Consider the following 884,277-nt stretch of genomic DNA (forward strand, 5'->3'; position numbering starts at 1 on the left):
GAACGTTGGCACGCGCGAGCCACATGCTAGAAGAAACCTTCGATTGCATTACGATGGCACTTTCCACGTAGCTTCCGGAAACCGAGAAAATTTCTCTTCCATAGCGAGCCGATATTATCGTACGTCGAGTAGTCTCACGTGTCGCGGTCTCGATAATCTTTCTCTATGGCTATTGCGATCGTTATCATTGCGTCGCGGACCGCATTCTTTCCGAATACGGTTACGATCACGTCGAGTGCAGTCGAGAATATCAAATCGCGTATGTGCCCTCTTCCGATCCTTACCGGGCAAAGACTGCATAATGAGGTCTGTATCTCTTTCGAGACATTGCCGCGCTCTATCGTTGATTTATCTTCTGAACGCAAATTTTAGTAGGAATCGATGAACCTCAGGTTGTAGAAGTTTAAATCATTCACGCATTAGCGGTATAAGAGAAATAACGAGGTCATAAAATTTATCAAGTTGGAAAGTACACGGCTCGTAAAGTAAAAGCGCAGTTCGAACGCGGAAACAGGAATTTGATAAGACATACACATGCAATAGGAGATAATAAGGTGTTCGAGTACTTGTCAGGAGCGAACGTTGTTAATTTGTTATTATCAGAATTAATTTTTCCTCTGTAGTTTGGTTAATTAAGATTAATATTTCAGCCGTAATACTTGTCATATAGTGATTACTACGAAGCAGAAAAGAAGACAGGGGATTTTACCGCGTAATTTTAGTGAAAAATTGAAAGCAAACGTCAGAAGCCGTATCGATCAGCTTCAATAACGTCGCAATATTACTTTTAAATATTTCCTTTGTTTAAATATTTTCTTAATTTATATAGAAGCAAATAATTCGTCTTTAAGTAATCGAGCATTAATTATATATCGGATACCAAAATTGAAAAATCTGTGAGAAGTAGAGTTGATCGACTTCGCTTATATATAACTTGATAAACTATATTTACAACTTGAAATCCAATTTGCATTTTTAAGCTCGTACTACTTACGGCTAGATCAATCCACGTATACATATTTAAGGGATTAATTTATATTCTCTTCCATTAAAAAAAAAAAAAAAAAAAAGATAAACAAGGTAAACTCGGACCTATATCCGGGCTTCGACAGGCATATAGGCGTTCCTCCATCCACTTTCGTCGATTCTGCGCGAACTTGGCCAACTCCGCGACGACCTAAATCTCCTTTTCTGCTTTTAAGCTTCAAGCATCATCCTGGACGCTACTTGCACCCTGTTCTGCATGTACGTTATCCATGTGCTTATATATTTATGCGCCTTTGAGCGGATACGACCGTACGTCGACGCGATAAACTCGCAACTTTGAACTCTGTTAGTATCACGTGCTCTAGAAGAATGATAATGTTCAACGACTAGCTTTCACTCGTTCGGACTATATTACTCTTTGTCGTGGGATTCTTCGTGCGCGATCCTCTACGATTTCAATCTTCACGATCAAAGTCACCGATTAGGTCGAACTTACTTCATGACTCAAGGTAAAGACTTGTTGCTCCGCGGTATAAAAGATCTCTGTCACTTTGTCTTCTGTTAAAACTCTTCAGAAAGATCTTAATCTGCTCACTGTTCATTAAAACGACGAAACTTGAGAAAAAGTTGCCTTACACGCAGATTTTCTATATTATAATTATCATGTTTCGTTTTATAAAGGAAATATAGAAATAGTTGCTACGAACAACATTTACGTCAATTATGCATAAATTTCAGGTTTTTGAAATATACTTGGGAAGGAAATTTTGATCTGAGAAATCAGCTACGTCTCGTATTTCCTTTTTAATAGACGAAGACAGGATTTTTGATCTGTTGGATTAAAAAAAGTTCTGTTGGCTAGGAAAGTGTCTAAAGTGTTGAATATTTCAATGTCAGCTATCCAGTAACATCACAAAACAAATGATAAAACACATGGACCTATAAATTATTAATATTTATCTCTTGATCCATCGTGCCGTAGATGTTGAAACAAGTAATTCGATACAACGGTTACAAATCTTAACAGCGCAGCGAAAGAGTTCAATTTTGGTTAATAGCGTCGGTGCAAATTTGGAAAATTATTGGAATTTTTGTGAGAACCTCGCGAGCCTTTCGCTCAAGTCGAATATCTGAAACGACCGAAACGTCTATGGTCCGTAGTCTCTTAGTGCATACGTTCTTTCTCTCGAAAAGAACATTTGAAAAGGGTTGTGACGTGGAAACCGCTTTGCACCCTTTCCTTTCCCAGTGGAAGACCAGTGGTCCACCTTTTGCGGTCTAGCGGCACGGAATGGCCTAGGTAATTAAATATTTCCGCACGGCAATGAACGTTATAAACAGAGTCGTTGAACGACGTAATTACAAGCTGCTGTCCAAGCGAGTTATCAGGTTCGCAGAGGAATATTTTCCGCGTTTCCGGTGAAAAAACGAGTCCGCTTTCGTTCACCAAACAGTTGTCGGACCGCGGTTTAATAGGCGTACAAGCAACCAGCGATAATTACGGAGCTTAAACATTTCGCAGAAGAAAGCAACGTTCGTGAATTTTTGTCCGGCCTGTTCTGGCTCCTTGGCTCGTACGCGAATTGTCGCCACTCGAACGCTCGTTTGTGTACGTTTTAATTGAATATCTGATGCGGAAACACGGTAATAATAACCCTGATGAAAAAAAATATTTTGTCCTTTTTATCGAAGAGCGAGATGAAAACGTAGAGAACAGTCACCGGAGATTTGCCGCATATATATTTTTTTTTTTAATGAAGCGAAACACAACCGTCGACTCTTTGTTTCCGCGTACGTTCCTCGCATACGAACGAAAAAGCTCGGCCACGATACGCGAATTGGCCAGTCGCGAAAATTCCGACGAACGGTTTCATCCATTTTTACGGTTTCGCGAACAACAGGGCGATGCTCATCGTGCGATTGTTACGTAAGCCCTTGTGAACTCTTTTCGTGGCCTTTGCCGAGGAAAAATGCAAACTATTATACAGGGCACAATAGGCTCGACGAGGCTTTCACTCGTTATCGGTAACGAATCGCCTTCGGGTCGTCGACAATCGGCGAAATCGTTCGTGTTCCATTTCCTCCCGTGGTGGTATCCTTTTATAGAGACGATACGTCCGAGGACTTCTCGAATTTCTATCGCGACCCAGGGGATGAAAGACTCTCTCCTTGCCCATGGTCGACAGGGCTGACGGAGAGAAGACCGTAATTTGCACCAACAAAAGAATCATTCTTTCTCTCGTCTTTACCACGATTCGTTGGCTTATTTTTGACAGGTCGCTAGAAACGTCGTTGCACGACAGTGACAGATCTATACTTTGAGGAAAAAAAGCATACATCGATAGAGGGTTCGATAGTCGGCCCGACTATGTCTCGACTCTAAGTGCAAAGCAACTCGAAAGAATTTTTATTGCTTTGTAATTGTTTCTACGTTTACAAATGCACCACACCGTGGAAAGAACGAAAACTCCCGTTGGTTGTTCGAAGCAGAGGGGATCTTTGCCTGGTTTCGATGGATCATTCGAGTGAAATTTTACGACGACGAGGGATCGTTGTTGCTTTTCGATTCGAGAGGCTATCGAGTGGTGAGAGACATCGATAGAGTCGCGTGCCAACGAAATACGCAAAGGCAGGCGTTGGGACGTGTACGAATGGAAGTAGCGAAAGGAGACGCGAGGCATTGTTTCACAGCCACGAGAAGTGGAAATTCGTATCTACTTCGAAGTAACTTGAGAAAGTGGAAGACCAATAGCCACTGGCCATCCTCGAGATAAATTTCATCCTGCTTTTATTCCTTTCACACCTTGCGTTCTCCTTCTTCGCCGCCTCTCTTCAATCGCTTCGCCACTTCCCTTTTCTCTTTCTTCCTTCATTAACGTCTTTTCTTTCGCACTCGTAAAACTTTCTCATTACCTCTGAGAAAACACGCGACTCTCGAGTTTCTTCGAATCGAATCGCGGCTCTTCTTCCCTTCAGAGGAGATAAAGGAACGATTTTAAGTCGCATCGTCATTAAATATCTTCGCCAATACTATTTTCATATTCCATCCTTTCATCGCTTGTACGTTCTTGTCCGCGTGTTTGTTCGTACGCGGTGAACGGACGTTGCGCATTGAGCGCGAGTTGTTGCAGCGTGTTAGGTTTTCGCGGTCGATCGTATCAAAAACCGCGTCGTGTCATCGTTTCTTTTGTCATCGGCGAGTTTCTGCGAAACTCTGGCGCACGTTTGTTGCTGAAATTTTAGCGTAACGAATTTTACATCGCGCCAACGAAAAACAATTTGCTCCTCTATTTTCCCGCGAGGAAGTTACTGCGGTTGCTCGCGCGTTTTTCCTTTTCATTGTTCGGCAAAATTCATCAATTTGGAGAAACAAGAAAAAGTAGAGACGAGTTGATCAAAAAAACCGAACGATAGAAATATGTGACGTGGAAAATAAACTTTCGTCGACTGATTCGATTTCGTGGATGGCAACGATGTATGGCTACGAAATTGAGAAACGATTCGTTTGTGGAATCCAAGGAAAGTTTGGCCCTCCGTAGAGAGATGGAAAAGCAAGCGTTTTCGGACGATTCGACGCTCGATCGCAAATTGGACAGGACACACGGACGACGTTCCTTTCAAGCTTAATTCCGGTGTAATTAGAGGCATGCTTCGGCTATAGAATGTCGTCCATGCGCGTCGTTACGACGACATTGTTCTCCGCTGGCTATAAATTCGTACCTTGCGATGCTTCAATAGAGCACTCGAGTTAACGATTACACTAGAGTTTTCAGTTATTCATTAAAATTTCAACAATTTTATGAGACGCACGCCAAAAATTCAAGTACCAAGGGCTGGAGAGGTGGAACGGGTCTTTGCAGATTCTACAGGCAACGTTAGCATCCCTAAACGCGAACTCGCTTATGTATACCTCGTTTTAAATTCCACTTGCAATCGTTTCACTACGATCGAATCACGCTGTTTCATGATATACAGGATAACTCAGGTGTTCACACAGAACGGTGTTAGAATATTATGCAAATAAAAGTTAGAGGATGTTACATAAATCGTCGACTCGTAAGTGCTTTGTTAAAAACTCATAATTAGAACGCAGATGCTTGTGTAGATTCACATTTCTACTTATTAATTTAATTAAGGAAATGAAATGTAGGTAGATGTTTGTTTCTTTAGATATTTTTTTAGGTATTTTTCCATGTTCTATGTATTCTATATATTTCTCGAATTTTTATATTTTCTATAAAGCCATAAATATTCGCAATTTAATTGTAACAAAAATATGAAATGAGAACGAACTGACATTTTATTCGATAAAGCATAAAAACAGATTGGCGATGTTCAAGTTATTCCCGTTTTAAATTGTCGCCCATTCTTATAAATGGTTGACGTCTGTGACAAATTTAATTTATTACATCACGAACTTCTTATCGATTTCCTTTAATTTCACCGAATGCATTACAAATTCATTACATTAATCCTTGACGCGTACCAATTTTTGCCTCGTAATAAATTTTCTTCCGAATGATTAAACAATCGTTCTATTTAAAATAATCCACCATTTAGGCATACATTACTAGCATACTCGGTTCTCGTTGACATATTCATCGTTCAGATAAAATAATTAATAATCACGTACTATATAACGTTCACTATTCGCTATATTAAAAAGAAAGTCAGCTTAATTCCATATGTCGTATTTCTATCTATAAAATCTATACTGACCTACATTTATGTGATTTTCTTCTCGTCTTTCTATTTAGTACTACTTTCTAGTGAAACTTTGTGTAAACTCCTAAAAACCTACAGATCCCAAGCTTTGTCGTTCTCCCTTTCTCCGTTAAATTGGCAAATCCCAAGATCGAACCTCAAAATCCTCCAATCTTTATTTACAGAAACTAGCATTGTTTCGCAAGAAAAGCTACCTGCGTATGGTACAGAGCTGTCGATTTTAAATTGCGTCTTTCTCTTTCTCTTTTTTATAGTAAAAAATTTATAGATCATAAAATTGTAATCTTAGAGCAATTTCCTTTTACTCACCCGTCTATCAATGGCACGTCTCTGAGAATTCTGCGAGCTGCCGCGAGACGATCTCCTGCGTGGGCAGCGAGCAAAATCCTCGTCAGTAGCTGACCAAGGACCATCACGCCCACCACCATCCTCATCCTCCTCCTCGCTGGACCCGCAGCTCTTCCTTACTAATGTCCTCATGCCATCACCGTCGGCTGACCGGCTCACCCGCAGGATATCCCTCCTAACAACGATTCTACAATTTCCCGTTTGTCGTGTTCGGCCCCTTTTCACTCGGACGTTACCGTTTTCTCACCCTTCTTACTCGTCACGATTCATTCTCGCGGAACTCGTCGGCAGTAGAACGTAACTCTCAGCGAACACGAAATTTCCAATCGTCCAGTTACAGATCCGAGAACGTCGTCTGAATTCCGTTCTATTATCGTCGCACTAACCTTTTACTACAGCGTTCTTGACAGTTGCAGATCATAAGGTCTTTTTCTTCTTAAATTTCTGTTTGTCCTCTGGGCATTTACGTTCGTACATCTTTGTAGATTCCTGTGGGTTATCGTTCGGTTAACAAACTTTCTTAGCGAGTCTTTTGTTGGTTCAACTACGCGGTCGTTGTTGATAAACTTTTTATGTCACCGTTATTTAACTTTGTTCTCGGTACTCGATACTTCAGTTAAAAAAGTTCCACGAATCGTTTATTCTGCTTCTTTCTCTGCTCGCATTTCTGGCGGCGTTTTAGCATTGTCTTTTTTTTTTATACAACCACCAGCGTACTGTCCTCTTCTTATCTTTACGTCCGCTCGCCACAGGATGCGCGTCGACTGCTTTTAATTTCCCCGCAGTGGCGCGGCCCCGATAGGAATGCACTTTTTAACGAAAAGTTTCAACCCGTGGTTCAACGATGATGCGCGTTTATCGAATTTTTCTTACTTAACTGATCACCTCGTTCCATCGGCATCTCGAATCTTTATATAAAGATCTCGAAAATCGTAGCCAATTCCTTCCTTTCACAGACATTCAACCACCAATTTTCCTTCCTATAATCGCCACACCGAATCACCTTTCGAAGCTCGTCCCCATCGATCGGCTCAGTTCTTCATGGTCCTCGAGAGGTTATAAAGAGCTTGATGGAATCAGGTAACCGCCCTTTCGGAGGCTACAATTTGCACAGTGCCTGCTTCGACGACCAGATCTCGGCTTTTGGTCAGAATCTCGGCCTAGGGCGAGAATGTTGCGAGGAAATTGAACTGTTCCCGCGGAAACACTTGGCGGCGACTGTTTGCTAATTACGTTGAAGCACGTTGGGGACTCGAGGGTCTTGACTCTGTCCAAATTATTTGGTCTCGCGAATTCACGATGAGTATCTCCAGCTCGTTACCACGAACCACGCGACTCGCGATGATCTTCGTGATTTTATTTTTTAAAACACTGTCAGTCATTGGCCGTTGTCGTCGAACACCGCGTGATTACCACGAGTGCGCTAAAGGATGAAAATTAATTAGCAGCGTGAAAAGATGGGCAGGCAAGGCAGAGGCGAAACGTACAGCCGGCTGGTCGAACAGGTCGAGCGTGAAAAACTCGTTTTGCTCGATCGTCTTCTTTTTGGGAATTGGGTGGAACCGGTGTTCCCGGACGGTACGGTGATGTACGATCCGTGTCCCTTTAACGTTGTCGGATCGAACCACGCTCCCGTGCGGTCTTTTTCATTTGCGACCGCCGCGCGGTCATCTGCACGCACTGGTGATACTTCATGATCGTCGACGGTATCGCGGTCCACTGTCACAGACCTCGATCGTAAATCTGTCCCAATTAATTCGGTACTCGATTAAGTCTCGCGATTAATTACGCAATCTCCGAGTTAGGGGAGGATGGTTTCCTCCTGTTTGCGTGTTGCACTATCTCTCTCTCTCTCTCTCTCTTTCTCTCCCTCTCTCTCTGTCTCTCCTTCTCCCTCTATCTCGATCAGGCCGCCTATCTTTCTGGTTCAGCCAACACCAGTAGCGAATGATGGATCGTCCAATCCGACGCGGATACCTTTTTTCCAGTCTCTTTGATTGCGTCCGCGTGCACGATCTTCTCTCTCATGAGGTTTTCCACGCGACCGAACGAACGATCGTTCCGCAGAGGCTTCCAGTCGAACGATGCATTACTGCAATCCGAGGATGGAAAAAAAGAGTTGAGGGTCGAAACACGCGAGGATTTTATCGTTTGACGCTTTTGAAATTTTGTCACTCTCTCTCTCTTTCTCTCTCTCTCTCTCTCTTTCACACCCTCTCTCTGTCGCTCGCTCTATTTCGATTCGTTGATTCTGAAGGAATCTAATCGCTCTCAAAGGCAATTACCACGTAGCCGCGTTTTTTCGTACGGTATCACAGAGTATGAATCCGATTAACAATTGAACGGCTTAGAGGAACGCGATGGAAACAGGCGACGCCGTTTGCAACGAGGCTGTTAACGTCGACTGCGACTAATGAGTTAGCCTGTTCATAATTATCGGCATACATGGTCGTATAGTTTCGTAACCGGTTATCAGCGTGATACACGATATTTATCTGTATGACAGGTGATTAATTAGCGCTAACGGCGTTAACGATCACGCCCTTTGATCCTCCTTCACAAGGTGACCAATGATCTCGTGGCTCGTCTAGCTTCCCAACATTCATCCTTCGCCGTGAATTTTTAAATAATTTTTAAATAACGCGAGATCACTCTGCTTTACGATTTACAAACGACCGAAATCCAGCCGATGAAACTACGAAGCTTCCCCGATCACAATTTCAATTAACAATCGTTCTACTTCAATTGCTAATCGGAAGCATTTTCTCGTTAATTTCCGATTAGTTCTTCGTCGCGCGTGAACCACTTGCAATGGAGCATCATCGTTCGAGCGGAGAACAAGCGTGACTCGTAAAAAACAATGCTCGCTATTGCGTACCGTGTAAAATTACTAGTAGCAGAGAAAGAGAGAGAGAGAGAAAGAGAGATAAAGAGAAGTACAAAAATTCTGGTTGCGGCGAAAGCGCGTGTGAAAGTTCTGCGGAAAACTTGTTCGCGAAACTTTGGACCGCAATCGGGAACGGAAGTTTCGCCGCGTAAATCGTTGGGAAAACGGAAGCACGGACAGTACCGGTATAAGATCGAAACTTTCACTGGAGAACCTTTTGTTTCCGGTGCGCGTCGCGTCGTTGATCCTCTTGCAAGGGGTCTGTGAGAGGGTGTTAGCACGGCGTCCAAGTCACGCGGCCCCGATCACTGGTTGTTCGCGGTCCGGAGTTGAAGACCCGACTGATGGAAACGTACGCAGAAACTCGGTATAGCCGAGGGCGCAGGCGCTCCCGTACCTCTCTACGATCGTCCTCTCTTCCATTGAGATCCGCTCCCCTATCTCTCTGCCTTCTCTTCCGGAACCCGCTATCCCCTTCGACACTTCGTATTCCGATCCCACGTATTCCTCTGTTTGCCGGCCGTCTGCATATAGGCACATCGGTCGACGAACGCGCGATCTGCCAAGCTTTTTCGAATCGTTTCTAATCGGAGCATTCTTTTAAGTATACTCTCGTTCGTAAGTATTAAGACACCTGCCGATCTCGTACGAAACGCGACTGTTGCGTCGCGAATCCTCGCACGAGCAGCTCGTTATTCGCAGCTTTTGATACAGCAGAAAAGTAAGAGCGAACTGTACGATTGCTAAAGAACTTTGTTGTGTAATTATAACGCGCGATCTGGCATGCTTTTTTGAGTAGATTTCAGCCTTCGTTCGTCCTTTTACGTACGCTTCCGCTTACGAGCGTTAGGACAGCTGCTGATTTCATACGGAACGCGACTTGTTGTATAAATCCTCGCACGAGCAGCTCGTTATTCGCAGCTTTTGATGTAGCAGAAAGGAAAGAGTGGACTGTGTGATTACTAAAGAAGTTTGTTTCGTGACGAAGCGAGTACAACACGAGATTATGCGAATTATGTATTCAAGTTTTCACAAGTGTCCTAATTCTAATACTGCAAATGCACGTGTGTGTATTTTGGCAACAAGAATTCGGGAGGAAAGCAGACGGCGTCACGGTTACGCCGATTTAGATATTCTTTGTGCGATCTCGCCACCAACCAACAGCCAGTCGCTGCTTTACAGCCCCGTAAAGAGGATCGTGTCGCCTTGATTCCTTTTTTACGGCTTAGCCCACGATATGCGACCGACTTTTCGACGAATTGTTTCACAGACGAAGGGTTTCGTGGTCGATCTTCTTCGCTGCTTTATTTTTGGTTTTATGACAGGCTGATCCATGGAAGTTGATGCTTGTCGATGATTCTGTTGGAGAGAATATTCATTAATGCTAGACTTTTGTTGGTGTAATAAAAAACTTCATTTTTGTCACCCCCTTTTATCGATTGAACTTGAACACAGGATGCTTTATTAGTATTGTAGGTGGGTTATAATGACGTAGAATATATGTATATAGAACGAGACACGAAAGTATTTGATCACTTAACGTAGAAAACTTTTATGGATGGGTGCTACATAAAAGTTTGTGTAACTTCGTTAGCATTGTAACGCGACAGGACTGTTTCGGTTACCTTGGTATAGTTTGAAACAAACTGGCAAAGGTATAACGAACTACATAAGGGTTGCAGAATATTTACTGCAAAATATGCATTTTGTAAAAGTTACACAAGTATTTGACGCACTGCGAATATACTGAAATTATTTCTTATTTCTACACGATATAATTATTTATATTTGGAATAATAGGAAATAAATACCAGATATCAGATTTAAATTAACTGTGAAAAACCAAGTCAAGATTAGATGTTCAAGAATTAACCTTTGAAGTTAAGGGATAATCTCGCTTTCTGATTATTCTTGTCTCTCTTTTAATCTGAGATTAGAGACATTGTTGACATATAGGAAACCCTGAAAATCAATAGCCATGGTGGTTACACGGGATGAATCTAATTTCTTCAGAAGTGTACGGATCCACCTGGCGAATACACTTTTTCAGTCATCGCGTCGCTTCTATCAAGTTACTGCTTATTCCGTTAGCCTGGTTTAACCGTTCCCTGGTCTATTCCTCTCTGTTTCCTCCTCTCTGCTCCTTTCACACGCTGCCAGTCAGCAGGACGTTCATTCGTCTCACGGCCGGTCCAATGCAAATTTTGAAAAGGTGTCGCGACCATAAATCAGTTTAACGTGTATGTATCCGCATTTGCCTGGCTGTGAAGGCTCGTGTATTCCGCGTTGTCGTCGTCTGCCTTCCGCTATTACACGACACTCAGGAAACTGGAAAACTCGATTCGCTTCACGATCACGACTTAATTAACAAAATTACGATGTTTCGGCTAAGAGCTTCGATTATCGCGTAACACGCGCAATAATACGCGTCGATCAATCACCCCTTGTACATGTTCGTTCCGGTTTCGTGGGTCAATTCCTCGCCGATCGGAAGCTCCTTTCGAAAATTCATAATTAATCCCATCAATGTCACAAGGTCGGTTCCACTAGCTGTGAAATACCATCGTCCCCGGGGAATATGAATTTCAAATGGGCTATAGAGGCCTGGTTACCGGGATTCGATCGTTATTTCGAAGCCGGCCCCACGAATTTATCGAAAATCATTAAAAAGCCGAAAGTAGAACGCCGTGTCGAGGGGCCGAACAGAAAAATTCACGCTGCAGATTTTCCCTTTTTTTCCCGTTGTCCGGCTATCTGGCTGCTTGGTCGCGATTCCGAGTGTAATTACCGGTACGACGTGGAATAATTATTATCGCGTGGTGTTAACGAGGAGAAACGGCGCTAGTCCGCGCGTGGAAAACGCTGGTCTAGTCGGAAATACTCATCGTATAAATGCACGTGTAAAATCGCGTCCGCCGCGATGATCGTCTGTTTGTCCCAACGACGACGGTGACTCGATGATGAAACGAGGCTGCATACGAGATCACGCGCACCGGAAACGGCTGATACTTTACGTTTCCCGAATCGTCGGTTTTTTCCTCGGCTCATGGTCAATTTGGCGTGCTCGAGCAGATGCAATTTGCGCAACACAGTCTCGTCGAGACTGGCGATGATCCAACGAAACGACTCACCCTGACGCGACGACACTCGATTATCGCTGGACGTGGCGTGAGAAGTATAAATGGCGCGCGTCTGAATAGGAAACGCAACATTGTAACACGAATAGGTTAGCCTGATACACGGTGTATCGTAATTTTCGATCCTGAGTTGGTAGCGTACAGTAGTTGGCGAAGGTATTTTAACGTTTCATCGTAGAAAATTTGTACTTTTATTATATATGATTGTAATAAAATTTTGTTGTTTAATTTTATTATATAAAATATCTCGAAATTCATTGATAATCTTGATAAATATCGTGAGATTGATGTAAAATATCTGGAAGGAAAGAAAGCGTCGACATAATAATAACTAGAGTGCAGGTTTTTGTGCATTTACAGGGAATTTGAAAGGGAATTGCACAAGATGCACACGATATACAAAAATAAGTATAGCGTTTTCTACAATACTTGGTAGGTAAAATTAATTTTCTACCGATGTTCCTACTTTCTCACTCATGTCCCCAAAAATATGAATTTTTATAAAATTTCACAGTCTAATCGTAAGAGTTCCGCCTTCTTACAGTACTGGTGTTTCAAAAATCTTCGTACAGCACGTAGAATATATTCGTAAGATTTCGTCTATTCGAAGGCACGTAAAATATATTGTTCGAATACTTTCATGAGATATCGTATGGAACAACCAGAATCCATCGAGTAAAAAAGGACGAACGATAGAATAATCGAGCAGCTGGTATCGTTCACGCAATTCCGATACGACCCGAATGGCGCGTATTTTCGTATCTTCGATTTTGACACAATGTTGCTGGCTAAATGATCGAAACGTAGTTACCGGATTCGTTGCAGGGAATTTCGGCATTTTTTTGGTGTGTGTGTTGGGAATGTTATCGTAGTATCGATTCGGACTTCGTTTCGCGCGACGGATCAGGGATGTAAAAACGATATAAAAAAAGTTCCATGCAAATACCGATCCTGTTCGACTGCACGTCCCGATCGTAGTTATATTCGCGTACAGCGAATTACAGGTCGTTCGAAGTAGAAACAGTTGCAAACTATGTGCGACTATGTACACGGTACTCTTCTAATAATAATTACATTAGCCTGGTGAGATCGTTCTGAGAACGTTTCTAGTCATCGGACCGCTGTTAGCCGAAAGTTGAAGCTAGTTATCCTGGTCAAGTTTGTAGGAAACATCAGCGAAACGTAAATGCTGAATTGATATTTTTCTACGCGAAACATTCGCCTGAACGGGAGATTGAAACATCTGCGCCAGCAAATTCGTCCTAAACGATATTGCATCGTGTTATATTAAACAACGTGCAGTTATCAAGAAGAAAAACGCTAGGAAGAGGAACAAAGCCCAGCATTCGCAAATCCATAGAACCATCTCATGACCGATTCTACTCGAAATAAATCTACTGTCACGTGTCAGAACGTACGTGAGCGTAATTAGAATTTACGAAATCGGAGTAAGTCGCCGATGCGTATCTCTCACCAAACCGATTTTTCCCTGAAATGATCTGGCTCTAAATTTTCTCCGTTATATGTATACATATAGCGATCTCGTAAATTATTTTTGCTTTTAAACTTTTCTTCTGAAATTCACGTTTAAAAAGAGGCAAGAGATGTACAATTGACGTTCTCGATCGTGTTTATCGATTAACATAGCTGATTACGATATCCGCAAACGTCCGATAAAAATACGTACGACTTAGCAATAAAATTATAGGGTGCAGAGTGAAGTTAATTTATCCGGTGGTAACGATGATCGGTCGTCGCGTGACTGACACGCCCTTTGGTGTTGCAGAGCGTGGCGTCGCGACGAGATTTAGATGTTCCCAGAACGGACGTAACGGCGTTCCACCTTCAAGATTGCGTCCACGAGGGAGAATAGCGAGGGCAGCGTAATAACGACAACATCAGGCCACGTTAACGTGATAAAAAAAACTCGCCGCGCCGGTGCGGATTGCTCGCTTTAGGCATGCAATTTTATCCGGCGGAAATTACCAGGTAGACGGTGGTTTACAGTTTTGAGGAAACGCTGGTTCGCGTGACGCTACTCTCTAATCTTCGCTGGATAAATTGAAATTCATATCCGCTGGTTTAAGCTTGGGTCTGCGTCTGGATTTGGGTTACGTTCGGTCGGATCAAATATTTCCGTCAGAAGAATCCACCGCTGTCGGAGCATTCTTATTTTTCGATCAATTTTTCGAGCACGTTTCGAAAAGTGTGACAACGTCGGGAGCAGCAGCACCGACGCCATTGTATCCGAAACAAAGTAGTGGCGCGAATATCCAGGTGGGAAACTGTTACCAGCATCGTGCTGCAGAGGTGTTCCGGGAGTTGGCGAATTCGGCGGGGGCGATTGAACGACGCGACGTATCGTTTAAACTGCGTCCACGCCCAAAGTGGCGATCTCAGCGTAATAACGATATCAGCGACGTTACGCGATACCAACCATTAGCTTCATCGATTCAATATCGATTTTATCGACCTATCCGTGGCAGTTAGAGAATATTTGGCGGATTCCCTTCGGGCGATGCTTCTGAACAGTAGCATGATCGTAATCGAAAATTCTTGGCTTGAACGATTTTTCAGCCTTCCGACGGCTCGTTCTCCGTGCCCTTTCTCTTTCGTTAAATTATTCGTCCGCTTCTGGCGAACGCCGTACGCTCGTGCAATAATTATTCTTTCGTTAGCCAGTAGCTTGCTGTTGTCGCTGAATTTTCTTCTTACCAACAATGCGTGATATCGAAACGGCTCACCGATAACAATGTGTATGTTTTTCTTGACACGCGAACCTTTAACAGGCAAGTGAACGAGCCGTTGACTGACGTTATTCGAATCTCTAGAGGCAAATCCGCTGGATGGAAAATCGAACGCAGATCTCTCTCTCTCTCTCTCTCTCTCTCTCTCTACGTTCGTCTGTATCTTTGACTCTATCTTACGTTCTCTGTAGGCTGGCCGGGACATGAAGGGAGATCGTAGAGCAGGACGCGTGGTGATACGATTATTTATCCGGTCTCGGATCGCGAAACGAGAAGACAGGAGGCGTGGCGCGTCTACAAACACGCGACTGTACAATGCACACGCGTGTGTGTCGTTGCAGGTGCCAGATTGCGTCTGTGGCAGGGTCGACGCGCCGCACCTGTGAGAAATTACCCCAAAGCACGCAGCCTGTTCCTCAAGTACCTGTCTAAGCTCCTATACACGTAACCTTGTGTACAAGACGTGGAATAGCTGCGCTACGAGCCTCGTGCAAGCTATGCAAACCTTGAAACAGGATCCTTGGTATTTTCCTTGAAGTGGTTGGCTACGCTTGCGAGTGGACCTTTAGCCTTCAAAAGGGGAGCCAGACTGGCCGAGCGACCTGGCGACATCGACAAAGACGGAGAATTGGCGTAGAAAGCGTAAGAAAGAGAAAGTAGACATATATATCAGGAGCGAGACGAGCCGGAAGAGAATGAAACTACCGGCGATCGATTATCGATAAATACTTGCTGGATTCCTGCCGATGGTCCGTTGTTACAAGCGTAAAAAAGCCAGGGGAAGATTTTCAGGGTCGGCTCGTGCACGCGTGCGTCAGTCGAACGCGCGAGCTGAACGCGCCTATTGGCCGAATTTCTTGGCACGGGATTAACGTGCTTAGAAAGGAAGCGTGATTTATCGAAAAGAAAGAGGAGGCACAGACGCGCACGAACAAAACGCATACAAGGAAGCACGAGTACCAAGGGACTCGTAGTTACCATCGAGTTATATTTCTGCCCCTTCGTAACGCGTAAAGAATCCGCTAGATACCGAGAGTAATTTGTTTACGATTGCACCAAGAGGGTAATTTTCCTTTTGCCGGAACTGCATTCCCCGAAAGAACGATGGAAAAAAGATTTGTGTAACCGGTAGAGATCGTTTGCCGGCAAGGTATTTATCAAACTGCGGTCCGAAAGAAAGTAACCTTTCTCCTCGCCTAGGTCTTTCTTTCTATCAACGCTTTTGCCTTTCTCGCGGCGACGTTTCTTTTTGTTCGTCCGCTCTAGCGACCGCTCGACGACTGAATAACAGTCCCTCAGGCACGATAAAAGGGTTCTTAATTGTTAGATATTATGGCCGCATTTCGGTTTTTGTTTCTCATTCATCGAGGAGTACAGCTTTAGCTTGGCCTGTTTTTTCTGGTTCGTGCCGGCACGGCGCACAGGACCCGGCGGGAAGTTTTTAAGCTTGGAATTTAAAACACACGGAATATATTAAATCGTACGGCTATTAAAAGTGCCCGAGTGCTTCTCGTTCTGTGGTTTTTTCATGAACATCATTATTATAAGTGGCTCGCTGCTGGCTAGGTCAACGACAGGCTCAAATGGCGTCTTGGTGGCTCTCCTCTCCTTTAATGGTTGCGCCGGTCGTTAGTTCAATAATGTCGACGATAAAAAAGAGCCTTGCTCACGGTATTTGCAAATGCATGCAGATTGACGTGATTTATCGAGTACCGTATCGTATCAAGAATAAGCCGAGCCACCGTAGATATGATCGCGAGAAGCGAGCGGGGAGGGGGGGAGGGGGTTGGGACAGAGGCTGAGAATCCGGCTTAGACGTTAGTAACAAAGCTGTTTTTTCCCCGTGTCGTGGAAAAACGCGCAGTGAAATTCGTCGTGAGCAAAGTACGGGAGAAAGTCCCGTTAGACACGACTATAATCCGCCGAAAAACTTGTGTAATTCCGCTACGAGCGAATGACCGCCGCTGGCACTGCATCTCTCTAATTTCCAGTTTTTCTCTGAAAAGCCACCCTTGACATCGGGTTCAAGTTGGAAACTGGCTGTCTGTCGTTCGTTCAAGGACGCTCTGTCGTAGAAAAAGTTGGATAAAGGGAGAGAAAAGAGAATAATAAAACGGTGTGGCGGGTGGGAAATTGCAAATATATGCGCGCCGCGAAGAGCACCGGAAGAAGACCGACGACTTAAGCGTGCCATAGTTTGCCATTACCTGGCGAGATCGTTTCACCGTGGTTTATGCAATTAAAGTATTTGCCGACTGAATCGCTTGTCAACTCGCCAAGATGAGAAAAAAGCGAGCGGGAGTGCTTGAAACTTGACCATCACCGCTGGTTTGCACTCTCCTTATGCAACTATAGGAACCAAGCGCGCCTTCTTCACCGGTCTCATCCCTTCGGTTCAACTTTCTTCCGGCTTTCCTTCACTTTCTAGCAAACTTCGCCTCAAATTAATTTTGCAACTCTAACTTCTGCCGACTCTCGGATAGTACGCGCTCTCTCGACTCGATCGGCGTCATCCATCGACCATTTCCGTCGAGTGCTCCAGCTATCGCACGGCCTGTGTCGTGTAACAAGAAGCCCTTTCGTATTCGCTAAAGTATCATCAGGAACTGTAATAGAATAGCGAGAAGCGAACACGAGATACACCTTGTTCATTCCGTGTCGTTTGAAATTTTAATTCTAATAGATTAGATTGCGATGCAATAAGGGAAATTTCATTAATTTATGTCCGTCTCGTTGCGATACTACGAGTCTCGACAGCTTTAAAGCGCATGTGAAGTATTTATCTTTTTTCACTTTCATCTCGTATCAATTATCAATAACGCAATTAAACCATTGTATAACTATATATATATATTCTTTTCCATCACCGATGAGTTTTATATATTCGTACGATATTGCTACATTTTCCATTGTATTTGTCGTTCTTTGGTCTTACGCAACTCATAAATGAATCCATAACGAGGTTTTGATGAAACAAAGGATCGTGTATTATACATATTGACGAACATATAATACTCTCCGTAATTTTTGTCGTGTATCCCAGATTCTCATTTCGTTCATATTTTACATTGTTCTAATCGATTAATCACTTCCGTAATAATTTCAGACACGTATCGTGTTTTGGATGTGACCAGTAATACTCGTAAATGGTAGTGCACTTTATCACGCGAGCTCTTGTGGCAAACGTCGTTTCTTTTCATTTCCGATTCTCTTGCCGGCTAGAGCCTATCTCGCTTCTTTCACCGATCCGCTTTATCTCTCTTTCTTACAGAGAAATGTGCACCGGCGTTTATTTCCGATTTCCTCGAGTGGCCAGCGCCGCGATGCCACGACGTAATACGATTTCACGAGCGAACTCTTAAATTCAAATCACTTCGCGACAGATTTTTTCAAACCGGGCCGCTTCGTGCCTGAAAATGAATTTACTCTCGCGGAAACACTGCTCGTAGAAAGATAGCGGCGGCCGGCGGAGAAGGGATAAAAGGGAACAGAGAGAAGACAGCGCGAGAGGAACTTCCGGTAAGTTCCTTTTCGTGGCACAGATCCGATTTCCTGACTGCACTTTTTCCACATCCCTTTCCTTTTCTTTTTTCTTTCTTCCTCGTCTCCGTTGGTCGCGGGTAAAAATTCTACAGCGGAGCAGGCTGCCACGTCGAACGTAACCCTTTGGAATTAGATCGGATGGTATCACCAGTCACCCCTATCTTCCACCCTTCCTTTCGCCACTTTTTTTTTCCTCTTTTCTCCTCTTTCTTCAATTTCACGCGTCTTCGCTCGCTTCCACATTTTCTCTTGTGATTTCATCAGACGTGCGGTTAGCAGGAACGCTAGCAGTGACGTCTCAAAAAAATGAAGAAGCACGTGTTTGGTTCCGATATCGAATAAAAGACGGATTTTGATAACGTAAGATCAATCGACAATGTATTGAAGCTGAAAAGTGAAAGATCTGACCTATCGTATACGTCTCCTATAATCTTTGTACGTCGAAGAAGAATCAGCGATATATTGGGTTGGCAACTAAGTGATTGTGGATTTTGTCAATACCACCTAATGACTAATGACCACCTTAGTTGCCAACCCGATAGAAACAACTAACGTGAACTAACTTTCTACTAAGCATATGACTGTAATCAAATATCTTGTAGTTTCAATAAGGACCATAGAACGTTTCTATGATAAGTCGAAATACATTCGTGAGGCAGTGTACTAGCATGGAATGGACTACAAGATACTCGGTAAGCTTTGAAGCTATACACGTATATGTATATGTATTTCGCAAAGGACCAAGACTCATAGTGTATTCCAGGGTGATTAACAGGGTTCCTCGCGATTAACAGTTGTCGAACATTTGCATGGAACGGTACTTGCAGACGTTCGTTAGTTTCGTGCCTTCATTTCTCTTCGTTGCCGCCCCATGTCCTGTTTTCTTTTTCACCTCCGTCTTGTCTCTTTGTTAACCATCCTAAAACATGGGCCCTATGGGAAGAAGAATGCTCCTTTCAGGTAGAAGCTCTTAAACCGTTGATAGCTTGTTGAATTATAGATGTAATGTATTTTCGTGAACGACCGTTTGTACGATATCTTGGCTGACTTACAGAAAACTCGTAACAACGATTCAGATTAATTCGTTCTGTAAATCTTTCTCGTGTCCAAAGTGTCCAATATTTCTATTCGTAGGGTAAACAATTTTTGTAGAGAATCGGATCGACATAAACTAAAATGGATTCGCGTCTTGTCGCTTGTTTCGCAACGATCGTTGGAGCGTGCTAGCGATTCCTGGATAAAGGCGTGTGTATCCGGCGCACGCACAGCGACGCATTTTTCATCGTTTTACGACGACACGGGTTGTTAAATGTTTCGGTTATGCGGCTGCAGGCGCAACGGGGATCGCATCGCGTGCAAATCGTCCATCAGATTTTAACGAGGCGCCCTGCGGGAACAGAAATTGCGACGGTGATGAGCAAATACTCGATAAACATTCGACCAAAAGTAATCGAGGTATCGTCAGGTAAGAGTCGTTTCGAACGAAGATTCGTATAGAAAGGGACGGTATAATCTGCGACTAACGGTGAGAAGAGAAGAAGAAAGGATAAAAATTCAGGAAAGGGATTCGACTTGGTAAATTGGTCGAACATAACGCGACACTCGAACGATTCTCGAGTCTTCATTCGAGCCACGATTTACTCAACTCTCTCTCTCGGTGCCACAAAATCGGACGGATTCGGCTTATCTTCCGTGTTTCTATACTGTAAGGAAGCTCAAACCAGAGAAGGAACGTTGCTTGCTAGAATGCTTTTCTAGCGCCGGCCAATGCATGCTGATAAACCTGCCGGACCAATTTAAATCCCAAGATGGCGTCTGCGGCCATCAGCCTTTTTCTTTTCTTTCTATTCTTCCTTTTTGTTAACCTCCTCTCTTTTCCTCGTTTCTTTCCGCCTGGTTCCCAGGGATCTATCGCGACGAACGATTTATTAACCCATTTCGCCGGCAGACATCTCTAGTTTTGCGAATTTCCTTGGAAAATCGATGCCCTCCTCTGCTTCGCTTCGATCCTCTACATAGCTTCCTCCGCCCCCCCCCTCCCCCTCGCTTGCTCTCTTGGATGCCGAAAGGAACGTTCTTATAATTTTCTCAAAGATCGAGCAGACACGAATTCGTACGTGTTCGTTGAATTTCTCTTCGCCGCTCGTGCAAATAAGTGCGAAATGTCAGATATTTGAATTTCTAATTTCAAAAGAGTGCTTCTCTCTCTTCGCGAATTTCATAGTTTGCCGACGGATCGTTAGGTGTTCTTTAGGGCGATAGATTAACTCTATCTATGCTGCGCATTTATTTCCAGCGATAATATTATTGAAAATGGTTCTTTGAGATTAATAATAGTTATATAAGAATATTTCCGAATTTACTACAGAGGCTTTGCTTATTTTTCTACACTATTTGTTTAACGTTATTCAAATTACACACGTAGTTCCGAATCTGAATTCCACTTCTGACATCAACGTGGCGAATTTGACGTTCATTTTTCCTCATGGTTTTTTATTTACAATTCCGATGTATAATTAACTATTAGACTGCAAATATTTGTACTTTTTACCCGATATTTCTATCATTCGCGTGGGAAATTTAAAAACAAAGAAATGCGCATGATACGCGAAAATATATCATGTTATATATATCGTAATATATAGTGCACGAAATTCCATTTCTTTAATTATGCTTGTAAAGTATTTCTGCATAAATACATCGCCACGATTATTATTCTTTCATAAATTCACTCTTACGAAATTACGTTGTATTAGGTTGTCCGAAAAGTGTCTTTCTTTTACAGACACGTCTTTTACAACAACGCATCTTTAGACAAACATGAAACCTAATCTGTCGTATTTTGTGATCTTTATTTTGATGAAACAAAATGGATCATACGTAATTCGATAAAATAATATAAAATTGAAAATATTGTGCATCCATTGTTTTCTTATAAAACGAAAGAAACTTTTTGGTCGACGTAATATCAAATAAGGTACACAGTAGCGATGCCAAGAGAAACGAACACGCACTGCGACAAAACGCATTGAAATTTTCCCAATGAAAATGGACGGTTCGATGGTAGAAATTGATTCGTGAAGGATATCGAATGTTGGCTGGAAAATTACGCGGTGTCGCAATGAGACGACGTGACGGGGCGCCATGCGATCGCGGAAAGAAAGAGCATGGATATGGAAAATAATCTACGCGTCGAAATTACTTGGAGCCAGGCTTTTTGATTCTATACGGAAAGTTCCCTTTTGTCTCGATGGAGGTCGCGAAACAAGATCAAACTCGGCCTCGAAATATTAGCGTTTTGCGCGGCGATCTCGTTCCCGATACCGCCACTAGTTCCGTGGAAAAGTTTTCCGCGTTTCCAACTGGCGTGTTTGCGTTTATCGTGCCCTTTGCCTACATCAACCATTTAGTTGAAATAATAATACGGTCTACAACAAAGTTGTGGAATTATTTAACCGGCGGAAGATAAAACAAGAACCGAGAGGGACGACCAATCGCCGAATTACTTTTTGTTATTATTTGAACGAAACTTTAGAGCCTCGTTAGCGAATAGTTGATCAAGATCTAATATACTCGGAACATGGTAGAACTTCAATTAACTGGTTCGTAACAATAGTTACTCTTGTCAAATATTTCAGTCTTTTTATGTAATGTAAATAGTATTCACACAACAAGAGTCATCTTTGTTATTCTGTAGCTCTTGAATTATCAGAATCTCGAGTACGAGAACGATCGATTATCATCGAAACGTGGTTCGTAAGAAAGTTTGGGAAATAGGAATAAAAAGTTGAAAGAAAAATATTCGCATATTTATTTGAAAATTTTCTACTTCTAACTGATATTGATATTTATAAAAATGATCTTTCACATGAAAGCAAATGTCGAGAAATGCCGTTGGTCGAACAATATGTGTGATAGTAATTAATGTTCTATTATAGCGTGAGAATTTTTGTATTCTTTTAGTAACTTGCAGATAGTGTTAAAGTTATATAATCTATTTTAAATTTAAATAGTTTTCTTCTCCACTGACCCGTAATATTTTGCTTTAATCAATGGAAATTAATTGATAATATTATGCTTGAAAGAATTACTATGATAATCAACCGAGTACGACTTTCTCCTGTCATCTTATGTGTGTTTAACGGATCTGAAAGTTTAACGGAGCATAATATTACTTGTTATCCCCGCAGATTAATCATGTCGTCACAAAGTAGAGGTTTGCGAATGAAAGTCGAGTGAAGCATGGCAAGGTTTTCTTAGGAAACGATCTCGACGTCTTCGTTCTTATCGTCTCGTTAGTAAATCCTTACGTTTCATTTATCCCTTTTTTATATAACTTCAGTTGGATAATTTGTCGGAGATTGCTTCCAATGATCTCCTCTGTATTTTTCTTCGCTTCTCGAAGTTATTTGTGTTCCAGACTGCCATTCATTCTATAACGACGAACTATATGAAACGTGCGAGAGAAAAGCTTGCAAGTACGCCAGAATAAATCAGATATGATGCTTCAGAATCATCGCGGAACGCGAGAATGAATGAAAATCCATAAGTAGAATTATCACAAGTATGTAGGAATGCGTAATCGTAAAAGTTTTCGTACACTTGTAAAAGATTTATTTTTATTCTTCGATTGGATATATATTTAATACGCGATGGATTAAACGATAATAGCTGTTTTGTAGTAAAACACATGATCCTACAAAAATACGCGAACAGATAAGAGAAAGAAAAATTGGTTTGTACCAACTGTGTTAATATTTTCTAAGAACTTTAGTTTACGTTTAATTTGGCTCTTAATTAGATTTTCTTCTCAAAGAAGACGCTAGCTTTACGATGAAGTTTTCCGAAGTTTTATTTTAATAAAAATAGTTTTGTTATAAGATGCACGAGGGACTTTCGTGACTGACGATATGAGTATGTGACATGTGTTCGAGAGTGAGGGTTTCAGAAAACTCACAAAGGAATAGTTTCTATATTCTACATATAGGAAGATTCTCCCGATCGTCTAAAGGGACCCCACCGGTGTTCGTGGAATATCAGTTCATTATTTCAGGATCGAGAATTCCTTGGACGATAGAAAATAATTTCCTTTTCTTCAAGAATTGATTATAGATTTCTTCCGGTAATTTTAAAAATATAAAAATTCATCCGAGTTACGTACAGATCTCGAAAGTAACTTATCGATTATAAAGCAGTCCGGATGAAGCCTCATAGAAAGTTTGTAAAAGTAAAATAAAAATAAAATCTACGTTGTCTAATAATTTAAGTTTATCTTCATCAAAATCCTGTTTCTATTCTTGACGGTCTTCTATCTGTTTTCGCTCGCCAGCGAAGAGTTTTATCGATGTTCCAAACTTAGGTGTCGGGATTATACTGGCTGCGTAAGTTGTTTAAATCGGTGAATCATTGAAAAGACGACGGCGGATTGTTTCAGCGTATTACATCGGATTACGAATTTGTTTCGAACTCGTTGAAAAGCGTTCGTTGTTCCCATAGCCAAGTTTCTTGGGCGATATCTCGTTTTTGTAATTATTTATTCTATAGTAGGAAGTTAACTGCGCTCTAGTCGGTCGCTAGAATTTCGGACATTTCATTAAGTCGAAGCTTCTACGTCGATTTCTCGCTTTATTTCCCCCGTGATTTCTCGGCGAAAGGACGGCAAAGATATCTGCTTGTAGGCGAACGTTCGAGCATCTTGAGACCGAAGTTTAAACGTTATTGCAGTTCGAGAACGAGAAACAGACTGTTGTTCCTATCGAACTTTCGCCTTTAAACCGGAAAAGAGCTTAATAAAAGGGACAAGGCAATCGTAAACTCGTGGAAACTTTGTATTTCAAAGGTGTCAACAAAGATATAACTGAGGCTAACAAGAAACATAGCGAACGTAGCAAAGTCGCTTTTAACGCTCAAACACAGAAGAAGAAAAAGTATCTATGAAAGATTCTTAACTAACGATATCGTGGACGAATCATGCGTAATCTTTCGGGAATACTATTTAAATATCGAGTACAGTAGAACTTCGATTACGTTTGAACCCATTAAGAGAGAAACTGTTCATAAATAGAAACGACGCACAAGAGCGGCAATGGGGATTAATGTTAACAAATGTTTATCGAAGTTGTTCTCTCTCGATTTAACACGTGTGATTTAAAAAAAATCACACACACACACATAAATCATTAATTTAAAGGCTGATCAATCACTAGCAAAAATTTCATTCGAACAAACGAAGTTCCACTGTACCGCCATTCTTTTATGTTTGATCCTCGGTTGTCGTTTGCTCGGTAGTTTTTTCTATTTCCGCTTCCTTTTTAATCTTCAGAATATCCTCCACTTGCGGTGTTACTACGACCGTCTCACTCTCTTCCGGAAATATATATTCTTCGTGATTCTGAGAAGCATCAAAAGCGTAATGTCCCAATCCTTTGTAGTGTCCATGTTGCTCGAAAGCAGAGTGATGATGGCCTTCGTGATGTTTGTGATGGCTATCGTGAAGATGTTTATGATGATGATCGTCGAAATGCTTGTGATGTTCCTCGTGTGAATGTCCATGTTTGTGTTCATGGGATGCATGGTGTTTGTGATGTTCGTGATGGTGATGTCCTTCGTGATGATCATGGTGATGCTTATGCTCGTGTCCATGTTTATGTTCTTCTTTGTGTTCGTGACCGTGTTTGTGTTCTTCGTGATGATTATGCTTATGGTCCTGATGGTGGGAATGATGATGATCTTCGTGATGTCCATGGTGATGTTCTTCCTTGTGACCATGTTTATGCTCATGGCCGTGTTTATGGTGATGGTCCTCATGATGACTATGCTTGTGATCCTCGTGATGTCCATGATGATGTTCCTCGTGATGGCTCTGCTTGTGTTCGTGTCCGTGTTTGTGATGATGGTCCGAATGATGACCATGTTTATGTTCGTGTCCGTGTTTATGATGATGATCCTCATGGTGGCCATGATGATGATCTTCGTGATGTCCATGTTTATGCTCGTGTCCATGATGATGCTTGTGTTCCTCCTTGTGGCCGTGTTTATGGTGTTCGTGATGATCGTGCCCATGGTGATGATGATGGTTCTCGGTCTCCTTGTGAGTATGATGATGGTGATGCTCATTAACGTGATGATGATCGTGGTGGTGATGATGTTCGTTATGATGATGATGCTTATGATGATGGTGGTGCTCGGCATGATGTTTGTGTTCCTCGTGATGTTCATGTTTCGAATGATGTTGGTGCCCATGGTGATGATGGTGTTCTCCATGATGTTTATGATCGTGACCATGCTTGTGTTCATGCTTATGACCATGTTCGTGTTTATGTTCGTGTCCATGATGATGTTTATGATCAGAATGATGCTTGTGACCATGATGGTGATCGTGTCCATGATGATGATGGTGACCATGGTGATGTTTGTGGTCTTCCTGATGTTTATGCTCAACGTGATGTTCATGTCCGTGTTTGTGTTCGTGTTCACTATGATGCTTGTGACCATGTTCGTGCTTATGTTTGGCATGATGATCGTGATGTGCGTGGTGTCCATGATGATGAGAATGATGATGTCCACCGTGATGGTTGTGACTATGGTAAAAAGAATGACCATCGAATCCGTGAGCTCGACGCGTAGAAACGACCTGTGGCGTCAGAAAAGTGATATGCGACGCTTCAGCCGAAATTCGTGGTTCGATCACATGTTTTGCTGGTTCGTTGATCCGGGAAACGATGCTGGTCTTGGTGTTGGGGTCGAAAGTGGCTCGATGTAGCGGCGAATGAGGCTGGCCGCTTAGGGGCAACGTTAGCGGTTGGAAATTGGCTCCCAGATCGCCTAATTGCCGTTTTCGTGGATGTCTCTCAACGGCAGGTGACTGTGGGGTTGTTAGAGCGTTGTACAGCAGTAACGGTCGAGATGGCTGTACTTGCCGCGGGAGCCTGACAGAATTGGGCAATTCTGCTCTGACTGTTGATAGTTGATCTCTTTGCGATGCTTTCAAATTTTGGCCAGTCGCCGCTGTCAGTGACAGAGCGATGGCTAGAAGCCACGCCTAAGGATAGAATACAAATTGAGAAAGAAAACCATTACAGAACTTGGTTTAAATGACAATTATAGAAAAATTGTAGCGAGATCGAAGTCAAATATGCGACCTGACTTTTGTCTGTAGTTACGAAAGTAGAATCACACGCGGAAATTTCATTTCTCTAAGTAGAGTGTGTCGTATATACGTATGCACGTATTGTATTGTGGTATCGTGGACGAAAGGTCTAAGAGATATCGGGTGGACCATAAACAATGTCGTGAGAAAGCCTAAGTGCCGACAGGCCCATCAATGTATCGTCGGTCCTTCAATCGAATAGTTCCGGGGGAAAAAGGCCTACGTGGCCTTGAACGATTGCAGTACACGTGCGTGGTGGGACCATGAGAAAAGACAAAGGGATGCTAAGGGAGAGAGGCGAATTAACAGTCAGTGTGAATTGAGAAGCCAGAGAGTGTGAATTGCGTTGTCGACAGAGTGTTGCTAGCATTGTCGAGAGAGTGTGGACCACGTGAGAGAGTGGTGACGAGAGTTGCAAATTAAATATTCAGTTGTCTTAATTATAGTACGTTATTGTATTTAGTTCACGTTGAATAACCATCGTTTCCTGTTTAACCAATACCTGTCTAATCCATTTTAAATAAACTAATAAATAAAGATCCTACAGTATTATATTATAACCAATAAACTTTATAAATTGTCCTCGGATGTCCAAATTATTATTAAATACTGATATGGATAATGATGACGAATGGGTCGATTGCTAATTTTTTGAAAATCGTCTAGCCACAAGCGAGTTCATTATGATGCGCAGGCTACGATATTTTCGCGCAGCTGACATTACCCTGGCTAACCGAAACAATAAAACATCGTCGGGTCTGGCGCGGGCCATTTTGGTCTGCTACATGCTGGCTCGCCGCGCACATGCGAAACGGACACGTCCGAGTGGAAAAACCGGAGATAATATCCAGTAAATCGTCGCTGGCTCGTTTTATCGCGCTTTGCTATTTCTTGTCGTGTAAATTTCTTCCTTTCGCACGGTCCGAAAGGTAGCAGAGGAGCTAAACGGTGAAGATAGAGACGGGTAAACGCCGAAGAAAGCACGGTTGAACTCGGTGACCAAGATGGTACACGGGCAGGAAATCGAATCTCGGTTTTGCGCCACCGAATTAGCGAGGTCAGCTATCTTCGAACGATCAGGAAATGGTAGGTTTTTAGCACGAAACGAATGGATCTTCAGCGTCGCTCATTCTGTCTGTCTCCCTGTTTCTCTCTCGCTCTCTCTTTAGCGATGATTTATGCGATCCGTGGTACGTCCGCGAAAAAATTGAAGCCACCTCACGTTACGCGGACAGGAATTTTAAATTAGCGTTCCGTCCTACGTTCAGTTTTATTTCGCGATGCGTGACCTGGACGCGATGAGAATGAATACAGCGAAACGACGCGAGTACAATCAGGAATTTTATTTCCGGCCTGCCAACGAATTCCAAACACGAACGATACATTCGTTAAAAGATTCATCTATATATGTTCTGGCGCGATTTGAAAACTAGTCCAAGTCAACCTACAGAGTTAATGTTTCAAAAAGATACGATATTTTTAAAGTATGCGTGAACGATGACTAAAGTTTTGAACATCTCGTTGAGAGTCGGCTTATCAGCGACAGCAATAAGTCTTATTCAGAGATGCTGCCGTCGTTGCAGCGACGCGACTTAGGTATCAGCGTGTTCCGTCTGTTTTAATCTCTCGTTATGCTCGCAGACACGGAGCAGTGTAACACGATGTTCGCGACATCTTGGTATATTCTTCTTGAAATGCAAACGCCTGCTTGCTGATTAACTCGGAATTTAATCAGCGACAACAGCATATAAACGATAGGATTAGTGGATCTCCTCGTAGGGAATGAATAAGAAATGGCGCATCCTTAGCTTGAATAGCTAATGTTGTATGTCATGTTGATTTTAGTGTTGGCAACTTGCTTTAATAATGTCAATGTTAATATACATGAAATGTTAAAGAATTCAGATATTTCGATATGCTTTGGACATTTTTAAATTCATTTGGATTTCAAAAGTGAAATTACGCGGTTATTACTGTAAAAGCGTATCTAAAGTAATATTTGACGAGTTCTAAATATGTAAAACTCGGAATTTCAAGAATTATCCGAATGAAATGACCGCTGTATGAAATCTACGAAGATATTTAAGGTACCTCGATAGCGCAGTTAATAAACAGAGTTTCTGGCATAGGAGCTAATAAATCACGGAAAATACTTATGTTAAGTCTAGTAAGAGATTAACATGATAATGATAAGGGATGAACTTACCAACGTTGCCATGTCTCCGTTATTTTGGCTGTACAGCCAGAGAACAACTGGATACCGAAGTTCTGTGACGCTGTACTTTTATACAGAGCAATTGGCAATCGATACTTTCTTCCGTGCTAAGCACCAGTGTCGTTTACGACGGAATCTAATATTTTAATTGTCGTCATAATACGCGCCGAACCGCGACCGGGTCCGATCACTCGCGGCGGACTATTGGCAATCATCGAATTTCATTCATAACCGTTCGACGTTCCTTATAGACGCCGTTTCCGGTACAGTAAAAATCGAGGAAGCGGCGATGCCGGCCGTCCCGATGAATCAAAATTGATGGATAGAAATATCGATCGATATTCCGCGCCGCTGTATAATCGTCGACCATTTTACGAGCAATCGAAATTGCGTAGGGAACTCGATCGTAACGCTGCTATGCGTATCATCGTAATTTCCTCTTTTAAATTCAGATTTATCGGTTTTCAAATAATCGCGCGATGGGAGTTACGATTCGTTCGATTGATTTCTTTTCATGCTCGGTTTAATCGAGCATCGTTGTACGCGTTTATGCCAATACGCGTAAAAAAATCGTGGTTTCAAAAGTAAAAGCTCAACGCGTGCTTAAAAAAAAAAAAAAAACGATCGAGAGAGAGAGAGAGAGAGAGAGAGAGAGAGAGAGAAAGAGCCGAATTTTCGCTTTCACACCTATTTTCCTGTCCGCCATCGCTGCTACCTCGTAAACACAGGCGTTCACCAGCGTTTAATGCGTGGCCGTGCATTCGACCAGAAACGAAGCAAACGACGCGTGTACCGAATTTAATTTATATATCTCATTATTTAATAGGATAAATGGGCTGATTTCTCTTCCTTGTTGCTTCCCCCGTTCCATGAATATTTAACGGGCCGTTTCGCTTGCTCAATTCCTTTTCGTTCGTCGGCCTGTCGATCGAACCGTTGCTTGTTCGTAGATAGACGAAATTACGCGATTAATTTCCGTGTGCCTTTGCAAATATTTGTAGATCCGTGTAAAAGATACGGCTCGTGAGCCAAGTTATGGACTAATTAAACGTTGTAAACTTTAATATCGTATTTAATATTATCGCGGTGCTCTGCCGAAATTTGTGCTTTCTACGTTGCTACGATTGCGGAACATGGTTGGTAAGTCGTATTGATGAAACGCGGCTAAAGATAAACGGCGTCGATGTCGCCGCTTTTAGTGGCTCGTTGCGATACTACGCTCGCTAGTAAAATACTTATCCCAATCGCCGTAACAACGTCTTACGTGTTCGTGCTTTTCTGTCCTTGCTGTAATTTCGTCACTCAATTGCCTGAAATCTAGTTATCTCGAGGCCATTACCCAAGGTTACCTCTCGTTTCGCTGGGACCCTTATTTCTTGGTTGTTGCGCGACATTTTCTCGGGAAATCCCTGAAATCGCCTGTTAGTTGCGAAAAAAAAAAAAAAACCCTCGGGAACATGACGAAAGACGAGCTGAAAAGATAATCGACGAATTGTCGAGAATCGCATCCAAGATGCGAAAGAGAGTAAACTCATCGATATTCGAACGTGGAAATCTTTCCGTTTAGGGTAATTCGATTTCATAAAAGGTCTCTGTGCGAAGAGTAACGTGTCGAGTATATGGAAGAAAAATCTGCAGTTCGTTTCAAAGGTGACGTTGTTGAAGCGAATCGTAAATGTCGTTGTTGGCAAGAGAATTTTTGCTAACTACGTAGAATAGGGTACATCTCACTGACTTCAATAAGCTCGAATTTCCGAGTAATTTTATCGATATATTATTCTGCCTTTGTTTCAAGCTTCGGATCGAAGATTTCCTTTTTGATAAGTAAATGATCTTTAGTTAGTTAGAAGCTGAATGTATCTTAGATTCCAATTATTCGAACAATGTATTTCGTATATCGACGTTATTCCAACAAATACGAGTGGTAGCTTATACAGCAAATCTTAAAGTTACAATTCTAAAAGCGTGACACTGAGAATACTTTTACGCGTATCTCTAAAACGAAGCTCGAGTGGCGATTATTTTGATAATTTTTTCATTTTCGCTGATAACGTGAAATGTAGGGAAGTCAGTCGATTTCGTTATCTTCCCTCAATTTATCCGCGAATCACGATGTTCCTCGATTCTCCTGCGATTAAAGGCGACACTCCAGCCGTTCGAACTTCGCCCTTTATCGTACGTTTACGCGATTTCTCAACGAATTTATGTTCTCACGTATCTTGGTTAATAGGTATATATATGTATATATTTCTGGCTGGGACATTACGCGGTTACGAGACCACGTGGTGCGAACGAGTTTGCGAAAATGTCAAGGCAAAGTCCTCTCTCGGATATTCCAAGCGTGTTAGTTGAGAACAGTTCATCCGGATTAAGGGTGGATGTTTATGAATCGCAACAGAATTTCGTTCCTCCTATGTGTACGCGCGCGTGAATAACGAACGACGATCGTCATTATTTTAAATCGCGTGTTACCCACGTGCAGATTTTCCGATCGTTTTTTATTCGAAAAAATTGCCGGCCGAAGGTGAAATAATGAAAAGAGATGGAAAGAATTTAGTCAAACTGGGAAAGTTTAGCGCGGAAAACATCGACTCGTGATAGAGGAGAAAAATGAACGATGATTTATGAAATCGCCGGCCGAGGATGAAATAGCCTTTCCATCTCTACGTCATGTCCGATAAAGCACGCTCAATGAAGTGACAGAATAATCGTATTGTGTACGTACACGCGGCGACGATAAAATCCTGCTGTCGCTAACGCGCGCGCGACACGTGCCGTTTCACTATTGCCGACATCCAGAGGACGGTCCCTGGTATCGCTCTATGGCTTAATGAATATTTGAATCAATCATCGATCGCTATATTTGTCCGTATTGAACGTTCAAAGGAAAAGATCGAATTTGCTCATCTCTAAAACCAGCTTCGTTGTGTATCGATTGCGTGAAATGAAAATTCGCGAAATTGAATTCCATGCAGTTGCAGAATTAAATACGCTGGATGCATTAACTAAAATTTCAGTCGACGTATTAACGAGTAATACCGCAACGTATGCTCTTTGCGTAACATTTGGATTTCGTAAAGAGATCAGGCGAATCTACTTATCTTTAAAATAAACTTGCGAACACGGCATAGTAATTTGTAAAACTGAATTTCACGTACATAATTTAAATGAACGCATCAGTGCGTTAACGAAGTTCTCCATATGACGCGAGTCCTTCGTGTATCGGTTGATTTTTTTAAAAACACACAGCGAACCTACTTATTTGTGAAAACAAATTTTATCGTATACCTGTCGATTATTCGGAATGGAAATTTCCGCAAGTTAATCCCACGCGATTCGAAATAACGCGTCATCGAGTTAACGAAGTTTTCGATGTTATTGTACCGTGTACATCACAACGTACATATATCACTTGCATATTGTTTAACTTCCCACTTCTAATTTCTATGGTTCAATGCCGAATTCTAAAAACTGAAATTCCCAAAACTAACTTCCACACGATCCGAATTAACGCATCGCATGTAACGCATTAACGCACTAACTAAATTTTCAATATCGTTATGTTCGTTAATGCTTGAATTGCGTCGCGTGTCCTTCGCGTACACGTATCTCCAACCACTTACCCGCTGCAAGTTACGAGAAACTTAGCGGAACTTTTAGTAGCGAAGCCTCGCGATTAGTGGTCGTAATATTTGTTCAATGTGTAGCCAGATAGCGGGTTCGATGCGGAGGGGGATGAGACGAACATAGACAACGGGGGTTGGGATAACAGGGGTGTGAGCGAAGGGAAGAAGCAGGATGGTACAGGCGAGGAGAGAAAGCCCACACTGTTTTCCTGCTTTCTCTCGGCTGGCACTCTCGACTGCTCGTTCCGCCTTCCAGGCTTTCGCATTAATGGCGGTCGGAGTCGGTAATTATTTCCGCGCGATTTTCTTCGTGTAATTCCGCGTGGACAATAAGAAAGCCCGAATCGATCGAGGCGAAGTTAAACAAACCACGGAAGATATTACGTAACCTTGTTTCCGCCTTCCTCTTCGTTCCTGTTACTCCGCGGGGTGAATTTAAGCCGCAAATATATTGCGGTTAAATTAATTTTCTGGGAATTGTTCTTTACGGAGAATGGTAATTTATGTTCACCTTAAGGGCTTCGGCTCTTCGCAGCGAACGACGCTTGCTTTTATTTGAACGCGCTTCGCGGACGTAATTAGAAATAATAAAGGGGCAGGAGATGATAAAGAAACGCTCGCTATCAAGAAGTAGCTTACGAAGGATGACAGATTCTTACATAGATATCCAGTAAAATAAATTTTATTGACGAATCATTTATAGGGATCTTTATCGGCCATCTGCCCGAAGAGAAATGGTAACGAGGGGATGTTGGCGCTGGTTTTATAGCCTTCGATCTCCAGGCCTTCGATCAAATGCAAGTCGACAAATTTCATTCGTATATTTTATCATGGGCTTCCTTGCGCCATAATTTATTAACTTATTAACTTTGTAGCATAACAAAGCACCGAAAAGCGACAGTTTATAGATTACAAACTCCTGTAAAAGCAGCCTTTAGAATTTTGCAATTTATATTACATCGAATATAACAGCCGAACGATGAGTAATATGTAAATGATTCGAGTAAGCTATGCGGAGATATTGTCTAGTAAAAGATGAATTTCTGTACATAGGAAATAAATCTACGTATTTAAAATTTACTTGGTAAAAAGAATCTGTCAGTTATGATAGATATGGCGTAAGAGATAAAAGAATGAAATCTGCGCGTATGATCCTAATTCAATGAACAGACCGTGTATCATAAATTACCATAGATATCATTCCTTTTCCAAAGTAAATATTTATCCACGTTCACATCTCTATAAAATTATTCGAAGAAAAGATAAATAGCGCGCTATTTTTCTTTCCAGCTGGGAATTCTTTTTCGGCCCCTATGAATTACCATTTTTTCATTGCGACCGTTTATGTGTACACGAGTTATCTAGATCATGGCTGTGGTACGCGAACCATTAAACCGGCTTTCGCCATATTTTTCCTCTCTCGATGTCCGAACCTGTGTCGAGTTCGGTTAAAGCGCTCGCGCGCGCGCGCGCGTTCCAGCCTCGTGACGCATCACTGACCCCGGTGAATTAATTCCCTATAATTCGTCATCCCTTTCGCCGACGATTTATCCGAACCGGAGTTAGATGGGGTTCCTTCGACGATCACGGTAGGGAAAAAAGAGGTCATTAGTCAGCTAGATCCGGATAATAAAAGCAAATGCAGGTGTGATAATAATTATTGCCGTTGGCGAGAGCTGACGCGAGCGCGTTTAGTGGATTTTTATGTTACTGCTCGTCGATTCGCAATCGCCAGATCAGAGAATACCAATAGTTCATAGCGAATAAGCGATTTACATCGATTCTACGAGAAGTAGTAGATTTTAATTCTACCTGTAATTTTTTCGCTTGGATAAATCAATTCTATTTTCGCGTAATCTCCAGCGCCGGAACTACGCTGTTCGCGAACTTTTCACGAACAATTTGCGAGTCGTTCGTGGTTTGTCCGCGAGCAAAAGTAGCATTACTATCTACACCGGAGCTGACTAACTGCTCGCGAGGAAGACACACGAGTACTTTTCGCAGACGAGTTCGTCGCGTGCTGTTTCGTAAAGAATAATTCTCAGAATTCGGTGTTAGCGAATGAACTTAGCATAATAATATCTTGTAGGAACAAAACGGTTATTTTCCTCGATATCCATGCGCGTACTTATTAACTTCACGCTTCTAATTCTGACTTTTGCTGACTTGGATTAGCAGTTGTTTTTATTACAACCGGTGTACGCGTACAAAACTCATGAAAATATTTGAACTGCTGTTGCAGAAAATTTTCATACATATATTATATGCGCTATACAAAACCTCTTGCAATTCTATTAACACTGCGATGAAACGCTATTATCATCGCCTGAGTAAAGTTTCAAGTAAATCTGAAACTATGTAGGAATTACGAGACATTTAGTGCGGATATACGTTTCAGGGAACTCGCAGAAGTATCGGATACAACTTCTTAAACATATATACCCAGTATTAAAGATGGTCTCGTTTAAACGTCCCAATATATTCAAGTTTATTAATACAGGGAATAACCGATCGTTCAAATACTGTTTGCCATAAGATCCTTGCAACTTGTACATCTTCCGACTCGTTTACGCTATGAACGTATATATGCGTTCTCACACAACCATTCGATTTAGTATGGATGTTATCCACCTCATATTCTGACGATTTCGTAGAAACAAAGAAAATTAATTATCAAACTGGCAAAGCAAAGCGAAACCCAAAGTGCGTAGCAGACTACAATGCCTTTCGTAAAAAGTACGCAGCCCATGGCGCACGCTTAACGTCGGACAACGCAGCGCTCACAGGGTTAAATCTTCCTCGTATAATCGTAATACTCGCGTCTTATTATACTGTTAATGAAATTTGAAGATATTTTATATAACATAAGCAATATATTAATAAGTTTCCACATTAAACGTTCAAATATCTTCGCGATTCGTCGTAGGTACAGTAGATGGATGACACGATCAGTGTGTTCGTAATAAGAAGAAATAGACGTTGGCCACGTTCTACGATGTTCCTTCTGTTTCTACAATCATTTCAGTCACTGCAATCCTTGTACGAGCCATCACAGAAGTCTTGCGCAATTACGAAAGTGAGGTGCGTTGGAAATTCACGCCAAAGTAAACGTACCGTATGAAAAATGATGTCCTCAGCGTAGCGTTTTGCGCGGTGCATCGTTTGTTTCGTGTTCGCGATAAGAACGTAAAAGGATGACTGACGAAGAGGGGACGCGATAAATGGACGACTTCCAGATACTTCTCGGTAAAATAACCGACACGGATGCAACGTTCCTCCGGTCATAGGTTTGTCTCAACGTTCGTCTCGTCGAAGGGATGAAACGCGTCTGATCGTAAAGGATGTTCGGTGTTTATCGAAGATCGTTTGGTTCGTAATTTTTCCATCACGGAATAATGACATTAAGACACGGCAAACCGCTTTGTTTCGGTTGTTCCTTTTTGCAGTCGGCTGTCTGAAAGCATCGTTGAGATAAGAAAGCGACGAGAACCTTGCTATTAGCTGCTCTCGAATGGTTTCGCGTTGATTACATCGATAAATACGATTTCCGCACACCAACGTTGCATTACGGGTTTATCTTTTTCCAGAAAGCATCGAACTACGACAACGTATAACATTCCTTGATATCTCTGTTTGTAAACGACGGTGTTCTCATTCCTTGGCTGTGATATGCAAAAGAACGTAATCGCTTAGTCTTCCATGAACATTACCAAGTCGTCGCAGAGATTGAGCTCCTTAGAATTAACTTGTCAAAGAGCAAAGGGAAAGGAAGAGGGAGAGAGAAACTATGCTTTGCTTTCCGGTCGGAAGATAAAAGTCCGCAGTGTTCGATGTCTTGGCGCGAATTAAGTGGCCAAGTCGAACATCGTGCGAGTCTTTTACATCAAGTTCGAACTGCGGGAGAGAGATTTGCATTCCAAAGGGGAAGACTGACGGTTAAACTGCGAACAATTCGTTCGCCACTCTTTGAAGGGTATCACGATCTCTGGTTGGGCTCGAATAAGGAGAGAAGGAGAGAGACAGAGAGACAGAGAGAGGTGGCTTCAGCTATGTAAAGCGGGAGCAGGTCGGGAAATTTGTCGGGAGTTTCGGAAATTGCCCTGCTCCCGTGGAATGCTCTCGCCTTGCGCTCCTTGCTTCGTACGTTCACGGCGTTTCGAATTTCCGTAATGCTCGTCGTTCTACCGAGTTCTTACGAACTCGCCAAGTATTTCGGAATCGAGGTTGCGTGGCTGGTCAGTCCGCGGAGCTTCGAGAAACCATCGGATAAAGTATGTAAGAAATTTCCAGACGTTTCCAACCCTTGTCAATGAGAAACCACATTTCCTCTCTTGACCAACGCGTCTCGTCTTCGTGTTGGCCGAAACTTCATTTCGGAATGTTCTCCCTCGACCCATTTCTTGCGTCTTCCTTCCCTATGAACAGTGCAGTTATTCGCATCAGGCAGACTGTAAGGAGGTGATAGTAACCGACGTTCAATGACATTGTACCAAGTACGATCCTCTTGAAGTCATTAGCCACTCGCGAAGAAAGGAATCTCTTCGTTAGGCTTTCTTCCTAGAAAATCAGCCATGCGTGCGAGGTCTGTATTCGAGGTCGAGCGATAAACCGAGAAAGGAAACTTCGGAAGCCCGAGATTTCAAACGTTTTCTACGAAGTGGTGGATTCCAGTTGAGCACTCGAATCCTTGCAAGCTTATTGACAAAAGGGGATAGTCGGTACACGTCCGCAAAGGCACGTGATCGTTATCTCGGTACTGGTTGCTCTCCTTTCTTCCCGAGAGGCTGACGGAAGTCCTCCTGCTGTTTTCATTGACTCGAATAACGCGGTGAACCCTTCCGGAAATTACGGCTAATTCTGGCGACGCCCCCTCTCCAAGTCGTTCACATTCTTTGTCCTCTCTGACTTGCTTGTTCGTTTGCCGTCCCGTTCACGATCTTTTTGTCCTCCATGGGACGAAGCCAGTGCCTCTTTCTCTGTGCCTCCGGCACCGAAACCGTCGTAGACGATTAAAAAACAGCTCGACCACAACAGAATCGCTCTTACGTTAAAGCAATTACCTTCGTTTGACTAAATGGAAAATCGAGCTCCGTGATTGTGTTCGTGGAACGACTAGCCGTAAAATCTCAGCTTTCAACAGCCTTCTTTTCTTCTTTTGACGCTGATCTTTCTGTTTGAATACCTGCGCCGAAGCACTTGAAAGACGTTCGATGTATTTTGTTGGTCGTTAAAAAGTTGGTTTATGAAAGTAAAATAAAGGCTCTAGTAGCATCACATTCTCTGACATAATTTTAGAAACAGGGCACGCGTTTTTGCATTATTAGTCGATATGGTTTACCAATCATTTACAAACCGACCACCTACGTACATAGATCGGAGTGTAAAAATGAAATCCCTGATATACGTATTATTCCATAATTCCATGTAGAATTATCGGTTAGAACACTCTGCTTTACTTCCCTTCATTGAGTGATCGACTTCGAGATTTCACGATGCAGTTACTAGTGCATCGACTAGTATCAGCATATCGGTGTCGGTTGCGGTTTGTACGGATGCAGTATACCATTCAGTACAGCGTTCTAGTTGATGAACAAAGCTCGATACTGACTGATACCATTTCACAAAACCTCAGAGTTGGTACGTCCCAACATGGGTCATTTCAATGTGTATAGGTCTCTTTACGAATCTCAGTATTTCCCTTTTTTCTATCTTAACTTCTCTCAGAATCATCGCATATGCCAACACGCGTAGCATACACAAACCCGCTAGTTACATGGTTCATTCGTTTGACTTTGTACTGTTTCGCTAGCCAACTATCTCACTCGTACGCTAATATCAACGAACCAATGTTCATTGACCAATAGCACCGCCAGAGTCGTTTTATTTAAGAAAGAAGGAAAGAAAGAAAGGAACGTTGTCGTTCGCGATAGCATCGCGGCGAGCTCGTAAAACAGCCGAAATCCCACGGGTGACCGGCCTAAGAGATCTATGGTCCCGATTGCGGATTGAACGAGAGGCCAGGACATCCGGTCGAGGCGTCGTCTTAATTCACCCGCGGCCCGTGTCAGGCTATCGTTACCCTTCGCGCCGGAATTCTCTGGCCGCCCTACCCGTTGATTTACGCGGTTGCTAAAGTTTTATCGGCCCGTCTATCAAACCGACCTTGGAATCCCCCAGGAATCGACCGTCCAGCATCCCTGATTTCCTACGAATCCGCGAGAAGGCCACGCCTTCGAGAAACCGGGTCAGGCTTAATCCTGTCACCGAAACAAATTTATGTTCGATTCGATCACTAGATACGTGTATACACGTACATATGAGCACGTGAATGTGTGTATAAGGGTAGAAAGGTCCTAACGCTGGACCTTTGTCTACCGTGATCCACTCGTGGCTTCATTTTCAAATTGGCTATAAATCGTGACGCCGAGACAAGAGGTGTGGAGGCGTTTGGCATGAAGTGTGCCCCGTCTGAATCTATTGTAGTGTATTTATGGTCTCCTTGTGACCATCTTGTTCTTCCTTGAAAGAATGCGAACGATGTTATCAAGAGGCGAGCACTATCAGACTTACGATCAGGTAGACGGTTGAATGAAAATATTCATAATTCAAGCGCACGAATACGTATCGGCAAAAGCGAGGAAAAAGCCACGAGCTATGATTTAAACGCTAGATGCCAACAGGTGTCTTAATATATTTTTATGATTATAATCAGCAATGTGTATGTATATGCAGAAACAAAATTGTTAAGACAAAAGATAAACTTACAGTTAATGCTTGATGGTTAGTTAACTGAGGGAGAACGTAAATTAGAAGATTTTTGTTAATGATGCGAGTAAATAGTACACATTAAAGTAGCTTATAGATACTAAACAGCTGGTTACCGAACAATACGATTTTCGAGTGAGAAACCCAAGTGAGTTCGTATTCTAAATCATACGAAGTCCTCATCCGGCGTTAGTCCGTATAAAGGGACGACCATAAATTTGCGCGCGGAGTTGGATGTGGTGGCGCATTTATCATTAGCTTAAATTTACCTCATATTCGTAGTAAATTTTAATTGTTATCAGGGAGGGCTGGTTAGAAAATTCTTAGTACGATTTTCGAAGAGACCGATCGCGCTTACAGAAATCCTGTAGGATCAGTCGCGACAATATCGACCTTTTTTCTCCGCCCTAGTTAATTAAGTCAATCGTAGAGCTTAGGAAATTGCCGAGGTTCGGTTTGATCGCAGTCAGGCGATCCGCAATGCGGAATGCGACGGTCGAAGACGTTAAACGTTTACGGATTCGCGTTTACGAAACGTTGGAGAATGGGCGCTCGTTCGAATCGAAGCGATGCTTCGGTCAATTAAATCGAGCATTTGTCTTTGGAAGTTGTCTTCTTTGGTAATCCGTGGTCGGGAAACTTTTGCATCGTTCTCAGACTCCCGAATGCTTAGGAGCCTCAGAGAGAAGAGCAGAGCCCGCTCTGCCGTCTTCGTGCGCCGATCCCGCGGGAATAAAGAACCAAAGTCGTTTTCCTCCAGCTTCAAATTGACCTGGGACCTGCCTCTCTACCCCGATCTCATAAATATTTAAATCTAATGAACTTTACAGCCCGTGTAGATTCAAATCAGGCGTTCTTCGTGGTCTCGTCTTATATATTATTCGATCACCTAGTGTAACGTTGATCGAGGATCAACGCCGCCAGTGTCACTGATTTTTTCTTTTCTCTGCATACTGTATTTACGTTGGTTCCACCGTACTGTGCTGTAACTAGACACACTGGACACAGAAAGAGGGGTAACTATGGAACAACGGTGTGTACGTTGTCGGTGACAATTATACAGCGTGTAACTGGAAGATCAAAGAGATCGGCTTCGAACTCTGCGCGTATGGCACGAACTTCTCCCCAATTTTCAAACGTTCGTCTAGAGTTTCCGATGTTATTGATACTCCGGTTTCCTCGATCTGTCAGGTTTGTTTTGCACGACTGGAGTAATATTGTTGGCGAGATTTCACAAGATACGCGTTACAAGTTCTTAGTAAATATCAATGAATTGCAACAAGATTAGTAACGAAACAAATGAAAAAGTTACGAATTACAAATCGTTTGATCATACTTGATGACGTTAAATTTTCCACTGTAAACGTTCGGATGACGATCCAACTGGAATTATTTAACAGGAATTAAAAACCTACGTTTGAAATGAAAAAATGCAATTTTTTTATTACGATCCGGAAGAAACACACCTTGCGAGCAGTCAGATCGATGTTAAATCTGTACCGGATGCACCGTAGACTTTGAATAACGGTTCTCCGTGATTGCACCGGTTGCCAGGCCCTGTGTGCTTATTAAGGCTCGGTTTGTAAATAACGGCTACGTCGGGAGTAAGTTGGCCAGCGAAACGCCGAATTTAGAAGGGTTTCCGGGGAGCCGGTAGAATTACGGCGTGTCGTAGGAATTTTGCTTTATCGGCCTCCAGAATTATGGCGTGACGGTGTGTTTCACTTTGCTGCGAATTCTCTTTCAAAATGTCATCGGCAGAAACAATTTTCCGCGTCTTTTAAATTCATTTCTACCCCATCCTTCTTCATCAGTTTGTCCCGTTTACCCCTTTTCGTTTCGACCCGGTCGTTCGTCTTCCGTCCAGCTTCTCGAAGTTTCTTCGTTATAACGAGAACTCTAGAACGTTTGTATGGCACTTTTAATTTCGCCAGGCTCGTTTCTCAGTCCCTTTACCGACACCCGGGCGGCAATATGTTATTCGTTCGCACCTACTTATTCAAGCTACCAGGCGAACGTTCTGTGGATTATTTTTTAATGCTCCCACAGCGACACACGCGAGGTAAGCCTCGTGTTGATTATGCATGAACGAATGGCGGCGGTAGCACGCAGCCAGTGACGATGCCTGAAAAATTAGGAAGTTTTATGGGCGGCTGTGTGAGCGCGAGGAGACCGCGAATTATTCAAAGATCTTAGCGAGCTTGTTGCCACTTCGACCCGGTTTTCTGCCGAGAAACTTCGCCAGAAACTTTCTATTGCGCTCCGTGTAGCTTTCCTAAAGAAAACACGTCTCATATACAATTTTACTAGGAAAATTCTGTTATCGATTCCGATAATAATCCTGTCACTCGTTCCGGGTAATATAATTATGTTTCCAATGGAGCATAGCGCCTCTCGAGATCGTATAATTGCAACGTCTCGATTCGATCGGTAGCTGCCATACAATTTCACAGTGGGATTTCGCGAGCACTCGAAATCGAAGGGACGACGTTAATTCCCACCGATATGAGAAACGTCTCTTATGAAACAAATCGTAGTCGTAATATTGCGAACTAAGGGATAGGGCAGCACGAGGGTTTCTAGGCGTGATGTTTCTCCATTTTCTTGACGGGATCATAACAAATACAAAAGCGCGTCTAGCCAACAAGGAAGAAGCATTACTGACAGATACGCTGAGCCGGATGCAATATTGAGCTACCCTCCGAGTCTACGTCGTAATTAAAGCACTGAATTATTCGTCAGCTTGCTAGAGCCGGTGTGAACATCGTTAGCGTCGACGACCGGCCCGTGCCGTAAACAGCAACCCCTCTCGTGAATTATATGCTTGCCACTCTTCCGTCGTCTCGGCCAGGCCAGTGTCAATATTGTTTTAAAACCGTCTCGGATGTATTCCTCATGGGAACGCTACGAAAAATAACCTCCGCTTCTCGTTCTCGATCCTCGTTCCACCGGATTACGTTCCCTTCTCGATAATAACAGAGAGAAATGTGTTCTCGATTTTTATCGATGGCCAGACGCGTCTGTCATCGTGCGAAGACGGCGAGACGTCCTTAGGGACAGTTTCGTACGGAAGGATGGATGAAACCAGGAGAAACTGACCCTTCCTTGTATCCTTTCGTGAGTTTCCGCTTATACTCCATTAGCGTTTCTCGCGGAACAGATACGTATTTTGATATCGTTGTTAATCGAAGAGTTAGATACTGTCTGGTTGCAACACGATACGCTGCTATTACGATTATGATACCTTAGCTTCGCGATAGAATTGTAAGACATTTATGATATTAGTTATATGGTTATATAGTTACATAGTTCCCATAACGTGTAACAAGTAAATCTTATATTGCTTATGCGGCTAATTTGGAGAAGAAATACCGTTTATTGTCTTGTCATATTGTATTTGTAAGCGCAACAACGATTTCCACTGAGAATTCTAAAAAATTGATGAAGCCGATCGAGTAGTTTGTTCGACCAGCGTCAGTTTTGAAACTGTTACGTTCACGCCGATCTCTCGGCCATTGGAAGCGATTACCGGAAACGGTCGGCCGTTTTATGAGCGGCACGTTCATTACTCCTTGCTTGTCATATTAAAGTCACCATGCAACGCGTCCGCAATTATGCCCGTAACAGTGTCATATCGCCTACTACCTCGGTAGGAATGAGAACCGTTAATTTGTCGTGACAAACGTACACCCCGAATCGCGATCTATGAACTGGAACAATAGATATGGAGGCTGCGATGACAACGTGGCGCGTAATTAAATACAACGACAGTCGAGCTGGTTTAAGCTACAATTGCTGGAACAAGAACCGGATTCAGGTTGAACGAATGGACTAAGAAATCGAGTAAAAACCGCCAATCATTACTTGCCACATAAACTTCAAGAATTTAGAAGAAATTTTCTCAAAAATCTTTTCAATTAAAGGAAATTGCTATTGACATGTTAAATTTGAATTAACAACAACAAGTTATCAGAAGGTTTGGTATGCTCGCATACATAAAATTCAGGACGTTATTTCAATTCTTCATACGTGTTGAGAATTGTGAATCTTAATTGCCGAAATAAAAGTAAAGGAACACTAAAGTTACACTTAGAATTCATATCGAAATAGTTTTAGATTTATTTAATAAACGATTTCCAGGATCTTCGTCGATATACATTTGCACGCGTCTCAGCACTCTCTTTGTCTCGCCAGCTTCCATTCCACGCTGCCAACGAAACAGTTACATTCATCTGTTTTTCGATACGCGCACACACATACTTCCACACACTCATATTCACATACGTATGTCACTACTACGTGGCCAATTTAGTCTAATACACAAAATTATACATATCTGGATAGTACGTATTAACAATTTCCTAGCGTAAATGTTCATGAATCTGGTTACCGAATGAACATACCAAATAAATATCGATTTAATCACATTTAATCCGCACGATTATGCATCTTCTTAATGAGCTGCCACGATCTTTCAAAGACATTCCGTCTGACAATAGTATTTTTCAATTTCTGGCCAACTGCAAACATTGTCGGCCGTCAAAAGTATTCGCGGGGTGAAAAGAAACGGTTGGGTAAATAAGAGTTCATTTTCTGGTGGGTGTTCCGCACGAAAACCGGGGATAGCTGGCGGCGGCGGTCGAGGCTTTCACGCAATATTGACGCAAGAGTGGCATAGAGGGGCGGCAAATACGTTTCGCGCGTTTATTCCGCGCTGGCGTATTTACATCGGGCCTAGATCGTCGTATCGGCGCCCTGTCAACGATATGAATTAATATTGATGTTGACGCCGGGCTGAAAGAGTTGCAGTTGCCGTTGAAAATAATCCCAGGGGTTGGCGAAAATTTCACTGGCAACCGGGCATTCGCGCAATAAAATCTCGCCCTTCATCGACGTATTAATCAAACTTGGTTGTCAGCGATGATCGATAAAATTATAGAAGTCAGGTTGCTCGTAAAATTCGTAGGGCAATTTAAGGAAAAGGTAACAGTTTAGCATCTTTTAGGGACCTTTTGTTAATTACCTGAATAGCTTCGCGAAATTTTTCTCTCGAACGTTTCTCTTTCTTCGCTCGTTTCCAGTGAATTTTTAAACGAATTCCTTGAATGAATTTCTGAATAAAACCGATTTTGCCCGTAGTCATTCGAGTCTGTGGGGAATGTTAGAAGAGCCAGAGGAAATGTTAATGTGACTGTGTTATATCCAGCGAAGAATGGTATCGATTATTCCAGCGAAGGTTCAACATTTTTTGTCTGTCTTTCATGAGAGATATAATATAGCGTAAGATTCTAACTAAATGAAATGGAATCTACCAAGACAATCCTCGTTTAAAAGTTAAAAGAAATGGTTGCTTAGGTACGTTGTCACGTTTGATCCTATCGTCTGGGATCAAGTTTCTGAAAGAATTTGTCGAAACGCGATTTCCGCAGACTATACAGCATTTTTTAAACAATCGATGGCTGTACAACAGGGTAAGGCAGACTCTGCACAATGGAGCTATTTGTGAACTCTGTGTATTATGGTGACACAATTTCTTCGTGACACTATGATGGATTTTGAGAGTGAACTTTTCAATGTAATGGACTGCAATGTTTATGCATTTACGAGAAAAAATACACAAAACTGAGTCAAGATTGAACCAACTACTAAAAAATATCCAAAGTAAAGTAATCGTTGTTATTTTATGGAGAGTGAAACAAATCTTCTCAATTTAATTCCATCTCTATTGTTTCTTTCTGTAAAACAGTATTTATATAAACAGTGGATCTCGCGTAACTCAACGGTAGTAATAAGAAATAACTCGTGTAATAAGCGATAAGTTAATACCACGCAAAGGCATAAAGAAGCAACATACCCCATAAGTTAAAGTTGAAATATACGAGAGCCGCTAACTGCATTCCGCTTCCCTAAGCTTGGTCCGTTGCAAAATTACTATCGTCTATGAAATAATATCGACAGAAATATCGACAGTTCATAGAGTACCCGACCGATACGGTAACGTGCGTAATAATTAATCAGAAAATCCAGCGTAGTCGTTATCGTCGAGTCGTTCTAATCCCATTTGCCGTGTATGTTTTCCATATTGCGAATTAGCTGCGTGTTACGCGTTTAACCGCGTTAGGCGGGACATCCGCACGCGGAACCAGACAATTTATCGATACCTCAATCGATATTTCCGTGCAGAGCGACGTCGACTGGGCGCGAATCGACGAATAAAGAGAGAAAATCAATGGAATCTCTGTTCCAGGCGACGATCAAACCTAGCTGGATTGGAAGCCATCGTTGATCGGCCAGACAATGGCGTTAGTCTCGCGAAGACGTCACGTAATTGCGCGCCTATTGTTATCGTCGATGAACCATGTCCACCGACTGGGGCAACGCCGAATTAACGTGACTCCGGAGGTAGTGCACGCAGCCAGCACCCGGTAAGTCCAATTAATTAAATCGGTAATTACGTTCTCAGACGAATATGGAAGGCGTGGTGGCAGTTGCTTGGAACACAACGTGCCATGTTTCTACTATACCACGTGCAACCAAGTACGGTAGGGCTTCGATTAAGCAAGTTTTCCGGCACTGAGACACGTATCGCGAAACATCGACTGAAATTTATAATTCGTCGCTAATTTTCGAATAACGGGATAATAGGTTAATCGAACCTACATTGTAATTCTATTCGCTAAAGATTTTCGATTTTCCACTTCTACGTATTCTCGTGGCACCAGCCACAATCACCATTAGGGACTTGTTTTTATTTAAAAGAGATAAGGATAAAGAAGAGAAGTAGGCAGAGACTCTGCGGGAAACTTTCTAACTGAGAGCTAATAACATTGAATATTAATGAACCTCCTGGTTTTTTGCTTCCCTCGCGCGTCGCCCTCGCGTACCGCTGCTAATGAAGCAGGGTAAGGACGGAATAAGAGCATTGTGGCCCGCTCAACAATGACCCTCACGGTTCTTTCTCGTTGGGTGCCGAGAAGAAGCCCGAAACGCTTTTATTTCTACTACAAATTCCACCAGACGGGACCAAGGAAAATTGGTAATCCCGACTAAGCATATCGAAGTTTGAAGAAGATGAGTTTGAAGGAGATAAAAAGTATAACACGCGCATGGATTAATATTGACAGAAATATAAATTACAAATTTTGTTGATCTGCTATAATAAAAGTGAAAATGGTTCTTACGAAATGCAATTCGCTCGGTTCAAATTGTTTTTCGTGGTTCGATGACGTTCGTTAAAGGCGATAATTATTCCGATCGTCGAATGGACAAGGATGGACGTTTCAGAGGCTGGAGATTTCATCGGTCAGGTCTATGAATATCGAAACATTTATTTGCCAAGCACAAATATGGATTTCCATCAAAGCGTTTGCGCTGGAAACTCGATCGGCTCTAATTACCGTCCCACGCCATCTCTACGAGCAGTCTGCCCTGTTAAAATTAGAATCGAGAAACGGACGGATTACACGTGTCCCGATATTGAACCGATTCGATTCGTCGATGGCGATTAATTTGCTTAATCCCGGACAGATTAGCGGAGGAAGCTATCCGACAAGCAGTTTAGACGGCGCGATAATACCGCGTTGCAATCTTAATCGAAACGGCGTTGCTCGACTTCCCCTTTCGACGCGTACGATTCGATATCTCTAAACAATTAATTGGATCCTGGCACCGTATCGGTGAATGGATCCGATTAGGCGACTGGAATTTCGCGGGAATTGCTTCGCGAATCGAGTGCGGATCCTTCCGAGTGGAATGTCTCTGATCTTGAATGACAGATCACAGAGATAATCTGTAGGGGCTAATTTCAAAGGAAGGTCCCTTGTTCCGTTTCTCAATTGCGGCTCGCTTCTGAATTTTCAATAGTTGTGTATGTCTATTGCTATTGTGACTACCGAATTTTTTAAACGCTTGTAAGTCTTGGCTATTGCGATAATTTATAGACGGAGATCGAAATTAATGGAAACAGACAAATTCTTGTTATCGAATGGAAAACCATAAGATGAATAATAAGCGCGTTTTTCGCTGAATTTTCGATTTTAACTTTACGACGAAGAAGGAATATTAGTATAAAATAGGTAAAAGTGGAATAAAATGTGTAAAAATATATTTCGCGAAATTTTGTAGAAACTAAGGGTATAACCGTTAGGACAAACAATATTTTAATATCATAATATCAGCGCAGTTTGAATTTCACTGTTCTACCATACACCCGAATTTTTGACCAAACTATTTTTTACAAAACATTCCAATTTTCTACCGTATAACTGCGTCTGTGGCCACACGCGGATGATTGGAAAGCACACAGTTTCAGTCGGTTAAAAAATTAACGAACTTTCGGAGGAACTTTCCATTTGCGGGACGTGGACCTAATATCTCGCGGTCCGGCGATTGGTGGATCGGCCCAGCTCGAACATTAATTTAGATTAATCCGAGGCGGGAGTTGGCCAAGTAAAACTACAGGTGAAACTAGTTTAGCCACAGAGATCCCAAGAGAGCTTTGAAAACTAAGCGTCGCTCAGCCGCTTATTATATATGAGACGAGCCTTACCAATGTTTCGTTCATTCATACCGCGTCTTCATACATACGTCGATTGGATGTCGCGTGGATTGATACGTCGCGTGAATGCACACCGTAAGAACCCGATTGAAACCTCGTCATTTTAGCAATATTAAGTTCGTAATTTTCGAATGAAATATACATCCGCAGAATGGAAGGATCCTTTATGAGGTAGAACGGAGCGAGTACGATTAATGGAACGGCGCGGTTGGATTAAAAGATTTTCGATCTCCAACTTCGACACGGTGAATCGATACTCGACGCTCATTAATTTATGATATATTTATAGACGAAAAGAATGTGACGTTTTTCGTAAGAGAAATGAATCGAAGGTGAGGTCTAAATTTCAAGAATGATTTCGACCAGTCGCTTGCCGGAATAAAGGATTCGTTTCTTTGAACTAAAACCGTTACAATGATCAATAGTATGAAAAAGAAAATTCCAATACCTCGGAATAGTGGAAGGAAATTTATCGAGATTTGAAACTATATCTAGATCATGGAATCCCCATTTCTTCGCCGACTGTGTCATCCTCGTCGACGGTACGATCTTACTTCTGTTAGCTTTCTTTTTTCCATGCTCGGTCAATAACGTTTCGTGTTTCAAGCTCGGTCGTCTCAAGAAAACGCTCGCCTGTCTGCAATCCGCTCTGGCTTTCGTGAAATAACGTCGCTCGGTACATCCGGCGTTATTTGTCTTTCTACGCTCGGATGTTGCAATATCATGCAAGATCATAGTTAAGTGGGAACGAGGTCGCAGCCTCGTAGTATTCAATTTAGCGACATTCGTTTCGTCGGATTCCTGCCTAGGCCGAATTTACCTCGGCTGCAATCGTAACGTCTTCGCGACTGTCTCGCGAGCGTAATCATGGAACATTCGGCTCGTTGGCCCGCAGAATTTGCGGAACATCGTCGACAAATAAAGCACGTGACGATGAATACGCGCTAGTTCGCTCTGATCGTTCCCTTCTCTCAACCTTCAACCATCTCAGACAACCTCGTAACATTTTACTTGGAAAACCATGAATATAGAGAAGACAAGGGTAGTTTGCTTCTTAAAGATCTTGCTCGTTTAAACCTTTGCAGGCGTTTGTAACGTCGGATGCAATCTATCGACACTTTCGACATTGTTTACGTGGTTTCGAAGGAGAATAAGACGCTTCGTGTTTGATATCCTCCTCACGTCGTTGATCACGCGCAGAAACCGGTCACGGATTTGCGAAGGAAGAAAATCGCTCGACGGTAGACAAGTACGTTCTGAAGGGAATGATTACGTATTCCATCCTGTCGTCCTTGCTTCTCCATGCACTTTCCGTTCTCCCGATTCTTCGTTTCCTGTCGTAACCTCTCTTCGTCTGCCGTCTTGTTTAACCAGCGACTGCTACTGGAACTGACTGTTTATGTTGCTGTATTCCGCGAGCTACATTATGATAGTAATCATCGTTGACTCTTCTAATCAATGTCAATTCCGAGAATCACGTCTGATGCACGCAGGATTACGAAACTGGTTGCTCTATCGATGCTTTACTACTGTCACACTTTCACTCAACAGTAGATGTTTCGCGTTGCTTAGCGCTTTCCTTTACTTACACGTTTGTACAATGTGAGTTTTGAAGTTAAGCTTGTCTCTTGCGAAACCCTGTTCGACAATTTTGACGACTTGTTGATGAATCTGAGGTGCTATAGAAATTTGAGATCTGTCAAAAATCCGATCGTTTCACAGGTAAACGTGTTTGGTTGAGTAGTATTTCGTTGACTGCGGTTTGTTTGATAATGTTGCTTGATTCTGCTGCTGGTTGTATCTTTGACTAATCGATGTATCGACGAGTTTACAAAGGTGTAACTATGAGGACCACATGAAATACGAGTACCTATTGTACATATGTACTTAACTATGTTTTATATTTTGTAACGAAGGTTCTGTTCGATTCATCGCTTTGCGATTTATAGCTCCCAATAACGTCATTGTAGCAGATAAGAAGGAACGGCGAGTTTCTTTTGATAGTACGAGTTTAATCATCCTCGAGTTTGTTCGCCAACGTTTGGATAATGACAGACGTGCATCCGCAATTTTGAAAAGTTTGTGGAAGAACGGGAACACCCAGACCGGTCTCGGGAACATAATTTATTTCTCAGCCTCTTATTAAAGAACAGAGGGTTATTAAGTTCGCCGAGAGAGAAGAAGTTGCGGAAGCGGGAGATACGGCGATAATGGAAGGCTGGAAAGGAAAACGCGAGGAAATTATTTATCATGCACTTTTGGACGGATGGTGGCACTTAGTTTGGTAATTTGATCGTTATTGATCGTTCAAGATTCTTTTCCGTATAATAACGAGAAACGAGATACTTAATCCGAAAATTAATCCACCAAGTAAATATATAATATATTCGGATATACAATTAAACACCTTTTGGTAGTAGTTGCATTTCAAGTTTCAGTTTTGCTAGCAAAGAGATAAACAGGGATTCGCGATTCCTCTGGCAGCGGAGAACGTTTATCTCTCCCAGTTGTATTATAACTCGAGCGGGATCTCGCGTTACCGTGTTGGCATTTTTAACACAGCTGTGTTAATAGCACAGATCAAGTGGACTCGTCGGGATCTCATTAAATCCCCTAAGCGACCCATATTTCCTTTCCCTTTCGACAAAATTACTTTCGACGCTAACTCGTCTCTTCCCAGCTTATCGCGGACGTTGATTTGCATAATCCAGATTCTTCTCCGGCCTACAGACTTCCATTGATTCCCATTTTGTTTTTTCCACTATTTCTTTTTTCTCTCACTTGAACTTCCTCATTTTTTTCCAATGTTTAGCCACTTTCTCTTTGTGATCTTTCTACATTTTCTCTTCGCACGATATACACTACTGTTTGTATAAGTATCTGAACACTCTGGTCGAGAATTTGCTTGTTTGTTTAGTTTTCTTTTGGTGTAGTACATATTACCTACATCGAAAAATAGCGTTTACAAAAGCTTCCTGCTTTCGTGTTGTTGGGTATCACTCGTCGCTCTACATATTTCATATCCTTCATGCTCATTCAGCTAAGTATATATTATAGATTCTGTTACAAGCGATGCTTACATTAGCATTTCTGCTCGTGTACTCTACTCCTGGTATAGTACTCGTGCTTTGTTGTAATACGTTGCTCCTGTCGTTACTTACTTGCATACATACATTGGCCGAGTATTACAATTGAAATTTCGTAACGGAAGAATATAACGCGTTCCGAGTCGACCGCGTCTGTCCTGTGTCTGACAGCGTGTTGACCGTTTCTACTGTGCGCTCAAACCGTCCTTCTTTCTATTATACGTGAAATTAACTTGGTCCTGCGCGTTACGTATACGTAGACGTAATCACTCATAAATACGCGGTCATTTTGGTTAACATGTAATAACGGTATTTGAATTTGACTGAAGTGTTCAAATTTATGACGAATTAGTAATTAAAACCAGCATTAACTAGTTTATTACGAAAGCGGTATAAATTTTAATTAATCGATAAAATACATATACCAATGACATAAATTACTATTTAGTACGTACGCTACTATGTTTACCACTATTTATACGTCTACCTACTTAGATATTGGTATTTGCGTTAACTGGATATCCTTCTATCGATTTACGAAAATCTTCTGCAAACAATTTTCTACTTTGCTGTGTACCAACTTTGAAACAAGAAAGAAAAATTTCTACTGTTAACCTCGCAACGTGTAGAGTCGACTTAGGACAAACGTTTTCCCGAGATTTCTAACTGTTGCAGAGTTCTATCAACGAAATCCAGGAACCAGTTTTCTCAGAAAATCGTTTTTCAACCTCCTCCTTAAACTCTCTTGCAATTCGCTTCCAGACAAGACAACGAACATATATTTTCCTTGAACAAAGTGCCGAAGGAATAGTCCGGTCGCCTTTCGTTTAAACGTTAACGGGTCGCTGTTGCATTGTGCGCGGCAATTGTCAGGGCTGCGAGGCCTGGAATGATTAAACAGCAACGGGGCTGTTTACCCGAGGTAAACGCCATCGCAACCCCGGCGTTCTTCTAAAGCTCTGGATCCACGATGCTCCGTGTTCACGCGGTCTCTTAGCGAAACTGAGCCACCGTCGATCTTCTTGCCGCCCCCTCCCCCTCCATTGAACCAGGCTTACCAGGATCCTGTACTTGGAATATTAATTTCAACACGCTACACGCGAACATACCATCCGGAGCTATGCAGTTTTCCGTCGCTTAAACGAAGCCGAGTTATCCGCAATTTCCGGCGAATGTATGAATATTCCGGCGGTTGGTATTCTCTCGTGGTCGCATCCACGTCCAAACGATGCTCGTTCGCAAAATCCTCGCGCTCGATTTTCGAACAAATCTCAGGTAAACAGGTCTGTAAAAATTTTGCGACACTGTCGAAATCATCCTTATTTTTAGAAGTTATTTTTATAAATTTAATTTTTTCTAGTACATATTCATACCAGATGAAGGCGATATGGCGAGACCATAATAAAATCGATGAAATTGACAACTTTCGATGATGTTTAGAGCCTCGTTCAGCAGGATAAAACGTCAATTCTAAATCTGAAAAAAAATTGTTCTCTTGTGGAAGGGAGCAGTTATGACTTACTTTCAGCTTGGAAAAAGTTAAGCTTAGTTGAAAATAAGTTACGACTGCTGCCTCATATTCTTCCAAAAATACGAGCAAAATATTCTATAAGCTTCAATTTTCACTTACGTTCAACTTCCAACGGTGATGGAAATTGATTTCGAGAAACTGATACAAGGCGTGCCGTTTTTTTCACGATCTCGAACGGTACACCTTTATCATCGAAGACACGAAGCTTTTTCACGAACTTGTAGAGGCGAATTTTCGATCGACTGCGCGGAAACGCTCGCGGCACTTCGTCTGATCGTCTTCGAAGGAGAATCCAGAGACGAACACAGGTATCCCGGTCACGTAATCCGAAATTCTCGGTGGGCCAGGCTGTGAAATTTGTCGCGGCAGCCAGTTCGAATGTTTATTCAATTTTCGGGCGGGCCGTGTCACGAAGAATGCGAACACACGCGGACGGACTGGACCGGGTCGAGTTTGCTCGGATTAACTCGATTTTAGATTCGATCGTGCTGCCTCAAAGGGTATGTTTCCTCTCATCACAAAGGCAAATGGCCACCGTATAAACTGCATGGTAGAACTGTATGGTCGACGCGCGTTCGTCTGTGGCATTCTTTTTAAACTGATGTAGAGATGTAAACTAGACGAGTAGAATACGAATGAAATGTAATTTTCGTTGAGAGAAAGAGAGGCGTGCATACCTTGTGCGATCGTCGCGTAATTCCGACAAAGATGTTATCGCACGTTTCATTTAGACGACCAGAGGCGGCGACTGATATTAAATATGCCGGCGAGCGAAGGCAATTTGCACTAATGCGTTCCGCGCGGGCGTAAACTCTTCTGCTCATCTCGGTCGTCCCTTTTTGCGTGTTTTACCGCTAAAATTAAACGCGTCAGCCAAGAACGAAAGATCGGCGCAAAAGATCGCGTCGTTGCTCTTGTTATTTTTCTCCTATTGCATTATGCGTCGTGCGAAACACCTTCGACAAATTAGCAATTACACTTCCATCGCGCAGTTCGTAAGTGTTAAGATAGCTTTTGCTTTCATGCAAGATAAGATAAATAACTTGAAATTATCAGAAAGCTAATAAAAAATGTACAATGTTATCTTACGTGTCCCATGTCATAGATTTCGAATTTTTGTCTACAAATATGGATACGAGAGATGAGTATCTAAGTAATTTGAACAGGCTCTGGACATTTTCAGAGGCATTCAAGGTGAGTAAATTACCTGATCGATAGGTCGATAGGACCATAGTAGTCTTGTTTTGATAAAATAGTTTCTCTGGACACGCGATCGTCTACGTATTTAATGTAAAAAACTAAAACAACTATGTAATTGTTTTCTGTGTTGTCTTGATTTTTATACACGTTTTTTTCATCATCGTATCATAAACCAATTTTTATCACGATATCATGTAAATAACACGTCAGTCTAACATCTGCCCTATCGAACCATTGTTATTTGTTCAGTTGGTGTAATATCGGTGTTCCTGTTGGCGGTTCTCCAATTATTTTGAACAGTCTAACTTTGACCATCAAGCAACGTTCGCTGTTTATAACGTAGTATTTACAATTACAAAAATTACATTTTTAAATGTTACTCTGATTCGACAGTTAGAGCGTAGACCACTCATTTCATTAACAGTAGCTACCTTGTGTTAATTATAACGTGGTATTATAATTAGGAAAGTGAGCTCCTTACTTGTGGTTCTAATTTGACGTTCATTAACAGTTTTCGCTCTGCTACTATGCATATGATACATAATATATTCCTCAAACTTAGATTTCTTGAATTGTTCGGTTCCATATTCCAGTATCTGGTATCCTATTCCATTCTCTGACAGGCGTTGGAGTTCAGAAATGGAACAATTAATGATACGAAGCATTCCTTGCAGCAGAATTCTCCAGTCACAGTGGAGCTCTTGCTTCGTGGAAATGATACACGATCCAACGAGGTTTATCGCGAATTCGACGACCCCGGTGTCTGGTGGCAACTTTGAAAATACTTGATTATCAAGGAACTTTATTAGGAGCAATAACTCGTCGTCATATTCTAATGAGATTCTATGCTCGTAGACTTATTTCGAATACTGGGAAAAACATGTTGGAAAGACAAAACATTTACTTAAGTACTCGTAAGTACTCGAATGTTAACAGTAATTTTTTATAAATACCTTGTTCGGCCCATTCCCTTCTTTACGAAATTCCGAATTACCCGTCTTCCCCGAGCTGTAATGACTCAAAGGTCAGGGAAAAACCTCGGCCGGGAAGACACGACGGCTGTTGGAGAGAATCAGTAACATAGGAAGTCAGTTCATCAACAGACATCGTACTGTGCGGGTGAAATACTTAAGTCGTCATCGGAACATCGTACCGTGAATACTTCACTCTCAGCAAGATCTTACCACAGCCGTGTTCATAACATCAAACGTTAATTTTATACAACAAGTGCGAATAAAGTGTTAAATTACACTAACACTCGATCTATTAAACCCCCTCCACCTTGAGCGTTAAGTCATTCGAGGTACGGGATATCGACCTATCGGTTTGACCTGGCCGGTTGCTCTTTAGTTGATAATTCGCAACATGTATCGTGCGTATACAATATAGTCTGAAATTTCACTCGCGTAGATAATTGACTATCCAAATATTTCGATCCAATAAATATCTCTTATCCTCTGTATTTTTTAGATTCCTTTCAAATATTCTCAGTATGTAAACACGACGATCGTCTTTCATCACAGCGTCGATGGAATCTTGAAAAGCTTCGTACGATACGCACAATACGTTCGTAAATATTGTCTATGCTAAATGTTGGAATATTTTGGTGTCTCGTTTATAGGATATTTACTTCGAAACAATTTTGATAGAACGATGAAGTAAATAAGTAAAGCTTCTTTAAATACGAAATAGCACGACTAAACGTGTAGTTTTGAAATTGGAGGAAAGCAGCTTTGTATTCGTTTTCGCAGACACTGTAGACAGAGCAGTTTATCCAAATGCAGACTTTCGCAATACCCATGTGCACTTGTCGGCTTTTCAGTTCTCCTGGTAAATCTCCGACTCCTGGTAAATGCATGCTACTTATGTATTGTTTGAGCTACCAATACTAGGGTAATTGGGAGTTATCGTAATTGGGCGTTAACTCAGGTGACTGCAAGAAATATACATCGAGCAAGTCTTACGATGCTCGCGTACTACGATACCATTTACCTCTATTGTTGTCTTCTCTTATTCTCCATATTCGTATTTCTTCAAGTTGCAGTACGAATATATTTTAGTTATACATGTCACTTATACGAGTAGAACAACAAGAAACCGGTACGTGTTATTTGTTTGATACGAAACTGTAAAAATATAATTAAAAAAGCTAGTGAACCCTTAAAATGTCAGTACAAATGAAGCGAAAAATCGATGGGATAGCAGTAAGGCAGAAATTCTCTTTGTAATGGCACCAATAGCAAAACGTTTGTTTACATTAAAAAATTTTTAGCTCTGAATAAAATAATGTTGAAAACTCCGATGTTAAAATATACGTTTTATGGTATGTCATTGTGCATGCTGAGTTTTTTCAAATTTTTCGAAATAATTTGTTCCTGATAAAAATATGAAATAGCCAACAGTATATATAGATTGAATATTAAAGTACCAAATGTTTAAATAACTAATATCAACCTAAATATAATTTTCTTATATATACGTGGAAGAATGACAAGGTTAATCACACGGTCTAGAGATACTGAGATCGCTAACGAGACAGTTCGTTCTTTTTTTCTACTTGTTCCTTGTTATCACGTCGAATAAAGCCAGCTAGCGGGAACAACGAAAAATTTACGGCGTGGGCAAGATCAGGTCACCGTGAAACTACAACGGTGTTGACGAACCGTTTGCCTCCGAGAAATCCTCGCTGATCCCACGGCTGGTTATCGCGTGGCTTAAAGGTAGCTCGCTAGGAGTACCTGGACCAGTTACTAAATCACTAGCCTCTCCGATCAGTGGACCGTACGTTGGCAACTCGATCGAATCGATTCGCTTTACGTTATCAACGTAAGTTTTATCTAAGACACCGATTGGTACGCTACGCCAAGTATAAATCTCAAAATTAAGTATTATCTTTCTCATTCGCTCTGACTCCTTAAAAAAGGGATGCAACGGGAAATAGTTGGACAATTCCGACTATCCTTTACGCTTTACGCGTATCAGTCTACGAACGTTCTCCGAAGACGATAGCAGTTGAGTCTTGAAGTTGAGTCGTGAAGATTCGTAGAAAATCTGCAGGTTTTACGTAAGAAATGCAAGATCCAAATTCGTGTCCAAATTTCTTCCCATCCACGTATACAACGTTCAGGAAACTGGCAAACTTTCGATCTAGTAATTCCATGCTGAATTGCTGAAATCGAGCGATAGTAACGGGACAGGGTTTCTACGCAACGAACGAAAACAACAATTTTAGAGCCGGTCTCGTCCGAATCTGGCTCCGTTTTCAATTATTGGCCAACGGCAAGAAGCAAGATTCGCCGGTGGAAACGCGGATATCAATGGGTTTTCGGCGACGATTCTGCGTATGATTTTACAGTGGATGGAGGATAATGAAACGCTGAGGGCATAGCTCCGGGAACGTTTAATATCCTGTCGGGGCGAGCTCGAGCTCATCAGCGATCCACTTCGAGCACGATTAATTCTCGCGTCGATAACGATGTTATTTTTGTCGCTAAAGCCGTCGGTCAACCAACGAGATCTCGATGGAAACGCGATTATCTCGTCGGCGATTTTGTGCCACCGTCACTCTATTCCGGATGTCGTTTTCGTTAATTGAACGCGTTTCGCCGCCTCTGATCCGCAGATAATCACCCTTATTAACGTCCAATCGAAAGATGGCCGAAGATTTCTGGTCGTGTTTAAGGTACACAAATTTCCGTTATAATCGAGATAATTTTTCTTCGGGTAAAATAAATTTCGGATATTTCTTCTAGGGAAAAGACAGATGTCAAACTTCGCCAATTATCGTGCGAATCTGAAGTTCGATATCGGGACTGACTTGTTAACGATCGATAACAGAAGAATAGAGATCCAACTAAATAGGGAGGAATACGAATATGCAAGCAGAGATTCGTGTAACGTGAAAACTTTATACAATAGCTTATTCCATAGAAGTTTTAAGCCAGCAGACTGAAGTTCGGACGACCAGAATTAATATACGAATTTACTACTTCTGTTCTTCGTCTTCCATGCAATGAGAAACTTCTTCCAACTTTTTCTATATTACGAGACACCATTAGTTTTTAACGTACTAACGGAAGAATGATAAAATATCTTGTACTTTTGGCCCAGCAATAAAAATGCTCCGAACAAACCGATTATAGGATTATTTGGGTCAGCGAGTCGATATCAGAGAGTTGATAAAATAAACGACAAAATGTCTCCGACAAATAAAATAATATACGCGTTATTGAATTATGATAATTACAACTGAAAATATTAACATCGAACAAGCTTCCACAAGTACAAAAGTTATATCCTCTACATAAGACTTTCTATACAGAAAATTATAGCCTTTGAATTGTCACTATAAGTACAGGCTGTACTATCTAAAATCTATTTTCAATTGTAAATCGTTCAAAAATCGTTCATAATCAACGTTGACAAATTTTTAGGAAAATTACTGACCTCGATTCGAACATCCTTTCCAATCCACATAAATCCTGCCTTTACTCTATTTTTAATGATCACAAAAGGAAAAAGTACCTCTGCATCTCATCGTTTTGATAAGTTTTGCAATTCTAGTTGATATTTAAATCCAAATCTTGAATTCTCTGTCGAATGCAATGTGTCTTGCCACTAAGGGATTGTGGAATCTCGCGACAGAAGGGACAGGTCCCGGTGCCTCATCAATGTTTCATCGCGCTGGGAGCGACTCGCGGCTATTTGCCGAGTAAAAGGGAACGCGAAGCTGGTATTCTGTAATACGGTAATCGCGGTGCCCGACACGTACGCGGTGTGATAAAGAAAACGACAGAATGCGCCGCGTCAGCGTGAGCACTTTCAGGCTACACACAATAAGCAGCGAGCCCCCGTTGCGTTTCTAGCGAAAGCACGATTTTGGAAAAGGACCTTGATCCGCAAGGTATCCGCCGTATCTGTTGTATATACATGCTACAATTTTCCTGTATCTTGAGATTTCTTGGAAGTGGTGCTACGATATAGAGACTGGATTGCTAATCTGCGAATCGTCATTGTCCAAAGGTTTACGTAGTATTTTTGTTGAGAATTTTGGATCTTAATAGCCGAAATAATGGTATAGGAACGCTAAATTTACACTTAGAATTCATATTAGAATAGTTATATATTTATTTGATAAGCGATTTCAAAGATATTCATCGATACTCACTTGCACGCGTCTGACCGCGTTAACCGACTGAACAGTTCACATTCATTTGTTTTCGAGACGCCGCGCACACACATACTTCCACATACTGATATTCACATACAAGTATTACTACTACGCAGCTAACCTAGTCTAGCACATAAAATTATACGTATCTCAATAATTTTTTAAAGGAATTATTACGGTTATTTGTAGCTGAAGATCGTTAAGATTCGAAAAAGATAGGACAAGCTCGTTTTTTACTGATTTTTCGACCTTGAAGTTACTCGATGGCTAAAAGGAAGTATTTTAATCGATCATTTTTTGATACCGACGTCGGGAATGTTTCTCGAAGTGAAATACGATGTAGTGCATGCGAAATCACCATAGTTTAAGTCGACGTTTCATTGGTTTCGGATTTGTTTGAAAAGCATAAAGATTCGAATTCTGCAATTTTAACCCTCTTTCGTGAGAACGAGTTGGTTCTCTTTTTAAATGTCAATGTGGGAAGGTTCAATGAATTCCAATAAAACTTTCTACACTGGCAAGTTAATTTTGCAACATTGAAAGTTACAAGCAAATTTTTCTATTAGAAATTTCTCCTCGAAAATCCGGTCGAGATTCAAAAAAGTTTCGGTGAAACTTTTCCTATCGTCTGCGAAGATAAAATCAGAACGCCTTATTAATTCTGTCGCGGGTTGATTGTCTTCTTGACTTTCGTTCGTTTCAATCAACAAAGTTCGGAATGCTAATGTCCCCTTTAAAGAAATTCGAGTAGTTTGCGTGCTAGGTAACACCCCAATCAGCGTCGTTTGCATGCACAAGAATCATAAAAGCGTCGCGATTGCTGTAATTCTCGCAGTTCGTCGTGTTCTTGGCGTCTCGTTTCACAGCGTCATCGTCATCGTCCGCCCTCAGACTGTCTCGTCGTCGCGTTGCCTTAGGCTGTCTTTTCTTTCCGATTCTTCGTTGAAACCGTCCGCTAGCTCGTCGCTAGTTTTCTACGAGTCGCTATCCTTAACTACAGACTGGAGCACGTCAGGAATTTCTATTAAACAAGAGAATGTTCCATCAAACAATCTGGTGAAATATTGGTGGTGACGAGTCAAAGTAGAAATAGAATTTTCCTGGCTGTTACGCTTGTCATCGCTAAACACGTTCATTTTGAACAGTCACCCTTTCGAAAGCTACTTAATGTTCCATCCTCCGAGCCTTATCCTCATTCGCTTTGCCACCAACCGTACACAGCTCAAATATTTGCCGTAAACTATCAAATGATTAGCGCTAGGCTAACTTAACTATGTCGTTAAAGTATCAGGTTGTCCGAAAAGTTTCTTTCGTTTTATAAGGAAATAATAGACGCACAATGTTTTTTGTTTTATATTAGTTTATTGAATTATACACGAATATAATAATAAAAATAGAACGAAATACATCATATCTAATTCAATAAAATAATATAAAACAGAAATTGTTGTTCATCTGTTATATCACTTAATGGAACGAAAGAAACTTTTCGGACAACCCAATGCGTCTTTTAAACATACGTCGTCGTTAACAAATACGCTCAAACCTCGTTACAACTCAACTATTGCAACTATTATCTCGTTAGAGACAAACCTATTTATGAGAATCATTTTTGCGTAAATATTTTTTTTTTTTTTTCGCCGAATGGAAAGATTTCCATTATCGCGAGAATAAGTAAGTCGACGGCGGATAAATCTGAAACATGGGGCGCGAACGAGGAAACGTTCGGGAAACACTATTTCCTGGCATCAAGTTTAATTGCATCGACGCGACGCGATACGCTCAAGACCTTAGAATGCCGCTTCGACATGACGGGCTGAGGGGTTGGTTGGTGCAAGAAACAGGAAATAAAGTAACCCGATTTACGTGCTGGTAAACTGGAATTCGATAACGACGATAGCCGGGGAGTTCCGTTATTTTTGAAGTCGCAATTTCGCTGCAGCCTGGTTAGTCGATCGGAATTGCTCGTGATGGTATTATGAGGGTGAAGGATGGTGGTAGAAGTGGTTTTCGTATACGCGGCAACCATCCACGACGATGATCAAGGAGGAACTTTAATGGCCCCGCGAAGTTGTCGCTTCCTTTTTTTCTCCTTCGAGCAATTCTGGTCTCGAGGGAATTGAGATCGCATGTGGGATCAGTATTACTGCTTTCTGCGGTGCGATAAATCAAACGCGAATACAATTGAACTCTATGGAGGAAATACCCTGGTTGGGGATTTGGTTCTCTGTTTCGAATTCTCCGAACTTGGACACTGAAACTATTTAATTACGATGATACCGTCGTTGGGCTTCATAGGAAAGTGCTATAACGGGAGAAGTGTATTTTTTAAGAAATTATCAATAACTCGATCGTTTACTGGTGAAAAGTTTCGTTCGTTTCGCGATTTAGTATACGTAACTTTTGGAAGAATTTGTACTATATACTGTATTTAAGGTTCAAACTAGAATTTTATTCTACACGTATAATGATATTTTCATTGTACTCGTTAAAACTTTGAATCTGAAGTTCTCATAATATATTGTTTACGACTGAAAAGCAGGAGTAAAACAGTTCTTGAACTGTGATATTTTTCTTGTTAAATAACGTGACTGAATTATATAAAATAGTAACACTTTTATAGAGAAAATAGTTCGCTTTTAATTGTAATTTTTGGAAATATCTCAAAATTGACAATTTTTCAAAATACGCCTCTGTTCCAGCAAGCTGACGCTATTATTATTAAGAGAAGAAAAAATACGACGCACAATGATGTATTTTCACCGAAAAACCAGAAACAAGTTGATTTAAAAAATGTTGCGTAAGCTGCAAAATTTACGCAACCCGAGGTAGTTAAATATATGGGGCACAATGCACTAATTTTTTTCTCATTTGTATACCCGTAAAACGACGGTGGTTCGTCAAATGTCGGGAATTTTTGTATCTCACAATACTCTCTCTTAACTATTTTCTGGAATATCGCTCGTCTATTAGCAATTTTTCTATGTTCCTCAAAGTTATATAAATTTCTGCATGATGGAAATTTTTCTAAATTTATTGCTCTGTATTTTTAAACATTTGTAAGCATGAACTTTTGTAAAGCATTCAGTTCCTTCGGTGTTACATTTTGGAGAATATTAGAAAAACGCCACTTCTTATTATGTTAGTTACAGTGATCGAACTGGTGACAAATATAATGAACAAATATTGCTTATAATTCCATGATTCTGTATAATCTTCTATGTACGATAAATCTTGAAAATGGTTCCATTGAACATCGAGGCTTCTTACTAACCCAATGCATTAAAATTAATGGATTAAACTCGCACCAAGTATCTCGTAGCTTCTATGCACATTTTCAGATTTATTTCAGACTTTACCAATGTAAACAAGATAGTAGGTTTTTTTACAGAGTTAACTAAATTTTAAACGTCCCGTATATTCATAAATGGTATCTATAAGTGTTCGAATACTTTCGCGAGCAATTGTAAAACCAGCGGATCTTTGACGTTCTTCAAGTTAATACGTAAACGAACTTAATACACGACCTTTCGATTTTTTAATCATATTTTAATCGTCGATAGCTTCGTCGCTTGTAAAATCTTGTTACACGAACCAAAAATAGTTGCAACACTCTCTCTATATGTACACATCATATTTGCTTGCCGAAACGTCGATCAATCGCTCGGATAGAATTTCTGATTCCGTTGGAGACGATGTTCGAGCTTGAGGAACTGCCAATCGCAACGCGTCACAGGGTCTGTTCGAGCTACCGCCGATTTCTCTCGCACCGAGACGAATAAGAAACGACGAATATCCTTTCCGTGAGCGAACGCTTGAATTAACCCGGTTGCGCCTACGACGGGATCGGCGTCGGTTTACAAAGCTTTATCGAATCGACGTTATTTACCGTTCGAGTGAAAGTTTCGTGTAGCGGAAACAGGGTTCGGCCGTTAACCGGGAAACTCGGTTGTATCAAGCAGGACTCCACGCCGTGGAACAGAGCCTCACTCGGCCCAACACTCAAAGCAATCAATTCGCGTCACCCGAAACAATGTCGAGCCCCCACTTATCCACGTCGATGAAGCTCACCGTGCCGGGCTTAATCTCGAAATCGACGCAGTCCAATACAGTTCCCGTTGTCGTCGTTGTCGCGTCGATTTTGCACGCGACTTTTTTTTCATCCTTTGCTAATTTATTCACTGGCTGAAAATTTTTGGTTAAAATTTAGCCCTCGTATGGGTAATGTGTGGGTAGTTCTGCAGAGTTTTTTTTTTTTGTAACTGGTGGCACAACTGGGAAAACATCGATTCCATACGAGAAAATAAGTCAAAAATATAGAGCAAAATTTGCTCACATTTTTTTAGGGAATTGGTTTAAATATTCGCTTCATTAGCGTGCGCTTAACTATGTCTCGAATGAAGAGATGTTTATCGCATTGGGACAACATATAACGGAACAGGAAATTAAATTTATACTAGTTAAAATTTTGTTACTTTATAAATCGTTGAAGTTATTTCTCATTCTGCACTGAATATAAAATTCATGCGAAACTATGAGTAGGAACATGTACTAATTGACAGCAAGATTTGTTGAATCGATACATGGTGAAATATAGATGAATGAAATAAGGAGTTGAAGGCGATTGTCAAGAAGAAGAATGTCACGTATAAACAAAATCTATTTTATCTCTTCTATCTATTTTAAATATGATTTATTTCGTCTTGCAGAGATACTCCCTTTTTTGTTGTATCGTCATTATCAACCTGACGTTCCGTATATTTCCATTCGGTTTTGCATCCCGGTTAACAACATCGTCAAAACGAATCTTAAATATCCAAGCTCCGAATTTATACGTCAGTCGGATAACCATAAATATTCTGAGAAACGGGGTCTAGGGATTGAAGAGACCATAAAAAAAACATACTTCGAGAGAAAGGTATAAAAAGTATTTACGAGAAGAAGAGGTCGAGGATAAGATGTTCGAAGCGCGATCGGTGGTTAACCGGAAAACAGGAAGCAGTTCGGTGAAGAGCACTGGTGAAAGAGGAAAAGGAAACAAGAGGGATAGAGGACTGGGAAGGGGAGAGGGAGCGTAAAAGTAACGGAAGTGAGCCGGTTAGTCGAGCGGCGAGACTCCGTAAAAGTGAAATACTAGCACGACCAGCGAGCAATCTCAGGCTGGCTGGTGACAATTTTTTATCTTTACGAGCCAGCCAAGCGCAGCCCGTTGTTCCTATTGCATAAGTGGAAAGAAGAAGAATTATGCATTTACGTAAATTATGACAGTGCTGCGAAAATGGTTTCTCTCCGCCGACCTGGAAAGTCTCTGCGTGACCAACGCCAAACGCGGGTACCGGAAATAGGTGTCGTATCTAATAGGTTTCCGGTCGCGAGACGCGGGAACACGGTGGAATCGACGCGAATGGTACGCGCGAGACGTCTCGAGTAGCTTGTTCGTCTTAGGGAACGACGTCGCCGTTAAAGTGCCATTTCGACGAGTTCGACTGTATCGCGATAGCAGATCCGCTAAGAGAGAGGATCGTCGCGGTGGCCAGCGACATTGGAGTCTTAGACAAACGTCGAGAGTAGCGGTATTTGAGAGAACGTAGAAGATTGGCCGAACTGATTTTCCACAGAGCTGTGTGGTTACTCTGCGGTAAGAATGGTGAACATAAATAGTGCAGGTGTCAGGAGCAAAAGTAGCACTCTCTAAAACGGTACACAGGAGCTGAGCAATTGCAGTCGATACTGGAAGTATCAAGGCTTACTTGGTTCCCTCGAACGATCGCGCGCTCGTGCAACTGTTTGCTAGATTTATACTTGTTCTCTCAGTTCCTGTTATATCGCGGCTTTTAAAAGTGGACCACTTCTTCCTTTGGCTTTTACCTATTACCAGAGGATTTCGTTGTTGCTACTTCAGATAGTAGGAACGGAATCAAGAACGGAAACAATTTAGTCGCATTTACAATCAGTTTGCCGTATCTGTTACCATTTAATTCCTTTATCGTATCGTCCCTTATCTCTTCGGAATGTCCTAAATCTCTTTCAATTGCTAAAATCGTACAAACTTCCTTCTGACATAGAAGTTATCGTTCGAGAACAACCTGCATGTTCTATAGATTGTACTCTTGCAACGACAATGACAACCACCGTCTATCTCTTCGTCGTTTGTTTCGCAAATCGTTTTCAATTATTAAAATCACACGAGTTTCCTTGGTTAGGTAGGAAAGTAATTATTCAAGAACCAAATGCATTCCCTATGCTCACCAGTCTTCTCACAACGACCCTTATTTTGCCCCTTATTTCGCAAACTATCTTCAATTCCTGAAATCACGAAATTTTCCAGTCGCTTGAAATCGATCCATCTTTACTCTCGATGGTCTTTTTCAACGATCGGTGGCCATTCTTCGTCATTTCATCTCCTATTTCACGTTTAACCTTCAACCGTTAAAAGTCGCACGATGTTCCTTTGTTCGCGACAAAAACAATTATCATTCGAGAATAATTCAAGCTTTTGCGTTGGACAGTCCTGTCGTGACAACTGCGGCTATCCAACTCGGCTGTACACGATCCTCGCCGGATGTTGTACATCGAATAGCGAATACGGGCGAGGGCCAGCGAGTCAGTCGTTCTGGCAACGACACGAGGTCGCGACTACGTTAGCTCGCCTACGAATATGCGAACGATGTAAATTCCAGAGAGAGAGTGGTCCCTTACAGCTGCAATTGCATACTCTGGCCGCGATGCAGCCAGCCCACGACCGCGAAAGCACACTGCGGCTTCCGTTCGCTGGACGTCTACCTTAGCGCTGTTGCTATTTTCCACAAGCCCTTACTCCGAGAGTGGTTTCGCTCGTTGCACGAACCTCCGCTATTTCGAGAAAGATGGAGAGTTAGTTCTTGCACCCCTTTTACTGTCCCTTTGAACGCTCGTGTTGATCGATGAAGGTTGGAAGGAAAAGTTTCGAGAAATTTCATTTTGCAGGTTATCGACAGGATAGAGTTTCATTTTCAAAAGAACTTTATATACAGCTTTTATAGAAGCAGTTATTAATCAAATATTCTTGTTTTTCATCGTTCGGTCGTTTACAAAGGAGATGACCTTTCTTACGATGTAAATACAGGATGAAAAGCTCGGAACGAATAGCTTGAGAAATAATCCAGCAACATCCTGAAGAATGGACCTAAGGTCTATGGTAGATAGCTATTTGTCGAACTGACAGTCATAGTGGTGTAAGTCAAGGTCCTTCAATTTAATCTTGTATTTTAATTCTTAAAAGTATCGTCCCTTTAGTTTCATAGTTGATTTCGTTGCGATTTTGCTTCTTGCCATGATACCGATGTCATTAAAAATGAACCAAAGTTACGGTAGGTAGTAACACAATCGAAGCAGTTCTTGTAGATCTCGCTGTGATCCCTAAATGTACGACTTCGTAAAATAATACTGACCAGGAGAGGTTTCGAATGAAATTTTAATCGTACACGTACGTGTACCGCTTACAGCAAGGCAAGATTTTGGGGTTTAGAGAACGAGGCATGGTTAAAGTTGCACGTCGGATTCTCGAGAGACTCGGCTGGAAATTAACAATCGAAAACCGACCGAGATCTTTACACACGAAGGAATTAGATTCCGAAGGAGATAGATTAGATAAGCGTCACTTTCTTTAACGAAACCTAACTGTTCAAAATTTTACTATTTTCTACCATTCCTCTTTATTGCAACGAATGTTTGTAACAGCGAAGTTCTCGTTGACAACTAACGATGGGACTGGTTTCTACTTAGTCCAGGAAAAGAGAAACACGATGGATCAATGTCTTTGATAGAATTTATTCTCGCGTCACGCGGAGCAACGATTTTATTTTCGCTTAGCCTACGACGAACACGAGAATTTGTTGGCGATGCACGTGGTACCGTAGCGTTTAGAATCCTAATAAACCTGCGTGCAGAGCCAAAGATGAAATTGCTGCTTGGTAACAATGGCGAAAAAACAACGGGTTACTGTAGTAAATTTCGTTAATGACTGTAGATGCTCTTCCACAGTCCATCGATAGTTAACCCGATAGGTGAGTCGATGCGTTAATGATGTCGATAATTGCGATATAATAGATTCTGTTCGACGTTGATTATTATTCGACCAGGGCATTAAGTATATTCGATGAAAACATTTTAATCGAATCGAGTTCCGCGTGTCCATCTGCATGATGAACTTGTTAATTATGCGGCCGAACGTATTCTGAGCCCGAGCGCGAAAATATCAGACAACATCATCGCAGCTGCCGTGCAAATTATTTCACGAAGCTCCCTCGCTTCTCGTGTTTAACCGTTTCCGACAGTCCTTCGACATGTGCACTTTTTACCTATTGCAGAGAAGGAATAATTTCGATCGTACGGATTAATTGGTTCGTCGAGAAGGATAATAAATCACCGGAGAACTATGCTCAATAACTCGTGACGTTTTACCCATATTTCATGATACTTGGAAAATACACAGTGTCTGCGGTAACTCCACAGTTCATAAAGTCTCTGATTTCGAAAGTAAAAAATGATCCTGCAAATTGTTATGGTCGTAACTTCCTTCCATCCTTAACTTCCTTTCACCACGATTATCGACACCTACTTTGTCCTTAATCGCTGAAAGTTTTTTAAAGTATTCTTGCTGTACAAAAATAAAAAAAAAAACTCGGTAAACGTATATTACCTAACCGAAAATAGAAAATAACGTATAAACTAATTTACTATCTATATAAGCTGTAAACTATAAACAAAAGAGAAGGATTAGATTTAGGTTGAATATACGTCACGGTAAAAGCTTGGAGCGTAGTAAATGTACGGAGGTTTGCCGGCAAAGTAACGAGAATTATTATTTTATGAAACATTTTTATTGAAAAATTTTACGAAGCTATGTTATCCTCTTTAAAGCGTGTTTCTTTAGAACGCACACAATGCTCTCAATGCCCCTGCCATTCCTCGTACTATGCTTGTAGCCTTTACGTGTTATATCCGTGTTCAGACCTTTCGTCACAGCTTTTGAAACGTTTCTCACGGTGCCGAGATGCTGATCCTTTAATTTAGTTTTTAATTTGAGCAACAAAAAAGTAGCCCTAATCTACCAAGATCTGGACTGTATGGGGTGGACGTTAGATTGGGGTTAGGTGAGAAGATCTGCGATACATTTTTTGACCTACAACTCTCACAGCTATGGATGAATGACTCGGTGCATTCTCGAGCTTTTTGCACGCAAAAACACTCGTATGGACTCGACGAAGAACAGAACACAACTAACAAAGGTTCTTTCGTATGTTTGAGATCCCAAATAGGTGACCTTGAGCGGCTATCCTAACAGTTACGCCCAAGGGAGCGTAGTTACTTCGTTCTGATTACGTTTTCCGGCCAGACCTTGTCTGTAATTCTAAATAATAAAAACGCAATTCCATGAAAAGGTAGGGCGTGTTGCTTCCAATTACCAGTTCATCGTTAACATAAACGATTCGCTAAAATTACTATCGCTAATAGAAATCGACCAAAGCGTGCAGATACTTAGGAACGGCAAGGTAGAAAAATAGCAATTGTTCAAACCGTATCATAAATCGTGAAGCCCGTAACACTCGCTTTTAACTATGCGATAACAAAACGTTTAAACGCAACAGTCATTTGAAAGTCATTAAGCGCCTCGCTCAATTTTATCTCTATAACGCGATTGATTTTTCCTCTGGCTCGTTCTGATTTGCTAAAGCAGCAGCGTATTTTAAACCGCCATTTGTTCGCGCGCTATCTTCCGGTACCGGTAATTGGACTGCACGGTACGAACCGTATCGAGATCACAGACGATAGCGTTCTCCCGGAAACGCAAAGGGGAAAGGAATTCATGGCCGTCGCTTTTTCTCCGCCATGTGCGCTTAGATAAAAATAACACAGGCTAACGTAATAATAACGCTTTTAAAAGCTTCGTGAGGGCTTTTAAAGGTGGCGATCTACCTGCCAACACCTTCGAATGAAGTTGCTCTCTCAGTTGAACAGGCGCGCTAGGCGTTAGTCATGCGTGCCGTAGCCAGTCTTTTGGTTCCAACCTGCTTTCTGTTCGACGCTCGTGAATCATCGTAAAAGCGTTGGATAATTTTTCATACTCTTTCACTGCCTCTCTCTCTCTCTCTCTCTCTCTCTCTCTTTCTCTCTGGCCCTATTTTCATCATCTTTATCATTGTTAGGCTCTAAAAGGAGGAAAATTGCGATGGCTCGGTGAATTTCAGTCTCGTCTCGTCACTCATCGCTCGTTTAACTTTTATGTGGCCAAACAAAATGCTACGATTATTTTATGAGTGGATAAGTTAGTTTGAAGCTTTTGTCGTAATAAATACATTCAATCGTAAAAATATGCAAAGAACGGGGATCTGGTTTTACGATGTTTTAATACTTTGTTCACAGGACTCTTTTACTAAGGATAGTATTCTTTCTTCAGATTGTATTTTTTAAATTAATCAACAAGCTGATACGAACATTTCCACATACCTATACATTGGAGAGCTTCCGTTTTCTATCTTTAACACGATTTATTTAATGTTATTCAGATGATATATTATCAGACATATATAGGCGTGATATCACGTTGCTCCGTGATCCATTTCTGCGATCTTACGTAGAGTTTGCCGACGATATGGGGTAAACAAAGTCGTGAAACGTTCAGGTCCACAGGAGGTCGATTGTCCGAAGCGCATCGAGCAAATTGAAAGTGGCTTTCTAATTTCCCGGAATCGCTGTGCGAGCAGCATTTTCGCAAAGTAGTTTCTCGCTAACTGGCTTAAGACGTAAACAATTTCTTTTTAACGTCCCTTGCAAGATTGTAACAGACCTACCTGCGTTTCTTGACCTATATCCTTTCGTACGATTATCGTTCTCGTTCCTCTACACATTTCCAGAAATTTGTGCACCGCCATGAACAATTTTTAATTTTCCTGCCCAATCACCTCTCACGTATTCTATAAAATAAGTAAATTAACAGTTGATAGTTTCATTATATCGGGTTGTTCGAAAAGTTTCTTTCCTTTTATAAGGAAATAATAGACGCATAGTGTACCTATTCAATAAAATAATGTAAAACAATATTGAGATATGTATAATTTTGTGTACTACACTAGACTGGCCGCGTAGTAGTGACACACGTATGTGGATATGAGTGTGTGGAAGTATGTCTGTGCGCGGTGTCTCGAAAAACAGATGAATGTAACTGTTTCGTTGGCAGTGTGATATGGAAGATGGTGAGACAAAGAGAGTGCTGAGACGCGTGCAAATGTATATCGACGAAGATCCTGGAAATCATTTATTAAATAAATCTAAAACTATTTTAATATGAATTCTAAGTGTTGTTGTTCATCTATTATCACCTTATGAAACGAAAGAAACTTTTCAGACTACCTAATATGTTACAAAAATATATTATTAAAACGATAAATTTATTTTATTCAGTTTTATTTCATTCGTAAGATAACATCGTTATATAGTTTCACTATATTCCAGATAAAACAGAATTTATGAAATAATGAATGTAAAATTTCTGCACGTATCAGACTTGTTTCAGCCTCCGTCGTTCGTCAGTCTTCACCCTCCCAGCAAGATATAACTATAAAATTATAGTTGTCTTTTCGTCGATCATGGTTCATAAGAAAATCTAAATCAGCAAACAACTAGCGCGTGCCATGAAATTGATCCTGTTAGCGAGCTGTTTTAAGGCAAACAATCGTTCGACGAGTAGGAGGAACGTAAGATGCGCAAACTGTCGAAGGGAAGATAGGGGATAATCAACGATAAAGAGGGCACTACGGTATTAGGAACAGAAGGGGGGCCGAAGGTAGGCGAGTGCCGTGGAGTTTCCGCTTTTAACGCAAACAATCAGGGAGGAAGTGGCTCGTGGAATTTCATGTTCACGTAAATGCACGCGCCACTCGAGCTAAGCGGCTCTGATGATGGAGAAACGGTCGAGAGTAGGGTATTGTTAGGAAATAGAACGCAGCCGCATCGTCGAAGCTCGCAGAAGGATCAAACTTGTGCCACGGATTCCTCAGGACTGTTTCCTCTGCCGTTTCACCGTCGATCAGAGAGTTCGAAGACCACTATCTAACGCTAAGTAGTGGTAAGTTTGTTACTCGAATTCGAATCAGACGATAGTTTATTCTCAGTTTAAATTCAAGTTTCAACTCGACCATTTGAATTTGAATTCCAACATCCGAATCTGAGTTTGATAATGTAGATCCGAATAGGAAACTTTGAACATTCTAACTGCGAATTTAAATTTCCCGTTTAAATTCGTCGAATGTGTTGGTCGATGTTGGACATTTGTGTTCGAAGATGAAAATTTTCATTTCGATATTAATTTTAATTTGAATTTCAATGTAAAAATTCCAATTTGCAAACTCGAATATGCAATTGAATTTCACGATCACAATTTAAGTAGCGTAAAAGTCGTACGTGAATTTCAAAAATATTGCAAGAGATCATTCAACATTTAAGCGTGACGTCCCCGGGTAGAAAAGAGATTACAGCTCCTTCTCTGCTTTCTTTTCTTCCGCGGTTGCTTTTAGTTTTAGCGGAGGAAATTTGATCGCTGACAGTGGCTATCTGGCACGACTTCAAGGCGATCCATTCAGATACTCGTTGTTCGTTATTTCCTCGGATTGTTTTTGCGACGTCAAACGTGTTCAACTGCTCGTTCTTCGTACTCAAACCGAAACATATATTTGCCACGATAGCAAGAAGCATAGCTGCTCTTCTTTTAGAGTCACCGAAAGATCCAAAAGTCAAATCGAATCCGTATCGAGTCATCGATCGGTAGCATGGAAAATTTCCAATCCAGTCGAAAAGGAATCTTGATATCGACCTGTCGTATCGGTTATACGGCTGTCAGGCGACTCGTTGCTTCGCCACCACATAAATATTCGATCAAATTTATTCGAACGAATATTTCCTGGTTTCTAGAATCGCCCGGCAGAGAGAAATCTTATCACGATCTGCGAGTACGTTTTATCTTTGCTGACTGATTCGAGTGCCTGTCCTCAGCGATATCTCCGACGAAAATTCCCAAACTTGATACGATTGATACGTTCCGAGGAACCTGCCCTCCAATCCATCGAATCAAAATTCTCGTAGAAGAATGGAAACAGCAACAACGCTATCTCGGTCGACAGATTGGAAACTGCGTCCAGGGACTAAAGTCGTCACGGTTCCAAAAATCCCCTCGCGATATTCACAATTCGTTTGTCAAATTTAAACTTGCCTTATCTTTCACGTTCTTCGCCTTTTCCCTGATCGGCCATTCGTTGACGAATTTTAAGAGGTTGCAAGAATTCCATCACAATGACTGAACTCCAATCTGTGATCAAAGTTCACGAGTTACATACGCGAAACGTCGCTTTTACTACCCTTCAGAAATCACCAGTCTTACAATTAGTATATTCCGGATGAACAAAAGTAACTATGATCGTAGAACAAAGTCGATATTTATTAAAATTCACAGCTCTGGTAAGACGAGATATATGAAACTCCAGAAATTTGTAGTTTCATAGTAATTTGGGAAGTACGCGTCATGAGGTGTTGTTTCAGTGGATAACGTATAATTTAACGTCCGTCAGTGCAAGTATAATCTGTGATATCACCTTTCATAAACTTCAGAAAATTTCTGTTCCGTGATGAAACGATCATCGTATCAGTTATCGGTTAACTCTCGGTGGAAAGTTACCACGGCGTTGGAAATTTCCAGGCGTTCGTTCATTCACAGAAATTCGACCAGCCCTTCAAACGCATACGCCGTGTACTCGACCTTCTGCTCGGCGTCGGCAAATTCCCACTGGTACGCTTCGTTCATGCTTCGTACTCAGCGGAGAGTTAACGCAACTTCGACTGTAACTTTAGACGTCGGGCTCTTTGATCGTAACCCCTCTCGTTCGCCGTATAATGCGAATTGAAATACGCGAAAGGTCACGCGCTACAACGTCGAAGGGTGGGTGGATTCAATTAAAATGTTCGCCTGTTTCTATCGCGATCGAGCATTTCCATCGAGACCTAATTATCCTCGTTGACCGCGATGCGCGCCCACTTGACGCGCAAAAGCGCGGATATTTTTTCAATGAGTTCTCGGGGATCGGAGCACTCCACTGCTTCCCGCACTCCTTTACGATCGATCGTTCGAGAGTCACCTTTTCCAATGGCCCCCGCGGTCTTGAAAGCGCATCTGCTGGCGTTAAGAGGGGCACGTGTTTTTCAACAACGCTGATCTTCGAATCTTCGTGAGATGACTTTCGTTCCTTTTCGAATTTCCAAGGGAAAACAAGAGAGCTTCGGAGTTTATAGAATTGCTGGATCTTCTCGCACAACAGATCTAACGTTATTAGGATAATTTCGGGAGAGATGGTCTTTTTCTTTTTCTTCGATCTTGTATATATATTCTTCTGATGTAAGAGAAATACCAACTTGCTTCGTGCGTTTAGAGGCTTCAACTTTCCTTTCAGGACACGCAGATATCGAACTTCAAACTTTTAATGGCGCCCCTTCGTCTTTTGGAGAATGAGTTTGCCTACCTTTGAATGTACTGTGGATCGCATTTTCGTCTTGAAAAATATTTGCGCCGCTGCTAACACCAGAAGACTAAAAAGAAAACACCCCACTGACATCACTAAAGAAATAAAACAGTCAAACTCGAAGACGGTATCCCGTTGGGCGTAGCCATCCACATGTTACTTAGCAATTAAGTTAGAAAAATTTACCAAATGTCCAGCTGGACACATTGTAAAGTACAAATTAAATAATAATAAAAAAAACCGTTAATATCAACAAACGAAAAGAAGTACGGCCATCTATTCCTCGAAAATATGGTCGTTTCTCGCAATTGTTCCAGACAGATGAGCACATTAGTTATTTTTGTGAAAATTAACGGTGATTGTCGATTTTTCGATTAGAACAGGGAAGAAACTATCAAATTCATCGTGAATGCTGGAAAAACTTGTTGCAGTTTTAAAATAACGTGTTTGTCATACACACAGTTAAAGAAGTCAAACTAATTCTGATACTGCTGATATAAGAGCAAGCTAATTCATTATCTTCTCCTTTGTTTTCCATGAATACTAGCGTGTTCCAACGTGAATCGCGATCTGGCCGATCACCGATACCATCAATCGATTTTACATACAAAATAATTTAGTTGGCCATCTCTTCTGAGATTACCTCAGTGAAATTTGACCAGGCGCAAGTCACAAGAAAATTAAAAAACGTACAAGTAACTCGATTATTCTATTTGATGAAATATTATGGAATTATCAAGTTAAGAGGTCCCTGGAAAAATTTGTAATAAATAAACTGCTTGATATTTAGACAATTCCATGCTTTTATCGACGCAAGTTAGGCGCATAAAATTACGTTTTTTTTTTCATCGCACATTCATCGAATTAAAAAACACTAACAATCTAAAAGTATTAAAGAAATTTGTCGTTGTCGTTACTTATCACGAACGATCGTGATAATTACCACAAAGGCGGAAGAAAAGAGCTGGTTTCAGGATTGATTTCCAGATAGGGGAAATTACGATGTTTTACGAGAAGCAGTTTGAAATCGGATAGGGGCGTGTTTAAAACTATTCGGGTTTATGGAACGGAAGTAAACGGAGGGCAAATAAATGTTCGTGCAACCTTTGAGCGTTACGACAATTGCCTCCTAAATCACCGTAATGAATTAATTACGCGATAAAGCTCGCTAGATTATAGTGGTTCGCATTGAACGTCGAAATTAAAGGCAACTAAACCGTGAACGTAGTTGCGGTACGTCAGATCGATAGTCACCAAGTACCTTTTCCTTCTCTTCGGATCAACGTGCTTTTTTACGTTTGTCGTGGAAAAATCAAACTTCCGTTACTCTTCGACTAACACAGTTTCGTCCTTGCAAGCATATATTTTCCAAGGTTACGTCGTACGATAAAGTATTTATCGGTGAACAGAAACAAGAGTAAGGCCGCCTGAGCGATGCGCACGGATTTAGGAAACGGGAATATACACTCTGGTTGATTTCTTCGATCCCTCGCGGCTTCCCGTAAATCTCAATCCTTTGTTACTTTACCAAGAAAATGGAATCGTTCAGCACAGTATAATTTCTAATCTAGGAATGTTTGTTTGTAGGCAGAACTTTAAATTATATTTATAGCGAATTATAAAGTGAAAATTATATTTGGCAATGACAATACACACGATAATTCTCGAAATTCCATCCTTTTTTCTTTGGTCGTCGTATATTTCTTGTTTGAATTTAATCTCGAAATTAAGATTAATGATCTGTGGAAGACACAATGTTTATGCTGAAATAATATTATGTGATATTTATTAAGCAAAATTGCAGAAAATACAAGTGAGTGTTGTGGAATGTTGACAGTTGGCTAGTTATTCTCAGACTGACTGACTTGGTGACCCATGACCCCTGAAAAAATTTTGAACCCCACTCTCTATACAGTAATGAGTGTGACCTGTGTAAGTGCCCTGTTCAAATGACTGTGTAGATGTCTGTGTGACGGCATGTGCCATGGAACCTTCCAGCAGCGAAAATCTGTGCAAGCCTGTGTTATACTAAATTACGTTGACATAATACATCACGTTATAATTACATTACATTAATATTACATTTAAACTATAATTCATAATTATTGATACAATGTATCGGCGTTATCGTTCTCTGCTCCCGTATTCCAACTGTACTCCAAGCAAGTACTCCAGTAATTACTACCAAGTACTCTAATAAAACTATTCACTCAATTCTCAGTGACTCGTCTTCCATACGAGTTTTCATTCTCCAACGATCGATACAATTCTAACGAGTACAACGGTGACAAATTTCTGGAAAATTCGCGTGTTCCACGGAGAGTCGCTAACGAAACTGGGTCTGGGCTCGATATTTCAAGCGGTCGAAGATTCCCATTGACAAAAGTTCGCCCGATACATTTGGAACTTCCGAGCGACGACTTAATTACTTCCGTCCCGATCAGAAGGAGCGCCGTTAGCGATGGAAACAGAGCAACAGTCGCTCGATACGTTCCACCGACCCTTTTTCTCTCTCGTAGTCCACCGCAGCCAATTTAAAACGTAGTTTTCCGCGCGATTTCATTTAGCCGGACGACAGGAAACGGTCGTTCGTGAAGCCGGGAACCGCAAACCGTTCGAAAAGTTTCCGTCTTCTCTGAATATCTCGATTCTCTTCCGCGGATCGTTTTCCCTCTTCGCTATCCACTCGCGCGGACCAGTCGTTCTTCCCGCGTTCCAGACGCGGCAAACTTTCCGCGACGTTTCCGATCCAACTTCTCGATGCTAACATTTTTCCGATCGACCTTGCTCACTCGATTCTTCCGTAGGTAACCATCTCTCCTGCAGCCATAATCGAACGCTCTTTATTATCGTAGTACCTGTTCTTTCGCACAGAATCGAAGAAACACGTTTCTCGAAGGGAACTTTCGTCCCTCGAAGATCTAATTTTTTTTTTATTAAGTAGCTTGCTTTTATTGATTAATTTAGCTTTATTATGTGGTGGATTGTGTAGAGGATTAATAAAACGGGAACGAGAGATTGCTGTTGCAACCCGTCAAATATATTTGAAATAAATTAAATAAATTAATGAATATAAATACTGTCGAGAGACAGTGCGATCGCTCGCAGATAACTCGATAATTCGTATAACTCGTATAACTCCGCTAATAACTGTTAATAACTGATCGACAACTGACTGTAACTGTAACTGTTTTCCTTACGATCTCGTCCGCTTATTTATACCGGTCTGGGGAGAGTCGGAAAATTCAAATTCGTCTTTGTTCGGCCCGGTTGTTTTGCCCGGAGTTTATTTATCGTTTTTACGTTTCGTGCGTCAAGGCGGTGTCAATGTCCCGAGGCAAAATAACAACATGAGTCGCTCTCGATTCGCATCGTTCTCTGACTCATGTGCCACTACACTAGACTTTGAATTTTCGCTCGGTAGGCGTGCACTTTATCACGTTTCGTTATAACGGATCTCACTGTAGATCGTTGTCTCGATTGACGTTATTTTTAAAATTTTCAAATTTTCAAATTTTCAAATTTTCAAATTTTCAAATTTTCAAATTTTCAAATTTTCAAATTTTCAAATTTTCAAATTTTCAAATTTTCAAATTTTCCAATTTTCCAATTTTCAAATTTTCAAATTTTCAAATTTTCAAATTTTCAAATTTTCAAATTTTCAAATTTTCAAATTTTCAAATTTTCAAATTTTCAAATTTTCAAATTTTCAAATTTTCAAATTTTCAAATTTTCAAATTTTCAAATTTTCAAATTTTCAAATTTTCAAATTTTCAAATTTTCCAATTTTCCAATTTTCCAATTTTCAAATTTTCAAATTTTCAAATTTTCAAATTTTCAAATTTTCAAATTTTCAAATTTTCAAATTTTCAAATTTTCAAATTTTCAAATTTTCAAATTTTCAAATTTTCAAATTTTCAAATTTTCAAATTTTCAAATTTTCAAATTTTCCAATTTTCCAATTTTCCAATTTTCAAATTTTCAAATTTTCAAATTTTCAAATTTTCAAATTTTCAAATTTTCAAATTTTCAAATTTTCAAATTTTCAAATTTTCAAATTTTCAAATTTTCAAATTTTCAAATTTTCAAATTTTCAAATTTTCAAATTTTCCAATTTTCCAATTTTCCAATTTTCCAATTTTCAAATTTTCAAATTTTCAAATTTTCCAATTTTCCAATTTTCCAATTTTCCAATTTTCAAATTTTCAAATTTTCAAATTTTCAAATTTTCAAATTTTCAAATTTTCAAATTTTCAAATTTTCAAATTTTCAAATTTTCAAATTTTCAAATTTTCCAATTTTCCAATTTTCCAATTTTCAAATTTTCAAATTTTCAAATTTTCAAATTTTCAAATTTTCAAATTTTCAAATTTTCAAATTTTCAAATTTTCAAATTTTCAAATTTTCAAATTTTCAAATTTTCAAATTTTCAAATTTTCAAATTTTCAAACTTTCAAATTTTCAAATTTTCAAATTTTCAAATTTTCAAATTTTCAAATTTTTTAATTTTTTAATTTTTAAATTTTTATTCTATATTTTCGACTTCTTCTTTCGCTTGTACCACCAGTTACCAACCACCCTGTATAATTCGGAGAAAACACTGTGCTATGGAAGTAACTTTCTACAGTCTTTGTTAATGGATAAAGCATAGATCGTAAGAAAAAGTTGTAAATACTTGACTTGCGACAAATGCTTCTAAATTATTGAAATCATGTTGTAGATTATGTATATCAACTTTTTGTTATAGGCTACGAGTTTCCATCGTTTTATCGTAGTTTACCTTCGTTCAGCTGATCCATAACATTGTCACTCCGTTTGCTCTACTGACCATGTCTCTAACGTTCGTTACTACATAGATCGAGTTGAAGGCAAGTTGAGATCTTTGGAAATGGTGTTCTGAGTGGTGGCGACAGTTACGAAACTTGCGTTCCTGGTATTAATTCCAGTCAACGGGGCGGTCGGCTCAAGGTTAACTCGACCAGAGTAAAGGATTAAGGCCGAAATAGGATAAAGAGCGACAGTTGCCTGTTGATTAACCAAAGTCGAGAAAGTTAGAGGTAAATTGGCATTTTGCTAAGGTGTCCGAGTTTAGGGTTGCTATTTCTATCAAACTGGGATGACTACGTTTCGTAACTAGAAACCATCCTAAGGATTTTCTATTTTTATACACGACGTATACACAGAATTTAATACAACAAAATCTGATGAATTTTTGTATATTAAATGTTGAGGATCAGGTTGATTGATTGAAGAACGAGTGAATGAATTTGTAATAGAAAAGTATATTGAAATAATTAAAGATATAAGTATAAGTATAATGTACAAGTATAAGTTTATGTTGATTCAGATCTTTACTCTCTTAGTGTTACTAAACAATGGAATAATAGGGAGCAAAAGGACATTACCAAAAAAGTTGAGATTGTAGCTTTGGCTAGAGGCTACAGGGAACATAAATAGAAATTTGTTTATTAGTTTCTTTGTTCCTAAACCTTGCAGCTCAAAACATAATGTGTACTCAAGTATACAATAATATGCACCGCTCCTTATTTAGAATATTTCTGCGTAATAGTAATCTCCAGGTTACGAATATACATAAATAAAAATGTAGAGTTTTTCTTGAAGTAATTACTTCAACATTAAAATATCCGGTTCAGATGATTTTATAGCTATAAAGCATGAATAAATTTGTTTTCTATCGTCTTCCATTTTTTCCAGTGAATATAATCTATCTTTTCTGAAGAATAGAATAAATTGCTTTTCAATACGATTTCATATATGGCATACTTTGTTCCTTGTCACTAGACCGCCGTTTTCTCTGTATTTTTGGAAAATTTAAAGACGCAGAAATGTGCACGTAAAATACACAATACATAATGTCTATTAGATCGAACAATTTTCCACGTAGGTTCGATTTTTTAAATTATATTTATAAGAATATATAACAATGTATTTATTAAAATTGAAAGTACTCGCGTAGTTGTATAGTTGTGACACACGGTATATTATCTAACCCATAAAAGGTACAGAAAAGGAAAAACCATAACTCGTGAATTTTATTGTCGGTTCTCTCTACCAGACAGTCTTTTTCTTAAAAGAAATGGAATTATTGTAGATCAGAAATAGGCACAGATGGAGATCAATGCAGATTGAGGCAACTTGTTTGGAAGTAGCGAAAAGGCAGAAGGAATGGAAAGGATTCGAGGGTGTAAACGGAGGTTACGTAAGAGATCGGTTGTCGTCTGATTTATAGCTAACAATGGATTGTCTTCACTCGCTGTTTACGTCGTCGTAATTTTTCTCCAGCGATCCTCCATCGATCGTGTTTTCCTCTGTTGTTCCATCGAGTTCCGTCTCGTTTCACTCGCCCTTTCGGCGTTTCTTTTTCCTTGCGTTGCTGTCTTCTACGTTGCGTTATCATTCATTATGTAAACATTTCTTACAAATGTTTACATTTTACAAGCAGCAAAGATATAAATATCATACACATGGCCAACTCGATCTTTAACCAGATCGCGAATTCTCGTCATTTTTTTATTGGCCTTAAAAACACACAATAATATTGTAATATTAAAGTTTGATCAATGAAATCAAACGTTCAAATAAAAGGTTTATCCTGGGAATATCGTACCGTAAAAGGATTAAAATCGTAGTTAAACCTGACAAACTATCCGATTCGCAATTTCGCGAGGCGGAAGCAGGGAATTGTTCAGCGACCAATTCGGCCAAATCGAAGTATTCGGCGTGTCCCGCGAGGAACGTCACGGAAGCGTCGGAGCGTTCACCGAAACGGCGAAGCGTTTCATCGGCTCCGGAAACATCAACAGCGCCGATCGAAAGGAAACAAAAAACTTGTCCAAGAGCAGTCCCCAGAGTAGCAACGATTCAGCAATCACCTCGACTCGAAGCATTTCAAAGAGAGACGCGGGTAAAAAGCTTACGAGGAACGATGAAATCCATGGAAGGAGCCGTCTGGCCGAGATTCGATCTCGTAGACGGTCTGCAACAATTTATTTCCGAGTCGCAGAAAATCCGAGTGAAAAACGAAGCAGTCAACGTAGCTGCTGCTTTAATTAAAATTCGAGTGACCCAGATCGAGCAAAAACTCGGTCGCTGGTCTTACAAAATTATAAGCCGCTCGAGCGTGACCGCGATTAACAACATCCTGTCTAATAACCGTCATCGCGATCCATCTCTGACATTTCTGCGGGAAAAACGTATCTACGAGAAGTATCGATGATTTGTTATTGCAACGACGCAATGGCTCGGAACGACAGAGCGATTGCTCTATACTCGTCTTCCTGTCGGTTGAAAAAAAGAGGAAAAACGGGAAGGAAGAGAGAATGTGACGCGATTACCAAAGAACTTTTCACTGGAAACAGAGAAAATATAGTCTGTCTGAACGGTAAAGGGATTGTTATTATATTCGTTGAAATAGCGATCATGATTGCGAAAATTGTTTATTTTATTCAAAGTGTACCACCTGTTGAATTTACCTGTCCATTGACAATTGTATTTCGTCACGGTAAAGGCGAGGTAATTGAAGGAAATATGCGTAAAAATACTTAATACGTAATATGAAACACCCCTATTGTAAACGATCAAAAATTAAAGTACCTTTGTGCACAAGCGAGAAGAATATAAAAATAAATGAAATACATCGTACGAGTAAACACGATGGGCATAATTCAATTGACACATTTCTATTGAATTTGCAGATCACAGATCGTGTCAATGACCTACGTAGGTCAATCTTAAAACAGATTTAACGTTCTTACGTTAATGACGAATTTAGTTTTCATGTAAACGTACGTTTTTATAATGATCGAGATCGAGAGGTATAAACATACATAGTGAAGAAGAGTACAGTATTTCTAAATATTCTTCTGATTTCTCATAAAAAGAACCTCAACTGCGTCAGCGTATTCTCCAGACGAGAAAACTCGAGTTTCTTCGGTCTATCGCAATGGAAGCGCATCTTTTGCACGGTACAGAATGCAATAAGCGGGTGTAAGTGGCGACAGAAATGAACGGTTTCATTTGCAGGTTGGCGCATTAGCGGTCTCTGCCTTGGGTCACTCGTTAGAGGCAGCTATCTCGTTGCTAATTAGTGACGGCACAACCGAAGGCGCTACGCCATGAGACTCCCGTTGACCGACTACATTAGTCTGGCAATTTCACGGTAACGATGATTGTAACTGTCAGGTTATAATTATCGTCGGCGTAATTGACTTACTACAGTTTCGAGGCACGCGCGTTTCCTCTAACGTGGCTGGCTAGCTTCAAGCATAAATCTAAGACGTTCGCGGTAAATTGGTTGTGCGGCGAGGTATTGGCAATTGTTTCCGAACATTAGTTACTTGGCAATCTATGATACTGAATGGAAATCGAAGGATACATGTTCCCTTTGTTACAAATAATTGGAGATTGTTAATGGACTGCTGTAACACTGTACCCACGTTATTGGTCAAAAGTATTTGGATAGTTGCTTATTTGCAACGAGAAATATTTTTATCCTAAAATTATGAATTATAATTATACACAGGGTATAATAGAATAGTGAGTTGGCTTTTAGGAATCAATGTGCAATAGTAAAACCGACATTCGTATTGAAGAATTTGTTTGTTACTTGACAAACACTCCATTTCCAGATTTTTTAAATTTTAAATTATGAATCGGATTAAAAAGATTCTTCTAAACTGGTAGAAAGATTCTCGACGTAAATGCAGGCGGTGATATCTAAATAGCAAATGGATATAATAGTATATACCGTAAATAGTAAATTATATTATTGATACGTGTTTTAATTGGTAATTTAAATTTATAGTGTACTGATTCCATAACAAGGTAATATAAATGCTTTTTAATTGCTAATTCATCGTTAATTTGTACACGCGATATTACAATACTATTATTATATATCGATCGAAATGTCCGCGTAGATAGTGTACGTCTATACAGTACAATGGAAAGTACCTGCATAGTAAAAGGATATATTTATATCCTTTATTTATCCGCGGCGGCCTTACAGTAGAAACGGTCGACGCGCTGTCAGACACGGTCAAACACGATCGATTCGAAACGCGGTGTATTCTGATGCAAACGTACGGTTCTCATATTTGGTTTTTTACTAGTGTTATTATGAGAAGAATTTTCCAGGATTAAACATGAAAATAACTGAAATAAAATCACAACAGGGTCTCTGTAACGAAATATACGCGTACCATGAATAATTAAACTGTTAGGAACGATGATTACACGGGAGAAACATGATAAATCATATTTTCTCTTTTATCGGAAAGCCATTTTAAAATTCCATACGCTTCCAATTAATTCTGTATTACCTAAATTGTTTTTTACTTGATTTCATTTAATTTTGATTGATTTTTACTTGATACTTTTGCCTCCCGAATATTCAAAAAATATATATTTGATCATTTTCTTAAGTTTATATAGAACTTTATGATGGTATCATTAAATTTAAAAGGTCACTTAAAATAATCTCTTATAACAGTGTATTTTCTCTTCAAATAAATCGATTAGCTATCGAGCGATATGTAAATAAAAAAAACCAACATACACTTATTATGTTTTCCCCCATGTGGATTTCAAATTACAAATCTATTGAACATCCGTGCTAGTAACACTCCTGCTACAACCATAAACGAACGTATACGTAAGAACAGATACACGAATCACGATACTACATTCGCGAAACTTCCACAACTCCACGAGGACTCGTTTCGTTTCTTATTCCTCGTCGAAACATCCACCGGCGTTGTTCGCTAATCGGCGATTTTACTCGCGATAAAAACCAACGAACGTTGTTCGTCGTGGTTCGCCAAAGAAAGCAACTAATTAAACCAAGCTTGGTAAAAGCCAGCTTTGATGTATGGCAGTTTCGACTCTCGTAACAGTTCTCTGTCCACGAAAACTTACTCTGTTCAATTACGGTTTCCGTTCCTCTTATATCTCAGTCACAGAACCGTATTTTCACCTGGCTGGCCACCGCATTCACGTACAGTTCGTCGTCACGACTTCCATGTGGCGATGAAGATCTGACACGAAGGAATTCGTCCAGCTACCCTCGAGATACCACGATGAAAATGTCGATAATGAGCGCACCACCCATTCTCCGATGTTCATTGTTACGTAGCTGCAGCTACACGCTACTCTCTGGTTTGCAAGACGTTCACACAGACTAGTGAATCAGCGTAAACAGAGGAAATATTTACCTTTTTGTGGCGTGAAAAATATATGGCTGAAATAACGGAGTGTAGTTCTGTCAAGGGATAACAAGAACGAGATCCTCTTGGGTTTAGCTAGTGTCTTGTTCAAACGTGTAGTATATCTAGGGTGGTAGTTTGGTGATGTTTAACACAAATATTTTTGTTATTCGTAGGGATACATTAAATTTGCAAATAACTCCCTGTAAGAGAGAAACATAGAAGATAAATATCGATATTTATGCTCGGTAAAACTCCGTTTATATAAGCCTGTCCAAGTTGATTCACATACATACATATAAATAATATAAAGCTTCAAAAATGCACAGTGTTGTAATATTTGGCTTACGATAAATCCTCCTCTTCTATCGTCAACAATAAACTATCGTGTCTTAGATCATGTTGAATATCCGTACTTCAAAACATTATTGTAACAAAATTCAATAATATTCGCTTGAACACTTGACATTCTATCTACAGCTTGATTGACACCATCTCCATAACAGAGTCGCGCTATCACAACGCAAAATCGCAACATCGTTGTAACCTAAGAAATGCTTCGCGATCAAATTTTCTAAGAAACATAATTCACTTTATCCATTCTTTTCCAACGAGATCGTGTGACTTATTGATTCGTCTGCTTATTCGTACGCCGCGGGCTTTGACGTTCGTTTAACGCGATAAGTCGTGGCAGTGGAAGAAACAACGAAAGGCCGGCCCAAGAAAAACCAAGTTACCATGCGGCGGACTTTAATGTACCAGCGGGAACCGTTGTCGCATGAAATATCGCGCGTCTTCCTCTGTCTTTCTACCGTATAGCGTCCCAACGAAAACGAACAACTGAACGTTCGTACGATCGTATCGCGTTTCGTGACTGAAAACGATGCAACGGCGATACGGATCGCCGCGCGTTTATCCCCGAACCTTCTAAATCGCGGGTAGGATCGGTCGATGCTGCTTGGATATTCCGTACGAGTTTTCTTCTCCGTCCCTTCCGCCTTCGTTTCTCTGGGTCGATTGTAAATAGCACGATATTCGTGAATCTATAGCCGAGAGCATAATAGGTTGGCCGTGCCGAGCGGAGACGCTGTCGGAAGACGCGAAAGAGAGGATAAAAAACGAGTGTACAAAAATAAGTGTACGAAGGATCGCGCTGCGACCGATTAGTCAGCTGGTATTCGACTGTGAGTTCTTATGCATTTACATTTACGCAAAATACGCGAAATTTAAGGGCGTAGAAATGTTTATAATATACAAAAACTAAAAATTATGAAGCTGTTAAGTAGATTTTTTAAAGTAACGTGTAACGATATAATTGACGTTTATGATTGTCCAGCTTCGTAAAAATCTTCCTACTCGACGATTTCTTTATCTCTAGAACCTTTAATCGTTGAATTGTAAATCAGATTAAGCGTTTAAGCGTGTAAATCAGATTAAGAAGATGTGAACGCAAAGGTTCGTATTTAAACAGTAAGTGTACACGTATATACTAGCACTATTGTACATATTGTAGATCAACATACATCATTGATACGTATTTCAGTGGGTGATTTAAATTTATAGCGTGTTGATTCCATAATAAGGTAGTAAATACTGCTTCTAATTAGTAATTCATCATTAATTTGTACATTTTCGTTAAACTCAAATACTCTTGTTATATATTGATCAAAATGTCCGCGTGTTTATGAGTGACAGCTTATGTCTGCGTATAAGCATTGTGGAGTGCCAAATTAGTTGCAAATGTAATAAAAAGAACCGCTTGAGCCCGCAGTAGAAACGGTCGATGCGACATCAAACACAGGCAAACGTGCTCGACAAACAATTTCTCGTACAAAAATTTCCATTCTCTCGTATTTGGTTATTGAATACTGCCATTATCGAAAGAATGTTTCGAGATTGAACGTGATGTGATGGGAGCGTAATGGCGCGGCCGTGCCGACCGGAGACGCTGTTAGAAAATGCGAAAAAGGGGAATAAAAAAAAGTGCACGAAGAGAAAGAGTTGAGACAGTAGGTTGGGGGTAGAGGATACACGAACGTATTCGTCACGCGAGCGGAAAATATATCATACGTGGAGGGTACGGCTCGCTAATGTAATCTCTCAGAACGCACACACGTTCTCGTTGGTCAGCCTGTACTGTCGAGCAACTTTTCTACGCTATTATTTCGATTAATCCGAAATTTAATCTGGCTACCCGTCGTTTCTTTGTCGCGTAAACAAGGGATAGACACAAAGAGGGAGGAAACGAGCGTTTGGTCGAATCGATTGTGTTACGCGAAATCATTCGTTTGGTCGAAGCGATTGTGTTACGCGAAATCATTCGTTCAGATCGAATGATCATTGTTGGTGAGTTTTGTGTTTCATTTAACTCTTTTCCGGCGATATATCGAACCGGTCTTGACATTCTATTTCATTCTCGATTCTTCCAAGCTTTAATATATAAAATATATTGCATGTTTCGTGAGTTTAATAGAAACATACAAACATTGATGTATCGTTGTATCATCGTATTATGAAAATTCAAAACAGCTTATTAAGTATAAATCAGTCGAGATGAAATGTTAACTAACGTTCCGGCTACAAAGGATTAACTGTGACGAATTGTATCATACTGTGTTGTTTGGGAAGTTTGTAACGAAATTAAGAAACATTTAAAGCAACTTTGACTGAAAAAATTTTACAAACATAGAAATAAGTCATTTTGATACTGTGTTATATTCAACGAATAGATTCAATATCTTCTTGTTGAGAGGCGAATTTTTCTCTTTCCAATCAGGAGCAATGTTTGTTCAGATTTTATTAGCATTTGATTAATATTTCAATATTCGATAAAGATTCATGATAAATAATTTTCCACCGATCCTACCTATTCGACAATAGATCATTTATTTAAAACAAGGAATTTGATTGATTCCTTTCCTTCAAACAAAGACGATACAGTTATTAATATACATTATTATTACAGATATTACGTTGGAATATTTCACCATGAAAGTTGATCATATTTCCAACGAAATTCTGTACAAAGGAGAATAGTGTTCGAGAAGAATATCTGGTCGTTAACCGACATGTAAATCGACCGTTCGATTCTGCATCCGGGCAGCCAGAGAATTTAATACCTCGCCTAAGAAACTCTATCCTATTGACGAAGAGAAGGAGGGAGAATATCCGAGAGAAGAGTCTGAGAGAAAAACGAGAAACGCGAAATAAAATGTCGACGCTGCTAATGGGCTTCGCGCCGCACTCGTGAAACGATTTACAAGAAACGTTTACAAGAACGCGACGAACGTCTTGAAATTCTTTTTCTCGATTCTTGTTCCGACAATTTCCTCGTCGAATGTGCCGATTCGAACGTTATCCGCTACAAGATTATTTTTTCTCCTCCTATTTTACATATTCAACTAATTATTCCTAATTATTTGAATAACATTTTCAATTTCCATCCCTTCACCGATTATCAGAAAATAATATCTGGAAATATTTTAATAAACGTATAATCATCTGGATGTGCGAGCGATACCGGACGAGCAACAGTTTTCCACAGTTAAAAGAACGTCAATTAGAATTTTCGTCAAATTTTATCCGACAATTACGTACCCGTGAGTTATTCCAGATGCGTTTGACAAAAATGTAATTCACGGTTCGTCGAACCGCTTTAATCATCGACGATGAAACAAAACGTCGCTGCCAAAAATATTGGACACGTATAAATCGCGACAACAGGAGCAGGGAATTTCCCGAGTTTCCAGTAATCATCCGCACTTTTCGTACGGCTTTTTTTTCCTGGAAATAACGAAGTCTTGTTAACGAAAACGATTTCCGTTTAGGGACGGATCTAAACTTTCCCAAGTCGTTTCTATTATTCGATTAGCATCAATTCGTTCGAAGGAAGAATTCTGCGGAAACAATTCCGTAGCCCAGGTGGGACATGGGCGTGGAAATCGTCCTTGGAATCTTTCCCAGCCGGTCGAATTATTTTAGCGAGCTTAAAACGATCTTTGAAATATTCAACGACAAACGTTCCACCTGTGCAAACGGTGGTGGGAACGTTCGTTGGAAATAAACGCGTGAAACTGTTCCTCGTTACGGGGCTGTTTATTTGTTTCAATGTACGATAACTACGGTCTTTAATGAACATTGTTTTAAAATGATTATTTGATCGCTTGAATAATGAACAGAATAACAACGACGATAATGACAGCAAGCTACGGCTGATATCGATTGTTATCGGATATATTTTCGTGCGCATCGTCGAAAAAAGAATGTACCAGTCGATATCGTAATTCGAAGTATACGCGAGGCGAATATCGACTAGAGTATCAGTATTTATGGAAAAAGTAGCGAAGAGACAAATATTAAACGAATTTTTAGAATTCTCTTTCATAGCCATAGTTTTATGTTCATATTACTTTACGAGAGAATTTATAGAAATCGATATGAATACCAATGGAAAAATTTTTTTTATGAAATTCATGGTTTTACCATAACCGAACAAACGACATCCCTACATTCTCACGATTAAGACCGGTTTGATCGAGAATTAAATCGATAACTCTATCAAACATATTATTCCACGCTTCATCGTTAAGAACAGAGGCTATCGTTAGAAACACAAGATTCAGCACATCTTCGTTATAAGAAAACCCGTGCATGCTAATGCATATTTCCCTTGACATAGGCAGCAGTATCAGTCAGCATTTCTGCACCATGCTAACGGCGACAAAACGGGGAAACTCTCGCAGCGACGAAATTCATGTTGGCCAGCAGCTAGATAAATTTTCGATAGTTCGCTACAGTAGCTTTCTCTAAAGGACCGACTACCTCTACATTAAAGGTTCAAGTCCACAGAATATCTTCCACGGAGTCGTTTTCCTACCGTGCAACCTAATACTCACGAAAGTTGTTCGCGTTGTTTTCATCGGGATTTTTATTTCGAAGATCTGCGCGCTTTCTGAATTGACTCGCGTTTGAATTTCAAACGACACCACCGTCCGCTTAATGCTCCACCGAAATGTCTCGCGGTTCGAGCAATGTTTCGACAGAAGGAATGCAAAAAGGAGAGAGAGAAACAAAACGGTGAGATATATGTTAATGACTTAAGCGACCTAAACGATTCGTTCAGTGGGCTGGTTACTTGCCAGAAGTTCAAAGTTCTCTGACTAAAAATCTACTTGGCAAACGAGACACCATCAACCAGTTAATCATTTAAAGCGGTGCATTTACGAAGTTTAGGAATAACTTTCTTCACAGAATATTATCGATTAATGGCTAATAATCAGATTATTATTTATTATACGAATAAAATTTTGCCTAACCCTCGGGTGCGTAGATTTATAAGGAGATTATGCTGGAAAGAGAAATAAAGTTGCTTCCTTCGGAGTTTCATGTTTTATGAAGTCTTAAAACTTTGTAGACGCACCGTGTACTTTGGAAGTATATACACCATATGGATATACACTATGGAAGTATACGCAAGTGTATGCACCATAGCTGTATACTTCTTTTTGCATCTTCAACGAACGTTCCTCAAAGTAGAATTAGCGACAGTATCGATAAGGAAACTACGAGATTCTCTTCCATCGTCGATTTCGAGAGTTTTACGAAAATTGGTACACCCTTCGTCGACGACCACTTCCACCACGTCCACGGAATTCTGACCGCAAGAAACGCCACGAACACGAGAAGAAGATGTCGGGAAAAGGCAGGAAAAACGATGATGGATGATTGAGAAGTTGGATGTTGATACCACGCTGGCTGCTATACCGGAGTCGAAGAGGTAAAACATTTACCGGTTACTTCTGGCTGTTGTATTTTTTAGAGATCCTAGCTGCAAAAGGTAAATAATTCAGAAGTTCTCGGGTGAGATGGAGAGGTTACTGCGTATAAAAATTTGGTTGCTTGAATGGTGAGGAAAAGCGCAGAATTTTAATCCGATAAGAAGCGATTAAGTATAACATGGTAGAACTTTTGACAAAAATATCCGAATAATAGCATTTTTCGCTAATAGAATAAATAAATTTATTTAAACAGAGATGAAGAAATTTTCCAGTTTGTTTCGATATTTAAGAAGCGTACTTAGTCCTCTATATTTATACTGTATCTTTATCGCATATACCGTATACTTATTATATTTTTGGTTACTGAATTATCTAAATTTGTTAACATGGGTAAATTTGAAAAACAGTGTTTGTACAGGAATAAGAATTTTTGTTATCAGCAAACATTCTCTTCGGATAACAGACATTCGAATATTAAGGTATTTGAATAATGGAGATTCAAACGTGAAAAGCTCTAATTACTTTTCTACTAAATGCATGATGTTGTTAATCTTCAATATCCCCCTGCTATATCATACTCCTTTAGTTCAACAAATATTTACTGTTATGTAGTTAGAATGAAACGAAAGCAATTTATGCTTAAGTCTAGCTCAAATAAAATTTACTTGGAAAAGAAAGATTAATAATAATACTATCTATCGTTGTTAATGTCGGTAATGAATTATAGAATTAGGAATTATAGAATACTGAATTATAAAAGTCATATTGATAATTCAGTAATTCTTTCGCTGATAGCAGAGTATGGATGGAATTATGGAAGGAATAACGTCGCTAAAAATATTTTTAGTTTGCAGTTCTACGTTCTTCCCCGTATTAAAATTTATATGACACGACAGCTTTAAATCTGTTCCAATTCTGGGAGAAAAAACGATCGCATTTATTAATAAATTTGAAGTAATATTAATAATTATTTGAATAAACATAAATAATACTGCTTGCTTTTGTCAAAAAATGTCAATATATATTTTATATTTAAGGTAAAAGATACTAAATTCATTGACGATTTATAATTAATTTACTAGGTAATTAATTTGTTTGTTTTCATATTGAACAAGAGACCTTTCATTTAACTTACTGTGCAGTACTGCTTTGCAGTACATAATTTTCGTGGAAAAGTGACTTCAAAGGAAATATTGGGAGTAAACCTTCGTGATTGTTTGTAGTTTAAACGTTCAAAAACACAAATAACTCTTGAAAAGTATAAAACCTGATAAAAAAAATCAATTCATTGTAACACAAGGGTATACCTCAGTACTTTTTGCATCTTGTGAATTTTCTCCTGTTACTTGGTCCATTCAAAACATCATAAATCGCAGAATCAAGGGTTGAAGCTATCGTAATTTATTTCCAATTCATAGCTATCTATTTCAACATTATCTAACAATATTTTGTCCTCTTCAGGGTCTTAAATATCGCTAATTGAATTTATAACGTCATCGAACAAAATGTTTCGAAAATATTCCCCCAATTTTCCCCAACTTCGTCTAAACCAAATGACTGGCACTCACTGATCGAATTCAAAACTATTCCAATTGCATCGAACTCGCTAAATTATTTACATCGCGGTTACGAAAGGTATTTGCAAGTGTCCCGAGCAAAACGTTCCAGGGCATCTGATCCATTCAGAATTTCTTCATCTCGTTTCTCCAGCTGTTTCTGGAAAGCAGCAAATGAAATTAGTCGTCGTTCTGACACCATCAACAATCCCTCCCTCTGTGTTTCTTCTTTCATTCAATCGATCTCCCTCTAGTCATTCCTTCCTTTTACATTGAAAGGTCAATCCCACAAAAACCTCGCACGCCTACGAGCACGCATGTCGTCTCTCCCTTTGCTGATTCACCCCAACGTACATGAAAAAAGATGTCTTCATTATAATCATGTCTCTACACTGTCTGTTGCTATTTCCTTCTCTTCGATTTCTCTTTTGGTTTCTTCGTCATCTTCGTTCGTAACTCATGTTATCTTCTTCGTACCACTTTTTTCTTCATCTTTTCTAATCTGCTTACTTTGTACAGAAAAGAGCATACCTCGTCGATTTAATTAACCAATTTTATCGAGTATTTTATGGTAGAAATCCTGCACAACGTGTATTTTTCTTTTTCTTCTTTTTTTCTCCTTTTTCTGCTTCGTTCATATTCTCTTCCATTTCTCACTTTTGACGATTCACTTTCCTTCGCTTTCTCTGTTTTTATCTTCTCGCTGGTTATCTACTCTTCCTCCACTTCTTCTTTCATCGTTCTCTCTGTTTGCGCTTCTCCCTTCTGCGTTTCTCAGCATCTCTAACTTTTTGTACAACTTCTACAATTTCCTCGCTGTTTCAACGGTTCGTTTCTCTCTCGCTCTTTTGATACGTCGAGTAAACCAGATACACGAAGCAAAACAGAAAATTATCAAGTTTCCTGGGTAATCTTTTCAAGAATACAAAGTCTGGTCCATTCAAATGTGGTGAAAATAACGTACAAAGACGAGAATATCAAACGTGAGAGAACTAACGAACCGTCTATACGACAGCTAGCGAAAATAAAATGCACTACACCGGAGAGGATTTCTGTTTTCGGATTCCCTGGAGAAGCTGCTTTCGAGAACCTTATAAGGACACCCGACAAGTCCAGTAGGGCTTATTGTGGCTTTCAAGAGTCCTACGGGCGATAAATAACTACGGACAAAGCTGGGTCCAACTGATTCCTTCCACTCTTTCTTTCTACATTTTTTTGCCTCTTTTTTCGCGCCCCCCTTGTTCGTACGATATCTAACTTACGATTAGCAGGAATTTACGAGCCGTTCGATTCGTATGTTCTCACTGTTTGTTTCGAGGGGAAAGTAACATGTGTAACGCTGAAATCGTATATCTTTGTCAGAAAAAAGAAACTAGTTTTGCACATGCGTCTTTCCTTAAATCCTCTGAACCTTGTCCATTCAGAATAAAGGAAAACCTTTCAAAGATTCAATAACAAAGTTATTTATAATGTAAACGCGTCGCTTAATTCTTAGATAGCGTAACAAGAATTTTACGTTATCGTATTATTCATATAAATGGACGTTTTAATTTTAACGATCACTTTTATTATGATTAATCGATGTACATGAATAATGTATGTGAATTTTTAATTCAATCGCGGACATTACGCGTGTCTTACACGGTATACATTATACAATATATCATCGCTATACGAATGTGTAACGGTATTGATTAAGGATTCGCGTTTCATCGAATCGATCAAAAATACATCCATCGAATTTCATTTCTCGCGACACAAGTCGCCGAGGGGTTAAACTCGAACGAATTGACCATAACAAATCGTGGTATAACATTCGTGGATAATTTGTTATAAACAAAAAAAAAGTTCTAGCAACAACTTTTCGTCCCAATAATCAACCACAAGTTTAATTTCGCTCACACCAATACGCGTCACCAAAGGGTTAGATCTATGTACCTGTATACAGCGTATCTCACAATTCACAGACATGAGAGTACGTACAACATGCGAACAGCGGATTAAATTGAGACCCTTTAACAAACACATTTCGCTTCTCGTAACCAAAAAATATAAATCCCAGATAATCCACGTCGACGTAACTCCTCTCGGATTTTATACCATACGCCACCCATACCTCGTGTTACGATCTACGTATACGCGAGTATGTATACACATAGTATACAGTACATCGTTCACGGAACGTCCCTCAAGACGATTCCTCCAATACTCGGAAGACCGTGTACGCCGCGTTAAGATCGGCAAGCAACCGATAGACCCGCGCGCGCTTTACAAGTCGAGCAAGAGGCTGATTGCAGCGTTGAAAGCAGCGCAGCATGCAATCTCGCGCACGCCCCTCTCGCGTTTACTCGCGCTTTATCGCAGCCCGAGCATAATTCCACCGGATTCCACGGATCGATTCCGCTTCCATCCTCCGTGAACTTTTATCCCTTAAAAAAGATTCAGTCGATCGATGTTTGTTTCTGGCGTTGTCGACTCGACGTCGCGGCTCGTAAAATTCTGACAGTCGCGAGTTTACGAGCCACAACAATTTCGTCAGCTTCTGAATCTCGTCCACTGACGACCGGCCATTAAATCGTGCGACAAAAGGAAAAGGTTAAGGGATAGGGAAATTTCCTAGAGACATTGTTATTGCCGGTCGTTTGCCGGATTTACTGCGGCCTCTTCGTATTTTACGCATCTTTCGAGGACAGTTAACCCGCGAATTTTTATTTTCCGTTCCTGCAACGCAATTAATCTAACCCTTTGATCGACAAGATACTATCGTGGCGGTTACGACGGACAAGGGTGTGTGAGCGGGGTTGTTACTGTCAGGGACGTTATAACGGTCGATTGGTATTACGGCAATTTTTATTTCTACGTGGAAGCTTTAATTTTCAGCAAGGTTCATCCTATCGCGGTTCTTGAATTTTTATAGCGCGATTATCGATGATAAACTCGACACATTTGACGATAAACTCTGGCGCAAGATTGACAGTACACAGTAATTCACGCGTGTCGACGACGTTGCTTTCGTGTTTTCTTCACGTTCGAAGAAACGTTAATAATTTATGTAAAATTATATGTAAAACTTAAGAAAAGTTAATAATTAGAACGATTAAGAATTTGTTAAAAATCGAACGAGGTGAGAAAAAGATTATTTACATTACGCGTTGAAATTATGGTCGACGATGATCTATTGTGCGGAACGCTGGAATATGAGAATTGTTAAAATTGTTTAGCACTTCGTTCGACCGTTGTTCGTTAGACTCGTTGGTTAAACGAGGAAAGAGAAACGTTGCTAGAACCTTTGAAGCGTTGGGCATGAAAATTAATCAAGCACATTTACGCGAGTGGCGATGGCTGGAATTGATGTGACAAAGCGCGGCGAACAGAGGTTACTTTAATTCACAAGTAATATAGCATTCCTGCTACGGGAAAATGGAAAAATATAAGCGTACGAGCAAATATTGTCGTAATACTGGAAAGGAAGGAAAACGCATATATTTGCAGAACAGCTGCTAGCGAACATCAAAGCACGCAGGATCTGTAAAATATTTTATTTCTTCTACGATACAGAAATAATTAACCGCGATTTTGTTTAAACGTGGCCGGCTAAATTTACAAAGGTAATCGGCTTTTAACTCTTCAACTCCCATTGGCATTTACAGGTGCTATTATTTATTCTATACACGAATAAATTGATTTTACTGTTACATTTACGAGAAATACACAGATAACAGATCCGTATGGAATCTCCATATTTGATATTTGAAATGCAGTGGCACCGGCAGAGATACCTTTAGGCACACTGATGCAATACTGATACGATATTGATATTGTAATTTAGCGTACCTATCGCTATTTGTATTGCCTTGTCCATTTTTCCATCGTAGAACTAGGCTTGTTATTCGGTAAAACGAAAGATGGTAAAAATATTTGTAATTCGTAACGAAAACAAATATTCCAAAATAAACTCTTAAAGTCTGTCTTACATGAACAGAGTGTAAAATAAAAATATAGACTCTGCCACGGTGCCTTATAATCAGAGGAAATCTACAATGAACAATACGATAATTCGACGCTTTGAAAACTTCATTGCATCCTCGTCCGAGTACGTAGCGGTGATTCAGTGATTAATTAACATTAAGTAAACGTGCTCCGTGCAACGTATTGTAAAATTTAACCGTTCCATTAGCGAGCTCTGTTTTCCATCGTTACATCTGTCCCATATTCCCCATTAGCGAGTGAAATAACGATCGGATCCATACAGACAGACAGATTGATCGAAACAAAATGAAATTCTAAGTATCAGGTGAGGGTAGAGAGATAATTCTGCTGGTGTTCGGACCAGGGAATCAATTAAACGTGCTCGTTTCGGGGTATTAGCAAAACTCGCTAGGATTCATTAACGTTCAACATTCGTGCAATCTACGTTCCTATCAATTAACGTTAAACCGATATCGCGTTATACGAGGCTGTACGCAATTCCGATTATACTCACGTTCACGGGGGTAGACGGTGGCCAAGCAGCGGCAGCTCGAATTAGAGATACCTAGTAATTACATTATAACGAATTAATTTCTGTTAGTCGTCGAACAACATCACCCGCATTCATGGAATTACCTGGCATTTCTGTTTTCCTTTCCGACAAATTACACGCGTAATATCGTTTCTAGCGGTGGACTAGAGGATTCCACAGCTTCTATAGGAACCGTGCGTCTACGTGGTATTCACCGAACCACTGCCACCCTTCAAGTCGAGGATGCTTCGTGACGCATCCAGCAGCACCGACGTTCCCAGGCTGTTCCAAGCCGGGATCCTGCATTCATCCTTTTGTTCGGGTCCTTGGCATTGTCTATGGATCCAGCTTGGTCTCTCGAATCTCGGGAAATCCCGTCCCCGTGGCGCTTTCGATTCCTGATATCCCCGGGGAACGAATCGTACGTACGTACATACGAGCAGTAGGACTACCAGTTTACTGGCTGAAGGTTAAATATTTACCTACACATGCTTCCCTCCTCCCAACCTAAACAATGTCGATGACTGGTACGACCTTTGGGAATAAGTCACGTTACTCCCACCAGTCGACAAACCGATCCTACGCATCCATTTAGAAATTTATCCGGCAGGCTGAAGCTCTGAGACGCACAATGAAGTCTGGTCACGATGGCTGTAGACTGATTATTGTTGTTGAGTTATCGAACTCTCGTGAATCGTCTACGTACGCGCCTATGTACTACGTACTACGCGCTACGTACTACGTTATCGCTGACTGTTCCGCTGTTTTGACAACAATTCCGTGGAACTCTCTGTCAACTATATTCAGCTTCTTGCATTTAATTGTATGCGTATATTTTTGCTCGTAAGGATACTTCTCACTTTCACGTGGCGTATGACGATTGGTTCGATTGATTAACCGACCGTGATTTTTATATTCGCGCAAGATAACGATGTACGAGTTTGTTCAAACTATTTGTAGAAGCCGAAGAACACATGTACGGTATAAATTAAATGCACAACTTAGAGAAGCTAATCTAAAATCGAAATTGAAGTTTGAAATTATATAGAAACATATTGTAGGATCTTATACTACAAATAATTTATTTAGAATAAATGGATTAAACAGATGTTGATTAAACAGGAAACGATGGTTGTTTAACGTGAACTAATCACAATAACGTGCTATAATTAAAACGACTAGATAGTTAATTTGCAACTCTCGTCACCACTGATCCAACGCTCTCTCTCACACGAACCACACTCTCTCAACGACGCAGTTCGCACTCTCCGGCTTCTCCACTGACACTGACTGTTAATTCGTCTTTCTCCCTTAGCATCCCTTTGTCTTTTGTCTTAGCCCCACCACGCACGTGTCCCGCAACCGCTCGTGGCCAGGATCACGTAGGACTTTTGCACGAAGCTATTCGATTGAAGGACCGACGACACATTGATGGGCCTGTCGGCACTTCGGCTTTCTCGCGACATTGTTTATGGTTCACCCGATATCTCTTAGGCCTTTCGTCCACGATACTACAATATTAATAACACGAGTACCAGAATTGGTTAAAGCAGCGTTGGAGGGACATGGTTAATGCGAACCAGAAGAGATTTAACGTCGTTAGACACAAAGATACGATTTTTAATATCGAATATAATTATCCTTTCCTACTTGTCGCTGTTAGTGCGTATATCCCTAATTCAATTCTTCCTTCCTCAAGTCCCTACACGAAAAAATAACAACAAACCGTAATCTGTATGCACCTTCGCACAAGTCGTGATATGAGTTCAGTCGAGTATGATCGATTTCTACAAGCGAATGGAATAAAACCGAAATAAGGAAAGAACGTCAGGTTCGAAGGTCAAGGAGCCGATTTCTTTTGAAAATCGATATCGACGATTTACAATTAAAATCCAACGAAACCTTCCCTCGGAGTATCTTTAAGTTTGAATCTCAAGATGATCCTTTTCTCGTCCTCCTTCTGGAAAGAAAAAGTTTCGTTTCAGCGGCTAGGTGGTCGATCTTGGATCCTCGAGAGCTGACGAATCGCCGAACAGTCGGCTTATGGACCTCTCGATTCCAGTTCGAGTCGAAATGAAATATGCAGGCGGATCGCTTGCCGCGGCTACCTGGGACGATCGTCGCCCCATTTATGTCCGTCGACCGGAAGCCAGCGGTGCATTATTAATGCGCGGGCCCGATAGTTCTCTGCCGCGGAAGCTGCACGTGACACGTACAAATGTCCGTAGCCGCGTCATTAGTCCCGAATACACCCGGATATGCTGTCTGACTTTTCTCCGCAAACATCCACGCCCTTCCTTCAAAAACGTTTCGTCTCGTGCTTGTTTTCCCTTAAAGAAAAATTCTCCGCAAAGTTCAAGAGTCGATGACACAAATACCTACCTAACTGATCGAGCACAACAAACAATCACGTTTGCAGTGAAATTTTAGTGATTGACAAACACGATTCATCTGTTTGATAGTTATTTGCCGAATCAGGAATAAACAAGTAACTTCCGGTTGATTTTCGAGCCACTGTATGTGTTACATAATAATACACTTGATTAATACTGTATTTAGTCACGCTCTGATAACAGCGGAATGAATATTTTTGCCACATTTATGTCTTGTTTTATACCACGTACAACTCTCTTTTTATTTATACCGAACAACTTATATTTCCATATTTATTAATGTGAAAAAAAACAACACACGTTTATGAATTTATTAAGTATTGGAAAATTAAATAAAGTGATTCGATCAATCGTCGATTACATTGCAATTCTATTAAACGCGAGGTATCACGATAGCTTGCGCAAATACAGGTAAACAAGGGAAAGAAGTTTGCTTGGTATTTGAGTACCAATTATACGAATATTAATAACCGTTGTACTGAAAGTATTTTATTACAGTTGAGGAAATAACTGTTATATTCATTCGTTACTCTTGTCTACTGTAATTCCGTTCCATAAAATTGTAGCGTTCTTCTCGAAATTTCCTTTCTTCCCTGTTATATGTTCGTATAATAGCAATTACGAATATTGGTAGCTTCTGAGAGATTCCTAATAACAGAAGATATAGTTACAGATATGAACGAGAAAGCAAACTTCTTGATTATTTCAAAGTTGGAACGACCAATGAAATGGATAGAAATAATCAGTAAAGTAGAAAGTTAAATATGTAGTTTCGAAGAACTACGCGTTGTGATATCACACGATATTATTACGAGAATCTCGACCAGAGCGAAAATACCAGCGAATTCATTCGCGGTTTCATGCGGATCCCTAATAGAAACGACGAACGATGACGTTCGATATTATCTTAGACCTGATCGAAGAGGAAGGCACGTAGATGGCCCCGAGTACTTTAATCTTTACCATTCAATCGAGCTCTGGCAGAGAGATTCGACATTACGGGCAGTTACTCCCGAACTTTCCTTCTAGAGAAACTCAGCGCCTCGGAAAACTTGTTCGTCCGTATTTATGACAGCTGCGGCGACACTGGTGCGGCAGAGAGACTCCGATATTCCCCTTTTACCCCTTCCCTCTCCTCTGATCGGCGAACCAGAAGAGAAAAAAAAAAGCCGTGAGGGTTTAGGTGAAGAATTATCCTCTTTGCGCCTCTTGGTTTTTTCCCTCGCGGCAATAAAAACTTATCGTGGTCTTCAATTTGTGACATTTTCCGCCACCATGGGGCACTGTCAAGTTGTTTCGGGTAAAAAGGAAATCAAATTTCTTAGGAAAAAAATCTCCACTTAAAATAGTTTAATCGTACACACGAAGAAAATCGTCTAATATACATCTATTTATTCTTATTAATTTTTCAAGGCGCTAAATGTCTGTGTAAAAGTGCGTAATTTAAGAGAAAAAATAGACTTTCATCTATTGTGTTTTATGATCAATTTAAAATAACTTCACAAATTTTTCATTTTCGTAGACGAATAAATAATAATTATCGTATTATTGAAACAGTTTAATGTTAAGAAGAATGTAAACCACGTAACCAAATATGACTGTTTATAGTTAAGAGAATTAAGTAAATGAAGTTTCATTTCAAAAACTCTTCGAAGGCGAAAAGGGATCATGGATGGACAGACAGGATTTCTGGCGACGTCGTTCGTCTTCGTTACATTAATTCAACGCCTCTGGATCTCGGACCTGAAGCCTTTAACCCGCTCTTTCTTTCGTTCTGAACCGCAGCCTTTCATCAGGACCTCACCTCTAATCATTCATTATTTCGTAATTCTAGAAAAGAACTTTGCGAAGGGAGATGCAACCAGAAAATACAGAAAGAAGGAGAGATGCTACTGTTTCTGCTTAATGAAGCTATCTTGACGACATTTCCTTTTCCTAATCTTTTCTTCAACTTGTAATTCTCCGAGGTGAAGTTTTATGTCGCCACTCAACAATTCTAGTATATCCTCGTGAGAAAAGAACTCGTAAATATTCCATGTTTATGACCACCATTTCTTCCCCTATTTCGCAGTTGCTGATTTTGCTTGTGTGGAAAATGTGCTTGTAGAATAAACAAACGATGGTAGGATTAGGCATAGTTTGTTTTCGTTTAATATTGTAAAAAATGACATCAAGCGTAGCAATGTGAAAGAATTATCAATTGCAAATTCAAGCGTGAAAATATAAAGAAAACATTCTACTGCTGAACAAAAAACTGGAGAAAAGATCTCGTTGTTTATAAGGAAATATCTCCATCATGAATCAGCCAAACCAACATCGTTCCTCCTTTGTTTCAACATTCGCTGAAAACATTTTTCGATTACACCGAGTCTATTGATCAAGTCCTGTTTTTCTATCTAACACTTGCTTATTTTATTTCCGTGAAATATACTTGCGAATAAAGAGACAGATGGTAGAGTTGCTAACAATTTTCTATCCTTTAAGGTTATAAAAAATGATGCCAACAGCAACAGTACGAAAAAATTACTTATTATGAATTCTATCGATAAATACGTATAAAGAAAAGGCATTTTCATGAAATTTTATTTCCAAGGAAAGATTGTAAACATTTTGCGATTACATCAAATTTTCTTCGATCACGAATAATTCGTAATTCCTGAAACTATTCGGCGCCGCACCGAGCGGCGACTACTTCTTCGATCCTAGTTAAGCCGCGTCAAAGTCATCGAGCATTTCACAAATTCCCATCTCTTTCGTTTTCGCCTAATGCAAAACTCTACAGTTTCTGATGGAAGAAGAAAGGGAGGATGGGTGGATGGGATCGACAAAATGATTCATTGATTCAACGGTGTTCTAGTCCTCGGTCGCGTCCTCTTTTTCCTCTTCATTTCGTCGGAAGGCAAGCTTCCACTTCTGGCCCTCTTCCGCAAACTTTTCCTCCTATTCCATCTCTTTGTCGCTCCCGGAGGGAAACGAGGACGCATAAACGTCCCGGAAGAAATCTTTGCTTCCCTCTACTCTCCGTAGTCGCCTTCTATAGGCGCCTGGATCGCGATTGGATTACATGCTAACTGAATCAAACTGGCGCTCGTGAATTACGATTTCGCTGGCAAGACGATGGATCTCGAATTGGGACGTAGGAATTAATATTTCCGCGGGAAAAATTCGCCAAAAAGAAATATAGAATTTGTAATCCGCTGATGGCGCCCGATTTTGTAGTCTGAGAGACAAAATCTCATTTGCTTATATCTTTCCTCCCTCCGCTGCGAGCCTTTCGTTAGAGTTTGACAGTTTTCACCGATCGATTGGCGTAGAAGAAGAGACAAGAGGGATCCAGTGTGTTGTTGTTTCGTGTCGGGATTAATATTTTGCTTGGAAGCTGCTGCTGCTATTGGAGAGAAGCAAAAGCGGCAGGATCAAGGAGAACGGGTCTTCGAATAGAGACGAAACGCTCTCACTGTTCGGTGCATTCATTTTCATTGTAGCAGAAGTTTGCGCGCGTTTTTTACAATCACGCCCTTTCTATCCACTCTCCATCCTTTACAATTTCCGCGACGATTCTTCGAAAGAGCAGTCTTTTTTCCATCTCCGTGTCCCAAAATGTCTCAGGCGACATTTGAAGGAATGAAACGTCGAAAATACTCGCCCACTCACCTTTCTCGGCTCTTTTTGCCATCGGTGTCGTCCTTGTCGTTCTGTTCTATTCTTTCCTCGCGGAACGTCCGATAAAATGACGAACCGGACCGCGTCACGATTTTGCCAACGTCTCTCGCCCATGTTTCTTGCGCTCGTCGGCAAAACGACGACGCCCCCGTTTGCGAAATCTTTTTACGAGCGCTCTTTCTTTTCGTCCGTTCATTCTATTTTCCCCGCGGAAAACCACGAAACAAGTCTGCGTAGCAATTCCTTCCCTCTTCCAACGACTCCGCCAACCGATAAAACCTTACGAATTAGTATTTTCTTGAACGATATAGACTGTAGCTATTGGTGGTGACACCGCTGTCTGGCTGGAAGGTTTTTTATTCTTTATCTTCTTTTCGCTGAAATTCCTTCTTAAGTGTATTATTTTGTCCAAGTTTCGGATTTATTGTTCCTTATTGCCTCGTATTAGGAATTTTGAGCGATTTTTTATTGTAAGCGTGTCTCCGTGCGACAGAGAAGCGTCGATGAAGCAAGTGTTTGAGAATAGGGTGCGAAGGAAGAGGGCATAACCATCCAATGAATGACTGAATAGATATACAGTACGACTGAGTAAGTTCATCGCAATAAATGAAAAGGAAGAAATCCGATAAAGCTCGGAGAAATTTCATTCAGAGGACGAGTATCGTTAACCAACAGATTAAGAAGAGCATTACTTTGCGTTGCAACTATCGGTCCTTTTGAGTCGAAGAATAATTGAAAGAACATCAACTTCGTTATAACTTCGAATTGTTTTAATATCGTTCCATCCGTGTGAATTACATAAAAAGTCGCAATTAGATCACGGCAAGTGGTTGTTGAAAAGATCCCAAGATTTTTCAATCAGTCACAGAAGTCAGTAACAGTTTGTAGGCACTGGCGCGTTCGACTCTCGTTGAGATATTTGCCGTATGTCCCCGTCTAATTCCAAATGTTACCGTGTTAGCCCTGTCAACAGAGCAACGGACAGAGCTCGCGATGAATCAGCTGGACGTGCTTCACCGGTAATTTTGGATGAAGTACGGCCGCCACGGGAAATCTGGCGACGAGTGACGCCTCGCGTCCCAACGGAACGTCGGAAATATCCTAGTTCTGTCCTCATCATTGGGCCTGCGCTTCACCCATCGTTCCTTCTACTCGAAACTGTATCGGACGTGTTCCCATCATCGCCATCGACATTTACTTTGCAAAAATATTGCGTTCCAATTTTCACCAAAATTTTCTATTTGACCGCGTAACGGAACCGTTCAGAAACAGACGATCATTTCGCTCCATAAAACACCGCATAATAAAAATACCATGTACGTCCACGAGTGCAAAGTTCTGAAGAGATCAACTTGTTCCTATTCGAGTCGGATAGTTCAAAACGCTTTAACTTTCCTCGAAATTTCCCAGCATCTCGAGTTAAGTAAAACAACGCGTCAGCGTTAGTCGAGTGCCTGGAATTAAATATGGAAATTAAGCGATTCGATTAACGAGGCTAAGAACAAGAAGCAAGGACATTTCAAAGCGAGCGATCTTGGTAAACATGTTTCAAGTTGCTCGATTAGTCCGAACGAAGCCTCCCTTCTTTCTTCTCGGGAAAAATTTTCAGAGAAGAAAATTCATTTCGACCTGCTCTTCGCGCTAAAAAAAGGTTCAAATTCTTCGAGTACGAAGAATTACCGTGTCCGCGGAAAGAAGGACGCGTCATATCCGGAAGATTGCGCGGCTATAAAGTTCTACGAGCTCTCTATAGTCAAATAGCAACAAGGAAGCCACGGAACGACGAAAAGGAAGGACGATCGAGTATTCAAGTATCCCTCGACGTGGTATACACACAGAAGAAAGGACCGCTGGCAATTCGGGAGGGAGAGAATCCTTCCTTCCCTTAATACCTGAACAATGCGTGCACGGTGTTTACCAGCCGAATATATCCGACAATGGGAACACTTTATCCGGTCGAGCTTCTTCGAGCGTTTCCGTTTCAGCCGCCATGCACCAGCCGCATCGTCTTCGAGGTTGCGCATCCCGCGTAGCAATTCCATTCGTTGCGCTCCACATGCCTGCCCGTGTTACCCCATATTACGCCATATTACCGTGCTATCATACACCGGGGCTAAATTGAACCTAGCGTTCCACGGGTATGTTCTTCCTCTACCTTCCTCTATTCCCTTTCACCAGTCTCTTTCATGTTTCACTTTATTTTTCCTATGCAATGCCCGTTATGCGAAAGTACATCGAACTTGGCCAGATCTTAGGCGAAACAGAATTTCTTGTCCAATCTGGAGCTTTTAAACGTTTGAATAATTTTTTAAAGCCGCAAGCAAGAAACCAGATAACTCACACTTCCCATGCTTTATAGGAGAACAATTTCAAAACTCAATATACTGTCAACCGATCCTGCATTAAAACTACGTTTACGTTTGATTTTGGATTATTTTTAATAATATTCGTCGTTGCAACACAATCGTGAATTTATCATTTATTATTAAAAAGCTTACATCTTCGTCGAGTTTACTCCATTCCGCAACAACTTCGTGTGACATAAAAATTTCCTTTCAGCCACCGAGTGATATAAAAGTAAAAAGAACCAGAAAAATGAACGATTAATCATATTGCTCCGGTATGGTCTTTAAATAATATGACAGAGCGACGATATTAAGACAACACTCGTACGAAGTGAAATTTCATCCACGATAGCTCTTAATGGTTAAGTTTGATCCTGTGCTGTGTAAATTCACGAGCGAGGTTGCTTCCAGAAGGAATCCTTCTTGCAGCGAGTCAATGTAAAACACCATGAATCTGTGTGTAACGCGCGTTCCAACGTACCGTGAAACGTCTGGATGCTTTTTCGCCTCGCTCTGTCTTCCTCTTACATTTCGTTGATGGTGAAACAGAGGCTTTTATTATGCGCTCTGTTCGTTACTGAAATACTCGCGAGGCGATTGTTCGCGGCGAAAGCGCGACTACGAGCTGTAAAATAGAATCGCGCGAATGCCTCGCGTCTCGCGAGACGCTCCTTTCTTCCATCGAGCTTAATAACGAGCTGCAAATGAGCGGAGAGGACACGTCACTTTGAGTCTGTTAAAAAACGATGACTATAATTCATTCATATAGCGTTTAAAAATTCACTCTATATCTGTACGTTCCATTTCTTTAATTGTATTCATAAAAATATGAATTTACGTAAATATTCGCAATTTAACCGTCAGAAACCGTTCACTGTGTTAATCATTTCCACGGGAATCTAACTCCGTTTACGCTTGAATGACCCTACGAATTTTCCAAGAGAAATTCAGAGGGAAACCATCTTGTAATATCCAGGGTGCATTGAAATTTTTATGTCTTAAAAAAAAAAAAAATTCAGGTAGTACGTTTCCCAAGAACGTATCAAACACGTTGAAAGGAATCAGAGAAGAATTTAAAGGAAAGGAACGCCGTTCCTTTGGTAAAATAACGGCCGAATTAAATATTTAACTTGCACGGATTCTACCCTAGGTACTATCAGACTGTATCCTTTTATTCGCAGCACGAACGAATGAAGTTTGAACCTCACGTACTTCGAAGGAACCGTGCGCAGCTAAAAATTTAATAAAGGGAACAACAATAAAACAATCGCAGCGGATCGTCCTTCGGCTAGCTAGCGCGGTTGCTATTTGCATAAGAAACGCGAAAAAAAAAGAAAACGGTTAACGAACCAAGTAAAAATCAGTTGTAGGAAAATAGGATTTTTTTTTCAAGGCTATATCGAGAGAAACGAGTTCGTGCATCCGAATTAACAAAATTACTCGTACGACAGGGCTCTGTTATATAGTTTGCGTTAATACATTGTTTTCCGATTAAAGTTCCATTGTTTTCTGAAATCGATGCGAAACATCTCTCGCTGTATCCAGATTCTCTGATCGTTGAAATTTTCAGAGAAAATGATCACTGTTTTGTAGCAGGGGCGATGATCGAAAATTTGATTGGTTGGAGATTTCCAAAATTTCGTAAGAATAGAGATGGAGGAACGAATCTGAAGATTTTCGAATAGTTTCACTAAACGTATTCGTGAGATCATTTATTGATACATCGTGTAAACTTGTTGGAGTAAGTTACAACCTCCATTCTAAACTCAAGTCTAGTCTAGTAAACTTGTTGCAAACTTCTTTGCTAACTGTAACTCTCGAATTACAAATCCAGTAGATCGTACGCTTTTAGTAGTCCGTGTCTGATCAAGCATGTCCGTTGCTACTTGTAACCGGACTTGATTCGACAGCAGATCCAACCACTTACCGCTTTGCGAGCCGTTTGCAAACTAGCAAAATCAAACAATAAAAGTCACGTAAGAGGAGGAATGATATTCGCTATAGTTATCGAATCGAGGAACACCGGTTTTACGATTTCTGAAAAAGCAAACTGTATGGAGGGAACGAAACAACAGAACAATGCCAATTACCTTTCAGCAGCCAGATCCCAACCCCATAACTCTTTCTGAAAGTGTTCCAATTTTGTTTTCGTAGTACTATACAAACAATCGAAAAATAGCGTTTCGTTCCTTAAAATTTCCTGCATTTTATATTTTTCTATTAACAGATTCGTGTTTTGAAGAAAGTGTAGTTTTCAGTTAACTTACAACTTAGTAGTATTGTAGTATCGTAAATATAATATTATGATTTATTTACAATAAATGGATTGTACAGATGTTGATTAAACGGAAGAACGATGGTTGTTTAACGTGAACTAATAACAATAACGTACTATAATCTAGACAACTCAATAGTTAATTTGCAACCCTCGTCACAACCGATCCAACGCTCTCCCTCTTTCACGCGGACCACTCTCTCACGACAACGCAATTCGCACTCTCTGACTTCTCGATTCACACTCTCTGGCTTCTCCACTGACATTCACTGTTCTAGCATCCCTTTGTGTTTTCTTAGACCCACCACGCACGTGTTCCGCAACCACTCGTGGCCAGGGTCACGTAGGCCTTTTCTACGAAACTATTTAATTGAAGGACCGACGACACATTGATGGGCCTGTCGGCACTTCGGCTTTTTCACGATATTGTTTATGGTTTACCCGATATCTCTTAAGCCTTTTTGTTCACGATACTACAGTATCATCTTTTTAGTTTCTGTTGGCTTGCCAACTAAGTGATTGCGGATTTTGTCAATACCGCCTAATGATAAAATCCACAATCACTTAGTTGCCAACCCAATACTATACGTTTCTACGACTGAAAAGACATAATGAATCTTTCTATGATAACAACACTATTCGACGAAAATTAACAACCATGAATTGGCTCACGTTATGATTTTCTATTTTTCACACGTGAATCGTAGCAGCGTTACCATAACTTTATAGCGTGAATAGGATTAGTACAAAGCTTTATAACATACGATTATTTCTCTGTTTACGTATATTTCAATTACTCGAATGTATCAACCCCACGAACCTTTCGTTCGAATCCTACAACCTATGAACCCTACAATCTCTTTTATTTCCAGGGCAATTCTATAATTACTCGCTTCAAAATTGCTGCTCTAATAGTCACGAATTTCTTCTCCACCATTGAAACCCGATTACCTTGTTCTTCCTTGAGCCCTCTTCATTCCATCGCCCCCAACTTTCTCCCGGAGCATTGTACAAAGAAAATGAACTGTAACCCCTTGGTTTCGTCGATTCGCCTTTAATTCGAGCTCGTGATGGCGAAGAAACAGCAATCTCCGGTCGATGGCGCGCCGCAAACCAGTGTTAGCTAAGTGGAAAATCAAAGGTAACGAGAAATCGATTCCCCGGACAGCCGGTTTGCTTGTGCCGCGTTCGTACCTCTGTTCCGCGAGATATATGGCACCGTGTCGGTGTGGGCGGAAACTCGTGTCGGGCCATAGCTGATGAAACAAGAACGAGCTTGGACGAACCTGGCTGCGTTGCTAACATCGGGAACAGGGAACATCACCGAAGAAGATGCTCGTGTAGAGAAAGACGGAGCACGATAGAACGACCGATAGAATCGGAACTGTTTCAGAGTTTTCGTTCGTTCGTTCGTGCTTTGAAAATAATCACGGACAGACGCCTGCTTGTGCTCTGCTTGCGACTCCATTTCGTTGAAATCTCCGATTTTATACGTAAGACGTAAATGAAATTGAATTTCGACGCGTAATCGTTGCGAGTTACATAGACGAAGGTACGAAGTGGTGTATAGCGCTTGAGCCTTTGACGGTCGAAGATTTAAAACTCGAGTTTTAATCCTGTTTTAATGGCAACATTTTTAAGATCGATATCGTGTGAAGTTCAGCTTCTCGAAGTTTCAGGTGAAATTTTAAAGAGAAGCTCGTCATTCTCGGGCGTGTTGAAACAGCTAAAGTTTAGACACTTTTTAAATGAATAATCGCGAAATCTCAAGTTGAAACTTTTCCAGATTACATTAATGTAGCTTTTAGCTTTACGATCTAATCATCTTAAAAGTAAAATATTACAAAACGGCGGAGCTGTTCGATGTATTTGAAGATTCTTCTGCTAGAACTTCGGGAGGCTGTTGCTTCCATTTACTTCCCACGACGATTAGAACGACTTAAAATAGAAAGCTCCTTTTGATTTATAAATTAGAAGGTAACGTAGTTCTCTCCTTCAAGTTCAGATCTCGGTGCTTTTCGTATTATAGACAGAGCTTCTAATTTAATAGTGGCCGATGGATTTTAATAAACGAAATGGATAATCGATATGACGAATTTTTAAACATTTATTATAATGTTAGTAATTAATTAATATAATTATAAATTATGAATTATTTATTTACAAGTCACAAATTATTAATTATTTTTATGAATGGATAAAAAATTATGAATATTCAATAATAATCTTTTTATTCTAAAAAGATAAAATTTTGTTTACGATGGAACGCAACGATTGATTAATATGAAAATGGCTAATATACAGATTCAATTTTAATGTTATACCGTAGAGACGATTATTCCCAGTTTCGTTTATCTTTAAGGCTTGTAATATAGAAGACGTCAAGAGCAATCTACGAGACCCGGTGTCGAAAATTGCTTCGAGACTCGGATTTTATTAAACATCGAACGTCTCAGGGCGACGCGTGTAACTAAATCAATTTTACCACCGTTGCAATGTGTGTTTCCGTATCGCGACCGTGCATGATCCTTCCATTAGAGTTTAAAGTGTCTGAAATTCTGCGAACGAAGCCGAAATGCCCGACCAGCTTCGACGTAAACTGACTTCTATTAAAACACAACACGATAGTAATCCCGTTCCGAAACGCGTGAGCGCGTTTAGCCCTCGAGCGACTCTTCGGTGGTCGCTTTCAACGGCTAATGAAACCAGACAGCTGAAACAAAATCCTACGAGGGAAACCTAATCTTCGACGTTACCAACACGAGTGAAGTAACGAGGCGGAACCACGCTGCCAAGAGTCTGTTTTACTAAAAGGCGCCGAGCTCTTTAGGAATTACGGGTGGAAGACGATAAATCAACTAACACGAAGCATGGAAAGGGGTTTGTTAGTGTTGGACGTTAGGTCGCGCAAATTTACGATACGGTCAGAAAAGATTGCTATGTTTGAGGAGTAAATCTTCCTTCTTTTACCATCTTAGGCGTCAACGCTCAGATGATACGCGACTCACAGAAATTCTAACGGATTTAAACACTATGCTTTCCTAATTTTCGCATTTTCGTGTCTCGGTATTAAATACCGTACTATACAGTGCGTCAAAGAAATATCTTCGCAATTTTTTCTTGCGACACGCAAAGGAAGAAAACAGAATTTCTAATTAAACGTTGAATTAAATAATTTGCAATATTTGAATAGTACATTAAACATTTTCCCGAATGAAAATTCTCAGAGTTTCAAGGGAATAAATTTGAGTTACAATCAAGTTTCAATAAACAATTATCCAACAATCAAGCGTTATTTCTTCGCGGCTCTAATTCCGTAAAATTAACCGGCTTTTTTTTTGAAGGAGTTAAGAATTTTAAGTCGACATTATCGTGCGTTATTGCGGAACAATGTACTTGGAGAAGGGAGTCTTTCAATTTTGCTTTAACCCTCGTGTAACAAATTCCGTTTCAACGTGACGCGTTTAATGAAAAGATATTAATTAAATAAGCGAGACTGTGCGTCGAGCTTTTTACGAGGACGGCTGTGGGTTTTAGGTTGTTACGACGCTTGCGTTAATTACAACGCGTAAATAAGCAGCGTTGCCTTCCTCGAATTAATTAATTAGGGCAAAGTGTTCAGGGAGAAGGGAAAATACGGTAGCTAGAAAAATGGGTGTCTGTCGCGTGGAAAAGGTTGAGTAAACGCGTAGCAGATGTTCGTAATCCGTGGCTAAGCTCCGGCAAGCTTTCGTTTCTTTCCGCTTGTTACCGATTTCACGTTTGAGAGGTAAATACCGGCTTGTACAGGTTATATCCATTTTCGCGAGATTATTATCCGTCAATGTTTCCATCTGTGAGAAACGGAAATTAAATATCTCGAGTCTGAGTGGCCCTACTCGAATGTACAAGGAACAAAGGAGAACTAAGAAGGGCGATAATTGAAGGAACGAAGAACAAAGCTCGGCGAGTAAAAGCTTCCCCTTGTATCGTTATTTTCATGCATTCGCGTAAGAAGTACAATTACGATCCCTTCGCAACTGAATTCTCGAATATAGTTTGCATTTTAATTTTGACTTTTCTAGCGAAATTTAACCTTCTCTCTCAACGTTACACGTTTCGATCGAGATAAAATCTCCAGCTGAAAAATGTAACGAATACACGAATAACCATTAACGCGAATATAATTATTTATAATTATATTATTATTTTATAAACTCAGCTAAGGAAGTGGGACTTAAGCAGAATCTCGATATAATTTCTGGCGTCTGTTTTTGCTTTCGCGCGATGTCTTACTACTGCGCCGGTGTCTGTTTTCACTTAACGAGTAACTTCTTCCCCATCTGTCGCGGCCCATTAATTGCATCATATAAATTCGTACGTTGGTGTTATTAAATAAATATGAAGCTCTGATTTAACGAGTTCTATTACTTTTCGTTGATGAAAAGTGGTTGAACAAGTTATAAAAAGCTGGAATTCTTTACTCAATAATAAATCATTCTGTATTTCCAAGCATAACGGGCGACAGAAAATACGTTTTTGAAATCCACAGAGAAGCCAATAACGGACTGGAATATTCATTCTACAAAGCGAAAATAAACGAGAAACGAAATTGCAGGATGCTTCACAATGTTTTAACGGTTTTCCACGTTGTGAATTCGCATATCACACGATAAATTGTTTGGAAAACGATACATCGTTTATTAATCAAGCCTTACTATCGACTAGAAGCGAACCCATGTTTTCATATCATCCAAAACGGAATAAAAAGTCATGCATATGCCTTGTCCAAAGGAAGCATCTTTTTTTCAGCGTAACCGCACTATTTCAGCATTGATGGATTTGTCGCGACGCTCACACCGATTCGGATATCGTGAACACGCTTGAACACCGGTTCTACCGGCTCCATTTCACGCGTATTGGGTTATCCAGATTTCCAGTGGCGCGGAGCAAGCGTCGCAAAAATCTCGCTGGCAGGAAACAAAGTTACAACGACGCGTGAACGGGGGGACTCGCTTTGAAGTTCGATGAAAAGAAAAAAAAAGAGGAGAGAAAAAAGGAAAGAGAGGAGGGACGGGGTCGTGTTCGAGCGACATACGATCTTTGATAGCAACGTGGAATCGAAAACGTTTGCTATTCAAAAGAACGATGGAAAAGAGAGAAAAGAAAGGGAAAGAGAGAACGATCTCAATCAACGCGTGTGGAGATATCGCGAAGAGAAGGAGAGATCAAACCATCGAAAATTACCGTTTCGCGATGATCGCGTCGAATACGTGATTCAAAAGGTTCCCATTGTATGCTCGTCGTGCCACAAAATCCCCAGTGAAAGACCTGTTACAGCCTAGTCGAGACCAAGTTTAAGCTCTGCTTTGAACCAGGTGCCAACCGATGCATCGCGATATTCGAATTTTCCCGTTCAATGCAAAAAGCTATTGAACGCTCTTGACCAGGCGGTTGTCGTCGCTCGTGGACTTGTAACTTGCTCACAGTCTTGGTCAACGTACTCGAAATTCAAACCGTGTCATATCCTCGAAGATGACCGAGTTGCCTGCGCGTTAAAGGCGATTTAATCACGCAAGTTTCACGCCACTAGCGATTTCTAAGAGGAAGGTTCGCGTTGAAGACACCGAGAAACTTGACGGGGGTCGTTATCCGAGGCTCGTTGAACGCAAGAATCGATTCCAAGGACGTGTCGTTCTCGAACGACGACACTGAGTACTTCTGGCCATTTGCATTAATCATTGCGCGCGCGTCGCGTCGTATAACTCGTCGTCCCAACGTGGTCTCGTGCAAACTCCATCGTCGTTCCTGAAGAACGGGACTAACCGGACGGCGTATCAATTATTTACGCGTTGTTTGCTTCTTCGAGAAAGAACGTTGAATTAAAGATCGAGTTTCCAGATTGCTTGAAGAACTTGCACAACTTGTGTCTTCCAGCTGTCGAATTCATCTAGATGGCATCTCCAACTTGAAGACCTCTATGTCGGGACGATGTTTTTTTGATAAAAAAAAGTTTCTTCCTCTCATCTGAAGAACAGAGAAAGCAACGTCGATCTTTTTCACGGATTTTCAAACGCCTGGTGATTTTATTTCTCGATAGTATACCACAAAATATACGGATTATATCAGAGAATATTAATTTAGAAGGTTGTTTGTAGACATAGAAACGACGAGACAAGCACGAAGATATCGTTCGAGGCGTATTTTTCAAGTTACAAATAATTTCATTTTACGCTAGAAACGTACTGGCATCAGTCAGACGACCAACCTTTCTCTGTATCTCACTCGACATTTCATACTTCTCACTCTGATACAAAGGCGAAATCTTATCGATACCCTGTGTTAAAGTAAAACGGACTTTCTTCGTCGTTTCGTCTGCGACACTACGTACATGAGAAACGAAGAGTGAAAATGAATTGTTGCACATCCGACGGTTTATCTAAGAGAATACCTAACTTCCGGTAATTGCGTCATCAACTTCGAACGAAGTTTGTTAACTGGCCGAGAATTAATCACTCAACGCCGACAGGCTCGATGTAACGAGGCCGCCCCACGAAATCGGCTCACTGGATAAATTGAGGAAGAGAATAGGAAAAGTAGTAGGAACGCGATTTCACGGTTGTAGAAGCGTGTCGAGAGAGGTTTGAGCGTCCCTTCGTGTCTGCAAACTTACCGAAAACGATTAAGGAATTTGCATCCGGCCCACCTAGCCTCGAGTGATGTCGGTCACCATAACAGCTGCTTTTGACGCCGCTCGATAGTTTGCTTAATCGCTGGTGTAATGGTTAAATTGCTTCTAATTAATGCATCAGCAACCTTGCCCCTGGTGGATCTTCGTCCACCAGTTCCTTGCGATGAATCTTTAATAAATCATCGACCGTCCAATGTTTGATGTAGACTCGCCGGATATCAGCGATTGTTTGGATTCTATTACCAAACTGTCTATAAGTATAATATATTAAACAACTTCTGATTTGGTAAATAGCATTCGAAGATTTGGAATTCTGATGTTTTAGCATTAGGAAAATTGTTTCCTGGTAATATGGAATAGAGTATAACAATTTTTATGGCAAAATGATGAAGATTCACGATTGTTTTCACGTATAATTAATTAGCATCCGGTTGTAGTTTCTTTCCCCAGAATCGCACGACTTCCTCGTTAATTAAAAGAAGAATAAGAAGAAAAGATGGTGGTTTTGTGGAATCCAATAACAATGGATGAATTTCTTGTCCGTTAATTTCCGCTTCGAAATTAATTAGCACGGGGAATCGAAACGTTCTCATCGATAACGCGATCTGCAAACTCGTCCCAACTTTGCCTGCGTAATCGCCAACTCGACTCTTATTCGAGCCACTAATTCACCTCGCAATGAATGGCTACACGGCGAGCTGATATTGGAAATCGGAACGTTGCGCTTGATAATTACAAACGCTTGTAAATTCGCGCCGAGTTCGTGTCGGAATTTATAGGGAAACGCTACTTCGAATCACATCCGACGTGCGAATCGCAATTCGGAAAACACTTGAACTTCGAAACGAACAAAGAACGAGGATGCAGGAAATTGGCAATCGAACCGAGAAAAGCATCGTTTGTAGGCACAGAGATTCGCGAAATTGAACATTTGTCCGATGTGATCGTCGTTATAATACTATAGCAGCCCATGGCGGCAGAGAAAGTTTCAGGTTTGAAGCACATGTGTTGGCCACATGGCCCGCTAAACGACGTCCGAGCACAGGACGTCGTAAAAGAATAAATCCTGTGACTTACTAAAAAACTCATGAGCTTTCGAGAAGAAAATTTATTATTTTATTGCCTACGGGTTTTTCCATCCCCGCCTCGGAAGACAACTGTCTCTTCCGAGGACCTCGACACCCTATAAAAAGGGAAAATGAGGAGAACCTCGAGATAGTCGTTTAAAGTCGTTTTATAGTCGTTCATAGTCATTCATAGTCGTTTTATAGTCGTTCATAGTCATTCATAGTCGTTTATAATCGTTCATAGTCGTTCATAATCGTTCATAGTCGTTTGATAGTCGTTCATAGTCGTTTTATAGTCGTTTTATAGTCGTTTTATAGTCTTTTATAGTCTTTTATAGTCGATTTATAGTCGTTCATAGTCGTTCATGGTCGTTCATAGTCGTTCATAGTCGTTCATAGTCGTTCATAGTCGTTCATAGTCGTTCATAGTCGTTCATAGTCGTTCATAGTCGTTCATAGTCGTTTATAGTCGTTTATAGTCGTTTGATAGTCGATGATAATGGTTCACGGTAGTCGCTGGTAGTCGCATGGTTAGTCAGTCGGACAGATAGTCACTGTTAGTTCGTATCGAGTCTGCATCGATTCTGTATCAAGTCTGTGTCAAATCCGCATCGAGTTTGTATTAATTCTGTATGGTCATCGCTTGAGCTCGACGTACGTCACGTTACGATATAAAACGACATCAAGATAAACATTGTTGAAATTAGACACCGGAGTACTTTAACAACAGCCAACATGTCCTACCACCTCAATACAGTAGAACTCGAACGTTCTGAACGTTTTGCAATATTATCTAAATAATATATTTTCTATTAGAATACGAAACTTATTCTTCTCATAAGTTTCGCAACTTCGTTATTCAAGTTCAAGATCAACGTTCAGTTCTAAAGAAACGAATGATTTACTTCCATCAGCTCCTTTCTTGCAAAAAGTTGGTACAGATCCCAATGTTTATAACCTCATCGCTTTCCTCTGCTTTACAATTTTGAAATGGGTCAATATAGCTTCTCAATTAAGAACTCGCGTCATCGATTAAATCCAACTTTACTCTTATGCTGTTTGAATAATGCTTGGTCCGTTTCACTGCATTCTGCTAATGAGAATTAAGGGCTACCAAGGCACAAGAATATAAAAGAAAAAGTCGTTGTTGTATCTTCTTATCGACTTGAATATCCGAGATATTTGATCGATCAATAGGATTCATTCCGAATCTCGAGTATACGTCAACTAGCACAGTGAAAGCAAGAACCAAAAAATATTTCTCTTTCTTTTCTCTCAACTTCTCGCCTTCTCCGTCAGACTGTAAATGCTTTTGGTTCAAAGCAACGATCACGCGGAGTAGCGAGCGTTTCTATCTGCAATCCGAAGCCACCCATGTGACGAGTGAATAAACGTCGATAAACGAGGTCGCTTTATGCTCAAACACCGTGGACGTTATACGCTGCGATCATTTGAACGCTTCTATCGCTCGGACGATCGTTTTAATAACCGTGAACGAGCAATCGCTATCGGCCAATACGAGCTGCGAATTTTCGGCCAAGATTAACAACGAACCGGCGGCGATGAAAATCGCGATAGAGAAGTATACGACGATCTTAGGAATATTACCTCATGGACCAATTACGAGCTTTGCAACAGCGTTGCAAGATAACCGCGATCCTCGTTCAAGATTTATAGAGAAACTCTGTCCTTGCGACAATGTTGAACCCAGCGCAAACCTAGTCCGACTATTCTGAATTTCTTGGAGCAAATTTTGGCCGCTGTGACGACGTTTCGCGACATTGTAAACCGTCTCGCTGTATTGTACAACGCTCGTCGCTTGCCCGCAAACGTCTCAACAACGCTTCAACCGAATGTACAATTACCATCGTCTGTGCAACGAAACCGAAGCATCGATGCATAGCCTCACGAACTACGAGTCTCTGTTAGCACTAATTATGTTTATGTATATGTACGATTTGGCTTGATCGAGGATGAACAATTTTGAAGAAACTCACTTTGATAATATGATAAGGAAGAAAATTCCACGGATAATGGAGAATTATGGATGAAGGGGAAAGAGATTAATACAGAATACTAGCGTCTGCACGAAAACAACTAAACGTTCGCGAACAATGCTCCGACATTAACGGCCGACTCATAAGTTTGGTCTAATTTAATACAGTGAGACATCGCTACGTAAGTATGTCCCTACTGGAACAATTCCACTTTCGTGAAGAAGTTACCTTGAAATGGAAGTTACTAAGAGACCAGCAAGATTTTCGGAAACTATAAAATAATGACGTTCATTTACATTTCCTAATGTATTTAATTAAGACTTCGTTTGGAACAATATATTCTTGCTTGAATATTGAATATTCTTTACAATATAGTTTACATAGTGCAAATATAGTTTACATATTGCATGTGTATGCGTCATGGAAATGGGCGTAAGGAACATGGAAATGGAAAAAGAGTCTCTCGGTAAAGGTTTTGCTTTTGTACTCGTCTAGAGTTAAGAGAGATGCAGCTACAACGAATGGTCTCAGATGTTTGGTCCAGATACGAGCCTTAACCATCTTAACTGCGAAACGTATATTGTTAACTGTGAAACGACACAATATAGTGTAACATCTCCTGCAATTTATCTTAACAGATACTAACATATTTTAAATAAAAAAAATAATATTCCATTTATAAAAAGATTAATTTAACCACCGAAATCTCCCGAAGCGCTTGCAACAAAATCATTCGCATCATATACCGCGGTCTTAAATATAATTCCGAAAGATCAACGACTGTGAAACTAAAGATTCGCAGGTCCGATAGATGACGAGAACGAGGTCCGGAAGATCGTGCCGCAAACAACGGTATCGCCATCCTAAAATTTCCTAAGAACAATTACACGAACCACCACGTACGCTCCATCCAATCAAACTAACAAAAGATGATGCAACAACTACGAAACTAAAGATTCGCAGGTCAGATAGATGACGAGAACTTGGGCCGCAAGATCGTGTCGCGAATAACGGAATCGCGATATCAAATGGATTATTGTCCGTTGCTGTGTCCTTCGAGCGTTTCGTGTTCAGCTACGGCGCAAACGTTAACACCGGCGTGGATTTCGAGTGGCTATTACACGCCAGTGCCCTTTACAAATTCCGCTCGTGCCGTGCCACGACCTCGTTCACGTTGCAACTTGTAATCAAAATTACCGAGGGCCGGGACCGTGTTGGCCGGAGATCTACGCACGTTGCTGGCAAGTTTACACGTATGTAAACCCGATCGGCATTTGCATCGAGTCAACCACGAAACGCCAACCACGATGCTGTCTCCCTCCTATGCGACCAACCGAGACTCTACCCCGTATCAACTGTGTTTTCGAGGACCTCGCGCTCCAGTTTCCCACTCGCGTCACCCTCCTTCAGTTACTTTTCAGTTTTATCCGCGATCCATCTCGTCCTCTATTTCTCGTACCGTCTCTGTTTGTAATTAGTTGCGTACATTCGCCGATGGTGATGCCGCGCGAATTCGCATCACCAGGATCGCGTGGATTTTTAATTGGTTGCGAAACTTTATGGTACGATGGTTCGCGAAGTGTTGAAACTTCAAGTTTCAACGATAGATAATGGTTTAGAATTTTTGATTAGATTTTTTTTGATTTATCGGATTGTTTGATAAGTTTGTATCAATTTTTAAATAGTTTTCAATCTTGTATTATGAAAAGTACATTTTAATACAATATTTGTCGTTTTGTTCTATTACTTTCTTATCGTTCTACAAAGAACATTCTTTCGAAACCTTTTTTGCTTCCTCACGGATACAGTTGTCGAGATATCTTGAAAAGTTTTCGAGATATCTTTAAAAGTTGTCGAAAGAATGAAATTTTTTCCAGTTAGAGGATTTTGTAAGGGAATTCTTTGGTTCTTTCATGAAAACCACTTTCCTCGTACGTAGTACGCACTTCGTTCGCTATTTGTGTTACATCTCCCCTTCGGAGAAGAGGAAAACATCAAATACGTTTTCTAATTTAATTTCTGTCACTTTAAATCTGTCACAAAATTCGTGTAAATCGATTTATTTCAAGTATTTCTAATGTACCAATTATATGCCATTTTTACACTATTTTATGCCATAAACAAGCACAGGTATTCTAAGAGCCACTAATCGACAAAAACCGATAGAACACTAATTCGAATTTCGCGCCAATAGATGAAATTCGGATAAATGGAATTTTGTTGCAAGTTTTTCTTTCGATCGTGATTTTCAAATTTTTCATAGGAATTAAAAGAGCAACAACAGATTCATATTGGAAAGCGACTATACGTATATATACATATACAGACAGCTCTTAAAATAAATTATCACATATGATAATTTACAAACGCTACGTGCAGATAGTATACGCGATTGTCCATCGAAATTGTATTTTCCATTTCGGCTATTATATGCAGAACAAATAAAACCCTTCAGGGCTTCGATTGTAACCATGTGACGGTGGTTAAATCGCAATAACAATTAATCTCTCTCGTTTATTATCGAACATTCTAAAACACAAGTGTTTCCGCTTTGATTAACAAATTAAGTAACGAACAAAGTTGACAGTTAAGACTTTCGTTGATCATCAATTTAGCTTTTCGTATAATCATCAAAAATTACAAAAATCTTTCTCACAAATAGATTTATGAAAATTTGTCAAAAGAACGAAGATTCGTTGTGTTTAGAGAATTCTAAATAGCACACATCTGTAAACAAAAATATCATACAATAAATCCCTTCGCTTTAGACTATTTTTCTTCCCATCATTTTCCCATTTTTTCATCCCGATTAAATAATGATTAGCTCGTGTTTATTCTCAAACGATCAAAAACACCAATCAACTTGCCAAGTATTATGGTTTCGATTAACCACTTCACTCATATCCAAGTAGCAAAAGGAAACTACGAATGTCGTTGTAGATCTCGAGAAATATCAATAGAATCTCTAATACCATAGCTCTTTAATTTCCGAGGATTTTTCTCCTCAACTGATCAAACTACCGGCTCGAGCTTTTCGCATTTCTCATCCACCATCCCTCGTGGTCAGATTAATCTGCGGAAGAAGACTGGCAAAGTTTAAAACGGTTGCGATTAACCGACCAACGGGAGCATCGGCTTTTCGGGTTTCAAACCTCGCCGTTCGATTAAAATGCGAATTCCACACGATCCCATGTGAAATCTCGCGAATCTTCTCTGTCACTTGCCACGGAGAAATTTTCCCAGCAAAAGAGAAAACTGTTCTTTTTCTTCCGCTTACTGCATAACGGACTACTATCATGAAAATTCAACGTCTCTGTCCGCTTTCTTCTTCTTCAATCGTATCACTGCGCTCCACTGACGTGTGAGTCAACAATTGAAAGCGATTAGATCGCGTACAATGCAGCTGCTGTTGTTACTTTAACACGAAAAATAGAGAAATAGTTTAGTTGGAGATTAGGACGTTGTCTTTTGTTTGAACAACAGGGTAGGTTATTTCCTTTGGAATTTTTTAATCAGTTTGGGAATAATCAGCTTAGGCTTCTTTTAATTTGTAAGAATAAGTAATTGTTTCTTACTAATTATTAATAATAAGAAGATATTTTTTTTATTTACCGCAGACAAATACATTTATCGTTTTATTATTTAACAATTTATCAATGTACAATTAACATATCCTTTAAAGTTGTTTTCTTAAACAACTCTGTTAACCGTTTCAAGATCGTTCAGTGGCGCAATTTTCTTTCCACACGAATTTTTTCAAATTTATTCGTAGATTGATACACCTCTTGATTTATTCATAGATTCTATCTGTATAATACTAAAAAGGAATTGCTATACACAAAGTTCGAAGCAGGAAATTGTTTACTTGAAACTTGAATTGCTTGAAACCCATAATTAGTCGGCGTTTCGTGAAAGCGTTTGCAGCGACGCACTCTATAAATTACGTTTAAATAATATAGAACAGAGAGAAAGAGAGAGAGAGAGAGAGAGAGAAAACAAAGTGAGCGGAATGGCCAGGATAGGAAAGGATGAAAGGGGTGAGTTCGGTCATAGCCAATTACCGCGAAAATTCGCCTCTGCCAATTTCGTTTTTCCCGCGATACCGGATTTGATAGTGATGTAGTGATTGCATCGATGCGATGGATACAACGCTACGTAAATTGGACCGCTGGAAATAGTCGATTAAGCTAATAATTAGCACCGACATCGTGACATCTTTTCAACCAATTCTTCTTTCTTCGATTCAGCTATTTCGTTATTGTTTCCTTAACGGCCGCGATCGTAATCATCCACAGAAGAAGAGGAAATACGAAGTTTGTAAAATTGCTGCTCGAACGAACCAAGACTTTCTTTTGGCCTCTTAACTGCTTCCTGGGAGTTTCATCGAATGCACCGTAACCAATATTCTTTTAAATCGATTCACTTGTTCCAGAAGAAAAGAACATTAAACTACACGGTCTTTCAAATTATATTTCTACCCGTTCATACAGAGTGTTTTACTTAACTTTATCGCCTGAGAATGTCTTTCGTTATAATTCAAATTTTCTAAAAATGTCCCCTTAAAGATTACACAGAGCAAAGGTGAAACTGATCTTTATATTTAAATAAAAAAGCAAATTAACAAGAATCATGTTTTCGTTTGAAAGTTATCTATGTTTTCATATAACGAACCATATAGTGTTGTGGGGAATAGTGTAGGGTAATAATATTTTGTTAGAAAATGTTAACCAGATAGAAAGATCAGCTTTGCTTTCTTAAATAGAATGAACATCGTATTTTATTTAACACAATAGTCACGTCGATGATATACAATAACAAGTAAATTCTTCGAAATCTCCAAAAATTGTATAAACAAAAATTTCTCTTAACTTTCGTACAGAATATTGTTATAAAATTTTAATTATATCGATGATATTTCAAATGATAAAATTAAATAAAATATTCCGTATAGCAAGAGACCTCTTTCACAGTATTGAAAAATAATTATACGTCGAAAATGTATTAAGCATCAAACGAAACGCCAAGATAATCCTGCACGTTAATGTTTAAAATCAATAGCTCGTATCTGCATCGAATGCAAACGGCGAACAAAAGCGAGAGAACAACCTGGTTGGAGAGCGACGCCCGTACGGTATAAAGAGCGCAGCTCGCAGAACAAACACACGTCGTTAATCCCATTTATACTTAGATATTACCAAAGCCATTCAGTGACTTGTAAAAAAGGGATACAGGTTAGAGAGACAGGTATCGGATATCACATAAATTGCAAAACTATTAATTAAAAAGTCCGTGGAACGTTTCATCGAACTAACACAACGTTTAATCGAATCCTGGTGATTAAAGCGTAGCGTAAAGACAAGCGCTGTGAAAACCGAACGAAAAACGAAAAAAACGAGGAGAAAGAGGAAAGAGGGACGCAAGAAACCGGAAAAGAAATCCGATGGAATAGGAGAGCAAAAGAGTTGAGTTATCGGTAAACATTGTTTACCGATAAAGACAAGGAAAAGTTACAGGCAATGGGTAACGCCCAGCGGCTTTCTGTCCTCGGGAACGATATCGGGAAACTTCAAGATTCTCTCTCTCTCACTCCCTTTCTTGTCTCTTCTATTATTTTCAAGTAGCTAACCTAATACGGGCTATGCCCGTTCATCTAATACGGGCTATGCCCGTTCACCTAATACGGGCTATGCCCGTTCATCTAATACGGGCTATGCCCGTTCACCTAATACGGGCTATGCCCGTTCACATAATACGGGCGTACATGTTACCCATTTGCCGTCCACAAAAGTCTCTACTTTGATTTTTCCTTTGCCGCACGCATCCATGAAAGTACCATCGCCTATCTTTATCTTCACCGTGTTGTCGAATTCTTCGAAAACGCTGAACCATTCCCGTCGTCCTGTCATGTAATCCGTAGCTCCTGAGTCGATTATCCAAACACCAGGGTTTGTCGCTTGTATCGCTGAGGTACTTCCTAATAGACCAATTCCGCTGTGATCTCGATTTTTATTTCTGGGTTCCTGGTTGTCTCTACTGTTGCTACTTTTATTATTTTTAAAACAATTTTTACTGGTATGGCCTTTCCTTTTGCATATAAAGCATCTAAAGCAATCCTTCTTTAGATAGCCATCTTTTCCACAGTTGAAGCAGCTTGGTCCTTGTTTCTCGTATTCACGTTCACTTGACTGCTTCTGCTGTTCCCTTTTATAATTATTACTCTTTGTTACCAGTGCCACCGATGTTTCCTGGTCGTCTTTCTTTCATCTGATTTCTTCCGTCATCAGCCTGGTACTAAGCCTGCGAGAAAAAGAGCCCGAGAGACGCTAAACTTTCTCTCTATCGAGGCATTAAGAAGAACGGTCCGAAGTGCAGCGCAATTTCAACCCTCCCCTTACTTCCGGCATGGCAAACTGCGCGCTAGAGTTCATCCTGTGTCGTCCTTGTGTCATATGAAATAATGAAACGTCCAACATCCGAGGGAAACTTCTGGCTTCTTTTCGGAAGTTGGCCGTTTCGCGGTGGCCAGTTGTCTTCGACGAATTATTATCGATCGATAGTGAACGTTTCCAATATTGAACTTGGAAGGACCTGGTTGGTGAAAATTATTAAGTGTAGTTAAAATTGTTTAGAATGTCCTCGATGTGATAGGTATGTACCGTGTTTCAAGGAACGATCAGATTACAAATTCGGATGTTCAGAGGAGATGTTTCAATGCTGAATGACGAACGTTTTTGGTATCGGACTCGAGCGTACATATTTAGCTAAATTATTTATTAAACAGATTATTCCTAGATAGATTATTCCTGTCGTAAATAACATTGCCATTGCAAGAACAGCTCGTTATTCAGTGAACAGCAAAACTAGCAAATCTGTCAAAATGACAGGTTTCAGATATAGTACTTTCACGGTGACTGAAAACGTGCGGATGCTTTTAACAAAATCAATCTTGACTTTTACCAAGATTGAAACGTAGCTATGCTTATCCATTTATTTTGATCGTATCACCTTGTGGGTATACTCTTAAGTATAATGTATATTACATAAAAGGAACGATATAATATAATACGTCTGTATTAAAAATTTCTAGCTTCAAAGTTACTAATTTTCGTCAGAGCGCGTACAATGCGTAAGATGATATAATCTTCAAGTTTCCACGATCTTTGCCACGTGAAATCAAACGCCTGTTGGAAGAAAGGATCTCATATTATTTTCCCTATCATTTTTGCGGAAACTGTCAAAGAACGTCGTAGAAACAGGGACGAAAGAAGCCCGAACCATCCATATCCGCCATCGAGTGCCTTTGGACACATTTTTTCCGCCTATACGATCCGTTTTTGCTATAACGGCAGAGGGAAAGGGAAAGCTGTGGACAGGTTCGAGTGCCTGTTCCCACTGCATTCTCGTCGTCCGGAATTTATGATCGGCGAACTATCGATAACGGACCGGATGGTCCTCGTGTGAGAACGTTTCAAACGACATACACGTGGACACGATCGATTGCATTCGAGTAAGTGCATTCTTGGATCGATTAAAAGCATTAGAAAAGAAAATTTTATGCATCTTGAATTAACTTTTGTCAAGTGTTATCGCATTATCGATAGTGACATCGCTAGCGTCTATAATCAGATTAGCTTTAGCGCGTATAGTTTTACACGCGTAAAGGAATTTGTCGGCACGTAGACCAGTCAGCGTCTGAAATATATTAATTACTCGCAACATCGCTCTCATCTCTGCTACGTTTCTCGTTCTGAACGTTTCGCGGTATCGTAAAACGATCGTTTAATTACGAAACAATCGTCGTACATTATGCAGACCGATATCGTCTGGGAAACTTAAATGCGTTTCTTCCTCTACAAGATCCGTGGTACATACAACAAAATTCACTGCAAGTATCGCCTTTTACTAGAAGAAGATACATTGATCGTTAAACAGTATATTCTTTAAGACAGTAGAAAGTGTCTTCTGTACTTCTGTGTGTCCATTTCTGTGTTTGTATAATTTTCATAGATAAATAGTATTATATAATGTAGTATTCTAAGTATATATAGTAATATTATAAATTAAAGATTCGTCAAAATATAGAAACTTATGGGGATTGAGAATCAAGTAATCGAATAGAAAATACTAAAAATTACGGTCTTTACTCAGCCAGACAGCTGCTCTCAAACATTGTACGTCGTAAACGTGTGAAGCGAAACGAGGTCACAAGATCCGAAGGGGTTAATCAGCCATCGAACGAGTCTGAGTTTCGAGTTTTATCACACACGATCGACACGTGCCTCGATATCGATTCGTCCATGCCAATCTCGTCGATCTCCTGTTCTTCGACCAATAAACGATTTATCGTTGCGTCAGAGAAGCGAATTTTCCACACTTATCCTCTCCCCTCTCCCCTGTCGCAACAACGTGATTTCCTTCCGATTCCATGTGTTGTGTCGCACGATCGAAAACTTCGAAACGAGAAACAATCGATAAACGAGTATGTCATCGGTAGAAATGTATCGGACGTAGGTGAACGTTTCGCAAAACCGTCGTCAGCGCTAGAGGGGCGAAACGATAGTAAAATGTTAATATCTGCAGAAGGCGGGGGTGTACGACGTTGCGTTCGATGCAATCTAATCGAACCGAGATATTCGATCGGTTTAAAGACGAGTAGATATTTTACGAGGCCATCCACAAACGTAGCCTCATAAAATACGCTCTTGGTACCGAGCAACCGTTCGGACCGCAACACAAAAGGGCTCGCGTACGCTGGATAATGCAGCGTTAAAAGACGAAACGAGCTAGCTAGTCCCGGCAACGGTTATGACGCGCGATGTTCCATCGAATATGCATTATTCATCGTAGCCTGTTACTCTTTGTTATCGCTACGTATGCAGGATAAATATTTTTCTGCACTTCGGCTCATTACTTCGCTCACCGCGCGCCACTATCGAAAAATTCCACCAACACGATCCTCTAACCTGTCCTCTTGTTAATTACGCTTAATACATACTTGAGAAAATACAGTAGAATCTCGATTTCTAGACTATCAACTGCTGGAACGATCAATTATCGAAGTATCGATTAATGGAAATTTCGAGGGTAGTCTCTTATAGGAAATATTGTACAATAAGAACAGGGATTGCAAGGAATTCCTATAAAATATAATACTTGACAAGACGCAATAGAAATTCGATTGTCGTTGATTGACGGAACGATCAATTATGGGAACATCGATTCATGGAAATTTGTGGAATAGCCCCTTGTAAGAAAGGAGGAAAACAAGAATTGAAGTCGAAGGAAATTTCAATAAAAAGTAATATCTATTTGAGGAACTACCTACTCGGTGAAAAAGAAAAAAAGAATGAACATTCTATGTTCAACGATACGAATATATTATTGATACGTGCAGGTGGAAATATTATCGGAAAGGTTCTTGAGAAAATTCTTGTTTTCAGGACGGTAATAGTAATCCTAAGGGACCAACGTGTCGTGCATTCTTGAAGGATTGCACTCTTTTGCAATGAGGTCTGAGAAGAAACGACATAGTCGGAGGAGTTATGCGTGTTTGTATGCGCGTCAGCCTTGATTGATACCGAGAATGAATCATGTCACACCCTCCTACCAGCGCTATTTCATCCATATACTCTCTCGATCGTGCCAAAAGATATTCCTATCATTTTTTATGTGCTTTTTATCTGACTCAACTTTGTTCCTAAAAACGATCCTTAACCCTTCAAGATCGATCATCCCATAAGGAACATTCAACAGCGTGCAAGGCGGATTAAAAGGATCTCAAATATAGTACATATAGGTAAATATTGTTCTATATTTATTTCATTATTTTTTCGGAAAATATTTTTAAGCGCCAGTCTACGTAGTGCGATTGTTTGCGCTAATCCTTTTAAATCCAAAGTCATTTTCTTTAAACCTTGTATTTTATATTTTTCAACGATTAAAAAACATAGATTAGCATTCAGGACATTTAGGGTTGTTTGCATTGAAATAGAAAATATTTGCCATGTACATTTATTCCATTTTCGGTACAGTCTATCTTCTAGTGCAATTTGAGTAACTCAACACAAACCAACTAACAAAGTACCACAAATTACTCGTAATAATAAACCTTTGCTCCTTGGAATATGAAACTTGTGTTTCCCCAATAAATTTAAATATTGCAGCTGTTTTCTGTTACTACAAATCCTTCGATCGTAACTTAGAAGTGGAACAAAAATTATAAAACCGTAGTCAAATATATACAAATTAATACAATTACAATGATACAAATTAATAAAACCGAAATTTAAGATACCCAGTTAATCGTTACAACGATATTCGGTACAAAAGGACCGCATAACTGTCCAAAGGTTAATATTTAATACCAATTACTCCGCCTATAAGATACATACGAAATTTTCAAATAAAATTCATAGCTCCTCGGAACTCGTTAAGTGATCGAACCTGCCTGCGCCGACGGTGTTATATCATCGTTGTTTCGTCATTCTCTCTTTTGTTTTTCCTGTTCTTTTTTTTTCTCGTTCGCAAACGCAATTTTCACGAGGTGTTGATTCACGATCCGCGCAATCCTCGCGGAACGTTAAGCCCACTTACAGTTAGCTGGGAAATTTCACAGCGTACGGGCTCGATACGTCGACACGTAGCATCCGCTTGGTGGAAATTGGCCGACGCTCGGTTCGTCTTTCGGTTGGACGATTCCGCCCCGAAATCGGCGCCCCTCCCCCTCGAAAATCGATTAAACAGGGAATCCCATCCCCGCTAACTCTCTTTCATTCTGTTTCTCTGTTCGTCCAGCACGTACGTGTCTGGCCTGACGATACGATTATCGATATCGACTATGCGTGTAGGATAACGCGCGACGATCACGGTGACGTGTGACGCGCAGCCGATTTCAACGTAAGACAAATTCCATTAGAGGAATCCTTTGAACCACTACTCTAAACCGCGAGACAATGAATGGTTCACGGAAAAGGTTGACCTATCGACGTGGAGACCGTCTCGATACATCGATCCACTCATCAAACTGTACCTGCATGAAAATCTAATAGGATCAAGTAATTTTTGGCTCGCATAGGATAAAATACTCGTGATAAGATAAAGGAACGGCTGGTTATAAATATCGCTAAGCGTGGGTATAGTGGAAACGATAACGTAGGAGAGCGGTTTATTGTGATAATTTCAACGCAGAGGTTTTCTGTTGGTTTTAAAACGGGACGATTTATATAGTAAATACAAAGAGACAGGGGAATAATGTAAAGGGTGTTTAACCCTTAGGTGAACGTTCTATTTTTTCGCTCGTAAGTGGATTTTCAATCTTAACCCTCAAGTGGATTTTGTATTTTTGTTTTTAAGAGGATTTTCCATTCCATGCGTTAAATGGAATTTTCATTTTTATCCCAAAGTACATTTCGTACTTTTACTCTTAAGTGGACTTTTCATTTTAATTTAATAGTTACATTTTTATGTTCTACTGCATGCGTAATTATATGAATAAAACGATCTCTTTATTCTACTTTCTGTGTACAATGTTTCTTTACAACAATGAATTGTAAATCGTACGGTACAACTTCTAAAGATAATAATATTACAGAGTAATACTTTAGATTTAAGATACGAGAGATAGAAACTACGACTGGTGTTCAGATTTGTTCCTTCACGTAGATATCTTTTATCTTTGATAGTAGATGTGAATCCATTCAAATATCCAATAAAAGAATATATATATGTATTTGTAGAGTGCAATAATTAGCGCGGATATATAATTCACAGAAATCGCAAAAGCATTTAAATATTCAGTTACCTATTAGATTAATAAACCTCGATATTCAATGGAACCATCTTTAAAATTGATTATATTTTCAAGATGATTATTTACGCTGTATATTACATTTTGATTAAATAGATACTCGCAGGAAATATTTTATAACTTTTATATAGATTTTTCGATCGATCCCAAATCTTATCAATATGATCATAACACTCATATCTAATTATAGTGCTATTGGGTTGGCAACTAAGTGATTGCGAATTTTGTCATTAGGTGATAAATCACTTAGTTGCCAACCCAATAGTAAGAACACGATTTCTAAATGTTTCACATACGACACAAAATTATACTATACATAAAAGTTTTCTAAAGTATGTGTTTAAATACTTTCGTGAGTCAGTGTATATTTTAGTAGCAGTGAATACGTTCAACGCATCATGAACACGAATCAAGCAATATCGCATAAAGTCTTTAATCCGTCAAAGATGCGCAGGATATTCGATTGCAGCTGTGTACGTCGAGAGGATCTGCGAAGAAGGTGACGAAATTTACTTTAAAAGGTAAATGAATTCCACTAAGAGGAGGAAAGCACATTGGCTGTGTGGCCTGTTTACATATGTCACAAAGCTTCTCCGGGGATTTCGCTATTGGCACACATGGATCGGACGTTGAATTTCTGGCGAGAGTGCCAACTGCAGTTTCGTTTACCGCATTTGCTTACGTCGGTTACGGAATTGCGTGTCACACGCTATAAACGAAAGAAACGAGTTTCTCGGAGTAATACAAATCTTCGAAATCTTTAAAAATTCACATCGAAGAAAGAAAGATCGTTTTTCCAAGACTATTCCAACGTCCAAGGTTTTCGAACAGTCGAACTTTTGGACGATCCGCGAAATAATGAATTTAATTAACATCGATCACGCGCAATGTGGCAGAAATTTCACGAATAACAGACTGCTTGAAAATATATACAAATAAGGGACAAAAATCGATAGCGAGACAACCGGTGAATAATTGTATAGATAGACCGCGGTTGGCGTATTTCACGAGCCCGGTAACTGTTTCCGTTGTCCTCTTTACCGAGTCGGTGTTAACATCTTTCACGGGAAAAGGAAAGGAAACTCATAAAATCGAAACTTACAGGACATTTTTATTCTGAGACTCGCTGTCACGTACTCGCGGCTATGTAAAGTGTGGAAAATTCCGCCGAATCTACCATGTTCTTTGAATTCTAAATTGATGTTGTGTAAATTAAATTTCCGTGGTTCGATGGAAAATTAAATTAATCGGTTAAATGAAAAATTTAATTAGTAACATCTTCATGTATATCATATTATTAATGCAATACAGAAAATGTGTAAGATTGAAAGGCTAATTTTTCTTTTTTTTTTCTAATCGTTTGAGACGAATCGCGTTTCAGAGGGATACAAGTTGTCGATCCTTTTTCCAATGTTCATTGCCAACGTTCGCGGACCCACGTGATTTACCTTTACACAGCGTGCTTCATCTTGCCGTTTCGGCGCAATTGACGAATTTGCATACCCACACGGGTCCCAATTATTGAAAAGTCAAAAATCCGTCGAGAATCCTCTGTTCTCTGCAAAAACACCCCAACTACGAATGGATACAGAGATCCTGACTACCAACTTGGGATCACGCTCATTTTTTCACCTTTGTTATTTAAATAAATTGAGAGCTATAGGGCATATATCTTATACACAGAAATTGTTGAGCGATAAATCAAGGACCTGATCGACTCCATTTGTTTCATAATTTGTCTATGTTATTATCCACATAGGTTGTCAGTGTTGGGTATCTATCAGTTTATTTATCATAGAAAATAACATAACAGTAGTAAATTCCAAATAGAATTGTAAAGCCGTTAATGTTCGGCTTGTCGGAAAAGCAATGATTTATGACAGCGAAGAAAAATCTCCGAATGCCAGCTAACCTAATAAAAATCACAAGGAGAAGGATTCGAAGGCGTAAATCTGTGTTCCATCGTGGAATCAGAGCGTTCTAACACTTTAATGCCTAGAGAGTACTCCCTTTTATCACGCTCATTATCTCCCCATTCAAGTTCTAACACCCGCGGCAGGGTTGTTCACGTACCGATGAGCATCCGTGCTCGCTGGGCCAAAAACGACCAAGCCGGTTGCGCCGTAGTTTAGGGTCAATTAATAAATAAGCTCCAGATGGAGGAAGGAACAGCAGCAACTAGGCCAAATATCAGGACAATTACGAGCAGGTGGAGACCGACCAGCAGCTTAAACTCAGCTTAGATAAACTCCATCGTCCCATCCGCATGGGTAGCGGTGGTGCATGAACCTCGCTGTTTGCTACCTCGCGAATTATGCTTGCAGATTTCGACGTCTTTCTACGCTCCGAGAATATTTACGATAAAGAGCACCTGCGCTAGAGCCTCGATATTTTCATGGAAAAACGGGGAAGGCGTATCGAATTTCACAAATTCTTGGATTTGCGTTTAGCTGTTGGACTAATATTTGGGATATTGATATTTTGGTGTCTTTGCGTTCAAGCTATTTTGTTGTAATTTTTTGAAAGAAAATGGCCTGGATAATTTGATTAAAATGTTGCGGACGTAGAAATTGTAGAGAAACACTCTGATTTCTACTAGGTCGATGCATGTGAAGTGTTTCCTCAAAGGAATCGTCAACCGTATGTAGTTTGCTTGAAAAATGATATGTAACTTTTACATTATTTTAATGCGCTTTCTTAATAACTCAGTAATTTTATTACTTGTCGTACTTTTATTGTTCCTATTACAAATACTTGCCATAACGTTACAGTTTTACATATACATTCCTTTGTTCGTTGCTTTTTTTCTACGTAGTTTGCACATCACGAAGTTGTGTAAATGAAGGAAGGAATGTTTTTCATTTTCTCTAGAATAGGTATTTACATTCTTTCCTATTATTTTAGCCTCTGAAAGATCTTGATAAAATTCAAAAATACATTGTATAAATTACTTTAATATGATATTAAATTATTTTTATGTATATGTATATATATGTAACTATTACATCGTATAAATAACAACCGAGATGTTGAACATTCTTTTTAATAAAAATAGGAATTACGAGTAAAGAAATTCAAGATCGTTTCGCTTGGATTTTACAGCATCTAGTTTTCCTATAGATGTTTGCACATCGAAGAAATTACATTTCATATGCACGAACCTCGTAAAAGAGGAGAAAACTCGGCAATCTTACTCGCTCTAATAATTTTATTACCTTTAACTAGCCTTCTCTGCAACTAATATAACGGATGACAAGCATTTGCCATATAATTATAACAATTACAAGGATAGTAGTTAAAACGAGCGACGTTCGATTAAATGACAAAGATACCGCGAAGCATACCGCAGAAGCAACATTACGGTTCCAAGGTATACGCCCCATACTAGTCATGAATATAGAAATCGGATCCCGTTTTACTGCTGTAAAGCGTAGTTTCGTGTAGCGACATACTGCTTCGTAAACCTCTTACCGTCGTAAACGGTTTACACGGTGCCCGTGCCGTCACAGCGTTTGTCGCGGCGCGCGCAAGGCAGGCCGAAGAATTATGGCAATGGACAATTGGTAACGTTGCGCTGAAACGGTGCCGTAAAACCGATTCTGTTCACTTTAATTAACGTAGGAAGGAAAACTGCGCGTTAACTTTATTTAACCATCCTACCGCGCATTAGCAAAGAAACCAATCTGTACATGGAAGTTTGTATTGTTTTATTTCTTCCTTTCTTCTTTCTGTAATAGAATTATGAAAAGAAAATAAAGTACAGAAGATATATATATATATATATAAGTACACCTAATTGTAAATGGTAGTTGTAACAAAAAGATGTAGTTTTTCAGGGTTTTATAATTAGGCTTTCATTTTATTTTTCCACAAATACTTTTACTCCTGTCGATTATTTTACATATGTCATTTGAAAACTGGGAATTTTCTCTTTCATATTAGTACCTGATCTTTGATTTGTTATTTTTATATATAAAAGTGCTTTTCTTTTAGGAACTAGTCAAGTACGAGTGATTAAAAATCGAACATTTCACGTGTTACGATGAAATAAGATGCTGAAACATTGCCATGCGATATGATTACGTTTTGACACTAATTTACACGCATTATCCTACCACGATAGCGGAATTCCGTAATTCAAGCACAATGATACACCGCAGGTTAATTAATGTAGAGCGGCTACGAAGCGAGCAGTCGGTGTAAAAAGTCGCGGTCATTTCGCTAGACCTCGTTCATTTACCGATGCCTGCCACTCGTTCATTGGATTTCCACTCGAATCGAGGAGTTCTCGAGTGCGACACGCGATGCCAACCGCAACCGGAAAACCGCGTGAATTTCCCCTCATCGGACGATTCAACCTTCTCGTTCACCGACAAATTTTGGTTTCCCTTTTTGTGAATGGAAAAGTGCAACGAAGACAGCAAACCTTCGTAGGTCACAGTATAAGAATATTCTCGATTCGAATATTTTGTATTTTCGCTCATAATGGCGATAGGTGGAAGCAAAAGTTTTGGTTTGAAAGCTGAGTTGCGTAAAAGAATGCTGTTTGACGCTTGTTATTTTTGTTCTGTTTCCTATAACATGTATAGTATATAGTTCGAGAATAGAAAATTATGGAAGATATTTTGCAAATGGAATTTTTCGGCAGAACGTGAAAGTCAATTTTGGAATATGAGGGAAAGGGGTGGTTATTTCGAAAAACTTTTAGCTGTAACCGATTTGACGCGATTTAACCCCACCCCCTCTCCAACCCCCGGGGATATCGTAATTACGTACAATCCTTTACGAGTTACGATTCTTCTTCAACTGGCTGATCGAGTTTCCACTCGAGTTCCGAACAGCTCACTCGAAATCGGTTTGTTTCGAATACTTTCAATTCGGTCAACCTGCATCTGCTTCTTTTTTTTTTTTTTTTTTTCTTATGAGTATTTTTCGACGTGAAACTTTACGAATCGCCCTCGAATCGATCTTAAAATGAACCTTAAAATGGACTTTAAAATGGACCTTAAAATCGACCTTAAAATCGACCTTAAAATCGATCTTCAAATTAAACATGAAATCGCGTACTTCGTTTACTCGTAACAAGTAGAATCATCCCGTAACTACCCAGATGTTCCGTACTTGATCAGCCACGAACGATATCTATCGACGCGTCACAATTATTATTTTATGACTTTACGAGTCGATTATTTTCCCGATCTGTCCTACCTTATTCTCGATGACATTCTCGATAAGAGACTAATATAACTTGTATCGATCAGCAATTAAGGGAAGATAATTAAGAAAAAGTTGCGATAACGACTTTAAGTATTTAGAAGTAAGCCTGTCACGCAAAATGCTCATGTCATTTACGCGTCCACCTTCGTAGGTTTGCCCCATATCGTTCGGCAGCTATCGATCGACAATTAATCCGTTCGATTGAGTGAAACGATGGTCGGGGTAGGACAACGTGCACGATTTCGCGCGGGAAGGGGTAGCGGAAGAAAGTACAGGGAAAAAACGGGGAAAACTAATAGGGTCAGTATGAGGGGACTTTAATGGATGGCAGTTTCCGCGGTGTAATTGGTCTGCCGTGAACGGCCCGTGGAATGTTTTCGCGTCCGACTTCCAACCGTTTTCCCCTCTCGCGACTATTTCCGTTTTCGAGTAATTTCCCCGGCGAACACGAGGAAACTGCACGGGTTTTCACCAGCGTGGAAACAAAAGGGAGCAAAATGTAGGCACGCGACCACGTGCCGTTAACCGAACCGTTGCGCGTTGCTTGATTTTATTTCGATGAAAAACTATCGTTACCATCGTGCGTTTCGTGCAAACGAAAAAAAAAAAGAAGAAAAAGAAGAGAAAAAACGGCGAACAGGGAGAGGGTCGAACAGGAAAAGGTTTTCGCGCCAAGTTCGCGATAGAACTAATATTTACTAGGCTCATAATTTAATACGCGCCGACGTCGCATGTTATCGGCGATATCGGGGCTGAAAATTTTATTTCCTCATCCTGGGCGCCTGGTTCCCATTTATTTCCGTTTTCGTGCTCTCCTTCGCAAATAGAAACGTCGCGTTTCTCGAAAACGAACGGATAAACGTCATGCCGAGAGAATTACGAAAAATCGGACGAGATTCGAAAAGAAAATCGAGTCGATGGCTGAACCATGCAACGTTATTACGTTGACGGTTCGCGCGAACACGAACGATCTAGCTAGATCGCAGGATGCTAGGTTACAGCCCGTTTCTCGCTGGCTTTCCAACGGCTTCCACGGACGCAGCCAATCCCCATTTAATTGGGTTATTAGGCTCCCATTAGATCGGACACGCGTTGCCACTGGCATCGATCAGCCGTGTGCGAACGTCCGCTTCAAAACATCCAGTCAGACGCAATTAAGTCGCTGATAGGGAAATCGCGATCGAACCGTCGCGTCGTTTCAGCTTCCAAACCTAAACGATTAATAATCACTCAACTTGGAATTTCGTTCTGCGCGCCTGTTTCTCGGTAATCGTGTTAACGTGGCCGATTAATATTTACGTTATTACATCGCGAAGATATTTGATGGAACGAAAATGCGTTCCCTGATAATTATGAAAACGCCTGGAAACATTGGATAATTATGGAAATTTAAGAAGCTTATGCTTCACGTTGTTGCAGCTAAAAGAACGCTTTCTTTCGGTTTCTTGCTGTTTCGTCGTTCATCATTTAAACATTTCAATCACAATTTCGATTACAACGATCCTCTGGCTACGTTTTAGCTTGACGTTAGTTGAGAGGAGTTAATGCATCCTCCATTAAGGAGCATATGAGAAGAAGAATGTTACGTACAGTATCTGTCTAGTGCAAGTAACTTCGAAGTGTACTTTAACTTTACTCTTAAGTTTTAATCTAACTTCAAGCTCGAACCAGGCTTTCTTTAATCCCACGACCGTAACTTTCGATACTTTTAACTTGCTTTCGAGAATCAGTTCGGTTTAACGATAACATAGTAGCACGCGCATCATGCTACGGAGAAGAAAGTGGGCATTTCGTGAGAAGTTAACAAGGAAAGAGCCATTCGATCTCGCGAAAGATTCGAATAATCTCCTTTTGACGTGATATCTGATATTCGAATGTTTACGCATGGAAAATAAAAAAAGGATACGTAAAACCGAAATTCAAGATGATCTGCATTGAAAATTCGAGTCGGTGTGACATGCAGCACAGCAACGAATGATTTAGAAAACAGATTTTTCGCCAAGCGTATCCACCGTGTGGTTTGTTCAGGGAACGAAAACAACAGAGCCAGAATATTTTTTGGTTGGCCAGAGGAACGCTGGTCACACTGTTTTCCGACAGAACAACCACGAATGTTTTCGAATATTTGATTCGCACGTTGGATATACCACGTCGGCTATATCGATTTTCTATAAAATTACCATAACACCCGTGTCACCGACAACGGACTTGTTTGGTCAGCTGTTTGTCGTTCAGCCTGACTTCTTCGACATAATCGGACCACGTATTAATCGGCTTTTTCCTTCTCTTTCTTTTATCTTCTTAATGGATCTTTCCGAAATTGTGCCACGCATTAGGTTCATACGACATAGGAAATGTCGATATAAAACCACAATCCTATATGGTTGTTTCGGAAAGTCATATATTTAATCAAAGTAATTCCTATGTATAAGATTCAATGCATCAATTTCTTCTATGACTAATCCCAGTTTCGCTATTCTAAGATGATAAAAATTATCGGTTTTAAAATACAAAAATTCTTGAAACGAAGCTGTCACAGTTTCTTTTAAATCAATTTGTGTATCAAAAGATAATGAGCAACGATAAAATGTTAATTTCTCTAATATTGGACAAACTGTTAAATTTAACCTCTCGAAGGAAACGTATTTTTTGAACAATCGATACGCAAACTGGGTAATTTACGTTCGAACCTAACATTTCTATCGTATTAGAGTTTAAGAGAATCTGAAAGAAATCCGAGGATATTCATCTGTGTCTACGTTACATCATACACCCTTTTGTTAAATAAAACACGTTGGAAATTTTGTTTAATAACGATAAAAATTACGAGCAGAGAAATTCAGGACTAAAATGTTGCTTGAGTTTTCAACAATCCAATTTACCTTTGAATTATTAAACTTCGAAGAAACGATATTTCATATCCAGCAACTTAATAAAAATAGGGCTGAACCGAATAACTCTGTCAAGATAAATCGTTTGGTTTCTAGAGAGTCGAGCAACAATCATTAGACTGCGGATGTTTATGCATTTATGGAAAATTGCAAGATACGAAAATATACATAATGCACGTAATATGCAAAAATATATAAAATATTCAAAGTGTAGGATGCATTATGATATTTAACTGGTAGAATAAATCTCTGCTTAGGTTCTGTTTCTTTGGTCGAACAGTCGTTAGTGTTCATAGAAACATGAATTAACATAAATATCAGCACTCTGATAATCATGTACCATGGTAATAACACTTTATCGACGGTGCACGCCTATCGACGTATTATTTCCTATGGGAAATATTCATACTGCAATGTGCAGACATTAATAGCGACTCGACTCTTGTATAAAAGAGCAGAAATTTCAATGGCAACGTATTTAATAATTGTTATTCATAAATTATTGTGACTGTATGAAATATTTGATGAAAATTGTGGCAATCGGAAGTTAAAGCGATTGTTTCGCGACAAAATATGTAGGTTACTTTCTAGTGGAAATATTGGACATTTAAATATAAATTTTAATAACGGTATACAATGCATAACGAAAAGTAAATTGCATCATTCGCATCGATAATTTCGTCTCTATGAAAACTCTTGGCGGATTTCGAGCAACATAACGTAATAAAAATATCAACTACAAAAAATGGATCAGAAAATATGTGTTTGCTTATCTCATAAAGAAAAAAGCATTCAATATACAAAGAGCGTAATGTTTCTTTACAGATTGATTACTTCTGTTCAACAGCGCGCGAGAATTGAATAGAATAAATTATTAATTAAATGAATTTTCTCAGAGATATGTGTTTCAAATAAGAAATATGTAACTGTAAAACATAAATTATACAACAAACAATAGCGAAAGCCAGCCTATTTCGCAGCAGTATTCCAATTCTCTTAAAAGATACAGAAACTCGAAGAAAGCAGTCAATTTTTGTTCCCATTTTCTGCAAACAACGAGGAAGTAGAATTGTAATACAAATATTAATGTCCTACGAAAAATACTAAAAGTGCCACGTAAATTTGATTAGATCGTCGCCTAAATTCATGCTGCTTCTATACAGACATTACATATACTGTAACAAATATAAAGACAGGACGAGTTTCTGTTACAAAGCAATGCTTCACGAATCGAAATGATGCTTTTTGGATGTACACACGATGTAACAAAAATTCATACAGACGTAAAAAGCAAATATCTCAGGTATATGTAGTTCGATACCAAAGAGAACGTGTCAGAAGATCGAAGAAATTCCAATTTTCCTTTTCGCGAATGGTACGAGAATCTCACGGTTTCTCGCTGATAAAGTTCCTTTCCGGAGAGGGCGCGTAGTTGAAGCATTCTTTGGTCGTTAACGAAAGCCCATTACGCCGGTTTCGGCGAAATAAGGATGCAGAGAAAGTTACAGCCGAGAATTTCGCGATCGCGTAGACGCGCGGCAACTTTCCGCGTTACGCGCCACTCCCGGCGCATCGAAAGCTTATAAAGCTCGCCTCTCCCCCGACAACTTTCCCGCTAAGCCACGATCTATTCCCAGCGAGCCAACACGCTTTTCCGACCAAATCCCATCGGCACTCGTCCGCGTTTTCCCTGCGCCAATTTGATTGATAAGGATTACTCCTCTTCGAATTTCTACTCGCGCAACCAACGAATCGGGAACAGACTTAACCTGATTACACTCGTTTCCACAGACCTTATCGTTTTTTCGATAATTATATAGAAAAGTGCACACCTCATCGACTTTGATAATTTTGAAATATGTTGTCGAAGTCAACATTCTGAACAACTTTTTCCTATACAGAGATTTATAGGAAATTTGTTTTCGTAATATTCGCAAAGAATTTCGATTAAATTCAGTTTCTGTTATACTTCATTCTGACATAATAGATAGATGGGCGTATTTTTATATAGTCCAACCTAACTTTAATTCATCGATGCTAATCGTCTTTGATAGACATAAATGAAGAAAGATAAATGAAATGGTTTATAGTTTTTTACAGTAGAATTATTTGAGTCACTTAAGATTCGGCAGTTTAAAATTTCAATCTTGGATTGCGCACAGAATTGTCAAGTTTCTTGTTATTTGGAACAATCAAATCGCGTACCAAGAAGAAAAAGTATGACAAAGGAGTAGAAAATGATTCGAATAACTCTATGGTAGGATCAATTTAATATTATCTCCTGCTAAATTAAATGCCATCGAACACGAGGGATTTCATTTGGATTTTAAGTCCGTTTTATATGTAATGAAATTCATAATCCGGAATAAAATTAGCGAATTTTTTAAAACATTGATTGGTAAACAAGCTGATTGATTTATATGGTGTGATTTACGTATTTATTTCTTAATAATAATTAATAATAATTAATAATATTTGTTTGATGAGAATAGGTATTATTAATATTTATTAATTTGTATAATAATATGTATGCTTTAAGCGAGCGAAAGTGGAATCTTTAATGTGAATAACTGGAATAAATAAACGCGTAATGTAACATAATGATTCCTGATATTTCATGACCTCACATAGAATTTTTGGTTGAGACGCTCTACCTTTTTTTAGTGACTTGTTTACTCGATCAAACATATATATAACGATAATCATATATACAAATATACAAAGGCGGTTATTTATTTATCAAATGTTCATCAACATTTTCTACTTCTGTACACCTGCTATAATTTCAGGAAACAACCGATGATATACAGACTGAAAAGTATGGTGAAACAAATACGCTCAGGGAGAGTTAACACTTTACCGACCGCTAGCGGTTCAACAGCATACGCACGTCCGATCGGCAGCTCAGACGCAGATTCTCCCTGGCGTCGGCTCTCTTTCGGTTTAGACTCTCCAATACCATTCTTTTCGTTCATCGCGAACGGTAAGTTTTTCAAATTTGTATAAAACTGTGGGAGCTTACAAAGCAACGCAACTGAGCAAGCTACCTTAGTGCTAAATAACAAATTACTGCTCGAATAATGAGAAAGATCGTCGGCAACAAAAAGCCGATTAATAGGCTTTCAGTCGGTAAGCGTCGGTGATAAAAAACCGATTAATCGGCTATCGGTCTGTAAAGTAATAAGAAACGCCAGTAGAGTAACGAGTAGAATCGCTCCTTTACGAGTCAGACATCCTATACTGGGTCAGCCACGAGCGTTATTGGTCGACGCGCTACGATTACTATTCTATTACTTTATAACGTGAACATTTTCAATTTATTTTCTCCATATATTATTGTCCTGTGTTATGTTCTTTTATATTTGTAGTATTTACTATTACATTAAACTACTTTAGAAATTGTAGTGTAAAATATGTAACGAATATACATTTAGTTTCAGTACATTCTACGAATGTTATAGCTTCTTCTACTCGACTAAATGAGATACAAAAACGCGAGATACATCTCAAATCATTTTCCTAAGATTTTGTCACGTATAGATTTACAATTTCAAAGCGTTTTACTACATGTATCTAGAAAAATCATGACTATAAGGATAAGGGACGATCCAATCAGCAAATTAATAGAACGCAATATAAATGTAGAATTATTCCAGGAACGTAAGAATCGAATCGACGTTGCAGGTCGTAGTAAATTGTGTACGATCGTTATAACGACGAATTTGGTGACGCATTCGCGAGTTCATTCGCTTCGTTTCCGGAGTAATACCCTCGTTAACGATCCTAATTGAGTTCGCCCCACCAGTAATTCGCGCGTAGTGCTTGGTAGACAGCAATATCGTGGAAAACGCAGCAACTAATGCGTTCTTCGTGCAGAGTATACAAATCGTTAAAAATCGAGCGAGAACTTCGACTTTGCTATCCGATAAACATGACTCGCGGCTGAAAGTTGCAGTTGAATGTTTGGCCAACACTGATCGAACGCTTTGAGGGTGTTATCTTGCATCCGCTACCTTTGTATAAGAGGCAAGACGCCTTTATCGAGGTCAAAGATTCTCTTGAACTTCACGAACTTTGATTACCAATAGTGGAGAAGTTCGAGTTATCTTTGATCCAATCATCTTTAGATTAAAATGTTTAAAGTACCAATATGAGACTTCCTATCAACTATGAAATTAAAATACAAATATCTGGCAACTATTACTTCCAACTTTCCTACATTTCTAGTTCAAATTATTAGAATATCTAATCTCTACAGTTATTCTCTGATCAGTGATTACTTTTAAACTTGATAACAATTTTGCTCTAACTACTCTTACGACTCTTCAAACTTTAGAGCGACTCGTTTTCTTTCTTCTTTTTTTCTTTTTCTTCTTTTTTTTTTGTTGAGGGATTGAACATTTAATTTACTTCGGATTTATTACTTTGACTAGTGAGAAAACACTCAACGTTATCGTTTAAACGTTCGACGTTTTCTGTTTAAATGGTAGACATATCGTAATTGTATTCTTAGAATTATAAATTAAATGTGGCAAAGGCAGCACAATGGACAGCTGAAATAACTTCGAGCGCTGGTAATTGATTTTCAAATGCGTTTAATTAACCTGTCCAAAGGTACTCGAAGCGAGCTATTGAAATCATTTCTATAAAAATGCAAAACAGGTTTCAATAAGTATAAATAAAATTAACAGCATGTTAAAGCTTTTTGCTAATAATTTTCTACAATTTATGTAAAATCTTATCGTATATTATTATTATACTTTTCCATGCATTAATTAATTTTTCGGTTATATGCAAAAATGTCTGATTAAATTTGTATTAAGTAACATATTAATGAATAATCGCATAATACATTATTAATATCCTTCCTTATGCTTCTATTTACGAAATAATAGATTACACAAATTTTCTAAGGATCGATAATTTCTCTCTAACCCTTCGTTCTAGTCTCTCCTAAAGAAAAGTCTCACAGTTTGCATTTCAAGTTTGAAACGACAGAGTATTCGAAAGATTTACCAATTAATTGGCGCATTCACGGGTAAAAGCGAGCACATTCAGGTTCACCGAATCGACAGAGGGGGTTCAGTGGCACAGAAAGTTGGCCGGCTCTGGGGGCAAAAGGCGACCAGGTGGCGACCTCCGTATCTAAGCGGCAAGGCATTCGACCTTTCGCCCCAACGACGCCAGCGAACCGCGAAATGAAAATTTTATCGGCGCATCGAACCAGCAGACGAAATCTCCCGATATTACTTAATAACGAGCCACGATGGATGAGAACGCCGGACGTTTGCAGCTGCGCGGAGAAATGAAAAGGCCGCCGTGAATTAAGTCCCGATCGTCGTTTCTCTATCCTTCCGTGTGCTCCGATTCAGAAACGTTCGCAACTATATAGAATTTTTCTGATTTGCATTTGAACCATATGTACGGTAGATTCTTAAGCAGTCTTTTATTCAGCTCCTATGAAACTGATATTAACGAAATATTACAATTTACAAATTATAAATTAATTATTGATTTTCTCATAGGATTGAAATAAATTCGATAATAGAAGAAATGAAATGTTTGCCATGACAAACCATCCGATTATATCGTTAGGTTGTCGGAAAGGTGTACTTCTTTTACAGACACGTCTTTTACAACGATGCATCTTTATACAAACATAAAATCTCTCTAATGTTGTGATCTTTATCTTGATAGAAGAAAATGGATCATACGTAATTCGATAAAATAATATAAAACGGAAAATATCGTGCATTCATTATTTCTTTATAAAACGAAAGAAACTTACCGGACGACCTAATATTTAACATATAACTGTAACAAAAAGTGTAAAATCTATAATCGAAATTTGTCGATACATTGTCAATACACTGATACTGTTTAATATCCATATCTTTTCATCCCTCCAGAGATACTATATGATACGAGTTTCTATATTCTTCTTCTTTTTTGCAAAAACACGAGTAGATAATTATATTTGCCCGTTTCTAAAAGAAACGCATTATAATTTCCTAAATGGAAGAACAGACACGTTTTGCTTTAATGCATGCTGCAATTACGGCTCTTTTATAACGAGATCACTTCGGCTGTTAACGTTCCGAGAATTATACAGGTGACTCGTATCGCGTTTTTCCCGCTCGTATCTCAAATAATCGGTAGATTACAATTTCGTGGCTGAGCGACGAGCGACAAAACAGGATACGCAAAAACCTGCTCGTTAACATAATTTTCAATCGGACGTATAAATCAGTGACCATCCCCCATTCGCCTGGCCTCATCGCCACCAGACCTTATCGAAATCAATGGGTATTTTGTATCGGAATTAAACGCGTGTTATTTGCCTGCGACTGATAATTTAATTTCGCGGTTTCAGCTACTTTATGTTGCGATTCCTATAACTCGATGCCCGTAAACTTTCTCCTAACTGTCGGGTAATTTCATTACACACGTCGAATCTCTCGCTGAAAAACAAGTAACACGATATCCGATTATTGATATGGTGAAACGCAATTATACAGTTTCACGCAATTGAGTCAAGCTATAACTCTGAAGGGATAGAAGACGCTATGTTGTAATAAAATAATATATTCGCTACAGAGGTGGAGACGTCTCAAAGATTTTCAAATCAGACTTGTGGCCTTTTCGATGCAACTAAATATTTTCTTACAGATTTTTCACGATAAATGGGTCGTGTTCGTCTCTATAAAAAATATATTAAGGCACTCAGCTTGAAAATTCACTAGTTTAAAAGCTACTTTGCAGAACTTTTCACGGTACAACAGATGTACATAAATTTGAATTTTAAAATTTAAATCGCAATTTAGAGTGACATATGAATAAATAAAACAGAAGGATTAATAACACGAGTAACAGAATTGGTTAAAACAATGCTCGAGGCACATGATGGATGCAAACGAGAAGAAATTTAACGTTGTTCGATGTCACGAAATCAGCTGATGATCTCTTAAAATATATTTTCCAAAAGGTATTTTTATAATTTCCTAATCATTTCCAGGATTTATCTGATTTTTTGTAAGTTTCGGATACTTATGAACCGAAAGGTATGTCGATGTATCTCAGTGTTCCTCTGCTACGTAATTTCGATGGATCGAAATTCGTTACAGGAGCGTATCGTAAATCTGTTTCGCGGTGGTTACGAGTCGAATTGCAATCTCCGCGAAAAATAAAATGTTGCGGTAGACAGAGACGTTCTGTTGCTTTCGATTATAGGAGAACGTCCGCGTTTTTCGTTCGGCCCATAAATCGCACGGGAATTGGTAATTGGCTTCCAATCGAACACGGAACCAACGCCACAGGGCCAAACGGATTCCAAATTTATTTTCTTCCCCCACGCTTCTCTGACCAACGTAATTTTCTTTTCTATTTCATATACATATTATGTATTTTGGCGATTCATGGAAAAACTGCGCTAACAAAATCATGTGAATGAAATTAATCGAAAATAGAAATAAACTGTTTGAAAGTACTACGATCAGAATAACAGAGGAGTCATTCGATAGAAATCAAATTTCCTTAAGACAAATTGCCAATAATCTTTGAATTGGAAGATTCTTAAGAAACGACAATAAATGTAGAATCAACATTATTCAAATGAAAATCTCTATATTCATTCATGGAAATTAAACATTTCTATTTGATAGATAGTCTAAAACTGGCATACAGTATTGTATATTCTTTGTCAGCGGAATATAAAAGACAGAATAAAGATATAAATAATGTATCAGCTGTGTGGTACATAGTAGAAAATTGACTTGTTATAAAAGGATACTGAGAAAAAATAAGGATTTTATTTTATTCTCGCGCAAAAGCTTCCTTTGTAAAAAAATTAATTAAAACTTTCGCTCTACACTTTCCGCTTATTTCCCGACAAAGAACAGCCGCTCGTTCTTCGTGCGTTGTAGATACACGAGAAACAGAGAAACTCGCACGAAAGAATCGCAGGACGTTCGTCGATGGATACAGAAACGGAGAACGGTTTATGGGTACGCGGTGACGGAAAGAAGCGTGGGCGACATAGTTTATGCAGACGCGTGGAAACGCTGAAAACGCATAAATATGTTGGTAGACGCGAGCAAAGAGAATACATGCTCGGTGGAAACCAAAAGCGCCACGTTCACGTCACGATTCTCGCATTGCCTCGTCTTCCTGTCTCTTCTTGCCAACTACATTTCACCGTACGATTTACGAAACTTCGACTTTAATTTATGAATTAAACGTAGGTGTCCTTCCGCTAATATTTTGCAATGATTTTCGGTCATCATGTGCCACGATCACGCTTAATCGTTACAATTTTCGTTACAATTTTGAAAGCAAATTGAAACCGTGTAGCTAACCAGCTATCCACTGCAGTTTCAAGAAATTTTGATAACAAGAAATCATGGCACTATGTTGATAAAAATGTTTAGCATTTTTTTACGTTGTTATTATTGAGATATGTATAATTTTGTGTGCTAGAGTAGACTGGCCGCGTAGTAATTACACACGTATGTGAATATGAGTGTGTGGAGTAATGTGGTATGGAAAATGGTGAGACAAAGAAAGTACTGAGACGCGTGCAAATGTATATCGAAGGAGATCCTGCAAATCGTTTATTAAATAAATCTAAAACTATTTTAATATGAATTCTAAGTGTAACCTTAGTGTTCCTTTACTTTTATTTCGGCAATTAAGATCCACAATTCTCAATAGTTATATTCGTTGGAAAGCTAGTGTAACAATCTGATTTGGGAATCAACGAGAGTTTCGAAAGAATCAAATATTATCTTGAAAGGTATTATTGAAATTTTGTTAGGAAATATAGTGATATTACTTTACTTCAAAAATTTCTATAGTATACACTCGATCTTTCACGAGAATCTAGTATAAAATTTGACCGTGCGAAAATGATGCGATGCTAGAAAATATGATAGAATCTATCATTTATCGTAATACACGAAGATCGGTCCACGTAGAAGCAATATAAACACGTCGGTCGTAAAATACGCGAGTATTCCGTACGTGCTTACGCGGACACCAAAAATGGCCATTTCGTGGCTGGATTCAAAGACCACAGTGTGAGATTGGCCTTATCTACGTGGCCAAGTTTCCAAGGTCGATTTACAGAGGTCGAAGAAGAGGTTACTTCCCTTCGCCGCAACATTCCGCCCATTACGACTCGTAAAACAGTCGAAAGGGATATTAAAAGAATTTACATGAGAAACTGATCATAATTCTTCGGTATTACAGGCAATAAAGATTTTCGAAATCGAAGCTCTATTCGAACATAAAATCAGACCAGTGGCAAATATTCGCATGGTATCAAGATCGAGCTAACTATACGAGCGGTTTAATCGTCTCTAACACCATCGATATTCTAGGTATAAACATAATGGTACTTATGGGGAAACTTTTTGCAAAGTGACGATACCTTTTTCTATGAACATTTCTCCGCATGTGAAATCGAAAGCTGTGACTACGTAACAAATGTAGATGTTAATTTATGTTTTTATGAATACGGTTATTGCTATAGAATTATTAAAGTGGTTAAAATAATCAATTGATAGCGAAATTGATAAAATTGTAATTGTAAATTTTATAGATTTACGATATTGTTTTTCGGGGGATTTGAATGATTTTTTGTAAAATATACGAACAAAAATATTTCTGCTAGATATATTGTTTTCAATTTTTCATTCTTTTGGTACAAATATCAAACTCGTATTTTGATGGCCTGTAATTCCATTCCTGAAGGGAATTCGTTTCACCCATTAAATGTTATAACAAATATTTTATTTTAGGAATATTACATATCTTTTTATTTCACGAATTCTAAACTTCCTGCAAATATTTACAAATTCCCGGAAATACAAAACTAAACCAAGATCTAATTACATATAACATCAATAATAATTCCGAAAATGTACTTTAATCTTCAATGTTGCCACTATTTAATTTTCCGGTTATTGTACGAATAATTATCTGCATTAAATAAACAAACTGTTATGTTTCTATTAATCGCGATAGGTATTTTAACGTATTGAAAAGCAATTACTTCGATAACACTATTATAAACAAATATATAGTGCAATAATATCCGGATATCGTAATGTATATAATGTTCTAATATTAATAGAAATCGACGTACATTAACGTCCATAAAAGATTCCTAAAGTTCTTTTACGCTTCGTTTCTCAAAAATCTACCTGGAATTCGAATACATGAGAAGCACGTCGAGAAAGTTCGCTCTTTGCATTCTATGCAATGCAGGCTTTTTAAGCGTACGAAGATCTTTTTGGTGACACGTTCGACGTGTAGCCAAGAAAATGCGGTGCTTCGAGTTTATGCCAGCGAATTCATCGGTATCGTCCTCGAGCAGCAAGCCAGACAATGGAAATAGTGGAATATTCGTCGCGTTAGAAACAATGGCACGCGCATTTCCCCGACCACTTCAACGAAATACAAAGGTCGTAGCGATTCTTCTTTTGCATATCAGCGTGACTCCCACTTATTGCATACCTTTCAGCACGCCATGAAGAAATAATACTGATAAAGAGAGACGAGAACCTTTGTTCATCCACTATTATGACGTGTGAAGCGATTGAAAAATAGTCTCGAGAATTCTACAGGTGTGTTTTCGAATCGTACGAGTTTCACTTGATATTTAATGTTCGAATTATGAAACGATATGTACGAGACACTTTAGTGGCGTTTAATTTGCATGTGAATTTAAGCATTTAACGATTCCTTAAGCTTCATATTTTCTACGAGATCCATCGATATCCTGATACCATTAATCTCCATCGATCGTTGCCACGTTATTGGAAGATCTATGTTTTCGAATATATACGAAAGATTTACGAAATGCACGACAAGCAAGTAAACAGAAGAAATAGAAGTATCGAAAGAATCCAAATACATTGCGAGCTGAATGATACGTCGCTAAAAACTTTTTTACGAGGCTTGTCCCTCGAGCTAGCTTTCACGTTGGTAGTATGTCAAATTGCGCGCGAAAACTGTCGCGAAAATGCGTCGCAACAGCCTCGTAAATCTCGGGTATCTACGTGTTTCGTGTATACTCGCATCAAACAGCTCGTGGAATCGTCGGAAACGAGCAGAACGTTCTTCTCTGCTAAGTCTCTTGAACTTAATTGAGTCAATTAAATGTCTAATTCTCATAAACCTTCATTACCTTTCGTTTATTCTATGATATCATATTTCACTCTGGATTCGTAAATACACGTGTTTTTCGTGTTATTATTTTTTCATATTAATACGATGCATTAGTATTATAACAATATAATTTCAAATTAAAATGCAGAAATTCTACACGGAAAATGTCATTCTTAACTCAAGCTGCTTAGCTAAAATAATAAAACGTCATAGAAAAATTTATATTTTCTAGCAAAAATAAGGAGAAATGAAATATTTTACAGCCACTTATATTAATTCGAGATATAGATTAACGAAATTTCAGGATTAACACGACTATGGGATAATCGAATTTGTGAAGTCGACTGGTGAAGTTGAGGGAAATATTGAAAAATATTTAACAACTACGCGACGATTACATTTTTTCAAATTCCTCGCTTGCGATTATTTTGTTATACCTTTTAATGTCGCCGCCAGAATTTTATTAAACTGCAACACGTAAAAACTTTCGTTTTATAAGGGAACACTAGATGCACATTTTTTGTTCTATATCATTTTATTGGATTATGTATGATGCATTTAGTATGTTCCATAATTCAATAAAATAATATAAAACAACAAACGTTGTGCATCTATTATTTCCTTCTAAAACGAAAGGAACTTTTCGGACAACCTAATACGTATAACTGTTATTTAAGAGATGGATAATTTATATTACTAGTGTGTTTATAGTTGCCGCGTATAAATTGCGACATGGTTCGTAAAACTTGAAACGGAGAAAGAAACTGCCGTAACAGGATCGTTGGTAGAACTGTCGGTAAATCAATGTACATGTAGATTAAAGTGTAATGGGGGATAAGTAGTACAAAAAGAAAGATGAATAGAGCTAGCCAATTTAAAATTCCAGTATTTCAACCGCGAGACCATTACAAACTTCACAATTCAAAATCTTGTTCGTTAACATAATGTTTTTCCCAAACACGAGAGAAGAACCGATCGTTTCAATTAATTAAGTCGAACAAGGATCTTGCGGTATTCTATCCCCCCATACGCCGTATGGGATCCGACGATAAAACGGGATCGCGGTAATTAATTGAATAGCTGCAGGCTTGCGGGCACGTTGTAAAATTTATTAGGCCGACCAGCTGAGAAAAAATGTTGCCCTCCCCTCCAAGGAAATTTTTCTCCCGATTAGCCGGCCAGGATTTTATTTCCCGTGCTGGATTCGTGCCAGGATTTCGGAAAACCTCGGCCTGTCGTAAAAATACTCGGAGTCGAAGCCGAGCTTGTCCAGTACGAATTTTATCGGGACGACCCACTGACCCATATCCCACGGAATTTCTCTTCTTCATCGAAGATCTACCTTGTAGAGTGAAGCCAACGAAGAGATGGAGCAAAAACGTTCGTCGACTAGATGTGATTAATCATCCTCGGAAATCTAACGTGTAACGCGAGGCCTTTCTCTACGCGAATGTCCACGTCGACAGGCTAAAACGAACGAGAATGTCTCCCCTTAATGCCCCGGCTATGGCTCCGGTTTACGTTCTATTTCCGTTCGCGGTAGTAAAGCGACCAGCACGAATAAAATACGACCGTGCTTTCGCGAATCTGAAAACCGATACCACGTGGTGAACACACGGTAGTCCAACGCGAGGTGGCCTCACGTGTGAAATGGCAAAAATGTGACTCCCTCGAGTCCACTGTGCGTTCTTCTCTCCTTTAAGACTACGTCCACCTCTATTCTGCCATTTCCGTCTCGGTCTTTCGTATACAGTTGGCTTAACGAAAAAGTACTGCTCAAATAAATCCCAAGGATTATCCAGGACGAACGTGTTCTACCTTTGGTTCGATTTCCTTTCCTGTCTATTTTCTTCGTCGCCTCCGCGCGGCAGTAAAGGGACCGCTGTTGTGTCGGCCAGTGGAAACGGTCGACGCTGGTCAGACCTAATAGCAAAGATCCGTGGTACAGCGGATACCGGTGCTGGAAACCGCAACCACTTCAGCTCCTGTTACCGTCTTCGATTCGTTGGAAATCATTTCTACGTCATACTTCTTTCTCTTTTGCTTCTTTTCTTTTTTTCTGGTTCTTCATTCGCCGTTTTTCGAAACATACTCTGACACACGGTATTTGTCTTAGCCGTCATTCTTCGCGTTCAATCCCGTTCTGCGATCTGATTTTAACTCGGATCAATCCTGTTTCTGCGATCTGATTTTAACTCGGTTCCCACCATGGTGCGCTGTTTTCAATCGCTCGTGATTAATTAATCGGCAGATACTACGTTTATCTGAATCTAAAGGGATTTTTTTAATTCCTTCTGCCTGTTCCAACTTTTGTACGGGTTTATTTGTAAAAAATAAATGCGTTCTTTTATTCGCGGCATACGTGTTCTTTAATGTAAGAGACACTAAATAAAATGAAGCTTGTAAACAACAAATCTAAATGTTTAATATTTACAGTGTGCCAGATAGATATTTATTTGAATATCTATCACAATCTTCTAAAAATTTCATTGCATAGCATAATGATACTAATCTAGAAGTGAACGATACATATTTCGCGTAAAATTTATCGCCACTCTATACACGCTATACGCGCACAGTGTTCGCAATTTCACGCGTTTCTTCTCCCTATTAACCCGTAAACGAGCTCACGAATAAAACAGCAAAAAAAGATGCTACCAACTTGTCTGTCTACAACAGAACAAACTACTAGAAGTTAGAATGATTATGCGTTCCTTTACGTTCCGCGATGCTCCAAACTTTTTAATTCCGCTTTTGATCTCTTTTACACCTTCCTGCAACCTGGGTACAGACGTTCCTCGCCCACACCACTTTTTACACGTTCACCGACATCCCACAAACTTTTTCTACGCTTCTCAAATACGTTCTAACTACCTCGCCTCTCGCGGATACATTCTCCTTCCACTGCGTTTCAGATTCACGACCAGAATCAGGTCGAAATTAATTATTCCAGCAGAAGCAACGCGCGGGTGTTTCGACATTCATCAACCATGAAAGACACGGCATAACAGAAAGCCTGAAGCGGGGCGGAAACTGCAAAATCAGCGTGAACCGAGGCGCCATACAGTCACTGATTTATCTGTTTACCGAGCTCCTTCTCGCGAGCAAGATTTCACGGATGAACTACGATCGACCCGCGACAAAAATTTCTCCAGGGTACTGGCGCAACTTTTTCAAACTTTGCCAAGTTTTCGCGCGTCGCGTGTTCCGCGAATCTCGATTCTCCTTGGCCTTCTATCTTTCTTCGATTCGACTGCCCTTCGTCCGCGAGATCTTCGATTCCTTGGAGACGAATAACATTCTGTCTCGAGATTTATCGTTTCGTTGATCGTAACCCAGTTTCAATCGCCCTCTCTCACTTTCTCTCTCTCTCTCTCTCTCTCACACTCTCTCATACCCCTTTCTCTTTCTTCTTCTACTCTGAGTCGTTGGAGTTTGCTGAATATCTGTAATGGATCGTATCCGGAACTTCCATTAAGCGCTCTCGCGTACCGCGTTTTGTTCCGCGAAACAAAACTCTCCCTTCGCGAGGAGCATGAGCTTGAGACTACGGTTTTTACTCTCGAACGCTTCCAACTTGAGATCCACCGTTCTGCGGCGATAAGACCCGCTTAGTGCGGGAGTGGAAAGTTTGCCGCGATTTTTTCCCTGCTTTTCTCGATCGGCTGTTCTGTGTTTGATATCCGTTTTGCTTGGATTTTTTCGTTATCGAATATTTATTATTGTGATTTCTCTTTTTTTTTTTACGAATTTTGGAACATGCGGGAAATTTTGTTGGGTATATTGGAATCGATAAAAAATATATGGTCAATGTATGCATATAGTCGAAATGCTATTGGAAATATTTTCTCTCTCGTTGACACATTTAGCATGGTATTGATAGAATGAACGAACAAATCTGTATTTGACAGCCAATATATACACTATCATACTGTTCATTCTTCACTTTATCAGAACAATTTTACAATTTATTTACATCAAGTAAAGAGAAGATTTAACGTATACTGTATTTTAAGTGCAATGTAATCTTACAGACAAACAAAATTTAAGTCTCTCTTGACTGTTAAACGAAGACAAGGCTATAAGTTAGAAATTTTGGTAAGAAGCTTAGACGAGATAAGGTGCATTTACAATTAAAACTCTTAGTTGAATTATGGAAAACAGATTGAAATCTTATTCCATTTGTCCTTCCCTCCCGCCTTTCCTTACAACCTATCTCTATTTTCTCTCTCTCTCATCTTTTGCTTTTTTTTATTCTCATTCCAGTTCTCTCCTCTCTCGCCTATCCTTTCTTTCAACTCTTTCCCTTCCAGTCTTTTTATTCCTTTTTTCTTATCCTTCCTACCTTTTCTTTCATTCCTCCTCCCATCATTCCCTGTTTCCAAGTATTCTGTATCTTCCCTTCCATATCTTCCCACCTTTTCTTCTTTGTCCGCTAAAAATTGCTCTTCTCCTTTCGTTTTATGCTCAATTCTTATTCCATTCTTCCTGATCTTCCAGTTCTTTGTTCCTCCTCACCTTCTTTTTACATATATTTCCTTTCTTTCTTCTTCTCGGTTCTTTACTGTCCTTTCTACCTTGTAGTCCTACGCCGAAAATGACATTACAATGACCATATCTCACAGGTAAATGACATAACATCGTGAAAATTCGAAACACGTCGGTTTTATATATGTGGCCAATGTGGTCATGCGAAAGTTCTTGCCGAGTTGTTGCTATGTCACGGAATTTTCACGGTGTAGGATGAAAGACTCTCGTGGAAATCGAGACTAACGTCTGACGAAATTTTCAACGGAGGATAGGAAAAGTTGTCGGCGGTGGTGAACGTTTTAATCGTGCCCGCTGCTCGCCTTCGGCCGCCGGCGTTTTCTATTAAAATTAGCGTACATCCTAGAATATTAAAAAGCGTCGGATAATCCGCAAGATTCCCCTGAAAATTCCATGGAGGGTGGAACGTTTCCATTAGCAGTACGGGCGGTGAGCAAGCCGCAAAACTGCACTTTCTACCCCCTGCTACCGTTAGATTTCTCTTCGCTTGGCTAGCCTCCAGGATTTTTAGGAACATCGAGGACGCCGCTTCTACTTACTCCACCGGTTATACAACATCCTCGTTGTGCCGTTCTACAGTTAATTACACACGAGTATATTACTTGGCGAGAATCAGGAGATCGTCTTTTCCTAACACCAAATTCAACATCTTCGTCACTACCATTTTCGCCTATTGTAAGATATTTTTCGTATTTTACGTCCTATTGACGTTTGATTATTAAACGACGGATTTTTAAGAATTTAGCAGAAATTTAAAGTAGCGAACGTATATACAGTATACACATAGTCCGTAAAATTGTATAAAATGAATTATTGAAAATATATTATTCGTTGGAATATTTATCGATTGAAACGAATCTTTCTATGTTTTTCGATGATTTTGAACTACACAAACTGGTAGTAAACCAATTGCCAATTTGTCACTTATCTCCGTAATTCGGTGTGTTCACGTCGCTGTAGTAACATTTGAACATAAATTGAGTCGTACAACAAGATTTTTCAGTTTCTTTCGACGCTTGGGAAATCCTCGATCCCTGAATCACGTCAGCAAAAAAATTCAATCTTCGATTCCAGAATCGAAGTCAATTCGTTCGAATCTGACCGCAAAAACTTTGTCGCGATCCCCGATGGAAGAAGATACCTGAATCGAGAAGAACATCGGGAATTTCAATCTCGACGAGTCGATAAACGGAAGTCGGCACTGCGACGCGGAAGTTCACCGGGCGAGGACCGCGTGTTGGAAACAATGGCAGCGGAGCCAACCGACTTCCCACCACCTCTGACAACTTCGACAGTTAATACGATTTCTCGCGTGATGGGCTTCTTTGTGAAATTCTCCTCATGCTCCTGACAATTATCGCTGGATTCGCGAATTATGCGAACCACGGAATGCTTTCTATGAGGTTCGAGGATTGTCGTAGAGTAATTCGGAGAGTAATTCATTTTTATATTGCGTTTCATTCAGCATGAATTTGTTTGAATGTTACTCTTGCCTATATAATGTATCGTATCAGGACAAAGTTAAAATTAACTGATTCAGACTAATGAATATTGTAAAGATTTTCTTTCTTTCAGAATTTTATTGCACAATAATTTATCAATTACTGATATCTGTAAATTGACAAATTACGAATTGTAGATTTTACATTTACAATTTTACAATTTTGTATCAAACAAAATAACCAAATGATTAAATAGTGTTTAAAATTTAGTTGCAAAGATGAATATTATTTTCCGAGTTTTCAATGTAACAGACGTTTTCTTAAGTGAAATTAAAGATTTTTTATACCACAAGATACACATGTTGTATAGACTTGAATGGCGCCAAAAGTAATTGTTATAAAACTGTCGTTTCTTTTTTTTTTTTTTTTTTTGGTAAAGAATATACATTTTTATAAAATATGTTTTTATCTTGAAATATAAATGTATTATTTATTACCTCCTAGGATGATGATAAATGACGTGTTAGCGAAGGAGACACAATTTAATATGACGAGAATGAAAACGAATAGTAAATGCAAAATGTAATTAAAAACACGTATGTACACTAGAAGCAATAAGCGATGAGCACGTAAAAGTTATCGAGATATCGAAAATATCGCATTATCGCATACACTACGTTCTTGTTATTACCGGACGACTGACAAAGTAAAACGCGCCAACGAGTATTTATTAGCTGATTGTACATATACGCTGTTGTTATATCCGACCGATCGTCAATCTCGACAGAAAAAAAAGAAAACGAACAACCGCATACATTTGACGCAAGCTTGAAATAATTATACGGATAAAGATGAATCTTTCAATCTCAATTTATAAAAGCCGGATGTGAAATGTTTCCCATATCGCACGTTGAGCCGACAACAGAAAAGAGAACACGCTGCAACGATGAAAAAAAGGAAGGAGAAAATAAAAAAAAAAAAGAACGGGGCACTTTTAATAAAACGTCGCCCTCATCCACGTCACGAACGACCGAACTCGCCATTAGAACATAAATCACCGGATTTTTCCACAGCCGCGCGATAAACGTCCTTCATACGCGATTACGTAACGCTAATGCAAACTCAATTCGCGAAAGCGTGCTACAAAATATCGAAACATTAACGAATCGAAGAAGAGGCAATCGTTTGGTAGCCATTTGTTTCTCGTATCGTTTGTCACGAGCACCTCTTTTCCGTTTAATTGAAACGCGATCGAGCACGCCTGTAATTAAAGCGCCATGATCATCGAAATATTTTTTCCATCTAAAGCGATACGTTTCACCATTGGTTATTTCGTGCAAGCCAGCTTCCCGTGTTCGTTGCCATCGTTACCATTATCGCAGCCCGAGCAATTATACTTTCTCCTTGTTTTCTAGAAGGAAACGACTGGTCCGTGACACAGAAATCGCCCCAATTTCCACGAAATTTAATGCTTCGAGACACGCCACCATCGCCACGGCCAAAAATACCTTGCCAGTGGAAAAATAAATCCTCGTTTCGACTTCGTCGCACACAGCTGTGGTCGGTGATTCTTCAACGACGATTTGCATGACTAACGACTGTTGTACATTGATAACATATCTTTACTCCGTGTTATCAGTCTTAACTATATTCTATTGTATCTGTTCTGATATACTGGATGAAAGGAGAGCTACGAGTTCGAAAGGAAGTGTCGATAACTGACATTTCCCAAGAGCTCTTATAGTGACAAACCAAAGCTTATAGTGACAAACCAGAAGACAATCGAGTAAATTTGAACGGACAAGAGATTGACTTATTTATTTGCCTGCACGAAAGACGCGAGCAATCGGATTTCCGTGGAAAACGTTAGTACGTTCCGTCGCATGGTTGCCTTCCCTTTTTTCTCTATAGCGTGTAGCAGCTAAAATTGCGTAATGCCTTATACTCGAACAGATTGCCTAGTGCGTAATGGCATTTTAATTTTAACGAACGAGCGCGCGCTACTGCGCTACTACGCCATTATGCCATTCCGTGAAATAATTTCCTTCTTAATTTCCTTACCTCCTCCTTTCCTTGTCTCGTCTACGTATTCAATTTCTTTTCTTCTTTTTTTTTTATTTCTTCTTTTTTTCTCTCTACAACGTATCAATTTCATGGAACGAGAAACATGTAGTTAAAAGCGACAAGGGCATAGCAGTTCTGCAGTCGCCAGTTGAATTCGTAATTTCTACCATCGCGTTCCACGTTAATAACATTTTCTTCTGTGTTATTTGCAATGTTTCTGAACCAATTTCCTGCTCCATTAACGATCGTGTCCGAATTTTCTTTCTTGTTTTATTTAATTAGTATAGAAGTACAATGATTGAGATACGTCTGACCACTAGCGTGCCTAATCTACTGTGCTGACTGCCACTTTCGCGATCGATGATAACACCCGTGAACCACACTTATTGCAAATAATTATTTAAGATTTCGTGCTGTAACCGATCAAAGGCGTTATGTTTGAAATTTTGTTGAAAAAGAGACTATTTCTTATAAAGAGCAAAATAAATTGAGTTCTAGGTTGATTGAGACATACACGCGATGAATGAATTCTAAAATATTTTAAATAACGTCTGTTTCAACTCTGTTTTATCAGTGTGTTTTATCAATATTCCTACCTAATTATTCTTCTATCCATGTTTTTATGAAGCTATCTTATTTTACGATTAATCTGTATTTTGATTACTGTCGTTTTAGTGGTTCGATAGAAAGAGAAAAAAATTTGTGTCTTTCCCTTTAACAAAGTTTAGTTCGTATAAATATACGTGGTGATAGTAGCATAATGTAGCATCAAAATTATAATTTCCGTTCACGTGCAGCTTACCTGACCAAAGACCTAATTATTCAGGTTTAACTAATCCACTAATCTAACTACTTTGAAGTCTATGAATGTTAATGATGTCAAGTGACTAAACGGCCAAGATTGTCCTACGTCGAAACGAGATATTTTAATTTCAGATGATTTAAAACAAAAAGTCAAATATTCTTACCGAAACACCAAGGAATCCGAGGAGATCACGCGTCGAACGTCTCCGAAACATCAAGAAATACAACAGGATGTCGTATTTCGGACCTCGTTGTGATAGATTTCTCTTGATGACTCGCATAAATTACGAGCACCTTTGTTCTTGTCGACACGGTACGTGGTCGGAGTCACGCTCGACGATCCTGTGATTGGAACTCGATATTCCAACGATATTATCGATTATCTCCCCTTGTCTTCGGTAAGATTAATGGAAATTAGCGCGCGTCTCACAGCTCGCTTCCCTGTCAGTCCTCCATATAACTTCGACTTCGATGAACAATGTACCCGTTAACATATACGTTTATTTACATTTTCTGGTCGACGTACACAGGCTTACGAAAGTTTTCGAGTACCCGTAGACACCGTGAGTGGACGTATTTTATGTGAAATATTTTGAGATTTCATTAACCCTTTGCACTCCTACGTCGAGTGTGACTCGACATCAGTTTTTATCTCAGGAACTTCTTTGTCGAGTCCACTCGACATTCTTTCAGTCCCGCCCTTTTTTTGTGAAACGTGCGGAAGAAAACCAGGATTGCATCCTGGAAATTGTTTCAAGATATATCATAGACTTAAAAATTACAACAATAGTGTGAATAAAACTGATATTTAAGTGAATTTATTTCTTCCTTTATTTATTTAAATTGTCTTATTTTTTAGTTAAAATAAATTTCAAATAAAACACTTAAAAGCGTTGGAAGCTGCTGGTAACGAGATTGAAATAAAGTTCGGAGTGCAAGAGGTTAACGCTATTATGAGACTGGATTATCACGATTACACGAGTAAAGTTTGAAAATATATTATAAATATTTATTTAGTGCGAGTATACGCATATTTTACAGAAATCACAAAAGTATTTAAACAGAGAATTATTCGTTGTAATGACAAGTGTCAATTTTCAGTGAGATCATCTCTGTCGTTGAAGGAAATTTCGAAATAACATGTATGACATAGACGTACAAATTTTCTGTGATGAATGTACAAATACTATCGTAGTATATAAAATGTATATGTTTTAAATTATCCTTCCAAACTGTCGTATGCAGAGTAACGATGTTTATACGTGTTTATATCCAAACGAAATTTTGACACTGTATCGAAAAAGAATTCTTTTAATCGAGTGCCACCGTTCCGTGCTGTAAGTTTCATGAATATTAAACGAACATGAATATTTATAACGGTGTTGTAATTATGTTGACGAAATCGCCGACGCAACTAAATACTGCGAATAATTACTTCGCAAATAGCCGATTTAATGCATGCTCTACGCAACTGTATTCAACAGACTCTTTGTATAATTATGTACATGGTACATAACGATAAACTGGCATTGTCGAACATTTCAAGCGCATCTATTAAATGTTCCTCCTAAGCTGAATAACTTGAACCCTTAATTACTATTCTGTGGCTCTGAAATACCAAACGCCGCCATAATTTAAATCTCTAGTAATACGATGCTATATCTTAACACACATTCCAAAACATGATTAACATTTTAAATATGGAAAATGAAGTTTGCTAATTCCAATGTCTATAATAATGAATGATACAAATGACAACTAAACGATTTTGGAACCTTTAATAATTATTTCAAATATTTTTGCTATATTTCACATGAACAATGAGAAATTATATCCCGTGTGTATCGTAGAAGTGAAAAATTATTCGGTCCGACATAGGTTCCATAGTAATAAGTATAATAAACGCACGCTATCAGACGTCCTAGCGCTGAAAGGGTTAATCAAGTAGTCGATTTTTCTCGAGATCTTACAATGAATAGACATGTATTGCATAATTATATAACTTTATACTTCAAAAATATTAATCGTTGGTACATTTATTTCTGCAAATAAGTATGTTCTCCTCGTACTCGAAGATACGCAATCGTTGCAACAATATTTTTATTTCGCCGTAACTATTAAGGCTTAGCCCTCGTTCTAATATTATCGTAATGCAATAATAGTATCGTAATGTTATTTACAACCATGCAAACGGTAACTTTTTCATCTTTGCTTCATAGACATTCCATCGTTCTTTGCTCTAATTGGTTTCTAAAATAAGAAGAACGTACTGTTGCGCAAAATTTCACCTGTGGCAACATTAACCGATTAATTTCCTTCGAAAGCTCTTTTTAAGTGATGAAAAAAATCAGTAAAAGGAGAGAAAAAGATATGTCACTGTTTCCGAAGCATGAATTTGGGAATAAAAATCACACGTCGATTTTATGGGTCGAGCCCCAGAAAGCTGGAGATCGGCCATCGTTCTTGAAACAGATTCCAAGAATTACGAGGCTTCCGGAACGAGGCTGTGCCTCGTAAATTTCCATCGTGCCGCTGGCTAGCCTCACTCTCCCCTGCAATTTCCATCAAATTCGTCTCCTTCGCGTGTAGCCGACACGAATTCAATGAATCTCGTGGCGATCGAACGTGCCACGTGTAATTGACGTTCGGATACTTTTCTATTTCCAACGTGATAAACAACCATCGAAGCTTCGGGATGTTACACACTGTCTATTTGCAACGTAACGGAGAAATATCGATTTAAACAGGACAAGTTTTTAGATTAATTTGTCCATTCTCGATATTATAGAAAGGCAATTATAAACTGCTGGCTATAGACGCTATAGATACGCTTCTCAATATTTCGTTGGATGTTATTTAAACTAACCGGAAACGACTACCTATTGAACCTAATACGTATACTCGCAGCGTAATGTTAAATATTTAACAAAACGAAATATTTACACCGCGTATAAATAATATTCCGTAAATCTCTGCTTTACACGCGAATGAATAACAAAGTAAAAAGATTAAAGGATTACAGTCGGTTGCGTAATTCCAGAATTTATTTTAGCTATCGAAAGCTGCTACACAGTTATACAACTTCGATGGCGAACGAAGCGTCGAATAATACGAAAACGAGGAATTTCACGCAAAACTCTGTTCAACCCCGAACGATGAAATATCAAAGGCCTTCCCGAAGGAGCATCTCCAACACAGATCTCGCCGCTTCATCGACGTAAACTCGATTCCAGAATATAAAATCCAAAGTACGAGTATTTTGCATGAAGGTTTTACTACCAAATGGACGGGAGGAAATAGAACGAACGTCCTTTATGCAGTTCGACCGAGGTCTCTAGATCTACGAGGTCAAACGAGCATCTTCGCAATCTCTGATTCATCCAAAGAGAGAGCGAGAGAGAGAGAGAGAGAGAGAGAACGTCCAAGTAACTTAAACGAACCGTCCCTTGTTTCTTGGCTCCGAAAATGAATTCTTCCTTAAACGTAAAGTAGCTCGCGGTCTAACATTTCCCGAAGACTTATCAGGCCACGAAATCAGTGGGTACGACACAGGACCTTAGGAAATCTAGTTTCCGTGGGATCTACGGGATTTAAATAAATTCCATTCGCACGGGAGTGGCAGTTACAGAACGGACCCTGAGTAAAATGCAAACGCGGCTGAATTATTCTTTTTTTCCAGGAGAGAAAAACGACAGGCAAAAAGAGAGGGAGAAAGAAACGTGTAGAAAGCAAGGAGAGAATAAAGAGAGAAGGGCAATTGTATTCTATCTACGGTGGGGCGGCGCACCTTCCGCTGTTTCATAAGCAACAATTTCGTTTTCGAGGCTGGGAAAAAAACCTTTGCCACCTTCGTAATGCGGACAAAGCAGGCGGACAAAGCAAATCCCACGCGAACCGTCACGAGAACGGTCGAGTTTTCCCTCTAGCAAGACGCATCACGCTCGTTCGTGCAGACCGCGTATACACGTCGGTTAAACGCGAAGCCTACAACGCACAGAACGACGCGAGTCGACTACGAAATTCTACAGTACAATTTATGCTGATTTATATGCATCTAGCGGTCCAAATCGGTACCCCGTACACACGACCCTCCACTGTTCTCTCCATTTCTACCCGCTGCCTGTTTCCACGCATTTCGTTTCACACGATTTCTATTTTTCTTCCTTCTTCCTTTTACTACAAATGTATGTGCTTTGTTCGAGAGCTAACATCGAGTTTCGAAGCTTCTATACCGCAGTGATATTCTATGAGAAGAAATGATACAAACTGTATAGGATCTGTATAGGAACTGTATAGGACTGTCGTATAGGATCAATAGGAAGTAACGCTGTTAGTGATATAGATCTAAATTGAATTAATTTTATTTTCTTTCGTCAATTACTCAATACTTTCTATTCGTCGCTTTGAATTTGTGGTTTCGATTTAGAAAAAAATGTTGTAATGTTATTCGACTTCGTGCCACTTGTTTATATTCGTTTAAATAATTTTTCAATGTGCAAAAATGCGTGTTTACAGAATAGGGAAGATTGAGATTGAAATTCAACTTATATTTATACGTTTTCAAAATTCGTAAAACAATGTTCTCTTAAACGGTGATGTACGCATAATTCGAAACTACTTTTCTCAGTACGATTTCGAAATTAACGTCACTTACGCAATGTAAGATTCGAAAAGATATTCTAAATACCAGCAGAGACATAAAAACTATCACTTACCGTGTGCTTCTCCTTTCCGCCCTTCTGTTCCCTTTCCGCGAAATCTCCGTCGCCAAACTTCTTCTCGTATCACAACACACTCGCGAACTCCGACAAAACAATCGACCAATGTAAACACTTATACGAATATGTATATCCATCCAAATTTCGCGAAGAAAATCTTCGACATTAAAGTTTCTCGAGACCGTGTCGGACCGAGGACGTTTTAATCGGCACGCTTTTTACACACATCTACCCCGTGTCTTTTTTCTAACCCAGTTCGCGTCGCGCTGTCTCAGCTTGCCGGGAAACTTGAGCAGTTATCTCGTTGGCACGACTCCGCGATTCCGGTACTGACTGTCGGCACAACAAAGGGCGAGCTTCCCCCGTGAATGCTAATCGTCGCTGGGTCGTCGGATTAAAGCGAACCCCGTTGATCCCCGATGTCTTTTCAACGTTTCTGCCCCCTTACAAGGGATCAAACGTGACTGACGAGAAAACGCTTCGCCTCTCTCGTCTCCTTTTTCTTTTTTCTCTCGTGCAGAAAAGAGCGTGGTTTCTAATCAGAAGTAAGCGACGGGTGGAGGGAGCAAACGATGGATAGAAGTTCGACTGCTACGCCATAGAGACAGCTTCTATTGTCGATGACGAACAAAGGCTTGGGAGTAGCGTGGTTGTAAGATGGTCACGGTATCGTAGGTGCATTGTTGAAATAAAGCCGACCTGAGAGTTACGCGATTATGAACTTGCTCGGGCCAAAGTTTGTTAGACTGTTGCGCAAATCGGAACGTAACTACCAACTAACTCGACCGCGACGCATCGGTCGAAGACCGACGAGAACTGAACGATTTCCTTTCCGTGACCTTCCGATTAGAAGTCGAAATGCACGGAATTTTGAATGTTATTGGTCTACGGAACGTTTCCACAAAGTTTCCTGATTGGTTATCCTCGACCGCGTAAATGTCACGAGTTTCAAATCGCCTTAAGCGACACGTTGCATGGTGCCTGGAACATTTACCGCGATCGATGGACCGAATAACCTTTTGTATTATATTTTAACGAGAAAGGTTTTAATATTAAATCTACCGATTTACAATGTGTATGTAAATGTACTATATATATCGGGATGATTATAATTAAAGTAATATGATGAAGATAAATAGGTACGGTATTATGTAAACGTCTTAAGCTACTTAAAATGCAACGGTATTTTCTTTTCATGAATGAATATAAGGATACTTGATATTATTATTTTAAATTTATTTCAAGTCCGTTGTTGCTTCTTAATAAGCGTAATATTTCGAAAATTGTTGGTAATTTAATAAAAAAGATATTGATTAATGTCTTGTCGTTCTTTCTGGGATCTTCTCAAATAAATTTTCAATAAACACACGTTATATTATAAAATATTTTGTTTTTAGTATTTCAGGTGATTTATGTATGTCTTTAACTTTCTTTTTTCTCATTTTAAATCATTCGACGTATATGCTGTGTTACGTAACATTTATTTTACCCTTCTACTTGTTGAAATAATTTTCAAAGATCTGTGAACCGGAAAAAATTACAAACGAATAGCGTCACAAAAGAATTGGTTTCTACGTAACGTTGTGTAAAAATATTCCTTTGCTGGATCATCTATCATAGGTAATCCAAGACTTTTGCCCGATACTAGTTCAGTTTCGATGACGAATTAACGTTAATTCCATCGGAAACGCTGTCATGCTGTTATCAATTGCAAAAACCAGAAAAACTTTGTTAGTTCCAGTGTTAAGAACTATTGAGATATGCATAATTTTGTGTGCTAGACTAGATTGGCCGCATAGTAGTGACACGCGTACGTGAATATGAGTGTATGGAAGTATGTGTGTGCGCAATGTCTCGAAAAACAGATGAATGTTCCGTTAATAGCGTGGTGCGGAAGATGGTGAGACAAAGAAAGTGCTGAAACGTGCGCTAAAGTATGTCGACGAAGATCCTGAAAATCGTTTATTAAATAAACCTAAAACTATTTTAACTTGAATTCTAAGTATAACCTCGGTGTTCCTTTACTTTTATTTCGGCAATTAAGATCCACAATTCTCAACAAGAACGTTTACACTTTGCCCGTTATTGTCCATCTCGCGATAACTCAGCGCAGAAAAAAAACCGGAAAGTAAACGATAACGGGCTATCGAAGAAAATTCTACTTCACGAATACGTGAAGCACGATTTGCAAGACAAAGGCGGAATACGATTAAAAGGGGTTACGAGCGTGCATTTCCGTTGTTGGACATGAATTATTCGCAAGTGGCGCGAATAGATTCCAGCGAGACGATAAGCGATAAAAGGGCAAAGCAACGTTTTATCGGGAAAACGTTACTAATGCGGTTTACAAGGCGTTAACGACGATGCCGCGTCTCTCCTAATTATCCCTTTTCAACGGGGAGCGTGAGCAGCAGCGTCGAGCTGCGTGTCTCGAACAATTAAGACGCGACTGCTCTCCCTCCTTCTATTTCTCTCGTCCTCCTTCGTCCTGTATTCTCTCGCGATGCTCGCGTTGCAGCCAGCACGAAAACTCGATGGAATAATTTCGTAAGTTCCGACGCGTTATACACCTGACAAGCTGCGCTCTTCCGCTCTCCAACCCCTCTACTACTCAGCCCCTTTCCCGGAGTAATAAATCAGCTTTCCTCCGTGTTGGAAACTTCTTTGTCCTGCGTGCAGCTTACCTCTGTTCGCTCGCTCTGTATTCGATGGAAACACGCATGGTTGGTGTTTGTCACCCCCATCGACTCGACCCAATCATTCAGCTATGTACGTACTTACGTTTCTTTGTCGCGCGATGTACAAGTTTCTTGAAAAACTACCGTACATCGCGAACTTCGCCGAAGCAAATGGGGTAGAGCGTTGGTCCAACTTCACGTTCGTTCGTGTTGCTCAAAACGCGTTCGTTTAACACCATTTTAACGTCCTTCGATCAAGTTGCTGGTGTTAGGACGCGTCGTTCGAACGAAGACTCGGGACAAAAATCAAAATTCGCGGGCCACGCGTTCTCCCGTTCGACGAGCCGCGTACATTTTATGCCACGGTACAAAAAAAAAAAAAAAAAGAGAACGTTGGTCGTTGGAAGAAAAATTTTACAAATAGAAGGAAAATGGAGAATATGGATCGCACAGATAACGAGGAAAGTGGATTTGTTGGAAATACCAATCGGACGCGCTGATTTTTCACAGCGTATCGAAAACACGCGCGTCTTTTAATTTTCGCGCGAACAAACAGCAGGTGATAAACCTGATGATAAACGTTAAAAGCTTCAGCGGATAGACGCAAGTTCCGCGGCGCGAATAAATGCGTCGCCGAGGGATATAGATTATAAATGGGGGACAAAATGGATGAAACGGAACGAATTTCACGATTTTTTTCAGTGACCGCTCCCACCGAAAACTGAATTCCCCTCGCCGCCCGTTCATTTAACAAACTCGTGCGTACTTTTTTTTCACTATGGTTCCATTTATTTTGTATATGACAGCAGTACGATCTGCTTCGTTTCTTCTTATAACAAGAAAAAAAAAAGACGAAAAACATTAATACTTCCTCTTTGTCGTCATACTGTCTGGAAAATCGCTTGTATAATTACAACTCGACACGCTTTCGATATATAAACAAAAAGAAAAAAAAGGAAAGGAGACGAAGAACAAAAAACGAAAGAGAGAAAATAAAATGAAACACACGCTGCTGCTTTCTTTCGCCGTTTCAAAACACACGCGTGTTGAACCAAGCGATCGTCGCTCGTTCACGTAGATATTTTTGTTTTAAGATCTCTGCCCTTAAGTTACGCTGGCCGCAGCCTTAATCTTAAGCAACGATTTTTCGATATCTTTTACAGACTAAAGGTTATCCCTCTTTCTCTCTCTATCTATCTATTTCTCTCTCTCTCTCTCTCTCACACACACTCACTCACTCACTCACTTTCATATTCATTCTGCCGTCTAGTGCTCGATCGAATTCTTACGTAATATATATATCTGTATAATATAATAGTATATTCTCTTTGAAAAGTACATAATAAACCGTAAGCTGAATTTTGATTGGTACAATAAGTCTGAGATGATTTGTTCAACGAATCGAGCACCATGATCGCGATTCAAACGAGAAAGGACATCTAGAACCGTGAATTTCATTAAACGAAATGTCCGTCGAAACGATGTGAAATGATCATCATACGTCATTCAATGCGCTGATCTGATTGTACTTGTTCGTTCTCCCTTTCGATCCGCTTAACATACAGGGTAAGTACACGAGTGAAGCACAACATCGTCGGGTTCTTCCGATCGTACACGGATCCCGGTGATCGTTGTATGCTTGATTCGCAAACATCAGAATGGCGTTTCGATCGCGAAACGCTTGTTCCTGGCTCGAACACGTTCTACATCTACTACGCTGTATTGTCACTATGTTAATAAAGCACTGTTACTTCGATCATCGGGTGTAAATTTTGATCGTAGGCCTTCTTTCGATCGCTTCTTTCGAGATAAATTAAGTACTCTGCGTGGACAACGTCGCTGAAAATCCTCGTACGATCACGCAGGCGCGAGAACGCGTTTCAAGTCTTACTCCTAGATATTAATATTTAGCTGAAGTTGGAAGATACTTTACTTCGTAATAGAGAGATAAGATTTGACAATGATTATTATTAACATTTTAGACAGGTGGAAAAAGTTGATACTGTCAAGTTCTACGAAAAATTGTTATCGTCGCGCCGCGTGTTAAACGTGACCATTCAGGTGGTAAGCCTCGAGGGCAGCCGATGGAATCTTATCGCTAAGTATACCAAGTATGAAGGCACAAGTTCAAGGAAAGTATCTGTCGCGAAGTTCGACCACGGAAATCCAACCACCGCACCGGATGGACGACTTGCCGACATCCGGGAACGCCTCTCCACGCGAACGATACGCTCCTCCTCCGCTAAAACCATCCAACTTTACAAAGATTTCACGTAGTACATCCTTTTGATTCCTTACGAATCGGTGAATCGATCCGAGCCATTTCAAAACTCAACTAGCTATCCGTCTGTCACGACTTTGTTCGTCTTCTTATTCCTGATTTAAATTCAACCTAAGCCCTCCCAGTTCTCTGTTTCCTCCTCTTCCCATCGCGTTCTCTATTTCTTACTATCGCGTTTTTTTTTACTTTTTTTCTTTTTTTTTAGTTGAACACGGAACACGGTTGCTGTTAAGGCACGAAAATTCAACGATTTCTAGTAACGTTCGCCCGATTGACGCAATTGACACGTTGTCCCGTGGATGAATTCGTGTTTTGCGAGCAAGGCAGAGAAAAGAGCGGGATGTATCGCGACGATACGTTCATACATTTTTCATACGTTTGGACGTAGCCCGAAGATTATCGAAGTGGAGGAGGACATCGTCGAGTCGTGCGCGATGTGCCGTTTTTCGAAACACCTGTCGCCTCTTGCTCGTCTCTGTCGATGTTGATCAACCCCATAAGTCGATGCGAATATCTTCCTCTCTATCCCACTTTCTCCTTAATTCAATGCACGCGTCTGACTCGCGCGTTTCTTCCATTTCTATCGTATTTATACTGCTATCCTATATAGGAATTCAACAAACGCCTTCACGGTTTCTTTCGGATGGCTAGTTTGGTATTCCTGGCCAACAACGAATCGTTCAGGGGATCGTTCGAGGCCATGCATCGAATCTGATCGCGACTACGTGCCATTCTACGGAATCTTCTCCGTTCGAATGGATCGAGGACTATTGCGTTACTGCGATCTCGCGAGCTTCGCGTCGTAAAGGCTATGTAAAAAGAACGAAGACGAAGGAACAGGAATATCGTTTTGGAAAATACAGGCGTAATGTCGATTACGTGTTATCGACAGCGACGCGTTTTATCGTTCGCGCCATGGTGATCGTTGTTGCGTAACGCGCGAATCGAAAGATCGCTGGTAATCCATCCGACGCGTTTGCGCTACGATTATTCGCTGCTGCGACGCGAAGATCTGTTCCCTGTATCGAAGTTTCGCGTTTCTTGGATCCGTGGCTCGTTCTCTTTTAGGTTGGGCGCGAGAACCGGCATGTAGAAGAGCAAGCACCGTGAAAACGCGAGTGTTTCGACGTCTAATGCACGAACAAAATATCGACGAGACAGCTAATGATATTCAGAGTTAGCTACGAACATCCTCTTCCTTCGAGTTCCTTTTATTTGCCATGTAAAATTGATTCTTAGCAATATCAAGGCACACGAAGAAATTGAAAATACGTATAAATAAAATTGTAAGAAAACTATCGTTGAAAGTCTATGACAAAGTTAAGGGCCAGCTGAGAAGATAAAAGAAGCGTTTGCCGATGTGAAAATTTACGAAAGCTCCGATACGCGTGTCCGTGGACTTTCGTCCGGCGAGTCAATAAAATCTTTGCTATTCTTGTTGCCTTGCTGGAGTTCCTCCATTTCTTACTGCTAGCTTCTGACCTACAGGCCTCACACGCCTCGACTGAAACTACTGTCTGCTTCGTCGTTGGGCTGTTTCGCCTCCGAAGCAAGGAGCGTCGATGAGACGCGACTTCACCTTCGTCTCTACTCTATCGCGCTTTCTTGAAGAGTATGCAGATGAGAGTACAGGCCATCCGCTGAAAGTAAATCGTCGTGAGTACCCATCTCCGCGACAGTTCCTTTCTCTAACACGCAGATCACATCGGCGTTTCTTATAGTTGCCAAACGATGCGCTATGGTGATGCACGTCCTGCCCTCCATGGCCTTGTCCAATGCCGCTTGCACGACCTATACAAAATTATCGTTAAATAATAATTTGATTAACTTATCAAACATCTAAGTTACAGTACCGTGCAAAAGTCTTCAATTGTCTATCAAACGCAAATGTTTGACTTTTATCGATGAATAGGGAGGTATTTGATGTTTTAATTTTACGTTTATTTGTCGGAAAGCAATAAATCGAAAAAATAACGTTTGTGTCAAACGGTATCGATTAACGAAAAGATGTTTCGAAAATACTGTCAAATAATTATTTTGTATTCAATTTTTAATGTTCATTTATTTCTAGTTCAAACATTCGACCAACTATTTCCAAAAGCTAATAACTTTTACACGATACTGTGTTTTGATTTTTCAATAAATTTATCAACAAATTCAATGAATTTCTGATCAAGATTAATATGTATTAGGTCGCCCGAAAAGTTTCTTTCGTTTTATAAGGAAATAATGGATGCACAACATTTGTCGTTTTATATTATTTTATCGAATTACGTATGATCCATTTTGTTCTATCAAGATAAAGATCACGACGTTTGGCAGATTAGGTTTCATGTTTGTATAAAGATACATCGTTGTAAAACACGTGTCTGTGAAAGAAAGACACTTTTCCGACAACCTAATATATTATCTCTGAAGACCAAATAGATAACGAAAAGACGTGGTTTCTAAGGATTTCTGATCGAATAAACAACGCGTACAATGGAACCTAAATGAAACCTATTTTCCTATGGAGAATGGCACACCAAAGAGGAAAACACGGTAGTCAGTAAGCAGCCGCGAAACAATAATTGCCATGAAATTCGTTCGGCACGGGCGAGCCGCTTTCCGTCCGCGTGGACAACAATCGAACTCCCTCTCACCGGTTCAGGGTATTTCCGATTGTTACCATAGATAATACTGTTGGATTGTCCTCGATTGTTGGCGATTTTGAGAGGACCGCCACGCTACCGCCAACCTAGAATAATCGATCTTCGTGGCTCTGAAAATTAAGCGTCGAATCGAGATAATCGTTCGACAGCCTTTCGAACAACAATCGCGTTTCGGAATACATCAGCGACGAAAAATACAACAAGCGACGAAAGACACATTGGATAAATCACCTTAAACTAAACTGCGAATATTTATGCATTTGTGAGAAATTTAACAATGCAACAATATATAGAATGCATATAACATGCAAAAGTATCGGATTAAGCAAAAGAGTCTGTTGTTTCTGCCCTTCGTGTTGATTTAACCGAAATATTTATCGATTAGCCTCGAATATAATATTCACTGTTACTTATCCTTATCTCTCGTCCATCTCTGACGATCTATTTATTCTGTCTATTGTCGATATTAAACATTTTATAAAGATGTGCTTTATTGATAAAAATGTTAATTTCTTCGGCAATCTCGTCTCGCTTTTTCGTAGCTTATGTTTCGACTATTAAGACACGTAACGTATAAATTTGCAAATACGTAAGTAAAATCTGATAGAACTTTCCGACCGATTTAATGTACAAAATATCCGAAATAAAGTACTCGTTACAACATTCAGTGTGCGAAACAATTCTCTATTTAAATTCCATTTCTTTGCTTACGTTCGTAAGAAAAATTTGGTAGAAAGTCTGGCGAAAAAGATCTCCGGTGATAACATTCGCGCATGCAAATTCTATTCCGCCTTTCTTTATCGTTTTTTCTGTTTTCCTTCATTCGCATCCGTGTATAGATGATGGAAGGCTGTTTTTTAACTGTACGGATTGTCGACAGAGAAAACGAACAGCAAGATATAATATCGTTGTAATGAGATACGATGGCTGAAGCAACGTTTCAATCGTTTACGGTGCCCGAAAACATATGAATTTTAATTTCGGAAAAATTAGCATGTAAAGTATGTCCGTCGCATTGCGTGATGCAGTACGACGGGAGAAACATGGCTGCGGCGTATCTTCTTTCTTTTTTTTTTTTTTTTTTTTTTCGTCGACTTTGGCTCGCGCGTTTTTTTTTACTCGTATTGTTCATTAAAATCCATCAGGTTCCATTAATATTCATCAGCCGGTGCGGTATACTCGTAACACTAGCGTTAGTTTACGTTGCTTAACCTCCGCTGTTATTCACATTCGTCGTTCATGGTAACAAACTATTTTGCTGTGCCTTTGGTGCTAGATTCTCATTAAACATCGAAAACCCACGGCTGACATAAACGAGAAAATTTCGCGCGCAAACTTGTCCTGTGCCAGCTTCGTGTAACGTTTTAAGAGATTATTTAGACATCATGTTGCGAGATAAACTTTGCTAATATAAAGTATCCGCTTTAGATTAGCATCATGGTTAATGTAGTAATATTTATGTAACCTACTTATTCGGTAATACGACACAAGAAATTCCGAAGCAATTAGTTATCTCGAGCAACGAATAAATTAAACATTAAACAACACCATCTCTGAGTTTACGTTTCCTTTGCAAGTTTTTCATAAGTATTATCTTCGGCCAGGTTACGAAAACGTATAAGCTACATCCAAAGGAGAATTTTCAGATGCTTTTATTCAAGAACGAAGGTGGATTGTTGTTCAAAAGATATTAACGACGAGCGGAAATGATAACTGGGCTGTGGATTTTTATTGGAAATTTCAATTTCTTGTCAATTTGATAAACCGTGTTTTCCTTAGTAACCTCGAAATATTGACCCTCGAGGGCCTAAAGATGCAAATATAGTCACATAATACGCAAAGCAATATAAAATATTCAAAGTAGAATACTTGTTATAACATTTAATAAATATCGCAATTTGCATCTCTTCTTTTTTAATTATATTCGTAAAAATGTGATGTTGCATAATAATTCGTTGTCTAATGATAACGAACATCTGTATAAAATTTCTCAAACGTAATCGTACTGGTTCGATCATACAAAATTCCTGGTGGAACGTCGCGTTAGACAATGACGACGAAAAATGGCCCATCAAGTTACGAGGCTGTTAATTGGTCACGAGGACGAAACAATGCAGCGCGGTGGTAGCGAGACTGGAACGCGAGGCTTTTGTCCTCGTGAGAATTCCTCGCACTTCTTCTGCCTCTCTAGAGGAAGGTTGGTCATTTTTTTCGCCGGCTTTCTGCTTCTGTCCGCGACTAAAAAGCGCCACCGCGTTCCATCGCGTATTATATTACTGAATGGGCGCCGCATCTACTTCAGCCTGATTTCACGACCCATTTTCTCGGTTTGCCTGCGGTGTTTCTCGCCACCATCTCGACGACGGTTTTCGTCCACGGTATTTCTCGTTTAAGCGATTCGCGGAAATACTTTAGAAGAGGATGAACATGCACTATGCATGCGGTAGACGAGAATTGTTGAGACAACGAGGAGATGATTTTAAACGAGCAAACTTACCTTCTCGCTCTGTGTGTCGAGAGCAGATGTAGCCTCGTCCAGAAGTAGAATTCGAGGATTCCTGACCAAGGCACGCGCGATCGCGATACGTTGCTTCTGTCCTCCGGAGAGCTGTGTTCCCTTAGAACCTAACCTAGTGTCGTATCCCTGTAACCAAGATCGAATAACGTGTTGTTGCATTGTTTAATATGCAACTTTCTATCGAAACGATTCAAATTTCCATTGGAATTATTTTGTGTTACGTTGCATAATGTAAAAGTTTCGTTAATTAGTTGGTGTTATCGCGATCGCGTGATTCGAGAAAGTATTGACGTTTCAGTTATATGGAGAACTTTCGTGAATGTGTTACGCGTGTTATACAAAACTTTTAGAAACTTCATTAACGCTGTAATGAGACACGTTTATTGTCGCCTTGGTAAAGTTTGAAACAAACCCGAAAATGTACACGCGAGTTAGAAACGATAGTTTGCAAACACAGGATTCGCGTTCAAGTCTCGCTGGATACTAAGGCTTATTAATTAATACAATGAATATTATACTATTTTTGTGGGTTATATATTTCCAATATATATGTTGTAAGTTTCTTTCTTTATATATATATTTTCATATTCGTTTCAAATTCGACCAACATAATTATGATAACTACGATGTTTCATCAAAGTACTAACGAAACTTCAACATATAATATATTTAGAAAATAGGACTAGAAGAGGTGAGAAAAGGAGGGACGTAGATAGAAACAGGAGAGATAGAAACTACAGAAACATAGTCAAAGAAAAATTACCAAAGTACTTAGAAGGGAGGATGAAGTGGAAGGACAGATGAATACTGGCAAGATTCAGATGCGGAAACGAGACCAAAGCAAGGGAATACTGGAAAAAAGAGGGGGGAGAAGATGCAGAGGGAAAGAAGAAGACCCAAGACATGTAATAGAAGAATGTGAAATAACGGGAGGACCAAAGGACATAGGAAAAACGCTAAACGAGACTGGAGAAGGTTTAGCAGAGCTGAAAGCAATAATAGAGAAGAGAAGGGCAAACGACAAGAAGGAGGCACAGCAAGGAGGCTAAAGACCAAAGTTGCAATAGTTTTTAGTCGTTAGTTGCTAATTTATAGTTCCTAATTTTTAGTTTTTAGAGGTAGAATAAGTAAAGTGCAATAGAATAGGGTGGAAAAGAGGAGAGGTAGACATATAAGAAGAGAAATAGACATAAGAGATGTAAAACCAAGTTCGTCCAAAGTCGAAATTCACGGACGAAGCAATAATAAATAAATAATAAATAATAATATTTATAAAATACATTCATTGTAAATCTTCAAATCGCTGTACGTAAAAATATATTTCCTTTGGTAAACGATCAACTAAGACCTTAATCCACGACCAATGAACGAAGCACTACTGTGTTTGCCTTCTCTGAACAGCTAAGCTCCGAGAATACCAATATCAAACAAGAATTGTGCTACTCACTAGTGGTAGAGAGCTGACAAAGCTATGTATGTTGGACTTCTTAGCGGCTTCTATGATTTCCTCCATCGTTACAGTTCGGGAGTTGTCCCCATAAGCAATATTCTGTGCGATCGTTTTATCGAAAAGTACTGGTTCTTGACCGACCACACCAAGCTGAGATCTCAGATTGCGCAACGAAACCGACGAGATGTCACGCCTGTCCATTGTCACGGTACCAGAAATCGGATCGTACAATCGTTGCAACAATTGGATGCAGGTGGATTTGCCACAACCACTTTGGCCTACCAGGGCGACCATCTGGCCCGGTTTCACGATTAGATTCAAGCCTTGTAAAATTTGCATCTCAGGCCTTGTCGGATAATGGAACTCGACTTTCGAAAATTGAATCAAGCCGTCCGCTTTCTGAAATTATACAAATTTCTGATTCTAGATAGGTCTTTTACTCTAATCGAATGTAAAGTGAAAAAAAAAATGAAAATTCTTGAAAGATAATAACTGTTTCAAAAGCCTGTCTCGCCTCTCAATTATACTGCACTTTTAAAAATAAAGTTTCCAAACTTTTCTTTATCTAATTCTATTACGCGATATCCGATATGATAAACTGCTTTTTCAATGTTTAACCAGTGATGTATTTACGTTGACACGGTTCTATTAAATAAAGTTATAGCGTGAAAGAATATGCGTTTTATGTTAAAACTGGAAAACATGAAACGAGGTTCCTATCTCCAGTCGAATCTCGTACACTTTCGCCACGTGCGATCAAATGAGAAAATGAAATTATGCATGCAAAATGTCTATGTAAATATCGAAATTTAAATCTAAATCTAAACGTTATTTATAAATTCAAATATCGCTATATTAATTCGTTGGATTACGTTTGTATCAGATAGAAACAAGAAAACGGATTCAACCGAATGCATTATAAATATTTGCTAATCAATCGAATTATACGTGGCAGTCGCTTGAGTAGGATAAATCCGAAACATCGTATCGTTTATTTCGTATCGCTTCATTAAACGGTTTGGAATTCTAGAGGGATAATCGCAACCCCAATCAAACAGAGTTTCCCGTTTTGAGTGTAATTAACGTGCATAGCCAGAGGCGTTGCTGTCGGTACGTCATAAATTCGTCGCTTTGCTAAACAGCCGTAATGAAACCTGTCGAAACGAGACATTTGGCCAGCTTTGCCAATCTTTCTCTATACTTTACACGTTGTGTTTACTTTCTTCCTGATAAACTCGCAAAGTAATTGAACTACGTTGTTTCAACCACAGCGATATAATTGATCAAACACCTTATTACTCAATACATCCAACAACGCAACATTAACTACGATAAGATAAAGCTTCCTATTTATAATCTCTTATCAATATCGCGCAATCGGAGTTATAAGCTGACTTATAAATCGTGCACTCACCCAATCCAGATCTTTGTCTTCCGAACCCGGTGGCGAGGTGATCTCCGGAACTCTGTCTAGAAGCTTGAATATCCTTCCGGCCGAAATTTTCGCGGTATTAAAATTGGGAGCGAAGGCAAGGGCTTGTCCCAACATCCAGGATCCAAAGATCAACGCTTCCGACACTTTGATCACGTTCTCGTACCTCAAACCTTCGGTAGCCACCAAAGCACCACCATAATAGAGACTCAAGGCATAACCGAAGAATGGTATGGTCTGACCGCACGAGAATACCAATCCCCTCAGTCTATTTCTAATTCTTGTCGCTTTAGCCACGAGATCCAGTTCCACACAATAACGCTGCAAGAAGGCTTCCTCTTTCCCAAGACTGGCTACAGTTCGAATGTTCGAGATTGCCTCTATGGCGATTCTCGTCGCGGCCTCCATCTTCTTCTTTTCTTGCAGACCTTGGCCGCTCATCACTCTCGCCTCGAAGAAGACTGCACCCAGCACCAAAGGTATCGAGACGACGGATACTAACGTCATCTTCCAGGTATAATACATGGATAATCCGATTCCAAGGACTAAGGTCGACAGAGCCTGAAGAATCGCACCGACACGTGTCCCCGTTGCACCCTGAACAGCACCGGCGTCTGTGGATAATCTGGCGCAAAGGGCACCCACGCTATTCGTATCCTCGTCGTACCAGCCCATTTCCTGTCGCAACATCGCGGTGAACGCCATTTTTCTGATCCTCGCGGTCATACGCACACCGGCCAATCCGAACATATACATTTGTAGGAAGGTACCAAGGCCCGTAACAACTCCGACCACTAGGAAGAGAATCGAGAACTTGACACTCTCGTGGCGTACTTCTTCGTCATCCTGAAGACCCAATACAGAGTACACTTCACCGAAGAGAACAGCGAATGCTGGGAACGAGGCGCCCACCATGCCTGCTGCTAAACACCCTGAAACATGGCAATTTTGTTCATTAGTTTCGTTCAGTAGAACTCCTTGAATTGATAGAATTGTACGATTTATGATAGGCGAGGCATCCGATGAAGAGATGGATTATTTTTGTTGTTAGGTATCCTGAAGTATTGAAATGTAATTTCTCTTGATAAATGTGTTAGGATTGCAGAAGCTATAGAAGTTAAAAGGATTTTATCAATCCATGGAGAGAGATTGATCGTTTTTATTGTTGGACATCTTGAGATATGGGAATTTCTTCTTCTTTGTCGACTTTGTTGAGATTGGAGAAATTGTATGATGTAGAAAATTTTTGTTAATAGACAGATAGATTGATTGTTTCTCGTGTTGGATACCCTGAAGTATAGAGATTTCTGTTTTTCTGTCGATAAATCTGTTAGAATAGTAAGAGTTGTATGGCCTAGAAGAATTATATTCATCGGTGGAGAGACTGATCCATTTTCTCGTTGAAGATGTACGAGTGAATGGTTAAATGAATAGTAATCGAGCTAACTATACCGATCAAATTGTAAGGCCATTCCGGTTTATTGAGCCCGAATATCCTCATCATTGGCGCGTCGTACGGCTTCTCGTGTTCCTCCAGTTGATTCTCCGAGCACTCAGATGCGCCGGCTAACGACAACCGATGAGAGTGCATCGACAGAGTGGAGAATTGCCTCTTCAACGGTGGTTTCTGCTTCGGTATGGCTGCGGTGACCGTCTTTGCGGCTGATGCCGTCGCTTTCGCTGGAAATTCAATCAACACGAAAGCGTAACATCATGCCGTCCGATGTTAAGAGAAGAAAAATATTACATTTTTATTATCTTAAACTCTGGGGCGCTCCCATCGCTCTCAATAATACGTGAAAGTCTATAAAACAAGCTCTTCCTTTTTTTTTTTTTTTTTTTTTGCATTATCTGAAGATCAAGTAACGATATTTAAATTATAAACCAGTCACGATAATATCGCAACGAGACTATACAATTACAACGTTGATACTTTCTTTTTAATTCTTTTTTGGTGAAACTCTAAAAAATGAAAAAAATACTTAGTTACTCGAGCAACAGTAATACGTTATATAATACGTCTATACATTAAAATCCTATTTATACGAATCGTATTTATTCGAACGAAATTTTAGTTGGCGATTAGATAAACTTCTGCTTGTTGAATTTATTTATTTGAACATGAATTCCTATTATATGAACGAGAAGTAACAGATGGTGGGAGAGAACGAATGAACTCTAATTATAGAAACTCTAATCCAGTTATATGAACTTCACCTATACAAACTATTTTGCCCCGAAAATTTCATACATAAAAGCAATTACCTCTAGCAGTGGCACTGGCGTCAGCAGAGACCAATCCGTAATAATGATTTTTCAAGGCGAGCAGTTCCTCGTGCGTACCCTGTTCAACCACCTGACCCTCCTTTATAAACACTATCCTATCAGCATTTGTTATTGTCGACAGCCTGTGAGTGACGACGATCGTTGTTCTACCCTTTGACGCCGCGTCCAAAGCTCTTTGCACAGTGTTTTCGCTATGAACGTCCAGAGCAGACGTAGCTTCATCCAATAAAAGTATAGCCGGTCGTCTAACCAGAGCTCGAGCAATCGCGATCCTTTGTTTCTGTCCACCGGACATTTGCGATCCTCTCTCTCCCACGGGACTATCGTAGGCCTAGAACGAAGACCGTTGATAAAGATTCTTTGATTATTTGACAAGAGTTAATCAATGTGGACATTTTGACAACTTTAAATTTTAATTAACATGTGGAGGATAGATACTTATGTTTAATCAAGAATAAAAATTAATGGATATTTAAATGAAACAAGTTTTAGGTATAATCATGTTCGTTGATAATTATTAGGAGAACACCGTCCGCAAGTAATTTGCCTATTCGATTGCCATACTCGTGGAATTTAATTAACGAAATTACGACGTGACACGTCTACAGTGTGTACGTACCGTGTTGAGATTTAATAAATTTACGAGGTACATCACTTCGCGTACTACAAGTTAAGTCGAGAACAGCAGGAAAATATTTGGTGTTTTATTTAAATACGCATAAAATACTTAATACGATTCAATAACAAACTACATGCTGTATACTAATTTCTAATTGAATATATGTATATTGTAAATACGTTTACAATTACTTATTTTATGATTTCTCGTGATAGTCCCGTTAGAAGTGAAATTTCAAAATGCTTCATAAAACACCTGAATATAAAAGTTTTCCATGGTGAATTTTAATATATATACACTGAGCAAAGTATTCGAAAATAGATTTTCCTGTGAATAAATAAATAATGTATTTAAAAAAATCACAATGCTAATACCGTGTGTGCCGACGTAGTTTGCGTAACTGTCTAATATATCTGATCTCGTAACCAAAGCTTCCATTCATATAAAACCCAATATTGTTCGTCCATCAACGTGCGTGCAGCAAACGGTGCTCGGTTTTCCCGGGTAAAATTTCACGTGCACGATCGTGCCGCATCGATCCGTAAAATAAACTGCCTGGCCTGCACCATAAACTGGAAAATGTCTGGTCCACTTGTTTCCGCGGATCGTTACGGTTCTAAACGCGTCGCGAGACACAACGGATAAAGGCCAAACACACGCGATACACATTCACGACGGTATATACCGATGGGACCGCGGATGAAACCATCGCGAGCGTCGAATACACCTACCGATAATTCGGTAATAAACGCCTAATCGTTGACGCAGCCGTAATCTGGGATACCGTTATTTGCCCGGGCACGGTTTAACGGGTGTTTTATCGTCTGTTTGCACGCGTGTTTCGCGGCTTGTCGCTCACACCTGAGACTATTGTTAGCGCGTTACAACGAGCCGAATTTGTTGAGGGTCAACATGATCTCGATATGCAATAGAATAACTGATAATAGACATTGTTCGATTCTCATAATTTGTCAAACTATTAGATTGTAATATATGAATTATCTACAATAGAACTACGTTTATCCGCATCTCGTTTATGTAAAGAAATTCAGACCCGAGTTCAGATATACGAACTCCTAAGCGAGCCTCTATTATCCGAACTGAGTATTTCCTAAGAATCACTGGTACATTAGGTTGTCCGAAAAGTTTCTTTCATTTTATGAGGAAATAATAGACGCACAACGTTTTATATTATTTTGTCGAATTACGTACGATCCATTTTGTTCTGTTGAGATAAATACCGCGACATTTTACAGACTTGGTTTCACGTTTGTACGAAGGTGCATTGTTGTAGAAAACACGTTTGCGAAAGAAAGACACTTCCCGGACAACCTAATATTTCGTCCTTACGTAATTTTTCCAGAATATTTACCGTGTAATACGGACATGTGTACATGGTGTAATATTCAGTTACAAGGTAGGAAATATTTAATTTTTAATAAGAATAAAAATCGTAATGAAAAGGTCACTTTTCACCATGGCGAAACCAAAAATCGTGTGATCATGGAAACGAATTAAAGAAGCTCACATAGCCTGACGCCAGTCTCTCGCGTCCGAGTTTGTAATATTAAGTTGTCTGAAAGGTTTCTTTCGTTTCATAAGATGATAATAGATGAACAACAATTTCTATTTTATATTATTTTATTGAATTAGGTATGATCCATTTCGTTATATTTCCATTATTATATTCGTGCATAATTCAATAAACTAATATAAAACAAAAAACATTGTGCGTCTATTATTTCTTTATAGAGCGAAAGAAACTTTTCGGACAACCTAATAAAACAAATGAGGGTTAGTTTGTGAGCCTGTGTCATAAAATTATAAAATCGAAATTCTACGAGAAAGGAAAAATTCGCAGTTTCGATCTACGAGAAAGAAGGTTTAGAAGGAGGTTTAGAAATCGAACGTTTCGAATTTGATATTCTTAAGATCAATATAGCATATATGAGGATGACGATGAAACGTAACGCACACTTGTATCAATGTTGTTCAGTCCGTACCATTTTTGCATTTACGTCAGTGTGTTTTGCGTTGTTCAAAATTTGCTCGATAAATTGTTCCATTGCTAATAAAAAAGATTACAACAGACAGTCTTCTTGTCGCAGTTTAGTAATTTTCGTAAATGTTTATAAAACTTTCAGAAATATTCAGTATTCTAAATCAGACTGTAGAGACACTGATAAAATATTGAAATTTAAAAAATGGAAAATTCAACCGCAATGGCCATTAAGAAAACGTGCCCTTCCTTATCTCCATGATTAGAATCATCACGACTGCGATGATCAACGAGATAGAAGAGATGGACGAGAGGATACGCAAGGACGAGATTAAAATTCCAAGCGAATTCACGGTTCCTGGACATGATTTTAATTAGACGACTCTTTGTGCCTGGATCCTAGAGATCCATCGGCACGGAAAGAGTACCACATACCAAGAGCAAGAAAATCTTTCGACATAGGTCTATACTATGTGAACGTAACTCCGCACGCCTAGAGGTTCGAGCGACTGGTTGTTGAAAAGTGACCGAATCAATCGGTTCTCCGTCTGTCACGAACCACGAAAAGGGAAACTGAAATTCCGTTGGACCAGAGAAAACGGCAACGGAATGGAAGAATAGATACGAAGCTACTCACCTCGGGCAGTTTGCTGATGAAGTCGTGAGCGTTCGCTTCCTTCGCGGCTTTGATCATCTGCTCCTCGGTAATGCTGTCATTTCCGTACCGGATATTCTCCCGTATCGTTGTGTCAAAGAGCACCGGTTCCTGGCCGACCACGCCTATGTGCGAACGGAGCCATTGAACGTTCAACTTCGCCACGTCCACACCGTCCAGTAAAACCTGTTCGAACAGAGAGATCGACGCGTGATCGTTGTGAGAATTGTCTTTGACATTGACCAATGGTGGTCCAGGAGGAACAGGACCACGACGATGCGATGCGAAGAGAAAGATAAGGGCGATCGTTCAACGTCGTTGTCGGCCGTTTTCCTCGGATGGGCGAATTTTAGGCGAAAGCCCCTTTTATCGGCTACGGCGCAACAATGCTATGGAAAATGTAAGTGGAAGGGAAAAGGAGTTCAAGAGCCAGCTCGAAAACATTATGCCAAATATACGGCGTAATATTTTTGGCAGGAGAAACTGCGACGGATGCAGAAACACGAGAAAATTTTACTAGTGAGAGAACTCAGCCGCCGCGAGAAACGCTTCAAACTTGTTCCCTAAAATTCCCATCGCCGCGTTCGCGAATACAGATGTAATAATGGAATATATTCACGGTCGGGATATTGTTAACTCGGAACGCATTTAACAAATTCACCCTCGCGAGTCACGCTTGCCTGGATACCGTGGAATTTAATCGAGTTGGAATTCGATGCTACGAAACGGGAATGTTTCTGTATTTTATTCCAAGCGTCTCGTGAAATCTTCGTGCGAGATAAAAATTTCGATCGTCTTATTGGCATAGGAAAAGTTCTATCGTTTTGAACAATAATTCTAGCAAGAACGAACGATAATGCTCTTCTGAACGATGTACGCGAAAACCGTAATTGCGCGTGCATCGAGCTCTCGACGCTCACCATTGTGACTTTGACCGAGAGAAAAACTTCATCGGGTTAATCAGCGAACTCATCGCTTAACCGTGCTCGTTGCGCAACGTCTGCATAAAAATATCGCCAGTTTCTACATTTTAATAAACTACTCCCGTTCCCTCGGTAAACAAACAAATTGAGGAGACGAGTCTACGATTCTCGTGGGATGGAAAATTCATGGCTATCGACCGTGGACATAAAATTACTCTGGGAAACTAAATTATACGGATTAATACGAATAATAAAAATACGAATTATTATTATTATTATTTAATTAACGCGACAGCGAAAGTACCAGCTCGTTACAGTTTTCTAAATTAACAAGGGGAAATCTGATACGAGATATCATTAACGGAAGGCGCCAGCGCAACGGTTCCTATCTCAGCAGCCCCGCGATATAATTTTTTAATCGCAATTATAAAAATTTAATATGCAGTTTTTTTATTCTTTAGTTCTTTTCTTCGTCTCTTACTTTTTTTTTTTTTTTTTTTTGATCAGCTGTGTAATAAGCACGTTTCGCAGTTCTCCAATTTTCACTGACGCTACGCTTCTTCAATATCGTTCCCGTTTCAACACACACAAATGGAATGTTTCAAGGAAATCTTGAACACAGAATTGAAACGTACAAATTACGCGTATCAATTATATATTCCTTAAATTTGAGCGTTCTTTAAACAATAAAAAAGTTTAACTCAAAGTAAAATGAAGAGAGAAATGCGAACGATCTAATCGCACGATCTAAACCGTTGTTTGATCCAGCGATTCTCTACCTCCGTTTTGCTTCTCGCTCAAACACAAATTTTTCTTTTTACTTGCCTGTCCCTTATGAGGATCGTAGAGACGTTGGATGAGCTGGAGACAAGTAGACTTGCCACAGCCGGACCCGCCGACGAGTGCCACGGTCTCGCCCCGATTGATCTTCAGATTCAAACCTTGCAACACCTTCACGTCCTTTCTAGCGGGATACTGGAAGTGTACGTTCTTGAACTCGATCTCACCATTGACGGATGGAAGCTTCTGACCATCCTTGCTCAAGCTATCGATCGTTGGCACGCGATCAAGCACTTGGAAAATCGCCGCGGCTGAACCACGCGCCACCGCGAACGCTTCGAGATGCGGCGATGTCAGACCCATGTTCTGAGCGCCAGCTAGCACACCGAAGAACACGATCACCAACACTGCTGGTGTATACTCCTTCACATCCTTTGGCCTGTCCTCCAGGATCAGCTGAACTCCGTACCTGGCGAACGATAATCGTCAATTTAACATGCGTTCTAATTTTCATCTCGAGAACTTGTCGTGATTTATTGCAGTCGTTCGAGATCTCTTCTTCCTTTTGACAATGAAAGATCACATAGTGTACAAAGATAGAAGGATGACCAGTGAGGTAGCACAGAAACGAAAGGTATCTAATTTCGATGCTCTCAAAGTTACCATTGTTTAACTTTGGCAATGCATCTCGGCACGACGACAGAATAGATCGCGTTGCTACAGTGTTTGTGTTATGTTAATGGTTAAAGCTGTTTACATACACCGAAACATGTTACGATACATGCAGCGACTACGAGGTTTCATAGTGCTAGTTGCAATATACGTAAACTTGTATCAGCGTTATTATCTAGTTACGGTTTGCATCGACTCAGACGGGATCAGTGTACCATCTGATCGTATACCACATGTCTAGTCGTATGTAAACGGCTTAAAACTCTTAATCTATTCCCATCCGATTACTTTGATATTCGCATCTCTCACTCTTGGGCTACGGTTACTCTGCGAGTGTGTCTTTCGACGATCTAACTTTTTGACGAATATATCACACGCATTTCGTTCTTCAGATGTTTCCTCGGAACACTTCCCTTTTCCATCGCGCGATCCTATATGATTCGATTTAAGATATAACAATAATAGAAATTCGTGTGCCTCATCCTACGATCGTGCGAGGGAAAATTTGATTTATTCTAACCAAACCTGTGTTCCTTCCCTTAGCCACCATTACGCGCAAACTTTTTCCCTACACTGTACGTAACTCGTCCATTTTCGAAAAGAGGAAACAACAGAAAAAGGAAGAGTTCCAAGGGAAGATCGTTTTATATCGAATTAGAGTAGCCAAGACCGCCACTTTCCATGGCAAACAAAGGAACATCCCTGTCTGATGCTTCCCTTTTAAAGCAAACAACTTTTACTTGAAACACCTCTGACACAATGCGGAAATTACATGGCTGACCCGTTTCTACCCTTCTCGTGCCTGTTTACCCGCGTCAGAAGCGTTTATTCTGAAAATACTCGTATTTCTTTCATCTATGCTATAGTACGCAAACGCATATCCCAAAAAGCGTACAAATATTTTCACACAATCTTAATATAGACATACCAAAACGCTATTGCGTAGCTGATGTATATGATGAACCACATCACGCCACCACCAACTCCGGACCACATTCCACGTCTTATTCCGGTTCTCTCGGCTGGTACTAGTTTCTCAGCGTATCTCTCCACTTCCTTTTCCTCTCCATTGAAGGCGATCACGGTCCTGATGGCGCCTAATACTTCCTCGGCCACTCTACCGGCTTGCCCATAAGCGTTCAACTCCTGAGCTGTTAAGGAGCTCTGAACTTTCGCTACTACGGCAGTGGCTATGACGATGATTGGTGCGCAACTTAGTACCACCAGCGTTAATTTCCAGCCGTATACGAACGATATGATGATGGAGGAGATAAAGGAGACCGTGAGGTACGTGAACACGCCCAGTTTTTCTCCTATGCCTTCCTTCATCTTGTCCAAGTCTCTGCAACGTCATGACAACTTTTGGTTACATTCGTTAATCCATAAAATGCTTAATATTAATATCTGGTAATATCTTGTACCAAGAAGTGAATTATCAATTATATCGAAAAGTAGGTTTCTATCAAAGCACACGTTTACTAAATTTTGTGTGGACAATTCGGTGTTCGGGTACCGGGTTACTCATCAACCGTGAATATTTTGATCGTCCGCGCAAATGCTGCAAAATTAAATTAACGAAACGGCACACAATAAAAATAGAACTGGACTTTGACATATGATCTTCAATTTAAATTTCTCTGGGATGAATTTTCACCCGATTAAGTATTCGAGTCGTGAATAAATTTGTGGAAAATTCTTTCTTCGTCGGCACGTTTGCCAGGCTTCTCGTCGTTGTACAAGGTGACCACCACCGTAATTAGATACGTTCGTATAGTTTGGTGTCGGTTCTATCCAAAGTACCTGACGAAAATAACACGGAACCGCGGGCAACCATTCAGAATGAATTAATTAGAGTTTGCCTTATCTTCGACGATGCAAAGGTCACCTTGCAAAAGCTCGGGGAGTTCAGTTTCAACGAATATTCAATTTGGCTTCTCGTTTGTATCGCGCGACCATATTATCCGCAGTTCCATTATCTCCTCTAATACGATTAAAGAAAACAAGCTGTCAAATAGCGATCGGAAAGCAAACTAAAAATAAAATCTAACGGTGTATACGTTTTAGCACGATATAAAGAAATGATTCCTCAAACCGTATATATAAATGTCAAGGAGAAGCGTCACTGTGTTCGTGGCATTTATATTTAACGTTGTTCATCCTGCTTCACGTTCTAGAATATTCGTGAAAATGTTGCGGCGCCACGTTAAGACATTTCCGGGTGATTACACAGCATTTACGGTACAATAACACATACTCGCGAATGTCGTGTAATCACCTTCAACTAAAATCAATATTGTCTCAAATTATGCGAACTTTATTATAATTCCGTCTTACAGTCATACAACGTGAAATAACGTTTTCAAACTGATAACGGCAATATGTAGCGGGAAGTTGCGACACGAGAAACATTTTTACAAAATATGATTTTTATTCCTAACGATGATAGGAAGAAACGAACGAGAACAAGTTGACGCAACTGCGACGAATGTATACGAAATGATTTACGATGATACAATGGATTACGAAAGTATTTGAACGCGTATGATAGACAATTTTTACGTATACATTGTACGTGTTATATAAAACATTTTGGAATTTCATCAGCATTATAACGTGACATCACTTGTCGTGAGTATATTGATAAAGCTGGAAACCTACCTATATGAAAATGTACACAGCATTATTATTTTTTTGTCAGATATCAAACTGTGCCAATATCTACCGATCGATTCTCATTGCCGTGCTAACTAATGAAATTTCAGAACGTTTTGTACGATACAAACAATATATTCACGAAAGGTTCCAATAAACGTTCGAATACTTTCGTTAGTTACTGTACGTAAAACCTGGCGCATCGTTGCACTCGATATGACAAAGAAAATACAGAAATCCGTGCCATTCGATGATTGCCATTTAAGACAGGTGTTAAGTCGAGTTTACGTAATAGTCGTTATAAATGCGGACTATGAGCCAAATCGTTTTTAATGCCAATGGGTCTTGTAACTACATCGATATATACGCGTATCACGATGCTATATTTACGATGCAACGAGATTTATTGTCTCTGCAACAGTGTAAGGTAGCGTGATTCATTCTGTGTTTCAATCGTCTGCTACAAACCGGAAACGCTACCTGGCGACAAGAAGAAAAATTTAGCCACCGTGCAACGTCGAATTTCTTTCATCGAAATTGCACGCGTGTCTATGCAATTATGCGACTTGCGCCACGGATATACTATTGCTGCGAACATTCTCGTCCCGAAATAAACAGATTGCACAAGGAAATGCTCTAGTGGCGACGCTTTAATTGGTCCGTTATGAATCCATCCTTGACTTTTCGATAATTACGCGGTCTGAAACGCAACCGCAAACAGAGATGGACTTTGTATCGGGTAAGGATTTCGATTCTCACGAGCGACCACCTGTTGATGAGCAGAGATCTCGTTCCCTAAACTTTGCTTCTCGCTTCTCCGTTATACATGATCCGCGCTACGTTTATATCCGCGGAACTGGGAGAAATCGAAACCGCAATGTTCGCTTGAAAGCCGGATCGACGTAAGAAAATATGGCTACTCGAGGCTATACATCTCCGGGATATCCTTTCAACGAGTGAAACGTGTCCATCGTCCGGACAGTTTCCATACGAAAGAAAAGAATAGAATTTTCGAATAAAATGGAACTGATTTGAATTCACAGTTTAAATATTAATTAGCTGTGATTTAAATTTGGATTTTAACGAAACTATTATTTTAAAGTAAATTTTAATGAAAACGAAAGTCTGGCTGTTAAATGTATTTCAAGGTTCAATCTGAGATCTTTTCTGTAAAATCTAATTGCCTTCTTTTAACGAGTTATCGATTAACAGCGAAGTATACTTACTCGGTAATTCTACTGGCGAAGTTGGTCGACGTGTTGGTATCGTACCACGTCATATCCTGTCTAAGAACAGCGCGAAGGAACATCTTACGTACTCGAGCGATTTGTCTAGAAGCAGCGACATTTAATAAATCGACCGTGAACACGGCAAAGAAAAATTGGAAGGTGGATAGCGCCGCGGAGGATACACCAAACGCAACCGAGTCGTCGTACAGAGCGCTCATCCTCGCTTCGTATGTTTCATTGGGTCCCCTGCAATCATAATATTTATCTCATAAATACGTTATATTATTCATCGAAAGGAAACCGTTTTTCTAAATTCTCAATTCGGAGTATCGTTCCGTGGAACAGTATCGACGTGGAAAATTACGGAACTTCGTAGCGATGTACCAAAGTAAACTAGACAGAATAAACTAGGCTATATTCCCCTCGAGCGATCTATTTTCTCGTTAACGTAACGCGTCAGAGGCGAGTCTCGCGTCTCGGTTTCGTGCTAAAAATATGCAATTCAGGTAGTGTAGGCGTGTCTGTCTGAGTACGCCAAGACTTACAAGACCTTTCCTCCTCCGAACCACTTCAATATAAGCGTCGGTGTACTGGATTGATTCTCCGTATTACGATCCACCAGCAATGTGGTGAATTCACCATACTGAATCGTCGAAATAGGGATGCACAGGCCTGTCAAAGTTCCCATGATCAGGCCACCAAGAATCAGCATCAACTCCCCGCATGTTGCAAATCGAAACTGTGAACAGACATAGAGCGATTTTCGTCACTGAGTTTGGTCAAAGCTTTCGCGTACGCCGCGATTAAACTGGAATTCAAAGTTTCGGCGAAGCAGAGAGAACTGAGGGAAAGTGAGAGAAAAAGGGGTAGCACAGGGGAAGCACCGGTGGGCAACAGCCATGGCAACGGACGTATTTTAATTAATTGCGCGCGAGCATCGACGTTATGTTAATTTTCCGAATGATGGGTTCGCCGGGAATTCGCGAGATTCCGGTGGCGTCGACGGAGCAATTTGTCGCCGAACTAGTCGAAAATTTCAGAAACATATTCTCGAGTGATTTAGTGCCGGCAACTTCTGCCTTTCCGGCAGATTTAACCCCGGGGAAAATTAATGCTGGCCTAACGGTGATTAATGGACGGAGATCTGACTAGTTCTAAACAAAAACAAGCCCGATCGATCGACAGAATCGCGCTCGTTAAGTTTGTCAAAGACAAAGGGACTCGATAGCCAAACCGTTCGGCCGCTAGAAGATCGATTTCGTCGTTTGATTCCAAACTAACACGGTGATATTTCAACTGTAACAGGATGTATGTGGAATGTTTGACAAATGTCGGTGACGTTCTCTGCTTTCTTTGTATTTTATTTCGTTACTTCTTCTTTTTTCTTTTGACCGATGATACTTACGAGTTTGAAATAAGGCACTGGTGGCAAGGATTGTTCCGACGCAACCGGCTTCTCCTCCTCCTTCGTTTGAGGTGGCACGAATTCACTGTGGACACAAAGTAATATTGACTTTTAATAAGAACATTTTTAGATACAATTGCTCGTCGATGTGCTGCCCGTTATCCATTCTTCTGCTCTTTGTAGCAGCACGAGAAAATGATCGGTTATGGAAGAGTACTTCCGGATGCAAGAGAAAAACAATTTTCCCGAGAGAAAAGAAGCTTAAGAATCGGTTACGTTTCTTTCTTCTGCCATAGAAATGCAAAGTTCCGATTGTTTAATTTTCAATCCGGGAATACTCTTACAGGATATACTTGCTACAATTAAGAAATCATCATGAATAAATTTATACGATTTTTCCAGTCTCTAGGGCGATCAGGATATCTCCTAATTAATTCCGTAAGTTCCTACAATCATTTTGACTCCCATATTTACTCCTCCTATTTTTCTCTTTCTAATTATTTAACAAAATCTCATTCATCTGTAAAAATCTTATTCGTACATTGGATCGCCATTCTCCTGTAGCATATACTGAGTTTCCTCTTTATCCTTCTTCGCATCTTGGAGCGTGTCTGAAATGAAATATACAAGGTTCCGTACACTGTAGATCCTACAGCAATATTTTCATATGCATCAGCAGGGAAGACTTAAATATACGTTCGTCTCCTGTTTATCCGATCGCGAAACTTTGAATCTGGTATCGCGTCGACGATTGCACCTCTGCGAATGTTTTCACTGATAAACGCATTATTATCCATGAAAAATCATTTAAGATTTTCTTAATTATCTTCGTTAGATATTTCTCAACTTACTATCGGTCAATGCTAGAACTACCACACCAGTGAAATTGACTGATTTTGCAATTTTATTTTAAAATTTCTACTTCGTGTTATATTTTTTTCCGCAATGATGTAATGACTTTCGCAACGATAACTAAAAGAATAATATAGTGAATTTTACTTTGTTTTTTATGTATTCAAACTGAAAATAATTTGGTATCAAGGCTACTTATACCAATATCAGTCAAAATGACTGGTACCTGTCGAAGTGTAAAAGGGTTTTGCAATCTGTTTATCGAACTCCAATTAACCAGTTTCCTCGTTTCGTACAACTTCCCACACGTTTTTTAAATTTTTACTGCGTATCATTCAATATGACAATATCAGTCATCAGGAAAATTCCGAATCGATCGCTAGATGCTAACACTAGAAATACCACGCCAGTCAAAACGACTGGTTCTACAATTTCATAAATATGTCAACCCCTATTTAGGGATCATGGTCCCAACTGGATTAATAATACCAAAAATATACTACATAACTACATACTTTCTGTAAGAAAGTAATAAATCGAAAAAAATAAAAATATTCTATTATCGCATATTTTTTAAATAACCAATCATTTTGACTGGTTGTGATAGAAATAGCTTCGTGTTAACTATCGGTAGTTCCAGTGTTAGTTGCAAATAAACTCGTATCATCGCAATAATTTCGTAGGTTGTTTATACAAATTATTATTTATCCGGACTTGGAGAGTTTCGAATTTCCTGATTCTTTTTCTTTTTTTCCGAGAAGTTCCAGATTTCGAGACCCTATTCCTACTTAAGATCGACTCGACGCTCGTAAACCTAGTTAGCTGAGAATTGTTGCACAAACGTGTAGTTAAAACGTGTGGCGAACTACAGTCGTGAAACCAGTGACGTAAGCGACCGTTCAGTTAATTCAAAGCGCGTTGCTCCTCGACAAACACCGATAACGATCGGCACGCGTTCCTGCTCGTTCAAAATGAATGAAAGAAATCGAGTGGCAAAAATGTTAAAACGCTTCGCGTTCATCGACCAGCAGGATCATTTCCTCTGGGAAACGACTCAATGTGTTTTATAAAACAGCGCACTAACGTCTAAAATACAAATGGAAGTTCCGCGACGAAGAAACCAACAGTTTCTCTCTTTCGCCTGAAACACCCTGACAAACGATCCAACGACTTCAGAGGAAATGGCCCCGCTAAATTGTCCAAGAATCTTTATCCTCTCGCAAATGTTACCCTACGATAATAACTCTTCTTCTTGATCGTTCATCATCATGTTCCTCTTCTAACTCTAACAAATGGTTTTTACAAATTTCTGCGTCGTTATCTCGCATGAATGCGAAATTATCGTCGTCTAATTTCCTTGACAATTCGAATTAACTATTACGTTTCACATGAAACCAGGAAATGTTCTGTTACTTATGATATCTTGAACTACTCGCTCTGGGTTTCACAGAGCCAATAATTTATGAATGCAGAAAATGAAACATAGCAAAGAGAAGCTTTTATATTAGGATTGACTTGAATTAATGTTGAATTCCAGTCGAATGAAACTTAATCCCATTGCTATCGAGGAGTCAAGGTATCCAAGCTTTTCACGATTGTACGAAGATTTAGTAACATGGTTGTTCGGGAATCGATTCCCATTATTTAGCATCGTAATAAACGAGTTAAATGGCACGCTGTATTATACGAGATCATAAATCTGCTGGGAACACTATGTAAATCGTTGGTTGGCGGATCAACGTAGACAGCCAGGACGTGAAGGATCGTCGTCGGCGTGTGAAAGGAAAAGCGAAGTTTCCGGTTTCCGTCGCGACGACCCCGGCAAGTGTCGGGCTTCGACGAAGTCTGGATCTTCCCGTAGGGGCTCCATTAGCGGAGTAATTGCTGTTCGAAACTCCTGCGACGAATCTACGATGGGTATTTTATACAAGGAACACGAGACTGCCATCGTAACAGTACGATGCATAGATGAATTTACCCCCCGGTGAACGAATCGCGCTCGACAAGTCCGATTTCGGTAGTTGAACGAGCAAACTTTTCCCTCCGATCCCTATACGTTAATTCGATGAGATGGTGTAATTGTATTTCTCAGGCTGACAATTAATTTGGATGCTGTAAACCAAGTTCCAAACAGAATGAACTTAACGATTATTATCGGATTGTTATGCAGGATTGTTACGTCTTGTAAGAACGTGACAAATTTCGTAACAAACGACAAAACTATGCTAATCGAAATAATTAAAAGACTAAATAATTAAAACTCCTATAGTGCGGCTGTATCGCACTAACCAAATAAATAGAAATAAAATCTTATACAACACACGATATGGTCACTTAGGGTGAGAATTTAATGCTTGAGAAAAATCAGTATCGGTTTTTATATGTATGGTGAATTGTATATAATATATTTTTTCCAGTTTTCACTTGCAGTGATTTATCGGCGTGCGCGTTTCTAAGGAGCATTAATCACGTTTCGTTTCGATCCATCTCTCAATATGAACGATTATTTCCTACACGACGAGTTTTCTTGAATTATTGCGGGCACGAAAATTCGCGAAACTATCTATCCAAGAAAAATTTGTACGCGCCTCCTTCGTGTCAGTAGTTTCCGTCATCTGTCGCCACTCGAATCGATCAATCTCTCAACTTTCTCGCCAATATCCTCCGGCCACGAATAAATGCAAATTTTGCGAAAACTTGCGAAAGAAGCACGACGGATCCAGCGTAAACGCTGTTTAAATTTTCCTCAAACTATTCTCGTTTCTATTCTAACCATAAAAAGAAGGTTTAATAAACCAACATCAGGGATGGAAACTCTGATTTTTGCAAAATATCGTTGCTATAGATCGGATGAATTTTTATGCAAATTTCTACTTTTCCAATTGTTCGTTCTAATAATTCGTTCGTTTTATTTATTAAAAGTTATAACAAGCAGATATAGCATTTATGCATTTTCTACACCTCTGCACCTTTAAATTTCGTATAAATGTGCATAAAAATCCGCATTCTAATTATCACGGCGAAGCAACATTGTCGATTGGCGAAATCTCGAATGATTATTGGTTAGCGATCGATCAGGAATGATCGAGTGTCTGGACAACGGAACGCAGACAACGAGCGGTCGATCTTAAAGAAGGGAAAAAAACATCGCAATTTTTCATCTCATCGATCATGAACATTATAACCATCGATCAGTAACGGATAAGCTCGCCATTTATCCCCTTCCCTATTTCTCTGAGCTATTGTACAGAAACGAAGTTCTTCGAAATGTTCAGTCACCACGTTGTCGATAAAGCGACCAGCTTGTGTAAATTAATTTTTCGCGCGGTGAAGTTTCGTCTTGCGAGCGGTTACTTTGCTTTTGGACTACTTGTCGCGAAGGGGAAAATTTAAGAAGCAGACGAAATCTTACGTACTTAATATAATCGAAGAGGAAACTACGTATGTACATGGAATTGTTATGGTACTTACACTTCAAGAATATTTTTTCCTGGCGGTGAGAGTTTGTTTTTTGGGGTTCCATTTCCATACCCTGCGCCTTCTCGCGCGGATTTGCTGTCCACTGACAAATTCGCCGTGTCATCGCGCATTCTTAATTAACAACTCTGTAATTAAAAAGAGATATCACGATTTTAAAACCTTCTACAAACAACTTTACAATCATAGATATTTCGTTCCACTCGACATTTTAATTAATATTAGGTTGTCCGAAAAGTGTTTTTCTTTCGCAAACGTGTTTTTTACAACAGTGCACCTTCATACAAACGTGAAAACGAGTCTGTAAAATGTCGCGGTGTTTATCTCAACAGAATGAAATGAATCGTACGTAATTCGACAAAATAATGTAAAACGTTAAACGTAAAAAAAGGAAAGAAACTTTTCGGACAACCTAATATACAGGGTGGTTAGTAACTGGTGGTACAAGCGGAAAGGGGGTTATTCTATGCGAAAAAAGAAGTCGAAAATATAGAACAACAATTTTTTGTTTGAGGCTTTGTTTTCGAGAAAATCGACTTTGAATTTTCGCTCGGTACGCGTGCACTTTATCACGTCTCCTTTTCGACTTCTTTTTTCGCGTAGAATCACCCCCTTTTCGCTTGTACCACCAGTTACCAACCACCCTGTATATTTGAATGATCCAACAACTTCAGTGTGATACAAGATTGAGTATTTGAGATGACAACTCCGAATGAGTACGAACTGAGATTCCTTTTCGCGTTGACGACGGTGATGATATACCTTCTGTCGATTGACTGTCTTGTAGATTATCCTTAACTTTTGACTCTTGCTGTTCCTAACCCTGACCACTGACTCGAGTTGATTTAGACTAACTGATGAGCTTTAACTGTTACTTGAATGTTATTGTGGAACAAGTCTGGAGCGTAAGTCGAAGAATTTGAGTTGACTGTCCTGATGTCGTAGAAGAAGTATAGAAATGAAGTGACTGCTGTGTCGTGATGAGAACAAGTCTAGAGGGATGAAGTGACTGCTCTGTCGTGATGAGAACAAATGAAGTTCATTCTTGTGTGATTACGGAGGAAAACTCGATGTGGGTGTGTCTTTTGAACTAAGGACGTGGATTCGTTGTTCACACTTTTCGTTAGAAAAGTGAGGGTAACGATCCGCGATGCCCATTGGTTATAGCCAACGTTAATAAATGAAGATTGGAGAAGAAAGCCCCCTACCGACATGGCTCAGGGATGACCTGGCTCCTGGGAAAACTCGGCTTTTCCGTTAGACAAATATCCGCTTTCTCCATAATTTGTAAGAACGTGCAATAAATCTAAGGATTGTATTAAGTACAAACTATAAACCGACAATATTTGCAGGATTAAAGGTTCCCGCAAACTAATAAGATTCGGTTTATGGCGGGGCCTTAGGTATATCGAGGGTCTGTAAAATGGTGCTTGGGCCTTGACGGTCAGACAACGAAGGACGTCGGACGCACGGACCGTTTCACGCGATGTAACGATGGTTATAATCAAAATGGTGATATACAAAAATGAATGAATGTACGTATAAAATCTGACCCAATAGAAATCAACCTTAACAGTATATTTTCAATAACTGCAAAGACAAAGATTCTATAATCCCTTATTTTAACAAACATTGTAACTCTAATAATAAGAAACACTTTGTGAATAAAAATCTCTGTTGAATCAGAAATAATAATTCTATAATCGTTAATTATCAAAATCGCCAATTTCCTCAAAAAACCAAATAAAATGGAAATTCAAACGAAGCCAAACGTTCGGTACAACTAATCGAACCCTGTCAACAACCGCTCTCGAGGTATAGTGTTGACAAAATTCGCGTCAGTTTCTCACGCCTCTTACACCACGGTACGCATCGGCGTTGTTCCGGTATGTTGGTTGGGAAGTGGCGTTTGGAGTTTGGAAACGTCACGCGCAACCAACGGGCCACACGTCGAGCACTTGAGCTTTCAATAAACGCGGTACAATCGACATGGCATCAGGTTGGAAAAACGCAGGCCGCGGCGGGGCAACCTTGCAGGATCGCGATAAATTAAGCCGAGCTGACGTTTTGATTGTCGGCCCGGCCTATATTTGTTGCGGTCAATATTTGCGTCGGCCGATCCATTGTCGCCGTTCGATCCGTTATAACCGTCTGTTTCGTTGGACGCGGGAGAGCAGGGACCCAGAGCTTTGCGCAAACTGCAATTAGCAACGATAATCCAGGGACAACAAACTCTATTTACCTCGGTCATTATCCACTGTATCATACGTTTACTATACAGGATATCCAATCTAAGCGATGACTAGAAACTCCGCTAATCCGTGTTAATTAATCGATTGACCGATAGGACCTATGATTAAGTTTGAAGGGTGGGCCTAGTAGTCACATTTCGATTACGCGTTGACAATGACGAAAACATTCGTTCGATGATTCAGCGATCATTCGCTGGTCGGATAGGCTGGTTGTCCAATACTTTAGATCGTTGCTTTTTTTTTTAATTATCTTTCACGGTTGTATTATTTATTCGAAATTAACGTAGGCAGTAATTTTGTTTAGTTTGATCTATTTTTGAGTAGAGGACTCTCCAAGATAGTAGAATTCTAAATTCACTCGTCTTTTTTTTCGAATTCCTGATTCCATGATACATGTAACGATTCCAAATTCTTCGATAGCGCGTGTGAATTATTAAATTACATTTATTAAAGGAATATTATTAATTAAGCGAAAGATAATAACGAATAATGAAAGTAGGACGAATTTATGTTATAATCTAATAGTTTGTGTGCGTGAGTAAATTATTTATTGTTTAATTGCGTTTAACCGAATGCATTCCTTAAAGAATAACCGGTGACAGTTAATAGATGGTAGAAGGAAAGTTCTGTTCCCTGTTCTTGCAATGGTCGAGATCTTTCTAAATCTCTGGCTGCTCAACAGGCTATGGCGCGAACTAAAACGATAATTCAACGCTCGAGGTGACTATCATTTCTTGCTCGTGGTATATTACTACGTCGCTACACCGTAGAGTCGACTGCACAGGGGACCAGACAGTCCTGCCGTACGTATCAGCTCAAGTTTCAAGCGAAGCTTTTGCGTGCTATTTCTCTTTCTCCCTATTAAAATTCTGAAATGTAAATATATGAGAACATCATAGTCCAACGTGTTTCAATTTCTGAAATCGAGAAAAACTCGTCAAATTCTTTTTTCTATTTGTAACAGGAAATAGTTTTCGAATGGGAGAACGAGAGTCAGAGAAAGACGAAGATGGAAGAACGAAAATATTAAACCTTCCATATCCGAAATTTTGAAAGTTTTAACTACGTATGGAACGAATATGCTCGGTGATTCTGATGGGTCACCGCGTAAAAATGCATGACAGCGAAACTTTGGCGAACCGGTGCAAATGAAACCGCGACAAGCGACAAAGCGTTAATGTTAAGCAACTGCAATTTGCCGCTTGCGTTCTACAACGCTCGGTCTTTCTTGCATCCAATTGCTGCTCTAATTGTCGAATAAACGGCGCGATAAAAACGGCTAAGTCATTAGGTCGTGTTGCGGACTGAGTTAGTAGGTGGTCTTTAATCGCGAAACAGAGTTGCTGTTCGGTGACTTTTTTCAACGAAAAACCGGTCCACCCTTTTAATTGTACAGACACGTCTTTAATCGTCGGAAGAAGGATCTCGATGTTGCCATTGTTCGTACTTGGAAGACGAATTACATCGAGATAATTCGATCAGACACGGTACATTAATTTATTCCTAACTCCATAGAATAGTCGGTGTAATATGATTAAAATCTTTTAAGATAGCGTTTTCTCCTGCTCTTTCTCTTTTTCCGTACATCAACGATGGGCGAGAGTCTCGGTACCCAGTAATAAGGATCAAAAGCACTCTAAACGAGACTTCGTTGAGTAAACGAGAGAAAGCCAATAAATGGAAAAAAAGAAGCCACCGTCCTTTTTATTCCCATCGTCCGTATCTCTCATTACTTTTGCTCTTTGATCAAGCGTTCTTTTGTTATGTCGTCTCGTCTTTCGCCGACGAATAGAGGGCAACTTTGCCGTACCTTCGCTTTGGTAACATGAAGCATAACGACGCAACGTATCAATATATATATGTTTATCTTTCTTCTGGCCAAGTACTGACCATTTCTTAAAGCGGTCATCCTGTTATAACAAACTATGTATTGCTCATACTTCCATTTCTAAACACTTTACTTTTTCCCAATCATAAGAATCACAAGAGAAGACAAAAATCTGTTGTCAAAAGTTGCCATAATAATTATGGTCTACCCTTAATCTCTCTGGAATTAGTCACTAAAATAACGTAAACTCGTCTCGCTGATGTTTGTGCTCAAAGTTCGAAATAACTGCATCGTCTGTCCTGATATTCCTGATTTATCGAATCTAGTGCTCGATCTTTAGAAAATCTCTGTTATTCCACGCATCTATGCGCGTAACTAATACTAACGCAAACAATTGTATCGACTGAATCCGAAAACAGCACAATTTTTTCTCTCGCCAATCGAAATTTATACCACTATGGGGAACAGTATCAATGAGCCATATAAGCAAAATAGAAACAATGCAAGCTAAAATTCTTAGAACAATAGTAAACGCCCCATGGTACGTCAGAAACAAGGACATTTGGAAAGACCTGGGAATACCAACGATCAAGGAGGAGATTAGCAGATGTGCAAGAAGGTACAGAGAAAGAATAGCAACGCACCCGAAATGGCTGGCAGTGAAAACGGTCAACACATCGAGCATAGAAAGAAGATTAAAAAGGAAACACCCAACAGATCTCGCAAAGGACATAACCTAACAAACACGATGATGGTACCCCGCTGGGGGTAGCCACGCACATGTTATATTAGTATACCGCTATAATATTTTACCAAATGTCCTACTGGACAAATTGTAAAATCCAAATAAATAAATATAAAAAAAAACATCGAGCATAGAAAGAAGACTAAAAAGGAAACACTCAACAGATATCATAAAGAATATAACTTAACAAACACGAAGATGGTACCCCGCTGGGGGTAACCACCCACATGATAATCAAACAGCCAAAAAATTCTACCAAATGTCCAAATTGGACAAATTGTGAATGTGAAATATTAAATAAAAAAAAAAAACTGAAACTTTTTCGTACCTTGCTAAATTCTATTTAAGAGCTAAGCGAGATTTACAGCACGTAGGTTGACACTAATCTTTCGCACTTATCTTTCTTTATTTACCTATACCTATATTATTTATATAGGAATTTTTTATTTATCCTATGTAATAAGTTTATTGATCAATAGATCTATTTACAATGTATTAGACAAGAAACACAAACAGTAATGTGCTATAACTAAATAGTTAATTCACAACTCACAATTGATAGTTTACAACTCGTAACAACTCGGCAAATCGACGACTCTTCTACTCGACTGCCCGATAAAACTGCCAGGCCCTTTTCGACCTAACAGCACTTAGGCCTTCCCGCGATATTGTTTTATGATTCGCCTAATACGACTGCCAGGCCTTTTTTGACCTAAAGGCACTTAAACAATATTGCGGATAGACCTAAGTGACGATGATTCATCAGATATTTCTTAGGCCATTCGTCCACGATACTACATTTACAACCTTCATCAAACGTTGTTGCACCAATAGAAAGTAAATAAATAAATATTATCTTATATTAATAATATATATCTTTCTATATATTTCTATATATAATAATAAATAATATCTTTCTCACATACGTACGACATTCTCGAATTCGATTGGATATCCTCGCGAAATTCAGTGAGAATCTAATGGGCAAGAAGCTACGAGAACAGAAAGTTCTCTGGAAGTTGAGCTTTTATTAACGAGACGGTTGCTTTCAAAGCTGGAATTGAGAAACGAGGAGTAATAAAGAGCCGCGAGGGATCGGCGACATCGGGGGACCGGTCAATTTCGAATTATCCTATTTCATGCGAACGAGAGCTTTCCGATTTCATTTGTCTCCGTTCCAATAACCCCTCGCCCTTCTCCACCGCCGGGTACACGCGATCCAATTTTTCCTTCGTTGCCCTCTCGAAAGGCAGTTTATAAAATTTCCCGTTCGTTGCGGGATCGATGCAACGATAAATTGTCTCTGAAGTTGCAAGGCCGACCCTCTCGTGCCCGGGACACGTCTTATCCCCGGTGCTCTGGCCGCTCTTTTTCGCGGCTCGTAAATCATCGATGAGCCCGTGGAACCGGAAGTCGAGCGGAAGGCCTTGCCAACGAGATATGGACTCACATTTGCACCGTTTTGTCATGCCGTTCGCAAACTTACTCGTCGAGTATTATTAACGAAATCGAGAGATTTCGTCCTTTGAACAAATTATTTCACCCTGAAAGTGTCCACAGTCCGAAGTCTTTCTGTTACGGTCGGGCGACCGTCTACCTAGACCAGATGTCCGCTTATCCTTACGACGTACCTTCAATCGCCTTAAGTACCAATCATAAATCCCAGTAATTTGCTTGCTAAGGTCATTCAGACCGAACAAATATCTTTTTCTAAATCACTTTTTAAGGACTGTTGTCTACCACGGCTTGATAAGGGAAAGTTAGGTTTCCCACGTACGATGCTTCCTAATAGCAACTTTCTATCGCGGACGGCTAAGACCCTTCCTAGTCTACCAACCTCCGTTTATCCAGTCAGAAGCAATGCATACTGCCCTCACTTCCTGACCAAAAACGTTATGAACAAATCCGATGGTCCCGTGCGCTAGACACACCCATCGCTAGCTTTCCTCCGACACACTAAGTACAATTCTAACGTCTAAGTCTAAACACGAACAATCACTTCCTCTATTAAGTATCCTCTAGTGCTACGTCCACTGACATACGAAGTTCCATTATAAGAGCCTTGCTCTAGCGTGCATATCTATCTTACCTTCGGGCGACAAGTTGTCATCTAGGAATTATATCTACTCAACAGTGTAACTTAAGTGTTGGAAATAAAACCTTATAATTCTGTGAATCACGGTGTTATACTAACTCAATCACCCCTATTATCTTAACGGAAATCAGGGGATCGATCAACTCGTAGTGTCGATTGCTATAATCGTAACGGGAATTTACGACTCCCGTTGACGTCTCTCCTCGCGATTGGTCGAAAATACACTTTCATTTTAAAAGAATGGAATTTCTTTGTTGAATAATTTCCATAATATCTCCACTGTGATACACGTTTTTGGCAATTTATTGCCAGAAGATTAGTTTCGTACAGATAATGATCCAAAGCCTTGAAGAAGAGAAAATAGAGAAGGATATTCGATATTCTGGAGGATCGTCGATGTTTTTCTGTAATTCTTCCCAAATCATTTTTACGTAAGAAAATTGTCCTGTATATGGACAAAACGAAGATCAGTTGGCGATTAAGCGTAAATCGCTGCGAACATAATGACGTATAATGTACGCAACAACAATACCTGAAGCATTCGTGTAACGTTAAAGTGAAATAGTGAAAACCATGGAAATTTTTAGGATAATACTGTGAATTAATACTGTGAATCGATTTGAACGTGTTTAGAAATAGTAGCTAGCTCGTGAAGTTCGTAGTGATTGAAACAATTTACAGCTTCATTGATACTAATCTCGTTAGAAACGTGCAAGTTCCATGGTTCTATGTTAATTTCCCAGGGGAATCGTAATCTTTCTTTCGAATTCGTGGACCAATCTTTTCGAGATCCCCGTAACACGGCGGAGAACAAATTTCGGCAAGGAAAACAATCCGTGCGAAGTTTTGTCGCGCTAATGTATTCGCGAGTCGGTCTGCTCGGATATCGTTCGCCCTCTTTCTTTCTTTACTACCGCACCAGCAAGGCGATAAACTTCGTCAGGAGCGTGTTCCGCAGCTGAAAAATCGCGGCTAATGGGAAAAATTGCTAAAGTTACACGGAAAGTTCGCCGACGACTTTCGTCGTTCGTCGCGGCACCTTTCGCAATCGCGAAACTCCATTAAGCTTGGAAACTAATTTCCAACGGAGTTTCCGCGGTGAGCGTCGCATAATCCTTGCGTGGTCACCGGTGACTCGAAAAATTTTTTCCAGGAACAATGTTTCGTGTATCTTTTGAAATTCTGCCAAAGATCGATAAATGTTTATTCGCAAAATTGCTGTTAAATCTGAATTACAGGCAAGTCGTTGCGGAATAAGTCATCGAACGATGAATTAGTGACTACATGTTTGGATAATCTTCAGGTTGCAGTTAGAGCGAGCGAACAGAAGATCCGAAGATCGCAATGCATACATCCATTAGAATCTATACGCGCATTTGACGGTTTGACGTACTGAGTTTGTCACAGCGCCAGTTTGTGCGGATTCACGTCCGCTGTAGCTACGGTCTTACTCGTTATCCATCTGCTTAGTTCCATGTAAATCTCGATGCATCGTTAATCGCGTGCAGCTGTAACCACAGCCTATACGTCGAAAGCAATCTTACGGTAGAATGTATATGGACAGATACAGACAGGCGTAGCGATTAGCGTTGGCGGTTTCCAGTGCTTCTGACCATAGAACGTCCGTTTCCCTTTACGCGCTCTTCCCTATGTGTGTGAATGAAACTGTATCTTTCTCATTTATTTAGTCGTAAAAAGCGAAAAGTTAAATTTCAGAAAATATCAGATACCAGTTAAATGTTAATTTAATAAAGTATAAAATAATCAGTACAAGCAAAAGTAAATTAATTTGCACTTTGCAATTTGTGCTTTTCCACAAAAGTTCGAGTCATTCTCATAAGAAATTGAAAACATCGTGACTTGTACCCTATTCTTTTTAAACCTCTTAATAGCGTATCCAAAAATAACAAGCTCTCGACGTTTTGTTTCCTTCTGAATCCATACTTAAATACATTAGTTCAAACGATGAAACGAACGAAACACCTCGTAGATAGCAACGCGGGCCAGCCAGCATTGAAAAAAGGGATACCTTTTAATCCAGTGGTATCTGTCAAAAGCACGCGTAGCCAGTTGGCCGTGGTTCGCGTATTTACGATCGACGCGTAATTTACGGAGGCTGCGGCCGTTTAATTAGTAACAAAAATATTACAACACCACGAGCTGAGATCATCTCTGACTGATAGCGGTACAAAAGGTGGGAATTTTTCAGCGGGCAGCTTTTTCGCTAGAACAGAAATCGTGAATTATAAAGCTACCGCCGACGAGATCCTCGACCGAGGAGAGTTATAATTAAAGCGATTCCGCTTTACCGTGCTCGGCTGCTTTGTGCTCTCGGAGGTTCGTTAAGTCCGACAAATTAATTTCCATTGTATTTTCAAACGGCCAGCGGGCACACTTCTCGCGGCCTTAAACCCGACTGCATGTGGAGAGTTCGAGAACCGCGCCATCATCTAATTCGTGACGGTTGTCGGTCGCGTTTCCAGATCCGAATCTAACGATGTCCCGTGGAAAAAAAGTTCCTCTGGAATTCGAGAATATTTTACCAATGCTCTGTTCGACCAACGATGAATGCTTGAACCAACTTTTTCCGCTCGGAGGAAACGTTTCATTGAAAAACGTTCGTCCCTTTCCAGATTGTGAATTTTTTATTAAACGGTAGAACTACCGACCGAAATGTATCATACACACAGATGATTATAATTATGACTAATAATCGCAAAAACAAAGAATTTGAAATCTGTCGAAACGATAAGCGATGAATTAGTTAATTCTATAACTTTTCATTTTAATCCATATTTAAATAACAATATACCGTGCGAACGAAAATGAAACAATGGAAATAATATTATCAAAAGCACAAAATACGAAATCCGTCACTTTCACGTTAATTCTAGTGTTAAAAAGCTAGCACATTGAAATTGTGATCTATGATATTCATGTGAAAACACAAGTTAGTTTATCGTTCAAATGGTCGATCAATGGTATGATGACTTATTTTTCTTCGTCATCTGGTTTCAATATTTATCTTGGCCCGACCGTGTTATTCGAGAGAATTTATTTTAAGTATCCTTCGTTATTAACGATCACGATTACGCGTTTCGCGGCCTCCTTTTCGTAGTCGACGTCTAGTCGGCGAACCAACGAATTCCGTAATCGGCCGCCGACTAATTTTAGACGTTCCGTGGACCTACCGCTTCTACCGCTTGTACACCGCGTCTCCGACTCGCTTTACAACGACTGGAACAATTTAATCGACGTTTACGATCTTTCCGCTTATTAAAACTATCCAAACAAACGAATATTTCGTTTCGATAGCACACAGAGGAACCTTTTCTTTCTGAGCCAACAAACCGCGTTAAATCGTAAATGTCGTTTCATTCAGACGATAAATTTATTATAATTCTATGCAACGAGCATCTCGCGAACAAGATAGAAGCGCTGATCTAATTCTACGTAATAGAGTCTCGTGAATCACCAAAAATATCCAAAATATCTGCGTATCTCTAGATTTTCTGTGAGCGATAACGTTAGTCAATTCGAGCTTCCAACTGAGCGTCTTTCGTTTATTGAACGATTATTCTGGATTTCTGGCGTAAGAAGCGAATCGTGCGATATACGAGCCAAACTCTTGGCTCATTATCAATAATTCGATGATGTTTTCTCTTAGAATATAAAGGGTTGACAATGGAATTCACTATCTTTTCTTCATGATGCGTGTGTTTTTTATATCTTGTGACTCTTTCTGATTATTTTTATCGAATATCATGTCACGAAGAAGTTCAAACAAAAACCTGATTTTGCCAGCTCCTTCGAGAAAGGACTGCGACAAGGTAATCCTCATCCGCATATTGTATATAAAACTTTGAGAAACATAAAAGAAGATGAGTTGAGCACGTCTTGACATCAAACCATCCACTGGCTGGAGAATGTTTCTCCAAAATCGACGACGCTAGAACTCATCTTGTATATTTTGCTTCGAAACGGGCCAAATTTCACGAGCGAAGATCAAAAAATGATCAAAAATACAATAAGAGATTATTAATTCGAGCAGAGTTTATTTCGACTGAGAATTGTCATTTGTTCAATTTCACTGAACTCTGTTTACGAAAATGAAAAGATCACGACCTAATATTTGCGGTCGCGTGAAAAATGATTGCAAGACGAAGTTCGTCTGGCCGAAGATAAAAATTACAGTAAATAAGAAGCCCCATTTTTTCACTCAAATATTCTAACCAACGAACTACATCAAACGTTGAATCTCATCTCGTGTATAACCGCACGATTCGTATAAAATGTAGGAAAAGTATAAGAGTACGTCATAGTGGAAATTACGACTCGAGTGACGTAAACTGAGAAACAAACGCGTGCCTCGGCGGCTATTTTGAGAATAAACCGTACACTTGCACGCGCCGAGCGGCTCAATTTCTTCGAGCATAAACGCTAAACAAAAAAAAAAAAAAAAAAAAAAGAAAAAGAAAGGAGTATTTCGTAAAGAATGTGAGGTGGTTTGTATCATTCGCGAGCAAATCGTCTGGTCGTATTTTTATATACACGCGATCCGACGTCCACGTGCGTCGATCGAAAGGCTAAATACGTGGAGGACCTGACAGACGAGATCGTCTGCAACCTTGGGCGAGTCTGGCCAACACCGCCCACTCTTTTGCCAACTCGATTTCGCGGAAGCTTCTTCGACGTTGGCAGAAGACGTACGTCTCGGATTCTCCGTCTCGCCCCGTCCTTTTCTCTCGCTACATCGACCTGGTAAACCGAAAATATCGCGCGATAATGGCGAAACGAGGGACGCCTCGTTCAAAGGCGCTGATTTTCTACGAGGTCACCGAGCAAAGTCTTCTTTAAGCACTAAAAAGGTACATTCTCGTTGCCAAGAACGACGATCGCGAATGGAGCTTACGTTGCCAAGAAAAGCATCTGGACATCGAATAAAGCGAGTCTGAGTCGAACTAATCAGCACGAGACGGCAGAAAAATGTGCAGATTGCTAGGAAGCCGAATTGAGAGTACAAGCAGTACTCTGAAGTACATTTTTTTCTGAATGTTCGTAGTATTCGTTTATTCCTATAATCTGTATTAATCAAACAAAGGTAGAGGAGTTTATTTTTCCTAAAAAAAAAAAAAAAAAAAAAAAATCCAAATAACGAAACTGAAGACAAGAAACAACCTTGGTCTATGTTCGCCTTTTTTCAAGAAAGCGAAGTCTTTCATTTCTGTCCAATATATTGCAAATATTTTTAGCGAAATATTCATCGTATAACATAATTGAATATATGGATGTATCAGTAATTATAGCACACAATATAATATCTAATTAAATCATGAAGCTGTGAGCAAATATGGTGAGAAAAGTTTTTACAAATCGATTAATTTCTACTCGAAAGTAAACATAGCTTCCGAGTACTAGAACGTACACTATTATTTAAAAGGATGATAAATTCTAAAATCGATTAGTTGCTGTACTGAATATTTGATTAGACTGATATCTGCTCTAGATAACGAAACATTCAATTTGTCGTGTATTGAGATTAATCTATTGTTGGTCGCAATGCCTCGATTAATTGGTACAATGTAAAGCATTGGAAGAACCCGGTGATATTACAGTGGCGGTGTTATCAGAAAGTAATCCAACGTCAGACTCAGTTTACTCATTGGTGATCGTATCTCTGTGACTAATAAGAGATACTAATAAGAGACTGTGATCGATCGAGATACGATGATTGTCGTTTATTTCAATATTGCCACAATGATTCCGAAGAAAAGTTTCCTCAGATTGTAAGCATTGGCCACCAAAGAACGTACACTTTGTACCATCGTGTTGCACCACCGATAGAAACGGACGAACGAGGATCGCGACGACGATGTGTTCCTTGACGTATCGCCGAGGAACGCAAACACACGGTGTGTTTACAATCGTCTCGTTGTTCCGTGATTTCGACGATTCGAGTTGCGCGGTGAAAAGCATCGAAGATTTCCTAGCGTCAAAATGATGTCAAAGAGAAGAAGAGGAGCGTTGCTCCTCGAACTGAGAAGCGGAAACAAATGTTAACAGAGATTTCGAGAGCGACAAAGTGGCGTGAAACGATTCATGCGACTGGGAATTCCGTAAATGATCTTAAAGATATCGCGAAATCGATAAGCCATCCATCTATCATTATTTCGGTTTGTGATATGATCGTGCCGCGAAACATTTAGATTCGAAACTTCATCGAATTATTCGTTTGTTTATTCTCGAGATAAATCTTTTGGCACATAAAAATAACAGGTGAAAGAAAGACGTTATTGTACGGGAATGAGTTAAAAGCATATTACGATAATATGCTAATCATTGCTAATTACTCTAAATTGACAGGAGACAGATTACAGCTTTACAGCAGATAAAATTTCAAATCCGGCGGCGAAAAATTATGATAACGAATGAACAATTATATACATAAATTACATACAAGTTGATAGCTGTAAAATTGTTGGGTACAAACGTCATTGGAAGAATTTCCCTTGAATTAAATAGCCGAAAATAGGCCAACATTTGAATCTGACTTATCAAGTGATTTATACGTAATAAGCGCTCAGGCAGCGAAATATAAAACACAGTAAAATATTTGATATAAATAAAAACCTAGTCACAGAGTGTTAAACGCTCTTAATAGCGAAGGGGCCGGCAGAGAAAAACAAGCGAAGACGAGGGAAAACAGATTTCAGTGTTCAAAATTCGGATAGAAAGGGAAGCGAAAAAAGAGAAAGAGAAAAAGAACGAACGAGGAAGTTCGTTTTCGCGCGACTGAACTAATCCTTTTCGTGACAAATGGGAAGATATTGCCGGGCCGCGCCGAGTTCTTCTCCGTATCTGACTCGAAACCGCTTAATCCCTTTGTAAAAATTAACTCCGTCGCAGAGAAGCTGTTTCCAATCGCTACTTCTAGGTAACGTCGATATCACAAAGCCGAAACTCGACACTGTTCCAACGCTTCTTTCAACCCTATCGTCCTATCTCCTTTCCTACCAACGATAATCGATGGAAGAGGATCGAAGCGATAAAACGGCATAAAATAAAACCTGGAAAAAGATGTAGATCTTACCGACCAGTAATCCTTAGGGCCGATAGTTTCTCTAGGATTGGCGTATTAACTTGCTTCATAAAAGAAATCTGGGAATCTTCGACCATCGGCGCGCGATAAAGCGAGCGATATCAAGTGGAAACAAATCACAGCTATGCAAACAAACCATCTACCCCTTTTACTATATCGAGATACACTGAAACGAAATCCAATCAGACAGTTGTAGAACCGATAGAAAGTTTAAAAAACACCTCGTATCAACTTTTTCGAGCTAACAATTTCGATTAACACGAGCTTTCGAATCCGCAACGAATAATCCCACTCAGCGTCCGATCGTGGGTTACCATCCTCTAAAGCGCTTGGCTGCTTCGTCGATTCGCGTCCAATTCTCCCTAGTTTCGTTCCGTGTACACGAGGAGTCTACACGGAGGAAAGACGATAAAAAAAGAAAGTTTTGAAAAGAGGAATTTTAAAAAAAAGGAATAAGGAAGTGATAAAAAAGAAATAGTGAAAAATAACGATAGCGAAAACTCCGTGGATCGCGGGTGACGATAATTGGAAGGGGACGGCCACGTTTCACAGGAATTTCGAGTCATTAGAGTCTACACGAGGAGGTGGAGAATTCGCGTAACAAAGGAGATTAAAGCGACCGGGGATCTTGTCAACGGACGGGGGCTGGCAATCCTTTGCGCAACAGCTGCCGCTAACTATCCGCGGCTCGTCGACCGTCCAATCCAGTTAAGGGAGTTTAGAGTTTAACGCTGTTACACGAATCAACACAGAAGGTCGCGTCGCCGCGAAAATCTCCGCTCCGTATCCCTGCGCCCTGTCGTGATCGGACCCGTAAATTTCAGCGTCGAAGGTAACGAGCTTTCGAGTCTTCGAGCAAAGCCTACCCTTTGATCACTGCCAATCGAATTTTACCACCTTTGTTCTTTGATTCGTCGATCCCATTACGATGATACTCTCAAGGACGAGTTTTTACGAGACAACATAGAAAGAAGCATAAAGATACAAATTATCATTAGACACTCGTTAAAGTGTTTCGAATTATTTGAAATCAATTTACTACCTGATTCACGAATACACAAGAATAGGAACAAAGGATACACGGTGTCAAATAAACGACAGATTTATGAGAATAAAGAAATGTCGAGTTTCTTGAATTTAGATAACCTGGCTAATCTGAACAAGATTTTAAGCTTTCGTGTAAGCAAATATTCATGAAAATATAATCTCATGCCGTCAATCAACCGTGGAGCATGGATCTTTCTTGCTATCTCGTATCATTGTAAAAGACTTAATTAAGATTATACACGTGGGGTCTTGATGATATATCATTGCATTCGATCAATGAATTGTTCCAATCAGAGCTCTTTAATGCAATAATTTAACGATTGTAACAATATGTTACACATTATAGACAATAGACGTCTCTTTTACAATTTCATATTTTTTCGTCAAACATAGTATTCAAATTACTTGTAATTTGTACAATTCGCTAGTAAAATTTCATTTTTTTTTTTTTTTTTTTTTTACTACTACTATCAAACTTGTTAATGATGTACAAGGGTGTTAGCCAATATCGATAATTTGTAACTCGTAACTGGAAAAATTTGGTAAAAGTTCGATTATATAAAATGTCTTAAACAAGTAATGGAAAATCTCGATACCCCTTACGGTTCGTAATAAATCTTCCACAAAACAGACGATTGTTGATTTCGTATCTGCAATGAAAATAACCTGGCAACAGTGGTGGTGTAACCGGTGGTGCAACTCACAAATCAGTTTATTGATGATACCAGACAGAGACAACAGGTATTTATTTACACAATACACGGATGCACGTTTTATAATCGTCACGGTAAAGTTGCACGAGCAATTGTCGTAGACACAACAATTTCCTATAATAAATGATAATATCTTTTTTTCGTGATTAACCTTTAGCGTTAATTACGCGACGAATCGATCGATAGGAGTAGATTTATCGATTCAGTTGTCTCATCGTCAGAAAGCAGACTACGAAAAAGTTGTGCTGCGAACGAATCCAACCAATGTCAATTGTGAAACGATCGTCGAAACAACTCGAAGAGATTTGATATCGTCACCGTCGAGGCTACGCTATTGCGGTTTCGTTTCTTATATTGAGAAACACAAAAGTTGTTTGTATATCCGCGAAAACGTCGACAGACTTGTACGATCGTGTCAGAGATAATGACGGAAGTTCGTGGAACGACGATAAAAGGAGGAGTTATTAAACTTCCATCAAAATGTCAACGCGAATTCTCGACGTGTCCAGACGAAAAAGAAAAATAATACGCGATAACAACGTTACTCTTTCATCAAAAAATCTATGCTTTCTCGTAAACAATCAAAACTTCGTATCCTATTGTACACAATTGAACAAGCACGATACAGCGATTGTTTATCAAATAAATTAACTGCCAAACGATTGCTGTCCTCGCAAAAGCGAAGATAGCCAGAAAAAAGTAACGAAACGGCGCCAATAATACAATCTATAATCTCATATTGTTTGACTATTGTCGTTAAGATAAGGGTCGATGAAAAATATGACTGTGACATTATATAATTGTGCCTTTCCCACCTGCGGGTGGACCTACATGAATTTCGAAAATTCCCGAAGCAGCATTACGTCACACGATTAAAAGCGGAAGGGAGAAGTGCGCGGGATTCCGGCGACGACTGATCCACTTTACAGATAAATAACGTCGCAGCGAAATTTTATTTTGCTACGATAATGAGTCAAGCGACATGATAGAATCGACAGAATCCTTTCGATCGTCAAGTTTCAACCAAAATAAATAAAAGAAAGCAATGTAGAGAGCATTTGCGCAGTGAGAAGGAATAACGTCGATAGCCGAACGCCATTCGTCGTCGCGATGCTACTGGCACACACGATAAAAAGCTCGATAAAACATGGAGAAAAAATATACCGGCAACCATTCTCCGGGTGGTGAAACGCTAGTAAATATTTCCGATTACACTTCGATATTTTGTTGCCCGGCGCAGCGTTCTATACATCTTCGTGCTTCGTCGATCCTCGAGAAATATACTTTTTCGAAGACGACAAATCATCGTTCCGTCTTAAACACGCCAAGTAACTTGCACCACGAGAGATCGTGTCCCTCTTCCTTTTCCAACGACCACTTTCCATTCTGTTTACAGACAGAGACACTCGGCTAAAATTTGGCAACCTACCAGTTTACCTCCATAAAGCCAATAATGGATCAACGAAGTTTATTTCGAGTGTGATAATAATGCTACAACGCAATAGCACCCATCCGGTTTGGGTTTCGTTCTTGTTGGTAATAACCACGAGAATATAGAAGCGAGATACACGCGATTAATACGAGTATAGAATAGCAAAACCGAGTGAGCGAATTCCCGTGGAAATTGGTAAATCGTGCGATTTCTCATTCATGTAGGTCAACGAACACGACTATCCTAACAGAGCCTTGTGCCAGTTCGCAGCCAACGCTTTAATAAAAGTTGCGCACGAAGATTATTTTGGTACAGCGTTTCTGCTACTAGTTACAAGCGTTCCGTTGCTGCAACTGCCGGTCCTCCGAGATTTGTTTGGTACGTTTGAATTTTTCAAGCTCTATTTAAACGAACCCGCCTACGTGAACGTGGAAAAAAGGAACGACGAACAAATAAATAGAAACTGTGAACGAGAACTGCGGACGATAATTATAGAACTGTTGCGGAATTAATAGACACAGGGAAGAAAGGTTGAAAAAATTAAATAACGCTAGAAAATACAAATAAAATAATTTCAGGTTGTCCCGAGTGAAAATTTCCCTCTTAGAAACGTTATATTTTCCTGGCGAGTTCGTTTCATCGAATCGTACGGAGAAATCGGCAAATCTGGACGTACGATGGGATGATGATAAGCGATACAGCGACGTACGATGTTCCTTCTAATCGTGGTACCTCCGTGCCATTTTGACGGCAACAGGTCGCGGAAAAAAGGTCACGGAAACATCGACGAACGGAGACGAACCCGCTTGTCGGTGATTCAATTTTAAATAGGATTAAGCGGCGACGCAGGGTTTCATTCCGTCGCATTCCAACTACTTGGTCGTTTACCTTTCGCGTATTCGTTAGGCTTCGTCAAAGTTCAACGTTAAAACGTTAAAACGACAGATGAAACTTTATTCCGCTTATAAAATTTCTTCTGCTTCGAAGCGAAACAGTCTATCCACGAATCGTAGGAATAATAAATTAACACGGTACAAATGCGTCTGACGAGGGATCAAGGTAAAGCACGCTTCAAAGATAAGTGATTTGACCCGTGCGTAGAACATAGGTCAAAATCAATGCAGGCTATGAATTCCTGTTGCATCAACTTGATATATTCTAGCATACGCGTTTGATATCCTCCGCTGATTAAATCGACCCTTTTCCAGGATCTCGCAGATAACCGTGTATTAGCCAACGGTGATTAATCGTTGCCATGTAAACGTATCATCAAACACGTGGTTCCCATATCGTGGTTCCCGTATATGAAACATCCCATAAACGTGCACGATTCTTCTCTACTCTGAGCAATTTTTAACACCCATATCTTCCAAACATCTCGCTGTTTGAAAAATATAGATCGTCCAAAAATATCGATACTCTCCAGACGATTGCGACGACGCGATACTTCAAGTCCAGTATATTAATAGAACTCTATGGTCGCCGAAAATAAAAGAAAAATATTATCGACGAGTTCAATGATCACGATCGTCGCACAAATTCGCCGAATCGACAAAGAAGATATCAACGTGCGATAATTAAATCCACGAAGACCCCCGGTAGTACTTTTATCACGTACCTTGTACCAAGCTACTGTTTCCAATCGTTATCCCAAATATATCTGTTCTGATCAACGATAGGCCTCGGTGCGTTGACGGACCCCTTCATAAGTGTCCCTCGCAACTTCACTAGGCTTCACTATGCGGCTTGTCAATGCACGCGTATCCCACGGCCGTGCACGAACCGCGTGATCCAACGAAGATCGATCGAAGATGTATCCAAAAGTTGGGTGGAAGCGTCGGGAGCCAAGGGGATGAAGAGTGCAGAACGACGTTGTCTATGACCTTCGACACGCACAGCACCAAACAACCGTGTGTTCGTGGGGAAGGTTCACACGCGACGTGGAACGAGAACTAAATCTGGCGGGATCGGTCGGCCTCGCACGAGTATGAATTACTGAAGCCACCTGTCGAAAGAGTCCGTCTTTTATACGCTCGAGGTGACATCGGCGAGATAACGCCGTCTCCCCGAGTTTACATGCGGCTGGGTTTCCTCGTTCTCGGTCGTAGCACCCGATCAACCGTCACCGCGCCACCGATCGTAATTTACTATGCCGTACAATTACTGATTGTCAATACGTGATTAGAGACAGCTGGATGAAACAGGAGTTCGATTATCGTACGAATTTAACTTTCGAGCAATTTCTGTTGATCTTTCGCTATTTTCTAGGGATGCTATGGTGAGAATATGGCAACAGTAGATCGAATCGCAGATTTATTTCGAACGTGTAATGATTAAATGATAAATAATCGTGTAGTACGTGGTTGAAAATTAACCCTTCGTATTCTACTTGTGGCATGCAATTTGTTGCGCCCTGTTTTCACCGATAAGAAGTGGAGATGTACAGAGGACCACTCTATATGAATAATTGTACTAATCTTCTTAGGATTTAGAACGCGCAATTTTCTCGCAGTGAAATAAAGCTAATGTAGATGAGTTTACTGGTAGTATCAAAGAATTACAACGTAAAGGAAAACGCGAGGGATTAATGCAGAATAGAAATACGATGGATGGCACACGGAAGAAACTCGTGATCTAACAAACAAATGCAAAATATTTCAATCAAAACGATCTCGTGACACCGGGTGAAGTAACGACAATTTTCTTCGAATCGATTCGTATGTCATATATTATGCATGCACGTGCGGGAAAAAACGTGTCGCCAATATCGACGAAGCCGTCGCAAATGCGAGAAAGAAACGAATTTTTCCTGAATTACGAATTTCCTTATTCGACATAGCTTCGTTAAAGCTACTTCGAATACGCGTCGCGGTTCTTAATGGATGAAACAAGGAAAACACGTGATCGAACAATGAGAAACACGATCGAACGGAGAACGAGGAAATCCCGGTTTTCCCCTTAGAAAGTTCGCGGAAGACCGATCGTTGTTGCTGCAAGCTTTGCAAAACGCGACTGTTGTACCAACGACGATACTTAAGGAAAGAGCTATGATACTCCATCGGAAGAGTTATCCCCGTGTCACGAAGCTGCATGAGAATGGAAGAAACATAGGCGAATAACAACACTCGCCAGGGTACGTCACTTTGCACCGCGTGCAAAATGCAAACGTCCAAGTGCAGTTGCGCGAGTTTAATAGGAGAACCGGGTGGTGAAAAAATTCAAGCGTGGAAAATAACGCGCCACCTTAAAGCAGACCAGCCACGGTATTAGATGCCACGGTCGAGTTACGTTACACGTGCTCCCGAATATCGGGCTATTTATTTCACGTTGTACTACGCCTTCGATTTATTCAGTACGAGTATTCGAAACAAAAAGATACGATTATCTTTTATAGTTCACGAAGATATATCGAAGAGGAAGGTCGTTTGTAGATGAAGGTCACGACGAAAACAAACCCTCTCGATATATGTACTTGAAAGACGATGCCATCAATCCTTATGTAATCGGTAAACGTTTGATCAAAGATAGACGAGAGGATCGATGAATCGAAGACAACATCGTACGACTGATTCGCTACCGGTTGATCAAGAGGCGCGAACAGAAGATCATTCGACATGGCTCCGTCCCATAATCACGTATCGTTCGCGTCGTCTGGGCGCCACCATAAAATTCGATCTCACGGCGCGGCTGCGCGCTCGTGTTCCTATTGTAAAGCGACGTACTGCCATTGACCTTGAATTTTCCACCGTCAAGGTCTGTGGCAGAGAGAGAAGCACACTCGAAATTCGCGCGGCGATTTATGCGGCGAAACGAGATGATGCGAGGCGATTTGACCTTGAACGGGAGAGGAAGCCAAGCGCAGTCGAGACGAGGCAAAGTTGAAAAGCTTCGGTGGTGTGCCGGCTTTTCGCAGATTCTTTCTCGACGGCGATTATTTTCTTGAGAAACTCACTAATGTTGCAAGAGCGAGCGCTTTATTCCCTCGGATTTTTCGTGGACCGCGATGCTTAGTAGCTTTCGAACGACTGACGCAACGGTGCCTCGACGTCCAGACGCTTACGCAACGACGACGCGTCCCCTCTTTTTCATCCCTCTTGGACTGAAGCAAACGCCGCAAGTCGAAAAGGGACGACCACGGCCGGACGTGCACCGTGTGTGTTCGTGAACGTGGTCGAGATCGGAAGCGAGCCAGCGGGAACCAGTGCGAACCGGATATCGTCGAAATTCTGGGGACGAGATTCGCGCCGCCTGGCACACCGTGGCGTCGCGACGCTCCTGTGATCGAACGATGACGTCTAACGTCGCTAGTCTTTTCGGCCGCCCGATGACGTATTTCGAGAACCTCTGACGTACTCGTCTAAAATGAACGGAAGTTGCATCGTTCCGGTATTTTCCATCTCGAACATCCTCTCTTCTCTCCGTCTAATCAGCGAGTAATGCCAAAAGTTTATTTTAGAGCACCGCTCCTCGTTCCGTTTCACCGCTCGATCTCGTTCTCAATGATCTTCGTTCAATTCACCGTCGTCGATCTTACGACCTCTCAATTAGGATTGGAATCGATCGGTCGATTCAAGGATTATATACGAACTGTGCAACGTTTCAATAAGAGTGTGGTATTATTTCTCGAAACAATAGATGCGTGGAAAGTAAGATCGATCGAGGCACGGACCAAACGAAAGTAGGAAAAATTCTGCGCGAAGACTGACATCCGTGGTCGGATACGCGGCCTGTGCAAAGCGCAAATACGAAAGCGCAGGCTTGGCACGAGATAAATGTGGGTTGCTGGAGCACAACGGCTACAAACATACTGTTCCCTCGATCTGATGAATGGATATAATCCGAACGATTTATCAGACGCTGGACTTCGACCGACAGGTTAAAATGTTTCAAATTAAAACCACCCCTTTAATGAGCTTCTGCACGTTTGTGGATCCAAGATATACCTTTCACTTTGACAATTATATGTATATCCTATAATTAAGTATAAATACACATAATCTAAATATCTCTAATTTTCTGCAACTTTAAAATTATATAATTTATCTGTCTGCGTCTCAACAATTACTTATACATTTGTTACTATACTATTATTTTACCATTAATTGATCCAAGTATTGTTGTAACAATCATCATCTTCTCTTTTTCTAGAGTAAAAAGTTGAACATTTTTTATCTGAAGTGAAAGAAAAATGCAATTATAGGAAGCTAATAATTTCCATACATCTGTATCTCTATCTGCAATACAAATCGAATCGTAGAAACAATCGTCCATATTCTTATCGTTTATACTATTCTGTTATATCATTGTACCAACTGATCCAATTATAACAGTCCTTATTAGCTTTTATACCATAGTGACAAATTATACATTTTTTTTATCTGACAAACAAAGGAAAATTTGATTATAGTGAGTCAACAACTTCGACACACGTCTATCTGCAATATACGTTCAAATTGATAGGGACAGACGATCGTATCTTGAAATTAATTCCTGAAAGCTGAATTGATCTACCTTCAATCATCGATTGACTCGTCTCCTCTAATCCTAGCTGTTGTTTAATATCAAATACCAAAAAAGTACAGTATTACGCGTGACCTTTGGATTCTGATTGGTACAATCTCTGTTTAACGATACTGGCAATCAAGTCGAGTTCAACTGGCGTACGCCCGATTAGAGGAGTGCGCTTCGTGATAAAAGCGCGCTGTATCAGTTCCGAGTTTCTGTTGAGGGAAGTGATGCGACGATCCGCTTGCAAACATATACTCAGACATCGATTATTCGACGTCTAGCGTCTATACGCAGCGTGATCTCAACCACTGCAAGATGCAGATGCAGCGGCTGCAACGGGATCGACCTCGACGTCACGGTAGACACAGTGACCCATTTCCGCTGCCAGAAAATTTTCCAAGAACGTTCTCAAGACTGTGTTGCGCCCAGTCTATAAACGACAAAACTCTATTCGACGTGTATATCGTCGCTCCATCCTGGACATTTTCGAAAATTTTCTGGCACGAGAATATTTATGTAACGAAATTTTCCAACATGTTGATCGTAGTTGTTGAATTGTCAGTGAAGTTCTATAACGCGTTTGATAATCTTAATTAAAAACCTAAGTGAAGAACTGACACAAGTGTGTTTTTAAACAATACGTAATATTTATTCATGATTTTCTTACGAGTACATTCTGTAAAGTGTTTTCATCTTCAGAAGCATTACACGAGCCTTTAGAACCCACATTGGTAAAATCCAAAAATTCAAAAATAGATAAAGCTGATGCTGCAAACATCATTCTTTATTTATACCGTCTGCTTGCTATAAATAAACTTACGAAAACAAATGATTTGTTTCTTAACAAGTGAAGATTTATCATGTATCCGTGCAACGAAATTGAGAAATATACAAAAAGTAGAGCAGAAAATTTCACTTTTTATACTCCTACGTTATAGATATATAAATTTCTGTATCAAAATCTATTTTTATCTACAATTTTCTCAAATTGTAGGTTTTCTCACTAATACTACTTTTCCTATCAACTTCTCCGTTAATGATTCTTAATAAATGTCCCGCTAAAATAACAGCATTTTTAAACTTGTAATTGGCAAAGAAAATTGCTCGTTATTTCTTTTTCTTTTTTTTTTTAGCCTTTCAATTAATTCTTGATAAACGTTTGCCTCGAGTCAAAGTATCCTTAAACTCTTAATTGATAAGTAGAATAGCATGTAATTTTTTCAGAGAACAATGACGCCGTGTTAAACCAACAATAACAACGAGTCACAATATTTTGCGATATCATCTCATTGAATGAGCTTAATTCTTACCAGCCCGCTAGTATGGCTGGTTAGGCAGTAACGAGCTATTGTGAGGCACGATTAATTGTACACCACAGGGCGATACAGTTTCCAGGTAGCTTGGAGAACAGCGACAATAGTAGAGTAACGGCAGTATTACCTGCCCGGTGGTGTGGATAACTATCGACTAATAAAGCTGCGTAAACCAGCCAGCTAGAATAATCGACTCGGCGGCGAGTTCTCGGATCGCCAACAATTAGCCATCGACAAGTAAACAACATCGGTGAAAGTAGATCGAGCTATCTATCAGTGACTTCGGCAGAGCCTCGAGCCTCTTTATCTTCGGTGATCGAATGCTAAATTAACGAGCAAATAACGATACGGCAACGATAAATGGTGCCATTCGAATCGTCACAGGGATTTCGTTTCTATAATACCGACCTTTATCGCTTACCAAATCCACGCCGATTTGAAGTTCAAATTGTTGCGATATTACAACAGAAACGAAAACATTCGACTCCTATCGATAACGCGGCAACCTACGACTTGGTTATTGACCGAAGTGTCTGTAACAGATATGGGATACTATAGATCTTCCGTTTAATATTAGAAGATTATGTTAAGTGCATACGATATGTTGTCTTAGTGTCGACATGGATTTTAGCAGACCAGATCATCTATTAAATTTTGTCGTCTATTAAATCGATAACTATTGATTATATGAAGGAAGGATTATAACAAAGATATGAGGGGGGGGGGGGGGAGAGAAAGAAACATCAATGTCAGGAAAGTTGTTGGAAACATAAATTCAGCATTTGTGAAAGATTGAAGATCTTTCGCCTACGCAATATTTGAATTGGAGAAATTATTTTAGAAGAAACTGTAACAACTCTATTCGAGGAATTTTACAATTATAGAGCCGATGACTCTTATAAATCTAGAATAGTAGAATAGTCATTGGAAAAGTACAGTGATTCATAAAAATTATTCTGACATTTCGCATACACCGACCTAACAGCTCCGATGATATTTCTCAGTAATTCACGATCCAATAATACCTTTACACATAATTGAATGTTAACCTTCAACACGACAACGATCCAGGCTCAACCATAGATTTAACGTTGGATTTTTCAACGATTCCCAAGGCTCGATCGAACTTTCGTTTTTTGAAACGAAGCTGTAACGTTTCGCTATTAACTGGAAGATCGATAAGACTCGAATGTTTTGTTATAGTATCGCGATAATTTAAACTTTCGGAACACACAAGCAAGCTCGACATTGATACCCGCGAATCGTTTAAAAATCCAGCGTCGATCCACGGTCAAGCATCGCGGGTCTACGTATTTATCGCAATAAATTCGTTGGCCTTTCAACGCTATCCATGTTCTATGCTCGAATTGCAGGCGCATTGTATCCCCTAGTACCTTCTTCGATTCACATCGAGGTCGCTCGATATTCTACGGCATTCAGAACCGTGACCTCGTTCGGACCGGCATTACTTGGAAATCACGGAATCTGGCGTTGGCTGGTATCGCGACAAATCACGACCTGGACTACGAAATCGCTTCGAAAGGCCAGTTTGACTATTACAGTAATACAGAGCCGTGCACAGCCAAACAACAGCACGGAAAACTAGGAAGCGGTACGCAAGAGGAATCCCGGCGGAGGTTGGAGAATCGAGAAAGGCCAGTAACCTCGAAACTGCAAGACCGAAAGCCGGAGTCCCGCTTCCTCCTTACGGCACGATGTCGACGACGCCCGTAATAGTTCAGTGGAATTTAATCGAGACGGCAATTGTTTCCTATTAACAGTTATGAAAGCACTCCAACGACCTCTGAACCCCCTTTGAACCGTCGCCGGCCTCGAAGCCGTACATACCCCCGGCCAGTTATTTTAATTGGTATCCATTCGAGGAGATTGTAGCCGAGCATTGGACTTCGAATCGACCCTAAAATTACTAGCAAATCCGCCTGTACGAAATACGTAAGCGACAACGATAGCGTGTGTGAGGAAATTACGTTAAATTTAGGGAAAAATTTTTGGTTGCAGTAGATTGAGTTAAGGTCGCGTAGAACGATGGGGTGGACAGAAATACGAGATACATGGTTAAGGGCAACGACTTGGTAAACGATGAGTGATTGATCTTCATTGAGATTTGATTGAAATTGATACGATTGACAGGATGGTTATAAATAGTATAACAACGACGAGATAATAGGGCAGATGGTGTAATAATAGATGCTAGCGGAGAGTTTTATATAACATTGCATAATTGTTGAAAAATAGATGGAAAGTGTTAGTGGTCGATTAACTTGATTAGGGGAAGTAGATCGCCTGGGAATAAATAACGAAAATTGAAGGTGGGAATAGCTCTCGATAGCGTAATTGACAAACGTTTTACCTACAAATCGGCAAGATTTCGGGAAGAGAATAAATATTCTTCTCAAGTGGTTTGAAGTGCTTTTTCAGCTGCAAATTGCAGCGAAACTTCCAAGAAATGTCAGCAAACAAGGGAAGTTTGTTGAAAGATTATTCGTGATGTCTCTTGTTCTGTTTGTTTTACGACAGAGAAGAATCAAAAAGATAAACGCGATTTCAAGAGAAGAAAAAAGAAGGTACAATTGCACAATAAAAATACGTTGTGACAAGACTCTTATTACGAAACGCGTTATCAAAGTCGTCAAACGCTTCGAGTTCCCAGAACGGCGAAGAATTTTCGTAACAGATATCGTAACTCGAAGGACCCCAATAACGTACGTTCCACGGTGGAACAGAAGAGAAAGAAAATCTTTAAAGAGTTCTAGCACGGAAAGAGCACGTTCTAGGTAAAAAAGAACCGAGAGCAATTTACGATTTAAAAAAAAAAAAGGGAGTAAGTACGTCGTGCAAGAGAAGGCAAAGTACGGACAGTGTTTTCACGGCGGAAAAATGGGAGAGAAGGCAATGAAAGATAAAAAAAAGATGGAATGAAGAACAACCGAGGGATCAGACGGTGGAGAGCAAAAAAAGCCTTCGGAAGGCTCAGAAACATTACGAAGGTGTGGGTGAAGCAGAAAAAGCCATTTAATAACATCAAGATGCAACGTCTGGTGCAGATCCTTCTTCTTTTCTCTCCTTTAATATACGTTTTACCTCCTTGGCTACCACATCGTTGACGTTCTTCGGCTCTCATAACTCGACGGTATATATTTTCCGTGTCAATGTCAAACAGCTCGTTTAACGAGAATCAATCGAAAAGCTCCGTATAAACTATAAACTGTTCTCCGGCTCGAAGTAAGAAAGAAATAAAAGAACAGAGAGAAAAAAAAGGGAAAAAAGGGGCAAAGTGTACGAGTATCGGTGTATTGTGTCAAGAGGCTGGAGTTTGCGAAAATTACGATTCTAATATCTCGCTGTTTATGATCGTTAAAAAGAAAAACGGAGGATAAGATTGCAGCGTTCTCAAAGAACATCGGATACTCTTGTGCCTTTTTCTTTCTCGATCGTGAAAAACTTATTTCACGCTCAACTAGCAGCGATCGCTTTTCCATAGAAACTCCCCTGTACGCGCTGATATCGTAGCGGCCACGCGCACGACAGATAATTCATAATTAATGCAGAGACTCGACATTGCTTGTAATTTATTCGATGTCGGCAAACTGTAAACAGAATCGATTTGTTGCGAGACACTGGATATTTACAACAACGTTAATTAGATGCAATCGAGATCGTCTATTTGCTTTCTCCGTTCAGATTCTCCGACACTCTTTTGCTATGGTTCCCGACAAACGATTCGTGTTCGAAAAGAAATATCGACGATGCGTTGCATGGAAGTCATAAAGGAGACGTTCACTCAGACGTGGCAAAGGAATATTCTCGGTCCTTTAATTTAAATTACGATCGAAATTAGAGGGAATAATCAATATTATTAATTCCGCGTATCTCGCGTTCTCGCATATTGACAAAATCCATCGGCATGGAAACGCGAGTTTTACAGTACGAAAAGAGTCGATTAACGAAGGACAGAGTGGCTCTTCTCCTCGCTACGAATCAAACAGCGGTTGCCTACCCAACGAAGGTTACAATACACGCGTAGACAGCCTTTGCGATCACCCACGGCTTACATCCGATGATTTCATGCAATTCGAACTTACGCGGTCCGTTTATACCGTTTACATCGACGAATATCTGACTTTATTTCATTAGTCAAAATTTCTGTATCTTTCGTACACGCGATTAACAATTTCTACGCTGTGAAACGACATATGAATTTTGAGAAATGACCCGCTATCGTCTATTACCTCATATTTGAACCATTTAAAAATCGTGCTGGTCAAGTTTTGAAATTGACAAATTTTGAAAAAGAATGAGAAATACGACAATAACGCAGTATTCAAAAACCTTGGAATTTACGGTCAATTATGTTACCGTTTTACGATAAAAAATATTTGAAGAGTAAATAATAAGTTGGCAACTAGGATATTTGTCATTATCATGTAATGACAAAATCATTTAGTTACCAACCCAATATATTGTTTTCTTTTCACAAATAAAGTGACAATTATGTACCTGGCTGATGGTATTATGAAATTTACTGAAAGCAAAAGAAAAAGTAAACAGAGACGTTAATTACCGTAGCCTTTGGAATAATAGCTCAATCATCATTAAATAAACGATACTACTTCATTTTTCAGATAAAAACGAAATTAGCTACAACAAAATGCTTTTATGCTATAAACTTAAGAAACGTCGAGATAAACAAACTTGTTACATCTGACAACTCGTTCATCTTTATACGATGTTTTTTCTCTAATAGCCGCCCGCCGATCCTCCTGAGGGAAAAATCGCGGGCTAGTAATGTCACATATATTAAAGCGGACGAAAGACACTTGACGTAACTACGCTATTTAGTGTTTATCGTTAACACACAGTTAACACATCGTGCACAGTTCCGAAACATAGTTCTTCTTCTTAAGACGAGCGACTGTTATCGTATACGTACTGTGCAAAATTGAAAGGAAATGTGGCTGGAAGCAAAGGAAGTACTACATTGTTTTGTTTGTTTGTATGACACTTTCGACCAATACGCGTGGTTAACTTTACGATTGCGTTGAATCTGTGAAAAATCAATCAGGTTGGCGAAGGTCTTTCCAAAGGATTTTCTTCGCGATATAAAAGGATAAGTAAGAACGTCAAAAATTGCTCTATAATGCGACCACAGAGGCAAAAATGGAAATATAAAAACGCTATTCCAGTGACTAATTCAAATGATTTTGATCAACGATGAAAAATACAGTTATCCATTAATATTTAAAAGCTGTTTTAAACTCGTGATGTCACGACCCGTTTTATAGTACGTTTAAACGTAATTCCCTTTAAACGACTATAAAAAAAAAGGGTGGAAGAAAAATCTGCAGCTTTCGCGTGTCCTTGCTAGCAGAAATGCAAAACACGTTAAAGTTAAACTTCCACAGTTTATTGCACCTCTCTTTTTTTCAGGAAAAGCTCGTTGCGCTCGTTTCGATGTTTCAGGATTTGAATCTCCGGGTCAGACTTTCTACTTACGCGGCCTGATGGCGAACACGGGCCGAGGTATTAAAAGTTCGCACGCGTCCGCAAAGCGGATTACGCGCGGTAGCCGTGCGGCGACAGGCGGAATCGAAACCCGAACCAGAAATGTTCATCTCGCATCGCGTCACTCCCTTGCGCTCTTTCCTCTTTCCATCCCTCATCCGCAAATTTTACCTGACACGTAATTCAATCCGCGTAACATTCAACGTTCGTACTATTTTTTCCAATTATGAGCGTCATGCAATCGCGCGCGTTTGCGTTCGCTCTAGCGAAGACTTAATCCTTATGTTGGCAATTTGCTACGTTCTTTTTGACACAAAACCACGCTAAATTTCCATTTCTTGGATATTTTTGTCAATTACATTTCTACAACAAAATCGTACAGAGAAATTCTAAGTATACAAACTTTAGATATATTTATAAGCTTGTCTGGCGATGAGAATATATATCGTGAAGCATAGGCAAGTTCGTAATGAAAATAACATTCCCTTGATTAATGAACCGAAATATACAGAGCGGGAAATTTGAAAATTTTCGTATGTGCGAAAGAGTGATAAGTAACTTTAGTATCAGACTATATTCATATAGAATTTTTTGACATCAATTGTTTGTTTACAACTGTACTTGATGAACTACAGAAACGGAAGACTAACGTTTTAGGGAAAATATGGAATTGAGATGAGAACTATCATTCTATATTTGATGTGTAGAAAGAATAAACTCAAGGCGCCTAATTATAATTACCAAACGAGTATGGAGATTTTGGTTGCCAACATAGGAGTTGAACAAATTACAGATTCGCGAAATATACCTCACAAAGTATCACGATAACTAATTTTAAGCGATATCGTCGGCATAATACGAAACGTATTGCCATAACTACATCAACAGCTAACGACAGTACGACATTTGTTATCGATATGGTCGCGTAAAAATGATCGTCGTGTTGCGAGAGCGTTGAAATTGCAAAGCTGACTTTGAAATAACAATCAGCGACTGGCGAGCGAAACGAGCAGCTCTCAAAGAAAGATTCCCCTCGGCCGCAGTTTCACATTCGATTTTATTTTCGCTAGAACGCTAACCCTTCTCACTATTTCACTTCTCACGAGCGTTCCTTTCTTTGTTTCCATTTTTCTCTGTTGCTTTGTGTTTCTCTTTCTGCCCGGGGGATGCACAGGCAACATCCATAAATCGCAGCACGAGCATTAACGCGATTCACGGTTGCGGGTCCGCGAACAGCCCGCAACCAGGAACAAAACAGGGAGAACAACCCCTCGGGAACTAGTGGAGAAAAGGTGCGACACTGGAAATGTTGCTGAAAAGGGGTTGAGACGATTTTTTACACACCCTTTCGAGGGGTGCACTCTCTCGTTGCACACGCTCGTTTAATTCTACCCGAAGAACGCGAGATGGAGAACAGAAGCAGCAGAAATAATGAAAGATCTTTGAATTATCAACGACGATGATCGTGCTGTTTCTGAGATCTTTTCAGCCCCGAGCAACGTACGGTTGAAAAACGATTCTGCAGTCGAGTATCGCGATTGTTTTCGATGGTTCCATTAAGATGTAGTAGAACTTTGAAATGCATAAAATATCCACTCGTTTATAGTGGAAGAGCGCGAGACCGAGGTTAAAGCAAGAAAATAAAAGCGTCTATACTCTTGTTATTAGGATTAAGATTTCTAAAAAGTTGCGAAAGTTATGAAAAATTCGTATGACTAGCCAACACCTGTATATCGCTTCTCATCTATCATCCTTCGCTCTGCGAAACCTTGCATATACGGTACGTTTAAATTGTTCACGAAACTTCGGTATCCGTCTCTGTCAGGTCAGCCTGTTCCAAAAATACGCCAGTCATGATCGTTCGCGAAATCTCGGCGTCCACTTTTGCAACGGAGCCCACGCTGCAGTGGAACGATCGCGTGGAAAGAGCGGTTAATAGAATAAGAGCGGTTCGAATTGGTTCCGGGCGTAATCAACGTGAATTATTGAAACGAAGTCAACGCACGACAGGTCGCGTCGCTGTGGTCGACAGAAATAGAAGTCCCTGCAGACCGTCGTCGCGAAGCCATTCTTGAACGATCGACCAACGAAACGCGACCTCGGGACCTCGAACTAGACGACGACGCGACGTTCGATCGGCGACATGCAACTACGCATTCACGAGTCACGCACGGATCGTGACACGAACCCTATGAACCGATCGGAGCGTATTTCGCAACCAAATGAAATCATGACACTCGGATACGGTCGCTCGTGAATCGATCGATCGTAAGCGATCCGCACGGGTCGAGTTCTATTGACATCGTTTAAACCAAGTAATAGCGTGTGTTCTAGGGGATAGATCAGAATTTCAACATTGCACGTTATACAACTAGTAGCATAGATGATGACAGATGATCGCCTGAACGATGGAAAATCCACGGTAATAGGAGTAATTGAATAAAATTGTTCGATTTTCCTCAGCTTCGTGAACTCCATCGTTGGATAGATTCTTAAGAGACTCTTAACTGGTACGATGGTTGGATGATACAGCTAATAAAGAAATCAAAGCTTGTTAACGTTAAAGGAGAAGATATTCACGAAAAACTATCCGATGCTTGATTTTTACTGATTTTCTTAGTGATTAGTCAAACACGATGTTTGTGTTTTGCCTGCGTTAAATAAACCGGAGTGCGCCCGAAATATAACCGCGTAGCGTTTTCAACGAAGGATTTCGTAAACCGTGTCGAGTAAATCAGAAATAGACCGAACCGAGATTCGCCGAGCAGTATCACCGTGCCACAGACTCGCGTGGTCGAGCTGAAAAATATTTATCGCGCGAATTATCACACTTCTGTAATTTTCTCGCTCGTCATCCACGCCAGCCATTAATACCTGATATGATAATAGAATAAAGTAAAAAAGAAAGTAAAGCAATGATATGCTTATGACTCATGAAAATTCAAATAAGCAAACACGGTGTTAAATAACATATATGCGACGATATGTAAACGCTTATTAGCGTAACACGGTACGAAGACGAGTTCAAAAGCTTTGTTTATAAAATGAATCGATAGACGCAACTTCCAAATTGCTGACGAATAATTTAACAATTTCTTTTCTCTTTTTTATTGCTTTATTGCCGTTTTTAACGTCGATACTCTGTAACGATGCTCCTATTTTTGCAACGGACCGTGGTGGCAGTTTATCTTCTTCCAGAATTTATTGACGGATTACAACGGTGAAAAATAGAGGCAATGAAAACGTACGAATTGATGGCCAACGATATTTTATCGCTTGCTTAACCCGCGCCCGACGAAAATCATAGCCGTTATCGCGAAACGAACGCTCCATCTCCAGTTCACTGGGACGTTTCTGAACCGCGCATCCACTCATTATTTCATCTCTTCTATAGAAGTATCCAACCATGTAATCATAACTCTGTAACCGAAACAAAAACTTCCGGTTCGAACGTACCAACGTTCGTTTCTCATCCGCTTCAATACGATTCACGAGTTCGCCTCGAGTCGAACACTATTCGTTGATATTTTCGGGTTGATGTAATGACAACAGCTATCGGGAAACTTGAAATTGAATCGAGACACAAATTTGAATTTAACGAGATTACTCTATAAATTGATTAACTACCTTCGATATTTGAAGCATTGCGTTACAAACGTTGATTCGATGTACGCGCCACGGTGATATCTAACAACACAATAGATCATTGATAAAGGCTCGAGCGCAACATACAGGATCGTGAAACGATCGGTTTTCTCTTAACAATACGCTATCAGATAATCCATCTTTTTATTAGAAAGCGTTGGTTATTATCGAAAACTCTATCATATATATTCGAATTAATGATCCATGTTACGGTCTATTCCAGCCAAACATGGAACAAAAAGGAAAGCTGAAACGACGGCCGTGCTAAAGCTCGGGAACAATTTTTACAATCGTCCGTACTATTTTCAAATCGCAAACACAGAGGAGAAAAAAGCGAATCTATCGACGTGAAACGATTCGCAACGAACGATGGATCGTACTTCGAATTCAATCACTCGCTATACAAGCTGGATATAGAGTCCAGCACGGAGTTTGACACGAAACAGAATGCAGACGACTGAAACAAGTATACATATATAGAACGAAACAAACTCCAGGACAAATTGGAGGGTTTTCACTCAACTAGCCACGTCGCGTTTCCAACCTCGTATAACGTCATGCGAGAAGCATGTGCTGGCTAATTAAACGACATTATCGTGGTACTCGCCGCGTACGCGTATCTTTTTCCCCCGTGCTTAATCGCCGCAGCGGCATCTATTATTTCCAAACCGATTAATACTGGTTTCGTGAACCGTATCACCGCTAATTATTCTTCACCGGTGCAGAGTTTGGAGACCCGGGTTAATCGCGCTCTCGCGCAACACCGCCGGAAAATGCGAACTACAGCGGCTAGAGATATGGAAAACCGCTGATACACGCGAGTTTTCCATGTGGTCGAGCGTTGAACGTCCGCTCGGCTGCGGCTTCATTTGCCTTTCGGATTCGGGTCACCCTCGTTTCCTCCGTATTATTGTCGCGCGTTTTCTTCTTTTCTCCCGCGAAACAGACGCCCCGTTGGTCTGACAAGAATAAAGGAATAAGCACGGTTCGCTCGATGTGGTGTCGGTGAGACGCGTCTTTCTTGCGCCATATTTTCGCGCTCATTTCGAAGTGAATACCATGAAACTTAGAAAACTACGATGGCGACGAGGATGTTGCTTTTTAAACGTGCCCGCTAGTCGTTGCGTTAACTGGATATTTTATTCCAGAGAAAGTACACATTTGCTGGAAGCAGCAGGATGTTAACCTAGTTTAGTATTGAATGTTATTCTCGTTCGCAGTAGGAACTTGCTGGTAATAAACGCGTTACGCGGTTCGTCTCACAATGTATCAAATTGATCGAGCGCCTCTTTACTCGTTCCTATAAATCGTTCGAGTTTAAAAGAAGAATTGTGGCGAATTAACACTTTATCCTTGATACATAACAAGTATGATTGTAAACAACGTTCGCTGCTAAGTGGACGCATATTCTTCCATGTGCTTTTTGTTGTCAATGGTTAAGAGCAATTTATATACATTAAATTATCTACGTTTTCAAATAGAACGTCGTAATGTGTACGACTTGGTAAATGAGACGTTTTGTTTCGATAATATCGACTCATGATGAAATCCTGTGATCGCTTGAATTAGATAATGAATCAACCGGAAGCGGTGGTGAATCGTAAACAGGATATAAAAGCGTGCATAAGTTTCACAAGTACGCTTCGTATAGTTTGGCAGAACCATTTGGAAATTATTACCGACCTTCCACTTTTCCTTTTATTTTTGTACTAAGGGTGAATTAAAGTTTCGACTGTAAAATCAAGCGTTGCAAATTGCTCGTTTCTCTGAGAAGTCGTTGAAAAGATTATGAAACGAATATTCCCTTCGTTATAAACTTGCATACTTTATAAACTTTCAAACGCTTATGCGACTATAGGCGACGAACGTGCCGTGAAAATAAATCCAGGCAACGCACAGGTCGATTCATTAATTATAATTAAGCGCGATGGACCGAGTCGAGATGCGCCGGCATCGATGCAGCAAAACAATTGTGTAGCTGCCAACACATCGCCTACCATGCTGATATAAATTGAGCGCTTCAATGAAAGCCTCGTGACTCTTCGCCACGATTATTATCTCTTTTTCTTCTTTTTCTTTATTTGCTTTTCATTTGCGGCTTGCCACGATTTCACGCATCGTGTTCTGGAAACACTGGAGAACGCTTCGCGATTCTTTCGAAACAGTCAACGTTAACGCTTATTTCCAAAACGATCAATTCGTCAATTTCAATTCAAGTCAATTTCGTAGCAATAAGATACAATATTTCGAAATAATACGATAAACGTTGCGCTTTTAAACGACTTCGTGATACTCACCATTTTGAAGGAAACCTGCCGATGTCGGCGCTCGAGTCGTAGAAAAAAAAATGCAAAAATCTCTCTGGTGTTTAAAAATTCATCCAGTATATTAATATTCTTAATCCTCTTAAATTTTTCAACAAATACGACTCGTTAGTCACTTCTTCTCTCTTTCTCGCTCGCTTTATTTCGTTCACAATAATGGAAGAAAAATACTGCATAAAAAATATCACTGGTTTACTTTGGCTTGTCCTCTATCTCTTTAGAAATACTAGAATCGCTGGAAACCTAAGAAAAACCTGCAAAAAGGATTTGGTACGTTAGTAAGAAGCAATTGAAACAAGGTAGTTAGTAGGTAGGTCGTAGGTGGGCAGTACAAATAACGATTCCATTGTCGCGAGATCCTCGAATACTTGAATAACGCTACTCGGAAGACGACAATTTAATAACGAGAACTCGGAATGACGTTCGACGAGTGGAGTTGCCGCTAAACGATGATAAAGTGCCGTTGAATAAGCTTGACGTTAACCAATATTTAGCGGAAGGTCTCTTACCATTTGCTTCGAAAGCATATTGCGATAGAACACCATTGAGATGGTACCACGCGCATGAAATGTGAACGGGTATATTCGCCGCGTAGATTTCTTCGCGTCTTTTACCCTTCGCTATTTCAAATATCCATTCCCCAGTCGGATTCTCAATCGATCGGAAATTCCGCGAGTTTCGCATCGTTGAAATTCCAATTCGAAGCAAAAGGCGCAAACCTTCCCGCTTGGATGCTTATCGAGGAAATAACGACCGTTTCAGCGATTCATTCTATTCTGACCTTTATATAGTTGCATCGCTTTCTAGATTCTCTTACTGTCGCTTTCTCGTGAAAAGAATTACACCCATGATAGAATCGCCAACACGCGAAAATCACGACAAACTCCTCGCTATTCTCTCGTCCGGCCATAAATTTTCCACTGTGCCTGGTCGATCGCACGAGGTACGTAATCGCCTCGTTGAGAGAGGCGACTTTCACCAGACGATTCGCGATTGACCAGGCACAGACGAGAGAGGAGGCGAGAAACCTGGCGAAAGATCTATCCCTTTTCTTCGTAGCGATCAGAGGCGTATTAGAAAGTACGTCGATGGACGTATGTACCTGTCTAACACAAAGCACGAACTCGCTGAGCAACAATTGCGTGAACGAGCATACACGGCAGCTGTATCAATAGTTGATCTTTCTTTGCAGCGCGTGTTACGAAGGACTCATGTTTTCCTCGTTCTTTGTCTCAATTTTTCTTCGCTCTATTTTATCTTTAACACGCTTCTACGAAAACCTCTTCAAATTCGTTTCTCGTACAAACGCTCGATAAATCGGATCTGAAACGACAGAGACATGAATTATTCCATACTTGTACCGTGGAGGCGAGTTCAGAATATGAGCAGTTACACGAAACGTTCCACTTACCTGCGCGTGAAAATCAAACATCTCGCGAGAATTATGTAAAAATGAGAAATCAGGCTGTTATCGCAGAGGCTAATCATAACTAAACGTACGCGTATGTACGCGCCGCTGCTGTCGTCCTCTGAAATCTATCGAAGATCGTTTATTTTACATTCACTCTGGATACCTGGGCAGCTCACACGTTTTACAATTTGTCGCCTATCGGAACGTGACCGGTTGCGTCGTGGCTACGAGGCCGTGTGCTCTCCTTCAGCGGCATGCAAATCGATCCGCGTGTTCACTCGTCGTTCACTGATCCTATACACGGTGTATATGGACACGTATATATTCCACGATTTCACCTAAAAAGCCTATAAATATTCTCGTATGTTGATCATCTTGTTATTCGTATTTCCGATAAACCTCCTCTGCTTCACCATATGTCCGCCTGTCAACCTAACCTGTTCAGAAACAACATTTATATCAAAAATAGTATTCTAAATACGATTATCAAATTACATAATCTCATATTTATATGGATGTATCGAGTTGTTCGGAAATATTGACTTCGTATCGTATTGGAAAATCGATATAAAAATCTGTTCTATATTTAAGAAAATTATAGAGAAATAGAAGGATTATTAAACGAGAAGCGAATGATTCGATAAAATCTTAATTCCATGGAAATATTTCTAAATTGCTTTAATTGCTTTATAAATTTCGCTATGAATTTTCCAAACAACCTAATAATTAAAGAAATGAATATACCTAATCTAAGATCTGTTTCACCAATTAAATGGTGTAACAAATACTTTACTTTAAATATTTTCCATATTTTTGCATATTAGACGCGTTCTGTTTATTCTTGCACCTTCAAATTTGCATAAACATTGAGTAGCTAGCAATTATCAATACGTTTCTCGCGAATGAACGCAATATCTGCGTCAAGAGTCATGCGACGCTCTATCCCGGAAATTCTTTTTATTTCCACGATTATACTTACTTTGCATCGCACGATTACGCGTTGTCGTGTGACGTAACCGTCCCAACATCGTTCTAATTAATTTATGTGCTGCTTATGCGGCCTACGCGGCATCTCTGAATCCGATCATTTAACCGAACTAAATGAGCGCGCCTCGGACGCAGAACCGGCCGCGTTTTATTAGACTTAATTCGACCGGGTCGTTTTAATTCGATACGTCGACTCGGCTAGAGAGATGACACGACTGACTCTCGTATTTACGAAACGCCTCTCGTGCCTTCCTCGTTACATGGAAAAAGAATTGGCAAACATATGCGAAACAATCGAAAAATCGACGTCGCAACGAGCTATGTAAAAACGCGTCGAACATACGAGCTGTCCGTGGTTTTCGCGTCACGCGCGCGGAAATATGCGACGCGGCGTCTAACAATGAACTCGTACAGGTCGACGAACTACGATCACGAAGGATAAAAACCGGAACGTTACGCGAATAACGAGATTCCACGGATCGGGAATGAATATGAGCCCGATCGATTGATACTTACACTCATCGGTTACGGGCTGTATTATCGCACTGGCAGCACGAAACTTCGTTAAACGGCTCCTAGCCGACGACCCTGGCAGCCATTAACGTGCGCGATAGTCTATATAAACAGAAAAATGCCAATGTCAATAATCCGAGTTTCTGAGAACGAGCTCGATCTCAACTCCACCCGGGTTAATAGAAAAAAATAAGGAAAGCAAGAGTGAAGAATTCAAGACAATTGAATTGTTTTGCCCGTACTCCATAGAGATAATAAAAATGTTTTTATCTTAATTCTCGTGAACGGTGTCCAACTGTGCTACTCCATAAACACGACTAATTTCTAATATATACCAATTAAACAAGTTCTATAGTTAGCAAGACCCTCGTATTAACTTAGATCTATAGGCCTACGCTGGCCCACGAATGTATTTAATTATTTACAACTCGTATCATAGACAACTTTTACATGCATATTGTATACGTTATGTAAAACGTTTTGAAATTTCATTAACACTATAAAAAGACACGCTATCGTGACTATATTGGCCGAATTTGAAACCGATCTGAAAACGTACTCGTATACAAAGGCTACGCGATATCTACTGCAAGGATATCTCTTGCATATATATCTAATAAAAAATTAATATACAGCATGAACAGCTATCTGAAGCGTATGAAAGGTGTTAAATATCTTCAGATTGGTTCCAGACTCTACACTCGTGATAGTTGAATTTCATAAAAGCGCTAATGAAATTTCAAAATATGTCGCGTAACGCACATAATGTATTCATAAAGCGCATCTACAAATGTTCGAATACGTTCTTGAGCCTGCGCGCGTGCATCGAAGACTGCAGAGCCACTGTTTTCGTATCCTTCGAGTCGTGTTACTAACCGCACCAAGAACGCGGCAGAACGAGAAAGTCTTTAAAAGTTTGTTGCACAACCAGTGTGCCTTCTGCATTTGCATCTGAATCGCACAGGTGAACGCGAATTTTATTCCATCCAGGTTATATTTCTACCCTAGGATCACGATACGAACGTGCAACGTTGCCCGTTTCTATCAATCATTCGGGATCCCGTTGCTTGCCACCTCGAGGCTGTGTTCGAAACTTTCCTTCTCCCACCCCTTGCTTCCCTCCTCCCACCCACTTAGGCGACGACGCTGTGACGCGACGCGGACACTGGAAAAAGGGGAATGGAGTTTTGGTGCACCGTAGTCGGAGAAAATTTCAGTTTTCCCTCCGAGCGAGGAATTCCGACGACGCCTTGGGCAGATGAAACACGAAGGTACGTCTAGACATGGAGAACCGTTCGAAAGAGTCTGCCACGGAATATTTCCCTTTTTAGGGTCCCGTATTGCCTCCACTTGCATTTGCATGGGAATATTTACTGGACTCTATCGAAAGATTATTTCAGTGAAACGATAATATTTTCTCTTTGAGGGCAAGAGAATGTTGAATTTGATGAAATATTTTCAACTTTTCGTATCAGAGGTTACGTATGCATAGACAATGGAAGAAGTTCGATCGACTCTTTCGTACCCATCGAGAACAAGCGTACTTACAAAAATATCTCGAAGAAAGTAGCATTCTTGGCAGCTATAGAGATCGCGAAGAAAAACGGCAGACCGGCTGTTACGCGATTTTTCTTTACCGAAAGCCTCTCTGGTTTTCTATACACTACGCGTCTACCAATCATCTAGCTTAGACCGAGTCGAACAAGAAACGCTGACATTGAACAATGAAGGCACTAGAAAACTACCGTGCAGCTTGTTTAGCTACTGTATACTGTCGAGCGCGACCGGTTTCGCAGAAGAACAGAGGGAAATCGTCACACCGCGAGCTTTCGCTTCTCTTAACTGGAAAAGGAATTCATCGAGATCGACTGATAACCTTGTTGTTATCAGGAAATTGACGACCATCGACGAAAAGATAAAAAACAACCGATCGAAACGTGTCATACTCGTGATAAGAATAGAACGTTCTAACCTTTTAGATACGTTAAACTTTGATAAAAAGACAAGTTACAAAATTAGATTAGCGACTTCGCTAATTTTCGTAACAGAAAATTTCGTAAAGTTCTCGCGTTCGAAGTTTCGGCTCTCAGGAAGGATTATCGTGACTAGCGAACCGTACTACTCTGGCCAGCTCCTTCCAGCAGTCTCTTTTTGCTTCGTTTCATAATGAATTTTACCGCTAATTGACCTTCGCAGATGGCGTTCAATCGGTCGAGCAACCGCGAGCATGATTCAGGTTCGACTCCGATCCGACACAACGGATCGTTCGCTCTAAGAACAGGACAATAAATTGCACGAAAGTTCGAGCTAACGCGAGTACGTCGACCTCTGCAACGATCGATGGTGTATCTCCAGGCTATGTACTTAAAGGTGCACGCACACCGATCGTAGCTTTCGCTACAACGCGATCGATCGCCTCGTAGACTCCGGTGAATCTCCCGACCCATTGTGAGATTGCCAAACCGCTTGATAGTTGCTGGAACGTTTCTCCGATCTTGTTTCACTATCTTTCAAAACAACGCGTGGGTTCGGACCAACGATTTATCGACGTAATCGGAGTACTTGGTGAAACGTTTATTCAGAAGAAATTTTATTCTCGATGTTTCTAAAGGCCTACGTATGGCAAGTAGATTTTTACCAGGAAGTTGCTCACACTCGTTCGACCTAGTAGATTTATCGGAAGCTTTCGCGATAGCAGCGGATCCCAGCTATTGCATCGACTCACAGTGTGCTGACGTTCTGTAAACATCGCGGCACGACGCTGAAGAGGACTGACACGTTGAAACTGGCGAACGAACGAAACTCGAGCCGGAACACGTGGAGAATATGCTATACGTGGAAAACGTCCTGTGTATGTAGATTTATCGTAAACGAGTATTATTTCGAATATCTGAAAACAATTTGCTCCAAACGAATATCCCAGTGTCTTTGCAAGGAAATTAAAATAAGAAGTTTCACCTACGCTACACCTTCGAATCGGAAGTGGAAGGATCTGGTACAAAAGCGTTGAACCGCGGAGGATCGATAAGCTGTGCAAATTTTCAGACAAGAAACGAATCGCTCGAAAGCACCGACTCGACTAGGCCGACGATCATTTTCTCTGCTTGTTTTCTGGTCGCCTGTTCCGTGCATACATGCACGCCGCGCAAATTATAGAGGCTACCCTTCCACGTGTATTAACGCGGCAACCATTAGGACGCGGTCGGAACTTCTCGATCGATCCACCTAAAATTGCGCGAGAACATCGGCAAGAAAGGAAAGCCGGGGGAACGTGGCTAAATGGGAAGTCGTAATTGCGTACGCTGGATAATTCTGGGATGCGTGGTCGTAAACTCGATCGATTGGGCGCCATATCGACGTTTCCTGCCGACTAAATTCGTAATAGGAATAATATTCGACTTCTGAGAAATAATCCATCAACAGTGAAAATCAATCGCGTATAATTTTTTGTAAATGGATATTATAATAACAATGGAGTGAAATTGAAGAGTGTTTACGTTTGTGAGAGCCTCGAGTGACCGACAAACGGAAACCACGCGAGATATTAGAAGTCCGGCTATGTGATTACGAGTCACCAACGATCAAACTATCAAATTACCTTGGGAAAGGCTATTCCACTAATGTTCCATATATACAGTAGGTCATTAAAGTATTTAAACACTTATGGAAACTTTTCCTTAATATACTACGTGTGTTAAAGAAATGATTACAACATTGAAATACAACTGTGACGATCACACCGGTAGAGTTTAAAACAAATTCGAGAATGTACATAGAAGGTACACGATATTTTAACGCATTCAGTCACTTTTAGCACATTTAGCAATTATATACTTAAGGGAACTGTTCGTACGACATATACGATACGGTTTTATTAGATATATCATTGTAATAAACGTCTTGTAACTTTCATATACAGATCTACGTTGGTTCTAAATTCTACCACTATAATCACGATAATCGTGTGTCATTTCGATGCTAATGAAATTTCATGAAAGATTTACATAATACACATAACGTATTTATAAAACTTTGTTACGGTAATAATTCGAATATTTTTCACAGTGGCTCTACGTATTTACAGGAATCGCGATCTTAATTGTTAACTATGTAGCGAACGAGTTTATAGAAATATCTCTCGATTTAGCTATCAATTCTCTTATGTGATCCGAACCCGGTTCAAAATTACAACCAATCAAAAAATGGAGCAACTTATGGGATTACACGAGAAACTACAGATGTTTAATTTCCAGTAACTATTGCAACGTTCAGGAAAGAGGAGCTTATCGAAATATCCAGGACATCGAATAACGAGCAACTCGGAAAATCAATATTAACAGTTGCTTCACAGAACGCCATGGATGCGTCAGTGATATCGATACGCGATTCCCAGAGTCGGAAATCACAGTTGTTAAACGCATTCGTGCAATAAGTTTGTCGAGTTGTATGCAGATACGGATGCATGTGCACGGTTCACGTTAACTGGCGTTTGCATTTTTCACGCGGCACCTTGGAACGAAATCTTCCGATTGAAACGAGTTTCATCATACGATCATGTTCAAGAGACTCGTTATTACCCTCCACGGGATAACGCGCCGTTTTGCAGTCGGAAAAAAGAGAGAAAGTATCGTAACTTTAGATGGGCGAGGGAAAAAAGCATCGCCACTCTACATCGATACAAAATCGTTCGAGTTGTTACCTGTTTGATAAACTTTCCTCGATATTCCCTATTTTTTATTGACTTTTTTGTTTTTCTCTTTCTTTTTTTTTTACGTGACGCTTATCGCGATTATTTTATTCCGGGCACCGGTTGTGCTATGTTTTTCTTTTTTTTTTCTTTTTCAGGAATTTTAGAAGATAAAATGTATTATTCAGGTGTCGTACAATAGCACGGCGGAATTAATGTTTTATTTATTAATTGAAACATGCGATGCGTCAGTGTAAATGAAAAAGCTCGAAAGCAAGACAAAGAACCGGGCGGCTGGTCATTTTCACAAGCAATAAAACCGTTGCCCATTAACGTCAAAGGGGAGGATGCAATTCGTATTTTTATCTACCTCCGTGACTCGGTATGCGTTATCGTTATCTGTAATAAGACAACGAAGAAACTGTCTGCACGAGCGATGCGAGCGAGCTAGCTTTCAAGGCTGCACTTCTGCAGGATGCAGAATCGAGGTACAAAAAACAGGGTGAAAAAAGATAGACGATGAAACGTTGCGCAGTACGTTTATCCCTGCAGGCCCCGCGTTCCATCTATACGAGCCAGACACAGCAACAGGAAGCATCGATCTTTCGAATAGAACGTCTGACAATCTGGTAGACGATCGACGAAGGCGACTTTTGCAAAGTGTCATCTAGTTCCGATACTGAAAATTCTCCTGAAAAATTGAACGCCATTCGCTTGAATAATTCAGCTTTAAACAGATAACGAATATTTCCATTTAAAGTAAACGACAGAATACACGTCGATTTGGGTAACGCAGCGGTTTATTTCAGATCGCTGATGTCATTCTTATTATAAGCAAATGCTTACAAAACGTTGCAAAGGTGAGAGCCTCGTTTGGTCTTGAAACGTCCAAGAAACGGTCGCATATTCATCAGCCAGTGTTTCATAGAATGCAACGATAGCGCGTCCAATACGTAAAACAAAGACGCGTACGAATTGAATGTCTTGTATAATCTGACACGTTTAAAAACCGATGAAAAAGCGGAAGATCTGCAGAATCGTCGTATATATATATATATATATATCGATTGCTTTTAAGCAAAAAAAAAACGACTGATCATCGAGCGCTTACTTACGTTAATTTATTCCTTTCGTAGAGGAGGTACGCGCCGCGCGTTTCAAAAACTAAATTAAACACGCGAACCTGCATTTTCAAAGGGAGTCGCGCACGATCGCCATAGAAAGGCCGTTTAATTACTTGTCAAGGGGCAAAATGATGCATCGCGGCCGAAACACAGGATATACATAAATTTCGTGGTGAACGGATCGCCAGGCTTGGCCCGGCAACAAATTTCATTATCGCGGAAAATATTGCCCCGTGGCCCGATTCGATCCTCTAAATAATTTCGATCCCGCTAATGCGGCCTGGACGTTGGTAGCCTTCGATGGAAAATCGCTACGAGCGTAATTTGATTTGCATACTACGTCCCTGGCCGATCGGATCGTTCCAACCTAGCTCGTTTCTGTCGTGCTTTTTTATTCATCGCGCTCGTCGTTTGTGATAAACGTACTTGACTTTAGAATTCTCGCTATCCAAGCGTCTTAGAAACGTTAATCATCTCTGGTGACTGTAGTGTCATAAGCAGAGCTACACACACACGACTCGTATTTAAATGAAACGATGCGTTTCGAACGAGACACCACGGAACTTTCCGATCGACCGTGACGGGTACGCGCGGCCTCGCAACACCCAAGAGACGCTCTCTTTTCACCCATGTCTCTCTCTCGACTCACCTCGGGCGTTTTTATTTTTGGCCGATCAAAGAGGAGCGGACGCGTACACGCGCAAAGTAACTCGAACGTCGCAGAGAATAGCTCGTTCATGATGACGGCGAGAGTACATAGAACGGGTGTTCCCATGCGGTACACGTTCGCCAGCAGAGCAACGTTCCACGGGATATAGGGTTCCGCGAGGAAAATATGCGGCCATTCATCTGCCGGGAATGACAATGAACGGATAGAATCGCGTCCACGCGTTTCCAGCCAACTAATCGACTTCGTTTACCTTGCTCCATTACGTTGGCAGAAAAATCTCTTGCACCGCCGAGATAATGTGCACCGCCTTTCGCGTATCTTGCCGCTTACGTAAGATTTTGGAGCGCGTTCGTACGACGTTTTTCTCGCCCACGGAACATTACTCAAGCATCGTGTAAAGTGGAAAACCAAGTTGAATCGATTAAGCAGACTGGCGTCAAACTCGAGACGCGGAAAACGAAACTCAAGTATGTGTAAATGGGTGATGGCAAATGACCTGATGTCATGCTGCCTAGGCCTTGAAACTTGAAACGAATGCTGTGTAAGGGTCTTGCTCGGAGTGGGGAAAGCGATAATGCTTTCTGGTAAGCCGAAGCATCGCAACAACGCGACACTTGGCCTGAAACCTCGGTCAAGAATAGATTCTTTAGAAACTTGTATTATATATTCCGAAGAATCTTCTACTTTGTAAACAGCAGATACGTAGATATCGTTCGTCCATGCAGAAGAACCAATTTTACGTTGTACACCACGCGGTATACTCTTTGAAACTGCAAGTCGACGTATAAGCTACGTTTGAATGTCGCGAACACTACGTTGTTGTAAAATGGGCTGGGTTTAAGATAATAACATGGTCGCTTAAGCTGGTGAATTTCAAAGTTGGCGTGCAGCTACCTTTGTACCCCGCTATCAAGCTGACGTAAGATTTGTTTGTAGACCTTTAGATAAAAGCGCGTTCGACTCTGAAGGTGATTCCTTCTGTTTCGACGATCGAAAAGCTGCTCGCGAGCCTGCTATCTCGCGTGATTCACGATCGGCGGGCTATTTTCTGCACGAAGGCCATATCCACGCGCTCGAATCGCGTTTTGGAGCGCTCGACGAACGCGATACTCCGTGTTCGACACATTTAACAAAATAATATAATACGTAGAAACGGGAATCTCTCGCGCAATGTCTGTTTATTTTACTCTAGTCGAATTCTGCTATACGAATTTCATTTTATGCGACGATGCATCGTACACGAATTCCAACCAGATAAAGAATCGCGAATGTTTACACGTTCGCTGCTCTAAACACGATTGAAACGCGGTTTTCTACAATCCCAAACGCTTCGTTCCATCCAACGCTATTCGAAAAATGTCCGTTGTATTTTGTATCACGACCATACGTGTTCGCAAACGAATCGACGAAACTTTTCTTTCGAAAGTCCACATACCAATAGTATACCGTGTCACCGATTACGCTTCGTGTTTAAAGCTGTGCAGTACAATGTCGTCGAGAATATCACGATATTTCGTTACGTCTAACTACTTATTTTCATATGGATAACTTCTTAATTTAGGTATAAGTGTTTCTAATTTATCAATAGTTATTCGTGGACAGTACGCTCGACATAGTTACGACTGCTCTCCCCACCTTGAGGCCAACCAGGCGACCTTTGTTACATTTTTAAATTCTTCTGGAAACAGTCATCGGATTAGGCGACGATCAGTGATAACAATGACCTCGTTTAAAAATACGAGTCAGAAAGTATAGGAACAACGGCGAAATAGAACGCGCGAGATTTAAACCGGAAGCGCACATGTTTCGGCCACGCGGATTCTGAAAAATCGATATCTCGTCGTAGAACCGGTGGCGTTGCGTGCATCCTTAAAGCAGAGCCAAGACTAAAACTGGTAACACTCTGTGCTACCTGGCTCGACCAGGTCGAATACGACCAATGGGACGAGTCACGCATACAAGTGTACCAAAGTATCATACGCGAAGCTAACACAGAACAGTTTTACCTGGTCGTGTTGTGCGATGGCTGGAGTAACTGGTTTCGAGGTTTCACCAAATTTTAAATTCCACGAAAACACCTAACACGCGAATGAAAACATAAACACTCGTAACATCGTAGGGCGACGTAACAATCAGTGTGCCTTACGCTCGAATACGTTGTTTTTGAGAATAAAAAGGGGGCAGGAGGGATTTGTTGACGAAATTTTACGAGATTCGTACGGGGAAAAAACTTTCTTCTACAAAGAGACGACCTTTGAGCAAAATCTAGACAACGCAGACTTCGATTTTCGACATCTGACAGATCTTTTACACAGCGAATCGACACAGCGAGTATTGCGGAGAAATAAGAGGCTCGTGTTTTCAACGAAGAGAGAAGCATGTTTCTGGAAGCTACTAGAGAGAACGCCTAATTTTGTCACCAATGCTGAGTACCGCTATATACTGACCAAAGTGTCGTATGTGCTATGTCTGAATAAACAACGCTATAAGAAAAGGCTGATATTCCAATGAAATTTGAATCAAATCACGCGTTGTACACTGTTTTCGGACGAAAATTCTAAGAGGGAAGAGATGTCTCGAAGAGACCGATAAGATCAACGTTTAACGAAATGGAGTCTCGGTTGCATTTAAAAGACGGGAATGCCGAGAATTCGTTAACAGGAGTAACGCGTTGCTTAGCAACTGGAAAAGAAGGAAAGCGGTAGATGTTGATACGGAGCAACGTGCAGAAAATACGCGGAAATACTTTTGTATGTGGCGCGTGTTCCGGTTGGTGGAAATCGCGATCCAGCCCCTATATATCTCCATCGATTTACCTTTAATCCTCGTACACTGCGAGTCAGCGTGTTTTATCGACGATGGCCACAACGTTTCGACACTTTCTGTCGTGTTACCAAACGACGAAACGATCCACTCCGGTTTCTGGCTGTGGGACGTGTTTGTAAACGAACTGGAGTGACACTGCGGCAACTGACTCGCTTATAGAAACGACGTTCGACACGTTGCGGACAGAAGGCCGTTTTACACTGACCCCCTGCCACTGGAACTTCTACGTATAACCATCGTCTACGTCCTGCCACACTGCCACGGTTGCCATGTTGCGTTCTTGCCTATGTGTGCGTTGCCTATAGTCTGCTCACCGCCGGTGTGCATGCCATCGCAAGTGTCAGGTTCTGCCACGAAACCGTGCACACCGAAACGCGTGGAACACAACAAAGAACATTACATTTTCTTCTCTTTGTACGTTCAACGTGATTTCCTATACGGTTAAGGATTTTCGTGAGCGAAAAAGTGGAAGACAATGATCGATTGCCGTGAATCCGGAACGATCGAACGAGATCCGTGCGATTTAACTCTGCACGCGATGAATCGAGTGGAAAATCTTGGAAAAGAATCGCTGATTCATCGGAAAATGTTTGAAAATATGTAGATCGATAGAAGGGATTGTGACGCGATGCAAATGGACGCGAGTGCTATTTTAAACCATGATACGATTTCTATATAAAAATGACAAATGTTTTCGACACGTTACATAAGGAACTGATAAGTCGACGGTTTGCGGTAAGCAAAGAAACGGTCGTTGAGACTCAAGAATAGCGAGCTAATCTTTGCAGAAAAGAAGTAATCAACGAAGGAGGAAAACGCAGACCGCGTTGTAAAACCAAGGAGATTGATGGGAGTCGAGTAGTATCTTCCGACTGACAATAAAATTTCCACGAGTTTAATTACGTAATTCGGATTTCAATTATTCGCTAATAAGTAACCGCGATAATTCACTGATTACTAGTGTTCGCAGCTGACTAAACAATTTTCACAAACGGCGAACTAATGAATGGGGGAGTAAAGTAATAACGCCACGTGGTTTATCGCGAAATAAATTCGGCCAGTGACTAACACGGTAACCCCGCTACAACGATTGCCTATTACAGGAAAAAGGGATTTCGTCGAAAATCCAGTGTAACGTGATAAAAGGCGAATCGAATTTGGTTGTTTACGATTTCCATTTACGTTCAATTAGATAACAATATTGACGTCACAGGGCTGCACTGAAAACTCCACGATTCGGATGATCATCGAGGCATTAGCAAAAGTGTTGTTTGAAATGGAGTTATCGCGTTTCTCGCTAGAAACACGTAATCGTTTCAAGATCGTCGTGAACGATGGCTCTCAAGGTTGATTGCTTTTCCAGAGAATCGTTCGTTCGAAGCGTGTAAAATAAATTACGAGACAGACAAACCTATTCGATCCACGACTCATGGTAATATTTTTTGCAAATCAATTTACATCACTGACCGAGGATGCTAAGGAACTCAATGACCAAGAAAGTCTCGTATTATCTTTAATCAGCACGAACCATACTTACGTAAAATTCTCGAGCCTCGGATGACTGCTTACGTAACTACCGCTAATTTGTTTTTCGATCGTATCTACGAGTTTGATACGAGTAAGAAGCCGTGACACAATGTCTTTCAAAATTCTGAAGCTATAACGATCACATCCACCATTGTTTGCTCGTATAACACCGGTTGCCGGAATCGATCGGCCGTGAATCATCGAGTCACGAGGGTTGAACGCTAAAAGGCACGCGTTTCCATCCGAAAAACCGTCGATTCTACCTCGGGACCGCGCAATACGCGTCACGTTAGCACCGGCTCGTAATTAAATTTCAATGGCCGTATATTTTGTGCGTTACAGCCGCAGCTTGTACGCGCGGATACGCCGCGAAAAATTTTACTGCTGTGCGAGCAGATTCTAGATAACAACGCGAACGAATATGAAAAAAAGAAACAGGGAAAAGGGACAACGTGAAAAAAGGATAGGAAAATCGGAGGGCAGTGGAAAAAATATCGTTAATTCGACCGGTATTAACGCGTTGAAATATTCAACGGCATTGAAAGCCATGGAGTATGACGAAACGAAATTCACGCGACGTTTCATGCATTTTGCAAACGCGAACCATCGTATACTGTCCCCGTAATTTATCCGTTGTTACGGTTATTCACTCGCGGTCAGGATCACAGAACGACGGAGTCCTCTATGAATAAGTCACGCCTTCGTTCGTTACCGGTACACTTTTGCCTTCTCGATTCGGTAACTCGACCGATCACTTAACCCACTTGCCTGGCATACATTTCACTAAAGTTTATCTGTGCGATAAGGCGAATCACCGATGAAACGGATTACACGGGCCCACGAATTTCGTTATCAAAATCTGTTAGACGTAAAAAGTCAAAGTTTAACGTAAAAAATTTATATTAATATCATACGCTTCTCGTCTAAGGATAAAGAATTTGAGGTTTATAACGATATAATATATGTAAAATTAATATCACACATAACACGAAATTACAAATACGAATAAATCTCTTATCCATTCGTTTGACCTTGTACAATCCGTAAAAATGAAACGTCTGAATAATTTAATATTTAATACTATAGGATTTATTTATTCAGAAATATTAGAAATTAGGATTTCCAATGATTTCTATCCTATATGATAGGTTTATTGATAGACGGATCTATTTACAATGGATTAAACAGGAAACGATGTTTATTTAACGTAAACTAAATACGGTAATGTGCTATAACTGAAACAACTAAATGGATAATTCACAACTCACAACTAATAGTTTACAACTCACAACTAATAGTTTACAACTCACAACTAATAGTTTACAACTCACAACTAATAGTTTACAACTCACGATAACTCGGCAACTCAACTCTCGACTCCTCACAACTCGGCTCTTAGTTAACGACTCCTTACAACTCGACTCTCAACTTACGACTGCCTGTTAATTCGTCCTTCTCCTTTAAATATCCCTTTGTCTTCTCTCATAGCCCCACCACGTACGTGTTCCATAATATCAACAACGTTGTTTATGATTCGCCCTATGTTTCTTAGGTAATCTGTCCACGATACTGCAATACTTTCATCGAAACGATTTAAGAAAAAATTGAATTAAACCCTGTAGCTTTGTAGCGACGGTCCACCATAATAAATGAATCTCGTATTCCCAATTACTTTTTTATCCTTCCACCCAAGTGATCTAGAACTACCCCCACCTCGTCATCTAGAATTGCTGGGGGGTTGCCTATTTCCTTGCATCGAATCATTAGATTGGTGCGTGTGAAATTTCTGTGCATTCTGTTTTGTAGATAATATGTTTTAGAGTTATAAGACATTTCATATGTGTTGGAATACAACGATATTAATCGCATACAGATGAGGTGATTGATCGAACGGATTCTTCCTTTCCTTGTCCAGCGATATCCCCACTAGTTCGTTCGTGAGATGTACCGCGGCGGCTAACACGTGCATGCTCTTTTGAGAATTCGGCGGAAGAAGCGTAAGGATATGGATGGAACATTGGGCACGTCGAGAAGCTACTAGAAGGTTCCGTGGCACATGTGACGCCACACAGATATCTACTCAGGTCACGCTCTTTACTGCATGGGGTTCAAAACCTTTTCAAGGGCCATGGGTAACTAAGTCAGTGAGTCTAAGAATAACTAGTCAACTGTCTACATTCCACAACACTCACTTATATTTCCTGTAATAATTGTTTAATAAATATCCCAAATAATATTATTTCAACACAAACATTGTGTCTTCCACAGATTATTAATCTTAATTCCGAGATTAATAATATGCTCCAATTTAATGATATTCAAAGATCCATGCAATTTGTAACAAACGAGACGAACATGTTCCAATTACACGAAGTAATGGCACCTGGTCTAATGAAAAAGATGGAAGCAATTCGTGGCAACAAGACGCCTTCCACGTCTCTAAATTCGCGCGTAACGAAGAGCAGCAACGCTTGGCCGATGAATCGAAGCTACGTTCCGCATTCGAAACGAGATCACGACGTCCCATGCAAATGAGCAAAGATTTGTCAGGCATCGACGGCATAATCTGCCGGGCCTATTTTCAATTACCAAAATCTCGGATGATTCTATCGTCGTGAGAAACAGCGTCATACGTGTCCCTGAATCTCGAGAGATCTTCCCTGCGGCACCTGGGTAATTTACATACGATTAATCTTGATCACTGCTGCCATCCTCAGAGACCTGTCTTCGTCGGCGTAACGACGGGAAGCAGGTTAAACGGAGAATACCTAGCGGAGATACATGATCGATCGTTACGTTCGTGTATTCGAGTTGCCGCAGGACGAATTCTCGCTGAAACGAGAATCGATTTGATTAGATACATCCTTTCGGTTCTAAGCAGCAAGCAATATATTCAACTTGAGTCCGGAAGATCGACGCCTGCGAGGCTTCCTGCGAACGACGACCTATTTTTCGCCAACCGATATCCACATGGTGTTCTTTATCCTTGGAAGACTTAAAGGAGACGTGGACAAAAAAATTTCGTTTCATCGCCAATTGAAAACACGGTGGAAATTCTAGAAGAATAGAATGGAATTAGCAAAAATAAAATTGCCAAAATTATTGCGAGTAATAGATGGAAAAGATAGCAATGTAACCGGTTAAGTCAAAGCGCGTACAATGGCAAACAATTGATAGATTCGAGCACGTTTGCGCGGAATTACCACTTGCGGCTTTGGCAAGGATACGTAGTCGATGAAATTAGACGCAGTTCTCTATCAGTGCAAAGTGAAGACATTGGCAAGCCGAAAGCGGATTAAACTGGTTTTCACGAATACTGCGTTTCCTACCGAAGTTCAATATGCGATGTGCCACGATCGGATTCACAAAGAAGCGACTTGCCAAGTCACGCCTTTCTGACGCCGGTACAGCACCGAATCGATTAAAATTAATCGTTCATTATATCGGAGTCAGCCCAATTAGACTGCGGCTTCGAAATTGAATTAAATGCCAAGCCATTTCCTCTCTCTCTCTCTCTCTCTCTCTCTCTCTCTCTCTCTCTCTACCTATCTATCTATCTATCTGTTCTCCCTTTCTGTTACCCTCTATTCGGTGATGGATCGTTATGCCTACGTGTGAGGCTCACCTCGAGACATATTCGGTGGATTAATCTAATTAGACAATCCTCTCCATCAGTTGGTGCAAGGGTGGAGCCAGGAAACTGATTGAATTGCTGCAGTTCGCGACCTGCACTCCTCAAGGAATCGACGATGCTGCACAATATTCGATCAGACGCGATCACGTTCCACTAAGACGTGTTCTAATCAAGCAAAGCGGTTTATGTCAATCGGCTTTCATCGTTAGTTTCTTGGCATGCACCCTCGTTCTGATTAGAACACGGATTCTATGGATCATCGTTGACATAAGATCTCTTCGCTGTTCGATTAACGTCAACGTGTCTGTCTCGTTGTTTTCCTATTCGTTTTCACGAGTCAAAGACAAACAAGTATAAAAGATACCTTTGCCGGCGATAAGATAGAACGTGTCACGTTAGAGTAATCCGATGAGCCAGCATTCTCGCGAGGTATTCCTTACGTGAGCATAAATTCGAAAACATGTTTTCATTGGAAGATCTTGACATGAAACCGCTATCCAGCAATCCGAACGTTCGAGTGGTTTATCAGTTCCGAGTGTTCTTGCACTCTGGTTCCACAGTGCTTCGAAGTTTCCACTGGATGTTCCCGAAATTTTCCGTACAATCAACCTCTTCGATCCGCGTGTATCGGTATAATATTTTCGTTGCACGGCAGGAACGATGGAGAAGCTAAACGAGAATCTACGAGAGGGAAGGCGAGGGTGACCGAATAAATTCAGTCCGTTTCAATTTCCGATAGTAATGGCTACGTCGTTTCCCACCTCTGCGCCCTCTTTGCCCATCCCTATTGCACGCCAGAGGCTACGTTTATTCTCGTTTCGTTCTGTATGAATTATTCGTACGGAACAACGATTCCGCTAGCATAATTTTCTTTCGGGTCTGTTCATTGATCGCTGACTCGCGTATCGTGACTAAACGATGTTCATTCACGAGGCTAAAATCGCTCTTAATTAATGGCCATCCATTTTCCTTGGCCATCCAATTAATGAAATTCTTTTAGAAAGAAACGAAGACCCTGCGAAAGGTTAATCGATTCCTCGATACAAGAAAGAACGCAGTTTTCACGATGTGCATAGTTTAGCGTTCGCGTGAAGGCATGTTGATTCACATAGGATAAATAAGAAACTGGTTTTCAAAATCATTTATAACCGGTATGTCAATAAAAATCGCGTTTCGAAGTATCCGGCTCGCTAATAGCCGCGAGATAAATCAACTCGCAGCTCCATCGAGTCTGCCGAATTATCTGATAACAACGAGTAACAGAAATGCGCGGATTGTCTTTAAGTTCTTCTTTAGCCGATAACATTCGCCACGCGAATCGATCGCATTTCGCGTGATAACAGAGCCCTTGTCGAGTATTTCGATCTTGGCGGGAAAAAGGATCGATCGTCTGGCACCGGTAACTAAGCCGTGTCGAAAGTAAATAACGGGGAAATTAAATTGTTGTTTGCCGGGCCCTGGCAGCCGACTGATTTTCAAGTGTTAAACGGCGGTTAACCGTTAAACGATGACAGGAAGATCGATAAACCACCGTGCAACAAACAACCGATCCTCCGCGACAAACCAATTCCTCCTCCACCCTTCCGCAAACGTCACGTGGCGGCATTTTTCCGCAAAAATTACTCGAACCACCGAATCGATTTCTACGCGCGGTCAAATCGCAGGTTTGCATGGATTACAACTCGATTCACAGCATGTTACGCGTGATTTACACGTAGCAGCAAAAAAAAAGCAACGAGCATTTTACAAAATTTCTGGTGTAGGTTCTCGATCAACGAACGAGTTTTATGGGATTCTATATCAGAGACTATTGCGACCTATCAACTAGGTGGCCATCGGTCAAGTTGCAACTGTTCTGTTGAGGTCGCCAACCTTGAACGATACTAACACCAAAGGTACATTAAAGATTTCTAGTAAGCTTGCGATTAGTATGTTTATTTAAAGTGTTTGGTATAAACGTAAGAATATGAAACGTAAGTAGCAGAGTTTAAACGTAGGCGAGTGCATGATGAGTCTCTTTCCCTCGAAGCTCCTGGTGTTTATATTCTGTCAGTCTAGGGGATGTGTTTTCGTCAACGTCTCCTGTCAGGTGGTAATCTGTGCGTCCCTGGTCGAAGGTCTAACGTCCAGTTGACGACGTCGTCCTTGGACTATCGTCGAGTTCTCATCAGATGTCAAAGTTTATGACACGTCGAGCGCTTAAAATATACCAATTACCTTCTCGATGTGATCCGATTTGTAAACTTTATAACGTGTAACGTGGGAAATTTCAAAAAATAGCAAATGTGTCATCTGTATCGTAGATTAAGGACAACGATAAACCCTGTTCGATCGTTCACGGAGAGACGCGACCGCGAGGAAGCGCGCCAACGGGAGTCGTAAATTCCCGTTACGATTATATAATCGATACCACGAAGTGATCGATCCCCTAATTCGGTTAGGATAATAGAGGTGGTTGAATTAATTATAACACTGAGAATAACAGGTTACAAAGTACCATACTCTTTATTCCACGAACTTGTAGACAAAATAGTTACGCTCGGTGCGTATAGATATAAGTTAAACAGATGACTGATCTAAAGATGGAAAACCAGTCAAGAGATGTAGACTGATCTAAAGATGACAACTAGTGAAGAGATGTTGACCGATCTGAGGACGATGAACCAGTGAAGTTCGATGACGACGCTGTTGTCACGTAAAGTTGGTACTTGGAGTGTAGTAAGAAGGCTGAGTCGTGAACCCAACTACTAATTTTCCTTTATAAAACTTTATTATAAATGTTAACACTTACAAGAATAACACCGAACCGGAGAAAAGGGGTTGTATGAGTACAGCAACTAGAAGAAGAACAAGAACTGCCCGAGCAAGTGAAGTCTCGGTTTATATACGTTTTAGTTTTAGGATGTTGAGGGGCTAAGTGTAGGTTATGATGTGGAAAAGTGTCTGAAGGTCGGATATCCTATCTCTGATGTGGACTAAGGTGCGTCGCAGTCTTGGTCTATGCTATGATGATAAGGTGGCGATGTGTCCAAAGAAGTCCGAAGTCGGCGGTCGATGTCTTATCACTGATGTAGGTTGAGATGTGATTGATGTCACACTGTTGTCACGTAAACTTAAGGGTTGGTTGATGAAATAAAATAGCGGAGTCGTAACACAACTATTAATTTTGTTTTAATTAAACTTTATTATGAATTCAGCAATCGCCATGTAATACACACTGAATTAACATAAATCACAATTCACTCCAACCACGTTGTGTAAAACTTAGTTACGATGATACGTTAAGTACGCGATTGTTATAAGGGTAAAGACCGGTGAAGATACGTTGACTATTCTAAGAATATAGAATAAGTAAGTCTTACTGACGATACTGTGTCTGAGGAAGGCTAGGGGTGGGTGTGTCTGAGGACACGGGATTATCGGATTTGTTTTTTTTTTTTTTTTATTTATTTGTTGAAATTACAATCAATTCTCGCGTTGAGAATTTTCAGTAATTTTTCTGGCGTGGCGCAGTGACATGGCTGTTTATTTACGATAAGTTAATACTTATTATAGATAGGTATAATTTATAAGTATTATAAGTATCGGATTTGTTGATGACAATTTTGGTTAAGAAAGTGAGGGCAGTAGACACCGTCTCCGATTGGATAATAAGACGGTTGATGGACCAGGAAGAGTTTTAGCCGCCCTCGCGAGAAAGTTGCTAACGGAACATACCAGATGTGAAGAAAACCAACTTTCTATGCTAACACGTGGTAGACAATAAACATAAAGGGAAATCTAAGACAAGAAATTCTCGCTTGGTCCGAAGGACCTTAACTATGAAAATTCCAAGACCCCTGGTGGGTACTTAAGACTACTGAGGGTACGCGCCAAGGATGTGCAGACATCTGGGTTGCCATCCTGTCCGCGGTGTGTGGCCTGGTCTCCGATGTGAATTGACGTTACACTGTCGCAGAGGAAAACTATTGCTGGGTGTTGGTCGCCCCACTACTGGTCACTCGCGGAAATGACCGTTGAACATGGGAAAAACGCGACCTTCCCATTTTGTACGTAATGGAGCAATAATTGTATAACGATTAAGGACCCTAACGATAAAATACAAATGCTTAGTTTTAATACAGTTCCTTAGGATTATTGCGACCCGACTAATTATATTTGCACGGCTAATGGCCATCTCGACCGAGGGGTAGATTCTGGGTGACGTAAAGGGTCACCGGACGTAACAAACTCTGAACAGGAATTTCCATACCGAATAGACCAGAACTCAAAATCGTTGACCATAGCGAAACAGCCATTCCGAAGATGAAACACTTCGGCTTAATTAAGCTAGAAAAATTTACCAAATGTCCAGCTGGACAAATTGTAAAGTACAAATTAAATAATAATTAAGAGAAAACCTCGGCTTAGTCCCTTAACCCGACTTACTGTCGCCGACTGAAGAGAGATATGTTCGGGAAGGTGCTCGAAGAAGGTCGATAGAGAATCAGCATTGAGCGGAACGGTCTCGTGTCGTGTCGCGAAGCCTGCTGCGATCGTTCTCTACAAGTGCATCCGACGCATTGTATGCACTGGCTAATGGCTGGGTAACTGGCACACCGACACGGATGAACTTGCGTACACAAAGACGAGAGATTTCTCGGTACTGGAACAGGCCATTTGCATTCTGTCGTATTTTGCCATTTGTCGATCGTCCGAAAGTTTGAACAGCAGATCGTTATCTGCTTATTAAAAACAGAATACCTGTTTGTTAAGTCGTTGATTGTTCGATGATCAATTGGACCGACTTGTCTATATGATCAACGTAATCAATGTGTACTCGCGCCTCGAATCACGTTAATTCCGTGAAAGATTTATATTGATCGATCGAGATAACGTTAAATGGTCAAACAACCGGTGGAAATTAGTCTTGAAAGTGCATGCGTTTTAATGAAAAAGGAAGTAAACACGCACTATGTTGGTACTCGGTGCACGCACCGAGACTACGCAGCCACGTTTTCTTATTCTCCAAAGTAAGGATGTATATTCCGCGAACGTCGCCCGGTCGGTGAGCGCATCTGCAAATGACAGCAGTTGTTTCCAAGTTTAACCAAAGCTTCGCAGTACGTAGCCGGTTTTCCGATTCGCTTGGTTACCTGTATTCGCGACAGTTCCCTATGCGCCAGTAAAACGCTTGGAATAATTTCGCGCCCATTACTTCTACCAGTCTAGGTCCTCTAGGATCCTCTCCGCGAGGGAATTTTATAAAATCAATCGGTAACTTTGAATGCTTTTCCTGCAATGTTCGTTCTATTCCCAATCGTAATCGTAATTGTAATCGAAATCGTGTAATCGAAATACTTTTTAATCGAAATTCACAGAGAATCGTGTGAAAAAGATTAGAAAATAAAGAGAAATAGTTTATACTTTTTGTTTCGTATCGGTTCTCCAAGTTTCTATAATTCCTGTTCGAAGAGTTACGCCTGTCTCGGCGGCGGCGCCTTAAACGATATCCTTTACATCGATTCCATGTAAATTGATGGCAAATTGATATCGTTATGATACATAGTTAAACAACATCGATCATCGATCCATCATCGTGTCTACCGTCGTTAACAACACGGATAATTTGTCTATCTCGCGGACTAGTTCGAAACTAAAGAGCCATTATAGGTTCGACGAGGTTGAAAGATTACGGGAACCAATTTAATCGGACCGATCGTTTCCTTCGTTAGAAAGAATATGGAAATACGATGTTTCGAGATTTGCAAAATATTACGTTACAGAAGTACCCTTGATAGTCCTGGCCAAGTATTCTCGGTTGTTTCGCGTTTCTTTAACAATAGACGCGCGCATTACTCTAATGATATTCGCGAACGTTTAGGTATAAAAATATCTCACACGACAGTTGTATCGATCAGTTGACGCCTACATTTCATAAGCCATGAAACACTTGTTAATTTTAAACGTAGGCTTTAATAAAATATCTCGATGTGAGCATAACCTACTCTTGGTAATAATACACGCGGTGACTAAACACCAATTTCATCTTGTAATTACAGCATTCATTTATGCATATCTTAATTGCATTAAATGTTTCGTAACGTACAAGCGATGATGTATGCGTTTCGCGAAGGATTTGATTAAAATACTGGCTTTCACATAACACGGATAAATATCAAATAATTTTCTGAACGATCAGTTTATTGCTTTATTAATAAGCAATGTCACAATTTATAATATATAATACATGAAGCTCCTATAATTTGTATTTAATTATTACGCTGGACAATGTAGCTTAATTATTGCTCGTTCGAACGAAACATTCTTTTCAACCGTATTCAAAATAATTACGATTCTCCTTCTCACCTAATTTCATAATTTCCTCCCCTCCCGAAAATATCGATACAATTGTAGGTATACGAATACAAAGAATCGGATATGAAAGAGCAACGTTTAGCGCGAAAGCCGATCGAAATGCAAGAGAACCGGTTTCATATCGTCGACAACAAATTTCTGGTACGCACGCTCGATCAGAAACGACATTATAAATCGTGAATGAAACATGTCTCGATTTGATCGTTAGCTTATGCCACACCCCCGATCTCGATTTCTCCTTATTGATCGATTCTTGCCGCTGTTCGACAGTAGAAATGAAAATCCGCTGCCGTGCAAATGGAGCCGATAAATCGTCTCCTCCGTATTTAAATCCCGGCGCCACGTGAGATTCCGTTCCGTACTTTCTCGAAAGTTTAATTCAAGATCAACCCCGTCTAATTCCCCATTCTTCTCGTAAAGCAGCGAATCCAGCCGAGCTAATAACGTGTCCCTCTGTATCGAACGAAATCGATGAGACTTAATCCCTGTCTTCGTCTCTTTTCCATCCTAAATTCCTGTCGACCGGAGGTAACCGAGTCTTGTCACGTAGCCAATTCGGTCCGAGTGCTCCTTAATATTCACGCTAATTCGAGCCGAATCCTCGATCAGCCAGATGAACGTTAATAACGTTAATGCGAGTTTAATACTTGTTTGATTCATCGAAAAATATATATCTTCCCTTAATCTCTCTCTCTCTCTCTCTTTATCTACTTTTTTATTCCTTTTTGTTCCGCGTAAAAGCAAAGTTTTGTGAATTAATCGAGAGCCACTAGATCGATCCAACTAGTGACTATACTATACAATTTAAGAGATACCTTTAATCTGTAATACATAATTTTCTAACGAAGTACGAACAAATAAATTTCAAGAAAGATTCAATTTCAATGCGAGAACAATGTTCTTATAGAACTGAAGAGCCTCTCGGTAAACGTTGATTCGTGTTTCGTCGGTCGAGAGTTACTCTTCGTACCATGCATCCTTACGGATGGCTGACAAATCCGCGGATACTCGCCATTGTAAATAAAATAGAGCGCGGTATGCGACTATAGAAACAATAATGAGGGCGTCGGAAACGCAGGAGTTGGTTCGATGAAATTACCGTTCCCTACTTAACGAACAGAACGGAGAAATGATTCTATCCCCGCAGATGCTTCCTCTGGCAATAGGTATAATTTCCGTCCTCTCGTTGCTTTCTCCGTCTGCACATGACAAATGTCGCTGCCTGGTTTTGCTTTAAAAGGCCACTGTCTACCCTCTATCGCAACGTTTATTTAATCGAGGAAATTGCACGAGAAGTCCGTTCTAAAACTTGTCATTCTCGTTCGAATTAGAATTATCGCGAAAGTATTTCAAAATTCCATCAGCTATCGTTTACATTTGTATCGGGTTAGAATTTGGTTCGCGGAGATGTAGAAATTCTACAAAAAGAAAAAAACAAAACGACGAATGAAACGCTGGTTCTAAAACGATGTATGGCCAATAAAATGGAACGATTCAACGACCGTTTCCACGCGTACTCGAGAAACAGTTGCGATTGCGAATCTGGAAAAGAGCCATTCGATACGATATAAACCGTGGAAAGCCGAAGGAAGCGAAACGAGTGACCAAACACCGATTCGATTCCTCTTCGATTCTAATTAGCTGCTAGTATCTCTCTGTTTACCTCTTTTGCGCAAGTATCCACGTTCGATTTACCGTCTGCCGATCGTAGACGCGAACAAAGACAAACGGCTGTTCTCTATTTCAATTGGAAGATCGCACTGCGAATAGAATCGAACGAATCGAAATACATGGAGACACCTCGCTCGTGTAGCCACGAAAATACAGCCAAATATTTCCTCTCTTACCCGGAACGACTCGATCGTTTCGCTGACACCGATGAAAATTCCGTCGACACGAGAGTACACCGAGCACGAATCAAATCGTTGAGAACACCGCTAGAGAAGAAAATCAAAACCAGGATATTCCCAGTTTTGCGAATATTTCGCTCAGGTCTCGGCAGCGTCAACGTTTCATTTAGTGACGTATAGACAGACGGTTCACCGACGAGTACGTAATTTAAAGGGAATGAAAGGTGGCTGACGTGAGTCTCATCGATGAAATGCATCGTTCGCCATTGTTAAAGGCTCTTTCTCTTCTTTTCTGCAATCGCAAGTGTTACCGGTACACGTTTTGATTTGACGTGTTCGAATTTTTTCGCGACTGTATGGTTATAGCCCCGCGTTATCGATAACGACCACTATCAGTGGTTCGATCAATTACGTGGTGCGATAAGGATAGAGATTTCATTTGCAACGTATAAAATGTAGCGTATCGTTTCCGTACGTGCCGATTTTTACTGGTATAATCGATAAATACTCGAATCGCTTTGGGTTAACGTAATAATTACGAAACAGTTTCACCTTGTTTTATCGGTTTTCGCGAATTTTTCAATTATATCTAGCGTAATAAAAAGAACGTGTACTTAAGAGCGATAAGAATCAATTTATGTACTCGAAAGATATCGTTGTTTAACTTTAATTTCATTTTTTTCGCTCCTTATGTTTGACGCCGCGTCGGATAATTTCTATTAATCGAATATTGTGAAACTTGCTTAACAACGACGTTTTTCTTTTCTCTCTCTCTCTCTCTCTCTCTCTCTCTTTACATTTAATAAGGAACTCTAAACTTGTACACTTAATAACATGGAAAATAGTAAAATCTTATACACATATTATATAATATTTATCTATAATACAATTAATCGTTGCATTAATTAATCTGTATTGGCATACAAGGAAGAGTGCTGACAAATATTATGTATCTGTCGGGTCGTGTGGAAATTTTTCAATAGTTGACCTGATTTCTTCACTTTATGCAACGCGATCCAACTTTATCTCGGATGAAGTAAACACTTATCCGCGAATGCCTCTGTATTCGAACAAGAAGATGATATACATATGTACTAAAATTAAAGCTACGATTATCGTACACGCGGCGATCAATTAACGGCTTATAGAATAATATTAACGCATATAACGTCGATTAAACATCTATTAATTATAGGTAACGTATAACCAGAATAATAAATTTCGCGTAAACATTTCGAATGGAGTAACTTTGTAAAATGTCAAATGTATATAAAAATTTGTATCATACGCGAGTTGTATATATATCTATATATATCGTAACTAATCAATCGTGTGCACTTGTTTGTTGATGCGACAGTTGAAAGCCCTTACAATACGTCCAACATAGCGCTATTCAACAGAAGTAAAGCTATCACAGAAGTCTCCACGAGATTCACGCGTCGATAAATGAACTACTAAATTGTGTAAAAACGCGCATTAAACAGAAATTTAAAATCAATAACGATGTATCGATTGTAGACACGAATGAACTAAAAATCTATCAAAATGTTTCCATATGTATGGTATCCATGTTGGTATAAATATTTGAGATATTGTTGGTACTGCTCTGCGCGTAAACTGATCCATCGATTTCATTGTCCACGTCCTCCGAAAAACTCACGAGCACCTGTGGAAACAAAACTTTAATTAATTTCTCTTTCTCTCTTTCTCTCTCTCTCCCTTCTTTCCCTTTTTGCGTTGTATCGCAAAAAAAGCAATTGCCGGGAAAAAATCGAAACATAAATTGATTGGTGAATAAAATAATAGACACAGTACGTAGACGCTATAGCGTACGTTCATATATAGCCACTATTTCTCAATTTCCTCGTTGTCATGTGAATTATCGTGACATTTATTGGAAGAGAACTTTTGCTGAAAATTTATCGGCTATTCGATGCCGGCAACCTGATTGTGTCAAATGTATCGTAACGAGTAAATTGACAATTACTGCGAATGAGAACCGTGAAAGTTTCACAAGTCTGTGCACGCTGCTCCCAATGAAAATGCTTAAACTTTCGATCGTTGCGTCGGTATCGTTGCTGCGATCGTTTATCGCGTCCTCCGCGTCGAGATACCGCGCGCGAGTGAAGGGGAATAAAACAGGAAGACAAGGGACTGGTATGGAATAGAGGAATCGAGGACAGGACGCTTTCCCTTCAACGAGGAACCATAAAAATCTGGAAAGTCTCGCGGAACGAGCCGAGTCTTCGCGGTTTACATACAAGTTCACCCTGGAGAAGCAAGAACTGCATGCCGGTTTCAACTTTTTTGCGGCTAGAATTTGTCTCGCGTTACCGGTTGCTTCGTGAAACATGACGTCGCCATCGGGGGTAACCTGATATCATCGATTCCTTATTTTTGACCATCTTCAACGTTTGAAAATCGCAGCACTAAAATCTGAAGGGACAGGAGTATCTTTTTGTTTTATCTCGAAAAGAATGGAAAAATGTGCATTCATTAAAATCTGGAAAACGTAACTTCTAATGTGTTTTTACTGCAAGCACGGTATATGTACGCGCAGATAAAAAATCAATATACACGACGTGTAAATTATTTAAGAAACTGAAATATCTCACGATTATATAGAACGTTTTAATTAACGAACAAGTCCTGAATATTCGAACGATCGGTGCATGTAGCGATCTTAATTCAGTTAGTTTTCCAAGACACTATATTAAAGGGCGCTGGGAAATCCCGCTGTTTCGCAAACGCCTTTGGCAATGGTACAATTTCGCCGACTAAATTATGCGGGCGGTGTGTTCCTGACTGTCGAAACGATCGTTGCTCGAGTTCTCGAAACGCGATAAACACGGTCGACGCTTACTTTCCGCGTCGCTAGCAATTAAATTGCCGCCGTTCGGTCGCCTTTGATAGCGTGCGATTCTTCGTTTCCAGACCAGAATGAATTTACTTTGCTGTAGATCTGGTCAATTCTGGTCTCCAAAGAGATTCCTTTTCAATTTCTTCTTTTTGCCAAAGGGAGAAATTCGTTTTCAGATGTGAACGCCAGCCACGAACATAGAAAAATCGGTTAGAATAGGAGCCACGTATTTTCAGGGACCACGAACTCTATGTATATTTATCTCTACGATCTCGTCATGTCGGAGATCAGCCTCGTGATTTACGATCCTATCTTTCTATCGCTTATAAAACGTCGTCGTAATTATCTCGTATTCAAATTCCATTGTTCGTCCATGAACTTCCCTGTTATTCCGATTATTGTTTAATTCAAGCAATTTCAAGTTGCGTCCTTCTCAATTTACGAAAATAAAGAGAAACTGGTAATTACAGTTAAACGGTATTCCGAAGAAGAATGGGGCAATGATATATGAATGAATAAACGGTTCACGCAAAACACTATACAAAATAATGCACGACCCCCTGATTATTAACGATAATAATCTCTCTACGATACCGAATTTATTATTCAAGCGGTTCGTATCGATGGTTGTTTAATTAATATTCTCTCGTTGGATCAACATCGAGTCGAGTCACACTCGGAGTACCAGTTTCTTTTAGTTATCTCCTGCTGATCGTCGATTAGGTAACTCTGTGAGAAAATTGTTGCAACAAAAAGATGAAAAGTAGTCGCTTCTTTCGCGTGTGAAGCAATTAATTAAGTGGTTCAATGGTCCGAATAGAAAGGTCTTTGAAGAATAGGTGGATCGTGCAACCGGTTGCGCAGATAACGATTAATTAAGCCAGAAGGTGTTTGAAATTAGTTATTCAGGGTGAATTTTGGGGTTGGCACCAGGGGCAACCGTTTCAGACTAAGAAGGAGCAGTCTCTCAACCGAGTTAATCTCCAGGGATGAGCTTTGTGTACGGGTAAACATAACCGGATCAACAAATCCCGTCATAGCCACGTATATAGACGGTCCTTGGAATCTTATCTCCATTAAGGAGACAGGACGCTGTGGCGCGAGACGCGGACAAACGATGCGAACGTGATTCCATTGAATGGTGGTACGAGGGCCGTGGAATCTCCGCTTATTCCGGCGCCAACCTCGTAATCGCTCAGCTATGAATTATTTAGGCGTAACGTGGATCCCCAAGCGGCGAGAAAAACTTTAGATCGTTTTTCTCTTGCGAATTCGAGGCGTCGGACGACCGTATAGAATTTGAGCCAGTTTGGCCGTATACCAAAATAATCGCGGCGATGGAATAAAAATTTTTAGTCAAGCAGGTAAAACGAGCTACGAGTTCAATGAAACTCGAAACACAAAAGACCCGGCTGAATAGGCCAGAATAAATTCCTAAACGGCGTTAATCACAGCGAACGCTGGCTATGTCCACGAACTTCCGAGATGTAACTTTTTTAATTAGCGTTCAAATTGCGCTTCCTTTATTAACAGGCGCATGCAAATTCTCGACACTTTGCATGAATCTGCCAGGGAATTTTAAGCAAATATCACTGGCCCTCTAATCGACAGAATCCGACGTCGGGAAACAGACAAAGGTAGAATGCAAATTTTCTTCTTTTCTTTCTTTGCCCTTCCTGTATTTCCACCGTGATACGCGTTCCCAACTTTTAATTATATTTCACGCGGTACACTAACCGCGGTGGTTGCGTAATACCTCGGGAAATGAAAAAGACAATCACGAGTCGAGAACATGTAATTCATCTCGAAGGACGGAAACATTGTTTCGCACGACGTGGAAAGTGAACGTCGATCGATCAGAAGAGTCGATTACACGCCGCTGCTTGCCGTTACTTTCAACACAATTCTTCGCTTAAATGAAAAATTCCTCTGTTGCCACCCGGCGAGAAAAAATGGCCAAAGGTTGATAGAAGCTCGCAGAGGAGCATCGGTGTTGCGGCATTAAAATTCTCCCAGCTCGCGAGGAAGATTAAACGGCTGGAAAGTTGCTTCGTTGCGCGTGAATGAAATTGTTTCTGCGGAGAATAATTAATTATGAATAATTCCGTACGATCTCGGACACATTGGTACAGTCACCGACTTAAAGGCGTAATAAAATATAGCAGAAAATGTATAAACAAGCTTACATTGTATGCAGAGGCAAACAATGATACAAGAAAATTGGCTCTTAGCCTGTTAGAAACCACGAAGGAAGGTTGGTGCACGTTGTGCACCAACGTGAACCGTAAGGCGACAAATCCATTAATATTACTCAGGCTACGTGGTAACGTAAACGAGGATCGTCCTTGATCGAACAGCCTGATGGCAGGCAGCGTGCAGGCTGTGCATCATCTGCTCGAGACAAGACTATTGTATAGTGCGCTCAACATTCTCCCAGTATTTCATCGATACGCGTTCGATTCGAAACATCGATAAGCAACTTGTTCCGCGAACTTGAAAGTATTTATCAACTGCTATTCTAGTAATAGAATTCCAAATCGAATTAGTTTAAACGTTGATGCTCCTTTTAATCTTAAACTCGGGCTTTAACTTTGGTATTAACCTTTATAATTAATGTCGGTATTACCTTTTAGCTGGAAGTGTAATTTAAAACGGCAAAGTAAAACATAATCCTTGAAACACGAAGCTATATTTCTCTGGATACGCTTGAAACTTTTATGATACGTACCTGATCCAGCGAACTTTGTGTCAACGTGTAGTCCGTGGCTTTCAGTTCCTCGGCCAACAGTTTCAGCTTGTTAAAGCTGCTGCTCACCAGCATGTCCTGGCTTCGTGGTACCAGCAGACGAGCTGCGCTGGCTTGTCTCGAAGAGACCACAGCCCGCGGGAAATACTTTAGAACGGCTTTCCTTAGATCCGCGGATGAAATCGGTTGCCGGAATCGTAGAAACGCTACGTAACCTTCGCCAAATCTATGAACAAAAGTGCAAACGAACAAGACGATAAATCCGAGGCTAAAGTAAATGATTAAATATTCGAAAGACGTTGTTCGAACGAAACGCACATCGATCACCGATACCGAAGATGCCATTGACGGCAACGAGATTGAAATACTCAAGCTTGTCTTTAACAAACAGGAATAAAGACAAGAAGCAAATGAGACCAAGAGGAATGTACACGGGCGAGATGGAAATAGTCAGGAAAAGCGCCGTAACAAATATTTATTGCACTATGCGAGTTCACCGGCAAGTCCATCTATTTGTATTCATTTATATCGCTATACGTATATAAGCATCGATAAATTATGCCGTGAGAAAGGATAGCTTGCACGTCGACTGTTTCTCTGTACAATAACCGTTTCCGAGTAAGTAAAAAGAGCGAGAATTGCTGGAAGAACTCGATGTGCATCGTAGAACCGATTCGACTCTAATCGTAATTTTCTCAAACAAATAATCTTCTCTTATTATTATTGAGATATGTATAATTTTATGTACTAGACTAGATTAGCCGCGTAGTAGTGACACACGTATGTGAGTATGAATGTGTGGAAGTATGTGTGTGCGCGGCGTCTCGAAAACCAGACGAATGTAACTGTTCCGTTGGCAGTCTGGTATGGAAGATGGCGAGACGAAGAAAGTGCTGAGACGCGTGCAAATGTATATCGACGAAGATCCTGGAAATCGTTCGTTAAATAAATCCAAAATTATTTTAATATGAATTCTAAGTGTAACCTTAGTGTTCCTTTACTTTTATTTCGGCGATTAAGATCCACAATTCTCAACAATTACCATCAGCCATTAGCTCTTATCTTCGAACGTATCTGAAAAGTATGGCGATTAAACGGCAGTTTGAATACGATAACCATATATAAACTGAATACGATAAAAAAAGTTACAACGTACGAGCAACGATATAGAAGCCGAAAATCTGAACGAAATTTCGGCAAGAAGAAGCTGGTTGCAAACAGAAGTTTATAATGTCCTGCGGTAAGTATATATTGCACACGGTATTTCATAGGGGTACACGAGAATATCCTACTGTTTATGCGATAGGCAAAAAATCCGACGGGGACAGGTTCGTTTCTTGCCATCCGACGTTCTCCGGAGAATGTGGATGGATTACCACACCGGGGAATACTGTATAAACGTGGTGTGCACACGTGCACGCGAGATATCGTAAATTCTTTGGCGCTCGATGGCGCGGCGCAAAGAGAAAATAGGAAGGGGATATAAGAGGGACATTTTCGCCGAGTTACTTCCGGAGGCGAAAGGTGCAGCCAGAGCTAAATATTTATGGCGTGCTATGTTATATTCCGAAAAGGAAGTTAAAGGGGTGGCGCACGCGTTACAAGCGAAACAGAGAGAGGTAGTTGGGGGTTCGTAACACGGTTGGTAATACGGCGCAGTATCATTGTAACCGAAACGTGATCTCCGACCGGTTTCGTCGAACGGAAATGAAATTTTATGAAATTCCCGGCGGAGGGAATCGAATGCGCGGAAAATGATGGACGAAATTAAAAATCAATTGACCAAAAGGGAGAAGGCGAGAGGGAATGGCAAATAAATTGTCGCGTTACGGATTTTGTCAGAAAGCTATCCGTGAGATGAAACCAACACGAACGATCCATTAGTTGGAACAACATCATTAAAATACGTCGATCGAAATAAATCCTATCCGGATATTCGAACTTGCATATTCGTCCGGAATGATTGAACATTCTGCTGTAACTGTTAATAGTATATTAATGTCGAATGGAACTTTTAAATCTTGCTGTATGTACAGGGACACGAATATGTGAGCAACGAAACGAAAAGCATTATTCGATTAGTGCAAGTATTTATGTGTGTACTTACTTGTGCTTTAAATGCTGTGGCGTCCCTATACATCTAAGACCAGCCTTGGCAAGAATACCGACTCTATTGCACAGATTTTCACACTCTGCCACGCTGTGCGAAGTTAGAATTACGCAACTTTGATTCTTCGTCATATGCCTAATTGTTTTGGCTACCAGATCTTTCGTTGCAGGATCCATTCCACTAAGCATAATTTATATAAGTAGAATTAGACTAGGTAGAATTAGAAGAGAGTAAGATTAGAATAGGTAAATGTAAGGAAAGCAGAATACATAGAATTTATAATGATTATGTTTAATTCTAAAAAATAAGATTATGTATAAAATCGAAAGCCCCTGGTAGCCGGAAGGCAAATTGTAATAAACGCATACATTCCACTAAACATAGAGAAGTAAGGAAATAAGTGGAATATGAATTTTGTGCTTATTAAAAAGGTGCTCTTAATAAACCGTTTTACGAAATACCTCGTTGGTTCGTCCATAAGAACTACGGGCACCGGAGCCATTACGCTCAGGGCAGTACATAGTTTCCTTTTATTACCTCCGCTGAGACTGCTCACTCTCTTGTGCGCGTATTTCAGAAGATCGAGTCTCTTCAGCGCTGACTCGACCGCCTGAAACAAACAATTTTTCACGGGATAATATTAAATTCCTGCAAAAGGGAGTGGCTTAAAAAAGGTTCTTAAAAGAGCAAGTTCTAAAATTCATCCGCGTGGAATTATTTGTCTTAAAACAAGGTGGAAAAAAGGCAGGAACACGTTGAATTTTCACCTGTTTGCCTCTGTATCGTCTTTACGCTATCAGCCGGAAGTTAGAACGGAAAATAATTAAAAACAAGATCCTTGCGCCAGTGAAGTGACGATGGAAGTTGTTCAAAGGTCTCCGAGAAAACTCAGAGTGCGAGAATTGGCCGAGAGTTTGAACATAAATCAACCCTTACCTTGGGAACGTTGCTCAACCCACAAACTTCCCCGTGAATCGTTAGACACTGATGCGGACTAAGAAAACCATCCAAACCGTCGCTCTGAGGACAATAACCGATTTCACCGTTGCACAATGGTCCTGAACCGATTTCCTTGCCTCTCAATATTATTCTGCCCGCTGTCGGTATAATCTCCGTTGTTAACATGCGAAAAGTGGTACTTTTCCCGGCACCATTCGTTCCCAAAAGACCAAAGCACTTCCCTGCTTGCACTCCAATGCTTAAGTTTTGAACGGCTACATTTGTACCATAAACACTTCTATACTCCTTGCGAAGTTTCACTGTCTGCAAGATATCGTCTGACATGCCACCCTCCACCCTCATTCTTTCCTTCGACACGTCGTCGTCCTCTTGAAACGCTTCGTACGGGCACCTCTGTCTATTCCAATTGGGAAGAAATCGGCACTCGATCATTAAATTCAAAGAGAAAAGAACGGCACCGACGACAGTCAGGAAAACATAATGAAGACCCAATAACTCCCAACCTAAGGGCGACTGATAAGTATCCATGTGGAATTTTTCTAATAATTGCGCCGTGATATCATTCCGTGATATTTGTACTAGAGCATCACCCAGTACATATTGGGGAAAGATGAGTAAGACGTAGTGCAGGATATCTCGTACATCTTCTGTAGTTTTCGTTTTCCCTAGAATGTCGAGTACCAAAATAGTGGCCAGGGAAGCTACGCCTATAAACGTGTTGACGCAAAAAAGGACCATGTTCGACATGCTTGAATCGTCGAAGGCTTTTTCAGTCAAATGTGAAAATGGTAACGCTGCCCACCTACAATTTAATAAATTCGATTAATCAAAATTGAATGAACACAGCAGTAAATTGTATACGATACAAACTTACGCAAAGAGGAACAATAATAAACAAATGCCAGGCAAATTGTCCCTAGCAACGTACGCAGGAAGTCCGAAAATTTCGAAAACCACGACAGCCAAAGCAATGGAGCAGCCAAACACCTAAAAGATTCGAATTCAAATTGCCTTGCAATTTTTCTTCTTCTCATTCTCACGAATGTTTCGTTGATCACTCACGAAGAAATCCCAAATTAATACGGTGATCCAGTAAGTGACAGGATGAACGCCAGCAAGAAACAGAATTCTCTTTTCTTCCGATAATCTTTCCCTCACCAATTCTTTCGACCCTTGAGCAGCTACCAAATTGAACGCGAGCAAAAGTACGAGCGCCACGCCAACATCAGCCACATGCTGCAATCTGAATCGACGTAAATTTCGTACGTTTCGGATCGTTAATATTGAATTAGTTCAGGCGAGAAACGCAACGCGAAATCGTTAAGGAGATTAACAGACAGAAATAGGATTCGAATAATGAAAGCCACGAAATCCGGTTGAAATGTTCAGCGACGCGATTGTATAGGCGCCAGGAGTTAATTAAAAGTAAACGCAACACGCGCAATTTTATTATGCACATTTTCCGCTTCATTTTACCAACATGGTAAGATCAGCGTGGCATGCTAATCTTTTGACCTTAATTGCGTTTGGTTTATCAAAATATAACAGTAAGTGAGAATACGAGTGTTATTTCTTTTCTTTTTCATTAATATATGGAAATTGGAACTTACAATGTGGTTCGGTTCAGTTGATCGCTGGATAGCTTTAAGGGATGGTTCAAGGTTGTTAGACGACCTTGAACACCTGATGCTCTTAAGATTGCCTCGTTCAATGCGCTTAAATAAGATGGCAACGCATGGTGACCTTTATTGTTGTACCATACAACAAAGAGTGGTTTGTCGTTAGAATGGAACAATGACCATCCTCCATATCTGCGAAATATCATAATTAAGCAAATTTCAATTCATAAAATTAAATTCTTCGATAGTGAATTTATTTTTCTTTCTGCGGTACCTCTTCTCTATGTATTCTTGATGAGTCGACACTATCCAATCTAGAGTGGGCCTGCCAGGTAATACTTGTAAAAGACCTTCAACGGCTTGGGACACGCCGTGACAAACCTGTTGGCCGTCCTGACATTTACAAGTACCAGTGTCCTAATGAAACAAAAAATATTTGCCGTTGGAGTTTAAATATTCACTTTGCCAGTATACACATGTTTTTAGCGTAATTCTGTAAAGGTCATACATTAGGCAATGTTTGCCATGCGCCAGCATAGTCATCCCCGAATCGATCGTGAAGCTGAAGTGATACGTGTTGTAAAAACGAATCGTCACCGTTATCGATGCTAGGAATAAATTTCACGGTTAATATTAACTCCACGTATCAGCAAGCACTTTGCATACCTGTAGAAATAGGTCGGATGTGTGTCATATAATTTCGGCGTAAGAACCAGCGGTGGTTCATCCTCTGATGGAGGCCTGATCAAAGAGAATCCCATAGCAACCGCAACGAACATGGTTGGCAAGAGGAGACCGGCTAAGAATGTCAACCAATCCTTTCTGAAGTGCCATATTCGTTTCTTCAGCAGAGCTTTGATTTGCCTAATAGGGCAGGGATTCAAGGATGGTTCGATGTCAATTAGATCAACGTTTTTGGATACCGTAGGACCTGTTACGAATTACATTTAAGAATTAAACTAACAAAATTAACTAATTAGCAAATATTAATAAAAAATATCATCCTATAGTTGACATCGTTTCACGTACCAACGTTACCCATACTAATAACACTATCTTGAGTAGGTGTTATAATGGACGAACCGCTCTCTGCCCTGGAACACAGATCTAGAAAAACCCTTTCCAAAGTATCGCATTCCAAGGAAAAGTGGGAGTAACCCAGATTTCTGCGATTGTCTTCCAAAATCTTCGCAGCTTGTGCGATACTGAAATATAATTTGTTTCTAAAATCTAATAACAGATAGCATAAGCAGATAGCAGATAAAGTTTCGAACAATCAACCTACTTATTATTTAAACCATTCTTCCCTTGGAAAGGCAACGTGACGACCACCTCTGTACTAGAAACTTCATTGGTCACCGCATTAGGCACCACTTCTTCGATCACGCTCTTTAAAGCTTCCACCTTTCTTCTTTCGATCGAATTAACATTTTCTTCACGATCGGCAGAAGGGAACGTTACGAGAAGTCTGTATCCACGACCGTGCATCATTTTCAGGGATAACGGAGATCCCGTGCAAAGTATCCTTCCCTTATGCATCACGACGACGGTGTCACTGAGTATGTCAGCTTCGTCCAGATGATGAGTCGATAGAATGACGGTTCTGCCGATCCTGTGTTGATCGATTAGACGCCAGATCCTACGTCTCGCGGCTGGATCCACTCCGGCGCCTGGTTCATCGAGGATCACCAGCTTCGGTGAGCCTAGAAATGCTAAAGCCACGCAAAGCCGTCTCTTTGTGCCGCCAGAGAGCCGGTATACTGGTTCGTGCTCTTGTCTGCCTAGTTCCAAAGAGGTCAACATCCTACGAGAACACATGGCTTGATAACAACAGTTGAAATCCAAGGAGATTAAAGATAATCGAAACGGAAAAGGAGTTAGCATCTCGAAGGAGTCGACGGTGAATGAGGATTTATTAATAATGTATATACTAACTCGTTCACGCTTCGTTGCATATCTACATCGTCAGGATGTTTTAGTTTCGCGTAAAACATTAAATGTTCTCTGGGTGTCAAAGTACCGATAAGTACGTTATCTTGAGGGCAGACCCCTATGTCAGGCTTGCAACCCTCTTCACCGTTCAAACAGATCTCACCCGTGGTCGGAGCCAGCATCCCCGTCAGCATCTTACTGAAAAGAAAGTACACCCTTGAATAACGAGAATGAATTCAAATACCCGCCGCTTACGAATGAAATTATCAAAATCCCTTTAGTCGATGTTAAAGAAGATAAAGCAGAAAAGATTTTTGTTAGAAGAAATCGTGTTATTCACGTACATAATGGTGGTTTTTCCAGCGCCATTTCTTCCAAGGAGGCTCGTCACCTCACCCTCGTTAAGTTTCAAATTAAAGTCATCCACTGCTAAGACCTCACCCTGGTCTGTGTTGTAGATCTTCTTGACATTTTCAAATCTTACTCCTGTTTGTTTCTCGCTGACTGTCAAGTTACTCGCGTCGCTCTCTTCGTCTGTATTCCATGCAATATAAAGAACACGTATTTTTAATAGGAATCGACAGTGATTTCTTAAGCAAGCTCTTTTATCTTTTATACAGCTTTACCTAATCCTAGGAAAAGCAGATTAAAATATTCATCGAATAAAGCAGATGCTTCCCGCAAAATATAACTTTTCTCTCGACTTCTTTAGATTTCTATTATTAAAAAAAAAAAAAAAAAAAAAAAAGGAAAAGAAAACAAATCATATTACCTATCGTGAATAGAAGCGAATTCTCTAACTCATGCATCGCATGCAGTATCAGCATGCAATCTATACGTCAGTCACCGAAGAAGTATATACAGAAACGCGAAACTTGTACAAGACGCGAATATCTGATATCGTTGCATAGTCGGACGGTTTGCGTGGAACTCAAGCAAACATGTGCATAGGTAAACTATCAAGAAGAATTCCTACCGAAACACCCGTTCCATGATGCATCCGAACTGCAACATTGAATAGATTAAGCATTCACGCGTGAATTCCCACTCTCATGGAAGTAGCAACAAACATTTACATATTCAGTGCAAATCAAATATTCGAATAGCTCTTTCCCGTGCAAATTTTACGAAATAGACGGATGGTACCGCGTTTATGCAGATTAGATTACGTTTCACCTTTGGTGTTCTCGCGATATCAAACGATTTAGTAATTTTCCCAAATATCCGTATCGAGCGAATATTCTCGAGTGGGATAAAAAGGTATGCAAGAATAAGACAAAGCCATGAGATAAATGACAATCGAAATATACACAACTGAATATTTGAATAATGCGAACGAAGCTCGAGTAGAATGTAAGAGCACAACATAACATAGCAAAAGCGAGAAAGAAAAAGAAAAGCTGAAATATCGTGCAAGAGCGAAAGAGCGAGCAAGTGCGATACCTTGGTAAGTGGCTGAAGGGTGGAGAACGTCGTTAGTGAAATAGAGGTTGTTGACGAAGGCGAGGTAACTTGGTCTGCCATAGAGAGAACGTTTATCGGCCCACCATAAGCTACGGGACCTCAAATCGTGAAAGCCCCTGCCTGGAAAATTATTCGCCAATGCTCGTCCGTTTCCAGAAACTCACCAGGTCATCGAACTTCTCTCGGAGACACGCACCGTCTTTTCTTTTCTTTGCGAATGTTTACCGCATCTCGAGACCGCCCTCCTGGCGTTTCTCTTTGCAGCATCAGTGGCGATTATATGGGGGAGGAGGGAAGGTTTTGGTGAAATCTGTGCGCAAATTTGCGACGATGCGAACGAGAGGTGCGTGTAAACGTGTAGAATTCGTAACAATATTCTTTTCGTCGTTTCATTGTGAACACATGGAGGATGTCACTAACGAAACGAAGTAGCATCGTGAATGTTGAATAGATATTTTCAAAAATATTCTATTACATCTAATAACATCGAATAATATTATAACGATGTTATGTTTAACCTTAATGATACCATCCTTGTGTTCTTTTTCCATGTTTTCTTCTTCTATGTTTAGTAATGGTTATAGACAATAGAGTAATAAATAAAAGGGGTACACAGACAGGATACATAGAAATATTGAATAAATTCGCGACATTGCATGCACCAGAGATCCCAAGTGGTCTCTCGAAATCTTCGGAACAAATATCATGTTAGAAAGTTATTTGGATAACGTTGCTGCGTGTAGTTGTATAGATCCAACGAATTTTTCAATGCGATAAAAAAAAAAAAAAGGAAATAAATAAATGTAAGAAAGTAGAACAAGTTGTAGTAGACTCTAAGCTGGTGACACCTCCACCGAACGATGAAAGATCGATTCTACAAAGTTCTAAAAGTTCACGTGAGTTCCGTTTAGAGAGGCGAAGAAGTTTAACAAGTTTCTACCTGAATTCGTATATCTGGCGACGAGATAACCGATTAAGGCATAAAGGCAGCCGTCGAAGGCGATCATTAGGAGCACCCAACCCAAAGACATCGAATCGCCGGGGCTAGATTCCTCCCACATCGCGCTCCAAGTTAGTCCGATGCCTTGAACTTCCTTCCTGGCCGCGTACAAGCAACCGTAACAAAAGCTGGTCGACATGCTGAGACACTAAGGAGAAAGGCGTTGATAAATCGTTCTCTTTGCTCGCAGAATGTGCACGGCATTAACATAATTTTATAGGAAATGGTGGTTTTATCGTGAAACCTAACACGAACGCATCGTTCGAACGTGTTATTTGTCACGGAAATGCTATTGCTACGCTAGGTGGCGATAACTTACGATGAGAAGCTTATACCCGAGACCAATAACGGCCTCCATAGCAATGACAATGACGTATGGCATGAATGTCAGCAAGAACATAACCACGGTAGTGATCGCGGCTAGACTCGCTGAGCTGCACATCGTTGAAATCATGTAACTGAAAATTTATTTTAGTAGAATAAAGTACGTTGATGATCAATTAATTTGATAAAACTTACCAGAAGGTTACGATAGAGAACGCGTAATCGACCATCATGATTAAAATTAAAGAAGCATCAGATTTTGGTAAAATTTTTCCGGCAAGCAGAACTGTTGCGATAGAGAACAACACGATTAAGAGTTCTATAAATGTCGTAATGAACCAGGCGACAGTGTTTCTCCAAGGTTTCAATCCCATTACGCTCATTACCTAGAAACGGAACTATGGAATTAACTAATGCCATTAGTTAACTGAAATGTTAATGTTGCGATATTTCCCCTGTTACCATTGCATTTTGAGATTCCCTTTCCCACACAACATGCCTGACAGCTGCTCCAACACACATCATTAGCGCAAAAAAGAAACAAACTTGAATACCTTGAGACTCGTAGAGAGTTGTTTGAAAGCTACGTGATACATAAAATGGTTATTATTATTATTAAAATTGTTTGTAAGTATAAAAGAAGGACAAGAGATTATACACACGGTACGTCTTCCCAACAAGGATATGGCATCTGTTGCGTCATAGTTTTCCAATCCTGATCTTTCTGAGTTTTCGTTCTTATAATTGCTCGATCGATAGAGTCCTGGAGCTGTACGAATCCTCTCATATATCTCAGGTGTTCTATAAAACTGCTCTCCGGGCCAGGAATCCAAAATTGATTTTTTAATCTCTTCGTGGACTGCACGTAGTCCACATCCATTCGAATTTTGTACACTATATTATCGGGCAATTCATGCTGTAAAGATCTGCTAGATCTCTTTGGGGCTTTATCCAAAAAGACAACACCGGCTAAAAATTCTCGCGTTTCCATCAGAACCCGTGCTTTCGCTTCCATTTCCTCCTCGGACCGAAATCCTCTTATTCGATCTACGAGCACGCACTCCAATAAATCATTCAACATACCAACCATCGTTATCAAACGTTTGGATCTCTTAAGTCGCCACGAAACCTCGCTGAGATCCATATCGGTGAAATCCCCTGGAAGAGGATGAAACATTTTAGAAAAGGCACGTTCGCGTCTTTGTTTTGAAAAAGATGGAGTGAACCGATCTATTCTATTAAAGAAATCTGAATAATCCAAGAATACATAGTTGTTTGTTTTACCTTTTCCTAGGACAACTTACCGCCTTCGAAATTGCTTCCGCCAAATGATCTAATGGCGATTTTTATAACATCTGAGGACATTATGTCTCGAAGCTCTCTTAAACTGTCGCTCATTTCGGTAAGATTCGCCAATGAGATTAAAGTTTTCTCGAAACTGTTCATCAATACGCCGAAGTGTTCCATTTCCACGAACGTTTTATTTGCTAATGTCATTACATTGTTGATTACTGTGGTATTGGGAGCATAAAGTATTTTACCACGTAGTAGAGGTTTCACGTAAGACCATATAATTTTCCCGCCTCCCATGGCCACAACACCTTTGTAGGTGTTTCTGCAAAATTCAGCTGAACAGAACAAAATTCGAAATTTCAATGTTTTAATTTATAATTGTCAATGTTCAAGTTCGAAAGTGCAAAAATTCAGAGGTACAAATTTTCAGTTAACTGGTGAAAAATTTCAAATTCAAAATTAATATCTGTCGTTTGATCGATTACACATACTGGGTAAAGAATCGAGCTCAGCCTTATCGAAATCTTTGCTATTATCCTCGATCTTCGAGATGATTTTGTACAAATCACCGTTATCAGAGACCATCGGTTGCCCGCACAGCATCTCGCTAGAATCTTGAAGGAACTTGGAAGCTACGAAATGCATTTGAATATTTATTAAATACGCAAATTGCGTTAATTTAATTCCAAAATTTTGCATAACTTACTGGAGACTGTCTGATCCGGTTCTTGCGCATCTGTTTCCAAGGCTTGCGCCGTTGGCATTCGAGAGGAAAGTTTGTCTTTGAAGAATGGCAATAACTCTGCGGCCACTCCAAGATTATTCAGTACCATTTTTCCCTCTGTTTCCGTCAAATTTGCGTTGGCCAATATATTTTTCACGTTCGCGCTCATAAGCTAAAATAACGAACTAGATTAAACTCGAAATTTTTTATCGTCAATGTTTATTCATACGATTATACTCACAGTCTTAAAAATATAATCGAAATTTAAATTTTTAATCAACGTTATGGTCACGTTCTGTGTCTGCGAATCCTCGAACTGGCAGATAGCGGAGCTGACTTCTTCGGCGGTGATTCGACTGCTATTAAAATTCAACATTTCACTGAGTTTCGTCGGGGAGCAAATGATTTCCTTCAAACTGAGAGCTCTTCTTTCTTTCATGAAAACAGAAATCATATCTATCTTTGCTTGGCTCAGCATCAACGCTACATTATTGGAAATTCCAATCTTATCCACCAAATATGACTTTACCACATCCCAGTTGTCGAACATATCTCTGATAACGTCTGAAAATAAAAATATCGTCGCACCACCGAATCGAACGTCACAAGGCATTTCTTTCGAGAGGAAACACGCAATGAGATCATACATTTCATATCGAGCAACCCTAAATTCTTGAAGATATCCATCGACTGAAACGCCACGATTATTCGATAAACGTCGTCCATCACGTATTGATCCTCGATGAACGGCTTAATATCTTCCGCTATCTCCTTCATTCTAAAAAAAAGGAAACGACATAACAGAACCTTTATACGATGTCGGATTAAAAGTGAACGTCAATATTCGAAAACTGAAGCAAGTTTCAAACAACTTCGGTCACTCAATGTCTCGCGTCCAATCTCATTTCTACGATCAAGACATTCTTACCCGTCGAAAAGCTTGTCCACCGTCTTATCCTTCAGGATATTAACCACCCCGTCGACGATATCAGGAACTCCTAAGACGCTCGAGACATCCTGGAAGTCTATTTTACTGGCGACGTCGAGCAGATTGCCGCTCTCTCCGATAACGATGGACAAGTGCCTCAGGATCTCCTTCAGCCACGTTAAATTCCACGTGGCGTCCATTTGCCACTGTTTCAGCTCGCGATAGATCCGATCTAGATCCAGACTTACGGACAATCGATCGGCGATCTCCATCAACGTGTGGTAACCTAACGCTTTTTGATCATACTGGAACACTTTTCCTGCTTTCTTTGAGCTCAGGTAGTTGTACAAAACCGTCCGATTCCGACATTCTAACTTAGTCCGACAAAGAGACCCGTTTCTGTCGTTCAGCAACGCGTTCACGTTAATCATCGCCCCTGGCAAAAACGCCTCTACGTCATCGACGTCCGACGCCTTTACCACGTCGCGCACGGGCTTCCAGATCGGAACGTACTTCTCCGCCATTTTGGACAACGTTTCGATGTTCTTGTGATTCCGGCCCGTGTCCAGGATGAACACGTTTTTCTGCAGGGAGTCCAACACACCGAGAACCATGGTCACATACCTTAAATGAAACTTGTTTTTATTATCACGTCGTGTAAAAAGAACGATCGATGCGTAAGACACTTATCAATTAATCTAAGGGATACAGATATATCTCGAATGCTTACAGTCCGGGTCTAGAATAAGCGGGACGTCCTACGAATCTATGAAAACACTCGTTGATCTCGTCGCTGTAAGTCTTGTTTTGAAAATTCATTAGAATCTCGGCGATATGATAGAATGTGCCTTCCAAAGTTGTCAGAAATTCGTTTCTATTTCGTTTGACGTTTAGATACTTGTAATTCTTTATCTAATAAGAGAAATTTCAAATTATATGGATATGTTTGAAATTAATTAGTTGAATCGTGATCGTAGAGTTATAAATAAAATAAAGCATTACCATACTAGCAGTTTTATTCCAATAGAAATCATGCATTAATATATCGTGAATCTGCGATATGTTCAATTGAGTCAACTGACATAAGAGTTTCGCGTAGAGTTGATGGTTCAGCAGCTGAGAATTCAGAATTTCAAGGGGGAACGTGACGCACCAGGAGCAGTCTCTGAAAGAAAGTTTCCTAATAAGCGGCTGCAGCGTTATAAACAAATTCCGCAAATGCTAACAAGGAACCGTAGCTTACTCGGTATTCCCAGCGGAATTTAAAATGTTCCTAGCGGTCGTGAAGAGCTTTTTCACCACCAAGTGAGCGAGCGCTTTCAGGTCCTGAAGGATAATTTTCTTCGTAAAATCCCTGACGCTTAGATAAACGACAATTTCATTGAAATTTTAGCGCTTACCTCCTTTTTATAAAGCGTCAAAAAATCCTCGAAGGTGCCTTCCTTGAAGGAAATCCACCATGCTGGAACCTTCGGGTCCTTGAAACCTTCCGAAGCAGCTCGAATTATCGTCGATTCGATATGTTGCAATTTTTCCAAAAGATAAATCTCGTCGTAGTTTCCCGACCAATTTCTTGCTTTTCGACCTTCCTGTAAACGTCCGCAAGTTTTAACAACGTCACGCGGCTAGCAACGTCATCATCAACGTTGTGAAAGTTGTATAGTCTAGTCGAACGTTGTACCTCGTACTTGACATCAAGGGGCAATATATCGATCAAAGTCAGTCGTCTATCGGCGAGAACGATCTTTTGGCAAAAGTTGGTAATGCTTGACAAGAGGACCTTCTTCCGCACGAAGCTGGGCACAATCAAATATTTGTCGATGTCGCAAGGGTGTAGCTTGCCAAACGAGAGTTTCTCCACGAAATCGTTCAATCTCTCTGACTTCACGAAAGTGTCAACACCGGTGACGATGAGATTCGGCAGGTCTTCTATTAGAGTTAAGATAGGTTTCACCCTTGAATTCTCGTAGAGGATCCGAAGCTTTTGCCAAATATCCCCGCCGGCCAGTAGCTCGATCGTAGCGTCTAGAAGCTGATACCCTCGGGCCAATTTCGCCAGCGAATCTGTCGATCCGTTTAATTTCGTAGGATTTTCGTTTTTCGCATATTTCATGTACCTCTCTATCCAGATTTGACCAGCTTTGCCAATGACAGACCAGGTGTCGTTCGATAAATTCCTCCAGGTCGTCGCATTGAAAATTTTCGAGTTTATAACGTAATCAGACTTTTGCTCTGCGTGAAAGCGTAACGCTGTATCCAACAGTTTGGTAACGGAGGCGCTTAAGTGTGTTGATTTTGACATGGTAGTTGTTTGACCGGTCACAAAAGACTGTTGAGCATTCATGGTATTAGAGGTAATAACAAAAACGATATATTCAGTGCTATTTCTATGATTTGGCCCTACTTACGTAGTATTCTGCACTGGTGACACCTTTCAGTAATTGGTCGGGATCGAAAGAACATATTTCTTTTATGAATCGAGTTCTGTTCGGAGTGGACCAATAGTTCGAGTTAAACCGAAAGCTGCACATGGTCTTCCTTACATCCTCGTACGACATGAAAACATTTGTCGGCGAATTGAGCGTACTAAGCGTAACCACTAAAGCGATCGTTTCTTCAGGATGATTGTCGAGGATCTTCAACAACTGGCGTGCATCGCCATTTTCAACGAAATCCCAAATATTTAAATGGTTATTTTGTGTCTTGATATTTTTTATCGCGTTCGTGATATGATTCAAACCTTCGGCAACACCCTCTATAAAGATTCTGTAGTTGCTCCTTTCCAACTTCTAAAACGTCATATTAATCAGAAAAATATTAACGAACTTCTGAAAACTTGAATACTTAACGAAACAATTGATTCACCTTCTGGCTATTGGTCTCCGTATCATAAAATTCGAGGACATACTTGAACTTCTGAAGAGTAGTTGAAACATAAGACATGGAAAATGGCACCTCGATTTCTATCTTCTTCTCCTTTATATCCTCCATCAACCTCAAAACTTCAAACGCGAAATCGTATATGTCACCTATTACCGTGATCATGGAAGATCGATATCTGTTAACAGGTTGCGTCCATACATTAGCCTCGACCATGTACAGGTCAGTGTAAGCGTTGAAGTTATCAGGATCAAGGTCACAGGTGAAATTCTTCAAGGTTCTATATTCCTCGGGAGTAAAGCCAACAACAGAATCTGACCACCATTCGAATAATCGAGAACAAGTGATATCAGTATCTGGTGAATTGAATATGCGATCACCGACATTTGAATTCATCAATCCATTGACCAATGTGACCATAACGTACGATAGCTTATTGTAATAAATCGAGATGGGTGATTTATCGTCGAATCCCAACAACGGAAATAAATTCAGTTTTATAGAATTTTCCGAAGGCTCTAACGATACAGCTGGAAACCAAGAACAAGTTTTAGTAACTTTGTGAAAACAAAAGACTCGCAACAATTTTACAGACTATTTGCTACTTACCATTGCGCAGAATGTTAGTTGCGGTCTGTATCATTTTCTGAACAGAATGTGAGACAAATTTTACTAGGACGAGAATGCGATTCTCGATGGAGATTGTCGGATTCCAGAGATTGCTAGCCGAAAGATTACTTTGAAAGGCCATCACTGTCTTGTCTAATTCGTAATCAACGTATTCAAGGGTGTTTCTAAATCATAAATACATAAAAAATATATTCTCCTGCGAGCTTCTTTGATACTAATCGGCAATAATGACTCTCACTTGGCATCGTTCTTCATATCCGGCCACCTCTTATCAAATATGTTTTTAACTTCCGGCACGAGAGACGTCCAATGCTCCCAGAAATGCGGTTGTTCCGCCAGGATAACCTGTGTGGCGTCGTTAACCAAATCATCGAGCTTCTTAGCCTGCCGGCGGAATGTTATGTAACCCAAGGTCCAATTGAAAGGCGGAGATTGAACAATTTTATCGTGCTGCAACTGACATATATTTCGTTGAGTATCACCAAACGTTAAGTGAAAAGAATAAATTCTAAATAAATAACATACGATCTTCCTTGTCTTCGCGAACACGGGATGCTCGTTCCATTCCTGAATAAACAAAGCTGGATTACATGATATTCTCTCGATCTCTCTGATTATTTCGCGAGTGCCTTCTCGCATCTCCATGGCAGATCCGGCGCTCTCGTTTCGTACGCAAGGCCAATGTTCTTCTCGCGATTTGTAATCATCGAGAACGGATATCTGGCGGAAAAAACACGTATTTTCAAGAATTTTTAAACGAAATTTCGGTTCGAAATATAAAATGCTCGAATTATATAGCTTACAAGATGAATCGGTTTCATAGTTATGATGTCAACGACATCGAGGATCAAAGGAGATAAATTTCGTAGAATGGCGTTTAAAAGAATTTCCGTCTGCGGCATGTCCTGCAACAGCTCGGAGAGCTTCGCTCTATACTCGTTCTTCTGAATTTGATCAACGATCTTCTCGATATACTCAAAGATCACCGAGGACGCCCAGGCAATCGCGTGCGTCTCCTTCCATACTCCTTTCGACGAGAAAAGAGAGCTCTCCATCAATTTGAAGAACTTGCAGATCAAACCTACGCTGCAGAAAGATGTAACGTGTCACCAAAGTAAATATCTGCCATTTAAAAAGGTAATGAAAAAGGAAAGAGAACGTTATTTTTGTTGCTTGCGTACCTCATCTCGAAAACATCTTTGGCGCCAATATCGATGCTCCAGGATGTTTCAAAAGCCTTCCTCGCCTTTTCTAATCTAGTCATGTCGTAATCTGGATCTTCTTGATGGACCAGAGTATCGATGTATCGATAAATCTCGATCGTTTGCATGTTAAAGTCTGTCCAATTGAACGGTTCTTTCATTGAATTGAAATGAATAGTATTGTTATAACGAACTTCGTCCATTTTCTCGATATTCGACATGTCAATTTCCAAGTCCATTTGTACGGATTTCGAGATATGACAAATCAACGCCTTCAGCACTGTCTCGTTCGAGTCTTTTGGAAAATTTAGTAAATCCGGCGGATCTGGATTCGTACAGTAGATATCGGTAAAATTGTCATATTCTAGAATTTGTAAAGCCTGTAAAATAGAAGAATAGTTCCTTTTTCTGTAAACAAACTATGCTGATATAGCGTGTATACTTTCGCGTGTGAATGGTAGGTCTCGCTGTAACCGTTCTTCCGCAACATTTCCTCGCTACCGGAAGAAATGTCGATTTTATGAAAGAGTTACGCGATTGTTTACCAACCTTATCCTTATCCGTTACGGTCAAGTAGAACGATTCGACCAGCTCCATTTTCCTCTGCCTAAATTCATCGATCCAGCTCGTAGGATCCTTCTTCAAGTTATACAAAATTATCTTCGCGAGTATGTTCATCTTCTTCAGATCAGGCTCGATAATAATATAAGTCACGCTACGAGAGCCGACCATTTTCGCTATGCTCAAATGGATCGCCAGACTAAAGAGAAACAAAGTAAAAGTCGAGTAAATAATTTTTACAGGATGTTCTCTTCTCGGGTGTAAGAGGTCGAAGAAATATCTAATGGCGCCACTCACAGGTTCAATCTTCCTTGAGATCGAGTTTCTTCGAAAGCTTCATACCATCTTTCGTCAAATTTGAATACGGACCAGTCGGGGTCTGGCCTTTTTGGCGATGTCAAGTACGATATCAACTCCTTTGTGTTGCCGACTAGCGAAGTTAGATTCGATTTCTCGACGCTGACCACCTTGTGCAATGCCATATTGAACACCGTGAATAAAGAGTCGCTCACCTAACAACGTCACCCCCGGATTATGAGAACACGTTTCGAGAATCGTCCACGTCAATACAAGCGAAACACAATGCTTACTATGCTTTCAAAGTTCCGAAACTCGAAACTTTCGTACACGTCCCAGATAAACTTCTTTCCGGCATCGCTGCACAATAGTTCCTTGACGTGTCTAGCTTCGTTTTTTCCGTCTATGAAAAGCTCAAAAATTTCGTTCAAAGTCCCCTCCTGACAAAAGAAGTCGTCGGGACTTGTGCGTTCAACTGCATCCACGAATTTCTGCAACATACGCAACAATCGTTTCGTGCGTTCTACAAGCGTGGAAGGTTATACAAAAATAATTAAAACGCTTGCCAACCTCAACGAAGTCCAGTCTGGAGAATGATTTAACGAGTTTTCGATAAAAATTTGGATCGACGTTCGTTAACAATTTTTGCACCGTGTCTTTGTGATTTATGGAAATATCGTAAATTCTGTACTGAACGTCCTCGTGAATAATGGCAGCATGGTGTAACATTCTGACGATCGTTTGCATGAAGGACAAAATGTAACTCAACGTGGCTAGGATGTTATCCGATAAAAAATCTCTGAGTCCGTCTAGAATTTCAGCTGGTCTATTAAAAAAAAAAAAAAAAATCATTTCACAACACATACGTAGATACATTAAAAAGAAAAATACTGTGTAAGTAATGGAAAAATCTCACAGCTGAATTTCGTCCTGGTGGCCGTCCAAAATCTTTTGCATCAATTTCGCGCCATCGTGCAGAATGGCGATACTCAGATCTAGAATTTGAGTAAGATTGTCGGGATTCGCCATGTTTCCGTACACAAATCGTGCTGTGCTGGACAAACGTTGCACTATCGCGAAAAGGCTGTCGGAGGAGTCGATAGTTTGATCCTCCACCATCCGTTTCGCTAGATCCAGTAACTTTTGCAATCTCAAGAACGTTCGACGGACGGTCGCCCAATCACGCTCCATCGAGAACACCGGATCCAAAACTTGCAGCGATTTATTCACGCTGCGATTAGATTCGAGAATATATTTCTTTTACTTCCTATTTATTTATTTTGTAATCTTTTCTCGTTCGAAAAAGATTCATTTGAAATTAAAATTCGACCGAAGCTACTCACAAAGTTAGGTCAATTTCTTTGAATGTGACGTTCTTGAACACCATTATCATCTTTGGTACCCATTGACGTAACTTTAGGTACTGCGGAACGAACTTCTTCGTGGTTTGGAGGTCCAGAATCGTTTCGACCGCTTTCCTTAGGTCGTCGAAAAAATCATAATCGCGAAACTTGGCCATTACACGGTCTATCATTTCCAGCAAACCGGAGAAATCAAGGTGCTTGGACAGACTCTCGAGCATGTTGGGTATCATCGCCGAATCGATGTCACAGAGAATCTTGGAAATCTCCAAGTAGTTCTGCTCGTTAGGTAGAATCAGATACTTCTTCAAAATTTCCGGAGAACAAATCGCGCCGTCGATATTAGACGAACCGAACGCCTCGATAAGCTGAAAATCGGTCCAATAAAAGTTGAAAACAATTGCATCGGGATGAATTGATCGATGAGTTCAGTTTGTCTGGCTTAATAATACGATACTGACGTATAGTAACTTTATGGACGAGTTAAACAGTTCGTCGATCAATCCGCTTCGCGCGTACGGCATCTGAACCCTAAGAAGATTCTTGATTTCCTCGTGGTTGTTGAACAGATCGCCCAATCGAATACCACGATCTAGTTTGACAAATTCAATACTCGATGCAAATTCCTGAATACCCACGATAGTAAATGAGGTGTTGAGCAATTCGTGCATACGTACCGAACAGCGCTTTGATTTCTGGTCTAGTGAGTATCTGCGCCATTGATTTTAGAAGCTGGATGCTGTTCGGTAACGTGCTGATAGCGGAAAGAATCGTTTCGTTGCCGAGCATCGGCTGCAATTCTACCACTAACGGACCTAGACTGTTGTAAAAATAAATCTTCTTTACATGCTTCTATCGAAATGAAATAAGTGAACGGACTTAAGAATCATTTGGTGCCGCTTCGACTTTCGCTATTTTACTTTAACGATTCACAGAGTTATTTAAATCAATGTTTAAAATAGTATCGAGTCGTTAGACGTTATAAACGGTTACAATGATTAAAAAGAGAAAATGTTTAGGAAAGAAAATTCTGCAACTCGCTGAACTAACGTGGCATTTTTGTAAGAAGGAACTTCTTCGTATTCCGATAGAGGATCACAGGGATTTCCCACGCTGCAAATGAAACTTTGAACGAATGGCAGCAACCCATCCTGCGGCATAGACCTCGCAGGAAATTGGCAAGTTGGATAATACTTCGGATCTACATTGTCGCGAATCGTGTATAGGATCATGAACACGACCACAGGCCATACGAATACCAGAGCCAATATACCCTATAAACATTGAAGTTTGTGCATGTATTTTACATATCGTTTCGCTGCTTGTAACTTCGTGTAAATCTCAAATTATGTAACTTTATAATTATAATTACCGGTTGACGTTTTCGGACGATGTAATTCTTCCACAAGAGAAGCCCAATTTGGTCGACCCTCATCGCGAGAGCAGTTTAGATCTGCAAAATGAATCGTCAAAATACTTTACTGTTTATCAATGCTTTCAATTCTTCGGAATATTTTGTCCCTCGGATGACTCCGGTTTTTATCTTCTCCGCTGCGGAGTCTTACACAGCCACACACCGAAGTATTCGTAGCTCTATTATCTATAACACTTGCACGAGTGTTTCGTTCCGGAATTCGACGCTACTCGCTTTGTTCGCCTAACAAGAAAACCGAGATTCGTCAAACAGCTCTTTCGGTTACGTAGTTGACTTTCGTGGAGATTTCGAAAATGTCGGTGGAGAAGGATCGATGGTTGGATACATTGGAAAAGCGAGTCGCGATCCATAAATCAAGATTGAACAGGCGAAACCGATCGCTGATATATCGCGTAGGGCAGAACAAATATTTGAAGAGCGTAACAAGCGCGTCTGTCGATACATCGACAACCGGAAATGCGCTTCACTCTGTCGCGTGCTGCTCCGGGATCCATTGCGGAGAAACGGAACAATGAACCGTGCGGATTGCTTTTCGTACGAAAAACGAAGTCGATCATTCGTACGTGTCGTATCAACGTATGGATATCATAGTTGCACCTTTATTTCTGGCCGAAATAACCAATTGAAAGTGAACAAGCTTGGAGCGTTTGATGTATTCTAATTTCCAGTGAATAAATTATGGCTGAATATTAAATGAGAATTTAATGCGTGTCGCTTGGAAACGCACGAAATAATCTCCAGCTTTGACATCGAAGCTTCTAAATTTGATTTGAACCCGTTATTATCATTAATATGTACGCGCCAGCGTGTTCTCGTTTGTACGCTGTTCATTTTGTAGGTACATAATAGGTGCATGGTATCGGAATATGTAGAATGTAAAAAGAGCGGCTAATTTATTTGTCAATTTTCTCTTAATTTCACCGTATTTTGTTCAATGCGTCGTTTCAATTACGAAATTAATGTATGGATCGACCAGCGCGCTACTTTATCGCAAATTGATATGAAATTAAAATGCTAGACGAAGGTCGTCGACTATTTATAACTACTGTTGGATCTTGACATAGTGGAAAGATATCGATGATTACAGATTTATACTGTACAATGTAGTTAAATAACATTTCAGGAAATCATCGATTTACGATAGACAAAAACCGATTAATGACAATCGAAAATAAATATTTTAAATGGCGTGTTGGCAATTACGATGGTTGACCTCCAAATTGAGTAGCATAGTCACACATACACACGCACACGAATTCTCCAGCTCTTCCGCACACTTATCATTATTCCAATTCAAGATTACAAAGATGCGAAGTAATTATTGATTTGGAAATACGTACCATCTTCACTCTGTCATTTGTATAATCGCTGGCATTCGCGGATGCATTTACGAAAATTGTCGGGAGCTTCTCGAATGTCATAACAATGGGAAAGATAAGAAGAAGAAAAAAACAAATTCTTTCGCGTGAAATTATAAAACGATTAATGTCTAATGCAAGACACTGAAGCAAAATCAAAGTACTCGTGTGTCCGTGAAAGCGTAATAAAAATGTAAATACAAATAACAATCCTCCGATAAGTAGAATACAAATTTTCATGATGTAATCCAATGCAGCTGCGCGTAACTATAAATTTACATTCTGCTGTTTCACTTGATGCTCGTTGTTTGTTAAATCAGTGATTATAAAGAAACTTGTTTGAAGGGAAACATTCCGGTCGGTGGATGGTTTCATTCATTAGCACGTCACAGATTGTGTGCACTTTCACTGCGTTTGCAAAATTATGTCTCTCAGCTACGTTGCACAAGCGAAACGCGTGATAGATCATGTAGGCTCTGGAGAATATTTTTTACAGTATTGATTAGAATATTGATGAAGTTCTAGTTTGATCTCCTCCTTCGAGAGGTAACGATAATAGCAAAGAGGATAACGTATTTGCAGAAGATTGAAGAGACACCTGACGTAAGAAAGGAAGACCAAACTTGAACAAAGAAATCGCAATTTACCTTCTTCGATATTAGATAATCGATAAAACGATCTTCGATAAAACAAAGGCATTGTTTCGGTAAGATTCAATAAGATTCAGTAGGATTAATGAAGAGAAAAAAATTCAAGGAATCTTTGAAGGAGAATCTAAAGATACGCGATTAATGAACGTAATTCTATCATAATCGTTTCCTTAACCTCTTCCGTTTCAGACACCTGACAACCTAGAATTTACTTCACAGTGTAATTTAAAGTTCTAAATAGTAGAGTATTGCTAGCAAAATCGATTCTTTATTATCAAGATGTTCTCGATCATTAAGGATCACGAGTTGCACGGTTCAAAGTCGACGAGCCGACGCGGAACGATCGAAAAGACAATGATTAACACTTTTCACGATACGTCAAAATCCTTGCGTGCTAATTTTCAAAAGTCCATACATAGTAATATCACACGTACAAGTAACAGAAGGAAATCTTTGAATACGAAACGCGTTTCACAACTTTATGAGAGATGCTTGCTTCCTTTAAGATAATTTAAACGTGGTGCATCATGAAGCGTTGAAAGCATGTTTTGATCAATGATCGATAACAAAAGGCAATAGGAAGAAACAGCAGCATCGTTTTTCTCAGAAGCCTAAACAGATTGCAGCGGAGCGTAGCTGGTCGAACAAGTTTCCCGATGTCATAACAGCGCGTAGACCTTGCCAATGGGAAAAGAAGAATAAAGGAATCTCGGAAGGGAACGACACTGTATTACTTACATTCCTCAACGTGTACACCGCAACGAGAACAACAAGTTGGAAGCTTGTTTTACATTGATAGACGGACGAGCCGAATCGAAAAACTGATTGGTTGAATTTGCAAAGCGCTCTTCGAGCATCGCTCTCGAAAATTCTGACCGTATGCGAACCGAAAGATATTTGCTGAAAGGGCAACAACGATCGAGTTACGAACAGGAAGCCGGATATATCGGAATATGAAGCGTTTGCGCAGAACAAAAAGAAAGAGAGACATTCAACAAAGAGAAAACGCTGTCGACGCCATCAAAACAAACCGCTTTGACGCGAACCTCAGGCCCGATCGTTTTGAATTTCAATCGAACGTTTTACATTTCATGCTGGCACATAATTTCTGAAGCGTTCCGAGAACGAGGCAACCAGGGCCCCCAAAGATCCAGGGAAACATGAATCGGTAAACAACGCGGTTCTCCTTGCGTAACAATGCAATCACGTTGTAGTACTTACGTTTACTTGCTCGGTAATTTCCTCCGAATCGCGCAGTTCGATATATTAACCTTCGTTGCTTGATCGTCGAACAAAGCACAAGCCCGAGGCTTCAATATCGTTCGAACCTCATCGATCTGACGGTTTTCAAATTCGTGAAAATGCAGTCGCCAATAGCGCGTGTTGTCAACACACCGTCGTCGGACGCGGGAAAAAGGAAAAACACGGAAGAACGTTGCACCGATCGTTGGTCTTACGATTACGTCGATTGAAACGAGCAACTTCGTGATGTCGAGCGTCGATCGCGTCAAGAACTGATCGTTATTGCGTCCAAGCGACGATATGCGATACAGTTCAGTAGCGGACGAAGCGTTCCTTTGCGCAAATTTTTGGCAAATGTTACGTTTAAACGGACAACCGCTATCTCCTCCACGAGGCGCGTTCGAACGAAAACACCAGTCGAAAGGGAACTCGCCCCGACCTGTTCCGTCGGTTCACGATCTTCCTTGCTCTTACTGTTCGTCTCGCAAAAGAGAAACACACCGACTCGCGTTTATGCACACTTGGACGACGGTCGGGGGCCGACTGTTGCCACCACCGTGATCCACGACCACGTGGACCTTAGCAATGCCTCAACATCCGCTCGTGAATATGTATTTATAGGTTCGTATACAACAACATGGTTGTACGCGAATGTTTCTCGCCTAAATGATCCCCGTGGACCTGATATCCTTCAACTTCATCTCTTCCTTTTCCTTTCTTTCTGTTTCTTTTTTTTTTTTCTATCCTTTCTTTCGCGATTTCGGCTCCGACCTTTCAACGAAATAAAAGCAATCGTTCTCGCTATGGTATTCAGAGACACGGGATAAACCATGGACGCCTGAGGTGTGATTTGTTTTTTACCTAGAGCGCCCTATGGTTCCCTTTCCTTACTTCCTTTATTTTGTCCTATTCGTTGCATCGCTCTTGAAAAAGGTAATCGAATTCCTCTGGGAGAATCAGTGGAGCGGTACTGTTTACTCAGATTTGTTTCCCGAGAAAATGAAAGAGGAGAAAGGGATAGTAAGCCGTGTGGAAAATCTTGTACAGCTATTGATATTCATTTGTTCATCGGACGTTCAGAAAATAGGATTTACATATATGTAGGTATATTTTAAAAAGAACAAGACACTGAGACGAGGATTCGCCACAGGAGTTCTTGTATAGTGATTCAGGAACTCTTCGGTAGAAATCGAAATATTATATGTTGTATATATAAATATCTTGATACAAAAGGTATAATGTATAATATATAACGATACATAATATATAGTGATTCAAACTCATACACGATTAACATGACGATCTAAAGTGTATTGAAATTCGGACGATTAAAAATTACAACAATTTTATAAATAATCCCTAACTTTATCTTCAGCGTTATATCGTCGAACTATTGTCCACCCATTTATTTTGTTGCGAGGATCATTGACATTCGAGCCTGTTAAAATTGAATAACCTCGCGTAATCAGTGGTTTTTAACGTTGCAATTTAAAACAACAATTTTGTATTATTAATCCTATCGCAGATCCTATCGATCGTACAATTCGTTAATTCCAGTGAATTGTCATCCAGTGAATTGTTATCAATGCTTAAATTTATTTACTTGCGCAGAAGGAGCGTCAAAGCGACTTTTGACGACCCGATTTGTTTAGCAAATAGACGCATGCGGGATTTAAGACGAATAGGTCGATCGACTGACCTCTTGTTGTATTGAAACGTTCAACTGAGACCAATCATACGCAGTTGCCTGTCATTTCCATTATCGAAACTCATCCTCTCATCGGTCAAACGATTGCTTCGGTTATTAATTAATATTAATTAATGGTATCTAGACGGAGGAAAATAAATGAGCGCCAAAATTGTAAAATGATGAAATTAATTATCGTTCGAAAGAAGGAAAGTATCAGACCGAAATTTATACATTATCGTCAGACAGAATAAACACTTTGCGTTGCGCGATACATCAAACCACGTTTTTCGCCGATTAACTACGTCACGACTTAGTTACATAATACTAATTTCCAGAATATACTTAAAATGATCGGTTTGCGATTTTTCATAGAAATTTTAGAAATTTTCAATGGTGCATCTCTGAGAATTTGATTAATTTCTTTTGCAGTAAATGAATAAAAGTTGTTCTTCTCGCATTATCTATTTTTTTATACACACCATTAACCATAAGCATTGGAGCATCTTCTAATCGTTATATTTATTGAAAAATCTTAACAAATTTTACTGTATTTAAAATTTTACATTATATGGCATGTATGATGCGAATAAAATGACAGATTTTTACTAAAATAACTGGCGAGTAAAACCAGTAAAAATTTCAATTTGTACCAAATACATATTAATACATCTAGTAGCATACTAGTAGATAATATTTTAATACTTATGGTCGATACCTTCATGGTGGCTTCTTTGATTCAAGTTTTATGCGTTATAACCAGCCATAGAAGTAAGATCTTAAGAATACACTAACGTACACCTAATCGCGATCCTTCTTACATTCTCAATGGCGAATTTCTCATCATTTTCTCTTTCACTTTCATCACAATGTACCTAAGGTCTGCCAGTGTTTCGTTAACAATTGCCATTAACATCGTATAAATCAACACCTATCGTAACGAATATACGAAAAAAGAACCCCTCTTCGTTACAAATATCAGTGAAAAACTGTGTGAACCAGTTCCAGACAGCGTTTCAAAGAATTTCTTCGTTCGACAGGAGCAGATGGATCGAGGATTTTCGTGTGGGGACTTCGCCAAGAAGTTGATACGATCTTCTTCGTAGAACGATTTAAACGATCGTTCGTTTATCGTATTTTCTGAAGCAGTATATAACAAGAAAAATATTGATCGACGGGGAAATATTCGATCGAAGCGAATCGAAGGTTGTCCAGGCAGGAACTAAATAGATTCGAGAAGACTTGGAGTGTGTAATTGAAAGTGTTTTTGCCGCGGGATGGTTCAGGTATGTAGAGATGACTTTAAGGGAGATAGACATCACAGAAGAAAGAAAAACGAACAACCGCATCTCCTCGTTAATATCCTCAAAGCGTGAAGAGAAATAAATGGCTCAAAGGCGATTCCTCCGTGGTTCGTAAATATTCTCGCGTCTCTAATATAAAGAACGCTACGTGGAAGGGAAACTGAAGATGCTTGATCCTTTCCTTCATCTTCTTTCTTTTCCTTTTTTTTTCTTTTTCTTTTCGAAAACGGTAGGTCCATTCTGGTTGACTGAAATGAGATTCTCTTCTTTTTTCTACTCTTTATCAGTCACGGGTGGTAATCCTATTAGCGGACACGAAAGAGGATAGCGGATTTCCACGTAACCGAATCGACAATCCTATTTATCTGTATTTTTTAAGCCGCATAGCTGAATCTAAAAATACGAAGCACGTGGTATTTAAAAAACGAGAACCAAAAAGCGAGAGAACCTGTCCGACCAGAGCTCGCCCTCCGCGTCTTATTTCGTAGAAATCGAGAATGCTGGGGCTGCATATGCGTTGCATTATACCGACGTAGTACCGGCCGATGCGGTGACTATATCAGAAAGTAAAGAAATGGTTGCATGAATTCATGCCAAGGGGAGATCCCACTGAAAAGAAAGAGTGAAAAACCTGTCTCCGTCGTTATATCGACAGTTACCTAATAAATACAGAGAGAGGCAAGGAGGAAGAAATAGGTAAAGTATGACGCATTTGCGAGACGACTAAACACGGTAAAGGAAGAAGTGGTGGCTAATTAATCGACTTCTCGTGCAACGCGTGCATTTCCCGTAATCACGTTGTTTTCCATACAATATCCACGCATAGAAGACAATGAAAGTGGTCGTTTAGACAGATCGACGATATTACAAAACGTGCAGTAGTCGAGCGTGTTAACCGAACAAGGTAATAATTTCTTTACTTATCGATCTCCCATACCTGAATACATCGTTTCATTGCTACTGAAAATAGATTACATAATATTTTATATTTGAAAAGATTAAAATCAATCTATTTCAAATCGGTGTGTCTCCGTCAATTTTCAATACTTCGTGATTATCGAAATTTTAGAAACCAACTGGAAACAATCAAATTCTCGTCGGTGGTTCTTCCAAACGAGATTGGACGATTCTTGCGAAACTTGGAACTCGTTCAGTTCGATTCCTCGAAACCACCTACCGAGTGCAATAATCTTCTAGACGAAACGTAGATTCCGATTTGCAGAGAGATCACGTTGATTCGCATCTATCTTTGGACGAAACAACGAGAAACAAAAAGTCTCGTGCGCATCCACTGTGCCATATACGAGATTGATCTTAAATCTGTGCAAATCTACAAAACGAATCAATACATAAAATCAAATAATGCTAAACAGAAAAGCTAACGATGTATGCCAAGTTACTATTATTGGTATTATTTCTTGCAATTTTCTATCAAACATATGATACACCGCGGTGTAATGATGAACTATTACAAATATAGTCGCAACCAGTTTCAATGGAGTAACAAAAAAGTAGGCAAAAAGACGTTTGTCCGTGCCATAAACAGGTTCAATGTCAGCGATTGCGTAGGTTCCATCAAACCGTTGGCAACACAGTTTTGACCTGTCACTGTAGACCATGAATTTTCTTGATTACCAATTAAACCAACCTTCCTCGTTTCCATTTCCGCATACGTCATAACGGCACACAATTTCGTGAAACTCAAAACTCCCAAGTTGATTTTTCGTCTGCCATACAAATAATTATGAAACAGATGAAAATGAAGCGTCTCGAATACTAATCGAGAAAATGGATATCAGCCACGATTTACACGGTTACGAAACGGCGTAGAGGCATAGCAAAATCTGATGAAGGCTTGCAATTTATAGATCCTCTGTGTAAACGTATCCAGAGTCCAGAGCAAACAGGACATGTCGTAATAATCATAGATACGCGAATTAAAGGACGTCAGGCCGTCGATGATATTGTCTCGGCGATGGTGGTGACGACAACGTGTAATATTTGGCTTCTGACAACACCTCTTCTTTGACCCTCAACGCCAAGTAATCGTATCTTGAGCCATACTGACTCTTTGACATGGTAAGATAGAGTTGTTTGAATCGCCTAACATCTCGAAATTCAATCTTGAACTTTTTATAATATAATTGAACTTTTCATAATATGATTAATCTAGTTGAATATTATGAGACACGACTAGTCTTTAATATAATAATGAAAGAGTGTAGGTGTAGAAAATATCGCCTGTACTTTAGATCCAGCAAGACCAAAAAATGCGGTGGAGTATAATTGTACGAATCCTCTAGCATTCTTTTGTTTATTTATCGACCTATGTCGCATTGATAACAATGGAGAAATTCTATGGCTCACAATCGTTGCTCCTTGTGTGGTCTTCACGGTCGAATATGTCGATCATGTGACCATACAGATATCTTTGATAACACTAGAAATCAGAGAGAAAGATACAAAAGGAATATCGCAAAAAGACAAAAGTGAAAATACGCGAAAAAAAGACATATTAATCAGAATACGAGTTATCTACCCTTCCGGGAAACATCGTGTCCGGTGAATGATATGCACTGCATGTTGACAATAATGAAATGAGACCTTCGCTCGAGCGTTACTGCACGCCATTCGACGAATAATGCGTCGCTAATTAAACGACATTTTGTTTACGTTTTTAAGTGAAGCTAAGAGAGAGAGAGAGAGAGAGAGAGAGAGAGTTTAAAGTGAATCTGATATAAGTATATATGTATTTTTATTAGTATTTGTCATACAACTGTGTATATAACAAATTATAGCAAAATTACAAATTTAAAAAATGATATATAAAAAAGAAGAAAAAATTGTTAGAACTTCACACATATTATCAGAGCAATCACCTCACTCTTCCACTCTGATTATAGATATATTTATTATATCTATATATCTATATATGTATATATGATACTTATTTATCTATAGATATAGATATAGATATATATATATATACATATATAGGTATATTTTATATATTTAGGATTTGGGGAGTGCGGAAGTAAGAAGTGGATGTAATTTTTTAAGTCCTGGTACATTCCATTCTTTGTAGCTCAATATTTCTTCCTCGCACCTTTTTAGCCAAGCCTTTGCATTCGGATATTGATCCATATCCACCAGAATCTAGAGAAAACATTCGGAAAGGTGTCATCTGATTCTCGAAACGTTGTGATATTCGTTTTAATAAAAATTAAACAACTTACAGAGATACTGCTGGCCAGAGTTACGCAACTAATATCCGCGACAGTGTAAGATTTGCCGACCAACCACTTCTTGCCTTCCAGAACCTTATCCAAGTACAAGAACGCTTCTTTACATCCGTTCAACTTTTCTTCGGTGATAGTAGACTGTTGTCCCAATATTATCGGTAGCTATGACAGTCAAAAATTACAAATAACATAAAAAGGGAAAATACATAAAGTGTAGAAAATGTAAATTTAAATGAACGAGGATATAATAGAATTGTAAATATTCCGAATTAATGATGTGGATATCATCAGCCTATGAAATTATCTGTCACTGCAGAAGGTTTGCGTCATGAGCAACTGCGTTATAGTCTGCACAAGACCAAACTTCCGGACACACATTTATTTCCAAGGGTCAAAGTTAATTCGTATAACTTCTAAGTCTATGTACAACGTACGTGTTCTACTATAATCAACCGTATCGTATGCTTACAACATCAACGCTATGGGTTAGATTTAGGTTTTTAGTGTGGATTCTCAATTTCTAGAAAGAATCTGTTTATTTTCTTAAATTTATTCTCATATGTTGCTTTCACGTTAGCTTATTAATCACCTGGATTCCTAACTAGAAACGTCATATAGTAATCGTTCGAAAATTTGCTTGAATTCGAGAAAAACATAAAAAAAATCATTATTGATATACATGACTCTCGTTTCTCTCTCGTGATTCTTTCAAATATATATCAATGATACTCTTAAAACATTAAAAGTCTTTTTTATTTGCTCGAAACCGAAGCAAGATTGAGTCGTAAAAAAATTCGAAGGCCATAGCAGAATTAATATAACCCTCTTTTTTCAATTTCTTGCCGAACAAAATCTTTCATCTTTTTCTCCAATTCGCATAAACTTAACCAAAAACGCGCTTCTTTCTCCTGTTCGGAAAGCTTAAAACTTGCTTAATTACATTAATTATACATTACAACATTAGTAACATTAATTTGGCCCTGCTACTAGTTAAAAGTGTATATGTATAGAAGTACACGTCTGGAAACGAGTCGCTCGTAGTTGGCCCATCACGGACAAAAATGTACAGTTAGCCGACTTTATTAGGCGCCGTAAAAGGTACATAGGATGCTCAAGAACTTCCTGCCGGTATCACATAATGCTCCTGCGTGTACATACGCGCGGAAAAGCGAATCGCATTAACCTCCTTTCGCGCGACTTAATCGGCCTCCCCGACGACCGCCTTTGTCTAGTACAGCATCATCGATAGGAGTGCACGAACTAACCTATGTAAATGCGCAACACAAACGTTTCCTTCCTGTTTGTTTGAAAATCTGTAGCGCGATGAAATTCTTTTATCTTACTATACAAGTCGTGGTGAAAGTGAATTTGGAAAACTGGCCTTTGGATGCTTGACTATACAAGTATTAGCAATCACCATTGTTTTATACGTGCAACGGATTTCCCAACGATGGGAAAAACGTAAGCCGATGACACAAATGGATAAGATGACAATAAGATGTGAAAAATCTGACATACACCAAATAAACTTCACCACTCACTCGAACAACGAATTACTCACCAAGGTGTGTTTCACAAGAGGGAACATTGTCGCCGCTTCGAATATGAGATACTGATGAATCTGAGCTCGCATCTGCAGATCTTTCGGGTATAGAGAATAATCATAATTTGACAAATCATCAATCACATAACAAGCGATAGCGTGACTGAAAAGAAATCGATGTTAATTATTAAATGAATACATCAAGAATTCAAAGTAGAAGATATAAAAATGTTTTACCTATCCGTAAGAACAAAGTCGTGCTCTTTTAACACCGGAATCGTGTGCAAAGGATTTATCTAGTAAAAAAGTTAGAAACAAGTAAAAATTTTAATTCCATTTTAACGCGTTTCGTTTACTGGGAAGCATTGAATCTTTTACTTTTAAAAATGTCTCCGATAGATGTTCCTTCTTCTCCAGGTTAACCTGACGAACATCGAACTTCAGCTGAAGTTCACTAATCACCATTAGAACGGTACGACACTGTGGAGTAATGTCATTTACGTATATGGAAATATCCATCCACTCCTGTAAAAATAATTCATCTTTTACACATCCTGATACATCAGTATACTTTCAAGAGAAAATAATATCTTTACATCGATTTTACATAAAGTAATGATCGTGTAACGTAATGTAATTTTAAATACGTACAAGGAGAGGGCTAAATTGTTATTTTAAAGAATGACTTACATCACACATTTTCTTAAATGTCTGATGTACACCTGATGTACTACCAGAAGATGTAGACCTCTTGATGTTTTTTCAGCGACTGGCTAAAACAGATAATCGATGATTCGATATTGGTTAATATTTTGATCAACGGCGCTCGGTTCGCCGCGACGCCGATACCTGACACGAGTTCTCGAGACAGGTTTCCGTGTCTTATCGCCCATATACGATATATGTAAATAACGGGAACCAGGTATCTGTGTGTAATCCATTAGTGTTGGTCCGATTTCTGTAACGTAACGTAATACGTACGTATCTGGTATATATGTACCTCTTTCCTCACCTCGTTCCTCACCTCCTGCTATCCTTTTTCACGTATTGTTACACATACACTATAGAATAAAAATCACCTAACCACAGCAATAATAATCACGATTCTATTCGTTTCATCGATTTCTACACTATACAAGTATACGTTAACAGCCTTCACTGCGGTTCCGATTTTTACCTCCTACGTTGCTATGTGCTAACAAATTACTTTTTCTAATTTTTCTAAATCTTTTTATAATTTCAAATTTCCTTTAATATTATATCTTTGTCCTTCTGCATTACAGTCGCGCAAGATGTTATTCAAATAATCATCTTTGCCCATTCAAAACCATGGCAAGGAAATAAATAGGTGAAAGTCACTGCCGCGAACGAGCATTAATTCTCGAGAGATTGATAATTCCATCCGTTAATTAGACTGCGAATTTCTATATAATTTCATATCTCTACGCAGGAAACTAAAGAAATGGTACATACGTATTAATTTATCTATATAGTACAGAATAGAATCTACGTACTAAGAATTATGACGAATACTCCACTGTGTCTGTAAATTGATCGTAAATGCATATATGGCGTTGTATGGATGTATGCTGCGATTCATAAAACAAGAAACATTATCTATTCTGTTCTAATTAGAAAAATATACACGTATTCAAGTTTGATGTTCTCTTTATCCGTAACTAATAAATTAGATACTAATTGTCAACGAAAGTTGAGTTATATTATTTCCATATTAAGTCATATGATATACAGTTAAAATTAACCGAGTACCAAAATGAATTTGGAAAGTTTCTTTATTTTCTTTCCTGTCTTTTCACTTTTATTCGACGAGAGTTCCATGTTTCACACGAAAGTTTTAGAAAATTGAGTTAGGAAATTTGACGAAATAAAATAAAAGCACGTATGTATGTGTTATTTGCCGGATCAGACCTCTACCCTTTGCAGTCTCCATGGCAAAACAAAAATAACGCAAATGACTTATTCTTCTTGAAATTAAATAAAATCTTCGTTTGGATTACACGTATCGTTATGCAATAGAGAAGACATTGACTAGTGCAAATACGATTATCATAGAACTGGACAAGTAACAGTGGTAATTAGATACTCGAGAAACTAATGACAATGATCTTGGGTTCAATAACGAAACCGCGGTCGACGGGATGATAAGATGAACGTGCTCACAAAATCTAAGTCGGACGCGTAATATTCACGGGTCGTAAGGTGTTACTCTTTTCGTCGATGAGATCGCAAGAAGGAATGAATTTCCGTCCCGATGATGCCACAGAGGAAAACTATAATGGGGTGTGTTTAAGGACACGAGATCATCAGATTCGTTGAGGATAGCCTTCGTTCAGAAAGTAAGGGAAATTGGCGTTGCCGCTAATTGGTCAATCTCCACATCGGTGGTTAGAAAAAGATGCTAGACGCCCTCGAGGGAAAGTTGCTAGTGGGAGACGTCGTTCGTTGAAAAATAGGTCTCCTCTATCTTCTCGTAGTTGGGACAAAGACTGTTTGTTTGAAGGACTTTAGTTAGCTAAATCTTAAGATTTATAACGGGCCCTCAGGCTAACTGAACATGTACTGCGGAGACGCGTCGGCATCTGATAACCATCATACTCGAAGAATAGGATCTGCGTGTGGCGAGCCACGGGACAGAAACCGTTGAAATGTTTACTGTCGCGTGCCGCTACAAATATTTCTTTTAAGGAGAGCTATAGAATTACTCCGTACCTTTGTCGCCTCGAGCCCAAGCTCATTATCACAAATTTCGAACAAATACAATCGGATCGAAAGACGACAATTGTTTAATTACGCCTATGATAGAATCTAGATTACGGTGTTATGGAATTATCCCGAAGTTCCAAAAGGGAGGTTTCGATGTCCTTTCATCTCCGACATATAAATATAAATAAATATGTATATATCATACATGAATATTAAATATATATATATATATATATATATATATATATATATATATATATATTGTTGTCTTTTCTATATTCAGAGGCAGGATCACAATAGCTATTATTTTATTCCTTGGATAAATCTATCACACCGTTCTGAGCCAAAAAAAATCTTTTTTGCACATTCTTACATGGACTAGGGATAAAAAAAACAAAAGAACATCTTAAACTTATCGATTAAATCTATCGATTGTAACTAGAACTATCTTCTAGTTACTATTTCTTGTAACTAACGCATCTGCATATGGATGCAAATTCCAATGATTCCCTTTTGGAAAATCTCACGAATATAATGATGGCGGATATCTATATGTTTCGTGCGACCGTGGAACACTGGATTTTGAACAAACTTAGCTGCACTCTGGTTGTCACAATATATTTCGATTGCTCTTTCTTCAACCAATATATCAAACTTGCTTAGAAATCGTCGCAAGTATACGGCTTCTCTAGTGGCTTCTGTTAGCGCCATGTATGTAGCGGCCTCGGTGCTGGAAATTGCCACACTTTTTTGCTTTCTAGATTTCCATGATATAGCACCGTTCGATAGTTTGAATATGAAGCCAGTTCTAGATTTTATATCATCAATATCACCTCCCCAGTCGGAGTCGACATATCCTGTTAGATCATCACCAATATCCTTCTTTGGTCTCCTCATTTTGATAAAATTGCAGGTCTAAACAAAAATTTAATTTTCCAAGATCCCTTATTTCGAACTTTTTCATTAAGTTCTCTTTAAAGTAAGTAAACAATTTATGGTCGTTAGTGGGTATTATTAGATCATCCACATAAACTGCCAGTATGAGGATTTTATCTCTATCAGTTATTGAATAAACACAAGGATCTTCTTCAATTTGTTTAAGGTTAAGTTCTTTCAAGTAACCATTTAATTTATCAAACCATTGTTTATCGAAGTGCTTCAATCATATAAAGATTTCTTTAAATAGTATACATAATCTTCCTTGCCCGGTACTTCAAAATATTTGACTTGATGCATGTAAATATCTTCATTCAAATCACCATAAGCATATGCCATGGTTATATCCAATTGACATAAATCCAATTTTAATTTAGCAGCTAAGGCCATTATAACTCTAATGGAAGTTAATCGTGCCACGGGAGCGAAGGTTTCATTGTATTCAATACCTGGTTTTTGAGCAAAACCTCTTGCTACTAATCCAGCTTTTCTGCGTTTAACTTTTCCATTTTCTTTATATTTGGTCATTAAAACCCATTTTGATTCAATTGGAGATCTATTCACTGGACATTTTACTAATTCCCAAACGTTATTTTTGATCAAGCAGTCATATTCCTTTTTCATAGCTTCTTTCCATTTTTCTGCATGAGGTCCAGATAATAATTCATCTATTGACTCAGTCAAATTATCATTGACTAATTGTACAGTTCCTTGATTTTATAGTTTTATAGGGACAGTTTTATGAATTTTCCTTGGTCTACCAACATTTCCTGTTCGCATTGTTTAGCCTTTCTTGCCCCCTCTTGACCACAAATCTATCTTGAACACAATTTTCATTTTGATTCATGTTTTCACCATCATCATGTTCTTCTTCATGAATCTCTTCTGAGATGTCTTCGTCAAATTCTTGATTTATCAGTTCATATTTAAATTATTCAAGTTCATTTTCAGTTTCATCATTGTGGTACTCAATATTTCTTAAGAAAGAAACATCTCTACTTATTATGACTTTTCTTTTACTTGGATCCCATAATCAAAACGCTTTTGATTCATCGGAATATCCAATAAAAATACACTTTGTTGATCTTGCTTCAAATTTACTTTTATCGGGCCGCTTAGTTAATACATAAGCTTCGGTACCAAAAATTTTAAGATGATTCACATTTGGTTTCCTTTTGTGCCAAATTTCATATGGTGTTTTACCATGAACTGTCGGGCACCTATTCCTAATATATGACACTGTATTAACAGCTTTCACCCAAAATTGGATAGGTAACTTTGACTGGATCAACATACATAATGCCATCTCCATGAGTGTTCTATTCATTCGCTCAGCTACTCCATTTTTCTGAGGTGTATGGGAAGTTGTAAATTCCTTGCAAATACCACAATTTTCCAATTCATTTGTGAAATCCTTTCCTAAATATTCCAAACCATTATCAGTTCTGAGGGTTTTTATCTTTTTACCCGTTTGTCTTTCAACTAAAGCTTTAAATTTCCAAAATGCCTTTTTAACCTCATCTTTTGTCTTAAGGATATACACATATACAAACCTTAATGTGTCATCAATAAAGGTGGCAAAATACTTTGCTCCATCCAAAGATGTTTGTCTTATAGGGCCACATACATCAAAATGTATCAGTTCTAATATTTCCAACATTTTTAATGTTGTTTGCCTTTCAAACATATTTCGCAAGTATTCATTTTACTCAATCTTACGTTAGGTAGACCATTTACCATATTTTTATTTATTAATCTCCGAAGATCAGATTCATTTAAGTGTCCATATTGATAGTGCCAATCCATAAGTATATTTCTGTTTTCATATACCATACCAATATATTCAGATTTTGTATCTACAATATATAAATCCCTTTTACAAATAGCAGTAATAACGATTTCATCCTTCTTTCCAAATATTGTAGCCATTTTATTTGTAAATATAATCCTTTTTCCATTTGCTGTAACTTTTGATACTGAGATCAAATTTGCTTTTAATTCTGGTACGTATAATGCGTTTTCCAATCGAAATTTCTCAAGTTTGTTTTTTATATAACTAAATAATATTGCAGTACCTTTACTTTTGATTTCAGCTAATTTGTCATTCGCTAATTTTACTTTCTGATTTCTGATTGGCTCTATGGATCCAAAAAGTCATTGGAATAAGACCTGATTTCTCGTTTTATAAAGCAATATTTTACAAGTCTTGAAAATATAAACAATTGGAAGCATTCGAATTGTAGCAAAAACTGAAAAGGATACCAATGGAATGCTCTGATATCGAGGATAGTGAATTCTCTGAGTGTGAAGGAAGTGAACCAGGGGAAAAAGAAATTGAAATTTGTAGTGATAACAGTAATAGTGACATTAGTGACAAAGAAAATGAGTCCTCAGAAAATGAGTAAGAGAACATTTTGAATTTACGCAAAAGATGTGCTCGGGTGCTTTCAAGTTCTGAAAGTGAAACTGAAAGTATACAAGCTAGTCCAAATGAAATTGCCATAAACGGAACTAAGTGGGAAAGAATTCAAGAAGGGTCAGCTTCTGGGAGATTACTCTTGCACAATATATTCAAAGACAAATGGCAAAAAAATATAGCGTGAAATCGGGATCAAGAAGATAGCCACTTCAAGTATTTTTTAATATTTTAGATTTAGCTGGCATAATTTCCTGGATTTTATATAAGAAAACCACAGGTGAGTAGATATCCAGAAAAGATTTTATGTTTCAATTAGTAGATGAATTTGCCGTTGACAATGAAAAATCACGGATAGAACATAGCGCATCTGAGATCCGAAGTACGTCAAAGAACTCACCTTTTATTCTCGCAAATGGTGTCAGACACGGTACTGTAATAATAATAAGACCACCACACCATTTACAATCTTTGTAAAAAATATGTAAAAAAATGCACGCAGAAGAAAGCTTATGTTTGTAAGAAACGTGATGAATGATAAATTTTGTACCTAATAATTTAAATTATATTTGTATTTTATTTATTCTATTACGCTTATTATTATATTCTTATATTATACTTCTTATATTTACCAATGGAAATTTATTTTAACATTCTTATTACCAAAGGTTTTAGTACTGAATATTCTTCATACTTATTGCACTTATTGTTATTATATAGTTTTTATGATCTCAAAATATGGAGTTTCTTTTGTAAGATAATAATAGATCAATAAATATAAAAATATTCTACTATTACGTATTTTTTAAAGACCGGCCATTTCGACCGACTTTGGTAGAGGTAGCTACGTTTCAAATGCCGGTAGGCCTAGCGTTGCCTCCATTTGCAATTTCCACGTGTCGTAATTTTCTTTGTTCGGTTTTTCAATACTTAAACTCGCCCCGCTCGACTTTTTTTATGTTCTTTTGATAACTATTATCACGTAAGCAATTATTATATATTCGATAAAGCGCCCTTATGATGTTCAACATTGAATCATCGATCATGCTTTTTTTTTCCTTTTTTTTTTTTTTTTAGGTTATCTTCTGCACTCCTCAATATTATTACTATTAATAATATTTTCAATAAAAATAATAATTAATTATTGAACCTGGGTCTATAACTTGTTCTTTTCTATATTCAGAGGTAGGATCACAATAGCTTTTATTTTATACCTTGGATAAATCTATCACACCGTTCTGAGCAAAAAAAAAACCTTTTTCGCACATTCTTACATGGATTAGGGATAAAAAAACAAAAAAACATCTTAACTGTAACTAGATCTATCTTATAATTACTATTTCTTATAACTAACGCATCTGCATATGAATGGCGAGCACGAACTCACGTTATCATTTTCAACATATATTTAATTATCATATTTAAGAAAACGTATTTCTAATAAGCGAACCTATCAACTTACCAGCGTTATATAGTCGTTATAATAGATAATTCGATATTACCACGTGATGACTTAGTAATAATACTTACCTAAGAAATATATGAACAGCGTCGTCGAGAGCTACAGACTGTCTATAATAAATAATTGTACTACGTATATATATGAGTAACATAGTAACGTTCAACACTTCAAGTTACCTATCCTGTTTATCGGATTGTACTCCTCTCAGAAGTAAACTACCAACTGTAAATGTTAAAGAACGAGTTATTTATTTATCTTTGTACTCTTTTCAGAAGTAAACTACCAACTGTAAATATTCAAGAACAAGTTATTTATTTGCTTCTATTATAATTGTACTACATGTATATATGAGTAACATAGTAACGTTCAACACTTCAAGTTACCTATCCTGTTTATCGGATTGTACTCCTTAAATTACCAGCTGTAAATATTAAAGGACGAGTTATTTATTTATCTTTGTACTCCTTTCAGAAGTAAATTACCAACTATAAATATTCAAGGACGAGTTATTTATTTATCCTCTATTATAATTTAATTTGATCATCTTCGACGCACTTACGTTATTTCGTTGATGACAATTTTTTGCATATTAAACATTTCTTTCTTTTTTCTTAATTTTAATACAAGTATAAAAATTTGACGTTTAATATGTAAATCTCGTAATACAAAGATCTCCTACCTTTCTAAACAAATGTAACGATTGATGCGCTTGCGTTTATGGCCGACAATGTACATTACGCACATAGACCAAATTCATCGTGTCAATGGAAATCAAATGTATGTAATCGTTACACGCGATAGAGCTTATTTCAATAACGTTTTACCAACTATGGTTCACTAACTTTCTCACGAGATACACGCTCGTAAATAGTTACTATAACTGATCGTTCTCGGTCCATTAATAGAAAAGAATATTCGGTACGAAGGGGCAAATATGGTGATAGTCAAAAATATTTTCTCGGGGCCACTTTTTTTCGAGATTTCAAATCTCGAAAATGATACTACATATTTGCATTACAACAGTCTTGTAACTGATAAGAAAACAAATTCAACGATACATTATTCTTGGTATTGCACTGGATTACATATCGACAACGAATATAACCGAGCATAATTTCAAAAGCGTCACGGATTCGTAGCACAAAATAATCTGATAGATGAGGACAGGGTCAATGTTACGCAATGTTACGCAATACGAAAACAATCGATGTTCTAACCGTTTATGATAACGCGTTGATAAATAGCGAAAGAAAAAGCAATTAATATATTACGAAAGATTAACGATCCCATGAATTAAGAATATTTCAATACTCTGTAGAAATATATGTAGAAATATCTACTCAGAAAAATATCTTCGATTCCTATAATTTGCTAAACTCGTTAACAATAAAGAAATGTGAAAAAATTAATTTTATAAATTTGCCACTCAATTACACAATTTGCGAGATCTATCGTCTAGATCATGCAACTATGCTGATTTAAAAAGTTCATTCTCGCGACACCTAGCATTCACATGTCTATTTATGACTATTAATTTCGGAGCAGGTAAACGAATACCATTTTTGTTTCTAACAGTCGTACAGGTAGATTTTGCATTATCGATCAAGATATATATAAGCATATCGTAGGATAACTTAAGATGAATTTCACAATTTATAAAATCGCTTATAATTCTGAATCATTTTAGTTATTATGCCATCTTTAATATGATTAGAGACCACTTATCAATGATGAAACTTCTAATTTTTATATATTTGATATTTCGATGATCGATATTCTGTAATCGCGGAAATAAAAACACGTGTAATAGAAGGATCGACTTATCGATTAAAAGACTCTATTCCTTCTATTCATATATACATATATGATAACCCGTAGAAAATAAAATTCTTTTGTCAATAATCAAACGAAGTAATGTAATAACATTCTTCGCAGATACTAGAACGTTTATAGATAGATTTCTAATATAGAAAGACAAGCAAAGAAGCTTAATCAACAATCGTTCATTCACGTGCCGTCCAACTTGGAAATATAAGAGGGATAGTTTCGCGAGTCGGTGGTCATTCAGTTTGTTCAGTTGTGGCTCAACCACCTAGCTGACAACATGTATTCCTTTATGTTATTTGCAACTGAGTGGTACTCGTTGAAACTTGACAAAATGTCATCCTGAACTGAGAGCTTGCCTATAGTGAATTGTTAGCATTGCAATTTATCGTGACATTTATTTATTGTTCAACTTTTAATTGTTATTTCAAAGTGACACATTATCTCCACATATAACTATAGTATAATTCGACAAACAGAATTTGAAGCGCGCGTGATACTTTCGGTAGGATAAAAGATGGCGTGTCCCTTATCAGGTGGTATTGCGTAAGTAATCTTTTAAAAATATTTTCTTGTTATATCGAAATCTATATAATGCTTGCTAATTCTTGATTTAAATGATGAAATTGTACATTCCTCCGACAATAATCATTTTTTCGATTTAAAAATAAATAATCATCAAAATTAATCGTTATACGAAATGATATCTGTCATTTTGAATCAAATAATTTGCTTTACATTTTGAATTGAATATGCAGTGCTTTAAATAACGTATAAATTAATGAATTTAAATTTAACGATAAAATTGAATTATTTGTTTTTAGAGAAGATCATGAGACTGATCATCAAGAGACAGATCAGTTGGCCGAAGGTTCGGGTATGCTTTACGGTGAATACCTTCGATTAGATAAAATCTTAACCGCACAAAGGTTACTGAGCGTCGAATATAACAAGGAAGTGCATGATGAACATCTTTTTATCATCACTCATCAGGGTAATAATTTTTATCGTTGCAACATTCGTAACAAATTATGGACTATATTATGCAACAGAGGTTTGACTTTATCCATTTGAATCAAAAATCAATTTCCTGTTCTTCTATAGTAATATATGTAGCATAAATATATTACTCATGCCATTAAAAATTATTTCAGGTACTATACTGTCATTCTTAGTTAAAATATCTTATCTAGCTTCTTTATCGTTTTTCAATATATATTCCAATATTTCATGATATTCGTCTTTTTTTAATAACTTTATAGATAATAGAAATTAGATACTTGCAATTGAATGAAAAAGGATAAAGATAGCACAAGAAAAATGATGAAAGATCAGTTTTCTTCAATTTCGAAACAGTGTTTCAAATAATAATAATAATTGGTATATTCTTTTTAAGTAAAAAGGGCAATACACGAAATTTAATTTGATAAAAAGAATGACTACCAAAGGAATTATATTTTTCTACCTTTAATCCATAGCGTATGAACTCTGGTTCAAACAAATTATCTACGAATTGGACTCGGTCAGAGTACTTTTCAACTCCGAACCAAGCAGCTATGATTTCAATGGTACCTCTAACAATCTCACTGCTCTCCAGAAGACTCGAATTTCCCAAGTTCTGAACGAATCAAGAACGCTGGAAATCTTGAAGAGATTAAACCGCATCGTTCTCATATTAAAAGTAAGCAAAGTCGAAAGTCCTTGAGATAATCCTATCTCATGGATGTTACGATGAAAACGGTTGAACGATAAAAGATTGTTTAAATAAAGAGGAAAATAACGGTAAATAGGTTTCCCGCGCAACGCGCACATCGTCGAGTAATCCTATACTCTAGGAAAAGAAGGCCAGTGGCCATATGTTGACAATGACAGTGATGGAAGGAATGTGAACGACCCTTAATCGGAAGCCAATTAGAGCATTGATATTTATGACAAAGGGTGCTTCAACGTTACATCTAATCACATTTCAAACGTTACCCTTCAAAATTGGCATACGTGCTACTTTACAAATCGCAAGTAGAAAATACTACAAAAAATATTTGAAACTTTCAAGATACGATAATACGCAGATGGCAACACGCATTTGCAGAGACAGACATATCGTTCCATTCTCACGCGACATTTGCATTTTCAATTAATTAAATAACGAAAACTTTTATATTTATCAAATAAATTCAAATAATCAAGGAAAAAATGAAAAATCAAGTTCGACTTGCGCTAATAGGATTTGTTCTCTGTAAACTCATATTTCTTTCCTTTTTATAAGTCACACAAGCTCGTCTGTTTTAAAAACAATGTTCTTTAAAATATTGTACGCTTTTTACGATTGTCGTATAATCAAAATCATATGGAAGTTTGCTAAGCGGATCAAGGTTCTTAGCAATGCGACACTTTTTCATTACTATCACTTTTCTCCTCCTCTTTCATGCCGGAATAAGAAAGACTGTGGGAACTGTAGAAATAACAGTGGGATCTAAGTAAGTTAATACCGCTGAACGATATGCGACACCCCGCACTGACACGCATAGATCAGTTAGGTAACAAGCGCATTGGCGCTCTTTCCATACCACAGAATACAGGTGTGGTTACCACGTTTTTTTTCTCGTTCTATTGAAAAATTATGTAGCAGGGTTAAGTAAGTGGGATTTAATACGGGATTTAATACGGGATACAATCGTGTCCTTTCAAAGCTGCTATTCAAAATGATGTTTCCACCAGAAACCATAACAAGACTAGTATTTGGGTTACGACCATATTCAATGTTATTGATTTTTTATTTCTCTTTCATGTCTCTGTTTTTAAATTTGATTATTAGAATAACTGTAAAAAAGTTATCACTACCCATCTTAATGATTACTTCTTCCTCGTACGATAGGAGCGTAAACGCGGAAACCATATAAATGCAAGTACGGTTGCTTAGACGTAGACTCGGTAAGATCGATTGAACGTCTGTATACAAAGACAATAAATAGACCTTAAAGGTGTACATATTTTCGATATTGAAAATGTCTAATATTCAAAAGATGACATTCTTCGATATTCATACGAACATGTATCTTCCAGTTGCTAGTGGACCAAGTAACAATTTTGGAAACCATGACGCCGCTGGATTTTATGGCATTTAGAGACTACCTATGCCCAGCTTCGGGTTTTCAATCGCTACAGTTTCGTTTATTGGAGAATAAGTTGGGTGTGAAACAGGAGCACAGAGTCAAGTATAATCAAAGTTACGCCAGAGCGTTCGGAAGGGATCCAAAAGCTATCGAAGCGATTAAACGTTCGGAAGATGAACCTAGTCTCAGTTGCCTTGTTCAGAAATGGTTAGCAAGGACACCAGGTCTAGAACCTCATGACTTTGATTTCTGGGGAAAATACAAAAAATCTGTCGAGGAACTCCTCGTCGAGCAGGAGCAACTTGCTCAAGTAATCATTTGCTTTACGTGTGGTATGCAAATAACTTTATTTTGGAGAAGCGCTAATACTCCTCGTTGTTTTCATAGAAACATACAAAGGAACAAGTCAGAAATTATCATTTGGCAAATGTACGTTCTCGGAAAGCAGTATTCGAGACGATCTTCAACGAATCTCTTCATAATGCGCTCGTATCTCGAGGAGAGAGAAAATTCGTGTTCGGCGCTCTTCAAGGTGCGGTGATGATTACGTTATACCGCGATGAACCAAGGTTTAGTCAACCTCATCAAATTTTGACCGCATTAATGGATATCGATTCTCTAATTACCAAATGGAGATGTAAGAAAAAGTATTTACTTGATCTAAGCCTTTTATAAGTGGGTAAAATACTTGAATTTCTTTTTTGCCCGCCAGATAATCACGTTCTGATGGTTCAAAGAATGATTGGTTCCCAACAACTTGGTACCGGAGGATCTTCGGGATATCAATACTTAAAATCTACTCTAAGGTTGGTATATTTATTTATATGTTTTTATGAAAAATATTCTAAATGGCGTGTTTCATTAATAACTTATATTTTTCGTTGATAGTGACCGGTACAAAGTATTTTTAGACTTATTTAATTTGTCCACATTTTTGATCCCTCGCCATATGATTCCGCCGTTAACGAAACAAATGAAGACAAAATTATCCATTGACTGTAACGGATGGAATCCTGATGATAATCAAAACTCTGGATGTACAGTGGATGATACATAGAAAAATAAGACTCGATACCATGAATGTTAAGATACGTAAGTAGGATGGGTAATGAAGTATCAAACGCATAAATATAGAAACGACGACATAAATCTCTATTTTATTTTATTTTACTTTAACATATATATTAGAATATTTGTAAAAAATATACAAATGGCCGCAATTGTATAACAAATATTGGAAATACAATCTTACGAATGTTATTGTTATTAATATTATAGTCGCTTTCTAACACATTTATACATCTTAGGATCGATATATAAAATACTTTTTTCAAACATCTCCATTTATATCGATCACCTTAAAGAATATCTAATGACGAAACTTGATTCGCTATGCCTGTTAACAAAAAAAAAAAAAAAATTCGATATAAAATTAATAAGTTTACATTATGTGTAAATACAAGATAAAAAACCCATACCGCATAAATTATTGCCTATTCCTATGTACATATAACCTTTATCGCCGAAGTTTGTTCCCCATGAATTTTTTATAATATAATGTGGTATGGCAGCTGATTTGTCGTATCCTACTATCTGCACAGCGTGATTCAGATTATCAAAGGAACTATCACAGTGATATTGTATTACACCGCCTAAATAATTTTGCCAAGATAAAGCGTTTACTGCTGCCGCCACTGGTCCATGAGTGGCCACTGTTATCAACAGCTCATCTTCTGCATCTACGAAACTAAAATCCGTTAAACCTTTAATCTTCTTAACGGCAAACGCTTCAAGCGAATATTATTCGTTATAGATTCTAGATAACAGCTATTTAGTTAACAAATAAATGAAAACTTTTTATCCAAATTTTAATTTAGCAAAATTTGATTAACTTTTCAAATAACTTTTCATTCAATTAGATTCGTAAGAAGAAGCTATGATTCTTTCTTAATAGTATCATCGCATACATGTCATACATATAACACTAACCGGTTAGCTTATGTAAGAAAGACATTTATAGCTAATTATACATGTACAAAACAACACACATTTATGCCATAATACGTTACGTCTCATTTTTTTATCGATTGAGAATGTCTAATACTTAAATATAATCTTTCATTTGAAATTGTTAATGTCATGCAGTATATAATGCAATTTTCTTACTTATCACAATTAAAATCCCGTATTTTTACACCGGATGCCTTGTCTATCATTCTGCAACAACAGTATCTTAAAATTAATTGTTGTCCGTGTTCCATATCCTTTAAATATATTTTTATTTATTTCAATATACTTACTTCCCGAGTTTACACATACTCGTCTTTCCTACAAGCGGATAAGTTGATTCTTGAAATATTTGAACTTTAAACGCTAACAACCACGAGAGCAAGCTACATATGTCCCCACCCTCGCATCCAAAATTACTGTTTTTCGCACAGTCAATCATCTGTCAAAGAAATCAGAAAAAAGATTTTTACCTTCATTTTTTACCTCAATTAAGAACATATATTAAATATCCTACTTCTTGTACGCTCAGCATATGCAAAGTTCCATTTTTGATTGCATACATCGATTCAACCACTTCAACGGTACTGAAAGCCCAACAAGCACCACAAGATCCTTGATTTCGTACTGGCGTAATTACTCCTTTATCTCTCCAATCGAATCTCAAAGGTATACTAACCGATTTTTTCACCCGGTTAGTAGATTGTAACAAATGATGTCGGCGATGATAAGATTCATTCACGTGCTTCTCTCCTAATGAATTATTTATTTATTCACATTAAATATCTATGCCGTATCATGACTTGTTTGTTTATATCAATGTAATGAAATCAATATCACAAAATTTTTAGTATGAGCTTGTTTTAATTTGAATTTCGTGTTTCAAGATTGCTTTTAAAAAATCGCGTTACTTTCAAAAGATTTTATTGCTCACCCCGTGCTGGTAAGTCAGGTAAGAGAGTTAGCGACAGAAATTCATCTTCTGACATATCAGAAAATTCAGTAAGTCCATAATAAGCGCTTTCTTGTGATGGTCGAAGACCATTCATCTTATCTATATGCCGCAACGACTTCTGTAATAGAAACATAATTAACTTAATGTGCTTTTTTCAGTTTCAGTTTAGTTTGAAAAGATAATTTATTGTTTCCTTTATTTTGTCATACACGTGCGTTCTATTATGAGCACTGGGTAACTTTTAGTTTGATCAAACATGATGTTGCTTGATAATAACTTCTGAATTTTATAATTGATTCTCAATTCTGTAAACATACTTAATATTACGTTATCAAACTGGTCCATTTTTTATCTAAATGAATATCATCATTTCGAAAATTTATAGACAAAAAAAAATAGATAAAAAAATAGATAAAAATAAAACAGAAATGATCCGTAAGGACGCGGGAAATTTTCAAAACCTACACCCAGTAACGAATGTGACATAGCCAATACTTACAATCATGCGAATTATTTTACCGATTATATAGTAGCTTCACAAACAGTAATCTCTAGCAGCTTACCAGAAATCGCTTAAATCGTTCCTCGTATTCCGTTGGATCGTTTCTATAAGATTTATTATAGCGCATGACATAATTCTGAAAAAGCTTAAGATCTCCGTTGCTAGTATCAGGGCTCACCCTAATGGGTATCGCCAAAAAGCATAAACTCACTACCAACACTATAACTGCCACTGTCCTCCACTCCATATCGAGGGTACAAGATAATTACGAAGCAAGGTACTTCACGACAAAGCAACAAAACCTATACACATGTATATCTTTATTGCATCACTCAATATAATGTACGTATATAACGTTCATATAAAGGTGTATCACAATATGTATGAGTATGTCGATAACACCAGGACCGTAAGAAATAAATTTAATTAGTATCATAATGGTGGTCAATATCTTCATAATTTCCGAATGAAGAAGAGTAACTGACAAATACAATATTTATACATTTGCAATAGTTATTTATATATCATGTTATTCCAAAGTGTTCTTTCATTACATTTATACTGTTACATTATTGTTTTACGTAAAATTGTGCTCAACAATATGTTTGTCCCTTTTTTACATACAAACAAGTAACACGTTAGGGGTAAGCGTTATCCAGTGAACTTATCGTTTAACGACATGCATATTTCTTATAAGATAATTATTCCAAAGAATGCGTTTAGATATTTCGCTGTATATTGTATACAAAAAGTACGTTTGAAAAATCTAGTGTTTTTCTTAACTTCCTTCTATTCTCATGAATCTACTAATAATATTAAACTATTCCGATTTTAATTTTCTTATATTGTAAAAAAATGTTAACATTTTTTTGTGAAAAAGGGACACCTGTTGTAGATATTTATAACCAATGTCTTTTTACCAGGAACATTAATTTAAAGCTCGCATGATATCATGTACAACGTGCTAAAGTATTATTTCCGCTTCCAGTTGTGCCTTTTCCGTCTTCGACTCCTATCGTGTTCTCAGTGTCAAACATGGACGGCCGTTCTATCTCGAAAAAAAGAAAGGTTTGTTATATTTTCATAATTTATGTTTAATGATTTGTGAAGATATGATGTCCGTTATGATAATTAAAATTATATAAGGAATATTTTGTCCAAAAACAAACATAAATGACGTATGAAATGAATACATCGTGGTGTTTTCGTTTGATACACGTAACCTACACCATGTGTCTCAAACATTTTTAATATTCCTTGGACATTGAAATAATTTATGTGCATTATCATATTAAACGAAATATGTTAGCCAATGTTCTACTTTACATTCGGTTAAATTACGTTTATATTAATAGACGCGTACTTACTTGTTAATTTACAACCTTTTAGAATCGTGTATATTAAATGTAATTACCTCTGTTTCTTAGTTTGTCGGAGACGGTGTCTTCAAAGCAGAATTAAACGAGTTTTTAACTCGTGAACTTTCGGAGGATGGCTACTCAGGGGTAGAGGTACGTGTTACTCCCCATCGAACAGAGATAATATTGCTGGCAACGCATACGCAGAGCGTTCTCGGGGAAAAGGGTCGAAGAATAAGAGAATTAACTTCTGTGGTTCAGAAGCGATTTAACTTTAAAGAAGCACAGAACATCGAGTTGTATGCGGAGAAAGTTGCGACTCGAGGTCTTTGCGCTATCGCGCAAGCTGAATCTCTGCGTTTCAAGTTAATTGGAGGTTTAGCTGTACGAAGGTTAGTTTAAACATTTATATAATTTATGTAAACTTCTCGTACATAAATTGTACTATTTCTATGCAATTACAGAGCCTGCTATGGAGTTCTCCGCTTCATTATGGAATCAGGAGCAAAGGGTTGCGAAGTGGTTGTTAGTGGCAAATTGCGTGGACAGAGAGCAAAGTCCATGAAATTTGTTGATGGTTTGATGATTCATTCTGGAGAGCCAACCAACGAATATGTAAATACAGCAACCCGTCATGTCCTGCTTCGACAAGGTATGTTTGGCAAAAAATTAATGATAAAAACAGGTTCTAACTTAATTTGTTATTTCTTGTTAGGTGTACTTGGTATCAAAGTGAAGATTATGCTGCCTTATGATCCTCATGGCAAGACAGGCCCTAAAAAACCTCTCCCAGATTCTGTGTCGATTGTTGAACCAAAAGATGAGGTGTTTCCTTCACAACCAACATCTGAAGTGAAAGCATCGAAGGATTTGCCACAACCAATACCACTTGCGGTGTAATTTATATACAAATGTTAAATAAACTTTATTCTAAATAGCTTTCGAGGATAATTTTTAAATGACATTCATTTGTAATAAAATTATTTTAAACTATCTTTGAAGAATAACTATGACTGAGACAATTATCCACTGCTAAATATCGCTTTACCAGGAAATCCTTGGAATGACCCATATTTGTGTGAATTAATGAAAAAATTAGTTAGTTAATATGCTTTTGATACTAATTGATTCTTTCCCGAATAAAGTGGAGGGGGTCAGTGTAAACTATCAAAGACGCTTTAAAAAATATGAAGATATATCTGGTGATACAAAATATTACATATTATGTTATAACATATAAAGTGTCCCCTGTTTTTAATTCACAGAGTTTTAAAGTAAATACATTTATACACGTAAAAATTAAAATATATAAAATGATCTGTCTTCTATTGTAACTCACATAAAAAAGATATTTATTCTTTTACAATAGTTCTTTATATATCATGTTATTCCAAAGTGTTCTTTTATTACATTTATGTTGTTACATTACTGTTTTATGTAAAATTGTGCTCAACAATATGTTTGTCCCTTTTTTACATACAAACAAGTAGCACGTTAGGGGTAAGCGTTATCCAGTGAACTTATCGTTTAACGACATGCATATTTCTTATAAGATAATTATTCCAAAGAATGCGTTTAGATATTTCGCTGTATATTGTATACAAAAAGCACGTTTGAAAAATCTAGTGTTTTTCTTAACTTCCTTCTATTCTCATGAATCTACTAATAATATTAAACTATTCCGATTTTAATTTTCTTATATTGTAAAAAAATGTTAACATTTTTTTGTGAAAAAGGGACACCTGTTGTAGATATTTATAACCAATGTCTTTTTACCAGGAACATTAATTTAAAGCTCGCATGATATCATGTACAACGTGATAAAGTATTATTTCCGCTTCCAGTTGTGCCTTTTCCGTTTTCGACTCCTATCGTATTCTCAGCGTCAAACATGGACGGCCGTTCTATCTCGAAAAAAAGAAAGGTTTATTATATTTTCATAATTTATGTTTAATGATTTGTGAAGATATGATGTTCGTTATGATAATTAAAATTATATAAGGAATATTTTGTCCAAAAACAAACATAAATGACGTATGAAATGAATACATTCGCGGTGTTTTCGTTTGATACACGTAACCTACACCATATGTCTCAAACATTTTTAATATTCCTTGGACATTGAAATAATTTATGTGCATTATCATATTAAACGAAATATGTTAGCCAATGTTCTACTTTACATTCGGTTAAATTACGTTTATATTAATAGACGCGTACTTACTTGTTAATTTACAACCTTTTAGAATCGTGTATATTAAATGTAATTACCTCTGTTTCTTAGTTTGTCGGAGACGGTGTCTTCAAAGCAGAATTAAACGAGTTTTTAACTCGTGAACTTTCGGAGGATGGCTACTCAGGGGTAGAGGTACGTGTTACTCCCCATCGAACAGAGATAATATTGCTGGCAACGCATACGCAGAGCGTTCTCGGGGAAAAGGGTCGAAGAATAAGAGAATTAACTTCTGTGGTTCAGAAGCGATTTAACTTTAAAGAAGCACAGAACATCGAGTTGTATGCGGAGAAAGTTGCGACTCGAGGTCTTTGCGCTATCGCGCAAGCTGAATCTCTGCGTTTCAAGTTAATTGGAGGTTTAGCTGTACGAAGGTTAGTTTAAACATTTATATAATTTATGTAAACTTCTCGTACATAAATTGTACTATTTCTATGCAATTACAGAGCCTGCTATGGAGTTCTCCGCTTCATTATGGAATCAGGAGCAAAGGGTTGCGAAGTGGTTGTTAGTGGCAAATTGCGTGGACAGAGAGCAAAGTCCATGAAATTTGTTGATGGTTTGATGATTCATTCTGGAGAGCCAACCAACGAATATGTAAATACAGCAACCCGTCATGTCCTGCTTCGACAAGGTATGTTTGGCAAAAAATTAATGATAAAAACAGGTTCTAACTTAATTTGTTATTTCTTGTTAGGTGTACTTGGTATCAAAGTGAAGATTATGCTGCCTTATGATCCTCATGGCAAGACAGGCCCTAAAAAACCTCTCCCAGATTCTGTGTCGATTGTTGAACCAAAAGATGAGGTGTTTCCTTCACAACCAACATCTGAAGTGAAAGCATCGAAGGATTTGCCACAACCAATACCACTTGCGGTGTAATTTATATACAAATGTTAAATAAACTTTATTCTAAATAGCTTTCGAGGATAATTTTTAAATGACATTCATTTGTAATAAAATTATTTTAAACTATCTTTGAAGAATAACTATGACTGAGACAATTATCCACTGCTAAATATCGCTTTACCAGGAAATCCTTGGAATGACCCATATTTGTGTGAAATAATGAAAAAATTATTTAGTTAATATGCTTTTGATACTAATTGATTCTTTCCCGAATAAAGTGGAGGGGGTCAGTGTAAACTATCAAAGACGCTTTAAAAAGATGCGAAAATATATCTAGTAATATGAAATATTACGTATTATGTTATAACATATAAGGTGTCTATTTTTAATCCACTGAGTTTTAAAATAGATGCATTTATACACGTAAAAATGAAAATGTTATATGAAATAAGTTACAAAGATAAGAATAACTGTTAGAAAGAAAAATTTAAAAAATTGAAACCACGAAATTCAACATTTTATATGTTACAACTTAATACACGTTAATGAATATTTCCATAGTTCTCTCCATATATTATAATGCAAATTTAATTATTGTTTAATAACTAAGTAACAATATTGGAATTATAAGAACTGAAAAATACATTAGATTAAATTTTAAATATATTCACTGTATGGAACACATTGTACTATGCACTCATTTAAATTCTATATGATTTAAAAGTACATAATTATAATCTTATTGCAGATCGATATTAGAGATCATAAAATATTAAAAATTCAATTATTATAATTATTTATTTATATACTTAGTTTGGTGTTTAGTAAATAAATCCTAAATCTAATTCCTTAATAAACTGTATGAAACAGTCCCCAAAAACCTGTTATCATTTACGATCAAAAAGGGGCACAAATATTAATTAAAATTTTTAAATATTTGGTATTTCTCATATTCATTTTGAATAACAGATCATAAGTTTGTTGTTTTTTACATTTGCACTCAATTTGTCATTCATTTATATGAAATTATTATTACATGGACCCTAGAACCCTAGGAAATTTGTTTTTATAATTTAATACACTTGTTTTAACTGAAAAATTACTGACGCACAGGAGCCATTTGTTGTGTAAGTGATAATAGACCTTCAATTATTCGTCGCACTATAACTGGCATTGTTGGTTTCCTTGAGACTGAACTTAGCCCATTTCTGATTTCATAGAAAACATTACGGGTGAAAGGATTTCTTTGTGACGCGAGACGGAATTTTAAGAATTGGAAATAAATAAATGGTGTCAATAAACCGGCACGTCCCCTGTAAGTAGTTGCTTTTATAAATTATTTGTATATCTAATTTCAGAAAATTAATAAATGTTAATACGTACGTAAATACAAGAAGTACTGTGAAAGGTAAGATGATTATCTCAGATAATGCACAAAGTCGCAAAATATTTCGTGATTGAAACTCCACCAGAGATATTAACAGGCGTGCTCCCCACCAGCTATTTTGTCCTAAACACTTAATTAAAAAAGAACAAAATAACTACTAGTTACCACAATGATGACTGTGCATCATAGAGTTATGTTAGCATGATATGACTCAGCATTGAAAAATGAAATCTTTTTACTTACATCAAGCAATGTAAGAGAACCACTAGCAAAATGCATCAATGCAAATAAAAATATAGGAGTTAACACCACTAATTAATAATTGAGGAAAAATAATTCTATTACATTTTGTGACAAATCTATCTAAGCCAAGAAGTGTCTTACTTTATATCTATTATCATATAAAAAGGATACATGTAACAGGAGCAGTATAGAGGAATATTAAAGAATAAAATAAATAATGGCAGGAATCTTCAATAAATAAATGTTCCAAAAATTGTCGATTCAATTGAACATGTGGCACTCTTTGGTGCAGGCGTAGTGCACTAGTTGCTGCATTACTCATTAATACTTTATAATAAATATTATAAGAATTACTGAAATATAAAATACAAAATTTAATTTTCTGATTCATATGATAAAATAATTTGTAACAACATACCCAAATATTGGAATGATATAACCAATAGTAAATATAAGAGTGAAAAGTCTTGTAACCCATAATCCAACTTTAATCTTATTATCAATGATGTGTTGCTTCAAAGCAAACCAGCCTTTCTCCATGTGTACTGAAGTATCTTCTGGTGTTGCACTTGTAGTATCTGCCATTCTGTATATTAAAAATAATTCAAACGTTACAATTTCTAGATTCTGTATCATTTATATGAAATCTTTCACATTTTCATTACATTTAAAATAATTATTGAAAAACACATTCAAAAATATGGCAAAAATATGTAAATCGCGTCCTATTTTCTAAAGTGAAAGCAACTAATTTGAATAAAATGTTAAATATACAATACCTCATATATAGGTTAAAAATTTATTAGTTTTACTATTACTAGGAAAAGTTTTAAATCCTATAAGGTATAAACAAAAGTGAATGCTTTTAGGAAATATTTAACCCAATTTTTTTATTAGGTATCAAAATCCTATTTACAAACTATATTCTGTATCAATGAATTATTTTTCAGTTGTAATCATTTAAATGGTACTTACTTTGTAATTAAACGCTTCTTCACTAAATAGAAAAATTTCAATTTCTACAAACACTTGCATAAACGAAAATTGCAATGAATACAATAACGTAGTGCATCTGCGTAAATTTGCTACCTACATATGTATAATTTCCTCAGATATCTTAATAATTACTTTGAGTTTCGAGTTAAAGATTTCTAACTTCTCTGATAGATGGTGTGGATGTGGTTATCCGTTGCCTACCGCACTCTACTGGTATTTTATTGAATTATAAAACAATTGGTTTTTGAAGAAAAAAAATACGCTATGTAAACGGTGTTTTTATTTTAACATTCTTTACATTTTAGAAATAATAACTTTTACCGATGCATTCATTACGTACATTATCTGCAACGTAAATACATATTTATTAGTATATTATTATAGCATAAGTAATCATTTATCTTAATTTGTAATTAATTTTGATTTTTAACTACACGCATTGATGTTATATGCACTTGTGTTTTAATAATTCAAAAAAATTATTGCGATCTATAGATATGCATTTTTAATCAATCTTTATTAATGAAGATGTATTATAGATTGAAGGATATTTTTGAGAATTAGAAGGTTATGAGATATTTTAATTAAAAATGAATACTTTACAACACATTATTCGTGGGAACGATGATAAAAAGAGCATTTGACTCTTATTTATTAGTAAATTCGATTTAAGTAAGGAAATATGATTTGTAAAACGCTTTTTAATCATTTTTTAATAAGCAATAACCGTAATATCATAATCGTAAATTGTGATATTACAGTTATCGTTTAAATTAAATAAATATTAAAGTAATACCTAATGAAGATATATTTCCTTTATAATTAATATAAAATTGAAACTAATGTTTTTATTGAAAAATCGAATTATATGATGCAATATACACGCTCATGAATACATCTGAAAAACATTCTTCATTTACACTTAACAAATGCAAAGTATACACTGGAAGTATGAAAATAACGGTACAAATATTTTTAATCTACATACGGAAGTATAAAGGAGCGAAGCAAGAAAACACTCGACTTTTATTTTAACTCGATTCTTTGCTTTACCCGTAATCGTTACTTTAGCACAAGATTTAATTTGTCTTCAAAATTGTAAAAAGAAAATAAATCTTTTTAAATTGCTAAAAGTAAATTTAGAAGAATGCTGCTCATCGGCACGATTTGTACTATAGTTGCAAGTGGTTTCGTGTATCATAAGTTACGACAAAATCGCCCTTTGATAGTCGAAGAATTATTATGGAACGTAAAATATAATTTACTAGCTATCAAAGACCTCATAAATACATGGATAAAGAGCAAAAGAAATAAAAATGGTAAGTGTTAAATATGTTTGGTGCATTTGTAAAATTTTCTATAGGTTTAAAATTTAGGGTATGACGTGGAAGCAGTATATTAGAATTTATGTCTTTATAAAAAGAAACTGCTGGCAATAAAAATTATAATAATCTGTTAACATTATGTAACTAAATGTATTTTTTAAGAAAAAAATAAAAAACTATTAGTATATATTAATACAAAGTCGATAAATATTAAAATAATATGAAATGTATTAATGAAATGTTTATAATTAATAAGAAATTATGATATTTTGATGTATATATATTTCCTTTCCTTTCTCAAGATTGTTTACCTCAACCAGGAAGAGTTGCAATTGTAACAGGAGGGTCTAGGGGGATTGGAGTTGAAGTAGTAAAAATGTTTTTAGAACTTGATATGGAAGTGATAATTGGTAAGTTTAAAAACTAACTAAGTTCCATTTATTTATGAAATTTATTTCTTTCAATATTTTATATAAATTTTAAAATAAAAAATTTTTCAGCTTGTAGGACACCTTCTGCAGGTGAGAATGCTATTCTTCAAATTAGAGAATCTGGTGTCAAGAGTGGACAAGCAAAAGTATATAAACTTGATAATACTTCTTTGAAGTCTGTAAAGCAATTTGCTATGGAGATAAAAAGAGACTATAAACATATTCATGTCTTAATTAATAATGGTAACTTAATTAATAAGTAAATAACATAAATATGTAAAAGGTTATTAAATCAAAATTAGTATAATTTTACTATTTGTAGCTGGTGTCATGTTTAGTCCTTATGAAGAAACAATAGATGGCTTTGAAAAACAGTGGTCTGTAAACTATTTATCACATTTTTTATTAACAGCACTACTATTGCCATTATTGAAAATTGGTGGACATCCTGAACGATGTAGTAGAATTGTTAATGTTACTTCCTGTGCTCACCTCTTGGGGGAAGTTAATTTCAATGATGTTAACAACAAGTACTATATTATCATTCTATTTTGCACTTCATATTGGTTCTCTTTTACAATTCATAGATTCATTGATGTAAATTCTTTTCATTAATTAGGAGAAAGTTCCTTACTAAATTTGCATATGCACAAAGCAAATTGGCACAAGAAATATTTACAAAAGGATTACAGCATCTTCTAGAAGAAAAGCAGTATTACATACAAGTTTATTCTGTACATCCTGGAGTAGTATATACAGAACTTTTTATACATTCTTTTATTTGGAAATTGAAATCAATTACTCAATATCTTTTTAAGGTAAATGTATCCAAATGCAGTAAAACTTCGAAGCCCGTTTATAGGAACAAGTTTTTATATACCGTCAGTTATATGAACTCGTAACTGAGTCTCTATCATTTAAACTATGCTCAAGTGTAGTTTCAATTATACGTACGCGTATTCTGAAGTCAACATATCCATCTGTTTTGTTTAAATTGATATATAATTTAACACAATTTGGGTTAAAATTGTTGTTCAACTTCAGTTTGAACGTCAACTTCTATTATTGAAGCTCATAGCAGTAGCTCTTATTCAAATTCTACTTTGTCCCTCAAGCGGTTCGGATAAACGAAGTTCTACTGTATTATAATTATAATTAGAATAATAAATTTTTTTTTTAGACTCCCAGACAAGGGGCTACTCCAATTGTCTATGCAGCTGTAAATGAAGCAGTTGAGAATTGTGGTGGTATATATATAGATAATTGTTGTCGCAGTGAAGGTCATCCAGATGCTTTGAATTTATCTATACAAAAAAAATTATTTGAATTATCTCTTCAGCAAGTACAGCTAAATAATTTTTTTCAGTATGTATAGTGAAAATTTAAATTATAGATACTAATCTTATTCACTTTGTACTTAAATGAATTTTATAGTACGAAGTAAATAGTAAAGTTACAATTATACATATATAAATATATATATAACTTAATAGTATAATAATCATATTCATTTGGAAGGAATAACCTTTTAAATGAATGTACATATATTTCTGATTTATTTATTTATGTAGAACATTATTAAGTGAAATTTTGAAGCTTTTACAACAAATTTATATGGCAGGAGAGCGTTGCAAATCTTGCCAATTAAGAATAATATGGAGTATACTTTCTATAACATAATTCATTCTGATACCCAATTGCAATATATTTTAATTTACATTATGTGTATATTAGATATAAAATGTGAACACATTTCGTATAAAATAGTTTTATAAATAAAAAATGTTATAAAACGAAACAAAATCGTTTGTCATTTGTTATAGTACCTTTTAAGTCTATTATCGATCGGTTTGTATAACATAGAATATATATTATCTCTATATTTTAGACTACGTTTCAAACAATACACAGGTTCAATATTTTTGTTATAAGACATCTTCTTGTCGAGTTTTGTTTAATCAAATTAAAAATCAGGCTTATTATAATTATCTTTTATCTGTACACAAACTGATATGTTCTTATCAGCATAATTTTATTGTAAATTTTTATGCATGTTTTATATTATTTAAAACTATAAATATTATTGCACAGTAGTTGCGAGTAGACAGTAATTTGAAAATCTACTTACAAACTTTATGCTGTTAAAACAACATAATTATATAAAAATCACAACAACTTTAAGTAATACAATATACAATGTCGTTATATATTTGAAATAAGTTAAATACACTAAATAAAACTTTTTGAAAAATTACATGAAATGTTTTATTATTTCCCTACGCATTGTAATCTAATATTAATACAAACTATATGATGTGCAGCTATCAATACAAATACAGATAAACAATTTCAAATATGTTCGTGAAGAATATCCATACATGATTTTATTTTATAAGTATTCAACTTTTAAATTGTGTGAAATATGGAAAATAAATACATAATGTACATATATTTAATTTTCTTAATGAAAACTTATAAAAAGTGGAGGTGATCCATTATGTAATAATGTAATCATAAAAAACATGAGATGGTATAAGTTATTATTCATTTTTTGTATTTAAAATATAAAAAGGTATAAAGACTAGAGTGATGTGCTAAAAAATTGTGTTATTGATATAATAGTACGAACAACAAATGTCTTATTTATAAACATAAATACTAATAAAAATCTATAAAATACAACGTCGAACAATGCATAGACGGGACAAGCATTAATTCCGCCAGAATTATAAATAAAATCTTAAAAGATACAACAAAACTTTGGTTGTGTAAATGCTGCTAACATAATCATAGTCACACTTATTATAATAAGCAATGATCAAGTAAAAAATTATTCATAATAATTTTTACTATTTATAATAAATAGTACATATATGGAACTTTGCTTTCATTTTAAGTTTCACTTGACTTTTAAAGCAGCAAACATTTTTGTGTATACTGCGGATTTGAAAAAATCTTGGACGATATTAGGCTTACATTTTTTAGTAGAAATCTTATATTTGTAATGACTTCATATTCAGTCACCAAATATGAAATACTTATTTGTACTTTCTGACATAATAAGAATATTATAGAACATATAATAAACTTCCATTTATGGGCACAACATTAAATGTCAAAAAACAGGCGTCCAACTTATTTATTATTCAAATAATGCAATCATAAAATTATAACAAAAAGACTTTAGTTAATATCTATAAGAACACATATGAGAACAAATATTTATCAACATACTTAAACTTCGTTTTAATCTTAAATATTATATATTTTTTGCAACAAAATTGTAAATATAATCTGCATGATATAACACTAGATGCTAACATATAATATCAAAGATGTTCTAATATTAGAATTTTTTTTATTTAGTGGCAGAAGATTGACTAATATTGCATTCAATCCCTGTACTCTATAAAAATTATATGATAGTGTTCTACGTACATATTTAGCAACTGAAATTATGCATTTTCTGAATGACTTAATAATAGATATAAAAGCTAGTTAAGAAAGTCGACTACAACCACAGTTACTTGTATCACCAATTGATGTTGTTTTTCCATTTATAGAAGTTGCATTTGTTTCATATCTAGGTAGTTCTTTACTGCGTGCTTGCTACAATAATATATCAATTTGATTACAGTTAACTCTTCAAATAAAAATTATTTATGAAGGAGATTTGTCATCTTATTACCTCCATAAGTTCAGCTGCTATTTCCATGAATAGCCGTTCTACATTCTCTGCTTCTTTAGCAGAAGTTTCTAAAAAGTACATCCCATGTCTTTGTGCAAAATCTTCTCCTACATGTGTTGGTATTTCTCTGTCTTCTCGATCAATTTTATTACCTAAAGAAATAATTAAATATATATAATATACAGAGTCTGGCTAAATAATGTGTAAAAATAGACACAATATGATTCCTTGTGGATGAAAATATAGAATAAAGCTTTTTGATTTGCTGTTTAGATTTCAAGAAAGTCGAGATTGAAAATTTATCAATATAATATACTTATTATGATTACTTAAACATGGGTAATTCTGGACTAGACAAGACTAAATAATTGACAAGAAGTTACTCTATATGTGAAAATAAGTCAGAAATGTAGAACAAAACTCTTTTAAAAATGCTTTGTTTCAGAGAAAAATAAGTTTGAAAATTTATCATATATGTGTGCTAGACTGATTCTTAACTAAACATGTTCAAACTCTATTTGCTTCAGAATAAAGCCTTAAACAGAGAAATTTGATGAAAAATAACATATATTATTTACCTACTAATATCCTAAGAACTTTATTACTTGCATATTCTTCAATTTCTCTTAACCAATCTGGTAAACAATCAAATGTAGGTTGACAGGAAATATCATAAACCAAAATCAAAGCATGAGCTGACCTATAATAACTTTGTGTTATTGAACGAAACCTTTCTTGACCGGCAGTATCCCAGATTTGAAGCTAAAAGAAGAACAATATTAAGTATGCACAGCACAAAATTATTCTGAAAAAGTATATCTGTATATATTGGATGAATCATAATGCATTACATCACATGCATACCTTAACTTTCTCATTTTCTACTTCTACAGTCTTAATCATAAAATCAACACCTATTGTTGCACCCTGGCCTGGGGGAAATAATCCCTATAAGACAAATGTATATATTAATAAATAAGAATGCATATTTAGAGTATTATTTTCTAACTGGACCATCCATATAAGGCATTATCATATCACAAAAACAGATGGAACAGTTTACATAGAAAGTATGTAAATTAATCGAATTTATTTATTATGACAAATTTTTTTATGCTTTTGTTAATAACTAATATGATTTAATTAATCATATAAATGTGTATGCATATATACCTGGGTAAATCTGCGCACGAGGCAAGTCTTGCCGACACCCGCATTTCCTACGAGCACAACTTTAAAGAGAAATTTGTAATCCTCCATCACATTCGTACCGTATTACGGTCAGAAACCCTATGCAAAACTAACGAAGCATCTGCAAGCACGACACGTACAATTTCCGCAAGCGTTCACTGCAACGATGGACCGAAATTTTATAATGTACTTCTTTTTAATGAAATTCACTTTTTTTTCATTAACTTTAATGAAAACTGTTCGTGACACTATTCGGTATTTTCTATTTTTACGATTTACCGAATACACAATGTTTCATTTTGATAAAATAAACACAGAAACAAGTACTTAACAGAAATCGTGACTAACTTTCCAGACTTTCTGCCATTCTGTCAAAATGACGTTTTCTCTCGTCCCCGCCATTCAATTATGACGTTATCATGATTTAGAAAAAATACAATTTTGAAGTTGCCTATTGTACATACATATATATGTATAAACTTCAAAATTCCCTATCATTTCTTATATTATTCTTAAATAATTTTACTCCATTTCGTTTTTTTGTATGTTACAATTGTATAGATAATATTTAAATAATTGTAAAATTAAAAATAATAATTAATAATAGCTATTTGCAATATCATAGGTAATAATGTTATAGATAATATATTTATGAAATAAAAAAATTATTTTACTTATCTATTACAATTAAATAATTAACAGTTAAATTCTAGAAAACATTTAAAGTATTTCTAATAATTCATTAAATAAATTTCAATAGACTTCGTAATTTCATTTTGTCGTTTTGTCTCAATATAAATTACTCATAAGAATCGTCTCAATGAAAACGCATCTATATGCTTCCATTTTGCACACTAGCGACACGTGCGGAAAATTGTGAACTTCTAGTATACTAAGCAAACTGGTTGTATTTTGCAACGGAATATGTGATTGGTTCTTTACAGAAATTCAACCGACAGAGTAAGAAATTTATCCAATCACGATGAGCGTTATATATTTGTAATCCCGTTAGAAGGTACAAAGGAATGGTAGCCATTTTACGTGGATATCCCGTTTGGCGTAGCAGTAGTGTCCGCGTGATTATCGCGAAAAGTCAAAATAATCGTGTTTCGGAATATTTCTGTTTTTTCGAAATGCGTTAAAAAGGTAAATGTTAACCAGTGTCGCTTATAGTGTTCTCGGTAAAACTCATTATAGATCGTGAAGTTATAGTATCAATGTCGTTCAAGCTTGCTCGAGTCAGGCGTTAAGGAAATCCAGATGCGTGTTAGTTATTCGTGTACACTTAGGTATTTGTGCTGATCTTCTAGAACGTGCATGGATATTGCAATAGTAGTGTTAAAAAAAACTTTTGGAAAGTGCATAATTGCTAAAACAGTGAAAAAATCGATATGTGTATATGACGTCTATCAATCTTTTGTAAAAAGATTTCAGATAATATTACATAAATAGAGATCATAACGTATTAATTCTTGTTCAGGTTAATGCTTTAAGATTGATTATATTAATTTGTTTAATACAAGCTGAATTTTAAGACATTGTATACATGTCCAATTTTTCTGTCTTATATATATCGCAATTCAGTAAAAATGGAGTGGTCTAACCATAAAAAGTCAAGAATTAATATCAAATAAAGATTTTGTTGTGCACTACATTCTTATTTATATAACAAATAATTTTGATTAGAATATTCCATATTTTTTTGTATATTAAAATTTTCCAATTTTATTGTAATCTCACAAATATGTAACAAACAATAATTATTTAACTGTCCATTGAATTATAATGTTAATAATTTGTTATTACTTTCCAAAGTTGTAGAATGCGTACATGTGAATTTGTAACTATTCAATGTATGGATATATTAATGTTTCTATAATTTTGTAGTTTTTATATTTAGTTCTTTTTATAAAATATTTTTTAAATTTAGCAAACTTTTGTATGATATATTGCACATTATGAATATTTTAAAACAATTATTAAAGTTGCATAATAAAGAATTAATAAATTCTTGTCACTAAATATGTTATTTTAATAAAAGATCAATAAGAGTTATGTGTTTATGTTATTGCCTTCATATATTAAAAAATATGTTGTTGTTCCTAATACCTGTTTCTTTGTATTTCGCAGTATAATTACCACTGTCAATTTGACCAAGATTTGTTGCATTTATCAACTGGCAACACAACATCATGACATCAACAAAGTCTAAGGAAATAGCGGATGAGTATATCTCATCGCTGTCTGATTTGACTATTAACAGTAAACCATTAATTAATATGCTTACTATGTTGGCTGAAGATAACATAGAACATGCACCAGCAATTGTACAAGCTGTTGAGAATCATCTACAAAAGGTTATTTATCTCTTGTAATATATTAGTTCAAATAGTATATAAGTTGTTTTGTACATTATAAAATATATTATGTTTACATTGTTACATGCTTATTTAATATTATTTTTTTACTATCTATAAGAGATTGGTGTTTTGGAAATTTACATGTCTCATTTTTTTTAAATATTTATGAATTATACATTATAAGTGTTAAAACTAGCAAAGCTGTATTTCATACCGTTGTTTATTTAAAATATAACAAAAGTAAATAAAACAAATAAAGATAAATGAAATTTGTATAATCACCTTTTCTTCTTTGTTTTTCAATTGTATTTATGTCACCTTTGTGTATACATTATGGTGTGAAATAATAGCTTAAGTTTATTGATATAAATTTAGATACATATACATTATATTATGTCCTTTTAGGTGAGAAGTGATATCAAATTACCTGTCCTTTACTTGATTGATTCGATTGTGAAGAATGTTAATGGAGCATATTTAAATCTCTTCACTCAAAATATTGTAAATACTTTTTGTGGAGTGTTTGAAAAGGTATGTTTACTAACTACTATTTGAAAAATGCATATTATCTAAAAATATATATTAATCATTTCTATTTTTTTTGTTTAAAATATGTATAGTCTTGTTTTATTTTAAAGTAATTTGCTTGGTCTTATACTATATTTATATTTGAAAAAAAAAAACAAGTGTATTGCAATTGTAAGACTTACATTCCATAGATCTATAAGATAATCATTTAGTCAATATCAGGTCATTGTACTTTGTGTATCTATACTGTAAAGCTTAAAATTTTCTAAAGACAGGAGAAACATAAAACTCAGTATTATTTGTATAAATAATTAGGTGGATGAAAATACAAGAGCCAGCATGTGGAAATTGAGGCAAACATGGAATGATGTATTTCCAGCAAAGAAATTATTTTCTTTGGATGTACGAGTGCAAAGTATTGATCCTGCTTGGCCAATCACTGCCTCTCCTACTAGTGTTTCTTCTGGATCTATCCATGTTAATCCTCGTTTTTTTTCAATGGTTAGTTTAATAAACTTATTTGCTTGAAATATATATATAAATAACGAATATGTGATTAGATAATATATTTTCATACTTGAAATGTAATTCATACAATTTTATTTCTAGCCCCAACAATCAGCAACATCTATTGTCTCACAACCAATTGTAGCACCTGTTAAGCTTCCACCAGGTGATCCTGTAACACCAACGGAAGCAGCAATGCGAGAGCAATTATTAAAGAAACAGCGAGAACTGATAGAACTACAGAAAAAAAAGATTGAATTAGAATTACTTCAAGCTAAAGCTAATTTAGAACAACAACAGCGGCAACTTGATAAACAAGCTGGAAATTTAAAAGCTGAACTGGTGAGTTAAAAAATAATCTTTTTTTAACTGCATTTTTTAATTTTAACCAAACTTTATTATTTTTTCTTTGAATAGGTTGCAGTTACAACACATATTACGCCAAGCACAGAAACTGTCACGCAAGGGAAACCTGTTGCAACCACTGTGCCAAGTCAAGCATCAAAGCAAGTAGCAAAACAGGTAGTTATTTAAATTATACATTTTCATCATTGTGCCACAAAATGCTATGAAGCAAAATTATTGCGTTATGTATTATTTTTTAACAGTAGTTTTCCTATTTGAAGTTTCCAGCAGCAGCCGCTTCACTTCTGAAAAATGCAGGAACGAACAATGGCCCACGAATTGCACCAGCTAGTAGTATAGCAGTAGCATCAGCTAAACCGGTATCTCGTGATCCAAGACTAAAAACTACCTCGGCTCAAGATGTACCAGTTTCAAGCGTGGATCCTCGTCAGCGAATAAGTACACCAACTCAGAAGGATTCGCGGGGTGAAGGCCAAGCGCAGTTAGCGGCACATACAAACACTGTACTTTCAGATCAATTAAAACAGCAGTTACTTTCGAAACAGGCTGTGACTAGCACTATCAACAAGTCTCCGACAAATCTTGCCGGCTCCGATACTGCGACGTTAAACGCTAGTAATAACAATAATGCTAATACGAACCTCAACAATAATAATAACAATAAAAATTTCAGTGGTAACGCAAATAAAGATGCTGTGTCGCATCGAACAAGTCAAAAGAAAGACCCTCGATTGTCTAGTAATAGTAGTGGTAACCTAAACAGTAATAATTCCAAAGGTTCTCAAAGTTTATCTGTGGGTAGTAATAGTTCTTTATCTGCGAGTAATAGAGGAGGTGGAAATAACGATTCCAAGTCGAAAGACTCGAAGAGTTCGAATTCTCGAACTTCTTCATCTTCGGCAATCGACAAGTCTGCTTCCTCAAAATCCTCGCATAGAAAACTAGGTAACAAATCGCGATCTAAACAACCTCAAACATCTCCGTGTAAAATACCGAAAGTCGACAGAGATGCCAGTCCTGTTAGGTCCAAATCTCGTGAAAAAGATAGTGGAGACAGTTCACCATCCTCGCGTACCTCTCCCCAATCCTTCCAAAACTCTAAAAATCGAAAAAAGAATACAAAATCGAGAAAACGCAGTCCAAGCCCTCCATATAGAATTCCTAGGCGTAATGATGCAAAATCCAATTTAAGTCTAAGCAATTCTAGTGGTGTTACTGAGGAGGAGCAATCTGGTTCATTGATAGTCTCTCCTCCTCATCCACCTACATTTAAAGAAATCAGACCGAATGCTAGACAAAGAAATTACGTAAGACGTAATAAGGATGGCAGTCTTAGTCCCGAGCGCTCTCCAGCAAATGCTGGAAACGTTCAAACTGCTGTGGAACCAACTTTGGAATCATCCAGCAAAGATGAAGACTTGAGAGCGACACTACCTCTTCCAGGTGCAGCCGCTTCTGTATTAGAAAAGAGTGAGTTAATATTTTACGTTTTTCAACATAAATATAAATTATTTATAAACACACATGCATCATATACTTTGCATTATTTAATGGTGAGTTAATTTTTTATGATATGTGGTTATAACGATGTCCCTAGCTCTAAAGATTTGCGTCAGAACAATTTCAGCTGTAATATTACTTTAAATCTTCAAAGGCGAAACATTAAAATATATTTTATTCATGAATAATATATTCTTTATTTCTCTGTTTCGAACAAACATTTTTTATTTCTCAAGATATAAAACTAGCATGCAAAAGAGGATGCAATGATCCTATATGTTGGTAAAATTAAATACGCATATAATTCTTGCATAATATACGAGTTATTTCACTTTGCTTCGAAATCTTTTTCAGAAGAGGACTTAGATTTGCGTGTATTACCACCAGCAGTTAATAGTAATAAAAGACAAACTACAGAACACATGGAATCTACATTAGTAAAGAAAACAAAAGCTGAAAAGTTCGATGCGTATGTATTTTTATTTCTTTCTTCCTTGGCTATACAAAATATATAGTGCACAGTTAATGTAACTCTTCTAATTTTATAGATTATTTGGAAATGAAGACGTTGATCTGCGAACATTAACTCATCCCAAAGCTGGACGACCACCTACACCGCCCCCACCTGTAATATCTGGTGAAGATGGCAAAGATGGGTGGGCAAAACTAAAGACACCATCAAAGAATGACAGAGAAAAGCAAGCTAATAATACTGATGATAAGCGTGATGCTAGAGATCGTAACAGAGATAGATTGGGTAGACTGAGGCTTTACAACAAACTTCCGGATGATCCTAAAGAAAGAAGAAGAACATTATCGAACGAAGATCAAGATAACAGATCAGGTCGAAGAGGTCGAGAAAATGATAAACCTGAAAAGAATGAAGACAGAAATATAGAAATAATAATGAAACAAGCTGCAGAACAATTGAATCAAGGATCCATTACTAAAACTCAATACAATACTCTCATTCAAGAAGTTTTACATATGAGCGAAGATCGGAAATTAAGAGCTGCACAACGAAAGGAAAAAGAAGTAGGTTCTATTGTATGGGAAAAGGGTGTAAATTTGGATATAGCGGGTCCAGGTGAGCGTACTTCTACATTTAGTCCTTCTGGTGATAAGGAAATGATGAGAAACAAAGATCATCCTATTGCAAGAAATCCAAACGGCCCTAGGTGGCAAAATCAACCATGGCAACAACCAGGACCATGGGCTCATCCGCCGGGACCTCCTTACGGTGGACCGCAAGGACATTTTAATTCAGATTTTAGACCAGTTGGTCCATGGCAAAATCCAAGACACTTCGGACCAATGCGACCCGACTATCAATATCACGGTGGCTTCAATCATTCTATTGGTCCAAATCCACGATTAGGACCTGGAATGATGGGACCTATGGGACCTAATGGTCCGCTCATGTCAAATTTATTACCTAATGGTCCAATTGGGCCAATGGGCATGCCTAATCCACCTATATCATTACCGGGAATGAACGGACCTGGAATGATGATAAACAATGGACCAATGACAAGTCTTATATCAAATACAAATATGTCATCATTGAATGCTTCAAGAAACGTATCGCCAAGTTCGTCTTCGAAGTATGATATCGAAGATGGCGATCAAAATTATACTACAACGATGATAAAGAATCCAAATCCTCATAGTCGTGAATTACCGCCACCAGACTCAAAATTATTAGATGAAATTGCAAGAGATACTATGAAATCTATAGATATAGACATACAGCATATACCACGTGAAATCAGGTACTACGGTCAAACTGGAGTAGTTTTTATGAATTGGGATGATCCAAGAGAAATCGGATTTCAAGATGGTATACGGCGGATTTTAATTGATGATAAAATCACTATAACCTGTGCATTTAATGATAATTACAAAGAATTTATTTATGAAGGTGAAGTTCATAGGTATGTATCCTAATGTCGTGCACTCGACTAACAGATTTATATATAATGTAAGATGTTATCGACCTGTTTATGTTTTCAGAATTAAATTAGGTGCACCAACGAGAGAGTTATACATTGATGATAGGTGGTATGAGTGTTATTTCGGTGGTATGCCAATAACAGTAGATCTTGGTGGTAAAAAGGTTAGCGTAAAATTGGAAGGACCTCCACCCCTTGTTAAGATTGGTACTGTAAAGAGAACAGACTTAGTAGTTGCCAAAATTAATCTTATTATTAATGCCCGAAATATGGTTCCTGTATTTTTAGATGCAAAACCTCAAATGTTAGTTGTGTTCATATTATTACAAACTTTAGACTAAAGATGTATAAATTATAATACAAATTTAAATATTTACAGATTTGAAATTGAAGGGAAACCTCATACACTTGAATTTATAGACTCGTTACAAACAGTTCTTTTAAATGGGCGGCCATTTAAAGTGGAATTTGGTGGACTGCCTAAACCAATTATTGTTAGGGATAAAAAGCATTTTATAAGATTTTCGGTACTGCCTAGAGGTGTCCGACCAGGATATGTTAAGATAGCAGGTATGAAAGGTGAAGAACCTATCGAAGCACCACCTACCCCGCCTCTATTGACACAAAAGCCGAAAGTGGATGCAGCTTCTACACCAACGCAGTTCTCTGCTGTTGAACATGAATCAACGTCACAAGATGGTTCGGATCTTAGATCTACTCCTAAACCGGGTAAATATTATATTTGTAACAACACATCATGTAATATGTAAAATAGTATGTGGACTGAAATATAGTATATTTTTCTGTGTAATATTGCATTAGACTTGTAGCGAAAATTTGCTTTGTTTCAGATTTGCAATTAGACGTGTTATCTTCAGCTTTACCATCTGCAATGGCACCATCGTCTGGATTATCTTATCAAGCTGAACCAGCTGAAAATCCACCTACAACTGCTCCACCATTATCATTACCGCTGAATATGAATGAACTGTTTCAGAGATTAGTAGAGACTGGTATTGTATCGAATCTTTCTGAACAAAAGAAACAAGAAGAGGAAGAAAAGAAGGAACCAGAAATTATTCCGGTTTCATTTGATAAACCAGAAACACTTAAAGTGTAAGTATAATTTTAATAAAACACTATTTTAAATTAATTATTGTATTTTGCATTAATTTTGAATTGGAAATATTCCTTATTTTAGTAAGCAACCGGCTATTGCGGCAGCATTGTACAGTGGCATGCAGTGTAGTTCTTGTGGTGCCAGATTTGCACCAGAATTAGCAACTCGGTATAGTCATCATTTAGATTGGCACTTTAGGCAAAACAGACGAGAAAGAGATTCTGCAAGGAAGGCTCATTCACGACCTTGGTATTATGATGTTAGTGATTGGATACAGTTTGAAGAAATTGAAGATTTAGAAGATAGAGGTAAACACTTTTTTTTTTTATTATTTATAATCTATTTTGTAATGGGAGACCTAATATCTTATTTACATTGTTTAGTACAAAGTTGGTTTGAAACGGAAAAACAGACGGCTGATACGGAAGGTATTACGGCCGAGGATTCTCCTCAAGAAGCCTCACAGCCTAGTGTTCCCACTGGAACTGATGAGGATTCTAGATGTCAAGTATGTCATGATGCATTTGAACAGTTTTATAATGAAGAAAAGGAGGAGTGGCATCTAAGACCAGCAATTAACTTTGAAGGAAAGAATTATCATCCATTGTGTCTTGATGATTACAAGGTTGGTTTTATCTTATATCTTCCTATATTTTCTGTTAACATTTTATCATATTTCCGATCAGTCAATCGGAATATAATATCGATATAAATATATTAATGAATTCTTCATTTGTTGCATTCTTGCAAAAAATAGGAAAAGAGTCTCGTGGTATGTGCTTCTTTATAATCCATATTTTCATATTGCACTTGCAGAAAGTTTCCGCACTTATAGATATAGTGGAAGTAATTAGGCAATGAAAGATGTAATGTACACTCTGCAATATATATTTTATTTCATTTAACTTTTTAATTTTATAGATTCCTTTTATAAAAATGTATATAACATATAATTTCTTTTTGTCATGAATTGATTTTTAACATTTTGTGCATAAATAAGAATGAAAGTCATGATTACATTTATTATTTAGTAAGATTCAAATTTTATTGAATACATACATCATCTTATGACATAAATAATTTGGATGATTAATTTAAAGTAATTTCTAATTCACATATATATGTTAGGAAGTAAGGTAATAAGAAATGTTCATTTACATAAAATTTTGTTGCACGTTTATAGTTCTTACCATTGTATATTTGTATCATTATATATTTTATTGTATTGTATATATTGTATATTAATTTATTAATATATTGCTTTCTTTACGCCATTAGAGAGCTTTGGAAAAATCTGCGCTTGAAGAAACAATAGAGGAAATGGAGGATGAAAAAAAGGAGAGCTCAGATGAAACATTCGCTGAAGAAAATAAGACTGATGAATTAAGTATGGAAGCATTAAAAACTGAATTTGAAACAGTAGAACCGTCGGATGAAATAATAGAAGATAAGGTACCGGAAGAATCTACTGAAATGGAGACTAAAGAGGAGGAAACTATAATTGAAGATAATGCAGATATTGAACAAAATGAAAAAATGGAAGAACAAGAATTAGAATGTAGTAATAAGGAGGATGTTGATATGGAAAGTATAGAAAAAGAAGATTCAGTCGAAACAGAAATACCAGAAACAGAAAATGTGGATAAATCCTTTGAAAATATTAAAATTAAAGAAGAACCAATTGACGAACCTGAGGAACAATTAGAAGTGGAACATTTCGATTTTACTAACATAGAAATTAAAGAAGAACCTATTGAGCAGGAACCAGGTACGTATTGTATGCTATATACTGGGTGGTTGGTAACTGGTGGTACAAGCGGAAAGGGGGTGATTCTACGCGAAAAAAGAAGTCGAAAATATAGAATAAAAATTTTTCATCTGAGGCTTTGTTTTCGAGAAAATCGACTTTGAATTTTCGCTCGTGCGCGTGCGGTACGTTATAACGGATCTCACTGTAGGACGTTGTCTCAATGGAAAAATTAAAAAAAAAAATTAAAAAAAATTTTTATTCTATATTTTCGACTTCTTTGCGTAAAATCACTCCCTTTCCGCTTGTACCACTAGTTACCAACCACCCTGTATATATACTTTAATACAATAAATTTTTTAAAAATTTGTGGGATAATTTTACATATAGATCCTGAAGAAAGTATAATAACTGAACCTGCAACGGTTGATACAACATACGCAGCTGTGAAGAGTTCTATAGATGGGAATGTAGAATTGGATTCTACGCCTGCGGCGATGCCAGCGGCTCCATCTCGAATTAAAATCAATATTACGAAACCATTGTGTATCAATAAAGAGCCAGAAGATTCAAAGGAAAAAGAAAAACCTATAGTTGAGACACCTACTGAAGAAATAATAGAACCTTTGGTGCCTGCTTCTATCAAACCTACTTTGCAAGGTAGAAAACTTTCAAATTTACCTCCTGTGGAAAGAGGGCAAGAGTTATCAGGACTCTGCTCAATTATGTAAATAGTAGATGTAATGTATTTGAAATATGTATGTATGGGAGTGTGAGAATGAATTCATGTTTAGCACTACTTAAAATTAAGTTTTGTTGCATTGTATATCATATTTGTGCAGCTTGTACGACGTGATGTAGTGTGATTACAGAATTTTTTGCTTTCTTTTTTTATTGTATTATTCATTTTTCTGTATTTTACTTTTCTATTTTTTGCATTTCATATGCACAATTTTTATCTGAACATTTCTTTGAACTGCTAATGTAGTAAAAAGAATTAATCACATCTATTTTCAAATATCACGTCGTATAAGCTAAAAGTACGTGTTATAATGTGTGATTGTATAAGTGTATGCGTGTATTTAGTTTTTAAATTTTAATTAAGGTGAAAAGAGAACAAAAACTGTACATATTTAATGTAATCGAAACAGTCTAACTAGAAGCGAGATATGATATAGTAGCATTCCCAATAATATCGAGTGCAATCGTGTTTCGTGACAGAGAAGTGTCAGGAATGTAATACTGATATGCACAAGACTAACTGAGAATTTCATACCGTTTGTACTTTGTAAAAACATTTGAATGGTATTCGATATATTGTTTTCTAGAAGCATCATCCCCAATTTGATTTTACAAAGCACGAAAACGAGGTCCCGTAGAAATGATGGAAGATTACCCAATTTAGTTAGGTGTACAAATTGTGTGATATAAAATTGTTGATTATAATGTACATAATACCAACATAAAATTAATCCCGACGATATTGGGTAAAGAAGAACAGTTACTACTAGAGAAGAATTATTTTGTTGTATAAAAAAAAAATCTTGTTAATCATTCGGGGTCTGACGTCCTTTGGTTGCTTATTTATGATCCTACTAAATTTACCTGTCTAAAATATCCCTTATGATAATCGCTATTGCTGAAGAACTTTAGAAATTTAAATTTTTAACTATAAAAATATTTGAAGAAATAAACAAGTATTAATAAAAAGTTACTCTTTAGTTGAGATCTGTTTCGGTATTCAATAAATCTTATTTTTAGAAAAAAAAACTGATTTGATGTTACTGTTTTCTCCTTATACTTAATCTAATAATTTTGTAATATTTGACGTTGAGAGCATAATAAAAAACTAATAAATTTCTAAAATAGTTTTCTACACTGATTATTCCATATAAATGTTTGTTTACGTTTTCCCTAAAAGAAAATTTATTTTTAAATACTTTAATTGCATACAATAATTATATGTATATTTATATACTTTGTTATGGGATAACCATGTAGACAATAGGTCTTGAGATTTCTATTTATAAGCTACAATTATGGGGCCACCTTGGGAAAGGGATTGTATCCTTAATATTTGGTATATTAAAAATAAATTGTAAAAATCTTTCAAACCCCATTCCAAAACCCCCAGTTGGAACATTACCATATTTTCGAAGTTCTAAGTACCAAGAAAGATTAGACATTAAGGGTAACTTTGACTTTAACTTTTCATAATCATCTTCACGTATACTGCCTCCTACTAACTCCCCTACAGTAGGTACTAAAAGATCTATTGCATCAACCTTAAAAAAAAGGATCATATATACCTTTACAATGACTATTTGAAAAGATATTTATCAAATTCAAAATTTATTAAATTCACTATACTCACCTTTGAAGAATTATCTTTACATTCTTTCATATAAAAAGGTTTCATTTCTTTTGGCCAATTTGTAATAAATATGGGAATATTATCGTTATGTTTCACTAGAAACAATTCATGCTCTTTAGATAGGTTTGCTCCGTATTTAATAGGAATCTCTAAGCAACTTGTATTATTTTGTAAAATATTAATTGCTTCATCATACGTTATACATGCAAATTTTTTATCCAACCACTGTACCTCACAACCACCTATTGCATGTATATCTGAAGCACATTTTACGAGTATATCTTTAACCACATATTTTATTAATGATTCAACTTCAATCATTATATTATCAATACTATTAATAAATGCTAATTCAGTTTCTAACATATAAAATTCAGCTAAATGTAATCTTGCTTTACAATTTTCAGCTCTGAATACTGGTCCAAAGGTATATACTTTTGTAAATGCTCTAAAATGTTTATGCATACTTTAGGTATATAATTTTTCTTTGCTTAAATATTATTCATAAAATCCTATAATCTATTCACCTGGCAGCAGCTTCTAAATGTAATTGTCCTGATACTGTTAAAAAAGATTTAGTATTAAAAAATGATTCTTCTTCCCCTATACCTTCCCTTTTCATTGATTTTAATAGATCTTTACAATCTGGCTTAACTAAAAATAATTTACCAGCTCCTTCACAGTCATTTGAAGTTAAAATTGGTGTATGTATATGAATATAACCTTTACTTCTCAAATAATTTTCAATAGTTGCAGATGTCATATCACGTATCCTTAATAAAGATGAAAATGTTCTAATTCTTGGTCTTAAATGAAGAAACTGTCTAACATAATCCACATGATACAGTTTTCTTGGAGCAAAAGGATATCCATCCATAACATCACATATACCAATTACAACGATATTATCTGTATGTAGTTCAACTTTACCATTTGGATTTAAGGCTAATTTTCCTTCTGCCTTAATACTACTTCCAAAACTTAATTTGTCTGGTTTATTTGATTTTGATACAACAAGTTGGAACATATTAGGAGTTGATCCATCCATAATATCAATAAAAATACTATTTTTCATCTTTCTCAGTGCATAAACCCAACCCTATTTTTAATAAATTGTTTCAAAGGTTAATATCACAAATAACAAGAGATATTAATAATCAACACTATATAAAAAAATATTTATAATATTCAATACAAAGAAAGAACATGAATGAATCCGCAATTAAATATCAAAATATTAAAAAACTATAAGATACAGCTAACCTGTACTTTTACATGTTTTCCAACAATAGTTTCAGAATTATCATTACATATTTGCAACATACTGTGGACATGACATCTTTGGACTTTAAGGATAGCAAATAAATTCCTGTTAAACTTAAGAAGTGACATCTTTCTTTTGTTTTTGCGAAATTTGTGCAATTAATGATAACAAAATCACAAAGTTATTACCACAAACAAGATATAAGATAGACCTAACATACAATATAAATTTGTGTTCCGCGATCCGGGAACTACGTAGCCCAGGTTACTATTTTCATGTCAGATACGACATTATCGGTTCAGAATAAAATATGAAATCATCGTTATTGGTATGGTAGGAATGATAATTAAATCTAGTGGCAGTTAATTATTTTCGATATAATTAGTAATCAGAATTGATATACGTATTGATTAATTATAAGAACAGAAACTCTCAGATTCTGAAATACCGACCTAAAAAAAATCAGAGTGTTTCTTATGCCCTCTGCGATTTGTTACAGCGAAGGTAGAAATTAGATATATTGAACTCAATCATCGAAAGCGATAAAGATAATACATTATAGCAGAATCGTATGTACCGTGTATATACCTATAGAAAGATCTATATTTGTTAAATTCTCGAAAGGAAGTCTGTTACTTCAACTTGGTCTAAGTCGATACGTTCTACTGTTGTTTTATAAAATATTTTTTAATCCTTTCTTAATTTTTAAGTTTTTAATTAAATAGGAAAACTTAATATAATATTTGTATTTGAATATTTTGAAGAACTGATTTTCTAGAAATTTCAATTGAGAATACGTATTCTTATTATTTTCAATTTATTATTCCAAGATGAGCAAATAAGAGATGGGACATAGCCATTTTCAGCAGCTCCTTACACAAAATTAATCAAATGTTAATGATTTTTGCCGACGACATGAAAAATGATTTTTATATTGTACTACAATAAATTTTAGATGTTATAAATTAAATTGTCAATAAGTGCAAGTTTATACTTTTTTTGTAGGCTTTTGCCTTTTTTTAATTATCACGATACAGGAGTTGAAGCAAAACTGAGCTCGTGTACTTCGCTTTTTTTTAATTTTTACCCTAGGAGTTTATCTAGGAATTTAGAGTTGTATCTATTAGTTCAGGGCCAATTTACCAGCATAACTCGTCTATGTTTTTACCTATTACAAGGTGACTTTTTCCTAAGGTCGAAAGGTGACAATTTTTATCGATGTTATGAAAAGTGATGTTTCCTTTATAATAAAATAAAATTTAATAATTTTAAAATCTTTATTGTAAATTGACGCCATCAACGATTTATTACAATAATTATTTTTATAATTTTTATATTTCTTATCAAGTAAAATTAAATTTGCACTTCTATGGTACTATTTTATATTAGAGGCCAGTTGCTGATAAGAATAATTCTATTATAATAGCCAAACATAAAGTTGAACAAAATTTATATAATATTTCAATTTGTATTAATTACAGATATTTAGCAATTCTTTTACAAGAGTTTTAGTTTGATAGAAACACTCAGATTTTGTTTCAAGACCAGTATTTTAGAACGTGAAGCACGAAATCTCATATAATAGCGGGTCTATCCTGTATTTAGATAATGTTGTCATATGATTCCTGTATTTAGTCGATGCCATTATTACAGGCAAGGTACGGACATAGACCAATGTTTCGTCTGCGTCCTTAGTCAATATCCCATATAATGTCTACTTCGTATATTGTATATATTTACAATTACGTAGTCATGATATGAAAAGGATTGACTACAAGACTGTTTGATTAATATTTTTCGAAAGTAAATCACAACGAATTATATTTTTAATGATTTATTTTACATATAGTTTTATAATCTATTTAAAAAGTTTCTCTTCTTCACAAATAAACATTTTCCCTGTAGTCAAAACATATGTATATGTATGATTATCATTAAACGTGTAAGTTAAATCTATTTACAATCTTAAAGTTCAAACAGCTTAATGTTCGTGAAATTTTATCCTAATATAGGACAGAACTAATCTTTCTTTCTTCTGTTTCTACTTCATTAATCAATAAAACCTAATTTAATGCGACGTTAGTAATTTATACAAGTATCTTACAACTTAGAAAAATTAATGTTGAAAACATATAATATAAATATCATTATTATATTTGTCATTGCTTTTGCTTGTGTAACAGAGGATTCGCCGTTATCAGTATCCAGAGGGGGATGTTGGGACATCGATGCAAGTTGTACAGCTACGGAAAGAAATGATTTTTTACGTACGATATTTTTTATAGTATCTTCAATTATAATTATTCTAAATAACTAACATGAAATATAAAGTTACCTGGTGCGATTTTATCCTCTTGTATCGCGTTCGTTATGTAATTATCTTTGTCCACTGAAAAAAGAAATTATACAGATTAATGAAATCACGTAAATGAAATGAAATCATTTTTATGTCAAGAAAGAAATTATTTGCAGTACTTACGAGCACCTTCCGTTGCGAATCGTATTATTTCCGATGACTTACTCCAGCCATAACGATTTTTCGATAAAACAAGCGCCTCATAATGCGATGCTTCTTGCAATCCCGTCAATTTGAACGAGTATGTGTGTATGAAACTGTTTCCATCGTTGCCGCTGGGTATGTACAATTTACACCATTGACCAGGAACGCCGTTCTAAAGATTGAAAAATTCACGACGGTACAAATAATACAATGATATGATAGAATACAAACTGATAGATCAAATATACCTATATTAATTATAAATTAACCAGTATTGAAAGCATTGAATCTTACCACGTATTTACGAAATCTGAATTCGTACTGAACTATTGGACTGTAACTGTGAACCTCCCAGACGAAATTGTACGAGGTCTTAGAGAGGCTGTGCGAAGTCTTTTTAAAGACGGGCGGATTCGCGACACCCGATAATTCGACCGCTGCCTCGGTAATTCCCAAGGAATTAGAAGCTCTGCAGAGGTAGAAACCATAATCCGTCGTCCTAACGTTTCTTATCACTAAACTGTGATCACTGCCTGCGTTGTGCTTCACTATCCTCGATGAATATTTCACGCTTCTATTGTTGAAATACCATTCCACCTGTAGATCGGATTTATAGATCCGATGACATAAAAAGAAAAAGAAGTTATATCTTTTTGTTAAATCATCAATGTCATTAAACTTTTTCCATCGGTTCAAGTAGATTTATCGAAAGTATGATGATGTAACTGAGAAAATCGTTTGCCAGAATGCACCACGGCGATCTTTTCCGTTCGAGACAAGTGTGGATGAAATGCCGCGTCAGCAAAGAATTTAACCGTAGTAGCTATTTTTTTTTTTCTTTGCAAGAAGAAGTATCGCGAGTCACGTTTCCCGTCAATCGATTCGTCACGCGTTATTAACTTCAAGGGATAGGTTCAAAGAAATTGCTCTACAGGCAGAGTCAGTCGAAGGTTTATGTATTTGTCGTGCGAATTATATATTTCTAACCATTACTTCTCGCGCTAGATTTCTTTCTACATATCGAGAAAAGACTCGTTAAGCGATGACATCGAGATGAAAGTTAGACGAAGAATACAGATTCTTTTTTCTTTATCAACAATGGCATCTAGTCAAAACAAATGCAAGCGCGGAACTGGGAAGTAATTAAACGTCCGATAACGAAGATATTCCCAGCCAAGGTGAAAACGGGCTTGACTCCAAGCTACACCCATTGTTGCACGGGCTGTTAATTACTAGCGTTGTAATTATATCGTTTGCAGTCTCGCAAAACTGCTCACCGTTGCCTCCGGCCAGGCAGTCACCCCGCAATGTAGCTGCACTCTTATCCCAGCGGGTGCGTGCATCCATGTTTTCGTCATCTCGATCCTGGGTTTGTCTGCGTTGTTTTCGATCGTAACATCAGATGCATTAAAACAGATAAAAAAATTTTGTTATACTTTCTAATCAACGAACGCCACAGATGGAAAATATAAGTCACATTTCCTCCCTTTTAGTCAATTAAAATTAAATAAACTTATTCGATACATGCTCAACCAATTCTATATTAAAACCGTCTTTATATTTGGTTTTAGCATTAAATATGTGTTTTCGTTGCTCTTTTGAAAACATTCGAAGCATGCGAATATCATTAGTTATGCAGACTAATATTAATTAAGTTAGTCTAACATAACGATCGATCTAATACAATTCGTTCCTTATAAAACATTTCTTTTCAAAAGACACATATCTCCCAATTTATCGGGTTATGCTCTTTTCAATTATCTCAATTATTTTGGAATAGTTCTTTCCAGCTCAGCTTTAATCTTTTCATTCAGCGACATAAAAGTCGCAAAATCAACAAAAACGGGCGTATTGTATTTTCTCTGATATTCGGACGATATCGAACATTGTACGAAAGAGACATAGTTTGAAGAATTAAATATTTCGCAAGAAGTTCATTGAACATCTCTATCTAATAATAATTCTTGCCAGCAAATTCTCGGAATAGGAAATGTACGTATACAAAACACTAGCTTTTCTGAAACAGTTCACTGACATCGGTGCTTACATCAGCGGCCCTTTTAGTTATCGTCGCTTCTAGTTATCAAATCATTTAACCCGATGAATCATTTAATTATAGGTCGAACGTTTATCAAAGTAACCTGTACGTTTTATTGGAAGCAAAATATGCACGAAACGACGCACTGTGATTTTCGATTACAATTATGATTGTCACGTAGAACGATTACTGCGCATAAACGATTTAACGCATACATGCATCGCGGGATTACAATTAGATCGTGCCGGCGTTTGATTGGAATACTAAAGAGAGGAATGCAATTTCCTAATATAATTACGGCCGTTTAACAACGTATGCAGAATGGTGTACGCCGTTACTTCTGTGCATATAGGCGTACATAAAGTCAATTAACTCGAACGTAGGCGGGCCACGAATTTGAGTTACATCCGCGCAATCATAATCGAATGCTATTTATAAACTGTTGTGACGTGGTCGAAGAAAATTACTCGAATTTGATAAAGCGGTACCTACATCTAATGTATAGATCTATAGTGGCCATGGCAGGTTCACCAACGTCGTTATTTGCCACGCAAGTGTACCGTCCAGCGTCGCTGGGGCTTTCAGCGTGGAATCGCAGACGTGATCTATCATATAAAAATGGTATTTCCCCGTCCTGTCAATAGATAAATATTTTCATTATTTTTTATGTTTAATATTCGTGGCAATTGTGTCTATCGGAAGATATCTCGTTTTCTATTTTTGTGATTCGAAAAGATATTGTTTACCTTGTTCCTCCAGGATATGATTGGAACTGGAACACCCTTTGCCACACAGGCCATGTCCACTTCCTCTCCTAAATTCACTTCCAGCTTGCCAGATTCTGGTATCGGATGGACGCTGGGTGGATCTGCAAGTAACGATATAGTCCGATCAACGTTCAAAGACGCACATCATTCTCTGTATTTTATATTCTAGACTCGAGCATCGTTCTCTATGCTTTCGTGTTTTCACATTTACTCTCACTCCTTGTTTTATAATTTCATTCATAACTACGTATGTATTTAAATGAGCGTTAGTTATTCGCTATAATATGTATAATTTTACAAGAATCGAAGCTCAAAACGCACAATTTAATGTAAGCTTGGTTAGGAATAAAGCATTTATTGGATAAAGTCTCTATTGGATTAAGACTATAATTCTCGCCAAGAGTTTAGCACGATGTATAAACTAAAGGGTTAGAAACTGTGGCCTTACAAATTGTTTCATAAAAATGACTTTTATTTCAACATTTGTGGCAACATCGACCGTTGAAGGCTTCCGATCGAAAACTATTAAAAGAATCGAAATATTCAGGAAAACCATCTACAAAATATATGTATATTTCCTTGGAATTAGTCTCCGTAGTATTCCAATACCATCGGCATTCCTAACGGGACATCCAATAATATTAATTATACCCAAGTGAGTTCTAGCGATCGAAACATGTTCGAATGTACATGTAAACGTGTGTATCGTTGGACGACAAGGCACGGGCGTTTCCGATCTCATGGGACATAAAAAAAAGAAAAACAAAATTGGAAAATTCGATTCGCGGAGCAGTCGAATTGGTAGGGTTCTTTCTATTTTTACATGTTGGATTCCGCGAAATGGAACCGAAATCCTTATGGCTGGGAAAACTCCGTGGAGGATTCCGAGGCTGAGGAAACTTTCCCGAATTTGTTTGCAGAACGACGTAGAGCTCGAATGTACTTTCGGGTCATCCATAATTTCACGCCAACGACGATACGCGACAGAATCGATATCTGTGTTTAAGTTATCTACGAAACGCACGCGGCTTTCTTTGAATCTTCTCAACTCTTAAGTTATCGATTTCGATTAATTGGCACCGTACGTCTTATTGATTCTACCGAACCAATTAGCGATAGAGGAGAAGGAACGTTGTTAAACAATTTTCAACATTGAGATCGAACGAGATCTTTTGTAGAGAATTTGGAACAATTCTTTGAAGCGAATTGTGGCGTATCACCGATAGATTTGCGTCTGTGAAGTAGAAATCTTTGCTGGATTTACTCACACATTACTTCAATCTCGTGTACTTGCGTGGCATGTCCCCAGGGAGCTGGTCGAGACGCTTGGCATACATATTCTCCGGTATCGTTCCGTTTCACGTGAGAAACCTCCAAGCTTCTGTTTGAGTACATTTTAACTCTTTCAGGTGGTTCGTGTCGTGGTTCACCGCTGTCAGCCAGAAGGATGCCATCCCTCCACCACCTCACTCTCGTCTGTACGTTATCTAGGCATATGAGTTTGTTGTATGCACGAAAGCGGTTCAATCTATCTTAAATTCAATATGAAAAACTTTCTGTTAACTTTCTGGATAAATTTATTACTATATGCGTTCGCGTATAACGAAGTTATAAAGTTACTTGGCAACTCGGTTTGTACGATATTCAATCGTCTAAAAATAGGGACAACGTATACTGACACGACTCTATGCAGTTTGGTGAACTCTCAACCGATAAGTAACCAAACGGGCAAACCAAATACCTTTTCTCTGACCCAATTTGCCATAAATCCTAGCTCGATAGTATATCGAGGGCATAGTTCGGCAACGGTGGTCCCGTAGTTATGCTAGAAACCGGAGGAGCGAGGCGTATAATCCGAAACAAGTCCTTAATCCGTGGCGATCTTACGGTCGTTTTAACGTTCGTGGCCTTCTGTCTAACTCGCGGCAGGGTAAAGTGAATGTCTGACAGGCAATCCCGTTAAGCGAAACCATCGATGACAGGTCGATCGATTGTACAGTAAATTGTTTGCGTTCTATACCCGTACACGAGTGTCGCGAGTGGACGCGTTCCTGCTTAGGGAAATTAACATCGATCGTTGTCCGAAATTGCGGCACCGTCTCTTTACCCTCGATTCTCGATCGAGTTAATAGTAAATGTACCATATAGTACCATATTGGTTAAAACGAAGGTCTAAACACGCGATCTATTTCCTGTTAAAAGTATCTTCCGAGCGTTCGCTATTATTAAAACAGCCATGTTGATAATTATATTTGCCATTAAATAAATAGGAATAAATATTATAACATGTAGATACTTTTCGTAAGTCTCACTATTGAATTTGATCAAATTATTGGTTGATAAGAGATTCATTTATTTACGTTGATTATTTTATTTTATCACGAAGGAAAGGTTCTTGTTTTCCCTCCTCTGCATACGAAAAGAGGACAGTCGTGATTTAACGAATCTAAAGTTACACCGTTGTTATGGTTTACGAGATGCAACAGGTGATAATTGTTTGCAACTGTCGCTCCGGGAGAGTTAAGTTCTTCATAATCTTTTTGTGCACGCCTCGACCGTTTTTAATTCGCTCGATTTTTCCAGCTTGTTAATACATAAAACAATCGATCGCACTTGTGATCGTCTTCGCGTGGCAAATATTCTTCTGTGACTTTAATGAAAGACACTTAAGGGTGGAAAATATATCGAAGCGACTTACCAAGATCTTCGACGTAACAGGGAAGCAGGACCGTGTCATTTTCAAAGGTCTTCACCGTTGTAGGATAACTTTTGAAGCCATTGTTTGCTGCTGCCCGACTACCTGTAATAATAAATTTAACAAATTCGTACTTAACGATTGGAGGATTTGCAACAATAAGAAGACACCAGCAATACTTAAATTGTATTTATCGGAAGGGCGAAGAAAGACGTAGATTTTACATTCAAAAGTGTAAAAGTTCATTACCACGAACATTAGTTGATTATGAATTTACAGCACATTTCAAGAAGTCATTTGATTTTGATCGATATTGAGTAGATTTTTGTTGGTTTACTTAAATTATTGGAAAGTGAAGCTTCTGTTGATCGATAAAAAATTGCAGCAACTATAGTATATCGAAACAAATATTTTTATGATTAACTTCAGTTGCAATTTTCACTTTTTATTAATCCTTAACAACTTTGTCAAACCCTAACTGCAGGGTGATGTTATAAAATTTGCTTCGTAGGTTCTATAAAGGCAGTGGCGCAACCGTGTTTTCGCGCGGCACGTTGGAAAGTTAAATGCAGATTTCCTATGCATTATGTATGCGCAATTTTCGCGCTGCGTGCAACGGCACGCCGTCGGGCTATCAGGTAACCGAACGTGAGTACAATTCACTTTCTTGTTCAAACGGGCTGGATTTCCGGCAAACGTGGCAGATTATTTATTTTTTTAATTAAAATCGCACCCCGCTCTCATAAAAAAAAGAGAGAATATTAGTAAAGAGCGAAAACGGGAGGGCAGAAACAGTATGGAAATGAAATAAACAGAGCAGAAACAATTTCGCGAAAATTACAGTAGTTATTGTAAACTCATTTCTGTAGCTATCACATGGCCGCGTTCGCGAATAACAAATAATCCCATTGCCTCGAAGTGAACCGAAAATAAACGTGGAAACAATCAGTTCGACGGTGAATTAATTTTAATAAATTTAATCGGGGAACCAGCAAGGAGATTGAGCAAGTTGCCCGAAAATTGAACAAAGCTTTAAATTTTGAATTATATTCAATTTACAGGATGAAAATTTTAGCCCGTCACCATGCATTGTACGAAACAAAAATTACGAATTGCACGCACCTCATGAAATTGTCTGTCATTTTGATCTATTTTCCCGAGGATAACAACAGGGTGTTCAAAAATTATTTGTTATGGCTTTGAGAAATAATTCTATCCCTTCGGATCGGTGGAGATCCGTTTAAAAAGGTGGCCGAAAAATTGTACTTGAGCATGATTTTCAAGGTCGAATTCTTTTTTCTATTGCGACGCGTAGTATTCATCACGAGGAACAAAAGTCTCAGAGGAACCATGGGTCGTAGACGAATACCGACGAATACTGCGCGATTTAAAAAAAGAATTTCAAGTTGAAGATCATGTTCAAGATCAGTTCTGCGATCGCTTTTTTAAACAAATCTTTATCGATCCGAGGATGTAGAATCAGAATAATAAATCAAAATAAGTTTTGAGCACCGTGTATATGTGAATACGTACGATTGTGCTCGATGTGCCCACTGATAGAAAAATCCATGTACTGTCGGAGTTACGCGTGTCAAAGTTTTTTCACAGCCAGTTGCTTGATCTCTATTATTGTTGATTTCAATTAAAACAACGTCAGTGGCAGCGAAAGATGGAAATTTAATCTTTTTCAGGTGCGTTTTCACGTTTCGACGATGGTTTCTTCGATTTGTGCATGAACGATCGTCAAAGAACAAACAGAAGATAAATACTGTAGTTTGAGAATTATGCTTAAACGCAAACAGTTTTCAAATAGCCGATTACGTAATAAAACCAATGAAAGAGATTGTTCAGTTATTTCGAACTAAATCTACGTACCGGTTTTTACAAACAACATGGACGCGTGTATATAGATTTACAGAAAGGTGGAAGCGCAACTCGGAAGGAAAAATACGTGTGTTTCGTGAAATTTACTGCTCACCTATGATAAAAATGCAAAACATCCAGCCAAAGACCACCATGTTATAAAAACATGCATATACGTTCCACCACCCTCGAACCGCGAGATATACGGAGAACAGGAAACGATTCAGAATGATGTCCGTGGTATATGCGCGAACTCTTCGACTTTTCACGAGACACTGATCTTGTACTAAGATGGTGATCGTGTTCCTACGATCTTAACGCATACACACGCACGCTCACGCACACTTGTCGTCCAACGTAATTATGACCAGTGGGCCATTCTGCGATTCAGGGATGCTCATATCGTCACCCATAAAATAATTTGTCTTCTCCGCTTGACCGTTTAGAAGCGTTTCAAGCAACGATGTTCGGACGAAACCTTTGGAAGGAATCGTCGAAATATTAAAATCATCGTTTTAAAATTACATTTTATCATTTTATAGAAATTGGCATAATGATACTTTTCTTCCTAAATGGTTAACGAGTGTCTTGCACTGAAGATTATTTTATACCTTCAAAGCATCGATTTTTTTTTTTTTTTTATAAGAAAATGAAATCGCTTGGTAATGCGCGTGAAGTTAGAACAAGGGATTCTATTCTGACTGAGAACCGTCACACCCTATTGCAACGCTGCCACTATGTGCACACATGCATAGGGTGTCCATTTACCAACACCAAAGGCATTCTTCTATAATTTGTTCAATTTACGCACCGACACGTACCATACATAGAGTCATTCATCGAGTTATCCATTAAATCGTTAATCTAATATGTGAATCGACGGCCCGTTTTAAAAGGAAGCGACAAACCGTGTACTCTGTCATGATCGTAAACAAATGAAAATGTCATCGTCACTGTTACGCCTTAATCCCAGAGACAATGAAATAGTCTTAAGCAGGGACGAAATTAACCCTCCAGTTGAGGGTAAAAGGGATGATTTGTCTTTTGTGAGTATTCACAGAACAAATGAGCTCTCTGCTTTCAACGTAATAACATTTTTTCCCTTTATTTTCTTTTCTTCTTTCTTTCTTTTCTATTTTTTCTTTTTTTTTTTTTTGTTGGTTGTCAAAAAGTCGTTCACAAGTGCACTTTGAACTGCGTAAGTTGGGAACGTGACCGACGTAATCCAATAAATCGGCGAGGCTGATTTTACTTTCCCCTGATGGAAGGAGTAACAAAAAGAAGTTGAAGTGAACAACGAAAAAAAAAAAAAAAAAAAAGGAAGCAGGAAATCGACCATTTCGAGGCACTTTGAAGCGGAATCATAAAGAATTAACAACGAAACTTTTGCATAGAGATTATGTCTAATTGCATTTTAATCTTCCTCTATTCTTGCTTTGACGACTTATTGCCTCACCGGGACCTGCATAGAACGTTCTTAATTATTTAACGCTGTTCTCTATCATAAAACGAGCACGTAACATTTACGCATCGGAACAAAATAGAACGAACATAAGAAAATTGTCATATCTTTATTATTTTATTAACTATCATATCTTCCTTGATCTCGAGATGCATTAATTTATTGTTCGCTCGAAATATATCTGACAACGAAATTCACTGAAACGATATTTGTTTCTATAATTGATTATGAGTGACGGTTTCTCCCGCATCTGACAGCAATCCTGTAGATCTTCCGTTTCTATCCAAATAACAGGTCGGTATATAATTTCCACGAAAATCGTATTAAACGCTTCGTTGTTTTCATATCGTCCATTAAAATTGGATGTTCCAAAGTTTATCTGTATCTTTTGTACCATTTACTCGTATTCATTGAAGTCTGCCAGTTTCTGTGATATTTTTCTACCATTGAAATGATAATAAAGAATGTAAGGACAAAAGGCAGGGGATTGTATGTACCTATCGAAGATATAAAAGTGGTTGGTTTAATGGGCATCGTCGACGCAGATAATGCCACCGCATCGCATTGTTCACGCATTATAGACCGGGTAATAAGCTAACCAACGCTCAGTATGATGCGTTGATAATATTATGTTAGGCAGAATGAATTTCATTCAGGCATTGACGTTATCGGTAAACGGGGCAATCCGTTCACGATGGCCAGTCGACTTCTACAAATAACGCAAAATTAACGGAAGATTTTGATAAACGTCACTCAATGCGTTCGGAACGTTTTGAACAGATCTGTGCAAACACGTCGCGCTCCAGTGACAGATTTAAATTGGCCATACGTTTTAACTGTGCAACGCGAGATTAATTCCGAATAATGGTTTAATAGCATAGAGTTTGTCGTTCGCAAACGCTGGCGAAAAGTCTCTGATCCTTTTTTCATATTTTGACGGACATACATTGATATTGAAAACGCGTATTATCAAAAAAAGAAAAAAAAAAGAAAAACAATGAACAAGTAAATAGCATGATAAATCGGTACAGTACACGGAGAGGGATAACAGATTTTCAACGGTAACCTACATTTTATTAAAACGTCGTTAGACATCGATCTTAATTTACAATTCAAAACTCGTGAGCGATATTTTATGCACAGACATGAAAGTTCTTTAGGTAAGTTTTTACGCTCATTTTCCCCGATGCTTTATGTGCCTTAACCTTTTCATGTAAATACAATAAAATTTGATATGACCATCTTTCCACCATATATTGTTATTCGGAACTATTCTCGCATCTGGATAATTTAAAAAAACTCGTTTAGGATATTTCAATTTAAATCTTCTACAGAGGTCGAAACTTTCTAGGATCTTAACGAATTTCCACGACTTTTTCTTGGAAGTTACGATATACAGTAACTTTGGAAAATAGTCAGATTCTTTTATGAATATATCGCGTATGTTATACGAAACATTTTGATACTTCATTATCGCTATAACGGACTCGACTATCATGGTTATATTGATAAAGTTTGAAATAAATCTGAAAATGTACATAAATAATTGATTATCCACTATATTAACAAGTCTCGATATTCAGTGAGACATTTATATTACTTTACTCATATTATTATATATGTTATACAAACCAACCTAATCCTTGTCTTTTGTGTATAATTTATATAGGTAGTAGCTGTATACATTTACCTAACTGACGCTTCTACTGTAACATATATACTTTCACGAGCCACTATAAATTGTACCTTTATAAACAACGAATATTCCGGGTAAGACATTGTTTCAAAGATACTTGTCGCGAAACATCCCGAGGCGTTCCTCGCTGATAAATATTCATAGTCTCAATGAAATTCGTTGCCACAAAACGTAGCTGAACAAATACCGTCAGACGACGCGACGTCGCCGCCTTTCCTTTTCTTCGACGTACCATCCAGTTGCCACTGACAAATTGCGCAAATCGCCTACAGCGACACGCGTTCTCGCTTTTTTCTCGCCCCGAAAACCAACGCGTTTCTCCTCCGCACGCGATTTACTGACACGCTGTCGATCATTTTTTCAATTGTCCACTATCCATAACGTGACCCGTAATCGCGCGTTTTTATCGTTTTTGATGGCATCGGCGGATTTATCGTCGAATAGATGGACGAGAATGTTAAAAAGTTTCTTCCGCATCTTCCTTCAACGATGCTTTTTTTAACTTCGAATTTGAATAGGTCTCTTCGTGCTTTAATAGACCTTTAACAGAATTACGTGTGTCGTGCACTTTAACCGCTTTATTGTGCCGCGCTTATCATTGTAATAATCGAAATAACTCGTCCAGTCGGAGTTAGTTTCCACGTATCTCGTCTAAGTATTAAAAACTGGTCGAAGTACTTTCACGTAATAAGTGGCTCGTGCAATCTGACCTCATGAATAATGCACGCGGTTTACACGAAAATCGGTTTGTAGTTCGCTCGATAATTCGTCGTTTCATGGCTTTTTAAATCAATCCTCGAACGTTGCACACGTTGTTCGCCTCTTCCGTCCAAATTTTCGAAACGTTTATCCTTTTAATTTCTTTTGTGCACCCATATGAAATATTCGCTCGACTAGGGTTCTTTGATTACTTATGCACGTTTAAATAATCCCGCGTATATTCGATATTTCCGGCGGAAGGGTTGTAAGGAAATATCTTGGACCCTGTAGATTGTATGCAGTTGTTTTCGATTCAATGTTTGGCCTCGTTGGAGGAAGAGAGATACGAGAAGGTGAAACGTAGGGCGAGAATAATCCTCCCCTCTTGGCTTGGGATGATTGCACGCGTGTTCGTACGAATCCATGTGAATATGCTTAATCCAACGTGAAGAAGACACTTTAGAGCGGTTCTCAATTATCTGATACGTTCACTAAAGTGACATAGAAGGCCTGTTAAGTTGATTGAGAAATTCGCTGAGAGGTCAATGAATTCGAAGTTGCGTATTTTTAACGAGACGTTGAGGGATTGTTGATAAATACAAGAGATAGAGATTTATTCTAATGGTTATCATTTAAGAACAGCGATAAATATTTTTTGCAAACAAAGCATATTTTTGTCAACACAAGAAATAGAATTTATGCAGAAATTTGTTTCGTCTATTGAATACTACAACGAGTACTCCACTTTAAATATTTTATCGTATAGTCTCATACGTTGTGTAATATTCTGTACATTTTCGCATTTTTTGAAATTTCCCATAAATGCCTAAAAATATACAATCCAACGATAATTTAAATAATGTTGAAATTTGCATTTCGTACGGTTTAAAAATATCGGTTAAAGCTTCGGTTGTCGTAGTCGTCTTGGAAAATACTTTATTCGCATACTGCTCTCTGACCCTGGTGCGTTTCGTTTCGCGGTTGACAGTTGCACAGAAAGTTGTATGTTGTCATCGAGTATACGTGCGAGACCAGACAGTGACTAAAAACTCATGGTTTAATTAACGCTAATTTACCGAAGCGGTAACCCCAAGCGAGCCATCGTCGGCTGAAGCGTGTTTACAGAGGGCTCAAAGGAATATCTGCTAGTTAGGGTCGGAAATGGGATTAATTGCGCAGGTCATGTTGGCACACCGGAAATTTTTTACGCGCCGATTCCTCAACAAGCATTTTCGAATGTTACAAATATCAAATAAAACAAAAATACGTCCACGAGTATGAAAAACTCTCACTAAGTGAAAAATATTTAAAACGCGAATGAAACGCGTTTAATTTTGATCGATCGGATAGCCTATAACTAGATTTTCCATTAAGCACGACGCGAATTGGGAATACATGAAATAAATGATACCCGTATAGTTATCATTTTTCTGGCAGGCTTTTTTCAATTTGTATCTCGACGAGCATCGTTATATTTGCGTGATACGATATCGTATCTACTGCAAACAATATTAATTTAAATTGAGAGGAAAAGAGGAGGATGTTCGAGCTGGTCGAAGAGACCAACGCTGTTTCCTAGCAGGTCACATGAAATATTTGAGGAAAACGAACCAATTAATTTCCTGCCGTGAATTAACGCAATCCTGTGTAGCTAGATTTTATCAACGTTCCACGCTAAATGGTCGACTTGGTACGTGTGGCAACACGAACGATATTTCGAGTTGTACTACGTGTACGCGATGCATCGTTTGTTTCGTCGACCGCAATTCCGAAAGCACACGCAAACGCGTAAATAAAACTGCGTACCAAATGAATAACCTCGACATATTTCCAGAAATGTTGCACACCCATGAATAATGCAATCTTCCTAACTTTAATTGACGGTGATTTAAAACAAACCTACAGACTCTCGACTGATAGTCTTATCTATTAAAATCTTCTTTCCTGGCGTAAAGTCATCGCTGTATAATATATTTATAAGGTATTTAAAGGTGCAATAATGCACATAATGCATAAATAAATATAGAAAAGATTCGAAGTATAATACCCTCTGTAATATTAAGCGAGTGTAACATTTTTCCAACTATGCTCCATCTTTCCAATTATATCCATAAACATATGAATTTGCATGATATCCACAGTCTAGTTATCGCATTATGAATGTAATAAAATTTCTAGCATTCTTCGGTTTAATAAAATTATTCAACTTGAGTACTTTCCATTTTTTAAGTATGCATTTCTTCCTTTATACGGCGCATATGTACGTTATCTATTGGTACAGATTTTAAGCAGAGCATACTGATCGAATTATTTGGCTCAAGGTGGAAAATGCAACGGTGAATCAAGATAAGAAGAACGAAGGAAGGTTGGCACACTTTTCAGGGTGAAACTTCGAAACACGAAGAAAATACAGGAAAATCAGCGAGCAAAGGGGTCAGTACAAAGAAATTGCCGTCTTATGTCACGATACACAGCTGCAAACGATTTGAAGATCAACGTAGGTATATTATACTGACGCTTATACTGACGAAACAATTGTTAAGCGCTTGGGCAAAGCGAACTTTTGTCGAATGGGCAGTGGGAATTTAACGAACGTGATTTCGAAGATGCGACGCACTGTCAATGGAATATTAATTAACTCGTTAGCTGTTTGTCTTCGTAGTTGTCGCGTTGATGTTATCGGAAAATTAATTCTGCTTGAAAATATGAAAAAGCATTGAATCATCTTTGGAACGCGATAAAAGACTTTAGTCGACGAAAAAAAATACATGGGAAGCAGTTTGTTAAATTATAACTCGTTTATAATTAAATTATTTAAACAGAATCATTAAACATTAATTATATATTTATGGTATGGTTGCAACGTTTTGTAACTTTTATATTAATTTCCATATTGTTTTCAAATTATACTACTATGATCATGACAGTCTCGTTACAGTGCTAATGAAATTCCAAAAAGTTTCGTACAAATCACCTAATTATATTCGTAAAAGGTTTCTATAGAAAGTAGCAGAATATTTTCATGAATTACCGTGCGCTTTTGACATTTTAATCTTCCTACCGCAACAAAATGTTGCTTTGATGCACGGTGACCGTAAATTCGAGACTGTCGAACAGAAATCAGCGCAAGATACGACGTGAGTGCATTAAAGCTCGTGTACAGGGCATCGCGATGTCTCGAGTGCATCACATCAACGCGAAGTGCATAATTTCTCGCGCAAAGCCACTGCCACTAGAATATGCGATGGACGTTAATGAATCGTCAACGACGTCGTGATATTGTTCTCGAGATTTGATTACTCGTGATACCGGCTAATATCTCGAAACGGCCTTTACGAAGTTCTCAATTGTCTGCTTTGTACTTGCCTTGATTAATCTATCTTTGTAGTTATCTGCGGGATCTTCCTGTTTACGATCTTCGATATCGGCGCAATCGTCGTAATCCAGGATCCACTACTTCATCATTTATTTAGTGGACAAGGGATCGATGACACGTTCAAAGCTTTCGCTGTTGCAACGTTTCACACGTACAGATGCAAACTTCTTCTATTGTACATTGATTTCTAAAAATAAATGTCATCGTCTGGGATTTTTCTATTTGTAATTTCGTAACCAAATTACACTTTATCAAGAAGACAAAAAAGAAAAAAACAAAACAAATGTCACATACTTGTGAGCAACAACATACTTTATTTTATCAAAGTATCTTTGCACTTAACTTCCTTATTAACCGTTATTTGAACAAATCAGTTTGGACAAATTACACCAATTAATGAGTAACGACACGAGATAATTATCAGTGCGACACAATATAAACTAATATACGTATGACACTTTTAAATACGAAGTGTTAAATGACAAGAACATTATTGAAACCATTGGCGAAATGCAATGTATGTGTCACTAGCAGCTATATCGAAAACGATTTTAAAATCCTGAAGAACATATTACAAAATTTAAAATACTTTAAAAGTACTCCCAATGGACAGATTTCAATCAGACCGCAGTTCTAAAGTTCTCAAAGTACTTGTAAAAATTACATGCACGAGCGATAGGCGGTCACAGCGTGCCTCTATTATTGGACTTCTATTAATCCACCGATGTTAGAACGCAATACGGAGCCGACATATTAATCAATGATAGTATTGATCGGTATCGAAATTCCATTTGTATTTAGTAATATTTTATTTATATTGAGATTCTCATGGATTACGTCACTATCGCAATACAGAGTAGAGTATAGAGGTATTGGATGAAATTTTGACGATGTCATTATCGAATACATCGTAGCTCACATGTTGGTCTACGTGACAGAACATGTCACTCGTCCTATTTACTCATCAACGGGTATATTCCGCGTATTACGTCATAAATTAAAGAAAAATACAGGAGACGGAGTGGCTCGTGTATAATTGCACGGAACAGAATATACCTCGTTGAAATAATCTTGAGATATTTTGCCAAGATCGATGTCCACGGTGTATAATTTCACCGATACGTGTAAACCCCGCTAGATATTCGCAAAAGTATTTTCGATACTACGCGTAATTCAGAGTTACAGGCATCAGTTACACGTAGATAAGTTAGCTCGTACATATTATCGAAGATACTTTAGCGTATATCTCTGAAATTAATGCGTCTGTCTGTCTACTAGTTGTAAGATCGAGCAGTGGTTTATATGTATTGGTGAAATTAATTAGGAGACCATACGGATACCTTACCTTGACCTTAACGGTGAATGTACATATTTCAGAGTAATCGAAATTTGTAAAGTATGCCATATTTTGTATAATTACCAGTTCGTGATATTTATTCTAATGCTCGCTTGGTATTAATTCTGGCAAAGAGAATGTCTAAAACAGTTAAGTGGGCGATGTGCGTGACCTCGTGTCAGAGTATTGGGCTCTATGGGAGCTTCGGGATCGTTGCGAGTTTGCTTGTAAAAGCCATTAGCACGGTCCTGTGAACTCGACTTATAAGCCAATCGACTAATGAGATTCGAGATGAAATCCGATTTGAACAGAAAGCGCAGGAAAGTTTCGTTTTCACGCGGAACATAACGAGTGCGGTGCGGTTTGTCCTGCGATTTTTCTGCTTGATACCGTCTAATGCGTTTTCGAAAGTTTGCAAAAGTTTCAAAGCAACGGTTTCACGAATTCTCTAATTATCCTACTTTGGAACACGCAATAAATCTATTAAACGTTGAACGAGGATTTCAGTGAATGTACTTTTGAGATGCATTCTCTTGTCGAATTGAGAATAGAGTAGAAAAAAAGAGTAGAAGTGAGCAGAGTTTTGAAAGCCTTCGAACTTATTGTCGTTCCTGAATAACTCAACAATGCATTCAAGTCACGGTGGCTGATGATTAATCCGACTCTTTGCGATGTTCAAGTTTACCAGAGCAAGAGGCTTACGGCATTATAAAGGCAAGATTATTATGACAAATGCAGGCCGCTGTACTGTAATCGTCAAAGAACAATGTAAACACGGTGGTTTCTTCCGTAATATCCAATTGTGATTGAAGTAACACAACGAGTATATTAGAAATCTCAATATTATATATCTTATCAAAAGTCTTATCTCTTCAATTACTTTGATCATCTTTCATTCGTGAAGATGTGGAAGTAATGAAGAATAATCAGACATCCTTTATTTTCAGCCGACTGATCGTTACATCATTCACTCTTCCCTGATGATTCTTTCACGGGTATCGCGATGATAAACAAAATCTTCGATGATCGTTCGAGGCTAAATGGTATTGTCGGGAAGTAACGAAGAGCCACTATCGATCGCGCTAAGAAGGACAAGACTGTCGTAGAGATTCTCCAGAGAGACCTGTTCCTTTATCAACTAAAGTATCTTTCTCTGTAATCTCGTAGATTCTCGTACTATTCATGGTTTTTCGTAAACTGCCTAGGAGATTGCTTCAGATCCTGTCTACATTTTCCCATAAGAAAATCCACAGGAATGCAAGAATTGAATACCATTGATTAAACATTGTCTGTTAAACACGCTATGAATTTTCCACACAACTATACAATTTAAATATAATAAGGTTATTCGAATCACTTAAGTTTCGACCAATTCGGTGAATTACAAGACAAATTACTCAACTTGTCTCAAATATCCCTCTAACTCGAATAACTTCACCTTACTCCATTGAAGTTACGTTCTCATTGCTGCAAATCTTTCAATTATTACGATGTCGCGTTAGAACGTAGAACCACGATGAGAAATATCATTGACTGAAAAATCGTGACACACGTGGGATGAAAACTTGCAGATTAACGAGACGACGAAAATCCAATTAACGCGACGTCATGGTTTATATAGTGGCGAAAGAAACTCTGGTAATCTAAAACAAACCAATGACAGAAATAACAACATGTTTCCGGTACCTTGTTCCGTAAATCGGCAATTTCACTGGCAGGACGAATCGGTAAACGAAGTTTATGCGTAGTTACAGGCCAACAGCCGTGAATTGTCTTTGTACAGCTAATCCGTTAACGAGACATCTCTCTAACGAATTTGTTTCAGCTCGTTGAAAGATCCTCGGTGGAAGTTCCTTACTGACACGGCATAAACTTAACGACGGAACTTTCCGTTCGCGTCTTGAACTGCAAGCACCAATCTCCACCGATTACGAGAATATTCTCGCTCCAATAATCTGGCGCGTGAGTTTCTAAATTGTTAATTACTTGTTTTTCCCAATTTAACACGGCCATCGAATGTACAATCGTAGATGTCGATTTAATTGCGATCAGATGGGCAGAAGCTAACTATACAGGATGGAGCGGTAATCGTAGCACAATCGGGCAGAGGGTGACTCTATGAGAAAATGCGAGTCGAAAATATGGAAAACAATTTTTTCGTATGACGCTCCGTCTCTGAGAGAATTGAGTTTAAAAATTTCTGAGAACTTGGCTTAAATTACCGACTAGATACGAGTAAATAATCACTAGGAGATTATTATACCCGTGAAAATAAATAAAAATTGTAAAATAGAATTTTGTTGTTTAAGGCTTCGTATCGAAGAAAATAAAGTTTGAACGTGTTTAATTACAAACTGATCTGGCATGATACATTTCCAAATATATTTTTCTCAAAAATGAAGCATCTTTGGGAAAAATTTGATTCTACGTCTTTCACTTATTCTCAAATGTAGTTTGAAGTTTGCTCGTCAAATCTTTAAAGTCGAAGCTTTTCTCGAAAACGAAGCTTGGAATGAAAAAATGTTGTACCATCGTTTTTCTTATTTTTTTCACGTAGAATCACCCCCTCGCCGGTTGTGCCACGAATACAGTCCTACCCTGTATATCCGTGCTTTCGGACGATGAAAATTGCTACGGCAAGCAACGAAACGTTGGTCACAGTTAGCCGCGACTCTCGGGCCCTTCGAAATAATTTAATGTCATTCTCAGACGTTTCTGCCTGCAATAATGAAAAACTTCTTCCCAGGAGAGTCGTCGTCTCGGTCTAGATCCGAAATAACAGCAGATTTGAACGTTTCAAGAACATTCTTCGTCGTTTTCCTTATTATTAATTATTATTTTATTTGACGTGTTTTGATCGACATGATAGAAGTCTTATACACATGTATCACGTTTATTTGGTTTTACGCTTATTTCATTGAAAACTGAAAAATGAGTTCAGGAACGTATCTTCAATTTGTTTCTGTGCGTTTAGTATTTTAGTAAGAAAATCGCTAGTATGATATTTACACCTTGGATCCCATAGCAAAGGAAAAAAATTAAAAGGAGAATAAGACAGGAATCAGAAAAGGAAACACAAGGGAGGAGATGTTGAATGAGACAGAACACACGAGTCGTGCAATCCTTCGAGTGATTTATATGTACTTTATATTCTACGCCAGCGAAAGAAATTAAAATGAGAATAAAAGAAGGATCACGGGAGAAGATACAAGGGAAAAAAAGTTGAATAAAGAAGAACACAGAGATCGCGCAACATTTCGAGTGGCTTGTTAAGCGCTCGAGGGAAAAGTTTAAAGTGGAGGCAAGAGAAAATAAAATCGCGAATGGCGCAAAGTTCATAAGCACAGCTTAATGTATTGCAAAGATATCCGTAATTATTCGATTTCAAAGAGTTTGTCTTCGTTGTTTTATCTTGATATTATTGGCGACAATGCGGTAGCATTTTTCATTCGCTTTCTAATTATCATTGTCGATCATCGCATCCTCAACTCCTTACATTGTTCTCCTTCCACCCGCTTCATCTACATCTTGCCTTATTAGCCTTGCCTTTCTGTTATTTTTACTAAGCCAAGCGCTTTGTCTCGCATGCTTCCACCTACTTCCTTTCATTTCGAAAAGTAAAACGTTGTGCAACGACCATGATCCTTTCCTCTTACCCTCGATTGACCCACTGACACACAAATTTAAACTTCCGCTCTTTCTTTTAACTCGTTCGTTCGGTTAACTGCACACTATTCCACAGAGACTGAATTTTACAACCGAATCCAAATTTCATTCTGCTCTTCCTAGGAAAGTTTAATCTTTCGGATATAACGCGAAACTAAGGATTACCAAACTAAGGAACTAACGAATGAAATTCATCGATGCACAAGATACAAATTTTGAAGATTTACGCTGCTGGAGCATACGTATTTAAATACTTAAGTTACCGAAGTGTTTAATCGGTTTCTCAAAGTAAGAAAATCATTTTCAATTTTGGTAGACCTTCAACGAACTTAAATGACTTAATTACAGGTTATTGTACGTCTTGATATGTGTCGAAATATATTATACACAGTTAAGTAGAATTAAAATAATGTGACGAAAATAAACGTATATATAAAATTAATATACATTAATATTTCTAGAAACACATTTGCATATTTCTTGGTCATTACAGGAACAACAAATCTAATACCAACTATTTTAAGTAGTTCGATATTTCTAGTGTAAGAACACTTTATTATATGTAGAAGAGTCAAAATACATTACTATGTATCATTCTATCGAAGAAAACGATGTTAACCTTCGTATTTCCTCGACGTCTCTGCCTACAAAGACCCTATTGACATCAGATTATGTATTCCTTGAAAGCAGACAAGATTGATCAGGCGAATTGTTCAGATGGCCTGTTTTAGATGTCACATACAGTATAGTAGTATTCTGTAGAGTAGTATTACATCGTATATATAGGGTGCGTTACGCAATTGGGCCAGGTTACATCTCGATGTCGGTAAAAGACAGAAAAAAAACTGTAGAGGTTGAATAGTATAATAAGATCTATGTTCGTAGGTATTCACATATTTTTATATACCGAGAAATTGTAACCGTACTGTTTTTTTAAATGGAACTCTATAAGCTTTCGTTAACTGTTCGACGCATTTTTCAATTTTCTAGGAGAAAGTATGAGGATACGTAGGTCGAAAAAATCAAAAGATATTTCAATTTTATTTTTGTAAAACTTTGCATACGAGAAACAACACAATTTTATACATATATGAAATTAAAATTAAAATATCTTTCGAAGCAAGCATTTTTCGACTTAATTAGCTTGATAAAATCATACAGCTCCATTTAAGAAAAGAGTACAATTGCACTTTCGCGGTGCATCGTTGCATACTAAAAACAAATGAGCACCTACGAACATAAATCTTACCGTATCATTTAACTTTTCCCTCGACAGTTCTTTTTTATTCTTCTTACTGACTTCGAGATATAATCCGTTCAATTATATAAGGCACCCTGTATAGTAATGTACAATAAGATGGCATACAGGAGTATGCAACGTGGTATCTGCAATGCTAGATCACTTAAGATCATTAAAACTCCTTAGATCATTTTTTACATATACCTAGGAGCTAAGTTGGCATTTCTGACTCTACGCGTCATAGTCCTGATTCCATAGCCCACTTTCAGTCAGTTTTTCTCATGTTTCTTTTCACGAGATATATAACTTAACCATTAACCTCCTCACGCTATCGTTTTTAGGCACGAACCTCGTTCTCCCTATCGTTCATTGTTCACTCGCACTCCTCATTCGACAGCGTTTTTCCCCTACTTTTTTCTTCAATTATACTTAGTCTTACATCTGTTGGTATTCAAGATTTTGATTACGATACGATAACTTACTTTGTGAAAATACACGCTTATAAATTATACTTATCTATAATAAGTATTAACTTATTATAAATAATCAGCCATGTCACTGCGCCACGCCAGAAAAATTACTGAAAATTCTCAACGCGTGAATTGATTGTAATTTTAATAAATAAATACAAAAAAAAGATACACGCGAGTTGAAGAGAATTTTGCGATAGGCAGAGATTTGCTTAAAAATTTCAAGTAACACGTCATCTGTGTGTCCGATCTTGATTTCCAGCTCCATCCACCTCCATGTACTCGTAGATACTTGAATATCGGTACTGTGGAAATTCGTCCGCATTTGCATACGTATGATCGATGGTAAAATATTCAAATAGAAGGCTGGTACTAGCGTTGAAAAAAGAATTTTACGAATGCATATTTCGCAGTAGAGGTCCAATAAAATTGTGACAATATATTCGTTCTTTATGCACGAGTTTTATTCATTGTACGTGATCACGAATAACTTCTGTTCATGGAAACCTATTGAAAAAATTAATTGGGGAATTAATATCGCGCAATGAATTCATTGTGAGAGCATTTGTTAATATACTGATACACCTGAAATACGCAAGTACAGTTTTTCTACGACTCACGAAGCATGAAAGTTCGAAACGATAAAAATAAACGCGTGTTTCGCTTGTTATCAATTCCTAGGAATTCACGGAATATCTCATTTTATATATTCGCGTTTCTTAAACACGCACTTCGATTTCTACTTCTGAATTTAAAGGCGAGCATACTAGCCTACGTTAGTTCTACGCTATTTTAAACTGACGTGGCTTCCTTTGGGGGGAAGGTATGATTAAAATTATAATAAGTTAAAGTGGTAAACGAGCTCGTGTTCTCGAAACACTCGGTCGAGACGTTCTTCGATTTACATTTCCATCATGTAGTCTGGAATTCTCTATTATCGTTGACCACCGTTCTGATTTTTAATGGATGCAAAACGAATGCATATATACATGCAAAGCGGCATGCAAATCACGGAATACAACGCAGTTGTCACGTTTCGCTCAGCGTGTGTGAGCTGAACGACTGAGCGACTAGATCGAGGAAGAACGAAAACCGGGATATCTCGGTGAAAATTTGATGCCACTTAAACGGGATTTCCTCGTTATCGGGACAAATTTCTCGTGCGAGAATCTTCATTTTATTAGAGGTGTCGCGTTTCTTTCTCGCTTTCTGTCTGCTAATTATCGACGTATCGACGAGCAAGTGAATCGATGGACATCAACGATCGCCCCTTTTATCGGTTTCTGTTTGTCAGGCGTCGTAAATGCTCACAACCTCAAGACGCATCGGTCTGTGTAAATGTAAATTGACATCTGGCGTCAATGTATCATACGTCAACGAAACAACGCCAGCACCGAAAATTAGGACTGATGTTAATAGACTCAGAATGAATTATTACTGTCCCGTTTATTTCTGTTATATGTATATGCTACGCAGGGTCAGAGCGAGCGTTCATACGATACCAAAGTCTGAATTTCACTGACAAATTCGCGTCAGAAACGCTTCTTACCGACTTACTGATAAAGCTTGCTCGATTAAACTGCTCGTTCCATTTTTATATCGTTAATCGTAGTTAACTTATTACAAATCCAATGTACCTTGAATCGTAGAGAAATTAAAAATAGAATGAAAACATAGAATTTCATATATTAAAAAATACACATTAGACGCGCGCCTCTGCCAAAACAGCGCACTGATTAAAATTTGAATTTAGTTCGATAAAAGTAGCGGCATATTGAATATTCTACTAATAATATAAATTTTTTTAATGCACGACATGTCCGCCAGAAACGTGTTCACTTCCAGAGCAGAGCAATTTCGAATTTTAAGGGTTAATGTCCGTATCCAAGAATTGGTCTTACCTAAGCAGCTCTTTTCCTCGACTTTAAGCAATAAACGACAATCATTCGCGCCCTCGTAACTCCGTTCGTTTCCTTCCTCCCCGAGCGTTCTCTTCCGTTCTTTCCACCACGACCATATACGTCCGAGGCTTATAATTTAATCTCGGATCGGTGCATGTATCTCGTTATTGAAAGATAAAAGATTGAAATGCCACGAAGAATGTGCGGCCCGCCCACCAGGCCAGATTAATATTTGAAGGGGGCAGATACCGTGCCGCAACTAGCACTCTACAGGTTGAGAGTCTCTATTCTGCGCCCGACGTTTACGACACGAAATTTGCTGCAGATATCCGTTTTCCTGAGGGTCGTAGAACGGCAGCGTTTGTCTCTAAGCCTTCATCTCTGTTATGACCGTGAAATGGAAAGCCATCTCGTATTGATGGAGCAATAAAACCTCATCACGTTTATAGAATATGAAATCTAGCAGTTTTTATATTTATGTCGGGTGTATGATTAATGCGCATTAATCACGAAGAAACGTAATTAGCAGATTATGCATGTTTATGCAAATTCATATTTTTACACGCGTAACTAAGAAATATAGAATCTAAACGGAGATTTATTTCGCGTAATAAATATCATAACGAGCATTCTCTACATTGGATATTTTATGTGTATGTATCCTTGCAAATATACAACAGTGTCCTCTATATTTTTGCAGCTTTAAAATTCTCATAAATTTCACGTGAAAATCCGCTCTGTCGGGTAATCAGTATTTAGAAAAAGACACGAAAAATTTCGTTACTTTTTATTGCTTCTCTCCATGTAAATGAAATTACTTCTGAGATCAAGTAGTTTAACCAAGGAAAAGGGAAGACCAACGCTCCTTCGACCGGACCTATTTTAGAAATGAATCTCACCCGCGGCCTGGTAGAATTTATGTTTTCATACTCTCGGAGATTAAAAATCACTGGCATAGAGTGAGTAAATGGAAACATTTTAATAACGAAGAAAGAATGGGTCACGCACTTTGCTTTTTTCGGAGTACGCGAACGTAATGTACAACGTGGTTCACTCTAATTTCCTGTACGAGTATAATACGTACATATAGACCGACTTACATATATGTGTACATGTAATGCGATAAAGTCCAACCTCCGTTTTATTGCGAACGACTAACGTCCTGTTCCTTATCTCATCGCAGAGCTAGGAAAATCTCGATATTTCAGATAAGAGAGAAAACCTCTTTAACTCGTTAAGAGAGATAACCTTCTTTTCTAGCAAGGTAAAAAGAGAAGCCTCGTTTGACGCCGACAGAACGAAGCGACGGAAATAAGGAAGAAAATTCTTGCCGCGCGTACTTTCGCCCGCGAAACTTAGCGATGATTGATGTCAAGGGCTCTCATAAATTCTAGAACCGCGTTGCAGATTTCGCTCGTTATCGGGGCTGTTCTGACAGCCGTAGAAAGCGTCGTGGTTTACCATCGTGTGAATAAACGCAGGAAAAATGGTACAAATATCGTTTCGAGAGGGGAGAAAAAAGGAAAAAGACAGAGAGTTGTTAAGCAAATCAAATAGTGAATCGTCTAACGACGAGCGATCAGAAAATATTAATTAACACCTCGATTAGAAATTGAACGTGTTTCATTCCATTTTAAAGTTAATTGTTCCACTTTGATAAATTAATTAAACGTTTTCGGAATGATCCGCCGCGTTAAACGGGTATCAAGCTCGTTCGCGTAATAACTTTATCGACAAACGCGATCGATACACCTCTATCGCTTGATATCGTGGAAATCGCCAGAAAAATATTTACTTGCCCGATTCGTAGACATTATGCTAAATTTATTGGTTAGTTAGCTGCATCGCGGTAAAATCAATCTTCCTGCTGTATTTACGTAGTACGATGCGATTGGTACATTTAACTGGAGCCTATATTTAATGCTGTGCCGACCGACCAATCCTTCATACAGTTTGTCCGAAGTTAACATTTACGCAACCATGTACGCAATTGAGGAACTCTATCTTAACAGATATTTAATCGATATCAATTACTACTTGGATAATATACTAGAAAAGAATAAAATTTGACTGGCCAGTGTTCTCAATTAAACACTTAAATGAATTAAAAATTATATTAGAAATTTCCTCTACTTTAAAAATACATTTCTAATTCATTAGGTCGATTCAATACAGATTATAAATATCAAAGAGTAAAATCATAATTCGATTAAAAAAACTTTTTAAATTTAAAATAAAAAATCACGTTAGAAATTTCCTTTATACCAAGGATCTCTGCTTTTAAGGATCCACGTAGGATATTTCAGTAGCCATTAAGTCGATCACTCGATGCTACAAAATGTAAAAAGAGATCTCTCGCAAATGCGCGTTAATACGTGTTACACTGTGTTCCGGTAACACAAAGTCCTTAAATTTCGTGTCGATGATCCCGTGGTAGTCGTACAGCGATCGGGTCGATCGATAAGAGAATCCTTCACTTTATCAGTATAGCGCGGAGCTATATGATTTGATATGTGCTTTTAATCGCGCATGCACCCGGTGATGCTGCTCTAACGCGAAATTGGCCTGTCAGTTCATCGCGCCTGTTGCTAACGACACAGTTTCGCCCCCTCCATTCCGTACGCAGGTATGCCTGTTACTCCGAAGAGCAACCGTTTAGTTGCTTTCGATCAGCGTCTTGGATCGGAAGAGCAGAGGGTGTTGGTTTTTTTTAAAAGGACACGATCGCAAGTGAATATTCTTAGTTACCATGTATAGCATTTACCTCTTAGTGCTATACCTGATCTATGTTATCTATCGTATCTACGTCTTAATTCGTTACGTGGTCCTCTAGACCTCACGTACATAGACTTCGTAAAACATATAAATAGTGTTAACATTACATACGAATCGCACAAACTTTGTTTCATGCTCATCATCGTCCATTTACTTTCGTAATTGTATTTGATACTTGGCTTTATTTCGTTCGCTTAGAGATAAAAAGAAAAAAGAGAAGGAAGGAAGAGAGCGATAGAATTTGAGGATCCATAGTAGATCGTTAAGAAGCTGATAAAAATTATGGAACCGATCGATATATTAGAGTCATTCTACGTTTTCGAAGCTTGATCATGACATATAGTTTTTACCTCGTTGTGTTGTTCGCTATATTTATATTGCTATATTTTTATCGTATCGTCGCTTCCCTTTCGTACAATCTGTGCATCTTTAACGAGTGTAAAGGCTGTAGTAGCATAGTGCCGAACAAGTCAGCCGTAGAGAAACGATCCTTAAGAAAGAGCTGAAAGCGTCCTTGTCCTATTTTGTTTTTCATGTGACAATTTAGTGAAGATCCTATTGTCGAGTTATCAATAGATTCACTGACCGTTACGTGACGTCTTGTAAGAACCTATTATTCGTGCTCTGAATGAAACGAAAATTTAATAGGATAAAGTATTTCCAACTTACAGTACAATTTTTTAAATTCAGAACAGGAACATCGCAGAGTCTAGATTATACTAGAACTTGATGTTCTAATCTCGGCTTTAAAATGATTTTGATATTTGTGCAGGGTAACAAGTTATAAGTGTACTAACGAAACGAGTTTGGCGTACAGTAGTATAATGCGAAACGAGTCAGGCAACCAACCTGTGGATAAGCTTATGCACTGGTCTCTGGAGCGTAACATTTTATCAACGAAACTCTGGATGCTAGTTTTATTTGCCATACGATTAACAACAAATTCGTACATTTACATCGAACTTCCTTTATTTTATTTTCTGTTTAAATTAAACGGATTTACAAATTTTCACGCTATATTTTATCGACAGGAGATAAATTAAAAAGTTGTTGTTATCTAGACTCCCAAATTTTGGTAATTTCCTAATAATTGGAATGTGACCAACTCTCGACATGCAAATTGCTTTCAGTTTAAGCACAGATTGTACAGAAAAAGTGATTCAATAAAGAATATACTTTAAATTAATTATAATTATAATAATACTATAATTATAAATAATAATTAAAAAAATAATTATAAATAATATTATAATTATAATTACATAAATTATTTACAATTAATTAATACTAATTGTTTCTGCTGATAAGTGCAAGCTGTTTCAATCAGTTTTCCAATTAGCTTTTTCAATAATAACGAAATGAAGTGATATAAAAGGTAAAGGATCTGATTTTCGATTACCAATAATCTATATAAGGTATATCATCTTCATTCGAAATCATTTTATATCTGATATATTCCGTTTGTTATAATCTACCTGCCACCTTCGATATTCTCATCGTTTGTTCTAACAGAGATTGAAGAAATTGAATGTCATACGAAATGGATAACAACGTACGGGTCATTTCGAAATCGAAAATTATGTTAATTTACTGTTTCTATATCATCGTGATAATTATCGTATACGTGATATATCGGATATACATGATTGTCAATCCGAATTGCTCAAACGAAGAAGTAGACAGAACGTAATTCAATACATTTTCGCAAAAACTTTTCTATCCGATTTAATGTCAACGCTATTAGCATAAATGGTGTTTGTAACAGTATGGCAGTGTTTAGCGCAATGTTTGCTAGCGCACAAATGTCTGCTTTTATCTCGACGTTCCCTGTACTGTATTTACTATGGCACGCGAGACTCCTTTCGCTAATAATACGAATTCTCTGGGTAATTACTTCCTATATAAAACAGGATCTTGAATGAACAATTCGTAGCGCGTTTTAATTAAAAATTCGCTTAGAACAGCGGAAATTCATCTTTGCTACAAGTGTTAGCGAATAATAGAGCAAAAATTGGATATTTTCGAGAACCGTAAATCCATACACATTTTAATGATATTTTCAAAGAATACGCATTTACACACACACACAGAGAGAGAGAGAGAGAGAGAGAGAGAGAGAGATGAAAGGGACTGAAGCATTATTACTGTCTTCCACTCACGTTTTATGATTTTGTTCGGGTACAGCGGATGTTGTATTAACTTTTTCTTTGACCGAAGACCTAATCTTTCTGCATAAAGGCCGTCTCTCTGCTCCTTTCTTACCGTACAATATGGTACGGCGTAATTTTTTTGCATCGCGTTATCGTTTCCTGCTGTATTGTATTTATTTTTCACTCCTGCTATACATACACAGCCGTATAAGAGCAAAGGCGAGGCAAGTTACATAAGAACAGAGAAAACTGATCATTATCAAACTGTCGTTCAATACAAAGGGCAAATAGCGAAACATGTTAATCACGTAAAGTTAAAATTTTCCGTAAGTCATAGTGGAGGAATCTTTTACGCGTAGTAAAAATATTTTACGTTAAATAACTAAAAATTCCATACGACACACATACGTACGTACGTGTGTGCGTGGATAAATGTAACGAGAGACAGACAAACAGACAGACAGAAAAAGAGAAAAGATATGTAATAGGTATACTACAGTAGTAGACTGACAAGCCAAGTCAGACATGCGCTCTTAAAGAGGGAATCGCGGCAGTGAAAGAGCTCGAGAGCAAAACCCACGTTTCAGTTTGTCGCGTGTGCTGGCACGGCGCGCATATCGTTCCGCGAATCTCGGTAAACGATGTCGAGAAATATGTGGATCGTTTCGACGAAAAAAAACGCGTGCAACGCGATCGTTTCGACCGACAAGTACGTGTCTCATGCGTTTCGTTTCACGTGAATTTTCGCGGAGAGAAGACAAAGCTATCATCGAGGGGAAACAAAAATCGAACACGATACAATCGCGATATCGATACGAATTCGTGAAAATACAGAAGCACGATCACATCTATCAGGTTCATAATCTGAGAATAAGCTTCGTTCGATTAATTGACGTATTATGTCACATTCCCGTACAATCTGCCGTCGCAAACACGAATGATTCGGAACTCTGTATCAATCGTCGACCGTTTGGTTGCGTCGTGAATCGTTTTAATCTATTGCCACCGGCTGCATCGGTATCATTCATCATAATTCGTGTTACGGTGGAATGTGGCCAATCAGAAGCAGTATTTTCGATAATTTTCCTGGAAACAAGACAAAAGCCAACCGCAATTACCCCGAATATGAAGAGACATTGTGTTCGCAGCTCACAGTCAGCGGTTCGTGCGGTTGTATTTCGACTAATACAGATCGTGTGAATATCGTTCGCTCGATATTCCTAATTTAACGATAAGAATATCGTCGATCCATCTCCTATGAAAATCCTGATGAAAGAAGAAAATCTCGTTCGTCGTGGCGTTCAGTATAAAATGTTGTTCGCGTGTTTGATCGTTCTCCAATACTCTTTGTTCCAAACCAACGTCGGATTAAGTCATTCCTTCAAAGTCAAAGGAAAAACCGATGGAATCTCGTATCGATGTAAAGCTGATCCTTGTTACCCAGACGGATATTATAAAATATTTATATTATAAAACGCACAGTATTTACGGTGTTCCCTTAGTGTTTACGTAGAAAACAACTTGCAGCATTCGCAGATATCGTACGGCTATATTGTTAATTGCCTTGTGGCAATTAGCAATCAAACGGTACTCATTAGAGCGAAATAATGACGGATTCGCCAATACCGTCGGTCAGCAACATTCAGAGTCGCACTCATACCGCAAGCCAGTCTCAAGTTCAAACGCAAATTCAAGATGACAAGAACGAGAAAACGGAGAAGGCTGTTCTTTTGGTAATTTATTGCTATTTATTTTACTATTAGAACACCGAGTCTACCATATTATTTGGATTAAAGCCGACGATAATACGTTTCTTTCTCGTCGCGAAGTTGCACGTATTCTCGTTTTGCGTAGACCGTGATGAGAAAACGATCGTTCGAACGGACAGTAACACCGTGTTACTTGATGTATCGTGGAATAATCATCGGTCGTGTAACAAAATGCTCGGTTTACGATTCTAAGAAACTTAGGTACCGATACTTCGCGAATCTCGCGACGAATGCCAGGGAAACGGAGTTAATTGCGAGTTTCGGTTTTATTTCGCAGCAAATTCAAGAGATCAACAACCAAGTGGCGCAATTCCGCGATCTGCTGATAAACATCGGCCAACCACGAGACTGTCCGGAACTTCGAGAGAAAATTCGGAGATTACGACGACATTGCGTAGAAGCGTGTAGAAACACGTCCCAGCTCATACTGCCACAAGTACGAAGGTATGGTAAACCTTTTCACAATCTTCTTTTTTTCCTCTCTCGCTTGCTTCCCAGAACGGGTAGTAATAAAAGAAATATTTAATGGAAAAAGTAAAACGATTTACGTCCTTGACACGATATTTCGAATCGTACGAAATTCTCACGGAAGAATTACCGTGTCAACAAGCCGTTAAACTTGCTAATTAGCAGGTAGAGAAGGGAGGTCAGAAATTGGAAGATAAGTCGAGAGAAATAAAAAGAAAGGGGGAAACCGAGAACGATTGATTAACTAGTTTATGTCAATTACTCCGAAACGAGCGTTAAACGAAGACATCGCGCGGAGCGAACTCGAATTGCTTCCGGTTAATGAGATTCCAATTAACGGGATAAATAGATTGCTATAACAGAAGCAAACCAGCCACGATAGTCAATACGTATATGTACGTACAGTTGCTACCACGTTTGTGGTTTGGTACGTTGGTACTCACCGCTTCTGATGCAGCGATGCAATATGACCAAAGATTTTCCTCGGTGAGACTCGGAAATGTATCATTTCAAGGAAATCCAAAAAATCTGCCATTTATCGCACTTATCGTTGTGTTTTATTCGCCAAATTACATCTCTTAAGCACGACGCTAAACGGCTTTTTAAAGTCAAATTAGTCGCTCGCATTTTCGTCATTACCCTGATAATCTTATCGCGCTTCCGAATCATTCTTAACCCTCGGTTATCATTATGGATTCTGGTGACCCACAGTTACACGTTGTAAAGAAATATCTACAAGACGTCGCTTATAATGGCGCTATGTCTACAATCTGCTATCAATTTGAAGTATTTCGAGCTGCTAAGAATTCCGTAAGTTTGTGGCAACTCTCCAAAGTTAGTTACGTCTTAGCGTCGTGCTGACTCAAGCGTATTTTTTATTACAGTGGAACATATTTGATTTCTGTGCAAATCTCACGTACATTCGTCAATCATTACTGAAGTAAATTTTACTGAAGTAAAAAATTTTCGTACGAGTATGTGTGTGAATAAACTAATTTTTTCAAATAACTGCATCGCCTTTCTTGTTCAAAAATTGCTCGATATATATCCAATAAGTATGCATCCTCGATGTGTCAAGTAAATATATTTTTTGAAACGTGTATTAAAAAACTACTTTTTTCCCTTCGAGTATCTTAAAAGCATCATCTTAAATCTTCAGCCAGAAATGTCAAAACGTAAAAATATTGACATTTTTTTCATAAAAATATCTTTTTTTTCTAAGCTTACAGCTAGAAATTTTTTTTTTTTAAGAATGATGTCATTTCGTTTATTAACCTCTTTCTGTCAAAGCATATTCTAGGATGTTCAAACTATATCCCCAAATTTTTTCGATTCAATATCATTGCTATTTTTTGGACAGCAGGTAGTTGAAAATCGAATAGGCTCTGGGTGACCTAGTGTGACAACCGGAATTCCTGAAACAAGTATAACCGAGGGTCATCGACTCTATACTAGCGAAAGCTATCCATTTGGTATTTTTATATCAAAATTCCTTTCGTTGCTGTAATCAAACCGCGCATCACAAGGAAATATCGCGTTCTACAATCAAATAAGGGAAAGGGTGAAATAATAGCGTCACGAAAGTTCCTATTACTTTGAACTGTGCTGCAAAGAATGTTATCGATTCCACGGGATTGGTTTTCCTAAGAAGAAGAGAGAGAAAAGAAGATATAAAGAACGATGACCAACGTCCAATCTCCAAACATTCTCAGACGTCACCTTTGAACAATTCTCTTCCGCGAGTTTGCCTGTTTTAATGAAAAGTTAAATGTTTCACAAATTTCTTCCTCTTCTGCATTCTCATTAATTCTCCTCTTATCTGATTTACAAGGAGACGAATGAAACAGCCGGAATTTCCGACTCGTCGAATAAATTTTGCAAAATTACAAACGTCCGAAAAGTCATCTATCTGGTAATTTCTTCGATAGAAGCACGATGCATTGCTCGACAATCCTTGTTGGTTTTAATAGAAACTGTTATTCCCGTTAAATTGTATTCGTAATCAATTTTCACCTGGCTTTAACAACTCCTTACCTGCAGTTAGATTATCGGATATTACATATTCGTTTATTATACGTTTCTCGTTACATAATTGCTTAATTATGGCGCGACACATCGTGTACACAATATTCGCCCTCCGTTTCCCCCATTTCCATTCGCGTAACACATTGCTGCGTAAACTCTGCTACATTTTAAACGTCAAACGCACACTAATCGCGATCAAGTGTTACTTAAATAATTATTCCGCGAAAATGAAACGCAATACAATTATCAGAAAGTTGGGTACGCTGAGAAAAGGGAGAAAAAGAAAAGGAATTAAAAATTATATCAAGCCTGGCTGAAAGCATGATTGATTCACAATGAAGCACTTAGCAACATACCGAACGTCTAATTTATCATGCAAACAACTTTTCCAATACTTCCGTGCCATGTAATAGGCCTATCTCGTACCTTATCTTACGAAATCACGCGACTTCTGTATCGATTACGCGAAACACGGAAACGTTCACCTTTTTTACCTTCTTTTTCATTCGTTTTTCTTTTTCCTCTTTCTTTTTTTCTTTTTCTTTGCTCCTTCTTTCAATGAAATTTGGCACGTGTATTCATTTTCGTCAATGAACGATATTACATCGGAACGCTTATGCATAATTCCGTTTGATACCACTAATCGATGCAGATCACAGTGTACGCATAAATTGCGGGTTTCAACTTAAATCACGTATCATTCGTAGATTCCCCTTTCAGATCGCTGCGCTCGTTTCAAAATTTATTCCTACTAATTGCCTACGAGATAGCGATAAACGAGAGTGGCAACATAAGAGGATCGAGTTCATCATCTGGTAATCGCGCTCGCTGTTATAGCTCTTGATATCAAGCAAGTTTGTTGTTAAGCGTTACTTACAGACCGCCAGGGAATTAAGCGATAAATAGCAAGCGCATGCGAGGCACCGCTGACGTAAATCATAATATAAACGGTCATTGAAAAGAAAGAAACTGGATTATTAGATTTTTGCGATACTAAAATTACAGCCCTGGAAAAATTGTGGTTGAAAGTTAGCCGAGAACACGCAGAAACCATTTACAATTTCAAGAGTAAAACGTGAGACTAAAGCCTTAAAGGGTATTACTCCAACGATTTCCACGAAACTTCGTAAACATCGAAGCAAAACGATATATTATTTACATTTAGGTCTACTTGCTTTTAGAATTCCAGCTTGATGTACGTGAATTTTCACAGATTATTTATAAAAATAGTGGAAACGAAAGTTCATAAATATCTGAACACTTTAATTTTTAGTAAACGTACGTGAATTTTCTCAAATTTATGAAATTATCAGACGATACATTTAAATTGCTATACCAAACACCACGCTATTAAATATACTATCTATATCATACTGTTAAATACCATCGCTTGCATTAAAATCGGGAACTTATAATTCGAAAATATAGAACGTAGCCATAAAAAACTTATTAAGCAATAAAATACTTGTACAAGATTTATCCATTAGCAATGAAAAATGATTTATTATCGCATATTTGCTTTTAGAAAATCGATATAAAGACTGAAATCACTGCAGTTCAATTTATCTGTAACTTTGCAATTAAAATACATGCTGTCAAGGAGAGAGATGTTGTCGAGGAGTTGTTGTTTAACTCCTTGCGCTCCATTGTGGCGATTGCACAATTTAAAAAGAAATTTACGGTCAGAGGATTGTTGAACGCGCCACGTCGGTGCACTTCGTTATAATTCTACGATCTCACATTACGTCTCGCCTGTTCGCAATGAAAAGAAGAAATTCCGTGGCTGGCCGCGAACCAACACGAAACAATCTCGTTACGTAATGAACCGCTTGGTTTCATGTCGCATTTACAGAAACGGTATTAAACATTCTACGTTTGCAGCAATAAAGGTGTTTTAACTAAGTTTTTAATATATCAAATTTATTTTGTTTCGCATGTAACAATCATAGCGTAAAGGTTTTACTCCACGTCCCACGTTTTATCGCATTCTATCGACTGACGTGTTTCGAGTCTTTGTAAATGTTAATAATCGTGTTTCTCGGGTAATTAGCTTGGTAGAACGTAGGATGAAAGGTCATGGAATTATTGGCTACGAAATAAGTCGCAGACGAACAAAGAGAAAAAGAAGAAGTAATAATTGGTGAGGGAAAAAGTGGTCAGATGACGAAATCCCTAACGAGGAAACTTGGGACGACAAAAAATAATAAGCCTACGAATGGGTTCTGCTTTCAGAACAACGGATATCGGGATCCCTGTTGACTGCCCAAATTTGATGCTGCTCTTTTATGTTGTACAATTATTCCTGCGCGAGCTCTGCAAAAGTAAGAACCTCATCCGCATCGTGCCGATGGATATGACGGAATATTACGGTAACTTTTCTAAGCATCCTATATTTTTCTACGAGTTAAACATTCTAACGAATAAAGAATCCTATCAGTTCGTAAATTTACTTGCGATAAACGCGTTACATACGTTTTATCTATCATCTAAAGGTATTCGCCGAAAGAAGATAATTTAATTCAGAATAAACGACTTAGAAAAGTATTATCTCTTTATCCTCGAGATTTTCTCCGTTTCTATTATCAGACACATAAAAAGAAAAGAATATTTTCAACTATATATAAATATTATACATAGGTACATATACGAAGACATTTAAGATGTGTATATATATAAAGTTTCTCCCCATTGTTAAAGGGTCCAACACTTATATGAACGCAGACTGCGGATTTTTATAGAAATTCATATTTCACAAGCGTGACTGCTGAAACAGAATCCAAGAAGATATTTATTTCACTTATTAACGTAGGTGAAACTACACCTATTTTTCTTCTCACCTATTGAAGTAGGTAGAATAATTTTATAACGAGTACCGTAATTTGGATAATCTCGTATATTCTTATATATTCGCGTGTTCTATGCATCTTTACACCCTTAAATTGCAGTCTATTTGTACGTCGCGCGTTTTTTTTTCTTCGCAAACAGCCATGGTAACGACCAACGCAGATCTATTTTTGCTCTCGTTACAGAAACTCGAGCCGGGCCATCCAACATCGGCAACGTGATCTCGCAGATAGTCCTCTGTAAGCAGATCACACCGGATTTCTACGAGGAAGAATTGTGCAGCATCCAAAAGGACTCCGAGGAAATTCGAGGCTTGATGAACGAACTGCAAGAATTTATGCCCCAGTCGGGTGGCGATATAGGTACCGTCGTATTCTCTGTTTACCATTCTCCCCTTTTCCTCCCTTGTCTCTCGTTTATAGAATTTTATTTCGCAACGCCCCCGTTTCTTTCCCTGCGTATATTTCCACTCGTTTTTCACGGGTTGCTCGAATTTTTCTCGAGTGTACGCTTCGAGGGGATAATATTACAAACGCTATTGGTTGACAAAGAGCGCACACGCGGTAAGAACGTTTTTCGGAAAGATAAAAGCCCTTGTCGCCCGGAGAGATATTTTCCAAGGGGCAGGTTAAACTGTTTTTCAAACAGCAGAGAATCGAACGGCATATTCACTCGATTCACTTCGAAACGTAAACGCGCCACGTCCGTTAATTCGATTACGCTGTTCTACGAACGCTTCGTCGTTCTATTTGCCACTCTAATATCTCTTCCTGCTTTGTTGACCTTACTTTCACTGTCCATCCTTCTTCCTATTCTACTGCTCTCTCGCGACTTCTCTCTATTCAACCGCCTCTAATCGGGTTACTCCAGAGGCCAAGGTCTGGATTTCAAAGGAGAACACAATCTCCCTTTTCTCTCTGTTCGTCTCTTTGGCTATGTCTTACCTCCTCGCTCCTGCCAATTCCCATTGATTCCACGGAACAAACGTATTAGCTCTAAACAGGCTGAAGCTCGGTATAGAATTATCAAGCTATAATACCGATTCACTTCTCAGTCACGATAGTACACGACGACCTTAATTATCTGCCGATATAATGAGCGAATTCGGATGCGCCCCTGTGTCTCACTAGGGGTAGGACCGAGAGAGATAGCACGAAAATTACCATGTACGATCTTCGATCCCCTAAGCGTCAATTCGAGACTTTGCCTGCTTATCAAGGGAATAACGATACGACTAGAGAGAAACAGAGAGAGAGAGAGAGAGAGAGAGATTTGACATTGAACAAGAACCAGGTCAAGGTCGAATCAGAACATAAACTTCCCTTAACGCGCGTTACGAACAGGTTTAAGGAAGATCACGCGCGGTCACAGAAGTAGAATAAGAGAACAGCCGCGGTTGGTTGGTGATTCCGGGTGAAATTTCGTAAAAGGGCAGGTCGAGTGGTGTTGTGTGCACGCGGCGTGTCGAGAAAATTCGTCGGGGAAACGGCGCGAAACGATACGAGAGAGGAACGAGATGGGAGGAAGCGGAGCGCGAATAGAAAAGAACGCACGGTTTATTTCCGAGTGGAAATACTTGGGCGGAAGACTTTGCCGACGTGGAAACAAGACACATGCGCAGCTTTTACAAATTTCCAAAAGATGTTCGAGCCACGGGAACCCGGTCAATGTAATACGGTGGAAGCGCGTAAACAAGAAATACAAAACACAGAAATACATAAAAGCTACGGAGAACGCGAGAGTATTATTCAACATTAAACAGAGCTTTCGGGTCAAGGATAGATGGAAACGTGGAAGTTCGTTCCTGCGTTCCCTCCGTTCTCCACGGAAACGAGAATTCGCTAGGCGCGGGAATAGGGTGGGAAAATCAAAGGTAGAGAGGGAAATATGCTCGACCGCGAACCGATAAAGCAATTTAAGTCACGATTTGCGAAACAATCTGGATAGACAAGATCGTGTAAACCTTCGTATGGTTTACCGGTATGGTTTACCTATGGTGACCCGTAGCTAGACCAGGATTCTCCATTTCTGCTGATAAAATTAATATGTATCGTCTGTCGCATGCCATCAAGCGTGGAGTGCAATTTTCGGGGTCAAGGACGCGAGGAATTCACTTTCAACTACGATTTTCCGAGAAAAAAAAAAGGCCACCTGCGGTAACTGGAAATAAGTTTTGTTGCGTGTCGAATGGAAGAGAAAAAGAACGGGAAAAGAAAAATATGAGAATGAGTTACGAAGACTGTCCCTTGATAAAGTAAATTTAAGTTACAATTCGCGAAATAACAAAGCGAACAAAGGTTCGCGTGATATTTTTCACTCTTAAATTTCACGAAACATATTTTATCGCTGAGATTCTCGGAGTCGATGAAACCACTCGTGATTTTACGATAATGCAAAGTCGAACGCGAAGAGATCTCGGCGAGCAGGCATCGCAATTTATTGCGGCCATAGCAATGGTAGAGTTAAGTCGTCTTTTCATCGTAGTACGATACGAGCTCGTACGATTTTTCCGTATTGCCTGGCATCGTATGAAATAGCACCGCTTCCGATCGTTGTCGGACTAATGGCGATGATATGTCCCGCTTAAGAAGGCTTACATCACATTTCGCTATAATTTATTCGGCAATCTTTCTCCCTTTCGCGTTTTCATTTCTCGCCACTCTAAAATACGTTCCCAGGGTATAATCGCTGAAGATGATATTCTTTCAGAGAAGAAAGCTCCTTTGAAAAGTACTGGATATTAAAAAATGGCATCGAGAGCCGTACATTATGAAAATCGATACAACCGGACAGTCTATCTGCTAAGTGATTCGAAACATTGTGGCTATTCTCTTTAACTTAACTGGTTTGCTAGTTGAGTATTATTCATTTTTCTATGTACTTCACAAATGCTTAGTCATAGCGATGTTAAGTCAGTTCGCAGCTATTTTCTTTTTTTATAAAATAATGCCTTACATATATTGTTATACATAACTCACTATATTTTTAAGTCATGAAAATGTATCGTTGCAGAGAGGACTTGTGAGAATTGAAATATGTGACTAAATTCAAATTTTCAAAATCTTGACTTACCCCACTATGGTTTTCAGCTCGCCAGATAAGTGAGAATCGCGGACTTGGAAAAATTGCCCCAATTGTGAACCATCTGAATAAAAATTGCAGTGAAACCTATGCTATCCAGATATCTATATCTGCACATTTAATCCGAAAAGATTAGTATGTCAATAAGTTAAAGAAAGATATCAAATGAAAAGGAGTAGAGAGAAATGTTTTTTAGGTATCACGTAAGAAAATTCGTTATATACAGTGCTGTTTGCATTTTTAATTTAAAAAAAAATCTTATGAAGAATTTCTTCGATTAGGAGTATATTGACTCGATCTTCCAGCGAATAAAATCATCCCTTCCTTTCCTTCATTAAATAATTGTTCGTTCAAGAAATATTGACTCGACTATATATTTGGTTTATGAAATTTTCAAAGCTAAGAAAATTTCTTCTACGCTTTGTTTCCAGAAAAGTACTCGGCTTTACAGAGTGCCGGAAGTAGGGGTAACCGTCCCAACGGCAGACGGATGCATCGATGGAACCAAAGCCACGAAAGGCCTAGCAGGCCTACCAGACAATCGTCCTACTTTCGCGGAGCTTTGAATCTCTTTTGTTGCGCCGCAAGAGCCAACTATGTTTAATCGAACTAAACGTATTTGCCCACCTTTCTCTTAAAAAAATCGTTTCACAAAAGTTTTTAATAATTTATATGCCTAATTTCCTTTCGTTTTTAATTTTCTATCTGTAAATTTTAAGAATAAGTGATAAAAGGAGAACAAATTTTCGCTATATTTTTAAATCAAAAGGATATTCAACTCTAGTCGATTAGTCGATAAGAAACCTGATACTGAAGCTTTATTTAGTTCATAAGTACGGATCTCTAAATATAGAAACATATTCGGTATTTTTATAAAAAAGTTTCATTTACTGCGTAATCGTTTAAATATATTGAAAAATCTGACTTAAACTTACGGTGCAAGTGAGTTGTTGCATTGTTGATCGACCACTCGGTTCCATAAAATTATGAAGACAGATCGATTTCTTGATAAAATTTAATTAGACTTTCTCTCGTCCATCGATCAACACCAACGGCATAATAGCATCTAGCATTTAAAGAAAAAAAGAGTCAATGTAAAAACAATCATTATAGATGTGACATTGTCGTTTATTTGTGTATTTACTACTCGAAATCCGAACTGTGATGAACGAGCTCAAATTTATCGCTGATCGGATAGCATATAAGAAACTATGCATCACGTTGGAAAGTAGGAAAATAAATGCCAACTGAATTGGACGTTGATCATTCCAATAGTGGACCAATGTGAACCACGTATCGCCCATATGCACAATAAGAGTAACGCAATTAAAAAGAATTTATACTTTGAGAATTTAATCGTATTAGTCTCTGACAGTATTCCATCTTTATCTAATTATATTTCATAAAAATCATGATACGTTCGTATCTTTTCATTATTGTCATATATATAAGGTCGTTATTTATACATAAGTTAATAAAAATGAAACATTTCACGCTTTTAACTCGTGTCATTTTTTATAACAAATTGGCGATACGGTTCTATAAACGGTTCATTTTAATGTTAAATGTATTATTATATGAAATTGAAAAAAGATATATGTATATGTGAAATCTATATATACACACATACATCTATATGTATACACGTTACATTGAACCGTATAAAAGTATATATAATGTTGGTTTTACGGCCACGTATCAATAAATGATAATAATTATTAATTATTATCGTTTCATTGTTCACGGTATTAAACGTAATTGACTCCTTCCGCTAGTGACGCTTCGACATCTTTTGTATTACTATTTACGTTCGACTTCAATTATCGACACGGAGAATATTAGTGTATGACGCAAATTATCGTTTTTTTATTTAAAAACGAATCAATCTGGGTATTGAGTAGAGATCTAAATAAGAACATAAATATGTAAAAGAAAGTATAAAACGTTGTATGACATTGTATGTAAAGCATAAAAGTTAACGTTCATGTCATCGATATTATATTCATAAGGATCTCGTCACTTTGGTGAATTCTTAGATGTCTTTTTCATTTGACGGTGCAAAGAAACTTGAACGTTAAATCCTTCATCCAAATTCTCTATCGGCAAAAAATTTTATTGTACGTTACATCATATTTGAAGAATAATAAATAAATCACTATATATTAAAACTTTGTATTTGGTTCTGATATAGGAAAATTTTCATTGCCTTTCAATTGATACATATATAAGAAAATGAAAATATGAGAGAATAAGACAAATGCATGATATACCTTAAATGTAGTAGTTATATCGAATTACTAATATCATATCGAATTACTAAAATTAATAAATTTTAATCTGGCATCTCCCACTTACTTTTATCGAATTTTTGTTCAAACTGATCTGACGTCTGTGTTTTCAAAATTACAATACACTACTGCCCTCCTACAAATATCGGAAGAAACTGTATAGCGCGCAATTACAAAATGGCGACCTATTTTCGAACGAGATGTAAGAACGTATGAACATAAATCTGTAATGAATGTAATTGAAGTCATGTAATAAATAAAAGTTCCGCTAATAATAAATAAAAGTGCAATTACAGTAAATAATCTTACGTTAATTATTGCTTAAATAAAACTTTCTAACTCTAAAACTACTTCTAGAGATGTCGCTATTAAGTCGAAAAGTGTATGCACTTACATATCTATGTGAAACAGTTCACATTATATAATGGTAGATCAGTAGAACCACATTTGTCGTTCTCGAATTTGGATACTTGCTGTTCGAAATATATGACAATGTCCTTCAGTAGGATAATTGTAAGTATTATTTTAATATATAATTTATTACACTCGTTAATATTCAAATAAAATGTATAAAAATTGAATTGTTGATAATGAAATGAAATATTCCGACAATTTAATTACGATACTGATTGAATAAAAACATTCTAAGACCAAAGAATATTACACAAAATTAACAAAAGACATTACTATTTTTTAGGTGCGGTCACTTTCTAGCAGTTCTGCTGCTCAACAAATGGTTAAGGTACTTTTCAAACATATATTAGATATAAAATTACATAACTTTAAAATATATATTTAATACTTCAGATAGTATTTCGTAATCATATGTTTTAATAAGTCACAATTGTGCGAGTTACTTTTAAAAACTTTAGAATATTTTCTATTAATTTCATTTCCAGTAATGAAAATGTTACTTCACTGTCTTTTTGTTTTTAGCCTCCAATTCAAGTATATGGAATAGAAGGACGATATGCTACAGCACTTTATTCTGCAGCTTCAAAACAAAAAGTATTAAATAATGTTGAAAAAGATCTGCTTAAATTTCAAGTATGTATGATAAATACTACATCTTATTCTTAATTTATAACTAAAAATAATTTCACTATTAATAAAAACATACATATGTTAGGATCTTCTGAAGAAAGATAAACAATTAGCAGAATTTGTGAAGAATCCATCGATAAAACGAAAAGATAAAGTAAAAGCACTTCAGACAATTGGTGGAAAAGTTAGTCTAAGTAATGAAACTGTAAATCTGTTGGGCTTACTGGCAGAAAATGGCAGACTTTCGGATGTAAATAATGTAATTAATACATTTAAATTATTTATGGCTGCCAATAGAGGTGAGGTCCCTTGTGAAGTTATAACTGCTAAACCACTTGATGCTGAGATGACATCTAAGCTTCAAACAGCTCTAAAGGGCTTCTTAAGTAAAGGTCAATCTATTTTGCTTACTTCGAAAGTCGATCCTTCTATTATTGGAGGTATGATTATAGCAATAGGTGATAAATATGTAGACATGAGCGTGGCCAGTAAAATAAAAAAATATTCTGACGTTATTGCTAACACAGTGTGATCACTTTCTAACATTCAGTGAAATGAGCAAAGATAAAGTACTCATATAGAACAATTCATGAGTATTCTGTATGTCATTAAACAATAAAATATTCAGAATCTACTTATTGCTATTAAGAAAATCTGTTTTTTATTATATTAAACCATTTTATATATAAGTAACCTTTATTTTTTTTGTAAGTAAAATCAATCAAGATAAAAAAACAAGATCTTACTTGTATAATAGTAAGATATAATCATATTTATTCTTATGCTAACAAAAATTTGAGTGCCATTTAAAAAGTATTTATATTTGAAAAATTAAGTACTTACAATGTTTTGAATTTGTATATGCATTTACAGAGAAGTTTACAAACGTTCAACTTTTAAACATTGCTACATTTTATAAATTAATATATATTGTAAGAACATTGTGTTTTAATATAATCATCATGCCTATTGCTAGTTTCAAATGGCAAAAAGTGGACTACTTTTCGTAAAAATTTAAAATGGAATGTTATAAATGACATTGATTATGCAAAAAAAATGTGCTTACATATCATTTTACAATATATCTAAAAATGTGTAACCGCACATTTATAGCACTATGTAACAATAAACCTTCAAAAAAATTGATTATCATAAATTTTCTTCCTACAAATTTACAATAGATTTTAAAAAATTCAGAGTTAAAAAATAAAACAATAGTTGATAAAATATTATGCATATTTACCTAAATACTCAGTAATCATTGGGCATTTTGTAATCTTTTTTTTTATGATAAAAATAACATAAATCGCACTAAAGTAAGACTAGAAAATACATTGTCTAATCAAAGTTTGAATGTAGTGTGAGAAAGTGTACACGCACATTTTTACCCTAATTGTGAGATAACTTCATTGGATGGATGTGCAGAAAAAATTGAAGGCACATCTGCATAAAGCTTGAAAAAGAAAACATTCATCAAAATTGAAGTAATTTCTATTTAAAGTAGTTTCATACTTTAATTATGCTCTATATTGCAACTGGAGGTATATCATTTTTTACTAAAACCCAATCTTCTTCCTCAATTGTAGTTGATATCATAAACTCATTCGGTACAACTGGAAATAAATATTTTCCATTTATATTGTAAAAGTGTAATCATATGTTGGGAACTAATTTTATTATACTTACTATGGAATTCAACTTCTAATTCATGTTTACCCATACCTGTTGAATGTGACATTTTCCTCCCATCAACATAACTACCTTTTTGTAAAGGTTCGTTTAATTTATCTTGTAAAAGCTTTTTTCTACATTCACCTAAATCTTCTAACTTCCTTAATTCCGTACGGTAACTGACATCTTCATCTCCAGATTCCGTTTCTGTATGGTCACTGTGATCATTATATTCATTTTGCTCAATTTTTTCCTCTGTGAAAGAATTATTGGAATGTACTGCACAACCTATATATGTAATTGTATCAATAGATTGGGACATATTTGAATTAGTAGTATTAATTTGACTGCTCGTCATATACTTTGACAAATCAAAATCCAAAACATCAGCCAAAAGTTTTTCTTTATTTTCTACATCACGTTGGATTGATTCAAGATTTCTTTCAGTTTTTGATATAAAATCATCATCGACACAGAGTGTTAATAAAGAAGAATGCATCGTCTTTGCATCATTGGCATTTATTTTGTCCTTATTGAAAGCAGATAAATCAAAATTAATGTCAGATAATGATGAACAATTTCCATTTCCATTTAATAGCCTATTATGTGATTTTTTAATTTTCCTTTCTGGAGTAAATACAACATCTTCAAATTCTTGTTGACTAATTTTTTCGAATATTTGCCTTCTATCATTATGTTTTTCATTTTGTTCACTACTTTTTCTTTTGGAAATATCATTATGTTCTGTTATTTTGCTACTGTCTGTTATTAATGAAGAATTTAAATTATCTGGCATCACTGGTACTTCTACAGCTTCTTCCGCACTTGTAATTGATGTTACATCAGTGCCAATAGTAACAATTGGTACAATTCTAAAAAGTGATATATACTTTTAAACAATTTATATATTATTTATTAATAAAAAATAAATACATTTCTTTTTCACTGGGATACTTTACCCTACAGATTGAATAATATTACTTGGATTGATTTTGTGAAAAGGAATAGCTGGCACTATCGTACTTTCCATTAATTTTGAAGTTAACTCTAATATACCATTGGTAACTGGTTTACTAATTTCAGCAAATGACAATAATGGATCTGATGCACTTTTTGCTTCTACAAATAAAATCGGTTGTTAAAATTCGAATAAGATATTAGAAAAGTATTCAATAAAAATATCTACCTGATGAGAACATGTTAGTTTCAGGATAATATGCAATACGTATTATGTTCCTTTCCCCTTCCAGCACAAATATTTCATCTTTAGTACAAGCAACATTAGTAACACGACGTAAATCTGTTACAATGGATGTTATAGCAATGGTCTGTGGATTTACTACATATATAATATCATCGCTGTATGTAATTAGTAAGTCGTCACAAAAAGGTAAAATGACACCAAATGTAGGTTCCCCGCGATTCTTTTTACAACTTTCTGGTGCTGGATTTAAAAGTTCCACTTCTGTATGCCCAGATCGAACAGCATCCTTAAAAATAAGTGTTTTTAACACAGTCCCTGTTTTATCAGCTTGCCATAAACGTAATCCAGGTCTACTAGCATATATTACTAAGTCTTGTACATAATTTTGTCTACAACCAAATACAGCACCTAATCTTCCCAATCTAAAATATATGTTCATTGTTATATTTTAATTTATAACATTACTGTTTATTAAAAATTGGATGTTAATTCAATTAACCACTAACGTTTTGCGTTCTTTCTGACCAACTTGTGTTACCTTTCCATTCTCATTTCTATTTACCAGTATCGTACGTAATGTTGTAGAAACTAACAATAAACCTTGTTGATAACTTAATTGCACTACTGCATACTTCTCATTTAACAATTCTGATGATTTTGACAAATGCTATAGGAACATGTATAAAAAAACATAAAAATTTTTGGATAATGGAATTATGCTGTTATTTAATTTGCACTACGTACCATATAAAAATCAATTTCAGTAAGTACAACTAAACCATCTTGATCTCCACTAAATAATTTCATACCATTCTTAGACCACTCAACTGTAGTTACTGCACTGTTATGTAAACCACTTATGCTATACCTTTCAACCTGTTTTTTCTGTTTTGGTTTTAAACTATCTGGTAATGAATCTGGTGGATTTTTAGGTATTTGAAATACAGTTACTACACCATGTTCATTACCAGCAGCAACCATATAGTCTACTGTTGATATCACTTGAATACATGTAATTTTCGAATTGACATTCTGAAAAAATAAATAGCACCTCATGTGTAAATATAAAATCATCATAAATTAAGTATATATTATGTATGATACCTCACATCGAAGCCTTTGCAAGTCTTGCTTTTCTCTGTCAAACCAATATACTAAACCATAGTTAGTTCCAATGGCTATAAATTCAGGCACTGCATCAATACAGGTAAAATTAATGTTGTGTGTAAAGAGCCCAGTTTGAATTTTCGCAGGTATTTGTTGAAGAAGCATAGCAAGAGGTGCCCATTCTCGTAAAGTACCACCATCTTCACACATAGGTGATGTCATTGTAAGTGCTATATCCATAAAATTATATTATAATTCATATCATTAACCATACATTTAATAAATGAATAGCGACATAAGTAATAACAAATTAATAAGAATGACGTAAATAATTCGTACATAAACTAAAATGCCCTTTTCTCGTATGACATTTAATATTATGTACATAAATTATCAATGATGAACTACACTACAGTATTGTTAATCTAAAAGTAACACATATGAAATCAGTATTTTATTATGTCATAATAAATTTATTATGTGATATATAAAATTACCTTCTTATAGAATTAATTTGATTCGCAGAAAATATCAAAGTAATTAAATCACATTTCTTTTATCATACCGCACGAAATAATAATACTTTACCGAACATTTTTATGTTTCATTTAATATTTCATGGTTCGGCAAATTCTGTCAAGATTGCAGTGCACGCCTTCAAGTTAGTACCATAAACTACGTCATGTATAGAATAGAATACCATATATATGATTATGACAAAAATGAAGCTTGCATTTTCTAGATTTATTTTAACGATCCATATTATCAAATAGAAATATGTACATAAAATTGATTTAATATATTTATAGCAGAAAAGCAAATATATATATCGTATATATATATAGGATATTGATATTTATATAGTACTATATATAATATGGTATTGATATATTCTAAAAATATTATCAAAGAATAATGTTTTTGAAATACAAATGTAATAATACATAGTTCACAAACACACACATATATTTACCAAAACGTTCTTTTAAAATTTTTTTTAATTTTAGCTCTATATATAATGATATTGAACAAAAATTGACATATTTATAAACATACATACTTATTAAGTAAATTTACTATAAAATCGCAGCACTCAGGATGTGTACATTTTGTTATCATTATTAATGTCTATTTAGTATAAGGTGCGTTCACCACTTTATAGAACAGGAAAAAGAACACATAAATATTTCTCCGATTTTAATATGTATATTTAAAAAATAGTTTTTAGAAACAATAATTCAAAATTCAATTTTATTGACTATTACAAATGTGATATTGCTATAATATACTCTGTAACTAAAAAATAAATCTCCTACATAGAAAAGTGATAAATCCGGAACATTTATTTTTTAATTAAGCATTTAAGGAACTAATATGTTGTATAAAGCCCCTATATGTATTTATTTACTATACCAATGTACAAAAAAAACGTTTTACGTTCCAACACCACATTTCAAGGTCGGCAGATTAAAAAGTTGATAACATAATTTACTTTCGCATGACTAATAAATATCAAAGTTAAAAACATTGGATCTTTTTGTTTATATTTTTCTTGTAAATATATATAACATACACGAAAGAAGTTAATAAATTTTCCTATACTTTCACGTCAAATTGTATAATGAAACATGCTAAAAAATAAGAACTGATATATATATATATATTACTTACAAAATTTTAATAACTAAAAATGGTGAATTTAATTATATAATCCAGAGATTATAATGATCACATGGTATATCAAATTATTCAAGACACAAGCTTTTTACATTCCAATTCAGTATAAAGAATTATAGAAAATAATAGAAGCAAATTTTATTTCATATATAAAACGATGAAGGACTTATCATATACAAACGATATTACACTAATTACCTTTACTTTTATAACAAACCAAACAATTGACACAACATTAGGAAAACATGGGACTTACTAACGGGATTTCACGAAAAGTCATTATGAAATGAATTTAATTTAAACATTATACAGCCGATGACAAAAGTGTAATGCTTTCATTCTTACTGCCTGACTGGTTGTAAACTGTTATTCTTTTACAATTATCTTATAATTATAATAATAGTATAATATTAATATTATATCAGACAGGTTCACACAACGTTCGCAGTATGAAAAGTGTTTTTTTCTTTATATTTTTTTGTTCCTTTTACGTTCCTTTCTGCTAATGTTTACGCTCCCCAATGACTAATACATGTAGCACAAATACTTAGTAATCGTTTTCGTTTAAACGTGAAAAATGTGTAAAAACGTGAACGTTTAATGCGACGACGGTACAGAGCATTATTTTGGGGAAGGGATTTTGCGTACTGTTTTTCACTTGATTTCTCTCAATAATATTAATAATTTTGGATTTGCTGAAATACTCCTAATTCCTGTCAGTGGCTCGGAGCTTTTCTTCAACAGCTTCTTCAGAAGCCTCTGAAAGGTCTGTTGCCTGTATATACTTTTGCACACCAACTAAGGATTTTTTCAAAGCATCAAAAGAACTGGAGTACAACATCTTCTTCTTAACTTTGGCCGTGTCAGGACACCACGACATCAAGAACAATTTTTGTTTCTTGGAAGCCTGAAAAATAATAAAATCCAATTGAATAATCTCTATTTTCGACTAATAATTTTCAATTCGTTACCATTTATGTATTAAGAATACTACCTCAGAAGTACCCTGACACTGATGAGTGTATTCAAAATCGAAGAGGCCATAGCGACATTCTCCGCTACCACATTTCTGCAAATCTTCAAGGAAGGCGTCGTAAGCTGCGTCGCGAGGTCCGATGACTTCAACATCAATTTGCTTTTCGTCCTTAATGTAAAAGATTACATATCGATGCTTTTTGTCTTTTTTAATCTCCTCGTACGTTGTCTTACAAACATCGGCCACTGTTACTCCAGATGCCTAAATAAACATACAAACAAGAAACAAACAATTATTAATATTTAATATTTAATTATTTGTTTTTCACAACATATTTACATAGCACATTTTCTTTTTTCAAAAACTAGGATTGATAATTAAAGTAACCGATTATTCATAGATAGAAAATTTGTCAAAAATTCTAATATATAATCTTCAATATCGTATAAACGAATCAGGTGTAATATGGAGTCACAAGATTGCATACAAGAGACCGATAAAAAAGTTTGTTTATAAGATTGAATCATACTCGTTGAAATTGATATCGGTGACAAGAAACTTGTAAGACTTTTTACGACTTATGAGATGTATTTCTACTATGTACATAACAATATGAAATTTCATTCGAATTCTGAAGTTTGCGAAATTCTTTCGTTTAAATATTCCAATCGTAATTGAAATATCCATAATTAGAAATTAATGGAAATTAATAATGCATTCGCTATGCGTTCCGTCTATTACAAGCTATCGCTGATTTATCATCCAACAACCTCCCACCTAACTCTACCACATCATTCCTTTAGATAAGTAATATTTTTTCCTTCGGCATTAGTGCGAACAGAGATTACGAGCGTCGGACATCTTTCTGCATTTGCGATGTTATGACGAAGTGGTTGACTGACGATGAGATTGTGCCAGTATCGGTACTATCAGTATTACGCACGTCATGTTAGTCTGGCCGTTTAAGCTTATTTCGCGGACAAACGTAGGGGACGTACCGAAATAAAGTCTTCCCACGCACGAATTCGATGCTAAAAGAGATCCGACGTCCATTTCTAAAGTTATCCCTTGCTCTCGGGCACGTGCCACACGGTACGGAGGTCCGCCCGACTGCATGTTTCTTCCACTCTGTGGAAATTTGTGAAATACGACCATGATATGACACCCGGATAGAGATTCTGACGAAGACAGCAGAATAGGGAAAAGTAGGAAGGAGAGAGGGAGAGCAGAAAGAGAGATTCACAGATGGGCGACATGCACAGAGTAAAAAGTTCGAAGTGGGATAGTTATTTTTGAAACAGCCTTTCGTCTAGGACCAACGCTTTCAATTTAATAATCTATCTATCTGTAATTGTGAAAAAATCTTTGGTTATCTTGCAATGAATGCAGGGAATCGTGACAAAACAAACAGTTTCACGGGTATAAACAAGAAATTGCAAGATCGCTAAAATTAGTCGGGTAAAACGTAATTTGATATTTGAAGATAAAACAGACACTTTGCCAGATCAACTATATAGTTTCTACGTACCTGCTAAAACGTTGTTATTCACTAAAATAAACAATCTTGACTATGCAGAATGACGATTCGACTAAATTTATTTCATATTATTATTTATAACGATTACTATACACGCGGAAGTCGTTAATAATCAAATAGAAATAAAAATATACATAAGAAATAATGTAAGATTAATTCGTCTCTTCCGATTGGTGACCACGTTTCATTGTAAATACATCCTTTACGAATGGTCAAAGCTTTTGTCTATTTCGGCATAATGAACGTAAGGGTCGAATGGGGTGCAAAAGGGTTCGACGAAAAGTGTAACGTGGTTGGAGGATAGCCAGTGGATGGAGGATGCAATTCCTCGGTCGATATTCTGGCACGACAGGGGATGCCGGTTAGGGCCAGACTTGGCTCCCTCTAGGGCGTTGTTGTAAACGTCTCTTGTGTGTGGCACAAGGTCAAACGGAAGATGATTCACCGATGAGGAGCGACATGGTCGATTGTTTAACTGTTGAGTATACTAATCGTTTACATGTACAACTTTATATTATTTAATGATTTAACTGTACTAAAAGGACAGTAAATATTCAATCCTTACTACAAAAAAGGTAGGATATCACTCGAAGACGTGTAAATTGTATAAAATCTGTCGACAAATCTGGTTCGTTTACATGTTTAAATTCAGCCATCTTCACTCGCTTTAGATTCTAATTACCCCAATTCCCTTGATTTCTAATGGTAGGCGTTTTCTTCACGAGGATCTCAAATGCATGATGAAAAGTGCAATGAAATAAATTAATTAAAGAAGATTAATAGCTACATTTTAAATGGTAATACGAAAGAGAAAAGGTTAGACGATTATGAATAAGGAATACCGAGTAAAATTAATCATCGCATTGCTAAGGATAATCAGCTTATTCATCACGTTTATGAAGGCGTCAGTGAACTTTGAGAGTCACTGGCCTGCAAGAACCGACCTCCTTACGGGCTCATTGAATTTTTCCCTCTCTACCAGAACTCTTGTAGTTCACTGTCATCCTCGAAGCAAAAGAGTGGGAGAGGGTTAGTTTCGCAAGGAAACTCAGCTCTTCATTACCAAGGATACAGCGTCTATCGGTAGCTAGCATAAATATTTAAAATGTATTCGGAGAACGGTAGTTACTACTTGTGCCAGTTTCACATGGTTAATTTTCTGTCGCCAATTTGCCGGAAACGGAACGCGACTACTTAATGAATTCTTCCGGAACTTCGATAGATGCATCGCACACATGACTAATCGTTCTATGAACATGAATCTTTAATTGCTAAAGAAAGCTTAAAGATATTTGAAAAAAAAACACTGACAGTTTTATTAACTGCGACTTTCACAACAGCTTTCATATATGGAATATAATTACAATTAATAAATAATACTTTATTTGAACGAAAATGCCAAAATGAAACTATTCTACAATACGAGAAGTTTATCTTTGCATAAGTCATGGATTGCACATTTCGTTCCTATGTGTTTAATCCACGCTCATAGAAATACGAAATTTACATTGCATACAATTTTTATGGGAATGTCCTTTTTTGCAAACGTGTAGTAACAGAGTACAATAAACAAAATGAGATAACGTGGATTCAAAATTAAACAGTTAAAATATATACACCGATGCAAGTGAAAATAGACGGTTGCCGATCGATAATAAGTTCAATATTTCGACATCACATGAGAAAATTGGTACAAATTTTCAATCTGGCATAACCTATTCGTTATATAAATTTTTGGCAATTACGACAAAATTCAAGAAATGTTTGAACTGAGAGCGAAATTACATACCGATAACAATACTTAAATATATTTTATAGCGTTCAATAAGATCGATGTCAAATATACGGGAACAGAAAGGAACAAGTCCTTGTATGATCGGTACTATTAAAATCAAGCAAAAAAAAAAATGTTATTTTTGCGTTTTTATTATATTTTGTTTTGGTCGAAAAAATTATAATAGACTAAAATATTTTATCAGTTTACATAAAACTGAAGCATGAGATAAAAAAAAAAATAAGACTAGCCATAAAAAATGCTACATTAGCGGGAAAACATCTTTCTATTAGAGGAGCAAACAATTCTTCGTTTCTTGTAATTAAACACAACTGAAAAGGAATTCACCGAGACGATTGCCATGCGACAAACGTTACAACACAACCGCGAGCTTTTACTCGTCAATGATATACGATCATTTTTCCGTCACCGATCACAGTTGGTCTTCGAGTGTTTGACTATCGTATCGTGAAACTGGAAATGAATCATCCGTTTCCTGGAAGCAAGGAATCGCGATTGGCACATAAAAATGCACCTACGTGAGAGATTTTAATTATGTTTGGTTTGTTGTTAGAGGTATGAAAATCAACCGCACAAACGATTTCGAACAAATAATTGAGACTAAATGATATCGGTTGATTGGTATGGCCAAAAGAAGAAAGCAGTTGTTCTCGCGGCGTATTGCCGGGACAGAAATGGCGACCGGCGCGTCTGCTTCGGCCATAACCACAAAGTAAGTCATGTACCGGTTTCCGAAGGATCGCTGACATTTTTTGGAAGTTGGATACATGCACAGTATGATATTTACCATTTCGTGATGTAGTAGCCGGTGAGAAGAATCACGTAAACAAGCACTTTTAACCTACACTTTCACGAGAGCCTCGGTCTGGTGGAACTGGATAGGCGCAGTGTCCAGTCGCGGGGGTCGCGGCTCACGAACGAACGGGAAGGGAGGCTCCTCTCTTAGCTAGCTTTCTGCGAATCCTGTATCCCTACGCCTGCGCGCGCGCACTCTGATTAACTTTGTCTTGATTGGCCGATCACTGGTTAACAAAAATTCATAATTGATTAGACCGATACCTTTTTTATGAAAATTGATTAACAAATCGTATATTTTGAACAGTCTATCCTTTTCCATGGTAAATCAACGAATTAAATACATACAAGCGTATACTTTGTTTTGGAACCGGTAGGATTGTTCCAGTGCGCAAGCGTTGAGTGATGCGGTCATGCCGGTCGCTTATATAGCATTCCATTTTGTCTAGAATACGATTTTTTCTCGGACTATCTTATGAATAAGAACAATTGATAAGTTCTTTGGTGTCGTAGAACAACTATACAGACCATCTAAGGACCAATAATAGGTAATCTGTGGAAAATAATCATCGATGTGACCTGCCGGTCATACCAACCAATCATAGTATGGGACGTGGGGAAATTACCTTATATGGGCAGCGGCATGCAAGCGATCGCATATAGACGTCGCGCGTCGTTCTGTGCGCATGCCGCTTGCTTTGCGTGCGCACGACGCGCAATGTAGTTGACAGTTTCAAAACACTCCGAACCGTACAGCACATCAATTTGCCGATAACCTCGAGTAATTATCGGTAAAAATTAAATCATCAACATAATGAATTTTTCTGTTAAAAATATTACTAACATAAGAAAAATATATTATCTCTTTTAAATTAAGTAAACCAGATTTGATAAGGGTGCTTCAAATAATGTATATGGCAGATATATTAGTGTTGTGCTATATTTATGTTTAAGAAATGACATTATTTGATTATTTGAAGCACAGTAATTAATAAATTATGATATTGACATAAATATACTTTTCTTAGATAGTATATATGTCTTGATACACCAAAAATACAATTAAATATTATATGAAGTATCTGGTTGAAGAAATGTACGTACATTTATACATATACATGTATGTTATTACAATATTGTTGCCAATCATACAGTTTAAAAGCATATGAAATACATTTAAGGATTGTTTTTGATATAATTAAAAAATCTTAGATTATTATAATTTATAATATATAATATAATTAAAATAATAAACAAGATTATGGTATATAAACATAACAAATTATAAATAAAGGAATACTGAAGCAGTCTATATTGAATTAAACATTTCATATAGGGATAATTGAAATATATCTTAATTTAGTCTAGTCATTAATTGTATATAAAAATTTAATTTATAACTTATTGTGTCTAATATAAAAACTGAGTATTTTTTTATGAACATAGTATCTCAGTTTAATTTTTAATATACTTTGGGTAAGCAAACATAAGTTTTTAAAATTTGTTCTACTTGACACATAATTTAAGTAAGTTGTGATTGTTTCCAAAAATGTAAATTGTATGATTTTCCTTACATAAATAAAAATGAAAATTTTTCTAAAATTTTTTAATAGTACTGTTTAGGTACATATATGTACAATTTTGGCAGATTTTTGGATAAAAGCAAACATGCTCTGGTTGGATAGTAGAGTAATGATTCTAATTAATACTTGATATTCATATATGTTATAGTTTATCAGATTATATAATTATTTTTGAATTTGATAAATTATATCAAATAATTTTTGACATCTTGGATAAATAAAATTTTGTATAGTAACATTTATTTTGAAATAAATACATGAAATATAAAAATTTGTCCCTTAAAATTAGTTTTCTTTCAATTAATCTATTTCCTTAATTAATAGTGTATAATTACAAAAAAATGGATATTCTTTAACACAAAATATCAAATTTTTATTTATTCAAGATATCAACTTTTATCGTTAGTCTAACGAGCAATATTATGGACAGAAGATGCAGCAAGATACCTAATCATTCTAGTATCAATAAAAATCATATTATACGATAATACATTTGTTATGTATCTATCAAATTTAATAGATTAAAGTTAACAATAATCAGATTAACTAGACATAAGAAAAGTATACATCTAAAAATATTCTTTTATCCTTATTTCATACAGAAATATATATATATATATATATATATATATATATATATATATATATATATATATATATATATATATATATATATATATATATATATATATATATATATATATATATATATATATATATATATATATATATATATATATATATATATATATATATATATATATATGTATATATATGTGTATATATATATATGTGTATATATATGTATATATGTATATATATAAGAATTTAGCAATTTAAATTATTTGAATCGTTTAGAGAATATTTACAAATTTTTGTAGTAAACCATATTTTGAAGCTTGTGTAGCCAAATTATATTGGCAGTAGTTTACAGTTTCAGTATTAGAACACTGCAGAGAATAAAAAAATATCTATACGTATGATAGTCTTTATAATGTTCTCATATATAGCAATTGATCATCATAAACATAATTAGAAACCAATTCAAATTCGTATAAATTTTTGTATTTTTCTTATCGCCAGGTGGCCGCTTATTAATGTTTATTTTAACATACAGAACATAGGAAAATGTCACATATTAATATACGCAAATCATGATTGATATATTTATGACCCATAGCGATTTTTGTTATTAAAATTATCTATTCAATATTTGTATTAGAAAAGTATTAATTATTAATGTTCAATATTGAGTTTATTTCCTCTCTAAAAGAGAACGAGTCAAATTACTTTAGTTAAAAGGTAAAAAATGATGTATTATTGAGAGAGGAAAACAAATGCAGTTATGAGGTCCTTAAATGATTCAAATTGTAATACTTTTTTGTTAAGTACTTATTAATAATGTTAAAAAAAAAAAAAAATGTTTTAACGAACAATGAAATGCATTCTTTAGTAAAGAATACAATAATTATGTCTTTCTAAATAGAATAATATGGTACAAACCATCTATATTCTTTCTATAAAAGAGGAATCATTATTTATAACAAAAAAATAATGTTATACGAGAACTATACATAAGCTAGTTTCTCAGTCAACTGTTACAAAACTTCATCCTTGTTTTCAGAATTAATCAGATCATCAAGGACTCATTTTTTTTACTTCTAAAGCTAATAAAACGTTAGATTAGTCCTCGTTTTTTCTTATAATCTTCCAAATTTAAAGATCGTCGAGGTCCAGTATCTTTGATATTACTAATAGGTTTCGGCAATACACTAACGGGATTATCTAAAAAAAAGCAGAAATAACACGTACTTATATTTTACACTAAACTACCTTAAATTTTTACTGATAAAAAGACATAAAACGAATTTTTTGTAGGACTTACTTGGAATTGGTACCTCTAAATCTATTGTGATATCAAAGTCGTGAGCATTAAATAAATCTTCAGTACTTTGTTTCTTCTTTGTTTCTTGACTATTTTCTTTTTCGTTAGATACTGCTACTACTTCAGTTTGTTGAGGACTTGCTTTATCATTTACTAGAGCGGTAGACGATATTTCTTCATCTTCTGGTTTAAAAACCATTCTTGGTTTAGTACTTCTCCTAGTGAATGGATCATCAACTTTTTTACCTTTATTGGCTTTAATTTCTTCCTATTATATAAAAAATACATACTAGATTAATAAAATTATTATACTTTAATAATTTTATATTCTACAATTTGTGTTATTAATTTACCATGATTGCTTTTTCAGCTTCTTCAACATTCTTTTTTCGATTACGATCATTAATGTAAGATATGCTAGATATTGTTGCAGTGCGCATTTTATCAAGTTCGGAAGCACGTTCTTCAAGTTCACTCAATTCTTGGTTAAGCCGACTGGCAGTTTCGTCATCCCCTCTACAATTAGCTGCATCTCTTTCACGCATAAGTTGCGCTTTCTTCATTGCATAGTTATATGGAGTTTGTTTAAATCTTTCCTTTTCCCGGACTATTTTTTCTATATCTTCTTCTTTGAATTCGTATACTAAAGCTTCTTTAATGTCTTTTAATTTTTGTTCAACTTCTTCAAAAGTTGGCATTGATATTCCTTGCAAAGCACAAGTTTCTTTCCATTTGAAAAATTCAGATTCAGTAAACTCTTGGTTTGACACAAACTCTAATCTAAATACCCGTTCTTGAGCTCCATGTCTTAGTTTCAATCCTTTATTTGTTCTAGTTCCACCAAGTTGATAGATTTTTCCTGTTTCACATACACCACTAATTTCAGCTACCCTATATACTGGTTTTCCATTATTGTTTCCAATGCCAATTCTAACAAAACAACCTTGTACCACTCTATCAAAGAAAGGTAGATGTACAAATCTTTCCATTTTATGACGAGACAATCTAATTTTGTTGAGATCTTCCTTGGTACTGACATATATTGGTTTCTTCGGTTTGGCTTTATTACTGGTAATAGATCTGTAAAGTGATACATTTGATTATTAATATCATTAACCTTCAACTAATGCTTTTGAAAAAAAGATTTAGTGTCACCAACTTTTTATCAGTATCAGAATCAGTATCCCTACTATCACTTGAAGATGATCTGCGATGAGACGATGGTTTAGTAGTTTCTTCTTCTTCACCACTATCTGATGAACCACTATCATCAGAATAAATATCAGATGCTTTAAGTTTTGTTTTGTTTGCTCCTCCTTTATGGTCGTCTTCTAATTCTTCTTCTTCAATATCCTTTGATTGCTGTTGCTGCTGTTCTATCCTTTGTTTTTCTTTCTCCTCTAAATAAGAAAAAAGAGATAAAATATATCTAAGTTTAATAAACAATAATTTTTTATTTAATATTTTACCTCTTTCTTTTTTCTCTTCTCGTCTTGCTTTTAGAAGAGACATTGCATGGAACTTTTTATCTTGTTTTTCTTCTATTGTCTTTTTACGATCTTTGCTTCGTTCTTTAGGATCTGGGGCTCTGTCAACTTTCTTTTCCTCTGCACTCTTTTCTTTCTTCCTTGATTCCTTTTGTTTTTTTAATTCTTGTTTTTTAGCCATTCTCAATTTTTTTTCAATCTCAAATCTTGTTTTCATAATTTCACGTTGTTCAATACGTTTAAAAATTTCTTGTTCACGTTCTTTTTCTGTCATTTGGGCAAGTCTTGCTTGATCCTCAGCATCTCCCATTAATTTATCATCATAACCATCGTTAAATTCTTCTTGGCTAGAGTCAGAAACACTGGCATCCGAATCTGAAACCTCACCTGAAAATATAAAGTTATTCTATAATGCTATAGAATTATACAATAATTTAACAAAATATTTATATTGGTGCTGATTTCAGCTAATTACCTTCTTCTGGTTCAGAGATCTTTTCGGGCTCTATTTCACTGGCACTTTCTTCACTACTAGACTTTGTCATTTTACGTTTACTTCTTTTAGTTGGCACTTTCTTCTTTTTATTTTTACCAGTTTTTGCACCCCAATCATCATCTGAATCTGATGTGTCTGAATCATGTTTATTATCTTTTCTAGTAGTGCTAGTTTCTTCATTAGACTGAGAATCATCTTGGGCTTTGCCTTTCTTTTTTTTGGCGAGAGATAATAAGTCCTGATTCAAATCACACACACACACATATATATATATGTATATATATATATAAAAGTTCAAAATTAGAATTCAATTGTTTTTCATAAAAAGAATAATTTGTTAAATATATGACATACAAAATATTTATGATTACTATAAAAACTAGAATGTATATACATTCTTTCCTATTTAAGCTTAAAATAGTGTAAATTTTTATAAATTAAAAATGAACTATTTGAGTAGCTAACAGGTTATATAAAGTAAATTTTGCTTGTTTATTCTTTTTATAATATGTCTCAAAGGTACAGAAGGTATTTTAAGACAGTATATATTACTATTAAACTTGATTTGATCAATTTTCGATATGTTAGAAGTTAATTATATGTGTAAAACAGAAGATATACAATATGAGATTTTTATGTAAGGTTATATCATTTACATTATCCAAGTCCGAGCCACTTTCTGATGCACTGCCACTACTATCAGAATCTATAAGAGCCTGATTCTTCCTTTTTGGCATTATCACGAAAATATGCAAATGGAGATCGTGAAAATTGCACGCCCTCCTAACAAGGATAAATCTAACGTCATGCAAGATACAATAAACTAGGAAGACCGCGTAGAACCAAAGTCGTTATACATTAACACTGATATAGTAGCGTATAGTGTATAGCACGCAGCACGTCATTTCATCAACCTGGTTTTATACCGAACCAATAATATTATGCCATATTGTATGGAATTAATATACATTATTTATTTATACAGAAAAATAAAGTATCGCTATCGTGATATTTCTTTTATATAATTAAGGATAATATAAATCTCTGTAATGATTTCAGAGATGGCATAGTTTTCTTGTATAGTCAATTGGAAATTTGAACGGGGTTGTTATCCTTGGAGTACTAAAACACATTGTTCATGCCCGCGTAATTATACCTTAAGCATTTAAAATAAATAAAAACGTTCAAATAATTAAATCTTAATAAATTAATCAGTTTTGAATAATTTAAAAAAAATGTTATGAATAAATGTAAATTTTACTTAATTAATAGATTAATTAATTATTTTGCACTGCTTACAATTCATATGTACCGCGCTAAAACTTCCACTACGAGAAGTCACATAATAGTTTCATTTTGGTAACATTTCCTTTCGTACATTGGTAATTATGAATGTTGACACTTTTTGCCGTCAATGGCGTATAATAGATGCACCTGTGTCGATGTGTCAGAAAAATTTTATACTATATTGGATTTTATATGACGTTACAGTCAAGCAGTGAGATGTAATTATAGGAGTGGCATTTATAAATTAATTGTAATAGATAGTAGTGTCGTAGAGAACGTGACCATTCTAATTACGGATGTTTAAAACTGGAATGTTCAATGGCTGTGAATATGGAAGTAGAAAAGAACACATCCAAAGAGGTTGACACTCAACTTTCGGCAAACAATTCAATGGAATTTAATGACGATATTCAAAAAGGCAACGAAAATATTAAAGATGTCGAAGATTCATTGTCTTCCCTTAAAAATATAACGATTGATAGCGAGAAACGTGATGATACTATTATATACGCACAATTTGAAAATTCTCAAATTTACGCGAAAAATTTAGGAGATAACCTAGTGTCCACAAATGAAGAGGAAGAAGAAAAAAGCGATGAAGATAAAGAAAAAGAATTATTACAAGATGAGAAGGTTCTAAAAGATGATTGTAAGACTGAACAAGTAGAAGTAACATCAGAAAACTCTACTGATGGTTATGTATCTCAAGCTCCATTAGCTTTCACAATTGATTTTGGCAATAAGGAAATTGATACAACTAAATATCAAAATTTATTTGAAAGATATAATGCTAGACATAAAAGAAATTTGTCTACATCTAAGGTAAGTATATTCTGCATAAAAACATATAAAAAATTAAAGTATCTTAAAATATGCATAAAGTAAATTTAATTTTTAGGTAGAAATAAATACAAAAAAGCCTGGCACTTTAGTTTCTTCAAACTTAATGCAAAAACAAAAAGTTTCTAGTACACATTCTGAAGGCTATTTCAGTAGTGAGGATGACACAAAGCGAAAAACAGATCAATTATCAGAGAAACTGAAACAATTAGGTAATTTCATTATGTTAAAGTGATATTTAAATATTGGAAAATTAAATTTGTAGCAAGTTTTATAAATTTTATCTTTGAAAAATGTTTTTTAATATAATATATGGTAATAATTGTGAAAATGAGTAATTAATTTTCTTTACAAATATATATTTTATGCTTTAATAATAATATATAGGGGAGTATCATTAACTATTAGCATAATTTAATTATTTTGTATAATATAAACATGTATTTATTATATAATGTCTAAAGTGTTTAAATTTTTATCATGATTGGAAAACAATTCCTTTTGAATAGCAAACTGAATATAATGGAAGACTATATTTGTAATGTATGAGTCATGATGAAGTCATCTTTACTATGCTTTTTAATATTCTTCTCAAGTACTTTCGATATGTTCACAGTATATAGGCTGGCAACATTAATGATTATAATATCACATATGATATTAAAATGTTATATTATACTAGATTAAAAGATTTTAGTTGTCTATAATATTAATATTGTTTTTTATATTTTTACTGTTTCACAGTTGTAATTTATTACTGAGTTTTATATTTTTTTGTAATTATATCACCTTATTTTTAGGTTCAAAATCATTTTTAAAACCATCACATGCTTTAAAAAAGTCTGAATCTAATGTAAAAGTATCTAATTTTCAAAATAAACAAGATACAATGAGTAAATCTTTTGAACAGTCAAAACAACCTAAACTTCCTTATAAGAATCTCTCACTGGAACTTGGTTATACAGAGAAAACAAATGCAACATCATATTGGGTACCACAAAAGTCTGCTACTATAAATGATTTAAGTAGAATTCAAGTAAACAATTATGATGATGATGCTGAAAAATTATATACAAAGAATATTGATCAAGATGATGAATATGAACATTCATCTGACAATGTATCTGAAAAAGTGTCTAACATAAATTATGTTAGAAATAAAACCATAAGCGTTAAGGGATCCAATTTATCTAGTGTCAGCTATACAATGGAAGTAAACCCAGATGATCTAGCTGAAACAGATATAGATGTTTTCAATGTTAGTAACGTTGATGGAGGATCAGATGAAGCAGTTAGTGAAGCAGGAACATATACAATTCATAAAGATTATACAGATGAGGAAAAAGCAAGAATGGATATTGATAAGATATTTAGTGTTGGTGTTTTAACTGAAGAAGACAGCAATGAAGCATGTATTCATAGTTTTAAAGTATGTCAATTGTACATTGTTTATTATAATTATGATAATTGTTCTATGATAGTATATAAAATATTTTTTATTTTAAAGATGAGTATTTCAAGAGATAATAATACATGGATATCTGAATGGGCCACTCAGGTAGCAGAACATAATTCGCTACCGCCAGCAATTGGTGGGCCAACCGGTCGTACTCCTCCACTAAGTCCTTCCAAAATACCATCTCCTATTCATAGCAGATCGCAACGACTTGCTCGTAGCCGCAATGTATAAAATATTCATTAACTGTATTAATATTTAGACTGTACATGTGATGTACATACAAGCATACATAATGATAAATATTTTTAGGAACAAAGTGACAGTAGTTTAGATGCAGAATCATATTTACGAATAAAAGAAAGAATTGGTTTAATTTCAAATCAACATATACTTATTGATTCTGGTGGAGAGTCAGACGATGATACCAGTAACAGTTATAATACACCTCCACAAAGTTCACAAAGAACACCAGTACATGGGGTTTTGGCCAGAAGAGGAAGTTTATCTGAATCTCTTTTTAGAAGAATTAATACCAACGAAAGTAGGAGAAGTATCCGCAAATATATAAGTTCAAGTAAATCAAAGACTGAAGATACAAATGCTGAATTAAGTAGTCCGTCCAAAGAGTTTACTTCCCTTCATATAGGAAGACGAAGTAGTTCCTTGGACAGGTAAAAATAAAGAAATCATTTATATGTAAAAAATGTAATTTAAATAATTCTTGTAATTTGATCTTTTGTAATGTAGGAGGGATTATACATCTAATATAACAGACAGTAATACGTCCAAAAGAAGTACTACGAAATATTATCAAGATGATGAAATTAAATACTCAAATAATACAATTTTAAATCGCCTAAGACCATCTACACCAAAATTAACAAACAGTCCAATTGTAACTCGCAAAACTGTCACTCAAATTGTAAACTCTCCAGTATTGGAAAGAACCAAGCATTTGACAAAATCTTCTCCACAAGCCAAAAATATTGGATATTTTACATGTGTCGAAAATAGGTATGCATAAAAATTCATTTATATATTTATATATTAATATGTATTAATTATATTGTTTTTATATTTTTAGTCCATATATGTTAAGAAAATCAAATAGTACTGCAAATTATCATGAAGGAAATGTTGGCTTTAATACAACAACAGATAGTGTTCTCCAAAATAGTCCAAATCTTAAACGTAATTTAAATATCCAAAGATCATGTAGCAATGCAAATATTAGAAATATAAAATCACAAAGCCAGTCATCCCGTCGCAGTAGCTTTAATAGTAGTGATATTGATAGAGCATCTTTAGCAGGAAGATATCTTGCTGCTTCTGACAGTAGCAGTGAAACTGGCGAACAGCAAGCAAAATCTTCATTAGGCTCAGTTTCTTCTGGAATTAAATTAAATCGAGCTTTTAGTATAAGAAGAGCAAGGTATTTAAAAAACATATGCAATATAATATAAGTAATAAATTTAACATTAACATAATGTATTTATTATTATGCTGTACAATGCATAGATTAAGTTGTGAATCTGATACAACTCCAAATACAACTCCCGAAGAAAGACGTAGACGAGCACAAAGTGAAGTAAAACCAACACCTATAAATAAACAGCAAAATTATCATCGAAGTCGTACAAGTATCGTGAATGTACACAATAAAGAATCTGTAAAGAAATCAGAACCTATAAAACCAAGAGCTGCATCGATATCAAGAACTGATAGTACAAGACTTAGTATGAGAGCACCAAAATCATCTCAGGTAAGTGTTTCAGATTTGTCAATGTTTTACTTTTCATATACTATATCTTAGTTCTTCTAAATTTTTAAAAATTATTGAAGTTAGATGTAATTATATAATTAGTAGTAACTTAAAATATTTTATAGCATGCCTCTACTACACAACGACCTATACAAAAAACAAGTAAAGATCAGAAGAAATCTGGTAGAAGTAATTCAACATTGACATCAAAGGAAGTAGAATTCCAAAATTGGAAAAGAAGAAAAAGCTATGATCCAATGAAAGCAGCTGCTGAAGGTAGAAAAAAATTAATAGACAATTCAAAGAAACATCACAGTACAGAAGATAGTTCGGGAAAGTACGTATATATTGAAGATATAATATCACAAATATTTACAGAATGTAATTCTGTTCTATTCTGATTTGTCTAATATATTTTTAGTCATGACAATTCTGTATTACGATCAGCAAGTTTTCATGGGACAGGTGGTGCTCTTTCATTAGCTAATGAATGGTCTGACAACGAATTAAGCATTGCTCAGAATGACAATCAAGTACCTCCACCATGCAGTCCACAATTGGTAAATATATATAAACATATTTTTTTACGAAATTTTATAAATAATAACTAAATTTTTTATACACAGGAAAGTGATAGTGATGTAGAAACATCATATTATTTACAAACAACACAAAATGTAATGTCAGCTATGTCTGCTCGTATCACAGTCTGCCATTCACCTTTAGTAGACTCAGATAATGATAGCGATGAAGATACTAGTCATAGTTTACATAAAAGTATATCAAAAACATTACACCAACCTAGTGACACAGAGAGCAGCGACGATCGTCATCCAAATGCACAAAGTGCTATTTCAAACACTAAATATAATCGAGCATTTAGGTAAAAATCTATAAATATAATTCATGGATATTATTATTACACATATTTTAAAAAATTCTTTACAGTTTACGCAGAGCAAGATTAGACCTGCAACCAACAAAGTTACCAGGAAATATAAATAAAAATAAACCAGTTACATCAGATACTCGAAAATCTGAATCTGTTTCAAACATAAGTAGGACTGATTCTGGACGTTTTAGTATGAGATCAAATAGAACTACGAATACTGTATGTATCTTTTACACAAAACATGTACGTATGTGTAGTATGTAATCTTCACATGGTCTTGAGTATTCCTTTTATCACAGGGATCTAAGATAAAACCAAAAGAAACAAAGAAGCCTGCCATGCCAAATGCAAGAGAAGTTGAAATGCAAAATTGGAAACGTCGTAAAAGTTATGATCCTATGAAAGCGGCAATGGAAGGGAGAAGGAAAGCAGGTTTGGTTAAGAAAAATACAAATCCCAATCTTTCTCCAAGGTAAGCAATTGTTTATCATTTTTTAAATTAAAATTCATATGAAAACATTTTATTCAGTTAATGTAAGAAGTAATTATTTCACTATGTTGGTAGGACCGATAGCGATCGATAATCTAATGATAGAGACCATCGATACAAGCAAGTGGTACGGAAATGACTTGTTTGATTTTGCAATGTAGATTTTTTTAAGGGATATACTAAAGAAATGTGACATTCAATGTTTTTTTCATAACCTCTTAAGAAAATCCTATTGCAATAATGCTGCTTTTTTGTATTGTTTATTGTTTACATCAGTTCATCTACAATACACCATTAATATGTGAATACTATGGATATGTTATAATTTAATATAAAACTTACACGAGATATACATATATTATTTTTATTGTATACATTATATAAAGTTTTAATCTTGTATACATTAGAAAAATCCATATTATTCATTGTTTACTTTGTAAGATCATTTCATAATTGTTTTTTTTTAGTGGAAGCTGCAAAAAGTGGTTATTTTTACTAAAATAATGTTATTTGTATACAAGATTGCTAGAAAGTAAACCAATATACATACATATGTATCATTTTTATGAGTGTGCAAATCAGAAATTTCAGAATAGTTTGTTGTGGCTTATTAATGCAATACAGCTAGATTAGTGTGTTATTTATTAATTTGTTTTACTTGCATGATTCAAGAAAGAACCAAATGTATTGAAAAATTTTTATCTGTGCACAATTTCTTCATATCCAATATTTCTCCTAATATTTGTTCAATATTTCAAGTATTTGTTCAAAAATTTCTGAATGAAAAAATTAAAAGAAAAAATAACTATGAAAGAATTAAATTAATGAAATTAATTACATCTATGAACTTTTATAGAAATTTCTGTGGAAAATTACAGTTTCTACAGTGTTTCGCATTATATAGGTTATAAAGCACTAGCATGTTAAAACATTGCTGTATACAATAATATAATTTACTGGTTCTTTCTTCATATATTAGAGATAGGAAAAACACCATTTGCTTTGTTTTTAGCAATGTTGCAAGATCACGCAGTTTTCATGGATCTTCAGGATTTGGAGTTAGTGATTGGAGTGATGAAGAATTGGCTATATCTGCAGATGAAGCTACACTCTATTAGAGGTCAAGTTATTAATAATATATAAATGAACGTAATTATAAAACCTCCAACTATATTAATGTATATAAAGACTAAGAAGAGAGGATCGGTTCTTACAGAATTGCTCTATGAATAGTTCTATACATTTGAAATTATATTATCTGAAGGAGAATGTTAAAAAAATCTTTTCTATATTAAAAGATTCTATTTTTTGCAACTTTTAACATTAAGAATCTATAGATCTATATGGCTATCAGTACTATTCTAAGTTGAAGTATTAATGTTCAACAAAATTGATGCATACTTGCATAATATTTATATGCCAACATTCTCATGCTTTAGTTTTTTTGTCGTAATATAAATTTTGATTTTGTGTTTAAAAGGCAAATACTCTATGGATAAAAAATTAATATGCTGAAATCCTCTGGAATTTGTGGTATGGAAAATATTGTAGTTCCAATCTTAGGGCCTAAAAATGATAAATACTAAATAGAAAAAGATCATGTATATAATTGGACCAATCACATAATGGTATAAAGATTGATATCTTTGCATTTTAGTATTCAATATGTTAACTATGTTTTATTGTATTAAGTATCCTGTTGAATTTCTAAACAAATTTTTAGTAATATTGCGTGCTCTCTAGTTTACTATAAATATCCTCTTATGTGTTATTGGAATCATCGTTACAAATACTGCTAAATTATTAGTTTCTAATAAATATAAAATTATACGTACTGCTTGAAAAATAGGAAAAGACTTCCATATATTATTAATTAATATATATAAGCTCTCTCTGTGTTTCAGTAAAAATATTGATATACATGAAAAGAAAACAATACTATTTGCTCTGAAAAGGTGCAATGAATTATTATAATTTTTACATTCGATAATTTAACAATTAATGTGATCAGAATATGCTTTAAGATAATAGTATACATCTATTAAAGTATTATGTTTTGTTATTGACTAATTTAATTGTATGCTCTTGTATTAATTGTATATATATATTAGGAAATTGTTTGAACTTATTGCTGAAACAAATATATCATGCATATTCGCTTAATAAAATTAATGCGATCAATGCACTGATATTGATCTGTATAATCTAGAAATGGCATTAAGCTCATTAATGTATATTGGTAACACTGTCTAAGAAATTTTTAATATGTACTTGTTCAAAAGTTTATATTATTTGATTATGCAGCTTTATTATAAATTTACTAGCTATGTCAGATTTTTACAATATTAAAAGAAAATTAGCTTTTGCATAATTTTTTTAGTTATTATTAATTGTATTATATTTTTACTGCATAATTTTTTTAAACAAATGTAATTTTTTTCATTTAAAATATATGTATTCCGGCATTTGGAAAAATGTCAAATTGTTCCAATTTCCTGAAAATTGCATATTGTATATTTTCATAAAAATTATGCAGTAAAACATATTAAAACTTATGATTGATTTAGAGCAAGCAAATCATTGTTCAACAAAATGTAATATTTATTTTTATCGAAAATTAATATTTAAATGATTTCATTAATAATAATTGTATCTCTGCACATTATTATGATTATGATTGTTGTATATTTTATCTAATAATCTAACAAGGTGCTAATTGTATGAGATTTGTCTCATTCAGTTTCAAAATCTCACCTATCTACTCAATCATAAAATGTTAAATAATTCATAGCGCAAACAAATATGGAGTAAATATAATTGAATTCAGCAGTACATCTTTCATATACGTATCTACGTATGTAATGGCGTTAAATCTTCGTGCACGATCAACTCTTCCAAAAATGGTGCAAAATAACTTTTACGTTACGAAATTATATGTTTACATACAAATTTTTAATAACATGTTATTATAGATATGTATAGTGATGCATGTGCATAGTATCATGACATCTTGTTTTAAGACAAATATCTTCTTTCACGCATGTTCTTCCTTTAAATAAAAGTGGGCTTCCATAGTGAAGATCATTGTTATTCCACGAAAATATTACATTATTTCTTATACAAAATTAATGATCAGTCTTCTGTTATTTGATTTTATAATTCAAGGAACAAGAATAATATTTTGTTACTTCATAATTGAATAATAATTTCTCTTGTTATTAACTTTTTGGCAAATAAAAAAGATCTGTGGTAAAGTTCTCTCTTTTCTAATGGCAATACAATTTGTATATCTAGTATGTCATATATATATAATGTATAGGTACATTTCATTAAATCTGCATTTTGCTAATTTCATGTTCAAATTTATAATGACTAGTTCCAGAGTATTTTGTCGACACAACACATGTATACATATATATTCGTATAATATAGCAAATATGATATATTTTTCTATAGTTATTAATCAACAATGAATATGAGTTTGATCTGATTGTTAATTATTTTGTATAATTTTTAAAATATGTATTATTTGTTTTTTGTAATGTGCGCGTTGCCCATGATGTAACAACAATAATAATTAGTAACTTAAAATGTATTATATCTTGACATGTTTGATAAGTATATAAAAATAAATACCAGAAGAATAACGTATTAATCTATTCATGAAAAGGCATTTTAGTCATTTATTTTTTTATAAAGATTATTGTTAATAATTGATATAAATCTACATTTCACTTAATGGAATGATTAGTTATAAATATATATCGTCGTTTGTATCTAATTTGGAAATTTAAAAACGTCGATATTACAATATTGGCTATTTAGCACGTACGGTGAATCAAAGATGGTGCTAATAGTAACAAAAGTAAATCCACTCACGTGGACCAACGAGGTTTGAAACTACCAAGTGAGCGTGTGAAATATTTTCTTAAACATTTTGGATTAATCTTTTATATTATATTAATATTATATTATACATTATATTGCAATAACAGTTATTAAAAAATTGGAAGATAAACATGAAAATACCTTACAAGGTAAGTATTTATGAAAAGAAATGTAGCAATATCCATATAACCTAAAATATATATACATTTAACGTCATAACATTTCAAGAACATTAAGCAACTGAATAAAATATATAAACTTATGTATCTTAGGCAAATATAAATGATTTTTTAAATCATTCTGGCAATTTGGCGTTTGAAAATGATCATCATTCTAATGATGAAATTGATGAAGACAAAGACTATGAAAATGAAGAAAGTGAAGAAAATGAAGAAGTGGAAAAGATCAAAGATATTAATAAAGGAGGAAATTTTCTCTTGGTATCTGGCAGAAAAAGAACGAAGGTTACCAATGATTCTGCAGACATTTTATTGAAAAAGAAAAGAAAATTAGACAATGATTTATATAAACCACCAACTGCTGAAGAACTAAATCAACTTAGGGAGACAGAAAATTTATTTCATTCCAATTTATTTAGACTACAAATAGACGAAATGTTAAATGCAGTTAGACTTAAGGATAAATATAAAAATTTGTTTGATATTTGGTTTAAAAAGTTTAAAGGGACTATTGAATCCATAAAGGAAACAGAAGAATATGAAGTATGTAGATCTATTTAACCAGAAAACTTTGAAACAGAGCTTTTATGTAATTTATAATTTATATTTGTAGCTTTCAGATGAGGAACTAGGGAAAAAATTGAACATGCATATTTCAAAGCTTAATGTACCAAAAGTAGCAAAAGGAATCTTTAAATTTCTTAAGCCAACAGATATTTCTATTATAGGATCTTATGTATTTGAAGCTGCAGTTGGTTCAAATATCACTGTAGATATAATGATTGAAATGCCTGCCAAGATGTTCCAAAAACAAGATTACCTAAACTACAGATATATAAAAAAGAAAATGATATATTTAGCATACATAGCATCTAATATTACTGATGATATTGCAGAAAGCAAGAGATTTATGAATGACACTTTAAAGCCAGTTTTAAAAATTGTACCAAGTGGAAAATTAGGTACCAAAATTAATGTATTGATACATATATCAGCTCAAGAAGGAAGTTTTAGACTAAGTAGATTTTTACCAGAAAAGAATAATGTTAGACCTCAATGGTTTTTTGAAGAGACCAAAAATAGTATGTTTCTGATTTTCTTTTCTTACTTTTTTTACTTATACTGGACAATAATCATATTTTTATAATTATAGTTGCAGAGAATTTTGTGCCAACACCACATTATAATTCAATAATTCTTCATGATGTAATTATGAAAATACATGCAGAGAATATGAAAGTAATAAGAGAATATCCAAATATAAGAGATGGCATTATTTTATTGAAAATATGGTTAACTCAACGTGAATTATTAAAAGGCTATGCAGCTTTTAATGGACATATCATAACAATGCTTATTCTATATTTGTTATCCATAAAAAAGTTAAACACATTTATGAGCAGTTATCAAATAGTCAGAAATGTGTGGAATTATTTAAGTATGTAACATTCTTTAAATATAAATATTGATAGGTTTGATACTTTTATTGTTATTAACTGACATCACTTATTTTATCAGTACACATTGATTGGTGTGAATCTGGAGTAAGTATGAATCAAAATGAAGAGAGTAAAGATAGAATTTTGAAATATCATGAGTATTATGATTGTGTATTTTTGGATAGCACTGGTTATTACAATATTACTACAGATCTGTCTAAAGCTACATATAGATGGGTACAAAAAGAAGCAGAACTTTCCTTAAATCATTTGGACAATGCACATGCAAACAGTTTTCAATCACTTTTCATGAGAAAAGTACCATTTTATATGGCATTTGATCATTTTATATGGTAATTATTTTTACAGCTTATCAAAATATGTAATTGATTAATTAAACAATAAAATTAAAAAAATGTATAGGTTTAAAGATGCTAAAATGTTAAGAAATCTAGTAAATGTTAATTCAAGTGATAAAGATAAACTAGATTATGGTCCCAATTATCGAGCCCAAGCAATAAAAATTCTTTGTAATACTCTTAAAGAAGGACTGGCAAATAGAGTACATCAAATTTGTGTATTACCAAATGAAAGTTCAGAATGGGAATGTACAGAGAATAATCATGATAATATTGGGAAGATTTTTATTGGGTTAGAATTAAACCCAGAGTATTGTTTTAATATTGTTGACAAAGGACCTGAAGCAAATTTACCAGAAGTATGTAAGCTTTTTAAATATTAATTGATATTATCACTTCTTTTTCTATGTGTGTATGATATGATAAGTTTCATATTCTAGGCCATTGAATTTAGAAATTTTTGGGGTGAAAAATCAGAGTTACGGCGATTTCAAGATGGAACTACTCGAGAAGCAGTAGTTTGGTCGAAAGGCAAAACATTATCAGGAAAAAGATTAATATGTAAAAAAATCGTAACATTTTTACTAAGAAAAAAATTAGGTATATTTAAAAAAAAATTTATATATATTGCGAGTGAAATGGAAGAACTTTTACAATTGCAAAAGGTAATCATTTTCAGTACATTTTTATTTATAAAAATATATTAAATATTTTGTTTCATTTAGGTAAAAATAACGCATTTCGCTTATGGAACGGGAGAAGAAGCAGCACTGAGAGCAATAAACGTATTCAATCAACTTGAGAAAGATTTAATGTCTCTTACGGACATTCCCTTATCAATACATGGGGTACAAGGATCTAGCGCAGTTTTTCGATATACGGACGTTTTCCCACCACTTGCAACGGTTTATCAACCTGATAATCGACTTATTAAGAAATCTAAAAAGGGTTTGACACTATCAAGAAATATAACTGCAGCACCTAAATATGTTTGTCCACTTGATGTGAGCTTGCAATTATCAACTAGTGGAAAGTGGCCAGATGAGTTAGAAGCTTTTAGAAATACAAAAGCTGCTTTTCACATACAAATTGCAGAATGCCTCAGAAAACAATATAAGTTAACGACAGAAGCAAACTTTTCACATATCAATGTATATAAGGTTATTATTTTTAAATATTATTTCTTCAACAAAGAAAAGTAATATTAAACATAGATGATTCATTAAAAAGTAATTTTCTGTTAGGATGGATTTGTGTTTCGGTTAAGAGTGGCACATTCAAAAGAAGTTAGTTGCTTGAAACAGCAAATAACTGAGAATGGAGTTATACAATATAAAGATAACGAAAAATCAATCGAATTAGAAAATAAGCTATTTGAATTACCAAAGCTAACTAGTGCTTTACATGGGTAAGATTAATTTATCTTAAAAAATTATGCTTTAATTTAGTAATATGATATTATTTATATGGTAGCTTACATAATCAACAACCATCCTTTGGACTCGCATGTTGTTTGGCAAAACGTTGGTTATCCGCTCAGCTATTAGATAATTCTCATATGCCAGATATAGTAGTTGAACTACTTGTAGCTTCAATGTATTTAATGCCTGCACCATACAGACCTCCTCAAATGCCTCAAATAGCATTCTTAAGACTCTTAGAAAGTTTTGCAAGAGGTCATTGGAATACAGATCCTGTTATAGTAAATTTCAACAATGAAATGTCTAGTAAGTACTTATTTTGATACTAAAAATTGTCAATGTATTATCCCTGCTTATAATATCATTTTTAAATATAGAAGACGAAATAATTGCCGTGGAAACGCTTTTTGGATCATCTCGTGATTCTTTACCACCACTATTTATCTCTACTCCTTATGATCATCAGAGATCATTATGGACTAAAAAAGCACCATCTACTCTAATTTTAAATCGTATTACAATGCTGGCTAGACAATGTATAAAGTTATATGAACAACAATATTTTACAAAAGTTCTGTTAGATTTCAAGCCCTTATTTAGGCCACCACTTACAGAATATGATTGTTTGATTTACCTAAAACCGTGTATGGTACCTAGAAGGTTACAAGCAATTGATGTTGATGATGCATGTCCAATTGTTGAATGGCACCCATATAAACATCATTCAGCCCAAAAGGTACCAATTGTAGGTTTTGATCCTGTACAACATTTTCTAGAAGATCTTAGGGTAAGTTTTTAAGTGATATTTCATATAATATTAATATTTACTATATAGTTTGATTTTTTAATCATCAATATTTTTCTTTTCATATTTTTTTTTTTAGAATGGTTATGATGAATTTGCCTTATTTTTCCATGATACCTATGGTGGCACAGTAATTGGAGTTTTATTGAGACCCTCTGCGCTAGAAATTAAGGATCTCAAGGTTTCAAATATAAGTGGCAGAAAATGTAATAATAATAATGAACTAGCTTTAAATATTTCGGCAATCATACAAGATTTTTATGTTCTTGGAAAGGGTCTTGTAGAAGCGATAGATGTTCGATCTAAAAAGTTTTCTTTAACTTGATTTCTTCTAGTATAAATAAATTGTAATATACATTTTAAAGTAAAACTTTGTTTTTTATATTATTGTTTTATGATATAATTGTCTAGTATCAACTTTCTTATCTTGTATAAAAATAACTATTTTGCGTACAAAATAATTTAATTATGAAACCATAATTAAACATGAATATAGATAAAAACCAATTATATAAAATACATTTATTTCAATAAATATATATGTGTATATATATACATATAAAAATGATTATAAAGTATTTTATATTGTACTATGATATTGAAATATTTTAAGGTATAGTTTATATAAAAGAATTACTTCATCATTAAAGATCTGATTTCATTATTTAATTTCATAATAACTGTATCGTCAATTGTATAACTCCCTGTTTTTAATAGGGAATCACGTTCTTCAACTAATGCTTGCAATCTTTCATCCTGTTCATCTGATCTTTTTAATATGCCTTTATTAGCATTTTGCGAAATTTTAGAGCCTACAGAACTTGGTGTAAATACTTGAGAATAAACGTCTTTTTCAATGAGATATGCTTTTGGCTTGATTACATCAATTTCTTTCTGAATTTCATTTAACAATATTTGATCATTTGTCAAGGCAGTAGAATCTGCAGATAATATTTCTTCTAGGCTAAAGAAAAAAAATAAGATATTTTTAGAACATATTAAATGTCACTCATGTTGTACCAATATACATATTGCACATACTCTAAGTTTTGTAATTCTTCTTTACTATTTTTAATTTGAACTTGTATAGCTTGTTGATGTTCCATTTTCATACGATGTATCTCACGAACTGCTTTTGCCCATTGTTCTTTGAAAAAAGATTTACTTTCCTGTGCATTTTGTAATTTTTTTTCAAGTGTCTTTAACTCTTGCAATAAATTTGCTGTTTGATCCTGCGTCAAAGAACCTTTTTGATAAGTTTCCAACTCTTCAGACTGTTTTGATACAAGCAATTGTAATTTTTCATTTTCAGTACTTAATTGTTCAGTTTGTGTTTCTAAAGCTGTTTTCCTCTTTTCAAGAGCATCAATCTAAAAATATTAAGATTGTATAATTTAATTCTTATTTATAAGGGCGCAAGTGTGTTTATAAACCTTTGTCATAAGTTCTTCTTGAACCATTTGAAATGATTCTTTAAGCTCGTGTAATTTTGTATCATATCTCCATTGCAAATCTTCATTTGCTTTAATTAACCTAGTTTCTTTTTCGAGGCTTTTCAATCTTCGTGTTCTTAAGTCTTCTGTAGCATTATTTAAACTATTTGCTAGCATTTTACATTGTTCAACGCTACACGCAAGTTTTGTTTCTAAATTTTCTCTATGTTTTTGCCATTCTTGACTTAGTAAATTTAAATGACGATCTTCCTTCCTTTTTAACTAAATTATAAAAATGAATGATAGATCATATATATCTAAAATAAAAGTACCTTCTTTTCTATAGTTAGATGTAATTTTACCTCAACTTTAAATATTTCCATCTGTCGTTCTTTCCAAGTCTCTAACTCATCCACTATTTTATATGCTAAACTGTCATCTAAGATTGGTGGCCCTAAGTTTTCATCTAATTCCAAACCAAATATTTTGTAATGTTATATCCTCATGTATAGATGAAACAAATGAATAAAAAATCATGTACATTAAAGACTTACTAGGAATGGTTTTTTTAATCTTATAATATGGACCATAATCTTGTAAATTTAGCATAACATCCAAGTTGCCAATATTATTATGTTCTATATCATACAATGGTATATTGTATTGGTACTCCATCTAAAATACATTTATTTAATGTATGTAAGCGTAAAATATAATTTCTAATATATTACCTTATTTTGACAAAATAATTCTTTTGTATTAATTTTACTTTCAGATATACAAGTCTTAGTACTTCCTTCCACTTTATATATACTAATTTTTGGTGGGAAATTTAGCAATAATTGTTTAATTTCATCTGTTGCTGATATAAATTGTAATTTGCACCCTATATTTTGTAATTTTACTTTTTCTCCTAATGAAGCTAGTATTTTTGGATGAAATGCTGAAGTAACTTCAGTTTTTGGATGATGGAACCTATATTAAAGAAAAGATATATATTTAAATAAAAAAATCCCCTTCATAGCATAAAATATTAATTTTAACTGTTACATTAGTAATTAGTAATTAGTACCGAATTTCCATATTTGGAATAATTAATTTTGAAGATATTGCCTTTATTGCTATCAACAAAATATTTAAATAATAACAGTGATAAGCCTCTACACTTTTAGAGGAATTATCAATATTAGACTGACATAGCAGTGTGTCAACTGAATGTGAATAAGTAGCCTTAACAAGTTGATCTCTTACAAGATCAGAATTTAAAGTGTGTTTATTTATATTATTGCATCCATTTGGGGGATTGAACATTTGAATTCCATATTTTCTAAAATCACCAGCAGGATTTCTATGACAATCTATTTCACTATAATTCTGAAAATTACAATTAAATACAATGAATATTAGTTCTAAATGTTGCTACTTTACCATCTATTCCAAACAAAGCTTACTACTTGTCTTAAGATATTCTTTAATTCCACAGAATTAGGAGTGATGAAATCATTGATCATTACATTTGAAGTATCCATTGCTACACTTGTTTTACCTACATATTGCAATTTTAGCTGTAAATCGAGATACGAGTCTCTACATTCTATTTTATTATTTTCATTGAAATCTGCTTTACATAAACAACACCGCTGATTTAAAATACTACTATTATTTTCAGTGATTTTAAGAAATTCTTCAATATTATCAGTAGGGATTAATGGTTGCAAATTTACTTCCGATTGACCTAATATATAATCTTTATATTTTAAATATATAAACAGAAATGGCTTTAGTTGTAAATATTCTTTGAAAACTTTTAATGAACTTCTGATCCTTATAACAATTTTTTCATTAAGTGTCCAAATATCTCCATACTCTTTTTTACTTTGATTAAAATATACATCATTTTCTAATATCTTACACCAAAAATATAAATTGTTTTTCATATCTGTATAATATCTCATTGGTAGCAAAGAATCTACATATGCTGCAGATATAGCAGTGATATTCATTAAAAAGAATTCATGACAAATATCTAATGGACCTAATTGTATAAGACGTTCATCACGTAACAAAATTGGTGTTACTTTATTAGATTGAACATTTGCTTGCTGACATTCTTCCAAATTTTTTAACTGTAATTTCATACCATAATTTTTGTATTATCATTATTAAGCATTTATTTAAAAGTAACAAATGATTTACCTCTAATTGAGCATTTACTGATGTAGCTTCTAGATTGTGGATACTTAAAGCAAGAAGTAACTCAGGTTTATGTATTTTGAGTTCACTTTTTAATCCTAATAGTTTATGCCAATTAGCTTTTACATTATCAATACCACTTTTAGCAAAAACTTGGGCAGATCTTAAACTAAGTAGAAGATACCCTAATTTTTCTTTGATATTATTACTTTTAACAGCAAAGCATTCTATTTTTAATGGAACTTGTCCTGACCTCATCCTATAAAGTTAAAAATTGTTTTAATAACAAACATTACAAAGTATTTTGTAATAAACATCATATATGATACATACTTTCGTAGTCTGTTTTTATCTACTTCCCAAACTAAATCATGATCATATTCAGGATTTGAATTTGGCTCTATTATATCAGTTTCCAAGGAATGTCCATTTAGAGTTGCAACAATTAATGTAGGTAGCAGAATTTGTTCAAAACCTTTACCTAAGATTATTAACATTAAACGTTAAGTTCCTCTAACTTTTATTAAGTAACATGCTTAGGTCATATCATGGAATTATTGAAATTAAAACAAAGTTGAAATTCAGAGAGAAATACATTTATTAATATTAAAAAAGCAGATATATAATGCGAAATTATAGAATTTTATCCACTACAAGTCATTCTTAAGTAAATATATTAAACAATTAGTTTTTCTACTATATTTGTATATTATTTTATGTTACATTATTTCGCACAAGAAAGATTTTATAAATAAAAGGTTAACAAGTAATCAGTCGTAAGATTTACCTTCTTTTATATTCAGTACAACTCGAACATCAGAATTTGCTAATTCCTCCATTGCATCATAATATAATAAATAAAAATAATTAGTATAAAGTGAGCAAATATTTAATGAAAATTAATGGAATCCGTAAAATTCGAATTGGTTACTATGGATACGTAGGTATTTAATGGCATAACATTTTATTTATCATGTCAATGTTTCACGGACGGCTTATAAATTACACAGGACTATATAATATGTATTATTTACACAATTAACAACATTGAAATCTTCATAAAATTAGATTCGCTAAAGCTCTCTTGAATTTATTTGAAAATTCAAATAAACGCCATATGAGTATCACTGAATATGAATATAGATAAATAATTAGTCGCCCAAATTGGTCTGGTAACAAAATTGAACACCGACTAAATATTAATTTTTAATTTGTTTTATCAAAATCATACAGAAAAATACATAACATAGAAAAATTAGTCATAATCGTGAAAGAGTTGCAAGATGTAAAGAAAAAGCTAAAAAATTATTGACGTATAAGAATGGAGATAGTTTGGAGAAGAGGGCGTCGGCGTCGATACTGTTGGGAACGCGGCGTTATTTCGTTTCAAGTTGGCAGCACTGTCAGCCTCGTAACAAATCTCACCTATGTCGAGTCGAGCGCGAGAGACAGGAGCGTAAGCTTGTCCGCGATCGTTTGTCCGCGTTCGACAGGTCTTTCAAATAGCGTGCGTGTAATCGGTGGACGGTAGAGCGTAGGGATATAAATTGTATTCGTATAACCAGTTTCGAAATAAAAGTTTGTTGGAAGGCCTGGGGAGCGAAAGGACTGCGGAGGGGACTGCAGTTAATACGGGGCTTGTGTGTGGGCATATAATAGCCGATCGGGCATACTGGTGACACGGCTGCGGATTTTTCCTTCGGCAAGAAGGAAGGAACATACGAAGCTCGCAAAGTGCATGTGCTAGTGTGCGTGTCACTATAAAAGAGTTCAGAGCCGCTTCGGCGGCGCTCCCAAATCTAACTGCAGAATTGAGTCTGTGGTGGTGAGGCCGCGGTACTATCGGGCCACGATTGAGTACGATCACGATCGCACGCGGCAGGGCCGTTTGTAATGGAGGAGGTTTCCGAGTGTATTCCCGTGCGACAGAACAGTCACGGCGATGCACGCCGTATTGACTGAGACGCGATATTTATCGTTGACTATTCCCCCCGGCCGGCCGGGCAAGAGAGGCAGGTCGAAATTGGTATGGAATCGTCCAGGGTCCTCGACACGACGAACACTCGCTCCCGTCTGTGATAACCACTAGCCGCTTAGAAAGAGATAGAAGAAGGGAGAAAAAGGAAAGAAAGAGAGATAGAAAGCTGTTGTGTATTTTGCGCGTGTGTGTTCTCCTCGTCTGCCCTCTTCATTACGTCTTTAAGTGTAAACATTTCTCGAAATCCGTTTCGAGGTTAGGATAGCATGGGGATTGATCCCCTGAAGGCATCGACCGACGAACCGTGACACCTGCGACTCGCGTCGTGTACGCGGTGTGTGCTTTTGTGTGTGCGTGCGTGTGTGTATTCCTCCTTAGGAAACCGCTGGGAGTTATTATTTTCCATCGGCGGCCATCCAACGGGACGACCAAAGAAGAAAATATGTCAAGAATGGGGATCGATCCCCGACGATTAAACGCCGTGCATCGTTTACATAATTAATTCGACTAATACAAGACTAACATCGGCAACGTTTTTTTTTTTACCGTACAATCGACCTTTTCTGTCACGTTTAAACAGACTGTCGCAGATTACTCTGCCACGACAGAGGACACTCGCACCATGCAGAAAAGAGACGGTAGAGACACACAGCTACAGCTCGCGCGTAGCTCTGAACGCGAACAGGAAACGACCAAGAGGATCTCTCGTGGTAGCGGTAATGCTACCAGATTCAACGCGTATTCCTCAAGGTATAGTGTCACCTCCTCCTCTAATGTACTCATGGTCGGTCCCAACTTCCGTGTCGGCAAGAAAATTGGATCTGGCAACTTTGGAGAACTTCGACTCGGTGAGTTTGATTGTCTTTTCCTTTCTTCTTTTTTTATATTCTTTATTATTACATATCTTTCTATATGTATTTTTTTCGTTTATTTTTCGATGTACGTTCTACATATATGATCATAAATAATACACGTCATGTTAAAACGTTCGTCTCCGTCAATGATAATATTCGCGCGTGAAAGTGACTTTTTCAATGGCATCGAACAAAATGGAGCCACGTAAAAGAACACCCCGTGTGCTGTCGTTAGTAAGCAAGAAAGAAATCCTTCCTAACCTTTCCGGAGCGGTTCGCGTTACGGGAATGAACGGAACCTTGAAGCAACATTTCATTCCGATCGATCTTAATGGAATTCGTTTCAGCTGATCTCGCTTCGACTCGCCCGCGAGATCTTTCATCCGCGAGATCTGTTCGGTGCACTATCGCCGCGTATTCTTTCTATCTTTTCGATATTTACGTTCTCGAAAAATCGCGTACGCCACGAGTGCAAAGCCATCGTTTAAATTAATACTAGAATTATTTTGCAGCGGTTAAACTGTCCAATTTGCAATTTTTCACAGAAGTTTTATAAAGTTACAGAGAAAATAAATATAAAATTACATTTTTCAGGACTTTTTAATGATCATTTTTTTTTACAAAATATATAGACGTAGATTTGCTTTCTTCCCTTATTACGTCATTTTCCGTATATCTTCCATTTTGTTTACTTCAGTAACACATTCAGAGTCTCTAACGTAATAATATGTTTTTTTATAACTAAAGTATGACCAAGGGCCTTTTGCTCGATAGATTTTTCTTTTGTAATAGAATATCTTGTAATTTATAAAATTTATTTCTAAAATTCCATTCGCTTTATTGTCAAATGTATTATCATCAAGCAAAACAATTTATTAATTTATCAATACAATACCAAATCTTATAACTCGTGATTTATAAAATTTTGTTAATAATGTAATAATTTAATTGTACAAGAATGCCCAGGTTAGCCACTTACCAATAATTTCAACGAAAACACAAATATTCCTGCTTGTGTGAATTACAAATAACACATAATACGAAACATGACGTTCGAAAGCAAATTCACCAAATTTTTGTCTCAATCGCGCAGACTTGCCATCTTCTATACAATACTTTATTTTCGTAAAATTATCGCGAACGCGTTAACAACAATGACAATGTCGACTTGCATCGGTATCGTCCGAAGTTCAGGTCTTACTGCGTGACGTAATTCTCCGACGATAAATTTATATCTTTTATCTATGCTAAAAGAGAGTGTGCATCGAATATAAAGATGTTTATGTCCGCCATGGCCTCCCTGACGATTTTATTACGTGCTCGGCTCGCACGTTCCGCGAAACGGTCGAACTTTAACATACCAATTAACGCACCATGCGCATATGCATCTTCGCACGCTTTTAACTATAAAAAAATATCGAGTATTATCGATGGTGCGAAGTTAAACAATCGACTTGTCGATTTGTTTGCTATTCCGCCACGTGACTCGGGTTAAACGAGCTCCTTCGATAAACATTGAATTTTACCAGGTACAAATGTTTTATGTATAACCTCGCGACGAGCCAACTGTGCGTCGCGATGCTTGCAACTCCAACAACTTGTATAAACTTTTTGCTCATTGTCTTTCGTTTCGCACGCATTCATGATAGCTACCGCTAGTGATGGACTGAAATACGTCGCAAGCAGGTACGAAAATTTACCCAATTGAATTAAATCGGTCGGTCGAATCAAATTCGTAGTTTCTATAAATATCTTGAAACAAAGAAAGAAGAGGCAATTTCAAGTAAATTAGGACCTAAATCTTGAATTTTCTATCAGTACTTTGGGAAATGAGAAGGAAATGTACCTATGCAGTTATGTGTACACAGGTCAAATAGGTTCGAGCGTTTTACTACAAATCCTCTCTTCTCCTTTTAGAATCCTTTTTCACGGCTATGGGTTTTAATTATCCAGTGACGAACGCAAACATAAAAATAGAATTTCTAGGAATTCTGTTCTATCTGATTTTTTTAAATTTGCTAGAAGAATTCAACGGAATGCCAATACCTTTCTGACTCATGCGATTCGATTGCAATTTCTAAGGCGTTCGACTCGTTCAAATGTCGAAGTACGTACATAGTTCGAAGTAGATTTTCCAAACTTGCGACTACTTGTTCTGCAATTTGAAACCCACTTGTGAAGATCAAATACATATTTGGCAAATGATATAGCGAACGAATTTTGAGAATTAGATTTGATTCGGATCTCACGTGAATAATTATATACAAAGAGGCAGTCCATGTTGATATTATTCTACATATCGTGAATGTTTATGTAAATCTACATTTGTACGGATACAATTAACACGTTGAATGCCACGCCAGTTTTACAAGATTTGGCCGTGGCGCCACGATGAATTTTTTTATTATGCGATACATATAATGTTGAAATATTACCTATAACAGATATGTTACGGTGTATAATTATCATTAATGAATTTATTTAACTGAGGTGACCCTCACGGCGCTGTAGTGCAATTTCGCTCGATTCACTTATTTTTTGCGATTATCAATTATTTCATAGTGTTTCTTCGCGTTCCGGAACCTACCATACACCATAATCCATCTCTCGGTCATACTTATTCGGACCCGCAATAATCCTAAGGAACTGTTACAAAATTTAGTTTTATTTTACTGTCAAGGCCCTTAACTGCCATTAAACATCTTTTAGGTCAAAACGTTCCTTAGGGTTGTCGTTCATTAAGACACGGAAAAAGCGGGTTTTTCCCATGTTCGACAGCCATTGGTGAAGGACGCACATAATGGATCTATATTGCATGTATAAATAATATTATTTTTATATGTTTTATACTGCGTTAATTTCGTCTCACCATTGTAGTAACGATGGCAATAATAACAAATTTATAACTATTGACATTTGTTCAAATTATGTATTTCTACTAATCTTGATGCGCTGGTCATAGGTGACCCCCATGGCATTCAACGTGTTAAAGAAACGGAACCTAGGTAGACATTTGTTTCATCTACTAAATATTGCATCAGTTATAAAGTCACAAAATGATAGATCTTTTTTTAGAACATGTTATGTATATGAGTGTCGAGTTTTGAATTGGAAAGAGGATTGTGTTTAAAAAGTGGAAGGAATTGAGTGTTCCACAAATTCTACGGGCAAATCGAATATCCTTTGCTCTAATGGAAACACACGTGGCCCTGGTTGGCACAAAGCTTCGTGTTTTCAAAGAGAACGAATTAGGTAAACCTCTATGCTACTAACCTGAGAGATTAGGAATATTGAACTTCGAGGATCGGTGTTCAAATCCAATAGGATCGCACGAACAATAATTAAAATCGTGATTCATCATGCGAAAATGCACTCTTCTTTGCTTCTTTGCTATCTATCAATTCTGATTAGAGTTTCAGATCGATAAGAACGTTGTGCACTTTCTATTTTTCTTACATGTACTTTATGAACTATATATTACTATCGTAATATATACGACAGTTCACAAAAGCATTCGAACACTTGTAGAAATCTTTTATGATATACGTACAAATTATTATATGTATCGTACAAAACATTTTGAAATTTCATTAGCACTCTTATGAGACCCGACTATCACGATTATATTGGTAAAGTTGGAAACAAATCTGGGAATGTAATATAAGAATTGCAAGATATTTGGCATAAGAAAAATATTTAAACAGTCAATTATCTAGTATATTAATAAACCTCGATAATCAGTGAGGTCATCTTTCATATTTATTATATGTTTAAGATACTAATGTAAGTTTTTGCTAAACATATACATATACATACATATATATAAATGTTGTATGCGATGCGTGCAAAGTTTATGGGAAATGTTCAAATATTTTCACGAGTTGCGGTAGATATAAATGTAATTTAGATAAATAGATCTACTTACTGATTGTGTCTCGATAGGAATATCCGGTCGTTCTTCAACGGGATTTGTAAAAGACGTGACTTACGCCTATAAAACTTAGACGATATTAACTGTGTAAATATTGCAAAAGGAATAGGGTCTGTGTCATCAAAGTATACGCTTCTCGAAACTTCAAAGGGGATATTGCGTGTTCAGGGAACAGAGACAAAAGGGCGTCTTCCTGACTCTTTTCCTGTTGTCTTTCGGAAATCACTAAGCGCTTCGACAAATAACCGTCTTCTCTTGCGTTGCATTAGGACGTGTTTACGCATTATCAGCTGAATTATTGCTCAGCTGGAAGTGGTCCCTCGCGCTGGCCTTATCGCCGTATCGTGCACAGTTATTCGATGTATATGGAATTTACAATTCCATCGTATCGTTTAAGTTTCGTGCGCTGTTTCGATATCTCTCAGAGATTCCAATATGAAATTTCAGTTTACGAGTCGTTTTTATAATTAAAGGGACTGCCGCGATCAGGCGGTGGCTCCAATTTCTAGTAATTCGAGTAAAGCACAACAGAAAGCAATTCGAAATCAATCAAAGTCAAATCACCTTTTGCGACGTGCTATAAATTCATAGTTCACTTTTGAATACGAAGGCCATAGGTGAAGAACTTGATAAGTCACGTTTCTCGTTCTCTATGCAAGAGCAATTTAAGGATTCGATATACGTTGTCGATCAATTTCACGTTAAACTTGTCTTTTCACTCGATTTCGGAATTAAATTCTTGTCGTTTATAAAATATTTAATAACGTTACTTATACATATCTGTATATAGACTAACGCTAAATAAGTTAAACTAACATAACTAACTAAAGTAATATTATTCGTTTGTTACGAAACATCGTAGATTTCTCGTGACAAGGACTCGAACTACGAATCTCCAACGTTAGAAGTTAGTAGGTGATTTTCAGGAATTGTTTTGCTCGCGTTCTTACGAGAATAGAAGAGGGAAAGAAAGGAAAAATAGAGCGCGCGTTGTAAGGTTTCGTTACAAAGTATGATTCAAGCATACCGTGTAATCGCGTGAAATGGTCGAAGCCTGCATTCGAGAACCGCTGACGCGACATCGCGAATAGACAAGAATGTTTAGAGCAAACGTTCCTTCGTCGGCGTTACGAATTAGCGAATAGTCGCCTATTCGAAGATATTATTTTTCTATGGACGCACGATGAGCTTCTTGTTAGCGCGCCTTTCCCCGAGTAACGCTGTAATTTCGAAACGTGTCCCACAAGTATATGTATCTTGTATCGAGAACACAATGTGCGAGTGTTATCGGGGCTGAAAAATTTTAGGCTCTTCCTGTGATTCATCCCTGAAAGATCAGCCGCGTGTGAATTCCCCATTTAGTTCTTCTGCCTGGATGGTTCCCTCAAGTCCCTCGCCTTGTACTCGATTGCTTGCTCGGTCTCTTGTTGCGGTTATTACTGTCCGAAGATTCCGGTTTTCAGTAGTTCTCCCTTTTGAAAAAATCATTTGTGCGTCTCGTTGGCGTTATTCGATCCTCCTCTTGGGAATCAGTAGCTTCTTTTTTCTTTTTTTCTGACCGATCAGCTGATAATATGAGAAATGAGATATGAGTTTCGAATAAATTATATCGTGAAATTAGTTGAACGGACTGAAAAAAGTGCAAGCGCAGCTGGTTTTAAATAGACCTTCATTCACCGTTTCAATCACACTCCGTATTTTTCCGCTGTTTACAAAAGCGGTATTAACGTACATGCTTTTGCCTTATAACCCAGTAAGTAATTTACGAAGAAATTAAAGTTGATTCATGAATGATCGACCACAATTACAGTATCTATTATACACGCATGGTAATATGATAATAGAATGACGTCGAACGTATTGGTTAGCGATATTTAAGCATTAAAAAAGCGATCCTGATTGTTATCAATCAAACTCGTAAACACGCTATAGTAACGATTTAGCGACATTATCTTTTGATAAGTTAGCGCTAGTATATAAGCACGTTCGGTTCGGTTCGGCTCGGCTCGATTCGGTTCGGTTGCATTTAAAACGATGCTTGTCGAAGGCGTATGACTCATTCTTAATATTAAAGCGTTTGTCGCGTGGTTGCGTTCTCGTTCGACGGTTGCACTTTACCGAACGCATCGTAACTACGCGTTCCCTGTGTGTTTGTCGTCGACGCTTTTTTTTGCCAGGGTCTGACATTCCGATTCGTTTCCCTTCCGCTGGTGAAACTTCGTATCGATTTGTGCACGGGCCAAGTGGCCGATATAAATAATCCGTGATTTAGAACTTCCATAATTTATAGTCTTGTACGGATTCAAACGGTGACCTTAATAACGTCCCGAGGAAAGTATCATCGTCCTCGCAGACGCGAATACCGAGTTCGCAAAGTCGAGTCTCCGCTTGATTCCCTAGTCGATTCGTCTTAGGATCTATGTACTTGGCCGATTGAAAAGGCTTTTCGTTCCAGCGTTCTGAATAATACCATTATACCAGAAGATATTTTGCAGTATCGTAAAATCGTCAATTGCATCGATCGGGTTAACCGTCTGGAGTCGGCGTTGCTTTACATTTGACTGATTTCATAGGTAGCGATAAAGGTACATTAATACCGTCGGTATTATTCGCGGACATTCATCGTCCGATTAAGTCATCGAAGTGTGAAGCGTTCCTTTCCCGTCGATATTATCGAACGTGTCTAACAATCGCGCCGTCACATAGCGATCGTTCGATTTATACCGGCAGTAGCTCTATTTTTCGGTGTAGCTGTTCTTCTCTATCTCTGTTTTAATTTTCTCTTCTTAACTTTAGACTTTGTTTACAAGTGAAAGACAAATATATTGTTACCGTTGGAACGTGGAAATGAGAAGAGGAATAAATACGAACTAAATGGAAATTATCAGAAGTCCTCGTCTTTGCCTTAATCGCAGCAACTTGTCATTTGTTTTGCGTTAGAATTCTTATACAGTTCTCGGATGTGTTAATACATTTTCTGCGAAATTAATCTCGCTCCGTTGTACTTAAATCACAAACGGTTGACGAACGATATCGTCCATTATCTTAATGCAATGGTCGTGCCGAGGAGCACGCCATCAGCTTTTCCTCTAGCCCATTGATACTAATCGTAGATTCGTACTTTGAATTCAGCGTTGCATGTTCCGCCTTCCATTGATGCATCGAACCATCGGGTATTCTTCGGAGATTAGTTCGTTGCCCGTTTCATTCGAGCAGGAACAAAGTTAGCTAATAAGCACGATGCAGTCGCATGACCATAAAAAGTTTGCCGTTGTGATTATCACGTCGTCGTTAAAATTCTTTTGGCGAAACCAAAAATTTGTTAATTCCACTGTTACCTGTCGGATACTCGACGCATCGAATGATGTTCGATCATATCGTTCTTCGAAGAACCAGATTGCTTTATCGCGATGCAATGCTCGATAAAGATTAATTGGCTAGCACTACGTGTATTTATGAAAAGCTATATCGTGCTACTTCGCACAAGATTTAACGCAATTTAAAAGAACGAGTCTACCACTTTACGCGAAACGTTCGTTCTCATATCTTATATCCATTCGTTATACGAGTTTATTTGAAAATCCATCAACGAAAACGTAACTAGCTGGAACGATAGATTGGCCAACATCGGTACAGTATTCGATCTTATCGAATACCGATTACTTTTACCGATCATTTGTTTTTTTTTATTTCCCAACGATAGTCATTCTCCAATCCGATGTTTCGAATTTGCAGAATAATTAACTACACCTTTGCCTCTTTTTATCGTCTGTCGTCATAATCTCACTGAAATGATCCTCCACGCCGATTGTATCCTTCTAATTTCTCAATGATTGCTCAATGATTGATTTATTCGTGAAAGAAAGAGATTTATAATCTACTCAATGAGGCAACGGTTTTTAATCTTCAAGCGTAGAACGTGTATCAAAAAGGAAGTGCGAAACTCGACTACGTTTTATCAGTTATACGATAAACACTTATATCGTTAGGGTACGATCATCCTATCAGCAATTTACGTAACTGATTTTCCAATGATTATAAAATCTCCAGCAACCTTTCTGTTTTCGTTTCTTTTATCACTATATTATGCGGACATTTATACAAACGTAAATTTTTACAAATACGATTAAAAGATTCGGATCTAAGACAGTTTTGTTTCATGTACTAAATATTATAACGAATACTACGATGTCCCTTCTGGTTAAAATGTCCTATCTATCGATTCAAAACTGAAGAAAACCCAAGTTTTATCGCTTTCTCTGTTCAATAAAAAATATTTAACTATTATTTGATAACAGCTTTTATTATGTAATTTTACACGAAAGATACAAAGTATACGACTAACTTGAAATATTTCAACGTGTTTGGGAAAACGGAAAAACGCTAGATAATAGATAAGACATTTTGACTAATTCTGTATACTTTAAGCATACTTTGGATATTTTATATATTTTTATATATACTCGAAATAATAAATGGACAAAAAGTCCGCAGTCTAGTTGTTATTACACGCAAGAACTACCGTCTTGAAAAACCATATGCCACGTGGCGTAGTTGGCGTGTTCTCTCTGTCCCTTATACAGCGATTATCAGTTTATCATCTTGCTTTAGTAGTCAGTGCCGTAGCTCGTCGGTATGGACAAGCCGTAAATGCATTTAGCGAGGGATCATGATTGGTCTACGATGTGGTCATTGTGCCTTCGCTGACGTTTCTCGTATCGCGTGGCCCGTGCAGAGTTCGGCCAAGAGGCGTATCGGTCGTGTACGCCGCGGTAAATTGCTTTCCAAAGTGATCCAGGAGCGTGTTGCCTATGCTACGACCAGGGAAACTGGCTTGCGGTTGTTCGCGAGAACGTGCACACTGCCTCGAGCTATCTTCCGCGATGTATATTCTGCCGCATTGGCTTCCACATCGCTCAGTGGACTGTTCGCGTGGAATAACTCGTCGAGAATGGCGTTTATTGATTCAAGAGGCGATGCGCGACAGGAAAGAAATTTCTGTTAACGCTCGGCCCTGGTGTATTCGCTAGTGATCTTAGCCTGTGACGTTTTCGATGTTGGTTAATATGAAAAGCGATTCTTGGCGAAGTACACACTTAAATGAATAAATAAGTGTATAATCGGTTATGCTGCTTCGCGCTGATTCTAACAACTTTGCAACTCTCTGCTAGTTTTCTCTGCAATCTTTAATCCTTTCGAAACTAACGGAACTATAGCTACATCCCAAGGTGCTTTACTTTTAGAAAGATCGCTCGATGATTATATAACTTTTTTGATGTTACTTTCGATGAGATATACATATTATATATTGGGACATAGGATCGTTCTTTTATTATAAGTAGGTTTATACATCGTTCTAAGAATGTCTAGCTTTTTTCATATATTGCACTGCTTTATTACTATTTTGCTTGACCTATGATCTGTATTGGTAGTTCTCAACCAATGGTACGTGGATAATTTGTACAATGTATAGGTACTATAACAATTTCATCATCCGATAGTTCGAGTATTGTCGATGTTAACGTGTGCGGTCGTCTCAATTCTGAGTAACCGATGCTAGAGATCATATGACGGCAACCTAATTAAATGTATAGTCTTAAATTCCTACGTACGAGACACGGTTTTTCTTAGCGGTACAGAAATATTTTCATGTCTATTTCGATGTTATGAAAAAGTTGAGAATTCTCCACCCGTATTATTCAAATTCATTCAAATTGTACGAAATTTTATTCAAACTTTCTACCAGATACGCGCACAATCTGTTATATTAACGTCTTCCTTGATGAAAGAAAAATTCATATCTAAAGAGCTTAAGCGTGCTTTCGCAAGCACAAAATACATTCTTCCTACGTGTCTTCTCCAAATATCTTTTCACTCGTTGTTAATATTCTAACATAAACATTCTTCTCATTCACTCGTTATCCATACGAATTCTATCGTTCTCACGTAACATTACGAACATATGAGCGACGTTGATAGATACTCATAAAACGAATACTTTTGGTTTCTGCTGTTATCGGAGAACGTTTACAGTTTCTTGAAGATTCGGTCCGTTTAGAATAGGAAGTCCTACTACTTTTTTCAGGCGCCATGTGGTTCTCTTTAACACGACCGTTGAATTGATTTCCGCTTTCGGCGTGTCGGAGAAACGAGAGCCAGCTATAACGGCAGTTATTTGCGGGCTCCGCATGTGTGTTCGTGTTATACGTGTCGTAACAGTCGTACAGCCGTGGTAATCACTCTCTACCTCTGAACTTACAGAAGCGCACGACCCGACGAAACTTGTTTCTTTCTTTTCGTCGTAATAATATACCGCTGTTGGAAAACTCGATCAGCTGATGCGCTGACGTCATTGCGGTGTAAAGCCGTTGAAGCGATCACGGTGTATATCTCGGGAAGCTTTCGAAATCTTAGCAAAGTCGAACGAGCTGCTATCGTTTCTTAACTTCTTCTTGGAAACTTTGTTTGCCAATTTTATCACAACTATTATATAGAATGCACTCTAATCGACGAACCGTTATACAGGATATCCCTTGTATTTGGATTAATCCAGCAAGGATCGAGCAGAGAAATAATTCGTCGAAGTTGCATAGATGCGATAGCGTTGGTAGATTCAAATAAAGTAACTTGTTGTTTTATCAAGATGAAAGAAAGGTATCTATGTTGGAGGACGAATCAGGTTAAAAGATACTTGGATATTAATTTTATAAAATTTATCGTACAAGAGGTAGGAAAAACATCGAGTCTAATTATACGAAGATTACAAGAATGTCACTCTTTTTGGAAAAAAAAAAAAAAAAAAAAAAAAAAAAAAGAATTATCTTAATGTATAAAGTACGTAGCTAAGAGTGGAAAGAATCTGTTAGATCTAACGACGTAGTTGATGAAGTTTTGTAGAAGCCAAAGATATAACCGCTGAGACGTACAATATCTTAATATTATGACGAGTAATATTTTTAAAGTTATGACGACGGTGGAATTATTCGACAACGTAGGTGTATTGAATTTCACAACTGTTCTTGTACAAAGAATGGAAAACATGATTTACCTTCGTCTCTCTTCGTTTATTATACCTTACAGAATTAAGTTAAACTAAAATTAAAATATCTAAAGTTAGAACATCCAGACCTATTTAAAAGTGTATCGTAGAAGTGACCTTAAAACCTTTGAAATATCTCTTCCATTATATCTTATATCTATCATATTGTGTATCATATATCTTAGACGTAATACACTACGTGCTGCGCTATTCGAAACCATTTAATTTTGACTAATGAAAGTTTTCTGTATCTTCCATAATTTTTAGTTATGACTTGACCCATATATTCGTATATACACACGTTCCTGCGAACAAATCATTTAGCCTCGATTCTTATTTTTAATTTTCCTAGTGAACGCGTATCGCATTAATTGCTCGTTACGATACTCCATTTTCCTTGGTTCACGAAACGTCAATGTGAAACCGGTCGAACGAGAGTTCGTACGAAGCGTTTCAAATAGGCTTCTCGCGTTCGTTGAACAAGCTGGTTGTCCTTTATTTGGCCGGAACCTTGGTGCTCGTTCGGGGACAGGAAGTACGAAATTCCAAACTGTAGACTACAGGGCGGTGTACGTAAAACCGACCTTCCGGTTATACCTGAGGGGGTCGATCGTGCCTGTTGTTCCCACGGTCATGTTCTCGAAAAATTGATCGATCGCTCTCGAGGGTGCGACATTTGCGTAAATCCACACCCTGCCACCTTTACTTTTCGTGTTAGAAGCACAAAGAGCTTGATTCGGGCTTGAGATTAGAATACGTATCTTTCTTTTGATAATAATACGATATACTCTGAGAAGCCAAACTGTTCGGCTTCTCTTTTTCTTAATTTCTTAATTTTATTAATATACATATTACTATACACGTTAATGTACAAATGCGACATGTAAATATACATTCTATTTTTCAGATGTATAATCAATTGTCTAAGTAGATCCTATATATGTTATAGAACACGCTGTATATACATATTTTTCATTTCATATTTTCTTTTCATTTGACAAAGCTGTTACACGAACTCTCTTCGATTTACCCGACGCTCTAGCAATTACGGCGCATGACGTTATAATTACGTAACTCTCCGAAACTTCTGTGCGGAGTAGAGCGAGTGTTTATCTCGAAACCGGTAAACAGAAGCCAAAGGAAACTCGGTCGGTTCTCCTTGAAGCTTCTCTACGGTATAGACCGTGTCTTTAGGCAGTTTCGAGTGACAAGGAAGTACGTCGGGGAAGGAGGGGGATATCGAGACGAACCGATCCTCCGGCGATCCACTTTCCGAACACGGTAACATTCCCGAGTCATCTCGGTCAGCTGATTCACACCGGCCACACAGCTGACTCTTAATTTCCCTTATGGCGTCGGCGAACAAGGAGCGCTGCTTCGTCGCCTCGTCGCTTCGCTTCGTGTCGTGTCGTGTCGTGTCTCGTTGGTTCGTGTCGTTTCGTTTCGCGTCGTGTCGTCACGGTTGCAATTTTCTAGTGTCCGTTCGGTCGAACGACCGGTCCTGATCGGCCGGTGGCATCGATGAATTCTTGCAGCCGTGTGCCAAAGGAAACGCACACGTTCACAAACTCGAATAGCACGCACACTGCCGTACGAAACGTTGGAGGGCAGGTAGCAACCTGTCTGGTTGGCCGACTCGCTGGCTCGAGTGACTCAGGAGAACCTGATGACTGCAAAGTGAAATGAACTCGGCCCCGGATCCGGCTAGACTAGCCGCACACCGTGTAACGTCCTTTTAACGCTGCCTTGTCGCTGCCTGCCTGGCTGTCTCTCCTCTCTTTTCTGTTTCTCCCTTCTCTTTACGCCCGTGTGGGTTGGCTGTGTTCTTCGCCAACTCGGCAACGGAAACGCGATATATTTTTAGACAGCCACTTCTTCGGCTACTACTCGGACTTGACCCACGCGAGATGTTAACAGTGTCACACGCGTGTCCGTGGCTCGAATCGTCTACCTGTTCGCTGTTGCAGCTCGTTAATTGCCTCGTGATCAGCCAAGACGTTCTTTGGCTAGGGGATATAGGAAGCGCGAAACAGGCGATAAAGTACCGGATGATAGTCGATGCTTGGCTGATCGTTACGTAACCGATAGGACGGTTGAAACGGGACTGGCAAGTATCGTATTGTTAACCCTGTAGCATATACTTTGGATTATACACGAGCCGATCGTGTTTTTGTATTATTAAAAGTACCCATCTATTCTTTGGCTTTGAGAAAAATGCGACAGAGTGTTTGTCGATAGCATAATATATCGCCTCAATTTTATGGTAACATTGTTCTTGAAACATTGAAAGAACTTTTGTTTATTGAAACAAGAGTGAATGTAAATGCTCGTAATGTAAAAATAAGAGAATTGAGTAGTAGCAGGGTTAAACAACGAATCAAAGTTATCGTTGATTCATCAGGCTATTCGTTGCTACTTCAAGGTTCAACGACACGCGATGCTATTGCGTTTTGCCATGTATTTGCTTCTCTTTTTCATGCTAGATGTGTGTATATGTTCGAGGAAAAATTCAGAAAGAAGAGAAACGCTTGTTTATGAAGCATTTCGAGGCGGACGATTTCACAAACAACGATCGGTTACACTGTATTTGGTCAGCTCGATTAGTGGATTAACGTTCTCGTGCCCTTCAAACGCGTTCGTATTTACTCCGTCTGGCCTGATATGTCTCGTGGTTTGCCACGATTACGCACTTCCCCGGTTGTATTGTTCAAGAGATTCAGGTTGGTAATTGGTGGCGAGGCTCGAAGACGCTGTTCTCGACGCGACGAATCATCTTCTGTTAATTAACTGCCTCTTTAGAAGCATCAAAGCAATTCGAGGATCGCGATGATATTACCTACCTTATTTATATTCCGTTCGACGCCCTCTCAGCCACCCTTTCCTTGAAAGCACTTCATCATTCGCTAAACGACGAGATAATGAAAATACCAGTGTTTTATTTATTTGAAGCTTTTATTTTTTTATACATTTATATAACGAATCGATCAATTATTTATCGCGTATAAATATTGGAATTGATAGCAAATTCAAATCGATAAGAAAGGCTTGGCTTGAAGCTTCAAGTACCAAACGATTGTTTATCAGAATGTTACGTATATTTCGTTCTTTTTAAATTTCATAAAATTATAAAATCTAAGTGGAAGAAATAATGATATGTAATTGTGAAATTCCTTTTCACAGCCACGATGTTAAAAAAATAGAATTCCATTATGCAATCTGGATGAAAGAAAATTGCAAATGAAATGTTGCGTTATAGCAATGTTAGCTCTTAATTTGTTAATAATAATTCGTATAATGAATACAATTAAACTGACTGTGAAATGTCCACATTTGATTTTTGCAGAAGAAAGAAAAGAAGATAACGATATCTTACAATGTGCAGAAATGCAAATATATTAAAACACGATCAGATCTCCAGTATATTTTTTAGTTATTTGTTTCACCGGTTTTCATCTTGCTAAACAACAACTATAAACAGTCTAAGAAATCTGTTCTTTTTCACTCGTGAGTCGCTATTTATACTATAAAGCTAAAGAAACCGCTATAAGAAAGAGAGGAATGTTATGTAAAATTTACGATAATACGTACGCAAATCGATCGAATGACTAGCAGAGAGCATAGGTTCGCGATAGAAAATGCTTTCTGGCGGAAAACTCGAGGAGATCGCGGTCGATATTGACCAGGCATCGAACCATCCATTGCGCGCAATATTCCTGTTTTCCTTCGCGACTATCGCGGCCTTCCATATTTTCTTCGAATCCTGGTTGCGTATTATCGTGCACGTGTGAAACGAAAGGCGTCAGCAAACATCGCGTGGCGTCAGAAGCTATGCGGTGGAACCGCGCGGCGATCAGTTCTTTCCCTTTTGCTCGTCGTCGTTTGGTTCCGCCGATGTTAACTTGTGCCCCTTTATCGAGTTATGCTGCTGACAATGATTTACGTCTGGCCGTGCGTACTGGCAGAGATTCCACAGTTTCACCGAGGCAAGTTGCTTCTATACGAAAATGTTATTCTTCGAGCACCAACGTTTCTCTGTTTAACGCATCCCCACTCTACCGTCAGATATATCATACAAGGCGTTATGAAAAAGAAAGCGGATTGGACTTATAAAGATTTTATTAACGTCTCTTAGCTTTATTAATATCTCTGAACGTGGTTTTACATGTATCATTGTACGTATAACGTAGGTCCGTTTCACGATTGTCACGTAAAATTCGCATTTATTTTTTTCTAATTAATCCGCAAGGATGTGATTTTCGGTATTTTCGGTAATTCTCTCGAATATTTGGTTTTTTTTGGAAAGACCAGGTTTTCGATGAATCATAAAAGAGCGAAGAAACAAGCGGAAGTCGGCGCTTGTTAATTTCACTCTTATTTCGCGATTTATGGAATAAAGAAATTATACAAACAGCGACCGGAAGGCATAAAATCTTGTTTAAGCTAATCGTTTGTTCTCGTCAGTTGGTTATGTTTAAATACATTCCAAGAATTCTCGCTATTACCGCAGACTACTTGGCACACCGAGTCTTCTACTTTATGACATAATCGGGGGAGAATGCGCGTCGTCGGTGGATTTATTGTGCAGAGGTCGTTGCAAATACATAACGTTATAGAAACGATTACATCCGTAATCATCTCGGGAAGCCAAGTGGCGGGACGTGATGGGAATGCGTTTCGCGGAGAAGGTGTGCGTTACGGAGAAACAGAACGCTCAAAGAACGAAGGAAAGAGTCGTCGATCCTAGTAACAATATGCTTTCTTTCTATCTGTCGATCTATCTATTGCGATGTTTTGCAAAAAAAAAAAAAAAAAAAACAAATAATCGCACTATGTGGAACGTACAGATAGGAAAACAATTAAGCCTGGCGGATTTATTGTTACGAAAAATTAAGATCGGTTTATCCTCTTACGTGTATCGGGTAGAGCCGCGTTCGAGGTCGGTTATCTGTGTCCGCCAGACGGCTTTGATATTCCCTCTATTGTTTAAATTTCTACGCAAGCATCGTGGTAAAACGTTTGATCGCAGAGGAAAAAAACTAGGTCGTTCGTGCGTTTAGCTCTGATTAACGGGACTATCGCGTTTCAAACGAGAAAAAAAAGCGAAAAGAAAGAAAAACAAAGAAAGAAAAGGAAGAAATTGAGGGAGAAAAAAATGTTCGTTGCTCCTATGCGCTTGTTACGCTGTTCTTTCATTTGTTGCATCGGATTATCGTGACCTCTTTCTCGTGATTCTCTGATAATATATGTATGCATATAAAGTATCGGATATTGATGAACGTAGGTCATGGAATTTTTGTAGAATAATTCATAAGATGATACGATGAAACGATCGTTATCTTGGCGCCACTCTAAGATCCTTGGCACGGTGATATCGGTTTTCTACGGCCGGTGGTTCTTGGAGCTTAGTAAGGAAGCAAAAGGGATATTGCAAAAACGTTTAGGGATGGCGCCTCGTTTAAGAGATTAAGGTTGAATTAACAGATATACGCGAGATTTTACTATAAATAATTTTTAATAGACTTGTGGTAAAGCTATCTTCATTGGTCACATATAGTGGATCGGCAACATTCGCGACGACTTTAAACGACTGATATTTTTTTTTAATATATTTAAATATATTTTAAACATATATTAAATATATTTATAATTCTTGTAAGTTTTCGGTGGATATTCGATATATGCAATAAAAATATGCATAATATCGTGCATATTTTTGCGAATGGGAGGAATTCTTATATTTTGCAACAGGAATAAGAGAGAGAGAGGGAGAGAGGGAGAAGAAAAGAAGAACGATGAATGGGAAATGAGAATACAGAATAAGAAAGGAAGAATAGGAGAGAATATTGAAGGAAAGGAAGAAAGGAACGGACGAAGTAGAAAAAACAAAAGAAAGAGAAGGAAAGGAACTGTTTCAAATATCAAATATCTTTACAATGTTCCTGTGTTAATTATTTTTATCAGTTACATGGGAAGTACTTCTCTAAATATTTTTAAGCAGGCACATTGTAAAGCTTGTTAATAAAGTGTAGCCGTTACTTAAATGTTTTATCGAACCTTTTCCTTCTTATTCGATGCGGAGCTTGTTTAGTCGATTCTCACAGGTACTTTTACCATTCGGAACGAGTGTTTCGAATTAAAAGTTCAACACAATTCCTCGCTTATTCCTTCTTTTATATGTTGCGAAACGACCTTTTAAAAAAGAGGGGAGAAGAAAAAGGAGCAAAAAGAAAGGAAAAAGAGCAGCGATATTTTTAACGCCCCTCTGACTCATGAGAAGCAATTTCCTCCTGATTTTTGTTGCACTCGCTCGATGCACCTGTGCGTATATGCAGAAGCTAGCCACGATCTAAAAATACCACGCGATTTGAAATATTTTCGTATTCCGCGTCGCGAAACTACAAACCAACCGTCGCTATTATTGGGTCGCAATAACAGAGGCATCTTCGCGTTCTTTGTCTTTTATTCTTCCTTTCTTGTACCGTTCCGGATACACCTTGCATTTAATTTGTCGCTACAATGACTATTTCGTCATTCGTGCTTGATAAAACAGGCTTAAACTAGATGGGATAGAAAAAGATCCGTTTCTAAGAGAACATTTTATCGTTTCGAAACTGCACGAGAATTTCTTCATCTTGATTTTTTGACTTTTATTGAAAGAAACTATCTCACTATTGGATTACTTCAGATCCAAAGATACGTCTTTTAAATATGTATAAATATATAACCAATTCTGCACAATTAATAGTGAAGAGAGTGGCAAAAATGTACGTATTTTATCCCGAATTTAAATAAAACGACAGTTTTCGCAAGATGAGATATCATATCGACCTAACTAACTTTTAAAATATGATTCATCAAATTCGACGCCAGTGATCTTCATTTGCATACACCATCGAACCAACGATTCAATTCTGGCATTATTAAATTTCATTCTCTCGTGAAATAAACACCATGGGTTTCGATAGAAGAATTAAACTCACGCGTTCGTAGCAAGTACTTTCGCTCGAAGAGGCAGAGATTTCGAGGGAAAAGCCAAGCGAACAAAGCGTATCGTTGCTCGACTGGTTCGTTCACTCTTTCGTTGGGGCCCCGTTGTACTCGCTTTGTCAACGAACGAATAGCTTTTTGCACGCGCACGCACACGTCTCGGAGAGTACATAATACCGAGGTCTTCGTCGATGGCCTCTTTAGCCAAAGTCGGCCTCGGCTTCTAAACGTGAACACGCACGCACAGAATTCTGGCTGTCGAAGTTGCTAACTGCATACAGGGTGTTCCACTCGTGTTCCCTTACGCTGATTATGATGTCGTGACACTGGTAGCGCTTGTGTTTCGAACTTTATCACGGTGTAAAGGGCTATTCATAGTTCCGGGTTCGAGCGATAAACTTCTGCAGGGATAATTGCGTGAAGGAAATGTTCGTGCAATTTTGGTATAGTAGAATACAGACGATATGCAAAACAAATACGACAGGGTGAATTTTAGCCCTTTCATAGGTGGTGGGAATTATGCCTCCTGTTAATTAACGTGGAAATATATTCCTATTTCTAGAGTGTGCCCATATACATGTATAGGTAGCCATAAGAGAGAAAGATTAGATTAAAAACGTAAATTTATTGTTATCTATCGAATTTTATCTAAGTAAAGTTTAATTTATATTACAAATTAGTTTCATAAAATATTCTCAACGCGGATGGTGCAAGTCATAGAACGGTTTATCTTAGTGAAATAAAAATATATTCTACTTAATATGCATTGCGTTGAAATTTTTGCTTTTTCACAAAAAAATGCTGCGCCCACGAAAAGGTTAAATGGGACGAGAGTTTCAATCCTTAGCTAGAATGGAAGATTTTATGAATATGACTTTAGAATCACAAGTATGTATTTAGAAATATCTACGTAGTATCGTATTTGCGAAGAGTCTATTAATTAGAGCCTACTAGATTAATATAAATTTTTTCGTTGGAACTTCGTTTCATTCGACGAGTCTGCGAACATTTCTTCAAATTTTTCTCGTTCATGTTCCATCGATCTTTGTAACCCCAACGCTGTTGCAGCGATTGATCCGCGTATAGCTTCGAATACGGTTTACACGGATCAAGAAAGCTTTAAAATCTGTATACAAACGAATCATAATACATACATATGTCGAGGCACGCGTCGTCGAACAATGGAATTGGAAAAAAAAAGAGAAGAAGAAATGGACGCTTGTATTATGAATAGAGGCGAGCACAGCTGGTTGGTGACAGAGTCACTGGAACGTCCTGTACACAGGTCGTTACGAGTAGTTTACACTATCCAGCTGATGCTTAATGTGAGACGAGGATATACAGACCGGTGTACGCGATGTAAACTTTACCTTTCGTTGATTCAGGCATGTTGTGCGCATCTCGTGACCTTCGATTAATGTCATGGAAGTAGAATCCTTGGTGAAATGCGAAGAAGCCGTCGATGACTCGACGATAGCGCGATCCCCTTTGCTATTATTAAATTCTTCAATCCACCGTATATCCAATCGAATTAAACTAAATAAACGATATTCGATCGTTTCCATGGCCATCGGAGCTTATACAGTTCCCGATTATCGAATTAGAATCACAGAAATATTGCTCCTCCGACTATAACACGCTATATTATTTTACATGAATTGCAAATTGTCCTTGGTTATCCAAATTATTATTAGATATTAGATATTATATAATACTAGTAGAAAATGATCACCACGTACATCATATCTCCGTATTTCTATAATTAGTACTCGAATGTTATTGAAAGCGTCTCGAATCTGTTTATCCTTGATCATCTCGTTAGCCGATTTCAAGACTAAAATTCAGAACATTTAGTAAAATAACGAGGATATGAAAGTAGCGCATACGAAATATCGTGGATGGATATGAGAGGCGAAACGAGGAGAAAGAATGGAAAGATAAACTTCGTTAGTAAAATCCGCTTATGCTTCTCAATATTATCATAAAAGTGGAAACCATTGAAAGTTTTAAGTGGTTCGAATTCGATGGACAGAGAAATTGCATATGTCCTTGGCTAACGCAAAATACGTACACATTACAATATCGTATCAGTCATTTGCAAGTCGCTAGGATTTAACTATAGATCGTCTTATCTTCTTCTTTTTCAAATTCAATGCAAATTCTACTTGTATCGATTCTTGAAGGTCCATCGAGGTCAAGAACTTTGTTAGAAAGACGCAGCGTACGGTTCTAGCGTAAGGTCAAGCATGCTATTGTGTTTACGATCTCGTTGTCGGTGCTCTAATTTTCACGAGTTCGACGGATTTCTGTCGTTTCTCGGCTACCTCGCTGTTTACGAACAACGACGTTGAATTTTATTTTCCTTTCAACTGGCGGCGTTTTCGCTTCGACGCTTTTCACGCTGTGTCTCATTTCCCGGTACTCTCTGTATCTCGCCTTATTACTCGAGCAAATGTCTCGGCAGCTAAATTCCGTTGGAAATGTTGGAATCTTCTTGCAGAACAATTGCCATTCTACGAGTCTTGTTCGGGGATCGATAATACGTGAACTCTAGACTGTGATTCGTTTGGTTTTATTCGAGTTTTAGTTTCGATAGACAAGATAGAAATACAGGAAGTGGAAAAAAGTGTACGTATCTAGAAAACGAGGACACGTTGATCACTTCCTTCCGATTAGATTATAGCAGCAGTTAGAAGTCTATGGAATTAATATCTACCTTATACTTTCTCTTTTGTTAATTCTCCATCCTGAAAATCCTCCGTTTTCTCTGCTCTTACTTTCGCTGTATCGTTCGGTCGTTAAATTCATCAACGTCGAACCGTTTTTTTTTCTTCTCTCACTTTCGAGTGGAACGAACTCGACCGTCTATCCGTACCTCGTTAAGATTCTAAAATTCATTTTTTCTTTCCTATTGTTTTTCTTCCGGGAACTAATAATGTTGGACCGAATAAAACCGGGTTTCTTTTTAGCACCTTCTTTCTCATTGTACCTCATTGCCTTCGCCTCTAACAGGGTCAGTTGAACACGGCCAAGTTTCTTTCGCCACTTAGAAACTAATTTTCATGGAAATTTATTAAGGGCGCGTACAGGAAACTTTATACAATTTCCTTCTGCCTCGTTTCTCCTAATTTTATTACTTCGGTTACCTAAGTATTTCGACGAAATAAAATCCGACTGTCTGTATTATTTATTTTTACCTTTATCTTGCCTTCGTTTCTCCTTCCCTCGTATTTTTCTTTGTTACACGCGACAAGTTAAAACGATGAAAACGTACAACATTTTTATTCCCTAAAACGTAACATCGAGAGCCACTTCACGAACCTAACGTCTGTTGCAAGAGCTGGTTCTTCCACTGAAATTTTATCTCGAGAAAGAGGGTCGGCCCTGCGCGCACCGTGCATTCGAGATCAAAATGTCAACACGAGAAAGATATTTTTCGTGCTAGCATCACGCTACGCTTTGTCGACCAAGGAAAAATGTGAAGTATCATAAGTGTCCGTATAATCCGCTTTCCCGTACGTTCTCTGGTATGTTTTCGCGAATAAAAATTCTCCTGTAATTCTCTATAATTGCTCGCGCTGTTAACTTGCTAACTGGCGCATCCCTTAAGTGAAAATTTCTATAATTACGAAATTTAAAGAATGAAATATTGCGTTAACGCAACATTAAACCTTGACGGCTTAAAGTTCATCGTTTCGACATCGAAAAAGAAAAAGGGAAATTTATCGATGGTTGATAAAAGGTGAACGTGATGAACCTCGGTTCAATTAACGTGGAAACGTGTAGCTTGAAGCAATTGTTTCGTGGCTAATAATTGCTGTTAATTTAATACGTCAGATGATATTATAACGTCAAACGTTAGCTATCGTCGAATAAGAGTTGCTTCTCGCAGATTCACGTGTAATTGAACGGCCTGGAGACTTCTCTCTAATTGGATCTCATCCTGCTATTCGAATATCCATTCGTCTTATCAATCTGCATTTAATTAGCGTCACTGCCGTTCCATCGTAAACATAATTCAAAGTATCTGAGAAAAAACACCGCTTAAATTCGTCCCGTGGACAATTTAACTTAACGAAGTGAACCGCCTGTTAGAAAGGGAATGACGATTTTGTTTCCGTGCAACGCGATCGTCCACATCGACTACGTATCGTTTTTGGATTTTCAAATTGAAAAATCGAATTCTTACAACATTCATAACCGGAATAATTCAGATCGCGTAAACGACATCTGATTGTTGGTAGATCGAGGTGAATGTCGAATACGAAACGTCGTTTTCTTAGATAAGACTTTGACTGTATGTAGCTTGTTCAGAGAATATTGTATTTAATCAAAGGAGCTTGCTCATGATTCAGTACACGTCTGCAGCTTCATTGTTCGAGATTTCTAAGGATTATCAGTTCTAGAATTCAAAATTTATAGAACGCAGCCGTTATCATTTCCTTGTTCACAGTTTCTTTCAGAATAATTCATACATCGAAAGGTTGTCTGGCTGAAATAGACGACGCCTTTAAACTTTGCTGAATTTATATTTCCAGCAACATTTACATCACTTTCCTCATTCGAAATTCTTCACGACGTCTTTCAACGAGGTTTTGATATTTCTTCTTATTTTTGATCGTAAATCTTCTTAACATTCAATATGTTACGTATAGCAAATTTCTTCTTTTTCTTTCATCTTTTATTCGTATGTATTTTTACTTTTATTCTTAAATCGGCCTGATAATCAACGACGTGGCAAAATTTAATCAGTCAAATTCAATAGCTACGTTTTATATGTACCTACGAGTGACGATCTAACAGTTGCTAAGCTAGGAAGATGAATCGATGGGAGAAATTTCAATTCGTCGTGGTTACAACGACGAAGATGAAAAAGCAGATACAGGTCCCTTCGAAATTTGATTCACGTACATTCGAAGGTTACATTACCACGAAGGCGTTTCGTTGGCATGCCAATCCGACGATGGTCGAGTAACAAATACGATCGTCTAACAGGATCTTAAGCCCTGTGGAATTCAATACTGGCTTTTGAAAGATGTATGTATTCCACATTGCGAGTCGAAGATACTGAGAACAATCGTGTTTCTAGCTCTTCGGTGAAGTTTATGAAAATTTAACTGGCCCAGAGTCGAGGAAAGGTGAAAATCCTGTAGGCGCATCGATTATTCCATCGAACGCTATGTTTTTAGCATATATTTTTATTTAGAGTAATGGCTGTGACCTAGCAACATTATCACGGGAAGTTTAAGAAGAAAAATTACCGAACGATCGATAACCGTTCCATCGTGAATTACGCTGTTATTTTGGAGTTGTATGTCGATCACGTTGACGTTAAGAAACTTTCTTAGCATATTCGATCGGGAAACGACGTATTGGTTCGCTGTTAATTTTATCTGAACCGATTTCCGTCTGCGAATAAGCTATCGAGGACAATGACCCAAACGATTCGATTTTTAACCGAGGCTAAAAGAAGCGTCGTTGATCAATTGGAATATTTTCGTCAGCCACTGTATCCGCGATATTAGATCTGCTGATTTATGGTTGTCCTTGCGATTTACAGTTGTTAGTGTAAAATCCGAAATATAAATGAAAACAGAGATAGGAAATCGGTGATAACTTTTTCCAGAGAAAATTGCCAATTATGAAGTTCGAGATATTTGAATTAGCCTTGGTCGTAGATTGTACGAGGAAAGAGTTGACGAAAGAAGATTACTCGTTAAAAAGGTTTACGCTGGGTTGGTAATTTCATTTGATAATTGAACGTGGCGCCTGGATTGCAGCAGCGTCTGACATTTAAGTATAATCGTGGTAGCTTCAAATTTTCTTTCTAACGACATCTAAACCTTCCTTCCTGAAATTTATGAGAAAAATAATATTGTAGGTTACCAGGAGTATATGTCGTTAATCGGTATAATAATCATAGAGTCGTATTTCTTAATCTCGCAGACCCTTTCCAATTACTCGTAAACGAATAGATTTACGCGGATCTACAATTTGCAATTTCTGTTAAACTGCGTGGCCACAGTTACCTCGTATTTTAACGTCACCTTTCTTGCCCTTTACGTTTCATCGAGCATAAATTATTGGGTTATTCGAAAGATTCTTTTGCTATTATCTTTTAAAAAGAAAGAGATCGGCCGTTTTGTAACTGCAATTTCAATTAAATATCGATACAATATCCATTTCTGCTTATAATTATCTTCCGCCTATCTGGAAAAGGTTCTTCATTTTTATTATTAAAATATTCTTCTATTGCCTTTGTAAGTTTGATGTTTAGCATTGAAAGTTTTCTTCGTTGAGAAGACCCTAATAAAGTACTTCGTACAATATGCTCCATTTTTGTTGAACAATTTATCGATCAAGTCTTCAATGGCAATTAATTTCTTCGGCAGTATTATGTTCTTAAAATACCCAAACACCTTAACCATCTACGATTTCTGAAAATACTTAAATAAAGTTGTTAATATGTCGCCAGTGTATGATACGGACAGCTCATCTGCCTTTTTTTGGGAAAATCCGAATTTCCTACCTCGTAAATTGTAAACTTTACGATGCAGATCTCATCGAGAGGGTAATTAGCAGCCTCAGTACACGATGATCCCACTCTAAAGTAAACATTTGGTATCAATCAGCAACACTAGAGGGGATGCGGCCATGAGGGTACACAATTACAAGATTGGTAGGAATAGTTTCCCACCCCCATAAAAACCATGGTGAAAAGAACAACCCCGGAACGGAGAGTTAGCGTATAAGGACCAGGCGCGGCTTCTTTAACCAGCCTTCAAAGAGTCTTCATCGGAGCGTCATATTTCTTGTGAATGCTACAGTGTGCAAATAAATCAACAAAACATAACATTATTCGGTATCCTTAATCTACCTGCACCTTGAGCGTTAATAGCGTTCACAAGTTCGCGATATTAGCCGATCAGTCGCAACCTGATTGATCGTCACCTAGTTGAGAATTCGCAACAGTCAGACCCCTGGGGAACCCTTCCGGATACACGTCAGTCTTTATCGAGCAGGATAGCTAGGAGAGGAGAGATTTTGGGATAGACTTAAACACGCGTACAGCTCTCCCTAGTAACAAAACAAGCTGTTGGTTGATCGAAACGTCGAATTACGTTTTATCCCTGTGCCGCTAGGTATTATCGATCCCTGTTGTTCCCGCAAGGGTGGGATTAGTTTTGCAATCCAAGAGCGCTGTCGGTGAGGTCCTTGAAACGAAGCGTGAATTTCATCAAGGTTTCGACGCGGACGGTACCGCGAAATTCTCCGAGGTCGAAGGGAAAACACTCGAGGGCAGCTGAGGGTGGTGAGAAGGCGGCAGGAGGTGGGCCGAAAGTGGCTCTCGTGAACGAACTTCCCATTTACGACGTGTATTCTTTTGCTTGTTCGCGGGCCGGCTGCACGTGCTGGTACCCTGACCTACATTCACACATCCTACGTCTAAACCTATGTCTACGGCGGTCGATCGTCTGACCGTCCCGCGCCGATTGCCTGGCAACTGGCCGGTCTGATTTAATATTTTCGAAATTACCTCCGCACTCTGGCCTACATTCTCGGCTCCGTGTGGCGCGCGCGTTGCGAACCAACGCGAACCTACCGGCCCCCTCCCCCTTGAAAAAGCGTATTTCTGTCGTCGGTGCAGTTTACGCCGCAGTTCGTAGTGTCGAACCTGTTGCTTCCGTTATATCAACGGTGAAAACGAATAAAAAAAGGAAAATCAGTGAAAACAACAACGATAATAATGATAATAAAAATAAAGAATAGAAGAGAGGTCGAAAGAGAGTAGGACAATGGACGATCGGAATTATATTGATGGAATGAACTGACGACCAAGTTATACGCGATCACCGTGATTTTACGTCACGACTGAAAATTTGTTTGCGGGTCGATTCGTTACTCGTTGATAAGTTGCGGAGATAGCAGCGATTTTTTTTATTATCTGCACGTAAAAAAGCAGCGAGTTCGCGACCGCGTTTTCAGAAGGACTTTTTTCCTGCTTAAGCGCTAAATAGTCTCGATGAAACGATATATTTTCTACTCGCTTCCGAGTTTTCATTTAGCGGCGGCAACTTTCCGTGTTGCTAGATATTAAGCTACGTTTGGTGTAGGAGGAAGAAGATAGCCGTTAAATCGTGGTCAGACGTTCCGTCTTTTTTAATTAACTGTTTCATTAGCCATTTATAGAGGAGTGTGTTTCACACTTGAGTCTATATCCAGGTCGAGTCGCTCGCGTTTTTATTCCTGCTCGCTGTTACATTCACGTTACTGTAGACGTGTTTCGTCTGGATTCGTCGTCCGGATCAGTTTAGATCGAGTGGAATTTTTTTAACTGTCGGAAGCATTCGTTTTGGTACTCTTTGAAGTTTCTCGACAATTTTGAGACGATTGTTCTTCGATATGACGTTCCGATAGTATCTTAACCGGAAGTAGCTCTACTTTGTAATTGCTAATCATTATTCGAACTGGACACGGAACTATACTTGCTCCTCTCTACTCCACCATTATTCTCATTAATTACGTCAAGCTAGCGCAGATCCGTGGTGTAGATCAAAGGCTTGCGATGCAAAGAGTGACCGTAAAGAAAAAGGGGAGAAGGTAAATCGATAACGCACCTCCTCTTTCCAGTTTGTCGTCTTTTATCTTCGCTCGTGTCGACCGACAATAACAGCATCATTAAAATACGCGTTTCAATTAATACAGTTACCAACGGAAACCGCTGGAATATCTGAGATGTTTTAACATTGCGCTTCCGTATGTTTTCCAAGCATATTTTCTTGAAACGTATCAGGGAGAAGAGAGAAGGGAAAAAGGCATGAAAAATGAGAATATAGGTCTCGTTATTGCCACAGAATTGTGAAACGCTGAAACTTTTCTTCTTGATTATTCATTGTCTGATCATAAATTTGAAAAATGTAATTATCTCGAATTTAATTACACACTGGTTCCTCCTTTAAAGTCTCGACATTTCATAATTACTACCCATTTCGTTCGACAAAAAAAATTCGTGGATAGGCTCTGTCGCATCGTCCCAGCAACGTCACATCGCGACATTGAAATTGACTTTTGAACGTTAAAAGAGGCCATGGAAGATCGATAAATCGAACCTCGAGAAGCCCTCGTGTATCGTCGAGCCCTCAGGTTGCAGGCTTTGTTGATGCAACGAATAATTAAAGTAATGCTGTATTCATTGAGGCGTTCGTTTTGTGGTTTAGATTATGCTGCGATACATGTTTCCACGTATGTATATTTCCCATCTTTCAGACATCGATTATCGTTTTGACGACACAGACCGATTGAAACTTTTATGCTCTTCGCGTTTTTCGACCGAAACGAGCATGATATCGCAAATAATACGTCTATTTTTTATGTTCATTTTTATATATCTTTATTACCTTCAATCGCGTATTTTCATTTTGATTTATCTGCCTTTTGATCAAGATAACTTTTGATCAAGTAACACGATCACGATATTGATACGTAATGGTTTCGATTTAACAAAGACAGGTTGCATGGTAATAAATACATTGCGTATATTGTTACAGATTCATATTTTGATATGTTATACCTAATGTCTATATGTATATGTCTTATCTTAAATATCTCTGCATTTTGTTCATTTCTATACGTTTAAATTTGCCATAAATGTATAAGTATGCTGGGTTTAGTAATAAAATTTAATTTGATTATTTTCAATAATCATCTCAGCAAACTATGTAATACAAAGAAAATCGAAGGTAGTGGTTAGAAAAAAATAGTTTCCTCTAGGTTTATGCCTCCTTTGTTGCTTCTATTTAGTTTCAATTTAACCTTGATCTAACGTTGATCCGACCTCTATTTAGCTTTGATCTTGAAATCCCCCTTGCTGCGTTTATAATTTAACTCAACTGATTCGACTCAATTGTAAATTTGTAGAACCAGGAACGTAGATTCCGTGATAGTACATCAGCCTGGATGGCGCCAAACATTAAACTGACACGTCGTTCACCGTAGTAGTATCGGCAGAATGGGCACAGATTGGGCTTAATTAGCACCTCGGGTCCGCCCCACGTGCATTAACGACGAACTCGATCTCGTAGGGTGCATCATCCGTAGTTAAGCATAATCTCGTTGATCGTGTAGTATCTTGTACGTTAGGGGAAAGAAATATCGGCTGTCCCTTTCTCTATCACGATACGTGGATGTTAGGAAATTTAGTTAGTTATCCATTGTGCATTGATAGCTAGAGACTTTGACGAGTTTCGTTGCGGATTTGGTTTAGGGTTGCGCGGAAATTTAGTGGGTAAATTACGTTTCAACTAAAACTTGGGGATGAAAGCTCGGTAGTTGGACGTTTTCGTTCGATATGTAACCGATGAACGTTGTTTCTTCTTAACTGCTGCGGACTGAACGACGAACTTCATCAACCGACAGGTTCGTTACTCAGTTTCGATATCAATTAACACGAAACGAAGATTGCTTTTTCCCCCTTCTCGTTGGATTAAGTGGAAATTACATGTCTGCAATTCCGTCGTGTTGTTCGTCTCTCGTTCTCGTTCGTCTCGTCTCGTGATAAAATATAGTTGGATACGTGATATCAACGACTAATTGCCTTAGTATAAACAAGTTACTACTATTGCTAATTGGATCGGTTTAATTAACCGGCCACGTGTTAGTGATTCCATACTATCTAGGAGCGCGTTTCACAAAGCGCGCTTTGTATTTTGATCTTTGTAATGGCCTCGTACGCGATTATGTATCCCTCTGTTTCAACTCAGAATCTGCGCGTAACTTGCATCAGACCATTTCAATTATCGCGCCATAGTATTATCTATAGATATCTGCTTAGCGGGATAAAGTCTCGCAACTTTCTACTAAATTAGTTAACCTAACGACTTGCATGGTTTCGGTCATCGAATTAAATTCGTTTCTATTTAAACCGGGTACTGCCTTCATCAAGCTAATTTGTAATTCGATTGTCCTAACTTATTTCGATTGGCATAGGCCACAGTCTGTTTTCGCCGCGCTTCTCTGATATAAATTAAATTAAATTAAATTAAATTAAAATTTAAACGACAAAACCCTTGCAAATCTTCTGTTTTTCACGATTCCTTCTCAATTTATTAATCTTTGAATAATCCATCCTACAAGTCATCAGTCCGAATTTGTCATATAGTCATAAAGAGACACTCTAGCAAGTGCTTCGTCATCAATGAGATTATATCGAACAAAAAGTCTTTACTCAGCTCCGCTTTACTCAGATCTTGTTAGCTTGATGCAAAACGCGATTAGGACAAGATGACGTTAAACAAAATTTTAAGATCATTACCGCGTACTGGCATATCGATGCTTAGATCCTATCAGCGCGATATCCCTAATGAAATTTTATTATCGTCTCGGTGCTTTTCCATTCGGCGCTTCGGTTCGCGATGATTCGCTGCGCGATTCGGCTGGAATTCGTTTCCGTCACGGATAGCTAACGTCGTCTCCAGCGTTATTGCGCATTCCAGATTTGCACGAGGACAGTCAGATCATTCGAATTCACGTCGCGACAGAAACAGCTTCCGCGCGAGCTGCCGAGCCCGTTATTCGCGGAAAACGTCAGGACGTTTTTCACTCGATGCTCAATGAAGATCGTGAATTTCTACCTGTTTCACGACCGGCAACTCGCGTCCGAGAAACTTTTCACGCGCAACATATGGTGACGCATTCGAGGCGCATTGAACTACAATATCCTAAGGATTCGGTTCGAAGATGTTCTGGGGCTTCGCCAACACGTGTTCTGGCATATTTTTCGGTATGAGAGCTCGTTCGGTGTCCCGTCGTCCAATGATTGCCAGTTTCCTTTCTAAGATCACATCCTGTGGCCTGTGAGTGACTATAGTCAGAATTGCTAGATATTCTATACGACTGGTGGGATAAACGAATGAGCTTCTATCTAGAAAATGTAAATATTTAGGCAAATTGTATGAAAATGATATTGAAAGAGCAGGACCTGAGAAGCGATTCGTTTCACGTACTTTGGTTACTTTACATATTCCTGTGTATTGTTTGCGCTCTATGCATTTTTCTGCATCTTCGAATTTCCCATAAATGCATAGAAACCTGTACTCCAGTTATAACAAAAGCTATTTCTATCCAAACGGTAAACACTACTCGTGTACATTGGCAGTAAAGTTAACGAGCGTTCCATAAAACAAAGTTGATGAGTTTAATTCCCGAATAACTTATATATCAATTCCAGTTATCAAACTTTAGACGCTTCTGCAACAAAATCTAGTCTCTAGCGACTATCTTCGCTTTGTGTTTGCCATTCGTGCATTCTATTATTAGATCTTTCTGTCTTCACGCTGATAGTCCTTGCCATCCAACAACACAAAAACAGTATTAAATATCATTTTTACTTCAGACGTTTATATCCAGGAAAACTCGGAAAATCAAACTGTAGAATCCTTAGGGGATTTAAACTCGGGGAACGTTCTTTTCATCCCTGACCCGGTGGCAATTGGTTCGGGAGGATGCAGCCTAGGAAGCCTGGAGGTCGAGGTACCGTGTGAACGGGGCTTCATGTGGTGTAGGAAGAAACGCTAGAAGGTAGGGAATGGCGTCTAAAACAAGACAACGCGATACAGTGAAAAAGACCACTGAGGTAAAGAGAAAGAGAAAGAAAGAGAGAATATAGAAGAGAGAGAAGGGGAAATGTGCAACGCACAAAGTGCAAGCCAGGCTACAACGTGCACCGGAGACTCGTCTCGATCGTGACACCTGCGCGGCTTTCCACCTTCTCTCTCCTTCCTCCTTGCTCTCTGTCGTCGGTTCTTTCGTTCATTTGTTACCATCCGCGTCGTGAATCGTCGGCCAAGCCGCACTTTATGCTGGTTCGCGGCATTGCTCGCAGACAGCTGTCCCTGGTAACGGTCGAAGGGATCCTCGACGAGGGATCCTCAAGGTCCTTCGTCGGCTGCCACACTTTCGAAATTCCTCCTTTCGTTCGCGTAGTCTTGGCGTCGTCGTTGTGAGATAGATTCTAGGAACCGATTTTCTCCCGCTTCGTGCAACGAACTATGGAAACGCGCAGGCCCGCTACTACCATGTGCAGACAGTTTTTGTTTCGTAGCTGATGTTTGAGAAATATTGAGAAATCAAACGATTGTATTTTGTATATCGATTGTGGAGTATAGGCCGTTGTTAAGACTTTTTAGTTGCAGTATCTGCGTTCTGTGAGTAGATAATTTTTAATTATTTTACGAATCGAGTTGTTCATAGTTAGTAAACAGTTTCGCTTTCACTCAATTGTCAGGAAACAAGTATAATAGCGGATATATTTACGCATATTGGCGATTGCGAGTAGCTCTTTCCATCGAACGCTCGGCATTTGAGATCTGAGGTGAATAAACGATTTTTAATTATTTTGTGCATAGACGCGCCGGTATTATTTTATCAGTCGACGTCAACTTTGCAATGAATCAATTTATGAATTGGTTTTCGTGCTATTACTTTGAATAACCTTTGCTAGTTGTCAACAGGCGTTACGTTTGATGATGACACAGTGCTATACGATACTCTTTAATTAAAATGTCCTAGCTAACGTACCTTCTTTAAATTATTCATGTTAATTTGTCTCATAAATAAAATATCACGTTATTTTCTGTCATTTTAATATTTCAAGAAAATTCAGCATACACTTTTTCAATATATGATACTTTGAATAGTTTGAACGACGAAAATTAATTTCACGTGATTCCACGAATTATCGCAGTCAACTATGTAATGACGTATATATACGTTAATTGAATTTGAAACAATCGAACGAAGCTATTTTCAATAGAAATATCCATGCACCTAATCGCGAATTCGATTAAACACATACCGCGTTAATCGTTCAACAGTGACGTTCGCTCGAAATTGGATTAACATTCGTCACAAATTTGACGGAAGACTGCTCGTTTCACTATCGAGTTTTTCCTAGTAACGAATAGAATAGTCGCGGGATATTTGTTTTTTTTTTTTTTTACCGCTAACTGCTCGTAACACAATGAAGCGAAGTTCAATTGTACGATAGATTTGCAATCGAACTGTTTAGGATTTTTCCCTCTAAACTATCGAGTTCGTGGGGAAGCCTTTCTTTTAATTTTACTCGAAAATAGTGATAAATCCCTTTGTCAGGCGACGTAAGCTTGTAAAATAAATTACAGATAACTTTATTACATAAATGAAATACTCGTAGGAGATCTCCTATACTTTTCCTTCGAGTGACCTTTTTCTGCAATGCTGAATAACGTTAGTGGGAGGATTCGAATGTTATTGGGTCAACCCGAGGTCTTGTTAATTTTTCTTTAGTTTAAAAAAAAAACCGACGAATGAAATCGTGTTACTTTCTTAGGGGATATAATGTCAAAGGGAGAACTTGTTGGCACCTTGAAACGAACTTGGTACGCATCGTTGCGTTGCGCCAGGCTTTCTCAACTTCAATTATTTTTCAAGAGAGTACATACTTATATCACACATGCACGCGTATCGTTGTCGATAGCTGATAACAAGCGAAACGCGAGAATTTCTTGTGTCAATTCACGAGTATTACGTAATTCCCGAGTACATATTTACGAATAAGTCAAAATACCGATCGTTTTTTGTATTATCGATTCCTCCATGTTGCGAGTCTCGTTTTTTAACAAAACGACGACTAAATGATATTACGAAAGAAGCCAAAAGATGTAACGTGGCTCGTTTTCTTACAAGCCCTCCATTTGCTTAATGAAGTTTCGCTTCCGCGAAAATTGGATCCGAAGTTCTCTAAAATGAACGAGAAAATTTTTTACCCGACCTAATAACCAACCTATAGCCCCAAAATAATCAGACTGTCACAGGATATCTTGCTCTGAAATTTGCAAAAGGAAAACACGTCGACTGTGTCTTACTCTACGGAACTCGAAATGAAAGCATCGCAGTGTTTCACGGTCGATGGTCATCTGTGTGAATTCATTTCGCGAACTCCCGTATCGCGTAGATATTTGCCTCAAAATCGTACAGAACGAAAGGGGGAAAAATACTCTTTTTTTTTAACAACATACTCGACAAAATTCGACCAAGATTTAACCCTTCGCGGTCGACATATTTTTCTGATGGCGCAGCCGACTAGTCGATGCGACTTTGACTTAATGAATATTTACCGTACCGATCGATTTGGAAAATAAATTTCAAATACCGCCAACAGTGGCGACATCCGAATACAAAGGGTAGCTCATCGTTGGATGACTGTGGAGAGGGAATTCGATTTGCATGGTGTATACAGTTCCCAACTCGTTGTGTAACGCAACGGAATAAACGGCACGCGCTCGTGGCTGATGGCAGCGGAGAAAAAGCGCTGATAGGGGGAAAGGGAGTGGGTTATGAAAAAAGGGGAGAAAAGAGCCGGAAAGAGGAGGCCGGCGAAACAGAGACAGTACGGCCGAAGTGTGACCAACGTCCGATATGGAGTGGCACGCGTGCGTCGTTATTGCGGGAACAGCCCGATAGAGAGGCGACTCGAAACGCACGGAGGGGCCATCGATGCGATGGAGAACGAGCGAAGACACGTTGAAAAGAGATGCAGAAGCAAAGGGATGATAATAGAGAGAGGGAGATGTTGCATAGAAAGAAGATAGATATATTCACGCACAGGTAAGGTTAAAGAACGGGGTAAGGGTGATACGAGGAGAAAGATGAGATTAAAAGAAGGGTGGGGAGGAAAAAAGAAGGGTAAGGATCGAGAAATAGGGTGAAAGAGAGGGGCACCGAGGGTGGAATAGGCTCTCTCTGGTAGGTCACGATCGATGGGAGCGATGTTGCCTCCGCTTCTCGTACGTTCTGCTTCGATTTTCTAGTCGTCGGAAGGCTGGGCCGACTCGGTTGCTCGGTCGACCAGTCGGTACGCTGGTTGGTTGATGGCTTGTATAAAGCAGCTCTCCTCGACTAGGTTAGAGGGTTAAAAGTGTCCGCGCACGAGTTCTCAACACGTGGACCTAGAGATGCTTTTCCTTTTCTCCATGGTGAACATGCGTTGCGGCCCACTTTTTATCGTCCACCCGTGCCACCACCCTATTCTAGCATTATCTACCAATATCTACCTACCTACTTCTACCTACGTTCGACCACCTACTCTGCATTGCAAACGGTCTATCGTGCAAACTGTGCGCGCGATTCTCCGTTGACGTTTCGTTCGACGAGGTTATCGGGCGCCTGGAAAATCGAATGTATCTCTAACACGTGCATCTTTGCTTTGGCCGCGTCGAGTCACGCCAGAGCATAATTTTCCCTTTCACCGCCTACTTGTGTGCTCTATGTACAAGGTACATATACCATCAGCGATGTCGTGTCTCCGTCTCGCAGCGCCGTCGCGTTCCGCTTTGTTCATCCGGTTTCTCTCGATATCGTTCGTTTGGCTTCTCTTAATTATCCCTCGATCGGCTGGTGGCGCACCGTATCACGGCCTCTTCGCAACTCTCGTTGTTATTATTACGCTTTCGCGTTGCGCTTTAAAATAGCATTACTGTCGTCGAGGGCTCGGGATATCGATTTTCTGGAACACGGTCAGCTTGAAATTCGAAATGAAGCAGCGGCACTCTTTCGTTTCAACGACGTCAGTCGGACGATCGTAATCGAAAACATCGACTCCTTGCCGATTATTTCTTTCCCTTCTCTTTCCATTCTTCCTTCTCCATACCGTTATCTCGCATTGGGAATATATTTCTTGCGTTTAACGACGCAACCCTCTACCTCTTAACGAGGACAGCGCGCACACCTTTAGAATGGGAATCGTATACGCGACTGTTAGACTCTCGAGTGGCCTACTTTTGCCCCGCGCCGGCTACCCTTTTCTTCTGTATAATCTCGATACCATCCGCGTCATTGTTATGCGCCGTGATCTTGTTTTTCAACGAAACAGGTAAATAAGTAGAGCTGCGTTCTGAATAGTTAAATGCAAAACCGCCACGTTGCTCTTCCCACTTTAGAACTGGCTGGCTGTGCAACGTCAGCTCGATACTCTTCCAGCTTGTCGTCGTGATTTTTGTCTTCCCGGAGTCTCGTTTGCACCGGTAAGACAGGTTATATCTACTCAGAGCAGCGGCTTGATAAAATCTTCCCAGTAGCTTTCTGCTTCGATCGGTCATTTCTTCGATGCGAATAGAATAACGTGCTCGTACACGGAATATGCCGGTTCCTAACGCTGTAGTCTCGGTCACCTCGTATTTCTTCATCGATTCACCGTGAATCGAGAAAATTTTTCCTCTCTTCTTCTCTTTTTCTCTATCCTTCTCTTCCTTCACATCGATTTCACGTGTTCCATTTAATAGCCGCATCGTCGCCAAGAGCAACGGCGACGTTTAACCTGCGACACTTTCCACTTTGGCTAATGCTTTTATCCATTCGCGTAATTAACCCAGCTTGTTCAAGCTACGCGCGATACAATTCATCGAGGTTTTCCTAGTGTGTAACGCGTGCGAGTTTTCCGGATATTTCGCTTTCAAGCCCGTAACGACACAGTCAACGCTCTGTAACAAACCATCGACCCGCAATCTCGTTATGTCTACGTAATTCGTGGATTGCGCACGAAGAACCACGTTAAGAGCACGGAAATTTTCGATCCAGTTTCGTTGCCACGTTTTCAAGTTAGAAAAACACACTTATCATCTGTTTTTTATTCCTCCTTTTTCTCTGTTCGTCTACGCGATCTTTGACACGGATCTTGATTAGCATATTATGTTATTGATTGATTGCGACTCTGTGGCTATATACGCGTCAAATTATGCAATCATTAAAGTGTAAAGTTGTATGAGTTTATGAATATTGATGTATTTTCCTAGATTAATGAGATTATGATTATGATTTTAATACTAGGGAATTAGATGTAAAAACGTAGTTTTTCTTTGCATCTAATATAAACGTAGAATGATTCAGTTTCAACGTTTTTCTCCTTCTGGTTTTATGTTTTTACTTGAACTAAAAGCCTTGTAGTATTCGCCGAAAGAAGTAAGATAAGAGTAAATGTATAGCCAAATAGACGTAGGTCTAATAACAAGGGGCTAATCAACATAGATCGTAAAAGTAATTCTTTCGATGTAAAATCAACTTTTATTATTTATTAGTATTCGGTGTCATAAAAATGGAAATAGCGTTATCTCGGAAGTCAAGCATGAAAAAACATGCGTTCCGTATATCAAAGTAACTTGAGACGATAATAGTACTCGAAAATTATCGCATTAATACCGATATCTATGCCGATTCATGTCACCGAAATCAGGCTCATTCAGCTAACTCCATACAAGCTGTCTAAAATCGTCTCAAATTACTATTTTCACATACGGAATGCATGTATTTTCACATTTCACTGAATCCTTGATAACGTCATTTCGCTTCATTATGTTCAATGCGTTGCAAACATCCTTGCTTATGATATCTCACTAATATGAAATAATAAAAGGTGATGTTGCATCGAAAGGATTGCTTTCAACAACTATTTTCTGGGTTGATCGGATAACGTACTACATTTCTAAAGCTGCTTCCCGATAAAGAATAAGAAATATGACTTATCGCGTCGAATCAAGTTCGCGAAGATTGATAATTTACACATTAACTATTACTACGTGGTAATATTATCGAAATTTATTTAACTCGCTTATATTAATTCTTATATTAACAAAAATTGAGAAATCGATTGATCAGATAATATAAGAATTTACGTAAAGCTAGATGGACGAAAGAGATAACAATGAATGTGCAACTTTAAGTTAAATTTTGAAACCGGTCATTTGACCGGGCTTGGTAAGATTAGCGTTAAAATCTAGATAATCAAATTCATGCAAATCCACGATCCATATATTACTATTTGCTACTGCACAATCGAAGCTAATGATATTTATTTCAAACTCGGAAATTTTGTAATTCAAATACTTAGAAAAATACAACACGACACGTGTTGGATTTTGCACGAAACGGCCAGCGAAAAATAACATGCTGACGTATAAACGACGCGATAAAATCTCCGTTAAGGTCGCGGAGGAACCGATGATCCGACAAGGGCGTGGCTTCTTTATTAGAAATCGTTGTCTTGTCGCAAATTGCAGGCGACATGGGGAGGCGCCGGATTAATTATGCGAAAGCACTGATTAATTGCGGGCCCGAGTCAATGACCTTCGCCTCTGGAAGACGTCCGAGTCATTCGGTGAATCTGGTTTTGTGGCACTGTTAAGTGTCGCGAGTGAATGCAGGAATGCGCACTTACGGCATCAAGCAGTCATCGTGCCGATGATACTTTCGACGAATTAGAGCTTCGGCTTTGCGCAATCACGGTGCAACCGACCCGCATCGCATTCGTCGTTCTAAGAACTTGAAAATGGACACCTCTTCCGATCGTTGAATGATCCGTAGTCGGCGCGACTAAAGGCACTTGCAGCGAAATATAAATATAAAATTTGTCACGTTTTACAAAGTCTTGTCATGACCGTGGAAAATATGTCTGCCTGGTAAAAAGACGAATAACGATGAAAGATGAAAAAGAGGCATCGTCGATGTCTACCTCTTTTTTTTCTCTTTTTTTACCTCTTGCAGCACGGAACTGTGTTCAAAGCGTTTTGTCAAAGCCCCCTCCGGAATAGAGGACGAGGAGAGGAAGCGGAAGAAAAAAAGACTGTCGTGGATAATATTTCCGCTAGATTCAATACGTTTCCTTGATAAAAGTCGGATGAAGAGGACGAAATATTGGTAATCGTCGCGAGGAAATTACATGGAATTACAGACACGATTTCTGAGCGGCACAGCGATCGCGTGAGAGAGTCGTGTACGATATCTCGCTGATGGAGATCTACGCGAGCGGAAGAGTTACGATCGATACAGCGTTTTGAGCAGAATATAACGTTAAACCATGACTGCATTTTGTGCGCACGATCACGTCACGCACACGACCGTACGATACGTTCTACACCCGTCGAATATCTTTGCTTGCCGCTTTGCAACAGCCTTCCCCCAATATTTCAAATTATCTCTTTGCACCGTGCATATCATTGACCCCCCCCCCCCCCCAATGACCTTTCATTGTGAATACGAAATGACGAAATGAAAGTTCGCCTTAATGATTCGAACGTCTCTAACGCATCTAATGTCTCCGTTCCGGATGTTCTCGCGCGTAGAAAAATTCTCCTGCCGTGTGTGCATCCGTCTTTTGATTTCTGCTCCGACGCATTCGTCTTCGTTAACCGCCGATTCATTTCAACTCGGATTCCCGTTAGATAGCATGCACGGCCATACAGAAACGATTTGATGCACGAAAAAACGTTTTGCAAACGATATAGAACATGGCACAGGTTTCATGCCATATCGAGTTCCATATCGCGAATCGCTGAAAATTTCAAAGTTCACGCGATTTCGCGCTGTCATTTTCAACTTTAATATCCATATGTATGTCACGATGTGCCTCTCTGCGCGTTGTCTCTCTTCGAAATCTTTTCTTCTTTTTTCCTTTTTTTCATCACTTCGCCAATTTTTCTCGCTTCTCGACCCAACGAAGCGGTCGCCGAATAACGACTTCGATCGTAGGGAATATCTTATTCAGAACTTCCTGGCCGAACGCCAGAACTTCTTTCAAACTTCCGGTGACGCGTTCACTTTCGTCCGTAACACCGATATCTTAGCGCATCGTGTTCGAGTATTCCGTGGAAATGTTAATATCGTAATAGAATTATCGAGTATTCCGCTGTATATACATTTACAAACTTTCCGTGGAATCTTTGAGCGATCGAGAACTCCTAGAAGGAAATCAGTTATTATGGAAGCGCACCGCTTTCAGGAAAATTTCTGTTCGTCGTTCTTAACGCGAACGAACCGATGAATAAGAATTTCAACATTTGCAACACGTTAGTTGATGATGATAGATAAACGTAAAGATGATCTGACTGTTAATCGGGGTATTCTTTGTTCCACCTCTATTCAGAGATCGTAATCGTATCTTGTTAAACCCGGAGATAGACACAAACGACGATGGAGAGAGAGATTTCAATTTTTCCGGCAAACAGAATCGTACGAAAGGGAACATGTGCTTGAGATACTATATTTTATGAATTGGCAGTGATACGGTAACATTTTTTATTTGATTTCGTACTTGGTATATTTTCTCGCCGGGGAAAAACATCCCCGTGATAAATGCAGTCATAGAAAGTACCGTCTGTTTAATTGAATCGCCGTCGTAACGAGTATAATCGAATAATTGTTATTCTATAATAATATAGAACTCGACCATTTTCTTCGCCGATTCCTTAAGGCACTTACACGATGACGAAGATAAAAATCAACAGGCTAGGAAAGGAACTATTTGTTACCTCTGGTGGTCGATTTATTAGATTTTCCGCGTGCGACTGGGAAACCTTTTGCAAACGAACCAAACACAAGGCTTTATATGTTATCCGGCTTCTGTGTTGTTCACGGTGGTCCAGTTTGTCCGACATTTCGTCACAACTCATGTGTCTGGTATGCGGAGAATGCCGCGAACTAACGCACCCAGGAACTTCTCCGAAAATATAGCCAGGAATAAAGCAAGGAAAAAATAAATTCGCTCGAAAAGAGGGACGAAAACACGAACGTACGTGGCGCAAGTTTTGTTTGAATCTGCGTGATTTCGCGTGAAACTTCTAAATCGCGTCTGCTTTAGAAACACGGCGATGCTTCTCTAATTGACTATGAGTTGGAACTTTATTTATCTATACTGTTCTCTTTCATCAAAACGTTCTGTCTGGAATTTTTGCAATTCTTAAGATACGTTGAAACATTTGCATTTTTCTGTGTCCTTCAACTTCGCTGTTCTCGGATCGATATAACCGAAAATAAAAGTTACGTTTTAATACATATCATTAAGCTACCAGTAGCGTTTAAATGTTTAACCTTACTTAAATATTTGGTTTTCGTTCAGTTAAACGTTTTATATAGACGTACAAATTTTATTTGTGTATTCTATATCTTTCATTTCTAAGTTTGGAGGAAGGTTGTCGTTAGTAATACAAACGTGAAAGATAAACGAGGAGAACAGCAGTGTTACATGAAGTTTATCGCATCAAATAAAATCACATTATACAATAATTACGGAACAAACGACTATATGTTTTAAATTAAACGAGAAAAGAAATAAACATGGTACAAAGGAAATGATAAAACTTGATATTTTACTTAAATCAGTACCTATAGGAAATTTCTAAATAAAAAAGATTATCGTGTCCAAGAGATTGACAATTCGAATGATGGATCAACTCATTCTGCCTAGTTAATAATTTTAATGCTGTACTACCATATATAGCACACGTATAAACTGTATAAAAATAGAATTTAGTTGAGGTAATTCTCAAAGAAGTCACGATACCAGGCTACGATAATTTATATCATTGATTTTCCTTTTCTCGATGGAAACGATCTTCGAGAGAAGCACCGCGAGGAAAAGTATTTCATTGTGAATGAGATTCTTGAGAAAAATTGTCGTTGCAAGGCGGCTCTCGAGATTGTGTCGTTATTTACAAGGGGCACTGGATCGATCAGTTTTCTCGCACGAGCAGTTCAAGCAGACGAGAGCGTAAGGAAATTTTCTCGCCTCGAGCATTTATTCGACGCTTCGCTGCTCCTTTTATACTTTCTGTTATCACCCAGTGTCGAGGCGAAGAAAAGAAGAGTCGTCAAAGTCAGTGGGGAATCCGGTCGTGGGCCGATCATGCAAAATTACCCAGTCGAACAAATTGGTCGGTCGTCGTTTCCGTCAAGAATCGCTTGTTGCGAACCGGCCAAACTGGATTCGATTTTCCGCCGAATCCTTTCCGCGATATCCACTCTCTCCGTAATTGGATCTTGAGATTTCGTCGTCGTATTATCGCTTCCGCCCTTGCCTTCACTCGGGTAAACAGATTATTCCAGAGAAAAATCTTGTTGCCAAACAAGAATCATGCGAAACAAGATAAACGCAACAGGTTGAACACCACCAAAATAAATTTAATTTAAATATTGCTACTTCTGAATCTAAGGAAGGATTTCGAACACTTTACGGTCGATTTTAACAGACAATTTTAATTCTACTGCTCTCCGCGTTTCTTCACGTCCGTATCTCTTCGGATATCGTCTTTTTTTTTTTTAAATACTTTATGCATAAAAAGCGTCCAGTACAAAAAAGGATTCGTAAAACTGTTTTGCTCGAAAGAAATGGAAATTTATTGGTATCGGATTCGTCGTTATAAAAACCTTTCTCAATACCTGATTATAAAGAATTAATGAAAATGTCTTACTTCTATCTTCTTTAAATTGTAGAAGTACGGTTTATTCAGCAATGTTATATTTATTATGAAATTAATACCTTACGTACACGAAAGGAAGGTAATTCAACAATCTAATAAACTCATTTGCTTTTCATTTTTTCTTGCATTTGATTTTCATAGATTCCAGATAGTACAAGTGTGTACTTCCGTTCATAAGTTGATACTTGCTAATCTTCAAACGCAAGCTTTAATGGAATCTTAAAAATAGAGTGTAATTTATTTTTCCTCATAACACACGCGATTAACGGATATCAAGGCCATCGTATTTTATTTCTATATTAAGCACCAAAAAAAGTTTCTATAGATGACCAAATACTTTCTTAAGCTATTATATATGAAATAAAAATAAACAGGCTTCCAACCCTTGAAATTACAAGTTTTCGTGATATTGCCACGTCATGGGAATTTCCCAGGCCGAGATATCGTACACCTTAATGCTGCGGAGTAATTCGTCGATTGTGGTTCGCTGGTACAATCGAAGACGCAAAGCGCGTAATAGGCTTACTCGGAGTCTAATTATCAAGCGTGTACACTTAACTCTGGCTCTAATTATCGGTCTGGTAAACGTCACAAAGAGGGTTCGGTGTATGCACGTTCTCCGTTTATACGGATTGGGTCAAAGGCGTCAAGTGCATACCGTACAAATCGACGAGTGGCATTTCCTATACGTAGACCCAGGACAGGGTCCCAGAGTCGTTGCTACTGGCTATCAAACTTAGGATAGACAGAGTGTCTGCGGCTAAAAACCTCGGTTCGTTGCTGAAACACTAGAAACAATAGCTCTTTCAGCGTTATTACTTGACCTCGATGCTTTACGTAAGCGCGTATTAATTTCAAATGCTTGCTTGATGAACGAAGTCGAGGCTATACACCATTCTTGTTTGTTGACACGGATTGTTCGATCCTTCGTTTCGTATCTACATATCTGTTGCTTGTGTTGTGACTGTTCCACTGTTTTTTCGATTGTTTTCTCGCCGATATCTTTATACGAATCGTTATTAGTGAATGTTATTGGTACTTGTTATTAATTGAAATATCGACAAAATTGAGATTGGCATCGCAAAGATAATGCCGTAGTAGATGGTGCAGATATTGAACTGCAATATAAATTCGTTCTCTTTTATGTATTATTATATTTGCTACACAGTGTCTACAAATTTGCCATGTATTTTACTAGCTTTTAGAAAAACTTATTTTTTTCACGTTATTTTCTAATGTGTTTAAAGCGATATACGAGCTATTCTCCGAATGGTTTCTAACTCGTTATCGATACTCTGCCACAAACGTTTGCTCATTCCCGAATCATTGGTCATCCTCTTTTGTGAATAATGTTAAATGGTGAGAATAAACCAACCTGGCCTCTGTCGCATGATAATTTACTAACCGGTAATATTAGCAAATTGACAAGTTGCATGTTGTATGTCGCGGGCTTCTCTGTAATTCTGCAATTTTACATCACTTAGAATAATCAAGTGACGGCTACTTAAAATTGTTTCTGTGTAAAAATTGTTTCTAAAATTCAATTTCTTTTATTACCAAATTTATTAGTGCGATAGAAGGGACTCTGTCGGTATTGGTAACGTGTAATTTGTAACTTGTAAAATATCACTTGTAAAGTATAAAATATATATATTTTAAAATTGTAAAATATCGCTTGTAAAGTATAAAATATATATTATACAAGTTGCAAATTGCACGTTACCAATACTGACAGATAGAGTCCCTTCTATCGCACTAATAAATTTGGTAATAAAAGAAACTGAACTTTAGAAACAATTTTGTACTCGGATATATACATTCAACCCTCTTATAATACGATACTCAAAAAGCATGGCTTCGATACACGGTGCAAAAATTGCGATACGGTTCTATATAGCACGACTTAATAAACTTGAACGATCATTGTCAATTGGTGATTCATATAGTACGAATGTTTCCATCGTACTGTTTTGCTTTTGTTTAATGTGTTATAGGTGGGTTGGCTGTATTAGTAAGATTGCGCAAGAGCTTTCTGATTTCATCCGGTTCAAATTCGATCGAAACGAGAGATTAAATTCCTAGTTAACTCTTCGAATTAAGATTTGTTGACAAGCACCCTTCTCATCCAATTTTCTTACCAATATCTCGATGCAATTCAATGGCGTCATCATTTTCAAGCCAAAAAGCTGTTCCCCCGGAATGAACTACTACTCCGTCATCAAGGTTGCGGAAGCCTGAAAACTCGATAATCACGACATCGTGGACATCACGGAATCGATTTTGTGGCCTGCAGCGATTGAATCTTGCATCGTAATTGATCGATCGTCGAGAAAATTTCGAAACGTCGACCAGAGGCAGTATGGTGACCCGTTGTAACCGTGTGTTTCATCGTTGCTCGATCGTGCGACAAGTAAAAGGCTGCTGGTCCGAGAGATCGCTGCCGTTAAAAAGAAAATGAAAAAAATGTTTAAAAGCGAAAAATAAAATATGCTCTCTTTGCCCTGGAACCGTTTCATTATTATCGTTAATCGAGTTTCGCCCTCGGGGTCGGCAGGTTTTCACGCGAGTAAATGGTTAAATTGAATCACACGTATAGACGAGCAGGGAAAGAACGAGAGCCGCGTTGTAAAATACAGCTGCTGTCGATAATATCCGAGTATTAATTTGCAATTAGTAGGCATGCGAGTGAGCACGAGCTACGGACGCGTTAATTGTCGGCATGTAAAACGCGCGGTCGGTCGTAGGCGCGAATTTTAAGCGAGTTCCACGCATTATACGCGACCGATCTCTAAACCTTGCGAAAAACAAACTGTACGGGCCGGGATCGTTTCGTAATTTCTGCTTTATGTAATTGGCATCGATCGTGGAAGCTCGGAACGAAAGCGGGAGAAAGCGATCGCGAGTTACGGCGATTCGGTTTTGAGACGAGCACAACACGGCAGTCGTACCTCCTCGGTGTTGAACCATCTCGCGAGTCGCGTTTCGTTTCGAAAACCTATCGTGCATTTCGCGATTATACACGCTTTCACTTTTTTTTTTTTTTTCGTTTTCCAAAGGAGAATCTAAAATTAATTATGTGCGTAGTTTTCAATAATTAGAGCATGAGTGTATTTTTCAAAGATCATTTTATTGCATTTTTTAATGCACAGATCTTCTATTCGTATATTTAAGATTTTATTTAATTGAATTAATTTTATTGACCTTACCAGCATCGAGTTTTCTAGCTATATGTGTTTACACCGTAAAAGTATGATTCATAATTAATTGGTTAATCAAAGAGAAAATTAGGAGAGGAGAGCTTCGAATAGAAGAACGTTCGTTCAGACATCGTAGACATCGTTTTAGTTATAAAGACGCTCGGAATATTTCGGAGAGTTTATCGCGGCGGCTCTGCGGGAGTCGGCCTATTTTTGAGGACAAATCAATTTTTCCACGGTATTCGGAGCTGTAATAATTTCCGCGGGTCTTGCGGTTTCCTGGTGACATATTTTCCATTGTCGACTATCTTCTTAGTGAAATTGGATCAACGTGTAGCTGCTCTGTGTAGGAAAAGCTTTGGCGGAAACAAGAGCACGTCTTTTTCAGCTGGATGAACATTTATCTTTCTTTATTTTACTTTGGTCGGTGATTTGTCGTAGACCAAGACTTGACCAAGGTTGCTGTACGCTCGTTCTAATCTCGTTTATTTCGTAACAATCTGCTCCGGAAACTCATCGATCATCGTTTACATTCCGATCAAACTATCAAACTTAATCATTGCCGATAATTCAACGAGAGATTATCTACTATATGAAATCCCGAGATAACGTCTCGGTTCGATTAATTGTTTAATTAAGCATACGTGACTGTCCGTTTGCATCCGGTTTCCTTGCCTGTGATTATGGCCACGTTTTCGCAACGAGAGAAATCTCTCTAGTCGTTGCATTTCGTATGACCATGCACGTTTCAGCGTCTTCACTCAATGGATCGACACAAATCAGAACGGAAGCTCGACAGGATGGATACGCGTTAGGAAATATATTCTACGTGACGTTAGATCTTCGATAGCATTAATCAGCTGAGTATATTTTCTTTTCAATCGGTACGATTTGTAGCTGGTAATCGAGAATCCTTACCGCGTATTCACTCTGTTAGAATCGTCACGTGCTAATGCTAGATGAGAACCACACGTCTATTCGTGTTCACGCGCATGAATTAAGCTCGTCTCGGTCGGCACGTGAGATCCGGTACTGATTCAACGTCGTGACATACTCGTCAATTACATTCGCGTGTAATTCATTCGCGATCCGCGAGACTCTGATTCCAGATCGAGATTCCAATTGTCCTCCTTAATCGGCCGGATTCGCGTGAGCCTGATGGTGCTATCGTAAGAATCGCAGGTTTAGTCTAAGTTCCTCTTTTGGCGAAGTTGAATCGTGTTGGTTTCTTGAGTAGGCTTACGCGACTTATCGCATACATTATCGGTCAAAAATTTGGGTCTACTTTGTATCTAAGTTCCAGTTGTATCTGAAATTAATGGTGGACAGAGGAAAGGTTAAAAAATTACAATTTTATAAAACGGAATAATATTTGATAAGAGCAATAAATAGATATAATATGTAGGTCTACGTCAGAATAGGTGACTGTTAATAACACGATAACAAATGTTTAATCCTAACTCTTATACTTAACTTGCTCCTATCTGTCTGCATTTTCTGCCAGTACAATTTTCAATTGAAAAATTAAAACTGTGGATATCGATAGTAATTTCCTTCACATCGAATAAAGAATTGTACACGGTGATAGCTAATCCTACAGTTATCTTTCAACAAAATTTATTTATTTGTATATTAAGATACATCGAGTCTTTGATCTCATGCACGACGAAAGCAGCTAAACGAATAACACGATTACAATAATTACAATGTATTATTGCTGAACATATAATTGGTCGTTGTAGAGCCACGAGAAAAATACACTTTTGCAAATCTGGCTCGCCATTGAGCATTCAAGTTCACCTAGAGCAATCTTGTACGGGAGAATTACTTTCGAAGGATCCTTCTGGGATATTAAATTGAAATAGTTCAACAAATAAATTCGCAGATTCTATACGTATAAAATACATGTGGGGCTTCTTTAAAACTTTTGACCGACAGTATGTCGAGGTTCGTGACTTGTAGATATCGTGATCTCACGTAAGACTCTTTAAATCGTAGATTCTAAGAATCAAGCACAAACGATCGACGCTACTTAACGTGGATCGGTAGAGAAAATACCTGGCACGAACAAAGATCTTTTCTATTTAAATTTTCAAATCTTGTACAAATTTGTTGAATATATATATATATATATATATATATATATATATATATATATATATATATATATGTAGATTTACACTTGGAGTCTGAAAAAACGAAGGTCTTAACCAATGACTTGGTCCGCTTACGATCGATTTTCATGCTGTCGTTGCGAGTTGTATCGACTGCGATTAGAGTGGCGCCTGGAAACTCTGCGTCGTTCGAATCAGTACAATGGTTCGAATTTCGAACTGTATAGGTCCTCGACTAAACGACTTTAGTGGTTAATGTCAGTGAATAATTGGAGAGCTCACAAAATTACGTTCCCCTGTGAAGTCGTCCCGTATACCGAAGAATCTCTTTGCAATGTCAAATGCTCGTGTGTTGATGAAACGCGTGTTACCGACTGTCGTGGCTTGATATACGCTTGTTTAACTACCAAACAACTTCTCAATCGCTATTCAGAAGTAGGAAAAGTACTTTCGTTCTCGAACGTCTCCGTTTCCTTATTCCCCGACGATATAACTGAACAATAGTTTGCAAAGCGAAGTTGTTGGAGACTTTGCCTCGCCGTACAAAGATTCTCGTCACGAAGTTGGCGTTCATAAGGTCACCGAGGGAGTATCTTTGTCCTGGCGCATACGAATTCGACGGACGACGAGATTTTATTCGTTGGTGAATGTTTTGGAAACCACTTTCGTGTCACGATCCTCGTTGATGCATCGACAGAATTTTGTTCGCGTAAGGCTACGATCGCAATGTGTTCTGACGAGTTGTCGTTTCAACGAATATGCCAGGACAGTGAAAAATATAGATTCCTATGGGTAGGGTAAGGTAGGCTTATTTAAATCTAGATAGGTCATTTGTTTTGTAATTGGCCAAAATTTTAAGCGATCTACGTTTAGAAACAAAACTATTTCATCAGTTTTTAATCGCGATAGACAGTGAAATAACTTGCACTCGTCAAAACAAAAGAAGTATGTTCAGTGTTGGTATTGTCAGTTCAATTCAATCGCAATTCATACATATTACGCTATCTCTGAGAGTTATTTGTTCCTTATTGTATTACTTCTTACACAATACATCTGCGCTGATTCAAATAACTCGTTTCTTAGATTTGTTCTTACTAGCTCTCAGGTATTTTCTCTTTCTTTCGTTATTATATCAGAGACTAATTGTGCCTCGTAATATCCATCGGATTTCGCTATTCTATGCAAAGTCCACGATTGGATTTTAAAACATAGGATAGGTGCACTTCGTACTAAAATATTTCACTCGTCAGGACGATAATTGGTTAAAACACGGATTCACTGTAGATACAGTCTAATGAATTTCGTTTTGTTTGCGTGTAAATTGAATTATTATAAATTCAAAAGCAGCGAGAAAGCTTTGTGTGCATTAATAACCCAGTAACCATGATACCACAACAACCGCACACGTTAGCCCACAAATCTGGTCAATCCAATTTCTCACGCGAGGTGCAATCAACGGAGGAGGTCGTCCCTCGATGGAGAATTATTGCGCGATTACGGTGCTGTCGAAATGGAGGCGGAGACGAACGTGACAGAATTAATACGACGTGTACGATGCTGTTTCTCGCGCTTCTTTTTTCTCGTAATTAATCGCAGCTTATGTCTATCAGTTTCATATTTATTAATACACAGATAAAGCAAAAAGTTAATAAACACGAATGAGATACACTCGAATTGATATTTCTTATTGCGTAAAACGAGCATAATTAATATATACATATACGTATGCATTATACTTATATGCATATACATATATAAGTCCGCGCAATCCATGAAATATTGTAACAGTATGTATTTACGACGCTAAAAAGGTATTAATGAAATCGATAGCGCGTGCATAATCCGTGTAATTGGTACAATCGTAGAATGCATACGTAAACCTTTTACCTTTGGTTTTGTTTCAGGGAAGAACCTCTACAATAACGAGCATGTAGCGATTAAATTGGTGAGTTCATTAAAATTTGAGACAGTCACGGCTTTTGTCTAGAGTCCTCCCGTTAGTGTAATTCCATTTTAACGATAGAGAAAGATACGTGGAAGTTGCTTAATTGCTTTTAACAATTTGTCTTTCCGTCGATTCTAACAACCTCCGAGAGAAATCTCGTTCAGTTCGTGGATATATAAAAATAAGAACCCATTAACTTCATACGATTTTCTGGTCGTGAACTTTTATTTTAAAACGACGTCTCTTTTGGACTTTTCAGGAACCAATGAGGTCAAAGGCGCCGCAGCTACATTTAGAATATAGGTTTTACAAATTATTAGGTACACATGGTGAGTATCTGTAATCTAAACGTTGAAGTTCTATTGAAATAATTAATATTCTGATCGATCAATGTGATTAATCGCGCACAGAGGGTATACCAGAAGTATACTACTTCGGTCCTTGTGGGAAGTACAACGCTCTGGTAATGGAACTTCTCGGACCGAGTCTAGAGGACCTATTCGACCTCTGCGGTAGGAGGTTTACCCTAAAGACCGTTCTCAAAATCGCCACACAGATCGTAAGTGATATTAATGTATCAATTTTATGTTTGTTCGAATTTTAAATTGTCGAAGAATCGTCTCGTCTAAATTAAATCAACGATATTGCTACGTTATGACGTTGCTAACGTAGATTTCCCGTTTAAAGCGATAATTAATTTTGATATAGGTATACTAGATGATAAGTTTGTTTGTATTAATTGAAATATTGCTTCTCCACAGCTTCATAGGATAGAATACGTTCATAGTCGGCATTTGATCTACCGTGATATCAAGCCGGAAAACTTCCTGATAGGACGATGCACAACCAAACGGGAAAAGATTATCCACATCATCGATTTCGGACTGGCCAAAGAGTACATAGATCTGGAGACGAACAAACACATACCGTACCGGGAACACAAGAGTCTGACGGGCACAGCGCGTTATATGAGCATCAACACGCATCTTGGAAAAGGTAACTTTTACCTCGGTTTAGATATCCGTGCATAAGACGACGGCTACAACAACAACCTGGCCGCCGGCCCATCTGCACAAACTTTTCAAACTTCGCCGCTTGCTCGTTCTTCACAGACCCGGAGAAAGTTTGTAAGCGAGCACGCGCCGCGCTACGCTATATTAAATCCACCAAGAATGTTTCTTCGCAACGTTCGCGGCAACGTTTCTGCTTTGCTCGCGGACAATTGTTACGTCGTTTATATCTCTTGATTATATTTCGAGAAAAAAATGAGTCCTGGTTCTCGTGCGTCATATAGACTTTTGGTATTATACTATGGTTATAGCGGATATATGCTCGGACGAATGAAACATTTGAAGAACAATATAAATCATATATGATAGAATATATATGTTGTATTCTCATAAAATTGTTTTGACGTATCTTTTAGAATGCCAGCTCGTCAGAAAACGCCTTCGCTGTAACCATAGACCGAGGCAAAAATTTATACGAACACCACCGATGCAAAATTTTTAATTTTCGTATTTTTGTAATTAGAGCAGAGTAGAAGAGACGACCTAGAAGCGTTAGGGAACATGCTGATGTACTTCCTGCGCGGTAGCCTTCCGTGGCAAGGGCTGAAAGCGGACACGTTGAAAGAACGATATCAAAAGATCGGCGATACGAAGCGGAACACGCCGATCGAGGTTCTCTGCGATGGACATCCCGAGGAAATGGCTACGTACTTGCGGTATGTGCGTAGATTGGATTTCTTCGAGACGCCCGACTACGAGTACCTGAGAAACCTTTTCCACGACCTGTATGAGAAACGAGGTTTTGTCGACGACGGAGAATTCGACTGGACTGGCAAGACGATGGTACGTGATCCATTGACGAACAAGTGATCCCTGTATACGTCACTTTCTCTTTTACCCCTTCGCAATGCATGCAAGAAAGGAAGACAGAATAACAGGAGAGTTACATGATGGTCGATTATGTCCAGGGACGAAGCACGTATCGCAAGAGTCGATATCAAAACCTATAGTGGAGTTCTCTTTTTTTCTTTTCCTTCTTTTTTTCTTTCTGTTTACATATTCGAACGATTGCCAATTTACGATTAACGCAATGTACAATAATGTTCACAATTATTTATTTGATTACGTAAATTAAAAGATTTTTTTATCAATGATACCTCTTGATTATATCTGTTTCATTCGTGCGGCTCGTCGAGCGTATTCATTATATTGTACATAGTAGTTTTAGCGATAATCGCGTAGAAACTTCGAGATATCGTCTCTTCTGGGTAAGTAGGTCGTCCTGAGGAATTCCTTCTTTACATCGGCCCTACGTCTTTATTTTTGGTGAAAAACATGTTTCACTGATTTTTAACGTTTGCATGCTGCTCCCAATAAACCTCTAGCCACACAACTTCGATCAACTTAGAGCTCTGAGGACGGCTCCTCCCTCTCACATTGGAAAGACTAAATCTGATAAGGTGGGTGATAAACTGTACGCGAAGTTCACGTTTTTATTACCTGTACGCAGACGTGTGCGTGTTCGACAGCTTGAATATCGAAATTATTTGAAAAAAGTACACCGACTTTCTATTAATGTATGCAAAAAGGACGACGCTGTACCAAGATAGTTTGTCAAAGAAGCGTGTATTCCTGCTCGGAGAGAATCGCTCGTAAAGCGCATGGAACGATACTGGGAGCTTATCGACTTTTATTTCGTTGAGCATGAAAATGTTATTCCTCCTTAGAGACACGATATCTCGTTCTGACCGAGATTCGCATTTACGTCCGCAAGAGTTGCATTCACCACTTAAGCATGCATATTTCCTTCCCTGCCCCTATGTTCAATTATTTATTTTATGCTTGTACCAAGATTCTTTCGCAATATTTATATACATATAGTATTTATATTTAAATAGTATGGTAAGTGCGTCGTTTACCTTGCCATTTTTCTTTAATTTGTTAACAGAGGAAATTATATTTACATCTACAGGGGAAAATAATCCGATTGAAATTGATTTGTCTTTACCATCGATCTTTAATTTTAGAATTTTATAATTATAGAACATATAATTGTAGAATATAGTTTCGTATTAATAAACGAACCGGTAAACAGGTTTAAAAACTTTTTATTCCTTTGTAGAACATTGAATGCCAGTACTGTAACGTAGATTAGATTTCTAATCTGTATGGGAACTATCTTCTCTATGGTAATACTCTTTTCATCCTTACAGTGAATGAATGGTATAGCATGTTTCTACCAGTTAATTTAGAATGCTTCACGTTTGCAGATAATATTAGTCATGGTAATGTCATATTTTTATTTGAATATGGATGTCCGTTTTATCTTCTCCAGTTCGAAGAGCAATGTACGAAATAATAATGTCCAATGTTACCGTCAATTATTATTTCATTTCTGTCTTCAAGTATGTTATACGAAATTGATCTATCTGTAAACATCGTCTGATAAACAATACACTCCACTGAATGTAATATTTGTGTTTCGTTTTCAGTCCACACCTGTTGGATCCCTGCAGACTGGACAAGAGATTATTGTATCTCCGAATCGTGATCGGCACCCGTACAAGGTACGTATACGCTTTCATTTCGATATTCTATTTTTCTTTTTTTTTTCTTTTGAAACAAGAAACAAGCATGGTTGTGTGAAGCTTACCTATCTTAAATAACAGCATGAGTATACACCTCGTCGGTATATATATATATATAAGTAAATAAAAAAATACAAATATATATATATATACATATATTTTTAAACAAATTTCACGAAAGCTGTTTGCAATTGAGTTGTCGAAAAGGAAACGTTCTTGAGATAATAAATGTTAAGATACAAAAGTAGAAATTTGATTCAGGGCTTTTGCCGAAAACGTTCGAAGCATATTCGAAGATAGTTGGACTTTCTAAAAAAAAAAAAAAAAAAAAAAAAAGTATTACATATACGATTTTGTTTCTTTGCGAAACATGGAAATCATCGATGTGTAGGAATGCGATGATTTTGAGGAAAATGTAGTCCTCACGTTGGATGAGGTTCACATCGAAATGCAAGGCAACTACGTAAGCCACCAAAATCTTGTAATGCGCTGGTCTTACTTCTTCATGCATGTTCTATCTTATCGTAGATGATTCGGGATAAAATTGTAGTTACGTGAATGTATGCAATGGCCGGTTATCATATCAGATAAACCAGCGTTTTTTTTTCTTTCTTTCTTTCTTCTGCTTCGAAGCAGTCATGACGATTTCCAATGACACAGCTTGATTTGAAGTAACGGTACTAAGAGCAATTTGAATTTCATTAATTTTTTCGTTAAATATGCAAACTTTTATATTTCACATTTAAATACATGTGCGAAGAAGCGACTTAGGACATGCCGTATCTGAAATCCCTGTTGGCAATCCTTCTAGTATTGTTTCTATCATCGACGATAAATTTAAACGTAGTTAGTCACGTATTTAGTTGGCGAGTATCGAGTAAATTAAAGATCACTTGATCTCATTCACAAAATTCTATCAATAAATTTCGCATAGTATTCTATTAGTATCTTAGATATAAATATCAAACAATCGTGAAAATTATACCATGCTAAACGGGCGACTGACAATGATAAAACTCATGTCATTGATTATCTTCACATTTGGGTGCAGCTTCGAGTGGCATAAAGTTTATTAATTTTTTTTTTTTTTATTGCCGTTGAAAAGTGGTCTTTAGTGCTTATTCCTTTAGGATGTGACAGAGCCAGGGGTGGGAGGCGGGGGCGGTAAATGGGTGGGAACCTCGAGGACAGATACTGCGAAGCAATCAGGAGCTGGTGGTACATTGACACCCGCTGATAGGCACGGTTCTGTACAGGTGAGTGAACCCTGCCAATCCTTTGTACAATCCATTGTGCCCATCTATTTCACTTACCTATCCAAAAGCCACTTTCTTTTTCTTTCTTCTTCTTCCCTTCTGTTATGTGTTTTTCATCCGTTTGATCTATAATTTCCATTTCATTGATAAATAATTTTAGTAATGTTATTACAGTTATTCGAACATGACTTTGTCTTTTTGCACAATATTTTTAGCCAAACAAAAGTGTGTTGATTTTGTAGCAGTAAAAAAAGAAAGTAACATCACGCCTTGTGTCTGTAATGTCATTCATCTCGTGCGATGAACTCTTAAGCGTAAGTTTACGTTTGAATAGGAAGAGACAGCGCACCTCCTGCCCGTGTTATCCATCTGTCGCCTTTGTTCCCCCATTTTCTTAGCCCGAGAAGGTGACGTGCAGACGCGTCCACGAAGTAAACCGTTCGCTCTATTTCTAGACAAAGCAACGCCGGATTATGGTCAGTTAGAAGTTTATGCAAATTGGTTTGTTGCCGCATGCGAACGTTTGTTTCGTTGATCGATTCACTTCTAATTCAGTTACTACTTCACTAATCCAGTCTTCACTTCATTTCCATAATCGTGTCTTCTCTTTCTCTTGTTCTTTATTCCCATGTTTTCCCGAAGTTCGAGAGAACATAATTGACGCGAGTAAAAACAAGTAATTTGTTAACCAAGTTGATCAGCTATACCATATTTTTAGAGTTTAATTAACGACGCCTTACAAATATTTGTTGATTGATGTAAATTATGGGCTTGGACCTTCGACGTAGAACTTTATCTATACACGTGTATATGTTTATAAAGATATCTTTGTCACGTATTTCGTATTAGCTTGGTAGAGTATTTTTCTGTGCATTTTATATTTCAAACTTATGGTAGGAATCGTAAGATTTCATATTTGAGATATCGATATCGAGGATATAGATTTTTGTTTTAACTAATTGATTATCCTTTAGTAGTCTATGCATGTAGAACCGATCTTTCGGGTGATAACGTTGTTATGTATTTAGGTGGTGTCCTCGACGAATGGAGAACTAGCCAATGATGATCCTACTGCAGGACATTCTAATACGCCAATCACAGCACCTCAAGAAGTGGACATGGTCGACGAAACCAAGTTAGTATTGCGATTGCTTTATATATTTTCTTTCTTTTTGTATGACTAGTAGATTGCTAACTCTCCTTGATAAGCGAAAGATAAATTACGATCGAGGCAATAACGCTTCTATAACTAGTGCATGAATATGTGACGTATTAGAAGCATAAGACTGTATTAGAAAAAAAATATAAGCCAACGTTGAACAGAGTACACTAATACGATAGATAATTAATAGAAAAGTTACATCCTTGTCTCGTTGTACAGTTTTAATCTTGGTATTACCAGTATTTTTTGCATGATACCTGTTAAATGTCCTCTCTGTCCTATTTCAGAAAGAAATGTTCGACGACAAAAATGCATTGTCGTGGATGCGGAAAGATGATACGTCGAAGTTTATACCCTCCTACGTCCACTGCCGATCCTAGACCGATTCCTGAACTTGCTTCAATATCACGATATAAGTGGCCATTAAAGAATTTTCTTTTGTGCAACATAAAGGCAAAATATAATATTCGATGACTTTCCTTATCTATCTAATCTTGTTATACGTTATTTGCAATATTCATTTCTTTTTTACTTCGATGATCTTTGCTTTGTTTCATAATATACGATGTAACGGATGTACTTTAATGTCAAGAAGAGAATATGGACTTTACACATGACGATTTCGATTCTAATCAAACTCTATGACCAGCCGTAACCGTAATCCTAGATCCATTGTTTGCCTTTTTGTTCCTGTATGTTTTTTTATTTGTCGAGTGGCCTGTGTGTCGATTGTTCGTTTGGAATTTAATACTTTAGCAAATTGATTTGAGAAAAGAACTCGGTTTGTCGCCGCTTTAGAATGCCTTGTCGTGCTGCATGTTGGTGTCATAGAGTAAGGCGATCAAAAGAAGACGACTCTAAGTCCTATTAGTGTTTGGTTTATTTGCAGATGCTGTTGTTTCTTCAAGCGGAAGAAGAAGAAAAGTGGAAGACAAAAGTGACTGTCTGTTATCGTCAGTCTTGGGGGGGACAATACAGTGCGCGTGTAACAGAAGTGCAGATAAAGTTTTTTTTTGGGAAACGTGTTGCGGCAGTGCGCGAAGAAACCCGTGGACAAGAAAAAGCTGCAGTTGATCCGGAATGAGGGAGGCCGTTACCTTGCTACATGCCGGAAGTCGACCCGCTTCTCAAGATTCGGTGCTGCACACCATCGTCACGATGTCATGCCGCCGTTGTTATCAAATTAAAACCACCACACAGCCATCATTATTACTGCTATTATTATTGCTATTATTATCGTTATTATTACCACGATTAACTTTGCTCTTCTTCTTTTCGTTCTTACAATTATTATTACGATTATTATTAATATTATATTATTATTATATTATTTTATTATTTTATTATTATTATCGTTTAGCTGATTATTATTGTCACTTCGTCTACGATCATCGTTTAAAACGAATCAAACATCGTTTATTAATGTCGATGTTACCGAATACACTGTAAACTTGTCACTGCTGACTGAGGATAATTTTAACCGTCGATCCCAACCGTTTAGTACTGGTAAATCGCTCCACCTACGTTACTATACGCGTATAACAGTAAGGAATTGACGTGCCGATGGTGAAAGAACGCGTTTTGTGCCTACGACTCCTTCATCTTGTACCGCGGTGGCGCACTTTTCAACACGCCGTCATTGCAAAAATGTGTTACGATACGTGTATTAAATCGTAAAAAAAAAAAAAAAATTGAAGCTGAGATCTCATTTTACTCAAAGTCCCGGATAACGAGCGTAGCGTACTCCTGCTTGTATCGAACTTTATAAACAAATTACTTGTGAAGTCTGATCGACTGGAAAGGCATGAAACTGAAAAGGTAAACGCGTTCGCGTATGCTTAACTCCGATCAGTTACGAGCACGTTCAGTAGGACAACGTTTTTCAAGTTCGTGATCGTTTCAGTTAACTTTTTCTTATTTTCCCTTCAACGATCACGAGAAGCAGACGATCGAGTAGGATTGAAATTCACGTATCATTTTCGCGCGTATCTTTCGATTTCATCGTTTCACATTCGAATCTTCCGAACGTTTTGTCTTTTCGCCGGCGCTGAGAGTTTGACAAGTAGTTTCTTGTTTAATGGAAGATTATATCCTTTTAAGTTCATCTTGTACGGTACACGAGGTATAACAGTATTAACGCTATCTGTAGGTAGCAACGGATACGTGCTAAATTGCACTCACCGTATTTTAGTTAACAATTTTTAACTAATTTTATTTTACGCCTACACTGCCTGTCGTTATTCTATATAAGTACACGATTATACGTGAAAACATTACACTGACTGTACATAAAATATATCGAGAACTATTTTGCTACGGAGCTGCATATGCTTTATATCGATTGTTTTAGTTAGTCGCATATCGTTTACCGAGCTTCGTATAACAAAGTGATTGTTCAAATTATCAATATATATCCTGGAAATGGAGCGATATAAAAGTGATCGTAATTCTAAGCAGTTCGATTTCGGTTTCATGCCTTCCGCGAATTTATCACGTAAAAGCTATACGTCGCAGAAATCATTCAAATTACATTTTACATAACATATCGAAACACAAAGAAAAGAGAAATTACAAATTTTCCTCTGTAGATTCTAATATCTACCGTGAAAATTGAATAGGACGTAGATCAACAAATTATACACATGTATTCGACACAGTTGATCCGTGTTCTACCCAAAACACGAAGATTCGGGAAACTTTCTTGAATCGTATCTTAGCGTCTATAAAAGGACTCGTTCATTTCGGAGTAATTTTTTTATTCTTGAAACACACGTGTTTAAACAAAGATAATTATTAGAAATGTAACAAAAAAAAGAGAACCAAAGTATGCTTGTAATTGAATATACATCAATATAGGTTTGATTTTAAAGCAATAAAAATACAAACTTTTACCGTCTCTGTTTAACTCTACAAAAGAAAATAAAACAGAATTTCCTTGGAACGAATCGTTGTCTGCTAGATCAACGCGAACACAACTGGATTTAAAACCAAAAGAAAATAGAGAGAGAGGGAGAGAGAGAGAGGGGGGGGAGGGAGAGAGAGAGAGAGAGAGAGGGAGAGAGAGAGACAGAAAAAGGAATATAAAACTGTACGTGACATAGTTATACAGTACTGTGCACTTACTTTGTGGAAAACTTTCTCGAGAGCTTATTTAATATGTTTGTGCCACGAAGTTACGAGAAGAAGAGCGTTACGATGTGATATATGCAAATTCCCGTGGATGTTCTGAAAATGCACCCAAGCAGTGAAGAGATTACTTAACGTGAAAATATGCGCGCGATGGCGAAGGGGAAAAGGATCTTGTCAGCCTTGCCGATTAAACGAGCAAGTAAGAACATTTGATGTGTTGATAGTACCGGTTGTTTTGTTACAAATTTTCAACATCGTTAAGTACGTCGTTGAAGGAAATTATACGTTTCTAACGAATTTATTCGTTTTACTCGAGCAGACCATATTATGAATTGAGAAACTTGTATTGTTCGTTTATTTGCAGGCTGATTAATAATAAAAAATTGAATTACTTCTTGGTCTCGAGTTTTCTGTATATCTTGATATTAAATTTTCCTGGAGGATTCCCTGACGATACATGTTACGACATACGGGACGTAGATATTAAGATAATAAAATCCTTTTTGAGAAGTTATAAAATTCTCGAAAAGTATGTACCGTGGTCGCGGAAAAATATGTCCTTTTATTTTTTACTAATTGTTTGTATGACAAAGTGGAGTTATACAAAGAAGTTATATAAGAAGCGATAGATTTTCTAAAAATATTATTATCTATAAATATTCCCAATAACTTAGTATTACTTCATAGATGTACAAAAGATTGCTATTTGAAAGTAAACACATGTATCGTTATAAGTATAGTAGTAAAGGCAGAAGCAAATACACCATTTAACTGATAAAGGCAATAATGATAGTGAAAAATGAAACTATTGCTGTAATGTCATTACATCCCGTTAGATAATTGTTGACTGATAAAGAAAGTAAAGAAAGGGCAGATTAGATGTCTTTGTGACGTGTCTTTTCCATAATTTTCTTCCACAGTAAAATCTTGTCTATTCGGGCAGTACTTCGCCAAATGAATTTGTAACAAAACGCAATCGATTGATCAACTAGAGAGAATTGTTAAACAACATCGACAGTTGTTTAATCGGCTGACTAGCAAAGATGTTTTTCTTCTTACAGGAATATTTTAAGAGGCGATGTAATCGACAGACTGTCACTTGTCTGCGCGTGAAGACGGCGAGTACTAACTTTACCGTGTCTGAAGGTCCGAACTTCTACTAGTCTGGCCAACGATTGCGTACCACTGCCGAGCCATACCGATGTACCGTGTTAGCGTACCGTGAGTGCCCGTACACGTTGTATCCATTAATTATTGGCCAAGCACATCCGACGACGAAACGTTCGATGTACTTAGAACGAAAGCGAGAGCGCAGTGCACTAGAGAGAGAGAGAGAGAGAGAGAGAGAGAGAAAGATTGCAAACTAAAGGAAAGGAGAGAATGTATCACGATTTATGTAAAAACGAAAAAACAAAAAAAAAAAAAAGAGAAACTAACAAAGAAACGTTATGTCGCTAGCTTCTTCACACCTGTATGTATTACGCTGTTATTGGCCGTCGGATGTCTTGAAGTAATACGCTTAAATGGAGATGAGAACTAAACCTATTAACTTTGTGGATTTCCTTTCTCGTTATTATCTGTATCTTCCCACTGAGTATGTACCGAGAATATTGTTCCTTTTATAAGCTTGCCAGCGCAAGTAAATGTCGAACAATCGGACGGTAGATTTGTATACAGCGAAAGAGTGCGAATGCAAATGCTACGACGGAAGAGAGGAGAGAATGAGCGCGGTAATGTAAGACCTAGAGAAAACATAGAAAAGAGGTATCGATTGGCGGAGTGAAAGAGAACAAATTCAGAGTACCAGAGTGATGGAAAGACAAAGAGAAGAGGAAGGAGATCCCGTTGTCCTCCAGTGTGTATGCTTTCATGTGGAAAGAGAACGAATCTTCGTGTTACTCGAATGCTTAAGAAGCTAATGCCTCTTACGTTTTCTTACTTTTTCGTTACTAGTATCGTTTGTAAGCATGATCTCTCGATGGAACATATACGACACAAACATACACATACAAACATATGCACACACACCAAATTTCGCGATTAGGGTATATATTAGTAATGAATTCCAAAATTAAGGAACGGAGTTATCTCCGTGAGAGGAGAGAGGAAGGGAGCACACGCAAGAGAATGAAAGTGAGAACGTGTGAAAGAAAGAAAGAAAGAAAGAAAACTGCGCGAGTGAATCTTGTGGAAACGAGAGAGTCTCCGTATTTATATCGCTATCCAGCCACATATCGTTGGCGTGATTATGCTGCAACTATGTTGCAATTTAGCTTGTAGTCTTTTTTTTAGTCGATTTTTCATGTGTCACCAGTTTTTAAATACAACACGACTGACTGCTGGTTAAGTATGGTTGTGAGCGATTAAGAAAATGTTTCCTTATCTTATTCGGGATGTATGTCCCCTTTTCTTAACGATATTTTTGTTTTCTTATTCATTCTTGTACTTCGTATAGAAAAGGTTGTTATGCTCGTCCCAATGACGAATTCGATCGTCCATTACTAATGATAGAACAATGATTGAGTTTGAAAACGATTATTTGTATATTTGTAAAATGGTGCGAATAGATCGGACCGAGATCAATGTATGTATGTGTCTTTCATTTCCTCGCTTTTAATGAGTTGCTACAACTCGCGACTTATCGTTCGTTTTTCAATTATGAGAACGACAGGCGGTCATGTTCCAGCAAGACTCGAGCTGATCGCAAATCAATCCGTAGAGGATACGTGATTTCCGTTGCGTTTCTTTTTTCAATCGTTTGTTTTGTAATTAATACAAAGTGAAATTTATTAATTTTATTCATGCGTTGAGAAATTTACTTGATATTTTCTTTTCTTGTATCGATTATACAAGACTTGTTCCTTAATTATTTCTTTAATCCTGACTATTTTTTGCGTGCATTCTGTGCATGGAACTGGTATCTTCTTTAATTGTTCCATTACATGTATTTCCAATTCGTTTTCATTGTAAGGCAAGGGCTAAAGTTTGTAAAGCTATTATTAAATTTTGATCTGTCTTTAAAATATTTGCCTTGGAATGTTAGTAACATTTATTTAAAAAGAAAAAAAAGCGCATTCAATTCTAGCTAATATGTTAATCAATGTGTCGCTTTTTTTTTTTTTTTTTTTTTTTTTTTTTAGTGAATTTTTCACGTGATACATTTCGCTCTGCGAACATGATCTAGATAATGTACGGTCAGTGTGCGTTTTAATTATTATTATAAAAGTTTGTGTAGCATGTATTCGTTGTTAAAGCATTCTGCAGCTTGTGTTCGATGATTATTTGCCATTTATATGGAATTGGCAGCTCATGTGCATTATGATAGTATGCCCATGTAATGAGTGTGATTGATGACGTTATAGAAATTTTGAGAAGTTTATCGATATAGTGAGGAGACGTTATGCTATGGAAAGAAAAAATAAAAATCGGGCGACGATTCATTTTTGTAAATAAGAATTATTGGAATGGATATAGAAGTACGCACACGGAAACACGAAAAGTTAAAATATGTGAAATGTCGGATATCCGGACATGTATCAGCTTCAGATTATATATACATATACATATATGCATAAACAATATCAATAATGGCGATTACTAAGCTGTATTGTTACTACAGTAATTACCACTGTCTCGCAACGGCAGTGATCGACTAATTTTATTACCGCGTAATCATAAATGATGCCAGTGAGAAGTGAATGTGTTCTTTGTGACGAAATCGAACGAAGAAGAGTATGGAAATTGCTAATGAATTATTCCATTTTCTAATTTATAGAGACAATTTAAAAGTATCGAAGATGCTTTTCGAAGATATTTTGTCCATTTCGTACATGTCTACAAACACAAAGACAATGACGTCTGAAGTTTTTGAGCGAGAATATTCTATTATATTAATGGAACGACATTGTTCACTTTTAACGTGCTTTTGTTATTCTATTAGTGGATTCGTTTTCTTTCCACTTACGAAACTAATAATCTATTAAAGATAAAAAAAAAAAGAAGATTAATGTACATAGAAATTAAATTGTTTGAGTACTATTCCGATGGATTCTGTGTTTACGCCAGCAAGCGTTGGAATACGAGGGGTGGAGAGCGGTTTGCATCCTAATGGTGAAAAAACACGAGACTGAAAGACACACCGGACCATAAAAATTTCACGCGTTAAATTCACGTAATATAGATGATATAATGTAATTTACAAGATGGATCATGTCCTCATTAGTTTTGTCAACAAATGTGCACCTCTCTCCCCTACATAATACATTTCTATCGTACTTGTAAGCTGTGATTGAAATCCTATCTTTTAATTCGTAATCACTGGCTTACGAATTGTTATTTATCGATTAATATATATATATACCATATATATTTATGTATATATATATATGTATATGTATATGTGTGTGTATATATATATATATATATATGTACACATAAAACCGTCTGATAAAAATCGCTTTAATAGAATTTGAAAAAGACATTGAAATTGCGCGAAAATTTTTTCCTGTAAATAAGCGTTGTGCCTGCGCACTTAGTCAAACAAAAGAAGTTCTTACTGGATTTCTTGTATGTTTTTATTTTGACTATGCAAATTGACTACTTGACTATACATTTGGAGCTTCTTTTATTCTCTTTTTCAACGCATATTGTAGAAAAAGAACTTGTTTCCAAAGCTTCAAGTTATATTAGTATGCGGTAAATAGAGAGAATACAAAAGATCTAATTTTTAAGTTTTTTTTATTTTGTTTTAAGAATTTTCATTTCATATACATTTCTTCTATAAAACAAAAGAAAATGATACATGATGTGCTTTAAAGTTTCTTCATCCTTTACAATGATCTTAGTATTTACATTACATTAACAAAAAAGTTTGTACCTAATAATAGCAAAAGTGTTTTATTTAAAAAGTACTGTAGTATGTTTTATTTGAAATCTTGTTCTTAATTGAAATATTGTTGCATAAAAAATATAGTACAAGCTAAAGTACAAAAGTAATAAATGATATAAAATGTTACATAAATATTATTCTTTTAAATATTTAGCTGCTTTTATCTTCTTTGCTCTTAAAATTATTTTGAGACATTTTTAGCACTGTTTCAATATTAATTAGCTCTCTATGTTCTTCTAGCATTTGTACAAAAAATGGATCTTTATATAACATATGATTAGAAGCAGCAATAAAATTTACAATTAATTTTTGCATTATATTAATATTTCTTATAGTTCTATTTATTTTTTCCTTATTTCTGAAAACATTTAGTAAAATTTGAGTTAAAAATCTCACTAATGTATTATTAAGCGCATATGTACTTACATTGCTAACTCAGGGTTCATTTCTTTTAGTTTTTTGTTGCATATTTCCTCCTGTTCCTTCAAAAATTGTTTGTGCTCAAACAATGCATTGCGACATTGAATTTTTAATTCTAACTGCTCCTTTATCGCATTGTCTATTTCCTTTTGTATTATTAAAATATTGTCGTTCAAACTAAAAAGCTTACGCATATATGCATAAATTTTTCTAGAAACATATTAGAACAGTTAAATATTTTCTTTCAATTTTAAATTTTCAAGTTTAGATTGTTTGATTCTTTATACCTTTGCATATCACTGTTACCTTCTTTGCCTTCCAAAATAGCTTGAATGCTATGGGAATGAAGACATAGTTTAATCGCTGTATTAGTTATAAGAGAACTTGCTGTTGCTTCGTGCAAATTTGTTACTGTGTCTCTTAGATCTTCCACTGGTTCTTCAGTTGCTGTATCTAAAATTATGGTAGGACATAATGTTTACACCATCAAGGTCTGGTTGGTATGTAATAATTTTATGGCATACAAAAATCATGTTGTGCTTTAAGTATCAATAACTTGGCATTTAGACACTTCAATAATTCTCGTGTGGCTGTAATTTTTTCTTCAATTGGTTTAAAATCTTCTATCGATATCGCTCCAATTGGAAAATTGGAAACACTTTTATTCAAGCATGCAACAGCATTTATTAAATCACGGAATTCTGACATTTTGTAATATAAATAAAAAACAAGGTAATTATTATTACATATTAGTTTGTAATGAGCATTTCTTTATGGTTACAACCATTCTGCCACAACCATCAAATATCAAAAAGTTCCTAGATTTCTGTAACTGGTAAGTTTTAGTTTGTAATAAGACAGGGTTTCTAAGAAGAGTTACATTTATTTAAAAAAAAAGTTATTTCTACATTACTATGGCCTAATATATAAAAGGATAGAATTATGAAAAATTTGGTCTACATAGTTATTTTTTTGTAATATAATAGACGAGGTACAGAATAAACATGACATGCAATGCTTTTTCGAGTACGACGTTTTGGGGTTTACCTGAACTTACCATTTTCGTGTCACATGCGATGTTATCGATCCAGTAGAGTACTAGAATCACTGACAGAATGACAAACGCGACACAGAATAGATGTGACCTGCAATACTTTCTCGTGTCTCATGTGTCGGGTATCGCCTGACATCCTTATCATTTTCATGTCACATGCGATATTATCGATTGAGTATAGTACCGATTTGAATTAAGTCTTTTATCAGGTTATTGTATGATACAATCAGTGACTGAAATAGATAGAATCTCAAACCATATGCACGTAGTATAATAAGTATAAATATATGTATGATCCACATGGAATTTGTGACGGTGCTGACCCTGTCACAATCAGAAAAGGCCACGTTAAGAGGTAACGAATTAAAAGAAGAAAACTGCTGTTACTACGTCTAACAATACTCTACGACTGTCGATCGGTTAGAAACTCGATGACATATCTTCGTACGGTATTCTCTATACAATTAGTATACAATGTAAACCCTGTAGAACATCGTCACATTCTCGACATGTGTATGTATGTCCTGAATTTGGTCAAAATTTGTTTGATCGATAGTTGAAATCAAATATTTGAAGAAACTTCGTAGACGTAAGGTTAATGGTTAGGTTTAAAAATATTCCTTGTAAATAGATAGTGAACGTGTACACGTTTAAATATATTCGAGATTTTCGCAACATGAGTGGCTCGTGCAGACGGGAATCTAAGAAGCAGAACGATTGCAGAAGTAAGAAGATCACTGGAAAAAGGTGCGTAACTTACGGAACTACTTCTACGTTAGTGTGAATAGATTTGACAAAAATTTCATTTATTGGCAGATGGGAATATCCGATTGCAAAATCGAAGGAATACTGGGAGAAATTCTGCGACGACGAAGAGAAGAGACTGATCACAGTAAGAAACCCTTCCCTTCAATTATCCTATCGTACCTTTTCCAAAAACGATTCACAACTTATTGATCTTAATTCGGATATTCAGGATAAAATATCTAATCGGAATTTTTTTTCTAACTCTTATTCAGACGATTGCGATGCATCCGATAATTCTTTGCACAAATTGCTTCCCATAAGGTCAAACTTTAAGTCGAATAGGTATTGGAATTGCGACGCCACGAAATCGTATCCAAAATCGATACTAAAGGGATCGTTTCGAGCTGCTCCAAAAAGTTTGGATACAACGGCTTGCCTTACCACATCGTCTAAAGTTGTACGAATTCCAAAATTAGATAGCCACGATCCTCAACCTAGTTTCCGGAAAATTCGCCCAGGTAAAATGGATCATATTCGGACTTCTTTCAGTGTCCAAAATGAACGGAAGGTACAAGGAGAAAATTTCCCGACTCTACCAATTCTCGGTGCATACCCCACGACGTCTGATCTGAAAATGAAACTGAAAAAATTACAGAAACATTTAAGATTACTGGACGAAGATGACCGCGAGACGAGGGATCGAACACGCCACAAAATTGTCAAAGCAGAAGATAAGAAACTTGTGGCAGATTTTCGATCTACGACGAATCAAATCAAAGAAGAAAATGAAGACACATTAACGGATGAAGATTACTTAAAGTATTCCGCTCGTTTTGCCTACAAGGCGTTGAAGCGTTTAACGAAGAACAAAGATCTGGATTTCAAATTCAAACCTTTCGACAATCTGCAAGAAGAACAAGTTTTGAAATTAGGAGACGGTTCTTTCGCGAGTGACGATGGAAAACGAGAGCTCCCAAGGATTAAACGCATCGAGAAAGATAAGCAAAGCGAAGAATCTTCAAATGTTCACGATTTGCAGACGATTTCTGAAGAGAAGTCGCTCGAGGATTCAGAATTCACGCGCACCGACGTCCAATGTCCATCTTTGAAATCCGACGAGACAATTTCAAGAACCATTTCTACGGGATCGCGTTACACATCGGGGCCAAGTCCAGAATTCGTCTACCCGGAGGACCGGGAAAATCCATCGAGTCGTATTCTTTCGTCAATTCCAAAATTATCCAGTTTCCCAAGGAGGAATCGCGACAAATGTTTACCGTGTATGTATAAATTGTTCGAAACTCCGGTGCAACGAAAAGTATCTCTACCTAGAACCGCTTTGCGACGAATCATCGCAGAAGACACGAAAGTGGTATCACCCACGGATTCGTTAGAAGATAGCGACTCGAGTTCTCTGAACATACCAAACTTCGAGGACCAAGTGGAAAGAGTTTTGACCGACCAAGTTGATAAGGCGGACCTTAGATTTGAATGCGACGTTGCATTCGTCGAATCTGATGACTTTGAAAACGTGGTCGAGATTGCGGATGCCACTTACTCTCTCGAAGAAGACCAAGTAGGGAAAGGACTAACGGACGAAGAGGAGGGAAAAAGTATCTCGGAGTCAGAGCCTTCGTCTAATGTGATCGCGAAGAAAACCAAAGAGGATCGACAAGACGATGACACGACTTTGACGAATTTAAACGAAGCTACGATAGATGTTACGCGTGTTACGTCTCTGGAACGAACGAAGGTTCCCTCTTCGTCTCGCAGCATAAGCTCCGATGAAGACGATTCGATTGTAGTTTCGGTCAGCGACGATCTACCTAAGCCGAAATACTTAGTACCCTGTCATGCCCCCACGAATTTCAGGCCGAGCTTAGAGCCCCTGCGAGCTTTAAGAAGCAGAAAACCGACGACTTTGCAAGATCGAATTGCCTTGCTCGAGTCGATGCCATTGAAGAAAAGCGTTTCTATCGATATTTACGGCGACATTTCGGCAAGATCAAGAGCCGTGCCTGGAGAAGTCCTTGAGAAGGGCGAAACAGGCGAGGACGAGAAGCCACCTCCGCCTCCTTTAACGAAAGCAAAATCCGTGCTGGACAAACTGATGCTTGGAAATGGCGAAGCAAGTACGGCAAAGCAACGACACGTTCTCAGAAAGGAAACCAGTTTCGCTGGTTTTTCTGTATCAATGGATACCGCGTCCAATAGCTCGGAAATACATCGGGACGCGTCGAACGCCGCATTACGAGAATTGGACGCTACTCGTGACGACAGCCTTTTGAAAACATTATCCGCTACGGATTTCGCGAGATCCCGGACGAAATTGCCGCTTACGCAACCGCACGAGATCGTAGAAATTTTGAAAAATCTCGATGAGAACGTTTCGTCGATAGATATGTTGGAAATATTGTGCAAAGAATTTTCGGAACGATTAAAGAACGATAACGAGAACGCCGATTCGAACGTGAAAGAACGTAATAAGATGATTACGAATTTGACAAGGTTATTAGTCGATTCTAAACGTTATTTGTATCCTGATAAATTCCCCTCTAACTTATCCTTGTCCGTCAATCAGCCACCCGTGTGTAATTCCCGTCTCCTCAGACGTGTCCTACCTCGAAAGACTTACAATCTCGTCGCACCTTTGCTGGGAATGCCGGAACAGCTTCCAAAGAAGAGGGAAGCTGTGTTCGAAGATCCGTTCGACATCGGTAAAACGCAAATTACCGAAGACACGTTGTCCACGCATGATAGTTTAGAAGTACGTTTGATATTACCGTCTGTTCTTTTAAAGCAGAAAGCAAACGTCCTCGTATCGTGCGCTCACTATTTTTAGTTTAACAAGTTGCTCCACTTTGGTTCGTCTTTTTAAAGATAGCCTTTTTTTTATAATTATCAAGGTGCATCCACCGACACCGAGAGACACCGAATCGCTCGCTGACAAGGAGAAAGTGGGTCGTCGTAGATACAATCCTTACGCTCTATTTCTGATGAAACCAAGACGTAAGGTGCGATATCGGACTGATAGCGATAGAGTAATCTCCTAACGGCCAGGGAGATAAAAGAAAAAAAAAAAAAGGAAAAAAAGAAAAGGGAAAGAAAATGAAATAGAAAATGTCGGTCGAAAGGGAAGAAAAAAAGACAAATAATCTCTTTACGCGTCAGGTGGTTACGTGGCGTCCTTTGACGGAACGCGATCTCGAAGGCTACGATCCGGACGCTACGCTGGAAATGAGAGCCGAAAACTCGATGAGAAAGATATGCAAGGATTTTTGCCAATGGGTCGAAACTTTAGGCGGGACGGATAACGTCATCAACGAGGAGGTTCTCAGGGATATGTTTGAAATCGATTTCAGCGCCGAAGCTTGCAGAGCGATGCAGGTTAAAGAGAAATATCGTTCATGTCCTTTATACGTATGCTCTTGAGACAGCTTTTAATCTTTCTAATATTTACTCGCTTCCTGCAAACGATTATTCACAGCGACGAACGATCGTACAGTCGGAGAATATTTAATTCCTGTTAAATATCGGCAACGAGACTCTAATTACTTTGAACAGCACGTTTCGGAAGCAAGCATCCTCTTCCATTTGAATCTCGCGAGAAGTTTGCTCAGCTGTCTCGTTTAATTGCGTCTGAACACTTTATTCCTTGTTTTCATCTGTTCTCTTTTTTCTTTCAAACAGATGTCGATCCAGGAAATGCCGGTGGTACCTGCAGAGGTAGCTTTAACGAGAAACACACCCGGTGCGAGCAAGCTCACGATGACGAAGAAGCATGTAATGAAAGACGCGAAAGCGGAAGAAACACCGGCGAAAGTAAAAGCTTTTGGCACCGCTATGCCTTGGAAGCTTCGATTCGTGCCGCCTAATAATCAGGTGCGAAAGAAATGGCTGCAATGCGAGAACGTGCCCAAGGATATCGAAACGATGGAAGTCGTTTGGAAAGATATATTGGATTTGAGAAGCGTACGAGGATTCGTGGAATGGCTACAACAGCATCCGGAGGTAACAGCATCCGCGTTATTAATCGTACGATAAAATTTCCATAGATCAACGAAATCGTCGTCAGGTGTTCGTTCTCCAATTAACTCTTGTACCGTAACCCACGACGCTGTGCTAAAGACAGCGGATAATGAAAGCCATTGTTTGCACGAGGATATACCGTAACATTCCTAACGGATGTATCTGAATCCTCTTACTTATCGTTATAGGTACCACGGCCGCAAGCTTTGAAGAAAATCGCATCAATGGATATTAGCTCTTTAAGACTAATCGAAGACGACGAGAAGTTCGCGCATCTCGAACTGGATATTAATCAAATTAAGAGTCTGAGAGTGGCGATCAACGGTGACGATGTCTCGACGTAACGCGCGCGCGCGCGCATATGTGTGTGCACGCGTGTGTGCCTCGTTCTTTATATCGCTGCTGCTCTTCGTTTTCACTGTGTCACACAAATATATCGCTCTTACCGATGTATATGCATACAAGTATCTGTGCGGGATTTTCCCTTTTATACCGATGCATCGAAACGAATTATTTTAATTTCCGTGAAATTTTCATAGCCTTCCAACTGTCGCTGTGTGCGCCGGTGGTTTAAATCGAACCGACGCATGAATATTTTAATTGCATATGATTGTGTGGCAGTAAATGTCGGGCGAATACAAAATGAGTATCCGAAACTGGCCCGCATTTCAGAATTTCTCGCCTCCGTTACGCTTATAAATGAACGAAATGTCTGTGTGTAACCGATACGGCCAGCCGATGACACGACGTCAAAAGCCTATCCCCCACCTCTATCTATCCCCTTTTTGCGTACGAAACGAAGGGTTAACCTGCGAAGCTACGGAGCGATCAGTAGCGTCCAGCGAGAAATTTCGCAGCGCGCCGTTCGATATCATTATTTGCACGAATATCGGGCAGTGAGCAGCGATTTCAATCGTACTGGAAAATGAAATATCCGAAGAGTTATAATATTGGAGGCGAGGTGCAGGGGGTGGGGGCGGCTGGTTATTTTCATCATCTCCTACGGTTGCAAATAAACTCTCGCGTATTTAATATAAAATATTGCCACAGCAAATAGAATTTTGAAAAACAAGAACGGCGGAGAGATAAAAAATATGTCGAGGGATGAAAATAGGATTCGAAAGCGATTTCCATTCGAGAAACTGATGATTAACGGGTGTTCTGTTCGCCTACTTTGCGCTGGCAAAATGAAAACGAACGATGCTTTCAGCGCGACGATAATAAATAGCAAATAACACGATCCGATGTCAATCCAACCGATTCCTTTGACCACGAACGAATCGTCCTCGTTGTCGATGTCAATAGTTCCGCGAGCGACATAATACAAACGAGGCGTCGAGGAATATTGGAAATGTATCGCAGAAGCCGGGCGTCCTGTTGCCGTCTGCCAACGACAGCAGGGACACGGCATAGAATCATCAGCTTAACGCCGAAGCTACTTAAAATCGAAACCGGCAAAGAAGCTACGAAGTTCTATATGTCGCCTCTTTCGCGATTTATCCCCTCGTCGTTGCTTTTTCCTTTGACGAATCGCAACGAAACGAAGTCTCTGGTTTCCCAATGCCTCGTCGATCGAGCCTTAAAAATTCGAACTGCTCTCCGGCCAGATTTTTTTTTAGAAATTACCGTATCACGTTGCTTTTCATACGTTAGTTGCGTGATTCTTTATGCTTCCTTTTCAAGGGATTTCCCATGAGATAGTATCCACGGGAGAAGAAGAGGGGGTGAGAAGGAAAAGACGACGACGACGACGACGACGACAAGAAAGCGAGCGAAGAAGACCTTAAAAAAGAAGCAGAAAGGGTACCGAAAAAGTCGACGAAGGGAAACGAGGAGGAAACCGCGGAAGCGGAAGAAGGACACCGCGCCATCATTGGCCATTGGCCATCCGTTTCGCTCCACTTGGAATAGAGACTTGCGCTCGACCGAGAAATTTAACAAGGCGCACGCTCCCTACTGACAATACCCAACTTTCTCACTCCCCCTCTTATGCCTGGGTTTTAATTACTTCAATTTAAATCTTCGGCTTTCCTGTCATACAGACTCACGGCAAAGGATCACCGCAAGGTGATCGAACTCTGTGCATTGTGTTGCTCTTGGAGCAGATCGCAACCGAAAAAAGCTAAGAAGTAGAAAAAGGAAAGGAAGAAAAAAATAAGACAGAAAGTAATTGCGAGGCGACAGAAGCAAACCTACGTTATTCAGGGTGATTGGTTCTAGCTACCCGTACACAATCGTACACGACAATCAGCGTCGTTCTACATCGGCAATTACCGTTCGTAATACGGTTAGGTTACTGTCAGATCGCATTGGCATTCGCGCACTTGGATGCCTCGCCAAAATCTTTTATTCATGCTATCAAGTTTGCATTTAAAAACTCCGTCCTCTCGACCGTGGCGGCACTTCGAATCGCTACTTTTCAACGGGTACCTTTCAACCCTGACTATTCCCGGAAAGATCGAGATTCAGTTCGCGCGCCGCACGTACGAGCAGACGTTATGCAAATCTACGGCGGCGCGACATCGCGGCCACGATTTCCCCGCGATTGCAACTTTTAACCGCAAATTGGGATAAATCGATCAATTTCCACTTTCATCTCGTTCGTCGTCGATTCGATTCGTGGCTGTCTGGGACAGCAGTACTCTATATTGGTACGCGACACTTACGATTATGAAAGGCGTCCGCACCGATGGCGGATGATCAAATCGAACGACCGTCTTTTTTTTTCTTTTCTTTCTTTTTTTTTTTTTTTTTTTTTTGTTCCGCAACATAGGCCCCGGAGAAGCGTGGTTCTAGGGCGATCCGGTTCGCTACGTTCATTCGACGTATAACACAAGAACTCGAAACGTGTGAGCGCGTAGCTATTCACAAACGAAATGGGAAGCGCTTCCTGCTGATCATTCGAGTCAGTTCGATCTATTGTCGAGTAAGTTTGTGACAGTGTATATAACGGTGGCGCACGGCTACTGGTGTGCCCGGCTCTATCGCGATATCTTTCTCGTTCGTTCGACCAATTCCAGCCGTTTCCCTACGATCGAGAAAAAATAGTTACAACCGGCGTTCAAGTGGATTATCACGTATATTAAGTTACATCGATAGATTAGTACACCTTGCGCCCAGCGAAAATCAGGAAATTACTGTAGGCAAAAGTTTCTGTATACCTGTAACGAGAGAGCACCCTCCGACGGGTTTAACGAATTTCCAGGGCAAAAACCAGCTTCCACGCTTCCTGATTGAATCGCTAAGACGCGAGACGGTGCTGGCTTCGTATAATAAACAGATTGGCCAGCTGTAGATTGGATAACACGCCGAGCGAACGAAAATCCACGATACACCTAAAAGAAAAAGAAGGAAAGCGAATTCGGTCGGGCTAGATGAAAACAGAGGAAGATGCTTGCTCGCAACGACTGGTACAAGCCTAGCGTGAAATCGATGCTTGAAAATTAGACAAGAGTAATATTTTGCATTAACTACGGTTCGATGAATCTCGAGTGTCTTCCATTCTTCGAGTTCCAGTTAAATTTCAACAAACTCTTCGAACGGTGACATTGCACAATGTTGAACAGTAACGCGTAATAGACTTCAACGAACATCCGGTTTCACCCGGAAGGCCGCACCCGTCACGGTTACTCCCGGCATAGTTACAGAGCCGAGGCACGCTGGCATAACGCGATTCTTCTTCTGTTTCGACAGTGCGTCACGTTTTATTGCCAAAGGACGGCGTATCGTCGACGACGGCCAGCACTGCTGCATCGGCCAGTCTCTCGTTGTCCTTTGACCCGATGACACATCGGCTGTTGCGTGCTACGCAGACACGGTCATCCGCGATCAATCGTACGATTAATCGTTGCGAGAACTTCGCGATACGCCTGCCCTTCGTATTCTGACTTTGAACTTTCCACGCATCGAACCTATCGTGTCAGGTCTGAAGGTACAAAGTTTTGCTCGTCGATAGGAACGAACCGAACAAAATTCTCGCCTCTTACGTGGTCTGGTTATCGTGGTCGACGACCGTTTACGGACGAAGAACGAAGAAGAAACGGAATTGCACGGAACGAAATTAAAGGTACGTCTGTAGGATTACGCGTTCGCCTCGAAAGGGAGCGAGAAAAATTTTCCAGAGATCCGGTTTTAAGTAATAGAACTGCTTGTCGTGCAGCCGCGGCACGTGACACCGTGTCCCCCTTCTCTTGGCACGTAAGCAAAGCAATTAGACGGAAGTGCGAAAGAAAAGGTGCGCGAGCGTAATGACGCAAGCAGGGTAGAGCGTGGCCGTCCAAGTGTTTCCAGATGGATACACCAAACCCCTCCGTTCGTCCACGGACGAATGTGTAGTTGCTCGTTGTCGCCGTCGTCGTCGTCGTCGTCGTCGTCGTCGTCATCATCGTCATCTCCTATTTTTTTTAGCCCTTTGCGCCGGACCCTCGTCCTCGTTGCCTCCAAACTGACCGTAAATAGAACGCGATTCATCGACACATAGGCCGAGTTGTATCTACACGAAAAACCAAGGATCGATCGGTCGGCCTCGTTTAATTTTAATCGAGCACCGCTTCCACCGTTCGACCAGAACGTTGTTTCATTTTACTTGAAAAGTTGGCAATCTCTCGTAATTGGACTGTGTGTAAACCAGTCGAACTTGGAAAAAAGGAGAACGAACGAAGATATAACACAACCGGACGAGTCACTCGCAAGAAATTACAGACGAAAAGAAAAATGTATACAGGGAGAACGATTTCGTTATCCACTGGAAGGAAATCCGGATAACCCCGATGCACACTCGTCGCCTTGTTCCGCGTTCAATCCTCGACGGAGCCGGCAGCTTCTTTCTTTCCTCTTCTTCTAGGATTGCAGCGACTCGGACAAGCTACTAGATCGATAGGGAACCCTAGTCCGGGCACGGTGTCGTAGACATCGTCGCAGAGCAGGCCGCAATATATATATTTACATACACGAAACCTCGGTCAAAGCCTTTACTTTGCCAACCGATATCAGTCGTAGGAGTCACGCTAGCACGCGTCTACGGGATACCACCCCCTTTTCGTCGAGATGTCGACCGAATTGGAGATGACCCTTTCGCGTCGCGCAACCCCGCTTTTAACCGGGACAATGGTCAGGGGCGAACGTTGCAGGAACTTCCAGCTGCGAGCAAGGATGTATCATCTGTTAGAACGTTCGTTAGACCGCGCTACGTAAATCGTTCTCTTCCAGAGGACGATATACGTAGGCTACTCTGTACATCGTTTGATTTCCCACGATTTTCATCCGCGATTCATTTTCCAACGGTTTGTCGTGCCGCTGTACGAGAAGTTTGTTTAGAAGTTGCTTGGTTAAAGGCTTTCCGACGTCTCAAGTAATACGCTATAAGGATGATCGATAAATAGGATGTTGAATCTTGAATACCTGTTGAATAGGGAAACGAAGTTGTCGACGGTGAACAATTTTGAAGTTTTTACAGTTATTGCTGCGTAGATGCCTTTTTATTTACGGCTGAAGAACGTAGAATGGTCGCGGTATTTCCGCATGTTCCAAAGGATAAATAATCTTTTTGAAAGTCCGTGAATCGATGGTCCCGGTAAGCTTCTCTTCCTCTTCCTATCTCCGCCTTTGCCTTCTCCCCGTCTTTTTCTTCCCCCTGCCTTTTTTTTTCTTTTTTTTGTCATTTTCAGAAGTTATAACCCTGCGGGGTCGAATCACGGCAGGAATCCCGTGGCGAACGATGATAGAAAGGGTCCCTGACGCCTGAAGGAGGGATAATTGCGCGTCGGGGTTGACTTATAGCTTCTAAAATCGGTAGCGTCTCCATTCGAAATCCTTGTTTCGTCGTCGCCTTTCTTCGTCCTGTTCCTCCTCCGCGCCATCGTGAACTCTCATTAAAATCTCGTCGTTTAAACGCGTTATGCGTTGATCTAGAAACGACGAACCGGCAAACGAGACAAAAAAAAAAAATAAGAAACAGCATGGGGATAGAGGGAGAACGACGGGCGAGGGAGGGGATTGAGAAAATATGAACGATTCGCGCAGCTAACGAACAATCCGAGCAGCAACTGAATAATTTCGCAACGAGGCCGAGAATGGATTATTCGTTTGGAAGTTGCTAAACGACACCTTACGCGTCGCTGCACGCGGGCTAGATTGAAATCAAAGTAAGAGAAACTTGGAGTTTCGTGTAATTACAAGTGTTTCCTGCCGGAGAAGGTAACCGGGCTCGACTAATCCGAACCGTTGGCAGGCACTTAGCGAAGTTTCGATTGTGCTCAGCGTGCATGTTTTCAGCGTAAACCCATCGTCGTGGGCTCGGAAGCGCAGAGCAGGAAAATAAGAGAGGCAAGGTGCGCACAGGCCGCGGCAGCTTCGGCTGGAACAGCGTTCGAGGGTGGAGGATCAGGTGCAACCCCCGAGTTTCTCCAACTACCTCGAAGCAACACGGGCTGCTCGAACATCGAGTGAACTTTATTAAGCGATATTTCTCTAATTATCTGAGTCGCGGCCCGTGGCGAGTAAAACTCAGCGCGCCTAGCTGTTCGTAGCGCCATATTCATGGGGAGGGGGCGGGCGAGAGGGCGGCGCGTTAAGCGCCTCGAAAGCATAAACATTAAAAAGAGCCGGGGCATCGAAGTTAGCGGCCGCTCAGCCGGCTTACTTCCTCCCGGCAAACTGGAAAACTTCCATCGTCGAGCATTTCGAGGAAAAAGTTGAAAGATTAAACGCCACGCGATGTTATCGCCAGGACGCGAAACGGACGGCCAACAACGTACAGTGTTGCGGAGAGGCGCTTTTCTTTCGCTAATTCCAAACGTTGCGTCGAAATAGGCTACGAGAAAGGTCAGTTTAAGCTTCGATTCGAGCGTACGAGACGCGAGGATACAAAATCTCGTTAGCTAATTTAGCGTCTACGAGCTAAGATAGGTGAAATCCGATAACGATAAACCGTGTCAAACGAGTGTCTCAACAGCCCGGGATTAAAGGACGATGTTCCTTCTTTATCGCTGCTATTTAATAAATAATGACGTGCCGCTGGATTGCACAAGACACGAAGGGAAAGAACGATAAACGAGTAGCGCACAGTCTAGATACGTTACTGGCGGAAGACGTTCAACCCCTCTAGCTACTCGGTGTCTGGGAATGGGGTCGTTATCGCACTCGATGTTTATTACTTGAGTTGGAAAGCGGGGACAATAATTGGATGGTTTAATTCGTTGAAAAACTTTCTTGTAACTCAGAGAGGCGTGGACGTCGCCGCGATTGTAATCGTAAATCGATGCGTTAAATAATAAAGCCGACGTCGCATTACCATCAGACTTATTCGCTTGTATCCGTTGAGGAAACCGTTTCACGGACAAGAATTTGTAATTAGTGAATCGTGATTTTCGAAAAGCAAGAGCGGAAAGTCGCGAGTCTTTTGCAAGGACTAAATTTTGGTTTGGCGCGTGAATCGAAACGATCTTTGCCCAGGAGGCTCGCAGTCACGGTTCCGAGCAAGTGACTATGGCTCGAAATAGCGCGGAATAAAATTCGCTGCTCTCTCGAACGGCCAGGTGGTAATTACGTGTAATTTATATTACTTGCCATTGAGATGCAAATCTGCGAACCATGCATGTCGGTCCTAGGCTCGACAGTGGCGTTTCTCCGCCTCCCGTACCTCGTCGTCATTCGTAGCACCATTTTCATCGGTTCCCCTCTCTGTCTACCTGCCTGCCTCCCACTTCTTCGCGTCTTTTCTGTCCTCGGCATTATATTCGGTACTGAAAAGTCGAGCTCGATCGTCCGACGATATCATCGAGAAGGTGAACGAACTTCGGAACTTGCCTGATGAAAAAGCGTACAAAGCCAGACGTACGAAGAATTCAAGGACAACTCGCTGATACTCCGGTTACGAGAGAGAATCGAATTTATCTCACTTACGTTTTCGCGAGACTCGTTTCCCCTTCTCTTTGGTTGTCTCGTCCAACCAACCAGCGAACCAAGAAAACGAGACAAATGCTGGCATTAGCCGGAAGCCAGGCTATTAATCAGACAACAAGAAAATCTTATTAACGGTTAGGTAGTAACAGGTCTGGTTGGGAATTAATTTCGCTCGATTTCGATGTGTCTCTTTCGCAGCCGCAACCAGCCAGGTATTATACGTGGCATCAAAGCCAAGGGACGCAAAGTGCATATTCCATATATGCAACAGGATTCGAATAGGCATGGCGCGAATGCAAGTGGAAATCCCGAGAAACGTAGTTAGAGATAAATAGACAGTGGGACGCGGGGCGACACCGTTGATGAAAGAGAGACAGCGAGAGTCGGCAGCTTAGATACGGCTGAATTGGCTAGTATCGTCAGTCTTTTGATCTAAACTAAAATACCAGGCCGAAACAACGGCCAAAGCAAATCTGTTCAAAGTGCTTGTCCTCTTCAAAGTACTTGGTTACGTCTATCTCGCTCCGACCCGCGCCACGATATACCCCAATGACCAATTATCTTTGTATCTTTGCCGATGACAAGTGAACCGCGAGTAAACTGTCAACCGGGGGGAAAGGGTTTGGTATGTGTCGGTTTATCGGCAAGGGTTGTGTAGCCGGTGCCAGCTCTCTTTTCGTCTCACTTTCTTCTCTTTCTCCATGCCCAACCCAGACCATCGACGCTCGACCTCGTCCATTTAGCGCGTCCATCCTTTTCCTTTTTGTATTCCTAATTTCATGTCAGTCGTAGTCGTCGACGATCCTGTTCCTTGATAATACGCCGTAACTGTATAATTTATTCTGTCTTCGTTGGATCAATTAAATAAACCAAATTCCATATAATTAGAGCAAATAATCCTCGAGTATGGGAAATTAAAAACGAAAGTCTGATTCTTGATCGTAGTCCAGACCGCAGCCTTCATTTGTCATCGAAAGAGATTCTAACGCGAAACGCGAACAATTTTAATTAAAATTCATGCATCGAACCAGATATTCATCGCTCTAGCTATACCACTGAATGGTGGACGAGCGTTCGATCGGCGAGTCGCATAATCGGATAGCTCGCTTCTTCCAAACGCAGCGGGCATCGCGAGCCGATCGATGCTTCGCAATTCCGTGGAACGAAGAACAGCACCAAGCGAGCACGTTGGATATCGGTGAATATTTAAAATGCGTTTTCTCATCCCCCTACTGTCGACGCTTTGCTACAGACAATCGTCCTCGAAACAATAGCTATCTAATGCGAAATAGGATGCCAGCCTCTTGCGTTTCCGCGAACTGGCTTCATTCTGCAGTGTTGCTTGCTCGATGTTCGGAATCCGGTACAGTTTGACGTTCCAGTCGAGTCCCTAATGCATCTCGTTAGACATCCCACTGACGATTTCTGAGTCGCGATTCGTCCTACTGCAACTTTCTTTTCGGTTGATCAAAAGATAAAAGATAACGATAACAGAGGGAAATTTTATTAAACCGTAATCTGTTTATCGATTTATTTTGCCCATACGTTATTCGTATCTTCTTTTACGCTTTTCTATCGACTAACGAGGACAATAACAGCCTGTTGTTGTTTCTCTTCGCTCTCGTTTCTCTTCTTTTTTTCCAAAGACCTAGAAACCTCCATTTGGATTCAATCGGAAGCACAAAAGATTACAATATCGAAAATCGTATAAAAATATTATCCATCTACTTACTCACTGATATGTCATTGAAATCTTCGTTTACATTTTTACATTACGCAACGAGGACGACGATCACTGATCGCTTCTATTCATTACGATCGTTCTTCTTCGTTCGAAATGCTAATTTACAAGTTTCTTTTAGATTTACGAAAAACAGGAAACGCTACGGTAAAACAGAAAATCCGTAACGCTACTTATTTAATTATTTCGTTCGTTCGTCGCCGATATCTCCGTTTACACCTTCCCATCGTGCAACGGGAACGATGGTCGCCGGTTGCTCCCGTTCACCGCGATTTCTCTCCTTTTTTTTTTTTTTTCGTTTCGAGGTGACACGCACAAACACACACATCGCCCAGTCGAACATAAATCTTCCTCGATTCGCCGGATTATTAATTCGTGCACGCGGATAGGTGTATCGTCGCGCATGGCACATGAAACACGCCGACCATCGGGACTAACGAGAAGAGATAGAACGAGCAGCCGGAGTGTTTGGTGTCCAGCACACGTACGCGAAGCAGTACCGAGTACTTATTGTTCTGATGTCGCCTTTCATTTAACGCATTGCGATCCAGTATCTAATCTCGCGCGAGTAATCCCTCTGTCCGTGGACGCGGGCTTGACCTTACTACTACCGCGTTGAATCAGCCCGCTCACGTGATTCGCATTCGCTAGCAGCCTCGTCGGAAAGAATGGTAGCTTAATCGTATTAACGTGTTATTGGTCGAAACGAAGGTTCTCGCAGATTTTTAGCAGGCAACGCGAATGGATAATCGGCAACCTTCTTCCTAATTTACCGTTTGATATTCGAAATGCAATGGGACGATGGTAGATTAGATTTAATAATAGAGCTTAGCTTCGCTTCTACGGTACCCTGATATTACTCGGATGAAAGTATTTTTTGGACGAGAGAGGATACAGTTGTCATGGTCCCTGAAAGATCTTTCGCGACTATTGAAACGATTTTCCATTTTAATTACTTGTGACGTAATCGGGAATTTTTATACAAATTCGGATCTTTACAAATATCGATAAAAAAATGGAAATTTAAATAATACGTAGTAATACGTATTTTCAACGATTTAATAACTTCGCGTTTGTACACTTGACACGAATACTTATCGCATAGAGTAATACGACAGTAGATATAAATTTACGACGATGACGATTCAAAGTCTCGATCGTAGGCAGATATGTTCACGATCGACTACGATATCGACGAACGAACGATGATTATTTTTCGATTCTGCGCCAAAAGATCGGGAGGTTGGCTGTTTCTATCCGAAAGGACGTCACGCTAATTTCGCAGGACGTTACATTAATTCCAAATTGGTTTCGTCCGAGCGGAGATACCACGGCGGCGTTGCGCCCAGGACGCAAGGATCACCGATCCGCAGAATACCCAGCTTAGTTCCATCGTAATTACAGAGCGGGACGAGGCTTAGCCGATCTTTATTTATACACGCGTCACGCTGCGATTCGCGTTACACCGTCGACACATCTAACGTAGTCGGAAACGTTTATCGTTCGTTCATCGATGGAATCGTTACAACGGAATCGTTGCTTGATCACGGAGATCGCCTATGAATCGTTGAAATTACGCATCAAGCAACGAGATCGTATATTCACCTCGAAATATTCTTTGCTCCAAAGCGATTTCTACTCCATAAAGACGCATCTGCAAACTTTCTCGCAACTTTCGCAATTTCTCGCAACTAACTCGGTTGTATCATCGGACTGGAATTTTTATTAAAGTCCGTCGGCAATTAGAAAAGGTAAAGTCGATATATTTGTAATAGCAGGCGTGGATCTTCGTGTCGTTATGGATCAACATCGATCTTACAAAGAGTCGCAGGGATCCTGTGAGTCTGCCAATTGTACGAAGGTTTCGCTAGAATTTTCCAAATTGCACGTCAACGCAGGACCATTAGCAATCGATGGAAAAATTAACGAGCACACACGTACGAAGGGAGTTCGGCGTTTCTAAACGACGTATGACGCATGTCGAACGGGTTATTGGCTTTCGGGCATTGGAGCGGGAAGTGCGGAGAATTCGTGGCGGCGCTAAAAGGAGCACGTAAGGCGAGGTAAGCAGCCGAGGGCCTGGGATGAGGATCTTTTAAGCACCATGTCGCTATATTTAGGGCTCATCCTTATCTTCGACGACCCCTTCTAACCGCAGTTTTGAATTGCGGCGCGCGCACCGTCGCTAACCGCCGGTCCACATCGCTGGTGATTTCACGATGGGGTCGAAGGAAGGGGTTGCTCGTACGACGGAGACAGGTATACGGGACTGAAGGATGACAAGTTATAGGGAAGCAGGATAGAGGACAGGTGAACGCGGGGAGGTCGCGAGAACGGACGAAGATCGAGACATCGAGACGGAGGACGAACGGACGAAAAGGACGAAAGGGGGGGAGGGATGGGAGGACGCGGAGGGAGAAGGATCGTCGGGCGAACGCCAGAGAAGAAGCGAACGCGACACGAAACATCGGGGGTAGAAGAAAGCCGACAGAGTGAAATAAAGACATAACGAGTTGGTGAAAAAGAGCAAGAACAAAGGATAATGGGGAAGGAAGGGAAGGAGGAAAGAGTGGAAGAGAAGCGAAGGGTGGGGTAGAAAGAAAGAGAGATTAGCTGGTAGGGGTAGGTAACCCAGCAAGTGGCCAGAGGTGAGAGAGTAGGATAGTCGGTGGTATAGAGAGACAAGGGGGATGAAGCTGCTCATGGAGGAAAGGGTATAATGAAGCTGCGCGGGAGAGGTGGACGCTGGAGAGAGGTCGATGAAGAGAAGGGGTGAAGGACGGGCCGTAGAACGGAAAGAGAGGCTGGCAATGCGAGAACCAGCCGGAAGGAGAAAGAGGGTGAACGGTAGGGGTTGAGAGAGGGAAACGGAGGAGTATGTGACGCTCAGAATTCTGGTGGGAGCGCGAACCGGGGTGGGACAGACGAGTGGCGCGAAGGGAGAGGGGTGTAAAGAGGGGTTTGAACGAAGGGACAGAGCCATAAGAGGGTTGATGGTGGCCCGGGTTGGCCTCAGTAGCACAGTCGCGCGCCAAACTCTCGAAGGAAAGCACGTACTCGGTTCAACGCGCTTCCGCACCTACTACCTTCCAGCCAGATTTTTTCCCCCGTTCCCTCGCTCTCGCCACCTACGCGTACTTTACCCTGCTCATCTTCCGCTTAACCTCTCCAAGGCATCTCACGATCCAGCAAACCAGCCAGTATCTTACTCATCACCGATTTCTGGTCCAATCCACGCGCGATACTTCAGCCTGTGACTGTCGATAAACCGATGAAACCGATCGAAGATCAACCAAATGACGACGTCTGCCGACCAATTGCTTGCCGATCGAAACGACTAACACCGGGGGATCAACGAACACCACTACCAGGTAATTCTCCTTTTCCGTATTATCGATATGACGTAAGTTGGTCGATGATAGTATCACCAAAGTATGTAATCGTTCGTCGAATCACAATGGTCGTAGTAGCATCGTACTGTAATATCGAAAAATAAGGATAGAAATTTTTTTCCGATTACTTACAATTTATTAATATTAAACTGAATATACAGATATAAATTGGACAGAGAACGATATTTATTTAACGGAAACTAAATGCAATACTCGTATCTATATCAAATAACTTTACAGTTATTTGATCACTCTCGTCACAACGAATCTAACACACACACACTCTCTCTCTCTCTAACAACTCTATCAATTCTCACGACTCTACTCTTCGACGACTCGAAACCTCTAACGACTCTACTCTTCGACAACTCGAAACCTCTAACACACTCGCTTTTCGACTCGCATACTCTGACCTCTCGGTCGTCCGCCCTTGAAACACGAAACCGTCCTTCTGCTCTAACGTTGTTTATTGTTTTTCTCATATCTCTGTAAGAACTAGATGACTTTAGTCACATAGGCGTTCTTAAATGTAAACGAACCATAGAAGGACGACGTACACGGTTTTTTTCTATTTTCAACCGATCTCTGATTCAAATCTATTCTACGATATTACAGTACGAAAACTCGAAAACGCTCGGTTGACGATTGTTTTTACTCCTTCGAATTAACAGATACCATGCGCCCTTGCTGTTTCGATTGTCTCGGAAACGGAAGTCGATACGGTGTTTATAAATAAACGTGAACTAGTCATACTAGTACGTAATGGCCCGTCGACCAATCGAACGTAAATGAACGCTTTCTCTCGATAAGCAAATAACAATTTGTATACCGTGAATGTTGCAATCTGGCCGATTGAAACATCTCTTTGTTTGCCAATAAATGGTACTCCTTTCGCGTGAATATTTATCGATATCCATAACAGAGACACGAAATTTCGCATAAAGCTGCGTGTGGTCACCCGATATCGATCTTTTCCGATAGCGCTATTAACAAGCACATCGTTTGATGTGGAATAGTTTGAAATTGGAATCGACAGATTCGGCGGCATCGTTCAGATAAAACTTTAATTCCGAGCTTTGTCGCCCGCAGCCGTGTGAGACTTTTTTTCGATCGTGAACGTACGGCAGATAATAAACGAGAGAGAAAATAGTTGACATTGTTCGGTTGATCAATTCCATCGAATGCTTGCTTCTTTTCCGTTCGATCGGCTTTGACGCGCGTTTAATCGTCTATCGTCGGATTTAATATTTATCGAGCAACCTCCCGCTTCGAACAAAAATAAAAGAGAGGGGGAAAAAGAGTAGAACGGATGAAAAACAGACGAAAAAAAAGAAAAAAAAAATACGAGAGAGGGAGGTTACAATGAACGGGCGCTTACAATGCGCGCTCGTTGTAACCGTAAAATAATCCGATACGGCAGGGTCGGTTTGACGATGCACAGCGGTTAAGCAGCGAATAATTATTGCGTTCCACTGAACAAGGCAAGTTCAACGCGTTCAGCGAAAAGCCTTCTCCGTGTATACTCGTGCAACATATTTCCATTTTATTATGTCGGAGCCTTCGTGGAGGAATGCAGAGAGCCTGGCCTGTTGAAACTCTCTCTCTCTCTCTCTCTCTCTCCTCTCTCTCTCTCTCTCTCTCTCTACCTCTAGCGATAATCTGTATCTATCTCGTAAACAGTAAGCTAACGATATTCTTGTTGACACAGATAGAATATTGGCATATCATCCGGGAAATTATGAGTACATGTCTAGACATCAACGTGTATGTATCATATTTGGACGTGTGTTGCCGCGTAAATTGCGCAACACGATGTCATTGACGTTCGTCAAACATAATTATGTCTCATCGGTGTATTGGTTCACGACGCCGGAAGCACGGAGCTTGCTGTCGCCAAGCATCGTTAAACAATTTCATCGATGTGTTGTTCACGCGTACGTATACTTGTTTTCCGGGAATTAATTACTTCGTAAAATACTCTGGCTACAACGAGATATAGTTTGCCGCGACCGTACCCTACCGGAAAGGTTACGAACGCTTCTCGATCGGACTCGAACGCCGGGGGACTGGCCAGATCGTCCGAGGGTGTTAACGTCCCCGCTAACGGGATTAAATGCCAATTAGGTTCTTAGCACCGCGAGATTGCATGGCACGCCGAACTTTTAATTCGATAAGTATCCATTAACGACCGGACCAGACAGGGAACCGAAGAACGAGCAACGGAGAAAGAGAGACGCGATAATCGAACTCGGGTAACAAGTATAATATATTGACGAGAGTCGTGGGGAATCTATAACGCCTAGTAAATAGGATCTAGTGGTCGTTTCAAATGCCACGAATGATCGATTACCACGTGGAACTATCGTATCACACGGAAAACATAGCGACGGATCAAATTTTCCGTATCCCTTTTATCCCCGAGAGGAGAACAGGCGGTTGAATGATACGGTAAAGTCGAACGAAATCCGTTTTCACAGCCAAAGAACCATGATCCAGCGAGTGTCTGACGCAATTCTAGAAGATACCGAGAGTATACGTTGCAACGGGATCGAATCTGGTAATGGAAATCGAATTTAACTGGAAATCCCGCTTATCGAGAGACGGAAATAAATAAGGACACGAATTTAAATGGATCTCGACGGATTCAACTACGTACCGGTAGTAGTACATCGCGAAAGAAACAACGTCGTGTTCGTTCTGTTTGAGAAATGGAAGGAAAAATGTTGTTCGTGTTTACTTGGAACAGAATTTTGCGATTAAATTAACGATGAAAGCATCAGCGTGCAGCCCGACAGTCCCCGCGAGACGCGTCAATTTCCGCGCTCATCAGGATAAAACGATGCTCCTCGTTTCATTCTTCGTATCACCGTGTTTTCTACGACTGTCGGTCTCAAAGTTTCCGGTGTAAAACCCGCGCCATCGCAGCTGTAAAAGTACATTTAAACTCGGCGTAATTTATTTTACGTCATTTCGCGTACAGCCCGTCACCCTTCCGCCCTGCCGTCTCTCCTATCTTCCGTCTCTTTTTCAAGGTTTTCCTTTGCCCTCTCGGCCAGCGCGTAAAGTACGAAGTATACCGGCGATTTCGTGGCACACAACCAAGTATCAACTAGTTGACCATCTAGCGATTTACACTGCAACTTTCCTCTACGAATCTCATACAACAACGCTGTTCGTCCCCTCGTTACACGCTTTTACACTTCTCGCTTTACTCGAGCTTGATTTTTTCTACGAGAAACTAGCTTGGCGAATTACGCGACGGTCGTGTCGAAGCTGTATATTCCTGTTTCGCAACTACGTCGACCAATTTTCCAACGGCAGTGAATCGATACTCGATGGGCAGGATAACGGTACAGGATGTCGTAAGAATTCGAATAGATTTCAAGAGTGAAATGGACGGTACGATACGATTAATACGATCCACAAGCAGGCCGCGACGAAAAAAGAAGTACAAGACGTCGCCGGCTTAATCTTCACCCCTTAACGAGGCAGACCAACCAGAATCTGAAACATCGTTTAAGGAAATCTTGCCTTAAGTCGAGCACCGTAACGTTTAACGCAATTGGGGCTCATTTAAAAATCCCATCAAAAATGTACTTGGAAATATCTGTGTGCTGCCGAGTTCTCTCGATCCTCTCCATCTCTTTCTCTCTCTCTTCGCTCGCTGACACTGTATCAACCCTCCGGGGCTATTTCTGCGGCCCTACGCTCCCACTTTCTCAGCCACCCTTTTCCTTGATCCTGACCATCCCCCTTCTTTCTTCGTTTCTCTTCTCTTCAGCTCCTCATCGCGCGATCTTCCTTCGTTCTTCCCTTTTTTCCCTTCCACTTTTTTTTCCCGCCTCCTTTTGCTTCTATTTTACGCCTCTCGAGCTGACGAACCTCGAGCAGAGCCCGAGATACCAGCGGGAGGAGGAGGAGGGGGAGGCGGGGGGCGGGAGGGAAGTGGCAGAGGCGGCGTGGCAGGGGCGGCTGATTGGATTGTAAGCTCAATTTACACTACCTTCGGTTTCCAGGTTTCTTTTTTGCGAAACGACGCGACGCAAGCCCGATCGCCGAGTCGCGCCGAGCCAGAGCCACGCTTCCGCGAGCTGTTTCATAAAGTTAGAGTTTCGAGCGTGGTCGAGCGAACGCACTCGCACGCGTGCAAGCGAGCAAGCGAGCTACGAGTAAGAGAGCTATAGTACGACGAGACGATGGATAACAAAGCGTCGTTATAATGACCGGGACTACGAAGAAACTTTCGACAAAGTGAAATTGAGCGTGCATGATATTTCACGAAGTTACCGTTTCTCTCCAGCGAAACGTTTCGTTGTACCAGCGTCGGGGTTCGTTTCTTCCTTTTTTCTTGTTTATTTTTTTCCTTCCTATCTCGTCTTTTTGTTTTCGTTAGAACGTACCCGCTGGAGTACGACCGAGATACTTTTCAATATTCCGGTCAAATTTTCGTGCGTTTCGGCCAAGGGAATCGACCAAAAAACTAAAGCGTGCTCGCTAACGAATCCATTGTTCGCGTAATACGTTTCCGCGATCCGTCTAATTTGTCTCGATGACGCTGCCGATGTCGCGCCGGCCATCGACGATTAGACAGCCGGAGTTGTCTTTTTCGCGAGAAACAAACGGGAGCAAACAAAGTGGAAGCGAGGCGCATACGTAAAATAAAACGACGAAAAAAGGAAGGACAGGACGTATAGAGAGTCACGCGCACGTAGAAAAATTGGAAACCGATAGGAAGGGTCTGGCTCGTGCGAGATGCACGAATGATTTCCACCGTGAGAGGCAACCTGGCCTCGTAGCTCGTTCGATGGAAACACGAGCTACAAATCAGAGACAGTGGAAAGAACGAAATGAAAAGGAACGGATACCTATTCTAATAGAGCAGCCCACGAACCACGGTGAACAGTTTTTTCCGTTTCCGTTCGACCGATATTATCTTGAATCGGTCGGGTTGCACCAATACCATCCAGAAATCCGCCATAGAAATTAATTTGCAAGGATATCCGATGTCACGACGCGGCGGTTTGTTGTCGTTCTCCTTTATTTTCGCTTTGTAACAAAACGCTCCTCTGACCACTGGATATTTGCACGAAATACTCGAACTACTCGTAGGATGGCGAGTGAGTGATGCGTGAGCGCGAATCACGAACGAAATCATCGAAAGTGCGACAAGAAAAGAATATTTTAATCGCGGTGAATGTGAATCCCGAGGAGATTTCGACGTTGTCACGGTTGGACCTTTGCTAACGTTCTTCGTCGTGGATAGGGATGCGAGAAGATTGTTACAACGTTCGTTCAAATGGAAAGAGAAATCCGACGGGAATGCAATATGGATTCGGATCGATTTTTACAGCTTGAGAAGCTCGGGGCGAAAGCTACGACAGTGTCGATTTCGAGACGTTCGGTTATTAAGCTGTAATAGCGATGGACGAAGTGTGGACGCAAGAGTAGCGATAGAAGAGGAAGAGCAAATAGACCGCGCCTGTATCTTGTGATCAATTAACCCTACGGTATGATTCTTTAAGGAACGAGCGTTACGTAGGAACTTTCAACGGTTACGTCGTAACCATCGGCATGAACTACAGCTGAACCTAACGGTACAATATATCGGTATATTCTAATTACAAAACTAGCAACAAGATTAGTCACGATAATGTATATAATTCGTTAGTATCGTATTCGCAAACGGTAAACATTCTGAAATTTTGCAACTTCGATCTCACTGAAACGGTGGCACTCAAGCTGGGTCGTTAAAATCAAAATATTCGTCTTCGATTCCCCTTCGACTGTTGGACGAATCGAGCCGATAAGTTACGTACTGCGAACGATTTCTTCGAAGCGAAAGAACGAGCTCTATATCAGGTTTTAGACACGGCCGCGTCGAAACGCGCGTTAAAGGGAAGAGAGGGTGGCGAGACCGAGAATCGATAAAATCCCCTCGACAGGGGCTCGGAGGACGCGTCTCTCGGGCGATGTAGACGCGATCATCGGACGCGACTCGCGCCTCCTATATTTTCTGGTAAAGACAGGCAACGATTACCCCTGGTGCGAACGTAATTACGGTACGAACGAGGCACCGGCCGGAAACTTACATGTAAATTGATGCTTAAAGCTCGATCCTGCCCGTCAATCCCTCAGCTAGATTAGAAAAAGCAAGCAGCCTCTTACATGGTTCACTAGTCAGCAGGGTTAGGGGACAAGGAAGCACAGGCGGGTGGAAAGGGGTGGAAAGAGAATGGAAAGTCGAAGGCAAATAGACGACGGAGGAAGAGCAAAGGTACACACCGACGTGGCTGGAGCGTGGATACTTGGATACTCGGACGATTCGGTGGTTTGGATCGATAATCAAACGGAGTGAAGCGGAGGATCGCGCCGACGCCCCTAATTTTCCGCGAGCAGATGCAACGACGCGTCTAAGCGTCGAGGTCGTTACGAATCGGTCGCTGGAACGATTTATACAGGGGAGGAAGATTCGTCGAGGGTTGGCGAGGATATGACGAGTTTCATATTTTTCACGTCTTAAACTATTTACGACACGCGGCATGGTGATACCGTTCGAAACGCCGCGATTTTTCGCCGAGGGTGAATTAAAATAAAATAGCAGAGGAGAGAATGTTTCCATTACAAGGTACGCTTTTGCAAACGAACCTGATTTTAAAACCGATTGAACAGGGGCGTGTATCTACCTTTCGTTAAAGCTCGCTTTATTGGATTTCATTTAGAAAGTTTTGTTGCACGTAGTTTCGTGCATAAATCACGGATGTTTTAATTCGGCAGATACCACCGCTTCGTACAAATATTATTGTCATTCGAACGAACGGCTTTGGTAAATATAAATTATTTCAGTTTACATTTCCAATTCAAATATTTCAGTTCGTTAATAAAAATTCATTGATCCTGAAAACAAATTAAACAAGATCCCCGATATTCCGTGTGACGTACGTATCCGCGGGGCTCTGTGGAAAAAAAGTTTCGCCGAGATAAAACGTCGTTTCCAACCTGCATTTCCAATTGTCCCACCTGCTACGATATGTTTATAAACGTACACCGTATTTCATTTAACGACGATCCTCTAGCCTCGTGAAGCAACGAAATATAAGTCATTTTTATCGCGACTTCGTACGACCGTTTACACACCACTTACACGGTCGAAGGACTTGCGAGATTTCTCGATCTCAGTCACGCAAATGTTTGCGAATTTGGTAATACGCCGAGATGTCACGGGATATTTTCTCCCGTGGAAACGTTCAAAGAAACGATCCCTAATAACATTTGGCGAAATATCGTTGACAAGATGCGGCGCGACATCCAGCGGTTCACCTTATATCGTACAGTCGGCAAACATCCAACGATTCGTTGCCTCCGAGGATGCACATATTCCCCGATCCTATCTGGGAATACGCGCGTCTATCTTCGTTTACGTATTTTCCTGCCGATGGAAAGGGGATTGGCAGAGTCGTGAAAGGAACCGTGAAAGGCCCGTGAAGACGGTCTGAGGTCTCTTTCGAATACGGGATCAACGTTGAATTCAGAGAATGATTGATTTCAGTCTATGGAATTCCGTGGTCGATTGCAACGGCGTATTTCTTTTCCGTCTAGATAAATAACACACGCACACACACACACAGTCGAGAGGCGTTCGTTCGCAATTAAGACGCGTATAGAGGCGAAGAGGAAAACAGGGATCAAAAGGAGAAGGCGCGAAATCAACGCTGAACGCGACGCGAATTTCCGTTCGAAATAACGTTGTCCAATACGAGAGGTTCCATCCGCGAAGGCGAAATCGGATTTACCGGATTTGTTATGCTCATGAAATGCGAAAATCGAGATGCGTACAGGCGACGCGGCTCTCATCGCCGGCGTCACCCACTTGCCCGCGCGTATATTAAATCAATTTGCCGTGGGAAACTACCGGCAGCGCAGGTTTTTTTTCGACGGACATTAACGTTTCCCTTCTCTCCCGCTTTCTCCCTGTCGTAGCCGCGAAAACGAAGAGAATCCAGGTATCGGACAAGCGGTTCGTGATTCGATGGCGACGCGAAACGAGCAATAAAACCGCGAGCGCGGATTTCTCGCGGAACTTCCGCGCCGCGTATACGGATCGAGGCAATGAACTTGCCGCTGTTTGTACGGACTTGCAAGTTTTCGTATCGTGTACACGCCGCCGGCAGTCCCGACACATCCGATCGATCGAGAGAAACTGAGATAAATGAAGGAATCGGGGGAAAAGCGAACCGTGACGAGACGATGCGTCTGCGGCTAGAAAAAGGGAATTAACTCTCGCCTGGTCTATTAACGTAATGAAAAGAAACCGTTTCCGGAGCTGTTACGTTCGACGTAACGTTATACGGTTTTAAGTGAAATATCCCGAAAAAAAAAAAGGAGAACAAAAAAGGAGGAGCGATGGAGAGAAGAAAGGAAATCGCAGTACGATTTAATGCCTTCCATCTTTCGTCGAATTCCAAACTCTGTCGCAATTAAAGTTTCCGGAGATCGTTTCGATAGCGGCCAACGAATACGATATAACGATATCTGGACTTAGGGGAAACGATCTCCAGACATTGGGCCGACCCACGAATCCTCATTCTCCTGGCGATCGCAGCGAAACGCTACGAGGATCGTTTACGAAAAGCGGTCGAAATAGTGATCGTAGTAACGGTTAATACCAGACGTACAGAGAGATGGAAAAAGACACAACGAGAGAGAGAAAGAGAGAGAAAGAGAGAGAGAGTGGGGGGGGGGAGGAGGAGAAGTGAAATTGAGCAAGAAAAAAATGAAATTTCTTGGTAATGGGCCGTGATAGCGGTCCGTGGGAAAACCGGTTACGATCAAATTAGAGACGAAGCCTCGAAATGTTGTAAAATTTTATTTTACACCCCGGAAGGCAATACGACCGGGTCCATGGGCACGGCATCTCGTCCTTACGGGAGGTGGCGCGGCTTGAACGAGGGGTGGTGGTGGTGCTGCGTGCACATCTGCAGATACCGTTAGTGGCTGAAAATGTGGTTGAACAGCGCGAAATAGCGAAATTGCTGGGCTAAGTTCACAGAGTGGACCTGGTATTAACGACAATGTAAATACGTTTGCCAGACGTTTGACGTTAAACTAGGTTTGATTCTGCTGTTGCACCTCTACCACGCTCGACCGATTTACCCCGAGCTTGGTAGTTTGATCTCGTCGCACCACGGTAGAATACTGTCTACGCGTTGACGCGTACCGCCACCTCTTACCGGCATTCTATGCTTCCCCGTTTTACCGTGCGTTCTACATACGCGCAGGGACATGCACAGTAACACGTATACGTACACGCAGCCGCATACAGACGAAGCTCGTGCATTTCAACGCTCTCTAGCATTGGATTGCGGTTGAAGCAGGGCATAGGTGCTTGGCTCGTGGCACAGACTGCTCGAATATATCTGGCGGTAACGCGAATAGGCGCGGGTATTCTGTGTGAGCCTAGGCTGCAGACGCACGTGAGCTACACTGCAGGGATCGTATTCAGGTAAATACCTCTCCATATAACGGGTGCACATAAAGGAGTGGGTACATGGGGTATGAAGAGAGGAGTGAAGCAGATAGCGCCCGGATAATAGCGGAGAACCATCCGCCAGAAAATCTCTTCCAGTGGATATAGCAGCACGGGGAGCTGCAAGGAAGAACGGAGTTGCAGGGAGGAAGAGTAGGTAGCATGGGAGGAAGGGATCGTAATATAATGGATATACGCGGTGCCTTCATGCAATGCATACTAAGCTCGTCTGACCGTTCGAGTAGGTAAGCCTGCCAGCCTGGATGGTGCAGCATCGTGTTTTTTGGTCTCGACGTTGCCTTGTGCATGGTTGCTACCAGTCACGATTAAACCGCAAACCACCTGCGCCAACTCGGCAAATCGCTTCGGGATTAAGTTATCCGATTGGACCTGGTAATTGGTATCATTTGCCGAGTAACCGCTTTCTTGGTCTCTTCCTTTGAGGATTCGAAGGTTTAAGGTTTCAACGAGAGAAAGAGAGACAGACAGACAGACAGACATAAAGAGCGAGCGAGAGAGAGAGAGAGAGAGTCTTAATGGTGGTTTGCGCGACGAAGCCCTTCCACGGAGGTGAGGTAGATGTTAAAAAGATGATCGCGACGATGTCTGCATCCGGGAGGTTACGAAATCTTCGCCAGCCACGATCGTCAATTTAATTACGGTTTAATCCGGCCGATGAGTAAAGCGTTTCGAAATTTATAGGTGTTATAACGTTGCCGCTCGAGGAACGACGATAATCCTCCAGAGTGCGGAGAACTATTTTCCAGCTGTATAAATCGATGCTCGAAATCGGATTTATATTAAACGGAACGGTGCGCAACGTGGCCGCGGACGGTTTCATCAATCGCATCGAACTGTCCTGTCACGGTTCCATTATCGTTTGTATCCAATTTCAAGATCTATTGGATCCAATGAATCATTAAGCGAGTATTCAATCTGCATCGTATAAACAATTAACCGCGTTTCCGGCACGCGCCGTCCCGGATTCGCTGATCGACCGAATGGACGATAGTATTCCCGTCGTTGTTCCGAAATAGGTACTACTCCCTTGAATCGCGTCCAAATCGGAACGATACCCTTAAAACGTGACGATTTCCAACCGATCAAGTTAAACGGAAACGAACGAGCCGTAGCGCGATTCGAAAATTCCCTATCGAACACTCTTTTTTATCTTTTTTTTTTTCCCTCTCGCGCGTGAAACTCGCGATAGTTCACTGGATGTTCGTAATTAACGTGGGATCGCGGTCCAGGTGACCGGTACTATAAATGAATCATCGAGAGAGCCGCAATCGAATTTTCGAGGTCGTAGTTCGCGGGCAAATCCGAAACAGATCGGTACCCGCTGTAAATTCGTTAAATAGCCGCACGTACGATGGTTGAACTGTGTGTACAATTCACCTAGTTTATTCGCAAAAATTAGCGCTTAAGCCCACGGATAAAATGATACTAAACGACCGTTGATCCCGTTAAGCTCTCTACCCGTAGCCTGTACTATGCGCCTGTATGTGTATCCGGTGGTATATACCAGTTTATGTACAGCCCACTCTATGCTTTAGCAGGATCTGGTACTCTCGAACAAATAGATACAATTGCTCGATCTCCTGCATCTCTCTTTTCTTTTTTCTCTCGTATATGTATATATATCTCGTATATATATATGTATATATGTATACCCTACTATTTCTCGTTTTTTTTTCTCCTTTCTCCAGGGCTCCATCTCTTTTTCCATTCTTCCAGTACGTTCTCGTTATCGGGGTGATATTTCAGTTAACGGGCTTAACGGAAGCGATCTCTAACTGCTTGGGCGGAGAGTTTTTCGCGAAACGGTTTACAGGATCAGCGCTAGGCTCTGTGAAGTCACGAAAACAGGAAAACGGCCGGTCGATGCGAGGGAATTGATGGCTGCGTCGCGCCGCCTTCACGGGTAGTTAAACTTAACGCCTATTTACGCAAAAGCAACGAAAATTAACATGGCGTGTTTCGCGTTTCGGCCAAAACGACCGACTCGAATTCGAACGAGCCACCTGCCGCGAATCGATAATTATCCGAGAGTAATGTTTCGTCGTTACGCGATTCCAGAGGCTTCGAAAGTTAATTGCCGGAAAAATTGTTCGTTTTCGCGATGTCCGCCGCACACGGTGACTTTGCGATTGGAATTTTTCAACGTTAAACGTGACACGCGATTCCGATTAATCGAGAAAGTATTAACAACGAAGAATAGAGCGCGGGTATTTAACGTTCTGCTCGCGTCCTGCAGTTTCTCCTTTGGTCCCCTGTCAACGGTATCCAACGCAGCCCATACTCAAAGTCATCGAGAACTTAATTTAGAGAGAATTCCGTCCCTAGTCACTCTCTTTGCGGAGTAAGTGCGAGGAAATTGACGTCCGCCGCTTAAGAAACTTTGACGCGACCTTTAATTGGAAAACGCAATGAAGCCGGAAATGGAAATCGATCCTCGTTCTCACTTTGGTAAAAATTTGTTGAACAGTTCGAGTACGAAAAGTCTTTCGACGTTATTTCCTCCCGTCTTTTTGCAATCTGTGTTATAATCTCTTCGATCTTCACCGATACGATATTATAATCAAATGAAATTCATTATTAACGCATTCAATAATCAAACCGTATTAAATCACTCAATTACGGTACTAATTGTATATTAGCGAAATTAATTTCGCTAATAAAAGCGTAGCTATAAACTGTCAATACCTCGCGTTATTATAATAATTGTGCTTGTCTAGACACTTTTCTTTTAGCCGTACGATTTTCCGACGTATTATACATGAAACGTTCTCATAGAATTATGTAAATTCCTTTTTATGCCGAAGATTTAACTGACTCTGCATCGTAATATTAAAACGATACGATACCGTTCTCGGTAACATTCGTTTCAACGTAATAATCCGATGAACTCAAAGAGAATATTTACGCACAGATACAAAAGCCTGAGACTCGAAAGAAAATCTAGCAGATATCACTATTGCGAAATCGCGACTTTAAAATTACTGTCCCATCGAATATTTCCAAATACACGTCGATAACCGACAACGATTTTAGCTTTGTCGAAGGTGTTGGAGTATCTCGAAGGGGAAGCCAGAAATCGGGTCAGATCGATTCGTGCCCTGAGAGATCAGACGAAACAGCGTGTTGCGTGAAACTCGATGATACCGCCTTACGCCCACGGCTCTTTGCTCATCCAATAATTGCGATACGCCTGGCAATCAGCCGCAAGACAAACTGAAACTTGCGACGAGACACGAGTTGACGTCGATACGTGTTCATGCGTGCCGCGGAAAACAATCGTCGAACTTGAGACATCTATATGGGAATACCGAAGGAACTTTAATTTATATAAAGACCATCGATTAGAATATTCGAATTCGAAACTATTTACGATATTCGTGACCTAAGGATAATTAATAATTTATATTATCTTAATTCTGCCGTAAGAAATAATATTTAACGTGTAAATCGAAAGAAATAATCGTCCGTTTCCATTTACGTAACCGTGCGTATCTGACGGAACGTGCCTGTTCCATCGTTGACTCGCACTACTGCGACCAGTTTAATCACGGGGTCGACGTCTCACGGTATGTCAGGACAGTGGAAACGCAAACTCCCGCCGAGGAGACGGTCAGGACGTATCTCTTTGCCGCGGACGAAACGCATCAGGATATCTAAATTCATTACCGGTTGTTTCGCGAAGTTTAATTAAATAAGAAACTTGGAAGGACCTTTTGTTCGGCCGACGACGAGAGAGAAACAGAGGAGGAAGGTAACAACGAGGAAATGTTGAGCGAAGCTGGAAGAAGAATAAGAATGACAAAGAAGAAGAAGAAGAAGAAGAAGAAGAAGAAGAAGAAGAAGAAGAAAAAGAAGAAGAGGAAAATTGAAGGAGAACGTGGGAAGATGGATGCCAGGATAATCGACTAAGTAGAAATTGTTCGTCGATCGTTCAACGCGAAAGATTAACGCGTTGTTATATGGGATATTTATGCCATGTGCACGTTTTATTTCCTTTTTCTTTTACGCTGCTGTTGCGTTGCTATCGATCGATAAGAACTTCAGCCGCAAGCGGTTTCCGTAACGTAACGGATACATAAACGTGCATAGTTATGCGAGGAATTCAAATAAACGTTCGACGCTGGCAATCTGGAAAAAAGCACGCGCTCCTTTTCCACGCCCATATACCATCGGGGATCGCAAACTTTCACAATTAGCACAACGTAATTTCGAAGCGGGCCCTTGCGCACGCTTTCGTCCACTTATTCAAGGCATTGTTACCATATTCTTCCTTTGCTTTACCAGCGACACTGCAATTTCTCGAATTGCAAAAATCATGTTACCCGCGGCTAACTTATTAAAACGTTTCCGTCAGCGAACTCGGTTAATAACGACCAGCGGCTGCGCGAGCAAATAAAATTCTTGACGAATAGAAAAACATGTTTTGTCGTTCGTCTGTTTGTCCAGCGTTTAAACTACGGCGCTTTTTAATATTGCCTTTTTTTTCCTTTCGTTTTAATATTTCACTGCGACGTTCTTTCCACTCCACCGTCTTTTCTATTTCATCGTTACCGCGTGCAGAATGTTCACATTACATATTCCTCTTCCGATTCACATATCCGATCGATCAGCCGTATTCAGTTATATAATTACAACGTTGTTAATTAGCGATGCCTAAGAAATACGCTTATTTTTCATCGTGCCGAAACAAACACGATATTTAGACACTCGGATATTTTAGTACGATTAATCAACAAACTTGCGATTCTTTTAATAACTTTTCCTGGTATTGTTTACCACATTAACTACCATGATGTATTTTCGCAATATATTATATCAAAATAGCTACATAATCTGCGTCATAAACACGTGTCAAATTCACACGATCCACGTCAGGAATATGACTCGATACATTAGCGGCGTTAACAACTTTTGTCAAGTTCGATAAATTAACCGCGTGAATAAAACCCGACGATCCCCATCGAACTATATTTACTTATAAAAACTAAATCTCTTTTCTTTCCGATTGAAGCAACCGACTCGTGACGATCCTGGAATCCAATTGCGACGCCTAATTTTGAAAACGAGTTCATCGAATTCACGCGTGTGCCTCCAATTTCGAGCGGACAGCTACCGGCCGCGTCACGAGCCTGACGAGTTCCCAAAAGTTTTCCTGTCGTGCAGCTGCACGCAAGTTTGGTCCGTACGCGGTTACGTCCAAACAATGACGTTAGGAAGGAGGAGAACAGTGGAGGGAAGGCTGTCAGATGGCGAGCCAGTGATAGCTGTACGGTTGGGTTTCGCGCGGTGCTGTATGGGCGGCCATACACAATGTGCGCGCGTGTACAATTGTGTGCGCGATTGCCTGGTCGCGAGCGCGTACCGACCGACCGACGAGACGACTACGACGAATCGTATCTCGAACGGAAGGCGCAACGTCGTCCATTGTTACACTCGGGGCTGCGACGTTTGACATCGACGACGTTTCCTTCGCGCTTTAAACAAACCTATTCCGCTATCACCGCGCCTCGCTTACTCTTGCCATTCCCTTATTATCAGCCAGCCATTCTGTAACACTAATCTACGCAACGTTACGCAATCGGAATTACGTGGAAAATTTTACCTCGTTTTCAATGTTTTGAATTCACGTTATGAAAGACTGATTGGTTACTGGTTTAAGAATCGCAAGACTGGTTACATTTAAAAACGATAAAGGAAGAGATTTACGGAGACTCTTCTACTCTCGGAGAGAAGATCTTCTTAATCCGCTCCTATTCCCATTGACCGATTCGATTTCACGAGGTTCATCCCACGAGCTCTACATCGTTCTCTGTTGCGATACGAAAAGGTTCCAAGAACATCGATCCTCGTAGCTGAAAGATTTCCTTCGATAAAATTCATTTCCAAAGAAATATCCGAGAGATGTGCCCCTCTAGCAATCAGTGGCCGATGGCGACCGAGAAATTCGCCTGACAGGCAACGCTTGGATAGTACGGCGAGCACCAGACAGAGAGAAAAGAAGGCCGTACAGTGCTCTGTACGGCCTCCCGTTACTTTCCACTCGGCCACCCCTTTGAAACGTAATTTTATTTCTCCGATTTTAAGCGACGCTCCAGCCCCTAATTTCGTTAAATGAGTTGTTTGCTAACACGGTTAAATTTGCGAGCAGTCGTCCAGGCAAGCGGACGAGCAGGGCAGACAGGCGAGCGTTTTCCTGCCTAACATCCCCGCCGATGATCGGCCGGGTCCACCAACCATTTAGTAACGAACCGGCCGACAGGGTCTCGTACGGGTAATGGTTTGACATGGTTATTGACGTTTCAGGCCGAAATCTAATTATTTGATATACGTGCTTGTCTGCCGTCACTGTGGAATACAGGATACGTCAGCCATCACCGCTTCTGCTCCGATCTAACGCTCCCCCCTTTCCTCCCTCTGGATCGAGCCTGCTTGAACTGATATTTCCAGCAGGTAGGTACAGCCGGTGTCCACGTTTGAGTGTCGATGATAATTGCCCGCTAACGCATAATTCTAACGGTCGAGCAAACGTTGCCAGACAAACAACGATTCCTTCTATCCGTGGTTAATTGCTTTCCGTGAGATATTATATTCCGCTAACCGAACGAAAAGCCGTAGCTTCGCGGAGAGGAAAAACGACGAGTTTATTTTGTTCGTTAGTGAGTCGCTAATTGGTAATGATCGAGGGACGTGTTAAAAGCAAGCCAATACTGACGCATCGTCAAAGAACGATACCGATGTAGTAACCGGGCATTAATTTACAAAACGATGGCAACTGCACGGAAAAAACAACACGCGTTATTGCGGTACAGCCAGATGGCAACCAGTTTCGCGAAACTCGCTGAAGTTGTTCTTTTTTTTCCTCCTCGGACAAACTCGATACCCGTTCGAACGAAAGATTAAAATTTTATTGTCCAATTTAATTGTTTTGTCGTGGCTGTACCGCGCGGACGCAACGGGAAAGGGTGACAGAACTGATTGAATATTTATTTGCTCGTGATCGTGCGTTTTATCGGGTACCTAGTTATATAATACCTATATAGGTATACGTATCTGGTACTTAACTCCATAGGAATCGAAATATAAACACCGTCGTAAGCAATTGTCATTCATTTTACCGATAAGATTTATTACTTTTGTTCCTCGATATATGTTTACGTTTTCCATTGTACCATAAATACTTGCACACGCGTTTATACTCGCGTTCACGAGTATAGGTACGCGCGAGCGCTATCGAAATGTGGTTAGTTACTGTCTGATCACTACAGAGATGGTCGGTCGCGATGCTTCGTAACAACGTTATGTTATAGGCTGGCTCGTAATATGCACTCCATCCCCACCCTCTTCACCGTCTACAAGAGGGAATCTGAGCAAACCAAGTGCACGATTATTGGTGGTGCTAGTTTAGTTGCCATACTATACAGTTCCCGTGTTCCAGTGGCGTACTTAACATAATTATAGGATGTTGTCGCATTGTTCCGTGGCCCGATGCTTTCGGGACAAACGATGGAGAACGTCGAACTTTGGTCATGATTCGTGTACTGATTTCCGTTTGAATCTCATGCCTTCCACTCGACAAACAATGAACGTGCATGCGTGGAATGAGAAACAGGCGCCAGGATACAGTTGGGAGGATGTGTAACCAACGTCAATCGGGCTAGTCGTTGAATCTTGCGCGCAATATTCCATATCCGGTACAACCAGACGGCACCGGACCGAACTATTAATTTTCGGATGGTGGGCGTAGCGACGGAGGGCGAAAAGAGAAAAAGAACAGCGTCGTGATCGCGAACACCCGGTGTCAAAGCGGTCCGAGTTCTATCTTTCCTTTTTTTTTCTTCCTTCGTAAATACGATTTATTAATGGAGTTTCCCGTGATGGCCGATCGATATACGCAAACGCGTGCGCCGCTTAAAGGTTAAAAGACATTTTGCAATGCACGAGGAAGCATTCGCGGAGCTTTTATGTTTTCAATGCGAAACCTCCGCTGGCTGTCGTTTGTAACTGACGGTTGCAAGCTGCGCCTGGTTGACGATTCTCGCGAAAACCTGGTAACGGAAGGACGGATGGAGGAACAGGGAATGGAAATGGAGCAGATGGTGGAAGGTAAAGAGAGGTGGTAGCTCTACACCTCGGCGCGAATCAGCGCAAAATCGATTCGTGTTTTCAGTCGGTGTACAACAAAAAAAGCCGCGGCACATCAAAGGATGCGAACCGATCGGACGGCTTTCCGGGCGAATATTCAACGTAGCCGGGCACACACGGAAATTTAGTCGCTTAATGTAAAAATGGAAAAAGGCCGAAAGAAAGGAAGAGAAAAAAAAGAAGGAGGAGAGAAGGAAAGTAAAACGGAGGGTCGTTTGCTTTTCCCTTTCTCCCCCACTCCTTCTCTCCGTTTTCTCTTCCTTTCGTTCGTTATTTTCTTTTTTCGTTCTGTTTTTTATTTCACCTTCCGCGTTCGATCTCTGTCTCTCGCGCTCTTTCTCCTCGTCCATTCCATAAAAGTCTAGCCCCAACCGGTCTTCCATCGATGGTCCCCTCTCTCCTTCTCACCTCGTCTCATCTCTCTTTTCCTCTGCCGATATTTCCTCGTCTACTAATAGAAAGCCCGTCAATTGCGCTTTTCACAAAGCTCTTTTTCCGCTGCTTTGCGAGCATCAGCTCTTTCTATGGGGAAAGAGCAGAAACGCATCTCGGCGCATGCACGCCTACGCCTACCTATACGTACATGCACATGCAGGCATCGTATCTCGCATGCACCTGCACGGTTCTGCGTCAACGGCTGCTACCGTATAATACACGCACGCACACACGCAGACGCGCGTGTTCTCTCCCCTCATGCACGCGTCTCGCCCTATGTCTTCGTACGTGTATGTACGTGGTCGAGCAGCTTGCGACACAAACACCGACTTTACCGCTTTGGCTGTCTTTGTACCCTCCTCTGAATAGTGTCTTTCAGGCAAGTAACATCGTAATTTCATTAGGTTCCTGTCGCTCTCCACCCTGACACGCCATGTCTCTCTGTACCCGCCTCTTTCTCTCAAGCCCTCGTGCATTATTCACATTGGTCCATCGTTTATTTTCTGGTAACGATACTAAAATACATCGTAAGAATTTACCAACAGGCTGAAAGTGTTGTTCCGTCAAATGTACGATTCTTTCAAGCGATTAGCAGATTACTTTGCCTCACACAGTAAAATTCCATTCATTGGAATGAATCTTTGATTAGTACACGATTAAATGAATCCCTGTTGTTTGATTTCGTTTATTTGCGATTCTGAACTGCTATCGTGTGAATCAACATAGATCATGAAACATCGTAAATGATGGTGGAGAATGAGTGAAATCTTATTGCACGAACATGAGATACATTACTGAATGAACATTTTTAATCGCTTCTTCAAATCATCTACTAATTTCGTTACTAATTCAGTGTTAATAGCAAAGACATAGTAATGATCTTTATTTCGATAGATGTTCCATTACAGAATATTCCAAAGTAACTGAGGTAAATTCTTCGACTCGGTGGAAGCGATTCAAAATCCTTTACCTATTTATCGTCCAATTTTGATTCCGATAAATAGGCTTCTACTGTACCGTGTATTTGAAGCCAGAAAAATAAAACTTGGCCCTTTCGTTCGTTTAATACATCGAAATGATACAATCCGCTGATATATTCTTTCCGGCAGAGTACGATAATCTAGCAACTCCAAATATCAGTGTTTCGGCCGCGCCTCTCCACACCTTCGAAGCAACGCCTAATAATCGATAGATCGGCGCGCATCGAGTATGCTTATTAACCATATTCGGTAGACGATTAATAGTCGCCGGAATATACAACGAGGCCGGCAGATTATAATTTTGTTGCACACACCCGGCGTAATACCGTGCAAGCCGATTAAACGGCAGCTGTATTTAACGATCGGTCCGTTAGCGTGCGAGTGCAGCAATTTTGCTTGAGCATTAATGCGATGTAAATGAACTTGGTAACAATTACGCATATAGCGCTGTGGAACGTTTCCACGAGCACACTCGAACGTTTCCTCGTCGAAGCGCGAGACCTTTCTTCGTCCTGGTGAACGCGAGAGAAGCAAACGTCCGGAAGAAACATCCGTGGAAGGAGCACGAAGAATGAAAAACTGGAGACATGGATGCAAACGTCTGGGTTTCGTGGCAGGCGAGCCGTTCTTTACGACTTGGTTCGTTGTCAACGAAACCTGCACGATCTGCAACCGAATCGACGGTACGTCAACGACGTTGATCAACGTTTTCCATTCGTTGTATAAATATCGTGTTCGAAACGGCGACAAGCGAAACTGCACGGGAACAACGTCCACATATACTGGACGGAGTGGCTCGGTAGAGGCGGTAAAGGAGGGTGCGAGAAACGAGCGAGTGAAAAATGGCGCAAAAAATAACGGTAACGCGGTTTCGCTCCGCCCCCATGCTGTCAGACGCGAAAAAGGAAAAATCTCGAAACGGAGGAAAAATGACGCGAGAGCGGAGTGTGGCCGCGCGGTGATTAATATGCGTCTGTACCCGATGGAGAAAAGAGGGTTGCTGAGTATAACGATGGCCGGTCGTCGGGACGGTCTATGGTTAATCTTAATGAACAGAGGGAAGATTAAAAACGCGATGAATCAGTGAATTTATCCGCGAATCAGGTAAATTCAGAGAAATCTTGCAAAGTGTGTTCGTTAAACGGGTTACTATGTATTTCGTTGGTTTAGTTTCGCGTAACGTTCATTTCATTGGATGGAGGGTAGGGGAGGCGAGTAAAACGGAAAGATGCGAAGGAGTTAGCGTGACTAGTAATCGCTCGGAGGGCTCGAAAGATTCTAATCGTTAACGATCACACGGTACTTTGGCTACATACGCTCGAGCAATGAAAGGCTAGACGAGGCTAGACGAAGCGGGCTTCGCAGGAAAGGAAGAACGGAAGACACTCGAGGTCTACTTAGGGGTTTACTTAACTCGAGATTAACTCAGAGTTAATTCACTTAGAAGGAGTTGGCCCCGACACCGCTTCGGGCTGCTATTAGGTATTACACTTGCATCAGTATTACCAGTTTACCAGAGTCACGTTGTCGGAGCATGTGGCAATCTCTTTCTCGCTCTCGAGTCAAGAACCACTTAAACTTCGATCTTACGTTACCTTCGTGTTCTACCTTGACTTCGTCCCTTTCTATCATCTCCTTTCCTCCTTCCCTTGGTGTCTTTAATCTAACAAATTCTGCAACGCGTTTACAATAAAAATCTTTAGAAACGATTTCCTCATAGATGCTACGTCGCCCTTAAAGCTACCCTCGTCGAAACATCTTTGTCAATGATACAAATAAATGTACAATATTTTCGAGCTGATCACACGTCGCAGACAGTTATTCGGCAAAGTTATTATCCGTTTAACGACGTTATCGTTGACCGTCGCTACACAATTCGCCAGTATTTACACACACGTACGCATCCATCTGGTTATACGTGACAACGAGTACGAATTCCATCGATGCCACGCGGCGAACGAGGTCGAACCAATCGGAAATGTGTCGCGTATTGGCCATTAACGCGACAGATCGAACGAGCACTCTTCTCTTAGCCACTGGGCCAGTCATTTGGGCATCGAAGGTCGAAACGGGTCGCTATGACGGTCGTCGCTCGCTACATATTGGAAATCACACCGCGCATAGCATAATAACAAGCGAACTCGCGATTCTCTATCACCTGCGAATGGCTGGACGCGTGTCGTGGTACATGCACCAACACAGTTCCCGCCGATGCCAGATGACACGTGTGCGTACGTGCTGTCCCATACACTCCAGATAAATTCCACGCGAACCATCGTCGTTCAATATAATCTGTTCGTCCCTCTCTTTCATTCGGCATTTCTATATAAATCACTACGCTGAATAGCGATACAGAAGGGTGGTCGAACAGGCGCGATCCGTATCGCGCGCGTGAGAATCATTTAAACGCCACATACTGTATCCGTCAACCGAGTCGCGACACGAGGGTTTGCCGGGATAGAGAATTTTTCGGCTGGCCGTTTTTGTGTGTCACCAGACGCGGCAACGTTACGTTATTTACGACAAACGCCAAAAGCATTATCGAAAATTTCCCCAGTCGCGTCGTATTTATTTTTAAACCTCTACTGGTCGATTTCGCCGCTGTATAAGTTCGTGCGTGCGAGTTTTTCAATTTCGCGTATATGTATTTTATCCGGTCTTTCGGGTTTTTTTTCTGACCCATTTCGACTCTGACACCCTCGCAACCCGACCGTTATCAAAACGCAAATTTGTAGCGCGAACGTCGACCAGTCGCTCGCGTGAAATCGACTCTCAGTCGTTGCGAAAATCATTTTGATGCCGACACGCCGATCAAATAGAATGCTGTGAACGACGCTTGAAAAAAATGTTGAAAAAATAAAATTATATTCCTCCACGTGAATGACCTTGTAAATAACTGGCTCTATAAAAAAAAAAAAAAAAAAAATGGAAAGCAGAGCGAACGATTAATTTCATCAAAATGAAAGAGTAGAGAATTTCAGATATATGCATATATGTATATATAGAACGATGGACGTAACGCGTTCGACTAATAAGTTTCGATTATACGACGTCAATCGGTACTGGTCTACGTGTACGCGTTCATCCCCTTCCTATTGAAGCTGTTCTGCTTGGCACAATACCTGGGCACGCCATGGCGAGCCTATTACTTCGTCAGACCATTTCTGTTGTTCGAGTACTCGGTGCCTCCCAGCTTTTCCTTTTCTTTTTAACATCCTCATCCTCATCAGCCTCCCCTCGACGTCAGACGTCCTACTTCCCTTCTCTTGCTCCGCCTGTGCACTATATTTCGCATTACCAGGGGTCATCCTACCCTTCGCGTTGTACATATTCAACCAAGAATCGATTTTCGACCTGTCGCCAATGCGTGCGTGCATCTTCAACCTTTGGAAACCTCGCGAATTTTGTGCCATCTTTTCCTCGCACTGGCCACTCTCTTCTCTTCGACACTTTTTATTTGACGATGACTGAATTTCTGCTTGCGACGGAAAGAAAACGAAAATTATCAATGTAATTCGTTTCTTCGTGTTTTCATTTCTGTGTCGGATTGCTCGTACAATTAGTCGGTGAATTATTGCATTTATACGAATTCGCGAGGCTCGTGACGGTTCCCTCTTCTAAACAGTTGCCAACTGATAGATCTCTAATTCTATAAACCTATAATTCGGGGTAAAATTTCACGAAGCGTGGCGCAGTGACGCAAAACTGGGAACGCGGCAACGTCGAGTCAGAAAGGAAAGTTGATATCAAATCATAAATACAGACACGATCCCCCGGATGCCACTCAAATTCCATTTTCACCGCCTTCAACCGCCGTTCCCCGAGGCTACGTGTTCCGGACTTGTCGCAAGTATACGAGCCAGTGATCGAACTGTCCGAGCGAATCAGTGTGCCGCCCGATACGTGCATACCTCTTCTCCTACTCTCTCTCTCTCTCTCTCTCTCGCCGATCTCCCGTTTTCTCTCTCTCATACACACATACACACACACGTATACCAACAGAAGGCAATGACAGCTCTCATGACAACCACGTGACATTTGCGGGTATTCCACTGGGCATCCAATTATCATTCGCCACGTACAATAAAAGACCGTCGTTCCCTTTCGTAAATTTAGATACATAAGAAAGTAAATGAGAGGATTGCGAAGATTTCCACGAGTCATTTTCTCTTCCAAGGAGAAGAGGAAACAAGAGAAATTCAACGATTTCCATTTCTTTTTCTTCTATGATTTTCGAAGAACAGAAGGGCAGAACTGTTCCATTTCAGCTTGTTATAAGTAACTCGAATAGTCGTTATGCAATCAATTATCAATGTAATGCGACGCTGCTAATTACGATATCCAGTCGTTTAGCTTGCGTAATGATAATTTCACTGTCGCCCAACCGTTTAATTGCACCCTTTAGATAATCGTGGACTATCGATTTTACAGTCGTTTAAAGATTCAAATGATATTTCACTATTAGTTTCTTAAAAACTTTATCATTATTTTTTCATAGAAAGAAAATCATCCAGTCGAACGTTCAACACGAAACGATCATTTGTTTCGAAACAAAATATCAAATCAAACAAACATCAGGAAACTTAATCGCTCTATTTAAAAGAAAAGCACTTTGTCTTCCGAGGCCAGACGCGAAAATTTATTATTCGGTGTAAACCGAACTTTGTTTAGCGTTCGCGATGGCGGTTAGTTCTCCCATACTTGATACGTTTTCTACACACACCGAGCCCACTGCCTGAAACGTCCCTCCCCTGTGAAGCGACACCGCTGAAAACCACTCCTGATCATTCGCGCGTACTACATTATTTTTACCTTCGCAACTAGAGCGGCGAAACACGCAGGCGTTATCAAACACGGCTTTGTCTAACTTTAATTGAAAATATTGGAATAAATCTTCCAATAGACATTGTCGAGCGAACCAGTGGCTGTACAGGCACAGTGCGCCAAGAGATAGGGGTGAGACAGAGGCTACGGGGGGGGGGGGGGGGTTGGAGGGTTGAAAACAGGGCGACAGAGCAAGGATGGGACGCGGGGCGGACGAAAGCGGGGTTGGAACGAGTAACTGGATGGCCGATGAGTGGAACAGGGACACGAACGTCAACGAGCGGGCCAGAAGAGGTAAATAGCCATTTGCGGTCGAGCTTATAGCGAAGGTTCGCTGTTCAAAAATGGCTACCGCCTTGTCGCAGTCACCGGACCGTTTTGGCAATTCGAATCAATCTCGCGCCTATTTCCCTTCCCACCAAACCAGCAGCGGCAGGGACACCTTTATTTCGTAGCCGTTGAAACAGTTTATGCCGTATCAGCGTTTCCGTCGGTGCGGCAAATGGAGTTCACCTGTGACCGTGCTCTTTCTCTTTGCCATTCTGGTCGCGTGTGTTCGACCGTGCACGCGGTTGCACAAAGTAACAGGTTATTATCGTTAGTCTCGACCGTTTCGTGTTTCACTTAGCGGTTTTCGGAAAGAGGCTTCATCCTCAACTGAAAACTATTCGTTTCGAGAATTAGGAACTTCCAGGAACACGCTGGTTGCTCACATATTTAGCGAAAATACGCGAATGCACGTACAATTTGCAGAGTTAATTAAACAAAGAAAATGAAGCGGAGGAAAAAAATACGGTGTAGTTTCGAGTGTGAAAACGTTGGCAAGTGACTAGCCGAAAAATGGCGGATCAGGCTGGCTAGGGTTGAACCGTCTCCAGGCTTCGACGGGCCTCGTTCGGAACCCCGGTAATGACGATAACGAATCGACGTAATGGCGGTAGGCAGCCGATCGTCGACTGCTGGCGACAACGCCGCCGCTTTGGAATTTGGAGCGTGGCAGAGCTACATAGGTAGGCACGAGCAACGACGATTATCGGAGTCGATCATTCAATTTTGCGCTGCAAATTGTCCGCGCCGGAAACTCATATCCGGGCACTTCCGGTTCTCCCTGGTTCCGCCCCCGGGAAGAGGAATCTGGCGAAAGGGCGGCCTCGCTGAATGGCCCGGTTCAAGAGCGAGCTAGGGACCTGAACAACGTTGACAGACTGAAAGAGAGAGAGAGAGAGAGAGAGAGAGAGAGAGAAAGAGAGAGAGAAAGAAACGAGACGGAGAGAGAGCTCTCTTCTGGGGAGAAAGAGAGAAGTAGAGGAAAAGGAAAGGGTGGGAAAGAGAGAAAGAGAGGCCAGGGACAGACAGGAGAGAATTGAGGAACGGAGAGGTCGCAGGTTGGATAGACAGCAACAAGCACGATTTCGATTGATTGCTCGTCGTCCTACTAGGGCTTCTCGCGTCATTACCGATCTTGCCGAGAATGGAGCCTCACCTGTGCACTATCCTGATCCTCCATTCTATTGTTGCTGTTATAATCCTTTGTCGAATGTTATTCGTTCCTCCTTTATGTAGAGGTGTTTACATTCGATAGACTACCATGTAGAAATTGCGTTTTGTTCTATCAATAGTCGGATATTCGATGCTTTTGTCGTTATTGTATTTGTTTATCGAATGTCGCTAGCTTGTACATATCCATGTACTTGCTATACGTAGGCATTTATATTTGACAAAATAATCTGTACACGATTGTCCTATCGGGAAGCAGGCGATGTTCTATGTAAAATTAGCGACGAAAAATTACAACGAATTCGTCGTTCATTGGTTTCCTTGATTTTCGTGGTTTTTCTAACATCGAGCGTGTCTAATTTCGATTCGCGCTTTTTCTAATTCGAACGAAGGCAGGTTTCCGAATTCTCGTCCCCCAGAGTACTGATAAAATTTGATTATTAAACTGGAAGCGCATCTAATCCGCGCATTACTATTCATCGCCACACCGCCGTAAAACTGGCGAATCTAGCGAAATTATTCTCGTCAATCTGTACTCTATTGGGAGGCGAATTGGCGTGTGCGCTGCTTTGCGGTCTCTTTGATCCATTCTCTTTCCTCTTTTCTTCTCGGTTCTTTTTCCGTGCAATTTCATCACGGAAAGCGACGGAAACCAGGAAATAGCTATCACGTTTACGTTTTTGCCCGAGGTCGCGAATAATCATAAAATCTTTTCTCATATCCGATTGTCGGGTGAAAAAAAATTATTAGCCGATTAACCGCGGCGAGCATAGGGCAAAAGTGACAAGGACAACGGCGAGCCGATGCAAATCGGGATTTGTCGAATCGATCGTCGTTCGCATCGAAGCGGTGATTAGGCCACAGATACTAACTATTATCGGCTGCGCCTACAATTAGTGTCTTTTAGCAGGCACGGTCTAAATTTTCGAACTGTTTCGGCAAACACATCGTGGCGTTCCGCGTGGATGATGATACTGGCTTCATTAACAGTTTATACTCCACTTAACCGGCTCGTTTGTGCGGATTACGCTCGAGAAGATCGCCCTATAAACTCTGCCGGATCGCGAGCAGAAGTCTCGTAAAATTATGCAGAATTCGGCTGGGTCCCACTTATGAGAACGTATCGGCGAGCCGACGTCCGCCTCCATACGGATTACATGTTTTCCTATTAACGCAAATTCCATCGATACACTCGTTTCGATATAGATACAGCGGCGATTCTCGATTCGATGCGCACTCGCGATAATCTCGCGATCGTTCTTCCCAGAGTGGATCCGGTGAACGGTCACCGATGTATGAAAATTTACACGGTCCGAGCGGCTCGTCGAACGAGCGCGATTTCTTGCTTCGATTATTCCTAAAACTGCGTCGCAGAAATTGAATTCTCAGGTAATCAAGCAATACAAATGCAAATACCAGCTCGAACGGCCGCGTTATCACCGCTTCGAAATATTCCGCATAAATAAACAATCGACGGCTACGAGTTACATTCATTTACAATATCGATCGACCAACGTGTTGCCGTTAAACCGGGCGTCGTTGATCAATCAACGATCTTGACGCGCGTTCGATCGTCGAACTACACCGCAGTGTTTTTTCCCTGATATTCAGAATGCCAGGTTCCGACGATTCTCGCGATCTCTCGCTAATTTCGCCACGACACCAATTGTTTGTCGCGAGTTCTACGTCGAAGCGGACGCGGACGCGGTTCTCGGGTCAGAATCACGCGAGTCGCGGTCCAATTCGTCACTGTTCGCGTCGACGTGTTTCGGGGTTGATCGGTGTCGAACGATCGTTGGACGATTCGTGCGATTCGTAACCGTGAACAAATAGCCAATTATTCTTTTCCAAGTCATTACATCGTTCTGCGAGATTTACTGTTCCGTTTCATTCGTGCATCGTTCGCCTCGATTCGCCAATCAAAGCGACAGTTTGTAACGCTTCGCAACGGTGTCAGTTGATTTGTCAACGTTAGAGGTAATAACCCGTGCTATTGTATTATGCGTTGCATTTCCACCGTCCGTCCCCTGTTAACGTAACGAATTCCGTTCGAAAAACAGAGACATCGCGTATTAAACGCCTAGGATTTTCTACAATAAATTCGAGTGACCTTTCGCTCGTTGTATTAAACGTTATATATATATATGTTATTATATATATGTATATGTATATGTATATATATATATATATATTGCGGAAAGTTAATTACGACCGCGAAACTAGTCGACAGTCTACAAAAGACACTCGCCGTTAGAAATTTCGTGACGAGAACGTAACGAGGCATCGTCGACGGACGCATGAAAGCGCTTACCTTCCGCAAAGGCGTGCTCGAAGTGGCTTTTGTGCGATTCACGGCGCGCGTCACAAGAATAGTTGCCAGTATGCGTAACACCAATGGCATTACCACGCCTAGCCTCGGTTTCTCGCGAAGCGTTTGAAACGAGTGACGCGCCGATAGCGTCACACAGTTCACCAGGATTCGTTTAACGCGATTCAAACGAAAGTTGGCAAAGTTGGTCTGGTTACACGACAGCGGCAGTGTCAGTGTTGTACGGCGGGCACAAAGTCGGAAATCGCCTTCAATAAAGTGCAACTTTCGCGAGTTCGCCTCGTCGTCGTCGACGACTCGTCGCCGGAGTTTCGCGTTCTAAACGAGCGAAAACAACGAACAAGTTCGTCGGCTGGAGTTCTTCTCCGAAAAATTAGTCGCCAACGGAATCAGTCTCGTTGGACGAGTCGCTGGGATTTAGAGAAGGAGACGGTAACGAGAAGAAGGACGATGCGTTCCGGTAATTGGAACAATTTTTCAGGTGTGACGGTGCTGCTCTGTCACGATCGAAACGAAGAATCGCTTTTGTCGCGGCCGTTTAAACGCGACGAGGCGACCGACGAAGAAAGAAAGTTGGCCAGCCTACTAAAAATTCAAAACGCGGGCGAATTTCCTTGGGAATAAATTTCCAAGTTTCCTTCGCGAGAATAGCCGAGCAAATACGGCGTCGCGAGCTTATCCAACCCTGGAAGGAGCTAGAAAGTTTGACGCATTGCCGGTGAATAAACCGAAACGATTGTTACGCAACGTTTGCGTAAAGAAAGGGGGAAAGAACTTTTTTAACCGTACGTCGTGTGTTACGTGAATTCTATAATAGCCAAATAATAAAAGAAGGAAAAAAATGAACCGCGAGAGATTAGTTGATTTTCTTTAACGTTTCAAAGCTACCGTTTCTTTCAGCTCGTGTTATTCATCCATATCGAGGACAACGACGATAGACTATGAATAATAGTCAATCCAATATAACGACGACGTGAGTAACTGATAACAATGTACATCGCGCTATAAAACGATATAGCATCCTGATCGAAACTACATTTTCAAATAACTATACCTTGTGAAAAAAGTTGCGAGTTGAAAACTCGCGATGCGCCGACAGCGATAACCCTATCGTCAGAGGCTGATGGAAAAGAGTACGTGTTTTCGCCTCGAGGAAGAACGTCGCATCCACGGGGACAAAACATGTCCTTGACTGCCGTTATAAACCATCGACGAGGTCTTCTCGGGTAATACCAATTTCTCGTTTTCTAATTTTCTTTCGAGATATTATTCGATCATACATACGTACGTACATACACGCGATTGATATATCATATCATCGACGACATTAATAACATATCGAAACCAAAATACTATGGGGTCTTGCATGATCAACGCGATATACAAGAGCGCAGAAAGCGTATAATTTTACGATCATTGAATTCAGTTTTCCAATGAAACATTTTCAACGTGACGGTCCACTGATTCGTTTGAATTTATTTCGCTGAGTGTATTGACGCGAAATCGACCGGTTCACTACGGTTAAATACCTGCCAGGTTCTTCGCAAATGCTCACTGAAATAGCGTTCTATATGTTTTAATCGTCACGAAACGATCTCTGTCTCGAATCCAATGAACGTCAAACGCGAAACGCGAACTGATTCCCTTCCGATAGAGCATTGATTTCAGGGTTAGGCAGTAACATGTCGCTACCCTCCTGCATCCCTCAGGATCAGGAATTTGTAACGGGACACACGACAGGATGTAAAATACCGTTGTTAAACAATCGGAATCATCCGGAGAGGAACGATCACGAAAGGCAACGACCCAATTTCCTACCACTGTCACCTGTCAACACGGCTTACGTGTCTGTAAACGCTTTGGAACCAGCGAAGGGTGAGCGCGTTTTTATTTACGAAAGTGCACACTCGAAGCAATTAAGGGATGTTGAACATTTCGTTCGATAGTCAAGCAACAGATGATCGAGCAACGACCAAAATTGACAGAGAAAAGAAAGTGTCACGCGGAAATGGTGTCCATTATGAGTACTCTCTACGCGAATTTGTTGATCGTAGTTGGACTCGCTGTACCTATCACTGCTAATGTGACGGAAAGAGTTCCAGCATCGTTGAATCAGGTGCCAAGTTTTCTTATAAATATTCTTTAACGTCGTTAGAAAGCATATCATCTCGAGAAGTACGCTATAATGAATCTGTTTAGGGTTTCTACTTGTATTTATACGTAGTCAGCGTCACGTTCGTGATCTCTTTGTACGTAATGGTATGGAGGGACAAAGCCGAGAAGAATATGGCGCGGAGAAACGAGAAGGAAGAGGCGTTAAAATTCGACGAGAAGGGCGATCGCGTGAACGCGTGTCAGGTAAATTTGCGCTTCGAAAATATTTAATCGCCTCCGAAATGAACTTGGAATCACGTCCAACGTTGCCGTTACCTTTTGCACCCGCGAATGTTTGTCTTTGTCAAAGTGTCAGAAACGATCAGAGACAATCCCTTTCGCGTGTCTCGACCTGTGCAACTGTTCGCTAACTGACAGGCCAATCATTCGTTACACCAACTCGGCCATTGAATAATTTGTACGAAAACATTTCTCATCGGGCGTGTGAATTCGCGAACAGTCCGGTACATTCTGATTAACGAGTCGCATTCAACCGCGTAACACACGTACAATACACAGATGTAAAAAAAAATCCTTCTTCCCTTAGACGCAACAGTACGGCAGCTTTTGTCTGAGACTCGGCGCAGTGGGATTTGGCGCTGGCTCGTTGGTATTTACGGGATTGCAAATTGGGGCGGAAATAGCTTCCGGTCCGTTCAGGGCGATTACACCGGGTGCCAGGCTGCTGCTAGTTACGGCCCAGATGCACTTTATATTTCTCAACAGTAAAAGTCTCAACTTGGCCAAGCACGCCGCTCTCGCCAAGTTAGGCCTGATGCACATGATCGCGACTAATCTCTGCGAATGGTTGCAGGTACGTGGACCGATGAATAAAATAGAAACATTTGTCATCACGAGAAGCAAGATGTTTGAACAACCTGATACATTACACACTCATCGTGTTTATTCGAAACGCGATTCAAAAGCGAAACATCGTTGCATCAACTACATAGTAGAATGATTCGAGTCAATTTGCCAGTGATCATCGCGTCATGTCCGACAACATTCGAAAACGTTTCAATGATAACCAACTCGAATAAAGGGGAAAGAACATACCAGCTACAGAAATGATATCACTTCGAACGTCAGCCAGCATTTCGATGACCATTAGCATGAACGAGCGGTTAGTGTCGATTAAACGTATTTACCATTTATCGAAGCCGAATTCGCTGTTTATTTCTGTATTCATAGAAACGCGCGCTACCGGTTTTAACCAACACTAGGTCTCATTTTCACGTGGAAATGGAAATAGTCGCGTATCAACGACCGGGTACAGTTACAACGCGTGGCTTTTGATCTTTGTGTTATGAAAAAGCGCGAGAGCGAGCAACGCGATTCCGTCGCGCAGCCGATGTTTTCACCGTTGTGTTTCCGTCACGTCGATACGCGTGCGTCAACGTGAATTTTTCACGAGTCCTCAGGCATTCCGTTTGTTTGCCAAGGCGTTGGTCGAGGAAACGCAACACGAGATCGATCAGCTGGGCTACACGCACGACGACGATGACGGTATCCTCAAGTCGCTTCTGAGAGACGCCAGCCCGTTCCTTTTCCCGTGCACAATTGAATTCAGTTTAATTTGCGCGGTGATACTGTTCGAGATGTGGAAGAGGGTGGACGAGAAGATCGATGCTAAAAGCGAGATCCCGACGAGATCTTCGTATCACCTTAGCATAGATTGCAGCAGCTCTCACAAGTCAGCCTGGAAATTTAATTAGTCCGATAGAATTCCCCGTTAATTTGTTAATGCGATATCGTTGAGATTTCAAGATTGTTTCGTTCCGACGTTTCCTTCTCGACGTTTTTCAGAGGTCTCTTTGGCGGAATTCTAGTCGTTGCCGCGACGATATTGAGCTTGATCATGTTCTTCGTGCTGAAGGAGGCCAAGATGAAGATCGCGATCGTTCAGGTTACCTCGTTGGACGCGACTATACTTATGTTAGGTAAGTGGCGATATTTTATGGAATTATCGTATCGTATCGTATGTCGCTATTTTGAAATTTACAGTTAACGGAGATCAATGATCCGCTTTGTCACCAAGATATTTTCGGTATTAAATTTCAGCGAACATCATGCGTTAAAGTCGCTCAAAACATCATAAAATCCCAATATTTTTCTGTTTTATTCTTATAAATCAAAGAAACGATCAACGATCGTAGGTATGATCGCTTCGGTCGCTGGGACATTGAAATTGCAAGCGTTGCAGCAAAAGATTATCAAGCCATCGGACTTGGATACCACCCTGTTGGCGGCAGCTCAAGCTGGGGTCTATCTGCATTGTCTGTTCGGAGTTGTTGGTGATATATTAACAATGGGTCCGACCTGGGTACTATCGCTTATCACAGATTTATTGGCCCTGGTACAGAGCACGAGCCAGACACTGCTTATTAAAGTAAGAAATTGATAGCACGAAGAATAAAATCTTGCGCTATCGACAGGTAGAACAATCGTCTTTCGACTATTCAAAAATTTGTAGAATGCGTGGGGAAGACGTTGCTCCAGAAACGACAAGCCTGGCAAGGAACTGATCACCTTTCTGATAGTCGTGAATATCGCCCTATGGACAGTGAACACACTGGAGAAATCTCGTGCGGGGGTTCGTCCGGATCATTTACGGTTCTTCGGTGTATGGGCATGGACCATCATAACGCACGTGTCTATGCCATTGGCTATATTCTATCGGTTTCATTCGGCGATATGCCTGTTCGAAATATGGAAGACGTGTTACAAATGTAGATCCAACAGCGTCGTTCAAACTCCTTACTAAGTCATCCGATTCAAAACGATGACTTTATAGTACGGTTATTTTGATAAAATTGTTACTTTTCATAAAGAGTACATGTAAAACACACAAAGAAATTGCGTTATCCTTCGACGTTCCATAATTACCATTTAACTTGGCAAACACAAAAGAGAAAGAGAAAGAGAGGCAGAGAGACTGAGAGAACAGGAAAAAAGAATGAAGAAAAGAGGACTGGCGATCCTTCGCAAATAACAACGTTACAAGACACAAAAGGCAAACTTGTCCGCAACGTTTACTACCTTGCACGGGAACTTCTAAGCTGGCGCCAAAGACAAAGGCTAAAAGGGCCGTTTCAAAGCCTTCTTCGTTGACTGCGACGATGTTGGCGAGGACGAGGACGAGGACGAGGACGCGACGTGCCATGCTCGACGCAAATCGATAGAGGTGCGTACTTTTATCGGTGTACCACAGAGAAAAGATAGACGGTAACGATGATGGTGGACGGTCGACAGTTTGATACGGTTTACGGTAAACACATTTCGGTAGCAATCACATCACGAGGCAAGCAAGCCTCGCTGCAGCGAGAAGTAGGTGATGCTTCGGTGGTTGGAGAAAGCGAGCGAGTGGACGGTGAAGAGCTCTTAGCCAACCCTTTGTTGCTCCTGCCACCACTATTGCACCCTCTTCCTTCATCACCCTGCCGGTCCCTCTGCTCTGCCCTCTTTAACTCCTACCCTAAACGTAGTGGAGGCTGTACTCTTGACCAAAGGCTTCTGATTTACTTAGCCTATCGAGTGCTCTCGGACTCGTCCACCAAGAATACCGTGTACGCGTCCCGCCCGTGTACCTTGTGTTCCGAAATTTCGAACTTAATGCTCCACTTACTGCCCGTCTACCTTCCGCGTCAAGATTTCGAAGACCTGATTGCGTTCGCCCTCGTATAAATAAATTTTTCAAGTAAAAGATCGGAACATGCTTAATTACCCACGGGGCTGAGGGGTTTCTTTCATCGGAAGAAAGCGTAACTATTAGTCGGAAAACTGAAAGCAATAATTGTTGGGAAGAATTTTGCACAAAAACATGTATGAATCTTGGGCGAAAGGAGAAAGAACAGAGGGTGTTAGTAACAGCCGTCACAATCCTCTAACGCTCGTCGTAGCTTTTGTTTTTTTTACGGATTTAACCAGGATTTACCGTCTCTACGACCGCCTAGCTGCGCGACCTACCACCACCAGCATCGGATACAATCTGCAACGCGCGCATGGAAAACGTTCGGCTTCCAAGGAAACGTGAAATCTTAGATTTGCCCGGCTTTCGTTGGATATCCTGAACTACGTAAAAAATACTCGCACGAATTTTTAGGAATTTTTAGGATCGACAGGTCGGAAGCGGAACGAATGAAATTCGTAGGACAATCTAGCGCCATAGGTCGTAATCCATTTACCTAATTTAATTGGCAGTAGAATTTAAAGTTGCACCATAAGCGGTGACCGTAATTGTCGTATAACGAGTCATCTATTAACGATAATAGTTATTATCGGACTGAATCGGCCACGCAACGAGAATATCGATTATTATTAACGACGAGATTATTTATAGCGGGGACACCTTGAAAGCGAAATAATCAAGGACTGTGTGAATTTGCATTTAACATTCGATGAATACGAAACGTTTCGCGCGAGTTTGACCGTTTGCGCGATAATTCTTGGACGAGGCACGATGCTCCTTGTATCGGTCACGGAAAAATCTTGCAATTTATCGGCTCCTGTCCTGTAACTCTCGTCGATTCGAAAGTCCACGTTGGCAGAAAGGAACCAAGCGTGGAAAAGGAAGAAAAGGCGATGCGACAACGACGGGACCAGGAAACCTTGATATATCCTCCAAACACAAGAAGAGAGAACGTCTTGGCGGATTTATCGGAACAGCAGATAATGGATGGTCTCCCAGCAGGGGAACTTTTTTGAATAATATAACGTACAACTAGCGGAAATGCTTCGATTTTATGGCGAATTGAAATACGCTTATACCTTTTCCTCTTTGTCCTTTTCTCCGGTAAATACTGCAATAAAATAATCGCCCGCCGAAAGGAATAGCCTCTTGTTGTCGCCCACGGCCATCAGCGGAGGACCGAAAACGTATCGACACGTGAAATCATTAAACGTTCGAAATAAAATTATCTCGGCGAGAGCGGAGCGTAAAGGAGCCATGCGAAGGGTCAGCGGCGATTCTCTTTCTCGACCCAATTACACGAGGCTTTAATGAATTTTCGATATGGTCGTAGCTGCCCGTTACGACGCGTTGATAAAAAGAATGAGGAAAAACAAGTAAACTATTCGGTCGCTGTCGATGTAACTGAAATAAGGAGAAACAGCGTGAAGGTGGACAGGGAGGGGTAGACTTTGACGAAAAGATATGACAGTGGTATTGAGTGGAACGACTCTACCCGACAAATACCACTGGCGGAGGTCGTCGATTGGACGATCCTCGGGAATGTATTTAATTCGATTGGACTCTGCCTCCATCTGGACGAGACAAGAGAGAAGAAGGGAGGGTAACTCGCAGCAAGGACGAGGGAACCTCTGTTTCCGGCGGAAATGAGACCTTCGCGACTCGTACTCCCATCCTCCGCTACCAATTTTGCCTCCTCCTGAACGCTTTCTCGAACCTCTTCGATCAGCCTATGGCCGTTTCCCTAACCGAGCTATCTATCTATCGCTCTCTATCTCGAGGGTGAGAATGCAAATCGTATTTATATTGTATCTCACGCGACCAGGTAAATATTTCAAGCAGCCATAGTTAGCCGCGTTTCGTGCGAAACTTGCTCTCTGGAAATCATTGAAATCCGCTTGCCGAATTACCCGCGTTTCCCGCTCTTTCCAGCTGCCTCGTCCCTCATCCATCCCGATCCGTCCCTTTCCACGTTTCGCTCTCTTTCAAATATTTAAATTATAAATATTTACCGATGTCGCGAAACTCTAGTTTCTGACCGAAACGTGCGACTGAAAGCAGACGTTGTAATTTGACAGCGATATTATCATTATTGGACGACCGTTTATTGCGATTTATTGAAATACATGGCCGTGCGTCGGGCAAATTGGAACTTAAACAAATCCCATTTCTACGATGATACCGTGTTTTCTATTATAGCAGTGACTGCGTAGGAGAGTAGGAATGGTAAGCTTAGTAAAAATAAAAAAGACATTAGCGGAAGAAAAAAAGGAAAAAAAGAAGGAAGGTGAGACGAGGTAAAGTCGGAGCCGGAAAGACTTACTAATGCTCCGTCGCAGCTCTGCTGAATGTCGCTTGGTCTCCATGGATGTAATTTTCACTGTATGCCCGGATTAGAAGCCAGCTCGTCGGAGGCTCCTCCACGGTATGCCGCTTGATAAGTATTGCCCCATACCTCTTGAATACACTAGAACTGGAAAAGGGATTCGAGATGATCTCAAAGCGGTCGATTGGCCTCGACGTGTCGTTACGGGTCACGGAGATAGGCAGCTGTTATGTCTCATTAAAAATCCAGGTGCTATAATAGCGCGGATTAATGATAAGAGCATAAAGGCAGGAGAATCATGTAGGTTGTCAGAACGTAAAAGCTATTATTACGATACCTGTCGTTGCCATTTCGATGAGATTGAGTTTACTTAACGTCTCGAGAGAAAAATATCCATCAATCTTTCCAAAGAAGTAGATCTTAAGAAACCAATACCTGATACGCATACTTTTATATATAAATTTATCTATATTTAACACGCGTGTACACAATTTTTGCGACACGGTCAATGTAAAGGATATTTTACCTAAAGATATTGAAACATCTTTCTTATAGGTCTTGTGTGTGTCGGTGAAACCAATATCTATTTAAAGTAAAAAAATTGCTGATCGAAAGAGTGGATTACGTGAATTCACCGTTCTTGAGAAGGGCAAGGACAAAACTTTTGCTAGATGGTATTTCTTACAATCAGATAAGCGGATCATTGGAAAATTCGGTAAAAAAATAATCCTAGGGAAAAATGCACCGGCGTAAGATACTTCTATATCTCTGTATTCGGCTCTTTAACTCCAAATGATGCTGTGAAAAAAAAAATGTAAAATTATAGTTGTGTGTAGAGGTAGAGGTGTGCTTTTTAATGAAACGATGTGAAAAAATATATGGACTAAATAATTATTTAATTTATTTTCCTTTATTTATGTTCTTAGGACTAAGAAGTACATTGTCATATAATGCATAACGGATAAGATAAGAAACTTTCAATAGCTCATAGTTTTAGTATTCGCTGTTTTAACTCAATAGATAGATCATTATAAAGTTGATACTGCTGGTGCAATAATGTTTTAATCACGTTGTGTTTCAAGCAAATTTGTAATTTATTTTCCTTGCCAAAAGCACTGCGATGACGCTTGTAGATATGCCGCCGATTTTTTTTTTATGATGCTGTTACGTCGATTATTTAAATGTCTTTTATTCACATATGTAGTTAAACTTGCATCGGCTTTGGCATTCTGGAGGGTTCAGATGTTCGTGGTAGTTGAACACACTCAGCTAATGACCGTATCTAAAATAAATATAACAGTTGCATGTCGCAGTTAGTATATATATAAAACAGAAAAGTTATACAAAATATATGAACATTTTTTGTGCTTCTTCTACAAACACACAATTTTCAAAAGCTTTAAGAAGCCTGTTGTGTATTGTTGTTTGTTGTAAATTGTACTCACTTTTGGAACTCCCACTCTCGATTATCAAGTGGACAAACTTGTCGAGTCTTCAACCAACGTGAGATGCAATGGAAATGGAATGCATGCTATGCGAAAAAAAAGTGTAAAAAATTAAAATAAAAAAGTTAAAATATTTTACTTCTGCTGTTGATACTAAATGTGTATTGTAACAAAATGCTATAACGATAAAATGCATACATTGCATACACCCCAAGCTACGGTACATTCTTCGCTAGTAGCTGACGCTTGATTTGCTTGACATTCAATACATAAATCCATTATATGATTACGGCAGATCGCGCAATTATCTACTACAATATCTGTAAAATAATAAATTTTATAATTATTGGAAAAATCTTGCGACATAGGTATTAAATTAACCATATTATTTTTTACAATAAATTATATATATAATGTAATTTTCGAATACGTACCCCACGCCCAAAGGGCCACAGCATTCCACTGTAATATAAAATTTCGTATTTTCAATTAAATATTACAGATAAACCATGCGAATGTAATAAAAATGACAACGCAAAAATGAGGTTAGAATTCGTGGATTAATTTCTTAAAACTTTTTAAATTTATAGGAGATTTATGAAATATTTTCCTAATTTCTTTGTCTCACCTTTTTTACTTCGAAACGTTTTTTCTCTCCTTTACTACTACTCGAAGTTGGTAAATCACTTTCTTCATCATCAATTTCCATTGCCGACGCCATATTTAAATTTTGATGTCTGAAGCCAACTGATACCTGACACCTTGTGTAAGAGATTCGAAGTACAATGTATAGGCGATACGAAGGCACGAATCTGTACGAATGTATTTACAAGTTACAAGTTTTTTCAATTATTTAACATTTTGTGCGCGTCATAAATTGTCATATTGTATAAACATCAATACCTTCATTTCGTATTGAAAACAATGTTTAAGAATCAAAGTATCTATTGTAGAAACGACATATAGTACTATGTCATTGTATCGACATTAGGTTATGTTTTTGAAGAGGACCTAATGCATGAAGGAACATGACAGTTACTTCGACCATTTAATAACTAGATAAGACCATTTTAATTTTGTTTCGGTGTAATTTCTAGTCCGTACTTTTGTAATTCGTAACACAGTATAAAATATATTGCACGATGAGGCGAAAGGCAGGCGTTGGTGCTATTCAAAAACAAAAGCTGGAGCGAGAAAAATATAGAGATAAGGGAACTGAGATTCAAGAAAATCAGTTTGAGCAAATGACAAAGCATATGGAAACATTTCGCGTGAATTTAGAAGAATTCGCCTCAAAGTATAAAAATGAAATTAAGAAGAATGCACGCTTTCGGCGGCAATTTACTGAAATGTGTGCATCAATAGGTGTAGATCCTTTGGCCTCGGGTAAAGGATTTTGGTCAGTTCTTGGCATAGGAGATTTTTATTATGAACTTGCTGTTCAAATTGTCGAAGTTTGTATGGCTACAAATTATAAAAATGGTGGATTGATATCATTGGACGAACTTAGGACAAGATTGATACAAGCCAGAGGCCGTAGGAAAGAACACCAAGAGATCACAAATGAGGATTTATTAGCTGCAGCCAAAAAATTACGAATTTTTGGAAATGGATTTTCTATTGTTCCAATTGGACGTGGCAAGCATTTAGTACAATCTATTCCTGGTGAATTGAGTATGGACCATACTGCTGTGTTACAGCAAGCTAGTTTATCTGGAAATGCATATATTTCAAGAAATATGCTGTGCAAGGAGTTAAAATGGGAACCAGATAGAACACAAAAAGCCTTGGACCACATGGTAAAAGAAGGACTGGCATGGTTAGACGAACAAGGTGAAAATGAAATATTATATTGGTTTCCTAGTTTATTTACAGCCTGCATTGTATCCAAAGAGTAAGCACAATATTGACTTTACTATATATAGATAGACAGTGTTTAAAAAAAGGATATCTGTAGCATAAAATGTATTTTTATTGTGAATAAATTTACATATTCCTGTAATATGTACATGATGAAACATCCATTATAAAGTTCTTGTAGATGCAGAAAAATATCACCTAATTTCATTTGGTTCATTAAATCTAAAACAAAATATCCATAGTTAGTCCAAAATATCTTATATTACATGAATACAGTAAATACAGACTTCTGTATATCCTCAATTGCATGTTGTGCCAATTGTTGTTTGCAAGTTAATAATTCTCTATTTAATTCGTTATTTTCCTTCTGTAAGAAATTTATCTTTCCCCTGAGTTCTTTAGATTTCCCTTGAAATTTAACTGTCAAAGATTTTGCTTCATCCCTCCATCTAAAATGTAAAATAACATAATGATACAGATAATTTCTTATTTACATCTGGAAAAAGTTTATGTACTTTTTACTTAATTTTTGGTGAACTTGAACGTGATTGATTAACTCCTTTGTTTTTCTATCAAATTTCTCTTGCAATTTATTCATATAATCTGATAATGCAGACTGACAACAATGACATTTGTTTTCAACTCTGTAATAGAAATATTTTTTATAATATCGCTTGACTTAATAAATACTTGTATTTACTTACGTAATATCAAAGCTAGGCTTATTTTTGACATATGGATTTATTCCATCAGTAATGTCATCTCTAAATTTATTTTCCTTTATACAAGTTGCTTTATGAAGATTAACTTCAAGTTCTTGAATTTTATTTTCAAGAGAGTGCCTTTCATTATCTCTTTTCTGTATTTCATACTCAAAATCATGTTTCAATGACTTTAATTGCAATACAAGATTTTCTTTATCACCTAATGTTTTAGCTAATTGATTCTCTAAATCCGAATATTGTTTCATTATATCTTTATTTTTATGATCAGCTTTATTCATCTGATCTTGTATGTTACTAGTTTGCTGTTCCTCTAACTTCTGTAATTTATCATTTGAAGTACCCAGCTTACTCTCAAGAACAATAATTTTTTCTCTTAATTGCTTAATTTCCATATCATATTTATTTTTAGCTATTGTTTCATCGTATACTTGTAACTGAAGTTCCATACGTTTGGCTTTTTGTTCATATTCTAATACTTTCACATTTAAATCTCTACGTATTTTGTTTGATTCTTCTTCAGTAAATTTCAATTCTCTCTGAGCTTTTTCTGCTACTGTTATTTTTGCCTTTAGTTCTGCCTTAAGTTCATTGATCTCTGTTAGATACCTTTTCGTATTTAACTCAATCTCATCTCTTGTTTTTTTATTCAACTCTTGTATTTTTACATCATATTCATTACCTATTACATTTAGTCTCTGTTCTAATCTGGCTTTTTCCTCCAATACAAGAGTTTCACGACGAAGCACCAAATCCTTTTCTCTAACTGCAGATTCTATCAATTCAATAACTTCTCCCATCTTAGTCTTTGTTTCCTTGTCTCTTTCCATTACGTTTGCAGCATATGTTTTAACTTCATTCAACTGTTTTTCTAATTCTAATTTTGCTTGTACCATTTTATTGGTTTCTGTTTTGGCATAAGCTAATTCCTGTTTTAACGTTTCTATCGTCAGCTGGTTATTCCTGTCTTTTTAAAAAATAAAAATAATGTCTCTATTTGTTATTGCAAATTATAAATAGATGTTACTGACCTTTATCATGGGCGCTCATTTCAAGATCTTTATATTTTTCCAAAAGTTTATCCTTTTCATTAGTCAAACTGCTAATTTTTTCTTTACTACTTTCATACAGTGTTTGATGTTTGATAAAATTATCTTTGGCCAACGCAAGTTTTTCCTCTAACATTCTAATAGCTTCCGAGTAACTTTCCTTAATAGCATTTGTTTGTTCTTGATGAAATTTTGTCCCTTTCCCGTACACATGAAATCCTTTTAATTGATCTTCTAAGGCACTTACAGTATCCAGGGAAATATGCCATAGTTGCAAAGCTGAATCTTTTTCTGTTTCTAACAGCTTAATACGTTCTTGTAAATTTTTTATTTCCTTTTTATGTGCATCTTCGTCATCACATTCTTCTAAATGAATACGATTCAGGGATTCTTTTATATCGGTAACCTTTTGATTCTCATTTCGCAGAATTTCTAATTCAACTCGCATATTGTATTGTTCTGTCTGGAAAGTGGATATATAACAAATATTTTTAGGTGTATATATACAATGTTTTAATTTGTACAAATGGTATACCTTGCATAAGTGCAAATCTCGTTTGAGGTCCTCCACAATTTCATATTGTTCTTCGAGCAACGTATCCCGCTCGCTGCTATTGATAAAAAAAACTTACCAAATATATTTATCATAAATAAAACAAAGAATACAGGAAGATATATAACCTTAAAGCTAACCTTTGTTTCCGAGCATCATCGTGTTCTGTATCGAGCATTTTATCGCTAGAATGATTTATGTTTCGCAATATTATGTTGCGTCAAGGAACATGATGAAAGATATATTGTACGTTTAATTTACATTTGCAATGTTTCGGGAGATATTTCAAGCAACATCATTGAAGCCGGACGCGTAAACATCAACAATGTTTCATTTTACCGATAGCGCACAAATGCATGCATTCAACAGGATGGTCGATAATAGTACATAAAATGTTAATATCCTGCAGTATATTTAAAGCATTGCAATAAAATCATACATTAAAATTCCAAATTCATGTGATTGTCCGTAAAACTTTCTCTGTTATAAAATACAAAACATGATGTGCAAGCAGATGATATAATACCGACTGAAGATGATTCATGTAGCGGCAAATTTATCATTTACCAACAAGCCAACATTTCGAATAATCGTATTCGATTACACGTAGAAAATGCTCGTGAAAAGGTAAAAGTATAAAAGTTATGAATAGTAAGTATAAAATATACGTATCCATATAAAAAAAGAGTCATTTATTCGTATCATTGTATAAGCTTTCGTTTTAGCGGGCGTCTCTGTTAAATTGTTCAAAAAAGGCTGCAGTCGGTTTGTTTTTGTAGAGCACACGGTTCAGATAATCCTGATGAGATTTGTGCTGTTGCGCGAGTTCCAAGTTCTCCTCTGCTATCTTCTTCTTAATCTCTCTGCAACGTATCGATTTATTCAAATCCCTCTTTTTTTGTTATAATTCAACAAATGTTTAACCTAAACCTCTTACGTTCTTCTCCGGTCAATTTCACGTTGATACGAATCCGCTATCTCTGCCTGGGTGTTCATTAACCGATCCCATTCCTCGTCCCTTCGCTTCTCCTCTAATCTCATTTTCTGGAAAAAGAGGTTTACCCTGAGCGAGCCAAATTTTTTGTTCCCCTGGCCGTGCCCTCGCATGGCCGTGACAACGGTTGGCACTGTTTCAACCATCCGCGGCGCATCGTTAAAACCGCGCAAAACAAGCGTTCATTCCATCGGCTTTTACCTCGATTTCTTTCAGCTGCTGTGTTTGCGCCTCTCTGAAAACCCTAAGCTCGTCCGCAGTCATGCCCTTGTAACGTGAGGCCAACGGTTTGTGCGGTCCATGAGTGCTCTCCGCCTGCTCTTTGGCTTCCGTAAGGAAGTCCCCAGTCACGTGATTGTAGATATCCGCCTTCTTGTCCTCCTCCTCTTGAAGGGCTTCGCAGTGGCGGCGGTACTTCTGCTCCTCAGCCTGTCGCAAGGGGACGAAAAACGAAGCCGGTCATTCGACTAAAACGCACGATCCAACGGAGCGTGACAATTTAAAGAGAAAAAAAAGTGAAGGATCAGAACGTGTAGGAAGAGTCGGGGAAGCGACTGAAGGATCGTTCGTCGTGTTGTTACAGAGACTCGTACGTCGATGACGTCACCAAGTTTGCTCATCGACCGTAGCAACCTCGTCGTTGCTGTAAACGGTGCTCACCTTCGGCGAAGGTTTATGTTAACTGTGTAGCCCGTGCTCGGGACGTGTTAAACGACGAAGCGACAATAACTCCGTCTCGTCGGTGCAGTGACACCGAGGGAATTCATCAGCGAACAGAATAGAACAGCCGTATCAAGTACAACGAGATTTTGCCACCGTTGAACTTTGACATTTCACGGTTCGTCGTCATTGGCTCGTTCGCGACGAGAGAAGAGACAACAAGAGAGGGAGGGCTTTAAATCAATTAATGAGATGAAGTACCATCGAGCACTTAATTATCTGAATTCACACTTTCTCGTCGTTCACGAACAACGACTAGTACGCAAATACCTAGAAGAGGAACACGACAGGGAAACGGATCTCCGTCTGTATGAGAAGGAAATTCGATTCTCAAGCCGTGTTCCCCGGCTTGTAAAATACAATCGTCAGATAATAAGATTCTTATCTTTTTCTTGCAGTTCCTGACGCTTTGTTCCCGATTGTTTCGTCGAAGGACTAAATAGGAGAAAGCCTTACCAGAGCTCGATTAAATTGCGCGGTGGCTTCGTTCAATCTTCGACGACAGTCCCGTTCCATCTGATCTAACGCCATGGCACGCTTGTCCCTGGAGATGACAGCTGCTTCGTACGCTTTCTCGGCTTCCTCGCGTTCCCTCTCCGCCTGCATACGTTCGTTCTTTTGCTTTTCGATCCACCACCTCATCTCTTCTTTCTGCACTTTCGACCGTTCTTTTGCATTATCGTCCTCGCCCGCGAATCTGCAGCATTCGACCATCAAATATTTAACATCGTTCCTTCTTAAGCTCGAGGAGATTCTCACGCGAATGAAATTTACTACGACAACATTTACTTCTGTCCAAAACCAGCTTCAAAAGAAAGGTCGACATCGCCTTTTTTAAGAGCAGTCGGATCGTAAAGATCGAAATCCCGACGCTGTTCAGCACGCTGATACTGCTGTCTAAAGTGTTCGATCTCCTTATTTATATTTCGCCTTTCCTGGAAAATCAACAAATGACAAGGTGTAACGTGGATTCCGCTAACAAAGTATTGAAAAGGTAAGAAACGCGCAAAGAGCAACGAGTACGCGAACAAAGTCGGAATTTTTAACGATGACACTGCAAAAGACAATTAATCATCCGGCCGTTTACTTTTTACCGTCCATAATTGACAGTTTACCTCTTCTTGTTCTTTTTCCAGCAGTAAAGCGACCTTACTACTGCGAATCAAATTCTCGTCGAGCTGAGATTCTCGGGCCTGTTCCAGCTCACGCTGCTGCTTCTTTTCCGCGACCTGTTTGTCCAAGAATTCCTTGTCTATCTGCGGGTGTTACGGATAAAAATTATTATGCCGGACGTTCTCGAAAGCGCAGCATGATATATCGTTCTTTCGCGTGCGTATACACTTATCGTTTTTGTCCTTCATGCACGATCGATCTGTAACAGGTTATCGTGCTCGATGGAAACACTTTGCTCCTTCAGACTTACTCCGATTTTCCTGAATCGTGGATTGAATATTCGTTCCTTTCTTTCCGCATCTATCTGCCGTCTGCGCTGAATGGATGCGGCCAGTTTCAGGTCTTCTTTGGTCGCGGTTTGAAACTTCAGCATCGTGCCAAATTCGATCTACGTGAGGACGAGCGTAACCAGAGCCCGAGTGTCAGCTAGCCACGAAAGCCGCAAGAATCACGTGGAATTCGTTACCATGGAGCGTTTGAGCGATAAACATGGCGTTACCTTGTCAAAATCTAACGCGTTCTTCGTATCGAAGCAGAGGATGAGAGATTCCTCTTTATCGATTAAGAAGAAATTTGGCCAATTTTACTTTTATCTACACAAATCGGTTGATAATGTTGGATTGCTTTTAATTAATCGTAAACACGTGATTATATTATATAAAGCGTGATATTAACGCCATTAATCATGTTTGAATTCAGACGATAGTAGCATCTATTTGACGCACATATATAGAGTGCTAATAAGAATATTTGCATGAAAAAGTCACGTGAAGAGCAGATGTTGAAGGAGTAAACATGTGTCGTACAACGTATCTGTTGACTCGGCGAAAGTCATTACGGATGATTCGTGACTTTACGTTTCTGTATTATCACGCTTCTGTGAACGTCTGTATCGATCGTATATACATATGTACGTAGTTCATAGCGTGTTGGCGACCGCCTACAATTGCAGAGCTTACGACAGGAATAAAGAACGAATTTAGTCGCCTTCTTTGATTTCTTTGTGTGGACGTTGTGCTTCGCGTGACATCGTGACTCACGGAGCCGTCGTTGTCGCATCGTTTTCTTCGACAATGAGAACTCTGTAATGAGAACGAATTACGAATCAAACGTAAGCATAGATTTTAGAGCGGTGTCGAAGGCACGTGGAAGCCACGAGAACGCCACATTGTTTATTAAATATTCTAGGCTCAAATCGTTTTGCGCGAATCGCGAGAAGCTCGAATAAATCGTCGTGAAAGGCAAAGCCTCTTTACGGCTTCCAGCTGGATACGATGAAAAGAATATTATACGCTGTTGGTACGCGTTGCCATAGATTTTAAGGAAATACTCGCCTCGTTTCCTCTTTTATCGATTCGAACGAACGGTGCAATTTGTGTCTCTTATTTTATCCAAAGATTCCGCTATGCCGTTAATACTGCCGGAAAGTGAAAAAAGAAACGCGCTAACAGACGAGATTTCACTGATCTTTAATTACAGGGACGTAGCCGGAGGAAAAAGCGATTCGTTTATTACCGTACGATAGGTCTGTTTCCTGTTAATTACATCGCTACCACGATGATTATGGGAAACGTTTCGATGATACTCGCGTTGAGAGTTTCGTTCGACTACCTCGACCATTGATATTCTTCTATGCGTCATCGAACGACGTTCAACGACGAGCAACAGTTTTCGAACAATGCAAACGAATATCGATGCTGTCACGAATTTTGCGCTCTTATTAGAATGTGTTAACACGATCGTGGTATTGTATTCGCGGCTAATGATTCTAATTGTTCGCTTAATGGGAAAACGCACGTGCCTTCGGTTGACCTATATTTAACGTATCGGGCCATATGGTTGGAGATTGCCAGTGCAGATCATGGAAAAGAGGTTACACGAATAACTGTCTATCTATAACGTGGAAGGAGACGATCAAGGTAAAAGATACAAACCCAATGGTTTTTGTAGCAAATTCAATTTTGTATGTTTAAAACGAGGGAGTTCGGATTTTAACGCGCAAAGGATCATAACGATACAACTAGGAGTTGTTTGCGTAATTACGATAAACCGAAGAAAAAGTAGTCTTCTTACTTTCCTTTTCCTTAAGTACTCTTAATAACGAATATAGATTAACGTACAAGAGTTGCACGTTTCCTGTATAACGATTCGAGTTCAGAGAGTGAGGTTTGCCAGAAATAAAACTCTCCTTTGAAGCATGAGACGTCTATTTGTGTCATATTTTCGCAATGGCAAGTTGAGAAACTTAAAGAGCAGTCGTTTCTGCAAAAATACGTTCTTTGAATGTATACGGAGTTGCCGATTAAAAGAATCGCTTCATTAAAAGTTCACTCTTCCAAAGAAGAATTTATTTAAGATTGAAAAAAGATACTAATTGTTTCTGTTTTTCAGTTATGTTTACCTACCGTATGGCTGTCGATATTAATGAAAGATAAATAAAATTGAATGATATCTCGAAATGCCTGACAGAACTAAGAACTCACGCGCCAATTAAAGAAAAAACAAATGCACACATGTATATCTGTCTGTATGGTGCAAAACTTTAACGTTATAAGAAGTACGAAAGAACAAACCCATTCAAGAAATGTAAATCCACTGCTCCTAAAAAAGGAATTACACGGATTAGCGGCGAGTTTTAATTCACACGGTAGTTTTCTCGCGTTGATAAACAAATAAAAGAAATAGCAAATAATAATTGCAATATCGAGCGCAGCATTTAAGTAGATTCCGCGTGGGGACTCGCGGAAAAATGAGTTCCATGTTTTCGCGGTACCCCGCACGTCCGATCCAAAGAGAAGATGCCCCGAAGCGAAGCGAGACTCGACGGCGCCTGCGTGACCATGTGACGCCATTGGCGAACCGGGCAGCTCGTCCGCTAGACATTCAGTCTCGCCTCAGCATCGAGCGAGGTTGTATGTGTTCACGGTGCGCAATTGCTTGGCAAGCTATCACGGAAGTAGTCGAAGCTCGAGTTAATCCGACGGTGGTCGCGCTAACGTATTCGAAGGTACAAAAACACGAAACAAACCGGATCGCGTGACGTCGAAAGTCGAGCAAATATCGCGAGGCTGAGTGAACGCTAAACTTTTCCTCGTCCCGTACGCCTGGAACGGATCGGTCGAAATCGATCGAAACATTGTCAAATAACGAAAGGTGTAGAACAAGCCAGGAACAGGGAAAAAAGAAAAAGTAAAGGAGGAAGAAAGAACGAAAGAGATATTCGCGAAGCTCGTTCGTTCCGCCTGTAGTTATCGTTCGAACGGACGATTAACACGCGATACGCGCGCGTCCCTCTTCGTCTGTTCTTTTTTTTTTTTTTAAATCAGACTACGAACCATAACTAAACCCTCGCGTCCCTCGCACCGTTCCAATTAACGTTCCAGTGATAAACACGTGTATCCGAGAGTGCAAGGGACAAAGAGAAAGGGCAACCAGACAGGCAAATTTGTTCATTCTCGTTGCGGACGATGCTACTGCTGTTCGGCGAGTGACAAATTCTAACTAAGGAGGCATACAAACGTATATATACACGTATAATACATCGTACACACGTTTATTCCGTAGTGTTTGTCGGTACGTTCGGCTCCGTGAGCACATCGCGGAGAGTACATGCAACGATCGGGTGCGTTATCGCGTGTGTCGAATCGTCGTTACCCTTACTATGCACACTGAGAGGTACCCGATTACTATGAGAGAATGAGTTGCTCGGTGAAGATTTCGTGTGGTAAGAACTGGAGCGGGTCGCAGCGGAGGATCAATTCCCTCGCGGAGGAAACGACGTGCCCTACGGCTGGAAGCACAAGCTGCGCCGGCTTAGCGGGCCAACCGAACGCCGTAGCGTCGACGTCAACGTCGACCACGGCCACCACGTCCACCACAACCACAACCAACACCGTCAGCCCGAGCACGCTGACCAGCGGTAACCAGAGGCTTGCGCCGCCGCGTCCTGTCAAGTCGATCGCCTCTAGAAAAGGGGAGGATACCACGAAACTGCTCAAGTACATCGACGATAACGTCATCGGCAAGAACGGCACGTTCTTCGGACCATTCGGCCGCAGGAAAGGTCAGTGATCAATATAGTCTTTGCCCCTACCGCCTCCTCCAGCCCTGCTGCCCCCCCTGCCCCCCACCAAAACCCTCGAAGCTTCTTCCCTCTTTCTCTTTGTGTCTCTCTGTCGCACTTTCCGTGACTTTCTTGTTCTCTCGGTTTCTCTCTTTCTCCCTCTTCCCATAGCCGACACTACGCAACGGATGGATCCGCGACACAAAGAAGCGCGCGTCTAGCAGGGTCCACGAGCTCTCGTTAAGGTCGTCAACATCGTTCGATTAACGCGACACACTACGAGCTGTGTGTGTCCTATCAATAAAATCGAAGGTTCTCGTAGCTTCGACGAGTCCGAGTCTGACTACATACGAGGAGTGTCTACTGGACCGCTTCACCTCCGTTTCTTCCTATTTATTTTGCCCACCTTGGTTCTAGATCGTTCCACCTAAACACGCGTGCATTTCATAGAATCAGACCGACGAAGCCTCGATGTTTCTCGAGCAGGTGTTTCTGCTCGATGTCTGTTTCGCTATGTGTCGGACTGACAGAGGGGATACCTTACAAGTGCACTTGGCATATACCTTTCGTAACACGATACTTCGGCGAGCCGCGCGTGGAAACCTCTGCGTTGCGAGTATGTATCTCCAATTAGGAACATAAAAGCGCGTCGCGCGCTGTTCGCCGCAACTGCGATCGATATCGCGAGGATGATCGTTTCTCCGCGTATCCCCGATTGTTGTTGTTGACGCGATCGCGTGCGTGATACGCGAGATTCTGTGCGAGGTACAACCTCGCGAAGATCGGTCTTACCCGAGGGTGTTCCGTTCCTCCGTTGCAGGTAGAAGCGGCGAGTAGCGAACGTATATACGTATGAACGAACCGGGCTCGATCGCGTACGACGTTTGCATAATTAATTCCCTTCGGTATTTCGCTTTCGAGTAGCGGTAAGAGAGGAGAGGATATCGAGAGGCGCGGATAATGTAAGCGTTCGTTCGTCAACGTAAACACTCGGCGTTCTGCTACGGCAACTCGCATGTTGATTCTGTTAAATATTCAAAGGCACGACAATGTTGCGCGTCGTATTATTTCGGTGTCGTTGGCCTACGGTCAATCCGGTCGAAGGACATCCATTCTTCTGTCCTCCGCCGAAATTGTCTGTCGAGTTTCGTTCCTTGGTAACACGGCCCGAGCTGGATCCGATATGCGGGAACGTTAAGACGGGATAAGGGATTCGAGAGGCGTCGATCTACCGAGGGCGGAAGCCAGGCTCTCTGCCTCTTTCTTCCGGGTGACTTCGTACCAATCATGGCGACCATGTCGCCCGTCGCCGTTTTGATCGAGTTAACTATATGTATAGTTTCACCCCAAAGCGTAACTCGGGTGTGTCTATCGCTAGAGAAAGAGAGAAAGGGAGATGATAGAGAGAGAGAGAGAGAGAGAGAGAGAGAGAAAGAGGGTACGTCGATGCCGACGATGTTCCGGGATCTCGTGTACACACGCTTTCTGACCGCCGCCCACGGAGGGCCACGTGCGATGTAAATAAATTGCCACCGCCGCCCATTTTAAACGATTCGCCATTAGAGTGTGCCTCGTATTCCGGCTAAACGCTCGCCGATCTAATTTTCCTCGCGAAATATCCACAAGCTATGTCTCTTTAATCATCGTTTCTTAGGTGTCTGGCGACGGATTTATGTAAACAGTAGATAAAGGACGGTGTCGCAATTGCGCAGGAAATTACTAACACGTTCGAGATCGTTCTTTTAGCCACGGGATTCACGCGGCGAGGCTACTTAAACGTTCTTTCCTTTTTTCTCTCGTTGAATAATGGATTCGCTGGGATGCAGAGAACCCGAGTTGTTGAGTGATTACAACGTTTGATCCGCTTTTTATGCGAACGAGTAAAGTGAACAGTACTGTATTATACGTTCCTTTTTTTTTTATCGGATATCGTTCACAAACCGATTCTCTTTTTTAAACGTCGATGTTTGTTGTACATTCCAAGATCATAACTACGCGCTTACATTTGTTATTAGCGGTATTCCCGCGAATAATAACGGCAAATATAAAATCAGAATTTTTAGACATTTTTTTAGCTCCATGTGTTTTTAATCTGAAAACGTCCGATCGTAGGAAAGGAAATTTAAAAATACTTCGAGGAAAAAATACGTTTATAGTTAAAATTCGTCATTCCTATTTGAGACGTTTGGAGATGAAATTAGGAACACGTGAGATTACAGAAAATCGACAGCTTCTCCCTCTCTTTGACAGGAAAGCTATTCGTGGTTACGCTCAGACATATTCCACCTATTAATAGATCTCGTAATCTGGCAAACAATTATCGTCATTGCTCGCAGACGTAACGTTCTCTGGTAGAGCGAAGAGCGATCGCGAATATCGTCCAAATTAATGTGCCATCGGGTTAATCCCGTTCGAGGCAGTGGCATTATTAGCGTTAATAGCCCGGAGCGTGGACGAGACGCGTGATTCATGAGGAGGTCGAAAAAACACGTCGGACCAACGGTCGAAAAACAAGTTTCTCGAGTCGACAGATGGGCCAGATGTGTGTCGGTCGCCCAATCTGCCGATGTACCGATTTGTCATGAGAACGCCGATACGCAAGGTCGTCCGTTTTATCCGGTCTGATGTATACATATCATATCGCTTGAGAGTCGTGCCAGTCTTATAACACGACCGTATAAACCATTGGCGTGTCTCACGTAACGAAAATATGTATATACATATACAATCTGGACGCAATGTAGACGGAAGGAAACAATGTAACGTAGCATCGTTCGACGAGGATGCCACGAATGTCATAATGGCGAACATTTGAAGTGACTCACCTCGAACGAGCGAGAAACGATAGCCGCGAATGCAAGAAGGTGATAAGAGTCAGCGGGTTTACTATGCGAGTAGCGTTATCGAAGTGGGCACAGTCAAGGACTCGACGACGAGTACCTCGAAAGAAAATGAAAACGAAAGTCCCCCTCTGCCTGTAGCCGCAATCGACATCATCGATGTCGTCATCAGGCGGATATAGCCACGTGGATAGTTTCGTCAAGTGCAAGGTCAACCGGTAAGATGTATCACGATCTTTTTCTTTATCGATATCTTCGCTGCTACGTTATTGACACTGGGAATGATATTTCTTTATCGCACGTGAGAAGTTTTCATAAGTTGGCGGAGAATTCAGAGATGGATATAAGAGAATCAATCTGTGTCCCAATTTGCAATGATCGTTTATTTGCGTGGGCCAAACGAATTTCTGTTTATGTTTTCTGGCAACGCGAGCTACGTATCGGCGGGAATATTCGCGATAAGATAATCGCCGGAGCAAATTCCGACGTTGCTCGTGTATTCGCGTATCCACGCCAAATACTCTCATCGTTATTCTATCCTGTTGCGTTTTATTACTTTGCAAGCACGGGATATATAGGAGGGAGACTGAAGCCCGATCGATTGTTTGCCATGTGGAAGCGTCTGTAAAAGCGTGACCCAGTTCGTTATGCGTACCGACACCTTGTTGACCTAATTTCAGCCCTTCCGTCGTATAATAGCGGAGTAACGCCCACGAGCGCCCCTTGTCGAGCTCTCTGCAACTTTCCACGGAATCTTAGTTGACAAACGTTGCTCCTGCTTCGTTTTATCCGATGGAAATCAGCCTCGAACGATATTACGGACGACCAATCGCGTGCGTCGCTTCATTTCCAATGCAGTTTCGCATGAACGTAATAAAAGCGGCGACATAACGACGGCCATTGTACTAGAAAACAACGACCGGTATTCATCGTAATTTCGCTCGGGCGGGTTTGCCTTCTCCCTGCTTCCTCTTTTTTACCGTCTCTCTATTTTTCTATTTTTTTTTTTCGCGTTCTATGCAAACCGCCATGAACAAAACTACTTGACATTCCACGTAGACCATTCGTAGTAGCTTCCATCGAATAGCAATCCCGCTGAGTAATTACGTGACGATAATATGACCAGCCATTTGATGGAAAGATTTGCCTGATTCTATACTCGTGCATTTTTATCACCATGTCATTTGTAACACGGTGAAAGCACGCGATTTAAATGTGAGAGAATAATCTGATTGTGTGCTTGAGATAGAACATCGTCGATATCGGATAGTCGAAGTAGATGCGTCCTCTTTCGTCTGACTGTGCCATTAATCGGACGGGCTCATTCTGTTGCGGGCAACGCTGCGTCCTCCTGGGCGTTACACGCCGATGACTGTCTAGTATCCGCCGAGTTAATCGCGCAGAGCTGAAAGTCCAACACGTCAGTGTTGTTGAAAAGTCGCGAGAACATGTGGTGGTATCTCGTTCACGTGCCGCAACGATGCTACTCGTGTGTACGCGTGGCGTGCACGTCCAGAATTCGAGTCCGATTCGACCTAAGAAACGGAGAAATTGCGCAATCCCAGATATCACGATGCTCTGACGGTTTTTTTTCTTCTTCTATGAAAACGCCAAACGCTATATCTTATTGTATTTTTTTTATCGCTTCTTATTTTTGTTTTCATTCGTTGTTTTCTACCCGTCTCTCTCTCTCTCTCTCTCTATCTTTTGATTTCTTTTTTTCATGTTTATCATCTTTTTTTCCTCTCTCATTTTCTCCAACCGAAAGTCAATTTACGACGCACGGCCTCGATCCGAGAATTCGAATTTTAGATAAAGAATCGACGGCGTAGAATATTAATGAGACACTCCGGCGTCGAATTTCGCCAAGCCGCGTAGGAAGTGTATTATACGTTGTACATTGTTCTACGACACAAACAAAAAAAAAAAAAAGATAGAAAGAGAGAGAGAAAGATTCGTGTTACATCAGAGATTGCACGGTTCGCGAAATCATCTCTCCTCAAGAGGAAGCCGAGCTGGTGCTATCATTGTACACACATTCTACGCACGTTGTTTTCTCACGGTCTCAAGAGTAGCACCTTGACGGACGTTGTATCTTTGCTTGGACTAGTGTTACGAGCAGCAGCCTCACGCTGCTGAATGAAATTCTAGTCTTTTCTCACCTCGTTACGAGAACCAACGATCGATGAATGCGCTGGAAATATAGCTGGTCGCCTAGATATCGCATAGATGGGATAAAGTAGGAGCGACAGTGGAAAGTAGTGGATATTGCGGTCGTTTCGATGATTCTCGTATCGTATATGTATTTCCTTTGCAATATAGTTGAATAAGACACGCGAGATAACAATTATGTTTGTTTATGCCGAGTACCCCGGGAATACGATCTCAGGTTCCATTACAGCGGATGTCCGATATTAGATATCTGGCGCTACTGAAAATAGATATGATGTCATGCAGCAGTAAAAGGATGCGGCATGGAATCCAGCGCGCGCATAGCGAGAATTCTTTTGGAGTCCTTTCAAACAGGTAGACCCGTTCCCGGAAACGGACCCTAGCGAACCTTTCGTAAAAACGTGCCATCAGCCAAAGGAGTATCACCGACGTATCACGACAAAAATGTTTATATCTCGCGTGCTATGCGTTGTCGCGATCTCTAAAATCGGTTGGCTGCGACGTGACTCGTGAAGGAGCGGGCGAAATCGCTTTACCACACCCATTTGCCAACGGGCCGCAATAATTCCACACCGCGGGAAAGTAATGCGGTGTGGCATGGCGCGGCGCGGTATGGCGTGGCGTGGCGTGGCGTGGTGCGGGACGGTGCGGTGCACCGCGCATGGCACGACACATTGTCACCGTCGTTTATGCATAATGTCCTTTCGCGGCGGAGGAAAAGAATGCGCGCAAGCATCGGCCGACGCGAGCGCGTAATCTCGCTGCATAAGGACGAGGAATTACGCCCGGTGACCCGTCGAGAAAGAGAGATCTACTTTCACAAAAAGGTAAACCGCGAGAGGCACGGTTGCTTGAATTTACGCGTTTCGACGTGTCTTCGAGTTTCACCGCTTTTCGCCAATGCACGCTGGAAGATATATCCGCTTTGCTATGACGGTTACCCGGCTATAGCTGGTAATGCTAGAGACCGAGCTAGTTGATTGGAGGAATGAGAGCCAGCGTTTCCCCGAGGGTCGGAACGGCACCGATAGTCACGGTCCGTGGCGACGCGCCGCGATATTCGACATTTTTCGGTGGCTGCGGTTTAATCGAGGTTGACGAGCAACGCGAGCAGATATCAGACCCGCGACGTATGTATCGAGGTCAGTGTGCGAGGCGCATGCTGCAGTTGCGATTCACAGAGGCGCAAAACGGTTTTATCGTGCACGAAGATGGGAAACGGGAACGGAAAACGATCGCAATCTATGCGCGTATGTAGGTGATGGATGCGGCGCGTGTCGCGGAGCGTCTCGTCTGGCTGCGTCGCGGCTGCCCCCGAGTCTGCTAACGGGATAGCATGAAATCCGGCAGGCCAGGCCTCGTCCTCCGACGTCCCGATTTCCTCATAAGGACGCGTATACGGCGCGACATGATTTTTAGCGACTCCTCTCGTCGCTCCAGACCAACCAGCGGATCGCTCGTGGAAACGAGTCGCCATCGAAGAATAACAATCATCGTAACACGTTTATTCGCGGACGTGACTCAGAATTCGACGTTCGTGAGTACGACCAAACCAAACGTGAAGTAATAGCTTTTCGATAGAGTTTAATGTTTGGTTTAAGTTCACGATGCAGCATCGGCTTCCGCGCATTTATTTAACTTCGTAGTGGCGGATGATTTTTACCGAGAAACCATTCAATTAACGACTGTTCGTGTTTGTAAATAACGTGACATGTACCAGTATCGCTATCGTTGACTTATCAAGGTATATATGAACGTCATTTTGTTCAGATGTTTGTTAGTTAAACGGCTAGGTCATCGCGAGAAAGCATTCCAGCGATCGTCGTAGAGAGAAAAAGAGAGAGAGAGAGAGAGAGAGAGAGAGAGAGGTTAGCGTCGGAATTATAGAAGTGAACTCAACGGGTGAAAACGTTTACGGATCGAAGATATGCATTAGAAAAAGGTATGCGAATGAATGCGAAAGATCCGGTTTTAAAGGCATTTCATGTTTGCAGATATACGTAACTGTTTTTAATGTTACCAATGGGCATTATGGGCATTATATAATATTGATGTCATATTTGTCGTTGTTGATCGTTCTTATCATAATCATTTAAATGTTTGTCTATGATGTCATTCGCGATATTATTGTATCGAGGTTCTATTGACTGTATTAACTGTGTAAACAACGTGCAAAATTTACTTAACAGAAGAAGGAAAAAATCAACATGAATACGAACGTGCGGTCACGAGTGTATCTGCAAAATGATGTACATAGTTTTTGCTCGAAGGTACATAGCTATACATTTGCTTTTCATAACCTGTATTGAATCAATCTGCGCAGCTTCGGACCATAATTTACCAAAGTGTTACGTATCAGAGAATGGCACGAAGAGATGCGGCTGGTTATTGGTACGTCTCATAGGAATTATACGGGTGTTGATCCTCCTGACCCACGATTATTCTATTGTTGATAATGCTGCGGAAACATTTTCGAAAGATTCAACTAAACATTATTTTACTCGACACGGTTAATCGACGTTCTTTACTTTTAATTAAATTTTTCGTTGAAAAAGTGAAATTTTTCGACCAAAAGTGAAACTTTCTCGGCAGATTAATTCTATCCGATAAAAGCGCGAACCCTTGGTCATCCTCTAATTTTAGAACGCACCGTAAAGCCTTATAGGAGCGGTGAAAAAAGAAAGAACCAACAGCAATCTAGATCCTCGGCTAAGATGGATCGAGCGATACGTCATATGTTTCTAAGAGACCGTCCTTTCCAGTTCGAGAACTTAAATGTTTCTGTACACGTAAGGTTTTATATGTCGAGGACGCTTATTTGGGCGCAAGAAAGTCCACGTGCGAAGAACCCGCGCAAATCGTAACAGACACGTTCCCTTCACTCTTCTCACTCTTCGACCGACCAGCTACAATAACGACTTTACACCGTCGAACGGTAGCGACTCGTTAAATAATTTCATCGACAAGCTTCGAAATATTTGACCTTTGCCAACCCATCCGTCCGCGGTTCGCTTATCGAGCGCTCTTGTATACGCGCGCACGAACTGAGGAAGCGGAGAGGGGAAAAAAAAATGAGAGAAGCCGGCATTACGGAACGGGTGGTAAGGAACGGGGCTCGCGTGAAATGTGGTTTCTTAAAGGCCGCGCGGCGCGAAAGAAACACCGGTTGAAATGCAGTACGCAAAAACGAGCGTGCGTACGTGCATTCGTGGAAAAGGAACGGAGAAATACGCGGCGCGCATTGCACCGCAGTAACGTAATGCAATATTGTCACGCGCGGGGTAAAATTGCACCCGAAACGTGGCGTATTCCAAAAACAGTTTCGCGATCAGAATGCGATGAAGCTTTTGGCGCATCCTTTGAAAAATGTTGCGCTGTGTCGACACGTGTTGATAAATAAACGAGCGCGTGGGTGTAACAAGCTTGCAGGGAAATTGAAAATATTGGAAGCGTTACATAAAGCTGAATAAATAGGGAACGAAATGAAATAAAGATACATAGAGCGTTGCGTTAGAAAAAAGAAAAATTCGATAGGTTTGAAATCGTGGATGCTGTTGCATGTACGAAAGACGCGCGCATGCGCGGCGCGGGTGTAATTGTAAATCGGTCGAGCCGCGGCCAACGAGCTCAGCCGGGAATCCACGAACATTGCCGAACGTTCACCCGCGCGGCAACCGTGCGTAGATCCGATAGATTGTTACGCTTTGCTCGGTCTGCTCTGCTTCTCGTGCGTTACGTAACGCTTGTACGCACTACGTAAGCGGTGCAGCCGGAAGAGAAGCGTCGCTGGGTATCTAAATTCCGCGGCCGCTAAGGGGAAGCGAGTACTATCGCGACGCGACACCTGATAGCTATCTGTTCGTCGTAGTCTTCGCATGTGTGGTCGAAAAGAAAGTTCTGCTGGTTATTTTCTCTTCCTTTTGTTGGCTTCCAACTCGAAATCGTAGCTAACGGAAAGATGGAGCGAGAACGATCTCTTTCTCTCTTTGCCAATTATATCGATGATTCATTGCTGTTCGTTTATGTAAACTCGTTTCTGCCTGGTTAGGTTGGTCCAACGATCGAACGTTGCTCCGATATGTTTTGAAGTCAGCTTTCTCTGTTATTAGATTTTGACCTAGTTTCAATTAAAATCTTCTCACTACTTTTAATCAGATCTTCTATATAGAGAACATACATCAGTTTTCATATAATTTATCGTATCTATATAAATAGATTAGAGAACATAAATTAATATTTATTTAATTTCTATACGTACTATTGAAGGAACGAATATCGCGTTTGTAGAATGGTTCTAGAAACTATGACGAATATGGTTCCTCCTTGGATTGATAGAAGACAAGAACGGATTAGATTTACCGTCGGCTGTTCTCCGGTAACATGATTATTTCTCACGTGTGACGGCGCGAGTCATCATAAAGTAATAAACCCGTCGTTCGTTAGAGACGCTATATTATAAGAAGGTAATCCTCGTTAAGCTGTTTACTTCATTTTTTTTTCTTTATTAGCACGTTTTATCTTCGCTTAGAAACTAGCTACAATATCTCGAATATAAACGAACGATACATTCATAAATTACTATGCCTTCGGCGGCCATTACGTCTTATGTTAATGACTAAGTTCGCAATGTTAAATCGATTGAAAGCAATTGAGCTCCGTCACAGTGGTATTTGCATGAAAGCATACGAAAAAGCGTCTCGGTTCCAAACCGATACGTATGTGAACGAACAGACTACCGGTGAGGTCGCACAATGGCATGCACCGGATGCACGTTGAAGTTTCTCGGTTTCGATGAGAACGCGAGGTTGCACATCGGTCGTCTGTGAATGCTCGTCCATTCGTTACCCAGCGCGGCGCTCTGTTGCATTGTTCCTTTTTGTCATACGAAAAGGAAAAAAAAGAAGAGTGTATGAGAAAATAAAGAGAGAAGGAAAGTAATCCATCTATCGTGAGTGAAAAAATCGAGCTCGGTATTGCTCGTCGTTGTTTTTATCTTTGTTGTCTTGGCTGTAACGAAGAATGGCAACGGCACATTCTCGATTCACTCTCAGGAACAGAGATAATAAAAATACATCCCGAACAAGAGGAACATACTCGACCGTGTCCGGTTCGATTCTCGGACGAATAGAGACGCTAATCGATGTAGTGTGAGGTCGCGAAGGTACCGATAGAACGGAGAAAATTGCCGTGCCACGATGGATGACACGTTTTTCTTCATGATCGTTTCTCAGATTTTGTCGCTGACGTCACCGTGTATCCAAAATGGCCGAACGTCAGAGATGCCAACGATCGCGTCGAAACGTGCATTATCGCGGGCGTGGTACGTAAATAGCTACGGTTTCTGCCGAGAAAAATCTACTCAACGAGACCCGTTCCGTAAAAGTACCTCTTGAAATAAAACGCGTATCCACGACGTCGTACGATCATTCGAACCATCTTTTGTTTCCTCCTTCCCTCCGGTCTCTTTCTTTCGTCTTACGTCCCTGTTTCTCTCTTCACTTACACCCTGCACGATGGTTCTTTCCCTTTACCTCTTCCCCGTATCCTCACCTCATTCTCGTTCGTTCCTCTCCCTCTCCAAACCGTTGTCGACCCAGAGAACTTGCGCGTTTGTGTATACGTCCACGCGCTGTCCTCTCTTCCCAACGGTAATTCGCTTTTATGAGAACCGGAGGTTGCTCGGGCGTACCGAGGCGACGACGAGTCTCAAGGTCGTGCTATCGATCCGCCACCCTTCGCGGTTCCCTTGCCACTCTCTGTCCGATTTACTTTGCTCCAGCTCTCTATCTGCTCCCGGAGAGTGTCACGAGTTCTTTTTCTCCCTTTCTCGTGCTCGTGCAGCCCCCTTGCCCGTTAACGTCTGACGTCACCGGTATCGATGCCACCGAACAGCATGGAACGGGACGAAACTGGTTCCATTGTAGGCGACATTTACGGGTTATGATCGTTCGTTGACTTCCCGCCTGGTAGCAGGTAACGCCTGTTTGATACATAGTTCTCGGGGAAGGTCGTTCGCCGGTAATCAGATCGGTTTGTCTCGTGTTACGCCCTCGATAAGAAGCAGCGATTCGCTTTTTGCGCGCACGCGCACCCGAGCTTCGGATGTTCGTGTTTCGTTCTATACGATCCTTTTGGTTCTTTGTTCTGGATCGAGTCGAGCAACGGTCGAAAATTTTACGTGCTGGACTAGCGGCACGCGTAAAGTATGTTCTTTTTGCGTTAGATCAAGGTCCATTATTAATGGACACGTAGAAAGAAGGATGACGGTGCTCGACAAAAGTCGGAGCTGTTTGGAAAATACTCACGGAACAGCTAGCGAGTGGCGCAACTCGATGCATGCTTTTACCAATTAAATGCATAATGCAATGAAAATAATCAAGATGAATGCGACTATTGCTGTTTGTACACCGTCGGCACATGTACATCGACGTGTGCTCTACAACGATCGACGCGTTCACCGCACGCGATTGCCGCAAAAACATTACTCCGCATGGCGACCGATCGAACAGTTATCTGTGTCAATTATATCTTTCGATTCGCGTGGTTTTGTTGACTCTGAGGAGTCTATCGGCTTTCCGAGATACACGCGTTGTCGTTGCTTCTTGGAAAATTCACCGGCTCGGCCATGTACTAGATCTCGTCTACGAAAACCTGGCAACAAAATCTCGATAGACTTTAACAGCCGACGAAGTCGTTCCACGAATTGCTTCTCGGTTAATCGGGACGTTCGCGAATTATATGGTACTCGAGCAATGCGATCGTATCTATATGTCTCTTTGTATTGCGATACGACAAAAAAGAAAAGAAAAGAATAAAAAGAAGAAAGAAAACGATCAGCATGAGCGTACGGAACGTTGTTCGAGCCAAACGTTTCGTTTCTAAATTATTACGTTTCATGCAAGATCTAGAAGAGTTGGATCGACACGGGTCTAGGTGAAAGTGCTCGAATCAACGTGCCGCATGAGCAACCATGGCCCCTCGCCTATTCGCAATATCGATCGATCGGCTTTCCTGTTCCCTATCTGGCGCACAACTTTTAAACACGATCGGATAAAAATTCGCGAAAGACATCACGAATTTCCTAGTTCGCCTCGATAAACGATGCTTGTACCGTTACTCGACAAAAAAGGCTTTGACAAGCTGGTCGTTTCGAGATACCCGCGGCCACGCTGATCTCATCTGCCGCTCGTTTCTTTCAGTCACTTTCCCTTCTCTATACAAATATTACGAAAGTCCGCGCGCTGCCAAACGGTGATACCTCCGGAAGAGAGGAGAAGGTGTATTTACGCGCGAAACAACGAGAGTGTTGTGCGAGAAGTTGTAATATGGGTGTATATGTTGGAAATGTATGTGCGATTTCGCACGATTCACGGTGGAGAAAGAGAGAAAGGAAAAGGAGAGGAAAACCTGAGAGTTTCTATGGAAATATGTGCAAATAACTTATCGACACAAGCTTGCGCGCTCGAGCACCTGTGTAGGCTCGTGAGTGCCAGTTAATTTTATTTCTTAAATTGCTGCAGTTGATCTCTCATTTGCATGCTTAAGTCGGATATCGATATCCACGCCGTCGCTTTCCACGCTTCTCTTAACGCTATCGATTTGTATACAAATGCACTGACACAGATCAGATTTCCCTGGAAAACCTCTGGGAAACCTACGAAACGCTTTCATGCTATTTCTTGTGTAAAACATAAGTTTCGAAACTCATATTTAGATATGTATATTACGAATGGTTATGATTCGATAGCTACAGGATAAAAGTAAATAAAACCAAATGTCGTAAAATCGATACGAAAATTGATTCTAGAAAAGTTTTAAAACCAATTTTCGGTCAAAAATAACTTGGAAGACATTTGAAAATCGATAATAAGCCGTAATCGAATTAGCAAACAGTTACTCGGTATGACTATTTTAAGAAGCAAAATCAATATTGCATCTATCTTCGATCTTCCAAAATACTTCACTAAAGAAATAAATAAACAGTCGTACTTGCTATAAATTTAAACTTGATCTTAGAAAAGCCAGTCGATATTTTTATTCTATACATGACCACGTCCGTGTAACTTGTTCTGCATGCTTGACGATGCATTGCGTGAAATGAGAGTGCGAGCGAAAATGGTGAACGCTGTGATCCGTCAACGACAACAGCAGACAGTCATCACATTAGAATTCGTCATAATGCGCTTTAATTTTGCTTTTCTTTCTGTGTGGCGAGTGCCAAGCTACATCTGCGCAGGCATCGATCATTAATCGTATATTTTCAAGAGGTAACACGGTCTGGCAAATTGTACCCGGGGAAATAAAAGGATCGATACTGCGTTTTGTCCGGGGATCTGTTTCTTGCTTGGTTACCTGCTCATCAGGTTGCGATAATAACGTTAACAACGTTGGAAGAAGAAGGCGAACACGATGACACGTGTACTATGCTATAAGTCAAGATATTTCTACGAAAGCCGAGTTAATGATACTTCAACAGTGCTACATTATACGCCCAGATATCGATAAATCGATTATCTTTACACACTTTCAAAGCGGATAAACAAAGAAGGGTCAGTCGGTTATAATCTAAACTAGACCCTGTCACTAATACACGTTTCAGGAAGCGATACAATTTTCGAGGAAAGATATCGGTTTCCGTGCCTTATTCTTATAGTTGATGGCCGCTTATTCCGAAGGAAAGGTGAAGGTAACGGTTGTTTTTCAAAAAAACCTTCGGACGCCCCACAATCGCACGGTCTTTACATTAACATCTAAAAGCGTCCGCGAAGTGAATCGATCGATGGGTTTGACAAAAAAATCTCGTCGAACGATTGGCTGTTTTCTGTGTGAGCAATCGAGTCCGAAAGGCGGGACCTAGAAGCGGCAAGGATAGTGGTAAACATTTGCCTAGTCATCGTTTGAACGGATGAGTTGGAACAGAAGAAGCGAAGATGGAAGAGGATCGCGCGCGATGTCCCGATTACGCTTTCTATTTTCACCGAGCATTTTCGCGAACGGTGTCTCGTTCGTCGTTAATCACCGCTAGTCGTGCGTCACATAGTAAATATTTCTGGACGCGGCGGTAACGCGCGCGGATGGCCTGAGAAGATCGCAACGGAGCGTGAGGACGCGTTCGTCCAGGTACGGCCGTTTTCGAAGAAACGAGGCGAGCGCGTGGCGATTGGACGCGAGACGCGCGGTGGCTAACGGTAACGCACACTCGCGCGAACACGCGGTGCGACCGGTTCGATAAACGCACCGAAAATATTCGCGCGTTACGTGCGTCCGTGACCCAAAACTGTCCGTCAATTCCGATCTTGGAGATCGGGACTGACTAACGAGCCGGAGGCGTTCAGTGACGCGAACTCTCCGGATACAGAGTGTCGATTAAATTAGACGAGAAGCCAATTAGAATTTGCTACCACTTAAACCACTCGACGAGCCGGCAATCCCATCGCAAGCGTCGATACGCGAAGCATTCATGGCCGATCCGAGTCCTACTCAACAGTTAGTTAGCTCTCGTTCTCGGGTCAAATCGTTCGGTTTTTTTCTTCGTGATAATTGGCAACGCCTTCGTGTCCGCGAACGAGGATACTCATAACTTTGCGTCTTCGACGAATCTGCAATTCAACGTTGCAGTGCGAAGCAGGTCAGCTGCGTGAACGGATACGACTATTAGAATCACAAAGTAGTTGTTAGACGTCGTGTTTGGCGCCCTTTTACGAAGGGCGCCTTGGTCGCTGCGCTTTTCATTACTTCATTTCCTTCCAATTGGAACTCGTTAAAAGGATCGGTCGTCGGTACTGGGACGCTAAGCGCGCGCGTCTTCTCCCCTGACGTCAACGATGCCGGCGAGATACCCAGCAGGGAATGGCGGATGAAACGCGGCGCAAGCGTAGTGATATTCCCTTTGAAAATTTATCCGTTTGACAAATTGCGACCGATTGTACATGCTTTGGCTCGGAAGATTACACCGTAAGAAATGAAAGGTCACGAAGAAAACACGGTTTCTAGAACGAAAAACGTTTCCTAATGCCAACGTGGACGGACCTTGAATTATACACTGACTCCTTTATTTATGCGCTCCCACGAACGGAGCCTAAAAGTAGGCCGATGCACCTATAAGTTCGTTAGGATGAACCGGCTGGGTTTTAACTTATGCACACAAACTGATCGAAGGCGACCCGCGAAAGCAAACGAACATCGACGTTCTTGTGAAAACACCTACGAGCGTTATGCACCACGACGATTTTAATTCTCGTTGTGACGTCCAAGTTTCCATTTTCGTGACTGTTTCGCAACCACCTCTGTATCTTACTCTTTTTTTTCTTTTTTTCTCTTTTTTTTTGTCATTCTTCAATATCTTTAAAAGGAGAAGAGAAAAGAAGGGAAGAACGATACCTTTGTTCCGATCCGTTAGATGTCACCAGGATAACCGATCTTTCGTAGCAGTTCAATCGATTCTCCGATTCTTCCATCGTTCTTTAAGCAACGACGCGTCGCACTACGCATTCCGATGTTCCCGAAGAAATTGTGAACGGCCGTTGGCGTGATTTCGCAGTCGTCGTGTGTTCCATTGCAACTTGGAAATCTTGCCGCGGCGAGCAACAGTCGAACGAGCGGCGCGCGTAACATAATCCGCGTGACCGATTTTGCAATCAGGAACGAAAGTGCGCGAACCACGGCAATTGACTCGTTATCGGCCCGTTATGGTGAAATCAATTGCACCGCGCCAGCCGTTTTACCGTGTCTCTGACAACCAAAGACCCATAAAGTACATCAATATTCATAAAATCCACCTTCCTCGCCATAATTATCCCCAAATCAAACGGAGTTGTTCGCATACGCGATTCACGTTGGCTCTACACTTTCTCTATCCGTAGTATCACGTTTCTTGATTCCGTTTATGGAATTTTTATCGATCGTCGGCCGAACTCTTATTATCCGTATCATCGAATTCGCGTGAAAGCGAATCGTCGTTGTTATATCATACAGATCTGTCCCATACGTCCTTTTATTTCCCTGTAAATGAATTTTCTCGTATAACGATACGCGTAGTTTTGCTTTGGTACATTGATTAAAAATGTGTCAATCTAAATGTGCGTCTTTCATAATTTCCCCTTTGTTCTACGCGCCATTGTTCGGTTACAATGTCCTTCCTTCCTCTCCAGTGGTCGCGGAAGTAAAAATGGTTCTCGCAGAGTGCATGAACCGGTTGTAACCTCTTACGAGCTCGTTAAAGCACCATTTCAGCCGAGCGGATGTGCTCAAATCTGCTTCTCCGAATATCAATGTCCGCCGAGAACGTCGAAACGAGAAATAATTGGTACCGTAGAGGGACGATGAACCTTTATTATCTGCCATGTACACGAGTCCTCCTGTCCCCCAAACGAACCGATAAGCTGCGTCGTGTCGCATGCGCGCGCGGTGCAGTGGAATAAGCCACGCACCGCCATTACGCACAGACAACACGCCAGGCTATGCAGGGTGGATACTTGTTTCAGTCAGCGAAGCGAATTCCTGGCGAGGTGCCTATCGAAAGGTGCGATTCCTGTGTTTGGCTTTCGTGGCAGGAATCGAATGTATTGTATTTCCCCGTTTCGCGTTTGCTGCTGGATCGTAATTTTATTTTCGGCCACCCTCTACATTGTATATAGCGCGGAAAATTTCCGCGCGAATGTTTTCTATGTAGGAAACTTCTCCAGTAACGATTTGTTTTCCAAGGTAATGATATATTGTATGACACACGTCGACGCTACGCGAGATAAAGAATGCGAAACACAATCCGTGTTGGATACGTTCGAACTGACTAGATCAAATTTTTGCAACGTCGTCTGTTACATCTAATTTCTTTATCGTTGGATGGTCGACAGTTGACAATCCATGAATTGACTTAGGTCGCGTATACAGCGTGATAATAATATGCACAAGCGGCCGTTTTACGTGTATCGTAACTCAAACAACGAGGGTTTTATAATCATCTCGAACTAAAAATCATAGGGACGCGGCGAGTCCAACGATGACCAGGCCTGCGTGCGTTCATGCAATAAAGCGTGGTCGTTGCATCGAGCTACGGCTGTTGTGCTTGTGTCCATCGTTATTTCCTTTGAGTCACAGAGTTCGGAACGGCTACAGCCATGCACCGATTCCGCTTATATTTATACCACGATCTAAAAGCGACCAAGAAAAGAATATCTCCCTCTTGTCCGAACGTTGACCCACGACTCGCTGATGATCCGTTCCAGGTCGGTACATTCATAGACAGAGCTGTTTTCCTTTCTTATTCGGCCGCGAGTATCTTTCTTCGTAGCTCGCAATCTCACCCTTCCACCGGTGTCGCTTCAGCCCTCGGTGCTACTCGTCATCGTAAAAAGACAATGCCCTGGAGATGAGCCAAGCCGAGCCTATAGACCACTCTCTCGTTCGAGCACAGCTACCTATCGCGTAGTAGACGGTCTATCCCCACCTCCGATGTCGTCAGTTACTCCGACATACGCGTGTCATGCCCCCACCCCCTCCAACCCCTCTTCCACCTCTTCTGCTTCTTCGTCGCCTTGTTTTTCTTCCTTTCCTTCCTTTTTGCTAGCCGCTCGCGTAGAGTAGCCGCGATTCTATCGAGTTCGTGACTGCCGTCGATCCATCGTACAAAAGCCCAGACCATCTGCTCGTAGACACACGTGTGCCAAGTCGACCGTATCGCGGCAAAACTGTTCGCTGCTTTCGCTTCGATCAGACGGACGTGACGTCCTCGTCGATGTCGTTCGTTTCCTCTCGATCTTCTTCGCTCTTAAGAGAGTTCTCGTTCGTGACAATACGAACCGGACGATATCTCATCTCCCTTTCTATCGAATCGAATGCCACCTTCGGTTATTCCCTTTCGTTATCACTCGCGTCTCCGGCGAGACACGCGCAGCCTGTCCCGGAAACGCTCGATCACTTTCTACGCGGTGATCGTGCTCCACGTAGCGTCTCGTCTTGGTCACTGATTCTGACAGCTGGAAACTGGGTTGCGTGTGCAATCGTCGCGATCGTTGAAACAAGCATCGGGGAAAGTGGCTGAGCCAATAGCAAGCAGAGAGGGAAAGGGGGTGCGCGATATCTGGGGTCGTGCCGCCAACGATAAAGTCGATCACGGGACTTTTTATGGGCGAGCCTGTAAATTATTGTTACATCGAGTTTTTCAAGTCCCTGCGATTGACCGTAAACACGGACAGGAGGGAATCGCTTTCATTGATTTTATCTGCATTCCCCGGGTAGTAGCGTACTTTCTATCGTCGATAATGCCCGCGTTATTTTCACCGGCTGTTCTGACGATCGATCGAGGTGGCCGGGGGGTGTCCTGGTAACTGAGCAAGACTCTTTTCCATCTAGCGCGTCCATCTTTTGTTTACTCGGTTGTTTGTCCAACGACGAACTCGATCAGACTCCAACTATTTGATTAAACGCGACACCAATCGCCATGGAAACCGGGTCAAGGATATTGTTATTAGATTCCCTCGGAAGTTGCAGCGAGAAGAAATTTCTGCGAACGGTTCTTTCCCATCCGGAGGTGGAAGAGGAATAGCCATTTCAAGCGCCGGCACGAAGGGGTGGATATTAACGTGGTTATCTTCTCGACAAGCTCGTTTAAGATGATGAAATTCTACGATGAGCTTCGTTTACGAACTACCAGCGCGACAGGCTCAGCGTGAAACTCAATAATCGACTTCGCATCGGGAGAGTAATACCGAAGCAGAAGTTGCCGGAAGTGGTACGGGTCGAGTTACGAATTTGATAAAGTCGCCGGCAATACGAGCCTCGTTGTAGTACAGCTTGTTTAAGAATTAGATTTGCTTTACAGTCCAATAAATCCCTTTACAACTATAAAATATTTCCGACAAATTTCTGTATCATTCACCTTACGTTTCTGGTGACACCTGAACCCTTTCTATTAATACCACATAAGAACACGTGAAAAGGAAGTGAAATCCCGCGGTAGTATTATCCAATTTCGCTGACAATCGCTAGACGTGGCATTAAATGGCTGCGTTTTTAATAGCGCACCGACCGATTTCCTGTCGGCGAGTCTTCGTTCCCCTTCTATTCCTGTTGTACATGCATTTGTATACATATTCTAACACGGAAGCTTGTGCTTGGCACGTTTCTATCGCTGTAAATTACGCATTGTCCATCAACGACCTCCGTGTTTTTTCCATCGCTCCTTGTAACCTCGTCGTCCGTTTCCACTTCACTTCTGACGAGCGGCGAAGTCAGTCACGAGCATAATCTACGTTCTCATTGTTTTTGTCCGCGTGAATTCTAGTCTCGTGAGAGACGAAGGAAGAAAGAGAGAGAGAGAGAGAGAGAGAGAGACAAAGAAGAACAAAGACGTTAAAAAGCGACAGCAATATACGCTATATGTAAATAACAATTCTCCTTGGACGAAACGTCGCCGGCCCTAAATTACCGCTTTGACCGCTTTATTGCATTCGTTACGTTCTTGGTTGCGGTCGTTATCGATTCGCCGACCATCAAAATATGCAATCCATGTTGTGCGTGCCGCTTTTAAATGCGAGATTTCTTCGTGGTTCCCACCAATCTCGCGTCCTGTCGCGTTTACATAGTTTCTCGAATAGATCCTCCGTATCGTTCTGCAGCTCACGTACAATCACAGCGGAGAACGTTTAAAGAACGCCCGGAGCTATGCTCGACGAGCTGTGCAATCTATTTCGCTTTGCGCGAGCTATATCGTTCGCGAGTAATGAGATTTCATTTGTAATCACAGTGGAATGTAACCAAGCGGATGGCAATTTTATTCGATATCACAGTGTCAAAGCGGAGTCCCTTTCGTTGACATTTACCAAGTTGCGGCATAAATAAGCGAGAATGTATTCTATATGTTGGAATTAATCGACTGCCCAAACCTACCACCTCTTCAACTATGAATAGCATTCAAATGAATTCTTTCGTGACCTTGCTGCGCGTGTTTAATTATTCTTCGACACAAAAGTACCAGTATATTCTCGTTTGCAGATTATGGAACACTGGCTAGTTTTTTACACAGATTATTTGTCGCGACAACTTTTCATCGAGACTTTAGAAATTTTATGAAGCCAGGAAATTATTTTATTTCGTACAATATACGTTTATTCTTCCTTGAAATGTACCAACAAAAATTCGCTGCATCACACATGAGCATATGTATGTATATATTTACGTGCACTTATATTCGCAGATTTTAACTCTCTACTACTCGTTCATTTATATTATTAATTGATCATTCAGCGATATTATTTATTCGAAATAACACCGCTATTTGAACAAGTCAATACACGAATTTCACGATCAGGAACAAAATAATCTTCTAAAATACCCCTTTAAATTGTTCAAAAACAAAAAAGAAAAGAAAGAAGATTTATAAAATTCTGCAAAAATTGCCGCTAGTACCGATGCATCATCTTGTGGATGGTATCAGGAACGAAAGGGTTAAGGAGTTAACAGAAACAGCAAAGCAAGAGGATACCCAAATAGTAGACCACAACCTATTCCTGAACGGCCTCGAGGGACCAACTAGTTTCATACCCATAGACCAATTCACCTTCCAAAGGATCGGCTACCAGCCAGACTAGTCGGTCACGAGGGACAAAGACCCGTCGACCGAAAGTCGTGAACGGCTGCCAACAGGCGAATTCCCGGACAAGGTATCCTTGATCCTGGCGCGGTTATGGAACGCGATCAGAAACGGGCGCTTAGGGAACGAGGCCAGCGAAAGGAATCATACACGCGGTGCCGAGGTACAAACAAACGTGCCACGTTTTCTCATTGGTCGTTGGCCATCGGCCGACTACGGCAGACCCGGCGTCGCCCGCGGTTTACGTTTGCCGATTACATCACTATGAACGCCCTTCTCTTCTCTGTGATAATCTCGCGAGAGCGCGTACCAGAGAAACTGTCGATGGTTACGTGTTCGGTTCGATCTGTGTGGAGGAGATCGCAAACAGGCTCCGCGCACAATACAGCGCTTGTCTTCGTGTACATTCACATATCCATTGGGATATGTAAGTACGTTTCCCTGAACGGTGGACCTTGAATGGTGAGCGGTCGTATATCGCGTGGATCAACATTGCTCCGTTTCTTCTATGTATCGTTTCTCGTTTCACGCCTTCTGTAAGTTACTGGGACGAGGAGAACGAGAAAAGGGAAATTGCTTGGGGCATCGTTTCCTGATGGATTGCTCGATTAGGAAAGGATTTCATTTTCCTAGGCTAACAGAGGGTAACAGAGATTTGCCTTTTTTTTTTATAGAAGGAATGTTCAGGTGTGTTTATGAACTCGTGAGCTTTTTCGAGCTTCGTTAACTCTCTTGTTTTCTCTAGTCTATGTATCTAGGATGATGAAGCATAATGTTAGATCGTGAGAAGTACAATACGCCGTTAGAGGCTAATGATAGAATCATAGACGATCTTGAAAGTCGATACGTTTCGACGAATTGCTTCTTTGTCGTGTAACAGGCAAACGAAATGACGGATAACTGGTTGCAATTTTGAAATAATTTTCGGACGAAATAATTAAAAATAGTGATTCGTGACTCGTGGAACGAGTCACGTTACGAAGACGGAGGTAAAGATCGGAATGGAAAGGAATTCCTCTAAATAAATATCAAGCTGAAATTTTTTTGTAGTTTCCTTGTAACTAAAAATACGTTCGGACTTATGGACTCGTCAGACGTCGAACGGAGATAGAACTTTTGAAACGTCGCGCATGCACGCGTCGAGAGAGACGAAGCATCTGGAAAAGCAATATACAGCAGGTACAAGATCGTTCGCGAGGTGACTCGCAGAAGATGGTATCGTCGATGACAAGTCTACTAACTGGCATTGCAAGACTTACAGGCTCGAAGTAACTAAGAGGCTCGAACGAAACTCGAACTATTCCTCTACAGCTTCTCCGGCTCGTCACTTTCAATCTTATCTCCAGCGAACTAGTCAGCAGACGCCAGCGTATTTAGTACTCGGCAACGTAACCGGAATATGTCGAATCGTATTTTCGAAGGTGATAATACAACGTTTCAATGACAGACGCGACTCGTGGTTTGTCATTCACACGTTTATTCATCTCTGTTCGCATGGGTTCCACGGATCTTGTCTTACGATGTCGCAAAGACGTGAAGAAACGCACATCGAAGCGGCGGCTTTCGTGCATTATTTATTCGCTCGTACATAAGTCAACTGATTTCCTTGTTTCCATGGAGACCGTCTTATTTCAACAGGATAAAAAGCAGTCTGTCGTCGTCTGGCGTTTTATTAGGTCAAGTAGAATCGCGAATTTACTCGGTGTCTCGTCCAGGTTTGCTTTTGCAGTTAGCCTCGTGATGCACGCGCTTTTTTTAGAAGCGACAATCATTCGACGCGCTAGGCTTGACCAGAAAGAATCTGCCAAGCAACCACAACCGGCTGGCGGTCGTCCTAGAAATAAAAGATTCGGTTTCGAATTCGGGCCCGGCAAACCTGATCTGCCCATTCCTTTTCTCTCGAATATTGCAACACACGCGAAACGAGATTACGCTCGATGGAGTTCAGTGTGTTCGCCCGAGTGTCCGAAGGTCGGCTTTTGTAATCCCCCGATCGAACAGCAGTATCTGTTTGCAAATCGAACCAATAAAAACTCGATGGAACGGATTGTCATTTTCTTGAAATGTCAGGTCAAATATCCTTAAATATCTACGTATTTAAGTACGAAGACACGCATACGGAAAAACGATATATCTGGAAAATCCGCAAGAAACTAGTGAAATTTTCGAGAATTATTATCCTGACTGGAGCTTTGGATTGTAAAAAAACTCATTTGTTTGCTGTTGTGATAAAACTTTAATCACGCGTATATATATATATATCATTAGTACTCGTATTGTGAAATTTTCTATTCGGTTTCTTGCTATTTACTTTTCAAGTTTCTTCATTCAGGGAAGATACTTTCAATGAAATTTTGCGTCCGAAGGTTGTGCTTAGCAACTCACGAATATTAATTCATAATTTTTCTGCGATTCTTGCAAATTGTTCTTTAGCTTGACTGACTAATATAGAATTTTGATCAGTTAAGCACTTTCTTGATAATCCGAGTCGGTCATCGTGTTTCGTATAAAGCCAGCAAGTTTCGAAGTTACGAACGAAAGTATACACAGCATATGGTATTCTGTCAACATTGTTCTATTACATTTCGAATTTTTATCCATAGAATGCATATTGTGCCGATAGTTAAACTTTAGTCCGGATCAGTGGAACAAACGAGCGTCACCTTCGATGTCTGTTCCCTTTATTCCGCAACTAATGCTAATGTATTCCACATTTTGCTCGTTCCGACATCCGTTTGCTGTTTACCTTGCAGCGATGTTCTATTTGCGTCGCGTTCGTGTCCCGCGTTGCGGTATAGACGAGGTAAAAGCGGAGCATCGGTTTTTACATTACTGGAGGGTCGAGATCTCTGTCTTTTTACGCGACGTGCTCCAACAGGGCGTGGAAGCAAAAGCAACGCCACGCCGCATCGCAAAACACCATAAACCAGTGTTACTTTCTGCTTTGATCCACGCGCTACGGCAAGGAACGAGGGCAATCGGTAAAAGTTTGTCGGATCGCGGCAAAAATCCGAGCGTTTTTCCATTATCTACAATTGTATCGGCTTTTTCAGTTTCGACACGCGTATCTCCGTGACTTCGTGGCCACTTTTACGCGACGGTGAAATCACGGAGCGAATAATCGCGGACCGATTCATAGGTCGGCCTTGCGCCAAGTGGCCGAGATATCGTCGTCGAAATCGAATCGCGAAACGCTACGAATATATTTACACGTTCGTCTATCCCTCGTAAAAATAACATTTCGCGAAATCCAGCGTGTCGCAGACGTTAGATGGATCGAACAGTAAACGATCCATAACTCGTTCTGACAAATTGTGTACGCAAGAAGATTGTCAAAGTGTACCAGCGCGCGATTTTGGCAACAGATACGGCATAAACACCGTGTTTAGGAATTTCGTGAATTTCTCCGAGTATATTAAAACAGAGTCGCAATTATTTCGCAATTATTTCGCAATTATTTCGCAATTATTTCGCATTTAATAGCGACTCGACGTAGTCGTTCGTATCAGATGCAGTATGCCTGACTAGCGTTTTCGGAATAAATTTCCATCCAATATCGATGCTCCAATCTTAAATTTTAAATTTTCTCATCACCTATTTCTTTTCGAATAACGGTACACAACGATTATCATTCTCTCTGCTGGTACCAAATTTACAAATACGAATACATCGTTATCGTGACACAGTTGATAACGTTCTAATTCTATCTACGATCTACGTATATGTACTACTCGATCCTTAAACGCGATTCTACTGTTTGGTAACCTAGCAATCGTCTAATATTACGGACGATCTGGTTGATCGCTGCTATGATCATTTTCGAAGAAATCGTAGATTGATCGGCGTAATTAGCAGCAATGGTCGCGCATCCGCCGGCTCGTTTGTTTCTCGCGGTGTTGCGTCATCATTACGTTTCGCGTCGCCACGTTCCGTTTTCCTCGGCCAGTCGTTTAGAAAATGGCCTCGGGAATTAAGCGACGACCAGTCATGCACAGGAGTTTCCACGTATAGGGGACCGTATTGTTCCGCGCGCGCGAAGGCGTTTCTTATGTAACGTCGCTCCATGATGAAAATTGTTGGATGTTATCTTCAAACGATGCTTGTCACAATTAGGATAAGATTGTATATAAATATTTTGAACCTTATAACGTGCTTCACTAACGATCGCCGGTCGTTTCCGATGATTTCTGGTGATCAAATCTGATCATCTAGATATTAAACATTGGTTTATCCTTTAACTAACGCGATTTCGTAACAGTATCGTCGTGAGTCATGATAGAAGATTTATAAAAGAGATATAGGAAACTTAATAAAAAAGATGACGAACAACTGCAGAAAAGATATATCATTGATTAACCCCTTGTTTTATAATATCGAGATGCACGCTCGGTGTAAAGTGGAATCTATGCATCAAATGCAACGAAGATGGGTCGTATTCGGAAAACTCAATTTTAATTTTATTTCGGCTTCTAAATTAGAATACTGTAAGTCATCGAACGCAAATCGTACGTGATATCTCGTTCTTTTGATCAAGATAACGTATTAACACATAGCTAAATAGCTAATGCTGATGTATATACATACTCAGAAAAATATAAAGCGAAGGTTAATAAGGTTAATTATAAGCCTAGTTGTCTATTTTTACCTGGTTGGTACGCGTATATTGGAAAACATCGCGTTACTTATAGAATGATCCAATACTTAACTGGACGACGAAATCGCTTTTTTTTCTGTCATACAGTTTGATATACTTGATATTAGAAATTTTTGATATCGTTATCGGGTTAACTCGGTGAAATGATACGCAGAATGTTGTGACAGTGTTTACAAATAGTCAACGAGATCGTGCACAAGATAGCGGGCGTGGATTGCAAATGTTTGCTCAGAGCCGGTTACGTTAGCTCCGCCTTCGAGCGAGAATCTTTAGATCGCTGAAAACAGAAGCGAGGTCACCCGTACGAATTTTTTATCGATCTACAGTTCGCCGTACGAACACTCATCTTAAGTCGATTCGTTTTATCGACCATTCTGTATCTGCATAAATCCGTAAATTTACCATTTCCGGTGTAGGACTTCGCTCGATAACGTTATCGATAACATTCCATCATCGATGCAGATTGCGCAAACAGGTTGCGTTCTGCGTGCGCGATAGAAAATGACGGAAATAGCTGTGTACTCGGAACATTCGCAAATCGGGTTAATTACGATTGTTTACCGGCACGTTCAATCTATTTGATACGCGGAATGACATCCTGTTTCAAAGAGGCTGCACGACAATGCATTTCATGTTGAAGCCGAAAGTGACTTCCGTACTACGTTCGTCCCGTGTAATGTACACGCGTACAAACATCGAAATAATACTTCATAAATTCTCTCCGTATTTGTTTAATATATTCCAATCCTATTATTCTTCAGACGTTTCTAAAAATACGATTCGTAAGATTCACGGAGACTGGTACGAAAGTAGTAGCTTATCGTGGCCACGGATTAATCGTCGATTTATTGTCGACCTTAATCCGCCAGTGTTAACTGTTTCCATCGAACGTGTCGACTGGTTTTCGATATATTCCCCGAGCGTTCGACTTCAGGCCACAGGTTTATCGACTCGCCTGCGCATCGGTCGGACTCCTCGTTACGAGAGGATTTACTTTACGTAACCGTAAGCATGCGACCGCGAACAGCAACTGTGTACGTGCTCGACTGGTAATTCGAGAACGCCACGCTTATCGCTTTATTAGCCGTTCTTTATTGCGAAGACGACCCGGTTGGCTGTCTCCGGAGGCTATGACAGCAACGAGAAATCTGCTATCGCGCGAACAACCGGTCAATTTCTCGAGGAAAGCTCCACTCGAGCCACTTGGACCGTGACGCAATAATAGCAAACGTAAAATTGAACATCGATGATGTTTCTCCCATTCTCGATGTGTTTGTTCGCGTTGTACATACAGTAAAGTTAGATTCCGATCTGGTGGAAGATATCGCGGGAAGTCGTATCTGCTCGATTTAATCGATCTCGAGGTTGATTCGAATCTTGGAAAATAAAGCAAGATTTCCTTAACGAGCGATATGTACACCGCTGTAATTAGGGACAAAAGCGTACGAGAAAAGACAATTCACGAAACTTTTCGTAATTGGATAGTCAGAAACGCTGCTCTGTGAAGGAGGAATACTTAAATATTTCAAAGCGTTTGTGAATGTCATAAAGTAACAGAAGTGCATACAAATATGGGACGCTTATAGAATTAAGAGATGGATTTGCGCCATACTCGAAATGATTCACGATAAACAATTCATGGATTGCGCATAACCACGAGTTGATTTATTTTTGCTCGCGAATAGATCAGCGGTCTGAAACGTGTTCTTCTCAACCATTTATAAGTTTTCGAGAGACATACGCAGCTTTTCCTCGGAATTTCTCGTTTTGCCTTTTGCTCAAATCAGTCAGTTACATCAGCGCAGATTAGAATATAGAAAAAGTTAAGGACAGTTCAATTGGCGAAGCAATCGCTTAACAAGATAAAATTCTAATTCTAGTTCTATCCGATCGATTGACTTTTTCGTTCCTACACTTAATAACCTGAACACGACTTAACGTTGTAATTACTAGGTAAAGTTGACCAATGAACGGATTGGAACGGTTGGAAAAATTGTAATAAAAATTAACGAGTTCCATTTAGATCAGTCAATGTGTTTCTATCATAGACAAGATACGAACCTTTTTACTGATACCGTTGATTAAAAAGCTTGTAACGGAATCAGCCTATATGGAGTTTTTATATCGTTTTTAAGCGGCGGATCTGTCTTTGAAGTATAGTAGGTTTTCCTAGCTAGGAAGCACTATGTGCACTCCCAAGACAAGATAAGGCGTTTCTTAGAAGATTCATGCGTAAACAGGCGATTTTACTGACTAGAACGAGCCGTGGCTTCTCTCCAAATAGATACAAAATGGAATAATTTAACGAGGAATACATCGTTTTTCTTCCAATTTTCTTCACCTCTTCTCACCGTATCTATATTTAATATCAAAGGGTTTACTTCTGTTAATAAATGAATTATTCGTGAAAATAAGAGAAAAGATGACGAACGGACATAGCGATCCTCGTACGTTATCGGAAAAACCGAGCAATCTTCATACACCGACGGTGTCATTCGTGACAAGCTTAGATTCTTCAACACGCAACTTGGTAATCGAGAAGTGGCACCGTCCTGTCACGGAATTAAAGTCGATGTCGTTCGATAAATTCGATGGAGGCGCGGCGCGTGTTTGCTTCGACGCTAAAAAATTTCCAGTCGCGGGTATTCTGAAATCAGCAGAGAACCCGGCCAATATCCGCTTGCCACGATGCGTGATGTTTTGGTGCGCCGTAAACTGATATAGATAAATCGCGAATCGAAGGTGGCAGCGCGTGTCGCTTCGACAACTGAAATAGTTTCCAACTCGAAACCTCGGTGAAAATATCCAGTTGACGAAAATAGATATTGTTGGAAAGGCCACTTATTTATATGATTAGCGAGCTGTTGACTATCGTGCGATATTGTTGGAAAATATCATCTAGCAAGGTAATATCGTAAACAGCTATCACTATCTTTACGACGACTAATCGAGCGATCGATGACGCCGATGAACTGCATTCGTGCTGGAATATAAGTATTCTGTCGGACATTATTAATTCGCCTTCGTGGCGAATGGTAATCAAGCGGTTCGATGTTTTCCCTGTTCGGTAAATCGAGAATTTTTCATGCGCAGTAAGAATAAAACAATGAGCCGAACTGTTTGCGTCGTAATTACTTACGCGATGAATAACACAGCCGGCAAAACAGATGTACAGATTTCTGTCCTAGTGGGACGTTAATTGTTAGATAACACCAGCAGACGTAGTGGCACCGAACGAGAGGCGAAAAAAACAAAATTCTTATCGGCGCTCGAGAACGCGTTTATCACTGGCAAAAATCGTAAGAATATTTTATCAGCGAAACAAGCAATTAACTCTACGTTAAGCCCATGGTATGTACTGGATGAAGAATATAGAGTTTACTCGATATCCTATATATCGTACATGCGAATCGCATAGATTTTCGAACGAGCATTGATAACGTGGTTTGGTTAGCTACCTCTACTAGTGACATTGCTCGTTAACGACTTCGTCTCCTTATGTAATTGTCCGCGTTTCCCCGTTTTTCTTTTTCTCCCTTTGCCACTTATTAATGGACTCTCTAACGAAGTATTTACGTTATAAATAAGATTGAACCGAGACCACGACTCGGATTAAATATAAATCGAGCGATCACGTTGAATCGAAGAGATGCTTCGAACGACCTAGCTTTGTCTTGGAGTTCTGCTTCGGTAACAGTTGGAACGCTTTTTTGGGATTATTTCAAGTATACGATCGATACGAGCTAATATTTTCGTTACCTTTGCACTTTTCAACGAGTGTTTACGTTCTTTTCTAGTCGGATTCTTGTCTCAGTGAAACCTTTCTTCTGTAAGTAGAATAAGACGGCCGGGTGCTGTCTAATCAGCCAACCGAAGAAGCAGTGGATGGTCATATTGTGAAGTAAATTGCAACAATAGCCAAAGGTATACAGGGTATAGTACTCTGCGAACAATTGAAAATGTTTTCTAGGACATGGATGGTTCTCTGACGTAAATCTTGACGTAACGAATAATCCCTATGTAACAGTAGTCGACTACACTAGCTCATTCATGCGCTTTCTCGAATACGGGTCGTAAGTCGTAAGTGGAGCACGGCTCTTGAAAGCACGTGCTGTCACCGGGATAACGAATCGCTCCGTCAACAGCGGCATCTCGTAAACTCATCGCGAGCACCTTCGAAGCCAAACAAAAACTATCTCCCCATATCGAACGCCCACGCGATCAACCAGAAAAGCTCGAAGTGTGTAACCTTCGACGAGCTCGATATCATCGAATCGTTGCCAAATATCTTTACGCAAGATTCGCGTATTCGCTCGTCTACGGATGAGTGGTTGAAGAATTGGCTGAGCTTTGAGGCCGCGTCATCGTGCATTCGACCGACGACGGAGACTTCCTGTGTCCGTCCACCCACGACTACGTTAGAAGACGCGTTATCATGCGTGATTATCTCTGGCCACAGAGGAGCCGCAGAGAGTTGACGAACGTAAATCTGGATCGTAACAACATCGAGCAGCGATATATACCACTGGTAAAGCTTGCAGCCTTGACATTGCCCTCGGTTACCTCACGCTTATGTAATTCAACGCAGCCAACGGACCAACCACGTGTTAATGTAGCACACGCCTAATGTGGTTTGCTGACGCGGTTGCTTGCTCTCTCTCTCTCTCTCTCTTTCTCTCTCTCTCTCTCTCTCTTTCTACACTTCCCTAGCTCGTATACGTGCACGTGTATATGCGCTCGTGTCACGACACAGGGCTGCACGTCGCGTAAATCACGGATGCGTTCACTGTCTCGATCGAGGGGAGCGCGTCTATCGTTGTCGTTTAGGAGGAAGGAATCGAACGAAGAAGAAGAAATCTGTCGAAGATTTATTGAACGGAATTTAATTGATTGGACGTTGGTCGAACCGAGCAAACGGTTCAAACGAAAGGCCACTGCACGGAATCTCGATGGAAACCGATCAACCTCCGACGCAACGGTTTTCGATCCTGGAACAGGATATTCGAGTTGTTACACGCGAGGATGCACGGCCACTCTTTGAACTCTGACTTTAAATCGTGTAGCGAGAGCGGTTTAGGCGTTTTCGAGCGTCATCGTGCACAGAGCTCGTTAATAATGTTACCGAAGCGATGGCCGATTATCGCGGCGCATCATAGCGGCACGCGGAAGTTATCGGTGTGGATATCGGGCCGGAGGCGAACTGCGCCGTTCGATCACTTCCGCTTGCTCCCTGAGATTACAGAGCGCCCAGTTTCTGTGCATAAAATAAACTATGCCAAGCGAAACGAGAGGTTCAATCGAGTTTATCGTGGTAATTGCGCTTGGCCTGAGTGCCACTCGTGCCTCGATCGACTGTTTACGCAGATAACTTGCGGTTACGTTGTTATTACGGCGCTGTTACTTTTCTTCCAGGTATTTTCCACTTTCGGTATTGAATTATGAAAATGAAATGCTTGTTCATACGTGGAGTAGTTAAAAACTTAAAAATCATGATAATCAACAACCAAGTCTTTCAGCATACCTATAATAACGATAACTAAGTGAAATCATGCATAGAACGTAATATACTGGCAATTCTTGTGTCACTTCCACGCCTGGTAAGACGTAATCGATGCCCACTCTTCTCGTATCTGTTACAATCACCGTTCCTTGAGTCAGCGGCTAGTTAATATTTATTGCATAGCTGCCATACTCTGAAAGCTGTGTACCTAGCTATCGATTCATTCAAATAGATTACCTATTCCGGTCTAATTGTGAACGTCTAAGGCACACGAAGCTGTTAGATCATCTTACAACAACAAGATCCAGTTGAGACATTCAGAAACGAGACGTACGCCAACAATATCCGTCCAAATGTATTAGCATAACAATTTCATAAAATAAATCAATGTCAATTAAAATTAACATTTCTATCTATTTATGCGTAAATCAATCTTTTCCGCCCATGTTCTCTTGCATAAGTCAATAAATGTGGTCTGTGCGGCAAGATATTTGTTATGCATCGACAGTTGATGGCCCGTGGTTATCGAAACAACGAGAACCAAAGCATCGATTGTTCCCGACGATGATCCCATTCGTCAACAAATAATACGTAACCCGGCAAAAATATCAAGCGCGTATTACATCGGAATGGAACGACCCTGGTATCCGGCGCATTTAACCGGTTTCACGGTTCCAAGTTCAACCGGGTCGTCTCCATTCATGCGTCATTGCTCCAGGGTTAAACGGTCCAAGGAAGTGTGGCGCGGTGATTTAATCACTTTCGGTTTTTATTCGCTCCCCGCCACCTTGCACGCTGCTCAACGGTAGTTACATCTAGTCACGATCTCGCGCGATCTGCTCCGTTTCCGATCTATCGAAGATCACGAGAGGATCGGTTGAAGAACACGGAAAGCTTCGGCTTTGGCCGCCTCGGATCCTCCTTCGACGTTCGATCGATCAGTTGGTTCTCGCTATGACACTCGTTCTGTGTCTGTGGAAGACCAGCTGTTCGATTAGATACGATGAAAAAATTCAACGCAAGTTATTTCTTTCTCCGTCGTTGGTGTTATCTCTAGTTCACACGATGACCTATCTTTCGCAATAATGGCCAGACTGTTACCACCGCTTTTGCATCTCTTTACAGAAGATTGATTAGAGGCACGGATACAAAGAATCTTTCAGAGTTTATCTATTTTTTCCATTTCCAACTCAGCTTCGAGTAAAACCTCTTAACCATGGAAAACACAGCTTTCAAGAACAGCTGACTCTCTCTCGTAACCTTCATCCCGCGACTGTTCCTTCTGGAATCGATCGTACGACCATTCGTCGACCTATTCTTCGCACTGGGAGAGCAAGTGGCTCTCACGGCGAACAACTTCTCGTTCGCTTTCCGTCTGTATACGCTCTAACGAACAAAGACTGAATTATTTTCGTGCGCGGGACGATTTCATGGAAGTGACCCCGCGACGCTAGGACGGCGAAACGCTCTCTCGGGGTCCCTTCGTATTTAGGTCGCAAGCGACGCTCTCTCCTCTGCCCCGTGGCGAACCGTGCGACGTTGGATATGAGCCTTGTTCCAAATTTAGTGCCGGGCATGATCTCGAAAGGCTTCCACCCTCTCTTCCCCATCCTCCCGTCTCGTCGCCATAGCCCGGTTTCGCACGTTACTTCTCGACTCGGAGGTTTTTGGCGCTCGTGAAAGATTCCGGCAACGGCACATCGCGCTTGTCGGAAGCGTCCTCCATCTCGTATTTGACGTTTGTCGCGTGCATCGCGTACAACATCGGCAGCTCGACGTCTTGCTACTGACGCACAACATTTGGCGAGAAGTTGCTGCAATATTCACCTATATCGCTGCGCTTTATTTATAGCGTTAATTGTCACGCGATAAGGATAATCTTGGCCGAGACTGTCGCTAACGACATGGTTTTTCGTGCGATTACGTGATTCTTCCGGGTACTCTAAAGTAGTTCCTATACGCGAAACTTGCCTCATCCTACGAAACAAGATGATGTCTCGTATGATGCAATCACTGGGTATGACGAATATTCGTATACGCTTCGAGGTGTTAGAATAGTTGAATACCATTTAGTATAATATTATTTGTATATTTCTCAATAGCAACTTCGAGGTGTTAAAACGGCGGATGAATATTTTTCCATGCAAAATATTACGTTACACAGAGGCAACTTTCGTTCTGTAAGAGCCCCTTAAGGTTTTCGAGTGACGTTGATCGTTCGATCAGATTTGGAAATCTTAAAGATGGATTCTGATGTTTGTGATTCATATGTACGTCTGTAAACGTTGTAGATTAACAACGCTGTTTCGAAGAAACTGTACTATAAATGACATCACTCGATATAGAAATCGATTACCGACAGCTGCGCGAGTTCCCTCGCACTTTCTTATCAGATACGATTTTTTTCCCCCTCGGTGAGCACAATCTTGCACGTTTACCAAAGTTTATCAGGCAACTGTTTCACCACGCGATACCCGCGGCGCGAGAAATATCACTCGAACCTAACAGAAGTACGATTGGAGTAGCAGTAAAACTCGGCCTTCGACTATTTTCTCTTGCAAAAGAGAAAAACCGCTCGCATCGTAACAGATATAGCGGATGCAGTAAATATGGGACAGACGTACGACACGATTGACTAATCTGAAATTTATTGTTCTCTCGAAGGTCAGGTGTGTGGGAACGAAAGTGAGCAGGACGATTCGAACGCCCACGAGACGGCCCACATTCTTCCTCGGGGCCCGCGTAATTGGAAGCGTGGCGAGGGCCATCGATCCGCTGCCGTTCCACTCCGAAACACTCGCGCGTTAATTAGCGATTCGAGTGTATCCAGCGGAAAAGAGTAGCTCTTATTGTAGCATGGATCTGCTGGTTGGAACGACCACGATCGATTCGCTTATCTCGCGAGTGGAAGCAATCCAAACCGCTCATGTGCAAACGGAAAGGCCGCTTCCCTATTTTCTTATGCAGTTTCTTTGAGTGGAATGGAATGTACACTACTAGCCAAAAATTCGCACCGTTGAATCATTCACATCCTCTTGCACAAATAGTATTATTAGCGACGTTTTACGGGTTTGCAAATTACAACTCATCAGTGTTGATAAATTATACGTAATAATAGCGGCCAGCTTAGTAATGTGATAAATAAAAGTTTTACGTCCGATGTTTTGAAACCGCAGATCAGCTGACTGTCCCGTTCGATGTAAAATTACAAAATCGTAAAAACTATGCAAGTCGAGTTTATAATTTGCGACACGTTAATTCGTTAATATTATTAACTAGTAAATTATCGCGCGACAGGACTCGTTCGAAATCATTACTATACAGGTAGCCGTAGTAAATAATTTCCTTTGCGTCGATAATTTTTTAACCGAAGTATTTCCTGAAGTAGAGTGCTATTTTTTTCTAATTCTTGGATTTTATGAGACACATTCGATGGTATGAAACTTTTGCTAGTGTATATACCGATCGATCGTATCCATTCGTTTGGAACGAAACGAGGAAGCATTCTGAGGGAACGTGCGCAGAAACTACTTGCAGGATGGAATAGACGATCTGGGTCGTGGATAGAAGTCGGTCATACCGATCCTATACCGAAATAGGTGCGAACAATATTCCACACGGTAGACTGATCGTACGAACTCGTCGGCCAGGTCGATCGTACTATCGCGCGATCCAAGGAGTCCGTAGAACACGGATAGACGTGGAAACTGGGTCGCGTTCGACTCGATCGTTGCACGACTCGAGGCCTCTGTCCGCGTCTCGTCGTAGGTCATTCTTCCTTTTTTTTTCCTATTTTTCTTGCGCTTCTCGTACATGATTTAATCAGGAAGTAGCTCGGTTATCAGAAGCTTCCCATCAGCTGATACGCGATTAAGGGGATAAAGAGATTATTGGTTAATCAGGCTGGATATCGTGCATATTGACTCTAGGTTTAAGTAGTAATTATAGTTTCGTGGAATGTCGAAGCGTGGGAGAATAATTTACTCGAATTTTTCTTATTTCGTTTACCTTCACCCTTTAGATATTACTGCTATGTCCAAGGTAATTATTATAAAATTAATTTCCTTTTAATGCATGTAAAAACGAAGTTTTTAACGATTAATTCCGTTATGTTCCTTGGAACATTTCTGACATAAATGTATTTTTCCATCTAAAATACAAGAGAATAACGAATAGAATTTATTAGAATATAATCTAGAATTGAATATGAAAGTCTCTTTTTCCGTTGAAAGGAGAGCAAAATCGCGGCATAAAAATTGCAGAATCGTAAGAGGATCAAAGCCAAGGGAATCGTGTGTATCTATTAAAAGCTGTTTCTCCTCTCTCCGATTTTCCGCGAATTTGTTCCAAGGAAGACTCTGTTTTTCATTTTCTCGTACATTAAGCACGTTCGACGAACCATTGAAAATATCACGGCGATTTTCTACGGGTCGTATCTACGATGTCAAATTTTGAAAACGAACGAGGGGAATTTGCGGAAACGTACGAGCACGCAACAGGCGTCTGCGACTCGTTCCCAAAAGGCGGACTGGTAGGGTTTTCTCCCTCAAAACGTTCGCGTACACTGTACGCGTGCGGTTACGCACAGAATGACTCGGTCGGCCTCGAGGACAATTTCCCGGATTGTCGTATAACTAAGAACAAAGTGAATGGCGGCCGGAACGATCCGCCGCGAAACGCGAGCGACGCGTAATCCAGTTAGCCAAGTCGGTCGACACTCACGAACGCTTAGAAACGTTCGCTCTCGAGTCAGCTGCTGACAATAATTGCGAGCGTTAATTTCGTTCCATTACACATATCATTACCCAGCACTTAAACGCGTCAAAAATAGTCGCGAGAATTGCATCATCTGTCGAATCTTCTCATGCGACGATTCCTCTAACTCTTCTTCGAGATCTTCTGTTTCAAAGAAGCTTTGGGACTCGGATTCTTTGAATTGGATGACGATAGACTTAGACCTCGATTATAATCGTCACAGTACGTCGATTAACGCAGATCAAAGAAAAATTCGCGATGGTTCCTTGTAAGAGAAACTGGGAAATATGTAAAAATAGAAGATAATGAGAGATTCTTACATTTTTCTTCGGACATTTTGTTCTAAAATTAAATTAAATCAGTATTAACTATTATGTACGAAATAGTTGGTATTGGTAGTAATTACCTCTCTTCAACATTTCCATGACATTTGCGGAATTTAAATTGCTCGAATTTGATAGCGATAGACTTTGATATTTGATAGGAAGGAAGATATTCGTTGATCGATATTTGATAGCGTGGAAATCTGAAAGATTTAGGAGGATATAGAAACAGTGGAATAGTTTTGCTATGTCAGCTGAATCAGCGAAAGAATACGTGGTTAAAGTCGTACATTCCTACCAGGAGATACACGTGATAGAATAAAATCTCGTGAACCGTCACGCACGACGTATCGAAGGACGCAAGTGATATATACAGTCTCGTTATTGCGAATAATAACGTTGCGGAAATACGACCAATTAACTGGCACTCGGAATAATCAAGTGGGAGTACCGACTTTATTCGCTGACCATAGTCTATTCGCGTATTTCGACTGCATCGATTCGAATATTCGTTTATGTATTATCCGTATCCTAAATTCTATTACGTTCATTTCAATTATTCTCTTTGACATTACGCAAACTGTTCTTTAAATAATATTAAAAAGTATAATGAGTAAGAGAGAGAAAGAGATTTAACATTTTTCAAATAACGTTCGTGTCTGCCAAGAGGTAGATAGAAGGCGCATCATTCAAACAAATTATCGCCGTGTTGTGCGGATGTTACGTAAATATTTAATTGTGCAAAGAATAGCTCGCCAACCATGCGACTGCATATTTCTCAAACGGTTATTTGCTACGTCTACCTTTTCAATGAATCCTTCCATATGATAAGATCAACGGTATATCAACATTCTCATTACGAGCCGATCTTTTGCCGATTCAATTAACGTGTTTTCCATCGAACTGCATACGCGAGCCGAGCTTTCTCATCCGGTCAGCCGAATTAATCGATTAGCGGCGAAAGCTTTCCTCCGAATTAATTGCAAGACGGTTGATTCGAAGAGGAACCCGTCGTTTAGCAGTTAAACGTTGCCGGACGCGTGCCGTCGTCGGTCAACTCGTCCGCGTGTAATTGAAGACTAATTGGAAAGCGGAATGCTCTGGTAATTTACCGTTTATCCGAGACGAGCGATACGTCAGCTATCTAAGTTCGCGCACGCACGCGTCCTCTATCCAACGTCTCTATTTTTTTCCTCTTCTTCTCTTTGTAGATTCACCCGTGCACACAGTGCCCACTGCACACCCGTGTGCTCTAGTTCTACAAAGGAGAGGATTTCTTTCGGTGTGTGCTTCGAACGCGAATAGTTGCCGGTTCGGGGTCGAACGGTCGTTCGGGCAATCGTAGTAAGTTGCCTTCGAGATTTAGGTCAAACTACGCCCAGAAGCGAATTCCCTGCAATTCCTGGTACCTTGAACCCGTCCGCTGCCTCGTAAAACAATTCGCGCGCACCTCCGTGGAATAGTTGGTTGTTCGTTCGTTAGTCGATTCGTTTGGTTATGTCGTTTGCCTTTCGTGACGCGATTAACCAACCGTCCTTACGTTTTTTGTCGAACCTTCTCAAACGAACGGAACGAAGGCTGGCTTCGTGCCTGCAAGCTAGAGAAAGCGTCCAGTATGCAAAGTTCCCAACGTGGTCCGCAACGAGGTTACGAGCCTTGCTCGCGTCTCGAGCCTGCCGGCGCAGCGGCTAATCCATTCGGAAGACTCGCTTCTCGCCAGTCAGCTTCAAAATCAATTATCGAAACTTCGTTTTGACGGCCGTCGAGTGGCTAGACGTTACTTATAATAGCTCTGTCAATCATCTGGCAAAATTTTTCGCCTATTATTCCACCGATCGATATTGCACGTTTCGCTGTTAGTTCTGACGACAAGAAGCTTGGCAAAAGGATCGCCTCGAGCGGACGTAGTCGCGCGATCGCGCGACCCTGTTCGTCTACATTCGCGGAGGCGTAGTTGACATTCAGGTTAGCCGTCACGGCGCGTTCGAATTATTCCCAAGGAGCTTTGGCGACACTGTGTGTGCAGACGATTGCGAAGTGCGTTGCTTCGAGCGATTTAGTATCCGCGATCATTGATGGAACCGGTGACAACTCGATAAAGTAACGAGATTTTGACGTCAGTCGAGAGCATCACAGCGCTTGAGTTCGCTCGCCAAGCTGAATCGCTTAGTTCTTAACGGCGCGGTGCTTCGATTACAAACGATCGATCACGATCTGTAGATAAATAAAACTCTCCTTATTCTTTCGAAACGCGTGTATCCTTGCAGCGCGACAATCGAGGAATATTTCTGGAGGAACATTGAAATCGCTAACGAGCAAATAATTGTGCCGGCAACGTTGTGCATGTAAAAGAATCGTTATCACGCGGATAGATAAGATACATCGAAAGTGAATTAAGCGCCGAATCGTTCTTCCTTTCGAGTCTTATGCAAATGTCAGCCTCTTAACGATTTTTAAACTGTACAGATATCGTTCTCTAGTTTACACTTTCACCTTGTTGCAATTCTCGCTACAAATTACCGGTTATTAAATTCCTAATAGCATTAATTAACGGGAACAAGAGTTTAACGATTGTAAGAACGCGTGCTCGTGGATCGTTCCGCACGACGGTCACGTAGGGAAAAGAAGTAAAAGCGGAAGACTATTTTCCATTTGTTAATCGGCGTTCAACTTCGCGGAATAACGCTTCCATTCGCGTTCTAGACGAGAGCGCTCGACACTTTACGTAAGTGGCGCTGGACAGTTACGAAACGGCCATTAAACTTCGCTTAGTTCCACGCGTTCCTTCCTAAACAAATCAATGCAATTTATCCCCTTGGCGGGTAAAATGGTCGGAAGCCGCTATAGGCCGGGGCATAATTTCACTGGCGAACCCGCGCAGGACCGGTTACCGATCGTGACTGTTTCGTAAGACACACCTGCGAATCATTATCCCTCGCCTACCTTGGCTTTCCCCGGCAATAAAGCGATTCCATTTGGCCGCGCGAAATAGCCAAATCTCTTTCTTTCTTTCTCGTCGCCGCTCGTCAATGTTATATCGGAGAACGCTCGTTTCTACGTCGACGCTGATCCAAGTATTTCATAACACGACCTATGGCTATTCGCGCTCCTTTAACGCTATTATTAATTTACTATATGCATATATATGATTGGGGTTATTAGCGAAATTTTGTGCCAGTACAAATAGATTCTGTTGTAAGATAGTAACGATAATAAAACAAATAAGATTTTATAAGTGGATTTTATAAATGGCAAGTCACTCGATTATGCTATTTTCTAAAATAGTAAGATCGTAGAAGGCAAGATTACGAACAGTTTATTACTTTCTCGGAAATTTATGAGATCCAATATGTAATTCAATTTATTAATATTATTAGTTGATAAATTATCGTGCTGGCATCAGTGTCGTATCAGTCCAATCTGTGACGAAACTTACAATGCTGGTCAAAAGAACGTTCAATGTTTATGCTTGCGTGTATGATAACGATCATCTTCGAACGAATCTTTAAACAAATTCCTGTCGTTTATATTATTGTTCTTGCCTAATACGATTCGATTTTGTAGAATCAAGGTGCATTCTAGTATCGTTCGTCGTCTTAAATTTTCTTTCGATCGTGTCAATCGCAATGCTTGCAAGATGTCAGAATCTCTCTTTTAAAAACCTACCTACGGAAACCTCGATCTTCGACAATTATTATGGCACCTTGATTAAAGTGCCTGTTTCGCAACTCGACAGAATATTTTCCCTCGAACCCTTTCGCATGGGGCAAATCTGTCTGTGCAAAATAAAACGTGTACGTACAGTCCTTTGTTAGGAACGGATGGAGAAGCATCAAGAAAGAATGTGCTCCCATTCTCCTCTGAATAAACATTTTCCATTTTCTGGTAAACTCGGCTTGGCTGGCGGGGCTGAAAATAGCAACGGAAGCAACGACCGCGGCTTCGACGCCTCGACACCGATGTACAGGGTGGAACGTGCGAATGTCGACCGCAGGAAAATCGTCTAGGGGTGAATTCGGGATATTTGAAATAAAGTTCCAGCTACGCTCGACCTTGTTTTCTCGAGTTCTCCTCGATAATTTATCGGGCATCAGCGAACATATTTGCGAAAGATACTCGAGATTTGTCACCATCGATCTCCGCAAATCCTGTATTTTCTGAGTCATCTCGTTCCTCGACTCTCGAGGAAGCACGTTCGAATTACTTTTCACGCGAGAACCTGTAATACAATTTAATTGGAGTCGAACGGAAGTGGCTTTATACGCGGTGAGCTGACTTACTCTACATATAGATATATGTGCAGAAAACCGAGCATGTAGGTCCGATAAAAGCTTGTAATATAGATGGACTTGTCAAGGTCGTTGCAAGGTTAGTCGCGATACCATGACCTCTGACTTCTTCCTGTTAGAGGGACTGAAATCGCAACGTATTTATCATCGAATCAGTTTTTCCGATATTTCGGTGACCTTAGAGTTGCCTTGACACCGCGACCTACTTCGTTTTTTCTCCTCTGGATCTCCGCTCGAATTTGAATTCCACGAGTTCGGTTACGCTAATAGAACACCTTGGACGAACGTTGCGTACCAGCGTTACGAGTGTTGGTCCCATACGTCGAGCAATTTTTCTTATTTCTATCAAGTGTCACACCCAATATATCTTCGAATAAACGGCCCACCGTCGCTGGCGCCGGTGCTCTCGCGGAGCATGAATAATAGCGCGCAGTTTTAGTGGTCGTCCGAATCGCGTGGGATATTTCAGTGTGTAAGAAAACAGCTCGCTCGAAACCAACGCACGAGCGTAAGAAGGAAAAAAGAGGGAGAAGATGGAATCGAAAATCTTATTCTCGTGAGAAACGTAAAATCGTTGACCCGGTCGTGTGCAAGCTCTTTCCACGGCTATACAGTATGAAATTTTCAAAAACACTTGGCAACGCCCGTTGAATAAAAGACGCGGCAGCGTTATCATGGACGTCGATCGATTTCCCACGCGCGAGACTTGCCAAGGAGGAACGGTGTGTCGCGCCCTCCGCCTCCTTTTCCTTGTGTGTTCTTTCTTGTGTATGTATTGGGAACATCTGAAAACGACTGGCGTTTTATTGTTACAGTGGTCTACTGCGACTACACCGCTTCTGGAAGGTCGCTGCAATTTCTCGAAGAGTACATTGCGAAGGAGGTGCTGCCATATTTGGGCGACACCCGGGCGTCCACGTCCATCTGCAGCCTTCAGTCTTCTCTGTTCAGGTAAGACGATCGAGAGACGCCCTCTCCTTTCCATGTTCTCCCTCCATATTTTCTCTCTCTCTCTTTCTCTTGGTATATACAGGGTGGTTGGTAACTGGTGGTACAAGCGGAAAGGGGGTGATTCTACGCGAAAAAAGAAGTCGAAAATATAGAATACAAATTTTTTTTTTTTTTCATTTTTCCATCGAGACAACGATCTACAGTGAGATCCGTTATAACGTACCGCACGCGTACCAAGCGAAAATTCAAAGTCGATTTTCTCGAAAACAAAGCCTCAAACAAAAAATTTTTATTCTATATTTTCGACTTCTTTTTTCGCATAGAATCACCCCCTTTCCGCTTGTACCACCAGTTACCAACCACCCTGTATATATATATATATATATATATATATATATATATATATATATATATATATATATATATATATATATATATGCTATCAGCGTGTGACTGGACCACCGAATGATCACGATAACGATCGAGGTCGCGGCGAGAAGCACGCGCACGCATTTATACACGGTCGACGATTATCGAGCGCGACACATCCGCGTTCACCAGCTGCCGCTTCCCAGAACCAATTCCAGTTACTGGTCAGCCTATTAATCGAGATATTGTAGCTATTCGCGGACCAACACGATCCGTCGTCCGTTCAATCGTTCGTCCTGTTGTTCGTACGCGACCGTTGTGTACTTACGTACGTCGCGGATCGCATCGTTAGAAAGTATCCGAGCATGCGCTATGAATTTGTAATCGTCGATTTCCTACGCGAAATTAGCATATCGTACCGCGTGCAACGTACGATTCCGGTTGACGTACCGTTTCTGCGGTAAACGAGACTCGTTTTCTGCGCCACTCGACCGTACACGAGCCTTTCTATTTCTCCGCCGACCCGTACAATTTCGCCTCCATTCCACGCATTCCGCTCGCGACACGTTTCGTTTCATATCTCAGGTTCATAGTCGATCATAGCCGCCGATAATTGTCCGTTTACTCGCTGTTGGCATAGTTTTCGATCGAAAAGGTTGTCCCGCGCGAAACGACCCCGTTATCCCTAAATCTTACGCGGTCGAACGTGTAGGGGTGGTTCCGCACAGCGTCCCATTCCCTGGCGCTCATGTCCCAGATCAATATCCCCACCGAGTCGATTCCCGACCGCTTACCGGCTGTCCAACTGCACCACCAAGCCAGTCACGACAATAACGCGCCTTTTTCGTCACGCGACTTTTATATGGTTACATCCGAATCGCGTTTCTCACGTAAACCGGAGATAAGCGAGAGGTCAGAGGGAAAGTGGTACGAGAAAGAATGTTTGTGATTTGGGAAAATTGTGGCGAAAGTTGAACTTTGGTAGAGAGAAATCATACGTATGGTTCTGAATATTAACGTGAATACTACCGGAATGATTTAAACGACTAGTTGGTATCGTTTTTTTATTAATTCTATAAATTTATAATACTCTTTCATTTGCAAAGTGTATGGATAAAAATTTGCTTCCCCCTGCAATTTTTACGTATTTCTTTATACCAATACTTTTATTTAAGTTCCTTCGATACAAGTTTTATACTCTGCTGGTTCTCGGCAGTTGTAGCGCTAAAACGCTAACAAAATCTATCAGAAGGATACTGATATTCTTGGAGAACAATGTACTTGTACCATTTTTCCACCCATCCCTTCAAATCTTCTGTTTAAGCGAGTGAAGCAGCTTCAGAAACAGAGTAACGCAAATGTGATTCGCCGTTATCCAATGTACACGTAACAAGCGGTAAAAGTATGAACGATACGTTGCGCAATACAACCCTGACGTGGTTATGGACGGATGCTTTTCGGTTAGGCGAATAAACATTGCACCTTTTACTAAGATCTAAATAATTCATTAACTAAAGCTTATTCCTTGAGCATCGCGGCTATCGTTTGCTACATTAAGAAACATATAACGTAATTTACTTGCACGTCACGGGTAACGGGCACTGACATTCTTCGTGTCGAGACTCGTGATCGTATTCCTAACGATTGTCGGCTATCCTTTTGCTCCGATTCAGGTGTTATATTTTTTAGGGGTTGTATATGGTGCTGGCAAAGGCATCCGTAGCTTCATCTTTCCACCCGCTGGCGTGTTTTTGTCTAGAGTAGACGCGCGTGTAGATTTCCGCGTTCAAATAGCACGTGGAGTCAGAGTATCATCGTGGCAGATGTTACTACCACGCGTGTTTTCCAAGCCACGATATTTTTGCCAACCATAATTCTATCTAAACCTATCGAGAGAACTTCGTATAAACGAATTTCACGTAGCGAAAGTCCATCGTTTTTTCCTACCGCTCGTGACATCCTACGCGTATATCGCGATCTCTCGTTCAGACAAATGAACTTAATCGGCAGAAATTCGTGTATCTGATTAAAATTTCGTTGCCATAGAAATGGACTTGGAAGAAGCATGTTTTCCTATAGCGATCGTAAGCTTCGTCCTACTTGCGTTTCTCTGTTCGAGGCGACCTCAACGATCGCCAATGAAACTCGAGATCTCGAGACGTTCTTGAGAAACGCGAACGAGCATCGTTTGTTCTCGATTCGACAAACAGCAGCGACTTTACGATCGTTAATAGCCACGGGAGGACGAATCGATGTATCCTGACGGCAAGGATCTTTACAGACACGAAGCCAGAGACATTGTCCGACATGCGGTGGGAGCTGGCGAGCAGGATGCTGTGCTGTTCACGGGTCAAGGCACGGCGGCTGCCCTTCGTACGCTTTTGCGACACCTCGATGTCTCCAAATCCACCGTGGTGTTCGTGGGACCGTTCGAGCATCACGCGAATCTCCGGCCTTGGCGTGAGCATGGCGTCAGGGTAAGCAGACGATACGATATTTTGAAAACAGCGAATCGAAAGTATTCTCGTCGATGAAAACGTTTGATGCGTTTCAATGTAAACGTAAATGTTGTGAAAGACATTGAGAGTTCCACTGAGGATATTTTTGAGTCATCATTCCTTCCTGTTTTCGAACAATCTCCTTGTTACTGAATTATAAGATATTAAGTAGCTGGAAATGAGTTAACCTTTTAATGGCATGATTTTGAATAATTTGTTTATTTCCTCTCTCAGTAGGGAATAAGTAAATCTATTTCGAGCCGGCTGTTGAGAATTTAATAATCGATACGTTCCTGGAATAGGCATAGTATTTAAAAGTAAGAAGAAGTTTCTACGGTGATAAGTTCTGGTACGCCTTTGTTCGGAGCGAAGAGAAGTCTTCGGAATGCGCCTTTTGAGCGAAACTCGTGGGGAAACTTCGAAGAGTCTTTGACACTTCGCAGAACACGAATGCGTGATACATGTTATTCCGGAACTAAGCCATTTGCAATTCTTTCCTTTGAAGCGACTCCAACTCGCCAGGCATCGCTATAAAATTCTCGGTATAAATAAAATACGATCTTTTGTCCGCCTCACTGACGCAAAAGTGTTTCTCAAACGCGTATCGTTAATCGTTTTTAAATTGCTAGAACGTTCAACAAGTCATCGAAGAACATAGAATATTCAGAAATAGAGATTATACTGCAAGTGTAATCGTGCGTTCGCGTGAGCAAGTACCGACTTAGGATCGATAACATCGTACGGCAAAAGTGGAAACCGTGAAAGTAGAACGCTAAAAATAGGGCAGAGAGTATGCAAGTAGAATAATACTTCATAATAGAATAATATTTGTTTGTAACATTAAAACGATTATCGTAGATAGTACGAGTGTCCGAGACTCGAGAAGGTTTCTTGGATCTGAACGATCTCGAGCGGAGCCTGATCAAAGTTCGAAGCGAAGGTGTTACGCAAATGATCGGATGCTTCAGCGCTGCCAGTTGCATAACCGGGGTTTTGGCAGATGACGTCGCCACGACCCTTCTACTGCATCAGTATGGGGCACTTAGCGTCTGGGATTACACCACAACAGGTAACAATGATGCACGTGGATGTCGATATACGCGTGGAAACAATGAAAGATTCAACGTGACGTAATGTTTGCACCCTTTTCTGACAAAAGTATATTATCACGATCATTCGATCCTGATCGATCGGGCACGCGTATTATCAGTCGCATAAAAATTCTTATCTCTGTATCGTATGAAATTTCTTTCTTCTTTTGTTACCTGAAATAGAACAATGTCGTTGTAAATGTCATTTCAACATAATAGAAGATAGGAGAGAAATTGTATGATTCCGTTGGAAGTTTGATCTATAGAAAGATAAGGGAAATGTAGAGATTTGTTTGTACGCGGTGCTTGAGGATTGATTTTTAGAGAAGATGAATGCAACTTGAGTTGGAAATGCGATTACGCATGTAAGTAGAAAGTGACGGTGACGATCAGATTGAAGTCGTTATCCGTTGAAGAGTCTGGTATTTATCTGGTTGTAATCAATGAAACTAGTAATTACCGGATGACAATCACTTACGGATACCGTGATCTTTAAAGTGGCAGACGTAGGAACAATACAGTTTTTCGCAGATAAAAGAGATGTTAAATACCTTGTTCTACAAAAGGATATGTAAACGCTAGAACGACTAATCGCCTCAGTTTATCGCCATTAACGAATTGATAAGAGCTATTATCGTCATCAACGAGTATAATTATTCGCAATTTTTCGATTTTAAAGAAACTATTTTAAAGAACGGCGAGTGTGTTTGCGTGTCTCCGTTCGAAATAGTTTTCTCATTGTTATTAATGTATAGAAGGAATATACACAGTTGCTACAAAGTATTATTCCAATGAAACGTAGAACTTGTTGAAAACCTGTTTCGTTGAAAAACAAGTAAAAATAAAAGGGTACGCGCAGATCGTTTTTACGACCACTGTATTAAATCGATAGAAATTTTTATATCTCTAGTGTTGATCAATATTATACTTCATAGTATTATGATTTTTTCATAGACGATAGCTAAAAAGTGATCGAACGAATTTGCTGTAAAAGCTTAAAGTAGCATTTATAGAAACGTATATTCTAGAAATACATCTATTTTTCAGCCCCGTACATTCAAATCGATATGAATCCACATCTGCCCGGCGTCGGGGAGACGACCGTGCACAAAGACGCGATTATTTTCGCCGGGCACAAGTTCATCGGTGGAGTTCAATCCCCTGGCGTGCTCGTGACCAAACGGTCCCTGTTGAAAGATAAAATTGCCACGGAGGACATGCGGGACTCTCATCACTATCACCGGGATCCGGAACTCTGCGAGGAGAGTGGCACCGCGGGTGTCGTCGAGACCATCAGATGCGGACTCGCTGTGCAACTGAAAGAGAACGTCACGCCGCGAGCGATCGTCACTCGTCAAGATAAGATTTCCAGGTACGTTTTTTTACACGTCTGCAACAAAAATGTAACGTGAATTAACAATTTCATTGTTGAAAAGTCGATCAAAATCGACGAATATCGAGCTTGTTATCGTCTAAAAGCAAATCCTCGTACAATCGTAGCAAATCGTACAATCTGGTTACCATTTTCCTTTCATGTTTGGTGAACTTGTTTGTTTCAAATACGATATGTGACACGTGCAGTGTTCGCGAGGAGGAAACGTCGCCGATATCGTGGAAATATTTATAGCCGATTTATACAGCAGAACGGTAGATATCGGGAAGGGGAACGTCTTCAACGCCAGACCTCCTGGAGCTCTGTATTCGACTGAAATCGATTGGCAGTACGAGACTGCTTCCTTGATTGCGAATCGCTTGGTGGAAATAACTCGATTATTTCTTTTTTTAAATTTCTACCGGCCGATTCTCGTACATTAAAACGTCGGTTGCTACGGTCGTTACTGGCGATCAGTCGTTAGACTTTGGCATCGACGGTTGGTGATGTGAGAATTAATAGAAACAATTGTAGACTAAATTTGTAGATTAGTAATGTAAAATACTGGATACATAAGAAAGCGGTTAAAAGATGTTCGTAATAAGCGTGTCACGTATAAATGACAGTACTTCGGTGCTGCAGATAAGAAACATGAAATTTGCATGACAATCAGCGAGATAACAAAACCAAATTGCAATGTTCTTGAGCAACCACGCGATATAAAGGAAGGCTGTGATCGACTTTGAACGAAGGACGTCCGCGCACAATGTTTTCGAAGATCATTTCGATCGATGCTGCAAGTGGATTGTATTTGTAAAACATGATCGATGTTTCCTGTTTGTGTAGGCAAGTGTTGGCACACGTACGCACGATTCCGGAACTAATTCTGCTCGGTAGCGGCTCGCAGAATGTTAAGAGGCTGCCGATCTTTTCGTTTATGGTGCGTCATCCGCGGGGCACGTTCCTTCACCACAACTTCGTGTGCGCCGTGTTGAACGACGTGTTCGGTATACAGGCGCGTGGCGGGTGCGCGTGTGCCGGACGTTACGCTCACGATCTGATGGGAATCGACCAGGAACTCGCCAAGGAATACCAGAAGGCGTTGATAGAGGGGTACGAAAGTTGAAAACTTCATTTGGACCGTATCAAATAATTACGGTGCATGACACCGTTAAATAGAACGTACTTGCCTGCGCAATCTAACCGGGTTACCTTATCGTTTCCAGGGAACGGAACACCGAGAACGAAGAAACGAACGCCGAAGGTCTGAGGCCGGGTTTCGCGAAACTCTCCTTCCCTTACTTTATGTCTGAGGCAGAAGTGGCGTTCGTACTGGAGGCACTAAAAATGGTAGCAACGGAAGGTTGGAAATTGCTGCCGCAGTACGTGCTCAACTCGGATACGGGTGAATGGCGCCACCACACGAATAGCGTGTTCAAAGAGCGAAAGTGGCTCAGCTCAATCAGATACACAGACGGGAAGATGAACGCTTCCGAGAGACGAGTATCCGGTACTGGTGTACTTCCGCAGAACTACGGCGACTGTTTACAGACAGCGCGCAACATTTTCAACCGGGCTAGGAAAATGGCGCAGAGGTATCCGCTGCAGATAGATCGTAGCTACAACATCGTGTCGGAACGGCTGGAGTCTTTACGATGGTTCATGTTGCCGAGCGAGGCGCAGGATCTCCTTCTGGGTAACTCGCAGAACGTGAAGCAAGACGTGCCTTTCAGTCCGATGCTATCTTGGAACAAGCACAGCCATCACACGCCGACTACAACGCACGACAGCTTGGTCAATTGCCTAGCCTTGGCTAATAGCATCCGTCGACTGAACAGCGACATTCCTCGAGCGGGAAACGCTCCGATCTCGTCGAATTCACCTAGACACAGAAGTCTTCCGGTATTGAGTACAGTCAGGAGAACTCTGTTGAGCGCGGCCGAATTCCAGACTTCTTCGTCCAATCCAGCGAACAGCAACGAAGAGGAACAGACGTCGTCCATTACCACCGTGGTCGATCGAAATACCGAATCAGCCGGTGAGAGGTCACCGGCTACTTGTCCGAGTTCTCCGATGCCCGTGAGGTTCGCGGTTGGCGAAGCGGTCACGGCATCGGCTCTCAGCACGATGTCTCACGCGGGCAGCAGGCCAATTAAAGAGCAAAGAGATTCGATAGACTCCACCAACGCTGGTCGTGCCAGGTGCAACTCTCTCGGTAGTACTAGCGGCGGTGGCAACGATTCGGGGAACCGAAACGTCGCATCGTCCTCGTCCTCCCCAATTCCACTGCTTCCGCTGAGCCCGCAAACCTTGACTAGTCTGGGATTAAGTGGAAATAATGGCAACTCCTCGAAGCACAGACGACATCACTGTAGTTGCAGCAGTCAAACGGATTTGAATTCTCTGGAGCTGGACAGTAGCAGCCCCAGTCATTCGATCTTGTCGTTAAATTGTCATAATCCAACATCGCCTCCGTCTTCGTATTCCTCTGTCTATGATTATACGGAAAGATTCGTAGGGGGAGGTAGGTCGTCACCAGTTTCAGCGAACGGCGGTCAAAAGTCAGAGGACGATCTGAGAGCTTACGTGAAGGAGGTGACGAAGGAATTAGCGACGGAGATTAAGTCAGAGATCCGAGAAGTGATATCCAAGGTCGACGATGCGCTGTCGGAAACGAACACTTCCGAGAACACGCCGCAACATCATTCACGCAATCTAAGCGCCATTAGTCAGTTGTCCGTAGAGGACAAACAGACGAGACACGATTCGTTCACTGCGAGCGATATCGCGGAATATTTGATGGAATTCTCGAAGGAAATGGCTAGCGAGGTGAAGTCAGAGATCAGATGTATGGTTAATGCCGTGGACGGTTTGCATAGACACTCTCCGGATGCTTCGGCTTCGGATGTGTCGTCGAATGGTTGCGGCTCGCCGGATAGAGGGAGGATCGTTCAATCTTCCTCATCGCCCAGAATGTCGAGCGCCAGACGAAGCGGACCAATAGAGATCTCTGGGAAGATCGGAGAACTGACTCAACAGGAAAGCAAAATGTCCAGCGAGTGTTCTTCGGACGAGACGGTAATTTACGTGATGAAGCCAGCTGAGAACGAACAGATGGTTCGCAACCAATCGAAAACCGACGACGAAGAAGTGGTACACGACTTGGATGACGATTTAAACGACGACGATTCTCAAGAACGCGGTGGTTTAGAGATCGGAGACGCGCGAAAGATTCTCCCCAAAATTTATTCCGCCGTGAATTCCGTTAGTTCCCAAGACAGTGGTATCAATTTATCTTTCCACGAGAGCGACAAGTCTTTAGATTCGGTTGATTTAAAGCGTAGCAGCAGCGCAGAGTCCAATTCGACCAACAGTTACGGTCGCAAACCAAGAGCAAGTTCGATGACCGCGTTATCCAATAAATCAAGTTGCAAGCAACAAGTCCGTCAAAACGATGACTTTTCTGAAGACGAGGAATGTTCGAGCGATCTGAAGGAGGAAGAAGATGGAGACCAGGGAGCGACATTTGACTCGAAGGGCGGGAACACCGAACTGTCCCGAGTTCAGTGGCATTGTCCGCCAAAGAACATTTGGAAGCCAGCTGTCGAGGCAATGCAAGAGTTCGATATGATTCGAGACAACGATAGAGTGCTGGTCTGCTTGTCGACTAACGGCAAGAGTTCCTTGTCCTTGTTACACACGTTGCACCAGTACCGATTCTACGTAAGATCAAAGGGCGTGGACTTTGAGATCGGAGCAGCCACGGTGGACGCAAACAGATTCGATCCTCTGGAACTAATGAGCTATCTGAAGGCTCTGGACGTCCCTTATTTCTACGAAGAACAGAGCAGCGAATTCAAGTGCAGCAGCGGTGACAATCAGCCTGAAGAAGAAGCTGTGGACGCCAGTGGAGCGTGCAGCTTCTGCAACCGAGAGATCAGGTCGCAGTTATACGCGATCGCCAAGCGGCATAAATACAACGTGCTGGCTGTTGGCCAGCACTTGGATGATCTTACCGAGAGTTTCTTCGTCTCGGTGTTTCACGGTGGCAAGCTGAAAACCATGAAAGCGCATTATTACATACGACGTCAAGATCTCAGGGTCGTACGACCATTCGTATACACCCGAGAAAAAGCGTTGAGACAGTTCGTCGATAGTAAGAAGCTGTTGGTTTCACGGGAAATCAGGTCAACTGACCTTCCCGAGGTGAGCTTCTCCTACAGTTTATTTATATCTTTGATTGTTCGTCGTAGCGTATCTTTTTGCTCGTCCTTTAATTAAACGCGATCGATAATTCTCACGTACTTTCCCCTCGATGATTTCGTTCTTAACCCGTCCCGATTAGAACATCCACTTCAACTATGCGCTTTTCGGTTTTGTTACAGAGACAGAAACAAAGCAAGGAGCTAATCCTGCAACAGGAACGCGCCTATCCTCGACTTTACTGGTCCTTGAGGACCGCCTTGCGACCTTTGATCGACGCCCATGGCCAGCAACTCGATCTCGATCTCGCATCTCCCGTGGGAAACAACGGGGGCAACAATTCTGGCGGATCCAGTTGCAGTTCGTCCGCCAGCAGCGTGGGCAATGCACCCACTGGTGTTAACAATCAACAGAAGAGACAGCGAAGAGCGAAGACAAATTCTGTCTCGGTAGCTACGATTCAGTACAAGGCACAGGAGCATGATGACAATGACGAGACCGACGAAGAACCGGTCCTTTGAGGGAGACCCGTCGCGAGATGGGATTTCAATCGTGCTTCTATCTCATCCTCGCATCACCGTCGAAAACCACCGTTATCGGCATTCTCCATAGTTAGGAGGAGGCGGCTACGTTTTGCCAGCGCCGCCGCTACCGCGAAAATTCAAGATCCTGAGGGAGAATGCTAAGATCGATGTTTCATTAAACGAAATCGATCGTGCGAGAGAGGGAAAGATCGCGACGAATGGATCGATGATGAGATACATATTTATATATAGCTGTACGAGAACGTACTCGGTCTTTCGGACTATGTTTGCTAGGCTACTATTCTGCCAGTAGCGATCGTTCGATCGTTTTCTTGTTTTCAAATGATCAACGCGTAGACCAGAGGGTTTTCGAAGTTCGTTTGGTGACCCCCTGTTTGTCCAAGTCTCTTGCGATTTGTCGAAGCTTCGTTAAGATTCCGTGAATATGTTTGCGATTCTGTACTTCGATACGAAGTTGCTGTAACGGTTATGATTTGACGTCGCGTCGTGAAGCGTTTTGATTTTCGCACGAGCGGTCTCACGGGATGTCGATGCACGAAAGTAGGACATTCGCTCGAACAATGAGCGCAACGACGGGTCGAATATTTCCTTTTCCTTCGTGTTCTCGGAAGAAATGGTTGTCAAAGTCTGAGAACGATCGTGGAAACCGTCGTCGCGGATCGTTAGATATGTAACGACATAAATTGCTTCGTAAGCTACTTAAGGAAAACGTTGTGTGCGTTTAAATGTTACTTACGTAAGGACACTTAGCGTTTAATAACCATCAACATGTTGAGACTTCGGTTGTACTTTTCAAGTTCAGAGCACGCGATGGCGACTCCAGAGTCTTGTCTTGTTGAAGCAACATTCGAAGATGCATGGATCTGGATAATGGAAAATGGAACTGACGTTGAAAGAAACAAAGATAAAAGTACGAAAAGAAGAAAATAAATACAAGTCGGTTTGACAAATCAATTGGATTCAAGTGCATGACTGTACGATCTGTATAATTGGATGGTATTAGGTAAACGAGAGTAACTCGAATGACTCGAGAAGAGCCAAAACCTCGACTGCTCAAGGGACCGCATTGTTAAAGTTAAACGAAGGACGCTTGATTTTTTATATAATTACGATTTAATAAACCAACGAGCCTCGTGTCTCGCACCGGTGAACGATTAGAGTTAGTTGCTTATGATACGAACATTTTTGTAAAATCGTGTCCGCGATCACTGTCGAGACGAGCCTCTTTTTTCGAGCATTTTTTGATGATCGAACGCGATTTTTCGCACGGTGTCTTTCAATAGGAGAGAGAACGTAAGTGGATTTTAAATAAGGATAAGGATACAGGGATTTTTTTATCGTTTGGAATCGATAGGACGTTCATTTTTTTGCGGTCAAGAAAAATGTCGTCCTTGACGATTCGGGAACAAATTGAACGGTGGGAAGAGCAAAAGAATCGAGAAGGAAAACGCGCTTGTTCGATCTTGCAAACATGCGCAGACCAATCGACGATGTGTATTTCTCAACTTGATCTGTTTTTTCGCTCCATGTGAACGTTTATCGTACTCGGATTGCGTAAAGTCGGTCAGAGGATTTGAGTAGTGAAGGTTTTGACAAATTCTCAGCCGTATCGCATTGTATTTCGATAGCACGCACACAAAACTTGACGCCTAGCCGCGTATATTCGTAAACATATACGTGTACATACATATATTGCTTCTGTGACGAGTAAACCGAAGAAACATGGTATATATATACACATATATATATACACATATACATATATACATATATACATATACGAATCATTAAACGAAAGTTTTTTCCTCTTAACTGGTAAAATATACGTACTACATCTATACATATATATCATGTATGTCGCCTTGTTCGAAATCATTGGCGGAATCATATTTTTCGAATATTGTATAGCCGTTTTTTTTTTCGTCGGTGAACAAAAAAGAAAATAAAAAAAAAGGATACACGTAAGAAACGTCAAATTATTCGCGAAAGAAAAAGTTATGACGATCGCATGATATCTTTCATTCTTCTCGATTTACCGTGGCCGAGCGGGCGTACTATTTTCGGATTATATTTGCCGGAAGTAAGGCGTTCGCCAACCGTGTTCGGTCCAACGGACTGGGATTCGTGTAACGAGGATATATTCCAGCCATTCTAGATTATATTAGTAGACCGAGAAGCGAAAACCAGTTAACGGTCAAAGCAGGATGGCATAGTGAAACTTAAAAATGTAAAACAGCCGTACGGACGCTCGTGGCCTCGATCTCGTCGCGATCGTCGCGGCAGTTGGCGTCGATGGTTCGATGATCGAAATATCCTTCGGCTCGATACTTAACGAACTCGTTTTACGTTTTCGTTTCGTTTTATGTTTGACAGCTGTGTATGCTCGCTATCGTTAGGATTTAATTAAGGAAGCGTAAGGTTCCGTACGTACGTAGGCCGCATGTAAAACACACACTGTAAAACGTAGATACTTCTGGTACGTACGTTTCGCGTCGTACCGATTCTTCCTAACGAGCCCGTTCATCCGTTTACGGGACGGAGAATGTGTCGGTGTTAGATACGGAACACCATAGAGGCAGAAACAACATTTAACGGGAAGAAAAACACGTGAAATATGAAAGAACGGAAGTCTCGATCTATATGGATTTTCGCGGATAGATATTACCATATTTTCCGAGGGTTACGAGAGGACGTTGTTACTGTAAAGATATGTAAGTTTATTTATCGCTAATAAAAATGAACGTTTAAGAAAAATTACGTGGCTACCAGTGGATATATGTATTCGTGTTCAATTTCCGTGTACCTTGCTCCTTCTACAGCCACTTCTTTCTTCCTCCTTTTGATGAAATGAAAGCGATCCATATTCATCCTTGTTTTCGTGATTCGCCCTATCATCTGGTTAATCCGATATGAATCTTTCAATGTTAAATGAATTACAGTGAGTTATATCAATCAGAAGCTAACAAGCGATCCTGGTATAACTTTTAAATTCTACTTTAGTGATCCATTCTTATCAAAGAACACGTTGTTTAGTTGACTCATACCTTATACCTTTTACACGCGTCTTTTACTTTCTTCCAATGAATTCAATTTGTCTCTCGATTGATAGGATTCTCTAAAATTTTACGAGACTCGTCCATTAGTCTCGCGTGAACCACGACGTGAATTAAATCACATACATCAATTGGATGCTAGCAGCTAACCATAGTGTAACACTTTTGCTTTCTACGCTGATAACTATTTTTATCAGATGTCTTCTTTTCTCAGTGGAAGGGAGTAGTAAAGAAAATTGACACAGCAAGGAACGTTTGTTTAGTAGATTTATTAGACCCTTTAAAATATTTTAAACAGCGTGCGACTCTTGTTATTTGGCGTAACAGTGAGATATCGTTAATAAGGTACACAGTATGAAGCTCAAGGAGAGCAAAGCGATCAAGATCGATTTAAAATTCACAATTCAACCGTTCCCCCTCGCGGTCCCGACTCGCTCCCTTACGTTCTGCGAACGAATCGGATCGTGGGCATCGTTCGAGACCCGCTCCACCGAAAGTTTTCGAAAAGTGCAAGCGCGAGTTCTCGTTTCGTCCACGTGTTTCGTCGCGTGTTCGCCAAAATGGCGGGAACGCAATACCAAAAGCTGTTGCGATCAAACGTCGTCGATCGATCTCTAGCGACATCGTAACGGAGAACCCAATCTCGAACATATCGAGTTTACTGCGGTGCTGGATCTTCTTAATTTTTACGTTATTTTAGGTGAAGAATACGGTGCATCACTTAGATTAGACGAGAGAGAGAGTAAAATCGAAAAATCCATATATCTTATGAGAAGAAATCGATTATCAGCCGATCGCCTTTCTTTTACAGTGACACAGGCGATCGAGACATCAAGAGACTCGAATAGAGTTTAATTAGTCGAGAAAATCGTCGTTTATCTGAGAGATGGAGCACGATCCTTGCGTTCTTTAATCAACAAGATCGTTTAATTAGCGATCGTGTCTCCGTCTCTCCCACCAACCTCTCGTGTCTAGCTTCGCGCGAGTCACAATTCGCAGAGATTTATCGGTAGACACTGTAGCGCAGTTAACGAAGGAAGTTAGACGACGCGTCGCTTGCTGGGACCTTATGTTACACGAAACGCGAGCCGGTTCTCTCGCGTTCACGTTACACACTGCGTCGTTCATTCCGCTTGCTACGAAGACGCTTAAAAATATCAGCACTATGACGTCTGATGGTGTATCAACGTAGATTTTCTTTCTTTAACGATAGACTGCACCGTTGCAATTAAAGTGAATGGGATGGGAAAAAGAAAATCGTTTCTTCGCGTGTTGCTATAATAATTCGATACTCGTTGCTGCGAATCGATAAAAGAACATATAGAGTCGATCGATGTATCTTTGAGGGTGTTCGGATTTAGATAACGTAAAATCACACCAGACGTATCTACGAATCATGTGGTAGATGAGATTAGAGCTTGTCGAAAAGGTCCCCTGACATTGGCCGAAGATAACGAGCGTTACGATTAAGTCAAGTTCAAAGTGGCGCCATGAACTCTGGTCAGAGAGTGGCGCACTCTGTCGATCCGAAACGCAACTATCTTCCGCGTCGGCGGCCATTTAAACATTTTCTGCGACTTTCCTTACATTCTACGCTCGACTTTTTCTTCGCTCGAAGATTTAACAGACGCAAGCAGAAGGCTCGGGCATTACGAGCATATCATTTTCGTTCGATGCACATCAGGCTGAATTTCGACACGAGATGTTCGCGATACATGCAACGAGGTGAATGTCAGAGGGGAAGAAAGTGTACGACTAATGCGATTGTCCGTTGATGTTGGCTTGATGTTAATTCGTTCTATCTAATAGAGACACGAGAATAGATAAAATCCTAGAAGACCGGGGACATCACCTCCTCCTCCTCGTCCTCCTCGTCGTCGTCGATCCCAGGCTCTCCGAGCGCATGGACGAATTCTGGAACAGAAATATCTTTGCTGAAGTTTCGGCAACCACGTGTCCTTAAAGACGTCACAAAAATAAATAGGTTTGCCAATACCATTTTCATGTCGACCCTTTGCTTATGGAATCTACTCAACGCCTACCCTCCGTTCGAACGCAAGCTCCAAAAAACCCGGTATAGAATTACGTACGTTTCAAAAACGTCTATAAAATAGAATTTACCCTTATCTAGTTTAGATGTATATTCGTTCGTGCAAAGTATTTCTCGTGCAGCTGGTGCCCATAAATAAAATAAATTCTCTGGAATGCGTCCCATGGTCCAGTGTCACAAATTCGATGAACGTAAATTGTATTACCATTGCTCTCGTGGAGGGTCCCAGAGATACGTTAATCGAACTGCAAGAGATCACGGACGAGATGCTTCTTCCAATCCCAATACTACAACGGATCAACAATTCCACGTGCCATGTCGCTTAAGGAAATTCGTAGGGAAAGATACACGGAAGCTTTGGCCATCTTTGAGGAAAAAGGGGATAAATAAGGGTAATCGTGATCGAAATGTTTAGGTTTATCGCAGATGGCAACAATGCACGTTCCACCATTCATGTACATAATATGTCCGAAGAAACAATACTCGAACAGAAGGTTAGAATGTAAATAGAAACGACAAGGGAGAGACAGATTTTTCCTTTCGATTCTCTGTTAGCCGCATCATCGAGAGGATGGAATTTCTCCAAACTCGCAACAGTCGATCTTCTTTCTGCTCTCCTCGAAATATTTCTTTGGTATTTTTGTTCGTTCGTTCCCCCAAAATTTTCCTATCCCCGACCAAACATACATCGATCAATCGCGATCTCGTATCACACGCGTCACGTACTCGAGGAATTCCCAGTTCCATTCAGCCATTCGTATTTTTCTTCGATTATTAGGAACTCCTATGGGGCATTGGGCTTACCATAGAAATCGATTCGGCCGTCTCCGTCCACGTCCACTTCCTTGATCATGTCTTCGACTGAAACACACAGCAAAACCAGCTTACATCTTTTCTTTTTCTAGTATGGTTTAAAAATTATAGGCGAGGCAAATCGCCGGGTAAACAGGGATAAAATGATTATGGTTACGGTTTTCCCTCTTTCTTTTGGCTTTATCTCGATATTCGCTATCGTCATACGTGTTTACACGCGCGAAATTCCGCTGCACTTTACACGTGTATACAAGATGCGGATCGAATCAGCTATATTCGAGATGGTTTCTCTGCTAGTTTCACGAGAAAATCTGTCGATGTGAAAAGAACACTTGAAAATTCTTTCACGATATTACGATAATACGATTCCTTCTTCCCAAAATTTCTTACAATCTTCCTTTTTAAATTGTATTATATATTTTACATCGTGGACGTCTTCCTTGTATTCCAAATTGTACGGAAAAGTGAATTGAAAAATATGATATCGTGTAATTGCACAACAGGAAAAGAAGAAAGTGTACGTAATTCTATTTTAGGAACGCAATATAATATCATTTTTCTTTTTTATCGCAAAATGATACTTTTGAAAATTTTGTTTTACGGCTGCAAATTTCTCATTTAATGCCAAGCGAACTTTCGTTTGAAAAATTCTTTCGTTAAACCATCAAAACGAATTTCGTTCTCACTGATTTTTGCGAACAGATTATATGCAAGGTTATTACAAGTTGGGTAGAACGATCGTTAAATTGTCGGACGACTTGACGGGAAGTTGAAATTAACATCTTCACCGTTAACATACGCACCGTAGGCATTCACTGACATGGCAAATATTGCATTTAGTCTGATTAGAGTCACCTATGAACGTTCCTATGCTAATTAACGGCTGCTGGTAACGAGCGCCAATTTAATTTTTCACCGGCACGGTTCGGCCTCTCGTTCCCGTAAAATTCGAAGTATTAGCGCTCGAAACAACGTACCAAGCGATTAATATTCTGGCCTGCGCTTCCCACGCGCGAAAAACACCTCGATAATGTAACCGCTCTGCCCCTCGCTACGTGTTACCAGTGTAATACAGGAGAAGTGGAAAACGACCGATCGTGGTCAGACATGACGCAACCACGTCGACAATTTCCCATTTTAATTCCGTTTGATAATTCGATAAATCGTCGCGTCAATTCTATCGTTGCTAATTTTCTTACCAATAATTCTATTCTTCCGCAGATATTTATCCGTTTTCTTTTTCTTGTAGAATTTTCTATACGGAATATTGATTTTATGTAATTAATATTTCACTCGCTAACTGTAATTCCTCGAAATGCAACAAATTCGTACATGAATTTTGAGATTGCAAGATTGTCTAAAGGATTGTTGTTTCTACCCTTGCACAGCGTTTTGCCTATTTTTCCAACGATGTTTTCTCTATTCTTTCCTCGGATTTTTATTACTCTATGATTGGCTTTTTACCAATTATTAAAATTCGATCTTTCCACAAAACTGTAAGTGACTGCTTACATCCCTGTAATTATCCCACTCGACCTTAGTCTCAATTGTAACTGCTAATCCATTGTGAATGCAACAGCTGCGTCATTGCGAATTCCCACGATCCTCCGCGAACGATAAACGCCATATCTCGTATCCGCTAATACTCTATTAATTCTCATCACGATCGCTGTAATTGCACGAAACAAGTCACAGAAGTGTTTTCAGTGGCCCAGTACGAGTTCCCATAGACGATTACTGTTTCTTCTTAAAAGTTACCACGACTGGAAATAACGTGCGCGTAATCTGATTTTTCTACCCTTTATGAATCATTCTGACCTAGATTGTTTCTTTCAAAAGGAAAAAATATACTTTTTTGGTGCGTATAGCTATTCCTTTAAAATTTAGAAATATATTGTTGAGACGATATATTATACAGAGAGTCGCAGATATTAACGGCCAAACGTTGCCAGTATATTCTGTGCGCGTAAATAGGGAAAAAGTCTTATACAAACATAGGTCGTTTAAAACTTTATTAAAAAGTTACGACAAAAGTATGAAATACGAAGGGAATAGTGGCAGACTTACGGTTATTGCGACATAACGTAGGAATACATCAGCGATATTTACGTTCTATCTGTTTATTTGAAGGCAGCTAATTCCCATGTGAAAATGTTCATCAAAACAGATAATTCAGGATCGAAGAGGCTGAGAGTAGAATTTATTATCCAGCGAATTTCATTTCCATTTTCTTTCATTTCGTTAAATGTAATCATTTTGAGATGTGAACATCTTGGAATGGAGAATTTGTTACATTTGCATAAACCGAACGAACGTACGTGTCGCTGATGTGTTCTTACATTATATCGCAATAAGCGCGAGCCTCTTACTATTCCCTTTGTATTATATTTCATTTCATTTTTGTCATAACTTTTTAATCAAGTTTTAAACGACCTATGTTTGTATAAAAATTTTATCTCCTCTTTCCTTCTTCCCCAATATACATGCGAACAAAAAATGAGAAATATTTTCAATACCAAATAACTCGAAATTTGGAGATCCTTGGTATTTCTTCGACAATTCTTTTTAATATTTACTCCTCTATATTAACTTTTAATACTTCTTTCCACGTTTCTTAATATTTGGAGATATATTGTCTGACTCTACACGAAGTAATCTACTTAGAATTCTACTTCCCGGTCAGACACGTCTATCCAAATGATGCAGATGTTGCAGTATTGCGGATGAGTCGTAAATAGATTGGGAAGGATATCCTTCGGGCTTCAAATACTTGGGATTTTGATACTATAGCAAATAGAAACTTGAGAATAGCAACCCTTGCGATAATTCACGAGAAACTGAAGGATCGCAGACGGCAAAATTTTAGAGTAAAAATTGGAAATGATTCCAATTGCGTTTCTCGAAATTCTGAAGCAAATAGTTATTTAATGATATCAAGACGTATTCCACGATCAAAAACAGTTAATACGTAACGAAGATTTGTAGTATCGATGTCGTGATCGCTTGAGATCACTTCTTACCGTATCTCCTTCTTCGAAAACATCTACGGTATACCGCGTGACTTATGAATATTTAATAACACTTGCTACTAAATTATACAATTGGCAATTTTCTCGGTGGGCTATTACCGTAATCGGTTTCATAGCCTACGGCAAATGTTAATACCTAGATAGGCAGAAATACATATAGAGCATAAATTGATTCCAGTCAATTAGTAACCTCATACCATATATTGGACGGATTATTACGTTGCCCTGTGTAGATGAAGCCACGCAATTTACCGTCTCTCAGAACGGGTCGCGCTATTAACTCAACCCTCGACAAATTTGCTCGAGATGCTTCTTGATTGTCTATTGTAAAACTTTCGCAAAGGTTAGAAGCACGGGAAACGGGGAAGAGAAAGAGAGACAGGAGTGGAGGATAGTTTCGTTGTTTTTGCGCGGTCACTGTTGTTTTATTGGGCCATTCGAGCGAGTTAAGTTTGTTAACAGGCTCATCCAGCTCGGTTGGTCACCGTAACGAGACGTGGTGAAAAATATCGTCTCTACCGTGAATTTTCAAATTAATGCTGGGCGCTAAAGTCAGAAAGAATTGAAAAATTAGAAAATAATCCTCTTTGTATTCCGTTTGCGGTTCCATAGCTGTAAAGAAAACGTAAAAGTTTTAATTCGATTTTCTGTCGATAAAAAAATATTTCGCGCATCTTTTTTCCTTTGAATGCGAAGCTTATAGTTTTGGGAAGTTTCACTTGGAAATATTAGTGAAGCTATGTACCAAAGTTGCAGATACGCTGCATCATAAAAGTTATAAACGTTACTATGTATGACATGGTGTGACACGTATTTCACCACAGGTATGCACAACTTGTTCAACAAGAGTGAATTAATACCTAGCCTTCTGTGCTTACTTAACTTTCATTAATATTCACATTTCAACGCTTGAGGGATATTTTAAGCAAAGAGGAAGGATCTGGCGTATTTCATAGTTATTTCTCCCAAAGTGTTGCAAATTTTCCTCGTGTCATAAAAAGGAATCGTATTCAGCAAGTATCACTGAGTTTGGTAGCCATTCGGCGCGCGATCGCGCGTAACGAAATTTCTCACGAAGCTTCTTTTGCGAAAGTGTTCTAGGAAAGTGCTCAGGCGATCGGTCGAAACGACGGGAACATGACGTAGAATTTACATTGCAAAAAAGTTTACGAGATTGTCGTGTAAAAGAAGGATAACTTCAGAGGAGCTGTAATCTTTATTTCTTTGCGTGACCCTACGAAATTCTAGCAGAGTCGATCGAGAAAGGAGCAAAGAATTCTTCTTCGTATTCTTTCGGACGAGGGAATCCTCGCCGAACTTGCGGAAGCTTGCAACGACACGTCAAATAAAATTAGAGATCACGCGTGTCGGCTAATCCAACGAGATAACAAGGGGGAACGAGAACAATGGCAACGAATGTTTTTCCAAATGGAATTTTATTTCGTTTCGCGTCTTTGCCCATTTTTCCCTTTATTTTCTCAGACTCGCTTGCACTCGAAATAATATTTGAATTTCCCAAGTTAGTTCCCAGGAACGACCTATATTTTTCGATTTAGCCTTCCTTAGATTTCCTAACGAAAAATTCCACACAGTTTGGATATGGAGTAGTGGAAATGTACGAGAATACCTGGACAAATTTTAGCGGTGCGAATATTGCAGATATTTCGAGGATGCGTTCGTGAAGATTTCTGGCGAAAATTCGCCGCGACAGATAGAGCGTTGCACGATCTTCGTCCACGCGTTTTAACCAGCGCGATGCGAGATTGGAATCGATTTGTCGCGGGAACGAAAGACAAGCGCGGAATTGCTATCGAATGAAAACTTTCCGCGAACTTCCCTTCTCGTTTTTGCCTCTCGGGAGGCCTCTTTCTCGTTTGTACTTGTTCGACAGTTTACGAACGACGAATCTCGATATCTCCGATTCGTTTAATCAATCCGAAATCGTTTAGTATCATATAATTACGGTGTATTTTCACGCTAGAACTATCAGAGTGAAATAACCAACTGGTAAACTTTCATAGAAATTTTATAGGTTTATCGCGGCATATCTTTGATAAAATATTAGGTTGTCCGAAAAGTTTCTTTCGTTTTATGAGGAAATAATAGACGCGCAACGTTTTTGGTTTTATATTATTTTGTCGAATTACGTACGATTCATTTTGTTCTGTTGAGATAAACATTTCACAGACTTGGTTTCGCGTTTGTATGCATTGTTGTAAAAAATACGTTTGCGAAAGAAACACACTTTCCGGACAACCTAATATATGGATACATAAGAAGAGTTTACACAATGAAAATACTCAATGACAATTTCTACGAATTCGTAGCGTTAAATCAAAGAAACATGAAAACATATGAAACAGAAAATAAGATAAAAAATATCGTAGTACAAAAATTTGTGCCATCGATATCGGTTATCGGTAACCAAAATAAAATTTTGGTCATCGATAATGGTTATTGGTAACCACGAAAAATCCCGATCATTTATATTGGTTACTGGTAACCGACAATGGTTATTCGTAACAAGAACAAATAAAAATTCATATTTTTCAATCGTTTTGTTTTTTTGAGAAATTTCTTTGAAATTTACTGGTAACTGACTTCCATGTAAATAACAATGAAATTTTTACTCGCTGACTTTTTTCTAGAAAAATTGTTGAATACTTGACTATTATCTCGGATCTCTGAGTATTAAATAAAAATAACTCGAAATTGGAATTCGATAATTTTTCCTGAAGGTAGAAAACTTTTTATCTGACTTGGGTATGACGATAATGGAAACATCAGATAATACAATCTTTCAGATTTATAGCGTTACACCAATATCTGTTTCTAAGATCAAGTTCTTAAAATTCGAAGATTCGTTTGTCTGATTCGACACGGCACCATCTACTTACGCTTTTACTTCCCGGTCAAGACGCGTCTATACAAACGATTCTGATGCTCTGGCATTACATACGGATCGTAAATAAACTAGAAAAGGTATCCCAACAAGCTGGGGATCTTAGAATTATGGGAAATAAAAATTTTGGTACCACGACCCTCGTGATATATCACTTGCTATGACTCCTACGGTTTTCCCCAATTCTTAAAGTATATACATCCCATGCATTGAGTACCACATATTTCTATACTACCCTTCCTTTCTATCCTCACAAGAAATACTCTTGAATGTGCTCCACGTCGCACCATTCTGCCGTGAAGTTCCATTCATCCACCGTTTTTACTATCAACACTATCCATTATTATTTTCATTTTTGTTTTATTTATCCCCAGACTTTGTTCGTCCTTTCGATTTATTTATTCGCATCTTCGATTTATTTGTCCCGGACAAGAGAATAAAATTCACAGTCAACTTCAAACAGACTGCATAGGAAAACGTATTTACACCATTCACGACACACGAAACTCGATACGTCTGCAAGATACAGAGATTTGTTTGACTTGAATAAAAGACTACAATTTAAAGAAAACTTGAGACGGACCGAGAAGAAAATAAATATGTCATCCACTGTGCTATACGTAGTGGAAAACGTATTAAGTAAAATAAATATAATATAAAATGAACAAACTATGAAATACAACGTAATATAAAATAGGATAAATAATATACGAAATACAAAGTAATATAAGACAAAATATAAAATAAATATAAATAAAATAAACATACAGAGAACGGTAACAGATACGTACTCTCTTCTTCGGACAAATCCTCGCCGAGGCACTGCAGCACGGCTCTCAGGTCGGAGGCGGTGATGTATCCTCGATTGTGTTTGTCGAACACCTGCAAGCAAACAACGAATCGCTACAGAAAACTTCTACACCGTATGCCATCGGTTAGAGCATTCGGGTTTGAATCATCCGGGCGAGATAGATTCTTTTATTTCGAGGTAAATGGAATATCCGCGCAAAGAAAATGGCAGACGGCACTTTACTCTCCCCGAACCTAACGGGAGGGTGGCTCTTTTCGAGGGCGTCGATAATCGCGCGGACGATGAGGCTCGCGAGTAAATGCCGACGCGGGAATAATAACGAGGCGCACGTCTCTATTATTTGTCAGGCCGTGGCACTGTCGCAGACGCAATCACGAAACCATCGCACTTTTGTGGAAGTAGAATTGGGATTGATGCAGCTCCTGGGAACGTTCTCTGTGCGACGACCTTCGACTCGTTCGTCTAGCTCCGGGTGCAAACGTCCTTCTCCGACGCTTGCTTCGTTACCAGCAAATTAATGGGTTTGCATTTTCCATGGAAAGAGAAACCAGGCCACGTTTCTAAGGAGTCACGTGCGCAGCCACAGCGTCGAGCAACGATGTCCATTCGCGACCAACGTCGTCGAGATTTCTACTGAATTGTCAAGCAAACAAGTAAAGTTCATCGACCGAGGATAACGAGGGGGTGGAAAGGGGAGTAAACAGGATCGAAAAACGGTTATTTTCGCTGATCTTAATGGTCGATTTTCGGTATCGTGGGAATACAGTTGCTCGCGAAAGTATTTGAACACTGGTAAACATCTTTTCCGATATATCGTGTTATATGAAATATATATGATATATCCGTTATATGAAATCTTTTGAAAGTTGGACAAATCCGATTAGTATCTCGCGATCGCATTAATCAAGTTTCAAACAAATTAAAAAATATTTATATTAATAAGTCTCCGTATTCAGTGGGATTATCTTTAATATTTTATATACTTCAGATGGCTATTCATGCCGTGTACCGTATACCATTCCTTTTTACAAGATATATGTTTGCAATAAATATCTTGCAACATTTATTAATCAATAATCAATGGCAGCCGCGTCTTGTTACAGGGTTAACGACATTTCAAAATGTTTGTTATGAAACACGCAATACACACACAAAAATTTTCTATGATAATTGTCCGAACACTTTCCTGAGCCATCAGTCGGTGTTTTGCGATTATGGGGAATATTTGTTACGGTAGGAAGGATAATTGAATTAGAGAGCTGATCGTTATTCGGTTATAATACAAATATTGTAATGCAAATGGTATTACACGAATATCTCAATTTGTCTGGCGGTTCGACATTCGATCTGCGTTTCTGTTTTTATTGGCTAACGAAATTGCACAGCCACGTTTATTCATCGGATATTTTGAAATCGTCCAGATCCACATAATCACGTTGATCCCGTATTTTTAAACATGTTTCTAGTTAGTTCAAATAAAGAGAAATCGATATTCGCTCTGACTATTTACGATATAAAGAAAACATCGCTCCAATGTTGAACGATTTTTGTTCAAAATATTACATCGCGATAAATGGAATAATAAATGTGTTTCGTAATGTTCAGAACCATTATACTATCCAAAGTTTAATTTTCCATGATGCCGTTAGTGGAAAGTGAACAAGCTCGGAACGCTACCTGTTTCTTAAACGAAGATAGGCAAATTGATAGAGAGAAAAGTTGGGTTGCTTAACGAGAATCGTCTCCTTACGATACCGCGCTTCGCTGGCGCGCAATATGTAGTTGGTATTTATTTAAATGGAGCTACGCATCGATTCTGCTCGTTATTTCGCTTACAAGGTAACGCCTTCGTTGCAAGTCGGAAACCTACTTTCCAACAGCGTACAAAACAATTTATGGAAGATTATTTATGGAATAATGTGCCTTAGCTTTATTCAGCAAAGAGATAGAACACTCGAGTAACTAAACAGTCGTTTTCGCCCCCTTAACTTTCCACCATCTGATCAAGTTTACGCACAATGGCGCCAAAAGTTTCTTCCCTCGGCAATTACGCAATGCGTTCCAATTTGCGAAGTCCTTCTTAGACGAGGTAGGGATAAGGGCTCGCTTGAACACCCTTCCATTCTTTCCCTTTCCGCAGCATCTTGAGGTCAAAGGTAACAACGTCGGGTAGATAGTCGGTGATTGCGAATCGACCAGTTTCCAGGTGGCGGAACTCGCCGAGTCTCCCATTACAGCTTAACGATTACACACACTTTTCTGTTTCTCCGTTGACTGGAAATCGTTGGACTGGCTCCGTTTCCGATCACAGGGGAATATTGTTCTCCATTGTGCAAGGAAATGGGAAAGGGCAAAGAAAAAAAGTTTCACGCAAGAGCCGCGTCTCGAATCGCGACGACGCGCTTTGACGTGACATTCTCACATTCATCGACGTAGGAAATCGTAATCAAGCAGTCATTACGGCAATTACCAAATCGTTAGCTCTCTAACTATTCCATTATTTGCTCGCACGAGTGGTTCGTCGTGTGGTCGTCGAGCCAACAAATATAGCACGTCGTAATCAACACTATCGTTATTTGCATACTCGAAAACCGAGCGTGTCTCATGACGATTCCATCGTACGATGAGCGCAATTTTTGCGCGATAGTTTCATCAGTGAGTGATTGGCGAACGGATCGTCAATCGACTTATCGAACGAGTCTCAGTGGAGAATCGAATTCGAAGCATTTGGATCGGAACGATCGATCTGATTGATTAATCCACGGTTGTTCATGATCGACTTTTTTCTGAGACGCCTCGATCAGCCGCGAAATTGGATACTTCAGCAACTAAACGAAAGGAAGAGATTGTGTTTCGGAAAATGGAAAAGTAGACATTGGTTTTCAATGCCTGGAACACACTGGAATCGTGGCAATAGACGTGTAAACTGTGCGTAATTAATCAATCGCCGATTAAGTCTGCGTTGCAAAGGTTAAGGACGATTAATCGCATACACGCTGTGACGCGCGTATCGCGTATTCTACGTCGACCCTCTTGAAACAATGTCACGGCTGAACGAGGCAGACTAACGAGGAAAAAATCTGTCGCTGATCGGGGCCGTTGCCAATTAGTTCTCTTTACAATTCACGATAATAAACTGGAATATTAAACAAATCGCAGAGAAACTAAACAGAGAAAACGAGAAAAAGAAATAACGCGACAAAAGAAACTGTGTCATATATATGCTAATGCAGAAGACGAAGATTAAAATAGCCGATTTTTCGTATCCAATTCACCCTATGATCTCTGATCTAAGATCGCCTTATGCTGTTCTCTCATGCATACGCTCGTTTGTCTCGCGCAAACGTGTACCAGCGACAGAATAAATCATGCCAGGCTCTTACCAGGCTACGAGCGAGATAACCAAATAAGTTCGTGAGCTTTATCGCGAATCCCGGACAAATCGTTGAAATTTGGCACGACCAGAGGCAGGTACGAGAGAAAATCGAAAAAAGGATTATAGAAGGGAATGGCAGTCGCTACTGCGATAAGATGATAATCGCGAGACGTTAGGACGTTGGGACGTGACGAACGTAATCGAGGCTGTAAGAGCATAAAGAATTTCCCAAGTGTCGGGCCATTCGCATCCGGAATATTAAGATTCGCTCCAATTCCTCGCACCCTTCGATTCCTTTCGTGATAACCAATTAGCCCATTGTTTCATCCTCTTCTTTCAAAGCATACACTTTGTGATATTAAAAGTGGCTCGCTTAAAAGGGCATATCTTTTCTATTAGCTGGGCGCGTACCTTTTCTATTTGCCTCGCGTAAATCCAATGAAAAGCCACTTTTGTCGATTAAGGAGCGATTACACTGTTAGTAAGGCGAGAAGATAACGTTTCTGGTTTTCTGCCGTGGTCGAAGAAACACCGTTGACTCACGATGGATGTTCGTTTTTGACGATGTTACAGTAGTCCTTTGCTGGTTTAAATTAACTTAAATTGGACTCTCTGTAGCTTTCAACTGACTCAAAGGGCGAGCTACGTACAATATTTGCATGCCAATACTCCTGGCACACGATCTGGATTTTTGACCCGTGACTCTCTTCTGTTCGTCGTAGATTTCTTCGGTTCACAGATTATTCCATTTTTCTTCCTATCGATGCGTGTTCCTTACAGACGATAAATTGTTTGTTCGGTGCAGCGATCTGCATACTCAACGACCTCTCAGATTTTGAACCTTGTTGCTTTTCGATTCGTTTGAATATTCTTTTCTGCAATTCGTTTATTCGTAGAAGCCACGCAAAAATTCTACTTGACATCGTAGAATTACAGATAATTAATTTGAACGTATCAAATTGTTTTACAAATTCGATATCGTTAACTGATAAAACTCATACCTCCCACGTGTAAATACCAATACATTTCCATTTTGAAATTTAATTTGTTCACGGTTGAATAACATCGATCGCGCAATGAATAACATACTCCATTAATTATATACGTTAAAACGATTCATATTTCACTACGCGAATTGACTCCCGGAACCGCGCAAAATACGGTTTGTATTTAACAAACAAAAGAAGAGGAAGAAGACCAACATTTCAGAATGCAGATCATGGAATATGGCGTTTGGCAAGAGATCGCCGTCGCGTTTTTTTTTCTCTCTCGATATTTTTGTCCTTGTTAGCTTTTCTCTAATGTTCACCCTTTCGCCTCTTTTCCCTTCCTCAACGAACGTAATAAATCTTACTGGTCATTCGCTATACTCTCGATCGTTTTATCCCGTTCTTTCGAAGCTGTTTCTCGCTTTCATCCGCGCTTTTCACTTTTTTCTCTCGTGTTTTCCGGCTCTTTTTCCTTTCTTTCTTTTCCTCCCTTCCCTTTTTTTTTATTCGCCGGTGCCTGGCTACAATCCGGCTGCCGGCGCGCTCGCCAGGCCACGGAGATTAAAATATCGACTCGGGACACTGCGATACGTCGCGTCTGACCCCAATGCCGGCTCGCTAAACTCTTTAAGCGCGCGTTAGGCGATTTAAAGCGATCGAGGCGAAGCTTTCAACGCGAGTGACGGGTTGAATCGCTCTCTCACGCCGCCAAGCCAACGACTCCAAGCGCTTTCACACCGTCATCGTTTATTCTCCTACCATTGTTAATCGAATAATCAACGATAGGACGCGTGTAATGAAGCGTATTACGCATCTAGGGATTTCGATACGGTGTTTGTTCCTCGTCATTATTAACATTCAATCGTTGATTTTCCAAGGGATATTTGATGCGCGATAAAACGAAGTTAATTAATTCGTATCGAATAAAGGCGGCCCACGATATATGTATACTTCCCACGATAAATATTCCGCCTCGCCTATTACGAAGCCAGATACTCAGCCTGACAACAAGCTTGATTTCCAGACAATATGATTGCCAACGAGACGATCGTCGATCATCGAATCTAAAACTAAATTAATTCCGCGTGGTAAAACGAGCAGGGAAAACGAGCACCGCGAGAAGTCATTAGCGCTCGATATTAAGCTGAAAATTCATTCGAATCAATTAAAAAATTTCGATAACTTTTACGATCGCGTAGGTCGAAGAGCTGGAAGAAGAGTCCACGCGTTAGTCTCCTCGTGGAGATAATTGCTTGAAAACGAGGCGAAAATTATTTTTTTAAATTTCAAGCGGCCGCGATCGTGAGTGGATACGAGAAGCTAAATGGAGCGGTAAAAGTGACCAGCGTCGGCCGATAGCGTGCGTCCGCGCGTAAGCACGTAATGGCTTCGAGAATGGAACGAAGAGAAGGAAGAGGAACGGGTCGTTAATAGCAAGACTGAGTGTAGGCCGCACGCAACGGCGAACAGGTCGTTCTCTGGATACCGCAAATTGCTTTGTTATATCTATGTACGTATGTATGTATGTATACATATATGTCTGTTCATAAGTATTAAGACGTTTATAAAAGGTTAAATTGTGTAATAAAATGAACGATTACTAGGGAATTATTAAAGTCTTTAACAAATCTCATTTGAAATCCTACGCTTTAAAGAACTCATGCACTCAATATTATAATAACACCAGTTACGTACAATTCGATTAAATTCCTTTTTTACCTATCTTTGTCGTGTCTTTCTTTAAGGGTTTCAGCCAATCTCGGCATTCATATCTATCGAGATATGTATAATTTTATGTGTTAGACTAGATTGATCGTGTAGTAGTGATATATGTATGTGAATACGAGTGTATGGAAGTATGCGTGTGCACGGCACCTCGAAAACAAAGGAATGCAAACTGTTCAGTTAACAGTGTGGTATGGAAGAAGGTGAGACGCGTGCAAGTAAGTATCGATGAATATCTTTGAAATCGTTTATCAAATAAATGTATAACTATTGTAATATAAATTCTAAGTGTAAATTTAGTGCTCCTATACCGTTATTTCGGCAATTAAGATCCAAAATTCTCAACAGTATCACTGGTCTTCTTACTGGTATTTGTCGCTTTTTGATCCGACGAATTCTGTAAATGATTTTACATATTTAGTTTCCTGATAGACTAGATCAATTATTGCGTTCTTTACGAGACCAGTTGATGTCCTCTTGTGTATTTACGAACGAGAATTTATACGCGTGATACCGCAATGAAAACCATAACTTGGTTAAATGTACTGATATTCAACATCGAATAACGAATGAAATAATACTCGAGTTTTATCTGGCTGTGACAAATTGACCCCTGACCAGGGATGGTAATACGAGCCTCGTTAACGGACGAAAAGAGACGAATATTCCATGGAAATGGTATCGTATTCGAATTAATATGCAACGATTTCTTGGATAAACGGAGGAACAGAGGATGATTAAATTGATATCGCGGTGGTGATTTTTCTTACCGGATTCCAGCTTGAATATATGCATGAAGGATCATAGGGAGGACGACGAGACGAAGATTTTTTCCCTGATAATCGAGAAACGCTCGAGGAAATAGTATAAACGCAGCCGGCCAAGACGAAAAGGAAGGGAGAAAAAGGGAACGAGTGGAAACGGTTGGTTGGTGGAGAAAGAGAAGAAAGGGAAGACCAGGCAACAAAGGCCGCGAAATGGCTAGGAAAGTGTATGTAGACGGCAGGGCGGAAAGAAGAATGGTGCACGAAAACGACGGCAGGATGAATGTCCTTGTGGTCGAGCTGCGATGGTACAGTCATTAGAATGTATTGTGGCTCAACGGTTTGACACGCTCCCTTTTGCGACGCGCCGCTCCACATACCTCCGGTTCTCGTTCTCCAGAAAGTTTATCTCCGCCAAGGCCTTTTCACTTTTACGTATTGGCAGATGCACAGAATTGCGCTCCTCCTGCATATAAACCGGTCATTCTAATATACTAAATAATAGGTAGTAGAGCGCTATACTTTTTTTGATCTTTTGTGGACCGTGGCTCGGTCAGCTCTGCTGTAGAGTGGTGAGAATGCGTAGATGGTAAAGGCACTCGTGGATAACAGAGACAGACTATCAGACTATTTTCTAAATTTGATAGCTATTATAAGTTATTATAATCTTGGGTAATGATATAGCGGAATCGTAGAATTAATGGAGGGTAAAATTAGTTCCTTAACAATGAAGTACGGTTGTCAGATAAGTTTCTTTCGTTTTATAAGAAAATATCAGACGCACAATGTCTTTTGTTTTATGTTAGTTTATTGAGTTATGCACGAACATAATAATAGAAATAAAATGAAATAGATCATATCTAATTCAATAAAATAATATAAAACAGAAATTGTTGTGCATCTATTATCAGCTTATGAAACGAAAAAAACTTTTCGGACAACCTAATCCTTGGTGTTTCACGTCGAATGATCGTACTTCAGTTGATAAAAACAAGATGCTAATATTCTAAATAATCTGTACATAATTTAGATAATGTTAGATAAATAATGTACAAATAATAATGAAAGCTTCATATCAATATCTTTCCGACGAGAATAAGTTGTCAATGTGGAGTTAACGTAATTTACATTTTATACGATATATTGAAATAAAACTTTATATTTGTATTGACATTTTCTTTCCGTTTTTTAGGTCGCATTTAGGTTTCGTAGGTCGCATTATTCTTTTTATACACAACAGATAAAACAAAATGTAGTGGTCTCGAGTGTATCCGAAGCTTAAAATATTAGTAGCCGCTACTACTTCTCAGTTTAATTTACGACTTCGCTATATCTCGACACGCAATACACAACTGCGATTGATTTATTTGAACAACAGTTGCCGGAATCGTAAATGATTCATTTGTCTCTGTCCGTCGAATATCAACAAATTGGGAACACTTTCTTGAGCAAAGGCGTACGAGAAACGGAGGATCTCTATTTCTGTTGCGACGTTGCATGGTTATATCGACGTTGTTTACATTACATTTTGGCAGTGCAATCAAGGAAATGGTAACTAACATGGGTTTGTTAAATTTCTTAGTCAAAGCTAACTAAGCACAGTTAATTCGTCCGATACTTGATGACACAATCTCCCGTTGTATTATGGCGAATCAATTCGTGACGATCTTTACTTTTAACCTGGTAGCCAACTAAAACCTTCTACAATCATGGAGTTAAGAGTTAATAAAGACAATTTGTTATATACTTGCAAATACATATAAACACAGCATCGTTTATTTGTAAGACAAATAAAACGTAAAAAATAAGGATCTCTGAATAACAGAATTATTATATCTCCAAGAGAGTGCTGATCCAAGTGACAATTTAACCTGTTCTTCCCGGTTAACAAGTTAGTGTTTGCGGAACAATCACAAGCAGACAAACTTCCGACAACGTTGATTCGCATTACACGAGCTATGTCTTCGTACAACTCGTGTAAACGGAAAATAAAGGCGAGTCTGTGTCTGGTAAGAATCCAAAGCTCGCCGCAGCCGACCGATGAATTCCCAGGTATTTTCTCAACAATTTTTCTTTCCTTTTGTTTGCGCCGTTATATCCGAAGATTACAAGCGTTTGCGAATCCTCGTTACCTCAAATTGAGGAAAAAACGGCTGCTTCACTCCATTCTACACTTGTTTCCTCCATTTCACCGAATATACTGCCACAGGAGGTGACAATTTTCGTTTCCCATTTTTTCAACTAAAACGCTTGTAATCGCACTAAATTCTCGTTTACGAATTGCACGTTGCACGCGCTTCGCAAACGAGACAAATTGCACGAAATATATTTCGGAATTATGGCTGGAACGTGTTGGAACGATGGAAACGCGGAGACTCAGGAGATCTTGCCATCGGCAAGATGAACGACAAACGGCCTTTAAAGCCGCCATCATAAGACGAAGTTAGTTCGGCGGAACGCGTATTGAGGTGGCTAAGCTCGTTCAACTAACTAATATGTACGATAACTGCGCGTGGGTGGTACATTATCGCTGCGCTGGAAATGAGGACGAATAGGTACGATCACGTGTCGAAAGTACGTTATCGACTTCTGGAACTCGAGCACATACGAGTCACACCAGGTGAAAAAAAAAAGGAGCGGAAAAGCGAACCGATCGACTCCTAGCTGCAGAAACGTATGTTCTAACGAATAGTCCGGGGAATCTATGTTTTCAAGGGAAACGCAATTCGTGATAAAAAGTTGTTTCAGTGGGATACGCTAGGATGTACTAATTGGATACTTATTCGTTGCAGTATCAGCTTATTCTAGCGTGTATCGAAGTGCATACGAACGTAATTCGTTCTAAACATTGTCTCTGTATCTACATTAACATATATTATATTTTGTAGGTATGAAAAAATATTTCTGAATTCAGTATATACCGGTAAGTATTTCTAAATTGTTTCACAAACAAATATTTCTGATGTCGAATTATCAAAGAACAAATAAAAAGTTGATCAGTTGGTGATCAAATTGTAGGATATGGATAAATTTAAATAGATAAATTTAATTTCGTCGTACACATAGTAAACATAGTACACATAGTAAAAGATAAGTGAATTAGATTAATAATCAAATAATGTTACGAACGATAAAAAAAAACAGCAGATTGACAATTTAATAATCGTCATAGTTGCCGGCAGAATTCTTTATAAAATGAAAAAAGCGGTAGGATGGATAATAGGATTTTTCAGCATTCGTTGTATTATTCCACCGCATACGTATGCATATAACCCATCGTATATTTTGTGAAATGTTGTAGAATTCGTTACGACGCGGCATCTCTTACGAAAATAAAAATCATAATTAACAAATGCGCCTGGTGCTATACTTCCCGCGCGACATTGTCACGTACTACACGCCTTGCGTCGTATAAAATCCACGCAACCCAAATTCCATTCAATGCAATTATCATACTTATTGTAGCCGTATAACCAATTGTATAATAAACTAACAATGTAAGTGCATACATTCTGAATGCACTTCATTGTATTTTCTATCCATAGAATCAAACAGAATTTGACAGTAATCACGTAGTACTGTCGATGACGAAATATACGAGACCCTACGTTTGCAAATTACTGTGTTTAACGATATTATTTCTCATTAGGAATCTAATTTAAATGGTTACTTAATTCGCGTTGATTTCCACCTGGAAATCGCGTATCGACGATCGTCAAATCTATCGTACACTACATACGATCAAAAAGTTTATTTTCTCTTCGAAGAATTTGATCGAATTATCTACGATACGTCGACGAAATCATGTACTTCCTCGATGGTACTTACGTCGAAACTAACCCATTTGATACAAAACAATATAGACGTTTGCATTCCATAGAATAGTATTCGCTCTATGCAGTCACTTTGTTTTTGTTTTACGATCAAATTCACCGGGAATTCGACTCTACTCATTGAACGACCAGCCGTAAATTGTTCCACGAATTCAGCGATGTATACACGATGGATTTAAACAATCCAAAAGAATCGAACGAAAAAAATGGTCACGAGATTGAATCGTATTACGCCGAAAGGACTAATGGACGTTCCCTTTGTACTACACGAAAGACCAGTGGTTCGCCGCGGCTTTCGTTGCAGTACTTTTTCGAAGCTTGAAAGCTACCTTTTAGCTAACCATCGGACGAAAGATTCTTGGTAACTGGAGTAGCTGGCATTTTCTTCCAGTTACGCTTTCTTCGATTAGATTACTTTTCACGAACAAGGAACTTCGTGTACTTTCTCTTCCGTGTTTATTTCTCCCGGTATGACGAATCGTTCGGCGCTTTAATTATTCATCGACACATCCGTCGAAGGTTTATTTGTGGCCTCGATATTGAAAGCGAATCTTAATACGGAAATCGATCGAGGGCGGTTCCATTAGCGCCATCCTCGGCGCGTTTCGCTTTCCAAAGGTGACGATAATTCCTCCTCCTCGACTTTATCAATTTCCCCGTTGAAAACTGACAAACCTGTTACACCCTGGTCAGCAGAAAACTTCTATTCGATTCAGTTAGCCTCAAAACGGATCATCTTTTCATACCTACGTTTAATCACCGTTTGATTGCGCGAGATTTTCAGTTAAAAAACGCCTGCGATTTTTCGCTGAGTACTCGTTGAATTTCGCGTACATACGTAAATGAAAGTAGGTCGTTACACTACGCGGCATTCTTACTCATTGTCGCTCAAGATAAGCTCAGACCCGTTCCGAGAGAGCATTAAGCGTGCAACTGGAAAACTTGTGAAATCTCGCGTCTCAGATCCGCTAGATTACCGGAACGAAATTTCTCTCTCGTTCTCGGCTGCGAAACGAAATGAAAAGCGACAGCTGCACGAGAAAATCTTTATGTCGTATTTCGATTATTGTTATCTAATTTTCTCCGAGTAGAATAGGCTCGCAAAGATGTTACTCTTTGCCAGTAGAACTACATTTATTTCAAATGTATATATTGGAATGACATATTAGTTACTACTCGATTAACGCTTTCAACGCTAAGATGTTTCGTCGACGCGCGTTTATCGTACGCTGTTTACTTATTACGATGAAGCATGCGCTACGCTGCCGAAATTATTTGACAGTCAAAGTGCGAAAAACATGAAATTTTATGAATTCATCGCTTATAGCATATGTTATAGACATATGAATGGCAAATTATAGATTTTAGGCTTGAAATATATCTTTAGGCTTGAACACGACAAGTGATACATACGAAGATTTATTTTGAAGCAACACAGCTTCAGGCACTAAAAATAATTTCGAATCGTTTTTCGAAATTCTTATATAAATTCATAGCGTCGAATTGATTAAGTAAACTTGCGCCGATTAAAATTACATTTCCGAAAGTGGATTTCTATTATATGAACGAAATATCATAGATGGGGAAGCTCGGAAAACTTCTACTATATAAACTCAAGTTTTATTGCAGTTTATCCCTTGATGAATTTATATCAAGTTTAGATAAACGGAGCTCTGCAGTATAAAAGAAAAAGTAGGCACGTGAAAGTAGTAGCGGCTGTCTACAACAAGAATACAATGTTTGTGTAACAAATTGATAACAACTAGATAGAATGAAGTTTTGTGGACTGTAAAATCGATACAGGGAAACTTGTTGCTTTTGCAATTCTAACGATCAACAATGCCTCAACAAACTTGCAAACCTATAGTATACAAGATCTCAAACAGTTTTACCTGTAAAAACATATCCCATTATAGCTACGTTTAAAGCGTCATAATACAGCGTAATACACCGCACCGCATCGAAAAACAGCAAAATGTTTGCAAAACTGTTGTTTTAAGAATCAACAAGGGAGTAAATATTAGAAAGAGAAGAATACATCAGAAAAATATAATAGCTCGCAAAGTTATTCAAACATTTATAAATACCTTTTACAAATGTGTTACTTGTATTCGACATTTTTTTAATTTACTCATTTTTTTTCTTTTGCTAATTTCATTAACATTGTAATAAGATTCAACTATTACAGTTATGTTGCTAAAGTTTGGAATAAATCTGGAAATCCACATAGAAGATATCTATAATCTACAAGATATCTAGTGCAAGCTTTTATTTTATAGAGATCACAGAGGTATTTATATAGTCGATTATCCGATAATCCAATTATCAAATAAATAAAATAAAATTGATTATATCAACAAGCCTGAATATTTTTCAAACTGATTTCAAATTGTACCAGTGTAATCGTGACAGCTGTATCTCACATAGATAATGAAATATTAATAAATTTTATACGTATGATACGTACGTGGAAGTTTTCTATGATAAGTGTTCAGATACTTTCGTGAGCCGTACAATCAAGAAAATGAGAACAGCTCGCTCATAAGTTGGACCTATCCTCGAAACGAAACATTGTCGGGAAAATCTCTCGAAAAAACTATTCGAATGTGGCACACGCTTTCTTCATTAAGATAACGACAAACGAGGTGGGTGCACGGTACGAAACGTTAAACGGGGATTTGCAAGGACCAACGTAATCCCATCGGTTCGCTCTGAGTTTGATTACGTCACGCGCGGAGGAGACTGAAACTTTCTTCGTTTTCTCGTTGTCACCTTCTTTATTCGGTCGATGCGCGACCAACTTCTCTCGCGGCAGAGAAGAACGATGATGATCCGGAAGGATTCAGCTTGAATCTTGCAACCAGTGTCGCTCGCTTCGAATTCGGAGGCCGCCACGTTCCTGGCCAAGAACTTTCTAACCCGGCTACTATCCTCTTTGATCCTGACCGCTTTTGAGCTTTATCCAGCTCGTCAAGTATTCCCCCTGTCGCCTGAAATTATTATAAAGTGTGCACAGAGAGAGGAGAAAAGAGAAGCAGACCGAACGTAGTTTCAGCTGCGAGAAATTCTTCTTCAATTACTCCTGTGTTCGCCGTTTAGCGAAAAGAGAAGAAACCCGTTACGAAGTCAACGAAAGGAGGTCTCGTTGAGGAACACGATTCATGGATTTCGTGGCACAAATGGGAAAACTTAGATTCGACGGAATTTTAAATTACTCGAAGCTGGACGCTTTGAGCCATTCCGTATTGCGCAATAGCCAAGAGGCTTCGTTGTCGAGACAAACTTGTTTAGACTTCAATTTATCAATTAGAACTTGGAAATGAACGCCTTTCCAGTCATCGTTCCGTTATTAACGCTATTTCGGGAAACGTTCGTTTCTTTTCGCGAATGTGGATTCATCGGATTAAAATATCTTCGTTTGATACAAATCTGGACATTGAGGAGAATATATGCTCGTTCTAAATCACCGACGAACAGGTTGCAAATGTTTGCATGGTCCAAGAAACGACAGAGCATTAGAAACTCGTAGAGGGAAAGAACAGGCTGGTGAAAAATTGTTATTTCTTTTCGCTAGATGAGAATCGCGTTATTCTTTATATTTCCGTTTCTTCTTCCCTGTTTCTACATTTTATTCCATTTTTAGACAGTTTATTAAGAGCCACGATCGTGGATGACAATATCCAGTCGTATTATCGTTGTTTAAGTACAACCTATCGGTGTACCGTTTACTCTGCCGCACAAGGGAAGGATCTTCCGCAAACATCGAGAAAAACAACGAGACAAAGCGGAGTCGATAAAGATGCGACGGTCGTTTGGAAAAAAGCAACCCGCGTGTAAACAAGCGTCTCAGAGTAATAAAGCGGTGCGGTGTCTCGTGCAAATGTCACACGACATCGACGAATCTAATTTCTCCCGTCGAATGAAAAACTTCCACTTAATGCGCATCGTTACATAGCAGCTTAAAATCGCCGACATGTCGCGATGCTTTTCAAAGGATATAAAACACGAAGGAAAGCGAGTGTCTCGTCCGTCTCGCGACAAGCATCGTGAACAGCAAAGAGGCATTTGCTATCCCGTTTCTTCGGATGTCTTTTGCGATCAAACAAGAGTCAAAGATTCGTTCGTTGGAACTAATTGCTTGAACCTTTTGAGATATTCGCGGACCCGTTGGCACAAAGTGAAATCTGTTATTTGTCAGTGGATCGCTTCGATAGCTTGATAATTCAATTATCCAACGATCAATAAATTCCTAGTCTCGTCTCTGTAGTTAATGATGCAACGATTAAGCTAACTAGGACAGTCAGCTTGCGGAAAATTTGAAGCATTAGCCGAAACTACTCTACCAAACTAACTCATTCGTAACATAGAAACGTTCTTCCAAAGAAGAGACATTCCAAAAATGGCAGCCGCCTACGCGTGGTGTATTCGATGTCATTGAAACAAAGGTAGTCGGTTGCGCGTTCGTCGGACAAATTCGTGGCGCGCGTGCGAGAATTAATTGGAATTGGTCAGAACGGGACGGAACGACACGGACGTGGCTTCTTTGTAGAACACTTGTGCAGTTGCTGCGCGCAAAAGCTTTGTGCCTTGGAACGAAATCTGTCGTTCGTTACTCGTTATCTGACAATTATTATTAACGTTTGTATTGAAGCATAGGTACGATACGCTTGACGGACCAGTTGAACGCAAACCGCGTCGTCGTTCTACGGGAACAAAGAGCCGCGTCCTCGATGTCGCGATCGACTTAACTGTTACAATCGTCGTGTTTTTTAACCTTCCTTTCGACGGATGGATTCAATTCCATGTAAGTGGAATAGAAAGCGGAGACTTTCGACAGATGCGATAATTCTGCGTTTCTTTGATTCGAGGACGATTCCTTCGACGGATCGTCGCGTATCGTTGCATCGTTATCGTTAACTCTCTTAGTTCCGAATAAATTTATGATAAATCGAAGATAGATAGAAAAAGATGATATCGTTCGATATGGAGAAAACGAGGAACTTGTGATTCGATAACGTTAAACGGATTTACGCTTCAACTTTCTCAGAAGCTAGCCACATTGACGTTACTTTATCGGAAGACAACAGACCGGTGTCAGCATCGAGCACGATTCCGCGCGTGAAGCTGTTCTCGTGATTTCCTTCTTGCAAGGATTTACATTTCCTAAGGGACCTGCTACTTTTCACGTAGAGACACTACGTTATGGTACATATATGCGCATGGGAATGTAAACTACCGGCATCATTGCTGCTTTATACGTATCTAGTCCGAGCGGACGTGTACCGAAAATTTCAGCGCCAGCAAACGCGAGACTCGAATCCGTACGTATCTCGTTCACTAGCAAAGACCCTGAGTTGATCAGGTAATTCGTACATAAATCGATTTCCTTGCTCTTGTACGTGATCATTCTAGTTTCAGCATCGGAAACCTAACAAGTTTTAATTATTTCGCTTAACATTGCACATTTGAACGTGTAAGATTTTGAGTTTAAATATCTTTAAATCTTTAAATTCTCCAACCTTCGATCTTTTTTACACATTTTCACATTTTTTTAATTCTCGATTATTTGAATTTGAATTTTTCTAAATTTTCAACTTCTTATCTTTACCTGCTAATTTTCATCAAAGTTCGAAATAATTATCAACCTGTCTATCGTTACGATTAACATTATCTCACACCTTCGTGCTCGACTAATAAATCTATTCCCTTGACGCTTCGCAATGAACACGCAGATTAATCTATCGATTTCCATCACTGTTCGTTAACTCCCGTGACTCTATATAATTTCAATAGGAAAATTCACGCTGTCAGAACACTTTGAAACGATCCATTGCAGATTGGCCGTGTGGAGAACGCAGCGGGTACACTCAAAACGATATCAAGCGATTGTTAAATAGTTAAATGAAACTGACTGGCCGTTCAGTGAAATCGTATCTGTACCGTGTATTCCATGCTGGCAATCACGTTGAAACAGCGTGGAGTGGAGATTCCAAGGAACAAAGGGAAAAAGATAAAAGGCAAACGTACCCGAAACGCATCCCTCAGCTCCTGCTCTTCCTGATCCTGATCGGTAGGAGCGGTTTCGCTCGCACCTATGTTGCTCACGATTTCCACGAACTCCTCGAAGCTGACATTTCCATCTCCTAAAATGACAAAAACAAAACGAACGCATCATGTACACCAACATCGTCTCATTCTTTTTTTAGAGAATTTTTTTTTCGGCGTCAGCCAGCAACATGGCTACCATTTATTCTCAAACGCCGTTCTACTGGAATCTCTGCATTTTTCGTTTTTCTGTTACAACTATTTATTACAATTATTTAAAAGAAAAAAATGAGGCTTTACAACGTACACGCTATTCATCCTGTCTAGATACAATCTCTCACCCGTGCAAAAGAAAGATTTTATCATTCCCGCCCTTTACAGTCCCAATTCTGATTCAGTTTACTTCAAAACTACCACTCGAAAAGAAACTCTCGTACCGAGAATGAAAAGAACGTTGCAAAGTATGAGAAGACATAAGCCGCGACATCGAGGGATTAACAAACTTGGCGACTCGGATGTAAGCTCGACGTTCTTATACGAAAGCTGCTTTCCACGCTTTTCGCATTCCCATCCTGAAAATCGCGTTTTCCATTATCTGCATCTTTTTCTATCTCCCCTTCCCCGGCCGCCTATTTTGTCGCGATCGTGCAACCGCGTGTAAAATATGGAACAGTAGACAAAATATACGAAGGAAGAAGAATTTCGTGGTTAAGGAACTATATAAATTCTCTCGGTGGTAATTCCCGTGGGAAACACGTTCGAGAAAGCACCGACGAAAATACACGAGAACCCACCGAGAACTTTCGATAGTGTGACAATTTTCCATGACGGAAGACCATCGAAAGATAACATTCTGGTCGTATCCTTCATCTTTAAATAAATAACCACAGTCTCGGATAGAAAAGCACCTTCTTGCCACTTCCCCTCGGGCAAACAAACGACTAGTGTGTACAGACTGTATTATGGTTATTATTTCGAGCTTCCGGTGATTGGCGGGGAATTTTTTTGTCTACTGAAATTGTTCGTTCTTCGTTCATGGCAAGAATTTTCCATGGTATAATATTTCTATCGGCGCTACATGAAACGGCGAAGGATTAAATAATTTGTCGTGCGTTTAAAAATTGCCCGAGTTGCACAGAATCGCGCAGAAACTGAATTATAGGAATTCTGTAAAAATTACACGAAAATTGTACTTAATTAAGAACGTCAGGCAACCTTCCTTTATTATTATTATTCACTGTTAATTACGCCATCCGGTAAATTGTATTTAAAGCAGCTTTGTAAATGGAATAATCGCGTTGAATTTCGTGCACGTATCCACTTGTAAAGGATGTCAAGTAAAACATGGGTGCAGCGCTATCTGCACGGAAGCGTATCCGTTGGAAAAGTCAAAGATACGGCAAAACGCAACCTATAAAACTCGTACGTGTCTTCTCCAAGCAAAGCTGTCGTGTTTTCGAAACTCGGCAATTTTCTGTGACTTTACAGGATTTCCCGTCCTCCTGAGACGGTCGAAATATTATTCCGGGCGAGCGCGCCGCGATTTACGCGCGATTATGTTTCTAAAATCCGCCGGATTTCGAACGCGTCTACACATAAAACGTGCACAATCACGTGTCTAATATTATCAGCCTCGTGTCCACGTGAACTTATGCACGTCGTGTTATCGCGTACGTGTACAGAGATAAGCAACGTTCGTTTGTTCGGGCGATTAAACGCCCGGGCGTGAAGAATTATTCGAACGCGCTTTTCCTTCGTTTTTTTTTTTTCGTCGACAAATTGGATTATCGGTCGGAAATTTGAGTGGGAGTCGGACGTTCCAACGGCTTATCAATTTCCGAGTAACCTATTTCAATTAAACAAAAAATCTATCTAAAAACTACATAACTGTATAACAGCGTGTGTAGAGAAAAAGATGAGAACAATGAAACTCAGATAACGGACAATGAACGACAATATCGCGAAGCTACATTCCAATTGTACTTGAAATACCTAACGATATACGTAATTTAAAAGGAATTTTTGGCGATATAATATTGCTAACTATAATTTCATAATTATAGCCTGATCTTGGTACGCTTAACACGACATCGCTTGCAGATGAAAGGAAGATACGTAACGTGATTTTTCTTAAAAAAAAAAAATCCTTAACCACTAATATTGATTTTCCGTTCCTTAGCACGAATAGTACCTGCGTACCTTCTAAAAATAGGAGGAGAAACAATATTTTTTATGCTAACAATGTACGTTCAACAGCTTGAATTTGTGTACCGTGTATTCTTAATTTGCTAATTGTACGCTATTTGTATATGCTAACCACTTTGCCGAGTGCCTGGACTTTTTCGCCGGAAATATCTCTTCGTTAAAACGCTCCTTGTGTAAGCTCGCGATACAGATGGCGATTTGACATTGTGTTTGTACTTTTATGACATTGTGTTTGTTTATATGACTGACATGTAGTGCATACATGTAATTGGACTATAGCCCGTTAATCGATAATAAACGAATATTTCTACCAGTGATACATTTGTGAAATTTGTAAAAATCAATAAAATGTTTGTAAAAATTTGTAAAATAAAATAGCTTTTTGCGTTTAAAAATTACACGAGTCATACGGAATCGGGGAACGTGCCGAGATCGAGAAACGACCTCCACGTGTGAAATAGTTGCCGTAGATTGTACGGTGTAAACGATCGTGCCATTCAAGCGGATGCCCAAGTTTTAATTAGTATATTGTTACGACGAATTAACGCGTGCTCGCCTTGCAAGCAGGGCGTTGCGCAAAAGGCCAACAAACACGCGATGCAGTCTGTCTAGATACGCTAATAGTCTGGCAGTAGAGGAGCCTCGGTTACCTTTGCACTCGCGCAACTGCGTCACGCTCAACCGCTCGCCTTGGCGCTCCGTTTGTTCCGCTTCTGTATATACTACAGTATACTTACACGTAAACGCAAGCGCGGAGAGACACGTAAACGCAAGGTACATACAGACACTGTTCACGCGAAGTGCTCTTGGTTTACCTATCCGGACATCAGATGGTAAATTCCAGGGACGCGCGGTTGACGTAACCAGAGTAACCGTGCCGCCACTTTGCAATCTCTTGACGCATCTTGAGCAGGGAGCACCGTCGTAAGTTAGCGACTTCATCGACAATGAGCGTGGCGAGAAACACAAACGGGAAACGGACGCTCTCCTCGAAAATTAGCCGAGTCTGTTTCGTGACTTTCATCCGGCTCTCGGAATAAATTGTATCGTGGAATTCTTGCCACCGAAAAAGCAAACGGTTGGTTGTTGGTACATTTTACAATCCCTCTCGAAACGATACTTCACTCTAAATCGCGCAATACCGTCGATGATATTCGGGAGGAAGAGTTATTTTCGTTTGTTTGCGTTAAAGCGACGAATAGAAGGGCTTTCGATCGCCCCCCATCCACGGATTTTCCGTAATTCGTAAACACCGCTAAACTTGTGAATAATTGCGCGCGAATAAACGTGTCGCAAAGGGCGAGCGGAAAGGGGAAAAAAGAGTAGCGGAATATTTTATAGAGCTTGTGACAGCAGCCCAGGGGATCGTTCGTTACAGATGCAGAAACAGCAAATTTAAATTCGTCGTGCGTTCGACAGAAGTGGAATACGGCATGCAAGCATAAACGAAGAAATAGATCGGGATCTAAATAAGCCAGGATTTGTTGAACGATGTTCCCCTCGGATCATGAGAAAAACGTAAAAGACGAACGAATGGTATGGAACCTTGGCTGCATCCTCTGTGGTCATCCAATTCGTGTTAACCGTGAACCGTGAAGAATGTTATTCAACCATATCCCTATAAATAGAGGCGTACTCGTGAAATCAAGATTCCGGGGAGATGTTTTTCGACCTCATTCTTACAATGATATTTTACGATTATATCGATATACATAAAATATATTTTTATTTTTCGTTCACGAAAAAGCAAATAACGAGCGTGACATGTGTCGTGCGAAATAAATAGCAGTGGCCGTCGAGTCAGACGTCGTATCGATACACTCGTAACATTTTCCCCCGGAAAATGAAGTCAAAGATGGACAGAGGGGGATCACGGAACCTAATATACCCCTGTGACGAAACACTCCTCTTTCGTTTGTGTATCAAATAGCCGTTTGAAATGGAATATGTACATGAAATAGTCGTGCAAGGCTTCGTTGTTTACTGGACCTCGTGGAATCACCGTTCCATTTACAATCGTTTTGCAAATCAGAGTGGCGAATCGTTATCGACGATTTGGTTTAAAACCAGACTCGTATTACAGAAAACGAAACTGTCTCGCGGAAGCCACGTTATATCGTAGTAGTTGCGTTTCCGATTTTATGTAACATTTTAATCTTCTCGTTTTTTTTTTTTTTTTTTGTCGTAAATTTCGAACGTCGGCAAATACGGTGATGAATGTTGGCCATTTTCGCATATGCAGTTACACAAACAGATTTAGATATCGTGGAGAAAAGTAAGGGTGAATTTGAAACATTGTATACACACGTATAGGTGGCGATTCATCGATCGAAAAGCTATCGAACGAATCGCTTTTAATCGTAACTGATTTCCTGACACGTACTTCGAGTGCTAATGAAATAACAAGTTGCAGTGATATTTAAATGCGCGAGCAAGGTTAGTGGTTCAACATCGACATAGAAAATTCCAGGACACTGTTGTACGTTTTTAATAAAACGTGGTATTCATTGTATTTTAAACTTTGAGGAATTTTCATAAAAAAATGTTTCGAGCATTAAAATTAATTTCGTGCATAAAAGAAAGAATTGCTGGTGTCTCGATATTAATTGCGTATGATTGAATTGCATTTTTGTAAAAATATGTATGAAGCACGAGAGGCTAACACGAAGCTAACGTGAAGTCTCGTTCCGCAAACACGGCAGACGTCACGAATTTTAATTAACACTTCGTTGAAGTGGATCGATCGCAACCTAAAGCCTATTTTTAAAATGAACTTCGAATAACATCTGATCTAACATTCTACACACACGCTGTTCTAGAATAGGCTACAGACGAATAGTATACTTGCAATTAGAAACTAATTTCTCAACAATCAATTTCCACTGGAACAACACGGAATTTGTTTAAAAACATTCGCAGCGCTTAACGTAATAATACAATAGCTAAACCTGATATATTTGGATGCTGTATCACGTAAAACTTTGGTAACTATAAGCAAACTCGTAAATCAAATTTAAGAGATAAACTAAAATCCGAATCTGAAGCATTGTTTTTTATTATTATTTGAAGTCGCGTCGATTGCCAAGATCATTAGCGCTGCTATTGTACTACTAACAAGCTGTTATTTTTGAGATAATCATTGTCGTAATCATACTCCCGTACAAGGCTCTAACAGTCTAAGACTCAAGAACCTCTGTTATCCGCAGTACTTCAAAGCACTTTAACTAATGTCTCAATGTTTACACTCCGAACATGTAACGATGAGCTGACCACGAGGGACCTACAGTTTTCAGGTGGATACCGAACAACCAAAACCGTGTTGAAATAAGCACAATACGACTACGAATAAATCAAAATGTTAAATGGAGCAAAGGTACCTGAAGCTTTTGTTTTCAATCCCTCGGTCCAATTACTTTATCCCTAACTACGATTTATAGAACAATCCGTGGAGGCTTCAATCAATTTTTCACATCCGCTGAATCCCGCGAAAGTCAGAGGCCCGTGCAATAACCGACAACACCACTGGGTTGCAAAAATCAATTTACGCCCCGTTTCTCCAACTTTCTCGCGGTAAAACTGTTTCGCCGATGAATAATGTTCCAGTCGGCAAAAACCTGTCTTCGAGTTATAGGTAGCAGTGACTGTCGGAACCTCCATACGAAAAGCCAAACATCAGGACGCGATGCGACGTGCCATTCGATCGACATTCGACGTTCCACGAGTCATTCATACGAATAATCTAGTTGTCCCGATTAAGGCTAGGTACACACGGATGATGCGCCGTTGTTGCTATTTCGCAGCGGGAACGCTTTAGGATTTGAAGGGATTATGGTTTTAACGATGGAATATACGCGTGGCATGCAACCCGACTATTAGAAACACGAAAATGGGGATGTATTAGGTTGTCCGAAAAGTATCTTTCTTTCGCAAACGTGTTTTTTTACAACAGTGCACCTTCATACAAACGTGCAATCAAGTCTGTGAAATGCCACGGTGTTTATCTCGACAGAACAAAATCGATCGTACGTAATTCGACGAAATAATATAAAACAGAAAACGTTGTACGTTTATTATTTTCTCATAAAACGAAAGAAACTTTTCGGACAACCTAATAAAACTAAAAAACCTAATAAAAAATAAAAATAAAATTTACAGTAAACACTGTCTCTTTAAAAAAAAAGAAATATCTACTGGTAATGGTATTTAGTTGCCCATTTACATGATCCTTGTAGCTAAATAGCATCTTAATTGAGAATCCTTAAACATATAAAGAGTGCATTTATTAAGTTTTATATGTAGTATCTAAATAGCCCAGAGCAAGGACAAGAAGGGACGTTCTATTTGAAGTGAAATTTAGTTTAGTTTTATTTTAACAAGCAATACCCAATGCAAAAACTGACTACAATATCTTCTTACTCTATTCTTCTTGTTGTAACACTCGACTCACAACTTCTGGCTTCCCAGGTCAAAAAATGCTGATCCTCAACCCTTGCACCCTTCTCCCACTCCTTTACTCATTTAGCTTTGACGTCACCAAGGCATACACTCTTACACACTCTCTCCCTCTCTCTTTCTCTCTTCCCCAGCACTCTTACGATTCTTAGTTTATACCTTAAATTTACAACTTATACTATCTCGAGACAACTCGAACCTAAATATATAATAAACCAAGCGTATAACCCCTTTTTTTGATATTACATATATATAGAAAATACTGTTAAATCGTGGAAGCTATAATCGTTTAGTCAGCAGCATAGAATCATCCTGTTACCCGTTTGTACAGCAACTAAACTGCAACTTGCGACCACGCAACATGAAGTACCACAACGTGACGATTGACATTCGATATGGCGCGAACCATCCATACGAATGGTCTGGTTGGCCCGACTAAGTCGGAAAGAACGATTCCTCGTGTTCGTAGAGGAGTGGGTGCATTCAATGGCGCGATGGATGTCGCATCAGAGCGATTGCATGAGCGTCCTATCGTCGGAGTATCTTGCGATATTTTTTCTCTCGGCTTTTCTTTCCGTTTTGTCCCGTCGCCGATGTATCTGTGCGCATAGGAATATTTTTCCGCTCTCTTCCATTTTTTCTCTGTTTTCTCTTTATTCAATGCTATACGATGCACACAGGCGAACGTATTCATCGAGATGAGATGCATCCACGATGAAACGAGTCCGATTAGACGTAGACGCGCGCAATGGTCTCGTATCGCGGGCCGCCAGCAGATCCGTATTTCTAATTACTCGTACATGCCACGAGGTTCTAGTATCGAAATTCGAAGCGATCCTACCGAGGTTCCGTGTGAAGCCAGGAAAACCAGGCGTTGATTCGGCGAGGATGACGTTCACGAACGGAGTTCTTCGCTCCCGTTACGATATTCGACGCGAGAATTACATGAACTTAGAGGGAACGTCCGTGAGCTGTGGAATATTAACGAGGAAGATGAAACAAAGATTGATGAAAGAAACAATAAAAACACGTTCAAGTAACGAAAGAGAAATAAAGATAATACGAGTATCTTTATTATTATTTGTAAACTGCAAAACCGGTCCAATTAATCTTTTAAATACATTCTTTGAAGAAGCTACAACGGTTAAAGTAGACCGACTTGTAATCACGAGTCGCGCTGAAGCTGACAGAAGGAAACTGTTAAAAAGTCGCAAACTATTAAGTAAGTCTGCGACAAGTAAGCAAACGATAAGAAAACGAAGTAAAGAACGTGTTGCAACGACTGCAAATAGAAACTAAAGAAGCAAAGCATGGACTTGTGTCGACGACTAAGATTTCGAACAGGAATGAAGATATTTAAAGACAAATAACGTGTATCTATGTGATCTGGATATTATGAAATCTGGTTATCAGTGTTGAGAAGTTAAATGATTTTTGATATTCATAACGCTGTAAATTATAGGAGTTCGCTCGCGTTACGTTGTTTCCAACGGGTCGTATAGTTTAATAAAAACCCTGTCAACGAGATAAAATCTTTCACGAACAAGCCGTTCGTCGACGTATAACAAACTACCTATCGAGCGACGATAGACGTTACATAGAGAGAGAAAATTTTACGCGCCATAAACACGACTCGCAATTGACGACGACAGCTTTCGGATTCGTCATGGGAAATGAGCCGTCGTTGTTTGTTTAGACGTACAAGTAATTCCGCGAAACACAGATTCCATTTGAATAAAGGTTTCTCGCGCGAGATTGTGGCCATTGCTACATTGCTTGGAATTTCAATGTACCATTCAGATCAGAAGTTTACAACATCGAAATTAACAACGACTAAAGTACAAAGAAGCGCCTATATTTCTACCGAAGAAGCTAAAGAGAAAGGGATGAAATAACGTACATTTATACAAAAGCAAACTTTCCAAAAATCATACATCATCGTAAATCTATAAAATTTCTACGAACCGATCAACGAGTTGATCGGTTCGATCACTGTGCCAGTTTCAGTGTGAAATTTGTGCTTTTTAGTACCGTGACAAAGCACGATCGTAAAGCGAAGAATCAATTGCATTGCGATAAAAGAAATTTTCCTTTTGGCGATGGAGGAATCAGCAACAGGTCCCGATACTCTTATATGAACCCTGTGTATTGTGGCAAAAAAGTACGGCGAACTCGAGAGCATCGCTCCTTGGCGCGGAAACCAATATCTACTTCCATTGCTCCAACCTCGCCTCGGTTCACTTAACGAAGCAATCGACATAAACAACAACGAGCGCGGTTTAATTTTCACCGAAAATTTGCGTCTTATCCGTCCGAGATATCTTCCACCATCCCGTCTCTTTTAAAAGGGTAAAGAAGTATCGAGGAGGCTGACAAGATTTCGGCCGCGATACGGCCACCGATTTGGTCCTTAAGTTTCAACGAATTTCCTGATTAGACATCGGAACGATAGGAAGGTTGGATCGGATATGCCGTCAAGAATTTCAAGCCACGTGCTTCGAAATAAGAACGAGCAAACGAAACGACCGTCTGCCGCTTTTGTGGCGATATAGACGGACGAAAAGGGGTAAAAGTGTGTAACGATGGGAAGGGGTTCTCGGGGAGAGAGAAATGGATTTAGCTTAATAAAGAGGCTCCACTCACGAACATTCTCCCCATTGTTGGACGAGAGAACACTTCTGGAAAATTACCCGCAATTAAGGCGATGCCGTTAGGCAGAAAGGTTGTAAGTGGGCCAACGTGGTTACACCAACGAACGAAACTTGCGACATTCGCCGGTGGTTCGGTTATCACCTTCATCCACGAATCCACCTGGCTATCCCTATTTGTTTCACGTTCGTAAACTATAACCACAGGATCGTAACAACAGCGGAACGATTTACGTGTGGGAGTGGTGCAAGGGACTGGTGTTGCGCTCCACTCGAACGTGTTGCTAATGAATTTAGCCAGATGATTGGAAACACCGTTACGAATTTTAACGAACCTCTGTGCTCGACCCGATCGCCATGCGCTTTCGTTTTCACAGTATCGTTGAATATTAATGGGAAGTTTTCGATTAACGCCACGTTCCACCGTGGTTCTCGGCACATTTGTCTATTTTGTCGCACGTCACGTTTACATTGCCTTGTTTCCATAGCCGAATTAATGGAATAGCGTGACGTTTCTTAGTTTCAAAATAGGAAAGTTTTTTTTTTCGTAGATATATGGGTTTCGATGTCTGTGCGCTTACCGTCAATATCAATTTCCTGTAGCATCGTGCGTAGTTCTTCAGCCCTCGCGAACTGTCCTAGCGAACGCATCACTCTGCCGAGTTCCTCCTTGGTGATGCTTCCGTCACCGTCCTTGTCGAATAGTCTGAAAGCTTCCCTGAACTCTACAACAGCGAAATTCAATGCGATTAATAAAACACGCACAGCTTCGTTCCAACTTTCTTCTTTTCTCGATGAATAATATTGAAAAAAGTTGCATCGTAGAAAGGAAAAATTTAAGGGGACAACTGGCAAGTGGCAAAACGCGTTCAAGAAACGTGCTGCATAGCGGCACAAAGCGGAGTTTCCTTCCGGTCTTAATGCGTAATCCCTCAACACAATCACGTGGCGATTCTTTAATTAGCTCCGATTCAACGACCGTATTTTAATACCTTTTTCTCGCAGAGTGCAATATTTGTTGCACTAACAATCCGTTACGGAACTAACACAAACTAACAACCAGTTACGGAATATACTGTTAAAGATACTATTAAAGATACTGATACGTCTTGACTCGTCGAATACTGCTGCAAGAGTGAGTCTTGGGGCTGTTGCTGTTGTAGCGGAAGGTTCGTCGTGGGGGTGTCCCAGGTCTGTTCCTACTTGGTCCTTGGGTAAAGCCGTGTATTTCTGAATGGGCTGGCTGCCTTAGTGACGGTTCGCGCGGGTTACCTTGGGAAACCCGCGTGTCCCGTCTTCCTGAGATGTCGCATAAAATATAGGTATTTTATGATAGGTCCTAAAGTACCTGGACTGTACAATAGGTCTACTGTTTATGATGGGTCCGCATTACGGTACCCTTGACGGTCGTCCTGCCCGAGGCTCGCGTCTGGAGGTCATACCGTAGCGGTAATTACCAGGCGACCCCTCCAAATCTCGAACTATTATATCGAATTAAAATATCTGTTATTCTGAAACACTATCTTTCGATCGAGCAATATATACAACAAAGGAAATAATGAAAAGCGATTAAGACGCTAGTAGCCCCGAAGCTAATTACACTGACAGTAGCACAACGAACGAACTTGGATTATAATCGGACTCGGAAATCGCGAAGACGAGTCGAAAAAATCGTAAAATCCGCAACCGTCTATCGACTCTTTCTTTTTTTTTCTTTCTTCGTTACGTAGGGTTAGAAAGATCGGACGTTCGAGCTGATTAAACAGTTCGGTCGATAACATTCCGCGATGTTTGATGCCAGTGGCGAGCACGATGAGAAGGGACAAGCTTGGTCGGACTTGGATCGTCGGTGCTTGACTCGACCGTTTAATAGCCTCGTTTCACGGCCCATTGATTTTGTTCGTACCGGCGGCTATGGTTTTCCTATAAGCACATTCTCCACCGGCGTATCCACGCGCTATTGTGCTGCAACTAGCGGTAGACCGAGATAGAGAGAACGAGTGAGAGTGAAGCCGGAGGATACCCGCGATTTCGCGCTAATGGGTAACGACGAAGAAAAACCGCGCAGGAAGGAACGTCGACAAATAGATTCTGCCTAACCCGGTTACGGATTTGTGATTTTCCGATCTTTTACTTTCTTCTTTTTTTTTTTTTTTTTTTTTTGTCGTAGTTCTCTTTTACCCTGTGCGAACGACAGGGAAACGATGCTGAGATAATTCGACAATATCCAAGAGAATTAACCCCTCGCCTTATAATATCGACACGTCTGCAACAAGTTTGTAGTTCGTAATTATTAATATCGCGTCCATTTATCGATAAAGATAGATTTCCTTCTCTCTGTCATTTTTAGATAATAGCCTTTGAATTTTTAGAATTTCTAATAAAATATTATACACCTCGGTTTAGAATTAACTTTTGTTCATATCCGAAAATTGATATTTCTTTAGACGCATTACTCTTTTGGCGAATCAACGATACGATACGATATCAAACATTTTTATATCTAATACAATGTTACAACAGGAAATAGATAACGTTCATTTAAGTAGTCACTAAAAGGCAGAGGTGAAGTAAGCCTTTAAGGAACAAAGTATGGTTCTTTCCGAATTGCGATATATTTAGCGCGATAGTCCTTTCGAAGTTGTTTTTCAACATTCGTCGAATTGACGATATAAATAAGGACGCAGTTAAGTTTAGAAGATTAAACCATTAGTTTCTACGTACTGCAGCTATCTCTTCGTTTCGATGGGTCTTGAACTGAGAGTAAACTTTCGACATTCGTCTCTCGAAAGAAGTAACGCGAGTAATTTCTCTCGGCAACGACCGTACATCGTATGAGGAGGATTTGCGCGAAACATGCGAATGGTATTCTATAGAAAGTAACCTGATCTTCGAACGAATAGCTAGGCATCATTAACTGAGAATCGCACGCATAAAATGTTTTGGTATAAAGGATCTCTTTAAAAATATCAGACGAACCGGAAGTTACGAAGAAGCTTAAGTCAGCATTGACACACGTGTCGCTTTGCTGTAAAGGGACCGGCATATTTCTGCGTTCCGTTTCTCTAATAAGCGACGTAGACGAGATTTCTTTGATCCAAAAATTCTGTTTGCGACATCCTTTTGCTTTTAACGTCGCGTTATCTTGCCACTGGACGAACCGTCGACCAACGTTTTAATCCTGTCTTTATAAGAGGATTTTGCAGTTGGAAAAAAGCATTTGAAATTTGTCGAAGGTCTAATCATTAATTTGTAGCTGTGTATCGTACGGTATAAGAATCTTATATCGAATCTTTTGCCAATTTTGTTATTCGTTTGAAATTAATATTTATTTCGATATAGATCTTTTACGAAAGATTTATGTAATTGAACGTTGCGCTGACATTCTTTACGTTTTTATAATTAACGGTCTACATATAGAAAACACGGGAAAAATACTGAAAAGAGTCGAGCTTAAGTATCGGTGATATTTCCTGTCAAAAACAAAAACGGTTAAAATCGTGGCGACAGTTCGGATTCTAAACGAATATACGTCACGAAGAACTATACTTCTGATTGCGCGTGACGCAAATGTCAAAAAAAGCAACTGCCGCAAAAACATTGCAGTTGTTACGTCGCGTGAAATGCTCCGTGCGACGTCCTTCATTGTCAGACCGTCAAGGCCCAAGCACCATTAGACAGACCCTCGATAAACCTAAGGCCCTATCTTGCAGGAACCTTTAATCCTGCAAGTATTTTCGGTTTATACCTGGTACTTAAAACAGTCCTTAGGTTCATTGCACATTCATTGAACAACCAATGCGTGGAAGAGAGTACGATGGTGATGGGAGAGCAAGAAGATACGATTCTACCAATCACGAATGCCAGCAGAATGTGGAAAGAGAATGGGACAAGAAGCATCAGTTACGGGGGTAACGTAGATAGGGAAATACCTATCTATACTTTTTATCAACGCGAAGGAGGGACGAAGGAGGTCGACGAACAAGAGGAGGAAAAAACTGGAGGAACAATACGAGGATGAACAACAGTCAGATGAACAACAGGCAGAAGAACAGTCTTTGGAGAACCATGAACTTTCGGACGTTCGCGGGGAGACGCGATCTCGAAGAAGCGCGCCAACGGGAGTCATAAATTCCCGTTACGATTTGACTAATCGGCGCCACGAATCGTTCGATCCCTTATTTCTTGTGAGATAATAGGGGTGGTTGATTGAATATAACGCTGCTATTAACAGGTTATTATATACCTGAATGATCCAACAACTTCAATGTAATACAAGATTGAGTAGGTGAAATAGCAATTGCAAACGAGTACAACCTGAGACTCCTTTCGTGTCGACGACGGTGATGATATATCTTCTGTCGATTGACTGTCTTCGACTTGTAGATTCTGCTTGACTCCCGACGCTTGCTGTTCCTTGCACTGTCCTTCGACTCGAGTCGATGTAGACTAACTGACCAGCTTTAACTGTTACTTGAATATTACTGTGGAACAAGCCTAGAGCGCAAGTACAAGAAGTTGAGTTGACCCTCCTGATGCCGTAGAAGAAGTGAAATTCGTTCCTATGTAATCACGGAGGAAAGCTCGGTAAGGGTGTGCCCTTTGAACGAAGAACGTGAATTTGTTGCTCACACTTTTCGTCAGAAAAGTGAGGGTAACGATCCGCGATGACGATTAGTTATGACCAACGTTAGAAATGAAGATAAGAGGAAGAAGCCTCTTACCGACGTGACTCATGGGCGACCTTGTTTATGGGAAAAATCTGCTTTTCTGTTAGAAAAATATCCGCTTTCTCCGTAATTTGTAAGAACGTGCAATAAATCTAAGGATTTTAAGTATCAGGTATAAACCGAAAATACTTGCAGGATTAAAGGTTCCTGCAAGCTAATGAGATTCGGTGTTAATAGGGCCTTAGGTTTATTGTGGGTCTGTCTAACGGTGCTTGGGCCTTGACGGTCAGACAATGAAGGACGTCACACGGACCATTTCACGTCCGTATACAGCAGTATACCAATGCAATGACGAAAAAGCTGTTGATTGCACCATCTTGTAGCTATGTATTTGCGAATTTCTCTTCTGTTTTGACAACGCTAACGAAGTAGTGGCTCGTAACGATGGCTCAATACCATAAATAAAATACAAAACGGTTTGGTTGTTTCCAATTTGCGTGGAAAGATAAGCCGTGTAACAAAAACAATTCGTGGAATTTCTTTTGCTCAACGATTCGCTGGAATTAATGACTGTAAAAGAGATATGATATTGGAAATTTTAATTATCGTGTCTTCGTTCGGAATTATAAAGGTATCATAATTAATTTTAATTAATTTGATAATAAGCTAATGAAACAAAAGGCACCACAATATCTAAAACTTAATTCACAAACAATAAAATAAATTTTCGTATGAAATTCGGCTCTGTATTTCTATCACATAACAGAACTAATTACAGATGCAATATATGAACATTTTCTTTCATGTCATGGAAAATGACTGAAAAGTCATGGATGCGTTTAAAGCGAGAGTCGTTTTATGTTTTCATGAATTCACTCGGATACTTCCAGCTCGGTTATTAAAGTAATAAATTTCGTTACACGGTTTAAATATATTCCTGGATCATGATTTATGTTTATTTCATCTCCGATTAAATATTCTCAAAAGTAATCCTACGAATAATATCCCACAGGTACATTCATTTCATCGCCACAACACCTTCCAAATTATAACACAAGAGCAGAGTTATACATTGTTAGGATACGTCAGATTAAATTCATATTAAGCTTTCCAGCGCGATATCGTATTTAATCCTTGAAATTCAAACAGAAAGAAAATCTCTGTTATATTTGTTTGGAGCCATTAATATGGATAGAATGTGACACCAACATAACTCTTCGAGTTCTCAGCTACGAATTTAAGATTATCTGTCTTTTAAAGATCGTAAAAATAGATCGAATACCACTCTACTTTTTGCCCATCAGTCCTCTTCTGCCTTCAAACAACCTATAGGTACCAGATTCGGCTACAAACGAATACCACTCCACTTTCTACCCACCAATTCTCTCTTATCTTTGAAAAACCTATATCGGATTCGACTGCAAATGAAGCATCGAGAGCAAAAGTGGGCTAATTCTAATACAAGCTGAGTAATTTGTTGTTTACATAAGATCTATGCGAGGACAAAATATTAATTCCGATAACTTTTTACCTTGTTGTGAATTCCTTCGCCTTTCTACGATTAATCTGGTCATTTCTTAAATCCGAAATTTCTATAATTACAGAATTAAAAATTAACTCCACTTAGATCGATTTTAGTCCTCGCAAGTGGAAATACCATATAATTTACTTTCAACCAAAAAACGATGAGACAAATTAAACGGAGGAAGATCCACAAATTGAAAAATTATTATATCAAAAAAATTAGGAGTCCCAGTCACCAGTTAAATCGTCTTCCTCAAATTGACAGCTTACTGCAGATTATTGGAATATGCAAATCAATACTCTCTCGTTAAAAAAAGACATAGTCCATTTGTGCAAACGATGTCTCAAAACTGATTGCTACGACCATTTGATAATCGTTAAATTAACTCACCTTTCATTTGAGATTTCGATATAGTAAGCGTCTTGCTGGACGATTCAGGGGCTGATCTCTTTGGAGACGCGGGCAAGGAAAAGAGAACGTTCGTTGACAGCTTGGTGGCCTCCGTGGACGACGAGGCCGACAAATATGTGGAGGACGACGTGGCCGTGATCGGGCAAGTCGCCGAATGGGGCTGTGGGGCCTGTTGCCATTGCCAACGACATTGCTGCCGTTGGTCTGTCGCGCTGGACGATATCGATGCTTCTGATTCCACGGGCACAAATGGCATCGCCATTGACGCGACTGTCATCGTCGACGTCGACGTCGACGTTGTCGGTGTGGTCGTCATCGTCATCGTTATCGTAGCCGCCGACGTCCTCGGCGAACAGCTGCTCGTCGTTCCTTCTTGTCCCTCGCTGTTCGCTACCGTCCCGCTGTTCTGTCTCGTCTGCAAACGTTTTAAATAAACACACTCGTGAGAACAACCGTCTGATCGCTTGTTCATCTTTTATACGCCAGAGTTTCAGGAATTTTTAGAGAGAAAATGCTTAGAAAAACGGTAGACGTCGAGATTTCACGGTTTTTATTTGCGAATATAGAGTGGAATCACGCGAGACAAAGCGTGGCAAATAAAGAAGACAGATGAATTTCGTGGGTAACGATTTAACGTTCTCTGATGGTCGATGAATCGAGCTAGCTCGCTAGCCACAGGTGGCACGACGCGCGTTACGATGGACAGACAGTTCACCGCGACACAGAAGGCACAATAGAACGGATCTGGACGAAGCTACGTGAAAAAGAAAATTGGAATTATGTGTTCTAATCGAAGAAAGACACATCTATTGGCTCGTTCTTATAACACGCAATTCTATCGATGATTTTGCACGTTGGCCCGATGCGTATTACCGGAATTTAATAATAAAAAGATAACGTGAACGGACAGTTTGCGAGAAAGGAACTGAGTGAACTCGGACGGAACTGGAGTGAAAAATATACAGGAATCGGGTAACGATCACGAAGTGGCAGGTATTCGCTGTTTCGCGGTTATAAACTTGGAGACACGTCCCGCAGGCGTATCAGCGTACAAAGTTTATCGGTCGCGTGGTTTAGGAGCTAGCCACGAACGTGTTTTTGCGCTGTTCACGGTAATCGTGTCTCGTTGTAGGTACGAACATCGATTGAACGCCTTGATGGTCGGCTTGACATTCAGCCTCCTCTGTGCGAGATATATTGTCGACAATATCAACAGCCGAGTAATTGATGGCAGTAATTGATGCGATTCGTAACAGAAACATCGATTGGATTTCGATTGGGAAACGCTCTCGTTAAACTCTGGCAATTTAGTTTATTAAATTGGCATAAAATTGTTCGCTTCTCTTTTCTGATTAAAATAATCTCATCGAAAGCTGCCTGTATTCTTCTTTCCTACATAATACCGTCCCGGTATTTTTAAACTTAGAAATTTTAATTTCTAATCTGCAAAATTAAGAAATTTTATCGCGCGGAACTTTATTAATGAAAGTAATTGAGACGTGGATTTAATAACCGTAAGAACAGCCACAGAGTCCTTACTGCAAGTCGACTTGATTTATGAAGAGAAAAAGCACACAACGGTTGAAAGCATTTCGAACGTCAGGACGCAAGTTACGACGCGTTTAACTCTGTTTAGAAACTGCCAGGTTCCGTGGTATTTCCCGCGACAATAAAAGAAGCTCGAGCCGGCGGCTTTTTTCCCTGTCAGTTCGACACAACATACACACGTCACAGCGATAAACCTCGGATCAGACGACTCGCCAAATTGCTGCGTTTTTGCGAGCGGAATGAGAGAGCCGTCGCTCGGGGCGCGAATCGACCCTAATCTTCCGCTGAGATCGAGCTCGCGTATCGCGACCACTATAAATTTCGTATTCTCACTCGGAAAGAAACGGCCGATCATAAAATCGTAATTTTCGCAGGCAAACAGTTTCTTGCAGCGATTTTCGGGATAAAAAGACGGATTAAATTTTTCTTAACGCATGAGCGATCGATAACTCGGCGGAAAAACCACGGTGATCCGAGCGGACAAGAAGAGACATCCGATTTATTGAATTCCGTGCAGCTTTCTCACAACTGACATAGATGGCTAGAACGAGAATTACGCGGACCACCCTGCAGCCAGAACTTTCGAATTTTAAAATCAACCGACAGGAAAAGTTTCGCGAATTTAGTAACAAAAGAACGTGGAACGAGGTTCCCTTTTCTTTTCTATCCATTTATTTTCATCTGCATAGCCATCGGTAAAAAGACAGTGGCAAAATCGGATTCTCGTTAACTCGTCACGCGTTCCCGATCGGTCCTGACATTTTTGTGCTCGGATTCGACGTTTCCTCGGATTTAAATTACATTTTATCGGTGCCACCCAACGTGGGTAAGGTGACCGTAGCCTATTTCACTGGATTAGATTTCAGATTCCGGTCGAGATCTACCAACGAATACTTTTCCTTTTTACTCATCCTCGCTGACCACTACATAAAGGGGAACGTCTTCGATACGTAATTATAAAAGCGGTTTTAATCCCCTTCGTAATCGCTCGTTAACTATCCCTTCGTTTTTCCGATTAGCCGTTATCGAACGTTGTCTTTAATTAGCCGCATAATTAAAATTCCTGCGATCGTAAACGGACAACTGACACTAATGTATAAAAATAATTCGTGAGCAACCTGCACTTTCGAAACTACTTAACAAGCGTTCGTCGCTCTAACCAATCACGATTTCTTCCGGAGACAAAGTCGCATTCCGCGACCGTAGAAACCGCAACGAAACCAGGAAATTGGAGAACAAAGTAGATGGACGGGGGACCAGAAAAAGAACGATTTTGTCCGTTGCAATCTATCATGTAGATAATTCAATTACGACCATCCCCTACAACCAGACGGTCCATTATCCAGTTGGTTAATGAAACAACAGCGAGATGAACGATACACGTAACATTTTGACCGGTGGACTTTCAGCCAGAAATTGCATCATTACCGATCGTTTCTAACGTCGTGTCGGTTAATCGCGAAGAAATTTTACCGTAGCCACACGGATTATCCGTCTCGCTCTACCGAGTGTATCCATAGCGAATCATCAATCGATTCACATTTCGTATTCTTTTAGTCGCTCGATGAATTGGTAATACACATTGCATCGTTGAAAGTCTTTTCAACTCAGAGCACGCTCTTAATTCGTTTCTCGATATTTCCTCGTCGAGGGGAAACTTCATTAGCGGCAACGACTACGCCAATTGACCGGCTTATTACTCGTCAACTGGAAGAACAGGTGGAAGAGCGGCGAAGAGAACGTCGTTATGTTACCGTTGTTCGCAGCCGTGGTTATTATCGCTGTGCCAGTCATATCAGCCTAGTTCTTCATATCGAGACTTGGCTCGGGCTAAAAGAGTCACGAAATTCGTCCGAGGGCACGAAGATCGGTTGGACGACGCGACCGTTCTAACTCGATTAAGTCTCGTAATAAACGTGCCGCTTAATTAACTCGTCTTAGCAGCGAGCATCTGGTCGAACGGTTGAAGCATCGAATACTTAACAGATCGACGAACAATTAAATGGGTATAAGGAACTTAACGATCGCAATGGCCGATGCATGAATCTTGCCGCAGGATCGTGGAATGTTGGTGGCGATTAAAAGAACGCTTTCTTTGAATACCGATGAGAGGACGTCGCAAAATGGAATGCCTGATGCTATAGCGCGGCTCAGGTCTCGCGGAATTTTATGGGTTAAGACGTTTTAATTAAAACGTGCGATCGGAGACTTCCGCTGAAAATCGCGCGATCTGAAACGTTCGTTCAAAATTATGAGAATTTCGTTGAATTTGAGTGTGGATCGAAGTAAACAAACGTCATGGAAACGCGTTCCTGGCAGACTTGTAATTATATGCCGCCGTTAATCGTTCGCTTTTCGAAAATCGTGCCAATTAACGCCAAAGGGTGTTTGTATAGCGCGTTTGTAAAACGCGCGAAACGAATTTCGAGAGTTCGTCGGAACGGTTGCGGAGAAACAGAATGGATGTGTTCACTACGTAAATCAGTGCTGTAAGCACTAGGAACAAGCAACTAGCGAATGTAATCTTCGCTGAGAGAAGAATTACAGGGTAGGGAAAACAAGCACGATGCAACGACACGAGAAACGTACAACGAGAAACGTATAGCAGAGACACAAGGTCGATGGAAAGGAATGGACCGAGGAAGAGAAAAGTTTACGAGGGTTAGGCCGTAGGCGCGATAAGACCTGGCACTCGATCACACTGTCTCGCATTTTGATTGAACGAGAAACGAGAAAACTTCGACTGACTCGAACGCGCGGCTGACGATTTGCATGCGACTATTACGTGGCACGGCCTGCATACAAGAGATAGCGTTTTATGTTGCTATTAAACATTTAATTTTTCCTCGGATGAAATACCATCGGAGCGTCCAGGGAAGAAAGTACGTAGCTCGATAATTGATGTTCGATAACGAAGAAACTGCGATGTTTACGTTACAAATGGCCAATTACGAAGAAGAGAAATCATCTTGCCAGATTTATACAGAGATAATATTTCGAAAAAATATCTCGCGAAATGTACGAGTACACAGGAAGGTTAAATGTCTTGACGTGAAATACGACGTTCTTAGCGCCAACTGAGCGTTAACTTCGAGGATATTTGCTTATACGTACGCATCTGGTGTTTGGAGTCTCGGGGGTTTGACTGCGACACGGCAAATTTCACCGATTCCATTCCGGATTAGTGCAATTTGTAGACATGTAGTTACCTTCCCGTTGTAGCGGTATAGTGATTCAATTTACATGGGGTAAACTGCTGCGACAAGCTTGTACCTTGTAAGCATGTAAGCAACCGCCTGCTCGACACTATTCAATCAACGAGGGACCAGCAGTTTCCCCGAGGATTCCTCCGGCACTCGGCCGAGTCAGAAAATCTTTCTAATATTCAAGAGCATTTCTCAAGATAACCAGATAAGACACAGCCCGGTATATCAGGAACGAGGTACGCGGTTAAAGTATAAAACACCCTCGTGCGCTCTTGTCGCCCTTCTTCACGACCTTTCTCTCATTTTCAACCCTCCGCTCGTGCAATTTCCACGAAGTCTCGAACCAAACGCGCTACAACCTGTCCTCAGAAGCTGAACCATAGCAACTGGCGAGTTCCGAACGATTTTACAAGCTGAAACTCGTAACTAGAAACATTGTACACAGAATTTGATCGCCGACCACGTACCGTACTCGTACTCGCTGAGTGCTAATTGGGAATGTACGGAATTACCAAGAATTAACCGATTAATCGACACGCTGGGAAAGGGAGAGAAACGCGTTGAGGGCGAACTCGTTAGCGCTGCGGCTGACCGCCCGTTTACGACCGATTTCACGCAAACGCGTCGCTCTGCGCCATAATTCAGCTTATGAGAAAGGAAATGATCGCGCGACGGCACGGCTGCCCGTGTTTGTGCTAGCTATTAAGCGGCGATTTCGTTTTCAATTCATTGCCAGAGGAAAACCATGGAACACACACAGTTTACGATTCATATTATATTATATAGGCCATTGTGTAGGTTAGGCTCCGTTAAAGGAAGAAAAATAATTCTTTTCCTCGGTAACAAACCGATATCTGTTGTAATCGATCGAACGACAACATTTTACGCTCTCGCTAAGGGTCGAGAGAACAGCCATCGCGATTTTCTTTCACGCGGGATGAAAATTTATCTTTCGACGACACATTCTTCGAAGAGAAGAAGTACGGTTAGGATAAGAATAAAGAGAAAGAGGTCGATCGAAAGAAAACACACGGTCTATTCATCGTTCAATAATACCGCGTGCCTTTTCCTCGCCTCTTCTATTAGCACACCTTTTGATGAAACATTAATTTTTAACAAGATGCCGTTCCATGAACTTGTACTAAAATTTCTGAAACTATTCCTGTTTCTTATTCACCTTGCTACAGACACGTTTTGTTTTTATTTCCCTGCAACTAAATTTTTATTTATAGGAGAGTATTAAAGAATTATGTTCGCGAGAATAGTAACTGTGCTACGAGCCATAACAATAAAGCATCTAGACTAAAATTGATCGACGAAACGCCTGTGAAATACGACTAATTCACGTCCTTGTTCTCCCGATACAATGGCGTGATTATTCGCGACAGATCAATGACACGCGTTCATTGCCTCGTCCATTAAATTCCTCGTACCATTTAGTGTGATCGAAAAACCCGTTAATCTTCGCATTCAGGTATCTCGTGAACCTTAGACACGAATTGAGACAGGAATATATGATCGGGTTTCCAGGCTGCCAATGAATGCTCTATCCGCGAGGGGTTTGAACATTTTTCGCGAATCCTTCGAATCACGGTCTAAGTGGAAACACGAGCCTACGTGACAAGTACGATGATATTCTTGAGAAGAATTTAGCATCGTTTCACCCATTTGGTTCCGGATGGGAGTAACGGCCGAGTTTTATATTCCTGTAGTAGGTGTAGCGCGATATTTTCTCTCCAGGGACTTTCACCCGGCGAAAAGTAGGTATGTGTTTCCAACCGTAACGTGCTTGAAGCTTTTCGAAAAGCCTCCTAACGCACGGCTACGTCTTACCGGGAACTTCCAGCATGGTTGGATCAACGTGCACAAAGCAAACGGGCGAAGAAAAGAGCGGGCCAAAGTGTGGCTAGTGCATACAGTCGCAGCAACGGTTTCGTAATACGACGAACACCGCAGGAACGCTTAAGTTTTCTCATTTAATGCTACCGCCGGTACTCCATCTATCTTAAAATCGTTCGTATCTCGTTTCAAATTCGTTAGAATTAACGAGGAAGAAGAAAGCAACGCATCGAGCCCGGGAAGCGAGAAACGCATCTACTTCGGTGCACAGAGACATTCTGACAGCGTCTTGGAATTTCTAGCCATCGTAAATTTCACTCAACGGCGAAATATATATATATATATATATATATATATATATATATATATATATATATACGTGTATAACGTAGGTGTGGACACTAAAAAATGAGTATAACGAATTGACAGAGTGCGCTTTGCGCAGCGATGAAATTTAAAATTTCATATCAGCCATCTTGTGAAACTTGAGTATGCAAATTAGAACAAATAGAGAATAGGCTAGCGACGTGAGTAACTGACAAAGCTTTGGACAGACTCGGGTTAATATCGGAACGTTTTATGAGACGTTTTAAAGAGAAACGAGAGTTTCGCGTTTGTTTTCTCTTCGCGTTCGCCGTATGGAATAGAAAAAAGAGAGGAGGCAAAATAAAATTTGAAAATGTCGCTTCGCGTTACGGGTGCTTGTGTTTCGCTCTATGGTGAAAAAAATTCGTTAGCCCCGTCGAATTGTTCTGAAGGAGCTCGCGAAAATGGAAACAATGCAATGCGACGTGAGACTGAAAAGGAACGGACGGGTTGCTTATCGGTTAATTACAGCGGACGCAGTTGCTCGCTCGTTAATTGTTTAAAAGTGCTACGATTACCAAGGGGATTTTTAATTGCCGGCTGAAGTTCGTCCTCGAATGGGAACTCGAGCAGGAATTTACGGTTCACGAACGGCCTAGAAATTCTCAAGACGTTGATACGCACTTGTTCTGACGTAACGTCTGTAAATATTTAGAAATTTTAGGATTTACGACGACTGTACGAATTTTATCAAAATTTAGAATCAGCGTTTATAGATTTAGAAAGCTATAAATTTAAATCACTCAATAAAAAAACTTCTTTGAAAAATATACACCTTTTCTTTTTAAAATAATATATCCGTCGATTTTACATGTTACCATTCGAAATAATATCGCTAGTTCTCGTATCAAGATAAAGAAATCTTCGTTATCTGATACGCAATTAATTGTTACCAAATCAATAGCATATGTAATTCCGTAATCTTCGATGATTATGTATTTCGATTTTATCGATGCATTAACTCGTACACGTAAATCGATCATCGTGTTGTTTTATCAGACACACGTATAATAATTATAAAGTATAAAATCATTAAAGATTCTTTTATCTGTAACATTTGTGATTACGTTACGCGTTGTTAAAAATAGGTACTGTATCTGTATCTTTATGAAAAAAAATCCACGTTTAATCCTATACTTCTGTTTCTCGAAATGATATCGTACGTTACATAAAATTCAGACATTCCGCTACGACCGTGCCACTGGCAGAAGCCTTCGGCAGATTTACCTATTCGATATTCATACTTTCGGCAAACCAAACGCGTGCTTCCCTCTATTTCCCACTGTTCTTTTACGACTATGCCTCGGCCAAGAATTTTCCGAGTATAATGGTCGATGTTTCGCCATTCTAGCAATAGCAATGGCCCCGTTATTTTCTCGCCGTTGTCCGAAATAAAGCCACATTATCATTCTTCGCCGATAGAAGCGGCACTGTATTTCTGCGAGTAGAACAGTCAAAAGACCGTAGGGTCGCAGCGGCGCGGCGTAAGTGGTGTTTCACGATACACGAAACATTTGCATATTCAATCGATGGATATGCAGATGAAACGTGGCACGCCGATTGGGATCGAACAGTGAATGGGAGAAGGAAAAAAAGAGGTTTAGGTTAGGTTACGTATACCGTCGGTTGGGAAATATTCGCTGAACGCGATTGGAACGCAACGGAAATCGATGGCGCGATTTAATTTCTCGCTACTGGATAGTTTAGAAAAGAATAAAAAAGCTTCGATCCCCTCCAGCGCATCAGCATTGTCGAAAAATTCAATTGATCATCGTCGTTGCTGTTGGTTCTTCTTCGCGACATGGCAATAGAAAGCATCGCGATGCATCGTGTCAAAATCTCGATTAGGAAACTCGTCCTCGTTATCTGCTAAACCAGATCGATGCATGTCGTGTCTTAAATGCCGCTGGCTATCGCCTTATCGCGATGTCCTTCGTGTTAATTGCCTTCGATATATCTCGTGTTTTCCCACTAATACTCGTGACATGTACCACGTAATGGCATAATGAATGACATTTACGAATGAACCAGTGTTATACCCGTCACGACATCGCCGATGGGAAAACACACCCCGATGGCTTAGGTGTGACATTTGATTCAACGTAGATTAGAATTAGGAAATGTAGGATGTAACACGTATGTATTACAGCGCGATATGCGTTGCCTATGGGTATTGCCACAGTGTTTACCTGGTCAGGTCAATACCATTTTGATAAAGTGAACGGTTTATCGACCAGACCTCTATTTGCTCAATAATAAAAAGACGTCGGCCGTTTTTTACTAGCAACGAGTGATCGTGTTAGCTATTCTATGACGAAATAAAATATCGTTATGTACATTCTGACAAACTTATTACGCTGGTGCGCATCGTTACCCGCGAAGATAACGCAAGTTTTATACGCGTTCCCCGAAATTTTATTGTAGACTGTCAGATACGAGAGAGCGAGGTTTAATTTACGAAATTGACTTCGTTTTCTGTGCTTTGTCAGCGTGCTACGCGTAAATCACAAACAACCAACTTGAAACGCTCTTAAATTTCATTAAAACTCGGCGATAAATGGCGAATCGTTATGATGATCGGTATCTTTATGGTTATATCGATTTTGTCTTCGTTCCCGCGGCTTTCTCTTCGAAAATACTCTATTTACGACGAATATTCGATAAACGAGCCTGCCTGTCTTAAATTTATCGGGATCTCTTTGCAACACCCGCGACCGGACCGTCATATATAAATAACTAAAGATAAGTGTCGTCAAGATAAATAATATCGCCACCTTAATCTTGTCTTTTATATCTCATCCTCGATCAACAACAGACGTGTTATACGCGAAGGTATATTTATCTTTGAAGTACGTATATCCGAATCGATCGATCAAAGTGAACAATGTAAGTTCTAAAAATCAGAAGAAAATATTGCAATCGTAAGGATTCATCTTTTATCACTTTCCCCACCACTTTTTCTTTTTTTCTTTTTTTTTTTTTCTTTCTTTCGACTGTATAAAATGAAAACAGGATTAAGAATTCGGTCGATTAGATTCCTGTCTATCTTCTGAGCGTCTGCCATAAAGGACACCTAAATATAATTTAATTTCCACTTTTGCGAATCTTATTGTTCCACGGTAAAGCCTTCATTATGCGAAACGCGAAATCTCTGTCCCCTTAATTTCCCAGGGCCTCTTGCATATTCCTCGCTAATCCGCCGGCTACCCCTCGCAATACGTTTCTCGACAATCGCAAATTTTTCAGCCGCATTCCACCCCAGCGTTTCCTACGCCCACGAGAACCGAGACGCATGCACGAACGTCGGAGAAGTTTGGGAAGAAAGTTAGGACAATGAATAGAGTTACCATACGAAGTTACCTCGAAACGTCTTTTGGGTAGGCCGCGAGCAATACCGTGAATAACGAAACTGATTTAAATAGCGACTCGTTTGCTTAATATATACAGAGTCGTAGTAACGGACAGATGTGCATTTACACGATGGATAACGTTGCAAGAACTATCTCGCAGCTATCATAATCTATCACTCATCTTGAAGGATGTTGTTCATCGAAGTTCGACAATACAAACGAAGCTATAGTAAGTCAGGGTATTCGAGAAGTTATCGTCTCGTTACGGATATTAATGACATTGAGTAAACTAATTATCCGTACAAATGCAGGAGTACGGTGCGGTTAATTAGAATACACGGTATTCAAATAGCGAGGCATGGTAAATGGGACGTGGCCGCGTGTATCGCTATAAAATAATTCGTAACGTGCTCCGAACACCGCGGTAGCACCTTGCTATTTGCCCAGTCAATCGAATTAAATTCTAGAGCTAATTTTATTTGCTATTCGGTGAAATATTAATGAATACTCTCGTCGAATATTTTCTGTTAGCGTCCGAGTTTAATCGACAGCTCTGAAAGAATGGAGCAGTCGTTAAAGAGAAATTAATAATCGATAGGAAATACGAGCTGGATGATAAGTTGTTTTCGTCGAAAAATAGAGAAAAGTAATATATAGGTTGAGGCCTGCACGTAGTGAGAACGAAAGAATTTTCATTTCAAAGGTGGAAGCGATCAAACGGAAGGATTCGATTTTGGGGGAGAGAGCGCGTGAAACATGAAGCAACTCGGACTCGAAACTCGCGGCCAAGTAGTCGCATTGAGCGCGCGAACAGTCAGAATATTTCCAAGAAAGCATGCTCCTTTGGAGCTTGGAAAACGATAGGAATCGTCGAATCCCGATACTCGAATTCGAAGTATCCAATAGTCGCCCGATCCGTGGATTTTCAACGCGCTTTGCACAAGATATTCTCGAATAAATCCGGACTGTTCGTGCGAGATCTCCATTGGCCTGAATCGAATCTAAATCCTAAATCGAACAATCTCTCCGGACCACAGCTGGAGAAGCAATCGGCGAAAAAATGCAAAAGAAAAATGAAATTTTGATGGTGCACGCGTGTGATATGAAAGCTCCTCCGGGTTTTGCGACACGGAAAGATATATCTCGACAGGATATGAAAACCTATGAAATTTATGAGTCGATATCAATTAAACTCTTCGTCCTCGTAAACATTATGTCGTTTGGCCTGTTCTTCGCTTTACGATCTAGGAGAGAATAAATATACATCATGGATCGTTCCTTTTGTCACTAACTCGATGAAATATAACATTTTACGACGTCTTGTATTAAATGTGTTCGTTCTAATCGAAACACCCAGTGTGAAAACTTTGATCGGCGATAAAAAGCAATAGCGAAAACAAGGAATAAAGGATGATCCTGGTCGAAGAATTGACGACATGCGGTATCTGCGTCGATATGCAAATTGACAAGGGAGAAGTATCGAAGCTTACAGGCTATTGTATGCTTCTGTTGCGCATTCCACCGGTACCGTTCTTCCCTACCTTTGAGTAGCTCGTTATAAGATGTGACATACAAAGCGGTAAATGGAATGCGTCTTGGCTATACGTTTCTTACTTTACGTAAGATGAAAGCAGATAGGTCAGCGTTGTAAGATTTCGTATATAGCGTATTGTTGACAGCACAATGCCTGCGGAAAGTATGAGTGCTGATAATTTTTCAAAATTATCTTATCGTTCTCGATGCTTCGAAACAGAAATTAAATGTTTTAGCGAGTTAACAAGTTTCATATCGTGAGATATTCGTCATACTATCCTTTCTCTATATTTTTACTCAATTTTTTAAATTGGAATCAAGTGCCTAAGCATTATAAATCAAACAGAAGTCGAGTGGGCGTATTGCAACGAACCACAGGAAATTTTTTCCTTTACGATAGGTACAAATTTAGAGAAAGCTCTGAACGAATTAAAATAATGAAACGTTCGCCTATTTCTTACAAATTACCACAGAAAATGGAATACTCTAATTAAATTCGACCTTCCACTACTCCACCACTTACTGTCTTCTTCAAGCCACATTCCTCCATTTTCTCTGCGCCAGTATAAAAAGAACCTATTAAAGAATCGTTGTAAAGCACATCGCAAATGAATGAAGAAACGCTCAGGTGTTCTACCAAAGGAAAAATGCAAACTATATTTAGGCAGATATGATCTGCTAACGAAGAGATAAAGTACGTAAACGTGATGAACGATACATATAATATATGCTAAATATCGCGAGCTCGAATTATTTTCGATGATTTTTGGGAGATCTGTTTCGTAAAATTCTTATCTTATCTTATATTTTAACCAATCGGGATGGAAATACATAATTATAACTGTGACTTTTCTTCTAAATTTCTAGATAAGCATATATTCCGCTCTCCAAATTTCACGTTCAGAAATTTGAAGAGGACATCCAGTGATGTTAATAACTCTCCTCTCCTTGAGCATTTCAAAGACCCAAATTATGTAATCATAATATGGACTAACGGTTTGGTTAGTCCTGACTCATTAACATTTTCAAAGTAACTTACGTGCTTTGCGATGAGTACGAAATTGTGTCATCGCCAAAACGTTGCGGATTGACCCGGTTTTTATTATGATGCTCGGACGTGCAATGTTACGGCTGTCAACATGTTCCTTTAATCTACGTTTAAACGATGCGCAATTACGTGCATATACGGTGCGCCGCCTGAAACTGAACTGGCCCGACGGTTTTCGTCGGCTGAAACCAGAGAAAGCCAAACCGGACCGTTTGTTTTAAACATTTACCCTGCTCGATGAAGTTGATCGTAGTTAATTATTCCTTTATCGGGTAGCAAATTTTCGATCGACGAAAAAAAAAAAAGAAAAAAAGAATGAAAACTCACGATATCTCATAGAAAGTCTATTAAAACGTAATACGAATGATTCAAATTTATAACGTCATAATTCGCAGGTGAATTGATCAAATTGATGGAAACTGATTCGATAGAATGGTACACACTGGAACTTCCAGGGATTTCAACGCGCGGGAAAATCCTGCTGAGATTTTCAGTGAATATTTCGACAGACGTTTGACAAAAATTCCGTTGATCTGGAACGCAATTTGCGTATAACATGTGCCCATAAATGCTGATAATTGACCAATCATGTGTCGCGTGATACGGCTGTCAAATGAACGAAGCAAAGCTGAAAATTCGTTTAAAATTAGTTCGAATATTTTGTTATATGTATGAATACGTATAATAAAAGGTAGATTTGCTGCAAAGCTTATTTCTTTGAAAAATGAATTACTGGATCTTCAAAGTTGATGATAATCTATCGACAATCTATATAATCTGAGACGGACCAGGTAAATAAACCAATTAAAGATTAAAATCATAACTCAATCGATATATTTTATATATCGGTAGCAAACACACAATATCGAGTTCCAAGAAATGAAAATTGTTTGTACAACTTTTTAAACGAACGACAAGTATGATTTCTTTGATTTGACGAAACTGAAAGGGTAGAATGTTCAAACCAAAGATCATTCTTTCCTAGTAGTAACACGCATCCATGCAGAAATTTCACAAAGCCAAACACGAGTAAAAAAGTAGGTATGTGGATTCTGCAAGTTGCAACATAAAACACCATGAACAGCAATAAAAACACAACAAAGCGGCACGTAGAGAAAAACTCTGCTCGGGCTAATAGAATCACAGGAACGCTGCAAGTGAAAGAACACAATGCTAATCTCGTTGGGGAAGTCAACAGACTGACCTGTACCACTGTGTGTGGCTCACGTAAACTGATAAAGTAACAAACTATGGAGGCAGGATGAAAGCACGATGGACTCTACACTCTGCAACAAACGTGGCTGCTACGCCTTGCTATTCAAAGGGCTCATTCGCGATGCAGTTCGGGCTAGAAGTTGTCCACCAGTGCATTCTTTTAGACGGCGTCTCGTATCTGCTTACGATCTGACCATTTGTCTTCGCGTGTAGCATCGTGCCCGGTCGGAATTTCGAGTTCTGCGGTGAACATTCGTCGATGATAATGGCACGTCGAGAATGACGGAGAAACGCGAGAACTCCTAGAGATTCGTTCCGTTCCAACAGACGACAATGTTGAAACGTCCGAAACAGTACTCGAGCAACCGGATCAAAGTGCTTTATCGGAAGTCTGATACTTGTAAATAGAAACATCAAGTCAGGTACCTTGCAGAGCTGGTAAGAGGACGAGCGGAAGAAACGCAAATTCAATTAGTCAGTAATGAATTAGGGATTGTGAGCTGAATCTCGCGTGCACTTTCAGTTCTAGGAGTATGATTAACGAAAGTGGTCACGTCTAATTGAAGAGATCCCAACAGTAAGCTGCATTTTTCAATAATTTAGACAAACTCACTTTCTTGGAAAAGTACTATAAATCCATAATCAATTCGTAGCAACAAATTTTAAATAAATATAAATCTTATACCTATGATTTTGATTGTATCGCTTAATGAAACAGAGAGAGAGAGAGAGAATATTCTACATAATACGTCGAAGATTACACGTGGAATCTTCGAAACGAATCCTAAGACGATACAGGGATTGGCGCATGTAATACGACGAGGATGATCCCTTAAAATGTATTCCTATATTTGGCATGTATCATTTCCGTGCGGAATGGAGAATTCAATTGCTTGTTCCTAATCCCCCACGATACGTTTGTTCCCTGATTAAATTTAATTAAAGATGTGTTAGGTTATCTTGTATCAAACGTGCAAGGTAAATTGGTAGAATCATACGTTGTTGTTTCACGAATACGACATGAAATTACGATCCGTGTGCCTTTGATCATTCGCTTGTAGTCGTCGTTACATGCCAAAGACGAATTCCATAGGATTTATCAGTGACAGGAATATGGTATTCAGTTAGAACCAATGATAAACATACGGAAGGATATGGAGGTACGATGAGCAACAAGTTAAAACGAGGGAAATGGAGTGTGCTTTGATTGTTTCATCTGGCAAATAACTGACGTGTATCGCTATATAATTTGGAGCATTACAAGGTATGCGCATGTAACTACTCTCGTAGATAGGAGCATTATCGATTTGCATTAATGTTCAATCAATGACTTCGTTCGGTTTCGAAGCACGTGTATGAAATTACATGATTGATAGGACGTGACAATTCTTTGCTACCAAATCGCTGCACTTTTACCACATAATTTTAAACTGTACGATTCTCCCACCTAATTCTTTATGAAATATATATTGGAGATGACTAAGCCCTCTAATATTCTGATTCCTTAACGCTCGCGTTTTTACTATTAGCGAAGATTAACTCGAGACCTAAGAGAATATTTGGAAAAAGTAAATGAAAGTAAAAAGTTGGGTGAGTCAGTGGTAGAAGAAGGTATAATGGTGCTCAAACAAGCGTGGAGTTAGATAATTGTGTGCAATTAAAGGTGCCACCCTGGTCGTATTCATGACTGGGAAAAACAGGTTCGAAGTTTCCACGGGCCATTTCGCTGGCACAAAATTCTCACTTCGTAGTCAGGTAAACAAAAAGATCCCTCTCGGAAAGCTACTATAAATACTTTCTCGAACTGGAGGAAGGGTACGTAAAAACTGTACAGCTTGCATTTCCAACATACTATCGCTGTTGTAGTATCATCCGAGCTATTTTCCTTCTCACGAGAAAAAATCTGTATTGCGAATTTCTGCTGGTGCCTTTCTGCAGAATGTAACGTACTCCGAGTTAAGCATGCAACGAGGAATTTCGAGAAATTCCACCCTCCCTTCCAAGCATTTCACGTTACGTTCCTCCTATCCACAAGGTTATATTCTTTCATCGAAGAAAATGGTCCGAAATATAGTTTCAATTTCATACGTTCAGCTACTAATGCATTTTCTCCATTAAGGCAGTGGAGAAGATCATAGCGGAGAAAAGTGACTCCAATATACAACAAATATTCTCCCCATCTGGCTGGTCGAGGATATATACGACAATTTTCTAAACAGTTTCCTCGGGACGGCTCGGAATACAATCAAACCGGAGACAGCGACTGACAACTTTTCTCAATAAGGTCGAAGAGAAACTGTGCCAGTGGAGAAGAAGGTCAAAGACAGACACGGACAAGGGAAGTGATGAGAGGGAGACAGAGAGAGACAGACAGACAGATAGACAGAGATGCAGAGAAACAAAGAGAGAAGGAGAGAGAGAGAGAAGAAATAGAAACTTACAATCAGCAACTTGATTTTGTTAACCAAAGGGGATGTCGTAAGGAATTTGTTGACGGCCGTGAAAAGTTTCCCTTGTAGCATGGCAGCGCTTTCGGCGTCTCGTCCTTGCGAACATCCGGGCCTGATGTCCGCTTCTCCGGGGCTGGGCAACAACCCCCGGCAGTCTTGCGGGAAATCTCTCTTCTTCAGTCTCCTCGCGGGCCCTCGTGGCTCCTCTTCCCTTCCAACTGTCGCTTCCTCAAAGATCACGCTTTAGGCGGTTTACTTCTATCCGCATTAAATTCGACTATCTACTTTTATACTCTGACAACCCCTTAGAACATCCGAATAGAATCGGACAGCTGATAGCTGATCCTTCGGGACACGGGTTCTTGGCCAAAATGACAAATGAATTCGAAAGTATCGGACGCTCCGTTTTTTTCGTATTATACGTCCACCACGTATTATACGTAAACAGATCTCGACGCTTTAGAAATGCTTATTGAGAGGTCGTCGAGATTCTTTGTTTCGCTGGTAGCATAATATGCTCGATCGAGGAAGAAGGCTCAAGTTTCAGGTACCATAGAGGATACCAGTTCTCCAGTGGAACGAGATCAGTTTCCCACTGACAGGAGTGCGGTGTCGGGTTTATTTGAAAAATACGCTCGATCGGTCGACGATTTGATTGAAACGTGGCTGTGGCTTTCGAACGAACAGCTTTGTCTCGATACCACTAGCTCGCAAGGTCTAAGGATCCGTGAATATCGAAGGGTCCTTAGGGTCCCGGCGGTGCCGCGTTCTCGACATGGACTGAAGTCCGGAGCGGGCCGATGGATGCTGCGAGTTGCTCCAGAGGCAGAAGAACGCGCGCGCGAGAGAAAGCCGCGCGTGTCGAAGGGGGAAAGAGACAGATAGCGAGAAGAGGGGAACGGTGAACGAGCAAGGGTGAGAGAAATGGCTAGGAGAGAGGGGTGGATACGTGGAAATCGAGGGGGTGGCTGTGTCTATTCAGGAAGGGAGTGAATGGAAGGGAAAGGAGGGTTCACCGAGGGGTTGGGTTTCAACAAACGCCACTAGTTGCTGGTAACCCTTGCATGTTTACACGCCTGATGTTCCAAGCCGGTTACCGATTGTCCTTGTCAATGCGTTAATGCCATTTTTATCATCTAGTGTTCCAGTCAGAAATCGCTGAATTAATTTTCACCCTTCGAATACGGATCAAGGACATTTTGTTGAATAATAATCGATAAACGTAGATATAGAGGCAAAGTTTCATCGAAGTAATTTATTTGTGGATTAAATGTATGATAGGAAAAAACGATTCTTTGTTTTCAAACGTATTGTAATGCTGTATTTGTGGTCCACTCTTTGGTTTTATTCTTTTTTTTTTTTTTTTTTTGAGTATGAAATACCGTAGAAAAACAAAAAAACGAGACAATGGTATGGGGAAACGATGCATCTCCATTGTCTGAACTTTCAGATCGTAAACGCTCGATGACAAAAGAAATGATAGAGTCAACGAAATTTCTAACGACTTCATTTTGTTCTGTTGTAAAACGAAATTGGTCAAATATTATAACCGAAGGTGTCTACGATCTATGCAATTTATATGGAAAGCCAATGATTGGCAGTTTATATTTAAATGAGTGGGGGCGCAACAGCTAATAGGTGTACGCATCGTTCTCGTTACCAAGGTACATTATTTTAGCACTTTGGTGAACGAACAGTCGTGGTTAGTCGTATCGAATCGAAATTCAATTTATTCGGTGAGTTTTGTTAAAGAGATTTGGATCAAAATTTCATTTAAAATTGCTTTATATCAACAATAGAGATTACATACATATCGGCAATCGAGATTCGAAGAACAACGATTGCAGAAACCACAAAGTATTTTCACATTACAGAATTTTTAATCGATATTTACCGCTGTACGCTCACTAAACTAACAAAATAGTAAAGTATACATCGTATTTCCATCCCCTTTGTACTTTTAACTATAAAAAAAATAGGACATCGTGAATTTAGATTCTGGATGGACCTCATTATTTGTTATAATTAGATGCGCTGCATGAATACCATTTTACGTTATGCTACAACAGGATACCACCCACTAGAGGATGCGATGGTAGGTTAATTAAATACAGTTCGCACTCTGTAAAAATGGAACGACAAACGATACGATATCCGAACAAATACATTTTTCTCTTATTCAATGATATCGGGTTACTCTTTCTGTATCTGTTAGATTAGAACTAAATATTCTAACAAATACTTGAAGTATAATCTTAGTTAAGTTCGATTTAGGATCGATATAACGTTTGACTTGCTTTTACATAAAAAGGTATATCTACATCTTATTCCAGTTAACGATTAAAAGTCAACCATGTTAAAATAGGTTTTTCAACTTTTGATAAGATTTTATGTCGTCTTAAAATGCTACTTCAAAATTTCCTCAGCGTACCGAGATGTAAATGATATTACGACCATTCACGTCACCATTAAGTTTCTCGAGAAATAATGGATACCTCAAAGTTTCTTCCCGCATCGAATTTACTGCCATCGTGAACGAACGAAGGATAAATTTATACGATACGGGCAGTGATTATCATATTTCGACAATAATTTTATTTTAAACTGACAAATAATAGATTAGTACAAAATGAGTAAATACGAATCATGTTTAACGATAAATCTTACTGCAAGTACATTATTTAAGTGCGAAATTAAGTAGGCGCATTTTAATGGGATAATTTCCGTGATTCCATTAAATATCTACTAAATTGCTAAATTAAGTAGTTCGATATGCGTTACCTGAAGTACGAAAAGTGAAAAGTTCGAAAGTATAGTACTGGTGCTGCCACCTGTCCATACTTCCTAAAACGCAAGCGAATTCTGTATCGACGAGAAGTAACCTTACGTATCGTTTATTTTTTGCATATTTACATACTCATTATAATCTTGCGCAACGCATCCACACGCTTATCCATATTGGACAAATATCGATAATCCACTGGCATTTATTTCAAATTACGAAAATACATATTATATCATTGTCTTATGTAGGAAAAACAACTATGTATACCATCCTTTCTATAGTAGAGTAGGACACGTTATAAATCCTATTTTTAGTATTGCATTTGTCAAAAGTAGTTTTTCTCGTGTAATATCACAGATATAGGTACTCGAAGTGTAATCCGTTAAGTCATGGTTCTTTCATAAAAGCTTATGTTCAAGACATTCTCAAACATTATCGTGGTTTCGCTATGTCTACGATATAAACAATCTATATAACATCTACGATGATATTAGCCTTTATCAAAACGAACACAATTGAAGTGCGATGTAGATATAACTTCGTTGCAATGTTCCAAAGTTCAAAAAATACGCGATACTAAATTCATAAAAATATCGTTTCTCCGTTTGCATAATTATCGTTGTTAACGGAAACAACGGAATAAAAAAAGAATTTTTTTCGTATGGACTAGCATACTCACATGTCCTAGTTCGCCGTGCTTTTATTAGAAAATCTTCGAAATATCAGAATTATCATTGCATACTATCCGGAGGACGAAGTGCCAGGGCCAAGACTTGTTGCATCTGTATCCGGACATCGAGCTTCTTCTCTTCCGGTACTTGTCGAATGATCGGCAACAACGAGAGTAGAAACATTTTGTCGTAGTCATCCTCATCGTATGTAACTCGTTGGCTGCTGTGTGACGACAGGATATCGTGAATTTCATTATCGAAGGACGCGAACGACGTCTCACAAAGCTGCTTCGGATAACGGGGGCACATTTTATAGGATGCGCCCGGCTGAAGGTATTCCCTGCCAGTGGTAATGGAGGGAGCAGCATGGGCCAATGGTACGTCGTATTCTTCGATCACCGGATTGTCAATTTCACCCTCGCTCTCCTCAGATTTGCAATTATTTAATGTAGTACCGGCATTTCTGTAATGTATAGGAATACGGGCATACGACTATAGACTGGCTAATGCGTCGTTCAAATACGAACGATCTCCGCGCTCACAACATTCGGGAGGTACTAACCGTTTATTCTCCACCGTTGGCATTAGAAATAACAGTTGATCGAAATACATGTATTTCTTTCGTTTCCGACCAACCGGCCCTACTTTCTGTGATTTCTGAAGCTTCAATTCTTTCATAAAATAGTCACGGATATTTCTCCATTTTCCACGTAAGTTTTTCTCTGCAAATTATGGGACTCTGTTGTAGATATATAACATGTTCTAACGATAATAAACAAAATTACTCTTACTAAAGATTATTTCCTACGATGGTTTTAAAGGAGATCTATAAAAACTGATCACTTGCGTCGGAAAAAACAAGATATTTCTATCTTGTTTTTTTATTAAAGATTATGTAAGTAGAACGATAGTTATTGTTATAATTATTGAATAGATGAAACAATTTGTACTAATTTTAAACGACTGCAGGTACGGTCACGACAACTCGTGCCAGGGTCGAGTAAGTGCAAGTCGAGGAATCCGGATCGATCGATCGCAAGAGGCTGTATACCTTCTACGTTTCTCTCCTCGTCCGTCAAGCGCGCCCAATTCGGTACCATCACCTGGCAGACCTCGTCCCACGCGGTCATCTTGGCATTACGGTCGTTGTACTCGCTACGATTCACATCATAAATCGCCGGTCGTTTCTCGATTTCTCCGATAAATTTCTCAGTATCGAACATGGTGCTTATCGTGGGAAGGTTTATCAAAGTCACCTTTGAGATTCTTTTTTATTCCTTATAGATTTTCTCTTCTTTTTGTCGTTCAATTACTTCAAATATTAACAACAAAAGAAAGGAAAGGAAAGAACGTAACCATGTAACAAAGAAGAGAAATTTGCCGCTACTTAACGATACCGATTACAAAAGGGGATGACACGACTCGACTAGAGTCGATCGTGTTTCAACGGTCGAACGAGCAAGATACGAGTGTATCGATTCGGATTAAGCTGAACGTGTATACGATCGCACGAGCTGGCCAATTCGCGACCAATGAATAAGAACGAAGGTTGTTCGTATCGCGCGTGAATACTCGCGCGTTGGTCGATGTCGACGATCGAAGCGCGCGAAGACTAAGAAAAAGAATTGGAAAAAGAAATTTTTGGACGGAACGTTATGATCCCGCAAGCGATTTGGCTTGTGTACGCTACGCCGTCGCCGGCAGCTTGCGCGTCACTGCGGAGAAACCGTTGTACGGCTGGCTTGGTTTGGCATCATGGCGCTAGGCTGGCGTGCGGTTGCGGTTGCGGAGCGGAATCTATGCCGCTGCTATGCCGCAGCGTTGCCAAATCTACCCGGTCAGTCGAGACTGAAAAGACGGCGAAACCCGCGAGCACGTCGCGATTGCCTCCTTTCCTCTGCGTGGATGTGTGTGCGACGCATCCTCGTTGGCCGGTCGTCGCCGCCGCATTTTCAATGCGGTGATACTGGCGCTCATCGACCGCACCGGGTTTATAATAACGTTGCGAGAGAAACCGGTGATCGGCTGAAACCGGTTGTAGGAGGTAGTCCGATATTCGCACGTGAACAAAACGCATGTTTCGTCTTTGGATCTATAATTAGATGGGACCATCAAATCGCGAAAATTCAAAGTGCACTTACGTAATCTCACAAAAGACAAAACATCATTATCAAACGATGCGATTACTTGCACTACGGTAAACGAGAACACATCGGTGATTTCGTGGTTCGTACGATCCAGCGAACGCTTCGGATCGTTTTGATAGAACACGTACGTATGTAGATGGATACAGGTGGATTACGTTCTCATCGTCGTTGTTGATGCGGAATTCGCCGCAAGTTTCGACGTTGCCAAACGTGTTGCTAAGTGTACGAGTAGGTACGTCGAATGTGGCGCGTTGCTACGCGATCGTAGACACCGTGCTCAACAAGAATGGACGCGGACGCGCCGCGGCCACGTCGTCGCGTTTCTACCGCGCCGTTATCGACCATGTCCGGCCGTTTGGCAAACGCAGCGAAATCGACGCCGGCTGGTTGCTGAATGAAACGTTATATCCTCTTATCTCGCCTGCGATCTAGTAAAGACACCTTCGCGACCATTTTTACAAACAGAAACTGGGGATTAACGAAATTCGGTTTATAATACGTCCGAAGTTGTATAATATCACTGGCGATTGTTTTATCGGGCAAGTTCATGGCGTTGATAGCAACACGTTTTTACGATGAAGAGTAAAATGAAAGAGCAAACTAAATGAAACACTTTGACGTACTACTGAGATCATAAATAATTACGTTCACGATCTAACTGTAAAATATCAGAATTAATTGATGCATCGCGCAAATGCTTGCTGTCCAACAAACGACAAACTTTGCATAGTCGGATGAATATGTTTTGCACGTGATCAATAACGTCACATTGTTTTGCCGTTATATAAATAATTGACGACGATCGATGCTATGGTTATTTTGACAAATATGTAAATGATTAGGTGCCATTTTAAAAATAATTCGAAAGAATCCAACCTTGAGGAACGATGTAACGATTCAAAAACATTTCGTGAAAGAGAAAAATGTCCTAGAAAGAGAAGAGAAAAATAAACGTCTCCCATACATATCTGTGACTATTATAAGAAAACAAGGCAGTAAAGTATAGACTATACATAGGCTTGACCAATACAGGTCAAAGTGAAACTGCTTAAATATTGTTTTCTACCAATAGGTATATTTATGTATCTTCAACTCCGACAAAAATAAGGTTGAAGTTGGTAAATAAAACCAAACTATTACTATGATAGCCGTAACTAAACAAACGCCAAGAACGATTTGACGACGACGCAACGTATAATAAAAAAATAAAGCAAACGAAGTTCCAAGCTACGAGAAAAAGACAGACTCTGCGCAGCAGCTGCAAATATTCTGAGAGGGGGCCGCCCAAACACGCAAGCTAAATGATGGAACAGAGATGAAAGATTTTCGAATAGAAGACGGAAAGAGCGTGAGGAAAGTCGAATGAGAAAGAAAGATCGATTGAGGGAAGGGCGAAAAGGGGGTGAATGAAAAGGAGTGAGAGAGGATGCATAGAGAGCTAAAGAGGGAAGGAGAAGAGAGAGAGATGTGTAGTCAGTCCAGACAGAGTGTACCTTTAACGCTCTTCGTCCTCCCGGATCCTAGTCAGTCTAGAGCCGGCAACAAGACGGTGAACATCGTTTCATTACTATCGTTTCTCTGTCCAACTGAAGCTATCGTCCTTTGAGACCTAATTCTTTGGTCACGTGTTCGAGTCCAGACAAATTCGATCGATCGTCATGCCGGAGTTCCTTGGAAAAAAATACAAGCTGTTCAGCAGCGAGAATTTCGACGATTTCATGAAGGCGCTCGGTACGTATGAATTGATAATATATACGTAAGTAAGTTGCTCCAATTGAGTTCCAAGAACGTGATTCATAATTAAACGTGCGCGTACGATACAAAGGTGAATGATAATGCACGAGACGTTCTGTATCGTTGCATGAATTTCATCCGGCAGATTATGATATCAAACGTTGTTATCAGCGCCGACTGATGTGGCAAATAAATCGTAAATACCATAATCGAAATGAAATATTCATAAATATTGTACAGCACACACGCGAGTAACGACATTTTGTCGTTTGATAAGGGAGATATTCCAATTACGATCTGGTAACGAAATTGTGAAAGTACAACTTGCAATGCCATTGCTGTATTGTAGTAATAATCGATATACTCGATTGTTGGAACGAACTTGTGATATATCTATGTTATGAAAATATTTATTAATGACGGAAGATTAAAGTAAAATAGAAAATAATAAAATATTTTGATAAAGTCAGACAAACCTCAAGAATGTGGGTGGCATGCACAATCAATGCTATGAAATAGCCGGTTCTGTTGCTGGGAAATTTAATTCCACCACAAACGAACGATCTCATTTATAATATTAGAGTCCGCAACGTATTGTAATGATAAATAAGATAATCAATTTTAATATGTTGAACTATGCTCCTGTGGCTGTGCAACGACCTGACCTCACGCTTAATTCCCGCCATGTGCCACAGACAGAGTCCGATTGTACTCCAATTTAACACTTGAATTAATTTACCAGCAAGATTAATAAATCGCAATTGTCAGTCGAATCGTACTAATGTATGGTACTTGTGGAGTTAACTTAATAAAAATACACTGACCGCGTTGCCTGATAATAGACGAATAGGGGCCTTAAGCGAAGAACAAGATACATAACATTACAAAATGCGCATGATTTACTCGTCACATTGTAAGTGACAACAGTCGTATAAGCGCATCCGCAACATTTTCACATTCTCATTATATTGCAACCGGTTATTTCATACGATTACCGGAAATTAAATAAAAGTGCAAGCTCATTCTGATCGACATCGCCCACACGTTAAAGTGTTGACTAATACGAGCAAGGAATATAAATTATTCCTTCCTCGAATCGAGGGAGGCTGAAATCGTGCTGATGATTGATGTGTGTAAAAACATACTATAACTTCTTATAGATTCGCGATGATATTTTAGATCTTATACTTTCATTTACCTTTCAAAAAGTATGGCTAATAATATCGGTCGCAATTACATAATCTATCGATATGCATATAAAGTACATTGAAAACAAATATCACGTAACCGGTGTAATTTAATGCGAACAAACGAACAAATAAGATTATGGTAACCTGTTTCATATTTTGTTTTCAAGATATGTACGCGCGATGCGCTGTAGATATCGTAAATAATCGCAGAAAAGTTCAAACTTCAAAGTTTACATATTGGTATTTCGATTATGGAGAACCTGGTTCCTCCATTATACACGATATAAGATGCGATAATAACACCGGTGGTGTTCAGTCTTGCTTTTACTTTCGTTGGTAACGTGTCGTGTTCTATTCGTTCAAAATGCTTTCATCCGTTTTCGGAAAACAATACAAACTCCAATCGAGCGAAAATTTTGACGACTTCTTGAAAGCCTTGGGTAAGGAAGACTCCCATATTTAACACAAATTTATTTAGCAAAAAGTATCTTAAACTTAATATGCAATTCAAACATTATAATTGTACATCTGCGTTTGCATTTATCAATTTGAAGAGAAGCTGTTCTTATAAATGACTGAGTTTGATTTTTTTTAATCTGTATATTCTTAAACTTCGGAGTTTTGTATATCTTTTTTTTTTTTTGTTTTAGGTGTAGGTATAATGACACGTAAAATGGGTAGCAGCGTGAGTCCCGTGATTGAACTAACAGAGAACAATGGAGTGTATACGTTGAAAACGACTAGCGCATTCAAGAACTCTGAAATAAAATTCAAGCTTGGTGAGGAATTTGATGAAGAAACAGCAGACGGAAGAAAAGTGAAGAGTGTCTGCACTTTAGATGGAAATAAACTTACTCAAGTACAAAAAGGAGAAAAGGATACCACTATTGAAAGAGAATTCACGCCGACAGAAATGAAAGCGGTATGTATGCCTAAAAAAAGTATATTTACGCGCGGCAGGGGAAGAGAATAGAAAAAAATTATCTCGTTTAATCTTATAAGAACATTATCAGCAACCTTTGTATCTTAACAGTTTACTTATTATCTCAGTACAATCGTAAACGTTTAATCTAATAAAAACCGTGGTCATAATAAATTACATAATCTCGATCATTAAGGAATTAGAAGCTCAGTGTTTCAATTGAATTACATTTTGTGCAATGGAAGTTCTGCAGGGTTGAACGACACTACGAAAGATAACAGGGCGAACATCTGATGATAATAACAATGCCTGTCATTGGTCAAAAGGTCCGCCAATTACCGCTTACTCTTCGTGACTCGAACAATGTAATAAGTTCAATAATAGAGTTAATAATAACTGTTTCGAAACCTTGAAAGACAGTTTAAAAAACTATTGGAATCGTATATTACATTCGTTCAATGAAACTATTAAAATATGAAAATATTTGTTACATATATGTAATTTTTTTATCGAATTAAAGAAATAAATATTTTTTATGTTTCAGATCATGAAAGTTGATGATATCGTATGTACAAGAGTATACAAGGTTCAAGAATAAAGATGTTATTTAAGGAAATAATATTCCTTAATGAATTAAAAATTGATTAATGATGTTGAAAGTTGTTCTCGCTAATTAAGGGCAATATATTGTTTTCATAAATGTAAAAAAAATAAATTTTTTTACACGCAGAATAATACATATGAACGCATAAATATGATACAGCTGGTATTATTTTCAAATAAGGGTCTAATATTTCGCAGTATGATACGATATATGAATACAATGTCATTCATATTCATATACGTAAGACGGAAATTATGTTGCATTTTGAAAGTATCAAATATTTCTATATTTTTTATGCATCTTTAAATGTTATTCATATGCTTCCATGTATGTTATATCCATTATGGATATATCGAACGAAATTTCAGAACAAATAAAGAATAATTTTGAACATCTTTGTATCAAAATATTTTTTTTATATAAATACAATGAAAACGAATACAATGAATAAAAAGCTTTAATTATAAATAATACAAAATAAAAAAACAATTTTGAAAACTTTACTGATAAATATTTACAATCCTAGTACCACATTTATTAAGTAATATTATCCATTAGGATCTATCACTGGAGAAATCTGAAAAATTTTATTTATATATTTATATCTATCTATACACTATATTTCTTTGTAAATACTGAGCAAGAATAAGTCACCCTTACATAATATTCTATGTAGCAAGTATGTCCTTCATCGGTTTTAACCATGTATTGAAAACACAATAGTCCACATGTATCAGTCCTCAATGAAACTTTGTTTGCACATGACAATGCTTTCATAGCTGGCTTAATATGTGAGAGTTTGTAACTAGACATAGCTGTTGAAGTACACTGAAAGTTGTCAACCAATTCACCATCATGGGGTAATTCAATATGACAAATTCCAGCTAAACCAGTTGTACTAATACGAAAAAAAGGTGGAGCAGGTGATAAAAATAACTGCAATATTACCAAAATATAAAATTAATAAGCTATAATTTGATAGAATTTTTAAGCATTAAATTATGTTTTACCTCAATGAAATCACTAGTTGAATCAAGTTCGGATAAGATATCTTTTAATAGTTCGGTTTGGAGGACTACTTTGTTCAAAACATTTTCTGGTTCAAGATGAAAATCTAATAACTCATCAGGTTCCTGAGTTTTTAAAGAACAATCCGTTATAATACCATCTTCCTCTATCAGAACTGTTACAGGATGTCCATTGCCCTTTTGTAAAAACTTCTATTTATTAATAGCTAAATACAAGGTTTATAATATATTTTGACCATATATACTTCATAAAAGAGCTGCAAAGCTACAGAGCTCCCTTGACAATTTATATTACTCCAAAACATACAGAGGCACTCCACTAATATGTTTAAATTTACTCTAAATATTACATCTTCCTTTAAATTAAACACTTGAAATACATGAGCTGGTATATAAGCACTAGCTTGCATGCATTTTGCATCTTCTACTGTTACTTTTAAACCATTCTCAGTTCCAAAACATGTGGCATTCTGAAGAAAATCAAAAAGTTCTTATATCAAAATCTATTTTGTCTCTACTAGAAATCTCAAAGAATCTCAAAAAATATTATTATACCTCTTTAAAATTAATTGCTTTTAGTAACAATACTATAGTTTTAAGATTTCCTAACTTTGCAACTAAATTATAATTTTCTACTTCAGTGTACATATTCTTTATCTAAAACTTGAAATAATAGCAAGCTTTGAAATTGTTCCTGTGTTATATATTGATAAGACAATTTATCTTTCGTGATGGCAGTTAGCCAAACTGCTAAAACGTGTTTACAAGTAAATAAAGATCTATCATTTAACACTTGACATCTGGAAGTATATTTTACAATCATCAATATTTGTTATTATAAGTACCTAGAGAGGTTATATATTTTATACCTAAAGGATGCACAAAGACAATAGTTTATATCTGGGAAAAGAATATATATTGCTCCTGACAATCCTTTAACTTGCACTAAATATCTGGCAGTATGTCTATCATTATGAGGTAGAACACCAGCACTTTCAGAAGGAAAAATATAAGTTATACGTCCTCGTTCATACAATTCTAATGCCCTTTCAAGTGCATCACCAAAAATGTTATACAGATTTAATAGTACATCATCTAAAACTGAAATCATTAATTGTTGTGTAAAAATTTGTCACTGATAATTACGCAGCATTATAGAATTACATAGTAAATATGTATACATTTCTGTTCTTTTTCAAAACTGTCAGCTGCTTCCTTTAGCACTTTATTTACAAACTTTGCATATTTTATATCGTACGTCTTAGACAAAAGCGCATTTGATGCTAATTTTTCGTTTACACTCATGAAGGTTATGTTTCGTGTAAGTACATATTTTAATGTAACTTTTGTACAAAAAATATAAATAAAAAAAAATGTTGATAAGTAGCCAACACAAGATTATCTTAATTTTGAATCACATTACTCTAAACAACTTAACACGTTAAAAGATGATAAAAATACATGCAACTATCTTCACATCATAATTACTAGCATTCCCTAGCATTACTAGCATTACCAACATAAAGTATAGGTTATTTCCTATATATAATTCTTTGATATGTTGGCATTACTGATGATTCAAAATGAATTTATTATAGTGATTCGTAACGTTTTTAGCAGTTATGTAGTGCTCTTTCAAAAATTTCGAAAAATGAGTCGGCGACGAAGGCGAGCTGATTTCATAGATTCGCTAAATAGTTTTCGTAAGTAGAGAATTGAATATACAAGTGGTTCTATCTAAATAAAGATATTAATTTACGTGTTAATCTTTCATCTAACAATAAAATAACTTTTTTTCAGAACATTGTGAGACTGATCCCGATACATTTTCTTCAATGTCTCAAGACAGTTTGAATGAAATTCAAAGTAAAAATAAAAGTAATCATACATCTGATAATACTACGAGCAGCAATAAAGATTCTCCTATTTTAGCTGGCAGCTTTTCAAAACTTTCTTGTATACAGAATCCGTCAATTAATTCATCTTCAATTATACATCCTACATCAAATTTAAATAAGTGTATTGACTTATTTCAAGATGAACAGTTATATGTTAAAACGGATAATAATAAAGAAAATAATAATCCTCAGAATTTTACAAAGAATACATCTAACAAATTGTCAAGTGGAGTCAAAAAGCAAACCACAGATTTGCATCCTAAGTTACAATCCAATGCAATGTGCAAAAATTTAAGAAGGGATACCAATTACAATGTAAACAGTAATAGATTAAATGCAAGTTCTATTTCGGATAATGCATCTAATACAAAACTGATACCGCCATTTGTTTCTCCCCATTGTACAGATGGAAACAAACAGAATTTTTCTAGAAATTATGAAGATGAACATGTGGATATTGAAACAAAAAAATTTGAGACAATGCTTTGTTTATTAGATAATTACTTTAATCAAGCACAAGAAGTTTCACAGACACAACAAATATTAAAACGTTTATCTGATAAATTCGAACAGTCACCAAAAACTTTTACTGAAAAACTTTTAACTATTATTGAAGAGTCTGTCATGTATGATGATGATGATGATGCAAACAAAACGTCTGCAATAAATTTAAGCAGATTAACAACAGAATTTAGAAAAATGTGTAAATTTATTGAAGATGAATCTGCTCCTGAATGGCTTTCATTTCAAATGTCTACGCTTATACACCCAGAAGCTTCTATAAGCCCTGCATGTAATAGATCTATTCACATGACAAATTGCAAAAATGAGAAATTATGTTCTCCCATAAATACATCTCTATGTACTACTCCTGTTTCTGGTATAGATGTAATTAAAAGAAGATTCTTCTCTAAAATATCAAAATGTAATTCTAGTAAGAGTATTAATAATGTAGATAATGCAAGTAGTACATCTTTTGAACATTTGGAAGATCAGTGTAATAGATTATTTCCTAAAGAAAAAGAATGTCCTGCCCCTTTACATAAAATTTTGTCATTGCCTTCTTTGTTAAGTATGAGTCATATTCATAATATATGCGAGCAACAAATGGCATCATTAAATATGTCTGATGATGTAAATCCACCAAAAAATAGAGCATTAAGTACTCCAAATTTATTGGATATATGTCAAAGTCCATCTATAAACAAAACAGACCTTAATTGCTCGAAGTTAAAAGAATTACACAATAAATCACAAGGTAATCAGTGTAGTGATATCTCATATTCTAAGAAAAAAACCAAAAGAATTAATGAAAAGCCTGTTTTGAATACGGTGGCACCTGATAAGGTAAATAGTAATGCAATACTAGATCTAGATGAATTAGACAAATCACTTATACAAGACATAGCAGAAAAAAGGAAGAGATGTCTTAATACAGCAAGAATTATTACAGAAATTAATGCAGATCCTGAAATTATACAGATACAAAAAACATTGAGAACGTCACCTATGTTTGCTAATGATAGCGAATCAAATTCATTGAATGATGAAACTAAATTTTTACAAACTCTAGTATCTTGTAAAGACTATCAAATGTGTTTAGAAAAACATAAATCTCTCTTGAAGATACTTGAAAATTCAAATTCTTTTGTAAGTGAAAGTAACTTAAAGAAAACTGAGGACGCTGATCCAAAATATGAAAAAAATATAGTTTCTAAAAAAGAAACCGTAAATATTAAAAGGACATCTACTGGGACAAAATTTAATTTAAGTCCAAATGTAAAATCACCATTGTTAAAGAAACAGGGTATGCAAGAGAAAGAGATACGAGAAACTGTAAAGACAAAACTTTTTACGACACCCGGAAAATCTCCTTTAAATAAGGATTGTAGAAAGAAAAAAACATATTTTCCTGATATGAACACTCCTGTACAGAATACTAAAGTAAGACACATTTTAAAAAGTCCACATGCAGAAGGCTTATATCGCTTGAATTATAATACTATAATGTCACCAGTGGGTATGTATATAAGAGGCACAGATATGCAACTTATAAAAAATGTACATGCTAAAACAGATAATTTATTGCTTACTCCTGTGAAACAGAATCCTAAATCATTATCAAACAGGAACTCAAAACAAAATGCTTCACCGAAAACTATAAATAAAACTCAAAAAACCACAGCTCTCAAGATTAATTTATCTCCTAGAGTAAATACAAATGAACAGGAGGTAAATATAAATATATATAAATTTACTTAAATGCTGTATTGGTAATTTTTGATTTATGTGTGTATGTTTTTTTTCTTTTTTCTATAAGGCACATGTAATAAAAACACCAGAGTGTGATAATACAGCTGCAAGTCATTTTGTCCTTCCTAGGGTTTCATATAAACTTCCTTTACAAGTTAAAACAGTAGGTACTTCTATATACCGTTTCTATATTTTGGAAATATGTTAATTCATTATACATATTTATAGATAAGGAATAGTAATTCGCCGAAACATGGAATTCGTGTCAAGAAATTACTTGAAACTGCTCAAAGCAAAGTTGTTATCCGGCACGAAGGTATAATTACAATTGATTATAGAAGAAAATGAGGGAATTCTTAGTTTTATGATTTAAATCTATGTATATGAAAAATATTTTCAGCCCGGATAAATTCAGCACAAAAAGGGAAGAATACAGCAAGTAATGGGATGTATGAAATTAATTATGAACCTGAAGATGAATCCATACATGTTGAAGAAGCAGCCAAAAAAACGAATTTTATTAACAATTGGAGAAATGCTTAAATTCTATTTAAATATTTGCAATAAAATGAATATTTCATATTTTTATTATAAGTACCTTAAGTATTGGTAAAAAGTAATAATATTTAGTGAAATACATATAATTTCACTTAATTTAATTCCATATTCTAAAAAAGTTCCTAATGAACTTTACAACTTTTACTTCCTATTAAATAAATATTAAATATATAGCATAAAACGAGATACATACGAGTGAAAATACATATTCCCTTATTTATGCTTTCTAATAGACTTTCTAATAGATTTTGGGGAAAGAATGGAAAGAAATTCAGTTATTTATTATTCTAATCGTAAGTCATTGTTCTAGTCTTTACATAAAGTTTCTAGAATAAACTTTAATTCATTGTAGTATCAGACTCTGGTAGTACTAATGTTTTTATCTCATAATGTAGTGTAACGTGCAATGTTATTCATTGGTTTCGTGCTGCACTAAATCAGGGACGTAAATTGTGTATCTATGTACCCCTACGTATCTAAATTGTGTATCTAAGTAATTCTACTTAGTAGCATTTAAAATTAAATATATACAGAAAATCGCATTAATTTCTAACAGTAGAATTGTCATAGTTTGAAGTTATTTGTTCCTTTTATTAATTAATTGTAAAATGTGTATTGTAATATTCTGCGACATAATATATGATGAAAAACCTTAATGCAGAAAATTTGACAATTGCATATAATTATTATCATATTAGAAAACTGTGACAGATGTTGATATAATTTAAAGTGTATTTGAAATTCCATAATTCTAAATTTAATGTATGAAGCTAGTGTGAACAAGTACGCTCCTGCTTTGCGCATGGCACGCACGACGCTAGTTGCACACGCCGTTAAGATGCGTTAGTATAAGAGGGCTTATGGTAGGAGATGATCGATAAATTCGAACGGGTACGCCGGAACTAACAAGTGATCATTCAGCTTCCAAGTGATTCGAACCAAGTAACTACGTAAAAACTACAAAATGCCAGGACCAGGTTGTGACAAGTGCTCTGGTAAGAATTACTTTCACTTCCAAGAACCTCCTTATATTATACGATAATCTGATTTGGATGTAATGCAATTTTGATATATACAATTCAGTAAATTATTCTAAAATTTTTAGTAATCTTGCTCACTTTCAGTTCAATGCTAGTATTTTCAATATACCTGCTTAATGCTTGTTAATTTGTCTACATAGAATTTAACACTTTCATTTATAATATTTTTTATTTTTCAATTGTAATTATTACCAGATCCAACTGATTTTTTTATATTTACAACAACTGTTTCTTCGTTTTGCTTCAAATCATATTAAAAAATTTGAATTTTATATTAAGGCATTTCGATATTTTCATATAGTTTTGTTTCATATGAATGAATGGGGGATAATTGAAATTTCTAGAATTACGCGAAATTTTCTTACAATTTTTATAATATGCGGTTAGCTTTATTGGTTTATACAGGAAGTAATGGGATAATTTATTCATCAAACGCTATTACGGGCAGTGCTCAATTGATGATTTTGACCAATTTATATATAGTGAAGCAAATTTCCTCAATAAAATTGACTGCTACACTTAATACTTATTTTTTACTTTGTCTAATATTTAAAATGTTATTTCTTATTGCAGATAAATGCCAACAATGTCAATGTGGCGACAAATGCAAGTGTTGCGTCTCCTCATGTGGAGGTAATAACTCTTAGTTTAAATTACTTCCAGAATTTCAATTTAAATTTTCAAACGATATGTTAAAAAAATTATACTCTAACTTTTAGACTTGTGGTAAGGTAGAAAGATTTCTTCGAAGGAATGTGGTAATGATTCTCTGTTCTGACTGTACATATCCCATTTTTTGTAAACTTGAGCAGCGATCGCTTAACCGTGACCATTATTAATGTCGGTTCACTCTATAGTTCGGTTACGTTACGATTTCCAACGAGTTTTATTACTTTCACGAAATATTTCTTTGCAAATAACTGTTCAAAACATTACAATTTTTTAAATCATAAATTATTGTTTGTTTCACATTTTGTTATACTTAATGTTTATTGTAAATAAATTCTCAATAAATACTTAACACTAATCATAGTTTTGTATTTTGTGTTACAGACAAATGCGCTTGTAAATCTGGCGAACAGTGTAGTTGTAAGCCCTGTAAATGCTAAAGTTCAGACAGGACGCTAATAAATTGATCAACACCGAGAATGGATGTTGCAATTTTAGATGTCATCATCTACTTATGCTTCCCCTACTATTATTATCATTAATATTGCAAAATTTTATCGCAAAGAATAAATAATAATACATATTATATGAGCAATCATTATGTCACTTAATAAAAGTATTAAAAGTTGTTGCTTGCATTCGTTATATTCTACAGATGTATACATATATCTTTTATGAAACTATGCTTTTTACAAAACTGTTACCTTTATAGTGTGAAATATAATAAAGATTTGACGTAACTAATCAAATTTTTTAGTTATTCTAATTCGGAAATATATGACCTTCCTTATTCATAATCGATTCGCAGGAAACGATCAAAGAGTATTTACGGATCGACATAAATGCGCATTACGCATCGATATATGTAGATATAAATACACATACATATAATAACTACATGAAAGGATATGGAAACTACGTCTCGACTTATGTATGCGCATTTTTCATATGACGAAAACTACTTTAATACTTATCATATTTTGATTTACCTCTTACTGATAAGGCTATGTGTGGTCAAAGCTGGAGCATATAAAATTCCTTCGCCTATTTCATGTTTCTTCTTTTCGCGCAATAGTCACTCAAAATGTTCCACTACACTTTTTCTTATCAAAAATGTAAGATATAACATCTTTTATTTACACTCGTAACGTCGATAACGATTATTACTTAAAAGAACTTCAAACTTCAAGAGTCGATCTATTTCAAAAATTATAATTTTACGCCGCTAGATGATTCAAACTTATTTCATCGTAAACAAATTATGAAATATAAGAGTGGCAACAGCGATAATAAAATTAGAGTTATTTTACTTGTTGATCTTGTCAGCCAATGATAATCCAGTATTGTTTACCGTGCAACAGCAAGGCTTGGTTAATTTCAGCACTCGTTCACTAGAGTGCGCCACTAGCGCTAGAGAAAATTTCTAGTTTAAAGTAGTGATTTGAAACGTGCGCGTCATATTGACGTAAATAATCGGAAAATTGAAGTAATTGTGTGATATTAATTATCCAGTACTCCTTGATATACATCTACAAGAATAATATAACGTAGTTTATATCGAGTACGTGTTGTGTGTCACATAAATGTGATCATTATCTGTTTTTATGTTTCTTATAAGTACTTTCCATTTGAAGATTTCCTGACAAAATGTCTGCCTATACGAGGTAAGTTTAAACATATTACGTGTAACATTTAGATTAAATTATTTATATTGGTATTGTATAAAATGTCAAATATTTTCTCTCATTCTCTACTTGATATTTTCTTCATAACATCATAATACACTTTTTATATCGAGAGCTATCTTCAGAAATTTATCGATTATTTATAAACTTGCGAATATGCCATAGAAGGATCGTGTACCTAGTTCATTTCTCTTCGTGCTAATAAAAAATGTACCGGAAGGATTTGGTATTCCCATTAAATATCGAGTAAAGTGCACGTATTTGTGTATAGTAGTTCCCTGTATTTACATAGACTGTGTTGGTCCTTGCCGTGTCGTAGAACAGAGGGAATGATTGAGTTCGCCGGTTTCAAACAGAGTTTACCGGCTTCCATGTCGTTCCACCAATGAGAATTCAGTTGATCGACCGTCTCTATCTTTGCAGAGAGTATAAATTGATTCAAAGACGCAAAATACTGAAGCTTCAAAATAATCAAAGACTGGAGGTTCATGTCTGATATACACGCATAGGTTAGGTTAAATTTTTCAAAAAATATTCAGGTACTAATAGTTGTCTGAAAGAAATACATACAAAATATCAAAAATGATGTACATTATCAAATACTTTAAAATAAAATAAACTTAATTTATAATAAGTTCTAATATACATTATGATAAGAAATAGTATTCGGTATTATTGATTTATCCTTAAGTGAAAATTCAATAAGGTGAATCGATTACGATTGGGAGGCAGAATTATGCGATCTCGTCACCGCGAAAATATACGAACGTCGTTTCCGTTTCCAGTGTCACGATCAAATATCGACATATGTATAATAGCGGTTCGACTGTAGGAAGCGGTCACGAATCGGCGCCGCTCCTTTAATTGATAACCCGATTAATTATACATTCGGACTTTGAGCGCAACACCAGTTCGCCAGTTCAAACAAGGGTGGCAAGTCGTCCGGAATGCGGCATGCAAAGTGCCGCTTGCGTGCGAAACGGCTGTGAGCTAACGTGGCTTTTGTTAAAAGCGCTTAAATTTATAATGATCACCGTTATCGGCCGTCGCGATCGAAAGGTACGACGGTCGAATTTAAGGATGCACGACAGAAAACTTGATTTCCATTTGAATCGTTGTATACGAATAGAAATACTATTTAATCACCACTTATGTCGTTTAACATCTGAAAGATTTTTTTAATTTACATATTCTTCAAATTTATCGCTGTTATGTAGCATATTCGGTGTTAAATATCTATAGAAACAGTATTGTACGTTTGTAGAAAATTAAACGGTCACTTCGAAGGATTACTTCAATGTGCATTGTAACACAAAGTCCTATAACTTGTTGCAAACTAGGCGAATGGGAACACGGTTTTCTTTTCTCGTATCAAACAGTATACGAAAGAAAAAAAGGAATTATAGCTCACGAAGGCCTATAAACGCGAGGCGTTAAGAAAAGCGACGAGCAACGAGGGGACAGCAACTTTTAGCTCGCGAGCGGGAAAGACTGGGAACGTTAACGACACCCTGCGCGACTTTAAAAACTAATATTTCCATCATTGTTAGTTTTTATGACATACCGGGTGTCGTCTGTTTCTTTCATTTACAGTTTAGAAGATTTTGGTGCAACGCGAGACGTTTATTATTTCGCTCTCAAAAAATATATTTTTATTTTGTTTTCTGATGTAACAGTTTACTTTACTAATATCACACGATCCAAAAAATTAACCACTTTAACCAATTAGATATTCCCTTATCGTTTAAAAATGTTGCATATAAAATTTTCTCCTATAATAACATTTATATCTTTATTTTGTTTCTTGTTCACGTATTCTGCGAATATATAATCGTTGGCGTAAATATTTGTCGATATTTCGCAGCTCTTTCGAGTTTTCTCTATCCCGCATCAGTTAAAACAGTTTCCAGAGAGACAGTGGCACAAGCAGCTGGAAGCTTGAAGCTTGGAGGTGAGATCGTTAGCGCGAAGAGTGTGACTTCGCATTGTGCCGTGAAGTACGTCTTAAGTGTTAGTTTATTGTTACCCGCTACCCGCTGGGCAGGCTTCTCTTACATATTTAAGTCGGTCCATTAGTGCTCAGTCGCGTTTATGTTTCGAAATGCTGTAAAACGCTCGTGAAACTTGCCGAGTGGCGTACAATCAATACGTCTGTTGTGCTGCGAGTCCTTTATCACAGACATTGTATAAAATGGATTTAATTAGATTATCACGTATTGCCGTATCTTGTTAGTGGTTTGCGATTTAATTTATTGTATATCGGATATAATGGAATAGAATAGGCAATAATCAACGGATATTTTGTACACAAGTACAACGAACCTCGATATTTGTTGTAATAATTCGTAGTAATTTACGTCATACACGTCTCGATAATCGTCTTTCGTGCAAATGGAAAACTTACATTCTAACTTAACACATTTTCTACTACTTAGAACTACTACTAGGAACCTGCATACCTTCTTTTGTCCGACATTCGTAGTTTAAATAATAATGTTTGTTTTACTTCGTTGTTCACTGCATAGCTCGTCTTCCTAAATCATTTTGCTGAAATGCATCTATTCAGAAAACGCAAAGATTGTAGTTACCGTTAAGACTCTTGCAGCTAACTTCTGGATAGGCTATTAAATATCAGTATACATTTCTAAAGTCTAAGAAGCATTCCGAAATGGAACGCATGCGAGTATGTTACGCATAACGCGTAATCTTTAACGTGGTGTAGCTTATCGAAGGATAATCTTCGGAAAAAGATAACAGTTACTGAGGACCATTGTGAGAAACGCTCTCGCTATTCATACATACCGTGAAGATATAAGAGTTTTTTTAACACTAAAACTACTGATAGTTAACAAGAAGCTATTTCTATCAAAACCAGTGAAAATGACTGGTCTTTAAAAAATACGTAATAATTTTTATATTTATTGATTTATTACTTTCTTACAGAAGGAACTCCATGTTATGTAGTACATTTCTGGTATTATTAATCCATCTGGGACGATGATCCCTAAACGAGGATTGACACATTTATAAAACTGTAGAACCAGTCATTTTGACTGATGTGGTATTTCTAGTGTTAACATCTAGCGATCTGGCGATCGATCTGGAATTTTCCTGATAACTGACATCATCATATTGAATAATACGCGGTAAAAATTTTACAAAACGAGGAAATTGGTCAATTGGGGTTCGATGAACAGATTGCAGGACCTTTTTACACTTTGAAAAGTACCAGTCATTTTGACTGCTATTGGTATATGTAGCCTTGATACAAAATTATTTTGAGTTTGAATACATGAAAAACAAAATAAAGTTCATTATATTATTCCTTTAGTTATCGTTGCTAAAATTATTACATCACTGCGGAAAAAAATATAGCATAAAATAGGAATTTTAAAATGTAATTGTAAAACCAGTCCGTTTAACTTGTGTGGTAGTTCTAGTGTTAAACGTGCTTGTATTGTATGTCGTTCGTAAGAAACGTTCGTAAGAATCTCTTGGTCGAATCGTATAATAAGATAATACGTCTGTTTGTAATTCGATTATAGAGATGTCCGAAATCAAGGTCGTTAAGAGAAGGAAAAGGCAATTTTACCGACGGAGGACACGTGGTAGGCGGACTCATTAAACTTTTCGTCGTTTCATCCTTTGGAGGAATCGTGTCGAGAGCAACGGCTCCAGCGGGAATACTGGTGTGGCGCGATTATACCGACCGCCAAGAGAAAGCTACCACAGGGAAAGATTATACGGGGTAAGGAAGAAGGGTTAAAGTAGTCCTCTCTGTTCCCGTCATGGAATGAGAATTCGAATGTTTCTGAGGAGATGCGAGGGTTGAGCAAGGACAGACTCCTTTGTCCTCCAAAGAGCGTCGTTCTTTATCTTCGTTTTTGTTATTTAAGTCTGTTGGATCCAATCGGATGAAATTAATGTTTCGCTGTTATTAGCAGAAGTTAGTCAAGCTAACGTCGAGAAACTCTTGTAACATCATATCACGAGTACGCTAGTATGGGAACCAGTTGGACGAAGTAAAAATAACAAGTCATCAGGGTGAAGTTATAAGTTTCCAAGTTGGTCTGGCTCTTCTTGCTTGCTTGTCACCCCGTGTTTCTTCGTTAATATAATTGACTGGCGGTGAAAGTGCCGAACCAGCAAGTAGATGATACATGAGACCAGTACGTTCGGTTTTCTACGAGACTACTCGGTTTCTGCGACGTTGACGTCGCGTCCAAGCCAGTCGTCCGATTTATCGAATCGACGGTAACACGATACGATGCGTGGATCGAATTATACGCAACGAGAGCAGGCTCTAGGCCAGCGCGCATTCACTTCCAACCGCAGTCTCGAGTCGTTTATTCTCTGATTACTCGTTTCTTCGAGCAATACGAAGCACCGTAAGCAAGGCTTAGAGACTTTGGGACGGTAGTTGCAATTTTTCTTCGAATTTTTAGTCTCGTTGCGAACAAAATGCTCACGATACGTGTCCCGTTACTCGAGTCTAGTTTCTGCTCCATAAAAATAAATATTCAAGCATACCGAGAGTGTAATTAAAGTGTATCTCGAAAACGTTTTCTCGGTTCTTCCGCGGTGGGGAATAAACCGAAGAGTCGGCTGTTACCATAAATTCTTAATCCGAATCGACGGTAAAACTGAAAGTTAACCAAGTTCGGTAACATTAGCCGTAACAATGCTCGCAGTAAGTTCTTACGGTAACGATGCTGTAACGACGGTTTCCGGACCGTGGCAATTTCTCGCGATAAAGTCACCGATGGGACCCACAAGAATTAAACTTGCTCAAGGGCTGGGTTTTGTCGATGGTGCACGTCGCGTCGCATAGGGATTAAAATTTTACGATCATCGTATACTCCGTTCTCTTATATTTGCTATCCAAAAATTCAAGAATCCGCCTCTTTATCGATATTGAAGTAACTACTTCAAGAAAAACTCTACATCTTTATTTATGTATATCCGTGATCTGGAGATTGCTATTACGCAGAAATATTCTAAATAAGGAGCGGTGCATATTATTGTACCCTTGAGTATACATTATGCTTTGGGTTGCAAGGTCTAGGAACAAAGGAACTAACAAATAGATTTCTATTTATGTTCCCTGTAGCCTCTAGTCAAAGCTATAAGTTTTGACTTTTTTGGTAATGTCCTTTTGCTTTAAATATAAAAACGTGCTCAATATCGTTCCATTGTCTAGTAACACTAAGAGAGTAAGGATCTGAAACAGCATAAACTTATACATTATACTTATTCTTATACCTTTAATTATTTCAATATACTTTTCTATTACAAATTCATCAACTCGTTCTTCGATCAGTCAACCTCAACCTCAACGATCGGAATAAATCTACCGAAACGAAATAATTTGACGAGCTGTTCGTAAGTGAATAGACGAAAAAATATTTTATCCATATAACACGGTGCAGCGGATCGTAAACTAATCAGGAATGCAGATATCGCATAGACAACTTTATCAAATTCCTATGTAACGCGCTATTATGGTTGAGGAAATTCGAATTGAAGCAGATTACCTGGCGGAAATTAGTCAAAACTAACAAAAGCCATGCCGACCCTGTGGTATTCAGCGGTCGCAATCGCGGCTGGATCGCGATCCGCAATTCCGCAAATGGGGCGGTTCGAGCCTTCGAACAAAAGATGTAATAATTCTGCCCCCTGTTTTCCAGCACCCCCTTTTCACTTTCCACCCCTCTTTCTTTCTTCCCCTCGTTCCTCCACGCTTCACTTTCGCCCTCCTTCACCATCCTCTCTTTCTTTCTCTCTGCTCCAAGTCTCTCCAACCCTTACGAGAAACCCTTTGTTTGCAAAACAAACAAGAATCGTTTGCTCACAAGAGTCAGGGAGCGTGGTAACGGAGGTACGAGCCTCTAGCTGGAGGGCGCGGAATTTTAATTACACGAATATTATCGGGACGCGTCATAATTGCATTATTGGATTTGGAAACTGACGATCAACCGAGTCGTGTGATTCACGCAACCTGATTCCTTGATAATTTCATATACATCGGACATTATATTAGGCGTCTTGTGGTTTTGATTTTTTTTTTATTATTTTCTCTTCTCTACGTAGTCGCTATTATCTCGATGCTTTATTCGATACACAAGCCAGGCTGATGTCTCGTTGGAAAGTTGTACAGGCAGCCGCCGATCCAGTCGTGATGAATGAATCCGCACCTTTTTAATATATCGACGTCATAAAATGCCGCTGGTAATCTGGATGGGCGACATTGTAAACATTTTAATTAAAACCTACGGAGGATATTTAATTTCGAATAATTAATGGTCGTTCGTCGAAAATTCATGCATCCCGGACAAAAGCCATCGCCCTCGCGATTACTCTTGATTTCATTACACGAATCAACAATCGCGTCTCTGACGGCTATTAAGCACCCCTTTTTTCCACCATACCTACACCACCCCTCTCTCACCGTGCTGCCCCTGTCTTCCGTTGTTTGTCGACAGCGATTTTGTTCGGTGAAACATTCGAAACGACCTATCGACATGCACTCGAAACTTATTGGAAAATATTTGCGTATCTTTTATCGAGTAGCCCGGGCTCATGGTTTTAACGTTTTTCATAAAATGTACACGCGGAAGTAATGGAAAAATAAATAAAGGCAATCCGTCTTTGCATGTTGACACTTTGTCCGGAGTTCCCGTTTGATTCTTGATATGTAAACGTTCTTCGGTCTCCCCTCGAACGTTCCCCGATGCCCTACCCTCGATGCACAGATTTCTTCCCGGTGAATATTTCCTTGCTCGTGTAACGCAGTCCAGTCACGAATTCCGCTTTCTTACATATTTATACACCCGAGGAAACGAGACAATGCCGGGAAATGTTAGAACGAAATGGACGTTCGCAGAGACCGTTCGATACCCAAGAGGAAACAACGTCGTTCGTATTTACAGCGATTCCACGCATCGCAACAACGATCGACGATGTCTCTGTGCTCCGCGTACAACGAATTTATACACCGGAACGGCGGTCTAAAGCACGCATCGCAAGCATCCTTCTATTCTTGCCGAGCCATTTTCCTGGATAACGATTTTACGATTTGACAACTGCCGAAAAAACACACCCGCACCCATACGCGGAAAAATGGTACCACGCACGTCACGGTACAATAACAACGTAGCCAGCCTAGTGTACCTTTTGACCGTACGTACGCAGCCGTGAAACTCGATTTCATCGGACCGCACAGGGTAAGCCCGCTGAAAGACGAATATATTCGCGTATTTCGAACTACGCGCCAATTTTCTTTGAACAACGGCCGCGTCTCGCTCGCGCGCAGACAATGCACAGCGGATTCAATAAAACCGCAACAATAAGGGTGAAAACGGTGGGGTCTGGCCAGGGATGAGGAGAGGAACGAGGGAAGAGAGAGGCTGTAACGGCGCGAGAATGGGAAAGCGTAGGGTAATTTGAATGAAGAGACAAGAGACAATGCGTGAGCGGAGCAGAGGACAGAGGAGAGGAGGCGGCGAAGGCGGGTGAAAACAACCGCGGAATCAAATTAGAGACGATGGGATGGGCCAGGTGGAAGTACTAGCGGCTGCGGGGTTTGGACTGGAGGACAACCAAGAGGAGCCTGGGGTAATTATATTTACAAGTGGCAGATCTCGAAAACAAAGGACCCGAAGATTGCTCGATTCATTCGACAACTCCCCGAAGAATCGTCCTTTTTTTCCACTGCCTTTTCGGGAAAAATCGTAGCCGATTAGTACCTCGCTATGGTCTTTCCCCAATTTAATGCGATAAGATCTGTTTATCGTCCGTTCGTTTTTTTCTTCTTCTACCTTTCTTTCTTCTTTTTTTCTTTTCTTTCTTTTTCATAGTAAGACGACGGGAACGATTATCGGAATCCATTGTAACTCGAGACTCTTTTCAGTCGTCGTTGAAACAATAGCGTTTATCGGAAGTTGCGCGATCTTCGGTTTCAGAATACGATTTCGCGAACTTCTGTTTAAAGCACGATTTAAACAGCGAAATTTTCAAATTAAATTGCGTCACGCGACGGAACAAGCGTCGTTTCGATGGAGAGGGTAACGAGTTTTTTCTAGGTGCGATTTTTTACAGGCTTCGATTGGCTTATATCGAAGCCTTTCAACATTCTCGTTCAAGCTCGCCGATATACCGTAATTTTGTTTTCGTAGGAAAGGCGAAAGGTGGTTGGAAATACCTTAAACGCGTTTTATAAGAAGTCCTGGCAGTGGACCAATTTTTATTCTTCAATTTTAGCCCAACGAAACGAGCAAAAGTAGATAAAATAAATGTATCCTTCTGTTAAAAAAAAAAAAAAAAAGAAAACAGAAAAAGATCCTTTTAAACATCGCATCCCTGTCGATAGATCTCACCCTTGCCACCTTCGACCCTTGTCGTATATTTTCATATATCCTCTGCGACCGGACAAAGTATTATGAGAACATAGTTCGCATACCTTGAGTGCCGATCCTATACGTACTATTACAGGTGTACGTACTATTGTTATGTTTCTCTCGTAGAATAGTATTCTTCTCGTTTCTTTGTTCAGACGTGTTTTCAAAAATATTCCAACTATCGAAGCGAAGATTCTCACGCCGTTACATATTACATTTATATTTATTCGAAATATTTCTGTACACATATTTTCTATCGTTATATTATTTCATAATAGTCATTGAAACGATACTTTTCAATACGGTGGATTTGCCGACGTATATTTTTATCGAAAAATTAAAACATAGTACGCGTTATAAAGAGAGATATATTTACTCTGATTTTGGCGAGCGAAATGCTAAATTAAATCGGCGGCAGGGTAATCGTTATCGACGATGCAACGAAAAAGAGGTGCGAGAAGAATGAAAAGGTTTTACTATCCGGTAGAAATGGAAAGCGGACGAATGTGCAGGGACATTTGACGCAGCCCTCCAACCGTCGCGTTATGGAATTTTTGTGGAACGGCTTTTTTTAATTGATGCAATTCAAACCAGTCAGCCAGGACGGCTGTGGCGCTCGTAAAACTTTTCGTCGCCTTTCGCTTGAATCCGAAGTTCCAAGAGTTTTCTTTTGCAACCTTCGCTTCTCTCTTTTTCCCTCCCTTCGTTTTTTCTTTTATCGTAAACGATCCCTCTGGGAAATAAAGAAAAGAGAACAAACCGACAAGAGGAATTTGAATTCTATAAAGAGATTTTAAAACTCGAAAATTTCCACTCGAAATATGCAACGAAGCCGGGAGATGTTTAAAGAATCCGGCGAGATGATCCGCGTATCCAAAAGCGAAGATAAAAGATCAGGTTCGATATGAAGATTTTAAGAAAGGAATAAAGGAAAACAAGGCTCACCTCGACCAGCCTTCTTCTTCGCGTGCTCATTTTGGCATAATGAAAAGCTTAGCAGTTGGTTTAACTTGGCCGAGGATTAAGTTTACCTCGTTCCAAGGGTGCCAGAGCAGCGTGGAATTTCTACCTCTTATTTTTCCGCTTCCTCGCCCCTGCGTTGGAAAAGAGCGCTCGCTAGGTATTTCTTAATTAACAGCAAGTATCTCGTTCCACGGAAGTTGCCTTATTAATTAATATTACAAAAGGGAGTCCAGCTGTCGTGGCGGAGGAAGGGCGAGCCGCTTAACGATTACGCGTTTCACCTCGATTTGATTTTCGATTTTGCGGCTCGAACAGATTTACAAGCGAGAGTAATCGTGTTTGTACAAGGGGATATGGCGTTAACGCGATTTTAATTCTCGTTGCTCGTTTCTGCATATTTCTCACTTACGTTCCAACGATCCGTTTCAACGATTGTATTCTTTCCACTCGACGCTCTTCAAGAATATCGTTTAGAAGGAGTTGAAAGATGTTGGTTGCACGGAGGTTCGGGAAAGAAAGTTGTTGGAGTCGTAGTAAGACACTGGCCCGAAGGTGGACCGGAGGTGGGGAATAAAGAAAAGGAACTGAGAAAGAGAAAATGGTTATTTGAGCAGCTAGCCTTATAGCTCGACAAAGAATACGAAAGAATGGGCAACGACGAGGAAAAAGGAGATGTACGGTAGCGTTGAAGTGGCCCGGTTCAAGCGAGAAGAAAAATATGTAATATCGCTCGGGGCGTTTTAATAAACCGAGTTGGCCAATCAAAGCGGGAGTTAAGGAGCTTTCTTGCCTTTTAACGGCCACTTTTACGCGCGTTTAAATCACACTTCGCGCCACTCCTAGCCGTCGAGAATAATAGGGGGCAGGGGTGCGCCGAGGGGGAGGGCGACGGCCAACGTTGGGAAAGTGTGCAAGGTATGGCAACGGAAAGAAAAAATATCCAGGAAGGCGTAGAAATATTTTTATGACTGAACGGCTGTGAGATTGAATGAAAGTGGGAACGAGGGAAATGTGGCAACAAAAGAGAGAGAAGCAATAGCGGAACAGTGGAGGGAGAAGGGTGGTGGCGAGAGGGTCGAGAGAAAGGACAGAGAAAAGAAGGAAAAGACAGAGAAGATTGGTTGCTTTGTAACCGGTGTATGCACGATACGCTTACGATGCCGGGTCAAGAGAATAAACGTACTCACCCACACAGAATCGCGCGATAACGTATACCACGGTCCGCTGGACGAACGTAAAAAAATGCGAAAACTTTCGTATTTCGTGCAGCCTCCATTTTTATTCGCGTCGGTTTTTCACTCTCGAGCACCGCGTCCCCGTGAACACCGGGGCGAGCCAGGACACGCGCGCTCATCGGCCGGATATTATTTCAGTCGGCGCATATTTCCGCAAATGAATTTTATGAAAACAGTTTTTGCTCTTTTAATTAATCGCTGTTCCGTCGCTGGACCCTCTCCCAAGCCACCCTCTGTCCCTATCTCCCTTCTAGCTTGGTCTCTTTCTCTCCTCCGGCGTGTCCACTACTCTTTTCACCATTCCGTCGACTCACGTGGATCACCGGACCGCGCAAAGCTTTTAATAATAATATTGTTTCAAGGGCCGCGAGAGGACCGCGATGCGTACGTTCTTCCCTTTTAATCACGTTCAGCGAATGGAATACGATTTTCGGCTGGCTACCACGCTACCCGCCGTATTCTCATCCGTGCTTTGTCCGAAATACACGTATCCATAGAAAAATACAACCGACAGATGGGCTATTGACGTTAAGTAAAATATCTTTCTTGAAATTATTTTGAATCAACCACATACAATTGCCGCAAAAGAGATTTTCGCATAACCATACTTTCCGATAAAAAGTTTTCGTATCAGGTTCTATATATGTTACATTTTCGCAGTATCAAGTTTTTGTAGCTACATGGAAGTACTGCTAAACGATACAAAATTTGATATATTTGAAGGTAATTAATTATTATGGCGTAATAAATACAATGGGGGTACGCGAATACCTTTGGTGACCGCTGTATTTGATTGCAATTTGACAATTATATCCTTTGATTTAATATATTGATCTTTCGATTTTCTGTATACATTAAAACAAATATAATCGGGACGTTGTACTAATTAAGCGATACAACCGAATTCGGTTAAGTTGTTCGCTGGTATCCGTGATTCGCGTGCATTAAATCGGTACACGCGATTCATCAGAAAGTTTCGCCTGTATTTGTGGCGAAGTAAAGTGGCGCTTGTACGGACATTTTGTACAAACAGGAATAATCGTCGACCAATTAGACGGCCGCGAGCAAGGTTTTATAGTTAGACGAACCTTCGGGCAGCTAGGTGCGCCGCGGATAATCGCGGCCATAAATAACATTTATCGGTAGTCCGTCGGTCTAATTGCCAATGATTACCGTAGGTCGCACAGGAAAAATTGCCAATTTACATCGAATGCCCGCTCTCTCTCCACCACTCGTTTCCAGCTTAGTTTACTTGCCGCAGTCGTTCGATTCCAGATAAGCCGTTCCTCTGACGAAATCAGACTGTGTTTTACGACCGAAATCGCGTTATTTTCTCGGTCGAATCGAGAAATTTCTATTTGCGCGAAAAATTGTGTTGAGAAAGAAAGAGGAAATTATTTTAAGCTTCGTACTAGCTCGTGCTTCAAATTTTCTACCATCTCGATATTATTGACACATTCGGCAAACCTCGAGCGGTTCCTTAAAAATTGCTCCCTTTTCGATCTCTCATATCCTAGACCATCGCTTCTCTTCCGTTTTTTTTTCTTTTTTTGTTCTCGAGGCGAATACAGCGAGGGTTCGCGCTCACAGTCGAATAGAGTTGGATCTCGCTCTCCTGAATACGCAATGCGATTTATTCGCAACGTGGCGTATAAAACACAAAGGACTGCGTATGATTGGTAAATTATTGAGGTATATCGGATTTGTCGGCCAATCACGTAGTGCCCTTAAATAATTCAGAGGAAGCGCGAAGGATGCGAGAAACGCAGGGAAAATCTCGGGACAGTAACGGGGATGCGAAGATATTACGAAGAATTGACTTTAAAGTTACGAAATCAATATCATAGACGTTCGCGTTTTCGTCATTTCTTTGCTATATGTTAGGGAGGTTAGGCAGGTATTGTATAGAACGACACGGTTAACATCGAAACAGTAATTTTATTTTAATTAATATTTCTATGATAGAACTATGATACAAAACATATCTATACTAGCGAACGTACACACTTCCTTACGTATTCTCGGTCAAAGATTTTACATGCATCGTACATAGCGTTTAAGACGAAATGGACTAGGTGTTTTTTTTTCTCCCGTTAGACAAGCTGCTTGGATACAATGTACGTCAAGGGAGCATACTCGATGATGTAGGTAACGATAGTGTGACTAGAGATCGCCTACCACAGTCACTGCTAATCGTAATCTATACGAGTTAATTTGGTTAGACAATCGGTTAGTAGTCGTACGAGACGATATGGGTTTTTCCTTTTTACTGATCGTTACGTTTCATTTTTCGTCCCAGAGACGCTTAGCGTTAGGAACTACGCGCGTACTCGTAAAATCGTAGAGTATCGTGGAAGTATTCGTTATGCTTACAAAATACAAAACAAAACGTTCCGATAGAAAAATTCGATAAAAACGATAGAACGATCATAGGCTCGCTCGCTCGCGAGTATTTTCATCGTGACACGCGATAAAATACGTAACCGTCGATAAGAAAGAGATCGAACACGAAAGAAATCGCAGTCGTATCTGTTTTCTCATTGGAAATGGAAAACTGTTCGTTTCCCGTAAAAATTATCGTATCCGACAGACGTAAGCCTATTATCGTTCGAGCGATCGTGAAACTCTTTTCCGGAGGCGTGCCACCGACAAATCTCCGCAGCGTATGGCATCAAGGAAATAAAACATTTTCTTCGGCCGGTCTGCTCGTTTCTGATAGCGGCCCCGGCCAATCCGAGAGAAAGAGAGAACTTTCGGCATAACTCAGCCTCGTTATCTGACTCGCAAATAAGGCAACGGAAAAGTTCGCGACATCAATCTGGCCCTCTACCGGGAGATTCGAAGTTGAAACAATGCTTAAGTCACCCCTAACGTATGAGCCCCAAGGGGGGTGGCGAGGTTGGTTCTGGCTGGTTTGGATGGCGAAGCCGGAGCTACCGATCCGATCTGCCAAGCCAACCTCGCTCACCAATTTCACTCCGTTTGGCTATTCCTCCAGTTCTACCTCCGGTAGTTCGTTGGTCCGGTAGTCCGGTAAAGCTAGATTTACCGGCGTTACCCGCAACGGACAGCAAAGTCGACTACAAGAACAGCCAAACTTTGATCACCCCTGAGCATTTGGTTTACCCGCATTGTTTCCTCGCGCGTTCTAACCTCATCCTGCTTCAACCCCTTTTTCTCCCTTGCTCTTCTGTTCGCTGGCCACTTCGTCCTTCCTGTTGATTTTTATATTCTACCTTAGCCTGCGAAATTCGAGCAATTAAACTTCTAAACAGCACCAATGATTTCACTCATGTCGACTCGTACAGTCTTCAGAGTCTGGTCATCTGCTACGCCATGATATAAAATACGTCTTAACTTGATAACTTCAAACGCGAATTTAAAATCAGCACGTTGTTTCTCTGGATGAACTTGACTCCAAGATCCATTGAAATTCGTTAGAAATTATGATGTAACAGGCATCTATTTATTAGAGTACCATCTAGTAGATTTTAGAGAAATAGAAGTTGCTATTGCGAAAGTGTTTAACATTTTGTCTATGCGTGATTTTACGGATGTTCGTCTATTGGTCGTTAGAACGACGACCACTCTTGGCTGTTGTTTAATAACGAATCTCGAACGTGTAAGCAGACTTTTGAGACTCCAGTAACGAGCGAACATTCCGAGTGTTACTACGATAGCGGCAATGATGATAGAAGACGTCCGTGTCGTTAAACGAATTTGGCAACGCATTTGTGATACGATCGATACGTCGGCGCTTACTTCGTTTGTCATTTGGTATCGTAAGGTGCTTGTGCATTGATACCGTTTAAATTATTCATGGAGGTTAGGATGTTATGGGCGCTCGAGCTCGCTGGCGCTGCGTATCCATTGTGGTTATGGGTCGTCTCTCCGTTTACTTGTCTCTGCGGGCCTCCCGGAGACATGATCTGAAAGACAGAAATCGTCAAAGTTATAACGTGTTCAAAAATTGCGACGATTCCACGCGGTGTGGATTAATTTAAAGGTAGAATACTGGTCGGAAGCATTCTGAAGGATAATTGCAATATTATACGTTAACATTAGATTTATCGACGACTGTTAAAGTATAAAATTTGTCCGAAAGAAATCAACATAGTAGATATCATCCGATACCTGAAAAAATCCACGATACAGAAAAAAGAACTAGCTTCATTTACATATAATCAATGAGAAATTTAATTTTACGAAACATCGTTCAAACGTCCAAACATTCGCCATTGTAATAAGACGAATATGAAAAATTATGTTATTCGTCGTTTGACCGCTCTAGCCCTGGCGTTAAAATCTTTTTGCAGAAGAGGACAGCTTCGAAGCTTTGTTAAATCGACGAATCTACGATAGCGTAAAGGTGGATAGAAACTGGTTGCCTTGTAATTACATTAGCAATCAATCGACCGGGCAACGCCTTAATCTGATTCGAGCAATTATTCACGACAGAGACTTAAAACTCGAAAGAAGGGAAGGTATTCGCGCAGTGAAAGGGGTTGATGCCACTAACGAATTCGTTTTAGACACGGTGTTCTTGTTCCTGCTCCGCCGTCTCTACGGTTCTACTCCAAAAACAAAAGGCCAGAAGAACGAACTTGTATCTCAGTTCAGACGGAGCAACTCAACTTGGGCGTTTCCACTCGTCTCTCCTATCTTTTCCCTCTCGATATCCTCTCTTTCGTTTCTGTTCTTTCTCTTTCTCCGCGCCACTTGTCTCGGTCTTTAGCCGTCTCTATCTGCAAGCTATATCCACCGGAACGACGACGAAGGAGGGGGAAAGGGAGAAAGAAGTGCTCGTGGAAGTAGTAAGTAGAGGGTACCACGGGGAACAAGAGATGCCGCTAGGATAGATAAGTGGCGTTGAAAACTTCAAACTTGGTATTTCTAGCTCCGCTGTTCCCTTCGCCATCAGTTTCTCTTAGTTTCGCCGGCAAAGGTGTTAAATTATACAGGCTTAAAATTCGGCAGACCGTGCGGCACAGCCCTTACTGACGAGATCCACCCTTACCATGATTTTACTTCGCGAGTTGATCATGCTAACTTTCGCACGATGAACGAACCTGCCATTCTCATGATTTCCCTCATGCGCGTGAACTTTCGTGTCCACAAAGTGGCTGAACAGTTAGGGGGCGCGTTAGGGAAAGAAAAATAAAGGCTCGTTAGTAATTCTTTCGAATACGATATACGCTTTAAAAGGAAAGTTGAAATATGTACGGCGTTTTTAATTGGAAAATCTAAGGTGCAACTGACGGAGAAAAATTCGCACAGCCCCAACGGGAGCGAGTAATTAACCCGTAAATAATTATGATAAAAATGACAAAGCACCGCTGAAGAAATGCTTTATCGCCGTTGCAAGGGCGACTTTCTCCTCTGGAAGAATTTCTAAATCTTCTTGCCGCAACGGGAAACCCTTTTTAGCTTTTCGCGAGCCGACGAGGGACCATCGTCTTTCTTCCTCTCTTCTCGATACAAACGCCCTTCCATTTTATCTCTTTTCCTCCTCGCCTTTTGCTCTGTTTCTTTTCACCCCATCCCGGCCAGAAGCCCGCACGTAATTAAGAAATCTCCGTGGAAGGCTCCGGACCGCTGTTGGTCGGTACCACGGGTTAAATTAAGTCTATGACTTATTCAAGTTTTATCTACAATTGCCAGAGAAGGAATTACTGTCCCGTGGATTTACTGCCGTCTTTGTAATCAAACGGCACGCGCTCTGCGAATCGTTTACACAGATACAGATTGCTGGCACAGACTAATATGTACTCTAGTAAGATGAAGTCATTCGAGCGTAGGTTTCGTTAAAAATAATTTACATTCTTTACATTCGGCGACAAAGTTCGAAGGTAATTTCATCTCAGACACCGTCTCGTGAAAAATACGGCTTCGACATTTAGATTTCGGTGCTTTAGATTTGTAGATTTTGATACAACAGATCTATATGATTCCATAGAAATCATCGTAACCTAATGAAATTCGGTTTTCTAGATGCTAGATTTATAGGAGTCGGTGAAAATCATCCTGAACATTCGAAATATAGACTTGTGAGTGAATCCCGAACTCGTAGAATCCGTTGTCCGATCTGCATGTCTCGCGGAGATATTCAAGTTCAAAGAGGACCGAGATTCGTTTGGAATTCTAAGATTCTTCAACTTAAACCTTCAACTGCAAAGTTCTACGAACGTAGATGATTCTTTCGAAGGTAAAATCGAGTTTCCACTCGGATCATAAGTCGAACGTTATCTGACTCTGCTTTAATAGGTCTGGAATCTTTTAGATCCACAACCACTTAAGCTTAATGTTTCCCTTAACTCGTTACATTTTTAATACATTCGTCGTTTCAAATCCTTCACGTGCTTTTCTTTCAATTCAGTACACCAGACAGTAGGCAATTTATTTTTATTAACTCCATTGCGAAATTTCCTACGCCAGCGTAAACGTATCTTTACGCCTCGGCCACGAATAAGACATTAATCGCGACTCGACGAGAGAAGGTGAAGGCAGTTTGTAACTGACGGTAAATGCGGAGCATCGGGGGGTTGTCGGGGGTTGTCGGTGGTTACCGGGAGCTACGAGAATCGCGTGTCATTTGTCCGTTGATCTCCCGCGGCTGGGAAACAGCCAGGTGCAAGCTAGTTCCTCCACAGTGCTGCTTTTCTTAAGCGCAAAAATTAGCGCCACCCTCTACACCATTCGCCGCTCCGGTACCACGATCCTTGCCCGGCTATCCACCGCCCGAAGCACGAGATGAGAATTAGCCACGTCGTTTATCGAAGGAGGATCATTTAGAACAGAATGCCGTGAACCTCGCTATTTTACCAGGGATTATTATATCGCGTAGGATTTCCTTAATGTGCTTCATCATTTGGGATTTCCAGAGTTATTTGTGAAATACAGAGTCACGCTTAGCGATTCTCGATTAACAGGAAGCGTGTTCGTCGTTATTATTAGAACGTGAAATTATATTATCATAGGTGTAATTGCATTATTAGGCGGTAAAAACGTCTCCACTGATATTTTACGATTCTCTCTCGTGTTCTATTTTTGTCGGTCTAAATAAACTCGACGATGGCTGAGTTCTCTGTCGCGGTTAAGTGAACGCGCAGGTAAGGCCACGCGCTACGTGTAATAATCGTTACAAAAGAGAGTAGAGGCCACGTAGCGTTCCGTTGTTTCGTAACTAAACTCATAATCTCACATAAGCTCGCAAGCTGGGCTTTCCCATGCGAGCTTTCTCCGCGTGCATTGTGTAAAGGGCTAGGCGGAAGCTTTATGTGAAATGTAGTCAAGTACCGTGAATCTAATAATACGTTTGTTAACAAAAACGATATGTATACGGGCCTGATGTCTCACAGGAGTTCCCTCGATTTTCTCCGTTATTATTTTAAAAGAATTCATATTATAACAGTAGATTAATTCTATCGTTACGGTAGATTCGTAGATAATGTTTTCACCCAGCGAATTATGCTTCGGTACACTTACGCCCAGTAAGAATGACGAATATTCGGAAGTTTAATTTAATTCAGGTTCCTCGTGCACGTTCCGCGAACTTTAGAGGGTCTAATCGCCTGGAAGAAGTATAGAAGACGTTGTAATACCTTATTCGCCGTACGAATCTCGTACTGCACATTGATCCTCTTAAATTCCCATGTAGTCTCCGTCTTGGCATTAGCATATTATCTTCCGCAACCTCCTTCTCCATCGTTCCCCTTCTCCATTCCCTAGTTCCACCCCCTTCGACCCTCTGATTCGCAGAGGACTTTGCAGACACTTGAGAGTTTGTTTTAAAACTCAGATAATCGTTTCCAACTCCCTTCCCTTCGGTTTCTCTCTCTTTCTCGTTACGTTCGGCTTCTCTCTTTCTTCGTCTCGACCTCTTCGCGGCGTATCCCTTTCCCACGTTCCCGCGTTCTCCGTTCGAGTCTCGAGGGGAAAATTAGATCAAAATAAGACTTCTCGCCAATTTTTAAACGCGTTACAGTTGTCTCCGTGGGAAAGGGATATCGCGCCGTTGAAACGAAGTTAGCCGGGATGCCTTAAAAAGACGAGCGATCTCGAATCGATTAGAAACTCCCCTCTCGAACGGTTTTCCTAAACGCGTTTAAAGAGCCGCGTGACACGTTTGATAGATGAACGGCGAGCTTCTTTTCAACGAGACGTTTTCTTTCCACTTGGCGGAGAGTGGAGAGAGAAGTAGAAACGGAGCAGCGGTTGTTCGAGGGACGATGGTAATTGAATTTATCGAGGGTGATGACCGTCGTATTTTTTTCCATTCTCCTTTCCCTTTTTCGCCTCCATTACCGGTTTACCTAGGATCGCCTGGCACGCTCGAGTTATTCGTAAACGCTGCACGGTCAGGCGTTATTTACAAGAGCCGATGAGGCTGCCGAGTGCTCGGCTGAGAAAGATTGGGACAGCTGTCCGTTCTCAGGCAATCAGAAAAACTACCTTCCACCTCCTTCGGCCGAGGTAACTTCGCCATTCCCATAGCCACGGCTTAAGGAGAAGCGTTAAGGGTGGCAGCTGCCACGGCCTGGATGCGCACCCTCTTCGCGGTTTTGAAGAATCTTAGCGCCTCCTTCTTTGCCCCTCTTTACTCTTGATTTTGTCAAGTCGAGATAGCACGACCACTTTGCATTCCGTCGCGACGTTTAATTCCACCAACGAGCCGGCTGTTCCAAGGGTCGAATTATCCTATCCTTTCCTCCCTAACTCCTGTTGATCGTCGTTTCCGCCTAATCCGTTCCCACGATCTTTATACAGTCGAATGAAACGTCCTCTGAGAACATCTCCGTAACGACGCGTCATCGATCGATATTACGATAATAAAACGAATCGATCTGTAGCTGCGTAAATCTGGAAAATTAGCATCGCCGATGACAATCTTGGTTTCCAATCTGAACGTACTAGCGCCACGTTGATTCGTGACACTTAATGAGAAACACGCGCGGCGAAACGATTCGCTACCTGACATTATCTACCGCGTCAAACTCACGCCGGAGACCAGCTGTCTCGGCGATTGTCTTTTCCATTCAGATGCTAAATGTCAGAATGACATTCACCGGAGGAAATAGAACGGCTCTCGATGTCGCCGGGGCAGACACCTTCGGGGTGTTCTCTGCGATCGAAGGTATTCACGCTTCAGGAACGACATGTCAAGAGAGATCCATCAGGCTTAACGTAATAGATGCGCAAACTACATTAGCATGCCGCGTCGATTATTGGCATTAGTCCGCCATACCGTTATTTCACAGCATCGGTCATTTATAACCCTCAGTCATAAACCCTCGGATGAAATCGATATTACAGTCGACTCATCGATCCGCGAAAAATCCCAGGATCCTGAGAAATCGCGTAACGAATGCAACGACGCTTTTACGTCAGGCGTTACTTTCTTCCAGGTTTCCCAACGTTGCCTCTCTTCTACGTTCGTGTTCATTGCCGACCCTAGACTCGTTTCAGGTGTCGCTTAAAAGAAAGAAAAAAATTCAGTCCCGTGCGATCGGGACACCGCGATTTACGCGTTTCAACGTCGCGCGCGACGTTTCTTTCCAGTACGTGAGAAACAATCGTTGAGCAGTTCTACTTTCGCACGTAATTCCTCTTTCCCTTGTGACGTTTCCTTGCCACCGTTGGTTTTTCTGTCCAACACGCGGATTCCACAGCGCCCTGCCACTTTGGCTCACCAGTCGTACGTGCAAACCGATATTAATTGAACTAAACACTCACGCGCGAGGAACGAACCACGCATACGGAAACGAAGGACGCGCGTAGTAGGCTACCGCTCGAGAACATGAACACTTACGTGGTGTAGAAATAGAGTCGCAAGGGTTAGCAACCCCTGAATTACACGTAGTTCCCCGGCAGAACGGTTAAGGGGAGAAAATTTGCATATTATAAGTAGTACACGCTGCCGAGTCTGATATCATCGGCTTGGGGACCTCGTTATTCTGTGCATGCGTACAATTCGAGCGTGTGCACCGGCAATCTAGCCTCTTCGACCACTCTTAAAAGTTTGTCTTGAAACTTCCTTAACGATACTTTCCAGCAATTATGCGAATCGTTTCTTCTATAGACAGGATTAAGACAGGGCTTACTAAAAATGAAGTAGTTGTCAAAGGAAAGCGTTGGTGTTGGTAATCTGATTTTAGAATTTACAATTTTAAAATAATTATTGCGCGGTATTTACTGGTAGTAGATTTGTATCGCTATGCTTCTATACTCTTCAAGATGTTCATTATGAAAACGTTGAACCATCAAAATTTGGTTAGTAATTTTACACGATCGAGTTTGGAGAGAGAATTTAGGAGGAAATCTGGATCTTTAATTAAAAAATTACAAGCGTAATGGGTTTATTTTTCTCGTAGCTCGTGTTATGCGAGTTTTATAAAGGAAATATGTGTATTATCGTGCCGATTCACGTCGTCGATCGTGGCTCCTGTACGAGATATAACAACAAGTCGGACGATAGTTGATCGGTAAATATTGCACTTGGTAAATTATGGTACGTGACGCAAGCATGCAGAGGGACGTAAACATCCTTGCAAGACGGAGATCGGATTAAGTAGATCGGATCCACCTTGGGTCAGACAGGCGGAGGTCCGCGGTAAGGGCTTAAGGTACTGTTTCGAAGCACGACTGTTGTCTTAAGATAATCAAGAAACCCAAACGGCTTAACTAGACGACGAGTTTATAATTCCAACTTGGAAAGTAGCCATGGTTATCGGAAGACAACCATATCTTTGGACACTTAACAGATAAAAGATATTATCGTTCAGACATAGAAAATAGAATAGATTTTTCTACGATCGTTTAAATTCCTTTATGATCCCGTCATGATTAACATAATTAAAATTCCAAATAACTTGTAGATGGAAAGTAGTTTTCTATGCTATCTAAGGAATAATAATTTCTATTTTATCTTTCATTTATAAAAGAAGGAGTAGACTGACATTGTTCGTAAATTCATTTCATCCATCAACGTGCTTAAAATTCCAACTTGCAAGGCAGAGTAGCCCTCTATGATCATCGAGATAAGAAGAGTCGTTGCTTTTATCTTTTATCCATAGAAAATGGTAAAACTTTGCGTATTTATATATCGAAGAATCTACTCTACGGATAAAAATTCTGTACAATTTCTTGTCGATCAACGCGCTTAAAATACTCGCTGGTGTTTCGTTCCGGAGGACATTTTTCGCGACGACGGCAGCACGAGTTCTTCAACGAATTTCAGCTGGGTAATTCCACTTAAGACGCTGTCAAATCCTTATTCAAAGAGTAAATTCTTTCGCACGTTCCAGTCCCGGTGAAGAGGATGGATAGTTACGGTATGCGATGAGGCTTGCTTAACGGACGAGCTTAATTAATAAGGACACGCGATATCCTAACTCGTAAGATGATGGCGGGATGGTAAAGCATAGCTGAAGTCCCGAGGGAGTCCTTTGTTGTCGAGAGGGTCAGGACGAGCGACCTGCCACTTTAACCCACCTTAAGGGGTTACGTCTTAAGGAGTTTTGAACCTTCCAGAACATCCGATCATCGTAATCTCCGGCAGATTCGAAGCAGCGACGTGGACAGCGTCGCGCGGGTGAAAGCGATACGCTTGCACGGTCAGCATACATATTTTGCGACAGAACAGGGATATCGACCACGTTTATAGCGGTATCGCTGTCAAAGGATGTCAACTGGTATTCCATAGGATTATGTAGATCGCGGGACTAAGCGTAATCGATGATCGCTACGCGTGACGTTGCTTTTGAAAAGTATCGAATGCTCGATGTTCAAAGCGTTTAATTACCTGTGGTTGAAGATGAATCACTTGTCTCTTGATGTGCGCCAGAGTCGCGGTCGATGGCGGATGCACTGCCATGTTCGCAAAAACCAGTCTTTCCTCGTAGTCGCTCTCGCACAGGATTTTGTTCTCGCACAAGAAGAACTTGTCGCCTATACAGAATCTAGGAACAGAGAAAAATGAAATTATTTTTACGGAGTGGCATTTCGTTAAAGTAGTAAGAGTAGCGCGGATTAGTATGACGAGGCTGGGAAATGGCAGAGGTTTGAAGAAATTTCGGCTAAGAGTTGTCGGAGATAGGCGGAGTAGTAAAGCGTGCTAATTCCTTTTAAGACCGTTTTCCGTTCTGCTCCGTCGAGGAAATTGCGAGAAAATAAAAACAGGCAGCGAAACGCCACCGGTACCCCGTAGCTTCCGAGAGTGTCTTCGAGGTCCTTTAAATGTAAATTTCCACTCGATTCGCAGACGCTACGTCGTACCTGGATTACCGCCGAGTCCATTTCTGCTCTAACCTTCTTTCCTGCACACCCCTAGCAGACGTTGAATACCGGAATCGAAGTCTTTTCCAACGATCCGCCAATAGCATTTACTTTGTCGCCACGGCCGTTTCATTTTTAACGCATCCACATTGTAAAGCTTGTAAACCACGGAACATCTATATGTATAATTCGACTGAGTTTTGATAACGCGCAGGTAACTGTGATTTAAAATTCAACGAATGAAATCCATGGTATTTTCTACTGATCCTACGCGATGTACGCTATATACAGAAACGCAGATTTCGAAATGGTGGCGAAGTACGAACGTGCTTGGCTTGCGATATAAGAGAAATAAGGTTGCCGCGAGGGTTATACGCATCGACCAACTGTCGCCGGACGGGCGGTAAGAGACGCGTGGAAGAGGCGCTACTAAAATCAAAGATTTCGCATTTTTCCTTTTTATTGCCGGCTTAAAAGTCAATTTTTTCTGTAACCGCGCGAGAGAACGGGGCGCGGAATTCTAGATGTCCGCATAAAGGGCGATACGCCGGAAATGCTAAAGAACCTTGGAAAACGAGGATCACGAAGGGTGGCTGCTTTCCAACGAACACAATAGATCCTCACAGGATCCACGAGGGACTCGAAAATCGTTTTGTCAGGATACCGCGACGCCTTGATATTCTCGTCAGGTGCCGTGAACATCGCTCTCAGAGTGTTATACGTACTTCGTATCGACCGCGGTATGACGAGCCTGTTTCCGCGATTTGTCTTCCAAGAATGAAACGCTCTTGTCCTTATTATTTAATTCCGTTATCTATCTCGCGTTTTTATTCCATTCACATCGTAAAATACGATTGTTAGCATTTCTAAACTATTGCGACGAATTTTAAGATTTGTCCACTGCGTGATCTTCGTGTATTTCAATTTTCTCTCGGTTCGCGCGTTTATGGCTGTCGGGACGAGAAGAACGAAAAATTGTTACACCGCAAAACAAAAGAGAGCGCGATCAAAGACAGATAAAAGATATTATCGTTCAGACATAGAAAATAGAACAAATTGTTCTACAATCGATTAAATTCCTTTATAATCCCGTCTTGACAAACATAATTAAAATTCCAAATAACTCGCAAAAAGAAAATTTGTTACATATATATACAAATTATTAACCATAGACGTCGCGATTATGCCGTATTTCTGCATTCACGTTCCAACATATTGTAATATCCGTACGTTGTTTCCATTCGATTCTCGCTGAAAGCTCAAAGCCTGGAGATGACGGGAAGTCATCGTTCAGACGCGTAAACTTCTCGTAGGTGTAAACGTAGGGGGTGTATCTTAGTATCGTAACTCAGTGGTGAATAATAAAAGCATTTTTTTTTTGAGGGGGGAGGGACAGTACATTGTGTACATACGGGCATTGCGTATTCAACGGATGTGCTGTCCCGTGCTGGGATCCTGTTTGAGTTTTATGTCGGGATTTCTGTCGAGTGGTTTATACCGGCGCTTATGTAAATGCAGACGTGATTTTTTTCAGCACCTCCCCGGGCCACTTGCACGAATATGCAGAGCATTTGCAGCATTCGAAACGAGCCTGGCCGGCAATCGTAACGCCAGTAATGGCCAACAAATGTATATGTATTTTTAAGTTGCCTCGGGCTAAATATTCTCGAGCTCGATGATGTCATCCGAGGTTATGCTATTAAATTCCGTGGAAATGGCGACAGAGTTAGCAACGATCTTTACTTTGCGTTCAGTCGAAGAAACGTAGAGCGGTTTCCGATACGTAACGCGATCGATAGCAGACAGGATGATTTAGCGTCATCAAAAATGAATTGAGATAGCATCTGTTCGCGTCCGTAACTGACATCGCGAACGGTGATCACCCTTCGATTTTCCATTCTTTTAATTCCGCGATTCCGAACGGTCGAGAGGAGAGAAGACAGGGAAACAGGCGGAAGAACGCGTGGGGTAGAGCAGAGGGTTACGGGAGGGAAAGAAAATAGCGAGAGAAGCGAAGAGCGATCGGAACATCTAGCATGGACCGCCATAAAAAGCAATGCTCCACCGTAACGGGGTACGATAAGTGCCATGGTGCGAAGTAAAATCGATCCCGGGGGCAGCTTCGAATCGTGCGCCATAAAAAGGGAACATTAGAGCGAGATGATGATGGTAAGCTACAGAAAGGAAGAAGGATGGAGGCAACGAGATCGTAGCGTAATGGTGTTGTGATTTTCTGACTAGATACGCGTTACACGTCTGTGCAATGTTAAACGCTTCGAGCATTAGTGACGTTAAATGGCGTCGGAACGTTCTCGTTCGCGGTAATGTCATTTCGAGGCAACGTCGTATTCGGAAAAGAAGTCCAGTTTCATACAGCTTTCTTTCATAGAGCATTAGAAATAGAAGCCAAGCGTTTCGAAATTTTTTTCCTGATATCTATCAACGCATAGGAAAACTAGAAAACGAGATGATTGCGAAGGGGTTGTCTTGCAAACAGTTAACCGTTCCCCGCGTTTCGACTTTAACGTTGCTAAGTCGAGAGGAAGCTCCCGAGATTCGTCGGCAAACAGAGCGAGTTGTCGAAGCAGTAGGATGAGAAACCCCAAAAGGCAACACTTCGGCGGTAGTCAAGACCTGAGACTAGGAGGTGGGAGGTGGTGCAACGTTGGCGAGAAGGTGGTTGCAGAGAATAAATTTTGTACTTGATCGCGGAATCCCTACGCGGCAGAGAAGAGCCAGAGAAAGGGTCTACATTCTTGGTAGTTGCCAGTGCTCCTACTCAATTTGCATCAAACTATGGAGAGACAACCATCCCCGCCTCCAAACGTCCCACCCCAGCGGCTTCTCGCAGAGCTACCGTTCTAGCACCTGATGGAGCTGTACACTCCACCTCCCCTCCCTCTTCGACGTTCTACAGTCGAGACTAACGCGTTTAGCAGAGACTCGAACCCCTAATCAGATCTTCCGCCGACACCAGGGTTTCTAAGGTGCTGCTAAGTGTGAAGTTAATGGAGTCAAGACGCTGTTCCTTCGCGTCGAGACGTTCTCCCGATATGACGTTAGGTAGTCTTGTCTGTTTAAGAAACAGTAAGAATTCCTGCCACCATCGTAACTAGTTTTATCAAAATATCGTTGGGATTTCTATTATGGTGCCGAAAGGTAAAATAATAACTAGATATAACAATAACTAGATGTAATAATAATTTTCATGTACAATACAACTTAAAAAAAGATTAAGAGTATGGTTCAAAAGTCACAGACACGCGTCTCTTTCTCTATTCTATACTCTGTTCTTTCATTCACCGGTACTCGTATTTTTAGCACTCGAAACTCGCTCTTTTCATTTCTTTTGATTTCTAGAACACCTTAAATTTATACAGGCAAAAATTGACGATTCATCGGATCCTTCGGGTTATTTCCCGCGATGCCACCTCATATCTGACCGCTTTATTTCGATAATGGCTGCTTACCTAGTGCGTTCTCCTGTTAATTAATTCAGACTGTCGGGGTATCAGGGAACTGTGACGCGCTAATTCGATCAGAAGTGAATTCGCTCGGTTCGGTAGCGAGGGCTGGTCGCTGTGGCGCTTGGGGGAAGTGCGCTGCCTTTGCTTCCAAGACAGATTTACCCCCGTAGACAGTTGACGTCGCTATCTAAATGTCGCTGCAGAGACGCGTCGGAATGCCACTCGATAATACACAACGCGACGTCTCGAATCCGCGACTCATTGTCCGACCGTACGGTGCACGTTGACATGGAAATGTTCACGGGCCCTACGTCATGTCACGCATCCCATCGACGTCGAACCGATGGGCTCAAGACTTCGAATACAGCGGACGATTTTTTTTTTTTTTTTAATTAGTAGGATGAATGTCGTAACGCGTTATCGAACGAAGAAAAATACTGGTAGTTAATTTCAAAGAATGAAATTAATGAAATTTTCTAATGAAATTTTCTAGTGAAATTTTCTACTGAAATTTTCTGGTGAAATTTTCCAAAACGAATATAGAAATCCACCAATGTAGGGTTCATTTGATATTCCGTTTGGGTATTCAGCTATAAAGTACGCGAAGGGAGCATTCGTCTTTCTATTAATTTCTATGCGGCGTGAAATTACGCGCCGCCGACCCTAAGCTATATTAATAACCTAGATTACGAAGGAAATTAAGACAACGATGGGTCGTTGATACCTTTAGGAACGCGGCTTTGTTGCTTCGAAGGGGTTGAATCGGCTGGATGAAACTGCGATATTTCTATGCGACACGTTCACTGTCCCTTCGTCATCGTTTGAACGCCTTATAAAGCCTCTGTCTTATCGAACAATTGCTACGTATCGCTCTTTACTTTACGGGAAAGAATCACCGCGATTTTTCGTCTCCCACTTCTCCAACTCTTTAGTTTCTTGTATATATCGTTCTATCGTTCTTTCTCGCCGATATTGTTCGCTGTTATGCTAATGCAAATCGTATTAATATGTAACGAGCCCCGACGAAAGAGAGATAGAGGGAAAAAAAGAACGCATTATCGTAAATATGCGGAGCCGAAAGCGGTTGGCGGCTGTTGAAGTTGAATCGGGTCCGCGTATCACAAATCGATCGGCTTGGTCGCCCTCGTGGTTGGAGAAAAAAGTTCCAAGGCAAAACGCAATCACATCAAAGATTATTTCCGCCAATAGAACGGAAGTCGAGTTTTGGTCGGAAGCGGAAGAAGAGAGGGAGGCTGTACGAATGGTTCTCGGTCGCGGAACTAGACGAGGGCAAGTTCCATACTAAGAAAACGGGAGGGGGAACACGAGAAACAGAGAGAAAGAGAGAAAGATCGACAGGGTAAAGATAGAACTGAAGAGGGAAGGGTGGCAGCGAGAGGTTAGACCGACAAGCACGGCAATAAATCTACCGTTCGCCTGAAGCAGGTACTTATCAGTTCTCTAGGATCATCCGCGACACCGGTGACTGCGAGAAAAGCCTGGCGGGCTCTCATCTCTGGAAATTGACATCGAGTTCCAAGCAAGCTCGTCAATCTTCGACCATGTTCGTCGATCGCGTCGCCGTCTTTCTAGATCCTGTTGCGACGTCCCTTCGATGAGAGAAGATAGACCATCCGAATCGAAGGAAACGTTTCGGCGTTTCCAACGTTTTCCATCGTTTCGTACAGGACGAGCGGTTGAAAGGCGCAGGAATCGCGGTTTCGATTCGACGCGCGATTATCTCCGTTTCACGGAAGCGTATTGGCTGGATATGGCAGCATAACGGTATGGATAGTCGGCACACGATCGATGCCCATTTCGGAAGGCTAAGCTTCCACTCTGCATAATTGCCAGTTAACGGCAACGAACTATAATGCGCTGGCATGAACCCACACACGCGTCCAACGCACGCATGTAAACTCCGCTTTGGACAGACATCGTCCTCTCCCCTGCGGCTCGCAGGCATCGATTTTTCCTTTTTTTTTCCTTGTTTGTTTTCCAACGGCGGCCGAACAAAACGCGATGGTCCTTCAGCCCGCTGGAAATTGACAAAACAGTTTTTGGCAGAGCCAGGCGAGAACTTAATTGGTGAATATAACGAGGGAATCTGCCAATTATGGCAGCGGCCCATAGTCGATCGATCTGCTCGGAAGCACGTACTCGTGCTCATCGATGAGCATCGTCGAGAAGTACGCTACCGTACTCCATAATTCCAGATAAACTCCGGCTAATTTGAATTGGCCAATGGGAAGCAGCCGCATTCGAGAGACCGCGTATACCGGAAGTGGATGTCCGAGGTCCGCTAAGTCACTTTGGTTTACGAGCTGACGTGCCACTAAGGGGAACCGGGTTAAACATGACTTACGCTGCTACCTAAGTTTCCTATCATGAAGTAGCCCGTAGCAGCCTAGTACAAGCTTGATCTTTCAACTCCGAAATCTTCCATGTACCGATATCGAATATCGAAGTTATCCAGCAGCTATAGCAGTAAAACCGTAAGTGTAACCGGCGGGCATTGTCGAGGTTTTGTTTCGGTTCCGTTCATCGTCATTTCACGAGCCAGCTTCGGGCAAGTTGGTCCACGGTCTGGACTATCGACGAGTATCACGGTCGAGACGAATCGATCTACGTGTACGACCTTTCTTCGCGATCTCGGATAATTCATATCGATAACGAGACAAAGACTGTGACGATTTTGTATTTGAATATTTTACTTTTGTTCAGAAACGTTGATAAGTTTGAAAATTTCACGTATGTCGGAGCGCCGAGCGAACGATTTATGTTTTTCATCAAACGTACAGGAACGCGCCAACGAAACGCGTAAAAGTAAGCGTGCGGGACGTTTAAAAAGCGCTGATTCAATTTTACACTCGAAAAGAGAGCGGCGTTGCCCTCGACGCATAGTTGTGCATTGTGGATGACAGGGATACCAGCGATGGTGTTGACGTTCCTGTAATTTGGCTGGAAAATATCCAAATCGTTCGCGTAATTCTATCGAAAACTGTAGATTGTTTCGATGTTAATTCTGTCGTTAAAATCAATTTCAAAGCAGTCCGTGCGAGTCATTTACTCGAAGCGATACGGTGTAACGGAAATGGGTGATGAAAGCCAACGTTCTGCCAAACGTTCGATCGTTTCGCGGCGTTAGTTTTTTCTTTGTTTTAGTTTTGTTTAACTTTTGTTGTTCTTTCTTGTCTTGTTATATGCGCCAGCGTGAAATCTGCGTCGCATTATACGAATCGAGCGTATTCCGGAGTGGATTTAATAAATTGCACCCCACGGGAGAATAATGCGACCCTCTTCGTGCAAGGGTTATGAACGTAAACCCCAAAATTAAGCTCACAATTAAAGAGATCCATGGAGTCGATTTAAGTGGCTGAAACTCGTTGGATGATTTAGATTTCTTGTTTATTCTTCTAAGGTTGATCGGGTCTTCTTCAACAGTGTCTTTTCAATGAAAACCATGCTAAAATAGTTGGAAATATAGACAAACTTTTTACATATAGCTGGAATACCTATGGTGGCTGAGAAGCAGAGGGTCTTGGAATTAGAAGGTAAGATGCTTCGAAGGTTTAATCAACAAATTGGTCCCCTAGGAGTTCTCCTGCGTAGGACCGTGAACACGCATAATTCAAAGTTGCAAAGGCCATGGTTTAATTACCAAATCTTGTCCGGAGTTAGGTGCAAGGAACCAAGCTGCAAACTTCTTGGCTCGAGTTAATATGTGCGTAAACCGTGGTTTATTATCATACAGAGAAACTGTATGGCCAATCGTGAGTATTGTCGGGACTTGTACGTGTTAATTTCCTTAATACGATCGCTTATTTTTGAAAAACACGGGATGAGCTCCTTATCCGATAACTTACAGGTCTGACTAACAGCCTTATCTCGCTTAGGGCAGCTTGTTTGACTTCTAACAGTACCTCCTTCTGACCGGTAGCTCTTGATAACTGAATATCCTGAATATCCTAGAGGGGAGAAACAGTAAGAGAGGAAGAGATAGAGTTCTGGTAGCGGGCTTAGCTAGCCTAATCCTTTCTGTGGGTCGGCTTTGCATTAAGCAAAGTCCATCAACTTGGCGTAAAGCTGCAGGAGTTTCAAAGACTATATATAGCGATGCATTAATACAGTATTATCTAATAATTGGTGAAAATTTCATCCCGACTCGAACTTCGCGAGCGAACATCGTTCGGCTATTCTCTCTTTGATCGATTCTCGTCCGATGGTGAAAGTAATAGCAACCGTTTCGTATTTCGTCCAGTTTTTTTTTTCGTTCTCTCCGATTGAAGTTCGTTGAACCGTTCGAAATGAAAGGAGGAAAGAAGAGAGTTAAGTTAATTCTTAGGAGCGAAGTAACGGCCATATTTCTCAATAAACAATAAATCAGCTAGGACGCCGAGTAAGGTATAACGCCCTCTCTTATAGATCGAGTTTTCCTCTTTCCTCTTTTCCGTGACACATGTCTTTACTCGCTTTTGCCCTTGGTCTTTCATTCCCTTCTGTCGTCCTTCGATTCTCGTTCGTTTGTCTCTTTCCGTCGCCTTTCGAGTCTCCAAGCCCCATTAATCTATGGTTATCTACGGCGTGCGCCGGATAAGTGCGTCGGAATGAGCCATTTCACCCTTGGGAGTTCGAATCCATCCTGTACCCTCGAACAGAAGCCCATCCGTAGACTGGCCCCTGGGCATCCTCTTTTACCCTTGTGATGAGCTGTGCAAAACTTTCTCTTTAACGAGATCATAATGACAGTGCCAACTATACGAAACAAAAACGTTCCGTGCCTGTACAATATATGTGGAATCGGAATATTGACGATCGTCCGACTACTATCGTCACATTATCGTCGAAGAAATGTTTTAGAAGATTGTACAGGATCGATCACCCGAACAGGTCAAGACGAATAACCAAATTATTCACCCTCTACTTCCTATACTACTTCGTAAAAAGGAACATAATGTTTGGAAAACTGAAGCGGACCAGTTGCTTCTCCATCACGTTTAGCTGTTTCCTCTTTAACACGTTGAATTTATTCTCGATGCAAACAAACCATCATATTCGCTACAGGAATACCGAAGATTCTTATGCATTAATGGAAAATTTGAGGATGCAAAAATGCACATAATACGCAAAAGTATATAAAATATTCGAGATATAGTATTCCTTATAGATACTCCGAAAACATTTGCAGTCGTTGTCAGAATACACATTCGTGTAACTGAAGTAGTACGTTTTAAGTCGAGTATTAATTTCTTCGTATAAACGAAGTGCGAATAAACAAGTTTCTACTGTATTTTGTTGAAGTTTTTGCAGCGATGTAATCTTCTATCTGTAGCGATGTAAGCAAGGGAAACGTAGGGGATCGAGGGCTGATCAAATTGTATTACGTCAGCAGGTTGCCATCGGCGAATCCTTAAACCTAGCTGTAACAACCGCAGCTCCTTTCCAGCGGTGAATAATGTTGCTAGGTTATCTTTTCACCTTCGAGTCTCATAAGTAAAGCGGAAAAGCAGCCTCCCCTGGCTGTCGGTAGATCCGACCTAACGAACTAAAGAACAACTTTACTTTGCACGCGAACCCCTGGTCTTCTTTCTCTCTCGTCCTGTCGCCGCCAGGTCCTCGACGTAGAGCTTGCCCTTATCGCCGGGAAAGTTAAGTGGAAGAAAATGCGTCTTCTAAAAACAGGGAGACGGCGAGTAAAGTTGAAATTGATGCACTGGACGGGACCCTGAACCCATGAGGTTTACGTGTCGCAAGCTGCTCCCAGCACCACCTTCTTCCTCTCGAAAGTTGCGTCGATGGACGCCCATCTATTATCGTAATCTAGCTTTCTGTGACGTGTCTATAAAGATCTTTTCTTATCGATTCGATAGCGATATGTCGATTTACCTTGATTTTATAAAACGGTCGTAAAGGTTTGTAAAAGGTATCGATATTCGATGAAAGATACTTTCGTATTAAGACGCGATGTAATTAGTAAGGTTCGAAAGTATCATGGAAATTTCAGGAATGTTATTTCCTTTACGACTGTCGAGACGAAGCAAACGAACAGACTGTTGGGGACGGCGCGAGTTATACGCTCGCTTAGCTATAGGCAGTGTTATTGCAACCGTATAGCAACCGAATAGTCTAGGTTTCCGAACTGACGTTGGACGTGACAAGTGATATTATACCGAGTCGTCTAACTCCATTGCAGCCCACTAGATACGGGGTGTCTGACACAGACGCTCGGTAACTCAGAAACCAATGTGTCACAGAGAAACGGGGCTTCAGATTGCGCCTTAGTTTCATTGTGACCTGCCCGAGACAGTCGACGCCGCGTTGTTTCACCCCTGTTGGCTTATCGGTCCATAATGAGCAACCGTACAGACCGTTTAAACAAAACTACCGATTCCTGAATCTTCGATTCTGCTAAACGCGTGCAAACGTACAACAACACGTTTTTTCCATCTGTGAATAATAGCTGGACATTGGGTGGTTGCGATGCGCGATCGTGACGAAGCATCGAGAATACGGATTATAAATCGCGGATGTTGATGGGAAAGGCATCGTTCGATAAATTGGCATTTTATTATCGCTAATAACCACCCCAAATTATTGTCTAGCGATATTTACGCCGAGGCTAACCTCCAGCGCCGCACGTTCGACCGCGTCGTGCACAGGTACACGCACACATATGCGCAGTGTGTGCCATTCGCACATCGAACGTGTCCGCGTAGAGGTACACGCGCTTTTCGTGATCGTATTTTCACCATTATTTACGCGTCGCGTGCATACGGTTTTCGCTTCTACGCGGGCTTACGAATGTTTATCGGCAAAAATTAACGGGCAATTTGTACCGGGCGCATTGTCGCCGGTAATTATTATTTTATCGACGGTCACGCGCGAGAGCGCGGCCGATCTCCCGCGCTCTCATTATTTATTGGCTCTCGTATTCGATTCACCAACGGCACACCCGCTTCCATCCACCACCGCTTTTCGAAGAATTTGCTTAGCGGACAAACGTAAATTCGCCCGATATTATCACATGCTGGCTATTAAAGCGTTCGTCGCATAGTTCCACGAACTAATTTGCAATTGAAGTTTCCTATTAAGGGGTAGACCGCGTTTCTGTGATTACACAAGCCGTCTAACATTACGTTGCACACGTCGAGTTTGTCAACCGACAAAGCATTCGAGTCTGACGCAAACATCAGCTCGATTCGTAACCCCATCTACATGTACACGCGTCTTTCTCCCCTCCATTTTCCCATACCGATCGTTGGCTAATGTCGGCGCGCTTTCCCGTTATTTTCCCAAGGACCGAGTCCGATTACAAAGTCGAACATGTTTCGCATCGTTTCGCTTCGGTAATATCGTCCAGAGGCGTACAGCGCGACCATCGACGCGCAGTTTTCCCTAATTGGCTCGGCTCATGCCGAGTCATGCACAGGGGAAAAAGAATTACATTTCGCGGCACGCCGCGCGTTGTTTATAAACGTGCAGGCACACCGCTGCATGAAAACAAATGTTTGTAAAACACGAGGCTCGACCATGAACGATGGACGTCTGGTTTGCTACTATCGCACGCATAAGCTGCGAACCACTCCGGTGGTTTACAGCATGACGCATCGGAAGGAATTTCGTAACAGGATTCGCAACAGGCGCAACGCAACGACTACGGACGAATAGGCGGCGCGTACACACGAAGAGTCGCGTTTCACGCGTCTGGCATCGCGGATGCACTCGATTATATTTCGATTATGGTTATAGTAAATCTAAGCTGGGGGTAGATAGCCCGAGGGAAATCGCATTAATTTCTATAACGACATTCACCGCGGTGCGGCAATTTCGGTATCGTTTTATCGGCGGCCACGTAACGCAAATACGCGCGTATCTGTGTGACCGCCAGTGTGTATATAATATGAAGCGTATATAGGTGTGCTGGGATCTTTGCGCGTGTACAACCGCGTATCTACCGTTCGCCTCAGCTAATTTCGTGTTTGCTCGATTAATTTCCCGCGTTTAACGGAATTTGATGTTTCGTTAATTATTCTGTCGTGCGCGCTTCATACCGCACGCACGCCCCGACACGCATGCAGCTCTCGCCCCCGGTGATCGTTCACTACTTTTGCATGCAGCCATATCTGCCGCCTATCGTATCGCTGCTGGAGAACGCCGCGATCCGCTAATATCACCGTCCGAATTGACAGCTGGTGCGAATGTAATTTATGCGTATTGTTTTTCCCCCGTTTGTTTGTTTTTTTCTAACAGAACGATATAAATGTCAGTTTTCGTTCTACACCCACTATTTCATATTTAAAATATCACCGAAAATTTGTGAGAAATAAAACACCAGGCTGATGGAAGTAAAAAGTGCCATTGATCGAGACATCGGAAAACTGTACAAAATCGCACGTTCGTCTTTTATTCGAGTTCGTCCTCGACGAAAATCTTCGATTAGTTCACTTTCTACGTTCCCTGTTTGGGGATACGCGCGATGTTTCGTCCTCGGCTGAAATCACGCAGAAATCGATCAGGCGACAATGCGTGCGATAAAATATTAAAATAAAAGCAGAAAGCGCGAGGCATCGTTAAGGCGGTAAGCTCGCATTACTCGGGGCGAACTAATCGCAACTTGTCAGAGTGATATAGGGCATGTGTATACCTTATACGGGAAGAGTTTAATGCCCCGTTTAAGCCATGCGAGGCTTAGCTACGTCCATTTTCTAACAAGGCCCCTAAACCAGAGATTAAGTCATCACTTTGCATGAGAGCGCTTCAAAAATCCAAGGCTTACGTCTAGACACCGATACGGGCGCAAGCGTCGTTAGCAACTGCGAATTAATTACGACGCTAAGAGCAATATCTCTGTCTCGTTCATTTTTCCCTACAAAGGATCTTTTTCGTCCTTCGTATTATCCACTTTTATCGATGGAAAAATCGTTCGAATTTCATCGGAGAAACTAAAACTTCTTGCGAATATCATCCTGCATATCGCAATTCTTTGATACGTACAAAAAGCTAATATGAATGTTTCTTTTATTCGACTTGGTGCAAAGGTATTACTCATTTCTGTATTTAAGTCGACACGAATCTAACAAAAAGCAAAGATTCAGCGTGGCGTCGCATACGCGGGCCAAGTTTGCAACATTGCGTAGCCCATTATACATACACACAGATCTCTCGTTTGCTCGACTGTCGGGGGTTGAAAGGGTGCGCGGGGGTTTGTAATGGGTGACGGTGTGGCCGCGGGTACACGTTGGCGTGTGTGTATGCATTTACGTGCTACGTTGCCAATGATTTATGTATACCGCTAATTACCAGCATGCACTGCACTGTTTTACCCGGCGATCATAGTTTTATTAGGCCAACCTGTGCATTGCGGTATTGTCAGCGCCAAAAGCACCGCCGGCGAACAATCCGTACCGGCTGCGTGAAATGTGCCACGTTCACGGACTGCGCGATCGATTAACGTTTCGCATAAAGATTCCCGGTTATCGAGTACCGCTGATATTGACGAATTTTGTTTGCTAAAAGAATTCTTCGCTAGCGGAATTATTCGAGTTAGCTTGGAAATTTTCGAGTTAGAAATTGATAAGAGTAAGGGTTCTAAGGATGGTTCTTTTCTATTTCCATTTTAATTCTTGTTGTGTACATATCGATTTCACTCGTATAACGTATTTCTCCTTTTTTTTACTTACTTGAGAGCCAAAATACTGTTAGTCTTCCTCGGACTTGTCTTTTTTCTTCGTTTAGTCGGATCATCGTGATCTTTTATTTGATATCTTTGGTTTAGCCACGCGCCTTTTACCGAACCTGTTGCCATTTCACCGCAATGTTCAATTTGTATCGGTTATCGCGTTCAATTAAACTCAGAGAATTTTTGGCTCCGATTACCGTGCATAGCTTGAGTGTACGTGCGCTGCGTCGTGGTGGCATCCATGTAACACAAAGGTATACACGCGTAGTCGTAAAATTGTCATGACGGACGATCGTGTTGGTATCACGGCGTTCCCTATCAACCGCGGTCCATATCGTCCGTTTAACTTGATGCACGACCAAACAACGTTTCCAAGAAAGAAAATTATACCTCTGCGTAATAGCTTCATTTTTGACTGACTGCTGAATTTTCTTTCCATCTCTGTGTTCGCGTTCCTTTTGACCCACGAAACAACGAAACGCATGAATAATGATACACATTTTGATGGCACGGAAACAAATACCAGCTCGTTACGGTGGAAGCGCGCAGCTCCGGATTTCCCACGGCGCGACCATCGTTCTGCCAGAGAATCCGTTGATCGTTGAAGTAATTCGATCCCGCGTGTCACGCGTTTCATTTATAATCGCGCTGGAACGTCTATTACCACGAGTTTGTGTATCGTGTGTGATAGAGAGCGTAGGAGTGGGGCAGAGTATTGCACGTCCGTAGTGTTCAACTACACAGGGCTGCTTTCGGCTGAAGGCAGTTTCGGCGAAGGGGATGAAACGGGTTGCCAAAAGGGGGTGGAACACGAGGAGGAGGAAGAGTAGGAGGAAGAGTAGGAGGAGGAGGAGTAGTGACAAGGGGTTGGAAAAGGGGGAGAGACGGGGGGGGGTCTATCGCTGCCGCTACCGGAGCTGGCAATGCGAGTCTAGGTTATCCGGTGACAAAGCTGGTTCGGTTCGTGCAACGAGGCCCTCGGTACGTCGGATTATCACCATTGAAAATGGTGCAACTGAAACCCCACTGTTCGGATGCAGCGGCGCTTGAACGCGATACGGCAAGCTTTGCATCGAAAACCGGAAGCAAATTCCTTGTCTGCCGCGCATTTATTGGCGATCACAAAAGTCCAACCGGTGTTGTTTTTCCCGTTATCGAAATTTCTCTTCCGATCGATGCCTTTGGTGTACGGTTACCAATGTCCCCGTCGATCTATGAGATTTTTCAGCATCGTTTACGGGGGGTGGTCACAGAGGGGCGACCCGGAAAGATTTCCCCCCATTGGACGCGGTTACGTTTTTGTCACGGACGATTAACGTAGAATAGATAGAAACAGCGGGTTTCTGGGATTCTTCCAGGCCACTAAAGTCGGATGGTCGGCGAACGAGGTAAGGCGAACCACCCTCCGGGGGGTTGTAGCTAAATTGGTGGCAGTATATTACCGGTCAGACTCCCGCATTTAATTTGAATATAATCGTGAAAGGAGATCTCAGGAGCTCGAGGGCACTTCGCGACGCAGAACTGCGTGACGGTGACCGGAAGTGCTCCCGGGACACCGGAAACAAAATGGCCGCTCCCTTCTACGCGACTTGCCTCTTTCCACTCTGCACGACCTTCCTACCCACCTACCATCTACCTACCTACCTACCTACCTACGCCTCTCTTTGCAACCCTCCTAAAGAGCGTGAATTCGTAACGGCAGAGTTAACTTTGCATTGTGCGGCTTCGCGGTCGTCTCGCTCGAACATCGAAACGTTCGTCGCTCTTGGCGTACACGCGCCCACGATAAGGTAGCTGCCGTTTGCCAGAGATACAGTCCTAACGAAATATTATGATATATCATTTCTATCGTTTACTTCTCGCGCCGTTTTCTACGGTGCACCAGAGATTATCCGGAAACGTTTCTATTAATGGCGGACGTCATGACTTGCCAGGCGTTTCGTACACCGTGGAAGTTTAATGATTTTCGAGTAATTACGAGGCCAGGCGATGACTCGCGTGGGAATGCAGCAGAGCAGCGTGTTCGATAAGCGCCACGGAACAATAACAATTATACCAGCCTGACTCGTAATGCCTAAATACAATATAAGCACGAACAATGGGCTTTGCGAGGGAGAAGCCGCTCGACAATACCTGCCGTGCTTTCATAGACAAAAGGCGAGCTCGAAGTTCCGTCGGTTGGATCGCAAGTCGAAAAAGCTATGTCTACCATTGGCGACGTTTAAACAGCTCCAATTGTCGTTTATCTATCTACCGTTGTAATCCGTGTAAGAAATTCATTTATCTCGATATACGGCGTATATAATGTAATAATCGTTGTTATTAACGAGACAAGATATCGTAAGTTGTGAAAACATGCAGTGATCGAGCAACATCCTTTTTAAGTTAATATAAAGATACAGTAGCGTTTTATCAGTCTCGAGTAGGTAGAAGGGACGATCGAGTTGTTTCGCGGCACACCTACATTTCACGACAATTGTATCGGTTACTTTTATTGATACCGTTAACTCGTCGGAACATACCTGTTAATGGATAAACGGAGTACTTTTATCCGGCCGTACATCTCGGTAGAGGAAAGCACGTGAGTGAAAGCGAGCGATCGAGTGAGAGAACAGAAGAAAGGGAGACCAACCCCCGCGAGTTTACGATGTACGACTCAGCTTAGAAGCGTATGATTAAACAACTCAGGTGTTTTATGCTCGGCTCGTAGAGATCGCGTGACCCAACGGCCACATCCGTTTCCGCTTTACCTACGGTCAACCGCTTCGACCCCTAACCAATGGTTCGCCTTAAGGGTTGCACGTTACCTTCGACCACGAAAGAAAGTATACTTTCGACGTATCTTTAAGCAGTAATCGGCTTTGCTCGATAGTCACGTGCTACCGTAGGAGCACGCCGAGCTGCTAACCTTTGCCCATGCGGCACCATACCTCATACCTATTTTTCTTTTCTTCTTTTCATTTTTATTCTCGGCATCGCGATCGCGATAGGAGTCGCTTACATGGTAAAAAATTCTATTTTTAATAGTGGATTATATTTTAAATTCAACAGTGAACATGTAACTCGTTCGAGCAGAAACGGCCACTCGACTAATCCCCGGCGACGATGGCGCAAACATTCTTTACTCACGTGTACCTTGTTTGTATCCGAATCGAGACGCACGATACGTTGATATCGGTGAAACAGGAGCCCGTTAGTAGAAAACGGAAGCATTCGTAGGGAGAAAGGTCAAAGAAATGCCGTAGTCTGACATTAGGTGGACGAAATGCCGCGTCAACACCCTTTAAACCTCTCGACCTAGCCGAACGAGTACGAACCTAATCCTCCCTCTTATTATTTTCAAAGCTTTTGCACGATCGATGGCTGCTCGTTAATTTCGGGGATACCGTTTGCCGTCGAATATTCCAGGAATAATTCCTGCAGGAAAATTAATTAATTTGCTAATTTCAGATTATCGGAACGCGGTTACGCAACGAACGTTTCTCGCGAACGGCGGATATTTGGCTCGCGCGCCCTCGGGATTCGTTAGTTTTCCGGGGAATTAGTCAGCATGATTTGCATCTGACGTGCACCTCCAGGCACCTACACGTCGCTCGCATAGTTCGCAACTCTCCCGACTTTCCAGTCGGATCTCCTCTCTTGCTAGATGTCTCAACACCCCTACCGTGCCGTCCTCACGTCAATTATGCCCGTCACAGAAATTTCACCGGACTTCTTCGTTACACGTAGAACGCGAATTCATTTTTCAGAAATTTTAATTTTCACGTAAACGAGGATACGCCTGTTTCTGTCGAGAATTAAAGCTGTTTTCGTCGGAAATTAAAAACTGTTGTTCGATATCGCCAAGTATACTTTTGAAGATTCGTCTGAACGATAAATATCTCGTTGCTCAAAATCGATGATAATAAAGAAGAGAAAGTATGCGAATAAGAACGGTGTAATTAATCTGACTTTATTGCTCAGTCCGGTGAGAAAGCACGACAGTTACTCACGGCTTTTCGATTCTTGCGCCGATTATCTTCATCCGCCGGATTCACCGAGGTGTTTCGATTTAAACACAGACTCGAACGAGCTTCGGGCTTAACTTGGTTGTTGTGAATAAGTAAGCGAAGTGTTGCGAAGTGCTGCAGAAGTTTTGCCAAGCCCCCAGGCACACGGCCGGGTTGGCTCGAATTAAATTGTTATACGGATGAGCTGCCACGACGAATACTTCCCAGAAACCAGTGACTTTCCCACCACCCTTGGGTGTGAATGTTTAATCACAGCCTCCCGTTATATTTAATAACATAATATCGCTAGCACGCCTAAGACTATATCCGGTTCTCCAACAACTCCTTAACGAGATTCCATACAATTCACTTTTCCAAAGTTTCTATTTTTCTTTCGTACGATTTTCCTCTGCTCGAATTATTATCTTAGACCGTGTTATATCTCGAAACATTCGAGTATCGCGCACCGCTGTTCTAAGAGATCGTCAAGCACCTCACCTGTAATTACATTGTTGACACGCAAAACACTCCAAATGATAAACGTTCGTTCTTGCCCTCATCACCATCTCGAAGGCTGGAATGGTTTTATTGCAGGCCGCACAGTGACCAGTGTGTCCAAAGAGTCTGCGCAAATCGAAAAACAAAACTTTATTATTATAAGAAACCCGACGAGGCAAAGGTTTTGTAATAATTTCCCGCTTTATTTTCTTCTTTCACGATATTATGCTATTCGACAGGCCAAAATGTGTTGTCATGGCATTGGGGTAGATAGACTTTTAGTTGAGGAGGAGCAATAAGCTTACGACCACCAGGAATATGCCATCTTCAAATATTGGGCTATTAATAAAGGCCACGGAGGTTCGACAGCGAACGCTCTTTGCAGACGCGCCACCTGCGCGTGTTCCCTCGGGACTTTGTAATCTCAACACGGTTTATTTGCCCTCGCCTGTTTATATGGGACGTGGATGTATTCAATAAGGGAAACTCATCTGTAAAATTCGATTTGTTGCTTCCGTTCGCCACGTCGAGGTCTGTCCGTACGTTAGCTTAACATCGCCTTTTCCACTTTGCTCTTTATTGACGTCACCGTGCACCACGACACAATGAGATATGAAACGCCAACGTGCCCAGACCAGAATAGAATTATAATATTACAAACTCGCGATTCTTTCACGGGTATATACGTTGTGATGCGTTTCGAGAAATGGCAGCTAGACAAATTGCTTACTTTAGATAATCCTTCTTGCACAATATGAGATTAGACTTTATAAAAAGCGACGGGCCAGCTTCCACGAGTCTGCAGTTGCAGCTGTTACACTTCAAGCAGTCTTCGTGCCAGAACATGTCCAATACCTTCAGAAGATACCTGCAATTTGAAAAATTTAGTTTATCGTTAATTAATCGTTATTTTGAAACGTTAAAGGAGTAAGACAAAAATTGCTCGTAAGTTCAAATAAACGTATCAAGTTGAATAAAACCTGGTAGAAAATGTAGTTTATCGTTTTCTATTAGTAAACGACTATCGTCTGATATTTTCCAGAATTATATCTCAACTACTCTTTCGATTCAAATTTTTCAATTCCTTTCGTCGCTTATCGCGTTATTCTTACGTTTTATAATATTGCGCGTATTTGACATATGGTCGTATAGATAGTACAGATGGCATTCGCTCGAGTTTGCTTTAGACATACAAAGACGATAGTTGTCTATGGAATGGCCTCACCTTTCTGTGATCACCTCTCCACAGCCACCACATTCTCGTTGCACTGCCCCGTTCTTGCTCGGCTCGCTTTTGGTCACATCCATTGTTAATTAATTTTCAGATGTCACTCGGATTTCCTGCAACATAACAAAATCTCTATTGATCACCTCAACTCTGAACAAGCGAACTAATATGAGAACGATAATTATTATATACGTAATCGATCAATTAATTTTGCCCTGTATTACCACTCGATTAGCCAACACGGCAAATCATCGTTTAACAGAAGCAAATGACTAATCGCGTTTGCGTGCTTTTAACAAGTTTCAACGGCATCTGGCACTAGGACGTCGGCTTGTCTATGAGCAATTAGAGTTACAGGTTGAGAATTTAACGGCGCGGTTAGTGCCATCTGTGTCCATCGTGGTGTGCGTAGCCGGGTCTTTCTCTGCCCGTCCTCGTGGTCGCCTCTTTCTCGCGCGATGCGGTCAGAGTTTAGAATCGAATTAGTTTGACCCTCTCTTCTCTTCACTTATTGCACGTTTAAGCGGCACCGGTTCTGAAACAACCACCGGCTTGTCGGGTAACGGCTGTGCGAGCTTCCCGATAAACATTAATTGTTTTCGCCGGAAGACGTATGTATTAATCCACCCCTATGTATGCCGTTTAAACGAAATTTCGGGGTTTAACGTTTATTTAATCGGCAGCGTTTGCCTTCTCCCGTTCTATTTTATTTCACCGGTCGTTCACGGTTATTGAAACGCGAAAATATCGTCCGTTTTCAGGATAGTAAGGTTTAGATATAGAGTGCAAATATGTCTGATTGAAGTATAGCCTGCAGTATTTGATTTATCATTTGTTTTTCGTACTTTGTTATATCATACGATGGAAAATACAATTTTTGGGGGAAAACGGCAAGTTCCAGTTTCGAGGCAAGAATGCTTGAAACGGTTTCGGTTGAACGACATCCCTCCACGTAGATCCTAGAATATTATATTAAACGGAGTATCGTACTTCCCTTGGACGTGATATTTCTAAGAAACAGTTGATCTACTTAGTTAGTTGTACTTTCTGCTAATTTGTTCACACGGATAGTTCAAGATTTAACATATTCTAGAAGAGTAATCGATAGTTAATTTTGTATGTGATTTCTGGATGTACCTTTGGGAAAGGTGTAGCAACATCGGATATTTATACTAACCAAACACAATGTGCATGCATCTCGGATTAGTTGGAACGCCTCCATAACTTTTCACAAAGTGCTTTCACAACGGACTTAAATTCTGTCTACGTCCGCGGGGACGTTCGATCTTAACCACCCTGTATATTTACGAGTACCCGGTGGATGCTATGAGCAAAGTTTGTGCGGTTTCAATATGTCCTCTCCCTCTAGCCTGGACACAATATTACAGGGACGTTAATATCTTCTATGCGGTTCAGACTGCGAAGCAAATATTAATACCGTGCCTTTGATACGTTAATTAATAAAGACGGAAATATTTGAAACTCATACGTTTAGAACGATATTATGACTCGATCTTTGCCAGCGTTGCTACACTTTATTCTACAATTTTTCACAACAAAATATTATTTATGGAATTAATTCAATTTCTAAACTATATCTTTTCAAAACTATCTGTTTGGAAACTAAAGGAAACCTCAAATTCGATGGATACGTCGAAGCGAGTTAATTAATTATGTTGAATTCATTGCGTGCTAGCCAGGTTATCGATACATCGAATATGATCTAAATAATGGTACAATTATTATGCGTAACTTTATACCCCTATAAGGGAGGTGATTAATAGAACAACTAACTAGCCAGGTAAATTATGCAAACTATTAAATGCGAATGCGCCCAAAGTTGCCCACATAATAATTGGGTAACGATCGAATGCTCCATACATTGAATTTATGTCGTACGTTAATATATTTTATTGTTATTATTGGTTGATTAAAGTCGTCGTTAATACGTCCATCGCGAAAAGTATGAGAGCGGCGTACGTATTATTGGTTGCACACGTACAGAATTCTATACGTCGAATATCGATCACACGTATATTTGTAATTTTAAAACACCATTGTCCTTCGTTTCATATTCCAGCACGTTCGAGGAAACGAGCGTTTCTTGGATACGGAGAAGCATGTGAATACCGTCCAGTGACTGGAACTTGTTTTCCTTTGAGATTCGAAAACGCGAACGCTTATTCTACATGCACGTATAACGCTTATTCTACAAAAGTATTTTCGAGCTAGGCCTGGAATTTCACCACAGAAATTCCTGCGGAAGCCAACCTGAATGCCAGCGACGACCTGGAAAACCTTTGCCGACTGCATGCGGTCGGTCAATTTCCACTTTGTTCCACAATTTTCGTAGTTTACAGTCGCGGTCGTTGCCGGCCGTCCGAAAACGCCTTGTCCGCCGGCAAAGAATAGAAACGCATGACTAAACCATCGTTGCGATAGATAGAAACATCGTCTGAAAGCGTTGCGCCGTTTAATTAGCAATTTAGATGGCAACTTTATCGCGGATGCGGTCGCAATTGTGCTTGTAACATTAACGTCAGTTATTCAGCAATATCGCGCCGCTAGCTTTTCGTGCTTCGCGTGGCTTTAATTACTCGGTAGAAGTTACTATCGTCGGGAAGCGAACGGAGCACAGTGGTAACGGTTCGTTGGAACGTAACCGTGAAGGGTCCATAACGAGAGCTTTCCCTTCGAAAGCGGCTCGCATCGCTGGCGATCTGTTCATCAGGTACGTGATCAGATCATCCACGGACGCTGCTCCTCAAAGCGACGATAATTCGATTATCTCGTACATGTTCGACAACCGCCAACATGTCCTCCAATTGGTAGATCTTCTTAGTTAACCATCTTCCTGAATGTAATTAAATTAGTTCCGTGTAATCTGTGTTCAGCCGATCGAGCCTCCATTTTTTCCTAGCTACGTCGAGTGACTTTGAACTTCCAACGATATCATTCTCCATATTTATCTCTTCGTTACGTTTCACTTATTATCTTCAAATGGGATGAATCTTGTTCGTCACCAGTGTCATATCGCACGGTATATCTCGTTATGAAATATTTTTACAAGAAACAAGGATATAACTATGTACAGGACGATGGTAACAAAGACGCAAGAAGATTTCCTTGAAACGAAAACCGTGGAAAGGAGGTCTCTGTTTATCGACGTAACTGGGCAGTCTCGATGCAGTTCTCAAGGCTCCGCCCTCGCAGCATCCGTGACACTCCCAGAGTACCACCCCTGCAACCTCCTCGACGGAAAAACAAAATTTTCCGCGTTTCCTTCACGCGCTTGTAAACACCGTGATATACCTAGGAAAAAGCCGCGTCATATTCTCGCGCGAGATGCCTTTTCGCCGGTGTTTTCGTCGACCTGAGAGAACAGAGGCTCGGCTGGAAATTTTTCCAACCGGCTTTCGCCCGGCACGAACGCTTTTGTCTTTAATAATGCTTCTGCGGAAGCGTTATCTTTTACTTTTAGGACGAGAGTACGGGCATCCGGTGAGTCGGTCCATTAATTAGGCGGGCCACATTAAGCCGAGCATTAATATACTCCGCTGGCTGTTTTGTTTTATCCCGCAGGAAGGACGTAACCACCCCTGGAGGTTGAAGGGGGTGGCCAGGCAAAGGCAAGTGGGGGAATTATTTCGACGGCGGCAGCCTGCTAATCCGACCTGCCATGCTACCGCCTTATCCCTAGAGACTGTTTAAATTCTGTAAATCGTCCTGAATATCCCCCTCATCCCGCCTCTTCAACGGACACGGGGAACTGTTACTTGTTTCCGGAAATTTAAAGGACTCTTGCTAATAAAGACACGCGAGACTTAGCTTTCCACGTGATATCGCTGGCACCTTGAGATTTTACGACTCCAGTTCGTACCTCTTCCTCGCTGTATTTTAGCTTCAAGCGTCGTCCGATGGAAAATTATTATGATATTCTAACGTATAACTCCGTTCGAAAGTCTTTACGACAGTTATTGTATTTCCTCTAAGCTGCAAGAGGTTGAGTAACTGCTAAAAGATTACATAACTTGATATTCCTGAATATTCGTTAACAACGAGGATAGAAAATGGCCATGCCATGTAAAGTTTATAATCTACGTCAAATAAGAAAGCGTTATTAATGACGAAACGTGTCTCGACACTCTTCAGCTGGCGTTTAAGTCCCGTTCATCGTTGAGATGTTACTTGAGATGACACAGGGGCAAGGAAGATATTTCCCTCGTTCGTTGGTCATGAGAAGTTATACGTGTTCTTACTGGTAGATGTGATACTTTCGATAAATACGATGTCTGGAAAAAGTATTTGCGTATTTTCTAATGATGCGTTCTTTTTTTTTTTTTTTTATCAGATTCTACATTTTCTTTAAATATCTAATTTTTGTAGTTACACGAGTTACTAACGATAAGTGATACGATATTTGATATACTTCCGCCTATCGAATTAGTACAATACGTAGATGCTATGTAACAAATACAAAATGTTTCGACGATCGTATTTCTACGAGAAATAACCCAAGCATTTCTTCCAGGCGTCTTTTTCGGATCGACGAACGGTATACCTTGGGGTAGAAAAATTTGAAGTCGGTCGTCGTTCCGCAAGTTCTTACTTTTATATTATACAATGCGTTAGGAAATCGGATTACGCGTACGTTTAGGTCAACACACGCGGAGGTGGCCAGGAAGGGAGGAGTGGACCGTAACGATGTAATTTAACGGGCCAAAGGAATATTTCCTACGGAATAAATCTCGCGTAACAGCGCCAGTGAAATCCTCGTTTACCCGGCATTCAGCCCTTGCTAATGGGGGTAATTTAAGGGATGTTTTAAGCGGGCCGTGGCACACGTGAGTCGCACAAAAAGTTCACGTATTACGACCGTGGCTGCGCCGTAATCACGCATTAGCATTCCGAACGGTCGATGTCGACCGAAAACACGCTGGCTGAGAACGTCGTTTAAACTCTTCCTCCGTTTCGGTCCAACGACCGACGAAAAACACTCCACGGTCACGTGAAATCGTCCAAACTGCCTGCGATTTAATAAAACGAAACAAAGAACTAGCCACGTTGTTTCTTCTGTCACTTTACCTTCCATAAGTTTCAAAACGCACAATCCTGGCAAAATATCTAACGCAAACTTCGTCTTTTCTACTTTGCTGATGAAAACTGACGGTACCGAGAATCCTTCGAGCGCAATGGAAAAAAAAGAAAACGTTAGCCAGCCTCTAAGCAGTCATCGTTCCGGATAATTTTCGTCCAAGAGCCGTTTAAGGATAACGGAAACGACGGAACGGACAAACGGTCTGTTTAACAAGTTCTTTCGCGCCGATAAACGCGGCCGCCGTGTCTCCACTCTTTTTCTCTTCATATTTGCCGTCCCCTTCTGGCCAGACCGCGGTTAATGAAATTCTAGTCAGGTCGCGGCATTCTTTCGTCAGGTGGCAATGCCATCTACCGCCTCCTTCCCTGTCGCATCGCGTTGTCAGGCCTCTGTGTTTCTTTCTTTCCTCTCTTCTTCTGTCTTCTTCGCTTGTACTCCTTCCTGTCTTTTTTTTTTCTAACCCATCCGTCCACCTTTCTCTCTCTCTCTCTCTCTTTCCTGCTATCTCTCCATCTCCAACCACCGCCCGCCGCGCACCTCTGTTCCTCTTCTACGGCACGAGAGAGGGTGGCCACAGTCTTCTGGAGTGTAGAGAGCAGGGGTAACGGGGTTTGCGTACGTCGTGACGCGGAGGGTTGGTGGCTGAAATGGGGTGGTGTGCAGTCAGATTACGCTAAGCTATGCCCGTACGTGCTCGCATGGAAGTTCCACCCCTCACCGGGTTTGCCACCCCGCTTGGGAAAATGTATTTATTGTTGTTTGTCCAGCGTTCTGTATATGGCCACCAACAGAGTGAGAGAGAGAGAGAGCAGCTCTCTCTAGAGAGGGAGGGAGAGAGAGAGAGAGAGAGAGGATAGCTGGGAGTAGAGAGTGGCGTGCAGGGTGTAGGTGTGCAGGAAAGGGGAGAGTGGAGGGCAGAGAATCGCCCGAGGTTGAAGTTGAAAAAAAAATTGCCCGGGGACGACCGCTAGGATGCCGAGCATAAATTTAAGCGGAGCTCGCACCTCTCCGCCCACCCTCGCGGATCCCACCCATCCTTCTTCCCGTTTTTTTTTCTTCTTTTGGATTTCAATTCCGACCCGTCCGCTTAAATACATCGGGATTATGCCGCGCGGATACGTATTTCAGTCAAACGGAGAAAATCCTCGTCATCAAGACTCCAAGTGAATTTTTTCCCCGCCTTCTTTTCTCTTTATTCCAGCGGAGGTCACGGTTCGTCTGACGGATACACGCGAGATATTTTTCTAGATATTTTTAAGCAGTATGTGTTCTCATGTATTGTAAAGTTCGCCGATGAAGGGTAGTTCTTATACATATAGAGATACGTTAAGCCTTAACGCGTAGACTGTTTCGGATTAGACAAAGGAGGGCATCGAAATGCAAGGATGTCGAAAAGCGATGGAAAAGAAAGAAAGGAAGAGGTAAGAAGCAAGCCCCTTACGTTCAATCGTGGGGATACTATAGACATTAATTAATTTCGAACGTGATTAGTTTATTTAATCGTTATAAATCTCTAATTATGAAATAATGTTCGTACGGAAGAACAAACACGAATTAAACCGCAGCGCAATCTATTATGGAATTTTTAGAATCGCAATATTCACGGAGTATTATATATAAGAGCGGATTGTTGAAAATGAATCGTTTGCCGTACCGAAATTTTCGTTTCGAAGGCATTTTCTGCTATTCCACGAATCCGTGGAATTCCGACAGTGAATTCAGCTTTCGAGGTCCGGCCGTTTTCTTCCTTTTCCACTGTCCGTGGTCAACGATTGATGGGCGTTCAGCGAACGCTAATTACGCAGATAGGAACCGATCGAAACGGTCCTTATCGTTGGAGAGTCGGCCGAACGGCCGCGAGTCGATACGTTGCCGATGCCGACGACAAAGGGGCCGTAACTACTTCGGAAACTTTTATCTTGTAGGATTAATGGACGGATTAAAGTATTTGCGGTGGGATACGGGCCGATTGGGGTAAATCGTGCTGGGATTAGAACTTGATTGGCTAATTTGTAAGTGTCCCCGGCAGCCGTGCACAAACTTAACGATCGATCGGTTGTCCTCCTTCCATATACGTGCTCAGCAATTCTCGCTCGAGACATTGACACGAGAGCATGGCCCGTTCCGAAGATAATCCTACCTGGTGAATCGGATTTCGTGGGTTATTTTGTGTCTAAATCGTCGAAAACGGTGAACGTCGTAGAGGTAGACAATTAACTTAGTCACTGGAACTTAGGCGAGGGTAAAGTGGATTTTACACGTCATATCGAAATTCCAAGATCGTCGAATTTAGTCTTTTTGCCATTGACATTGTCCTTTTCTCGTGGACAAATTTATTTTTAAAACCCGACGAACATCCAAATCAGTATCGTTCAAATAAAGACATGCTTCTAATCTCGATCGTGTCGGAGCTATGATTTAAACCGATTACTTTGTCGTGTACTTGATCACCTCGATCAAACAGCATATTCCGTTTAGGAACGAAGAACCCGCGTAGTCCGACTGTGAGATTACCTTGCTTCCATCTCGGGTGGTCAAGGCTACTTAATGTGCGGTCAGTGCATGCGGCCGAGCGTTAGACTGATTTACATCGTATCCCTTTACCGAAAGCGAGTGCGAGCCGGGAAACTGTGGTCGGCCGAGAGATGTAGCCGGTGATCGAGAGACATCGATTTGCTCTAACCCCGCCACACAATAGTCTATACTTCACCACGTAACGGACTAAAAATACGCGCGATACAAGTTCTTTAAAGGTCGACAGACCAAAGACGAGGAAGATCGATGGCCATACGCATCAAAGAAGGGAAGATATAAAATCGCCAAAAAAAAAAAAAAAAAAAAGAACCCAGGGAACAACGTCGCGTTTCCTCGCCGTTAGATCGACGCTGGGAGAGTCGAGTGCATCGAACGAAAGGGCAGAAAGAGAGATACGCGATACTTGACGTAAACCGAAGCCCCATCGCATAACTCACGACCCTTGTTTCGCGGCTGATCGACGTTTCGAAATATTTCCCAACTGAGCGTCCAGACGTTGCCCGGTGTGTCCAGCTTCCTGTCTCCTTACAATTCGCAGACAGTCCTACGCCAGAACCCAGTCAGGACAAAACCGGTCTCCGGTGATGGACTCGCGAAAGATAAGGGAGCATTCATGACAAAGACAAAACGCGCTCGCCACAGTTGTATGTATACAGCGCGTCTCGTGCTACCGTGCTTGCGCTCTTCCTCTTCCTCTCCCCTTCTACCCCCGACCACCCCTTCACGATCGTTCGTTTGCCGTTTAGCGCGACGCCGCGAGACAATGAGCGAAAACTTTTATTATTAATGTTTCGCTGCAAGATAACGCCAGTTGAAGCGAGCCACGCTACCCTCTTCCACCCCTTCCTGTACAATTCGTCGCCGTCCGACTCTCTGACCGGAGAGAGCAACGTTTCTTTGCGTTTTTGCCGCTCGTCCTCCCTCTTCTGTATCCTACAGGGACAAAATTACCAAGTGCACGCCAGGAGTCGAGTCTTCACGATGATTCTTGTTCGATCGTTCCCACGAAACGCATCCCGACGATCAACTTGGAAATTAACATTTTGACAGTTTCGCGCTGGAGCTACGGCCGGGGAAATTCACTGAAAGTTTCCGGAGAAATTTCAGCAACGATTTAATTAGCATTCCTACGAGTCCGCGTAAATCAAACGCAAACGTAGCCCCAGAGAAAGGAACACGAGATCTCTTGCGGAAGAATGTTTATTGATTATTTTCCCCGGTTTACTGTTGCAGCACCTTATTGTTCAACAAAACGGTATAATATTCCACCATCGACTCGATCTTTTAACTAGATAAAAAATTAATTAGCAAAGAATTCAACTAACAAGTCGTCTCATTGTAAGGATACGAACAGTAACTGTTAGGAAGTGCAACACTCTGGTAGGTCAAGTGAATGATGGGTGGAAGAAAAGTATGGTATAGCAAAGTTCGCTTAAATTCTAACAAAATTCTTTCGTCTAAATTCAAACAACCAAAATCCACCAGTTCCACTGGATAGATGCAGCGGTAGCAAAGTTTCCACTTAATCCATACTTTTTATTTCAACAATTTAGAAAATATTCCCAAAATAGTAAAAATAGTTACTCAATCCGTGCGAATTATAATACAATGCAACGATACGATACAATTCCACGTTTATTCCAATTTAGGCGCTACTACATATTTGTCGGTCGCTTGAGCCACGTCGAATCAGTAATTCCGAGTAAACGCGAAAAGTGGAAATCGTCACAGACCACGGTAGACTTAATAATCGTCATGAATATTCGTTAAATCCGAGTAGAGTACAAGGAAGGAGTTGTGATTAACTTCATCCAGGCTTTGGTTTGGTCCGGATAACTCATTCAAGACGGTCTCGCCGCAATAAGACGAAGGTCCGGACACCCGGGACATATTCTCGGCCGTTGCGCGTGAGTTAGGACCGCTCGAGGAACGGTTAGCCGTTAGCAGCTAGTCGGTAAATAACCTAGACACCCTCCTCGACTACCCTTCTACTTGGATAGATGCGCTATCTTCAACGTTACACTTGTGTCTAACTTTAGATCGGTTCTCGGTCAGCTCGGACACGTTTACGCTACGGTGGTCAGCGCAAAGTAACTTTAACGTCGACGAATTACCAGTAAATCCTGGTTGATGAATACGTCGCGTCTTCCTCATAACGTAACATTAACGTTTCAGCGATTGTTTATTACGACGTAATGGAGCTTTGCGCGAAAGAAGAGAGCTGACCTGATCGAATATTTTCTGAGAAAGTTTACGCTGTTTGGGGATGAAGTAAGAGAGACAAATTGTGAAAGAGGAGCAGACAGAATGCGCGAATGTTAGATACATGGAATCACAAGGAAGTTAAATTAATCAACTGCACTGTTCGAAAAATCATTAGTTCTACTTCCAGAATATACGATCGTTGTTTGATGGTGGAACGATAGTGATCGTAGACACGAAACTTGTATCCATTGAATATTAAAGTCAAAGATTTAAACCTCGTATCTTCTAAAACGTAGTTCGAACTTGGAATTGTATAGAGGCAAGAAGGACATCGTGGATCGCAAGGGTGGGAATCGAGTTTTGACGTTGCGTCGGATCAGAAGGAACGATGTCGAAGACAAAGCGATAGCGAAAGGCGAGGGGACGAGATCTCCCGGTCAGCCGCCTCTTACGCGTCCGGTTGTGAAGTAGTTTCGTTATTGACCGGTCGAAGAGTACAACTCGTTCACGAAAGCAGGAACACTTAATCCGAGTGGTGCTCCGTTAAAGCGATGACAGGAAACGTCAGGCTGCCACCGTGCCTCGTGATATATCGATATTCGCGAGAAGTGTCCGTGTTTGGAGGCGGAGCATTGAAACACACGCCACGGGTGTCGGTGGTTCGAGCACGAAGAAGACTGGACGCTGGTCGCATGTAAACCGTACTTGTTGATTCTTCGACAAAATGATCGATAGCTTGGAATTGCTGCCAAAATACTGGGGTAAACTCGGTCTGATTAATTCTTCGAGGGTACGAATAACTGTTTGCTGTTTCCAGGAAAAGTGATTGTTACATATAGAGAAATACGAGGAAATATGTCTGTTACGAATAATAATTATAATGATTATCTTCAATGGCAGAAGCTGCCCGATTGCCACTCTTCTTAAATCGTAGCGATCAATGGATCGTGGCGTTAATTAACTCTGAAATCGCTAATTTACCGCTGATAATGTACGCGCGGCTCTCTAACAGGCTTTATGGAGTAGAATGGGTACGGAGAATAATCAGACAGGACAGAGCAGTTAGGATAGCCTGTGAACCAGCCGATAGCGGCAAATGACCATTGCTGACACCAACATCGTCTCGGTGTACGCTTCGATAATTATATACGCGTCTACACAAACGAGCAGGAGTGCTATGTCAGCCTTTACTTAGGACTCTAATGACTGGGGTTCGTCGGATGTTGGTCGAATAACGTAATTGCATCAACAAAAATGTTGGCAGATAATAAACAAAGCGGTCGGCGTTATAACGAAGCATTCTACTGTTACGAGACGATAACGTGAATGTTTCGACTTCCTTCAACGTTGCAGAAAATACTGTCACGAGTACGATAAACAGCATGGTGCCTCGTACATGATATATCCGACTTGAGGATGAGTCGATAGCGACGAGAATGACTTTTGAAAAAGTGTGAATGGTAAATGGGTCGAGGTATAGCATTACCTACGGATCGAACGGCCACCGATCCCGATTCAAATGGAAAAATAAAGGTCAACCGAGTTATTGTTTTCGTGATGAATGCACATAAAATAATGAAACCTCGAAAGTACACCGGTCTGGCAGAGAAAAAAATATATCGCGCGTAATACGAGCGACAGCGCCATAGGGGTTCCACGCGTTTCACGTATGGCTGCAGAGTATTTATTGTCCATGGTCAACGAAGAAGACGATACGATCCCTGTTAAACGTCACGGACAAGAGATTCGCTCCTCCCGGGCACTTCGGATTTATCGCAAGTTTAACATTACACAGAAGTTGGAAACGGCGCGAGGGATTCCGCCGGATATTTATACCGTTTGAATGCACGTACGAGGATCATTCTAATGGTTTTATTATACTGATACCCGCGGGATCTCTTGGTGGACGCATTCGCACCCGCGTCCTCGCCGATCCTGCGGTTTCCACGATTCATCGCAACCGCGACTCAGAAATCTCCGTCAGGAGGAAAGCGCGCACCACTCGGCAAAGAGCCATTTCAATGAAAATCCTATTCGACGTCGAACTCCTGCTTCTTCTCTTCTTTTATTCGCTATAACTCGCAACGTTTAATCCTTGCCTGACGATTCTTTCAAACGTGTTCCAAGCGTTCCATACAGTAACATAATCTGCTGATACATCAAACGCGCGTTAACGGAACGTAGGCGAGAAAAAGGCAGTGTTAAGACGTTATTGGCCACTTCGATGGAAGCCAAATCCCTGGGAGCCCTTGATATTGAATCGGAACGGGGCAAACGGACGTATGACAACGAACTTCATGGGGTGGTCTGAGGTGCGAGTCGATGAAGGTCCTGGAACGTGGTTCCGGCGCATCTTTCCTATCGAGAAAGACGATTTATCATCCCGAACGTTCCATAGGAATATTGAATACGACAAGATAATCTCTCGACACCCTTCTTCGTCCCCTCCCCTCCCCCTTTCTGCCAGCATGACCGACAGCATCCCCGTTTTGCGGTAGCGCCAGTAAACGGCCGTGCTTAATGTACCGCACCGACCGATAAGCCGTTATACCGTCGTGACGTAGCCTCTAGTTTTTGCTTTGCAAAACGCAAACGTGCACCCTTTCTTCGTTGACGATCCTCGTGACAGCGGCAGCAGTCACTGACAGAACTCGTTATCGGTAGCCACGTGTACTCTCGTGTTCAGAGCGTAACCTATACGCGCGTATATGAAAAGGGTACGTTCGCTCTCTTTCTCTCCCCCTCTGTCACGTTGTTCGTCTCTCGCAGTCTCGCTCTCTCCACTCTCCAAATATTTCTGCGCGATATCATCGCTGTTATTATCGCAACCCCAATTACACCGCGGATGAAGTAGAACGTGGCGGCGTAATAATTGAAAATTTTATCGTTCGTCCATTACCGCGAATCTAAAACGTTTAAACCGATACATTTGAGCAATCTGTCTGTGAAAATGCAGCGAAACACGGCGAAGGAAAATTTTGGCATCGTTTAATTCCCTGGGCGTTCGTATTTCACCATCTACTTCCAAGTAGGCTGTCGCGACGGCTTATCTCGCAGTCTAGAAATTCCACTGGCGAAGATGGCAATCGGCGAGGCTTAATTATGCGGAGTTCGGCCGACGGATCCGAGTAGCAGTTATGCTAATCCGGCTCTATTAATAAGGACTCGAGCCAAAGTGGAGATCGTTGTAGGAAACGCGGGTAGTCTTAACCCTTTGCCGGCCTCTTAGGATCACACCACTCAAAGTCGTTGCGGTATTTCGTGTACTCTTTACCCCGTTCAGATACTCGAGTCGATCGAGATTTCCCATACAATCGTTTTATTCTACCTTCACTCTTCGCATGATGTTTCGGACGATCGGAAAGATCAGCATCTTTAGCAGCGAATCGAAGAGTTGAAACTGTAAATGATGTAGGAAGCAAAAAATGAAAAAAAAAAAAAACGGCTTTCTCGTAGACAAGAATGTAAATTTCATGTGGCACGTAGAGAACAAAATTATAACTTAGCTCAGCTTGAAAGGAATACCGCGAAAGAAAGAATTTGTCGCAAATGCCAACTAGTTTGCACTTAAAAAATAGTACAATTTTTCAAGCAGACAAATGTAAATAATTTGATATGTTTTCCGCTATTAGTCCTGTTTTCAAATTCGACATAATTAACGATACATTTGTTAATTGAAATGTGCTTCGCGTTTCTACTGGAAATCCGAAGACACCGTTCACCGTTTCAAATCCAGAATTAATCTCGTCCAAAAACGACGGAAGATTTTGAAAAATTGTGCTCACGTCATGAACAGCAACGGTCGTTTTTACCCTTCTTTTGACGATAAACGCTACTGTCACGGTGACACGTTATTTTATATAATAAAATCGGAGGATGAAATTGCAAAGGCAGACAAAATTGACACGCGCGTTGTATCATTCGATAGCACCTCGTGTTACGATCGTCAGCTGACGATCGTTTACGCCAAGTAAACGATAAGACGTAGGAGGAGACTTACAACGAGAAAATGAACGAGAGGATCGTCTAAAGAGACTGATCAAATGATTGGAACAATAATGGTCGACGACTGTACCACGCTCGGCACTCGAATGCGACGGACAAAGGTGCTGTCATCGTTTCGGACAACACGCCGGCGGGCTTTGAATAACCGGAAGTGACACAGGTGTCAAAACAAGTGGATTGTTCTGACAGCCAGTTATCGGTTATCGGCAATTTTCGAATTTATCGGTGCTTCAGAAGACGACGTGATCGCTTCTTCCATTAATGCAAATACACTCGACGCGACAACGACGATCGAATCGATTTCTCCATTTTTCTACTCCACTATTCTTTTTCCATTTTCGCTCTTTTACTCTACAAATTCGACGTACGTTCGGAAATATCACACGAGAGAACAATCAATGGATGCGCGAATTCTATGTCGGTTAATCGAACGGGACGAGGCGTAAGATGGCATCGAATCAAACATCAACAGAATACAGATCTTGTGCCATAGTGGGTTCGCTGGCTTGGCAAAGGGAAGGAGGGTCGAAGCGAAGGGAACGGTGTTAGTTTCCGTGGCATTGACGTTTCACAATACAAGCCTGATGCCGTTGACACCCCCATTTGCAACCCCCGGGCGCAATCTCTGCCGTCGCGGAACTGCGCCCCGAAAGTGCGCCAGGGTGAATCTTATTCATCCCCTTTCGCGGCTCTCACGGTATTTCCTGTACGACCTCGCGTTGATTCGCGAGATTCTACGAAGCCATTTTTGCAGCTGACTAAAATCTTTCGACTTTCTTCGTTGTATCCTTCGCTTCGTTCTACTAAAACATCGATAAAGCGTCAGAGTTAGGAACCCGGAACGAAGAAAAATATAAAGTGAGTGGCGCGGAGAAGCGAAAACGATAAACTGTCTTTCAAGGAATTTTATTGGTACCGTTGTCGGTGGCAGGGAGCCATTGCCAGAGGAAACGGAGCATGAATTCGTCCCGTAAAATCTATTATCGGTCCGCTTATCGACCGTATTCGTAGGACAATGGATAATATCGGCGTTAACCATCCTCGAACGACCGCGAGCAACGATCGGCGGCATCGCTATCAGTTGTTTCCGGCTCAGCAAACGCTTTGGGATGTTGTTGGTTCGGCAAGATGGCGGCGGTTCAGCGGCGCACAGCTGGTTTTTCGGCGAACGCATATGCACAGGCGCCGATCGCCTGCCGATGGAAAAAATCGAAAGTCCTCTGGTGGGGTTTGGAGGATCGGCGGAGAGAAGCGGAAACGTGACCCGTCGGTAGAAGCAAGAAATATGATCGCTATAATTTAAATTCAAACGAATGCCCGGTCCAACGTTGCGTCCATCGCGATGTTCGTTAACACGATGCGACCGCTGTTATCGCGCAATTAAAAGGGATTACGGGGTTAGAATTTTAAGCATCGAATTAACGCCCGAGCGTAACTCGCGCGTTCACGTTAAAATCTCGTCGATAAAGGAATGTGATCGTTGGTACATGAAATGCAACGGGCAATAGGACCGAATAATAATTAAAGCATCTCTTTGTGTGCGCGTACCTGTCTTTGTGTGTTTCCGTGTTTATGAGCGAATTGTACGTATGCGTGGAACAGCTACACGCGCACTAGTCTCGCGTGCGTACAACAGCAAGAATCAAAGCGGCTCGCGTTCTCGCTCAATGATTTTGTTTATAGTAAATCGGCTTCGCGAGCCAGGGGAATATTTTTCCGTTGCCCCCGGGTATTATCGTTCGCGCCGGACCATACCGATAATGGCGGGTAGTCAGTCGCGTATGATGCGGCAGAGATAACCGGGCCGATAGGCGAGAACGGAAAATGCGGCCGGCGACCGAAATCCGGCTAATGGTTTCACTGAATCAAACCAGCGCCGCCGTTTAACGGAGCAAACAGACAGAAAATGGAGCGCAACCGCATATAAAGAGTCGATGATAACGAAATGATATATGACTCGGTGCGAATAACAGAGGAGAACCGAAACCGACGGGCTTGCCCTGTACTGCCCTGCCCTGCCCTATCCTTTTCTCTTTCTCTCTCTCTCTCTCTCTCTCTCTCTCTCACTCTCACTCTCTCTTTCTCTCTCTCACTATTCTCCTCTCCTCTCTTCTCCACGTTGCCCTCTGGCTCTCGCCTCTGGCTAGGGGTTATACGGCTCCCTTCTGTGATTGATCGGCTCGGAGATATACCACGGGATATTCACTACGGGATTAAGTGAATGCGCGAACACTTAATAATCCGTATAATATATATCTTTCTATCTTAGGTATTGGGCAGGACGTGCGCCCGTTAGCCTATCTATTCGCTCAGGCGTTTGTTTCTACTCTATCTAATTCCAATGCACCGAAATGATAGGTCCGGTCACGTTGTTCCCTGTTTGACATCGTGATTCGGCCTTTCGCGGTGAAACGATCTCGAACGACTGGAAACGGTAATAGTGAACGTTAATGGTAGTTCTCGATCTCGTTCGTGCGTTGATGGTACGTTGGATTATGTTGGCAGCGTTTTATGGCCTGTTTAAACGAATGGTGTGTTGTGGCGTCGATAAAACTTAGCTTGTTCGCCAGTTCGTTCTCATAAACGATTATTGAGATGAATGCCAGCGGTACGTGTTTATGACATCTTGCAAAGATAAAATACGATTAAGCAAAATAAAGATCGATACCTTGCTCGTTAATAAATACCATACACAGATATCGTAAAGTGTCCAAATTACATTCGAAACCGGCATTATCCCCGGAATAGCCCGATAAATCTCTTCTATGGTACACATAAAATTCCTTCTCACCAGAAGCCCGGTAAAAATATGCGTTCCCGGCCACGCGCGGTTTACCCAACCGTCGCGTAATTATCCTTCCAGTCAATGGCGGGATAATTCGATAACAGCTTTGGATAGTTATCGATTCAATTAGCTAAAAGTACCATAAAAAAAGCGTGTATCCGTGGCTGGTGGATCGAGTTTGCGGTTTCGTTTCGTCGATTAACGCTTCGAGGCTCGTATATCTTTAAGGAAAACGTTCGTCCCGATCGCGATTAAAGTATCGTAAGCTCGTTCGAGAACAGGAAACGTTTACCTCGTGTTTTATCGTTCGTGGCAGATTCGATCGTGAAAAATTCGTGCACAGTGCAATTCGCGAAAGGAACTTTCGACTATTGCTTGTGAGGTCGCGTGAAAAGTAAACAAGTGGAAAAGGGGTGGCCGAGTAGTCAGTCTCGTAACCATAAAGTATCCCGTGTCGCATGTACGGGAAGGTGCGCTCGCAGGAAGTTAATTCACCGGCATTACGCGAGCAAAGTGGGCCGTTAACAGTAAATAATACTGCAACTATTACCACCAAACGGCGCCCTTACGGAAGAAATATAGCACTCGTACAAATCGTGCTTAAGAATCCGAGGTGTGCGCGAGGTCTCGAGAAGAATGGAGTATGGTGGCGCGACCACCAGCTTCGCGTCCCCTACCCATCTCGGACGATTCGTATCTAATTCTCGTCTTTATCGCTTCTCACGCCGTGAAAAACTGTTTTAAACGAACGATCCAAGCAAAAGATCGCGTCCCTTCTTTTATCCGATGTTTTTCTCGGATTACGAGTCGTAGATCTCCTCGTAGAATGGAAATAAAACATCTTTGAAACGCGTTTCAAGTTGCGCGCGTAACGTCCCTTTGGATCTTTCAGCGATCCGTTGTTTCACCTTCGTATCGAAAGAAACTCATACGGTAGAGCGCAGATTCGTATAGTAGAGTGTCTATAACTGGCGTGATCGTGTAACCGCCGCACCGCAGAGAAACGATTGCTTTAATATTCAACGTTCGTAATAGCCGGACACGGAGGTTTAGAATTCGTTCAATTATTCAATCTCGCCAGCTCGTTGGGCTGGTCTAAATCGAGATCTAGGCTATGTCCGGAATTTCCCAGGGAGGAAATCTAAATTTGCTCGACGTTGCTTTGAATTTTGCAACGAACGCATACACGAGAACCGTCCCGGCAGCTTTCAAATGCAACGCCAGCCACGCGACTCGATCGGTAAACGAGAAACGAGTTCTCAAAGAATGCGCGTCCGATCAATGAACGTTTCGTACGATCCCTAAACACTCGCGTGTTCTATCTTCGATCGATTACAAATCGATTACGAATCTGTTTTCGTGCGCAACCTGCTTTGAATATTCTGCTTCTGCTGAGAACGTAGTTCAGAAAATAGTCGATTTCGAGGTAGCTGCCACAGGCAACGTTCAGGTCCACCCGTAGAGACTTTAACGCTCGTTTTCAAAGTCTGAGAGTTAAATAATGCATGAAGTGGCGGCCGAAAAATGAGCAGTGGATAGAGCCGGAAGGCGGTCCCTTTCTTTCTTCTTTCCTGTCCATCCTGTCGGAAATGAGAACGGAGACAGGGAGCAGGCTACTCATGACTGATTCAGGCCGGACATCCGCCGTCAGAGATGTTGCATTGATACGCGTCGTAATTGAATCGTAAGACTTGTCGCGATTTTTTCTGACGACCGTTCTGACACGGACACGAGTCGCGTTCGACACTCGCAAACGGCTCACTGGGTTCGTTCCCCTCGCGACGGGTCGGAATTCGACGTAGGCGTGTAAACTTGCCGGCGAGTCAATGCACACGGCCTGCTCTGGAACTTGTCGATTAGCAAGAAACAATTGTTCGTTTTACGGCCGCTTTCACGTGCCAGCCATCCGTATTGTGCATGGAACGGTCGAACGATTCTCGCGCGATGTAACTGACAAAGTTGCTTCTTATTTGTCAAACGGGAAAATGAAGTGGAAGGAACGTTTCAAGTTGATAGTGGAACAGCGTGCGATTCAATTGCATCGAAATGTTTGCACAGCCAACAGAAATATAGAGGAAACGAAGCTAAAAATAAGAAGATTGAAGCGGAATGTTGCAACGAGCGGATTGGCGATCGAGTCGACGAAAGTGGACACGGTTGTGGCCCTAGGTCGCGCGTAATTTTCGCTTAGGATTGCCTATTAAGCCTTTAATCGATCCCGGATTAAAAATCACGGATTAAAGGCGCCTCCGGGAATTTTCAAGTGTGGCTGACCAAGCTGTAACTGAGTTTCGCGCCGACCCTCGGGCCACGTTGACCAAATTTCTCCTGTAGATAATTACGAGGGTCGGATATAACCCCCTCGAACTTTCGGGCAAGGGTCCGTGAGAAGATAATGCACTTCGGATGGTATTCGAGCGTGCTGTTCCTCGTCTTATTTAATACGCGGTATATAACCAAAGGAGAAAGCATTTTCTGGTTTGGCGAATGGCCGGGAAGTTGCCGGTTAATCGGCCATCGACGCGGCAATTCCTTTGTTTATTTTTTATAGAAGTAACAACCGTGCTTCCCAACGGCACGCAGTGTGTAATTAATTGTTGGCGTGAGTATAGACGACGCGCGTAGCCGGGACGCTTATTTAGCATAAAATGTAAAATAAGCCGTGGCCAGGGAATAAATTGTATACCCATTAAGAGCGCCACGAAGAGCGAGCCCGGCCGCATTTGAATACGCTTGGATTAAAAATTAAATATTACCGCGGGATACGAGGCGGCGATTAGAGCTCGAGGCGCGAATAAAAAAACCACCGAGAAAAAGGGGTCGGAGTTACGTGATACCGGTCGGCCGCAGCCGCTGCGAAAATATTAAATACTCGTTAATTATTCGCGATCAGGGTAGAATCCATAACATCTATATTAAACTGTTTTCGTGTCTTCGACGTATCAAACTCGAGAGCCATTTATATGGTAATCGACGATAAATCAAACGTTTATGGAGCTACTTGTATTTCGTATCCCGTTAACGTTCAACACGACGATGTTTAAAGATTGACGCTTCAATATTTTCGATACATGAAAAGTTAGCCGGTAGACGCCCCATGCGTAATATCGAATCTTGCAATTACTACGAGTCAAGGGTGTTGAGGTTATTAGATGTATGAACAGAGGAACGCGTTGGATAAATTGTAAAGTAGAAAATATATTTTAATACAGAAGTGTAACTAAAAGTAGGAATATAATTTGAGCTGGTCCCGATCCGTACTCCAGCAGTTACCCTATAACCGAAAACCCCGAAGCCATCGTCGTTTGTCTACTGTCTATGGTCTGCCTTCGTCCCAGTCTATTGTTTATACGCTGTCGATGGCTTCGGTGCTTGAGAAAACTAAAAAGACCAGATGTGGAGTTTTCTTAGAAGTGGTGACCGCTTCAACAAATGATTAAAGTGTAACGACGGGTATGTATGTACCTCAGCCACAGGTCGATTTCCACGAAATGGCAATATACGAGCAGGTGGAGCGATCGGAGAACTGGGTTTGAAACTTTTTGCGATATTCCTTGGTTCGAGCAGAAAGATGACGCAAATGCGTGCGGCAGCTTTGATTTGTGAGCGCTCGCGGGATCGTATCGCGTGCACGCTGCACCATAACCATCCCTCACAATTTCGGGGGCGAAGCATGGAGCGCGGCTGACACAAGTGCTCGCGTATCTCTCGCCTGGTTTCTTCCTTTTTTCTCTCGTTCGTTGGCATTAAAGCCTCGAGCGCCTCGCCGCAACGAGGTTAACTAAGACATCAGTCATAATACGCGAGACAACCGGATGCGAAGGCAGAGGTATAAAGAGCCCTCGTAACTTCTCGTTTGCCCAGCTTTTGTTTCTAATGCCCCGACGTCGCGACAATCTTCTCCGAAACTGCGCCTACCACGAAATTCTTCCACTTACGTATACCTAACTTCGTGATGGAGAACTACCTAACTATCTTGATCCGCTTGATCGATCTTCGACTATCGTTCCATGCTCTCTCTCTTTCTCTCTGCTCACAGAGGCGATATGTTTCTCGATTGTTTGGCTAAAAGTTAGTTTCGATCGAAGCAACGAAGATTACAGCACGACTGATTTTCCACAGGCGCCGTTTACCACGCTCGTAAGATAGACAAATGCGTTCTGGTCAGTTGGAATAGGCTCTAGCCCCGCGCTAGCCAGAGGTCGGTCAGAGAGATTTACAAGTTTAGTTAGCAGCGATCACACCCACGGGATTCGAACCGATGGGACATCGCAGTACGCTGATATGAAGTTTCCTCGAACCTTTTCACGTTTTGTACCAGCATTTATTTCCTTCTACGGTGATTTCGTTATAGTAATCGCGTTTTCGTAATTCCGTTTACTTTCCAACTATCCAATTTTCGTATCCATGAATATAATAACGCAGTAAAATGTCGCGATAGTGCACGCTCGTCGTTATTTCTTCGTCGTTATGACAGGCGAATATCGCACGATATCGGTAAATGTCAAACGACAGCCAACGAAGAGAATATTCCTTTTTCCCCTTCTTTGAGCTGGCATCAACAAATCTCCCCACTTCCTAACCGTTACAGATAGCCGGCCATTAGAGCGTCACTTTTTTTCCCACGTATATGAATGACCGGACGCGGATAAGCCCGCCGGAATATATCGTGGCAGGACCGTTCCTCGTGCGAGCGCATTTGTTTGAATTATTTTATATCCTGCGATTTTTTATTATCAATATCTCGCGTGACCAAACGGCTGCGTCTACGTGTACCGAAAATCGGATCGCTCGCGACTACCGTAGATACAGAGTACTCTCCGCGGCGAAAAAATTCTTCGTGCACTATTTCACTGCGAAATCAGTATGCCAAAGAGTAAAAAATAATAATAGGATTTGACTTCTTCACAGTATGGTACTATAACTGTGTAGTATCTTGAATATTATTATACGTAATGCAGTAGTTTCCTACTAGCATGGGACACGCAAAACCTCTAGCTAATAATTATTTTCTAATTCGTTTGTTCTGAATTTACTTTACTGTACCGTCGAAAGATTAAATGACCGAAGAACGTAATTTAGTTGACACACAATCGCTTTATGATCCTTGCGTTTTCCATATTACGAATCTATCAAGGAATAAAAATCACAAAGAGCTGTCACCTCTTAGAAATGGTTGAAATAAGAATAATTTGGAACTGTAGAGTTCCAACGTATCGCTCCTTAGTTAATTGACAACTTGATACAAGGTACGATCACAAACGGCGACAAATGAAAGCGCGAAGAGTGCGCGGTTTAACGAGGATCGTGCACAAACGTAGATGTTCTGGCCGTTTCCGTATTGAGGATTGAATGAATAGTCCCGGGAACGCGCGATAGTGTGCGAGGTGCCGACGAGGCAACGTCAAAAGCGGTGTTCGCGGTTTCGAAAAGCCTTAATCTCCCTCGTAGTTGAAGAAAATGACGCTCGTTCCGACGGTCGCCAGGATCGTTCCGTTTTGCGGGCCAAAACCGCGTCGCATAATGGGAAAATTTGCGTAAACGGCGGGGTCATTAAGCACCCCTCTTACGCGTGAATGTGCGTGGCGGTCGCCGATGTGGAGACGGGGCTATAACTTGCGGTAATACCAACCTAACCGTGTACCCATGATTATAACGCTACCAATTAGTCAAGCCGGCTTAGGATGGCAGCCCTGCTTCGGGACAAGGGTCCATATATACACGTATATGCCTTGCCTTTAACACACGCGAATGGCCACACTGTCGGCTTCTGTTGAGCCATCAACTCTAACGCTTAAGTGTGATTTTACCACGGGTTAAAATTCTGACGAGCTTTGGTCACGCGTTCTTGCCACGTTCTTTCGCGAGGAACAGCAAATTTCTTCCAGTTGGACATTTTTATCTTGGATGTCGATTGGCGGTTGATTAGACACGAACGGTACCAAGGACGATTTGTAATCTTCTCTCGAAGCGTTAAGTTTACTTTTCTAGTCACGGAAAGCGAATGGCGTAAATGGTAAAAGTAGAGATGCTTCGAAAGATGCTTCTTTGTTTCCTTTAGCTCCTATCATCTTCGTAGATTTATACGAAGGACGAATGGTATTCGTAAAAAAGTTACATTAATTTACTTGCAAGATTGTACTGTCATCTCTTTTAACTACGCTTTAATCGCTGCTTACTTATCGTAGTCCTATCTTGCGATGGCCCTAAGAGCTAAAATACAGTTTCCTTCGTCATATTTCGTATATGGAGTTTATATTCTTATCTACTAAAGAAATCGTCTACTCGTTTTTGACACTTATCGTACATCGTTTACCATTTCAATTCCTCGATTCTTAGATGGTTTAAGTAGACAGACACGCCAATAAGAGCAAGATGTACCATATCGTACAATTTGTGTGATATTTTGAAAGAATGGAAGATAAATCTCACTGGCAAGAAGTCGTAAACAATGCGACAGTGGTACGTACGACTCCGTTACCAATGAAGTTTCGTCGGCGGCTGGCAATGCGTCGTCGTCCGCGGAGAGCAAGTTTGGTAATTATTTAGCTAAATTGCGAGACAGTTGGTGGCGCACGGTAACATGTGTTCGCAACCGGCGAAAAATCTCTGAATTAATGCTCCGCCATTAATTATGTTTATGAGGCCAAATTGTCTCGGGGAGGCGCGGATACATGCAAATGTAATTTGCGAATTCGGCGTGTAGGTAAAACGCGCGCTATTAGGAATGGCGCCTGCACCCTTCTCGTTTACAGCGACAAATCTCCTTTCGCGTACCATTTTCGACCTGCTACTGCAACCCCCTGTCTTTATTAAACAATCTTCACGCTGTTCGCAATTGCCACACATACTATGCTGCAACATAGCACAGCCCCTGGTCATTGAATTAGGACCACGTGCAGAACTCAATTTTCCAACTACAACACTGTGTTATGAATGGTAAATTGTTCTTGGTTGTATCACATATACTATTAAATACATAGATTATAACGTATTTGTAGCGATGAAATTATTGTCACACGCGTGTCACGAAGTTTCCTTCATAGAAGAATATTGCAAAAATCTCATTGTTAGCTAAGTCTAACTTGAATGCCGTTAAAGAAATCCGAAGTTTGTTTCAGTTACTTGCTCATCTCAGATCATCGTATTGATACTGTTGCGAATTCTCGACTAAAGAGCAACCGGTCAGGTCAAACCGATCGGTCAATATCGCGTACCTCGAATGACTTAATGCTCAAAGTGCAGGAGGTTTAATAGATCGAGTGTTAGAATAAACTATTTGCACTTGTTGTAGAAAAGTAAAGTGTGATGCTATGGACACGGCGGCGGTAAGATCTTGTTGAGAGTGAAGTATTTTATCCGCACGGTGCGATGTCTGTTGATAAACTGTCCTCCTACGTTGCTGATTCTCCCTACCAGCCGTTGGGTTTCATCTGTCCGTCGTGCCTTCCCGGTTGTGCTTTTTCCGGGGTTTTTTACCCGACCTCGGAGTCATTAGGTTTACATGGACAGGACATGTAATTCGGAATTTCCTAAAGAAAGGAATGGGCCTGCCCCTGCCATAAACGAACGGCCACTCAAAATTGCGAACAGATAGGAAGAAAAAAATTCAAGATATTTGATAAAATATAAGTGAAGTGTATAATATAACACGCATATATCAGAGAGATACTTAAGGTGTAACAAAGACCAGGAAAGAAGACATAAATTATGCACACGTACATCGCGTTCTTGTAATCGACGAACTTTATTATCACAGATCTTCTAATCTCTCAGTCTTATTTAAAAAAGAAAGAGAGAAAAATTCCGCGCGATCCTAATTCGATAGTCAAAGACTATACCTCTGCATACTTGTTAACTGAAAAATCAATCAGCTTATTTCGATCAATTCTACCGTGAACATCGCCGTACAGCGACGGTTACGTTCGAAAGGGGTAGTACCGACTGTCGGTGGCTTTTCACAGTGCAACGTCGAATTCGACGGTTAGTCAGAACTTGCCGATTCGATTAACTCGTCCGTTTGACCGAATCGATTTTTACTTTGTTGCACACCACTCGGCAGGTTCTCCTTATCGCTGAGCCACGTTGACAGGTATGCACGCTGACGTATTCCGCGCAACGGAGCAGAATGCACCGGAGCGAGCAACGCGTTTTTACATCCCCTTAGAGCGGCCCGGCGTAAATTGAAAATCTGCTCTGGTCGGCCTGAACCTATTTCCAGAAGGGGATGTGTTTGTTTTCCCGGCGTGTGCCCCTGCCTCCGGGCAGAGGCTGCACGAGGTGGTTCTCTGCCGCTGGCACGACGTATCAGCTGTTTAATTAATTTTACGTTTCACGCAAATGGAACGGAGAAATATAATATACGCGATCCGGCGTGCCGATTTAAATAGCATCTGAAATCCCTTCGAGCGATAATGCTGCTTATCCTCGACCCTGTCCTGCTGTTTCCTTTCTCTCATTCCGCTCTTTCAACCCCTTTGCTCGCGATTTCGGTTTCTATCGGTTGTAATCGTTGCACCGTGTGTTTGGATATTTTTTCTTCGTTTGCTGACATTTAATCTGTAACGAACGTTTCGACCGTAGGAAGACGATAGTTTTAACGAATGCTAGGATTAATAGCCTGTTGTAACGCATGAAATATCCATTTGAGATCCAGGTTTCAGATTGTGTCAAGAATGTATATCGTTTGTTTGAAATGCGGTTAGAAATTCTTGAAGATTTTCGTTGTAATGAAACTTATCAAATACTCATAAAATTCGAGTCATTTCCTTGCCAATTTAATTTCACATCAAAGCAGCGCATGACATCGAGATATATTATTTTTACTACGGGTACCATTCATGAACGTATTATTCGTTGCCGATTTTCTAATCTTTCTCGGCTATCGGTTTTAAGGAATGAATTTCCGATATTATATACAATCCGGAATAAAAATATTTCTCCAACAATATACAAATATCGCGCAACTTCTACGTAGAAGGAACTATTTTCTTGCAATTTCGTTCATTTGTCCAGGGGACTTGACAAATGCTTCAAAGATCCCCGTACGATCCTACCAATCACGTCGGCTACTAATTTTCCTTTATCTTCCTATACACGAGGACGACTGGACGAGCTCGTTGCCGATTGCATTTTTAATTACAGTCTGCCTGTTAAGCTTCCACGGGGATCGTGCACGTCGTTTCGGTCGCCAAGATCGTATTGGCTGTCGCGAAAGATTTAAATCGCCCCGACGATAAATACACGAAACGAAGGAAATCGATCCGAGCCAACACAGAATAGCCGTCGTGAAAAATCGGTGAATCCTTAGGAATCACGCGTCTACGTTCACCAAATCCAATTGCCCCTATGCCGAGTTTCTATCGGTCGATGGCACGGCTGTAAAAAATAACAACGCGTTATCGAAACGCGCAAAATCCATCGATCCGTTCGACCATCGAGATCACGCGCGCGAAATCTCGTAAGTGAAAATTAACAGGATGACTTGTTTTTGATAGCGCGAATAGAATGGAACGATTCGTCGTCGTTTAATTTAGTTTGTCAGGGAATCGGTGGCGGAGTGTTGGCAGTGCGAGGAACATTATTCGACGAACGGACAGGTTCGGGCCGTTTGCCGCGTTACGAATCCGACCGCGTGAAAAGTATAAATTTTGAACGGTGTGCAGAAACGCGAAGACACGGGAATTGTACGGCCGTGATAACGAAACTATTTTCAGCAGGGCAGAATGAAATTACGTCGCGATATGGCTTGAACAACGTTGAAACGTGCTTCCAACTGTGCCGGTCGAAAAGTTATTGATATTCGAACCCGTGGACGGCGAGTCGAAATAAAATATCGCCCGAATTAAACGTGCACGCTGAACCGAGGGAACGAAAACTAAGCGGAGACGGCTCAGCCGTGGATTTCTGAATTTTCGAACGTCGCTTGCCTCCCCGAAAAAAGAGAACATCGTTCGATTCGTGGCAGCCACTAATCCACGATTCGACGCGTTTATCGGTCGCAGTATCGTGGTCGATCGTCGCGGCTGCCACCACACTAACGGTATACGTTGACGCGACATCGAAATCACAGGGCCGTGTGGCTTTTGTAAAGTATGGATTTGAACTAGTCGCGGTAGCGGGTGCCGCGATACGGCTACCTATCGGTCGTGTTCCGTAGAATGCCGCGGGCCACGCTCGATATTGGCTTTATTAGTTCGTGGTAATAAATCAGAAGGCAGATCAATTTTGCGCCGTTGCCTGATTTCCGTCCTGCCGGAAAATCAGATATAAATTTGCGACTACGATCGTGCTATCGTGCTACCGTGTCCGGCCGACAGCCAGTTCTCGTTCGCGGCCGCGGAGATGCGCTAGATATCGCGATGATGTCATTCGATGCTCTTAATTTCAACCAATCGGCCCAGCCGCGTCCCCTTTTCCATCCTTTCGTCGATCGATCCTCGATACCTTGCGATTTGTCCCGGTTGTCGGAATAGAAGAATTGGTAAGCGTCCTGTTCGATCTAATCGTCGAATTTTCAACTGTTCATAACCTACGCGCGAGGAAATGCACCGTATACGAAGTTACGTACTGAGGTAATTTAACGAAAACGATCGATTGAAAAACATTTGTAGAATATAATTATGGTAAAAATGCTTTACGGATATGTAGATCGATGAGTAATAATGAAATTTCTAAATCGAGGTTAATCGAGATATTTGAAATAATGTTTGTAGGTAGATGAGTAATAGTCAAAAGTCCCACTCTAATTACAATTATTCGAGCGAACGTTCGACGACAGAGCTCCTTCGTAATAAATACTAGGTGATGGTCATTTGTACGGTAATTACCTAACGTAAGGTGGAGAAGTAAGTATACATGGAGAGTATTGAACGTTTTTTAACGAAGCAGGAGGACACGTCCGCTACAGAAATTAGCGTTACCGCGTGCACTGTTGACTAACGATAGAGGGGCCCGAGTTCACGAGGGTGACCAGGCGGATGGTTTCCATATACATACATATATATCGACAGGCGCACATCGATTATATGCTCGATTAATTCGCGACCGTACCGACCCTTGATACGCTCGTTCGCTTACTCGCCCATTCGTTCGCGCGGTCACGACGATCGATTTCACACAGGAGCGTTTTGCGCTCCGTGCAACTTGCAATTTTTTCATTTCCGGGCCGTGACCAGCCTATCTATCCTTCGACCTATGAACTACGCTAGGACCCGAAATTTCTCTATATTTGTTTTCTCTTATTATTTCCTCCTTAAAAGTGCAAAACGAGCAAGACAAGTTGGTTCAAAGTGTCGATATAAAATCGAATCGATAACACGGGAAAACCGGCTTGACCGCAAAACAATTCGAACGATCCTAAATGGAATTTTCTCCCTTTTATCATGATCGCATTGATACAGCCACCGAGCGGCGGATAGACGAGGCAATTTCGAATTCTAGTGGACCGGCCTAGTGAAACGAGAGAAACGCGGATCCCCTGCGAGAGGGGATAACGAGGGTTGGTTTCTATTCACACCGTGCACGATCGATGAGAAATCTCGATCGAAGTTGCGTGCAGTTATTCCGATCGTTCGCTGAGAAATTTCGTTATCATACACACGATATTCGAATGTATGCTCGCAATTCTGAAAGCACCGGAGAGTATCGGCCGTTACGAAGGGATGGATTTGGATTTGAAGGGTGGCAGAACGCGGAGGCAGGGGCAGCTCGGAGGATTAGAGGTTGGTCGAGCAATTAGCGAGCCGTCAGTGGCACAGTGGCTGACAGGGGCTATACAACCTACTGCCGTTGCCTCTACCTCCGCCGTTTCTGGCTTCAGCATCGTTTCCACCTACAATCTCATCGGCATATGCCTTACTCGACTGCCAAAGTAGCGGCTCGTGTTATCCCTAATTAGAATATCCAACGGTACTATTACCACTCGTTACTATCGACGTTTCAAGAAGCGCTTTACAACCTCTGTGCCTGGCAACGCGTATCCGTTTCACCAACTAATTTCTAGTAAGAGCGTTTGATTTCCTTTTTATCACGGACGATCTTTATTTTTGATGCGATATGTTCGTAAGGGTTACTCCTTTTTAAATACAGAAATTCGTGTTCTCCCCTTTGATTCGAACCATCTTTCCCTGTTTTTAATTCTTCGCAAATCCTCCGCGATAGGGGGACTGCGGCAAAGGGGAACGACCGCGCAAAGAAGTATCGCGCGCACGGACGCTGTTAACCCCCCTGGGTTAGCGAATGCAATTATAATTTTAATTTCGATGGTATTTAATAAAGGGGCGCATTGCGTAGCCTGCACCGGCAGTCGTCCAACCCTCGAGCCTGCCATACAGACCTGTATGCGCTAATTAGCAGTTACGGTCCGCAGACCGCACGAATGCATTCTGCTGCTTGCTCGCATGCTGCCACGTTGCACTTTCGTCCCGAACTCGTTCACCCCTTCGAATCGACTGGTCCACCTGATTCGACGATCGTCGAACGGGATCAACCGCCGTTCTACCCCTTTCTGATCAATCGACTCGGCGGTCCACGATTAAAATTGTAAAGCTATTAAATCGTTGGAAATAAAACGGGTAACGAAGTTACGATAGAAAGCTGCTCTGGCAGAGAATTAGATTCGAGTGGACTCGATCGAAGAATGAGTTCAGCGAACCGGACGAGCCGTTGGTAATCGTCAAAGAATCGGTCGGCAACGAGCGAGAATAATTAGATCATCGTGTTACGCGCGTTCTTGTATCGAACAGGAACGAATTCTTTTTCTCCTGTCCGCATCCACCCTTGGTCGTGAACTCACGACGCCGCGATTCGCGTTCCGGTTAATTTGCGTTCGAGTCAGGTAGACACTCGCGGCGATTCAATTATACCGACAACGAAGTTTGTTCGCATCAAATGCCGAAAGGCTGAAAATCAATCCAGAGTGCGATCGGTTTAATGGGGGCACGCACCACGTGCCGCGGCCATTACGTGCCCCGCGTCCCACTTCACCCTTCACGGCCTATCTCGACCTCGAACGAAGCCACCCCACTCTCACGCACCGCAGCAGCCGTTACCTCGCGATACTTACGTGTACAAAGCCTGGCAAAAACGCTGTTTGACAATCGCCACTGGAGAAACGATCGTTCGATCTTAGACACGCGTATTTGACGATCGATCGATTTCCTTTTGCGTTTACCTCTTTTATTTACAAAGTGTTTCGTTGCACGGAGGTCTCGGTCGGCGTTGCGTCCGATCGTTCGATGCGTTATTTTCTGCGATACCTACTCGATATCGACGTTAAAAGTCTCCCTCGTTTCTCGTTTTTTAAATCTTCTTCGCCACAACCATGACGAAACGTAATAATCAAGCCAAACAAATAACCAAAGGGAAACACCGATACGTGCTCGTTGCGCGGCAGCGAACTATTTCCAGGGGCGCCGTAACCCGTTCACTTATCGCGGTCCACGAGATCGCGGATATTTGGTCGATCGAGGCAACACAGGATCCAAGATCCATCAATCGGCCCGCAATCGAAGCCCCTTACCCCTGTTCGAAACGTTTAATAACCCCCAGCTGGCCGATCAGGCCAACGCACGCGGCAACGTGCGTGGATGTGCTTGGGGGAAAGGTTTGAACGCGCGCGGCGTTCACGTCGACGATGGGACAGAGAAAGAGGAGATCGAGAGAAACAAAGAGGGTGAATCGCGAGAGGGTGAACAGTAGGATAGCCAGTGGACGGAGAGGGAAGGAGGAGGCTCCGTGTGGGATGAGTTTGAAGGTAGAGAGGGTTCGTGGGGGGATAGGGGCCAGTTGCATATGAGCGATTGCCACACACGGCGTGTAACGCCGGCCGTGGCGGCGGCATTTACGTTAATTAAATTTCCCCAGGCCGTAGGACCGATCCTCTAGCCTTCCTCACTTTCACCCCTCCATACCGGTCGGCCTGGCATCAATCATTGCACGCTCAGCCTCACTAGCCGGACTACGCTATGCTGGACGATCGAGTCGCCGGAGACTGTTTAAAATTGCTAACCCTCGTCCCTTTCTCTTTACCCGCCCTTCTCCCTCTCTGTGTCCGCACCGCCGTAACCCACCCCTCTATTTCCAACAGCAGAGCGTCGGCTGATCCGTCAACGGTGCCTTCCCGCGACCTTCCGCTCGCAGCTCGTCGCACGCGTCTCTCTTCACCGGAACCTATGATTTCCCGTTAACCACTTTGACGGCTTTCAATTAGAGGCTCGCTTCACCAACCTCGGCTCTTAATACCGTACCTGCGAGTTCTGACTTCGATGAAAAAGTTCCGAGTCGCTTTGAACCGTAGGCGAGCCTTGATTGGCTTCTCGCCGATGGAAAGGATTTCGATGGTGAAATTTCGATGGCAAACTAATTTTCCATAAGAAATAATAGGACTGGTGTTTTTATTATTTCGTGGTAACTGGAAGTTTTCTAGTTTCGGTTTAGTAACCGAAACGAAGGAAAAGAAGCAGAGAGGAAATGGAATAATTTCGTCCTTCTTTAACGGTATTCAAGGGTGAAATGGACGAGAAAGTTACTCAAGCCTTTGATTATATTTTGCACGCTCTCTCTCTTCAAAGCTAGCTTTGCCGCGTTTCGCGAAATCCGATAAATTTCAGCTCGCAGAGGCTTCGTGTCTTGAAAACTCTCCGGCTACTTCTTCGTCGTCCGCCCTTCCGTCGGCCGTTCCAATCTCGTAATCGACTTTGCCAGGCAATTCTATAATCCCTTAAACCTAATTAGGGGCGAGTGAGCCACGGTTGAGTCGGAACTCGAGTTAACTTCGCTACAAACAAGAACAATATCTTCCTTCGTTGGAACTTCGTTACGGAGGGATGGGTAAGACCGTGGCAGGGTAGATCATGCCAAGCGATCGCGGTGGATCGTCCTCGGCCGAGGAAAATAAGGTCGCCCCAAAGAATCGCCAGCGGCTGGCCAATGTAATCGCTTGTAAAAATGTAATAAAGGATCAAAGTCTGCCGTTGAAGCGGCTGTTACGCGCGCGGGACCATCGTCTATCAGAGAAAACCGCTTTCTTTTTGAATCCGCTGTGTGTTTTAGCTTTCTCTGCGCTGACAAAGAAATGGCATATCACTTGGTTAGCTGCACTACCGTTTGATAGTTTAGAATCATTTAATTGATAAGGAGAAAATAATCATTAATTAATACGAATTTTGGTCGTTAAATAGAAACGTATTAATCCATGCTGAGATATTTCGATGATTTATTTCTCCACACGGTAATTGTTAATTTCCTGTCTTCGTATTCGATTTTGTGCAGCAAACAATGACAAGTTCTTTAACCTACTGAAAGGTTACTTTTAAAACCTACTAAAAATAAGAAATACTAAACTATTATTTTTCATTTCTATTTGGAAACGACCCGAAACTTTCGAGCAGCAGTCTCTACAGACCTCCAAGGGTACCTTGAAATTTTTAATAAATTCATAGTTCGTAAGAAAAGATTCTCACGAAAATCGTTTGAACTATCGTTTATCGCGTGACACATCTTTTTCTAGTTGATTGTTCGATTCGCTACAATGTACGACTGGTATTATATCAAGCGTGAATCTCGGCATTTGGACACGTGACATTCGTCCACGATAAAGGTCCAAACATTCCAACGTATCTTTCATATTCGTATGTTTGAAAGACTGGAAGCTGGTAGAGCCCCTTTGCTACAAGAATATTCGACCTCGAGACAGACGAAGGAGGAGAAAGATATCACCGCTTGATGCAGTCCGACCAGACTCTCGAACGCACCCTCCAGCAGGGGCAGGCTGTCTTCGAAAGGGCACTCCTCGGTCCGGAGTATTTCATATCTGACTATCAAAGGTGGAGCTTTGTGCAGTTTATATTAAATCACGGCACGGTTACGGGATGTCAATAGACGTGTCTTTCTTCTTTGCGCGTGGTACGTGTTTCTCTCGGCATCGGCCAAAAAGGAAATTCTATGAAATCGTTCGGCCAAGTTGAGAAAATCTCTCAACCTGTTATAACTTTCGAGGTAATATTTCCGACGTGACCCGAGGATAATGTTAAAATCGATACGCAATTTGGAAAGAATATATGGTTAATTAAATCATCGAGGTGACGGGCTGCAGCCGCGATTCTATATTCAGCGGAACGCAAATTATTCTGTTTTTATCAAGTCGGTATTAAATTGAGTATGAAAAATAACTCGCCTAACGGAGCTATTTTCGTATTTGCTGAATCGGTTTATCGAATCTTTCAAAAATATCGAAAACATTGCTCGGTAGGTTAAATAGGCGTCGAGTTCGGTTAAAAATATCCTTGCGACCCTCGGCGGAGGACGGAATTGTCCCCGTAGCGTGCGGCACGTGCGAAATCACCGAACGACCCACAGCCGCAAACGCGTTCAAGTACGCATGAACTTAAATCGAAGCGAACGAAGTCGCTCGGAATTAATGAATGAAATCAAATCAGTCCCGTTTGTTGATTCGCTACCAGTCGACGGAGGTAGATCGAGTGCACGGAAGAGCGGGCTGAAAACAAGAGGGGTCCGTTGTAGATTCCAATCGATATGATGCACACGCCTGGATACCGACAGCGTTATTACGTCGAGTGCTATTAAGACTTCCAATTAGTTCGATATACCAATACGCGGCTATGCGCGTTTCAGTCAGGAAAATCAGCGGAAAATCGGCCGGTTGTTTGTAATATTCCCGGGACGCGAGGCACGAGCACCAGCTGGGAACAACGTGTTTTTATTTTCCACGAATCGAGCTCCGTTCGTGTTTTCCAATTTTGCCCCTGTATGTTTCTCTATGGTAACAAAAAAAAAAAAAAAAAAAAAAAAAATGTATAAATTGGAGAGAATCTAGGAAACTTGTAGAGTTGAAATATGTATTTTTTATTTTTTGTAGTTTCGTTTGTTCGTTGAACGCATACCCTGACGATGTTAGATCGTAGAAAAAGGGGGGGGGGTAGTCGGATTGAAACGAAAGGAAGGAATTCGACGAAACGCATCGATAATGCCTTCTGCTCCCGCAAGAATCTATCCCAAGCTTATCTCATTTATTACTACCCCTGCCTCCCGCTGTTTTGCTCTCGTTCGACGGTTATTTTACAACCCTAGATAGGGGACGAGTAACGTCTTTGTTTTCACCGCAACATCCTCCGGCCAGCGACCCTCAGTCTCTCGACAACCGTTCTTCCAACCCGGCTGAGGGAACTTGCGAGATAAGGAACATCGTACCTTTCGATTTTCCGTATCGCCACCTTCTCCGTTCCTCTCTATGGATTTGCGCGGAACCAAATTGCGCTATTGTTTCCTAACCTCTCCTGTCGTTAGATTTGTAGAGAAAGAAAAATAAAAGGAACATTGCTTCGAAGATCGATTCTAACACGGCTGCTGTTATTCCGTTGATCTTTACTGCCAAAGCAGATTTTCGATAAATATTTTTCAATACAGAAGATGAACAGATTGTTGGTTTTCAGAATACGAGAAATAGTTTCGCGAAGGAACATCGACATTTAAATACTTATCAAGAGACACGCGTTATAATGTTTGGCTGAAAATCATCGCCATCCTTTTGCATAGTAGATGTTCTTTAACAAACAATTTAAATTCGTTGAATAAATAATCGCAACTTCCTACGATGTAAGTGTTTTAAGAGAAGCTACGTTTCGTTTGACATTTTAAAAATAACACTCGGAGGAAATTGAAATAAACCCAGAGCAAAGTGGAGCACAGAGAAGACGCGAAATAAATGACAAAGCTGGGTAGGTGGAGCAAGAGAGACGGGAGAACTTAAGGTCGTTTTGTTCGAGGAAGGAGATTGGCTTGGAAGAGAGAATACCTAGTTGTTAGCAAGCACGAAGCAGTCCGGGGTTGCTAGATAAGGCGTGGGCATAAACGTCCGCAGATAAGGGTAGTTTGCACCCCCGTTGTGGACAGTTAGCCTTAAATGAGCCGATGGAGGGGGCGAGACGTGTAAAGGCTTTTGTTGCGTGGATCCCATCTTCTCGCTTTTGAAATCAGTTTCGCTGATGCCAGTTTGCCGCGATAACAGATCGACTATCCATCGACTATCCACGAAGAGAAGCTTTCGTCCTTTTAAACGTGTCGCGGAAGAAATCGATTTTCGATTTTATTCCAAATTTGAAAAATCATCTTCTACTTTTCCCACTCGTATTTTTACCACGATGTTGCGACAACGCAGACAAATAGCAAGGAGAAAGACGCAGCAAAGCAGTGTGATTAAAAGGAGGATCTTCGTTCGAAACGTACCGCAGACGCAAAAACGAGAAGAAAATTATCCGCGGCGAAGCTGAGCGTTCGGGTGATTTTTCACGTACGTCGTCCGTACAAAAATCCTGTCTCGCCGTTCTAAATTCCGCTTATCTAATGGGGTTTCGACAGTAATGTGCCGGTGTATTATGTAGAACCATCCTGCCAGGACCATCCCTTTTACGTGGAAGGCCACGAGCAGCGGTGCCGTTTAGCGTCAGATAGCGGAAACGTATGAGGGACGGGGTGAAGTCACCCTTATCTTAAGGGTAGCTACTCAATAGCTACTCGCACCGAAATTTCTACCGTTCTCTCTTTCTCGTTCTATGGCCCGTTCGCCGTTCTATCTCCATTGTACTTTCTGTTCTTTTTTCTTTCTTTCATTTCACTCTTCTCTGTATTCGCTCTTCTTTCTTTCTTTCTTTCTTTTCACTTCGTGAATAATTCAACGATTTTGACGTTGTCCTTCCTTGAAAATTCGCAATTGAAATTTCGAATACGAGCACGATCGAAAGGGGTAACACAAAGGGGTAAAGTACGAAGGAATGCCTCTCATTCGTACCTGCGGGCACACGCGCATAATTTAAGGTACAAGACACCGGGACCACGAGCTGGGCTTTAGCTCTACCGCTTTAGGGTTACTTATACTTCAGAACGGCTATGTGTGTAATGTGCTGGAGTGCCTCGGGGGTAGGTGCTTGCGGTAAATCTAATAACGTTGTAATGCTGTTACCCCCCTCAAAGTTGGCCCGTAAGTTTCTACCGGGCCTGTTGGCTCCGACTGCCGTGCCGAGAATTCCTAACGCGTGCGTTGTTTCGGCTGCATACGCGACACGTACGTACGCTACCGTTCGAAAAACAAGCCACGTCACGAGTCGTATTCGGGGAAAATAAGCAAAGTCTTCGCAATACTAAGTTAGACAAAAATTACAGGAATTAAGCAAATCGTCGAATTTAGCATTAATAATTTCTTCCGTGGGCGAAGTGACGAGATATCACGAAAGCAGAATTTTCCAAGAGTTTAATAGCCGGGCCGATTTGCATCTTTGTTACGCAAGATTGTACGCTTTGTTGCGCAAGGGAGTTGAATAACATCATTTCCAAAATCAAACACATGCGTCGGCGTTGTGAATTTCATTAAAAGCAGAATTATCGCATTGACATGTCGATTGACATAGTGGCCGGGCAACAGGTAGCTGATACGAGAATTGCAGACTTTTCCAGAGGGACGTGGTCGAAATCGAAAGAGAGCCACGCGCGGTTGACGCGTTCTTCCGCAAATTTCGTGCGACTCACCCCTCGTTTTCGTGACCCGCCCTCAGTTTCCGCGACGGTTTGTTAGAACTGCGCGTAGATATATGTCACGAGCCAAGGTAAGCCTTGCAGTCACCCGAGGGTGTTCTGCAAACTATGCTTGCGAAAAGTTCAACACAACTTCATAACATCGGTGTTCCATAGGAGAATTAGGGGGGTGAGAAGGGACTCGAAGTGGATGGTCGGAAGAGACGCGACCCGTCTCGGGGGTTTCAGGGGGTAAATTTGTTCTAGCGTGAGCTTACATGGGTTACGTTAAGTACATAGGTGTTTGGGGGTAGTTAGCTGTATTCACCCGCGCAAAATACGCGGTCGATGTGTAACTTGAAACGTCCCGTACACGTGAACAACAATTCTCCTGTGAATTCGGTAAGTTTCCAAGCGGCATCCGACTAACAGCGATCGGTAGCATTAACGCCACAGGCTTCCAAACTATTCACTCGCTCTAACTTTCTTACGATAAGTGTTGGTTATTCGACGAAAGTTGGTTATTTTGTTTTAACGTTATCGTGGAAAATAAAACTCGCCAAAAGGGTTAAACGAACATTTTAGCTATCACGAAAGTTCGATAAAATCGTTAAAAACGTGTTTTGATCGTTCCGACTATCTTTGGAACAGGGCGAAACTATATACCGTGTTACTGCAGAAAATTTCTCAGCCGTTTAAAATCGCAATACAGAACGAGCGTTGACCCGAATCCAATTCTTCTTCCGTAGCCTCCCTATCCCACCCTCTCTGCGTTCGTCTCTTTCGCTCAATTTTTTTTCTCTCTGTCCCTCTCCTCATGGTCGAACGACTCTTTCTCACAGTACCGACTCGTGGAGATAAAAATCAGTAATTAGCCGGGACCATTATGGCGGCCGTTTGAAAAATTAGCGGGTCGTGGGGTAACCGCCCCTCTGGGCATAATCCCGCATCGGGAACGGCGCATACCAACCTGTATCCAGCCTGTCTCTGATTTATACGGGTTTGCTATTAATTACACCTACCCACTAGCTCGTTCTCCACCAACGTCCGAAACTCCTGTACGCGATTCTCTCGATCTTCTTCCATCTCGGTGTAACTACTTTCAATTTTTTTTCTCCCCTATATGAAAATACAGCCGTATTTTTGAAGTTCGACGTTCATCGTCCATGAGACTTTTACTTGCACGATTTCCTTCGACTCGTCGATTCGATATTCGGTTTACATCTTTCGATATCCATGGGTCGCTGTTTGATTTCGCTCGTGCAGAGGCGCGTGTATATTTTTTTTCGGTTGTTTGCATCCGAAAGAATTCGAGTCAAGCGCGACGAGCCGAAAATTCCGGCCGGGTCTCGCATCGGTTGTTGTTTCAACTGACGCTGCCCGGTCTCGACGGGCTGCGGCGCAATTAAATTAAATGCTTCGGATTAATTGTTCGAAAGCAGTTAAATTAGTTGCGTTTGTTTTGCCCGATTTTTGCGCAATCTCGCTGCGGAATGCGCGAGGTGTACGCACACACCGTGCCGCGCGAGGGGGTGGCCGGCGCAGGGAACAGGAGGGTGGAAATTTCGTTCGCGGCCGCCTATTACCCATCGCGCGTCCTCGAATCCCGCCGGGTTAACGCAGCCAAAGCGTCGAAATACGCGCGTGTTCTCGCGAAAAGGACACTTATAAAATTCATTTGCGTGGGCCCGCGTTTGTATGCTAAATGGAATTCGCGTTTTTCCATTCCATCGAATGTAGAGCTGGCGACCACGCCTCCTCTCTGAAAGGAATAACGCGTTTAAAGGTGAAGAAGTGGTGACACCGCGTTTTCGTTTATTTTTCGCACGAATGAATTCCAACCACAGAAATAATAACTCGAGAAAGAGAGAGAGAGAAGGAGAAAGACAGAAAGAGAGAAAAAGAAACGATTTGTCGAAGTGCAGAATCTGCAATTTAATTTTAACTGTCCTCGTTACTATACTTCAACGGTAAGTGAAATATATCCTATACGGAACCAAATATCGTGAGAACCTAGAAATTATCGTTTAAGAAAATTCTTTTATTTCTCAGTTTCCATTATACCTTTTCTATGGAGGTCAACACCAAATAGAACGCACTCTAAGCAATCTCATAATAAGAGTACCTGTTTGAACATCCCATAAGAATTCTTTCTACCTCCTAATACAGTCGGTACTGTTCCTTAAAAAGTTACTATGAAGGACGCTTGTTCGTAGGAAGCATCCCTTGAAAAGTCTAGCATCATTCCCCCGCCACGTACGTCAACTTTAAACAAGATGCATCCTATATAGAATCTAATACCCAGAACGTTTGTCGAAAAAGTATAATCTAAAAATTCGAGCATCTCAAGCACGAATCAGCGTGATTCCTCTTCTCTATACACGCCAAGTCACGTTTACGTTAAAACACCCTGATGCAGATTGGCGGACGACGAACGGGCCAATCCTGAGGGTAGGAGCGTGCTTACCAAGAGACTGCATCTTGAAGTGCATCGTCAGCGGCGACGCGGACTCTTGAGTCGCATTGCTCGGATGCTGGCGATGCGTACGAGCGTCTGGCAAGCTTGCAAGTAAACGTACGCTAGACATGGTTAGACTGGCATCCGGCCGCAAGCTCTCAACCTCATTGCGACCATATACCACCCTGATTCCGGCTAGCTTTCGTGCTTCTCCCGTTGTTCAATCCCCCCACTGACCCCCAGCAACAGCCTCACCGACCGATACCGGTCCGCCAGATATCGCATCGTCGTGACATTCAAGACATAACGGGCCGAGGAGAGATATGCATCATTAGGATTGCCGGACAGCCGACACACACGCGGCCACTCGGCGCCGCGTTCCTGTTATCCTTCGATTCTCGATCGGTCGAGATCGCTGGAATGCCGAGGGGTGCTCGCTTCCTAAGATGGCCTGCATAGCCGTGACTCGAGGCCGCGTACGCGTGCTTTCGCGTCTGTCTGTACAGGCGATTCCGTTCTACCACTTGCGTACTCGTCATTCACCTGATCTAAATTGTCACTGTACACGACACGTTTGTCCAATTTTTATGTAAATTAATTTGAATTTTATTTTAATTTTATTTATTTCTCGTTAAATGAGATAAATCAATAAATGAGATCGCGGGGGATAAGTTTCAAACTCTTCCACGATTAGTAGATAACCATAAGTATATTACAACTTGGTAGTATGTTATTACTTATGGTGTAGCGTATTTAATTTAATACGATGTAGCGGTAAAATTATAGTAATGAACGTTATGTGATAATATCTATGGGATAAGGTAAAATAAAATGAATGGCTACGCGATGCAACGTTATTCGTACCTTCGTGTATACACATTTCGTTCCGTATTTATTTTTTCCAACTGCGGTTACCCACGGATATTTGAAACAACCAATACCGAGAACCCAGGTACGGACATCTTACTGTGTAACATCGTGGTGAACAAGAGCAACGAAAATTGTTTTTTCTTTAGGAGGTTGAAGCGTATAAACGGACCAGACAGTATTCCAACCCCTCTGGTCGTCCTAAAACCCTCTCGCCATGGCATTTTCCAAAGAAGCACGCCTCGTACTCCGTCCACCCCAAACATTGTCTGCGATGCGCTCGTTCGCGCATTCCTAACGCGAAATTGCATGCCTTCGTATATGCGTGCATACGGGCTGGAAACAAACGAATAGGATTGTTCGGGCACCATACAGCCTCCGCTGGAACGGGACAGGGGGATGTAGGTGAGCAAAAGGGTTGGTAGGGTTAAGCGGGGACGAAACGCGAGACACGGGACAGGGTGAAAGAAAGAGAGAAAGACAGATGGTGATAGGACATACATGGGGGTGTGGGCGACGCGGGGGTAGATACGGTGGTGGTGCCGATGGTGGTGCCAGTGGCGGTGCCAGTGACGCGGTCGAACGACCAGGGGTTTGGAAAGCGTAATCGTTCTAACCCCGCGCCTCGACGGACTACCCCTACGCTTCGTACCTGCCTTCCCCGCGCCATCACACCCCCCGCCGTGGCCGGTCGTGCGCTCGCTATTTATTGCCCGCACTCGGCCGGTTCACAACATAAATATGTTACACCTATGGCCACACCTACTGCCCACAGCTCGCGAATTCCTCCGCCAGCATCCGGCCGGACCGCGAAAAGAATTACGCGGATAAACGCGATAAATGCGGTTCCGTCGTTTTACGCGCGACGTCTGTTTCTCGTGGCTACTGCCTTTTTTTCGTTTAGCTGTTTGCTTTTACGTGTTTCGAGATTTCACGACGATGCTCTTTTTGAATTGTGTACCTTTCGTAATGGAAAGAACGAAACAAAATTTTCTGTCGACTCGACAAGACGGTAAATTGAGATTTTTAGTATTAAAATGGAATATTTATTAAAAGTAACGATATATATGTTCTAAATATGATGTCACCGCGTCCCAGTAGTATTTATTTTACAAAACGAAAGCTGTCGACAACCTCTTACCCAAGAGGTACGATCTACTGCTACAAGAATCGAGGGTGACGTAAGAGCGAACCTGTTAAGGGCTCGACGCAGGGGTAGCACGAAGGGTCGAGTTTTGGAAGATAAAAGAAGGACCAACTGTTGAATATCGGCCAGGCTTGTCACGATCAATTCTCACGTCCGCTGCCACCTTCGATTCTCATCCAAACGAACTCTAATCGTATTGTAGAAATAAAGAAACTCTTACTTACGTTCTTCGTGGTTCTCTCAAAGTTTTCAACTGCCTCTGCCCGATTACGTTTGGGCCCCGCTCTGCCAGCCTGTTCAGGACCGTGAAGTCTCGGTGTCTTCCTCTGTGTCGTCAGCTAGACGATTTTTCTCTTCAGCATAGAAAACGAAACAGTGCAATAACGAACTAATGTGTACAACGATCAACGACGCAAGTAAAGGGAACAGGGTGTGTCTGGATGAAAGAAGAACAGAAAAATCAACAGAGATACCGGTACACGACGTTCGTCCCTCAAAAGACGCGTCGATTGGAGGGCTCGACTCACGGCCACGACGCGCAAAAGCTCGACAGCTCCGCGGACGCACGTGCAACTCGGCCGCGTGGCACGTGGTGTTTGTCGGAGTGGCTCGGCTCGAAAGCCGTTCAGCAGAGCTTGCAAGCTCTCGAGCTTTCATTGGCCGATGGGTGGAAACTGCGCATGATTGCGGGTGTGGCCAGAACTTAAGGGGCGGAATAAGCTCGGGGTGACGATAGGACATCCCGAAAGGGGCACGTCTTCGTGGGTGTCCACATTCCTAGCCTATCCCACCCCTAACGTGCTTTTTCCTTAAGCTTCTAACGAGCGTGAGAACCGCTCTCTCCCGTTCCAGCTTCGAGAACTTGCGAACTGACTTCTTCGATCCAGAGGCTGCCAGCCAGGGTGGGGTAGGGGGTATAGAGGCAAGCGCGGTAATTAAGGGAAACTAACGACGCCGAAGACCCTGGAGGACACGGGCCGATAGTTAATGCGACCCGTCACCGTATTATTCATCGAACTTTTTGCCACGTAGTATGCTCTGAACTTTTGAATGGTGTTACAGGGAATCATGGATGGCGAAGGGATTTTATTGTCTGCTCGAACGGTCTTGAATTTTAACGACGGCGAAGATTCGGCGAAATAAATTCGAATAGAAGATGTATCGGCGAGAAACAGCTTCGCTACTTTTCTGTAAGTGTTTTCTTTGTTTGTTATTTGGAAGATATAGATTATGTACATCTGCCTCGTAGCTTTCGTTGATAAGTGAACGAAGACATTTTCTCGTGTACACGAGCTATCCAATCGTCATCGATCGACGCAACGTATTTTTCTTTTGTAGCAACAGGTGGAAGTTATTTGGTATTACGCGAAAAGAAGCAGGTATGCGGAGGTGTGCAGAGTGTTTTTCACGATCGGTAGCAGTGCAGGACGATCGTTAACAAATCTGTCGGACCGGTCAATGTTTAACGAGGCCGTGTGTCCCTGGTAAAGCGAAAGTCTAATCACGGCCGACCGATAAATAAATCGGTCTAGCTAAACAGCAAATCAGTTAGGAGGATGGTGTGATTTCAGGGAAGAGCACGCGGCCCGGCACGGTGGCGAAGGGGGTTTGGGGTACTTCCATCACGTATTTACACGCTATGCTTGCTGATTGGCGTGCGCGGCTACCAACGTTTTAATGATTTACCCTTGGAGAATGGCGTTTAGCCTAGGACTATGTAACGTGATTTATTATTGATTGCCGATTATTGATTCACGCCGAGTAAACGTAATTCGATTGTAAGCAGTCAAAATCGGAGTTTCGAAGCTTTTCAGACGTAGCTGCCACTTGGAGCAAAGGAATTTCAAATAATGGCAGCGGTTCGTCGCTCCGTGGAAGCTTCGTGTAGCGGAAAATTAACTTGACAAGCACAGACTAACGTTAATCGTCTGTGACTGACGTAATCGTACCTATAACCCATACCACCACGTTAGATTTTGCGAAGCTTTCGTCCACGAAGACGTTCTTCTTCACCCACGGGGAGAAAACGACAAGGACGCGTAAATACGTAATGGATCGTCGTCTCGACTTGGCCAAATTATATATAACGTCAACTATTGATTGCAATTATGACGGTGGCTGGTGGAAGACTAGCGCGATACGGATATAGCATCGATCAGTATTTCATAAATTCGCAATGACGCACGGCTCGGTCGTGAGTGACGTGTCATATATCGCGTAACGACGAACATTTATGTGCACTCGCCGAGCACATAATTGCAATTAGAGCGGAATTCATTTACATCAGGCCCGACGTTCGATTTGTTCAGGGAGAAAGCACGAATTTATACGGCCACGATGGTGCACGCGTTCGCCCCGTCCCGATTTATTTCCGTGCACGTCAATCTGGCTGTGGTGCCGCGATGTAAATAGGATTAGATTAGCCTAAAGATCGTGCCAGCGTTCGGTGATCGCCTGAAAAGAAACAAAAAATAGTTACGCTGTTCGCGAAACGATGCAAATTCTCGTCTATGTGATTTCGTTTCGAAGATAGGAGAAGAGAGTTCGACGTGGATACTAAATTTTCCTAGAAACACCGCGAAATCGTTTCTCCCAGTTGGCAAATATCGCTCGATCGTAAATATTTACACTGTTTCGCTATTTTTTCACACATCCATTCGCTATATGGCTCTCCCCACCCATCTTATCGACGAGAATTTATCGCTGAAATACGATTTTATGAAAATTAACGCTGTTTTGATCGCTTGAATAAATAAATAAATACATTCTGCGTTTATTATTTTTGAAGAACGTTGAGGAGTGCGCCACGGTTTACGTTCGTTAATACGTGTAAACACGATAATAAGGGGAAAAGATGGGACTGTAAACCGCGTAAAAAATCAGAGGACACGCATGAACGATCGAAAAGGGCAAGTTTGAAAGAAAAAGTACAGCAGCTGAACGTTCTGAAAATTTCATTTTGATTTTTTTAAATACCATTCACGCTACCGCCACGTTCGGGATTAAAAGCTAATTCGAGCGATTCAGTTTAATTGAGCGATTAACGGCTAAATAAAGCCCGTTTCTCTCTCTCTCTCTCTCTCTCTCTCTCTCTCTTTCGCCCTCGTGCCGCTTATCCCTCCTCTGCCGCTTCTCTCTCCGATACCTCCCTCCCCCACCACCTTTTAGAACAAATCGTTCGTGATGGTGTCCAGCCCGGTGGAAAATATAATTCAAAGATATTTATGGCTGGATTACCGCTGGAATTGGGTATCTAATATACATGACCGGTTCCACAGGCCGGCCGGACTTTAACTGTCCACCAGGGGGTTACGTTTCGCCCTTTTAAAACGATGCCAGCCCGCCATTACCGTGTAAACGCTGGCCAATTACGAAACCGCGCGTTACCGAACGTAACGCGCAAAGATTCACATGGTAACGCGGAAATTTAACAACGAATTTTTCAACCATGCTGTTCCGGGATTCGCAAAGGGAACCACCGGGAAAAAGGACAAGAGTTTCCCGGTGATCCTCGAAAAGGATTAGCCGCAATTGATAGCCACGAGCATGGAGGAACGTGCTTGAAGCTGGCGTTACGCACCAAAGCGTCGACCATTTAACTATTCGCGTTTTAACCGTTTCGAAAGTTTGCGTACTGTGTTCAGTTCCAACCCAGCTCGGATTCGATACGCAATTGAGCGAAACAGCTTAGTTGAAAGAATTAAAAAAAAGGAGTATGAAATAAGAAAACATGGAGTCGAATTGCATGAAAAGGTCCGACGTAATTATTTGATATCGTGTCTTGTCTTGATATCTCAGTCTAAATGCGGTCGAACGAATTTTGAAATAAAAAATTTATTGCTCGTTTGGACCCGCGATCGTTCCCCGGGTCGTTTTGACTGAAAGGGATAGAGAACGGTTGTAGAACGTGCCGAACGCGGAATTAATTAGAAGCAGCTGCCGACATGGAGAGGCTAGACGCGATCGCGCAAGGGTAATTTTGATTCTGATCCAGAATTAGGGACAGACTAGTGTCCAGTGTTCAACGTCCTGCAGTGTCCGGTGGTTAGTGCCGGACCAGATGTCGCCACGGGCGTGACGTCACTGGTTAACTACCCTTTCGCAACCAACACCACCACCACATGGCATCGCCACCGTCAACCAATCCTCCCCTCCCTTTACCTTCACCGCACCCGACGGACACGATATACGGGGATGATTCTGATTAATTACCGATAGTTACACAAGCTGACGCCACGCCGTTGACAACCCTCGTCAACAGCGCGGACCTTCCCCCCCGGTTGGCTATCGAAAATCGCATATCCGATTAACTTCTTCGCCAGCTTCCATTTCGTGCTGTTTTTTTCAAGTGAAAAACCGTTGCACCGAGATATCGATAGAGAATTGAATTTATGAAATATCTTCCGCTGGAATAAGTGGATTTACAACGAGGGAACGACATAGTGTGATCTGCGAAATGCAAAATCTTTATCGAATCTCTGTCGGAAGGCAAAGTATACCTAGAAACGTACCACTGAAGCAAATTCATTTATCGATTCGTCGAGGTTTAATTCGTTCAAAGGGCCGCTGGGAAGGATTGTTATGCGAGAAGGGATGAAAACGCGCGAGAGCAGTAGCATCCCCTCGCGAGATGCATCGAGCCACGACCAACCGATCGGACCGCCAATATTTGGCAATTACGAAATATGAGTTTACATTTAATAATTGCGGTAAACACCGGCGGACGCGGCGAGTGGCCACAGGGGGTGGGCCCAACGAGATATGGTCGCATGTTCGTTCGTTCGTTCGTTCGTTCGCTCGTTCGCTCGCTCGCATTTGGGGTAAATTCCGATTTACTCTCCGTGATAGGCATTATTCGACGTAACCCGCGACTACGTTTTATTCGCTCCAACACGCCGCGAACCTCTGTTTCCCTTTATCATCGTCCGCCGAGATAAATGCCCGCCGCACCCCGAAACTTTTTGTTCGCCAGTCCCTTGTGTGTGCTCTCGAACATACAAGTACACGCATGTATGCGTGCACGTGCGCCAGCGCGCCTCTGAACTTTTCACGCTCGCGTCTGCCTTCGACGTGTACATATTTGCTTTCTCCCCTCGATTTGCCTCTTCTTCTCTTCTTCGTTTCTTCTTTTTCTTATGATAGCGAACGACCATCTCGTACCGCGCCGGTTAAAGCGCGAAATACTCAAAGAACCATTGCGAAAGGGGTAACAGAGATTTCGCGAGACGCTCGCAGACGATAAGAGACAACCCCCCTGCCTAAAGCCATATACTATTAATGAGAATATGATCGATATTAGCAAACATTTCCCATGGGATATTTACGCGCGGCAGTTCGCTTAGATCGATAGCGTATTTGCGATCTGTCGCGGTTATCGACGGCGACGTTTATTCAAATGTAATATCTCGTCCGCCAACGAAGATTACCTGCTTGGAAAATGTGTCCCACAGGTACGCATCGATTTTCCTTTGCGCCTCGACGACCCGCCACTCTTGTTTTGTCCTCCGGCTTGACTCTTCTCCTCCTTTCCTCCTTTCTTTTTCTTTTTTTTTCGTATACTCGAATTACCCTCTTCTGGACGAGCATCGATAATGTATTGACTGTGACATTTTTCTGCCTGTCTCTGTTACCATTTCCGAAACTTTATATAACAGATCCTTACAACACGAAAGTCGTACTTTTTTCGACCATCCCCGCCGTTTCATCTTCGTGATCCTTTTTCTGGCTCGTTAATCGTTAATTCGTGGGAAACACGAGTAAAGTTCCGCGAGATCGAAATTGCTCGCGGTTACGTAATTGCTCGAACGGATGCAACACGCAAGTGGGAAGACGGAAAGAGGCCCGATAAGCACGAGGCATCTCGACTGTTCGAAGGGTACGGGCATATTCGTGTTGTTACGTAAATCCACGGTTAGAACCTTGTCACCTTTTATTCGAAGCCCGTGCTCTCCCTCTTTTCTGCCTCATAGACGTTCCTCCGAAGGGCTCGGCCACGCACACCGATTCGAATCCACACACAGTCTCGCGCGAACACGTACACACGAGCATCCCCCCGTCCCGTCGTTCCTCACTCTTCTCGCGTTCCTTTCTCCCCTTTCTGCTCGCTGTCCTACAGCAGTTCAAAAAGTTCTCCAGCCACTCTCGACGCAAGCTGTTTCACCAAGGATCTCGCGCCTTTTTCCAATTTCTTAAAGAGCCGCGACAATTTATGTGAAACGCGTTCATAAAGTACTGCTACCACCACCCCTACGGTTACCCAAACCACCCCCATTCGAAACCTCGTGTTCCATCGAGTTCGAACGCCAGTGAAACCTGGAAACCGAGCAACCCCACTCGCCTCTCCCTTTCCTCTGTCAATGGTAGACTTCTTAAAAGTTACTTCGACTCCGTGTTTCTCGATACTTATTAGCTCTCCCCTGTCGGTCGGCTCCTCGCACGTAGTCACCTTCGCACGTTCACGCGTTCACGCGTTCATGAAAGTTTCGCAATATAGAAACGTGTGTCAGCGAACGCATGCGTCCACTTTTGCTACTTACGGCTCTGGTGTTCCATCGGTTTCTCTAGAGGGGATGAAGAAAACGCAGCGAATTTCATCAGGATGGGAAATAATTATGCGATGAAACGTGTGAACGACGTTGAAGCGACGTTTACATTCACTTTTTCGACGAAGAAGCAGCGCTGATAGAGACTGGAATGGCGATTCTTGTTCGGCATGTTAAGGTTCGATGTTGACGTAAAAGGCTGTCTCGAGGAAATGATAATGATGTTTGTACAGTTTGTTGGAACGAAACAGAGTTAAGAGACGCGGTGATTTTCCGAAGGAAGATCGTGATCGTATGTGGATACTTTAGGAAATTGATTACGAGGGTGGTAAGGGGGTGGCTAGATGGTTTATTGTTCCTCCGCGACGTGGCAGCACCCGTGCCTTGCTACGACGGAATCCATTTTAAAACGATCTTTTAACCTTTCGTTATCTATCCTTAAACTATAGATTTCGATCCTAATCCTTTTTCTATATGTTTTTTTTTTATTTTTCATTAAACAAGACCGCGTTTAACTTCTGCTCCGAAGAAAATAATTATAAGGTGTTACAAAACTGTCCAAACTACATTTGCATCGAAATAAATCTTCCAAATTGCAGAGACAATATTATCGAAACGAACAATTTACAAACACCAGAGAAACTTTCAGTTCTCTCGCTAATGTAACTGAAACAAAAGCTATTGCCCAGTCGTGTCAATTTGAAGAGACAGGAAGAAAATCGGAGAAAAATGAACGAGCCAACAGCAGGCCGATAACTCTGAATAGCTAATACCGTGATTTGCGTAAGCGATTCAGTAGGTCGCGATTAATCGCGAGACTTAATAGGCGTGCTCCTGGCGAGCTAACCCCGTGAAATCCTCTCATTTGGAATTCCCCGGAAAACCAAGGAGAAATCTGCCACAGACACGGAGGGACCGCGAATCACGCGGCATTTCTCTTGGTTTCACCGTTTCCAGCACGAGCCACGTTTTCCTCGGGCCGCGTCAAGAACAAAACCGGACCAACGTCGGATGCGTCCGTATCTACGCTTCTTGAGCGCGCGTTCGTGGGCCGCGGGGTGCGCCAATAGAGCCGGCAAGGAGGGTTTCTGCTCGTTTCTTTTCCAATTAAAATTCAACGGCCGTCGGACAGGCCGCGTAATTGGCCGAGATCTCTTTAAGCGGGAAAATTACCAAGAAGGGCTTGTCGAGCGGCAAAGGTTTAACAGTCGACTGCAAGATGGAAGGAAAAGGGACGAGAAAGGCGAGTCCGGCCAGGCCTCTACCTCTCCCTCCGTTCCCGACGACACCCTCGTCGGAGCAAAAATCCTGCCAATAAATAAATTTAAATACATGAATATCTAACCCATTCTCCCTCGAGCTGGCGGTAGCCTGATCGCGCGGCTTTGCGGGTTCATCTGGCGGATACCGATGGATCGGTGGTTCGACGAGCGTTCACGCCAAGCCAACTGGTCTCATTCGATCGACGAGTGACGCGTTTCTCGCGAATTTCTCACCTGTATCTATCTTCTTCCGATCAGCGTATACGAACCAAATACTCGGCCGGCTTAAAAATCTCCGCGTTCCAACGAACTTTCTTTAAAGACACGCGCTACGATTATTTCCATGGGATGTCGCGACGTGCGTTACTGCATACGCACGGCGCCGGGTAATTAGCGGCACGATGGTTCCCCATACCGAGCGACGTGGTTTTTTTCGTGACGGAACATCAGAGGCGTCTCAAAGAACCAAACGCGTGCCTCGATTGACAAAGTCTACACCGTCGACGTTGCGTCGTATCGCGAAGCAAATGAAAAAAGGAAGAGGAAGAGGAAAATGGGAGGAGAGAGAAAACGAAGAGAACAGAAGGTACTGCGAAAAAGAGACAGGAAAGGGGATAGCGGAAGAAGACAAGAAAAAAAAAACAAGTAGAGAAGAAAAAATTCCGCAACAACCCTTCTCCCCTATTCGACTAGATCCTCCCTTGCCGGAAGCTCAGCTTGCGCTGCTCGCCATTGACGTCACGAACGTCTCTGAGTGTTTCAGTGCCGCCTCTCCCCTTTTGGACCCCCTTTCTCCTCTACACCACCCCTTCCTGATTCCCCGGACACCGCTATAAAATCATGTAATTAGCTATATACCTCTTGTCCGTATTGCTCTGTCAGTGGTGCGGTGCGGTGCACTTTAGCGGCACGAGGAGGGGTGCAGAGACGAGAGGGTGGGTCGACGTATAGGAGAGCCACCGGAGAGGGGTAGAGGAGGATTTGGTCCGGGAAAGGGGCACGGGGTGGCGGTGGGCTAGGCCAGCGGCGGAGACGAGAGGGGGCATGAAGTACCCGCTAATTAATACCCTTAATTGCAACGACCCCAGCCTACAGCCGCTGCCAGGGCTGTAGGTAGCTAGAATGCTCCACGGTGAACTCGTTTCAGCCGATCGCCGCTTCGCTTGTCGTCTTCGATGAACTTTGTCGATGTCGATGCGCTGCCACTCGAGGCCGGTTCAATTCTATGCCCCTGGCTTCGATCCGACCAGCTACCGATAAGCTTGTTAGAATCTTGGTCTGTTGGTGTCGAATCGGATATGCTTAAACAATGTTCCGGCTATTTTTCCCGCTACTGCTCGTAAATTGTGAGAGTCGTTAAAAATTCCGTGCATATTATTTATTCACGAATATTTTATCGAAGGTAGTCGATGGAATTTGAAAATCAAGGAGTGAAAAATAGAAATAGGATAATTCTAGTATTCTACGTCGGAACTTCAGCGTTTGAATTACCGAACCAATCAAAATGATTGGCATCGGGTGTTTCTCGGATTTTGCAACTAAAAGCGTGCAAATGGTTTTACGATATTAACGTCTGGTTTTATTGAGACAGAAACGCGATTGAATATACTTATTTACTTTCATTACATAGCTTTAATTTTCATTTTAATTATGTATACTATACTTAGGTATACATGTCGACGCAACTCTATAATGTCAACAGTTATATCTTCAATTATAATTAAAATAGTGAGATAAAAATGAAATTATCATTAACATTATTTATCATTAACAAAATAAGAGGAAACTTGATGATTCTAGTGTTAAACCGTGTTGCCATAATTACCAGCTATCCTGCCACGATTTTTATCGTTTCTTCTATATCCAATATCCGCAACGACGAAAGCTCCTTTCCTTTGTTGTCGCACCGGTACGTGTCGACGGCGGCCTGTAAATCGGCGCGACATATTTCCATCGTTTCGTAAAAATAGCGCGCGAAGCGGCCCTTAAGTTCATGCGATCGCAGGTACACGTTATGAAGGGACGAAGCTGAAATGTGGATGAAATGGAGAGAATGGTGGCAAAAAGAGAGAGAAAGAGGCAGAAGGAGTCTCCCATATCGACGACGGCGTTAAGTTATGGCGCTATCGTGGCAACATGTCGCCCGGCTTGTTCGACAAACTTTTCAATGTCGATATATATTTTCCGCGGGCGCCCTTTTATGAGCTGTTGAGCTAGTCTTTCGAGCCGCTCAGCCGCCAGCAAACCGATTCAACGTATCGATCTTTCGCGGAGCGCCTTTCTCTCCGTCTCCCTCCCTCCACCTCTTTTGTATCGTTCGTTTCTTGCTCTCGCCTCGTAAATCGCCCATTGATTCGGCTAATACTTGCAGGAAACGTTTCAATTTTGCCAATCTTTTGATCCTCTGTGAGCGTATTTCACTGAATTTGAATATAAACATTTATCGATCATTTCTGACAACATTATGTTGAAAAATTAGCATTTTAAACTCGAACGTTCGAATTCTATTGAAAGTTTTAGAGCGATTAGAAATAATTTATTAAGAATTTATAATTTAGAGGACAATTCGAGTGGTAATGAATATCTGTGATGTAGCTACTAGTAACGTAAACGAATAAAAAGAGCGTTTCGGTTAAAATGGTTTGTTCATGGGAAAACAACGAGGAAAAAAAGTTATAACAGGGCGCGTAAGTTCAAATTCGACAAACAACGTGGCCCGATGTTACGGAGGTAGCGCGTTATGGGGCGTTTAACGAGTGCGGTTAACCAGCTCGCCGGAAAACACCGATGTCGTTCTCTAATATATACGGGTCGCGTTCGTGGCAAGCCTGTCTGAGCATATGTTGCCACCTTCCACTAGTCTTGGCATCGTTCTTGCGTGGCGCGCGCCCCGCGCCCGCTATTTCTCAAAGAAGATTCTAATAATCTCCGTTTCGCTTGTCACGCGATAAATAATCCTCGGTAATTGCACGCTAATTAAACTGGAATCGATTTTTTGTCCCATGCCGGATACACTGCAGATAAATGGAAACGAGAATAGGCGATAAAACAAGATTCGTAATTTAATAATACCTTTACAAGCGTATAACATACGAAGATCACACGTGAAAAACATGATAAGTTCATTCTTGTTAATTTCTTGATTTCGAACGACTCGTTAGATTTACAAATTAATTTACAATCGGACAAATTCCCATTCTTGGAACGTTCAATATGGCGCAAGAATATCTTACGTTAATTCAAAGGACAGTTTCGACTATACTATAGATCGTTGATTTTCAAAATTGAGTTCTTCATGTTCCAAGACTAGAAATAAGTAGTCGAAAGACTTGACAGTTTTCAAAGTTCTGTTTTAATAAAATTAAGACACCGCTACGTACACGCGCGCGATCTCGGCTCAATGAATTACCGGAAACGTAAAACGAGTGGGAAAGATCTCGTGTCGGGACATGACGGTGAAAGAGTGGGCGGGCCGCGGTGGCCGATCGTTAGAGGATCCCTTTATTGGATGTGAATGTTCACCGACATTTTGATAAATTTGTGCGCACACGCGTGCACGCGCACTTCCAGCAGATGCAATCAAATAGACACGATTAACGACGCGATCGTTAATTATCGTTCGGTAAATAACGAAAGCGATCGCGTTGGCAAATTGTTCGAGGCGCTTTAATTGAACGCGAATTCATTTTCAAGTACTTGGTTGGTCCGATTTTATCCCTCCCCTTTGTAATTGAATTTTTCATGAGGCAAACACTTCGTACGTTCCTGTATCTCGCGACATCCGTAATTACGTATCCTTTCTCTTTAATCTCCTACGTATACGTCAAACCTTACAGGTTTAACCGCGGTGTATCCTTCAACGAGGGAAACGATGTTTCTGCAACGTGAGACCGATTAAATTTCGAGCTGGTGCTCGATTGCGGCTTATTGTTCATGACCATGTGCGACGTTCCGTACTCGACCACGAGTTCCAATTTCTCACCAACGTAGTGGTTGATTATTAATTAATCGTACGAAACGCGAGCCGAGCCGGTCAATTACGCCGCGGTCCATTCTCAACGGAGAAAGATTCGAGTTGCGGAGAACGCAATTATCGATCGATTCGTGTGTTCGCCGGTTGATTCGATAGTTGTAGAGGCATCGAAGCCCGTACACCGCCTACGAGATTATCCTGGACCTCAGTTTGAACGTGCAAAGTGAATTCGATTCGCCGGGTTTCCGGCGAGAAAGCAAGCCGCTGTAACTCTGCTCCGTGTATATTATTAACATGTAATTAAATGGCGTTAGCTTGCGCTAACTGTATATATATACATATATATATATATACATATATATGCATATAAGTGTATATATATATACATTATATATATACATATATACATACTATTGTACGAAGTCGCGTGAGCGCCGCAAGTTAATTAAGAGTCTCTAATGAACCAGCCACACCGCGAACGACGGCAGCCCCGACGCTGGCGTCTCGATCGATTAATTAAAAATCTTGCACAGCATCGTCGGCAGGCGACGCCGCAGACGCGCTAGCCTCGAAACTTGCCCGCGTCGCGCATGTACCCACGACCAAACGATAATAAGGATGGTCATTAATCCTGTTGGTCTGTCTCGTCCACGACCGTATTCGGCCTCGACGCCAAACCGCGAAAGATTCACCCGCGTTTCACTCTCTTCGCCCTCTTCTTTTTCTCTTCCATTCGTTTCGCCGCTAATTACGCAGACCTGTGTCGGCTCCTTTGGGATGCGTAATTAACAATTGCACGCGCTACCGGTGTTCGCCTGTAAACGGTACGATTAACGACACCGGTGTGCAAAAGAATATCGTCGAAAATTATCGGTTCGACGAACTATCGATAAAAATGGTTTGGAAGAAACGTCGCACGCTCGTTGCGTAGACAGACGAATTTTCGCGGTGTTTGATTATCTACGCGGAATCGCGCGTCGTTAGAGTCGTAAACGAACGACACGCGTCGAGACCGCTTGTCGTAACGACGGAACACGGGCGAATACGATCGCCGGTCGAGATATCGTACGCTGCCGGCTAAAAATAAGCGGCTTCTTTCAAGCAATGTCCACAAACGTTTGGCAGAGAAGGCGGTTAGTTACGTACGTGGTGTTTTGCCGATAGATGCTAGATCTCTAGAGGGAAATGTCGATGGATAAACGGGATGTATTTACGAGGAGAAAAGTGGTAGCAAAGTAGTATCGATCCGGATAATCCTATATAATTGGAACGATAGGATCTGGCGAGTTAAGAGGGCTAATCGCGATTGTCACGCGCACCCGGACGAATCGATGCGCCGGCCTACGTAACGCGTTATAACGTCACAACCGACGAAGAAACATCTCCCGCGGCCTGAAACGATCGAGACCAAGCGAGAGAGACCCATGCCGGAAATTTTATTGGCCCACTGTAGCTGCTTAACTCCATAAACTATTATACTTTTACGCGCGGTTTTATCGCGGCAATTTCCAACTTCGTGCTCGAACGGACGAAGATGGAACACGGCCCGACCGAGAAATAAGAATGCCCGGAGAAGGCTACTTTTTGTGGCGCCACGTTGATAAATACCATATTACAACGCTATGTAAGAGTACATAGATGTTACATACATCTTCATAAGATTTAACAATGGTATTCTATTCGCGACTATTTGAAAGTTTGGAGCCGAGAATGACTTTAATGATCCTCCTGGATTTCATATTTAATAAAGCACTCCGGGTGCTTTACTATTTTATATGCGCATAGTTAACCGGTTTCTGTTTCAGTAAATAAAGATCCAGAATGATTCAACGTAAATGGAACTTCCTCTTTTAATACTTTCAAACATTAATATCTTCTATTGGCTGCTTCGTTCTTTTTTTATCGTAACGAATTATTTTGTACATTATATACGATTTATAAATGTGAACCCTAGAAATAGAACGTACGTACATAAAAATTTATTTCGCCTCCTACATATCATAAGATGTAGGTACTTTACTTTGGATATTTTGCACATGTGTATTTTTGAGCATTTAAATTTCTCATAAATACATAAATCGAATGATTTATTGAGATTGATCCATGTGGCTAATGACTATTATCTTCGAAACATTCTTTACAATGTAATATATTATAGTAATCATCGCTTTAACTTAACTAAGCATAACAAAGAGTCTTTTCATCCTTTTACGTATTACAGGACTTGTCTCGTGGTAAAATAAATAAAGAACGAAACAAACAAATAAACAAACAAATAAAAATTTGGAGACTACATAGGATTTGATTTACATAGATTGGTCGGTGCAAAAGACATCCCCTAAACTTTAACGATTACTCCAAAACATACGAAAGTACTTGAGCAAACGATTTGTCAATCGCTCCAACGAAAGAGAACTGTGGCAGACGAATTTGCAAAGGATTTACAGAATCCAAGAGCTATTTAAATTTACCTCGGCCCGGTTGTCCTCGATCGACGAAAATATTCCAACGAATATAACAGCGAGACTCGTTCGACGTTTCGGAGGAGCAAAACTTGCGCGAAAAGTCAGACAATGCGTCTCTGAAACTCTAACGAGGATCAAAGTGTCGTCGCGAATTATTCTGGCAGCGGGCAAAAAGTAAGAATAGCGATAACTATGCGGAAGGGTGAGACACACAGCGAGAAGGGAGAAAGGAGAGAGAACGAGAGGGATGAAAATAAAAGCTGGATGTAGCCGTGCCTAGGCCGAGCCAAATGAAGTAAATAGTCTGAATACCAGCGGTACTAATTAGTTATATAAAGGACTCCTTACAAGCCCGTGGCTTGGAAGCTTATACCGTTAATTAACATACCGAGCAAGAGTGCCAGCGTTGGCGTCACGGCCGAAGCCTTAACGTGAAGCGACCCTTGAGACTCAAGAAACATTATCGAAGCAACTTTGTCATCGGTTTTCGTCGACCAGTAAAATACAAGCAAATCCTCGCTGGTATCGCTACTGCCTTCGCTCTTCTTTGTTAGAAATGTTTTTGAAGAATTGCGGTGCAACGTAGCATTTAGTTCTATTTCTTGTTCTACTCAATTGGAATTTTACTCGAATATGATAGAAGAGTCTAAATATGAATTTACATAAATATGAAATTAATGGTAGTTTCAATCTTCGTTACTGGTTACAGTCAGAAATGTTTTTGAGCAATTAATACGTAAAGTGGCACACGATGCCATCTTGTTTTAATCGTTCTAATTGTTTGCTATAATCGAATGGAACGTGATTTAGTTAAAATTAAAAATATTAAATCTGAATCTAATATGGCACTGATAAAATTAATTGCAAGAGCAATAATTACACGGCTCTTACATATATCACTTATGACATAACAAACTAGCAATATCGATCTCAGTTGACAAACGACACGATCTAACCGATTTTACCCGATGATCTTTGCCATCTTGAAAATGTTCGATTATCATCGTGATCGCACGAACAAGGAGATACGAACGAATCGGATACCCTGTAACACAATAACGCGAAGAAATTATGAATTGCTTGGATACGATGCAGGTACGCCATCGATGGCAATAGGAGGCCAAGGACGTCGATAACAGGGCGACGAAAGAGAGTTTATGAGTCGTGAAACCAGCTTTAGCCAACCAGTGCATCTTCTCAGACGATGTTATCGAATATCGTGAGGCTCGCGATCGTGTCGAATCCACTCGTCGACTGGCTCTTTGTCAACCGAGCTGCGATATACGTCATAAAGAAGCTTCTTTCGAGGCTCGTTCCGTATTCGATTCGTATCTAGGCCACTACTGCGTAGCTGATTCGGGAGCGCAATTATGCGAGAACGTATCGTAAGCCAGGATGCCGGAATATCGTCGTAAAAACTGGAGATAAAAGATCGTAACGTCCGGAAGAATATTTACTACGAGAGAATCCTCCCGAATGAATCATTCGTAAGTCTCGTCGGTGAAGATTCAGGAGAATAACAACGAAGCTTATTGCTTGTACTGTATAGAGTTTCGCTTAATCACTCTCAGGCTGATCGTGTTTGACGCAAACGTCGTAAAACTCCTACGACACTTCTACCGATGTTTTTTTCCGAACGAAACTGAATGGAACGAGATGAGTAGGAAACTTTAAGCCGTGCAAGAATCCTTGGGGAGCAATGTACGGCTAATCTCCGTTACACGTGAAACGAGGAAGGCGACAAGGGAGCGCAGACATTCACGGCGGACAAACAAAAATATTTCAGAATTCGTTAATTCTATTTGTACCAGCGGTGCTCGAAGCGTACAGACCACAGGCAAATTTCCTGCCCTGTCTACAAAATCTGCATAAAGCCGCTTCTCCGCTCCCTTCGTCCTGTAACGTAAGGCTGTAAATTTCGATATTTCGCGTGTTTGAGGAACGGATTTTTTCTGGTCGTGTTTCATGCTTCGCGCCACACCGGAAAACGAGCGATATTTATGGTAGGACTTAAGCGTCCATGCCATATGTCCGAGAGATTCTACACCCGTTTATATTTCCTTTTTCGCCTCTCCTCCCCGATCATCTTTTTTTTTTTCTCTTTTACCTTCATTCTCTTAATCTTGCTCCGTGCCACGGACGATGATATCGTTGTCCCGCTAATTGGCACGTCGAATCGGAAATCCCCCCGGGGAAGATTATTGAAATCTAGTTACTAGTTCGTCGCGACAACTTGTTACAAGTTGCCCGTTGGTCGTTAAATAACGCGGGACTCGTAGATGGAACGAGGGTCGAGTAACGAACGCGAACTATAATCCAAGAGAGAGTTTTCCAAGGAGAAAGAAAACTGTCGCGGAGGTACGAGCAGCAACTTCTTTTTTCAGCGTCGCCACCGTTGTGAGACGTCGGGGGACGCCGATTCGCCGGAAGTCGCGGCCCACGAAACTAACGAGGCCTTAGCTCACGCCGCTGCTATAAACGTTGTCCGCAGAAAGTCTGCACGAAGCATAGTCTTTCCTCTCTTCTCCTCCTTCTTCTTCATCTCCACCCTCTCGGGGATCGTTGGATAACAATGAGACAAACCGGCCGTCCAACGAGGGTTGCGTCGTACGTCGAGCACCGTACTTGATCGTACACAGTAACAAAGACCGTGTACACGAGCTTTAAGTAGGTTTTTGCGATAGCTGGAAGTTAACAGTAGCCTGCTGGTCGACACAACGCAACGTCAGGCAGCAAGAGGCAAACGCCAGCATGGATTCAGCCCCTTTTCCGTGCAGCCATTTACTGTACCTAAGAGGCTCGCAGGGGTGCAATGATCCTCCGCGAGATAGCGGTGTACAATCGTTGAAGCATGAGACGGTCGTCAGGTCGCTAGGGAGAATCAAAAAGCCTGTTGGACACGTTGCGTCGTAGAGGACACACTGGTTCTGCTCCCTCGCTCTCCTTTCCCTTGGAACAATGTTACGGGACGGGCATATCCGGAACATTCACCGGATTAAGTTTATAAATCGACAATGCGAAGCGTCGCACCGCTTGGAAATTCAGATAAGATTCACTGTGCTGGCGATTCGACGATTCAACTTGTATGAAATTGTTGATACAAGAGCTGCAAGAATGCAAAATTACCCGTGAGAATATTGCGGTGGCAACGTGCGATCAATTTTTTATTGTTTGTAAGTGAACTGCGAATGTTTAGTGGAAATTTATACTTTTGTGAAAAGGCTACTTTTTATTGGCGCAAATTAGATAGTACGAAGAATCGAAGATATTGTTTATGTCATGTTCTTGCGATGAACGAACTTGCGCAACTAAGTCGTTTGTTTCTTGAAGACTGAACGCTAATCGTGTACGTACTTATGTAATGAAATTGTATTCAGAAACTAACGAAAAGCGGACTTGATTAGCGATAGGAAAATTTCCATTTATATAAAAATTAAAAAGAAGAGAAGATAAAGAGAAAATGAAAATGTTGCAGCTTCTATATGATCGACGGCAGATCGTTGGATAAAATGGACAACCAGACGAACATTTCGAGAGTAACGCGAAAGAACGCGATGGATTAAAGTACGTCGCGAGAGAACACGACTCAGAATGCTCGATATTCGTGGTGCAAGCCGAAGAGCGCGCGGCTCTTCCGCGTATACCGACACATACTCGGGCCTCTACGGTAATCCTGAGTTATGGCGGATTATATCATCAATTTAGCCGACCAGGATCAGGTGCAGCGAGTAGCATCGGCAGCCAGGATATATCCGCGTGCCTATATGGAGCACGGTGCACCCTTCGCTCCTCGTGCAACACCGTATCACGCGCATCCAATGTCCCATAACACAACCATAACGCGAAACAACTTAACGTGTTCCTCACGCCAGAATTCCTCTTTCTCCCTGCCTTTCTATCCTCCATACCAATCGACCTATCTTTTCTCCTCTCGCATCGCGAAATACGCCGTCCATTTTTTGACACGTGAAATCCCTACCGCGAATTGGAAAAATATCGCGCGACAATCTATCCGCTCGCAGTGATTATCCCATGGTATCACGGGACGATGGTACGTATACACGCGTACGAGGTCCATTCGATAATGGAGTTGACCGACGCGACGTAACGAGACGTATTACGGCTTAATACGTCTCGTTTCAAAAAAAAAAAAAAAAAATCACACAGCGAAATGTTCGTGCTCGTTCGTATTTACCGATAGTCCTGGTAATCTGCGTTTTTTACTCGAACGTCGATGTAGCTGCGCAGCCAGAACGTGGAGTGGAGAAAAAGAAAAGACACTACGTTCGGAAAAGCGTAACGATAGAGAGCGAAAGAAGAAAGAGGAGGAGAAAGGGGGAGGAGGAGGGCGAGAAGAGCTCGAAGGAGGAATGATATGCCTGTCGTACGTTTCCCTGCAGATATCTCGGGGGATCGAGCCGCGGCGGCAGCAGTGCAACCGGTGAAAATATAAATCCGCTAAAATATCGAGAGATTAGCGTTCGGACACGTCGCCCGATAGCTGGTCGAGGCTCAGGCCCAAAGCCAACCCTTTCCCCTCTTGTCTCTTTTCCTCTTGCACTGTCCAACCCTCTCCTTCCTCCTTCCACGTGCGTTCATAGTCGATGCAGAGAGCCGTTGCAGAGAGCCGGTCAACGAAACACTGGCAAACGAAAGGGGGAGAGTGTGAAAGGCAGCCGCCATTTTTTCTCGTAACAATAATTTGTCGTTATCAAATAAACGCGGGCGTAGAGAGGCCGGGTCTGGTCGAGCGGCTTTGCGAACGCGCCAATAAATGCTGGCAAAATAAAATTTTACTGCCGAATAATATCCGCGGCCGGAGTTTGTTGCTATTGAATTCCGCGGCTCTGCTCCGTAACGATCCCGGTAAACTACGACCCCCCCGAGCCGCTACGTTGCTCCACGGGATTTGCTTTTGGCCCGCCACGAATCCCTCGTTCGTTCTTTTGTCCTGAATTTTTTTTTTTTTTTAGCGTGAATATTTTTCACGTCACCGTTTGTTCCCTTAACTTTGTTCCTATCTTAATAGTATACATATATACGATGCTTGATATATGAACACGATGACATTAAGACCTATTCAACGAATTTCTCAACTCTTCAATAATACGGACATCCATCAGGTTACTGTACCGGTTATTGATCAGGTTAATTCTGAAATATAATTGCACAATCTGGTTTTCTTACTACAGAATACATACTAATTCTCTGGAAGGAATTCATCATAGAATTTGTCTACTTGCCAGATATAATGGGAATCTTATAATGTGAGTAACTTATAGCAATTACGAACAAATACTATCTGGTATCAACTTACAACCTTAGTGAATAGGAGAAACGAATTTAATGTCCTATTTGTATATAAAATGCTCAAAGTTCTAGTAACTTGATGCTGGCGATACCACTGACAAATTTCACTCCAATGTTTCATCCGGAAACTTACACTTACTTCGTATATCCCAATAAAGCTTATCAATCACCTCACCTACTAACCTCTACCTCGCTTTAAGTCCACATCTGACGCTGTTATTATTTATAAATTACATCTATTCTTTATTATATTCTTGACTAATGGACCGTCCCGTAAATGAACAAAAAAAAAAAAAAAAAACAAAAACCAGAGTCACGGTGACAAATTCTGCAGTTGCGAAGTTTGTACGACAATCTTCGCACTGCTGCGTCACCTAAAGTACAGACGAGCCTATACAACGAAGTTGAACCTTTAAAATAAAGGACCAAAGTTGAAGAAGGGAAGACGTAAACGTTGCTCCGGCAAGAGGCAGAAATTTAAATGAGATTCGGCGCGCAATCAGTTTCTAATTAGAGAGACTATAGCCGCGTCGAGGCCTCGCTCGAAGGGAGCGAGTTTCGCGGAAGATCGCGAGCAAGACACCCAGAGTGGGTGGGTCTCGAACGCACAATCGAGTACCTTCTGGAGGTGCCGTTTACCTCGTTTGGGTCTCGCGGCGTGCACGGAACACACAGAGACGGTTCGAGTCTACCGCAGAGAATAATGTTAATGAAATACAGATATTATCTCTATACAAGGGGTCCGTGAAGGCGGCCGCTCAACTATTGTCCGTTCCACCGCGCTCCACCTGCCTCTTCCATCCAGCTGCCGCTTACAAAATACCCTCGACGCCCGCGCGGGGGTTAATTTCACGGGAAACGTTTCTTCCGTGGTCGTAACTAGATGTAGTATCGAGAGGCGGAAAAGGTAAACGGACGGCGAACGCGTTTCGTTTCAGCCGCCGATTGCGGACAATAGTTTCACCGGGGCAACCTTACGTCGGCGAGGCAGCTAAATAACGTGTAAACCACACCGCGCTCGATACGAGAAGGTTATGAACCTACTCGGTTCGACGATAAGGAGAGAGCACGATATTCGCGAATTTCGACGATCGCAGCGTGAAAATTTAATGGAGCGTAAGCTTCGTTCTCCGGGAAGCGCGATTTCAAGAAAACGATCTCGGCGATACCAGGCCGCGAGAACGGTGCAGGGGAGCGAATCTCTGCCGATGGTTTCGAACGAAACGTCGCGTCGCTTTGAACGTGATCCACGCTCGGGTTACTCGTTAGGCAACCGATTCTTCTCATAGGAATGGATTGAACGAAATGTTTAATTGGTAGGGTGGCAATACTTGGATGAGAATAATAATCAAAGACACGGATTAAGTCTTAGTGGAAAGCTTGACACAACTTTCCACGACTTTCGAACGATCTTTGATATTTTTCGAATAATCTTGATAAAAGAAATGACGTCAAGTATTTTGCACACGTCTTTGACTTTTAACTTTCAGTTTGACACTTCAATGATCTTCGTATGATTTTGAACTGGACCTGAACGACCTTTTCAAACAGCTTGGCATGACCATAATTTTGTCTCGAATAATCTTCAAACGACCTCAGCAGGACTTAGCTGAATGGTCTTAAAATAATCTCTCTATACTCGGAAATAATCCTTGTTAATCTCGAATATCTTCTAGCCGATTTGTGTTGATTATAAATAATTTCCAAATGTCACTAGGAAAGCCCCCGATAATCTTCGAACGAGCTTGGCAATGCCCCCGTGGTCTTTCTGCGATTGATCTGAAATCCTTGAAAACACCTCGATGTCTATGTTCTTGTATTATTTTCTCAATTTGCCACGTAATAACTTCCTCGAACAAAAACACTTTGCATGTCAAATACTTCAAAGATTCCAGACAAACAAACGCGTATATGTCTTTCAAAATGCTTTACGGAGTTCTGAAATTAAAGTAAATCAGACGGATCACCGTCATCGTCGTAACATAACAATCGTGTTTCCTTAGTAATTTTCACAGGTGAAACACAGGTCGTTGGTTTGCGACACTGCGACTGATCGAAAGAGTAAACGCCCGGTTCCGGGCGACGCTGGGTTTAGACGAGAGTCGACCTCACAGGTAGACGAGCGGATCGTGCCTCGTCTCGACCAGAGCGCCCACGGCGCGGTGCACTGACTGCTCTGATAACTGATTTTTTCAAAAGCGTCCTAATTAAAGAACGCCTGACAAAACGTTAATTAAAGCACTCGAAAACCGAGTGCCATTAAAGGAAGAGAGAAGGCAGCGGCACGGCGGGGGATGACTAGGAAGAGAGGAATTACAAGCGCGGCTGCCGCGCGCATAAAGAAAGACACGGACGCGAAGAGACAGAGAGGCAATGGCGAACAGTGTAAAAGAGGGGATGACGGTGCGCTGGTGAAACGAAGAAAATTGGAACGAACAAGAGGCAGGTAAGAGAGAGAGAGAGAGAGAGAGAGGCGGCAAGAGAAGCTAAAGGGGCACGGGAAGGGTAGCAAAGGGCTTAAAAGTTGGAGTACGTCCGTGCTAGTAGATATAGCCTGGTTAGGGCGGGCGAAAGCAGCCAGCAGGCAATTCCTAACGGCTGGAAAGATATGCAAATGCGCGAAAGGGAGACCGTCGACTAATGTCTAGCTACCTGGGCCGAGCGTTGGGACGCAATAATCATTAAAAACTAAAACGCGTGTCCCGTTCTCTGTCTACACCGTATCCTGCTGTCGGCGACCATCGTGTCGCGTCTAGGGGACGAGTGGCAAGCCGGAGGACGCGTGCACACAGGAAGGCGAAGAGATCGCGAAGGAAACGGAGAGAAGCGAATGGCCTGGCGGAAGCACCGAACTTAGGTCGAGCTTAGGAAGTTGAAGCTTCTCTTCTCGGAATAGAACACTATCGAGTGGAGGGGCTTCTCGCTAATTTCGCAGTCGCGAAGCGAAGCTGGCGGTGTATCGAGCTACGGCTCCCTAGGGATCGTTCAGCGTGCACGCGTGTTCGATAACACCAAGATCGATGCCGGTGGAACGCGGCTGACTCTTACCACCGTTTCTACTGGCGCCAAACGCTTAACCATTTACGCGTCGTGATATTAGGAGCCGCTTACACGAACGAGCTAATACTATTAGTGAAATTTTACGAGTTACCAGATACAAATACTAATAAATTCTGCGTTGCACGATGACATCGATAAAAGGAATAACGTTGCAAAGGAAATTTTACAACTTGCGCGTCAGTTTGTCCAAACAAATCTTACTTTTTTTTTTATGTTATTATATTATGGTATATATAATATCGTTATATGCAACTATGTTGTATGCAACGCAATATATATTCTATATTAAATGGATAAAGTTTATTTAGTTAATGAAGTTGTAACATACAGCAACAGTATCGCTATAAGCATAGTTAGGTGGTAACTTATCGTACAAGAGGCTTCAGTTTGTCGGTGACTGATTAAATTTAATATTGTAGAGATTCATTTTATAATAACATTATTCACAGTTTTGGTGCAACTTCTCCCAAATTACCATTTAATTCTGCATATGGCGTAGATTTAAACTGAGTTAATATCCAGTGGTTGAAACTCGATTTTATCGATAAAGTCAGCGCGCGAAAATCATGCAAGACTTCAGATTTGAGAATCTCGCGTTGATTCACCGGTAACTTTATATCGGATTTCAAGCCGCTTTGCGAAATTCGACGTCGGTACCGTCCCTGGTGGGTCTGTAGTTGTACGCGTAACAAATTCTATTGTAACGCTAATTTATGAATATTAACTCAACGAGGAAGCTGCATTATTAACGGGCCATGGGTCCAATTATCCGGTGCCGGCCAATCGATACGCTTGGAAAACAATAATTAATAACAGAAAGTTAATACGATACGTCTTTGGGCAATTGTGCGTGGTTGCTTAGTCGTTTAATCATCACAAATCTTTTTATAATTAAGCTTTTAATACCGTTAAACATGATTTTCATAAAGTATTCTCCAAAATCTGTGAAAGGAATATAAATTAATTCAGGAGTAGTGGTAATGCTCATTGATCTGGCAATGTGTCTTTATAATTTATTTCACATCTTTCCGACAAACAAAACGCAAATGAACGTTACAGGTGAAAAAGATGAAAAGGATTATCTCTCCTACTTTACAGAAGATTAATTTCAAAATTCAATCAGAACTATTTTTTCAACTGATTTTGGGATTAAATACTTTCTAAAAAATATTCGCAATATTATTTACATTTACGCGATATTTATCTATTATTGATTGGATTAAGCTAACGTGGCGACTGAACAAATGTTATTCATTTCTTTAAAAACACTGTAGGTTGAAGCTTTTATCTTGGAATCTCACGCAACTTTCCAACTATTTCATACTAAAATACTTTCTTTTAGTCGACGAGTAACATAAAAGTCAAAAAGTCAACAACAATGAACGTACGTTTGTTTTATTATTTTTGTTTTGTTTAACATTATTTTTCGTGTGTTTCTAAATTTCACTCGTTATTAAATTTCATACGTTCACTCATCGAAACAACGAAAATTCCGAAGTCGAACACTTATACCTCTCGAGTGTTGCGTTTTTTCACCGATATCGCATGATCGTAAAAAGCTTGCTCCCCACAAAGGAAGAAATCAAAATTGCCATGTCGAATAGTACGCGGAACCAGGTCGAGTAGGAGGAGGAGGAAAATAATGAAACCGGTGGATAGGGGACACGTGAACGCATGGCGTTGGGGGCATTAAAGCGTCCTACTCTTCCGAGGGAACTTCATTTAAGAGTCCTTGTTTATAAACTGAAACAGGATGCGGCGGAATATAATTCCGCTTCTAATTACTCTGAGTGCTTTGCTTCTTTCATGGAAAGTGAGCCGTCCCATGGCCGGGCGCGGCAAAAGTTTCGTCCGCCTGTAAGAGCGCGCGAAACCGATCGACCGGCTGGACGCTTGGGACGATTGTTATGCAGTCACCGCCATAAGTAAAAACTTAATAAATAGCCGGAAGAAAGACCGAGACAGGAAGTGTGAGCGCGGATAGAGAGGCGAAGGTTTGGAAGGTGGTAGAGAGACGAGAAAGAAAATGGTTGGAAGAGAGGGAGGAAGAAGAGCGAAAGGAGGAGGGGAAACGGAAAGGGGTGGGCCGAAACAGGGGGGGGGGGGGGGAAATTCCCTGATAATTAAGACCGTTTTAAGGGAAAAGAAACGAGCTGGCTGTCTCTCTCTTCCTCTCTTTCTTTCTCTGTTGCAGTGTTCTGCTGGCTTTCTTGGTCGGTCGGTATCCTTGCATCCTCAAGAAGGCTAATTAATTTAATTACCGCCTTCGCCAGATTTAGCCCCGCACCGCTCCACGAATACCCTACTTCAGAATGGCTCAGTATTTGTCGATTTTGCTAAGGAGTACAATGATTTCGCTGGTCTCGCCGGCTCCGCCGAATCGGCAAAGTAATAGGTGGGGCGGGGGGAGGGGGAGGGGAGATGGGAGAAATAAAGAAGGAACGAATCGTTCGACTCGATCGGCTCTCCCCTTTATCCGCTCGATTTCTTCGTGCTCGAGGCTCATGAATGACGAAAGCGACGAGAAAAAGGTTAACTATCGAGCGCATATTTATGAGAGGCCGCGTCGCGGGCCAAAGGAAACGGGCCGAAGCCTTCGAGGAATTCAAATTAACGGAACCACTTACCATTCTTAATTGAACCGATATTCTTGCAGACGCTCGATCCAATTAACACTCGTCCTCCTCCGCGATTCGGCCGTCGTTCCGTTTCATCGTCGTGGCCATTCAGCATCCATGAGCCTCGCGGCCCGCTCGCGCGTCCTCCACGTCCTGCTGCCTCTTCCCTTCACGTGTCAGCGATCGAAATTGATATCGCACGAGATAGACACAGGCTAAAGTATTAGAAACGAAACGAACGGGAAAAAATGAAAAAAAAGACGGAAGAAAATTGAAAAAGGAAAAGAAAAACGATAGCGTGTACCAAAAAAACGGGTAACGTTTCGCGTGTCGGTTTTATGAGTGTGCGTGCGTTACGTGTTTCGAGAGGCGGCGGCGGCGGCGGCGGCGGCGGCGGGCTTATAGACCGTAACGAGTAATAACGGCGTGGCAGGAGCGACCCGTTAAATTTAATGTTTATCGACGACAGAGGGCGTAAAATTTAATTAATCGAAAAGTGATTATGAGCAAAAGCACGGAGGCAGAACGCTGATTCTATCGGTCGCGATCAGCCCATAAGCCCACGGATGGCTGGCCATAACCCTTCAAGTCCATTTTACTTCACTCCGTGGACCTGACATAGCAGCAACCGGCCGCTGTTGTTACACGACAGGTTTTCGATCGGTTCACTGCCGTCCGGAGGCCTATCCAGACCTAATCGACCCATTCCTCCGATTTCCGTTCCATCTGCGCCGATTTTTCCAGCCGCCATTTTCCCAACTGGCTGTTAGTCGTTAGTCTCTATAATCGTTGTTTATTTAAGGTCAGAAATCTTGCCGCGCGTAATTCACAGCCGATTGTTTCAAATCAACGATTGGAAATAACGAACGATCTAAATAGAAGTAGGATCTGAAAGATGGAATACCATGAAAAATTGATATCGATGTGATATATTAAGGAAGCAGGTCACCGTGCCTCATTGTCTATCTGACATCGACGATTGATTAGCCGCGCAAACGAATAATCTATTGATCATTCGAACAATTCAATTAACGAAGTCAGTCTGATCTAACTTTCAATACGCAAATTAATCGATACTTTATTCTACGATCGGCGACGATTTTATACCGTTTCAAGTATTTTTTATCACGTTTCTAAGAAATATTAAATATTCGATCGGTCGAAAATTTGGTCCGATCTTAATTCATTCGATTACCAGGAAAAATTCGAGGAACGCCAAAGAACATCAATCAATCATTCTCCGCCATCACTCTTCCCATTCCTTCCGTCTGTTTTCGCGAAAATGTTCGTTATTGGCTTTCCAATCCATCGATCCGTCGCTCGAAAATATGCCCGCCAATGCAGCCGGCAAATATTGCAATTCATTTCGTTGGAGTGCTCGAAACGGATACTGTCGATGCGTGGAAGCCAATAAAAATTATAACGTGAACCGTGAAAGATCGAAGTAAATAAAACACAACGTAACGAAAAAAAGATTATCTGCACGGGATACGTGTACGCGTGTTTACCGACACGCAGCGTCCGAGATGCTTCTTTGTTAAGGATGGACCAGGCCGCGTGTTGTGCACGCGCGAAGTGACGCTCACGAACCGTGATATCTCGCGAGAGAAACGGAGAGAGAAGAGAGGGAGAGAGAAGAACTAGGCAAATTGGAACAAATTGATTTTCCCCGGCGACATCCATTAAAGTGACGGAAGAGAGTCGCGGTATTAACAAGCATGGCAATATCGAAATGCGGGTCCAACTGTATCGGCCAGCTTTTCGGGCAAATTGGATTTTCGTGAGAAACATTATGACACCCTCATAATTGTCGCGCGATATACGCGTTGCTTTATGCGCGCTGGTAAATGCTCGTCTAGGAATCCGATAGACTAATTCTGAAATTATTTCGTTACTAGATACGGTTACGTTTTTTTAAACTCGTAGTTTGTTTCCTGAACGCTTTATCAGTGGCATATGTATAGACAGACGTAAATAATTGTATCTTCTTCCATAAATGAAATTCTTAACGCGAGCTTTCTTACACAATTGGCTTAATCTCACTAGCGAATTTTGCGGGTCATAAGTTACAAGTTACAGTGACAAATGTAACGAAAAGTAATTTTACATGTTACAAGGCGGCTCCGTTTTGCTATTTGTTAATTTACGAATATATATATATATAGTTACACTACTGCTAGCTAGTTAATTATCGTGCAGAAAGATCCTGATTTTTATGATCATCTGCTGAAAATGATACGGAAGACCTCGTTGGTTCGCGTCAAGCAGGTTTCTAAACATGTTTCTTGTACTACTGAAATAAAGGTGATGGATATACCGTATACTGCTAATAAAACAAAAATAAAGGGTAATTACAAGTAATAGGAGGAGCAATTGCTTCTCCACGGCAATTCTAATAAAATAAAGGAAGAAACTTAAGAAAGAGCCTCTATTATCCCAACATCTAAGGAATGAGCGGATTATAACCCCATGCTACATAATTTTACCACTAAATCTACTAACATCTTTCCTTTCTTTTCGGTTCTTCTCTTTCCCATCTACCAATCGAAACAACGAAACTATACTATTCTGATAATTCGAATATTTGCTAAATAGGACGGTAAATAGCCGAGTAGCAGTTCAATTCGCTATATCGACCGCCAAACTAATTTTGGAAATTATTCAAACGTCGATCTCGACGAAATTGCTTCTTGTTTCGGCACACCCTTATCGTCGCGATCCTCGATTACTCTGCGGCCATTTAAAACTGGAAAGTTTCGGTGTATCGTGAGATACACACAGTACGAAGGCAGAAGGGAGACAGAGCTCTGATATTAATTCCGTAAGCCTACCGGTGATAATGTCTCCGGCGTGATGCTCCCCAGGGTGGTGTGAAAGCATTCCCTTTAACGATGCCGCATCGAGCCGCGAGATAGGCGATCGTCTTACCGATTACGCGAAGGAGAACGGGTAATTACGTGTCCGCGTCCTGATTTTCGTTCAGCCGATCGTCGATCTATCTACGATTTAAATGACAAACTGCTGTTCCTCGGCAATTTCCCGATTCCGTCGGTATAATCAAACGACTCAACTATCTTCGTCACTTTACGTCCGATTCGAATTGTTTGCGCGATCACCAGGATAATCGTTGCCACTAGCGTCGTAAGCGAAGAGAAAAATCACGAAAGACAAAGGTTTGTACGCGTTGTTCGAGGCAAGAGGAGAATCGAAGAGGCCGGTAGAAAAATCGGTGGCACGTACGAGACGTTAAAATTAACGACGCAGTAACAAAGTATCGTAAGTCTGTCGAGCGGGCTGGCTCGAATCGCGTGCAGAGCTGGCATTCTCTAGCTACTAACGAACAGCAACGGTGGCTCATTGAACGCGAACGCGTTACGGCTGTGCAGGGTGGTAATCAAATACTTAAAACTCGACTCGCGACCAAGAGGAAAAACGGACCGGAGAAAGTTTCGTCGGTTCGGAAGTTGGGATGGCAAATGCCGATTCTTCCAGTCCGACAGCCTCGTAAACCGATTCGTCTTCGTGTAACTCGGCCTTCCACGGTCTCTTCGCTACAAGTATAATCTCCGATTTAACCGTCGAACGTAGAAAAAGAGTCGTATCTCAGGACCCATTAATGGACTGGAACCGCGAGAACTAGCGGAACGTGTTTCGCGCGAACAGCACGATAAAATTGCAGCGTAAAGTTTCTCAGCCTCGAACATCGAGGCTGGTTTCACAGCGGTTTCCAGCGTTTCGTAGCATCTGGGAATTATCAAAATTAATCGTGCTCGCTAATTCGCGGCGGAGAGATTGAGAATGAGAGACGATAGGGGTGGTAGGAGGCGCGAAAAAAGTTCACGCGACTGCTAGGATCGTAATACGCCGGTAATGCTGGTGCTTAGCGGCGTATAAATAAGCATTAAATCCGTGCTTAGGATACCTTAATCTGTATTTTTTTCCCGGCCTGCCTGCTGGAATATATTATCACCCGGGGGATTTTATCGCGGCGGCGATAATGCCGTTAACGCGCGAATATACTCGAAAGAACTTTTTTAAAGGAGCGAGTTACCGGTCGACCGTGCCGTTTCTTCCGTCGCCTCTTTCTTTCTTTCTCTTCCTCTTCCCTTCTTATCGAGAACGAGCTCTTGGTGCCTCATCGACGACACCATGCTACGAGATTCGCTTCGACAATAGACCGCTGTGAAGGAATCTTATCTCTATATATATTCTTGTTCTATTTAAAAAATAGATTTGATTAATCAACGATACACAGAATGTATGCATCTCCCTCGATTCATCAACGCTGGTTCCTATCGACGTGTATGTTCTGTGATTTAATCAAGATTTAACGAAGGCGCGGAAGGAAACCGGCATGAAAAGCGACATTCATAGTTACGCCGTGTCAACCGAGTCGTGTGTTTGTTCGCGCCATCTATTCCAGTTATTTTTTACGTTATCTTCGCTCGCTGACATAGACTCCAGTCTTCGATATTTTTCAATTCGTTTCAATTCAACCAGCTCGTTTTTCCTGTCGCAAGACAAGATTGTCTAATAATAACTAATTGAAGCTAACAACGTAATTCACTCTGCCTATTGTTTCGATCACACCGCTGTCGCAACTGTTGCGTTTTCCTCTTCATCGAATAGTCGTTGTTGTCTTCAGACTTAAAAGAAGGATATTGCATCGTATCGATAATTATAATAATTGATAACGAACCCACGTACGATGATATCACCGATATAAAAATTGCGTCACTCTTACAAAAGAAAAATATAATTTCAATAGCGCTGACAGCGTTTAGAATATATTCCGAAATACGCGACAAACTCTACCATCGAATCGAGTTGAACGGTGATAACGGGACAAATTCTCGAACTGGAAGAAAGAAAAGAAGCGACACAACGTCGCACGTTTAACTTCTGACGAGGGGATGGCGCGCGCTATTAACGGACCGTTTCCGTGATGCACGGACGTTTGCCGCACGCTCATCAACGTCCGCAGACCAGCAGCGGCTAACGGAGCACGGATTTGGATTAGGAGACGGTGATGCGGCATGCAGAGAAGAGAGGGGTAAGGGAGAGTGAGAAAGTCGAAGATGCGGATGGGGAGGTGGTGCACGAGGTTGGTTGCTAACGACCGTCGCCAGACCAGGGTTGTTAACTGCTGCCGGGTTCGGTCGTCCCACTGGATGTGGTGGTTCTTCTATGTGGGAAGAGGTTCCACTGGAGTGGGTGTGAGGGTGGAAAAGGGCCACGCCAGGGTAGAATGGCTAAGCTATTCGGAACAATGTCTTGTTAGGCGGTTTGCTTTGAGGTAATCGCTGGGAAGACCCCGGCAGTCGTTAGACTTTCCCTCGCGGACCTGTTTGTTTCGCGGATAATTGCCCACCGATACTCGACTCTAGTCCCTCGTAAAATCGTGAACGATCCCCGTCGGGCTTACGGCCACGGAGCAAGCAAGGGAGAAACGCGAAGGAAACGCGCGTGGTAGCCAAGGAGGAAAATAGAAACGACGAGACGAAAGAAACCGAGCGAATGGGAGAGAAGGATCGTTCTATTCCTTGGGTCGGTGGAGCGTTTTCGACAAGAGAATCGTCTTATTACGAGGCGATCCGCTCGCTTTAGGTACGAGGAATGGGCGGTTATTGCGTCATTCGATTAGCCGATTCTCTCTTTCTCTCTCTCTCTCTCTCTCTCTCTCTTTCTCTCTCAATTATAGAATCGAGAACGCGCGGCCGAGTTACGGGAAAAAGGAAAGCCTCCGCGGCAAACGTGATCCGAGGTGAGCGCGGACGCGAGATCCGGACGGAGCGGCCGCGAAATAGTGAGAGGCGGCACACCGACGAGAGGGGAAAAAAATGCTTTCAAGTTAATTAGCGTAAATTACATCCGCGCGAGGACGCGGGGTAATTACAGATTTTCTATTCCCGACAACTCGTTTCAGCATCAGAACCTGTTAAATAACTTCGCTTAAACGAGACGCATTAACGTATTCCATTTTTGCGCACAAGGGAATAAGGCGACCGCTCGCCTCGGATCACAGGAATCTTTTCAATTCGCAGGATGCTGGAGATGGCACGAGTATGTTGTTTCTTACGAACGTTTTATTTTAGGATAACGACGGAGAGGTCGACGTGGTTTATACGAATGCCAGAAAACATCGGGCAGAATGGTTAATTTCAACATTTTCAGCGACGAGTGCATTTAATAGACTCATTTGGCCGGATATTGTCAACGATCTGCGCGAAAATGACACCGGGTAGACCGTTAAAGTGTCACGAACGAACGATAATGGAAATATCGTCGCCACTTTTCTCCTTGATTATATCCAATTTTCGCTGGCACACTCTTCAATCGCGCCGAAACGTTTCGCGCCGCTCTATTGATTACGCAAACGAAACTCCTGTCCCCTAAATTTGGAATATCGAGGTAGTTAGCATCGACCGTTCTCCCCGCTACGTATCGTCGACTAATTAGCATGTACCACTTTTCCCTCGAACATACTTTAATCGTTGTGTACACTTTGCGCTGTTCTATTACTTGCGCAAACGTGACAGCTATTAAAATTTAAATATCGACGAGTTACACATTTGCTCGGCAGTCTTATTGTTAACGTCGATCACAAAACGGTCAATTTTTCAACATGTTCTTCAAATTCGCGCGAAAGGTTGTTTGACCCTTCGCTTTATCGTATATCACGCTGGAACGCAACGTAGAAAAAGGAGCAAAGATAGCAACGACAGACTATTACTCGTATTAAGTTCAACCATTTTGAAGTTCGTCCAATGATCCTGACTCTAATTTAACGTTACAAGATCAAAATTATTAAATACGAATCACGTACGATGTTTTTAATATCTTGCTTCAGACACACCGCGACTACAAAGGGTATTTGCGTACCATTAAATTTGTTGCAGAACTCATATACCAATTAATTGAGTTCGGATATGTTAAATGTCGTATCATTTAGTACTACTTTTATATGACTGCGAAATAATGTAATATTAGGAGAATGAAACGTGGAAGACGATAAAAAAATGCTTCGTTGGAAAAGAACGATGTACGTGCAAATGCTTTCTATCGTCATCACTGTGCTAAAATATTATATGTATATATACAGGGTGTTTGGTAACTGGTGGTACAAGCAGAAAAGGGGTGATTCTACGCGAAAAAAGAAGTCGAAAATATAGAATAAAAATTTTAAAATTTAAAAATTAAAAAATTTTAAAATTTAAAAATTTAAAAATTCAAAAATTTAAAAATTCAAAAATTTAAAAATTTAAAAATTTAAAAATTTAAAAATTTAAAAATTTTAAAAATTAAAAAAATAACGTCAATCGAGACAACGATCTACAGTCAGATCCGTTGCGACGAGACGTGATAAAGTGCACGCGTACCGAGCGAAAATTCAAAATCGATTTTCTCAAAAACAAAGCCTCAAACGAAAAATTTTTATTCTATATTTTCAACTTCTTTTTTCGCGTAGAATCACCCCCTTTCCGCTTGTACCACCAGTTACCAACCACCCTGTATATATAATTAACGTTGACTTATGCATAGTGATTCTTTCACCTTCCCTTAATCGTGTTAATTTGGCAGTGTTTTAAAACAATGGATATACAATAATAAACAACATTTATTTATTATATCGTTCCTTCTTACATAACGTGTTCCGTAAATCTAAGCGTAGCTAACATTTTCCTGCGATTTTGCGAGGAAACCGATGTAAATTCGTCTATATGAATACTTTTGCATAAGTTTTGCATAAGTTAAATTTGCAAAACTTTCGCACGCCATTTTATATAACCACGGAAAAAAATCATAAAGCAACGGGTTAATTAATAACGTGGACGCTATTCTTAATACCATTAATTAAACAAAACTAATTTATTCGAAATTTCTTACGTAAGCCGGACGATATAAATCAGCTCGTATACTCGAATCACCCTTCATATCTAAACTTAACTCTTTAGTGGGCGAGAACGTGACCATTGTCGCCTGAAATTGAAATATCGTGACCGTTAGTATGGGCCGCGTAATTAGTACGCGCAGTTAGCGTGTTTTCCCAACGGTAATATTCTTAGTTCAATCCTGACGCCATTCTGCGCCTTCATGCTCGTATCCTGGTGGTTAAGGGCCACCGGAAGCACAGCATTCTGTCGAAACTCCCTCCACAATGGCTGCACGCTAATTCGTACTTTGGGGCTTACGGACAACTAACTTGCCCCTAATGCCCTGCTTACGCGCGATTATTGCCTTCGACGAGTTCCAGACAGTCGAACTCCACTTCCACGCATCCGCGATTGTTCCAATAAGTCCCTTAACCGTTCGTTTGGGGGAAGCCCTGTCCTCGCGAAGATCGAGTTGGGAAACTTCTAGAATATACGTGTATCATATAAACTGCAGATATATTTTTCGAATAAAATTTGTTCGTTTAAGGTCTGGTTTTCGGCAAAGGCCACTTTGACAATTTTTAGCTATCCGGAAATTTTCAAATTTCGCTTATTCGAACACGAAGCTTCGTACGTTTTTTAGTCTTTTAAATTATTTGAAATATATTTAGAATTTAGTTGAATCAACTTTCTGCTCGCTTGTACCACGCGTATGTATCACACCCGGTATATTAGAGTCATAAAAGCACAACGACACGATTATCTCTCTGTCGAAGAAAAATATCGTCACGAAACATTTGCCGAATCGTTTCTTTTCTGACAAAAGTGTCGGAACTATAATTCCTGGCAGAGGAGGCGGTTTGGATGACCGAGTCAGACGCCACAGATCACGGCTATCATCCGTGATTCGGCGCAAGATAGTTCATTCTAACGTATTGCGGGATAACATCGACGCCACGCGCGACTGTTATTTATGTAATACAATTTATCGATCTTTCGTGGGGCTCGCGACCGAATTATTTGCCCACCACCGCGACGTAACCGGCGAATAATGTATAAGAGTATATTTAGCGGGGTTGGTGGCGAGAAGAAGGGGGTAAGGCGCCGTGGCGGCACCCATGAACGAAACCGTGACTCGAGTACGACGTCTTAACCGCGTTTCCTGAACGCATCACGCTTGACCCGCAACCAACGAAATAAGGGGATGGTGGGTCGTTCCGATCGAGCAGACATTCGGAGCAACGAAATTCCATATCCACGATCTGTGCTGGTTAAATAATTTGTACGCGTCTGTGTCGATCTATCAGACGGCCACTTTTCGGGTCGACGGTGGTTGAAATTGAGGAGAGAAAACTGAGAGTAGAATAAAAAGGAGAAAGACCACGAGAGAGGATCGTTGCGAGTAAGAGAGAAAGAAACGAAAAGATTAAAAACACGGCCATTAATAGAGCGCGAAATCCGATGGTTATGCGCCAATCAGGTTTCGTGACAGTACCGAGGAAACAAGTATTTCCCATCAACGCTTGCACCGATTTATCCCGAATAGTTCTCGCGAAACCCAGTCACCATTCCGTTTATTATTCCGATAGCCGCGATTCGTCCTCTTTCTTGCCCGTTTAGCGTTCCTGTACAGCCCCGATAGCGGGTATCGATGCACTCGAACAATCCTTCCTATCTCGGCCAAGTGTGTTTTTATTTCCTGTTAATTGATTTTTTACACTCCGATACACCCTGGCGAGGTTACTCCTTTATGACGCGCCGCAACGATGCGACGCGCGTTTTGTCGCGTATCCATGGAAATGTATCCCGCAGCATCGGCAGCTACGATATTAACGGGCAGATACCAAGAGGGAGCCAGAGGAAAGGGTTCGGTGACTAATTGAAATCGAGATGTTCGCGTACTTTAGCGGCGAGAAAGAAAGACGAAGAAAAGAAGAAACGAGACAGATGAAAAGAGATAGAAATTGCTGGAACCGGCGAGGGTAAGAGTTCAGCGACTTCTTTTGTCGGGCCAACCAAGCGGCTAGTCCACTTTCATACACGGCAACATATAAAATCCCTTTTCACGAAACACCCCTCGTAAACTTTCTTTCCTACGTTTGCTATCTTCGTATCGCCATTCAGTTTCCCTGTCCCCGCGCCGAAAATGGTCGCGCGCGCGCAAGTGCCCGTGTACTTATACGTGACGCTACCACGACACGCTCGAAACGTCGGCGAAGTAGATTTTTCCGCACCTCGATATGATTAATATCCCTGCGAGATAGGAGGGTGCGGGTTGGGTGTTGGGCCAAAAGAACGAAGATAAAAGAAGGGGGTAGAAAAGTTGAAGGTAAACTGGAACGAAGAAAGAAGTTGGAACGAAGGGAAGTAGGAAGGAGGAGAGAAAACAAGAAAACGTAGAGGAAAGGGAGGAAAAAAGAGAGAGAGAGAGAGAGAGAGAGAGATGGAAGAAACGTGGTGGATGCGGGGAAAAAAAGAGAAGGATAACGGAGGGTGAAGGTAGCCGAGGTAAAAGGGAACGGTTATGGGCCTGGTGGCCGCTTGCCCGTACAGCAAATCCCCGTCAACCGCATTCAATTACGATGTTATCGCGAATACAGATGACGGTTATTTCCTTCGGTACACCCTATACGTAACGTTCGCGATGCGGCGCGACGCAGGGCGTCGCCAACGTCGCTTCTCCGTCCAAAGTTAAGGCAGTATATCGTGTAATGGTGGGTTGGCCGGTCGCCTGTGTGATTGCTTTAGGATGCGCGCCGACAATACACCGGGATAAAGCGACTCCGATTTCGACCAACGACAGTTACGCGCGCCATCCTTCCGTACCCACCCCGCCGCGTCGACCCGAATTACCTCGTTATTCCTCTCTGGTCATCGTTACGGAAGAATCTTCTTTTCGTTTCCGTGATTTTGATATGATTTTTGTCAAACAGATTTCCAAGCCACGAGAATCGTTAAATTCGTGGTAGCCGTGGTATGAAAAAGTGAATTCCTAACGATGTAAATTTATCGCGATAAAATTTATCTATTTCTTCTAGATTTCACACGAGCGATCCTTAAACGTACGATCAACTGGTCGATAACCTTTGGGTTGGGCGAGCTCGATCCACCAGCGTGCTTTGGCTTATCCATCAGGAAGGAGAGGCGCCGCGGGTCACGGGAACGGTCTCCTTCGAATCGCGTACGTCGCTTTTCGGTACACGGTTTGTCGAGTACGACGACCGTCGGCCCACCCTCCACGTTTTCGAGCGATAAAACCTGAAATACGAGCGCGTACGCTGGTCGAACTTCTATTCGCCTCGAACCGAAAAGGATGTCCGGATCATAACACGGCGCGCTCCCGTGCACCCCGTTGCTTCCGTGAGTTACTTTGCACGACGGTTTCAAAAGGAACCCCTCGCCACCTTGCCAGCTCGTTCTCCGGCCCTCTCCTCTAACCCTGCTGTACGTGACACTTTGATCGTTTCAGAGAACACGTGCAACCCCATGCTTCAATTACACCGCATTCTCCAATTACACTGAATTACCTTGCAATCGCGAACATCGTCACATTCGATCAATTACAATTCTAACATTAATAATCTTATTATGACTTACCAGTACGCATCTGTCCAATATCGTCCAACGTTCTTACCAACGAGTCGTCGAGCTGGTATCGTGGAATAAAGCGATCCGACACACGGCGAAAACGCCGTTAATATTTTCATAGTGTGGCATCCTACGCCGCTATGGGGCGGGGAGTGGAAAAAGTACGAGGGAGATTAATTGGAACCTTCTTCGGGCGCAACAGAGTCAACGAAGAGAAGACGAGGAGGAAAGTTGGTGTACGAAGCGGTAAGAGAAAGGAAGAGGACGTACAGAGAGGAAATTGAGAGGAGGTAGAGAAAAGGGGCGGTGGAGGTGAGAAGAAGCGCGAAGCTGAGCGAGAACGAGACGCAGAGCGTCAGGATAGCCCGAGGGGGGCCCTGAGCTTTTTGCCGAACACATAATGCATAGCGAAGGATGACACCCTTATCTCGGGATCTTTAATTCCGTGGGCCGCCGCGAGGGGGTTGCCGCGTCGTCATTTGTCGGTTGCACCGCGCTCGAATCAGGGATGGCACAGAGAGTGGATGGATAAAACCGCCGGCGCTGTTAACATCACCGTTGGCTACAGGGGCTGGAAATTGCCTTGGCTGATTTCATTTCAGGCCAGATTATTTTAAGGGGTTCTGTTTTTCTTTCTCCTACCACACCGGTTACCATCCCCTATAACCGCGCGACTTCGGCGTGATTAATGCGACCAGAGACAAAGGGGGTGAGGCTGGTCGAAAAGCGTCAGCGATCGAGACTCGTGTTACCTTCTGGCTTATAAGCTGATCGATTTAATTTATGCGGACTGACGCGTTGTTACGAGACCTTGACGCGAGATATCCAGGCGAAATCTGTCTCACTGGGCTCGTATCGAAGTTTGCCGATATGAATTTTTTCATATCGATATTTTAAAGGATGAAAAGTTGCGTTATTCTATGAAAAACTTCATACTCGTTCGTCGTTAACGCGTACGCGATCTGTAACGAAAACGTTATCCGTCCTTGTACGTCTAAGAAGACGATTGGTATACTCGTTAACTAAAACGTATTAAAAATAATATTTGCAAAGAAAAATATTTTCTACATATATGCATAATAAAATAACACATACGTGAAAAAGAAGTATTTGTGTTTTCAGTATCAAACTTTCCGTATATGATCTCTGACTTTGGAATGAGTCAGTGGACACGTGAACAAGGACAAAGTTGACTCATATATGAATTTAGCGTATCGCTATTCGCTTTAAATTCGTCGAATGAATCTTTGACGAAGCAATTTTGTACGTAAGCAACCTACGTTATATCCGTCCGATAGGAAAAAATCCAAGGGGGAAAATGTCTTAATAAACTTTAAAGCGACAAACAACGGGGTATACTCGGAACGAACCTCTCAATTTTTTAGTGCAACGAGGAAAATTGTTCGAGTGTCGGAGAAGTGACGAGCCCTTTCGAGGGGTAGCGCAACGATGCGAAAGGAGAGGGGGAGGTAGAGGATCCGCTCTCCGCGAGTTTTAAAGAGTTTCAACGTCCTATTATAAAGTCTTCACCGTGCATAATAACATTCAACTCCGTGGGCTGGAAGGCATTAGGGAAATCGCGTTGCCTCCCCTTGCCTGTTTCACCCTCACCCCTTTCCCTCGCTCCACCCCCCACCCTCTGCCTGTCCCGTCTCCGTTTCTAACCATTTCCCTGTATCACGCGGGCAATACGGCCCGCACAAATCAGTGGATCTCTTCTACGGCGTGCCGCGATTTCGCTTTCTCGTCGAAGAGGAACAAGAGAGAAGGAAAGAAGGAGGGGAGCAAACGTCGCGGAAACAGCCATAAATAGAGGAGTAAAAAGACGACGGCGTATGGTACTCGGCGTTGTAGGTACCGGCCGATCCTGGAAACGAAATGAACACACGCTTGAAACTCACGATTTGCTTGTATTTATAAGAATGTTATATTTTCTCGGTAGTAATAGGAGCCTCTATAGAGGCGGTAAATATATTAGTAGTGCGCTAATAAATGATATTTATATACAGATGGATAAAAAAAAAAAAAAAAACGAGAGGAAAGTGTGTTCGGCTCTTTCGCGCGTACTCGGAGCGCGAATCACTCGTGTAGGTTTCGTTCTTTCTCTCCCTCTTTATCTTCGTCACAGGTTGCTACCTCACGCCCGCTTCGTAGGACATCCTCTTCGCGTAACATCTTTTGTACTTAATCGATTCGGTGGTTTGGAAATGCAGTATCCTGTAGAATCAGCGCGACATTCGAGTCGTCCCACGTGGCTCGTGAAGACAGTCTGATCGAACGACAACGTCAACAACTCCGTCGAGATTAAGGAGGAGAGGGTGATGAATTTTGTCGTCGTATAAGCGTACGATCAGGCAAATTCTCTACGAGTACCACGATCGCGATTCTGGCGCCTTTAAATGTGGTTTGCTTCGTCGGTGATTCAAAACGGATCGTTTATCAGCGCACGCAACGTTTATCGGATTTTCTCAATCGTCTTTTGGTATCGATGCCGCCGTTTGATCTTATTCCCGTTCTTTTCCTTCCTTTCCCTCGTTGTTCCTTCCCCTTTCGTCTGGACCGTTTTCGCTCGTCTTTTGGCGTTAAAGCGTAAAGCCGCGACTAAGCCCCTCGTTTCGCAAGTTTCCGATCGCAGACCGCGTTAAAGATGCATTCTCCGCGAAACTCGGCAAGTAACCACGGGCTGCTCGAGTAAACCGTCACCGCCATTATCACCGAGAAAGGAATATTCGAAATCCGAGACGTCGACTTGCTCTCCCGAGGGGCATCGAAACTTACATCGTTAATCTTTGGTATTAGCCATCGTGTACGCCTTTGCTTGCGCCTCGTATACCGACATTTTGGGAACGTCTCGAGATTCGTCACATTCGCGCCGCCGAGATTCCCCTCGAACAGAACAACATCTCTCGATTTTACCTTTGGTATTTAATCGAACGTTCGTTCGCCTCTGTCCAGGCGAATCACAGACCTCCGTCTCGAGCCGACGATAAAATTGAAAAACAGCAAACAGTAACTTACGAACAAACTTACGACGATTCTCTTCCTTCGCCTATCCGACACTCGTCTTCTCGATCGGCCGTCAAACGTCGAATGTCGACGAATCGCGAGTACTATGGAAATTCGTTCGATTGGTCTGCGTATACTGATAGTCTTTCGGTGTCGCAGAGTCGACAGATACAGATATTTACAAGTAACTCTGCCCCATTCGCTCACCCTCTCACTCGGTCGTCCTTCCACTCTTACTCGCACGCTTCTAATCGCTCTTCTCCTCGCTAGAAACGTATCTTACATAAATCGCCTATTTTTATCATGTTACATGTTGTACCGTATATTACAAGACGTGTATTAAACGTGTATCTCTTCGCTTTCGCGAGATGTCCACGTTCTATTCAGCTCCTATCGTATCTCTTTCCATAAATTTATTCATACAATTCGCGATCACAGTGATTATTCCCAACCTCTAAACGACTATTTCCCCCAAAAACGTCCGATCCTCCGCGGGTATCCTCGAGACCCGTCGCGGAGACCATCTCGTTTCTCTTTTCCATCTTCGTTCCGTTCTCGTCGCGAACGACTCGTCTTTTCCCACCCCCCGTTTCAACCTGCCTTCTTTCTCTCACCGATCCACATGTTATGCGTCCTGTCTGTCTATCACTCTGGTTCCTCGCGTTCACTTTCGTCACGACGTTTTAATCCTCGCCCGTACTCCCTCTCCGTACCTCCCGTTCATCTCGTCGGTCAGCGTCAATAGCCTCAATAACCGCTGAGACATCTGAGCTTCTTCAGGGGGGGTGACACCTCGTTTCAGCTGGTCGGAGCCTGCATAGACATCGGCGGTGGCTTCACCGGTCCGAGGGCTGGACCCGATAGCCCGTTGTTGTTCATGTCTCCCGGAGCTCTGGGTCCACCAACGCCAATGGCCGTTCCGTTCACCATCGGCGTGCTCCCTGACATCTGTCCCTGCACCATAAAATTGTTATTCTCAGTGAGAATGAATCGCATTAATCCTATTCTCTTATATTCTTTCGATCGTTTGTTTTTATTTTGCCAATCGGATTATTGATATTTGGTGAATTTGCATTAATATTTGAGAGATGACCCATGCAAATTTACTGTTCGCGGCTGGTAAATTGGCTAGCGGAAAGAAAGGCTTGATCGATTTGTAGAAAGGAATATTAAAAATCTTTCGTTACTGATCAAAATAATTACAGATCGGAGAAGCAGTGAACAAAGTAGACGTCCATCACCATTGCGATGTCTCGCTAGTCAACTTTCCAGACTGCAAGAAACGGATTTATATTTTTCTCTCTATACTTTCTTTTTAATATTGTGTTATATTTATATACGAAATGAGCGCAATTTAAACGAGATAATTTAGAAAATAATTTAGAAAATAATTTACAAGAAGAAGCAACCCCTGAACGTTAAAGCGATGAAAAGCATTCGAATTTCGCGTTTCATTTTCCGACTGAAAAGCAAAGTTGAAATACGTCGTACGTCGCTGGTCCCTCGGGCCAGCGAACGAGACCGATCACGCGACGAAAACTTCCGGCGTGGCGTGTAACGCTTCCAATTAAAATACCACCGGCTCCGCCTGTCATCGACGACCGTGGTAACACAGCGACTAAGGCGTCGATGCTTTTAAGCATGCGTGCGTGACACAACGCTTCAAACGTTTACGGTCCTCTCTTAACTTACGTTCGACACGTGATTATGTTGACCCACCGACTGGCCAAGTGCCTGATGAGGTTGCAGTGGATTGTGACCAGGATGCATGTTCTGGCCAGGCGGTGTCGGCGCTGGAGGCAGTTGCCTTTTGATGTACGCCAGCGTGGCGGGTGTTTGTACTGACATATTGGCGAACGCGAGCCTCTCCTCATAGTCGAACTCGCACAGGATTTTGTTCTCGCACAGATAGAATCGATCGCCCACGCAAAACCTGCAATCAAAACCACAGGCTACTGGTGTCGCGCCGCTTCGACTTGTACACCGCCTCCAACCGCGATTCGATGAGATCTCCGCGCGATACGTTCCTCGTCATCTGTTACGTTGCGAGATCCCCGAGCCAGCTTCAAAGAGAACGCCCGAACTTTTGTTCGATCGTTGTCACTTGGCGACATTATGCGAGAAGAGATATTTAATATATGATTAATACCGTTTTCTTTCTTACTTCTTTTCTATTTTTTTTTTTTTTTTTTAATTTCTTGCCAATTAACAACGGGTAAATCAGGGATTATTCGGCGAGAAAAATTGGAAAAAATATCATCGATATAAAAAGAACGCGTGTAACGATTCTTTCATTCGCGAACCACTACGCATAGGTATCGCGTCGCTGCTAGCTCGTCGATAAACGGTTGATCGTCACAATGGAGGAAAAAAGGCAAAAAGGGAGGAAAATCCGAAAAAGTGGGACTCAAAAAAAAAAAAAAAAAAAAATAAAAAATCGGGGGGAGGGAAAAAGGAGAAACAATGACAAAGGGTGGCAGGGGACGAGCGTTGGATAACGAGCGTATCGCAACGCGTCGGACAAATAATTATTATCGGGCTTCTGTCCGCGAGCGGTCTCACATCCGCTTTGATCCCGGTAGGAAATACGAGAGCGAAATACGAGAGCGGCAGAGTCTGGTTCGAGGTAGATACTCTCATAATCGTACGGCAAATAGAATTATCGCGTTGCGCGCGGCCATTCCCAACGAGCACAGCTTATACCGGGTTTCGCTCGTTTCCCCCATTATACGCGTCGTCTGCTAAATGACGCTGTACTCTGATCCACCTCCACCTCTCTTTCTCTCTTTCACTCGCCCTTCTGTCACCTCTATACCTCTCACTGTCGTTCCTCTACTCGCTATTCAGCTGGCCGTCACCTGCTGGTTTCTGGTCTCCACCATGCGAGACCATCTCTCGCCGCAACCGGCCTTCTGCTTTCAAGGTGTTCTCTCTTTTCCTTGTCAATTGGCTGACACCTAACCATCCTCGGTTATTTACTTTGTTTCGCTCAACGAATTCATCTCGCGGATTTCTTCTCTTTCAAATCTCATTCTTTGTCTGCTTCTGCCTTCCTCTCCCTTCTGCTTTTTTTTATTTGCTTTTTGGGGTTGATTGATAAGATACTTAAGGCTTGACTATCAAACGAATTTTGTGTATTCTGTGCATTAAAATTAATAGAACCGATCAACTTGGCGTTTTGTAAATGTTTCGATTTCATTATCTGGGTAAATGATTAATATTCAACTACTTCGGAAATGAGTGATTTACTTTCTTAAGCAGATTAAAGAAAGGAAATTGAATATGTTAAGGAAAGATGACATTAATGATCGTAATTTTTAAGGTAGAAATTTATCGTCATTTTAAATACTTCGATTAATCCCAACACGCCTTTGGTTACCATCGTGGAATCACTGTCGCGTCTAGGACCGGTTAGTTAAGTTATTAACCGGTCGTTCTTTAATTAGAAACTTCTACATCGTGGGATTAGAAGCTGAACGTATTTTAATCCTTGACTGATTTTCAACAGCTATGAAACCACACGTAAAGAAATTATTATGTGCAAGAGATTGGTACCCCAAATGACCAGTTAAATTTGATAGTTGGTTAAGTGAATTTGTAGAGAAATTACGAGATGAACGTACCCTTACGTTCAGATGTTGCCAGAAGTGCCATTAGGACCAAAGATTTTGTCACAGGCCTGAAACGTTAGACGATCCATCTTGAACACAATGTCGAGAGATTTTACTTTTATAGGTCACAGTGCTATTCACAGTGCTGAGCTTTTGAATACTATTTGACGATATTAAAATTCTCCTGTAGGTACTTTTTCTATAATAATATGCCGTGAATGTGGAATGCAAGTACCAACGATTCGCGTCACATTCTTTCAGTCATTCCTCCGTGAAGTCTGGATCGAACTAGATATTCACATAACTATGATCCGCCAGAATTATATTGTTGCATGAGTGCATTCGTTCAGGAGTCTCTATTATAATCGCGCGAATAATGCCGCGTGAATCCCATTCCTCTAATTCTAGCAACCGGTGCAGCTGTCTGTCGTGGCACGATACCAGCGCGCGATACCCGCTGATTTTCCACTTTAACGTTTTCCATCTAGCATTTTGAGCGCATTGTTTCATCAACAATTTAACCCTCCTAATTAACTGTTCTCGTTGTTACGTATTACGCGCGCAGTGTGTTCTAACGATAGAATAAACGACCGATCTTATTCGCCTCTTGACGCTCGAGAAGAGAAAGAGAAGAGAGAAGAGAAACAGGAACAAAAATACAAAATAGCAAAGGATGGAAAAATAGCAAAATAGCAAGTTCTGACGAATAGGTATAGGTACATATATGTATACAGTGACTCGCAAAGGTCTTTGAACTTATCGTATGTAATGTGCAATATGTACATCGTGTGTGTCGTAGAAAAGATATTGAAATTTTATTATTGCTACAGTGAAACACGAGTATCATGATTATAGTGGAAAAAAAATTTCAAATGAGCATAAAATTTCCGAAATATTTACTGGAAACATATATTTATTAAAAGTAATTGATAGACACATATATATACCATACGAAGAAGTAGCCATTTTAAATATGGTAATAAATATCTAAGATGGTCCCATTGAACGAGGCTTATTAATATAGCGAATACTAACTGTTTAAATATTTTTATGATCTTAGTGAAATATATATTCGTACGAAATATCTCGTAGATTGCACGTACATCTTCAGAATTGTTTCAAGCTTTACCAATGTAACGTCGAGTCTGATTACAGCGCTAAGGAGATTTAGAAATGTTTCGTGTAGCACACGTACCTGATATATTTGTAAAATGTTCCTACAAGCGTCTGAATTCTTTCGTCAGCGACTGTAGAGTCTTATGAGCGTATGGGTTTCATCCTCTAAATGTTCCATTGCTCGGAGCAATCAAATATATAGTAACTATTATGTAGACTCCTACGAGTTTGTCTTGTCGAGCGACAGCTCGTCAGAACACGCATATATTTTAACCATAACCTAAGACTTTACAATTTTATTTACCATTTAAAATTTTCAGCGTTACATTGCCAATAGTTTTCGAGGCAAAGACTAGTCGAAGTCTGATAGAGAACCGTCACGTATCTGCGAGTCACCAATGGCGTACCGCAACAACAGCGCGCTTGAAATATTAATCCACCCACGAAGTTGAAGCAGAGAGGATCGGTACAGTGGTTGGTATCGAAAGACCAGGTTCGTAGTCTGATTCACATAGAAAATTTCAATCCATAGAGGAAGCTGGTCTCGGAGATCGCTACGGGCGAATGTTTAACGAGGGTCACCGGAGCTCGCTGAAGCCAGAAGGCTCTGGACGCACGAGAATTGCAGAAGAATCGGACACGTCCAACCACTGTGGAAAACGGACGACCAGAACCTCGAAAGCCGGGTATCGCGTAAATAAATAAAGTAACCGGTGCCAATGCGTGACCCCATTAGATTCCGCTTTACGGGACGTGTTCGATGCAGTTGTAACATTCCCGGAGCGTCTCTGCTCCAGACCAACGCCAACGAAATAAAACATTCACCGTTGCCCGTCTCTGTGAATCTTTTTCTTTGAAGGGACACAGGTTTCTTGAATAAAATTTGCATATGCGCCGCGTCTCAACGTCGCGATCGCGTCCGGGGACCCGGTGGCAACGTTACCGGTTTAATTTGCGCCTTTGCCGCGACGGGACGAGTTTCCTCGGCGCAGAAAAGAGGATTAAACAGCTCTCTCGCTCTTTTTCTCCCCGATTCCGTCTCCGTCTCTTTCTCTCGTCCAGCTGCAAGGCGTTGCCAGGCAAATTAAGCGTATCAGCTCGAACAACCGAGCCGTGCACGATTAATGACGTGCTCATGGTGTAAGTGCAGGTTTTCGAATGTTTTGCTCCTTTTCTTTTTTCATTAAGGAGGAATGGCTCAACGTTAAACAGATCCTGGGTACAAACGTAGTATCCAAAGACTAAGTATCAAGCTTTCACCGATGCGAAGCTAACTGGTTGCAAGTACGTATCACAGGATGACGATCGTAATACGACGATGATTTTAAGTAATAATCGTATTCAAAGCGGTTATAGCTAATATGCTTTAAAACAGGTTCCCGCATCCGTTGCCGTGCATTATAAACGTGCGAGACCCGTTAAGTCGACTTTTATCGTATCTCTTCTAATTGCGATTCAACGTAAGAACTGTCAATGACACGTCATAATCGACTGTCCCTTACAACTTTCAATCCCGTATTTACTTAATACGTACGTCTATAGGAACGATCGTCGTTCTCGTCCGAGGACAAACAAGCAAAGTTACGAAACACGTAGATCATTTTTGCAACACCTACTTCCAATTTTTCTAGATTAACCGGACGCGGCTTGTTCGATACGCGATGCTCGAGCACGAAGAATCGGCCGACGTCGAATTAGCGACGCCACGACGGCAAACTGCAATTTGTAGTCGGCGAGGGCATTAACTGGGCGATCGTTAAATTTGACCGGACGTCTCCTCAAGAGGATCGAAGAAACGTCGAGGGGACGCGTATTCTCTGTCGTTCACGCGCGCACGAATAAACGTGTGTAAGTAGAAAGTTGCCTGCACACACACGACGCGATTTTCTGCGTATTGGTGGAGCAGAGAGAGGGAGAGAGTGAGAGCAAGAGAGAGAGATATCTAATTGGATCGGTAAATCATCCTCTAACCAGGAGGGTGGTAGGCTAGGCACCGCCACCGGCAACCCTTTATTCTGTGTTATTACAGTCTAAAGTTACCCCGTGTAATTGTTGCTGTTTAATTGCAAACTCTAAGTCGTCGCGTTACACGTCGCGGCGCCCCGCGTATAATTGCCCTCCTCGAGTTCACCCGTCCGTTTTTTACCGACGAAATAATTGGAAACGATCCACCCTCTCCCTCTCTCTCTCTCTCTCTCTCTTTCTCTCTCTTTCTCTTCCCCACCACGGGAAATATCTAAATCCGACCGAGAACGCCCGGAATCGTTTCGATCCGGGCCACGGAACGTTTGGGGCTTCGATCAAACGGGAATAATTGGCGGGATTGGCGGTACGCTAAATTACCAATGAAATCTAATCGTCGGCAATTTCGTTCGGTTAAAGCGAAAGACGGTTTGTAGGTCTCGTATTCTTGAATATATACGGTTCTATTTTTCAAAGTATCGTATCGTACGTAAAAAGTACCGGACAACGGCAAGATTTTTTATATATAAAACTTAGCTTTTAAACCGAGAAAAAGATTGCCAATGTATCAAGAACGTTTCGGATTTCTCATAGATAACCATCGTTCCGATGCGAACCGAACGAAGCTACGATGGTAAACTGTAATGGAAATTAGGTTGCCGGTTATCCAGCGTGAAAACGCGTTCGCCCAATGTTTCAAAACGAATGGTTCCGCGAAACGGGCAATCGCGGAGGCTATTGGTCCCGGGGATCCAGCGAAAAGGCTTGCAACGAACCGCAAGAATGTCGCGTGTGTGCAACACTCTCCGGCACGGGGTGAATCACGGAGACAAAAGCAGGTTTTCGTCGATTCCGTTGAAGTCGGTTGTACCGCGATGAACGCGACACTGCTTTGGGCATGGCGGCGCGCAGCTCCGTCGCTGCCCGCTCGGCCCATTGTCGAAGACAGACAATGCCACGCGATAAAAACGTAAAATTGATGCCCTTTTGTTCGCATTGTTTGAGAAGCTGTACAACGTTTGTCGCACGCCTGGACGAGCCACTGTTATTGGCTCCAAACTACATTCTCCTGTTCCGTTTCGCCTTCTCCCTCTCCTACTCGTGCACGAGGTTCCTCTCGACCTCTCGTCGTCTCGTCCACCTCGCTCGTCGCTTTTTCTCTTTCGCGCTCTCTTACGTACAACCAGAGACCGCTGCCAACCACCCGCTTTTGCCACCCTCGAAACCTTTCATCTCGTCAATAAGTCGGCATTGTGTCTCACCACGGTTCCATAGTTTCGCCGTTTTACATTGACCGCCATTTCTATCGGAAGCTTATTCTTTTCTAGCCCCGTCCCCTTTCGTCTATATCTCTCGCGATTTCTTGTCGCCGTTGTATATCGCGGTACACGGAGTTACATGTCCCCTCTCTGTCTCCCTGCGTCTACTTCGTTCTACCTCTTTGTTCCGGGTATTCGCCAAAGTAGCAAGCAACGTGGAAGATACGGAATCGCGAAGCACCGGCAGAAACGATAGGGGTAACGTCGCGAAATTACTCGAGCCTGGTTACCAACGGCAATAAAATTTCGCATCCGGGCAAATTACTCGCCGCACGGTCCGTTGTAATTTACGCGTCAGATGGCAGAGACCGGATGATCAACAGGAAAAGAAGAGGGGAAGGGATGGAGGATAGAGGAAGAGAAAGATCGCTTTGAGCCAAATTGCGGAACTTTAATAAAACATGATCATCGAGAGGACGAAGCGAAGGGTAATCGCGAAAGACGAGAGGCGAACAATAAACGAAGCGATTCGACCTACGTTTGAAATAAAATCTCCCGAGTGGTTCAGGGATCGAACTCAGAAAGGAAGACTCGTGCTGTGAATTTCCACTTCGTTGTTCGGCACGCGCCACCGCATCCTTCCTCTCGTCGTCCATCGCGAGACGCTGAACCGGAAACGTGGCGAGCTCTCATTCGGCATTTAGCCATTGTTTCTGTCTGTCTACGCTACACGGTGCGATATGATACAAAAATGTCAGCAGTATCTGGATAATTACATAACTGGTCTCAGGGGTAGGGTCCTGGCGGGGGTGGAAAGCGTCGCAGGGAATAATGCGACGAGAAGTTAGCCTCCTGCTGCGTGGAATGCTAGCGCGAGCGGAGGAAGAGGTCGCGACGGATAGAGCACAGGGTGATTTCCCAGCTGACCTGTAAAGCAACTCCCGAGCGGACTGTGTCTCTCGCAAACCGTACTCTCGCTTCTTTCTTTTCGTCCCCTGTGTTTCTCTATACCCCTTCACCGTCGTACTATTTTTCTTCATCCCCAACTCTGTTCGTCTTTGTTACTTTTGCATGCGTACAGTTCCCTCTCCCTCGTCGTTTGCATCGTCGTACAGCTCGATGCAGAGAAACGTAAACGGAGATCGTAGGATGAGAAGAAAAACGACGGAAAAATTGACGTTTACAGCGAAACGATGTGTAAATCGAATCGATCGAAGGATTTTCTTGCGTCGAATAACTTACCGATGAGTACACTGTTGACAAGCGAAACAGTCCAAGTGATAGACGTTCGACCTGGCCTTCATAACCATCTCGAACGGCGGTATCTGTTTGTTGCAGGCCGCGCAGTGTCCCGGATTCCCGAACAGCCTGAGGTAGTCCCTCTTACAGAGGATAAGGTTGGCCCTGGTGAACAGACTAGAACCGACCTCTCCTAACCTACAGTCGCAGCACCCGCACTTCAGACAGTCCTCGTGCCAGAACAGGTCCATGGCCTTGAGGAGATACCTGAAGAACCGACCATAGTTTTCCTTCTTACCGACCAGTAACTCGTCGTGCTCGAAACTGATCTTTGACCGCGGTTCTCGGAAGAAGCTTATCCTTTGACCGATTAGAAAGTTTCTCTAAATCGTCCGTCTTATATTTTTAAGTAATTCGTCACGGTTCGTCAATCGCGTCCTTCTCTATTTTACGTTCAATTTGTTCTGTGTTTCTACCTCATTCCGTTTCGTTTCATGAAAGAAATAAAAGTAGTAATTGAAGACCGCGATCGTCTTACCTTTCCGTGATCGCTTTCCCACATCCAGCGCACTCGTGCTGCGTCGCGCCATTTTTACTCGGCTCCGACTTGCTCACGTCCATCGTCATCGTGATTTCGGCTAGAACGCCGTCTGCAACACGGAACAAGAACGTCGACTCGTTAAATCCGCGACATCGTAAATCGTGTCTCTCTGCCATTGTGCGTTCCTAACAATGAGCCCGCAGACAGCCACCGCGTAATGTACACGTACGTCGCGATAATAAGCGTCTGCTAAGTGGCCGACAACATGCAATAACGATCCACGCTAATTGGACCGGTCGTCCGACGACGCGCGCTAAATCTCCCGTACTTGCGTTTTTCGATAGATCGATTCCGCTATTCCCACGAACCTCGTAAATGTCTTGCTTCAATCGAAAATAATTGCATAGAATAATATGAAACATTACGTCAGAAGATTTGCCAAGGATCTAAATTTCGATCGATAAGAAATCGACGTCGAACCGAAGGATCGAGATTGAAATCCGTTGGCCGCGTTTCGCAGATCCACTGGCGGGAGCATCGATCGCGAGGAATCGTTCGTAGTTCGAACTGACGTGGCCCGACGAGGGTGAAAAGCGCGGCTACGAGAGAGAAACACGGACAACCACATTCGCAGGAACGAACGCGTTCTAAAGGCGATCCGAGGGAAGGAGGGCGGCCGGCTAAAATGGTGAGTGGCTGCACGGCGAGGCGCGGGGGCTTAATTAATTAGCCGGATACTTTGAGTAACAATCCATTATTACATACAAACATCCTCGGCCCCGGGGCCGAGCTGTAGCTTTATGCTGCTAATTGGCCTTCTCAAAGCTTGGAGACCCGGGCACGAGTTATAAACGCCACTCCTCTAACTCGCCAGTACCCCGGCCCCATCCCTCCCCACCCTCCCTATCTTTCTCCTTCTCCTACCTTCTCTATACCCTCTTCCCTGTACCTCTCTGTCTCTCGTTTCCCTCTTCCAACAGTTTGTCCCTGTTCCTCTCCCTTTCTCTTCGCCGCGTCGCCACTCCTCTCTCCCGCATACGAGCGCCCGCGTGTCCTCCCCCTTTGGACCACCAGCACTCGCACATTTTGCAATACACCCATATATAACCACCCATACAAGCAGACGCAGATGCGGATACGCGAACGCGGCCACACGCATGTAAAAAGCGAGGGTGACAGAGAGTGCGGGTGGGATAGGGACGAGCGGATGGTGGGAACGAAGAGGAACAGCTCGACTCGACGATACGAGGAAGAGGAGGAATGAAGTTGGAGGGATGACGACAAAGTGGGAGGATGGTGGAAGAAAGGAGTATGGGAGATGAGGGAGAAGGAGGAGCAAGAGGAACGACGGATAGCGCTAATAACGCGCTCGTGGCGCAAAAAAAAAAAAAAGGAAGGAGTATAATTGCCAGCCCTCGTGGCAGGTATTTTTCAAATAGGACCCCGTCCGTTAATTGGAGGGCAAATTAAAGAGGCGCCGCGGAGGAAAAAAACATCATCCCTCTACCGCGTATCCCCTTGGCCCCCTCTTAGCGTGCCCCGACTACGTTGGTATCCAAGAGGCACCTCGTGATTCGTCAAACGATCTGTGCGCTCCATTTTTTCTACGGATTTCTCTCTCTCTCTCTCTCTCTCTCTCTCTTTCTCTCTCTGACCCCTTCCAACGACTCCTTACGCTTCTTTTTTTTTCTCCCTATCGGACACGATATCGTCTCTCGACGATATCGAACGCGCGGACGTGAAAATCCGTGTCGCGAACACGGAATAGAAGGGAAAGAGATATGAACGAAATTCCAGCGGCAAAGAGGAAAGAAAATTTCGCGACAGCCCGCGATCACCCGGAAGAATCGTAACCGGAGTAAAACGCAACATAGTATGTTGCGTTTACATATGTGCGCGTGGTACATAGTATAACACTGTCGGTGTATCGATACGGAAATCTCCCTAAGTTGCGCGTGCCGATCGAACTTCTCACGGATGTACAGTTATTTGTCAGGCATGCGCAGTATTTAATACCGACACGCAGTATCCGTTATCGAAACCCCGGGTTCGATGATACGCTAGATAAAATGAAACTAGTTCTGTCAATTTACCGTCCCATTATTTCGCCACAATGCACAATGAGTGTATCGGCAACCGACTGACCGTGCCGTCCGGACGATACTCGACGATTCTGATATATACGAGATCTCACAGTCCGGCAGAAAGTGAGAAAACTCTCTCTGTGGGATGCGTACCGCCGTTGATCGACCGCGTAAAATCGTTCTCGCGCAAGAAACGACGCAAAGGGTACTGCCGCCTTCGGACGTAACGGAATCGTAAAGTGAAAAGTTGATTTATGGAGGGGACGTGTATGGAGGTACCGGTGATTCTGGATGCGATACAATATCCCATCGTTTCCGCACTGACTGTCTTTCGTGGCCGGAGAAATGGAGCGAGCCGCGCGACAAGGGGTGGAAAACCGGACGCGACGATCGACGAATCGGCGCGACGGATACAACTTTTTATTCGCTCGATATATAAGGAGGCACCCTCGCGAGATTACGAAACTGCCCTAACAGCAATATGGGATAACACGGCGGGGCTGTGCCTCGTGCGTCCCCACTGCCATTGCCATCCCTGAGATACGCGCTGTCGCTACGGACACACGGGGCTACCGTCTGGTTTAATAAAAATGTCAAATATAAAGTAGCCAGCGGGGACGGACGTTTAGGAAATAAATAAATGTAAAAGAAACGGTTGAAGGAAGAAGGAAGGAACGGTTTTGTAGCACGGGGCCGCGCGGGTAGGGTGGGAAAGTATTATTCCATAGAACGAAACGAATTTGTCCGTTGTATAATAAGCGAGAGAATGGGCGTCGTATAATATGCCAAGGGTTGGAAATGGACTATAGCGTGGCTTGAAATGTACGTTTCATCTATGAAATTAATTTAAAAACCGAAGTAAAATCCAGTGATTTTGTTGCAGGATCACAGGATCACCTGATAGTCTCTCTCTCTCTCTCTCTCTCTCTCTCTCGTTTCGTATTATGTGTCCTGAAATACTGATGCGTAATTGAGAATAGCGCGCGCGCGCCGAGGAAACCTGTTTAATTGCGTTTAACATTGAATTAATTAAACGAGTAATTTCACGCGTATCTCTTATCCGGTTCCGCGAAACCAGTCGATCAAATGTAAATATACAACTTGTACGTTCTATCGAATCTTTCGAAAGAGATTGCAAAATATAATCAGAAGGACGTATAAGAGAATATGATATAATGAAAGGAATGGAAAAGAAAGAGAAAAGATATAGAAGCAGACCAATGTGAAAAAAGATAGGAAGTAAAGGTTGTGCGTATAAGAGGTAGGCGAAATCAGAACGCACCCTCATCCTCGTCGAGTCACGTTCCGCATCTTGCCGCGTGTCCTTCGAGCCGTGGATCGAGCCGTGGGTAGTGAAACGAGCGAGTACGGTGCGTCGCGACGTCGTGGCGAGGGTATACGAAACCACGTTGAACAGGGTTGGGAGTAGAACGCAGGATAGGGCAAAGTACAGGGCACGAGGCGGTGCATAACACGAGGCGGCAGGCACGACTGCAATTTCGGGGTTTAATAATGATCCCAGCCGACGGCTCAAGGCTGTATCCCGTGTCATTATACTGTGAAGTGGAGAGGCTGCTAATTAGTCATTAGCGTAGGAAAAAGACACCTTCAACAGGCTTGGTAGGTACAGGACGGGCAGCAACCCCATCCGACGGACGGTGGTGCATAGGTACGGCAAACTTGAGCAAACAGGGTGTAGCTTCTAGCCTACGTCTAATTGGACCCTAGCGACGTAAGTTCTACTAATTGAGACCAGGCCTGTAACTATCAGCCGCGCGACAAGGGCCTTCGTAAATTCGCCGAGGATCGACGGTGAATACGTGTGTCTATGTGTCGAGCATACACACACGCACACACGCGCGCACACACACAGAAACGCGCATATACTTATACCTATTCGTTCCAACACGCAAACGTGCCAGATCCCGAGACGCACGCGTTTGTTGTTTCGTCTGGTCTTGGAACGTTGAACTTTCACGCGGGAAAAAATCTGTATCGCGCATTTCTTGAATCTGTGAAAGGGAGGAAACACGGTGAAGAAGCGCGATAAGGAGGACGAGGTGAGAAAAGATATTTAATTGAGAAACCTAACGTACATATTTGACTGGCAGGTAGATGGGATTACACAGAGGGAGCCGAAATTTTTCTTAAGATAAGTATTTCATAAACGTCCGCCCGGCCGTGTACCACTAATTTGCATCGTGTATCTATGCATATATTTCATGGTCTAGGAGTTATTAGTCTCGCTCCAGTAAGCGCGATACAGTTTGCAACCTATGACTAATTGGAAGTCGGTAACGTAGCTGCAAGTTTCGCTAATTGAGACGACCAGTTTAGTAACTACTAGAGAGCGCACGAAGGGCGTTCTCAGGGAAAGGAAATTTCTCAAGGAGAATTCGAATCAACCGGCGAGCCTTAATTTCGCCCCGGCTACACCACCCTCTTCCCCTTACGTTCCCCTTTACTAGTCCCAACCAGTACCACCGCCCCGACACACCGCTACTTTCGTTTGCCATCGTGCGCGAGATTAACGTTTAATTAAGCATTGGCGCTTAACTACAGGGCCCGGCGTTGATTTCACGAGTCATAGTTTCCGGTGATATAAAACGAAATCGCCGGTTGATACGCCACTTTCCAACTGACTCGTCCAATTAACCAGCGTGCCGGGATGACGCGTTTAATCATCGCAATTATGGACGCGCCATCTCGAAATTCCACTCGGCTCCGTTTTTCCGGGAAATTCGCGCGAAGACAAGATCGTTTGCCGCGTGATCCGACCGCCACGAATCGGTCCTTGATCTTTTAACGACGTTTCCCCGAGGGCTAGGAGGAAAAGAGAGAGAGAGAGAGAGAGTGCGGCGGAAATAACGCGGACGTGGCGAACGAAAAGGGAACGAGGAGAGAAGTAGGATAACAAACGCAATCGCGTTCGGTGCTCGACCAGCCGAGCTTTCTAAGAAAGGCCCTCGAAATTCGAACGACACGATAACGACGACCCCGCCTCGTCCTCGCGGTCGAATCCTCCAGCTATATCAGAAGACATATACATTTCACAGCGGTCGCATAACGAATCCACCAGGGAGAAGAGAGCAGGTAGCCAAAGGATGAAGTTAAGAAGGAGACAGAGGGAGGAAGTAGAGGACGAAGCTGCGAGAGGTGAATCGAGTGGAAGAGAGAGAACGTGCCTGATGGAACAGTGGCTGAGGAAGATGGAGGTTTGACGATGCAAGGGAGGAGAGGCAGGAAGGTAGGTAGAGCCAAATTTTAATTTCACCCCTAACAAGGGATGGTACGGAATAGGGTGCTCCTCGGCCCCTTCAGGACCATGCTATTCCATCCTTCAGAATCATTATATCGCCAATTAGAAGATAGCGGAGCTCGCCGACGCCTAACAAGCTTCCTGGGGAGACAGATCTACTCCCGATCTTACCGTTATACGCGCTGGCAACCGTACCGCTGGTGCTGTCTTCGTAGCGAGAGCTCGTTATAAAATATTCTTCTAGCTGTTCTCTGTCTTTCTCTCGTTTACACTCCGCCACGAGATTCCTACTCGCTCCGTTTTTCCTCGCTTTATGTCGTATCACCGCGTCCAGATATTTTCGAAGCTTCGCGCTAATTAGCTGGTAACTACGCTAACGATTATTGCCGCGGTCTTAACCACGGAATTTCGTCTCCTGTTTCATCCTCAACGTTTCGCTATTCGATCAGTCTCTATTGTATTAAACAAAAATCCCAAACGACGATAAAACTGGAATCAGACGAAAGAGAAGGGAAAGAGTCGTGTAAAAGGACGAGACGAGACCGGGATAATAGCATAATCCGTGCGTCGACTTTGAATTCCTCGAACGTTACTTCTCCCACCGAGTTTATTTCCCACGTTTCCCGTTTGCTCGCTGAAAATGTACAACGCGCATCAATACGAAACGTTTCCCGTCTGACGCGGCTCCCATTAAACCGTCCTCGAAGAAACAAGGTTCGCGCAATACCACCGCTAGCCCTCGCGACGACGTGTCGAAGAAACGACAGGCTTGAGGTTGGCTGGAAAAGCGAAACAGAATTGTTCGATGGTATACGAAGAATATAGGGATAGAGATGGTAGGCGTATGCACGCGGTTGTCGTCGTGGATAGGGGGGGAAAATGGAATTCAATTTAAACTTATTTTGTCCCTGCCAGATCCGAAATGATAAATTTAAATCGAGGAATAAAATATAAAATTGCTTCTGCCAACCGATCATCGATGGCCCTGGGCGCTAACCATTCTTTATTCTACGTAGATATTTAGCCCGCAACCCGGAACGATCTTTTTAAGCTCGAGAGAATCTTGTACGAAAAATTCTCATTGCCACGAAAAGAATAAAAATGCCGAAATACCGCACCTCATACTCTCGAACAATTACAATGATCGTTTTCGAACAGGTGTGTACTGTTATTATTGTTATTATTATTATTATTATTAGATGTGAGCACGATAACCCTCCGGGTGGATTACATACCAGTACAATGTTTATTTTTGCTACGTTTATATTTGCGCTACAAAATAACCGTTCCAAATATTCCGTTCGCGTGGGTGGAATAGCCGACCAGACGATACAGAGACGCGTGTTTCGAATTTCGCGATCGCCATTATCGCGCCACGCGGCCAAGATACCCGCACATATTTATTAATAAGGTTTCTCTATTGTCGACCGAAGGAACATTCATTTAGCGCGATGGGGCACGGTCGCGCGCGCACTCACGTTCCCGCCAGTAATTAATAGTCGATGCCGCGATAAAACGCAAAATTAATTACGTCGTACGGTGAAGAATAGCGCAACGCCACCCGCCAAGGTTTACAGCGATCGCGTCTGCGTAATCTCTGCGATCGTCGAGCCAATATCACCGTTCAAATTCCTCCCGTTGACAGCCACGATGTTTATCTTTTCGTTAAACAATTACCAGTGATTTATTCGAAACGTGAAATTTCTCTCGAATTTCGATCCGGTACAAACGACGGGAGGATGAAACCGTTGAGATCGGATTAGACGATCGCCGAAAAGATTCCGGGATAGCGAGCGAACGATCGAAATCACCGGGACGACAAGAGAATCCGATGGGTCGGTGTCGATCGAAACAGCTACCACTCGAAATCCGCCCCTTTTCTATTTCGTCGGCCCCCGCTAATCGGAACGACGAGAATGTTACGGAGGAAAGTTCGCGTACGCGTTTCGAAGTGCTCCGGAGTCGAGGTAAAATCGACGCGGCGAACGCGATACACTTTTCTCGGTAGGCAATATTCATAAATCACTCTACAGCCCACCCCGGGCATTCTCCTACCCCTCTTATATACGCTTAGAATAAGCACCCCTTTTCCTGATAGAGGGATGCAGCGCCGGGGTCAACTCCCTTCTCCGTCCATCCTCTTCCAGCCAAAGAAAGGCCAAGCAACCAAAGAGAGATAGAAGCGACGACTCTTTCTGGCGGAAAAAGGAAACTCTGTGGATAGAAAGAGAGAAGAAAGGTTACGGCACTGTGTAGCCGAAGACGGCGTTACTTGGTGCTACAGGACTCGCTGAGAGTGGGTGGTCTCAGATTCTATTAAGATCTCAGTAAGTCTTGTTACACGGAGAGGCCACGCCGCAAATCTCGCAATAAAACAGCCACCGGTATAACACCGATTCGAGGGACCGTCTCGAACGAGTAAAGGCTGGATCTCTCGTTGGTTCCTTTGCTGAGTGCCTAGTGTGGCGTCGACGGTGCCGACGCTGTCTGCAACGTCGCCGTCTTCTTGAATACCCGTTGCCAAACACCCGCACCAGGGGGTCCATTCTCCGCGTGGATGCGGCACGTACACGAGAATCGGAAACGGAAGTTTCGGTTAATCCGGGCAGAAAGCTGCGGCTAACGGTTATCCCATCCCTTCCTCCCGAACCGCTTTAAATCGCTCGCTCTTTGATCTAAATAACTCACGGGCCAACTTTTGTTCGATCTTTTGGAAATCTATCACGCGACATAGGGCAACCATCTCTCGTATGCAAATGTGTAAGATGATTGTAGAAGTTGGATAAGTTTAATCTTATTAAACGGCGGATGAAAGAACGTTTAAAGATAAGCGATATGGAGAAACAACAATTTTGGAAATCGAAATTATAATATTATACAAAATCGATGAATAGATGTAATAGGTATCCTAGAAATTGTTGTTACGATTTGATAAAATATGTCTAATACAGATGTTATCAACGCTCGTACACGCAAGTGGGAATTTTAAACTTTGTTTTGTCTACCACTGTATAATACTCTTCGATCTCGGTGTCCCGACGTTCCTTTACCTTGATATGGGACCCGGTGAACGTGAGACAGAAATTATACATAGATGCGTTTTTTACTATAACCGAAGAATGAGACGTTCTTGGGATATCTGAATTTTAAAGCGACAGATCAATTTGATAATCTCTGCAGAAGAATCGAAGTCAGACTCGAGATAAGACGTAAGGAATAACACTCATTTTCGTTGGATCAGGAGCAAAATCCACGTCACGTGATTGATTCGACGTAACAAAACAACGGATTAAGAAAGAACGATTCGTGTCCACGGGTTGACGAAACACGAAGAGAATTTCAAGTAAGCCATCGAACCGATTTCTCGTGTACAAAAGGAGCAAACCGTTCGACTTGTATTCCATATTCCGCGCTCCATCCTCGATAAAAGACTTTACTATCCGCCGCAAGAATAATCCTGGACAAATAACGCGGAACTGTATAAGCGAGACAATAGAAGCTTAAAAGGTAAATATGAAGATCGATGACGCGAGCGCAGGAAGCAGCGGCGAGGCAAGAATCGTGCGCTGAAGAGGATCGAACGCGAGCCAGGCGGAAGGGGAGGGTCGGCCTCCGGGCAAGGGTCCGAAATCAATCAAAACATTAATTGAAAGAGCCGAGAAGACAACGGCGCCCGTTCGGCTAAGGCGGTAGCTACGGATAGTCTTGATAATCGAAAGATATCCTGGCCAATAGACGGCACCGCCCGACCAACGACTACCAGAAAGCGAGAGAGAGAGAGAGAGAGAGAGAGTACGAAGAATCGAGAGTGAGGGTGGATAGAAAGAAACAAGGACGGACAAACACAGAGATAGGTAGAGCAAGTACCAGAGCGTCGAGCAAGAGGATGGAACTTTCTTCCTTGTTCGTTTGTGTTCGAGATCAGTCGAGGAAAGAATCGGGGAAGGGGGAAGAAAATTCGCGGCACGAAGACAGACGGTAGAGCCGCGCGACGACCGATAGCGAACAGCCGTGTCGAGGCGATGCGGGAGAGAAACGTTTAACAATGGGAACAAAATCTTTTTAACCCGTTGACACGAAACAAACCGTCGTTGTTTGCGGTTTAGGATACAGATGCTCGTCTATGCCGCGAATCGGAACGACGTCAAGCGTTACAGAGACGTAGATTTTATACGCGTCGCGCGATGACGATCGCGTACGATCGGATGGTAAATCCTGAGAGAAAACCCAAGGCAGAAGCAGAAAAATTGTTTATCGGCCTGGTAAACTCGATCATTCTGGTTAGTTGATTCGATTCGTTCGTAATGTACCGCAACCGCTGCTAATAGTACACGGACAGTTAATGAACGCGATCTCTATTCAATTGTGGACTGGCGTTATTAGTAGAAGCGAGCGTAGCCGCTTTATTAATTAATGAATCGATTTTAGTCGGTGGCCGGTTAATTATTCAACGTCGGTCGGCATCGGTGCAACTGCAAATGGTTCTTTAATGATCAGGGGAACACAGCGATATTGCGCGTTGCCACCGACCGCTCTCTTCCTTCTATTCCGCACCGTTGTATCCCATTCTACCTCCGTTTTGTTACCGTTCTGTCCGTGTGGATCGGATCCATCGCGCGTTACGTCCTGGCTTTACGTTCGATCGAACTTCGAGAACGCGAATCGTCACCGGAAATCATCACCGTTCATCGCAACGATCTCTCGAGTATCGATCAACGTTGTCGAAATTCGCGTAATCCACCGATTACTTTATTGGATTTCAAACGGCCGGTTGGAGAACAGAACGAATTAAAGTTTCAGTTAATTATATTCGCGTTCGCGTGCGGCAACAGACCGCCCCCACTCTACCCGTAGCGAACGTAAGGTGGCAGGCGGAAAATTCGACCGGTCGCGGAGGCGGTTCGCCTCCCTAAAAGATTCTTGAGAAACGATGAAGCAAGAAATCATACGGATTGCGGAGAGATACTCGAGCCTTGTCTAAAAAATCTTGTAAATGGAATATCGGGGGCCGACGCCCAGAAGGACGCGGCACTGCCACCTGGCGGAGTGCCCAAGGACCCACGGGAAGCTTCAATCGCCGTAAAAGCAACGCCTCTGGATAGGAATGGGGAGCGAGGGAAAAGGGTGTGGGGTTAGAAGTTAACTTAGAAGTTCGCGGTGAATCGCGTGGGTGGGACGAGGACGGTGAGAGCGGACGTTCCCTCGGAACTAGTAAGAGAGAGACAGCGATGTTTGAACGATAAAGAGAGAGGGAGAGGAAACGAGAGACGATAGAAGAGGAAAGGATAGCGTACGATGGTCAGTCCCGGAGATACACGTTCGACCGGTGCACCCGACTTAAGAGGATTACATTTGATATTTCGATCGGGCAAAGTGGCTTTTTATTGGACATTCGCCTCGGAATTATCGCTGACGCGTGTCGAAAGACATTACGCGTGGCCGGCATTATTAAATTATATCGCAACTGACGGTCCCCTATAATTTCCTTGGTATCGCCGACAAATATCTCCTGCGAAAACGCATCACGTTGTCACGAAACGATCGGAGGAGATCGCCCTTGAAGATGTTCGGTTGCTTTTACAAAAACAACATTCCATCGTGTTCAACACGTAACGAACGGGGGAGGGAGCGGGGGGAAGGAAAAAGAACGGGAATAGGAGAGGAAAAAAGAAAAGAATCGAAAGAGCGTTAATTGCCGCATTATTGTGGTTCGGTGCGTAAGCACCGGTACAGAAACGCTTCAGATTCAATGCGAGCGGTGTACAAAAGGAACGAAAACACGAAGCAAGAGACAATTGCTGTGAATCGTGCCGCGTCTCTAGGCTGCAACGATGAAACGTTGTTACATACAATCGCGCCGTGGCTGCAGTTGGTGCTACAGCAGCAACAACATCGATGCGGCGCGACACGAGGCGTGGCGTCACGGTCATACTTCTGCTTTTAGCCGGAGCTAATTAGCTGCACCAATTTGTCGGTGTAAAATAAACGTTTGCCTCGCACGGCCGTCTCCCTCGCTCCAGTTTTCTCAATTTATTTGTGAGTTGTGTGGGGACCGGGGCAACGTCTTCGAACGTATACGTACACACAGACGATTGGAGCCTGACTGTGCATCACCCAAATGCCTCCTTTACCTCCGCCTCCGCCTCACAACCTCTGACAGCCCCCTGGCCTCCCTTCTCCTCCCTCGTTCGTCTACCGCGGACTTCAAACGAAATAATTAAGTCACTCCGTTCGGGAGGGCGACTAACGAGACCGCCGCCGCTACTAAAACTGGCGCCAATTATTGAAATTCAAACGACCGGATACCCTCGCGTCTCTGCCCGGTCGGGACGGCCAACGGACAGCCCCTTAGATATCCGGTGGCAATGGATCGTGGCCGAGCATTCTGGAAGAGGGACAAAGACCAACGGAAGATATAGAGTGGAAATAGATAGATAAGAGATTCGATTACGTAACTTCCAGCATGGATCATTGAGTAAGCGTATATTAAGTATAAGATAAAAGAAAACGCGTTAATTTTACTTGTGAAAGTAATTACATCGCGGGATTTTAATTTCAAGATCAATCGTACACGATAGAGCTTAAGTCGCGAATAGTATTCTCATGAATGAAATTTTTTGTCTACAGCCGGGATGTGTGAGGAGGATAAACATCGGTTGCGAGACGTGTCGAAGTCAATTAAACCGAACGACCGGTGTCCCATTCGTAATAACAGGGGTATTGTGTTATGAACGCGTCGGAACGTCGCGACTCGCACGGTAATTCCGGTCGTTGGTTGAAAAAAGTCTCCCGTTGCCGCGAGTCAACTGTAATCGAGCGCCACCTTACGCTGAGAAAGTAAGCGTAGCAATGTGTCAGCATTTGACGGGATGCAGATTAAGCTCGCTTCTAAGGAATCGGTATTGCTAACGGCAACCATACGAACGCATTACGTTCGATGCTACCGGCGACAAGGACTAGTGCTCTTGAACCAAGACAGCGTCGATGACTAAACATCATGGTGAAGCACACGCATCAGGGCAAAAAAAATATCGGGAGCGATAATAGCCAACTATTCACCGGTCTAACGCGCAATATCGTGGCAGCGTGTAATTTTCATCTTTCATTTGTCTCTCAACCGTTTTTTTCATTTCCCACCATTCGCATGCAAAGCGGATTACGCGGAATTTTATAACAATTTTCGAACGACGCGGATTGAGCGGGAACAAGCGCGAGCGCGCGCACGTTAATCGCACCACTATGGAAAGGGCAAATGCGGTTTTCACCGGAAGCCCCTGTTAAATTGAACGTGTGATCGCGGCCGGACTGGACTGGCCGAGTGGAACTAGTGAAATTTGAATTACACACCGCATTTCCAATTCCTCTCTGGCGTTTCGTTTTTATCACTCCAATTAGCGATTACATTAAAAACAAAAAGCCACGAGAGAGAGAGAGAGAGAGAGAGAAGAAATACTAGTGCATCAAGTGTCACTAGAAATTAACATCGTACAACGTATAACAATAATTTATTAAAATATTCGGAGACTTACCTAACAGAGTTCGAATCTCGAGCCAGTTTCCACGAGTACCTTGTGCCGAGCACGGTTCTCCAGATTCCCTCCGTCACGTGACACTACACCAGCTGCACAGAACAACGTTCACTATTTATCATTCGCCTCTCCATGAAACATCGAAACATTTATTTCAAGGTATGGAATTCGCTCGAATATACGGATCTTCGAAGATGTTTTCGATCGTGATCGCGATCCTGTTTACTCTACCGCGGAACGAGACATCCCGCGTCCTTTAAACACGATAAACGCAGGATCTAGAAGCGGACGACAAGAGTCACGAAACCGCCCGCTCGGCGGTCAGTTGTAAACTACCGAGCACCGCGTGCGACCGCGGCACGCCACCGAAAGTGATAAATCCCCACTTCTACCGCCGCTCGCCCCTCCAGCCGCCCCACTCTCGTGCTTCTACCCCCACCCGTGTATTAAATTTCCATCCCTACGCCGCTGTTGCCACCTTCCCCGCCACTGACTATCTCCCCACTCCGCATCAGTCGGACTCGACCGTCATCGCACCCGTATCCAAACCCGAGGAACTCGCGCGAGCCGAAACCCGTATTTGCACCCGCCATCAAACGCAACCCGCACTCGCTGCCCCACTCCGCGGCCGCCTATCATCGAACCATTTACGCTGCCGCGCAGTTTAACTGCTACTCGAGCGAAATTCTCAGCAACGAGGAGCAGGGTCCGCATTTCAAGCCGATTAAGACGACGATCAAAGCGCCAGAGTCATATCGGTTCGGAATATGTTGCCACGAGTCGAGTGCGCGGATTTGATTGGAAAAGAGAAGAAAAATAAGCGGATCATAACGGAGGTCTTTTTTTAAAAGGTCGATCGACGATTCGACATTTGACTTGCATATTTGATGTACGCTAATTAAAGGCCGGAATAACGAAGTCGATAGATGCGGGTCGTTGGACCTGCAAAAGAGAAACCTTGGTGGAAACGTTTCAATGATGCGCGATTTAATAACCACGCGGGTATCGCTCGTAGGAACAGAAGTCTCTAATTACCGTTCTTTCGAGGATAAACCAACGAAGGAATCGCTTTGTATCGCTGATGGAAGTGTGCGCATACAGAACTAAGCATACAGGCTAAAGAAAAAGAGAACGATAACAGGGGTGCAGAAAGAGAGTGATGGTGAAGCGAAAGAAAGAGAGAGAGAGAGAGAGCGAGAGAGAGAGAGAGGGAAGATTGTGTGGTGGATCGGAACCGGAGTCGAGAAATAGCAACGAAGGATTAACCACCGAAGCGGCGTGCTCGCATCGTAGAATTCCACCCCTAAAATCACCCCTACGAAACCCTACCATTCCTCGACGCGAGGCGAACGCAGGGATGGCATCCCTACTATATGTCCGGTTCGCCCGGTGGGAGACGCGTCTACCACCCCTACGAGGCCACACCTCCCATTACAAAAATTACACTGGTCGCTGATTTAGTGTTCTGCGCCGGTTCTTGGGGGTGTCCGCGGGGCAAAGCGAGGAACAGAGGCTCGGGAGCTGCCGTGGCGCGCGAGGGTACCTCGTGAGTTAGGGTGGGGACGTAAGTAATGAAAGGGTTGCCACCGGCTCCGAGAATCACGGAATCATTCGCCAGATTAAATTAGAAAGGCTACGACCTTTTTTCCACTCCCATACTATCCACACCTATGAGCTGCCCTGCGAAATGGATTAGGCCATGTTTACTACCGCTATCGACGATGGTCTCTTTTAATTACCAGCTGATTTATGACTGGTCTCTGATTAAATCAGGGAGAAGAGTGGATTACGTACTCCCGCGAAATGACATTTCTCTGAAACTTGTTCGATTCGACGTTATACTTTTCTCCGTTCCGTCGTCGATTTACCCACCCGTTTTCCCGCCCACCGGCTCACCCATCCCATCTAACCGTCTCCCGAACGTTCCCGATCGGTGCGCGGCTAAATTTAACGTCCGCCAAGTTTCCGGTTCACGGGAAACGCGGCGCTCTATTTTTCGAATCGGGATTTCGACGCGTCGGTTTACAATCCGCATCCACCCTTTTTTCGACTGCCCGTCCCCTCCCCGCCCCCCTTTACTGGCATCACCGTCATCGATACCGCATGTACACGTACACACGTACCAGCGTTCCCTTTCCCTCTATTTCTCGCGAGAACGAAATGAAATTGGGGCGATTGCCAGGTTTCATCTGCAATCAGGAACGAAACTATCTATGTTGAATTTAATTTCCTAGAATGTTGCGGCAGGCCTGGCTGTCTGTGCTTTTAACTCGCGGTCGCCAACGCAGCTAGGCCTCCGCTGAACGAAAATCTCGTCGACTCGTGTCCCGTGTTGCTTCTCCCGCTTAAAAACGACTTTGCGTCGTGGGCGACCACCGAAACCAATGAGAATGGGTTTTTTAAAAGCGAGCAAAATACGCACGGGGAATATACCGTGGAATCTCGTTTTCGAGCAGTCGGAGTCCGGCTTCTCGCGTCCATTACGAATGTTCGAAACGCGCGGCGCGTTTCCGAGCGACGAACCGCTAGCGTGGCTAGTTAGAAGGTGGAATAGATGAAAGATTTGAAGGAATAGAGATACGAGGAGGTATACGGAGATAGTAGCGGGGAAGTAACGAAGGGAAGAACGGGGAAAGGAGAAAGATCGGGATAGAGAAAACAGAGAGGAGAGGGGGAAGATGGGAAAGGTACTAATCACTTCTAGGGACTTTAATGGAGGTTTTCTGTACGCCGTCTACTTTGTCCACGACTTATACTACTTCGAACCGGTTGGAAGTAGAGTATTTGGGAGAAAAAGCAGTCGGAGAGTAGCGTTACGTGTATTAAACTAAACGGCACTCGGCTAGCTAGCTAGCTAACTCGCTCTCTCGCCTAACCAGACCAGCGAGAACTGCCTTGTCTCCCGAAGAAACGTTCCGTGTCGATGCCGAAATAAATTCTACGGCTGCCACCCGCATACCCCCGTGTGCCCGACCCATTCGAGTTTCGCCCCGAAACGGATTTATTTAGCGTTCGTTAATTAAGAGAGCCCCGCACACCGGTTCCAACTTCTAAATTCGATCGAGCTTTTCTTCGATAAAACCTAAATTTCCCGTAGTCACGCGATACACCCCTTCGTTCCCCCGTAATTGCCAGGATGTTGCTCCGAAACAGGGAACGCAATTCAACGTCCGTTCCCGTTAACGAGTCCGTAACGATAATTGCGTATTTGTTTTTCAGCATACCAGACTCGAAGTTTCTCGTTAGAAAATTCGACGTTCGTTCGAGAGAGATAGGTAGGTACTCGAAAATACCAATTGTCCGATTTTCACGTGCAATTTCCCCACCGGGCACGGCAAGCGAACTGGCAAAAATTTGATGGGCAAGTTTACCCGCTAACGCCAACGGAGCCTGGATATTGATATCCGGGCGAAGGCTTTCTCGATGAGCAAGAGGACAAACACGCGCGCGGAGAAACGTCCCGTGCCCCGTCTTCAAAGTTCCCACTCGACTCGAAGTGCATCCTCCTGTCTCTGTTCCGCCGAACATCCGCTCGTCCAATACGGGTAAAGGCAGCGCGCGTGTTTGCGCTCCGCACGCTCCGCTCCTGTGGATTTATTATGCATGGACCTGATGTATCGGACATCGGCCGGACAGCTACGTAGAGTGTGTCCGAGACCGTGTGTTAGTGCCGCTCAAGTGGCGTTGCCCATCAACGAAGGTAGACGTTACTCTCAAGAGTGGACCGGGAAAGGACGACTGGCGAAGGATAAAAAGAAAGACGGTGCGACTCGGTGGGAGTAGATGAGAGTAGAACGACTACCTCTGGCTCGCTTTCCTTCTCCACAGCTCCCTTTTCCTCGGAATTCTCTCTCCCTCTGCTGTCTGTCTGCGAGGTGAGTTCCATTCGTCTACCTCTAAGATTCCATCCCCTGTGACACGCGAGCCAACGCACGCCAATCGAATATATTTTCATTCCAGTCAACTGTTCGTTCTCAATAATTCGTTAATTACTCCCGAACGACTTGTTCTCGTGGCTCGAAGAGAAGTTACGCGCGCGTTTACCAGGTTAAACGTTTCACAGGGCCTGTGAACGATATCGTGCGCCGTTCGTTGTTTCGAAAGAACGTGCATCCTCTTAAATATTCTCGCTGTTTTGCGTCTCCGCGAGAAAATATTTGTGCAACGAGAGTTCGCGTCGTTGGTCATCCAATGCGAGTTCCTACACGCTCCGACCCGCTATTTCCCGTTATCCAAACACGTAGATACCCAGTTATCCTCCGCGTAACGTCAAATATTTTTTTGAGCGTGAACTCGGCAAACAACCGGTCAGTTTTTCGTCTATCAAGCGATACACGTCGCGCGGACCCGGATAGAATACATCGATCTAGGAAAACGCTGGTCGAGCCGTATCTGCCGTACAGAATCGCGGAGAAACAGCAGCACGCTACCGATACGCGTTGCGGATTTTGGAAGGACGCAGCCCGATGGCATCGATGCTCGTGTGGCACAGATACTGAGAGCTTTTCTGGAAGAGCAGGGGTCCATTAGCCGACTCGCCTGTCTTCTGAGTCCATTACAAGATGAGCCACCATCCCCCCGAGCGTCCTACCCTCCGTTTCCAACTTACTCAACGATACGGTACGATCTATACCTACTATATAGATACGTTCCTCCCTCTCGTGTCTTCTTCTCTTTCTCACTTTTCCACTCCTCCCCTACCTTTCTCCCAGCCTCTGGCATCCCTCCCACCCACTCAACTTCTCAATCCTTCTTGTCCGGCCTCTTAATCCTTTTTCTCGCAAATAGATAGTAGCGTAAAAGGTATCGGACATTACTTCATAGCGTCCTGTAATTACCGATCTCTTTACCCCTCCGCCTCCCTGTCCCCACCCCACAAGCTACGTATCCTGAAGCGTAGATTAATACCAACGAAAGATACGCGTTTCGAAACGCCTCGAATACTCAGTCGAGAATCGTAGTAGCTTCAATGCGCAAACGTTACGCGTTGAGTTACGATTAATGTCCTTTATTCAGCGAATAACTCGACGATGGAGGACCGAATGAAAAACGACCGAGCATCGTTCGAGCGAAGAATAACGAGATACAGGATAGGTTGAATACACGACAATGCTCTGATATACATATGCTAGCGTGGCTAATCGTATTTCTGTAATAGAAGACAAGCAACGTGCGAGTGCAAGGGGCGCCCTAAATCATCGTGCGTCTAAGGACGGATCAGAGGATTACGTTGGAACGTTATACGTGGGAATGTCCAGGGTGAAACGAGACGCGCGAGGGCCGGCCCCGTCCCTTTTCACGCATTATTCGCCATAAAGTATGTACAAAAGAAGAGGATCGTCGAGATCGTGGCGCGTCGGCCGCACTTTCGTCGCTAGATCGGTCTCCGTGCACGGGGCTGCTACCGCTTCTCCGCTTTCTACCGCTTCGCTACTTGCTGCTGCGACGCTCCTTGATTTATTCACCCTCTGAATTTTTTACCGCGCCAACCTTTACCGGAGCCTCTGCGGACTTCGTTGCCCCAAACGAACTCGTACATCCTTCCAGTTGCTTCGGACACGATGTATTACCGCGCTCCTTTCAGCCCGCCTCTTTCCGCTCCCGTCAAGTCTCCTCGGACACAACCAGGCACACACACTTCGGGTAATTGAGTCTACGCACGTACGCGTCCCCTAAGAGCCACATGGAAATATTGGCTATGATAAAACGGGGGTTTGTTTAACGAGAAAACGGAACCAGCTCGTTAATAATACGCGACCTTTGTATACGTAATTATCGATCTCAATAATTGACCAGCCGATATGCGTAGGGTAAACGATACGAAGAGTGCGATGATCTTTGCTATAAAATAAAAGATCCAGAATATTGCATTTCTAGCTCTATCTCGCATCGCGTTTCCCTAAGAAATTTTCTGAATCTGTAACGATGCATTTGTCCAAGCTGCAACCTCTCCTTGCATTATGTATCTTTGTACGCGTCTTTAATTTTTATTTTCTCGCTTCCTTCGTCGATCTTCGTTAGAATCGCGATTGTATCGGATTAACGCGAATTTATTTTGAAGATTCGTATGGAAGCCCGATGATCGAATAAAGCAGAATAAGTAGACGAACGTTTATGGATCATCCCAGATTCCCCGAGAAGGAGAGATTTTCGCATTTATACAGGTACTCACTGTATCAGCAGCCTATAAGCAATTCTTAAGCCGTAACGAGCGTCTCTCGTTATCGATAAAACGATTCGATAAACGGTTACGGTTTCGCGGGTAGAAAAGGCGTAACGATAAATCGATGCGGCACGCGTATATACGCGATACGGCCCATGGGTGCGCTCATACGCGATAAAGGCGCGCACAGCCTGTCAATCAAGATGGTGGCGTGCGACGTCGATGCCGGGAGAGCAATAATTTCAAAAAATGCAATAATAGTGCGCGCGCGACTGGGACCGTAATGGATAAATTGCTGAGAGCCCGTCTGTACATACCGATAATACGAACAGGCAGACAGGCAGGCAGGCAGGCAGGCAGGCAAGCAAGCAGGCAGCCAGGCAGGCAGGCAGGCAGGCATGTGGGGTGGATGGATATTGCTTAGCGGAGACTGGAGAAACCCCTCTTTCCTATATTATTCTCCCCATCCCTCGGTATATTTCGTTCAGCGAGTGCGCTGAGTAACGCGCAAACGTTCAAGAAGCCAGCGGAAAGAAATCGGTTCTGGTACGTGGATACAGCGTGGATAATTTTCTTTAAGCCACCTCCAGCAGATAGATGTTATCGGTTTGATGCAGCCACCAGCGTGACGCTTTACAGGTAAATTGAAATCGTGTAGTTGCACATAGGCCTGGACCGAAGGGCAGGGCAGGGGAAGCTAGTTTTCGAATCGTGCGTTACGTTCCCGTTTCGTTTGCTTTCACGTTTTTATTTGACTTGGTTTATTTCGTCGCCGACACGCTGTTTGCCCTCCATGCTAGTATTATCCGTCGCCGAAATATTAAGCAATTGTTTGCACGAACCGTGGGGGTTAGAATCGAGCGTTTCATCGATTTTTTTTTTTTTTTTTCGTCGATTCTAAATGAAACCGAAGCTACCGGAGGGCGTCGCTCGCACGGTGAACGAACTTGTTCTATTCGGGCGCATTAAAAACATCGGTTCGTAGCCATCGATACCGAAGGCAGGTAACTCGGCACGACAGCGGTATGAGCAAGATACCCACCCACGCCATTCATCGACGATAATTGCCTTATTGACATTAATAAAACGAGCCAGATACCGATGGGTACGACATCGAGGTCTATGCACGCGCACACGCGTGCATACGCGTGCAGACGAATGCGTAGGCACTCGATATAGCGTGCGAGAGTGCGAGAGAGAGAGAGAGAGAGAGAGAGAGAAGTACGAGATACTAAGTGGAAAAAGGAAAGAGAAAAGAGGCCGCGCAGCTGCGACGCGAGATGATTAGGAGACCTCGCGTTTCATGCCAATGTCTCCTCGATAAGATAAAGTATGTTCCACGGCCGTTTTGAGCCCGATCAACGTGCTGCTTCAATTTTCCCTCCGTAACCGCTCCCTTTACGTTGGAAATTGAATCAATCGCGTTACCCGCCTCGCTCCGCCGACCGATCTTGATTGTCTGCGGATTATACAGAGACGTCCCCCGACCGAGAGGGAAAATTTAGTCATCGATTGAAAAGAGGAAGGAGGAAAGCAAAGAGGCCAATAATGTTCGATTCGATAAGTTCGTGCGTAAGAATTCCTGTATTTAACACGCGCTTGTTGTTCCATTGGCTCGGTTTATCACGAGCGCGAGAAACAACCCTGTGCTATAGTACACTAGTGTAGTCCAACGTTTTGAGGGATGAAACGTCCGGAAAACCGAAAATCATGCACACGTACAAGTTTATGCACGTAATCGATGGTTTTGTCGTATCGAGTTGGTCGCATCCGCTGTAATCATGGTCTAAGGATACACAGCGGCAACGATGGTAGAACAAAATCGCGAAAAGAGCATTACTGATTCTACTAGGCGGATCATCGACGAAACCTTTGGCTGCAAGGCATCATAGCATCGTTTGGAATTACAGAAAAGGCTCGCGTTTCGCGACAGGTCACTGTGCAGGAAAGCATTCTTAATACGTAAGTGCGGGTTCGGGGACGGCGGCGCAGTCAGAGTCGCAGTGGACGAAGTAATACAGATAAAAGCATAGAATCATAAATAATCCATCGCGTAACGTTCCGTTACTTGGTACGGGAGTACCTTAGGAAGTGGCAGCGCGCGGTTCGATCCATCGCGGCGTTTCATCCTGTTTCGCGAAAACTTGAAAAATCGGAGTATACCGCTGGCGCAAATGGAAAACCCAGGAGGAGGACTCTATTCCGGAATACAGGAGAAGGAGGAGTAAGAGTAGAAGGTAGGAGACGAGGGTGGCGAGCAGGAGGCGAGGATGAGAGGGTGGCGGTGAAACTCAGCGTATTTACATCGCGGCTTACCCGTGATTATTTTTGCTTCTGGGAGTTCGCTACCGTCTCGAGTATAAGCTAGAGGCAGATAATAAAAGCCCGGTGGCAAGAGGCAGCAGGCCGAGAGTGGAGGAGGTGAAGGGTCTAAACGCTGAAGAGAAGAGACGTGGAGCGTCGACGGTGAGGAAAGGAGAGAGGGAGGGAAAGAGAGAGAGAAAGAGAGCAGCGATATTTCACGGGTTTCGCGTGCGGGCGAACTTTAATAATATTCGTTCCATCAGGTATGGCCGGCCTCATATTAAGTCGGTCCGCGGTGAACGAGGCGCTGCAGGGACGGCAGGATGTGACGAGAGAGCGGAGTGGCGCAGCGGACGAGAGGAGCGAAAAGAGGAAAGGAGAGGATCGTACAGACGGTTTGCCGGGGGTGCGAGGCCAGAGGCAACCAGGGGGTAGCACAGAATGAGACGTGTAATAAAGTGAGTTTTTAATTTCCACCGGTGCCGGTGGTTGGCCCCACGGGTAGGGGTAGAAGGCACGGGTTTGCCCCCATGCCTGGTGCCCCGGCCTCGTGGCCTGTCGACTAGTATTACTAGATAAATCACCCAACAGGCAATAACCTCCCGTCCTGCCCGCCCGTTCTTGCTTGCGAGCCACCTCTGCCCCTGGATCTCTGCCACCGACGGCACTGATACGCGCCCGTACGCCCGCGCCGTTTCGCTCCCTGAAGAAGAACCCTTGCAAACGAGACCGCCGATTTTACACTTTCGATCGAATCGAACGGAAGGGATATCCCTTGGGTTCCCGAGGTAGAAGGTTCTAATTCGAATCGGTAACGATATAACGATGTAATAGATACAAGTGGGAAACATTTATAACGGTAGAACTAAGACAAAGTCAAGAATCTCGGTGACCACAGGATTTCATCTTCGAAGGAAACGATCGTGATGATCGATGGGACACGTTGGTCGAACACGTGGCGAAATCGAAAAATCAATATTTGAAAAGCGCGTTAGAACAGACAGTCGAGACGATCCGTCCATCGTGCGACGGAAGCACAAACGTCGGCGAGCGTAGAATTTGACCGGCACGTCCTGCGCTGTTTCCCGGATTCTTCCCGGATAACCTGAGAAAATACAACGAGTCCCTCGGGAGAACGGCCAGGTCAACACTCTTAAGCCCGTCCTGCCAACAAATTAATGTCTTCGGATTACAGAAACGGGCCATTGGGAGAGATTTTCGTCGGGGACCCCGACGAATACGTTTTTAAAATTTACTTTAAACCTGGCCGGTGTTTGGTCTCGTCGGTATACGCTTAAAAATATACGACTTGGGAAAGTGACAACGCGTACTACCACGGCAAATAACTTGATAAAGAACTACATCTGCGCGAATCCCTGTGTTCGACGATGAAACACGAACGTTGAAATCGATCCACGACGAATCGAAGAATACGATAATAGGATCTAAGTACGTTACAGGACAATTTGGGCGTGACAGAAAAATGTTTCCTTATCGCGTGACCGTGTAATAAGTTTGTTACAATCCCGACGCTGACATTCATCCGCGTATCGATCCCCCGTTCGTTTCCTTAACTAACGGGCATAAACATACGCTTTACGAGCGAGGGCACAAAAGCGGGAAAGAGTAGGAGCAGCGACGCGAGGAGCAACGAAGAGCCATGAAAACAGGCAGATTAGCGGCTTTAATGCGGCACTTCCTGCCTGCGAGCCACGGCCGTGGAGACGAGGTCTGGCAACTTGACTCTGAACTTGTTCAGAAGCCGGGAACACATCTGGAACGTTTCTTCCATCGTACCTCCTTCGTCGTCTCACGATATCGCTCCTCTCTTTTTCTCTTGCCTTCTGTCTGTTCCTCGGCCCTTGTCTCCACTCTTTCGCTGCCGCTTTTTTCATCCTTCGCTCGCCCTTTCTCCATAATCGCTACAACGTCGTGAGTGCTCTCGTGTAATAGGCAAAAAGCCAGAAATTAGGTTCGTTCGCCTCGCGTCTGCTATAGGCAGTGTACTTCGTTAGAACGGTGGAACGTTCGAAATATCGTACGTTACTAAATGCACGCTATCTTGTGTATAGGAGATGTAAATAACGCGAGACTTATACGTATACGTAATTAACGAAACGTTGAATTTACAGACAGATCGACGACGGACAAGAGAAACGAAAGAGAAATAAATCTGTCGCGGTCGAACGTAACGCATCGATAAATTATCCAGCAAGGAGGCACGCGGCCAGGAAGACCGGTGAATAAACGTTTGATCATCGCGCGAATTCAAACGACGAGTCGGGGTGGAGGATGATACGAATAGGGAGAGAACGAGCGAACGGAAGAAAGGAGGAAAGAAAGGCGTCCAATTTTCAGGATATTTTCATCCGAATCCCAGTAGCCGACAATCGTTCATTAACAGATTTTTTCTCGCGACACCACCAGGTTAAATTGCATAGACTCCGTGGGGCATTCAGGGTGTAGACTCGTCGAGGGGGTGCATTTAAATAAAAAGCGACGGTGGCCCGACCGGTGATATGTCTGTCGTGCTTCGCAGTGTGCTGCCTGTGTACCCGGGACGGTAGATATCTCGGGGTATGGCGGGGGTTTCAGGGGCTCGAGGGGTGTCGAGGGGTCAAATGGTGGGCAGAATGCGCGGTGATTGCTGGAGGGCCGCATAATTGCACCCTTTGTGGTGCAATCAGCGGCGCAACTTGGCCGGCGCCTACGTCTATCGGCCCTCGTTCTCCCTCTCTCTCTCTCTCTCTCTCTCTCTTTCTCTATCTGTCCCACCCTTTCTACGTCGTGCACGTCCTTCTCCGTTGCTCTCTATTTCCTGTCTCACCCTGTCAGCCCCTTTTCGCTACCGTCTCTCTCCGCCATGTGATCTCTTCCCTATCTTCGCTCATCCCCACCCAATTTTCGAGACCTTAACCAACGACAACGCATCCCAGCCTTAGATCCTTTTCGAGTTACTTACGTCGTTAAATGCGTCTATTTCCGAAGAAAGATGGATTTTTCTTCGCCATTCCGATGCTGTCGGAATTCGTTCTCGAATTCGGCCTCGATTAACTAACTCTCCGGTAGCGGCATACCGACGGAATATTAACGACGAGGTCGCAACTGCGAATCGACTTCCGTTTAATGAACTTACGATTATTCTTTCGAACGCGTAGAATGAAACACGTCGGAGGAGGACACGGCGAGGGTTCCATCTATCGTGGTGCTCGGTTTCGCGCTGCCGGCGTTCGCGTTCGATGGAACCAAGAAGGAAGATACGAAGGGGAGAGCGAACAATTAAGCAGAAACGACATCCGTGACGACGGGATCTCGTCGGTCAAAACATCTTGCCGGCAAAGCACATGCTACTGCCTACGGTTGCCCGCATGTGCGTACACACACTCGCTCTCCTGTATACCCCTGAGTATTCACGGGAATGTTTATCTTTTCTTCGAGGCTCTCGTATTAATTCGGTGGGGCCGTAGCTGTACAAAGATTAGAGGAAACCGCAGCTGGTCCCCTTCTGCTCGTTTCTTCAGCCCCTTCCCCCCCTCCGCTCTTCCTCTGCCGCCGCTTCTTTCCCTCTCACCCTTTTTACTCGCTCTTCTTCTTTTTTCCTCTTTAACGTTTGACGTTCTTCCCCTCTTTCTTCGTCGATGTCCATTATGCTCGCGTACCAGCTAGCCGCGAGCGACCGTGTTTTATCCGGCTCGTGAATGAATTCAAATTCGATGCACGGGAGAAAAATGGAGAGAAAAAAAGAGGACAGACCGGATGGAAGAGAGGGACAGAGAGGAGCGAGAGAGCTCGTGAACATGCTGGCCGAGTTTATTTATTTTACAGTAGTTCGGAAGAAACGTCGGCATCGACGGAGCGGAAAGTATCTCAGCGCAGCCTCCGACGGTTTCATCCGCGACGCGGACTTGGCGCCAACGCTATGGACACGGAGAATGGATTCGCGTGATTGAGAATCACTGGAGCTTTAAGCTGGCGACACGACGATGCCATTACCGCGTCGACCTTCCCGCCCCTCCCCTGCAACACCCACACTCTCCCGTTTCACCTCTCACTCGCCTTCCGCCTCATCCTACCGTTCTCTTCATCCTGTTTTCTCGTATGGACCGTCTCTCTTCCTTTCTCTATCGTTCGTGCTCTCCCCCAACCTCTTTGTCGTCCTCACCCCCAAACTCTCTCGCTCTTGTCCTCTCCCTTTCTCTCGCGAATTGGATACCACAGACTCTTCCTCTGTTTCGCTCGCTCCGTCTATGCACCCCGAGTCTTGAATTATACAGACAGCGCCACTTAAAATAATACGCCCGGTATAAACTGTGCATCAACGCTAAAAGCTGTCATTTTCTGTAAGCCAGAATTATGGAGATTCCATGGCGCCGTAACCACCCCCTCCCCCTCCAGCGTGCCCTCATATGTTCCCCCGTCGTTACGCCGTGAAAAAGACGACGAAGGCAATGGCGAGGAGAAGAGGGGGTGGCGCGAGGAAAAATAAATCTCACCCCAACTCCCGCCCCCACCTGCCGGCACCGAAGGAATCCATTAATTTCGCCTTAAACGAACGATTATTCGCCTCCGATAATTAAAAGAGATCTAAGCAAACGAAGGGAAGAACATCGCGAGAAAGAACGATGGCCGTCGTTGAATTCAATTTGTTAACGCGTTTTTGTCAGGTTTCGAAAAGGTTCCGAATAGCGCGATAAAAAATTCTATTTTGATCTTCGAAGGGAGAATCGAATTATCGATTTGCGTCGGCCTTTATGAGAAACCATTACTCTGAAATTGAACTCTAACGGAACGGAATTAACGTTCGTATTTGGAAAGGCGATCCGGCCGCGTACGTTCGTTGCCGGCCACTGGCGAATCGAACAAAAGCAAGGCAAGCTGCCCGCGAAACTATGCCAGAACTGCGCGGCGCGAGCTTCTTTAATCCCGGAATTTATTAATTACATGGTACACGCGGAGGACATTTATTACGTTGGATACAAACTTCAATTACGCTTGCCATATAAGAGAAACGGAAGCCGGGTTCTCTCCCGGGAGAGAAGCCGGAGAGAAGTTCATAGACAGGCGCGGATGGAAATAAAGAAGGACGGCTCATTATCCGTGCCGGTCTCGTTACTTTTAAATAAACTGTTGCCCGCGGATAAAGAATAATCCATCGTGGTCCAGCTGTCAGAGACAGATTTTAAAAGTCGCGACGTAATGGGGGTCTCATTATAACCATTGCTCTTAACTACTAACAGCTGGGCTACGTCACACGAGTAGCTAGACCTGGTGAGAGGAGAAAAAGAAGGTGGCCGTACGAAGGAGTACGAGGACGAGGTGAAACAGAGAAAAAAGAGAGCGAATAAGAGAAACCGAGAAAGAAGAAGAGAAGGGAGGAGGAGGAACGAGGAGAGAAATTAAATTGATTGCTCAACCTGTTTGTTCGTTATGCTCGCTATGCTCGCGATGTCGATCCGTAGACGCGCGAAAGAAGCTTAAAACGCTGAACACGGAGGATTTATCGAGACGCTATTCTACCGCCTGGTACAATGGCCCCTATCGTCCGAATGGGAAATATCGACGTTGGCATCGATGTGTGTATAGTGCATACGTACGTCTGTCGACGAGGTTGGCAGATGCGACCAACAACGTTTATTCTTTACGTGGCTCTCTTGGAAAACGACGTTCGCGTGGAACGAGAGGAGAAGGCAGGGTGAAAGGGTAGGTGACGGGCGTGAGTTAGGGCCGTGATGTGGGAGGTTCGCTTAATTAGAATCTTCGTTAAGGGGTCGCGTAAACCCCCCTCGAGACTCGCAGGTAAAAACGTAAGAACTATTTTCATTAAAGTTGCCGGGCTCGCAGCTGAAAAGTCTTTCGCTTTTGTACGCGAATGCCGAGTAGCTACGCGCAAAGAGATTAAATCGAGAAAGGCGAGAAACGCGGCCGGAGGAGGGGGCAAGCTCGTTTCATTATTAATTTACTCTTATTAATTCCGCTTGGGAAACTCGAATCGCGTGGCATGTTCGATGTCTACGTAATCGCGAAAATCGATTGATTTCTCGCTACTCTCTCTCTCTCTCTCTCTCTCTCTCTCTCTCTCTCTCTCTCTCACACACACACACACACACATTCTCACTAGCTGTCTGTGTTTGTCTATTCTACCTACGTAAGATCAGCTACGTATGCGCGTAAAGCATAACCTCGAGATTGTATCGAGAACATTAATAACTAAGGACGTCAAGATGGATTGCGCGTAAGTACGAGTAGCTTGTTCGATCGCAATTTCCCTCGTCTCGCGGATGCTTCTTAGCGATAATGACGCGCTCGAAATTCCCAGAAATAATTATATAAACCGTAAACCGTTCACCGTTGAACGCGAACAATCGCATGATCGCGACGCAAAGATCGAATAACCGGTATATAACCACAACTCATTACGAATCTGCTCTTACCAATTTGCAACTATATTGCGTCCACGTGGCGTGAGCCTAGGAATTACGCTGTTTCGTGTAGTACAAGCTCTCGGAAGCCTTGGTATTTTCGTTAATCAGCAAGACGTACACGCACGCAACCCCTTAAAGGGGTAAAGAAAGAAGATGGTGAGCGTCATTCTCGCGCGACGAGATAGCCACCACTCTACTCTTCCGCAATTACCATGAAGTGGTGTTTTACAAGTTATCTGTACCGCGCATGTCACATAATCTGCAACGATACCTACGAGCTGATTCGGGTGCGAACTAAAGAAAGACAGGACCAAAACTCAACGTTGCACGCGTGCTGTATGTTACCCTAGTGAAGTAAAATGTTCTGCTAAATTTTAATTATTCATTGTGGGCGTCTGATTTAAAAGCTCGGTTCGTAACGTGCGCTTCAAATTACTTTTGTACCAACGCTCATTTCTTCTCTCAGTTCGTATTTATACAGTATTATGCACGTATAATGATTCTCGCGGAAATAATTAAATGTTACTGCAATTTCAAAATTAATTCGCTACAACGAATAATAAAAGTACAAAGAGAAGCGAAATTCTGCTTTTCATGCAAGATTGATATGACCGAAACCATGCAATCGCGGGAAACGATAACAAAATTTTTCCGAGAACTGCGTGTACCAAGAACGGAAGCTCATTAAACTCACCGTCAATTGATCATTTTAGTTAGCTTTGTCGATAATTCTTTCATAATATTCGAAACAAAGATTTGTCCATGTATAAGCAACAGTGAATTTCGAATTACATGAAAGATGAAATGAACTACGATGTAATATTTTCTCATAGTACTTTAGTTTCCCAGAGAACGAGCAATTCTACGAGAAACTAATTATTTTTTAATTTTAATCGCAAAAGTTTTAGTTTAAAGCGTCGAAGGTAATCTTAGAAATAAAAGTTGTCGTTTTGTTTTATGGAATTATCGATAATTTCTGAAAATAAACAAATTTATGCTATACAATAGAATTGATATAGTTGATGTTAGATAACTCGTTTCTTGCATTTTTAACTTCTGAGTCAACAATTTCAAAGTTTCAATAGAGCCAACAGAATTCTAAAACGATAGAGTAGAAATACACTGTTATTAGTTACCAGCAGTGTTGGACATCATTCGATAAATCGTTCATTTAAATAATTATTTAAAATAGCATCATTTGTTATATACTACCTGATATTTACAAATACAGTCTTATTTTTTATTTACTATTTTTATTTACTATTTGTCTATCGGTAAACAAGTTTATTTTTACACAAATATAATATTTCAATCCGGGAGATTACTGCACGCTATAAGTGATCATTTTTAACAATGTTTGTTAGCTACGATGAATACGTCGAAATGAATTAGACTTTCGGACAACTTGGTTGAAAAGGAAGTAGTTTCAGAAGCAAGTGTCGACTGCGATTTGTCCATCGGAACATAACCGTACTAATTTCACGATATTTTCACTGTACAAAACGAAACGTATAAGACAAAACCAACAACTATTTATTTATACGTTATCATCCATCTTCCAATTAAATCAAAAAAAAAAAAGAAAAGAAAAAATAATAGAATTTCATTTGCAAATAAGAAATAGCAAATATGCCCTTCAAATGACTTGTTTAAATAAGAAATTTAATTCTTATTCATAACTAAAATATTATATTAATTTATTATTCATTATTTACTAGGTAAATAAAATTTTGTCCGACACTAGTTACGAGAAAGCAGAAATTTAATGCAGGTACCTAATTAGCACTTTTTTTTTTTGCAGTTGGACGTGTGAAGGATATATGGAGGTCAACGTTATTTTGTTCAACGCAATCATCAAGCAACACAAACGATCTTTTTTTACATTATTATTTTCCAAGATACGAAGATGCGCTTCCGTGTTTAACTAAAACTATATAACATTTAGCATTATTTGATAGTACTTCGCAAGGTCGATTCATTAATCTTTCATGGATACTATCCATATCGATTAATGTTTGAGATATCGAGCTTATAGATCCGCTAATTTTTGCAGAGAAACACTGCTACAGTTGCGAAGCATGGCTGGTGGTGGTGTTGCACGCGTCTGAAGTGCCACCTGTCTAACGTTGCCTCTTGAGAGAGATATCTATTGATATTTATTGTTGTTGTTGGTCTTCACTTAGGAAGGAGAACGGAAAGATGATTACAACAATAAATTGTCGACACAACCCCTTCGTATCTGTTTCAAGAAGCAATGTCTAACACGTGGCATATGAGGCGGGAACAAGACCACCAGCCGCGCTCCCTATGTCAGCAGTGTATTTTTCGCAAAAAATGAGTAAATTTGAAAACATTGTGCCTCGATAGCTAATCGAAATCGATGATATACATAAAAGGTTAATGAAGTCACCTTGAGAAGCGCTATCGAATCATGCGAAGAAAAATATATAATCGTAACTAGAAAAACAAACTTTACCTTCGTACCTCGGGAAGAAATAATGTAAAAAAGAAAAAAAGATTAGTATTCGTCGAAAATGTGCCTTCCTTGTACCGTGCAATGATATGATGAGAAATGTTATATCGTGCAAGATAAATTTTTCGTTTCTGCAATACGTCACGAGATAAAGGACTGTCCAATGTATTAAACAAGTATTGTGTATATATGTTGAAATCATTAAATTTAATGTATGCATTTAAAGAGACATTTGATGTACATATTAAAAAAAATAAGACATTTATTTCTAAAGTAATAAAAACTGATTCCTTCAAAGATAGAATACGGAATGATGCCCGTTTAGTTGGAGTTTCCATATTTTCATGCCTCGTTCTCCAGCCCTTAATAGCGCATCATAAACCAGAAATCCGAACGGTCATCTTTTAACGTGATTCGACTGATACTGAATTATCATAATAAGAAAAATATCATTTTTTCATATTTTGTATTATATCGCTATATAGACAGCATTAATTAAATTACTGAGATCCGCGCGGTAGAAGCGATACCAAACATGACTATATTTGCACAACTTGCGTATTAATTTAAGAAACAAAAAACGATTGACTCTACCTGTTTCATCTCACCCGCACTGCCTATTTCTCTCTCTTCTTATCCTTGGAATACGTAAGGTACTCGGAAATCTAAAGTTTTCGAACTCCACTGTGTTCGTTAGGGTTCGAGATCCTTTAAAATCAGCGTTTGCTGAGAGGAGCGAGAAACGGCCATAAAAATTCACTAAATGCCCAGGAATCCTGTTCACGAAGAAAATGAAGATATTCGATCAGCGGGGAGCCACCTTAATACGCGCAAGGTATGTTATACGAAAGCCACGCACGTAGCGCGAAACATGTTTCCGGAAGTGCAGTGACCAGAAGGAGGAATGACGAGAAGGACGGAAGATGCAAATGGCGTAGAATATAAAGGACGCGGCAATGCCATTAGCAAAATTACCGCTTAGCTTGTTATCGATACGCGAGTATGGGAGTAAAGACCAATCGATAAGTGGCCGTTCCGTTCGACGCAATGAAAAATCAAAAAGCTTCGCGCGCAATCCACCCCCTGCTACTTCTCCGTTCGCCGATTCACCGAGGAATGTAATTACAAATGGCATCGATCGACCTGCGATAGGACAACTTTTAATGCTTCATCGAATATTTCAAAGCGTTCCGTGTTCTTCGATCTTGAACCGAACATGTCTAGAGATATAATTGAAGGAACACGTTCGATGCCTGCAATTTCAAATATTTAATTTCGTATCATTTTGATTTCGAATCCGAGATATAAGAGCAACATTTCACACGAATCAACGATTAAAAGAGAACTTTTTACAAAGGCCGGTCCTATCTCATTGTACGCTTTTAACGAGTCGGACGAGTGCAACTGGAACGATTGAAACGCGTGCTAGGAACAGCAAATAAACGGACGATTTTTTTAATTGAAAAAACAAACTGACGCGTGAATCGGAACGTCCGTGGCTCGCGGCCGAGACAAAGATTTACGCGAATAATCGGTGTTTTTCTATACAACGGCGGAACTGGCGGCGGAAGCTCTTTTCAAGCTTCCGCGAACGTCGTGAAGGACTCGGTTTTCCGAGCGCGCTGTAGCCGACTCGTTTCAATGAGCTGTGTCGTAGGAGTAGCGGATGGATAGACGCAGAATGGAGAACTGGCAGGAGAGTGCAGTCACTGATTTAACGCGGGACAATTGAATCCAATTACAACCGCCGCAGCAGCCAGTGGATCTCAATCGTGCCGTAACGCGGCTCGTTTCTTCCATTGCGGCGAACACGCCACGCCGTTCGTTGTATTACCTCGATTATACATTCTTTTCCTCTGTTTCTTCTCTCTTCTTTAATCTCTTTCTCGAGACTGCTGACGCGCATCGCTCTTTCCAACCGTTATCTACCGACGTCGGCGAGATGTCGACGTTTTACACCGGTTTTTGCAATGTTAAAGTTTTAAATGCACGCGCGTTTAGTGCATCGTTACACACCGTTACATCGGCGTCGTAAAGTCACCGAGATGCTTCGCTGTGCTCGCCTTTTTTATTTCCCCCGTTCAGCGAATTTTTCGTTTCTTTTTAACTGTACTTTTCGCGCTCTTTTTTTTTCTTTTTATAGACCGACTACGATTCCGCGAAGATGTTTAAATCCGCGCGCTGTGTTCCACGCGAATTTGCTGGTTACTCGTCCCGCGCGGCAACACGCCTCTCGTTAACCTCAACTTTCAACTATGTTAGCAAAAGTTACCCACGAGCAAGTTACGATTAATTTACAAGCCGCCCGAAATCTATTTTCATCGCGTTAACCGTGTTACGCGACTACGGGACAGCTTCGCGCTTCCCTTTCATCCTATCGACCTTTAAAAGACGCTGCAAACCCGCTGAAATCCGAAGAGTTGAAAATCAGGACGGTCTATTCTCCTCTTCGTTGACAGTCGACGATCAAGACCTGACTCGACTTAATTCAACCTGTATGATAATCGTTGCGCGTATTCGCGTAAGTAGATGCACGCGTACGCTCGGCTAGTCCTATCCAAGATGCGTCCATCCATCGCCAGACGGAGTACCCGGCGAACGTTTTCACGCTTTAGGAGGCCGAACGATACTTAGGAACGTCGATACGGTTTACTCGAGTCGTAAACGACGAAACGGTCGGCCGTAATCGAAATTGCCACGCAATGCGAACCTCGAATGCAACAGCCGGGGGAGGATAACGCGGTATAACGCTACGCAACGTAATCTGTCTGTCTCAGACTAGATGGCGTGCTCCAGTGGCTGCTCTGCCGGCCGCCCCTGGCTGTTCATTAGGGGCCGCATTGTCCGCTAACTAAGTACAGTCACCCCTTCCTACCAAGCCCTCGAACCAACCTACTGATCCCCGAGCCCCTTCGAGTTCCACAAATCCCTTCTCCGCCCCCGCTCTTCGAATCGCCATAGTTCCTCGTTCACGCTGCCAGCGACCCTTACGATCGTCTTACTCTTCCTTTCCTTCCTATTTTCTTACCCCACATTAAACGCTGTTTGTCTCTCGCTTTACGTATTTCTTAAGCGATTCTGCGACATTTTCCAAACCGCTACACCCCTCGAATTCTACGTTTACTACCCTTCACTGTATCTCCACCCCTCACCCCTGCACCACGCGACTACGAGCACGCGTTGATTCCTCGACGTGACTATGGCTCGCATCCTCGTCTCGACACGATACTCCGTTCGTGCCTGATTCCCACGAGACCTAAACGAGAACTATATATATATATATATATATAGATATAGATATATATAGATATATCTCCGCAGTGGTGTGTCACTGGAAGGAGATCGACTTCCTCGGCCAAATTTGAACCTTTTTTTTTTTTCGCGTAAAACCGACACGATCGAACACCGTCTGTCCGCTCGTCACGCCAGACACGGATTAATTGGAAAAAGAGATTGAAGTCGAGATTGAAATTGCCACGCGATTAAACGATACGATTGTTCCCATGACTGTGTCCCATTGACCGTGGTTTCGATTCAGAAAAAGCTTCCCGACCGTGGAGTTTTTACATGGTTGAGTCAGAGGAGGGAATATTTTAGTGAAACGGGACCAAAGAGCAGAAATCTTCGAGTCATGGCGAATTTCACGGAGTATACTCGATGAGCGAATCGAGTTGGCCGCGGTGAGGCAGGAAATCAGCGCGCAGACGCGGTTGCCCGGCACGAGTCGGATCGCTAATCCCTCCGCACGCGAACAAGCGTCAATCAGTATCAAACTACTATGAGCAAGCACACCCTCGGAACGTGACCAATATACGATCGTTCCTTTGATTTTCCTCGCTTCTATGTAGTCTATCAGCCTAGTTCGAATCCTAGGCTGACGTTATTTTTTACTTTCCTCCGTTTCACCAGTGTACACCGTGGTGCCACTGAAAGATAAATATTGAAAAGCGTTCTGCCGGCGAATAATCGACAAAACAATTATTAACAAACACGCGGTCGTACAAACAACGAAACATCAATAGTGTACGAATAAATATACAAAACGTTCTGGTACTTGTCGCAAATTAATCGAGGCGCCGTTGCGAGCTGACTCGCGAGTAAGAGAGACAGAGAATCAATCAAGAGTTAGGCGAATCTTCGCACGGTTTTGTACAATGCTCCGTAATAATCCCGCTGGTATCCCTTTCTCGTTCTTCCCCTTGGCAACCTCTCACAGTGCCGACGTCCTGGTTCGATTACGTTGGATCGTACGATGTACAGTTCATTGTGTCCAGGATAGAATCCAATCAAGGGGCTGGCAAGCCACTTTCAAGCGACGACGTCACGGCCAATCAAACGTCGCTACTCGCGCATGTAAATACAGGTTCGAACAGCCGCGTGGATTTATAGCCGAGGCGCAATTCTCTCGTTGTGAGCTTGACCTTTCGGCCCGATGTGGTCCGTTGATCGATCAAAGGCGGAAGGATACGAAATCACGGAGGTTCGTCGTGCTTCCGACGCCGATAAAACCTTGTCGCCGGGTATATAGTCGAGAAGCTCCTTCTACGGTGCGAGGAGCTCGTTGGAAGGGAAAGGAAGTCGGTTCACGAAATTAGAAAGTATAAGCGTAAACATGGGAAAAAGGAACCGGGGTGAAACGCTAATTCGATCTATCGTCGTCGTCGTCGTCGTCGTCGTCGTTCACCGCTAAATGCGCATTACAATCGCCGAGATATGGAAATTTAGTTACGCCTACCCACCGTCCTGGAAACACTGTGGGTATTACGGTAATACCCTCCTCGACCCGCTTCCTGCCAAGCTATCCTTCTACCAGTGGACAGCTAGCCCCTCTCGCTATCCCTCGACCAAACGACCAACTCGACAGGGCCGTATTATCCAACCCGTATACCTAACTATGTAAATAGAAGTCAGCGGAAATTGGTCTTTCGAGTCGGAACGTGACCTCGTGCTAGCGGCATCTTAACAGAAAAACCAGCGTCGATTTCCATCGACGTATTAGACGCGCGTCCACGTTGATGCGATCGCATTTAAATAGCCAATCTCTGCTCTCTCTTTTTTTTTTTTTTTTTTTGAATCGATCGAGATCGAGGTACGAGTCTAGAGAGAGAGAGAGAGAGGGAGAGAGTGAGATGGAGAAATCCTTCTAGAAAATGATGGAGTAAATCATCGATGGAACGCTATTGCGAGTAACGAGACAAATTTTGCTTCCACCAGATCGATCGTACGCGAACACGTGTTAGACGAGCCGTCAACGCGATGCTCGATACCGAGCATAGGCACGCCACGCCGGAGGGATTTCAACGGGCAAAAAGTGCGTTCATTAGCCGGGCTTATCATTTCGAAACCGGTACGGCTGGGTTGCAGTTTAATCGCTTATCTCGCGTCTGCATAAAACATGTTTCGCGTATGTACATAACGCGACAGGATCCACTATTTAACGCACCCGCATACACACTCGCACAGACGTGTTTCTACCTCCTGAAAACCGGTGACTTGTACGTCGGTGATGTGATCGCCATCGCCTCGTCGTCTTATAAATATTCCGCTTGGAAGATAGTCTAATTCACGATCGCGTGGTCCACTTTGCGCGAGACCAGCGATAATCTACGCGTTCCAATTTCTGTAAAACCCGTCTCCTCCTTCTCTCGTCGTAGCTCGATATCGTCTCCTTGAACCGGCCGGCAGAAAATGAACAAGCGTGTTTCGCGTGTTATCGGAAGGGGACTGGAATGAACGCGAAACGCTTTAGGCGACACGGATTCGAAACGGGGAAATCCGCGGACAAAATTGATCTGTCCAACCTCCGGCGAACGACAGGACGCATTATCTCGTGATGGGCGAGAATAATAGACGTGGCTGCAACGGGGAAACGCGAACGAGAATCGTGCATGAAATGCGATATAGAAACGTTGGAAGTCGTCGCCGATAGTTTACGACGAAGGTCATAGGAAACGTTAGGCGTTCGTTCGAGTATTTCAATGGACTCGTCGCTTCGCGCGAAATGCGTGCCCTCGTTTTGCTCGATCGGCAGACAAACACCGAATCGGAAAACCAAAATATCCTCGAAACGAGTGCCCGTTTTAGAACGACTTTCAGCAGTGACCGATCGGCATACATGTACACATATATACAAATATATATAAATATATGTGTATGTATATATACACATAAGTATGTGTGTGTGTGTGTGCGTGCGTGTGTGTGTATGTAGGTAGAAGCGCGCAACCGGAGAAGAGCGACCTTCTCGCAATCTCCTCTCGATCCAATATCCGAGTTTTTTGACAGCAATTTCGGTCACGTCCGATAATATATCTGGATCATTAATATAAAGCTCGGACCACACACCGCGCGTCCCTCGCGGGGAAATTGCTTTTCAATCCCCTATACCGCCCTCCCTCTTCCCCACATGATAGGGAGCTCTCCTTGCCACCCCACCATCGCCGCCGCTACCATCCGTCTTTGGCTCTGCTTCAGTCCCTGCTACCCTGCTCCTTTGCTCCCTCTTCTACCTTTGCCTTTGCCTATACCTCTGTCTCAACATTCAGCCTTCAACCCAGACACTCAGGGACCACCCTTTCTTGCGCCTCTTTCGATTTCGATCTCTATTGCCGTTGTTTTATTTCACGAACAGATCGCTGTCGTAAATTTTAACGATTTCCAAGGAATGATCGGGAAGGGAGAGGGGCAGAGGCGGGAGGGGTGCACGGTCTGAAATTCCTAGGAATCCACAAATTAGTCACGTTAGATGACTTAATCGGAGTTAAGATCACCGATGGCGACTATATCGAGCGACTTTGTCGAGCAAATTCCTCCGCGAGAAAATCGCCGCGCGTTAATTGTCGCGCAAGAAAGTAACAAATATAGGCTACGGTGGAAGTGCACGAACCTGGCTGCGTTTCCCTGTGTAGCCGTTTCCAGGGAGCGACGGTGTCTGCGCGAAAAAGTAGAAACACGAACACAGGATACGAAGCGACCGAGCTATTCGAAAAGCGGCACAGGGTAAATGGTGGCGCGCGTGTACATATGCGCCGATACAGAGAGCGACGGAGAAGCGTGCACGGAGCACCCTCCATAAAGAAGATCCCCTCGATCAGATAAAAAATGTATTATAGCCGCCATGATACAGGTCTCGATACTTCGACGAGACTTCCCCGGGAACGGACAGCGTATCCTCCCGCAGGATTCAACCCCTCCCCGCAACCAACTCTTCCGTACCCCTCCAACCCCTCCGTTCCCCACTCGGTCGGTGTGTTTCTCTCTTTCAGCCGCGTGCGACAGCTTCTCTCCCCCTCACTTGGAAATTGCTATCGGACGATTCAACCTCGAATGCAGATCGCTGCACTCTCTCGAGTCTCGAGGATGACATTCGACGAAATTAGATTCCGAGGAAAGGAAAAGGAAACACGCATGTCGCTGTCCTCCTCGCAATCCCCTTCCGCCCCCTATTTCTGCTTCGGATTCAGCTCCTACTTCTCATTCAGAATCCCTTCCTCCGGCGGGACGACGAAAAATCCACTCCTTGCCGTTACTAGCCAATCTATCCGATGGGATACGATCGTGCCTCCCGTTCGAAACACGAAAATCGTTCGAAACCTCTAAACAATCGCGCGCCACGCCACCCTGTGATCTCCTTGCGTAATCGTATTTTATCCGAGAATGGCGCGGAGGTAATCGAAGGAGCCCGTGATTAAATCACGTATCGGCAGATCGGTTTTTTCTCGACGAAAACGAGAATCGATCGCGGCAACGTCAAACGATACACGGAAATCGATTATTACGCGAGCAACTGGCTCGTGCGAGGCGTGGAACAGGAAGAGGATTTCTACGGTAGTAGACACACTGGCATACGGAAATGTCGAAACGACGAGGCAGTACGGGCCACAGCGCGGTAAAAACAATCCTCTCCGCGCCACGACATCAATAACATTAGTCTAAGTAATGTAATTGGCCGGCTTCCCCGCACAGTGGCGAGCACGGGGCTGCTTGCACTGTCGTGCAATCCGCCCCTGTATTGCGACGTCGCTCGCGTCCGGTGTCGTCAAATCCAATTTACGCTATCGAGGTCGAAAAAAAAGCGAAATAAAAGAGCGGATAAAATTGAATCTTAGGATCGACCTAATGGAATCACAGTGTCGCGCGTTTCTTTATGTTAATTGGGAACCGAAATTGATCCGTGTGTCGGCGAATTTTCGAATATAACGTGGAACGATATGGCGTTGGAAAGTGTCTACATTAAATAGATTACATCGATCCACGACGTTTTTACGAGTATACTATATCCTCGGGCGAGATGAGACTCTTTTTACACGGTCTCGCCTTGAACACCGCGTCACGGCGCGCACCTGCGCGAAGAGGGATAGCGTTGCGATCACGAACGCGCGGCTCGACGAACTCCGGCCACGATAAAAGTTTAAGGAGGCTAGCGGGCTCGGTGACGTTCGTTCTCGTCGCTAGCGAATGAATTGTAACGACGAAGGTACGAATTACCGGGAGTTTTGAGAACGAAATTGGACACCGTAAGCGAGTACACATGCATGTAGAAAAATCGCATTGTCTCTAATTTCATCCGTGTATGAGATGGTACAAGACACGAGGTATACGCAGAGTGTGGAAAAACTGAGAAGATGGCGAGGCAAAGCTGCATGGACAATGGAGGAATATTGAGATGGAAAATAGAGCGAGGAGGGAAAAGAAGAGAGGAAACGGTGGCGTACGAGGCGGGGATTGGTAACACCGGCTGGCAAAAGGGAACACGACGGAAAAGAAAGGGAGATCACGGGGGAAAACGTTTAATTCATTACAGACATTAAAAAAGTAAATTGCCCGGTGTCTAGGAGGGAGAGAGAGAAAAAAAAAGGAAAAGGCAAGATGATCACGGCGGATGGCGGACATTCGGTCACGAAAATATTTAATTAAATTCACGACCGCAAGATACGCCTGTTTCGTTTGCGCTCGCTCAAGCGTACGCCCGAAAACCGAAAGTAATTATCTCGGTCTTTCCGTACGACCGGCCACGTCTCTTTTTCCTGAAAAGAACGGGAATCGCCACGTCGATGGATCGCTCTACCGATATCGCAAAAAGAAAAAAGAAAAAGAAACGGGAAGAGGGCGGGTGAAAAAGAAGCGAGTGGCACCGCGGCTTGGCCCGCACCAAACCTCCACGCTCGAATCTTTCGTTAATACTTTTTCCATCTGCCTTCGTCGCCGTGGTCGCGGTCAGCTTGCGCGCACTAGAGAAGACAGAACGTTTCGAACGAATTAGGCGCATGACTTGCGACTTTCATCTTTCGCCAGCGCCAGAGCACCGCGGCGCAGTTCGCTTAGCCGTCTCTAAACCAACGGAATCACGCGTTTCCGCGTCGATCCGCAACAATATCCCCGTTGAAAGATCGATCACCCGCGACGAGGCAATGGTAGCTAGCCTGCGATTCGACGCGATCACCGGTCGACCAAGCCCCGCCAACGAATTAATTATCGTCGCGCGCGGAACAGTTCTCTATTTACGTTATTTGCCGCGTATATACGACGCGTCATGCCTACCTCCGGCAAATACACGGCTCAGTGTACAGTATGTTCTTACGAACGAGCCTTGTAATCGACCCCTTATATCATCCCCTTCGCGCAGCGCAATCTCATTACCGGAGATGCACTTTCTATATTAATACCATAAGGAATTAACTTTCCGGATGTTGTGGGATCGAGATGTCTAGCGAAACCAAGGGCTACGATTATATACCGATCTAATACGTATTATGGGAATGAGAGGAGCCGTGTGAACGATGGTGACCGAGAAACGCATGCATGCGTGTGCGAGAGCATACCACGTGGATATTATGGCCACGCACGACTATACAAAATGTGTATCGGGCGTGTGAAATCGATAAGAACGCGAAATTATTAAGAAGCGGGGAAGTTTTTCATAGAAAGGTTAAGGGTGAGAAGTCAGAGTTTGAGAGAATCGAGTAAAGATCATCGTACAATGAAATTATTATATCGTCTCTACCTTGTTTTTCTAAATGTAGATTTTATTTAATATTCGGTAAAAAAAATCTACCTATTTTTTCTTTATACGGAATACAAAACAAGGCCAATACTTCTATAATATAGCCGTCCTATTATATTTAGGAATAAATCTGTTTTCACCGACTTATCGCATAGATCCATTATATCTCGACTCGAAATCAACATCTTTATATCCTTTTCGACAATTTCGAGCCTCGATTTCAAACCGATCGAACAATAGCACTCTCGCCACTGGGGAAACCGTTTCGAGTGTACCGCGGTATAATCGCTAATTTTCTCTGCAGCTACGAATAATTCGAGCGTCACGCCGCGTGTCGGTGAATTTAATGGATTCCATCGATTTGTTAGCGCGGCACGTTGCAACGACGAATAGATTCGACCGATCGGCCCTCGTGTCACATAAGCGAAAGAGAGAGAGAGAGAGAGAGAGAATGAGAGAGAGGATTACACAGAGAGAAAAAGAGAGATCGTCCACGCGCGCGTAGTAACTCGTCGTGGCAAACGTTTGTCATCGGTATTCGCTTGTTCGATACGAAAAATACGTTGGAAGCGACTCGGGAGGCTGTACCAAAATGTATTTTTCCATAGAGCAATCAGGACGGGCGCAGAGAACGACGGCGGAAGAAAAACAACCGCGACGATCGCGCAATTTAGAGTAAACTTAATTGGGAAACGTCGTTCGATTGGACAGGGAACAAATCAGACCGCTAATCGAACTCGATGCGACGAATATTAAGGATTTCAAAATCGAGCCTCAGCCTTTTCAGATAATTCCATCAATTTTATCCGAAAGCATAACGTTGATCGATCAAATTATAACTACGTAGTAAAATCAGTTGTACACGTATATAAATTGCGACTAATCGAAATGAATAAATCGCGACGATCAACTGGCGGAGGAAAAAATGTGCCCGTGTTCGATATCAAAGCTGATATCAAACGGATATTCGGTGGATCAAGACCGGTGTATCCGATAAGCCGAAGTCCCCGAAGATGGCATCGAACCCTACGATTGGTATATCGGCTGCAGCATCGCATGTTGCCTCCTTCCCTATGGTATGAGAATGCAACGCGGGATCACCGGCTGACAGGTTCCTAATGGAACCCATAAACAGCGTGCGAAGCATGTTATGTTTTCCAAATGAAATCCCGAAAATTGGTTTTGAGAGTCGACGCCGTGCTCGCTGTGTTACCTGCTCGCGCGCTCGGTCTTTCGCTCGCTAGGCTGATACGTTGTACACAAGCTCGTCGCACTCGCTCACTCACGCGCACCTCCTGGCAATCCACAGCCTGATGCGGTCTGGGCCATGAAACGCGTGTAACGCGTCCCGTGTATCGGCCACGGTTGAACGTAATAAATAGTTTATCGCGAATCGACAGCACCATTACTAATGTCTTTTATCAAACGGCCGATTCCATATTTCCGATTACCGGGGAAATTACTTGGCCAGTGGTCGCGAGCACGCGGAATCATTAAACACCGCCCACCTCTTCGAAAATCAACCAGTTTAAATACAGGTCGGAGGCTATTCATGACAATAAAAGCCCGCTGATTTCGCGTAAGATTAATTAAACGTTCTCGCGTATATAGGCACCGGCGGTAATAGTGTTTCCCTGATCGTTCGCTCGCGTTTCAACGCTCAAAGTAGAAACTAGCAACCGCACCAGCGAGTCTCTCGCTCCGTCTTTTATACTCTCTATTCTCTCTCTCTCTCTCTCTCTCTCTTCCCCTTCCTCTTCGTTTCACGCGCGCTCTTCCGCTCTCTAGTCCCTCTCTGTTATGTTCGCGGCGAAATTTCGGAAAAGGGTCGCTCGGTCGCTGGTGTAATTACTCGGTTTTCTTCTAATTAGCGAGGTGAATGCGCGCCGCTTAGACAGAGACGCGCGACCGTTTGCAAGGACGCTCGGCGCGACGCTAATTCCAGGATAATTGGCCGCCGGTTCCCGCGAAATTTATGACCGGGTAATTGGTAAAAACGGTGTTTTCCAGCGTTGCGTCGGCGCACCATACGTGAGCCAACGAGGCGAACGATGAAAGACAGTTACCAGAGCAGGATGGAATATGGGCAATCGGTAAATGCGACTTAACGTCGTTAGAAATCAACTCTGCGTATGTTAATTGTGTTTGCACGTGTGCGTACGTATGTGTGCACTGTTGCGCGCAGAAACATTAATTTATCGTCACGAGCCAAATGGGGATAGCCAATCAATAATTATAATAACAAGGGAGCGGCTACGCGGAAAACACCAATTGGCCGTTTAATATTTGTTTAGAAATCGACGTTCGATCGATCCACCTGCGACAAGAATTAGCGTTCGTTAACGCTTTGTCGACAGAGAAAAAGGGAAAGAGGAAAAGGTAGGGGGAACCGTGTTACAGAGGGACAGGGGAGGAGCGTCTCGCTAGGGATTTAATTCGTTTCAGCTGTTGGAAACGATTTCGTTTAAAAACGGTTTGGAGTGGTGATTTTTCAACGTGGACGAAATTTCGCGAAACGTCAACGTGAAGCATCATCGTGCAACGCGCGAAAGGCTCGAGCGAAAGAAATTTCGCTTTGTTCGGTGAAATGACATCGCGTAATTACTCGGTTATCTCGCCGTTTAATTTAATTTTCCGTCCAATGACGTGTCTACTTTAATTACAAGCACCACTCGTACGTGCCCGATTAATATTCATCCTCCAATACTCTAATAACGTACTACTGTAATATCGTACCATCGTAATGCCGTAAATGTAATAATAGCCCGATTATCGTCATTTACGCAGAAATAATTATTCCTCTCGTAGAAGCCACCGGTACTATACAATAGCGAAAATGGCCACCCACCGCGATGAAGCGGAAACGCGAAAAAGGAGTTTGCGCCGACCGAATCTGTGAAATATCGAATCGAGCAACTGTAATTCCAAATTACACGCTTGAAATATAAAAACAACACCGATACGCGCTTAATATACCCGCTGCTTGCTTCTCAAAAAGGATACGTGCATCGAACAAGGAGAAAAATTACCAATGCCGTTGTAAAGCGTATCATCCCTTTGATGAAAATATTCACCGACACTTTGTATACGATACACACGATAACCGGCTATACGTTACGGAAATTGTCAATTAAATTTCATTTTCTACCGCCCACTTGGTTTGTACAGAGGACCGCACGATATTAAAAGACTGGGCTGACTCTTGCTTTGTAAAAATCACCTTAGCTAGTCAAGCATCGTGCGATACGCCAGTGACTACATATGTATATCTTGTTTATCGAAGCTGACGAGTTTCGATGACCGATCAAAATGCAAACGAAAAAAAGAAAAATGCAGAGTGAAAGAGCCGTTCGTCTACAGAAAAACAAGAAAGATCGCCGTTAACGAAGATTCTCCGTGACAAACTCGTTTCGTTCCACAGGAACGCGTTGCCGCGAGAAATCGAGCAGACGCTTCTGCCGTGTCAGTGTCGCTCCGGTAATTTTATTAATCATCCAATTACGGCGAATCGATAAGCGCGTAGCCGCTGTAAACGTTTCCTCGGTGTTGTCGAATGCTCCGTATATTTCAATATTTCGTGCTGGTTCCAACAGCCAGGTTGGCTTGCGGTGCAAGCAAAATGCATTAAAGAATCGAGCCGCGATCCCTGGTAAACTTTCTCATCGAACTCCGTAACTAACGCGCCGCGAAAGATTACTCTGGAGAAGATTGGCCGTATTTACGCGGTAAAATGGATACGGGGGCAGGCAGGCAGCCAGGCAGGCAGGCAGACAGGCAGGCAGGCAGCCAGGCAGGCAGGCAGGCAGGCAGGCAGACAGGCAAGCAGGCAGGCAGGCAGGCAGAGAGACCAGCCTGCTACCGCTGTTCGATCAAGATCCTATACCGGGAAAGCCTCGCGAAATTATATTTGATTCTAATCTAACAAATGGGACGGGAATGCAATCTATTTATTTACACTTGGCTTCAACGAACCACGGTGATAGTATTGTCGGCTGGTCGTGCCCTTTCTCTTTCTATCTGCCCCTTTTCTCTCTGGCTCGTTGGGTCTCATCGATTTTGCTCAGTGACGTTGCTCCTAAACGCGAAACTTTGGTTCGATACCGGTTTACCTACCGAAAATCACCATGAACGAGCGGGCGAATGAAGAAATCGAGGAAGAGGAACGAAAACGGGAAAGAAAATGAGAACCGAAGGATAATGGAAGAAGAAAGGATTCGAAAGCAGGGAAAAAGATAGAAAGAAACGAACGAACTAGAGTGTTAAGCGTGGATGGATGTTTTATACGCAGACGCGAGAGGAAGCGCGGTACAATTCGTTCGGATGTTCTCGACATCGGTGCGCTTCATTCTTCTCGAGTCGGCTCGCTCGATAAACGAACGAAGGGACAATTGTTTGGCGGCGGAAAAGACAGCTGGTCGAGTCGGCCACAGAGACACGACGCGCTGGGACGAAGTGGCTATTTTCCGGCGACTGCTCACCGATTAAAAATCGAATCCCCCGCCAAGGTGCGGGAGAGACACTATTTAAATCTACGATCCGTTCACGATGCGCAATGCTCGACGTCTTTCGCTCCTGTTCTTCGTATCCAGAGCGTTTCTCTGAATAGATACACTTATCTACATGTACATATAGGTATAAGCAATAAGCACGTAGATCTCGCTTGGCTACTGAACAGGGTTTGTTGAGAATCGAGCAAAGAGTTTCGAGGACGATTATAGAAGAAGAGAGACGCGTGGTACACGTATACAGGTACCAAGCGAGCCGATATTTATCCCGTGGCATTATTGCGTGCACTGTGCACGGACACGATCAAAGGGAGAATCAAATTGAACGCACTTAAGGACACCAAAGGAACGATGCTGTGATTATTAATGGGCATCGAATAATGAGAATAATGCCCTGGACAAGCGCAAGGGATCTCTGTTGTCAGCTAATCCAGCATGGTTGCTCACTGTCCGATCTATTATTGGAGATCACGTTAATCTTGGTAATGCGATATTATTGCGGTGAACGGTCGTATCGTGACACCGGTATAATCGTCGAACCCTCTGTATGCGGTGGAGACGCCGTACAGAAATCCGAGACATGAAACCACCGCAGGAAACAAGAACAGGGACCGCGGCATTAATTACGGACAGATCAAGACGATCGGTTGCTCCACTAACGTTCTTATACTCGTATATCCCTTTTGTCCGCTACTGCAAGAATTAGATCGCTCCGAAATATTGATCGATCGATACGGTTATTCGTGGCAAACGTCACGAAGTGAATAGAAGGGCAAGAGGGGAAGGAGATTCGTTCGAAAGCAAAATTGGGATTTCGGTCTGGAGGAGCGACGCTGCGTCCAGCCGAAACGGCGCCAAAAGAAGATTAATAACCTTGAAATTCATCCATTCGCAAGTACGTGCCACGATAATGGAGAGGACTGGTGTGCGCGTTACGTTGCATAATTAATCGAGAACCCGATATCCAATTGATAACTACGCCCAGTTCCTTTGTTTCGTTAGCAGAGGCGTCACTTCCAGGCAACCGATCCAATACTTTTATTGATAAATGAACCGAGAGCGTGATTTCTGAAGGGGTCGGCTACCGTGGAGAGAAAAGAAAGGTAGGAGCAGGAAGGGGGAGAAAGAGGCAAGGGAACATCAGTCGATAGACTATGCTGGCCGATGGACGATAGCCATTGTGTGGAAGTGGCTTTCGACGCACAAGACAGGGATAGTCAAGCTACAGATTAAGGAAAGGAGAAGGAAGGTTATAAACACGTATTACGAACTCATTAGTAGGTCCATTAGGAACGAAGCTAAACACATCCACGTCATGCCATTATCGCGACTCGAGCTCTAATTAGACCGCTCATTATGTCGTGTTTAAATATTTCCTTACATCGATGCCTATTCCCGTATCTTCGCGGTGTGTTGGTTCCCTTGTTACGCTCGCGAGATCCGTTTGCTCTCGGTGCCTCTAACTTCTATCCACGCCGGCGGCAGCAGTCTCGTTGTGCAATTAATTCCACCAATTTACTAGAAAATTTATCGTGGCCACGGGGAAAGTGGCCTTCCGTACAAAGTCGCGGCTGATTTGCAATAATTAATTGCAAACAACGTCGACTCGATCGCGCTCATAATCCGCATATTGCGCGTGCTCGAGCGTAATTTGCGATTGATAAATGTCACGGTGACTGACGAGCTCGTTTAAATAATAGGAAATTAAAACCGGGGGAACGCGACAGCGGGCATGTCCAATGGTTTCATAACGGAGGCCAATAGCGACCTCCGTTTCCACCTCTATACGCGGCTATATGTATAACTGTACATAAATATATATTTATATATATATTTGTATGTATGTGTGTATATATATCGAGCATATAGTTTATACGAGGTTCGGCCATGAACCGATCGCGATAGAGGAACGACGTTCGATCAACATATCGTGGCATTGAGATCGGTTGCGCGCGATCGAAACGCTTACGTTTCTTCTCCAGCGAGTCGCCCTTCTCGCGTTATTAATCGAGCCACGATTTGTTCGAGAGAAAGAATCTTGGTTGGGAAGATGTCGGACCGGGATGATCGCGTGGCCGCGCTTTCCCGAGGATTTAAGATAAAGAAAGCGAGAGGTTCGGGGAAACGAGGGAAAAAGAGCGAGCGATCGACCAACCGAGGGTAAGAGGGTAAACGGTTATAGGGAGGTGGGAAAGGACGGCCGTGAAGTAAATAGGAGTCCTGCCTGTTCTGCCGTAAAATTGTATGTGAAATTGTGCGATGTGTCTTGCGAATTGAATCGCCGGAAACGACATTGATTTTATTGCTTGTTTTCAGTGCTGTATACCTCATTCCGTTCTCCTTTTTGTCTTCGATCTGAAACCAACCTTCTCCTACACCTCTACCACCATCTCTCTCTCCCTCTTTCTTCTTCTCGCTATTTAAACCATCCGCCAACGCACTTTCCATCCGTCCGTTCCTCCCTCCCTCCCTGCTTGTATTATCCATCGAACGAAACTTCCGCCCGTGCAAATATATCGCTCAAGCTCTACGACCAACGAAAGAGAAAGAGAAGTGGAGAGAACCTTCGGCAAGAAATCGCAGAAATCGTGAACGCACGAGCGATCTTTAATGCGATGAATCATCCTCGGCTGGAAATTTTTTCGATCGGTGAATCAGGGGGATTGGACATAGTGACCGGGTGTGCGATGGCGAGGTCGCGCCTTTGACAGCCCGGACAAAAAGGACCGTGAAAAATCGCTACCGGCCGGGATTAATTGGGCTTATTAACGCGAACGAAAGAACCGTCCGTATTACCGGGGTAAAATTCCAATATCAGCGCTGTCCGCCCGCCAACATTTTTATAGATACAGGCCAGGATCTCCAGCGGGGTTAGAAGAGGATCGGATAGGGTCAGCAGCCATCCGCAGGTTCCGCCCATAATTTGTTTTCAATGATTTACCACGGGCTAATTGCAGAATGCAGCGAACGGTAATATCGCTTTGCAGCGTTACATCCGGGAGCTAGCTATACTTTAGTTTGCAATTTAAACTTTACTTCCTCCGGAATTGATTAGCTTTTAGTAATTAAGCAAGCAACGCCTTGGACCACCCCTACCCCTCGACGATCCACTCACCCACCCTACCAACCTGTGTTATACCCACCACCTTCAACCCTGCCTCTTCTCCTTCTTCGCCTCCTAGCTTCCTAGTTTTCCCTCTTCTCTCCTTTCTGCTTACCGTCGTTGTCCGACACACACCGTTTCGGTTCGACTCTTCTGCGCCTGCGTCCGAGTACGCGCGCGCTCCGCTCATACAATTGCATACACGCACCCATACAACAACCGTACGCACCCACTTACGCGTATACACGCGAACCCACCCAAACTTCCACTGCCTTCAACCCCCTGCTCTGCTCTCTTTCTCTCTCTCTCTCCCTCTCTCTCTCTCTCTCTCTCTCAACCCCTCTCAACCTCCCTCTTCCTTCTGTCGTCCTCTTTTGCTCTTTCCTCTTCCACGGCTTCTCTCGTTCATCCTCTTTCTCCGTCCCTTTCCTTTCGTTCCCTCTCTGTCTCACCGCATTGCACGGGTGGGTTTTAATCAACGCTTTACGAGTGTGAGACAGAGGAAGTTAAGCCGAGGAGAAACCCGAAGAGTGGTGGATGCGCGCGTACGTATACATCAGATCACCGATGTGTGCTCGTCCGGTGGCGTATATATTTTTTGATGCGCGAAAACGTAACCCCGAACTCGAAGCCTCGCGTGTGTTTTCCGTTGAATCGAGTGCGAAGCAATTTCGGCAAGGAATGCGTTTCCCTCGATACCTCGTATACGGGTATAGCTTGCCCAGACGGGACAGGCTCAACCAATTTCAACTTCCATTATACACCCTTACCCGATTCCGTGGACGTATTTCCAAAGTATGCAAAGCGACTGATCTGGATTTCCATGGTAATCTCGACGCTTTACGCCTTCTCCACCATCCACCATCTACCTCCTTATCTCCTCGCTCTCTACAAACGTTCCGTTTCTTTTGCAACCAACAAACTGCATTATTTAATTTTACCACTGCTTCCACCATCGACCCTTTTATACTTCGTTCCTTTCTTTGAATGATAAATTTGTTTAGAATGTTTCAGGCGTAAATTCTTTATGGATCGATCGTTAAGCGTTTGAATAATTCAAAATGTGGTTACGGCTGCGTTTCCAAACTCCGACGGACGCTTCGCAGGTTTCGGAAGCTCGCGCGGATACACCACGTGCCAGAGCGCCCGACGAATTTAAAAACGCAATTTACGGACAATAGAATAGTGGTCGGAGTTCGGTGACCTTGTCGACGCGGAGGATAGGCGGCCTACGTAGAACAAGGACTACGTTAGGCCACGATCCTATCGGGGGTTGAAGCGATGGAATAGAGGAATTCCCGCGTACCCGCGAACCGATTCTCGCTCCTCGATATCCTCCTCGTTCCTCTTCAACCCCTTGCTCCGCCCTCGACATCGTAAAAATGTTGTTTTTTAATTTAGGAGGCGCCCCGAGGTTAATATACGGCTTTAATTCCAGGATTTCATTTAGGGGTTAGTCGCCTCCGCGTTTCGTGAGAGCCACGGGGGGAGAAAGGGAGTCGCGGAGAGAGTATCAGATACAGAAAGGATGAAAGGAGAGAGGCGTGGAGAGCTGTATACTCCAAAGACTAGAAGCTTGACCGCACTCGCCATTACTCGGATGGCCTTTCACGCGGTGTTGAACAAACATTCGAGACAAAACAAGATCATTCGATTTTCTCTTTCCAGATACTTAACCAACGGGAAATGGACGATTTTACCACGGAGAAATTTTCACGATTTCTCCTATCGAAACCGTCGATAAACCGTGATATCCTAATTGTTTAAAGCAATGTACAATTTCGATCGGTTAATCGAGTGATCGTAATCGTCGAAGAAATTGGTCTCGGGTCGGCAAACGTTAACGCGACCTTCCAGCCACCCTTCTCGGGCCAAGTTCGGCGGGAACGGCGGTCGGTCGCGCTAAGGCAATTAAAGCTCCACCCAATTAATGCCTCGGCAAACGCGGCGGGGGTTGCTGGCGAGCGTTGCGACGGCCGTTCCTCTCCTTCTCAACCCCTATAAACTCACCTCCTCTCTTTCTCTTTCACTATCTCTCTTTCTCTCTCCCTCTCTCTCTCTCTCTCTCTTTCTCTCTCTCTCTCTCTCTCTCTGTCCCGCAAACAACGCCTTCTTGCCTGGCAGACGCCACGCGGAAATTTCATTCGGCCATTGAAACGTAAATGTACGCCGCGGCGAACGTTTCATTCGGCCGTTGAATGCTACGGATTGTCCGATAATGCTCGATTTATACCGAGGCCGGATTCAAAAGGACGACGTTATATCGTGTAATACGGCGAACCTGCTCATAACCGCGCCTCGGATTTATTTCGCGGAACGACGAGTGGAATGCGTGCGGCCCGTACGCTCCATTCCTCTTCGAGTTACACCACGATCACCTCAAACGTGACACGCACCGAGCGTGGCGAGCAAAAAGGGGTGCAAAAAATCCTGCTCCAGTACGGCCATGCTTCGTGGAACGTGCACGTGAAACGGAATCAATGGAACCTCGTGATCGACGTTCCAATAATAGCAACAAAGATAGAAAAATAATTTATTGATAACACGGAAAATCATTTGCGAAACAACATTCTAGGGAAGAAGGAAACGTTATAGATTCTTGGTAAACAGACACACACACGCGAAACGTAAAACAATCTACATGGGACGTCTCGATTTTAAATGAATCAGCGCGGTTGATGCAACGAAAGCGCGCTGTCGCGATGAAAAAGTCGCTCCTCCTAACGTTAATTAAAACGTCCCGCATCGGAACCGGCATCAGCGGCCACGCTCAACATCGCCAGCACCGAGTATCGACACTCCAGCATCGTCCACCTCGATTCCGACGTTCTGGCCCCGCGCGCACACCGTAATAAGATCTATCAATCGGCCGTTTCGTCGCGTTGTAAATCGATTTAAACCGTACATCCGCTCGAATACGTGATTCGTTGAAAATCGCGCGTGTGTCGACCACGTTCCTTCGCAAGAAATCATTCAGCTACTCACCGGCCGAAAAAACCGACAGATTCTTGGAAATCCTTAATCTTCGGTATACCAGAGGACACGATGGTAGGTAGGGTTCCTCGATCCTCGATGCAAATGTTGACACTCATCAAACACACTCGATGAACGAAGCGAGTCCTCGAACACGAAAGAGTAGTAGAGAGCCGAAACGAAGCAAGGATTTGGCTGGAAGAAAGCAAAGGATGCAGGAGGAGTAAACAGTAGCGCAAGGAAGTGAAACGAAAGTGGAGGAACGTTCTCGGTATCTGACACTTATCGCTTGAGTCACTTGTCGCGCGATATCGATCGATCGAGCGTACGCGTGCCGCGGAGTCTCGTGCGGTGGATAGCCGCGGCACGAAAGTAATTCAATTCATTAGCAGGTGCGCGGTGTCGTGCACGCGATGACGTATCGGTAATAGTACACGTTGCGTTATCGCCGATGTGCGCCGCCGCTGAAGATTCGACGATAGGCAGCGGCAACGGTATCGGCCGGCAACGGTAGCAGCAACAGAAGCAACGGAGGTGAGCGCAGAGGCTGCCGGTTAGTCCGCAACGGCAGCTCACTTCGGAATGAAGAGGAACGCGACGGTACGCGAGGCGACGCGAGACCGCCAACCACTCGGCGCACTCTCGGCTAGACTTTGCTTGGAACGCTCGTCCGGCGTCTCCTTGCTTCTCGTCCTCCGGCCGCCACTCGTCGCTCCATACTGCGACGTCATTTGGCACGTCACGCGTGGCCGTGCGCATGCGCGGTTGCCCGCACGGCGCGTGTCGCGTGAACGTTCTGCCGCACCACACCGCGCACTGTATACACTATACACGCATCTAGTACACGCGCTTTGTGCACCAGTCATCTTTATCAATCGGAGAGTCACGACCACTACCACTACCACTACTACTACCAATACCACCATCGCTGCCACCACCACTACGTCTGGCCGGCACGATTTCTTCGTTACACCGACGGATATTGCTTGGGAGGATTTAACGATAAGACAGGAAGCGACAAGATCTTGGTTGTCGAGAATTGGGAGGGAGGGAGGGAGAAGGAGGAAAAGGAGGGCGTTAGGGAACGGGGTTGAAAAGGACTAACGATCTTGACTTTATGCAAGAGTTTTAGGACTGATTAAGGAGAATATAGAATTAAGAAAGTTAATCGTGTCTATAACGACGTTACGAACTGATAAAGAATCCCTAGGCTTTTTGTATTGTATTCGGGAAAAAGTCCGTCTTGACGCGATCGAGAGAAGAAGTCGGCAGATAGAGTTTCTCGTTAAGCGCGTCGTTCTTTTCTCTCCTCAACGTAGTTAAATTTAACTCCAAGCACGGAAGAAAGAGAGACGATCGCCGAGGGTTTGTTTCAATGGTAACGCGTAATTAGATGACGTCGCGATTACCTGTGACGAACGAAAATATCCCAATCGGCTGGATGGTGCGCCGGAACAGCGATAATTACTGCTAATGTAAATGTTCGTTAATGGGTGTTATTAAATGCAACGCGGTGAAATAGTCACTGGCGGCGTCACGGGCATACAAGCTTCACCCACGCTCGCTAACCGGTCCGATTATATTAATTAAATGGACATTATAATTAGCTAATTAAATCAAAAGCATTTCGGTGAGTCGAGCGTGCACACGTCCGATACGTACGACCGGGTGGGGGAAGCGGGAGCGTTGATTTTCGGAGTGGAGCGCGCGCGTTCGTGCTCCGTATCACAGTATGCGATAAAGGTTTCACAATGACACTGGTAAGCGGTATTGTCCAGCTAGATTTTCCATGATTTTACAGGCCCGAGCATCACAGCCCGGCTGAGATTACGCGATAATCAAATTCGTTCGTGGCAAACAAAATGTCCGAATGCTCGACCGTATTGTTAACCGCCGTGCATCGCATTAGGAGTTTGATGTTGTCGGCCGATCGAGCCATCGGTACAGTACGCTCAGCGCCTCGGGCACAATTGAAATTTTCTCGTTTCTGCTGTAACCGATATCGCGGCAACTGAGGATACGAACAAGGTGGAGAGAGGGCGGCCGTAGATTATTGTTCGATGGATTTTTTAATCGAATTTCGTGGAAGGTATCAACGTTTTCGAAAGAAAAACCGGGTCAATTAAAATTAATGGATAGCGTAATTAGGAAAGTCGTTACGGAAGCTCGCGCGCGAGATACGCTTCAATCCAATCAAGGAAACGAGTTCCTTTTCTCGTCTTTAAAAAACTATTAAAATCTCTGTTGGCTGAACGACCCGCGCAAAAACAAACTACCCCGCCTCCCTCTCCTTCTTCCTTCTCTCGTGATCCTATTCGTTTGCCGGAGACGTTAACGCGTTTTCGTTCTATTCCGTTAACCGATCCCATTAGCCGTAGAGACGTGAAATCGACAGAGAACGAAAAAGAGTAAGAGAAAGGAAGAGGGAGAGGGCGAGGATAAGTATTTCGGGTGTTCGTTATCGGCGTGTCGAGACATCGACGACGACGACGACGACGAGGAGGAAGAGGTTCAATTATTTTAACGAACATCACCGGGAAACGTCTCGATCGCGCGATCCCTAATCGCAAATAATTGTAAGCCGAAACTGCTGCTGCGGCGTCCGATACGCGTGTATATTTCCCTGTCCACCCCTTCGTCCCGTATATACATACACAGGAAGCTTTGCAGGCCAGCCGGTTACAGTGACTCTCGAAAAGCACCTCGTGTCATTAGTATGTTAATTGCTAACGGTCTGCCTACCTACTCGGCTGGCTGCCACATCGAATTTCGTATACGTATACGTCGCAGGGGCACGGCGTGTTTATACGTTAAGATGTTTAATCGCTTCTGTAATTATACTGTCCCTCAAAGGGTTAATTGTCCCATAAACCCATGAATACGTTAACGAGCGCGCCGTGTACCTCGCGAACATCGCCAAAGAACAAGGAGCCACGAGGAGGTTGGCGAGGGAGCGGGGCGAGAAGCCGGGGAAGCGAGGGATCGACGAAGCTCGAACGCACACACGCCAGCAACGACGCTCGTGGCGAGGGTGAAGTCACGGAAAGAAGAGGGTGGTAGATTGCGTCGTAATACAGATTTCCTCGACTCTGGCCGAGACCGGCGTACGAACCTCGGGACGCGTCATTTTCGTCCCGAGCATGAAAAAGACGAAGTCGTGTAACACGCCACGTTCGACAAGAACATACTTACAGAAGTGCGCGCGAATCGGAAAATCGAACGAACGAATGCGTTTTACAATTTTGGAGACGTCGTTCGCTGCTTTGAAGAGGAATTCAGCGCGAGAAGGGTTGATCTTTCTCCTCCGCTTAATGCAAACCGGCATAGGAATTTTCACGGAAATGGAAGTGTTGAGAAAGGAAACGACAGGGAAAGAGGGAGTGCATTGTCACTCCGTTATAATTAAGAAGATAGACTTTAAATCCAGAATGCAAAGCGAGGAAGAAGCGAGGCATTGAGAGAGAGTGAGAGAGTGAGAGAGAGTGAGAGAGAGAGAGAGGGAGAGAGAGAGGGAGGGAGGGAGAGAGAGAGAGAGAGAGTGGAGTCGTTGCGGGCTAAACGAGTGGTAAAAGGCCGGCCTGCGAGATGTAGAAGGGAGCACGACGGGACAGGGGGAAAGAGAGAGAGAGAGAGAGAGAGAGAGACTCGGATGGAAATTAATTCATTACTCTAATGCGTTGAGCGAGAGAATGGGCCGACAGTTGAAGCGTCGAGTGCCAAGTATTTCGCGAAAGATGGATGTCTCGTTTTCATTCCGAAAATTAACACTCTCCGTTACTTGCCAACCACCCAACAATCTTTTTTTTCCTTCTTCCACGGCCTGACCCACCTTGCCCAAATTCCACTTACCTCCGCTACCGCCTGTGTCTGTCCCGCGTTTTGTCGTCACGCGACCGATTCTACTCTTCTTTATCTATCGTTCGCAATCCATGATTTCGCCCGCGTATCTCTTCTCAACGTCCGTGAGCACGTCGTCGTCAGGCTCGCTACTCGACATTGATATTCGACGTTGAACGCGATTGGTTTCTAGTTTCTACACATGAATATAGTCACGTTACGTTTCACGTATCGTCAAGGATTTCGCTCAAATGTTTCTCTGGATCCTACTCTAATCGACAAAGAGCATCTTAACACGGTTAAATCAACGAGGGTCTCGAAATAATGAGATTTCGAATCGAGATAGAAGCCGGCAGGTGCTTTCTAAATAGCCCGTGAAAGACTTCCTTCAAAATGCTAATCGATACACTTAGATCGTTTTAAGATAAACGTCATCGATTGACGAGGAAGCGAGTTGCGGCACCGAAACGGCCAACGATAATAATTCCGTTCCGGCGGCGAACGACCAATCTCCTTTTCCATTTAACATACATCGCTAATAATATCTGACTAGCGGAATCGTGTTCTGCCTCGCGCTCTCTCTTTTTCTCACTATTCCGCTCCCTTTCACCGTCCTCGATCACTGGACGATCTTCCGACGAGTCTGTAGGGGAAGGTCGGAACTGCAATCCGGATATCAAGCGAATCCGGCGGACCGGACAGGTTGAACGCGGACGTGTCACAAAGTCGTCCTAAAGAGTACCATCGATACCAATTTAAAGCGAATATCGGCCGCGTTTTCGCGGATATACCATTATCGACTTCCAAATCGAAGTGATTTGGACAAGCTTTACCCGATCCACAGCCTTCCCGACCGTTCAAACAGCCGTCACGGACACGTGTAATTAAATTTAACGCGCTATCCGCTGACCTTCCCCGTGACCCACATACTCCAGCCATCCCCAACCAGCCTGTTTCTTTTCCACTATTTCCGTTTCAACGTTATCGCGTCCACTCCGCGAGACTCGATTTGATAATCGAATGGAAACGGTGGGCCGCGGCGCGGCGTCGCGCGGAAGCGCCATTAAAATCGAGGGTCGCGCTTCGCATATTGAAACGACGATGATGGTAACGTCGTTTATCGGCCAGCCCGGAATTACCACGCACGATGGACGAATAGAGGGACGTCGATGTGGACGTGGTGCAATCGCAACGGCGAATTTCAAGTGGATTAAAAAGAATAAAAACAAGAGGCGAAACATATTATAAAGGTCTCGGTAGGTACGGCGAAGAGTTACTGGTTCGCGGGAGAGCAGTTACGAACATCAGGTATGCCCGTAAAGCAATTAAAGGCTGAATTGCGCATTTGTTGGAATTTAAATGCAGCAGTTAAGGAAAATGAGTCGGTTTTCGCGCACGATATAATTTATTCGTTCGGAAAAGCGCCAAACTAATTCCGCCGTTTCATATTCGTCGTCTATCGACTTCGATGTCGAAAAAGAAAGGAAAGGCGAAAGAGAGAAGAGTAGGTTCGATCGAACGATCGTTGAACGATAATACGAGCGAGCGAGCGCGCATCGATCCGTGTTTACTTTTTTAAAATTCGTCGGACGGTCTGTCGGAAGGAAAGGGCACGCCGTGCCCTCGTCGTTCGTTGGTGATTGCGGATGCCTTCTTCACGGCCCCCGATGTAATTTTCTGAATGACTGCGTAATTAAAACTCTAATTTCCTGCGCTTAATTGACCGGAGTCTTGGTTCCCTCCTTGCTTGGGTTTCTCTCGCTCCTTACCTCGACACGACTACTCGCGCGCCAGTCACTCTCACCTCCTGTCGTCCCTTGCTCCATCTCGTAAAGCAAAGAAAGGAGAAGACAGCCCGCCATTCTTCGCGCCTTTAACGCGAAAACTTTTTGCGCGTCAGGCTTACGAGGTGGCGGTGTTAATCGAAAGAAATTTACGGCTTCGTTCGCGCACGACCTCCACCGCTAAACCTTCCGTTCGCCTTTCCCTCCTTCACGAATTCTCTTCTACGAATACTCTTTCATGAATTCTCACTCCCGCCAACCAAAAGACACCAGATTCTTGGATTCGATCGAATCGCTGCGTTTCTCTTTCTTCGCCTTTTGCGATAAAAGCCCTTTGAACGAGGGACAAAAGTAGTCCTTGAAAACATACAACCGCGGCACTGTTTGCGCCCAATTTTCACGACGCTCGCGCCGCGCCGCCTACGAGTGTCTGGATAATTACATCCGTCTCTGCTGGCCGGAGGCAATTATAATTGCCGACTCCTTTCGTAATTATAAGTTTCTGCGAGACTTGGCGTGGCGTGCCAGCATGCTCGCTGGTACAGAGAGAAGGTTGGCTGCTGAGGGTACGTGTGCTCATGGCGGGCAAGGTCTGGCGGAAAGAGAAGAGACTATCGGAGGACGAAAGACGAGGGGACGAGCGGCACGTTGCACGTGAAAACGTTAATTGGGGTGACCTGCTCAGAAACTAGTTACGGGAGCACTGTACTGGCATTCCACGGATCCCACGCGACATTGAATACATACATGCAAACGTACGGGTGCGCCAACTAACGTTTTATTCTATCTGAGAATAGATGCGTTCCACGAATATGGAAAGGCATTCTCGAGATCGTTGCATCGTATGATCGTTATTTATTATCGTATCTTTGCTCGTAGTTTCTTTCGTTTCTTTTCTCGAATTAATATCTTATCATCGCTGTTGAACACGTTACAAACGTTCTTCGTTCGAGCGAAAACTCACGGGACGGCCTTTTAAGCAGAAAAGCTTCGTAACGAATAAATGGTATTGTGAGAACGGAGCATGAAATATGTAGTGTACCGAGGTGTTCCTGAGAACCACTGCGAGAACGACGGCAGTCGTGGAAGAAAGTGGAATTGCAAATAAAAAGTTGCAGAAGTAGCGCGTAAAGTATAAGGTAAACCAAAGTAAAAGGAGTGACTAGATGGTAGAGGATAGAAATGGATGTTACTTACTTAGACTTCGGAGCATTTCTATCCCTCCAGTTTCCTCTTTTCTCGCTCTCCATGTCGCTCATACGATTCCCTTGGTTTACTTCTCTTCGCCACGTCATTCTTCTTCATCAACCTCTCTTCTTATCCAGCTCTCTAGCAACGTCCACGTTGTTCTGCCTCTCTTCCTATCTCTCTCTCTCTCTCTCTCTCTCTCTCTCTCTCTCTTCCTTTTCTTTAACACGCTTTCTAAATTCTACTCCTTTGTTGCTTTCTTTATCATCCACTCCGCTTTAATCCATTTTATCGTCTTGCCTCTTTGTTTTTTCCCTTCCTTTATAATCCTCTTTCAGTTTCCCTTCCCGCCTCCTGTGTCCGTCTCTTTTTGTTCCTAAAAACATGACAGTTGCTAAAAATATGACAAAGTCGCATTGAATGGTAGCTTTTCACGTTTCCCACGGTGAAAGAGCTTTTCTTCTGGTCGCTGTCGCTTCTTCTTCTGCCATCCGAGAGGCAAACCGCTATCCTATGTCCCGTAAAATCCTCCTCGAACCCTGACGCACGGCTTCCGCAGTTCTTTCTAACTCGTTCAGCCACCCCTAAAGGTGTTGGTGAGTTCGTTTCAAAGGTGTTCGCCGAGAAACTTGCGGGACTACCAGATTTTCTCAAAGCTAATGATCTTCTTCGTTAGAGTAGCGACGCGCGTACAAAAGGCTCCAATTACGGTACCTAAGGAAAATTACGAAATAACGAGACCACCGTTCGACGCTCCCGGGCATACGGAATTTCGATCTTCCCCGTTAGACGCCAGCGTACCGCGAAGAGAACTTAATATTACGAATAAGAAATAAGGAAGGCCGACCACGAGCCAACCCTCCCTCCCATCGACGTACCCACACCAATTGTCCTTCTTCGTACCTCGATTTCTTTTTTCGTCACACGATTGCGAAGACTTGCTAGCTTTTTGATTTCAACCGAAACTTCCACCCGCTCGTCCCACCCTCTCCGACACCCACGCACAGCTGCTTTTTAACCCTCGCTCCCTCCCCCTCCCCTCTCCTTTGTAACTGGCTCTCTTTTTCGTGGACGCCGCGATGGAAACGGTGGCTTCGTGGCACGGAGAAGTTAATTATAAGCGATACCAATCTCTCGGGGTTGTTGGGCGGTTGGTAGAACTGGGAAGCCATGACAGCCAATTACCACCCCGTGCCGACCCTCGCGCACGAGCCACCGCTCTCTTCCTCCTTCTCCTACCCTCCCTCTCCTTTCACTCACGTTCTCCTTCCTTCTCCCCCTTTACTTCTTCCACAGCTCTCCGTTCCTCCTTTTCCTTCACTCGAAACTTTCCCTCCCATTCTCTCCTGCCCTATCTTCCCTACATCCGTTTCACACGAACGCACGCACACGGTCGCGGTCACGGACGTTGATGCGCGCGTGCACGCCAACGCGTACACACTTACACGTGCTCTCTCCCGCCAGTATAGGAAATTAAAAGACTGGGCGATGATTGCGCGCGGCCCAGCCTGGCCTTTCCACCCCCTCCCCCTCCCCTTCCGCCGCAAACCACCCCGTGTCCCGGCTCTCGGCCTCCTTCGAAGCCCTCCCTGCAATCTACCGTACCGGCTCGGCTACCACCGGCAGAGGAAAGAAAAGAGAGAAGGCATTCGTTCTGCTTAGCGAAAATTACAGAATTGGTCGGGAAAAGTGATTGGGATTGGCCCTTTTACCGCGTTTCTCCGTGCCTCGTTTCGCCTCGTTAAAGCACCCGAAACGGACACCCTGTTTAACCTCCCCAGCTGTCTGGCTCGCCTCGTTCGCCGGAAGACGGATTTCGATTATACGTCTTCGACGTGGCCGCGTGTCTTAACTAAAATTGACCTTAAACGATACCACGTCCGAATGTAAACTCCGTGTAATCCGAAATCCTACGTCATCGTCCAGAGATCCGTAACAGGAACCCGGGCATCCCGTTGTTCGCGAATGAAATAACAAAAAAGATAAACGTTTTATCCTTGTTCGCGCCTCGCAAGCGTTACGTTGAACAAACAGAACGAATCGAACTGGTAATGCGTCCATGTCGCAGAGCCTGCGCGCCATTCGTCCCGCGGATCGCTTCCATCCATTAGAGGCTTATGTCAACCGACAATAGGGATTAACCTTCGGCAGAATGCAACGAGAAAGCGGCAACGGCTGCCATGACAGCGATCGTACCGGGTGTCGTTTTTAAGCCGCTTCCTGGTAACGCAACGCCTTGTTTACAGTTCCTGTGAGAAACTCTGGCTCGTAGGTTGCTTGAGGAAAATTACATCCAGCTGAAATAGACGTTCTATAGTTGTCGGTTAAACGCGCTTAAGATGAGTTTACTTTGTCGCGTTTCCGATGTATGTTGTATCTCGATCTTATTCGCAATAACGAAGAATGGACGGAGGATCTTTTATCGAGGCTCCTGAGACCTCTGGAGTTGCGTTAGAGGACGACGACTCTAGGAGATAATTATTACAAATAACGCGAGGAATCCTGACTATTACCGGTTAGCGATTTAATAGAATTATTCGTCATACGTGTTCAGTTAATTAAAGTAGAATGGAAATTCTATAGATTCCAATTCAAGCTATTCCACTTGCAGCCCTTATAATGCACTATCCTGTTTTAGTTATGGCTATTTTATCGAGAATAATTGTACGAAGAACACTTATTGAAAGAGAATTTCCTCTCAAGGATCCCAAGACTCTTGCATCTACAGAAGGCAAACGATAAGTAATATGAAAAATTCTAGTACGTACTATGATCGCTGCACGATATCTACAACGTGAAACGTACAATTATAACTTTGCGTGGTTGGCAGAGTTGGCCTGTGCACCAAATAGATTAAGTCTATCAAAGCAAAATGAATATTCTGTACACCTCGATCGAACCTGCTCCATCCGCATAAGTACTTTTTCTCCGTTTCCATTCTATTTCAATTGAAGGTGTCGCGTTTGAAATAATAACAATAATAATAATAATAATAATAATAATATGAAAAATAATAGCTAAAAAGAAAATTTCCTATCAAGGATTTCGAAACCATTCGAGATCTTCCTTCGAGGAGCAACGACAAACAGCGAGGAATCCTGTACACCACGACCTCTGTTCGATACCCATAAAGCGAAACGCTCGGTTATGACTTAGCGCGGTTGGCAGGGTTAGCTTGTTCGCCAATTAGGTTGAGTTAATTATAACCGATGGTTATCAGCCGGTTAACTCCGACACGCCATTACCTCACTTTACCTCCTAGCATCCAGTCCCTCTTGCATCGCCGTCTGAACCTCATCTCTCTGCGAGTGTCACTTTGACGCGTCTGGCGTATCTCCGAGCCACCCTACGCGATCGGCATGCTAATTTCTTAAACTCTGCAATTTATAAAAGCGCGTACACACTTGCGACAAAGCGTCGTAATGAAAGGTTGCGGAGAAACTTCCCGCCGGTCTCTGTTTGCACGAAAACTTGCGACTTCCTCGTACGACATCAAAGCGACGAGTCACGCTGCTCGTGAACAAGTCTTCAACGTAACTTGGATGTACGCTGCATTTGATAGCTTGTCTTTCTAACCCCGCTTAACGCTTTTTGCTAGTGTTTACAGGGCTTAATACTTTTCCAGATACCAGTGATCGCGAGCTCTACGCTTACTTGCTTTCCGTATAGCTATCGTGCCCACTACGAAATTTCTAAGCGATCGTTAATTCTAGAAAGGAAACGAGGATAGAAAGGAAAAGTATCGGAAGTCAAAAATTTTCTGTCTTTAGTTAAAGTTCGGAGAAACCCGAAGTGAAGAATTCCTATTGAATCGAATATCGAGGCTTTTAATCCAGAACAATGATAGGAATACGCCTAGAAATAAGAAATAATCATAGGAATAAGCCTAACGAACGATAGCAGCGAAACAATGACGGAACCGAGGATTGCGAAATTGTCTGATCTCTCTGTGGCGCGTCTCGGGTAACGTCAACGTCGAGACGGTATCGAGGCTGTTAATGATTTTTAGACAGTTTCTATGAAACAGAAAATTCAAAGCCGACCGTTCCGACGTTTCACGAAATTGCGTACACGTGTGCTGAAATTAGATCGTTTGCTTTGAAGCGATATTATGCCATCACGCGAGCAGCTAGTTCAAGATCAAAGCGAATCGAGTTTTTTCACGGTGTCTGGCCGCGGCATTTACCTGTGACGGAGACAAAAGAAAATTACGTCGCGTAATCAACCCCTCAACGACGTGTTTTAAAAACGAATTTGTTTACGTACTAATTTACGTATCAATAGCCAGTTTTTATTCGGGAACAGCTTTGTTAATTGCTTCTGAAAACGATATAGCCAAGGGGTAGCGATCGGAACGTATATAACCCCCTGCCTTTCAAAGTGTAAAATAACGCGACGTAAGCCCTTTACCGGCGTCATGGTCGACACGTAGAAAGGATGGCAGGAATCGAAATCGTACGAAAAGTTACTTTACCTAGCGAAGCACGATATTGAAGTTAACGGTCGAAGCGTTTCTCGAGAAATCAATCGGAGAATGGCCTCGTTAATCTGGCGGGGTGGTTTCTGGATGCTCGGTTGCTCTTACATCACGTAATAGTATCGGGCCATCCCCCCGTTGGCCTTAACCCCCACGACCTCTCCCCCGCGGCAACTCTTCGGTCCGAACCACCCTCACTCACTCTCTCTCTCTCTCTCTCTCTCTCTCAACCTCTCCGCCGTTTCCCAGCTAAGTCTGCGAGTGACTGAGTGGTTATTTAGGTAAGAGCCAGTCTCCCCGCGCAGAAGCTGCCACCCACCCCTCTCGCGCCACCACGCTTAAGTAATGGTCCCGCAACATATTGTGCAAAGAAAAACTCGCTCGCTTATTTACGCTACTCCGCTTGACGGAGAGAGAGAGAGAGAGAGAGAGAGAGAGAGAGAGGCAAGGAGAGCGAGTTTCTTCCGACTTGTTTGAGGCTCGATTGGACGAGAAAAGATTGCAGATCAAGACAAATACCGATGACGGAGATGTTCTCAGGATTGCAGCAAGAGATTAGAAGCGATTAAGCTCAAAGATATCTATGATAGCTCAAAACAGCAGAATATAAAAAGTAGGGAGTTCAGAGATTAAGCTCAAAAATATCTAATCATATTAAACTCCTCCTTGATTTTTTATATAGCTGATCTTACTCTCGTCGATGTTTTCAACTAACTGCTTACCTAAATATAAACTAATCAGAAATATTCACTGGAGAAAATATAGAATCGAGGTTCCCTAGAGATGAACTTCCCTCGATAACCGATGAAAATGAAATTTCGACTGCTGATCGTTCAACGAAGCCGTATTTCGAACTAACGATTCCCACCTCCAAGTGTAAAATACTCGGAGCTCAACCCTAAGGGATCTTTCGTCGGCCAATTAATGGGAGAAAGATCGAACGGTAAGAGTCATTGGATACCGATTTGCATCGTAATGCGTGCACCCCCGGTGGCTAGGGTTGACGCAACAAAAATAACATCGGCTAGGCTAAGGGAAGCTCATACGTGCTGCTCCTACTAATGCCGGCCTATCCGTACAAATAGCTGTTACTCGACCGGCATAATTACAGATTAGATGAACGGAAGATAGCTCTTAACTGCTCCGCGCGAAGGGTGGCTACGGAACGCGGGATGACCGCCACCATCATTCGAGATCAATCGGGGTGCACGCGATTCTGCACGCACACGCATGCCACACACTCAGCTCGGTGAACGATACCTTCTCGCATCTCGTGGTTCCCTGTAGCGGAGTTAGCCGGCACGTGTCGAAGCGCCGGTACACGTGCGACTCTCCGACGAGAATCGATATTCTTCCGTACCCCTCGTGATATCGGCCACCTCGTATATTATTTTAACGCGCTTTAAGCTCCCTTCTCAACCCGCGATCCTTCGTACGTACGAATTTGTCGACCATCGCGCAGTTCTGCAGTTCCCATGACGCGTAATCGTTTAATGATTTTCGCCACGCTCGCCATTTCGTATGTACGTATCGTCTTCTTTTATGTCGACGTTAGGTACGTTACAACGAAGAATGTCTGTTGGGGCAATCGCGTTTCGTATTTGTAACGGCCGGTCGACCGTGTTCGTTCATCGTGAAACTCGATGAATTAGCGACGTGAAGCACCGTATTCGTCTAATTGGAGATCCAGCATCCTTTACCGCGCGCAAAGGTAGTCGAACGTTCTATTTTGGAGATACGTTTTCGTGTTTTCATTACGATTCCAAAGAGATAAATGGATTTTGATAGCGCGGCGTTGGCTGGCGATTTAATTAATTTTTAAGCGAAAGACAAAAACGGTGGCGTGCAACGGCGAACAATAGGACCATTTGAGCAATAAACAAAAACGGGTACGCGGACGCCGATGGAACAGTCAGCGGCGACACGCGGGAGAACGGTAGGGTAGAGATGATCTGATTACGACCGCATCATGGGAAAGTCAACTCGCAAAGCGAGGGTAGAAACTCGATTCATCCTATCGTATCCTATTGTGCGAGCACTGTCACCGATGCGTATAATTCGAAGGGATCCAGCGCGCGTCCGCACGCTTCGGCATTAATTTCCAAGCACAAAAAGGTGCAGCACGGCAAACCCAGCGCGCTCCGTTCGCCTCCCATCGTTTCATCGTGCACGCGATCGAAATTCGAACGCGAACCATTAGCGTTTCCCGGAAGCTACTTTCTACTGGTTCTCGGATTTCGACTCCTAGCTGCAGCAGCAGCACCAGTAGCAGCGTGGAATCGATAAAGATCGAAATAGGGGTGGCTGTGACCGAGGAGATATCATTAATCGTCCGGCGAAAAATTTGGGAATCGGGAAAAGCGCAGAAGCGGGTATCGTTCTGTGTCGAAGAACGAACGAACGAGAGTAAACGAGAATCGGCCGCATTAGGAGATGGAAGGAAACGGGAAACGGCCTCGCGACAGGAAGAAACCACGAAGAAAAGACGGCCCACAATGGGCCGTTTATCAAAAGTCGTGATACCAACGCTGGCCGCGCCTTTCTAGCGGCGCGGTCCATCAATAAAACCAAGTGATTTAGCGAGTCCCTGGCGGGCGTACGGGGAAAAGCAAGGTGGTGGAGCACGAATTTCCAAGATAAAGGGGTCAACAATGGACGGTAACCAATGGTTGGTATTCGGCTAGTGTCGAAACGCCGCCTTCCAATCACTCGCCGATAACAATGCCCTCAGTCTGGTTTATAAATCCGCGCATTGTTGCCAACTTAAAAGCTCTCGCAACGAGAAACCGAGGGGGGGGGGGGGAGGGAGCAAGAAGACGGACGAAAAGGGAGAGGAGGGATAGAAGGGAGAGAAGGACGAAGAAGGCGAAGGGGGGCGGAGAGGAGGCTAAGACTAGGGGGAGAGAATCTACTCAAGATCTCGGGCGTTGAAAGCACCGTCGGAAAGGTAGACGAGGAGAGAGTTAAAGGAAGAGGCGAACGATGGAAAAGAGGAACGAAGGCCGGGAGCGTGGGTGTTTAAAGAGTGGAAGCGAGAAGATGGTGGCAGAGCTTGAGAGCCGTGTAAAAGCATTGAGAGCACTTTAATGAATACGATTAGGGGCGTTAACTGTGAAGGATTGCCAAGCCGAAGAAAGCGCCACGCCAGGGAAAGCTCTTTTCCGGCGCCTTCGGCCGAACCAAGGCTAGGTCCTTCGTCCTCGTCCTCGTCGTACTCGTCACCGTTACTGATGAAATTTTCGGTCGACTATGCTATCCGCTTGATTCAACTTTGATACACCGCTCTCCTATTAGCCTGAAATCCGTATTTCTTGATAATTCCCCTCTTCGTTGACGACCTTTCGTCACACTCGTAAAAATTCCAGTCGTCGCGACCGTGCGTTACGTTCGCTCGTCGTTGTTCCTTTAGAGTTGACACGTTCATACGCGTCGTTTGCCTGGATTTATCGAATTTACAGCGCGTCTTTGTTTTATCGTTTCGTGGAACAGTCACCGCGACGCCACAGTACGATCAAGTGTTCGGCGTTATTTAAATTAACTTCACGAATTTCAAGGCACACAGTCGAGGTTATTTACTTCGTCGAGAAGCGCAAGTTAGGAAACGTTAGCCCCGGCATCGGCGTATCTCCGTCAGATGCACTTATCTTCTCGGCTGAATGCGACGTCGTGCTATCAGTATGCGAACGACAAACCCACTTCCTATGCACATTCTCCTTTTTTCTTGTCAGTCCAGTCTACCGGGAATAATCTGCCTCATTAGCGAGCCGATAGAAGCTAGCTGCCTACGCGAAACGAATCATCGCGACTATGGAAAATCGATCGCGTGTGTGTTTGCCATTTAACCGTTGTAAACCGGTGCTTTTCGTAGCTCCAATTAGCGGCGATACTGGTACTTACGCGATCAGACGCGTTTCTTCGATGTTAGCTGCGAGGATACGTAAACAGGATTCGTTAATTTATAGCCACGACTATGTGTGATGATAGCCAATTATGAGCGACGCTCATAATAAACACGGAGTAAACTCTTCGTCAAATCGTCATTAGGATATAGGTAGCACATACCAAGTAAAAACAAGAAAATTATTTGATCTGATTGCTATATGAAAAGAAAAGTCGAAAATGTCTCTGCAGTTATATCAAGAAACAGCTGTCAGCTGTTGAAAAGAAGAAATAGACGCGTTCCACGCGCGATTTCGAGCGCTCACACAATGTAATCGCGGAGTCTTTAATCTCAAGGATGATCACAGTAACGGGCCGTATTACTTGCGGCCATCGTGTCCAACTCCATTTCCGGTTGCGACCGATGCCCCCGCGTCGAGAGTCAGTTCAGCCTGCGGAAACAGAGAGAAAGAGAGAAAGAGAAAGAGAGAGGGAGAGAGGGAGAGAGAGAGAGAGAGAGAGAGAGAGAGAGGGACAGAGAAGGCGAACACGCACAGAACACACCGCCACGCGTCGTCGTCCGTCAAGGCAGCCGCATAGGTACGCAAATGCACGCGTACGTGTGAACGACGTGACGCTGGGTGCCTGCCACTCGACTCAACCGCACTAGCTGACTCCACGCAATTATAGATCCCTAATTACGAGCCCGCATGCCCTGCTCGGTACACCTATTCCTCTCTCGTTTCCACCCCCTGATTCCCCTTCATCCAGCATCCCTTTCTATAACCCTAACTCCGATCCTCGTCCTCTCTTGCCCGTCTACTCTCGTGCTACTATTACTACCCGTGCCCGTATCTCAATCCCTAACACTCCTCGCCTCTATCGGCTTCTCCGTTCTATTCGTCCATCTTCCTCCTTCCTTCTCTACCTTCCGCACCGATTCGTGTTTTTCCCTTCCGTTCCACGAGAGAAGAGAGAACCGGCCTCATCCCGTCATTCCCGACGTTCCCGCCAGTCCTCCGCTCCCTTTGCCTCTTCCTTCGTCTCTACTACCATCTCACTTCAGTTCGGTTAATTAACTCCCACCTCATTAACGTGCCCAACCGAGCAGCATTCTCTTCTGCGGAGAGTAAGCAATCCATCGAGCGCTGCTTGCATCCCGTCGCACGTTCCCCGGTACCACGTGTTATTAATAATTGTTTCTGACCGACTCTCTGATGACCAATCTTGCGTTCGGTATTACACGCGATGTCTTTACACGGGTAACAGGCTGCCCGATGCGTATGATCGACGTCGATGTGTACGTGTGTATGCGCGCGCACGAGTAAAGCAGGCGGACCAGGCGCAAGTGTACGAACACTCTTACGGAGAATCTAATTAAAGTTTGATCTTATTACGTCGAAATATAATGATATCTGGTTTATAACGCGTTTAGTAATTTTATGCGGGAAGGGATACGGCGAGCTAATTAAGCGCGTGCACTTCAGCCGCATGCGAGCTCGTTGATATATCCCACTTTGCTCTGCTCGTTTTCTCTCTTTCTCTCTGCTGGTATATACATATACGTGTATTTCTTTTTTCCTTTTTTCCACGTTCTTTCGCGTCTCTTTTTTTGCCAGGCTGCATGTGCTCATACATCGAGACGTCGACTCCCGTCTCTGCTCCTTTCTTCCCTCGAGCACGATGATATATTATTGAACGCGTTTATGGTCGCTCCATGTCGTTCGAGTCTTGTTTCAATTCGTTTAGATACACATTCTAATTAAGCTAGCTACGAAGATACACGTCGGTTCGTTTTATCGAACAATAAGCGCATATCGTTTCGTCGCTTGTTCTCTGATCCACCGTCGAAGCTGATGGCTTTAATAAGAGCATCGCGAACGAAGATCACGCCAATTAACGAATAACCTGCGCACTGAAGCAAACCAACGCGACGGTTCAAAATTGATCGTTGCATACGTATGAAGTTGAAAGATCTTATATCTGTCGGAAAAAAGAAGAGGATGCCGCATCTTTTTTAGAAACTTGCAAAGTCAAACTGTGTTACGAAATATCGGATATCGAGTAAACGAACGTTCGTTCCCTCGCACCGGTGACTGGCACACGTGGCCCGGAAACGTCATCTATTTTTAAATATTAAACTCCGAGTGGGAGAATTTGCCGATGACCCAGACAGCTTAATTGTCAAGTTAGAAAATCGGGTCAGTGACGGGGACCTTGCTCGGAGACCATAAGTTCTTGTATCACGGACGCAAATAAGACCTCGCCCTCATAAACGAACCGATAAATCACAATTGATTTTGTCCCGGCCAAATCGATCTTCTGTTTCGTTAACGCGATCTACAATATCTTGATATCCACGATGCTGATTCCATCTATGAACGTAAGTATAACTGATCGAATATTAGGTATAAATAGGTGGGTGGTTAATTACAAATGTCGTCATCGATGTGGCAAATGAGACGCGTCATTAAGCAGGTAGAATTCCATTTGCAGGCGAGACCGGATGAGACAGCCGAGGAGCTGCTGTATTTGCGTGAGATTTTAAAAAAGAAGTCCGAGGAAAGTAAGGCGACGCGTCGATCGAATAACGAGCAGATTTAAATCGAGTTCGAACTAGCAAGTGCACGGTGGGTACCGGTTTAACGTGTTCCCTGCGACATTTCAAATCGTTTCAAATATTTATTTCACGCTGCCGTCACGGATCTTCTACGTCGTTTTGCATCATTAACGAGGGCTAACCTCGTTCGTCAGGCAGATAGCTCGAGACTCTTTCAACGATAGCGATTCCTCACCGATACACCCACGGATATTAAGGAACCATTCATAATTTTAAGATCGCGATTGTAGTCTCGTCGCGAATCTAACGAAATGAACCTACGATGGTTGGTAAGAAGGTGAAAGAGGTAGTCGAAAATGAATGAAAAATAAGCAGATAGTTTTAGCGAAGTTACTTAGACCCAATTAAGTTGAGTTTACGTTAGAGCTAGGTAGCATTCTCGGCTTCTACGTATCAAAGAGAGAGGATCGCAGGGGGAATGGCAGAATGTTGAAGATGAGGCGAGCGGGAGGAGCACCGAGAAGGAAGATCGACGGAGGATAAGGGAGAGAGAAAGAGAAGGATGATGGGAGTTCAGTTTCCCCCTGTTAAGAGGGTTTGCTTGTATCCCTCGAGATGCGCATACGTCATCCGATTAAAATTAGTAATTAGCTAATTAACTTAAAGCACGCAGCACTCCGGTCTAAGTAAGTTGACCGCCTGATTATGATGCATCGCTTCCGAGTTCGAATCTGCGCGAGTGTTCGGTGCTAACTCGCAGGATCTCCAAGAAGAATGTAGAAGAAAGGAGGGGGAAAAAAAAAGAAAAGGTAAAAGGAGAAGAGATCTCGACGGAAGTGAGAAAATGGGAAAAAGTAACCGCGCTTGATGGAGAGTACAACGTTCCCGGCGAGAATTGTTCCTGACGATTTATTTCTCGAGTTACCAACGACACGCTTATCGCGGTTGCCTTAACGCTTTCTTAAAAGCAAAGTTACTATTTTCTTTTTCGATCGAGCTTGTAACGTGTACCAGAAATTCATTCGTGCAATCGTCTTCTTCGAGTTCGTTCGCGACCGAAGAACGCAAAATGAAATCGTCTTAGAAAGAATTTTCAAGAATTTTCACGCGCAGAATCTCCCCGTAATTTCATAAATTTCCTTGCGGATACCCGAAACTCGATTAAGCAAATCCGAACGGTGATTAATCGATGCTAAATGAAAACGTACCTAAGGTGGCGCCTGACAGTCTATAGCTACGAAATCATCGTTGCGTATCGTATATTGCGTATCTCGGCTCGCATATTCCACTTTTGCCGTACGTTCACGCGAAGGCCAGTGACGTGAGTGGAAAATTGATATATGCACGAAGTGATATCTCGTGGAAAAGTGTATAGTATCGTGGTATTCGAAGTAACGCGAGCGAAGGGACGCGCGTCGTCGAGAGTGATTCAGAAGTGCTTTCCCGTGTTCCTTAACTAACCGTTCGTCGGTCCTGTGGACGCATCGCGTCGCGACGACCGTACTCGCCCCAAGTAGGATCACGACAAGGACCATGCGAAAGGTCTTTCTCTTCCCTCTCTATCTTTCTCTCTTTTCAATTCCCCTTCAAGCGATCCCTCTTTCGATACTCAGCCTCTCAACGACTGTTCCAACTTCTCGAATCTTCTTCGTTGTTGTTACATGTTCTTCGGTTTCGTGCTCGTCCCGTTTGCGAATAATCACGAATAATCATCCCGACGCGGCTATTTGTTGCATTTGCATTACGTCTACGTTTCAAGCGGCGTTAATTCGTTTTAATATACCGAATAATTTCGCGTAACACACAAACAAATAATAAAATCGTAGGTTATTAATATTTACGCGATATTACGTATTAAAATGTTTATATCGATTTCGGATACAGTCTGTTATTTGAAGTTAATGAATCTCAAACTGCTTAGAGCGACCGTATCAATTTTATGTACAGAATTTCGATATAATCCGAGTATACGTATAATAAACACTTTTGTATTATATTCTCCGAGTAGGATTTCCTAACATACACTAATTTACTTTTCACGACTTTCGAGTGCAGGCGAGCGAGAATCCTTGGAGACAGATTCGTGGTTTCATCCTCTAAGTGACAGTAATGTGGCCAGGATTGCGACCATTGGAAAGTCTCGGAAGCAATGTATCATCGTTAAAGGACTGTAAAAGATGCGTCTATGCTACTCTTTTTCCACTTCTCTTTACCCTTCTATCACGGCCAGTCAGATAAACATTTATTTTCCAAATCATGAATTGTACGGAATCGAAAGGGAACTCTCGGATCTACGAACTCGTAGACCAATAAATTTCACTTGAAAAAACATCTACTCGACTAAATTGTTCTTTGAATGCAACTAGGAGAGAATGAACGCAGGCGTCGACAAGATTTTCGATCGACACAGTTGTTCTCTCGCGTAATAGGACCCGTATGTGTAATTTGTCGCAGGATCAACGGTTGTATCTCGATTAGAATTTCTTTGTACCCTCATACACGATGTACGTGTCTCTCCCTTTCTCTGCTTCTCCTTCTCTACCCCGTGTCTTTCGAGCGTAGTTCTCGCGGACCAATGCGGGTTCCTACGGGACAATGTTGCTATCCCAGATTCCTTTTAACGAACTATTAACATTAAATCCAGCCGAGGCATTAAACGAGCCCACATTTCAAGAACATCGGAAAAATTCCATGGACCCGTACTCTCCTAACAAATCCAATACTTCTTTCTCTCCCCTTTCGATATCGCGTCTCGTTGATCGCGCCAGTTAGCAAAGTGATTGGTCGAACGAAAAATGAGCAACGAATAAATCAAAATTCCTGATATCGATCGACGAAACGACTCGGGATGGTAGCCGAGCCTGACGACGACGTCGCTAATCCGAAAATCCTGAAAACACCCTTGGGACCGGCGCGGCACGGCATCCAAGAACCATGATTGTTCGCGAGTACGTCCATTTTCACGATCACGGCACGGTCACGAACTTCAAACTCTGTTCGATTGGTTGGTTGGCATTATAGCTGACTGTAATTAGTGTACGAAGCTGAAGGGGGATAGAGGGGTGGCAGAAGGGGTGGCAGCATACGTGTAATGCTCACGTTAATTACCTGACATGTTTAGCATGCATTACATCCACGTATACGCGATAGTAGCGCCGGCCCATCCTCACTGACTACCTACTCGCCTGTTACGCTCAACCTACGGTGTATTCGCAGCCGTGCCATGCGCATACCGTCAGGTAATGAGCGAAACGAGAAAATTTTCTGTAAGTTACTAGCACGAACTTGAAATTGAAAGGGACCCACGGGCTAATATTAAGGTAATCGGACATTGTTCGTTACTGCTTGCTCCATTTCTTTCCCCCTTCTCCCTTCCCCTCTAGCAAGCCCTTAGACTTCGTGCAAACGAACTATGTTACGTCGTTGTAATTTCAAAGCAGTGACGTTGGGAAATTGATTTTATACATTTCATAATACATTGATTTTTATGTAAAAATCGATCAAGACTTTTACGAAAGAGATTCAATGTCGGATGGTGAAGGGGTAGGATATAAAAATCCCAAAAATCCTACGTGTATTTTCGACCAATCGCGGGGAGACGCAATCGCGAGGAAACACGTCAACGGCAGTCGTAAATTCCCATTACGATTATAATAATCGACGCCGCGAATAGATCGATCCCCTGATTTCCGTTGAGACAATAGGGGTGGTTGAGTTGGTATAACGCTGCGTTTAACAGGGTTATAAACTTTATATTTCCAACGCTTACGAGGTACACTATTGAGTATGTATAAGTTAAGTAAGTGATTGATTTAATGAGACTAACCCGGTAATGACATGTGGACTATTCTAACGATGAAAGATAAGTGAAGTTTGTTCTTATGTGATTAAAGGAGGAAAGCTCGGAGAGAGTGTGTCTTTTGAACTAAGCACGTGGATTCGTTGTTCACACTTTTCGTTAGGACAGTGAGGGTAACGATCCTATTCGTTCCTTTGCATCTGCCCCTAACCTCAAAAATACCAGAGTAAACTATAATTTCCTGGTTACGAAATTAACACATTTTACCCAAGAAACGTACAATTATTTTCGTTTTCTATTGCGCTATAAAGTGATAAGAAGAGACTCGAGTCAATCTAGCTGACAGATACAGCGTCATTTGAATTTTAACGTTACGAGTACCACTAGCGGAGCCACTAAGCTCTATCGTTACTATCTTCCGTTCTTCCAGCACGTTCATTTCGACCACAGGAAATACATTTAACGACCAGACAGATGAATTGCAGTCAATCGAATCGAATTCAGGGATCACCTGCAATCCCACAGAATTCATTTACAAACGAGCAGATTGAGTTTCGTTTACGCATCGGGTGATATCGCCTGTATGCGCGATCAATCTGATCAAATATCAGAATTACTAAAAGAACCAGAGAACTCTTTGGAAGATAGAAATATCGTTTACATTCTGCCATTGTTCTATAATCGACGAAAAGTCTCTAAATCGAAGCATAGCATACGGAGTGTATCATTAAGCTTTCATCGCGAGTAGCTTCCAGCACAGCGTGGCGATCAATCGGAGAAAGAACGATCCGCGTTCGTAGTCGAAAGAACGTTTAATGCCGTGCAAAAGATAAATGGACGGTGAAGGCTGTAGTGGACATGAGCGGGCGTTACTATCAGCTATCCGAAATAATGCATGGAACGTAGAGTGCACGTAACGGAATAACAATTTCCTACTGCATTAATTAGAGGTCGACGAGGCGTGAAATCGAGGTTTACGAAGCGTCAACTAGTTTTACACATCGCGACGGAATAATAACGTCGCGACACGACTAGAATCCCGAATACATTACCTACGCCAGCGCGACCGCGACCTCTGTTGGATCGTTGAAAACCAAGGGATCGAGGGGCAGAGAGTGTCCCCCCTTTGTCGCGGTGGCGGTCCGTAATGATTAACGACGAGCGTTAATGCCCGAAATTCGATCGCCATGCAGCAATTATTGCAAACGTATACGACACTAGGTGCGAGATATGCGATCCTTTGAAAACACTGCAGGAGAAAGACGAAAAGAACGTCGTCGATCGTTGATCGATAAAAAATCGTATTGGACTCACGATTCGAACGGGACGCCTTATCTTCCGAACACTGTAATTTTAATTCGGCATAGAAGTCCAACGTTCGTTCGCAAAATAGCGGTGTTTAATTGCGATCAACCGTGTAACGACCGACAGCGGTCAATTAACACTTCCAAGACCGGCGCGGCGTGCACATATAGGTGCGCGAGGGCAAGAACGTACGATACATATACACGGAAACCGGTCATCGAGTATGCACGTATTGAACGGGTATACAAGTACACGTAACACGCGAAGTAGACGCCTGGAATTGGCGTTTTTGTTTCCCGATATCAATTTCGGAGCGACGATGAGGGGCTTTTAATTGGGACTGGCGATGTTGGTTGGCAGTGGCGACGTTGCTGATGGCGACCGAATCGTCCATCGACAGTAATGGAACGCGATAAATGCAAGTAAATCTCGACGCGGAGAGATCCCCTATTCTTTTTTCTTCTTTTTTTTCTCTCGATGAATACCGTTTATCCAAAAATTGACCGTCGAGTGGGTACAGTGAATGATGAAACTGTCGATTTCGAATCGATTTTAACGATCTATGCCCTATGGCGTTCTGTTGTTCAAAACTGCGAAGAAGTAGCAAAATGTCTGGTAAGATTGCCCTATATATGTACCTATATGTATCTCAGAGAAATTGAAGATAATTGCAAATAAACACCCTCTATCGGAAGATGCAATATAATTTCATGATCAGATAAAATGTACAGCCTCTTGCTATAACATTTGAAACCTATTCAAACATTGACAGTCTTTCCGAGTTTTGTTTGGTCGACGAGAGAAAATGTTGCTGATATGGTACTTTTCGCTACTGCAGCAAAGCATCGTTTCCTATTACGCATATAAGGATGCATTATCAGCGGACGAAGAATGGTTACGATCTGTTCATTTTAAATTCTCGAATCAGTGAGACTAATCGTAAGACGCAATCCAAAGTTTGGGTCACATTTGATCTGGCAGTATTAGCAACACCAGAGGAATCATTATCGGCTATAATAACTCATTTAAACACAACGTGCCAACAAATAAATTAAATAGATGTCATCGTTTGCCCTTTTCGCATTTTCCCATTCTCATTGCATTCTATGAATCTCATATTTTATGGTTATGTTGTCTCGATATTCCCCGCGCCAAAAAGGCGACTATTTAGCGAATGATCTATATTTTCAATTTATAATGATGTTGAAAAAAAATCAAAGTATTTCACTTCGTGTCAATTGTCGTGTCATTAAAGATCTTAATTTTACTGTTACGACATAACGCAATCTAAAAGCGGGAAAGTTTACTGGCAACCGTTTGAAAGGACAGTGACTCGATATACCTGTGTCATTCTCGGCGAAGATTGCTTCCCGCAGCGATACAATAGCTTCGCCCGCAGTAGGTCTCTAGTCGATGATTCTGGAAGTGGTTATATTTCACTGCACACATTCTATTACGAAGTTACGATTTGATCGATCGTAGGAAGCGAATACTGTCTGACCCGCAGGGGAAGCCTGAACTCTACCTCGATTTGAATTTCACGTAGAAAAATGACACTGACCTTTGTCCATCTAGTGAGCGAACACCGAACTAGAAATTCAACATTCGAGCGGTAACTGCCCTACGAGTGACTCTTTATCTTTGATTCCTACGTCGTCATTTCCGCTGCTTATCGCTTATGTAAACTATTCGACTTCTAAATATAGGATGAATAAAGAAAACGTTAGTATCGTTTCTACAATAGCAGTTGTATAATATCAGAGAATTAAATTAAGAAAGTGTCGAAAAAGATTCATATAAATCTATCAATTATACGGAAATCCATGCTTTATGTAGGATTTCGATAATAAACGATTAAACGATTAAACGTTCGAGATAAATTGGTTAAAATTAAACTCTGGCAGAAACTAACAAAGGAGAAGGGCGAATAGAGGAAGGGTGACGAGAACGGTTGTAGGTACGGGGATGAAGCGTAGAATGG

General features: G+C 40.7%; 39 protein-coding genes and 4 long non-coding RNA genes across 96 annotated transcripts in view; 20 read left to right on the forward strand and 23 right to left on the reverse strand.

The window, feature by feature from the left end:
* LOC126868371 (dipeptidase 1) overlaps positions 1–9,298 on the reverse strand; it is a 76,336-nt gene extending 67,038 nt beyond the window's left edge. Inside the window, exons 1-2 of one of the 5 annotated variants that reach the window (XM_050623718.1) lie at positions 9,131–9,298; positions 6,022–8,152 (exon numbers count right to left, since the gene is read on the reverse strand). In XM_050623718.1, coding sequence (XP_050479675.1) covers positions 6,022–6,146 — 125 coding nt within the window. In that variant the 5' untranslated portion in view covers positions 6,147–8,152; positions 9,131–9,298. Of the gene's footprint in view, positions 1–6,021; positions 8,153–9,000 lie in introns of all 5 variants that reach the window. The other 4 variants (XM_050623719.1, XM_050623721.1, XM_050623720.1 and 1 more) reach the window with 4 other exon arrangements.
* Positions 9,299–24,627: 15,329 nt separating this feature from the next.
* Positions 24,628–28,741, reverse strand: LOC126868386 (histidine-rich glycoprotein-like). The gene is made up of 2 exons (XM_050623746.1): positions 28,730–28,741; positions 24,628–26,415 (listed from the first exon to the last, which is right to left on the reverse strand). The coding sequence occupies exons 1-2, from the start codon at positions 28,739–28,741 to the stop codon at positions 24,628–24,630; spliced, it is 1,800 nt and encodes a 599-aa protein (XP_050479703.1).
* Positions 28,742–163,786: 135,045 nt separating this feature from the next.
* Positions 163,787–238,856, reverse strand: LOC126868365 (multidrug resistance protein homolog 49). Of its 8 annotated transcripts, none has more exons than XM_050623702.1 (19): positions 238,637–238,856; positions 229,343–229,441; positions 227,840–228,276; positions 227,531–227,751; positions 226,402–226,682; positions 190,899–191,032; positions 187,117–187,186; positions 186,576–186,660; positions 185,716–185,909; positions 185,168–185,416; positions 182,218–182,631; positions 180,663–181,086; positions 178,897–179,100; positions 175,621–175,972; positions 174,808–175,035; positions 173,338–174,287; positions 171,921–172,322; positions 170,453–170,599; positions 163,787–167,095 (listed from the first exon to the last, which is right to left on the reverse strand). In XM_050623702.1, exons 6-19 carry the CDS (start codon positions 191,008–191,010, stop codon positions 166,892–166,894), a joined length of 4,035 nt encoding a protein of 1,344 aa, XP_050479659.1. In that variant the 5' UTR covers positions 191,011–191,032; positions 226,402–226,682; positions 227,531–227,751; positions 227,840–228,276; positions 229,343–229,441; positions 238,637–238,856; the 3' UTR covers positions 163,787–166,891. The 8 variants fall into 8 exon arrangements, with proteins under 8 accessions (XP_050479659.1, XP_050479660.1, XP_050479664.1 ...); XM_050623703.1 differs by lacking the exon at positions 238,637–238,856 and adding an exon at positions 236,071–236,089; XM_050623707.1 differs by lacking the exon at positions 187,117–187,186.
* Positions 207,848–213,128, forward strand: LOC126868381 (uncharacterized). The gene is made up of 2 exons (XR_007690596.1): positions 207,848–208,493; positions 212,751–213,128. It is a non-coding gene; the product is annotated as an uncharacterized LOC126868381 (long non-coding RNA).
* An 11,116-nt stretch (positions 238,857–249,972) lies between the features above and the next one.
* Positions 249,973–281,757, reverse strand: LOC126868363 (ATP-binding cassette sub-family A member 13). Of its 2 annotated transcripts, XM_050623695.1 has the most exons (50): positions 281,570–281,743; positions 278,278–278,358; positions 277,956–278,179; positions 277,583–277,725; positions 277,367–277,497; positions 276,888–277,273; positions 276,461–276,775; positions 276,115–276,370; positions 275,838–276,035; positions 275,545–275,759; positions 275,236–275,446; positions 274,666–275,066; positions 274,288–274,570; positions 274,010–274,204; positions 273,723–273,940; positions 273,464–273,648; positions 272,840–273,384; positions 272,383–272,763; positions 271,656–272,303; positions 271,375–271,563; positions 271,218–271,300; positions 270,977–271,139; positions 270,705–270,886; positions 269,975–270,598; positions 269,694–269,824; positions 269,288–269,610; positions 269,029–269,218; positions 268,814–268,954; positions 268,334–268,657; positions 267,692–268,187; positions 267,492–267,612; positions 267,225–267,415; positions 267,025–267,163; positions 266,646–266,853; positions 265,685–265,825; positions 264,586–264,775; positions 264,245–264,439; positions 263,595–264,113; positions 263,339–263,514; positions 262,976–263,240; positions 262,818–262,917; positions 262,584–262,726; positions 262,301–262,501; positions 261,753–261,933; positions 261,565–261,677; positions 260,667–261,492; positions 260,192–260,340; positions 259,728–259,910; positions 257,603–257,846; positions 249,973–253,680 (listed from the first exon to the last, which is right to left on the reverse strand). In XM_050623695.1, exons 2-50 carry the CDS (start codon positions 278,338–278,340, stop codon positions 253,555–253,557), a joined length of 12,255 nt encoding a protein of 4,084 aa, XP_050479652.1. In that variant the 5' UTR covers positions 278,341–278,358; positions 281,570–281,743; the 3' UTR covers positions 249,973–253,554. The 2 variants fall into 2 exon arrangements, with proteins under 2 accessions (XP_050479652.1, XP_050479653.1); XM_050623696.1 differs by lacking the exon at positions 265,685–265,825 and having other exon boundaries at positions 281,570–281,757.
* A 515-nt stretch (positions 281,758–282,272) lies between these two features.
* LOC126868382 (uncharacterized) lies at positions 282,273–287,490 on the forward strand. The gene is made up of 2 exons (XR_007690597.1): positions 282,273–285,485; positions 285,651–287,490. It is a non-coding gene; the product is annotated as an uncharacterized LOC126868382 (long non-coding RNA).
* On the reverse strand, positions 287,320–297,068 carry LOC126868377 (glutathione S-transferase 1-like). Of its 8 annotated transcripts, XM_050623739.1 has the most exons (8): positions 296,973–297,017; positions 295,843–295,875; positions 290,064–290,139; positions 289,745–289,888; positions 289,604–289,662; positions 289,385–289,529; positions 287,818–287,985; positions 287,320–287,737 (listed from the first exon to the last, which is right to left on the reverse strand). In XM_050623739.1, the coding sequence occupies exons 4-8, from the start codon at positions 289,883–289,885 to the stop codon at positions 287,594–287,596; spliced, it is 657 nt and encodes a 218-aa protein (XP_050479696.1). In that variant the 5' UTR covers positions 289,886–289,888; positions 290,064–290,139; positions 295,843–295,875; positions 296,973–297,017; the 3' UTR covers positions 287,320–287,593. The 8 variants fall into 8 exon arrangements, with proteins under 8 accessions (XP_050479696.1, XP_050479694.1, XP_050479690.1 ...); XM_050623737.1 differs by lacking the exon at positions 295,843–295,875 and having other exon boundaries at positions 296,973–297,068; XM_050623733.1 differs by lacking the exon at positions 295,843–295,875 and having other exon boundaries at positions 289,745–289,891; positions 290,057–290,139; positions 296,973–297,068.
* A 1,897-nt stretch (positions 297,069–298,965) lies between these two features.
* On the forward strand, positions 298,966–303,111 carry LOC126868370 (tryptophan 2,3-dioxygenase). The gene is made up of 7 exons (XM_050623716.1): positions 298,966–299,274; positions 299,553–299,722; positions 300,207–300,409; positions 301,792–302,151; positions 302,229–302,478; positions 302,554–302,647; positions 302,730–303,111. The coding sequence occupies exons 1-7, from the start codon at positions 299,246–299,248 to the stop codon at positions 302,896–302,898; spliced, it is 1,275 nt and encodes a 424-aa protein (XP_050479673.1). The 5' UTR covers positions 298,966–299,245; the 3' UTR covers positions 302,899–303,111.
* On the reverse strand, positions 302,970–305,581 carry LOC126868373 (cathepsin O-like). Its single transcript, XM_050623726.1, has 7 exons — positions 305,367–305,581; positions 304,783–304,921; positions 304,366–304,601; positions 304,142–304,290; positions 304,008–304,058; positions 303,320–303,588; positions 302,970–303,237 (listed from the first exon to the last, which is right to left on the reverse strand). The coding sequence occupies exons 1-7, from the start codon at positions 305,550–305,552 to the stop codon at positions 303,200–303,202; spliced, it is 1,068 nt and encodes a 355-aa protein (XP_050479683.1). The 5' UTR covers positions 305,553–305,581; the 3' UTR covers positions 302,970–303,199.
* Positions 305,582–305,738: 157 nt separating this feature from the next.
* Positions 305,739–307,601, forward strand: LOC126868380 (40S ribosomal protein S3-like). Its single transcript, XM_050623742.1, has 5 exons — positions 305,739–305,781; positions 306,294–306,373; positions 306,733–307,055; positions 307,128–307,315; positions 307,379–307,601. The coding sequence occupies exons 1-5, from the start codon at positions 305,772–305,774 to the stop codon at positions 307,561–307,563; spliced, it is 786 nt and encodes a 261-aa protein (XP_050479699.1). The 5' UTR covers positions 305,739–305,771; the 3' UTR covers positions 307,564–307,601.
* An 886-nt stretch (positions 307,602–308,487) lies between these two features.
* On the forward strand, positions 308,488–309,871 carry LOC126868376 (40S ribosomal protein S3-like). The gene is made up of 4 exons (XM_050623731.1): positions 308,488–308,587; positions 308,948–309,270; positions 309,343–309,530; positions 309,594–309,871. Exons 1-4 carry the CDS (start codon positions 308,555–308,557, stop codon positions 309,776–309,778), a joined length of 729 nt encoding a protein of 242 aa, XP_050479688.1. The 5' UTR covers positions 308,488–308,554; the 3' UTR covers positions 309,779–309,871.
* A 444-nt stretch (positions 309,872–310,315) lies between these two features.
* On the reverse strand, positions 310,316–312,509 carry LOC126868375 (Krueppel homolog 2). The gene is made up of 6 exons (XM_050623730.1): positions 312,351–312,509; positions 311,794–311,961; positions 311,547–311,728; positions 311,376–311,443; positions 311,129–311,262; positions 310,316–311,058 (listed from the first exon to the last, which is right to left on the reverse strand). The coding sequence occupies exons 2-6, from the start codon at positions 311,958–311,960 to the stop codon at positions 310,845–310,847; spliced, it is 765 nt and encodes a 254-aa protein (XP_050479687.1). The 5' UTR covers position 311,961; positions 312,351–312,509; the 3' UTR covers positions 310,316–310,844.
* A 76-nt stretch (positions 312,510–312,585) lies between these two features.
* On the forward strand, positions 312,586–315,930 carry LOC126868372 (retinol dehydrogenase 12-like). 2 transcript variants are annotated; one of them, XM_050623722.1, is made up of 7 exons: positions 312,586–312,723; positions 313,506–313,690; positions 313,999–314,106; positions 314,197–314,370; positions 314,450–314,657; positions 314,747–314,945; positions 315,308–315,930. In XM_050623722.1, the coding sequence occupies exons 1-7, from the start codon at positions 312,695–312,697 to the stop codon at positions 315,500–315,502; spliced, it is 1,098 nt and encodes a 365-aa protein (XP_050479679.1). In that variant the 5' UTR covers positions 312,586–312,694; the 3' UTR covers positions 315,503–315,930. The 2 variants fall into 2 exon arrangements, with proteins under 2 accessions (XP_050479679.1, XP_050479682.1); XM_050623725.1 differs by having other exon boundaries at positions 312,594–312,723; positions 313,515–313,690.
* A 1,320-nt stretch (positions 315,931–317,250) lies between these two features.
* Positions 317,251–319,469, reverse strand: LOC126868378 (ras-related protein Rab-30-like). Its single transcript, XM_050623741.1, has 6 exons — positions 319,355–319,469; positions 318,989–319,164; positions 318,680–318,763; positions 318,394–318,577; positions 317,816–317,967; positions 317,251–317,736 (listed from the first exon to the last, which is right to left on the reverse strand). Exons 2-6 carry the CDS (start codon positions 319,073–319,075, stop codon positions 317,626–317,628), a joined length of 618 nt encoding a protein of 205 aa, XP_050479698.1. The 5' UTR covers positions 319,076–319,164; positions 319,355–319,469; the 3' UTR covers positions 317,251–317,625.
* A 536-nt stretch (positions 319,470–320,005) lies between these two features.
* On the forward strand, positions 320,006–330,642 carry LOC126868364 (uncharacterized). Of its 4 annotated transcripts, none has more exons than XM_050623698.1 (17): positions 320,006–320,152; positions 321,137–321,363; positions 321,772–321,897; positions 322,210–322,395; positions 322,504–322,743; positions 322,819–322,923; positions 323,028–324,237; positions 324,622–324,736; positions 324,816–326,201; positions 326,281–326,523; positions 326,599–326,948; positions 327,071–327,335; positions 327,421–327,647; positions 327,723–327,964; positions 328,097–328,111; positions 328,618–329,107; positions 329,477–330,642. In XM_050623698.1, exons 2-17 carry the CDS (start codon positions 321,199–321,201, stop codon positions 329,815–329,817), a joined length of 5,706 nt encoding a protein of 1,901 aa, XP_050479655.1. In that variant the 5' UTR covers positions 320,006–320,152; positions 321,137–321,198; the 3' UTR covers positions 329,818–330,642. The 4 variants fall into 4 exon arrangements, with proteins under 4 accessions (XP_050479655.1, XP_050479654.1, XP_050479658.1 ...); XM_050623697.1 differs by having other exon boundaries at positions 320,032–320,295; XM_050623700.1 differs by lacking the exon at positions 320,006–320,152 and adding an exon at positions 320,302–320,486.
* Positions 330,643–330,982: 340 nt separating this feature from the next.
* On the reverse strand, positions 330,983–333,506 carry LOC126868369 (probable asparagine--tRNA ligase, mitochondrial). Its single transcript, XM_050623715.1, has 4 exons — positions 332,724–333,506; positions 331,988–332,559; positions 331,461–331,908; positions 330,983–331,371 (listed from the first exon to the last, which is right to left on the reverse strand). The coding sequence occupies exons 1-4, from the start codon at positions 332,850–332,852 to the stop codon at positions 331,111–331,113; spliced, it is 1,410 nt and encodes a 469-aa protein (XP_050479672.1). The 5' UTR covers positions 332,853–333,506; the 3' UTR covers positions 330,983–331,110.
* A 651-nt stretch (positions 333,507–334,157) lies between these two features.
* LOC126868368 (limbic system-associated membrane protein-like) lies at positions 334,158–342,875 on the reverse strand. Its single transcript, XM_050623713.1, has 10 exons — positions 342,703–342,875; positions 340,728–340,829; positions 339,298–339,516; positions 338,009–338,130; positions 337,755–337,896; positions 336,502–336,599; positions 335,519–335,821; positions 335,204–335,396; positions 335,060–335,113; positions 334,158–334,967 (listed from the first exon to the last, which is right to left on the reverse strand). The coding sequence occupies exons 1-10, from the start codon at positions 342,740–342,742 to the stop codon at positions 334,825–334,827; spliced, it is 1,416 nt and encodes a 471-aa protein (XP_050479670.1). The 5' UTR covers positions 342,743–342,875; the 3' UTR covers positions 334,158–334,824.
* Positions 342,876–361,119: 18,244 nt separating this feature from the next.
* On the forward strand, positions 361,120–374,724 carry LOC126868854 (uncharacterized). The gene is made up of 5 exons (XM_050624799.1): positions 361,120–365,091; positions 365,405–365,571; positions 369,853–369,989; positions 370,650–370,826; positions 373,977–374,724. Exons 1-5 carry the CDS (start codon positions 364,966–364,968, stop codon positions 374,147–374,149), a joined length of 780 nt encoding a protein of 259 aa, XP_050480756.1. The 5' UTR covers positions 361,120–364,965; the 3' UTR covers positions 374,150–374,724.
* Positions 374,725–376,181: 1,457 nt separating this feature from the next.
* Positions 376,182–377,530, forward strand: LOC126868863 (ATP synthase subunit O, mitochondrial). Its single transcript, XM_050624808.1, has 4 exons — positions 376,182–376,346; positions 376,531–376,575; positions 376,770–376,880; positions 376,963–377,530. The coding sequence occupies exons 1-4, from the start codon at positions 376,218–376,220 to the stop codon at positions 377,407–377,409; spliced, it is 732 nt and encodes a 243-aa protein (XP_050480765.1). The 5' UTR covers positions 376,182–376,217; the 3' UTR covers positions 377,410–377,530.
* LOC126868836 (WD repeat-containing protein CG11141) lies at positions 377,326–381,637 on the reverse strand. Of its 3 annotated transcripts, none has more exons than XM_050624751.1 (8): positions 381,357–381,637; positions 380,857–381,089; positions 380,497–380,784; positions 380,259–380,419; positions 379,735–380,174; positions 379,508–379,667; positions 378,600–379,420; positions 377,326–378,490 (listed from the first exon to the last, which is right to left on the reverse strand). In XM_050624751.1, the coding sequence occupies exons 2-8, from the start codon at positions 381,079–381,081 to the stop codon at positions 378,402–378,404; spliced, it is 2,184 nt and encodes a 727-aa protein (XP_050480708.1). In that variant the 5' UTR covers positions 381,082–381,089; positions 381,357–381,637; the 3' UTR covers positions 377,326–378,401. The 3 variants fall into 3 exon arrangements, with proteins under 3 accessions (XP_050480708.1, XP_050480707.1, XP_050480709.1); XM_050624750.1 differs by having other exon boundaries at positions 378,564–379,420; XM_050624752.1 differs by lacking the exon at positions 381,357–381,637 and having other exon boundaries at positions 378,564–379,420; positions 380,862–381,004.
* Positions 381,638–382,812: 1,175 nt separating this feature from the next.
* Positions 382,813–387,799, reverse strand: LOC126868866 (cofilin/actin-depolymerizing factor homolog). The gene is made up of 3 exons (XM_050624813.1): positions 387,632–387,799; positions 383,531–383,773; positions 382,813–383,443 (listed from the first exon to the last, which is right to left on the reverse strand). Exons 1-3 carry the CDS (start codon positions 387,632–387,634, stop codon positions 383,243–383,245), a joined length of 447 nt encoding a protein of 148 aa, XP_050480770.1. The 5' UTR covers positions 387,635–387,799; the 3' UTR covers positions 382,813–383,242.
* On the forward strand, positions 385,043–386,445 carry LOC126868871 (uncharacterized). Its single transcript, XR_007690763.1, has 2 exons — positions 385,043–385,624; positions 385,759–386,445. It is a non-coding gene; the product is annotated as an uncharacterized LOC126868871 (long non-coding RNA).
* Positions 387,800–390,705: 2,906 nt separating the features above from the next.
* LOC126868837 (RNA polymerase-associated protein Rtf1-like) lies at positions 390,706–393,970 on the reverse strand. Its single transcript, XM_050624753.1, has 7 exons — positions 393,747–393,970; positions 393,070–393,328; positions 392,577–392,981; positions 392,267–392,507; positions 391,461–392,187; positions 391,108–391,375; positions 390,706–391,007 (listed from the first exon to the last, which is right to left on the reverse strand). The coding sequence occupies exons 1-7, from the start codon at positions 393,825–393,827 to the stop codon at positions 390,901–390,903; spliced, it is 2,088 nt and encodes a 695-aa protein (XP_050480710.1). The 5' UTR covers positions 393,828–393,970; the 3' UTR covers positions 390,706–390,900.
* Positions 393,971–394,481: 511 nt separating this feature from the next.
* LOC126868828 (putative leucine-rich repeat-containing protein DDB_G0290503) lies at positions 394,482–403,479 on the forward strand. Of its 2 annotated transcripts, XM_050624740.1 has the most exons (15): positions 394,482–395,199; positions 395,276–395,429; positions 396,018–396,646; positions 396,725–396,901; positions 396,986–397,347; positions 397,424–397,690; positions 397,761–398,108; positions 398,195–398,438; positions 398,564–398,775; positions 398,860–398,998; positions 399,065–399,321; positions 399,387–399,549; positions 399,630–399,802; positions 399,896–399,947; positions 400,833–403,479. In XM_050624740.1, exons 1-14 carry the CDS (start codon positions 394,696–394,698, stop codon positions 399,912–399,914), a joined length of 3,648 nt encoding a protein of 1,215 aa, XP_050480697.1. In that variant the 5' UTR covers positions 394,482–394,695; the 3' UTR covers positions 399,915–399,947; positions 400,833–403,479. The 2 variants fall into 2 exon arrangements, with proteins under 2 accessions (XP_050480697.1, XP_050480696.1); XM_050624739.1 differs by lacking the exon at positions 399,896–399,947.
* Positions 403,480–403,626: 147 nt separating this feature from the next.
* On the forward strand, positions 403,627–408,295 carry LOC126868830 (nucleolar protein 6). Its single transcript, XM_050624742.1, has 12 exons — positions 403,627–403,857; positions 403,981–404,430; positions 404,501–404,969; positions 405,041–405,325; positions 405,406–405,679; positions 405,750–406,044; positions 406,126–406,350; positions 406,411–406,845; positions 406,930–407,093; positions 407,159–407,412; positions 407,484–407,893; positions 407,991–408,295. Exons 1-12 carry the CDS (start codon positions 403,840–403,842, stop codon positions 408,234–408,236), a joined length of 3,525 nt encoding a protein of 1,174 aa, XP_050480699.1. The 5' UTR covers positions 403,627–403,839; the 3' UTR covers positions 408,237–408,295.
* Positions 408,296–408,418: 123 nt separating this feature from the next.
* LOC126868834 (centrosomal protein of 120 kDa) lies at positions 408,419–412,822 on the reverse strand. 2 transcript variants are annotated; one of them, XM_050624746.1, is made up of 11 exons: positions 412,325–412,822; positions 411,871–412,018; positions 411,541–411,796; positions 410,796–411,470; positions 410,417–410,718; positions 410,076–410,319; positions 409,899–410,019; positions 409,707–409,810; positions 409,345–409,626; positions 408,953–409,281; positions 408,419–408,875 (listed from the first exon to the last, which is right to left on the reverse strand). In XM_050624746.1, exons 1-11 carry the CDS (start codon positions 412,374–412,376, stop codon positions 408,545–408,547), a joined length of 2,844 nt encoding a protein of 947 aa, XP_050480703.1. In that variant the 5' UTR covers positions 412,377–412,822; the 3' UTR covers positions 408,419–408,544. The 2 variants fall into 2 exon arrangements, with proteins under 2 accessions (XP_050480703.1, XP_050480704.1); XM_050624747.1 differs by lacking the exon at positions 410,796–411,470.
* Positions 412,823–412,972: 150 nt separating this feature from the next.
* LOC126868845 (casein kinase I) lies at positions 412,973–474,593 on the forward strand. Of its 13 annotated transcripts, XR_007690762.1 has the most exons (12): positions 412,976–414,363; positions 462,821–462,861; positions 463,121–463,190; positions 463,272–463,420; positions 463,623–463,857; positions 464,395–464,714; positions 465,257–465,331; positions 466,364–466,438; positions 467,590–467,715; positions 468,744–468,850; positions 469,749–472,205; positions 473,068–474,593. XR_007690762.1 is itself a non-coding variant. In XM_050624781.1 (11 exons), the coding sequence occupies exons 1-11, from the start codon at positions 414,138–414,140 to the stop codon at positions 469,349–469,351; spliced, it is 1,611 nt and encodes a 536-aa protein (XP_050480738.1). In that variant the 5' UTR covers positions 412,973–414,137; the 3' UTR covers positions 469,352–469,705. The 13 variants fall into 13 exon arrangements, 12 of the variants coding, with proteins under 12 accessions (XP_050480738.1, XP_050480730.1, XP_050480731.1 ...); XM_050624781.1 differs by lacking the exons at positions 469,749–472,205; positions 473,068–474,593 and adding an exon at positions 469,165–469,705 and having other exon boundaries at positions 412,973–414,363; XM_050624773.1 differs by lacking the exon at positions 467,590–467,715 and adding an exon at positions 466,851–466,922 and having other exon boundaries at positions 412,975–414,363; positions 469,749–474,593.
* LOC126868855 (uncharacterized) lies at positions 473,397–478,169 on the reverse strand. The gene is made up of 4 exons (XM_050624800.1): positions 477,839–478,169; positions 477,602–477,767; positions 477,321–477,524; positions 473,397–477,252 (listed from the first exon to the last, which is right to left on the reverse strand). The coding sequence occupies exons 1-4, from the start codon at positions 478,020–478,022 to the stop codon at positions 477,045–477,047; spliced, it is 762 nt and encodes a 253-aa protein (XP_050480757.1). The 5' UTR covers positions 478,023–478,169; the 3' UTR covers positions 473,397–477,044.
* A 203-nt stretch (positions 478,170–478,372) lies between these two features.
* On the forward strand, positions 478,373–509,574 carry LOC126868829 (uncharacterized). The gene is made up of 7 exons (XM_050624741.1): positions 478,373–479,115; positions 479,185–481,882; positions 482,022–482,129; positions 482,287–482,502; positions 482,806–483,126; positions 483,333–496,158; positions 508,768–509,574. Exons 1-6 carry the CDS (start codon positions 479,045–479,047, stop codon positions 483,486–483,488), a joined length of 3,570 nt encoding a protein of 1,189 aa, XP_050480698.1. The 5' UTR covers positions 478,373–479,044; the 3' UTR covers positions 483,489–496,158; positions 508,768–509,574.
* Positions 509,575–518,013: 8,439 nt separating this feature from the next.
* LOC126868840 (proton channel OtopLc-like) lies at positions 518,014–529,764 on the forward strand. Of its 3 annotated transcripts, none has more exons than XM_050624762.1 (11): positions 518,014–520,398; positions 524,831–524,903; positions 524,998–525,156; positions 525,585–525,805; positions 525,877–526,046; positions 526,130–526,288; positions 526,632–526,898; positions 527,527–527,777; positions 527,891–528,024; positions 528,241–528,473; positions 528,558–529,764. In XM_050624762.1, exons 2-11 carry the CDS (start codon positions 524,872–524,874, stop codon positions 528,846–528,848), a joined length of 1,917 nt encoding a protein of 638 aa, XP_050480719.1. In that variant the 5' UTR covers positions 518,014–520,398; positions 524,831–524,871; the 3' UTR covers positions 528,849–529,764. The 3 variants fall into 3 exon arrangements, with proteins under 3 accessions (XP_050480719.1, XP_050480716.1, XP_050480718.1); XM_050624759.1 differs by lacking the exon at positions 518,014–520,398 and adding an exon at positions 520,420–523,578; XM_050624761.1 differs by lacking the exon at positions 518,014–520,398 and adding an exon at positions 524,548–524,715.
* LOC126868852 (uncharacterized) lies at positions 524,369–676,445 on the reverse strand. 3 transcript variants are annotated; one of them, XM_050624794.1, is made up of 7 exons: positions 657,676–658,501; positions 641,109–641,544; positions 635,105–635,248; positions 625,201–625,316; positions 608,467–608,557; positions 601,736–601,792; positions 524,369–524,541 (listed from the first exon to the last, which is right to left on the reverse strand). In XM_050624794.1, the coding sequence occupies exons 1-7, from the start codon at positions 657,754–657,756 to the stop codon at positions 524,516–524,518; spliced, it is 951 nt and encodes a 316-aa protein (XP_050480751.1). In that variant the 5' UTR covers positions 657,757–658,501; the 3' UTR covers positions 524,369–524,515. The 3 variants fall into 3 exon arrangements, with proteins under 3 accessions (XP_050480751.1, XP_050480752.1, XP_050480750.1); XM_050624795.1 differs by lacking the exons at positions 524,369–524,541; positions 657,676–658,501 and adding exons at positions 599,131–600,795; positions 676,173–676,445; XM_050624793.1 differs by lacking the exon at positions 524,369–524,541 and adding an exon at positions 599,131–600,795 and having other exon boundaries at positions 657,676–658,496.
* LOC126868869 (RING-box protein 1A) lies at positions 532,976–534,310 on the reverse strand. Of its 2 annotated transcripts, XM_050624818.1 has the most exons (5): positions 534,172–534,310; positions 533,978–534,005; positions 533,742–533,863; positions 533,544–533,629; positions 532,976–533,380 (listed from the first exon to the last, which is right to left on the reverse strand). In XM_050624818.1, exons 1-5 carry the CDS (start codon positions 534,262–534,264, stop codon positions 533,368–533,370), a joined length of 342 nt encoding a protein of 113 aa, XP_050480775.1. In that variant the 5' UTR covers positions 534,265–534,310; the 3' UTR covers positions 532,976–533,367. The 2 variants fall into 2 exon arrangements, with proteins under 2 accessions (XP_050480775.1, XP_050480776.1); XM_050624819.1 differs by lacking the exon at positions 533,544–533,629.
* On the forward strand, positions 534,685–535,561 carry LOC126868858 (vacuolar-sorting protein SNF8). The gene has a single exon (XM_050624802.1). It carries the CDS (start codon positions 534,686–534,688, stop codon positions 535,439–535,441), a length of 756 nt encoding a protein of 251 aa, XP_050480759.1. The 5' UTR covers position 534,685; the 3' UTR covers positions 535,442–535,561.
* LOC126868838 (sodium channel and clathrin linker 1-like) lies at positions 535,498–538,257 on the reverse strand. Of its 5 annotated transcripts, none has more exons than XM_050624758.1 (7): positions 537,868–538,257; positions 537,710–537,782; positions 537,157–537,637; positions 536,108–537,092; positions 535,919–536,047; positions 535,691–535,852; positions 535,498–535,625 (listed from the first exon to the last, which is right to left on the reverse strand). In XM_050624758.1, exons 1-7 carry the CDS (start codon positions 537,903–537,905, stop codon positions 535,598–535,600), a joined length of 1,896 nt encoding a protein of 631 aa, XP_050480715.1. In that variant the 5' UTR covers positions 537,906–538,257; the 3' UTR covers positions 535,498–535,597. The 5 variants fall into 5 exon arrangements, with proteins under 5 accessions (XP_050480715.1, XP_050480714.1, XP_050480713.1 ...); XM_050624757.1 differs by having other exon boundaries at positions 537,710–537,785; XM_050624756.1 differs by having other exon boundaries at positions 537,157–537,782.
* LOC126868849 (RIB43A-like with coiled-coils protein 2) lies at positions 538,399–540,996 on the reverse strand. Its single transcript, XM_050624790.1, has 7 exons — positions 540,865–540,996; positions 540,557–540,697; positions 540,231–540,376; positions 539,898–540,138; positions 538,923–539,150; positions 538,665–538,771; positions 538,399–538,590 (listed from the first exon to the last, which is right to left on the reverse strand). The coding sequence occupies exons 1-7, from the start codon at positions 540,985–540,987 to the stop codon at positions 538,449–538,451; spliced, it is 1,128 nt and encodes a 375-aa protein (XP_050480747.1). The 5' UTR covers positions 540,988–540,996; the 3' UTR covers positions 538,399–538,448.
* Positions 544,309–598,582, forward strand: LOC126868827 (uncharacterized). Its single transcript, XM_050624738.1, has 8 exons — positions 544,309–544,677; positions 585,615–585,750; positions 588,401–588,596; positions 589,476–589,686; positions 590,756–591,080; positions 591,927–592,193; positions 592,307–595,286; positions 595,466–598,582. Exons 1-8 carry the CDS (start codon positions 544,311–544,313, stop codon positions 595,802–595,804), a joined length of 4,821 nt encoding a protein of 1,606 aa, XP_050480695.1. The 5' UTR covers positions 544,309–544,310; the 3' UTR covers positions 595,805–598,582.
* Positions 659,452–664,907, reverse strand: LOC126868862 (uncharacterized). Its single transcript, XM_050624807.1, has 4 exons — positions 664,781–664,907; positions 662,192–663,232; positions 661,703–661,862; positions 659,452–661,603 (listed from the first exon to the last, which is right to left on the reverse strand). Exons 2-4 carry the CDS (start codon positions 662,361–662,363, stop codon positions 661,201–661,203), a joined length of 735 nt encoding a protein of 244 aa, XP_050480764.1. The 5' UTR covers positions 662,364–663,232; positions 664,781–664,907; the 3' UTR covers positions 659,452–661,200.
* Positions 664,797–668,132, forward strand: LOC126868868 (sodium/calcium exchanger regulatory protein 1). Of its 2 annotated transcripts, none has more exons than XM_050624816.1 (3): positions 664,797–665,018; positions 666,862–667,133; positions 667,678–668,132. In XM_050624816.1, the coding sequence occupies exons 1-3, from the start codon at positions 664,946–664,948 to the stop codon at positions 667,729–667,731; spliced, it is 399 nt and encodes a 132-aa protein (XP_050480773.1). In that variant the 5' UTR covers positions 664,797–664,945; the 3' UTR covers positions 667,732–668,132. The 2 variants fall into 2 exon arrangements, with proteins under 2 accessions (XP_050480773.1, XP_050480772.1); XM_050624815.1 differs by lacking the exon at positions 664,797–665,018 and adding an exon at positions 666,391–666,651.
* On the reverse strand, positions 668,177–669,548 carry LOC126868853 (cell cycle checkpoint protein RAD1-like). 2 transcript variants are annotated; one of them, XM_050624798.1, is made up of 5 exons: positions 669,321–669,548; positions 669,011–669,235; positions 668,748–668,942; positions 668,398–668,673; positions 668,177–668,314 (listed from the first exon to the last, which is right to left on the reverse strand). In XM_050624798.1, the coding sequence occupies exons 1-5, from the start codon at positions 669,411–669,413 to the stop codon at positions 668,285–668,287; spliced, it is 819 nt and encodes a 272-aa protein (XP_050480755.1). In that variant the 5' UTR covers positions 669,414–669,548; the 3' UTR covers positions 668,177–668,284. The 2 variants fall into 2 exon arrangements, with proteins under 2 accessions (XP_050480755.1, XP_050480753.1); XM_050624796.1 differs by having other exon boundaries at positions 668,748–668,957.
* Positions 670,082–675,932, forward strand: LOC126868835 (rhoGEF domain-containing protein gxcJ-like). Of its 2 annotated transcripts, XM_050624748.1 has the most exons (7): positions 670,082–670,468; positions 670,566–672,895; positions 672,984–673,079; positions 673,145–673,232; positions 673,317–674,469; positions 675,088–675,147; positions 675,568–675,932. In XM_050624748.1, exons 1-5 carry the CDS (start codon positions 670,324–670,326, stop codon positions 673,457–673,459), a joined length of 2,802 nt encoding a protein of 933 aa, XP_050480705.1. In that variant the 5' UTR covers positions 670,082–670,323; the 3' UTR covers positions 673,460–674,469; positions 675,088–675,147; positions 675,568–675,932. The 2 variants fall into 2 exon arrangements, with proteins under 2 accessions (XP_050480705.1, XP_050480706.1); XM_050624749.1 differs by lacking the exons at positions 672,984–673,079; positions 673,145–673,232; positions 673,317–674,469; positions 675,088–675,147; positions 675,568–675,932 and having other exon boundaries at positions 670,566–672,683; positions 672,770–672,901.
* Positions 676,446–676,602: 157 nt separating the features above from the next.
* On the forward strand, positions 676,603–779,081 carry LOC126868873 (uncharacterized). Its single transcript, XR_007690765.1, has 4 exons — positions 676,603–676,847; positions 760,286–760,413; positions 760,562–760,707; positions 760,795–779,081. It is a non-coding gene; the product is annotated as an uncharacterized LOC126868873 (long non-coding RNA).
* On the reverse strand, positions 689,381–759,861 carry LOC126868864 (LIM domain only protein 3-like). The gene is made up of 6 exons (XM_050624810.1): positions 759,448–759,861; positions 718,594–718,709; positions 718,099–718,236; positions 717,369–717,494; positions 699,263–699,419; positions 689,381–691,391 (listed from the first exon to the last, which is right to left on the reverse strand). The coding sequence occupies exons 2-6, from the start codon at positions 718,674–718,676 to the stop codon at positions 691,233–691,235; spliced, it is 663 nt and encodes a 220-aa protein (XP_050480767.1). The 5' UTR covers positions 718,677–718,709; positions 759,448–759,861; the 3' UTR covers positions 689,381–691,232.
* An 18,724-nt stretch (positions 779,082–797,805) lies between the features above and the next one.
* On the reverse strand, positions 797,806–866,304 carry LOC126868859 (LIM domain only protein 3-like). Of its 3 annotated transcripts, none has more exons than XM_050624804.1 (6): positions 866,286–866,304; positions 821,522–821,613; positions 808,647–808,758; positions 808,112–808,375; positions 800,614–800,854; positions 797,806–799,875 (listed from the first exon to the last, which is right to left on the reverse strand). In XM_050624804.1, exons 3-6 carry the CDS (start codon positions 808,733–808,735, stop codon positions 799,720–799,722), a joined length of 750 nt encoding a protein of 249 aa, XP_050480761.1. In that variant the 5' UTR covers positions 808,736–808,758; positions 821,522–821,613; positions 866,286–866,304; the 3' UTR covers positions 797,806–799,719. The 3 variants fall into 3 exon arrangements, with proteins under 3 accessions (XP_050480761.1, XP_050480762.1, XP_050480760.1); XM_050624805.1 differs by lacking the exon at positions 866,286–866,304 and adding an exon at positions 859,480–860,167 and having other exon boundaries at positions 800,641–800,854; XM_050624803.1 differs by lacking the exon at positions 866,286–866,304 and adding an exon at positions 859,480–860,157.
* Between the last annotated feature and the right edge of the window lie 17,973 nt (positions 866,305–884,277).

Source organism: Bombus huntii, chromosome 8, assembly GCF_024542735.1.
Source record: "Bombus huntii isolate Logan2020A chromosome 8, iyBomHunt1.1, whole genome shotgun sequence".
Taxonomy (NCBI): Eukaryota; Metazoa; Arthropoda; class Insecta; order Hymenoptera; family Apidae; genus Bombus; species Bombus huntii.

What these genes read in the sequence shown, in the direction of transcription:
- LOC126868864 (XM_050624810.1), bottom strand. Translation starts at nt 718,676, where the DNA reads ATGGATGTGACCAAAAGCGAGCCGAGCAAGAACGGGGCAGTGCAACGA. An exon ending in GGAGAGGTGATCACAGAAAG is followed by an intron (nt 718,237 to 718,593) that starts GTGAGGCCATTC and finishes TTCAAATTGCAG; the next exon opens with GTATCTTCTGAAGGTATTGG. An exon ending in TGATTCATCTTCAACCACAG is followed by an intron (nt 691,392 to 699,262) that starts GTAATTAAACGC and finishes TCTGTCTTTCAG; the next exon opens with ATCATGTCTCCGGGAGGCCC.
- LOC126868827 (XM_050624738.1), top strand. Translation starts at nt 544,311, where the DNA reads ATGAGTTGCTCGGTGAAGATTTCGTGTGGTAAGAACTGGAGCGGGTCG. An exon ending in ACCATTCGGCCGCAGGAAAG is followed by an intron (nt 544,678 to 585,614) that starts GTCAGTGATCAA and finishes TTATTGTTACAG; the next exon opens with TGGTCTACTGCGACTACACC. An exon ending in CTGGGATTACACCACAACAG is followed by an intron (nt 589,687 to 590,755) that starts GTAACAATGATG and finishes TCTATTTTTCAG; the next exon opens with CCCCGTACATTCAAATCGAT.
- LOC126868840 (XM_050624762.1), top strand. Translation starts at nt 524,872, where the DNA reads ATGAATAATAGTCAATCCAATATAACGACGAC. An exon ending in CAATCCAATATAACGACGAC is followed by an intron (nt 524,904 to 524,997) that starts GTGAGTAACTGA and finishes TTGTGAAAAAAG; the next exon opens with TTGCGAGTTGAAAACTCGCG. An exon ending in CGCGACTATACTTATGTTAG is followed by an intron (nt 528,025 to 528,240) that starts GTAAGTGGCGAT and finishes CAACGATCGTAG; the next exon opens with GTATGATCGCTTCGGTCGCT.
- LOC126868373 (XM_050623726.1), bottom strand. Translation starts at nt 305,552, where the DNA reads ATGGAGTGGAGGACAGTGGCAGTTATAGTGTTGGTAGTGAGTTTATGC. An exon ending in ATATGCTGAGCGTACAAGAA is followed by an intron (nt 304,291 to 304,365) that starts GTAGGATATTTA and finishes TTTCTTTGACAG; the next exon opens with ATGATTGACTGTGCGAAAAA. An exon ending in AGTATGTGTAAACTCGGGAA is followed by an intron (nt 304,059 to 304,141) that starts GTAAGTATATTG and finishes CTGTTGTTGCAG; the next exon opens with AATGATAGACAAGGCATCCG.
- LOC126868836 (XM_050624750.1), bottom strand. Translation starts at nt 381,081, where the DNA reads ATGACATCACCTATGTGTGAAGATGGTGGTACTTTACGAGAATGGGCA. An exon ending in GGTCAGAAAGAACGCAAAAC is followed by an intron (nt 380,175 to 380,258) that starts GTTAGTGGTTAA and finishes CATATATTTTAG; the next exon opens with ATTGGGAAGATTAGGTGCTG. An exon ending in AACTAACATGTTCTCATCAG is followed by an intron (nt 379,668 to 379,734) that starts GTAGATATTTTT and finishes TTTTATTTGTAG; the next exon opens with AAGCAAAAAGTGCATCAGAT.
- LOC126868834 (XM_050624746.1), bottom strand. Translation starts at nt 412,376, where the DNA reads ATGGAGGAATTAGCAAATTCTGATGTTCGAGTTGTACTGAATATAAAA. An exon ending in AATTATTTTGTCAAAATAAG is followed by an intron (nt 410,020 to 410,075) that starts GTAATATATTAG and finishes AATGTATTTTAG; the next exon opens with ATGGAGTACCAATACAATAT. An exon ending in TGGAAATATTTAAAGTTGAG is followed by an intron (nt 409,627 to 409,706) that starts GTAAAATTACAT and finishes TTTATAATTTAG; the next exon opens with TTAAAAAGGAAGGAAGATCG.
- LOC126868858 (XM_050624802.1), top strand. Translation starts at nt 534,686, where the DNA reads ATGAGGCGAAAGGCAGGCGTTGGTGCTATTCAAAAACAAAAGCTGGAG.
- LOC126868829 (XM_050624741.1), top strand. Translation starts at nt 479,045, where the DNA reads ATGAGTGGCTCGTGCAGACGGGAATCTAAGAAGCAGAACGATTGCAGA. An exon ending in TGATGAAACCAAGACGTAAG is followed by an intron (nt 482,130 to 482,286) that starts GTGCGATATCGG and finishes TTTACGCGTCAG; the next exon opens with GTGGTTACGTGGCGTCCTTT. An exon ending in GGCTACAACAGCATCCGGAG is followed by an intron (nt 483,127 to 483,332) that starts GTAACAGCATCC and finishes TTATCGTTATAG; the next exon opens with GTACCACGGCCGCAAGCTTT.
- LOC126868365 (XM_050623702.1), bottom strand. Translation starts at nt 191,010, where the DNA reads ATGACACGGCGAATTTGTCAGTGGACAGCAAATCCGCGCGAGAAGGCG. An exon ending in CAGTGCCTTATTTCAAACTC is followed by an intron (nt 185,910 to 186,575) that starts GTAAGTATCATC and finishes GTCTGTTCACAG; the next exon opens with TTTCGATTTGCAACATGCGG. An exon ending in TTCGCCAGTAGAATTACCGA is followed by an intron (nt 182,632 to 185,167) that starts GTAAGTATACTT and finishes ATGACGTTGCAG; the next exon opens with AGACTTGGACAAGATGAAGG.
- LOC126868377 (XM_050623733.1), bottom strand. An exon ending in TATCGGAGACATTTTTAAAA is followed by an intron (nt 289,663 to 289,744) that starts GTAAAAGATTCA and finishes CTTTTTTACTAG; the next exon opens with ATAAATCCTTTGCACACGAT. An exon ending in GACTTTGTTCTTACGGATAG is followed by an intron (nt 289,530 to 289,603) that starts GTAAAACATTTT and finishes ATTTCTTTTCAG; the next exon opens with TCACGCTATCGCTTGTTATG.
- LOC126868372 (XM_050623722.1), top strand. Translation starts at nt 312,695, where the DNA reads ATGCATTCATTACGTACATTATCTGCAAC. An exon ending in TGATATGGAAGTGATAATTG is followed by an intron (nt 314,107 to 314,196) that starts GTAAGTTTAAAA and finishes AAAATTTTTCAG; the next exon opens with CTTGTAGGACACCTTCTGCA. An exon ending in TTCAATGATGTTAACAACAA is followed by an intron (nt 314,658 to 314,746) that starts GTACTATATTAT and finishes TTCATTAATTAG; the next exon opens with GAGAAAGTTCCTTACTAAAT.
- LOC126868363 (XM_050623695.1), bottom strand. Translation starts at nt 278,340, where the DNA reads ATGAGGGTCGACCAAATTGGGCTTCTCTTGTGGAAGAATTACATCGTC. An exon ending in AGGGTTGCTCGATATGAAAT is followed by an intron (nt 269,611 to 269,693) that starts GTATGATCTCAT and finishes TTTTATTTTCAG; the next exon opens with ACGTTATCAGAGATATGTTC. An exon ending in TCGATTATATTTTTAAGACT is followed by an intron (nt 269,219 to 269,287) that starts GTGAGTATAATC and finishes TCGTTATTTTAG; the next exon opens with CTTATGAGCGCGAACGTGAA.
- LOC126868845 (XM_050624781.1), top strand. Translation starts at nt 414,138, where the DNA reads ATGCAGAAAAGAGACGGTAGAGACACACAGCTACAGCTCGCGCGTAGC. An exon ending in CTTTGGAGAACTTCGACTCG is followed by an intron (nt 414,364 to 462,820) that starts GTGAGTTTGATT and finishes GTTTTGTTTCAG; the next exon opens with GGAAGAACCTCTACAATAAC. An exon ending in GACATGGTCGACGAAACCAA is followed by an intron (nt 468,851 to 469,164) that starts GTTAGTATTGCG and finishes GTCCTATTTCAG; the next exon opens with AAAGAAATGTTCGACGACAA.
- LOC126868866 (XM_050624813.1), bottom strand. An exon ending in AGTGTCAGGGTACTTCTGAG is followed by an intron (nt 383,444 to 383,530) that starts GTAGTATTCTTA and finishes ATTATTTTTCAG; the next exon opens with GCTTCCAAGAAACAAAAATT.
- LOC126868835 (XM_050624748.1), top strand. Translation starts at nt 670,324, where the DNA reads ATGTTGGCATTACTGATGATTCAAAATGAATTTATTATAGTGATTCGT. An exon ending in TAAATACAAATGAACAGGAG is followed by an intron (nt 672,896 to 672,983) that starts GTAAATATAAAT and finishes TTTTTCTATAAG; the next exon opens with GCACATGTAATAAAAACACC. An exon ending in TTCCTTTACAAGTTAAAACA is followed by an intron (nt 673,080 to 673,144) that starts GTAGGTACTTCT and finishes ACATATTTATAG; the next exon opens with ATAAGGAATAGTAATTCGCC.
- LOC126868378 (XM_050623741.1), bottom strand. Translation starts at nt 319,075, where the DNA reads ATGGAGGATTACAAATTTCTCTTTAAAGTTGTGCTCGTAGGAAATGCG. An exon ending in TCGTGCGCAGATTTACCCAG is followed by an intron (nt 318,764 to 318,988) that starts GTATATATGCAT and finishes TTTGTCTTATAG; the next exon opens with GGATTATTTCCCCCAGGCCA. An exon ending in AGTTCTTAGGATATTAGTAG is followed by an intron (nt 317,968 to 318,393) that starts GTAAATAATATA and finishes TTATTTCTTTAG; the next exon opens with GTAATAAAATTGATCGAGAA.
- LOC126868863 (XM_050624808.1), top strand. Translation starts at nt 376,218, where the DNA reads ATGCACTTACATATCTATGTGAAACAGTTCACATTATATAATGGTAGA. An exon ending in TGTCCTTCAGTAGGATAATT is followed by an intron (nt 376,347 to 376,530) that starts GTAAGTATTATT and finishes ACTATTTTTTAG; the next exon opens with GTGCGGTCACTTTCTAGCAG. An exon ending in AAGATCTGCTTAAATTTCAA is followed by an intron (nt 376,881 to 376,962) that starts GTATGTATGATA and finishes TACATATGTTAG; the next exon opens with GATCTTCTGAAGAAAGATAA.
- LOC126868368 (XM_050623713.1), bottom strand. Translation starts at nt 342,742, where the DNA reads ATGGTGGTCTTTGGCTGGATGTTTTGCATTTTTATCATAG. An exon ending in CTGTTACGTCGAAGATCTTG is followed by an intron (nt 339,517 to 340,727) that starts GTAAGTCGCTTC and finishes TCATATGCCTAG; the next exon opens with ATAACGTACAGACGAGAGTG. An exon ending in AGAGGATAAAATCGCACCAG is followed by an intron (nt 334,968 to 335,059) that starts GTAACTTTATAT and finishes TTCTTTCCGTAG; the next exon opens with CTGTACAACTTGCATCGATG.
- LOC126868370 (XM_050623716.1), top strand. Translation starts at nt 299,246, where the DNA reads ATGGCGTGTCCCTTATCAGGTGGTATTGC. An exon ending in AGCAGGAGCAACTTGCTCAA is followed by an intron (nt 302,152 to 302,228) that starts GTAATCATTTGC and finishes TTGTTTTCATAG; the next exon opens with AAACATACAAAGGAACAAGT. An exon ending in TCTAATTACCAAATGGAGAT is followed by an intron (nt 302,479 to 302,553) that starts GTAAGAAAAAGT and finishes TTTGCCCGCCAG; the next exon opens with ATAATCACGTTCTGATGGTT.
- LOC126868380 (XM_050623742.1), top strand. An exon ending in CTATCTCGAAAAAAAGAAAG is followed by an intron (nt 306,374 to 306,732) that starts GTTTGTTATATT and finishes TCTGTTTCTTAG; the next exon opens with TTTGTCGGAGACGGTGTCTT. An exon ending in TCATGTCCTGCTTCGACAAG is followed by an intron (nt 307,316 to 307,378) that starts GTATGTTTGGCA and finishes ATTTCTTGTTAG; the next exon opens with GTGTACTTGGTATCAAAGTG.
- LOC126868859 (XM_050624804.1), bottom strand. Translation starts at nt 808,735, where the DNA reads ATGACGATGGACGTGAGCAAGTCGGAGCCGAGTAAAAATGGCGCGACG. An exon ending in GGGAAAGCGATCACGGAAAG is followed by an intron (nt 808,376 to 808,646) that starts GTAAGACGATCG and finishes TCGGTTCTTCAG; the next exon opens with GTATCTCCTCAAGGCCATGG. An exon ending in AACATAATCACGTGTCGAAC is followed by an intron (nt 799,876 to 800,613) that starts GTAAGTTAAGAG and finishes TTTATGGTGCAG; the next exon opens with GGACAGATGTCAGGGAGCAC.
- LOC126868854 (XM_050624799.1), top strand. Translation starts at nt 364,966, where the DNA reads ATGACGGATTCGCCAATACCGTCGGTCAGCAACATTCAGAGTCGCACT. An exon ending in CGGAGAAGGCTGTTCTTTTG is followed by an intron (nt 365,092 to 365,404) that starts GTAATTTATTGC and finishes TTTATTTCGCAG; the next exon opens with CAAATTCAAGAGATCAACAA. An exon ending in GGATATGACGGAATATTACG is followed by an intron (nt 369,990 to 370,649) that starts GTAACTTTTCTA and finishes CTCTCGTTACAG; the next exon opens with AAACTCGAGCCGGGCCATCC.
- LOC126868849 (XM_050624790.1), bottom strand. Translation starts at nt 540,987, where the DNA reads ATGCTGAAGTTTCAAACCGCGACCAAAGAAGACCTGAAACTGGCCGCA. An exon ending in AGCAGCTGAAAGAAATCGAG is followed by an intron (nt 538,772 to 538,922) that starts GTAAAAGCCGAT and finishes CTCTTTTTCCAG; the next exon opens with AAAATGAGATTAGAGGAGAA. An exon ending in GAAATTGACCGGAGAAGAAC is followed by an intron (nt 538,591 to 538,664) that starts GTAAGAGGTTTA and finishes GATACGTTGCAG; the next exon opens with AGAGATTAAGAAGAAGATAG.
- LOC126868830 (XM_050624742.1), top strand. An exon ending in TTTTGAAGAGACCAAAAATA is followed by an intron (nt 404,970 to 405,040) that starts GTATGTTTCTGA and finishes TTATAATTATAG; the next exon opens with TTGCAGAGAATTTTGTGCCA. An exon ending in AACTTTTACAATTGCAAAAG is followed by an intron (nt 406,351 to 406,410) that starts GTAATCATTTTC and finishes TGTTTCATTTAG; the next exon opens with GTAAAAATAACGCATTTCGC.
- LOC126868369 (XM_050623715.1), bottom strand. Translation starts at nt 332,852, where the DNA reads ATGTCACTTCTTAAGTTTAACAGGAATTTATTTGCTATCCTTAAAGTC. An exon ending in CATTTAGAAGCTGCTGCCAG is followed by an intron (nt 331,909 to 331,987) that starts GTGAATAGATTA and finishes TAAACATTTTAG; the next exon opens with AGCATTTACAAAAGTATATA. An exon ending in GTAAAGATAATTCTTCAAAG is followed by an intron (nt 331,372 to 331,460) that starts GTGAGTATAGTG and finishes CTTTTTTTTAAG; the next exon opens with GTTGATGCAATAGATCTTTT.
- LOC126868855 (XM_050624800.1), bottom strand. Translation starts at nt 478,022, where the DNA reads ATGTCAGAATTCCGTGATTTAATAAATGCTGTTGCATGCTTGAATAAA. An exon ending in GGTAACAGTGATATGCAAAG is followed by an intron (nt 477,525 to 477,601) that starts GTATAAAGAATC and finishes ATATGTTTCTAG; the next exon opens with AAAAATTTATGCATATATGC. An exon ending in ATGAACCCTGAGTTAGCAAT is followed by an intron (nt 477,253 to 477,320) that starts GTAAGTACATAT and finishes AAATGTTTTCAG; the next exon opens with AAATAAGGAAAAAATAAATA.
- LOC126868837 (XM_050624753.1), bottom strand. Translation starts at nt 393,827, where the DNA reads ATGCCAAAAAGGAAGAATCAGGCTCTTATAGATTCTGATAGTAGTGGC. An exon ending in GATTCTGATACTGATAAAAA is followed by an intron (nt 392,188 to 392,266) that starts GTTGGTGACACT and finishes ATCACTTTACAG; the next exon opens with ATCTATTACCAGTAATAAAG. An exon ending in AAGCTGAAAAAGCAATCATG is followed by an intron (nt 391,376 to 391,460) that starts GTAAATTAATAA and finishes TTTATATAATAG; the next exon opens with GAAGAAATTAAAGCCAATAA.
- LOC126868869 (XM_050624818.1), bottom strand. Translation starts at nt 534,264, where the DNA reads ATGGCGTCGGCAATGGAAATTGATGATGAAGAAAGTGATTTACCAACT. An exon ending in TGTGGCCCTTTGGGCGTGGG is followed by an intron (nt 533,864 to 533,977) that starts GTACGTATTCGA and finishes ATTATTTTACAG; the next exon opens with ATATTGTAGTAGATAATTGC. An exon ending in TAGCTTGGGGTGTATGCAAT is followed by an intron (nt 533,630 to 533,741) that starts GTATGCATTTTA and finishes TTTTTCGCATAG; the next exon opens with CATGCATTCCATTTCCATTG.
- LOC126868862 (XM_050624807.1), bottom strand. Translation starts at nt 662,363, where the DNA reads ATGTTCGATACTGAGAAATTTATCGGAGAAATCGAGAAACGACCGGCG. An exon ending in CGAGGAGAGAAACGTAGAAG is followed by an intron (nt 661,863 to 662,191) that starts GTATACAGCCTC and finishes CATAATTTGCAG; the next exon opens with AGAAAAACTTACGTGGAAAA. An exon ending in CCAACGGTGGAGAATAAACG is followed by an intron (nt 661,604 to 661,702) that starts GTTAGTACCTCC and finishes TATACATTACAG; the next exon opens with AAATGCCGGTACTACATTAA.
- LOC126868853 (XM_050624796.1), bottom strand. Translation starts at nt 669,413, where the DNA reads ATGTACACTGAAGTAGAAAATTATAATTTAGTTGCAAAGTTAGGAAAT. An exon ending in AAGCAATTAATTTTAAAGAG is followed by an intron (nt 669,236 to 669,320) that starts GTATAATAATAT and finishes GATTTTCTTCAG; the next exon opens with AATGCCACATGTTTTGGAAC. An exon ending in CAACTAGTGATTTCATTGAG is followed by an intron (nt 668,674 to 668,747) that starts GTAAAACATAAT and finishes GTAATATTGCAG; the next exon opens with TTATTTTTATCACCTGCTCC.
- LOC126868838 (XM_050624754.1), bottom strand. Translation starts at nt 537,905, where the DNA reads ATGCTCGATACAGAACACGATGATGCTCGGAAACAAAG. An exon ending in AATGAGCGCCCATGATAAAG is followed by an intron (nt 537,093 to 537,156) that starts GTCAGTAACATC and finishes TTTTTTAAAAAG; the next exon opens with ACAGGAATAACCAGCTGACG. An exon ending in AAGCCTAGCTTTGATATTAC is followed by an intron (nt 536,048 to 536,107) that starts GTAAGTAAATAC and finishes TTTCTATTACAG; the next exon opens with AGTTGAAAACAAATGTCATT.
- LOC126868375 (XM_050623730.1), bottom strand. Translation starts at nt 311,960, where the DNA reads ATGGCAGATACTACAAGTGCAACACCAGAAGATACTTCAGTACACATG. An exon ending in GTTCTCTTACATTGCTTGAT is followed by an intron (nt 311,263 to 311,375) that starts GTAAGTAAAAAG and finishes TTTTTAATTAAG; the next exon opens with TGTTTAGGACAAAATAGCTG. An exon ending in ACAGTACTTCTTGTATTTAC is followed by an intron (nt 311,059 to 311,128) that starts GTACGTATTAAC and finishes AACTACTTACAG; the next exon opens with GGGACGTGCCGGTTTATTGA.
- LOC126868852 (XM_050624793.1), bottom strand. Translation starts at nt 657,756, where the DNA reads ATGCTACAAGGGAAACTTTTCACGGCCGTCAACAAATTCCTTACGACA. An exon ending in ACAAAATCAAGTTGCTGATT is followed by an intron (nt 641,545 to 657,675) that starts GTAAGTTTCTAT and finishes AAACGTTTGCAG; the next exon opens with ACGAGACAGAACAGCGGGAC. An exon ending in AGCTGAGGGATGCGTTTCGG is followed by an intron (nt 608,558 to 625,200) that starts GTACGTTTGCCT and finishes GTTTGCTTGCAG; the next exon opens with GTGTTCGACAAACACAATCG.
- LOC126868868 (XM_050624815.1), top strand. Translation starts at nt 666,576, where the DNA reads ATGCTTTCATCCGTTTTCGGAAAACAATACAAACTCCAATCGAGCGAA. An exon ending in CGACTTCTTGAAAGCCTTGG is followed by an intron (nt 666,652 to 666,861) that starts GTAAGGAAGACT and finishes TTTTTGTTTTAG; the next exon opens with GTGTAGGTATAATGACACGT. An exon ending in CGCCGACAGAAATGAAAGCG is followed by an intron (nt 667,134 to 667,677) that starts GTATGTATGCCT and finishes TTTATGTTTCAG; the next exon opens with ATCATGAAAGTTGATGATAT.
- LOC126868376 (XM_050623731.1), top strand. Translation starts at nt 308,555, where the DNA reads ATGGACGGCCGTTCTATCTCGAAAAAAAGAAAG. An exon ending in CTATCTCGAAAAAAAGAAAG is followed by an intron (nt 308,588 to 308,947) that starts GTTTATTATATT and finishes TCTGTTTCTTAG; the next exon opens with TTTGTCGGAGACGGTGTCTT. An exon ending in GGAGGTTTAGCTGTACGAAG is followed by an intron (nt 309,271 to 309,342) that starts GTTAGTTTAAAC and finishes ATGCAATTACAG; the next exon opens with AGCCTGCTATGGAGTTCTCC.
- LOC126868364 (XM_050623698.1), top strand. Translation starts at nt 321,199, where the DNA reads ATGACATCAACAAAGTCTAAGGAAATAGCGGATGAGTATATCTCATCG. An exon ending in ATCCTCGTTTTTTTTCAATG is followed by an intron (nt 322,396 to 322,503) that starts GTTAGTTTAATA and finishes TTTTATTTCTAG; the next exon opens with CCCCAACAATCAGCAACATC. An exon ending in TGAAGATTTAGAAGATAGAG is followed by an intron (nt 327,648 to 327,722) that starts GTAAACACTTTT and finishes TACATTGTTTAG; the next exon opens with TACAAAGTTGGTTTGAAACG.
- LOC126868828 (XM_050624739.1), top strand. Translation starts at nt 394,696, where the DNA reads ATGGCTGTGAATATGGAAGTAGAAAAGAACACATCCAAAGAGGTTGAC. An exon ending in CGAAGTAGTTCCTTGGACAG is followed by an intron (nt 397,348 to 397,423) that starts GTAAAAATAAAG and finishes TTTGTAATGTAG; the next exon opens with GAGGGATTATACATCTAATA. An exon ending in CAAATAGAACTACGAATACT is followed by an intron (nt 399,550 to 399,629) that starts GTATGTATCTTT and finishes CTTTTATCACAG; the next exon opens with GGATCTAAGATAAAACCAAA.